General features: G+C 44.1%; 24 protein-coding genes, 3 long non-coding RNA genes, 4 other non-coding genes and 3 pseudogenes across 61 annotated transcripts; 17 read left to right on the top strand and 17 right to left on the bottom strand.

The window, feature by feature from the left end:
* Positions 1-31,093: 31,093 nt before the first annotated feature.
* GFRA3 (GDNF family receptor alpha 3) lies at positions 31,094-51,453 on the bottom strand. 2 transcript variants are annotated; one of them, XM_045794597.2, is made up of 8 exons: positions 46,064-51,453; positions 40,078-40,362; positions 36,666-36,758; positions 35,025-35,337; positions 32,750-32,853; positions 32,450-32,584; positions 31,986-32,074; positions 31,094-31,783 (listed from the first exon to the last, which is right to left on the bottom strand). In XM_045794597.2, the coding sequence occupies exons 1-8, from the start codon at positions 46,260-46,262 to the stop codon at positions 31,694-31,696; spliced, it is 1,308 nt and encodes a 435-aa protein (XP_045650553.2). In that variant the 5' UTR covers positions 46,263-51,453; the 3' UTR covers positions 31,094-31,693. The 2 variants fall into 2 exon arrangements, with proteins under 2 accessions (XP_045650553.2, XP_045650552.2); XM_045794596.2 differs by lacking the exon at positions 31,094-31,783 and having other exon boundaries at positions 31,796-32,074.
* A 758-nt stretch (positions 51,454-52,211) lies between these two features.
* On the bottom strand, positions 52,212-80,463 carry CDC25C (cell division cycle 25C). Of its 2 annotated transcripts, XM_045794592.2 has the most exons (15): positions 80,126-80,462; positions 79,324-79,529; positions 78,287-78,384; positions 77,574-77,619; positions 76,255-76,288; positions 76,048-76,137; positions 74,502-74,600; positions 71,878-72,033; positions 58,070-58,222; positions 57,063-57,164; positions 55,788-55,850; positions 54,471-54,569; positions 53,810-53,943; positions 53,324-53,435; positions 52,212-53,125 (listed from the first exon to the last, which is right to left on the bottom strand). In XM_045794592.2, exons 2-15 carry the CDS (start codon positions 79,515-79,517, stop codon positions 52,976-52,978), a joined length of 1,530 nt encoding a protein of 509 aa, XP_045650548.1. In that variant the 5' UTR covers positions 79,518-79,529; positions 80,126-80,462; the 3' UTR covers positions 52,212-52,975. The 2 variants fall into 2 exon arrangements, with proteins under 2 accessions (XP_045650548.1, XP_045650549.1); XM_045794593.2 differs by lacking the exon at positions 55,788-55,850 and having other exon boundaries at positions 80,126-80,463.
* On the top strand, positions 80,366-84,708 carry LOC123790309 (oocyte-specific histone RNA stem-loop-binding protein 2-like; annotated as a pseudogene). The gene is made up of 6 exons (XR_015724558.1): positions 80,366-80,679; positions 81,789-81,899; positions 82,011-82,115; positions 82,739-82,892; positions 83,035-83,154; positions 83,932-84,708. The product of XR_015724558.1 is annotated as an oocyte-specific histone RNA stem-loop-binding protein 2-like (transcript).
* Positions 84,709-84,857: 149 nt separating this feature from the next.
* On the top strand, positions 84,858-95,237 carry FAM53C (family with sequence similarity 53 member C). 2 transcript variants are annotated; one of them, XM_087862230.1, is made up of 5 exons: positions 84,858-84,887; positions 88,240-88,469; positions 88,859-88,916; positions 90,326-91,110; positions 92,189-95,237. In XM_087862230.1, exons 2-5 carry the CDS (start codon positions 88,392-88,394, stop codon positions 92,444-92,446), a joined length of 1,179 nt encoding a protein of 392 aa, XP_087718356.1. In that variant the 5' UTR covers positions 84,858-84,887; positions 88,240-88,391; the 3' UTR covers positions 92,447-95,237. The 2 variants fall into 2 exon arrangements, with proteins under 2 accessions (XP_087718356.1, XP_045650551.1); XM_045794595.2 differs by lacking the exon at positions 84,858-84,887 and adding an exon at positions 85,039-85,342.
* A 2,980-nt stretch (positions 95,238-98,217) lies between these two features.
* Positions 98,218-160,931, top strand: KDM3B (lysine demethylase 3B). Of its 2 annotated transcripts, XM_045794590.2 has the most exons (24): positions 98,218-98,517; positions 113,215-113,382; positions 117,216-117,329; positions 118,589-118,694; positions 120,367-120,491; positions 122,083-122,157; positions 124,532-125,131; positions 128,908-130,144; positions 131,044-131,245; positions 134,992-135,206; positions 135,900-136,052; positions 144,007-144,114; positions 145,976-146,103; positions 147,224-147,500; positions 148,237-148,493; positions 151,107-151,373; positions 152,204-152,375; positions 152,783-152,873; positions 153,012-153,142; positions 154,972-155,091; positions 156,122-156,261; positions 156,537-156,713; positions 157,507-157,641; positions 159,505-160,931. In XM_045794590.2, the coding sequence occupies exons 1-24, from the start codon at positions 98,314-98,316 to the stop codon at positions 159,583-159,585; spliced, it is 5,283 nt and encodes a 1,760-aa protein (XP_045650546.1). In that variant the 5' UTR covers positions 98,218-98,313; the 3' UTR covers positions 159,586-160,931. The 2 variants fall into 2 exon arrangements, with proteins under 2 accessions (XP_045650546.1, XP_045650547.1); XM_045794591.2 differs by lacking the exon at positions 124,532-125,131.
* Positions 160,932-162,753: 1,822 nt separating this feature from the next.
* Positions 162,754-168,956, top strand: REEP2 (receptor accessory protein 2). 3 transcript variants are annotated; one of them, XM_045794589.2, is made up of 8 exons: positions 162,754-162,924; positions 164,763-164,835; positions 165,138-165,214; positions 166,419-166,539; positions 166,775-166,888; positions 167,249-167,390; positions 167,498-167,628; positions 167,714-168,956. In XM_045794589.2, the coding sequence occupies exons 1-8, from the start codon at positions 162,893-162,895 to the stop codon at positions 167,780-167,782; spliced, it is 759 nt and encodes a 252-aa protein (XP_045650545.1). In that variant the 5' UTR covers positions 162,754-162,892; the 3' UTR covers positions 167,783-168,956. The 3 variants fall into 3 exon arrangements, with proteins under 3 accessions (XP_045650545.1, XP_045650544.1, XP_087718355.1); XM_045794588.2 differs by having other exon boundaries at positions 162,756-162,924; positions 167,243-167,390; XM_087862229.1 differs by lacking the exon at positions 162,754-162,924 and adding an exon at positions 164,137-164,508 and having other exon boundaries at positions 167,243-167,390.
* A 13,588-nt stretch (positions 168,957-182,544) lies between these two features.
* Positions 182,545-186,340, top strand: EGR1 (early growth response 1). Its single transcript, XM_045794587.2, has 2 exons — positions 182,545-183,064; positions 183,769-186,340. The coding sequence occupies exons 1-2, from the start codon at positions 182,758-182,760 to the stop codon at positions 185,094-185,096; spliced, it is 1,635 nt and encodes a 544-aa protein (XP_045650543.1). The 5' UTR covers positions 182,545-182,757; the 3' UTR covers positions 185,097-186,340.
* Positions 186,341-201,423: 15,083 nt separating this feature from the next.
* Positions 201,424-234,303, top strand: LOC148110114 (uncharacterized). The gene is made up of 3 exons (XR_015724557.1): positions 201,424-201,525; positions 202,365-202,588; positions 234,037-234,303. It is a non-coding gene; the product is annotated as an uncharacterized LOC148110114 (long non-coding RNA).
* ETF1 (eukaryotic translation termination factor 1) lies at positions 212,120-241,363 on the bottom strand. Its single transcript, XM_045794585.2, has 11 exons — positions 241,209-241,363; positions 240,945-241,048; positions 222,751-222,926; positions 222,085-222,224; positions 219,607-219,745; positions 218,615-218,805; positions 217,003-217,132; positions 216,299-216,454; positions 215,865-215,929; positions 214,903-215,050; positions 212,120-214,433 (listed from the first exon to the last, which is right to left on the bottom strand). The coding sequence occupies exons 2-11, from the start codon at positions 241,028-241,030 to the stop codon at positions 214,351-214,353; spliced, it is 1,314 nt and encodes a 437-aa protein (XP_045650541.1). The 5' UTR covers positions 241,031-241,048; positions 241,209-241,363; the 3' UTR covers positions 212,120-214,350.
* Positions 241,364-241,524: 161 nt separating this feature from the next.
* On the top strand, positions 241,525-247,461 carry LOC148110113 (uncharacterized). Its single transcript, XR_015724556.1, has 2 exons — positions 241,525-246,077; positions 246,345-247,461. It is a non-coding gene; the product is annotated as an uncharacterized LOC148110113 (long non-coding RNA).
* A 6,660-nt stretch (positions 247,462-254,121) lies between these two features.
* HSPA9 (heat shock protein family A (Hsp70) member 9) lies at positions 254,122-271,520 on the bottom strand. Its single transcript, XM_045794584.2, has 17 exons — positions 271,335-271,520; positions 269,960-270,018; positions 269,632-269,719; positions 268,248-268,429; positions 266,837-266,961; positions 266,209-266,282; positions 266,020-266,126; positions 265,398-265,560; positions 264,638-264,730; positions 260,970-261,179; positions 259,218-259,445; positions 258,202-258,306; positions 257,447-257,564; positions 256,935-257,029; positions 256,510-256,602; positions 255,846-255,986; positions 254,122-255,507 (listed from the first exon to the last, which is right to left on the bottom strand). Exons 1-17 carry the CDS (start codon positions 271,413-271,415, stop codon positions 255,430-255,432), a joined length of 2,040 nt encoding a protein of 679 aa, XP_045650540.1. The 5' UTR covers positions 271,416-271,520; the 3' UTR covers positions 254,122-255,429.
* On the bottom strand, positions 258,632-258,698 carry LOC123790630 (small nucleolar RNA SNORD63). The gene has a single exon (XR_006779155.1). It is a non-coding gene; the product is annotated as a small nucleolar RNA SNORD63 (small nucleolar RNA).
* LOC123790629 (small nucleolar RNA SNORD63) lies at positions 260,491-260,565 on the bottom strand. Its single transcript, XR_006779154.1, has one exon. It is a non-coding gene; the product is annotated as a small nucleolar RNA SNORD63 (small nucleolar RNA).
* A 350-nt stretch (positions 271,521-271,870) lies between the features above and the next one.
* Positions 271,871-572,626, top strand: CTNNA1 (catenin alpha 1). 3 transcript variants are annotated; one of them, XM_045794576.2, is made up of 18 exons: positions 271,871-271,964; positions 425,635-425,741; positions 427,239-427,434; positions 452,622-452,788; positions 453,306-453,425; positions 461,028-461,297; positions 464,024-464,227; positions 523,581-523,661; positions 524,826-524,978; positions 541,958-542,050; positions 553,776-553,932; positions 561,825-562,025; positions 562,608-562,759; positions 567,268-567,378; positions 568,477-568,658; positions 568,771-568,876; positions 570,414-570,548; positions 571,409-572,626. In XM_045794576.2, exons 1-18 carry the CDS (start codon positions 271,895-271,897, stop codon positions 571,694-571,696), a joined length of 2,793 nt encoding a protein of 930 aa, XP_045650532.2. In that variant the 5' UTR covers positions 271,871-271,894; the 3' UTR covers positions 571,697-572,626. The 3 variants fall into 3 exon arrangements, with proteins under 3 accessions (XP_045650532.2, XP_045650533.1, XP_045650534.1); XM_045794577.2 differs by lacking the exon at positions 271,871-271,964 and adding an exon at positions 400,067-400,187; XM_045794578.2 differs by lacking the exon at positions 271,871-271,964 and adding an exon at positions 400,450-400,571.
* On the bottom strand, positions 504,705-511,363 carry LRRTM2 (leucine rich repeat transmembrane neuronal 2). Its single transcript, XM_045794579.2, has 2 exons — positions 510,579-511,363; positions 504,705-510,234 (listed from the first exon to the last, which is right to left on the bottom strand). Exons 1-2 carry the CDS (start codon positions 510,580-510,582, stop codon positions 508,688-508,690), a joined length of 1,551 nt encoding a protein of 516 aa, XP_045650535.1. The 5' UTR covers positions 510,583-511,363; the 3' UTR covers positions 504,705-508,687.
* LOC148110112 (uncharacterized) lies at positions 551,967-571,409 on the bottom strand. Of its 5 annotated transcripts, XM_087862224.1 has the most exons (6): positions 571,016-571,409; positions 570,620-570,810; positions 568,175-568,315; positions 565,675-565,754; positions 555,384-556,325; positions 551,967-553,738 (listed from the first exon to the last, which is right to left on the bottom strand). In XM_087862224.1, exons 1-5 carry the CDS (start codon positions 571,082-571,084, stop codon positions 556,261-556,263), a joined length of 546 nt encoding a protein of 181 aa, XP_087718350.1. In that variant the 5' UTR covers positions 571,085-571,409; the 3' UTR covers positions 551,967-553,738; positions 555,384-556,260. The 5 variants fall into 5 exon arrangements, with proteins under 5 accessions (XP_087718350.1, XP_087718352.1, XP_087718354.1 ...); XM_087862226.1 differs by lacking the exon at positions 565,675-565,754 and having other exon boundaries at positions 551,968-553,738; XM_087862228.1 differs by lacking the exons at positions 551,967-553,738; positions 555,384-556,325 and adding an exon at positions 558,953-562,882 and having other exon boundaries at positions 565,675-568,054.
* Positions 572,627-586,460: 13,834 nt separating the features above from the next.
* Positions 586,461-835,978, bottom strand: SIL1 (SIL1 nucleotide exchange factor). 3 transcript variants are annotated; one of them, XM_045794580.2, is made up of 11 exons: positions 835,937-835,978; positions 834,638-834,691; positions 743,088-743,202; positions 736,505-736,640; positions 675,580-675,700; positions 669,240-669,339; positions 657,021-657,212; positions 651,579-651,700; positions 590,004-590,100; positions 589,391-589,555; positions 586,461-586,980 (listed from the first exon to the last, which is right to left on the bottom strand). In XM_045794580.2, the coding sequence occupies exons 2-11, from the start codon at positions 834,640-834,642 to the stop codon at positions 586,624-586,626; spliced, it is 1,410 nt and encodes a 469-aa protein (XP_045650536.1). In that variant the 5' UTR covers positions 834,643-834,691; positions 835,937-835,978; the 3' UTR covers positions 586,461-586,623. The 3 variants fall into 3 exon arrangements, with proteins under 3 accessions (XP_045650536.1, XP_045650538.1, XP_045650537.1); XM_045794582.2 differs by lacking the exons at positions 834,638-834,691; positions 835,937-835,978 and adding exons at positions 745,919-746,039; positions 792,525-792,657; XM_045794581.2 differs by lacking the exons at positions 834,638-834,691; positions 835,937-835,978 and adding an exon at positions 792,525-792,657.
* LOC148110111 (uncharacterized) lies at positions 611,774-627,662 on the top strand. Its single transcript, XR_015724555.1, has 3 exons — positions 611,774-611,836; positions 617,314-617,434; positions 627,525-627,662. It is a non-coding gene; the product is annotated as an uncharacterized LOC148110111 (long non-coding RNA).
* On the top strand, positions 821,240-821,346 carry LOC123790611 (U6 spliceosomal RNA). Its single transcript, XR_006779139.1, has one exon. It is a non-coding gene; the product is annotated as a U6 spliceosomal RNA (small nuclear RNA).
* Positions 835,979-836,011: 33 nt separating the features above from the next.
* Positions 836,012-880,925, top strand: MATR3 (matrin 3). 5 transcript variants are annotated; one of them, XM_045794568.2, is made up of 19 exons: positions 836,012-836,119; positions 837,506-837,543; positions 838,979-839,055; positions 839,865-839,940; positions 846,142-846,226; positions 863,313-864,401; positions 869,269-869,330; positions 870,298-870,339; positions 870,679-870,791; positions 871,381-871,433; positions 871,955-872,080; positions 872,595-872,720; positions 872,901-873,068; positions 874,067-874,198; positions 874,655-874,698; positions 874,795-875,170; positions 876,944-877,310; positions 877,794-877,915; positions 879,719-880,925. In XM_045794568.2, exons 6-19 carry the CDS (start codon positions 863,490-863,492, stop codon positions 879,767-879,769), a joined length of 2,694 nt encoding a protein of 897 aa, XP_045650524.1. In that variant the 5' UTR covers positions 836,012-836,119; positions 837,506-837,543; positions 838,979-839,055; positions 839,865-839,940; positions 846,142-846,226; positions 863,313-863,489; the 3' UTR covers positions 879,770-880,925. The 5 variants fall into 5 exon arrangements, with proteins under 5 accessions (XP_045650524.1, XP_087718349.1, XP_045650523.1 ...); XM_045794570.2 differs by lacking the exons at positions 836,012-836,119; positions 837,506-837,543; positions 838,979-839,055; positions 839,865-839,940; positions 846,142-846,226 and adding exons at positions 852,413-852,526; positions 858,827-858,904; XM_087862223.1 differs by lacking the exons at positions 836,012-836,119; positions 837,506-837,543; positions 838,979-839,055; positions 839,865-839,940; positions 846,142-846,226 and adding an exon at positions 852,378-852,526 and having other exon boundaries at positions 877,088-877,310.
* On the top strand, positions 839,579-839,779 carry LOC123790628 (small nucleolar RNA SNORA74). Its single transcript, XR_006779153.1, has one exon. It is a non-coding gene; the product is annotated as a small nucleolar RNA SNORA74 (small nucleolar RNA).
* Positions 880,926-889,887: 8,962 nt separating the features above from the next.
* PAIP2 (poly(A) binding protein interacting protein 2) lies at positions 889,888-912,243 on the top strand. The gene is made up of 4 exons (XM_045794565.2): positions 889,888-890,046; positions 907,249-907,407; positions 908,772-908,951; positions 911,228-912,243. The coding sequence occupies exons 2-4, from the start codon at positions 907,270-907,272 to the stop codon at positions 911,282-911,284; spliced, it is 375 nt and encodes a 124-aa protein (XP_045650521.1). The 5' UTR covers positions 889,888-890,046; positions 907,249-907,269; the 3' UTR covers positions 911,285-912,243.
* On the top strand, positions 890,053-906,787 carry LOC148110110 (protein BEX5 pseudogene; annotated as a pseudogene).
* SLC23A1 (solute carrier family 23 member 1) lies at positions 908,517-924,635 on the bottom strand. Of its 3 annotated transcripts, XM_045794563.2 has the most exons (17): positions 924,432-924,635; positions 923,240-923,301; positions 922,466-922,600; positions 921,844-922,001; positions 921,061-921,149; positions 920,829-920,896; positions 920,472-920,653; positions 920,240-920,360; positions 919,792-919,948; positions 919,328-919,475; positions 918,669-918,774; positions 918,361-918,490; positions 918,118-918,261; positions 917,560-917,655; positions 915,233-915,286; positions 915,020-915,127; positions 908,517-910,737 (listed from the first exon to the last, which is right to left on the bottom strand). In XM_045794563.2, exons 1-16 carry the CDS (start codon positions 924,511-924,513, stop codon positions 915,039-915,041), a joined length of 1,821 nt encoding a protein of 606 aa, XP_045650519.1. In that variant the 5' UTR covers positions 924,514-924,635; the 3' UTR covers positions 908,517-910,737; positions 915,020-915,038. The 3 variants fall into 3 exon arrangements, with proteins under 3 accessions (XP_045650519.1, XP_045650520.1, XP_045650518.1); XM_045794564.2 differs by lacking the exon at positions 915,233-915,286; XM_045794562.2 differs by having other exon boundaries at positions 915,020-915,286; positions 924,432-924,634.
* Positions 924,636-926,273: 1,638 nt separating this feature from the next.
* Positions 926,274-928,887, bottom strand: MZB1 (marginal zone B and B1 cell specific protein). Its single transcript, XM_045794555.2, has 4 exons — positions 928,169-928,887; positions 927,220-927,347; positions 926,753-926,863; positions 926,274-926,654 (listed from the first exon to the last, which is right to left on the bottom strand). The coding sequence occupies exons 1-4, from the start codon at positions 928,370-928,372 to the stop codon at positions 926,498-926,500; spliced, it is 600 nt and encodes a 199-aa protein (XP_045650511.1). The 5' UTR covers positions 928,373-928,887; the 3' UTR covers positions 926,274-926,497.
* Positions 928,888-929,043: 156 nt separating this feature from the next.
* PROB1 (proline rich basic protein 1) lies at positions 929,044-933,674 on the bottom strand. Its single transcript, XM_045794543.2, has one exon. It carries the CDS (start codon positions 933,580-933,582, stop codon positions 930,520-930,522), a length of 3,063 nt encoding a protein of 1,020 aa, XP_045650499.2. The 5' UTR covers positions 933,583-933,674; the 3' UTR covers positions 929,044-930,519.
* A 1,864-nt stretch (positions 933,675-935,538) lies between these two features.
* Positions 935,539-940,902, bottom strand: SPATA24 (spermatogenesis associated 24). Its single transcript, XM_045794554.1, has 6 exons — positions 940,744-940,902; positions 939,281-939,346; positions 938,919-939,049; positions 938,762-938,832; positions 935,809-935,911; positions 935,539-935,701 (listed from the first exon to the last, which is right to left on the bottom strand). Exons 1-6 carry the CDS (start codon positions 940,858-940,860, stop codon positions 935,572-935,574), a joined length of 618 nt encoding a protein of 205 aa, XP_045650510.1. The 5' UTR covers positions 940,861-940,902; the 3' UTR covers positions 935,539-935,571.
* A 3,707-nt stretch (positions 940,903-944,609) lies between these two features.
* On the bottom strand, positions 944,610-971,507 carry DNAJC18 (DnaJ heat shock protein family (Hsp40) member C18). Of its 2 annotated transcripts, none has more exons than XM_045794551.2 (8): positions 971,398-971,507; positions 969,508-969,694; positions 961,809-961,954; positions 959,598-959,783; positions 957,897-958,006; positions 956,823-956,932; positions 954,459-954,631; positions 944,610-945,193 (listed from the first exon to the last, which is right to left on the bottom strand). In XM_045794551.2, exons 1-8 carry the CDS (start codon positions 971,435-971,437, stop codon positions 945,150-945,152), a joined length of 996 nt encoding a protein of 331 aa, XP_045650507.1. In that variant the 5' UTR covers positions 971,438-971,507; the 3' UTR covers positions 944,610-945,149. The 2 variants fall into 2 exon arrangements, with proteins under 2 accessions (XP_045650507.1, XP_045650506.1); XM_045794550.2 differs by lacking the exon at positions 944,610-945,193 and adding an exon at positions 947,468-949,661.
* Positions 971,508-976,956: 5,449 nt separating this feature from the next.
* Positions 976,957-985,694, bottom strand: ECSCR (endothelial cell surface expressed chemotaxis and apoptosis regulator). 3 transcript variants are annotated; one of them, XM_045794552.2, is made up of 10 exons: positions 985,567-985,694; positions 982,104-982,148; positions 981,756-981,806; positions 981,532-981,591; positions 980,908-981,045; positions 979,380-979,493; positions 978,895-978,993; positions 978,648-978,684; positions 977,473-977,569; positions 976,957-977,303 (listed from the first exon to the last, which is right to left on the bottom strand). In XM_045794552.2, exons 1-10 carry the CDS (start codon positions 985,625-985,627, stop codon positions 977,295-977,297), a joined length of 711 nt encoding a protein of 236 aa, XP_045650508.2. In that variant the 5' UTR covers positions 985,628-985,694; the 3' UTR covers positions 976,957-977,294. The 3 variants fall into 3 exon arrangements, with proteins under 3 accessions (XP_045650508.2, XP_087718347.1, XP_045650509.2); XM_087862221.1 differs by having other exon boundaries at positions 981,756-981,803; XM_045794553.2 differs by lacking the exon at positions 978,895-978,993.
* A 6,344-nt stretch (positions 985,695-992,038) lies between these two features.
* Positions 992,039-996,760, top strand: SMIM33 (small integral membrane protein 33). Its single transcript, XM_045795026.2, has 2 exons — positions 992,039-992,047; positions 993,258-996,760. Exons 1-2 carry the CDS (start codon positions 992,039-992,041, stop codon positions 993,852-993,854), a joined length of 606 nt encoding a protein of 201 aa, XP_045650982.1. The 3' UTR covers positions 993,855-996,760.
* A 142-nt stretch (positions 996,761-996,902) lies between these two features.
* On the bottom strand, positions 996,903-1,001,784 carry STING1 (stimulator of interferon response cGAMP interactor 1). 5 transcript variants are annotated; one of them, XM_087862219.1, is made up of 7 exons: positions 1,001,443-1,001,531; positions 1,000,718-1,000,944; positions 1,000,408-1,000,591; positions 1,000,052-1,000,160; positions 998,890-999,128; positions 997,973-998,159; positions 996,903-997,415 (listed from the first exon to the last, which is right to left on the bottom strand). In XM_087862219.1, the coding sequence occupies exons 2-7, from the start codon at positions 1,000,942-1,000,944 to the stop codon at positions 997,225-997,227; spliced, it is 1,137 nt and encodes a 378-aa protein (XP_087718345.1). In that variant the 5' UTR covers positions 1,001,443-1,001,531; the 3' UTR covers positions 996,903-997,224. The 5 variants fall into 5 exon arrangements, with proteins under 5 accessions (XP_087718345.1, XP_045650502.1, XP_045650504.1 ...); XM_045794546.2 differs by lacking the exon at positions 996,903-997,415 and adding an exon at positions 1,001,744-1,001,784 and having other exon boundaries at positions 997,561-998,159; positions 1,000,718-1,001,095; positions 1,001,443-1,001,537; XM_045794547.2 differs by lacking the exon at positions 996,903-997,415 and adding an exon at positions 1,001,744-1,001,783 and having other exon boundaries at positions 997,562-998,159; positions 1,001,443-1,001,537.
* A 35,061-nt stretch (positions 1,001,785-1,036,845) lies between these two features.
* Positions 1,036,846-1,095,210, top strand: UBE2D2 (ubiquitin conjugating enzyme E2 D2). The gene is made up of 7 exons (XM_045794561.2): positions 1,036,846-1,037,334; positions 1,078,982-1,079,045; positions 1,085,320-1,085,351; positions 1,085,430-1,085,507; positions 1,085,596-1,085,701; positions 1,091,353-1,091,446; positions 1,093,530-1,095,210. The coding sequence occupies exons 1-7, from the start codon at positions 1,037,311-1,037,313 to the stop codon at positions 1,093,573-1,093,575; spliced, it is 444 nt and encodes a 147-aa protein (XP_045650517.1). The 5' UTR covers positions 1,036,846-1,037,310; the 3' UTR covers positions 1,093,576-1,095,210.
* Positions 1,048,732-1,049,415, bottom strand: LOC148110109 (large ribosomal subunit protein eL31 pseudogene; annotated as a pseudogene).
* An 18,421-nt stretch (positions 1,095,211-1,113,631) lies between the features above and the next one.
* Positions 1,113,632-1,148,315, top strand: CXXC5 (CXXC finger protein 5). 3 transcript variants are annotated; one of them, XM_045794540.2, is made up of 5 exons: positions 1,113,632-1,114,182; positions 1,136,346-1,136,517; positions 1,137,020-1,137,262; positions 1,144,633-1,145,706; positions 1,147,277-1,148,315. In XM_045794540.2, exons 4-5 carry the CDS (start codon positions 1,144,795-1,144,797, stop codon positions 1,147,319-1,147,321), a joined length of 957 nt encoding a protein of 318 aa, XP_045650496.1. In that variant the 5' UTR covers positions 1,113,632-1,114,182; positions 1,136,346-1,136,517; positions 1,137,020-1,137,262; positions 1,144,633-1,144,794; the 3' UTR covers positions 1,147,322-1,148,315. The 3 variants fall into 3 exon arrangements, with proteins under 3 accessions (XP_045650496.1, XP_045650495.1, XP_045650494.1); XM_045794539.2 differs by lacking the exons at positions 1,136,346-1,136,517; positions 1,137,020-1,137,262; XM_045794538.2 differs by lacking the exons at positions 1,113,632-1,114,182; positions 1,136,346-1,136,517; positions 1,137,020-1,137,262 and adding an exon at positions 1,114,241-1,114,345.
* Positions 1,148,316-1,149,460: the final 1,145 nt, after the last annotated feature.

Here is a 1,149,460-nt window from a genome sequence, read left to right as displayed (position 1 = left end):
GAAAAAAAAAAAAGGCATTGTCTCTGGGCGGGGCAAAGAGGGACCAGCAACTAGAATAGGTGGATTGGGAAACTGGGGCTGGGAGTAGGGACAAGAAACGTTGCAGAAGGGAAAATACCCTGCACCTTAGTGGTGATGTAGTTGGACGAGAGAGTGTGTTCTGTGGGCAGATTCCGTGCTACTGAATGGCGAAATGATACACGTGTCTAGCAAGGTTGCCCGCTATCCTCTGGATTATTCCTTGAGTAGGAGGCTGTATGGCCACAGGTGGAGAATCCTTCCTCTTTATCCACCCCAGGGGGGTAAGGATAATTAACATTTATTGAGGGTTTACCATATAACAGGTTCTGCGCTTTTTACAAGTATAGTCTGGTTTAACCTTTTAAAACAGCTCTATGATATTCGTATCATCCCAATTTTACAGATAAAATGGAACCTCAAGGAGTTTCTATCACTTTTCAAGGAGAGAGTCTAGACTATATGCCAGATATACCCCTAGCGTTCTTAAACACTACGTGAACATTTTCAACCTTTTTTTTTCTTTAAACCTTTCATAGTAATATATGACTTTACCAGCTCTCTTGAGAATTTCTCAAATCATTTGTCATTCCTTAGGTGTTATATAGAAGTGCTTTTAGGTTAAAGCCTGTTGTTTTAGACTAGTATATTTTATTAAAATACATCTATATGTATTATTAAAGATTGTATTATAAAGTCAACTTTATTGCACTGTAATATACAGTATGTGAGGCAGAAATCTATTTTTTTCTTGTTACACAAATTATGTACACTTTATACTTGTTTTAAATTTATAGTTTAAGAAAAAAAGCATGATTTGTTAGCAAATACAAAAATTACGTTATATCATACCCATGTGTATATCTCTTTCCTTTTCTTTTTTTTTTTTAAGATTTTATTTATTTATTCGACAGAGATAGAGACAGCCAGTGAGAGAGGGAACACAAGCAGGGGGAGTGGGAGAGGAAGAAGCAGGCTCCTAGCGGAGAAGCCTGATGTGGGGCTCGATCCCATAACGCCGGGATCACGCCCTGAGCCGAAGGTAGACGCCCAACCGCTGTGCCACCCAGGCGCCCCTTTCCTTTTCTTTTTGTCAGAGAGAGCACGCATGCAGAAGCAGGGAGAGCAGCAGGCCCTGGGAGAAGCAGATGCCCCACTGAGCAAGGAGCCGGCTATGGGACTTGAGCCCAAGACCCTGAAATCATGACCTGAGCCGAAGGCAGACGCTTAACCAACTGAGCCACCCAGGAGTCCCACACGTGTGTATAAATACTGAATATAAACTGTATATATATGACATGTAGGATGAAATGTAATTGTTTATGGCTTTATAGGTAGTCAAATAATTTCATGGCTTGTTTAGAATTCTTACATTTTTCCCTTTAAAATATCACATTTTTTACAATTGTATATGATTTTCTAATTTTCTATATCTTTTTTTAAAATAATAAAATAGAGAAGATTCCAAAATGCTTTTGGCAAGTACTTATCTACAAACAACACATAGTGGGTGCAACCAGTCTTTTGTCCCAATGAATGAAAACCTAAATTGCATAGAATTGTCATATATTTTTTAAACAACATTTAAAACCATAGTCGTTCTAGTAGTATTATTTTGTATTATGTTTTTTAATGTAACATTATATAATATTTATTCTTATACCATCCGTCCTCCCCCAGTCCCTCCTATTACATGGATTTTGTAGCTTTCTATTTTTTTAAAGATTTTATTTATTTGAGAGAGTGTGAGAGGACAAGTTGGGGGATGGGGCACAGAGGGAGAGGGAGAAGCAGACCCTGTGTGGCTCTATCTCAGCACCCTGGGATTATGACCTGAGTCGAAGGAAGATGCTTAACCGACTGAGCCACCCAGGCACCCCGTAGCTTTCTATTTTATGACATTTTTTCTGTTGCAAAAATAATGTATGGTCAATGTGGAAAACTTGCATACAGTAACCATAAGGAATAATAAATATACCATTACACACCTATATTAGAATGGCCAAAATCCAGAACACTGACAACACCAAATGCTGGTAATGATGCGGAGCAGTAAGAACTCTCATTCATTGCCACCGGAATGCAAAATGTAAAACCACTTTGGAAGATAATCTGGCAGTATCTTAGAAAATTTAACATATTCTTACTATACAATCCAGTCATCATGCAACCAAGGGAGTGGAAAACATATCCACACAAAAACTTGTTTATAGCAGCTTTATTCATAATTACCAAAACTTGAAAACAATCAACATTCCTTCGGTAGGTGAATGGATGAATAAACTGGTACATACAGAAAACAGAATATTTTTTCAGCACTAAAAAGAAATGAGCTATCAAGCCATGAAAAGACACAGAAGAAACTTCAATGCATTTGACTAAGTGTAGGAAGCCAGTCTGAAAAGGCTACCTATTGCATGATTCCAACTATATGACATTCAGAAAAAGGCAAAACTATGGAGACAGTAAAAAGGTTAGTGGTTTCTAAGGGATGGGGGGAGAGTGGGATGAATAGGCATAACACAGAGGATTTTTAGGACAGAGAAACACTCTGTATGATACTGTAATGCTGAACACCTGTCATTATATACTTGTCTAAACCCGTGTACAACACCAAGAGTGAATCCTAATATAAACCATACACTTTGGGTGATAATGATGTATCATTGTAGGTTCACCAATTGTGCACCACTCCGGTGGGGAATATTGGTAATAGGGAAGCTGTGCGTGTGTGAGGCAGGGAGTACATAGGAAAGTTCTGTAACTTCCACTCAATTTTGCTGTAAAGCTAAAACCGTTCTGAAAACATGAAATCTATTAAATAAATAAATGAATACATAGAATATTACCATATAACTCCTGCACAAAAGAAATCAATGGCTTCTGCATTTTGTCATCCATCTGTGTACACAGCTTCATAATGTCTTGTTGCCCACGTTTGTCACCTAGTTCACTATTAGCATTTTCCCACATCAATAAATATTCTTCCCAGGATGTCTGACTGGCTTAGTCAGTAGAGCACGCAATTCTTGATCTTGGGGTTGTAATATTAAGCCCCATGTTGGGTGTAGAGATTATTTAAAAATAAAACCTTTGGGGCATCTGTTTGCTCAGTTGTTTGAGCGTCTGCCTTCGGCTTGAGTCATGGTCTCAGAGCCTTGGGAGTCCCTGCTCAGGGGGGGTCTGCTTCTCCCCTCCGCCCCGCTCCTCCTCCTGCTTGTGCACATGCCCTCTCTCTCTCTTTCTCTGTCTCAAATAAATCAATAAAATCTTCAAAAATTTTTTTAGTAAAAATAAAACCTTTAAAAAAAATTCTTTCCTATAATGTCCTTAAAAGTTGCATGGTAGGGGCGCCTGGGTGGCACAGTGGTTAAGCATCTGCCTTCGGCTCAGGGCATGATCCTGGCGTTATGGGATCGAGCTCCACATCGGGCTCCTCCACTGTGAGCCTGCTTCTTCCTCTCCCACTCCCCCTGCTTGTGTTCCCTCTCTCGCTGGCTGTCTCTATCTCTGTCAAATAAATAAAATCTTTATAAAAAAATTAAGTTGCATGGTAATCCATAAACATACACAACCAGTCCCTGTGTTGGACCTGTATCTTATAATTATAGCCATAATTTTTAAGCTATATAATACTCAACTGCATAGAAATCACATCTTTTAATTTTTAATTTTCTCATTGTCACATATTTATATAATTACTGATTTCTTATTGTTTTAAACTATGATACATTGAACACCGTTGTGCACAAAGAGTTTTCTCTTTAATATTTAGGGTTCTTTCCACAGGATAGATTCCTTGAAATAATGGTGTGGTTTTTTTTTCATTTTTAAGTGTCACTTTTATTCAATGATTCAGAAAAAGTACTTAGATATGAAGGTAAACATATATTCTTGATTAGAAAGCAAAATTCAAATGACCTTTAAAAAAACAGCTCTATTGAGATAAAATTCATATACCACATAGTTTACCTATTTAATGTGGACAGTTCAGTGATTTTTAGTATATTTACATAGTTGTGCAACTGTCACCACTATCTAATTCCAGAACATTTTCATCACCCCAACAGGAAACCCCATATGCATTAGCGGCCACTTCCCATTATTCCTACCCTCCCCCCCCACCACTGTATTTTCTCTTTGTAATGTTGCTTTTGGAAGACCCAGAGATTGCTTGAGTGCTAGATAAGATTTTTTATTAGATTACTGTAATTCGCAGATATGTTGAAGAGTACCTTAAGGGCAAATTTGCAGAGCTATCATTTGTAAACTCATAATTAGTATTTCAACATCAAGGTGGCTTATGCTTTGCAGTCTTTAATTATTATTCATTGTGGGTACCTTTTTAATGTACATATGACTCAGAATAAAACACTACAATAGTCAAAACCACCTCAGAGGCTTCCAGTATTCTACTAAGGAACTGCTTCATGTTCATCTGGCCGCCAGGAACCACCTCACACACCTTTCATTCAGCCAAGACTCAAAACTGTTCCTTTTTTCTTTTAAAGATTTGTATGTATGTATGTATGTATGTATGTATGTATGTATGTATGTATGTATTTTAGACAGAGAGTGGGGGAGCAAGTGAGAGAGAAAGAGAGTGCGAGCAGGGGGAGGGGCACAGGGAAAGGGACAAGCAGACTCTGCGCTGAGCACAGAGCCCATCTTGGGGTTGATCCCACAACCCTAAGGTCATGACCTGAGCGAAAACCAAGAGTTGGATGCTCAACCAACTGAGCCAACCAAGAGCCCCCCCAACCTTTTAAAAAAGATTTTGTTTGTTTGTTTGTTTGTTTGTTTGTTTGTTTGTTTGTTTTAGACAGAGTGGAGGGGAAGGCAGAAGGAGAGAGACTCTGAAGCATACTCTACATTGAGAACCTGACGTAGGGCTTGATGTTATGATCCTGAGATCATGCCCTGAGCAGAAACCAAGAGTTGGATGCTTACCCACCTGAGCCACCCAGGTGCCCCAAAACTGTTCCCTTTTTCAAAAGGAAAATTTAAATAATTATTTTATTTGTGAAATGTTTAAAAGATGAAAGCTATAATCATTACCTTTAATGATATGGACCCTGAACACCTTTGTGACCCCCTGAACTCCACTCCCTTGCCCTTCCAACACCACCAATCTCAGCCTAATTCAAAGGTATTTCATTTCCAAACTGACATTACGCATCTTTTTACCTTTCTTCTCCCCTCTCCAGAGGTAGAATGGTGGAGATCTATTCTATGTCCTTTAGCTCAATAATTGATAAAATGAGGTACGTAACAATAATTTCTGCTATTCAGTTGGAGTGAGAAATGAAAGAGATAGTGTCATTTCACAACCCTGAGATCGTGACCTGAGCCGAAATCAAGAGTCAAGATGCTTAACCTGCACCCCCAAAATTAATTCATCTTATTTGTATGGTTTACCATTTACAAATCATTTCCAAATGCTATTTTATTGAATCCTGTGAAGTAGACCTCTTTTTTTAGATGATAACAAGACCTATTTTATAGACTTGTTATGACAATTAGAGATATGTACACTTAGTAGTCACTGCCATTTCTATGAGCGGACAAACAGTATAGGTTAGGGGTCCCAGCCATTTGAGGGTAAAGAAACCAGGACTCCATGTTGCTAGTTCAAACCTCTTCCCCCTTATATGGCTGCCATCCAGAAGCAGCCTAGATTTGGGATCCAGAAGAGCTGAAATCCTCCATGATCTAAACATATCTGGGAAAATCTCCCCTTTCCGACTCTTTCTCCCCAATGGGCTTCAGTTTTCCCCCTTGTAAAATGATAGCACTGGACAAGATGACTTCCAAGATTCCTTCTGCAACTGATAATTTTTTTTAAGATTTTATTTATATTTATCAGAGAGAGAGCACAAGCAGGGGGAGTGGCAAGCAGAGGGAGAAGCAGGCTCCTGAGCAGAGAGCCCAATGTGGGGCTCAATCCCAGGACCTATGATCATGACCTGAGCCGAAGACAGACACTTAACTGACTGAGCCACCCAGGCGTCCCTGCCTCTGATAATTTCTAATTGGAAATTGGAACTCAGACTGCCTCCGTACAAATCAGAGGAAAGAAAACCTCCTTGTTTTTAAACAGTACATGAATGAAAAGGTACCGATGTAATGAGGAATTAAAAAGTCACAATTATGGTTTGGATGCACAGCTCCTCCCCCATGAGCCTATGAGCCTCTTCCAGAAACCAGGCTCCAGCCAAAGTCAAGAGACCTCTGTTTCTCATTATCTCACCTACTTTAGAACAAGGACTCTCCCCTCTGCATAATATTCAACAGATACCTTGAAGGGGAGAAGAGGTGAGAGGAGCCCAGAGTTTGATCCTACACTGCAGTCAGAGATTGTATTGTCATTTTATGAGCCCCATTGTGTCTACCTACTGGTCAGGATGACTTTCCTAAGCGCGCACAAGGACACACCGCCAAGCCAGCCCAGCAGGCAGCCTCCAAGCTCACGGGATGGGTCTCCAAGAGAAGAGCTGCCCTCGCACCCTGATGCCCAGGGGCCTCACCCAGGGGCTCAGACCTAGGAAGGGAGATGACCCTAGAACTTCATTTCCTCCAAGGAGATTAGTATCCTGGGCTTATCAACACATAGCCAGGAAGGTGCTTGTAGCTACCTAGCGGGTACTTGATAAACTCTTGATGAACTGGATCTAGAGTTTAGGAGAAACTGTACAGGTACACATCTGCTTTTAATACCCCTGCTGGGAAGAAAATTACCCTGTCAGTGATGAAGAAAAGGAGGCGGGAGCGAAAGATTTTAACATGTCTCTTAACTGATTATTGGGTAGTTTACATGTCTTTTCTTCTGATTCTCATAGCAGCCCCGTGTGATGGCTTACTGACCATTAGTATCATTGCCCTCCATTTGATAGCTGGAGAGGTTTAGTGACTACTGCTGGTATATAATGGAACCACTATTTGAACCCACGTCTCTCTGATTCTCAAGTTCATGTGCATTTCCATTATACCACAGAGTTCTTCTGTCAGAGAAGAAATGATTTTAAAATAATAATAAAAATATAAATAGCTTCTGTTTATGGACTTCCAACTATGCCAAAGTCTGTTAAGGTTTTACACAGATTATCTTGTTTGATGCCTACACAAACATTACCTTATTAAATCTCACAACAAGCCAGTAAAGTAGGTATTGTTCTTATTATTTCCATTTTATAGATGATATGCTAAAGTCCACAGAATTAAGTATCTTACTCTAGGTTTCATAGCGCTAAAATGTCAGAGGGCAAAAAGAAAAAAAATTCTTTTTTTAAAAAAATATTTTATTTATTTATTTGTCAGAGAGAGGGAGAGAAGGAGAGAGAGCACAAGCAGGGGGAGCAGCAGGCAGAGGGAGAAGCAGGCTCCGCGCTGAGCAAGGAGCCCGATGCGGGACTCAATCCCAGGACACTGGGATCACGACCTGAGCCAAAGGCAGACATTCAACTGAATGAGCCACCCAGGCGTCCCGAAAAAAAATTCTTTAAAAGGAACAGAATGGAAGAAAAGAGGGTACAAAAGAAGCAAAGGAAAGGAGCAAAATCAAAGGGAAAGGATGAAGGGGGGGGAGGAAAGAAAGCTGATTGACAGTGTAATTGTGTCCATGGGAGGGCTTCTACAGAACCAATAGGTAATGTTTTCTCTTAATCCGAGCCGTGGGTCATGGGTGTTTCTTTTAATATTATTCTTTAAACTGGGGGCGCCTGGGTGGCTCAGATAGGTTAGGCGTCTGCCTTTGGCTGAGGTCATGATCTCCAGGTCCTGGGATGAAGCCCCTCTTCCGGGTCCCTGCTCAGCGGGGAGCCTGCTTCTCCCTCTGCTTCTCCCCCTCCTTGTGTTCTCTCTGTTTCTCTCTGCCTCTCAAATGAATAAATAAAATCTTTAAAAAATACATTATTCTTCAAACTGCACTTATATACTGGATGCTGTGTATAACCACACTTAAGTACTATATGTGATATAAATATATGTTTCACAATTAAGAATAAGAAGGGAAGTGGGGCGCCTGGGTGGCACAGCGGTTAAGCGTCTGCCTTCGGCTCAGGGCGTGATCCTGGTGTTATGGGATCGAGCCCCACATCAAGCTCCTCCGCTATGAGACTGCTTCTTCGTCTCCCACTCCCCCTGCTTGTGTCCCCTCTCTCGCTGGCTGTCTCTCTCTCTGTCAAATAAATAAAAAAAAAAAAAAAAAAGAATAAGAAGGGAAGTATTCCAAAAAAAATAAGAAGCTGCTAAATACAACGAAACCCTAAATACAATAGTCTAGGCCCTAATCCCAGTCTTGCCACATAAGACAGCTTCAGTAACAACTTCATCCAGTCACGTGCTGTCCCACTTACCACTTTCTGGCTGCCCTTGGAGTGTGTAATACAGTGAGGGATGATGACACACCTGAGGCCTCTCCTGGAAAAATCCACTGCCTTCCCTGCTGTGATGCGGGCTCTGGCCAACAGATGGAGCCATTTCCTCCCTACCCTCTCTTCAAACTGCTTATGCGGAAAAGCTGTTGTTCAAAGCTGTGTGGTCCCACGATAGGACTGTGGCCATCACTGGACACCAGAGGCTAAAGAAGGGTGAGGGCTCACTACTGCCAAGAAGAATTTATTACATCTAAACCTAGCGAGGACTGAAAGAACAGTCAGTTCCCGCAGAGTTTTGGCCGTATCAACATTATGGGCCAGATAATTCTTTGCTGGGGAGCACTGTCCTGTGCATTGTAAGATGTTTAGTGTCTCTGGTTTCCACCCCCAGATGCTAGTAGCATGGCCTTACCCCCAGCTGTGACAACCAAAACTGTCTCAAACATTGCCAAATGGCCTGGGGGAGGAGAGCCCAAATCACCCCTAGCTGAGAACCATTGGTTCACACCCAATAGTGGTGTTGGGACAGTGGTCTATATAGAATGGAGTCCTGGTGAACTTTGCGGAAGGTACTCTGCCCCAAAAACCCAGGTGAAAAAAAAAAGATATAAAAAAAAAATAAGAAAAGAAAAGAAAATCTGAGGCTCGGAGAGATTAAGCAACTTGCCCAAGGTCAAACAGCTAAGAAGGGATAGAATAGGGATTCAATACTAGGACTATCTCCAAAGACTTATGCAGTAACTTTGGAACTCCAAGAATCTTATCTTTCATGTATTCATTTTTTCATTCATTCGTCCATCCATGTGTTCACTTACAACAATTTAATTAGCTCTCACTGTGTACCAAGCTCTGGGAATAGAGTGATGAATGAGACAGTCAATCCCCAGATTCATGGAAGTTGTCTAGCAGGGGAATAAAAATGATAAATAAACAATCATATGAAGAATTATATAAGTTATGATAAAAGCAGTGAAAGAAAAGCTTGCAGAGCTAAATCTGTGCTAGCTATCCCTGGATATGTGCCCTTTTGGAAAGAGAGTTGCACAAGCAGGGGAGCAGCAGACTCCATGCTGAGCAAGGAGCCTGATGCTGAACAAGGAGCCCAATGCAAGACTCGATCCTAGGACCTTAGGATCATGACCCAAGCCAAAGGCAGACACTTAACCAACTGAGCCACCCAGGCATCCCACAATATGACTTTGCATCAAGAAGTTACACTACTTCCCTGCCTTTAAATTTGTGCTGGCCTTATGACTTTCCTTAACCAATAGAATGCAGTAAAGAGACTCTGTTATGTGACTTCTGAGCCTTGACCTCAAGGGGCCTTGTAGCTTCTACTGTCACCCTCTTATTGCCTGAAAACCACCATGTAGGGAAGCCCCAGGCTAGCTTCCTCGCTGTCCCAGACATTCCAGCTGTCCCAGCTGTTCCCATCACTCTGGCTGAGGCTATCCAGGAAGAGCCAGCACCCAGTCAACCCAACAACTGATGGTGCCTGCAGAGGTCACCCGGTCAAGACAGAGCCCAGGCAAAATCACAGAAGCAAGAGCATATACATGGTTGAGGGTGGTTTGTTACCCAGACAGAGAAAACCAATTCAAAGCCCTACCCTGGTCCGGAGCTGGGGGGTGGGTTGGGGGTGACTTCCTTGAAAACATCAGATTCAAGCTGAGACCTGGAGAGTAAGTGGGTGTCAGCCTGGGAGAGTGGAAGAAGGGTATCCAAGCAGCACAGACACCAGTTTGAAGGCCTTCAGCTAAAAATGAACTGTGGATATGTGAGGACCTAAGCAAGGAATGGGCAGCATAAGATGGTGTGAAGAGAGAGGTGAGCCCAACACTATAAGCAATGACCAACGAGTAGAGTGCTTTACTGACTACGCACTGCCCATCTCCAAGCCCAGATCTACTTTTTATAACATTCTGGATACACCCACAGGCTGTTTCAAGAATGTAAATTTCATATACTCTGTATGCTGAAGAATTAAAAAGTTGAAAATATAGATGGACATTAATCCGCCTCCCAAAAGCTGGGGAAAGGTTGAGTCACAGTCTCCTGGGGATGAACAATATGAAGATGACAAGGCAGCCTGAGTACAGGGGGAAAAAATGTATTTTTAATAACTGTGATGACCATCTAAACTATTATGGCCGCACCTTCACTGATCTAAGCTCATCCTTAAATGGAAATTTACTTGAAAAGCCCTTTCTTTGCATAATGGAAAGGCAGGCTTGTCTAATTCCATTTCCCCAAGGTAATAGCCCCAGGGTGTAATGGGATGCCTTGCCACCAGCCCTGCTCATCAGGGGCTCCCTGGGTAACCCCCTTCTCAGTGTCCTTTAACCCTGACTCAGGAAAGTCCCCCTAAGGATGCCTCACCTCCAACAATACCTACTTAATAATAAGAACAATACCTACTTTACTGGCTTGTTGCTGAGAACTGTAGGGAGGAGGGAGAATTGATGGGACTGACATCACTGTGTTGCTCATTCTCCTGGGGAAGATGATCCAGCAGGAGCTCCCTCAGCAGGGGCACCAGGCTGAGCCTGATGGCAGCAGATTTCCCATTAGGCAGGCTTTCCCAAGGACAACTACAAGACCCCACATCCAGGCCACCCATTGGTTCCAGCTGGCTGAGGAGGAGGGCATGCTGGGTGTGGCTCCACCCATACCCAACCTGGCAACTCCTGCCTTTACTCCTGTTGGGAAAAGGGTCCCACCAGTAGGTCCTACCAAAGAGGATGGGGTTTACATTTTTTTAACTATAAACGTGAATATTCACTCAGAATAACACAAAAAGTCGTAAAAAATTATACATTTAAGAAAACTGACAAATCCCAAAAGCATGACGAAATCCAGGAAGGAAAAACCACATGCATTTACTAATTAACTGCCTGACATACCTCCAAAATACATTTTCCCCTACATTTTAGGCTGCAAAGTTTAAAAAAAATTTTTTAAAGATTTTATTTATTTATTTAAAGATTTGATTGATTGATTGATTGATTGATTTGCCAGAGAGAGAGAGCAAAGCAAGGGGAGCGGTAGGCAGAGGGAGAAGTGGGCTACTTGCTTTGCGGAACTCGATCCCAGGACTCCAGGAGCATGACCTGAGCCAAAGGCAGATGCTTAACCGACTGAGCCACCCAGGTGTCACTTAAAAATTTTTTTTCAATCCTTTCACTTCATCAGTCCTGACTCACAAGAGCTTCCTTTTGTCTTTCTTGTTTTTGTTTTGTTGTTGTTGTTGTTGAGGTATATGATACATACAAAAGTACATATTTTCACATGTGGGAAGTGCAGCACTATGAACAATGTTGCAGATAGAGCCATTTTTAAAATTAAGCCAGAGCAGCCATTTTGAGGAACTGTCTTGCATATCCTATTTTCTAAACTTTTGAACTGGACCAAACCACCAACATTCCCAGAAGTCAGCAAGAACGAGAAAATCCTGTTTGAAAAGATAGATAAAAGTGGACTTTTGCCTAGTGACTACTTTGCCTGACCAATCAATGAAGTACAAACCCAGTCCTCCTTGTCAGCACCAATGAACTCTTCTTAAAAACAACTTACCTCATCTTTCTTTTCTCCCCCTTAAAAACCCGAGTCAGCCTTCTATAATCAGGACACCCTTTGGGTTTCTACACAAATCTGTGTGTTCTGAATTGCAATTCTTTGAAAACGCTTTGCCTTTTGAACTGGTTTTTTGATTTTAGGTTGACATTCGAGTTCAATGATTTTTTTACATATGTGCACATTCATACAACCATCACCCAGATCAAGATATAGAACTTTTCTGAAAGGTGTCTACGCTTAACTCAACTTTATTACTAATAATACCATTTTTTTCACATTGACTGAGGTCCAAGTATTAGGCTAAGTGCTTTTATGTGCATATCATTTGATCCTGTCATCATCTCCATTTTACAGATGAAGAAACTGAGGCTTTGAGAATTTAAATACCTTGCCTAAGGTCAGCCACAGAAGCAGTGTGGCACTTGAACCCAGGTCTGGCAGACTCCAAGGCCCGTGTGCTAACCACTGTTAGCAGGGTGCACTTACTGGCACCACTTCAAAGTAACCTCCGCCTCCCCCATTTTTGTTTGATATTGCTTATGTTCTCCAGGAAACTCTGGGTTCCCTTTATTTTTTTAAGGATTATTTATTTATTTATTCATGAGAGACAGAGACAGAGAGGAAGAGGCAGAGAGAGAAGCGGGCTCCCCGTGGAGCAGGGAGCCTGATGCAGACTCCATCCCAGGAGTCTGGGATCATGATCCGGGTTCCCTTTAAAAGTTGGATGGAAAAATCTCCACTCTCAGCATCCCTCCTCCTGCAAGCTCAGGGCCTGATTTCTGTCCCCTGAGGTAGACATCAAAGGACCCTCTACTGTCCCATTGTTTCTGAAGGCCACAGGGGCCACTCTGGTGGGCTTTTAGCCCTCCCTGAGAAAACAGCACAGCTCTCTCACTTCCCCAGGGTCCATGAGGGTAGAAGGTGCAGCTCCGAACTGGGAATGCTCTTTATCTGGAGTTGGAGTGGAAACGTCACAGGCTTTGGAGTCACGTGTCTTTGGACAAGTCCTGCTTCAGCCACTTCCTAGCCAAGCGACCGTGAGCAATTTGCTTTATCTCTTAGAATAAGAGTTTCCTCATCTTGAATAGGAGGATATTAAGAGAGGCTTGCTTCTAGGGTTGTTGTGAGAATGAGATGAGATCATGTCAGGCATACAGTAGGTACACAAAGACTGTTGCATTTCCAACAGGCCACAGGGTCTGGGGTCCTTTCACACATGCCAGATTACCAAGTGGGTCCAGGATGGGAAACAATCAACCACAATAAATTTAGAAGTGGTGGCAAATAAAAACAAGAGGTAAGGGAGAAAAAGGGAGCCAGGAAGGTGAAAGACCCAGGCAGAGAGAACAAAGTACAAGCTGGGAGTCCTGAGTTGGCATCCCAGGCTCTGGACTGAGCCTTTGCTGGGCAGCCTGGCTCCGAGCATTTAGACTTTGCTTGTCTTTGGATGGGCTTCCAGATAGCTCATAGCTTACACATGCCTACTCCAAGACCCACCTGATTGTTGAAGGCTAATGAAATCCTTCTTTCTCCCTTTCTCCTTGATCTGCCCCTGAAGCTGAGGCTAGTCCCAAGATGACCCAAGTTTGGTGAACACATCTCCACACTGGTGACCTAACTTAGAGGTAGCATCTGGTTCAGCCAGCCTCGGCCACGGCACACACAGAGAGACATGCGCAAAAGGCCTTAGCAAGAGAAATACAATTTCTCTCCTGTCTCTCTAATTTGGGAAGACAGACAAGAAGGCTAAACCCACTCCCCTCCATACTGCCCTAAGAAGAAGAAAAATCATGAGGGCCTATCGACTGAGCAGCACTGGCAGTGGGGTGGGGAGGGACAAGCATGCAGGCCCACTTGCCCAAGTCAAAGCTAATTGCTATGCCTAGTTTTCCCTAACCCTCACAACTTTGGGAGAGAAGTGTGTTGTTTCCTCCTTTCTGTCCAGGAGGAAATTGGGGCTCTAAGAAGTTAACAGCAATGGCACAAGGCCAGTGGGGGACCAAGCCAGGATCCAAACCCAGACTTATCTCTAAAATCTTGTCCTTTTAACTAGTACATGTAGGTTTACCTTTGTAGTAAATGCTAGTGTTCCAAGAGAGTTGAAGACTCAGAAATTTAGCAACTTGCCTGCAACCACAGAATTATTGCTTTGACTCATTACTCCCATTGCTAATTTCCCACATCTCTGTCGACTGCTCCCAAGGAGCCTGTCATCTGTTGCCTGGGATTGGAGCTAGCTGGATAAGTGTCCAGTCTCTGATTTGCTCCTCCGTGGTGCCTAGGGGTGCCTGGTTGTGGCCCCCATGCTTAGTCAGTGCTTGCTAATTGAAACTAATCCCAAACGGCTGCCAGAGCCTCTCCTCAGCTCCTGCCTCTGAGGGTCCCTTGGGTCCATAGCTGTGTGATGACCTCAGATTGGGCCAAAGGCAATAACCAGGAGCTGCCGGCATCCAGCCTGGTGTAGCAGCCAGAAGGCCTCAGAGCAAGTCTGATTTAATCCCATAATGGAATGTGACTCAGATAAGGTTTTTATCAATCATTGCTGGGCTATGGGGAAAAAAGGACCATCCAAGAGGCATGAAGGCATGCTTTTTCCTATCCTGGGGCTGGCCCAGGGTATCCAAAGACCTGGCCCCACTGGAAGGCCGAGGGATAAGTAGGGGTATCAAAGGGCACTTGGAAATACTTGGCTCAAATATTCAGTACTGAGGGAACAGGAGGGAGAGGAGGATACTAGTGAATCCATATATTCAGGCAGAGAGGGCATCAAATCTTAACACTTAAAATAATAATAACAACAATTACTTATTAGGTATTGTACTAAGCATTTAAATGCCTGTACAGTAGATACCATTTCATCCTTATTACAGAGAGGAAATTAGGCTCAGGCAGGTGAATTACCTGCCCACGGTCACACAGTTGCTGCAATGGGAGAGCTGGGATTTATACCGAAATCCGCCTGGTGTCCAGCCCTCCTGCCTCACCCTGGCACTGACTGCCCAGACACAATCACTCTTGTTCACACATTCCTACGCCCCCAGAATTTGCTAGCGCCTCATGAGTTTGTCCTCTTCCTGGAAGAATTCCAGGAAGCTTTATGTAACCACAAGCTGCAGCCTCCCCCATCACCCCAAAAGGGAGGAAGTAAAGGATAAAGCAAGGTAAACTGACCAATCAGGAGAAGAGGGGCTACACACTCCCCACCTCCCAACCCCCAGGGGCAGCCTCAGCAAAGGCAAAGTGGAGTCTGGCCTTCTGCCAACTGCTTTCTATGTCCCTCACTCCCTTCCTCAGCCCCAACCTCCCCACCCTCACCTCTCATTTTCTCCTAGATCAACTTTACTTTCCAGGTCCCTATCCCACTGGCCTTGTTCATTCAAGAACACTTCTAAGTACCCACTATTAGCAATAGACTAGGGATTCACCATCCTCACTAGACAGGAACATGTATAATGCAATATTAATAGTAATAATAGCTAATACTTACTGAGCACTTACTATGTGCCCGTCACTTTACTTTCATTCTGAGCTTGAAGCAGGCAAACAAGCAGTAGCTTTTATGTCAGTTACAACAAGACTAAGTCAGACAAGGGAAGAGAACAAATATTCTACGAGCGCTTGCTATGTCCTAGGCTGGGAGACAGAGAAGCATGGTAACAAAGAACTTGGACCCCGGGCTCAGGCCAACTTGGGTCAGAGGTCAGTGCCATTACTGACTAGCTGTGCATTTATAGACAAGCTAATTCTCTGGGTCTCAGTGTCTCCATCTATAACATGTAAATAATAACAGTTATCTCCTAAGGTTGTTGAGAGGATTAAAGAAATGATATGTATGAAGTGCTTAGCAAATTCTCTGACACATAATAATCAAAGACATAAAGCAATTACCATTACTTTTTCAAATAACAATAGGATAAAAATAGCTAAATAATTCCAAACTTTTTGGGGAAAAAATTTTATTTATTTATTTATTTATTTATTTATTTATTTATTTATTTATTTATTTATTGGGGGTGGTTAGGGGGAGAGTGGGAGAGGGAGAGAGAGAATCCCAAGCGGACTCCTCACTAAGCCCTGAGCCCGAAGCGGGGCTTGATCTCACGACCCTGAGATGGCGACCTGAGCTGAACCCAAGAGTCAGATGCTTAACTGACTGCATCACCCAGGCGTCCCCAAACTTTTTTAAAGCTCTCCAGACCTAAGCAGGAATTTCTTTGTGTTGTCATTTAATTGCATGGTTGTAGGTGATTGGACTTAAAATGATTGAGCTCTTAGGACTAACAGGTCAGGGGCTTTCCGATAGTTCTGCCTGCTGTTTGGAAGCAGGCCTGACAGGTGCTGTTATAACAGAAATGATTTGAGGAGAGCACGCACAGATCTAAATATCTGGGCTAGGGTATGAATTACCGCTGGCGAGAAAGAAGGGAGGCATTTTCGGCTTGGTGTGCTTCATATACTAGACTGCTAGTGTTGCCGTAACAAAGTAGCACACACTGGGGGGGCTTAAACAACAGAAATGCATTGTCTCACAGTTCTGGAGGCTACAAGTCCAAGATCAAGGTGTCAGAAGCTTCGGTTCCTACTGGAGACTGTGAGAGAGACTCTGTTGCAGGCCTCTCCCCTGGCTGGTGGTTTGCTGGAGATCTGTGGTGTTCGTGGCTTTAGAAGCACCACCTTGATCTCTGCCTTCATTTTCACGTGACATCCTCCCTCTGTGCTTGTCGAAGTCCCCCTTTTTGTAAGGGTACCAGATGTATTGGATTAGAAGCACACTCTACGCCTGTAGGACCTCATCTTAACTAACTACGTTGGCAATGGCCCTATCTCCTTTTTTTATTTTATTTTTTTATATTTATTTATTTATTTTTAAGATTTTTTTTTTTGTATTTATTTGACAGAGAGAGAGAGAGAGCACAGCAGGGGGAGCAGCAGGCAGAGGGAGAGGGAGAAGCAGTCTCCCCGAGCAGGGAGCCGGATGCGGGGCTCAATTCCAGGACCGGTCTCGGGATCATGACCTGAGCTGAAGGCAGACATTTAACAACAGAGCCACCCAGGTGCCCCATCCCCCACTTTTTTTTTTTTTAAAGATTTTATCCTATCTTCTTTTTTTAAATAAACTTTCTCTTTTCTTAAAGATTTATTTATTTATTTGAGAGAGAGAGAGCATGAGCAGGGGGAGGGGCAGAGAGAGAGGGAGAGAGAGAATCTCAAGCAGACTCCTTGCTGTGCATGCAGCCCAATACAGGGCTCAGTGCGGCATTCGATCCCAGGACCCTGAGATCATGACTTGAGCGGAAATCAAGAGTTGGACCCTTAATAGACTGAGCCACCCATGTGCCCCTGCAATGGCCCTATCTCCTAATAAGGTACTTCTGAGAGACTGAGGGTTAGGGTTTCAACATACGAATTTAGGAGAGGTGCAATTCAACCCATAACATGTTAGCACTTCTCAACGAAGCTCATGACCTCAAAATTTTGAAACTTTCAGAATTCGCTGGTGCTTCCTCCTGTGGCTATTTTGAAGTTGTAAGTCCATGGACCCTTCCTCTCCACCCTTCTCATCTACCTACTTTTCAGTACTTCTACCCTAGAATTAGAATCCTCTTAAAAATCACCATTTTACTTTCTAAAGCTTTCAAACTCCTTTTCAGTCCTTCGATGATCATACTGAGGTCTCAACGTTTATTCAAAAAATTATTTATTGAAAAGGCACTAAGCTCTGAGAAAACATAACAACCAAGATCCAGTCCCTACCTTCACAAAACTACTAAGTTGAAAGGATACCAGAGCATTTACTTTATATGTGTGTGTGTGTGTGTGTGTGTGATTTCTTCATTTTCAAAATTTTATTTATTTTAAGTAATCTCTACACCCAGTGTGGGGCTTGAGCTCACGACCCTGAGATCAAGAGCCATATGCTCTCCTGACTGAGCCAGCCAGACATTCAGAGAGCGTTTACTTTAATTCTAATTTAATTTTAGAGCATGTAAGTCCTTGAACCCCACCCATGCTTAGGTCCTCAACATCCTTTTAGAAACTACAAGATCATGTGATACAATTCTTCGGGAACTTCCAGGCACTGTTGCAAATCAAACAATTTGGGCCTCAGTATAATGACAAAATGGGAAAAAACATTTCTCAACTAGTTTCTTGTTGACACTCTGGTTAATAACTGGTCTGACCAATTTGTGCTTACTACTCCTCTGACATTAGGGTGTGTTTTATATAAGCTCATTCCTAAGAAGACCATTTGAATTTTTAAAGCAGCATTTTTACCTTATAAAGGAACAACATTGCCCTCATCCTTGTGTGGTCTCTGTAGTTCCAAGGAAAAGAGATGTACTCCAGCTAGCCCAGGAAAAGTGGGCACTAGTGGTTGGGTATAGACCGCATAGATTGCAAAGATAGGCAATTGGCAAAGGTAAGCCTCATGAAACTGAAAAATCACCAGGACCAGGGCCATTTCTCTTTTTCACATGGACTAAAGCTAAGTGGTCTCTTCTTTTTATTCCTCTTCACACCTCTCCTTATCAGTTTCCTCAGCTTATCCACCAACTGTACACACTTCAAAATGGTGGTACTCATTCTGGAATCTACATGACTCCCCAGAGTTGACTTTTTCAGGTCCCAGGAGAGGAATCTGATTTGTCCTTAGGTTAAGTGTTCACCCTTGGTGCAATAAACAGTGGCCAAGGGGAGAGGGTACACACATGGGTGCTCAGGTCTAGCTTTTTCTTCTTTTTAAGTAAACTCTGCTCCCAACATGGCACTCAAATGCAAGACCCTGAGATAAAGGCACCCCTAAGGTCTACCTTTTTGCCAGGGACTATGAGTGGGAACAATTCTTGAAGTGAACCATGGATGACAAAGCATTTGATTTGTAGAGAGTTCTGAAGACTATAATGACCTAGTTGACCAGACTACCTATTTTATTTCAAAATACTAGCCGGTGGATAAATTTATTTTTTTTAAGATTTTATTTATTTTTTTTGAGAGAGAGAGAGACAGAGATACCGAGAGAGAGCACAAATGGGGAGGAGAGGGAGAAGCAGGCTCTCTGCTGAGCAGGGAGGCCGACGTGGGGCTCGATTCCAGAATCCTTGTATCACAACCTGAGCCAAGAATTGTTCACTTCACTTCAAGAATTGTTCCCACTCATAGTCCCTGGCAAAAAGGTAGACCTTAGGGGTGCCTTTATCTCAGGGTCTTGCATTTGAGTGCCATGTTGGGAGCAGAGTTTACTTAAAAAGAAGAAAAAGCTAGACCTGAGCACCCATGTGTGTACCCTCTCCCCTTGGCCACTGTTTATTGCACCAAGGGTGAACACTTAACCTAAGGACAAATCAGATTCCTCTCCTGGGACCTGAAAAAGTCAACTCTGGGGAGTCATGTAGATTCCAGAATGAGTACCACCATTTTGAAGTGTGTACAGTTGGTGGATAAGCTGAGGAAACTGATAAGGAGAGGTGTGAAGAGGAATAAAAAGAAGAGACCACTTAGCTTCAGTCCATGTGAAAAAGAGAAATGGCCCTGGTCCTGGTGATTTTTCAGTTTCATGAGGCTTACCTTTGCCAATTGCCTATCTTTGCAATCTATGCGGTCTATACCCAACCACTAGTGCCCACTTTTCCTGGGCTAGCTGGAGTACATCTCTTTTCCTTGGAACTACAGAGACCACACAAGGATGAGGGCAGAAGCTTAACCGACTGAGTCACCCAGGTGCCCCTTGGTGGATAAATTTGTGAACAGTTTAATCATGGCTATCATTTCCTAAGCTCTCACCCTAGCATCTAATTTAATCTTCACAGCAACCCACCCAGGGAAGGCATTATCATTCCTATTTCAACAGATGAGGAAGAAGGACTCAGAAAGGGGCTCAGAAAGGTTAAGTGAGAAGTAGTCAAGTCACAATGAACAAGGATTGGAACCTGGGTTTATTTGACTCCAGATCCTGTGCTCTTTACTTCTACTGTAGAGAATTCCAAGCAGGCTCCATGTCTAGTGCAGAGCCTGACGCTCCATGTCCGTTTCATGACCCTGAGATCATGACCCGAGCTGAAATCAAGACTCGGTCGCTTTCCTGACTGAATCACCCAGGCGTCCCATAAAAAGCAATTAAAACCATCACCTCAAATATATTTGCAAGGTCTACAAACTTCCTAAAATGGTATTTACATCAATGACTCCAAACGAGCCCTCAGCAACTTGTGCACCGGGGAGGACAGGCTCCAATGAAGTTCCTTGTCCAAGGATACAGGCGGGACTCTGCAGCCCCAGGCTCCAGCCTGAAGCTGCTGAAGACCTGATCTGCTAGAGCTGCTGTTGTTCCGCCATCAAGGGCAGTTTCTGGTGTCCTGGTTCTCCCACGTCATTGAGATTGTGTAGGTTAAGAAGCTCCTCTCCCCAGCTGCCAACCCACCTTAAATACCCTTCCCTGGCAAACTTTGGCCTCTTACCCCCTTTGCAGATAATAGGAGATGCCCCCCTCTCCTCCCCAAGTTCAGAAAGAGAAGCACAACAAGGATTTCTGGTTCAGGGAAAAAACTACCTCCTTTACACTTGGCTTTTTTTCCATTAAGATTGAAAGTTGCAAATCAATCAGGAGAAAATTGCCCTCGGGACCACTGAGCAGACATCTTCGCTCAAATCAGAACCTGAATGTGTGTGTCCAAAGCACCTCACACTCTCATTCATTGCCAACCGAGTCTCTGGGGCGGTCCAATTGATTTAGGAGCATTCACTCAGAACTAACAATCATTGCATGCATCTTCGGCTGCTGGGCCAGCCCTCCGAGGACTACTTCTCACTCATTAGTCCAATGGGCAAGGTGAATCTACAGCATGAGAAGGATGATGCTAGGGAATGAACAACAGAGCTGCTGTCCTCCACACTCCAGGATTACCAAGATGAACAAACTGTGGTACTAAAAATTCCTTCAGGTTTTAAAGGAACGGGGGAAGGAACTGCCACGGAACATCTACCACATGCCAGGTGTTTAGCAGCCATTAGTTCATTTAATGTTCACAACTCTAGTAGGTAGATGCTGTTAATATCTTCATTTATAGGCAAAAACAACATTTTAGCTATGGAAAGTAGAATTTCTTAAACATAATAATAAGTAACGAATAGGTTTTATGAGTGGACCATTATCTTTAAAACTAATTCCTCTCACAGAAGAGACCTGGAAAGAACTCTCTGGCCAGGGTGGTGAAATGGTTATCACTCTCTTACTGCATTACCCACTCCCATCTTCTGTAAAATGCTTTAAGCACATCTTCGTGGTCAGACAGATCAGGATTCAAATCATGGCTATTACAGTCATCAGTAAAATGAATTCACTCGAAGTATTTCAGAGAGGGAACTTAATACAGAGAATTTAACACTGTGGCCACTCAAGTGACAGAAGAACTTTAAAGCCAAACAGGGAAAGTGAGGTAACCCAGAGATTAGTAAGAGCAGGAAACCACTACCATCCAGGTCTGGAGACTAAGGAAGGAGCCCAGAAGCTGTCAAGGCAGGTATGCTGGCTCCTCCTATCCTCAGCCCTCCAATCTTGTACAGTGGCTACCATTGGCCAAACCCAGCCAAAATCCAGCTGACAAGGGAGCTTGGGAAATGCAGCCAGTTGGAGGTGGAACAAGAGTACAGGGGAGAAGATGGCTCACCTATGACACAGAATATCAGAAAGGGAGCAATGGATCTGACAGTAAACAGGCAAATGATGGGCCCAGCTCTTGCATGTTTCAAATTCCTCCTTTATAATAAATGATTTCTTTTTTTCTTCTCAAGATTTTATTTATTTGTCAGAGAGGAAGAGCACAAGCAAGGGGAGTAGCAGGCAGAGAGAGAAGCAGGCTCCCTGCTGAGCAAGGACCCTGATGTGGGACTCTATCCCAGGACCCTGGAATCACCTGACTGAAGGTAGACGCGGAACCTAGGTACCCCTATAATAAATGATTTCAATCTCACAGGGTTGTTGTAAGAATTAAAGGAGCAAATCCAAATAAACATTAGCATGGTACCTGGCACGTAGTATTGGAGGCAACCGTAACTAATTTTTCATAAATGGAAAAACTAGGATTCAGACAGATTAGGTGATTTGTTCAAGGACAGAGTGTGGGAGCTGGGAGATGGCTGTGATGTTGGGCAGGTCGCTTCATTTCCTTGAGCCTTCATTTCCTCATCCTACCAATTAACTCACTGTTGCTGAGAGAATTCCTTCCTGCAAATATTTACTGAGCACCTGCCGCTGTTCTAGGCTCTGTGGGTGCAAGTAAACAAGGCAGACCCACACTGCCTCCCCCTCCCGGAGTTTGCAAACTGGTCAGGAGAAACACATTGACCAGAAAAGTACAGATCGCACACATATAATGAGACTGAGATAAAGGCTAAGAAGGAGAAGTAAGTGCTGGGAGAGCGGGTTACAGGACGGCCTGGTCTAGTCTGGGGAGGTCGGGCCGGCTTCCCTGTGACTAAGGTCACTGGGCCTGAAGGATGAGTGGCAGTGAACCCGGTGAGGAGCAGGGGTAGAGGGAGTTGGGAAACTGCAGGAGGAGCTCCCCGCAATGCCTAAACGTTGACCCAGCATCGTGCTGCCTCCCCAGGGTCAGGCCGAGACGCTCCCCTGTGATGACCTCCGGCCTCCCACGCCTCGCACCCCGAGTCTGGAAGAGACTCCCGGCGGCGCAGGCGGTGGTGCCCACCCAGGCACGAGCCCTTCCAGCAGTGCGCCTCGTCCGGCCCTGGCCACCCGACCCAGGAGCCGCTCCCGCGCTCGGCGGCCCCGCGACCCGGGCGGCCGCTGATCCTCTGCTAATGCGTATCGAATTTTTGTTGAATTCGGCCCGGGGCCCGCTCAGAGAGCGTGGCGGCGGCGCTGCCAGAGCCTCTTAATTCCCTTTGCATCGATCCCGCCGTTAATGACATAACCTTCTCCCCTAATTAACTGACAACTGCATTAGGCGGCGCGCCTCCCCGCACGCTGCCCGCGGCTTCCCCATCGCGGTTCCGCCGGCGCGGAGGAGCCCGCGCCAGGGGTGGGAGTGGGGCGCTGCCGGTGCCGCCCTAACTAAACCCCGGGCCCCGCCAGGGGGATCCGAGGTGGGGGATAGTGTTTCACGGTTTGGGTGCCCCGGCCATCCTGATCGGTCAATAATTGTTTGCCGTTGTTTATGTTGCTGTTGTTGTTTACTCTGTGTGAACACTGGGCAGAACAGTTCACATGCTTTAGCTTGCTGATTCATTACGACGACCCAAGAGGGGGATGGAGGAAATTGGGGCTCACAAAGTGGAGGAACATAGCAATAACCAAGGACGTTCAGCAAGCTACTGAGTTAGGTAGGACTCCCACCCTTCCCTACCCAAGCTTGTGCCCTTAACTCCTAAGCTTCTTACCCTCCAACGTATAATTTAAACTGGATTTAAATGTGAAATTTAATTGAAACTAAATTTAAATGTGAAATATACAAAATGTGAAATGCTTAGCAGACTAGCTGGCAGATAATAAGCACTCAATATTTATTTTAGTGTAACTTATTGAAATACTGAATGGGGCTTGTTCTCCTTTGCGTCCCCTCTCTGAATGCCCCCCTCAACCAAATGGTCAGGTTTATCATCTTTTGGGCCACCGAGAGAGCAGAGGCAGCTGCCTGTGGTCTCTTACCAAACACAGGGGTGCCAAACTGTACTTCAGTATAATTTACAAAGAATTTTTCCTCCCCCCCTTCACATGCACACATGCACATTATATGCTGGAACCAAACAAATATTACCTTTAGTTTTGTTTCAGATACATCTTCTACCACCTACTACATGCAAGTATGATATACTAGGGGGTTTGCGATAATGAGATTAATTTGCGCAGGACCTTTTCACATGTTTTACAGAAGACTAAAATGATCTGGCTGTTACTGTTTTACTCTGATTCTCTCTGCAACTGGTTTCTGGGCCTTTATTTTCATTTTGTTGTGTTTTTTTCTTAATATTTATTTATTTATTTATTTATTTATTTATTTGAGAGGGAAGTGGGGGAGAGGCAGAGGGAGAGACTTTCAAGCAGACTCCCTGCCAAGCCTAGAGTGCTTTAAGAGGCTGGAGGCTCAGTCCCACAACCCAGGAGATCATGACCTGGCTGAAAGCAAGAGCCTTAGCAAGAGTCTTAAGCAAGAGGCTTATCTCAACTGAGCAACCCAGGGCCCCCGTATTGTGTATTTTTAAGAGTCACGTCAAATCTCTCTGGGACAAGGCAAAATACGAAAAAAACACACTTAAAAATAAAGTGGATGAAATAGCAGTTCAACCATTTGGCCAATAGTCAGTAAGTTGAATTGGCATTTCCAAGTGAGGAAAATGAGACTGGGAGAGGCTCATGGAATTGTTCCAGCAGGACAAGACTTCAGGACTGGGAACACTCTGTCCATGCTTCAGCCACCACCTCCTCTCTTTTCTTCCACTTACTGAGAGTCACTTTCCTCCCACGTGCCTGACATCTCCTACTGTCCACTTCCTGCAGGAGAAACCTGGATTTGACAAGTCCCTGACACCCAACACCGAAGTAAATATTAGATCCATATATTCCCAGCCAGCCATTTCCTCTTCCTCTCTTGACAAATCTATCAGACACCACTTTTTAGCAATAGTCATTTTCTAGATCAAGAGACTGAAGCTTCACAAGATTAAGCAATTCGCTTGAATTTCGGGCACCCCACCCCCCCCCCAACTGCCAGCTGATAAATAGTTTTACTGACATCCAAACCCAGATCAGGCTGGATCCACTTTCCATTGTACTCTTTTCACTACAACGTTTTCCTTGAACAACTAGAGAGCTGCATTGCCTAATACGGTCTTGACATATAATTCCTGAAGAATTAAGTGATCTGATTTGGCCTAGGAGGGAATTCTCTTTCCCTATCGGGGGTGGGGGAGGGTGGTAGAGAGCCCGCCTGAATCAGACGGGTCTCTTTCAGAAGCCACAAGGCGGCTTTGTGATGGAGGCTGTTGAAGGGCACAGGCAGAATCTGCCTGGGGCAAAAGTTGGGAAATGAGGCAAGAGTCCTAAATGCCAGGCCCACCACTGTGCAGAGGGAGGCTTGAGAGGGAGAGGAACAAGGTCACCTCTCTCTGGACATCCCAGTGTGTGATACGCTCATCTCTTGGGTGTCCCTCCCTTCCCAAGAAACACTTCTGTTGCCCATCTCTGTCTGTTGAGCTGCTTCTATCCTTTAAGGTTCTACTCAAATGCTGCCTCCTCTGAATGAAGCCCCCTATGAATGGACTGTCCCTTCCTAAGGAGTCTCACAGGCCCTGGATCAAAGGTACTTGCCAGTGATTAGCCGTGTGACCCTGGCAAGAATTAACTTCTAGACAGCTGTTCCTCCATCTGTAAAATGGGGATAATAGTGCCTGCCTTCAGAGGGCTGTGAGGAAGTTTCAGTTGAATTATACACATGAGATAAAATATTAACTATATATATTCATGGCATAAACCTCTACCGAGGAGCAGAGAGAGAGAGAAAAGATTGTGTAGAGATGGCTGCTTTGTATAAACAATGCAGAGACAGACCAGGAAGGAGGATTTTAAGTTTTGCTGTGTAGTTTTTCCAAAAGACTATACAATAATTATTTAAATTTGTTTCAGATATTGTGGATGCCAGATTGATACCATGTGGAGACAAGCCCATGAGGCAGCTGAGCTTTAAAAAAAGATACACATGTAAAGCTCTCAGTGCAGAGTTTGACACATACCAAGTACTCAAATAATGGTGTCTTTATAATTCGCTGTCTGTCTCTACCACAAAACTTGTCTTCATCTCTGTGCCAACCTATGGCCCACCCTACATGGCCCACAGTAGGTGCTCAGCAGGAAGAAGCCTCCGTGGGAACCCCAAAGCCAACCAAAGGCTTGGAAGACCATACTCCCAGAACAAATGCCCTGATACTTAAGCTGACCACAGGAACTATAGTGGGGTCAGCACAGGGAGGGGCTCTTTGCTGTATCCTGCTATGGGGGATGGGCTCTTCCTTTCTGCCTGTCACTGTTCCCACCCAGTCCAGACACAGACTCACTTCATCCTCTCACCCCCACACACTGACCTCTGTGCCCTGGGATGTCACTGAGGGGTCAAGGGGCCATGGAGCTCCCAGTGGCCAAGGATGCCAAGAATGCCAGGCCAGAACTCTTCACACCAGTTCCCCAGGATTCCTGCCTGCTCCACAGGGCCTGGCTTTCACAACAGCCCCTCTGCAGTTGGGTGTTTGCAGAGGAGACCTCTCCCTCAGCACAGCTGGGTGGGGAGATGAGTGACAGTCAGACCAGGGAGCACCTCCCCTCACAGAACTACCATCTAAGCCAACTACTTGTCATTCCCTCAACACTTCTGGCCCTTTCCAGTCTCTATGTTTGCTCACTCTGGTTTTGGGGGTGCCCTTCCCCCTTTTCTGCCTAATTAAACCCTACTCATTCTTCAGGGTCCAGTCCAAACATCTTCTCTTCTAGGAAACCATATCTACATCCTAAAAGAGCTCCTCCCCCTTACCCCACACTCCTCTTCATAGCCTCTGCTGTAATTAAGGACTTAGGGTCTCACCCCAACACTGCACAAAGGTGATGTGGATCAAAGATCATGCCTGGGAGTCAGGGAGATTGAGGTTTGATTCCTGGATCAGTCACTTGTCAGCCCTATAATCTTGGACAAGTTGCTTGGCCTTCTCAAGCCCCCTTGTAAAATGGGGGGGAAATAGGACAATGCTGAAAAGTAAATGAGAGAATGCTCATTAAGCCATCAGCACCATGCTCCGTACACATGAAGCTCTTAATAAATGTTAGTTGTTATTACTGTCTCCGGCTCTCCTCCACCTTTAGACCCACCCCACAGTAGGCCAGCCAAGGTCTTGACCGGCTCAATATGTGAAAGGGGAATTTTATTGGACCAAGTCTCCAAGTTCCAGAAGTGAAGAGGCTTCCTCCTGAGAGAAGCAGAGATGCTGAAAAGAGACCGGAATTTCTGACAACCAGAGATCCCAAGAAAGGAAAGGGTGAGAGACCATGACTGTTGGTCAGATAGGATGTAGAGGTGAAGATGGAGGGTTATCAGCCAAAGAAACGGCAATGTTTTTGTCAGGGGGAAAAATCTTTTCTTCTACCTTCTTACGTTCAGTATCTGGAAGCCTGTGAATTAAGTTAACAAAAGGCAGATTAACAGGAGAAAAGGCAAAAATTTTATTAATATTTACCTGCATGGAAATTTACAGAAAAGAAGTGAAACTCAAATAAGACCCATGGTTAGATTAGGGGTCTTGTGTGCCCTTCTAACAAAGTAAAGAGGGTTTGGGGCCAAAGGGCAATAGATTATGGGGAAGCGACTAGGAAATATATGGGGGAACTAATGGAAGAGAAGGGCTATTTTAGTTCATGCAAACTCATCTTGGTATTGACTCCCCCTCTTCAATTATGCCCTACTTTCAGGCTGTTATGGGGAGGGCACAAAACTCTTCCTGCATCTGTTGCTTCTCCCTTGCCTTCAGCTCAAAATAATCCTCAAGCCGAAGTGGCATATTTTGGAATGGCATACTCTGATCCCCTTCACTTTGCCTTACTCTTCAACCGTCAGAAACCAAAATCTAGGGGCGCCTGGGTGGCACAGCGGTTAAGCGTCTGCCTTCGGCTCAGGGCGTGATCCCGGCGTTATGGGATCGAGCCCCACATCAGGCTCCTCCGCTATGAGCCTGCTTCTTCCTCTCCCACTCCCCCTGCTTGTGTTCCCTCTCTCGCTGGCTGTCTCTATCTCTGTCGAATAAATAAATAAAATCTTAAAAAAAAAAAAAAAAAAAGAAACCAAAATCTAGCACAGCCTCCTTCTGCAGCCATGAAGAACTTCCACTCAGATCTAGCTCCAAGGGTGCTTCTCAGACCCAAAGAGCCACAGCACCTGGCCGGTGTTCCTACATTCCCCTCCCTTCCGGGTATTCAAAAAGGAAGCTCAGAGAAGAAACTCCAAGGCCAGGAAGGAAATCACAAAAGAAGCAAAACTGGGCCTTGGGTGATTCAGATGCACCCCAATTCCCTGACAAGAGTCTATGCCTTTGGGGTCCTGCTCAGCCACACTGTGTTCTTTGAGAAATGCCCTCTACTAATAGTCCAAGGACCCTGTAATTACTTTAGTAATATGTGGCTCTGTTTCCTTTACCTAGATGGTTGGCCTGGGATTGTGCCTCGACCCAGAAAAGCCAATCTAGGACCTGTGCACGGACAATCAGATTTTCTGTGAATTTGGAACTAGGATGGGAGATCATTGAAGGTGAAGTTGCTAGACCTGTAAGGTCATGCACAAGAAGTTGGCCTACAGACTCAGGGCGTGATCCCGGCATCATGGGATCGAGCCCCACATCAGGCTCTTCCGCTATGAGCCTGCTTCTTCCTCTCCCACTCCCCCTGCTTGTGTTCCCTCTCTCGCTGGCTGTCTCTATCTCTATCGAATAAATAAATAAATAAAATCTTTAAAAAAAAAAAAAAAGAACTCTCTAATAAAAATAAAAAAAAAAAAAGAAGAAGAAGTTGGCCTACAGAGAGAATGAAGTAGATGGTTCAAGATGTCTAGGCCTTCAACAGAGAGCATTCAAGGATGGTTCCTGACTCACCACTCTCAGTACCGCAAGGCCTGGCTGAATTCCCTGGGATTGGAGTACACAATATTTTCCTTTTACTAAATAATTCCAGTGTTTCTGTTAGCCAAAAGACCCTTGACTAAGACATTGACTTTCTTTGATTCTAGGTCTTCTTATCCAAGGTCCCTCAGATCAGAGATACAGACCCAGAACTCTGGCTTCCATCTCGGAATTCAGAGCTTGAATAGTGAGTCTCCCAGGGGCAGCCCCATCGAGGATTCAGCCCACAATTGGAAGGAGAGCCAGCACTCACCTGCTCCAGAACACCTGGTACCAGAGGTAATAATAGTAACAGTTACTTTATTGAGTATTCCTCCTGTATCAGACGCTGTACCAAGCACTATTTCCAGTCCTCCAAAGAACAGTGATTGGTTTTTTTAATTGGTTTTAGTATTTTTACTATTAGCTAACTTAAATATACGTGAAGAGCAAAACAAGCATAAGTTCCTCATGTTTACAAGCTTTTCTAGAAATAGGAAGCCAAAAACTTGCCAACCACAACCATTAAAATTGATATAAACAAGTGAGGTTCAGCTGTTAGAGTCCTGGGCTGCTCTTCACCAAAATGGTAGCTTATGAATGGTCAGGGAAAGGTCTTGAAAAATACTCATAACCTGGCATTAGAGCAAGTGCTTGTTAAAGGTTTGTTGAATGAATGAATGACTGAATGGGTGAGTGTGAAAAAGACAGTCTGCTCTACCCGGACCATGGAGAAGCCTGTAATTCAGCACTCTGTATTTACCACTGCAGCCGGTGGCCCTTCCCTCCTTGTTACCCGGGAGCTAGTCTAATGGCATTCACCATTCCACTCAGTCAGAATACCATTAAAAGCTTCAGTCCAGCCACTGTGCCCCCACCCCAGGTCTTGGCTCTGGGCCCTGGGCTTGGGGAGTGGTCTGGTTGTTTACCAGAAATTTGGACCTTCTTCAGAGAAAAGCACAGATGACCTATTAGTCTAATTCAAGCACTTAGCAAGGAATGACTGTACCATTCACACCCCCAGCCCCAGGCTAATGGAGCCAAAGCAAATGGAGAGGCTTTGCCAGCTCACAGATCTTCCTGGGAGGGGAGGAAGGGGAAGGTCCACCCAGCGCCCCACTGAAGTTTGCAGGGAGGTACGCTGGCTGAGCATTTCTTGGGGTCAGGGTGGGCTATGGGGATACAAGAATGTATAAGGAGAGGCTTCCCTATTCCACCTATCACTCTGGCAGCAACTCTGCATATCCTACCCCCAGTCACCTCCTCACTACCTTAAAACTTGGTTGGGAGAAAAATGGGAAGACAATCAAATATCCAATATGTAGAACTGGTTAAATAAACTATTTTATGAAGGAACATGTACTCATATAAGTCCATGTTCCGCAGCTGATAAAAAGGATGATGTAGTTCAAGCTTGACTCATGTATGCTGAAAGATACCAGTGACTTACATAGGGATACCCCATTTATATAAAATCATACATACCCACCGATTCTCACATACACAAGTACACAGAGAGCATTTGGCAGTTTGCGAGTGGGATTTTAAAGATTTCACTTTCTTCTTTATAATTGTCTGTATCGTCCAAATCTTCTACAAAAACCACTTACTGTAATTGCTACCTTTTTTCAGTTCTTACTATGTGTCAGTCCCAATGCTTTTACATGGATTATCTCATTCCTTATGAAATGGGTTCTATGCTTTTTCATGTTACAGATGTAGATAGTGAGGTCTAGAAAGGTTGAGCCTGAGGTCATATAGCTAGTAACAGACAAAGTCAAATGTTGTTGGAGGATCCAATGAATTAATGCATGTAGTAGGAGCTCGATAAATGAGGGTTGTTATTATAATTATTGTACAGCACTCATCACACTACCTCATTCTTCTTCTCTTGTCTACTCTCCTGCTCAGGTGTGTGAAAGACTTGAAAACGGGATCTGAATTATTACTTCAGAATCTCCTACATCCAGCACAGTGCCTCAAAGAGCCAGCACTCATGAGATGCTTATGGAAAGAGTGAGTGAATGAATGAATGAATGAATGAATAGACAAATGTCCGCAGCTCTAAAAATATATTTTTCCAACTACTTTGTTTCCTTATCCCAACAGGATTGCAAATGAAAACAAGGACCCGTCTCTCCTTTCCTCTGGCCCCCATTATGGTCTGGAGCAAACCAATAACATGCTCAAAAAATGCTTTGATTGACTAAGGACACTCCCCTCTCAGCTGCTGTGGCAGATCCCAGACAGTATGCTAGAAATGGCTGGATCTGGGACAGATACAAGGTCCATACCTCCCATAAACTATTTTTTCTTCCAATTCCATGTCAAGTACACAGAGAGGTTGAGAGACTTGCCAGAAGTCACACAGCAATTGGTGGCAGGGTTGCTGTCTTACCTGGCCTCTACTCCTGTGTCTGTAACACTCCTAATTCTGTATAAATTCACAATGTGAGAAAATGGCAAAAGAGCAACGTTTTTAAGTAAAATGTTTAATCATGATCCAAGGGGCTGGGGGTACTTCAGGATGGTAGCAGGAAGAAAGCAAGACCCAAATGCTCTGGCTCTTGATGCTCAAATGCTCTGCAGGATCCCCAGGTCGGGTAGGCAGCAGGTTCCCATCTCCCCCATTTAGAGGAGGAGATAAGGGGGTAGGAGTCTTGCCCCAGCCTTCCTCACAACAGGGAATGTCTTTCTAGGCTGCCTCAGAATATCTAGCCCTGCCTACCTGGAGAATGCAATAGAAAATGACTGATTTGTTAGAGCCTGGGTGATTCTGGTGGGCAGGAGGAAGGGATTAGGAGAGAGCTAGGTAGAGGTGGTCTCCACCAGAAGATATGGCTAAATCATGGTCACCAAGTCCTAAGGAAGGGCAGCCTGAGTCAAAAGCAGAGGGAATGAGAACTCAGCTGGTCAGTTTCTACTATGACCCCACCTGGAGTGAGCAGGATATGGGGGGTAGAGTCAGGGTCACCATGTTGTTTACTGCACCTCCTTCCTGATGCTGCTCTTTCCTTAGCCCTTGCAGGCAGCAGGTCAGGCTGGGTGTGGGGAGAGGGGAGAGGGGCCCAGGGGAGGTCCAGCTACCAGAAGCTCAGGAGCAGAATCAAGGGAAGTGTACAGGAGAAAAGAGAGGGCACCCAGGGCTGTGGCCTCAGAGCAGGGTTTTTGTTCTGTAGAAGAAATGGAATGGAGTCAGCTCCACCCCCTTCACCATCTCAGCCTCAGTCAAGGCCTTGTCCCCCTCCCCTGAGGTATCCATCAGAGGTCTATAGTATTCAGGACCACAGTGAGGTCACCCCCTCTATCCCCTTCTCTGGGTTTCCCCCAGCTAGTCCAGCAAAGGTAAGAGGTGTGTAATAGAGGAGGGCCTACCTGGCGCTCGATCACGGAAAAGGTAGAGTCTGCCCAGTCCTGAGAGAAGAGCTGGCTGTGAAAACGCATCTTAGCTGCAATGGCCTCCACTGAGGAGAGGAAAGAAGGTAGAATGGAAGCAGGCAGATGATAGAGATTTCTCAGGCTCCCATGGAAGGTAAGGGAATGTTTCAGGGACCCTGGCATATAGCAGGGCAGATGGGAGTGGGCTATTGTCTCATTCTGCTTGCTTATTCCTTGAGTTGGAGAGCGGCCAAAACAGGTCGAAGAGGCAGCTTGGGGGGGAGGGTCACTCAGGGAGTAGGAGAAGGAAGAAAGGCCCAGACTTGGGGGGATGTAAACCCATGCTGAGGAGGGGGCAGGAGATGGATGGAAGCAGGGTGGACCACAGAGCTGACCCTTTTCCTCTCCCTGGATCCAGCTGACAGAACCACGGGGGCTGGGAGCAGGTGGAACGCACTCACTGAGGCAGGGGTTGTGGGAGAAGGACTCTTCCAGCTGCTCACACTCTTCCTGCAGGTTGCCGCTGCCTCGGCAGGTGCAGCTTAAGGCAACGCTGGTGTTGACGTTGCTGACAAAGTTGGGAGTCATGGCAGTCCCTGTGGGGTGAAGAGAAGATTGTCAGGGCCTTGGCCAACCCAAACTTCAACTCCCACTCTTTGACACCTGCCTCAGGACCACTCCATCTGGTTCAATCTCTGGAGCATTCTCACCCCCAGGGCTGGCCACCCTGTGGGCTCCCCTCACCTGGCCCCCAGCCTCACCAATCAGCCCCATGTATGCTCGCAGACATCTGGAATGTTCTGTTGCACAGGTCCCTAGGATGTCCAGAGGATGGCAGTGGGTCTGAAAATCCACCAAACGAGATCTGGAAGAAAGGAAATTTTAAGAGTCCTCACTGAAGGTCTGGCCTGCAGCCTTCTCCCTTGCTACCCCTTCAGCTGACATACCCATCTTCATGCCAAATCCTCCTCTTTTTTCAGGGCCTGGCCCAGGGCTTCCCCCTCAGTGAAGCCTGTTCCTGTCACGATTAAATGCACTATTGCTCTATCCCTCAAAGCATACCACTTTGAATTTGGGCTCCATAATACCTAGCTATGAGATTTTGGGCAGCTTCTTTAACCTTAGTTTTCTCAACTATGAATAGAAATGAAAACAATACTGGGGCGCCTGGGTGGCTCAGTCGGTTGAGTGTCTGATTCTTGATTTCGGTTCAGGTCATGATCTCGGGATCATGGGATCCAGCCCTGAGCTGGGCTCTGTGCTCAGCGCAGAGTCTGCTCATCCCACTCCCTCTGCTCCTCCCCCTGCTCTCTCTCTGTCTCAAATAAATAAAAAAGTAAAATCCTTAAAAAATAAATAAATAAATGAAAACAGTACGAAATAAGAGACTGCGTCTACAGCATTTAGCATAGTGGTTGGTACATACAAAGTGTTCATTAAATGTCAGATATTGTTATTATTCACACTGATCCTATAACAGGTGAGGCTGGTTATCTTCAGGTGATAGAATTCAAGTACATTTTTTTTGTACATACTTCTGCAGTTTTCCTTTCCTTTTGCCTTTTGTTAGATGGGTGGTTTATTTCTCTGTCACCCCCACCCAAATGCAAATTCCTTGAAAGGAGGGACAGTATCTTAGTCATCTAGCCCAGCACCTGCTACGTAATGGTAGCAGCTATGAGCACAAGAGGCAGTGTCGCCGAGCAGTTAGGCCAGCCTTCATTCCAAACCTCATTAAGTAACCTGACTTAATACCTGGATGAACCTCAACAAGCTATTTAAACTTTCTCTGCGGTGGTTTCTTCTTCGTAAAGTGAAAATGATAAAAAACAATACCATCTATCTTACAGGGTTCTTGTAAGGTTTACATGAGTTGATACGCAGTAAGTACCTAAAACAGCACCTAGTCCATAGTAAGTACTCAGTAAGTGTTGGTGTAATGATGATTGAGAGCTTTTATGTAATATTTTAGAGAAGAAGGAAGAGGGGCTCAGAGAGGTTAGGTAATTTGCCCAAGGTTACTGAGAAATAAGGGTAGAACCAGGCTGCAAAACAAGGTTGGGGTGACTGTAGAATATGCATCAAACATCTTACAAGTCATCATGTACTTTGATTTGGTATTGGCATTTGTAGGAACACGTCCTAAGTAATAATTAGATTTGTGCACAAAAATGAGTAAGAGTGATATTTATTGTAGCATTATTTATAGCAATAAAGAAAGCAACCTAAATATCCGACAATAGAAGAAGGATTAAAAAAGTATGGGGCACCCATAAAATGGAATACAATATAGGCATTTAAAAAAACCAAGTTGTGGAAGGACAGCAAAAGACCAAATAAGCACCACTATTTATTGAGCACTTATTCTGCACCAGTAAGCTAAGCACTCTACATAAATTATGCAATTTAACGCTCACCAGAATCCCCTGAGATCTGTATTATTATCCCACTTTTTACAGAGGACTAAGAGGAACGTTAGGTTAAGTGATGGAGTTTTAGGTTAAAGTGATGGGCTCAAAGTCATACAGCCCCAGGCTTTACATTCACATCTGTCTGACTTCAGAGCCTGTGGTCACCACTATCCCATACTGCCTCCACAGAAAAACGCCCATGAGATATGCATATAAGCAAAAAAAAAAAAAAAAAAAAAAAAAAAAAGCAAGATACAAGTATATTTCTACAATATTGTTTTACCTGTATACAAAAAAGACTGGATGGAAACCCTCCCCAAAGTATGTGGATCATCTTCAGGTGATGGATTCTGAGTGCTATTTTATACGTTTTTATATTTTATACGTTTTTATATTTTCTAAAGTTTTTACACAAAGTCTTTACACAAAGTTGTTTTGAGAAAAGGGTTTCAGAAAATACTGAAGAGATCTAGGGGGTGAAGTCGTTCCACGGTCCCTGGTGTGGGGGGCAAACCCAGCCGCGCACAGGAACGTGACCAGCGGGTAAGAAGCGGCGTGTGCCGCGCCCTCGCCCACCCTGCCCGCCCACACCCAGCACCTGCACGCCCACACCCAGCACCTGCACCTGCACAGCGGGTCAGAGATGCACACGCGCCGCAGCTCCAGGCAGTTGGGGGCCCCAGACGGCAGCGCGCAGCTGGGGGCGATGGTGTTGCGCCTGCGTTGCCCGCAGCCCTGGTCCGCGGGTGCGCATGGGCACAATAGCAGGCCCTGAGCGTGGGGCTCCGACGCCTTCTCAAAGAAGGCGCGGAGCTGCCGGAGGCAGGTGTGGCGTTGGCAGTGGGACCCGGAGCACGCCTCCCCATAGGCCTTGCGTAGCCGGTCGCACTTGTCATTAAGAGTACACAGCATGGCGAACTTGAGGCAGAGGTCTGAGTCTGCGGGGAGAAGGGCACCAAGTCACCAGTCGTCTCTGCAAATGTGCAGCCCAGTTTTGCTAGGAGCCCCTACAACCCTCTGATTTAACAAGGACGGTGCTGGGATAGGTGAAAACGGCCTAATACGGCCCGAATACGGCCACTGCTAGTCCGAGGCTTTCCTACTACCCATAAAGTCTATCTGGTATTTGTGAGCTTCCCCCATCCTACTCCTCAGTTTGCCTAGGTGTAAACATTAGGCGTAATTAATTGCTTGCATAGGTGTAATTAATTAATTAATATAAAAGTAGCCAGCTAGCTTTCTAGCTATCTATCGTCTATCGCTCTCATTTATCTAGAATTGAAGCGTCCAGAAAACTCAACTGAAACTCCTTCCTCAATCCTACGCAGTGAGTGAAATCTCATGGTGGAAATCATTATCTAGAGGCCCCATAACATTGTAAAGCACTTTGAGCCATCAGAAACAGATGTAACCGAATTCTACTTATTTTTGTTTTGTTTTGCATCTATTCTGCCCAGTTTTAATAACACCTGTCTGTCTTTAATGATTGATGCATGCATAAAAGCTCCCCATACTCTGAGTCTTGGGAAATTATGGTGCTATTCCTATTAACAGAATATTCTAGCAGTCAGAACAATGGAGTGACTGGAACAGGTTATTCCCAGATTCCTTGTAAGTAAGAGTTTATGTGTAAATCTCTGTGCTTTTCTCTGAAAACTCTATTTCCGATATATAGGACTGATTGTACAACAAAGCTCACATCTTTCTCAAAAAGCAAGTGCATGCATGTGTGCTCCTTTCCAATTAACACAACAGCCCCACTTTCCTGAAAAACATGCATTTTAGTCCTTGCCAGACAGATGGCTCCTGCCCTGAGTCACCCCTGAGGAGTCACATTCTCTCTCGCCATTTTCCCTGCCCAACACCTCGCCCATCCCATTAGAATGGTTTGAAAACAAGCAATTTCCTAGTCTTCAGGGACGAAAAGCTACTTTCCTAGCTGCCTCGAATAAGGGTAAATACTTCATATTTTTTCTGGGACTGCTGCCACTCCATCAAACCCTTTGTAGAGACCCATCTTTTGGAACCTGGGAGCCCTAATGGGCTCCCTTCAAATGCCTCCCTAATACCGATTGCTCTTTGTTGACTCATAAGACCACACCATGCCCACAACTTAGACTCGCATCCTGACACAATGCTTCTTTAGTTACCTGGCAGACTAGAACTCTCCCCCTACATGCCCTCTGGTTTGTGTTCCCTACCACCCACGCTTCCTTCGGGGTCCAGGCCCACCCGTCATGCCCCAGCCTCAACTTGCCCTCCACACCTGGTTTGAGCATGTTCAGTTTGCTGAGATTCATTTTCCAGGGTTTTCTGGTCACTGCGTCTTCATAGGGGGAGACATCCAGTTCAAAGTCACCTAGAGACAAGGTGACAAGAATCCTGAGGACTGGGCAGAGGAGTGGGAGCAGGAGGGGCTGAGGCTGCTGGGTCAGCCCTCAAAGCCCTGTGGAAAAAAGGAAAAGGCATAGTCTCTACCTAACTAGCCGCAAGCTGTTTAGAGGTGAGAAAAAAAGCAAGGCCATAAAGGTATAGCCTGGGCTCAACGAATACCCTGGGTTCAATGATAAGAATAATAAAGCTACCACTTGTTGAGTACGCTGGGCGCTGGGCATCACAACATCGGTAAAAAAGAAGAAAAAATTCAGTCTCAATCCTCTTAGAAACCTTTGGGTAGGTAAGAAACAGACTGAGACAGGTTAAGTCACTTGCTCAGGCTCACAGAGGCTAACAAGTGGAGCTGGGACTTGAAACCTGGACTATTTAATTCTAGAGTCTCCACTCCTAACCACTAGACATATGACCTGTGGGTACATAAGAAGGCAAGAGGACTCTGTCTTGTTTTCTCACACTGTTGAGGAAGGGGCAGTAGTAGACTCTGGTGTAGGCCTGACCACCTAGCTATGGAGATGCATCACATGCCGAGGAGGTAGAAGTGAGGCCGGATCCCAAACTGAACCTGACTGAGAAAAGCAGAGAACTCTGAAAGAGACAATGATCTCAAAGGAAACATACCTTTCTCAGTCACCCCCAGGGTGCTGTAGACTCCTTAAGGGGACATAATAGGTCTTATAAAGTTACTGCATAGCTCATACACATGGTAGGTACTCAATAAATGTTGGGTAATAAATCTTGTTGGAAGAGAGAGGTGAGAGTGCAAGGTGTCACCCAATATGGTGGAAGCCAGATATGTAGTGGTTAGTTGGTTTTTACTGCAGTATAACCTAGCAAATTCTTATTAAAACTGTAACTGATATCTAGAAATGAGTGCAGCAGTAACAAAAAAAGTTCTAAAATGTGTGGTATTGGCTTTGGGACTGGGCAGTGAGTGGATGGTGAATAAGCTGTTCCCAGGGTATGAAAAATGGCAGTCCTCAATATGCAGTGGCCACACATTTGGTAAAACTGTTGCCTGCAATAACTTGGAAGAAAGATGTACTGAATGAGATTGTGCTTTAAGGGAAAGAAGCTGAGAAGCAGAAGGTTCTAGTATGTCTTGATTGCTATTGGCTGCATTTTGCAAGGTACTACAAGATAAAAGCTCAGAGAAGTGGCCAGTTTGCAAATAGGGAGGAAAAAGAAAAGAAACAATCCAGAAATTTAAGGATTTGTAGGATTAAGAGATGCAACTGCTTCTCATATTCAAATAGTAAAAGATAAAACTGAAAGATGTTTTGAGTAATAAGGTCTATCACAACTCAGCCTTAGGGCAAAGACCAATTCAATGATATGGCTATCATGCCCTTTGTGGAGATCTCTCATTGATTAAGATGGTATCAATAAATCCTGCCAGTTAGACAAATATGCTCAGGGAAAAAAGACTAGGGTAGTGGCTCTCCCACAGAAGCCTGCTAAGAGCAAGATACTTCTAATTAGGTCTAGAAAGAGACACATGTCTTGAAAAGAATTATGGGGAAGGCTACTGGCACACGAAGTGACAGAAACCAAAGATATAAAAAGCAATTAAGTTTTGAGAGATTTGTACTGCTAAGAAGCACCAGCCTGGATTCAAATAGATTCTATTGGAGCCTTAAAATATCCCAGCATTCCTCAGGTAGCAAGCAAGCTGAGAACGCTGTTCACTCCTCAAGGAGGTGGTGGTTTCCAATATCCTTCTCAGACATGGCCACAGAAAATAACAGGAAAGGAAGGACCTGCCAAAGGTAGGGGGGTTGGGCCAAGAGCCCTGGAGAACAAAGGATAAAGCAGTTCTCCTAAGGAGCAAAAGCAGAGCCTTATTAATAAGAGCAGTGCCCACTACCAAGGGAAGATGGACCTTACAACGTTTATGTAGTAGGACATCAGAACGACTATGAAGCATTGTCTGCTGTGTGCCTCCCATTCCTCCCCTTCCTGAGAGTGTTTGTTGTGGTTCTCCTGTCCCTGTTCCACTGTTGTATACAGAGTAGATATTGGAGGCAGATGACCTGTCCTTTTTGTCCATAGGTAGCAAGATCAAGAGAAGTCATATCCAGACCTGACAGAGAAATTATCACAATATCCTAGGCTGGGAGCCTGATGTACTGTTTGGATAGAACCCTTAGGGTATCTTCCTTAGAAAGTGGGTTGATAAGAGGCTGACTTGATCAGCTGGAAGAGCAGGTAACTCTCTCGATCTTGGGGTTGGGAATTTGAGACCCACATTGGGTGTAGAGGGTTTATTTTATTAAAAATAAAAAATCTGAAAGAAAGAAAAAGAAAGAAAGGAAGGGAAGGGAAGCAAAGGGATGGGAAGGGAAGGGAAGAGATGGGAAGGGATGGGAAGGGAAGAAGGCGGTTGATATATTTTGCTTGTGGAAGAGAGAAATGAGTGTTTTAACCAAATAGTGGACTATGGTAGATTATATATTATCTCTATTTTTGCCCTCCCTGTAAAATTATAAATCCTCACTTACTGCCATGTGATTTTCAGGGTCTCCCGTGGGGGAAGTATGCTTCTCCCTCACCAGGGATGTCAGGCTTGGTCATGGGATCTGTTTTGTTCCCATGTGAGCATTATTTTATGTAACAACTGAGTAGAAGCTTTTAAAGGCATCATATGCTTCTGTCATTGCTTATTTCCTCTGACATGAGTTCCCAGATGCAGGCTGTACGTTCAGCCTGCATCCCAAAATGAAGAGGACACATGACACAGCTAACACAATATGAGTAAGAACTAAACCTTTGTTTTACAAGTCACTGTCTTGTTATTGCAGTGTAGTCCAGTAAAAGCTAATACAGAAAGGTGTCTTTGGAAAGAGTCAGAGGAAGCTCCTCTCTCTTTGGCTATTCCAGTGTCTTCTCTCTTACTGCCTTCTGTCTGGTTAAGGACACTGCCTCCCAGTCTCTTTGAACTTATGGATTACATTGTATTGGCAGTCTGTGAACGGGTTAAGACCATTTTCCTCCATGTCCTGTCCATGCCCTCTGTTCCAGGTTGGGCCTCAGCCTGGCTCAGAGCTCTGCCAAGAGGCAGCTACATGTGACCAGGTAAGAAAGGGGGAAGTGGGGAGAAGGGAGGGCAGTATTGTGGGTGCCCAGGATATCACCAAGTCCTCCCTCTACTTCTTACTGATGTCAAATGCAGAACTTCATTACCATCCCAGTCAGAATCTACCCATCTGGCCTATATTCTGCAGGATTAAATAACAACCCACAAGAGCCACCTTCCTTAGTCCACTCTATGATGGGGGCCTCACCAAGGCTGCGGGCGAGGTGAATGGTCCAGTAGATGTCCAAGCAGGCAACTTGGTTCTTCATGCGGCGGTGGCATGTGCAGCTCATCAGAGAGCTATTCCTGAGGTGCTGTGCTGCCTCCCTGCACTCCTCAGGGACCAAAAGCTCCTGTGCAGGTGATGGGGTGCTTACACTAGAGGTGCAGGAATTCAGGTGGTGGTAGGCAGCACTGCAAATAGGATCGAACTGGCACTTCCTCCTGGCCTGGATACAGCTGTTCACCAGCCGGCCCTCGGTGGGGAGGGGGTCTGTTGTGGAGGAAGAGAGACCAGGTGAGGCTCACACGAAGTCAGAGTAGCTCCCTGGGAGTAACAAGTTGTTAGGTAGAGTAGGGGGATCCAAGATGAAACCTTGGGCAGGAAAGCCTTGGGGTGGCACCAAGGCCTTTAGGAATAAGTGGGGAGAAAAGCCCCGCAGGAGTAAAGAATCTGTAGCTGTCACAATTTGGACAGAATAGATCAGGTCCAAGAAGAGGTGGGTTTCAAGAGAGGCTGCTCAGCCTCCTAGGAGGGGGACTATTGTTTGAAGCTGAGCCTGGTGACCCTGCCATGCACAGGGAAGAGGGCCCTTGGCAGAACAATCCATGCGCAGGGCTAGTATCAGAACCAGAGAGTTGACTGTGTGCATGGAAGTGCTAAATGACAGTTAACAACAACTCTGAAGCTTCCATTAAAAGTCACTTAAAAATACCTTCCAGGGGAACGGGTTGGTGTTGGGCTTGGGGAGCTTTTGCTGATTCTGTCACTCAAGAATACCAAGGTTGGTTATAGTTCGGCCCTCATGGAAGACACTACCTACATTCTAGGACTTAGCATCCCTATCAAAGGGTACCAGAACGCCATCATGTCATCAGTTTTGCAAGGTAAAACTTCTAGGAGTCATTTTTGGTGGTTCTCTTTCCTGTTCAATCCAACAAGTCCTGTCAATTCCGCAATATATCAGGAAACCATCCACTTCTTTCCACCTCTATCACCACTTCCTTAGCTCAAACCACCATCAACTCCTGTCTGAACTACTTCCAAGACTCTTTATTGGTCTCCCTGATTCCATCTTCCAAATTCATTCTCCCATACCATTCAGCCACCTTTTTTTGTTGTTGTTTTCCAGCTTTATTAAGATAAAATTAACATATAACATTGTATAAGTTTTAGGCATGTAATGTGATGATTTGATTCATGTATGTACTGTGAAGTGATCAACCCAATAAGATTAGTTAATATATCCTTCACTTCACATAACTATTATTTTATTGTTTGCAGCCACCTTTTTTAGTGAAAATTTTTTAAGTTGGAAACCATTTTCATAGGGGTGAAGTTCATGCAACATAAAATTAACCAGCTTAAAGGGTATAACTAAGTGGCATTCAGTACATTTATAGTGTTGTACAACCATCACATCTAATTCCAATGTATTCTTATTACCCCAAAAGGAAACCCACACCCATTAAATAGTCATTCTCCATTTCCCTCCCCCCTAATCTCTGGCAACCACTCATCTGCCTTCTGTCTCTACAGAGTTATCCATTCTGGATATTTCATACAAATGGAATCATAAAATACATTATCTTTTGTATCTGGCTCCTTTCACCTAACATACTGCTCTTTGTGGTTCATCCACATGGAAGCATACATCAGTACTTCAGTCTTCTTTATGGATGAGTAATATTTCATTGTATGGATATCCCATGTTTTGTTTATCTATATACCAGTTGATGGACATTTGGATTGTTTTCATGTTTTGGTTATTGTGAATAGAGCTTCTGGGAACATTCATGTATACGTATTTGCTTGAATTCCTGTATAAAGTTCTTTTAGGTATATATTTATGGGTGGAATTGCTGGGTCATATGGTAATTCTATGTTTAACTTTCTGAAGAACCACCAAATTGTTTTCCACAGTGGCTGCACCATTTGTCATTACTATTAGCATTGTACAAAGGTTCCAATTTCTCCACAAACTTGCCAACTCTTGTTATTTTCTGTTTTGTGTGTTCTTTTAACCAGCCATCCTTACAGGTGTGAGGTGGCATATCATAGTGATTTTCCTTTGCATTTCCCTAATAACTTAATGATGTTGAGCATATTTTCATGTGCCTGTCATTTGTATATCATGCTTGATAATTTTTCATTGAAGTACAACATACAGAAACATGCATTAATCAAAATGTACAGTACAATGAATTTCAAATTGAATACACTGTGGCACCAGACCTCAGATAAAGGACCAGAACATTACCAGCACCCTAAATGCCCTCTGCCAGTCACCAACCCCTCCAAAGGAAACCAATGTCTTGATTTCTAACATTAGAGATTAATTTTGTGTTTTTCGATAATACAATATGTGCTTTTGGTGTCTTGGTTTCTTTTGCTCAATATTATGTTTATGAAGTTCACCCACAGTATTTTTTTTGAAGATTTTCTTTATTAATTTATTTGAGGGAGAGAGAAGCTCGCACGCACAAGCAGGGGGAATGGCAGGCAAAGGGAGAAGCAGGCTCCCCACTGAGAGAGGAACCCCAATGTGGGACTCGATCCCAAGACCCTGGGATCATGACCTGAGCCAAACGCAGACGCTTAATCGACTGAGCCACCCAGGCGTCCCCACCAACACTATTTAGTATGGTTTTAACTATTTTTATTTTTCTTGCTGTATATCATTCCATCATATGAATATAACATAATTCTAATCGCAATTGGCATTATATGGGATCATCTCTTAAACAATGTAAATGAGATCATCTCATTTCTCGCTAAAATTTTTCCAACAGGGGTGCCTGGGTGGCTCAGTCGTTAGGTGTCTAGCTTCCGCTTGGGTCATGATCACAGGGTCCTGGGATCAAGCCCCGCATCCGGCTCCCTTCTCCGTGGGGAGCCTGCTTCTCCCTCTTCCACTCCCCCTGCTTGTGTTCCCTCTCTCGCTGTCTCTCTCTCTCTGTCAAATAAATAATAAATAAAATCTTTAAAAAAAAATTCTTCCAACAGCTTCCAATGCACTTAGATTAGGATCTAGTTTATGCACCCTGTTCCCTGCTCACTTATCTAACCTTACTTCCAAGCCCTCTCTTCCTCTCCCACTTCCTTCCATCCACACCAGCCTTCTGTTGTCACTGAACCAGACAAGCCTGTGTCAACCTTAGCATTTTTGCCCTAGCCTTTTTTTCTGCTTGGAATGTTCTTCCCCCTGATCTTCACATGGCTTGCCCCTTCTGATAATTCACTTTTCAGCCTAAATGTCACCGCAGAAAGACCATCCCCAACAAACCAATGTAAAATAACTCCCTAGCTACTCTACCACATCATTACTCCAAAAATCTGTATAGCACTTTTCATCACTTGATTTTTTAAACTGGATTTTTTATTGATTATCTCTCCATCTAGACTTCCACATCTATCTTATCACTACTCTGTTGCCAATGCCTAGAACAGTGCTTTTTTTTTATGAGCTCCTACTATTTAAGAAACAACCAAATAACAGAATAATTCTGTGAGCCACCTCTAACTTCTCTGAGCCCCTTCCCTCTAATTAAAATCAAAGTGCGGGGGTGCCTGGCTGGCTCAGTCAGTTAAAGTTAAGCGTCTGCCTTCGGCTTAAGTCATGATCCCAGGGTCCTGGGATTGAGCCCCACATTGGGCTCCCTGCTGGGGAGGGGAACCTGCTTCTCCTCCTCCCTCTGTCCCTCCCCACTGCTTGTGCTCTCCCTCTTTCTCTCTCAAATGAATAAATAAAATCCTAAAAAAAAAATTCCAAGTGCCAAAATTAGCCTGAATCTAGTCCAACCTTCTCTTCCAATCAAATGATAATCAAGTAGGTTATTTATTAAAATGCAGAATTTTTTACCCCATCCCAGAACTACTGAATCAGAGTCTCTGACGATAATGCCTGGGAATCTAAGTTTTAGCAAATTCACTGGAAAGTATGATGCACCCTGAGAACCGGTCATATCCAAAGCACAAAGGCAGGATCAGTAGCACTGATTACACCTTTTGCTTCAGGCTCCAATAAGCTTCAGCATGGCATTGTCACTCTTTTTATTTAAATTTTTGATATTTTGCTCACCATGGATTTTGGGGGGAGCACTGATTTTGATTTTTAGTATATGTGCTGCCGAAGCGAGGTTGATTTTGATTTTTAAAAAATACTGCATTGAGGGGCATCTGGCTGGCTCAGTTGGTGGAGCCCCATGTTGGATGCAGAGACCACTTAAAAAAAAAAACCTAAAAAATCTTCAAAAATATATACTGCATTAAAATATTCTTTATCTTAACTACTGTTTCTTTGCACCCCCTTCACTCATTCACCTTAGTCCCAGTCCTGCCTTCACTTTCTGGACTTTAGTTGTTCAAATGTAAGGTGAGGGATTTGGATCAAACCAGTGTTTCTCAAAGGAGGGCTAGGGAAGAGAAACGTTAGGCCCCTTTAAGGGGTATATCATAATTTCCAAAGGTAATGGGTGGTTCAAAAAAGCATATTCGATCATTATATATGTGGAAGATGAAAAAAGCTTTTAAATTTCAAAAACAGATTTAGGGACAGCATGAGATACTTATTTTTACCAAAAGGGAAATAGGGATTTAAACAGTTTGAGAAATACTAAATGTTTAAGAGGTTACTTCTGGTAGGTACCCAGTAAGTGCTTAATGAAAGAAATGTAACAAGTCTAAGTCTCATTGCTTAAACTGTACTAAATATTGAGTCACAACAATTTTTAAAAGTAAATCTCTCTTATTTCATAGCTGATAGTTCACTGAGTCTGAACGGTGGTGGATTTAGGAGCAATTGCAGCTCAACAAAAGAAAGCAGGGGCAATGTTAAATTTCATCATAACAGGGGGGACTTGCTCCACTTAACTGGTTAATGAGGAAGGTGTTTAATGTTTACCCCCAATCTTGATGTGCAGCTATATCGTTAGGGTTACTGAGATTTTCTGGGCAGTCAAATCAGACTGGTGATACCTTGCTGCCCTGATTTACTGATGGAGTCAATCTGGACAGACCAGCACTTTCCCTCTTTCCTTCCATATCTGTCTTGCAGTCAAGATAGTATTTCTGCAGTACTACTTTGTGGACTGAGGTAATGGGTCCATGTGTAATCTCTGCCTCAGGATTTCCTCCACTCAGGCTCTGTGCAGGAGTCTCACAATAAGATTCCACGCATCCCAAAGTTAATGGGCATGTTCCCTGGGATCACAGATCCCAGGCTACCCTTCCCTGGGGAATGGCATGGTCCTAAAACCAGGCCTTGAACTATATATTCCACAAAATAGTTATGGTGTTTCTGTAATAGGGCAAGGCACTGTGCTGAGCCATCTTCCCCTATAGCGAGTCTTCTGCTTCAATTAAAACAATAAAAATATGTCCTGAAATGGGGGGGGGGAGTAGTTAGTGGTGAGGAATACTCTCAAATAATGATGTTAGCAAGTTCTAGCAGCAGTTTACAACCCTAATTTGTGACAAGTCAGTTTCAACAAAAACTTCTCTTCCTTCATCTGTACCTAGTGTCCACTTCCCCAGTCCTTACAGGGAGTGGAAGACTTGAAGCCCACGTGGAGCAAATGGCAGTCCTGCTTCTGATTCTTCTCGCCTTCTAGAGATGCTGTAGTGGAAGAGACCTGACTTGCAACTGTTCTGTGTCTGTGCAGACGCACGTCAAAAGAGGGACGAGACGGGGGTGGGGGTTGCGGGGGTGGAACAAGGAGATGCTTGGGTGTCCTGGCCATGGCTGGCGTTCAATCTACAATAGTTCAAAAACTGTATTAGGCATGGAAGGCGTCCACTTCCTGGCACCCTGGGATTCCTTCCTCGGACAGATGGACACCTGGGACCGACCGGGCAGCGGTGCGGTGCCCCAGCCCTCTCTGGGCACCTGTGACCAGCGCCCCGCCTACGCTCCTCTCCCCTCCTCCTTAATGCCCTGGCTGCACAAGCCCGCGTACGCACAGACGACACTCACCGGCTCCGAGCGGCAGCGGTACCAGCAGCAGGAGCAGGAGCACGGGCTGCAGTGTTCGCGGGTTTGGAGGACTCGCCATGGCTCGGTCCGCACGCTGGCCGTCCGCCTCCGAGACGCTGTGCCAGCGCTGGGAGCTGGGCTCCCCTCTCTCCTCGCGCCGAGGTTCTGCGAGCGGGGCTCCTCGACCGCCGCCGCCCATCGCCGCCTCCCGCCCTCCCCGCGAGCGGCGCCGACACTCTCCCACCAGGGTCCTGGGCGCCGCCCTCCAACTCCGAAGCGCACGGACGGACGCACACCGCTTCTTCTACTCTATGGAGAAGGCGGCGACGGTGGGGGCGAGCGAGGTCACGCGCCACGGTTTCCGCGTGCAAGAGGGTGCTCTACCCGAGCCTGCCCACCTGCCGTCTGCTGCCCTCGTTGCTTAGAGGAGGGTTCGGCCCAAGATAATGGTGGCAGCTGCCGCCATCTCGGGGGTCCAAGTATTTATCAAAAAAAACCCCACCATTTCTCACTTGCTGGACCCCCACCCCACCGCCTCCAGAAACCACAAGTGAAATCTTATAGCAAAACTTGAGCAGACCAGCACAGGGGCAGTTTCACTTCTAGTATTTATTTTTCCTCTTAGAATTTTCACATCCGTGCCTCCATTTCCCCTTGAAGTAATTTCAAGGGTAAACTCGGGCTATTATCATTAACCCCATGATTCTGCAAAGATAGGTTCCAGACAGGTGAAACGGCTGTGCCGAGGGCAGTCTTTGGCCAGATCCCGGGATTTATGCCAGACTAGCTCCCTCCAAAATTCAGTGCCATGAGGGAGAGTGAAAGGATTAAACTCTCCTCAAATTAGAGAATTCCCTGGAGGAACAACAGGATCGCTGAGGAAAGTGGCTAGAAAGACCACTTAGGAGCCTCCTCATTTTCAGGTGATGGTTCAAAAAGCAACCTATTCTACCCAAGATTAAACAGCCAGGTAGAAACACAGCTGCGCCCACAGCAGGATTTCTACCCATAAGGGTGAGGGTATTTGTTGGGTGTAGGGTTGATTCCTACCTGCTCCCAGGGTAAAAATAAAGGCACAATGACTTGGAAGAATAAGTGCTTAGAGGATGATGAAAGAAGTGGAGGGTTTTGCCCCATACCCTTGCAGCCCAAGCCCTCTCCTCACTTGTACAGAGGCCTGGCAGAGGGCCAGGAGGGTATTGAGAAGTGCAATATAAACCTCTGAGATTTATTGGCTGCTGCTTCTGAATATGGCCATCCTGCTGTGGCCTCTGGGGGGCATTTGCCGATGTAATCAGCCCAGAAAGAGAGTCATTCCAGCCAGGGGTGTAAATCACCCTTCACAAAGCTGGGAGAGAGACATGTGGCCCTAGATAAGGAAGGAGAAATGTGGCCTCTTGTGCCCTTTCCTCCCTTCTTCTGCCCAGGGGGAGCTAGTTCCCGAGCTGTAATGCACTTTAAATGGATTTTGTTCTTCGTTTTAATCTCTATCTGCCCTGCCAGTCTTCCAGGAGAGCTGTGAAAGTGAACATCTGGCTCCTCAGCTTTTGTACAGGGCCTGTTTTCCCCCCAGCTCCACACTACCTCCCTGTCGTTCTCCTCCAGTAACGTCAGAAAGCTGTGGCTGGGCATGGATAGCCCCCACCATCCACTCCACTCTGGCAATAGTTTCAAAATGGGATTTAAAATGAAAGTGTAACTTGGGGCACCTGGGTGGCTCAGTCCATTAAGTGGCTGCCTTCGGCTCAGGTTTCATGATCCCACAGTCCTGGGATTGAGCCCCACGTCAAGTTCTTTGCTCAGCGTGGAGTATGCTTCTCCCTCTCCCTCTGCCACTCCCCTGCTTCTGCTCTCTCTCAAATAAATGCATAAGATCTAAAAAAAACAAAAAAAAGCAAAGGGAGACAATTTCAAAATTTTATTTAAGAGAGAGAGAGAGCAAGGCAGGGGGAGAGAGAAACTCAAGCAGACTCAGTGAGCACGGAGCCCAACTTGGGACTTGATCTCACAATGCTGAAACCAAGAATCAGACACCTAACAAACTGTGCCATCCAGGTGCCCCAAATGGTAACCATTTCAGGTGGTTGGGATGCTAGGAAACGGCTGAGAGACCTATGAATCAACAGAGGTTGGGGTGGGGGGAGATAAAAGGTGTCACCTCTGCTCTCCCCCTCCTTTTTTTTTTTTTTTTTTTAAGATTTTATTTATTTATTTGACAGAGATAGAGACATCCAGAGAGAGGGAACACAGGCAGGGAGAGTGGGAGAGGAAGAAGCAGGCTTCCAGCAGAGGAGCCTGATATGGAGCTCGATCCCAGAACGCCGGGATCACGCCCTGAGCTAAAGGCAGACGCTTAACGACTGAGTCACCCAGGCGCCCCTGCTCTCCCCCTCCTTCAGCAACCAAGTCCAATCAAGTTTGGGTGGAAGGATAGGCTGGGAAAAGGCATGTGCTCAGGATGCATACTCTAAGTGTCTATTCAGTGCCATCTCCATGGAATGGACCAGGAAGGCAGGAACAAAGTCAAACCGCTAGGCTAAGAGCAATGCCCAATTCCACCTGTAATAGGCCAGCCTTTTTGTGAGAATGAGATGCTGGAGCATCTTTCTGTCTGGGCACTGGAGTGGAGAGCCTGACATCACTGGTCCTTGGATGACGACTGGAAACCAAAGGTAGGGGAGGGATAAGGAAGCCTCTGTAAATAATTATGACTCCAACACTTATATTGACAGCTCTTCCAATACACCCTCTCCCACCAGCCATGTCCCCTGTGACTGCCAACACCTGCTAGATAAGCAGCATTGCCTTTAGGAACCTTGTGGATAATGACAAATGAGCCTGTCCTTTCTACAAAGATGATACTACTCAGCCGTCATTCAATTCAATAATGTCTTTTGAGACTGATTATGGGTTCAACTTTGAACCAGGTGCAAAAATGATTAAGAGACAAACCCTGCCCTGGGAGGCTTAGCAATCCACTGATTGGGCTCAAAAGTCTAAAAACCTTGTATCTTACTCCACTTTCATTTGTAATCATGGTATTCTGCCTTCTACCAAGCCATCTCTCACTGGAAGCTTTAATTCCTGCTGCTCCCCTCACCTAGGATGTTAGCAGTGTGGTGAATAGTTAAGAACACAAGCTTTATAGACTGCTTGGATTCAATTCCCATTTCCAACAAAGGCTGGATGACCTTAGCACAGCACTTAATTTTTCTGTGCTTCAGTTTCTTCATCAGTAAAATTAATAACAATATCTACTTCATGTAAGGTTGTGAGGATTATACAAGTATACTGAGTAAAGAGTTTAGCATAGTGCCTGGCAAAGAGCACGCACTGAATAAATGATATCATTCCAGGTAGCATGCAGGAGTTAATTTTTCTATGAACTTGGCCTACCCCCACCACCAGACTTGCTGGTTTGGAGCTGGAGGCTGCAGTACTTCTTTCCTTTGCTAGTGGGTTAGACTGCATATAGGGATGGGAAAAAAGGGAATCATTCTCTACCCTGCCAGTCTTTTGAGGGGAGGGACAGTATCATAACTGAATATCTGTGGTACTTAGAATTGACAAACCCAGATATGTTTAAAGGAATTGGTGTTTCCTCACCATCTGCCTGAACTGAATGGGGAAAGGGAATCTTCCATACCTCCTCCTACTTTATAGTCCTGGTGAGCAAAGGAGAATGCTCCTGCCTTCTCTACGGCAGAGGGCAGCCAGATCCTGGGCTAAGACTGAAAACCATGTTTTTAGAAAGAATGGTTTCCAGTCTTCTTGACTTTATGACGAACAAATACAGTCAGTGTTAGTGTAGAGCTAACCTGCTATACACCTCATGCCAAGGTCTCCGGCCTGGGGTCATAGCCCTTGGCCTCATCTGCCAAGCCCAAGCAACCCTTACGGCCCTGACTTCTTAAGAACCTATAATTGAGGCTCTTACATATTTAATGTCTAATAAGTGCCAAGTCTAGAAAGGCACACTGTTCTTTGATGAGGATTTGGTAACAGCAAATCTATTCAAGGTACAGACACTGGAGCCATACTGCCTGGGTTCAACCCCAACTCCACCATTCATTAGCTGTGTGATCTTAAACAAGTTACTTAATTCCTCTGTGTCTCAATTCCTTTATCTGTAAAATGTGCAAAATAATAAGTACCTGTCTCACAGAATTGTTGTGAAAATTAGTTTATACCTATAAAATGAGTTCATAAAAAGTCTTGCATATAGTTAGCACCTGAAAACTGTTAGCTACTATTATTATTCCCGAAGATAACATGAATCAAATCGCATAGTACCTATGCAATGGGAGGATAGTATAAGAAACTATATAGGCAAATGGTGCCTTTTAGGTAAATACAATTTTTTTCACAAAGTAGATAAACTAATTAAGCCCTTGTTTTTGTTTTGCAACTCAGAATTTCCACTTAATTAAGATTACTGAAATGTGACCATGTATACCAGTCTCTTCCTGGGGGGTGGGGGCTTGGTTCTACTTGTCTGGGGAAAATGATCAGGAAATGACCCACTAGATTAGGCAATGAGTCAGGGGACACCCTCCTCATACTTGGAAGTGGAGGTGCTTCAAACATTTTCCTCCTCAGGCCACCAGGAGTACCTGTTTGGCCAGGGTAAGTATGTGGGGGTGGGACAGAGGAGCAGCATCTTCCCGTCAGCCATCTGCACCTAATGCAGAAACATCTTTTCTCTCCTTTCCCCTCAGCCCTTCTGGGCTCTGAGTTTTGCAAGGGCTCAGGGAAAAGGCCAGGTAGCTTCCCTCTGGACAGAGGCAAGAGCAGGCAGTGGAGGCTGCAGGCTCTAGAAACTGCATTAAAGAATACAGCAGTGCCCTCTGCTGGGAGGCAGACGCGCGGCACTCCAGGAGGAGAGCCCTGGCCAACCTTGCAAACATCTGCCCTTCCTCCCCCTCATTCATCTAATAAAGGTCTCCCTGGTCCAGAACTCAGGAAGAGGTCACTTTTGTCTCTATTCTGTCTCATCCAGGATTCAGAGTTCTTTGTCCTTTTTTTTTTTTTTTTAAAGATTTTATTTATTTATGTGACAGAGAGACAGCCAGCGAGAGAGGGAACACAGCAGGGGAGAGGGAGAGGAAGAAGCAGGCCCCCAGCGGAGGAGCCTGATGTGGGACTCGATCCCGGAATGCAGGGATCACGCCCTGAGCCGAAGGCAGACGCCTAACGACTGCGCCACCCAGGCGCCCCTCTTTGTCCTTTTCTAGTCCTGGGCTATCACTCCCAGTAGGTTAATGTGGGAGAGTGACAATGTTTAGTCAATTCCACTGCCACCCCTGGCCATACAGCTGTACCTCGCTATGAAGATGAAAGGCTACTCGCTTACGGAAAGCCTGGGATAGTGCTGAAGAATGCGCTTTAAAAGGTCTTCCGAAAAAAAAAAAAAAAAGTAAATAGGGGCGCCTGGGTGGCATAGCAGTTAAGCGTCTGCCTTCGGCTCAGGGCGTGATCCCGGCGTTACGGGATCGAGCCCCACGTCAGGCTCCTCCACTATGAGCCTGCTTCTTCCTCTCCCACTCCCCCTGCTTGTGTTCCCTCTCTCGCTGGCTGTCTCTATCTCTGCTGAATAAATAAATAAAATCTTTTAAAAAAAAAAAGTAAATAAAGGTCTTCCTTAAGTCTAAAGTCTCTTGTTTGCTACTTTTCTATCCTTTTATTCCTATCTTCAGACAGCACATATCTCTACTTCCAACTATCCCAAGTCCAAACTTATCTCTGTGAGATGTGAAATGAAGTCATGGAAAGAGTTGAGAAATAGGAAAAGTCAAAATTCCATTAAGGTTGTAGATAAGGAATCTTTTTAAGCCCAACTCAGACCTATAACCTGCCTTAGAGATGCCAATCCCCTTGGTTTTCTGCGCCTAATTATCACAGAGTGCTGAGTGCGGGGCACACTTTTAAATAACTCATACTCGGAATGGTCTAGGAAAGGAAAGCTGGGATATTGCTAAAGAATGCAATTTAAAAGTTTTCCTTAAGGGGTGGCTGGGTGGCTCAGTTGGTTAAGGGAGTCCTGCCTCGGGCTCTGTGCTGGGCAGGGAGATTCTTTCTCTCTCTCCCACTCCTTCTGCCTCTCCCCCATAACCCCACACCACTCTCCCCTCCCCCTGCTAAAAAAAAAAAAAAAGAAAAGGGTTTTCCTTAATTCCAGAGCAGTGGTTCTCAAGCCTCAGCATGCATCAGAATCACCTGAAAGGGAAAATTTTTAAAACCCAGAATTCTGAGCCCTCAGAGGTTTTGATTTAGTAGGTATGCTATGAGGCCTGAAAATTTACATTTCAAACAAGTTCAGATAATGCCTATGGTCCAGGGCCCAAATTTGAGAACTACTGGTCTAGAGAAAAGCACTTTGGCCTTCACTATAAATCAAGATTGTTATACCCTTGTCTGAAGGAGACTAATATGGTGATCTCTTCCTTATAAAGATCTTCTAGGAGTAGACTGGGTTCACAATCAAATCTCTCATTCTGCGGTGTTTATTTTCCCATCTAAGAAAAAGGGAGAAAAAGGAAACCTAGAAGGCAAGTACAGAGAAAGAAGTTGGGCAACTCTCTTGCACAAGCAGAAGCCCAGGGAAAGAGCTTGTTCGCTTGCGAGAAGACAAGTTTAAATGGAAAGAGAATGCAAACACTCCCTGAAGCAACACAAATCTCCATATAACTCAAGGCTACAGCCTTCTAGAGCCAGCTCCAGGACTCAGTCACCAGCCAGCAGCTCTGCTAAAACCAACCTCCAGGCCTGGAATTTCATTAGCTTGACAGCTTGTTGGTTTGCAGACATCTTTTAACAATCTTGGGTTTAGCCACATACAACATGGACTCTTTCTGCTCAGCGCCTCTACAGTGTCTTTTGGTGACTCCTAGACAGCCAACCACTGACCCACTATCATGGGCTCACATCCTTCACCAGTAAGGCAATCTGCTCCTGCAGCTGCCGCTCTCCTTCCCATGCTTTGCTCTGGCTTCGACACCTCAGCAGCTCAGCCTTATGGTCTTGATGATGCATAGGGCAGTAGCTCTGTGGTTCGCACAGCTCCTGAAAGTTAGGGGACAAAGTAAGGGATACTCTAGTCTCCAGAACTTCCTACTAGGTATAATAGAGATGCTGCTGGTGGTAGCTAAGAAGGAGCAGTAGTTTCGTCTCAGAGGGCTGTGCAGGCCCTGGAAGTTGCATGCTCAAGTTGGCGCCCCCAAGCCTGAGCTCTCCTTTTGCCCCATGTGCCCCATCCTTTACCATATATTCCAGAAAGAAGTCTCTGTAGCCCCCTTTGAGGATATATAGTTCTGGGTAGTACAATGCAGGATACTGGTTCAGAGCCCTGTCCTCTTCTCTCAGAGAGCGGCACCTTTAGAGAAAACCCAGAGGTGGGTGGGGTGGAAAGAAGCAAGGTCAAGATCCCATGTTCCGTTCACTGGGGAGGGGAAGGAAGAACAGACCATGGGTAACCAAAAAGGTGCTCCAGATCTCACTGTCTTTGCAAAACGAGATTCAAGCAGTCACTCTCTCTCCTCCTCATTCCCAATTCTTTTTCCTTCACTGCTCCAAACTTTTAAATTGTAGAAACCTTTCTTTCTACCTCCCTAACCTTTAAACTACAATGGAAAGAATGCATTCATTCATTCCAGTCTCTGTCTGAACTGGTCTGGGAAGGTTCCCTGGTTTTAAGTACCAATTCAAGGTCCATTTCTAACACCCACCCTACCCCATGTAGACACTCACATTCGGGGACCCCTCTCTGAGGAGAATTCACAGTGGAACACGATGATTATTCTTTTCTGGGTGTCCAGAGAGACAATGGGCTTCTTCAGAAAGAAGTTATACAGTTCTTCCTGACTGTACAAGTTTAAGGCTCCCTGTAGAAAAATTTCAGTATTTCCTTAAGGGCCTGTGGATAGTTCCTACACTTAAAAATAACCGGGATACCATCTCGGGATATTTGGGCCAGGAAGTCAAGAATGTAAGCATTTTCAGGGCATAAGATCTAATTATATCTCTGTGTCTATCCCCAAGGTCTAGCACAGAGCTTGGCATGTAGAAGGTACTCAATAAATGTAGATCTGACCCTAATGTGTAGGAATCATTGTGAAGAATGTCTATGAGTGTCTGCAAAGTGCTTCTCAGTCCTTGGATTAATATTTTATTTCCAAGTAGGAGCCCTTGGCTCCAACAGAATAAAGGGAGATTGGTCTAGAAGGGACAGGGAAAGTAAATTGCTCAAGGTATACAGAATTAGAACAGGAATGAGGATTTGAAGCCTTAATGTGCTCCAAAAGTAGAACCTCTGCCCTGGTTCTGGTTAATAGGACCTTTGCCCACAGACTCTTCCTATTAAAGAGCTACCTCCAGGCCCTCCCCACTAATGTCCCCAGTGTAATCTCACCTGGATGTGTCCTCCCAGGTACTCGTATGGATAGCGGCAATCGATAATATAAAACTTCTCAATCAGGCTCTGGAACTTCCCTGACAGTAAGGCAGCCACCTACACAGAAATGATGATTGAACACCCTATTCCCTTTCACTCTGGGAGACAAGAGTCAATCACACAGTTCCTGATTTGCACTCCCTTTAGTCACCAGGATTCCACTGTATACCCAGGCTCCAAAGGTCCCCTATATTTGAAATGGGGCAATGGTTGATCCCTACCGCTCATTCAAGAGGATAAAATACGAAATGGTCTTTTTGGAGCACCAAAATAGCTGGAATTGCCAAGACACCAGGGAAAAGCATATTCAAGGCATTCATCTGGAGGTAGGCATGGCTGCAATCAGCCTCTCAGAAGACACCCAAGGACTTCTGCAGTAGCACAGGTAGCAGGGAGCGATTCTGACTTTGCAAGAATAAATGGGAAATGGTTCCATTGTAAAGGAAGAAAGCAAGTCCTTCAGAAAAAGATACGGAAGGAAAGGGTTGATATCCTTAAGCTACTTGTAGGAGTGTAAATGGTTCAATCTTTCTGGAGCGAACTTTGTAAATTTAAATGTAATTACACTTTGACTCAGCAATTTATTTCCCAACATCTTTAGTGAACAGAAAAGTAAGCAAAGATGTGGCACAAGAATATTCATCTTAGTCATTATTTTAGGTTATCAAATAACTTAAATATTAGTTTAAGTTATCGAATAATTTAAAAAGTTACAAATAACTTAAATATTCAAAAATAGGGAGTTGGTTAAATTATATATGCCAATATAATAGAATATTATATAGTCATTAGAAGGATAATATAGATTTGTTTTACTGAGGTAGAAAGATGTTTACAATGTCTTGCTAACTTCAACACCACATGTTCATTATGATCCTATTTTTACCAAATATATTCCAGAATAAAATCTGGAAGGCCATAAAGAAAATATTACTAGTGGTTATCTCTGGTGGTGAGATTATGGGTAGAGGAGTCAATGGGCTTGTAACACCTAAACCAGAATGTAAGCTTGCCCAAACTGAGTGATTTTGACTTTTTTCCTTCCCTCCCTTCTTTCCTTGCTTTCTTTCTTCCTCAACAATTATCTATCATTTGTTTAATTAAAAACAAAGGCAAAAGAATGGGATAAATCAGAGTTCTTTAACACAGCTTCGGTTGAATGAGGAGACTCTGTGATTGAACACAGTGAAATACAATGGAAGTGGGGATTTTAGGGACAGAACAGACCAGATGGTAGCTTATATAACCAGTTACCATCTCCAGATATCTGCTTACTGTTTCTGGGGTGATGTACTTCAGATCTTGGTGTCTCCCTGACATGGTTGGTAGCACACATACCTAGAAATACCCAAGAAGTGAAATAACAGCAAGTTTTCTGTACCCCAATTTGAGATCAAAGACCCATATATTGTCCTTCTTTCCAAATGACCTTTAAGACTCCACGTGTGGGGCACCTGGGTTGAGTTTTTGACTCTCGATTTCAGCACAGGTCATGATCTCAGGGTTGTAAGATTGAGCCCTGTGATGGGCTCTGCACTGGGTGTGTAGCCTGCTTAAGATTCTCTCTCTCCCTCTCCCTCTGCCACCACCCCACCCACTGCTCTCTCTATCTCTCTCTCAAAAAAATAAAACAAAAAAACATTAAATAAAAAAATAAAACCCCAGATGCATTCAAAAGAATCAATGGTCTCTATAATGCACATATGCAGCAATTCCATTTCTAAGAAGCGATTCTAAGGAATGAATTAAGGACTCACACAAAGTTTTAGATTTATCTACAAATATGCCCACCTATACAGTTCATAAGGAAAAATTGTAAACATAAATATCCCACAAGAAATTATGAGCAGGGGTGCCTGGCAGCCTCAGTCAGTACAGCATGCAACTCTTGATTGTGGGATTGTGAGTTCAAGCCCCACAATGGGTGTGGAGATTACTTAAAAATAAAAAATGTAAATTTTTTAAAAAAATTATGGGCAGTCAAAAAAATGAAATACCGTACTATTAAAAATTATGAAAAGATGAAGCAGAACTGTTTATTGACAGGAAAAGATGTTCCTGATACATTAAATGACGGGGAAAAAAACGGTGAATCACAAAATAGTATAAACCATTTTTTCTGAAAAACCAAAAAAATGTATTTGGGTATGTACATGTGTGTTTGTGAAAATACACAGAAAAAAGGCTGGAGGAATATGTACCAAGATGTTAAAAGCAATAATATTTTTATAAGACTTGAGGTATATTTCATTTTCTACTTTTTATGTAATGACCAAGTATTATTTACAAAATTTTACAAGATATTTTTAAAAGGAAAAAAGTAAAAAGCCTCTTAATTCCCCACTGCTCTGGACTTTCCCAGAATGAATAAGAAATACTTTCTCACTGTAAAGGCTTAGGGTCTAAATCTACCACCACAGCATCTTCAGTTTATCAAATAGTCCTTGGTGAGGATGCAAATTATACCTAGTGTCCTCTTCAAGCAAAGAAAAAAAAGACTCAGATCCAAAATGACTCAATGGAATATAAGATGACAATAACCAAACCTACCTTGGAAAAATCACCAATCAGAGAGCCCTGGTTAGAATCTTCCTCCAACATCTGAGTGATATTAATGTCACACAGAGAGACTGTCTTCTTTAGACCTAAGCCCTGAGGATGACAAGATTCCCCCCACCGCCAATTCTCATGTTAAAGGTTTAAAAACCAGGAGAGGGAGGGAGTGGAGACATATTAAACATATGTACACACTTTAGGGGAAAAAAATGCACAAAGATTTGGCTGTAAAAATGAATACCCCAGCAAGTTTATAATAGAGAAAGAGTACTAATAAATAACAGAGTCTTAGTTAAACAAATCATATTTCACACATTATAGATTACTATTATGCAATAAAGTTATGTTGTAGATTAATTTCACTGACATGAAAATAAGTTCATGATATCCTTAAGAAAGTGAGAAAATTTGTACTTTGTAATACTACTTTAATAAAAGAAAAAAACCTGCATCAGAGTCTAGAAGAACATACACCAAGTGTTGACAATAAGTATCTCTGGTATATGGAATTATGGTCATTTCACAACAGCCTCTTTTGTTTATGTATAATTTCTATACTATCATATGCTGATTTTATAAAATAGTATTTAGATTTTTTTTAAAGGAGGGGTAGGGAATGACAGCTAAATTTTTCAAAAGTTGCCTGTCACCAAATCAGTGTGCTCCATGATGCTGTTTCTCTCAGAATGCAGGTAAAACAGCAGTAAATATTCTTACCGTTCCATGTTTCCTTGTTTCCTCTCAAATCTTATAAAAGAAGGTTGGGAAGACAGTACACCAACATCATTTCCAAAAGTATAATATAAAAGATATTTATTGTTAAATATTTTATATGTGGGTACAGATGTAAAAAAAAACAAGAAAGACATAAAGAACAAGGAGATAAAAGTAAAAGTAATGAGAAAGAAGACAAGATATCCTAAAGCAATCCTCATACCAAAAAAGCAGAGAACACAATGAGATAGAGGATTAAATAGATTCTCATCTTAAAAAGTTCTTACCTTCCTGAGCTCTTTGTGGCTAGAACGATATTCCTTTTTTTCTTTATCTGGTATTGGATTGTCCTTGAATTTTACCACCTGCTTCAGTCTTGGCTGGTTCAAATTCTCTGGCAATGAAGGGGAGCGATACAAGGAGCTTCTATTCGCAGATGCCTGTATGGGAATATCAACCCCTTATGTTCTTACTTCTCTAAGTGTGTCTGCAGGCCAGCAGCATGAACATCTCCTGCAAACTTGTTAGAAATGAACAATCCTAGATGTTGAGCCTCACCCCAGACCTACTGAATTAAAATCTGCAGTTTAGCAAGCTGCCCCATTGATTTCCAGCAACACTCAAGTTTGATAGGCAAAACCCCAGGTAAGCAACCACTCTTCCCCTCCTCATTAACATCTTTCTCCTTAGAGTGCATGATGTTCCATCTCCCCAAGATGTATTAAATCTAGCCAAACCAAATTCACCACCTGACCATCTTATATGTACCAAATCTTGTAGGAGAAAGTAAATGCAAGCTCAGTTCCTCCAGTCAAGTGAAAACCAACCAAACAAACCTAATCCCAGTTTCTCTACGGGATCCTAAGACTCCGACAATCAGGATTTAAGGACCCCAACGAAATTGAAGATGACAAACCAAAAAGGTCAGCCTATGTAAAAAAATACTAAGCAGCAAGAGTATGTGTCACTTTTTTGAGGTAGCAGTTTCTTTGAGGGAGAGAGAAAAAAATAACCCAGCTTTCTTATAAAGCGGGTTGTTAATGGAAAGAAAAATAGCAGAATAAGCATGATGCAAGGGAAAAGGGAACACCAGAATCTAGTATAAAGATGACCATTATAGGATTGATACTATGAAGTCCATCAGGGAAAAATGGATTAAATACCATGAAGAACTGGCCTTGGAAGTTACTAACTGAGACTAAAGTGCAAGAAGATGGACTACTGTCTCCTTGAAAGCCATGGTTTGAGTATTATAACCAGAGGCAGGGAGATATATTAAATGACCTCTGATAACAACTTTCAACAAATCTAAGATTCTTTTTTTTAATTTTAGTAATCTCTACATCCAACGTGGGGCTTGAACTCATGATCCGGAGATCAAGAGTCCCGTGCTCTATTGACTGAGCCAGCTAGAGCCCCTTCAACTAATCCAAGATTCTTATTCTCTGTTCCCAGGTACCTTCTACTGCCCTACACGAAAGCCAGAAGTCCCTACTTTATACACTCACCTCACTAACTACTATGGATTGATTAAGAGTGGGGGGGGGGCTAGATAATAAGAGAGCCATAACTAGAAAACAAGTTGATGGCCAATGGTTTCTGGGAGAATAAAACAAAAACATCAATAGTTTATAATAACTATATTAAAGTTTTTGTCACACCCATGGTCCCATCTAAGGGAAACTCCATTGTTCCTGATACCAGCTACAGTTCACATTTCACATACCAGTATTTTACACCTACCTGTCCCCTTGGATCCCTGCCAGTCAACTCCCTATGTCCCCACAACCTACCCAGAGCCACTGACTGGCCCAGGGTGCTGTCTTGACACATCCATTTAGTAGCCTAGAACATGTAAAAATAATCTGGGCCAATTAGGTTCCCTCTCCTAGGAATCTAACTTACAAAATGGCAAAATAATTAGGCAGCAACAGAAGCCAAAACTCAAAAGGAAAAGCCAAAAGATACAGTAAAGGCCATGACGCCAAGGATGAATGCATGGATGAACCAAAGTTATACTGGGAGAAGAGATGTGGTGAAAGATTGAGGAACAGGCTACCCAGACTTCTTGACAGACTTCTCTTCATATAACTTTAATTTTGCCCTGAGAAGGCAGGAAGAAGCCAGATCAGAATTTCAAATTTGATGGCCTTAGTGCAACCTCTGTTTCTTTTAACCAAAACAGCCTCTCTAGAACACACCAAATTATTAAGCTAAGGGATTAATGTATTTTATTTTATTATTTTTTAAAAGATTTATTTATTATTTTAGCGGGGGGGGGGTCAGAGGGAAAGGGAGAGAGACAATCACAAGCAGACTCCCCACTGAGTGTGGAGCCGGATGCAGGGCTCGATGCCGGGCTGGATTTTATTACCCTGAAATCACGATCTGAGCCAAAATCAAGAGTCAGACACTCAACCCACTGAGCAAACCAGGTGCCTCTAAGGGCTCACTGTAAAGAGTCTGGAATTAATTAGCTACTAAGGGAAATATTTCCATTCTTTAGTATTATAGCTAAGAAATTTTTACCTAACCCAAGGTCACAGAATTTTTCTCCTGTATCTTATGTTTTTTTTCTTCAGATGTTTTATAGTTTTAAATTTCATATTCAGGACTATTGTCCATTTTGTACTAATTTCTATATAAGGTATGAGGCATGGACTGAGGTTTTTGTTTTTCATATAGATTTTCAATTGCTCCAGCACAATTTGTTGAAAAGACTGTTTTCTCCATTTAATTGTCTTGTATCTTGGTCTAATCATCAATTGACCATAAATGCATAAGTCTATTTCTCAAATTTCTATTCTCTTCCATCAGTGCTTTAGGTTTCTGGTAGCTATTATCATGGTGATAATAAAGCTGATAAACATCTTTTTGGGTTTCATATGGCCTAAAGGCAAGAATCCAAAAATAAATCATGTACCAATGAGGTACCAGTAGAGAAAACTACTTTAACAAATAGAAACAGCCACTACTGTTCTGAGAGAGCCTTTCCAAAACATTTATATAAAAACAAATGGCAACTTACTGCAAAGAGGATACGTGTTTGGTCATGAAGGGATGATGATAGTGATGATACCGCAGTTTTGTCTAGCGAGTCATGTTTCCCAGTTCTCAGAAGTGGGGGGGGGGGGGACCCAGGACCAGCTGGCTTAGATTGCATTCAACATCTACCCATTAAAGACTTTCCCTCTTTTAGGAATCAATGAACGCTCTCAAAATCTGGGAGTTTGAAGCATTTAAAAGGCCAGGAAGAAGAAAAGGAAACTTGCTAAGCTTGATTCTACCTGCAGATTTTATAAAAAGGTCTAAATGAATAATCATTATTTTGTAAACTGAGGAGGCATCACCATTTCCTTATGGTCTACATACTCTTCAACACACATAGACTTGCTTCTGTTTGTACCACTCTACTGCTCTTGTCAAGGTTCTCAACAATCTTCATTTCACCGTATCTGACAATCACTTCTTTAGACATAAGAACTTCATAGTGGCTTCCATCGAGCTGGCTACTGCCTTCTTCCTTGGCTTCACCTCCTAGTTTAGTTTAGTGCTAGTACAGGCAACCCCTAAACTAAAAGAACCACGATGCTTCTACCTCTTTGTTGTTCCTTCTCAATCTTTTTTGTTGGGCCTTCTCACCTACCAAACCTCTAATAGATGTTGGATTCATCAGGGTTAGGTCCTGGCCCTTTTCTATTCCCTCACTTTTGCCTTACATCATTTTTTCTACCTGTCAGTTCAAATTTTCCCTCTATACAGATGACTCTCAAATATCTATTTCCAATCAAAACTTCCAATCTTATTTCCAGATGTCCATATCCACATACTTGCTTAACAATTTCTGAGCACCTACTAGATGACAGAGCAGTGAATAAGGGAGTGGAAGAAACGAATAATGTATTATGTTCCTTTATGTAGCAGCATGTTCTATATGTAAAAAATAAAGAAGAATGAAGAGATAGGAAACATATTTGGGTTGGAAAGCTTGTCAGGAAAGGCCTTTCTGATAAGATGACATATGTGGAGAAATGAGACTAAATTGGGGCGGGGGGGAATCCTGTTTTGCCTAGGGAAAGAAAGTTCCAGGCTGAAGGAACAACAAATGCAAAGGTGCTGGTGAGAATAGCAAGGCCAGTAATGGCCACATCTGGTATGCTACCGTTTTCAGAAAGCCCAAAAACTAACTGAAGCGATACCGTAAACCAACTAGACCTAACAGACATCAACAGAACACTGTAATCAACAATAGAATGTACATTCTTCTCAAATACACATGAAATATTCTCCAAGATAGACCCTACACACTAGGTCATAAAATAAGCCTCAATAAATTTTAAACTACTGGAAGTCATACAAAGTATGTTTTCTGACCACAATGGATTCATCAGAAATTAATAACAGAAAAAAAAATCTGGAAAATTCAGTTAGATGGAAATTAAACAACACACTCCTAAAAACCCACTGGGTCAACAAAGATCTCAAGGGAAATTAGAAAATACTTTTGGATGAATAAAAATGAAGGCACAGCACACCAAAATTCACGTAAGGATAAAGCCAAAGTAGTGTTTAAGTGAAAATTCACAGCTATAAAGGCCCATAATAGAAAAGAGAATGATCTCAAGACAATGAGCTAAACTTCCATCAAAAAAGAAATTAAATCCAAAGCAAGCAGAATCAAGGAAGTAAAGATTAGAGCAAAAATTTTAAGAAGAAGTAAAGAACAGAAAAACAAAAGAGAAAACAACAGAACCAAAAGCTGATTCTTGGAAAAGAGCAACAAAATTGATAAACTTTTAGCTAGACTAACCAAGAAAAAAAGAAGACTCAAATTACTAAAATTAGGAACGAAAGAGGGAACATTACTAGCAATTTTTCAGAAATAAAAAGGATCATGGGGGATACTATGAATAACTACATACCAATGAATAAGAAAACTCAGATTAAATGGGCAAATTCCTGAAAGACAAAAACCACCAAAATTGACTCAAGAAGGAACAGAAAATCTGACCAGACCTATAAAAAGTAGAGATTGAACTAGTAATTTAAAAATTTCCCACAAAGAAAAACCCAGGTCCCGATGGCTTTACTGGTGAATTTAGCCTAACATTAAAAGAACAAAAAACAAAAAACCTCACCAATTCTACACATATTCTTCCAGAAAATTTAAAAAGAGAGAATTCTTTCCAAATGATGAAAGACATTACAAGGAAAACCAAACACTAAAGATCAGTATCTCTCATGAACAGAAATACAAAAATCCTCAATAAAATTTCAGTAAATCAAATCCAACAACACATTAAAAGGAAAATACATCATAATCAACTAAGGTTATCACAGGAATTCAAGGTTGTTTTAACATTCCAAGACCAATGTAATTAACCATATTAATAGGTTAAAAAAGAAAACTCACATGATCATCTCAATAGATGCAGAAAAATCAGTTGACAAAATCTGTTATCTGTTCCTGCTAAAATCTCTCAGCAAACTGAGAATGGAAGGGAACTTCTTCAGCCTAACAAATGGCATCTCAAGGAAGCTATCACTAGAGGTGCCTGGGTGGCTCAGTTGGTTAAGCAGCGGACTCGATCTCAGCTCAGGTTTTGATCTCAGGGTTATGACTTTGAGCTCCGCGTTGGGCTCCATGCTGGGTATGGGGCCTACTTTGAGGAAAAAAAAAAAAAAGAGGGGGCACCTGGGTGGCTCAGTTGGTTGAGCATTGGACTCTTGGTTTCAGCTCAGGTCATGATCTCAGGATTGTGAAATCACGTCCCCTGTGGGGCTCCCTGCTTAGCACGGAGTCTGCTTGAGATTCTTTTGTTTGTTTTGTTTTGTTTTTGTGGGTTTTTTTTTTAAGATTTTTATTTATTTATTTGTCAGAGAGAGAGGGAGCACAAGCAGGGGAAGTGGCAGGCAGAGGGAGAAGTAGGCTCCCGGCTGATTAAGGAGCCCAATGTGGGACTTGATCCCAGGACTCTGGGATAGTGACCTGAGCCAAAGGCAGACACCTAACCAACTGAGCCACCCAGGTGTCCCATCTGCTTGAGATTCTTTTCCTCTTCCTTCTCCTCTCCCTACTTGCGCTCTCTCAATTTCTCTCTTTCTCTGTCTCAAATAAATAAATAAAATCTTAAAAAGAAAAAAAGAAAAGAAAAGAAACCCATAACTAACATCACACTCAATGGAGAAAAACTGGATGCTTTTCCCATAAGATCAGGTACAAGGCAAAGTGTTCTCAGTAATTTTTAAGATTGCCAAGGAGTCCTGATACCAAAGAATCGGAGAAGTATTAATCTAGGAGAAAGGGGAAAACTGATAATACAGGATGGAGAAAAAGAGAGCAGATTACTGCAGGAGCAGACAAGAGGAGATGCTTCCATGTGACTCAGGGGTTTTGCAAAATCTTCATAATGACCCAAGGGCCCTACATGACCTGTCCTTCTGCTACCTACTCTCTGGGCTCATCTACCACTGTGCACCTGCTCACTTTGCTCCAGCCACACTGGCCTTCTTGCTGTTCCAGGAACATTCCAAGCACAACCCCACTTCAGAAGCACTACATTTGATCTTTCTTCTGCCTAGAAAAATTCATCCTTCGAAAACTGTTTGTCTCCCTCACTGCTTCAGATGTCTGCTCAAACATCTGTGAGGGTCTTCTGTGATCTATGCAACTTATCAAAAATATCAACTCCCACTCTACTCCAGCCCAATCCAGGTACTCCCTATTCTCTTTAACCTACTTTTTTACCATAGTATTTTACCATCTGTCTTTGTTTCTTTATGTTTCCTCCTGACTAGAATGTAAGCTCCAAAAGAGAACAGACTTTACTGTGTTGTTGTGCTTGCTACTGTATCTCCAGCATTACTGAAGGGAGGGAGGGAGGAAGGAAGGAAGGGGTAAATGAACAGGAGGAAGTGCAGAGGCAAGCTTCAGAGAGCAGGAGGGACACTTCATTGCAGTATATCAAGAGAGATGGTAGTTATATGGGTATTAGAGCAGATAGGTTGCTGTATTTGGTGAGAGAAGAAGCTAGTTTTCTTTTGATGGCTTCTGTTTTCCCTTTGAAATAAAAACACTTCAAACTTAACATGTCCAAAGTCATCCTTGATTCTATCCTTTCTTTATAGCCTGACTGTTCTGTATCCAAAATACCTTCTGAATTCATCCATTTCTGTCTCTGTAGCCACCACCTTAGTCCAGGCTAGGACCAACCCTCCCTGAGACTACTGCAATAGCTTCCTATCCTACTCTTACCTGTTCCCAACTTCCCCTCTCCTTCTAACTCTTAATCTTCTCTGATCCTGCCGCCTTCTTTTTTTTTTTTTCTTTAAGATTTTATTTATTTATTTGACAGAGAGTGACAGCGAGTGAGGGAACACAAGCAAGGGGAGTGTGAGAGGGAGAAGCAGGCTTCCCATCGAGCCGGGAGCCCGATACAGGGCTAGATCCCAGGACTCTGGGATCATGACCTGCGCGGAAGGCAGACGCTTAACAGCTGAGCCACCCAGGCGCCCCTCTAATACCTTCTTTATCCAGCAACAAGAGTGGTCTTCATAAAACAAACCAGGTCCTACTATTCCTCTGCTGAATATCCTCTACTGGCTTCCCAATGCACTTAGAATAAAATCCACACACTCATAGCCCTAAGGCCCCGCATGATCTGTCTCCTGCTTACCTCTTCCGTCCCCACTCAGGCAACTCTCCCCCTCCCTCACAATGGCTTCTCAGTTCCTTGTATATACCAAGATCTATTCAACTTGGGATCTTTGCAATATTCCATCCTCATGGAATGCTCTTGTCTCTAGTCATGTTATGTATGGTTCCTGCATAACTAGAGTGACCAATTCATCCAAATTTGTCTGGGACTTTCCCAGTTTTAGTACTGAAAGGCCCAGGTCATAGGAGCCTCCTCAATGGCAGCAAACTGGGACAGTTTATCAACCTGTTCTCAAATAAGTATCTCTTGCTCAAGGAGGCCTTTCCCATTTATTCCTATTTATTTATTTATTTATTTTTAAAGATTTTATTTATTTATTTGTCAAAGAGAGAGACCGAGAGCGCACAAGCAAGGGGAGTGGCAGGCAGAGGAAGAAGCAGGCTCCCTGCTGAGCAAGGAGCCCGAGGGACTCAATCTCAGGACCCTGGGATCATGACCTGAGCCAAAGGCAGGTTTGTTTCTTTGTTTGTTTGTTTATTTATTTATTTATTTGTGCCCCTATTTATTCCCATTTAAAGGTTCCCTTCTATTAGTGCTTAACTCAGTCCTCTTTTTGTTTCTTTCATTACACTTAGACAATTTGCAATAATTAAATTATCTTTTCTCTTATGGCAGTCATTTGCAATTTGGCTAATATTGGCAATTCAGTAAATTTCTAATTTGATGGAGGCAGCCCTGCCTCCTCATAAGGAGGCCAAGGGGTACAGGTATTCCCTTTTCTATTCTCTTATAATCAGCCAGATATTCCTAATTGGATTTTGATAGTTGAGGAATAACACAAAAGCACATGGTTGGCTGAGCCTTTTTTATGGTTGCAGAATCACAGTGGAGAATATAGCGAGTGGCAGCAAATGGTCCTGAGCAATACAGTCCAGCAGCAGGTTGGATTACCTTCTGGGGCTGGGGGGCAGTAATGGTGACACTAAGTATCCGGCCAGTAGGTGGTAACATCTACTCAATGACCCCACAGCAGCATTTTGCTGGGCCTTACCTTGTTTTCCAGCCTTCCTGGTAATTCTGAGTTCTTCAATACCCTCCAGAAAATCCCTCTTCTGCCTTCTGCCTGAGATAACTAGAAATCAGTCTCTTTTTTTTTGCAATCATGAACTCTAACTAGAACATTTATTAACCTGACAAACCTGAGTTTGTTGGTGTTGTTGATGTCTCCTCAACAAGAATATGAACTCCAAGAGGACATAAACCTAGCCTGTACTGTTCATCATTGTATTACCACTGCCTAACACAGGGCCTGACACTTAACAGGAACTCAAAAAATATTTTTTGAATGAATGCATCAGAAATCACTTAGGTTATATAAATCTCCTTGCTTTATCAGGTATCTATTTACATTTAGCATCAAAGAGATAAATCCAATAACAAAAATCCCTACTCCTTTTCTATTCTAAAATTTACTGTTCTGCATGTTCTTACACAGTGTGCCCTCAACTGAAAATGATGCTATAAGAGTCACAATGCTTTAAAATGAGCACATAAGGGGACTAAATATTTTTTAAACACCAAAAAAATGGGGCGCCTGGGTGGCTCAGTCGTTAAGCATCTGCCTTTGGCTCAGAGCATGATCCCAGGGTTCTGGGATCGAGCCCCACATCAGGCTCCTCCGCTATGAGCCTGCTTCTTCCTCTCCCACTCCCCCTGCTTGTGTTCCCTCTCTTGCTGGCTCTCTCTCTCTCTGTCAAATAAGTAAATAAAATCTTAAAAAAAAAAAAAAAAAGCCACATAGTGGTTACTGTATTGGACAGATATAAAGCATTTCCATCATCTCAGAAAGTTTTACAGAATAGCAGTGCTCTAGATAATTGATCCACCATCCTTCCTAACACTCAATCCCCTCAAATTTTGGGTATTCAACCTTACCAAACCTACACAAAAAGCAAATTTTGGGATGCCTGGGTGGCTCAGTAGGTTAAGCGTCCAACTCCTGATTTTGGCTCAGGTCATGATCTTGGGGTCCTGGGATTGAGCCCTGTGTCAGGCTCCAAGCTCAGTGAAGAGTCTGCCTGGGATTCTCTCTCCCTCTCCCTCTGCTCTTCCCCCTGCTTGCTCCCTCTTTCTCTCTCTCTAATAAATAAATATTTAAAAAAAAGAAAAAAAGCAAATGTCATTATTTCATGTTCCTGGGACAGTTTTTACCTTCCAGACATATTCAGCAAAAGACACCATGATACTGCTAAAAACACCAGCTCAGGAGTGAGGCAGATCTCAGCTTAAATCCTGACTCTGCCAATGGCTAAATTTGTGACCTTGGATAAGAGCCTTTATCTCATGGTCTGATGTTCTCCTCCCAAAAGGGGATAATACTAAAGAAAAAAACAAAAGAGTGAGAAGAAAGAAAATAAAGGGGCATCATACTCCTATTTCAGGATTGACCTGAAAATTAAATGAGATGATGGATATAAACAGCTCAGCACACAGTGCCCAGTACAAGTAGTCAATAAGCAGAACCTATTATTATTACCTGCCTCTCATTTTTCTTTTCCACTGTTGTCTCCCAAGACACTGCTCAAAACACTAAAACTCAGACTACTTCTTTCCCTACACTCATACCATGTTCTGAAAACTGAAAACCCTTTAGAGAGGGACTTCACAACTTCTCAAATACTTGCACCAAGCTTCTCCTGCACCCCACATTAGCCTCTCAATAAGCAGGGACAAAAAAAAAAAAAAAAAAGAAGAGGAGGAATAGGAGGAAGAGGAAGAAGGCGAAGAAGAAGGCGAAAAAGAAAAAGAAAGAAAGAAAAGAAAAGAAAAATCTGCAACCTTCCTCTATTACTCTACCACCAAGAATTCAAACTTGGCACATCCTCAAACTAACTAAAATTTCCCCTAGCTCTCAAAGTTTCTAAACCAGATGCTTCTTCCTCCTCAGCAACTTTCAACCACATTGCTGTTCTTACTTTACCGAGTCTACCCAGTGAGACATTTGGCTCCTTATCCAGGCTTTTATTCATCATCATCTAATTCTCTGCTACTTTCTTACTTTTTTCTTTTTTTTTTTTTTAAGATTTTATTTATTTGTCAGAGAGAGAGAGAGAGAGCACAAGCAGGGGGAGCAGCAGGCAGAGGGAAAAGCAAGCTCCCCACTGAGCAAGGAGCCCAACTTGGGTCTCAATCACAGGACCCTGGGATCACAACCTGAGCCGAAGGCAGCCGCTTAACCAACTGAGCCACTTAGGCATCCCATTCTCTGCTACTTTCACCATCACCTATGCTAACACAACCCCTATGACTTTTTCATCTGCCATTGGCAACCTCCAACCCTCACTTAATCATCCCCGGAGTTCCAGAGTCTCCAATCTTGCTTCTAGGCAACAGCACACTATGCCATGCAGGTCTATCACATAAAACCTTACAAACGTCATTTTATTAGCCTTTTAATAATTCCCTTCTGCAGTTTCCAAAAGTTGGTTATAACCTTCTCTAAACTCTTCAAGACTGTCACCTAACACTCTCCTCTGAGTCATCAGATTACTGCAACTCTCACTTTGCTAAGGACATTAATGCCATCGAGCATCCCTGTTCTACCAGTTTTTATAACTCCACACATTTTGGTCCTCATACAACAGTAATTAAGCACTTATACTACACTACATTATAATAATTCAGCATTAGTAATTGGCAAGTATTGTTCTAAATGCTTTATGTACAATTAACTCATTTAATCACCAACAACCCTATGAAATAGTTATCAAAACCTTTACTTTGGGTGACTGGGTGGCTCAGTCAGTTGGGCATCCGCCTTCAGCTTGGGTTGTGATCCCAGAGTCCAGGGATCAGTTCCGCATCAGGCTCCCTGGTCGGCAGGGAGTGTGCTTCTCACTCTGCCCTTCACCCTGACTGTGCTCTCTCTCAAATAAATAAATAAAATCTTTTAAAAACAACAAAAACAAAAAAAACCCTTTTCTTTTTTGTGGATTAAGAAAGTGAAGCCTGGGTGGCTCAGTTAGTCAAGCATCTGCCTTCGGCTCAGGTCATGATCGCAAGGTCCTGGGATCCACACCGGCGTGGAGCTCCTTGCTCAGCGGGGAGCCTGCTTCTCCCTCTGCCTGCCACTCCCCCGGCATCTGTGCTCTCTCTCTCTGACAAATAAATAAATAAAATCTTAAAAAAAAAAAAAAAAAAAAAAAAGTGAAGCATAGGGAAATCATATGACTTTACCCATACCGTTAAAGAGCCAAGTTATGGAATCCAGAAAGTCTGGATCCAATGTCTGTTACTTTCTAGACCAAAATATTCCACGGACTCCCACGTTCTTGACTCTTCCCTGTAGTCCCATATAATCTCAAATTCGCCCTTCGAGAGGGGCTAGGAATGGTGATCAGACAGAGTTAGCCTTAGCTATTATGTTTCAATTTTTTTTCAAGGAGAATATATTCAAGTATGATTTGTGAAATAAAAAATGTATAAAATGACTTACTACAAAGTTATACTAATCAAAACTATAATACTGATATAAAGACAGACATATAGACCCATGGAATAGAACAGAGTCCAGAAATAAACCCATATGTATATGGTCAAGTGATTTTTTTTTTTTTTAAGTAGGCTCAACACCCTGCTCAGAATCCAACATGGGGCTTAAGCTCACGACCCTGAGATCAAGACCTGAGCTGTGATCAAGAGTCCAACACTTAACCGACTGAACTACGTAGGCATCTCTAGTCGAATGATTTTTGATAAGGATGCCAAGACCATTCAATGAAGAAACGACAGTATTTTCAACAAATGGTGCTGGGATAAATGAATATTCACATGCAAAAGAATGAAACTGGACCCTTACCTAAAACTACACAGAAAAATTAATTCAAAGTGGGTCAAAACCCAAATTAAAGAGCTAAAATTATAAAACTCTTCAAAGAGTTTGTTTGGGGTGATGAAAAAGTTCTAGAGATGGATAAGCACAATACTAACAACATGAACTTGATGCCACTGAACCATACACTTTAAAAAATGGTTAAAATGGTAAATTTTATGTATATTGTATTTTACCACAATAAAGAAATGTGTAAAATGAATAAATATATAAAATTGACTGCTCTGTTTGTGTCCTAGATCTCTTTTTTCTGACTCCTGAATGATGTCATTCCTGAGTCTATCTACTTCACTAGCAGTCTCCTCCCGGGCTATCACTGCTTCTCCACAAGCTCTTAACACTCTGCTCTAAGCTTGGAGCCTTCATTTTCTCTTCTACACAGATGGTCCCAAAATGTACATTTCCAGTCCTGATGGCTCCACTCCTCATTCAGGATTTCCACTTAAATTTCCCATTAACGCCTCTAACTCAAATGCCCAAAAGAGAACATACCTTATTCCCTTTAAATTCCTCCTTCTTTTCAAATGCATTGTAGTGTCAGCACTGCTCCAGTTACTCAAGTTAAAGTTAAAAGCAGCACCCTACTAAACTTCTAGGTCCTTTTTCATACCACTCTGTCATCTATAGCACTTTTGACAATCTGTCATTATCTCAGGTATTGGTTTGCTTATTTACATTGTCTATCTTCTAGACTAGAAAAAATATAAATATGAGCTCCATGAAAGTTAGGAATCTTGACCATCTTAATCACAACTCTGTCCTCAATTCTGGTATAGCACCTGGCACATATCAGTCTCATAATAAATCTTTACTGAATGTTGTTAACAGCTTACATTTGCTTTTATTAACAATAATAAAGTATGTGGAATATTATAAACTGTGTTTAATACTTAATCATATTCACAACAATCCTACTGAGGAAGTATTTCTCATTATTATGCTCTCTGTTTTATAAATAAGAAACTGAGCTTTAGACTGGTTAAGTGTCTTTCTCCTGCTCATAACACTAAATAAGAGAATGAGGACTAGAATCCACGGACTCAACTATATCACATTTGCCTATTTAATCAATAAATGTAAAACACACACTCCTACGCATATTTGTTTCAAAGAAATGAAGCTGATTCAGAAATGCCAAATACCTCAGATTCTATCTTTGGCGTATCAGGACACGGCCAATAAGCCACAGGCTTCAGGTATGCCTCCCAGTGACACAGGGAGGATATATAGTAAAATAGATGAAAAATCATGCTACATATGTTCCATCCATTACTATTATTCTGAAGGCATCACTTACACCGAATTATATGGATGATGATGTACTCAAACTACTAACTGGAACCTTCCCACCCAGCAGTAATAAGAATCCCATGGTTACCAGATACCCTATTAGTCAGGTAGCCCTGAAAGTATAGAGACCATGTCTTCTGGATCTCTGTAGAGCTACCACTTTTTGTACAGGGGCTAAAACCCAGGAGATGCACAATATTGTTTATTCAAGAATGAAGGCATATGGGAAATGCAAAGATATCAGACAGTACCTTACCTTGGCCTCTTCTTGATCTTCCAGAGAAAACTCCATCAATTCATTGGAAATCTCTGCCTGATCTTCTCCTAGTTCTGTATTTTTATCCAATTTTTGAAGTGTAGTAATGGGACTGCCCATATATTTCATTTCACTTTCCAAAAAGTTTCCATTGTCCTGTCAATGATGTGGACAATATTAACAACTATTCAGGACCCCTTACCTTATACCATATACAAAAATTAATTCAAAATGAATCAAAGACCTAAATGTAAAAGGTAAAACTGTAAAACTCTTAGAAATAAGCAGTGGGAAAAGTTCGTAACACTGGATTTGGCAATGATCTCATTAATATGACACAAAAGCATGGGCAACAGAAGAAAAAATGGACAAATTGGACTTATCAAAATTAAAAACTTCTGTGCATCAAAAAATACCACCAAGAAAGTAAAAAGGCAATGTACAAAATGGGAGAAAATATTGGCAAATCATATACCTGATAAGGGATTAATATCCAGAATACATAAAATACTCATACAGTCAACACCAAAAAAAACAAATATTTAAAAATGGTGCAGCTGATATGGATAACAGTATGGTGAATCCCCCTCACATTAAATATAGAGTTATAATCCACCAATTCCATCTCTGGGTATATACCCTAAAGAATTGAAAGCAAGTCTTTGAACAGGTATTTGTATACCAATATTCATGGTAGCATTATTCGCAAGGAAAAAGGTGGAAACAATCCAAGTGTCCATCAACAAATTAATGGATTAACAGAATGTTATACCACTAAGTGTCCAAAAGTCAAATTCATAGAGACAGAAAATAGACTAGAGGTTACCAGGAGCTGGAGGGAGGGAGGAATAAAGGAATTATTTTTTAATGGGTAGAGAGTTTCTGTTCTAAATGAGGACAAAAACCTGGAAATGAATAGTGATGATGGTTGCACAACACTGTGAATGTATTTAATGCCACTGGATTGTACACTTAAAAATGGTTAAAATGGCAAATTTTATGTTATGTATACTTTACCACGTTAAAAGACACACACACACGCACACACGGGAGCTATTCAGTAATTTATCATGCTCTAAGTCTTTCCTTTCTCCAAGAAATCAAAAATCTCAAACATGGTCAACCTAATCTACTTATGATGGGCTATGTTAAAATGACTTTTCCCTAGGATTGAGATTAGACCCTAAGTCCCTGGAGTATCTTGAATCCATTGCCTATTAAAAGCAACTGAGGGGCCCTGGGTAGCTCAGTCATTGGGTGTCTGCCTTCGGCTAAGGTTATGATCCCAGGGTTCTGGGATCAAGCCCCACATTGGACTCCTTGTTCAGGGCAAAGCCTACTTCTCCCTCTCCCACTTCCCCTGCTTGTGTTCCCTCTCTCCCTGTGTCTCTATCAAATAAATAAATAAAATCTTAAAAATAAATTAATTAATTAAAAAAATAAAATAAAATAAAAAGCTACTGGGTAACTTAAGACTCCAGTAGCTAAATGGACAAAGGACACAGTCATTTACTAGGTAAAAAGTACATGGCTACGGGTGCCTGGGTGGCTCGGTCATTAAGCGTCTGCCTTCCACCCAGGGCGTGATCCCAGGGTCCTGGCATCAAGTCCCACATCAGGCTCCTCCGCTGGGAGCCTGCTTCTTCCTCTCCCACTCCCCCTGCTTGTGTTCCTTCTCTCACTGACTGCCTCTCTCTTGGCCAAATAAATAAATAAAATCTTAAAAAAAAAAAAAAAAGTACATGGCTAATATTCACATGATATCACTACTAATTGTTTTTAACATAAAATAAAACATCTACCAATCTAATTTGCAGTTAAAAAATATTAACAAGTCATTTATCCAAAGACCTATAGATTGTCCATGAATATGTAAAGTCCTACAACTCTTCTGGAAAGGAATCTGACTATATGTATCAAAAATCTTAAAAATACACTCTTAAACCTCGTAATTATAATTCTTGGTACTAATCCTAAAGAAAATATTTTGAAACATAAGTAAAGATTGATGCTCAAGAATTACATAATAGCATTATTTGTAGAAGCAAAATTTGGGTACCACTACGTGTCCAAAAATAGGGAAGTATGTAAATTATGGTCCATATGTTAGAGTAAAAGCATCCATGATAAAATAATGTTCACTAGGAGTTTCAGTATTAAGTTTAAAAAATGGGATATAAAGTTATATATATGTAATATGACTTCAACTTTGTACAATTATACACAGTTAAAAGACTGTAAAGAAATGAGCTAAAATATTAATAGCAGTTTTCCCTCTTTGAGGTAGTTATCTTCCTTTTTATATTCCTATATTCCTACATGCCTGTATTTTAAAACCATTTTCACAACAGGCACATAATTTTAAAAATTGGGGTGGGGGAGACACATAAAGAATAAAGATAAAACAGAAAAATTTTAAATGCCTAAGAATTTTTTTCCTCCTTAAATTTAAACAAATAAAAAGATCAGGGTACGTATCTCCTCCCTTTTCCGGAGTTACTTTTCTAACCCCCTTTCTCACCCAAGTCAGCTTAGAAAAATTCAAAGGGTTGTAAATGCAGATCTGCCACCCTATAATCCACAATGCCTCAGCAGACCCTTGATGAGGATGTTCAGTGACTCACCAGTAGAGAAAGGGGAGACATGTAAGGCCCCCCTGGTCTCTTTCGAAACTTCAGGCTCCTGGGTGCCCACCACTCCAAGGACTTCAAAGTGTTGTTCTCCTGCATAAGAAACACTACTTTGGCTGGAGGAAGACAAGTGTCAGCAAGCCCTGCCAAACACATTTCATCAGATGAAGCCATGAATAACCCTCACAAAACACATTAAGTGTAATCAAGGTTGATCCTATATCCTGATGATACAAATTATGGTTTGAATTTGACGTATGATATGTAGATTCGCTTTGGAGGATATTTTACAATCACAAGCCAAAGGAAGGGAGGAAGAGGGGAGCCGGAGTGGGGAAGGGATGGTGAGGTTTTTAAAGGACAGTATCAAATCAAGAAAGGGCTGATTAGAATGGCCAAAAACAAGGGTATAACTTAGTCAATGTGAGAAAAGAACAGCAGCTATCTTTTATAAATACTGACCTGGGGGAAGGGATGGGAGGCAGGAAGCAGAAAAAGAATGGCTAGAAAAGAGAATTAGTTGAAGAGATTACTTAGACAATTACCTTAGTGATTAGGGGGCTCTGTGGAACCCAGTTCAACTTATGGAGGGGGGCACCTGAGTGGCTCAATCTGTAAGCATCTGACTCTTGGTTTCGGCTCAGGTCAGGATCTCAAGGTCGAGGATCCAGCCCTGCCTCAGGCTCTGCACGCAGCAGGGAGTCTGCTGAGGGATTCTCTTGCTTTCCCTCTGCCCCTTCCCTTGCTCTCTTTTCTCTCTCTCTCTCTCTCTCTCTCTCTCTCTCTCACACACACACACACACACACACACACACACACACACACACACACACACACAAACTCTCTGTAAAATAAATACTTGAAAAGAAAAGAACTGATGGAGGGCCCGAGGCTCAGAGAAAAAGGCCCATGGCTCTCTCAGAATTTGGACTAAAAAGCTGGACTAAGGGAGAAATAAGAGGAAATAAAGTAGACCCAGACATGAAGCCATGCAAAGAGTATGTTAACTTATGCGTATTACCTTTATCTGTTTAAAAAAAATAGTTCTAAATTCCCAAACTACAGTAACAGAGATTTTTTTGTCCTTAAATCAACTGAACATGGGTAATAATGATGACCTGCTATGGAAGACTAGGAACTAGGTTTCTGTTCTAGGGTCAAACCTTAAAGAGAAAAAAAACAGAACCATAAAGAATTTTTTGCCTAGGGGTGCCTGGGTGGCTCAGTTGGTTAAGCCACGCCTCCAGCTCAGGTCATGATCCCAAGGGTCCTGGGATCAAGCTCCACATAGGGCTCCCTGCTCAGCGGGGAGCTGCTTCTCCCTCCCCCTCTGCCTTTCCTCCCTGCTCACTCTCTCTCTCTCTCTGTTGTATAAATAAATAAAATCTTTTTAAAAAATGAATTTTTTGCCTATAGTGATGCAGTTCGCATATCCACACACTGAGGCATAAGGGTTCTAGGTCTCATAATGATAGTAATGAGTTGTTCCCCTCACAGGAAGTGAAGTGCTAATGTATGTAGGTTTCCATTTACCACTCACATTTTCTTTATTTGTGGATGAGCTACATACTGCATCTTTCTTTCTGTTGCCATGGTCCAAAGTATTTGGAGTGCTACAACGCAGCTGTGCCTACAAGAGAACATTTTTCTGAGAATATCCAGCATCCTTGAGCCACAGGTGAGGTGCAAAGCCTCTGTCTCTCCAACTGAGAAACAAACCCAAACCCAAGAAAGAGATGCTACTCACTGGGCTGCATTTTGTAAGGTGCTGTTGATGATTCCTGCAGACCAAAAAAACTGCCAGTCAGTTAACCCCAAATACTGTTTGGTTATTCGTCAGTGGCTTGAAGCATCCCAACTTTTCCTTCCTTCCATGCTAGGAGCCCTACATCCAGTTGATGTGTCTCTTTGAGTAACAATAAGCAGGGCGCTCTCTGGTAAATATGAAGATGTTGAGTGACGTCCTGGGGATAAGGCCCTCATTTCATGTGTATAACCATATATATAGATATGCATCAAAGATGATGAGTTTTTCCTACATTTTACGTAGACACAATTGACTAATTTTCCAGCTTTGGCTATTAGGAGCTAATATTTATTTTTTATGAATTACTATCCTTCCTGCCAGGATTTTATCCAGTCTCCATGGGTTAGGACATCTTAAACAAGTCAAAGAAACTACAAGCAATCCAAAGTGAAATATTCACATGTATTATTAAAAACAGTCATGGAGGGGCACGTGACTGGCTCAGTCACTGGAGCACATGCCTCTTGATCTTGGGGTTGTGAGTTCAAGCCCCACACTGGGTATAGAGATGACTTAAAAATAAAATCTTTAAAAAATAAATAATTAAATAAAAAATTAAAAAGTCATGGAATGCTTTCACTAGTGCACCATAGTGGCACCTAATTCACCTAGATATTGAAGAACAAAGTTCTAAGAAGATTAAAACAGTCAGATGGAAACCTTACAATAAGCCTAAGAAGTGAAGAAGTTGAATTAAAATTACCTTTCATTCCTTGAGGATTCCTTGGTTGAACATTTTACATCTCCAACAAAGAATCCCCATGAATAATAATACTAAACATCATAAAATGCTTGGTATGTGCTAAATTTCAACTTTACAAGAGCATCCTTACATCCTTATAAATTTCATCTTAATATGAGAAGTATTAGTATTATTTCCATTGTTACTTATAACAAAGGAAGAAACAGAGGTCCAGTGAAGTTAAGAAACTCTTCAGAGTCACAGCTGGTGAAACAGTAAGCCACTGGAACCTAGATGCTCTAACACAGCCCTACTCACATGCAGGTAACAGCTGATGCCTAAACGTAACATACCAATTTCTGTCATTTTTAAATATAACACAGATTGTATGTAATGGTTAAAATGAACTATTTAGATCTGGGAAACTTAAAAAACCTTTCAAAGGAAGGATCTAGGCTTTGAAGCCCACTTACACCCAAAGCAAAAGGTTCTGTATTCTATAGAGTCTGCACAGGATAAAATCTGTGCCAGTGCTGAAAAGGCTTTAGCATGGGGGTCATTTAGCAAAAGAACTTACATCCCAGTTAAATGTATTTCCTGAGGTCCTTTAGAATCCAAGTGACCTGTAATCAGATATGAACAGTTATTCTTGTCCATGCATTCTGTCTTTCCTTCTGGTTTTCTTCAATTCTTAATTTCAAAAGCTCATGTTTTGAACACAAAGGCTCTTGATAGATACTAAGTTTATGGTACAAGGTACAAGTTCATGAAAACTGAAGAATTTACATGTGTCACAAAGAAAAAATGCTGGGAAACAGTGCGCTACCCTAAACAACAGAGATTTTTTTTCATGAGTAGAAAATAATTTTTATCGCTCAGGAAATCTGAAAGTAGAACAAATACTAAAGTGGTTGACTAGTTACTCCTTTTGGACTCAGACCCTACAAAAACACAGGAATTAGTTAACAAACATTTATGTTTGTTTCTTTGCCTTTGCTCAAATTAGAGTAGGGCATAAAATGTCTCATTTTAACTACTACTTTCATTCCTACCATCACTTAGCAAAATATTCCTTCCTGTCTAAATTTTTCAAATGCAACGTGACTCTTATTAATGATATTTCATTTCTCTTCTTGGCTTATCATTCTCAAAAATCCACTAGGTACTCACAGAATTCCAACTTCAAGGATCTCCACCTACTTTTACAACCTTCCATCTCTATCTAACTACCCTGTCCTCTCCCTTAAAAGCCATTCTTTCCCTTGAGGCCTTTACCTCCCTTCCCCTTACCAGTTTCATCAAGGTCTATGAAAGTGTTAAGTTGATTGGCAGACATCTCTCCACCACCGCTAAGATTCGAAAGATCAAGGCAACATTTTGGGGTTCCTCTATAGAGACATAATAGTATATCAAGATTCCTATTAGGTTGCAATATCCTTAAAAGGCAAAGATCACATTATCCTCTTCATCTGAAACACCCCTCAATAGTCATTCACACAATCTGAACAGTGTCCAAATAAATCTTGCTGCTTTTTGGCAATATTTCAGAGTAGGCTGAGAAAAATATCCCACTTTTCTCTACTCCAATTATTTGCGTGTCATTTCTCCTCACCAACATAGTAAGACAAGTAATTTTTTTTTAATTGAGGACCAAAGATTATTGGCTGAAGTCGGTCTTGACCCCACATCTTCTCCCCTTCGCACTGTGAGCACACAGATTTGATTTCTCCTTGGAGTCTCTAGTACCTCTCAGGTCTATAACTCTCCAACTTTGTTTGCTAGCTGAGGCATCAGAGCATGGCATGACCAGAATTTAAAGAGCAATAACAATAACACTGATATTAATAGTAATACTCATAAAACAACCAACTCATATAACGCAACAGAGTTTTCAAAGACTTCTCCCAGACATCATATCATTTCTCACAAGATCATAGTAAGATAGGAAGAGATGATTATTTCTATGTCACAAAAAAGAAACCTGAGATTCAAGGGTCATACAGTAATGAAGGGCAGGGTTTAAAACTTCATCCCCTACGGGGCACCTGGGTGGCTTAGTCGTTAGGTGTCTGCCTTCGGCTGGGGTCATGATCCCAGAGTCCTGGGATCGAGCCCGCATTGGGCTCCCTGCTTGGTGAGACTGCTTCTCCCTCTGCCTGCTGCTCCCCCTGCTTGTGCTCTCTGTCAAATGAATAAATAAAATCTAAAAAAAAAAATAAGTAAATAAAACAAAACTTCACCCCTGATCTTCGAGTCAGAATAATTTCTTAAAAACCCAAAGACTATTCAGAAAAGCAAAGGAGATACTGTGTGAAAAGTGAATTTACCCAGACAACACGCTTAGGTTTGCAGAATCACCAAAGAGTTTGTTCACTGGAGTTCTAGGAAGATCTGAACAGGTAGTAAAGGAAGTGTCTCTCTCCAGGAGGAGGTTTAATATCTTCCTCCGACTGGATCTAAAACTGGGTCCTGAGCTGGGGCGTCCCTCTTCTCCTGCGGATGAAATGAATTCTGCAGACATGGCCTCCGAAACCTAAGGGGAAAAATAATTAATTAATTAACTAACTAACTAAATAAATAAAACCTAGCTAAGAGGTGAACGTCATCTACACAGGCACCTCACAGACTGTCCGGTTTTCACAACCTCCTCCACCCTTCCCAGCAGGAGCCTAGCGGCTCATACTGGGGGGGCGGGGGGGGGTATCCCAATCCCAACCAACGAATCACAGGTCGGCCTGAAGGTGAAATCGCACGTGGCCCAAGCCGTTTGGCCTTTACCTCGGAAACTGGACTTAACTAGAGGCAAACGTAGGGCTTTTTTTTTTTTTCTAAGTCAGGTTTACAACCCAATGTGGGGCTCGAACTCACGACCTCAAATCAACAGTCCCACGTTCCATCGACTGAGCCAGCCAGGCGTCCCAAACCCAAGACTTCAAAAAAGGAATGAAAAGAGGCTTTCACTTGTTCGGGGGCCACACAGCTCGTGATTCATGCCAAGGACGGAATTCAGGTCTTTAAACTCGCGACAGTGACTTTTTAGGTCCCCTGAAGTTCTGTTTGTGGGACCCCGACCGGACCCTGAGGGGACGATGGGGTCTCGGATTCCGGTGGAGAAGGCCCCGCGCTTACCTCAGGAGAAACAGAAGTGGGAAATCAGTCACAAGCGAAGCCTTGAGCAGAATTAAAAGAAAACTGAGGAAAAGAGTCAATTAACCAGACTACAATTCTGCTTCTAGACAGGATAGGCTCGAGTCGAGGTTTGCGTTTCTCTCAAGAGAGGGTCGAAGTTATCGCCTCGGTTCGAGAATACCAACAGTCACAGGTCCCGGCTGTTCAAATCTTCCGCCTTCCCAATAAACCTATCCCATTCACCTCAAAGCTGCGCCAGCCAATCTGCGCGCGCCCTCCCGGACCCCCACGGCCAATTGTTTGGCTCTACATCTCCAGAGTGAGCTTGCTTTGGAAGGAACACAATTTGCCCCGCCCCTCAGACAGAACAGGATGTCCATTGGCCCATCAGCGTTCAGAAAGCCCCAACGTAAGCTCCGCCCCCTGGGTGCCTGGCACACCATTGGCTCTCCCTCTGGCCAATCGCCACAGCCTTCCCAAGCTCTCCATTCCCTCAGCCCCTCCAACCCCGGGAGATTTAAACTGCACTCCGTGAGCGATTAGCGCTCTTCAGGATAGTATCTGGGGAGATTTGTTTGGATGCAGGGTGTTTTAAACGTTTCTCTTTCCTTGCTTCTTTCTTGTGTTGTTACGTGGGTCTTTTCTTCTTCGTTTTGCTTGCCTTCAGTTGGAGATGGAGCCTTTTCCACTGGTATGGCAGATGTTGAGACGGGACAGGTGTGTGTACTTATGCTGAGCAGCGCTGGCTCCTTCCAAGAGCGTTCCTTCTTCGGTGTTCCTTTTACAGCGCAGCATCTCTTAGACCCTAGGTTATGCAGGATAAAGGAAATTTCTTTTGAGGGAAAGCGGGGGAACGGAATCATCTCTTGGCATAATTCTTATCACAGTCCAAAGGATTATGGAAATTTGGACATTGATAAGGTGATATTAAAAAATTAATCTCCCCCCAAGGTTTATTTGTTTTTGTAATTTCTACACCCAATGTGGGGCTCAAACTCAGGATCCCGAGATCAAGAGTCCTATGGTCTTCTGACTTAGCCAGCTAGGCGCCCCAAGAATTTATTCTTGATTTTTTTTCAAGAATTAATTCTTAAAATCGAGGATTTGAATAATCCTGTGGGAGTAGTGGTGGGCATAGATGAAACAAGATTTGCCATGAGTATTAGCTGATGGGTAACTAGGGATCCATTATATCACTACTCTCAAAGTTTAACATGCATACTAATCATCTGGGGATCTTGTTAAAATGCAGGTTCTGATTCAATAGGTCTGGGTTGGGGCCCAAGATTTTGCACTTCCAACAAGCATGCAGCTAATGCTGATGCGGCTGGTCCCAGGACGATACTTTGAGTAGCGAAACATTATGCTGTGCTCTTCTCTGTATTTTTGAAATTTTCCATAATACCAAAAAAAAAAAAAAACTATTCTAAATAACCTGGAAGCTCTTTAAAATGCAGGCCCCCAAAATGACGATTCAATAAGTCCGGAGTGGGACATAGGAATTATCAAGGCTCCCAGGGGCTACTCGTGCTGATGGCTTGCAGACCAGTCTGAGAAACAAATCAGAAATGCAACCTTTAGCTTTGAGAAACAGTTAAGTCAGAAATACAACCTTTATCTGGTGTCCGCATACAGTTTAGTCTGCCAGGTTTTATCCTAATACCATTTTCATCTGTAGAATCTACTTCCCCAGAAAGAAAGTGTGTGAAGAGTCTTTGCTCTCCGGGATTGAGATGGTGAGTGTGGGAGTCAGCACAGAGCCCTGCCATGCCAGGTGAGTTTGAAAACCACACTGGGGGTTAAGGGAGTGTGTGTGGGATGAGTTGGTTTCTGCTTTGATAACCATAATCACACTTCATGGGGCCACTGTATACTTCCCCTGCAGGTGGGAGGTAGAGACAGATGAAATTGTTCTACAGCGGCGGCAAAAACAGATAGATTATGGCAAGCGCACACCTGGTTACCAGTGTTTCCTGCAGCAGGTTCCCAAGTGAGTGCACTTGTGGGTGGTCACAACAACAGCGTTATCCAAGTGGCTTTGGTTCAATGTAGGGTGATGAGAAGATACTAGAATCTGAGGGCTCTCACAAGGTTGCATCATTACCACAACTAATTCTTCTGCAGTGTAGCCCCAAAAATACATTTTCAAGAATTTTTTTTCAAATGGAACAAATCATACTTGGCCCATCAGAGTTTTTAAAGTTCTTTCAGTTTGTTATGAAGTTTTTTCTAACGATTTTTACCTCATACCTCCAGCTGACTTTGCTAATTACAACATACTTGCCTAATTACATGTAAGTTTCCATCCATACACGCAACCTAAATGTATAAAAAGATAGTATGTATTTCAAACGGATGTCAGATACTGTCTTTATATCTATCTTGACTTCTAAGAGAGTTGGAATATCTAAATTACCTTTCCCAGAAGAATATTAGAAATTAAGGAAGGTTAGTGCTTAATCCCATCTGAAGATTTATTTTTTCTTATTGAATTGAAGGCATTGGTCCTACCTCACTCTCAGGAAATCCCTGAGTCTCCGAATTCACTGTGATAAACAATGAGCCGTGCCCCTTTATCCTGACCTGAATCTGACACATATTTGTCATTGCCAGGGCAAAGCGACAGCCAGGACTTCACCCTCAAACGCCAAACAAGAAGAGGAGGTACAGCCGTCGCTCCTGGGATGCCCAGATCAGGGAATGGAGAAGAGCCCTACATTCCTGGGACCCCCCCCAGCCATCCCCTGCAGGGCAGGGGGTCTGAGGGGTGTGTGCATTATTCTTGGTTCCTTGTTTGAGTGGTGGACTGAGCCCCACCTCTCCTCACTTTGCAGAGGTTTAGCTTTTACTGGCTGAAAAGGGAGAGTATGAATGAGGTGCATGTTCCTCTGTTTCTGCCACCTTCCTAGGCAGGGAATGGAGTGTCTCTTAGAGCCAATGGGTTCCACCCCTTTGGATGACCTCCCCAATTACTGGTTCCAGGCCCTGGAACCCTCAGTGAATCTGGATGGAGAACAGAAGGGAGCCCATGTAGTATCCTCTTCTAAAACACATTGGAGCAGGGTTAGAGATGGGGTCTGGCCCATGAGGTAACAATTAGGATGGGGTTCAAGGTAGTAGCCGAAGAAAAAAAGAAGAAAAATGGGGAAAAATAGGACATGAATTTAAAAAAATCTGAGAACTAAACGTAGCATAAGGAGATTTAATTGTAGTTGGTAATGGTGGGAAAGTTGGGTTGCATTGAAGGTTATTTTATACTTGATGAAAGGGGTATAATCTTCCTTGGAAATGAGACCTTGAAACCTGACATGAAGCGTTTTGGGTTTTTTTTTTTAAGTGTCTCAATTTATTTCAATGTTTTGCAAATGAGCCAATGCTAACTTCTTATTCTCAATCACTGAACTTTATTAAGCATGGTTAATAATAAAAATGAGTATCACCAAGTGGTGAAGACCATGGGCTTTAGAGCCTCAAGGACTGCTTTGTAATATTACCCTGGCCCACCACATGGGCAATCACTTAATCTCTCCGACCATTTCATCCGTCAAATAGGGAGATTTGTCTCATTTGATGATTCTAAGCAAAAAAATGAGAATACATATTTAAAGTAAGTAGCAGTCCCTGGCACATAATAAGTGCTCCACAACAGCAATTATTGGAAACCATATCTCCTATACTTCATGACCCCTGCCCCCTCTTTTGCCAAGGGATTTTAAATGTGCAAGGAAAGGAAATGTGCAGTGCATCTTCCCTCCACCCCCATTTTCTTGATAAATAGCTCACTTTGCCTCTACTCTTCTTTTTCGGTTTGCAGACTTGGTGGCTCCTGCCCATTCCCTTCCCTGGCTCTGTGAGGAAGATTCTCACCACTGGTTCTACTTTCTAGCTGATCAGTTATATATCTGTCCCAGATTTGAGTGAGGCACAAAATATTTAGAGAAAACAGACATCTTTCAAGGGACGTGTTGCTAAGTGTAATAGTGAAGATTACTCGCATTACTACTTCCCAATAGATTTTAAAAAATCTAAAACTGCCCTACAAAGAGATCACAGCACAAAGGCATTGTTTAAAACTTCTTTTCCCATTTTTGCCTGCTTTTCTAAACCTTCTTTGATAGCTGAGACTCAAATTTACATAAGAGCCGGTAACCATTTAGCTGTTCCCCAACCTCTTTCCTACTAACGTCTACATTCAGTCTATTCAAAAAAGACTTAAACTTTGGCTGAGGCGGGAGGTGGTGGCAGTGGTGGAAATTCAATAAAGGGTGGCATCCTCTTCCTGAAGAGGAAATACATCTTTTACCCAGCTGCCTGTTCCCTTCCTCCCTCCCTTTCTGTCTTAATGAAAGTGGTCCAGCTGTAACCACCATACTCCCCCCCGCCCCCCCACCCCCGCAAGCAACTGAACCGCCTATGATGTCATAATCACAACCCCATTACCTCATCCTGCTGGGGGGGTGGGGGTGCGTTGAGGAAGGAGGAGGAGTGAACAGCCCTGGGCCCTCCTCAGCTTTACAAAGTGTTTTGGGTGAGGGCTAATTACAGAACCAATTGGGAACGGCCCCGCAACCGTTACAAGTCCTGGGTTTATAAGGTTCGAGGCGATCCGGCAGCTGGAAGAGGGGCTCCTGGGACTCAGAGCAGGCCCTAATCCGCTCTTGGACTACATTTCCCAGAAGTCTTCACGGCGCGGACGGGTCCTCTGCTGGCGGAAGGGGGATTCCTTCTGAGAGGCGGCGTAAAGGGCGGGACAGGAGAGCAGGTAAGAGGAACTCTGGCTATTTCTGTTACGCGGCTCGAATCGAGTAGGGGGCCGTACTTGTGCCAGTGTTGGAACCGAGGGCAAGGGGAATAGCTTTGTTTACCTTCGTCCGACAGGGTCTCCCCCGCGGATTTGTAGATGTGCAGCCAACTGGGCCCGTCCACCTTCTGCAATATTTTGGAGGGGGTGACTCGATAGTGAGGAAACGACGTTCATCCCTAAATCAAAGAGCCTGGCTCATTCCCGACAGCACTTTCCAAAAAAGACTCTGAGAGAGAAACGACGCGGGGTTCGAGCCCCCGCGGGCGGTTCAGGGCGATTCTGCGAACCAGAGCCATCCCCCCACGCTCCTTAGGGGCCCGTTGGTTCGCGCCGGCGCCTTTTAAGGGCACCGTGGGGCGAACGGAGCGCTCAGAGCTGCTCCGGCCGCGGCCCTGGGAGCTGGAGGAGCTGCGGTAGGTGGCGAGGGCAGGTGGCGCTGGGGCCTCGGGGCGGGCACCTCGACCGTCCCTCCCTCCTTCCCTCTTTCCCTTCCCCCAGCCCGGCCGCGCGCGCGGCACGGCCTCTCTGGACGCCTCCGCGGGGAGAGCACGGGACCCGGTGGGGGAGGGGTTGGCTGAGTGCTAAGTCCCAGACCCTCTTCATCCCCTGCGTCCTGAGTTCGCTTCCCGCGGCCAGATGATGGAAGCTGATTGGGAAGAGGCGAAAGACAGCCCCCCTGGGCGAGCCTGGTGCCCCCCTAGGGGCTAGCGGACGCCCCATGCCCCACCCCGCAGGGACGGGCAGGGCAACCGAGGGAGAGGTTGAAGACTGGAGGGGGGCCTAGCCTTTTGCTTCTTCATCGGGGTGGGGGAAGGGGTGCTCCCCACTTGTCACCCCTATCCACGCCAGAGCCATATGGAGGAAGAGCAGTCAGGTCCCCACTTACCTGTTCATGCACCTCCCTGCCTCCCTCATGTTTTTCTTTAGTGTCCCCCAGAGGTGTGGGGCTGGGACCTTGGGGGAAGGTCCCCAGGGGATTTGTGACTCTCCTCCCCCTTGGTCTGACTTGATCTAGGTTCTTCAGGTTTCGGCACAACCTCAGCATCCCTGAAACCCGAATGTCAGGGGCTCCTGCCATCCAATAGGAGATGGGGTGGGGGTCCAGTCTTTATTTTAGGGGGCCCATGGTGGAGGGAAAGCCTGGATTGAGAGTTGGGCCTGGTGGGGTCGTGGGGAGGGCCTAGCGGCCTGCTGCTCTGTGAAGGGCTGAACCCTGTGCCAGTTGTTAAGCTGAGAAGTTTTAACTTGTTTAGTGAACGTTCAGGGCTGTCTCTGCCCCTCAGATATACAAAATGGAAGGGGAAGGAAGGCGGCAAGAGAGGGTTTCTTGCACTTTTTTCTATGCCCGCCTGAGAAAGAGGAGGCCCCTCGCGGAGCTGGTTTGCCTTCTTTTGTGTCCTGGTTTGATTCCTTATGGCTTCCGTTCTGTTCCCCCTCTCAGCCTGGCCTGTTTTAGGAAACTCAGGCTGAGAGTATCAGTTGCGTGGTGGTAGTTGCATTGTTCCAATTACCGCCGTGTGTGGCCACATCCCAACAATTAAAATGCAGAAAAACACAAAATCACTCTCTTCACTTGATCCCAGAGAGGGCTGGGAGTTTGCTGTTTGGCCAAATGCCTCATGAAAAGCTTGAAAGAGTTTGCTTCAGTCCCTGCTCTTCATGGCTGGTCAGCCTGAGGCCTGGGATCTCTGGGGCAAAAGCCTGTAGTTAGGTTCCCTCTCTAGTTGATCTTTTGGGGGCAGAGTTAAGAAACCAAGAGCAGAAGTGATATAAGCTTTAGCTTTTCCCACAAGAACATAGGGGAAGCCGCTGAAGGGAGCTCTCAGGAAGCTGGAACTTCGTTCAGGGTGGTAATAATAATTATGCATGAAAATGATAGTTAACTGTAATGATGATTGACTTCTTCCAAACAGCTTCCAAAAAACTGCAGATACATCAACATATAGTTCTTTGCTCTTCCTTACCTACCTCTCTCTGAGGTGGGAATGGGTTAGAGATGATTCCCTCTTTTTGCAAAAGTAGAAAGTGATCTGCTTCCAAGGTCACTGGAGAGCTGTTTTGGACCTCCCTAGGTGTTCAGGTGAGGGAGGTTGGCATCCAGCCAAATAGATAAACCCAATTGCCTTCTTCATCTTAATGATATTATCACCTGTGGCATTCTTAGGCTGTGTAGAGCAACAAACAGCAGCATTTGAGAAACAGCAGTCTATGTGGACTCCTGATTTATACAGGCTGGATGGTATGCTTTTTCCCTTTTGATATTTCGTGTTATATTGTACCTGTGACAGATTAATAAGACAGATTTATTCTGCCCATTTTACATGTAGGTTAACTAAGGCCAAGAAGAGTCAAGTTACTTCCCAGAACTGTCATAGCAAATTGGAAGAAGACTTAGATTTCTTGAAAGTTTGTTGTATCTACTAGAGAATTCTACATATACCCTCTGATGAGCTGTCTGCCTGCTGGTCATTTCTTGGAATAGGCAGAACCATATGGAAACACTAGGTTATCTTCCCCTCCTCCACTGAGCAAGGCCCCTCAGGCAATTGTGTGGGCTTGAAGACTGTTCTCTGATAGAATTAGTTTGCTTATACTGAAATTGACCATGAGAAGGAGTCTTGATTAATTGAATCCATGGTCTTTGAGTAAGATCAGGCTAAAAACTTAGCTGAAGTCATACAGTTGTTGTTTTTAAAATGTATAGAGTTGAAGTGTAATTGGAAAAAATCATACCATTTCTCTCTTCTCACCGTTTTATAAGAGAATATATACAGTATCTGTTGAAAAACAATAATATATCAAACATTCAAGCTAGAGGAGAACATAAAACCTTGTTTACTCTGATTGGTCTGAAGCAAAAAGTCATTCCTACACCAGTGCTCCTCCCTGTTCCCTGTTACTATTTCTGTAGTTTAGGAAAAGGGTACCTCTCTGTTTCTGATTGGAAGATAAAATATTGGGGCAATCAGGATGGAAGTAACCATTTGGGCATCCCTCTCTCACTTGAGCTGTTTTTTAAGTGGTGCTGGTACGCTGGGTAGACAAAGCACAGCATGAACCAGATTAGGAGTGGCAAATAGGTTTCAACTTGCTTGCTAACTCCAGTTTGTTTTACTGGTTAATTGGAGTGCCAAGTTCAGGATGTTTCTGAGGCTGTGTTGAGGCTTAGCTGGAAAGAGCTGTGATCAATTAATGATGTCTGCCAGAGGCCTGGCATAGGGATACTGTGGTATGTGTGCCATGCATTTTCCACTTTTGGGCCAGGTACATCTCTAATATCACTTGGGGCTGGTCCCTCTGTAATTGGCAGAATCAGCAGGCATGACTGGAGAGGGAAGTCCCAATGGTGCTAGAATGGTGCTGCAGTGGCAGAAGACGGCTCACGAGTGAGGTCTGGAAGAACAACAGGAAAGACATCCATCATTTGCTCCAAAGTGTGCAAGTCAAATCCTGGGGAGAATCATGATAACTCTGATCACTGAGCAGCTACAGAAGCAGACTCTGGATGAGCTGAAATGCACACGCTTCAGCATCAGTCTGGTAAAAGACCAGTCTTCCTGCTTCTCTACGACCCCCTCCCCCTTTTTTCTGAGGCTGTTTGTTGCTACTACTTCACCCATGTCCTGTGCCGTATGAGTCATGGTACTTGTACTGGAAGAGCCTACTAAAGGCTCAAAACCCAGCCCAAAAGGAAGGGGGCAGGTATTTTTCCATTGATAGAGAAGGGACACCAAAACTTGGGTGGAGAAGGGTTTGAGATGTTGGAAGATGTGGATTATTTTACTCAGTAACTTTGGGAAGACAAGAAGAGAACATTTAGGAGTCCCTCACATCTCTATAGCCTATGAATTCCAGGGGTGAGCTGAAGAGGGCTTCCTGGAAATCTGTGTCCTGAACCTGAATCATGATGGATATTCTCTCTCTCTCAGCCTCTGCCTGATCATGCAGACATCTCCAACTGTGGGAACCCTTTCCAGCTTGTGTCTGGTAAGGCATTGTGCGTGTGTCTGTGCGTATGCCCATGCTTCCATCCACACCTTTCTTGCACTGGTTTCCAGTGACCCTGGCTAGCTAGTCTACCTCCACAACTTTCTTGCCAGGGTCACCTGCTGAGATTGACACTTGTCTCCATTTTTCTGCCCCAGCATGGAAGTTATTTGTTTAGTTGGCTCTTACTCGAGCCTTGGTGGGACTTTTATAATCTGATTTTGTTTGTTATTTTTTTTGCTCCCCCATAATCTGATTTTTTTTTAATAGGTAGTATGTTCATGTAGTTCAACAATTTTAAAATAATGAAAAGGTCATAGTGAGAAAAGTCTGCTTTCTCCATCCATCTCCCACCACCTCCCTAAAAGCAGCTCTTGTTATTACTTTGTCTATCCATCTAGAGTTTCTTTATAGAAATAGAAGCAAATATAAATGTGTGTTTTTTAATCCTGCAAAAGGTTGCATACTAAATATATTACTTGCACTTTTTTTTAAACTTAACTATACTATAGCTAGAAGATCTTTCCATATCAGTGTGTTAATTTGAGTATTTCTTTGTGGGTGGCCAGACACAAAGGAACATGAATAGTCTTAGGGTTTCCAAAGCACAGGTTCCACCGTCAAAGGCCTTCCCTACCCTGTTTGCACTCTCTAGGAATTAAAATCTTTTACCTGCTTGATTACCTCTTACTCCTTGGCAGCCCTAACTCCTGTCTTGGTGCTGGTGACGCATAGGAAGGGGAAAGATTAAGGAAGAAGAGCATGGGCCTGCTTTTCACAACTTGGGGCTGGTGGATAGGGGGACAGAGTTGGGTTGGGAGGAGTGAGGGATGAGCAGTGCACACGTGCATTTGCTTCTCTTGAATTGGTCTGCCTTTGAGAGCAAGTGGCAGGCAGTACATGAGACTATTTTCAATTTCAGGTGGTTCCTCATAAGGCAGTATCATATAGTGGTTAAGAGACTTGGCCTTAGCATCTGGCAGACCTGGGTTTGAATCTTTCTTTGGTCTTTTTTTTTTTTTTGAAAGATTTTATTTATTTATTCGACAGAGACAGCCAGCGAGAGAGGGAACACAAGCAGGGGGAGTGGGAGAGGAAGAATCAGGCTCACAGCGGAGGAGCCTGATGTGGGGCTCGATCCCATAATGCCGGGATCACGCCCTGAGCCGAAGGCAGACGCTTAACCGCTGTGCCACCCAGGCGCCCCCTTTCTTTGGTCTTTTTATTCCTCGTGACTTTGGACAAGTTATTGGACTTATATCATCTGTGAAATGGGGATAATAGTACCTACCTCATGAGGTTTTGGGGAAACATCACATAAAGTGCTCATTACATTGTGTGGCAAATAGTGAGCCCTTAAAAATATGTTAGCTCTCATTAGTACTGTTTTTATTATGAATGCTTTCCAGAAGGTGCTTCCTGGAGGGGCCTGCCCCACTGTTCCTGTGCCGAATTCCAGGACAGCCTCAACCTCAGCTACCACCCCTCAGGCTTGAGCCTGCACCTCAGACCACCCAGCCCGGGAAGTTCCCCACAGGAGCAGCCCCTCTCCCAAGTCCTAAGCCCTGAGCCCCCAGACCCAGAGAAGCTTCCTGTGCCCCCTGCCCCTCCATCCAAGAGGCACTGCCGCTCACTCTCAGTGCCCGTGGACCTGTCTCGCTGGCAGCCGGTGTGGCGGCCCGCCCCCTCCAAGCTGTGGACTCCCATCAAGCACCGGGGCAGTGGTGGAGGGGGTGGGCCGCAGGTGCCTCACCAGAGCCCCCCAAAGCGGGTCTCCAGCCTCAGGTTCCTCCAAGCTCCCAGTGCCTCTTCTCAATGTGCCCCAGCCCACAGACCCTACAGTCCCCCTTTCTTCAGCCTGGCCCTGGCCCAAGATTCCTCTCGACCCTGTGCCACCTCCCCTCAAAGTGGCTCCTGGGAGAGTGATGCTGAGTCCCTATCACCTTGCCCACCCCAGCGCCGCTTCTCCCTGTCACCCAGCCTGGGCCCACAGGCAAGCCGCTTCTTGCCCTCTGCCCGGAGCTCCCCTGCATCCTCCCCAGAGCTGCCCTGGCGACCTCGAGGCCTCCGCAATCTTCCCCGAAGCCGCTCACAACCCTGTGATCTGGATGCCCGCAAAGCTGGAGTCAAGCGGCGCCACGAGGAGGACCCCCGGCGGCTGCGGCCCTCTTTGGACTTTGACAAGATGAATCAGGTGGGACCAGCAGGGCTAGGGAAGCTTGGTGGGGAGGAGGGAGACTTCCATTTTCCCTGAGAGCTGTCCTCTAGTTCCATGCACTCCTGGCAGGTTCCTTTCTTTTTTATTTAAAAAAAATTTTTTTTTAATTTGTAAGTAGGCTCCACACCCAGTGTGGAGCCCAACACGGGGCTTGAACTCAGGACCTTGAGATCAAGACCTGAGGTGAGATCAAGAGTTGGTTGATTGACTGAGCCACGCAGGCGCCCCTGGCAGGTTCTTTTCTGTCTGAGCTTTTGCTAGGGTGATTTACAATCCTGGTTGCCCAAGACTGTACCCATTTTAGCACTCAAAGCCCATGTCCTGTGTCCCTCCTTTGGCCTGGGGGTTCTAGAGAAACTGAGGTGAGACCTATGTTAAATCTTCCAACAGGGATTCCCGATTGTTCTGCTAAAGGCACTTTCCCTCCACTCTGAGGATGCATAAGCCATAAACGTCCTATCAGCAGTGCCCTGCTCCTCCTTGACCTCAGGGCTCATTTTGCCACTTGTCCTTCACCACTTCCCCTGGGGCTGTGAGGGCTTAAGCAAAAGGGGTTGCTGCATCAGTCACGTTCAGCAAATGCATTTTGGCTTCCCATTGTGAGTACAGCTGTTGTATGCACTTGCCCCCTTTTCTCATACCCTTCCTTCTAGTCCACTGGGTCGCAAACCTCTTTGGGAATCTACATGCTTATTCATAGAGTCATTCCTCCAACGAGTCAGTAAATGTTACTGAATACCTGCTATGTACCAGGCTGTGACTAGGCACTTGCGATATTGTGAAACATACAGACAGTATTCCTGCCCACTTGAAGCTTATAAATAAGCTCCTAATCTTGAATCTGATGGAAATTATGGCCTCATTCCTCAAAGAATTTGGAGAAATTATAAATTTTCCAAATGTTAGCAGGTAGTTCACATACATTACCCTAAAGCCTAGGACTTCTGCTGGCAAGAGTAACCAAGAGGGACACTTGGAAATAGAGTTTGGGCCCAGGGTTCTGTGGAAGTTGGTATCTTTTTTTGCATTCTTAACTTTGTTGTTTGTTTGACAGAAACCATACTCAGGAGGTCTCTGTCTCCAAGAAGCAGCCCGGGAAGGCAGCAGCATCTCTCCACCGTGGTTCATGGCCTGTAGCCCCCCACCCCTCTCTGCTTCCTGCAGCCCCATTGGGGGTTCCTCCCAGGTGCTGAGTGAAAGCGAAGAGGAGGAGGAGGGGGCCGTGCGGTGGGGGCGGCAGGCACTGAGCAAGCGGACACTTTGCCAGCAGGACTTTGGGGACCTGGACTTGAATCTAATTGAGGAGAACTAAAACTGAGAGGCTACTTCCTGGGGCCACACAGACTGACTCTCTATGGCTACTAACAAGTGTCGAGGCCCCAAGGCCGGGGGCCCAGCCTGGGAATGGGGGTGAGTGGAGGGCTCCGACTCAGGGCAGCCGGAAATCTTCTCGCTCCAGGAAGCTCGACCATGCCAAGAGACTGGCCGGGACAAGATAAACGGAGCTGGTGGCGGGAGGGACAGCCCCAGAGCAGACCCTTCCCATGGCGGCCCTGAGTGTGAGTATCCCTGCCACCGAGAAAGCAATGGGCAGGGAAGGAAGGGGTCTGCCGACCCCAGCTCGGGGAATTTCACTAGCCCCTTTGCTTCAAAGGGCACTTGTGTCTTAGAATTTGGCCAGGGTGGGGGGTTCATTCAGCCTCCTTGGAGAAATTGTGTGAGAGTGCGTGCGTGCGTGGGAGTGTACTTGGGGAAAGGTGTGTTTGCGTAGCCTTAGGGAAGGAAGGCAGTTGCTCCTTAATAGCAGAGCATCATGATACCCCCAGGATCTTGAGTTTTCATGGGATAGTAGGCTTATTCAAGGAGTCAAGAAGAGGGCACCAAGTTTTTCTTTTTTCTAAGTAGCTCTGGAACCAGGCTTATAATCCTTAAGCACCACTGGCTCTGCAGAAGATTCTCTTTGGGGTATGGCAGGGTCTTTTAAGTGCTGTGACCCCAGCTAATGGTCTTTTTCTTAGGGCCATCCCCTCCCCTAGGCAGATCTAACATTAGGATTGGAGAGGGCTCTTTACATTGATTCTGAGCTGGCCTTTTTTTCTCATCAGATTGCCTAGGCTGTATATAACCTGCCTTGGTCTCTAAGTAGATATAAGCACATGTAGGCAACTGAGGCAGGGTTCGAGGGATCCATCTTCCTCTTTCCCTCTCTAGTTATGGGATTTTTTTCCCCTCACACTCTGAGCTTCGAGGGTCAAGAACATGGAGGGAAGGCTCTGTATTGGTCCCCATCATCTGAGACCCACCTGCAGCAGAAGTGGCATTCAGTGCCTAGTAAACATGGGTAAGCTCATCCCAGCTCTGCCCTTTGGAAGCAGACTGTAGGGAAACCTGTTGTTAGAAGATCCAGGCCTAACCTCTTTTCTGACCTGCTTGAGAAAGCAGAAGGGGATGTCAGCATTTACCAGTTCGCTTGTCTTCCATTCCTGCCAGGAAATGTTTATTTGCTTCTAATTGGACCTGAGAGACCTTGGGGAGGTTGGGGCTCACTGAGGGGTTGGCTAAGGATGTGTAAAGCAAAGGCTATGAGAAGCAGCTGGGAGTTTGTTGTTGTTGGATTGAATTTCCTTTTTTTTATTTCTCACCCATAACTTGAGCCAGGGCAACAGGTCCCAGTGGCTGCAGTGATGGGTATAACGGCTGCGGGACCCTTGGTAGGCCTGGCACCAGTGGAGAGACATACTGAAGCGGCTGCCAAATAGCTTGTGAGGCTTTATCCAGCTTCGGTTGACCCTGCACAACTGAATTGGACCTGACCTTCCAGTTTATTGGAGGAAGGGCTTTCTCTTCAATTTCCAGGGAGTCTTAGGATCCAATTCCTCATGTTAGGGAAGAAGACCAAAGCCCACATGTTTTCTTCCTCATGGAATTGAACCTGTCATTTTCTTGGTTTCCCACATGTTGAATAGGAGTGTCACCGAGGCTGCAGTCTCCTCACCTCCACTCCTGAGGAGGTGGCCATTTCTTCTTGAGCCTCTGGCTCTAGAGGTTCTACCCTTCCAGGGCTCTTCCCCTCTCCTGCTAGTTACCAGGTATTACCAGTGAGCTACCAGGTCTGTAGGGGCCTGAAAAAGGCTCTCTGGAGAATCCAGGGAAACTGTGAGCCCAGGAGTTGCCCATTCTTGGTTTCATCCCTCCCTTGGCTCTTCTTCCTTAGGCCATAATTTCCCTGGTGCCAGCTTCTTTTTCTCCTGGGGCATCCTTATCCCTGGGTTCTCTGCTGCATATTGGCTGTGCCAGCTTCTAGTAGGCCACTGGCAAGACCAGTGGGGTCTCTGCAAGCCCTAAGCTGAAGTGAGGGCAGTAATTCTGCCTCTCCCGTGGCTTCCCCAAAGCCCTAGGGGTGCGATCCTTAGGGGAGAGGGTCTACAGATACCATATTTGAATTCTATTACTTTAAGATCTGGAAAGTTAAACTAGTTGAAACTGTCATCTTGCTTCCCAATCTAAGCACCCATGACCCTGGGACAAGCCTTTTCAAGAAGTGGTTCATTTTGCTTTACACAGTAGATCTGTTCCAACAGTTCTGTGTAAGCCAAATGCTATTTTGCGATGCATTTGGACTGCTGACCATTTAAAAGCAGCCTGTGTGATTGCTTCTTTTGTAAAGCAAGCAACCTCCCTCTACTTTAGCTGTTTTGACTATTCTGATTTTCACATATTGGGCTTACCCAGAGTGGAGCACACCTTTACAGGGCTGTGGTTGACGCTGGGTAGACATCTGCATCTGTGTTGTGTGTGTGGTGTGGCTGACCAGTAGGTGAGTATTCCTGCGTGTGTGAGTGAAGCCACTCCCAGGCTGGTGCTCTCCTCCTGTGCCCGGTGACTGCCCAGTGGCAGCTCCAGCTGCCCTTCACTCCCACCTGCTGCCAAAGTCCCTGTGCTAACGGGATTACAAATACAAAAAGTGGAAAAAATTTTTTCGTAAACTTTGTTTTATATTAAAAAAAATCCATAAGTCTGTGTGTGTTAAACATGAGGTCCTGCCTCTGTGGCTGTGTTTGAAAAAATAAAGTTTTATTAGAATAATTCATTTTCCCAAGCAATCTTGTGTACTACAGTGTCTTCTTCCCTTCTCCACAAAGAAAGGCAAGAAGGAAGCAGGGAGAGGGCCACCTACCTCTGACAGCTCCTTCCTCTAGGGCATGGCTGGGCCTTTACCCTTCGAGGGCAGTATCTGGTCCCTAGGCCCTTCGCGGCCATGGCAGTCGTATCCTGTGGCCCAGGCTTGTGTTAAGGCGTTGGTTATTTCTGGCAGTCTGATTTGGTCTTTGTTTCCCTGGTACCTACCTCCTCTAACCTACGGTCACTCTTCCAGCAAGTTGAAGTCAAGTATTTATATATTCTGGCTCCCTGAGAAATGTGTGATGGTCCAGTCAGGAACTTGTCTAGATTGGTTTGTAGGAAGTGGGGAGAAAACAGGCTGAGAGACTTGACCGGGAATCTTTTTCTTTTTTAAGAGTTTTCACATCTTATACCCTGGAGAGATGGAGATTTAGTCATCAGAATTCAGATTCCAAAGACCTAGGCAATTTCTCCATTCTAAAAATACTGCTTTTGGAAAATTATCCTAACAGCAGAGCTTCTCTTTTGCCCTAGAAGTTAGTATTTTCCATAATGCTTCAATTTGGGATGTTCGTGTGTTCAGGGAAGCTGTGTGGTTCACTCTCTTTAGACATTGCTATTCCACCCTTTCCCCTATGTTAGCATTCTTCCAGTTTGTGTGGGTGAAACGTAGTTGCTTAGAGATCTAGGCAGGAGCCTCTGTCCCTAAGGCATAGCCTTTCTTTACCAGTTGTGGTGCTCATTTGCCAGGCACAAGAAGAGTCAAGTTGCTTAGTCTCCGTCCCAGTTTCCTGCTTCAAATTTGTGGCACTCATCATTGAATACCAATGAAGTGTGCAGGAGGACAGGATTGGCTCGATAACCCGGAGCAGGAACCTCTGAGGGGATGAAAATACACTCCAAAAAGAGTGATTGTCACCTGCCCCACAAACAAAGGAGGGGCTTTGAGGAGGGTGGGGCTTTGGCATGTGGTTAAAGAAGGCTCAGTATTAGGAGTCTTTTCTTTAAAACGGCTGCTGTTCTATTTCACCTACTGTTTGAGCAGGGTAAAGTTTGAACATCTAAAATGACCTTCCTTTTCTTTCCTTTAGGTTCATTTTGTTGTTGTTGTTAGATTTTTATACTGTTTATTTTCTCTGTGGCAAAGTGCGATTTCATTTTCAGTTCCTGACGTCCTGCTAGTATAGGAAAGAATGTAAACTCCATGAGGATAAGGGTTTTGTTCAGTGTTGCATCCCCAGCACGTTGAAAAGTTATGGCACATGAAAAGGGCCTGCCCTATTTGTTGAATGAATTTCTCATCTTTGCCTTCCCATCCCTGAGCTTAGGCACATTTCTGTCCCTGGTGCTGAGAAGCCAGCTTTGAACACTGGGGCATAATTAGAGCTCCACACAAGAGAAAATCCCAACAGGGAATTTTGGTAGAAAACCTGCAAGGCAGCCAGCCAGGTCTTACGAATTCACCCTTGTTCCCCTCTTACCAACTATAGTTTGTGGGCTGTGTGCTTTAAGAGATGTCTCTTGGCCCAGGAAAGCATTCTGATTCAGGCCTCAGGTTGGCTTACAGGAGATGGGAGTTCCAAGGAATAGGGAGAGAAAAAGTTAAAGGAAATGTTGCCTTGGTGCTCCACAAGGTTACTTTTAGAATGACTTCCCAAGAGGTTTCATATTTCTTCTAAAGTCAGTAGTTGCTGACAGCTTGCCCTTGGAGCCCTGGACCTTTGCTGCAAGAAAAGTATGTCAAGGGTAAAGAAAAGGTATGGACAGGAGTTAACTGGGTAGGCACATAAGGCTTAGAGAAAGAACCAGCTACTGCTCTTTGTCTGTAGGGCAGATCATCGAAAGAAATGGTCACTTTTAGGATAGCAATCAGGGATTATTTCTAGACCTTTTGTCTTTTTGATGTGTATGTACTTCCATATATACTCATTCTGCATCCATAAGACCATGTAACCTGTGCTAATCTGATACTATAAATGTTAATGATTGAGGTTTCCCAGTGCCTGGTGTGCAAGACCATCTAGGCCAAAATTTCAGTATCTCCCCTTCTCCAGGGTCCCTTTTCTGTTAGGAGTTATCAATCTCCCACACCTATATAAAATGAATTGAGATAGGAGTGGTGGGGTTTTCTCTGTCCCCACTCCCACTACTTCCATGGTAAGATGAGGTGCTATTGAACCAGAGAAGAGAATCTCTTTATTGCTGTTCCCCTCAAAGTTTAACTGAGAAACACCTGTACTTAATAACATTGGCTGACTTGGAAGGTGAAGAAGTTCCATGGGTTTAAGTCAAAATACCAGGCTGTTGGAAGCACATGGGCCTTCACCCAGTGGAAAGAGTGGTATTTAACACCCACTGGATGTAGCACATTGGTCAGTTGGAAAGGAACCTACGTAAGTACTGGTAGTATAGCATAGGATGGTACCATGTTATGGGCCAGTGAGAAGAAAGATATTGTGTCCCATGGACCAATGGGGAGAGTTTCCTAAAAGATAGTGACAGGAATGGTAGGGCGTGTTTTCAGGATAGGAAATCAATAGGTATTGGGGTGCTAACTGCTTAGCTCAAAATACCTACTCTGGGTACCTTGCCCCTCAAGCCCCCCCACCCCAGTAAAAGTATTTGGTGTCCAAGGCGGGTAAGCTAAAGCCTTCTCACATATGGGACCCCCCAGAAGGAAGGTTGGGACCAGGATGGTGCCATGGAAGACTGAAGGACCCGCCCACTTCCCCACCCCGGCCGAAACTGCAATTCCCCTCCCTGCCGCAGGGGGCACTGCAGGCCCCGGGGAGGTTGGGGCGGAGCGCTGCGAGGGGCCCGGAGCTGCCGCCCCGCTCCAGAGCGCGGGGGGCGCTGTGCGGGGCCCGGGCTGCGGCTCCGCTCCCGGCCACGGGGGGCGCTGCGCGGCGCCGGTGGTTGGTGGTGGCTGTTGGGGGGGGTGGGGGGGAGCCGCGGCCGCGGGTGGTGCGGAGGGAGGCCTTGCGGGCGGATCGGGCGCTCAGCGGCAGAGGTGGTGGGAGGCGGCGGGCGGGAGCGCGGGTCTGGCCGGCCCTGGCGATGGCGGACGCGGCGGCCTCCCCGGTGGGCAAGCGGCTGCTGCTTCTGTTCGCGGATACCGCGGCCTCGTCCTCGGCCTCCGTCCCCGCGGCGGCGGCGGCGGCGGCGGCGGCGGGCGGAGATCCGGGGCCTGCGCTGCGCACTCGGGCCTGGCGGGCCGGCACGGTGCGGGCCATGAGCGGGGCGGTGCCCCAGGACCTAGCGGTGAGTGGCGGCCGAGGCGGGCACTTGAGGCCGGGGCTGCGGGGCCTGCGGGCGGCCTCCCCGGGGGCCTTTGTGAGGGGGCGGTGGGGTGGGGGTGACCCAGTTCCGCGCCCCCAGATCTCCTTAGCGCCCCCCACCGGCTCCTCAGCACCCCGAGCTGTGGCCGGCATGGCTTCCGCGTCGGGGTGCGCGCCCCGGTTTCCCCCGGGGGGCGGCCAGGGCTCCAGGAGCTGCCGCCTCCACCCGGGAGGCCCCGCCTCCTGAGCGACCCCTTTCTCAGCGTCCCCCCCCCCCAACACGCCTTGGGAGCAGGCTCCCGAACCCTGGGTTCCCGGGCCCCTCAGAGTTCTGCTGGTGCTGTCGCTGTCTCTTGAAAGACGCGGACCTGTAGTTCCCAGCCTCCCTGGAAACCTGCGCCCTGTTCCTTTCCTCCCGGAGCCCCGAGTGGGGCGGGAATGTGGGCAATTGTGGGAGGCACAGAGGCTGCAGTTGGAGCTGCTCGGGGCTTTTTTATCTGGCAGTTACTTCCTCCTTGTCTGAGCCGGGCTCGGCCTGGCGGTCTCCAGAAAGGCCAGCTCTCCGGACTCTCTTCGGGCTCCTTTCTCTTTGAGATTCTGGGTGACAGGAGCTGCAGTTGTGGCTGTTTTGGATAAGTTTGAGATATGTCTTAGCAGCCCAGTGGGGCTGCTAGGTGGTGCTTTTTTGCTCCCAGCTCGGCTACTCCCTCAACCCTGGGAGAGGTTTTGTTTTGAAACTTTGTGTTGGAGCTTGAGCGCTTTTGAATACTTGTCTTGGTATATTTTGTGATTAAAGTTGTTTAGTAAAATAGAACTTCACTAGTATTTGGGATCACGTTGTGTTATTTTTGTTAATGTGGCGTCAAAATATTGTCTTTGAGCTTTGGCAAGCCTCCTTAGTTCCTCATTCTGATAGCGGCCCTAGCTTCTCGGTTAAGATACTATGAAAATAGGGAGATTCTTTTGGAATGTAATACATGAGCAGGCAGAAGGTAAATTTTCGTGATAAACTTGGTCCTGCAGATATTTTATTTGCTATAAACTGTAATGATTTTTTGGGATTTGATACTAATATTGTAGGTTTCTGATACTCATTTTTCTGTCTGTTCATTAGTGGTGTTGGGCTTTCCACCCTCCCCCTTATCAAGCTTTATGGGTTGTTTGGCTTGCGGCTGGCTGGCTTAGCCTTTGCTTCTGCTGCTTGAGTTCACATTCTTTGATCTTTCTCCATGCTAAATAAGAAAAGGCTGCTTGGGCATTTATGAGGCTTCACTGGGGCGAATTTGTAAAAAGATACCAGGAATATGGGGGGATGAGGATGATGATTAAGGAGGGGATTTGGATTTAAATTCCTCTGTGCTTGCTTCAAAAGACTGCTTTCTAGGTTGGGGTGGGGGAGAGGTGTCTTTCTGAGAGCCAGTAATTTACCCCTGTAAATGCAAAACATAATGAAGACCGACCATTATATGCATACTTTGACCTAAGGCCTAGCCTGCCCTAGCTTTTCAGTCGGAATTTTATATTCTAGTTGTTTCCTCCATCAGATGAATTGCTAATGAGCTCTGCACCTGAAATGGCTACCCATTCACTTTGTTGTTTGCTGGGCTCCCTAAGGGCAGAGGTTTTTGAAGCTCACTGAAATGCTGGACACCTACTAAGCTAAATGCTGAATAATTTTACCACTGGGCTCATTGAATTGGTTTCTCAAACCAAGTAAAAAGTTGGAGTGATTCTTGGAAATTAAAGCCAAGCGTACATTAGAACTGTGTTGAGGTCTTGCATGGAGCTGTATACATATAGAAGCAAGGGCAGATTAGGGTTTTCAGAATAAACAAGCTTGTCCTGTATGTTTATCAAGGGACATAGATGAGAAAACAACCACAACAAAACTCAGAGCCTTTAGAATTTTTCACCAGTTTGCAAAATTGTTCAAGAATGGCAGTTGCTATGTTGAGGTTCTGTTAATGACAGTGACTAGTCTAGGATGAGAACTGGCCGTTTGTTTTCCTTTTTCATTAAAGAGATTTCCTTTGGACCCTAGACATGTGGGCCTTACCAATTTGCACCACACACCGTAGTAAACACAACCGTCTTCCAATCAAAAGTGTTCTTCCTGTACTCAAGGGTGGAGTTTTCAAGCAGCTGGCCTGTGATTGGGCAGATTTTCATTCAGTTAGTTTAAGATGTTTTCAGGCATGCTTGGTTTTGAGTAATGCATAGCAGGGCGCCCCCTGTTAAGGATGAGTAATTGAGGGTTGGATGAATGAGTTTTTGAAGTGATTGAAAACACTTCTCAATTTTAGGCTCCATTAATACCCTCTTTCTAAATACTTTTTAATCCTGAAATGTTTCAAAATGTAACCCTGCTCCATTTAATGCATTCTTTTCTGGAAAACAATACCAAAGCCATGTACTACCTTAAAATGAAGTATGAAAAAAAGAAAAGTCAGGATCCTGTTGATTGGGAGTTTTGTTTATAAGGGTTTAATAGTGGGCATCTTCATCAAAACTATGCTAACAAATAACTACTGAGATTTTTTAGATGTAACCGGAAAAAACCTCCTCACACCCCCCCCCCCCGGAATAGTAGCTTAATTTGTATTTCTAAATGAGCTTGTTTAAAAAAAATAGTCTTGTTGCAAAAATAGTTTAACAGATTTTTATGCATTTATTTCTGACTCTTAAGTCTGTCCTCTTTGTGTCCTAAATCATTATCAGTTCATAAGAGTTGCAGAGACCTCAGGACCTTTATAATATGTAGGGACAGTGGGTAAAACACACAGATGAAAAAAAATGGGTTTTCCTTTCCTTTTTCTTTTTTTCTTTTTTTTTTTTTTGTTAAAAAGTAAGACTTCTATTTTGTGAAACGTCAAATAACCAAAAGTATACACAGGAAAAGCCAACAATCTATCTTTCACAGGCTTCCACTTGCAAGAGAAATCTTTTTGCTCATCTTTCTTAATACTACTACAAAAAATATAAAAACATTCATCTGTATACAGAGGGTTGCTTTTTTTTAATCAAATGGTATCACGCTGAGCAATATCTGCAGCTTGCTTCCCCCACACACACCCTTTTTTAAAGTAAGGACTCTGTTTGTTTTTTTAAGATTTTATTCTTAAGTAATCTCTATACCCAACATGGAGTTCAAACTACAACCCCAAGACCAAGAGTTGCAGGCTTTACCGACTGAGCCAGCCAGGTGCCCCTCTCTTTATTTCCATTCAGCATTATACCATGGGCATCAATACCTATAGATCTTACTCATCCTTTTTGGTAACTACATTGTATTTCATAGAATGGGTGTACCATCATTTGTCAATCATTCCTCTTTATGCTATTCAAGTTATTGAAAAAATTTTGGTACTAGAAATAATGCTGTGGTTAATAAACTTGGTCATATAGTGTAATCATGGTTCTATTTCTGTAGTTTAGACATTCAGGAGTGGGTTAGGAGGTATAGGAGTATATGCATCTTTTCTTTTTTTAGGTAATGCCCGGTTATTTTCCAATAAGATGATAGCATTTCAGACTCCCACCAGCAGTTCCTGCATGCAGTGCTGCTTTCCCTTTTTACCTTTGCCTTCATGGTGTCATCAGTATTTGTCATTTTTGGCAATCCAGTGGGCGAAAAATAATATAGCATTTTCATGACTACTAGTTTTTTTCTATGTTTGTTGACTGTTTGTATTTTTTTAATGAGTTATATGCCAATCTTTTGCCCATTTGAAAAAAAAAAGTAGGAGTTGTCTTTCGCTCTGTACAAGTTCTGAGCATTTTCAGGGTATGAACCCCTTTACTTCACAAGTGTGTTGCAATTATTTTCTCTTCTTTGTCTTTTGACTTGGTGAGTTGTTTTGCCGTACAGAAGAACAAAATGTTTATATCATTAGATCACTCGGACTTTTCTTAATGGCTTCTGGGTTACTTGATTGGGGATAGGTCCCCTATCTTGAGCATATATAAATGTTGTTCAATTTTTCTTTATTTTTACCTTGAGATCTTTGGTCCACCTGGAATATTTATGCAAATGGCATGTGAGGTGGGTTATCTAACTTGCTTCCTACTGAGTAACCAATGGTGGCAGCCCCAATGTTATTAAGCAAACTGCCCTTTTCTTGCTGTTTCTAGAATTAAATGATGCCTTCAGTATCATTGACTTGTTTTGAATGTGTATCGTAGCTATCACAGCTATCCAGAACTTGGAAGAGGAGTGAAAGCATATCTGCCTTATTTTTTTATCCTTAATCTTTCATCTTTATCTGGCAGAAAGGTGAACTCTAAAAGTACTCCTTTCCTTTGATTCCAGATAATGTAATAATTGTAGCAGTGTCCAGGCTAGTACCATGTTTCTTCTATCTGGGAGTCTTCCAAGAGGAATGAAAGCATATCTGTATCTGCCTTATTTTTTTTACATCCTCCTTCTACCTTTCCTCCTTGTCTCAGGTTAGGTGGACTTCAAAATACCTCCCTACTTTGTTTGTAGGTAAAGTAATGATTATAATCCAGGACAGTACCATATTTCCAGTCCACAATCTCAACCTGTGTTCACACAAACCCAGAACTTCAGCCCTAATTGAAATGGGAGTTTATGGATTTTAATGATTATCCTTAAGTGTCCTTTTCTTATAATTCCAGAAGTTCAACAAAAATCTGCATGATACATGATATGCTGTTTATTAAAGTAAATAGAATATGGTTTTGCGGATTGGTGTAAGGTTTAGAGAACTTTACATGAAAGTGAGATTGTACAAATGAATATGTAATGTTTAAGTGTGAGCCCCTCTAACTGTGCTTTTCATCGTAATTGTCTTAGAGCAGGAGGTCTGTTTTTGAGACATTGAGCCATCCTTGAGTTTTTCAGGCACTCAGGTGCTTCATATTCTTTTTTTTTTTAAGTTTGTCGTGTATATGTGTATAATTGCTAATAGTTGTCTCTTACTTTGTGTTTGCGTTCTGTTTAATTTAGAGCTGTGTAGTATATCCACCAGTGATCACGTACACTGGTCATTTTGTCCCTCCAGCATTCTCTCCCTTTGCTACATAATCAGATCTTTCCTCTTAATTACCCATTTGTTTCTAAGAGTTCCTTCACTAATTCCCCACCTGCCAAGGGCTCATTCCCTCCTTCAGTGCTTACTTGCCGAGTTCTCATTTCCAACTTGTTATGGTTGATTCAGTTCCCCACTTCCCTTCCTAAATGGTGGGTAAGTAACATGGCCTTTTCTTTTGCTAGTGATTTTCTCAACAGCTGGAGTTGATTCCTGTAGGCTTTGCTTCCACAAGGCCTGGGGGACACAACACCTGTTGCTGCTTCTCAGTTTTCCACTGCCTTTGACAGGTTGGTGGTTTTTAAGCCCTCCCTACCCCACTACCCCAACTGCCAGAGTGTCTTTTACTCCTGTTCTGTAGATGGGTAAAACCTGCCTGAGTGTTCAGTAGTGACTCATATAGTATGACCTCTCAGTTTTGCCAGGCCAAAAACTCCATTTTTGTATGTGTGTTCAGGGGTAACCAGGCTCTAGGGAACTGATTCTCACTAACCAAACTCTCTGGAGATTGATTTGTAAATCATCATATAAGGTTATTAATTAACAGTGGGAGATACTCCTATCCAGAGATCTGCACAGAGCCCCCTCCTGGTTCCACTCAAGAGACCAAATTACAGATAAGAAGGACCCTTGGTGGGGCGCCTGGGTGGCACAGCAGTTGAGTGTCTGCCTTCGGCTCAGGGCGTGATCCCGGCGTTATGGGATCGAGCCCCACATCAGGCTCCTCCGCTATAAGCCTGCTTCTTCCTCTCCCACTCCCCCTGCTTGTGTTCCCTCTCTCGCTGGCTGTCTCTGTCTCTGTCAAATAAATAAATAAAATCTTAAAAAAAAAAAAAAAAAAAAAAGAAGGACCCTTGGTGTGCAAAGAACCGAATGAGGGAAATCAGGTGTTGCCAAAAGGATATTTATAGCAAACATCCCTGATTCATTGGTCTTGCACTTTTTAAATACTTTCTGGCTTCTGCTTTGTTTCCCCTTTCCCCTTTGCTTTTAATGTTAACCATTGAAACCCTATAAGGAGAAGAGAAAGCCTCCATTCCAGGTTCTACCACCTCTGTAAAGCCTTTCTGAATCCCCAGCATCTTATTTTTTTTTCTTTGCTCCTTTAGTATTTTGTCACATGCCTCTTTTGGAATATTAATCACAGTTTTTCTTCTTATAGATATATAACAAGATATATAGCTTGTGTCCTCCTACTGCATTGTAAGTTCCCTCAAGAACAGAACATGCATTTTTCTGTTATTAAAGAGGCCTTCTCTGACTACCATATCTTAAAAAGAATATTTAGAAGCCGGTATTAGATTGTTAACTTTCACTTCTCATTTATTATGGAATTTCTACTCTGTGGCCTCCGCCATAAGGTGTTTATGATTGATCTTTAATTTTTTTGTTACATATGTCTCTTGATATGGTCTCGGTACTAATTTTTTTGTCTTGAAATTGTTGGAATCTTACTTGGGACTCCAGCCCAAGGTCCATTGTCTACAGGTTTTTGTGACTTAATCTGGGTTGTTAGATTAGAAGCATTAGATGTTTTATTTTTATGATTCTCAGGTAATGCATGCCTGTGATACAAAATGAAGAAATTATTTTGATGATAATTTTAAAAGTAGCCCCTGTATGTCATAACCGATTAGAAACTACTGTTTATGTTTTGATACATATTCATCTAGCCTCTTTTTTAGAAATGTTAAAAGTCGAATTCATACTGTATTTTCAGTTTTGTGTTTCACTTTTTTACTTAATGTAGCAATTTTCCTGTGTTACTGAAAACTTTTGTATATGGGTGATTTTAATTTTCTTGGTGCTTTTCTTGATTTTCCACAGGTAACATGTATTGTTCTCATAACTGAAAGGAAAACAATAAAATGCTCTCTAACAAAAAATCTTATAATTTTATTGGCTGGATAATTTATTTATTCCTCTTTCATTGAATATTGAAGTTGTTTCAGATTTTAGGCTTTATCAATTATGCTGTGATGAGCATTTTTGTGAATAAAGCCTATCCTGTGTTTAGGGTTATTTCCTAGGATTATTGCCAGGAGTGTTGTTATGGAGACACAGAGTGTGCACATAAAGATTCTTGATAGATAACATTTTTTTCTTTTTTTAATATTCTACCAATTCATAATCAGACCAGTAGTATGAGTTTCTTAAGGAATGCAAGTTTATCAGGAGCCCAAAGTCTGCTAGGCTTTTTATGCTTTTATTTCATTTAATCCTCAGACAATCCTTTGAGATACTTACTGTCCCTATTTATAGGCAAAGGAAGTGAGGCGCAAAGAGGCTAAAGTGACTTGCCCTGGGCTACACAGCTAAGAAATGAAGAAGTTGGGATGCAAATCCAGATCTTTGTGATTCCACAGCCCCTAAAAGCACTATATATGTGTATGCTTGAGTTTTTATTCTGGTTATCTCTATGATACTCGAGTACTTAACATTTAATTTATTGTGGATGTTAGAAAGTGGGGGTGGGGGGGTGAGGTGGTGAATAAGGTTAATTGTTAGAAGGCTCTCTCTTGATCAAAGGACCCTTATAGAGAAAATTGGTTTTTTGTTTGAAAACTGCTGTCTTCTACACATGCATCATTCCCCATCTTTGCTGTCGAGATATCCCAACAATTTTGTAAAATCATTTGAAGCAGACTTTACATTTTGTTTAGAATCGTTAAAAAAACAGAATTCAGCTGGTAGATTTTATAGATCTTACTGGCTTTATTCGACAATACCTGAATCAGGCAGCAATCCTTGTGGCTGATAGAAAGGAACTCCAGAGAGCTGTGCAAAATGAAAGACTTTTATAGGCAGAAGGAGGCGGGACAAGAAGGTTGTTCTAGCAGAGCTGATTGTTTCACACAAGGCCACTTTCCTGGGGGGACAGTAGGGGTCTATTAGGCCGATTACCTCACTAGTACTGACCAGGTACTTCCAGATTTACGGGTTTAAGATTCCATTCCTGGGAGAGGTTTTGTTGTGGTTTGATGACTTGAGCTTAGCATGAGTGACTCCATTTTGGACCTGTTGTCCTTTTCGAACGGAATGTAGGTAGGAAAATTGGAAAAGAAAATTTAGGGACCTTGGGAGTTGAGTTAGTCTTCCATTTCCCTTAGTCAGTCATCACCATATCCTGTTACTTTTATCTCTGTAGTTTTTCAAATAAACTTTTCCCTTCATACAGCCTTATGGGGTTAGGCCTTTTTCATTTCTTTCCTTGGTTATCATGAATTTGTAACTGGTCTCCCTGCCTTCAGTTTCTTCTCTCTGTAATTAATCTTCCACGCTGTTCCCAAAGTTAATTCTTTCCCTTTTAAAAAGTATTATTTATTTAAGCATTATATGAATACTTTTTTTTTTTTAGGAAGAGGAAGCATTTACTGATTAAGGCTAAAATACTATTACTCCTTTTCCCCCAATCCTTCTGTTCCCTTACTGTCCCCCCAAAATCTGCAACCAGCTTTTTTTAAAGATATTATTTATTAGAGAGAGAGAGTGAGAGAGAGAGAGAACAATCGGGAGGGGGGGCAGAGGGACAAGCAGACTCTGCTAAGTGGGGAGCCTGACGTTGGCTCAATCCTAGGACCCGGAGACCACTGCCAGCACTGAAGTCAGACATTCAACCAGACATTCAACCGACTGAGCCACCCAGATGCCCCCTGCATCCAGCTCTTTTGCATATAATACATCTTGGAGATCTTTCCTTGTTAGTGTTTTAGAGGTATCTCATTTTTTAAAAACTTATCCATACTGTTTCATAGTATGAGTAAAGTGTGTTTAGCCATTCATCTAATTATAAAATACTTCGTAATTTCTATTTTGATTTCCTGTTTTAAACTGAGCATTGAGAAGTTTTTCCCCTAGATGGCATTTTCTTTATAATACATTTTATGATGTCTTTCCCCTTCCCCTTTGAAACTATCAGTGGCTGTATATCAGGGAACATAAACCCACATGTGTCCAGAGTACCAGGCTTATGTAAATAGCTAGGTGACAGACCGAAGGGTGTAGTGGAGATTGGCAACTGGAGAGTGCAGACACTGCCTAAAGATGTTCAATGCACATGTAAAAACAAACCAACAAAAAAACCACGCTGCTGGCCAAACAAGACACTTTTGCCACCAGATTTCAATGCATCATGCATTAACATGCCAATCAGAGCCCTTACAGCTTACTTACTGATAGCTATGGCTGCTTCCTGGAACACTCAATCTGCTTTATGTTTCTCTTCCTTTGTACCTGATGGAAAGTCTTCTCTCTTTTCTTTGCTAGAATGCTTGTCCTTTAAGACGCATATTGGGTACTACTACCTCTTCTGTGAAACTGTTCTAGTTTCTCAAGGCAGATGCCTTTTCTGGCCTAATATAGCATGTTCAGATCTTTGTTACTGCCCTTATTACATAGCCCTGTAATCATTTCTATACCTCTCTGTTGATTCATCTGGGGTGTGAGTCCCTCCTGTCAATTGCTAGCTTTATTCACCTTGATACTCTTGGCCCCAGTAAATCCTATACATTAACATAAGAGGTGTTCTATTTTTGTTGAGAGGGAATAAATGAATAATTTTATTAATTGTAGGAAGAATGGCCTTGGGGGGAACCAGAATCCAAACTGATGATTAAACAATAAACATGAAAGCTTATATTACTCAGGTTACTACTATCTGATGTTATCAAACTTAGGAGAAATTAATTGATTTTATTAAAGAATTTCTTTGATTTTAATATCGCTGAAATAAATGTAAATCACTTAGATACCGTAAAAGGAATTTTGAAACAAAAGCAGGAGTGTTACCACTTACTTCCCTTAACTAATGAAATATTTTACATCTAGTCCTTGGATTTTAGCTGTAGCATGTGTAGTTCTGTTTGCTACTTCTAATACTAGAAATTGTTAAAAGACTTTAAATAATTGGGGCACCTGGGTGGCGCAGTCGTTAAGCATCTGCCTTCAGCTCAGGGCACGATCCCAGCATTCTGGGATCGAGCCCCACATCAGGCTTCTCCGCTGGGAGCCTGCTTCTTCCTCTCCCACTCCCCCAGCTTGCGTTCCCTCTCTCGCTGGCTGTCTCTGTCAAATAAATAAATAAAATCTTTAAAAAAAAAAAAGGACTTTAAATAATCAACTCAAACTGTTTAGTCTTCTGTTCAGATAATCAACCTACCTTAGTCATCTCTGACTCAATCCAACCACAATCATTGATTTTTGTTAGTTTATAGCCCTTTCTCCATTTTAAGAATTCATGTTCTAGGTACTTTGATCTGAAATGATTTTTTATATGTTCTAACTTCTTCCATTACTCTAGCTAGGAAGTAAAGCACAGTGCAAGGGCCAGAAATAAGCCTCACTATTCAGAGAACATGTTTACATATATCCACATTCCATATTGCTCTTTATTTTACTTTTTCTAAAGACATTTCTTTTGGAGAGAGAGCAAGTGAGTGAGCAGTGGGGAGGGGCAGAAGGAGAGGGAATCCCAAGCAAATTCTGCACTGACCACAGAGCCCTATGTCACCATAGGGGGCTCGATCTCAGGACCCTGAGATCAGGACCTGAGGTGAAACCAAGAATTGGACGCTTAACCGACTGCACCACCCAGGTGTCCCTCCATATTGCTCTTAAAACAAATTCATATTGTTAGGCGTGAGGTATTTCTTGATCCCAGAACATACAGCACTGTTGTTGTCAAAGTAAACACTTTTTTCCATATATGTGGAACCCACCTTTGCCCAGGTGGTTTGAGAGAGAATTTCCCTTAAGTGAGATCTGGCTTTCCAGTAACTGAACTTTTCCCTGATGTTTTCAGATAAGTGATGATAGGATTCCTGAATATTAACTTTTAATGTTGAAGTTCTTTTGTACAGCATAGAAATTGTTACAGCTGTAGTACAATGACTTCTTTTAGTGTTGTTCTTGTATTTGTGTGTTGCTGTAACTTACGATTTTGTGACTCATGGGTTGGTTTTTTTAATGTGGTGGCAGATTAGAACTGCAGCATGGCACCTGGCCGTCATTTGCCATGGAGCCTCAACCTCTAGTTTTCTGAGTGATGCCCAGTACAGGACTGTGTCACTCATCGTCTGACTCAGCCAGGGCATTTAATACTTCATACTTCTTTACATGCCATGAAAGATGTTGTGTGTCTTTTAGCCACCTCCTCCTGACATCAGTTATGTAATGGTACCACTCTGGTTCAAAATCCAAGCCATTTTTGCATTTTCCTTTACCCTTTTATCCAGCTTGGTGATAGAACTCATGGATTCTAATAAGCACAAGTCATTTTTCCCTAGTCTTACTGCTCCCACTCTAGGTCATGGAAGAACACTCCCTCTTACCTTCTCCCAACTCCAGTCCATCTATATCCACTGGTAGGTAGGTGACTTTCCTTAAAACCAACTGCTCTGTTCATATCTTGACCTCAGAAACCTTTTAATGGCACTTGTGTACATGCATGGACACACATACAAACATACTCACCCCTCCCATTGGCAGCTGGTTTTTATCCCAGTATTCAAGATCTTCCACCTTGACTCTTAGTTTTTTTAACCTCATCTCCCACTCCTTCCTCCACAGTTTGCTTGTATAGCTCCTGGCCATCCTAGAACTTGATTGGGACTTTTTTTTTTTTTGGCCTCAGACCATTCAAGTCCCTCTGGACCCCTGAGGTGATCTCTGCTGCCTCTGAACATCCCCCATACTTTATTTTACTTTATTTCTCTTTATTTTATGGCATATCATTGCCTAAGTAGTGCTTTGCAGCTGACCAAAGTGCTTTTGAATCCATTACTTTATTCAAATTCCACAACCTGGGGTGGGAGGTCTTATCACAAGGGAGGAAGCCAGTGCTTGAGGAGCGAAGAGTGATGTGTCCAGTTTTGCAGTTCATACAGTGGATCTAATGCTCAAATCCAAGCCTCCAGGGGCGCCTGGGTGGCTCAGTCATTAAGCGTCTACCTTTGGCTCAGGTCGTGATCCCAGCATTCTGGGATCAAGCCCCGCATCGGGCTCCCTGCTCATTGGGAAGCCTGCTGCATCTCCCTCTCCCACTCCCCCTGCTTGTGTTCCCTCTCTCGCTGCCTCTCTCTGTGTCAAATAAATAATTTAAATCTTAAAAAAAAAAAAAAATACACCCCAACCTAAGCCTCCAAGAACCTAAGCTCCACCTTTGTTTATTTTGCTGCTACTACCTTTCTTGGTGCCTGAGTCTGCACATTAAGTGTACGTTTGATTCTCTCTTCCCAGTTGTCTGCAAGTTATTTGAAGTTGTGTTTTATTCCCTTGGAACATATATGTATATATGAGTGAGCCTATTCATATATTAAATACATTGCAGTTCAGTATTCTCTTTCTCTGTAAAAAATCATGCTTCTGCTCTCTGAGCCTTGTTTCCCCTGTGTGTGTGTGTGTGTGTGTGTGTGTGTGTGTGTGTGTGTGTAAGTAGAAGTGAAGCTTACTTGTTACAATAATAAAACTAGAGCTTTATGTAATGAATTTAATTTCTGGGATAACTTTTCGGCCATGCACTCCACATCCACGAGTATGTATTGCCTGTGAAGAGATCAAGCCTAATGCTAGGCTACTGAGAAGTGATTTCACACTCTTCAAGTATAAGTGTCCTGAAATTTCATATAATTGTACCTGTAACTTTGTATGTTGACTGGATGAGAACATGTATACCAACAAAAGCTGATACGAATTCAGTAACAATGTTAATGGATTTAAATTTTATTCATTATATATATCATCAACATATCTTTTTAAAGATTTTATTTATTGATTTTTTTTGAGATGTGGGGGGAGAGCACAGAGGGAAGGAGAGAAGCAGAATCCCCATTGAGCAGAGAGCCAGATGTCGGGCTCCATCCCAGGACCCTGAGATCATGACCTGAACCAAAGTCAGACACTTAACCAGCTGAGCCACCCAGGTGACCTCATCAACATATATTTTTAAAATAATAGTACATACAGGGGTGCCTGGGTGGCTCAGTCGTTAAGTGTCTGCCTTCGGCCCAGATCATGATCCCAGAGTCCCAGAGTCCCGGGATCGAGCCCCACATCAGGCTCCCTGCTCAGCAAGAAGCCTGCTTCTCCCTCTCCCACTCCCCCTGCTTGTATTCCCTCTCTTGCTGTGTATTTCTCTCTCTCAAATAAATAAAATCTTTAAAAAAAAAATAATAGTACATACAAATACAACACATATATGCTTGGTGCCCCTAGTACTTACAAATCTTGGTAACTTCATGGTTCCCAGTTAAGAGTCACTGCTATAGGGATTCTGGATTTGTCCTACATCACTCATTCTTGCCTTAGGAAGCTGCTTGTGAGAAATTTCCTACAGTGCCAAAGGGTTGGAAAAGCATTGCTTCCCTGAGTAATTGCTTTGTTTTCCTTTTAGACGGTAGGAGGGGTGCCTGGCTGGCTCAGTGGGTAGAACATGTGACTCTTGATCTCTAGGTCGTGGGTTTGCCCCACATTCGGGGTAGAGTTTAATTAAAAAAAAAAAAAAAAAAAATGTAGATGGTGGGACCTATGCAGCTGACTTCCCATTTTCAAATTGGCCTTTAAGAAGTTTAGAAGCAAAAACATCACTCAGCCATATAGCCGTATAGTTCCTTGGGGCCAGCTTAAGTTTTCTGTTTTATACTTTGATAGTGACTTCCTGTTGTAGTTTGCTTGGTCTTGATTTTTTTTTTTCATTTATATTTTATCGTTTTATTGCATGTGTTTCCCAAAAGCCAACGAAAATTCTATGAAAATGAATAAACACTCTAGCCCTTCTATGACCAGCTATATCTTAGGTCCTGGGTATATCTGTTCTGAATACTGATACCTATTTGCATATGTCTTGCTCTTTATGCTGCATGTGAAGCATGCTCAGAAGTCAGAATTTATACGGGAAAGCCCAACCTAAGCATACTATTTATTAGAAGAATGTAGTTTCATTTAATATGAATCACTTTCAGAAACTTCTTACACTGTCTACTTAACCGTATCTCAAAAAGTAGAATGTCTCTTGTGGAGGGAAGCAAAGCCTCGTTGATGATGATAGCATGCCTCTAACAGGTATAAGATCACTCCTGGCAGGGGTAATTTAAAAAATCCACACGCAGGACTGGGAGGGCAACTTTTTTCAGTGTTTATTCTTTTGAGTTTTGTACCATGTGTGTATTATCACCTATTCAAAAAAATTTATCAACAACGTTCACAGTTATTTTCAGCAGAAGTGTAAAAAATTTCTCTCCAGCCTATTAGACTGTGAGCTCCTTGAGACAAGGAAATAATGCTAGATTTCTCTCTTTGTATTTCTGAACCTAGTCCAGTGCTTTATACATAGTAAGCCCCCGGCTGGTGTGCATAGATATAAATTGGAAACCAAGAGTTACAAATTTCAATAGGATCACGGCTAAAAATTGTTGACTGTGGATGTGTCCCCTTAATTCTGCTACTCTTTTTAGAGTGAAGCTGAGCGCAGCTTCCTTGCTCTGAAGTAAGACTGATTTTTATTGAAATTCATTAAAAGAACTTAAAAAACAACTTAGTAGAATTTTTCCTAGTCACGGTTCATGTTTGTTTAATTATTACAGTGGAATTTTTCCAGATGTGACCTCCAAACTCCTTTTCATCTCTTTTTGCAGATCTTTGTAGAATTTGATGGCTGTAACTGGAAGCAACACTCCTGGGTTAAAGTTCATGCTGAAGAAGTTATTGTGCTTCTGCTGGAAGGGTCTCTGGTGTGGGCACCCCGGAAGGACCCGGTCCTTGTCCAGGGCACTCGAGTCTCAGTTGCACAGTGGCCAGCCCTGGTGAGTGACTTATTGGCTAGGAACATATTTGGGCTTTACTCCTATACTATAACTGTAACTATGGTATTTACCCAGTAGCTGAACTCTTTAGAATTCCCAAAACTCTGAGCTTGTCCCTAAACATACTTTTATTCTAAAGCAAAAATTGGGATATCTTGTCTCCTGTGTCTTCTGAAACTTACTTTGTTTTATTGAAGTATAATTAACATACAGTGTTTATATTACTTTTAGCTGTAAAATATAACGATTCAACAATTCTACATATTACTCAGTGCTCATTGTGATAAGTTTACACTCATCCTCTATTTCACCCCTGCCCCTACCTACGTCCCCTCTGGCAACCACCAGTTTGTTCTCTGTATTAAAGAGTCTGCGTTTTTTGTCTCTTTTTTTCTTTGTTCGTTCATTTTGTTTCTTAAATTCCACATAGTGTGAAATCATATGGTATTTGTTTTTCTTTGTCTGACTTATTTCACTTAGTATTATACTCATTGAGTCCATTCATGCTGTTGCAAATGGCAAGATCTCATTCATTTTTACGAATGAATAATAGTCCAGTGTGTGTGTGTGTGTGTGTTCTTTATCCATTTATCTGTGGATGGACACTTAGATTGCTTCTATATCTTGCCTATTGTAAATGATACTGCAAGAAACGTAGGAATGCATGTATCTTTTCAAATTAGTGCTTACGTTTTCTGTGGGTAAAATACCTAGTTGCGGAATTAATGGATCATCTGGTAATTGTATTTTTAATTTTTTGAGGACTTTCCATATTGTTTCCCACAGTAGCTGCACCAATTTACATTCCCACCAACAGGGCAGGAGGGTTCATTTTTCTCCACATCCTCACCAACACTTGTTATTTCTGGTGTTTTTGATACTATCCATTCTGACAGGTGTAAGGTGGTATCTCATTGTGGTTTTGATCTGCATTTCCCCGATGAGGAGTGATGTTGAGCATCTTCTCATGTGTCTGTTGGCCATCAGTATGTCTTCTTTGGAAGAATGTCTGTTCAGGTCCTCTGCCCATTTTTAATTGGATTATTTGGGCATTTTTATGGTGTTAGGTATTTTGAATATTAACCCCTTATGGGATATATCATTCTCCAAATATTTTCTCCCATAGAGTAGGTTTCCATATCATTTTGTTGATAGTTTCCTTTGCTGTGCAAAGGCTTTTTATTTTGGTGTAGTCCTGATAGTTTATTTTTGCTTTTGTTTTCCCTTGCCTGAGGAGACATATCGAGAAAAATGTTTATATGGCCAGGGTCAATGAAATTATTGCCTATGTTTTCTTTTATGGTTTCAGGTCTTAACATTTAGGTGTTCAATCCACTTTGAGTTTATTTTTTTATTGGTATAAGAGAGTGGTCAAGTTTTATTCTTTTGTATGTAGCTGTGCAATTTTCCCAACAGTATTTGTTGAAGAGACTATCTTTTCCTCATTGTATATTCTTGTGTCCTTTGTCATAGGTTAATTGACCATATGAGCTATAAGCATGGGTTTATTTCTGGGCTGTTTATTCTGTTCATTTGGTCTTTGTGTCTAATTTTGTGCCAGTACTGACATTTTTTATATTAGATAATATTTGATACTTTTGTCTCAAAGAATTTTTTCACCCTGTCTTTTCATAGTAAGGCTATGAAACAATGTAATCCTTAAAGGCTTTTCTTTCCGTAAGAAGTCATTATTTTTCCCCCAGCTAGATAAAATTGACATACAACATGGTGCAAGTTTGTGAACAACATGATAATTTGATGTACATATATATTGTGAAATGATTGCCACATAATGTTAGTTAATACATCCACTGGTTCACATAGTTAATATTTGGTGTATGTGTGGTCAGAACTTTTAAGATACACTTTCTTAGCAACTTTCAGGTATACATTATTGTTAACTTCAGCCACTGTGCTTTACATTAGGCCCCCCAGAACTTATAACTGAAGTTTGTACCCATTGACCACCTTTACCCATTTCATATTCCCCCGACCCATAGGAATCACCAGTCTCCACTGTATCTCTGAGTTCTTTTTGTTTGTATGTTTTTGTTTATTTGTTTATTTTTTGTAGCTTCCACATGTAAATAAGATCATATGTTTATTTGTTGTTCTCTGACTTATTTCACTTGGTATAATGCCCTCAAATTTCATCCCTGTTGTTGTAAGTGGTGGGCTTTCCTCCTTTTTTGCTGCTGAATAGTATTCCCATGTGTGCACACACCATATCACTTTCCTTATCCATTATTCCATCACTGGATGCTTAGGTCATTTCCATGTCTTGGCTGTTGTGAATAATGATGCGGTGAATGTGGGGGTGCAGATAATCTTTTGAGATGGTGATTTCATTTTCTTCATATATATACCCAGAAGTGGGATTGCAGCATCATATGGTAGTTATAGTTTTAATTTTTTGAGGATCCTCTGTTGTTTTCCATAGTGAGTGCACCAATTTACGTTCCTCTCAGCTGTTCACAAGGGTTCCCTTTTCTCTGCCTCCTTGGCAGCCCTTGTTATTTTTTGTCTTTGATGATGGCCCTTCTAACAGGTGTGAAGTGATGTCTCCTGGTGGTATTTATTTGCATTTCCCTAATGATTAGTGATGTTCAGGCCCCCTCCCCACTTTTTTAGGGAGAGAGAGTGCCCACGGAAGTGGAAAGGGAGACAAGGGGAAAGGGAGAGAGAGAATCTCCGTTCTCAATGCAGTGCTTGATCTCAGGACCCTGAGATAATGACTTGAGCAGAAATCAAGAGTCAACACTTAACTGAGTGAGCCACCCAGGAGCCCCTGTTCATCCCCTTTTTATGTACTTATTGGCCATTTGTATATTTTCTTTGGGAAAAAAATGTCTATTTGGGTGATTTGCCCGTGTTTAAAATTAGATTATTTGGTTTTTTGCTTTTGAATTGTATGAATTCCTTATGTTTTGGGTGTTAACCCTTTACCTAATATATGATTTCTCCCATTCCTTATATTGCCTTTTCATTTTGTTGGTCATTTCTTTTGCTTTGCGTAAAGCTATTTAGTTTGTTATGGTCTCGCTTATTTATCTTTGCTTTTGTTTGTGCTTAGTTTTTTGGTTTTTTTTTTTTTTAATTTTTGTTTTCTGCAGTCTGACAAAATAGTGCTGTAAGTTTACTTCTGAGAGTATCCATTTGTTTATATGCTGTTAGCAAAGTAAAGGCATAAATGTTACTTTTTAAAAATCTAATTCTATGGCTAACCAGAGTAAATAAATAATATTCAAAACAAATATTTTTTACCTATTGATTATACACAACATCATTTACTGTACTGTCTTTTTGTTTGTTTTTAAGGCCATTTCCAATTGAACTTTTAGAAGAAACTCAAATGGACATGGGCCCCTGGGTGACTTTTGTAGGCTGTTTATGAAACAGCAATATGAATTTACCCATAAACATTTATACCAGTGATTATTTTACAAATCTCACAAAGATTTCAGGAGTTCTAGAGATGATAATGGTGTAAGTCTTTATTCTGGGAATTTACTGTAATTTAGCCCTCTTAAAGCCTGACAAGATTAGTCAGATCCCTAGAGGGATTGAGGAATTTCTCATTCTTTGTGTCCTTCTTAGCTGTAAATACGAGTATATTGAGCTGACTTTCTGCTCTAGTCTGCTTCCTATAATTATTTGTGGGGTAGATGCTGGGTTAGGAATGTTTTTAAGGACTTACGCTTTAGCTTATCTGTATTTACTGGGATAAAATATATTAATAATAGGTATTTTCTCTGAAGTTAAATATGTGGTTGAATTGTTGTCTGTTTTCTCTTCCAAGTACTAATCAATTTCTTGTCCTTTCTCTTTCACAGACTTTCACTCCCCTAGTAGATAAACTTGGTTTGGGTTCTGTGGTTCCTGTTGAATACCTTCTGGATCGAGAGCTGCGTTTCCTGTCAGATGCTAATGGATTACATCTGTTTCAGGTACTTAACACTTGCTCTAGTCTTAAACATATTTTTCCTCCTTGCTAGTTTTTTTTTATTATTATTATAAGTATGTTCCCCCTTTTCTTTTAGCATTGAAAGAAGTACTTCCTCCTAATAATTCCGTGTGCCTTTTTTTTAAAGATTTTATTTATTTATTTATTTGCCAGAGACAGAGAGTACAAGCAGGGGGAGAGCATCAGGCAGAGGGAGAAGCAGACTCCCCGCTGAGCAGGGAGCCTGATGTGGCACTAGATCTAAAGACCCTGGGATCATGACCTGAGCCAAAGGCAGATGCTTAACTGACTGAGCCACCCAGGCGTCCTTCCCTGTACCTTTTAAAGTTTCTCTGCTACCTTGGAAGTTCATTCACTAGCTGAGGCTTGTTTCTGCTTCTGCGCACCCCACCCTACCCTGAAACCACTTAAGACTTAAGACCACGATTCTAAGAGTCTTTTCAGAAGGTGGCTTCCCAGAGGTAGCTGCTTGTATAACTTAAGGGCGCCTATATACTTAGGTCAGTGGCAGATGAGCTGGGAGTTTGGGCTGATTCCAAGCAGCATTAAATATTGAAGAGCTTAAGTTTATCTCTACTTACAAAGAAAAGGGATAAGTTAGTAGTTTAAACAAACTAGCATTTGAGTTAGAGTTTCAGAATTTATGGATGATAATATTTATTTCTCACTTGAAAGGTTTACTGTCTGAAGGTTAAAAATTGGGACATTTCTAAGAGTTTTGCTGTCTTATTGAAGCAGCCAAAGACAGTATTTTCTTAACTGTGTTGTGTGAAATATTAATGATGATTTCTTTGTTGATACGTCTTCCTCCCTCTTTAGGCCTCACTCCCTCTCACCACCCTTGCCTTATTCATCTTTGGGGTACTGGTGCTTCTATGAGTAGGCACTCATTAAATGTTGGATAAATACCAAAATATGCCAAAAGATTTACGTGAAATACGATATTTTGTGGTCAGATATGTATGGGAAACACTGACCAAAACAAAGTTTTTTCTTCCATGTCTTCTCAGAGCCTTTAATATACTACTGTGTATAGAAAGATAGAGTATATAATATTTCCTGAACCTAACTGATCCTAGCATCATTATTTTTTGCAGAACATCTCATGAGACTAGGGTTTTACATAACATTCTTTGGCGGTGCTGGCATAGAGCTCCTCAAGGGTATGATTTTTCTAATCTGGTTAGATACTACTGCTATTTATTTTAATATTTGGTTGTTTTCTTCTTTTATCTTTACCAGATGGGAACAGATAGCCAAAACCAGATTCTTTTGGAACATGGTGCACTGAGAGATACAGTTAATGCTTTGATCAGTGACCAGAAGCTACAAGAGATATTCAGCCGAGGTAAGAACAGGTAGTCTTCTGTCCCTGAATCCTGAATCAGGTATGTGATCAGTGTTGAAAGTGATAGAATGGGGAAGACACCATGCAGCTCTAAACATTTGTGCTGCTTTTTGTGGGGAGAGTCAAGAGTATCCAGTTAGCTAGATCTCTAGAATAGTTTGGAAAAATAGGATCTCACTCAGACCACTGTCTCCTCTTTAAATTACATTTCATAATATCTAATTTTGTCGTGAGTTTTGTTCTGTTGGGTTTTTTTTCCCATTTTTAAAATATTTATTAAGGACAAACTTGTGGGTGCCTGGGTGGCTGAGTCAGTTAAGCATCTGACTCTTAATCTCAGCTCAGGTCTTGATTTCAGGGTCATGAGTTCATGTCCTGCACTGGGCTCCATACTGGGCGTGGAGCCTAATTGGAGTGTTAAGATAGTAGAGCTAGAAAATCTCTGCCCTTACTGAGCTCAGTGTCTGAAGTTCTCAAGGAGTAAAGACTATTAACGTAAATAACAACTTAGAGTGCAAGGTATGTTCATAAAAGAAGGTGTCCACAGACTTATTCACGTTAACGTGTTGTTTTTTTTAAGAATGAAAAGAAAAGAATTGTTAGCTTTTTCTAGTTCAGATACAGATTTTGCCCAAGGTTCCACATAAAGAATAGACTCTTTATCCTTCCCTTCATGTTGCACATCTACTCCCCTTGCTTTCTGAGCCTCTTGAAAATCATGATTTTCAGTGAAATAGGGTCTTCGGTTCTCTTCTGTCAAACTGTATCTGAATGGGTAAAGGTAGGAAAACTGGTTTATTGGGGGAAGGAGAGTATCAGGAAAAAGTGATGTTTAATAATCAAGGAAAAATATGGAGGCAGAAAGAATGTGAGGAAAAAATTAATAGAGAGAAGAAAGTAGAGTGGACAGAATGAGAGGAGGAAATGTATGGGAGTATGTATAGAAAAACTGAGGAAACTTAACTACTGTTCTGAGAGTATTTAAAATGAGTAATGATTTAGCTATATAGTCTCAAATATATGAGATATGGAAAAGAGAGAAACTGTCCTTCGAGAGAAACTGTTCTTGGAGGGCCAGCTGAAATTGCAGGGTAACATTACTTACTGATAAAGTAATATCTTTAAAATTCTGTGTTCCTTGGAAGACAGGTGCTTTATTTGTTCAGACTATTATTAGTGCAGAGGCTGGAAACCTCATAAATTGAACTCTCCACCTACTGTTACTGAAAGGCAGCAGAGTGTAAATGATTATCGTTCCTGTGGTCACTTAACAGTATACTCAACTTACTGGCCTTCCATTTTTTATATGTATGTGTCAGATCAGATATGTCTGATAGATTTTCTACTACCTGTAGTTGTTGTTTGTAAGTTTTCTTTCTCTTCCCTATATTACTTCTGCAGTTGGAAAATTGACAATAGGTGAAATCAGATCTGGGATATGCTAAGGAATCTCCAAATAAACAGAATTTACAAAGATCACTAGAAAAAAAATTGTGTTTTGGTTTTAAATTGCTGAGTATGGTAAATCTGAAAGTGCTCATTTATTCAACTCCATACGAGAGAACTGAAAATGCTAAATATTTACACCATATAGTTTTCCTTATGCTTTTAGAAATAATTATGAACTATAGCTTAGCCAAACATACTCAGTACTGACTGATCTCTCCTTTAGGTCCCTACAGTGTCCAAGGTCACAGGGTCAAAGTATACCAGCCAGAGGGGGAAGAAAGTTGGATCTATGGTGTTGTAAGCCATCAAGACTCCATCACCCGTCTTATGGAGGTCTCTGTAACTGAGGTGAGGTTTTGGCTCATTTCCTTTAAGATTCATCTATCCTCTTACAGAGAGTGATGTCGAGGAAGGGAGCACTTGACTATGTATTAGAAGACTTGGGTTCTGTCTCTGGTTCTTTCACTTAATGACTGTATGACCTTGAGGAAAAGCTGTTCAACTTTCTTAACCTCATTGTTCTCATCCGTAAATTGAGAGATAAGTAGGAACTCTCCAAGCCCCACCTCAGCGCTGTTTTGGGAACTGAGATAATATATTGGAAAGTGCTTTGAAATCTGTAAAAATTAATATAAAAATGTAAAGTGGTATTGTCCTGATTTTATCATATCCATAAAGGTTAGTAGTTTAAAATCTAGTCAGTGAGGATTTGCTTCTGTAATACTTACACCACTCCCCTTTAGATGCTAAAAACAATGAATTGTTTCTAATGAAGTAAATAAAAATAAAGCACAGCATCTAGAGCTACCTGGAGAATTTTCTAGGAAAAGCAACAGATGAGTGTTTTGAGGCAAACAGAAATGTATTTGTGCTATCTTTGAATTGGTTTCAGATTTGCCCTTTGCAGTCACATGTAATGTAAGCGTAGATGTTTTTACTTAATTCCTTATTGAGTTTTCAAAACAATTAATAATAGTCATTTTAAAATGTCAGAAATACATATAAATAAGGTAGATATGGAAGCCACCCTTTCCGCTAGGCAAATATTCACTCCCCTCATTGGTAACCACCATTAATAGTTTGGTATGTATTCCATAGTCTTTGAAATATCTTGTGTGTGTGTGTGTGTGTGTGTGTGTGTGTTGTAATATTTCCACGTTACAAATTTATGTGATAAGTGTATGAGCCATATTTTATTAATAAATGGGATTATACAATATATATAGTTCTGTAATTTACCTTTTTTACTTAGCTGTAGATTATCAACATCTTTCTGTGTAAATATACGTAGAAATTTGCCTCATCCTTTTAAAATAGATGCATGCTGTTCCACTGAATGGGTATATTATAACTAATTTAATCTTAAAGTGTTGGACATTTAAATCATTGTGCAAATAATGCTACGGTGAATATCCTTGAACATATATTATTATACACTACTTCCATTATTTATTGGTATAAATTTCTAGGTATATAATTGCTAGATCAAAGGATATGCACGTTAAATCTGACAGGGTGTTAAATCAGCTGCTCCCCATTGTTTTTATTGTTTATTGATAGAGTGGTTCTTTTAATGATTTTTGGTTCTGTAGGATAATACTTTCTGATATGTACAGAATAGGAAGATTTTAGAGATGCAGAATTTGAAATGAATGTCCCTAAAAGAGACACTTGGGCATTGAACTCAATTCTTCCATTCATTAGTTTAACAAATATTTGAGTGCTTATAGTATTCCCGACCTTGTTTTGGATGTTGTTATTCTGACAGTGAATGAGATAGTAGAGAACCCTGCTTTTGTGGAACTTTCATTCTATTAGGGGAATAGAAACAAAGAGATAATTCCATGGATTAGAAGAATACATAATTATGTCTTTGGACAGGGCTTAAATCTTGTTTCTCCCCTTTTTCATATTTTCTGCTATCCTTCTCCTACTCTAGAGTGGTGAGATCAAGTCCGTAGATCCCAGACTGATCCATGTGATGCTGATGGATAACTCAACTACTCAGAGCGAGGTACAGTAGTCGAATGAGTCTCTGAGCAGACTCATGGTCTTTCTTTATCTTGTTATACAGATTCCTCATGTGCGTGTTATCCATGGATACCATTCAGGTTTCCACTCTAGCCACTACATTTCTTGCTCCCTCCAAGTCTTGTCTAGTTAAGGGAATATAGTCTCAAGAAGGAAGTACAGTTGGAGCAAACCCTTTTAATCATGGCTGTGTTGCCTAAGCATTTTAGAAATCTTGGCCTAACTATTTCTTCTTACATTCTTTCAGGACAGGTGTATTTGGTATATTTGAAAGATACAGTAGACAGTTAAAGCTGTAATTGGTAGTAATATTTATAACCTACCTAGTAATAAGAAATGGAGAAGCTGCATCTTTTTTCTTTCCATTAAGTGGTAGTGAGCTCCAAGAATTCTGAAATTTTGTATCCCAAGAAGAAATAAATCAAAAGGTGCCTAGTTCAGTGCTCAGCACACAGTGGATTACTCCATAATTACTATGAATCAGGCCAACTCTTGTTTCATTCAGAATTACCATAACCCAAAAAAAGATACATAATAAACCAGTGCCTGAACCAATCAAGGAATACTATGGGAATTTCTTTCACTAAGACATTGACAAGACGGCCATCTAGCCACATGTTCCTCATAGTCTCTTAGCATCTCTGTGATATTGCTGTCTTGGCCAGTCATACTAAGTCTATGGTTCTTCTCATCTTTATCCAGTCATTCTTGACTTGATAAAACAAAATCAAGTTAGGAAAAGAAGAATCAGGGTTAAATTTAATAGTTCTTTACTATGTATTATATTACAACAAGTAGGATAAGTCTCTTGACTGTTTATATGACTGAAAATATGCTTTACTTCGATGGTGTGTTGGGCCCCTTTTAATTCCCTTCCTTTCTTCATTCATTCATTAAGTACCTTTTACATGCCACACACTATGCCACTGGTCAGATATAACTGGAGAGTACTGGTCTCCATGTCTTATGCTGTCTACTCACATGTGAGTTGCTCACCAGAAGTAGGACGTACATATAAGTTATTGCTCAGGGAGGTTGCAGTGAGCCAAGATCAGCAACTTGGCTAGATGTATAAGAGGTGAGATCTGTGGTTTTCAGCAGCAGATTACCAGAAGTGTGGGGGAAACAACTATTTCTTGAGCTTGACTAAGAGCTGTAGAAGAAAATTAAGGAGAAAAAGTTGGAAATGAAGGCAGCAAAAAAAAAAAAAAGCGAGAATAGAGAACTAGAACTGGCAAGAAGAAATATAAAATTTGAAAAAGTTACAGTTACAATAGCTATAATAATGGTTACAACAAAAATACAGATCTGTACAAAGAAGCTATAAACATTCAAGGGTAATAAGATTAGTTTAATGAAGTTGGTAAATAATAATGGCTAAATAACTATATGTCACTAGCTTATTGCCACCCCAACACATGTTATCTGGGTAAAACTATCTGAAAGCTACCTGAATGAAGCTAAAAGAAAAAAAAGTATTGCTTTGTAGTGGGATACCATTCTAATAATGGTCTAGGTAAAAGTTCTTGCTTGAGAGCATGGTAGCTGAGCTCCAAGCCCCCTTCCCCTTGTCCTTGTCAGGGGAGGAGTTTATTTAGAGATAGGAATGATGTCTTCTAATCTTGTATCTTTTGAGGTTGCTTGGCCTCTCAATTAAGGCACAAGTCAGATTTCATGAGATAGGCTGAAATTATTGGAAGAGCTAAGGGCTTTGGCTGTTTGGTCTATGGTAGCCTGCCTTTTTGCGTTCGTTTGTCTAATAATTTGAAATAAGTTCTGGAGATTGTTTGTGTATTTACAGTGTCCACAAGAGCAATCCAAACCTGTCTCTGTTGGATTCACTTTTCCTTTGGTCACAGACTCACAAATGTTGGTCTTCCTATTGTTAAGTTGTCACCAGTTTTCTTAGTGACTTCTGGATAGAGGAGATTTTGTATTTCAATACTTGAAATGCCAGTTTCAGTCACACAAGGGGAAAATATGAAATAAAGCAGATTTTTTTTTCATCAAAGGGCAAATGAGCTCCCATCCTAGCACTAGCAGTCTTCTTTTGTAAATGAAATTCCACAAAATTTTCAAACCCTCAAAAGAGTCCATTTGAGGAAGCTTTTTACTTAAAGGAAGTTTTGCCAAGTGAGTTAATCTCTCCTAACCATTATCTTGAATATGTGTGTAAATTGAGTCACAGGAAGGTTGGAGCTTTCTGACTAACGGGATGTCTTAGAGCTGGAAATGGAATGTAGCAATCTGCCTGCTTTGATTGTCTGCTTCTAGAGATGGGAAAGAGCTAATGGTTTATGGTTTTCACAGGATGGAAGGTTCCTTGTAATAAATCTTTTTTGAATTTTGTTTTGTAGGGGGGTACGTTAAAAGCAGTAAAATCTTCCAAAGGAAAGAAGAAGAGAGAGAGCATAGAGGGGAAAGATGGCCGGAGGAGGAAAAGTGCTTCGGACTCTGGGTGTGACCCTGCATCAAAGAAATTAAAAGGAGACAGGGGTGAAGTAGACAGTAATGGGAGCGATGGAGGTGAGGCGAGCCGAGGGCCCTGGAAAGGAGGGAATGCCAGTGGAGAGCCAGGGCTGGATCAGAGAGCCAAGCAGCCACCGACTACATTTGTTCCCCAGATTAACCGCAACATTCGCTTTGCCACTTACACCAAAGAAAACGGCAGGACTCTGGTGGTACAGGATGAGCCTGTAGGTGGGGACACACCTGTACCTTTCACTCCATATTCTACAGCCACAGGTCAAACACCTTTGGCCTCAGAGGTGGGTGGAGCCGAAAACAAAGAGGCAGGAAAAACACTGGAACAAGTTGGCCAGGGCATGGTGGCTTCAGCAGCTGTGGTCACTACCGCCAGCTCCACCCCAACCACGGTGAGGATCTCAGACACTGGCCTTGCAGCAGGGACTGGGCCGGACAAACAGAAAGGCAGCCGGTTACAGGCCCCAGGAGAGGTGAGTTGTTCCAGGGGCAGATTTGCAAGATTTGGGTTCATTCTTTTACCCTACTTTAATGTTAACACGTTAAACAGCATCTAAAATGCCACAGGGGAGGAGTATTTCTGAGATGTGCTTAAATTGTACTCTGAATAGTCCTTTACTGCTCATTGGGCAAATGTGTATATTTTAATAACTTTATTAGCTCTTAAAAGTCACCTGAACAATTGCACTAATCAAAAACTGATTATAAAATCCAATTTAATGAGATGCTCAAATATATCTGGTGGGGAATCTTTTTAATTCAATTATCTATTTAGTTCACATAGTGGTTGAGCCTCTACCAGGCCTATGAGAGGCAAGGTTAATGAATTACAGTGTTGGTAACCGTGAACACTATAATTAAGGCTATGTGAAAGCGGCTATTACCATCCCCTGTTTTAGTTCATCATTTTCTGTGATATTTTCCTTTGAGGCTAGGCTTCTTTCCAGGATTTGATATGGCCATAAAAGTTTCTCTTTTTTTCTAACTTACTCTTTTTAAGCCTTACCCAGAAAATTTGATGGAATTAATCACAGTAGTATCCAACTTACTATGTTCTTTATCCGATACACATGTTCGTTGCTGAAATGGAACTTCTGTTAAATACAAGTTAACATCAAGTTGGCTTCCCAGTCAAATTTGAAACAATATCAGAATCATTTCTTACAGTCTTTTGACTCTTATTTTGGTCACCAAAGAATGATTTATGATGCTAGTCATTTTTTTTTTTCAGACTGGCTGTTTCCTCAAGTTGGAATATGAAATACAAAGACAAAATACTAAATGATTTTTTAAATTATGTATAGGAAACTACTGTGTGCTAAGTACTGTATATTATAAACAAAGAATTGAAATCCCTATTTGAAGGAGCTCACATCTTAAGATGGAATCATTTTAGGTATAACAGTGCCAGGTAAAACATGGCATATACATTTCATCTGAGTTCTTCCCCTCCTAGGAGATGCAGTTTGTGAATCCTTGGCGTGCAGGGACGGGGAGGGAGGTGAAAGGTCCAGGCAAAGGAGGAGAAGGCCTGTAAATGCAAATTTCACACTGTTCATGATTTGTCCTCTGTTAGTTGACCAGCATTCCCAAGAGAACTAGGTGAGAATCTTATGTGGATTTCCACTGTGTAAGTCATCATATTGCTCAAATTAATTAAAATCCAGTTCATCTCAAAGGCAGTGTAGATGTAAAGGGGGATTACAAAGTAGACTACATTTTATACGTTTTATATGCTGCAGGAAGAGACACACTGAATGCTGTTATTCTTGGGGTAGCAAAGCTGAATAGAGGAAACGTGAATTCAAAGGGCATTTTCCAAATAGGTTGGAGAAGTTTCTGTGACTGTATCAGTGATTTTGGTATTGTGTCAGCCTAAGTATTGTCCTGGGATCTGATTTGAAAGTATAGAAATGGAGGTTTCCATTATGATGTCAAATCTAAAATAGGAACACAGCCCCCAGGAAACTTCTTGCCCGAAAAATTAAGTTGAAATCAGTTTGTCATCACTTTCTTATAAGAAAAGGATTTAAAATTTAATCATTCAAAGGAAAATGAAAGGCCATCCAAATTATTTTTCATTCATGTGTATATTTATTTTTAAAGGGTAACTTTAGTAGTGAAACCTGAGCTACCCATGCTGGATTGTTGGAATCATGCAGGTGTCAAGGCTCCTGGCCAAATTCTGCTAATGAAACAACAGCCAGGGGCGCCTGGGTGGCTCAGTCGGTTACACGTCTGCCTTTGGCACAAGTCATGATTCTGGGATCCTGGAATCAGGGCCTGTGTCTGACTCCCACTCATCTGGGAGTCTGCTTCTCCGTCTCCACTCATCTGGGAGTCTGCTTCTCCGTCTCCACTCATCTGGGAGTCTGCTTCTCCGTCTCCCTCTGCCCCTCCCCCGGCTTGTGCCCTCTTTCTCTCTCTCACTTCATCTCAAATACATAAAGTCTAAAAAAAAAAAGAAACAACAGCCAGTCCTTAGGGCTATGTCCTTCTATTGTCTTCTTTTTTGTTGGGAGGGGGTTTAAGTCAGTAGTTGCTGATTAGTGGGAAGGAAAAGAAAAAGAATGGGGTGCCTGGCTGGCTCAGTCTGTAGAGCACGCGATTCTTGATCTCCGAGCCCCATGTTGGGCGTGGAGTTTACCTTAAAATTAACAAACAAACAAACTTCAGGTTTTTAACTCTAAAATGACCTGAGGCAGCCTCTGTAGCAGATGTCACCTGGAAGCAAGCCATAGGTGGCCTGCCTAGTTCTCATGCCTCTGTGCCACCATTAAGGAAAGTCCTAACGTAGGCTTCTCTTGCATATTTAAAGAATACCTTAAGTAAACAACCCCTCCTTTTTTGGACAGTAGCCGTTTAATTTATCTGGAATAATTTTTTTAATTGTAGAGAAGTAACCATTAAATTTACCATTTTAACTATTTAAAGTGTTATAATACTGTGGTATTTAGTACATCCACAGTGTTGTGCAGTCGTCAGCACTTTCTAGTTCCAAAAATTTTCATCACCCCGGAAGGAAGCCTGATACCCATTAAGCAGTCCTGGAATAAGTTTTGTTACCAATGTTTTAAAATGAATGTTTAGAGATAGCATCCTCTACTACCTGAAAGTTGGGTTTAAGTGTTCAGACCTGCATATGGAGGTTTCTCTTTGCGTGCATATATGGATGTGTAATATATATGAAAGGTATCCTGCTCTTTACACACACACACCTTTTATTCACATGCAGAAGTTACCATTTTCAAGGTGAAAAAAAGGAAAATGTTTTTTCATCTCCAGTTTGTCGGGCTGAATACTTACGTTTGGTGGGTGTATGAGTATTTATACTTTTCCTGTTTGGAGACTTGTTAGATCCTAATGATAACAAGAGGGTTCAGTGATGAGTGTGCCTTCTTTCTTTCTTCCTTTTTCTTTAAATTTATTTATTTATTTATTTATTTATTTATTTATTTATTTATTTATTTATGGAGCCTAGGTGGGGCTTGAACTCAGGACCCTGAGATCAAGACCTGAGCCAAGATGAAGAGTCAGACACCTAACCGACTGAGCCACCCAGGCGCCCCATGAGTGTGCTTCCTATAATTTAACATCTTTAGGTCTAACTTTAATTGAAACAGATATTCCACTTTTAGGTTGATTTGGACTCATAAATAAATGGCCAGATTCTGAAAGGATCCGTCTTGGGGAGTTTCAGACTAATACAGAGAATATTTTTCCTTAACGTACAACGGGCATGTCATGGAACTGAAGTCACTTTTGTAAGATAGACAGCTAGTTTAAATAAATCAAAACTTTTAAATCAAAACTTTGACAATAGCTGAGGTCATTGAAGTAGATTAATATTACAGGGCCACTAAATTCATTTCACAGTAAAAGCTGATATCTGTCTGTTCAGAAACCCTTTCTTCCAGTTCCTGGTAGAGTCTTCACTTCCAAATAGAAACTAAGAAACCTACACAGCATCCTAGTGCTGTGACAGCCAGTGGTCTAACAACCAAGGGAGTGGCGGGATGAATGACATCCTGCTATCTCTAGCTCACCGTGTTAAAGATGCCCTCTGTGTGGTCTGTGGCAAGTTTCTTCCTTAATGCTGGTGAGATGTAGTTATAGGAGCAGTTTTCATGGAATTGTAGGAGAGAGAAGTTGATTTGATCCACAAGAAACATTGGCCTAGGTCCAGGAAAGAGATAATAAGGTTGTCAAGAGAAACCAGCATCACTAACTCAGGCTATCTTCTTTTCAGAATTCAAGAAATACTGTTCTGGCCTCTTCTGGATTTGGAGCATCTCTCCCAAGTTCATCACAACCTTTGACTTTTGGAAGTGGAAGGAGCCAGTCCAATGGGGTTCTAGCCACAGAGAACAAACCTTTGGGCTTCTCTTTTGGCTGTAGCTCTGCACCAGAGTCTCAAAAAGACTCTGATCTCTCCAAAAACTTGTTCTTTCAATGCATGTCCCAAACATTACCCACCAGTAACTACTTCACTACCGTTTCAGAGAGTTTGGCTGATGATTCCTCCAGTCGAGACTCATTCAAACAAAGCCTTGAGAGCCTCTGTAAAGGCAGATCCACTCTTGGAGCAGACACTAAATCAGGGTCTAAAGCTGGCAGCTCTGTGGATCGGAAGGTGCCTGCAGAGTCCATGCCCACCCTCACGCCAGCCTTCCCACGGAGCCTCCTAAATGCCCGCACCCCAGAGAGTCATGAAAATCTATTTTTACAGCCCCCTAAACTGTCCCGAGAAGAGCCCTCTAACCCTTTCCTTGCATTTGTGGAGAAAGTTGAACATAGCCCTTTCAGCAGCTTTGCATCTCAGGCACCAGGTAGCTCTTGCTCTGCGACCATTGTCACCTCTAAGGCAGCACCCAGCTGGCCCGAGGCCCACTGCTCTACAGATTCGGCATCTTTAACAAAGAAGAAAACTCTCTTCATCACAACTGACTCCTCTAAACTGGTGTCCGGTGTTCTGGGCTCAGCTCTTACCACCGGGGGTCCGAGCCTCTCTGCCATGGGGAACGGCCGCTCCAGCTCGCCCACCAGCAGCCTCACCCAGCCCATTGAGATGCCTACTCTCTCCTCCAGCCCCACAGAGGAGAGGCCAACTGTGGGGCCTGGGCAGCAGGACAATCCCCTCCTCAAAACCTTTAGTAACGTCTTTGGCAGGCACTCAGGCAGCTTTCTGTCCTCCCCAGCAGATTTTTCACAGGAGAACAAAGCTCCTTTTGAAGCTGTGAAAAGGTTCTCACTGGATGAGCGAAGCTTGGCTTGCAGACAGGACTCGGACTCCAGTACCAACAGTGACCTGTCAGATCTGAGCGATTCTGAGGAGCAGCTGCAGGCCAAGACTGGCCTGAAGGGGATTCCAGAGCACCTAATGGGGAAGTTGGGCCCCAATGGGGAGCGAAGTGCTGAGCTATTGCTGGGCAAAGGCAAAGGGAAACAGGCCCCAAAGGGCCGGCCGCGGACCGCCCCCCTGAAAGGTGATCTTGCTGGGGTTGTCCATTGGCTTGGCTCTGGCACGAGCCTTGAATGCCTGTTGTGCTCTTGGGCAGCAGAAGTCCTTTCTTTGATGGAAATTTCTATAGTCATGTAGAATATCATGGCCAGAAGGGCCCAGTAGAGGTCCCTCATCAGACCTTTTGGTTCAGGGCAGGATTACATCTAACCCAGCACCGTTACTAAAGAGGGATATCTACCTGTATAATGATAATTGCACAGAAGAGGACCCTTGATATACTCTTTTTGCTCAGGATCTCTTTCTGGGTGTTTTTCTCATCCCTTTCTACTTCTCTTTGGCCCATCCTCTTTAATTTACTTTAGGGGAATTACTGAGTACTGGACTCTATTCTCAAATAGCAGCCTTTCATAGACTTACTTAAGCAAAAAGAATCACCCCGCACATTTGCTTCTCTCTGTTACTTACGGTTGTAACACCTCTTCCATAAACCATTAACTCCTATGCTGTGAGGTTATGGTCCAGAATTGTGAAGGGCAAGTATCTAAGAGAAAGTTGAACGGTAAAAGTAACTGTTGTCATTAGGAATTGGTATCCCATGGGGGCACAGGAGTTGTTGATTAGTAGAACAGTTGTGTCTCCGGAGGCTACCTTCTGCCTTCTTGGGTTTTCCTCACCCATGCCAGAGTTGTTTCCTCGTAATGGGGCACTTCCCACAAATTCTCTCCATGGTCCTTAGCTTCCGGTTGAAGCCTCTTTGTTCCCTCCCTTTCTCTCAAGGGTGGACCTGATAGGCACAAGCCCAGCCATGGCAAGGGGGAATGAGCCAGGTCAGGACAAGAATGCGTCCCCAGGAGGATCACGTTACTGGGTCTCATTAATACCAATCATGACCAGCCATTTCTCCCCCTTCCCTTGCCACAGTTGGCCAATCAGTGCTGAAAGATGTGAGCAAGGTGAAGAAGCTGAAGCAGTCTGGAGAGCCCTTCCTGCAGGATGGGTCCTGCATCAATGTAGCCCCTCACCTGCACAAGTGTCGGGAGTGCCGCCTGGAGCGGTATCGGAAGTTTAAAGAACAGGAGCAAGATGATTCCACTGTGGCCTGCCGCTTCTTTCACTTCCGGAGGTACCCAAACCCGTCTCTGTCTCCTTCCCGGTTTCCATGAGTAGTTGGTAACTCCCACTCTTTCTCTGAATCTGTAAGCCTATCTCATACCTTTTCCTTGTTTTCCTTGACCCCTTTGCTCTGAGTCTCCGCCATAGGAACCACTCAGGTGTGTTGAGATTGTGAAGTGACTTGTGGCTTTGTCCCTAGGGAATTGAACAGTCTCAGCTGCTGGCCCCTGAGCTTCATTGAGTTATTCCTAACTTGGGTTCCATTTGAAACCAGTGGTGTAAGCAAAAGGATGCCATGTTGTAGTATGGATCTGCCTGACCACTTTTTGCTGCTAAAGGAGCTTGAGTCTCTGAGAGAAGGGGAAGGAAGATTAGGACATGATGGGAAGTGTCTTTGAAATAGAGATAACTGGCAAAAATCCTGGGAATGTCCCCTGCTTTTACCAAAGAACAGATATTTAGTCACTTTTCTTCTGCTTGATAAACTTAGAAGAATTTCTCCTAAATGATCTTTCAAGAATTCTTCATTTTTAAAATAAATCTAAATTAGGGTGGCTCAGGCGTTAAGCGTCTGCCTTAGGCTCAGGGCATGATCCCAGAGTCCTGGGATCGAGCCCCACATCAGGCTCCTCCGCTGGGAGCCTGCTTCTTCCTCTTCCACTCACCCTGCTTGTGTTCCCTCTCTCGCTGGCTGTCTCTCTATCAAATAAATAAAATCTTTAAAAAATAAATAAAATAAATCTAAATAGTTTATCCACATAGTGTGGATTCACTCATTCAGCAAATATTTACTGAGCACTTATTGTGAGCCAGACATTGTGGTGGGCATTGAGGGTTAAATGGTGTATAAAACCATAAAGATCCAGGGGCGCCTGGGTGGCTCAGTCATTAAGTGTCTGCCTTTGGCCCAGGGTCCTGGGATCAAGCCCCGCGTCGGGCTCCCTGCTCAGTGGGAAGCCTGCTTCTCCCTCTCCCAATCCCCCTGCTGGTGTTCCCTCTCTTGCTGTGTCTCTCTCTGTCCAGTAAATAAATAAAATCTTTAAAAAATAAAAATAAAATGATAAAGATCCAGCCCTTGAGAGGTTTCCTGAGGAGACAGACAATAAAAAAGCAAAAAAGATTAAATATTTGGCATGTTAGCTGATAATAACTATGAGAAAAATAAAGACAGGAGAGAGGATTGAAGTAAGGGGAGGTTAGAGAGGCTACAGTTTAAATATGATGATTTGAGAAAGCAAGATTTGAGTAAAGACCTAAAGGAGGTAAGGGAATGGTCCTCACATTTTTCTGGGAGACAAGTCTTCCAGGTGGAGGGCACAAGAGCAACTGTCCGAAGGCTGGAATATTCCTGGTGTGTTTGTGGAGCTAGGGTAGCTAAAAGCTAGAGTGAGGGCAGGGGAGTTGAGGTCACAGAGTTAACAGTGGATCCATATTTTCAAGGAATACTCCAAGGGCCTTGGCTTTTGTACTGAAAGAGAATGGAGGTTTTGAGCTGATGAGTGACACTAAGGAATGTTTTAAAGGATCACTGTAACTGCCTTCTTGAGAATAGATTATATTGAGGCAAAGGCAGAAACATGGAGAAATTAGGAGGCTGTTGGAACTATCCAGGTGAGAAATGATGGTGGCCTAGTGATGGAAGTGATGAGTCTGGTTGGATTAAGGATATATTTTGAGTGGGTCCCTGGGTGGCCCGGTTAGTTAAGCATTTGCCTTTGGCTCAGGTCACGATCCCAGGGGGGATCGAGCCTCACCTTTGGCTGCCTGCTCAGCAGGGAGTCTGATTCTTCCTCTCCTCTGCCTGCCACTCCCCCTGCTTGTGCTCTCTCTCCCCCTCCCTCTCTCTCTGTCAAATAAGTAAATAAAATCTTTAAAAAAGGTGGGGGTATATTTTGAAGGGAGAACTCAGATGATTTTCTGATGAATTAGATGAGGAGTACGAAAGAAGGAATGGAGTCAAAGATGATTCTGCAGCTTTTGACCTAAAAACTGAAGAATGGAATTGCCATTTACTGATTAGGAGATTTCTGAGGGAAAAGCAGGTTTGGGGAAGAAAATGGGAACTTTTAATTTGGGCTTGTTAAATTTGTGATGCCTGTTAGATTTCAGGATGGAGATGTTGAAAGGGCAGCTGGAAGCTCGACTCTCAAGTTGAAGGGAAAAGTCTAGGCAGGAGGTTAAAAATTTGGATGTCACCAGGTATTTAAAGCTGTGTGTCTCCTTGAGATCATGGAAGGAGTCCAGGTGTAGATAGAGAAGAGAAGCATTCCTAGGACAAATCCTGGAGTTCTCCAACATTGAGAGACTGGAAAGAAGAGGAGGAGCTAGGAAAGGAGGTTGAGAAAGAACAGCCAGTAAGCTGTCCTGGAAGGCAAGTGAAGAAAGTATTTCCAGAAAGGAATAATGAACTGTGGCAAATACTGGGGATTGAGTCAGGTCAGATGAGGACTGAAAGTGACCATTGGATTTAATGGGGAGGAATGATCTTGTCAAAAACAGTTTTGGTGTGTTGGTGAGGGAAAGCCTGATCAGAGTGGATGAAGATAAAATAAAAGGGAAGAGGAACTGGTGACAGTTAGTATAGAAAACTCTCAAATGTTGCTCTTACAAACAGATAAATGGAGGGGGGTGTGGGATTGAGAGGATTTTTGAGATAGAAATTTTTTAGAGGATTTTTGCGATAGCAAGTTTATAGCAGGAGTGATTCAGTAGGGAAGAAAATAGATGATATAGAAAAGAGAATATGTGGTGTGATGCCTATGCAGGAGGATAGGATGTAGAGCATAGGTGGAGAGGGAGATCTTGGCTGGGACCTAGTTCATTCCTAGCAGCAGCAGGTCAGCTGGAACGTGGGCCCAATTGCAGGAAGGCCTGGTAGTATGGTCGGGGGAACTTGTGGGACATCTCTTCTGGCTCTTTGTATTTTGTCTCAGTGCAATACATAGCAAGGTCCTCTTGGGGAAGATTATACTAGAGGTTAGAAAAGAGAGGTGAGGATATGAAAAAGACATCTAGGGGAGGGAGTGTGCACCAGGAATCTGTTGTGACTGGGAGGCAACATGAAGGGCTCACCCTACATAGGTAGACATGAATTTCAAGTGTGACAGTGGACATGGCTATTTTCCTCTGGTCACGTTCAGTGGTGTGGGTGCACATGTGGAACAGGCGAATAGAGAAACTGAAAGGCATTTCTGAGAACAGTTTTTTTTTTTTTTTAATACAGATTTTATTTATTTATTTGTCAGAGAGAGCATGAGCACAAGCAGGGGGAGCAGCAGAAAGAGAGAGAAGCAGGCTCCCCTCTGAGCAAGGAGCCCAATGCAGGACTCAATTCCAGGACCCTGGGATCATGACCTGAGCTGAAGGCAAATGCTTAACTAACTGAGCCACCCAGGAGTCCCCTGAGGACAGCCTTTTAAAGAACACAGACATACTAAGTGTTCACAAGCCTTTCTGCTAGTGCAGAAAATGCATACTGTGTTGGTCAAATAGAGTGGAAGTTGTTTTTGTTTTTTGTTTTTTGTTTTAAATATGTCTACATTCAGTTTGGGGATTGAACTTGCAACCCCAAGGATAAGATTTGGATGCCCTTCCAACTGAGCCAGCCAGGTGCCCTCCAGGGTGAAAATTCTTAATGCACCCTGATTGCTTTTAAGTCTCACCTAATGTTCTTTGCTCCTAGGGTTTTAGGTGTGTGTTAGTTTGCATGGATGCTGCTGTTTACTGTGTATTTAGTTATCTACCTTTCTATCTCAGGTTGATCTTCACTCGGAAGGGGGTGCTCCGTGTGGAGGGGTTTCTGAGTCCCCAGCAAAGTGACCCTGATGCCATGAACCTGTGGATTCCCTCTTCCTCCCTAGCAGAAGGGATAGACCTAGAGACCTCAAAATATATCCTGGCCAACGTTGGGGACCAGTTCTGCCAGCTTGTGATGTCCGAGAAGGAGGCCATGATGATGGTGGAGCCACACCGTAAGATACCCTCTTGCTTCTTTTCCAGGCACTCCTGCCTGAGAACTTTTCATTTTCTGTTGCTTAAAGGAGGAGTGGTAGAAGTGGCAGATGGCATTTTCTGTGGATGAATTAAGACTGATAAGACTTTTGTTTGTAGCAAACTAAGTAGCTAAGGGCCTAACTGTATCCAACAGACCTCATTCCTTCCTTGATCCCTGTCTGGGCTTGGGTTACTCTGAATATTTTCAGTTTGCTTTGAGCCAATTTGTATTAGTAAGTGGTATTGTTTAGTCTGTGAATAGATGAAGTGCTACTGGGTACCATGTTTCACACCTAGAACCTACCATTACTCAGACATTTATGATATTTCACGTCTGTGAGATGCTGTACCCTGTTTCTACACCAAGGAAAATTCTACGAAATTATTCTCTACATTTCAAGTGAAGAATCCTCTTGCTTCAAACTCCCCCAAATCGAAATTTTTACATTAAGTAACAACATGTAGCATTTATTTTCATTGACACTTGTTCAGAAATATTAGTGATTCCACGTGTTTTCTTTCTCTTAACATTTGTAGAAACACTAACTTCTTACATCTTTGAGTTTTATTACTGGACAAAACAGTTTGAGTAGCAATCAGTAGATCTGGGGTCTTCTCCTGTTATTCACAGTGATCAATGCCAACAGTATTCCTCTTCCTCTTTCCACCAGAGAAAGTGGCATGGAAGCGAGCGGTGCGTGGTGTACGGGAGATGTGTGATGTATGTGAAACAACTCTCTTCAACATCCACTGGGTTTGTCGCAAATGTGGATTTGGGGTCTGCCTTGACTGTTACAGGCTCAGAAAAAGCCGTCCACGCAGTGGTGAGCAAATATTGTCCTGTTCAGTTCTAAAGGTAACCTGTCATTGGAGGAATGGGACTTGAAGCCAGAATGGGTTTGTGCCCCCTCTTGAACTGCTTATCTTCCCTCATTTTTGTTGCATTGTGAGGCCTTAACAATTGCCAATATTCCAGCCTAACTGGGTGGGCTAGAAGAAGCCAAGAAGGGTTATTCTTCACCTTCCCTTGTTGTGTTTTTCCTTCTTTTAATAACATCTTTATTGAGATACAATTCACATGCTCTAAAATTCACCCTCTTAAAGTGTACAATTCAAAAGTTTTTAGTGTATTCTCAAGGTTATGCGACCATTTCCACTATCAGATTTCACTGTGGTTGCTCTAAAAAAGAAATGTTGTATGCGTTAGCAATAACTCAGTATTTCTCCCTCTGCTCAGCCCTTGGTAACCATTAATCGATTTACTGTCTCATCTCTGTAGGTTTACCTGTTCTGTACACATCCTGTAAATGGAATCATACAATATTTAGCCTTCTTTGACCTCTTTCACTTTAGCGTACTGTTTTAAAGCTTCATGCATGTTATAGCGCATATCATTAACTCATTCTTTTGTATTGCCAGATAATATTCCGTTGTATGGATATACTACATTTTGTTTATCCATTCAGTAGTCGATGAACATGTAGGTTGTTTCCATTTTGAGCTATTATGAAAAGTACTATGAATATTTGTGTACAGGTTTTTTGTGTGAACATAGGTTTTCATTTCTTTTGAGTATATGCTTAGAGTAGAATTGATGGGCTATATGGCAGTTACTACCCTTTCAGGAGCTGTCAAATTGTATTCCAAAGTAGCTACGCGTCATTCTATAATCCCACCAGCAGTGCACAAGGGTTCCAGTTTTTCCGCCCTTTGCCAACACTTACTGTTTGCCTTTTTGGCGATAGCCATCATAGTGGCTAGGAGGGAGTCCGTATCTCATTGTGTGATTTTGATTTACATTTCTCTGATGACTAATTGTGTTGAGCATCTTTCCGTGTGGTTATTAGCTCTCTGTTTATCTTGGAAAAATGACTGTTCAAATCTTTTGCTTCCTTTTGTCCTTGCGGTATCTTACTACTTATCCAAAAACCTTCTTGCCCCTTAACCTCCTCATTCTTCCCTCTTCAGAGATATTGTGCAACCACTGGAACACAGTCATTTAGAGCTTATGCTACTGGGATTTGAAAACTACTTTCACATCTTATTACACCAACTGTGGTATCTTGGGTTAGTTTCTTAATCCCTCAGAGCCTCAGTTTCCTTATCTATAAAACAAGGGTAATATGAGTACTTCTCTCACAGCACTGTTGTGAGAATTATATGAGATACTGTATTTAAAGTGGTTAGCACAGGGCCTGACATCCACTACGCACTGTGTGTCATGTAGCTATTAGATCTTCCACTTCTGCCCATGAAAAATTAACTTCTACAGGAATTGCCCTCCTGCCATAAACAAGAAAACCAGACTAAATATATGAAACCACGGTTTTAGACATTGGACAGGCAGCATGAGTCTGTGATGTCTAAGAGAAGGGAAGAAACAAGGCAAATCCTACACTTTCTCCAGTTTATTGCCTGCAGTAGACAGACTGCAGTAGATGGAAGAGCATCTAAAACAGTCTGGCAATGTCACTGAGCTGAGACAGAGATCAGAGTCTGAGGAGAGTAAGGCAGAGTGCTAAAGACGTTAGAGCTGCACAGAGAGAACACCAGCGGTCTGCAGAGAGGTCACCTCAGTTTTTGGCTATATAGTGATCTGCACATAGATGAGGTAAAACTCTGTGAGGCCCAAAAAGGAACCTTCAGAAAGCAATTGAGTTAATAATTTCCAGAACTTACCATTTGTATTGCTATCAGCCAGAGTGGAAAGACACTGGGTAGAGTCCAGAAGGGTCACACCTTGACAGTGGGACTAACGTAGTCCCAGAATACAGGCTGCTCTGGGGATAACGCAGTGTAAAGCAAGCCTTGGAAGGATCAAACTGATCTGCAGGCTGCTTAACTATGCACCAGACTAAAACCAAACATTCTTTCAAGGATTACACCAAAATCCAGTACTCTGAAACATTAAAGTCAAAAAACTCTGCATTCAGTAATGAATAATCAGGGGGCACCTGACTGGCTCAGTCAGCAGAGCATGCAACTCTTGATCTCAGGGTTGTGAGTTTGACCCCCACACTAGGGATAAAAAGAAAAAATAATCAGGCATGAGTCTCTTTGGTAAATGGTGCTGGGAAAACTGGACAGCTAATCGCAAAGGAATGAAACTGTACCACTCTCTTACATCATACACAAAAATAAACTCAAAATGGATTAAATAAATGTGAGACCCAAAACCATAAAACACCTGTAAGAAAACACAGGCAGTAATCTCTTGGGCATTGGCCTTAGAAGCATTTTTCTGGATATGTCTCCTCAGGCAAGGGAAACAAACGAAAAATAAACTGTTGGGACTATACCAAAATAAAAAGCTTTTCCAGCAGAGCAAACCATCAACAAAACGAAAAGGCAGCCTTCTGAATGGAAGAAGATATTTGCAAGTGTTATATCCAATAAAGGGTTAATATCCAAACTATATAGAGAACAACTCAATGCCAAAAAATAACCTTTCTGGTTAAAAAATGGGCAGAGGACCTGCATAGACATTCTTTCAAAGAAGGCATACAGATGGCCAACAGACACGTGAAGACATGTTCCACATTATTCTCATCAGGTAAATGCAGACCAAAACCACAAGATCCTACGTCACATGTGCCAGAATGGCTAGTATGAAAAAGACAAGAAATAACAAGTATTAGGAAGGATGGAGAAAAAGGAACCCTCGTGCGCTATTGGTGGGAATGTGAATTGATGTAGTCACTGTGGAAAACAGTATGGAGGTCCCTCAAAAAAATTAAATATATAAATGTGATCTAGTAATTACACTACTGGGTATTTACCCAAAGAAAATGGAAGCACAGTTCAAAAAGATGCACCCCAATGTTTACTGAATTGCTGTTTACAATAGGCAAGATATGGAAGCAACCCAAATGTCCATTGGTAGATGGATGGATAAAGAAGATGGGGGTGTATATACACCTGTACACCTCTATACACACGATGAAATACTACTCTTCATAAAAAAGGACATTTTGCCACTTGCAGTAACATGGATGGACTTCAAGGGTATTGCGCTAAGTGAAATAAGTCAGAGAAAGATACCATATTTTTCACTTATGTGTGGAATCTAAAAAACAAAATGGGCACCTGGCTGGCTCAATCAGTAGAGCATGTGAGTCTTGATCTTGGGAACGTGAGTTCAAGCCCCACAATGGGCATAGGGACTACTTAAAAAAAATTTTTTTTTAATTAAAAAATAACAAAGGGCCACCTGGGTGTCTCAGTCAGTTAAGCTTCCAACTCTTGATTTCAGCTCAGGTTATGATCTCAGGATCATGAGATTGAGCCCAACATCAGGCTCTACACTGGGCTTGGATCCTGCTTAAGATTCTCCCTCTCCCTTTGTCCCTCCTCCCACCCCCACTCTCACACTCTCGCTTGCTCTCTCTCTAAAAAAATAAAAGTAAAAAACCAAACAAACAAATAAGTAAACTCATAAATCAATGCAGAGAACAGACTAGTGATTGCCTGAGGGGAAGCAGTGGAGGTGAGCAAAATAGGTGAGAGGGTTAAGAGGTACAGAGTTCCAGTGATAAAATAAGTAAGTCACAGGGATGAAAGGTATGGCACAGGCAATATAGTCATTAATGTTGTAATACCATCGTATGCCGACAGGTGGCAACTACATTTATCATGAGGAGCATTGATTAATGTATAGAATTGTCAAATCACTATGTTGTAAACCTGAAACTACTTCAGTTATACCAACTATATGTCAACTACACCTCAGTAATAAAATTTTTTAAATAAAAGTAATCAGGTATGCAAAAAAGCAGGATAATATGACCAATATTCCGGGGGAAAGAAACCATCAATAGAAACAAATCCAGAAATGACAGTCATGGTAGAATTAACTGTAAAAGGACCTTAAAGCTGCTATTATAAATGATATAAATATATTGAAAGACATAAAGGGAGACATGAACATGATGAGTAGAGAAGCAGAATACATAAGGGACCCAAGTGAATCACCTAGGGCTGAAAAATATCTCAAAAAATATCCCACTAGGTGGGATGATGGCAAATTAGACACTGCAGAAGAAACTGAAGTTAGACATAACAATAGAAACCAAAACTAAGCACAGAGAGAAGGAGGACTTAAACTTATAAATTGAAGAGTGCCTTGTTGAAGTATAGGAAATATCAGGCAGTCTACTAAACATATAATTGTTGGGAGTTCCAGAAAGAGAAACAGCAGGAGGGCAGATACAAAAAATATCTGAACAAATAAAGCCATAAATTTTCCAAATTTGATGAAAAAGCTATAAAACCACAAATCCAACAATTAATCTCAAACAGAGGAAGCATTAAGAAAACCACCCAAAGCATATCATAACCCACCTTACTGAAAATTTCAGCAGTGATAAAGAGAGAATCTGAAAATCACAGGAGGGAAAAAAAAACACATTATATACGAAGTAACAAAGATAAGAATGACAGCCAACTTGTCAGAAACCCTGTTTACCCGAAGACAATGGAACGTCTTCACAAGCGCTGAAAGCAATCCTTTTAACCTGAAATTCATACCTACTGAAAATACCTTTCAAAAACGAGAGTGAAATAGTTTTTCAGATCAAGAAAAGCTGATAGAAATCATCCCCACCAGGTTCACAGTCAAAGGTAGTTATTCAGGGGAAAAATTGATACAGTAAGGGAATTTGGATTTACACAAAGGAATGAAAAACTTCCCACATGATAAATGTAGGAATGTAAATTTTTCCTATTTTTAATCTTTTTTAAAAGATAGTTGTTTAGAGGAAAAGTAGCAATATAGTGTGGGGATTATACTGTATGTGAAATTAAAGTATGTAGGAACAGCGCAAAAGGAAGGAAGGGAAATAAAGTGAAGAGTGGTATAATATTTGAAGATAGACTGTGCTGAGTTAGAGATACCACAGACCTAGAGCAAACAGTAGCAAACAGGTATATGTAGCTAATAAGTCAAAAGTAGAGACAAAATCAAATCATAAAAAAGCAGTTAATTCAAAAGGCGGAGGAAAATGAAACAAAAAACGGGACAAATAAACAGAAACACAGTATATCTTATATTCAGTTTTCTTGAGGTGGGTAGCACAGTTACAAAAAAAAATGTCTAAAAAGGTCTTTTAAGGGAGTGATAAAATGAACCTAGATACAGGTAGGAACATCTTACGTAATGCTAAAGACTGAATTTTTCTCCCTGAGATCAGGAGCAAAGCAAGGTGTCTGCTTTTCACAACTTCTATTTAACATTGAGCTGGAGTTACTAGTCCACATGAAGAAATAAAAGCATACCCCCCCCCAAAAAAAGGCATATAGACTAGAACAAAGTAAAATGTTTTTTTATTTCCAGGTGACATGATCATCTATATAGAAAATACCAAGTAGAGTGCCTGGCTGGCCCAGTTGGAAGAGGGTGTGACTCTTGATCTCAGGGTAATGGGTTCATTCCCCGCGCTGGGTGTAGAGATTTGTATTTGTTTTTGTTTTTTTAACTTTGTAGTCTTTTTTTTTTTTCTAAGATTTTATTTTTAGGTAATCTCTACACCCACTGTGGGGCTTGCACTCACAGCCCAAGAGTCACCTTCAAGAGTCATGTGTTCTACTGACTGAGCCAGCCAGGCACCCCAGATATAGAGATTATTTTTTAAAAAAGACAAAAAATCAAAAACAAAAAAACTTCAAAGAAAAAAAAAAAGAAAACCTCAAGAAATCTAAAAAAAGCTACAAGAACTAAAATGTGAGTTTAGCAAGAGTGCAGTACAAACTCAACGTAATAAAAATCAATTCTATTTCTATATGCTGTCAATGAGCAATTGGAATTAGAATTTGTTTTTAAATTTTATTTATTTATTTGTCAGAGAGCATAAGCAGGCAGAAGGACAGGGAGAAGCAGGCTTCTAGCTGAACAGAGAGCTCAACATGGGCCTCAGTCCCAGGACCCCAGGATCATGCTCCAAGCCGAAGACAGACACTCAACTAATTGAGCCACCTAGGAACCCCAGAATTTGAATTATTAAATCAGTATCATTTATGGTAGCATCAAAAAAACATGACTTGTGTAGAGATAAATTTAGTCAAAATGCAAAAAACACATACACTGAAAACTATAACATATTGCTGAAAAAAATGAAAAAAAAAATAAATGCAGAGATGTGCCATATTCATGGAAAGAAGATTGTGTACTAAGATGTCATTTCTTCCAAATTAACCTATTCATGTAATGAAATCAAAATCCCAGTAGACGTTTTTGTAGAAATTGACAAGCTGGTACTAAAATTTATATGAAATTCAAAGGGCTAGAATAATCAAAACAATTTTGAGAAAGAAGGCAGTTAGAGGATTTATACTACTTCATTTTAAGAGTTATTATAAAGCTACAGGAATCAAGGCACTGTGGTAATACAGTAGAACAGAGATATACACACATATATAATCAACTGATTAGTTGACAAAGGTGTCAAAATAATTTAGTGGGGAAAAGATAGTTCTTTCAACAAATGGTACTGGAATAATTCTGTATCTGTACTCAAATAAAATAAATTAATTTTTACTCATGTCATATATTAAAAGTTAACTCTTAAGTAAATCATAGGCCTAAACATAAAAACTAAAACTATAAAACCTCTTGAAGAAAAAATAGAAGATCTTTGTGTCCTTGGGTTGGATAAGTATTTTTTAGATAGGACACAAAAAGCAAAAGAAAAAATTACCATCAAATTTGAAAGCTTTTGCTCTTCAAAAGACAGTCTTAAATAAGCCACAGGTTGGGAGAAAAGATTGGCTGATCCCATATTTGTTAAAGGACTTGAATCCACCATAAAGACCTCTTACAACTCAATCGGAAGATAACCCAGTTTTTACGTGAGCAAAAGATTTGAACAGATACTATATCAAAGAAGATAGATCAACGGAAAATTAAGACCATAATGAAAAATCCCTACATCCACTTGGAACACTAGAATTTTAGAAACTGACAGTATCAAGTGTTGCCAAGGATGTGGAAGAACTAGAACTCTTAAAATTGCTGGTAGGAATGCAAATTGGCTCCATCACTTTGGAAAACTTGTATGGCCATTTATAAATTTAAACATAAGTGTGCCATATGACCCAGCATCCCACTTCTAGGTATTTGTGAGAGAAATGGAAATGTGCCCACACAAAGGATTGTACTTGTATGTCTATAGCAGCTTTATTCATAATAGCCCCAAACTGGAAACAATCCATCTGCTCACCGGCTGGTGAATGAGTGAGATATATATATCTCTCTCTCTCTCCATACCATGGAATAATACTCAGCCATAAAAAGGAATGAATTACTGATACATGAACAATATGTATAAATCTCAAATCATGCTGTATGAAAGAAACCCAACACAAATGACTATATACTGTATGCTTCCAGTTATATGAAATTCTAGAAAAAGCAAAATGTTAGTATTAGAAAGTTGATCGGTGGTGGCCAGAGGTTGAGAAAAGGCTTTTGACCACAAGCAAAGGACTTGAGGGGACGTCAGGAAGGGAGATGGAAATGTTCTATATCATGATGGTGGTAGTGTTTATGCAATTGTATACATCTGTCAAAATTCATTGAAGTACACACTTTAAATTGTTGAATTTTTGTATGTAGATAAACAATAAATAACAATAAAACAGTGAAGCAGATTTTTTAAAAGTTAATTGTTACCTTCTCTGGCCCATGAGAAAATTGGCCTTTAGGATCGGAAACTCTGACTCACTAAGAAGGATACATCTTGTGACCCTCGTAAAATAAATGAAGTCATTTCATTTCTGTTTCAGAGACAGAAGAGATGGGTGATGAAGAGGTTTTCTCCTGGTTGAAGTGTGCAAAGGGGCAGTCCCATGAACCAGAGAATCTCATGCCCACACAGATCATCCCTGGCACAGGTAAGGGAGTTCTTTTTTAAATTTGGTGAAAGAGGGGCTCCTGGCTAGCTCAACTAACTCTGTGGTGGCTCCTGATTTCGGGTTGTGAGTTTGAGCCCCACATTGTGTGTAGAGATTACGTAAATAAAACTTTTAAAACAAATATTAAAAGTAAAAAAATTTCAGTGGGGGAAAAAGTGTTTTTAATTTAACTGAGGTATAATTCACATACCATAAAATACAGCTAAATGGTTTATCTCGGCCTGATTTTTCTTAAGCCTCTGCAGGTTGTTCTGACAGTTTGAATTGTTAGATATGTGTTAAATTTTACGCAGCCAGTGCACATACTTTGCCTCACCTTTCTGGTTGGAGAAGTTGGTTACTTTTCCACATAATATTTTACATTCCTGTGGTTGGCAGGATCAGAATAGAGAAAGTACCACATGCTTCCAGAAAGACCTTTGATTTTAGGTTTGTAAAAATCCAGCCAAAGCTAATCATACCTCTTGAATACATGAAGAAGGCAGCTTGACAGTAGGAATGAATGGTCATGTTTATGTCACAGTCCCAGTTTACTTCAGTGATTCCTCCAAAAAAGTCTGTTTCCAGCTTCCATGCTTCCGGTAACACATACACATTGAAGAAGGTCCATGTGCTATCTATATTCTCCTCTGCTGTGGCAGGGGCCCTCTTTGGATCCTTATACCCCAGTGCTTCCAAGGAGAAGGGTTCCCTCAGTGCACTGGTAGGATGCCTGCTCCCTGCTGATCTAAGCATTGGTTAAATGTTCATGTTAAGGGGCGTCTGGGTGGCTCAGTCGTTAAGCGTCTGCCTTTGGCTCAGGTCATGATCCCAGCGTTCTGGGATCGAGCCCCGCATCGGGAAGCCTGCTTCTCCCTCTCCCACTCCCCCTGCTTGTGTTCCGTCTCTCGCTGCCTCTCTCTCTTTCAAATAAATAAATAAAATCTTTAAAAATAATAATAAAAAAAATTAATGTTCATGTTAAGTTTACATTGGTCTGTTTTTTTCTCCACATATTCTTTTTTGTTAGGTATAACCTCTATAAATCTCAAGTATACAATTCAAAATGTTTACATGCTCTTGAGCATTAAGGAATCTACCACTAGAGTTTCTCCTGCAGGTCACCTTGTTAATGTTTACTAGAAGAGGGAGTGTAGCTTAGTAGTTAAAAGTGCACAGAAATTTAGGGCTAGGTATACCTCGATTAAACTATTAGTACTTCCATTTACCAACTACGTGTGCTTGAGCAAATGACGTAAACTTCTCTGAGTATCAGTTTCATCATCAAAAATTTAGAGTATGGGGCGCCTGGCTGGCTTAGTTGGTGGAGTATACGACTCTTGATCTTGGGGTTGTGAGTTTTGAGCCCTATATTGGGTGTAGTGATTACTTAAAAAATACAGTCTGTAGGGGTGCCTGGCTGGTTCAGTCGGTAGAACATGCGACTCTTGATCCCAGGGTTTTGAGGTCTGCGTGTAGAGCCTACTTAAAAAATAAATTTAGGGGCGCCTGGGTGGCTCGTTGGTTAAGTGTCTGCTTTGGGCTCAGGTCATGATCCAGGGATCCTAGGATTAAGCCCCACGTTAGGCTCTCTGCTCAGCAGGGAGCCTGCTTCTCCCTCTCCCTCTGCCTGCCGCTCCCCCTGCTTATGCACTCTGTCAAATAAATAAAATCGTAAAAAAAAATAATAAATTAAAAAATAATAAATAATAAAATATTTTCAAAAAAAACTTGAGGGTAAAAGCTACTACCTCATTGAAATGTGGTAAGAGTTGAGGAAGATAATGTAAATGAAATCCTTAGCACAATACCTGGCACGTAAAACATTCTGAGGCTTTTGTTGTTGCTGTCTTTCTTCCAGCTCTTTACAATATTGGAGACATGGTACATGCTGCCCGGGGCAAGTGGGGAATAAAAGCAAACTGCCCTTGTATTAGTCGGCAGAACAAATCTGTGTTGAGACCTGCTGTCACCAATGGCATGTCACAGGTAAAGTGGTATGGGTGGGTGTAAGTGAGAGAAACTTCACTTCTTAGTACCAGGAAATGCCCCATTTTCACCTGTGTTGTCCTAGGCTACTGTAGGATACCTGAGGAATTAGGGGATGGAGAAGTGTTTCTAGAGGGAGCCCCAAAAGTTAAGGGATTTGAATTCCGTCTGCCTGGTATGAGTTTCTCTTCATTCATCTTTAAAACCAGTTCGGGCTGGATTGATAAATAGCCCAAAGAAATTCTCTACATCTTGTCAAGATTTATACTTCAGGGTCCTTGTATAGGTGAGAAGTATAGAAAATGTTACGAGGAAGGCAGTCCTATCTGTGTGCATGGTCCCTGTCCTTGTCATGTTAGGTACTGAGGACAGAAACATGAAGATTGGCCTGCTGAGCTGGGATCATTCTACCCTGAAAACAATCCCAGGCCTCCAGAGAGGCAGTGGTTTGCTCATTGCTCTGTCAGAGGTGGAGGTCATTCCGGTTTGATGGTAACTGTTTTGAACAAGAGGCTATTTTAAAAACACACACATGCACACATGCACACACACACACACACACACACACACACACCCCTACCTGCTTACATTTGAAGGGCTTTCCAGGAACACAGCTAACACATGGTCAGTAGAAGGCACAGGAATTAAGGCTAATGGATCTCAATATATATTTTCAGTAGACTTGAGATATTAGAGCGAGTCATCTGGAAAATTCAGTAATAGAACAATAAACATATCTATGAAGCGTTTATGTGTGCCCAACGCTATACCAAACTCTTGGCATATACGATCTCATTTAATCCTCAGAACAGCTTTATGAGGTCACATTCTAATCACCAGTTTGCCGTTGCAGAAATTGAGCCTTAGGCATGCTAAATGTAAAATACATTGTATTATTTATTGTTATGTTCACTGTTCTTTCCACAGAACCAAGCTTAGTTTCTATCACATTGTAGGACTCCTTAAATATATGTTAAATTAATGAATGAATGAAGTAGCAGTTTATGAGACAGTTTCACATTGTTTTCCCAGACTTTTTCAGTGTCAGCAGCGCTTACTATGTGTCTTTTTTTCCTTTGCAAAGACAGCACTCTAACCATGTTGGCCTTTTGTGCTTTAGCTTCCTAGCATAAACCCTAGTGCCTCTTCTGGAAGTGAAACCACCTTCTCAGGCGGAGGAGGAACTGCAGCCGTAACATCAGAGACCGACCATGTTCCCAAAGCCGACAGCACTGACAGCAAATCTGATGAGTCTCTGAAAGCAGAGAGTTCGGCTTCAAATAGCAATAGTGAGCTAAAAGCCATCAGGCCCCCTTGCCCTGACACAGCTCCCCCCTCTTCTGCCCTGCACTGGTTGGCAGATTTAGCAACTCAGAAGGCTAAAGAGGAGACAAAAGGTGAGATAAACACAAGCCTCTGCCCTGCCTGTGGGTGGAACACTTGAGTTATTCTGGGATTCTTCAAACTCACACATTACCATCCACATTTATGAAACATGCTGCTTGCTTTCTCTTGCTAATCACATAAAATGAGGGAATCTCTTTCATTTTCTTTCTAGAAGTGGAGCTTTTTTTAAAAGGCACATGCCTGGGCTCTGCCCCATACCTCTTTAGTCAGAACCAGTATTAAGATTTTTAATAAGCTTCCAGGGGGTTCTGTTAGGCAGCCAGGGTTGATTTTCAGTGGGCACAAAGAGTCATCTGGGGAATTGTAAAAAATGCAGATTCCTGTGCCCCATCAGAACTATTAAATAACAATCTTTTAGAGTATGATCAAGAATCTCCATTTTTAATGATCATTCTAGGTGATTCCACTACAAGTGTCCTGGAGACCCCCTTGCAGAAACACTGTCTTAGCAAGTGTGGGAGATGAAAGATGGTTGGGAAAAAGAGGAAGTTTGAAATCCAGATCTGGGAAAGGAAGGGAGAAGTAGGAGAGCTTTCTTGGCCATGATCCTGCCATAGTCATACCTGGTCAGGCTTGGTCCAGACAAACCTATGTAGTTTGGGGATCAGAGGAGGGGAAGGTCTCTCCTCCTTCCCACTCCTTCCCACTTGGCCGATTTTTAGGGGTTAGTTGCCTACTGGATGTTCCTTATCATGCCTAATGCTATTCCCGGTTATGTCCTTACAGAAGCAGGGTCCCTGAGGTCGGTGCTCAGTAAAGAGTCTCATTCACCCTTTGGGCTGGACTCGTTCAACTCCACTGCAAAGGTCTCTCCGTTGACTCCAAAGCTTTTTAACAGTCTGTTACTGGGTCCCACTGCCTCCAACAACAAAACTGAAGGCTCTAGCCTTCGAGACCTCCTTCACTCCGGGCCCGGAAAGCTTCCTCAAACCCCCTTGGACACAGGCATACCCTTCCCCCCGGTCTTCTCTACATCCTCAGCAGTAAGTGTCCTTTCTACAACTCTAGCCTTTTCCAACGAAGAGCCATCAGAGATCTGCTAACTGGGTTAGAGTGTATATGGTTGACTTGTATTCTCTGCGTTGTATGTCCAGCTGACAAGACCTTTCTTTACATTGGGTTTGGGGAATGTTCAAGATCGTTTTAAATCGTGAACTTTTTGTGCCGTGTTAAGAAGTCAGTAGAAATTGAGGGGCGCCTGGGTAGCGCAGTCGTTAAGCGTCTGCCTTCGGCTCAGGGCGTGATCCGGCTGTTCTGGGATCAAGTCCCACATCGGGCTCCTCCGCTGGGAGCCTGCTTCTTCCTCTCCCACTCCCCTGCTGTGTTCCCTCTCTCGCTGGCTATCTCTCTGTCACATAAATAAATAAAATCTTTAAAAAAAAAAAAAAAAAAGTCAGTAGAAATTGAGACATCAAAATTTTCAGTCAGCAGAAATCACTATTTTCTTGACAATAATGGGCTTTTTTTTTTTTTAAACCTAGACAGCATATCCATGCTATCTTCTTTTGGATGTCTAATAGACACCTCAAACCTAACACATGAAGACCACTTTCCTGCCTCATCTTCTGCCCATAAGCCTGCTTCTCCTTTAGTTTTCTGTCTTGGTCATGGGCATCTGCATTCTTGCCATTGCTTGGCCAAAAATCTTGGAGTCATTTGGGACTCCTGTCTCTCACATTTCATATCTAATCTGCCAGCACATCCTTTCAGTTTGATCTTTAAAATGTATTCAGAGTCCACCCATTTCTCATTAGCTCCACCACTTCCTATCTGGTCTGAGCCAACATACTCTTTCCTGCGTGTTTGCAGTAAACTCTTTACAGGTCCCCTTTATTTCTTCCTTTTTCCACTCTATAGTCTGTTGTCAACACAGCAGGTAGAGTGATTCTTTTAAAATATAAGTGATCTCATTGACGTGATTTATGTCAGCCCTGCCTAAAGTCCTTCAAGGGCTTCCTATTTCTCTCATAGTATAAACAGAGTCCTTTCAGTGGACCGTAAGGCTCCAGCCCTTTCCGTGTGTCTTCTCCGCACTTCTCTGATTTCAGCTACCACTCTCCTTGTGCACGCTGCTCTGGCCACACCCACCTTCTTGTTCTTTGAACATGACAAGGCAGGCTCCTTCTTCAGAGCCTTTGCATTTGTCCTTTTCTTCCACCTGGAACAGACTTTCCCTTGTAACCACAGGCTTGCTTCATCATCACTGTTGTCTCCCCCGTCTTGAAATGTCACATCCTGTAACTCTTCTTCTTAAATCACCCTTCTTAAAGTCCATCACACTCCCATCCTCCATAATTGTTTTCCCTGCACTTCATATTTTTCCCATAGCATTCATTACCATGTTTGGTTTCTTTTCTGTCTTACCTCTCCTTAAAGGAGTTTTGACTGTTTTATTCACTTATAAATCACTAGTGTCACAGTTTGATACATAGTAGGTGTTTGGTAAGCTTTTACTGAATGAAGGAATTCACAAGATACAAAATTTAAATGATAGAGTGAGAAGTCTCCTTCCCATCATCATCTCCCAGCTACCTGTTTTCCTCTCTGGTGGTCAGTCATCATTGTTTCAGGGCCTTACTGTATATATATACACAGTACCTCCTCTTTTTACACACATGTTTTACACCCTGCTTTTCCACTTTCAGTTTGTAGTATCTTCAAGATCATTTCAAGCAAGCACATAAACATGCTTGTCATTCTTTTTTATGATTAATGGCTGAAATTCGATGAACTGTGGGTGGTTGAGCCCTGTACAATGTGGATTATTTGTTTCTTTTTTGGATTCATGACTTCTAAAAAATTACTTTTGGCTCTGTTTTATTTGTACATGGCTCTCTCAGTTCTCCTTTTCCTTTTTTAGTTTTCCCAGGAAGTTACATGATCACATGTACTCTGTACAGATAATGATTAGTGATATTTCAGGCATAGGAATACCAGGTTTACAAAAGCCCTCTCAGTTCTGTGACATTTACAGGTGTCACTTTGATTTCTGAGCCTGAGCTTTCCCATCACCTGCAACATGTGAGAGATTTTTCCCTGGGAATAGAAGCAGGGGAAGAATTGGGATTAGGAGAATTCTTTCGGAATATACATTTCCAATTGGATACTTTGGTTTACCTTTTATTGGGGTATACTCCCTGGTTAAAAGAAGCACTGCCTTGTTAAGTCACTTTATTACTTAATTGAAGTATTGTATCCCTTGGGCATGGTGGTGAGAAAAAAAATTTATAACCTTCAAAATCAATGATCTTTTCCACTCAACTACAGTATTTTGCAGTCCCTGTGGTCTCCATGCAAATCCTTAATACCAGGCTGGATGCCAAAGTATTTCTTAGGTCCTCAGTCTCCTGAGGCACAGGGGATCTTTCGGTACTTTTCTTTTATAAACGTGAAGCACAATATGAAAGACAGGAAGATTTAAGATCGTGACTTAACAGACCCCGCCCTTCAATTACAAAAGGTGTTTCATTAACTTTTATGAAACTTAATGAGGTAAATCAGAACTCCTTCTTGTGAAGACAACTGGGAAACAGTTTTGTGAATGCTCTTCTCATGGTGCCTCAGTCAGACTTACCCGATGGAATTGTGTGTGGCAGGGAGTGAAGAACAAGGCCAGCCTACCCAACTTCCTTGACCACATCATTGCCTCAGTGGTAGAAAATAAGAAAACCTCAGATGCTGCAAAGCGGGCCTGTAACTTGACTGATACCCAAAAGGAAGTGAAGGAGATGGTGATGGGGTTAAATGTGCTGGACCCCCATACCTCTCACTCCTGGCTCTGTGATGGCAGACTTCTGTGTCTTCATGACCCCAGCAACAAAAACAATTGGAAGATCTTCCGGGAGTGTTGGAAGCAAGGCCAGGTAAGTAACAATAAGTAGTTCCCTGGGCCGGCTGGCTGCTTGTCCACCACAGTTGCCAGGATAGTTTCAATTCTGTCTGGGAAACTTTTTGCCAGGGAGATGAGACATAGTAAGTTCATTTTAGACAGCCTTGCTACTTCGATTTTTCTTGGATTCAAAAAAAAATCAGGATATTCCTAAATACCTATCGTGGTTCCTTATGTTTCTATATATTTCTTATCTTTCCTTATATTTCTGTATTTCTGTATAGTGTGTAGCTCTGTGTTCTTAAAACGGCAGTTGAAATTTCTGTGAAGTGGTAATCTGCCATTAATGACACCTTTAGAGGAAAATCCTCAAGTGTGACATAGGGGTAAGGTGAAGGTGGGTGGAAGTGAGCAGTACTTTTCTAGGTAAATATTTCAGGGCCACACAAGTTTGAATGATAGTGTGATAACACTGATTGTTATACTTTAGCAGGTGTTTGAGAAAGGGGGAGGTTATAGAATTGTCTGGATAATTTTTCATTCTAGATGTGAGGAAGTATTCTCAAAGGTGCATTTGTCAGCTTTTTGTTCTCTCACCCCAAAATAGTGGTAGATGCCGGAGCCACAGAAGGGATTTCTGTGGTGTGCCTCCCAGCGTGAGAATCCAGAATAATGATGGAGTAGAAGTAGTTTCTATTTCCTGCAGCTGCCGTGATCAAATCTTGAGATTTTGAAACTGGTTAAAAACAGTAAATCATCATGAAGAAGATGAGGTTGTCCCCAGGAAACCTCCTATTCTGTCCCTTAGCCCTGAGCTAAAAGTAGTCCTAAATGGTTCTGATTGGGGTATTTTTATTTCTACAGCCAGTGCTGGTTTCAGGGGTACATAAAAAGCTCAAGTCTGAACTCTGGAAGCCAGAAGCCTTTAGCCAGGAGTTTGGAGACCAGGATGTCGACTTGGTGAACTGCAGGAACTGTGCTATCATTTCCGATGTGAAAGTTCGGGATTTCTGGGATGGCTTCGAGATCATATGCAGTAAGTAGCTTTGATAATGGCAGACTGAGCTTCTGTACATCCAGTACTGCCCTGGACTCAAATTAAATCCTGTTGGCACATTCAGGGGGTGGTTGGAACACACATTCTGTCCTGGTGCTAACGAGGTAGCTCTCCTGGCAAGCACATGGCTCCCAGAGCATACCTGGGCATAAGCACATGCTCCTATGGGTTGTGTCGAGCACTTTCACTGAGGAATGGGGCTGGAATCCCTGTGAGATGGAAAAATATAGCATGTACTAAAGCAGTGGGTGAGAAAAACAAAGCCCACCTAGTCCATTATGACAGGTTACAAATCTGAAAATAAGTCAGACTCCTAAAACTTTTGGTCACTGAAAAATCAGGCAGCAGCCAGACTAGCAGATTATGGGAGTGCTTTCATCTTCCAGAGCGATTAAGATCAGAAGATGGGCAGCCAATGGTGCTTAAACTCAAGGACTGGCCTCCTGGAGAAGATTTTCGGGACATGATGCCAACAAGGTTAGTGAACTACAGTGGGTCACCTTGAGACACTTCTCTCTTGCTGGAGCATCTCAGAGTAATTATAGAAAAGGAACTTCGCCCCTTTGCTTTTTTTCCCCTGTAACAAGCTAAGTCATCTTTCCTGGTCTTTTGTAGGTTTGAAGATCTGATGGAGAACCTTCCCCTGCCAGAATATACCAAACGAGATGGCAGGCTCAATCTGGCTTCTAGGCTACCCAGCTACTTTGTAAGGCCCGATCTGGGCCCCAAGATGTATAATGCCTACGGTATGAGGGAGAAGCCATAATTGTGCTTTTTGGATACTGCCATTCCCCATTTCACCTATAGAGGGAGATATTTAGTCAGGGTCATTTGTAGAGATAATGGAGGGCAAAGTGACAGATGCTAGAGAAGTTAAAAGTGTCTGGGATGGTTTGGGGTTTTGTGTTGTGTTGTTTTGTTTTGTTTTGTTTTGTTTTGTTTTGTTTTGTTTTGTTTTGTTTTAGAGGGGGAGGGGTACAGGGAGAGGGAGAGAGAATCTTAAGCAGGTTCCATGCCCAGCATGGAGTGTGTCGCAGGGCTTGATTTCATGACCCTGAGATCATGACCTGAGCTGAAATCAAGAGTCCGTTGCTTAACCGACTGAGCCATCCAGGCAACCCTTTGTTTTTTGTGGGTTTTTTTTTTTAATTAGTTAATTAATTTTTAAGAAGATTGATTGATTTTAGAGAGAGCATGAGCAGGGGGAGGTGCAGAAGGGTAGGGAGAGGGAGGGGGAAAAATCTCAAGCAGACTCCATCCTGAGCATGGAACCCGACTGGGGCTGGATCTCACAACCCTTCGATTACGACCTGAGCCAAAACCAGGAGTTGGACACTTAACTGACTTTGCCATCTAGGCACCCCTATTTGTTTGTTTTAAGATTTTATTTATTTATTTGAGAGATACAGAGACAGAGCATGACTGGGGGGAGGAGGGAGAGGGAGAAGCGGACTCCCCGATGAGCAGGGAGCCCGATGCAGGGCTCAATCCCAGGATCCTGAGATCATGACCTGAGCCGAAGGCAGACGCATAACCGACTGAGCCACCTAGGCACCGCTTTTTCTTTTCTTCCCTTTCTTTTCTTTTTTCTTTTCTTTTCTTCTCCTTTCTTTCCTTTTTTTCTTTTCTTCTCCTTTTCTTTCTTTATTTTCTTTTTTCTTTTCTTTCCTTTCCTTTTCCTTTTTTTTTAAAAGATTTTATTTGTTGTTTGTTTTTTTAAAGATTTTTTTTTTTTTTTTTTTTTTTTTTACTTTTAAGTAATCTCTACACCCAACATGGGGCTGACCCTAAGACCCTGACATCAAGAGTCTTGTGCCCTACCACCTGAACGAGCCAAGCACCCCAGGATGGTTTTGAATGTGTTTGCTTTTGTCATTTTGATTTGCGTCATATCTGTAACTTGTATATCTCCAATAATTGTAATGTTTCCTCTCAAATATTCTGTGCAAGAAGACATGATTCTTAGTTTTTAAAAGACTTGACGAAATAACAGTGAAGAAGTCTGAGTACCATGCTACCCAGCAGGCTCTCTGTGGAGTCACAGTAAGGCCATAAATCACTGTGAAATCCAAGCTTCCATTGAATGTCAGTAATGCCCATGTCAGTTTTGCTTTTAAAGGAGAGATTGTTGGGGGCAGGGGGCAGTGAATTGGTTCAATGGCCAAATCGAATGATAGTGTCAGCCGAGCTAGAAATCAGTCTTAAAACACTAGAAAAGGGACACCTGGGTGGCTCAGTCAGTTAAGCGTCTGCCTTCAGCTCAGATCGTGATTCCAGGGTCCTGGGATCGAGTCCCACATCAGGCTCCCTGCTCAGCGGGGACTCTGTTTCTCCCTCTGCCCCTCCTCTGCTCGTGCTCTCTCTCTCTCTCTCTGACACAAATAAAATTTAAAAAAAAAAAAAAAAAAGAAACCTAGAAAAGAAATGAGAAGAATGACTTCTTAATAAACAGATAGACTTCACTTTCGCACTTTTACCATCTAAGAACATCTTTGAGTATGTTTGTACTTGTAGGGTCTTTGTGAATTTTTCACAATATTGCCCTTTCACCCTGCATATCCTCCTTTTCTCTCAGGCTTGATAACTGCGGAAGATAGAAGAGTTGGCACAACAAACCTCCATTTAGATGTGTCTGATGCAGTTAATGTGATGGTGTATGTTGGGATCCCCATCGGGGAGGGTGCCCATGATGAAGGTATGATTTCTAGAAGCCACTACTTCAGGATGGTGAGGCTTGGCCTCAGGAGTAAATCAGTGTCTTCCTCCTCACTTCGGGCCAGTGGCTTTTTCTTAACTCTCCCGGACCTGATGCATAGTTATGCACCCAGTGGATGTTGCTAGATGAAAGGAAGTTCTAGAAGAGAGGAGTAGTACTTGTGTATCTTTGACCAGAGTCATTCTCTCTATGGGAATGTTCCCTTTTCCACTGAGTGTATAGCATCAGAAAGAGGAATGAAGAAGGAAGGGCCAACTGGCTCACTTGGTCCATCAGCCAGATCACCTGTGAGGTGACATGATAAGTCCAGCACACTGGCACAGAATTGAAGCATCAAAGTGATATTTTGCTGCATTTGCACTCCCTGCCATCTCAGTGTAAAATTAATATGTGTTAATTATGGACATTTTAGAAAACATAGTAAATTTTAAAGAAAAAAAAATAAGTCAAAATCTCATAGTTCAGGGATTATCACAGTTCAGGGATTATTGGTGTCATTATTGTGGTATATTTGCTGCTGCAGTTTTGCTTTTAATACTACACACCTGCAGATCCTTCCATTATGTTGTCCTTTAACGGATTATAACAGACAAGCATTAGAAGACTACCCTCTTAACTTGCCAGAGAAGCTTTACATTTCATGGCCTTAAATCCATAGAACCCTAGAGTTTGAAGAGGTCTTGAGAAAGTGTATGGAGTGTGTCTACTTATAGCAGGAAATGACCTGTAATTTGAAATAAGATGTGGCTATGCAGTTTGAGCAGGAACTATGTTTTAAAAGAAAACTCAACCTCCAAAAAATGCTGAGTTTCTAAGGAAGATTTAGGGTTGTTCTTCCTACGTATAGGAAGCTTAGACAAATACGAGTTTTGATTCTTTTATTCTACTTTATATTATTCCAGAGAGATGGAGAATAGTAGAGGCTAAATTTGTTTGAATTGGACATTTCGCTTTACTCAGAGGTCCTGAAATGGCTGGTTACATTGAAAAGTAATTTTGCTCTTCTCAGAGGTACTCAAGACAATTGATGAGGGGGATGCTGATGAGGTGACAAAGCAGAGGATTCACGATGGAAAGGAGAAGCCCGGTGCTTTGTGGCACATCTACGCAGCCAAGGATGCAGAAAAGATCCGGGAATTGCTCCGAAAGGTATGCCCCTGGGTAGGCTCCCAGCTCCCAGATTAAGGGTCTGGGGTTGCTGAAACAGCCCGCTTAGGGTTTCTCCTGTGGCGTGTCTTGGCTTTAAAGACCTGTACTTTTTGTCAAAATGCCCTGAAGGCCTGAATCCACACCTGGAGGAAGTTGAATAGAACAAAGCAGACGATTTGGCCCACTTAGGGACATTGCTTCAGCAAGCTGGATTTATGCTGTTAATAATATTTATGTATTGACTTTTCTATCTTTGGGTTTGGTTATGGCTTCAGGTTGGAGAAGAGCAAGGCCAAGAGAATCCCCCTGATCATGACCCAATTCATGACCAAAGTTGGTACCTGGACCAGACCCTCCGTAAGCGACTCTATGAGGAGTATGGTGTGCAAGGCTGGGCCATCGTTCAGTTCCTGGGAGATGCTGTTTTCATACCTGCTGGAGCCCCACACCAGGTGGGTTCCACTTGGTTCCATGGGCTTCCCAATTTCTGATTTTCTTACTGATCTGGCGAGAGATATAAGTGGCCAGATTGGGCCGGCTGTCCTCTTTCTCTTCCTTTCCTTTCCTTTCCTTTCCTTTCCTTTCCTTTCCTTTCCTTTTCTTTTCTTTTCTTTTTTCTTTTCTTTTCTTTTCTTTTCTTTTCTTTTCTTTTTGATTTCAGTTATGTTCAGTTAGCCACCATATAGTACATCATTAGTTTTTGATGTAGTGTTGAACGATTCATTAGTTGCATATAACACCCAGTGTTTATCACAACACGTGCCCTCCTTAGTACCCATCACCCAGCTACCCCATCCCCCCAACCCCCTCTGCTCTGAAGGACTGGCTGTTCTTAAACTGCAACTTATTTTTTGCTTTTTAGTTTTCTTCTGTGTAATTTTAAATGCACATTTAAAAATTTTTCAATAAGGGAGACCATTTTTTTAAAAGTGAAAGTTGTAGCTCACCTACCTGTGCTGTACTCCTATTCAGTCCCCTCATCCTGCCTTCTCCAGAAGTAGCGTACTGTTAACAGTTCGGTGTGTATTTCTCCAGAGCCTTTTCTGTGCAGTTACTAACATTTTCATGTATAACTTTGTACTTGCAATTTTTCTGTATTTGGTTTTAAGAAAATGGAATATTGGAAGTATTGCTCAAGTTTTGGGATTTTTTTGCTTGTTTATTTTTTAAACTATATCATAGACATTTTCCAGGTGTTGCCGACTCTCTAATGGCTCTTCTCCCTCTGTACTTTTCCCCTCCCAGGTGCACAATCTATACAGTTGCATAAAAGTAGCGGAAGACTTTGTATCTCCAGAACATGTGAAGCACTGTTTCCGCCTGACACAGGAATTCAGGCATCTCTCTAACACTCATACAAACCATGAGGATAAACTGCAGGTAAATAACTCCTCCTTCACCCCCACTCTGTCTCCTCATCTCCTACTTGGCTACGTACAAAGAGTGCACATTCTGCATCAGTCCTCGTCACATTCGCTTTTAGAGAATACTCGTCTTTCAGCGTCATCATTTCTGCCATCACCTTCTATTTCTCTGTCCCTGGGAGATAGAGTATTTAGTGCTGATAAGTGATGAGACTGACTTTTCCCAGGCAGGTGGCGAAAGCACTGTGCAGTGTGTTCCAAGCATGTTTCTAAGAAGGGCACTTCCCCAGGGCTGCTTCTCACAATACATATCTGTGCAGATTCAATTCCTTCAAGCCCTGCTAGGACTGCCATCCATGTCCCTAAGAATTATTGGGTGCTGCAGTAGCATTGAAAGAAAAAAAAATCAGGAAGCGAGATTCCCCAGGCAGAACTTCAGCAATCCGAATACGCAGTCTCTCTGCCTCCCGCCAGTAGATTCAGTCACCTTCAACCCTGATCCAATCTTTTTTGCTCTTCCTTTTTTAAAATTTAGAACATTTCAACCATATGAAAGTTCTTAGACAAAGTCCAGTAACGTGGATAAATAGGTAACATTGATACTACAGATAAAATGCAACTCTGCAGGCATACGTATTTCTGACCACACCGCCATTAGGTCTCTCTACTTGGGACGTGTCACCTCCACACTCCCAGTCCTCTGTCACTGCTTTTTTTTTTTTTCCTGTCATATTTTTCACTAACGTATTATGTATTTTATCTGTTTGTTTCTATCCCTACTAGAATGTAAGCTATTTAAGTTCCATGAAGACAGGGATTTTACTCTTTTATTCCCTGCTTTTCCCTAACACAATATCTGATACATAGTAGGTACTCAGTAAGTATTTGTTGAATTAGTACAAAAATTTAATAAAGAATAGCAAAAGGAAGCTTGTGTGCCCATCACTCAGCTTAAGAATTAAAGCATCCTGTACATACAGAGAAACAACACTAACACACAGAACAACCACATTATTGAAGCTTCCATGTACCCTTCCCCATTCTGTCTCCTTACTTTCCCTCCCCAGAAATTATCACTATCTCGGTTTAAAACTCTTTTTAGCCTGTTATTTTAGTGACTCTAACTGTTCCTTCCTGCTTGATGTATAATATGTGTTCCTCTTAGACAATTAGAAAATACGTACAGGCACAGAGGGAAAACTTTTCCAGTAATCCAACCTGCCCACTGTTGTTTTAGTGCATTCCTGTTAGCTCTGGGACCTTAGGCAAGGTTCTTAACCACAAGACCTTGGTTTCCTCAGTTTCTCATGTGTAAAATGGGGATAATAATAGAATCAACCTCATAATAGTGTGGAAAGGATGAAATGAAAGTCCACATGAAAAGCTTAGTGGTAGTGCCCAGCACTTACTAAGCACATAGGTGAAAGTGATTATATAGCCTTTCAAATGGAGTCCTCATTCTTTTTTGATTATAGACCTTACATCCTCTGTGATTTGTAAATCATCTTCAGGATTGATTCGGGAAGTGTGCGGTCCTGGCTGAGGGGTTTCCTCATTAACTAGTAGGCTTTATAGGCCGTGTAAGACATACGTGTTTGTGGGGCTCCTCAGTCGGTTAAGCGTCTGCCTTTGGCTCAGGTCATGATCCAAGGGACCTGGGATCGAGCCCCACATTGGGCTCCTTGCTCACTGGGGACTCTGCTTCTCCTTCTCCCTCTGCCTGTTGCGCCCCCCCCCCCACCCCCGCTTATGCTTGCTCGCGCGTGCGCTCACTTTCTCTGTCAAATAAATAAATAAAAATCTTTTTAAAAAAATACATTTTTTGTTTGAGAATATAATGTGGGGCTGCCATGAACTGACTGCTGATTGCTCTCTCCAGGTGAAGAACATCATTTATCATGCAGTGAAAGATGCTGTTGGCACCCTCAAGGCTCATGAATCCAAACTGGCAAGGTCTTAGGCATGGAGAAACTCCAAACTCCCCTGTGAAGCAGGTCTTTCACTCACAACACATACAGGGAACGGCAGGCTTCTCTGCTGGAGCAGAGGCCCTTCACTTGGAGCCAGTGTGGTCAGTATTACAAACTCTCCAGCCACTCTTTTCTACGCTGCCTCAACACTGAAGGTTGACACAGGAAAGTCGCACTGTTCACACACACAGTTTCAGACTCGAAGCCGAGGGTGCCACATCCCCATCCTGTGGTCTTTTGGGACTCTGAATTGCCTGAACATTGCTGGGCTTTCCTGCACATTCTCGTGACTTGAGATCCATGGAAACCGGGAATGTGGGCACACCTTTCTTTTCTTTTTTCTCTCGTGCCTAGTGAAGTGGGAATGTGTTTGGAGGTAGGGGGAATCCCATTACTGGTACAAGTAGGGGCTAATTGCTTAAACATGCCTGGTGGAAGCCTGACAGTGTCTCTGCACGTGACCTCTGACACAGCCCATCCCAGGAGACGGGGTGAAGCCATTCCCCACAATCTCTCCCGTGAACACTGGAGTCTTGCAGGACCCAGGGAGAACCCACTGCTTTTCCCAGGAGGCTCCAGGATTAGGAAATGTGTGTATTTAGTGAAAAATAGGTTTGTAGTGAAATAGTTACTATTTCATGAAAGTAGATATTTTTAGAATTTTTGAAATACCACAGTTGTTTTCCTGGATTATGAGGAAAGGCACATTACATTTAGTCTTCCTTTCGATAAAAATCTTTGAAGAAATATGATTTTTAGAAATCAACTGCCCATTATAGCACAAAATCAGCCAAAGCAGAATTTAAAAGAATTGGCTTTTTAGGATTCTTCTAGTTTTCTTCCCCTCCCATCTCAGTCCTTTCTTGAGGGAACAGCCAACTGAGAAAGAATTTTGTCACGTCTGAGCTGTGGTGTGTTTTACGAATACACACACTGGTGACACAGGAAACATTTTCACCTATTACCAGCGTTCCCTTGGGACTCCTCTTACACTTCCGAATGCGAAGGAAAGTTTGATTTCCTACATGAGGCTTTTTTGGTTTTTTGGGTTTTTTGTCCAGAAATATTTTCAACAAAACTTTCCAACTCTGTGGAGTTTTATTAAGAATTTATTTGAAAATGATGGAATTCATTGGCCCATAGATACGTTGGAAAATGTATCTACTTTCCAGCTGTACTGTAGTGCCCTGCAGGCTTGTTTATATGTTCACAGTTACTTTTTTTTTTTAAATAAAAGTCATTTACTGTAGAATACTTTTAATTTCACTTTCTGTATTTTAATTTTGTTGAAGGGCTGATTGGGATTTCCACGTTCTTATTAAAAATCTAACAAATCTGTTTGGAGTGGACTAAATTCTTCCTGTGCCAGCCATTCTACAAAGCGAAGGCAGGTTGAGTCGGGTTGAAGGTGGAGGATAGTTCATTTTCAGATGTTCATTCCGTGGCTGCTTCCGATTACCCTTTGCTTCCTGAATTTGTGCCTTTTTGAGAGATGAAAGTGCCAAGTAATTGTGGTTTGTGGGCTTGGGGGGTGAAGGGAAAAGGTCACTTGAGGTAGAAGGTGGGAGAAAAGACGGGTTTTCCACATTTTATGCTGTGTGAATGGAATGGGAAAGGTGAAGTCCTGACCTTCCTGGGGCAGTCAGGAGTAAGGGATGGGGGATGGCATGAGCAAGGTTTTGGGCAATCAGTGGCGGGGTTCCGCAAAGCAGGAGGCCTGGCTTGCCCACATAGGAAACACGTGGCCCTGGATCCACCTTGGAGTTGGTGGGAAAAGACCCAAATAGGATTTTTTTTTTTAATCCAACAGTAATTAAAGTGGCTTGAAGAGTGAGGACAGACTACGTTCCCATTAGAAAAGGCCTTTTGAAGCGGAAGTTGTAAAGAATAGCAAAAGGGGTCATCAGAGGCTGCTTCTCCAGACCCTGTTGGAAAACATCTTCCAAAGTGTTTGAGCCTGGAAATACAATTAGGGTGGAAATAGACCATTGTGCGGTTCAAGGATACCGAGTTTGAATAGGACCATAACTGAAATACAGAGCTCTGAGCTTGTCCTTTCAGCCTGGGTGGGCACGGGTCGAGGCTGTGATCACCAGAAGACTTACACCTCCACTTAAAGAATGCAGAAGCTTTGAAATGGAACAGGAAAGGAAAGCAATGGGGAGAAAAGGGGGTTGCAGAGGTTGGAGCTTTGTTGCTTTGGTGAAAATCAGGAGGCGGGCTAGCCTACATTCTGGATATAAATGTCTTCAGAATTAGGGCATACACTGCTGCCAGCCTTTGCTGGTGGGGGTGGAACTGGAGCCTCTGGATCCATCTCCAACCTAGACGTAGGGCCTCCAACCCTTCTGTTTAAACACATTCTGCCCCGGGGTATTTCCCCTGAGAGCATGGGCTCATTCCCTTGCAAAGCTGAGCAAATGACTACCTAAAAAAAGCAGATCAGAGCAGGGGGGATTGGTCCTCCTCCAACTGGGGTGATTGGTGATGGCCAAGAAGGGGTAAGGTGGACAGGTGCAGCTATACTTCAGGAGTTATTGGGTGGGTGTCTTTACAGGGCCTGTAGTGGGGGAGGACAGTTTGCGGGTCAGCAGTTGGGAGAAATGGCCTGATTAAAGTAGACTTTATGGGTTACATCTTAGCTGCATGACTTAGTGATTTTGTGACCTTGGCAAATTATTGAACTTCCCTAAGCGTCCCGTTTCCTTATCTTCAAAATGAGGATAATTATAACCTCTGCCTGACTGAATGGTAGTGAGGATTCAGTGAAATAATGCGGGTTAAGCTCTTACCTCAGGGCCTGGCAGTTAGTAAGCACTCAATAAGTCATAGCTAGTATTCCTCGAGGAATGTTCAAGCTTTTCAGCCTGGTGTGGACAAGGCAGGAGGAGGGTAGGATCTGGGGGCTAGGATTTCAGGATGGAACCTGAAGGCCTGTGAGGACCTCAAACCAGGGCTCGGAATCCAAGAAGGAGGAACGAGTGATTAGAAGGCAGGGCGCTGAGGGTCAAAGGCGCATGCCCGGTGATGGCAGGTGCAGGGGGCGCGCCGCCGCCGCCGCCGCTGCCGCCGGGGCCTCCCCTTTAAGAGCCGCCGCCGCCCACGGCCCGCCGCTGCGGCAGGGACCTCCCCTTTAACCGCGGCTGCTCGGCGCTCCGCGGCCCCCGCGGCGGCTGCTGCTGCGGCTGCTGCTGCTGCTACTGCGGCTCCTGCTGCTGCCGCCGCCGCTCGACCTCCGGCACCTGCATCCTCGGCCCGGGCCGGGTCCCCCCGCCCCGCGCCCCGCCCGACCCCGCCATGGTGTCCTGGATCATCTCTCGCCTGGTGGTGTGAGTGCGGCGATGGCGGGGCGCGGCCGGCTGGGAGGGGGATGGGGAATAGGGATGGGGGAGAGGGGTGTTGAAGCCCTGGATGGACCGCTCCGTGGCTTCATACAACAGAGTCACCTAAAGGCACATCGTCCCTATTTGGGGTCCTCGGAGACAAGACATGGGGTGTAGGACCCAGGACCGGAGGGGGGAATATTAGAGGAGCCATAGTACGCCCGGCTTCTCACTCTTTTTATTTTTAATTTTCCTGTTCCTTCACCTTCTTTCATCCTAGGCCCGGGCATCGTGGCCTGATTTATGAGGGGAGGTGGCATGTCCCCTCCCCCACCTAGCAGATTTCTGCTGGAGGGGCAACTCAGACCTGGGCCCTCATCTTCCTGCAGGGAGAGGGCTAATGGAAGAGTGGAGAGCAGGGCAGGGCCTCATCATTCCATAGCTTAGGTCCTTGGCCCCCTCCCTCTTCCACTGACTATCAGGACACTGGAGATGAGGGTTCAGGCTCTGGAGGCCCCCCAGGGAGGACATCTGGGTATTGGGAAGCAGAGATGCTTGGAGGACAAAGTGTGGGAGGTAACCGGGAGAGGATGTGTGTTTTCAGTCTGGATTTGTGAAAGCCACAGAGGGGACGGCGTTAGGTGGCCTTCATTCCAGGCTGCTAGCCACATTGTGGAGCTGTGTCCCTGCCGCCTCCCCTGGGCCCCAGGAGGGAAGCCTGCTCCCACACCCCACATTTTGTCCTTGAGGATTCCACCCCCCACCCCAACTCCACAGGTCAGTTCTATGAGGCAGGTTCCTGTGAGAACGGGCAATACCCACACATTGTCAAGGAGCTGGGCCTGGCAGGGGCACCGCATGGGCCTCAGCCAAGCCCTGCCCTGGTTCAGGACACTGCCCCTCAGCCTCCACTGTGGGGGACTGACAGCCCAGGATTCCCTCCCATTCGGTGCTGTTATGTGCTTGTGTTCTGGCACCTTCTAGACCCACCAGGGTCTCCCTTCTTCCTCCCCCATCCCATCCCACCCCAGAGGGAATCCTGGGGCCTCGTACCTCCCTGTGGCCTTCGGAGTGGCTGCTTCTCTCTTACCTGGATGAGCTCCCTCGAGCATCATTCCTCTTATTCCCTCACATGTGTCCTGTATGTGGTCTCTAATGGGGTCACTACCAGGTTGTACTACAGCCAGGGCCTCAAGCCCAGTCCCCCCCCCCGCCCCCCGCCAAGTTGAACTTGGTCCCAAGTCTGCTTACATGAGGTAATAAAACTTTTTGCCCCTCTAGGGCTTCCTGCCCCTGTGCCCTCTGCTCCCCAGCGCCACAGCGGTGCCTCTGACTGCCACATAGAGTGCCCTGTTAGGCGGTGTCACATTCCCTTACAGACCTGGCCCTACCCAGCCTGGTTCTGAGACAGGAAAGTAAAGGTTAAGGGTAGATGGGTACGAATGAGCACCATATCTGTAGAAGGAAGACACCTGTGGTGGTGATCAGACCCCCCCCCATTCCCCATGATATGTTTATGCATAACCAGTGTTCATGGCTAAAGAGACCACATTGGACCCTCTGGCCTCTAGGTCTTTCCCCACCTAAGGGGCTGGAGAAAACCTGAATGATAAAGGGGAACCTTTATCACCCTAACCGTCTGGGGGCCTCCATGCTTGTGTATCACCAGAGGCTGAACTACTTTGACTATAAGCACTGATCTGAGTTCATCAGTCCAGCTGATGTGGCACTCTGGAGTTCTGTCCTTCTCCCCTTACCTACCCAGGGACTGACTGATGCCGAGCTGGGAGGGAGAGGCCACTGCTCTTGGCCGAGGGGACCAGTAACCCTGCCTGCCTCCCTAGGCTCATCTTTGGCACCTTGTACCCAGCCTATTCTTCCTACAAGGCCGTGAAGACAAAAAACGTGAAGGAATATGTGAGTTTGTGACACTTCATCTCCCACCCAACCCACAGGGCAGAGATGGGGGAGGACCGTGGGTCACATTCCAGACAGGAGTGACTTTGTACCAATGCCTCAGCACTAATGAGACCCTGCTTCCCGAAGGTTCCTTTGTGTTCCTTTCCCCCAGCCCTGGTGAGATCCACAGGCAAAGTTGAGATGTCCCTTCCCACCCTGAGGGTCCCTTCCCCACCACACCTCCAGCATAGTCGGCAAGCAGACACGGGGTCCTGGGTGTCCCCCTGAGGCCCAGCTAACACTGCCCTCGGTGTCTTCAGGTGAAATGGATGATGTACTGGATCGTCTTCGCCTTCTTCACCACGGCTGAGACCCTCACGGATATCGTGCTTTCCTGGTGAGGTCCAGCATCCTGCCCTGCACCCCAGGGTCCAGGGTTTAGACTCTACCCCACCAGCCAAACCAAAGATTGAGAGCTGGGGTGGAGTCCCCCGACGGTTCCGTGGGGTCCTGAATGTCCACCCTCCCCCACACAGGCCTGGCTTGATCAGTAGAATGAGAGACATAGCCCCCACCTTTCTTTCCAGTGGCAGCCAAAGCACCAGCATAGAATTCAGGCAACCTGCTTCTGCCAGACTTGCTGTATGACCTTGGGCACATTGCAGCTTTGTCAGTCTCGGTTTCCTTGTTTGTAAAATAGGATTCAGTCTTACAAACATTCAATGCTGCCATTTCAAAGCACTACTAGACTAGACTATGTTACGAGCTCTTGGAGGACAGAGAATGTCTTAATCACCTATATGTACAGTCACAGCAGGAGCCCAAAAAATGTTTATCGGGTGAGCACATGCCTCTTGGAAGAGAGGACTAACAGCACAGAACAATGTAAGACAAGGAGGAGAAAGTTTCACGAAGAGGTAGAGGACAAAAGATGATTGCATTTGTAGATTGTAAAGGCCAGTGGCATTTGAGGAAAACAGTGTTAGCCGAAGTTGAGTGGGGTCAGATTAGGAAAGAATAATGGGTTAGAAATGAGGACAGGGAGCATAGATGCTTCTCGACACAAACAAAGGAAAAAGTTTTGTGAGGATGTAGGAGGTGTGAAGGGGTCTGTGGCCTGAGGAGAAGGAGCCAGGGAATGGACAGCAATCCTTAAAAGCAAGAGTCATGTCATGACAGCAAGGGATGGGATCCAGAGCACAGCTGGAGAAGCTTCAGTCTTCCTCATGGGCAGAAGGCAGGAAGAGAAGGGGGTGCATACCCAGGAGTGGACCTGGAAGCTTAGGGAGCTCACCTTGGTGTTGACCCTAGGACAGAAGAGTAGGAGTCGTCTGTCAGAGTGAGAGGCCTGGAACTCTAGGAATAAAACGTGCAGAGAGCCACTGCCGAGGGGGATTCCTGCTTGGGGCACTTCTCACCGTCCCACTTGGAGTCTCAACTGAGCCTCCCATTCTCCTGGAGATGAGAAATGCCCAGTCACCTGAGCTACGTGGGGCCCCCAGGGCACTAAGGGTGGGGGGCCAGCCAAGGTCTTGCAGGGGATCAGTTCACCCTGCACTCCCTATCCCAGGCTCTGCCACTTGCCTCTGTCCCACCAACAGGTTCCCCTTCTACTTTGAGCTCAAGATCGCCTTTGTGATATGGCTGCTGTCCCCTTACACCAAGGGCTCCAGCGTGCTCTACCGCAAGTTCGTGCACCCGACACTGTCCAACAAGGAGAAGGTTTGCCCCCACTCTCCGCTGACTTCCTCACCTGCCCCAGGCCGGGGCAGCCCAGTGCCTGCAGCCGTGTACATTCCTGGCTCTCCCTGTGGGTGCCCAGAACCCGAAGCGATCTGGCAGTGCCCTGGCCTCTGGGAGCAGGCCATGCCTTTGTCCAGGGGGGAACAAGGGCAGGCAGGGCCTGGCCAGTGGGGCCCACCCCTCACCTCCTGCTCCTTCCCCTCCAACCCTTCAGGAGATCGACGAGTACATCACACAGGCCCGAGACAAGAGCTATGAGACCATGATGAGGGTGGGCAAGAGGGGCCTGAACCTGGCTGCCAATGCCGCGGTCACAGCCGCTGCCAAGGTGAGATGGGGGCAGACCCAGGCTCCCAGGACCCCACCTCGCTCATGTCATGCCCCTGGCCAAGCCCCTTTGCAGCTATTGTGTCCTCGGTGCCGTGATGGTCTGGGGCTTTTGCAACTCAGGCTTCCAGGCCTGGCTCTACTAGCCTCCAGCTATGTGATTTCCACTCCCCGGGCCAATCTCCTCCTCTGTCCAAAGGGAAGGTGTGGCCCCAGGCTGTCAGCGCTGCTGTAGGTGGGGGTGAGGACAGTGTGGGGAAAGCGCTGAGCTCAGGGGCTGCCCGTGCTCCATGGTGACCTCTATCTCCACCCCGCCCCTTCCTCCGGTTCTCCCGGTGCGTGGTGGTGACCCTAGGGCCAGGGGGTGCTATCAGAGAAGCTCCGAAGCTTCAGCATGCAGGACCTGACCCTGATCCGGGACGAGGATGCGCTGCCCCTGCAGGGGCCTGACGGCCGACTCCGACCCAGCCCCGGCAGCCTCCTGGACACCATTGAGGACTTAGGTACAGGCAGGGCCCCGGGCTGGGCAGAGGGAGGGGGTACCACGAGGGCATGGTGGCCAGGCAGGAAAGCCACCAGACCTATGTTCTCCTTTGCTCCCCCAAACCAGGAGATGACCCTGCCCTGAGTTTAAGGTCTAGCACAAACCAGGCAGATCCCCGGACAGAGACCTCTGAAGATGATATGGGAGACAAGGCCCCTAAGCGGGTCAAACCTGTCAAAAAAGTGCCCAAAGCTGAGGTGAGAGCCCAGGCCAGAGCCTGGGGACGTGGGGAGGGGATGTGAGCCTCGCTGAGCCCTCTGACTTCCTCCCTCCTTCCTACAGCCACTGGCTTCCAAGACACTGAAGACCCGGCCCAAGAAGAAGACCTCTGGTGGGGGTGACTTGGCTTGAGGTCCTGACCCCCCACAGGCTGCAGAGCCCCTGCTCCACACTGTGCCAGTAGCCCACGTGTCTCAGGCCCTAGGGCCCCTCAGATGGCTGCCTGCCCAGTGACCACTCCTCTGGAAGGGCTTGGAAAAGAGGAGGGAGGCCCTGCTGTGGGGGTGGGGGGGTAGAGGCTGGAGGAGTTGCTGAGGACTGAGCCACCCAAGGAGGTGGGGGCTCCTTAGAGCCCAAATTGCTATTCCCCCTGCTCCAGTCCTGCCCCCACCCATGCAGTGCCTTGCTGAAGACCATGGCCATCCCCTTTTCTGAGGTCCTAACATGCCCTCACTTCTCTCTCTAGGGTGGGGGGTGGGGGGGGAGTCACAGCCCAGAATAACCAGAGATGGGCCCGAAGGCACCTGGGAGACCAGGAGGGAATGGGGAAAGCTTCAGAGAACCTGGCCAAGGGCTCCAGACCATACCTGTGAATGGAGGACAGGGCCTTAATGCGTGTTTAAAGGACCAGGATGGCCAGGCTGGAGCTGCAGTTGGGGGATCGGGTAGGGCTGTGTGCTACATGTCCCCACTAAAAATAAGTGGGGTTCTAGGGGTATGCGTGTGAGAGTGTGTGTGTGTGTGTGCGTGTATGTGTGTGGGTGTGTGTATTTCTGGGTCTAGGGCAGGGGGAGTTCGGGGTAAAGGACTTTCCTGCCAGCAGTGACCACCCCCCACCATAAGCCCCAGCTGGCCCTTCCCTGCTTTCAGCCCTCCTTCCTACTCTCGGATGCTCAGAGGACCCCAGCCCATCCTGACAGGATGGGATTCTGAGGGCCTCTTACCTCCTCCCCTTTCACCGCCCCCCATTCCTGCCCTGCCCCTGTGCTGGGCTCCTCCGCCCCTCAGGCCCACTGTAGAGGCCCCTGCTGAGCCAGCTCCTTTCCTCCTCACCTGGGGGCTCATCTTCCTTTCCCCCAGAGCCCTCTTCCCGTGCCAAGCAAACTGGGCCCCATGTGAGCAGACTCTCATGAGCCCAGCCTTTGCCCCACACGCTACCCCAGCTTCTGCGTTGGCTTCAGTCAGGGCCGGGAGGAGTGTGTGAAGAAGAAAATAAATTTAGGAGCCAAAGGGCTTCCAATTCTGTGGAAAGAGGGTGCCCGTTGGACCTTTGGCACTGGATGAGCCAATAAACCAATTTCTGGCACCTCATGTGTTCCAGCCTCTGCTTTGTTCTTGCCCCTCCGGTCCACAGGTGAGAAGGACTTCAAGTGAAAAGCAGGGCCAGCTGCAGGAGGGAGTGGGGAGGAGACTGTGAGCCCCAGGAGTTCTGCTCTCCCAGATACAAGCTGGGCTTCGGCTGGTTCCGTCAGGGAAAATGGTTTGGACGGTCAAGATACAGCCAGGGCAGGGGCGCCTGGATGACTCAGTTAAGCAGCCAACTCTTGATTTTGGCCCAGGCCCTAATCTCAGGATCCTGGGAATCAAGCTGTGCTCAGCGGGGAGTCGGCTTCAGGATTCTCTCCCCCCCACCCCTGCTTGCACTCAAGCACTCTCTCAAATAAATAAATCTTCAAAAAAAAAAGAGAGAGAGACAGCCAGGAGAGGAATAGGAGGGACCAGGACTTAAGGGCTAGGGGCCCCAATCCTCAAGGTTGTCTTGTCCCTCAGAATCCTGCCCAGAGACCTCCTCCCCCAGTGGACCTTCTGGTACCTGATAGAAAGTGCCAGTGAAAGCTCTAAGGACAAAGACACCTATGAGGCTCCCGGGAAAGAAGGGATAGGATTTGGGGGCTGTTGGGCAGGGCGGGGGGATTGGATGGCCACAGTGCCCAAAAAGGCTAAAGAATGTTGGAGGGGAGCGGTGAGCCAGAGACTCTGAAAGGAGGAAACAGGTAGGCTGAGAGAAGAGGTGGTGATGGGGAGCCAGCCTCATGGTGTATGTCTGACCCTGGGGACAGAAGGAGGACAGGGGACCAAAGGCTGGGGCCAGAGAGGCAGTCCCTGTGGTGCCAGGAGGGAAGGCTTGAGCCCTGGGCTGCTGGGCTGGGTTGGAGGAGAGAAGGAGGGAGGTTGCAGCATATGGGGTCCGAGTCCTTGGGAGGTAGAACCAAGGCCATCGGAGGGCCAAGGGGCACAACTAGCTGGGAATGAGACCTGCAAGGCAGTGCCCAGGGGAAGGGAAAGGATGGCAGAGGAGCAGAGGCAGCATGGGAAGAGAAAAACAAAGGAAAAGAGTGGAGAGGGAGGGGGGATAGAGAGAGCAAGGCAAGGAGGAGGAAGGGAGAAGGGAGCGGGGAAATAGCAGCTCAGCCTTGTGGAAGGAAAATGGAGGAGGCAGAGCATGGGGTGGGGCACAGGGTGTGTGGGGACCTGGGCCCAGGTCTGGAGACTTTCCTGCCCCTTCCCTGGCATCACAGAGGTATGTCCTCCTGCCACACTTGCACCGAACTGGCCAAGAACCCTTGAACTGAGGTTGCAGTGAAGGTGAGGCGAGAAACGTCCTTTTCATCTTCCCTGGAATCCTCCAGTCAACAGACCTCAGAAGGTCGTTCCTTTCACTACTGGCCTCTGAGGAAACTGGCCCCTGCCTCTCTCTGAAAGGAGAAGATGTGTCAGGTATAATTCAGGGGAGAGATCCCTTGTTCTAGAAAGATCTCCAGAGAGTAAGATGCTGTGCAGTCTCATGCTAGCAGCTACCATATGGTCAGGAAACCAGGTTAGGCCCTCTCTAACCTAAAGCCCATTTGCTGCATAACACACACATGCACACGTGCGTGCACACTCACGCAGATACACACACCCACGGTGACCAGCGGCTAAGGAGGTCACCGCCAGCTCCCCCATGCCAGGCTCTCCGTGCACATCTGGGTTTCTCTGCATCAACAGGAACATGCTCAGATTTCCAGGCTCCTTGGTCCGTTGCCATGGAAACATTCAGTCAGTCTCCTAGAACTCGGCACAGGGCCTGGCCCCTGTGGTGCAGGGGAGGAGAGGAGAGGTGGAGGGTGACAACGAGATGGAGGGAAAGGCTCCTGGGAGGGGCTGGTGGGACACATTTTGGTCTAGGTGACATCTTACTATCTCATTCCTTGGGACCACCTGCCTGCTCCCATCTGCCTCAGTAGACCTCTAGGCCAGGGCAGTGGGGAAGACAGGTCAGAACAGAGGCTAGAGCTATGTGGAGGATGCTTGATCACAGCCTGGGTCCCCCGGGGGCGCTGAAGGATATTAGCTTTTGAGTGGGAGCTGAGGTCTAGCCCTGTGTCCCATGCTCAAACCATTTGGGGACGTTGGGCAGCCCTCCAGGCCTGAGGTCCCTGGATAGAATGTCCTTGGGCTGGAGCTGCTTCAGCTGGCTCCCCCTCCCTTTCTTGTGTGTGTCCCACACCCTGAGAACCTGCTTAAAATGGGATTTCCAGTCTGTGACGTCAGAGGAAAGCCAGCAGCTCCAGCCTGTGCCAGCTCTTCCTTGATCGGCAGAGCTGAGCCCAGTCTTGCTTAGCCTGGAGGAAAGAGGGTTAGCAGAGGAGGGAGGGTTTCTGAGGGCTCTGAATCATGGTCCCCCTATCAGTGGCATCCATGATAACAGGGAGAGACAGTAATAGAGGGAGGAAGGCTAAAGCCACAGCTGTCTTCCTCACTGGCTTAAATTTCATCCAGTTCGTGGTCATTTCTCTCCCAAATTTCTCTAGTTTTTCCCTCTCTGCGCTGAGTCAGGACTTCCTGGTGAAGAAGGGCACCTCAAGTATTAGGGAGCCATTTGGGTTCTGCCTGAGAACTTGTCCCATATCTAGGCTGGAGGCCAGGATGGGGCAGAGGGATGCCTGCAAGGAGGAAAAAGCCCACTAGGTGGCGTAGCTCACTCTCAGTGTGGGATTCCCCACCCCTGCAGGGGAGAATCTTCACGCAGTCAGCTCAAGGTCTGGTGAGCTGGGTGCCTCATGCCCCACTCCCTGGAGTTGCAGGTTCGTGAAGAAAACATCCTTGCAGGTGCATGAGACAGCTGTGGATTCTCAAGCCATAACTTCCTACCCCTGCACACTCCCCGGGGGATGGTCAGACCCAAAGAGCAGGTACTCCCCTCGGGTGAGGATCAGACACCCTCCTGGGATCAGGGGAGTTGCCAAGCTGACTCTGGAAGGGCCCTGCAACCCAAGGGACCCAACATGGGTTTCTTTTCTTTTCTTTTTTTAAGATTTTATTTAGTTATTTGCCAGAGAGAGAGAGCGTGAGTGCACAAGCAGGGAGAGTGGCAGGCAGAGGGAGAAGCAGGCTCATGTGGGACTAGATCCCTGGACTCCGGGATCATGACCTGAGCCTAAGGCAGACGCTTTACCGACTGAGTCAGCCAGGCGTTCCCCAACATGGGTTTCTGAAATGACATCTAGAGGGGCTGCTGGAGCTAATTTCAAGGTCAGGTGAGGAGAGGGACCCAAGAGGAGGCAAGGGGTAGGGAACTTGGGAGGGGCAGGCTAGGCCCAGAGTGAGGGAAGCTCATTTGGCTGCAGGATTCTCTGGATATGGTTTCCCTGATGGCCACAGTGGCAGTCTCAGGCCTGCCCCAGGTTTTCCTATTCCCAGCCCCTTCCCTTATTTTCATCTGGGGCACTGCAGGATTAAAAAAGGAGAAAAAAAGACCCTAATTTCCAATGCTGGGATCCAAGTTACTTTTGCAAGAGCCAAGGTTGGGGCTCCTTATGACCTATCTTTCCCCGACCTCTTTCCCAAAATGACCCCACCAGCCCTGCATCCCTAATGAATCACCCTCTCCTTTTGTCCCAGCCAGATGAGTGATAAATAAATAATGCTGCTTGAAATATTGATGGCGAGTTTTACACTAGCATCCCTTAGCTGTGCCTGTCTTTGGGGAACTCGAGAGCTGACAGAGAAATGCATGGCCACCCCCGGAGAGCTATCTCCTGTCTCTGCTAACAGAGGATCTGTCCTTGCCAAGATTTCAACCTGTTCCCATCTCAGCCATCATCATGACTCATTCCCATCAAATAAGAAGAGGGAAGGTGCCCCAGAGACTCAGCCAGCAACCTTCAACCTGGGAAGAATCAGGTAAGCTAAACCAAGCAGAGACCCTTCTTGAAACTTTAGTCTCAAGAAAAAGAGATCCCATTTCCTCTGTTCCGTGTCCATCTTGGACCTGTGTGGCGACTTGGATGGAGACCCGTACGTTCCCTGTTGCCAGGTTGACTGTTCAGAGCATGAGCAGCAGGGACTCACATGCTTCCAGACTTCTCTGGCCCAAGTCACTGTCATGTGGTTTTGTTCTCCTGGAAGAAGGGGAGGAGAGAAGAGGAACAGGTGGAAACTCCTGAGCCCCCTTGAGCCCACCTCCCCCAGTGCCGGCGCCCTCCTGGGCGGAAGGCAGGCACACTCGGATCTCTGTGTGCACCATACACTCTTGCTCTGGTCCACTTGGTCAGCTCCCACACGCACTTCAGGTCTCAGCTTGGATGCGACGTCCCCACCGCATCCCATCCGGGTCCTTGCGGCACCCTGCTCTTCCTCCTGACACCTCCCCCTGATTGGTCAGTGCCTGTTTCCCCACCAGACTGAAAGCCAGAGCATAGGTGACGCTGGGTTCACCACTATTTCCCCAGCATCTGGCACACAACAAGCACGGCTCGTTTTTTGTGGAATGCTTGAATGGTGTCCCTGTAGCATTCTTCCGCTCCTGAGAAAACACCAACCTTCAGACCTCGGTGTCTCTCTGCTCAGCTGCCTGCACCTGAGGATGGGTGTCTGCACCAAAGAGCAGCAGCCCAGACCAGCCTCCCCTGCTCTGACTCCCCCTGCATGTGCTCATGCTCACTTGCTCTCCTTTCTCTCTCACACACAGATGGGAGTCAGCTTTCCAGCCACATTCAGTTCTCACTTTAATTCAGAAGCTAAATTGGGAAGAAGAGCAGCTTCACACTCCCAATTTAGCCTGGGAGAGAAAAAGGGAGACAGCCTGGATTTGCCAGGGAAAGGAGAAAGCTGGGTGTGGGGTGGGGGAGTGGTGGCAAACATACCCAGAGCCCAAGGGAAGACAATGAAACCCTCACCACCCAGCTCCTAAAAATAAACCATCCATAGCTATGACCCCAGGGTAACCCCTATTAAGCCTCTTTCCCATACAAGTGCAGCCAATCGGGGCATTACCCCAGTCTAGGGGTGGGATTAGGGAAGGCAGAGGAGATTGTGGTTATTAAAACTGTGAAAAGAGGGAGCTGCTGCTGCTTTGGTCACTGGTGGTACAAAATCAGGAAGTCCTTCTTAAATCTAACTTTAATCCCTCTTGGGGTAGCTGATGGAGGATGAATAAAAACAGAGTCCAGGGACGCCTGGGTGGCTCAGTTGCTTAAGTGTCTGGCTTCCGCTCAGGTCATGATCCCAGGGTCCTGGGATCGGCCCCCAATCAGGCTCCTGCTTCTCCCTCTCCCTCTGCTGCTCCCCCTGCTTATGCTCTCTCTCTGACAAATAAAAAAAAATAAAAATAGAAAAGAGATCTTTCTTAAAAAAAAAAAAAAAAAGAGCCCACAGATACTTGCCCACTAATATGCATAGCAGCATCATTCACAATAGTCAAAAGGTGGAGACAGGCCAGGTGTCCGTCAACAGATGAAAGGATAAACAGAATGTGGTGTATCCATACAATGGAATATTATTCCTTAGGAAGGAATGAAATTCTGACATATGCTGCAACACGGATGAACCTTGAAAACATTATGCTAAGTGAGATAAGGCAGTCAAAAAAGGACAAATATTATGATTCCACTTACATGAGGTACCTAGAATAGACAAATTCATCAAGACGGAAATGGAAACTATACTAGAGGTTGCTAGGGGTGGGTGCGAGGGGGCAGGACGGAGGATCCTTGTTTCATGGGTACAGAGTTTCTGTTTGGGATGATGAGAAAATTCTGGAGATGGATGGTGGTGATGGTTGCACAACATTGTGAATATATTTAATGCCACTGAATTGTACACTTAAAAATGATTAAAATGGTGGGGCGCCTGGCTGCCTCAGTCGGTACAGCATGCGCCTCTTGAGCTCCGGGTCCTCAGTTCAAGCCCCATGTTGGGCATAGAGTTGACTTAAAAAAAAAAAAAAAAAAAAGGTTAAAAAAATGGTTAAAATGGTAAATATTATGGTATGTATATTTTATCACAATAGATTTTTTTTAAAAGACACTGAGTCCAATATCAGCCTGAATACTTGGTCATCCTGCCGTGATGGCTCTCTCTGAGGCTTGAAGGGAGGGAAATAGAGTCCTAGAAGTTCCAAAGACCCCTCCCTTTGCTGACGGGAACAGAAGTGCTTCTTCTGCCTGGAGTATGAGGAACACCTCACTGGGGACATTCCTAAGGATAAAGATTTATTTATTTATTTATTTATTTATTTATTTATTTGAGAGTGCTGGAGAGCTGGGGCGGGGCTGCGGGGGGTTGAGGGGCAGTGGTGGGGGTGGAGCAGAGGGAGAGAATCTTCAGGAAGACTCCCCTCTGAGCCGGCTCAACATGGGGCTCGATCTCACGACCCTGAGATCACGACCTGAGCCAAAACCAAGAGTGGAACGCTTAACCAACTGAGCCACCCAGGTGCCCCCATTCCTGAGATAGGATAGGCGCTAACTTTTCCTACCACTCATCTCCTCTTATCAGTATGATAACCAGGAGCGAAGCTCTTCTTCCTGGTTCTGTATTCCAGCTTCCTCTTCACTCACTCATTTTGACTTTGCCCTCACAGACTTCCCATATGGGTGGAGTAGATGAGGCGCTGGTGAGATAAGGAAAAAAGACGCTTCGTCCAGCTTCTCCGACTACCCCATTGCCGCTGTACCAAGGGAAAGGGATGCCCCTTTGGGCTGAGCTGCCTGTCAGTTTGGGTGTCCCGGGTTCTGGCTCTCTGTCTCTGATGGGGAGGCCCCTGAAGGGAGTGTGTGATAGCCGGGCGGAGGCATCCAGACCTCACCCTTTCTCCCGGCGGACTGCATGGTTCCCTGGCTGGCTCACAGCAGCACTCCGCACCCAGCCTCCTGCAAAATGGCCAGTTGGCTCTCTGACTGCCCGGACGAACTTCAGTGAGTGGGAGCCGGATGAGGGGCTCCCCCAACCACTGTGCTTTCCCCACGATAGCACATATCACACTGTTGTGATTGCCTGTTTGTCTGTCTCCCCCACCAGACCTCGAACTGCAAAAGAGGGAGTCACCTTTTTACTTCTTTTTGTATCTTTAATGCCTAGAGGAGCAGATGTTCGATAAGTAACTGTTGAAAGGACCTGTTCACATGTCTCTCTGCCCTATTCGACTTGACTCCAGAACCCCTAGAGTGTGAAAGCTTTGTCCAATTCATTCTGGGCCCCCAGAGAACATGTGGTTCTTGGCCTGAGCTAGGTTTCAGCCAGAGGTTCTGAAGCCAGACTGTCTGGATGGGACTCCTGGCTCCCCCACTGCCCAGCTCTCTGACCTTAATCAAGTCACCCACCCTCTCTGAGCCCCCTTCGACATTAATGAAATGGGGGTGAGAATGGTTCCTACTTCACAAGGCATTGCAAAGACAAATACCTGTCCGATGTTTAGCACAGAGCCTGTCACACTGTAAATGTGTCTTGGGGGTGGGGTGGGGGTACAGAATGCATTTAGAGATTAAGGAAAATCAGAAAAAACAAGCACCCACCACTGACTGCCGCATCCTGGTGTTTTGGGGTGGGGGGTGAGGCCAGTGCCACAATGGGGTAACCCCAGGAGCTGCCTGTCCCCTCCTTCCCTCCCCCTCCCACCAGGTCTGCAGGGTCCAAGCTCACCCACCATGAAGTTGAGCAGCCCCGGAGCTGGGCTGGGCGGTGGTGAGGGGCCAGAAATAACTGCCGTTGCTATTCCTGCTTTTCTAGGCTGGATGGGAACGCTGCCTCTCTCATCTAAAGGCTGCTCTAGACTTCCTGCACATCAGTGGGCTCTTATGTAACGCTCCCCTCCCTCTGCCTGCCCAACAAGCTTCCAGAGATTTCTGCAGCCAGCTTTGCTGCACACTCAGCTGGGGGGGGGGGGGGAGGAGCAAAGAAGCCACCACAGGCCAGACTGTCCTCTAAGCCCAGGGTCCTGATAGCCCTGGGCCTGGGACAGGGGCTGCACAGCACAGGGTAAAGGGACGGAGGTCCAAAGACAGCAGCCTCTCTCGGCATCTGCTCGTTAACTCTGGGGCAGAAGGGACCCGGAGAGCCCCACCTGAGTGTTCACTGACTCCCTCTGCCCTTAACAGATGCTCTGTGCCACCTCCCACCGCCCAACCTGTGTCTGATGTGTGACCCCAACTGTCTTAGGCATATCCCCCAACCTTGGCCAAATCCTCCATGGTCTCTTCCTGCAGCTCCTGGATCCCATCGGAGCATGCCAGGTTCCCTCTTCAGAGCCAGGGGGCCCCCTCTGACTCAGGCCTCAGCATCACTCTTCATGGGCCCTTCTCAGAGCTTGCTCTCCACCTGTCCTGGGACTTGGGGTTCTCCTCTGGCACCAGTTTCCCCATCCGTAATTGAAGCACATAAGATAGCTTCATGCCCCAACACTCCGGGGTTATTTTCTCTTTCATCTCCCCTGGTCCTTCTTCAGGCCTCCAAGCCTCCTCCTCTGTCAGTGCACCTTCTGCCTCCTTCCCCCAGCCCCCGCCAGACCTGGCCCCTTCAGGTTCCTTCTCACCCCTCACAACTCTTCACAGGGTAGGAGCCTAGCTGCCCCCAGAACTATTGAAGGCCAGGCCCTCCATATTTCCGGCGGAGCCCATCAGCTATATCGGAAAGAGTGACAGGCACCCCATATAGAACTGAAGGGAGAGTCACTTCCTGAGCCCCAGGCTGGGCCACCACCGTGGCAAACCACGATCTGAGCAGCCCATGTGGGTGCTGACGTAGCCTGGGGCTGGGGAGGAGGAAGTGGCAATGGAAAAAGGGCCTTGTTTTCCTCTGAGAGCTGCAGCCTGCTCAGCCATGGGTCGAATTTTGAGCCATGATGGTTCCCACTGGCTGTCATTTGGAACCTCAGCTGCCATGGACAAGCTCCGTTCTGCTCTCCACTCTGTCCCCCACTCCTCTCCTGTTTGCAGGGAAAGTCAGAGTGTGGATGGCAGCTGAGACCGGCACACCCTCTGAGAGCCTCTCTCCCAGGGCTTCTGGCACCAGTCACCCAAGGCGAGAGCGTCCCATACTCATCCCTAATGCTCCCTCGAGCCCTGTAGATACCCGGGTCAGGGTGCGGGAGTGGTTCTGAGTCTTCCTTACCCCCAACCTCCCTTCAAGTCTTTCCTTTAGGCCCCAGGCTGGTTGCCCCATCAGGGTTGTTGGTCACAAGTTAAGTACTCAAACCCCCAACTGAGATTTGCCTCCTTGGGAGGATTCTTTTCCCTCTGTCTCCTCCCCTTTCAGTACCCCCAGTCACAGCAAACAAGAATGTGCCATTAGCCAAAAGACGGGAGGAGAATAGGGATAACCTAGATGCCTCCAGCCCTATCGTTGAGAAGACAGACCCAGAGCATAACCCCATCCAGGCAGGAGGCTCTCAGGCCCTTCTTGTCACTGGTTTCCCAGTGACAGAGATGGCTAAGGTCTGGGCAGCGTGTAGGGGCTTTGAGCCAGCTCCTCTCATTGTTCCTGTGGAAGCTGTCTTCCAGGGCCTTTCAACCACGAAGGCAGAGCAGGGCTGAGAAGGCCACCTCCTCATCTGTAAGGAGCTGTAGAGCGCAGAACAAGGAAGATGAGGATGGAGGGACACAGTTTATCCCATCTCACAGCCCACACCATAGCCGGAGGGCCTAGACTGGTCATGGCCTTTTCCCTCCTGAGGCTTTTGCCCAGCTGTCCCCCTTGCCTAGAACGCCCTCCCCACCACGCTCCTCTATGCAGAGTTGGTTTCCTGGCATCCTTCATGTCTCTGCATACATGTCACCTGCTCTGAGATGCCTTCCCTCACCTCTCCAGTATGTTATACTTACCATAATCTGAAATCATCCTTTTAATTTATGTAGCTGCTTACTTGGACACAAATATCCCACCGAGTGGCAGTTCGGTCTGTCCCCACTGAATGGCAAGTTCCAGGAGGGCAACACTACATCTGCCTCCTCATTGCAGAATCCCAAAGACTTAGCACTGCTTCTGATATAAGCAATGGCCAATAAGCCCTTTTCTTAAAAAAATAAATGTTTTACTCAACCTGACCTCCTACTATCTCCCAATTGGAACGCTCTCTACCCCAGCCCGTTTTTTCCAGACAGAGCACACAAGGACCCTCCTGGCCACCCTACTCTCAACCCTGGCCCGAAACTGCCTCACTTCCTCACCACAAAGTTTGGTCCTTCTCATGTTCCCTCTCCTCCAAAATCTCTTCATCATCCCTGCCCCCCTCCCTGGAATCTCTTGCTCCCCTTACCTTCTCTGTTCTTCAGCATAACTGACATGTGGTGGCTAACAGGGCCACTTCCTGTTCTTAATTCTCTTGCAACGTGGAATTCCAGTCTTCCTTCCATCCAACTGTAAGCTCCTTAGAGGCAGGGCCCTCTGCCGTAAGCCTTCCCAGGCCTTGCCCATACAGTCTTCAGAAAAATTCTTTGTTGTTGTGGATAATGAGTGTATTAATCAGACACTGGTGGGTTGTGAGTAACAGAAACTGCAATGAGCCTATTTTATTAAATCGAGAAGGAATGCTTTGGCCTGCATAACTAAAAAGCCCAGGTTGTATTAAAGACTCACCTTGCCTGTAAATACCTTCTGTTTCCTTCTGCACTAGCTTTATTTTCAGGTAGATTTTCCACTCCTCAAGGCAAGATGACCTCCAGGCTTACATTCCATTGGTTTAGTACCACCAAGGAGAGAACTTTCTCAAGAGTTCCAGAAAAAATCCCAGAAGTGCTTCTAACTGGCCCGGTTTGGGTCATGTGCCCATCCTGACTCAATTGCTGTGGCTAGGGGCATGGAATGCTCAAGACTGGAGCTTCCTAGATGGATGGCTAGGTATGGGTGCCATACCCACTCCTAGATCTGGAATGGGGTTATCTTCCTCCAACCACATGGACTGGATTGGTTCCCTAAAGGAAATTACTAGCTAGGAGCTATTATGAAGAGAAAGGGGAACTGATATTGCATATGCAAAACAAAAGATGCAGACTATAAGGATTTCCAGTGTCCACCTTCAGCAAGGACCTGGAGATACCCTAGGTCATCTTGCACATTAGACTCATAGGCGAATTGGTTTGCTCTGGCTGGGGTGGGGAGATGCGCTCTTGGGGTCTGGGCAGCTCCCCTGCAACAGGAGGATCCTAGGAGGAGGAAGCTGCTCAGTTGTGGCACTCACAAGCTCAGAAAAATTGTGACACAGTTATTCTAGGGTTAAAACATTTTTCTTTTTTTTTTTCAGAGTTCCACAGGTGACTCTGTTATATCAGCAAGGTTGAAAAATTCTGCTCTGGGAAATGATGTTCTACTGCAGCAAGAAAGATTCAGATTAGCTCTTCGGGACAATGTCCCCTGTGTTAGAATTGGAATGTTTCTCCCTCTCTGTACAACTTTTCAGAAAAGGGTCACTGGAGTTTACTTGGAGGCTGAAGATGGGTGGGTGAATTGTGGGTGACCTGAGGGCCAAAAGCCCCCAGAAAATAACAATAGCCACCGTTTATTGAATGGCAATTGCAAGGCAGGCACTGTGCTTTGGGACTTCAGAGACTCAGTCCATGTAAGTCTCAGTTTCTTCACAACAATCCTTCCACGTGGGTATCATGAACATTAGCTCTATTTTACAGTTGAAAAAAGCGAGATACCCCACCAAGGAGTGGCAAAATGGGCATTTAGACACAAGACCATCTGACCCTGAGTGGCAGGAGGCCTCAGAGAGGCATACCACTCATGCCCCTAATATAAAACATGGTAGGCGGTGGCAGTGGGCCCCCACCCCACCCTAGGCTTTTGGGTTGGGGAACTCAGAGCACAGAGACAGGGTTCATTGCTGTATTCCTTAAATAGATTTTTATAAGAAAATGTGTGTGTATGTGTGTGTGTGTGTGTGTAAGGGATACAGACGGATGAAGCCCCAGAGTTATGCAACCCCCCCCCCAATTTAAACCCCCTGACTCCGACCTGTTTGGGTTCAGAGACCCCAGCCCCGCGCCCTTCTGTCCCGGGGGCCTCAGCACCTCCTTTCACACACATACTTTCTGCTTTCTTTTTAAATTCAAAAAACAGCACCTCCCCTGGATTCAGAGCTAGAGCAGGAACCTTTCCCTCTCGGAATCCCTGTTTTCTTTGGGGTGCGCACTTGAATGCGGGGGGTGGTGATGGGACCGAGAGGGCTTCCCCGTCACGTCCGGCTCCTGGGAGACCTGCAGAAATCGTTCCCGCCTACTACAACCCCCCCCCCCCCGCCCGCTCCCCCTCCACCGCCCTTAGCCTGGCTTGGGGAGGGGAGTGTCATCCCACCCGGAGTCTGGGCGCCTCGGCGGTGGCGGCTCCCCAGGGACTGCAGGGAGAGCCCAGGCTGCGGCGCTTGCTCAGTTCGTGCTCACTGCGTCTAAGGCTCCCCCGGCCTGGCTCCGCGCCCAGCACAGGAGCAGGGAGGAGGAGCAGGAAGGCGGAGGAAGAGCTCACTCGGCCCGGGGCCCGGGGAACCGAGCTGGAGAGGGGACCTCCAGGGGGCAGCACCAGGCCGCTAAGCACGTCCTCTATGTGCCAGCCTAGGGGTCCCCAGGCAGCCCATAGGGAAGCCCCCTTTTCAGACTGCCGCACTGCCCGCCCCACCTCCGTTTGTTCTGGATAAAGGTGGGGAAGTCTCCTACCACCAAAAGGACCACCAGCTCCTGGTTGAGAAGCAGGTAGCCCACCACAACGCAAAGGGACGTCGGGGACCATCCGGCTATCATTTCTTAGCCTCAGTTTCCCCGATGACACCTGAAAAGCCATCGTGCCATTGGTCTAGGCCGGGGGGTCAACGCTCCGCCTCTCCTGGGCGGCCTGTGCCCCAGCCAGCCCAGTCACTCCTCCCCTTAGCTCCCGCCCCGCTCCCACGGTCCCAGAGGTGGGCGGGAGGGCCCTGGATGACGGTGGCAGAACCCCGGCCCGACTCGCCCTCGCCCCCGCCCCGGGCCCGGGCTTCCCCAGTCCAGTCCCCGCTGGGGAGCCGCCTGAGCCGCGGTGCACCTAGCTCTACGAGCCCCGAGACCTCCACCTGGGTGTCCCCAGCTCTTGCGCACGTTCGGGCTCCCGGCTTGGAACCAGGGAGGAGGGAGGGAGCCAGGGAGCAGCAGGCAACGACCCGGAAACGCCATATAAGGAGCAGGAAGGATCCCCCGCCGGAACAACCCTTATTTGGGCAGCGCCTTATTTGGAACGACCCGATATGGCCCGGCCGCTTCCGGCTCCGGGAGGAGGGAAGAAGGAGGAGGGAAGAGGCGGGGGCAACACTGGGAACTCTGGAGCAGCCTGGGTCTGGGAGTCCACAGCTGAGCTTGAGTCCTAAGCTTTCTCGAGGCTTGGGCGCCCAGGGTGCAGGAGTCGACGCGGGGGCCGGGGTGCGGGACAGCGGTGCCCACCGCTCTCGGATAGGGGGCTTCACGTCACTCCGGGTCCTCCCGGCCGGTCTTGCCATATTAGGGCTTCCTGCTTCCCATATATGGCCATGTACGTCACGACGGAGGCTGGCCCGTGGCGTTCCAGACCCTTCAAATAGAGGCGGATCCGGGGAGTCGCGAGAGATTCCAGCGCGCAGAACTTGGGGAGCCGCCGCCGCCGCCAGCTACCGTCGCCACCAGCTTCCGCCGCCGCAGGACCGGCCCCTGCCCCAGCCTCGGTAGCAGCGCCGCGTCCACACCGGTCGGCGGCGAGGGCGAGCCTGGAGGCCCCACCTGCTCTCGCCACAGTGTCCCCCGCGTCCCGCATGTGACCCGGCCAGGCCCCCGAGAGTGTGTCCCCCGCAGCCACGGCTCCGGGCTGCGCCCACCCGCCCCAACACCAGCTCTCCAGCCCGCCCGTCCGGGATGGCCGCAGCCAAGGCCGAGATGCAGCTGATGTCCCCGCTGCAGATCTCCGACCCGTTCGGCTCCTTTCCTCACTCGCCCACCATGGACAACTATCCTAAGCTGGAGGAGATGATGCTGCTGAGCAACGGGGCTCCCCAGTTCCTCGGTGCCGCCGGGGCCTCGGAGGGCAGCGGCGGTAACAGCAGCAGCAGCAGCAGCAGCGGGGGCGGTGGAGGTGGAGGGGGCGGCAGCAGCGGTAGCAGCAGCGGCGCCTTCAACCCTCAGGGGGAGGCGGGCGAGCAGCCCTACGAGCACCTGACCGCAGGTAAGCGGTGGCCTACGCCGAGGATTAGCCCCTTCGCCACCATCCTGGCGACCAGTCCTTCCCCACCGCCTTGCAGCGCCCCCTTCACCGCAGCAGCAGTGTTCCTGGACCTCAGGGATGCAAGTGGGGTTTCCCTTCCCTGCCTCAGGGTCATGTGTTAGAGGGATACCTGGGGACATCCACTCTCACCCTCACCCTCCTCGTCCCTAGCCGTGCGCAGAGGAGCTAGCTTCTGTTTTGGATGGAGAGCTCGGGCTGCGTGGGTGGGTGGAGGGGGGAGGGCTTGTTTTGAAGAGCAGGGCTGCGCCCCCCTTTCTCCAGACAGGCTTGCGTTGCCAGCCGCCTGTCCCCAAGGAAGGGCCGTGATCCGTGCCCAGGGATGTCCTGGCAGCCGGGGGTAGGGGGCGCGCACTCGCCACGGCGGAAGGGGTGCTGGCGGGAATCCCTCCGTGGCGCAGCCGCCGCTGCGGAGCGCTGTGAACTGCAGTGGAGGGGGATTCTCCGTATTTGCGTCAGCTGTTGTTGAAATGGGCTCCGCCGCTGGAGCGGGTCCAGGAACATTGCAATCTGCTGCTATCAATTATTAACCAGCTCAGGAGTCAATGGTAGCCAGCCCGACCTCTTGCCTGGCAGCTCGGGTCCTTCTCGTCCTCCAGCGACTGCTCTCCAGTAACCAGGCCTCCCCCTTCTCTCTCTCCTGCCAGAGTCTTTTCCTGATATCTCTCTGAATAACGAGAAGGTTCTGGTGGAGACAAGTTACCCCAGCCAAACCACCCGGCTGCCCCCCATCACCTACACTGGCCGCTTCTCTCTGGAGCCTGCACCCAACAGTGGCAACACCTTGTGGCCTGAGCCCCTCTTCAGCCTGGTCAGCGGCCTTGTGAGCATGACCAACCCACCGGCCACCTCATCTTCAGCACCATCTCCGGCAGCCTCCTCCTCCTCCTCTGCCTCTCAGAGCCCACCCCTGAGCTGTGCAGTACAGTCCAATGACAGCAGCCCCATTTACTCAGCGGCACCGACGTTCCCCACACCTAACACTGACATCTTCCCTGAGCCACAAAGCCAGGCCTTTCCGGGCTCCGCGGGCGCCGCGCTTCAGTACCCGCCGCCTGCCTATCCTGCTGCCAAGGGTGGCTTCCAGGTCCCCATGATCCCTGACTATCTATTTCCACAACAGCAGGGGGACCTGGGCCTGGGCACCCCAGACCAGAAGCCCTTCCAAGGCCTGGAGAGCCGTACCCAGCAGCCTTCACTCACTCCCTTGTCTACCATCAAGGCCTTTGCCACGCAGTCGGGCTCCCAGGACTTGAAGGCCCTCAACACCACCTACCAGTCCCAGCTCATCAAACCCAGCCGCATGCGCAAGTACCCCAACCGGCCCAGCAAGACGCCCCCTCACGAACGCCCCTACGCGTGCCCGGTGGAGTCCTGTGACCGCCGCTTCTCCCGCTCGGATGAGCTCACCCGCCACATTCGCATCCATACCGGCCAGAAGCCTTTCCAGTGTCGTATCTGCATGCGCAACTTCAGTCGCAGTGACCATCTCACCACCCACATCCGCACCCACACAGGCGAGAAGCCCTTCGCCTGCGACATCTGTGGGAGAAAGTTTGCCAGGAGCGATGAACGCAAGAGGCATACCAAGATCCACTTAAGGCAGAAGGACAAAAAAGCAGACAAAGGTGTTGTGGCCTCTTCTGCCGCCACCTCCCTCTCTTCCTACCCGTCCCAGGTGGCTACCTCCTACACGTCCCCAGTTACTACCTCTTATCCGTCCCCAGCTACCACCTCATATCCATCACCTGTGCCCACCTCCTACTCCTCTCCCGGTTCCTCAACTTACCCATCCCCTGTGCACAGTGGCTTCCCCTCACCCTCAGTGGCCACCACATACTCCTCCGTCCCCCCTGCTTTCCCAGCCCAGGTCAGCAGCTTCCCTTCCTCAGCTGTCACCAACTCCTTCAGCGCCTCCACAGGGCTTTCGGACATGACAACAACCTTTTCTCCCAGGACAATTGAAATTTGCTAAAGGGAAAGGGGAAACAAGGGAAAGGGAGAAAAAAAGAAAACACAAGAGACTTAATGGACAGGAGGAGGAGATGGCCACAGGAGGGGGTTCCTCTTAGGTGAGATGGAGGTTCTCAGAGCCAAATCCTCCCACTCTACTTCACCCCAGAGTCGCGTGAAAGGTCTGGTGGCCTGCAATCCTTTCTGCCCACTTGCCCTTCCTCCCCAGTTCCTACTCCCTTTGACTTCAGCTGCCTGAAACAGCCATGTCCAAGTTCTTCACCTCTATCCAAAGAACTTGATTTGCATGGATTTTGGATATATCATTTCAGTATCATCTCCATCATATGCCTGACCCCCTGCTCCCTTCAATGCTAGAAAATCAAGTTGGCAAAAATGGGGTCTGGGCCCCTCAGAGCCCAGCCCTGCACCCTTGTACAGTGTCTGTGCCATGGATTTTGTTTTTCTTGGGGTACTCTTGATGTGAAGATAATTTGCATATTCTATTGTATTATTTGGAGTTAGGTCCTCACTTTGGGAAAAAAAGAAAAAAAGAAAAGCCAAGCGAACCAACGGTGATCCTTTATTTTGTGATGATGCTGTGACGATTAAGTTTGAAGCTTTTTTTGAAACAGCAGTCCTTGGTATTAATCAGCATGTGTCAGAGTGATGTTCCGTTAACCTTTTTGTAAATATTGCCCGACTGTACTCTCACATGTGACAAAATATGGTTTGGTTTTTCTTCTTTTTTTTTTTTGGAAGTGTTCTTTTTTTCGTCCTTTTGGTTTAAAAAGTTTCACGTCTTGGTGCCTTTTGTGTGATGCGCCTTGCTGACAGCTTGACATGTGCAATTGTGAGGGACGTGCTCACCTCTAGCCTTAAGGGGGGCAGGGAGCGATGATTCGGGGGAGGCTTTGGGAGCAAAATAAGGAAGAGGGCTGAGCTAAGCCTCAGTTCTCCAGAATGTAAGAAAACAAAATCTAAAACAAAATCTGAACTCTCAAAAGTCTATTTTTTTAACTGAAAATGTAAATTTATAAATATATTCAGGAGTTGGAATGTTGTAGTTACCTACTGAGTAGGCGGCCATTTTTGTATGTTATGAACATGCGGTTCATTATTTTGTGGTTTTATTTTACTTTGTACTTGTGTTTGCTTAAACAAAGTGACTGTTTGGCTTATAAACACATTGAATGCGCTTTATTGCCCATGGGATATGTGGTGTATATCCTTCAGAAAAATTAAAAGGAAAATAAAATAGCTGCAGTTGGGTGCGTGTTTCCTGGGCTGGGGGTGGGGGCCCTTTTGCCATCTTTTTTTTTTTTTTTTTTAAGATTTATTTATTGAGAGAGAGCGCGAGCGCACACGCACGCACACATGCGCATGGGGGGTGGGGCAGGGAAAGAGAGTCTTTTTTTTTTTTTAAAGATTTTTTATTTATTTATTTGACAGAGATAGAGACAGCCAATGAGAGAGGGACCAGAAGCAGGGGGAGTGGGAGAGGAAGAAGCAGGCTCATAGAGGAGGAGCCTGACGGGGGCTCGAACCAGGAACGCCGGGATCACGCCCTGAGCCGAAGGCAGATGCTTTAACCGCTGTGCCACCCAGGCGCCCCAGGGAAAGAGAGTCTTAAGCAGACTCCTCAAAGAGCCTCACGAGGGGCTCCACGTGGGGTTTGAACTGGGGCTCCATCTCACCGTGGGAGATCAGGACCTGAGCTGAAACCAGGAGTCAGACGTTTAACCAACTGTGCCACCCAGGTCCCCCCCACTTTTGCCATTTTTATTGAGGGCTTTGAAGGGTTTTTACAGAGACGGGGAGATGCCTTTTTTTTTTTTTTTAAGATTTTATTTTTAAGTAATGTCTGCACCTAACATGAGGCTCAAACTCACAACCAAGATATCCAAGAGTCACATGTTCTACTGACTGAACCAGCCAGGCACCCCCCAAGACGAGGAAATTCCATTCAGAGTTGTCCCTGCTGTATGTCATTGGAGTGAATTCTTTGAGAACCGTGTGTGGGTATCTTCCTGACACTGGGCCTCAATCTGGTGGTCTGCAGCTTTATCTTGGTCAATTAAAGCTAAAGAAGGCCACAGGTAGAAGTGGAACATGAATGCCCGGAGGCAGTGCTATTCTCTTGGCCTCAAATGTTTGGCTGGCCTGCCCCGCATTCTCTACCCCAGGTTGGGGAAAGCTATGTTCTTGGGAATCCCTACTATATACACTTGGGGAAGATAAAGGGTGGGCACAAGGGCTTTGAGAAGTAGGAACACGGCTGGAGCTGACTCAGCCTCTCCTTCCTTGTTACCCATCCTCCATGCCCCCAGAAACCTGAGGGTGTCAAAGAAGCTTAGAAGAGGTACAGGCCAGTTCTCAAGCCAAGAATCCTTCCAGGAAGAAATCTCATTACTTGCCAGCTGGAGCTGTGATCCTTGGCAGCTTCCAGGAATACAGGGCAGAGTGGGCAGGAGACTGGCCTGGTATTTAAGGTTCCTATCCAGACCAAGTCTGTCCCCATTGTGTAGGAGGCCTGAGGTGCTAGTTTCCCTGGCCTCAGCTCCCTGATGGTGCACACTCAAGGCTAGAGCAAATCTTATGGGCTTATTAGCATCTGTCTACTCTGTGAGAGGCCTTGAGCTGGTCACAACAATGCAGATTGTCGGTTGAGGAGACAGAGATGTAGGCCAAAAATTATAACATGGTGTTATATCATGTGGACAAGCATGGGACTCTATGAGAGATGGAGAAGGACATCCAACCCACCCAGGGACTTAGGAAAAGTGGAAAAACTGAGTTGGGAAGGGTAAGTAGGAGTCAGCTCAATTGACTTGCTTTGTATGTAAGCCAGGGACGGTGTTGGTGACTCTGCCTGGGAGAGTGAATGGATAGATTACTGAATGCAAGCACTACCTTCAGCCCTGATTTGAGCCTTTTATGAATTGGTCAGGGACTACCATCCATTGGTCACTTGGGTACAATAGAGCTGATGTCCTGGAATTCCCAACCCTTGGCTCCCCTCTCAACTTCTGATCTTCCCAGTCAAGGACAAGGAAGTATCTTCTATACCCAGTATGGCTATCAGGCCTCGAATGGGGTTGAGGTCTAACCTCCTCCACTCCTCCCTCCGAGGGTCTCCCAGGTTACCCATGAACACTGCTCCTGGAGCCAGGGGACTTCCAACAATCTCCTGGCATTGGCCCAGTTCTTTCTTTTCCATTCTAGTCCTCAACCACCAGCACTGTTTATCTCTGCCCTTTCCCATGATACCAGACTCCTCAGCTTGGAGCAGGAGGAACGAAGCCACCTTCTCTAGCTAAGGGCACATCACTGTGAGTCTCCTGGCAAAATTGCCAGGTCCTGATGAGACAATATTTGTATTGACACACCTTTTCCCAGCCCCACCTACCCCTCCCCATCTCACTCTGGGCCCAGGAACACAAGTCTATGCCTGTTACACATTCTTAATAATCTCTCACCACAGACTACCAGGGCGGGGGAGTGGGGTGGTGGAGGGGGCGAGGGGGAGGGAGAGCATGGCAAGAATAAAATATGAACAAGGAGCAAGAAGACTCTGTTCCCTTAAAGCAGAAAATCTCCTATGTTTTTATTACAATGCATCAGAATCAGATTCCCAGGCCCCCTTCCTAGGGCATCTTATTGAGGTCTGGGATGGGGGCCTGGAATTGGTCATGATAACAGCCACACCAGGCAACTCTGATGCAGATCGCTTGTTGAGAAATTCTGCCGAGATTGCTAGCTAATTTTTATTAGTCCTGTCACCAGGGGGTTCCTTTGGATTCTGCCACTAGAAACTCAAGTTTCTCTGTATAGCTGAAATAGAGCAAGATTCAAAAATTGCCCCATTTTACAGTCCTATAGTATTAACAACAACAACAACAAAAAGGAACGTGTTCATTTTAACTACTGCTTCTGTGAGGGAAACCTGAAACCAAGGGCACAGGGCAGTGCTGATAAAAGCTCTATCATCATCAAGGCTGAGGTTTAAGAAGGGACCCAGACAGTGTTGAACCGGGGACATTGTCTAGGGCTTCAGGGATGTGGAGGACAGAGAGGAGTGGGGTGGAAGAGGAGAGGGGGCAGGGAAACTTGGCCAGCCAAGGCTAGGTTTAGATTCTGAAGAAAAACAAAAAACACAGGTTTTAAGGACCCTTGACCCTTCTTCCTAGTACCTGAGTGATATTCTTTTCTCTTGAATTTCAGGGATGTTGAGCGTCATCTTTTTGGAAAGGTTCTAAGCACTCAGAAAGACATAGCTCAGCCTGGTGGTCAGGCTGTGTTTAAGGTGTGCTTCCTTCTACGTCCCTGCTCTTGGAACCTGCAACCCCAGGAAGAAATAGAGTCAGGAATGGGTACTATAGGGTCAGAGGTAGTTCCTCCAACATCCTCCTGTCTCCCCATCCCTGCTGTTTTCCCTGGTTCAGCCACACTTGGTGTAGTTTGAGTGGGGAAGATCAGCAGAATGAGATCTCAGTGGTCTTAAGGGAAATGAGGCCAAGTCTAAAAGAATCAGGCTTTGAGCAAATAAGGTTTCAACATTTTACCCATAAGCTTCCAGGTGCTAATAAGATTTCTGCACCCAAATAGCAAATCTAGCCCTCCACTGTAGTGACTTTTCTTCCCATCTCCCTTTTTCCATTTCTAGAACCTGGAAAACCTTTTGCAAAGCTTACTGGAGAAGTTCTCTTAGGTCAAATTGGCAGCTCAGCTCCTCATTTGCAAGAAAATCTATCTCATCTCTCTTTTCGGGAGCTCTCTCCAATGAGCCCATTCTCTTCAGTGCTTAGGTCGTTTGTTATTATTATTATTATTATTATTATTGTCATTGTTATTGCTTTACTGAGGTGCCATTGATATAGAAAAAACTGTACAGTTTGATGAGTCTTGATATATGTGTTCACAGGTGAAACCGTAACCACAATTAAGATATTGAACATATCCATCACTGCCAAAACTCTCCTTGCGCCCCTCAGAAATCTTTCCTTCTTCCATCCCTGTCCCTGGGGCAACCCCTGGTCTGCTTTCTCTCACTGTATAGATCAGTTTGCACTTTTTCGGAGTTGCATATAAATTTAATAATTCAATATGTACTCCTTTTGGTCCGGCTCTTAACTTGGCATCATTATCTTGAGATTCATCCATGTTGTTGCTTGTATAAGTAGTTCACTCCTTTTTCTTTCTGAGGAGTATTTCACTCTATGACTATAGCACGATTTGCCCACCTTCTCACCTGTGGATGGACATTGGGGTTGGTTCCCTTTGGGGCTATTATAAATGAAGCTGCTGTGAACATCTGAGTACAAGTCTTTGGGTGGATGTGTCCCCATTTACTCCAAAGTCCCCCATTCTGGCTCCTTTTCCCACCGTGTCCCCATTTACTCACCTCCCTTTGCTATAAACAATAATCACCCATCTTCCCCCAGGCTCACACAGTCAGGGCCCAGCCTCCTAAAGATCTGCTTCATTGAATTTTTCCTCACGTAAACAGAGCCAGCCCCTTCATCATTTTTATTGCCCTATTTCAAACTCCCTCCCACTTGTTTATACCTTCCTGGTAATGAGACAGACATCTAAGGCTAAGCAAGGTATGCTGTTATTTATTCAGCTTGGCAAAGGTAAGCTAAGGCAAATGAGTCCTTGGTGATACTTTTCTGATGGGCTACATACTGATGAGGCACTTCGACCTCAAACAGAGGAAGGGGCTAAGCTCAAATGGTGTGGGCGGCTGCCCTGGGACACTCGTCCTGAGGGGTTATCTGTCCACGTTATCACTATCTCCTGTGGGCTCTTCCCTGGATGGGTTTTCTGGAACACAGGCCCCACTCACTCACTCGTTGTCAAAAACCTTATCCTACTGAATTCCCACCTCTCAGTTCTGAGGTTTTTTTTTTTTTTTTAAGATTTATTTATTTGAGAGAGAGCAGGTGTGCGCGTGCGCACAAGCCGGGCGGGGGTGGGGGGTGGATAAGCGGAGGGAGAGGGAGAAGCAGCCTCCTGGCTGAGCAAAGAGCCCAATGCGGCTTGATTCCAGGACCCTGGGATCATGACCTGAGCCGAAGGCAGATGCTTAACCAACTGAGCCACCCAGGCACCCCAGTTCTGAGGTAATGTTGTAACTACAACTTTTCTCTCTCTTCTTTGGGCCCAGGGAGCCTGGAACTGCAGAACAGCCTGAGAGTGGAAAGGGCAGCTGAGGCTCTGTGTTCTCAACGGTGATAAACTGACACTTGCCTGCCTGCGTATATGTCGGGGTTGGGGTGAGGAGAGATGCCTTTACTTATTTTAGAAAATTATCCTTAACAGTTATCCTTTCCAGACAGACAATAACAAGTGTTGGTGAGAATATGGAAAAACTGGAGCCCTCATGCCTTGCTGGTGGACATGTAAAAAGGTACCACTTTGGGAAACAGTTTAGCTGTTTCTTATAAAGCTAAACATACACTCGCCATAGGACCCAGCAATTCCATTCCTGGGTATGTACCCAGGAGAAATGAAAACACGTTCGTACAAGGGTATGAATATAAATGTTCACAGCAGCATTATTCATAATAGCCCTAAAGTGGAAAAGATCCAAATGTATATTCAACCAGTGGATGGATAAACAAGATGTGGTATATCCAAACAATGAAATACCATTCTTCAACAAGGAACAAAATACAGACGTGTGCTTCAACATAGATAAACCTCAAAACATTATGATTAAAAAGTTTGGTGCACACTGTATGATTGCATTTTTATGAAATGTCCAGAAAAAGCAAATGTACAGAGACAGCAGATTAGTAGAGGCTGGGGTAAGGGTAGGTATTGACTGCGAATCAGCTTGCTATTTTGAAGATGGTGGAAATGTCCTAAAACTGATTGTGATGTTTGAACAACTGTAAATTTACTAAAAGTCATTGAGTTGTACAAATGGATGCATTTCATGGTATATAAATTATACCTCAATAATGCTATTTTTAAATCCCTTGCACTTCAATAAATCTAGATTTTAAAAACCTTTTCCTTCCTGGTCTTTGAGTGCCCATTCTCCAGGTGGGCTATGTAATGTTAATTCTACCCTATAGACCTGTCCTCCATCTTTGAGGGTGAACCTCTTGGGCCCTCTCTCCTGCTAGCTGCCCTGGCCTGTGCTCTGAACAGACCCTCTGCTCAGAGGACATAGCTCTCTAAGATTGTGGTGCTGATTTGCAAGCTGGAGGGTGAAGAGCTGGCCCTACAGTAGTGGGGGGTGGAGGTCCTCCTGACTCTTACTTAGGGATTCATTTTGAAGGAAAGGACTTTAAAAATCTGGGGAGGCAAATAGATGGAAACGAGTCTATCCCGAAGTGTCTTTTTCAATCCCTGTGACCCAGATAAATCAGTCTGCCCACCTGGGTTAGAGTGCCTCCTCACTTCCCAAGCAAATCCAGAAGTCGAGTTTCCACACAAACAGTAATGGGTACCCTTCTCAGAGAAAATGATTTCAGCCTTTTCTAAAACTCATTTCTCCTCAGAACCAACTTCTCACCCCAGAACCTTTTCAGAGCCAATAACCAGACTCCTGAGAACCAAACTGTTCTTCCTTTATTCAACAAATGAATGGAAAATCTATTGTGGGTGAGTTGGTTCAGGGGATTTGGAGGGGGTCTGAGAGAAAGAAAGAAAAATCCTCCCAGCCTTCCAATCACCTTTAAATTTATTTTTTTAAAAATTTTATTTATTTATTTATCTTAGAGAGAGTGGGGGGGGCAGACAAGCAGACTCTATGTGGGGCTCCATGCAGGGCTCGATCTCATGACCCTGAGATCATGACTTGAGCCAAAATCAAGAGTCACATGCTTAACTGAGCCACCCAGGTGCCCCAACTCAGAATCTCTCTAGAGCCAACTATGAGTTTCCTCAAACTGGCTTCTCAGAGACAGTGAATCTCCTCTGGCAGCCTTATCACAACCAATTTTCAGTCATCTCAATGCCAACATCTCCAGCTGTCTTCTCAGAACCACCTATTTAGTACTCTCAGGTCCACTTGGCTTGTAAACCTTCTCAAATCAGTGATGAGGCAGTGATGAGGCCAGGAGTAACTTGGGAGTATTCCTAACCTCTCCCGCCGAGCAGGGAGCCTGTAAACTGTGTCCTTTAAAAAGGGGGTAATTAAGAGGGTGCCTGGCTGGCTCAGTCGGTAGGGCATGCTGCTCCTGATCTCAGGGTTGTGAGTTTGAGCACTACATTGAATGTAGAGATCATTTAAAAATAAAATCTTTACTTATTTTATCTTTTATTTTTTAAAAAGGTTTTATTTATTCACTTGAGAGAGAGAGACAGAGAGAGAGAGCATGAGCAGGGGAGAGAGGAAGAAGCAGAGGGGAAGGAAACTGAGCCGGGAGCCAGACATGGGGCTCGATCCCAGCACCCTGGGATCACGACCTGAGCTGAAGGTAGATGCTTAACCATCTGAGCCACCCAGATGCCGCAAAAATAAAATCTTTAAAGAAAATGTAAAGAAAAAAGAAAAGGAAATCATTCTATTTATGAAAGTAAAAGGAAAAATAAGACCAAGCAAATAATTATTTTCTAGAATCTGGCATGATGTGGGGGTCTTCATGAAGGTTCCCTGATTGAGTATTCTTTCCCCCTGCAGGGATCTGCCCCTTCAGTTGTAAGGTGTTAAAGAAGAGTGCTTAAGAATAAAGAAAGATTTTCTAGAGACTCAGGGTTCTAGGTTCTCTGCTGTGTGGACACAAATTGCCTGTTTCCTTGTGGGTGGGTCATCTTTTGGGGGCTAGCAGGATAGAAGCACTGGAGAACTGCTGCTGGCTTCTAAATTTGAGGGCTGTAGGTTTTTCTAAATATCAGGAAGGGTTGTTATTTTATTAACTTGCTGAGCTCCCTCAACAATGTCTTGGAGAACTCTTGAAATCTTGACCCATCATTGAACTATCTCTATCCCCATTTCTAATATACAATTCATGCATGCCACTAGGCTCCAAGCCTTTCTCTTAAATTTCTTTCTTCTGCTTACTGCTGAGTTGATATTAACCAGGTGGTCTTATTGGTTATTCTTAGATCAGACTGTTTGCTTTATGGAGTCCCCACTTACTAGGCACATAAAAGGAAGAGCACAAGTCTAGGTAACTTTCTTGGGGACCACACTCAGAACTGGGCCATCCAAAGTCTATGCTGTTGCTTCAGTTCCAGTCTGTTATCCAAAAAGCATTTATACAATACCTTCTTTATGTTAGACCCTGAGTGTGCACAGATAAACAAGACAGAGTCTGGGGCAGCACAGAATTGGGTGTGGGGGAGATTTGGACATAAATAAGTACCTTACAGTGTGATATATTAGAGCTGCATATGGAATAGGGGAATGACTAATTCTGTCCAGGAGAAGGAGATGTAGGAAAAGGGTGTGGAAGAAAGATTGGGAGTTCACAGAAGGATTTACAGGCAAGGATTTAAAGGCAAGGAGGTGTGTTCAGAAACCAATGAGTTAATGGTAGTGTGGCCAGGAAGCAAGGAGAGGAGGGGCAGGGAATACGGCTGGAAAGGCAGGTCCGGGCCAGATTTGGAAGCCTGTACTTTTCCTAGAGGCAACAAGGACTCAAGTGTTGTTAGAGGGAAGACCAACAACTTAGTATGACAGTGTTTCTGGGGTGTTTGAAAGGCCGTACTACTTCCTGCCTCCCTGGGAGGGTCCTCGTGCCCTTGCTCCACTTGCAATTTAGTTATTGCCATAATAACAGTAATGATAACAATAATTTGGGCTGGGCATCTGAGATTCTATACACGCTCTTTAATTTCGGCTTGTAATAAAGTATGAGTCATCTCAAGCCCAACTATTCGATTTTAGCCCATTTTCCTTCCAGTAAGTTAGAACTTGTAAATATGCTCCAATTTAATGGGCAATCAAAGCCTTATATATATCTTTTAAGATTTTATTTTTTCAAGTAATCTTTACACCCAGTGTGGGGCTCGAACCCACGACCCTGAGATCAAGAAGTGCACACTCTCCCAACTGAGCCAGCCAGGTGCCACATATAGCTCATATTTTCTGTGTAAGTTTTAAAACATTCACAAAAGGAAGAGAGAATAATGTAATAAACCTCTTTGTATCTATCAAGTAGTTCAACAACTGCCAATTCACAGGCTGTCTGGTGTTGTCTATACCACCCTCCTCTGCCACCACACACTGGATTGATTTGAAGAAATCCCAGGCATTATATAATTTTATGTGTAAATACTTCAATATATATCTTTATGAGTATTTTTTAAGGTCTTTTGATTAAAGCAGGGCCTTAGAAAAACCACGCTTTGCATTTGGTTTATATATCTCTTAAGGTTCTTTTCGTCTATAATAGTTCCCCTTGGCCTTTATTTAAGAAATCAGGTTATTTGTGCTGAAGAATTCCCTACTTTTGGAATTTGACAAATTGCACTCTTTTTTCCACCCCCCACTGTAAGGTTGTTTAATATGTCCTTCTATCCCATGAAGTTCCTATAAACTGGGTGTTATACCTAAAGGCTTGATTACATTCAGGTTCATTTTTTAAGAGATGCTATTTACTTGCTGTTGTAACATTACGAGGTACATCTTTTTTGGTTGTCTAATTTTCTAGATATATTTTAAAAATTGAAATACATATAACGTAAAATTCTTCACTTTAAAGTGTACAATTCAGTGGTTGTTTTTTTTTTTTAAAGATTTTATTTATTTATTTGACAGAGATAGAGACAGCCAGCGAGAGAGGGAACACAAGCAGGGGGAGTGGGAGAGGAAGAAGCAGGCTCATAGCAGAGGAGCCTGATGTGGGGTTCGATCCCATAATGCCGGGATCACGCCCTGAGCCGAAGGCAGACGCTTAAGGACTGAGCCACCCAGGCGCCCCAACAATTCAGTGGTTTTTCATATATTCACAATGTTGTACCACCATGGCTACTCTCTAATTCCAGAACATGACCATCACCCCCAAAAGAAATCTCATAACTGTTAGCAGTCACTCCTCATCCCAGCTCCCCCCTCCACCACCTGGCAACCACTAATCTACTTTCTCTTTTTGTGGATTTGCCTGTTCTGGACATTTCATAGAAATGGAATCGTACACTATGTAGCCTTCTTTATCTGGCTCTGTTCACTTAGCATAATGCTTGTTAGGTTCATCCATGTTACGGTACGTATCAGTACTTCATTCTATTTTGAGGCTGGATGCTATTCCGTTGTATGGACGTACCACTTTTTTGTTTACCCATTCAACAGTTAATGGTCATTTAGATTGTTCCACTTTTGACCATTACAAATAACGCTGCTGCTATGAACATTATGTATAGATTTCTATGTGAAAATGTTTTCACTTCTCTTGAGTGGGCTCTTTTTGTGATGTTAAAATTAATTGGTGGGTTCAAGTATTAATGGGATTAGAAAGTTCCTTCAGTCTTTAAGGACTGAATAGATAGAATCCCTGATGATTGATGATCCTTGTCTAAACCCATTATCTCATAGAGGTTACAAAATGGTGATTTTATAATTCTGTCATTCTATTTCATTTATTAGCCAGAATCTAACAACAAAGAATTGAGACTAAATGACATTTGTTAAGGGGTGCCTGGCTGGCTCAGTCACTAGAGCACGTGACTCTTGATCTCAGGATTATATAAGTTCAAGCCCAACGTTGGGGTAGAGTTTACTTAATCAAAAAAAAAAAAACTTGTTAAAAAAAAGGGCAAGATAAATACTTGCCTTTTTTCTTCCTTTTATCAAACAATGATATTTTGTACTTTCCTATATGGAACCCTAATAAATTCTGGGTCCCTACATGGTCAAGGCTCTAGGTGGAGTTATAATTATAATCCTGCAGCCAGAAAACAAAAAATTTATTCCAATCTCTACTTGAGGAATTATAGGGGATCCATTTAATGCCCCATAGTGATACTTCGTAAAATTCCTCCTACTTCTCCTTTTCCAACATCTTTCCCTTCCCCTTCCTTGTTCTTTATCATATAGATCAGTTTAGCCTCTCTCCCCGAATTTTTCCCTCTCCCAGCCTCTCAGGCTCTACATCTCATTCTTTCTCTCTAACCAGCAGCACCTCCCTCCCCCTTCCCCAGCATTTCTGATTCTACATGAAAAAAGATCCAGGAATTGGGCTGGCAAAGACCAAACTCTTTTGAAACTGGAAAGTGGTATTGGATTCTAAGCTGGAAAACTTTTAATGGATAGGTAAAAGGAGAGAAAAAATGGAGGAACACTCACACTAATAAATCTTATTATCATCACATGTACTTCCTGCAACGAATATGCATAAAAATACATGAATGGAATAGAAAATACATAGCATGTTTTTAAACATAAAAGAGATGGTAGGGAATTTTTTAGAAAGAAAGGAGCATTATCCTCTTTCACTTTCCAGTTCCCCTTTCTCTCTACATAGACTGCTGCATCCTTGACTTGCTATTCCAGGGAAAGTGAAGTGGAACCGTTCCTCTGACTCAGGACTCCAAGTGTTTCCCACCCCCACAGCCCTGCAGCAGGGGTGGGAGTGGTGGAGTCTGCTCCTGTAACAAGGCAGAGGAGCCTCTGGGAGAGGCCACAGGGAGTCTTGCCACTCTGTGGTCTCCCAGATTGATCGCTGGGTTCTTCAGCCTCTTCTCCAAAAAGTACCTCCCTTGGGCATTACAGAGACCTCCTGAGGGCTGTTCGATTTATACATTTTTTCTTCTCTTAGGGAAATGTCAAGGCATGGGGGGGGGGCAGTAGTGAAGCCTTCGCAAGGTTTCCTCTTGCCTTGGGAATCTGGATTGGAGACGACCAGAGCCCCAAGACACAGGCCCATGTGACCCGGGCCCATCTGTCGAGCCCCTAGAAATAGTCTGGTGGCAAGTCTGAACTAAAGCGAGTGAACACTCCTGGCCAGGTTCTCGCCTGTGTGGTGAGCGCTACAGAAATGTAGGTGTGGGCAGATTTTTGTGGTCTCAACCTATGCGAGCAGGAGCCCCTGAAGACATGGAGAAGCCATGGTGGCAGCAAGGCCAAGTAGTCAAGCCCAGGTGTTCTAGAGCCACAGAATCAAATTCTAATCCTTCACTCTGCCACTTACGTTATTTAGTGATCACAGACAAGTTCCCTACTTGGTGAGCCTCAGGTTTCATGGGCATAATGGTTCCATCTCATTGGTGGGTGGTGAGGATTATAATGAGATAATGTCTACAGAGTGCCTGGCCCACTCCCATTAACTGGGAGCTCTTGTTATTGAGGAGCTCACAAACTTCAGTTTCTTTATCTCTAAAACAGGGATAACAGTAGGATCTACCTGAGGGAAGCGATTCAATAAGATAATAAATGAAGCATGGTTGACACAATAGTTATACATAAATATTAACCATTAATACCATTAATACTTCCTTTGTTTTGCCTGAGGTCACTACCTGCCAGTGCCCTTCTCCTACTGCTTTCTTCCTCACCCTGTTCCAGTTGCCAGGACTCTTCTCATCTTTTTGGACAGAAGACTTGCAGAAAGAAAAATGATCCAGGAGTCTCTCTCCCTCCTGAAACCTGCCTCTCCTCCCCTCCCACCACAGTCAAATCCAGGGCTTTTCTACTAATGTCTCTCCTGGGCAAAGCTCTTGCCCAAGGGTTCATTTTAGAGACTTCTATAATCTCAAGAGGATCAGTATTAATCTTCCCCACCTACAAGATGAGTGACATCTTGAAGCCCAGTGTTTCCCAGCCGGGGAAAGAAATGGAAGTTTCCTTTTTTTCTCGGTGTCTCTCTCCCCCTCCTTTTTGCGGGGGAGCTGAATGTGCTCACTCTGGAGGGACCGAGGGAAGCCGGGGCTGGCTCTAATGCAATTTTGCCTAGACGAAGCTGGCAGCTGGGAACCACTTTCCCTCAGCTTGCCCTCTGCCGGGGAAACTCCATGACGGAGACAAGGCAGCTGGCATGGGGAAGCCTCAAGTTGGAGGACGCTGCTGCTGCTGCAGCTGCATTGTCGCACAGAGCCATACAGGACCCCGCGGCCATGGAGACTGTTGCCAATGCCCATTTTGTTCCTCCTACAAGGGCAGTGGCTTGGGACCCAGGCAGGGAAGGATTTCTTTCTCAGTAGCAAGATTGCAAATACAAAGGAACACAAGCCCTAGTATAAAGAGTGTGAGATTGGTAATCTGAAGATCTGGGTTCAAGTCCCGATGCCACCACTCCATGACCGTGTGATTTTTGGTGAAGTTGCATGAGATCTTTGCCCAAATTTTAAAATGAGTATCCTAATACCTCTCTCATAGGAACTTGGGGAGAATCAGTTGAAATAATGTATGGGAAACTATGACACAATATATGGTTAATAAATATTCATGTATTCCACAGAGGGATTGAGGAGAAAGGAAATCACTAGATTCTGGAGGCTTTATGGTTTATCAGCTTATTCTACAGAATTAAGCACTGGGCGTCATGCCATTTGTTGGGTGCCTGGTTTTAGTGAAGATACGTGTTTATCATTCACCACGAGATCTGGAGAGGTTCCCTAAATATTCTGGGCCTCAGAACTGGTTTCTCTGGGCCGTGGAGGATCAACACATAGGGCAGAAGGAACCTGTTCCTCAGAGATCCAATCAGCCTCTCCCTTAAGCCCTCTGCTGCCCTCCATGAACCAGACCTTCTTTTGTGCCACCAGCACCATGTCCCCATTCTGGGGGAAGCCAGAATGACACAGCTACGTGTCACCCAATGATCTACGGTGAAGGGAAGCAGCTATGTCCCTGCTGGAACTGAAAAACATCCTTGAGGGCTGCAACTTTTATAGGAAAGGTTACCATGCCAACGACAGCCTCCTTGCCCAACAAGGATGAAAGGAAACAAGGCCGTGGGTGACACACATCTATTGTGTGTGTCCACAAACTTGCCTGGAACCTCTTAGGGGCTGCTAACTGCAGCTCAGCAGGATGGGGCTTGGACTTAGAGACAGCAAGATTCAGGTTGGATTTAAATGGGACTCCAGGACAGGCAGAGCTGATGAGGGCAGGGCAGGGACAATAAGGGAGGATTGGGAAATATATTTCTGAGATTGATACCCATCTCTTGTTGAAATGTGTGGGTGTGGTACTGACAGCAGGCATAGGAGGGGATGGTGTCCTAGATACCAGATTCTGGCTGTGATGGGAACTTCAACTTCCTATAAGTTCTTTTTGCCCTTGCCAGATGGTCCAGGTCACCAATGCTCCGGGGTAGGTAGAGTAGAGCAGCAGCAGGGAGGACAGGTCATTTGGATGGTGGCTGAACTGAGAAAAGGGAACACTGGGCCACACACACACACACACACTCCCCTCTGGTAAAGGTATCAAGTCTTGGCAATAAGGCCCCAGAGATGCCAAAGAACGGACAGAAGAAAGGCCAGCTAGCTACTCAAGCCCTTCATATTTTCTTCTCCCACCTCCCTGCTGGGAAAGTGCACAGAGGAAGTGACATTAATTAAGCATCTACTCCATGTCAGGCACTTTACACACACAGAGAGACTCCATTTGCTTATCAATACAACCTCACAAATCAGGAATTATTACCTCAATTTCACCTATGAGGAAATTAAGATTCAGGGAAGGTAACTACCTTCCCAGCATCGACCAGTTGGTTAAGCGGAGAAGCTGGGATTGGAACCCTGTGTAAACCTCACAGACTCGAAGGGAAAACCAGACCTTAAAGTTGCCCTATTTTCTTCTGGAAAGATCTTTTCTGAAGCCGTCACCTCCAAGACAGCCCTTCATCCAGGTCCCCAAGAGTTGGCTGGGGAGAGGCTTAAGGGACACAGGCAACAGGTGACTGAAAAAACCGCCCCCGCCCCTTTCAATTGTTAGGGTGACAGAACTGCCGACGAGGGCCGTGCTCCCTGGAGGAGGTGCTTAACGGGAATCCTCTCATTTTCGAAGAGGAAACGGAGGCTCAGAGACGAAGCCGCTTTACTCAAGGTCACAGAGCGAGTGCAAGGCGGAACTGGAAATCCAACTCAGCTCCGCCAGGCGTCTAAGCCAGGCTGGATCCCCCGCCGCGCCGGCCGCCGGGAGCTCCCTGCAGCCCCCCCATTCCTGCCCACCCCCGCCCGAAGAGCGGCTGGAGGAGGAGGGGACCGCAGGGGGCGCGGGCCGCGGCCTGGGAGGGGCCCGGCGGCCAGGCGCGCGGTGGGGGTGGTGCGGCGCGGCGCCGGAAGCGGCCTCCATTCTGGGCGCACTGCCCGCCCCCGGCCCGCCCCCGCCCGCCCCTCGCCATGTTTGGCGCTTCCTCCCCGGGCCCTACAAGGCGCTTCCTCCCTGTTCGAGGCCCAAACAAGGCGCTTCCTTCCCGGCGCGGCTGGCAGACGGCCCGCGGGCGGCTGTGGGCGGGAGCCAGCGGCCAGGGGACCCGCTGCCAAGGAGGGGGCGGCCGGCGGCGCTGGGAACGCGCGGCCTGGCCTCCTCGCGGCCGGGCCTGGCTGAGGTAAACGCGGACAGGCGGACTTGGGAGTCTGCATGTAGGCAGCGTGCCTTCCTCCGTCCCCAGAAGGGCTGAGGTTCCCACCAGTCCTACCGGTTTCATTTTTTGCCCCCCTGTACACCCCCATTTCTGAACACAGCACACCTTGCTGGAGAGCCCTCCGCGGCCCCCAGCCCAGGGCCTGAAGCCCAAACTCCTAACCCTGGTGTGAAGGCCAGTTCCGCTTGTTGTTGCAAGTGGCTGTTTGGTATTTGTCCTTTCCTCCCTCCTTGCTGTTTGTTGCGTCTTCCTGCCTTTACTCGAGCTGTCGTCGGCTCTGCCTGGAATGCCCTTCCCACACCATTCTCGTAGAACTCCTGCTCATCCTTTACTTGGTTGAGACATGTGGCCATCTGGAAATCCTTCCCACCCCCAACTGCTAGGCATGTCATGTGTAATGACACAGTATTGTACACCGCTTATTTATTGAGACTGCTATTTGATCTCACTCATCGTTGCATTCCTGGTGCCTAACTCAGTGAGAGTTGTATCTGGTGAGGAAAAAGACGGAAAGGACTCCGTTTTAGACCCCAGTGCCGTTTCACCATGGACAGGGGTCCCTGACTTTAGGTCTGGCCCCTAACACGCTGTGCTCCTTGCGGTGTGGAGTTTCATGAGCCCCAGAACTCTACATAAATAGTTTGACTCTTTAGGGAAGGTTGGAGGGATTGGGGGGGGGGCAGAGCTGAGGCAGGTGTACACCTGCCGTGGGGCTGAGGTCTGGAGCAGTGCACACTGGGTGCCCTCACCACCCTGGATGGCCCCCACTGTTCAGCCTAACAACTCTGGTTTATCCACTACAGGAACCAGCAAGTCCTTACAGGCCCTCCCTGCAGCACCTTCAGGGACTTAAACCTGGCCCAGCCACGTGGTTATTCTGATCTGTCTACCTGGAGATGAGCAAAGGTCAGAGAGAGGGACCAGACCTCAGCAGACCAAACCAGCAGCAGCTCCTGAACCCCCACCCCCCAGCTCTTCCAGAAGTGCAACACATCATCAGCATACAGGCTTTCTGCTGGATCAACCGGTGAGCCCCTGATTGTTCTGCCTCAGGTGAGGCAGGGAAAGAAAAGCTCAGAGCTTGAGTCTGAGTCAGGGAATATGCCCCAGAAGGGGCTTCTAGTGCCAAGCAGCCTTTGGGCTTGATCCCTCACAGGCTTCCAGTTTCTTGGTTGTGCACATGGGTGTATATGAGTGCATGCACGTGTGTGCTCACGCTCACACACACACGCTTATGCTCGCTTATGCTTGCTTACTCACACACACACACTCTGAATAAGGCTAAACAATAATGAGCTTTGTTGGTCTCCCTGACACCAGGTAGGCTGAGTGCCTGTGAATTGGATGCATGGAGAGGAGATGATCTCTAAGGTCCAGGACTGAGGGTTTAGGAGTTAGATTTTTGGGAAAACAACAACAACAACAACAACAACCTGGGTTTCAGGGCCTGGTCTGCATACCGAGGGCCTTAGATGACTGTGGCCTTGTTTTCCCATCTAAGGCTGCAGGCCCCCAGCAGCCGCCTCTTCCCAGCCACTGTCTAGGATTGTGGGTAATGTAGTCCAGAGGCCAGCTTCTCTGTGGTGCTGGTTCTTGCCCTCCCCTCCTCTCCTTCCCCCTGCCATCCACCACAGCCTTCAGCTCTAGGCTGAGGGCAGTACAGGGTGAGAAGGCGGAGCTTGCTCCTTGCAGGGCTGGGAGATCCCCTGCTGGAAACCAGCAAGCTATTTATAGCTGAGCCTAGCAGAGGGGGAAGGCCTGAGAGAAGCCAGGGAGCAGCCAGGGAGCTCCAGCAGCATCTCTCCAGTTACAGAATTTACAGGAACCCCAGGCGTCTGTGGGGCAGGCCTTGTGTTCTATTCTGGGTGAAAGGGCTTTGAGCCTCAGAAAGCCCGATGAAGCAGTAGGGATCCTGGGCTGCTCCCTGCTTTGAGAGAGGTAGATTAACAGTGGCCCTAGGGCCTGGCTTTTGGGCCTCTCTTAGGTGCGAATATTTGGAACCTGGGAATTGATAAGCTGAGACTTTTTGCAGAAGAAGCCAGTGTGACACCAGTAAGATGGTTGCCTGGTATTTCTATGCATTTTTTGTTCTTGTTTTCCTCTGCTTGCTTTCTCAACCAAGTTATATTATCTTTAAGGACAGTAACTAAACCTCTTGTCAGTGGCACCAACCCCCTCTTCATGCTGTAACAAGTGATCTTGCCAAAAGGAAAACCAAACCCTCCCTTCCCAAGACTAGGTTGGGTGCAATTTTTAGTCCCGCCACCACCCAGTCCTTCTCCCAGTGTCCTGTGCCTTTCTCAACAAAACATCGAAGTTTTACCTGACTGGGATCCTCACTAGATTGGGCACTCCTTGTTGACATGGATGGTGTCTATCTTGTTGGCTACAACAGGCCCCATTGCCTGGCATCATAAACAATTATTGAATGACTATGAATGAATGAATATGAACCTATGATAGCCAATACTGTTTGTAGAGGACTTGGTACATGCTTCACTCTCACATTTAATCACAGTGTTTTACAGGTTGGAAAACAGTTCCATCCATGTAAGCATCTTTCACCAAGATCTTGATAAGTGGTAGAGCTGTGATAGGAATTGGTGTCTGACTTCAGAGTAGTGCTGAACCATAGTAAGAGGCTGTCCTTATGCTGGCACCCAGTAGGTACATCTGGCTCCCAAACAGCAAGGTGGATGAGATGGTTAGATGAGGTGGGCAGACATGGTTGAACTGGCCTCACCCCATGACACAGCCAGTGCAGCCAGCCAGGAGAGCTGCCAGGGAATCCTCCTAAGAAACTTAATGAGAAAGACTTGTTCTGATCTGCCAGAGGCAGGAGCTGCTGGAGATGGCGGACAGGCTCTGGAGGCTGAGCAGTGGTGTTTGGGGGCTCCTCAGATGTTACCGGGGACCTCGTATTTCTGAATCCAATAGATTTTTTTAGTTCTCATCTTAGTTCAGTAATTTTCAGCAGCATTTGACTTGTATGTGATCATCTCTTCTTGAAGCCCTCTTTTTCATGGCTTGTATGTCTTGATGAACAGTGTTCTACTTGGATGTTAAGTGTTCCAATGCTTCAAGACTCAGCCCCACACTTTCTTCTCAAATATGAAACAAATTTCAAAAATCTGAATTGTCATCCTCCTGCCTAAAACACCTGAATGGCTTTTCATAATCTTCAGAATAAAATTTTAAGTTCTCAGCAAGGCCTTGAAGTTTAGCCTATTCTGTGCTTGTTGGCCTCTCTTCTAGTTTCATCTTCTGTTGCACTCCTTCATTCTCTGAGCTTCTTCCACACTGGTCTTCACCTGCCTCCTCAACTGTACTCTCTCCCACCTCCCAAGTATTGGGATGCTCCTTCTCTTTGCCTAGTCAACACCTTTGTGCTCAGTTCAAGTGTCATTGTTTTTGGAAAATCTTTCTCTAGGCTCTCTGGCCAGGTCAGAGTCTTGTGCAACAGATTTTCGTATGTGCCCCTCTTTCAGGTGTTAATTGTAATAGGAATTTCACATTCTTTAGAGTGATCCACTAGCCTGGAAGCCCACTGGGATGGCAATTGTGTGTCTTTTGCTCCTGACTATAATGTAGGGTCTAGGACAATGCTTGGTTGGGGGAGGCACTTATTTTATGTAACAAATGGAATAAACAGTTTATTTAACAAAACACCCTATGTTAAACTTAAAGGAAGTGAAAGAGAAGTTCAGTAAGGTTAAGTTAAATTATGTCCAAGGTCATGTAGTTAGTAAGTGGCAGAGTGGGACATAGTCATCTGGTTCCAGTGCCTGTATTCTTAAACTCCCTGATCTGTGCTGCCTCTATACCTGTTAAGTACTTTTTGAAAATAAAGAGAATGGGAAGAAGGGAAGAAGAAGGGTATCTGAGAGACAAAGGGACTCCCCCCTGTCTCCACTCATGGAAATGCAGAGTTGGAGATTAAGAATGAAAGATTAGGAACGCCTGGGTGGCTCAGTTGGTTAAGTATTTAACTCTTGATTTTAGTTTATGTCATAATCTCAGGGTCAAGCATTCAACTCTTAATTTCAGCTCAGTTCATCATCGCAGGGTTGTGAGATTGAGGTCTGCGTCGGGCTCCTAGCTGGGCATGGAGCCTGCTTAAGATTCTTTGTCTCCCTCACCCTCTCTCTCCACCCCCACCCCTTCTTCTTCTTCTCTCTTAAAAAAGAAAAAAGAAAGAAAGATTAGGATGGTGGCTATGCTTATAGTGAGCACAGTATAATTATAGAGTTGTGGAATCACTATGTTGTACATCTGAAGCTAATGTAACATTGTCAACTGTATTTCAGTTAAAACGAAACATTGGAATAGAATAAACAGGTCTAGAGAAAGAAAAAAGAATGAAAGATTACATTCTGCCAAAAGAGCTATACAAATGGCTAATAAGCACATGAAAAGATGCTCAACATCATTAGTCATCAGGAAAATGCAAATGAAAACCAGAATGACACCAGCAATGAACAATCCAAAAAGGAAATTAAGAAAACAATTCTATTTATAGTAGCATTCAAAAGAATAAAATACCTACGAATAAACTTTTTTTTTTTTTTAAGATTTTATTTATTTATTCAACAGAGATAGAGACAGCCAGCGAGAGAGGGAACACAAGCAGGGGGAGTGGGAGAGGAAGAAGCAGGCTCATAGAGGAGGAGCCTGATGTGGGGCTCGATCCCATAACACCGGGATCACGCCCTGAGCCGAAGGCAGACGCTTAACCGCTGTGCCACCCAGGCGCCCCCCTAGGAATAAACTTAACCAAGGAAGTGAAAGATTTGTGCACAGTTGAAAGAAACTAAAGACCTAAATAAATGGAAAGACATACCATATTTGTGGATTGGAAGACTTAATATCTTTAATGTGGCAATATTACCCAGAACAATCTACAGATTCAGTGCAATCTGTATAAAAATTCCAGTGGTCTTTTTTTTGCAGAAATGAAAAAGCTGATCCTCAAATTCATATGGAATTACAACGAGCCCTCCCTGTGCCTCAGTGTGTTCAACTACCTGGAAGCTCTCTGAACCCCATAATTTAGGGGTTTTAATGGAAGCACCATTATGCAGACATCATTGATTAAATCATTAGCCATTGGTGATGGCTAGACCTTCTCCCCTTCTCCATGTGGGGCTGAATGTTCCAAGGCCTGATCTGGCAACCTGGCTCCATCCTGAAGCTATCTAGGGGCACCCAGCCACCAGTCATCTCATTAGCATATGAAATGCACTCTTATCACTGTGGAGATTCCAAGGGTTTTAGGAGCTGTGTGCCAGGAGCTGGGGACAGAGACCAAATACATGCTTCTTAATCTATCACACTCCTCAACAATAAAAAGGAGCAAACATGCAACAACATGGATGTATCTAAAAAGTTCATTTAAAATGAAAGGAGGTAAGTCAAATAAGTGTGACCATGTAAAAGACTACATATTGTACTAGTCTAGCAATGCAGAGTTTCGAAGAAAGGCAAACTAGGGAGACACAAAGCAGATCAGTGGTTGGCTAGGGCTGGGAGTGGGAGCAGGATTGACTGCAGAAGGGCACAAAGCATTTTGGGGTGATGGGCGCTGTATTATGTTTGCATAATTGTACAGTTTTATTCCAAAGAATCACTAAACTATATTTACCAGTGGGTGAACTTTATAGTTTATAAATTATACCTCAATAAAGCCGTAAATAAACAATAAGGATGATAGCAGGGTGAAAAAATGAGTGTCCTGAAATCTAAGTGGCATCCTGGTCTTTGGATCAAGACAGGACCAACCCCTCTGCCTCTCCAAACTTAATTCTCGTGTCTCCAGGCTGCCTCCCCCCCCCCCCCCCCACTTACCAGGCAGCTCAGGCACTCCCAGATGAAGTGGGAGCCACCCTGCCCATCCCTGCTCCTCTAACACTCCTCATTCTGTCACTCCTTGCTAACTGCTTCTGCTCCTGAACGGCAGGGATAGTGCCTGCGTTGTTCACCTCTGTATCCCAGCATCTTGCACAGGCCCAGCACACAAGAAATGTCTATAAATGCTTGAATGAAAGAATAAGACAGGGGTTAACACAAATCTAATTTAAGGAATAGGGTGGCAGTGGACTGTGTCTATAGAAACAGAAAGCTCAGGAGACTAGGTTTCTGACGGCATTTGCTCAGCTGCCCAGGGAGGGGTGAAGCCCCTTTCTTCTGTGCTACCTATCTTCAGAATCAGAGTTTGACAGGGGTGCAAAGGAGGGCCTCTAGCCCTGAGCACAAGAATGCAACTTTATCTAAAGGAACTTCACCTCCTCTTCCCTAGATGACATCCTGCCCTGTTACCGATAGAGTCCTTTTCTGGAGGCCTTTCAGTGGGAATTGTGTCTTGAGGTGGTTGGTGCATCCCACCCCTTCCCAAGGAGTGGCTCTGGACAGCCATGTAACAGGGGCAGGTGTCCCCACATCACACCCTGATTATTCCTCCTTCTTAAACCCAGCTCCCATCTCCTACCTACCTTCCCCCATGTAGCAGAATATCCCTGCATCTTTGCCTTTACCTTAGAAGATCCTTGCCAGTCCTCTGGAGAGCCTCTCTCTGAAGTTTCCACCCTCCTTTCCTGGTCTCCAGGCTCCCCTGGGAAATGGGCTTGTCCTCTAGGTTTCCTTTGTGTGGGGATGGAGAACTGAGCAAAAGGGGCTGAGCCCAGGGTATCTCAGTAGAGTGGAAGAGCTGGAAGTCTGACAGGGAAACCTAGATGGGGCTAATTTGGAACCCTGGGGGCTGGAGAATCAAGTTAATCTACCCACTTAAGCCAACCCTGACTCACAGGGAAGTGACTTCAAAACAGGTTTCATAACCCCACCTGGAGGTTGGCCACATTTCCCCTCCCAGCTCTCTCTTTGGCATCAAGCCACTCACTCTCTGATCTTCCCTTTTCTCATCCCTAACAAGGGGGAGAATGGAGTTTTGATGAAGAATAACAAGACCATCCATGTGTTAAGAGCAAAGAATTTGGAGCTGTAACATCAGGTGTTCATGTTGGCTTTGCTAATTTGCCGCACAAGCATGACAGGTCATTATGTTGTCTCTGGGCTTCAGCTTTCTTTTCTTTTTAATAAGGGGACTAAAGTAGCAAGGTCCCCTTAAAGTACTAAAATTTTGATTCCTTAAGAAGTGAAAGTATGGGGCAACAGAAGAGCTGTATAAACGTCTGACTGTAAGACAAAGGACTAGAGTGTTTAATGACACACTTATCCTGAGAATGGGCTCTGGGCTCCCAGGTACGGCTCTGCCTCCTTCCCACCATCCCCAGGGTTGCTCACTAAGCTAGGGGTCTGTGAAGCCCTGTATTTTACACGGCCTCATCTCATCCATCCAGCACCAGACCAACCCCAAAGTGATATTTTTTTTTTAAATATTTTATTTTTAAAGTAATCTGTAGAGATTACACCTAATGTGGTGCTTTAACTCAACCCAGAGATCAAGAGTCGTATGCTCTACTGACTGAGCCAGTTAGGTGCCCCCAACCCCACAGTGATTTTATCTCTGAGGCATGTGACAGCAGCTCCTCTCTTGGCCCTGCCTTTACTCTCTTCTTTCCAATCTGGGCCCAACTCCCAGGCATAGTCCCCCAGCCCTACTGGCTAACTGGCTAAGGATTTCTCCTGAGCTATAAACCCTGTGGCAGAACTAACTTTTAAATGTTGACCTTTGAGTCAAACCCACATCCTGAGTGAAAACCAAACTTGAGTGAAGAATTAAACCAAAGTTGTGTTTTAAATTCCTTGTGAACCAGTTCGAACCTAATACCATTATCACACTGTTCTATAATGGATGTTTGTGATGATTCTAAACTGTTAAAGATAGTTAAATAATGCTGTTTTACTTCTATATTTCTGAAATTTCATAATTTTCCTTAATGACTAGGTCTTATTATAATACTTCAATGTATATTTCCTGAGAAAAAGGTTATTCTCTTATATAACCACAGTAATCAAATTCAGGAGACTTAACATTAATACAGTATTTTTATCTATAGTCCACATTCCAATTCCTTTAATTGTTCTGCTGATGACATATTAAGAGCAGGGGCAGATGCCCTAGTCTCAGAAATTCCATTGTGTGTGTACATTCTTCTCTGAAGATGCTGGATCATCTTCTACAGAGTCCAAGGAGGCTCCTTTTATCCATCCTCAGCTGTGATTGTGCTGGGTTGACCAGTGAAAACTTGTATGTGTTGGGGGGAGGATGCTAGATGGGTGCCTTCCAGATGAATCTGAGCTGTTGGTTGTCCCTGAAAGCACAAACGTTGGTGAGGTGAGTCCACCGATCTTGGCAGTACCGGCAACTGTTCAACTGTTCTCTCCCTCCTTGAGCGAGGAATGACCTGCATTTACGTTGGCTTTGTAACCAAATAGACTTGTCTTTGAGTTCTAGATTTTGTCACTTAGTAGCTTATGAACTTGGATGGGCAGATATAAAACAATATCCACCTCATTGTTTTTCTAAGGATTAAATGAGATGATGCTTGTGACACACACAGCACTTGTGTCTGCTATTCAACCAATGTTGGTGATTGTAGTTATTTTACAAATGGGTAGCTCAAAGCCCAGATTGAGACTCTTGGATTCTCCTTGATGTTCAGTCATTCCTACATCCTTTAGTAGTTTGCCCTCTCCATTTCTTGAAACTTTAAGGGTAAGCAAGCTGTTCCAGGCACCTCTTAAAGCTTGTCAGAAATCTTCCCCACCAGAAGCAACAAATCTATTCCACAGCCAGTATCCTTAGCTCTAGCACCACCTCGTGGTTGCCAGCGCACACTCTACCCTGGCTACTTCCAAAGGACCAAGGTTGGTAGTGCAGGACCATAACAACAGCTCCTGTCTTAACCCTTGCAAAGTGCCAGGCATTGTACTAGGCATTTCACATGCTTACTGCATTTAATCCTGAACAATCCTTATGGAGTGGGCATTATTACAGGTAGGGAAATTGCTGTTCAGAGACATTAAATTATTTGCCAGAGTGTCACTGACAGAGCCAAGATTTCTATCCCAGTCCTACGTCAGATTTGCTCACCATGATGCTACCCTGATAGCATTAAAGCTGGAAAGGCTCTTTAGATTCACAGACTTCCTTACCCTGGTGGGAAGACTGAGGGATAGGAACTTACCTGAAATCACAAGGCCAACTCATGCAGAACCAGAACCAAAGGTGTTTGTCCTAAAGAGGTGACTCTTTGACCTGGGCTCTTAACTAAGCGTAGGATGAGCCTGCCAAGCAATATCAGATTATACCTGAAACAGCATTCCCAGACAGGGTTTAGAGTTGATTATCGGAAAACCCTGGAGGTGAATTGTTTTCATGTGCACCTCTAGTTCCTGTTGTTCAGCCATGTCCTCAGCACTTTTGCATCCAGTGTTTCGATACCCCTTGGCTGGTCATTTCCTATGTCCCTGGAGGCACAGTCCCACCAGGGTAGGACTTGGCAGGTGGGAGTCCCAGCAGGCACTCACTCAAATTGGCAACAAGGGAGAAGCTGGCATGAGGCTTAAATTCCACCTTGGCACTCAGCCCTCAATCCAGTGTGCCTGTCTGGGAGCATCATGGCATGAGAACTGGAGCCAGAGGACAAAAGATGGCAAGTGCTACAGGCCCAGACAAGCAAACAACAGCCCACATACCCAGTACTAGTGTGCTGCCTTCCAACTTTTGACTTCAAACAGCACCTACGGATGCCATTAGGAGGAAAAACTATATACCTCTGCCATGCACAGGCAAGTCAGTCCCTTCCCAGAGGGTGACTGGGTTTCATCAAGGCTATCATCTAAATCTGGCAGCATTACTGGTCAATTTTGTGAAATATATTTCCTTAAATAGGGAGAAAGGAAATAATGCATTACACTTTTGTTTTTTAACTAGGCTCCCTAAAACAAACACCAGATAGGAACTCTAAGCACTTCAATCTTTGGGAAAAACAAATGAAATTCTCTTCTCTTGACCCAACCTGGAAGGCTTGCTTTTGGATGAGGTTATTACTCTCCTACCCAGTATACCAGGTATGGGAGAACAAGGAGGCTTAGTTTCTGCACTTCTGTCTGGACCATTCAAGGTAACCAGAAGTAGAAAGAGGATCAACTGTGGAATTAGACCTGGGGTAAAATCTGGCTTCACCACTTCAGGGCTGTTACTTCAGCTCTTTTGACCTCTTTCATCACTTGTAAAATGGGCACACCATCTACCTCTGTGAAACCTTGAGTTACATGGGACAACACACTTGAAACAGCGTTTTAAAGAAGGGGCAGGTTTCCCTTTTCGTACACATGTGGAATCAGGGAAGCTACAAATTAGTTTCATCCCAGCAAGGTGAACCTCCTTCTTCTGATATTAACTTTGGGATCATGACCTCAGGCATGTTTTGCATATACCTTTCCATAGGCAACTGTAACAAAGAACTAAAATCTAAGGCTTGAAAAGTTATTAGCTATTACTAAACTTAACACACGCCTTGGAGAGCTCACTCATACTATCTCCATGGTTCAGACCTCACCAGGGAACAATCCTAAAGAATCTCAAGCACACAAAGTGTATTCTTAAATATGGTTTAATACTCTTCTCCATTTCTGTACATCACAACACCAAGATTTCGCTGCTTAGGATCTCTCTGTAGAGGCTATAGAGAATGCAAAGGCTACGGTTTTCACCCCCTCTTATTTACGTGTTTGTATGTGTAAGTGTAATACATATCAGTATATATTGATACACACATCAATATATAATGCAATATATATCACCAAAGAGAACACATTGATTAAAGAAATACAAAAATTTGGCATCATTTCCAAACTTAAATAGTAAAAATAAAAACTACAAAAGGAGCTGCATACCCTAAATGTATCATGTGAAACAACAAGCATATTCAAAAATGTAAATTTACATCCAATTTCTCTGGTCTTGTCATATCACATTAGACCCATTTACAATGGCAAAACCCTAAGGTACTGCTGTGAAGAGAGCATGTTTGCTCGCTCTTGGGTGTTCTGCAAACAAACAGCAGAGCCCAAAGCAAAAGCCTGTTCCGGTGAAGCCTCCCACGTTGGTGAATATTAAAGAATTGACTCTTCTCACTGGGGGTTGAGACATTAGGTTATACATTGAAAGACAGTCATTTGGACCTCAGAGTACAGTGTGAGAACCAGAAGCTTTACAGTTAAGACATACTCCCTTCATTCAAGTGAAACAGGATTATTGGAACGATAGGCAGGTCTGCAACCTGGGAACAAGGAGCTGGTTCAGACCAATAAAGCTACGAGTGACTGAGTCAAGTCAGTGAAGAACAGCAGTCAGGCACTAAAGTGTTAAAAGTACCCAATTTGAAAACCAAATGCACCCCACTACCCTATCAGTGTGGGAATGATACCAATTGACTTTTAAAACCTTTGGTCCTTCAAAGTCCATTTGGTATACTTCATTGCTACCACTGGGCACATCCTATACACTTTATTCACTGTCACCACCTCGGGCACGCCATAACCTTGTACATCAGCTGGGGTGGAGTCCCACTTAGAGCCCAGCTGTGAAGCATAAGCTTCAGGTTTTCAGGCCCACTTTTGGATCCACCATATTAAGTCCTTGGTGCCAGAAGCTGTGTCTCATCCCATCCCTTCCCACCCCTTCCCTCCCCACCCCCCCTCCCATAATTTCTCATATGAGAGGTGCTTGTAAGTCCCATATTTGAAACAGATGCTCCAACCCCACCAGGAGGTCAGGGGTTTATAATTACATGCACAGTCATACATGTCTTGTCAGTCGTTCCTGTGAAAAACCTTGCAGTTCATTTTTAAAAAATCAAAACATTCACATAATCTCATGCCATCCAACACAAGGAAAACACGACCACCTCCCTTTTACCAAGGACAGACCCAAGCAAAATAAAATATTCTTTAAATTTGTGTCCACTTAAATTGCATGTTTTATTTCTCCCAATCCCAGCAATAGCACAGAAGCCCCATCATATCCATCCCAAACTGGTTTCTAGTAGGCTAAGATTATGGGAACCCTTGTCAATGCAACTGATGCTAAGGGTTCCCAAACCCTGGGCACAAATGCGCCTGCAAAACAGATGGAAGGAAATAGTGCACTTGGCCCAAATGCTTCATATGTCAGTTTGACTTTGCAATGCAGTTTGCATCCTCAAAACTGACAGTCTGGAGGGGGAAGGAGTAGTGTGAGGGAGTTAAGTTGAAATTGCCTCCTATTAGCTCACCCTTTCAACATTAAACAGAGACCAAGAGAGAAATGGTTCCGACATTTCACCGTGTGTATTTCTTCTTATGCAGTCTAAGCTGAGAATGCCATGTAAATGGGTCACTGCGAAATGCAGCAATTTAATTTTTTTCCAATCAAAATAAGAAACAAACCAGTATGATCTCATTTCTATTAACTTTTGAAGGTTTACAGCAGTTAAAGTATTTTGATTCTATGTATGAAGGTTAAAAAAATCATTTTTTTTTTCATAAAATACAAGAGCAACCAATTTCACCATCGAGTAAAAGTAAAAACTGGGATTCTTTTTTAAATTAGTCCAAAGTGGCATTTTAGGAACTTAGTTGTAGGCTGCTGCGCTGACACCATGACAAACCAAAGTGTAGGGTTGGGTCTGGTTTTGTTTCGGTTTTTTCAATATCCAATGCTCATGGATTAAGTTCTGGAAATGTTCCAATTGTAAGGCAGGGATCTGTTTGGATTCCACCACGGGTATGCTCCTTGGGTTGGATGCTGGAGGGTGAGGCACGTTTTGCCGGACCCATGTCGACTACCTAGTAGTCATCAAGGTCAAAAAATTCATCATCACCTCCTTGGTATTCCATTCCCTGGAAATCTACTCGGTACCGCAAGATACCTGGGGAAGCAAATCAAAGAGTAAATCACCTGTGTTTATGGGATGGGGAAGGTTCACTTCAGTAAGGAAAGCCCAATTCCCTTGTAAAATTACAGGAAACAGAGATGGTGATAAAAGATGGTCCTAACCATGGGGTGCCTGGGTGGCACAGTCAGTTGGCCATCTGACTCTTGGTTTCCGCTCGGGTCAGGTTATGATCTCCCGGTGGTGGACTAAGCCCTGTATCAGGTTCCGCACTCAGCAGAGTCTGCGTGGGTTTGTCTCTCCATCTCCCTCTGTCCCTCCCCACCATGCGCACATGCTCTCCTCTCTCAAATGAATAAATCTTTTAAAAAGGGTCCCAACCAAGGAAACCTCCTGCCTTGGTGGATAAGTGCACCATGCCTGAAGTAACTTGACTTTGGGATAGCCAGAAAAGCTTTGGCTTGAGATCCTGGCCTTAGGTTTACTTTCCTTACTTGCTACTCACCTCCAATTCCACCAAATCCTTTCACAAACTGGGATCCTTCTTGTGACTTATCTGTGACAATTTCCAACGTAGCTCCAAATTTTTTATAGTTGTTAGCAAACCATTCCAGCAGGGGCATGCTCTCAATCAGCTCATGTTCTTGTCCTGTCTACAAGGGTGACCATGAGATACAGAAAAAATGGGATCAGGCTATATCAAGGCTTAGTGACCCTATCCTCCCCATCCATCGTCATTCTCATTCTCCCTCTCATTAAGTGGGTGTACAAGTCTCTATATGAATTGTGGTTTCTAGTGATATAATTCTAATAGCGTAGAAATTCTATTTCAAATAATATTCCTCCTCAGGCTCTGGTTCAGTGATGTAATGTCAACACACACTTAGCAGTTTTTCAACTTCTGGTTCCTGTTGTTTCTAAAGTCAGGCTGTTGTAAAGTGTCTCCAGGCAGCACTCATTTAACAACCCAGAAGAGACACATCAGAACTGCTTTAGGAGTAGCCTTGTTAAAAAACAAAAACAAAGTCCTTCAACTCACAATTTGAGGAAGCTACTACCCCTAAGGGTTCTGTGCTGGGCAGGTGACACGTGAAGCTGTGGTGATGCATTTAGACTAAACCTGCAGAAGGTGTTTCAGTGTAAGAGCTGATAAAATGAGCGAAGAATGCACACATTCGCAGTGCAGAAGAGGCACGAGTCAGTCAAATCTCTACTATTTCAAGAATAAGAATGCTTAACTACTTTAAAAATAACGAACCACAGTAACCATGGCATGGCCTCCTTCCTTGGAGTAAGAGTGGTATGTAGCAGATAAGAGGTGATCACCTCCTGCTGCTCCCCCCACCCCTCCACCTGCCAACAGTATGAAACTTGGTTTCCCAAGGCAGATACTCTATGCTACCAGTGCTCTAACATGGATTTATGTTCCCTTGCATGTATCAGCAAATTAGGAAAACAACCACTTACCTCTTTGTCTGTGAAATGAGATTTATCCTTTTCTTGTTCTGGAGTTAGATAGAGAATTTTCTCCTCTGTAGCATTGGGGAAAAAATGTGTTAACCTGGTTCTCACACACTAACAGATAAAAGTCTCATGGGGTAAGTCAGGTTAGGTCAAACGGTTTCTGAATTCCTCCTATCAACCTTCTTTTCATAAACATATTAGTCTGCATGCACTGAGTGTCTACCAGGTACCCTGCTCCTACCATACATAAACATCAAAGACATTCAAGATATAGTTCTTGTCCTCAGGAAATTTAACAGTCTTAAGCAGACATTCATCAGTTCGAGCAGAACAATTTATGCAGAATGAAGCCACCTCCCTCAAATCTCTACCTCAGGTTTCCAGAACAGAGGTCACTAACAAAAAAGCAATCTTATTTTATTTTCTAATTCTCATACCTTCTGTGCCTTGACAATGAAGAACGTATCTCATTATATCCAGATTTTCATAGACTATTAGAATCTCTACAGCTCCCATTTCTAAAGCCTTTAGTGTATCTTCAACTCCAAAACAGTACTTGCCCGTGTCCTGGCTGATTTCATCAAAGTATCGTCCTGTGATTAGGAACAGGTCAGTAAGTACACATATTAAAGTTTCCTTTGTAGATAAAGACTTTCTTGCTCAAAACCCGAGAGAGGGGAAAATAATCAACTTAAAAATGATTAAGTGCCAAAAGTCAGTGAAAAATCATACCACTCTAGTTGAGGCTCCAGAATTCCACTCAAGAGGTTAAGGGCTGGACCAAATACACAGCCATTTGGGAAAGTATGTGTGCTCCATTAAATCAGAAACAAAGCCAAAAAATGGCCAGATTAATCTCTAATTTGGGCTCTCTAGTCACCACTCTATTACAAAGGATAATATGCAAAATAAGATTGAAGTTTGGTTCCTATTGCCAAAGGGTAAAAACAATAGAATATAAGCACATTTATTAGAACTCATAACTAAAGGAAGATTAATAATTCCACTGAGGAAGTGAATACAAATGCCAAATCTTCCTTTTTTACCTTTTCAGCATCTTGTTATATACATAGAATTGTATACACACAATTATACACACAAAAACATTTCACAGAATAAGTAAACTGGATTTCACTGATACCTATTAATTTCTTCTCTTGAATGAATTTTACGTTGGAGAGGACTTCAGTAGATAACTCAATAGCTTGGTTGAATCCATTTTCACCACCATAGGAAATATCAACTAATTTTAAAACTTTTGATTGCAACCTCTGACATACACACACATTAAAAAAAAAAAAAAGCATCATTAGTATTTCAAAACACCAAGACCACTACTTTTTTTTTTTTAAAGATTTTATTTATTATTTATTTGACAGAGAGCGAGCGAGCGAGAGAACACAAGCAGGGGGAGTGGGAGAGGGAGAAGCAGGCTCCCCGCGGAACATGGTGCCCAAAGCCAGACTTGATTTATCCCAGGACCCCAGGTTCATGACCTGAGCCGAAGGCAGACGCTTAACAACTGAGCCACCCAGGCGCCCCAAGACCACTACTTCTTAATGGCATGCAAAGCTCAGCATTATGAACACTGAAGTCTAAGGGGAAGAATACAGGGAAAGAACCCAATTTATTTACCAGCAGGTCTCAGTGAGCAACACTGTCAAGGGCAAACTTCCCTAGCCAATTACATCACACATTCAATTAGACCCATAAGAGGCCAACTCATTAATCATCAATAAGACTAAGTTTCTTGTTAAGGAAACGGGAGACTGTCAGTCCCTGCCATATAAATTTGTAGGGTACACCACCACTTCTTTGGTTGGGACTTCTACCATAATGCTGTTCCTTCTCCAGGAGAGCATCTTGGGAACAGTGTTATGTCTAAGCCCATGTCACAAACCAAAAGATCTTTCTGGATTAAATGCTTCCAGCTAATCAGCTCTGTCATATTGCTGAGAGTTTCACTACTTTATTAACCTCCAGGAATAAATCAGAAAAAGACCAGAAAAACCAGCCCCTAGTTTCTCTAAAGTCACCCTTCATTTGGAGGCCAATTATGGCAATCCACTAAACCAGGAGCCTCCCACAGGACCAGAACGATTCTATATAAAAATGGTTGGTTTGGGGGGGGCGCCTCAGTCAGTTAAGTGTTGCCTTTGGCTCAGGTCATAATCCCAGGGTCCTGGAATAGAGCCTCACATCGGGCTCCCCGTTCAGTGGGGAGTCTGTTTCTCCCTCTGCCCTTCACCCTGCTCATGCTTGCTCTCTCTCCCAAGTAAATAAAACCCTTAGAGGAAAAGAAGAAAAAAAAAAAAAAAAAAAAAAAAAGGTTGGTTCTGAAAAAGAAAAAAGACCCAGAAAAGCATGGAGGAATGTTTCTTTCTTTCCTTTTTTTCAAGATTTTATTTGAGAGAGAAAAAGAGAGTGAGTGTGAGAGCAGAGGGAGAAGCAGACTCCCCGCTGAGCAGGGATCTCGATGTGGGGCTCGATCCTGGAACTCCGGGATCATGACCTGAGCTGAAAGCAGATGCTTAACTGACTGAGCCACCCAGGCACCCCTGGGGGAATGGTTCTTAAACACCTGGAATTCTACCAGTTCAGAGCTAGGTGGTTTTTTGTTTTTTAGAGCTAGGTTTTTAAACATGAACTGTATCACCTGAAAACCAAAAAAAGATGTGCATGTCCCACTACTCAATGGACCCACTTATTCCCACCTAGCAACTTAACTAACAGAGCACTGACTTCTCACTTACCTGATCAAACATATCAGATTGACTTAGTTCAGTTTTAAAGTCAGCTGATCCAGCTAAAACAAGACCAGCCACATTCACTTTGTCCCCAGAAATAAACAGCTGTACAGCAGTCTCAGCTACTTTCCGAACATAGTTATGTCGCTTTTCCATTCTTAAACGAGCAAAACGCAAGGCTGATTGACCTCCTCTACCTTTGACACAAAACATGGGGGGGAAAGGGCAATCACTAAAAAGTATAAAATAACCTGCTAATTAAAAACTAACCATGCTATTACCCAACAAAAGGACAAAGAGAAAAATCACTATTTCATTAACTAAATGTTTGGCATAAACTGACACACATTTTTAGAGAGTAATTATTAATTATTTTATCAAAAGAAGAGCCACAAGCACCAAGGAGTCATGAGTCATTTAATGATGCCTCTCCCATCCTCTGGATTTATTCCCCTCCATTAAACAGCTGACCCCCCTTAAAAGAAGGGGGGGAAAAAGACTTTTTAAATGTAATCTCTATTCCCAAAGTGGGGCTTGAATTCACAACCCAGAGATCAAGAGTTGCATGTTCCACCAAAGGAGACAGTCAGGCACCCCTACAGTTGACCCTTAAATAATAAAGGTTTGAACTGTGTGGGTCCACTTATATATGAATTTTTTTCGATAAACACAGTACAGTTCTGTAAATGTATTTTCTCTTCCATATGATTTTAATAACATTTTCTTTTCTCTAACTTAAAGAATATAATGCAAAATACAACATAACATAACTGATGTGTTCATCAACTATTTATGTTAATGCTAAGGCTTCCCAGCAACTGGTTATTAGTAGGTAAGTTTTTGGGGAGTCAAACGTTATATGCAGATTTTTCAGTAAAAGTTATGTGCAGCCGAGACAGTACCCCTTAACCCCCATGTTGTTCAAGGGTCAACTGTACTATTTGTTTCCTTATTGCTAGATACAAAGAAAATGGGCTCATGTTCTCTTCCTGTGTTACCATGTTTCTTTGGGAGATCCACAGTGAATTTGTGCAGGACTTCTCTTGTGTTTCCTTGGAGTGTGCCAAAAAGTGCACCACTACCATCTATTACAATGAAGCCAAACTTGCTGTCATCTGAAAGTAGTGCTGTAAGGGCCTGAAAAGCAAACGTAAGTACCACACAATAAATCCCAAAACCTTTCGAGGGTCAAGACAAAATCCAAAAGGACATATACAAGCGCTTTCACCCCATCCAGAATGGTATGAATACTTAGAAAAGCCATTTTATGGAATAATTTAGACTTCACTATGAATATGTAACTCATATACAATTTTGAACCAGATGCAGGGAAAAAAACCAACAATATTGATGTGAAGTCTTTCAACAAACCTGACCTGGACACGTGAATACAAAGCCAACTCATATATAGGGTTCAGATTCATTCTAGTCCCTGATTTGATTTAGTGATGGCAATCCACGGAACATAATGTTCAAATTAAGTCTAACCTCAAAACAAAACAAAAACACCCCCCCACACAAAAACAAAACACCAAACAAAAAAACCTAACCTCCAAAAGTTGACTTTTCTATACAACCACCCGCGCCAAAAGGCAGTATTCATTATAGCGAAGAGTATCTTGCAAATCAACTCTAGAGTAGAGTACATGAGTAAAAAACCCAGAGAAAAAGATATAGTTTTGAAATGTTTCATTTAACTCCTATGGCTTGAGCCTCCTTAATGATACCAGGATATAAAACTCAATCTTATTTTAAAGGTATTATATAGCTAAATGATTCGGTTTTATGGGGGAAACCCCTCCTTCTGGGTTAGCATATAACTATATCCCCATAGTTCTGCCTCCTGAAAGAGCAAATATTTAAACAGTCTGTGAACCCATATAGATGGGTGAATTTTCATGATGGGAGTCTGTGCACCTGGTAAATGACTAATTGCTAGGGGCCAGGCTTTTTTGGAGTTAAGAAATACCCATTCCATTTTAACTAAGGAAGAAAATTTCCTTTAAGAATTGATGAGAAAGCAGATTAATCATTAAGAATCAATCTTTAACCATACCATGTCTGATAATTAGCATTAGGACATGAATGTTACGCACATTACGTCACAATCTGTTAAGCAGCTTGACTGATTTTAGGTTTTCAGTAATTCTGCCCATCAGGGAATACTTATGCCTCATAAGAATGTGTAATTATCCTGATTAAAGAGGACGTAAATTGTGTGGTGCAATATGTCACACTCATATCTAGTTATCAACATATCAATTAAAAGCCAAAGTAAACAAAGCTAGCAAGATTAAACAGTAACTTTGAAGAGTTAAGGTTTAGAAATACCAATGAAGCTAGCTTAATAAGTAAGTTAAAGCTAGATAACACGAGTACCAGGTATTATTTAAATTAACAAGACTCAAAATCTGCTTTCATGAAACTAGATACAGGTAAGTGGGACTGGATAAGAGCCTTCCCAATGAAGCTTTTGCCGAAGGAGGCTGGCAAGATAGCCAAGAGAACACTCTAAATCATCTATGCAACAAACCAAGATCCAACTGGAATTGGACTTCCTGTCAAGTTAGCAGAAATCATCCACTGTAAACTGTCAGTTCTAATTCCACTGTAGAGGTTTTTCCCTAGGTCAATGAAAAGCAAAAGACTGAACTAGGAGCCAGCTGTGAATTCCTGATTGTTCTACTGTTGACTGATTCAGGTCACTCTAATGAGGCTTCCTTTCCACCCTTAAATTTTATCTTATGGCAGCTCTGTCACTCAAAAGTTTCACGGGGGGGGGGGGGGAAAGCTCTTATAGGCCTCAAGATTTTATAATTTGTGAATTGAGAAACTAAGGGTGCTAGAAATACAGCTAAATATCACGGGTATATAGGGAGAGACGGAGATTAGGTTAGGCAATTACATCTTCACCTCTAACCAGTTCTCCAAACTCAGTTTAGCACTTTCCTCAAACATGCTGAAATGATTATGTCATTGTGTCATGATAAATGTAATGTCTTTTATTTTTTGAAAACAGCCAGCCTTGTGACTTAGAAAACAGTCTGGCAATTCTTCAAAAGGTTAAAGAGTTAGCATAGAAATTCCAATCCTAAGCATATAGCTGCCTCTCCCCCATGAAAACATACGGTCACCCAAAAATCCGTACATGTGTGTTCAGAGCAGCATTATTCCTAATAGCCAAACAGTGGGAACAACACAAATGCCCATCAACTGATGAAGAGATAAAATGCACAAGTATCATTTGGTAATAAAAAGGGATGAAGTACTGATGCTAAGTTAAACCAGTTGCAAAAAGTCACCCACTGTATGAAATGCCCAACATAAGCGAGTCTAGAGACAGTAAAGATCAGTCATAGCCTAGAGAAGAGAGATCTTGGGAGGGGTGGGAATGAGGTGAGGACTGGTAATAACTGCTAATGGGTATGTGGTTTCTTTCTGGAATGATAACAATATTCTGTGCTTGAACTTCTTACCTCTGTATGGAATTTGTTGTCACACAAATACAATGACGTATTAATTGGTTTGAAAGGTTCAAAGTCAATGTTGACTTTCTTTTCCTTTCCTTCTTCTGTTACAATTGTACCACAGTAAACAACCAGGCCATTTGGAGGTACTGCAAAAAACACAATTTCTCTACTTAAATCCACAGCTAATTTTCCTCAATTAACAGAAAATATTCCAGCAGTTTACTGTCCCTGCTCCTTTATTTTTTAATTATTTTTTAAAGGTTTTGTTTTTCAGCAATCTCTATACCCAGCATGGGGCTTGAACTTACAACCTGGAGATCAAGAGTCACATGCTCTACCGACTGAGCCAGCCAGGCGCCCCATGTCCCTGGCTTCTTTAAATCTTAATTTAAATAAAGCAGAAATATTTCTAGATCTCTCCTGCAGAATTCTCTCCCTAATTTTGAAAATTCTTGAGATGTTTTAAAAGGGAGGATTTTTGTCTTTAAGCAACTACTACTTTAAAGAAAAGTACTTTAAAAAGGGGGCGGGTGTTAAATTCCAAGGCCAAACGGACATTGCTGACAGATGTCTGAGAAAAACCATTAGTAACCAAAAGCATCATGGCAAGATCAAAATGGAAAATATAACCAAGATAAAGTACAGGAGGAAAATGATCAAGCTCTAGATTACCTTTGTTATAAAGTTTGAGTCTTTGTTGTACAGATGTAATGGCTCCCAGGACTGAAAGGCGGTTTACTCGTGACTTAATGTTAGATGCAGTTCCAAACTCATCTGCTAACATTTTTGCCACTCGTGAAATCTGGTCTTTGGGAGGAATGATCAATGATATCATGCTTGTGCCATTGCTGTGGAAGAAAGAATAACATTAGAGGTTCAAGTACCATGTATGTAAGTGAAGAGTGAAGAGTTTAAATTCATGCTTATCATTAGTAAACTGAGCTACTGAAATTCCCCTAAAATAGAAACGGGATCACTCCCAAAGTGACCAGGAAGGTAGTAACTTACACCAGTGTAATCAAAGTATGCATGTTAGGAAGAATGTTCAGAATATGGTAGGTACTCAATTCTTTGTTTTTTAATTAAAGGTTTTATCTATCTATCTATCTATCTATCTATCTATCTATCTATCTATCTGGGAGACAGAGAGCACAAACAGGGGGAGAAAGATAAGCCAGTGCCCCACTGAGTGGGGAGCCTGATGCTGGACTCGATCCCAGGACCCTTAGATCATAACCTGAGCCGAAGTCAGACGCTTAACCAACTGAGCCACCCAGGTACCCCAGTACTCAATTAGCTGAATGAATCTTAGCTAAAGAAAAAGACACACTTTAAGGGATGCTCAGGAAACACCTCATTCTTCAAGGGCAAAGAGAGAAACTGTCACAAGGGGGTGACAACAGGCTGGAATTTGACAGAGTCCCCGGCAGATGCCTGGAATCTGGCGGTTCTTTCAGTGGGAGAAGCCATCACAGGATGATGCAACAAGTCTTTTACAAAGTCTAGATGAAATAACAACTGAATATCATCCTGTCCACCTCTTCCCCCTTCAAATTCCAAGCTCACCATGAAAATTTATAATCACTAATTTAGCATCCTAAGTAATCTAATAATGGGAAAGGAGTGTCTTGGAATTCACACAAATATCCCAATTAGGAAATCACACAGTCACTCTATGTGTATCTCTGAATGTACTTTACATATTAATCACTTTTGATTTTGAAAAGATATATACACACACAGCATACACTGAGGACCTGGTCAATTCTGGGTGTTCAAATTCCAGCTTCAGGAACTAACAACAAGGACCAATTTCTGAACTATGGAGGACACTACTACCAAGGCCTTGCCATATGGGAAGACCCTTTTGAGCAGCCACCAACCTTTACCTAACCTTGATACTGAAGCCAACATCATCCTTTTTAGCTACATTATCTGAAGATACTTATTAGCAGTATCTCATTTCAGTATTTCCAGTTCTACATGAAGGACACACAAAACTACATTATCAAAACATATCAACTCAACACTAATCATTAGGATAATGCAAATCAAAACACAAAACCACTTCACACTCATTAAAATAGTTATGATCAAAAAACAAAGTAACATGCTGGCAAAGATGTGGAGATAGGAGAACCCGATGCCCTGCTGGTGGTAATGTTAAATCACATAGCCATTATGGGTAACAGCATGCCAGTTGTTCACATAATTAAACATAGAATCACCATATGATCTAGCCATTCCACTTCTGGGTCTATCCTCTCCGAAGATACGTGTGCACTAATGCTTATAGCCAGCAATGTTCACAACAGCCAACAGACAGAACTCATATGTCCATCTATCCATCTGATGGATAAATAATAACACAAAAAAGTGCCACAGGGATACAGTGGAATATTATTCAGTCTTAAAGGAAATTCTGACACATGCTACAGTATGTATGAGTCTTGAAAATTTATGCTAAGGGAAATAAGCCAGATACAAAAGGACACATACCGTATGATTCCACTTATATGAGGTGTCTAGAGTAGTCAAATTCACAAAGACAGAAGAGTGGTTGCTGGGGGGGGAGGGGAAATAGGGTGTTGTTTAGTATAGTTTCAGTTTTACAAGATGAGAGTTCTGGAGACTGGTTGCATAACAATGTGAATGTATTTTTAACACTACTAAATTGTACGCTTAAAATGGCTAAGATGGTTAAATTTTATGCTATGTGTACTCTGCCACAATACAGAAGTTAAAAAAAGTTCATTTATGATAAAAAAAATTTAAAGCACACATTTGTCTCCTTAAAATAGCAGTTCTCAACCTTGGATGCATATTAAAATCACAGGGGGAGGGGGTTATCTAGGTGTCCCCTTCTCAAAAAAGGTTCCTGTAAGTTGTATTCCTTAAGATGCTATTCTCATCTGACTCTCTTTCTTAAGTTTAGGAAATGCCAATATAATCAACTGTCAATACCCAAACAGCATGGAAAAGTTACTATTTAAAGTATTAGATTATCAGGATGCCTGGGTGGCTCAGTTGGTTAAGTGTTTGCCTTCAGCTCAGGTCATGATCCGGGGTCCTGCGACCAAGTCCCACATCAGACTCCTTGCTTGGCTTTGCTTAGGGGTGGGTGGGGGGGCAGGGCCTGCTTCTCCCTCTGCCTGCTGCTCCTCCTGATTGTGAGCTCGCTCTGACAAAATAAGTAAATAAAATCTTTAAAATAAAATAATAGATTAAGATCACAGGACTTCATCAAAATTAAAAACTTTTGTGCTTCAAGGACACCATCAAGAAAGTAAAAAGACAACTCACAGAGTGGGAAAAAATATTTGCTAATCATCTAAGGTTCAGTAGTTACCACACGATCCAGCCAGTCCATCCATAGCATACCATCCTAGGTATATGCTCAAGAGAAGTGAAAACATACGTACACACAAAAACTCGTGTTCACTGAGGCATTAGTAACAGCAGTCAAAAAGCAGAAAAAATCATATGTCTAACTAATGAACAAAACAAAATGTTGTATATATTCATATGATGGAATATTATTCAGCAATAAAAAGGAATGGAGTATGGATATTTTACATTATACCAAGTAAATGCAGTCACAAAACCCACATATTTTATGGTTTCATTTATATGAAATGTGCAGAACAGGCAACCTAGAGGCAGAAAAAAGCCTGCCAAGGTAGAATAGGGAGTGACTAGTAATGGGTATGGGGGAGGGAAGAGTCTTTCTGGGTTGATAAAAATGTTCGAAAACTAGATAGTGCTGCTTGCAGAACTCCTGAAAAACCAGTATACTGTGTCCTTTAAAAAGGGGGTAATTAAGAGGGTGCCTGGCTGGCTCAGTCAGAAGAGCATGCAACTCTTGATCTCAGGGTTGTGGGTTCGAGCCCCATGCTGGGTGCAGAGATTACTTAAATAAATTCTTCAAAATAACAGCAGCAAAACCCCAACCCGCCCCCAAATAAGGTGGGGGACGTAATTAGGGGTGCCTGGCTGGCTTAGTAGGTGGAGCATGTGACTCGATCTCAGAGTTTTGAGTTTGGGGTCCATGCCGGACATAGAGCTTACTTTAAAAATAGATAAATAGGGGCTCCTGGGTAGCTCAGTTGGTTAAGCCTCTGCCTTCGTTTGGCTCAGGTCATGATCCCAGAGTCTGGGGATCAAGCCCCACATTGGGTTCCCTGCTCATCAGGGAGTATGCTTCTCCCTCTGACCCTCCCCTCTCTCATGCTCTCTCTCTCTCTCAAACAAATAAAATCTTAAAAAAAAAAAAGGGAATAATTTTTACAGTATATAAAACTGTATACCAATAAAGCTGTTACTAAAAAAGAATCTATGGGAAAGACTCAGAACAGGACACTCCTTTTAAAATCTTTGTCTTTTAACCTGACAGCTTACTAGAAAAGCCAAAGGTTTTTCTGAGAAATGTTAATCTGTGTTAACTAAATTAACAATAAACAATAAATTGCTAATTTTATGCTAAAAAAACTGGATTATCAGTTTTATAAGGAGAATGAATGGCCATATGAACAGAATCAAATCAGTAACACACACATATAGGAAATTAATAACCCCAAATCTAATGGCTGGCCTTTCTTACCATAGCTACAGTATAAATTGAGCCAATTTATATTATATTACATATAGTAAAATTAAGTTTGCAAATTTGTTTTTCCTCAGTATTAGTGGTAAAAAGGGACCTTATTTACACAAGACCCTGCCCTTTGAAAGTTTCTAAGCAGACGAGCTGCCTTATCTAGTCCTTCCAACTATCAAAACAGTTAAACTCAGATTATCAGCTTATTTTCTACCTCTGAAACTGGCACTATTTCTGTTGGGGCTTCTGTTCAAAACCCAGAAGGCCAGTTCATAACTTTTGTGATACTCTCCTCGATACAGGTTGATCAATGACAGACAGTACATGGTAAAGTATGCTATATGCTCTGCTGTCACCCCTTGGGTTGGGAAGCAAGTATTCTAGCCAAACCAGAGAATCAGGCCGACTTATAAAGAGCAGCTTCACTTGGCATCACAAACACAATCAAAATGACCACAAAGCAAAGCTGCTTCAAAACAATCCCTTGCTCAGTGCACACAGACACTCATTAAGTCAGGTGTATCACTCTCTAAAATGTTTTTCATTTTAATGTTCACAGTATAACTACAAAAAGGAACTTATCTAAACCAGGACAAGGTGTCTAGAAATAAAAAATTCTACATACTACTCTACCTGTGGCCATGTTCCAGTTTCTGAACTAGATGGAAAAACAATTTCCAAATGAAACAAACTGGTATCTTCTATTACAAAAAAAGAAAAATGGTCTTTACAGTCAGTGAATTCGCTGGATCCTATTTTTAAGCAACCAACTGTAACAAACTGCTATTCTTCCAATAATTTATCTTGCTAGGCTTCTAAAAAGAAATTTCCAGAGACCCTTTCTCATAATTTTTTATGGAGTTATGTCAAACTCTACAGGTCAAGGAGAAGAGGCGTTTGCTCTGGGAGGGGCTGGAAACATTAGGCAAGTAAATTTAACTTCAAACATGGTCTCTATTGTAGCTGCTACTTACCTGTCTCTACAAAGAGGCTGTCAATTTATGCACATGCACAACATGAAAATACAGAAGATGGGGAAAAAAGAAGACAGATATTTTAATACCGATTTTACTAGCTTGTGCTTGTTTTCAGATTAACAATTCTCAAGAGAACATATTTCTCTACCCTACCCTCTTGGAATCTTTAGGGACCAAAGGAGTTATTTCTCAAAAGGGCTCAGTTTTTAAAAGCTGACGTGCTCTGATTTACAGAGTAGTTTCCTAGGAGATGGAACTAGCAAAGAGGCAATCAGGAGGGAATGGAATAAGAAGGGGCTCCAAGGATAGCAGGGGTGAAGCTCACTAGCTTGGGAAGCAAACAGGCACCAAACCCCAAAGGATGGAAAGTTTGAGGTTAAAGAGGAAGTTGGGACAATTTCACTGAGTGAACCCAAAATGCCTGAAGGAAATCCTTAAAGCAAGATAATCATGCAGAGGACAAAGCAATGACCTTAAGATAAGCAGCTACTTACTTTCCACTGCAGATAGGTTAAGCAGATAAGCATTCATTAAGCAACTTTGCTGCACAGCATCACAGCTGGACAACCAACCTTACACTTACATCCATGTAACATTCTAGAGAGCATATAGCGAAGACACCTAAGAATATAATCTTGCTATAGGTTTCTACATAAGTAATTCAGAAATGTAGGCTTGCCAAAAAAAAAGTGGTAAATTGCTAAATCCGAAACACTACTTGAAAGTTAGTTTTGGCCTCTTACTCCTTTTGAATTTTGATTAATGCTCAAAAAAGTACCTTCCACTAGTTTCCCTTTATGCATTTTTTCTATTCCATGTGGGATGGTGGTGATGGACACACCTTACGTTTTTAAATTCATCTTTATTAAGTGGACGGCCTCTACCAGACATTTAAAGGCTACTTTATAATACCTGATTTTATGTGTTGTGTTTGTGTATGTTGGGTTTAACAGAAGCAGATTAAAGTTTTTCCAGGAAAGTTTCCAAACAAAATAAACACTGATTTACCCCCAAGGCAAGCCAATCAAGGTTGTTAGACCAGTTTGTGTAAACAACAAAATAAAATCAAGGAAGCTGAATATTTCATTTTAAGGTAACCCAAACAACCCACAGGGAAGAAATAAAGTAAAGCTTTCACCAAGGAGTTGCTGGACACATAATGCAAACTACATCCTTTTAAAATTTTAACATTTTTCATCTACTGTTGTGCTTTGTCACTATATCCTTTTTCCAAAATCAAAAGGCTCTCATTCAAGAGTCAGTGAATTATGAGGTACAGCAATGATTCACATGCAGGTTGTAAAAACTGGGCAAAGCAAGACAAAGCATACAACAATGTGGCATATAAGGCTTCCCAGGGCCTTGCCCTTGGATTCCTTCTCTCACCATATTTGGGGCACTTTCCCTTATCACACAAGGGTTCATCAGTGCCTCCAGAGGACTAACTTCTGAACAACAAAATAACTGCGAGACAGAAGGAAGTAATTGTAAATAGACTAAATGCGGACAGTAAATAAAACTAGGCAAAACTCAGGAAGGAAGAGAATTTAAAGAGCTGACAGCTTTGCCTTCCTTCAGTCTCAAATAAACCTTTGAAGAAAAGTTTCTCTCCCTAACGGGAGGTTACGGTAGTGCCACCAGTTATTCATCCAAGGTTTCATGAACCCTGAGCATTATGGACAGGGAAACATGTATAAGGTCACCTGAAGTGCCAGGACTGAAATGCCTGTAAGGCAAAAAATGCAAGGTAATCAGAGAAAAGCCTGGACTATGGGGTATGTGTAACTTTAGGTCTCATACAGCTGCACCCTTTGGATTCAATGTGCCTTCTGATGAATGGCAGGCAAAGAAAATCTAGGCATTCTTTGACTTGTAAAGATTTTATCAAGGTTCATCAGCAATAACGCTCAAGAACACTTTTGAAAACTAGCTGGAAAAAAAAAAAAACAAAACGACAACGACTATTTGCATGAGAACCCTGAATCCTTGAGAGAACTTTCTAAAAGAGCAAAACAAAAAAATTAAATGCTCATATATAAAAAGATCTCTCCTTCCTCTATTCTGATTCAATCGCTCTTGAATAGGGACAGTGAGGGTAGTGGTGATTATAAGAGGGAGCCTCAAGTTTCAGAAAGACTGATTCAAATACAATTATATCAATTCTGATGTGCAACTAGGGCTGAGAATCACTGGGTCTGGCTTGCTTTCTGAGACTTTAAGCAGGCTCTCTTGGCCAGCTGGAGCCAGAGATTCCATGAGCTCATCCCCACCTAGAGAAGACAAACTCAGAGCCCACCTGCTGGAGGTAAGCTGCTGTCATTTACCCTAGCAGCAATACAACCACAATTAACTGTCCAACTTTTCCCAGACAGAACACCCACTGTGCACCAAATGCCTGCCACCCATCTCATCACCCCTACTTAAGAGAATTACTTTCAGTGTAGGACCAGGAAGTAGACTGCCTACTATATGCTATACTCTTTGCTGGGATTTAGAGGGTATGCTCCCCAAGGAGCTTTCGTCCCAGTATTTGATGACTGGGGTTGTGCCTAGGATATGGGTGGCCAAGGATTCCCACCATCCCCCTTTCAAGCTCAAAAAGCTCAACTTAAAGCTCAGTCAAGTCATTTCTGGGAATTGCTAAGCTAGCCACATTGTATGGATCGCCAGCTGTAAATCAACTAGTTCCTCTCCAATTTCTACTGCCTTTGTCTATATATATATTTTAAAGATTTTATTTATTTACATGAAGGGAGGGAGAGGGAAAGAGTGCCAGCACGCACGCATGAGCAGAGGGAGGAGCAGAGGGAGATGAGAGGGAAAAGTAGACTCCCCACTAAGTACAGAGATCATGACCTGAGCATAAGTCCAATGCCTGAAAAACTGAGCCACCCAGGCACCTCTGTCCATATTTTTTAATTCACCATGGGCTTTCTATTTTTCTTTTACCAAACATGCAAAACTAAGTTTAAAGTTTGAGACTATAGCAATCTTTTTGATATGGGTTTAATATGGCAACAGTGTAGGAGGTTGGTTAGGAGCACAGATTTTTATTTTTTTAAATAAGATTTTTTTAAAGTAATCTCTACAGCCAACGTGGGGCTTGAACCCTAGATCCCGACATCAAGAGTCACATGCTCTTCTGACTGAGCCATCCAGACACCCCAGGAGCACAGATTTATACAACACATTTGGGTTCATGTCATGTCTTATCTTCATAACCTACAGCAACTTACATAAATAAATCTCTTTGGGCTTCAGTTTCTATTTACTTCACAAGGTCATGAGGATTCTGTAATATATGTCAAATGCCTAGCATAGATAGCAAATATTAAGGGCTCACTAAAAGGTAACAAGATGGAACTCTAGCTCCTTGTACCTTACCCCTCTGCTCTTTAATAGCATAGTCAGAGAGAATTAACATCACAGCACAGCTAGAAGGAGGGGAGAAGCACTTTAGATGGTGGTAAGTCTTATTAGAATCTAAGTCCAGAGATAAAAGGTGACTTTCTGGTAGATGGTAATAATTACCTTTCTTGGATTACAAATCTTACAAAATCTTCCAATAGAGAACAAATGAACCAAACCAAAAAATGCAGTTCAAAATAGTATGGCCAGAACACTAGAAATGGTTTTGTTATTTATCATAAGGGAGAAATACAGAAATCCATTCCCCTCTGAAACTTTAAAAACTTTTATTACATAAAAGCTTAAGTAGCTTCATCTTACAGCTGTGGCATGGGAGTCAGTCACTACTTCTGTCTAGTTATCAATCACTTCAAAGATCTGACCCCCTTTTTTCTTCCACCAAGTACTGAAAACTGAAATAACACACTGCTAACACTAGGTCTACATAAAAGCTTCTCAAGGGCACAAATCATTTTAGCACATGAATTTGATGAATAAACAAATGGTTAATTCCTAACATCAGAAATAAGATCTTCTCTATATACTTTCTTCTATGCCAACACCAGAGATTTATTCTAAACTACCATATAAAATACCAGTTATAAACTTGCTAGTTTTGGACAGGAACAGTTGCCTAGAAATGACTTGACTGACCCAGCTTTACCTTTGCCAAAACCCCCAAACCATAGTCTTTAATATAACAAAGTCAGTACTTCCAAAGTATCTTCTTTTACTACCCTTAATTTTGTTCATCCTCAACTTGATGCCCTGCCCCCCATCATCTCTGATGCAGGTTGGAGGTGGATGGGGCAGCCTTTCATAAAGAGCTTGCAGAATACCAAACTAGGAGGGAGGATTCTGTTACTGTTCAAAAGGCTAGACAGAGTTACCTGAAATTAGGTTTATGCAATTGACCTTAGGGTCAGATGCCATTACCAGATGGGACAAAGTCCAAGATCTGAACATACTGAGACATTAAAGCAGCCTCTATCACAGAGAACAGAATAACTCACATGTCCCAGAAAAAATTTCCAGCAGAAAGTTTACAAAGGTTCATTTTAGTATTTTATCCTCAACAGCACTACGACTAGTAATTCACAGCAAAAATGTATATACCTGGTGTATTACTTTTTCTACAATTACAGGCATTTATTTTGTTTTAAAAAGAAAAATTATAGGAGCACCTGGGTGGCTTAGTTGGTTAAGTGCCCCTCTTGATTTCAGCTCAGATCATGATCTCAGGGTTGTGAGATCAAGCCCCATCTCGGGCTCCAGGGTGGTGTGGAGCCTGCTAAGGTTTTCTCTCTCTCCCTCTGCCCCCTGCTCTAAAAAAAAAAAAAAAATTTTTTTTAAATTTAAAAAATTATAAAAACTTCACAAAGTTAACCTAGTGGAATGTCACACCAGGGAGCAGTAGAAGCTGGAAACTTTCTCTAGTATTCTTACATCAAGGCAAAGCCTAGAGATATCAGTCACAACCAGCTTTAGGGACCAGTGTTCTACATGGGATTCTATAAATGAGACAGTGCACCTAACGTTTCTTTACCACAATCCAAGTACTTTTTTCAAATAAAACAAAAGCCACTGCTTTGCTGTTACTGTTCTAATATACAAAATGTGCTTCTGGGGAAGGATTTAAAAGCAAATTATTTCCCTCACCAGTGATACTCATTAAGAGTAAATATGTTTGGAACCCAAGTTCTTCCTTGGGTAGATTTGCAAAAAAGCATGCCTCTTTTCCTTTTATCTTTGCTCCTGGGTCTAGCACACCTCCCTCTAGTAAAATGCAAACTTCCCTGGACAAGAGTCCTCCTTTCATAAGGGAATGGGAGATGTTTCTACCTAGCAGAAGAAATACTAATCAAAGAGCAAAGCAGTGTGGTATAACAGGATCACAGGCTCTGAAACCAGAGAAGTGGGAACAGAAAATCTAGCACTGCCCCTTACTCGGCTGACCTTTCTGTATTTCAATTTCTTCATCCACGAAATGGTCACAGTAGTTTCCTCATAGAGCTGTTGTGAGGAGTCAAAATGTATGCTATTCAACTAATCTTCAGAAAACTAGTTTTATTACTTCATTAAAACACACCTCAGTCATGAACCTCTAACCTGCCTTTCCTGAGGCTCCTCCTTGCTTAAGTGGAGTCATCAAGGCCAGAAGATGCCAGAGAATGGGGGTAGCCGCGAAAGGAAGAAAACTTTTTTAGTAAAAAGCTAAAAATATCCAGAGGTATTAAGGAATTACTGTTTGGGGATCAGCACATTTTCATTACTTGCAAACTAAAGTTTATTTAGGTTGAAAGGCAAACTTTTGGGACTGTCTTCAGCTCTGTCACGCCAACTTTACGAACAAGGCACGCATGCACAAACGCTCTGCGCTATTTCAATACCCTGACAGCTCACCAACCATCAACTAACACAAAGCTCTTGGATCTAATTTTAGGCTAACTGGCTTTCAATCAAGAATGAATTTCAATTACAATTTCAAAACTGTAGATCAGTTACAGCTTCACTTCACCACTGTATCAAAGATACCGTATCAGCCAAATACTACTATTGCCCTAGGTAACATTCTACAATACTTGCCTCCCCTAGGAAATCTGCCCAAGCAGATACACAATTTCTGTTTTGGTTTTTGACAATGTCCAACACCTCATTCAAGCCCCTAATTATCTGCTTACACCATGTCCCGCTTCAACATGTGTTATTCTGTACTTACGTACATGGTTCTGGAAATGGTTCATATCAATCCATGGTTATGTGTCAGATCATGCTGTCATTGTATTACACATTTCTTCCAAATGTCCAGTGTCCAACTTACAGCAGACGTTTGATGGAGCTTGTAAGTTCATTGGTCAGTAGTAAAAACGCATTTGTGGGCTTCATTTTTCATATATCTAGATGTGAGTTTGGGGGAAAATCTAATTTGAAGGGCCCAAATTCGGTAGGGAAAAGACAATCTTTTGTTTTGACTAGGATCATTCTTCTAAAGGAGACCTCAGAGGATCAAATGAAAATGTGAAAACAGAAGAACACAGGCCCGATATCCCCGAGTTATCTGCACAAGAGGCAGTTGTCAGGCATCTGAAACTGTCAAGTCCTCTGAAATGGATAGAAGAATGATGACAAAAGGCAAAGCACACACTGGATGAAAACTTTGTGTCTGAAAATTGCTGTTAAAGATACAGAACTTGGAAGGTGGAAAAAAAAAAAAAGAACAAAGCAAACACATGAATACTTATAAGGCACCCATTACATATAAATTAAGTAGATGAAAGAGAAGGGCTGGATTAAAGCACAGTAAATGTGATCAGTGTACAATGTATAAGAATCACACGTTTTCATCTTTGTATCTATGAGAATGATAATAAAATTATGGCTCTTAAACTCAATTATGTTTAGGGGGAGGTGAGAAAAAAGCAAAAAATAAAATTACTTAATTTTCATTCATTTATATTCAAAGAAGGAAAAGGTATCTGTTCACAGAGTGACAAAAATAAGAAAAAAGGGAAGTTTCCATCTTAACAGACAGCAGGCAAGGGTTTAAAGTGTGTCCACCCAGTGGTTTAAGAAAAAGTTGTTACCAAAGGGAGCCTTCATGCTCTTTGAGGAAAGTGCCCACAAGAAACCTAATTTTCCAACTTGTTGGAAAAAAGAACCTTGAACTCCTCTAATCCCTTCTCCCACTCATTAAGATAAGGGGCTATTGAAGAATTAAAAGATACCTACAGAATGTACCCTATGAGAAGATTCTATAGATTCTGAGATCCCTAGAGAATTCACTGGACTCTGAAGAAATTTCTGCTCTACACGTTCTCAGCTGGACAGTTCCAGCTACTGGTCTAGGGAAAAGATGCAAATTCTTCCTTCTGAACCTTCAAATTGGATCTAAGACCATTCAACCTTGCTGCCAAGCTTATTTTAAGTTTTCTTACAACAGAACTTCCAGCACAAGGGGCCACAATAGGCACACCCTTAACCCCAAGCTCTAAGAAAAAGGGCCCTCTGCTAAAAGGGTCCAACTGGTCTGTGTGTGTGTGGGGGGGGGGGGGGGTAAGATGGACACACCTATATAACCCACACGGCATTTGGCCTTAAATGTTATTCTAATTAGGTACTCGTGCTTACCTAGGAGTGTGTCCACAGTAAGCCTTCCTTTCCTGGAAGGGTAAGTATATCTGCTATTACAATGAGAAGTCTGTCAAGAGTTGAAATTCAAAGACAGTAATTGTTCATTAGGTTCACAGTGCATAGAACATTATTCCTGAATACAGCGGCTGTTAGAACTAGTTCTGGGTTGAGGAAGGCAACATACGACACTTGGGAGTTGCCTCAAGGACACCATCACACCCCATCAAATATATTTTCTCCCCTGCTTCCCCCTATCTTTCTCTCTTCATGGCTCAGACCTATTGGTGGCATCTGTATCATGACCTCTTAGTGAGATGCCACCAAAACCTCTGTCTGTAGTTGTACTCTGGTCTACATTCATCTCAAGAAATTAAAAATATTCTAATTCTTGACTTTTCTTGGGGGTGGGCGGTTTTGTGCATAAGAGAATGAAAAAAACACTCTTTAAAAGCCCGAATATTCTGGTATCACTTTAGTTATAAGCAGCCCTTAAATATATAGAGAACTAAGTAAAAATTAAAGTACCTAAAACTCATGGCTTTGAGAACATTCCATGTATCATTTAGGTGAATGTTCTATTAACCAACAGCTTTCACTTGGGGAAGGTATTCAGACACATTTAATACACTTTAATTGATTCAAATCATATTAATAGCCTATCCATATTATTTGTCTATAAGGTTAAAAGAACCTATTCAACAATCTCACAAAATTATTCTTTTTTCTTTTTTTTTTAAGTAGGCTCCCCACTGGGGCACAGAGCCCTACACGGGGCCTCAACTCATGACCCTGAGATCAAGAGTTGTACACTTAACCAACTGAGCCACCCAGGCGCCCCCCCCCAAAAAATTACTTTTAATCCAACATAATGTGAGGAATTTTGTGGAGATTAAAAAAAAATGGTTATGTGGTATAAGAAATGTATTTGGTCTTTGTCCGTGGCTTTTGACAAAGCTTCTGAAGCCCTTAGAATTTTCTGGGTGATGGGTTTCGTTATTCAGAAGGAATCTCTGTGGAGTTCAACTGAATTTATGATAATAAACTGACTTAGGGTGGGGCCACTGGGGTCACCAGAAAGACCAGATAACCGAGGGCTCAAACTTTCAGCTCCATCCACAGACCTCTGGGAAAGGTTTGCGGTGTGGAAGGAGGGAGAGTCTGCAAATTAAATTCTATAAAGTTTTGAATAAGATTTAATGAACTTCTGAGTTGGTAAACCCAGGAAGTATGCCCCAGTTCCACAGGAACGGAAGCTCCTGTTCTCAGATGCTTCTGGATCTCACTCTATGTTACTCTTCATTTGGATCCTTTATAAAAAAGACAGCGTAAGTAAAGTGTTTCCCTAAGTTCTGTGGGCCATTCTAGCAAATTATTAAATCCCCAATTTAAAGCCTGTAGGTCAGAAATAGGGGAGGCCCAGACTTATCACAAATGGAGGCAGTCCGGTGGGACCGAACACTTTATAGGATCATATGCTAACTTTATGTACTGACAGAATTAGATTAAATTGTAGGACACCCAGCTGTTGTCAGCTAAGAACTAGAGAACTGCTTGATGTGAGCCCCCCCGCCTCCCATCTGGTATCAGAACTACTTAGAGAAGAGCAGAAAAACTATATATTTCAGGGGAGTTTGAAAGGCAGTCATGTATAGCTAGGTTATTATTTCCTTCAAAGTCAAAATATCTACATGTTCTTTTTAACTAAACAGTTAAGATTTAAAATGCCCAAATAAAGAAGACCCAAATAAAGTTTACAAACTGTGCAGATCTTCAAAGATGGGTTATCTGACTAAGCCTTCATTATTTCTGAAATATACGAGGTTCCCTGGTCAAGTATAAGTCAAAAAATATTCTATCACCCACAGATGCAACTTAGCCCAAATTAACCTTATCTGTTTGTCACATTTACCACTGTCCTTGGCTAGAACAGGCTCTGGCAATGATTTTATTACCTGAAAACTATAAATCTTCCAGCCTTATATCTGGGGCTACTTCTTGCTGGTTCAGAAAACATTAGTAGGAAAAAAACAACCAAAATCTCCCACTCACCATTCTTGTAAAATATATTCACCTGCTTTAGTTCCTTATCCAGAATACCTACAACCACAGTTCCATTCACAGAGCTCTAGTTCCAATTCTGGCCTATGTACAATTTGTCCTCATTAAGCCAATGGTGGAGAATGTACCAGGAGCAATCATAAACCAGGAAGAACTTCCACTAACTTTAAGTACAACTTATATATACCAAAAGAATTGGAGGATTATTTTATTAACACACAAAGAAACTAATATTCAACCAGACTTATATGAAATAGGTATGTTCCACAGACTTAAATTTAAGTCACAAGTGTAACACTTCTTTCAACTCAGAAAATTAAGTTATGATGTGGGCTACAGAAAGACTCCACCAAGTTCCCTATTTTAGCCATTCTGGCTCTTTTAAATGCTCTCTTCCACAGACAGGACAACATTAAGATAATCTGTTATAGGGGCACCCTGGTTGGCTCAGTTGGTCGAGCATCTGACTCTTGGTTTCAGCTCAGGTCATGATCTCAGGATTGTGAGACCTAGCTGAGCCCCACGTTAGGCTCCACAGTCAGTAGCTGAGTTTGCTTCTCTCTCTATATATAAGTAAGTAAAATTTTAAAATAAAATAGTCTGTTATTGCTTAGATTACAATTTGAGTCATTCCAGCCTTGTATTTTTGGAAAACATAAAATATATTCATTGCACTGTGTAATACACTGGTTTAAGCCCCGGGCTCTGCTACAGTTCACATACCAAGTTATTTAACCTCTCAACCTCAGGTGCCTTAGCTATCAAAAGGCGGCAATACTTCTTGTGAGGATTAAATCAAAGAGTGTATTGCTTAACATAGTGTCTATAATATACTAAGCACCCAATAATTACTGTGCTTAGAAACTTCACTCTGTTCAGATGTACTTAATTACTGAGTCCATTTTGCACTGGTTCCCTTTTAAAGCTACATTTGGGTGATACTATTAAGAGATAATCATGACTGACTGACTCTCAATTTCAAAATCACTCTTATCCCAGCATACCTTATAGTTACTGTTAAAAACAAACCAATCTGATTTTCATGCCCAGAATTCTACACTGCTGGGAGGGCAAAAACCAAAACCAAACAAACCAAAACAAACCAAAACCACCCAAACAAACAAAAAAACCCTTTATTTGAAAATTCTATTAATTTATCATTAAGTTTCACTGTCTAGTGATAATAACTATGCTTGAACACATCAGTTTTCTCCTTAAACCCAAAGGCTACCCCCAAACACCAGCACACAGATTTATTTTGTCATCCAGTTTGTCTTTAAAGATCATTACATTTCTCCTTAAAATATCTTAGCATTAGGTAAAGAAAATATTTCTCATGATACACTATGATAATCTGAGTCTGACTTTAATACAATTCAGCCATGCACATACAATCTCCCTATTTCCTAAAAGAAATTGGTATGTACTGGGAAACTTCTGAGCCAAACTGAATACAGTTATGGCTCCTTACTGATACCCAGAGATGGCAGAGATCTAAAATTTTCATGGGATCAAGATGCAACCAAATCCTGAATAAAAGCAAAGTAGGACATGATAATTAACCATATTATTTGTTTAAATGAAGACTACTCCCAGCTATTTTAGACAGCTTAATCACTGTCTAAAATGTCCAAACTAACCCCATCACTTACAAGAAAAGTTGTGCGTAAGAACCTCATTTTTAGCGTGCTTTAAACTTTACTGAATTTTGCTAATCAAAGGGATAAAGCCTCTAAAAGGTTTAAAGGGGAGCTTAAAAAGTTTCAACTAGCTAGGTAACATGGCTAGGAACAAATCTGAGAATAAGCTTCCTTCATCAAACACCAGAAGGGAATGCTGTTACTACACACAGTGTTACTTTTAACGTTACTACAGACAATAGGCAAATTATAGTCATAAATTCCCATTTTTAGACTTTCAGAGCATATAATGTATCCAGATTTTAATGTGTGAAACTGCCCCCAAAATAAAGTGACAAGAGAACAAATCTACAGGTCACATCCAACTTTAAACACTGCAACAACAATCCATAAAAGCTATACTCAATCGAAAGTAACACAACAGAAGATCCCAATGAAGCGAATCTAATTCCTGGTAGCGCATCATACATAACGGGTCATGACCTGTACTACCCCTCCTGTATAACATGCTCACACTTGGGAGAATAATTATTCAGTCTACCATGTGGCAAAAAACCATCTGTGTTCAAGTTCCTGTAAGACTGTTAAATACGTCTGAATATTTTATTAAATTAAAAGAAACAAATAAAAAATAAGCTGCCACCTTCAATTTGTACAAGGGAAAGAGTCAGCAAAAGCCCAAGTCACTGAACTGAGAGCCATACTTTCAGAAGCTTCATTTCAAGCAGAACTGTCACTAATTTAGTAAGAACAAAACACAATGGCAAAACCAATCTACTAACTCTGGGCCTTTGACATAACTAAGCACACCTTATTTCACAACAATTAAAAGCTTGATTAATTCTATCACTGCAATGCAAATCAACCAATCAAGGACAAACCTGGGCTGGAAACCAGATTGTCCCCTGTGTTGAAAACAAACTTTCCACATGGCCTGGAGCAAGGAACTCTGCTATTCTAAGAATGCTCAGACATACAAATATGTAATGTTCCAAACGCCCTTTTTTGGGGGGGGGCACTTCCTGTAAGCAAAAAGTTCCTATAACTGGGAAAGGAACAAAATAAATAAAATGGGAATGCCCCTGACACCCTTCTCCAAACGAATATTTTTTAACTTAAAAAAAAAAAAAAAAAAAAGCATATACAGCCAGTTTCAATCTAACCTTCCCATAGTGCACACCCACAAAATTTACAAAAGGAGACCCAAAGCCCACCTAATTCAGTTCTAAATTTCAACAAGCTACTATTAGTACATCAGTCACCTCTATCCCTGAAGTTCCAGAGAGAGAGACCTAAAAGGACCCCGTAGTTAACAGTTCACATCAACGGCCCCATAACCCAGTTTTTCCTGGATATACAGATGCGGATTCGCCAACCAAAGTCTCCTCTCTACCCCACTCCGCACACGTTGGCATTTTCATTTCATAGGTGGGTACTTCAACAGCTAACACCAGGAAGCTCCGGGTGGAGGAGCTTAATTAGAGGACTTGGAGAAGTCATCTCGGGAAAAGTGGAAGACCCAGAGATACCAGGACAAAGTCAGAAAGAGGTTGTCCCTGACCACCTCTCCTTCCTGTCCCATCCAAACTTCACCGACCCGGGTCTCAGAAGACCGAAGAGGGGGAGGCCATTTTAATGAGACCTGGCTGAGAAACATGAAGGAAGAGAGGAAACCAGGGAAGGGCGTTCGGAAAGGAAGGCCAAGCCCTTTTCCCCAACAGCACCCGAACAGGGTGGCAGCACCTGGAGCTCGAAGAGGGAGGTGCTGGATTCAAGGGCCTAGGAGAGATTCAAAAGTAGCAATGGCCTTCCACGAGAGAGTCAAGTGGTCCGAGCCCCGGGAGAGGGGCCCCTTGCCCCGAAGCAGGGGAAGGACCCCTTCTCCGGCCAACCGCGCAGACCCTCGCCCCTGGGTCGGGGGCTACTACCCAGAGATCCAGAAGGCGGGAGTTGACTAGTGTCTGGTTCTCCTCATCCGGCCATGCGGCGCGGGGGCGGCCATCCTGAGGGGTCCGGGAACCAAGAGGGCACGGGGGGGCCGGACGCGGCGCTCACCCGCGGGCCGCCTCCAAGCTCTTGATGAGCTTCTTGATCTTCCAGATCTCCACGTTCCTGTCGGCAGCACTGGGGTCGTCCGCCATCTTCTCGCCTCCTCCTCCCTAGAGCGGCCCGGCGGGGCCCGGAGACACCAAGACCACAGAGTTAGCGCCGCCGCTGGGGCAGAGCGGCCCCCTTCCTTGCCACCCCCAAGAGGCCCTCTTCTTCCCGCCCCGCGCGGCCCGCCGCGGCTGTCGCTGGCCTTTCCCTTCCTCCGCTTACCTAAGGGCCCAGTCCTGGGCGCAGCGGCTGCTCCTCCCCGGCGGCGGCTCCGCGGCGGCGGCTCTGACGTAGGACACCGGCTCCCTCTCTCCAGGCAGCTGCATGTGTTGCAATCCGCTCACATGGGGCCTGTGACATCACTTCCTCCGCCAGAGGCTGAGTGGAAGTCGGCGGGCGGAAGGGAGGGGGCCGGTGCGGAAGAGAGGAAGCTCTGCGCGCGCCGCGACTTGCCATTGGCTGTCCGCGCCGCGGCCTACAATGAGCTCGTTGATTGGTCGCAGCTGGGGCCGCGCTGCCTTGTGAGGTAGGACCAGGGGCGGGGAAGTACCGCCTTCTTTCCGGTCCGGATAGCCGAGTGGAGGAAGCGGGCGGAAGCCGGTGGCTCTCGCGAGAATTTATTCAGCAACCCGCCAGCCGCCGATAGGGGGTGTTTTTTAAAGGGCGAGGAGAGGTGGTCGTAGTCTTTTCCGCCCCTCTTCGGTGAATGGAATGGGCGTCTGAAAATCTAGGACGAGCGGCTAGACAATCGGGCCGGGACACACGAATTGAATTGCACCTGAGGAGTCTCAAAGAAACGCCTCAAGCTTCGTGGCTTCATAGCTGACAAAGTGCTCCGGCCGACGTGCGTCACTGTTGCGCGGACTAGTGTTCAAGCTCCCAGCCCGGGTGTCTGGATTAGGAAAATTTTCCCCGGTGTTCCGGGACCCCGCCACATGCAAGGGCAAAAGAGGCGCGTTACGTCTCGCCTCAGTGCTCACGTGGGTTCATTTTGGACCTGGAACTTTGTGGGGACGGGAGGGGAGAGCAGGGACTGCGGGACGTTGGAAACCTTCGGGTATCTGAGCCCACGAATGATTTCGTTTGAGCTTTTGAGAGTGGAGGTGGGGAGAGTGTGGAAGCAAAATGGGCAGCTATAGAAGTTAGAACTTTTAACGTTTTAAACTTTTATCTTTTTGAGTTAGAATTTTTAGTTGACTATGCCTCTCTTCACCTCAGTTGGATTTGTTCAAATATTTGGGCCCAAACTGTGCTAGATTCGGTTTTCCTGAGGATGCTGAGGTGAACTGGATGTAACCGTGCTTACCTTAGCGGAGCTTTCAGTTTTCGTTGGGTTTATAACCATTTGTGATTGTATACTTTTGTATAATAAAATAATCGCCTAAGTATGTAGGGTACCCTGGAATGCTGTGAGTGTAGTAAAGGAGGGCCTGATTTTGGAATGAGACCCAAAGAATGAGTAGGGGTTTGTCAGAAGAGAGCATAACACATTGGGGGGGAAAATGTGTGCTTAAAAAGCCAGTATGCTGGAACAGCTTCAGGAATGGGTAAAGTAGCTTGAGGAGGAGGCAGAGGACATATCATTTAGGGCTATGAAAGCCAGGTTTAGGAGTTTGGCCTCTTTTAAGAACGATGGATGGCTTAAAGGGTTTATAGAGGGAGGGAAATGACATGAAGACGTACTTACATTTTTAAGGACATGGTTCTGTTTGGATTGGAGAGAGCAAAAGTAGAAGCTTAGAGATCACTTTGGCTGCTGCAGTCATTCACGTGAGAGATAATTGTAGCTTAGACTAGAGTGATGATAGTGCAGCTGGAAGCTATTGATATGCAGGGGGTTAGAATGGTTAGGACTGAATGATGGATTGGAGGTGGAGAAAACAAGGATGTTCCCAGAATATGGAAATGGTTACATTTACTGAGATGGGGAAAATGAGGAGCAGGTTTTGAGGGATGACTGAAAATTTCCTCTTGGGCCTACTAAGTTTGAGACATGCTAGTGGTGATGTCAGAAGTTGTATTTGTGGGCTTTGAGTCCTTTTTGCATGTTATCTCAACTTTGCCCACACCTTCGAGAGGGGGGTATTATCCCCATTTCATAGATAGGGAAACTGAGGCAAAGAAAGGTGAAAGGGACTTTCTCAGAGTCACACAGCTCGTTTATGGCTTCCAGACTCCATGTTCAATGTCCAGTGCATTTTATCATGCAGCAGTCCCATTTCCTCTGTTGCCATAGGGTGAGGACACATTTCCTACAGGGTAAGTCTCTCCCCCAGCAAATGATTCCCAGGGTGGAATCTCTTCTTTAGGTACCATTTTGTAATTCATGGCATATGTTCATTCATTACATAGTATTTACTGTACTTCTGTGTGCCATTCACTGTACTAAGCAGTGGACCTTCTTAAAGTAAATAATCATAAACTTACTGACTGGGTGTGTATCATGTCCCAAGCTTTTCCCTACTTCCTTTCCCTTGCCCCATTTCTACTTTCTTCACTTGATCTACCTCTCTTCATTTTTATGTTTATAGCGTTGCTTCAGGTCCATGTTTCATGGCTTTATAGGCTTTCTAGACCACCTCACAGGTTTGCTTTTATATGTGATTCAAACTAAAGTAAGATGGTGATCTCAGAATTGCTGTTTGTCAGCCTTTGAATCGTTCAGTCTTGATAATTACTGAGATATGTAACTTGTTTCTTAGAATATTCTGATCTGAGATAGTTTAAATGTAGCTCCCAAAGCTTACTTGCCTAGTTGCTGTAAATTCACCATCTCTGCATTTAGAATTGAAAACCAATGTCTTAGAGGCAAATCCTGGCATTGATTTCCAGCAGAAGAGATTTGAAAGGAATAGAACAGAGATGCTGTTTCCTTCAGCGAGGAGGAGGCTTTATAAATGCAACCATGACCATCAGTGTCCAGGAAGAACCTCCTGTGACATAATAGTGATACAGATTTTTTCACAATGACATAGGATGCGGGTAGAATATATAACCTCTCTTGGCACAGGTTGTCCTTTTCTGAAAAATGAAGGATTTGTACTTGACCTCAGAACTTCTCCAGGTCTAATGTTAGATTAATAAAGTTAAATATTGGGGTATAGATAACATTCCTAGTTAATGGGTGGAGGTGGGGGAGGGAAGGAGGATTGTTTTGATGATGTTGAAAATTCTAGTAGCAACTTGAGAACAGTGCCATTAGGTACAGAATGAAATTATTGGTTGCTAATGTGCAGGCCAGTTTTAAGAGTAGCCAGGGTGAAGAAAGCAGGGGAGGAATGGTTGTGGAAAGATTTCCTAAGGGCTGTACCTTTGACTCTTTGGGAAGTCAGTGGGGTGGTTAGAGGAAGGATCTCTGGAGCTAGGCAGCCTTAGGGTTGAACCCTGACATTGCTCCTTATGTTGGGCACGTCACTTAAATCTTGCAGAATTTGTGTTTTTATCAATAAAATGGGGATACTGCCTATTTTGTGGGACTATTGTCTGATTAAATAACTTGTGTAAAGTGCCTGGTACCATTTACAGCACCCATGTCAATAGTGAATGCTAGTTCTCTTTTTAGTTTCTCCTAATTTGTTCTGTCCTCTTCCACTGTTTTCGGTACCCATCTGTTGACCTCTTACACTACTTCTAGCAGAAAATTGAAGTCGAGAGCCTAAAGGTAGAGCAGATCCAAATTACAATTGCTAGGGATTTTTTTTTTTCCCTGGTGGAACAAGGGAGCAGGTAAAATGGTCTGTGGGATCTTTACCCTGTTTCAATGGCTGGCGTGTTAATAATTGTTAGAAGTTTGAACTTTTCACAGCTGGAGTTTAAAAGACTGGGTATTTATGTGGGGAGGGTTGTGTGGGTGCCAAGGAACAATTGTGGTTTAAGCCTAGAAATTGGGCCTTGGGCTGGTCAGCATCTGAGGCATTGGATAGTCATTGGATAATGCCTGCCTTTACTTTACTGTGGCCATGAGATTTACAAATGTCTTGTTGCTTTGTGGCAGGTTCTTTATGTGATTCGTTTTTTTAAGCTGGAAACTATTCCTGGGCTGCAGTAAACTTCTGGAAGCCTCAGCATTGTGTTTCTATTAGCTATTACAAGGGTCTCCAACTAGATATACTTGTCCCTGTTTGTTTCTTCCCCCTGTTAGCATTCAACATTCTTGTCAGTTTGCCCAGCTTGAAGTGTCTATTATGTACTAGGGTCCCATGGTTATAGATAGAAAAGCAGGAATCTCCTGATGATGTTTATTAGCTTAAGGAGAAGTTGTTTTTTGCAACCGTCTAGGTAAGCAGTTTGGGGAGAGCATAGGCATCATTTCTGTGTTTGTGGGTATCCTGGTCAGGTAAGGTTAGGACTTAGGTAAGATTCCCCTTGGGATATCCTTCATGTTTATTAGCTTCTAACTGGCGTTGTAAGTGCAATACTAGAATTCAGATCTGTTCTGTGTAAGTGCAATACTAGAATTCAGATCAGTTCTGTGTTCATGGTTTTTTATTTACCCTAACTAATAAACTTCCTAATAAATCCTTGCCAGACTTAAAAAAAATTAGTTATTTATATACACTATATTAGTATAATGAATGACTTTTTCCTAGGTATCTTAATAGTTATGTGTTTTTCCTGTCTCTGATCCATGAGTTCCATATAAGATTTTATTAAAAAAAAAAAAACAACCCAATGTGCCTAAAAATAATTACAAATAATCTCTGGGTTAGACTATCTGTGAAGCAGGACATCTCGGTGCCTCAGTTGGGGTTAAGCGTCTGACTCTTGATTTTGGCTCAGGTCATGATATCAGGGTTGTGAGATCGAGCACCATGTTGGGCTCCGCACTTAGCGCCGAGTCTGCTTGTCCCTCTCCCTTTGCTCCTCCCTCTGCCGTTTGCGTGAGCGCTCTCTCTCTCTCCCCCAACCCCAGATAAATAAATAAATGTTTTAAAAAAACCCTATCTATGAAGTGTTTATTTCATGAAGTAGGTGAAGATCAATAAAGGAATGTCTGGTCTGCCCTCAAGTTCCTGGAAGCACTTAAGCATAATGAATTTGAAGAACGAAGTCCCATAGATTCCATCCTTTAATACATGAAGAAATCTTACAGTAAGTAAAAGCCAATGAAGAAGACCTAAGCTATAGTGGTGTAGTGTAAAACTGAAAGATTTGTGTAAATTGACATAAGACATGGGGGACTACAACTAAGGAATTACAGCAGTTTCTTCTAGATAACCAAACATCTGTACGTGAATTTGTAATCTTGTTAAATTAATCAGATACTGACCATTATATGCTTTACCCTATAATGAAAAAAATGCACATAGTGAACACTCATTCGTTCTTTTCTAGAATTTTTTTTTTTTTTTTTTTTAGAATCGTGTTACAAGGAGCGCTCACCAGCTGATGTACATCCTGCCGTAACATGAAAGAATAATTAGCAAGGTGAGATAGAGCCATGCCCTTGGATCATTTGGGGAGAAGATAAGTAAGTGCTTAATGTTTCCACTGGTGCCTTTTTTTTGACTAAATAGACAATTGTAGAATAGTGAGACAGATGATAATCTTTTAGTTCAATTCCATAAATACTTATTGGATACCAGTTTTCTCTCTAATTCTGGGATATGTGCTGAAACACTTTAGGTATAGTGCAGTTCTTAAATTTACAGTCCTTTTAAGGGGAAAAAGAGCAAAGGAATGTTAAATAGATAACCGTATAAAAAGAGAAGTAGCTGTTTCTAGGACTGAAGCAGATATGAATAAGATGAGCCTGGAACACCTTTTTATTTTTATTTATTTATCTGTAAAGATTTTATTTATTTATTTGACAGAGGGAGAGATAGTGAGGGAGAGAACACAAGCAGGGGGGAGTGGGAGAGGGAAAAGCAGGCTTCCTGCTTAGCAGGGAGCTGGATGCGGGGCTCAATCCCGGGACCCTGGGATCATGACCTGAGCCAAAGGCAGACGCTTAACAACTGAGCCACCCAGGCACCCCATGGAACACCTTTTTATATATAAGTAAGAGGAAATTAACAAAGACTACTGGGGTCTTTTTCTTCCCCCTTGTATAAGTACTTGTAACATCCTAATAGACTTTTCTTTATTGAGGTATAATTGACATATAACATTTTATTTTCAGATAGACAACATAATGATTGAATATTTGTATATATTGTGAAATGATCACCATATAAGTCTAGTTAACATCTGTCAATGTATGTAGTTTCCAGTTTTTTTCTTGTGGTGAGACCTTTAAGATTTACTCCTAACAGGGGCGCCTGGGTGGCACAGCGGTTAAGCGTCTGCCTTCGGCTCAGGGCGTGATCCTGGCATTATGGGATCGAGCCCCACATCAGGCTCTTCCACTATGAGTCTGCTTCTTCCTCTCCCACTCCCCCTGCTTGTGTTCCCTCTCTCGCTGGCTGTCTCTATCTCTGTCAAATAAATAAATAAAATCTTAAAAAAAAAATTTCTTTAAAAAAAAAAAAAGATTTACTCCTAACAACTTTCAAATATGTAGTAATTATTAATTATAGTCACCATGCTGTACATTTCATCCCTAATATTGATTTTATAATTGGAAGCTTATAACTTTTGACCTCCATCACCTATTTCATCCACCCCCACTCTCCCCATTCCCCCCATTTCCTCCCCTGCCTCTGGCAACCAGCAGTCTGTCCTCTGTATGTATGAGCTTGGGATTTTTGGGTTTTTTTGTTGTTGTTTTAAAGATTTTATTTATTTGTCAGAGAGAGAGAGAGAGAGAGCACAAGCAGGGGCAGCGGCAGACAGAGGGAGAAGCAGGCTCCCTGCTGAGCAAGGAGCCCGATGTGGGACTTGATCCCAGGACCCTGGGATCATGACCTGAGCTGAAGGCAGACAGACAGTTAACCAACGGAGCCACCCAGGCCTTCCTGTTGTTTTTTTTTAAAGATTCCATATGTAAGTGAGATCATATGGTATTTGCCTTTCTCTGAATTATTTCACTTAGCATAATGCCTTCAGGGTCTATCTGTATTAGTACAAATGGCAAGATTTCATTCTTTTCTATGACCTTAGAGTATTCTTTTTTTTTTTTTTAAGATTTTATTTATTTGAGAGAGAGAGCCAGAGAGAGAGAATAAGCATGGGACACAGCAGAGGAAGAGGAGAAGCAGGCTCCCTGAGCAGGGAGCCTGACTCAAAGCACGATCCCAGGACCCTGGGATCATGACCTGAGCCACACAGACACCCCTAGAGTATTCTATTATATATATATGTATGTATGATATATGTGTATATATATGTATATGCTCATGTATCACATATCTTTTTTATCTGTTTATCCATCAACGGACACCTAGGTTGTTTTCATATCTTGGCTGTTGTAACTAATGCTGCAGTGAACATGGGGATGCACATACCTCTTTCTTTTTTTTTTTTTTTTTGAAAGAGAGAAATTGTGCATATGCCGGGTGGGGGCTGGGGATGAGGCAGTGGGGGGGAGAGAGAGAGAGAGAATCTTAAGTAGGCTCCACGCCCAGTGCGGAGCCAACTCAGGGCTCCATCTAACGACCCTGAGATCATGATCTGAGGAAAATCAAGAGTTGGATGCTTAACTGAGCCACCCAGGTGCTCCTGCATATAGTGGTTTCATTTTCTTTGGGTAAATACCTAGAAGTGGAATTGCTGGATTGTATGATAGTTTGGTTTTTTAATTTATTGTTTTTTTAATTTATTTAATTTAATGATAGTTTGTCTTTTTTTTTTAAAAGAGAGAGGTGGGAGAGGGAGAGAGAATCTTTTTTTTTTTTTTTTAAGATTTTATTTACTTATTTGACAGAGATAGAGACAGCCAGCGAGAGAGGGAACACAAGCAGGGGGAGTGGGAGAGGAAAAAGCAGGCTCATAGCAGAGGAGCCTGATGTGGGGCTTGATCCCATAACGCCGGGATCACGCCCTGAGCCGAAGGCAGACGCTTAACCACTGTGCCACCCAGGTGCCCCGGGAGAGAGAATCTTAAGCAGGCTCCATACCCGTCATGGAGCCTGATGCGGGGCTCCATCTCACAACCCTGAGATTATGAGTGGAAATCAAGAGTCGGACGGAGCCACCCAGGGACCCCTCTTGTTGTTTTGATATTAACCATTCTGACAGGTATGAAGCTAATAGCCCATTGCTTTTGATTTGCATTTCCCTGTTGATGAGTGATATTGAACACCTTTTCGTGTACCTTTTGGCCATCTCTATGTCATTGGAAAAATGTCTATTCAGATCCTCTGCCCATTTTTTGACTGGATTGGATTGGGTTTTTTTGCTGTTGAGTTGTATGAGTTAATATATTTTGAATATAAACCATTCTCAGATATATTTTTTACAAATATTTTATATCATTCAGTAGGTTGCCTTTTCATTTTATTTCTTTGCTGTGCATGAGCTTTTCAGTTTAATGTAGTCCCACTTTTTTTTTTTTTTTTCTGCTTTTGTTGACTTTGTTTTTGGTGTCAAATCCAAAAATCATCATCAAGACAGATGTCAAGGAGCTTATGGCCTTTGTTTTCTTTTGGGAATTTTATAGTTTCAGGTCTTACATACAAGTTTTTAATATATTTTATGTTGATTTTGTGTATGGTTTAAGTGGCACAGTGTAATTCTTTTGCATGTGGCCTGTCCAATTTTCCCAACAGCATTTATTGAAGAGACTGTTCTTGACTCCTGGGGTCCTATCAAAAGAACTTAAGAGCCAATAGGAAGAGTTTGCACAGGCCAAAAATAGAACAATTTGAGCACCATTAACTACAGTGAATTGAAACACAAAAATGAGTTAAAATCTCTGAGCTCACAGTGACACCTAAGAAACCTCATTGGTCTCACCTTTGAATAATAGTACAAAACCAATTCATTATTAAAACCAATACATAATCCTTTTCTGTATGAACTGTACCTCAGGGTAACTTAGGTACTTCTCATGAGGGGAAGTTTCTCAGTACAGAGGTATTCCAAAAAAAAAGTGAAGATAGGATAATGTAACTTTTTTTCTTTCTAAGATTTATTTATTTAGAAGAGACAGCATGTGCATGAGAGCTGGGGGAGGGGCAAAGGGAAAGGGAGAGACTCCCAGGCACACTCCTCGCTAAACATGGAGCCTGATGCAGGGTTTGATCCCAGGACCCCAAGATCTTGACTGGAGCCGAAATCAAGAGTCAGATGCTTAACTGACTGAGCCACCCAGGTGGTCCAGGATAGTATTACTTTCAGTGAAGTCAGAGATCTAGGTAATGATCATCGGTGGCTGCTAACATCACCTAAGAGCCAACCAGAACTATGTACCCTCTGATGGAAGTACACACCACCTATTCTTTTTTTTTTTTTTTTTTAATTTTTTAAAAGATTTTATTTATTTATTTGACAGAGAGACAGCCAGCGAGAGAGGGAACACAGGCAGGGGGAGTGGCAGAGGAAGAAGCAGGCTCCCAGCGGAGGAGCCTGATGTGGGGCTCGATCCCGGCGTCCCACAACGCCGGGATCACGCCCTGAGCAGAAGGCAGACGCTTAACCGCCGTGCCACCCAGGCGCCCCCACACCACCTATTCTTGTCAAGAAACTGAACTTGAATCAGATCAGTTGGGGATGGAAGAACGTGTTAAAATGACATCACAGGAATGCGATCAGTAAAATGTAGTATGTAGAACAGCATAGGACTGGTGGCCCAGTTTCATTAATAAATTGCAGGGCGCCTGGGTGGCTCAGTTGGTTAAGCCTCTGACTTTTTTTTTTTTAAGATTTTATTTATTTATTTGACAGAGACAGCCAGCGAGAGAGGGAACACAAGCAGGGGGAGTGGGAGAGGAAGAAGCAGGCTCATAGCGGAGAAGCCTGATGTGGGGCTCGATCCCAGAATGCCGGGATCACGCCCTGAGCCGAAGGCAGACGCTTAACGACTGCGCCACCCAGGCGCCCCGTCTGACTCTTGATTTTGGCTCAGATCATGATTTTGAGGTCATGGGATTGAGCTCCACAATGGGCTCTGCCCTCAGCGAGGAGGCTGCTTGAGATTCTCTCTTTCCCTCTTCCTCTGCCCCTCTCCCTAACATTCTAAAATAATAGATATATCTTTATAAATAAAAAGATAGATAGCAAAGCGGGGGGAAAAGGAAGCAGGGAAATGTATAGTCTGAAAGAGCTTTAGGGAACATACCAACCAATATAGGATGTAGCCTTTATTTGGTTCCTGGCTCTTTAACAGTTGAAAAAGTTGTGAAGTGAATGCCTGGCCAGTGGAGCTTGTGAGTCTTTATCTTGGGTTTGTAAGTTCAAGCCCCACATTGGGTATAGAGATTACTTAAAAAAAAAATAAGGTCTTAAAATTGTGAAATGGGAAAATTTGGACTTTTGCTATTAAGGAGTTGCTCATGTTTTTTATGTGATCATGATAGTTTTATAGAATAATCCTTTTAGAAATATAGAAATGTTAGAGTAAAATTATGAGTGAAACAGCCAGTGTGGTTAAGGTTTCAAGGAGTGTGTAGACCAAGGATGCTTAAGAAATGCAAAGGAAAAATTGAGCTGGCAAATGGCAAGGGGGGACAGGGAGCAGGAGGGTATGACTTAATTTAAACTAGACCAGTGGAGTGAGTTTCCATTTAGGAAAGCTATGGTCTTGACCTTTTGGTCACAGATTCCTTCAAGAAATTAGTAAAAGCAGTGGACCATTTCTTCAGGAAAATTAGTATCGTCTTGCATTATATAATTAGTGGTGGACTCCCTGTTCCCATTACTTCAAATCTCCGCCTGCTAGGTGAGGGGCTACAAGAACCTGTTTAAGAGCCTGTGATTTAGGCTGAACTTTTTCATTTTTAAGTAGGCCCCATGACCCCCAGATTAAGAGTGGCACGCTTTGCACTGAGCCAGCCCGATGCCCCTAGGTAGAACACATTACTTTCCTATTTCCTGATTTGACTTGAAGCTCATAGTTTAAGGCTGATTCAGCTGCAATGTTCTCTTTAGGGTCAAGATTTCTGCTTGACACAGTCCATTAAAAGTGTAACTGATTTTGGGTGGCACAGTCCATTAAAAGTGTAACTGATTTTGGGGGCGCCTGGGTGGCACAGCGGTTAAGCGTCTGCCTTCGGCTCAGGGCGTGATCCCGGTGTTATGGGATCGAGCCCCACATCAGGCTCCTCCACTATGAGCCTGCTTCTTCCTCTCCCACTCCCCCTGCTTGTTTCTCTCTCGCTGGCATTCTCTCTCTCTGTTGAATAAATAAAAATAAAATCTTAAAAAAAAAAAAGTGTAACTGATTTTGGCCCAGGTCATGATTTCAGGGTTATGAGATTGAGCCCAGCATTGGGCTCTGCACTGGACATGGAGCCTACTTAAGATTTTGTCTCCATCCCTCCCCTCAGATTTCTGCTTTGTGACGTGCTATAGCAGAAATAGATTTGATGATGGTGCATTGTATTAGGTTTAAGTGTATCAAACTGCTGATACTCAATGTTTTTAACCTATGAAAATGGCTATTTCAATGGTTCTTTCTGTAATTGCTAAATTACCTCCATGCTGTAGAGATTGAGTAATGTAGATCACCCTGTAATTCCTCTAAAGCTTTCACCCATTTCATTGTTCTGATAGTAGAGGAAAAGTGACATAGGTCTTACAAAGTAGCCTTAGGACTGGAGATGGAGTTATAGTGGTATCTAAAATAGTGAAGGGCTTTTGCTTGAGGCAGTGTATTTTCAAGGTCTGAGTTGTCTCTTCACTTCTGATCTCATGTGCCATTTGTAAGAATTTGCTTTTATCTTTACTGTTTCTTCTTGTTATAGAATCTCTCATGTAAATGTTACCACTTAAAATTAAGCCACAATAATAGATCACTTAGTATCTTCAAAATGAAGTATGGAGCCAAGCATCTTATTCTCCCTGGTAATTGATACACTGATAGACATAACACCTATGTGGTACTTCTATAGTAGTATGTACAGGACTCTGAGCTCAAGGAAATCATCAGGTGAATCCAGACAAAGCGCTGTTCTGTAAGTCAAATGGTCTGTGTCCTTCAAAAGTCAGTTACGCTTAGGTGGCTCATTTGGTTAAGCACCTGCCTTGGCTCAGGTCATGATCCCAGGGTCTTGGAATCAAGTCTCACATCGGGCTCCTTGCTCAGTGGGGAGCCTGCTTCTCCCTCTGCCTGCTGTTTCCCCTGCTCGTGCTTGCTTTCTCTGACCCAAGTCTTTAAAAAAAAAAAAAAAAGTGTCCCAGAAAGATAAAGGAACTATTCTTACCTGGAAGGTCATGAATGCCACGTGATTTTTTTTTAAAGATCTGAGAAAGGGTGTGCAGGGGGTAGGTGGGCAGAGGGAGGGATCTCAGGCAGACTCCCCACTTAGCACAGAGTACTTAGCACAGAGTCTGCCAGACGTGGGCCTTGATGCCAAAACCCTGAGATCATGACCTAAGCCTAAAATCAAGTCAGATGCTTCACCTAGGCACCCAGGCACCCTGAAATGTCACATGCGATTTTTAAAGACTGCTCACTATTGTGGGAAATTACCAGAGTGGCAAGGGTATGATTTTAAGTGGGAAAAACTACTTGGAAGAACCAAACTAGTGAATTACACTCAGTGGTAGGAGTGGAGAAGGTGGTTCTGGATGTACTTTGACAGTGGCTAAGATTTGTTGACTTTTTTGGTCCTAAGAAGGCATATTTAACTGGAAAGACTACTTAGGAAGGGAAACCAGAAGTTCCTTTTGGGCCCTATCAAGCAATTGTCACCACAAAAGGGAGACTCTATCTGAAGAATAAAGAACTTTGTCTTTCAAGGTTATTTGCACCACTTATCATTTTTACTGGTAGGTACCTGAAATGCTGCTCTACGTGTTCACTATATATGGGATAGCTTGAGACCGTGAGTACCTTTCCAAGCAGCTTTTACCTGATGCCAAAGATGAATCTTTAAAAAAAAAAAAAAAAAAAAAGCTACTAGTTTTTAACAGGAGTGCTTCAGAAGTCCTTGAGGAGCATATTATCATTAACAAGATTAGGAGACTCTAGATGTATTCAGCGGGCAAGGACTGACCAGTGATGCTAAGTATCTTCCAACATCCCAAAAATAATCTTTCACAAAGAATTACTGGACATCCCACAAGGTTCCCAAGTATTCATGTAGCTGAAAACTTGAGCCTAGAATTTATTTTTCATATGAATCTCCAGAAGTGTTTACATAGGTGTTAAGGAACACTTAATTTTCCAGGAATGTAATTATTGTGTAAACAATCTCCTTCACATTAGAGCACTATATTGACTTAATTATACATCCATTTCATTTCTAGATCTCACAAAATAAAAGGAGGCCATTATATCTGATGGGGTCTAAGCCCATGTTTTTGACTGACAGATTCCTTTGGGCACGGTATATGACAGTAATCCATGAAAGAAGGGGGAAGTCTGTTGGAAAACTTTTGGGAAACAATTCTGCACACTTAAATAATATAGGAAAGATATTCAACCCTTCTGCTTCTGAAGATATCAGCACTTAATTAGAACTGCATCAGAGGATATGGGACAAGGCAGCAACTCACTCAGGATTGAACAGGAGAAACATAGAAACAATTCCTGATGGACTGTCTTTGGTAATAATGCTTGTTTATACATACAGCCCTTCCAAATCCTGAATTTGTATTCTGAACCAGTGTTAGAAAATCATGTATTCTACCTGAATGGCTTTTTAGGTTATGGAATTCGGAAGTATGATTCATGTCCTATTCTTGAAGCTAAATCTCTGAGCTTCACTCCTCAAATATAAGAGATCAAGATGCTTTTCATATTTATTAAAAAACAAAACAAAAAAACCCAGAATGGATCAAAAAAAAAAAAAAAAAAGGCGATCAATAAGGACACAAGTGCCAGACACAGGCCAGAAGGTAGCTAGAAAAATAGGTCTTAGGAAAGTTAGGGAGCCCTATTACTTTATTTGAAAGCTGTACCTAACAGCTGTTTCTATTGATCTAGCTATTCCTGCCCTACCTCCCAACATGGCACAGCTGGCTTGCCTTGCAAGGCTTTAGTTGAAGAATCCCTTGTACACACAGGCTGGTATAGATCTCAATGAACTGGAAGGATCTCATCCCCATATGATCTCATTCCAGGTCTATGGCTGACTACCTTCATTATTACGTTTAAAGATGGTTTCACCTCTTGAAAATACAGCTACTGAAGCACAAAACATTGTTTTAATAATGATCAATAAATCATCTTCCCCCCCTGCCCTTTACATGCAGCTGAAAAATGACAGAGTACTATGAACTTTGTATGGTTGAAATTCTCATTAAATGATCATTAGCTAATTGTCACTAAATTTACATATTAAGGAAATTATATATAGAATACTGCAAAAACACAGTAAAAGACTGAAGTTTGCCCATTTCTGCTCAGGAAGTCCCTTCGCTCCCAAGCGTCATATTTCGACTCCAAAGTTTATTGTTATTACTGTTTTTCCTCCTTTTGATCTTCCTTTTGTTCCCCAGTGCCAGAACTTCCAGAGCCTTCTCGCTCAGATGCCATCTGTTAAGAAAATATTTCAGAACAGCTCATTTAATGTTAAGGCTAACAGTTTGCACTCTGATAAACTAAAATACGGAGGAGGCATATCCAGGCTATTCCACTCCCCCCACCCCTGGCTTGTACATTACTGGTGGTTTCTGTGTGTCCCTCCCTTTGATTGCTATCACCCTCCCTCCCAGCGCAGAGTCAAGAAAGCAGAAAGAGTATTTCCAATTCCAGTACCCCCAGTTCTATAAATGGCCATGTGGAGTGCCATCAGTGATAGAGTAATCAACAGCAGTTCTATTAAGATCAAGTTAGGGGCAAATTCTGAGCAAAATGCCCTTCAGCCCCTGTACCTTTTTGTATGCCATTTCGAAGAGCTTCAGTGATGCTTGCTGAAGGGAAGATGCTGCCTGCCTTATGTTTTCTCCTGTTTCACTGTCTTTTCGAGCCAGAAGTTCCCTCATTTTGGAAATTTCTTCTTTTAGCTTGTTGCACTTAAAAACAAAACCAAACTATTTTTCTGGATTTCTTATTCCATTTTATCTAGCAGTAATACTCAGAAACATTAAGAAAGAAATTCCTATCACTGACAGAACTCGTCTTTAGAATTTTATCTCCATTTCCTTCTTTATATAAAATGGCCCCAAATGAAAGTTTGTGTGAAAATTGGAAATAAAAAGCCTCTGAGAACAAAAAATACCACTGAATTCCTATCAAGACCCACACAGAAAAACTTCAGGAGCGCTTAGGTGGCTCAGTCAGCTAAGCATCTGCCTTTGGCTCAGGTCATGGCCCCAGGGTCCCTGGGCTGAGTTCCACATCGGGCTCCTTGCTCAGTGGGGAGTCTGCTTTTCCCTTTCCCTCTGTTCTTCCCCCCCGCCCCCTACTTGTGCTGGCTCTCTCTCGCTTCTCTCAAATAAATAAGCAAAGGGAAAGAAAAGGAAAGGAAGAAAGACAAACTTCACTGATACTAGTGACAATGCCTAACTTCATTAACCATTTTAAAAGAGGACTCACTTCATCAGCAGGCAACTGGTCCTTGAATTCTTCCATTTTTGTTTCTGTGTCATGAATGATTCCTTCAGCCATATTAACAGCTTCAACTCGTTCCTAAGAGAAATTAGAAATTTAGTATGAAGACTTCCCAATCAACCAGTTGGTTGAATGTCCCCATCAAGCCAGACAACATGCTAAGTGACGCCTATAGTTTCTACAGAGTAAAAACAAATTACTGTGGTCTAAAGTAATTTAGGATATCTAGAAGTGATTTTAGCTGGATTGCAGAACTTAAGAATTCTGATATGGAAAAACTGTAAGAAAGAAAGGCTTTCGTTATGCGCAAAGAGGGAAGAAGGATAGATTCAAAGGAAGATTAGAAGATCAATGATACATGTCCAAACTCCCACTTTCACCTCCTAGCTGCAGAAGCAGGAAGTATTTACCTTCTTTCGCCGGTCTTCCTCGGCATACTTTTCTGCATTTTTAACCATGTTTTCAATATCATCTTTGCTTAACCCACCGGAAGACTGGATCACAACTGTAGTGAGAAAGAAAAAAGGCATCCTGTTACTTTCCAGGTAAAATTATCTGCTGCTTACTCTATAAAGAATGCATCTGTTCAGAGTAACAAATTTTAATGTGCAGTATAAACAAGAGGAATACCCTGTTGTCCTATAATAAAGAGAAGGAAACAAAGGGTCTGAAATACACATACCACCTGACCTGCCTGCCTACCAAAACTTCAATAATTCAGAACCCCAGTGCTTGCCCATTTTGGGTAATAAACACCACACCTGTTAATGTGATTCTGCCAACCAAGGAGAAAAGGGCAAAGAGGACTCATCCTCCTGTAAGGCTGGGGGTAAAGCTATGCATAACCTAGAAGGTCTAGTTCTCAAACGGGAATGTCAAGCTCTTTCACCTCACTCTTAGTCTGATAAATAAGAGCACTTACTCTGTTGCTCACGTCCTGTACCCTTGTCTTTGGCTGAAACATGTACAATCCCATTGGCATCAATGTCAAATGTAACTTCAATCTGAGGGACTCCACGAGGGGCTGGGGGAATTCCAATCTAAAATAAATAAATACACAGAGTTAAGCTCCTCTCATAAGAGGTCCAGTGTTCCATTTCCAAACCTATACTTCCAAACCTTTACTGTCTTCTGGGTAAACAAGTTAATTTGTTACTGGAAGGAACAAACAACACTTAATTAAAATGTGTAAAAACATAAATTTATAATAAAGATAGTAGTTGCATTGCTACCTGAAAAAGGGCTCGTGCCAGTAAAGGTTCACTACAGCAAGTAACCATAATGGCTTTATGTACCTGAGGACCCAGTGAATGAGAGGGAAAGTCTCCATCACTGTTAATCTCACTAAGAACCAAAACAATGCTGAGTAGGACCAGTATCAAAGGTCTTAAAAAAGTAACTGGGAATTTTTCCTAATTAACATTGTTACGGAATATTTTTCTGGTTCTTGTATTTATCAACTTCTTAATGAAGCTCCTAAGGCATCAGGAATAAGCAAGACTTTCAGGTAAAAATTCAAGCCATGGGTATCCAGCTGCCAAATCTGTACACTGAACTATAAGGTAACAAAGACTAGGTCCCTGTGTTGTAGCAGTTTTTGGTACTATCATTAAAGATTAAAATAGTCTAACTGTAAAAGGAATGACAAGTACAGTATCCAGGATTCCTGATACCTACCAAAGTAAACTGTCCAAGAAGTTTGTTGTCTCCAGCCATCTCTCTCTCACCCTGACACACTTTAATCTCCACTTGAGTCTGACCATCAGCAGCTGTAGAAAACACCTACGGAGAGAGAAACTTCCTGGGTTGGCAGTCTGATTAGGCCACTTCCCTTATACAAAGTGTAAGCCAAAGAAAGAAATTCACATCTCAACACTTCAGAGTCCCAATGCACACGATGTTCAGAACAAAGGCTTATGTCTTTGCAAGGAACAGGAGTAGGATTAGCACAGTCAAAGGGTATACAATAGCTATTGTTTCAGCTAAGCAAATGCACTATACAAAGATGCAGCATTAGCAAATAAGACCTCAAAAGGAGGCACTAAAAAAAATGAGATGTTGAAACACGTTCACCTGAAGAAACAGGTCAGAGACATGTCACGTATTTTATGCTCAGTCATGGGAAGTCACCATAGTTCTCTTTCGAGTGATGTGTTTGCAATACATCACTGAACAAACAGCAACATCCATTAGGTATTAACAGCTTTTCAGAAAAACGTCAAAATCAGGAAAGGCGAGAAATAATTCTTAACCGAAGACTGAGCGAGCCATTGTCCAAGTGCCCCGCTGCTTGGTATCTAAGGAACCCCATCATTCACCCATAGAACAAGTACACTCCCCTAATCTTAGCCAGGTCCTTTTTTTATTACTTCCTTTCAGAAGAGAAGAGTACAGGGAATTTAATCCCAAATGATGAGGTTCTTTTTGTAGTTATTTTAATCCTGTGAAGGAGACTATTGATACCTTCCCTCCAATCATCACTGCTAGCTGACAGGAAGAGAACTTTTTCAGGAACGACAACAAAGAAAGAGAACAAAACACAAGATTCTTAGCACCCACAGTCGACCTGACTTGTATGAACTCCTGAGACAAAAAGCGAAGTTTAATAGGAAAAGCTCACAAAAGGGAATATAATCACATCCCTCACAGACCCTAGTGTATCTGTGATAATGGGAGGAGTAGGTGACTCTTACCTGGCTTTTCTTGGTTGGAATAGTGGTATTTCTGTTGATAAGTTTGGTAAAAACACCTCCCAGAGTCTCAATACCCAGAGACAGGGGAGTGACATCCAGGAGCAGCACATCTGTGACATCACCAGCTAACACGCCTCCTTGAATGGCAGCTCCGATGGCCACAGCCTCATCAGGATTGACAGCTTTGCTTGGGGCTCGACCAAAGAGATCCTGTACAGTCTGCTGAACCTGAGCCATAAAAAAAAAAAAAAAAAAAAAAAAAAAAAAAACCCACCACCTGTCACTAACTACTAAGGGCAACTACCCAAGAAGGGAAAAGTGTCCCAAAACCACAGCAAATCTCAGGACAAGCTGCTTCCGATCCAAGAATATTCATTCAAGTTACTATTTCATATCTGAGTTTTCCTTAATGACCTAAATTTGTCAAATGGGTAATGCTCAAATATTTGACTATCATTCATAGCCCTTTTATGATAAAAGAAAAACCTGCCTAAGCTTTGTTATTGGGTTTCCCATACAACACATTAAATTAGAAACAGAGGGTAAAGGGGTTCCTGGATGGCACAGTCGGTTGAGCGTCGGACTCTTGATTTCCTCACTCTTGGTTCTGGTATCAGCTGCATTGGGCTCTGCACTGAGCACAGTATGCTTGTCCTTCTCCCTTTGTTCCTCCCCCAGCTCATGTGCTCATTCTCTCAAATAAATAAATACAATCTTTAAAAAAAAAAAAAAAAGTAGTAAAGGGTGCACGGGTGCCTGGGTGGCTCAGTTGGTTAAGCATCCAACTCTTGATCTCAGCACAAGTCTTGAGCTTAGGAGCATGAGTTCAAGCCCGGTGTTGGGCTCCACACAAAGGCATGGAGTCTACTTAAAAGACAACACCACTCCCCCCTCAAAAAAGAGGAAAAAAAAGAATGAACATAGGGTGTAAGACACCAGGATTTAGATATAGCCCAACTCCTCTTCTATAGATCAACTAAAAACCAACTTAAAAACAGCACTGGTAATTCAGTAATTCAACCCTGGTGCTAATGTGAGGCATGTTCTTCCTGCTTACTTTACTAATTCTACGAAAAAGTGCTACTTAAATGGCATCTGGGATAATCTGTTAACCTAAAGATCTCTTCCTGGTCCAAAGCTGCTTTTTCTCCCTGTTTACTCTGTGCATATTCTCCTAAGCCCACGAACTCTCAAGGAAAAATTACTATCAAAACCCAAGAAAATTCTATTCAACATATACAACAAGATGAAGAATTGCATCTTCAACAGGTTCTGTGCTCAGTCATTAGTTTTCCACACACCTGTCTTATCAGAATGATGTGTTGATAAATAAAATGCATCACTGCACAAATCTCTGTTGAAGAGATGCAGTCAGAAACCCCAAACACCATGGTGCAAAGACACTCCTGTCCAAAACTGCCTCTGGAGGCTGGACATGGACTAAGGTTTTAAGCTATCTCTGATCTCAAACTTTGTTTCATTCATAAAAATACTCCCAAGAATGAAGTTCAGGATCCTCCACGCTACCACCCCAAAGACACTCTGCCCTTCCCAACCCTTTTTCTGATACCTTTTAATTTTAAAAAGAAGCTAAAAAAGAACTCTAGTGAGAGCAAAAAAACCCATCCCCCTTTCAGGTCACTGTGGCAGAACGCCACATATTCCTGTCCATACAGAAACCATCTGTCCAGAGAAAACATTACGTGCTTTCCCTTTCTGCTTTTCCATGCCAAGGATTCCATGGGTCCATACCTTGGGCATCCTAGTCATACCACCAACAAGAATCACTTCTCCGATGTCACTCTTGCTGACTTCTGCATCTTGCATGGCTTTTTGGCATGGGGCAATGGTTCTCCTGATTAGATCAGTGACAATCCCTTCAAACTGAGCCCGGGTCAGCTTCATATTCAAATGCTTGGGTCCAGAAGCATCCATCGTAAGATATGGCAAATTAATGTCGGTCTGCAAAGGAAGCAGGGAGAGCAACAGTGGTGATGTTTATTATTTCAATTAAAGTAAGACCATACTCCCACGTTAGGAAGACTTTCAAAGCTACAGGGAGAGTGAGACCCACATTAAATGAATGGCCACCTAAAACAATGTGCTTGAAGACTCAACCTCTTCTCTTCGCAGAGGCAAAAAATTTAGAACATTATCAACAACGAAGAATATAATAGCAGGGAAAATCCCCATTCAGGACATGAAGAACTGTCCTCCCACTGAACATACATTAAGAGTCACACTACTGTTTTTGGACACAAAGTTTTCAAAAAACACTACACACACACAATAAAGTCAAAGACATGCTTTGAACCAAATAACCTGCCCCAAGCCAGGGCTTTCTAAGTTTCAGGAAGATGGTAAGAAAGCTACAACAGAAATGCTGAAGGTAACTCCAAGGACTGACTTTGCTGCCATCACATTCATGGTAAGCAGCAAACACTGCTACAGCTGTACCAGTTAACAGCCATTATTTAATAAACCCCAAATCCTAATAAGGCCTGGATTCAGGATATTTAGACTAACAAAACTCACTAAACATGCTGAAACACATGTCCCAAGGTAGACCCTCAGGAACAAAATTACTTTCTATCTCCCCTCCAATTTCACATCAAAGCAAGGCCAACAGGAAACTGAGAGGGAACAAATCCTTAACCATCTCTTATCAGGTAAACTACCGCAGCCATTTAAATGCTTAATAAATAGACTTAAAACACACCTTCTCTAGAACACTGATACGGAGTACTGCTTTAAAGAACACCATGGACAATTTCCTTCTTTCTTTGCAAAATGTTAATAAACCAAATCAGAAAATAGAATTTAATAAGCTAAACCACTGCAATCCAAAAGAACTTTCTGTGGCAATGTTCTGTATTTGTGCTGTTCAATTCAGTAGCCACTAGCCACACACAGCTCAGCACTTGAAATACAGGCAGTACAACTGACAAATAGAATTCTAAAATTTAATTTAAAAAACCTTCACATGGACATCCTGTATTAATGTAGTTCTATCTGCTATATGCTAATGACAATCTGAACTACTCCAGGACTCACACTCTAAAACCAGTTTGTGACTAAGTTTTGTCCCTTCTCTCTCAAATTCAACAAAATATCTCTATCACACTCTAGTCCAAGTCCACAACAGCCTCCCAACATTGTTCCACTTCCCCTCAGGCTGCCTCTGCCACAGGACCCCTCCTAACCCAAAATAAATCTCCATTCCACTTCTGCCAGAGCACTTTTCATAAGCCCCATCTGACCATATTGCCCCTAAATTAAGTTTTCACTGGGGCGCCAGAGCATGCGACTCTTGATCTCGGGGTCATGAGTTTGAGCCCCATGTCGGGTGCAGAGATTACTCAAAGTTTTCACTGGCTGATACCCACTCTTGTCAGGATAGACCCAAATCCCAAATCTGTAAAGCGTCTATTCTCATATTCCACTTTCCCTGCGTGTCTGCTCTCAAACACACTAGCTCTCTCTCAGGTCTTCACCCCAGAGCCTTGTATTTACTTGACCTTTTATCTTTCTCTGATCAACTCCTCTTCCAGAAGCTCTCCTTGTTAGCTCAAACACCTGTCAGGTTTCTCTTGCAATTATAAACCTAACTTTGCTCTTTTACCACATTAACATCTTATTTTTTAAAATTTTTAAAAGATTTGAGAGCGAGAACGTGCTTGTGTGCACTTACAAGCAAGGGGAGAGGGAGAAGCAAACTCCCTGCTGAGCAGGGAGCCCGATGCGGGGCTTGATCCCAGGACCCTGGTATTGTGACCTGAGCTGAAGGCAGACGCTTTTAACTGACTGAGCCAACCATGCGCCCCAATAACTTACTTTAGAGTATTATTTAAGACATGTCCTAACCATGTATCAATTTAGGAATCCTCACAACTCTTAAGGGAGAAAGAACTATTATCCTCATTTTATAAATAATTAAACAAATGTTAAATAATTTATTAAGGCCACACAGCTTTTAAGTGATGGAAAAGGACTTGAATCCCAGCACTCTGTCTACAGGGCCACTTTTAACCTATCATATTACTTCTGGCTTGACAGTTATTAATATGATATCCTAATTAAAATCTGTCTTTTCAGGGCGCCTGGGTGGCTCAGCTGGTTGAGCATCCGACTCTTGATTTTGGCGGCTCGTGATCTCAGTCATAGAATGGAGCCCTGCACTGGGCCTTGCACGCAGCGGGGAATCTGCTTGGCTGGGATCCTCTGTCCCCCTCTGCCCCCCCCCACCCATGCTCTCTCTAAAATAGGTAAATCTTTAAAAAAAAATCTAAGAAAAAAATCTCTAAACCACATTGTAAATCCCATGAAGGTATTCTTATAGGAATTTATTCTACAGATTTATTACACACGCACAAACATTATGTACAAGGATGCTCAACAAACTTTATCAGCGACATGCTAGAAAACAATCCAAATGCCTATTAATATGAATCATGGTAAAACCAACCAACCTCTCCCTCCAAAAAGTGTCAAACTCCTGGGAAGAATTTTAAGTCATTTTCTGGCAGTGTCAAATATTTCAAATCTAGTCCTAACCATCATATGTTGCAAAATTCTGCCACTCTGTAGGATAACAGGGACAAAGCAACACCATCATCATGGATGACTCTGTATAACTTTGTCACTCCTCACAGCTACTTCTTTTTAAAAATACAGGTCTGGGAAAAAAAAAAATCCAGGTTTTCCCACACTGGATAACCCAGAGTGTATGATCAAATTAACAACTAAAAGTAGTCACAGGCTCTGGCTTTCCTGCTGCCACCTGAGATCCCAGAAACATCTCCTGTCTTCCATCTTGTTCCCTCTCGGACCCAGAACTAACACACTTTATATAGTTCTATTCTGAGTGGTTAAAGCAAAGTAAAGCTTCACCTCTCAGGACTGGAACAACACAGGCCAACCCCTTCAACAGGTGCCAAGCAACTGTGTTGCTAACAGAAAGAAATGTACACAAATGTATATACCCCAGCTTTCAGCCCGGTTTCATATAGCTCACTTTCTGGATTGCTGATCCAAATAATTAAATGAGACAATTACAGACTCACATGAAGAGGTGTCTTAAATGAAGACAGAGGCTCCTATTAGTTCAGGCTATCGATTCTAATCTTGTATGCTACTAGTCTAGATATTAAAATCAGTACCTTTAAAGCAAATAAAATGTATTCAGTGGCATTCAGATCTTCATTACTTTTTGGCTCTGGTATACAGAACCTCTTATTTGGGTGGTTAACAAATTCCAGCTTATCCTTAAAAAAGTACTGGTCCTTTGTTCATGGAAAGGCTTTTACCACCAACCAGCAAAGTGTAAAAAGATTAGATGGACATCACGCTAATTAGAACGCGCTACTCAAATAAACTAAGGCTGAAAACATCAAGTCTGTTGGGATTTGTCCGCATCCCACCTGCACAGATGAGGAGAGTTCACACTTAGCCTTCTCAGCAGCTTCCCGAACCCTCTGAAGCGCCATGTTGTCTTTGGTTAAATCAACCCCTGTCTACAAAATGAAAACATACAATACTAGCATTAGTGAGGTGATGAATACTATTTTAAGATACAGTGATAACATTTAACGACATAAAACAGAGCCATACCTTTATAAACAAGCATGAATCATTTACTGCCCTTAAAAATCTGTAAGGAAAAGAAACCTTGTTCTGTAAAGGCTATCTGTGCCTGGAGTGAGAAGGCTGAACCATCTCAGTTCTTTCCAACCACTGAGTTCTGGCTCAAAATAGGAGTTCCCAAAATTCCTTTGCCAATATATAAAGAGTACCATATCCTTTTTAATCTGTTTATTCCCAAGCTGAAGCTACAATATAGCTTACCTGTGAAACTGAAATGCAATTATTTCAGTGTTCTATTAAGGGCAAAAAAAATCATCAACAAAGCAAAGAGCCATCTGAATAAATTCTCGGGGTGCCTGGGTGGCACAGTTGTTAAGCGTCTGCCTTTGGCTCAGGGCGTGATCCCGGCGTTCTGGGATCGAGCCCCACATCAGGCTCCTCCGCTGGGAGCCTGCTTCTTCCTCTCCCACTCCCCCTGCTTGTGTTCCCTCTCCCTGGCTGTCTCTCTCTGTCAAATAAATTTTAAAAATCTTAAAAAAAAAAAAAAGAAATTCTCAACATCCCAATATCTACTTATTAACTATACTGGTAACCAACCTCTCTTTTGAACTCCTTCACAATGTGTCGTAGCAAGGCCTGGTCAAAGTCTTCACCACCTAAGAACGTATCTCCATTGGTGGACTTCACCTCAAATACACCTTTCTGAATTTCCAGGATAGAAATATCAAAAGTTCCACCACCTAAATCATATACAGCAATGCTAGAGAGAAAAAAAAGAAGACCTTAAGAAATAATACCTGCTGCAAGGGTATAAATTTTAATAACCAAACGAACATAAACTTGATGATTACCCCTGAAGTACAATAATGAAATTGGATAACTGCCTAAATGACAGTGTGTTAATATGTGGCCGTAATAGCTATTTGTAAATACACAGCTAAATACATTTCTAAAAGCAAAACTGACAGGACTCAATCACTCTTAAAAAAAAAAAAAAAAAAAGGCAGTCTCCACAAAAAAGTTGGGCTTGAACTCCACAATCCTGAGATCAAGAGTCGTATGGTCTGGGCCAGTCAGATGCTCCCCAACGACTCTTTTGAATAAAGACTTGCCAATATGCATACCAAGTAGAAATAAATAAATGACCACAGCCCAGTACTTTCATGGTTCCATGAACTGAGTCTCACAAATCTAGGTGGAGTTTACTGCACAAACTTACATTTTGTCTTCCGATTTGTCTAGACCATAGGCCAGAGCAGCAGCTGTGGGTTCATTAATTACCCGAAGCACATTTAGTCCAGATATCTGGCCAGCATCCTTAGTGGCCTAAAGGAAAAGAAAAAAGCATTTTCCACCCTGTGTCCTAAGTACCATTAATTTCCTGAATAAAAATACCAACTGAACTCACCTGTCTCTGAGAGTCATTGAAATAAGCCGGAACAGTGATCACAGCATTTTTTGCTGTATGACCCAAGTAATTTTCTGGAAAAGAATTGAAGAATGAAGAACAATCATGAGACTGTCAAATGAAATAGTTAACAGAATTACTCAGGTAGGCTAACATTCTGTATCATCCTCTTGGAGCCACAGACAACACTCATGTTTCTTCTTTGCATGTGACCCAAGACCTTGTAGAAAACACTCCCAATTAAAGACAGTGGTTGAAAACCCAAGATTTCACCTTTAACATTATAGTGAAGATGCACCAGCTACAATGACTTATTGTCAGAGTTAAAATAGCCACCGGTTTCTCCAAATGGGAAGTTCTAAGCTTTACTCAACAGAGCCCAAAAATTATTATGTAGTCTTTCAGCTTTCAATACAGAGTACCACCCCTCTATACTGGAAAAGATAAACCACCATTAGGAAAACTTTGAAGATAAATTCATTATGTAGGGAATGTGTAAGGATTAACAGTTCTTCCATGTCTAGCTTTCCTGTATAAAACCACAGACTCCTCCATGGGACACCAGGGTATGTAAGTGAGGAACCATCAGTTCTTCAAACTGTCCCAGGTAGGAACTAAACCTTCTCACCTGCAGTCTCTTTCATCTTCATCAACACAAATGCTCCAATCTGACTTGGAGAATAGAGTTTTCCATGAGCTTCAACCCAGGCATCTCCATTGGAGGCACGGACAATTTTAAAGGGCACATTTTTGCTGAAAAACACAGAAATTATATTTGAAAAAATGTGCCAGTGGAACCTACCATGAGAGTGCCCATCGTCCATCCCAAGAGCTCCATTGCCAACAAATGAAAACTTCAGGAATCCATTTAATGAAAACTTTTAGAAAGCAATCATAAGATTTGTACCCCTGCTTTGGAAATGGTTAGAGAGTTACCAATGACCCAGCAAGTCCATTACTAAGTATCTACCAGAGAGAAATGAAAACAGACATCCTACAAAAACCTGTACACAAATGCTTCTCAGTATTTTTTCTTTCAAGTTTATTTTTAATAACCTCTACACCCGAAAAGGAGTTTGAACCCAAGACCCCAAGAGATCAAGAGCCGCATGTTCTTTTGACTGAGCCAGCCAGGCACCTCTATGGCAGTATTCTTAATAGCCCCCAGATGCCCATTAACTGACAAATGGATAAACAAAATGTAGTATATGGCTGACCCTTAACATGGGTTCTAAATGCACTGGTCCACTTATATGCGGGTATTTTTGGGTAAATACAGTGCTACAAAGATACTTCCTCTTTCTTATGACTTTTTAACTTTTTTTTTTACTCTAATGTACCTTATAACATACAAAATGGGTGTAATTGCGTATGTTATCAGTAAGGGTTCTGTCAACAGTAGGCTATTTGTAGCTAACTTTTTGGGTAGTCAAAATTTATACACAGATGTTCAACTGCATGAAGGGTTGGCACCACAATCCAGTGTTAAGGGTCAACCATATATTCATACAACGAAGTACTATCTAGGCATAAAAATGAATAAAGTACTGATATGTGTCATAACATGGACAACCTTTGAAAACCTAGCTCATCAGCACATGATACTATCTACCTTGTAAGTTTAACACCAATTTACGTGGTCCATATAGCAAAGACCTATTATGTAAAGGCAGAAGAATTTTTTTTTAAAGATTTTATTTATTTATTTATACGACAGAGATAGAGACAGCCAGCGAGAGAGGGAACACAAGCAGGGGGAGTGGGAGAGGAAGAAGCAGGCTCATAGCGGAGGAGCCTGATGCGGGGCTCGATCCCATAACGCCGGGATCACGCCCTGAGCCGAAGGCAGACGCTTAACCGCTGTGCCACCCAGGCGCCCCCAGAAGAATTTTTTTTGAAGGAGATACCCTTTTGGCAGGGGCAGGGCATGCCCCCACAGACAATGTATAAAATTACTAAGGTAAGATACTCTAAGAATCTTGCTGAAAAGATTCTTTTGTGTGGCCTCTGGAAGTTACTATGCTATTCCTATTACTTACATATCTTTCTGTACTTCAGGGTCATCATATCGCCGGCCAATGAGACGCTTGGTGGCATAGAATGTGTTGTTTGGGTTGGTGACAGCCTGTCGCTTGGCTGGCATGCCAACGAGTCGCTCACCATCTGCTGTAAAGGCCACAACTGAAGGGGTGGTTCTGGCACCTTCAGCATTCTCTAGTACCTAAAACTCCCAAAGTTAAGACCGAGAATGAGGTTCCAGTCACCACCAGGTTTTTTTTTTAAATCATTTTAAGACATAAAGCAGCTGCCAAATCACAAAACAAATGCTCAAGAACAGTACTAATGGGCATGCTTTTCTGCTCTGTGAATGCTGATACAGTACCATCTGAGGTACAGGTTTAAAGTATTTTTATTTACTTTTTTAAAAAAGATTTTATTTATTTGAGAGAGAAACAGATACACAGCTGAGTGCAGAAACTGATGTGGGGCTTGATCTCGAAACCCTGATACCATGACCTGAGCCGAAATCAAGAGTTGGACACTTAACCCAGGCGCCCCTAAAGTATTTCTAGTCCTTTACTTTGAAGCAAGTTATAACTAAAAACAGAAAAATGGAAAAATAAATATAAATCAGGTCTTTCATACAAAGATAATGGGACAACGTACTCTTTCTGTCAGTATGGGGAATTAAATCTACTTCCAGGGGTGCCTGGTAAGCATCTGCCTTTGGCTCAGGTCATGATCCTGGGGTCCTGGGACCAAGGCCCATGTTTGGCTCCCTGCTCAGTGGGGAGTCTGCTCCCACTCCCTCTGCTGTTCCCCCGCTTATACTGTCAAATAAATAAAATCTTAAAAAAAATAAATAAATCAACTTCTAAATTTTTTCATGTAGGCTACAAGTTTCAGGCATTTAAAAAAGAAATTGCCAAAATAACAATTCAGGAATCCCAGGTGCTCTGCATCTTGAGAAGAACCCAGTGGGAATAAAGCTTTTATGAACAAACCAAGGAGATCCTTCAGAGGAACAGCCTGTATCAGAGCAAGAGCTCCTAAGATGCAGCCTACATGTTATATGGAGCTTCACTTGCTTCTAAACTCTTCCTGCACCTCCAACCATGGTTCAACAGACTTACAGAAATAAATGACTCAAATGATAGAAATAATCCACAGAGCAAGTCATCCCAATTGCTCCTAATGGTAACTTAACAGCCCTGCCTCTATGCGAGGACACACTTAAATCCTAGGAAGTCAAATCCATTCATTTTACAGCACCTTGCAGTTAAGCACAAAGGTTCACCTCGAAAGAATCGCAAGAGCTTAAAAACAATTTTTTAAATATCCATTATCTAGGCCAAAGGGCACAGAATTCCAGACTGGGTATTAACTACTATTATATGATCCAGAACTTCCAAACATGCTCACCTTTGCTTGTTTACCTTCCATAACTGCCACACAGGAGTTGGTAGTACCCAAATCAATACCAACAACTGCTCCCTTGATTGCTTCTGATCTGAAAGACATTTAAAATAATGCTATGGTTACTGTTACCTTAATAGTGGTCTCCAGAATGGCTGCAGGAATACATAAGAAAAGAACACTTGATATTGTGGAAATAGTTGTGCATTAAATAACCTATAAATTAAAACAGATGTGTCACTTTTTTCTTCATGGAAGAGTTAATCACAAGTTTAGAGACTACTACTCTAGGGTTTAGTATATATTATCTCAAAGAAAACGAAGTTACACTTACGCATAGTCCCGCCTTGAAACAATTCTAAAAGCCTCATGACTAAGGCCATTCCAGCCATCCTAAAAAAAAAAAAAAAAAAAGAATGCATCAATAAACATGAAAAGTTGAGCCTGTTCCCATTATTCTTCTGAAGAACACAAAGTCTGAACATTCATTCTGGTAACTGTACCAACCCAAAAGATAAAATCCTATATGTAAGAGGTACTATGGTACTTAAATAGCAGACAAATTAAACTGAATACGAATTTTCCAAATAAGATGGGAAAAAATATAAAATCGTCTTTAATTACATTACAACAAGGTTTCTCAACCTTAGCAGTACTGATTTTTGAACTAAATCTTTGTTGTGGGCAGCTGTTCTGTGCACTGTAGGATGTTTAACAGCATCCTAGGCCTCTACTGGTAGAAGCCAGTAGGTCCCCCAAGTTTTAACAAATTATCTCTAGACATTACCAGATATCCCCTCTGGAGGCAAAACTGTCCCGGGCTGAGAATCACTGCCTTACAAAATACTACTCCAATACTTCTCAATTTCATACTCAGCAGCAGTGTACAGGTAACTAAACCCTACTAGGTGTGCTCTCAGCTGCAAATCTAAATCATTCAGAGACATTTTCCAACCTAGCCAAGCTAACATCTTAAGGGGACTAGGACTGGCAACCTTGGGGAGTCAGTTTAGAGAAAAATTTCGGAAGTGGCTTCCAACTAGGATTAAACCTATCTCAGGCAAGATTCTTCCATGCTTTTTTTTAACCCCATGTGGAGTGCAGAGAAACACAGGTCCTGTTATCCAAAGATATGTTCGGTATTACAGGATAATGAGTAACTACTCCATGGCTATTTCCCGATCTGCTTATTTCTTCTGAAGTAACAAGAAAGGACAATCTTACGCCAAAGATTCTGGGAGAACTACAAATGTTCCTTAAAAATCTGTGCTTGACTTTCACTTTACTATGACACTCTTCTTCTTTCTCTTCACCCTAATAATGGGGTCTTCGAACACACTGTTATTTTAGAGAAGAGTTGCCCTTCGACTTGTAGATTTAAATGAAACCTACAATAGCGGTTCCCCCCCAACTATAACTGTGTCCCTCACCCCCAAGAACAAAACCGTGCCATCGGCCACTGAACGGACTGTCAGGACCACGATCCGCTACCTCCTAGAATAAAACTATATATTCGCAAGAGGTGTGACTCAGCAGGGCCCGAGATATGGAAGCAGAATTAGGCCTTGCAACGGCAGCACTGATTAATGAAGACTGGTTATCTTCTTTCCATCCTGACCTGTGCGGGAGAATTCTGTGTCTGAAGGGCGAGGCCTGCCGCATGAGGTCAAGGCCGTGAGCCCCTCGGAGAAGGCCCAGCCGTTCCTTACCTTGTGGCGGGCGGCTGTGGGGCCCCGGGAGGCTGCTGCGCCGACAAGACGAGCTGCCGCGGCTCGGCTGGCACTTATCATGGCGGCTAGATGGTGGAAGTATGAAGCGGCAAACGCGCTCGGAAAGCCAAGAGCTGCGCGGAGCGGCGGCGGTAACGCTTCTGGAAACCTCCAACCACGTGGGGTGGGGGGGCGGGGGTTAGTTGCTGCGGCCTGGAGGACCACTCTTCCGCGGAGGCGCCGCCCGCGCTGCCTGACCAGAGACTACTTGACAGCCACTCCCAGAGTTAGGCCATATGGCTAATAGGCATCGCGGCATGATGGCTGGGAAAAGCATGTCTTTTCGTTCCGGCTGCAACGGATCTGGGCTCAGTGAATGGCAAGGCGGCTAACAAAGGTATAAAGGCATAACTTTGGACAGCCCCGGTCCTCGGAGGCAGGAAAGACTCAAGGTCACACGGATAAATTACGAACCGATTACAGAGTCCTTGCGTCAGTTGCGCGAGAGGAGGGGCCTGCTGCGCCTGCGCAGCTGGCATCCTGCTGCGCGCATAAGGCGCATGTGCATGGGGAGCGGCGGAAACCCGGGGTGGAGTCTAACTACAGCACTCATTGGATGCCCCAGCGCACGTGAGTTTGGCCCGCGTGTAGCCCGGGGCGAACCCTGGCGCGTGCACCGTCCACGAGCGTTGACGTTTTCCTCGCTCCAATTTCTGGAGAGGGGCGCCATCTTACTCTGGGCCTTTGTTCAGTGAAAATCCCTGGCTCAAAACGGTTGTTGCTCTGCTCTGTCCGTTGTTAGGTTTTTTGGTTGCATGTTGCGGTAATTTGAACTGCACCTGGATGTGCAGACCTCAGACGAATTCGTGCTGTATACCACAGGGATCTCTGGGTTCGAACTACTAAAGCAGCCTTTCCTTCATACAGTGTGTTGGCTTGAGCTAGGCTAATTATCGTGCAGACCCTCAAGAGAAAAAATACTTGAGGCTCTTAGTCACCCCGCCGCCGCTCTGCTGGGCCTCCCTGAAGCTCTGCCGGCCCATCTCAAACGTGCTGGTTTCCAGGGGCAGAGGCTGTGTCACCACTTTCGGTTTTTCAGAGAGAGAGAGAATTCAATGATAAAACATACGTACTGGAGTGCCTACTATGTGTCAGACACGGGTTTAGGTGGTGGGAATACAGTGAAAGCAAAACGTGAATTCACTGATGAGATGACAGATTGTGCTTGATTTTGAAGGTGAAAAAACTTAATGTCCTATTTTGGAAGAGAAAGATGCTTCCCTTTTAAGTGATCACGACTGTGTGAGGAATTCTGAAGGAAATGTCGGGAAGTTTGGGAGGGAAAGACGGTAACTAAAGAGTTTACATTCTGAGGAGGATGGAAGTGGGAGTAAGAAAATAAGCAGAAATGTCAAACATAACATTGGTTGTAGATGAAACTGTCTAAAAAAAAAAGGCACCCTATACTCTTACCTAAGTCTATCTCTTATGTTATTATTCTTATTAGTCTGCTTAATACTCTTTCATTTCTCTTGTTTTTTAAATTCCCTCAGAGGTAGACTTTTAGGAGGCCATCAAAGTTATAGGCTAATGACCCCTATTTGTAGAGATTTATATTTTGAGACAATGTGCTGATGGAAAAGAACGTAAAGAGGAACGACAAGTAGTATTAAACACCGAAGCAAAATAGAAATGGATAATTTTATATCCTTGTGTTGTGTATGACAGGGAGGGAGGAGTTCGAGTGGAATAATTGGAGTGCCTATATTCTCAGTTCCTTCTTTTCTCAACTGGTTTTCTTAAGAGTTTTGGGTTTTTTGCTTGTTGTATATACCTGAAATCCGCAAAGTATTAATCAAAAGAATCCTGGAATCAAATGGTGTTAGCTACAGGGTGTCTGAGACTATGATTCTGTGGATGATAGGGAGGTTCCTGGTTGTTTTCCCCAAGAGCCTGGCAAATTCTCGCCATGACCACAAGGGGGATGTGGTGAGCTCCAGATAATTCAAAGCTAGAGCCTGAAGAGTGGGGCTGTATTCTATTTGCCAGTGTGAAGGACGGGTTTCTGGACTGCTTTGCAAATTAACATGGCCTACAGCCTGAAGGTTTGAAGAGATGAGCCTGAGTCTGAAAAGAAATAGGGTGCAACTGAGTAAGAATGGACAGTTAGATCCACAGCCAGGTGGTTATAATTCTTCACCATACGGCTCAGTACTGTATTTCACTTCTCTGTTGTCATCTCAGTGTCACACAGGAAAGTGAAAGGAGCTAGTACATAATTTGCATGTGGGTAAATGTTTACCAGACAGAATAGGCAGCTGTCCAATATCTGTGCATACTATATTTTAAATTGTATTCTAATTGGTATTTTAGCATATTTGAAGACTGGAAATTAGTTTCAATTTATTTATTTATTTTTGTATTTTTGTATTTTTAAATTTAAATGCAATTAGTTAACATGTATTATTTGTTTCGAGGTACAGGTCTGTGACTAGTTTTGATTTTTAAATATTTAACTCCCAGCAATTAATAGAAATCGTTATTAGATAGTAATCACTAATGCTTGTTAAATGTTTACTTAAATGCCACATACTATCCTAAATGCTTTATATACATTGTGTAATGAACCCTTACCACAGTGGTTTCGAGTAAAATATTACCAGTATTCCCATTTTGCAGATAGGGAAACTGAGGTTTAGAGTGGTTGATGTGTTATATGGCTCACATAGAAATTGAATGGTAAAGCCAGAATTTGGAGCCAGATTGTCTGACTCCAGAACCTTTGCTGTGAACCACTAGGCCCAGCTGCCAAAATGGGTGTCATCTTTTACCTCTACATATATAGAGAACTTGAGTTTTATAATACTGGCCTAATTCATTATTAACAGTGGTTATTTTAGGCAGTGGAATAAAAGTTAGAAATAGTTAAAGAAATTTTTATGTTTCAGTTGCAGTTTAGGTTGCAGAACAACTATAAAGTTCAATCTGTAATAGAACTCATAGAATCAAGTTTATATTTTTAAAGCAAAGTGTCTTTAAACTGGTGACTCAGATGACGTTTTATTCACTTTTCCCAAAGATGAATATCCTGCTGTGGCACCTTCCATCTTCATGAAATAAAAATGTGGCATACTTTTATCACTTTTGTTCTCCTTGTCACTTTTGTCACTTTTGTTCTCCTTGGAATTTTTTGTTCACTTTTGTTCTCCTTGGAATTTTTCATGTACCTGCAGCAGATTTCATGCGCCAGTTCCCACATCTCCATGTTGGCATTAGCTACACTATATTGGAGTATATTACATGGTGTCACAACACTCAAGTTTGATTCAACAGAGCCTGCCCCAGTGAAGCGTAGGAAGTATTATGTCAGGTAATGTCTCTGTCCCCACAGGTGGTGACAATTTGTAGGTTTCATTTTATTTCGAATGCTGGGTAACCCACCAACCTGCCCTCTTCCAAAAAGAGAAATAGAGGAAAGAAAAGTAAGGCAGCAGTAAATCAAAATAAGATGTCACTTTGATTAGATAAGGACATTTACATTCCATTGATACTGAAGTCTCATTGCACAGGGTAAAAATCAGTCAACCTCACTCTGTATTTTCATTCAGGTTTGGAAAACAGTGGGCTTTTAGACAGATGAAGAACCAATGTTTGAAGTCCCTCTCTGGGATGGGGGGGAAGAGCCAGCAAAAGCAGAGATTTACTCTTTGCGAAGATCAATTTAACAGTTAATTTTTGAGACTATAGGAGCTTCTAGTTTAAAGGGCCAGAATTTTAATTTATTCTTAATCATCATGGTATAGTGGAAGGAACCCTGAGCTAGAAGTTGAATCTGAACTTGGGTTCTAGAAACAGAGAAAGGACCTTAAGATACCATTTAAAGTCTAACTTTTCATTTAATAGACGAAGAACAGAAAGAATAAGTGAGTTGCCTGAGGTCACAGGGACAATGTTAGCTTCAGCTCTATAGGCTCCCTTTTTACTTGGTATGCTTTTTAGAAATCACCCACATGAGAGGCACCTGGGTGGCTCAGTCTGTTAAACATCCAGCTTTTGATTTCAGTTCAGGTCATGATCTCAGGGTTGTGAGATCCAGCTCTGTGTTGGGCATGGAGCCTGCTTAAGATTCTCTCTATCCCGCTGCCCCTCTCCCTGCAATCACCCACATGATTTCAAATTAAATGTTCAATCAGTACCGGCCCTTTTTCAAATGCTCGTAGACAACTATGGCTCATACATTCTCGTGTCTCATCCTCATTCCTTGAAGGACATAATTAGTGAAATTATGTCCACTATGTTTTCCTTTTGCCTGGATTACAGGCTCTATATGTAATATAGAGAGGCTGTTGTTTCCCTACCCCCGATCCCCAGCCATCAGGAGATGAAGCGCTCAGGTTTCCTTAGGTGATGAAGGTTTCACTGAAGGCTAGTTGGGGGAAGGATAGGCATTGTTTCAGTATCCACAGAACCAGAGTTCTGGGGGACGCCTGGGTGGCACAGCAGTTAAGCGTCTGCCTTCGGCTCAGGGCGTGATCCCGGCGCTATGGGATCGAGCCCCACATCAGGCTCCTCCAGTAGGAGCCTGCTTCTTCCTCTCCCACTCCCCCTGCTTGTGTTCTCTCTCTCGCTGGCTGTCTCTATCTCTGTCAAATAAATAAATAATTAAAAAAAAAAAAAAAAAAAGAACCAGAGTTCTGGAAGAAGAAGGAGGGTGGCTGCTCTCCCTTGGTCAGGCCCCAGTAGGACCTGACCTATAGCAACCATTTATTGGTCTTCCTTTAAGGAATGGGCTTCTTATGTTCCCATCTGCACTGATTCTGCCCTTTCCGTAGCTCAGCTTCTTTATGCCTACTTCTTTAATTTTTCTATTGTGTTAGTTCCCAAACTTTAGAAGGCATCAGACTGGGAAGCTCTAAGCATTCCACTCCTAGAGATTCAGGTCTTATAGGTCTGAGGTGGCTCCAGGAATCTGCGTGTGTAGGTTCCACAGGGGATTCTGATGGGGATAGGGTGGAGTTTAAAGACCACACCCCAGGCACCATGGTGTCCTCTGGTCTCCAAACTTTTGTGTCACACATTCCTATTAGAAACATATTTGAGGGGGCGCCTGGGTAGCGCAGTCGTTAAAGCGTCTGCCTTCAGCTCAGGGCGTGATCCCGGCGTTCCGGGATCGAGTCCCACATCAGGCTCCTCCTCTGGGAGCCTGCTTCTTCCTCTCCCACTCCCCCTGCTGTGTTCCCTCTCTCGCTGGCTGTCTCTCTGTCACATAAATAAATAAAATCTTAAAAAAAAAAAAAAAAAGAAACATATTTGAGGGGCGCCTGGGTGGCTCAGTCGGCTAAGCGTCTGCGTTTGGCTCAGGTCATGATCCCAGGGTCCTGCTCAGTGGGGAGCCTGCTTCTCCCCTTTCCCTCTACCTGCTTCTCCCCCCCTGCTTGTGCTCTCTCTCTCTCTCTTTGTCAAATAAATAAAGTCTTTTTAAAAAAATATTTGAGCACAGGGGCGCCTGGGTGGCTCAGTTGTTAAGCGTCTGCCTTCGGCCCAGGGCGTGATCCCAGGTTCCTGGGAAGAAACCTGGGAAGAAGCCCCCTGCTTCTTCCTCTCCCACTCCCCCTGCTTGTGTTCCCTCTCTCACTGGCTGTGTCTCTCTCTGTCAAATAAATAAAATCTTTTTAAAAAAATATTTGAGCACATACCTACATTATGTGTATATTTATGTCTTTGTAAACATATACATATAGTACTATTATTATTAAACATCTATCAAATACAAAATAAAAGCAGAAAAGAAAAAATACATAAATACATGTGAATATTTTCTTCCTGTACCCCAGTGTATCCCTGGGGCTGCTTCCACCATCCCGGCTACCTTTCCTCGTGGCTTGAAGTACACCATTTGTAGGGAGTACCTTTATTGTGCAAAGGCACAGAAAAGTGCCAAATTGTCTCAAGGGTCGCTAAGTCAGTTCAGAGACATTTGGTTTAGGTGGCAATTCCTTGTTTTATTTAACCAGCTGTTGAGGTGGGGTGGGGGTGGTGACTGTGTGTGTGACATGATGTAAAACAAGTTGGTTGCCTAGGAGGAGCCCTGTGACCCTTTGTTTAGGGAAAAGGGGAATCTATGAGCACCTATGCTATGGGTAGCTGCTATGGGTCGCATGAACACCTGTCTTCCACCATAGAGTAACAAACTGTTTCTTTTCTTTTTTAAGATTTTATTTATTTGACAGAGGGGGAGGGAGAGCACAAGCAGGAGGAGCTGCAGACAGAGGCAGAGGGAGAAGCAGGCTGCCTGCTGAGCAAGGAGCCCAATGCAGGAACTCGATCCCAGGGCCCTGGGATCATGACCTGAGCCAAAGGCAGATGCTTAACTGACTGAGATACCTGGGTGTCCCTAACAAACTGTTTCTGAGCCTGGCAAAATGCAAGGCTAACTTTCAGAGGCTGTGGATCAGGCCACCAGTGCTCCAAGCTCTGGAGAACGGCACCTGTGTCTGAGTAGTGAAGTGTCTACCGGTAGCTTAATGAGAAGTGTTAACTGAGCTCTGAGCTCAAATGCAGTTCTTTGGTGTGCATCTCCTCTGCTCTTGGATACACTCCCAGTGGTCAAAGAGGCTTTACTTTAACTGATGCATTTGTGGTTCTTTGATACTGGTCTCTTACCGTAGGGCACCATTTTGTGTGAAGAGTATTGTTTCCGTGAGTTAGAACAACTGCATTGGGACGAGCAGACATAAGGTGGTATTAGAACTGGACAAATCCCAAGTTAGAACTGGACAAATCCCAAGCACATTTCAAAAATGAAGTGGCTTAATAACTATTAAAGTTGGAAATGGGTTCCCCACGTTCCTTTTTTCCAAGTAATTTTCTTACCCCTACTTGGAGGCTCTTCACATTTTCAGCTTGCTTCTGTTTCCTCTGGGATTTGAGTGCTGGTGTTCTCTACTCTCAGAGGCCAGGAAGGGTAGAACACTGTTGAGAGAGCTCTGCAGAGGAGAGAGGGACAGAGTACTTCTTGTATACAGGGCATTTAGCAGCCATGTATATGTCTCTATTTCCTGATTGGTGGGGATATTTGAAAATGCATTGCTTAGAATTTCATTGTTTTTCACTTCACTTTATACTATAGAAAATCTTTAAGCTGGAAACACCATTTTCCCCATCACTTTGCCTTTTTCCTGTCAGCACGTATGCTTACCATTTTTGTATTCTGCTTTTTATGCTTATCTTGGCTAACGATACCTGCTTGTCATCCTGGTCCCATATACTTGTCATTTTTAATGGCTGTCTATATAATCTTATTCTTTCCTGAGATTCATAAGTTTATGCCACTGAATCCTTTGTGCTCCCACTTTTTTGCAGGATGTGGGGGGAGATTTGCTACACTTCTAAAATATTTCTGAAAACAAGCTGCATTTCAGAACCTGCACCAACATTTGATTTTCTTCACTTTGTAGGTGCAGGCAGGCAGCCACTGGGCACACCAAGGTATTGAATTCTCTTCTTTGAAGTCCATGTCTGTGGGTTTGGGTGGGCTATTGAGGCTTCTCACCAAATCTCGGCAAGAGATCTCAGACACCAAGCTGGGGAAGAATTAGGCTGACAGAGTGCTTGATATTTCCAAAGAGTCATTTAGGTTCTGTCCATTAGTGCAGTGTTCAAAATGTAGACATAGTTCAGTGCTGTGATTAAAGGGACTTTCACTGTTAGCCTCTTTGTTCCTGTAAGATAGAGTGGTAAGCTAGGGCCAGTTCATCATTTGAGGGTGTGATGGTTAGCTAAAGCTATTTTTCTCCAAGGGGCCGGTTATTTTTTTTAGTTTTTCTTCAAAACTTCAGCTTTAGTAGGAGGGAGCCATAAATTCTGTGACATAGCTGCCTCCTTATCTGTCTTGGGAGTTATAGACTGCGCACATAAGACAATTCATGTACCTCTGCATAATGAGGTAAGTTTTATAAATCATAAATCTTCACTTAACATGCAGGTGGTGTTGGGTGCCAGGTTTAGAAAAACTGATGTAGTTGCCAAGTTCATGAATGTCGTAAATCATTCATGCTGAGGTAGCCCAGAATCATGCTGTCCTCTGAGGGAGACCAATTTCAAGGTGGTTGTTAAACACAAAAATGTGAGGCTCGATGATTGTTTTTCAAAATCAAATGCACTTTTTATTGGAAGGGTAAAACCAGGTTACCTTTCTTTTTTTAGTTGAAGTCAGTTCTCGAAGATCCTCCCTTCAGTCTCAAAAAATCTGTCAATAATAATATCTCTTCTTATTCCTGAATTCTATCAGAAAAACATCACAAAATATATTACCTGTTCATTTGCAATCCAGATCTTTAATGTGCTGAAAATGAGATTCAGATGTTTCAATAAATCTTCAGACACATTATTAGGAAAAAACTCTGTGAAGTTCTCGGGGGGGGGGGCGGGGGGGTTGTTTTCTTCTTGTGCTGTGTTTCACGTGAAGTTACCGTGGATGGTAGGCAAGCATAGCCCTCTTTAACATTGGCTTTCTCTTCAGGGCCAAAGATGGGAAAGGAGTAGAGCCTAAAGTGTACTGACCCCCAAGACAGAAAGCTTGAAGCTGTGCCCCTCTAAGTTCCCAGGCTTTATCCAGACTCCTGGAATCCGGATATTAAACTGAAGTGTTTTCTCTACAAGTTGCTCATGTGGTAGATGAAGGTTATGAGGTTGGGTATTAATGAGGAAGGAAAACATGCTAGCAATTTTGGTGAGAAGTCTTCAGAGAGAGGTGCCTGAGTGGCTCAGTTGGTTAAGTGTCTGCTTTAGGCTCAGGTCATGATCTGGGGATCCTGAGATGGAGCCCCGTGTCGGGCTCCTTGCTCAGCGGGGAGTCTGCTCCTCCCTCTCCCTCTGCTGCTCCCCCTGCTTGTGCTCTTTTTCTTTCTCTCTCTGTCAAATAAATAAATAGAAACTTAAAAAAAAAAAAAGTCTTCAAAGAGAAAAATGAAGCTTGGTCTCTGTTAGGTTCTCTACAGGTAGTTACATGTCTATATCCGTTTATCCACCTCAGCCCCATACACCAGATGGCATGTGGCTCTCTTTGGTGTATCTCACAAGTCCTTTTGGACTGAATATGTTAATAGCTTCCCCTCCTGTGTCCATCATGTGGGTAGCATACCCTTGGTTAAAGATTGTAGGGTCCAATTCTAGGCAGAACATCATTTTTGCTTAATGCAATTGAATTTTCTTCTTTTGATGTGATAATCCCACTTACCCTGTGAGTCTCACTCTGAGACTTAGAAATGGGTCCTAAGGTACCAATGAATTTGCAAAATGACTTATGTGATCCTTGTAATTGAATTAATCTTGTGAAAATACTGGGGGGCTCATTCGTCCGAGTTCTTTTTTATCCCTTCTCACCTGTCCCCACTGCAAGCTCCCTATTTCTTTATGCCTCCATGCCTTTTGTATATGTTTCTACTACCTGGAATGCTCTTCTTTTCCTTATCAAAATGTTGAGCTCCTACTCATCCTGGAAAACCCACTTAAATCTCACCTCTCTGTAAAGCCTTCTCTGGCTTCCTGAAGCAGAGCTTGTCACTTGAGGCTTCTAGAGCATTTATCCAGTTCTGCTATGACATGCGCAACGGAAAGCATGTCCATCCCTTCCGCTAGATTGTGAGAACCTCAGAGATAAGAACAGAGTTATATCAATCTAGGTATTGCTGGCGCCCATCATATGTCACACAAAGTGGAAACTCAGTGACTAAATCTCATATTTTTTTTCTTACCCTTGCGCTAACATACAGCCTTGGGAGAGCACAAAGCTTTTTTAAATTGCATTTCATCATAATTTATGGATGCTAAGACTAAGTCATAAAGCATTTACTTGAGTCTCCTATAGGAATGCCTAAGGGTAGAGAGTGACAGAGGCAAGGAGAAACTTCCTGCATTCTCAATGTGCCCTGGGATTTTCTGTAGATTCTGGTCAGATCAAGTCTTGTTCTTTATTCCTGCATAATATCTCTAGGACTTTTATGTCTTTGTCTTTTCATTGCAGTCATTCTAATCTAGGTGTCATCCCTTCACACTTGAACTGCAATGCTTATAGCAGGTATGATTCTCAGTTTATAAATTCATGTGTGGGGGAAGTATCACATTTATTTATAATCTTAAATAAGGATACACTCCAATTATATTCTCCTATTCCATCTGACTGGTGGGAAATTTAACCTCACCTATTTCTCATCTTCCCATTTGAATCGTGGTTCCAGGGTCTTATGTTTTGCCATGAGATTAGGGAGGGCTTTGAGTTGCTGGCTATCGCTAGACACCCACTGTCCCATCATTTGAACTGTCCCTTCAGGTACAGGGACTGAGTGCCTGTTCTTCATGCTTGACTCACAGGATTCTTGTGAGGCCCTGAATCCTCCAGCCTTGGGTCCTCTCTCCTACTTGCGTCCTGTGGCCAGTCTTCTCTAGGGTCGTGTTCCCTCCTCAGGTGCTTCCAGGGAGCAAGGCTAAGGTCCCGCCGTTCTGGGTCCTACAAACCCAGCTTCACCTGCAACCCAAGAGAATCTCTTTCTAGTCTGCCTGGAGCACTTCCCTGCATCATGCTGCTCTCTGGCCAGTCTCTTCAAGCTCTTGCTTCTGGCTTACTGATTTACAGTAATCTTAATGGTTTTATAAATCCCAAGCCCCTATCACAGCAACCAAAACTTTTATCTTTTTCTTTAAATTTCAATGGGAGGTTAAGGGAAATGTCTGTAATCCAGTTCTTTTAGGGAAAAAAAATGGAGAGAAGAAAAACTAAAAGTTATCAAATCCTGCCATATGTTGATCTGAAACGGGCTTCCTTGCCTTTTTTTTCCTCTTCTCCATTCAAATTATTTTGCACATTCCAATCACAAGAGTTATTCTAAAACTCTTACCCAAAAACTCTCAGTAGTTTCTCACTATCTGCAGAATAAAATCAAAGCTTCAAGTTCTTTATTCTACCATTAGGGCTTCTCATGATTTTCTTCATCTTTCAAATCTGACTTCCCATTAGTCCTTCGTCAGAAGTCCCTGGTCTAACCCCGTCCTTCTGCCCTCATGCCTCCCATCCGTCCCTCAACACACACATGCTTTCCCACCTCCTTACCACACCTGACTTTGATGTGATACCCAGATCTAGTGCCAGCCCCTTCAGAGAGCTGGAGGGTTAGCTAGCGATCTAGTTCCACAGTGATTCTGCAGTGGTCTAGTTTTCCATACTGCCTAGGGTTTTTTTCTGTCTATCCATTTGGTACGTGAGGTTATGGTTTATCTTCTTGTGCATGTTTCTACCTTCCTCATCTAGATTTATGAGCCTCTCAAGTACAGAAACCCCTACTTTCCTATACCCTGAGCCACCACGGGGCTCTTCGTAGTGTGGAGAGCTTTCTAAATGCTGATTAGTGATGATGATGGCAAGACACGGGACCCCTCTTGAGCACATACAGCCCTGCCATGTAGTGAGAAGCAGGAAAATGAAGGGAAAAGGGGCAGCCAGGTTTCACTCCTGCTATGGAAACATGAAGGTTTCATTGCTTTGTACCACCCAAGAGTAGCCTCCATGTCGTGCGTCTGGTACAAGGAGAGTCATTCACCCTAACAGTGATGAACAAATTCCAGTAGTAGAGTGAATGCGCCAGAGCTCCTCCGGGTGGTGGACACTCTGGCTTTGCTGTCCTTTGGCTTCTTTCCAGGCTGCCTTGCCGGGCCCTCCACAATAGGTTTCTCTGTCGTGAATGCAAACTAGCCAAACTCTCTTGAACAAACCAACCTCCCTGACACCTGCTCAAAGTAATTCTCCACCCACCAAGCTGTGGTTAATAAACATAAATGGTTGCCACCCGCTTCACTTTGGCTGATGCTGTGAGGGTGTCTTCACACAAATTGGCCGGCTGATGAACCCGGCAGCTCCACCTCATTCTCTGGGGACAGAGAAATGGAGCCAAGAACCCTCCTGCCTCAACTCTTGGGGCTCCATGGGTATTTCGCTCGCTCCCTTATATCAGTCTCCAGCAACCCCATGCCAGGCGTTCTGGCCTCCATTCATATTGATCGAGGGATAGGGAATGGGTAGACAGGATTCTAGCATCATCTGGTTGGCTGGACTAGATAACCCTTCAAGTTCCTTCCATTCCTCCAAATCTTTGATCCTATAATTCTCACTTGCTTTGTTCTGAATCAACATCTAAAATCCCCAGCTTCGTGCTTATTCCTTCAGCCTCCTCGCCTTGGCCCCTTTCCTGCTGCTTCGTAGATAAAGTCACACTAGCCCCCCAGGACTTCTTTTGGTTCCTTGGATGTGTTGCTTCTGCCTTCCCCTTTGCCCTTTCTTCTCACTAGGTCCCTCTTCTCCCCACCAGCCATCTCTCTAACCCTACTTAGTTTTCAGGGCCTGCTTGAGATGTTACTGGTGTAGGCAAGCTTCTAGAACCCCCACTAGATGAGTTTCCTAATGCCCAGACCAGTCCTGTATATTATTATCATTAACCTGCTTTTTAGTAAGGACTTGTTTAGTGTCTGTTTTCTCCAGCATTTTGAAACCTCTGTGTGTGTGTGCAAGGAATGTGTCTTTTTTGTTCAAAATTTTATTACCAGAGTCTAGCCCAGTGCCTGACATCTAGTAGCTGTTCAGTGAACACTCATTGACTGGCCGGTTCTCCTTCCCATCTCAAACACGCTTCTCCTCTGCTGTTCATTCATGTACTCGTTTCTGTTATTTACCTATTTATGCTTGTCTTTTTAATGTTGTCTGTTTTAAGTTGTACTTTCCTGGAAGGCAGAGAATCCATGTATATAACTTTCTTTGTATGTGGGTATATGTATGTATCTCATCCACCCGGACTCCAGGGGAAAATTGAGAAGATAAATGTTACCATGGAGGAGACTGTGAAACTGTTGAGATGACTTCTGACCCCCTTTGTTATCCCTAAGGATGGGCAGGGTGTGGGGCAGGACTGCGACAGCACAGGAAATTTTAGGACGCTGTTAAAAGTAGATTCCCTCAGGCGTGCCTGGCTGGCTCAGTCAGAGCATGTGACTCTTGATCTCAGGGTTGTGAGTTCGAGACCTTGGTTAAAAACAAAAACGAAGAAAAGTAGCTTTCTTCACAACTCTAGTACATACTGCAGGGTGACAGAAGGAAATAGGGGATGCTTTGGGAAATTAAGAAAAATGGAGAAGTGAGCAGAACTTGAATCCATAGGTCTCATTTTCCACAAGGACATTAGAGTGCTGTTAAGCCAAGGAGAACTATTAGTCCTGACAATAGCTCCTCTCGTTATGACCCCCTTGGTGGTGTTTTTATTACTTTTAAAAATAGAGGTTGAAGAACAACTTTTACAGTTGTGACTGGAACAATGACAAGCAGGACTCGTGAGGTGTGATCATAAAAGAAACTTTGTTTCGGGCTCCCGCTGTTACTTTAAAGCTGCTCAGTAGTGATGATCCTAACACTGCCCCTGGACAAATGCTTTTCTTGCAGGTTAATCAGGAAGCCCTACAGTGACTTTATGGAATAAAACATGATCTCAATTAGGTACTTAACATGTTCAGCCCAGCTTTATCCGTGTTTCCGTATTTCTTGAAGATTAATCTATCTGTCCTTACCAATCTGGGGCTCGCAGCAAGTGAAGAGAGGGAGTGTGGTCCTTGTTTCTTTCCTAAAATTTCTGACCCACCAAGACTAGAGCAAGGAAGTAAGAGGGGGCAGGAAATACTGTACTCGTCTCATGTTGTTGAAGCTGGCTTTTTGTTGAAAGCCAGAAGGGGCCGATGTTTAAATCTGGCTTTTTTCTGGGGCACTCTTGTGGGTACTTCAGAGATCTGAACTCCCCTCCATACACGTGCACCCACACTTGACCTGGGCAAGTGCATTCTCCTCTGTCAGCTGCTTTCTTCCTCTAGATCCCCTAGTAATTCAATGGTCCATTTCCGATTTCTCCATGAGAAATAGGTTCTTTGCTCACACAAGCCCTGAGACTATGGGCAGATCTCAATACTGCCGAGCAGCTGCCAGCCTATACAGTGGTCCCTGTATTTCCTGGGCTGGAGTCAGAAATTAGTCCACTCTGCCCTTCTAACTGTAGAAGGCACATATCACATTCTCTGAGTGGTCCCCTTAAAGCCTTTCTCACTCAACTTGTGGTGAAATGCAGGCACCCCTTTTCTTTGGAGAGGGTACCCACAGTGCACCAAGACTTTGCACCAAGTAAATCCTTTTTAAAGACTTTCTCTTAATATTCAACAACTTTTCTTTTACTCATGATAGGGGTGAAGGTTTTAGAGTTTCATAACTGTTTTTCAACTGTTTTCGGTGAACATTTTGCTGGTGCCTCACTTTGCCATGACATGGATACTATATAGTGGAGTCTCCTATGAAACTTCCAAGTACATGACACTGTAGAGGGATTTCAAGAACCAAGTAATTAATTTCTGAGTGACAGTAGGTAATATCGTTTTCTCTTCCTGTCTTCTATTGAGGAAGCTTAATTGTCCTCATCTATAAAATGGACCCCCATCTTTTCCTTGCCTCACAGTAAGGTAGATAAATTAGAAATTGTGAGGACAGAGATGATTCTGGATGGACCACAAGCCCTGGGGAATAGTTAAATAATCTGCAAGAAGCAGCTTTTTTTATACACAAGTAGAGATGAAAGGCTTGATGGAAAGAAGAAAAGAAAATGCGCAATCTCATCAGTGGTTTTCTAAACTCCATCCTAACCCCTCCCACCCTCGCATTGGTTTGGAGCTGTCTTCTTATATGCAGTCCCTGTTACAGCCCCAAAGCAATGCTTGCTCAGAGCACAGCCGGCTCCTGTTAGATCAACAATCCTTGGCTCTGTGTTTTCCAGCTGTATTTGTGTCTCTGTCTGTGGGTTTAAGTTTGGAAGGGTAGATGTCATCACTTTTGACAAAATGGCTGGATATCTTTACTCCATCATGATGAAAAGACATCTTGGTCTCCTGGTTCAGAGCCAGAGCCTGCCTTGCAGGAAATTCAAAGGCTGCAATCCAGAGCTGCTGTCAAGCCAGCAGATGGAGTCGCGGTCCTTTTCTGTGTGCCTCTGGGCCCACCTGGGCTGGTATGCCCAGTGATGCTGCACCTGGCTCTGTAGCCAGGGGGGACAGGGAAATGAATACAAATAACGGCACCCCATTGCCATAACTGCAGAGGAGTTTGGTGAGATATGATCTTGGGAAGGTTGTTTTCATGTGCCTCTCTGAAATTACTGCAGAAGCAATTGTAAGGAGTGAGTACCTGTGTACCTGAGACAACTGTGGGCATAAGAGAAGGGAAGATGTAGAGATGTCAGAATGAAGTCCAGGGGCGCCTGGGCGGCTCAGTCGTTAAGTGTCTGCCTTCGGCTCAGGGTGTGATCCCAGGCTCCTGGGATCAAGCCCCGCATCGGGCTCCCTGCTCTGCTGGCAGCGTGCTTCTTCCTCTCCCGCTCCCCCTGCTTGTGTTCCCTCTCTCACTGGCTGTCTCTCTCTCTCTCTCAAATAAATAAATAAAATCTTTAAAAAAAATGAAGTCTCTGGCAGTGGGGGAATATGGCACAGTCCTCTCATCCTGGAACACCTTGGGGAGGACCTAGGAATACAAGCAGTGGTTCTTGGTAAGAAAGTGCAGCCGTCAAAGGAGAGTTTAAAAAATGAAGCTGAATGACCGTCTGCCCAACTCTTCTGTCTGAACTGCAAGCACTGGAGTCCCTCTTACTAAGATCTGTAGATTGCTAAAGGAATTTACTCTGGGGCCAGTAGCAGAATTTCAGCTTCCCTGAGATTAGTTTTTCCTTTTTTCTAAGAACCCACCACACAGCTGTATGTATGGCATCTCTTAATAAATACTGGAGGCATGAATGGCGCTCTCATTGAGAACAGTTTCCTGCTCGCTAGGAGTCCTTCTGTGAAATGGAGAGTCCTCCCCACCTCCTCCCATGTGAACGGAAAAGGGCTCCAGAATGGAGGATGGGCAGTGGATGGGTTCCCACTATCCAGGGCAGGGCCTGTGATGCTCCCTGTTCACTTCCTCTATTTAAGTAATCTGGACTGAGAAGTAGGGGTGGATTAGGGAACTAAGCAGGGTAGCCTCCATACCCAAGACCTAATGGCCGCAGACCGCCCAGAGGGAAAGCAGCTTCCTAGCTGGTTCTTTGCTCAATCCTGAAGTGAGGGGAGTGGGAGGCGCTTGGGTTCTCAGCCGCGGAGCAAGTGGCAGTCTGTTCTTCATTGGGAATGCAGAGGTGTCTGGCAGGTCTCTTGGACACAGGCCTCCCTGGAGCCTAGAGCTCTTTGAAGAGAAGAAAAGGTTCTAGGAACAAGGAAGCTGCTGCTCTTGATGAGAAAGTCAGAAGGGAAGAAAATGAGACAACAAGGGTTGAAGAGAACTGTCTGTGACTTGAAGAGAATGTTAATGGCTCTGCTTGGGAGCTTCAAAGCCTGCACTGGCTAGGATGGCACACAATGCCTCTGCTGTCACCTGCAGAATCCTTACCAAGGACTGAGGCTTACAAACAGTCACAGACCGACTTTTCCAGGGACCTAGAAAAGAAGCTGTTGGGAGATTAGCCAATCAAGGTTTAACTTCTCTTCTGGGTCAGTCCACTGATGGGGTTCTGGAAGAACTTAGGTGCAAAGGAAATGGCTCTTCTGGAACAAATATGCTAACAGTTGTCTCTTTTCCCTGTTTACACAGTGGCAGCTGCTGTGGACTGAATTGTGTCTCCTTGAAATTCAGATGATTAAAGCCCTAACCCCCAATGTGATAGCATTTGCAGAAGGGCCTGTGGGAGGTATTTAGGTTTAGATGAGGTTACAAAGGTGGGATCCTCATGATGGAAATAGTGCCCTTATAAGAGAAGATATCAAAGGGCTTGCGATGTGAGCACACAGCAAGAAGGTGGCCATCTGCAAGCCGGGAAGAAAGCCCTTGTAAGAACTCAGCTACTCTGGCACTCTGACCTCAGACTTCCAGCCTCCAGAACTGTGAGAAAATAAATTTAAGCCACCCAGTCCATGGTAATTTGTTATGTCAGCCAGAGCTGATTAATACAGTAGCCCTAGTGGGCTGTTGGTACCCTACCCAAATCCCCTTTACCACATCAATGTATCCATGTCTCCAGCTGCTGTATTGGGTTCCAGTGGGTCACAGAAAATTGCTCTTGGTGGATGGGAGACCCCAACTGTACCCCCCTATAGCTTTCAACCAAGGAGGTATGAAGTCCAGCCCCTTTACCTCAAGAAAGGATCAGTTCTTTGGTGCTATTCATGCTCCTGAGCTCCCCCGTGGGATCAGGCGGAGGCCAAACACAAAAGCTGCAACCACATTCTTCTTTCCTGCCATCTCCTGCTGACTTCATTCTCTTTCTCCTGAGGGCACACCTCAATGCATCATATTGACTTGAATCCTGTCTCAGGCTCTGCTTCCAACTTAAGACAGCACCTCTCCCAAGTGGTAGGTAGAGTACTGAGTAATCCAAATGACTTTGTGAAGATAGTGATGATGATTAATGCCCCATGATTATGAACAATGGAAACAACACCCCCTATTCCTCTGTCCAAGAAGTATAGATGAATAAAGGTCCACTGAGAGAAGATAAGGATGTGTTCTAGCAATCAATAGACGTCTTCTTCAATGGACATCTGGCAGGCAGCAGAGCTTTCCTTGCCAGCAAGGGTTTAAATAGCCTTGTTAGCATAGAACCACAGGCCGAGGTTCCATGGGTTTAACCAATTATGGAACATCTTGACTGCAGGAACCCTTGAGCCATGACTAGACAGCATGGTCAATTAGGCAGGTCTGTGCTCTGTTTGGGAGCCAGCCAGCCTCCGCACTCCCCTGGGCAGGGTCGAGAGTTGTCTGAAAGGAGAAAGTCAGCACCTGCCCAGGGAACTGCCTGTTGTGATGGGGGGCTTCAGGCACTCAGATCCTGCTGTGTTTTGCTCAGTCTGTTGGCTTCTTCATGTTGTTATTTTTGTGTTTGGGAGATTTTTTTCTGACTCTTTTTGTAATAGTTCTCTTTGGTTTCCCTCTCTCTTCCTTTTCTACTCCCTGCTTTCTTCTCTGAGTCCAGGCTTCATCATCAGAGCCTGTGAGATGTGGAACTGGCTCCATCTTGGGAGGATGAAGGTGGATTCTTACATTCTTCCAAGGAAGCCTCTGTAAGACAATTCCTTAACTGCTTCCCGTTACCTCTTAGAGCTTAATTTTCTTCACCTTGATGGTGAGGATAGGAACGGATGGAGTAGGCAAAGGAGCAGAGAACTCTCTCTGACATGTCACTGGGTCCTGGCATGCCACTGACATATCTTGGCCCATCTATTTTGATAGTGGCTGCAGGAAAATGTGAGCACAGTAAATCCTCCAGATATTCCCAATGATTTAGGGACATAACTCAATACTTAGTTGACTCACTATTTTTAGAAGGAGAGTGGTTCCTGGGGGTACCTGTCTGGCTCCGTTGGGCAGCTTCCTTCAGCTCAGGTCATGATCCAGGGTCCTGGATCGAGCCCCACAGAGCAGGGAGCCTGCTTCTCCCTCTCCCTGCCACTCCCCCTGTTTGTGCACTCTCTCTCTCTCTGTCAAATAAAGAAATAAATATCTTAAAAAAAAACCCTTTAAGATTTTATTTATTTTTGCAAGAGAGAAAGCATGAGCTGGGGGGAGGGGCAGAGGGAGAAGCAGACTCCGCTGAGCAGGGAGACCAAGATGTGGGACTCGAGCTCAGCACCCTGGGATCATGACCTGAGCCAAAGGCAGATGCTTAACCGACTGAGCCACCTAGGTACCCCCACCCCCCAAAAAAACCCAAAAACAAGAGCAAAAACTTTAGAATGAGAGTGGTTCCTGATTCTTGTTCTCAAGAGATCTGGGATCTTGTGTTTAGATCTGGAGGTGAAAGGGGGGATTTTGGACAACTCTTACCCATTTCCATAACTTTTCTCCTAATATATTTTGTGGGAGGGAATGAAACTGAGGTAGTTTAAGGACCTTATAGCAGACTAGTGAAAGGCAACTATCAGTTTTCTTCCCAAACATCTCCATCGAAGAGTAGTCTTGCTTCAGGAAGACTAAATCCATGAGATCAAATGATGCATCAAGGTGTAGAATACTTGCATCCTTTAGCTTTGCTTGCTGCTGCATTGCCTCATTCTTAGGCATGCTTTCTACACATGGCAGCCAGATGGCCACCACTAGCCCCAAACCAGTACTACACTTAGAGCTCACCATTCCAGAGGGAGAAAGCATGTATCTGTTCCCATAGCTCCTGCAAAAACACAGAGAAGACTGTGATTGGTATGGTTAGAGTCATATGTCCTTCTCTGAACCAGTTGCTGCAAAGTAATCTAATGGGCTAAACCTGGGTTGTGTCCTTCCCCTGAAGCTGTAGGGAGCATCATAACTAGGGAATAGGAGAAACTGATTCCCCAAGGAAGTGATGCTTGAGGAGGAACCTGTGTCCATTACAGTGTGCATTGTCTATTCTCCTCTTTAACTGTAGAGTACATCTAGCTCATTCAAATGAAATTTCTTACCAAACACAGATTATAGGTTCAGCAGTTAATAGTGAATGGCACTTTCTAGACCCAGGTGTAAAGGAAGGCAAGCTCAGCTCAAGAAAGCCTTAAATCAGTCCAGCTCCTTTGAGGAGCCTCTGGTTACAGTGTCCAGGGAATCAGGTGGGGATGTCCGAGGACCGCGAGGAAGAGGCAGTCTTGCTATGAATCTAAGGGCTATGCCTGGAGCAGCAACCTGGCACATGGTGGCACTGAGTTAATATTTGTGGAATGGATGCTCTGAGAATTGCAGGTCAAAGAAAAAGCTGGGAGAAGCGGGAAGAACCAAGAGCTGAAGCAGACTCCTGTGGTAAGCAAGAGTTCCACCCTTGACCAAGTTGTGTTCCCATAATTTGCCAGATTGTACGTAGCTGATATTCTAGGATTTTCCCCTACTATGATTAAAGTTGTTTTGGTGTCTTTATTCTAAACAACTGGTAAAGTGTATGACTTTCTAATAACTCAAGATGGAGGACAAGGCAGGTACCAGGTAGCAATGACAGGGGGTGCTGGTCTCAGGTCCAAAGTCTTCAGAAACAGGCAGTGTTTTCTTGAGAGTGGCTTTTAGGCTTATTGACATTGTAGTAAATTGTCACAATTGTAGACAAATGTCAAAGAAAGGTTCCACAATTGGGGCTTTTAAGCAACATTTTCTTGGATATGAGTGGACTTTTGCAGTTGTGCGCTGACTTACCCTTCCCTTTGTCCTCCCTCCCACATCTGCATGCACTACTTTCATGGCTGGTAGACAGGAAAACATCAATGTGTAGTCCAGGAAAACATGTGGGCTCTCAGACCGGGAGTTGGCATTCAGTGACCTGGCTGCGGTACAATGTAGAAATTAAAAGATAAAAACCTGAGATATGTGATGGGGCTATAGTTTGGAATAAATGGGTTCAGGCCCTCTGCCCAGTCAGCCTAACATTGTGGCAGCTGCTGTGTTTAATAGACGACTCCATTAACACCTCCTTGTATGGAGGGGGATGGAGAGAGGGAGAGTTGACTGTGTATGTGTGTTGGAGAAATGTAAAAAGCTTGGAGCTTTCCTCCAGGTCCCTTGGGGGAACTTTGTGTGGTTGCCTTTGTCTGTGTGCCGTCACAGGCTTTGACAGCTGAGGTGGAGCTGGGAAGTGTAGTAATTTGGGTAGGGTAGAATGAGGGCGCACACCACTTACCTTTGCATCCCCACAGCATAGGGAGGATGAGAAGGAATCTATCCTGACCCCCCCTCCACAGTAATGAAGAGGTCCTGGAATTAAGAGGATAAAAACATGAGGGATCCGGGGGTGCCCTCTGAGAGATTCTGTGATAAAGCTGGTAGATGAAGAAAAGTGAGGGTGAGTGAAGTCCCAGGATGAAGTGAGTCCCAGGATTCAGAAGCTGGCTCCTGAGTGAGAAGCAAGTGGTTCCCACTGTAGGAGGAGAGGAGGGACAGATCTAAAAAGGAAAACAAAGGAAGCAGATAGCCATCTTCTCTTCTCCCTGAGGGTGCTTAGGTTGGCCTCTTTGGAGGCTAGCGAAGAGTGAGAAGTCTCTTACCATGGCTAACGAATCAGAACCTATCAGATAATCGAGGTGTCTGACTTCCTGAGTCCCTGGTATGCAGAACACAAAGAGTAGTAACAAGAAACCACATCTCCATGGAGGAATTTTCAGCCTTAGGATCTTCCCAGTCAGCCTTTTAGCTGCTGTCAGACCACATCAGGGTAGAATATTGAACCCAACCATATCACAGCTGCTGGAGATTTCCCCAGAGGAGAGTGTGCGATAAGAGGGAGCAGAGCAGCTCTGATCCAAGACTCTGCTTCCGGCATCCCTGAATGCCATCACCAGCTCACCTGCTCTCAAAAGTCATTTCCAGGGCCAGAGTTAGGTATTTTGGGGTGCTGCCTACCCACAAATCCACAGAACTGAGTGTGACCTGCCCAGAGACAAATTCTCTGTCAGATCAAAGTCGTGCTTGTGGAGTATGTGAGCCTGACCCTGAGTCCTGGATTAGGGTGGAGGCTGGATGAGAGGGTATAGTGAACAGGCCCCTAGTTTAGAGGTCAAAAGTACTGGGTCAGGGCCTGATTCTACTCCATATAGCTGTGTGAGCTTGGGCTATATTTCACTTCTTTAAACTTTAGTTTTTTTTATTTCTAAAATGGGAATAGTAATACCTTCCTCAAAGGCTATTATCAAAATCAGGTAATGTGCATAAAAGCACTTTGTAAAATCCTGTATGGGTGGAAGGAATTATTTCCCCATTCCTTCATTCTGCTTTCCAAATCCAAAGGCCTCTCCTTGGAATGTGTGAAAGCTATTGAGTTCAAAGTAAGCCCTGGAAAGTTATGTGTGTGGTGAGGGCAAGGAGAGGTGAAGGGAGAGTAAAAGATGCAGTGAGGTGGTGTCCCCTGAGTCATGGAGGATGTGACATGAGCTTCTTACCCATAGAGTAAGAGTCTATAAACACTTACTGAGTTGGTACCTGGGGCATAATAAGAAATACATATTTGATCGTTGTCCCCATTTTCTGACAAAAGCCCCTAAAGCCCTTGTAATTTCCTGACTGATGGGGGTTATAGCAGCATCTTTTGTTTCTGACACAGAGCTCCTAAATCCATTTGAACTTTCAGGGTGACCAGACCCTCTTTTGTTCTAATGAAGCAATTCTTGTTGGAACTTTAGATAGCTTCAGGATGGTGCTGGTCTAAGCCGTAATTAGAGGCCTAGAACTTTAGTGTTTCTTTTTTTTTTTTAAGATTTAATTTTTCTTATTTGAGAGAGAGAGCAAGCAAGAGAGAGAGCACGAGCATGGGGAGAGGTGGAGGGAGAGAGAGAAGCAGGCTCCCCACTGAGCAGGGAGCCCGAGGCAGGGCTCGATCCCAGGACGCCGGGATCCTGACCTGAGCCGAAGGCAGATGCTTAGCTGACTGAACCACCCAGGTGCCCAGAGGCCTAGAACTTTCATCCCACTCCACCCACCCTCTGAAGAGGGGAGAGGGACTAGAGATTGAGTAAATAATCTATCGTTCCTATGTGGTGAGACCTCCATAAAAGCTCCTAAACGACAATGTTCAGAGAGCTTCCACTTTGGTGAATACATCCACGTGCCAGGAAGCTGAGGTACCCCAAATCAATGGAGACAGAAGCTCCTGTGCTCAGGACCCTTCTGGACCTCTCCCTGTATCCCTCTTCATCTGCCTGTTCGTTGTATCCTTTATAATGTCCTTTATAAATAAACCAGCGAATGTAAGTAAAGTGTTTTCCTTAGTTCGTGAGCTGTTCTAGCGAATTATTGCATCTGGAGCAGAAGTCGTAAGCACCCCCAATTATAACTGGTTGGTCAGAAATAGAGGTGACCAGGGATTTGTGATTGGCATTTGAAGTGGGGGCAGTCTTAGGAGACTGAGCCCTTAACCTGTGAGATCTGAGGCTTCCTCCGGGTAGCGTCAGAAGTTGTAGGACGCCTGGCTGGTGTCCAGAGAGTTGGAGAATTGGTTGTTGATGTAAGGAAAAACCCTGCTCATTTGATGTTGGAAATGTTCTGTAGGTAGAAACAGATCTTAGTAATAGTACTCCAGCCAGGAAGCCACTGGCTTGGAATACCTGAGGGCCTGATGCTTCTCTGATAAAGGAAGGGCGCAAACAGGGACCTGGGAAGATGAGCACCCTGGCATGGAGAGGAGGGGCAGATGGTGGACCGCCTGCTCTCTGTGATCTTCATGCCCAGCTCCCTACCCTGGTTCTTCAGTCTATGAGCGTGTCAGCTTTCACTCCCCTGTTAATCATAGAGCCCCGTGTTCCATTCTCACTTTCCCAGAGAGAACGTGACCCCGTCACTTCTTTGTACCAGGCCTTGCTAGGTTGCCTCACTTCAGAGCTATGGTTGGAGGGCTTGGGCTCTCATCATAGAATACTTGGTTGTATAAGATTAAAAAAAAAAAAAGGCAGTGCGCATTGAGGGATTCTGTGCACCAACCACAGTGCTGCCTGCACTTCAGGGCTTATCTCACTCGCGTAATCCTCCAAACAACCCCAGTGAAGTTGGTTCTATTTTCCCCATTGTGTAGATAAGGAAACTAAAGCATAGAGAGGCTGGATAAGTATTAAGAGGTAGAGCTAGGATTTGAATCCAGGCAGACTGGCTTCAGGGCCACGGCTTATAAGCAGCTTCCGTACTGCTTCTGAGGTGGGGCAGTACGTGATGTTACTCCTCTCAGCGAGGGTGGTGGGTGTACGGGCGGTGTGCTCCACACCATAGTGCAGAAGTGTCCTGCCAGAGGCAAGGCAAGGAGATTTGATTCCAGAGTCTTCCAGCCATTTCGTGAGTGCTCCTTTAGGAGCTGCGAATGGGTGTGGCATGAAAAGGGCTCTATTGCCATTTAAGTGGATAAACCCAGGGTCCGGGAGGAGGCATGTGGCTCCCTTGAGATACTGCAGTAAAGAAACAGCTTTGCCCTTTGTTGAATCTGGAGTCTCCCGACATTATCTGAGCAGAGAACTCAATTGTTTTCTTTGCAAGATGCCTGTACCATGCAGTGGACCACTGTTCCGGGACTACTAGGTTAGAAAATGCTCTCCTGGACTTTGCCTCCAGCTCACTACCACCGAGCTCCCTCGAAGTAACAGCAGCACTTAGGATGGCAGCTGATATTTCTGCAGAGAGCAGAGTGCTCAGTGGCCGGTCTGTTCGGATGGCAACCGCATGATGCTAATTAACCAAGGTCAGGCAGCTGCTGGCGTTCCCGGGCAGCGCGGAGAAGCCGTCCAACAGGGCTGGGTGGCTTATTTCTTGCTTTCATGTCCCCATCACTGCTCCTGTCTAGACCCTTACATGTCAAGTCTGGACTGTCAAAACAGCCTCCTGGCCAGTCTCCCTGCCAGCTGGCTCTCCCTTAAGGTCCATCCTGCACACCTGGCCATAGATGTCTTCCTAAAACGTTGCTTTAAGCTTGCCCCTCTCCTTTCCCAAATGTTTAATTCAGCTTTCAAGACTGTCCTGCATGGCCCTGGCCTACTTTCCTTGTTCTTTCCTCATGGCCTACCTTCTGGAAGAAGCGGAATCATTCCCGAGCCCCTCTGTGCTCTGTATGTGAGGCTTCTTCCAGCCAGTGCTGAAAAAGCACCCGCCCACCTCCCCTGTTTGCTTCTGTCAGAATTTTGTGTTCTCGTTCATTCATTTTTTCCATTCAAAAAGCATTTATTTTGTGCCTCCCGCATGCCGGGCCCTATGCTAGAATAAGACACAGTTCTTGATCTCCAGGAGCTAATAATAAAAACATAAATACATGCAGGGTGATGTGTGCCACAGTAGAGTGATGCTCAGGCTTTCACGGGCAGGGCCACCTATCCCTGCCTGGGGCACAGGAGGCAAGTCAAGGTGGGCTTCCTGGAGAAAGGGTGAAACAGTGAAGAGGTGTTAGTCATTTGAGGGCATGTGGTGTGGCAGAAACTGGCCAAGAAAGTGTTGGGTGCCTGGATCTCTGCTGCAAGGCAAGCCAGACATGTTCAACAGAACTTCCCTGTCCTCAGGGAGAATCTCAGGCTGATCCTGTTGACCTGGGGAAGACAGGTGAAGGGATAGCACTTGTACTCATCATGGCAGTGGAATCTGGGACTGGGAGGAGGAAAAGAGGACAATGGCAGGTATATTCTCTGCATCCTATGGGTTAGTGACCTCCTCCAGCTCCCAAGTCTTCTCTAAGAAATGAACGCCACTGGAGCAGCTTGGTTGCCAGGGGCAACCCTGGAAGGCAGCCTCATTCCAAAGGCAGTCACTGAAGCCCCTTGACCCAGGCCTCATAGCCTGACTCTGATAGACAACAGGTAGGTAGCTCATCTCAGCCAGTGCCCCCTGGGAAGTGGTAGGAATAGGCTAATGTGCTCAGGCTGAGTGAAGGGTGTGGAAGATAGCCCTTCCAGCCACTCAGCAGGATCCTAGGACTCAAAACAGTACCTGGCATTTTAATCCACACAAATACTTAATACGAGTAACACAACCTATTTTTCTGAGACATGGCCTAATTCACTTCAGGCCTTGGGCTCAGTAACTTGCCATTGACAACCTGCAGGCTGATGCATGTGTGTAGGTCTGTGGTGCTAACGAGATTGGAGAAGTGGTGAATTTCTCATGCTCAGTGTTCCTACTCTGTTGAGGTTCTCCACCAATGAGTCCTCCTTTCCCTGAGCTAGGACTTGGGATCTGGGAATAGGGGGCCCATCTGGGGGAGAAGGCAGAGGCTGTAGGCTCCTGTGTAGAGAGAGGGTGCCTGGTGCAACTGGCATGTAATTCAGTTTGCTTCTTTCTCTGGTTCCTGCTGTTCTTCCTGCTTGAATTTCCTGCTGCTCTCTCCACAATAAAGAGGGTCTGGGCTATTAAGCTCAAAGCACCTGGATTTCAGTTTCTGTTCTGTGATTTGGGCAATGTATTTAATCATCCTGAGCCTCAGTTTCTTCAGCTATAAAATGGAAACAGTAACACCTGCCCTACCCAATCACAGGGTTATTGTGAATATTAAATGAAGTGATTTATTAGAAAGTGTTTTGTAAACTATAAGTAGCAATAATAAGAGGAAGAGGAAGCAGCAACTGCTTCTAGTTATTAAGCGTTACTGTACCAATTGCTGGCTCTTTATTCACACTATCTTCTTTTAATCAAGATATAATTATTTGTATTCATATTTTCTCTGTCCCTCCTTTTTTAACATTTATCTATTAAAGTAATTTGTGCACCCAATGTGGGGCTCGAACTCATGACCGCAAGATCAATCACAGGCTCTTTCAACTGAACCAGCCAGGCACCCTATATCCTCTCTGTCCTTTAAGACTCAGCTCTCAATTCACTTTCCTGTGAGAGCTTCTTTGACAGCTCTTGCTCACGTTGGTTTCTAGCTTCTCTGAACTAGTAAGCACCATCTAGGTTAACCTACCGTTATTTGTCAAGTTTAAATTCTCTTTTCCCAGCTGGATTATAAACTCCTTCAGCATAGGGACTAGCTGTTCTACCTCACTTGCTTTTCCTAAGATACCAAACACATGGCAGGTGCTCTAGAAAACCTGAGATTGAAACGTTATGGCCATGTAACCATTGCACAAGGTGGGAATTCTGTACGTTTTGCAAAGCAAAGCTTTGGGTGGAAAGTTATTACTCTCTGTCTTTGCCACCAGGAAAGACCCATCTGCTCAATTCAGATTGATAATCATCGTCTTTACAAAGCTTCTCCAAGCTCCTAGACTGAGAATTCTGATTGCGGACCTGCTTCTAGAGACACTAATCATGTTAGCCCCCACACCCTCTTCCATACTCCTGTCCTGCTCCACACCTTTCTCCATGCTCATGTAAGTGTATGCAGCAGGTACAGGTGAATTCTATTATTAAAAGATAGAGTGGCCGCCTTTTAGGACTCAAGAGAATGCAAAGAAGGCTAGAGTTAGATGTCAGGAGTGACTTCCTTCTCACCCCATTGTGGAAACTTAGGAGTAGGGGTATGAGGACACTAAAAGGAGGATCTTTCTGTTTCCTAATTTCTCTCCAACTTATCTACAATCACTGCCCTCTGGCCCAGTGTATCCCAAACCCATTAGCCTTCTTTCTCACCGTGGGACCTGCCTGGTCCATTCTAGCATCAGGGCCTTTGTATTAGCTATTCCAAAACCCTGGAAGCTGCTGCTCTGAGATCTTGGCCTGGCTGCCACCTTCATATCATTTTAGTCTTAGCCTAAATTGTAAGTCTTTCCTGATCTCCCAATTTAAAATAGCTTCCTCGGAGTGAAAATAGAGACTATACACATGTATTTGCTTTTTATACGAAAAATTTCTCTGGAAGGATGCACAAGAAATTAACATTTGTTGTTTATAGAGAGGGAAACTGGAGAGCTAGGAAACAGAGCTGGTAGAGAGGCTTCTCTGCATATCCTTTTCTATTTTTTCATTTAAATTTAGACTCATTGAATATATTATCTATTCAAAAATTAATTTAAAAATACAAAGAAAAAGAGAGAAAATAAAGTAGGCCCCTGCTGAGTGTTCTTTATTTACTTTATAAATTTTATTTACAAAATTGGAAGTGGGCCATGGTTTGCTGATCCAATCCCTACTCTATAATATTCTCCTATTTGATATTCATCCTAGCACTGATTATTGGTTGACTTGTTTCTTATCTGCCTTCTCCCACTAGAATGCAAGTGCAATGAAAGCACAGTGCTTTTCTGTCTTTTACCAGCATATTCCTGCACTGGGAATAGTTTCTGGCTCATAGTAGGTGCTCAGCAAATACTTGCTGAATAACTGAATAGTTGAATGACTCATGTTTGTCTGGGCTAAAGGGAAAAGCACCCCTATGTGGAAGGAGATAAAATGAGATAAGCTTGGGATGAGTGGGTGACTCAGTTGGTTAAGTGTCCCACTCTTGATTTTGGCTCAGGTCATGATCTCAGGGTCATGAGATCAAGTCCAGCACTGGGCTCTGTGCTGGGCGTGGAGCCTGCTTAAGATTCTCTCTCTCTCCCTCTGACCCTCCCCCTATCTACAAAAAAAAAAAAAAAAAAAAAAGAGAGAGATAAACTTTTTTGGTGCCTGGCTGGCTCAGTCAGTGCAGCATGCAACTCTTGGTTGTGAGTTCAAGGCCCATGTTGGGTGTAGAGATTACTTTTTTTTTTTAAGATTTTATTTAATAAAAAAAAAAGATTTTATTTATTTATTTGAGAGAGGGAGAAAACAAACATGAGGTGGGGGAGAGGGGGGCAGGTGGAGAGGAAGAAGGGCAGAGGGAGAGGGAGAAGCAGATTCCCTGCTGGGCAGGGAGCCTTGTAGCACTGCCCCAGGACCCTGGGATCAAGACCTTGAGCCAAAGGCAGACGCTTAACAGACTGAGCCACCCAGGTACCCCAGGTGTAGAGATTACTTAAATAAATAAATAAATAAATAAATAAATAAATAAATATTTTTAAAAAAATGAATAAATTTTTGGTGGCAGCCCCTCCAGGAGGAATAATCTCTAGTTTGGTTGTCTCCACAAAGCCCAGTCTGTAGTTCTTGCCTCAAGGATCGCTGCTCATGCTGGTTTCCTGAAAGCAGCTGCAAAGCTGAGTTCCTGTCCTCCTAGTACCCGTTCCATAGCTCATGAAACAAATGGATTCACCACTTGTCTGTTCAGGAAGAAGAAACACAGACCAAAACACACACACACACACACACACACACACACACACACACACACCTGCGGAAGCAGGTTGAGTTTTGCAAATAGTCACCCCTGAGGGAATGAGGGAGCAGGACTCTCACTGCCAGAAAGCCTGGGTAACAGCCAGGACCCGGGAAGGAGGAGGAGCTGAGGAAGGGGGAAGGAGGGAGTTTGGCACGATGCAACTTAGGCGGCTTGTTGCCCTGAACAAACAGCCTGCATCACCATGTGCTGATTAATTTTTAAAATGTTTCTGAATCAACACATTCTTTGCATGACCAGGGTTGGGCTTTTTGCAGCCACGCAGCGCACTGGCCAAGGAAGTGTGGGGTCCTGGAGTGCCTGGGTGGCTCAGTCGTTAAGCGTCTGCCTTCCGCTCAGGGCTTGATCCCAGGATCCTGGAATCGAGCCCCACATTGGGCTCCTCTGCTGAGAAGCATGTTTCTTCCTCTCCCACTCCCCCTGCTTGTGTTCCCTCTCTCGCTGGCTGTCTGTCTGTCAAATAAATAAATAAAATCTTAAAAAAAAAAAAAGTGTGGGGTCCTAAAGGAGAAGTAGCTCCAGTTGAATCACCCATGCCACTGGATAGTGCTGCCTACCCAGTGAGGATGAGCAGGGCCCATCCTACCATGTTTGGAGGTCAAGCAGGGGGTCAGCAGATCCAGGCTGTACTACTTTTTTTCTTCCTTGGAAGAAAATCAACAAGCAGGTTCCTCTTCTACCTACCTCAGCACTATCTTCACCACCAGACACGGCCTCATGCTTATTCAGAGGCGGATGAGAAGGCTCCCAGGGGAGTGCTCTGGAGAAGCAGTGGAAAGGGCAAAGGTTTGGAGTTACCTAGGATGGGGCTGGATAGTGGCTCCTTCATTGGCTAGCCATTTAATCTCCAGCAAGTCTTGTAAAATCCCTGAACTTCAGGCTTTCTCACCTTTCTCTACAATAGCACCTTGTGGAATTATTTAAATTAAAATAAATTAATGGGGTCCCTGGCTGGCTCAGTCAGTAGAGCATGCTGACTCTTGATCTCGGGGTCGTGAGTTCGGGCCCCACGTTGGGCATAGAGATTACTTAAAAAAAAAAATAAGCATAAAGTACAAGGAATAGTGTAGATGACTAATAAAGAAAAGGTTTTAGAGTGTGCTTGTCCAGCAGTGTCTAGGAAGGAGAATTGAGTCCATCTTGGAGTAACTGCTAGCAGCAGAGCTCATAAAGCCTCGTTTCAAACAGTTGAGAATGTCCTTCTGACTCTCCTGATCAGGTTCTAGCCTGGCAATGTCAAGTCCTCTCTATTTCAGCCGAGAGTTCAGATGTATCAGCTGGCTTTCATTGCCTGGTTCTTCTGGAGCTTTGAGAGAGCTTTGAGAGGTGCTTGAATCCTTTGTCCTTTGTTCATACTGAGGGGCCTCTCCCTCAGACAGGCTCCGCACTTGAGCTGAGCCTGAGGAAGAGTGAGGAGGCCCAGCACATGGGCTATAGCCCACACGTCCTCTGCCCCCTACTGGGGACTTGTGTCTCTGTTTTCCAGGGTGTGCTTCTGGAGCCTTGGGAAGGAATCCTTGGGTGCCCTGTGTGGAGATTCCTGAGGAGAGGATGGAGCAAGTGTTACTGAGTGCGTGACTGTGCTGAGTTCTAGTCCTGTGGGGGGTGGGGGTGGGTTTGGGCGGGGGGGCAGATCACGGCTCTGTGTGTATACAGATGCTCTGGGTATGTTTGAGGTTCAGCACTGGGGGGCTTCTAGGATTTGTCCGTAGCTTAATCCCCCCTCCCCTATTCCTGGAGGGGGAGCTGTAACTCAGCCCTCAGGCTACCTACTGCATTCCCCTTCCCCCAACTCACCAGCCTCTCATTCTGTCACAACACGGAGGTTTGGCAGAAAGGGAGGCAGCGTGGGTGCTGCAGAGAGAAAAACACCCCAAAGTTTCAGTAAAATGGCAAGAGAGATGCCAGCACACAGGGAGAAGGAGCCTTCTGTTTCTCACAGCCTGAACTGCTGGGCTGGGGTACATATTCTATGATTTCCTTTCCTTCCTCCTGCTTTCTCTTCCTTCCCTGTGTGATACTCAGGAAATGGAGACCTGCAGAGAGGGGAAAAAAGGAACAAAGATGCTTTTCCCAGGAATCAACATCTTCTGTAACCACCGAATAGGCATGGGCGGTTCTGGGCTCCGTTTCTTTTGGGCCAAGTGGGTTCATGTATATGTGTGTGTGTGTGTGTGTGTGTGTGTGTGAGAGAGAGAGAGAGAGAGAGAATGTGAGTATGTGTGTGTCAGAGAGTATATTAGTACAAAAGTGTGTGTGAATGTGTGAGTCAGTGTGTGTGTATGTGAGTGAAAGAGTATGTGAGTGTGTGTGGGAAAGTAGTATGTCAATATGACAGTGTGTGTATGTGTGTGTGTGTGTGTGTGTGTGTGTGTGTGTGTGTATGTGTTCATGTGTGAGTGTTTTGTGGGGAGGAGCAGTAAAGATAAAGGACCGGTAAAACAGAAGCAAACAGGGTTGGTTAGATATCTGCCTTGGATAACCCATACATGAATAAATGAAAATTGACTGCATTTGTGCAATGGTTGGGCCATTACCCGATATTTTGCAAGATTACAATAAAGAGGTATAAAAGGAAAAACCTCAAGCCTGACATTTTTCCTGTGCTTTTGAAATTAGGGCATTTCATGTGAGCAATGGCTCCTTGTTGATAGGGTAAAACCCTCATTTAGTCAAAAGTTTAGGAATATAATTTTGTGATCATTTCACCTAAATAAGAGCTGGAGTTCATCTTAGTGCTATTTGCTTACAAAACATTTGAATTTATAAACAAGATCCCGTGGGGAATATTTGTCCCACTCAAGAAAACAAGTTACTTTTCACCTCTTTGAAGTATCTATTTGCATTCTAACAATATGGTACTTATAAATCACTCCTTTCAAGCAATTCATTAAAGCAGCTCCTGGAGGCAATACTTAAAGAAAAAAAGTAAGGCTGTGTTTCTTTATTTAAAAGCCTGTGATGGGTTTGAACAGTTTATCTGACTTATGTCCCTTTATATGGGATCACAGTAATTTCTAACATTTATCGGGTGGTCATCCTGTACCAGGCACTGCATTAGATGCTTTCCCTACATATTCTTATTTGGTCCTTACAACCAGGGAGGTATTACACTTTTCAACTAAGGCATAGAAAAGTTAAGTAGCTTGACCGAGTTCGTGCAGGTAATACATGTCAGGGCAGAGCTTAAATTCGGGTTTGACTCCAGACCCCCATGCCTTACCCCACATGCTGAATTGCATCTCTTTATATTTACTGCCCAAGGATGTCAAGCATGCTGGCAAGAGGAATGATTACACAGGTGCCTACACAAGGTCTGTCCTCAGAGAATTCTCGGTTTCTGATCCAGACCCAGTCTATAGGGTCAGTGCATTGGCATTTGGGGTTAGCCCAGCTCAGAAATAACAATTCCTGTTGTTGGAATGGGGGAGGATAAACTCAGCTGGGTTGTGGCCCATGAATCCCCTTGGGATTTTTCAGTTCTCCCTGGGACAGCAGGTTTTGTAGGGTCAGTAGATACATAGCCTGAGACATTGGCATGAGGAAATCAGTAAATACAAAACATGTGATATAGAATGTATTTAGGGGCGCTTGGGTGGCTCAGTTGGTTAAGCATCTGCCTTTGGCTTAGGTTGTAATCTCAGGGTCCTGGGATCAAGCCCCACATAGGGGGCTCCCTGCTCAGCAGGAGAGTCTGCCTCTCCCTTTCCCTCTGCCCCTCCCCCCTCCCGTTCATGCTCTGTCTCTCTCTCTCTAATAAATAAATAAACATCTTTAAAAGGGATGTCTGGGTGGCTCAGTCAGCTAAGCGTCTGCCTTCAGCTCAGGTCGTGATCATGGAGTCCTGGGATCAAGTCCCGCATCAGGCTCCTTGCTCGGCAGGAGCCTGCTTCTCCCTCTCCCTGCCACTCCCCTTGTGCGCTTGCTTGTGCGCGCGCGCTCTCTCTCTGGCAAATAAATAAATAAAATAAAATCTTAAAAAAAAAAAAAGATCTTTAAAAAAAAAATTTTTTTTAAAGGCATTTAACATTGTGATCACCAGCATAGCTGAGAATGCTGTCAGAAGGTTCTAGGAAGAGTGTAGAACTTTGAGGGAACGCCAGTGACCCTGAATTCCCTCTGGAAGGGGTGAGGGAGAGGAAGCAGAGGGACAAAGGAGGGGGGTGATGGAGAGGCAGAAGAGAGGACATGAGGGTATGTGTGACAGGGAGGAAGTGTGCAACCCGATAAACAATGGAGAATAGCTTTATTACTCTATTTGGAATAAGAATTGGCCTATGAAGGTGGGTTGGGAGCAGCCTGGGAAGAAATGAAACGAGAAAGGAAATTGAAGCCATCATTTCTGGCTTGCTGATGGGCAGATGTCAGCGTGCCCCTAGCCTCTTGCTGTATTCAGTGCTTTTCCAGAGATAAATGGCAGAGCTCAAAGAGGTTACGGTGGGGCCTCTACTGAAAACTTGGAGGCTCTAGGATATTTTGGATATGAGAAAAGAGGGCTAGAAGTTGGGGACTGGACTAGTCATCTAGACTCTGAAGAGTTGTTTTTTGTTTTTTTTACATGCGTTATTTCACTATTAGCACTGGATTTAACTATAAAACTTAAGGGAGATCAAGTAAGAATTTATTAAAAAGGAGGTTATAAGATGCTGAGTTCTCTACCAAGATGGTTCTGGGGTAGATTGGTAGGGGGATCTGGAAAGGAAAAGATTGGAAAGTTCACCAAGCCGTTGAGAAGCCCAGCAGAGCAGAGAAAGTCTGGAACAGTCCTGCCTTCAGGCCTTCCCTTAGAAGAAGTGAGGCCAGAGAGGAGGGGAGAGACAGTTACGCCAATAGCTACCTGAAGGGGATAGAGAGAGAGGCTGGCTCAAGGACTGAACGTAGGAAAGTAGCCCTTGTGCTGAAATTAATGAGTTCTAGGGAAAACTCATCCCCTGCGAGGGGAGATGGGCAGAGTGTGCACTGAAGACCAGGCATCTGCATCAACAATTCTTCATTTGAATCTCTTCTGCATTCAGCCAAAGGGAATTAACTTATTTTCAGTTGGGAGAAGTGGGCGAATATCACAGCTTGATGCGTTAGCCATGGTCTCTGACCTCCTTTGGGGTGGACGGGCCCCGCACAGGGAGCAGCTTTGCCCCTATGTCGATCCTGCTGACTCAAAATCTACCACAGCTTGAAATCTTGCTTCTAACAGACAAGAGTGAGAGCCTAGGATGGAAAGAGAAATTAGAGGGTGCTATGAATGTCAGAACCCCAGTCCCAGGATTATGCCCGACAAGACACTTGGATTCTCTTATTGAACTATTTGTCCATAAACAGTGCTGGAGTCAATAAGTACTTGTTGAACACTTTGGGGGGGCTATATGGGGGACAAGACTGCCCCTCCTCTGGAGGAAATGAGCATGTGCTCAGGTGGGATGGGCCCTTTCTCCTTCAGCCCTTCCCCTCTTGGTTGTTTTCACCTGTGTGATCCTCATACTTCTATACTCGCCCTCCTCTTTTTCCTGTCATTTTCTGGCCCTCTCTTTTCCTCTTTGGTCATTTTCCTCTGAATATTTTTGTTCTCGATTTCCCACTTGGTCATTCCTAACCTCCTAACCCAATCTCCTGGTCTTCCGCACTCCCCTTCTGCTCTGGGGTGCTGCTAAGCAGATGGCTGTAGGGCTCCAGAAGGTTAAAATTCTGTCATCCTGCAAATGGATCTGCACGTGGACAGGCACAGGTATCCCCGATTTCCCAGAATTCAGAAATTGTGTGAATGAACTAATCTGTTAGAGGCAGGTAGAGCCTGGGTCAGAGGAGTCTTAGCTGTGCCCAGGTTATATTAAACATATGAGTCAAGTCTACTATTGCTACACCATTTGGGGTGTGAAAACTGTCCTCACATGTGTTGTTTTAATATTACAGTTAACCCCTGCAAGGTGTCCCAATTAACAGGGGACATTTGTGATCAATTAAATAAGATCAAGATATCCGCTGATCTCTTTGACAAAATTGGTAACTGGGGATCTTACCTAAGGGATGTGATCATAATTTTGGGCCTAATACTTGTTTTATGTTCATCCTTTTGCATATGCTGATGCATGTACTGTTTGCTGCCCATCATGACCCCCCTGGGTCCATACCACAAGCCCCTGGACCGACCCCTGGACAACTGCCACACAGCCCACGGCCCCGTTTCAGCAGGAAGCAGCCAGAGTGGTCATCGTCCCATTCTGTAGCGGCAGTTTAGGTTACTATTCCAGGGGGAGGAATGAGTAAGGACAAGCGGGGCTAGGTAGGGAGAGATAGATAGGGCGCTATGTGATCAGGCTCACAAAAATCCCCAAAATGTGGGGGTGTGGGGAAGCCAGAGATAAGGGGACAAATTGGACTACCCTGCCCTAGACCTGTGGGGTGGGTGTCTTTATGATAATCACCTGTGACCAACAAAGACCAACCAGACCCTAAAAAGGAAGTAAGCCATCGAAGGTGTTATCAATAGAGATGTTAGAAGCCATTGAAGGTGTTATCAATAGAGATGTTAGAAGGATTTAAGTTCCCTGGTTAGCTTTCTGTAAAGGACCAACCCTAAAGGCCCTTGTTGGCAACCCTGTCAGGACCCCTCTCATTCTTGAGAGCTTTTTCTGTATCTTCATTTAATAAACTTGTATCGCTTTACTCACAAAAAAATAAAACAGAACAAAAAAAACCATGAGTCAAGAAGTACATCCTGACCCCACTTTTTGAGTATAATGGCTAAAAGACATGGAACAAGTTATTGTGAAATTGATGGGAGCGTGAATCATTAAAATTATAATAATATTTAGGAATAAGCAAGAAAGACCATAGGAAAGGATAGTTTCATGGGTATTATGTTTTCTCACAATTTGTATCTGGCAAGTGTATTTGAGAGTAATCAATATACCGAGACTTTATTCACTCTTCAACTATAGCTTCAGTTTCAACAAAATCTAAATTTGAAGCCTTCAACCCAGACTCTCTATTCCTTTACGGAGCACCAAATCCCCTGATGGTTGCTCTTGGCACTAGTAACTTCGAGGAGGAGTTGAATGGGTTTGTTTAAGTGACTTTGTGGGGGAAATGACACCTGAATTTTCCTTGCTTAGCCTCAGCAATGCCTCAGGCACTACAGGTAATGAAGGATGTAGTGGGGTTTTGGTCAGAGAGTGGGAATGTCTTAGATGGCTTTTCATGCTCTATGGGAGAAGGAACCTGAATTTACTCCCCTAATCCACAGTTGGCTCTAACTCTGGACTGCTTAGCAAGAAAGGGAGGTTAGCTGGGTAGTTCTTTGTTTTTTCCCATTCATTTATTCGCAAAGAGTACCAGACACTGGAGATGTGAGAATGGAAAAATCATGGTCTCTGTCCTCCAAGAGGCAGTCTTGTGGGGAAGACAGGCATAGAAATAATCAAAATCCAGGGTGCTAATTGCTGTTGTATAGGTAACATGGGATCTGGGAGGAGGGAACAGCTAACATGAAAGAGGGAGGGAAAGAGACGCTTAAACTGCATCTTTTCAAAGGATGAGCTGGGAGTTGGCCAAACTGAAAGGAGGGAGAAAGCAGATTCCAGGCAGAGGGAATAGGAATTACAAAGGCACAACGGAGCACAGTGAACGGGGAGAATGGTGAGTTTAGTATGAATAGAGGTAAGAGATGTCCTTTGGGGGCGTCTGGACAGAGGACTAGAAAGAGTAGTCGGAGACCAACTATGAAGTGACTAGTGTACTCTGCCAAGCTTGGACTTTCTCACACAGCAGTATGGAACTACTGAAGACAGTTACATGAGGGAGTAGGCTAATCAGCTGTTTGCTCTATAAGGAGGTCACTGAGTGGAGTTGGGGTAGAGACAATTTTGTTCCAGGGCCCCATGGGCAATAGCTCTTGACATTTATCTCCTGTCATGGTGCGCCAACTGGGAAGTTCTTTCCTTCCTCTGTTCCTCTTCTTTTCTTCCACAGAAACGTGAGCACTTATCAGAAGCCAGGCTCTGAGTTAGGTCCTGAGAAAACACAGATGAAGAAAAATCACTCCTTGCTCAGAGGAGCTCACAGTCTGGTGTAGTTTTTCCCAAACTCCATACTACAGTATTCGTGGATCCATTTCACTACCATGATGAACTGAGAAAAAACGAGGACAATGTAGTGAGTCTTCAAATAAATCTAAATATATTCCATATGAAATCTTTCCTTTATTAAAGTGGGCGGTTATATTCGTATGTGGATATTTCCTTGAAAAGATGACAGTAAATGGTAGGGCTTTGTTTTGTTTTGTTTTATGTTTACTTGGCAAAGTGAAAAGTCAGCAGTATTTTGTCATATTTCAAAAATTGTGCGTATGAGAGAAATTTGCTGGGTAAAGGTTAATTTCCTCATTACAGTGGTGGGACTAAGAGAAGGCCTTTTTCATCCAAAGAAGTGGACTTGTGTAGGGAACATCAATTTACCGGACGTGACTGAGACAAAAGCAGGCTCTCATGCCATTTCCTACCCTCTCCAGAGTCAGAAATGGGAGAAGGGGAGAGTCCCTGTTTTGAAAGAGTCAGGATTCAGGAATTTCCTCTCTAGAGAGCTGTTGCTCTTCCTGATAGCCTAGAGGGGATGGCTGATGTTCCAGGAGCCTATAGGCCCAGGCTCTCTGAGTTCCTGGGTTGGGGAAAGGACAGCACTTCTACAGACAGATCCAGCAAGTGTAACAGGAAAAGCTGTCGCAGTAGAAATGGGATGCCTCAGAGTGAGGAGCCTCTGGCCTTGTCTTACAAGTGTAATGGAATGCAGTCACCAGCTCTTATCACAGTTAGCCATGCATTTGGGGTTTTCATGGCCCAGGCATAAATAACCCACACATCAATCCCTACAATCCTATCACCGAGCCAGTGACACTCCTGCTAGCAATGAAGCATTTGCACCTAAGCTCAACCCGCCATGCCACAGCATGGTGCTTACAGCAAAGCTGCATCATCCTGTTTATAACTTAAGGCTTGTAGGTTCAAACTAATTTAAGAATCAGTGGAGAAAGTCTTGTTATGAGGTGGCAGTTGGTTTAGTGAATAGGATGCAAATCATGCTTGAAATCCAGAGGTTGGGGAGCCAGTGCTCTCATGCGAGAGTCAGACATGTCAGCAGTTATTCCAGTACAGTGTAATAAATACAAGTCCAAAGGCACAAAGAACCAGGGTGTAGGGGGAGAATGATGAGTTTCGTGTGAGTAGGAGTAAGGTTCATCTGGTTGTAGTGTCTGCAAAGGGGGCTAGAAAGGAAGGTTGGAGCCTGATTAAGATGGGCCAGACTAGGAGTAGATTCTTACAAGGCAGAGCTGAGGAGAGAGCTGCTGATCCAGGGACTAGGGAGGATGGGGGAGGCTTTCCCAAGGAGGTAGCTCTCAGGATGGGTCTCTTGCAGAGCCCTCTACTTGAAGGCTCTCTTCTCTCCTTCCTTTCCCTCTGCCCCACATTTCCTGTGTGTACAAGGCCCAGAACATCCTTGCAGTCTGCTGCTCTAATTACTTCATTCCATTTTAATTCTGCTGAGTTAGGAGCCTGTGAACTCAAGAGGAAATTCACGCAAAATACCCAACAAATTGAATGTACTGGCATTTCAGAAACACATCTGACCCTATCTGCCCCTTCATGTTCCCTTCTTTTAGCACTGCCTCTACCAGCCTCAGATTGAAAAATCAAGGGTAAGATGTGCTGATAGGAAGAGGTGGTGGCACTTACAGAGAAAGATGTTGGATTTGACTGACCGCTTGGGCCATTACTTTCTAGGGGAAGAGAGAGGGACAGGGTGGGGGCTTTCTGATGGGGGCTTTTCCTGGTCCCTTTTGAAAACTGGTGGGGCCCATCTCTGCAGCTCCAACACACTGTGCCTATCTATATATGAGTTGTAGTGTTTCCTCGTGCCTAGAGATACTTAGGAATTAGGAGAGATACCTTATTCCAAGTTGTTTGTTCATGGAGTTATATAGAATGACCTCTTAAAATGAGGGGATTGCAGTTTCTAAGTTGGCAGTTCTCAAGTTTTTTGGTCTTAACGTTCCTTTATACTCTTAAAAATTACCGAGGTCTCCCAGAGCTTTTATGTGGGTTATATCTATTGACATTTACTGTGTTAAAAATTAAAACACAGAAATTGAAAGAATATGTATTAATCCCTTTAAAAACAATACCCCATTATATGTTAACATAAATAACACATTTTGTTGCAAAGAGAACTATAGGGGCTCTTGGGTGGCTCAGTTGTTGGGCATCTGCCTTCAGCTCAGGTCATGATCCTAGGGTCCTGGGATTGAGCTCCACATCGGGCTCCCTGCTCAGCAAGGAGTCTGCTTCTTCCTCTCCCTCTGCTGCTCCCCCTGCTTGGGCTTTCTCTCTCTTGCTGTTTCTCGCTGTCAAATAAATAAATAAAATCTTAACAAAAAAAGAGAGAGAGAGAATTATATATATATACGTATATATATATGTATATATATGTATATATGTATATATTTATTTATTTATTTAAAAACAGAACTATATTTTTAATTTTTTAAAAGATTTGTTTATTTATTTATTTGAGAGAGAGAGAGAGCTCATGCATAAGCAGTGGGGAGGGGCAGAGGGGAAGGGAGAGGAAGAGAATCTCAAGCAGATCCTGCACTGAGTGGGGAGCCCCATGCAGGTCTCAATTTCATGACCCTGAGATCATGACCTGAACTGAAATCAAGAGTCAGATGTTGAACTGACTGAGCCACCCAGGCGCCCTGAGAACTGTATTTTTTAAAACAAAAAACATTAGTGATAAGATTGGCATATTTTGCATTTATGCAGATCTCTTTAATATCTGGCTTTAGTAGAAGACACCTAGATTCTTATTTATGCTTCTGCATTCATTCAGTTTCAATCTATTGTTTTGGTTGAAGTATATGAAGAGTTGAAAACTCATAGAGTTGAAAAAGGGAATATTTTAGCTTTCAAATAATTGTGTATCTTCTTCTTTGATACTACACCAAAACTCCACACGTAGTAATTTCTTTTTTTTTTTTTTTAAAGATTTTATTTATTTATTTGACAGAGATAGAGACAGCCAGCGAGAGAGGGAACACAAGCAGGGGGAGTGGGAGAGGAAGAAGCAGGCTCAGGGCAGAAGAGCCTGATGTGGGGCTCGATCCCATAATGCCGGGATCACGCCCTGAGCCGAAGGCAAACGCTTAACCGCTATGCCACCCAGGCGCCCCTCACACGTAGTAATTTCTTAAAGGTTAATTGCAATGTGGAATCTGAGACCATATCAAATAATTCCTAATCTATTACATTACATCCATTGGCTTATCTTGCACTTTGAGTAGATTTTTTAGTATCACACATTGGTCATTTGGAAAATATAGATCCTTTGAGTTACATAGATCTTCCAAGTGTTGATACATTTCATTATATAATATTTTATTAAAGATTTTATTTATTTATTTGACAGAGAGATAGCGAGAGAAGGAACACAAGCAGGGGGAGTCGGAGAGGAAGAGGGAGAAGCAGGCTCCCCACTGAGCAGGGAGCTGACATGGGCTCAATCCCAGGACCCTGGGATCATGACCTGAGCCGAAGGCAGATGCTTAACGACTGAGCCACCCAGGCACCCCAATTATACAATATTTTAAAAATCATATTCACTCTACCACCATCAATCTCATCAGAGAAATCTTTAAGCATTGGGAAGCTGTCAAGCTCATTGTGGCAGATACAAGTGTTCCAAAATTCTAATTTTTGCTTGAAAGCTTCAATTTTATCATTGGCAACAAATACTGTCAGTTGTTTTCCTTGGAGTGACAGGCTTACTTTGTTCATTTTGGGGAAATTGTCTGCCAAACACCGAATCTGAATAATCTTAGTTTGTCTTTCAATCATTCTTTCAAGTAAAAATAATGTTCCATGGAAAAAGAGGCTAGTTTGGCTTGAAACTCAAATGGTTGCAGAAGTGCTTTCCCTGGGGACAACCATTGTATTTGGGATACAGCAGAAGTGCTTTAAGTGTACTTTGTATTTCCTCAGACAGAATATTAAAAAGATGTACTCAAGAGTTGAGATTTAGGAGCGACTGGCTGGCTCAGTCTGTAGAGCATGTGACTCTTGATCTCAGGGTCGTGAGTTCAAGCCCCACCTTGGGCATGGATCCTACTTAAAAAAAAAAAAGAGTTGAGATTTAATAAAAATTAAAAATATTTGCTGTTTTATCAAGAACATTCCTAAGTGAAAGTGATTTTTTTTTAAACTGCGCGTGTGTGGCAGTGAACGATACAAGGACTAGTACATTTTTGTGCCACACTTTGATTTCTGCTCAGGTGCAAACTATTTTACCTCGTTTTTTGTGTACCATCAGGGCAAATGTTAACACAGTGAAAAAGGTGAATAAATGTCTTAATAGTGTATGAAATAGTTTTGACCTTGTGGACCCTTGGGGTCTGGGGAGCCTCTCAAGCATCCTTGGATCACACTTTGAGAACCACTGCCCTAAAGAGCATATCTGAGTTCCTTAGGGTTTGACCATAGTCCTCTTTTCTTTTTCTTTAAATGTCTCAGTCTTCCTTTATTTTTTCTTTGAAGTTTTATTTAAGTGCTCTCTACACCCAACGTGGGGCTCAAACTCATGACCCTGAGATCCAGATTTGGATGCTTTACTGACTGAGCCATCCAGGTGCTCCCCTTGTCCTGATTTCCTTCTCACTCTTCACTCTCTCCTTAGGTGAACTCCTCTACTGCCTTTGAACTACCTCTGAGCAAATGACCCACACATTTGTTTTTCTAGCTCTGACCTCTCCTTGGAGCTCCAGACATGTATCCAGCTGCCAATTCAACATTGATATTGGATGTCTCAAATGTTCCCCAAGGGCAACCTGTTGAAGACTTCACCTGTGGTCTTACCCCTCGTTGTCTTCCTTGCAGTTATACAAGCTGGAATCCTTGTCCTGACCACATTCCCTCTCCCCCCATTTCCTGTCAGTCATCGGGTTCTATTAATTTTACCTCCTAAATATCTTTCAGTCCATAACTTCTGTCTCCACCATTACCACTATTACCAAAGTCAAAGACATCATTATCTCTTGCTGGAATTACCACAACAGTCCCCTTTATTGTAGTGGAGTGATTTTTTTAAAACACAAATCTAATCATGCAAAACCCTGTGTAAATCCTTCAATGACCTTCCACTGCTCTCAAGAGGAAGATAACATCTTTAACATGTCTGACTCCCCAGCCTACTTCAGGTTCTTTGGTATATGCTCTCCTAGAAAATGTTCCTTTCCTTTATAACACTCACCGTGGTTTGGTTTGTCCTTATATATTCATACGGGATCGTTTGATTAGTGTCTCTCCTTGATGAGATTGTAAGTTCCATGAGAGCAGACATTTTGTAAATATTTGCTGAGTCTATGATTGAATGAGGCCTAGGACAATTTCTCTGAACATAGATTAACTACTGAAAAATTAAGTCTTTTGCCCCAGGCCCCTGCCTTGGGGGAAGACCTATTTCTATTTTTATTGTCTCATAGCATTTCAAAGAAAAATGCTGCCTTGTCCCAGGCTTTCCATCAAAGTGTCCTTCTCATCACAGTGGCACATTTATCTTCCTTTTGACATTGGAGCCCTTTTTGCTCTCCATCACTCATGCTGCCAATGGTTCTTAGCAATACTGGCCCTTCAGGAATATAAAGGAGAATACCTCATCTCTTTCTCCCACTAGATGATTGGCTGGGAAGCCCATTTCAGCAAGAGAGAATAAGATATGTCAAGTGGAGGTGCTAAGAGGAAAACAAAAAGAGAATGAGGCATGATGTTTGTCTTCAGGGAGAATTCAGTTTGCTGCAGGAGACAGAACCCCCTCTTGAGGTTTTTTTCCAGCTGAGGTCAATATAGCCCTGGAAGTGACCCTTCCTGCAAGAGGGAAAGCACCAGCCAGCCACTTGGACTTTGTCCTTGCGTTTAGTCTTTGCAACAACAATATGAGGTAGGAATTACTGTTCTATTTGTATAGATGAGAAAACAACTGAGACCCAGGGAAGTTAAATAATTTACACACTTGATATGCTGTATTAGATCCATTTACTTACCTGTTCCACAGCCCCCTTTAAGAGACTGGCCCAAACTTGGCTGCATGCTGTGTTAGGTACCACAGGACCCCTCTGCCCCCCAGTTTCTTAAACCACCACTTACCCACCACGAGCCTCTGCCCTAGGTGATTGGACCAGAGGAGGTTCTGATCCGAGATCAGTCAGTTTAGGGGATGGCCAGTCACCTCTAATTTGTGGCCTGGTGGAAGAAAGACAAGCTAGGCCAGATTCCGTGTCTTAGAAACCTCTGCCTAAAGCATAAAGTTCCCCAGAAGCATCCAGAGCCTGGAAGATAAGCCGACCTGCCCAATGTGGCTAAATCACTTTAAGTGTGGGCGAGACCTGACAAGGAAGAGCCAGGATGCCCAGCCGCTGAAGAGTCTCGAGTCTAGATTCCTGTCCCGCTTTAGCACCTGCCCCTGGAGTCTCTAGAGAGGCCCCACATGGCTCCTCAAGCATGCTGACATGTACCTTCTAGGCTGGAGCTAACTTGAGGGGTCTCTTTGTCCATAACAGTTAGACTCAAATGGTTACAGAGTAACAGAGGCAGAATCCCAATCCAAGCCCATCTGACTGCATAGCCTGTGCTCCTTTCCTTATTCCACTCTGCAGAGGGGGAGCCCCTGAGGAGCGTCAGGGGCCCAACACCCTGGGAATGAACACAGTCACTTTGGAGAGAGCTACCAACTTAAAGAAGGGTGTGGGGGTGCCTGGGTGGCTCAGTGGGTTAAATGTCTGTTCTTGTCTCAGGTCATGATCTCAGGGTCCTGGGATTGAACCCTGTGTTGGGCTCTCTGGCCAGCAGGGGGTCTGCTTCTCCCTCTCCCTTTGCCCCCCCCCCGCTCCCCCCCCCCCCCGCTCCTCCCCCCAACCCGCTCGTGCTCTCTCTCTCTCAAATAAATAAATACGTAAAAATCTTAAAAAAAAAATCTTTTAAAGAAGGGTGTCAGAGACCCTCTTCTCCTGGGTGCTATGAGCTCATCACAAGACTAATAGTGCCTGGCCTTGCTTTGGGAATCCTTTTGGAGAAGTACAAAGCATGCTGGCTAGAAGCGCTCCCACTGTCAGCCGTAGTTCGGTGTGCGACATCCTGTGTGAAGTTATTAGTCATCAGTGACATGACTCAGTGATGTCATGCCCATACTGGACAGCTCAGGGTGGGGAAGCACAGAGAGCACAAGCTTTGCGACTGAGCAGACTGGGATTCAAATCCTCTTCCTGCCTGTCTGTCCTTAGGAAAAGCAACATTACTTTTCCTCAGTGTCCTCACTGGTAAAAATGGGGATAATTCCTATTCCACAATAAGGAGTACCAGAGATAAATGTGCTAGACCCTACATTGAGGGGAGTTAGTGTATAATGGGTATAGAATTTTAGTTGGGTAAGATGGAAAAGTTCTGGAGAGGGATGGTGGTGACGGTTACACAATATGAATGCACTTAATGCCACAGAACCACACACTTAAAAATGGTAAATTTTATGTTATATATATTTTACATTTTAAAAAGGACTTTATATTGATCTCCCATATGGCAGGGCCTTATAAATACTGGTTTCTGTCTTCATCCTCTGTAGAAGCCAAGGCCCAATCAATCCCAGTGCCCTTAACCCAAGGCAACCCTCTGGATTTCCTCTGAGACCCTGAGACACCCCAGAGCTCCCTGCCCTAGAGAGCTGGAGGCCCGTTGGAGCAAGAAGAGTCTCCAGACCCAGGAGATGAGACCATTATGGGGTGAGCACTCTGCAGGGTAAGAGGCCAGGACTTGAGGCTGCTGGGGCAGAGAAGAGCTAGGTCTGGGATTTGACCAGGCCCCAGCTGGGTCTGGGGTTGCCAGGCCATGGGGCAGTGTCCAGAATTCTGTCTGCTGAGGCTCTCTGCCCTAGAGAGAAGAGCCCCAGGAAATTTCCTTGTCAGGCAAGTGTGGATGGTTGAGTTGTATCTCTGCTGGAAATTCTAGAGCTCTCCTGGGAGGCCTTCTTTCTTCTCGCCATCAGTTTTCTGATCACACCACTAGCAATGTTCATTGTGTGCTCTGTGGAGCTGGTCTGCCACCCCCACCCCTTCCTCACAGCACCCCCTGCTACCTGCCCCGAAGTTGGTACCTGTGTTAGTATGATGATGCTGTAATAATGGCCAGGAGATGACTTCAGCTAACTGATTAGGCCCTCTGGAATGGCATCCGGGACACCATCTTAATTCTCCCTGGTGAGCAGGCAGCCAGGGCCCAGGGCGGGAGGACAGGCGCTGGCTGGGAAATTGCATCCGGGAAAGCACTGAGGGGGAAAATTGGAAGTATCAGGATTTCCCAGGTTGCTATGCCACAGGGGCCAAATATCTTTAGCAGCTGCACTAATTCTGATCGAAGGAGAGTCAGGCCTGGGCGCCTAGCCTGCCCAGTCGGTCCTTGACAGTGGCCTTGGGAGCCAGCAGGCCACAGGAAGAGCTGCAGGGAGGTCTGGGCTCCAGAGCCTGAGGACTCTGGGAGATGAGATGGGGCAGGGTCTGGTCGTTCAGACACGTGGGGAGGGGGAGCTGGGTAAGGTTCAGTTGCTGGGGGCCCTCGTGTCCTTAGCATGCTTGCAACTGTGATAGGAAGGGTGGAAGTTAGGTTGCTGGGATGATTTCTGCCTGCCAGGAATTCAGAGGTATCTTCACTTCTGCTCTTCTTCTGTCTCGTCCTCAGCGCTCCTCTGAAAATTCTCTTGTCTTTGTCACCCATGACTTCCCTGTTGTCAGTTTCAGCAGTCATGGTCATCTCTTAGTCATTCTGGAGCCACATTGACATGGATGGTTGATCATTCCTTCCTTCTTCTTTTTTTTTTTAAAAGATTTTATTTATTTATTTGACAGAGAGAGAGCACAAGCTGGGGAGCGGCAGGCAGAGGGAGAAGTAGGCTCCCCACTGAGCAAGGAGCCTGATGCAAGACTCAATCCCAGGACCCTGGGATCATGACCTGAGCCGAAGGCAGACGCTTTACTCACTGAGCCACCCATGCTCGTTCCTTCCTAAAACACCCTCTTCATTTGGCTTCCAAGACACCCCTCTCTCCATTCTCCCACCTCCATAGTCTCCTGTGCTGGCTCCAGCTCATCTTCCTGAGCTCTGAGATGGCCTGGGACTGTCATCACACCCCTGCTCTTCTTTACCCACTCTCACGCCGTAAGTAATCACATTTATCTCAAGGCATTAAAGCCAACTGCATGTTGATGAATCTCAAATGGATATCTTCAGCCCCTACATCTTTCCTGAACTTTAGACTCACATCCAGCTGCTACTTGACATCTCTGTGTCAATGTCACTCAGGCACCTCTCAAACTCACTGCCCCCCTGTCTTCTCCCTTGTGATAAATGCAGCTATATTCTACCAGTCCCCCAAACTTTGAAGTCATTTCTGGCTTTTCTCTTTCTTCAATGCCCCCTTATCCAATTCCTCAGAAATGGTATAAGTTCTACCTTTAAATTATCTCCAGAATCTCTAGTTAAGACCACTCCTACCCTCATGGAGCCACCATCGTTACTTGCCTAGGCCATTGTAATTTCCTCTGAATTGATTACAATCTAGATTAGGCTGCTGTATCAGAGTCTCCAAAACACAGGGTTTTATACAAGATAGAAGATTGCTGCTTCTTGACTGTGAAGCTGTGCATAAGTAGTTGGGTTGATAACAGTCATTCCACATTGTCAGGGACCCTTGCTTCTCAGGGCTTGGGGCTCTGTCACCTTCAACATGTGACTTCCATCTCGTGGCCTAAGATAGCTGGTCCAGCTGCCACTGTCCTGCCCATGAGATTTCAGCCTGTAGAAAGGGGAGGAGGAAGAAGTAGAGGGCAGGCCTATAACTTTAAAAACATGACCTGAAATTTGCATCTGTCCCTCTGCTCACATCCCATCAACCAGCATTTTGTCACATGGCCACATTTAGCTGCATGAGAGGTTGGGAAATGTAGTCCTTTTTCTGAGCAGCCTTGTGCCCAGCTAAAATGTGGAAAGAGAGGATGCATTTGGGGGGAAAATGAGTAGGCTCTGCCATAGCTTCCTAAGTGGTTTCCCTGCTTCTGCTCTATCACCCGTAGGTTGTTCTCAAGACAGCAGCCATGGGGCGCCAGGGTGGCTCAGTCGGTTGAGGATCCGACTCTTGATTTCAGCTCTGGTCATGATCTCGGGGTTGTGAGATGGAGCCCCGCTTTGGGCTCCATGAGCCTGCTTAGGATTCTCTCTGCCTCTGCCCCTCCCCCCATTTCCTTTTCTTAAAAACATAAACAAACAAACAAAAAGCAATAGCAAAGTAGTCCTGTATAATGAAAATATGTCACTCACCTGTGCACAACTTTCTTTTTTTTTTTTAAAGATTTTATTTATTTATTTGACAGAGAGAGACAGCCAGTGAGAAAGGGAACACAAGCAGGGGGAGTGGGAGAGGAAGAAGCAGGCTCCCAGCAGAGGAGCCTGATGTGGGGCTCGATCCCAGAACGCCGGGATCACACCCTGAGCCGAAGGCAGACGCTTAACGACTGAGCCCCCCAGGCGCCCCTGTGCACAACTTTCTGATGACTTCTTTCTCACTCAGAATGAAATCTAAAATCTTTACTGTGGTCTCCAAGGCCCTATGTAGCCAATTTCTTTCTGATCTCATCTCCTGCCTCTCTCCCCCTTGCTCACTCCACTCCAGCCATGCTGGACTCCCTGTGAGATGCCCCCACCTCAGGGCTTTTGCAGCTGCTCTTCCCTCTGCCTGGAGCACTTTTCACCCGAATAGCTGCCAGTTCAGCTCCTTTACTCCCTTCAGGCACCTGCTCAAATGCCACTTCCTCACAGTGGCTTTTCTTGCCCCCTAGTCCCACTGTCCGTAGCCCCCTTACACTACTTTGTTTTTCCCAAGGCAATTTATACCACCTGAAATATTCTATGTTTACTTATTGTATGTTTGTTTCTCCTCATAGAACATGAGATCTAGGTTCCCAGATAGCAGGTGTGCTGTACATGCTTGCTGAAGGATAAATGGATGAAGACAGCAGTGCCTGGGCACAGAGGTGACAGGACAGGGCTTCTTTCCTAATCAGGGAAAGGGAGGACCCATTTCTTGATCTCTGTTGTGTTTCCAGTTTAGAAGCAGAGACTCATTAGTGTCTTGCTTCTGGGTACTTCCTCAGTTCAATTTATCAAATATTCATTAGCCATCTAGTGTGTTAGGTATCGGTATGGAAGATATAAAAGAAGAATAAGCTATATACCAGATCTGGCCCTCAGGAAACTTCCAGGTTGGTTAGGAGCCTCAATTTTTTTTTTTCTTTTTCTCTGCAAGTATGACCATTCAGGTATGGTATAAAAGGTCATGGAAAGAGTAGCTCCTTTTCGTCTTTATGGTGTGGCCTGGCTGGGACAGAGGGGAGGGTATAAAGAAAGGCCGCCCCATTGTAGCTTACGGTTGTAGGTTATGGTGGGCTTCTTCGTCTTACTCCCTGGGGGTAGGGTTTCACTACTGGTATGCTTAAGAACTATTTGAACCAGTTCTCATTCACAGGATGAGGGAAAAAGACACAAGATGAACGGGGAGAACAGAGGGCTAGGGAGATAGTGGGGAGGGATGGGAGTCTTGAGGGGGCCCAGCTGGAGGAAAAGGTAGCCTAGAGGAGTTGAGTAGGAGATATATTATCTGAAATGATTGTTCCGTTATCCTTTCCTGTCCTCGACAAAACATGAAGGGTCGGGGTTAGTTATCTTCCCCATACTCCTCAGTGTAGGGCCACTTAGCCATTGCTGTGACATTTACAGCCTGAGAGGATCAGAGGAGGCCTGGCTTTGGATTTCCACATCGGGAAAGTTATTTATTTTCCCGTTGAATGAAGCTGCTTGTTGCATCCTGTCCTAATTCTTCTGTGTCTTGTCTAATTCCCCTTCTATCTGAGGTAGAGCCAAGAGCAGTGGTTCTCAAACTTAAACACACATTGGGACCACTTGGAGGGCTTGTTAAAACAAGATGGTAGGGGCGCCTGGGTGGCACAGCGGTTAAGCGTCTGCCTTCGGCTCAGGGCGTGATCCCGGCGTTATGAGATCGAGCCCCACATCAGGCTCCTCTGCTATGAGCCTGCTTCTTCCTCTCCCACTCCCCCTGCTTGTGTTCCCTCTCTCGCTGGCTGTCTCTATCTCTGTCCAATAAATAAATAAAATCTTTAAAAAAAAAAAACAAGATGGTAAGTTGTCACATCCAGAGTTGACTAATTCAGTAGATCTGGGGTACAGCCTGAGAATTTAGATTTCTAGCAAGTTCTCAGATGATGTTGATGCTACTGGTCTCACCCACATTGGGAGAACCACTGGCCTAGAGCAACTGTTTTGGGTCTAAAGGTATCCCATCCCTGGTATCCCACTCTAGTCATTTCCCCCCCAATTCTTCAACCACAGAGAAATTGGCCTTGACTTACCACAAGATTAACTCAAAGATTTCCTGACCATTAGGGTTATAGCCGACTCAGACCCAGGAATCTCCCTCCCTGTAAATCTTGGAGAGTCTCTTTCAGTGCCATGTGTCTGGGTGCGTGAAGATCTGTTCTCCCCCTGCCACAGGCCCTCCCTCCTCGGACAGGGAATCCCTAGACCTGAGAATTACAAGAAGTTTTGCAGGTGGAGGCTGGGAGAGAAATAGATGCAGAGTAAGCAGAGGGAACTCCCTTCCCTCCCACACTTCTGTTTCTTAGAGATTAAAATATTTGTTTCTTCCTGAGCTCTGCTCATGCCAATGTCTGGGAAACCATTTATGCTTAATGTCTCCAACCCATTAGCAGCCCGGCATGGGGTTCTGCTAATCAGGCTCCTTAAAGGCAGCACTCTAAAGAGTAAGGTTGTGTCTGCACCAGCTTCCCAGCCTCAGCTGGAGAGGAAGTGTCTAGACAAAGATCAGACCCCAGAGAGGCTCAGGTGTCCTGAGAATGATTCACGCTAGTGTAGGAAGCCTATCTAATAGTAACCTGTCCTCCCACCTCCATTTTGGTAGACATGTCATACCTAGTAGGCCCTGATCACCTTGGCTGAAGTGGCGAGATCCCCTAATCCTATTCTACCCTTCTCTCTCTTCACATTAGAGGACAATGGACTCATTTGGAAACATATTCCTATACCAGTGGCCCTTACCCAACATTCATTGAGTACTCCTATGCGTGAAAGTCTCTCTTCCGTATCACCTGCTTTCCCCTTCAAAATCCAAAAGCCCATTCTTTGTTCTGTCACCAAAGAGGTAGTGAGGGCCTTTAGCCAGGAATCTAGGTAATCCCCGCGGATCGTTCAGCTCTAAAACTCAGTGGTTCTGTGTTGCTGCTCCTTCTGCAACCACTCTTGAAGAGTTTGGGTTCTTTGGCTTTGATCTACAGAGGAGGTATTTGGAGTACCTTCATTTAAGGGTGACGAGATAATATTCCCAGACAGGAGGCCATGCCTTGAATCCAATCTCAAAGTATTTTTCTCTTGCTCCGCTTGACATCTCATGATGCTTTTGGTCCTACTAGATAACGCAAACTCTTGGCAGCTCTAGAAGATGCTAGGAGGCAAAGATACCCTCCCCCCCCATACACACCCCTTCAATGAAACACTTGAGAGAGGAGGTGAGTCTCTGTTATTAAGAGGAAAATGAAGGGAGCCAACAAGTGCCAGCTACGGGTTCATGCTCACCCTCCCGTCATTTCTTGGAATTTCAGGGGCTAGGACAGGTTGAACACCTTTAATGGGAACCCCAACACTGAGTGAGCCCCAAGAGCCATCAGAATTACAGGGCTGGATAATGCTGACTTTACTCCTTCCAGGCAGGGAGAGCTCATACAGGCATCTGTATTCCAGGCCACCAGTAGGCTGGCTGGCTGGCCAAGAGCTTGGGCGCCTCCTCTGTCTTGCTTTTCCCATCCTGGCTCCTCAGCCTCAGGTCTGAGCCATGGGAAACTCTCTCCAATCTGCTGGAACAGAACATCACAAGCTGCTCCTGTTGTGGTCTGGGCCGCCAGCAGCCCAGCCTGCTGCTGCTGGAAGAAGACTGTGATGTTAGTAATCAGTCCACAGCATCCCTCCACATGCCAGTCCCTTCATCGGTGGGGGCGGGGGGGGGAGATGCCCATTTGGAAAGAATCACATCTAAAGCAGGCAATTTGGGGTGTCACGGAGAGAATGGATGAAGGGAAAGTGTTCAAGTCACCAATTGGGCAGAGCCATGTTTCCGCCAGGCCATGTGTACGCATACTTTTCCTGCAGCCCAGCTCTCCCACATGGCCTGTCCAGGCCCACCTGCCCGGCTCTCATCCCTTGTCCTGTTCCAGGGCCCTGGAGAAATGCCAGCATTCCCTCTGCCTTTGGGGCCCCCACCTGACCCATCCCCAAGATAGTAACCTCCCAGCTGGAGGCTGGCTTACAGGCAGGCAGTATAAGCAGGGCAGAGGCTAGAACTGTAGGTCTGAGCTGATGATCCTGTGTTCTAGAGCCAAGGGTAGGTAGGCACACTTAGCAACTGAAATGTCAGCTGCTTCCTGGCCCTTTTTTCTACCAGGACATAATCTGCCTAAAGCAGGCTGTAGAGGTGGAAGACCTGTGCTTGACTCAGATCTGTCCCTTTTCTAGCTGCTAGCTTTGGCACATTGACCCCTCTGGGTCTCCACTTCCTCATCTGTAAAATAAGGGCATTAAGTAGGATAATTTGAGAAGGAAGGAGTAAACTGGGAACCCCCTTAGTTATCCTTTTCATGCCCTGTCCCTTTGGGTCCCCCAGGATGCTGGTCACACAGGAGATGCTCTCTTGTCTGCCTGAGGGGTCAGGATGCCCCCAGGAGGCAGCCCCATCCTGCCCAGGGTCAACCAGAGCCCTGAAACTTCCAGGAAGAGTTACTTTGAGCCCATATCTGTGTTGTTTTGCAAGGACCCAAGGTAGAGGGTGGGTGGGAAGAACTTAGGTCAGAGGAGGCACTGTGGGGTGGTGGGGGTAGGGTGGGGAGATAAAATCTCATTTCTATTGCCCTTGCCCCAGAAGGCCCGAGAGAGAGAGAGAGAGAGAGAGAGAGAGAGAGAGAGAGAGAGTGTGTGTGTGTGTGTGTACGCGCCCTTAGGTCTTTTCTCCTGCCTGGCTCTGGCTGGGTTTGAAGAAGGAATCCCCACTGAAGATTGATGTCACAGACTTGCCTTCCCCTCCCCCAGCCTCATCCTTGGTGATTTAAAGAAATTATTTGGACATAAGAGTTAATGGAAGTAGGTTGCTAGTGTGTGGGTGAATTCATCACTGTCTCCCTGCATTCCAAGAGCAGATCTGTCTTTCAGGGAGAGATAGCCTGGAGTGACTTTCCAAGGTCTGGGGAATAAAGGCTACCTTGGGAAGACAGGGTTGGTAGCAGCCTGGGTAGGGATTTGGGGTAGCTGGGCTGACTACAAAGTGGGAGGTGTCTGTAGGGATTGACTTCGAGGGCTTTCTTTCCCTTTTGTTCTGTAATTGGGTGGGGGGAAGGGAGGCAGAGGGTATTGGCATTGCTGGGAATGCTGCTGCCCCAGACCCCCCAGCCCCAGCTGTTTCCTGCCCTGGGAAGTAGGCAAACCCCTGCAGCCCACTGCTCAGGGTGAGGAGGGCTGTTTTTGCAGCTGTTGAGGGCAGTGATCAAAGAGGTGGGGCGGAGGAGAGGTAAAGGAGGACCGTTTGATGGGGTGGTGCTCTGGAAGGAAGAGAACTGGTTCTCCTCCCTTCCACCCCCCCCCCCCACCCAGTTGAGCAGCTCAGCACTTCCTGGAGGTGGCCCCCAGAAAGGGAGCTGTTTCGAAAGCACAAAGGCCTAGTGCTGTAAGGCCTGGAGGCCCGAAGGTAGGGAGGATGCATGAGGGGAAGATAATTAAGCAGGTGGGGGCAGAACTCTCTGGGCCAAGAGAGGACTACTGCGCCCTCCAACCCCCCACACAGTCAGGCCTTCCCCACAATCCAAGGGTGTGTGTGTAGGTGTGTGTGCACTCACACCTACATTCCACGTGTGCACAGAGATTCAGCTATTAAGTGTTAGAGGGAGAATGACTAGAATACCCCTGAGGCTTGTTCCCCACCTCTCCAGCCCGTCAGTTTCTTTCAAATATTTGCTGCGTCTTGATCATCTCTCCATTCCTTAATTTTTTTTTAAAGATTTTATTTATTTATTTGACAGAGATAGAGACAGCCAGCGAGAGAGGGAACACAAGCAGGGGGAGTGGGAGAGGAAGAAGCAGGCTCCTAGCGGAGAAGCTGGAGAAGCCTGATGTGGGGCTCGATCCCAGAACGCCGGGATCATGACCTGAACTGAAGGCAGACGCTTAATGACTGAGCCACCCAGGAGCCCCATAAAGATTTTATTTATTTTTTGACAGAGAGAGCATGAGAGTGAGCACAAGCGGGGGGAGCAGCAGGCAGAGGGAGAAGCAGGCTCCCTGCTAACCAAGGAGCCTGACATGGGGCTTGATCCCAGGACCCTGGAATCCACCCAGGTGCCCCAGGAAGAGGAGTTTAAATCAGATTAAAGGAAGAACTGGGAGCAGGAAGTGGTGTGTGGGTGGGAGAGAAGACAGCCACTAGGGATGGGCTATAGAATCCTACTGGCTATAGAATGTTGGACCTCAAGAGACCTGAAGAATCTTCAAGTCTCTCCTGAGCTTGCACACATGGAGCCCGAGGTCCTTTTGGAAACAGCTGTTGTTATCTGTATAATCAATGGTAAATTTGGGCATGTCCCACTGGCACCCAGGGGAGTTGCTGGAGAGAAGTGGACTCTCTCCTGTGCTCCTCAAGGCTGGCAGGGACCTCCCCCTACCACACACTCACTGAGAGATTGTGAGTGTGGTACAGCCTCTTCTCTCTTGAGTCCCAGAGGAGGCTACCGATTTTGCTAGAGAACACGACCTTTCCCTAAAGCCGGGAACACCCGCAAACTGGACAGCCTCCTCAGAGCTCTGAGCGTGTGCAGCCCCAGGTTGCAGGGTCGCCATGTGTCCTTGGCCCCAGTCAACAGTTCTCTGGTAATTCCCCTCCTCAGAGACCCCTAAGGAAGTCCAGCTCTGATTCAGGCTCTGGTGGTGTATAGAGGAGTCAACATAGAGCATGGCCCCTTCTGCTGGGGCAACTGTAACCTACTTTAAACTCCTTCCTTCCTTCAGCCCTCAACTGGCTTCTGCCAAATCAGACAGCAGGGGGCGCTCCTGGGTCATCCCAAAGAGAGGATTCTGGGCTGCTGTTTTTAGCCTGGACTTGGAGAACTCGGGAAATTTTGTCTGTCCACCTCTCAATCTGAGGGTGAGTAGGGCAGGCCCTCTGGGAACTGGAAGCAATCTTTTTCTAGCAGGCAGAGACAGAGACTTGAGAAAGAGGCTTTTCTAGCTTGTCCCTGAGACTCCTTGGGCTGGAAGGAATCTGACTTCTGCCTTGAGGCCATCAGCTAGTAGGGCAGGTCTCCATCCAGGAACCATGGCCAAGGCCAGGTGGGTCCCAGTTTGGGGACATTATAATTCTTGCCTCTTCCCAGTCCCTAGCAGCTGACCCTGGTTTGGCTATCTTTGGGGAGCTGAATTTTCTTCAGAATGACTTCCAGATTAATCTGTGTTCTTTTGCTCATGTCCTGCCCACTAGCCTCTTCACCGTGGAGGAAAAAACAAAAACAAACAACCTTTTCCTCTTCCAGATCTAAATGTCCTCTGTGAATGTTACTGGACCTGACTAGGAGGCATATAGAGGTGGGGTGAGGCAAGCAGTGCTGAGCAGGGGTGTGGCACAATCCTGACCTGTAGCTGACACAGCAGGGGCTTTCTGGGTGCAGCTGCCCCCAGGGAAACCCTGGAAGGAGGATGCTTCCCAAGGCCCAGCTCCTGCTTTTTTTCCAGTTGCGTCCGTCAGATTTCCTCATCCCCGAACTCAGTCATCCCAAAGCCACCAACGGTCAGGAGTTCCTCCTTTCCAGTAACAGGGTCTGTGGGGGCACTGATTTATGGGCACAAGGAGGGTGACACCTGTATCAGGTTCTGCAGCCCCAGAAGAAAAGCCTGGCCTTCGGCTTCTAGCACCTCTAAGTTTTCTCTGTCCAAACAATGAGAGGAGAGTCCAGGGCATGGTGGCTGGTGTGGAAGACGGGATCTTTGGGCTGGGGGCAAAGGCTTTGTTGCCAGCAGAGTTGAAGACACAGGCCTGAGTCTGTGAATTTATTCTGGGGAAGGACGTGACTGAGTCATCCTTAGACCTGGTTTCTAACATCAGAACCCAGCATCACTGGTTCTCCCTAGGGTCTGGCTCTGCAGGAGCCCCACCTCATCCTGCCAGGCCTCGGGGTTGTTGTGAACATTAAAGTAATAGGTCTTCCAGAGTACTGAGGAAGAGGGGAAGGGGAAGGGAGAGACAAAGACAGTGTGGGGGGCCCTGGATGGGTCTAGCATGAGAACTGCCTCACTTTCCTCAAGTGAGGCCCAGACCATCCCCACAGAGGCATTCACTCTCAAGCTCTCCAGGGCAGTAGAGGTTAGAGATGGGGCCTTCTCTGATTGAAAATCTGCAGAGAAGCAAATTCTATAGTTTGCATGGAGCCCTTTCCCTGTTATCTCCCATCTCTGTCAACCAGGACAGTCCGTGAGGTTTCACCTTAAGTTTTAGCCCGCCCTTTAGCTTGTGACACACCCTGGAGGCCCCTGGGACACCCACGTGTGCAGTTCACACCGTGAGACCATGCGTGGAATGGGCCCACATGACGAAGGCTGCGTCACAAATTAGCCAATTCGTAGGTTGCAAAGGTCAGAAGTGTGACTGGCTACTGGAGGCCTATTGGTGTTTTCAGGGGAAAATATGGTGAGGGTTGGAAGCAAGTCTGCAGTTGCTCAGCCACATCGGAGAACTCCTCACAGAAATGAGACCTCAGCTGGACCGAAGAAAGAAAGACAGGAGCCTTGACGAAGCACTGTAGCCCCACCCACGTGGTCCTCTCATCCATTCTCTTGTGTTCCATCCCTCATCCTGGCATCTGACCCTCTGTGTAGGGACAAAAACTTTTTCCATTCTAGATGACCCTTTACCCCTTTTCTTCAAGATGCTAGGCATTAGCTGGACATCAGCCTGCTCAAAGAAGCTCAGGCTCCTGAGACAGAAATGAGGGAGCACAGAAGTCAAAGTCATTCCTGGTCCAGAAGTGAGTGGAACCTTCACTGGCGTGGCCATTAGGAATGACCACCCCCACTCCCTACGATTCCAGAAGCCTCCTTTTCATGGTCTCTATTGCTTAGGGAACTAAGAGTTTAGGCCTGCTCAGTCATGGCTCCTCCATACATAATCTGAGGCCCCGGGGGAAGAAGAGAGATGTAGGAATCAAAATAACAGCTCCTATTCAATGAGCTCTTTCTATGGGAAAAGTATTGGTCTAAGCATTTCACATGCTTTGCCTTGTGTAATCGTCAGATGACTCATTGAATTGTGATCCCTATTTTACAGATGAGTAAACAAGGCATGCACTTATTGGTAATAAAAATTAAAATAGTAATATTAATGAGAAAATTTTAACAACTTCAATTTTCTTAATACTGATCCAGTGCCAGGCCCTGTGCAAGCATATTATATGTATGATATTTTTAAATCCTGACAATTTCATCATATTATCCCCATTTTCAGCTAAGGAAACCGAGACTGAGAGAGAAGTGACTTGCCCATGGTCACACAGGGTTTCAGCGAGTCACCAAACCAAGAACCAAACTCACTTCTGATTCCAAAGCAGCTTGAGGTCATGATCCCTTAGCCACACTGTCTCCCAAGGGGGCCATCATGGAGAGTGCAGGTGCTTATAGAAGAGAATCCCATTGGCCTTTGAAAGCAGGGGTACAGGCTGGCTCCTGAGCTGGGCCAGGAGCCGCAAACTCTGCCCTTGTGGGAAGCTGTGAGAGAGATCCCTCCCCTTCCCGCCTGACCATGAGGGAAGCTTTAATGCTCTCTTCTTACCCACCTGGGACTGGGCCATGTCAGCTCACAAACTGCAGGAAAACGGGTCCTTGAACAAGGATGCAGGGGATGTTTGCTGTGTCTGAAGTCTCTGCCTCCCTGCTCCCCAAGAGATGTGGGGCTGTTGTCAGTCTCTGCTTTCTCTCCATTGTCACTGTGAATCCTGCGGGGCTGTGGTTGCCTTGGTAACTTGGTGGGAAGCTCTTGAGGTTTTCTGAAACCGGAGAGGGCTGCAGAGGGAGGAACCAGGCTCTGCTGGGCTGCCCATCACAAAAGGGAAGAAACCATCCCAGTGTTCGCTGCCCCTTCCAGCCAACCAGACAGTTCTTCCTCGGGTTTAACCTGAACCTCTTCCGCAGGAGCTCTGTAGCCTGTGGGGCTGGGTCTGAGGGAGCTGCCAGGCTGCTCTGCCCTTGGAGTTCATTCCACTGTTGCCAGAGCTGCTTGGACTTATGCTTGCACCTGTACCCTGGCCCTGAAATCTTAATTGGTTTTATTAAGTTCACTGCCTATTTTTTATGAGACAGATAATTATGGTAAGGGGAGGTCAGGCCCTCCTCTGCTGGACTTGGCGGGGCCTTCGGAATTGCTGACTCCCCAGTCAGCACCAGGCCGACTGATGGGATCAGGGTAGGTGGGAGCAGGCCTGGGGTGGGGGTGGGGGCCCGATGGACTCACCAGCGGAGGAGGGGCCAAGTCTTCAGGCTTGTTGTCCCTGTGATGGGATCAGGGAGGAGAATGTATGCCTGCCCCTGAAGGAGCCCACATATCCAAGGTGGGCACCTGCAGATGCTGTCTCCTCGGGCGAGAGAGAGGGAGAGGTGGGGCTCTCCTTCCCTGGGCCTCTGGCAGCTCTCTCAGGCTTTCTGGGGGATTCCTACATGGGGCTGTCTCTGGCTGTGCCAAGAAATCCTTCATCTTGACACTGTTGTTTCCTGTGGAGCTGTTTCTTCCTCCCTCTCTTCTTCAGTCTTCTTTCTTTTCTCCTACAAGTCCTAGTCTGAAATATGGCCTATTCCTTCCTACGGTCAGTCTCTAACTGATGTCTGCTTCTCTCTTGGTTCTCCCCTCAGTCCTACTCCAGCATCAGTATCTCTGTCTCTCTCTGTCTCCCCTCCCCCCACCCCCACCCTTTTCTCCCCTGCTCCTTCTCTCTTCCCCAGGTGGGAATTGACCTCCTGGCCACTGGAGGGGGGCTCCCTCAGGGCATTCACTGCTGGCACAGGTAGGGTCTGAGACTGGGGAGCAGGCAGTGCAAGAAATTCCACTGATCCTGGGATGGCTCCCCGCCCCAACCCTCGTGGCCAGGAAGAGCATGGGGCTGGTGGGGAGGGGGGAGAGGTTTATGTGCTTCTCTCCAGGCTAGGAACTGGTGTCCAGTTTTGTGACTCCCAGGTGGTCTCAGTGGTTGGCCCTGTCCCTAGGCCAGGCCAGACGTCTTGTGCCTGTGTCCCTTAGCCCTTTGGGAAGGATCTTTGACAACCTACTCTGGCTGTAATTATTGTGCCTGTCTTCATGCCCTCCTCCAAAGGGGGAGAAGGGGGCTGACCCATTCATGGCAGATCTATAACTGTACTTTCAGAACCAGCCGGTTGCTGGATATGGCTGGCAGTGGGACACAGAGCCCTCAGGATGACACGAATCTACTGAGCATACTGCCAAACTCCCTCCTTCCTTGCTTTCTGCCTCGGTGGCCAACTCCCCAGAAGTTGCTTCCTCTTTAAAGTTAGTCCAACCTTAAAGGGAAAGAAGGCAGGAGGAATGAGACTAGAGCTGCCCAGGTCAGGAGGGCCTAGAGTCCCAACTGCAGAGGCCAGGCCCTCCTCCTTCTGCTCCTCCTCCATTTAATTAGCTAATGTCTGTAAAGGGCTGGGCGGCAGAAAAGCCCTATACAAATGTTGAGCACAATTTCATTTCCAAGACTTGCCAAGAATATATTTGCAGACTTGAGCGAAAGGTCACTGGGCCTGCCTGGGACAGAGGGAGGACTCCCTGTAGGACTCAGACAGAGAAGAGAGGACCCTGGGAGGCCAGGGCAGAGGAATGAGAGGCCACAATGGAGGCCAGGTTCCCTGCCTCCTTGGTGTTCCTGCTGAGCATCTTGGCACCACGCCTGCTTTCCACTGCCCTCCCCCCTCGTGACCCCCAGGGTCCTACAGGCTCAGTGTTCTCTGTAGGAATCAGCCTCAGAGACTTTCTACCAGAAGATTATGCGAATAACCACAACAGCCAATATTTATTGAACACTTACTGTGTACCAGGCTGTGCTAAGGGGGCTCTGTCTCTCTAGCCTCGGGAGAAGTGGCTGCTCTCAGCAGCAGTGGGGTGGTGGAACTTTCCAGTGGAATGACCCCCTTTGTGTTGCAAGCCCAGGTCTGCTGGAAGGCTTTATGAAACCTTTAGGAGGGGAGTATCACTTATCTCTTCTGACCAGTGAGAAGACTCCCTGCTTTTGTAATCCAGGTCCCTCTAGCATAGATGCTCTGCAAGCTTCTGGACTTTCTTCTCCTTTCCCCAGTGACAACTCACCTGGGCCTAAATCCATTATTAAAGATCCCTGAGGCCAATTTAGCCTTAATAGGCTCCACGTCCAAGGGACAGCTTTCCAGTTTTTGGTGCTCCAGGGCCTGTTTATGTGAAGCTGCCCCTCTCAGAATTCTGTGCATCTGCTCCTGAGGAGTGGCCCCCCCTCCCTCCAACTCTGGGCAGGACTGGCTTCGGGTGAGGGCCAGAGAGGCAGGGGCTGGGACCGTGGAATAGCCAGCTTCACCTTTCCCAGCTGCATTGCCAAGGTGAGTGCTTTGGGAGGGTGAGAGAGAGAGAGAGAGAGAGAGAGGGAGCGCGCGCACGCGCACGAAGGAGGGAATGGAGGCCAGGCTGGGAATATTGCTGTTCCCAACATCTCCTGGGCCTCCTTTGTCTCCATCCCCTCACCCTCTGAACAGGGCTGGAATGAGCTTTCTGAGGTCCTTGAGCCCCCAAACTCCAGGCAAACTCTGTGTCCCCAGTTGTTCTTCTCTGGCTTCCTTCCAGGGCCCAGGGGCCTCCGTGTGTCATCAGTTCCTTATGATTCTGATAAAAGTCATTAGTCCTTGAAAAAGTATGACTCTCCAGCTGAGGCCAGCACCCCCCCCCCCCTCCTGAGGAGGAGTACGAATGTTTGGAGCCAGTGTTGGGGACGGGGCAGGGAGAGACACACTCCGTTACACAGACACAGTGATGCTGGTTCCCAGGGGTGTGGGTGAACAGACACACACCCACTGGTGCACACAGCACACACACCTTTACACACAGGCACGGGGACATTTTCTGTGCCCAGTGGTAGTTATGCCAGAGAGCCCACAGAGCTGTGTTACGGTAGCCACACTCAGTTGCTTACCGTCCCTGATTCACTCATCATCCAGACGGGCAATGCGGCATCCGGCAGCCTCAGCCTCCTGCAAACCCAGAAGCCAGGCTCCCCGGACTCCGGTGGAGGAGGGGAGCGGAATGCAGAAGTCGAGGTTAGAGATCTGCAAGTTCCATTAGCCCTGAGAAGCATGTCTGGAATCTAAAAGCACCGGGACAAGGGCGCTGCGGAGCAGTTCCTGACAGCCCTTTCACATTTCCCACCCCCTCCCCCGCTAGGAAGCGCCTCTCGGTCAATACAGCCATTTAGGGATTAGAGCAGCTCCCTCAATAAAAGCTGCTTATTCAAAAGGTGCTTTCGGTTAATTTGCATTTACTTTATGGATATTATAATGCGTGGAAGAGCTGCCTCCACAGACTCCCTTCGCTGTCCCCATTTTGAGTCCCAAGCCCACACACTCCCCCTTCCTTCCAGTGCCCCTCTCCTCTGCCCCCACCAGTGGGCACAGTTGGGGCTGAGCCATGCTTTGAAGCAACCCAGGGACCTTGATGGGGAGTGGGAGGTAGTGAATGCTGGCCACTGACCCATGGTCCCTGGAGGGGCAGCTCCAGGGACAGCCAGAGGGGCCTGCCTGGCTGAAAAGAGTTTTCCCAAAAGAGAGGAAAGCCGGCTGAGGCCCTGGGAGAACGACGAGGGTTCTATCCCAGGGCCGGTACAAGTCTGACCTGGGGAAGAACCGATCTGTTTGCTGTTTGTCAGTGGGGATGCCACGGGGGTAGGCAGAATCAGCTTCAACTGCTAAGACTTCCTCGGGCAGCACCTCCATACATTCGGTTTATTCAGAGAATATTTAATTAATGCCTACTGTGTGCCACACTTTATGCTAAGCACCTGGAATACAGTGGTGAATAAGACACTGTGGCCCCTGCCCTCACAGAAATTCCCCTCTCATGGGGGAAAACCCACAAAAATGAGGGAGCAAGCCAGTGAATATAGAATTACAAATTATATAAAACATAATTAGTACTATAAAGTGAACAGATAGGGTGCTGAGATAGGAAGGGGAAACTACTTCAGATGAAGTAATTAGCAAAGCCTGGTGACATAGGAACAGAGCTGGAAGAGTAAAACCCAGGGGAAAAGCATTTCAGATTTCAGGAACTACCAGTGCAAAGGCCCTGTGGCAGAAGTGGTAGAGAAACAGAAAGCAGTGAGGGGAGGAGTGGTATCCAGTGAGTTCATATGGCTAAGACGGGCAAGGTCAAGTCTTGTGAGCCACGTAAGGAATTTGGTGTTCTCCTAAAGGAGGAGAGAAGCCGACAAAGAGGTTTAATCAGGGACAAAAGGCATGAACTGAGTTCCATTCAGCAGGAGCATGTGAGAAGGGTAGTAGTGGATGTAGGCAGACCATTGAGGAAGCTATTGCCATCATCCTAGCACAGGGGCAGGAAGGGGAGAAGGGACACATCCAAATTCTTTTTAAAGGGAGAATCAAAGTCCTCAAGGTACCTGCTAGATACAAATCAAGGAGTCCTCTCTTGATTTGTCCTTTTATCACCCCCAAGGTTCTTTTATGTACCCCCGAGGTACACCATGAGATTTCCCATCCCAGCTCAGGGCAAAGCCATGGCTGGTGCCTCCTCAACGCCACGCCAGCCCATGCATGGTAAGGGAACTGTGGGGTTTTGTTGTTGTTGTTGTTTTGTTTTTTTAAAGATTTTATTTATTTATTTTGAGAGAGAGAGAGTGTGTGTGTGCGTGCAAGCAGGGGGAGGGGCAGAGGGAGAGAATCTTAAGAGGACTCTGTGCTGAGTGTGGAGCCCAATGTGGGGTTCGATCTCATGACCCTGAGATCACGACCGGAGCTAAAATCAAGAGTTGGATGCTTAAGTCACTGAGCCACTCAGGCGCCCCTGGGCACTGTGTTTTTGAGACTCTCAGGGAAGGGGCCCACCTGCCTCCTTCTGGCCCATTCTGTAGGACTGGGAGAAAATTGCCATTCTGGGAGGAGGAGTCAGTCTCAATGCCTACTTTCCAGTTGATACAGAGTGTGTGTACAGAGCTGCACACTGGGTGTTGCCCAGGTCAGGCCTGGCTGAATCAAGACACAGAGCCACCCACCTCCATTCCTCAAGCCTGGGTCCCCGCGTCCCTAGAGCCAATTCCAGTTTTCCCAGTTCCCCTTCTCCCATCAGTTAGGGGATAGGATGGATGTCAGAATCAGGACTGGGGGAAGGGGACTGCTCAGAGCCTGAATCACCCCCCAGGGATGTCGGAATATGGGGCGAGGATCCTGTGCTTGAACATTTACAGGTAGCACTCAGGATTGAAAACTGATTTATAGTCTGAGGGCAGGCAGGAGGGAGCGGGAGGAAGGTGGGAAGCTCTGTGTACAGTGCAGCCTTGTTGGGCAGCGGTAATTATATATTACATTGAACTGTCCTTGCAGCACAGTGAAGGGCAGTGGGAATGAGACTCTAAATCACGCTTCCCTGATGCTCCCCATAGCTCACCTCCCTGTGATGTGGCCCCAGAGCCCTGGGCTGACACTTCTCAGCACACACACACACACACACACACACACACGGCCTGGGGGGACTCAGAGAGCAGGAAGATGGGATGTTATCACCTCTGGCAGTTTCCAAGGTCTGCTCCTGCTACATGCCTCATTGTTTATTGCACCCCATACTTCCCACATTCTTTATCTCTCTTCTTCCACGGGGGGCCCGAATGTGGGCTGTGTCATTTGAAGAAGACATCCCTACCCACCCTTCATTTGTTTGCTCCTGCAGCGGCTCTCTTCTGCACACCACAGGTACTATCAGGCTTCATTTGGGACCTTCTCACTTCGCTCTTGGATTTCTGCAACTGACTCCTAACTCACCCTCATGCCTAATCCATCATCCTTTACTTTGTTGCCATGGTGATTTCCCCAAATACACTCTGGCCATAATCTTGATCTCATTCGTCAGGGAATTGCAGGAGTGGGGAGAGATGGCCAAAGACTTTGGGTTCTTGAGGGCCCAGGAGGAAAGAAGTTTCTCCAGGCTCTTCCGAGGTTGGTGATGGTTGGCTTACCTCCCACCCTGAGCTATCAGCCAGGAGGAATGCCGGTACTCATCCTTCCTTCCCTGACTAGACCCTGGCCCCTGGACCACTCACCTCGACTTCCCACTAGTCCCCCGTTTCTCTTTCCAGGCTCCTGGCCACAAGTGGCTGCCGTTTCCTGGTTCATTAGGGCCGTGGTAGTGCCTAATGGTGCCAAGAATGGGCTCCGGGGTCAGACAGATCTAAGTTTGAATTCTGGCCTGTGAGCGTGCACAAGTTATCCCAAGCAGTAAAGTGATCAAGGTCATGAACTCTGCAGCCATACTGCCTGACTTTGCATCTTGCCTCTACTACTCCTTAGTCTCTCTAAGGCAGATTATTCAACCTTCCTGTGCAGTTTCCCCATTTCTAAAGTAAGGATGATACTAGTACCTAGCTCCGAGGGTTGTGGTGCAGATTAAATGAACACAGTAATAATAGCTTGCTGGTACAACAGTGTTGTGAATCTAAGCTCTTATTATTTGTAGCTCTAGCTCCCTGAGCCTCAGTTTCCTTGTCTACAACAAATCTCCATAATATGTCTCCTCCTTGCCTCAAGGTTGTTGTGAAGATTGAATGACAGATTCTCTTTAGGAACTCTCAAAGGCTCTACAAATGTAAGGTGTTATTATTTATTATCAGGTACTTGCTCCCTGAGGTTTCCCAGAGTCTGGGCAGGAGGGCCACATTCCCTTTAATAACAAAGCAGCCACCTTTGTCCTCCTCCTACACCAGCCTCTAGGCAGACAGTTGTGGAGTCCTGGAACCAGGAGCAGTCTGGGAGGTCATCCGGTCCTCTGGCCCCCGGAGGAAGGGGCATACAGGGTCCTGCGGACAGACTGGCCTCTCTGATAGAGATGGTTTCAAGGGAGGCTGCAAGTTCAATTAAGAACAGAGTCTATTCTCTTCATTGCAGAGATGGACTCACATTTTGCCTGTCCCAAAGCTTATACAATTTGGGGATGCCCTCTTTAAGAAAAATAATACAAAATTATGAACATAAAATTAAGTGCCGGCTTTGGAAGAGGCCTGTGCAAATGAGGAGCTCAAGCTTCATTAGCTTGATGGAAAATCCACCTCTGCCACCGTGTCAGGGGGGACATTTGACAAATACTTGTCAGTTGGTCGCTTGTGGCCAAAACAAACCATTTCCACGTGTTACAAATCCAGAGGACAGCAGCGGCCTCAGTCTCCACCCAGACCCTCAAAGTCATCCCCTTACATGGGCTGTGGATTCTCCTCTGCCTTTACTTTGGGCTCATTGTTCTTTTTCAAGACCTGCAAGCTATTTATTTTTGCTTTCGATGCATTTGCATGTGATTTACATCGCATTAATAGTCACATTCATACATGGGACACCTTCTCTGTCCCAGGGTAGCTGGATTCTTGGGACATAGGTAACAAGTGAGATTCAACAATCTCTCTTCCCAGGTACCTTCAGTTTAGGGGTGCATGGGGGAGGGGGATGATGATGGCATTTGTCTTGCAGTCAGGTTCTAAAGTCTCTGCTCAAATGCTCTTCTGCCACATATTCCCATCCCCTGCCAACCTCATCCCTTCCCAATTTCCCTGCAATTATGATGTTGAAAATGCACATATTCAGGGACACACATGCCTATTCAAATGCGAGGCTTACTTTGGTTCAGTTTGGCTCCTGAAGTCAAGAGGCACATGGCGTTAAGATGCCTGGAGATAAAAACACATAGGAGTTCTTCTTCGGATCCCCGGCGGAGAGAATCAGCCCCCTAGAGTACCTTAGTGCTGTTCGGGAGCCCAGTTTATTCCCCCCACCGACAGAAGCAGATGGCAGGTGGGAGTGTGTGCGAGTGTGCGTGCGTATGTGCACACACATGCACGTAAGCTGTACACACATGTGTGAGACAGGGAATACTCACGTGCGCATTAGTACATCTACTAAGACAAGCAGAGGAAGTGGAGGTGAGGATGTGGGAAGGAAGGTCTCAGTCTAAGAAAACCACATTCTAAATGCATTAAATGTGTGGTTCTAAATGTGGTAAGGGTGAAATCTGCTTCCCCAGCTCTACCCTGTGATAGAGAGGCGAGAAGAAGCTAGCAAGTCAAGAAAAGGTCTCGGGGCAGGGGTGGGGTGCAGCTGCCAGCGTCACCACCAGCTCCAACAATGACATCACTCTCCCAGATCCTTCCTCTGAGGTGGTGAGTCACCCCGAGCCCAATCAATACTGCATTGCATTTGTCTCTGCCATCTTTATGCTCTTGCGAGCCAATTCATGCTTTCCTCTTCCACACAGGCCAGCCCCTGCCCCCCGCGTGCCCAGAGGATCCTGAGCGACCCCAGCCCTGGGGCTTATCGCTCCTTTAAGCTTCTGTCAGAGAAGGCAGGAATCCCTGCTTGTGGATGAAGCAATCGGAGGGAGAGAGGGAACAAGAGAAACAGGGAGACTCGCAGTTCGTACACAGGGTCTGGGAAGAGAAGTTGAAACTTGCAAAGCCAGCCTATGGTGAAGGAGGGGAGAAAGAGGAAGGGGCAGCGAAAGGAGAATGGAGAGGAGAAAGCCAGAATAGAAAGAAGAAATAGGGAACTGGGATTGGGGAAGGGAGATGGGGTGAGGTGAAGCTGCCAGCTGTGGACTCTCCCTTTTCAGGATCTTAGGATTGTGACCCATTTTCCTGGCCCTCCTGTTGTATTTGGGTGCCCAGACCTAGTGGTGGAGGGGAAATTCCAACACTCCAAACCACTCCCCCAGGAGAGGAACCCCAGTGTCTATGATATCGCCTACCTACCCAGTGAGGCCTCAGCTTGGTCCTACCCTCCTTGTCAGAGATGGGGGCTGGAGGCACTAGAGACAACGAGGGGTATGAGCACAGAGGGAGTGGCACAAGCGGAAGGCAGTCCCCACTGGGGCAGCTCTGATTTCTGTCCTGGGACCTCAGTTTTTTCCGAAGGCCTTGGCACCTGCCCAACAATTGTTCCTTCTTGCCTTGCCCTCGTGCTCAGTGGCAGCCTGAGCGTCATCCCTTGCCACTGAGGGGAATCAGAACAGGGGCCCCTTTATCTGAGAGTGAGAAGGACTGGGTTGCCCAGTTTCTGTGACTCTAAGTTCCCAAGATGCAGCTTGTTCCTGGTGTAAAGTGAGCCGCTCCAAGGAAACTGAAGCCGTGGGGTCTGTGTGTGAAGCAACAGGACGGCACCAGAGGGTAAGGCTGGGGTTTCAGAAGATCACAGAGTGCTTCTCCCCTCGGCTTGCTGTGGCTGAGTGTCTCTACAAACAAGAAAGTCTGTCTCCAGTCCCCATTTCTAACTCTATCAACTACGACAACAGTAACACAGATCCCAGTAATAAGAATAACGGCAACCATTTCCTGAGTTATATGCCAAAGGGCTTGCTAAGTGTCTTATGCACATTATTTCATTAAATCCTGCAACAACACCGTGGGATAATCAGCACTGTGGAAAGCAAAGAAGGACACTTAGGATTCCAGAGGTTGCTTGAATTTTCACAGCTTGAGGTAGAGCTGAAATTTGATCCCAAACCTGTCTGATTTTTCCTGCCTCAACAGTACAGCCTCCCTTTTGGTTTTGAGTTGCAATCCTTTATCTCCAGAAAGTACTCATTCCCTCCTCCCTCCCTCAGCGCTCCTTTCTGCACCAGCTTTAGGAAGCCCCTGGATGCCCAGGCTGTCCCTCCTGCTGGCTCGGGTTAGGTCTGGAGTTCCCTCTGTGGACCTTGGGGTTGAGGTGGTGACAAGAGAGCAGTCCTGCCCTCTGCTTGTACTCACCAGGGAGGAGGAGAGGGGGGTGAGAGTGGCTGTCATTTCAAACCAGGAACAAAAACATGAGGTTGTTGGAGAGGTTTAGGGTCATGTGGTGCCCTGGGCTCCTGGTTCTCTGGAGTCCCACAAAAAGGAATAGAAGAATGTGGAAAACTACCAGGTCCTTGAGGGAGCTGGGGATGGGGGCAAAGGTGATGTGAGAAACCCTTTTTCCCACCAGAGCATGTGCCCCTAGGAGGCTGGTGCCGCTTTTTGCCGACAGGGTAGGGACCACTTCTAGTCCTGTGTGAGAGGCAGCCCCCCGGCATCCCTGGACCCAGTGTCCCCTAGTGAAGGGAACCTGTTCCAGACCTCAGAAGGCCCCAGGCACCTCCCCATATGCTCGGTGAAAACTGTGCTGCTCCGGCTTTGAGGTGGTCCTGGAGCCCCCCTCCTCTGGACCCCTCTAAGAGGGGATGCTCTGGAGAGCTGCTGGAAGAGTCCATGTGCACCAAATATTCCTCTGAGAGTCTGTGAGTAAATCAAGGAGAGATCTGCAGAGACAAAAGAAGAACAGGGCAAAGACAGCTGGGTGTTCTCACACAGGGAGGAGCAGTCACCACCCGAGGACAGAGAGCCAAAAACACAGAAATGGAGCAAAGTAACAGAGAACACCGTCTTCCTTTCCCCCTGGGGTCTGGGCACAGGCACTGCAAGGTGACTCTACACATGATTTAGATCAACCCCTCTTTTAAATATAAGGAAGTTGAAGCTGGGGAACGGTTCGGGAGCCGCTCTGGATCACACTACTCCTGAGTGGGCCTCTCTTCAGTGTTCTGGGGGCACTGAGGAGAGGCAGCCATGTCCCAGCTGTCTTCTCGGAAGCAAGGAGACCTGACGGGGAAGGGACACAACTTTGACCCCCCCCCCCCACCCTGCATGCCCTCCGCAAGGACTGGGGGGGCTTTGTCCCCTCCGTAAAATACCCTGGGCCCTCAGTTAAGTCATTAATAAAAACAAGGACAAGAACACCTGCTTTCCTTCCTTGCAGGGCTGTTGGGAGGATCAGCCGGAAATAATGCTCGGCCAAGAGCTTTACAAGCGCGAGGTGTTATTAAGTTTGTGATTAGGCCAGGTCACTAAGGGCTACCGGAATAATGGGAGGATTAATGCCGGTGCTGTTGGATGGAGGGAGGCTACAGTCTGCCCTGTCCTCTTCTCTCGGTCACCTGCCCTGAGAGAAAGCAGTCGGTGTTTCCAAATTGACTTAAATAAGAAATGTGCGGTGGCGGCAGCCATCCCTCACTCAGCCTTCACTTGCCCAAGGCAGAGAGATTTTAATTTTCCAGCCATAATGAGAAAAAGAAACTCAGAATTCAAGAATATTCCAGTGAAACAGTCAAAATAGCTGTCGAGACTCTGAATGGAGGGGAGAAATGTACATTAAAATTTCCCTTTCCCTCTCTAGCACCAACTGGGCTGGAAGAAATGGGGCTGGGCTAGGACTGCGTTGGTCAAGGTCCCCATGACCCTTACCTGAGGTCAGATGGGCAGGCAGGCCCCCAGAGGCACTGTTAGGACAACAAGGAAGAGAGACTTCCACCTACTCTCAGGAGAGATTCACCTCCATTAAGGTGTCATCCTCAGGCCCTCGCTGTGGAGCTGGAGGGGATATGTTGGGGAGTTGTGGGAGTGCCTCCATAACCCCCAAATCTAGCCCTCTGAGGCACAGAGATGCTGCGGTCTACTTTGGTTTCCTCTTCTCCCAGATGCTGGCTCAGTCACGTACCACTGACCTCTCTATGTACCCTACAACTCAGGCCAGACATCCTGGGGTTGGGCATGGGCTGCCTGGGAAAGGAGGAAGCACCTGAGTCCCAGCTCACATTTTTCTGAGCTCTAGTCTGTTCTCAAGGGAACATCCTTTCAAACACAGTTGGAACCTGGGATGGTAGGAATGGCGAGGGCCCCAGAAAAGGTGTGTGAACCTGAGTGCCAGAACACAGCCCTCTCCCTGGCCCTCTTCTGGCCTCATCTGGACTTGACTTTCTCCTTTCCACCTCTCCTCTTCTCATCTACTTATCCGAGAGACATTGACTGGGGAGCCAGCTTCGTGCCAGGATCTGTGCAGAGTTCAGGGGCTACATAAGTAAACCAAGGCCCGTTCCTGTTGTCAGGTGGACAGGGTTGTGAGCCAGTATAGAGCCTGCTCAGCAGTCAAGTGTGGAGTTGCTTCAAAACTCTGGAATAGTCTGACCTTGTTCAAAAACGGCCTCCATCTCTCACTCCTTACGGTGTGACTTCAGGCAAATTGTCCTATGCTGGTAAGCTTCAGTTTACTCGTCTGTGAAATAGGGAGAACACTTACCATACAGGCTGCTGTGACTAGTAAGTGAGGTAATCCTAGTAAATTGCTTGGAACAGTGCCTGCCCCATGGCAAACCCTTACCAAAGGCCAGTGAATATAATTTTAAGTATCCTAATGATAATGCTGACATTTATTATGCTTTATTGGGTGCTTACTCTGAGCTAGCCATGATGCTAGGGATATAGCAATGACTTAACTGTGGACCTTGTCCTTAGGGGCCCACAGTCTATTAGAGGTGACAGATGTGTAAAGTAACTGTTGATAAAGTGTGATCACTGCCATCATCATTCCAAGAGCTGTCATTTTCTGAACCATGACCCTGTGTCAGGCACAATACTAGGATTTAAAGATACATTTATTGGGGCGCCTGGGTGGCTCAGTCAGTTAAGCATCTGCCTTCGGCTCAGGTCATGATTGTGGGGTCCTGGGATCGAGCCCCAAGTTGGGCTCCCTGCTTGGCAGGGAGTCTGCTTCTCCCTCTCCTTCTGTGTGTTTGCTGTCTTTCTCTCTCTCTCAAATAAATAAATGTTTAAAAAAAACAAAAAGGATACACTTCTCTCTAGTTCCTCCCTAATCCTGCAAGGTCGATATTACCTCCATTTTACGGATGTTCTGTAGTAATTAGTAACTTGCTCATAATCAGGCTGTTTGCAGAGTCAAGTCCTGAGTTGAAGTAGAGTGATCAGCTCTGCCTAAAAAGGGATCAGGGAAGCCTGTAGGAAGAGGTGATCTTTGATTAGGATTTTGAAGAATGAATAGGAGTTTTCCAGGAGCCAGGATGGGGAAGGAGTTCAATGCCTCAGCCCTTCTGTGGTCTGCTGCAGGACTGCAAGGAGCAGTTCCCCAGGCCCAAGGTCTTTACCATATTAGGTAACACTAACCAGGGCCGTGGTTCCCTGTACCCACCCTGACAGCCATCACCTTATGTCCAAGACCATATCATAACCTACAGGAAGGGTGTTTTTTTTTTTTTAAGATTTTTTTTTTTAAGTAATCTCCACACCCAACATAGGGCTCAAACTCACAACCCTGAGATCAAGAGTCGCACCCCCCCCCCCCCACTGAGCCAGCCAGTTGCCCCAAAGGGTGATTATTTTGAAGAGCATACAGTCAGCAGGCCTATAATCTCAGAGATTTTCAGCCGAGGCCCAGAGTTGAAATAACTACGTGGCAATGGAGCCCCTCTCCCCATGTCCACTGACCTCACCAAGGGCACAGCAAGTGAGGGGTGTGGGTTGAGATCACCAAGGAGGCTGAGAGGCACTGACTGGGCTGGAGTCAGGGAGACAGTCTCAGTGACCTTGAGAAGGCCCCACCAGATTCAGGGCAGATAAATGAAACCTTTTCCTTCCTTACAGTCATTTCCCCTCCACTCTCTCTCTCTCTGCCTCTTCACTCCTCTCACAGCCGACAGCAGCTGCCGAGGAGCCAGCCATCTTGGTGTAGTCACAGGCCAGGCGGACGGAGCCAGGATGTGGCATGAGGCTCCATCTGGCTGGTTCCACACCCAGGGAAATCGGGACTCATCATCATTAACATTCTGCTTCCCTACTCAGATCAAGGAGAAGGAGGCATCCTGTGCTAAGGACAGTGGCAAGGGGGAGACTCCTGAAGCAAAGCAGCCTTCAGAGCTCAGACCCCAAGTCTCAGGGCCACCCACCCTCAGCAGCAGAGTGAGGGGCTTCCAAGGCAGTGGGAGGTTTGAGGCAGACGGGGGGAAAACGCTATGACTGCAAAGTGGTGAGGCTTTGGTGCATGAGACAGGATTTCAGGTGTTCTCCAAACTCCTGCTTGAATAATGTGGCTTTGGAGGAAGGAGGATGGACAAGGTACAGCCCTGGGGCTGACCTACCTCCACCCCTCTCCTTGAAGCAGCCCCCACCGACTTCACAGGCCTGGTTCCTCCTTCACATCAAGAAGCAGCCCTGGGAGGCAATGGCCCCCACAAGAAGCAAGAAGCACGTGCACATTCCAATAAAACACTCAAAGAGGCGATTATTTCTGGGCTGCCTATCCCAGCCCAGAGTACCAGCAGCCAGATTTCCAGAGCTGCTGTCATTGCCTCTGGCTGTTGGCAAAATTAAACTTATTGAGAAAAGAGAATGAGCTGGCCCCCAGCTCAAGGGGGATGGAATCATTTGCTTGCCCGAGGCTGTCAGTGTGGGGCTAGGGAGGTGGGGGTGGGGACAAGGAGGAGATTGTGGAGCAAGCAAAGTAGCTTGGTAGACCCACCAGGTAGCACTCATCCGTAGCACATGCACCTGGAGCGTGTATCAGGTCTGCGTGTCACCTCCCGGGATGTGCGCCGTAAGGGCTGGGACCTTGGTGCTCTTGATTGCTTCTGCTTCCCTAGTGCCTGGCACATAGGAGCTGCTCAGTACACAGATACTGATTCCTGAGTGAATGTCCACACTTAGGAACCAGGCCGGAGTCTTGTCATAAACACTGAGAATCTTCCCAGCCTTTCATCCAGCACAGGTCACATGGAGGTGCTTGAGGAGCCCATCGGGGCCCTGCCTCCTTACCCTTTTCTTGGAATGATGCTGCAGGAAACTTAGTAAACTCCCAAAAAAAGGCACACGAAGGCGTGGGCAGTGGCCTGGTTGGACACCTTACAAAGAGGAGGTGCCATCTGGGGCCTCAGACCACCGAAGTTCCCTCTGCCGACTGTGTCAGGAACGGGCACCAGCCTAGAACAGCTTCTGACCCACTTCTGACTCTTCTGACATGAACAGCTCATCCCTCCTATTTTCAGCCTCGCTCTCCAGCCTCATTTGTGGCCGTCTTATGTTTTGGGAGACATCTTATGCCTCACTTCACACTCTCTCAGTCTCACCTCTTATTCTGGCCACTGCTATGACAGACGGCTCCATGCTGGCTTCACCCGTTCAAGGAGTGTGCTTGGACAGCACCTCACCCTTGGGCTCCTAATCTCATCCTCTGGCTCTCTGCCCTGGGGCTTCATTGTGTCCAGGGCCTTCTCAACTTTGCAGCCTGAAGTGCAGGGTAGTTAATGCCTTGAGGGCAACTCTTGACAGAAGGGGGTGGGAACCCCTGGAGAAACAGTTGCCTCTTACTTGCCCCAGGTCATGGTTCAAAATCCTTAATAAATCTTTTCAGGGAATGCCTGGGTGGCTCAGTTGGTTAAGCGGCTGCCTCTGGTTCAGGTTATGATCCCAGGGTCCTGGGATCGATCCCTGCATCAGGCTACTTGCTCAGCGGGGAGCCAACTTCTCCCTCTGCCTCCTGCTCCCCCTGTTTGTGTTCTCTCTCTCTCTTTCTCTCTCTGATAAATAAATACATACATACATACATAAAATCTTTTAAAAAAAATGAATCTTTTCAGAATGCACCCTGGTTGGTGGAAGCCATGACCAGCTCAGTAATACATTCAGACATTCTCTCCTGAGCTCTCCTTGGCTCACTCCTCTGACCCTCAGCCCTGCTCTCTGGATCACAGCCTTTGTCCCATCGTTGGCTTTCAGGGGAGCTCTGGCCTCATCACTTCCCTTTGCCCTTTCCCCTCTCTTCCCCAGCCACTCTGGTTTCCTCTCAGTTCTTCAGCTCTTTCCCACCTCAGGACTTTCAAACAAGCTTTTCCCACTACCTGGAGTGCTTTTTCTCTCTGCGTGGTCCCTTGGCTGAGACCTAAAGGAAGTAGCCATGAAAAGGAAGATCCGCAAAAAGAATGTTCCAGGCTGAGGGAACAGCCAATGAAAGATCGCTGAGGCAGGAATGAACTTGGCATGTTCCGGAGATAGCAAGAAGGTTTCTGTGGCTAGAGGACAGTAAAAGGGGAGAGGGTCACAAGATGCCATTGCACAGGACAGGTTCCAGACCAAGGGTGGTTTTGTGGACCATAGTAGAGAGTTTGCATTTTAAATGCATCAGGAAGCAAGCTCCCTGAGTACAAGGATTATGTTTGTCTGATTCACTGCTGGGCTCCCGTATGTAGTAGGCACTCAATAAATATTTATGAAATGAATGAATAAAATCCTTGCCTGTATCCATGTCCTAACCACTCCTTGCCCTACACTAGGTGACTGAGTCATCCTCTCTTCTAAGATGACAGCTCCTGGGAGAGAGAGGGTCAGACTGGATTTGTTTTCTCCTGAGAGAATCTTCTGAACATGGCTGCTCTGGGCACTGCCTGCTTTGGGCTCCGGCTCTCCTCTCCTCTCCTCTCTTCTCCTTCCCCCCTCCTGCCCTCTTCTCCCTTCTCCTGTCCTCTCCTCTTTTCCCACAATCAATCCTAATGCTGCTGCTCACTTAGCTGGTTATGCTGGGCTCTGCTCCTGACACTATTACTCACCTTCCTCAGTTCTTAGCTTCCTTAATGAGAAGCTGTCTTGTCTTCAGTTTGCCACAGGCCTCCCTCTGCCTGCTGCTTCCGGGGGAAACTAAGGTCTGGGGTGGGCGTGTAAAGCTCAGAGAAGGGCCCCGGTCCTGTCTTCCTCCCTGCTCCCCTCCATGCTCTGAAGTAGGAGAGAGGACAGAAAAAACGATTATCTCTGGGCAAAGGAGGAGGCAAGTGGAAGACAGCTGATGTTTAGGGGTAGATTATAAAGGGGGGACCGGGCATCCCTTCTCAAGAGTCCAAGGAGGGGATAAGTAACAGGCTAACATAGGAGCGGGAAGAACTGAGGCAGGACTGAAGGGGATCAAACTCGTTCTGTTGGGCAACTGAGGCCAGAGAGCCTCTGCTTGGCTGATGGTCTTTCCTGGGGTGATCAGTCTTTGCCTTGTTACTATTCTCCATGTGTGAAGGCAGGAAGGTGACAGAAGAACCACGTACAGGCCCTGCCAAATACCAGAGAACACTTGATTGAGATTCCTTGATGATTGTTGGTAGTTCGGAGGCAGCCCTGGGTAGGGAGGTTCACCAAAGTGCCAAGGTGACAGGGTTTCCACACTGCAGTGCCACGGTAAGATACTGTACCGGCAGGGGCCCTTCAGAAAACAGATGGCAGGGGCGCCTGGATGGCTCAGTCAGTTAAGCATTGGACTCTTGCTATCGGCTCAGGTCATGATCTCAAGGTTGTGAGATCAAGGCCTGAGTAGGGCTCCCTGCTGGGTCTGGAGCCTGCTTGAGATTCTCTCTTTCTCTGCCCCGTCCCCCCTGCCCCCCCTTTAAAGAGATTTTTATTTATTTGAGAGATAGCATGAACATGAGTCGGGGGAGGGGCAGAGGGAGAGGGACAAGTAGACAAGCCCTAGGCTCGATCCCAGGACCATGAGACCAAGACCCGAGCTGAAGTCACCTTAGCCACCCAGGCATCACCACCACCATCCCCCCCAAAAAAGAAAAGAGATGGTACATTGAAGAGGGGCAGTGAAGGGAATATTTCCTGGGTGGAGTTACAGGAAACAACAAAGTACCTAGAGGTTCCCAGGGCCTCGCCACAGAAGAAAGCCTTTCCCTGTTCCAAGCTGGAAGAGGAGTGGGTAGAGGAGGGAGTGGTGTTCTCTCACCAGAAGCTGGTGAGAGCTGTATGTGGGAGAGCCATTGCCCCACAGGAGCTGTGGCCGTCTATAAAGGGACACAGCTGCTGCTAACACTGAGAGCCGGCAGGGGGCCGAGGGTGGGGGATAAATACCCTTAGGTCTCTCTCCTCTGATCAGCTTGTCTCCTGCCCTGCCTCCCATCAGCCAATCCCAGCAAGGAGCTGAGGGCAAGGAGCCAGGGCAACACAGTCCACAGAGGTCAGCTTCCTGAGGCCCTGAATACAGCAGAAAAGAACGGAGGGTCAATCAAAAACCTTTCATCTTCTTCTCCTGATATCCACCCTTAAGCTACCTGATTGCTAGAAAGCTTATAAGTCTCTGTGCCACCTGTGCTCAGAACCACTCTATCTCTCAAGCTGAGGTGGACCAGGACCGGGACTAAGACTCCAACCATGTGGGGGAGGATTTCAGTTGCCATGCGTCTATCTCTTTCCCAGTTATTCAACATTGGGGCTCCCAGATGACTCCATTCTCCTCATGTCAGGCTTTAGGAACAGTCAGGCTGGGTAATTATACTTTCCTAACACACCCTTGTCCCCATTTGACTCTTTTTCAACTAGATGAAGCAAAAGGTTTCTCCCAGCCTTCCGCTGCGTGGGCACTGGCCCCTGCTCCGTATCCTCTGAAATTCCTTTTTTTGTTTAAGATTTTATTCTTTTTTAAAGTAATCTCTACACCCAGCATAGGGCTTGAACTCACAACCCTGAGATCTAGAGTTGTACGCTCCACCAAGTGAGCCAGCCAGGTACCCCTGAATTTCCATTTTATTATGAGGAGGCTAGGGAAGATTGGGGAGCACCCTGACCCTCTTAGCATTTCAGATACTGAGAAAGGGCCTGTTCTTGATTGATTTAGCCTTGAAATGCCAAGTCCTACCCTGCACCCCCTTAGAACTATTAAATTATTAAATTGCATGGGTTCATTTTTCAACACTGTTTTGAGTTCCCACCTTGAACCTTAATTTGTTCCCTCCTCCACACCGGCGCATTTGCTGTCACTCTGGTGACCTCTAAGGGAGGTCACTCTGATGACCTGGTCATTCTGAAGTGAGTGACTTCACTCCCTTGGTCACTCCGAAGACCTCTAAGGGAGGAACTTGAGGTGGACTCTAAGTTCCGAAGCCTATGGCCTATGGGTCCAGTCGTAAATGTATGTTATATTATTTAGGGTTCTCTGGAGTAACAGAACCAATAGGAACTACAACTATACATATAAAATGGGAAATGAGATTTATTATAGGAAATTGGCTCACATAATTATGGAAGCTGAGAAGTCCCATGATCTTCTGTCTGCAAGATGGAGGCCCAGGCAAGTCGGTGGTGTAGTTTGAAGGTCTGAGAGCCTGAGAATTAATGGTGTAGCTTCCAGTCTGGATCTGAAGGCCAAAGAAGCAAGAACTTGGAGGGTAGGAGAAGACCACTGTCCTGGCTCATGCAGTCAGGCAGAGAGGGAATTCTACCTTCCTCCAGCTTTTTGATCTATTTGGGCCTCAACAGATTGGTTCATTTTATGTGACAATTTAACTGGGTCCCAGGATAGGTCCCAGTTATCTGGGGTATCTGGTTGACATTATTACCCACCTGCACTTGGAGCGGGGCTGTGAATCCACTTCATTCAGTCCACCAGTTCAAGTGCCAGTCTCCTGCATAAACACCCTCAAGACACACCCAGATGTAATGTTTAACCAGATATCTGGACATCCTGTGTTCCAGTCAAGTTGACATATAAAATTAACCATCACAAATACCTACAAGTTCAGGTAATTGCTCCATCTTTCCTCTCTCCCCACCCTCCAAGAGCAAATAGTCCTTAGGTTTTCCCACTGCTCACACCTTGTAGAAAATGACTGTTTGGCCTTTCCACTATCCATTTCCCCTGGCACCAGCTTTGGGGATTTGGCCTGGGGTGCGCAATTACAATCCTAGTGAACTGTTAATGAAGACTCCTTCCATTGCTTGGCCAAGGACTTGGCATGGGACCCAAGCTAGGCCAATCAGATGGTCTTTTCCCCTTGAATCTTGAATGGAATGACATGCAAATGGAATTCACTAATCCCCTAAGGCAATACTATGAAGAAGTTATCTTGGGGGCGCCTCGGTGGCTCAGTCAGTTGAGCGGCTCCCTTTGGTTCAGGTCATGATCCCCAGGTCCTGGGATCAAGCCCCACATTGTCGCCATGTCCAGGCTCCCTGCTCAGCAGGCAGTCTGCTTCTCCTGCTTCTTCTTCCGCCCCTCCCCCCAGCTCATGCGTCCTCTCTCTCAAATAAACAAATAAAATTTATTAAAAAAAAAAAAAAAGAAGTTATCCTTAGCCCCAGCTCCCTTGATTTCACTGCCCTGGTTCCTCATCTTTTTGGGATAGCCTCTTGAGTATTTGATTCTGTGAGCCATCCCCATTTCTTTTGAATATAATCATCTTTTGCTTACATTAGCTAGAGTTTTTCTGTTGCTTGCAACCACACATTCTTACCAATACAAATTCTCTTTTCTTAGAGGAGTGGTCAGCCCCTCGAGTGGGCTCATATCTGGAATCTCTGGCTTAGATTAAGATCTCCTTTCATCCTGGAATGAGAGGAAAGAGAGCTCCTGCTGCTGGTGCATGCTTGTCATGAGTCCTCATCAGGACCCACTCCCAGCCTGACTTCTAGGTCTCTACGCTCAGGTCACAGCCTGAAATAGCCACGCTTATCTCTCTTGACTCCCTGTCACAAGTCCTACAGCCAGGTCAAGCTGGTCTCCTTGTTATTTTCCACAAATAGCAAACTCATTCCTGTGCTGTGCCTTTGCTCGTGATGTTCTTGGCCCGATAAGCCAGTGGCCCTCTGCTCAGTGTCTGAGCCCCTCTCAAGCCTTAGGCCACATTTTGCCTCCTCCTTTCCTACGTCTCCTTTGTACCATCAGGCCCATAACAGCTTCTGAACCAAGCCCTTCAGTGGGCACTCGTTGATGTGGGACAGAGCAAGTGATTTTTGTGGTTGGGCTTTATTTCTTTGGTAGGCTTAAGTCTTTGAGGACTGAGTTCAGGCTCCAGGTATCTTGGTACTTCTCCTGTATGGGCCTCAGCATTGAGCCTGAGGCTGGGTGCACTGTGGGCGCTCATGTTGATTTCTCCACCACCCCTTGTTTGGAAATTGCCTTGGTTTTAAAACCCATATTCTTCATTCATTCATGTATTTTAGGTACCTAAATTTATCAGGTACCTACTAAGTGTGGGCTCTGTGCTAAGCTCTGGAGGTATACAGTGAATAAAGGACAGCCAAGGAATTCACAGTCCAATGGTGGAGATTTATTGAGAATTAGGTATAGCAGAATGGCCTATTGAGAAAATAGCCCTGTCGAGTTTTTCTCAGCTGTGGGTTTACCTCAGAGGAATGAAAGTCATTTCACTGCTCCTGGGGGAAGAGCCAGATGCTGTGTCCCTGAGGTTTAGACTTTCTTGGCCCCCATGAGGATTTGTGTGTTTCTGCATAGAAAGGAAAATCCGCAAGCCGTGGGCTGCCCAGAGCACAACTTCCACAGAGGCTTTCCTAACAGGCTTTAGGGTTGGAGACTTAATGATTCCCAGACTGAGGACCGATGGGCCCAACTCAGGTGGGTGAATTGGGAGTTCTCAAGACAAGAAAGGGAAGGAAGGTATGAGTCCCTTCAAAGCAGAGATCTGAGCTCATGTGAATGTAGGTTCTCTGAGGTGGGAGGACCTAGGAGGAAGAATATTTAGATGGATAAGTCCATGAAAATAATCACAGCTAGTATTTTTTACACATTTACTCTATGCCAGGCACTGTGTTCAGCACTTTATATATATTCACTTATTTCTCACAAGAACTCTATGAAGTAAATACTATTATTTCCATTTTACAGATGAGGCAAAGAAAAATTAAATGAGTTACTCAGGTTATGGGCCTGGGATCAAACCCAGGCAGTCACTGAGCACAGGGCCACAGTCTGGGGAGGCCTGGCAAAGGTGGCTGTGGCGGAACTTGCCACAGACGGGACAGAGCTGTGAACTTGCCCCAGAACCCCCACCCTCAGGAGTACGTCACAGCCCAGGAAGAGAGCACAGCTGTGGCAACTGGCATGAGCCGAGGTCCTGATAATCTCGGGAAGAAGGGGTGTGGATCCATTACTGTGGCCACAGCAATGCTGTATAGCAGTCACAGGTGCGCAGTGAGCACTCACTTAGCTCACGTGTTTAGGGACAAGTTGGGGGCTACCTGCTTATAGGCTGGCTTCGGCTGGGGTGGGCTTGCTCTGCCCTATATGTCTTTCATCCTCCTTCTAGGGCTGGCCAGGGAATGTTCATCTCCTGGACCTAGAAGAAGCACAAGACTACCAGCCCCCCAGTGCACAAGCCCATTGCAAGTCTTTGCTTATGTCCAGTCTGCTAAAATTCCCCCGCTCCAAATAAGTCCGTTGCCAAGTCTGGAGTTGAGGGATGGAGCAACACATTCTGCCCAAAGGAGCGGCCTGTGAAGTTACCCGGCAAGGCAGGTAGTTGTGTATGATACGGTTACCCAGGAGGGCGTGAAGAGATGGAACAATCATCTAGTGTTCTGACAGAACTTAAGCTGGATTTAATTTTGATTTAGAGAAATAATGAAATCTCACACTATATCGTAGAGCAGTGGATGCTTGTTACAAAGATAAATTCTATCTTCAGGGACTACAAAATTTGCTGTGTGAATATTTAGTTTTTATTGGAGTGAAAATCTTAAAAATACTTCTTCACAAAAACATTCTTTGGATGGCCTCGCTGCCTTACAATTTTGAAAGCCCCAGTGATCACCAAAAGTGCCAGCATTTGACTTTTTTTTTTTTAAGATTTAATTCATTTATTCATGAGAGAGAGAGAGGCAGAAGGAGAAGCAGGCTCCCGGCAGAGCAGGGAGCCCGATGCGGGACTCAATCTCAGGACCCTGGGATCATGACCTGAGCCGAAGGCAGATGCTTAACCAACTGAGTCACCCAGACGCCCAGCACTTAACTTTTCAATGTAGGTTTTTCAAACTGGGGTCTGTATTCTTAGGAAGCCATGCGTTTTCAAGATTGGAAAACATTACTGAGAATGCCACACAACAGACGGTGTATGGAAGAATGAAGGGGGGGTAAACAGAAGGAGGAATGAACCACGAGAGACTGTGGACTCTGGGAAACAAACAGGGTTTCAGAGGGGAGGGGGGTGGGGGATTGGGATAGGCCGGTGATGGGTATTAAGGAGGGCACATATTGCATGGAGCACTGGGTGTTATATGCAACCAATGAATCATGGAACACTACATCAAAAGCTAATGATGTACTGTGTGGCAACTAACATAACATAATAAAAAATTATTATTAAGAAAAAAAAAAAGAAGAAGAGGTCCAGACACAGTGCTATAGGGCAGGATTTACAGTGCCCTACAGGGAAGCGGCGGTGACATTTATGTAGGCCTTGAACGACTGCAGGGTGGTGTTCTAGGGATAATCTCTCTGTGTGGACGTAACCAGATCCCTGGTTTCTAGGACTGCTCTGGGCAGAAAAAGCTTCACCTTCCATCTCTGCAAATCTGGAATCTGTTTTTGCATGCTTTTGCATCAAGACTTTGCCCTTCACCTTCACAAATATGCTGCTAATTATAGCATTTGAAGAGGAGGCCGGGGAGGGTAATGGCTTTGAAGCCAGGTCAGCCAAGGTTCAAATCATGGGTTTGACAATTACTAGTTCTTAGGCCCTTAGGCAAGTTGCTAGAACTCCAGGAGCTACAGTTTCCTCCACTGAAGAAGGGAATCCTCATTCTCTAATGGGGTGTTTAAAGAATTACTAATCACCAGTGAAGACTAGGTTTTCTTCATGGGAATATTTTTGACTTCTGATTTAATTTCTTTAATGGTGTAGAATTATCCAGATTTCCTATTTCAGGTTGGATTGGTATTAGTAAGGCATATGTGTCAAGCAATTTGTCTATTTCACATATATCTTCAATTTTATTCATACAAAATTATTCATAATACTGTCTTTGTTTCTTTCTAATGCTCGAAGCATCCATAACAATATCCCTGCTTTTATGTCTGACATTGTTTATTTTTATTTTCTTTCAGGTTTTTCTTGGTCAGTATCATCAGGGATTTTTCCACTTTCACAGAATTGGCATTTGGTTTGGCTGATCTTCTCCATTGCATATTAGGTTTCCATTTCTTCAATTTCTATTCTTTATTTTGCTGTTTCCTTCTACATTCTTTGCGTTTTATTTTGCTATATTTTTTCTAGCTTATTAAGAGAGATCCTAGGCTCATTAATTTTCAATCATTCTGCTTTTCTGAGATGTACATTTAAGGCTCTACATTTCCTTTTGGAAGCTCAGATGGAAAAGATATATTTAAGTGGCTGGTCCCAAATAGGCACCCAGAAAGTATCTCATCATCACCATCGTAGTTATTATCCAGTGTCAGTTGTGCTGAGACTCGCTAACACAGTTTCCAGCTCTCTTGCTTTCTAATGTGACGTATGTCCCCTGACTCTGTGAGGACTTATTCTGGGCCACAGATCTCCTTCCTTTTGGTTTTTGGGGAGGCTTCTTCTGTAGGTGAAGGCAGGGCTTAGAGAGAAGCCTGTGCCTTTGGCCCCGTCTTTCTCAGGGAGCTCAGACCCTCTCTCCCTAGGATGGCTGGCAAGGTCTGGGGCCCATGAGAAAGTGTGAATTTTAGCCTGCAGCCCTGGGGGCAGATTGTATTTTCCAGAATGGGTGCAGTACTATCTCCCATCCTGCATGCTTTTTTAGAGCTTTGTCGTTCCCGCATCTAGAGGTAGAGTATACTTTCCCTGCCTTGGAGTTCGGTGGGCTTGTGACTCCCTTACACGTGATAAATTGCAGAGCAGTAGGTTGCAGTACAAGTGCTGCCCAGAAACTTCCAAGGCTTTGTCATAAAGTGAGATGTAGCTGCCACCTCGTTAGCTGAAAAACTCATGTTTAGAGCCCCGAGACACTACGTCCAATGACCCTGTAGCTGCCACCTTATGAGGAAGCCAGGGCACTTAGAGACGCCACATGTAGGCACTCTGGTCTCCAGTCCTAATCTTCAAGTCAACGCAGCCTGGGCACCAGACGTGTAAGTGGCCGAGCCTGTGGGGATTCCAGCCCCCAGCTGTTGAGAGACCCACATCCTTTTAATCTTAGCTGCCGAGGCCTCAGACACTGAGGAACAGAAACGAGCCATTCCCCACTGTGCTCCATCCAAATTCTTGATCCAGAGAATCATAAACATTAAAAAAAAATGATTGTTTTAAGCTCTAGGCTTTTTGCTGCACAGCAATGGGTACTTGGAACAATGCTCGCTGCGTACCGTGGCACCTACCACCTCCCCCTTCCGCCTCCATCACGTTCCGTATGCTCTGACTTTCCACTGAGGCCCGAGCAGAGCCCACAGAAGCAGAGCACAGCAAAGGTCTTCTGCGTGGGAGCATCCTGGAAATGGCGAGGCTCTGATTCTGTCCATTTGTGTAAAGTGAGCTGTCCTAAGGCCCTTGGCTCCGCACCTTTCCAAATGCTAAGTCCTCCTATGTCTCATCCAAAAGGCTGGGTGGCTCCCACAGAATGGCAGTTGTCCTTTCGCTGTGGCTTCGTGACGTAGCTCACATTTATGGAGACTGTACGAAGTGTGGAGCACCGTGCTGAGTATTTTGCACACGCCATCTCGCTGGACCTAATAACAAACCTTGTGCTCAGGGTCCAGCTCAGGCGCCCCTGTTCCTCCATAGCCGCCTCCCTGTGCAGCAGTCTCCAGCCACGGCTGTCATCGTCTCTCCTTTGGCTCTTCTGGCCCTGGGGCTACCGGTGTGATGTCCTGCAGTCACTAGTCCTTGGATAGCCTCCTCTCCCTCTTCTTGCTCCTCCAGCCCTGCCAACACATTTGTTACCAATTCCTCAAGTTAAATCCCTCCTGCTGGAAATATCTAGAGTGATTTCTGACTTTTCCTGAGTGTCTAGTGACTAATGCACTTGGCTTTACAAAACTTCGTATAATCTAAGCTTTATTCAACTATCCGACCTCACCTCTGATCATTCACAAACCCCGCGCCACATCTGCTTCAGCCACTCTTGTCTCCTTTCTGTTCCTCACATAATTGCAGCCTTTTCCTGCCTTGGGGCCTTTGCACCTGTTGTTCCCAGTGCTTAAAAAGTTTTCCTTCAGCACTTTGCAAAGCTGGCTCCTTCCCATGGCTCCAGTCTCAGCATAAATGTCAGCTTTGCCAAGCAGCCTCCTCTGACTAGAACCTAGAGTGAGCTTACCCCTCACCTAAGTACTCTGATCACATCACCCTTTTATTGTCTCCATAGCACTTATAACTAGCTGACCTGATCTTCCTGATTCATTCCATAACTTGTTTAGTGTCTGTTCCCAGACTAAAACGAGGCTGAAAGAGCAGAGAGCATGTCTGTCTTGTTTATTACTATATCCAGGGCCTGGCACAGAGTTGCTACTTAATACATATTTTTGAGTGAATGAATGATGGAACGAGTGATACGCAAGCCTCTATCAGGCCTGAGATGGGCCCTGGCACCTCCTGAGATGTTTGACATTGGAGGCTCCCTTGAGGCAGGACCACCAAGGTTTGTGCCCAGCAACGGGGCCCTAAACTCCTCTTATGCCTTCAGGCAGTCCCCTCCTGGGCAGTGGGAGGCCTCCCTGTGGCTTTGTCCCTGTCTTCTGGCATGTTCTAGTCAGCCTGTTTCTTTCCATGCTTCCAGCAAGCTGCAGGGCATTAATGATTAAAAGTGCCAACCTGCCCAGGGCCAGTATCAATTAGACCACAGGCCCACGATGTAGGTAGCTCATTAATTCCAATAAGCCAGGACCCCTCTCAGAAAGCTCTTCCATCTGTGTACTGCATTTGATAACTATAAAGAAAACAAGTCAGATTGTTATAAAATGACTTTTACTGATCATCACATTCTTATCAAATAATAAGAAGCAGAAAGTTTCTGTTACATAATCATTTACCTGAAATCACTGCTGTAATAATAAGCTGAATCCAAAACACAATGAAATCCATACTGTAATGCAACTATAAAGAGCCATTATATTTTTCTTTTATGACGTTATGAAGAAAATAAATCCTGGGATCTTACTCTACACAAAACAAAACGAAAACTTACTTTACTGCCACTGTGGAATAGAGTAGCCAGCAGGATGAAGCTTTCTTGGCAAGGTTGGGCCTTCCGCCAGGTCATCTTGTCCATCTCCCTCTCCTCTGGGGAGACCTCTTTTTTGTTTTAAAATCTCCTAGTTTGGTGGTATCCTTTGGATGCCAGGCCAGCTGATCCAGGCAGAGGAAACAAACAGAAGACATAGAGAAACCTTCATAAGAACGTTGGGAGTACGATTTTGAACAAAACTTTGAAAGAGGCATTGAGAGAAGCTGAATGTGGACTAGGACTTGGGTTTGACCAAGCCAAGAAGGGCAGAAGAGTCTAGCTGAAGGCCAGCCGGGCCTGGACTCATTTACTAGGAATTGCAGGCCCTTCTCCAGTCCAGGAACCCCTGGCTGGGCAGCTGGAAGGGGTAGGGATGAGAGCCTCTATATGCTCTGGAGGCCAGCAGACATACCCACTTTGCCATCTTTCCATTCTTTGCTACCAGTTCCTCTGCTTTAGGGTACCTAAACCATTCAACATTCATTGTGTAAGTATCCCACCTTCCTTCTTCTGTGGCTTTCTCAGGCCCTGTCTGCTAGAATGCCGTGTCTTCTTCTGTACCCATCTAGATCCTCTGGTATTGCTCAAGACACAGCCCAAAAGCCACTTCCTCCAAGAAGCCTTCTCTGATCTCTCCCCTTTGAACTCCTTATGCCTTGGATCAAGGACTCTGATCACTTCTGTTGTAGCTGAGCATCTATGTGCTTCTGCCCTTTTTTTGATGATTATATTATCTTCCCCAGTTATGCAGTTCTACTCCCTGTAAAAGTATGATGAATCACCACATAGTGCCATGTTACTTTCAGTTCCTCCAGGCAGAAGTGGATACATCATTACCTTGTTATCATTGGGTTCAGTCATGTGACTTGCTTTGGCCAATCAAATGCTAATAGAAGTGATGAGCGCAGAAGTTTTAGGAGTCATCTCAGTATCCTCTTTACCCTCTGCCACAGAATGGCACGTCCTAGCCTAGAGTGAGTGAGGCTCTCGGAGCTGAGCCAAAGCTCACCCGAAGCTGATGAGCAAGAAATGAACTATTGCTGTTATAAACCTCAAAGATATGGGGGTTGCTTGTTATCACAGCATAACCTGTCAAAAGATGACCCATACAGCTTTACTAAACTTCCAGGCCCCCTGGGGCAGATCACACTGTGTCCATGATTTGTCTCCTCTCCTTCACAAACCCTGCACAGAGCTAGGGTCACTTACAGGCTTAAGGAACTGTTTACTGAGTGAACAAATAAAGAAACATACCCACCATTATTAAGCACTCCTGTAATAACCCCTTACCTCGTGTAGTGCTGTGCAGCCCACATTGCAGCTTTACAGAGCCTGCCTCCTTGGTCTCAGGACAGCCCTGTGACAGCAGTCGGGGTAGTGCACAGCTGTTGCTTGTTGTCTGCCTCACCCCCCACCCCTGACTCCCTGTGGTTCTGTGGGGGCTGCCGGGGATAACAGCAGCCCCTCTAGTCCCAAGGGTAGTCATGTGACTCAGGTCTGCCCAATCCTAGGATCTCATTCTCTGGGTACAGTGACTGGACCAGAGACAGGCAGATGCCCTGAATAGGGCCAGTCAGAACATTTTCCTGGGGCGTCTGGGTGGCTCAGTCGGTTAAGCGTCTGTCTTCAGCTCAGGTCGTGATCCCAGAGGCCTGGGATCAAGCCCCACATCGGGCTCCCTGCTCAGTGTGGAGTCGTCTTCTCCCTCTCCCTCTGCTCCCACCTCTTCTGCTCTCTATCTCAAATAAATAAAATCTTAGGAAAAAAAAAAAAGAGAACCCTTTCCTGAAAGGAGGTGCAGACCCAGAAGAAAGATGCCTAGAAAGAGTCCCACGTGTGAATGGGAAATCTCAAGAGGACACTCACTATTCTCTAATCCTCCCATATCCCTCTGATAGGTTCACTTTCCTGCCCTTCAAAACTTGTACTTCATAACTTCTCCTGTCTCTTCAAACATCTTTCACTGTCTTCATCCCCCACTTTCAGCTGATGACTTTGCCTCATGCCTAGTAGAGAAAACAGAAGCTATAGGACAAGTGCTTCCTCTTTTCCTAATACCAGTTCTGCGTGTCTACCTGTACGGTACTCCATGATTTGCCTTCCTTCTTTATACAGTGGATCGAGTGTCTCTGCTTCCGCCAATGGCCAACTGCTATGCTAGACCATGCTCAACGGCATGCAAACATTCTCTAATATATTCCAGCCTAAAACATAAATAAGCAACCCTTTCGTTTATCCCACATTTCCCTCTATTGTCACCCAATTTTTCTACTATGCTTCATGGCAAAACTTCTTGAAAGAGCTGGGTATAGCTGCTGCCTGACTTTCTCCCTCACCTCCTCCTGTCAGCCCCTTTGGGTGGGCTTCCATCCCCAGCACGCCACTGAAATTAATCATGTCGACATCACCACTGCTCTGCATGCTGCCCAGTCTGAGAGCCACTTCCCAACAAGGATGACTGCTACTTCCATCCTGAAACTCTCCTCTTGGCTTCTCGGACACCATATTCTCCTGGTTTTCTACCTCACTGAACACTTCTCTGTCTCCTATGCTGGCTCCTTCTCTTCCATGAACCACTAAATATTGGACAGTCCCAGAACTCAACCAATACCCCTTCTATTCTCTATCTACATTTAGTCCCTAGGCTGTTTTTCTGTGACTGCTAAATTGATATCTCCAAAGCGGACCTCTCCTCTAAACTTTAGCCTTGTATAGCTGTTGGCCCACTTCACATCCCTTTTGATATCTGTTATAGGTTGAATGGTGTGTCCCAAAATGATATGTGGATGTCCTAACCTCTTGTACTTGTGAATGTGACCTTATTTGAAAATCAGGTCTTTGCAGATATAATCAAATTAAGATGAGGTCATCATGGATTTAAGGTGGCTCTAAACTCAGTATGACTGGTATCCTTGTAAGAAGAGGAGAAGACGTAGAGACAAGAGACACACAGAGAGATTGCCACATGAAGACAGAGGCAGATATTGGAATACTGTGTCTATAAGCCAAGGATTGCTGGCAACCACCAGGATCTAGGACAGAAACATGAAACGCATTCTTCCTCAGAGCACCCAGAAGGAGCCAACCCTACTAACACCTTGTTTTCACACTTCTGCCTCCAGATCTGGGAGGAGGTAAATTTCTGTTGTTTTAAATCACCCACCTTGTGATCATTTATTACAGCAGCCCTAGCAAACTGCTCCATCTGATCATCATCTCAAATTTAACATAATCAGAACAGAACTCTTTTCCCCACCCATGCCCAAACCTGCTCTTCCCCTAGCATTTCCCCCAAACCCTCCTTCCACCCTGACCCATGGCCTCTTTTCCATATATTAACCAGAGTGTTCTTGTTTGTTTGTTTCAAGTTTTTAAATTTAAATTCTAGTTAGTTTACATATAGTGTAATATTGGTTTCAGGAGTAGAATTTAGTGATTCATCACTTACATATAACACCCAGTGCTCATCACTACAAGTGCCCTCCTTAATGCCCATCACCCATCTGGCCCATCCCCCAACCACTTCCATCTGTCAACCCTCAGTTTTTTCTCTATTGTTAAGAGTCTCTTATGGTTTGTTTCCCCCTCTCTCCTTTTCCTGCCTCCCATATGTTCATCTGTTTTGTTTCTTAAATTCCACATATGAATGAAATCATATGGTATTTGTCTTTCTCTGATTGACTTGTTTCGCTTAGCATGATACATTCTAGCTCCATCTGCTTTTTTGCAAATGGCAAGATTTCATTCTTTTTGATGGCTAGGTAATATTCCAGTGTCTGTGTGTATGTGTGTGTGTGTGTGTGTGTCACATCTTCTTTATCCATTCATCAGTTGATGGACGTTTGGGCTCTTTCCATACTTGGGCTATTGTAGATAATGCTGCTATAAACAATGGGGTGCATGTGCTCCTTCCAATCGCTATGTTTGTATCCTTTGGGTAAATACCTAGTAGTGCAATTGCTAGAATGTAGGGTAGTTCTATTTTTAACTTTTTGAGGAAGCTCATACTGTTTTACAGAGTGGCTGCACCATTTGCATTCCTACTAATAGTGTAAGAGGGTTCCCCTTTCTCTGCATCATCCCCAACATCTGTTTCCTGACTTGTTAATTTTAGCCATTCTGTCAGATGTGAGGTGCTGTCTCATTGTACTTTTGATTTGTATTTCCCTGATGTTGAGTCATGTTGAACATCTTTTCATGGGTCTGTTAGCCATCTGGATGTCTCCTTTGGAAAAATGTCTATTCATGTCTTCTGCCCATGTATTTACTGGATTATTTGGTTTTTGGGTGTTGAGTTTGATAAGTTCTTTATAGATTTTAGATACTAACCCTTTATCACACGTGTCATTTGAAAATATCTTCTCCCATTCTGTGGTCTGCCTTTTAGTTTTGTTGATTGTTTCCTTAGCTGTGCAGAAGCTTTTCATCTTGATAGTTCATTTTTGCTTTTGTTTCCATTGCTTTCAGAGATGACCAGAGTGTTCTTTTTCTATTTATTTACTTACTTATTTAAAAGATTTTACTTATTTATTTGAGAGAGAGACAGCGAGAGGGGGAACACAGCAGGGGGAATGGAAGAGGGAGAAGCAGGCTTCCCACTGAGCAGGGAGCCTAACATGGGGCTCGATCCCAGGACCCTGGGATGGTGACCTGAGCTGAAGGCAGATGCTTAATGACTGAGCCACCTAGGCACCCCCAGAGTGTTCTTTTTAAAACATAAGTTAGACCACCTTCCTCTGTTGTTTAAAACCCTTCAAAGGCTTTCCACAATCCCTTGAATGCAATAAAAATTCCATATCTTGGCCTCCAAGATTCTTTGTGATCTAGCCCCGCCTCCTTCTCGGTTGTCGTCTCTTCTTGTTCTTCTCCTGACTCACTGCTCTCCACCCACACTGGCTTCCTTACCATCCTTGAACAAGCTCATTCCTGACTTGGGACCTTTGTACTGAGTATTATATTATCCCTGCCTGAAGCTGCCCCATCCACAGATCTGTTCAAAACTGACCTTTCCTGATTTGCAAACATAAAGTGGGCCTAGTTTCTACCATACCACCAAGTTTTATTTCCTTTATGGGAAAGCATGTCCCTGCATGCTGTGTCCCTGGTTCCAGTCCCTGCAGCCTTGGTTCCCGGCTTCCTTTGACCCTTTGATTAGAATCTTCCCAAGTCTGTGAGTCAAAGCATTCAATTTTTGCTTAAGAATTTGAGAGAGCTTTCTGATGGTTTCAGTGGAAAGAGTCCTACCTAAATCAAAGGCTAAGCCCAGTCTCTTAAAGGCTCTCACCCCAAGGAAGGTTGCTCGTATGTCCGGGCCCTTCCTGTGCGAGAAGGCCTGCTGCCTTTAGATTAGCATCCTCGAACTTTGTGCTGTTGGTTTTTGTTTTTTTTTTTAATTTCTAAATTAAAAAAAAATTTTTTTTTGCATTCTCAAACTTTCTGTCCTGTGGTGGGAGAAGGACATTTCCAGCCTCCAGGAAGGGCAGAAGGAAGCAGAGCTCACAGTTTATCTACCAAATGTCTTTGTCCCACCAAGCAGCTATCCGAGTTTCCCTGACCCTTGTCTCCTCACAGACTGAGGGGGAAGCAGAGCAAGATGGAAGAATGGAGGGAGAGGGGAACCTCAGGGACGTGTCTGTGTGATCTGCAGTTCGCCACCATCTCTGGAGTTGAAAGGAGCTCTGCAGCTCTGCACGTCCTCTGGGGGATGATGATCGCAGTTGCATTCACTGAGCACATGCTGGATGCCAAGCACTCTTCTAGAACTTTAATAATAATAGCTCATCAACTGCTGCCGTGTGGGGAGTGCAGTCTCTGGGTCGGGCACGGTGCTCGGCACTCTAGAAGCCTGACAGCCTCTAGTTCTCACAGTGCTTCTCTGAGGCGGGTATCATTCTCCCCACCTCACAGATGAAGAAACAGATGCAGCGAGCAGAAGGGACTTGCCAGGTGGTTTCTGCTGCAAAGCTGGGATCTTCCTTCTACATGGCATTGCCTCTTTGCTAAACCTGCTGGCACCTGGTTCCCAGTGGAAGACAACCTGTGACTCCGTGCAGGTACCAGGACCTGCCAGTCCCCTGTTCCAGCCAGTGAGCCACCAGACTGAGGACCTGCCACCCCCGGACTTGACTCCCCAGGGAGCTGTGTCCAGCCCTTCTTCAGTAGTGCTTCAGAGGGAGATATCAGGCCTGAGTCACTTCCCTGGGAACTTCCCTGCAGGGACTACCCCTAGAACATTGCAGGATTCGGAGCTGGACTGTGCAGGGGGCTGATTCCTGCCCTCTGCCAGCAGTGATTTGCCTCTGCCTGTTCAGGTAGCTACAGCGAGGGTGAGCTTGGAGCAGTGCCCCCACAGGAGCGTCTCCAGACGTGGACAGGCCTAGTAGGCAGAAGCTGCCGGAGTGGGAGAAGTAGCATGGGGCGGAGGTCTGGGAAGAGGATGGAGTGGGCATCTGTCCCCAAGAAAATGATTCTTAAAGCCTCCTCCCAGGGGCCTAACCAGAATGGCAGCCTGAGGTTCTGTGGGTCAGGGATGAGGCTACATTAGTGAAAGGCCTTCAGCCTGACCCCCTGTAGGAGGCAGTGAGGCCACTGGTGGAGCGTATGCCATGGCCAAGAGCTCAGCAGGGATTTGGTGGGCAAGCGTTAGGAGCCTCGAGCTGAATGCTCACACAGGCCTGAGGGTCCAGAGAGAGTCTTACGTGGCATGTGGGTGATGCAAGCCTTTTAGGGACATAAATTCCAACCTCCTTATTGCACAGATGAAGAAACTATGGCGCAGATAGGGGAAGTGATCTGCTTATGGTCCCATACAAATGAGTTCTAGAGCTGGCACTTCCCACCCTTCTGCACCTCCAGGTGAGAAAGTCCCCATCTCTTCCTTGCTCTAACACTAAAAATAGAACACTAAACACAGGCGCAGAGCAGTACTTAGCATGGCTGCTTTTGGAGGGCCCATGTGTCTGAGCCCATGCGATGTCCCCTGAGTATCCCTGGAAAGCCAAGTTGGCACTCTGAGTTGGGTGGGAGGGGTTCACGCCTGTGCCAGGCGCACACCAGCCCACCTCCAGACACAGAAGGGTGTTCCCCAAACCCTCTGGGCACGACGTCTTTGCCTATGATTTTCCTCTGATGATATCTTGTTTTGCCAACTAAATTAAGACTATGACAGAGAACAGAGACTACCTCTAGCAGTTTAGTTCAATTAAGATCTCACATCAACAAATTAAAATGCATTCTCACCGTCTGCAAAGTAAATCTGCCTGCGTTTAGAAGGAGGCTCTGACATTTGCTTTTCAGACACCTAGCCAATGTGAGCTGCATGTCAAGGAGGGCCCACCTCTTCTGGGCTTGGTGTGGGGGCGCAGGGCCAGGGTCATCTCCAGGGACTGACAGCTTCTGGGCCCAGGGTCCTCAATCATGTGCGTGAGGACGAGGCTAAAACTCCAGTACTGTTTTCACTGGGCCTCTGTAAAATGATAAAAACGAGAAGAATGCGATTGCGTTTGCCATAAAACTAAGTCCATTCAAACTAAAGGACTTTGAACAAATACTTTTTGAGTGCCTGATTTGTTGGTTACTCTTCAAGGGACTGAAGATACAGCAATGAACAAAACGGACCCAAATCCTGGCTCTCCTAGAGCGTTTATTCTGTGGGGGAAAGGCAGACAATAAATAATACACATGAATGAAATATGCAGTTAGTTAGAAAGTGATAAGAGCCATGGGAAAAAAAAAATACAGCCAGGAAAGAGGCTAGGGAGTGTGGAGGGCAGAGGGATTTGTAATTTTAACTAAGGCATTTAGGAAGGCCTCTGTGAGAAGGTGACAATTGAGTCAAGCCCTGAAAAGATGAGGGAGTGACTGATGTGAATTTGGGGGTGTGTGGGAGGCAGCACTCAGGGCAGGGAGTGCGAAGACTACTGTGGGATTGTATGGGGCGTGTGTGTGTGTGTGTGTGTGTGTGTGTGTGGCTAGAGCTGAGTGAGCAGAAGAGGAGGTTGGAGGAATAGTGCAGGAGGCCTGGATACCCTTGTAGAGATTTCAGATCATTCTCTGAGTGAACAGGAAGCCAATGCAGGGTTGGAGCAGAGAAGATGCGAGCTTTGTCTCAGATCTGAACACGATGGCTGTGGCTCCGTGTGGAGCACAGACAGAAGGAGGGCTGGGACTAGGGAGACCAGATCGGCGACTCTTGTGGTGCCTGAAGGGAGGTCTGGTGATGGCCAGATGACAGCTGAGGAACTCAGGGATACATAGGCTCAAAATGATTGACATCAGTAATATCCTAGAGAATCCGGCATGTAAGGTCAGCATCCCCTTCAGATCTTTACAAAAGGCACTTCCGCTGGGGTTTAGCCGTGGAAAATTGTGACAGGGCCCTCAAGTCCTTAATGAAGGCACACAGACTGCTCACAGCGTGGTTTCCAAAATGTGGAGCTTTTCCTCTGCGAAATGAGACGGCTGATCTTTTCTTTCTAGAGGAGGCAGTTAGAGGGTGTTCCATCATTGAAAATCAGAGTGGAATACCTGGTAGAATGCAAGCCCCATGCGGGCGGGTACTGTGCCCACATCCTGGTCTCAGATCTTCCCCAGCACCTATTTCAAGGCCCAGGACAGGAGCACCCCCAGATACTTGTTGAATGAGTGAACAAGTACCCTTTCTCCTTTTATAGGTAGAAATTGAAACAGCTTTAATAAACTCTGAAAGTGTATATCCTTTTATTTATTTATGTATGTATTTATTTATTTAACCCAGAGGGCTTTTTGTATGTGGAGTTGTTTTTGTTTTGTTTGTTTTCTCTAAATATAAAGAATTGTTGGGGGGACATCTGGGTGGCTCAGTAGGTTAAGTGTCCGCCTTAGGCTCAGGTCATAACCCCAGGGTTGTGGGATCGAGTCTGCGTCGGGCTCCTTGCTCAGTGGTGAGCCTGCTTCTCCCTCTGCCTGCTGTTCCCCGTGCTTGTGCATGCTCTCTCTGACAAATAGATAAATAAAATCTTAAAAAAAAAAAAGAAAAAAGAATTGTTGGGCCCCTGGCTGGCTTAGTCAGTAGAGTGTGTAACTCTTGATCTCGGGGTTGTGAGTTAGGGCCCCACCTTGAGTGGAGTGATTACTTAAAAATAAAATCTTTTTTTTTTTTTTTAAGATTTATTTTTTTATTTATTTGATAGAGAGCACAAGCAGGGGGAGCAGCAGGCAGAGGGAGAGGGAGAAGCAGGCTCCCTGCTGGCAGGGAGTCTGATGCGGGGCTTGATCCCAGGACCCTGGGATCATGACCTGAGCTGAAGGCAGGTGTTTAACCGACTGAGCCACCCCAGAGCCCAAAAATAAAATCTTAAAAAAAAAAAAAAAAAAAAGTTGTCATTACATAAATTAGGCTTTTGCTTCTGAAGGATTTGGGTAACTTGGGGATTGTTTCTCCAACTCTCTCTTCCTCTTCTTTTCTGTTTCCATTCTCCCACTTCCTCTGTAATCTTAGTTGGCCATCCTGTATGCTTCCTATTTCTACTATTTAAAGTGGGTAAGTGGAACGTTTTTGATTTCTCTCTCTTAGAAAAACCCAACAAGTAAATTAAATTCTTTTTTACTCATGTAACTCTCAATTGATTTTCTCTCACTGTGTGTCAGCGTTCCCACTTTCTGAGGCTCAGAAGTTGATACCACTTCCTGGTGAGAAGGAAAACACACCCAACATGCTACTCTGGACTTCCTACCACTTCAGACTTCTCCCCTATTTAACTTGCATGGTAATTTGCATAGATCTACATATGTTATGCAATCAGCCTACTCTCCTTTTACATTTAAGCCTAAAATAATTTTGCTTTTATGATGTTTTTCTTCTCTGCTGCCTTCCTTATTTCTTACTGGTCTTGAGATTTAGATTTTTGTAAGAGGAATCAATGAAAGGCCAAAGGTACGGACCCATTACCCGAACAGCCATGGGGGAGAGGAAGACTGGGGAGCAGCATGGTGAGGTTGTCTCTGGGATTCATTTATTAATTCAGCAAATGTTCTCCTAGTGCCTACTGTATGCTAGGCTCCGTGTCCAGTGCCGGGAATATGGCGATGAGCAAGACAGGTGCGGTTCTTACTCACACGGAGCTTACACTCTACTGAGACAATAAGTAAGTGAACACATAAATGAAAACATGATTTCTGATACTAATAAGTGCAAAAATGAAAACATAGTGACTGGAAAACTGATTTAGATTGGGTAGTTCATAGAAAGTCTCTCAGGAAAAGTGACGTTTGAGCCGAGGCCTGAAGTATAAGGAGACAGCCATGTGAACATCTGGTGGAAAAGTGTCCCGGATTGTGGGGACAGCCCTGCAATGAGAATGAGCTTAGAGGGTTTGAGGAACAGAAGGGAAGTGTACCATTTAGCATTCTTTCAATGGAAAGAAAGAGAGGTTGCTGCAATTTAAAATGGCACAATAAGAAGGAATTTTATTACCTCACATAAAGAAGCCTGGGTGCGGAGTGGGTAGGGTTCCCAGGTGGTTAATTTAGCAAATTGACATCACTTAGGGCCAGACTATTCCCTTCTTCCTGCTCAGCCACCCTCTTGTGCTGACTTCCTTCCAGATGCCAAGATGTCTCCCAAAGCTTCAACTCCATATGACTTCCTCGTCCTTGATGTCCAGAGGCAGAGAGAAGCGGGCAAACCCTTCCCTTCTCAGAACAGGGAAACACTTCGCTTGACTCTGTGCAGATTTCCCTTCACATCTCATGGCATAGCAAAATTTAATCACATGCCCATTCCTAAACTGGTCTTTTTAGGGGATGAATGAATGACTCAGATTGGTTGAGAGTTGCCCAAGGGAGCAACCTAGCTTGTAATGAACTTCATTGAAGGACCAGTGCTCCCAATTTCTGGCAAAAACCAGGCTTCTGAGAGTGAAACTAGGCTTCTGTGAGCAAGGAAGAAGTGGGGAATGGCTGACTGTAAGTTGGTGCTCAAGAAAATTAGCCTCAGGAGGCAGCGTGGCTGGAGGTGATGGAGATGGAATTGAGGGAATGCAGAGTCTGTTTTAGGTTCTTCAAATGTGATCTTTTAGAACCGTGTGAGTCCTGATGGGCTTTACCCCATTTTGTGCCAGCTCCTGCCCCCAGCACAGTCCCTACCCCCGCCCCTCAGATATCAGACACTGACTCTAACACTAGCTGATGATACTGGCTAAGTCACTTCTTTTCCTTAAGTCTTAGCTTCATTATCTGTAGACGTGACACAACATTTGTCCCGCTAGCGTGTCAGGGGGGTTGTAAAGATGGAGTGGGAGAATATCTGCACGTCCTTTGAAAAGTATAAAGAGCCGTAGCTATTATTGGTATTCATCTCATTCATCTTCCATGAGAAACAAAGGGGGTTTCAATTTTGAATAGTCACATCCTCCAGCTTCCTGGGAAGGGACAACTGTCATTTTGGAAAGCTGTGTACTCTGAGTGGGTATGGAGGGCAGCCTTGGGCACCCTTTTGCCCTTCGTTCCCCTAGGAACATGTTTGCCCTTTTTTCCACATCCCCGGGCTCCCTCTACCTCCCTCCCCCAGCAGCTTTCCGTGCTTCACATCAGAGATGTCCTTAGAAACAAGCTGGGCTGATGTCTGATGTTCAATAAAATGTAGGCTAAAGCTGGCTGAGTTATTATCTTTTTTCCTTGATAAAAAGAGTGGATGTATTTTCATTACTGGCAGAGTGCTTTTAGCCGGTGCGGACAATTAAGCCCTGGAAATGTAGCAATCCATTTCACACTGAGAGGAGATTTGAGGGATGACGCTCACCAAACACCCAGGCCCTGGAGGGACCGAAAACACGGCCCCTGTGCCCAACAATAAAAAGCCATAGAACCTTTGTGGTAATAAAGTAAAGCAGCCCCCAGCTGCCCCCAAGCAATTTGCCCCACTGTGGACGCTGCTGTTGCTGCCCTGCAGGCAGGAGGGCTGTGACCCTGACCCATCCCTCAAGCCCCTTCTCCCCGTCCTCCTCCTTATCCTCACCTTCTCTCGGAAAGGCAGGCAGGGGAGTTCCATACTATGGGCAGTGGCTTCTACTAAATGTTACCTTTTAGATTCAGACACTCTGCTTGATTTTTCTTCATGATATTTTGATCATCTCCCTCACCCCTCAAGTCAGAACCAATGTCCAAAGAACCAGATCTCTGAGACTAACAGAGTTGTCTATTCCAAAGCTACTGGATCCACAGGGAAGCCCTTCTCCCTCCTCTCTCCTTCCCACTCTCCTTTCTTTTTTCTGTTGTTTGGTTTTTTCTCAAATGAGGAATTCACTGCTCTCATTTCCAGCCCCTAGAAGCAGAGGGGAGATGACCACTCTCCACCTTCCCTGTCCCAACCCAAACTGAGGGAACGAGTCAAGCTGCAGATTCTTAGAAGCAGCAGATGTGCTTGTAGTGTGGCCTATCTGGCTACGTATCTGTCTCCCCACTTGTACTTAGAGCAATTGGGGCCAGGGATGGTTTTCCCCACCTCCTTTGTCTCTGCGTCTCCTGCAGCCAGCCCAGTGCCTGGGACCGTCAGCCCTCCTGATGTTTGACAAATGAGTGGATGAATGAACAAAATCACCTATGGGTTTGTTTATTTCTCATGGCTTTATCTCTTTGTTCTGTTCAACACCCACAGCTCCCCCCATTATAACTTAGAAAGTGGAAATTACTTTGGAGATGCAGGGACCGAGTATCAGTGGAGTGATACCAATCTGGTCCATTATTACAATTTCTTTCTTAAACCACTTAAGCTCTAGTTTCCCTCCTGTTTACTGTTAGAAGGGATCCCAAATCAGTTGTGAACTTTCGCCTGCCTGGAGGGAGTAAGAGAGGTCTGAGGTGGTTGTCCAAGCTTATTATCTTCCCCATTACTCAGGCGTGTTCCCCTGAGCTTTTGCATGATTTTATTTTAATGCTGTTATTTGTATTAGGCGAGTCTCCAGCTCAGCTAGGCCAAGAAGGGAGGTGGGGGAACCAGGGAGGAGCTGATGGAAAGATAAATACCCTGAAGGTTCATGATGATCTGACCATGGCTTTAATATGAATAAAATTTTCTCCAACCTGCTTTCCTACAGTCAGCATTTCTGCTAGAAATAATTTGTAATTATCAAACTCCAGTTAGGCCAGAAGACTCCTTCCAAAAGACTTCGATGTGATTAGAGAAAAGCTTGGAAATATAATTTGCATGGTTCTTGTCCTCTCTGCCTATGACATTCCTGGAGAAGGCACCTTGTCCTTCCTGGCAGGAGAAATTCCAAGGGTGGATAGGAGGTGGGAACCAGACTGCAGGGTCAGTAGGGCTGCTGCTCCAAGACTGGCTAAAGAATAAGATGCTTTCCTGGAAAATAATAAGCTTGAGAGATTTCCCATCTCAGTATTTGAGAATTGAGAGTTGGTGAGTGGCCCAGAGTGGGACAGTGCCAGGTGCATGCTGACCAACAGCTCTGCCTAGCACTTCAGCATGAAGACACTTGGGTAACTGCCCAGCACCCAGCCTGGGTCATTCTGGAGGAGTCCTGATCTTGCCCCTGGTTGAGAAATTGTGACAATCCCCACTACCCGTTCTCATATCTTAACCCTTCAGCTCTGCAGCAGCTGAGCCAGGGAAGGACAAAAGTTAAGCAAAAGTACAGTGAAGAATACAAAATATTGTTGAAAGAGATTAAAGAAAAGCTAAACAAGTGGAAAGACATCCCATGTTCATGGAAGACTCAATATTTTAAGATGGCAATACTCTCCAAAATAATCTATAGATTCAACTCAATTCCTAGCAAAGTCCCAGCTGCCTCACAACAAGAAAAACACTGGACAGACTGAAAATCAACAACTTTTCTTAGATCCATTGGAAACTGAGGTCACAGGACAAACTGCAACCCTGAAAACTGGAGAGACAGATGAATACAAAATACAGATCAGTTTACCTGAAGCAGAAGCTCTTAGAGTCAGGAACCAAGACGAATAAAGTACTAAAACATGTGACAGTATAGATGAACCTTGGCAATATTATGCTAAGTTAAAGAAGCCAGTGACAAGAGCACATATTATATAATTCACTTGACATGAAATATCCAGAAAATGCAAATCCATAGAGACAGAAAGTAGATTAATGGTAACCAGGGCTAGGGTGAATGGGAAATGAGGAGTGACTGCTAATGAATGCAGATTTCTTTCTGGGGTGATGAAAATGTTCTAGCATGAGATTGTGATGATGGTTGTTCAACTTGGTAACTATATTAAAAATTATTGAATTGTACCTTTTATTTTGTATTTTTTAAAAAAGATTTTTATGTATTTGTCAGAGAGAGAGCACAAGCAGGGGGAGCAGCAGGTAGAGGGAGAAGCAGGCTCCCCACTGAGCAGGGAGCCTGATGCGGAATTTGATCCCAAGACCCTGGGATCATGACCTGAGCTGAAGGCAGACACCCAACCGACTGAGCCACCCAGGTGTCCCTGAATTGTACATTTTAAAATAGTAGTATGCTATGTGAATTATATCTCAATTTAAAAACAAAAATTAAGCAAAGATGATTTGAGATAGGAAGTCCAAATTCTCACCAGATTCTGCCTGTAGACCATTTTCAGGAACCAGAGTCTTTGTAGGTCCCAGCCTCTGACCATCCTTCTCCCACACCTTCACAAAGCAGTCCCTTGTGTTTTGCTGTTTTGATAGGAAGAAGTCTGGGGAATGGGAAGAAAGAATGAGGAAGGGGGCTGAAGAAAAGGGTTTGGAGCGCCTGGCCAGCTCAGTTGGTAGTGCATGTGACTCTTGATCTTGGGGTTGTGAGTTCAAGCCTCATTTTGGGTATAGAGATGGCTTAAAAAATAAAATCTTTAGGGGCGCCTGGGTGGCACAGCGGTTGAGCGTCTGCCTTTGGCTCAGGGCGTGATCCTGGCGTTATGGGATCGAGCCCCACATCAGGCTCCTCTGCTGTGAGCCTGCTTCTTCCTCTCCCACTCCCCCTGCTTGTGTTCCCTCTCTCGCTGGCTGTCTCTCTCTCTCTGTCAAATAAACAAATAAAATCTTAAAAAAAAATAAATACAATCTTTGAAAGAAAAAAGGAAAGAAAGAAAGAAAGAAAGAGAAAGAAAGAAAGAAAGAAAGAAAGAAAGAAAGAAAGAAAGAAAGAAAGAAAGAAAAAGAGAAAGGGAGAAAGAAGGAGGGAAAGAAAGAAAGAGAAAGGAAAAGAAAGAAAGAAAAAAAGAAAGAAAAAAAGGAAGGAAGAGAAAGAAAGGAGAGAAAGGAAGAAAGGAGAAAAAGAAACAATCTAGGACTGGGAAATGCTTAAAACAAGACTCCAGAGCCTTGTGATCCCAGCCTGCAGGTAGCCACCTCCTCTATGAAGTCTTCCTGGTTTTTTCTTTCCCTAAGGATTTTTATCCAGTGAATGCCATTTTGACCCAAAGACCTGGAATCTTTTACTGTATTATAGGATCTCTGACTGTTCCGTAGAGAGCTATTTTACTTGTTCCAGGTATGTGTCCTCTCCATAGTGATGGCACAGCCTCCTGCAGGGCAGGAGCCCTGTCTTAGTCTCACAGACCCTTTGTTTTTAAAGTAATCTCTCTCTCTCTTTTTTTTTTTTTTTAAGATTTTACCTATTTATTTGACAGAGAGAGAGACAGCCAGCGAGAGAGGGAACACAAGCAGGGGGAGTGGGAGAGGAAGAAGCAGGCTCCTAGCGGAGGAGCCTGATGTGGGGCTCGATCCCAGAACACCGGGATCACGCCCTGAGCGGAAGGCAGATGCTTAACAACTGAGCCACCCAGGTGCCCCTGTTTTTAAAGTAATCTCTACGCCCAGCCAGGCACCCCCTCACAGACCCTTAATGTGAGAAAGAACTCCCTTCCTAATTTAAATGTAGCCCAACTGCAGACTCTTGAGTTTGTCCAAGCCTCCCAGCCTCTTGGAGTTACCCTTCCCTCCATGTTCAGCTACAAGGATTCGCCTTATGCCTCCCTCCACCCCTAAGTATAGTAGGAAACCTCATACCCTCAACTGTATGTCTTTGGGAATTTTTTTTTTTTTTTTTTTGGTGGGCAGCAAAGCAAGGTTTATTGAGGAACAGTAATGTTTTTTGAAAGCTCCTAAAGAGGGGACGTGAGAGTGTTGCCCTGTCTTTGGGAATCCTTGAGGGCCAGTAGTGGGTAGTGTTTAAGAGAATCGCTTTGGAGCCTGGGTTCACAGTCCAGCTCTGCCGCTGACTGGTGGTGTGACTTTGGACAAGTCATTTGACTTTTCTGTGCCTCAGTTTTCTTGTCTGTGAAATGGGGATAATGCGAGCTCCTTCTTCATAGGGTTGAATATGAACATTAAGTTAGTTGCTAGTAAGACATAGACATAAAGCCCTGAGCACTGTATCTACCACTCCATTAGTGCTGGAAAGTATTTGCTCTTATTACCTGTTTCTGCTGAATTCTTGACGTACTATGCACCTCATTCTTTCCTCCTGTCATGCTGCTAATATCCCTTCACTCTCCAAAGCATCCCTAATTCAAGGCTATGTGTGGTAGACCTCCTGAAAGCTTGAATGCAACTGAAGGGGCCGTATGCCACACAGCCAATCCACTTAAAACCATGTCCCGGGCATCACTGTTACTGACAGACCCTTGGTTATTCTTGCCACTGGGCATTTCTCCACCGCTGTCCTTTCTTCTCTAGCGCCTGCTTGCTGCCTTGCTGTGTACAGCCACATTCCATCAACACCTGCTCACATGTCCTCTCTCTGCCCCCCAGCCCCTTGCCCTGAAATACAAGACTTCTTGTGCAGGAATTCGGCTGTCTTGCTAAGCCTCACTGTTGGAGGTGGGCTGGGGGGCGTGGGGACTGGCAGGGAGCTGTCTCTTTTACATCCAAAGAGTCCTCCCTCCTAAACATGGCTCTCTCAGTACCAAGACGTAAAGAGGCCCAGCCCCCATGTTCACCTGAGTAGGGAGAAGTTAACCATCTTCCCAAGGAAAGCATCGCGCCCCCAGGAAAGCTGCATAAAGCCCACACTGCACAGAGCACCAGCCAGAAAGCAGCATAAGTAAAACCAGCTTCTCTGTGCCGTCCGCCCTGCATGTGTTACTAGGCCCGGATGTTTGGGGAGTTATTGTTTTCAAGGGAGGGTCGAAGGTGATATTTCAGCCTATTAAGGCTTATGCTTCTCAAGGCCTGATTTTCCTGTAGCACAGCATTGAACTTTTTCTTGAGCTGCCAAGGAAGGCAGGATTTCAGCCGAAGGTAATTTATGTTAATTTTTTCCCTTGCTGGTCCATTAAATTTTGTGATGTTAATATATCTTACATGGGGCCTCCTTGCTGACGAGCTGCGGTGAGCTGCGGCATCCGTTGGGGGCTGCAGGGCCCGCGCAGGGGACCGCCTGCCCGCACCACCTCCAGGGCCCTGTGCCTGCCCTTCTCCACTGCCCCGGGGGACTCTTCACCGTTGAGGGGGCTTTGGTGGAGGGAGGTTGGCTCCTTTCTGCTCCGATGCAAGTTAATGGTCCCCTGCAGTGGGACTCCTGGAAGCTCTGGGAGGGTAATGCTGCTGACGAAGACCTTCCCTGGGCATTTCTTTGGGGTTCTTTTGGCCACCCCTATTCCACGCTCAGTTTGATAGAATGCTAATGGGGGATCTCCTGAAAGAGGCTAAGGGAGGAATAAATCGAGCAACACACATTTCATGAGCATCTATTACATGTACTGTCTTGAGAGGGTTGGCTTTAGGGATTACAATAGGAATAAAAAGTAAATCAATAAAATAGGAATAAAAAATACTCCGTACCCTTCTGGTGTTTTCTTTCTCTCTAGTTGGGGGCTGCGGGAGAGGAAAGATGTAGCTAAGTAGGGCCAGTTTTGTTATAAAGTGACATGTGTGCTCCTAAAAATCATGGAATTTTGCAAAATCAGTGAAACCAGTGGGCAGTGAAAACTTCACCAGTGACACATCAAAAAAAGATAGGAATCCGGGGCGCCTGGGTGGCTCAGTCAGTTAAGCCTCTGACTCTTGATTTCGGCTCAGGTCATGATCTCAGGGTTGTGAGATCGTCTTTGATTTGAAAAAGGCCTGAAGATTGCTTGTGGAAGTGGATGTTGGAAAAGTTGCAGCTTGGGGGTTGTTGTGAAGTGGTGGAGGGGGGGTTATCTGAAATGTGATAGACAGTTGTAACACCAGATGTGGGTGCTTCACCACGCCGTGTGTGGTGTTTGCGTGTGTTTTGTATATTTCTATGTGGGTGGGTTCAGATGGGGGCTTTTTTTATGTGCTCACCTAGTTCCTGTGGATGAAGTGGTACCGAAGTGAGCGAGAAATTGGCATTTATACTCAACGAACAGCAAGTTTCCATTTTGGGGTATTTTGTCCCCCCCCCCCAAACCCAAGCTCATTAATGGGACTGTCCTAGAGTGGCTGGGGAGAAAGGAGGGGTCCTGGAGGGCAGCCAGAATGGGAAGAAATCTGAAGTCAGGGAATGTCTGAACTTCGTAGACCTGAATCGTGCTTGTTGGCTGTACCTCTGAGGGAGGGCACTAGAGAGCCTGGACCCCCAAGAGTCCCCTGCCCCAAGCCTGGCCCCCAAACAGCAGAGCTTCCTGATGCAAAGGGACCAGTGGGTTGGGATGATTGATTGTCAGTGGCGGCCTGTGTGGCTGACGCGTGGAACAACCCCCTGATCCTGCCTGAGACACTGAGCTTCGTCAGGGTGGGCAAAACGCTGGGCCTCCGTGTTCCACCCTCAGGAGACCAGTATCTGCAGTCATCTTTAAGTGAATCTGAAGAAGAGAAGGAAATGTAGTTACTTGGGAAGCACTGTGGATGGTCTGATGTTTAGGCTTGGCCGTGAGGGAGACTAGGAAGTTTGGGAGGCAGGGTTGGGAATGGTGGGTGCCTCTACCACATTGATGTCACATTCTAAGTCCAGTAGTCAACGTTCGGAGTGTCTTCTGGGACCTTTGCAAAGGATATAAAAGATCCTTTCGTTCGGGTCATTCTTTTTTTTCTTTTAAGATTTTTATTAATTTATTTGATAGAGAAAGAGTGAGAGAGAGCAAGCACAAGCAGGGGGAGTGGCAGAGGGAGAGGGAGAAGCAGCCGCCCCTCCCGCCCCGAGCAGGGAGCCCGATGCAGGGCTCGATGCCAGGACCCTGGGGTTATGACCTGAGCCGAAGGCAGATGCTTAACCAACTGAGCCACCCAGGTGCTCATCATTCAGGTCATTCTATAAACATAACTTTTAATCTTTTTTCATTTTGAGGAGGGTGGGAGTTACACACTGTGTCAGGACAAAGACGATAAATACCTCTCTCCAGCAGCAGGTAAGATAAAGGATCGGGAGCAAACAAATCTGGGGCTGAATCCCGGGTTTCTCTCACACTAGCTGTGTGATTGTGATTTGGGACAGTTAAGCTCAGGTATTTAATTCTTTTTTTCTGAACCTCAGTTTACTTCATAAAATGGGACCTTGCAAGCTTGAAATGAGGAATACGTAATGTATGTAAAATACCTTGAAAGAGCTCAGTAAATGCTTATTCCCCTTTTCTGTACAACTGGCCAAAGCAGCTCTTAGTAGCTTTGGCCCCAGAGCCTTCTTGCAGTATGCTGCCCAACGTCTCCACTGTTTGACCTGGATTCTCCATGGCTTGCTCAGATCCCTTTGTGGCTTTTTCTCCCCTGCATTAATTCTAAGCACCTGCTTGTTATTAAAGCAAAGTTCTCTGTTTGCCTGGTGCCTTGTGATCTGAAAAAGCGGCTGTAAATAGAAAGTGTGCTCCCTATGACGCAGCACTATTGGCATTTTGCTCTTTAAAGGTTAATGGCCAGGGCTGTACCTCTGGAAAGCTCAGCCTACAGCACTCACCAGAAATTATTGCACAGGGAGATGGGGCTGAGAGGATGTGGGGAGGGTGTTGGAGGTCTGCACAGTAGCGTGGTGAGCTCTCTAGGGAGAACGGTACATTCTGGAAGATGGGCCATTGGAAGCCCCCAGCCATGAGAGGTAGCAGGACTGTGGCTTCCGTCTGGCCTCTTTCCTGGACTGACTTCTTAGTGCTTGTCCCTTGCTGGAGAGTGAGAGCTCCTCGGAGGACTTGTGGTGATAATTCAGTGCCTGATCATGCTTCAGTTGCGATTTATTTAAAGTTGACAATAGGGTTCCTGCCTTTTATAAGCAGATTCCCAGCACTTGAATCTCTGAGCCTGGGTTTTTTGCCTTGATGAAAAAGTAGTTAAATTTCACACTTATTATAGCACCTGGCACCTGACACCCTCCAGAGACTTTAAAAACGAACAAAATGAACCCTCATCACCATTGTAAACAGGGAAGAGAGAAGAGAGAACAGATCCCATATCCCATCTCCACAGGAGACAAAGGGCCAAACCCACCTCACCTCCACCTCATTTTTTTGGGCCAATCTTCAAAGGGCTTTTGATTGGTCCTCTGAGAGGTGCTAGCTCAGAGCATCTCCCGGAGGTCGGGATCTGCCTGAAAAGTGGGTCAGTCTGGCACCAGCACACAGGCCTGACCTGCTGGAGATAAGACCTCCAGACCCAGGAATCCTGCTCCAGCTTCCCACTCTCAGCATCAGGTAATAACCAGTTCGAGAAGCTAGGTTAATCTTTGGCAAGTGTGTCCAGTTGTCAAAGTACGTGGGCATATCTGCCCTGAGAGGGAAAGGTGAGCACAGGATTTGCAGTGTGATTCAATTAAGGAAAAGTACAACCGTATGATTGATTCTCCCAACCCACAGTCCAGCTAGTCCTGATATCCCATCCCTGATTGGGTCCCTGTTGGAAAAACAGTGGTCTTTATAGTCAGAAACCTAAGTTCACATTGTCCCTCTGCCACTTACTAGCCTTAAAACTTAATTTCTCTGAGTCTCAGTTTCCACATCTGTGCAACAGGAATACTAATACTGTTAATGGTTTTCTATAGCTGTGTAACAAACAATCCCAAATTTAGTGGCATAAAAAAAAAAAACCAACCAATTTGTCATGCTCACAGATTCTGTGGGTCAGTAACTTGGACAAGGCACAGTGGGAATGGGTTGTTTCTGTTTTGTGGTATCTGGGGTTCAGCTGGGGTGACCTGAAACTGAGCTCAGTTGGGACTCCTGAGCAGAGTCCCATCCACGGTCACTCCACATGGCTTGGGCTTCTTCACAGCATGGTGTCCTCTGGGCTCTGGGACTTCTTTTTTTTTTTTTTTTTTTAAGATTTTATTTATTCGACAGAGATAGAGACAGCCAGCGAGAGAGGGAACACAAGCAGGGGGAGTGGGAGAGGAAGAAGCAGGCTCATAGCGGAGGAGCCTGATGTGGGGGGCTCGATCCCATAACGCTGGGATCACGCCCTGAGCCGAAGGCAGACGCTTAACCGCTGTGCCACCCAGGCGCCCCTGGGCTCTGGGACTTCTTCCATGATTGACTCATGGTTCTAACAGTGAGTGTCCCAGCCAACAGGGTAGGAACTTCATGGCCTTTTATGATATGGCTTTGGGAGTCACATAGCATTATTTCCACCATACTCTGCAGTCAGAGAAGTTACCAGTCTGCCTCCATTCAAGGGAAGAGGACATAGAGTAGACCCCATCTCTTGGAGACAGGAGGAACAAAGAATTTGAAGCCGTGTTCTAAAACTACCACTAAAACCTCTCTCAGTTGGATCCTGTTAGGAATGAAATAACAATCCTGTATATAGTAGGGACTCTGTAAAGAGTACCCTGTATCTCTTTATCTCCTTTCTGCCTTTCAGAACAAGCGACCCTCACTCCAAAGGAGAACACAACCATATTGCCAAAATAACTGAAACTGCTTTGATCTTTTCTGTCTTATGTCCCTTTCTGGACTATTATAAAGCCTGGGGAAGTGGTCCCTCAATGCCAAATCTTAGGGTGGTGGCCAGGGCCAGGCAGGTGGTTTAATGACCCTTGGGGATTTCCAGAGCTACTTCTTGAAGGAAATGAAAATGAAAGGGGGAAAACTAACTCTAGAGCTTGACTCCTGTGCTGAAACGGAAGCCAGCCCTATGATTCAGTTCTAAGCGCGTCCACACCCTGTGCTACAGCTTTAAGATAATTCTGTGTTTGAGTGTATATTTCCTCCATGCCTTCTAAGGAAACCATCCAGGGAAGTGTTTGCTTATCTCTGTTGGAAAGAGCAGTCCAGTGAGGCAGACGGACTGAATCAGAGGAGGCTGAGGAAACTTCCAGGTTTGGAACCCACTCAGAGAACTTGCAGATTTAAAATCCGGCTCCAACCTTTCTTGAGGTCCAAGTACCGTTTACTCTTGCAAGCTCACTTCTTTTGTTCACAGAGAGAGTAGAAACTTGGAGGGGCTTAAAGAGAGACCTCTAACACCAAGTCACTCTCACAAGGCCACGGGGAGGAAGTGAGTGTAAAGGAATCAGGAACATAAGGCTTCTTTTTTTTCCTCTTGAATTATATAAGGGAGCATAAATTTGGGGAAAACTACTAAGGGAAAGAAAAGTCTGAAGGGTTCTAGCCAACTATGAGGCTTTGAAATCACCTTTGGGATCCTGTTGTCATGTTCTTTGTTGGGCCCACCAAGAGGTGCTGGTGAGCAGGTGGACAGTAGGAACCATAAGGGACAAGCAGAAAGGCTCTGGCTATCATGGGGAAGGTGAAAGCATGAAAGGTGGCATGTTAATTATTTATTGCTGTGTAACAAATTACCCCCAACTATAGTGGCTTTATTAGATAACAAAAAGATTTATTATCTTACACAGTTTCTGAGGGTCAGTAATCAGGGAGCAGCTTAGTGGGGTGGTTCTGTCTCCCAGGGGGTTTGTAACACCTGGGGCTTGCCTGGAGCTGGGGGATCAGTTACTGATGTAGCTGTCTGCTGGAAATCTCGGTTTCTCTGCAAAGATGTTTGTGATGTGGCAATTAAATTTCAGAGCAAATGATCTGAGAGAGAGAGCCCAACACAGAAGCTGCAGTGTCTTTCATACCCTAATCTCAGAAATGACAAACCATTATTTCTACTGGTTTTTTTCCCCAAGATTTTATTTTTAGGTGATCTCTACACCCAAACGTGGGGCTCAAACTTACAACCCCAAGATCAAGAGTCGCATGCTCTCCCGACCGAGCCAGCCAGGCGCCGCACTTCGGCTCTTTTCTGTTGGTCATATGGACTGACTCTGGCGCACTGTGGGAAGGAATTAGGCCAGGTGTGACTCAGGAGGCGGGAATTATTGGGGACTGGATACAGATGCCGAGAGGCACTGAGCCCAGGAGGGCAGGTGGTCTGGGCTCTTGCCCTGAGCCTTTTTAGGTTCAGAGAAGGGCAAACTTCTTATGATCTCCACCCCCATTTCCATCTTCTCCACCCTTACTGAGCTGTGAACTCTGTGAGGACAGGGGCTGTGTAACTGTCTGTCTTCAGCACTGTTCCTCCCTGGAACCTCGTGCATCTGATACATGGTAAAGACCTTGATAAATGTTGATTTGTGAGACACATAGGGAGAGACTGAAGTAGATGAGGCTAAAAAAGCCTGGTAAATTGGATTAAGGTATTGAATTCCAGGCTCAGGAATGCAGACTTCGTATCAGGGGTGATGGGAACCCATTGGGTGGGGCACCCTTAGAACCAGTTTACACGCAGGCTCTTGCTGCTTCCCCTGCCTAGAACACTCTCTTCACAACTTCTACTCGTCGTTCAAGAGCAGAGGGTACGTGTGTGTGTGTGTGTGTGTGTGTGTGTACACAAAAGCTCAAGTGGAAGGAAAATATTCCAAGCCCAGAGCAAAGGAAAAAAGGATGGATGGAGATTCAAAGACATTTGGAAGCGGGACGGACCTTTTCAGGCCACAGGCACCAGGGAGAGGAGGCAGAGTGGGGGACCTTTGCACTGCCTTGCCTAGCTACTGGGAGTGATGAGGGACAGAGAGGGGCTTTTTAGTTTCAAGGGCTAGAGACCCACTCAGACTGGCTCAAGGTCCAGGCTGTTGATTGGAAGGCTCCTGAGGTCTGGAGCACACGCAGCTGTTGCCCTGTTCCAGTCCTTTCTCGGTGCTCACCCCTGTGCCAGAGACTGTTCACAGCAACACCCAGATCCCTGCCTGAGGACTTTGTATCTGCCATAGAAACACACAGGGCCTCTGCACAGAAGTGCGAAGTGTCACCTCTGGAAGCAGCTCTCAGCTCCTGACCAATGACAGAAGCGTGCGTGTCACCCAGCTTCCTCACCCATAAGCAGGGGCCAACCCGGAGGCGCCTTCCACATTGCCCCCTGGAGTTCCCAGCAGATCCGAGCTCCAACTGTCCATGTAGTAACTCAGCACCCTCCAGCACACCCTCTTGTGGTTTCCTTCCCTTCTCTGTCCCACTTTCTCATTCCCCCACCCATGTTTCCTGCGGTCAGCTCCCAGATAAAGTATTTGCACTTGAACCCCTGTTTTCAGGGTCTGTTTTGGAGGAACGCAAACCAAAACAGACATCTCACAAAACACAAGCATAGATGTCAGTCTTTCGGTCTTGCTTGGAGGCCATGAACGATGGGGCCTGCTTTTCCACAGCCCAGTGTGAAGATGAGGTGTCTACACGATGCTTCTCCCGCGTACAGCATGGCTGCTCGTCATGCGAACAGGGTCCCTGTCTCTTTTCTCCCTCTTTTCAAAACCTGCCTCTTCCAGTCCCAGCTGTGTTACACATGCCACTGAATTCATCATCCTATGTCTGATGTATCTGAAAGAGCTTCATAAACTGTAAAGGGTTGAGCAAATGGACCAGGTGAGGAAGGGGGGAGAAGAAGAACAAGAGGTAGGAAGATAGAGGGGCCAGAAGAGTGGGACACATCCTGCAGCATCAGACACAGGAGGCAAAGGGCAGGGCAAGGGAGAGGCATGTGGCAGAATGAGGCCAGAGCTTGGGACTGAGCTTTTGCAGGAAGCCGGTGCCCGGATAAAGCCTGTGCATGGCAGACATGCCTCTGCTAGTAGCCGGGTTTCCAACGCTCCCTGACTCCTTTTTAAGTTGCACCAGGCTGGCATGTGGCAGCCTGGAGCTGCAGTGCCGATGCTGGGCTGCTCACAGCTGTGCCTCATTTCTTCCTTTTCATCTCCCGTGTCTGTATCCACTGGCAACAAGCAGGGTGGGCACCGACGAGGGTGGCTCAGAGGACCTGCAGAACTGAGGCGTAGGCTCTCCTAGGCGTGTGGCACTCCCGAGCACAAGGATCCCTCCCCGGACTGACCTGTAGATCACCAGGCTACAGTATGGGCTTTCTTCCAGCTGAAATCCCCGGGTGGGGCAGGGGTGAGAGTGGAGCTGCGGGGGAGGGAGGTTGTTTGTGTGTCAAATATCAGCAAGGCCAACCCGGCCCTCTGGGCTTTGGGGGGGAGATAAGGCAAGGACTAGATGGGGGATGGACTGAGAAGGCAGGGGTAGCTGGGATGAAAGCTCCCCTTGCCCTTTTCCCCAGAGGAGCCTTTATGCTTCCTGCCTTCCTGGAACCCTCCTGCCAGAGGAGCTGGAACAGGGAAAAAGGCTGGGTTTGCTACTCCTAGGGCTGGGTGGATGGGGGCGGCGGAGAACCATCAGTGAACAGAGGAAACAGGCCTGGGGAGGGAGAGGTAACGGCTCAAACCAGAGGCGATTTGGGGTGGGGCAAATCTTCGCTGTGTTCATTCATTCATGCATGCATTCATTCACACGTTCATCTACTTGCAGCCATTTCTGAGGTTCCTGCCATGCGCTGTGCTGAGCTCTGAAGCGGTCAGATGCACAAAGCTTCCTGATTTACGTGTCGGGTTGCTGCCCTAGCGTGGCTCACCTGCTGTGGTGAACCCTGTGTTTTCCTGTTCTCTGAGGAGCAGATTACAATTGTTCAGGCGCAGGGGGTAGGTATGAATTCCAGGATGCTGCCTGTGGAGGGGATGAGCTTACAGGGGTAGGAGGCCTGGCAGGATTGGCGTGTCTAGCTTTTCCCTGGGCCCGGAGGGCGGGCACACTCGTGTCTTCTGAAGCGCACCCCTTTTCCTTGGGCAAACTGCCCTTTGGCGTCTGCATGTTTCCACTCCAGCGCCACTTCACCCCTAGAACGGAAGGGACATGCAAGATGACAGCTTTTTCCTTCCTTCCATCCTTCCTCTTTCTTTTCCTTCTAGTATTTGCTGAACATCTCCCAAGAGCCTGGCACTCTACCAGGTGCCTTCCTGAAAGCTGTTGAGGAGAAATGATGCTTTCCAGCCAAGAAGTATTCTGTTGTCACTCCTTTCTCTCTGGCCACAGGGAACCATGCAGAGGTGGTTTTTCTCCCTCTCTTTCTCTGCCTCAGTTCGTTTCTCTGAGGTCCCCAAGGGAGCCTTTGGCTCCCTTCTTGGGGACAGTCCGTTACAGCCCTCCCTTCCTTTCCCCATTTTGTGGTGCCTACGGGCCAGCCGAGGCCAAGGCCCCTCAGGGCCTGCTGTCTTTGCCTGTGTCCGACTGTGAGCACTGTGGCCACGTTAGGGTCCTAGGGATCAATTTCTCAGGCACCAGGACAGTTTCTCATAAACCCAGAGGGGACAAAGGCACCCTAGCTTTCCGGATGCCAAAGGTTCCTTCCCATGTGACTCTTGCCTTAATAACCTATCCCTGTTTTTTTGTGTGTTTTGGGGGGGTTGGGTGTTTTTTTGGGGGGGTTTGTTTCTGCCTCAGGCACATTTTCTCTGTAATTTTTGGAACCCAAATATAAGGGAAATCTCATTTGCTCTGTTCTGACTCATTTACAATTAAATACACTTGTTCCCATCTGTGTCTGTATACATCTGCATACATTTGCTATAGCATCGCCCTTAATTTTGGAAAACGATGCGGCTAGTGTTATTTTTACCCTGATTCCCAAATTGGCTGAGAAGACCAGTGGGTGTTCACCCACACAGTGACAGCCCCCACCCGGGCCTGTCCCTGAGGGAGGTGGTGACATTTCTTCCACAGGCAGGGCATGTGGACCCCTGGCCAGTACTGCTTTTTTGTGCTTGCCTGTCTTAGGGTTCTAGCTACCAGGCCTGAGGGGGTTCCGGTCCATCTCTGCACCACGGCCTTGCTGACCGCAGACAGGGGCCTTGACTCCCTCGGCCACTTGCCAGTGGCTGCTTCGCCGCGCTCTGGAGCTGGATGTGGAAGTGGAGGGCTTGCTGGTTCCCGAGGAAGAGAATATTGAGGAAGCTCTCTGCCAGGTCCTCTTAGCCACATCCCTCCCAGCCCAGGAGGAATGAGGAGCTGTCTTTACCGTTCAGAGGGGTGTGGTGGCATGTGTGGGTGCTGCCTCACCTACATACCTAAAAATACCACACTGTGGTCGTCTACTGCCTTTCCCCCCACCCCCCAAAACCCAAGTTACATGGTAAAGATGTTCACATTTAATGAGATGGTGGTGCCTCTCAGCACACTTTGAGCCCTTTGGATACTATCTCATTGAATAATTTTATTTATACTCATCAGCTAGCATAGAACATGGCCAGTGAGAATTATAGGATGCAGAAAATAAGATGTCAGTTGCTGTCAGTAACAAAAAATAATATCAAAACAATACTTGAAACAACCCTTTCTCTCTCCCGATCACCGACCTGTTGAGGAAACGCTGTGATGGGCAGTGCTGCTGCTGTTGAGTAATAATTCAGATCTACTCAGGGAAAGGCCAGGCTTTCATATTTTTTCTGCATCGCTTCCAAGACCCTGGACTCCTTACTTCATGTTGAACCAGCTGCACTCCTAAGAGGTGGTGTGAGATGCTGCCAGAATCATTGGAGTGTCTTCCTGTTGCCTAAGGCCTCTTTAGGCTGGGAAACAAGGATGCGTGGCACCAGTTACAGCCGTAGTTCCTCTGTGGGTGTGGCTTTGTCTTGGGCCTATGAACTCCAAGGAGACAGAGAAGCTGCCATCTCCCTGCCCTCAGACAGCTGAATGCTCGGCCAGTATTTCTGGTCTAAGTTTGGGGATCAGTTAGCTTCTCTCCTCTGGTGGGTTCCTAAGTATTTGCTTTTTGAAACCCTCCTCCCAAGATTCCTTTACTGGTTAAGGTCTTATTGCCTGCTCAGTCTGAGTTATTGCTACACACATGTGCACACACACACACACACACACACACACACACAGTCATTAATCTTTTTTTTGCTGTCGTGGGCAGAGTCAGATGGTCCTTAGGCAATCAAACCTATTATACATGGACCTGTTTGCCTAGGTTCTAGCCCTACAACGCCTCTTAAAATTTCTTCTCTTTTGCACATTATCAAAAAGTGCCTGGTTAACTCCTTGTCGTTCCTTAGGTCTTGATTTAGACACCACTTTCTCCCAGAAGCCAGGTTGGGCTTGGTGGCCCGGCTCTGAGACCACACAGTAGTGTATTGTGATTGCCTGATGATGCATCTATGGTTCCACTAGACTGTATGCTTTCTGCAGGCAAGAGCTGTGTCTGTCTGGTATCCCTGGAGCCTAGAGCAGTGCCTGATACTTGGTAGCTGGTCAATAAATGTATATTAAACAAATGGATGAATGAATGCATTCCTGAACTAAGTCACTTTATAGAATCCAAGCTCCCTAATGTTATCTCCACCCAATTCATCCTATGGGAGAAACCAGTTTCCTTAAACAGAAACTTATGTGCAGAGATAAACATCTAGAGAGATCTACCCCATAATGAAATAGTAATAATCGTAGTAGCTGGAAACTATCTGAGGTAGTAGAATAATAGGTAAATTTAATTCTTTTCTTTTGCCTGGTGTGTGTTTCTACAATGAGATATATGTATATATTCAAAAAGAATATACTATGTAAAATGAGGAGTTAATGTTTAATGGGTATAGAGTTTCAGTTTGGGAAGATGAGAACATTCTGAAGGTGAATGATGGTAGTGGTGGCACACAATGTGAATGTACTTAATGCCACTGATTTGTATATTTAAAAATAGTGAGAATGGTAAATTTGGCAAATTTCATGTTATGTATATTTTACTACATGCACACAAAGTTGCCCATCAGAGGAGTCCTCTTTTGGGCAGGAATGGACCTACTCTGGCACCCTTGCTGAGCTCAGTCATTGGCTGAGAGCATCCCAGAGGAAGCATGGCCACGGTGTGGATGCTGTGATGGGACTCGAGGAGGGTCAGCTGTGTTCACTACAACAGTTCTCTCAAAGGGAAATCCGAGCAGCATGTCTCCATGGTCACCACAGCTGTGCAATGCCTCTGGACTCAGACTGCCTGCGTCCAGCACCCCAGTGTGGCGCTGGCTCTGTGACCATCGTCAAAGTATTCTACTTCCCAGTGTGTGCCTTAGTGTCTTTATAAAACAGGGGTGATGATGTTAATTCCTAGCTTATAGGGTGTTACATAAATGAGCTAACACATATAAAGTGCTTAGAACATTACCTGTCATAAAGTGTGCTGTTTGTAAGAATTTGCTAATATAACCATGAAGCATTTACTGTGACACAGGCTGTGATAATGGGAATTCAGATCAAATGCTAGGCATGCTGCATCCAGATCAGCCCTTTGCCCGTGGTGCCGGCTCTGGCTCCATTCTGAGAGACGGGTTCCCTCCTGGCCCTTGTCTTCGAGGATAGCATCTTCATCGCCATCATTATCAAAAATGGCCATCATCTTCAGCATCATCAGCATCAGCATCATCCAAAAGGACTTTATTAAAAGCATCTAATTACACATTCTGCTATTCTGTATTTTAGACAACAATAATTACACACTCTTCTAGGAGCTTAGCAACTAAATCTTGGATGAGCACGTTAGGGGCTCCCGAATAGCAGAATAAAGGCATTGCTCAAAGAGCAATTCACTCCTGATGGTGTCTCCTTGGGCAGGCTGCGGGACCTCTCTGAGTCTCATTGATAGGGTGAAAATTGTTGTCCTTCACCCCCGACTCTAGTGCGATGAAGTCTGAGGACATGTTTGGAGGAGTGGAAGCGCTGTGCAACTTTAGCTGGCACTTCTCCAGGCCTCCTGGACTGATCCTGCCAGAGCTGATAGTGAGCTTCTCCTGGATTTCTCACCCGTGAATTAACTGCTGCTGCCCACTTGGGAGTACGTGGATGGTGAGAAGCAGGGTCTATTTGGCCGTACCCACCTCCTTTTGCTCTGCATTATCACCATTTAATATGGTCTTATTTTCCTGGTTTGGCTCCTAGGAAGAGGCTGCTCTCTACTGTAGGTCTAGATTTATGACAGCCCCTCCTACCACTGCCAGAAACATGACCATGGCTTCCTAATTCATGTTTCTCTGAACCACATTTTTCTTTTTTCTTTTTTTTAAAGATTTTATTTATTTATTTGACAGAGATAGAAACAGCCAGCGAGAGAGGGAACACAAGCAGGGGGAGTGGGAGAGGAAGAAGCAGGCTCATAGCGGAGCAGCCTGATGTGGGGCTCGATCCCAGAACGCCGGGATCACGCCCTGAGCCGAAGGCAGACGCTTAACGACTGCGCCACCCAGGCGCCCCTGAACCACATTTTTCTATCAACAAACGTTAGTGAAGTGCCTACTGTGTGCTGATTATTGTCATGTGTCCTATGGAGAAGGAGGTAAATGAATGTCTGCTTTTAGGGGCTCACAGACATGGGCCACTGGGGTAGATGACAGGTAAATGTCTCATTGCAGTACAGTGAGATGAGCCTTGACAGAAGTGTGTACCAGGCTTGACTATCTGGGAGGATTTCAGAATCTGGAAGAGAAGGGAGAATAAGTGTGGGAGTGAGAAGGTTGGCGGCTGGAAAAGGAAGAAAGTTGTTCTAGGTTGAATGAATTAGGGGCTTCCATTAGCAAGGCAGGTCTGAAGACCTCCATGGACCTCCATCCCTTCAAAGCTTAGGGAGTAATGTAGGAATGGATTGGGATGAGGGTGGAAAGATAGGCCAGGACTATTCAATCATTCAGCACCTACTGTGTGCCAGATATTGTTCTGGGTACTGGGGATAAAACAGTAAACAAGACAGACAAGTACCAAGCTGTCAAACTATGTTCTAGAGGGAGAAGACCAACAATTAGCAAGTAGATAAACAACTAATTTTGGATGGTGACATAAGCTATGAAGAAAATACAGTGGGGTGATGGGATAGAGCGTGACTATCCAGCTACCTTACAGTGTGTTGTCAGGGAGGCCAAGTTTAGAAGGCAACATTTAATTTGAGACCCAAACAATAAGAAGGCACCACCACTGGGATATCTGGGGGAAGAGCCCTCTGGACAGGGGGACAGCTGGTGGAAGGGAGTGATCCCAAAGGGCTCTGTGGGCCACGCTAAATTGTTTAGATTTTTTCCTGTAATAATGGGAAGCCATTTGAGGCAGGAAAGACCTACCTAGGGCACATTTTGGAAATCTCACCCTGGTGTCCTGGGCCGTAGCCTCAGTGGAGACAGAGGATACCTTCTCTCCACCCCTAAACCTAAAGACCCCTTGGAGGTCAGGGCGATCAGAAGACATTGCCCACCACCAGGCGAAAATAGCTTTGGTGTAGAGAGCTAGATGTTTGGCTGAAAGTTCAAGGTGAAACCAAAATGCTGAGTGCAAGTGATAGTCTGGGCAGGAGGCAGATGTCATAGCCTCACCTTAAGCAAATTAATGAAAGGAATAAGCCACTGAGATCTAAAGGGCCCTTGCTGTGTGCAGCACATTTTGGCCCGTGAGGCAGAGGAAACTGGGTTCCTTGGTACGCCCAGTTATGGAGGCACGGATAAGTTGTTGCTCAGCACAGCAAGCAGATGTCCTTTGAATTCATGACTCTTGCTGGTCCTGCGCTGGGCTGTGAACAGTGGGAAGAGGCAGTGATAGAGCGGCCAAACTCATTTGCAAAACTGGCCCTCCCTCAATGCAGAAAGTCCTAAGAGGGATTTCACGGAGGGCATAATGTCTACTTTCAGTAGGATCTGCTATGCTCTGTAAAGTATGGTAGGTCGTGAGGGCTCAGCCAGTCTCCTCTTTGTGTCCAGAGAAGCTTCTAACACTTATCCGGCTTGGTCTTTCTCCTGCTTCAAGTCCTTTAGCAGTTTCCTGCTGCCCTCAGAATGAGGTTCAAAAGAATTATTAGTAGAGCGTGATTCTCATCCTGCCTACTTCTCCATTCTCTTTGACCTTGCTGTGGCTTTCTACTCTACAGACCAGCCATATGGAACACCTTGTTTTTTCTAGAATCCACAATGTTCTCTTGTCTCCATGCCTTTACATAGACCGTTCCCTTGTTCTGGAATGCGTTCCCTTCCCCTCCAGCTCCCCTCACCTGGCTAACTTGTACTTATCCTTCAGGACTCAGCTTAGATGTCAGAAAGCCTTTCCTGACCCATGGAGCTAAGGCTGGCCCACACTACTCTTCCCCTTCTTTTTTCCCCTGTTTTATTGAGGTATACAATCTTCCTCTCCTTTTTTTACCTACTTAACTACATATCTGCAGCTCATCCTTCAGGGCTCCTGAGTCCTCCCAGACTCTATCAGGCTCCCCTCCTATCCAGTCACATTGTTTGTCTTCCATAACTTATATCACAATGGGTAATGATATAGGTCTGTGAGGGTGTTTAATGTCTGTGTCTCCTCCACTTATCTGTAAACACCATGGGGATATGTGCCTTGTCTGTTTACGTCACCACTGTATCTTAAGAGCTTGGCACGTAAATATTCAATGAATGAATGAATGAATGAATGAATGAATTCTTCTGGGTTCCTATATCACATGGAGGTTACTCCCAGCACAGTACTTAGCTCATTTTAAGAGCCTACATACTCCTCTGTCTCTCCAATGGTTTTATAAACTCCTTGAGGGGAGGAGTTATGTTTTTCTCACCATGATTTCCCAGTGCTTGGTACGTTGCCTGGCAATTGGGCACCACAAAAATATTTTGAATATTTGAATAGATGAATGAATGATGATAGGCATTTACTTCTGTTCCCTTACACTCCATGCTTAATACAACAAAGTGACCTTTTAAAAATGCAAATCAGATCACGTTCACTCCACTTTTTTTTTTTTTTAAAGATTTTATTTATTTATTCAACAGAGATAGAGACAGCCAGCGAGAGAGGGAACACAAGCAGGGGGAGTGGGAGAGGAAGAAGCAGGCTCATAGCGGAAGAGCCTGATGTGGGGCTCGATCCCAGATCGCTGGGATCACGCCCTGAGCCGAAGGCAGGCGCTTAACCGCTGTGCCACCCAGGCGCCCCACGTTCACTCCACTTCTTAATCCCCCCGGGGGCCTCCCATTGTTCTGAAAGGACAACCCAAGCTCCTTACCATCACCTCCAGGGTCTTACATGATTTGGCTGCTGCCTACTTTTCTGACCTCATCTAATACTACTCTTCTCCTTATTTACAACCCCCCAGGGCACTGGCCTTCCTTCTGTTCCTTGACTATCCCAGGCTTATTCCCACTCTGGGGCTTTTGCACTTGCTCTTTCCTCCTCTGGGACATTCGGCTTCATCACCAGGCTCCTCTGGTCATTCAACTCTCAGCACAAACATCGTCTCTTCAGTGAGGCCGCTCCTGAGCTCTCTGTCTGAATGAGCATGACTCTTCCCCATCACTCTTATCATTTACCCCTATCTGAAATCATTCTGTCCCTTTAATTGTTACCTACTTACTGTCTTTCTTGCCCTCGAGAGTGTAAATGTCACAGGGCTGCCCACTACTGTATGTACAGGGTCTAGTACCATGTGTGTCATACAGTCGGTGCTCCAAAGTAGTTGTTAATTGAGGAAGTGAATGGACATATGAATATGATAATAGCCTTCTGTGGTAAAGGGGCAGATTCTGCCAGACTCCCAGGCAGACAGAAGACTGATTTACTGGGATGAAAGAAATAAAGAAGCTGGACTGGTAAGAACCAATGGAGGGAGGTTTGCCACGCTCCACTGGGAGCTCATGAGTCCTGGAATCCCAGGGCCTACTCAGCCGGCCTGAGTCCCCAACCTGGAATCAGATTCACTCTGGGTGAGCAAAAAACAAAGGCTGCCCTGGCTTCCATTTTAAGTGCTCCTGTATTCAGAACACTTATGTGGGGACCTACGGGGCACGTAAAGATTCCTGGCAGATGTATCTCTCTGCTCCGTTCCAGTGGAATTTATTTTCTCAAAGTTTCTCGGAATCTAGAAAAATTGTTGTCAGGCAACAGAAGCAATGAATGGAGACACATGACTCATTCACCAATACATCTGAGATCTAAAGTGTATTAGTTTAATTCTGTTTATGCTACAATGCAACAATTCTTATTTTGATAACACTTTTTATACTCCTATAAAAATCTAAAAATGCCAGACCAAAAAAGAATTTTTAGAATGGTGAATACAAAGAACCAGGTTTTCATACTAAAGCCCACTGATAGTTTTAAAGAGAAGAATAAAGCCCATCCCTACTCCTCCGTTGCCCTCCCCTTTTTTAAAAGACTTATTTTTAGATATAATTTTGCTTGGTTGTCAGTCTTTAACTTTTTTCCTTTCAAGTTCTCTTTCTCCATTGTCATCAACAAAAATATGAGCCTGAAAGGGGCGGGAAGTGTTTGTTTTTGTATACACATCTTTTATCGTATCAGAGAGGAGAGAATCATGAACACCCGCTGCTGACTGATTTTAAGAGCTAACTCTTGATTTCGCTTTCTGCAGGGAAGATGAATAGCATGAATAAAGAGAACCTTACACATGTTTCATAAGTGTCAAGGGCCTAAGTTTTTCGTTTTTGTTTTTTAAACTTAACCCACTGGTTAAAGCCAACAGCATCGTCTGTTAGAAGAGGCCTGGGAGAGATATAAGGGAGCCCCTGCCCTTCCCCTACCCCCAAACCCCCAACCAGCCCCATTTGTCTAATTGAAGCTATGCAAAAAGACAAAATGGATAGAGCATAAGAACTAGGAATTTAAATTATCTCTGCCATGGTGTGACATGAAAACTATTTTGAATTTGGCTTTTCAACAAAAAGTTTTTATAAGTCATTGATATCTCAGAGGCCCAGTAGGGGTGGTTAAGAGCCTGGTTCTGGATTCTGGCACATCTGGGTCCCAGCACTGCCACATACTCCCAGTGTGACCCAAGCTTCTGTGTTCTCATTCATAGAATGAGGAATACAATAGTAACTACTTCAGGATTGTTGAGAGGCTTGGGTGACAAGTGAAGCTCTTAGCACAGAGCACGGCGTATACCAAGGACTTATTAGATATGAGCTATCATTATTTTTAGTTATTGAGTGTTAAAATAATTATTATTGTATGAGCAAATTAATGAATGAATGAGTTGTAAGTATACTTGACTTTGTTTTCTGCCCAGGCTTAGACTGGTTATCGGTGATTCTCAACTCTGGCTCCATATTAGAATCACCCTGGGAGATTTAAAAATTGCTTAATCCCTACCTAAGAAGAGTTGAATTCCAGCTTCTGGGGGGTAGTGCCTGGGTATCATATATATATTTTTTAAGATTTTGTTTATTTATTTGAGAGAGAGAGAGAGTGCCAGCAGGCAGAGGGAGAGGGAGAAGCAGACTCCCTGCTGAGTGGGGAGCCCAACGTGGGGCTCGATCCCAGGACCCTGGGAATCATTACCTGAGCTGAAGGCAGGTGCTTAACAGACTGAGCCACCCAGGTGCCCCTGGGTATCATATTTTTAAAAAGCTCTCCAGGTGATTCTAATGAACTGCTAGAGCTGTGAGTTACTGAGCTACACAGAAATGAGGAAGATACCCTGATGTTAGTTCAGCTAATAGACAAAACTTCCAGGGTGGCAGGGCTTTAATGCTTTCTGCCCACCCATCTGAAAAGGAACAGAGAGGCAACCAGAGCCACCAGGCATCCATTTGCCTTTGACCCTGATGGTCCCATCCCACACTTTGGTTTTACCTTTGGTTTTTACTGACTCTTGTCCAAACCCGACGACCTTTGTTGGCCTTCCCTGGGCTAAGCCAAGAGTCCCTTTGATTTCTTCTTTGGGACTTAATGGTGGTGGTCGTGTGTGTGTGTGTGTGTGGGGGGGAGTGGTCATCATTTCATGGACATAGGAGGTAACAGTTTTCCAATCTTTCATTCCAAAGTTGCCAGGCCAATTCTCATCTTCATCATTTTTGGATCTTCACTTATTTTGATTTTACCTTCCTTAAGGGTTGTGAAGTGCCTCAAATGAGATAACATCCAGGAAAAGTGCTTTTCAAACTGTGAAGCTATTTAACCAGCCCAATGTAGATAAATAATAATGAAGCCCTCTTAATGTAGAGAGTCTCCAGAATGATCTCTGATAGTTCATCTTTATTAACATTTTGACATTATTTTGTGTAACTCTTTAGAATACTCCATAAAGTGTGCTGATTGACTTTTTTGATTGCTTTTCTATAACATTCTTGGTGCAGTTTAACCCTCGTGATTATGTGCACTGTGTTCAACAACCTGAAGTGAGTTGAAACCTTACCAAATGTAAGCCTCAACCAAAATGTCGTCAGTTGACATTAGTGAACAATTCCTTGGTTTCAGTGCCACTTGATTTTCCTCCCATATCTATGGCCACTCATTCTTTCTGCAAATCTATTTTTTTAAGTTGTATTTATTTAGGTAATCTCTGCATGTAACATGGGGCTCGAACTCACGACCCTTAGATCAAAAGTTGCACACTCTTCTGACTGAGCCAGCCAGGGGCCCCTGCAAATATTTTTTTTTTTAAAGATTTTATTTATTTATTTGACAGACAGAGAGGCAGTGAGAGAGGGAACACAAGCAGGGGGAGTGGGAGAGGGAGAAACAGGCTCCCCGTGGAGCAGGGAGCTTGATGTGGGGCTCGATCCCAGAACGCTGGATCATGACCTGAGCCAAAGGCAGATGCTTAGCGACTGAGCCACCCAGGTGCCCCGCCTGCAAATGTTTTTAAAGTGCATTTTATGTTCCAGGAACTGTGCTAAATTATAGAAGCAGAGAAGTGAAAAAGTCAGACAAGATTCCTGTCCTCATGGAACTTAGAATCTAATGGAGGAGAGAGAAAATAAACCAGTAAACAAACTGGGCAGTTCTAGAGAGGGTTGAGTGCTCTAGGGAGTAGCAATACAGTACTGCGGTAGAGAGTGGGGTGTGGGGGTGTGGTCACAGAAGGCCTCTCTGACCGGTGGTGTCAAAAATGGCCCTCGAGAATGAGAAGTGGAGGCGAGGATGAATAGGCAGAGCACAGCAGATTTTCGGGGCAGTGAAATTCTTTGTATGATATTATAATGAAGGATACATGTTTTACACATCTGTCCAAACCTGTAGAATACACGCCAAGAGTCAACCTTAATGTAAACTATGATTTTGGGTGATTATGATATGTCAATATAGGCTCATCGGTTTTACCTAATGTACTACTCTGGTGGGGAATATTGATAATGGTGGCGGCTATGAATATGTGGGGACAAGGACTACATGGGAAAACTCTCTCTCTCTCAATTTTGCTGTGAACCTAAAACTGTTCTAAAAAGAATAAAGTATTCTAAGGGGCCCCTGGGTGGCTCAGTCGGGTAAGTGTCTGCCTTTGGTTCAGGTCACGATCCCGGAGTCCTGGAATCGAGCCTCACTCACATCGGGGGCCCAGGACCAACTTTTAAGAGGAAGAGAAACCAGAACAGGACACCGAGTTCCCTCCTGCAGCCCAGAGCCCTCCTTTCCTTTGCTAAAATGCTCCAATTCTTCAAACCCCTGTGTCTGGCTCTCTGCACCATGGGGAGCCTGCTTCTCCCTCTACCTGCCTCTCCCCCTGCTTGTGTGCTCTCTCTCTGTCAAATAAATAAATAAAATCTCTAAAGTGCACCAGTTCCTTTCCTACATTAGAATCTTGTCATTTCCTGTCTACTTATATACTGGATTTTTGAGATCACTTACACTGTTTTTTCCCCAATCTTTTCAGCCTCTTCCTCTTAAAAGTTGGTCTTGGGCCTCCATCTCTTCTTGCTACACAATCTCCAGGTGCAGATGAGTTCGACACCTCTAGCTCCTCTCAGGGCCTTTCCTGAGTTCAGATTTGGATATACCCCTGTCTGCAGGATATCTCTTCTTAGATGTCTGGTAGGCACTAAAACTAAACATGACCCAAAATAGCTCTTTGTGCGCACTATTTCCCACCCCATCCGTGTTTCCCACCCCATCCGTCCCTATCTCCGTTACCACCAGGGCTCTCCATCTGGGTATATGGCAACACTGTTTCTTCAGCTGAGCAAGTTGGAAAGCTCCATATCCAATCTATTGGCAAGACCTAGGATCCTCTGTCCTTTTCATAGCTCCCAAATCTACCCACTTTTTTCCATCCACTACATCTATATTTTATACACTATTCTCTATACAGTAAGCCTAAAAGGCCTCCTAATTCCCCTCCCTGCATGTAACCACTGTAACACTTTGCTGCGTATTCTTATACACTTGTAACCATTTATTCAACTGAGTACCTGTTACCTGCCAGGCACAGTTCTAGGCACTGGAAACCACAACAGGGAACAGAAGAAAAAATTACCTGCTTTAATGACACTTACATTCCAATGGGGAAGACAGACAGTAAGTAATTAAATAGCCATATACTGTATTAGGTGGTGACAAGTGATATGAAGTACAGTAGGGTAAAGAAATAAAATGCAGGGGTGCCCAGGTGGCGCAGTTGGTTGAGCGTCTGCCTTCAGCTCAGGTCATGATCCCAGGGTCCTGGGATCAAGCCCCACGTAGGGCTCCCTGCTCAGCAGAGAGCCTGCTTCTCCCTCTCCCTCTGCTGCGCTCTCTGCTTCTGTACTCTCTCTCTCTGACAAATAAATAAATAAAATCTTTAAAAATAATCTTAAAAAAAAAGAAAGAAAATGGAGAGGGGAGTGGAGGAAAGTGGGTGCTAGTAGTATTTTACAAGGGGTAGTTAGGGAATGCCTCTTGGACAAGGAGACCTTTGAGATCTGAATGAGGCCATGGGGTGAGATAAAATGCTATGAGGGAAGACCATTCCAAGGAGAGGGAACTGGAAATGCAAAGGCCATGAGGCAGGAAGGTGCTTGATGTGTTATGGAAAAGTCTAGGACCCCAGGGTGGGTGGGAGGGAAAGATACAGGGAAAAAGCCAAAGATGGATCTGAGGTTGCTAGGCAAGATCATGCAGATTTTATTCAGAGTGAGATAGGAAGTAATGGAGGGGTCTGAACAGATGATATGTTTTAAATGGCTCAGTGGCTATGAGAAAAGAGCATTAAAATGGATATGTATATGTTGTTCAAACATAATCTTTTTTTCCAAAGTAAAATTTTTATTTTTTATTTTTTTTAAAGATTTATTTATTTGACAGAGAGAGACAGCCAGAGAGAGAGGGAACACAAGCAGGGGGAGTGGGAGAGGAAGAAGCAGGCTCCCAGTGGAGGAGCCTGATGCGGGGCTCGATCCCATAACGCCGGGATCACGCCCTGAGCCGAACGCAGACTCTTAACGACTGAGCCACTCAGGCGCCCCTCCAAAGTAAAATTTTAAAAAACAAAATATGATCCCATCTTTTTGTTAAAAATCTTCTGTGATGTCCTGTTCCCCTCACAATAAAGTATAAAGCCTTATAAAGTCCTCTCCAGTCTGGCTTCTACCTACCTTACCAGCTTCTGAATCAAAGAACTTCTTTTCCTGTAATGGGACTCAGGGCCTTCAAACTTCCTTGTCCCTTGGTCTAGAATCAAACTCTTTCCTTCCCTCCTTATCCATCTTGTCAATGTCTTTTTTAAGGTCCGACTTATTTTTTCTTTCATTTGATAAATATTTATTGAGAGATCTGCTGTGTACCAGGCACTCTTCTAGACACCAGTGACACAGCACTGAACAAAACAGACAAAAACTCTAGCTCTTACGAGGCTTAAATTCTACTGGAAGACAGGAGAAAACGGTAAGTTAAAAAATAAATATACGTATGACTTTATATGTCAGATGGTGATACGCCCTAAGCAGAAATATAAAGCAAGGAAAGAGGGATGGGAATGTTGGAGGAAGGGGTTGCAATTTTAAGTAGGAAGCCTCTCTCAAAAAGTGACAGCTGAGCCTAGACCTGGGGGAGGTGAGAGAGTGAGTCAGACAGCTATTTGGAGGAGAGTATTCCAGGCAGAAAGCAAAGGCCCTAAGGCGAGAGACTGCCGGTTGGGTTCCAGGAATAGTAAAGAGGCCAGTGTGTCAGAGAAATGTGTAGGAGCAGGTGAGTTCTGTAGGCCCTTATAAGGACCTTGCCTTTTACTCTGGGTGGGATAGGAGCCAATGGAGACTTTTGGGCAGAGTAGGAGTGACATGTTTGGATTTACATTTTTTTTTTCTAAGATTTTATTTATTTATTTGACAGAGGTAGAGACAGCCAGCGAGAGAGGGAACACAAGCAGGGGGAGTGGGAGAGGAAGAAGCAGGCTCATAGCGGAGGAGCCTGATGTGGGACTCGATCCCGGAACGCCAGGATCACGCCCTGAGCCGAAGGCAGACGCTTAACCGCTGTGCCACCCAGGCGCCCCTGGACTTATATTTTAACAGGATCACTCCGGCTGCTGAATTAAGACTAGATTGAGGGAGGCAAGGTAAAAGTACAAAGACCAGTGAGAAGGCTCCAGTGAAATTCAAGTTAAGTGATGATGATGACTTGATTCAGGATGGTAACAGAGGAAATGGTAAAAAAAAAAAAAAAAAATATATATATATATATATACACACACACACACACACACACACACACACACACACACTGAATATGTTTTAAAGGTAGAGGCACAGACTTGTTGAGGAAACAGATATAAAATGTGTGAGGTAAAGAACATAGTCAAGGATGACTCCACAGTTTTTGGCCTAAACAACTAGAAGAATGGAGTTGCCATTTTTTAAAAAAGATTTTATTTATTCATTTGAGAGAGAGAGAGCATGCGCATGAGTCAGGGGGAGGGGCAGAGGGAGAGAGAGATGCAGACTACTGCTGAGCAGGGAGCCCGATGCGATGCGGGCTCAATCCCAGGACCCTGGGATCATGACCTGAGCATAAGGCAGACACTTAACTGACTGAGCCACCCAGGTGCCCCTGGAGTTGCCATTTAATGAAATGAAGAAAACCGTGGGATCAGCAGGTTTAGACAGAGTTATCAGGAAATCAGTTTTAGACATACAGACATATGAAGTGTGAGATGCCTAGATGCCTACTAGGTGTCCAAATGGGGGTATCAAGTAGGGAAATGGATATGGGAGTTCAGAATTCAGGAGAAAGATTCAGGCTGTGATATAAACCTGTAATTGTCACCATACTTAATGCCAAAAGACTGGATGAGATCACCAATGGGATTATGGCAAACAGAAAAAGAGGTGTAAGGATGGAGTCCTGGGACACTCTAACGGCAGTTCTTAAACTTTTTTTTTTTTAAGATTTTTTTTTTTATTTGTCAGAGAGAGCGAGAGAGTGCACAAATGGGGGGAATGGCAGGCAGAGGGAGAAGCAGGCTCCCTGCCAAGCAGGGAGCCCCACATGGGGCTCGATCCCAGGACCCTGGGATCATGACCTGAGCCAAAGGCAGCCGCTTAACTGAATGAGCCACCCAGGAGTCCCAGTTCTTAAACTTTTTGATCTCAAGAACCTTGTATACTCTTAAAACTTTTTGAGGATCTCAAAGGGCTTTTGTTTATGTGAATTTTATCTATCAATGTTTACTGTATTATTAAATTATCATAAATATCATCTTTTAAAGAAAAATGACAATGTTTTTTAAAACAAAAAGAAATTCAGGGAGGCGTGTCATTATTTTGCATTTTTTGCAAATCTCTTTACTGTCTGGCTTAATACAAGGTGACTGGATTCTCTCTCTGCTTCTGCATTCTGTGTGATGCCCTATTACACGTCATGTAGCCTGGAATACTGTGCAGTACACCATGAGAGACTGGGAGTGAAAAAGGCAAATGATATTCTAATATAATTATGAAAATAGTTTCCACCTTACTACCCCCTGCTAAGGGACTTAGGAGTCCTTAGGACTACACCTTGAGAACTGCTGCTCTAATATGTAGAGGTTGGGAGGATTTAGAAGGAATCTCCAAAGGAGAATAAGTTGCAGCCAGGGAGGCTGGAAGAAACTTAGAAGAGCCTAGGAGTGATCAAACACTGAAAAGGGTACAAGTCAACTGTGGACAGAGACAGACCACACTGGATGTAGCATCATGAATGTCATCAGGGACCTTGATAAAAGCAGTTTTGGTGGAGAGGTGAGTGCTGAAGTGTTACTGGACTGGGTCATAGCATAAAGGTCCCTTCCTCAGATCACTGAACCCAGATTAGGTTAATTGCCCCCCAAAACCGACTTGTCTCTGTCTTCTATCTTCACACTTGACTTTCTTTTTAGAGTTTACCTGTTTTAATAGCTGTCTCTTCCATTACATTTTAGGTTGTGGGAGAACAGGATCAGGTTAGTTTTATTCCCTGTCATGCTCCCCCCTTCCCCTGGCACGAAGCAAGCGCCTGGGACACAATAAATGCTCAAGTCTTCCCTGGTAAGCTTTTCATGGTTTCTCAGAGGTAAAAGCTGACTCCCCTTTGCTTATAGGACACACTGCAAGTCTATCTTCATATCTTTTTTGTCACCTGAACCTCCTCTTCCCAAAACAACCCCTGCACTTTCATCTTTAGGGCCTTTGCACTGTTCTAACAAAATATCACAGACTGGGTAGTACAAACAACAGAAATTTATTTCTCACAGTTCTGGAGGCTGGAAAGTCCAAGATCAAGGCATCAGCATGGTCAGGTTCTGGTAAAAACTCTCTTCCTGGTTCATAGTCTGATCCTTCTTGCTGCGTCCTCACATGGAGGAGGGGCAAGGGTTATCTCTGGGTCCTCTCTTGTAAGGGCACTAATCCCGTTCCCAAGGGTTCCACCCTCATGACCTAATCACCTTGAAAAGGCCCCATATCTTTACCATCACTTTTGGTATTAGGTTTTCAACATATGAATTTAGATGGATGCAAATATTAAACCTATAGTAGAGCCTTGTGCTTAGAAAGGCTTCATTAATGCTCCACTGTTGCTCTCTTAAAATTGTTAATAATTTTTGAACAAGGGGCCTCACAAATTAAGTACTTGCTCCTGAGTGAAGTGATAGATACACAAAGCTCTGGAGCATAATCCTTTAACTGTCTCTGGCTGGTTCACACAGATATTTATTGACTGATTACTATGTTCTGAGGTAGCCAAGTGTAGTGGGGCGAAGCCATGGCCACTCCAGGCAGGGGAGACCACAGAAGCAAAGACTCTGCAGACAGAAACAGAATGGGGTGTAGATGGACCAGAATGGCTTTAGTATGGTATGTCTTTAAGTTTGTTCTCTTCCTTCATGGTCCTATTGCCTGTTGTCCACATCTCTTCTTTCTTTCTTTTGAAGTTTTTTTTTTTTTTAAAGATTTTAAAAATTTATTTGAGAAAGAGGGAGTGTGAGATAGCAGGGAGGGAGAGGAGGACCAGAGGGAGAGGGACAGGCTAACTCTGTGCTGAATGGGGAGGCCAAGGTGGGACTCCATCTCCCTACCTTGAGATCATGACCTGAGCCGGAAACCAAGAGTCACTGCTTAACCACTGAGCCACCTAGGTGCCCCGGTCCACATCTCTCAACTAGCACAAACCCATAGTGCTTTGAATTACGGTAGGCACATTCACCTGTGGATGTTAACTTGGCATTGTCTAGGGGATGAGCACTAAGCTGGGTGCTGTGGGGAATACCCGTTTGTCTTCCTGGAGTTTGCATTTCCTGGGGGAGAGGGAGATGTGAGTAGAAAAGGGTAAATATGTTCAGGGCAGTCTCCTTAGCGCCCTGCTCAATACTGGCTCAGCACCAAGGTGGCACTGGGTATTGGTCTTGCTTTATTTTGGATTTCTAGGCCAATACCGAAATCAACCTTGTTCCTCATCCCAGGATGAGGGAGTTGAAGCCTCATTAGCGTTTTCTATACCAGGCTGATAATTAGTATGTAATTGTTTTGTTTGTTTTGAAGTTTTTTTAGAGCATTCGCCAGGAAGATAAGGAAGGGTGGGAATAACATTCCCTAAGTGGCTGGAGGGATAGAGATAGCAGCGAGGACCATCGAGAGAGAGAGAAAGACAGAGAGAGAGAGAGAGTGTGTGTATGTGTGTGTGTGTAGGGGGCCAATCTCAGGAGGGGACGCTGCTGTGACGTGCTTCTTATCTATCAACAGGAGGGCTCTTGGCTTCCGGATCTGTCAAGTGAGGGGATGGGTTAGATGACTTCAAGGAAGCCTTCCACATCACGCTGTAAAGTCCTTAGAGTCGGATTCTAGTACCACTCCGCTTCAAGCTGTGAAGCCACTTTCCGTAAAACCAATGGGTGGGCCTAGAGTACTTTTCTGGAAGCCTGTTACTCGGGATCACCTGTGGCACTCCTCAGAGGAGCGTCCTCAGGACTGCGTAGCCGCGCCAGGTCGTGGAGGCACCGGAGGGGGGGGGGAGGTGGAGCCAGCGCGGGCAGCACCCTGAGACTCACCTGTGCGAGGAGCGGTGACTCACCTGCCCTCCCCCGCTCCCGGGCTGTTCCAGGAGTCACCGCTCCTCCTTCCTCTCGGGGGTGGGGGTCACTCCCGGCCTGAACGCCCATTAGGGGCCTGGGATGAAGTAACTCGGGGGGACAAGGCGGGGAGCAAGAGGTCCTTTGGGGAGTTCCGGCTCGGCGTCGCCAGGGTCTCGGTCGAGGCCTCACCCCCAAAGCGAGGGCCGGGAAAGCGGGGCGGCGGCGGGAGGCGCACGGAAGAGCACGCCGGAGGGAGGTGCTGGGAAGGGCGGGCGGGGCCGGGGCCGCGGGCGGGGGGCGGGCCAGGGGCGGGGGCGCCTGGCGGCCCATTTCCTCCTCGGAGTTCGACTGGAGGGAGACAAAGCGGTGGCCGTCGGCTTCGGGCCTCGGGAATCTTCCTGTGCTCGCCCCTCTCGCCGCAGGTAACTCTCTTCAGGCGACCGCGGGCTCGGGGCTGAGGGGCTCCTCCTGCGTGCGGGCGGGCCGCGGGCTTCTCCGCGACACTGCCCTGAATTGGGCTCCTGGCGGGCTGCGGTGCGGCGTCCGGCCCGCTTCCCGTGCGGGGCCCCTGGCCTGCGCTCTGGCCCGGCGGGCGGGGCCGGCGCTTCCTGGCTCTCGGGAAGTTGAGGGGCCGTGGAGGCTGGAGCGGAGCGAGCGGCAGGCCCCGCGCCGACGCGGCGCTTCCTCTCGGGAAAGTTTCTCCCGGTTTCTAAACTTTGTCCCAGCCGACTCGGTGCGCGCGCCAGGCCCGCGCCGAGCCCCCTCGGCCGCCTACCCTGTGGAGAGGAGCCTGCGCGCTGTTTCCGGTGCGGGAGTGGCGGGGAGTTGAGCTTTCCTGTGAAGTGATTGTGGTTTGTGGTTTCCGTGGTCTCACCCTCCTCCTCCTTCCCCGCCATCGAAACTTGGCGGTCTGGTGGACTTGAGGTTGGCTGAGCCCGCGCTCCCGCACGCCCGGGTCCCGGCGAAGGTGCGAGTGGGGTGCCGCCTTTCTCTGACCGGGTCTGGCTGGGAAGGTGCGCCACACCCGAGTGGACTTTTGGCGTGTACCGAGTTAACCTTTGCTGTGAAATTACTCAGACTTCTTGTGCTGGTTGATAGGACGCGCTTCACTATGGTTAGTCCTCGTTTTCCCGGGGGGCGTTGGACTCTTTCTTGTTGACTTTTAAAGGACTGTGCGTGTGTGAAGCACTTGTTGGAAAAAATGTGGACTGAATGCCTGACCCTGGCTTGGCAGGAATGGCTTCCCAACAATGCAGGCGGCAGTTGGCTCAAACCAGGATTGGCAGACACTCTCTTATGTCCTCCTGCGTCTTTGGAACATTTTTTTGGTGTTTGTTTTGAACAGAATTTACAATTTAGAAGAGTAGATACTTGAAATCTCCCAACTAAATTAAGGGCATTTCGTATTTATGTTGAAGGAAACGGTTACATCATTGTATTGTTGCAACAGGGTAAACATTTCCAGGAGAGGATATTTTGTTTAGCAGTGACTTTTGAAATGACTGTACAGGTTTATGTTACTTTAGGAAAGTGTAAGTTAAATTAATGAGGATATGTTATTTTGTTTTACAAGACGAAATAAATTATCCATAGCCTCTGCTTATTTACCTTTCTTGACTTGTATTAAGTTAAATAATTTTTATCCACTATTTTTTAAGGGCCCATGGATGATTTAAGATACGGGCTGTGCTCCCAAGAGCTCAGTGCAATGTAGGGCAGGCTTATACCCCAGGTGTAGTGCAAGGCAGACTGTTATAAGTGCCATGATAGTACTGGGTGTACATGGGTCATATCTTGTATACTACCAATGATAGGGAAAAACTTGTGGAAGCATGGAGAGGGGCCTAATACATTTTGTTTGGACAAGTCCAGAAAGGCTCTGGGAGGGGGTGGCGTTTGAACTGGATGAAAGGTGATAGGGTTTTGTCAGTGAGGAGGTATAAAAGGGAATAGGAATTGGTGGGATTATGACATGAGTCTTCTGATTTTCCTTATATTTTTGGCTGTTGCTTCTCGGTTTTGTTTTGTTTTTTTTTCTTTCCATCTACTCATACCCAAGATTTTTTCTAACATATCTGTCTCACCTGTGCACCAGAGAGCTCTGTGTCCTAGGGGCTTCTCAAACTCACCACGCCCAAAATGAGATACCTTTCTTTTCTGGAAACCTAAACCATATGTGGAGATCAGCAATAACTGGTAGGATCCTGGAATTTTTTGAGAAAGTAATAGCCTGAGACATGACAGACCTCATTGTTGCGGGTGGGTAGTGTGTAGTGGTGGTGAAGATCTAGACCAAAGAAACGGGGTCCTCTGCTTGTGTAAAGGTCTTGAGACAGGAATGAACTTCATGTGTTTTGAGACCTAAGACCTGTATAGCTTGAACAGTTTTGGGGTGGGGAGAAGGCCTCACATGAGATTACCAGGGAATACCAGGTCATATATTTGGATCTTATTCTAAGATCTGTATGAAGCCATCGTGGGGAGTTTTGTGATCTGATATTTTAAAGGAAAATGGTGGGAGTGAGGTGGTGCGGATGAAGGGAACTGTATTTTGGGGAAATGAGACAGGACTTAAATATGAATTGGATGTAAGGGGCCTAGGCTTATCTATAACGGTTGTTAACTCAGTTATCCCCCCCCCCCCCCCCCCCGCCACTGGTCAGTTGTATTCTGTCCCTTTTGTGATGAGCTCTTAGTCATATCTCATGACTCGAGATAGGGCTTTCCTTTCTGATAGCAAACCTCTTCTCACCAGGAGGTGTACCCCATTATACTGTACCTTAAATTATTGATGTCCCTGTTTGCCTTTTCTGCTACGAAGTGGGCCTGTAAGCCCTTTGATAGCCTTAGTCTTTGACCTGGTCCTTGACCTGGAGGGCAAATTAGATACTGTTGAATGAAGGACGAAGAGAGTCTTTCCCGTCTGGAGTCTAGCTTGTGTGTGGAACTGTGACGGATGAGGCATTAGTCGGATTATGGAGAGCCTCAACTTGAAAACCATCTTCGTTCTATTCTTCTTCCTTTTCTACCCATATCTAATCAGAGATGAAATCCTCTCCATCCGGTGTTCATGTTACATTAATTCCTTTTTTCTGTTTTCTCTACTTCCACTACAGTTTAGATTATCTTCCTATCTTTAATTGAAACTACTTGTAGTTCTCTGGATAAATTGTTCTATTTTTGTTTTCTTTGGTGCCTTTTTCATACTTTTTCCTTTGCCTGGAGCTGCTCTCTTTTTTCATCTTTCTGACAAACTCATTTACTCTTTAAAACCTACCTTAGATGTCACTGCCTCTGGGTTTTCTCTTAGAACTCAGTGCTTCTTGGGTAGCTTGTACATATTCTGTGGTTGCATCTTTTATACTGTTTGGTAAATATTTTTATGTATGTCTTCCTCCCAGCTGGGGGTTTCTTGGAAATGGGGCCTGGGCTTTTATTTTTGACAAAACTTTTTAAAATTTAAGTATGATACACCTGTAGAAGAGTGCTCAGATCCTAAGAGTACCTGCCTAATGCTGTGTTTGAGTGAAGACCATGCACATCCACTGTCTAAGCCAAGAAACAGTAAATTATCAACCAGTTCTCCAGGAATCCCAGGTCACCACCTGTCCCTCTGCTCCCTTCAGTTTTTAATCTGAGATTTGGAAACACTATGGTTGATCAGTTAGTGTTTGCCACAGTTAGTTTAATGTTTTCCTATCTTCCCCTCCACCTTTCAGTCTTTTACACTAAGCGGTGCTCATGTTCATTGGAGACACTTACTGCTATCTCCTTGCTGAACTGATCAGACTCTTAGGTTGATGTTCAAGACCTTCAAAATTCTGGCTCTAAGTTAATTTGTTCGACTTCATTTTCTTTCTTTCATTCAGTTTTGTTTGTTTGTTTGTTTTAAGATTTATTTATTTGAGAGAGAGAAAATGTGCCGGGGCGGGGTGGGGGCGAGAGCAGAGGGAGAGGGAGAGAATCCTCAAGCAGTCTCCCCACTTAGCGTAGAGCCTGATGCTAGGCATATCTCAAAACCCTGAGATCATGACCTGAGCCGAAACCAAGAGTCGCTCACAGGCGCCTCTCAACTTCATTTCCTACTGTAAATTGTTGCTACATGTCCTCTGTACCTGCCAGGCATTCGTACTGGGGTGCCTCATCCTTCTCTACACAAATGCCATCTATTTATGAAGGCTGCTTAATGTGATTTTTCCATTGAGACATTTATCGTCATTGCTGAAAGTGATCTTTAATTTACCAGAAATTCTAAAATTTGCCTCTGACTGTGACATTCTCACTCCCTATCCTGTTTTTGTGTGTGTGTGTGTGTGTGTGTGTGTGTGTGTGTGTGTGTGTTGTGGTGGTGGTAAAATACACGTAACAGAATTTACCATTTAAACCATTTTTATGTATACACTTCAGTGGCATTGAGTACATTCATATTTTTGTTCTCTCATCACCGCCACCCATATCCAGAACTTTTTTTCATTTTCCAAAACCGAAACTCCATATACATTAAACATTAACTCCCCATGTTGTCTCCCTTCAGCCCCTGGCAGCCACCATTGTACTTTCTCTTTGAATTTGGCTACTGTAGGCACCTCATGTAGGTGGAATAATACAGTGTTTGTTCTTTTGTGACTGGTTTATTTTACTTAGCGTATTACCATCCAGGTTCACCCGTGTTGTAGCATGTGTCAGAATTTCCTTCCTTTCTTAGGCAGAATGATACTCTAGGATCTGTTCATCTGTTGGTGGGCACTGTGGTTGCTTCCACTTTCTGGTTGTTAATAATGCTGATATGAACATGGGTGTACAAGTACATGTGTATGCCCCTGCTTTCAATTCCTTTGGGTATGTACCCAGAAGTGGAATTTGTGGGTCATAAGGTAATCTATGCTTATAGTTTTTAGGAACTGCTATACTATTTTCTGTAGTAGCTGTGCCATTTTATATACTTACTAGCAGTGTATGAAGGTTCCAGTTTCTCCACATCCTCACCGACACTTGTTATTTTCTTTCTTTTTTCTTTTGAATTTTTTTATTACTTATTTCTGGATTTAAAAAAATTTTTTTAAAATTTTCTTTCTTTTTTTAAAAAACAGCCATCCTAATGGAAGTGAAGTGATATTTCTTTGTGGTTTTGATTTGCATTTCTCTAATTAGTGATGTTGAGCATCTTTTCTTGTGATTATTGGCCATGTGTATATTTTCTTTGAGGAAATCTCTGTTCAAGTCCTCTGGCAGTTTTAATTGGGTTGTTTGCTTTTTTGTTGTTGTTCAGTTGTAGGTGTTCTTTATATGTTCTGGATTTTTACTTATTTTTATTTTTTCCCCTTTTTTAAAAAAAAGATTTTATTTATTCATTTGTGACAGAGAGATAGAGAAAGGAAAGAGAGCAGGCATGAGCAAAGGGAGAGGCAGAGTGGGAGGGAGAAGCAGACTCTGCTGAGCTGGGAGCCCGATTCCAGATCCCAGGACCCGGGAGATCATGCCCCGAGCCCAGGGCAGTTGCTTAACCATCTGAACCACCCAGGTGCCTCTGTTCTGGATTTTTTAAAAATTCCAGTATAGTTAACATAAAGTGTTATAGTTTCAGCTATACAGTGTAGTGATCAACAATTCTATACATTGCTCATCGTAATAAGTGTACCCATTTGCTGATTTCACTCATCCCCCCCACCTACCTCTCCTCTGAGGGTAACCATCAGTTTGTTTTCTATAGTTAAGAGTCTGTATTTTGGTTGTCTCTTTTTTTCTTTGTTTCTTAAATTGCACGTATGAGTGAAATCATTGTATTACCTGTCTTTCTCTGACTTATTTCATTTAGCATTATGCTTTCTAGATCCATCCATGTTGCAAATGGCAAGATTTCATTCTTCATGACTGAGTAATATTCCATTTTAGAAAAAGATTTTATTTATTCATTTGACAGAGCACAAGCAGGGGGAGCAGCAGGCAAAGGGAGAGGGAGAAGCAGGCTCCCTACGTGGGGCTGGATCCCAGGACCCTGGGACTGTGACCCAGGCCGAAGGCAGATGCCTAACCGGCTGAACCACACAGGCGCCCCTGAGTAATATTGTGTGTGTGTGTGTGTGTGTATGTATATATATACATACACATATATATACATACACACACACACCCCTACCCACCCACCACATCTTCTTTATCCATTCATCAGTCGATCAACACTTGGGCTGCTTCCATAACTTGGCTGTTGTAAATAATACTGCAGTGAACATAATGCTGCATGTATCTTTTTGAGTTAGTGTTTTCGTATTCTTTGGGTAAGTATCCAGTAGTGGATATACGTTTTGGGTATTAGTCCCTTTTCAGTATATGATTTGGAAATACTTTCTCGCAAGTTTTTGGGTTGCCTTTTCACCCTATTGATAATGTCCTTTGATGCACAAGTTTTAAATTTTGATTAAGGTCAGTTTATCTGTTTTTTTTCTTTTGCTGTTTGTGCTTTTGGTGTCATATATAAGAAGTCATTGCCAAATCCAGTGCCATGGAGCTTTTCTCCTTTTTTTTTTTTAAATCCCCTTGGCTAAACTGTGGATACCTTGAGGGCAGGAACTAAGTTACTATTCTAGGCACTTCACCCTCCAGCACAGTGAAGGCATGGTGAACAAGGAAAAAGTAGGGAAAATTTTTTTTAAATGTAATTTTTAAAAGTTGTTAATAAACAGTAAAGAGTTATGTTTAGAGTGGTTCCTGCTGTTGCTGATTTGTCATTGATTATGTCTGTCTCACGAATTACAATGATAATGCGTTTTAGAAGTTTTTAATCTTGAGTCCCAACTGGATAGTTTAGAGTTTGAACTTCATCATCTGTGTAATGGATAAGAGAATTTATAAAGGATATTTATTTTAACTTCTAATGTGATAAAATGCTAATTTATTCTTTCAGTTACAGAATCCTGAACAGGAAATGTTTTTATCCATATTAAGTCGGTTGTCTTACAAGTAAAACTAGCGAACTAGTTCATATTTAAATAGCATTAAATTGTTGGTTTACCTTCCTTTAGACTCTTCTAGACCATAAATTCTTTTGCTAGATGCTGAGCTTCTTCAGGGCAATTACTTTCTTCTGAATCTTTGACTCCTCTGATACCTGACTTATTTCTAAACCCATAGCAGATACTCTTTAATAAATAATGGATTATAGTAGTATACATATGGTATATATAGGACTGTGCCGGGGGTGGAGGCATGACTTTACATCCAGTTTATTGAAGCTTTTTTGTAATAAAGCTCATAGCACCTAGGGATAAATACTGCTAACATTTTGGTATACTTCTAATCTTTTTTTCTAAACATGTATTGTCTGTAACTTTTATAAAAATTAGTTTCTATTTTATGTGCTCTTTTGTAATCTGTCCATTTATCATAATATGAACATTTCCCCTATTAGTAGGCTAAGATTAACCTTTATTTTATGTATCACTTAGAAAAAAGAACTGCCAAATAAACTAGGCAATCACCTCAACTGTAAGACACATCCAGATTTTAGAGACTTTTAAAAATGTGAAAAAATAAAAATGTGAAATATGATGCTTTAGAACTGATGACATATGATTAATTGCACAATACTAATACAGCATATTAATGATCCCCTACTATTCCATTATGTAGCTCCTTTTTAATCAGCCTTCTGTTAGACATTTAGTTTGCTTCCAGAGTTGTTTTACTGTAGCTAAATCTTCTGCCCAACCTTTTTTTTTTTTTTTTTTTCAAGATTTAACTTATTTATTAGAGAGGGAGAGAGCGAGCACAAGCAGGGGTAGCTGCAGAGGGAGAGGGAGAGGCAGGCTCCCCAAGGGGCAGGGAGCCTGATGCGGGACTCCTCCATCCCAAGAACCGGGGATCACAACCTGAGCCACCCAGGTGCCCCATCTTTTGCCCATCCTTGATTATTTCTTGAGGGTAACTTCTTAGAAGTGGAATTTCTGGGGAAAAGGTTTGCTACTCTTTACAAAAAATTTGTAGGGGCCCCTGTGGGGTGAGTGTCTGTCTGCCTTCAGCTCAGGTCATGATCCTGGGATCAAGCCCCATGTCAGGCTCCCTAATCCGCAGGGAGTCTCCTTCTTCCTCTTCCTCTGCATCCCCCCCACCCCTGTGCACTCTCGCTCTCTCAAATAAATAAATAAAATGTTTAAAAAAATAAAAATGTCTAGTTATGCTTTATCAACGTGGCTTATATGGTATATTAATTTTTAATTTTTGAGGAACTGTCATACAGAAGGGCTCTAATTTCTCCACATCTTTGACAACACTTGTTATTTTCTTTTTTTTTTTTTTTGATGGTAGCCATTGTAATGAGTATGAAGTGGTATTTCATTGTAGTTTTGATTTGCATTTCCTTAATGATTGGTGATGTTGAATATCTTTTCATGTGTTTATTGGACATCCCTGTATTTCTACTCAAAATTCTTTGCACATCGTCGGGTTGTTTGTTTTCTTGTGGTTGAATTTTAGGAGTTCTCTAGATTTTCTGAGTATTAATCCCTTATCACATATATGACTTACAGATATTTTCTTCCATTCTCTGGGTTGCCTTTTCACCTTGTGGATGATGTCCTTTGATACACAAAAGTTTTTACTTTGATGAAGTCCAATTTACTTCTTCCTTTAGGTGCGTATGCAGGAAATCATTTCCAAATCCAGTGTCATAAAACTTCTGCCCTGTGTTTTCTTCTAAGAGTTTATAGTTTTAATTCTTACATTTAGGTCTTTGGTCCATTTTGAGTTCGTTTTTCTGTATGATAACAGGTGAGGATCCAGCTTCATTCTTTTACATGTGGATATGCAGTTTACTCTGTACCATTTGTTGAGAAGACTGTCATTTCCTCTTTGAATGGTCTTGACACCCTTGTTGAAAATCATTTGACTGTAAATGTGAGCATTTGTTTCTGGACTGTCTGTTCTGTTCTGTTGGTCTGTATGTTTGTCTTTATGCCGGTGCCACACTATTTTGATTACTGTAGCTTTGTATTAAGCTGATGCCAAATTAGCTCTTGAAGCTAGTAATATTTTGTACATTTACATTCTGTGGTTCAGTTGTATGTACATGTTGTTTTGAAAATATCTAAATTCATTTAACTTTTATATATCTTGATTGTGGAGGTGATTACTCAGCTGTTCGAGTTTGTTAAAACTCATGGAATAGTACACCAGAGTGAATTTTACTGCATGTGAAAAGTGGTAAAATAGGTAAAAAAATAAATTCTTCCAGACTATGTTTTTTGTATATTTGACCTTTGACATATAGTAAAACAAGTAGTGAAAATGTAAGGCCAGTTATTATTTTTGCTTTCTCAGCTCAAATCATTTTTTCCTCATGAGTGACTATGAAGATGCATCTTTAAAGAGTATTCAAATAATTTTGGTTATAATATACATATTGGAGGATTTAAGTGTTATTAGTTTCTTCTGTTTTAAGAAAAGAAGTTGAAGGGATGCCTGGGTGGCTCAGTTGGGCGTCTGCCTTTGTCTTGGCACTGGTGTCCTGGGATCAAACCCCTGCTCAGCGGGGAGCCGGCTTCTCCCTCTTCCTCTGCCCCTCCCCCCTGCTTGTGCTTTCTCTCTCTTGTGCTGTCTTTCATTCTCTCTCTCAAATGAATAAATAAAATAAAAAAAAGAATGGAAGTTAAACACATCAGGCGTCTGGGAGAGCCTCCCTGAGCAGCAGTTCCTAAAATTCACTCAGATGCCAGTGTGCAAGCTTCCAGACCTTGAGGGTGTTGCTCCTGCAGAGTGTTGCTCAGCTCAGCGCCCCCACAATGTGGGTCTGGCTTGAATGGGCCGAACAGTGTGGGGAAGTGAACAGTCTGCTTTGACTTTCCCTGCCTCTTGCTGTTTGTTCACTTGCAAGAGCGCTATACTAAATTTATGCATTTTTGAAAGTTCATAGTGTGCAGAAATAGCCATGCTTCAGAATAAAACTTCAACATTGCCCTTTCTCTCTTGGAACCTCCAAATGTTCATTATTTTCGTCTTTAGTTTTTTTTTTCCCCATAATGTCAAACTTTCTCTCCATGTGCAAGCATGCCCCCAACCTCATTTCTAATGGAGCTTGAAATTAACATGCGTTTGTTTACTCGTTGTTGGACTGTCATCTATCAACCCCACTTTTTGATTGTGATTTAATTTGTGCTTTTTCAGTGGCTCAAGTTTGGAGTAATACATATAATGTAAATATGATTTGAAAGGCAACTTTGAGTGTTATTTTTAATGTTCGTAATACAGATTGATCATTTGGAACAAGTATTCTATGAGTAGTGTGATTTGGTTTTTAAAATTTCTTGTCATCTGTCCCATGTTCCAATTGTAGTAGAGGTAGAGCAGGAACTACTACATTGTGGAAGTTGTTATAGTTTTATGCTGTGAAGGGTTTTTTTGTTTTTTTTTGGACTTCTAGGGCTTTATAGAAGAAACAAACTATCGTTTGCTTTAAAATTTTGTAATGAATAATTTAGTACAATTTAGTTTTGGTGTTAAGTAACTGGTCATACTCCTTAATTGCTAATTTAAAGGCTAGTTCTTTCCTGGATTGCCTAGTTTTGGCTATTACATTTCATTGTAGTGAGCTGTACATTTCCCTCATCTTATTCTGAGATTTCATTAGTAAATATTATCATAAATAAGTGGACCATCAATTGCATTTTGAAAATGTTTTATTGCTTTGGTTTTCTGCTTAATACTTGGCATTATGAGTTGAAGATGTGAGTTAGAAGCCTGTCTAATTATCAGGTTACATAATCCTGTACTGGTTTAGTAACCAGGTAGGACTGCAGACTGTTCTTGAAACTGAAAGTGCTGTCGTAACTCAGGAAATGCATTCAGTGTGGCCCATTTCAAGTGACATGAAAGATAGGTGCCTTTGCTAATAGTCCATTTACCTTGTGCAGCTCTGAAACATGCTTTTCTTTCCAAGCAAAGATGCATTGTTACTGTTCTCCCATGGTATGTTGAATATTTCATTATGTTAAATATTTCAATGTTAATCTAGACTCTTAATCATGGTTTGTGAAAACTGATAGTGCAGTGAGTAAGGCAGAAGCTGAAAGGGTAAGTTACTTGTCAGTGTTCGTGGGGTTTTCTCTTCCTGGGGATCTCTGAATTGGCAAACCTTTCTTAAAATCATCTGTTATCATTTTCTTGCTTCCTTGGACCTGGGGTCATCATGTTCTCAGAAAAGCTGTGGTCTGGCTTTGAAGTATATCTTTAGAAACCTGTCATTTTGCAGAGAAGTGGCTAAGTGAAATGTGAGCTTGATCCCTTGGGAGGAGGGGAAAAAAAACCAAGGGAGTGGAAGATGGCAAAACTTGAGAGAAATTTAAGCTTCTTTGGAGTCATTAAGACCAGTGAAAGATGTAATGTTTTCTAGGTGTCTTTATTGAGTCAGGGTCAAAGGCAACCTTTAGTTTGCTGTATCTCAGTTACAGTGGGAAAGCTTCAGTTAAATGCAGTACACACTTATTAAAAGTCTGCCTTTTAAAGCAGGTGTTGGGGGAGATATTAAGAATTTATAAGTCACCATTGCTAACCTCAAGAGTTTACAAACTAATGGGATTATTAACCTTAGTAATATCACTGGTAGGTAAGAATTATCAATCTATATCTATTTTTGCTAAATTTATAACAGACTTTTTAAAAAGATTTATTTATTTTAGAATTTGTGCAAGTGAGCAGGGGTGGGGGAGGAGGGGCAGAGGGAGAGGGGAGAGAATCTCAAGCAGACACCACCCCCCCGCCCCCCTGTGTGGAGCCTGACATGGGGCTTGATCCTAGGACCCTGAGACCAGGACCTGAGTCAAAATCAAGATGCTTAACCTACCTAGCCACCCAAGCACCCGGAGGGAGACATTTCTTACTTCTTCCACAAGTGTCACTGTTGCTAGATGAAACCTTAAACCATCAGGCCAGTTGTTGATCATTTATAGATTGTTGTTAGGTGAAAATTATCGTGCTCAAGAAAGCCATGGTCCCTGTGTTCAAAGGGGAGCTCCCAGTTTCCTGGGAGACAGATGCGCTGACCTAGTGCTGTGTGGTAAGTGCTGTAATGGAGATGCTTGTGAAGTGCTGGAGGGACCCAGAAAAGAGGGAACAGCACTTTCTGTGGGATGAGAGGACATTTGTGTGAGTCCTGAAGGAACATGGAAAAGTCAGAAAGGTGCTCTGGGCAGAAAAAGGGTAAATACAAAGGTCTGGACACATGCATGTGCATTGGAGAAGTTTCACAGAGTGGATGCAGGTGATGAGTCTGTTGGGCTAGTGCCGGTCAGGTTTGTTTATAGGAGTTTGGGCTTCATCCCATTTGTGGTGGGGAAGCAGTCCCTCATTTTCTTCAGGGGGGAGTAGACTCTATGATAAGTGAGGCTGTCTGGATAATGATTGGAAATAAGAAGACTCGTAGATATTTTAAACCAGGAACCAGGCCAGAGCCCTGAAACAGGAGGGTTAGTAGAGTGAGGTATTTACTGAGGTACAGAAGAGGGAGAGGGAAGAGGATCCTAGAGGGGCCTGGAGTCCCCTTCTAGAGCAGCTGGTTTGGTGGAACTTTGGTCAGCAGAAATGGGGAAAGCCGAAGAGGGAATAAATTGGGAGGTAAATGCTTACCTTGTGGCCTGTGGAGTTTGAGGAACTTAACTCTTCAGTTGCTTGTGGGCAGAAGTCCTTTGGATTGGGGAAATGCTTCTCTGGCCACTTGTGGCCTTTCCTATGGTAGCTCTGAGCAGGTGGGGTTTGCTGCTTTGTTTTTTTGGGTGGGTGAATGGGTGGGTGGGGTTTTAGCATTTCTCAGGTAGTATTATAAGCAGTAAGAATAGAGTGGGCCCAAAGTATTTTTAAGTTAGGAAAGATTAAAAACCAAAGATGTAATGCCTCTGAATTTCTTTGCTCATCTTTAAACCTTACTTTTTGCCATTTATTTTATTTTATTTTTTGCCATTTAAATATTTATCTTCTGTTTTTCACTCATGCTTGTTTTTAGAAGGCTTCGAAGTTCTTTGGTGCTATTGTCCCCTCCTATAACCTGAACCAGTTGCCTTCCCCTGTCTTGTACAACAGATCCTCAGTAAGGACTCCCTCACCTTTTGGGGACTCCCTCCTGGGTGATTCTCTTGTGCACTGATGTTTTGTAACTATTTTCTTTTGTATTGTAACTATTTTCTTGTCTAGACTGAGTTTTCCCCCAACTTTTTTTTCTTCGAAGATCTTCAAATGTACAGAAAAGTTGAAAGATTAATAGAGTAAGCACTTGATTAGTTAATTGAATTCACCAGTTGTTAACATTTTTCATATTTGCTCAGTTACTCTATATGAACTTTTTTTTTGAGGCATTCGAAGGTAAAGTGCAGATACCAGGGTATTTCAGCAAGTAACTCCTAACAATGAGGACATTGCCTTTACCTAACTACAATATCACACAAGACATTTTACATTGATAGAAGTAACATAATTCCTTTTTATGTATATATGTATGTATGTATTTGAGAAAGAGAGTATGAGCAAGAGAACACAAGCAGGAGGATCAGCAGAGGGAGAGGGAGAAGCAGACTCTCCACTGAGCAGGGAGCCTGATGTGGGGCTCGATCCCAGGACCTTGGGACCATGACCTGAGCCAAAGGCAGCTGCATCCGGCTGACTGTGCTACTAGGTGCCCCAACATGATTCCTTTTAAGAGTGGTCTAAGAACCCTTTCAGTTCTCTCTGGTAACTTGGGAGAAATGCCAGCTCTGATGTCCTACCCTAGACCTGATGGAGGAGACAAAAGCAAAAGAGAAATTAAATGACCTTTTCCTAACAATAGCTAGCCCCCTCAAGGTCCTGTAAACCTTGCTTCGAAAGTTCCTTAGAGGCTTATGCTATCCCTAACCCCCTCCCAACTTGAAAATATATAATCAGCCAATCCTCACAATCCCAGTGCAGCTCTTTTTGCCCATGGGTCCTGTCCCCATACTTTAATAAAACCACCTTTTTGCACTGAAGAGGCCTCAAGAATTCTTTCTTTGCTGTTGGCTTCGAACCCCATCTTTCCTCATCAGACCTAACTGAGTCAGAATTTGCCTTACAGGATTCCCAGAAATAACTGATCTTATGCTATAGTGCATATTCATATTAAATTTGAGCAGCTGTCCCAGTGATGTTTTTTAATAGCTTTTTTTTTTTTTTAATCCAGGAATCAGGGGTGCCTGGGTGGCTCAGTCGATTAAGCGTCTGCCTTCAACTTAGGTCATGATCCCAGGGTCCTGGGTTTGATCCCCACGTTGGGCTCCCTGCCCAGCAGGGAGTCTGCTTCTCCCTCTTCCTCTGCCCTCCCCCCACCTCGTGTGTGCACTTGCACATATGTCCCCCCTCTCAAATAAATAAAACCTTAAAATAAATGCAATAATCAATAAAAGATCACATACTGTGTTTAGTTGTCATATCTCTTGAGAGAGTTTTTGTCTCCTCCCACCCACTCCTACCCTTGACACTGTTGGGAATAGTTTAGGCTGATTTTACTCTGTAGTTTGGATTGGTCTGATTGGTTCCATTTTTGGCAGTACTATGCATGTGACGATGTTCCTTTCTGAGGGCATTTCAACAGTTGTCACATTGTTCTACTGGTGGTGATGCCAAGTTTAAACACTTGATTAATTAGCATCTGCGATGTTTCTCTCTTGTAAAGCACCTGTTTCCTTTTGTACTGTTGGGGTAGAAAAATTTCCTCTACCCTTCAAGATCCTTCTACCTGGACTATCAATCAAATTTACATTAGACAAATTAGTGGGAGAAAAAAAATCAAATTGTACTTAAGGGGAATCTACACAGACATGGAAATTCTGAAGATAGGCAACATAAAGCTAATATGAGTTAAGGACCAGGGGAGGGGTCTGAGGGTACAAAGGGGAGAAAGACCATTAAAAGGAAGGTAAAAGGAAATATTTGGAAAACAAAGGTTGTCTTATTAAGTAGATAAGCTTCTCAGGTAAAGAGGAATCTGTTAACAGCTCTCTTTTTATACGAGCAGACAAATTTAGCAGGAGGTTAAGAGCTTTTCCTGTATCTGCTGGGTTTTGATTGCTTTTAATTCAAAATAATGTTCATGACAAAGTGGCCCATCTTGGGGACACTTGCCCCTGGCCCCCACAGTACTTAATTGCTGTGATGATCTGATAGGGATTTCTAATTAGTCTTTGTGTCTCTTGCACCTAGCAGGATCCCAGGATATGGTAGTTCGTTAGTCAGTGAAAGACAAAATAGGTAATCAAAAGTATATACTACAGGGGTGCCTGGGTAGCTCAGTTGTTAAGCGTCTGCCTTCCGCTTGGGTCATGATCCCAGAGTCCTGGGATGGAGCCCTGCATCAGGCTTCCTGCTCAGCGGGAAGCCTGCTTCTCCCTCTTCCAGTCCCCCTGCTTGTGTTCCCGCTCTCGCTGTCTCTCTCTCTCTCTGTCAAATAAATAAAATCTTAAAAAGTATATACTACAGTGTACGTTTTAGAGGCAGTTCTTTCTTATTTTGTCACTCAGTCTGGGTAATTTCCTAATCTCAATCCAAGTTCAGGCATCGTTTCTCCTCTGTCCAAGAAAAATACAGCTCTCTTCCTGTGGGCTTCTCCTCAGCTGTATGAAAAGTTTCTCTGCCTTTTAGTCCCATTGTTCTAAAACAAAAACCTCTTTTCCCTTTGTCTCTGTTTTCTCTGGTGCCTTCAGTCCAGATGCTGGTTTCATCTTACTTGCTTTTTTGACCAGTGTCTTCCAGTTTCTTATGAAAACAGGGACTTCCTGTGCATTCATAATCACTTGTCTGTTATGATGGCTTCGTGCAGCTTTCCCTGGAACACACTTCCATTGTTAATGCCTCAGCCATATGGGGTGGAAGCTAAGTAAAAGAATATAGATATCCGGTTCATACTGTAAACAGTCACTCAGCAGCTCTGGAACTTTTTTTTTTTTTTTTCCCTTCCCTTGATCTCTTACCTCTTCTTGCTCTGTGCTCCAGCCACATTGGCCTTCTCTTTAAGTCCTGGGAGATGGTGCCTTGTCTATGTTAAGTTAGCCTGCAGTGTTGTTCTTTCAGATACTCAGTCACTCTTCCTTAACTTTGAGATTGTAGTTCAAATGTTACCAAGATAGGCCCTTGAAAAACCCTACCTAATGCCATTACCTTTGTCCTGCTTAATTTTCTTCCTAGTCCTAGTATAGTCCCATTTTCTTACTTTATTTTAATTAATTAAAGATTTTACTTAGTAGAGAGGGAGAGAGCACAGGAGCAGGGGAAGGGGCAGAAGGAGAAGCAGGCTCTCTACTGAGCAGAGAGTGCCATGTGCGGCTCAATCTTAGAACCTGGAGATCATGACCTGAGCTGAAGGCTGATGCTTAACTGACTGAGCCATCCAGGTGCCTTAGTCTCATTTTCTAATTATGCCATTACTATAGTGTTGTTTCATGAAGGCAGATTTTTCTAGTTTTGTTCCATGCTGTCTGGAATAATGCTTGTATGGAAAAGGCACTCAAATAATTACTGAGGGAGTGGCTAAATGGTTGACTGAATATTGTTTTTTCTGTCCTTTGCTTAGTGCTTTTGGTAATCATTGTGTCTCCCGTTGCTTGTGGCATGACAGTTTTCATTCAGCTGTTCTGTGTTTTCTCATTGTCTTTGGTGCTCTTAAAACAAGAAAGGAACAAAGTAAAAGTGATTAACTCTTTTATTATAATTAAAAGAAATTGTGGGGGGGGCCTGGGTGGCTCAGTCGGTTAAGCATCTGCCTTCAGCTCAGGTCATGATCCCAGTGTCCTGGGATCTAGCCCTGCATCGGGCTTCCTGCTTGGCGGGGAGCCTGCTTCTCCCTTTCCCTCTGCCTGCTCTTCCCCCGACTTGTGCTCGCTGTATGTCAAATAAATTAAAAAAAAAAATTGTAATTTTTATAAAATAATGATCACCATGATCTTTAAAAAATAATAAAGTGTCCTTTTTCTTATATATTTGTATACCTAAAAGAGTGACAGCTATTGTGTGCCATATAAGTGCCTGATATAAAACGTATTTGGGTATGATGAATTGATCCCATAGAAATCGTGGTTTATGGAACCCAGTTACTTTGCAGTAGTCAGGAAACTTTTGACTCTGATTTTGGCCTTCCGTTTTGACCAAGGTTAAGCTTTGCCCCCCGCCTTTTTTTTTGATGATGATATTGTACTTGTGTTTAGAAAGAAACTGCATTTTGGGGGAAAAAACAAGTTTTCTTTTTGTTTACATGAACCATCTGTGTTTTTATACCTCTTATTTTCTTGCCCCTCCTTCCTCCTCTGCCTCTGTCCCCAACCTGTTAACATTTTTGAAGAAAATGGCAGCCTTGGTGGGAGGGAATTTAGTAAAATAGGCATGTGTCAGAGTGAGTCTTAATTATAAGGGTTACCTTGGTGTGTTGTTTTTTTGTTTTTTTGTTTTTGACAGCTAGTGGGAGATTTGAGAGTTGAGATTCCAACAGCTGTGTTAACTCTGTTTAATGCAGATGAAGCCTGGCATCCTTGTTACTGCACGGAGTAATCCACAATCCTGTATCTTGTGCAGTGTGACGGTTAACCGTTACTGTGGGTACTTTTAATTTTAAAATTTCCTGATTTGCATATAAATGAACCATCTTAACATTGTATTAGCTTAACCTTGCTGTTAAAAAAAAATGGCATCCAGTAGCAAGGTAAGGATATTCTAAAGTTTTGGAGCAGACAGGTTTTAAGAATGATGTGGCTATTCTGTTGTAAATGAACATTTAATGTCTTTAGAGAAGGTATGTAAGCTCTTTGCACGAATGAGGCAGTTTGCCAACAATCAGCCTCCTCGGTTCTGATGGAACTATGCTTTTATTTTCTGCTCGTTGCTTCTCCATTTCTCTTTCTATCATAAAGATAGCTAGTCAAACGCCTACATCTCTGCCCCTTTCTGAATTTATAGCAAACTTTTGCGTAATAGCCAGGATTGCTATTTATAAATAAGGTAATGAAGACTGAATAACTGCAGTTTAAGTTTTTATTTAGTTCCACTAAGCATGATCCCTCCTGGAGAAACCTAAGCTTGCTGTAATTCATTAAGGTTGGCTGGCTCTAGTAGGTATTGTAATAGATCTTGTGAAGGAGTGCTCTGTAAGTTAATTGGAAAACTAGAAACTGCCAAGAGTTTAAAAGTTATTTGTTTAGCCACTCTAAACAATACCATTAATTGTAGAGAAGCAGAAGATATGACTAAGATTAAGGCAGGAGCTTTGTCTTGGTAGGCATGTAAATATTTTAAAATCAGTTTGCATGAATTCAGTTCAACTAATACTGTGTCTGCTCTGCATAAAACAGCTTGCCAGTAACGTAAGGGATATAAAGAAGCATAAGCATAGTTACTGTCCTTGAACTTAAAATATAGCTAGGAAGACAACAGCCTAAACCTGGGAGAAATTGCACTTAATACATTAATTTAAAAGCTATTGAGAGATAACATAAATGAAAGGAATATAGAATTTCAGTCCCGGAAGGACTTGGAGCCTAGAATTCATCCCCTTTCATTTTATAGATGAGAAAACTGAGGATCCAGAAATGTGACGTGACTTGCCCAAGGTCAGAAAGTAAGTTAGTGACAAAGCTGGTACCAGAAAGGCATGTTCTGTCCAGAGAACATACTCTCATTAGATTTTAAATGCTCTACTTCTACTTTCTGAAATCCTTTTTGGGTTGGGATCACCAAAAGCATAAATTAATTGGCTCTGTAGTATAGTTTAATAATGTTCAGCATCACTCTTGGCAGGGCCTTTGATTAAAGGTGCTGCACAAGGCAGTCTGCTTCCATCATGGTTATTGAAAGACTTGAAAACACACTGAATGGGTTCTCAATTTTCAAGTGTCAGTATATTTCAAGTTTTTCAATGTGAGTGAGTGAGTGAGTCCTTTGCCTTAACACTTTTAGCAGCAGCTGAAATCTGGTGAATTTGTATGTGGAGATTGGAGACCTCCTCAGAGATATGACTTAACAGTATGTAGAGTTCTGGAATACAGAACTGGAAGGGACTTTAGGGGAGAACTTGTTCATTGGTTGCAGTTTTGACCAACAGGGCAAACAGTACTCAGACGTTTTTTGTTTGTCCTACGCAGCGGTAAAATGTTTTGGAGTGAGTTGCTCACACTAAAGTTGTGAGGCTTCACTTAAAAATCTGTGTCTCTGGGTGTCTTGAAAAAATTGTATAATCCGCCAACCATACTGTATCTGCATGATAGAGAGTGCCTCCCTGGAGCTAATGGGCAGCTGGGTGTGTGCTTTCCCCATTTACCTGTCCTGGCCTCTCCTAATGGTCTCCCTGAGAGGTCAGGTGTCATTTGCAACTCATTATTGTTCTTACACTTTGCCTTTTTTCCAAGTTAAGAAGAAAGTGGAATTATTTTGTACCCCAAAGTATCAAAATAAAAACAAAAGACCAAGTAGGCTTTTTTTTGAAGAATGTTTTTATTTTCAGCAAGTGTACAAATCTTCAGGATGCTCTTGTTCTTTAAGCCCCAAAGCTAGTTTTTCTTCCAAGTTTCAGAGAAACCATTTTTTTTCTTTTTGTGACTTGGTCTGCCCAATCTTCACAGACTTACCTTGCGTAGCCCCCCCCCCCCCCCCTGTGGTATCTCTAAAACAGCCTTCTGCTCTTCGGTGGCTTCCCTATGGCCTGAGACTCTGTTTCTCTGCTCAGGAGTCTCATCTTGGGCCCCACTTTTGCTCATGAAGGAAAAGTGGGCCCGAGTTGTGGATTCTAAAGCATTAGGAAAAGGGGCGCCTAGGTGGCTCAGTTGGTTAAGAGTCTGACTTTGGATTTTGGCTCAGGTCATGATCTTAGGGTCATGAGATCGAGCCCTGCATTGGATTCTGTGCTCAGCCCAGAGTCTGCTTGTCCTCCCTCTCCCTGCTTGTGCTCGCTCTCTTTCACTCTCAAATAAATAAAATCTTAAAAATAAATAATAAATAAAAGCATTAGGAATGCAGTTGTGCGGTATGGACCTTGATTTGCTGGTTTTCAAAAGTTGCCTAGTCCCTTTCCCCAGGCAGGGGTTGGGCTAACGTTCCTTCTCTGGGCTCCTTTTCAAGAAAACTTCTTATTTCGAGAAAAAAAATGGAAGAGTTTATTTCTTTGGGAAGGTGAATTGTTACGTTGTTGTACTTGTTTAATAATTAAAACACAGATGTGACCACATGTCTACTTGGACCCAGCTTCACTTATCTCTTGGCACCTTCCTCTACTACCCTTGAAAGGTTTTCTGTTTTATTTGTGTTGATGCAGTAGCTATGGAATGCTAGGGTACAGGAATGCAGGGTCCGTGGGGCAGATCATTCTTTCTGAAATGTCTTATCTGTGACATTTGATGACATTTGCTTTAGCTGTTGTCAGCCCTTTAGCAATCTAGAGTGCTCCATCTCCTAAGGCTTACTGACTTGGGTTGATCAGTTTCGTGGACAAATAACCTTTAAAAACCAAAATGTAGGCCTGACATAATTTAAGTGTAGAGAGCAATTTTGCCTACTTGCAGTGAAACAAATTTCCTGGAAACTGGCATTCTGTGTTACCAGATTAAGCAAATCCAGATTTCTTTTGGCATCCCATCTCCAGTGATTCTGGAATGTTTTGATGCTTAGATAAACCTGTGAAATGTTAGATGATGCCTGCACTAACGTTTTCAAAAATATCTAAAGGGCCTACATATTTGTGCCTCACGCATGCGTTTATGGGAGAAGACACAGACATTTTTATGTTGAAGTTGTCAAGAGGGGGCTAATCATAGACATGTGCAGTTCTACCTTGTCCTAGTTGTCATTTTAATGTATAGAATTCAGGTGTTGATGTTGCTGTCTGTAGAGTCTAGAACTGTGCTGTCTGATAAGATAGTCACTAGTGACTGTTCAACATTAATTAAAAATGAAATAAAATGAAATTAATCCCTCGGCCACTCTAGCCACATTTCAAGACATCCTTCTACCTCTTCTGTCTCCTTCCTCTCCCTTCCTGCTTTTCTCCCTGTCTGCTGCTCTTCTTTCTCCTCTTAACCTTCTTCTCCTCCCCTTTGCTTCCCTCTCTACTTCTGCTCACTTCTCCATTCTCCTTCTACCCCTCACTCTCTTTCCACCTAATCTCCCTTCATTTCCCTCTCTTCCTGTGTCTCTTCTTCCTCCTTCCCTCCCTTTCTTCTTCTCACTCTCCCATCCACTTTGCATTCCTCTCTGTATATGCAACATACTTAATGCATTATGTTTTTGAACCATATGAGAATAAGTTGCAGATACCATGTCCATTACATGCAACAAGGACATAACTACAGTATAATGATGAAAATATGCAAATATGATGCCCAATTTAGAACCTGCTTAGATTTTGTCATTTGTCTCAATTTTTTTTCCCTCCAAATACAGTTTCATTCCAGGATTACTGCATTTAGTTGTCATGTCTCTTTAGCCTCCTTTAGTGTGGAAGAACTTCTCAGTCTATCTTTGGTTTTCCAACCTTGATATCTTTGAAGACTATAGCCAATTATTTTGTAGACTATGCCTCACTTTGTGTTTGAGGTTTCCTCATGACAAGGTTGAGGCTATGTAGTTTTGGTAGGAAATACCAAAGTGATGTTATGTCCTTCTCAGTGTATCGTGTCAGGAGGTATATGATGTCAGTTTGTCTTATTGTAGATGTTGATTTTGATCACTTGGTTAAGGTGTCTGCCAAGTTTTTCCACTTTAAGGTTACTATAACCCCCCCTCCTTTGTAATCAGTAAATAATCTGTTGAGAACTACCATGAGAATATGTAAATAATCAGTTTCTTTGTAAACTTTTTTTTTTTGGTAAAACTTTATTATTATTTTTTAAGATTTTATTTATTTATTTGACAGAGCGAGAGAGCACAAGCAGGGGGAGCAGTAGAGGGAGAAGGAGAAGCAGTCTCCCCACTGAGCAGGGAGCCGGATGCAGGGCTTGATCCCAGGACCCTGGGATCATGACCTGAGCGGAAGGCAGACACTTAACCATCTGAGCCACCCAGGTGCCCCTCTTTGTAAACTTTCAACCACTTGGTTTAGCATTCAGGATGATTCTTGACTGAATCGGTTATTATTATGATGGTTTCTAAATGGAGATTTTTCTAAACCCATTATTCCCCTACATTTATTAGTTTCCTATTGTATGGAAGAACTTCTCCTTTATTCTTATTAGCCTGGGTTTTCATTTTATTGACTAGATCGTAATCTGTTTAATTTAATCTTCGGGAAAGCCCTCCGAAGGTAATGATTATCTTATTTTGTAAATGAGTAAGGAAGTTCAAAGTGGTTAAATGATGATCAAACATGCCTTTTGATTGTATTGTCCTCCTGTAAAGATTATAAAATGAAGATTCTGCTCTTTTAATTACAAAAGTAACTTTTTCTAAATGCCTGTGTGATTTTTATAATATCAAAAAATGCAGCAAGCAAAAAGAATGTTAAAACTATCCATAATCCCCACTTTAGAAATAACATTTGTTAATTTTTGGTTTATACATCTAGATATCTTTATTCCTTCCTGCGGTCATATTTTATATTGTTTTGAAATCTCTTTATCGTCTTCAGTAGTGTATTTTGAACATTTTCTCATAAACTTCTATAACATCCTCCCCATTTTATTAGATGAGAAATTTCAGGTATACAAAGAAGCTAAAAGAATAAATCTGAGAACACCCATTCATGTGTCCTCTACCTAGATTTAATAGTTAGGAGTATTTTTTCATGATTCCTTGATCTGTATATGTATATTTTCTTTTTCTGAACTGTTAAGTTGCAGACATTTTTACATTTCACCCCTAAGTATTTCAGCACGCATCTCCTAGAAATTGTCATTTTTCTACATAGCCACAAGTTCATTATCACACCTACGAAATTGAGCAGTAATTCCATAATAACATTTAATATTTAGTAAGTATTTAAGACCAGTTTCCTTACAAATGTCTTAATAGCTGCTTGTCTCAAACTGTTGTCTAAACAGGGTACATGTATTGCATGAGATTTCTTATGTCTCTTCAGTCTTTCAGTCTAGGATAGTCTTCTCACTCTCTCCCCCAAAATACTGACTTTCTGAAGAATTGAGGCCATTTTATCTTATAAGGTACCCTACATTCTGGATTTGTGTTTTCCCATGGTGTTGCTTACCATGTTTCTGTATCCCCTATAAGCTTGACATTGAGTCTAAGCCAGGTTTTTTAACCTGCAGTGATTTTGGATTGGAAAAATTTTGTCTTGTTTTCACTATTAACAGGAATTTAGCATTTCTATTATTAGTGTCGATAACAAACTACAGTTTTCAATTGAATCTGTAATTTTGTCACCAGTAGGAATCTCAGTGCTTTTCATTTCTGAAATAATTATAACATTCCCTTGAAAAATGTGCATGTTTATTGTTACTTTGAAGTAGTTGTCAGACGATTTCTTGCTAAGTTTTACTTAATAAAGAAGCACATATATTACTGTATCATCCATTTGTAAAGTATCTCGATAACTAAATTTCACTATATGTGTTTCCTTTGTAATCCTTTGGATTGTGTTTTATGCATTTGAAAAACTTGTAAGAAAGGGTCTTATAGCTGCCCTATTCAGTATGGAAGCCACTAGCTACAGATGGCTCTTAGAACAGGTGAAAATGTGACTTCTCTGACTTTAAATGTTCCCTGAGTGTAAAGCAAATCCCAGATTTTGACACTTAGTACTTATTTAAAATATCTCTAATAATTTAAAAATATGTTTATATGCTAAAATAATTTTTTGGATGTATTGTGTACAGTCATTCATTTCTTTTTAATGTTGCTACTAAAAAATTAAAAATTACTTAGGTGGCTTACACTGTATTTCTGTTGGACAGACATTGGTCTTTAGGCTTTACTAGACTGCCAGAAGGATCCAGGGCATTGAAAAAAGGTTTTGAATCCCTACATAGAGGCTTCAGTAGACTCTAGTTAAACATTTATTTTTGCTGTTGCACAACTACTCATTTTATAGTAACACTGAGGCTCTTGAAAAACTTTTAAAGCTTTTTTTTCATCAAGAGTACTTAATAGGTAATACATTTCTTCATATTGGGAGGCATATAAAATCAGGTGTGTCATTATTAGTGATGCTAAGTTTAGTTATCTGTTTAAGAGGGTGGCCATTAGATCTCAAATTTGTAAAGGTGTGTCTTGGCCCCTGTAATTAGTAAGTAACTTGTCAAGTGATACTTTGGCACATTACGAGTATCCTTTTCCCCAGTAGCCTTTCACTTAATGGTGTTAACATCCATTGATAATCTTTGCCTCAGTCAGTTACTACACTGGGGTTTGCAAAATGGTCGTTTTCTAATTCTATTCTACATTTATGGTAAAGAAATTCCCCTTTTCTTTTGAGAATCTCTGTGGTCATAGGATATTTTTCTATGTACTTACCAACTGCCTATCAATCAGGCAGTTGCAGTTGTCATGTTTTTTGATATTTAATATCATAAATTGGCCGGTGGAGCCTTTGGTTCCTCTGTGTTTTGATAGGTTAGTCTTTGTACCCTTCTTTGCTTTCTGCAGAATAGGATAGCTCAGACCTGAAAGCACACCCCACCCCCCCACCCCCCTGCCGGTCTGGGAGGAACCCTGGTTCCCTTTAATGGCCATTGGTATTTAATAGAAATAATGACCTGGATAGTGAGAACACTTTTTTTTTCCCCTAAATTTTGTAAACGTTTTTTAAGAGCGGTTCAGTATTGTGTGGTTGGTTATGTGATTTATTTATTCAGTGATCTCTGAAATTTAGGTAGTTTATAATTTTTAATGATTATATGCAGTGCTGTTGTGAGCATCATTGTATCCAAGTTTTTATGCACCTTGATTTTTCCTTTAGAATAAAATTCTAGAAGTAGAATTTCTGGGTCATAAGAACACATTCTTTTAAGGTTTTAAATATCAAATTGGTTGTCTAGCAAGTTTATATTCAGTGTTTACTTCAGTTATGTACCTCCTGTCTTTTTTTTTTTTTTCTTTTATCTTTTAGGCACTATTTTAGAAGCAGACACTGGTGTTTTTGTTGAAGTCTTTCCCCCCTAGTCTTAAAGCCTCTAATGGAAGTTTACCTTGACACTGATACATTGATACTTGACTAAGTGCGACTTGAAATTTCTTCTGGCTATGAGTGATAATAGCTGTAGGTGCAGGGGGCAGCAGACTTAAGCATTATGGGTTTTTTTTTTGTTTTGTTTTTTAAAGATTTCACTTATTTATTTGACAGAGAGAGGTAGAGCCAGCGAGAGAGGGAGCACAAGCAGGGGGAGTGGGAGAGGAAGAAGCAGGCTCCCAGCAGAGGAGCCTGATGTGTGGGGCTGGATCCCAGAATGCTGAGATCACGCCCTGACGAAGGCAGACGCTTAACGACTGAGCCACCCAGGCGCCCCAGCATTTTGTTTTAATAGAGTAAGACAAGATATTCTCTGAGAATTCATCAAAAAATGAAGGAGTTATGCCTTTTGGGTAATACTGTACTATAAATGTTGTGGAGTAAGAAAAATCAGAATCAGGCCTTCATTCACATCAGCTTCTAAGTTGGTGTGGAAAAACAAAGTAGAAATGTCTTGGTGCCAGAGAAGCCCAAAGGGAAAGAGCTCTGTGTGTTGGGGAGTGCCTCTTGTAAGTACCTCTACTGTTCACAAGCTCAACATTTGAAAGTGTAAGAGGTTAAGAGTTACTAGGCCCTCTTGTGCAGGCTAGTAAGAATTTTTTCCCCATCTGTAATTAAGCTTTGTTGATGTAAAAAGTCCTTTTTAAAAGTAGGAGAAGACTTGTCATATATTTCATGTTTGTATTTGACGTTTGTCTCACTTTTACCTTCTGTTTCTTTTTTAGAAATGACTTCTGTCCACGCAGGCAACATAAACTTTAAATGGGACCCCAAAAGTTTAGAGATCAGGACTCTGGCAGTTGAAAGACTGTTGGAGCCTCTTGTTACACAGGTAAGAATCTGCAAACAAATACATAGTTTTAATATGGTTCCGTAGCAGTAGGCCTGGGAAACAAACACAGAACAAATTTAGCTCAAAGCTTTAATTTGAGTAGTTGAGTTTAGGTTGATCGTATTTAGATGATGTGGCGCCACTAGTTGTTTAAATATTATACATGCATTCATTTAACCCTCTAGGAACGTAGTTACTGCCATTTTCTTGAGTCTTACTGGCAATAAGAGGGGATAAGTGGTATGTAATACAACTTACCAAATATTTGTATTTTGTAGATGGCTTCTTGGCATTACTTTTTTCTTGGAAGTTATAGGTTATATTTAAGAAAGATAGGCTATAAAGCCTTGACTGTTGTCTCTTTACCACGCTTGACAGACTTTTCCTTGTCTAGGATCAGTTAGCCGGTAATTTGAGGGTGTAGGTTTGGTATGTTCTGTTAAAAATATCACAGTATGATGCCATTTCATTAATTGTTAGCAGTGAGTATCACAAATACATACACACATGTATACGTGCATACATATATATTTATATATTTTAATATATATAACGTAGACGTGTGTGGTAAGACTCATGAATAATTACTTCTTGAAGCTCCTCCAGTATAGCTCTAAGCAGGTCTTTTGTGTGGCAAGCTATGCTAGTAACAAATCTGTAGTCATCTTCAACCTACAGATCATCTGGTATTATATATATTAATGATGGTTAACGGTCTGGGACTTAAAGCACCATCACAGTAGGCTACTTGGGGCAGTCCTTCCTTTCTTTGTGAAGGACCTTTACTAATGAATTGCTGACATTTGTTTGAATAAACTGTGAAGCAAAATCAGAAGAAAGTTACCTTAAAATATTTTACATAGGTTGAAAACAGTGGAAAATGTGACCTCCATGTAAAGCTAACAAGTTCGTTGTTGACCTCTGTCTGGGACTTCTTCTTTTTTTTTTTTTTTTTTTTTTTAATAAAAGATTTTATTTATTTATTCGACAGAGATAGAGACAGCCAGCAAGAGAGGGAACACAAGCAGGGGGAGTGGGAGAGGAAGAAGCAGGCTCATAGCGGAGGAGCCCGATGTGGGGCTCGATCCCTTAACGCCGGGATCACGCCCTGAGCCGAAGGCAGACGCTTAACCGCTGTGCCACCCAGGCGCCCCTGTCTGGGACTTCTTGATGACATGTAGAGATGTCTAACATGTTTCTAATCAGGTTTTGATTCATAAAATGAAACTAAAACCATGCTAAGTTTGGAAAAATTAAAATATTTTTTGTCCTGTACATTGAGATAGCAAAATTATTTTGGGACTTAAATTGAGTATTGTTGTTGTATATCTTAAATATGGAGAGTGTATGTTATTCGTTAATGCTTAGTGGAATTTATAAATGTGATATTTCATTTTCTTATGAATAATTTACTATTCCTGTCTTTAAAGATGGTCATCTTTTTGTTGTTTTCATTTTAATTGACTGCAGTTTAATTTGTAAAAATGAAACTTTTAGGTCACAACTCTGGTAAACACCAATAGTAAGGGGCCCTCGAATAAGAAGAGAGGCCGTTCTAAGAAGGCCCATGTTTTGGCTGCATCTGTTGAACAAGCAACTGAGAATTTTTTGGAGAAGGGAGATAAAATTGCAAAGGAGAGTCAGTTTCTCAAGGAAGAGCTTGTGGCTGCTGTAGAAGATGTTCGAAAACAAGGTAGGTCACTATTGCTTTTTATATAGAGAGATACAGGCTTTTCTAGAAAATTAATCCTTGAAGGTGACTTTTTGTGGCCACTATTCTCATTCTTATGCCTGCCAGTTGCTCAGTAACTTTATTTATTTATTTATTTTTAAAGATTTTATTTATTTATTTGACAGAGATAGAGACAGCCAGCGAGAGAGGGAACACAAGCAGGGGGAGTGGGAGAGGAAGAAGCAGGCTCATAGCTGAGGAGCCTGATGTGGGGCTCGATCCCATAACGCTGGGATCACGCCCTGAACCGAAGGCAGACGCTTAACCGCTGTGCCACCCAGGCGCCCCTGCTCAGTAACTTTAAGTATTTATTTATTGGAGATGGATTAAGTTGTACTGGCTTCACTTTTAATCAGGAGAGACACTAACAAAGAAACATTGTATTTGGGGAATCTGAATCCACTTCTCTTGGGTATCCTGAGTAATAGTTGAGTCTTAGAAATGTTCCAACAACAGTTTAATAGGAAATAAATGGGGCAGAAGTTTACCTTTCATCCTATGTAATACCTCTTTTGCATGATACAGAGGTGATAAAATGGAAAAATGTCCAGCCATTCTGAAAATACCCTAGAAGTTGCTTCATTCTGTCAGGCTGGTATGTTAAATTAGCCATGCATACTTGAAGTGGTTTGAGTTTGAAATAAAAACAAATCTGGACTTAAAGGAATCCTGTTTTTGGGAAACTCAGAATTAATAAAAAGTGGAATTGTAACCCACAGCTTGGCAATAGTGCCTGTTAGAAAAACTCGTTACTGTGACGCTGTAGGTATGATGAGAAGACTTTATATGTGGAACATTAAATTCTTGAAACTTGCTGTTTTGTGTTAAACTTCTGGTTCAGCAGGAGACAAACAAAGACAGTTTTTTATGAAGCTATTGGATATCAGGTAAGGTGAATTGAGCTCTTACTCTGTACAGTTGCTTTACTGACCTTTGGGAGACCCTCCCTGGATCTCTCATGGCTGATAGTAATGTGCATAATTCATTGGAGTCTTATGTCACATTCATCCCTATGACAGTACCCAAAAAAGGGGCAGTGCATTAAATGGACATGCTATCTCCAGTTGTTCTGAATTTGTGAACTAAGAACCTTGAATGGTAAACATTTTTCTTAATTTTCAGACTGAAGATAAATGTTTCTAATATTGTAAATGATGACATTTAAATTCCATATTACTAACTGTAATATGGGTGGATGTAATTGTTATCTTGGGCTGTCATAACGTAAATTACTATAAACTTGGTGGCTTAGAACAACAGGAATTTATTATTCTCTCACAGTTCTGGAGGCCAGATATCTGAAATCAGGGTGTCAGCAGGATTGATTTCTTTCTTGGGGGATCAGTGGAAGAATCTGTTGCATGTTCTCTCCTAGCTTCTTGTGTTTGCCAGCAGTCCTTGGCATTCCTTGGCTTGTAGACTTGTTATGCCAGTCTCTTCTTTCGTTGTCTCGTCACATGGCATTGTCCCTATGTGTCTCTGTGTACAAGTTTCCTCTTACAAGCATATCAAGCTTTGAATTAGGGTTCTCCCTGAATCCAGTATGACCTCATCTTTACTTGATTATGTCTACAAAGACCCTATTTGCATATAAGGCCACATTCATAGGATCTGGGTGGGTATGAGTTTTGGAGGATGTTAATCAGCCCATTAGAGTGGGCTTTGAATAAATTTATTTTAAAGCAGTTAAATTGTCCAGTTCAGGACAGTTTTGAGCTTCTTGTTAAGGAAATCAGAATGGCTCTTACTTCATTGTCCCCTGAGAAAGTTTCCTCCCAGGCTTTTTTGCCTCAAAATAATAGCACCTGATGAATTTCACCAATTGTTCCTTGAGTCTAGTAACCAAGACATTTATTTTGAAAATACATTTAATTGTTGCAGGTAACTTTTAATTTCACTCTATATATGTTCCTTGTTTCGGAAATTTCTCTGATGCAAATTTGTAGCCATCATGGTATAATACATGCACCTCCCTCCCCCCCCAACCCCCCCAGTTTTGAATGCATATCTAAATTTCTGTTTTCTTGTTTTTATTTGTATCTGAGAAAATCTTTTATGTGGCTCTGAATCATAAGTACTTGTCTGTCCTAGTCCAGCTTTGCAGTTATTTATGATCATGATCTATTCACCATAATTTGCCTTCTCTCCTTGCTTTTTCTCTTTGGGGGAAAAAAAAAAAGCTGAAACAAAAATATAACTGCCTCCCATCATCATTACTGCATCAGATATGAAAATCTGAAGTGCCTTGCTTTTTTTTTCTGTTGGCTTACTTTTTTTTTTTTTTTTTTTTTGGAGAATCTTAACAAGTGGTGATGAAACCTCTCTCCTCTCATAAATAGAACAAAGTACATGTTATGAAAATGGTTAAGTGCATATTCTTTAATCAACCAAGCCTTGTTGGTTATGTTGCTGAAGCTGTTTACTCATCATTTAAAACCCTGTAGTGACATTAATATGTTTGCAGATTCTTTGACATCCCTCCCTTAAAAAATGGGAGCCTGACTTAAAGACTGTCACTTCTATAAAGAATAGAATATGGTAGAAGAGATTATCTACTTTCAAAGCAAAGTCATAAAGAGAGTATAGTGTCTGCCTGGCTCTTCCTCGTGGATTATTCACTTCGGGGGAAGCTGTCAGGACCAGTTTGCCAGGCTTCTGAGTAAGCCACCTTAGAAGCAGATCCTCCAGTTCCAGTCAGTTTTAAAAGATGGCAGCCCTAACCAACTCCAAATTCCTGACCCACAGAAGACTTGGGAGATAGTAAATGTTTATTTTAAGCTACCAAATTTTGGGGGAATTTGTTAGGCAGCAAAAGATAATTAGTACAGACACCTTTCCTAGCCCTGGCTTCAGTGGTCCTGAGCACTCATGTGAAACTCCGACCTAAGTGCTCTGAATGTTACTGGTCTGTAAAACACAGGCTAATTACGATTTACCTAGAGCTCCACGGTGGATTGACTTATAAAATAGAGTTAGAATTCTTTGCATTTCGAGATTGTTGCTTATCCACTGGGACACTTCATTGTTAAAGGGTGTATAAGATTTCTCTGTTCTGAATCAATGTGAAGTATTTCTGTTTAGTACATGTTTGCAATGTTTTTTTTTTTTTTTTGTAAAGGGCCAAGTAGTAAATATTTTAGATTTTACTGGTTTTAAGGTCTCTGTTTACACTATTCAGTTCTATAGTCGTGTTGGGAAAGCGGCTATAGGTTATGTATAAACAAATGGGCGTGGCTGTGTTCCAATAGAACTTATTTATAAACCAGATGGTGGGCCAGATTTGACCCATAGGCTCTGGTTAGCTGACCTCAGATAAGGGTTTTCACAGAGTTAAAGATAGGAGCTTACTGTTTTCAAGAAACAATTTATGTATATATTTAAAATACTTTGAGCTGAAAGTTAAACTTTTTATATTTTTGAGTTTGTACAAGTGCTGTGCTTTCTGTGCAATCATTAATAAAGAGACTTAAATGTATACAGTTTTTCAGCATAACTTAATTTTCTTTTTGTATTTGTCCCTGATTACATGAATAATAAACAAATATTTGTGAGTATGTTAAAACCTTACCATACTAACACCGTCAGTAGGTAGAACATTCATATGCTTATACAGGGCCACTTTACCCAAGGCCAATGCAGTGGACATGTGAGCCTCCTGTGGTAGATGGGAGCCAATTACCAATTGCATGCCATCCAAATTCTTGTGACCTAGGAGTTTCATTTTACTGCCAATCACCTCTAACTGTTGAGTAACTACTTACCTTATCTGGGCTGAGACACATGCATGCCTCTTAGGTGTGCTCTTTTTGGTGGGGGACTCTTTCCACCCCTACACCCCCTACCCTGATTAGGTCATTCTTACCTTATACTTTTTCTTCCTAGCTCTTATCACAGTGGTAATTAGATAATTGGTTATCTTCCTCTCTCCAGGCTCCAGTAGGACAGGTTCTGTGCTGGTTTGGTGACCATTCTCTCCTGCTCCTGTCATGGTGCCTGATCCGTGATAGGCACTTAATTGTTTAGAGAGGATAGTTGACTATATTCTCCAAGAAGTGTGTGAGAAAAGGCTCTTGTCTCAAAAATTACAATGAGTTTTCCTTCCCAGTGCCAAATGTAAATACAGGGTAGGGTTGGAGAGTCTTAAAAAAATTGAGATACAATTCATATAACATAAAATTCACCCCTTTAAAGTATATACATCAGTTGTTTTAGTATATTCACGGAGTGGTGCAGCTGTCACCATTCTCTCATTCCAGAATGTTTTCATCTCCCCAAAAGGAAATCTTGTGTGTGTGTGTGTGTGTGTGTGTGTGTGTGTGTGTGTATGTATATACATACATATATATACACATGTATATACACATATATAATAGTACGTACAAAGTATCAGTGTATTTTATGAATCCTTGAATAGTGTTCTGATGAGAAAAAGAGGGTTCTTAGCTGGGTAGGGGACATCCAAGGGACAGAGATGGAAAGATGTAAATGAAACTTGTTTGAAAAAGGGCAAACATTAAAAAAAGAGGACCAGTGATGGTAGGTTGGAAGTAGAGTGATGAGGAATAGTTTCTACTAGAACAGAGTTTTAAAAAATCCTATAGTTATATTTCACAGTTGGATCTCAAAGACCAAGATCAGAGACTTGCTGTTGCATCATGGACATTTCTGGGTGGTTGAAGGAGAAGACCCAAAGAAGCTGAGGTACACCTTTGTGTAGTCCTGCACTGCTTCTAATGGTAATGTGCTCAGCAAAGGGGCCAAAGAGAGAGATGATTGGTGTACTGGACATTAGCGTATTTCCTGGGAAAAAATCTTGTATCCGAGAAACCACAGTGGGGAAAGGGCTGGGTGACTGTGTGGTCTCTGACCAAGAGAGACTGTCTGCTAGCAGATAGGAAGCTTTTTTTCCTGTTTGTCCCAGAGCTTTTAAGCAGGACAGTTGGACATGTAAAGTAAATTAATAGCATGAATGGGAGAGTAAGCATGGGATTGGAAAAGCTTCCTGAAGGTACGGTGGATCATGAAAGTTGAAGGGAGGGAGAGGAAAAGTCATCTAGTTAAGAAATTCGTCTAGTTAGGAAAACAGACTATGCTTGATGTGCATGGGGGAATAGTTAGGGCCTAGCTTGGAGGGGGGTGCTGGGAGGAAAGGTCAGAGGGAAAGAGGTTGGAGCAGGATTTTAGAGGATAGTTTGGAATGCCAGGTGAAGGAGAATTCTCAGGGAAATGATAGGGAATCAGGACTCCAGGGTTGGACTAGGTCTTGAGGTTCAGGTTTCCCTGTACTTGAATTTATCTAATGACACAGGACTTGCTAACCTCTGGAAGGCAGCTTTTCCCAGCATTGCTTTATGTTTATTTTTAAAGCTCTTTTTCTTCTTAAATTAAACTGAACTATGTCTCGTTAACCTTCTTCCTGTTTTAAGAAGTTCTGCCATCTGGGTGACACGAAATAGGAAGAGTGGTGTTTTGGGGAGATGTATCTCTCAGCTGTGTGCAGGAAGAGTTAAATGGGTTGGGAGAGAGCCTGGAGGCAGGACCAATAGTCAGGAGACCCTCAGAGTGGTGAGGGGTGAGATGGAGCTGTTAAGGAAGGACCACTGTAATAGTGGGAAAGGAAGAATGGGCCAGTTGTTATGCAGATTAACTGCCAGTTTGGCCTGAGCGGATGGCTGATCTTTTTTATAGATAAAAATGAGGGGCCTGGTGTGTGAAAAATTGTAATAATTTATTTTCCTGTAAGTTGATTCATTTAGGGTATGTGTTAAGGCTGTGTGTGCTCCTAAAAACTCCAGGGGAATTACCTAGTATTAGTGTATTCTCCTCAGTTTAGAGCCATTAAGATTTTGCTGTACCAATTTTCAGTCAAGTCAGAAAAATTCTATTACATTGTTTGCTTTAGTGTTTGTTTACACTAATAAAAAGTCACTCAGATGAATTTTCTTTTTTTTTTTTTTTTTTAAGATTTTATTTATTTATTTGACAGAGAGAGAGACAACCAGCGAGAGAGGGAACACAAGCAGGGGGAGTGGGAGAGGAAGAAGCAGGCTCCCAGCCGAGGAGCCTGACGTGGGGCTCGATCCCAGAACACCGGGATCACGCCCTGAGCCGAAGGCAGACGCTTAACGACTGCGCCACCCAGGCGCCCCTGAATTTTATTTTCTTAACTTTTAATTCTGAATCACAGGAATTTTCAAAGGTAGCACAGAGTGGTTCATTCATTGAATTTCCCCCAGTGGTTTTATCTTATGGAAGTATGGTACAGTTTAAACACCTGGAAATTGACATTGGCACAATATCTGTGTATAACTCTCTGGTTTTATCACTTGTGTACCCTGTGCAGCCACCCCTGCAATCAAGATACAGAACTGTTCTGTCACCATCACCATAATAAAGTTCTCCCTCATGCTTAACCCGGTACAGTCACACCCATTTAGATTAAAGTCCCCAACATCCTTGGCACTTATCTATCTCCATGTCTAAGTTTGTCATTTCAAGAACATTGTATGAATGGAATCAGACAGTATATGACCTTTTGAGATTGGCTTTTTTTAGTCAACATGATGCCCTTGAGAGCCTTTCAAGTTTGTATATCAATAGTTAGTAACTTTTTGTTGTTAGGTAGTCTGTGAATACGCCATGGTGTGGAGATAGCTTGTCTTTTCATCCTATTAACAGGTGTTTCGCATAGTAAAAGTCTTTAATTTGAGAAAGTCCAATTTATTGACCCCCTTCATTTATTGTGCTTTTGGTGTCGTAGGAATTCTTCGCCAGGGTTTAGCTCATGAGGATTTTTCTCCTGTTTTCTTTTAAAAGTTTTTTAGTTTTATGTTTTACATTTAAATCTATGACTCATTTTGGGTTCATTTCTGTATAACATATGAAGTTTGGGATGAGTTCATTCCCTACCCCCACCCCATGGACACCTAGTTGCCCCAGTACCATTTGTTGGAAAGACTCTGTTTTCTCCATTGAATTGCTTTTGCACCCTTGTTAAAAATTGGTCAGCTGTGCTTCTGTGGGATTATTTCTGGGTTCTTTATTTTGTTCCATTGATCACTGTGTCTTTCCTTTGCCAGTACCCACATGGTCTTTATTGCTATAACTGTAGGAGTCTCAGAATTGGATAGAATGATTCCTCCCACTTAATATTTTTCTGAATTGTTAGTCTCTTTTGTTTTTCCATATAAATTTTAGATAAGCTTATCTGTATCTACAAAAAAAATCTGTGATTTTGATAGATTATATTAAGTCTGTAATTAATTTGGGGAGAATTTATATTTTTAGTGTACTGAATCATCTAATCCATGACAAAAATGTTTGTTTAGATCTTTTTTTGATTTCTTTCGTCAGTGTTTACATATAAGTCCTCTACTTGTTATTTTAGATTTACACTATTTCATTTTTTGAATGATTATAAATAGTATTTTATATTTATGTAGCTTTGTGTTTCCTTTCAAGTTCTTGACTAAATGCATATGCATTTTACCCTAGTTTTAATTCTAGCTTTGATAGCATTTTATTGTCTTGTAAAAAATTTTACATTGATTATAGGCATTTTTAAATTTAGTATGACCTTGGAATTTATAATGTTAAAAATTTTTTTTATTGCATAATTTCCCTGTTGGACTTAAAAGTCATTTTTACGTTTTTGATATAAATAATGCTCAAGTTGTGAAATGTACAGTGTCCCCCCCCGTCCCTTTTTAAAAATTGTATCATTAAGATACATCTCCAGGAGTAGAAATACAGGGGCACAGATCTTTTTTTTACAAATTAAAGTATAATTATATACAACAAAGTACACAAATCAGTATACCGTTTGATGAAGTTTTACGTATGCGTATACCCGTGTATCTACCATTTCCTCAGGTACAAACACAGGTTGTAGGGCTTTCTCCAGTAGGGTTATATCTTAGGTTGCTGATGTTCATATAACCTCACTAATTACAAGTGACAAAAATACATTCAGTTCAGAGTTGTTAAAGCAAAAAGGGAGTTTATGGGCCTTCGTAATTGGGAATTCCAGGAGTAGATTTTGAGTTCAGGGATAGTTAGCTGTGAGTGACTCAAAGGATGTAAGGCTTTCTTCATCACTTGACTCCATTTATTTCACTATCTTTCCCTCCCTCCCTTCCTCCCTTCTTTCCTTATTTGAGTAGTTGACACACGATGTTACATTACTTTCAGATACACAACATAGTGATAGGACAAGTTTATACATTATGCTGTGTTGATCACAGGTATAGCTACCACCTGTCACCATGTATTGCTGTTAAAAAATTGACTGTATTCCTTACACTGTGCCTTTTATTCCTGTGACTTTTTAAATTTCATAACTGGTAGCCTGTATCTTCCACTCCCCTTCACTTATTTTGCCTGTTGGTCCCATCCGTTTCCCCTGTGGCATCTGTCAGTTCTCTATAGGTCTGATTCTGTTTTTTGTTCATTCTTTTTTTTTTTTTTAAGATTCAACATATGAGTGAAATCATAAGGTATTTGTCCTTCTCAGTCTGACTTATTTCACTTAATACCCTCTAAGTCCATCCATAGGATTTCACTTAATACCCTCTAAGTCCATCCATGTTGTTGCAAATGGCACGATCTCATCCCCTTTTTTATGGCTACATAATATTTCATTGAGCTTACCTCTCTTTTCATATGTATATGTTGGACAAGATGTCCACCTGTAGTTTGAGGTGGTCATCCTGGTTTTGTTATCCTAGCAGAAAAAGAACTTATCTTCCTCCACCTCTGTATTTTAGTCATAGAGGGGACTGGTTAGTTTTGCTTGGGTCATGCTCAGCACTGAACCAGTTTCTAGCCAGCCTGGATCAGATGTTCACCCTAGGACATGAGGAATGGAGGAGAGTTCTCCAAAGGAGTAAGGGTATAATAAAAGTATTGAGTCGAAGCAAATTATCCTTTTTGACAAGTAGTAGGTTAGTCTATTAACATTGTTTGCTATTTTTATAGATGTAAAATGCTACTTCCTTTAAAAAAATGTGCTTTATTTTGTTCCCACGAACAACATTGATGTTGGCCATTCTTCATGGTGCTTGTGAGAGACCCTAGGGCAGTGGTAGGTATCTGTAAACCTTCATCCTACTTTGTTGATTGGTTGAATCTTGGTTATTCTTCTTATCAATTGGAATTTTACCACATTCTCAACGATTGAGATATATCTTATTGGGCTGCAGGTACGCAGGGGGAAGGGCAGTGGGAGAGGGAGAGAGAGTCTTAAAGGAGACTCTGAGCTGGCCATGGACCCTGATGACCCTGAGTTCATGAGATCATGACCTGAGCAGAAACCAAGAGTCAGGTGCTTAACCGACTATGCCACCCAGGCGCCCCTTGAGAAAACATTTAATAGTGAAACCAGATAACCCTTCATCTCAAATGGCTGGAAAGTGAAAAGAGGGTAAATTCTTTTAGTGAATATTCTTGTCCAGTAAATAGAAAGCAAATAAATACTTTAAAGTTTGGCCTGTAGTTTCCCCTTTTTCACATTTATTTATGTTTAGGCAGTATTTAAGATTTCTTTGGAGGCTTTTCTTTTCAAGTTCTGGCTTTTCGATTGGTATTCCATTTCAGGTAAGCTTTGATGGTAGTGCAAGTGCATTGTCCTTGAGTGGAAGTAGGACTTCATCTTATTCAGAGCAATCAATGTTGTTCAATACTAAGTCTCAATCGTTACAAGAACCATCTTTTCTGTAGAAAGTGTCTTGTCAGTTTCAGAGCAAAAAAAACCAGTATTTATTGGTCAACTAAAACAATAGAGCTAAAACTATTGAGTTTGCTAGCACCTGCGTGATCTTAGTAGCTATAGTTGATTGGTGAGCATACTCTTTAATGGTCTTGTTACACAGATATTTTCTTTGCTTTTCTACATGTTGAAAGCACGGAATTACCCAATCAGATAAAACTGATGGTCTCTTCGGGCATTGTCATAAAGAAGGGATAGGCAGTGATTGAAATTAAGAGACATTCTCTTACTTTTTTATTTTAAATTTCTTAAGAGACATTCTTTTATTTATCTCAGTAATTGTGTGGTAAAATTGAGGACATAGATGCCATTTTCCTGGGTACAGCTTGAAGCATTCGTGTATAAGGAGAAAAATAAATATACACATATATGGAGAGGTATTTGTGCACACGTATATGTGTATTTGTATATATATCTGTGTGTATGTATATATATACACACACATACACACACATATACATATATTTAACATTGTGGAACATGGCAAGGCAATTTTAAGGAAAATAATGATGTATTTTATCCTTGACAAAAGGATATTGAGCACAAGATGTCAGGTTCTTGAGGTGTAATTTTCTCCCTGGCAACTGTCTAGAGTCAGATTGAAGGAGGTGAAAATTGGTCTCCTGTCCAGTGCAGATGTTGAACAGCCTCAGACTGATGTACCCACATCTAATATAGGCAACTTGGAAGATAGATGTTAAAAGGAAGTTGTGATCAGGACAAAGCAACTGTCAGTGACTTTTTGGGTAGGGTTCGAGAGGTAGACAGGAGACAGTGGAATCTGGGTTTGGGAAGTTCATGATGTGAAGACTTGAAACATAGCTTTGTGTGGGTATGTGAGAGATTGCATTTTAATTTGGTCTTGTTAGTGTGATTTTAATCAGGTTGGAATCATGAACTTGATCTTATATATGGGCTGTCTGATTTTTCAGAGGAGAAAATTGACAAACAAGTATTCCTACCCTGGAACGTTGAGTATGGGTTTAAAAAATATTTAACATTTTGAAAAAGATGAAAGTTAATTAGATTTTTAGATTAGTGTGATCATTTTCTTCATTAAAGCTACCAAGAAATCAGCTTATTTTTCTTATACTCTTGCTTTGACTTCTGGCTTCTTACTGTTATCCTGACTTTTCCCCTTGCCATCTTGGTATATTTTTCATCCTGTGTTCTCCTGTTATTGTTGTGAATATCTCTTTTCATATGATCCCCTGATGGCTGGGTCTGTTTTTGGAAGTGCTCCCATTCCAGTTCCTTCCCTTCCCATGTTCCTGTGGACTGTGATTAATTTAAAACTTGTTCAGTATTGACCCCCATTCCTCCACTCCCACCATTTAATTTATTTTCTTTTGCTCTTCATTTAATTTGAGCAGGAAAGATGAAATATAAATTCCAAAAAAATCATTAACTGGTTGTCATCTGGGTGTTTTATGTCTTAAAGTTGTCTTTCTGACTTAAACTGTAAGTCTTTAGGGTGGAGGCTGTATTTTCTTTGACTTGGGATGTGTCAAGCATGCTGTCTGCTTCTGGATCACTACCCTTATGTGAGCATATGCTGCTTTGCAGAGACTTGGTTTCTGGTGTAGCCAGCTTGAAAGTGAGGAAAGGAGAAAGAAGTTATTAAATTCTAATGTTTCCTTTCATTTTGAAATTGTTCCTCTTTTTTTTTTTTTTAAATTCTGTCTCGTTAAACGTTTAATGAATAACACTAACCAACACAATAATACTTTTAAGTTACAGTGGGTAATAGTATTGCCTTAATATATTTGTACAGTGTAGCTGAGGAAGTTATCTTAGGTATTAAAATTTTGACTTTGGCATGACTTCAACCATGATGTTGCAGTAACGTGGTTTCTACTAGTTAATTTCTTAAGAAAGTGATTCCAAGTTGAAATGCATGTTATGCATTTATTTGAATGTGTAATCAGGAAGTAAGTGCCTCTCTTTGAAGTGTTTCTGAATAGCAGCAGGGCACACTTGAATTAGTAAGGAAAATGAGAACATGAATATGTGTGGTACTCTATTTTAACTTTTTTTAAAAATCCATTTTGTCGCCTGGAAAAAGTAGAAATTTCAAAGCTCCTTTCGTTATCCCCAGGGGATGAGAAAGGGCGAGTAGGTTGAGAGGTTTTTTGGACACTCTCTGAGCTGATTAAGAGGGGCTTATAGTAGTTATATAACATGATATTAAATGTTTATTTCCTGGGTTGATCCTCAAAAGATGAACAGTTTTGTAGATTAAAAATGGCCCCCCAGGAAAGTTCTATTAAAGCATCTTTTAGTAATTCTTTGAATCATCGTCAGTTTTTCTCTAATTATGGAAGCATTATCTAGAGGTCTGTGATTTTTGCCAAATATCCCCCAGTGTTGAATGGAAGGGTGAAAGAGGATTAAGTGTCCGTCCCCATGTCACAGGGCATGTGGGTTATGTCTGATACATACTACTATTTGGTTCCTTCCCATAAGCAGTATGTAATGAAATCTGTTATTCTTTGCAACAGCATTTCCAGTTTATCTTCATTCGCAAGTGAGGAAAATATTTTATTACCAGGTCATGGAAAGTGAATTTAAAAATTTGGGGCCCCAGGGGAGTGGGGCAGGTTGAGAAATGGGTGTTAATTCTTGATTATCTTGAAGCTAGCAAATAATTTTATGAAGCCTCGGTCCTGTCAGTTTATTATTTTGTAAAAATGAAATTGGTGGGATAACAAAGAAATAACAGTTACATCACTTTTTGGTGAGATCCATTAATCAGATATATTTAGGAGAATTTGGTATAAAGTAGGCCTATCAGTGGACCTAGAGTATTGAAAAAGTAACTTTCGAGAATTAGGAATCCCATGGTAGGGAACTTTAAACTATTCAAGTTCAGGGTTGGGTGTTCTTTACTTTTCTCTGTAAAGATGCCAAGCTATCAAGTGCAGGGTGATTTATAACAGACTTACTTGTGATGTTGGTTGCTTGCTCTCCCCGCCCACTTCTATGGTTACTCCTTGAGTAGAATTAAAAACTTTTTTTAAAAAAACTAATTTTCTTCAGTGAATGTTTCTGATAGTAAGAGAAAAAGGAAGAAAATAAAAATCAGCTATAATTTTACTACCCAGAGATGAAACCAGTGGTTAAAATTTTGGTTGTAGACCCTTCAAGTTTGTTTTCTATGTATATACTTATGTGGGTAGAAATATGTTGTGCTCGGTGGAGCCATTTACTTTTTTTACTTAATGGATCCTGAACGTTGTTCAGTATCATTAAGTACTCTCATACAACATAATATTTAATGACTGTGTTATCCTCTATAGAGTAATATGATTTAACGGGGTTATTTTGAATCAGAAACCTAAAGACTTCTCTTTAATATTTTTATGGCCAAAGTTTTATTCTCTTTTCAAAAGTTTAAAAGGAATATGGTAAATAGGACAGTTTTTTTATTTTGAAGACTGAAGGCTGCCATTGTTGACAAGTATAGTATGAGATAGTTGATTGAAAAGAAAAAAATTGAGGTATTTAAGACCATTTTGAGGTAGAGATCAAAATGAGTTGAGCAAGGCCATTTGGGAAATCAGTGGAGGAGGGGGAATCAGAATTCCACATATGGCCTTGAAATTGAACCTGAAATGAATAAGAATTTTGAACATGTTTGAGATGGTAAATGGTTTTCAGCTCTTCTGGAAGCTTCTGTCATTTTGACACAGGGCTGTGTTTGTGGTCCTCTAAAGCATATTGAGGTGGATATCTTAAAATCTTTCTCTGTATTTGGTGGTTGATCACAGTGTGCTCTCATAAAATGTTGTATTTAAGAAATACCTACTTCAGGTCTGTATAATAGTTGAAGTCCTGCAGCAACTAAACAAAATTAATAATGAGATTGGGGCTACAGGTGGCCCTTTATTTGACCACTTGGCTTACCCATATTTTAGATAAACTTTTTAAGACAGCTGATTTCACAAAATTTTTATTTTCTACTGTATGCTAATTTTACTTTTTTCTTTTTCTTTTTTTTTTGCAGTGGCACTTAGTAGCCATGGGTTTTTTATACCTTAGGAAAAGAAATGTTGTATATGAACTTTTCGAATGCTTTAGGTTATTCCTTTCTTGGAAACCTTAAGTTTTATGTATCACAAATATGAATTAAAGGTAGTTTGCATTTTTTGATCATTTAAAAACTTTTTTTTTTAAAACTACGTGTGTTCAGGGACGTCTGGCTGGCTCGGTTGGAAGAGCATGCGACTCTTGATACTTGGGGTCATGAGTTCAAGTGCCACATTGGGTGTAGAGATTACTAAAAGAATAAACTTTTAAAAAAAGTACGTATGTTCATTATAGAAAGTTAAAAAAACCACATACGCAAATAGCAGGTGATAATCTATAATCGTGATATACCACTTTGTGATACAAGTACCATCTCTGTTAATATTTTGTGTATGTTGAGGTAGTCTTGTCCCATCCCATCCTCATGTAATAAGCACACTGTGAGTTCCATTTTCTTTTTTTAAAATTATTTTCTTAGTTTATTTTTTTCTTTTTAAAGTAATCTCTACATCCAACGTGGGGCTAAAACTCAATGACCCTGAGATCTAGAATCACATGCTCTTCTGACTGAGCCAGCTAGGTACCCCTGTTGTTTCCATTTTCATTGTACAGTACAGATTGCTATTTATCAGCTATTTAAGGTGAAAATATAAAAAATTTTTCCATTAATAAAGGGACCTGAAGTCAGCAGTTTGTGTAATTTATAGGAGGTAAGCCATGCTCCTCTGCAGGGCTGGCAAAGGTCTTGTCTTTTTCTGGACTTCAAGGTAGAAAAAGTTCTGGCTGAGGAGCACATTAGACTTACCCTTGGTGTAGTTATTTTAGGGAGGATACAACTTTGCTCCTTATCTATTGGGTCCTTTGGAGGACTTTTGAAGGCTGTTGGGATGTTTATATACCTGGATTTCTGAGGACCTGAGACCCTCTGCTATGGCATTGTGGTTGGGAGCTGTTCTTGTAATATGGCATGAGCTTTCTGGGATGTGAAGTTGTAAATGGGATGGGTGAGGGAGATAACCAGTTCCTAAAAACTGGAAGGAACCTCAGATTGGCTTAATTCCTTTTTTTTTTTTTTTTTTTTTAAACAGATGGAAAAACTGAGGCCCAATGAGGGGAACAAAAATCACACTTTGTAGCCATTTCCACAAAAGAACCAGTTTTTTCTACTGTCTGCACTGTGGAGATTGAAGTGAGGGAGTACCCCCCTAATACTGCTTCATATTATAAATCAAAAGTTAATTTTCTTTCATCCTGTAGGAAACTTGCTAGCATGACTTTATTTCTAAAAATGTAAGAAGTAGTTGGCTTTAATAATAGCAGTAGGTTTAATAATTGGAGGAAGTAGATGGGAAAGTGGAAGGGACACAGAAGTATTTGTTGAGCTCTGCATTCATTACCTCAGTTTTCAAAACAACCCAGTGCACTGAGATACGGTATTCTCATTTTACAGAAGACTAGACAGGTAGACATGAAGCAACTTGAATTCACATAGGTACCCAGTAGCAAAGTTGGGATTCAGGCCCAGTTCCAGCACCTTGTTTGATCTATTCCATACGGTATTTTGGGAGAATAGAGTGTATTTATTAACATCACTTTTTTTGTTTTGTTTTGTTTATTTGACAGAGAGAGACAGCCAGCGAGAGAGGGAACACAAGCGGGGGGAGTGGGAGAGGAAGAAGCAGGCTCCTAGCGGAGAAGCCTTATGTGGGGCTCGATCCCATAATGCTGGGATCATGCCCTGAGCCGAAGGCAGACCTTAACGACTGCGCCACCCAGGCGCCCCTATTAACATCACTTTGTAACCTGTATTTTAAAGAAGAGCAGCATAACAGTATCTCATTTCCTAGGCTCCAGAGAAGAAAAACCAGTCCTTTCTATTTTTCGTCTTTCTCTCTCATAGACCCCGCTACCCTACACTGTTTACAAGCATATTCTTTCCCTATAACTTTATAAAAAGTTGGATTGCATTCAGGGGAGTTTACTTAAGATATTTGATGCTTCATAAAGGCCTTGATCGTGTCCTGTTCTGATGTAGAACTGTAGGGTTTTGGGTTTATTTCCTTTACAATTGCCCTTTGTCCTTGTTCTGAACTCCAGAGTAACTTAACTTCTATCCCCGGCTTAGTTGGGGGAAAACACCAGGGGATGGGCATGTTGATAGTTCTGATTTCATGGCAGATGGAACAGTATTAGAGATTCTCTTAAATTTCATCTCTTTCATATCATAGTGAATACCTCATGCAGTGTGGAATTGATTGGAGACAATTGGGACAAGGCCAGAGGACCCAGTTACATTTTCTGCCTTTACTGCTGACCGTGTGACTTCAGAATCAAGAATTCTTTAAGAATAATAAAATATAACTGTCAGTTAGTTACAGAGCATACTTTTTAAAAAAGATTTTATTTATTTGACTATTTTTTAAAACTTAACATCTCAAATCAATCTTACTGTCATGTTCCTTTTAGAGAGGTGACTCTTCCTTCCTCTTATTTGTTGTCATTTGGCCTGATTTTACTTTGTAATGATAGGCTAGCTGTAGAAGGCATGAGGCTATTGAAGAGGAATCTGTGTGGGAGTGAGAATTTAGAAGGAGGAGGTTTTGGTGAAAGAGAGGTTAGAGTTGGTGAAAACTTGGGGGATCAATACAGTGAGGTTAAGTGATTAAATTATATTTAAAATTATCTACAAGATTTGTCCATTTGGATGTAGGCTAATAAAGAATTTTGATTCATTTTAGATGGACTATAATTTTAAGAATCTACTTTAAGTTCACCTGTTTGGCCTAATATGGGCCTTTTCTTCTGCTTACAGTTTTATTTACCCCAGGTTAACTCTCTTTTTCATTTCCAGTAGCAGCTGATTCCAAGTTTATTCCACTCTCCCCCCAACTCTCACTTCCTTTTCCTCCCTGCTCAGTTTTTAGGATAGCCTCACTTACTTCTTCTGAGCAAATGAGATTATCTAACAGTGCTGAGCTTCATACTGCCTGGCAGCCGGCCTCTTGCTACCTCTGCTTTCACTTCTCATCTGACGGTCCAGGAACCTCCTTTTTCCCCTTTCATGGCTATGTGTGTTTTGTCTGTGATCCAGAATCTTCATTCTTCACTTACATATCTTCTGTGTCTTTCTCCCTGCCTCTCCCCCTTCATCTATCTATAATTCCAATAGTGATAGTAGATAGTATGGGAGTGCAGGCACTGTTTTAAGCTCTTTACTGAACATGTGTCTTTATCTCCACAGCAACCCTAGGAAGTAAATACAGGCAATCCTCACTTTTGCATAGTTCCAATATGTACAAATATCACTTACCTAGTTTAGTTAAATAATACCAGTCCTCTGGGATGTCTTGTGGCTGATTTAGGTGAGTATCTGACTCTTGATATTGGCTCAAGTCATGATCTGTGAGGGGGTCATGAGATTGAGCCCCATATGGGGTTCCGTGCTCAGCATGGAGTCTACTTGGAATTCTCTCTCCATCTCCTTCTGCCCTTTCCCTGCTTATTCTCTCTCTCTCTCAATAAATAAATAAATAAATACATACATAAATAAATATCTTAAAAAAATACCAGTCCCCCACCAGCATGGTTCCAATTTTGGTTACCATGGTAACTAAACTATTAGTGAATGCATGAAATACGGACTTGGTTGCTAGCTCTTAAGGGTACCAACCGCTACATAAATAACAGTGTGCATTATGATCACTGAGCAGTCATGTCCCTTCTTTCAGGGTCTCTTGGTAATTGATCACTGTGCAACTGTTTAGTTCAATCTGTGTGTGGTTGCGTTGCCTCCTTATCTCCCAGTGGTAAACCCAACATGAACCTTTTTGCAAAAAGGGAACATTGAAAGAACAAATTTGCTAACAAAGATGGAAGTGCAGCAAAGAAACAGAAAGTGATAAATTTGAATAGAATGTAAATTAAGTTAAAGAAGAAATAGCTGACTGGATCTGTTGACACCACTGCTGTTTAAAGAGACTCTAGGGGTGCCTGAGTGGTGCAATCCATTAAACAGGCGACTCTTGGTTTCAGCTCAGGCCCCGATCTCAGGGTCATGAGATTGAGCCCCGCATGGGGCTCAGCACAGAGTCTGCTTGAGATTCTTTCCCTCTGCCCTTTACCCCTCTGCCCCCACTTGCACACTCGCATGTACCCTCTCTCTTTCATATAAATAAGTAGAAAAATCTAAAAAAAAAAAAGGTGCCTAGCTGGCTCGGTCAGTTAAGTGGCTGCCTTTGGCTCAGGTCATGATCTTAGGGTTCTGGGATCGAGCCCCAGGTTGGGCTCCCAACCTGCTTCTTCCTCTCCCTCTGCCCCTCCCCCTGCTCATGCTCTTTCTCGCTGGCTCTCTCTCAAATAAATACAAATCTTTAAAAAAAAAACAAAAAATCTCTCTCTCCCTCTGCTTTTGCCACTCCCTGCTTTCCCTTCCCCAACCCCAAAATAAAAAATCTTTTTTAAAGAAATAAAGAGACTCTAGATAGGCAGTCAGAGGAACTTAGTGAAAGCAGAGTTACTGACACATGAGGAAAGTGGTTGTGATGAAAAGCATGCTGCTGTCCAAGAGGAAGTGGTGTCTTCAAAACCTTTACACTAAAGGAACTCTAGGAGATATTTCATGACATTGAAAGTGCAAAGGATAAAATGTTGGAAACTCATCCAAATTTAGAAAGCAGTAGGACAATTTGCCCACTGGTAGAAGAGATGCATTGTCTGTATCCTAAGTTAAATGTTGAAGAAGGCAAGTGTTCAAAAACTACTTTTGGGGGCACCTGGGTGGCTCAGTTGGTTAAGCATCTGCCTTCAGCTCAGGTCATGATCTCGGGGTCCTGGGATTGAGCCCCACATCACGCTCCCTGCTCAGCAATGAGTTTGCTTTTCCCTCTCTCAAATAAATAAATAAAATCTTTTTTTTTTTAAACTACTTTTGAGTAGTTCTCTTACAAAGAAAAAAAAAAACTAATTCTCATTCTTCATAATCTTTTAAGTTACAATGTATTAAATAAATATTAATTGTACTTTTTTTTTCCATTTCCCTGGACATTTGTAATTAGTAGTAAAGGAGCTTTTAACATTTTGCCAAAAAATGTTAAGGGTCACAGGATAATCATAATTTTCCCATTGGTTAAGATTACTTTGCAGTGTTACAGCTTGCATGGTTATTTTTATGGACCTGTGCTACTGTGCAAATTGAGGATTACCTGTATTATCTCTGTTTTATAGTTGTAGAAATTGAGAACTGTTTAGTGGTGAAGCTACAGTTTCTGTGTGACTTCTAATTTTATGATCCTGTTACTTTGCCATTATACTACTACCCATCTATACAAACACACATGTATACGTGGAAAACAATTTTCTTTAATAGACCCTTGACTTCTCCTGGTTGCAGACCAGATTCTTGAAAGAGCAGTCTCGTTCTGTCACCCTTGAAATCTGCCTTCTGCACCTCCCACAAAGTTGCTCCTCCTCATTCCCTCCTTGCCAGCTACGGTTGCTTCCTTGGCTTTGCAGGATCATTTTAGTGTGCATCTGTCCTAGGTCCTTTGAGTTGGTGTTCTCTCTGCCTGGAATGATTTCTTAAGATAGCCAGATTGTTCCTGTGCTTCCTTTTCTAAGACTCTCCTCAAGTGGTGCCATTTCATTGAGGCCTGCCTTGATTCCCCTGTTTTAAATTATATATTACATCCCCGCTCTCCTTGTCCTTCCTGTCACTGCCTCTCACAAGTATTTCAGCTTCACCAACTATATAATTGACTTGATTATGTTTATCATTTTCTCCTCCTGTTCACAATATAAGCTCTTTGGAGGCAGGGATTTTTTTCTCATTAATTTATTATCTTTTAAAGGATTTTATCTTATTTATTTTAGAGAGAGAAGGATAATGTGCGCATCCAGGGGGGAGGAGCAGAGGGAGAGGGACAAGCATACTCTGGGCTGAGCGCAGAGCTCCACGTGGGGCTCAGTGCAGGGCTCAGTCTCATGACCCTGTGATCATGACGTGAGCCAAAGTCAAGAGTCGGACGCTCAACTCACTGAGCCAGCCAGGCACCTCTGGTTAGTTAATTTCTATCCTAAGTGGTTAGAATGGTGCCTGGCTCCTAGAAGGTGTTCAGGAAACATTTGTTACAAGGAGGCATTAATGCTCTGAAAGGTGGTTGTTGAACAGATGGATGCTCATGAAACACAATGAAGACCCATTTCTCTGTCTTCTTATGTAGTTTTACTTAATAATTTCTGCCAACCCTGTATTGTTTCCTTGTACAAGATAACAAATGAGACATATTAGATATCTTACCTTAGTTGTCCCTCACAGCAAAGCATTGTCTGTACTTTGGAGAAGAAAAAACAGGCTGTGGAATCCAGTCACATAGCTGGAAAGCCAAAACTTAAGCTTATCTCCAACTCCAAAGCCTGTGCTCTTTCAGGTCACTGAATTGGATATTCTTTATCTCTTTATTTATTGGGCCATAATTCACATTCCATAATACTCACTCTTTTAAAGTGTTCAGTTCAGTGGTTTTTAGTATGTTTACAAGGTTGTGCAGCCATCACCACTATGTAATTCCAGAACATTTCCATTACTCCAGAAAGAAACCCCATACCTATTAGCAGTTAGTCCTCACTCTTTCTTTTCTGCCCCACCTGTTGGCATCCCCTAATCTGGCTTCTGTCTCTGGATTTACTTATTGTGGACATTACACATAAATGGAATAATACAATATGTGGCGTTTTGTGACTGGCTTCTTTCACGTAGCATATGCTTAGAAAATTCATTCATGTAGCATGTATCAGTACTTCATTCTTTTTTATGGTTAAATATCTCGTACGGATAATATCACATTTTCTTTCTTATTTTTTTTTTTTTAAAGATTTTATTTATTTGAGAGGGAGAAAATGAGTAAGGGGGGAGAGAGAAGCAGACTCCCCACTGAGCAGGGAGCCCGATGTGGGACTTGATCCCAGGACCCCGAGATCATGAGCTGAGATGAGGGCAGCTGCTTAACTGAGTCATCCAGGCGCCCTGTACCCTATTTTTTTAATCCATTCATTAGTAGATGGGTGGATGTTTTGCTTATTTCACATTTCAGCTATTATGAGTAGTGCTGCTGTGAACATTTATGTATAAGTTTTTGTATGGACAGTTGTTTTCAGTTGTTTTAGGAATATACCTAGAAATGGAATTGCTGGATCATACAGTAACTCTACATTTAACCTTTTCAGGGACTGCTAGACTGTTTTCCAAAGTCACTGCATCATTTTACATTCCCACCAATGGAGTGTGACAGTGCCAGTTTCTTCACATTCCTTACCAGCATTTATTATTATCTTTTTGATTTTATCCATCCTAGTAGATAAAAAGTGATACTGTGATTTTGTTATGCATTGGCTTTATGGCTAAATAGGCTGAGCATCTTATCATATGCTTATTAGCTGTTTATCTTCTTTGGAGAGCTGTCTGTGTAATGCCTTTCTTTGCCTATTTTATTAAATTGGATTGTCTTTTATTTAGTTATAAGAGGTTTTTTTTTATAGTGTGTCTGCCAGATCCTTACTACCTAAATGGTTTTCAGAAATTTTCTCCTGTTCTGTTGGTCTTTTTACTTTCTTGATAATGACCTTTGAAGCACAAAAATTTCAAATTTTGATGATGCCATTTTATCTTTTTTCTTCTGCTCTTTGTCCTTTTGGTGTCATAGCTTAGGTGTCATTGCCTAATCAGAGGCCATAAAGACAGATATTAACGTTTTCTTCTAAGTGTTAATAATTGGAGCTCTTAAATTTAGGTTTAGATCTGTCCTGAATGTGTATAGTGTGAGGTAGTGGTCCAAGTTCATTCTTTTGCATGTGAATATCCTAGTACTATTTGTTTGAAAGACAGTTTTTTCCCCCGTTGAATGGTCTTGGCAGTCTTGTTGAAAATTAATTGACTATATTTCTGAATTCTAGATTCTTTTCTGTTAGTCTGTATGTATGCATTTGATTTTTTTCCCCCACCTTGGTTCTCTTTGTTTCTCTTGTCCAGTAAGTAGTCTTCATCCCCTTCCCCTAATTCCACAGTCTCAGGAGCCACCTTTTTTTTTTCTTTTTTCTTTTCTTTTAAAAATCTTCATACAGTGGTCTTGCCCTTTTCTCCGTCTTACTACAACCCTAGCTTGAAACCTTTAAGTCACCTTTGGTGCTTTCTTTTTCCTCAAGTCTTTATAATCAAAGGTTACTATATCATTTGACCCCTGTCTTTCTAATCTATTACTATTCTTTCCTGGGCGCTCATGTGGCTTTCTGACTCATCTGTGTGGTCAGGTTTATTTTTATTTTATTTTAATTTATTTTATTTTATTTATTTTATTTCATTTCATTTTATTTATGAATTTATTTTTTTAAAGATTTCATTTACTTATCTCAGAGAGCTATCACAAGCCAAGGGGAGGGGTAGAGGGAGAAGCAGACTCCCCACTGAGCAGGGAGCCCAATGTGGGACTTGATCTCAGGACCCTGGGATCATGACCTGAGCAGAAGGCAGACCAACTGAGCCACCCATGCGCCCGGTCAGGTTTATTTTATGTGCTTCTCTTCGGTTAATCCTATGTATGTATGACTTTGACTTTCTTCGTTAGGTCAGGAATTCTTTGTACTCTGTCCATGGCTTTTCCATCCCCACCTTCTGCTCTTTCTGTACAGGTCCTTCACTTTCCAGTTAGACTGGAGGACTCCGTCTCCAATATGCCTTCTTATTGTGTCTCAACTTGATAAGTGGTTCTAACAGCATAAACATTGTCATTACAAATCCTGGCTCTCCCATTTACTATCAGGTAACTGTGATTAAGTTAGTTAACCTTTCTAAGCTTTAGTTGTCTCATTTGTAAAGAAGGGCCACTACCACCTACTTTCTAGGTGATTCATAGGATTAAATATGTAGAGTGCCTTAGAGTGGACATTTAATAAATGTTGGATATTATTGTGTTACTGTTCCTTTTGCTTGAGATGCTAATTCCCTTAATTCTAATGCCAAAAATTCTTCCCGTCCTTTGAGAGTAGAGTCCCTTTCAGAGTACTGTGTTTCCCATAAAACTGTTGCTGGCATTTCACGTCTTCTTGAGACCGGTTGTTAGTGCTTTCTCCTTTGAAACTCTATGTACTTTTGTGTCTTTCGTACAGCTTGTGTGTTAAAATGCCACATAACTTCTTTGTGATCACATTCCTCTTTTTCTGGGTTATAAACCACTTGAAAGCAGAGAGTCTTGTTCAGCTTTGTATCCCTAGCAGTGGATTGATTTTAGTGTGTAGTAAGCTCTCAATGTATAGCTGAAATTCTTTTTATTGTATAAGGCCAGTATCTCTTATTTAATATTGTTTAAGGTACTTATCTTTTTCTGCAAGGCTTTTGAGACAACTTCTTCATGAGTAAATAGCTTTTCCTACCGTCTTCCCATAGCACCCTGTCCACAGGGCTGTTATAATTCCGATTGCATTGTTATACTCCCTGATTTGTGAGCCCTTTGAGTCCGGCACTTTGTCTTAATCATCCTATAATTGTTTGCTTGTCTGTCTTCCGTCCTCTTTAGACTTCCGTGAGGACATGGGCTGTTCCTTGTGTGCTCTGTCACCGACATGTAATTCAGATTTTGATATATAGTGGGTGCTCAAATATTTGTTGAATAAATAGATGAATGAATGAGCTCAATAAATATCATATAAAACATTTTTAATATTATGTGTCCATATAATCATTGCTATATATCTTTATCTTTTTATGTCTGTACCTTAGGTCTAGGAAATTTTTTTAATTATGAAATTCTTCGTTGTGAGTTATATCTGACCTTACATATGCAGAGCTTGTCTTTACTCTTAATACTGTGGGGTGCTTCTGAGCCCAATTAATATATGAATCTGAGACTGAATTTAACTTTTTTCCCCCTAAGCTCATATGCCGTAGCTAAATTTGATAGGAGAAATTTGGTAGGATTCTTCAGAAGTCACTAGGCTTCTTGAGAATGTACTTTTTTGTATTTGTGGAAGAGCTTGAGTGAATGGCTTTTTAGGCTTGGAGTGGACACATTCAGCCAAGGGAGGGAGTAATTGCTTTTCCAGGAATCCAAAGACAGTCACTATATAGGTACTGTCCATATAACTGGTGGAACAGACACAAACCTGTCCCTCCATCTGCTTAAAGCTATAAGAAAAGAGGAGCAATAGGCACTTGAAATAATAATTAATAAAAATGAATGACAAAAAGTGTATTATTTTACAAGTTTCTACGTTATAAGTAAGTTCTTAGCATTGTTGAATTTAGGATTGTATAATATAACCTTAAATATTCCTAATAACTATACTAAATGTGTTATATATGTTTTAGTGTAGTTTTAAAAATTATGGATATAATACCTGTTCATTATAGAAAATGTTTTTATAAGTACAGAATAATGTAAAGAGTCAGATTGTAACCTAGCATCACTGTTACTTGCCTTTGGATTCCCGTCTTTTCTCTCTCTCTCTCTTTTTTTAAACACGTTACATATATTTATCATTTTGTTTTCTTTATGCTTTTGGTTTCATCATAAACGTTAACATTTTTTCATATATATGTTGCATAATAGTCAATTGTAGGATATAATATAATTTACTTAACCTAGATGCTTATTGTTAAGCATTTGAGCTGTTCTCATTATTTTACTGTGAGAAAAATGAAGAAGTCATTGACTCAACTTTGTCTTTTCATATGCCAGTAAGTCTCTTTTGAGGTGGTTAATGAAGTGTGGAGGTGCTACGTGCTGGTTGCTGTATTTCTGCATCATTCTGTGGATGTGAGGGTAGATCACATTAGATCCATTTTTCCCCCCACTGTAATCCCCCTTCCCTCCCAGGGTGCATGTAATATTCCTTTTGGAAAAGGAGTGTCTTTTTTTTTTTTTTTTTTAAGATTTTATTTATTTGAGAGAGTGCACCAGGAGGAGCAGAAGGAGAGGGAGCAGGAGAAGCATGATCCCCTCTGAGCGGGGGGCCCCAAGTGGGGCCTGATCCCAGGACCCTGAGATCATGACCTGAGCTGAAGGCAGAGACTCAACCGACTGAGCCACCCAGGCGTCCCCTGGAAAGGAGTGTTTTTAAGGCTCTTTATATATAGCACCAAATCACTTTCCAGATACTGTGTTTTCACCAGTAGTATATGAGGGTGCTTTTCGTACTGACTGCTGTAAAACAAACAAAAGAAAACAGAACAATAAATATGAGAGCCCTTAAATTAAATTCTGTGCATGAACTATACAGGGTTTGAATTATTATTATTATTATTTTTAACGTAGACCAGTTATTTGGTTCATTCCTGATGAGTTTGTTTTCTCATGCTGTAAAACAGGTGATTTGATGAAGACTGCTGCGGGAGAGTTTGCAGATGATCCCTGCTCTTCTGTGAAGCGTGGCAACATGGTTCGGGCAGCTCGAGCTTTGCTCTCTGCTGTTACCCGGCTGCTTATTTTGGCTGACATGGCAGATGTCTACAAATTACTTGTTCAGCTGAAAGTTGTAAGTACAGGCCTGTGTCTCTAATTTGTTCCTTCCATCACAGTGAGGCTGCTGCTGGCCATAGTTAATTCAGCATTCCTTAAAGGAGTTTGTTTTGGTTTTGAACTTGGTTTACCTAAGTGCACCAGGAATGTTTTCTTTTAGTTTCCATTTTCTGCTCTTCTCTAAGTGTACCTCAGACTGGCTGTGCTATGAGCCTGTGTAGTCTTGATTTTAATGAAGAACTTGTAGCAAAGGTACTGTTTTGACTCCTTCCCTCTGCAGTAGTGATTAAGCATTTCCTTGTACCGGAGTTCAGAGTTGAGAAACCAAGAGGTATTACATTCTGTCCATTTCAGATAGTAGTCAGTATCACGCTGCCATGTAGTAGGTGCTCAAATATTTGAGGGCGAAGTAAACTGGAGAGAGAGTTTAGAATGCTATCTGAGTGGCTATTAAAAGGAATAAAATAGTATAGATCTTTTTTACATACTGATTTGTTTAGAATTTTTCTTATTTAGTGTTATGTTTTATATAGGTGGAAGAAGGTATCTTGAAACTGAGGAATGCTGGCACTGAACAAGACTTAGGAATACAGTATAAAGCCCTAAAACCTGAAGTGGATAAACTGAACATTATGGCAGCCAAAAGACAACAGGTACAGCCATGATTTGGGGATATATTAAAGTTGTTTATGTTATTATCAGTGGGAAAAATCAATTTTACTTAAGTTTTCTGAAGGTACCAGTACCTCCCTCTGCCAGTATAGTTCCATTAAAACATTTAACTTGTGAAGTAAGTATCCTTTTAGTATGGTATTGTTAATAAATCTGTAATTAAGTTGCATTCATGTTATGCTCCTGTTTTAATTCTCCTGAAAATTTTACTTTAAATAGCTAGGCAATATGCAGTTGTTTCTGGAGAGGTGATAAGGTCTTTGTTATGTGCCTTCAAGGATTAACTTGAGTTGGTGGTAGGGTTTCATTCAGATTTTTAAAAACCTTAAACCAGTTGAAAATTCTTGAAATTATTTGATTATCAGAAACTAACCCCATTCTCCCTTCATATTTGGCCACTTTTTAAAGTATTGCTTACTAATTAATCATCCTTAGTAGTTTCCCTAGTGTTACGGATCTGTGTTGTGTAGCGTGTGGATCAGTGTTCTTATTTTTGTAGGCTTTGCTAGCCCTTTGGAATTTTGGCGCTTAGGGTGCTTTGACTGTAGTGTATGCTGTAGGGGAGATGCACATGTCATCATCCAGTTTCTTAAAACTTCCATAGTTCTAATCAAGCTTGTGCTTTTTCACAAAGCCCTGAAAAGATCAATTCTTGTTCCTGTTTGCCGATACCTATATCAGATTAGGATAGTTCCTGCTAGAGTTCATAGAAAACCCAGCTCCAAAACTGCTTGAACAGTGGGAGATTTATTTTCTAATTAGAAGTCCCAAATTAGGTGTGATTTTGAGGTGGTTAAGATTACAGTTTTTTCAGTATCCTCAAGGATCCAGGTTTTTGACATTTTCCAGCAATGCTGTGTTCAGTGTGCCTGGAACTGGATGGCTACACAAACTCTAGGCATGATATTTGTACACATCACTATGTCCAGCAAGGAAAAAAAAAAAACCTGTTTATTCCATATGTCTTTTTTATAGCAAATGATCTAAAAGCCCCTAACAGATTTGCCCTAAATCTGAATTGTGTAACATACCCATTCTTCACTAATCGTGAGAGGAAAGCAGTTATATGTCTGACTCAGAGTCATGAAGATCTCCCTTCTGCTGAGATTAGGGGAGGTATCCTTCTTGAGGACAGGGACACCCAACAAGAGCTCTGACAGGCATGAGAAAAATGGAGTCAGTACCGTAAATGTCCAATATAGGCTATCCTCAGCTTTGGAGTCTTCTCAGTAACTTTCATTTTTTTGTATTAGTATAAAAATTTTACCCCACAGGATTGAGAAGATTAAATTAAATAATATATATAAAGTATTTAATAAGGTTATTGACCATATTTCAAGCTTAGGTTGTGATCAGACTGATCTGCACATATGAGATCCTGGTTTTACATTTCCATTACTTAATATTACACATGATAATGTAGCTAGATTTGATATGTTGCCTAAGTTATTTAGTTCTTGTAGGCTCAGTGTGCAAACACTTATCCCTGTGTTGGCTTTTGTCTCCATCCACATAAATCACAAGTAAGTTTTTTTCTTTTTGCTGGGCCTGATCGGTTCTAAGAACTTGTTTAATAGTATGATAATTCTGTATATATGGCATGCTGGCCCAGCTAGGTTCACAGTTTATTTTGCTTAATGTTTTTGATCTAAAATCTCATTTGAATACATGAAATATATGTTAATTATATTTAAAAAATAAAGTTTGGTTAGTAGTCTCACTGTCTTAAAACCTAGTCTGATCTTGGTTTATGAAGACTTACTATTTGAGGAAATTAAGAACGTTTAGACTGACACTATATTGGCTATCTTTGCAAAATGGTAGAGTAAGTAAATTCATGATGTTCTTGAGATAGAACATAGTGATAGACCAGACTTTTATATGCATTTGGAAAAACTTACTCAGGGGTGCCTGAGTGGCTTAGTCATTAAGCGTCTGCCTTCAGCTCAGGGCATGATCCCGGCGTTCTGGGATCGAGCCCCACATCAGGCTCCTCCGCTGGAGGCCTGCTTCTTCCTCTCCCACTCCCCCTGCTTGTGTTCCCTCTCTCACTGGCTGTCTCTATCTCTGTCAAATAAATAAATAAAATCTTTACCAAAAAAAGAAAAAGAAAAACTTACTCAAAAGTAATGCTGCCTGACTTTTTAATTCTGTGTGCCATGAATACATGAAGAGTTCCTTGAACGTAATCCCTGATGTACTTAAAAACAAAACAAAACCTAGTAAATTTCAGATATTTCTGAAATAAGATATGATTAAAATCTTGAAGTTATTAGTTGCTGGATGGGCTTATATTTGCCCCTCCATATCTCGTTTTCACCCTTGTTTATCTTGTTCTCTGCCCCAGGAACCTGACCTGTCTGGACTGTATTCAGGGCTCCTTTGCCCTCTAGGTCCTGGTTGGGTTTGGCCAGTGGGAGCATCAGTAGGAGATCAGAGGGCATAGAAGGGTGAGGGTGGGGATTTATTCCCCTGACACCCACCCTGCTCGTTGATCTGGGTAGCCAAAAGTCATAGCCCCTGTCGGGTGGTATTCTCCACACACCTTGCTCCCTGGATTCTGGTAACTGCGGCCTCTCTGTCTCTTCAGGCCTAAGTGCTCTATCAGCCTTGTAGTTTCCCTGTACTTTCCCCATACCTTTTTTAGCATATTCCTTGAACCATGTTTGAGTTACTGAGTTTAATTTTGTTTTCTGTTGGTGTCTTAATTGATGTATGTTCCCATTTTAAGGTTTGTCTTGGGTTTGTAGTATGTCCTGGTTGTTTATAGTTTTTCTTGGGCCTAATTCTTTTTTTTTTTTTTTTTTTAAGATTTATTTATTTATTTGACAGACAGCCAGCGAGAGAGGGAACACAAGCAGGGGGAGTGGGAGAGGAAGAAGCAGGCTCATAGCGGAGGAGCCCGATGTGGGGCTCGATCCCAGAACGCCGGGATCACGCCCTGAGCCGAAGGCAGACGGTTAACGACTGCGCTACCCGGGCGCCCCTGGGCCTAATTGTTAAGCCTTTAGCCTTAGCCTTCTGCAGTAGAATCCATTGAGTAGGCTGACTGTGGGCTCCTTTGTGCCTCCAGACCATAAAGTATTCTTTTGTAGGACATGGGTCTTGGTGTGTATTCCTATAAACTGGTGCTTTCCTTGGGAATTAAACTGCTACTCATTTTATCCTAAGGTCCCAGCCTGGTGGAAACTTTATTCTTCCTTTTGGAATTGCCCATTGGTCCCCTTCAGTAACTGGTAACATTTTTTCATAGTGTGTGTTTTCTGGCAGAATTCCTGTACTGCTGTATGCTTAGCCCCCTAGACTGTTTTCACCTTTAACTTTTTCTTCTCTCCACAGGCATGGTATATAATAATTCATCTTCTCATTCAGCCTCTTATCTTTGCAGACAGCCCCTAGTACAGAAAAGGGGTATTTCCTCAAGAGCAGTATTTGGGTGTGATGTATATACTGGCTTCTTTAGCCTCCCTTGTGTCATTTAAGCAGCAACCACCCATTGAGGAAACGCTAAACCTCATAAGGTCTGCAGGCTCTTTGGAATTTATCTGTTTCTTCTTAAAGTTTTTCTAGGGCATGGTGTGGTGGGGGTGGCGAGGATGTTGCTGAAAATAATAATGAATAACTCTAAAAAGGTGTTTTCTGTGTGCTAAACACTGTTATAAACCTTTTGTGAATACAAACTCATTTAATCTTCACAAAATAGTATAAGGTAGATACTATAATTGATCAGATACTAATTTTTTTAGATGAAAGAATTGTAGCACAGGGAGATTAAATAATTTGGCAAGGTCATTCATCTAGTCAGGTGGAGCCAGGTTTTAAACCCAGGCCCCAGGGGCAGGGATTTTGTCTGTTTAAATTGCTGTTATAATCCCTGGTGCCTAGAACATTGCCCGGATGTGGTAGTGTTCACTAAATATTTAAGGAACAAGTGAATAAGCCGCTTTGCTATATTGCAGATCCATCCTGGAATGGGATTCTACGTTTGGTCTCGATCTTTTATTTTCTTGGGCTGGAGTATAATTTGCTCACTATAAGTGTTGAATTTCCATTAGGCCACAGGCTCTTCTTTGACAGTAAGGGTAAAATAGATGGCAGAGGTAAGGATGGGCTGGCACTGACCCTGGTTCCTATAAGGAGGACTGCCTGTGCCTCCTATGGGCAACTCTGTCTCTTCAGTCTGCTAGAGATGGAGACTTTGTTTATATCCCACCCACCCAGGTACATAGAGCTTGTTGAGATATTTGCTAAAAATGTAATGAACTCCGACTTTCATGATTTTTAAAAATTTTTTATTTCTATTTTTTAAAAAATTTTATTTATGGGTCAGAGAGAGGGAGCGGGAGAGCGTGCACAAGCAGGGTGAGCAGCAGGCAGAGGCAGAAGCAGGCTCCCAGGGAGCCTGATGTGGGACTCAGTCCCAGGACCGTGGGATCATGACCTGAGCTAGAGGCAGACGCTTACCCAATTGAGCTACCCAGGCATCCCTCATGATTTCTTTTTTGAAAACCTGAACAGACACAGTGGAAATGGATAGTAATGTGTTTTAAGTGTAAATAATCAGGACCGGCGGGGTTTGCCTATGGACCTAATTTTTTTTTCTTTTTAACATTGATTTATTTATTTGAGAGAGCGCATGATGAGCAGGAGGGGCAGAGTGAGAGGGAGAGAGAATCTCAAGCAGACTCCATGCTGAGCCTGCGGCCTCACACAGGGCTTGATCTCACAACCTTGAGATCATGACCTGAGCTGAAACCAAGAGTCAGTTGCTCAGCTGACTATGTATGCCACCAGGTGCCCCTGGACCTTTTCTTTAAATATATGTGTTTGAATCCAAGAGAAGATATTTGATCACATGGCTACGATTTTATATTTTTAAGAGGGAAATGAGAGGAAACTTTTTTTACTTGACTTTCTAGGTCTTGGGTAGAGAGAGTGCTATGGATTACTTAGAAGTTAGCTTTCATTTCTTGGTCACTGCATCTGATGGTTAGTTCAAATTACGTTGAAAGCAGTCATTTCTTCTTCATGTTCCTCAGTCTGCTTAAAACACAATTGGATTGATACAGTTTGGGAATCATGAGGCTAAGGTGGATTAAGGGAGTCTCATTTCATAAGTAATCTGTTAAATTCCTCAGTGGCTCATTTTCTCACCAATCCAGATTACTTATCACCACTACATATTTGGAAAATAATACTTAAGATTATTATTCTTCTGATAGTAAATCAAGTGCTGCCTTGTGATAGTGCCCATTTTCCTATCTTTACTTAACAAAATCTGATTTCTTTGTGTTATGGCAAACATAGTTCTCAAGAGAGAAAGCACAACACTTTAGCAGCTAGGAAAATGATGACATTTAGTTGTCATTTTCATCATAGGTTGAAATATATCACCCATACTTGATAAATAGGAGTCTATCAGACATAAATTTTGGTGAGGTCAAGACATGTAGAAAATGATGTACCAGCTGCTTAAGCATAACGGGTAGCCTTTGCCCCCTGTCATAGCTTGAGTCTTGAGATGATCATCAATTCTCCAAATCCATGAGGTCCTGTTTTTAGTGTAGTCTGTAGAAAGGTAAAAGTTCTTAGACCAAGCCAGGCCAGTGACTTTAGGAAAGTCAAGTGTTGAATAGTAATTATGGCACCTGTTAGCCTGAGGTGACCAGAAGTTTCCTTGGTAACCTTTATAAGAGACTGTACTTATCTAGGTTATAGATACTTAGGGAAGAATCCTAAAGCTAATTGCAAAGCATTTTATAAAACAGAGGACAATATAAGTACTTAGAGCCAAATGCCTCCCTAGAAGACTCTAAGTCCCTCAGGTGGTAGTGGAGAGCAAGACATTTAGAAAATGCCACACGGAACACACGCACCATCTGTTTAAACGTAATGGTTAGCCTTAGCCCTCTGTCATAGCTTGAGTCTGGAAATGATCACTGATTCTCTAAATCCACAGGGTCCTGTTTCTGAATCTTTAGCCTAATGTACTGTGCTACGGGGCATTTGGAGTGCTGTGAGCTATTACTTGCAAATTCAGATTCCAGATGAGAAAAGAATTCTAGGAGGAAAAGTAAGCTGTCATATTATACAAGGTTTGAATGAAGATGCAAACCTAAAATATATAGTGAGATGAAGTATCAGAAAAAAAGAAGCCAGTTAGGTGTCTCTAATGCTTAATTAGGAACTCGTCTAGCAAGATGAGCCATTAAATGGCTAAGTCAGACTTCAAATTGAGTTATTGACTTTGGCCTTTCTTAATTTTCTCTTACTGTTTACACATGTAATACTCTTTTTTAAGACGTTTAAATTTGTACTGTAGGATTTAGTTGGTGCAATTAACATTGAAATTCTATGTTCACACATAAAATAGAGTTAGAGCAGATCTGGTGGTCAGTTAGGGTTATCACTTCTATTTTTCTTTGGTGGTAATCCACATTTACTAAAGACTAAAGTGTGTCCCCCACCCCCAACCAAGCACTTGCAGTAACAGTGGGATAGCAGAAATATCCTCTTCCCATCTTGCTTATTTGTCACTTACTTAGTATCACTTATTTGGCATTTAGTGCATCCATTCAGCCTACCAAGTGGATGTCAGTATTGGAAATCATGCCAGGAACCTCAAAATTTTTGACTTTGGATTGTAATTACGGGGTAGGGGAAATTGAGACAGGACAGGTTCACTTAAGGCCACATGTATATAGAGTATTACAGTGAAATAAAAACCTTTTGGATAAAAGTCATGGAGCACCTGAGCCTCAGCTTTATGTATTAATGACCTATGTCCCAAGACCATCTTTGGGATGGGGGAGTGGAGGGAAGATGGGGGGCAGAATTGTATACTTAAGAGAATAGAATAGCCTGCTACATCCTCACTTGGTTGGTCAGTTCATGTACACCTGTGGTATCCTATCCCAAATTTCGCAAAACTCTTATAATGAACTTTTATAACTTAATAAAAAAGAAATAAATACTCAGACTAAATCTTACTCTGTTTAAGTGTGTCTGAATGATTTTTCTAATTTGGTTGGAGTAGGTACATACATCTTTATATAGTTGTAAAGAAGATGCTAGTCAGTTTTATGTTTTGCTTTTTAGTTAGTGCTCTGCTAGGTGCTTTACATGGATTATCCCATTTGATCCTCAGGACAGTTAGAAAGAGAAATATATTGCTCCTGTTTTATAGAAGGTGAAACTGAGAATGGGGATTTTATTTTATTTTTTTTAGAGATTTTTATTTTTAAGTAACCTCTACATCCACCATGGGGCTCAAACTTAAAACCCAGAGGTCAAAAGTCGCATGCTCTACACTGAGCCAGCCAGATGCCTTGAGTACAGGAATTTTAAATAAGATCACAATAGCCAGGAAAAAGTAGAGCTGGAGATTCAAATCCAGGTCTGTGTGATTTGGAAATGTTTGAACTTTTAACTACTAACCCATGCTGCCTCCTTTGTTACAAATCCAGACTGTTCATGAAACTATTGTGTCTAATTAGTAGAATTTCTCACTTTTCAGCATTTACTGACAACTTTTTTAATGACTAGAACCCATATAAAGACTGTTCCAATTTCTTGTTTTACAGGAACTGAAAGATGTGGGCCATCGCGATCAGATGGCTGCAGCCAGAGGAATCCTGCAGAAAAACGTTCCAATCCTCTATACTGCATCCCAGGCATGCCTGCAGCACCCTGATGTTGCAGCCTACAAGGCTAACAGAGACCTGATATATAAGCAGTTGCAGCAGGCGGTCACAGGCATTTCCAATGCAGCCCAAGCCACCGCATCAGACGATGCTTCCCAGCACCAGGGTGGAGGAGGAGGAGAACTGGCATATGCACTCAATAATTTCGATGTAAGTTATACTTGGGAGGCAACTTCAGGTTCTTGACCATCTGCCCAAAGTTAAGAGGTTTGTAGGGAAATGTGATCATGGTTTCTGATGAAAGTTCATTTTCTACTTAGATTTCCAATCTATGTCAAAAGAAATTTTAGAAATCATCAGTCTACTTGATCTTGACTTGGCCTACAACATTTTTTTTTTCTTTCTCTTTTTCTTTTCCTTTCTTTTCTTTTCTGTTAAACTCCTGAATTCTTTTATAAAACTTATGTTTCCTATGGGATCATTATCTGTTGAGGATATTAGTTTGGTTCATTTCACCCAAGATTTTAACCTTTCAGCAGATGTAAAGCTTTGGGAGATAGAGGCAAAGTGCATGCTGACTCTTTCCTCCAGGGGCTCACAGTCTAGTGGGAAAAACAGATACATCATAAGTGATTATGACAGAAGTGTCATCATGTTAATCTTACTTGTCTGCCTAGATGCACTTCTCAGTAACTAAATTGTAATAATATATAAAATTTAATCATGTGGAAGCAAATTTGGGCTTAAAATACTGTCAGCGTAATTCCATGTAGTTATCTTTTATAGTTGATGCCCTGGATCTGTTCTGTGTATATGTTCTCTGTAAACACTCTGTCCTGTATATCAACTCTTTTTTGTGGGTTTGTTTGTTTTGTTTTGTTTTGTTTTGCTTTGCTTTGCTTTGAGGTGGTAGTGGTGTTTTTTTTTTACTTCTACCCACAATGCCTCATGGCTTCCAGTAGAGGGCAGCAGTTTAAGATTTTTTTAAGTTTTTTATTTTTCTTTTAAACCCACTGTTGGGTTACATTATTATTATTATTATTATTATTTTTGATTAACATAAGAGAAAATTGCCTTCCATGTGGTCAGCATCCTTTCATAAGTAGGAATGCTTTGAAGTAGAGAATCTATATAGTGGAGTGCATTTTATTTTTAACAGTTTATCCTTGCCTTTATCTTCTCTTCCTTTGTCTGACCCTTTATTTTGGCTCTTGTAACTGAACATTGCTGACATGCATGACTGATTTAAGACTTCATAAATCATAAAGATAGTGTTAATTCTATAGACCATGGTCTTAGAACTGACTTTTTACCCTGGAGCCTTAATCATTAAATGACTTTACAGTAAACTTAGGATGCATCTTAAAATTTACTGACACTTTTTTCCACCCCACTCAAATTTGGCAGTCTTAGGTATTGGCCTCTTTGAAGGCAGTAAGGATTACATTTTACCCTAACTTGAGTAGTAACTGTCAGAGGCTACTTAACCTCTTAGGACAAGAGTGAGACTTCATAAAATGAGGGGGTTGGACGAAATGATTGCAGGCCCATTGCAGCTTAATGACTCTTAAAATTCTATAACCATTTATTTCTCATTCTTACTGGTCAGAAGGCATTGTGTAGTCTGTTTTAACCAGAGAAATCTTATTATTATTTTTTTTTTTATGATTTTATTTATTTGAGAGAGAGCATGAGACGGGGGAGGGTCATAGGGAGAAGTAGACTCCCCACTGAGCAGGGAGAGGCTGATGGAGGGCTCTGTCCCGGGACTCCAGGATCATGACCTGAGCCAAAAGCAGATGCTTAGCTGACTGAGCAACTCAGGCACCCCAACCAGAGAAATCTTGTAATAACTTCATCTGGTAAGAAAAATGGTCAGCTAAAATGTAGCTTAATAATGAACTGGAGGCATTGCATGTTCAGTTTTGAAACTGAGGGTTCTTGGGAATGGAGAGAAGAAATGTATACTTACCGGAAAAGGGCAAGCTTTTTTGAAGAAAAAACTTGACATTTAACTTGAAATCAGTAAGAGTAGTCCCCATAAAGAAAAATTAAAGGCAAAATATTTGCACAGACATTTACCAGTGTGAGGATAAATTGTATTAAACGGAAAAGTTGGAGTGAGGCGCTGTCCTGAGGGTATTGATGTTTGTTTGACCTTGTACCTAAATCTTGCTTGTGACCTGACCTCACTCACCGCTGGTAAAGCTGGATTTAAGTGGAATTGGGAGTGAAGAGGAGAAAGAGGAAGGTTTTATTCTTACTGGGGCAGTTACACCTCACAGATTGGCTTTTTTGGGATGGATTGCTTTCATCTCTTACAGATCACCCCGAAGTCTTTAAGCAAAGAGAGTCTCTAATTTAGACATAACAGTATGAATATGAGACTGCATTGTTTGTAAAATTTGCTGAGATGGGTAAGATGAGGGAAATATATTGGAATTGATTATAAATGCATTCCTTTCTGAAACTGAGGACAGAAGTCTGTTTTATGTTTTTTTTGCTGTGAAACAGTTCTGCTAATGTCATGTAGTGGTTTTATACTCTGCATATAGAAAAGGAAAAGAGCTAACTTAACTTCCCTTGCAGTTCTCATTTGGTAACTTTACTAATACAGAGGCTGACATGTAGATGTTCAGATTCAGTAGTGCGAACATGATTATTATGCTGACATATTTGTGTTTGCATTTGTAGTATGATATCTTACTGAGGCCCCATTCAACTGGATAGTATTGCTTCCAGTGCTTTCTTGAGAAGTGATCTACCATAGGCCAACTTGTATGGCTGTCATCGAACAAGAAGTATAACTTTCTTTCAGTCATTGGAATTTTTGTATGACATCTTGTTGTCATCCTGATCAACACTTTGCTCATCTTCATTAATAATGGAGGGGACAAAGATTAGCACTGAGATTCAGTAACACACTTTCTCTGCAGAAACAAATCATTGTGGACCCCTTGAGCTTCAGCGAGGAGCGCTTTAGACCTTCCCTGGAGGAGCGCCTAGAAAGCATCATTAGTGGGGCTGCCCTCATGGCCGACTCGTCCTGCACGCGTGATGACCGGCGTGAGAGAATTGTGGCAGAGTGTAATGCTGTACGCCAGGCCCTGCAGGACCTGCTGTCAGAGTACATGGGCAATGTGAGTATCAGAACTTTTCTTTGAAGTGAGAGTTTTCTGTAACAGATATTGGATCTGATGGCAAGTATGCTCTTGGTTCCTTGAGCCTTTAGGATGGGGCAGATTTTTCAAGGAATGGATAAAAAAGTGGCTTTCTATGTTCCCCTTTCCTCTGAACTTTTTATATTGAAAAAATTTTAACTTGTAAAAATTCTACAGTGAGCACCCATCTACCCTTTATCTAGATTCACCAGTTAATACTTAGATACATGTGCATGTTTGTGTGTACAAATGTATGATTTATTTGTATAAATATACACACGCAAAACCTTTTTTTCCATATAACATTTGGATGTAAGTTGCAGACATTGTGTTGGTTCAACTCTAAATACCTTAGCATCCATGTACTAAGGATAATGACGTTCAGTATCCCTAGAATCCCATTATCACATCTAGGCTAGCATCTAATTTTGGGCAATAGGGAATGCTGAAAGTATTTATAGTTGGTAATTTTTTCATGGACCATATAGAATGTCATAAGAAATGGTATTAATTACAGCTGTTAGGTGAACCGAGTAGTGGTTTTGAATTTTTAAGGTTTGTGTTTAAAAACCAGTGCTGTAAAAAAATTTTTTTTCTGTAGATAATACTGTACTTGTTGATTTTTATCTCTTTTGTCATCACCTTCCTTTTTCCTTCCCTGATGCTTCTGCCATTCCAGTTATTTAATGCTTAGAGTTACTGTAATTTAGACTTCGTACCCAATATTTACTGTTGCAGAAAAGGAATAAGTTAAATTAAATTTATATAAAATCATTTTAAAGGGAAGAGAACAATATGAACTAGTTCCTACTAGTGATTTTTGGTTGTTTAATGCTTTCCGGGGGAAGATCTCGGTACTTTCTTATGTATTCATTTGCCATACATCTTATTTGTTCACTTATATGCCTATATAAGTGAACATATAATGGTGAGTCATAGTGGAATTCCTAGGGTGAAGATGAATGCCTTAGTGTGTTTATCTTTTTTCTACCATATTGTGAAATTAGTGAAGCATATTGAATTTTTTTAAGCCATTGCCATGTTTTGATTGTATGCAGTCTACCTCAGAAAAATAAGATTAGAGGCTTAGTTAAATCAAATGGAAAAAGCAGTTGAGAAGTCAGTGAAAATGTGGGGCACATTTAAACATCTGTACCTAAGCTTGAAAACAGAAAATATGTAAAAGGGGTAATTTGAAGAATGATTCACGATATTAGAGTTTTAAACAGGGAAACAAAGGACTTGGTATGTGTGTGGATCAGTTATCTGCTCTCACATGTAGTACTGAAGTGGTACAAAAATATCAAACGTAGTTATGATTAGGAAAACGCTTTAAAAACAGTCTTTGTTCGGGAAGAATACGTGATAAATTTCTTCTTAATCCTCCATAAGAGAGCTTCCTAACCATTCTGCATATAAGAGCTTCCTAATGATCCCTGAGTCTTGGGGTTGTTCGGATCTTGGCCTAGTCATCTCTGGTCATGAGTAACCTTCTAGTTTCTCTCCAGAGTGTCATACAAAAACTATTTTCAGTTTGTGCCACAGATGTAAGTAAAGGTAGGAAATACTCCTTTATGCTTGAAGACATGGAGACCATAATATCACGTAACATTTTATTATGTAAGTGAAAGCTAGAACGATGATCTTCGTTTGCCTGAAATTTAAAGATTATGGTGGAGGTTTTGAAAGAAATTATCTTGGAATTCAGATTATATTTTAGAAGATGGTCTCTGGACATGTTTTTCTTAAAAATAAAATATTCAGTTCTCTTGTATTGACTCATGTAACATTGAGCAGGTTAGGTACTGTCAACAGTGATGGAACGAAGATAAAGCTAGGGGGAGGGCAATGAAGCATGCTTGAAAGCTTAGAACATCACAGGGTCTGCAAGAAGCAGAAACAATGGGGTGAGATTTTTACTTAGGAAGCTTTCAAAAGCATTTAGAACCTTTAGTAACAATCAGAACTTAACCTGCAGTATGTGCCCCTTGCTAACTTCATACTCAGTATGTGTCACATGCAAAGTAGTAGAGTGCTGGGCACTGGGTGGAGGAGGAATGAGGCACTGATCTTTCCCTTCTAATACAGGGTCTGCCATTTGTGGGGACTGCCATTGTACTGCTAAAATGCCATGGGGATTGCGAGGAGGATGAAGTTATTTCTAGCTGGGAAACCTGAGAGGTCTTTATGGAGAATTTATTTTACATTCTTTAGCTCTACCTTGAGTTTTAAAAAATGGCTCACTTTAAGTTTTGATTATTTTTCTTAAAAATATTAGACAATTATGATACATGGTAAGTTAAGACAATCTGGCTTAATTAAAACTGGTTCACTGCGTGAAACTTTGTAGACAGAGTGGTCAAGTACAGAGTGGCTGGTGTATTTTTATTTTTTATTTTTTTTATTTGTTTGAGAGAGAGAGTGCATGCCTGCCTGTGTATGAGTGGGGGGAAGGGACAGAGGTAGAGGGAGACCAGGAGGGAGAGAAGCAGACTGCCTGCTGAGCACAGAGCCCAACTTGGGGCTCAGTCTCATGACCCTGAGATCATGACCTGAGCCGAAACCAAGAGTTGGCCACTTAACTGACTAAACCACTCAGGCGACCCTGATATATTTTTATTTTTTTCATTTCCTGGCTTCTTTTTTCTCTAGGTACATACTCTTAAAATCTTGCTGTTATCTCTAGTCTGCCTTCTTCATCCTGTGTGGTCATTTACCAGGTTTCCATTGATCTTTCCTTTAAGGCAGTGATTTTGAACTTTGGATGCACATTAGAATCCTTAAAAAAAGGGGGAACTTTAAAAAAATCTTGATGTCTAGGTTGTACCCCATTTAAATCAGGGTCACTGAATTGAGGCCCAGACGACAGTATTTTTTTTTTCTTTTAAGATTTTATTTATTTAGTAGAGAGCGCAGGTGAGGGACATCAATGGGGGTGGGGTGCAGAGGGAGAGGGATAAGCAGACTACCCGCCAAGCAGGAAGCCCAATGATATGGGGCTCCGTCCCAGGACCTTGAGATCACGACGTGAGCCACCCAGGTGCTCCCAGGTGGCAGTATTTTTTAAAAGTTCCTCAGGTGATCCAAAGTGTAGTTAAGGTGGAGAAACTCTTCTGATGCTTTATTGCATTTGTCCATACTATCTCCATTGCTTTATTCTAGGCTCTACTCACCTTCTTTGTTGTCTAGTCTGTTCTGCTTGCTTAGGGGAGTGTTCACATCTTCAGTAGGACATAGTTCATTCTGTGTTTCGAATTCTCTTCCTACTTCTTGAAAACTTAACCTGCTCTTGCTTCAAGGCCCACATTTTTTTTCATTTGTTTTGCTGATGTCTCTTTCAGACTGAACCATCCTGCATTATTTTTTTGCTGCTGGAAGTTTTGTACCTAATTGTTGACTTCCTTGAATTGTCGCTTAATTGTATTTTCTTTATCCATGTGATTTCTGCAGCTATGTTTAAGCTTGTAAAAGACAGGAACTGGGGCACCTGGGTGGCTGGGCTTGGAGTCTGCTTAAGATTCCCTCCCTCCCTCCCTCCCTCCCTCCCTCCCTCCCTCCCCCCCCCCTCTGCCCCTCTGCATGCCCTCTTAAAACGAATGAATGAATGAATGAATGAATGACAGGAACTATTTTAAAAATACTTTCAGGGGCTGGTATAATACTAGAAGAGGTATTCAGTAAGTGATTGCTTTGTAGACTAACTCATGCTGACATGGGATGAATGAAGCAGACAATTTTGCATAGTTATGGTGTTAGGGATATTAGTGAAAAAAATCAAAAGATCCTTGCCCTTATGGGCTTTACATTCTAGAAGGTTATAGGGAAGGAGGCCATGGGTGGTTTAGCACTACTTCCTGTAGATCTCAGTATATGAAGACATTTGTAGAAAAAAATTAAACCAAGTACTCTGAAATAAGCAGTGAGGGAAAGTGGTGTCCTAGGTCTCAGAGTTAAATTTGATTCATCAGGTGAGAGCCCAACTCCCTTTTAAAGGTGTCAAGGGCAACAGCCTTAATGCTCCTGCTTGCCTTGTGGTTTAAAGAGTTGGAGACTACTCTTGGCTGTATTGCTAACTTACTGTAGTGAGGGCTAAGAGATATTGATGTTAAAAGTAATGCATTTGACCCCTACTTACTGAACGTTATGGAAATGCCTCAGATGCATGACAATAAAGGTCTTTTGACATTCAGTGGATCTTTGTAATTCCACAAATGACTTCCAGGTTTCCTTGAAATGAAATGTGGTTATTGTGGTTAAGTTTAATTTGTTCCTGCTCTATCAGCTTAAGGTTACTCCTGGAAGGGTTCTAGAAAAAGAAAAACAGCTTGGATGGGTGTCCTAATCTTAAAAGGCTTAAAAGTGAATGGATTGAAATTAAAGTGAAACGTAATTGAAGTTGAAAAAAAAATTGTTACCACTTTATTTTTTCATAATTGAAAGTCATACATACGCATTAAATTACTGAACCACCACTATTAACATTTAGAAATAGGCATTCCAGTTTTTTTCCCTTTCTTTTATGTAGTGTTTCTTTTTTTAATTTTAAAATAGTTTTAACCCCTTACTGTTCCCTGCATATAAACAAAATATATAATTAGGGTTCAAACCATTATGTTAATGGGTTAAAACAAGCTGTGAGGTTAATGGGTAAATTTTTTCTTTCTTAAATACATAACTGACTTTGGAACTCAGTTGTGTGTTAGAATGTTCTCTGAAGTTATTTCAATGCCAGTGAAAAACAACGTTCTGAAGGGCCTTGTACTTTATGCAGTTGAATTCTATATTCACATTCTTCATTCTGCTGAGGGATATGCTGATCGTCAGTATGTTCCTTTCTCCTTTTATTTGAGCATGTGCTTTGTGTTGTTTTCCCACTAGTAGAATTTACTGTGACCATTCTTGTTACCACACTCATCTTCAAGCCCCCTGACCTCTCAAAAAATAAACAAAACCCCTCCTCCCTACCCGTTACCCCCAGATCTGAAAATACTTAACACAGTATCTGAAATATAGAAGACCCTCAATCTTTGAAGTGAATTCCGTTTGGTTTTGTCCTAAGCAGTCTTGATCAGCGGTTCATGGTCATGTGTTGACTGCTTGGAGTTAGGACTTAACAATTGATGAGAACAAGTACAGGCTTGAGTAGCTCCAGCTCTGTGCCATCCAGTGTGGGAGCCAGTAGCCGCATGCGGCTGTCAAGTACCTGAAATGTGACTAGTTTAAACTGAGATGTGCTGTAAGTATAAACTCCTCGCCATATTTCAAAGACTAAGTACACAAAAAAGGATGTAAAATATCTCAATATGTCACAATATTTTGGGTATATTGGATTAAATATAATCTGTTCTTAAACTTCTTTTTTACCTGTTTCTTTTTATTTACATCTACCAGAATATTTAAAATTATATGTAGTTTTTGTTTCTTGATCACATTATATATCTCTTGGGTTGTTCTGACTACTGAGTAACCAGCGAGCTAAGGTGAGTAGATAAAAGAGTTTACCATCAACCTCCTCATTGAATATCCAGAATTGTACCATATCCATACATGGTAGCTATCACAGCTTGTATTTTTTATACCCAAAAGTATAGTTTCAGACAGAAGAAAATTGGTACAGCTTAGAACCTGGTGAGGATGATGTTGCTTAAAAATATATTTTATGTTTGTTCTTGCCCAAAAACATTGGATGCAGTGATATTAGGATCCTAAAAGAAGAGTGCAATAACTGGGCTTTTTTTTTTTTTGTATTGCACTGGGTATGTGTTTGAGGGGTTTGATTATGTTAATAGAGCAGGCATAAAATTTTTATTTGATTTGGATAATAGTTTGATATGGAATGTATGACTAGGATGCAGTTAATATTCACTTTCAAAGATATATTGTTACTTTAGTGAAGGGAAGCACTTAATTTAGATGCTAATCTTTCTCAGTTTTACAAATGCCTTCCTGGAATCACTTTAGCATAGCCCGAGCTTCCCAGTCTTTGAAGGAGTCTTCGAAGAGCTTGTTACTACATTATTCTGTAGCTGCATTTCCAGTTTTCAAAATTAGAATAGCTTACTTTTTTTCTGATTATAATTCTGAGTTCATTATATATCCCATGCTATCCTACCACCTATTCCAGTCGTATTTGTGCATATAATTGTATGCACACACATATCAATTCTTTTCTTACCATTTCTTGCCAGTGTCCTAAAAGACAAATGTTTTTACCTGTTTTACTGCCGTAATAAGCTGTATTGAGTTGTTATTTGCTCAAAAATACATACACATACAGCTGAGATCTCTGTCCTGAAAGTCTGAGCTCTTAATACCTTTATCATTGTGCATCTTTATTACAGCAAATGCAGTTTTACATCATCATCTTTAATGGCTGCAGAGCTTTCCACTGTATTGCTTTATAAATGATTGTTCTGAAATTAAATACTCCACCCTAAATAAGATAAACCCAGGTCTGGTATAGCTGCTTGAAGTGAGCCAAACAGGAAAGCTTTTTACAGTGTCCTAGACTTTCTGATGTTACTTGAGTGTCACAGATGTTTCATTTGGCTCTGTGATGTGCAGCTATGTGGCTGAGTTTTGTTATACAATATGCTTTGATTTCCATCTTTGTTTGAACCTATGGGTATCCTGTAATAAACTCTCACCTGTATTGCTAGGCCATAGTTCTGTAGCTGTTCTTGCATATGATTTTATTGATTTGTTAGTGTAAGCTTTTCTGTGAGCTGCCTAGCATATTTGGAAGAATTTAGACATAAATAGATGTTGCATTGAATGCAGAATTTGAGCACATGTAGGACTTGTTTCTATTGATGGAGCAGCATTTATTTAATTTGGAAATCTTATTTGTCAAAGATTGTGTGGTTTTTCTCACAATGGGAGATGAGAGGTTTGAAAGACCTTCTAACTCTGAGGAGGACCTCTCCTCAAGTTATATTTTGTGTTGCTTTCTGAGAGGTTGAAGGTTCTTCCCGTGTGTGCTGCTCTGGCATTACAAATTGCAGTATTTAACACGCAAGCTTTTAACCTTTTATATATAGAAAGACTCATGTTTACGTATTGAATGAAATGCTCCTGGCCTAATGGAGCACTAGTGGAATGGTCTCTTGAGATTAGGATGATGGAGTAGATATGGAAGCCTGCCCAGTGTCAGGCTGCAGATGGATCAGGTTTTAGCTTCCTTGAGATGGCTGTTAGACTATCCTTGGTATTATTTTATGCTCTTCAGAAACTGGGCAGGCTTAAAAAGATTTTACATCAAAAAATGTTTTCAGATTAAAAGGTTAAACCTCTAAATATATCAGTATTAATAATTGTCGCTAGGTGGTGGGGTGATAGGCAATATAGATTTTCTTCTATATTTTGCCCCACGTTTTTTGGGCAGTGTTTCTTACGATCAGGATGACAGTTTAAAAGTAAACTTAGACCCCTTAGTTTCATGCATCTTAGATTTTTTTTTTTTTTAAGATTTTCAAAAATTTATTTATTTGTTTATTTAGATTTTATTTATTCATTTGGCAGAAAGAGAGAGAGACAGAATGCAAGCAGGGGGAACAGCAGGCAGAGGCGGAGGGAGAGGCAGCCTCCCTGCTGAGCAAGGAGCCCAGTGCAGGACTTGATCCCAGGACCTGGGATCATGATCTGAGCTGAAGGCAGACACTTAACTGACTGAGCCACCCAGGCACCCCTATTTATTTATTTTTTAAAAAGATTTATTTATTTATCTTAGAGAAAGAGCATGCCTGCACTAGTGGGAGGGGCAGGGAGAGGGAGAGAGAATCCCAAGGAGACTGTGAGCTGAGCATGGAGCCTAATGTGGGGCTCAATCCTGGGACCCTGAGACCATGATCATGGCACTCAACCGACTGCAACACCCAGACGCCCCTAAAGATTGTATTTTTAAGTAGTCTCTACACCCAACTTGGGGCTCAAATCCGTAACCCCGAGATCAAGAGTCCCAACTGGAGCCAGCCAGGCACCCCTTAGGTTTTGTTTATAATTATATACTGTGTTTATTTCCAAGGTACTATTAATATGGGAACATTGAGGATTTTTCACTTTAATAAGGCCTTGATTCATCTTTTTAAGGTAATGATTCATTCAAGACTAGTTTGAAGTGACAAGTTGTGTGGGTTTTTTTTGCTTTGTTTACTATAATATACATTTCTAACAAGTATTGGTCAAAATACGGTCTCTTACCTCTGTGTGATGGATAGTGTTTGCGTCATCCTTTTCTTGAACTGTTTATCCAAGTGATTTTTGACCATGGAAGTGTAGAATTGTAAAATGTAGAATTTGAAGGTGACATTAATGATTAGTGCAGGGGTCGACAAATTATAGTTCTCAGGTTAAGTCTGGCTTGCTTCCTATTTTTGTAAATAAAATTTTGTTGAACATAGCTCTGCCCATTTATATGTCATCTATGGCTGTTTTTCTGCTACAGTGGCAGAGTGGAGTAGTTGTGATCTAGAATGTCCATATGCGACAAACATCTGAAACTGAAAGTGGATGGCTTCTAAAGCCTAAAATATTTGCTATCTGGCCGTTTCCAAAAGTCTGGTGAGATTTAATGTAGTCCAGCCCAATACTTTTTTTTGAAGGTTCTAAGTTACCAATTCAATTTCTTTAATGCATATAAGACTATTTAGGTTATGTGTTTCTTCTTGGATGAATTTTTGAAGTTTGTGGCTTTAAAGGAGTTGTCCATTTTATCCAGCTAGTCAAATGTTATATGCAGAGTGTTGTTTATAGGATTCTCTTACTATCTTTTTAATGTTTGTGGGGAGTCTGTAGCCATATTCTCTAATTTATTCCTAATATTGGTAATTTGTATTTGCTCTTTTTTTTTGGTCAGTCTGGCTATAGGTTTATCAATTTTGTTGATCTTTTGAAATAACCAGCTTTTAGTTTTACTGATGTTTCTCTCTTATTTTCAGTTTTACTGATTTCTGCTCTTTAATCATTTTTTTCCCCTTCTGCTTCCTTTGGGTTTATTTTGTTATTCTCTAGTTTCTTGAGGTGAGAATTCAGGTTATTGGTTTGAGACCTTTTTTTTTTTTGGTGAAGATTTAGGGCAGATTTTCATGTAAGGCCTACTTTGTCTGCTTCCCATAAATTTTGATATATTGTCTTTTTTGTTTAGTTCAAAATATTTAAAAATTTTTCCTTGAGTCTTCCTCTGACCAATGGATTATTTGACAGTATGTTATTTGATTTCCAACTAGATGGAAGTTTTTTTGGTTATATTTCTTTTATTTCTAGTTTAATTAAAACTTAATATCCCCAAAGAATGTACTTTGCATCATTTTATTTCTTTAAGTTGTTTATCGGAGTTTATTTTATGACCGAGTGCTACTTTTGTGAATGTTGTATCTGATTAAATGTCAATTAGAGCCAATTGGTTGATGGTATTGGTTGATGCAGTTGGTTCCGTTCTTCCATACATTATTTATCTTTTATCTGTATCTGTCTGTCTATTGTCAGCTTGCTGTTAATGATTTCAGAGAGAGGAGTGTTGCCTACAGCTATAATTGTGGATTTGGTCCTTTCTTACTTCAGTTCTCAGGTTGCTACTCTAAGCAATCTGTACGTGGTATTTAAGTGCAGTCATTGTGATAAGGTGGATTGGGTTTATTCCTTTTTATTTTTATTTATTTATTTTTTCAAATATTTTATTTGTTTATTTGTCAGAGACAGCCAACGAGAGAGGGAACACAAGCAGGGGAAGTGGGAGAGGAAGAAGCAGGCTCCCAGCGGAAGAGCCCGATGTGGGGCTCGATCCCAGAACACTGGGATCATGCCCTGAGCCGAAAGCAGCCGCTTAACGACTGCGCCACCCAGGTGCCCCGGGTTTATTCCTTTTTAACCAGAAGCAAAACCCAGTCACCTCCTTTCAAAACAGCCTGAAAGTAGGGATAACTTGGGCCTGATAATACCCAGGTAAAGACAGGACTAGAGCTGAGGCTTCTGGGTTTTTAGTCCAGGGCTACTCCTGCTGATACTTTTCACGTGTGATACCATGGACTGTGGACAATAAGCTGATGCTTCCAGAGAATAGGACGTACTAAGCTTGATCAAGTAACTTCCCTAGAGCTGCTTTCTCAGCGGTAAAACTGGATTGTTAATGGCTGACCCCCCTCCTGATTTTGTTTAAAGGCACAGAGAACCAATCAAGTAAGACCAAGTGAAATGATGAAGATGGGATAATGGGTGGTGGTATTGCAAAAATATGAAAATGCCTTGAAACAAAAGAGCAGTACATGAAGTATAGCCTTGAACAAGGTAAACAGGGATCTGCATAGGCAGAGACTAGGGCTGTTCCTTTCTTAAAGAGCGGCAGGTCCTTTCTGGCTTTGTGTGACAACTCTGTTCCTTGCTGCCCTCTTCCTGTAGCAAAGAACTAACGTGACACCACCCCATCCTCAGTTTGCGTGTTCTTTAGTTCAGGCATTTTTTTTTTTTTAAAGATTTTATTTATTTATTTGACAGAGATAGAGACAGCCAGCGAGAGAGGGAACACAAGCAGGGGGAGTGGGAGAGGAAGAAGCAGGCTCATAGCAGAGGAGCCTGATGTGGGGCTCGATCCCAGAACGCCGGGATCACGCCCTGAGCTGAAGGCACACACTTAACCGCTGTGCCACCCAGGCGCCCCTTTAGTTCAGGCATTTAATCACAGCAGACAAGAAGGGTCATTTTCCCTCCTCAACTGAGGGGGTGGAGAGGGGAATAGCATATTTGATGTGAACATAAAAGTATAAAGTGCTATACACTTGAAAATTGGCATTATTCTATTTATTTTATTTTATTTTATATTTTTTTATTTTATTTATTTTATTTTATTTTATTTTATTTTATTTTATTTTATTTTATTTTATTTTATTTTATTATTTTTGAAAAGATTTTATTTATTTTTCTGACAGAGTACACAAGCAGGGGGAGTGGCAGGCAGAGGAAGAGGGAGAAACAGACCTCCCCACTTAGCAGGGAGCCCAATGCGGGACTTGATCCCCTGGGATCATCACTTGAGCTAAAGGCAGACGCTTAACTGACTGAGCCACCCAGGTGCCCTGAAAATTGGCATTGTTTTAGATACATTTCTAATACAGTACCTTTTTCCTCATTTATTCTTTTTGATCCAAAAAGCAGGGTTTGTTTTTGGTAAAATCGTCATGTGTAACATGTAAGAAGTTCATTTAAAATATTGTTACTGTTTAAATGTGGCAAACTAGGTATCTTGGGAGGTTACCTGTTTATTTTATCTAGAATGCTCATATGTGACAAATATGTAAAATTAAAGCTTATCAGTCATAACTTTATACCTTGATATTTTCTGTCCATTGATCTTACATTTGTTTTTAAATTACATATTTTAGAGGACTTAAGGTAGTTAATAAAACCTCTTGAGTTTCCAAACTGTCCTTGCCAGAGACAGGTATAGCCTGTTGTGCCAGGAAATTTCCTTTTCTCTCATTTCAAGCCTGCTTTCTTAAAAGTTAGTTTGGTTTTCATATTTCTTAGTCATAATATAAAATTAGAAGGGTGAAAGTCTGTAGAATGTGATGTTTTCTTCTCTGAGTGAATGTCCTTATTCTTTCTGTTTATTTTGGGTTGAATCTATGTTCACATCTGATGACTGCTAAGTAAGTGCTTGACAGTCACTAAATAGCTTATTTTTTTTTTAAGTGCAGTATTGGATTTTCAGAACCAAAAACTGCTGAAAACTGATTTTGTTTGGTCATTCTCTGGAAATGGCACTGGGACCTTTTCATAATGGCATGATTTGGAGACATACCATAAGAAAGATATTTTCTTTCCGTGATTTATACTAAAACAACATCTGGGCAGTAAATTGTCTTACAAGTGTTATTTTCAGATGTGTTGAAATGATTGGCCTCCTGTTTTGGTTTTACTCTAGTTACAGATTGTCTGACTTTTGGTTTTGTAAAAAATTTGCATTTTATAATTGTCTACCAAATAGAATGCAGCGTAGCATCTTATTTGAAGGCTTCCTTGCTAATTGTCCTTTAAATTTAACGCCAGAGCATACTTTTCCTGAATTATTACTACTTTCTACTTTGAGGGAGAATTATTGGTTTTGTAGATTCAGATATGAAACTCCTCTTCTAGGAGTGAAAAGATTTATGTTTTGGCTTGCCCTTATTTTGTGTTTATATGAACATTGCTTATTATTTCTTTGTATAAAGTAACCTGAAATACTGTATAAGAAAAGTCATAAATATTTGACCAGTGATACCCAATTATAATCTTTAAAGCTCATAATAATAAATAAATGTGTTGCTGGGAAGCAGAACATATTTATCTTTTTTTTTTTAAGATTCTTTGTGAAAAATAGATAAAGCCATTATGTATGGGAGAATTGTTTGGTTTTTAAAAATTGGTTGTTCACATATATACCCTTAGTGTCTTCTGTTGTGATAAAGGATCCCCTTGCCCCCCCCCCCTTTTAAAAACAGGTTTTTCTTAGACTGTTAAAATTTTTTTTAAAGATTTTATTTATTAGAGAGCGAGAGAGCAGAAGCAGGGGGAACGGCAGGCAGAGGGAGAGAGAGAAGCAGGCTCCCCACTGTGCAAGGAGCCCAATGTGGAACTCCATGTGGAACTCCATCCCAGGACCCTGGGATCATGACCTGAGCCAGAGCAGGCTCTTAACCGACTGAGCCACCCAGGCATCCCTAGACTATTAAAATTTCTTAATTGAGCCAATGGACTCAAAGCATTAGGAGGACATTTGTTGGTTTTTCTTTTTCAAAACAGTATTAAATTTTATAGCATTCAGAAAAAAATGCAATTTTAGGACTGAAATTTTCTAATCAGTATTTTTTAAAACTTACTCCATTGGCTAGTTCTTCTTTGCTATCTACAGCTCTTTCATTTTAGCAAACTCTAGAAGTTAAAATCAAACTAATTTTTTTGACTAGGGTTTCCCAAGCCAGCACAAAATTACCCATTTTCTTAAAACCACTCAGAATCAAGAATTATATTAGTTATAGGGTATGATGATAAATGTCAGTAACTGTGTTTTTTGGTTTGAGGCTTTGGTCAAATGCTAGTTCTTTTAATACTCAAGAGTTGACAAGATTTTAATGTCTAGATATGAACATAGGTTTATGGGGAATGGTACATGTACGAGAATCCCTTATTAAATGACCCAATGTTGTGGATTTGTTTTGAAATATTCCAGCAGTAAAATAACAGTATCACAGATGTTAAAGCTTGGTGATGTTGCATAAGGAAGTTCATTTACTATTCTCAGTCCTTCTGGATATGTTTGAAAAATCCCATATTAAGTTAAAAAAGAAAGACATACCATCATCATTATGGTTATTTGAGTAGACCAGGATAATAATATCTAATCAGGTTATTAGATGTCTAAGGACACATTCCCTACCATGTGGACAGCCCTTCTGAGGGCATTTGTCTGTCTTGCAAATTCTAGAAAGCCTTTGTTTTATCCCATCCAACCCCCACAACATCCCTCAGCTCGTAGCCTGGCCTGTGTTGTCTTTTAAGTCAATTAGGTTCTCTTAAGAATTTGTATGGGAAAATAATGAGAAAATGGTGCAATTAGAAAATGGGAACTGAAGCAGGAAATTTTGATATTAGGTAGAGTCATGAGAGGTCATGGCAAGGTGAATTTGTGGTTGAGCAGCAGCTATGAATTAGATAGGCAGCATAGATGGTAAGAATGGGTCAGGTATTTGAGTTTGGAGAAGGGTGCAACCAGTCAAGAGGATCTGAGGCTTCTGTATGGCTACTCCTAAGGCTGTTTGCCTAGCTGTGCTTGGGTTCTTGTATGCATGTGTCCGTGAAGTAACCCCTTTATCAGTAGATTGGATTTCTTCTTTCTCCAAGAAAACCAAAAACCAAAACCAAAACAAAACAAAAAAAACCCCCCAAAGTAGTGTATTTATTGGGTGATGCAGTTTTCTTGGTGAAATTCTTAGTAAGCACTTTTTATTAGAAGGTCAAAATGGTTATTGCTTAATCATGTAGGTATTTGTGATCCGGTTCCACAGGCATTCCAAGAGCCATTGCCCTCCCCTGAGTCATATCTTAAAGCTGTATTTTGTATAGTAAGAAACTTTTTTTCTTATATACTTGACTATTATGTAATTTAGTAGTAATGTTTACATTGCTGTTACCTGATTTTGATCGAATGGAATTTAATAAATGGTAATAATCAGGACTTTCTGGAGGAATTGGTATAATTTGTCTTCTTGAGATTTCCTATTAATTGAGAAGTTGCCCCAATATAGTTTTTGGTGGCCTAAACTCTGTTTTGTCGGTTGGCCTGATTTCAGAGTCCTTGCGTTTGCTGTTGATTATGAAGATATGGCCTATCGCTAGAGAAAGCCTTGACTGAATATAAACATCCTATCTACTATTATCTTTCTCTGTTTTTCCTTTTTTAGTACTCTTTCTGTGGGCAAAAATAAGAATGAGGAGATCTGGTTTAGAAGAGATAATACTGGTACAGTGGAGTTTAAAAAAAACCCAAATGAAATTGTTTTATTATTATAAAGCACTGGAGCAAGTATAAAACTATTTATATTAAATAGGATATACAAAGATGGAAAGACAAGGTTGACGTTGATTGGCATTGAGGAGTGGGTGGAGGGAGAAACAACAATAGATTCAGAATGAGGAATAAATTAGTGTGCAGGGGATGGCGAAATTTCTGGGCTTGGTGGGAATGAAGAGGTATTAAAGAATCATTTTACAGGCAAGAGTGGTTAGAAACTGCCTGTTTTCCCCTATTAGTGGGTGGCTCACTGACATTGTCAGAGGTCTTGGGAAATGTTTGCTTTTTCCCCTTTAATTTGCTCCTGTGTAGAAAGTTACTGCTCAGACTCTGGGTTAGGGGCTTGTGAAGAGAGGTGTTTTGATCATATTGTTGTTATAACATCTTCAATTGGCAGCTTTTTTATAGGGTAGATTTAGCCTTTGATAGCTTTCTTCAGGCCCAAGAGAATGATCTGCTGAAGTAGAAAGGAAACTATTCCATTTAGCCTCTAGACAGTGACACATTAAGGACTAATGACTGCCAAAAGGAAATGTCAAACGCTAAGCTAGTCTACTTTCTTTGGCAGCTGAGAATCCGGTGAATCAACAGTTTTAGGGGGTGTATATTTAATGTGGGTGGAGGAAGAGAGTGTCTAACATTCTTTAAGGCCCTGTTAAGTTCGGCACTCTTGGACTTCGTGACAGTTTCTACTTCTCTAAACCCAAGAAAGGCACATGCCATAGAAAATGGGTAGTTACTTCTCGTGTAGGTAATAACTGGATGGAAACATTTTGATGTGTTTATGGGCGTTTTTATGTATTTTTATTTAATTGTTGATAGCTGGCTGAAATGTGTTGTCATTTGTATGAGGGAGAATACTTTAGAGTTTTGATTGCTTTTGTACCCTTTATCACAAGCAGGAATTACCTGAAGAGTCTTTGAAAGAGAAAGGATAAATTTGTGATTCTTGAGGTTTAAGGAGCAAATTCAGGTTTAAGGAGCAAATTTTATACAAGTATAAAAATTACTTGTAAGGAAAGGACAACACATTTGTAACTTTTAAACTTATAACCAAGCATGGTCACCATGTCCTAGATATTTAAAATTTAACCTTCAAATATTCACATGCAATGATGTGGAGGGGAATGATAGCTAGAGGATGTAGGTGATGAAAATGTTCTAATAGTAATGGTTGCACATATCTGAATATACTAAAACATGGAATTGTACACTTTAATTGGGTGATTTATATATGAATTGTATCTTAGTATGCATTCTAATATATATCTTAAAGCTATTTTAAAAATTCACATTTTTAAATACATGTATATATGTATTTACATACATGTATCCATGCTAACGATGCGATCAGTATTTTTTTTTTAAGATTTTATTTATTTATTTGACAGAGATAGAGACAGCCAGTGAGAGAGGGAACACAAGTAGGGGGAGTGGGAGAGGAAGAAGCAGGCTCATAGCGGAGGAGCCTGATGTGGGGCTCGATCCAAGAACGCCGGGATCACGCCCTGAGCCGAAGGCAGACGCTTAACCGCTGTGCCACCCAGGCGCCCCGCGATCAGTATGTTAAATTATATTTCCTGTAGGAGATAGGAGCCAGGGTAATTTGTGTATCCTGTATGAAGTAAAGAATGTTTTCCCCACTTTAAAATGGGGTCCATGTCTGTTATTGCCATCAGAATGACACTGGTTACATTAAAAGCCTACACTGTGCGCAAAGTTGGCCTTTTTAAATCTCCTGGCTCTGTATTGAACACACTAATGACCTGCAGTTTTGTGTGGCTATTTCATTTAAGGGTTTTTGAATCAAAAGTAGTTCAGAAACTCAGATACCAGATTGAACATGTATCACTTCAGTTCACTATTCTTCATTTTTATTTTTTCTCTGTGAAAAGTGGTAGATCTGTGCAATATGCATATTGTTAGTCCTTAGATTATAGAACTCTAAGAACTATGAAAATGAATCACGTTTTTTATTAATGACATAATCTTCTTAGATTCTTTTGGTGGTCAGAGGAATATAATAGATATGGGGAGGGATTTTGGTTGAAATAATGTTGCTCATAATATATGGTAGTATCTTATAGCTATAGTGTAGGTCTGCTTGACCTTGAAGGAATTGCAAAAAAGTTGTAGCAGAGGTTGTAATTGAAGTGGACTGTTTTAACCAACATTAATTACTTTGTTTACCTATAATAGATTTTTGCTCCTACTGCTTTTCGGGATAGTGCTTGTAGCTGAACAGCATGTATTTTCCGTTCATGTCATGCAAGCTTTTCCTGACTTCTGTGGTATACCTATCAAACCAGAATAGCTTATCCTGTATGGTTGTTGCTGCCCAACAGAACTAAGCTTTGGTGAACCCCAGCAGCTGGCCTCTCCTGTGATGAAGTATAGGCCAAAGTTAGCAGTCTCCTTATAGCTTTCAGTGATCCTGAGGCTTTATCACAGAAGTTTGTTCAGTTTTCTCATAGAAGCCAGCAACAATTTTGCAATCAGAAAGAACTCACTTCACTCTGTGTATGTAATACAGAATTATAGCTACTAACAAGAGGTCGTGTTACCTGTAATGAACTTTCTCCAGGTTTTTTCCATTAATGTTAATTTGCTCTATGGTTCATTCCTTTTATCTACTGGTGCTTGCTACCAGACGAAACTGTACAGGCAATAAAAACAAGTTAATATGGAGAGAATTTAATTCTTCTTAAGCATTTTCTGCAACTAGGGAAAAATCTTAAAACATTCCCTTCTTAGCTGTCATAATTTATTAGTTAAAATGTTAGTTGAAAAGTCAAATTGTACCCCCATCCCCACTTTTTACTATTGCTTTATTTGAAGGTATTTGCATTCTCTCCTCTCCTTCTTTCCTTCCTATCCTTTCCCTTTCCTTGTAAATTCTCAAAGACAACCTGATGGTGGAAATTCAGACACTGGGGCAGGAAGTGAGAAAGATGTGTTTTGATGGAGATGGTCATGGTTAGGGTCATTGGGGCAGGTGTTTGTGAAGCCTATTTGGGGGGTGGTAAACTCTCTCTAAATTGATGTCCTGGGAGATAGAACGTATCTTTGCTGCCCCAAGTAAAAGTTCAGTGAATTACAGAAAGGAAATATTTGGTTACTTCCCAGTTTCGTTGCTGCTGTTTGGAGCTATACCAATATTATGAATTTGGTGTTTCTTTATCTGGGACTGAGGAGTTAAAGAGAGAAGCTGAAAAATGACGAAGATTATATAGGCTAGTATCTGGAGATAAATCTAGTGGCTCCTCTTCATGACCGTTAAACCAGCTCTACAGGAAATTTAAAAGGGAGTCTTTGGGAAGAAAAGACCATAAGTGAGAGTAAGAAAAGTAGGAAGCATAAAAGTAGTAAACATAAGCATATCTGTAAAAATTAGTCACAGGACTCAAAAGGATGTAAAATATGACACCATATACGTGGGTAAGAGAAGAGTAAAGAGTGAATTCAAGCTTAAGTGACCATCAACTTAGTACAGACTGCTATATGTGGAAGAAGTTATATACAAACCTAAGGTAACTACAAACCTAAGGTATTCAGAAATTAAAGAGAAAGGAATTCAAGTATATCACTGAAGAAAGCCAGCACTCTATGAAAGAAAGAGAAGAAAGGATCAGAAAAGACTATAAAAACAATCACAAAACAAGTAACAAAATGGCAGTAAATACATACTTATCAATAATTACTTGGAATGTAAATGGACTAAACACTCCAATCAAAAGACATAATCAAAAGACATGGGGTGATGGGAATGGATGAACAAACAAAAAATAAGACACATTTATATGCTGCCTGTAAGAGACTCATTTCAGACCTTAAGACACATGCAGACTGAAAGTGATGGGATGGAGAAATACTTATCATGCAAATGAATGTCAAAAGAAAGCCAGGGTAGCAGTACTTCTGCTGGTCAAAATAGACTTTAAAACAAGGACTGGAACAAGAGACAAGGACACAGAATAATAATTAAGGGGACAGTCCAACAAGAAGACACAGCAATTTAAATATTTATGCCCCCAACTTTGGGAACACTCAGATACATAAAACAGTTAATAACAAACATAATGGAACTAATTGATAGTAATACAATAATACTAGGGATCTTTAACACCCCACTTACATCATTGGACAGATCATCCAAACAGAAAATCAACCAGGAAACAGTGACTTTAAATGATACACTAGACCAGATGGATTTAACAGATAAATTCAGAACATTCCATCCTAAAACAGCAAAATACACATATTTTCGAGTGCACACGCAACACTCTTCATAAAAGATCATATATTAAGAAGTCACAAAACAAGTCTCAACAGATTCAGAAAGATCGAAGTCATATCATGCATCTTTTCTGACCACGACGTTATGAAACTGGAAATCAACCACCAGAAAAAATCTGGAAAGAAAACACAAATATATATAGATGAAATAACATGCTGCTAAACAGTGAATGGGTCAACCAAGAAATCAAAGAAGAAATAAAAAATTATACGGAGATAAATGAAAATGAAAACGGTGGTACAAAGTCTTTGGGCTATAGCAAAAACAGTTCTAAGAGGGACGTTTATAGCAATAAAGGCATACCTTAAGCAGCAAGAAAAATCCCAGTTACACCTAAAGGAACAGAAAAAGAAGAAACCCAAAACCAGTAGGAGGAAGGAAGTAATAAAGATTATTATTGGCAGCAGAAATAAATGATAAAGAAACAAAAGAAACCAGTAGAATAGATCCATGAAAGAAAAAGCTGTTTCTTTCAAAAGCTCAACAGAATTGTTAAGTCTATAGCCAGACTCAAAAAAAAGGGGGGCAAAACAAAAAAAGACTCAAATAAACAAAATCACAAAAGAAAAAGGAGAAGTAACAATTGACATCACAGAAATACAAAGGATTATGAGACAATATTATGAAAAATGATATGCCACCAAATTGGACAACCAGAAGAAATGGATAAATTCCTAGAAATAGAGAACCTACCAAATCTGAAGCAGGAAGAAATAGAAAATTTGAACAGACATTGATTACCAGCAATGAAGTTGAATTAGTAATACAAAAGCTCCCAACAGACAAAAGTCCAGGACCAGACGGCTTCACAGTTGAATTCTTCCAAACATTTAAAGAAGAGTTGATAACGATTCTTAAACTTTTCCCAAAAAAAGAGTAAGAGAAAGGAAAACTTCCAACTCATTCTTACGAGACTAGTATTACCCTGATACCAAAACCAGGTAAAGACACAAGAAAAGAAAACTACCAGCTAATATTGTCATGAATATGGATGGAAAAATCCTCAACAAAATACTCTCAAACTGAATCCAACAATACATTTAAAAAACTATACATCACGATCCAGTGGAATTTATTCCAGGATGCACGGGGTGGTTCAATATTTGCAAAACAACGTGATACGTCACATCAATAAGAGAAGGGATGAAAACCATATGATCATTTCAATAGATACAGGAAAAGCATTCAACAAAGTACAACATTGATTCATAATAAAAACTCTCTACAAAGTAGGTCTAGAGGGAACATAACCTAATAAAGGCTTTATATGAAAAACCCACAGCCAACATCATACTTGGTGAAAAACTTAGGGGGAGAGCTTTCCCCCCAAGGTTAGGAAAAAGACAGGGATGTCCCCTCTCACCACTTCTATTCAATATAGTACTGGAAGTCCTCACCATAGCAATCAGATAGCGAAAAGAAATATAAGGCACCCAAATTGGGAAGAAAGAAGTGAAATTTTCACTCTTTGCAGATGACATGATACTATATGTAGAAAACCCTAAAGACTACACCAAAAAACTACTAGAACTGATAAATGAATTCAGTAAAGTCTCAGGATACAAAATCAATGTGCAGAAATCCATTGCATTTCTGTATAATAATAGTAATGAAGCTGCAGAAAGAGAAATTACGGAAACAATCCTGTTTATAGTTGAACCAAAAATAATATAAAATACCCAGGAATAAACTTAATCAAAGAGGTCCAAGACCTTTATTATGCTATAAAACATTGATGAAAGAAATTGAAGAGGACCCCCCCCCCAAATGGAAAGACATCCCATGTTAATGGGTTGGAAGAACAAATATTGTTAAAAGTGCCTATATTACGCAAAGTAATCTGGATTTAATGTGTAGATACCAGTAGCATTTTTCACAGACTAGAACAATCATAAATTTGTATGGAACCACAAAAGACCCCATGTAGTCAAAGAAGCCTTGAAAAAGAGAAGTGAAGCTGGAGGCATCACAGTTCCAGACTTCAGGTAACCTTACAAAGCTAAAGTAATCAAAACAGTATGGTACAGGCACAAAAATAGACAACATAGATCAGTGGAACTGAATAGAAAGCCCTAGAAGTAAACCCATAATTATGTGACCAATTAATCTTTGACAAAGGAGGCAAGAATATGCAATGGGAAAAAGTCTCTTCAACAAATGGTGCTGGGAAAACTGGACAGCAACATGCAAAAGAATGAAACTGGACCACTTTCTTACATCATACACAAAAGTAAACTCTAAATGGATTAAGGGCCTAAGTGTGAGACCTGAAACCATCAAAATCCCAGAAGAGAGGACAGGCATTAATTTCTCTGACTTAGTAGCAACATCTTTCTAGATACGTCTGCTGAGGCAAGGGAAACAAAAGCAAAAATAAGCTATTAGGACTGCCTCAAAATAAAAAGCTTCTGCAGAGCAAAGAAAGCAACCAACAAAACTGAGTGACAACCTTCTGAATGGGAGAAGGTATTTGCAAATGACATTATCTGATAAAGTGTTAGTATTCAAAATACATAAAGAACTCACACAACTCAACACCCACAAAATGATTAATCCAGTTAAAAAATGGGCGGAAGACACGAGTGGACATTTCTCCAATGAAGACACACAGGTGACCAACATACACCGGAGAAAGTGCTCAGCATCACTAGTCATTAGGGGAATGCAAATCAAAACCACAATGAGATACCACCTCACACCTGTCAGAATGTCTAAAACCAACAAGACAAGAAACAACAGGTGTTAGTGAGGATGTGTATAAAAAGGAACTCTCATGCACTGTTGGTGGGGATGTAAACTGGTGCAGCCACTTTGGAAAACAGGGTGGAGGTTCCTCAAAAAATTAAAAATAGAACTATCCTAGGATCCATAACAAACACTACTGGGTATTTGCCCAAAGAGTACAAAAATACTAACTCCAAGGGGTACAGGCATCCTGATGTTTATATAGCAGCATTATTTACCGTAGCCAAATTATGGTAACAACCCCTATGTCCACTGATTAATGAATGGATAAAGAATTGATAACAGGTATGCAGTGGAGTATTATTCAGCCATAAAAAGAATGAAATTTTGCCATTTGCAACAACAGGAATGGATCTAGAGATTACAGTGCTAAGCAAAATAAGAGAAAAACAAATACCTTATGATTTCACTCATGTGTAATTTAAGAAACAAATGAACAAACAAAGTGACAAACCAAAAAACAATCTTAACTGTAGAGAACAGTTGGTTACTAGAGGGGAGGTGGTTGGGGCATGCTTGAAATAGGTGGGGGGTTTAATAGTCCACCTGGCTTGATGAGCATGGAGTAATATACAGAACTCTTTGTATTTAAATCACTGTATTGTACACCTGGAACTTATATAGCAGTGTATGTTAACTACATTAGAGTTAAAATCATGTGGCTCTTCCCTATCTTTAAAATTCTCTTAGTTGAGGTTTAGTGATCTTCCTCCTGGTTTGATGAAATGTACCTAATTTGAAGCTTTGTTTTCCCTCCAGAGATGTTTGAACTACATGTTTACTAATATATATTAGTTATGGCACGAAGACAACTTTTTTTTATGCAAAGGGTTTTCTGTGGAGTGATGTTGTCGTTCTTGACAGCTGCAGTGAGTATGAAGAATAACCTCAATTCCTCCACAGCGTTTGTGGCCTAAACACAGTTGGGGATGAGGATTGTACCTATGCACACAGCATGGTTGGGAAAGGGCGTTAATACTACCGCTACTATTACCAGTTTTCTTACTAACAAATTTTAGTGTTTTGAATGGTTTAAGCCTTCAGGTTCTTTGTTTTTCACTTTTACCTGTTTTGCTCTACTACTTTAAAGTGATTTCTTAGAGTAGTCATATTTCTTTCTTTTTTGGAGTAATTGCATTTCTCATTGTGCTGAGTGAAGGAGCTAATTCCATCCTTCCCTCTATCTACCTTCTCCCCTCTTCTCTTTCAGCAGTGGTCAGATACATTTGGAGAAGTATCCCTTTTTTATGTGCATTCTGGTAATCATGTCTAAAGACTGCATTAATTTTTAGCCAGATGTGTTCCTGCTGATTGTGTTGCAGAGGTTATTCTATTGCTCTCTGTTTGTCTTACTGTCTTGCCTGAAGTTGGTGGCCTTATTCCCAGATTCATAATACGTTCTCTGTACTATTAAAATGTATATTTTGCTTGGGTCTGGCATACTTCTTTGTAGTTAATTCTGAGTTATCTGGCATGGGGAAGCGAGGCTCTGATCATCAGTGTTCATTCTCTGAATTGAGTTTTGTATAGGCATCTCTGTATGAAATCTCTTCATTATTCTTTCCCACTCATTTTGGATTTATTTGGTGATTGCATTTGAAATAGATTTTTTATTTGAATACTATAACTATTCATATAGTTTCTTGTTCATTTTCTATAAGTTGTGTTTATATTTCCTCCATAGTTTATTAAACCATCTTTCTAGCACTAGAGGAAAGTGGTGTTACGAATAAGACTTTATCTGGTCTTATTAGTAAACCCACTAGCTCACTGTTTAAGAGAATTTACGTATTGTAGAGCTGGTTAAATAATTAACCACAAACAATAGTTTTAGGCCTTGCCTGTGTAGTATAAAAAGACCCTGGACCAGGTATGTGAGATCCAGAAGGTTCCTTTCCCTTTATGTTACAATCTTTGTTTTTAGGACTCTAAAACGGCTGAACAGAAAAGTCTTATTAGGAAAAATCTTTATATTTAAACTGGGCCGACAGAAGTGAGGCATGTGGGCTGGTTGGCATCATCAGTCTTCACTTATGAGATATGAACAGTTGCCTTCAGACGTTATTTGTGAACTTGCTCATTGGATTAATGGTTAGTTGCTTTAGAAATGATGCTAAAAAACTAAGTAATGGGAAAGTGGTTCATTTGCTGGCTCTCAAAGTTTGTATTGAAAAAGGTAGATCTCTTGTAGAGCTGGTATCTTTATGGCTGCATTATTTCTTTATACCCGATAAAAAGTGGTTTTTTTTGTTTTTTGTTTTTTTTTTTTTTTTATCCTTAAGATAGGTAATGCACGTACATGGTTCAAATTGACAGGGTATAAAAGAGTGTTTAGTGAGGGGCGCCTGGGTGGCTCAGTCATTAATATCTGCCTTCAGCTCAGGGCGTGATCCCAGGGTTCTGGGATCGAGCCCCGCATCGGGCTCCTCCGCTATGAGCCTGCTTCTTCCTCTCCCACTCCCCCTGCTTGTGTTCCCTCTCTCGCTGGCTGTTTCTCTCTCTGTTCTCTGTCAGATTTAAAAAAAAAAAAAAAAAAAAAAAAAAAAAAAAAGTGTTTAGTGAGTGTAGATAAAACTCCTTTTCATTCCTGTTCTCTGGCCATTCACTTTCTCTTATAGTTTCTTTTATCTCCTTCCAGAAATCTTTTATGTAGATGTGGTTTGGTACACCACAAACATACAAACACATACATACATGAGTGAAGGTTTGTATGTGTGTCTGTATTGAGAGTTGTAATACTTGATTATAAAAATAGGCTTTACTATGATAATTCGCTGATACCTACTGTTTTTTCCTCCTTAAGTATTATATATTTTTGCTTTTAATGGCCACTGAATTTCATTCCACATTCATCTCCCTCCCATCCTCCCAAACCTTCTGTATTCTTTTCCTTACTCCTATGTAAGCTATTTCTTTGTCTTTGCTTTCCTTCTTTCTTGGGTATTTAAACTCAGAGGCCTCTGTTCCTGTTCTTTATACTGTGACATCGCTCATAGTGCCTTATTGGAGTGAAGTCTATAAACCTTACATGTCTGGAATGTATTCACTTTGTTTTGTTTCACGTCTGAATTGTTTTTTCAACCAAGTCAGATTGAGTGGCTTTTGGCTATGTGCTCTGTTATTGACTATTCTGTGTAATATTATTACATAAGGTTACTTTTATTTAACAAATAATTACTGTTAATAATAGCACATTTTAGCCTATTATCTGTATAGTCAGTAGGTATTTACTGTCTTCTTTGAAATGTTTATTCCAGAATGTCAGTTCTCTTTACACTTTGTAATTCATTACCTTTTCTCATCACAGATGGTTGAAAGTAGTCTTCATTCTCTATAATAACTTTGAAGGTTTTGTCATTCCACTGTAGTCTCTTTCAGTTTTGCATATCTGACAGTTCCTTTGGTTTTTAACTGACCCTGGCTTTTGTCCAGAAAACCTTCATTTGTTCTTTCCTAACTATGAGTAATGGTTTTGAAGTCCAAAAGATGATAGCTCTGCAGATTTAAAATTTGCCTATTACTGCTACAAAAAATTCAAAACAAAACAAAACACATTCCTGTCTAATAAGTATCTTTTGGTTGACTGATAGTAGTTTCTCTTTACTAATACTGGACCTTTAACTTTAGCCATGCACAGAGTTTTTACATTTGTTTTAGGGGATATTGAATATTACCTAAAGTTATATGGTTGGTAAAAATTGATACCCTGTGCTCTAGGATGAAAGAAGACTGTTCAGTAAATAAAGACAAAGTACTCTGCCTTGTGGCAGTGGAAAACCTGTAGTGTAATGTTCCCATTGATACATGCTTGGGAAGTTTAGGTTTAAAATGTTTCCACAGAATATTCTGTCTAAAGCATGTCATGGATAATCAGAAGAGGAGAGCTCATAATCCCTTCTTTGTTTTCTTTATTGGGCTTTTCTATCTCATTGAGCCTCTCTTCCTGTCCTGCTGGTCACTGTTGTGCCTGATCTCTGACCCCAGGGTTTCTGGGGCCCTTGGTCTTCCATCATCCAGAGGTTGTCCAGTTGGTCATGGCAGCTGTTCATCATGGGAGGTAATGCTATGTTTCTTGGTGGTAAAGGTGGACTATGATCATGTCATTGTGGGGATGGATGATTTCTGTCTTCTCAGCAGGGAAGGTACTCAGTATATGTACTTCTGTTGAACATGGGTGCTCCAGTGCTGGAGCAGGGTTCTGGAGGCTTTTTCTGGGCCTGGCGTTAACCTTTTCAGTAATGGTGTGTGTGTGTGCATTTGTGTGTGTGTGTAAGTGTGTGTGTGAGGGTTTGTAATATTACAATAGTTTTAATAGTGCCTCAGTGTATTCAGTGTATTCCCATGAATATGCGCCTTGCCTGTGAGATTGTGGGCCAGTAGTCAAATCCCCTCAGCTCCTGTCAGCATTTCCTGCTCCCATGCTCAGCTCAGGTCAGAGAGGTACGTTCTTTCACCTTTGTCTTGGGCTGTGTTCCAAGACAATGATTCCACACTCTTCTTCACTGTATATCTTCTTTTCCACTGCCTTCATTCTTCTTTCATTTCCTGCTTTTTCCCCCTTTCTAGATGGTTGTCACTTCCTTTCCAAGATGCAGTGAATCTGATGACTACTATAGTTCACTTACAGTTCTTCTTTAAGCCTGTATTGCCTTTCAGAATACTATAATCATAAGAAATTAGACTTCATTTTTAACAGTGCGACTACATGATACAAAAATGTTTAAATGCAAGGATAATCCTTTTAAAATATTTATACACAGTCTCTCTCCCTCTCTCTCTCTCTCTCTCCCCCCCCCTACACACACACACACACACACACACACACACACACACACACACACAGAGCTGTTCCTTCCATTCAGCTTCCTCGCCATCCCATATCTTTCTCTCCCAAAGAACCAGTGTTAGCAGTAGGGTATGAATATCTCTGTACTTTTCTTTGCTTATGTAGTAGACTTCAATCTCCACACCCCTACCCCCAATATAGGTTTTTAGTTTAGTTTTGCTTTGTTTTCTGTTTTGCATGGTTATTTACTTGCTAAAAGTGAGATCATTATTTACAAACTGGTATCTTACTGTTCAGCAGTACCTTGTGGAAATCCTTTGACTTCTCCTGGTATACCTTTAATTCATTCTTACTTGCCGACTAATATTTCAGGGTGTGAATATATCATAAATTATCTGACAACTTCCCTCTTCTTGTGAGCATTGGTCAATTTTTTTTTTTTTTTTGGTTAAAATTTTTTAAGCATCATGAACAATGTTGCAATGCCTAGCGTTTGCTGCTTTATTTCTGTGAAATCAATTCTTGAGAATAGAAGAATAAAAGAATCGATTATTTTGTTTCTTTGAGATTGCTGGGTTTCATAGTACATGTATATCTTCATTTGAAGAAATGTTAGCAGATTATTTTCTAAAAAAGCCTAAACTGTTTGTAGGTCTACCACCAATGTAAGAAAATACCCTTCCTTTACATCCTCTAATAGAAGGTGTTGTTGTAATTTTTCTGATTGATGGGTATGAAGTCATAGCTCATTATTACTTTAGTTTACATTTTCCTGACCACTTTCGGATTGAAATACTTTTTAATATCCTTGTAGGTGATTAGATTTGCTCTGCTGTGAGTTGCCTGTTCATATCCTATGCTCATTTTTCTAATGACTTATGTGTCTTTTTCTTTACTGGAGCTCTTTATATATTATGGGTATTAACCTAATATCTGCCCATCTGCATTGCATGTATTTTTTCTAAAACCGTCATTTGTCTTTTGATATTGCATATAACTTTCTTCCTTTTTTTCCCCCTTTTCACCGTATCAAAGTTTAGGTTTTATTTTTATTTATGTGTGTTAATCTTCTGTTTTGTGGCTAGGGGATTTTGTAGGGTACAAATTCCTTTCCCACCTTGGATTAATTACGCACACACACGCGCACACAAACACACACACATCTTTGTGTCACTTAGGGCTCATTCACAGAAGTAGAGCAACTATGAAAGACGTAAGGAATTTATTATAGGGATTTGACATTATGCAACCATGGGAGCAGATTAAATAGTTTGTATGACACTTTTGCTTTTGTATCTGGTGCTGGAGCCAGAGGTGAGCAGGGCATGCAGTTTGTAAGAAAAGGTAGTACATGTGAAAAAGGGTCTCTCTGGAACATGAGCTGGGCCTCATGAGGACAGTCTGAAACTCATATTGGCCTCTTACTACATCTGTGCCTCCAACTCTGATGATACAGATTTCCTGAGGAAGATGGCTTCCTTTATTACAGATTTAGATATGCACCTGACCTAGAAGTCAGCAAAACTGAAGGAGAAAATCCTGTAGGAGTTGTGGTTTTGATTGGTGGCCTATACTAACACAATGAGCCAGCAAAGCTACAGCGTGACCTGCATTAGTACCTTGTACCTGCACCAACCTTCCCAGCATAAGAAAGATGCTTGCTGCTTCATTTCTGCCTTCCAAATCTCATGCAGGGATGTCTCATGTGGTCCAGTCTGTTGTGGAACTGTGTAGGAAAGGGACTTCTGGGAAATGTAGTTCCAGATTAGCTAAATTGGCACAGGACAAATAATGTCACAATCTTAAATCTGCCTGGTGTGAGGTAAGTGCTCCAACTTAATATTTCTTCCATTTGGATAGGGACTTTTTTTTTTTTTTAAAGATTTTTATTTATTTGAGAACGCACATGCGCAAGAGAGCGTGAGCGCACAAGCAGGGGAGCAGCAGAGGGAGAGAGAGAGAAGTAGACTCCCTGCCAAGCAGGGAGCCTGATGTAATGCCGGGCTCCATCCCAGGACCCTGAGATCATGACCCAAGCCAAAGGCAGACACTTAACTGACTGAGCCACCCAGGTGCCCTGGGACTTACGTTTATATTATTTATTAAATAGACCATCTTTTCCTCTAGTGAATTGAAATATGACTTTGTCAAATATTAAGTTATACTAGCAAATATTTACTTGAGTTTAAATTGAGCAATTGGTCCAAACTTAGTTTAACAGATTTTATTTTCCTTTTTGGTCTTTGAAATGCTTATAGGTAAATGATAGAACATTTCCTACATTTACTAAATATGTGCTCAGTTATTTTTTTGAAGTTGTTATTTATTTATTTGATAGTGAGTGTGCACAAGCCAGGAGAGGGGGAGGGGCAGAAGGAGAGGGAGAAGCAGACTCCTTCCCTGCCTAGGACCGGGAGATCATGACCTGAGCCAAAGGCAGATGGTTAACTGACTACACCACCCAGGTACCCCTGTGCTCAATCAGTTTTATTAGATCAGGAATTTACTTACAGTAATAGCTACTGCTTGAGACTTAAGCCTCCATTAGTGGTTACTCTTATTAAAGAAATCTTAATTCCATACCTGTGTAACATACCTGTACAGCAAAGGCGTATTTCCAATTCTTGCTTAAGAATGGAACAAAAATAAGGGCGGGATCGAGCCCGGCATTGGGCTCCCTGCTCAGCGGTGAGCCTGCTTCTCTGTCTCCCTCTGCTCCTCCCCTGTGCTCTCTCTCTTTCTCTGTCTTAAATAAATTAAAATTAAAAAAAAAAAAAAACCTTAAAAACAAAAGAACGGAACAAAATATTCAGAAGGAATATGCTGTGGCTCTGTGTGTGTGTGTGTGTGTGTGTGTGTGTGTGTGTGTATGTATGAAACATAATGTAGAAATAGTACAAAAAAGGAGAAAAGACTATTGAACTCAGTGGTTCTAGGAAGGAATTTTCACTTTTCAAATGAGAGTTTCATGTAAATCGACATATTGTGAATATAGATTCCTTTGTAAAAATTTCATGGTTGAATACAAGGTAGTGATTAGTTGCCTGAGTTTGAGCTTTTAGGTTTTATAAAAATTCTTTTCACACAGGCCATTTTAATTGTTGAAGATCAAAATTGATTTGACTTGGATGGATGGAAGACAACCAGTCAGGGAACTGGTGTAGTGATGGTTTTAGAGCCTTTCCTTCTGTAGCAAAATATGATAAACCTGCCTTTCACAGTTCTCATTGACATCACATCTGCAGGATTTTTATACTTGTAAATAGTTTTAAGAATATTTATTTTGTTTTTATTTTTACCCGCATCTGCAAAATTTGTGTGGATATCTGCAGTTTATTTATAGATATACAAGTTTCTGAATGCGAGCATTGAATGTGACGCCACACATATTCAAGTGAGTGGTTCTTTTTCTAATCAAGTAAAAATGGCCGGTACAAGACTCGAATTTAGAGGGAGGAGCCAAAGTTAAAAAAGAAAATCTTTGACAAGAAATGAGCTAAATAATGGCTTTCTCTGTGAAATAAATAGAGGCTGTTTTGTCCTGATCTCGGGTCTTTTTGCTTCCATTTCCCTAACTGAACACATGTACTTGTGCCTATACACACACACTCTTTTACATAGACTTAAGTGAAAAGTGTAAATGCTCGAGAGCTCCCAAGTAAGGAAAGACAATGAAAGGATGAATGAGTGGGCTACCAGGCATCACTGAAGAGAAACTTAAGTGGGAGAAGAGGAGAAAGAAAGAATGATTTGGCAATCTCCTCCAACTGCAATAGTGTCAAATATAGACATTTTGGGGTACAGTGAAAACAATAAGGGATTTTAAGGACAGAATTTGAACCCACTAGATCCCTCTATTAGGGAAAAAATGCCTGTGGAGCCTTTTTGTAGACATTTTTCCAGTTTTCTTTTTTGTTTTTTGTTCTAATTTATTGTGATGTCATCTTATCCTTATACTGTATAGATGCTGTTCATTAAAAGAGGTAATGGCTTTTTAATAAGGTCATCCTGTATGGAAAGGGATTTCTTACCCTGTGGGATATACACTTTGATTTCTCCACAGCACTGGCAATGCATTTTCACTGATTCCTGCAGAGTTTTGAGTACCAGTTGTAATCCTTGACAGATAATTTCAGTTTCATAGAGAAAATACATTGGGATTGTTGAATGTGAAGACCAAAGCTGGTCCCTACAAAGAACAAATCTGTTACTAGCTTTTTAACCTTTATGTTTTAACCAAGGAGGATAATGAGCCAGCCCTTATATGTAGTACCTGTATATAAATATTATTGTGGATGCAGGAAATTGCAGATTTACTAGTGAATGCCTTTGTAATAGCAGTGATAGAAAAATCCAACACATACTGGATAAAACATTTTTTTCTGCCTATTTCCTAAAGATGTGTATGTTGTTGAGTTTTAATCTTTAAGCTTAGAATGCTGTTTACCAGTGGTACTTAGTTGTGGACAGTTCCCTGGAGGTTTGCGGAGTGTCCACATTTCCATACAGCGCTTGGTTGGTGGAGACAAGGTCTCCACTGTGTCACTCTCTTAGCAGGGAGAATAGTGTGTCCCTTTTCTTGTAAAAAGGAAGAGGTGGGAGAAAAGCAACAAGAGTTGATTCCTGGTAGGTTCTCCCCATTTGAATTTTCCCCAACTTTTGTTAAATCAAAATTAATGTAGAATTGTTAAGTCTTGGAAAAAGTCTGAATATCTGATAATTTTCACGGTTTGCCCAACTAGAGAAATTTATTAGCTAGTCTTGATTATAATATCAATATGTAGAAAAAAAGAAGTGTTATGTTCATATTTGAGACATATTGAAGAGGTTTTGTAATTATGATTACTGAAAGGATATTTCTAAAGGAGAGTAAAGTATTTGATTATGGGGAGGGAACGAGAAACAGTATAGAATTAAATCCGGGTAGGGAATGAAAGGATTCTGAAATACTGAAACTTGTTGTTGATTTTGAAGTGTAACCCTTAAGATGTCATGTTTCATCTTCAATTTCTGTTATTAAGACGGGAGGTAGATAACGGTTTGGGCTTTTATTAAGATTGTATTGGCAGCCATACCACATAGTTTTTTAACAAAAACAGCAATTCCACTGAGGTTTTTAACAGTGAAGCCATTAATGAACCTCTTATATATGAAAGTAACAAATTAAACCTTATAATAAGATTCTTTTGTAGCATGTGAGGGAGTAAAATTAACAGGTTGTCACTACACTGGGCTTCCTGCGTTTCTGTTTAGTATTTGCACCACATTAGGGAGTCAGAAATGATTGTTCTAAAAGTTTAAAACTTTATCTTGCAAAAATGTTAACAGTCTATGATAAAGAGTGGGAAAGGGGTAGGTTTTACTAGAATGAGTGGGACCCTAGCAAGAGCTTTGCTTCATACTTTACAAAGTAGAAACCGGTCCTGCCTTTTCTGTGTCTATTTCATAAGAGGAAGCCCTTATTGACACTTGGGGGGGGGAAAGGTGCAAATTGAAAATGTGGAGAAACTGTCTTTTCAGAAAATAGGTTTAGATTGGAGATTAATAGTGAAACCTCGAGATTTAATACTGGAACCCAGAGGCTCTTTTTATTTAGCACGTCTTGGTGAGTAAATGATTTCTTAACATCCTTTCCCCCTCATACCCTAACCTCCTGCCTATTTCTCTTGAGCCAGGCTCTTCGAGAGAGCCATTTGTTCTTTCTCAGCTGACCATTGGTTCTTACCCTTTGCCTGTCCTTTAAATAAATCTCTTTCCCCTATCCTTTTTCCTTAGCAGCCCTTTTTGATAGTCAAAGTTCTGGGCTTTGTTTTTATCAGCAGAACAATGAAAATTGCCAGAATACGTTTTTTTAAATCACTGCTTTGATCACCGTATCCCAGCCATCTCCAGAGATCTGGAATGGCTGCTCTTGCTGACCTTGTTAAATCTATGCACTGTTTCTGGTCCCAGAGTTCCCCTGTCATTTGGTACACATTAGCTGCACTTACTGGTAGTATCTGTCAGATTGGGGGTTCTGGCTACCCCTGCACCCAGCCATGTTGAAATCCTGTCGGTACTTAATTGTAGGAAGGTTAAAGGCTCCTTTTCCACTACATTCTTCATTGCCCTTCCCGTTCTCTGAATATCAGTAATTTAAGTAGCACTGTCCAATTCACATTTTTGGGCTGATTCTCTTTTGTTAGCTCTTCGTTGAATATTGTTTTATCTCATAGTGGAAGTTGAAGTAGTACTTGCTGAAATATTTAAAAATACTTAGTAATCATCATCATCATCCAGCTTACGCTTTAGCAATTACTGTGTGCCAGGAAATATTACAGCTTTTATACACATATTCCCTTTAATCTTCAGAGCATGAGTTATGTACCATTAAGGCATAAATGACTTGCTCAAGGTCTCACAGGCAGCAAGTGGATGTGCTATATTTCGAACCTAGTCTGACTCGAGAGTCTAAGCTATTAACCATCATGTAACACAGTTGGTCTGATTGAGAGGAATAGTGTGTAGATTGTCAATACTATAAATTACAATTGTAAATATGTATTTTCCTTTCCTCCCAACATTTTATTAAGAAAATTTTTATACATAAAGAGAAGCTGGAAGAATTGTACAGTGATCACTCATTCATACACACACACACACACACTCACTCATTTCCTAGATTTTGTGATTAACATTTTGTTAGGTGCTTTATCACATATTTATCTATCCCTGTGTCCATCTTGTTTGAATGTATTTTAAAAATCAGTTTGCAGACACTTGTATACTTCACCTCTAAATACTGCAGCGTGCGTGTCATTAACTGGAGTTCAGTTTTTTTATGGAAAATTTTATACACAATGAAATGTACAGATTTTAAGTGTTCTATTTGACGAGTTTTGATGGGCACACACACTTTGTAACCCAAACCACTATCAGAGATAGATACGGTTATCTTTTTAGTGAATATTTGATTGTCTCATAGTTCAAGTACATGAGCTAGCTGTACCTTTGCCCCCAAATTAAAACCTGCTCTTCTGATTGTCCCATGATCTTCGACTGGTTCTTTAGTTTATCGCACTGACCTCATTGCACCTACTTGGCATGGAGTACATTCTTAATGGTTCCATGAATGATGGACTTGTTAGGTAGTAATCATTCTCACTTCTAAAACAGTGTATGTGCAGACCTTTAATTGGCAACAATTTCTTTGATAGGTAATGTTTTAAGATCATTTTCCTGAATTAAGCTGACCTTATTCCCATTCGTTTTCCAATAGAGCATTATTTGTTCAAGTGGCTTTGATGTTGAAGGGATGCTGCCCTTGAAATGCATTGTTTTTTTTTGTTGACTGCCATTTGATAGATATCGTTTAAATATACCACAGACTGATGGAGGAAGGTGTGTTTCTGTGAGTCTCTTGTCCATCTATGCTCATTCCCCTGGTAATCTCATTCCAGTCTGTGACTTTATTTTTTATTTTTATTTTTTTTAAAGATTTTATTTATTTGACAGAGATAGAGACAGCCAGTGAGAGAGGGAACACAAGCAGGGGGAGTGGGAGAGGAAGAAGCAGGCTCACAGCAGAAGAGCCTGATGTGGGGCTCGATCCCAGATCGCCGGGATCACGCCCTGAGCCGAAGGCAGACGCCTAACCGCTGTGCCACCCAGGCGCCCCCAGTCTGTGACTTTAAATACCCATGTTTACTATGATGATTTCAGAATTTATATTTCCAGTCTAGATCTCTACCCTGGACTTGTCATCTCTACTTGAATGGCTAATAAACATTTCGATTTTAGTATGTCAAAAACTGAATCTTTATCTTTCTCATCTCTCCCCTTCCCAAATAATGTTCTCAATTCCAATATACCAAGGTTTGGAGTTCAATAAGTTTAAATGTTAGTTGATAACAGAATAAAGCAGGTAGCCTTTCATGGATTTTGTCTAATCCCCAGGCCACCCTGCCTTCAATTTAAACTGAGGGTAGTGGTGTGTGTGTGTTTAAAAATTGATACAAAATATTTAAAAGGCGAAGTTTTCAAAATATTATTTATGTGTTTTTGGAGGCTAGTAGATTTGTGGTTTTTTACGGAAATACGTTTGTTTAATAGTTTTTGTAGTAACTTATGGTGATGCCTTTGGTGGGAATGTGAACTAGCTAGACTTCAGATAAACTATGGTTTGTTCGGTTCTTCACATTTTATCTGTAATTCATCTCACATCTAATTTTTAAGTGAGCACAAAATGGGTGATATCATTTGTACATTGTGATGTTTTTTTCGACATCTCAGAAACGCTGCTTTAAAAGGGAGAGAATGCCTGACCACCTGCTGTTAGGTTTTCATGGAGAGTAATAGATAAATGTTAGACTGGCAGTTCTAACACAATAATAAAATGGGCTCTAGTTGTTGGAAGTTGACAGCAAGTGTTAGAGAGCAGTTCTGCACACATTGGCCTGAATGGGTTGTCAGGAGAGAAGAGGGAGATGTGGTGATACGGCACTGTTCTGGATGACTACAAGAGGGTGCTGAGAGTGGTAGATTCTTTTCCCATGCTTTCCCACTGCTGGTATTTTTTTTTTCCTCGTGAACTTCCAGGGAAAATGAGGGAGGTTGCCGAGAGAGGAGTAGCACCGTCAGGGTCACTTGTGAACTCAGTTGTTAGTGTGTGCCACGTGGGGCAGTCCTAGCATTACCAGTGCCTCATGCTCATGTCCTTTTCCCTGTGGGGAGCAAAACTGTCAGAAAGTACTTACACATGAAAGATCAGTGTTCTTTGTGGCCAGTTTTATGGAATCCTGAAAAAACTGGTGTAAAATTTTGCAGCATAGATAAGGGAGGTAAGGATTATGGCCTTTCGTTACCCCAATAATTCTACATTTCTGAAAATTCCACAACCATGTCCTGTGTACCCATGTCCTCTTTGCCCCAAGGCACCTTCCCCACCCCCAAATAAAACCGGTAAAGTAACTATTCATATTAAAGATGCGAAAGGTGTTGGGGATTTTATTTGGTCAGAGAGCTAGAGTGAATGCTAATTATTAATGCAAAAAGGGTACTTTTCTTAAATGACTTTGTCTCTGGTTTTTTGAAAGTAAAAACAAAATGAGTAAACATTATTTAATACTTGAGTCTTATACAAAGGGAAAGGTAGACTGAGAGGACAACTCAGGTGAGTGATTGTGTTTCTATTAGTGTCTCCCTAATTGTGGAGATCATTTTGCAGCTGATAAGCACTTAGTTTTGTGGAGTCAAGGAGTATCTTTAAAATTAGAAGTATTTCTGAGGTGCCTCAGTGGCATTAAGTGTGTCTGACTCTTGGTTTTGGCTCAGGTTGTGATCTCAGGGTCATGAGATCAAGCCCTGCGTTGGGCTCCATGCTCAGCATGGAGTCTGCTTGATATTCTCTCTCTCTTTCTCTCTCCCCCCCCCTTCTCGCCCTCTGCCCCCACCCCTTCATGCATGTGTGCGCTTGCTCTCTCTCTCTCTCTCTCTCAAAAAATAAAATTATGGGTATTTTTTTTAATGAAGATTGGTGCTCAGCTTTGGATATACTGCAACTGAATGGTTTCTGCTAATAAGGTGCTTTTCCTTGGAATTTCCTTGGAGAATCAGGTATGGGAAAAGCTTATAAATGTGCTGGTGACTGAAGATCAAAAAGCAAGCCCAGTGTCAAGAGATGTGGGAAAATGGAGAAAAGTTGTGGATGAAGGAGGAGATAAAGTGTTCTTCCTTGCTGGATAAACTGGATTATGATCTTGGAAAGACAATCTAAGAAAGAAGTTCTCATCTTAAAAAATCTGGGCCATAAGATCTGCAGTTTCTGGTAGACTCAATGTGTGTATTCATTCAGACAGGTTAATTCTGAGCAAGCTTTATATTTAATATTTTAATATGGAGGATCGTCAGCAGTCATGTAACATAACCCTCATATACGCACGATAGGTTATCTTTGTGTTTTTAAATTCTCATACCTCCCTTCATATCAATAATTCTGGCAAAACTGCCTAGAAACCAAATCTGCCACTGTTAGATGGGCTTCTTCCTAAATTCTATGTGGTAGACTTGATGTGCATTTATCTTCTAAGCAAAAATAATAATAATAATAAACATAATCGTGATCTTTAATCCTCAGCCATGTATTTTGTCCTAAAATAAAATTGTCAGAAACTGAGATATCAATAAGATTATTTCTTCTTTTGAAAAACAGTATCTGTTTGTGATAATGGGTAATATATGTTGTCACATATAGTTTTATTGAACAAGGGAAAAAGACATCACTGGATTTTAAGTGACTACCTTACTCTGAAGAAATTTTGGAATTAGAGATTGTATCTTTTGAAATTTAGCCTTGATTCATAGAGACAAAGTAATGTCATGTGTAATATTATAATACATTTTATAAAGCAAATTACTTGACCGAGAGATAATGTGGTTAGTTTTATATCAGTACCAGATAAAAAAATTGTATCCAGGCTGTTGGCTTATTAAAAGCTGTTGCTTATTATCAGTCTTCATTTTGGATACTATACATTAACTTAGTGAGGGAAGTTAGACTAGAAAGTAGAGAGTGTCATGAACTAATGCTGAGGTCTAACATGTTTTTAATATGATTATATTCTCTACTTGATGAATCTATTGCATCTAGTTCTCCACATACTACAATTAAAAAAATAGCAAGCATTTATTGACCCTGTATGGTGTTCCAGCCTGTTCTCAGTACTTTACGTGGATTAAATTCCCCTTTGGTTGTTACTACTATTAAATTCCTTGTTAGGGATGAGAAGCTTAAGGCACAGTGAGGTTGAAGGACTTGTTCACGGTTACAGGCACAAGTGTGGAATAGGTCTCTTGATCACTGTGCTCTTTACTCTTGTTGAAATCTAAGTGTTCTAATAGATATAGAATGAGTTAAATTTTAAAGGGACAGTTAAATTTCTGATAGTTATCAGACCATTGAATGCTTTATCTATTTAAATGCATTCTTTCTCAGAAAATTAGTTATCATCTTATAGACTCTTACCCAAGGATAACACTTATGATTATCATCAGCACAAATAGAGATTATGCATGGAATGTGCTTCTTTTCATTCATGATGTAGTTAGAAGATTTTTCTATTTTAAGTTGTACTCCTCATCTAGAAGACTTGTAATGGAGCAGATATTCACTGAGTGTCTCTTAGGTGATGGAACACTGTAGTTTGGGTTCCGGGGATGTAATAAGGAGGAAACATGAACTGCTCTCCCAAGTAGGTGAACGTTCAATCTTGCTGACTTTATAGGCTTCACCTTTGGGTCACCACAAAGCATGCAACATGCTTGCATAGGCTTCTTACTCTTAACTTTTTCAAGGATTTACATGAAGAACAAGTTTGCCTGTTCTTCATAATCTCCTTGGAGATACTGTCTGAGGTTTTTTCTTATTCCTGCAACTGACTCTATTTTATACATAATTCACAGGGTTTTGCACTTAAGTTGTCTCTATCCCCAAGAAAACTAGTGTGCTTCTTTTATCAGATGAAAGCTGTTGGTTTTGTTCTTTGCCTTGGCCACCAGGAAGATCAAGTCCAAATTAGTATATACTAGAAATAGCTATTTCATTATTCTACTAGGGCTTTTTAAAAATAAGTTATCACAACCCTTTAGAATCTGGTGAAATATTTAGACATACATAATATACTTGCATTGTAATTTCAAGAGGTTCTTCATTCCATGAAACATATCCTGGACCCTTAGAGTTAAGAATTCCTGCTTCTGATCTTTTCGTATCCTTATTTGAACCATTTAGTACATATGAATGTATTATCCTATGTTTCCTTGACTTCACAGAAGTAAGTTATATGAAATGATAAATAGTTTTCAAAGGTTTAAGGTGCTGAACAGTTGCGATCTCTGTATTTGGCAGCTAGGCCATGGGAAATGTTCTAGTCTATCTCAGGAGAAACGTTTTTGCTTCTCATGATGATGAAGCAGGTGGGGTAATAGCAATGGCTGTATAGTTTTTGTCTAAGTTTTCAAAGAAAGCAACCTAGGGGTTTTACATATATATTTAATTTATATTATACACATGTGTATGTGTGTATATATGTGTATAAATATGTGTACATGTGTATTTTTTTTTTTTTGTACAAAAACCATAGCCTAAACATGGAATTCTTGTGCTCCAAGCACAATTTTGAACAGAGAGTCAGTCAGTGAAGTTAACGACATTTTTACATCTCTCTACCATAGTTTTTGGTAAAATGTCTTGAAAGTTGTAAAACTGCTTTGGGTTTGTCTCTGGGACTGCAGTTTTTAAATCTGGTTCTCAAGTGAAGGAAGAGTCGTTTTCTGTCTTAGCGTGGTGTTAGAGTCATTGGCCCCTGCCTTCAGGTTAATTGTTCACAGATGCTCCTTCATGTTGGATTTCTGGTGGGAGGTCCTGCGTGGGGAGGCCATGTGCTAGGCTTTGCTCTTGGGCCTCCATGTATAAAGGGAGGGTGTATGTTCATTTTGCAGACTTTGCAGGATGGGGTGCCTCATTGTACTTGCCTTTGGAAATTTCTTCCTCTTTAATGTCCCCTGTGGATAGGGGAAGGGCAGGTCAACATGTGTCCCTAAAGAGTGTTCCCAAAACTTTCGCCAGTGAGGAGGAATTCATGCTAAGGAGGAGCAATGTTTGGAATAGCAATGATTTTTCACCTCTCTTTCTCTTCTCTCTTTGTGAAAGACAATTTGTAATACATTTTGTCTGAGGGAGATTTGAGTACCCAGCTGGTTAGATATATTTAAAGAAAAGAAAAAAAAAATCACTTGAAACAGACCTTGAAGAAATCTATTATAAATTTGAGTGGGAACCTGAGAATGCTGTGGCATACAGGCAAAACTAATTAAAATAACTGATAAAGAAATGAGATGTAGCTTTACATGGGATTTTCAAGGTTTAAATGTACGAGAATTAGGTTAATAAGCTCTTTTAACTCCATAAGGTATAGGAATTCGATTCTTTGTGTAATTTGAAACCACCATCACCTGTGCCCTCTAGTGCATACTTGATGAGTTTGACAGTAAAATTTTGTTCTGTGGTTCCTGCCTCTGTCCTCGTTATTGCTAAGGTTCCTGGTGTGAGAGCTCTCTTAGCCTCTCTGATCCCCTCATCCCTGGGTCAAAGGGGTGGCCTTGTTTCTTCCTGCCCCTCTGGTCTTGCTGCACTGCTCTGGGCCTAGAGAGTAGCAAGCGCATCCTGTCAAGTGTGGCAGCTCCTGGCAGTCAATTCCTTGAGACCAGGGCACTTTCTGTAACAACCCCCCTCCCATCCATGCTGCCCAGGAATAGCATCCTATCCTGGGGGTGTTTATTCCAAGCAAGGGACGCTACTAAAAAAAATCTTACCTTCCTTTTCCCTATCCATATTTGTTGAGCTGGTATCTCAGAGTAGGGTCAAGTAGGTCATGTAGGGAACCTAGAAATCCCAGCATGGTCAGCACCTATGGACATCCCTCCAAGGAATGGTGTGTAAGGTGCTGCTAGTGTCTGCCCCACCAATGGATCCCCAAGGCCAAGTCGCTGTTTGCTGGGTACAGGCAATCTTTTTGAAGCTCCCCAGGATGTAGTGGCAGTCCACTTTTGGGGAAGGTGGGAAGCCAGCTTTAGGCCCTGTGATCCTCATGGATAGCGGTTTGTCCACTCCCTCAGGCTTGTGACAGAGCAACTTCTTATTGCATAACTGCTAGTTGTTGGCATGGTAGCTTTTTGGCTAGGGCTCTCCCCACCATACTCCCCGCCCAACCACCACCACCGCATCCTTTACTTTGTTCTTTGCTTAGTTTAACCTTTCTCTCAATGAAGAGAGTCGATTAGCTGCCCTTTACTCAACTGGCACATTTGGCATTGTAGAGAATATGGTACAAAACAAATGTTCATTTAAGGTTGCTCTGTCACAAATGGTTTTTCAAGTTTCACATGTCAAAATTGAGAGCCTACCAAGGAAAAGCTTAAAAAAAAAAGACGTTCACTTTTTACAGTATACACAATTTTAATAACAAATCTTTCCTGTACACTGCACTTGGTTATCACCCTCCCACCAGCCCCCATTATAATAGTATTTTCTTCCCACCCCCCAACCCAGTTGCCCACCTCCCAGCAAAAACAAAACAAAACAAAAAAATGGCTCTTAAGGTGATTGAACACAATATGTTTGGACTATACTTTAAGTGTCCAGTCTCAGTTTTGATAGGAAGGTTCACCAAACATTCCATATATCAGATTTTTTTTTTTTAGATTACCAAGGAAGAATAGGTTAGTTGAAGGAGTAGCAGATGTTTCCAAATGTTTATAATACCTGTATGAAAGCTTGAACAGTCATTTTCTATGTGTTTTTGGCCTTACTCAAGTACTGTGAGTTTGCCCTAGGTTGAGAATAGAAATATTACCTATAGATGACGTTATCATCTTTATCTTCGTCTTTTTCTGGTTGAAGCACTTAAGCCAATAAAATACGAAGATCATGTCCCAAAACAGACTTTTGAGAAATGTCTGTTACTGTATTGCTCTTAGGAAAATGATCATGTAAGTCAGCTTCTCAAAATATTCTTTTAAAATTTCATATTGATGTCTACATTTTAGGGAGAGAATCAGGCATTTATAGCTTTTTGCCCTGATAGCATGTGTAGGAAGTATGCCTTAAGAAAATGATATGCCTGTTTTGAATTTTAGGATTTGGACCTAGCGATGCAGAGGGCTCATTTTTATTGGAAAGATGGAGTCTAGCTCTTGGTGACTAGCATTAGAATAAGCAGATGGATTTTAATAATTAGTGGAGTTGGAAAGTTCAGTCGATTCCATTCATTGAATTGGTATAGAAATTAACTTAGACACATTAAGAAATTACATGTGTTAGTGCAGATTTTTGGCTTAAAAAATTAGTATCTTTGCTATTTGATGTTGGCAGTGGGTATTCTCTGAGTTGTGTGTGGATTTGCAGATTTATCAGCCCACTCTCATTTCAGAAAAGTGATTGAAATCCCTGGCAAGCTACAGAAATGAATATAAACGATTCCCAACAAGCTCTTGGTTACTAGGTGGGTACAGTATCATAGCCTTCTTAGCTTTTCTTTTTCCAGAGAGATTTAATTATTTTTCTGGTTCTTGATTAAGTGTCATTTTCCTCTACCCTTGAAAGTGAAAAAAGACCGGAGCTAGGACGGGGGGTGGGTGCTGAAGAGGATAAGACTACAGTGATAAAACAAAAGCCCTAACATCCTGTTACCAGGATCCGCAGTGTAGCTGTGATGCTCTTACACCCTAGCCAGTTGGTAAAGAGAGGACATACGACTAACAGTCTCATCTTCAAACCTGTGCCGATACCGAAACACAAATAGGCCAAAATTAAATGGAATCCTGCCTTCTACAGGCATTCGAAAAGGGAAGTTTGCACTTTAAATGAAAAAGGAAAATGCTGTCTGGCACTGTTACTTACTTTTCTCTGAGAGCATTACCAAAAAAAATGGAGGGCAAAACATTTTATAGTTTTTGACTGGAAAGTGTTCCTTAGTGGCTTTGCTATGCTGTTCCCCAGAATTTACTGAATGGCTTGCTTTCCCAATTTAGTTTTCTACATACATTAAGGATTTTGTCAGTTGATGGTCCATTTTACTAAAGGTAATCTTTAAGATTAATGTGGGAATTCTCAGCCCATATTTCTCATCCTTCTCTTCACAGTTTCAATTAATGTTGGTTGTGGATGAAATGATGGAAAATACTCCAGTGCTATCCTTCAGGGCTAGTGGAGTCTGTGTGTTCAGGGCACAGTTGTATTGTGACAGAACTGTGCCCTGACAAATGGCCATGGTTACCCTGATTAAATGGGTTGGTAAATTTTAGCTCATGGAGCTCTCATTTGTAATGGGACTTCTGATCCAGCCCCTCCATAGGGAAGCAGTGAGCTGTGCTCTATGCCGTAAAATCAGCTTCTGTCTCTGCCCAGGCAGGCCCAGGGTCTGGTTTAATAAGAAATGAAATGCTCACCGCTCAAGATCAGCTGAACACAGCTGGGCTGAGACTTTGCCAAACTAATCTACCCACCCTAAAAAATATAGAGAGCACATTTTAATCTTAATTTGTGATCTCATCTGCTTTTTTACTGATACACATTTTCTTTGAAATATAGGTAGACACCCCTCTCTCGGTATTAAAGAAGAAGAAAATTACTATTAAATTTCATAGGTTAAACTGTAGTCTTAGCATGTTTGCAGTTCAATCCTGAGAAGAAAATATGTCTTGAATAGAAAGATAACGTATTAATGGTCATTTTAAAGGAAAGATAACCTTTTTTTTTTTAATGGTAGTGGTTTTTCTGTAAGCATATATCCCTTTTTTTCACATACAGTCAATGTCAGTTGTAGAAATGCTCATTTTTCTAAAATTAAGTCAGTCTAATTTAATGGGTTTTGCTACTACGTGCATGGAACCTCATTTATGGAAAAATTCTATATGAATTGATGACTTGGATCTGAATCCCAAATATGTCATAGTTTCTTTGTAGAAATCATAATCAAAGAAACGAAATACTCGTGGCTCTTTTCTTCTTCGTGAAAAGTATGGCATCGTTATCATTTGTTAATTATGGAATGTTTCTATTAACACTCTCTCCCCCCTTTTCAGCTGCAGGCCCCAGGACCTTGCCCTGTTTGATGCAGATTGTGTAGTTACCCTTTGCCTTACTCTTGGCTGCCTTTTAACTTAAGCTAACTGTTTCTGTGGGTCACATTTCAAAATGCTGCCTTTCCCTTTCATCCCTTCACCTCCATGCCACCTTTGCATTACCACTGTGTGGCTGCATAGGCATGTACAGTGTTCTCCCATGAGAAGGCTTGCCTCAGTGATATGTTGTTCCCTTCACTTAGAAGGAACTGCTCTTACGGTGTGGATAGGTATTTAAACAATCACATTTTAACATATAATATATAGAAAGTGATTTTTTCTTGGTTCCATTAAACTATGTTCTAGCGAGAAACAGTGTTATGCCTGTTGCTAGCCAATTATTTTTAATTTGGCTTTTTGAGGTTTGAAGATCAGGAAAAGGCAGCAGAAAGAGGTTTAAACCCCTTTGTCAAGGCATCTTTGATCTTGGAGGGAGGGAGAGAATTTGTGTGTGTGCTTTCAAACTAGAGGGAGCAGGTCACAGGATTGTTAAATTGACTCAGTTTATCTCTTTTTCTCTCCAAAATAATTTCTAAATCTTTTTTTACATGTAAATGTAAATATAGGATTTAGTAAACTAATTAGTAAAATGGTGATTTAATACTAGTTTAAAAAATTGTCTAAATGCCACAAAAATCAACATTTCCATTATAAGTCAAACTAGAGATGTATCACATGAAGTCAGTGTAATTATTTACTATTGATTTCATTGTAATGAGACCTTTTCACAATCACTTGGATTCATTGTTTAAATATATTAAAGAGTCACTCAGCTTATTAGAATTACATAAAGGGTTCTGATTTCATAATGTGGACTTCGATAGTATCTACCAACCCAGGCAAAAACTCTGGAAGAAGAATGTTTAATATTTACCAGTCTTCAGCATACATAAAATTTTACTTCCCACACTGGCAGTTAATTGTAGATTTGAGTAAATACCAAATTATCATACAAGAGAACTTTGCTAAGCCTCCTTTTAAGCAGCAAGCCAGTTGTGGTACTTGGGATGGAGAGCAGTGATTTAACAAGTATTGATCCGTATCTTTTTCTGCTCAGTAGCTTCTTTCCAAACTGTTTTCAGTAGAAAAAAACAGCGTATGGAGACCTTAGTGTAAATGTTTACACGTGATAGTTTATAATTACATACATGAAATGTCTTATTTTGAAGTAAGCATTTTTAGACTTTGCAACAAGAGTGCAAATTAATATGAGCTTTGCTTCATATAACACTTAAAATATGGTTTCATTAAAAAAAATTAAAAATACTTCAACACTTCAAAAACTTAAGTCTCCACTTGGTTTGGAAAATTAGGCTTAATGTCACCATTGGTAAAAATTAGGTATGTATTTAGCCCCTACTATGTAAAATAGGTTACTTATCTGATGTAATTTTTGACGACAGGTCGGTATTATACTTCACATTCTTTGTATGGCAGCTGCTGACACTTGCACTGTCCATAACCATTAATGATGATGAAGGGTCCTTCATGGGTGGGTTCATATTCATTATACGGTCCTTGGTCTGACATGTTTGACATATGGAGTCGTGTTTGGGATCGGAGCTGCCTGTGGTTCTGAATCATTGAGCACTGCCTAATTCTTCTTAAAGTGGGAGGGCAGCACTTCCTGGAGATGAACACTATAAAAATAATAAAAAAGAAAGAAAACAATAAAGCCATTGTTCCTGTAATTACCCGCTGAGTGAAGATGGCATTGTCTGGTTCGGGAAAGTGTTCCTCAGTAGTAACTGCTATGCCTGCAGTAGTTGGGATTTCTTTGTCTCCCACATGGTAACTTGATGAGCTTATTCTTTTTGTATATTCAGTGGTTGGATCTCTATAAGTTGTAGCCATGGCAGTGACAGTGGTTGATAAATTCCAGCAGAGCTGAAATCCGTGGACTGCATCTAGTATATCCTCTCCTTGGGTGTGGTCAGGGCTATGACATAGGATAGAATGTTCCCACCGACCTTGGAAACTGCCCAGCCAGGAGGCCAATGCACATATTCGAGGGCTGCATTCCCACAGATTGCCAGAGAGGCCGACGGTTGTGAGGGATTTCAGGGAGTTTAAGATCTTGGAATCAAGGCTATTTAACTTGTTGTTATCCATGAGGAGAATTTTAAGATTAGGCATCGTTTCAAACACTGTCAGGTCGATGGCTTTGATTTCATTTCCAGTCAGGTCTAGCTTTTCTAAAGTGCCCCAGGTCCACTCCATTCCACATGTCAAGTTGCTAATTTTGTTCCATTGTAAGAAGAGTGTGTGCAGACTGCTTAGCCGTAGGAAATGAGCAAAATTAATCTTCGTCAGCTGGTTGTGCTCTAGGTGAAGCTCTCTCAGTTTGATTAATCCTGCAAATCCATTGCGAGCCAAACTCCGCAAACGGTTTGTGCTCAAATCCAGAAACTCCAGGCTACGACAGTCCCAGAACAGACGTACTGGGATAGTCCGCAGGGAGTTGGACCGTAAATGCAAGGTCTGCAGCTTCCGAAGGCCGTAGAAGAGCTCTGGGTGCAGAGATGACAGCTGATTAAAAGACAGGTCCAAATTTTGCAGGTTAATCAGTTGAGTAAAAGTTGTGTTTGGCAAGTAAAATATTTTGTTGGAACTTAAGATTAATTCCTTAAGTTTATATAGTCCTTGAAAAGCATCTTCTTTTACTGTTGAAATTTGATTGTGGTCTAAGTGGAGCCAGGTAAGTTGACTGAAGCTGGCAAATTGATCCCTTTCGAGCTCTGTGATGTGATTGTGCCTCAGGGACAGGCCCAGAGAGCCCTTGTCTGTGGCGTTTGGCACTGAGCGGAAGCCCTGAGAGTCGCAGTAGAAGAGCAGCTTCTCGCAGCGGCATTTGGGTGGACACGCCATACCCAGGGCAGGCAGCATTTTTAAAACCATACTCATTGCATATATTGCTGCCAGCATAGGGGCCCCTAATGGCCACTTGAAATGTAAGCCTGCAGAATATAATTTAAGGAAAACAAGAAGATAGGATATTTTTCAGCAGAGTGTATGAGCTATTAAAAAAACAACAACAACATTATGGCGAAAGATTTCACTGCATATAACTTATTTTTCATTTGCTGCAAGAAAACTAACCTTGTTAGTATGACTAGAGCAAAACTTAAGCCATTAGGAGAAAAGATAGAGCATATTCTGTCATTAGCTATATATGCTTTTACCTAAACCTCAAAATCCAAAAATTTGACAGTGATTTCCCTCATAAAACATGTCCAGTGGCTTATTTTAAAAAGCATGATTCCTTGCTGACTGTACAAGACACATAAACGCATGGACTTACCCATTCTTCTGAGCACATTGGAGGCTGCATTCAGTCGCGGTTGTTAGACTCAACGCAGTGAGTCTGTAAAAGGCTCTAACATGCAGGAGCCTTTGACCAGTTTCCTGTTTTCTGTGTCCCAGGCTTTCTGAGGAAAATCGAATCCACCAGGGTGAGTTATTTTTTTCCTTAGGATATTCCTCTCGAAAGCATTGGTTTCATTTTCTCTGTCCTCTCTGCTTCTCTAAATCAGTTTTGAATGTAAATTATTAATTTCGTCCTCCTTTAACTGCTCAGCTGGTTAATCAAAGCTTCGGTCTCTCTTTTCCGCAGCCGTTAGTTCTCTCGGTCTTAACTTGTTGATGGCAGATGGGCGGCTTGTTGCAGAGAAGAGCTCCTGGAGCAGCATGAGTGCATTTACTGAAAAGCTTTTCCGAGAAACGGCACAAGAATGGAATTGCTTATGTGCTGCGACCACACAGAACTGTATATAGGCTGACGTCACCGGGTGACGTGTCTTTTGTTTGGGTTTTCCAGAAGCTTTACTGTTATAAAGCACCGTGCTTTGTAACAGTATCGGGATCGCTGTAAGACCCCTTGATTATAATAAAGCGAGAAAGAGAACCCCTGACTTAAAAACATGGTATTCCTTCAGTGTAGGAAGCAACAGTGAGGTTATAATAAAGGCTGCATTCAGGAAGACCCATCTGAACAGTGAGTTGGGATAGCAGAGTGATGATTTTTAATGCTTGGAAGAGCCAGTGTTAGACTGCCGATTCTGCAGAGAGAGATCATCTAAATGGGCAGGAGCCTGCACGATTTATGAAGTGCAGATTTAACGCCAGCCTATGCAAGGTAGTGCCTGCTGCTCCGGTAGTTTGGAAAGCTACTCAATCACCTTGTTGTTATGCTTGGTTAAAATAGAAGTATGACTGTGATTTGCTTTAGATGTGTTGGAAAACTAGCCAGGTGGGCTTGGCTTCTTTGTCATTAGGAGCTTAACATCATAAACCACGAATAAAGAGGGGGGGAAAAACCTTACAATACAAAGTGTTTGGTTACTTTGCTCCTTGAGAATTGAAGGGGAACTTGAGTTAAAAAGATTTCTCCTTTTCTGTCTCATTTTATAACAATGTTTTAATCATAGTGCTGATTGAAAAATAATGCTGATTTGATCTCTAGATGTCTTACTAGGGAAAAGGTTAGGGTGATACTGTCATTTAATACTGAGTGCCCTAAATAAACATTAACCGTGGAACAGAAGTGATTTAGGACAAGTGATAGAGCATGGTTGGATTCTGGTGTAGCCCCTCGTATTTACCTCCAGAGTCTCACCTGCTCCTTCAACTGAAAGGAGTTGCTCAGCTGAGCAACTGAGCATGATTTGGGGCATTGTGGCACCCATGTAACAGAACATTTGCATACTTAATAGATCCTACCGGCACACTTAAGAACTGACTTTGAGTCTAATACTCACTCTTGTTGGACTCTCTTGTGAATACAGAAGGTCACTCATACTTTGGAATAGGATTTTTGCTTTGGCTGTTTTTACTTGATCTGTGTCTTCTCCCTGCCGAATAGTGTCATCACTTGTCAGAACTTGGTTATGAATTTACAGTTCCATGTTTATTTTTTTTTAAGATTTTATTTATTTATTTGAGAGAGAGCTCACTAGAGAGAGAGCAAGCAGGAGTGGGGGGGCAGAGGGAGAAGGAGAAGCAGGCTTCCTGCTGATCAGAGAGCCCAACGTGAAGCTAGATCCCAGGATCCTGAGCCAAAGGCAGACACTTAAGTGACTGAGCCACTCAGGCGTCCCCAGTTCCATGTTTAATATAGTGTAAATGCGAAAGATTGCTCTAGCATTAGTCAGGGCCATATATTCAGGCCTGACAAATGTAAGGCCTTTTACACGTTAAACCTTATATTAATTTGGCCTTCCATACCAATTTCTGTCATACCATTGGTGCTTAACCTGGAGGCAAAAATTTCAAAACAACCCATGGTGTCTGTGAAACCAGAACATCATTGGCTTCATTCCACTGGGCAAGAAGTCGTCCTTTTAAGAGGTGTAGTTCCTTTGTTGAAGGGTAATACTGGAATGAGAATTGGAAGAATCGAAGGTCCCGTCCTCACGGCCTTGCGTGAAGGTGCAATGAAAACATCGGCAACTGCAGGTTGTATAGTCTGTCTTCTTAGAAGCAGACCCGAAGATGGATTAGAAGTATTCGAATTTTATTTGGAAAGTGCATTGGAGGTATAAAAGGAGGGAGAAGACAGTAGGAATACTCTGAGGGCCACTGGAGTCTTTAGGCCACAGGGCACGTCTGATACCTCTGAAAGGAAAGAGGAAGGAAAGATTTGACAGTCATAGACTGCAGTGCATCCCCAGGCCAGAGCCAAGCTCCTGAGCCAAAACTGCCCATGAGTGGAACCCCACATTCTTAAGAATGAGCCTGCAATAGTATTCCCACCATTTCCCTGCTTGCTGGTTAAGGAACGGAGAGGTCCTATTTTAGACCTGAAGGATGCCACTCCCCCCACTGACCGTCATCTTTTCCAAAGTCTTGTCTGTCTGTAGGCCAGAAGTTTTTGACCTGGGTCCATAGACTGGTTTGTAGAATTTTGTTGCTTGTGCATTTTTCTGTGAATAGGTTTCAATCAGATTCTTACAGGGCCTGTGATCCTGGGTTACAGAGTTTCCTGCTCTACAGGAACTTTCTCCCAAAACATCTAAGGAGTGGGAGTCTGATAAAGGTTGTCTCTTTTAATTTTTTTTTTTTTTTTTAAGGAAAAGCAGCCCTTGGGATACTGTAAATACCCTTACTGAATGAAGTCAGCTACTCTCTGATTTAAAAAAAAAAAAAAAAAAAAAAACTTCGCCAGCCAGGAGGAACTGGATTAAATTCTTCCCTGAAGTAACCACTTTAGTTCCATGTGGAGAAAAGCATTAGAGTCAATTGGATTAGAGCAACCACAATTAGGAATGAGTTGTATGTGAAAATTTAGAAGGAAGAGCATCTCCTTCCCCTTAGACTCTTGGTTCCTTTCTGCTCTCTAGTCTGCTTGCCTACCTCTTATATATTAACAAATGGAAAATGCTTAAATTACATTATCCCAGCACTATTAGACCAGATTTGTGGGCAAGGGAAATTGCCCAGAGAAGCACCAGTGCAATCAAGAGTAATTATTTTTTGACGCATCTGGAGAAGTGGGCAGTAATGCACCGGAGAAGGTAAGCAGTAATACACGGTACCCAGAGTCCTTCTAAGTCACCAGTCATCTTGCTCACTTGCCTTCTCTTTGGGTTCACAAGGTTCAGTCTGTGGAACCAAAGAAGATACGGTGTTTGTCTTAAGGTTGGTGGAATACATGGTTCCTGTTGATGGAATTTTGCATCATTTTTTGATCTTTATCTTTCTTTAGCTCAAAGGACTAAACAGAGATCCATGTTCTTTCTGAATTAAACTTATTTTTGGTTTCATTTTAGGCAGCTTTATTCTCCATACATATGCCTTTGACGTAATTAAAGTGGCAGTACAGCCTCTGGAAAGCACTATCCATATCATCTGTTTAAGTTTTCACTGCTTTGTTGTTGTTTGTGACAAGGCAAAGGAGAAGCAAAATCTAACTCATCACTCCTCTCTGTGAACGGTTTTAAGCAAAAGTATATGAGTCAAGCGTCAGGGCTTAGGTGCTGTAGTTACGTGCATTATTCTGCATGAGTAAAGTTTGCTTTTAATGTGTGTTGCTGATGAGGGAGAATTACTTCCCTGCTTGGAGAGGCAGATGTACGGATACATGGAATTTTCTGTTCATTTGTGGTAGAGCCGGAGCTTGATTTTGCATTATGCTAAAAAGTCAAATGTTTCTTTAATCATTCCCAAATCCAAAAATTGTAATATCTCTAGCACCAGTGGTGTTGCACATAGGTGCTCGGGAGAAGTATGTTAAAATAAACGTTGTTGCTGCCAGTCTTGATCGCTACTGGGAAGAGCTCCTCACGTTTATCAAAAAGTGATAGTCATTTTTTGGGTGGAGGTCCTAGATTTTTGGGTCTGAATATATCCCCTGCTAAGAACCCTTTTAGGGTTCTTAGTTGGCAACCTCATATTTGGGCCTAGATTAGAGTAAGAGGGTTTCTTTTGGAGGGAAGAAGGAAGGAAGATGAGAGAACATTATGGCAAATCCTAGAGTTGTTCACTGCTTTCAAACTGCATGTATTTGGGGGAAAGATATGACTGTTCTTTTAAATTATTTGGTTATTTATTTATTTATTTATTTATTTATTTATTTATTTATTTTTAAATATTTTATTTATTTATTTGACAGAGAGAGACAGCCAGCGAGAGAGGGAACACAAGCAGGGGGAGTGGGAGAGGAAGAAGCAGGCTCTCAGCAGAGGAGCCTGATGTGGGGCTCGATCCCAGAATGCCAGGATCACGCCCTGAGCCGAAGGCAGACGCTTAACGACTGAGCCACCCAGGCGTCCCTGGTTTGCTATTTAGAAAAAAGTAAAAACCATTGAGGTTCATGCTGAACATTAGCTTGTTATCTTCCCAAGAAACAAAACATACATGACAAAGGCAGATAGAATACATAAGGATCGATGGCTTTACCAGTTTATCATGTTGGGATGGACTAAAGAGTGGTTGATAGTCCCAGGTGGAGCTGGAGGATCTGAGAGCATTCAGAACGCTAGGCTCCTGGAATCTGGGTGTTCCCTAGACCACTGTTGCAAATAAATAAATAGGTGTATGGTTGGGAATCTTTCTTTTAAAAGTAAGTTGTCCACATAAGGCCAAGAATCCCCATTTTTTACTAGATCTTTGTCCCTATCCCTACCATTGATTTTGATTTTTAAAAGTCCTTTTGTTCTCTTGTTAGTAAACATAACTGAGAAAGCAGAAAGAAGGAGTAATGGTTCCGCAGTGATGGTGAACTGTGTTCCTTTTGATGCTGTAACTTACAAATTTAGGGATTTCTTCTAGCTTTGGAGGCATGTGTTTTTTGGTAATTGTTGCTGGTGGGGGTGGCAGGGCTAGGATCGGGTAACAGCCTAATTCTCTTGTGCTAGTGTTTTATTCTGTGTCCAGGGCTAGGTAATTCAGCGGTAAATCTTGGGGTGATAACACTTGAGTCAGACATTAGGTGAGGGATAATCTTTCATAGAAGTTTGAGCAGAGGTACACTTCAGCCATGGAGATCTTTATTTCGCCTACCATAGACCTCAGACCAAACAGAACTATCTTAAAGTCTTGATTAATGCATAGACTGATTGAAATTTGTATTGCCAAGCCCATTTTTTTAACTGTTTGCACAGTGGCTTCCTCGTGTTTCCCCCATCCGTCTGCATGTGGCAGGCTTCATTTTTTTACTCTGAAATTCAGCCAAGTTTGGATTTGTCCTTCCTGCTTCTCCCTCTCCATTTCCAAGTAGCTTTCTCTTTAGACATGTTTCTTCCTGTCAACATAGGTGGCTCACAGGTATACAAAGCCATTTGCACAGAACAGAATTAAGAGTTAAGATACCCATTCATATTTTCTTCAAAGAATCCCTTTCAGTGTTAGAGGCTTTGACCCAGTTGGCTAAACTTAAAGGGGTGAATTTGCATGTATATTGGCTAGATGCTATCAGTTTTCATTGCTGAATCTTAGAAATGTCATTCCCTCAAAAATCCGGGGTAGAAGGATAGTGACATGTGCTAAGACAAACAAAAAATTTGAACATGTGATATCATCAGTGCAAAGAAAATCAATAACAAAAATTTGGCCCAAAGAGAAAAAGATCATTTCTTACTGTGAAAGGCTTATAACAGCATGTCAACATTATAGCTGGGCTTGAGATGAACCCATATTGCTGAAAGAGTACTGCTAAGGCTTGACATCCTATGGGAGCTGATTCTGACTTGCTGCTTGTTTTGTGTATGTGTATATGGTGGGGGGGTCTGTCTGTCTAATGGCTTCATAGTTTTTCCCTTGTATGGCTGGCTCTACTGTAATTTATGGACATGTAGTTTGAGGATTTTGGCCTTTGCAGACAGTAGAAAATGAATATCCTTTTAGTATCTTCACATCCTTAGGCAAGTTTATATATAAATTCCTAACCATAAAATCACTGGGTTACAGAGTGTGTGTATTTAAAATTGATAGACATTGCCACATTGCCTTCCAAAAAGTTTTAAACCATTCCATACTTCCCCAGAAGTCCGTAAGTGTTCACTAACCATCCTACCACCTCCTTTCCCACCCCCAAACCATATTTAACAATATCTGGGACTCTAATAGGTGAAAAATGCTTTCTTTTATTTGTTTCTCTTTACTTATGAGTAACAATGAACAACATTTTGTATGTAGGTGTGTTATCATTTTTGTTCTTTTCTGTGGACTGTGTATTTCATTTTGTCATTTCCATGTGGAATTGGTAATTTTCTTAAAGATTTGTAAGCTATTTTTTTTTTTATTAAAGAAATTAATTTTGGGAGGCACTTGGGTGGCTCAGTCAGTTGAGCATCCGACTCTTCATTTCGACTCGGGTCATGATCTTATGGTCGTGGGATCAGGCTTCAGATCGGGCTTGGCCCTTTTTTGTTGTTGTTAAATCAACATAGAAATCAAAAGAGGTCCTGGTTTATCAGCAAATCTTAGCCTGATTTTCCTAGCCAACTGAGCATAAAAATCCTTCTGAAGTATCCTCACAGTTGAGTCATCCTAGTTCTTTTTTCCCCTGGGTTATTAGCAGTTTCAAAATTAAGGCCTTATTTTATGACCTTCATGTACTTAACTTTGTATATCTGTTTGCTTTATTTATTCATTTATTTTTAATTCAAACTTAGTCAACATAGAGTACATCATTAGTTTCAGATGTAGAGTTTAGTTATTCATCAGTTGCTTATAAAACCCAGTGCTCATCACATCACATGCCCTCCTTAATGCCCATTACCCAGTTACCCCCGTCCCCCACCCTCTCCCCTCCAGCAACCCTCTGTTTCCTATAGTTCAGAGTCTCTCATGGTTTGTCTCCCTCTCTGATTTCTTCCCATTACTTTTTCCCTCCCTTCCCGTATGATCCTCTGTGCTATTTCTTACATTCCACATATGAGTGAAACTATATGATAATTGTCTTTCTCTGATTGACTGATTTTTGCTCAGCGTAATACCCTCCAGTTCCATTCACATCAGTGTAAATGGTAAGATTTCATCCTTTCTGATGGCTGAATAATACTCCATTGTATATACACCTCATTTTCTTTATCCATTCCTCTGTTGATGGAGATTTGGGCTCTTTCCATAGTTTAGCTATTAGGAACCCTCTTACACTATTGGTGGGAATGCAAGCTGCTACAGCCACTCTGGAAAACAGTATGGAGGCTCCTAAAGAAGTTAAAAATAGAGCTACCCTGGGGCTCCTGGGTGGCTCAGTCCATTGGGTGTGTGCCTTCGGCTCAGGTCATGATCCCAGGGTCTTGGGATCAAGCCCCATATTGGGCTTCCTGTTCAGTGGGGAGTCTGCTTTTCCCTCTCCCTCTGCTCCTTCCCCTGCTTGTGCTTGCTCTCATTCTCTCTCTTTCTTTCAAATAAATAAATAAAATCTTAAAAAAAAAAAAAGAGAGAGAGAGAGAACTACCCTACGACCCAGCAATTGAGCTGTTAGGTATTTACCCCAGAGATACAAATGTAATGATCTGAAGGGGCACCTGAACCCCAGTGTTTATACCTATTTGCTTTAAATTCCTGTTTGTGCTTCTGATAACTTCCCAACTTACACACAGCAGCTATTTAATAAGTAGATGATTAGTATCTGTTTTAAGGAAAAGAAACCTGGTGTCTCAAAAAGATACTAGAGTATCTCAGCTACCTGCTTCAGTTTGTGCTGGGACCCTGTTAGTATTGGCTCTCCAACTTTTCCCCATCCTGGGTTTTGTCATATTTTCCTCCAGAAAGATAAAGGAATAGTTCACATGCTCATTCTGATCTCCCGGGTTTTGACAGAAAGATGCCACAAGTTCATTCACTGGAAGTGCTGTGGAGTTTTCACTGTGTTTTTCTTTCTTGAAAGCACTGTGTTTATTTTGTACTGTTACCTTTCAGGTTGAGTAGTCTTCTTTATGCTCACCTGGGAGCCTTTGTCACATTATTTCCAGGGATTAAAATGTACCTTGAGATGCCACCAGCTGTGCCAGGGACATATTTCCTTCCTTCCCAACTTGGAAGAGTTAGACTAGAGCCATGGAGTTGAGAGGTTGTAGGATATAGGTGAATAATTAGTGGACATATGCACCAGTTACGGCAGTGAGACCTGTGTCATCTGTGGCAAAGGTAGGAGTGGTTTGGGGGAGTTGTGAATTTGTTATAGGAGGAAGATTACTCTTTCTGAGGCAAGGGTCAGGTCTTTGCGGGGGTGGGGGGATGTTTGTTCTTTCACAGGTTACCATCAAAGTGGGTAAAATCCTCCCTCCAAGAAAGTTTAGTTTTTAACATTTTTTTAAGTTTTAAATTAATTAATTAGAGAGAGACTGTGTGTGTCTGTGTGTGAGTGTGAGAGAGCGAGAGCGCACGCGCGCGAGAACAGGAGGAGGGACAAAGGGGAAGGGAGAGAGAGAGGGAATCTCAAGCAGACTTTGTACCAAATACCCAGCCCAGCACAGAGCCTGATCCCATAACCCCGAGATCAGGACCTGAGCCGAAACGAAGAGCTGGACGCCCCACTAAATGAGCCACCCACATACCCCCTAGTTTTTAATACTTTTTAAAAACCAGTGCCTAACTTAAATGTAACCTCGTGTATAACTTTGCCTTACTACTGTGACTCTTACGTCATTCAAAACTATCAGGCCCAGCACGGTAGAGTATTCTTGAGTTATGTGTTGCTCTGAATTATTTTATCTCAGAGTGTAAACCCTCTGAAAGAAGGCTTTTGGCTAGTCCTGCCTACTTCAGTGAATGCAGAGTGGGTGCTCAGTAAAGAGTTTGTGTAAATAAGTAGAAGTCTGGCCACATAGGAGAGAGGTAGGGTGGCTTCCTCATGCTTCTGTTGAAGATGGGTTTTGAAAGCCCTTTCACTGTCTCAGCTAGGACTCTGTTGCTAGAGGTCATCTGGCTAATAACCTTTGCCTCCCCTCAGTTCAGCTGGTATTTACTTGCTTGAGGGGAAGCTGTATGTTGAAACCCCAAATATGCTGTATCTTTTTCTTACCCCTTTTGTCACTGTTTAGCAGGACATACATATCAAATGTGAATGAACCTACGTGGTCTTTCTGCTTAGATGGAATAGAGTCTCTCAATTAGGTAGGAGCTGTGAGTCATTTATTTTAAAGGTTAAATGAGCAACTTCCCTTTGGCATAACTTGAAATAAAAAATCCTAACAGCTTTAATTTCATAGAGAAGTAAAATCTTGTTTTACAGATCAGCAACCTTTCCACTTTCATCAAGCTCATTGTTAAGGTTGTGAGTGTGTATGTGCATGTGTACTTACCCTCTTATATTTTATTTATTTTTTTGTCTGTCTGTCTATCTATCTATCTGACAGAAAGATTGAGAAAGCAGAAGCAGGGGGAGAGGGAGAGGCAGGCTCCTCGCTGAGCAGGGAGCCTGATGCAGGACTTGATCCCAGAACCCCAGGATCATGACCTAAGCCAAAGGCAGGCACTTAACTGACTGAGCCACCCAGGTGTGTGCGCATGCATGCGTGTGTCTACATATTATGAAGGGATGCTTTGATTTGATAGGTGGTCTGTCTAGTATAACCTAAAAGCTTCATCAGATGACTGCTTCTGAACTGTCCCTTCCTGATCAGGGAGGCATACACTTTTATTTCCTAAAGTAACAAGAAAGACAAATTGTTTTTTAGGGTGGTTTCAGAAATAGAGAAGTAACAGATTTGTGGTATGGGTTGCATCTTAAAGTAAATTTTGCTGTGTGGCTGTGATTCCCTCAAAATCAAGCTTGAGGATTTGCTTTTATATAACTTGTGCAGTAAATCCTTCTACACAAATTGAGAAAATTTCTCTACACTTGAGGTTATAAGGGGTTGGGTTCTCATGAGGTCATTGTGCCAAACCTTTGTGTTTCAGGTAGCCGGTATTTTCTGGGATAAACGATCTGCTAGAAATATCCTAAAAATGTGGCTAGGAACAATGATAAATTTTACTAGGTTTACTTAGAGAAATTTTCTTGAAGTGTGTGCCTATGTGTCTAAGGAATGCACTGAGACTTCCCTTTTTTTTTTTTTTTTTTAAAGATTTTATTTATTTATTTGACAGAGAGACAGCTAGTGAGAGAGGGAACACAAGCAGGGGGAGTGGGAGAGGAAGAAGTAGGCTCCCAGCAGAGCAGGGAGCCCTATGCGGGGCTCGATCCCAGGACCCTGGGATCATGCCCTGAGCCGAAGGCAGACGCTCAGTGACTGAACCACGCATGTGCCCGTGCACTGAGACTTTCCTGATGAAGGCATTAGTTTGATTTTTTTAAAATTCCATTTTAGTCACCTTTGCCCTAGATCCTGTTGTTTTGATCCTTGAGATGGTCAGTAACTAATTATACTTGTCAAGTTCTTTTCTCACATATGGCCAGGAGTGAATCACCATTTATTCCTTCAGGTAGAAATTCTCATTCCCGAATCAGTTTTGTTGAGATTTTTTTTTTAAACCCATTTTTTTTTTTTTCAAGAATGTATTTATTTGACAGAGAGAGAGAAGGAAAGAATACAAGCAGGGTGAGCAGCAGAGGGAGAGGGAAAGCAGGCTCCCCTGCTGAGCAGGGAGCTCATCATGGGGCTTGATCCCAGGACCCTGGGATCATGACCTGAGCGGAAGGCAGACCCTTAACTGACTGAGCCACCCAGGCACCCCTAAACCCATTTTTTTAAAAATTTACTTATTTTATTTTTAAAAAAAATTTTATTATTATTTGTGGTTTTCTGTTTGTTTTTTTTTTGAGAGAGAGAAGAGTAGGGAGGGAGGGCTAGAGAGAGTCCCAAGCAGACTCTGCACTGAGCACAGAGCCCGACTCAGGGCTCAATCTCAGGACTTGGAGATCACAACCTGAACTGAAACCAAAAGTCGGACACTCAACTGACTGCACCACCCAGATTCCCCTTAACCCACTAATACTACTGGACTACTTAATTTTATTGGCAGTATGGGATTATTAGGGAGAAAGATAATGGATGTGACCCTAAACAGATTTGAGAGTGATTGTATTAATTTAGTACTTTTATTTCAACTCTCAGTATTCCTAAAATCCCCTCTTGTCTCCTCTCAGTCCTCTGCGAAATAATCTATATCCCTCAATACTTTTTCTTTTCTCCTATAACAGTCCATAGAGTTGGGGGCAGAGGCACAGGTGTCATTGTTTCCATTTAACCCATGGGGAATAATAGAGAAAGTGAGTAACAAATGGACGTACAAGGCACTGAGAAAACATGAAGATACATCTCCCCACCCGACCATTCATGTACTGTGCTGGCTTGTGTACTGATGGCATATCTATACCAGAATGTCTTGAGGGCATGGAAAAGTAGAACAATGGATTAAATTCCTTTGTCTACTTGTATCTCTCCTGTGATAACTGCATGTTTTGTTTTACATTTGTTGGCTGGGCATTTTGTAAGGAAAAACTTTTAAAGTACTTGATAGACTAACCTACCTAATATCTTACATCTTACCAAGGTATTTCCAAGCACATGGCTAGTCCTACCTGGGTAACTAATTTAGCTTTGTGCCCTTTTCTTCCAGTTACCATTGATTTTGGTTCTGGTTAAAATGCTCCCCGATGCAAATCTTAACGCAGTGCCCATTTATATAACTCTCTCAGAGTGACTAATATGTTCTTTTTTGTGCAATACAATCGGATTAAGCGTATCCTAGAACTTAAAAATATATGGCTGAAGTAATCTTACAAAGCATTCTTATTGGAGCTGCATAATATACATTATTAATTTGACCCATCATGGTCCATCTTAACTTTAAAATTCATTGTTTCACGTTGTTTTAGTGCCAGGTGCCATCTTTCATATTTTGACATTCTTCACATCTCAGAGTTTATCAAAATCAGGTGTAACCTGTTCTTACTTGCAGTTCAAGGAGAGATTGGTGTATTCTGAACCTTGAAATAAAGCATAAGTTTAGTGACCTGGGTGGCTGAGTCAGTTAAGAATCTGCTCTGGCTCTGGTCATGAGCCCTGTGTCTTGCTCCCTGCTCAGCAGGGAGTCTGCTTCTCCCTCTCCCCCGTGCTCAGGCTCACTCGCCCCCCCCCAAATAAATAAATAAAATCTTTAAAAGAAACAGAAGTTTAATTTTTTTAAAAAAGATTTTATTTATTTATTTGACAGACAGCCAGTGAGAGAGGGAACACAAGCAGGGGGAGTGGGAGAGGAAGAAGCAGGCTCCTAGTGGAGGAGCCTGATGTGGGGCTCGATTCCAGGACTCTGGGATCACGCCCTGAGCCGAAAGCAGACGCTTAACGACTGCGCCACCCAGGTGCCCCGAGAAGTTTAATTTTTCAAACAGCCTTTTAAATGAAAGTCATGTCTCGGCTTCTCTTATTTTGGTAAATCTCCATCAGTTCGTGCCATCAGATAATGTGGATCCTAAGCATTGTAAGGTTAGGTTTTTATAAAAAAAGCTACATGGTTCTCTCCTACCCTGCCCCCATTTATTTTCCAACTTTGGGCTTTAATTTAAAAAAAAAAAAAAGTCTTTTAAAAATAGTGTTGATCTGGGGCGCCTGGGTAGCGCAGTCGTTAAAGCGTCTGCCTTCGGCTCAGGGCGTGATCCCGGCGTACCGGGATCGAGTCCCACATCGGGCTCCTCTGCTGTGAGCCTGCTTCTTCCTCTCCCACTCCCCCTGCTGTGTTCCTTCTCTCGCTGGCTGTCTCTCTGTCACATAAATAAATAAAATCTTTAAAAAAAATAAAAAATAAATAAAAAATAAAAATAGTGTTGATCTGAACAAAAATAGCTATTGGCTGTAATTACATTTCCTTGTGAATTACTAAAATGTGCATCTCTTTTCTTATTTTCCAGGCTGGACGTAAAGAAAGAAGTGATGCGCTCAATTCTGCAATAGATAAAATGACCAAGAAGACTAGGGACTTGCGTAGACAGGTAAACTGGAAAAAATTTTTGATTGCTTTCCCAAGTTCTCACTTTTGTAATTTGGGTTAAAATTCCAATAAATACTGGGCCCATATTTTTTATTGGGGTAAAGGATGGATTTTTCACAGGAAACTGCCTGTCTCTGCTTGTTAGCTGGTAAGGTTCTAAATTGCTAATAAAATGGCTTGGGGGCCTGGAATGGACTGAATAAATTAGCTGTAGTGTGAAAAGGATGTACAGGTAAGAAAATCAATATAAAATGACTTGGGGAACCTGTGACAAACCTCTGAAGGATCTTGTGGTACTGGTTTACATACAGGCGAAACAGAAATAGCAGTTATTTATTTGACCTGCCCCATTCTGATGCACCCTTGAAGCTCACTTAGATCCTTGGTGGAGATGTTTTTCCAGTACAAATACGTGTGTATAGAGATACTTCATTTGCTCAATTTTCCAAGTTAGTAAATACGCAGGAAAGAATCTCTTCATTTGTTAAATAGTCCCGTTAACATTTTAGAATTCAGTTGAGTTTTAGTATTTAAAAAATTAGGGTTGAATTTACAAAACCATGTAGTAAGACTTAAAGTTGTAGTAATAGTTTCCAGACTTAGTAGAGAGACATTTTATTGATCATGTTTGATAAAAAGCAAACTTAATGATGGAATGTGTTTTTATTCGTTTTCCTTCTGGTGAAGTCGTATCAGAAATGGTTATAAAGATAACTTTTTAGGTTTAAGGCTCATGGTGTGGTAACCCTCCTCAGAAAAGCCAGAAAGTACCTAATCCTGTCTTTTCATTTTCAGTCAGTCAGTTAGGCTAATTATATATGTTGCAAGGCTCTGTGTCAATTCATCCCAGAGCTGCTTTCTGTTCAGTTTTTTATTATTCCTTTAAGATACAAGCTTTAGTTTTGTAATTCCCAAGAAAAAAAGGATATTATCTTGAAACCTCAGATTTTGTTGCTGAAATGCTGTGACTATAGCATAACCATTATCTTCAGGATCATGTTTCCTATGCTGCAGATTATGTAACTGCACAGCTTACATGAAGGATCCTCACGTAAGTGCAGCCAGGCTATCATGAGCTTCCATTAAGATTTAAAAGTATAAGAGGATAAAAGCAGTCTAGTTTCTTCGTAGAAATAAAATCACATTTTTACAATTTATTTATTAGCTCCGCAAAGCCGTCATGGACCACGTTTCAGATTCATTCCTGGAAACCAACGTTCCACTTTTAGTATTGATTGAAGCTGCAAAGAATGGAAATGAGAAGGAAGTTAAGGAATATGCCCAAGTTTTCCGTGAACATGCCAACAAATTAATTGAGGTAAGTGTGTTAGCAGTTTCATTAACTATAGGTAACTTGGTGGAGTGTGGTGATTTTTTAATCACATTATTTAATCAGCCAAAAATTTTAGGGGCTCACCTAACATATAGTATGTGTAAGATGAAAGTCTTTTACCATTACTTTATATCTATGCCAAACTACCATTTTGGCCAGTTTACGTTAATTATGTGCATGATTAAATATAGATAGTCCCTGCCCTAGAAACTTAACATCTCCACTTAATGTTAATGCAAATAAAGATAGATTGTGACTTGTCTGAACTTAAAAGATACTATAGAAGGGAGTAGTGTCTAGAAGTTGGAGAAATTGCATGGCTTACATCCTGGGCTGCATCCTGGCAAATCACTTAACCTTTCTGAATTTCCATTTCTTTTCCGTAAAATGAGGATACTAATGATACCTCTCTCAGGAATATTTTGAGATCGGAAAGAGATGATCTATGTCACGTGCCTAATTCTTTGCCTGAGACATAGACTCGGTCCAATCATCGTGTTTTAAAATTGAAGAAACATGCTGTTAATTAGATATGTTGTAACAATAGAAATCTTTCTGTAAGTGATGGTTTTGTAAGATGACAAGAAAAAAGAGAAGGGAATTGCTGTTTAATTTCCAGGTAGGTCAGGCTTGCTACTTACTACCTTTTGATAAGTGAACTTTCATTATTATTTATTTCATTTTTAAAAATTGACATATAGAAAGCACATACTCAGATTATTTGATTTTGTTACCTTAATGTAAAGCATCAACATTTGGAAAAGATATTCCATAGACCATTTGGTAAGGTGGTCATTATGTAAGAATAGAAAATGGGCCTTATGTAAACTGTGTGTCTTGTACATTTGGATTTATAGTGACTTTAGGCCAGGTTAATGCCATAAAAATATTCCAAGGAAAACATCAGTAATCACATTAAATGCATTACTAATTTTACGTCAGGTTTTCTTTGACCATTAAATGTTACTTTGACCTGAATTGATTATGTACAGAATACATAGGTCAGTCTTTTTTTTTCTTTTTTCTTTTCTTTCTTTTTTTTTTTTTTTAATTTTTATTTAGGTTCTAGTTAGTTAACATTCAGTGCAATATTGGTTTCAGGAGTAGAATTCAGTGATTCATGACTTACATAAAATAGGCATTGCTCATCATAACAAGTACCCTCTTTAATACCAGTCACCCATTTAGCCCCATCCCCTACCCACTGCTTTCCTTCAACCCTCAGTTTGTTTTCTGTCCTTAAGAGTCTCTTTGGGTTTCTCTCCTCCACCCCCACCCCCTAATATGTTCATCTGTTTTGTTTCCTAAATTCCATGTATGAGTGAAATCATATGGTATTTGTCTTTCTCTGACTGACTTCATTTAACATAATACACTGTAGTTCCAACCATGTTGCAAATGCAAGATTTCATTCGTTTTGATGGCTGAGTAATATTCCTCTGTGTGTGTGTGTGTGTGTGTGTGTGTGTGTGTATCACATCTTTATCCACTTCTCAGTCAATGGACGTTTGGGCTCTTTCCATATTTTGGCTATTGTTGATAATGCTGCTATAAACATCGGGGTGCATGTACCCCTTCTGTGTTTTTGTATCCTTTGGGTAAATACCTAGTAGTGCAATTGCTGGGTCATAGGGTAGTTCTATTTTTAACTTTCTGAAGAAGCTCCATACTGTTTTCCAGAGTAGCTGCATCAGTTTGCATTCCCACCAACATTGCAAGAGGGTTCCCCTTTCTCCGCATCCTCACCAACACCTGTTGTTTCTTGTGTTGTTAATTTTAGCCATTCTGACAGGTGTGAGGTACTATCTCATCACGGTTTTGATTTGTATTTCCCTGATGATGAGTGATGTTGAGCATCTTTTCGTGTGTCTATTAGCCATCTGAATGTCTTCTTTTTATTATTATTTCAAAGATTTTATTTATTTGAGAGAGAAAGAGAGTACAAGTGGGGGGAGGGGCAGAGGGAGAAGCAGGGAGTCCGATGTAGGGCTCGATCCCAGAACCCTGGAATCATGACCTCTGAGCCGAAGGCAGCCGCTTAACTGACTGAGCGACCCAGGCACCCTTTATTTTTGTTATTTTTAAAGATTTTACTAATTTATTAGAGAGAGACCAGGGGGAGTGGCAAAGGGAACGGGAGAAGCATATTCCTCACAGAGTGTGGAGCCTGATGTGGGGCCGATCCCAGGACCCCAAGATCATGATGTGAGCTGAAGTTAGACTCTTAGCTTACTGAACCACCCAGGCGCCCCAGCCATCTGGATGTCTTCTTTGGAAAAGTGTCTGTTCATGTCTTCTCCCCATTTCTTAACTGGATTATTTGTTTTTTTGGCTGTTGAGTTTGATAAGTTCTTTATAGATTTTGGATACTAACCCTTTATCAGATATATCATTTGCAGATATCTTCTTCCATTACATAGGCTGCCGTTTAGTTTTGTTGATTGTTGCCTTTGCTGTGCAGAAGCTTTTTATCTTGATGAAGTACCAGTAGTTCATTTTTGCTTTTGTTTCCTTTGCCTTCGGCAACGTGTCTAGTAAGAAGTTGCTGCAGCCGAGGTCAAAGAGTTTGCTGCCTGTGTACTCCTCTAGGATTTTGATGGTTTCCTGTCTCGCATTTAAGTCTTTGATCCATTTTGAATTTATTTTTGTGCCTGGTGTAAGAAAGTAGTCCAGGTTCATTCTTCTTTGTGGTGTTGTCCAGTTTTCCCAACACCATTTGTTAAAGAGAACGTCTCTTTTCCATTGGATATTCTTTCCTGCTTTGTCAAAGATCATTTGACCATATAGTTGTGGGTCCTAGGTCAGTCTTCTATTCAAGTTAATGATTCATTTGGAATTAAAATCAGAAGAGTATCATTTTATGTTTCCATTAAGCATAATTTTATTCACCATAGTCACATGATAGCATGAGGTATAACCTCCAGATGTACGAAGATTGTCTTTAGGAAGCCAAGCTCCTGTAAGTAGCCTACATATTAGAAAGTATGCCTGTAAGGCAGAAAGCAAGGGCACTGTCAGCCCAAGGCCTAGGGTAACAGGTACCGGAAGTGGCATGAGAAAGGGCCTTGTCTCTAGTGCTGGAGGGCTCTTTATTCGGAACTACTTTGTCATCCTCATCCAACACAACTGACACTTCCTGAGCATCTGCTGTGCAACCAGGTGTATGCAAATACAATGCATTTTCCACAACAGCATTTCTTGGTAAGGAAATTGAGGCTCAGAGAGGTTAAGTAACTTGCCTAAGGTCCTCCAGCAGTGAGGGCTGTGCCTTTTGAGCTTGCTAGCGTAGTGAACAGTGAGAAGCATCATATGGACCTGATGGCTCTGGAGACCTTGCTTTAGGAGTATTGTCCGTGCTTCTACTTTTATTTCATTCTGAACTATACTAACCAAAGGCCGCTTTGAGTTTAGAGTTTGGTATTGCCTATCACAACTCAGTTCTGACCCCTGTCTCACCCCTGTCAACCCCCCCCATACTTACTATATATGTATTAAATGACATCCTTTTTATTGCTTGAGGCATAACTAAAGGGTTTGTAGTACTACTCTCAAACAGCTGAATTGCATTTATGGTAATAGAGATACTAGGATATATAATTGTATATGTGCTTAAAAAAGGAAATGAGTTTTTAAAGTGTTGTAGAAGCCTGAAATTCTTAACTCAAGGCAGAACTTTACTCTTCAGTGACAAGACTTCTCTACTTTTGTATTATGATGAGCACTGAATTAGTCAGGGACTTGTTTTTAAACAAAGGTGAAATTCCGCATTTTGATTGTTTTGTTAATCTCTTTACTTCTTTTTGTTGCATTAGTTTCCTCTTAAGTTGGAGTAAATGTCAGCTGACTTTGGTTTTTGTGGCCTTTTGCAGTTATTCCTGGGGGTTTAGGAGAAGTAAGAGAGGGTGGGGAAATTGAGTGGGGCTAGTGGCGCTGGCAGGAAAGGAGGGGCTCAGATTCTGTAGCCCCTGAGAATTCTGCCAGATAGGTTTGACTTTTTAAAATACTGCAGTAAAAAATAAATAAGATAAAATAAAAGGAAATACTGAAGTAAAATTTTGTGCTGACCATCTGCAGTTAGCACAGACCCCACAGGTAAAGGGCATGATCCCCAACAAGATTGCTGTCACTGTAGATGCAAGCTGCCACATGCTCTTCTGACCCAAGTGACTTTACATTCAGGAGTTCCCATGAGCCCCCTCACATGACTGCTGCACTTCAAATGCCTGCTGCAAGTTTGGAGGCTCCCCAGGCTGCCCAGACTTCTGACCAATTGGCTACAAATTTGGGGGCTTCCCATGGCCCTCTTGAGGTCTGATAATGTGCTGGAACAACAACTAGAACTCAGGAGAGTGCATACTTAAGGGCCCACCAGGAGTTACCTCATTAGCACAAACTGTCAGGCCCAATAATGAATAACAAAGATACTCTTATCATTAATGGAAGCAATCTCAGGGGTATGGAAGTTTCCTTCCAGGAAACCAGGACAGAGACGGGACATTTTTTATTACACAGCACCTCCCCATCTTGAAGGAACTGGAATGCCTGGTTTTCAGGTAGATGGCCATGCTGCCATAAAGCCACATAGAATAGAAGAGGTAAGACGGGGCTGGTGGTTGTTTTCTGCAACTTTACTCCATCCTGTTTGTGGGCATTTACCCAGTGCCTTACCATTTTTCTTATCTGGTTCTTCTTGCATTGTTCTTCTTTTCCCAGGAGGTTCTCCCCTTTGGGAGCTAGGTTTTCTGTTCTTTAGGAATTGGGTCCATCTCTTCACAGTGAGTGGTTTTCTCATTCTGGTATGTAAATCCCCCTTCTTTGTGACATCCATGTATTGTTACTTACCTTTTCTTGGACTGCTTCTGTTAGGGGGACTTTGCTGGGTTCTCTGGTTGTCAGGAAAGGGAAGCCACAATCTCCTTCTCTGAAACTGCCTCTCTCTTTTTTTTTTTTTACTGCTGTGCACATGTGAATTGAGAGGAGCTGTCAGTGTAAACACACACCTGATTTCAAAGATATGGTCAAAGATATGGTATGGGAAAAGAATGTATAATATCTCATTAATTTTTTTAAATTGATTACATATTAAAATGTAATATCTTGGGATTAAAAACAGCAAATTAGGAGCACGTAGGTGGCTCAGTCAGCTAAGCATCTACCTTCACCTTAGGTCATGGTCCCAGGGTCCTGGGATTGAGTACCAGTCAGGCTTCCTGCTCAGTCTCATTTTCCCTCTCTCTCTCTCTCTCTCAAATAAATCTTAAAAGAAAAAAAAAAGAGAAAGAATGAGAAAGAAAGACCCCAGCAAATTATTTTTGCTAATTTCATTGTTTTTAGTGGCTACTCAAAAAACTTTAAATTCCTAGAACCTTACAGCTTGCCACTAGAAATCATTCTTAGCATATGGTTGGCCTTTCAGTCTGTTCAGAATCCCTTTATTTCTGTCTTGCTCTCTGAATTATCTAGATAAAACATGTCTACGTTATTCCCTTATATCCTTTTTGGTAACTTCCATGATCACCCCATTAACATTGGGATACCTATAGGAAGCATAGTTTATATTCTAGCAGCAGCTGTGTGGATTCCAGTTGCCTGTCTGCTTCCCACGGGAGATTCTGTTAATGTACTGTCCAGTAATTTCTTTTTTTCTTTTTCCAGTTTTCCCCGTGAATATTTGGGTGCTGCTCTATATCAGATATCAACTCTGTGGGCTTAGACTCACTCCTCTCACATCTGATCGCTAAACCGGGTAGTCTGATTTATTGGGTGTTAGAAGATGTGCTCTTCCGCACTGAAGTGAAGCCAGACTTCTTCCCAGAACCATTTGGGGATGCTGTGAAGTTGTTGCGGTAGGGATCTAGACTCAACACAAAATTCTCATCGGCCAGAGTTTGTCCAGGGTTGCTCTGTGGCAACAGTGCTTAGGCTCATTTGCCCATTTGCTCATATCTCAGTATTAGAGATATTACAAGAGTTTTTGAAAGCATCCCTATGGAGCAAGATGCCTGAGGAGTAAAAAAGTGCCAGTTTAGGTAGGTGTGGTTTTGGGACACTGCCATTTAAAAATACAGTTTTAAAAAAATTATAAAAGAAATATGAGTTCATTTTAGAGAATTTGGAAAATAAAAGCACGAAGAAAATAATATTTCGGAGTAGATTTATACTTTATATGTGGGTTGACTTTTTAAAAAAATATATAAAACAGATACATTGATTTATTTTTTGAGGCAAATGATATCATAATTTGTTATGATGTAATGTGTTTTCCTCCTGCTTGCCATATCATAGCCGTTTTATTGTATTACAAAGTAGTCATTTGTAGTATTTCTATTGATTGCATACTGGTCCATTTATTTAACTAGTCCCCTACCATTAGGCATGTAGGTTATTTAGGTTGTTCTAGTCTTTCATTATTACATGTAATGTTTTGATAAAAACATCCTTGTTTTTTGTTTTTTTGCCACCATTCCACCCAGTTGTTCTAGCCAGAAATCAAGGAGTCATCCTTGGTTCTTCTTTTCCCCCCTCATGTTCCATATTTAAGCTATAAGTCCCCATATCATTTTCTTTTCTTTATTCCATGGTCACTTCCCTAGTCCAAGCCATTCCACCTCACTGGACTTCTGCCACTGACTCCTAGCTGATTTTTGTGCTGCATTCTTGTCCCTCTCTAGTCTCTTTTTTGTAGAGCAGCCAACATGACCCCTTTAAATCAGATCACATCATTCTTTTGCTTCAGGACCCATTCAGCTGTGGCTTTCTAGGCACACTTGAGATAAAATCCTAAAACTCACATTCTTCTTCCCTTTTTCTTCTTCTTCCTTCCTCCTCCTCCTTCCTCTTCCTTGTCCTCGTCATTGTCTTTTTTCAAGATTTATTTACAGAGATACAGCATGTGTGCACATGAGTGGGGGCAGCTGGGGAAGGCAGGGACAGAGGCAGGAGGAGAGAAAGAATGTTAAGCAGGCTCCACGCTCAGTGCAGAGCCTGACGTGGGGCTTGATCTCATAACCCTGAGACCATGACCTGAGTAGAAACCAAGAGTCAGATGCCTAACTGACTGAGCCACCCAAGTGCCCCCTGAAACCCACATTAACTGTGGTCCATAAGGTACCCTGCCTGCCTTTCCAACTGCTTCTCATCTTTCTCTTTTTCTTTTTGTGCTCTGCCCCCACTTTTAAAAAACATTTTCCACATGAACACTTGGGTGCTGCCTTTGTACGGTAGCTGCTCCTTGGTGTTAGATGTGCTCCTCTCACATGTGATCCCTAAACTGGGTGGTCTGATTTATTGGTTGTTAGAAAATGTTCTCTTCAGCACAAGTGAAGCCAAACATGTCACCACCTTACATCCTCTGCACTCCCTGGGCCCTCTGCCTGGAATGTTCTGTCCACTTATCCTCCCAACCCACGGGCTTTTGCTCAGATGTTTCCTCTGCATTGAGGCTCTCCTGGATCCCTCATCCCTTCCATTCCACCTTCTACCATTTTTTTTAAAACCCAATCACCTGTTTTATAGCCTCCATAACATTTTTTACTATTTGAAATTATTAGGTCTGTTTCGTTTTCTTATATTTCTGTTCCCTACCGCATACTGTAATAGAATGTAAATTCATCGAGAACATGGGCCTAGAACAGTGCCTGGAACATAGTAGGTACTCACTTAACTACTAGATGAATGAATGTACTAGTTCTCAGGTAATAAACAGTGAAGTTACTGAGGTGCTCAACCTTCCGATTCCTGGTCCACTGTCCCCCAGGATTCTCATTGACTGGTCTCAGGACTGGACTTTGAGAAATGGCAGAGATATATGTTGTGACTGAACATCATTGATATTGAGTCTGAGTATTTGTAATGTTTATGCAAAAGAGCATCATAATGCATCATTCTGTATTATGTGTTCATGAGGGGATGAATTGTAAAATTTTTTGGGATGTGAAGATGAAGGAGAAAATTTGGAAACTTTTCAAAGATGAGGTCACATTGATTTGAGAAATATTTTTGTTTGTTAGCACAGAGCTTTCAAAAACCTATAGCAAATTTTCTATAATTGAGGGAGAAAAACAGTTGTGATAGTTTCTTAAGACAGATATTTATAGTGTTCCTGACATGTCCCAGTCACTGTTCTAAGCACCAGGGAGGTAGTAATAAGTGGAACAAAAACCCCCACCCCCATTAAAGTTATGTTCTACTAGAGAGAGGGGGAGACAATCAAAATAATATATAATCTGTTTATTTTGTATAATGTGATACAAATGATGCTGACATGATATGTGAACCAAGTTATCCATTTTATCAGCTTTCTAAATGGAAGCTGAGCTAAAGCTGTTATTTAAGTAGCATTTTAATACATGACCAAAATAAAATTGGAGCAGATGTGTTGGCACTTGCTAACTTGGTTTTTGGAAGTCTTATTTATTGCTTTAATAGAAATACTTTCTTTCCAAACCAAGTAAAATAGTATAAAAAGGTTATGCTTTAATTTGGGGTATCATGTAAAGTTGCTTCAAATATAGAAATAGTTTCTGAGTAGTATTAGAGATAACACCCACTTACAAATGGAAACCTTTTATGGTGCCTTTGTATATCACATTATGGAAATACAAGATTAATTTCAAGAATAAAAACCATATACTGACTCTTAAGGTTTTATAAACAGAAGCAGATTTCTCCAGTCCCTCTATGTGCACACAGTTAGTGTCCAGAAGTCTGTGTGGGGCTGGCTGCCGATTGGATCCTCACTCAGTTACGCTCTGTTTTATTTGAAAAAGCATATAATGGAGTGTTTGAGGTGAAGTTGTTCTTAACTTATTTTCTCAGGTTCTGGCTAGGACCTCTGCCTATCTCATACCACATTTGTCAGTGGAATGAATCCATTACCAAGAGGTATCGAAGTCCCTTGTTTTATGTGACAGATGCATAGAGGTTATGTGTCCCCAAGGTCAGTGAGTAATAGAGCAAGAGCTGAGGGTCATTACTGGTGAGCTGGGTGACACTTCTTTTCACGGTTTTCTTCTGCTATGCAGTATAGCACTGAGGGCTTTTCTTTCAGGGCAAGGCTGTGCTTCTGGGTAATGATAACACCTTTTATACTTGACTCTTTCTCCCATATCCAGTTAATGATTTCTTTATGTTGCTCTTCAATTTAAAGTGTACTGAGGTAAAAAATTTATTTTGTCAGAAATATTAACCGTTTTGTCAATAATGCAACACCCATGTGTCCTTCTTAATTGCTTCATTCTTTGCCTACCTCCTTTGGCTGTGAGCAGCTTAATAGCTAAGGAGCAATCCGTTTCTCTTTTAATTTTGCTTTCTTCTGAGTTCTTTTTCAATTTCATGAATCGAGAGTGAAATAGGGAAAATGCCATTCATGAAATCTTGCCTGTAAAAATTATGTATCACTTAGTATTGCTTTCCCCTCAGCCCCAGACCTTGCATTAAAATGGGTCTCTTATTATAATGAACTCGCTACAATAAGATAGTATCTTGTTCATTGTTTTGTGTATTAAGAACCAAAAAGTAGGGCGCCTGGGTAGCTCAGTCAGTTAAGCGTCTGCCTTCCGCTCAGGTCATGATCCCAGGGTCCTGGGATCCAGTTCTACATCAGGCTCCCTGCTCAGCGGGGAGCCTGCTTCTCCCTCTGCCCCTCCCCACACACTTGTGTGTGTGCACACGCTTGTTCTCTCTCTTTCTCTCTCTCTCTAAAAGGAATAAATAAAATCTTAAAAAAAAAAAAAAAAAAAAGGAACCAAAAAGTAAATGTTAACTGGTATGCTTTCGAGTTGGATTATCATTACTTGTTGCATTGCCCTGTGCGCCACCCATGCCCCAAAGTATTTCCCATTATCCAGGACGTTATTGGCTTGAAAAGTGTATTTTTACTGCAGATTGAATGATCTGCATTATCACTTACGTTCTGTGGTTTGCAGCTAGTGCACAGTGAAGTAGCCTTGAGGAAGGCTCTGTAAGGAGCATTTGAATTGAACACTGACCTTATATGATCCACCTGTGACATCTTCAGTATTTTCTCGGTGCTTCTGTATAATACTATAGACTGAAATTCTTGTAAATAGGAAATTAAATGAAGCTTCAGTTTTCTAGGACTGAAGTATGTTTAAAGAAGTTGGTGTTCTTGGGGGGAATGCTTTTGGATTCCAAAAGAATTTACTAAGCCTGTTGAGCTTGGTCTTCCCACATTTTCAAAGGTCTGTAAGTGAGTCTGTAAAACAGAAGTGTCTTGCTGTACTGTTTTAACACCTCGTACCCAAAACAAGCGTTTTTGGCTGAACTTAACCATTTAGTCAAATTTTGGGATCGTCTGGTGAAGGCAGTAGATGAACATTGTTCTCAAGGAACACCAGGATTCTTCTTTTCTCTTGGAACATTGGTAGAAATGACAGAGGAAGTACTGCCCAGTCTTCATCCTGCTTCAGAAGAGTGTCGGCCCTGCTGTTTGCTCCTCAGTAGAGCTGATGAACTGCTGTTTAGGTAGGCACTCTTTCTATCTGTACTGATTGATAGATTATTCAGGCAGTTAGATAGAAATAGGGAACTTTTAAAGTGGTCCGTATGATAACCAAGTAAATGGAAATGATTACTGTATCATCTGGGTGGTGATTTACTATGAAAGCCTTTAAAAAAATAGCAGATAGCCAAGCCTTTTAAAATAGTTTATGGTGTTTTAATAAAGTCACAGTTTCTAATCCTGTTACTAGAGATGCTTATATTTATATCCAGCCTCTCCCTAAATTAGATTTGACATGGCTTATTTCAAATAAGAACATACTTGATAAAATAAGGTGGATGTAGAAAATCAGGACCTAGGAAAAGAATAATAGACCATTTTGAACTGTATTTACCTTGGCCGCATTTGGATTTGGCATGGAACTTCCTGGTAGCAAGAGGGAAAGGATGAAACAATCAGTTGTGTAGTTCTTGTCTTTAGAATGGAGGGAAGATACCCATTTATTCATGGGAAATAAGCCTAACCTAAAAATGTGAAAAGAATTCTTACATGGAGATTTTACATATTTATATATAAAGGTCATTTAATGATTAGAGTCCTCAACATTTTAATGCCTAATACAGTGACAGATTCCACATGATTTTCTTTTTTAAATTCTGGTCATTTCTGTCTAAAAAGGCAAGGTCATAGCATTCGATTGCCACTGAGTTGAGATGCAAACAGCTGTGATCTCGGGAGGGGTCTAGCATGTGGCCTGCAGCCTCCCAGTGACAGTATTGGGGAGGCTGGAGGGCTGAGAGTCAGGTGCTTCCTTCTCATCGTCCCAGTGTGTAGCTTTCTTCTTTCTTTTTTAAAATAGTGTACAACCTTTGTTTATGTTTTAAATGTATTTTATAAAGAGCATATGTTTACTTATTGTTACTCAGTTTAGCAGGGTTTTTTTTCCCAGTTAATTAAAGTGTTTTGTACTTATACATTTCATTACCGTTATGACATGTGGATTCATTTTTACCATTGCATTTTGTTCTCTTTCTCGTTCTTTACCCTCTGTTTCCATCCTTCCTTCTCTGTTTCTAATTATCTTTCCTCTTTTGGATTGATTGAGTCCTCTCACCTCCTATTTTTATCCCCTCTTCTTTGGAAGTGGTAAACTCTGTTTTATTAGTAGTAACTCTGAATGTTATAGCATGCATGTTTAACTCAGAGGTTGAGATTAATCAGTATCTTTCCTCTTTCTGAAACAATGTCAGAATCTTAAAATGATTTAACTTCCATCATTCTCCAACTTAAATATCACTATTGTCCAGTACTTTGGTTCTTTTAAGTTTTAGCCCCATTAGTGTTGCTGTATTCATTTTTTCATGCTTAAAATTTACCTGATACATTATTTTCATTGCTTCTCACTTCTTCTTGCATGTTGTCAAACCTTCTATCTGGAATTACTTCCCTTTTTCCTGAAGCATTTTTGTTATAAACTTCTTTAGTCAGGGTAGGAAACATCTGTCTGGAGTAAATACAGGTTGTTTTTGGTTTTGTTTGTCTTAATGTCTTTATTGTACCCCAAATCTTGGGGAAAAAATTTCATTGAATGCATGTCCTAGGATGATCTCTCCATGCCCCTCCCCCCACCAAGTGATTTGAAGATACTTTTTCCCCATCTCTGGATTCTAATCGTTGCTGTTGAGAAGTCAGCCGTCAGTCGTAACTGAGCTTACTTGGTGAATAGTGTGTACTAACTTTCTGGCTGTTTTAAAAATCTTGTCTTTGTTGTTGTAAAGCTTCACTAGTATGTCCAGGTATGGATTTCTTTTCATTCACCCTGCTTAAAATTTGTCTTCTCAAATCCGAAATTTATATTTCATCCACTCTGAAAAGTTTTTAACCAAAATCTGTTTCACTGTTGCTACTCCCTCTTTCTCTGTCTTTCCTTCTGAATCCTTCGTAGTTGAATAGTAGTCTCTTTCAGTCTGATTGCACATCTCTTAATTTCGTGTGTGGTTTCCATATCATGAAAATTTCTTGGTTTTCCTGAATAATTTCTTCCATTTAACTTCACAGGTTAGTAATTCTCTTTCCATTAGTGTTTAGTCAGTATTGCTTTAGACTTATAGAAGTTGTGGAAGTTATTAATTTTCTCTTTAAGTTCTAATTTGGTCCTTCTCCAGTATGCCTAGTCATTTTTGAGTGTATTTTTCCTCTGTAGACTTTCTCTTATTTCTGTTAACATAAGAAACATATTTTTTAATACTCCAGTTTTGGTCATTTGAGTATCTGCCATCATTATGGATCTGATTACACCATTGTTTTGCTTACTCCTGCCCAAGATAGCTTATCTCCTTGTGTACTTCCTGCGTTTTTTATTGTAAATTCACATTCCTGGAATTTTGCTTATGAGAATTCTTTGTGGCCTGGGTTTAGATTACCTTCCATCAGGGAAAATTTCCACTTATATTTGTTTTTACCAGTTGCTTAGGGATACCACTAACACATGACTAGATTAGAGGCATTTACCTCTTCAGGGCCATGGTATTGTTGTTCTATTAAAAACCCAAATTCTGATCAGTCTCTTACCCCATTTCTCTATTCCCCACCCGTGTATAAATGGTGTTTTCAGTGCTTGCTTTTTCCTCTTTGAATTTCTGCTTTCTCATATCTAGCCTCTGATAACTTTCCTTAATTAATTACCTGTTTAGCCCTGCATTAAAAACAACAACAAGGTTTTTGAGGTATAAATTACATACTATAAAATTTACCCTCATCCCTTTTAACTCTACAGTTCAGTGATTTTTTTTTTTTACTACATTTACAGAACTATGCAGCCATTACTTAGAATTTTTCTGTCATCCATGCATGCGTCATCTTTTGGTGGTTTATCCTCTGTTCCGTCATCATTACCCTTGTGGATTTGGGAGTAACTGGTAGAAGTTTGGGTGGTTCTGAAATTTATATGATGTGCAGTTGGCATCTCTTACTTAATGCATGACAAGTTTAGAAAGTTGAGTTACTGTTATTTTGTACTTTTTTTTTGAGAGTTCAGACTCAGCCATTTTAAAGAGGAAAACTTAGGTGGTAGCTTGACCCAAAGCCGCAGTGGCAAGTAATTTAGGTTTTGAGCTTCATCCTCGTCAGCATTACGGTTGTGGTATCACTAAATAGACCTAATAGCTCCCTTTTCCAAAGTTCTTCTCACTTGTTTTACTCCCACAAAACGGGTATAGGTTGTTAGGTCATTAATAAAGGAGTAATTTATTACCAAGAACAAAAAGAATCTTAACTTCCTTCAGATGCTCCAGAGTAAGGGGCAGTGGAGCAGCTCAGCCAAATATGAATGAGAAGCAGGTACTCAGGGCAGTGGGAAACAACTTGCGTTTGAGTTTAAACACATTTCAGCTTCATTTAAAGTCATCAACACATGTATAATAGAGAAAAAATTGTCATAATGGGATATTTTTCCACTACAGAATGACATAAATTTTATTTCAGAAAAGAAAATCTAGTATAAAGGTAGAGTTTTCCTAAATGTGTGAAAAGTTGTCTTTTCTGTAATGTGCAGAGGTCATGTTTGTTGACTGACACAGCCTGGCTGTGAGGCTTTTTGTCTTTCTCCACAGCACAGATTGTTACTGCACTACTGTGGAAACCAGCAAAAATCCAGGGCTGGGTTTTTTTTTTTTAAATCAGGGAGTTGCTGGTTTTCTGAAATGTTCTGCTCTTCTACCAGGTCCAGTTTTACATGGTGGAGGCATAAGCCATGCAGGAGGCCTTCATGATTTCAAAGGGTGGTCATAGTATCAGTCTTAGCCCACATCTTGCATTAGCAGGAATGAAAGACGTTTACGTTGTTAATACACAAGTTACTGTGCTAGAGATACAGTCACTTATTCTCAGAACAAATCTAGAGGTTGTGTGCAGTGCTCTGCCAGGTTCTCTACAAGTTAGCTGCTCTAAGTATTTTTAATTCAAACTTCAGAATCTTCTTCAGTCTCAGTATTAATTGTTTTCCCAAATTTCTAGAGCCCCAGAAGGAGACATCTAGGAAGCCCCTCCTCTCACCCTCAGCTTTCACTGTCTTCAAGCCTGGCACTAGCGTATGAGGTTAGCCTCTCAGCCTCCCAGAGAGCTACGGTTGAGATGTTGCGTTTGCACATTTGTCATTGTTAGAAGTGAGTAGCCCTGTCCCTGGAGGGTGAATAGAAGCTCATTCATCTGGAGAAGACTGTCAGTGACAGGCGCCCGCTTCCTCCTCCCCAGCCAGGCAGGGTGGCCTCCTGAAACGGGCAGTGTACTCTTGTAGAGCATAACTGCTTCAGCAGTACGTCAGAAACCATTTTAAGTAATGATTTAAAATAAAGAACAAGTCTTCCATAACTTTTGTTTTGTTAGGTTTTGTATCAGGAAACAGGAAAGATGGTTTACAGAAGTTAGCCATTTCAGCCTTAGCCACACACCTCTCTCAGGTATCTGATCTGCAGTGGATGTTAGTTTACATAATCTTTGTTTCTTAATTTAAGTATTTTTCTGGGTTTTACAGATTCGTAAAATTGGGAAAGTATAAATTGAAATAAAATTGTGGTAGTTGTGACTAGAGAGTAGAGGATAGAAACACAGTGACAGACCTTCCTGAATTTAACACTTGGCTTGCCTCCCAAATGGCAGGAGTGGGGCGGGGATGCTGGGTCTTAGTATGCTCACCTCACCTCACCAGGTACCTCTGTTAGTCCCAAACTGCTAATTCAGTGATGAACCTCAAATTTTGTATTTGTGTTTTAAAATGCCTTCTTAAGGATTGAAGCAATAGGAATTATAGATTATGAACACATCTGATTTAAGCTTTTTCCTTCACTGTAGCATCATAAAATGCACATTTGAGGGATAATGTTTTTTAAAAGTTTTATATTCTACAAAATAAGGTTTTGGTCATGTTTTACAATGACTTTTTTTTTTAAGAGAGAGAATGGGGGAGGGGGAGAGAGAATCTTCAGCAGACTCTGCGCTGAGCATGTGGCCTGACTCGGGCCTCCATCCCACAACCCTGAGATCATGACCTGAGCCAAAACCAAGAGTCGGATGCTTAACTGGCTGAGTCACCCAGGTGCCCTTGCAGTAACTTTTAAACAAATAGAAGTCTACCATCAGCTCTATCTATATCATCATGAAGACCAGTGTCTCTTTGCTCAGATCCAGATGATGCTAGAGAGTGGAATTGTAATCTTTAGGGGGAGTATAAATGTTACTTCTTTATGGGATTTTGAAGTCCCCTAAACATTAAGGATCGACTTAATTTTTCACTTCCTTACATGTGATGTTTAAATTGCACGTTCTTTTGTTTCTTCTTATGGTTAGGCATTGCAGGATTCTGATAGCAGTCTTAGAGAAAGCTGCTAATCCCCAACCATACTACTGCAAACAACAGTCGTAATAGTATGTAATTTTTCTTGTGCCTTTATGTGCTTACGTTGGGTGGAGGAGTGAAAATCAAAGGTTATTGCCCTTGCCCTTGTTTACTCTGGCATTTAAGCTCCTGGAAAGTGCCTGTGATATTCAGCTGCCTACGCCTCTGTCATTCATAACTCAATTTGCAACTGGGGGAAAGATGTGTCTTAGCACTGTGTATTCATTTGGTCCTTGGTATTGCTAATGGAATTGGCAAGCCTGTTCATTTAGAAACGTGGGGAAGTGATCACAGCCCTCGGAGGTGCTCCGGAGCAGCCTCAGCAGAGCGAGTATGACACAGCCTGGAAAGATTGTTTCCAGCCACCTGAGCAGTGTCGCGGAGATACTTGGGTGGGAAGGACAGGATTTGAGTTCAAATGAAGAAGGACCATTCAGGAAAGAGTCCAGCTGTCAGTGCTTTTGAGAACCCAGTCGAAGGACAGTTTTGCTCTTAACTGTGGGACATAATTCCTGTTACTTTTTACATTTCTGATGAAGATGGCCTTGGGTACATCTTGATGTTGTCTTAATACTCTTTTCCTATGTGAAAAATAGCTTTGTGTTCAAGTAAAACTCCTCTTGGCTTAGTAAGCATCCATTCACCCGTCACATGAGAATAGCAACTCAGAATTTCTATTTCTTTTCTTTAGGAACAGCTGTGTAGTATATTTTTATTTGAGGATACCAACTATTCTTTCCCGGTGCCCTTGGTTCCTTAGCTTTTCTCATGTTGTTATCCGCAGCATGAGAATCTCTTTCGGAAGCTGCTGTTCAGGCAGATTAGGGCGCATGTAAAACCTTGAGTTACACTCCCTGAAATTTCTAAGGTTCTGCCACCAACTTGAAGTGTGGCCTTTGTTACAAGTCTGTACAATCTCCTTAGCACAGAAATTTTAAAAAATTTATTTGTCCTCCGAAGTAAGTAATCAGTCTGTGAGAAATAAAACACTGTTGGTGCTCTTGGCGTGTGTTCTGTAGAAGATCAGGGGTGGGAGTAGGTATACATGTGTTTTCTTTAGCGATCAAAAGAAAAATCTTCAAAGATCTTTTTACGGTGTTCTTTTTCTAGGTTGCCAACTTGGCCTGTTCCATCTCAAACAATGAAGAAGGTGTAAAACTTGTTCGAATGTCAGCAAGCCAGCTAGAAGCCCTTTGTCCTCAGGTAAGGTATGACTGGGAATGCTTATGGTACCACCCAACTGGATTTCAGTTGGGTGGAGACGAGGTTTTTTTTTTTTTTTTTTTTTTTTCTTAGTTTTGCTTTTAGGATTTTACATGGAGGTTCTGGGGGACAAAACACTGATCCAGAATTCATGTAGCTTGGAGAAATTTGTGTTTAACCAAGTGACATTTCCCTGGGGCATCACATGGTACTCTCCCCTTGCCCCTCATTAAAAAGGCATAGTGTTCTTCACTGCTGGCAAATGGAGGGGGTAGTGACCACACTGTTCATTCTGCACCCTCCTTGAGAGAGGGCCATTTGTAACATCTAGCAGTCCTGGATTTAGGGTAGTTGTCCCATGAGCTTGACTGTAGGAACAGCTACCCACCTATGCTCCTTCTTAATGCCTGAGATTTGGGTCTCTGTGTTGAAGGGAACAAGATTCAAGAGCTAGAACCATTACTCTGTAATTAGTACATTCTGATACAGATATTAATGATGTAATCCAGCCAGCTCCTGAATTAAAAGCTTGAGAACTTTTCTCCATTTATAATGACATATTGGAACACTAGTGATTAGGCTAGGTTAAGCATCTGGGACTCTCAAAAGACTCTGAAGCCGATAAAAGAACAGTAGCTTTGTTAAATGCCCAGTGTGTTGCCTGCCTCCTGTGAGAGGAACGGACTGTGTCTATGGGGCCCGATGCTCCTTGACAGTCACAGGTGTTTTTGTTTTTTTAAAATATTTTATTTATATATTTGACAGAGAGAGAGAGACAGCCAGTGAGAGAGGGAACACAAGCAGGGGGAGTGGGAGAGGAAGAAGCAGGCTCCCAGCAGAACAGGGAGTCCGATGCGGGGCTCGATCCCAGGACCATGGGATCACGCCCTGAGCCGAAGGCAGACACTTAATGACTGAGCCACCCAAGCGCCCCAGTCACAGATGTTCTTAAGCAGGACAAGCGCTGTTTTCCATGGAAGAGGCTGCCTCTCTGATTTCCCACGTAGAGACTGCCTCATTGGCGTACTCTGAGGCTTTACATTCACTGTCTCTAAATGTCCTGCCAGAGGGCAGTGGTCACAGATAGAGGGAAACGGAGAGTTACTGGAGTAATGGAAGACAGGTCCTAGGAATGAGGTTTCTATGTTATATCTGCAACCAACTTTAAGATATATTGAGGTCTCATTCGTGTAAATAATTCCTGACATTCAAGATAGGCCATCACAGTAAGTAACGCCTGGTTACTGGGATCCTAACTGGTACACAGGTTAGTTAGGGCATTTGTTCTCCTCTCATTCATGTGGTTTTAATGTGCCAGTGAGAATTGCTTTGTCTAAACACGAGTGTGATGGGCCATTTTGTGAAACCATACTATGTGATGGATATCTTTGCAGCTTTACTCCAGTCATGAAATCTGGTAAGAATCAGTAGCTGTAAAGATAGCACAGTGGATTGCGTCACCTGTAGAGAGTTCATGGATAACCAAATTATATGAAGTGAATTTAGAGTAGATTTCTAAGATTTGGCCTTCTTTCCTCAAGTTTGCCATTTTACCCTATAAGCACTTTGTTTTTAATGTCTTTAGTTCTCCATTTGGGTTTGAAATGCTTGAAAAGTGACAATGCTTTCACATATCAGCTGAAACAGATGGTAACATACGCTGATCACACCTACCAAGAGTATTTATATAAATGATCTTAAAGCCTAGGAGAAAAATCGCATGAGTCTAATAGATCCTAATGAAACGATGGTGTGCATAAATCAAGTGTGGCTGGGCCGTGTTGGGCAGGTTTGAGTTTGCCCTCAGAGAGCATTGCTTCTCTCTCTCGGGTAGTTTCATTTCTCCTACTAGGACACACCCTCAAGGAAAGTAGGCCTAGACAGTGCCCAGACCACACTTGATATTGGGTGTATGTTCTGGATAAAAAGGCGTTTTTCTAGGTGTGTTGCTTGTCTCCCAGACCCTGGCCTAGGCTCATTCCTACTCCTGCTTAGAAGCGGGGCTGGAAAGTCTCCTTGAAGGCAAATAGAGCTGGCGTTTGCAGGCATGGGAGTGACAAACTGAGTATTATGTGGTGTTTCTGCACGGGGCAGCTGCAACTCCACTCCAGCCCATTGTTGCCGGGTCCTTTCATTATTTTTTTTTTTTAATTTTAAAAAAAGATTTTATTGATTTATTTGTCAGAGTGAGAGAGCAAAAGCAGGGGGAGTGGCAGGCAGAAGGAGAGGGAGAAGCAGACTCCCCACTGAGCAGGGAGCCCAACGTGGGGCTCGATCCCAGGACCCCATGATCATGACCTTAGCTGAAGGCAGATGCCCAACTGACTGAGCCACCCAGGTGCCCCTCCTTTCACTATTTTTAAAGAGAAGTCAGCAATTCCGATTTTTCTGTAAAGTCTCCATTTTAAACGATTGGTAACTAATGAAAAGTCTTGAAAATCTTTGAGTGTGATAAACTCTTCTGGGACTGCATCTGGCTTACTCTGGCCCATGTGTTGCATGCTCAAAGGGCCTCTTCTTCAAAAGTGCTGGTGGCTATCCCTCTGAGGAAGAGGGCTTTCAGTGGAGCCTTGTCCTTACTCTTCATTCCGACATGGGCAGCGACCTCCAGCACCAGGGCCCTGGCCCTGAGGTGTTCCCTTCCACAGTCACTGGTTTGTTGGATAAACAAACAGTCTAGGCAAGTTAATCAACTAGGCGAGCTAGTTCACTGGGAGTTTAGGATGGGGTTTACTATGCTGTAGCGTGTAGACAGTTATCAGAGTATATCTTTCTTTATTGTGAGGCTGCTGTCAGTATCTGTCCACAGGATGGAGTACGTGTGAGGCGTTTCCAGGCTATTTTTTGTGCCCCACATGCAGGCTCTCGCATTTAGGAAGCAGGTCCCTGTGCTGGGGGTGCCCTCCTTGTGTAACTTCCCTGGGGGGCTGCTTTTCTGTGGCCCCACCTGCAGTTGGGAGTTGGCTCCTAGACCTAACTGTTCCTTCCTAAAGGGGAGAGATGATAGATGGAACCTCTAGTGTTTTTTTTTTTACTCACTTTTCGGTCTACCCAATAGCAAATTAACTTTTGGAAAGGGGAACTGTTCTAAAGTACTCACTTTTTAGCAGTTAAACAACATTAGCTTCAAATATTTGAGATTAATTAAAGTTGAGGAGGATGTAACCTGAAAGTGGCTTTATTTTGTTGCTCGGGATAAAAAAAAAGTACCCACATTCTTTGGTGATTTGCTATTGTCAGAAAGGAAGTACGTCAGCTGTCTCTGCCTTTGTTGCCTTCTACTCTGGCTGCACTCTCTCACTCTTCATCAGGAGGGAGACCTGCTTCCATCTGAGCAGAGAACCCTAATCTCACATGCTTTTTTAAGGAAAAAACCCAGCTGTTTTGAGGCAAGATCTGAATCCGTACCCCATACATCCCTGACACGTCTTGTTTGTGAATGCTCCTAAGTCTTAGCCATGATAGCTGCTTAAGATATTTCACTTGTTTAGTTCATTTGGTGCTGGCCAGGAGGGAAAAAAGGAAAAAGAAAAAGAAGAATGTTTCTGACAATTGAGTCTTTAAAATTGTAGGAGGGCATTTTGGAGAAGATCTCACTTAATATTTTATTTTTCTTAGTTCATTTGTGAGAATGAGCATTGTATTTAGGTTAACACAGATCTGGTCCTTTAATAATTCATAGAGCCTGGTTTAATATGTGGCCTTTCTTGGAAATCTACACAAGGTTAAATTAAGTATTTGAAGCCATTGCTTTTCTGCATCTCTTTTTTTTTTTTTCTTTTGTATTTCTCACTAACTAGAGAAATAACTTATAAAATTGTCCTTTCTTTCTTGTGCCTCCTTAGATTTATCTTCCATATTGCTTCTTTTCCCTTTGTGCTTCTGGGAACGCTGATCATTTTTGTGGCTGACAGGCTTAACAAGCATCAAATAAGCACAAACCCACACAGGACTGGCCTATCAGTGGTGAGAAGATACATAGCTCTTAGGAGCATCCAAGGCATACAGGCCATGGTACCCTGTGACCTCAGCTCTCACTCATCTATTATTTCACAATGAGAGGACCGTCTGGCTTTGAACCAACTCACTTTTCCACTTTTGATACTGTCTGGTCTTTTCTTTCAAAGCAGTTTCACAGAAGAGCTCGAAGGAGATGCATCTGACTAAAAGTTTCTGTGCCTTGCCTGCCCCCACCCCACTTCCACTCCCTCTGATAGCGCGGTACAGGTGACGGGCCGCTGGAGATGCTGCAGTCTTCTTGTAGGGCTTGCGTTTTGATACTGGTCTCTTGTTCTGTTTTCTCACGAAGTCTGATTTCCATATCCTAACATTTGGAAAGCGTTTCCTTCTCTTCTGTTTTCTTGAGAAGTCCGTATAATGGGTATTAGTCCTTTAAGTCCTTCAATGAAGTCGTTTGGTCTATAGTTTTCTTTGTGGGAAGGTTTTTAACAATTCAGTTTCTGTAACAGGTACAAGGATATTCACACTGGCTGTTTCTTCTTGAGTGAGGTTTGGTAATTTTATATTGCATCAATTACTACTCTGTTGTTCCTTCTGCTTGCTTTGTGTTTGACTTTTTTTTTCTAAGCGTTCAGATCATTGATTTGAGAGCTTCTTTTCTAATGTCGCACTTAAACATTTAATGCTATAAATTTCTCTTAAAGCACTGCTTTAGCTTCATCCCACAAATTCTGATGTGAGTGTTCGGTAGTATGGGAAGGTCAGGAAAGACGTCATTGAGAACGTGCTTTGGAAGCATAGACCTGGAGGAGATGACCCAGCCAGCAATGGAGGGTACCCCAGAGGAGAGCACTCCAGGTAGAGCAAACAGCAGACGCAGAGGCTTGGAGGGAGGAGGTCAGATATCTAAGAGGAGTTTGTGTGGTTTTGGGGCCTTTTAGAGCCATGGGAAGGCCTTTGGCTCTTTACTCTGAGTGACATGGGAAGCCATTGAAGGATTTTGAATAGAGGATTGACATGATCTAACTTACGTTTAAACACAGTTTCCATGACTTTTGACAGGAGGGATAGAAGCAGAGATACTCCTCAGGAGGCTGTGCGAAGCAGCATAGTCCTGCCCTCCCTCTCCCCAAAGGTGTTCATTTCCTAATTCCTAAAACCTATGAATGTGTTACCTTTTACAGCAGAAGGGACTTTGCAAAGGTAAAAAACAAAACACTAAGAATTTTTACCTGGTTGGATTATCCGGGTGGCTCCCCAGTATAATCACAAGTGTCCTAATACGAGAGAGGCAAGGGTGTCAGCATCTGAGAAGACACTGTGGTCGTGGAAGAAGGAGTTGGAGTGATGTGGCCACAAGCAGACGAATGTGGGCATCCTCTAGGAGTAGGACTGGATTCCCCCCCTCGAGCCTCTAAAATGAATAGTTCTGCTGACACTTTGATTTTAGCTAAGATCCATTTTGGACTTCTGACATCCAGAATCTTACACATTTGTGGTATTTTAAGCTAAACTACTTTGATAGCAATATGTTACAGCAGCAATAGGAAACCACACAGTGACTATGGTACTAATCCAAGAAAGAGGACAGTGGACATGGTGAGCACTGGTTAGAGTCTGGATATATTTTGATGATAGAATTACTGAAGGATTAGATGTGAGATAGAGGGGAAGGAGAAGAGCCAGGGAGAAATCAGGGTTTTCAGTCTTAAGTAGCTGGAAGGATGGAACTGTCATTTATTTTGAAAGGGAAAAGTGGTTTGAGGGAAGAGTTAGGGAGCTCAGTTTTGGACATGGTAATTAGATATGCAAGATGTTAAGTGAAATTCAGGGAACAGATCTTGATAGGATGTATGAATTGAGACTAATCAGCACATGCATGATGCTCAAAGCCGTGAGCCTGAATGTGCCCATTAATGGAATGAGTATACCTAGAGTAAAAAGGTCTAGGAACTAAAACTGGGGTTCTCTAGCATTTAGAGTTTGGGGAGATGAGCAATATCCAGCAACGGAGATTGAGGAAGGGTTAGTGAGACGAGAAGAACAGCAGAAGCTGGTTCTTAGAAGCCAAGTGAAATACAGTGTTTCTAGGAAGAGTGTTTATTCATGTCAAATGGTTGTAGAAAGTGAACTGAGAGTTTATCCTTGGATTGAGCAACATGTAGATGTTATAAGTTACTTTGGACAAAAGAAGTTTATGGAAAAGTTAGGAGACACAGGCTTGACTGGAGTGGGTTCAAGAGAGAAGAGAGGGTTTGAGCTCAGCATGTTGGCAGCTCTTTCAGGTTTTAGGTAAGGTTTATACAGACATGGGGTGGTAGCATGAGGTGGATATGGGATTGAGAGTGTTCCTTCCTTGTTTTTTATTTTTAGTTGGGAGCTGTAATAGCATGGTTTTCTTTTTTCTTTTCTTTTTTTTAGAATTTATTTTAGAGAGAGTGTGTGTATGCATGCGAGCCCAAGGGGAGGGGCAGAGGGAGAGGACCTTAAGCAGACTCCCCACTGAGTGAGGAGCCTGATGGAGGTCAGGATCTCACAACCCTGAGATCATGACCTGAGCCAAAACCAAGAGTCAGATGCTCAACTGACTGAGCCACCCAGGTGACCCCATAACAGCATGTTTTTTATGTTTACCTGATGAAAATAGTCCAGTAGAGAAATAGTGACAGTATAGAATTGAGGGGAGATACTGATAATACAGAATAATATTATCAGTGTCAAATATTGATAATATAGAATAGAATATAGATAATCTACACGATCAGTGGAATTTATAAGAAAATACCGATACAGATACTGATATCTATATTGATAATGTAGAATGGAGGGAGAATTACTAGAGAAATGTTCTGGAATAGGGGAGACCAAAATGAGACAGGTGGAAAGAAAGGTTGATCTGAGATGGGCGCATAGATTGAACACCGTATTTTTAAAAAGGTAAGACAGTACATGGCACAGATGCAGGTAGGTGGGTAGAGGTGGTGATAGGAACCTACAGACATTGTCTTCTGGTTGCATTCACCTTCCCATTTAAATAGGAAGTAGCAGAGTTATAAGCTGAGAGTGAGGATGCTCGCAGAAGGGTTACAGGTTTGAGAAGAAGGTGTGAAACAAATACTTGTTTAGAGCCCAGACTTGAAAGGAGGAGATTGACTGGACTAAGGAAATGTCCCCAGCATTATGCATCTTGAGTGATCAAGAATTTTAAAGAAAGACCACTCAGCATGATTGGGAGCAGGAAATCGTGAGACATCTGAGTGGAACTGTTTGGTATGTAGCACGGATATGAGTTGGGAGCTAGAATGGATGGTCTAGGTAGGAGATGTGGGAGTAGTTGGCACCTAAGTGGTATGCCAAATCATGAAACTAGAGGAAATGGCTCACTATGAGGGGAGGAGTGTAGAAAGAGAGAAGGCAGCATAGGATGGAACCTTGAGGAACTTCACTCTTAGTGGAGGAAGATAAGGCAGCAAAGGAGACAGAGGAAAACATAGAACAGTGGAAATAAAACAGAAGAAGTATTGGACAGAATAGAACATAAGGCCTGATAACTTCATATTTAATGGTGAAATGTAATATTTAATGGGAACTGCTTGAGCCTTTTTTCCCCTACAGTCAGAAACGAGACAAGGATGTCCTTTTCAACATTGTTCTGGAGGTTTTAGCCAACAGCAGCATTTTAAAAGTTGCTGTTCAGCATGGTTGTAGTGCCTAGTGTGGGGCCTTTGCAAATTTGTTGAGCAAAAATATTAACTCACATATTTTGATTAACGAGCGTGAATTTTTTTCCCCTAATTGTTTACTAGTCATTTTTTAGTTCGTCTTAGGTAGGTTATCCACGTCTTTCCCCCATTTTTCTACTAGTATTTTGGTGTTCTCCTTATGGATTTACCTAAGACTGTATACTTCATCTGTTATATATACTTAAGTACAGAAGTGATATAGTCAAATTTATGAATTGACTTTTCCCATTGTTACTTGGAAATAGGGGATAGTTTCCTAAGAAGTGAGAAATATTTATTTCTATTTAAATATTAAATAAAAGCATAAATAAATTTGTTAGCTTTGTTATCTGTCTGGAAACAATCTTAGCATTTAAATATAAGCATGAAGTGAGGCTTTAATTTTATTTTTCTCAAGATAGCACATCAAATGTAAAAATAATGTGCTGTTATTCCCCGCTGGTATGTGATGTCACTTTTATCGTATGCTGAATTATGCTCTGTAATAGGGTCTGTTTTTAGATGATTCTGTTCGCATTACTCTAGCTTTGTTTTACATTTTAATTATCTCGCTTCATTACTCTTGCTCTCTATCCCCAAGATTTTTTCGCTATTCCCAGCTATTTATTGCTCCAGGTGAATTTGTAAATAAATAGGTCATTCTTCCTACCCCTACACAAGAAATGTGTTGCTCTTTGAGTTTCTGTAATGTAACTTAGAAAAGTTTAGTCACTTAAGGTTATTTCAGTCATGTCGGTTTCTTCACAGATTTAACCCCTTATGTTTACTATTAACTGCTTTCAAAAAGATCTGACATTCTTCTCATTTTATTTTCTAGTTTTTTTTCTGGCATATAGAAAAATTTATTCATTTTTAAAATATATTTATATTGTGTAGCTACCTAATGAACTCTTAATAATTCTAAAGTATTTTTCATTTGACTTTTCAGTATCCTACATAAAAAAAGATCATCTGTATTGAGAAGTAATTTTGTCATCTCTTCTCTAACAGCTTTTTCTTTTCATTTTATTTTATTGGCTAGAAGGACCATTATATTATTATTTAATGGTGACTGTAGGTATGACATTAATAACATCTTTATTTTTAAAGTAAATGATTCTAGATTTCACCACTACGTATTATGTTTGATGATTATTTAAAGTAATATGTTAAGTATCTTTCTATTTCTAATTTACTAAGAGTCATCAGAACGAGTATTTCATTTATCAGGTGTCCTTTGTAAACAGTTCTGTAAATAAAAATGAGAACGTTAACCTTAGACAAGGTGCTTTTTCTCCATTATACTGTATGAGATAAGATATATTACAGAACAAAGAGAGCAATTTTCTCTTTGTAATGGAGGAATTATCTTCGTATTTAAAACATACAATTAATTCCCTGCCCATGTTTATTTGGCTCTCCTAGGAAGCATTTTCTTCAGCCAGATATTCTTAACAGGTCTAGCTCTGCTCTGATTCATTGATGCATTTAGTGAATCAGTGAGTTAAGAAATGAAGAGAGTAGTCCTCAGTGGTGAACCACCTGGTGGGAAGTGAATGAATGGCAAGAAGCAAAAGAGGCAAAGAACAAGCCTTGAGATGAAAAGAGGGAGGACCACTGCATAACACATGAAAAGATGGGAAGTCTCTTCCCACAAATAATTGTCTAAACCCATATACCTTGGAAAGTGGCAGGCTGTTAATTACTCACAAGTAGACGGCCCAGTCCCCTGCGCCTCTGAATCTCTAGCTGGTGATCTCGGTGGTCGGACACTTGCACTTGTTTCTGCAGGGAAGGGAAGTAGCTGCACCAGCCTAGGACGTGAGCTGCTTCGGTTTGTTAACAAGTCTTTGAGGGCTAAGTTTCTTGAATACTGCTCCAATATATTGGGACTTAAACACATGACCTGAAGGCATGTGGTTCCTATGGCACCTTACAAAACTTGTCCCAGGTCCTGTCCTCCGGTTTGCATGCCCGGATGCCTCTGTGGTAGCTGTTTTTCTGCTCCATCCAGATCTCCGCTCCCATCACCACTAGTTTCATCTTGTCTTTGCTTCCAAGTTGCATTATTATAAATACATTTATTTCTAATAACGCATAAGGACCTTGTACCTAGAAATGTTACTCATTGTTCTCCCAGCTTGATTTCATTATTTACTCATTGAATGAAAACAGCAAGGGATCTGAGTAGCTACTTTTCCAAAGAATATATGCTAATAGTAAGCACATGAAAAGATGTGCGGCATCCTGAGCCATCAGAGAAATGCAAAGTAAAACCACAATGAGATCTCACTCCACACCCACTAGGATGGCTGTCATTAAAAAGGAAAGAGAGAGAAAGAGTGGGAGAAAAGAAAAGAAAAAAAAAAACAAGTGTTAAGATGTGGGGAAATCGGAACCTTCATACGTGCTGGTGGGAATGTAAAATTGTGCAACTGCTTTGGAAAACAGTTTGGCGGTTTCTCTAAAGTTTATACATAGGACCCAGCAACTCTAATCCTACTTATATACCCAAGAATAATGAAAACACAGAGACATGTATATGAATGTTCATAACAGCTTTATTCATAATGGCCATTCAAATGTCCATCAGTTGATGAATGGATAAATAAAATCTCATATATTTGTATAATGGCATAGTATTCATCAGTAAAAAGGAATGAAATGCTGGCACATTCTCCAGCATGGAGGAACCTCGAAAACATTAAGTGAAAGAAGCTAGTTACAAAAACTCACATATTAATATGATTCCATTTATATCGACTGCCCAGAATAGGCAAATTCATAGAGAAAGAAAGTGAAGTTAGTGGTTGCCAGTAGGTAGGGCTAAGGAACGTTGAGGGAAATGGGGAATGACTGCTGACAGATACGGGATTTGTTTTTGGAGTGATGAAAATGTTCTAAATGTTTAAAAAATGACTGTGGTGATGGTGGCACGACTGTGAATATCCTAAAAACTAGGGAATTGTGCGGTTTAAATGGCTGAATTTTTTTGGCATGTGAACTATATCTCAATAAAGCTGGGTTTTTGTTTTGTTTCTTTTTACAGATTACTTTTTATTTTTTTTTAATTTATTTTTTAAGAGAGAACGTGCACGAGTGACCGGGGTGCGGAACAGGGAGAGGGGGAGAATCTTAAAAAGGCTCCACACTCTGTGGGATCCATGTGGAGCTTGATCTCACGACACCGAGATCGTAACCTGAGCCAAATCAAGAGTCCGGTGCTTAACCAACTGAGCCACCCAGGTGCCCCTACAAATTACTTTTTAAGCTTAATAAATTTTACACTTCCTGTGCAGAACCTGAAATACCAGGTGTTCATCATAAGATAATTAAGAATGGTGGGTAGCTGGATCGAACCTGGAAATTGTATAATAGGAAAATAGTGATGTACCTCCATAGGATGGAATAAGAAACAGTTAATGTTTGGGGCACCTGGGTGGCTCAGTTGGTTAAGCGTCTGCCTTCGGCTCAGGTCATGATCCCAGGGTCCTGGGATTGAGCCCCACATCAGGCTCCCTGCTCAGTGGGAAGCCTGCTTCTCCCTCACCCTCTGCCCCTGCTTGTGTTCCCTCTCTCGCTGTCTCTCACTGTCAGATAAAGAAATAAAATCTTTAAAAAAGAAAAAAGAAACAGTTAATGTGTTTAACATATATTTAATGATATGGAGATGTACTTAAAAGAAGAAACAAGATAGTGTTATGTATTTTTTGACATGCGTAATTAACGTACGTGTGTGTGGAAAAAGTCTGGAATGTCAAAAATTTTAGAGTTGCTGTCACAGAGTGGAGAGATTGGAGATAGTTTTATTTGTTGGTTTCACTGCATATCTGTATTACCTGTGTGTTTCTGTCATATACAGCCTATTGTCTAGCACTTCTCTCCTCCATCTTTGTGAGTGTTGTGGTGGCGCTTGTGGTATCGCGGGTCCTGGTGAGATTCGTGTGAGACAAAGCCGCAGCCGCTGTACTGACCAGAGTGGCCCACATACTTTATTTTCATGACGCTGAAAAAGTAAACAAGGAACTTCAATATCTTTGCAGGTTATCAATGCTGCATTGGCTTTAGCAGCAAAACCACAGAGTAAACTGGCCCAAGAGAACATGGATCTTTTTAAAGAACAGTGGGAAAAACAAGTCCGTGTTCTCACAGATGCTGTCGATGACATTACTTCCATTGATGACTTCTTGGCTGTCTCAGGTAATGAGCTGGTTCCCCAGAGAAGCATGTGAGAATGTGCATAATTACTTTCGCCTAAGTCACAATAATGGACAATCAAAACGCCCCCAAGTCTGGGCAGGTAAATTACTCTGGCAATAATATTGTGCTGGTTTTCATTTTAATTAAAAAAAACAACAGCAGCTAACAACAACGAACTGTCACTGACTCCTCAGCAGTGGGAGGTGGGGTTGGAGTTGTTTCCCTTGTGGGTGGGCTGGTCTTGATCTTAGAAGCAGGAATTAGAAAGCTGGCTGGCAGTTTTCCTCTTTTTTGTAGAGTGAGATTTTGCAACTGTGACCTGTACAACACCGTAACAACCCACCCTTCTTGCTGTTATTGTATTTAGAAAAAACATTGACCTGGGTCCCGGGAGAGGCTATGGTTATTTGTTATGAGCCTGTGAAACTTAAGAGAAGGGATTCCCAGCACCATCACCTTTAATTCCTTTTTGAAAATAATTTTTCCCCCTTCTTGGAGAGCTTCTTCCTTTCTCCCTCAGAAATGATCATAGTTTAACTGCCTACTTTTCGAAAGACTCTGTCTGCATGATGCACAGATAGAAAACAGAGAGGAAATATTTAAGTGCCATTTAATTATGAACTTGCAAAAAATAAATCTGGGTAATTCACCTCACAAAAACAGTTGATTTCATTATATAAACATAAACTGGTAATGACATAGTAAATTGCATTCATATAGAAAATGTCTGTCAACTGCAATTCACTGTTTATCACACAGAGATAAATTTCAATCCATCTCCTTCAAGTTGAGCAAGAATAAATGCATTCTTCCTTTAACAGGGGCTCTGCTGCCCTTAGCTGCGCTGCTTGCTCTCTGGAGGTGCCAGGCTTTCTGAGGCCAGTGGCTTTGGGCAGAGTCTGTGGCTGGGTACTTGTTGGGCTAAAACTACCTGTCACCCCAGGGAATCACAGGCTGGAACGTGGGAGATGTGAGTGTCAATGGGGCTTGAAAGAGAAGCGGGGCTTAAGTACATGCACAGCACAGTCCTCCAGCAGTGACCTGTATCTAAGGTGACAGTGTGTTCTGCATACCAATGTCCTCCTGTCTCTGCCTGCTCTCCGTGGGACTGGTAGCTTTGGCTGTACTTGAGAGAGTGGGGAGCGGCAATCCATAAACCGCAGAAAGGGGATAAAGCGCGCTGCTGCAAGACTGCCGAATTGCAGGTGCTGGTACTTTAAAACAAAAACCCCATTTGCAAGCACATCTTTGCAGGTGCCAAAAATGCAGCAATGGCTTTTTTGGGAAATCTTGGCCTTCTGTTGTTTTTCCCAATGAAGTACTGAATTATTCTTTTTCATAGGTTTAGAGAAACATTCCACCTTCACAGCACACTTTTAAGCAAACAACAAATTCTGAAATCTAAATGTAAAGCCCCCCTCCGGAGATAGATACTACTTTCCTAAACTTACTTCTTGTGATTAGGTTGGGTATAGCTCAGGCTTGGTCTCAAGGGATTTTCAGTCCTTCTTACAGCAAAATAAAATGTAATAGAATCAAATGTCCCTCATGCAGCATTCTTCAAATTGGAGAAAAAAAGGATTCTGCAGTAGCATTTAGTGGATCCAGGCAGTATCTGTAGGGTATATGACATAAAACAGAAGCATGGTAAAGAGAAATCAAATTCTTTAACAGATACACTTTTATCTGGTGAGTATGTTCAATTTTTATGCAAATGTGGGAAAATAGAAGGGTTGACTTGACGGAAAGGAGTTTAGACAGTTTCTATTTAGCAAATAAAAACACGGAACAATTCTCTCAGTCAGAAAGTGGTGGTGTTTCAGAATATCTGAACTTTAGAGGTCTACCCCAGTATATTTCTCTAAGGTTTGTCACAGGCTTGCGTAGCAGAGTCAAGCAATTAAAAGAGCAGTAGGGCAGGCTGTTATTCATAATTCTTCTGATTCTCTTACGGTGTGCTTTATACGGACATGGGATGAAGGAAGAGACAAGCAGATACCTGGGCAGAGTTCTCCCTCATTGACCAGTTAGTTTTTAGCATTCACACTCCTTTATATCCTCACACACCTGCCCCACCCATAGGAGCTTTAGCATTTTTACGTGGAGCAACTAGAGTGGTCTTCCCTTCTTACCTGACACAGTCTTGCTAGGGAAGTGACTGGCTCTCAGCACGAGGAACCCCAGTTTGAACTGGGTAGGCCCAAACTGGTGTCCAGTCCTTCGCCCTGGAGCAGTTGACAGCATCTCTAGTTGTGCCCCTCGGATTGGAGAGCAGCTGTCAGTCTGCAGCATTCACGGGCAGTCTTTTAGACAAGTCATGTCTTGTCCTCATCCTCGTGTGCCCCCTTTGCCAGTTTCCCCTTGCCATGTGGCACACTGGTGCTTCAGTAGTCCTGTTGGGGAGGTCGGCATGTTTTTGAGTAAGGGGGCTGCCAGGCAAGTGCCCAGCACAGAGTCTGGCTTCGGCTTGGCTTCTGGTGTCATAAATCTTTGCTAAATGCAGAGTAAGGAAGCTGCTTGACTTCCGGGAGTGGTTGTTGTAGACTGTTTTGTACTGTGTTCTGGTACCTCTGGCAGTGTGATAGATTTTGTGGAATATTTCCACTAGTGATTTTCCACCATCAAATCCTTCTTGGAATTGATGGCACCTAGATGTTCCCTGTAGCCTGTCCACCAGCTAAGAACCCCTCCAAGGGTAAGTTACTTAGGGAATAGGACTGCTTTCTCTCTATTGTCTGTCTGTTGTCCCCTTGGTTCCCAGAGTTCCCCCATACTTGCCACAAGTCGTATCTAAATTTGTGGCTCAAGAAGTAATGGTCATTTTGTGTATAATCTGGTAAAGCTACCAAGCATTTCATGAGGCTGCAGGGCAAAGGAAACTTGGGTCCCTGTATATCAAATATGAGACAGTGGCACTTGAAAATAGAGGATCATGCATGCCACCCCCGGGGAAGAGGGAGTGGGGACTCCTTTTTACCAAGTTGTATTCAGAATGTGCCTTGTAAATATTGGAGATGGTTAAGATGGTAGAGCGCATTCAGCAAACCCCAAGTATATTTGTATTGCCTGATCCCTTAAGGACAGGAGTTTGAAATTTATCAAAGTGATAAAGACTGTTTGAATTTCATTTGAATTGTATTTGATAAACGTTTTCCATGGAAATGTAATTTACTCCTATGCATTTATTCTGCTTACATGTGGAAGTTTTAGTTCCTATTTATTTATTTATTTGTTTATTTCAAGTGTTCGGTTAGAGTGGTTCTAATTGGGTTTATTACATTTCCTTACCTCGTGCTCTTGGAAACAAATAGTATACTGCATTAGATACTTTAGGGTGACACCTAAGAGTGATAATTTGCACCTCTTCTTCACTGTCAGTGTGCCCCAAGAATTTGGTCTGATTGAAGGCCATTATTACTTTTTTTTTTTTTAATGGAAGGCCATTAAGTAGAAGATTATACCTACTTTTTTGTTTTTTTGTGTTTAAGAGTAAAAAACCTGTGTAACTACAGATAAGGTAGTGGTGAAGTTGGGTGTGATTTCTGACTCCCATGCCCACTAACTGTGACCTTGGGTAGGTCAGTTAATACTTATGTGCCCTGGTTTCCTCATTAATTAATGGTGTTTTTATTTTTATTTTCTAAAAGATTTTGTTTGTTTTAGACAGCATGCACACGCACACATGCATGTGGGGGGAGGGGCAGAGGGAGAGCACCTCAGACTCCACACTGAGTGTGGTGGAGCCCGACGTGGGGCTCGATCACATGGCCCTGAAGTCATGACCTGAGCCAAAACCAAGAGTCGGAGGCTTCACCAACTGAGCTACCCAGATGCCTGATTTTTTTTTTAATGGCTACTCTATATAAATATCAAACACTCAGATATAGATTAAGTCCTCTGTATAAAGTATTAATACTATCATCTCCTGTGTCTGCATAAGTTTATACCAGTAAGGGTAGCCAAAGCAAAGGGTACACAGAATGGCCGCTGTTACTCATCATGGATTGAAGTATGAGTTCATGCAGCTTTTTTGGAGAATGCCAATTGGCTTGGTGCCTGGAGGGCAATTAGGCACCACACATCTACTTTAAACATATATGCCTTTAGACTTAGTAATCCTATTGCTAGAAATTTTCCCCAGGGATATGTACCCAAATGTTTGCCAAAATACCTGTACAAGGATGTTCGTGTCAACCAAAATGTCTAAGAGAAGACTAGATAAAGTAAATTATGGCCCCTACGTCTTTTCAGTAGGGCACTTTGCAGTCATCAAAAAGAATGAGGTAGATGGGTGGAGGCAGGCGTAGAAAGGTTTTCAAATGAAAAACATATAATAGTGTCCATAATATGATCCCTTGTTTGACTGTTGTGTATGACTTTTTTCCTCTTAGAGGCACCTCTAATATTGAACAGAGTGTTTAATGGGGTACAGATTGGTGTGTTTACTCATAATGGACCCATGCTGAGTTTCCTTGGTAATTCAGTTAAAGCTAAAGTAATTTATGGGTTAAGTTAGTGGAGGTACCTCCAACCCTCCCTTGTTTGTACATGTCCATTGGAAACTCATTTCTGCCTTAGGCCTGAAGTGCAGCGAGCAGAATTGGTGCTTGTGTGTCCTGGGTATGTGGTGGCCTCAGCTGGATGGGACTTTCCTAAAGACAGCTGTTCAGGGATGGTAGAGACCATTACTTTAGTCAGCTTCCCGAAATAGAAGGCTTCCTTTGTTGCTAAAGCATGGCAAGCCCTTCCCTGGTTTAGGTTCACTGGAAGAAAGCCAGTGTGAATTCAAGAAAGTCAAAATTGATTTTTAAAAACATAGGTGTCTAGATGAAGGTTAACAAATCCTTGGTGGAAGTTTGGGCTACTCTTATCTGAGGAACGAAAAAGAATGCCATGCTTCATTGATTCTAAGATGTATTTCCTCCCTTGTATTAACAATCCTGAAACAAGGATGAGTTTTAAAATCAACGGTACAAGAAAACATTGGTCCATGGTTTATTAGCAATACTTTCTCCTTCCCTTTTTTTTTTATAAAGATTTTTTATTTATTTGACAGAGAGACAGCCAATGAGAGAGGGAACACAAGCAGGGGGAGTGGGAGAGGCAGAAGCAGGCCCCCAGTAGAGCAGGGAGCCAGATGTGGGGCTTGATCCCGGAACTCCGGGATCACGCCCTGAGCCGAAGGCAGACGTTTAACAACTGAGCCACCCAGGTGCCCCTACTTTCTCCTTCCCTTTCGTTCCTTTCCTTCCTTTTATTTTCCTTTCCTTAGTGATAATGAAATACAAACGGAAAGCGTGTTAGGTTTAGCAAAAGCAGCAGTTCTTAACCCACGGGCTGGTATGGTGTGCAGGCTCAATACCAGTCTGTTCAGCTTGCATTAATTATGTAGAGAGTTTGTACATAAAAGATGCTTCCGATGGGCTCCCCACCCATTAATTCTTATGATAGGCTCACATATCCTCCCTAAAATTTGTTTATGTTAAAAGTTTAATACATTTTCTGTGTTAAGAGTATAATGATGGAAACCCTATCAAGTCCCCTCTAATTTTTGAATTAGGGTCTTCTTAGCTATACTGTGGTAATTCATTTTTCCCTTCTGTAATAGGAATTCGTACTGTATTTTGGCTTTCACTGGAAATATTTTAATTTAAAGAAAAAAAACCTTTTGGAGCAATTTTAAGTTCACCGCAAAATTAAGAGGAGGGTACAGAGATTTTCCATCTGTCTGTAACCCCACACATGTACAGCCTCCGCCATCGTCAGCATCCCCATTGTGGTGGCCCATTTGTTACCGTTGATGAACGTGTACATCATTATCACCCAAAGTCCTTAATCTACGACTGTTCACTCTCACTTGGTGTACCTTCCACAGGTTTGGACAAATGTATCCATCATTACAGTGTCATATACAGTATTCACTGCCCTGAAAAATCCTCTATGCACTGCCTGTTCTTTCTTTCCCCCCTCCAACTGCTAATTTTTACTGTCTCCATAGTTTTGTTGCCTTTTCCAGAGTGTCATTTGGTTGGAATCATAGAATGTGTGCCCTTTCAGATTGGCTTCTTTCATGTAATAATACGCAGTGGAGTTTTCTCCATGTCTTCTCCTGGTTTCATAGCTCATTTCTTGTCAGTGCTGAATAATATCCCATGGTTTGGATTTACCTCATTTTCTCCATTCACCCACTGAAGGACATCTTGGTTGCTTTCAAGTTTTGGCAATTATGAACAAAGCTGTCCTAAAAATCCACATGCAGGTTTTTATGTGGATATAAGTTTTCAGCTCCTTTAGATAAATGCCAAGGAGTGTGACTCCTGGATCATATGGTCAGAGTTTGTTTGATTTTATAGGAAATGTGTTTTTGCCAAACCTCTCTTCAGTTCTTTCATATCATTACTTCTGATTTTTTTCATCTCATTCCATTTTGCCTGCAGTCTCTTGGGAACTACAAAGAGGAGGGCTTTGTTTCTCTGAGGGGAACCTGAAGCCCAAAGGCAGTTCTTTGTTGGATACACTAAGTAACACTTGCCTCTGGCTCCTTTTGACAGGAAGGGAAATAGCACCATGACCACTGTCTTGTTGGGAGTATCTTAAGAGGTCAAGCCTACGCTTAACTCCCTTCTAGACATTGTTAGCAGAGGCTGCGAGGGGAAGGGGAATGGCTTTTGGAAGTGGGTTGAATCAGGAGGCAGTCCAGAATAATGACATGTCAATGCATATGATGGCCAGGGCTGGCAAAGAAATGACCAGATATGTTTCTTAAACAGATTACATTTACGCTGATTGTTCTAGCTCTTCCAGAAAAACTAGACTTTTTCACTTATTGTAAGGTATTCCTTTGGCTTAAGTGAGTGAGCATGTCTTCTGTAAGTTCTTAAATGTCTTGAAGAAGGCTCCTTTCTGAGCAGGAAGGCAGTGGCCAAATGATGACACGGGGGCTTTCCTTTATGTCACTCTCCCACCCACCCCAGAGAGTCTGAGCAGCCCTGTCGTTTGGGCTGTCTCCTAGTGGTCTCTGCATTTCTGGGTGAGTGAAAAAATTCCCTTTACCTTCCTGGGTCTGCCATTACAGATTGGCATCATCCATTTTAATGGCTGTATAGTGCCCATATTTTATACCTACTCTGCTCTTGGACATTTTTGTTGTTTCCACTTTGCTATTATTATAGATGCAGCTGAGGCTGACTCCTTACTCTGGGATTCCCAAAATCCAGTGTCAAGCATTTTGCTTTGAGGGAAAATAGTTTTGGTGGATTCTCCAAATCCAGTTCTATAACCAAGTAGGAGCCACCTGTCAGCTTAACACAATTCAAGGGTTTTTGCAAATACCACAGTTCCGCAGGCACCTGTGAGAGGATTACTAAATTGCTTCACTTGGGCTCCCTTGGTGACCTCCAGAAGAAGGTTCATTCTGCCTTCCAGCACCTACTATCCCAGGGCTGTCCTGGTTTCTTGGAAAATTGTCTGAATACCATTGGCATCTACTGGAGGGAGGGGCAAGGGACTGGAAGGATAGAGACTTCTAGTGAATCCTTTCTTCTGTTTTAGACTTTGTTTTGGACGTAAGTTCAGTGAGATTATTTAAAGAGAAGTTATTAAGGTTTCTGTGATCTGAATTTTCTGCCTGGCTTACAGAACAGTTGTGCCTTAAAGATCTCCATTGATCTCTCCCTTTTTCAATAAACCTGGAATTGAAGGTTGTCATTCTGGGAGGTGATTACAGGTTGAGTTTCTGTGGGACAGTGATTCCAGCAGTGAGTCTGGTCTCTTCAGTGAAATGATACATGGGACACAAAATGAGCACTCGGTGAGTGAGAGATGCTAGCTTGCAGTTGTCCCCTTCTAGCGGGATGCCTTCTCCCCCATTCAGCTTTTTGTTTGTTCTTCAGAGAATCACATTTTGGAAGATGTGAACAAATGCGTCATTGCTCTCCAAGAGAAAGATGTGGATGGGCTGGACCGCACAGCTGGTGCGATTCGAGGCCGGGCTGCTCGGGTCATTCACGTAGTCACCTCAGAGATGGACAACTATGAGCCAGGGGTCTACACAGAGAAGGTGCTGGAAGCCACGAAGCTGCTCTCCAACACAGGTTCGGGGACTCCCTCCCTTTATTGTGCTCCCCACACATAGATGGCCTGGATGAGCTGGGCTGCCCTGTGAGTCCAGGCCCTGTGGTTCGGAAGGGCGAGATCAGGGTGCAGCTGAGGTCTTCACATGATATGTCTGGGTCGAACAACAAACTTTGAGAAGTTGATCCTCCAAAGTAAGGGTTTTCACCTTTTTTTCCCATGTGTCCCACAGCTAATGATGGGAATAGTTCTGAACATACTATTTAAGATGAACTTCTGAGCTGAGTCTCTTGGTAGTGAATAAATACTACATTAAGGGGGATCCTATTCTTAAGTAAGGCCTCCAGTTTATCTCACTTCAGTGGCTCACCCATCCAAATCTGATACTGTAGAATCTGGTCAAAGAGACAATGATGATTTGAATCTTGATAAAATATGGCATTTAATTTATTTCAACCGTAAATACTTCTCACATAGGTAGAGGCAGAGGCTCTTCATCATACACCTCACGTCCTCCTGTCTCTTGGAGGGATTTAGGGAGGGCTGGTAGAAGGATGGTGTCTGCTGGGCCAGCAGGATCTGCCCTGCCTCTTTCTCCACAGTCATGCCACGTTTTACGGAGCAAGTAGAGGCGGCGGTGGAAGCGCTCAGCTCGGACCCCGCCCAGCCTATGGATGAGAATGAGTTTATCGATGCCTCCCGCCTGGTGTACGATGGCATCCGGGACATCAGGAAAGCCGTGTTGATGATAAGGGTGAGTAACTGCATTTCAGACGTTTTAACAGCTTCTTTCTTATCGTTTGCTAAACTTGAGCAATGCATCATTCTGGAACTCAGCAGATGCAGTGGCAGTATATTAAAACCATGAATCTAAAAGCTGTTAGAATGAGATATATTTAATTATGTTGTCTAAAATGACTTTTAGTTGCAAGTTAGAGCCCAAACTTGGGCCAAGAAGGGGAGCTAGTATGAGTTGGCTTTGAGGATTTAGTTTCAGGCATACGGTCCCCACAAATAGGAGGCTTCTGGTAAATTAGAGGGAAACTACCCAGAATGAAGCCTCTTCAGTTGGGTATTTCCTTAACGCAGGTTGAAGTTATCCTTCACATAGACTACCCCTGTCCTTGAAGGAGTGGCAGGGAGCCAGGAGGCTCCTGGGGCCTCAGTGTGTTCACGGGGAGGATGAGTGCCTGTGGCCGCCCCTGCTGATGCTCCCCGAAGTGCTGCCTGTTCTGGGCCCTGTTTGACCCATTTCTTCTGGGAACACGGCAGTTCTTACCATGTGGGGCAAAAGCCAGCACCCCCTCTGAGTTGGCATAAACGGAGGGGTTTTGAGAAACGACCATCCCATCTGTAATACATACAGCCCAGGGTGCTGGGGTCAGGTCTCACAGATGCCTTTCCCTAGCGTTTGATCTCTCACCTGCTGTTCTGAGAATGAACCCATTGCTCTGGAAGCTGAGAGCAGGGAGTGCGTGTCCCTCTCACCAGGGCACCCAGGGGTCCCGCAAGCCTGGGCCAGGCCCCGCTTTTATTGCACAGCCAGGGTTGCCCTACGGGGCCTGCCTGCTGCAGAGAGAGCTGCCGGGCCGGTAGGCTCAGGGGAGTTTCATTTATACTTCATGGTTTGCTAGTCAGACCGCTCAAGGTAGGCAGGGATTCTGTCCCACTTTTTATCCTCTCAGCTTGGCACCCTGCAGAACCTAGCCAGATTGTCAGCTGGAAACAGAGGCCATTTCTACGGCAGTTGCGTGAGGCTGGACCCATTTCGTATGCAGTGTAGAAACACTTGGGCAAGCCCGCCGCTGCTCCTCCCTGGGGGTGAGGAGGAAAGGGAAGTGTTCATGGATTGCCTGGTTGGCTGTGGGCTGTTCCTGCAGGCTCCAGACCCCCTGGACATGTTGGGGGCTGGGGACAGAGAATTGTTTGTTTTGCTTTCTCCATCCCTTCATACCTGTCCCCAAGAAGAAACCTGGCCTGGGTGAATGATAGGTTAAACCCAGAAGCCATATCTCAGTGGTGTGAAGGGATCCCCTGGTCCCATCAACCACTGGTAATGAACACAGCCCTATTTTTCCAGACTTCTTTTCCATACTGACAGACGCCTAGAAATAGAATACAAGGAACGTTAATGATAAAGAGGAGTCATTGGTGTCTGAGGTTAACGTTTTGAGAGGTTTAAGTGGGTGGATGCTGCAAACACGCGAGGAAATGCGTGCAGATCAAGTCCTGTTGTGGGAAACCAGGTCCTGGGAGCAGGCAGGCCTCCCGGACCCCTCTTCCAGCTCTCTGACTGTAAGCAGGTTCCCTCCTCTCTCTGGTCTTGTCTTAAAAACGAGGTGCTGGTGGTTTTAGTGAGCTATAATGTCGGTCATGTGCCCAGTGCAGGGTCGGGCCGTGGAGGAGCTGTGCTGGGGCACAAGGATGGCAGCGGCCCGGCAGGGGCAATGTGATGGGGCCTTGGGCGGCAGAGGCGTGAGCAGCCAGGTGCGCTGGAGCCAGGGCACGGCGGAGGCCTGCGAAGCCGTTGTGCAGCGGGACCTCGCTTACGGCTGTGCGCTTGAGCTCTGCCGCTGTTTCAATTCAAAAACCTTCCAACCCTGGGAACTCTCAGTTGTTTGTGTCTCGTCCTCCTCCCACCTCAGCCTCCCTTCCGTAGTCACATGTAGTCCTTGTCATTACCTGTGTCACGTGTCCCTTTCGGCAGCTCCCTCTCTCCAGGACTGTGACAACCCTGAGTCTCACCCTCACTCAGCCTCTCTGATCTTTGCTTCACTCCGTGTCTGTGGTTAGTCCATGGACGCTCCTTTGCCCCATGTCACTTCCTGATGCCGCCTCGTGGTGCAGTCCTCGTGGACTCCGCCATCTGCTCAGCCTGGCTGAGCGCAGGCAGCCGCCCTCCCGGGCTCCCGGAACCAGCCAGCACTGCCCCCCAACTTCAGTGCCTAGGGACGTGGCCTGCTGCTGTTTCTCTGTGGTGCGGAGGTGGTCTGGACGCGTGGACTCCGCTTTCCCCTCTCACTGTGGCTGTCCCAGTGCTCCTGCCTAAGGGTGCCCCCCTCCTCCTTCCTCCGGCACCTTTCCCCAAGCAGACAGCATGACGGCATTTCTCCCCTCTTAAGAAAAACCTCATGGTTCCCCTCCTTCTTAGTCTGCTTTGCTGCTTTGTCCTCATCTCTTCAGTGTCTGACCAGTGGCACACCTGCTAGCAAAGTGCTCGAACTCTTCTCTATCTCATTCCCTTGGTGGGTAAGACTTGAGAAAGCATCCAGGTGACTCCTGAGTTCCACACTCACCTGCTCCCTCTTGCCACTCAGTTATGTAACAGGCACCTCCTGATCTTTTACCCACCCCCCCGCCCTGTGCCACTGGTCTTACGTGTTAGTTGATGGCAGCCTACGTTCCACTTGCTGAGGCCTGAACCTCAGATTCACTCTTGCTTGCTCTTTCGGTCTCCTAGCCCACATTTCACCTATCAGCAAATCCTGTCAGATCTGTACAACGCAGAGCACATCTGAACGCTGTTCCCACTGTAGCCCAGGCCACTAGCATCTCTCACTTGGTTGCATGCAGCCGCCTCCTGCTCTCGTCCCTTGATGCCTGCGGTCTCTTTCTCTCTACACGAAGCAGCCCAAGAGATCCTTTTAAGCTTGACTTAGATCATGTTACCTGCTGCCCAGCACCTTCCACAGGCTGTGTGGGGCTCCAGGCCTTCTAGCAGCTCACGGCCTGCTGCTCTCCTGGGGCTCCTGTTGACAGAAGTGGACCTGTGACGTGAGGGCAGTGAGCCGAGTCCCTCTCCCGTGGCCTCCTTGCCAAGTTCCTGCCCCTGGGCCTTGGTTCTGGTGACCCCATCCTGCTAGAACACTCCTCCCCCAGGTACCTGCCATATCCCCCTCACTGCTTTATTGATTTGTATCAGTCATCACTTTCTGATGTGATAAAATTCACTTTCTCATTTCTCCCATTAGTATATATGCAAGAGCAGGGACGTTGCTATGTGTTAGTCAGTCATTTTGTACCTCCAGTGCCCAGAACAGGACTTGGCACATAGATACTCAGCAAGAATGAAAGAGGAGGAGGTACTGGGTTTTCTTGGCAAGAACAGTTCTTGGGTCTCTGCTGGACTAGTGAGGGTGGTACAGAGCAGAGTTCTTATCAGGAGACACTTCTTTGAGAAAGATCCTCCACAGGTGTCTGGGACCCTGGGATTTAAAATGGCCAGTGGTGGTGTAGTGTTTCATGCTGCCAAGTCAGAGAGACTCCAGGATCTTCCATCCATGTGTTCCTTGTGGCTTGCTGGTGCCTAGCGTGACCCCTGCTGTCCTTACCGCATCTCCTTGAAGGACAGGCTTGGCCTTTGCCTGTGTACAAACTCAAGATAGTCTTGGCCGGGCCAGATGCTTCCTCACACGTCCTCTGATGGGGGCCTCACAGCGAGCCCTTGGGCTGGGCTTGGATTAGGTCCTGGTGCAGATGAGGGCCTCGCCTCACTGCCCTCCTGTCACAGGCCGGCCAGCTGGGCCAAGAGCCAATCCCAGCTGTTCCGCCTGCTGCCCTGTTACTGATAACTTCCAGAAGACAACATTATGTTTCAAGTCAGCAGCTAATAAGGAGAGGCTGGAGGTTGTGCGAAATAGGAATTTTATTTCATAATTAAAGCAAAGAGCTAGGACTGGTAATCAGGACCTTTGGTACATACTCAGACCTTACCTGCCATATTCTTTTTGCATTGATAAAAGTAAAAACAAGAAAAAATCCATAAAAATACATTGCCTATTTTGTACTCCTCAAAGCAGTATCTTAAGCCCAGTATTAGGTAATTCATTAATTTTCTTTTTGCCATCAAGTGGGAAGTTTGTAAGAATTTGCTTAATGTTGGATAAAATATTTCTCTTTTTAATACGCTACGTTTCCTACCCAGGATAATCCTCACCTTTGTGTTAGGATACAGGTGTTAGAGGAGTACATGATTTCAAAGAGTCTTGACTGTAGTGGAAACTGAAGCCCCAGCCTCCATAAAGAAACTCCTCGACCCTCTGGGAAGTGTTGATGTGGTGCCTGGGCCCGGTGTTTGTTGGATGGGCCACCCCATGTGTGCATCAGTGAGGCGGGGTCTTGGACGAATAATGAGTGATTTTAACTTCATTCCCCAGAACTGTCGGGAACATGGCACATGAAAATCCAGAATTCTGAGTGTTCATACATTGGGCCCAGAGGCCCAGGGTTGTGTCTGACTTGTGATCTCTGTGTTGGTGGCAGACCCCTGAGGAACTGGATGACTCTGACTTTGAGACAGAGGACTTTGATGTCAGAAGCAGGACAAGCGTCCAGACAGAAGATGATCAGCTGATAGCCGGCCAAAGTGCCCGGGTAAGGGACACATTTGACTTTACTTTGCAGACCTTCCCTGTGCCTTTGGGAACTTGGCTTTTTATTTTCTAGGAAAACGCTTTGGTATTGAGAACACCATTTTCCCACTCTTTCTCTGGCAGCAGGACTGAGGTTAACCTCAGTTGTGGCACATGCTCGCCAGTTGCATGTTCCTCCAGAATGCCGCCTCAGCTGGGAGCAGGGCAGGAACAAGCCCTCTGCCTCAGCTGTGCCCTGGGGCTTTGGTTTATGACAGAGCCCTGCATCGGGAGAGCCCTAGCATCCAGTCAATGCAATGTTTGTTAAAAGGATTGTGAAATTCGAAAAAGATTGCTGTCTTTGCCCATCTCAATGATACCATGGGTATGAACTATTTAATTATTCATGGATTAAAAAAAATAACAGTGGTACATTCAAGAAAATCATTCAGAGCCATTGCATTCATTTGAATCATTAAATCTTCAATCAATAGCATTTATGTTTTTGGGAGCATGCCAAGAAATATTTCTGTGGAGTCTTTTTCCACTCCTTAGAAATCATTTTGAACAGCAAATGCATCCTTGCTTTGGGCCCCACTCCATCATGGGCACTTGGGGAAGCTGAGTGGGGAGGAGCTCAAGGTTTGGAGTCCGTGGCCCTTGAGGTGGGCACCAGGCTTCCGTGCCATGCCAGTTAGCTAAAAGCAGAAGCCACAGGAAATGCCCAGTCAGGGCCGACCAGGGAAAGGGCTCCATGCATCAGCCCCTTCTCTTATGTCCTCTCCCCACGGCAGCAGGCAGAGGATGAACTTACTTACCAAAAAATTAAGCAGCTTCTCTTCCTGTACAGGTGTGATCTGGAAGCTTCCATGTTAGCTTTCTGTCCCTCACACTGTGTTTTCCTCCACACTAAAACTTGCTCTTGAAAGTGGGTCGGAAATTCAGGCTGCTGTAAACTTCTGCTCAAAATGAGAAGAAATGGACCTTTAGGCAAAATGAAACCTATTAAAGCATTATCCTACCTATGTCATAGATTGCGTGGTAGAAATACTCTGGGCTAATGCACGGTGAGAACTTCATCTTCTCTTTATGTAAGAGCTTTCTTTGCTTCTGATTCCAGGCGATCATGGCTCAGCTTCCCCAGGAGCAAAAAGCAAAGATTGCAGAACAGGTGGCCAGCTTCCAGGAAGAAAAGAGCAAGCTCGATGCCGAAGTGTCCAAGTGGGATGACAGTGGTAATGACATCATCGTGCTGGCCAAGCAGATGTGCATGATTATGATGGAGATGACAGACTTCACCCGGTGAGCCCCCCCGCCCCACGTGCACAGAGGGCGACGCTATGCTGCTTTGCAGACCTCTCCTTTTTCTGTCCATCTCCAGCTACATACAACGATCCTTGTTCTCTCTTGTCAGAGGTAAAGGACCGCTCAAAAATACGTCAGACGTGATCAGTGCTGCCAAGAAAATTGCGGAGGCCGGATCCAGGATGGATAAGCTCGGCCGGACCATTGCAGACCATGTGAGTGAGAGGCTTGCTACGTGGGTTTCTTAGGTCATCCCGGGACTCAGGGAGCCCAACCCGGTTCATTCCAAGGTGGTGACAGTAATGTTTTTCTGGGGACACAGCAGTCTTCTCATCTCTAGTCTTGTGCTTAACTGGTCAACCTGCCTGATTAATACCAACAGAGATTGGTAAGGATTTCTGAATTCCTCTTTTTCTTCGACAAGTCTTAGGAGCCAGGCCCACTTTGTAGTAGAGCACCTATCTGGGGCAGGTGTGTGTATCCTGCCATCTTCCCTGGTGGCGGCTTGTCAGCCACTTCCGTGGGCTGCTGCTGCTTCTCTCCCCGTTTCCTGCAGACCTTCAGATCCCGCCAGGAGCTGCCTCTCTGAATCCTCACACACTGAAACTCGGGGTAGAAGGGCATCTCATGGGTGTTTAGGAGCCCCATGCTAGTGCTTTGGAAAGCGGATGTGCTCCGCTGCGGACAGATGTGTCTGTCCCCTGCACCGTGTCTTCTTAGCCACCCAGCCTTCATCCGTTTTCTTCCATATGCACATATCAGCAAATGTGGTTCCTACCTCCTGGCAACTTACAGTACGTTTCCCTCGATGCTCTAAGATTTATCGGAGCCCCTTTTGCTCATTCGAGTTTTTCTCTGCGGGTCCAACCCTGCAGTCCCCTCCTTGCCCTGAAGTATCCAGGCTGCAGGACAAGTGGCAGTGGTGCCTCACCACTCAAGCCAAAGATTTAGGAGTCATTCTTGACTCCCCTCTTTGCAGTCCAGGACTAAGCCCCGGTGGCTCTTCTGGCCACAGTTATCTTGACACCATCCAGTCTTTTCCTCCCTGCCACCACCAGCTCAGCCCCGGCCTCCGCTCACCGGTCCTGCCCTCCCCTCCATGCGGCAACGCCGCCGCCAGCACGGTCCTAACGAGCAGATCAGATATGGCTCCGCAGTTCTTCACTAGCTTCTTAGCACAAAATTCTGAAGCTCCAGCATGCCCTAGTGGCCTCCGCTTCGACCACCTTGGCACTCAGTGCACCCCAGCCTCACAGGAGGGAAGTGCTGGCTGTAAACACTTGAGAGAGGTAGCTTCCTAAGCCACCTCTCTCAAGTGTGGCAACAGGACAGGAACTGGGCTGCCCTCGAGTTTCCTTGAGGCTGGTCAAGACCTCACGGTCCCCAGGTGTTCTTTTCCTTGCTTCCATTTACTCATTCATCCTCTGTCTTTGCCTCAAGTGAACATCTCCTTTTATCAGATGCTTACAGTGTGCATCACAGTTGAGCACAGAAAGGGCCTGTGAGCAGAAGAGCACTCGGCTAGTTATTATGGAGCTCAAAGCACTCTCCCTTTTCTCCAGAACCAGGCTCTTGCTGAGGCTTTTTTCCCCTTGAGGGACATGGGCTCCGGCAGAGAGCAGCCTTGGGCAACCAGAAACTCCCCTCTCGCCCTCCATGACACACCGAGCCCTGCCGAGCTAGCCTGGGGGGTGGGCTGTGTTGGGGCCGGGCCTGGGGTGCTTGGTGTTGAATGTGCTGCTCCCCCGTCAGTGCCCAGACTCAGCCTGCAAGCAGGACCTGCTGGCCTACCTGCAGCGGATCGCCCTCTACTGCCACCAGCTCAACATCTGCAGCAAAGTCAAGGCCGAGGTGCAGAATCTAGGTGGGGAGCTCGTCGTCTCTGGGGTAAGTGGTACCCATGAAAAGAAGTAATTTTCCAGAATGAAAACAGCCTCTAGTCCGCATACACTCCTTACCTGCCCTGAAACCGGAAGAGCGCTCTGTGGAAGAACTGCAGGTGTCTTCTCAGTCCTTGGCACCCACGGGCTGCACCCTGACGCACCGCAGTGCTTGGCGACGGCTGGGAGCCACTGCTGGGCCGGCCTCTCGCTGGGAAAATGTATATTTTTATCTTTCTTGCTGTTGTTCCTCCAGAGAGGAATTGAACCTGTTCAAAAATTTAAAAAGGTAACATAGCCAGGCTTTCTCAGACCTCCTCCACCCTTCGCAGAGTGCTCGAGTGGTATTGCTTCCCTGGTTTGTTCCCTATGCCACGGTTCCGGACCCCTCATCGCGTTGGGCTGGCGGGGGTGGGGAGAGGAGTTCTTGATAGGCCTGCTGGGCTCCACGGATTCCCTGTAACTTCTGCTCACCTCAGGGGATTTCCTTTCAAAGAACTCTGTGGTATGTGGGACATACTGACGGCCCCTGGCCCAGGTCATGACTGGAAGCCGTGGGTTTCTGTCTAGGACGCCGCCTCGTCACTGCTGGTGGTTACAGCTCCACAGTCACTCAGATCCTCCTCCAGATTTTGAGAGTGAATAAAGATTCGTGGAGGGGTGGGGACAGGCAAGGTGATGGTGCGTTTTGTTTTTGATCCTGCTCCCTTTACTTCTAAATACCTGAAACAGGCATTTTCAGCTTTCTGGGATAAGGTCAGTAGCCACTGGGAGAGCCAATCAGGAATGTGGCTGTTGCCCAGGCCCTTGGTGCACATGGGCCTGGAGGTCAGGTCTGTGTTCTCACCACCCTTTCTGTGCCTTCAGGTGGACAGCGCCATGTCCCTGATCCAGGCCGCCAAGAACCTGATGAACGCGGTGGTGCAGACGGTGAAGGCGTCCTACGTGGCCTCCACCAAATACCAGAAGTCTCAGGGCATGGCTTCCCTCAACCTCCCGGCCGTGTCGTGGAAGATGAAGGCACCTGAGAAAAAGCCCTTGGTGAAGAGAGAGAAGCAGGATGAGACACAGACCAAGATTAAACGGGCATCTCAGAAGAAGCACGTGAACCCTGTGCAGGCCCTCAGTGAGTTCAAAGCCATGGACAGCATCTAGGGCTGCCCTGCCAGCTGCCCCCACCCCTTGGGGCTTCTAAAGATCCGTCACTGCTCTTCACTCAAATGTATCTGATAAATAGAACACTGATGTTAGATTCCACAGGGAAATAGGCAGATTTTAAACCTGTCCAGGTGGTGAATTTGGCAAGGACATACTTGTGTTTAAATTGGTCAAAATACTTTTGGAATTCAGGAGCACATTTCTAGCTATATTTTTTATAAGCTTAAATAAAAATAAAAATACCGTAACCAAAGAGAAACCCACATTAACTTGTTAGTGACCCTCTTGACCGAGTTCTCAGTGTGGCATTAGGGGTTGAGATGAGGGGATTGGAGTCAACCTTGGCTAGGGAGGCGGCTTCCACCCGCCCTGGGTTCTGGGCATTGGGCTGGTGTCACATGACCAAAGATGTTCCCGAGCTACCTGGGTGTCGTCTCAGGAAGCTGTGCCTGGAGAAGGAACGTTTCCAGAAAGGTCTTGGGAGGGACAAACCACACGACGCTCAGTAAAAACATAATGCATCATGAAGAAAACTGATTACTCTCTCTCTGACACGAAATGAGCATTTTAATGCCTGGTCACAATTACTAATGTGCTCTGCTGCAGGACATTAATAAAGTCGCTTTTTTCAGGCTAGAATGTTGTGATGCCCTAATCAGAACATGCTTTTTTCCCTTTCCTCAGCTTCAAATGCAAATTCGTCATTGGGCTCACTTCTAATAATTGCAGTGTTTCCTGCCTTGGGCTTTGCAACAGAAACCTGACAAAATAGTGTTTGCTTAGGCAATAATTTAGACTTTACCTTATTTGTGATTACTATAGCGATTACTATAGCTACAAGGTATAATTTTACTGTCTTATTTAAATTTTATGAATTTGAATGTTTTTTACACTAACTTTTCCCAATAAAGTCCACTATGAAACCACGTTTCTGAGGCCAAGGTCATTTTCTTTTCCTTCTAGTGGCGTTGGGTTTTACATTAACCACCTCTTGGATTTGCCTCCAGCATATGAGGTGCCCTGGGCCCTCATGGTGTCCCTCTGCCCTGGGGACAGCGTTGCCCAGCCGGAAACACTATCTGTGGCTCCAGGCTGAGAGCTGCATGGCCTTGGAGCTTCTGTGCCAGCGCCCCCGGGGAGGGCCTCACCCTCCTTGGGAACTCCCATGTTGGAGCTTCAAGTGCAGCTCAGAACCTTGGAGGCATCCATGAGGTCTCCACAGGCGTCTCCCACTCTGTTCTGAATTGTCCTACGAGCTTGGAGCTGTGCTAACAGCTGCCTTAAATATAAAAGCCCTCCTTAACCTCATGTCCCTCCCCAGCACACACCCCCTCCTGAAGCACAGGGCCCTAGAGAGACCAATATAGTCCTTGTGTCTTCTTCCTCACTTCCATTTTGGTCACCTGTGTCCCAGCCACTCTGCTGCCGTCCACCCACCGCCAAGTAGCATGGCTCTTTGTTCCCCAGCTCTCCCTTCCCCCACCCCAGCCTTCTTCCCGAAGCCCCTCACAGGACTCCTGGAACTCCTCCTCCTCCTCCTAGTTGTTCGAAGTTGTGTGGTCCCAGAGCTCAGTAACTGGACTGCTTCTGTCTCTGGCTCTGCTCATTCTTGGGATCTTAACCAGATTCCTGGCTTTAAGTACTGTCCAAATGCTGACTTCTCTCAGAACTTGACTATTCTGTCTGCCACCTGAATTCTCCACTTGGATGTCTTAACCAGCATCTCAAACTTGAGCTGTCCAATTTCTTTAAAATGTAGGCGGGTCGAACTACTCACCACTTCTGTTTACTATGACCTGGTCTAAGCTGTCATCACAGTGTTATTTCTGTGTAACAGAGTACCCCAAAACTTAGCACTTAAACAACAAACACTCATTACCTCAGTTTCTGAAGATGAAGAATCCAGGAGCAGCTCAGTGGGAGGCTCTGACTTGGGTTCTCATGGGGCTGCAGTGTCTGAGGCCTTGATGGGCTGGGGGATCTGCTGCTGAGCTCCTTCACGTGGCTGCTGGCAGAAGGCTTCGGCTCCATGCCACGTGGGCCTTCCCATAGAGCAACTCACAACATGGTAGCTGGCTTCCCCCAGAGGGAATGATCCAGAAAGACTGGCAGCCGCAAAAGATAACAGCAACCAGATGGAAGCTACAGGGTTTCGTTTTTTTTGTTTTTTAAAACCTGATCTCAAAAAAAGTGATAAATCACCACTTCCACTGTACTGTGTTGGTCACACCAACCCCCCGCCCCTGGTGCACTGTGAGAGGCGACAGCACATGGGGGCAAATGCCAGGGGGTGGGCTCCCATAGTCCTATGCACCCTGACCATTGCAGTGACCTCCCCACCAGGCTTCCCCAGTCATCGTCTTCCCTCACTCCATTCCCCACAGCAGTCACAGGAACCCTGATAAACAGACCTGTAGTGTCAATCTCTTAGCTCAATCCTTCCAGAGGCTTCCATCTCCTAGTAAAAGTCCTCGATGATGGGCTTGGTCTCTTGCCTGTCTGGCCTTTACTCTCACCAGTCTCTGTCATTCAGCCTCTGCACTTGGCGCTCCCGCTGCCTGCAGGGCCCCTTCCCCAGAGATCTCCCTGTGCTCCCTCAGGGTCTCCTTCAGGTATCCTGTCGAAAGTTCTCTAACCCGAAACCCCCTCCCTGATAAATCTTTCCAAGGCCCCGGTCACGGAGTAAGCAGCAGCCTCAGGATGTCCAGCAGGGCTGAGCCCACCAGGCACTGGCCTCCCTCACTCAGCCCCTCCCCTGACTGACTCAGGATCCACATGGTCTCTTGGACCATTCTCATGGCTTCTGTCGCCATCAGTTGGCCTCACTCCACAACTGTCTTCTGCCCTGAGCTCTCGGTCCACATCTGCCCCCAACTGTCTCATCACCTGACCTGCTGGCTGTCCTGCAGCCTCGCCCCCAGGAGAGGCCAAGTCCCCACCCATCACCTGGACTGACTGCCGCAAAGCTTCCGAAATCGGCCTACCTCAGCCTCCAGCATCCATTATTCACCCATCTAATAGCAAAGGAATCTTCTGGAAATACCTCCTAGAGAGTCAAGTCTCTGCATCAGGCCCTGTCGGGGACCGTCCACCTCACCTGCTGGCAGGTGTGTCTGCAGGGCCTGGCACTGTGACCCTGCCCTGTGCACCCAAACTGCCTCCTAGCAGCAGTTCCTGGGATACCCCTGTGCTCTCCCTGTGACCCGTCACGAGTGGGTCCAGATCATCCTTGGCCATATTGTCGTCCCAGCGTTAATACCATTACTTAAAAAGATGAACTTGTTTAATCCTAAGCAATATCTGAAATCATGTTCATGTGCCACTAAAACTTCCTGGAGCACACATTCAGGTAACATTCTAATAAATGTTCACGTATATCATTCTTGTGCCACAGGGGAAGTACTGGCCCACAGCCTGCCTCCCTCCCTCCCTCCCTCCCTCCCTCCCCTTGGCCTCGGCCCAGCCCTCCGCCACAGCGGGCAGTACCGCAGTGCTGGCCCTCACGGCGCCACCCTGCGTTCCGCTGGGGGACGGACAGTGTTGGTCTTGGTCACCCTACTGCCCAGCAAAGGGCTTGGTGCATGCTCGAGAAAGAGCTGTTGAACCATTCATCAGTGTAAACCAATCTAGCAGAAGATCCTGGAAGGCACAGAGCAGGCAAGTGAGGAGGCACCAGAGGCCCTGCCCAGAAATCCCCAAATCCTCCCTCCTCCTCAGAGACCACGGTCTAAAGCCATGCAGCCCGGGCTGAGCCTGAGGGACACTTACCCCACCTTGTCCTTGGGGGTATTTGCTCCCCTCCTTTGCCACAAAAACAGTTTGCTCTCAGCATCCTGGGGCTTCCTGCTTCTCAGACCAGGCAGACAGGACCCTCAGTGTCACTTCTCTCAGGTGAGGCCTGGCCAGCTCCCTTCCTGACGGCACCTCACCAGCCTGGACACTGCCTGCATGCGGGGACTGCAGAGCCGGGCTCCCCTCGGCTCACCGGCCGCAGCTGCCCTCCTTCCCCTGCGGACTACCCGGCAGTGCCCACCATGGTCCCCGGGCAGACACTTCAAAGACCCCACCTCACCTCTGCAGCCTTAATCCTCACCACTGAATGCTCCCCCACCCCACTGAAGGAAGGAAGGAGGAGCTGCCAGGTGCCCAGCACGAGGCCCAGAGCCTACGTCAGGCCTTTACCTGCCCCACCCTCCATCCTAACAACCTGTGACGACTGGTGCCATTACTGCCCCTCCGACCTTAGAGCAGAGGGGACTGAGTCACAGAGGTGAAGCCAGTCCCCTGATTCCACAACTGGCAAGGGGCCTAGCCGGCCTCCCAGCTTCAAGACCCGGTCCCCCTAAAGCCTGAGGACCATCCTTTCTGGGCCGCAGAGGGCAGGGCAGGGGCCCGTCCCCCAGCCCTCCTCCCAAGAGGCTGCCTCGAGCTCCCACCCACACCGCAGCCGCCACATCCCTGCGCCCAGTCCTCAGGGCTCTCCAGGCCCTGGGCCTCCTCAAGGGCTGTACCCAATGCTCCCTTCTAGTTCCTGCCTCCTCTCCTTCCTCCTCCTCCTTTCTTGGCAGCAGACAAAACATGTTGTCATAGATTCCAAAGTTTAAAACCAAGGACAAAACAAAGAGCTTCCCTTGAGTCCTGTCTCCTCCCTCCTTACACAAACTCCTCAGACGAGCCTCCAGGACCCCTGCCCGCCCTTCGCCCCAGCACACACCATTCTGTCCATTCCTCTTCAGTAGCACATGATGCTGGGGGCCACTCCATCCCCCTGGTGTCCCACACCCAGCCCTGATCGCTGCCCTTATCTCCTCTCCCAGCTCCTCCTCCTCTTGACCGCTAATGTGGAGGCAACCAGACCTCACACCTCAGTCGTCCTGTCCTTCCTGTCTGCGATGGTTCCCAGGCTGTGGGACGCTGCCAAATGCTCAACAACTGGCCTCCCGGGGCGGAGGGGCGGGGCTGCATACGCGTGCATACATTTATTACACACCGCACTCCTGCAAAGGATTTGTAGTACGTAATTCACAATTAACCAAGCATGCAATACTCTTTACTATAAATTCCTACAGCCAACTGAGTCTCACGAAAGACTTTCACTGATTTTTGAGGAAATTGCATCCATAGCCAACCTATGTTTGCAACGGACAAACGAGTCTAGTTTTGACATCAAAGTTGGTTGCTATTTTGTTGACCTTAGGGAGTAAGATGAAAGCGAAGCAACGACAACATATGTTGGACTCGCACTTGTTCATCTATGAGTAGCTTCTTTGCTCACTCAGATAATAGCTGTCAAATACTATGAGACGTCACCCATTTTGGGGGGCTATCTATAGATGACCGACTTTTAAGTTTAATAGGCAGTATTAACATTGCTTCATCACTTTGTTAAGTCTAGACAATCAACACAACAATAAATCAAGCCTGGATTTGTAACATTTCCTGCATTCCCTGGTGTCAGAACTCCCACATCAGATTTCCAGCCACCAGGGTGATGTCCTGAACGTGGAGGTGGGAAAAGAAGCCCCGGGGTGCACCATTACATAGTTCCCACCACCCAGACGGGACAGACAGACGTAAGTACAGCTGACTCCTGAACGACTCAGGGAATGGGGAATGGACCCCCGTGCAGTCGAATATCCCCGTATAAAATCTGACGCCCCCTCAAACTTAACTATTAACAGCCAATTGTTGATTGGAAGCCCTATCGATACCACAGCTGATTAACACATATTTTGTGTTACATGCTTTTTTTTTTTTAGATTTATTTGAGAGAGAGAGAAAAAGCACGAGTGGGATAGAGGGGCAGAGGGGGAAGGAGAGAGAGAATCTTTTTTTTTTTTTTTTAAAGATTTTATTTATTTATTCGACAGAGATAGAGACAGCCAGCGAGAGAGGGAACACAAGCAGGGGGAGTGGGAGAGGAAGAAGCAGGCTCACAGCGGAAGAGCCTGATGTGGGGCTCGATCCCACAACGCCGGGATCACGCCCTGAGCCGAAGGCAGACGCTTAACCGCTGTGCCACCCAGGCGCCCCCGGAGAGAGAGAATTTTAAGCCGACTCCCTGCTGAGTGCGGAACCTGACGCGGGGCTCCATCCTACAACGCTGAGATCATGACCTGAGCCGAAACCAAGAGTTGGATGTTTAACCCACCGCACCACCGAGGCGCCCCTGGGTGTTATTTGAATTACATACCATATTACAATAAACTAGAGAAAACATTAAGAAAAGCGCAACAGAAAATACAAGTACAGTACTGTATTTAAAAAAAAGGGGGGGGGACGTTAAGTGGACCCGCACAGTTCAAACCCACATTTTTTGAGGGTCAACTATCCTCTCAAGAGCACAGATAATAATGGTCAAATGTCAAGTACTTAGGAAAGAATGAGTTTTGAATGTTTACTGCCTTCACATTTTTAAATTTTGAATTTACACACAGTGAAACTCCCTTCTAGGGCATACAATTCTATGGATTTTGACTCATGTACAGGGTAGTATAACCACCTCAGTCAAGGTACAGAACGGTTCCATCACCCCCCAAAGATCCCCTGTCCTCCCCCAGTGTAGTAGACATGTCCCCTTAAGTCCTAGCAAAACACCTTCCCCGTAGCTTTGCCTTTTCCAGGATGTCACATCAATGGAATCATACAGTATGTTGTCCTGCGAGTCTGGCTTCTTCAGCCCAGGCTCACGCGCTTCGGCTGCAGGGCTGTCACCGTGCGCCCGGATCACCAGCTCGCTGCTTTCTGCTGGGGAGCACCGCCTCCGGGCGCGCACGGACGCAGTCTGTCTATCCGAGGGACGTTTTCATTGTTTCTAGGTTGTTTTTGTTGTTGTTTTTTTAACAAAGTTGACATAAGCATTTCTGTACAATCTCTGTGTGAACCCAGATGTATATTTTGGGTAAATACCTGGGAGTGAGACTGGTATGTTACATGGTAAGTGTGTAACTTGATAAGAAACAACAAAACTCTTTTCCACAGTAGCTGCATCATTTTGCATTCATAACGGGAATGTAGGAGTTCCAATCACTCTGCATCCTCACCCGCACATGGTGATGTCAGGATTTTGTGTGTTTAGGTTTTTAATTGTTTTTAGCCATTTGCACAGATAGGTCATAGTATAACGTGGTTTTAATTGCATTTCTCTAACAGCTAATGACACTGAGCGTCTCTTCACATGCTTGTCTGTCACTTGTGTATCTTCTTCGGGGGTAATGTCTTCAAATCTCTTGCCTATTTTTTTTTTTTAAACTGGGTTGACTTTTTTTTTTTTTAATATTTTACTTATTTATTTGAGAGAGCAAGTGAGCAAGAGATCACAAGCCTGGGGAGAGGCAGAGAGAGAAGGAGAAGCAGACTCCCCGCTGAACTGGGAGCCTGATGCGGGACTTGGGGCTCGATCCCAGGAACCCAGGATCATGACCTGAGCTGAAAGCAGATGCTTAACAAACTGAGCCACCCAGGCGCCCCGTGGGTTGACTTTTTTTATTAATGAGTTCTGAGGATTCTTTATATAATCTGGATACAAGGCCTTTTTCAGATATGTGATTTGCACCTGTTTTTTCTGTTTGTGGCTCTTTTTAATTTCCTTCACAGGTTTTTAATTTTGATGTATTTCCATTTATTCATTTTTTACGTTATGAATGGTGAGTGTGGAGTTGTATCTAGGAAATCTTAGCCTAACTCAAGGTCACAAAGATTTCATTCCTCTTTCCTTCTAAAAGTTGTGTAGCTTTTCATTTAGGTCTATGATTGATTTGCAGTTAAATTTTGAGTGAAATAAGATGACAGGTATAGGTCAAGGTTCATTTTAAAAAACATGACTGTCCATTTGTTGCAGCACCACTGATCGAAAAGACAAACATTTCTCCACTGAAATGCCTTTGTACCTTTGTCAGAAATCCAGTAACTGCACTTGCGTGGGTGTATCTCTGACCTCTTTATTGTGATTCATTCATCTACGCGTCTGTTTTTTGACCAATGCCGCACTGCCTTGATTACCACAGCTTTGTGGTCAGTCTTGGAATCAGCTAGTGTTGAGTCCTCCAACTTTTCTCCCTCTTTTTCAAGACTATGTCAGCTATTCCGATTCCTTTCCATCTCCACGTAAATTTTCACATCACACTCTTGAGATCTAAAAAATTCCTGCTAAGATTGAATCGAATCCATAGATCAATTGGGGGGGGGTGGATTGTCTTCCAACCCATGAATCCATTTACAGTTGAGCCTTGAACAACACGGGCTTGAACTGCATGGTTCCACTTACAGGTGGATTTTTTTTCAATACATACGTAAGAGCACTGTAAACGTATTTTCTCTTCCTTGAGTTTTTCTTAACATTTTCTTTTCTGTCATTTATTCTAATACAGTCTGTAATACAGATAACATACCACGCATGTGTAAATCAACTGTGTATGTTATTGGGAAGGCTTCCAGTCAACAGCAGGCTGTCAGTAGTTAAGTTTTTGAAAAGTCAAGTTATATGCAGACTCTCCGGGAATCAGAGTCAGCATACCAACCCCCACACCGTTCAAGAATCAGGTGAATTTAGGTAATTTTTATTTCTTTCATTAGTGTTTTAGTTTTCAGCATAACAATTCTGCACATATCTTTCCTCATTTATACATGTTTGTTTCAGTGGTATTGTAAATGGTACTGTTTTTATTTTTATTATGTTTACTTTTTTAATAAAAGATTTTATTCCTAAGTAATCTCAACACCCAAGGTGGATCTCAAACTCACAACTCTGAGATCAAGAGTCGCACACTCCACCGACCAAGCCGGACAGGTGCCCCAATGGTACGGTTCTTAAAATCTTGTTTCCAATTGTTCATTGCCAGTAGACAGACATATAATTGATTTTTGGGTGTTACCTTATATCTTGGGATCTTGCTAAACTCACTGTCAGTTCTAGATTTTTTTGTTATGTTCCATAGTATTTTCTACATCAACAATCATGTCATCTATGAATATAGACAGTTTGACTTCTTCTTTTCAATCTGTAGGCCTATTCATTTTCTTGCCTTACTGCAGTGCCGAGAACTTCTCATACAAATACTGAAAAGAAGAGAAAAAGAAAGCAGAGGGCACTGGCATTCTTGCCTTCTTCGTAACGTTCAGGAAAAACAAATCAGTCTTTTGACTATGAAGTTTGATGTTATTATAGGTTTTTATGTGGTTTCCCTTCATCCAGGTTAACACAACTCCTTTCTATTCCTAATTTGCGGAGAGTTTTTATTATGAACGGATATTGAATTTTGCCACTTTTTTGCTGCATCTATTGAGATGAACATATGGCTTTTTCTTCTTTAGTCTGTTAATATGGGCAATTGTGTTGAACTAGCCTTGCATTCCCAGGGTAGACCCCTGCTACATTCGATTTGCTAATATATTCTGTTGACAAGTTCTGCACTCAGGATTTTGGTAGGGACCGTAAGAAAATCTAAAGTCCTTAACGCTGCCTGCAAGATCTCCCCGCCCCAATGATCCTTGACCTTATGGAATGAGTTTGGGAGTGGATTCTTCTATTTTCAGGAACAGACTGTAGAAGTGGTATTACCTGACAGAATTTGCCAGGGAAACTATCCGAGTCTGAAGATTTCTTTATGGGAAGGTTTTTTTGTTTTGTTTTTTAAAGATTTTTATTTATTTATTTGACAGAAAGAGAGAGACAGCCAGCAAGAGAGGGAACACAAGCAGGGGGAGTGGGAGAGGAAGAAGCAGGCTCCCAGCGCAGAGCATGGAGCCTGATGTGGGGCTCGATCCCAGGGCGTTGGGATCACGCCCTGAGCTGAAGGCTGACGCTTAACAACTGAGCCACTCAGGCGCCCCTATGGGAAGGTTTTAAACCATGAATTCAATTTAACAGATAAAAGACTAAATGATTATCTGTTTTTTCTTGAGTTTTAGTAATTTGTATTTGTGGGAGGCAGAACAGTGGCTCCCCAAAGATTTCCCCATCCTACTTCCAGGAACCTATGAATATATTACATGGCAAAGGGGAATTAAGGTTGCTCATCGGCTGATTTTAAAATAGGGAGAAGATCCTGCATTATCTGGGTGGGCCTAATGTAATCACAGAGGCCTGAAAAGTGGAAAAGGGAGGCAGGAGAGAAGGTTAGAGTGGTGTCACATGAGAAGCTGACTGGCTTTTGCTGGTTTTGAAGATGGAGGATGGGGCCACAAGCCAAGGAATGCAGGCTGCCTCTAGTTGCTGGAGAAGGCAAGGAAACAGATCCCACCCAGTGCCGACAGGAAGGAATGCAGCCCCGCCGATGACTCTGGACTCTGGGTTTTGCCCCATGAGAACAGCGTCTGACCTCTGACCTACAGAGCTACGGTAGAGAAAATCTGAGCTGTTTTAGGGCATGAAATTCCTGGTCATATGTTGGAGCGGCAGCAAACTAATACAGTGAAAGACAGTATTTTCAAGGAACTGGTCGATCATTTCTTCTATGTTGTCAAACATATGCACCTAGAGTTGTTCGTAATGCTCACTCATTATCCCTTTAATGCTTGTACGGTCTGCAGTGATACCCTCTTTTTAATTCCTGAGATGGGTAATTTGTGTCTTTTCCAAAAAACCACCTTTCATTTCCTTGATTTTCTCTAACTTTGGTGTGTTCAGTTTCATTGGTTTCTGCCCTTATCTTTATTACTTCCTTTTCTACTGTTTTCTTTGAATTTACAAGAAGCTCTTCTGTTGCTCTTCTTTTGCTGGTTTTTAAAAATTACTTTTGCTTTTTCAATATGTCATTTAACTGTAAGTTTGTAGAATCTGGTTTTTGACAGCAGCTGTGTTGAACGAGCAGCTCACGCGCCTCGGACCCCCGCACGGCATGCATCCCTTGCAGGCCGCAGACTAGCTCCGGCCACCGAGTCAGCGTCTCGGGGTCGAATGGCCAACTCAGTATGGACACAGCCAGAACAATGTCCAGCACAAGGTCCCAGCATTCCCCTGCTTTTCTGCCTTCCCGCTTCCACAGACAGCGCCTCCACAGGCCCGTCTGCGCCAGCCCCAGAGTGAGGCTTTGTTCACCCTCGACCCCTCTCCTCAGCCACATGCCATCAGTGAGCACGTGCTCTCAGTGCTACTTTTAGAACACAACTGGGTCCGAGCGCCTGGTACCGCCTCCTCTCCCAGCACCCCGGTTCAAATCACATCAGCTCCCACCTGGCGCTGCAGCCGACACGGCGCGGACCCTGTCGCCATCCCTGCCGCCATCCCTGCTGGGCTGTCTGTTCTCACCACGCAGCAAGAGTGAGCCTGTTACAGTGTCAGTCCCATTAGATCTCTCCTGGGCCCACAGCTCTCCAGCGGCACCAATGCAAAGAAACACCTCAAGCCCTGGCCGCAGCCAGCAGGATCTACCCTCCCCTGCCTGGTCTCCTCTCCTCACCTGGGACTCTCACTCCTCCTCCAACACCTGCCTCTGCCATCTCTCTGCTCGACAAAGCCCTGCCCCAGACCCCCCGGGCTCACTGCTTTGCCTCCTCTGTTCACGCTGCATCTCCCAGAGAAGCCTTCCCTGACCATTAGGTCCAAAAAGGGAGCCCCTAACACTCTCTCCCCTGGTACTTTATTTTCCTTGGCATTCACTGCTTGAATGCCATTGAAGGCTCTTTTTCTTAGCATCCACATACTCGTCCCAGTCCGGCCCTCCCGCCACTGTTCTTCTGAGCACCTCCTGCCCTAGAACAGGACCTGGTAGATGCAACTGTACTAAACCAGGATGAAAGAGTGAGCAAATGACTTAGCAGCAGCCAGCAGAATGCCTACAAGCCAGCCCTCACATCCCCTCCATGCGGATGAGGGCATGCCCCTTAGCAAGGCTGACGAGGTGCTGGACAAAGCGGTCCCCTCGACGCCCATGGCTCCATGTGGCTGCTTGGCCCCTCACCCCAACACTTCTCTCAGCTCTACTGAACATGAGGGTTCGTCCAATGACTGCTCTCACTCAGCACAGGTCTTCCTCTATCTTCTTGGGCCTGAAACCCTTTCTCTACCTCAGCTGACTTGTTCTCCAAATATCCTTCGGGTCTCAGCTTGGCTATCACTGGCCTCCTCTGACCACCCCCTCCAGCTCCAACTGACCGAGGCCTCGCGATCAGAGTACATATCACACTGCTGCTATCTCCCCCACCAGACCGTGAGCAGCCTGACAGCAGGGCTTGTGACTTACCAACCTCAGAACCCTGGGACCTAACACAGGGTAAGTGCTCAACAAACACAATCTGAATGAAAGAATAAATCAACAAGTGAATTAATGAAAACCAAGTCTGCTGAGGGGTGGAGTGGGGACGCAGACGACCACTCCATTCCCCATCCCTGTCAGCCTCCCACAGAGAGGGCCTCATTCAGCCCTGCTGAGGAGCGGGGAAGCAATAATATTCATCCAGGGCCTGGAGGGTGTCAACCAGTCAGAGCTCTCCATCCTGTCCTTGCCATAAGGCCCCAGCACGTAACAGGGGTGGGAGAAGAGGAGAGTAGCCTCTAGGCCCTGGCAGGAAGAAGTCACATCACCCTGAGTTCAGGTGGCTACAGCCCGCATTACCACTTTCTGCCTAACTCTGAGCCCAGGTTTCCAGGACGGTACCCAAAGGGAGGACAGAGAAAGTCTGCTTTTAGCTTGCAGACAATCAGTGATACACTGGGTGCTGTCACCAGAACCCACAGCCAAGCGGCCTGGGCCTGAGCCCAAGCCCTGGGTCACACTGCTGCCTCCGTCCAGTTTGTTCTGCTTCAAGGTCCAGAAAGTCAGAGGCCAGTAAGAGGAATGCAGACCAAACTTCACCCTTCCCTGTGTCTTATCTGTGTGGATGTGGGGTGGGGAACAGGGTAGCAGCAGTCAAACCACCTAGCCTGCACGCTCAGCACCATGGCACTGGTGTGACTCCCCTCACCGCAGCCCCCAGATGCCCCTTCAGTCCCACTGACATGCCCTGGCCTTCACTCCCCACAAAGAGCTCATGGCCCAAAATCTCCTTTTAGCTTTTTTTTTTTTTTATGATTTTATTTATTGATTTGAGAGAGAGCAAGACAGCCCAAGCAGGGGGAGGGGCAAAAGGAGAGGGAGAGAGAGAAGAGGCTCCCCCTGAGCCGAAGGCAGACGCTCAACCACCTCAGCGCTCAACTCTGCCAGGACGACCCCATACCCAACTTGTCCCCAACCCCGAGCCTTCCCTGTTCCCAGCATGTGCCGGGGCCACCTCATCCTCCCACCCTCCTCTCTCAAATTCACCCACAGAGTCTGCTGACACCATCTTTAAAGGAACCTCTGACCTTGGCCCTAGCCAGGCCCCGGCACCTCCTTTCTGAACCCTGCCTGCTTCACCACAGAGCAGCTGTTCTGCCATCCATGCTGGTCCTCCCACCCCTGCCTGCCTAATTCAACACAGCCACCTTCTGAGCCACACAGTCAAGCCTTCCACAGCATGTCGGAACCAAATCCTACCTCTGCCACTCAAAAGCTGTGTGACCTCAGGCAGCCCATTCAGCCTCTCTGAGCCATGATTTCCTCATCTGTAAAACATATTCAGAAGGCAATTAAAGGTTTTAAAGGCAACGAAGCAGAAAATACCCGATACATGGTAGACTTTGGGTCTGATCCCCACGATGCCTGAGCCGTGAGGCTTCCCACCCTGCAAAACAGGCTCCCGCTTCCCTCCTGCCTTCCTGGGAGGGTTGTGCGCAGGCAACAGCTCTCTCCTGAGCTTCCTGTGTGTTGTGGCATGAGGTGGGCAGAAGAGGTGAGGCCTCTTGGGTGAGGCCAAGCAAAGGGACTGCAGGGAAGGAAGCCACCCACTACCCTATGTTTGTCCGGGTCTCGGTTTCCCCCAGAGCTCCGTGAAGCTGAGATTTCTACATGCCAGGCCAGGATGGGGAGATTTCTCACAGAGGCCAGGAGGGGCTGCCTAAGCAGCAGGAGTGAGCCTGTGATGCACTGGGAAAGGCTGAAAAACAAACGCACCAGAATCCAAATCAGGAAAGCCCAGGGCTGGGGTTGCCGTGGCAACCTGCAGCAGGCTCCCAGCCCAGCACTCAGCCTCTGTGGGGTGGGGGCCCGGACGCGCCAGGCTGCCTCCGCAGTGCACCTCGGCTGGCTGACACGAGGGAGGGGCTAGGGCACGGAGGCGCACCTCTGCCCTCTCAGGTGGGCCTGGGCTTCTACTTCCAGCTTTAGGGAGATCACCCCTCTCCAGGAGTGAGGCCCACACCCAAGTGCCCTCCAGAGTGCCGCAAGCTACCCCCAGTCCTCCCAGCACCCTGGTCCCAGCACCGATGGCTCCAGCCCAGCCCATAAGTTGCCGGGGCTGACAGGGCACCACTGCCAGAGGCCTCAAAACTATTTCGGGGACCAGGAGGCAGTGAGATGAGCCCCCAGACCTTCCCTCAGAGCCTGGTGGGGGAGGGAACGAGCATGGGTGCCCGACCCTGCTGTAGTGCTTTATGCATGTTTCCTCACACTTAATGGTACTCCCCTGTGACAGTTGAGAAAACAGGCTCAGGGGAAGGTAAATGACTTGCCAAGGTCACAGAGCTACCGGGTGGGAAAGAGCTGGGTCCCAGCCAGGGTTTTCCAACTCCTGAGCCCAGACCCTTCCCATGGGGCCTATTACTGGATGCCCTGGGCTGACCATCCACCGTGTCATCAGGGGCCCCTCAGATGCCTATCTACCCAACGACCTGGGGGCTCCTAGACATGTTCCCCCAACCACAGGACTGTGTCCAGTCTGCACAGACACACAACAGACAATGGCCCTCAGGTCTCCATTTAATGGCCAAGCCAGCACTGCTCAGATGATGCCCAGGCCCCAGTAGGGAAGTCCTCCCTCCTGGCTGGTGTTCCCTGAAGAGCCCACCCAAGCTGGTGCCCGTCAACCTCACGAACGTCCCGGTCCAGTCCCGGTGTCGGGGAGCAGCCTCATCTCAGCTCCTTCAGCAAGCTGTCGATGGAGCCCAGCAGTTCCCGGAAGTATCCCTCATCCTCGCCGTCTTGGAGCTCCAGCGTGGCCAGAGCCTGATACTCAGCCTGCAGGCTGACCAGCGTCCTGCTGAGCTGTGGGTCCTGACGGTAGCGGTCCCGGCAGGTGGCCAGGAGGGCGCCAAGCGTCTGCAGCACCTTTTCTCGGGCATCATGCTCGGGGAGAGCCAGGAGGCGGGCGGTGATCTCGCACCAGCCCTGCTCCCGCAGGCCCGGCAGGAGGTGGACCTGGCGGTACTGCTGCAGCTTCTCCGGGGACGCCTCCCGGGTCAGCTCAGCCTCCTCCTCAGCGAACATCTGTCACCCGCACGTGGGTTTGGGGGAGAGAACACACAGACAGCAGTCAGGGCCGCCATCCAGACAGGAAGGCAAATGGCTAACATCAGTCCGCCCCGTCTTCCTCCATCCTTCTGGGCCTCAAAGGCCCAACATGGGAGAAGGCCAGTTGGATTCACGGCTTCACACACGCTCCCCCACCCATCCATCCATAGGTCCATTTGTCTGTCCATCCATCCATTCATCAAAAACAGCTGTGCAACATGCCAGGGAAACCAAGATGGAGACACGAGCCCTGCCCTCAAGGAGCTACTGAATAGTCCCTAAGTAGCACGGTAACTTGAGGTCAGCAGTGTACTGCTGAGGCCAACAGTCTGGCTTCCATTTCGGCTCCAGCACTGACAGCCGAACGGCCTTGAGCTGGCACTGCATCATCTCTTATGCGACGACATGAGCCCTTCAGGACCACTGGGACGACTCACTGGCGTAGTGAGCACACACAGCCAGTGCCCAGCACACAGCACACCCGGCCACGGGGGCTCGGGTATCAAGGAGAGTTACACCGTCTACACAGCAGCACATGGCAGCCACACAGCAGTGGCAGCACCATCCTCCCCTCCGCTAGACCCAAAGTCTGCCCCAAAGCACCAGGAGGGCAGGGACCGCGGACCTAGACCAGCACTAGGCAGGGCAGACAGCCAGAGAACGCTCGTGGAAGGAACCAGTGGGTGGGGCACCCGTGTCCCTTCAGCTCCAGGGAGGCAGGAGTGGATGTGGACTCCTGACCAGAGGCCAGCATCTCATCTTCTCTGCAGAAGCAACAACCTGAGAGGTGGGTCCACTTTCCATGGTAACAGTGTACCTGCTACTTCCCATGATACCCTCAGGGTGGGGGGCACCTCGATGGCAACCTGACACGCCTCCACCTCACGCAGCTCTGGAGCCAGCCCCGGATCCTTAGTTCTTCATTCTTCCTGAGGAACCACAAGCACAGAGAAGCCCCGACTGCCTCAAGCACAGTTTGGCTGACATCTGGCCTAAGCTCACTGGCTGAAACTCCTCCACTGCCCTCCCTGCCTGCAGACGGACAGCTATCTCTGTCTCTCTGCGGAGAGAGACACCAGTGTTCACAGCACCCCAAGCCTCGAGGCGAGCTCCGGGGGCCAGCAGGCTCAAGTAGCTCTCGGTGATATGCCGAGGCCATGGCACCTGCCACACCAGGTCTGGGGGCAGCAAAGAGACACCTAATTCACCAGAGGAAAGAGGTCAGTTTCTCCTGGGAAACACCAAGCGGACATGCAGGTCCTTCTCCGGGTTTGCGGGCCTGTTGCCAGAAAGTCAACTGTGCACAGGCCTTATTAATCGGATGTGAGCACCGCATGGCTGCCCGCTGTTCTGGGCTTCTGCAGCTTGGAGAGAAAGAGGGAAAGAGAGAGGGGGGAGAAGGAGAGGGAAAGAGGGGGAGAGGGGGAGAAAAGGCAGAGAATGAAAGACAAGGCAGGCCCAGAGAGACAGGGAGCGCCAGAGAGTCAGCGCACACACCACAGCAACTAGCGGCCGGAGAAGCAGTTCCGCACAGCTCTGCCCCTCAGTCTGAGGCAGGGCAGGGAGGCAGTGGTGCCGGCAGCTGCCCACCCTGCCCCCGAATCCGCAGTCAGCTGTTCTGGGGAGAGTGTGGCCAGAGAGACAGCTGAGAAAGCTCAGCGAACTCACTCTGCAGCCGCTGAATTCCAAGTCCAGACCTGGCTGTTTGCACTCTCTTCTTAATTAAGACAGTTTTCAGGCTCACAAAGACCGAAGTGGGCTGGGCACCAAGTCTCCTGCCAGGTGGCAACAACAGGGTTCCCTGGGCCCCTCGAGGACAGCCATTCTGAGCCCCTGCCCAGGTGAAAGCTCCCAGAGGAGGCGCCTCCATGTTTCTAGAATCTAAAGATCTAAAGATCACGTTTCTAGAATCTAAAGATACAGCATCATTCCAGCCTCTGGGTAACTGGTGTTCCGGCTGCTTCAAGGGCCCCAGACACAGCTGCTCTGTTCCACCTGCTCCCCATCACCCCACCCTAGGCTTTAGCCAAATAACCTGCCATTCCATGAAGGGTCTATCCTGGCCATTTCTGGCCCTCCATCACACCGCCGCCTCCACCAGCACACTCTGCCCTCGCCCCCGCCCCCCCTCCCCAGCTCCTCACCAGCCCTCAGGTTTCAGTTTAGCTGTCACTTCCCACAGGACACCCTGAGGGCTCAGAGATTCTGGGTGCGGGGCCCCAAGGAGGAGCCGCCACAGCCTCCCTGTGTGCCCAGCACAGTCTGGCACGTTCTCTTGGGAGCACCATTAGGAGGATGGAAGGCGGGACGGAAGAGGCCAGGGTCAAAAGGCGAGAAGCAAAACAAAGCAAAGTGACACAGACGCAGCACAGGTCCAGGCACTCACCTTTTCAGTGATCAGGTCATACAGCAGAGTGACCACGCGCACGGCCAGCACCTCGGTGCCCTTTGCCCGCACCAGGCTCCTCAGGACCTGCAGCCCCCCCAGTTTCAGGAACTGCTGCTGGGCGTAGGGGAAGTGTCGCAGTAGGGAGCACAGTGCAAACAGGACCTGCAGAGGGTGAGGAGCCACATGGAGCCCTCCTCCAGGGCCTAGCAAAGGCGGCCAGAGGTGCCCCCAACGACCCCAGCCCAGCCTCCATTCTCCCCGGCCTCACCCACCCCCTCAGGTCCAGCTATACCCCAGAACACAGGTCTGTGAGAGCCAGAAGAGGGGTCAGACACCTTTAACGTTGCCCAGCGGGCAGACAGAGGCCCAGCACAGGAAGCCAGAGGGTGGTAGCCCCGACTACCACGGGAGCTGAACCTAGGCCTCCAGATGCCTCGGCAAGTTGCCATGCCGCTTGAGGTGAGTGGGACCTCTCCCTCTATGCCATCCAGTGGATGCATGACCACTCAGGTCCCCAAGGGTGACAGGCACAGCCTGAAAAGGGACCCTTGCCCTGCAGGCTCCACAGATGTGCGAGGGGCTGGGCAGGAGGAAAGGAGCAGATACACACCTTCTTCTTTGCAGGGAGAGGCTGCTCCGTAGCCAGGATGACCAGCAGCTTCTGCAGGGCTCCCCCCTCGATGGCCTCTACTTGGACCTTTGGGTTGCTGGGAGGAAAGCACAGGACAGCATGGCACTGCACCCCCTCACCAAGTTGGGGGCACGCCACTGTGCTCAGCCCAGGGACCTGGGTGGTTAGGGGATGCTAATGCACCAGCCATCCCCTGGGGAAAACTAAGGTGCCCAGGGGAGGCTTCCCACTTGGGACAAGCTAGGACTTAGCTGGGTGAAGAGATAGAAGGGCTATACATCTACCAGGGTACAAAGGTCTATGACCAAAATGACAGGGTCAATGGCTCCCACACTATCCTGCCACCCAGGAGCCAATGGGCTGGAGTGATCTGGGAAGGGAAATCACCTCCATTCTTTTAAGATCTCCTGATGCTAAAGGTGCTACTCAGTGTCCCACCCACAGAAGTCTTCCTTCACACTCCCAAGGCCTACAGTGGGTCTTCTTCCTTCCATCACCCCCAGCAATCATACACTGGGGGGCAATTACTAAAAGGTCTGTTCTCCTCTGAGCATGAGCTCCTCCAGGCCACACGCTGGGACCCCCACTCCTCTTTTCTTTCCTGGGTGGAGCACACAGACAACATGTAGTCAACACTTGTGGGAAAAATACAGCAAGAACGAATGAGATCCAGGGAGCCTCTTAACCTGAGCAGATCCTAAAACAGGACCAACCCAGATGCCTCCCCACCACGAGAGTAGCTCCTGCGATTGCCCCCCTGTTCTCAGCACTCAGCACACAGCCTATGTCATGAGGCCCAGGAAAAGAGGGCCAGATGTGCACAACCAGGACTGTACCAACCCACACACAGCAACACTGTAACACTCAAAGCCTAGAGCTGCCTCTCCAACTCCTCTCCCCATTCTAGGCTGGAGAAAGAGCGAGGAGGTTCAAACATTCAGGCACAACTCTCCTGGATGAAAGCACAGGGGCCCGGCTGGTGAGACCTCCACAGGCCAGGGTGCCAGGCAGGAGACATGTCTGGGAACCTCTTGCTTTCCAAGATCAATTTAGTGATCAATGGAGGAAGTATGAAGCATAGGGACCTGTGTAGTTAGGCCCTCGAGGGAGGTCAAGGCTCCCTCGCCAGATACTTAGGAGGCCTCAAAGAAAGGTGGCGGGTTCCTGAAAGCCTGAGGAGAGGAGGGGTAGGGGCCAGACCAGAGGTCACAGAGTGGCTGTCACACTCACCCAGACAGCCCACAAAGGGCACCGAGTCTCTTCTTGGCTCTGGTTGCTTCACCTTAGCAAGCCACCAGCTCCCTGGAGACCCAAAGAGCACATGTTCCTCCTAGCCCCAACCTTGGCAAGGAGCCCTCACAGCATCGTGGAGAGTGAGGCAGGGTCTGAGACCCAGAGGAAACCGGAGGCAGGTAACAAGAGAGTTCACAGTGCTGCTTGCAGGAGGGGGCCTGCCACACAGCAGGTGCTCCGTCAAAGCTAGCCCAATGGCATGGTGATGGCGCCCCATCCTACCAGGCATCAGCTTCAAGCTTCAAAGAAGAATCAGCACACTGAGCCAGTTTTCCTGCTGTAAATGGGAGGCGCGTGGGTCTCTCTGCATCCTCTCAAGCCAGAAAGGACGTGCAGGGTGGGTGCCAGCCTGTCCCACTGCAACTCCACTGGTGTGTCTCAGGAGTAGCCTGGAGATGGGCCAGGGCCTCTGGGGAAGGGAAGCTGACAGCTCCTCTCCAGACAGGCAGGTGGGCACCAATGCAGGGGGGCCGGGGAGCTGTGCCTCTCCCCTGCCCCCTGCTCCCCCCACTTGAGAAAGGCAGCTGCTTCATCAAAGCGTGAGCTAATTAAGACTGTCTCTGCCATCATGTGCCTGAGGAACGCTCACCCGCAACAGGCAGGGTCTTTTCTAGGAAAAGACGACCATGCTGAGAAATTCACACAAACGTCAAACGCTGACTCCCAAGGAAGGGGGGCTGCGAGACCCAATATCACATCAGCCTCACAGGGAGCACCATCCCTCACAGGCCCACACAGTGGCAGGGACAAGGTCCTCCAAAGAAAGCACATGGAGCTTTGTGCTTGTCTACAGATCTGAGAACAAGACCTAGATGTGAGATAATCACCCAACCAACCCTGGAAGACGAGAGGTGTTCTAGGAGATCCACTTGAGCACGCTGGGTACAGGGACCCGCCGGGGCACCACCCAGAGAAGCAGCCCTGTCACAACATGAGGCAGTATTGGGAGAGAGAGGAACTGTGCTCACCCATGTCTCACTTGTTAGGAGGAGAGAGAAGGCTCAGACCCTTAAAGGAAGCAAAGCACCGACAAGAAACTAAGTAAGAGAGCAAGTACCATGTAGGCAAATCCCTAGGATCGTCCAAAGAGAGAATAAACTGACTGGGAGGGAAGGAAAGACACCAAAAGCCAGTAAGAGATATGGCTTCCCTGGTACTTCTCAACCACGGGAGCCCCGATGTAAGTGACAGAGGGCCAGACAGCAGCCTGTCCTAGGAAAGATGTAGAGGCGAGCCGCTGCTAGGCAGCCGCTCGGGGAAGCCCCCACATGCAGGACAGGTCTTTGGGGAAGCTCAGCCAGCTCTCTGCCACTGAACAAGCCAGGATCCACACATAGGAGAGAGACCACACCACTAGATCTTACTTACAAGTTACAGAGGGAATGAAAGATATACAACATTAGGCCAGGCCAAGTGGCTCTGAACCTAAGGCTGGTGGGGGTGCTGAGAAAGAACCGGAAGGCCTGGGCTAGAAGAGCCAGGAGGGCTGCACTGGAGAAGAGACACTGCAGGAGGCTAAAGAAGATAGCTTATGGACAGGAGGAAGGGCAGGTGCCCAGGGAACAGCATGAGTGTGTGTGGAGAGGCGAGACCACTGAATGAAGAGCTGTCCTAGAAAGTCACGGAAATGGGGTCAAGAGGTGCAGCTGACAAGAAGGTACAGGTCAGGAGGCCATGCTGCTGATAGTGCCAAGGAGGTCTGCTGGCTGGGACCTAGGAGGGGTGATGCAGGACCCAGACCCCACCCAGTAAGCAGAGCCTGCTCCTGCTCCTCCTGCCCCAGCAAATACCAAACCTGAAATAAAATGAAGATTGGTGACAAGCTCCTTCAAGCCACACAGACACCAGAGAGGGCCCAGGAGCAGGGTCTGCCTCAGGACAGTGGTCCTGGGGACAGGAGATGAGATGGCGGAACCTTGTGAACCAGGCACAACTTATCACTCCCAGGTCGGGTTGGCTGTGGCTATGTGGTGTGAGCTTGTATCTGCCCAGCATCCCTTCCGTCCCACCTCCCAGTACTGACACACTTGCCTCCCTTCCTTTGAGACGCTTCTCCCTTTCCCACTCCGGTCCTGATGGGGTGGGTCCCAACTCCCTAAGCCACAGTGAAGGGCTTGTGGATTGGGTGCTGGTCTGTCATAGCCCGCCACCACCATGGTCTCTGTGGGTCACCCAGGACTGGGCAACCAGAGCCCTGAGTCTACAATGGAGTCAGGACAAAAAGAAGTTCTCTTCTCCGTAAGCCAGGAGCACCTACAGTCATGAAGACAGTTGCCGGGTCCCAACCCATTCCCAAGGAGAGAAGCTCATTAAGGTAGGACAGAACAGAACTCACACAGAAAGAAACCAGAGGGAAAAAGCAAAAGCCCAATACTTTGCTACTTGCTGAAATCATTTTTATAAGGCAATAAATTTACTTTCTCATCTGCAGCAGAGTCCTGAAGAACTTGAGTGAGGAGAGCAGGACCATCAGCTAAACATGGGCCTGTGGCCAAGCATGGCCTCAACAGCCCTGGACCTTTCCGCCTGTCTAACTTAAAGGTGCCCATGTGACTCTGGGCCCTACCCCAGGCTTCAGTGGCGCAATACTCGCTTCAGGGGTTCCATATAATACCCCCTGAAAACAGTCTTTTAGTACTGCCCAACTGAGGGGCTAAGGAACACAGCAGAGGGAAGGTGGGGAAGGTAGAGCTTGTTTTTCCAAACGACACTCAGTCCAGCCAGGCAGGGACAGGTGAGCTGGGGACTGGAGCAATCCACTGTGGTGGGGCAGGACCAGCATGCTCTCAGAGCCTCTCCCTCCCCTGGCAGCTCAGCCTTGGGCTCTGAATGTTCATTACTCTGTGCTTTGGGGGATGAAATGCCCCAAAGAGTTGAGTGAGGTTAGGGGATGTGCAAGGGCCAGGGCCTGGAGAACCCTTGGTGGCAATCCTGTCAACAAAGCGCTGATAATCTTGGGCAAGTCCCTTCATTTTTGTTTCCTCACTTAGGAGGCTGAGCTAAAACTACCTTGTGTTAAAGGTATAACAGCTAACGAATGCCAAAATGCAGCCAGCGCAATGTGATGGGAACATTCCAATTATGGTGGGTTTGCTACAAAGAGCCCAGACCATATCTTCGAGAACACAGATGCCCCGGGCACATATATGCTGGCCTCATCCCCCTCCCAGCCCACAGACTCAGGACCAGAGCTGTGGCCCATGCAGGGGGCAGGGCGGAAAGGTGGTTCCTGCTGGCTGGAAGGTGGGGAGCCTGACAGTTGGGGATTTGAGTGAGTTAAAAGGGCAGGGGCCTGGCTTGCCTCTCAGCGACATCAGTGGCGCTGGTGTGCTCAAAGTCAACAGAAGGATATTAAGGACGTAGCTCGTCTCCGACGAGATAAATGAGACTAAACCTTGTTCAGGGCTAAGCCGGCTGGACTGAATAAATACCATTAGCACTTGGATTACTGGGATGTTCACAATCAGCAGGCAAGTCAGCTGTCTGTGTGCAGAGGGATGGCAGCAGCTGCTACTTTGTAAATCTTGGGTGGGGCTGGGGGGGTAGATCACAGAAATGGAAATGATTACATTTGCAGAAACCAAACAGTTTGGGTCAGGGTGACCGATGTAGGCAATCTGCCAAGGGTCAGAGATCATATTTCAGCTAAGCAAAGCTGAGCAAGTGTTGGGGGGCAGTCTGGGGGAAGGTGGTTCAGCTGATCCCAGAGTGTACAGCCAACCCCAGCCATGGGCCCCATGACAGCGCTGCCCATGAGTTGCCCTTCTCCCTCTCTGGCACTCAGGACGGGCCATGTAATTTTCAGGGCCAGCGCAAAACGGAAATGTGGGGGCCCATGTTCAAAAACTCTTAGAAACCTCAAGATGGAAAGGGCAGGGCATTAAACCAAGCACAGGCCCATTTCAGGGTAGGGTCCCATGCAACTCTAGGGTCGTACAGCCACAAAGCAGATGCTGCTGACATTAGGGCCGTGTGCACAGGAACAGGAAACACACAGAGATCCTGTTTGGGGTGAAGTGGAAAGCGAGGACTGAAAAGGGAGTTCAAGAAACTGGAAAAGGAAGAAGACTGGAAAAGGCAGACTTCTGGAATGGAAAATAAGGGTTAGGTTGACTCATTACCTGGGGCTGAATAAACACCAAGGTAAAACCCCCAAAGCAGAGCCTGTGTCCTCCAGAGTCCCAGTCCCAACCTAGACTCTAGGCTTGTCCATGCATCGGGGTATGCGCTCTCTCATGAGTCTCGCTATATTTCTAAGTAGGATTTCTAAGTAGGATTCTTTTTTTCATTCTCTTAATAACAGAGGGAAAAAACTGCCATTGCTGTGAACTACCACCTGAGAAGAATCCACGCAGTGTGGAAAGGGGGCATATCTCAGGGGAGGACATGGTCAGGCTTAATCATTTGCAATCCTGCCTGATGGAAGTGGTACCTCCTCACCTTCTTGCCCAGAGAGAAAGATTCCTTCTCTGCTGGCCTCACCTTGTCTGTGCCCTAGTGTGTGGCCTTGATCTGTGGAACACAAGGATTTGCAGAATGTGCAATCTTGAAATAGGCAGTTCGTTAGGGATCTATATTAGCCTGCCGTCTAGGTATTAAGGGGGTAAGCAAGCAATTAGTCAATCAAGAGATGGACAATTACCAACTTGAATAAAAAGAGAACAGGTTCACCAAAAGAATAAATACTACATACAACCCTTCCACATGAAAGTGAAGCCACCAGTAGAATCAAAACATCCAGCCTGTAACGTGAGGCCCATACCACAACTGGGACGATGGGAACCACACTGGGCCACTTCAGAAGTTCCAGCTGGACACGGGGGAAGGGAAGGAGTACCACTGGACCCATTCATAAACAGTTCACAACCAGAAGCCAGTCGTGTAAGCAAATGTGGGGCAGACACAATTCACCACAGTGATAGTGCTCACAAGAGTATCTCTAAGAGGCCCTCTGCACGTGCGTGCACGCACACACACATGCACATGCACGTACACACAGATCAAATGCCCACTTCTGGAAAGAGAAACAGGGCCTCAGGGGGTGTAGCCCCAAAGAACCTTAACAGACATCTGCTAGCTCTCACACATAACTCCACATCACAATCACCAGGGACACTTTTTTGTTTTGTTTTCCCCTTCATTGGTTTCAGACTGGGCACTTTAAAACTTACAGAAAATTACACAGAAAACTTACAGAAGAGTTACAAAAGAGTAAAAGAACTCCCATTAAGATTCACCAATTGTTAACAATTTACCACACCTGCTTTTTAATTTTCTTACTATTTATATTTAGACGTATTATTTTCTCTCCTGAAACATTTGAGAGTAAGTTGCCTCTTTACCCTTAAATGTATCAAGTGTGTCTCCTAATTAGAACCACAGCACAATTACCAAAATGAGGAAATTAACGTCAATATATGATCTCCAGATATTCAGATTTTACCCACCCCCAAAATATCCTTTTTATAAGAATAATTTTGGTTTCGGGTCCAATCCAGGGCTTGGCACCATGAATTCAGCAGCATGTCTCAAGTCCCCTCTACCCCGACACTCCCTTCTTAGCCTGTCCTTGTCTTTCATGACACTGACAGTTTTGAAGAGCGCAGGCCAGTTGCAGAACATTCCTGAGTCTAATGTTTTCCCATGGTTAGACTGAGGTTACCCATGTTGGCAGGAACACCGCAAAAAGCACTGTTGTGTTTTTCTCGGCGCATCTTATCAGGAGGCACGTGATGTCAGGGAGGGCCACTATGGGCCGTGTTCACTCGGATTACTGGTCACAGTGGTGTCTGCCAGATTTCTCCATTATGAAGATGCTATTTGTCCCTTTGAAATGAATACATATTTTGTGGGGAGACACACTCTGAGATATGAAGACAACCTGTTCCTCACCAAACTTTCACCCACTGGTTCTGGTGTTCACTGATTATTCTTCCTCAAAATTATTATTACTGTGATGTTTGTCAAATGATGATATTCAAACTCGATCACTGCTTCTACCTGTCTGTGTTGGCAGTCTGTGAAAGAAGAGGCTTTTTCTCACTTACTCATTTCTATCAGTACGGATTCATGGATTCTTAATTAATCTACGGGTTATAATCCATTTCTATCATTATTTATTTTGATGCTCACATTATCCCTGATTTAACCACCAGAGCCTTTTCATACTGGCTTCTGTGTCTTTTCTACTTATTTCCATCATTCTCTAAGCACGTCTTTACTTTCTGGCCTAAGATGTTCTTGCACAAGATATTGTACTTCAGCTGTACCAGCTGTAGAATCAGCCACTTCACCAATGAGCACTTGGGGCACTTTTTCAAAATTCTAACAGATTCTAACCCCTACCCTACACAGACTGAATCAAAGCTTCAGCAGATGAGGCTCAAAAAACCCGATTTTTCATAAATGTTCCACCTGATCCATACTGACATATCTGGCACTGATGTGAGGGCCAACATTTGGGATAATTAGAACCAATCGACAACCTTTTACCTGGTATAGCACGCCTGATAACTGACTGTCCAGTATTTGAAGACTAGAGCAATAGGGGGCTCCCCATCAAACAAGGCAGCTTTCCGCTGCCTTGAATTTTAAACTCTTCTAATTGCTTGAAAAATGTCTTCTGATAAGGAGCTGAAATCTGCTTTCATGAAGCTTATTTACACACACTGGTCCCAAGTCTTCCCTCTCAATATAGAGAGGGTCATTTGACTCTGTCCTGACAGGTACCCCTTCCGAAGCTTAGGGATAATCAACTGCCCAGAGAAAGCTCCCCTCAAAATCTGGCAAACCTACCTGCAGGGCTCCCGCTTGGCTAACCCCTCCAGAGTCCAGTGGGCCCAGCTGCCTCTGCCCCAGGATCGCTCTGCAACTAATGCCTCAGGTCACATACAGGTGTTCGGCAGTAGTGTTGCAGAACTGACTCATACTGGGCCTGCCTAGATCCAATCCCCTGAAAGCTGTTCACATGATGAGCCCAGGGTTCTCCAACATGGCCCTGAATCTAAGTACAGAAGGCAAAAACCAAGTTACCAAAGGGTATGGGTAGTAGGACATCATATATTTGTCTCTCAGTGGTAGGATTTATTTTTTTAAACAATATGCGCTTTTATAAAATTAAGAATTCAGTAACAAGATTTAAAATGTCACTTTGCTACCCAAGCCCTTCATCCTGGCATGTCACTATACCTTGGGATCCTCATTCTGTCATACCCAGCATGGTAGTTAGCCCTTTCTGATCTGTGTCGTCTGTCCCCATGTCCTCATATAAGAATATGAATGCAGGTTGGGCAGGACAAGGTCTGATGTGAGATCTTTGGCACAAAAACAACACAGTCAAGACTCTGATGTGGACATTGAACCATTTGTAAACACACATCTATTAGGTCCGATTGTTCAAGGAGCTACAAATCCACATGTCTTTATCATAATTTCTCTACCTATTAGATTATCATGAGATTCTGATGAATGCTTCCCTGAAATGCAGTCCCTCTATGTAACACTCACCGAAGCTCCCAGGATGGCAAATCTTTCTGAAAAGGAAGTTCAAACCGGGAGGGAGCATGAGAGAGTCCTCTGGGGTGCTGACAAAGTTCTGTTGCTTGATCTGGGGTGTAGTTGCATGTGTGTGTTCACTTCCCCCCGCCTTTTGTTTAAGCCCCCCCCTTAAAGTTTAATATATTTAAGAAATCTCTACACCCAACATGGGGCTCAATCTCATGACCCCGAGATCACGACCTCAACTAAAACCAAGAGTAGGACACTTAACTGACTGTGCCACCCAGATGCCCCAGGAAGACCATTCTCCTTAAAAGAGGAGAGGCAAAACAAACCTAGAAGGGAGGACGGGGATGCCCTCACCTGCTGCAATGACTCATCTGCCAAAGCAGGGGGCTGATGCCCTCCTAGCCATACACGCACTCTGAACACTAAGCGCTTGGGGCAGGTCCCTTTGTTCTCAGCATCCCAGGTCTTACCCTCCTGGTATTCCTGACAGTGTTGTCAGAGCTTCACACCCTTCTCTGTTTGTTCACCTTTTTTCTTTTCCTTTTTTTTTTTTTTTAAGATTTTATTTATTTATTTGACAGAGAGAGAGACAGCCAGCGAGACAGAACACAAGGAGGGGGAGTGGGAGAGGAAGAAGCAGGCTCCCAGCTGAGGAGCCTGATGTGGGGCTCGATCCCAGAACGCTGGGATCACGCCCTGAGCCGAAGGCAGACGCCTAACCGCTGTGCCACCCAGGCGCCCCTGTTCACCTTTTTTCATCTCTTACACAGAAACTCCACTCTAATGTCTTGCTGTGCGGCCATGTTGGCCTCTAGGCATCTCCTCCCTTGTTCCCCGCAGTAATCACCTATGACTGCATTGAGCACATCTCACTTCTCAGACTGAGTCATCCTCCTTTTGAAGCTCTTGCCCAAACATCCTATCTGTCTGCTCCTGGACCTTCTACAATCTGCTTTCCCCCAAACCCAGAGAGTTCTGCATTTCCCTTGGCTTCTCCAAACATGGCCACTTCCTGCTAAGGTCCCCAACACTTCCACTTCACTGAACATACCCTTTCTGTTGCTCAGAATATCACGTCAGTAAGGCCCTTTTCCTTATGGTTCCCTTAATCATCTAAGAGATGAAACTGTCAGAAAAGTGAGTTAAGAATTAAAGCAAATCAAGAATTTATCAGAGTCTTGTTTTCTATCAAAGGAGATTTCCAACTGTTCAGAAACATGGAGACCCAAAGCGCCACACCAACTTGCTTGGGCACCAGAAAGCCTCTTCTACACGGAGGGTAAATCGCTGACATCTTATCCCGTGGTTAGTTTGTGTGTTCTTGGGTAGGCCAAGAGCCAGTGATTTTGACTTTTATTTCACCAAAAGCCCAAAACTCAGTGATAGCCAACTAGTGAATAAAAATTACTCTGGCGCCAGAGAGAAATGGGTTCAAGTCCTACTTTCCAGTGTTTTTATGTTGTGTGACTTGAACAAGTTACTTACTCTTTGGACTTTAGTTTCTATATCTGTAAACAGGGATTAGTAATATGTATCCCTTGGCATTGTTGTGGGGATGAAATATAATAATATATAAGGAGATTAGTGCAATTCCTGGCAAATATCAAGCATTCAATTAATAGTTGTTTTAACATAAAGTATTATACTATTTAATGAAAATTACTATTTTTATTTTTCTGCTAAGGAGTGCCTGGGTTTTTAGGCTTCTCGAAAGTAGGAGGGGCTACCTGTGGTTGGAGACAAAGAAGTACCACTTCCCACTGAGTGGCCCTGGGTTGTCATTCTCAGCTCCTCTGGCTACATGGACAAAGGCAGGGCAGAAAGAATTCATGGGGGAGAAAGGTAATTAACAAGCTAGAGGGAGAGATTGGGAGGAAGGATCAAAGAAGCTAATTAGAGCTGGCTAAAGGGAGGCCACAGGGTGGGTAACATTCAAGATTGAGAGCTAAAGAGAAATTATCTGTGGCCTATAATTATTCAACAAATGCCTCCCAGTAATTGTCTCAGGCAGTCTGAGGGAGGCAAGGTAGGAGTAACAAGGTTAAGCAGAAGAAAATTTAGACGAAAGCATATGGGAGATTTTTCACACAGTCAGATTTATCAAGTTTATTAGAGAACACAGAGAGGATGTTACTTGAGGTCATCTATACCAGCTGGTGGTTTATCTCCTTCACCCAAGATGCTGGGGGGACCAGAGCAGGCCAGATCCACAGGGTAAGAGGGCTACAGGGAAATCACCTACCAATCTTTGTTCTGAACCGCAGGCCATAGGCCCTTGGTGGCTCAGGAAGGAACTTCCTTACTTACCCAGCTCTTGCTCTCAAGGGCTCAGAAGAGTGCGCTGGGCAACCACTCACCCTTTCCTCCAACTTCCTCCTCCCCTTTATCAGAGCCAATGGAATCAAGCGGGGCCTGTTTGGCTTTTGCCACAAGCTGCAGAAATGTTTATGAATGAGCCATTCTTTTTTCCCCCAGTTTTATTGAGAAATAATTGACATACAGAGCCATCTCTTAACAGCAAAAGAAAAAGCAACAATCGTGGGATGGTCTATAGCTGAAAATGACAACACTGAAATGCTTCGTTTACAAGATTTGGAAGTCATATAGACTACAAATCCCTCTGCTGTACAACATACATAACAAGTCCCCAAAATATCCTTTGTTTGCTGAGGTTCTCCTCAGATATTTAAGGTTTCTGACAGTTTAAATATGGTGAACAATATGGTAAACCATTCAAATATTTTGCATCATTGGTATTTGGAAAGATCTTTATGAACAATTAGTTATGGTTCTGAGAGGGAGGTGCAGCACCGAGGCTCCTGGTTCTCTGTGGGGGGGGATCGACAGGGCCTCTCCAGCTAGCTCCATTCCGTGTGGCTCATCCCCTGGCTCAAGTAAGCATGGGTTTCCTGCCCCTAGCCACTTCTGTCACACTGTAATGGAGGAAAAAACTGGGTGGAGTGGGTCTGCTGACTCCCTAGTCAGGCTTAGGACTCCAGGTCAGGAAGGACACAGAGCTTCCCCTAACGCCTGCCCTTGCCTGAGGCCCGTAGGCCTGAGTCACCAGGAATGGGGGCCTAAAGGGAAAGAGAAGACTTCCTACTCCATGAAGATCTTTAAGAACTGGCGAAAAGCTCCAGTTCCTCTCAGCGTCTGCAGACAGAATGATGGATGGTTCCGTTTGTGAGCATGCTATTTGTCTGACTGAGGCTCTTTGTCCTGATGCTTGGTCAACAAATCCTGATTGGGCCCAGTGCGCACAGGGTCCTCAGCTAAGCAGCTTGTGGCCAGAGCAAAGAATGGAAAATAGTTCTTGCTCCTATTAGACAAAATTAACAGCCAACAAGGACATGCGGAGAGGTACTTTATTAGACAAGTCACTGTGCAAAAAAGTCCAATGTTAGGTGTAATCTGAAAAAAGGATGGCTTGACCAGGAAGGTACCCTGAAGAATGACCTAAGAGCAAAAGTCATTAAGATAGGAGGGAAAAGGTTACAAGTCTGTATGTATTACCCAAAGGAATTCAGATGAAAGTCTTTCTTCCCCCCAAAGAAAATGTTAAAAATCACCTTTCACAGACCTTTGAAACTCTTTTTCTAATAAATCGTTAAAAGGCCTTCTGCTGGAACCATTCTGATGCCAACAAAAAAGTTACGCTCATAAAATAGTTAATGTCAAAATGTAAATGGTTTGTTTAAGATACAGCAATTGTTGCTGAATCAAATACAAAATCTCTATGGCTTGAATAGCAAGGGAAACAAAAGGCTTGACGATTTAGTGCTCGTTAAAGCCTGTCTGGCTGAATTTTAGATTGCAGCTTAAAAGAAAAAACATTAAACCAGTTCAAGTGTGAACTGACATATGCACAGCAGTTTCCAGCTGCCTACAAACGGGCCAAGGACACAGCCTGGAATGTGACTTGCACACACCAAGGCTTGAGGGTGGGCGTGGTCCCACGCCGAGGTGTGCGGTAGAGCCTGAGGTGAGCAGAACCCCCAGCACCGGGACCCCGACTAGGCTCTCCCTAGGCTTTAGGTCAGCACTGTGGAAAGGGCCAGGCCCCCCGGCTCTTTCCTGCAGGAAGCCGCAGGTGCCGAGGAGAGTCAACCTCTAGGCAAGGCTGGCTTCTGCCCGAGAGAGGCAGAAGAGCAAAAGCGTTTGGCACTCCTTCCCGTTTTCTGGCCTTGCTTATCAGACGCTTCCACGAAGCCACACAGTAGGACTCTGGCCCTGTGAAATCTGAGACCAGCCTGGTGACCTTCACAGGCCTCAAGTTTGGACTTAGAAATAGTTCTTTGTGGTAGGTTTGTGGGGTGCTGAGTAGAACCTCTGTCTAAATCCTCTTGCCCACTGGGCTGTAAAAGTGCTTAAAATTTTACCGTCTGCGATTTCTTTCTTAGAGTCTTAACGATAATTCTGTCTTTCAGGTTCCTCTATTAAAATGCCAGTGCCCCTGGGTTGGGAGAAATGGTCATGTGTAAGTAGAGTGACCACATAATTTATTGTGCAAACTGGGACACTTTAAAGAGTGAAAGGAGGTACTATTAATTACTGCTCTAGGACAAGAGGTGTAAATGGAACATATGGTCACCTTCTGTATAAGGCTTTGTGTTAAGTTCTATGGAAGGTACAAAGGTAAATAAAGACCTTGCACAGGCCTGGACTCTAGACAGCGAGCTGAGGGGCTAAGGATCCTGGGAAAAGGATAAGGCCAGGAATCCATGGGAGGGGGACAAGGGCACCACGGAGGAAAACAACAGGGCAGGGTCATAGAAGGCAGCGTCACAGTGGTAAAGACCATGACTTCTAGAGCCAGACCTAATTAACCTGTCTTTGCCCAAGCCTCCTCCATCGGTAAAATGAAGATTATTTCAGAAGATTGTTGTAAGGATTAAATGAAATATTGAATATAACAGTTCCTGACATACCATGTTCACTAGGTGCAATAATAATAACATACCGGGGCCAGCCTTCTACGTAAAACCTCAGCTACTTCTACGAATGCCCCAATCAGAAGGTAGAGGAGAAGCAGGAAGAGAGAAAACCCCAAAAGGGCAGGCTTGGCTTCTCCTCCCTCTAAATGAAGCCCCAAGGGGCCATTCCAGGGCTGAGCGCAGCAGGGCCTCAACTGCTGCAGCTCTTGAGGAGGGCATGAGGTGTTGTGGGCTGCTCTCCTAGGCGCTCCCCTTTGGTCTTAAACTTCTCACACTGACCCAGCCCATCGCCAAAAGCCTCGTCTTCAACTCCTGGAGGCAAAGGCTACCCCCTGGCTTGCTATGCTCCAGCTCCCTGAGGGCAGGCCACAGAAAGAAGTGCCCTTCCAAAGTGATGGAGCCCTGTCCTAACGGTGGGGGATACTACCTGGTGAGTGGTGGGACATTCTTCTGGGGCTCCTGTAATAACAGAAATGCAAAACTAAGGGCAGCCCCTCACAGTCAGGAGGAGAATGAATTCTGGAGTGCTGTCCTTTCATAGCTCTCAAGTATTTTTCAAATGTTAAGTCAAGGGGCACCTGGGTGGCTCAGTCGGTTAAGCGTCTGCCTTGGGCTCAGGTCATGATCCTGAGGTCCTGGGATTGAGACCCACGTCAGTCTCCCTGCTCAGCGGGGAGCCTGCTTCTCCCTCTCCCTCTGCCTCCTCCCCAACTTGTGCTCTTTCTCTCTAATAAAAAAAAAAAAAGTTAAGTTACACAATCCTCATGACAACTCTATGGGGCAGATATTTTTACCCCCATTTTACTAATCAATAAACTAAGTCATAGAGAGTTAAGTACTTTTCCCCAAGGTCACATAGTGATGTAGTAAGTGGTAGAGTCCCGAAAGCTCAAGAACAGGAGCTAAGAGACCTGGATTCAACTGGGGGAACACCACAAACTACTAGCTGAAAGGCCAAGAAAGAGTTCTTATCAGAGCTTCTCAACTGAAGAAACTCTGTTACTTAACCGAAGGATCTGCCGTATCAAATGACTTGGGGCAAGTGAAATCACTGTAAAAGTGTTTAAATATCACGATGCCACTGCCAACAGCTGTCATCATCTAATTTTGGAAAGCTGGGCCCAGTACAGGGAAAAGGGAACCTGTCTCCAGCTATTCTTCCTGCTCTAGGGCCCTGGACACTCTGGCACAAGGTAAAGTAACAATTACACTAAAACGGTGGTTTTTAAGATGTGGTCTCTGGACCAGCAGTACCAGCATCACCCGGGAAATAATGTGTAATAAAAACTCTCAGGCCCCAAACCAGACTTGCTGAATGAGAAGCTTTAGGGGATCAGCCTGGCAATCTGTATTTTAACAGATCCTGGTTAAATCCTGTTGCTTCTCATGCACGCTTAAGTTTGAAAATTGTTGGCTAGAGCATGTCCCTGGACAGATGACAGGCTGGGCTCTCTGTAGCCTTGGCCAGGAAAGGCCTGCTTCAGGAGCCTGTGGCAGAGCCGGGCTTTTGCAAGAAGACCCAAGCCCTGAGGGCCACTGCCAAGATGAAAAGCTCCCAATAAAACCCAGACCTACATGGCCGCACTGATCAAAATACATTAAAGAAGAAAGTGAGAAATCTGACAAAAGGAAAACTCAGCTTCGGTGGGGGACAAAATACAACAATCTTCTGTGGGAGATGAGAAGCATAAAAGGGATGTTAGATGTTCAAAGAACCAAATGTCGAAACGACAAAAAAAAAATACAAGAATAAAGACAAAGTGTGGACATCAATGCCACATGGGCCTCCGTCTAATGATGGCAGTAGCAGGAAACAGCAGTCCTCCCAAGACTAAAAGCCTGCTCTTCCCCACCCCCAACATGACAGCCTATATAAATAGAGTCTTGAGGGGAAAAAAAAATACCAGCAATTAGTCACTGAATTCTGTTTGCTGGAATGAAGAAAAGCTTGCGAAAAGTCACCAGAGGCTCTGGTGAGCAAAGCTTGGCTAGGGAGGCCATGCAGACCGAGGGAAGGAGAGAGATCATTAAGGGAGAAGGCCTGTGGGGTGTTCCTCGCAGTCTTTGATGCCTGCCAAGTCTTAACCTGGAAGAGAAAATGGAGGGCCTGGCCATAGGGCTGTAATGAGCTCCAACCTGGGCCCACATCCAAGTTGGAAGGCCTTTAATGTGGTCTTGAGCCAGAGGCAGGGTTGAAGGCAGGGGTGGTGGGAGGGAGGAGGAGTGTATCAGACCCTGCCCTAGGTAGAGGAGGTGGTACAACACAGAGCCTCTGAACCAAGAGCCTCCACCCAAGAAAGCCTATGAGCCACATACGGATCCTCCCTTGGTCCTTGATGGGAACATGCTTTAGAAGCGGTAGCAGTAGCAACCTCAATGCTTCCGCTCAAGATTCCGACCCTATGTCAGGACCAAAAGTGGCCCTCACCTTCCCAAATGAACTCCTCCACTCAAATGTGCTGTGCTCTCTACTGTTTCTGCCTGGAGCGCCCTTTCCCCACCCTCCTCATTTCTGTCCCCATCTTCATCAGGCTAGCCTACAACACCCAAGTCTTAGACTCCAAACATTTCGTCTGAGAAATCTTCGTTCACCACCTGACCCGCATCAGGCCTCTGCTATGCATTCCTGGGGCCCCCTTTCTCCTTCATCACACTCAACAGATTTGGTCAGTCTGTTTCCCCTGCTAAACTGTCAACTCTCGCAAGGACGTGGATTGTGCCTTGTTGTCTCTTCACCAGTAACCTCACTTTCCGTGGTCTAGCCCAAAGCCCATACTCAGTTAAGGAGGAACTGCCTAAAGGGACAAGGCTGGCTCGGGTGCCGCTCCCCTGCTGAGACTTCCCAGCGCCACACCTGGGTGCGGGGATGGGTAGGGCATATGATCTCCCTCCCTTTCTGAGCATCTTACTTACTCCAAGAGCTTACAGAGGGCAGCCTCCCCCCAGTGTTTTAAATTTTGCATCCTCTTTCCCACCGCCTCTAGTTTGATTCCCTCAACAACTTCCTCGTGCATCTCCACTGCCACACATCCCCTGCCGGCTTGTGAAAAGGAATACAGCAGAGGTGTTCAATGACCTCTGGGGGTTACCCTATGGGGAGTATCTACATTTGTCCACAAAGAGATGTATGAAAAAACAAGAAGTTAATTTCTAAAGGTAATAATAGAATTTTAGGCAGTAACAGGAGGGAAAAAAGAGTTGGAAGCCAGGATCCTCCACATGGTTTCCACAATCAACCTCTAGTAGATAACGTTCACCTCCGCGATGTCTAAGATCAGCCCTAACTCAATCCTAATGTTAGGCACCACCTGACAGCCATGGCGGGGCAGTCATAGACCTATCCACAGGTGGCCAACTGTCCTCTTTTTTCAGCCTGTCCTCTCCTGGCTGTTCTCCTTGACAACAGCCCTCTGTCGAAAGATCAGAAACCCCAAGCTAGAAATCCTGCTTTCTTTTCTGGAACTCTAATACCAATCCAACTTTCCAGACCTAGCTCAGGTCAGCATAGTATCAGAGATGGGTCCTTAGCCATTCTCTTCTTCTGCAATATTCCAAGGAACTCCAACCTTTGCTCCATCTAAAAGCCACTTGCAGTCAGCTCTGCCTGGGGGCCCTGATAGACTGACATGCTGGGAATCCACCAAGGAGGTGGCACAGAGCCACACAGAGGAACACAAACACTGGAAGAGGGCAAGGTCAAGTGACAAATACCATACAATGAGAAAGAATTGCATGAACCGCAGTGGCATAATGTAGCATAACAGATGGATAATTAGATTTATTCTAAGAGCTATAAAAGTAAGTAATTAAATAAAAATATGGAACAATGAATCTGCCACAGAGAGACACCTAACAGCCTCACAAGGGCCCTGCAGCTGGCACAAGCAGCCTGGGAAAAAAGCAGTGGGCAAGGAACCTCTAACACTGCCCTGATGTTGCAGGCACAATAAATTCAGCACCAGCTCAAGCTGGGCACCAGAGAACAGCGATTTCAGAGAGAGATGATCAGACCCGTGGCTGTGAACAGTGTTGTGCCATGCAAGTATGATCCCGTCTCCATCTGGAAGATGGCCACCTGAGGTATACCGATAAACTCCCCACCAGTGGCATGTTTGGCAAGGCCCCTGCAAAGCAAGACTGACAGACTGTATTTATCTCTGCAGAAGCAGAGGAAGGAGGTGAAAAATGCAGGCATCGATGATAAGATTTACCAACACCAAGAGGCAAGCTGGGAGACCCAGGCTCTGGACTCCACTCTCTTCCTAAAAGCTGGTGGCAGAGGATGAGGGAGCACGTAGCCTCATAAGAAACATGAAGTGAGCCCCCAAATTGTGTGAAGCACAGTACGGGGCACAGCGTTCCACCACGGAAGCAGCTTCCCTAGACATGACATTAGCTATTTGGAAGCAGAGAGCATGGTCAGCTGGAAGGTGTTTTGTATTAGTTAGGACTTTGTTCTTAAGGAAGTAAAACAGAATTCAAATTTATCTAAGTGAAAAAGACAGTTTGTTGGGTTCCATCGTGAAGAAGGATGACAAAAGTAAGAGTCAAACTGGGACTGGAGGCTCAGCAATGTATGAGGGTCCTCTCCCAGGCTGCATTTCCAGGCTTTGCTTCCCTCTCTAGATGAGGCTGCTTGCTCCAGGCAGGGGTGAGACTGGTGGCCTCTGGCAGCTCCTAAACACATCACAGCATTAAGAGTTCTCTACCTCAAGTAGTTCAGAATTTCAGGGCAGGACTTCCATTGGCTCTGCTTGTGTCACATGCCTACTCCTGGGCCAGTCACTGCACGGAGGGCAGAGGCACTGCACCTGGCTGGTCTAGGTCACACAGCCTCAGTCGGGAATGGAAGAGGTGGCAAAGAAAGATGAACACCCTTACCTGACCACATGGTTCTGGCGATGAGAGTCCCAAAAGAAAGGAAGTATTTTCCAAAGGTGGAGGATAGAAGAATGTGCTGAGAGACCAGAAACAACATCAAGCAGGAGCCTTCACAGCTCACCACAGTTTTATACCACCTCAAGCCATGACGCTGGGTAATAATTAGTTATTTAGGGCTAGAATGGGAGGCAGGCCAGGTTTGTAACCGTCTGACCAGGGCTCTGCTTGCAGAGATCCAGTCTGACCCACCAACTCTGAATGTTCTCAAGGCCCTCTGCTTGTTCCTTTAACAGCAGCCCATCCTTGCAAACAGCCTCAAGGCCTAACCAACCATGGGGCCATGTGGACACCAAAGAGCTCCATATTTAGGAAACCCACATAGTACCAAAGCATCAAGTTCCCGGGTAGCCAACTCATTGGAAGCTTTTTGCATGAATCTCCTTGCCATCCTTGAATCTCCTTCCCATAGCACCAGCCATAGAGAATAAACTATTTCCAACCTGGAAATCTCAGCTCACCACCTTTGGTAAGGACCTAAGCATGGGGATGATGCTCAGCTCAGAGCCACTCCCATTCACACCAATGGTTCCAGAGGGTGGTTCTCTATTCCAAGATACTCCTACCTCCTGCAGAAGGGAAGCAGGTATTTTAGTACAGAAATAGAAAACCTACCACATCTCCACTGCCACCAAAGCCACCTACTGGCTCAGCGCCTAGCATAAAAGGCTTACAGTGGGGCTCTCCCCCTAATGTGGCTTTAAGGAAGAAAGGTCCCTGGCATTCCTCACCTGCAGGGCTCACTCCTGCACACTCCTCAAACGCCCTCCTTAGGTTCCGGCCAACACCCCCAGTTGTCTCTTCCCTTCTCAAGGGACTCTGGAAACTCAGACCTCTGTCAGGTCACACAGAGCTGAAACATATTCAGGAAGTCTCTTTGTTCCAAGACCATCTAGGGAAAGAAGATCATAGGGACTCTCGGGAGCCCAATGCAGCAGTCTTAAGGCTTCAGCTTAAGCTCTGTACACTCTTGTGATTCCGTCAATTTCACCATCGACCTGGGGCCTGCTCTTATCAGTGACGCTGGCCAATATGTGTCTTCCAAGTTCTTTCTGCCACTGAGGCCTTCTCTAGGAATGGAGGAAAATGAAGCTGGGCTCCCATGTGGAGTACCTAAATGCTCTAGCTATGCTTGCTACTCCAGAGCCACTTTTGAAGGTCTGGTTCAGTGCAGCCATGCTGGGCCCAGATGTAAGAACCTCCAGCCAGGCTGAAAAGCAGCCTGCCCGTGGATGGGCCCTCTGGCCCAGAGCTCTTTGAGCTGGCTCCGCTCCTGCTCCACACACATCAAAATTTATTGCTGCTATTGAGAGCCCCAGAGACAAAAAAAAGTTCCCACCTCTCACTTTGCCCCTGCCCTTCCTAAGCACACACTGGAACCAATCATCAGCCAAAACCTGGAGTTAACGTCAGTACTATAAACCCCAAACTGAGCTCAAACAACTTTTTTTTTTTTTTAAAGATTTTATTTATTTATTTGACAAAGAGAGAGAGAGTGCGAGTGCACAAGCAGGGCAAGCAGCAGAGGGAGAGGGAGAAGCAGGCTTCCCGCTGAGCAGGGAGCCCGACGCGGGGCTCGATCCCAGGGCCCCGGGATCATGACCTAAGCCCAAGGCAGACGCTTAACCAACTGAGCCACCCAGGCACCCCTCAAACAACTTTTCTTGAGTCACAAACTAAATAAAAGTATTTTTTTAAACCCAGAAAAACAGTTCAAAAGGCAACTAAACCTCCCTCCCCCTTCAAAACTACTGAACTTGGACAAACCACATACATCAAAATAGTGTAAGAATCAAGAATTTTATTCTCCTCCCAGGAGGCAAAGAGGAGACTGTGGTGATAACTTCAGGGTAACCCTGAGTCCAGCAGATCCAGGGCAAATGGTTTCTGGGTCCTCAGGGAAGGATAAGAGAAAGGGATAATAAGAAAAGGAGGGAGGATGACAATCTCAGGGCCAAGGCACTGATGACTGGGAGGCAGACACAGGCTTCTTCAGTCCCACAAGGAGAACAAGACTCTAAGAGAGCCTGGGTCATGGTATTCATGCATAGTGCCTCAATGGCCACCTTGCTCAAGGGATCAGAACAAACAGCTGGGTACACCCCAAAACCCAAGCCAATTCCAGGTTACATACCATGATGGCTCAAAGGGCTAATGCTGCGAAACCCAACAGCAGCTCCTCTTCTATGTCTTACTTTTATTATATCATTTCATTAGAAACAAATATAAGCTCATAGTAAAAAAAAATTCACATAGTATACAAAACGCAAAACACACAGGAAAAATCCTTTTCTTGTAACCTCATTCCTCCTACCCTCAGAGGTAAGAGCTGGTTTTTGCATTACATATTAAAAATACATATGTACTACAAATCTACACAGAAATCTTTACTCAGTTACTTTGTATATGAATGCATCACTACTACACGTTATTTTTAATGTACAGACCCTAGTCACAGAAAGGAGAGGCTCCTTGAGTCTCCTAGCATAGTACCCCAAAGCCAAAGAGAACAACAAATAGAAGGGGGGAGGGTAGCCTATCATATTTTAAAAGACTCCAGTAACATCTAAAATTCCAGAGTCAACTTGAAATCCAAAAGCTCCTGAAGGAAGCACGACCCTGCCTCCAGGGTCCCTCCTCTGCCCAGGAAGAGAGAAGGCAGCCTTTGTAAATAGTTCTGTCTGGCTCTCCTGCTCTGTAGTTGGCAGCTTCACCTACCCCAGCAGGTCATTCTAGGGCTGTTGTCCTTCACCCGCATGCCTGTCACCACCTCTGTCCTTGCCCCTTGGACTCTGCTCTACAGCTTCCGTGTTCCCCTGAAACATCACCACTGACAGGGCTGAGCAACTGAGAACAACAGGAGATGACCTCACAGCCTTCATATGCTAATGCCAGCTCCCAATTACTTGTACTGTTGAATAATTGAAAGAGGAGAATAATCCACTCGGCTGATTTGGGAAGCTAGCCAGGCGCACAGATTATCTCAGAGTGAATTATTCACACTAGGGATAATTGGGAGTTGCCCAAACTTCTATTTGTGGATCAGGCATCACGTGGAAGAACATTCAAGATGGAAAGTATGAAAGCAACAAGAGGGAAGGAGACCTTGTTCCCAGGCCCAGATTCCCTCCGTGTTGCTTGGTAAGTCACGGCCCCTCTCTCCATTCCACTTAGGGTCAATGAGCATGATGGCGACGGTCATGATGGTGATGGTGATCAAACTGACATTAATAATATTTTTAGTGACAGATCTTATTTCCTTACCATGTGCTGTGCTCTGTGCTAGAAGTTTATTTATTTATAATATACATACATTATCTCATTTAATCCTCACAATGAGTCTGTGAAGCATTGTCTTCTTCCTTTCCCAACTGAGGAAACTGGGGCTCAGATAGGTTAAGCAACTTGCTCCATATACAGACTGTCAAGCTGTCTATCTAGAGCTGAGCCTCTTACCTGAGAATCTCTTTTGCCAACCAACTCGTAACCCTGCCATCTCGTAAGGGAGATTTTTCCTTACAGAATACATGAAACTATACGGAATGAAAAGAGACTTTAAAAAGTATAATACCATCCACCCTCAACTTCAAATGACTGAATTTCAAGGTGGCAAAATTGCCCCCACCTGTGAAACCAAGAAGCCTATAGAAAGAGGCCGGTTAGTCCACTTTGAGAAATCCAGAGTCCGGATGCCCAAGCCACTGGCAGACTTAGAAGAGCACACAGTCTTATATTACTCCATCTACCATCATGGTCAAAGCCTGAAAAATGAAACCACTGTCCTTCTGACATGCCACTACTTCAGCCAAGAGGTAGCTCAGAACACTGAGGCCAGAGCATGGGGGAGGGGTACAGGCTCCGCAAGCCACAATGAGCACTGCCTACCTCACAGATGAGCACCTACAAAGTGGCTGGGCCAGCCCCTGGATGCCTGGAGTCCCCTCCCACAGTGTCTAGGAAAGGGTCTTTGGATACAGGGTGTGATAGCTGGTCTCCAAAATGGCCGTCAATGCCTTGCCTTCTGGTATTATGCCTTTGTATAGTTCCCTCTCACACCGAATCATGGCTGATCTGTGCGGGCAAAAGAATACAGAGTAGGTGATGGTACTGACTTCTGAGGCTACATCATAAAAGGCCGACACGCCTTGTTCTCTTACACTGCTCCCTCTGAAGGGAGCCATGGGGATACCTGAACAGCCCTACGGAGAGGCTCACTTAAAGAGGAACGGAGGCCTCTCACCAACAGCCCACATCAACTTGTCAGGCATATGAGCTGGAGGCAGATCCCACAACCCCAGTCGCAGCCAACATCTTGACTACACTTCCAAATTCCTGACTCACAGAAACTGTGAGATCTAATAAATGATTACTGTTGCTTTAAGTCAGTAAGTTTGGAAGTAATTTGTTATAGAGCAATTAAAAGCTAATAAACGATAAGAAGGAAAGGATAGAGATGTTTCACAGTGTTCTGTTTCTCGCAAATGATACTATACAAGGGAAGAACTGGGTGTGATGTCAGGGCCACAGGCCACCAAAAGCTCTGATTAAGCCCTTAAGGTCCAGAACACTATACAAGACAGAACAAAGACCTTTACAGCCCAGACGCCCCAGCCCTCCAGTCAAGAAAAAGCTTACATAAAATACAATGCCCACACCTCTGCCTCTAATCAAGATAACAGTAACCAAAGTAATAAAGCCACCATTACCGAGCACTTCAACTGGGTGCCTGGCATGAGCGAGGAACTCTTCTTACATTATCTCCCTTACTAGTCTTCACAATAATCTTCAGAGGGTGCACGTAATAGGCACTCGAGACATATTTGTTGCAGGAGCAAATTAACTACCATTAGGCAGTTCTTCTCTGCAACTGATCTACATCCTTTTGATAGAATTTCAACTTTCGATATTATGTATTATTACTTTAATGTTTGGAAAGCTTACACTGAGGGTGTATTACTTTTAGAATCAGAAGAAATAATACACATGAAATTTAAAAAAATATATTTGTACAGCAAGCAAAGCTCTAATGACTTTGTGCTAGCCACAATCTTGCCCAGAGAAGTACACCTCCATCCTGAGCTGACTCTGTGAGATAACTTGTGGAGGAACAAAGAGAAGATAATCAAAGAGGTTAACACTCTGACCACTACTTGGTAGGCATTCTTCTTCTATTTTTTTTTTTTAAGATTTTATTTATTTGAGAGAGAGAGACAGAACACAAGCAGTGGGGAGGGGCAGAGGAAGAGGGAGAAGCAGACTCCTTGCTAGGCAGGGAGCCTGACGACGACGTGAGGCTCAATCCCAGGATCCTGAAATCATGACATGACCGAAAGGCAGACAGCTTAACTGACTGAACCACAAAGGCACCCCTGCTAGGCATTCTTCTTAATATTTCATGTGTATTAACACATTTAATCCCCCATGATAATTGGCCTGAGGTAGGTGTTGTTATTCCCATTTTACAGATGAGGAAACTGCTGAGGAGATTAATAATTTGCCCACGTTTAGACAGCTAACATGCAGTGGAGACCACATTCCAATCCCAGCCACAGAGCTCCTGTCTTATGTTTTAGGTCACTGTATTACCAGCATCTCAAGAGCTCCTTGGAGCCATAAAAAATTTCATTCTGACCCTGCCACCAGGTGGTGGGATCTGAACACAGCACCCTGCATTGCTTGCCCTCAAGACTGCCCCTCAACTCAGGGGAAGGAAGTGGGTATGCTATTAGTTGGTGCAGGAAAAAGGATTGCCCTACTTATCTTGTCCCAGGGTACCAGGGCCAGAGCCAACCCCAGCACTGGAAATCCAAACAGACCATGATCCTGAGCCTAGAAAGTCAAAACCTCATGATAGACGTAGCCACATCCATGCAGAGATGTGAAGCTTTCTCACTCCATGTCCTAATCTGGAGACCAACAATCTTCCCAGTTAGAAACGGCTATTATGGTCATGAGATCTCCCTTCCAGAATCTTGATGAGAAGGGATGACTTGAAGGAGACACCTAGAAGAACTTCCTATCATAAGAGATATGAGACAAGACAGTAAAACAACAAGATAGGACGTTCTACATTACGAAATTATGAAGAGTTCCTTCCCATAAGCAACCAGAGGGATCATTCAAAAAAATGTACATCAGGGGCGCCTGGGTGGCTCAGTCTTAAGTGGCAGACTCCTGGTTTCAGCTCAGTCATGATTTCATGGGCTGTGAGACTGAGCCCCACATCAGGCTCCATGCTGAGCAGGGAGTCTGCTTGAAGAGTCTCTCCTTCTGCCCCTCCCTCTATTTGGGGGCATACTCTCTATAATAAATAAACAAATCTAAAAAACAAAAACAAAAACAAAAAAGGTAAATCAGATCTTGTCATTTCCCTGATGAAAAGTCAACAGTGGCTTTCCCTTAGAATAAAATCCAAATATGTATTTTACTTGTTTCCTAGGTATACTGCCAAATCCCCCAGTCTTACTTATTCTTAGTTTCCCTCTGGTTTACCCCATTCCAACAACACCGGCCTTCTGGCCGCTTCACTGACTCTCCAGCTTGTCCCTGCCTCAGGGCTCCGGTACTGGCTATCTGCTCCCCCCATCCCCGCCAGAAAAACTCACCTTAATGTGTGCATGGCTAAACATTTGAGTTGAGGCTAGAATGAAATAGCTTACCGAAGTCCTCCCTAACTAAAACGTCTAAGAAATCCCTACATAATCCATTATTGAGATATAATTCATATATAATTCACCCATATAATTCAGTAACTTTTAATATATTCAGAGTTGTGCGATCATCAATTAATTTTTAAACATTTTCATCACCCACCCTCCCCACCAAAACCTATACCTATTAGCAGTCTAACCCCCCAACTCCCACCCTCCCAAGATTAGGCAACCACTAATCTGCTTTCTGGCTTTTTAAATTTACCTAGCCTGGACATTTCTTATATATGTCATCACAAAACAGGAGCTCCTTAGTGACTGGCTTCTCTCACTTAGCGTGTTTTAAAGTTCCATCCATGTGTAACATGTAATCAGTACTTCATTTCTCTTTGTCAAATATTCCATTGTATGGATAAACCACATTGTGTTTATCGATTTATAAATTCATCGACATTTGGGTTGTTTCCACTTACTGGATATTATGAATAATGCTACTATGCACACTCATACTTAAGTTTTTATGTAGACATATGCTTTCATTTGTCTTGGGTATACACCCAAGATGGAAGTGCTGGGTCCTATAGTAACTCCACGCTTAACTATTTGAGGAATGGAGACTCTTTTTCAAAACAGTTGGATCATTTCACATTCCCACTAGCAGTGTATGAGGGTTCCAATTTCTCCATTCTCGCCAACACTTGTTATTATCTGTCTTTTTGATAATAGCCACTTTGGTGAGTATAAAATTTTATCTCACTATGGTTTTGATTCACATTGCCCTGGTGGCTAATGAGGCTGGGTATCTTCTCACGTGTTTATTGGACATTGTATATCTTCTTTGGACAGCTGTCTACTCAGAGCCTTTGCCAATTTTTTAATTGAGTTTTCTTTATTATTGGTTTGTAAGAGTTCTTTATATATTCTAGATTCAAGTACCTTATCAGATACACGATTTGTAAAATTTTCTCCAATTCTGTGCTTTGTTTTTCCAATTTCTTGATGGTATCCTTTGATGCACTAAAGTTTTTAATTCTGATGATGTATTAACTGAGTTTAAATATTAATTTCTGACTAGAAGGTCAACTATTTAAGAAGTCAGACCTGTCTTATTCATTACTACATCCCTAGTACAGCAGAGTGTCTAGCACATAGCAGATAGTCACTACACTGTTTGAAAATAGCTAAATCGTGGAAGGAGCCGAGATGCCCTTCAACAGATGACTGGATTAAGAAGATGTGGTCCATATATACAATGGGATATTACTCAGCCATCAAAAAGAACAATTTCTCAACATTTGCTGCAACATGGACGGGACTGGAGGAGATAATGCTAAGCGAAATAAGTCAAGCAGAGAAAGACAATTATCATATGGTTTCACTCATTTATGGAACATAAGAAGTAGGAAGATCGGTAGGAGAAGAAAGGGAAGAAGAAAGGGGGGGGTAAACAGAAGGGGGAATGAACCATGAGAGACTATGGACTCTGGGAAACTGAAGGCTTCAGAGGGGTGGGGGTGGCGGAATGGGATAGGCTGGTGATGGGTATTAAGGAGTGCACGTATTGCATGGTGCACTGGGTGCTATACGCAAGTAATGAATCATGGAACTTTACATTAAAAACTAGGGATATACTGTATGGTGACTAACATAATATAATAAAAATATATTATTATAAAAAAAAAGAAAGTATGAATTTTTAAGACCAGAAGAATTAAGTCTTGAGACAGGCTATGGGGAGAGAGGGATGCCTTGCTAGCAGATGGGGGAGGGTTGGGAGAAGACTGAGATGACATATGGAATCATTTCTGGTCTAGAGAAGATATTAAGAGGGAGAGAATGTAGTCTTCTATAGGAGCAAATGGAAAGAGCATCTAGGGGTGCTAAATGAAACACACCCGAGAAATGTACATTATCAATAATAAATCCCCTCATAATTTAAATGCTCAGGCAGTCATCCTGTCTTTTCAGCCACTCTGGAGAGTCAAAAGACAGAACAATGGCTCAGGAACGGAGACATATCAAGCGGAGAGGCCCAACCACAAGGGGAAGGTTCTCTCCAGAGCCCTCAGCTCGGCACAACATCCTTGAGGTAAGCTCCAGGCTCCTCTGTTATTCAGAACTGCTAGGGCTTGGGTATCAGTGTGGCTGAGAAGCAGAGGTTTACCTGGAGGGAAAAAAAGGTGAAAGCTGGCTCCCTTCTCCTCTCACATAGTTTTTGCCAACAACACCAAATCTGAATAGCTGAATGTCCTAAGCCAGGGACCTCAATCAGAGTATCTCAGGGATCCTGGATTTGACTGCCAAGGGGAAGCATTTCACCAGCCAGACTAAAAGAGTGGAGGTATGTTATGGGAGCTTAAGTTGGCTTAGTTCCTTAAAAAAAAAAAAAAAAAAAAAAAAAAAGGCGATACTCTGAGCAACCAGAAGGAGAGGTAACCTCGCAGACACAGAGGATGTGGAACAGAGGTGCGAGGACTTACCACTTGCACATGAAAGAAAGGGGTTCAAAGACAAGGGCCCCAGCTTTCCATTCCCCGCCTTCCACTGTGTCACCTTTCATGATAAAAAAAAAAAAACAAAAAACAAAGAGGGGCAGAATGCATTTTGAGAGATGCATGCACGGGTACACACACACACACACACATATATGGAGTTGCCTCCGGGAGGGTAAATAAATATTCATGAACAATTCAGTGTGTGAAAAGCACCGACAGAGGATGACAAATGGTGCCAATTAGAAAGAAAGAGTGGTATCTATTTTTAAAGTGGCTGAATAAATGATAAAGGATTGCTTGCTAAAAATACTGTGCTTGACCCTCTCCCCAAAGGCAGGGTCCCTCTCCAGTGCTTGATGACAACAGGCAAACTTCCCTCCCAGAGTGGTGGGTTCAACCCTGCCATGGCCACCTCTCGTTTGTATCAGAGGATCCCCCTGGGTGCCTTGTCTCTAGTAATAAGGAGACAATTTCTTCTGAGAAGCATTCTGGGCCCAGGACCACACATTGAAAATGGCATTCAAGCTCTCAGTGATTCCAGAAGGAGCCCCTGGAGAGGAGGGGGGTACCATTTGGGAAGACAAGCTGAAAGGGGTTGAAGGGAGTACCATTCAATTACAGAGACACAGGAACCCAATTTATCAAGAAACGAGCAAAGAAATCCCAAGACCTTCCCCAGGGAGCAATCAGAGTCCACTTCATGATGGGAATGTTTGCTAAGGGTCATTTCATGCGACTGGTGAGCCACCCAAATCAAGTTTCCTATCTAGAGCCCACACCAGATATAGACCTTGACTTTGCTCCAGGGGTTGGATCTGACCTGTGGCATAACATAGAAATAAAAGCAGAGGTCAGAAAGTCAGAAATAAAAGCAAAGAATAAGGCTGACTATCACTCACAAACAATAGGAACCCGGATATCTAGCTCTCTCTCTCTCCAACCCCCTTCAGCCTGTCTTCCCATCTTCGTGCTCCCCTCCTCCCTCTGCCTCTTTCCCTCTCTCTGTCTCTGTCTGCCTCTCAGCATTTATTATCATGGGCACAACACAATGGTTAAGAGCTTGGCTTTTGTGTCCCCCTAGGCTCATGTTGTAGCTCTAACACAGCCCAGCTATGTGACCCTAGGGAATTATGTGACCTCTCTAGGCTTCAGGGTCCTCCTGGGTAAAATGGAAGTAACTATACTTATTCATAATAGTACTTAGATTCAATGTGAAAATGTATATAAACCACTTGGCACAGTGTGTTGAATATCATAGGTACTCTGGTTATTTCTAAACATTCTTCGTGCCTCGGCCTAGACTCTAAACATTTTGGGTAAGTAATATGCCAAATGCATCTTTCTATCCTCTTAGAATGTAACAGAGTTGAAATTCAGTAAACATTTGTCAAATGAGCCGGACTCTCTGAGCCTGTCTGCCATGGGCAACAAGCATGGCAGCCAAATGCCTTTGCCCAGTTCATGGTCCTGGCTGTGCTCGTTACCTTGAGGTTAATCTTTGCAACCATGAGTGAGGTGTGCAGGGCCCACAGCATCTGCCCCTCCCTTTCATTAGGAAAAGGTGAAAACAAAATGGAAAACAAACGGGCATGGGTAGTATTTGCGGCTCCTCAGAGTGTTGCCCTATCGATTTTCAAGTGTCACCATTTGTAACAACAACAACTGGCACAGATACAGCATCTTTCTTCCTGACAATCAGAGCATTTTATAGGGATAATCTCATCTTTCTCCAGGAGGTACAGGAGAACAGTCTGTACTTCAGGTAAGAACACAGATAGTGTAAGGGCTTTGGTCAAGGTCACTGTGCCAATCAGTTCGACCCTGCTGCTCCTGCCCTCTGCATTCCTCTGCATCCCTGGATGGCACCTCTACTTCCTGTAGTACTTCCCCAGCATGGTTCCTCAAACCTCATGTTTGACAAAGTCACCTTTTAAGAACATGGCAATGCGGGGGTGGGGGAGGGGAGATGGCATTAGGCACTATTCCAAAAAGCATCACTCCTGGTGGGAAGCCCTTAGCCATGAGTGCTACCTGGCTTAGTTCTCCCCTTCCAGCTTGTCATCCAGAATCACATTTGCCTAGTAGTCCAGAAGGTGGGGTGTCACAGAAAGAGGGGAGGGGGATGAGGATAGGCCCCTTCATGTTGCATGAGACATACAGGAGGTATTTGTCCAAACACGTCTGTCCTACCATCACCCATTCCACTCTAATGGGTCTCCTATGTTCTAGCCCTTCCCAATAGGGCTTGTCTACCCACCCAGTCAGAACAGAGAACGCTGGCCTCAAGAGAAGAAGAAACTATGAATGGGAACTACGCTGATGTCCAAGAAGAAAAAGAAAGTCTCTGTGAGACACAAGCCTAGCTGGCATCCTTCCCCCCAGAAATTGATCCTAACCACTTGCAGACAACAGTTTCCTCTGCTGTGAACAGCTCACTCAACCATCTCTCTAATACGTACCCCACCCGTAGCACTGGGCATTTGACAGATGGATGGGACATAATAGGCAGAAGTACCATGTGTCACGCTCGAGGCTAAAATAAGAGCTTCGTGTCACATTGGGCTTCACTGGGGAATTAGCAAAGGTGCCTAGAATATTCCCAAGCCCCAGAGGACAGGTTCCAACCAAAGTCTAAGGAATCAAAGGCTAAGAAAGACACTGCTGAGTTCTTCTCCCACCTTATATAACCAGCAGGGTTAAGTGCCTAGCCTGTCTTCTTGTCACTGAACAGAGCAGCTGCATTTCCAGGACTCCAGGACAAGTATCACTCTAGGCAGATGGGAGGTAGAATCCAGGCTCGAGCACAAAAAGAGGAACACACTGCTTTGACCTCAGATACCAAGGATTACAGGAAAGACAAGCAGTCCCAGGCAAGACTGACACTATCACCAATTCCTCTCTTTCCCATACGTGCTTGAGGCCTTTCAGGTCCACGGAATCAGGCATGGCCCCCTAAGCAGGGACGCCACTCCCCTCTCCCGTCCCCACACCAAAGCAAGGAAGGAAAATCTGCTGAGCACTGCTTGCTCTTGGGGCCCAGGCTAGGGCACGGCAAAATGTCCAGCTGAGGCTGAGCTGGAAAGGGAGGACATTTCTCTGACAAGAACAAAGGCTGTAATGGACACAAGGGGATTACATACTTTTCAGGCGCTATTCCACACAAAGGGGACTCCAACAAAATAGGCAAATTAAAGTCCTTTGTGCCTAACACAATGGCAGCTACAGCCAGAGCTGCTAGCAGGACCAAGGTAACAGCAGGACATGGAAGTGGGAAAACAGGGAGAAGAGAAGCAGGGCTCAGTTCTTAGCTCTACAGTGGCCTGAGGGTGTGGCATGGGCCTTGGTTTTTTACCTCCCTGACGTGGGACCAAGAAACCGCCCCCTCCTTCCCTTGGGGACAGTGCCTTTTAGGTATGCTCAATTTGGAGAATGCCGAGTTGAGAAATGCCATCAAGGAAGATTTTTTTCACCCGCTTCCGAGGTACTTTGCTGTACTTGTTTCCATCTAAGGATGACTGAGATCCCTTATGATTCCCTCTGACCTGCCTGGTTAGCAATTCAACAGGAAAACACCTCCCACGACAAAATGAAAGTAGACTTCAAGCCGCTTTCCTTCTGGCTGACTCCCATGTAAATGAGCTGCCTGCAGCCTGACTCACAAGAGCTCAAAATGGAAAAAAGAAAAGGGGGGAAAAAAAAAGAAAGAAAGAAAAAAAAAAAAGCACAGTTTGAAGGTAAGGGTGAGGCTTGCCTAACAGATGGGACTTCGATGGGGTTAACCCAGCATGCTGCCAAGGACTTAGTATGGGCCCCAGTGCCTGGAAGACAATTCAAGAAGGAAAGGGACAGTGGTACATCTCTCCACACAGAAGAAACATCAGATATCTGGTCCTCTTGTTTTCTAAGTAAAATGAGTACTCAAATGTCAGTTAGCTGGCTGTAGACATGAGACCGTGAGCTCTGTGTCCAGACTGAGTTCACGATTAAATCAGTCACCCTTAGGACCACAACCCCATACACCACCCTATGGCCATGGCCAGATTCAGTGGTGGCAAAGGGCTGGGAGGGAACTTGGGCGTCTTCCCTCAGTGTCTGGCCCAGGAAGTGTAGCCTGTCCATGAGGGCAAACCCAAGCTTTCCAGCTCCACAGATGATGTCCTGCACCAACAGGCCCCCTGACAAGGCACCCACCCAACATCCTAATGGACTTGGTGGTTAATGTGGCTGCAGTCCCCATGGCACCAGGCCTTCTCCTTCTGGCTCCCTGAACTACAGAGTCTCCACAGGCAGCAGCTGCCCTGGGTGACCACTGGATCAGACATTGTAAAAGAACACATCTATCTATTCACTGTGGCATAGAGGCAGTCATCTCAAACCTAAACATTACACATCCCTGCTGGAAAGAAAAAGAGCAAAATGAAATTAAAATTCTCTCTGGAAGATGTCTGCCCAAAAGGCCAGAAAAGCACTGTATAGTTGTGCCTCGTTCCCAACCCCAAGCAGTGCTCTGCACCCCCTCCTTCCTCTTCCCCTTCTGGCTGGACAGCTCCAGATGTGTCGCAGAGTTTCAATGATTCACTCTAATGATAACGCACCCTCAGAATAAATCATCGACTCTGATTGATTTAGGAGGCAACTTGCACAAATACCTGTAATCTAGTTCTAATCTTGTTTGTTTCCATTCCAATTATCCTGCATCAATGGTTTAAAAATGGGAACCGTCTGGTGCATACATCCAATCCATTTTAATAGAGGATAAATCTGGGTTATTGTGACCCTTTCCTCTCTCAGGCTTGGGACAGCACCAGCCGTCTCAAGGCGCTGATTGGGCCGAATCAGCTCTAACTCTATTCAACTCTTCAAGGATTCAATTAATCATAAAGCCAATTCCATTCTGGGCTCCATCTGTCTTGCCTCCTTCGGGGACTAATAATCACTCACTGTGTGTTTTTACACACTAGTTGAACTGAAATTAAGACTGATTTCATCATGGAGCACTCAAGAAGAAAATGCGTTTCTTGGAGAAAAATTTCAGAGCTATTTCAATGTTCAGTTGGGGTAAATAGATTATTAAATAAACAAAAGAACATTTTTTAAAACTTCAAAATTCTTTACATTGTAAAATAATTCCTGCCATCCAAATCCCAGAAAAGGGCAGCACCTTAGGAGAGCTAGAAATTCTCAACATTGGAGCATTAAACAGACACTTAGTCTGTCCTTGGGCATCTGCAAGGCATGGGTACCCAAAAAACCTGAGGGCAAAAATTGAGTCAATTTGATATTTAATATATTATTTTTAAAAATCTAACTAGTCATCCATCCTAGGGTGGTAGACCTTACTTGAAATTTGGAATTATTTTTATTTTGAGTTCCCTATTTGTGGAGAGAAGAGGAGGGGCCGTGGGTGGGACAGGCACTACATTCTTTTCAGTGTTTAGGACCTCTTGATATCTTAAGCTGTCCCTGAGAATTCTAAGCCCTCACAACCCCCTAAAGGGCAAGAGCTGTGGCTTTTGTCTTCTGTAAATAGCCTGGCTCTCCCGGCAGCATTAAATGGCTTCCCTGGCAAACACTCAGGATGGAGCCCTCCTACCCACCTCCAACTCATCCCCCCACCCCCACCCCCAATCCCTCTGGGGATGGTCTATCACAAGAACATGATCACAAAAGGGACACATCCCAGTCGACCACATGGGTCTGGAAGCATTCCCATCTTGTCAACAGCTTTCAGTACAGAAAATGCAAACAGCTAAGCTTTTTGTTTTTACTTTTCACAGTTGCTAAGATAAAGCATCAGGGCACCACCAGAGTCCAAAGTATCTAGTGGTCATGGAATACGTAGCACAGCCCCCTACACCTGATTGTTAGAAAACAGTCCCAACACAGTAGAGGGGACAGAGTGTAACCAAAGAGATTCAGCACGTGGCTGCTTTACTGCCTTAACATATTTTAAACTAAAATTCTGAACTGCACAAACTCCCAATCAGAACTAATGACACAGGCATTCCAAACTTATCATCAAAGATGCTTCATGAGTCATACTAGCTCTAAAAAGTCATCAGTAATCACTTCTTAGACACAACAATCAAATACATCCTTTGTTTAAACAGTGAATTTTGCCAAGTAGTAAGCCTAATTAATTGGACCGCTGTCGTTTTTGAACACGGGTCAATGTGCGTGTTTTCACAAAAGCTTCCACCTGAGTCATTCTACGTTTATTGAAAAACAAAACCTATCTCCCAAGAAGCGCTTTATGTACAGATCAAGAATCATGTCCAAGATATACTGTTAAATGGAAAAAACAAATTGTAGAATGATGTAGATATAGTAACCTACCTTTTATGTAAAAACGGAAAAAATACTGTATGGGTCTATTTACTTGAATATGCATCAATATCTCTAGAAGAAACTGGCAACACTGGTTACCTTAAGAAAGGGAAGCTGCACAGCAAAGAGAGGGTCAGACAAAGCATTTTCACCATGCTCCTTTGCGCCCTTTGAATTCTGAACCATGTGAATGTATTACCAAATCAGAGTTGAAGACATAAAATTTAAATTTAAGTGAGTCACTTCAAAGACACTCATCTGGACATTTACCAAAATATTACAGACATGTCTGGTTCCATTCCATGGGAAAAACAAGTCTTATGCATCTCTTGGCTAAGCAGTTTTAGGGAACCTTTGGGTATAGACTTCAAGAACACAGGGCCAAGATCAGCCATAGCAAGACAGATGTGGAGACCCAAGTGGTTACCATGAATATCTGAGAATAGGCTGTAGGGAAGGGGAGAGGAAGAGAAGGAGGGAGGGCAGGCAGGCTGGACAATTTTGTATGAGACACTTGTATTTGTATGAGACACCCATTGCCCCACGAGACACCATCCAGCTTGAGAAGCCCCCACCGTTTCTCATCTTTGCAAAAGGGTAAACTACAGCTTGTTTAAGGCTAAGTTCTTTGTGAGTTACAGAGCTGGAGAGGGGGCTTTATCTGAATCTTGCAGGAACACATTGTCCCAGATCCCAGGAGTTCTCTGACTGGGCAGGAAATGCTACCTGAAGGTCTTATCTGAGCCTGAAAATTCAGAGCTTCTGACTCATCCTCTCATTCTGGCTGCCAGATGGCCCCGTGGTCTTGCACAGATCACTTCAACAGAGGTGCTGAGGTGGTTCTGAGGCTCCTCCATCTAGCCACTGCTCACCATCCAAAGCTCTTTGGCAAGAACATCTGTGCATCAGGGATCTCATGTTAAATGCCATCGGGGCTTGCCTATTCCTGTCCTCTCTTCCTAGCTGAGTGCTGCCCAGCAAGTTTACTCCCGGGCCCACTTTCTTGGCCTTTGCTTCTCTTTGAATTTTAGAAAGTTTTTCACCGAGACAATGAGGATTGTGAAAAGACACTTGCTCAGAATGAAGGTACCAGAGCAATGGCTATGATCAAGGCCCTCAGGATGCCCCCAGAACTCCCAGTCTAATGCCAAACAGAAACCCCACTGGGGCAGAAACCCTACTTTACCCTCACCTACTTGTCATGAGAATCTAAATGACCAAAAAGTAAAACGCGGAAAACTCTTAGGAAGAGAGGAGGTGGCTTGCATTTCATGTTTCACACATTTTTCTAGCTGGCTTTTAAAAAGACCCTTTAGCACCTTTCATCCTTTCCATTTTCTGGGTGCTCTGCAAAGGGAAGTCTCTCTAAACTATCCTGCGCGTAACACTCAAAGAGAGCAGGAAGCCTCGGAGACATTCTGGGTTCTGGCATGTTGGCCAGATGCTCTGGATGAGGCGGGAGCATCAGGGCCCAGCTACAATCCTTTCCCGGCAAGCCTGGCTGAAGTGGCAGTGGGACCAAAGCAACTGATTAAATGCAGTATAAAAGCTGAAAGAAAATGAGATAGAAATAAATTAGCTTTAAACCTCAAGGCTCTGCACACAAACGAAATGCAGTGGGGGCTGGGAGGCAGACTGGGAAGTCAATCTTAGAGATTTCCCTGCAACAAAGGATTATGGATTGTCCAATACGAGGAAATCCTTCTGTTCCACAGTCACGACAGCTTTTTACTCAGTGCTGTTCATTAAACACTTCGCACGCATTCGGCGGAGATAATGGGATGCAGCCAACATCCTGAAAAAGCCCTGAGACTCCCCGACCAGTCTTCTACCCGTGCAGCACTGGCTGCAAGGCATGGCTGTCACCAATGGGGGAAAGGATTGCTATTTCCTGCCATCTTTCAATTATTTCCCTCCCCCTCCCCTTTATGAATTGTCCTCTTTCAGTAATGGACTACTATTACCAGCAGAAGAAAGGCTGGGAGAGGAAACTTCTAACTGATCAGAATTTAATAAATAAAGTACTTGATAAGAGACAAAGTATGACAGAAGGTTCCCCAACGATGACGTGACTTAAATCTGCTAGAGAGACCACTGAGAAGGGGCTTGACTGTTCTGAAAAATGAACCAGAGCAGTAGAGATTGAAATATGCTTGCCCGTCCGACCAGGCCTATTTCTGGAAAGGATAGTCAGAGCTGTTTTCAGGGTTTGTTAGCAACAGGCTGGAGCCTGTGGGCATGAAATCCCTAATAAGGATCAATTCAGTTAGTGTCCACTGAACACCTCCTTTTTTTTTTTTTTTTTTTTTTTTTTTTTTTTAAAGATTTTATTTATTTATTCGACAGAGATAGAGACAGCCAGCGAGAGAGGGAACACAAGCAGGGGGAGTGGGAGAGGAAGAAGCAGGCTCCCAGCAGAGGAGCCCGATGTGGGACTCGATCCCGGAACGCCGGGATCACGCCCTGAGCCGAAGGCAGACGCTTAACCGCTGTGCCACCCAGGCGCCCCGCACTGAACACCTCCTAATGTACAAGTAGATGATGGAAGGAAAGGAGGATACAGACGAGACTTTTATCAAGTCACATCCTGACCACCAGTCTGACTGTTTATGGGAACTAGAATGAGTATGGAAGACTTTCCATAAATCCCACCTGCTCCCTCCCTATCTCATTTCCTGCAACCTCAAAATATCAAAGTCGAGAGCTTGTGTGAATGATGAATAAAAAGACTAGGTTTCCCACTTAAGACCTTTAGAGGGATGGCACATTTTGTGAGAGTCTGTTAACCCTTCAACAAAATCTATAGCCTTCGCATAAATTATCTGAGTATCCCTGGGCAAGTACCTTCTCTAAAGCCAGAATACTATTACAGTAAGAACTGCTACAAGGATTAAATGAGATGGTGTATGTAAAGCCCCTCCCCCTGGCAGCCTCCTTTTCCACAACCGCCTTTCTCATATCCACACTTTAGCTGCTCCTGGTCAGTCCAGTCCCCTCTGGTATAGTGTACTCTTCAATTCCTGCCCCTTCTATAAAAGAGAAACCAAGTCATTGGTGTTTTCTCAGATTATCTTTACAAATATAAAAAAAAAATTTTGTATGCTTAACTATTCCAGGGCGAAGAAAAACTAGTTTTGGGTTTGTTTTGTTTTGTTTTTAGCTTAAAGCTAACTGTGGCAGAAACTGATAGTGGTCCCTCATGATCTGCTCTCCCATTCGTACACAGCAGCAAAATTTTTTCTAGGCAAATAAAGACTACATTCTGGCCAACGGAGTATAAGCAGAAGCATCACTTGACAGCTTGTAGGATCCTCAAAAATAAAAACCCTTTTAAATGTCATTTGCCTCCTCTTCTAGGTTCCTTCCTTCACTCTGCTCTCCGGAATGCATATCTGGCCATCTTGGATGATGAGGAAAGGGTTACTCCTGAGGGACGGCATCACAATGTGAGTGGAAAAAACTCAAGAATCCTGTGTCTACCTGGAGAAAGGCTGCCATACAAGCCCTAGGCTGCTGACCTGATGATGATATTTAGACAAGAGACAAATAGATGTCTGCCTTATCTATGCATTTTCTGTCACTTGCAGCCAATTCATAAGATCTAGACCTAAACCAGACACAATCTTGTGTAATTCACTCCCCTTAAGTGGGAGTGTATGACTTCCTTCTAAACAATACAGCAAAGATGACAGGACATATGTGATTACGTGTATGTAATCAACTATGTAACACTCGAATGCCTACTTTGCTGAGAACTCTCCCCTTTGCTGGCCTTGGAGAAGCAAGCTGCCATGTTGTAAGCTGTTTATAGAGATGGCCACGTGGCAAGGAACTGAGGGCAGGCTCCAGCCAGAAAGAAACTGAGGCCCCTAACCTGACAACAACCTGAACAAAATTGAATTCTGTCAACAGCCACATGAGTTTACACTTGCGTTTTCCCTAGTCAACCCCCAGATTGGACCCCAGCTACTGAGCAATGCAGAGGACCCACTAAGTCATGGCTGGACTTCTGATACATAGAAAATTATATAATAATTGTTCATTGCTTTAAACAATTGAATGTGCTGTAATTTGTTATGCAGCAATGACTGATTACTACACGACCAAGAAAATTCATTATAGATTTGTAAGGATAATTCATCACTAAGTAATCTATAAATACAATTCACAGAAAGGGAAGTCACAGTAGAGGTTTATCACATGGTCATCTTAATAGATGGCAAAATGCATACAATTCACCATGAATTGCTCTCAGATCCACCTTGATGAAAATGAAATTGCTCTATATATACTTAACAGTAATGTAACATACTTAACATAGACATATCTAACATTCACAAATAGATAAACACAAATAGATATAACACATACAAACACACACACACCAAATGCCAACAGCATGTATAATCATAAAATACCAAAAAGATTACTATCAAAAACAGATACAGAATAAACTGAAAAGCTGTTGAAAACAGTAAGATGGTTTAACTAAGGTACATCATAGTATTTCTAAAAAAATGAATACCCACCTCTTATTTCCAATAATGGGGACTTAGATTATTTACACCAAACAACTCTCTGAAAACAAAAATGAATATTTTTAAAAATCTCCCTAAATGCCTCAAAAAGCAACAAAATGATTAAAAACTAAAGGTAAGGATCAAAGGCTAAGGAAGATAAGGAACCCAAAAAAGTAAGCAGTATCAAAGCCACTCAGGCCTAGAGCATTCAATGATTCAGTTGAACCTGGGTTTTGATTTTTGGCAGCCTTGTGGCAAAAGGTGGATACAGTCAAGGCCTAGTGCCACCCAAAATGGAAACCTGCCCCACATTTACTCTGAGAGTACAGTCTCTTGGAATCCCAGCTTAAAGATGAACAAGAAAGACTGAACAGGCAATAAAAAGAACTACAGAAAAAAAAGAGGAGAAAAATGAAAAAGAAAAAACAGTCCTTGAAAAGATGGAAGATACTAGCCTTCATATGGTTTTACAATCTGGGCTCACCTCCTTTGAGCAGACTAGAAAGCCTCAAGTTGTAAACCTGACTTGAGATTGTTCCAGACAGTTAATTATCTCTAGGCACCTGACAGAAGAAAACCCAAAGCCTCTCCGGAAAAATACACCTTCTCTATAGGCTCCAAATTTTAAAAATGAATGAGTAGTACAGTCAAAAATAACCAAGCACATAAGAAAAAAAGGCACAATGGATGCAAACTAGCAGAAACAGACCTGGAATTACATTTACAATGATTAAATAAATAAAAGACATCCTTTAAAATATCTGCAGTGCATTGTCAACAAAAAAGTGGGGGGATGCATCAGACTTGGGAAAAGATGCAAATAAAACTTCTCAAAGCAGGGGCGCCTGGGTGGCACAGTCGTTAAGTGTCTGCCTTCAGCTCAGGGCATGATCCCGGCGTTACGGGATCGAGCCCCACATCAGGCTCCTCCGCTATGAGCCTGCTTCTTCCTCTCCCACTCCCCCTGCTTGTGTTCCCTCTCTCGCTGGCTGTCTCTGTTAAATAAGTAAATAAAATCTTTAAAAAAAAACTTCTCAAAGCAACTGCAAATTCATAATTGAGCATTTAATGGATAGCAGATCAGACACAGCACAAGGGAAGATGAGTAAACTGGAAGTTACACAAAATGATCTAGACTTCAGGTAAGATGTGACATGCAGACGGGAATTATGGAAAATAGGTAAGGAAACATGAAAACCTGAATAAGAAGGTCTACCATATACTTAATTGGAATCTCAAAAACATAGCAAAGAAAAAGAGGCAGAGAATACCTGAAGGGATAATGGCTGAAAATGTTACAGATGAAAGACACAAATCCAGACTGAAAAAATCCAACAAACTCCAAGCAGGAAATTAAACACACACATGCCCCTTAAAAACAACATGAGGGGTGCCTAGGTGTCTAAGTTGGTTAAGCGTCTGCCTTTGGCTCAGGTCATGATCCCAGGGTCTTGGGACCAAGCCCTGCATCAGGCTCCCAGCTCAGTGGGGAGCCTGCTTCTCCCTCTGCCTCCTGCTTGTGCTCTCTACCAAATAAATAAATAAAATCCTTTAAAAAATAAATCAATAAAAACACATCATGAAAAAGTACAGAAAATAAGAGAAAATCTTAAAAGTAGACAGGGGTTTAAAAAAGAGACTTTTTCAAAGAAGTGACTGATAGCTAATTTCTCCACATCAACAGCAGGACGCAGAATGAAATGGTATATTTTATTTGCTAAAGTAAAAACAAATGCCATCATAGATGAAAGAGAGAGGAAGGAAGGGGGGAGAAAAGAACAGCATGGAGGCTATCTCATGGTCAAAGTACAGAATACACATTCTTTTCAGGCACATGTGGAATATTTATAAAAACTGATCATATACTTGGGCGTCTGAGTAGCTCAGTTGGTTAAGCGTCCAACTCTTGATTTCGGCTCAGGTCATGATTTCAGGGTCGTGAGATTGAGCCCCATGTCGGGCTCTGTGCTGGGCATGTAGCCTGCTTGGGATTCTCTCTCCCCCTTCTGCCCCTCCCCCCACCAAGTAAATAAAATAAACAAACTGATCATATACTAACCAAAGATAAAGTCTCAACTATTTCCAAATGACTGAAATAATATAAGTGTTTCTGACTACAAGCTACAGTCAATAACAAAAATATAGCTAGAAACTTCTCATTATAGTTGGAAAATAAGAAAACACAAATATAAACAAAGAAACAAATCATAATTGAAATTAAAAAAATATTGTGAATACTTAAAATACTACATATTAAAACTTTTGGATGCCACTGAAGCCATCAATACTTAAAAAGAAAGTCCTAAAATGAAAAACACAGATGACCCTTGAATAACATAGGTTTGAACTGTGTGTTCACTTTGTTCTCTACACTTAAGAGCCTGTTTCCTGGTTTGTCTCTTTTTTCCCCCTTGGTTCATTTGCTTTTTTCTTAAATTCCACATATGAGTGAAATCATATGGTATTTGTCTTTCTCCGACGGACACTATTTTGCCTAGCATTATACTCTCTACCTCCATCCATGTTGTTGCAAATGGCAAGACTGCATTCTTTTTTAGGGTTAATATTCCACTGTACATATATGCCACACCCTCTTCATCCATTCATCAGTTGATGGACACTTGGGCCACTTCCATAATTTGCCTATTGTACATAATGCTGCTGTAATAGGGGAGCATACATCCCTTTGAATTAGTGTTTTTGTATTCTTTGGGTAAATACCCAGTCGTGTGATTGCTGAACTGCAGGGTAACTTTTTGAGGAACCTCCACACTCTTTTCCACAGTGGCTGCACCAGATTGCCATTCCCACTAATAGTACACAAGTCTTCCTTTTTCTCCACATCCTCACCAACACCTGTTGTTTCTTGTGTTGTTGATTTTACCCATCCTGACTAGTGTGTGGTATACCTCATTATAGTTTTGATTTGCACTTCTCTGATGGTAAGTGGTAATGAACACCTTTACATGTGTCAGTTGCCCATCTATATGTCTTCTTTGGAGAATTGTCTATTCATGTCTTCTGCCCATTTATTAACTGGATTATTTGTTTTTTTGAGTGTTGAGTTTGCTAAGTTCTTTATAGATTTTGGATACTAACCTTTTACTGGATATGTCACTTGCAGATATCTTCTCCCATTCAGTAGGATATCATTTAGTTTTGTTGATAATTTCCTTTGCTGTTGCAGAAGCTTATTATTTTGATGTAGTCCCAATAGTTTTGCTTTTGTTTCCCCTGTCTCAGGAGACATACCTAGAAAAAAGTTGCTATGGCCGATGTCAAAAAGGTTACTGGCTGTGTTCTCTTCCAGGATTTTGATGGTTTCCTGTCTCACATTTAGATCTTTCATTCATTTTGAATTTATTTTTGTGTATGGTGTAACAAAGTGGTCCAGTTTCTTTCTTTTGCATGTTGCTATCCAGTTTTCACAAAACCATTTGAAGAGACGGCCCTTTTCCCATTGGATATCCTTTCCTGCTTTCTCAAAGATTATTTGACCATATAGTTGTGTCTTTTCTTTCTGGGTTTTCTATTCTGTTCCATTGATCTATGTCTCTATCTTTGTGCCAGCTCAATACTGTTTTGATCACTGCAGCTTTGCAGTGTAAGTTAAAATCTGGGATTGTGATGCCTCCAGTTTTGTGTTTCTTTTTCAAAATACTTTGGCTATTTGGGGTCTTTTGTGGTTCTATACAAATACTAAGACTGTTCTAATTCTGTGAAAAATGCTGTTGGTATTTTGACAGGGATTACCCTAAATATGTAGATTTCTTTGGGTAGTATAGATATTTTCACACTTAGTTTTACAATCCACGAACATGTAATGCTTTTCCATTTCTTTATATCTTCAATTTCTTTCATCTGTTTTATAGCTTTCGGAATACTGGTCTTTAACCTCTTTGGTTAGGTTTTAGTCCTAGGAATTTTATTGTTGGGGGTACGATTGTAAATAGGATTGTTTTCTTAATTTCTCTTTCCACTGCTTCATTACTGGTGTATAGAAATGCAAGATTTCTGTACATTGATTTTGTTTCCTGCAACTACTGAATTCATTTATCAATTCTAGCAGTTTTTTTGGTGGAATAAATGGATTTTTTATAGTATAGTTTTGCAAATGTACTTTCCTTATGATTTTCTTAATAATGCTTTCATATACATATATATATATACACACATATAACATATATCCTATAAAACATATATATAATACATATACAAAATATGTGTTAGTCAACTGCTTATCAGTAAGGCTTGCAGTCAAAAGTGAAATTAGTTAAGTAGTTAAGTATTAGTAGTTAAATTTTCAGAGAATCAAAGTTACATACAGATTTTCGAATGCATGGTAGGTCAGAACCCCTAACCACCAAGCTATCCAAGGGTCAACTGTATAGCCTTTTAAATTTCAACTTTATGGATGTAATAAACACATTAAATACTACTGAGGGAAAAAAATCAGTTAATCTGAAAATAAAGTGGAAGAAATCATCCACAAATAATCAGGAGAGAGAAAGAGGTGAGAAATATGAAGTAGTAGTTAAAAGATGTTAAAAACACATGGCCTAATATAATTCTAATAAAAGTTTAGGGAGAACAGAAGAAAGAATACGGGGGGGAGCCAACGAACCAGGTAATGGTAATGAACCAGAAAATTTTCATAACTGAAGTCTAAAGATTGAACTAGCACACTAAAAGCCAAACAGGATAAATTAAAATAAATCATAGTTGGACATATAATGGTAAACCTTGCTGATAATCAAATACAACTGAAAAACCATAAAAAAAAATCTGGGAAAAACTGCCTACAGAAGAAAATACTGTTAGACTCATAAAAGATATTTTCATCAATAATAACAGATACCAGAAGGATAACTAGATATACTATCATTCTACCAGAAAGGCATAATGATGACAGTATCAGGGAAAATTAAGAATCTTTACCAGCCCCAGAGAACTGATTAAAGAGTTGAACCCCAGGGCTCCTGGGTGGCTCAGTCAGTTAAGTGTCTGTCTTCAGCTCAGGTCATGATCCCAGGCTCCTGGGATCAAATCCCATGTCCGGCTCTCAGCCGGCTTTTGCTCTCCGTCAAATAGATAAATAAAATCTTAAAAAAAGAAAATAAGAGTTGAACCCCAGGAGGAATGTGGACAATGAAATCAGTAGACATATAGGTATATAGGAACAAGCATAAACTGTAAAATATCAGCAAAGATTATGATAATAATGACTAATTTATGAAGTTGGTTAAAAACAAGCTGGAAATAAAATTTTAGGCAACAATATCATGGAAAATGAAGACCAGAGAAATTGGACCTAAAGCACTCTTAGAACTCTCCTATTACTTGAGAGGAGGTGGAAAACTTTCCACCTTAGCAGCCCAATCAAGCATGTTAAAAACTTCAAGGTGATTACTGAAACAGATGGCAGAAATTAATCCAAATGGTAAAAAAAATCACAGTAGAAGGGAGTGGATTAAATTCACCCAATAAGAAACGAAGATATTTAACTGGATTAATAAAACAATATCAAGCTATATGCTGTGTAAAGAAAAGAAATATTCAAAAGAGAATGGGAGAAAGAGCAAAAGATGAGGAATTGAAAAAAAGATACACCAAAAAACTGCTAACAGAAAGAAAGCTGATAGATGTATTGATATCAGACAAAACACACTTCAAGGCAAAAATGACTTCTTGGAGATCAAGATGATCATAACTTGAGGACGTAAGGCACAATTAACCAGGAGGTTATAAGAATCCTCGACCTCTATAAATTTAACAACCTTAACTTAGAGCAAAAATTGAGCAATTACATGAAGACACAGAAATTCATAATCATAGAAAGATTTTATTACTAGTATCTCAGAAAAGAAAGCAAGGCTGGCCACAAATTAATAAGAAAATAGGAGGCATGAACGCCTTATAAAAAACTGAATTCACATACCTACACAAATATATAAAGCAGTATTTTATCTATATCTATATCCATCCATGTATCCAGCAAATAAAATACACTCATTCTTCAGAAACACAGGGCATTTATCCAGACCTAATCACCTGACAAGCGAAAAGGAATTCTCAGCAAATACTAAAGAATCGTTACCATACGGCTCATACTCTTTGCCTACAATGCAAAATGCATACGTACATATGTACATGCATACATAGAGGAAGGGAGACACTAAATTTGGGAAGCTCAAACCACATTTCTAAATAGATCATGGATCAAAAAAAACTCAATTATGATATAAATTAGGGAATATTAACTAAAATGTTATCCCAGAAAACTAAACACTTAATTTTCAAATACAAAAACAACTTGAAAAGTTAAAACAAGAACAAAAGAATTGACCCAAAGAGAACATACGAATGAAAATAACAGTTAATGACAGAAATAAATTAAATCCAGAACAAAGAGGGAAAAGACAAATTAAACCAAAAGACTAACAGAAGATAAATCTCTTATCAGACTGACCAAGTAAAACAGGCGATAAGCACAGATAAATAATATTAGGAATGAAAAGGGGGACATAGGGGCGCCTGGGTGGCACAGCGGTTAAGCGTCTGCCTTCGGCTCAGAGCGTGATCCCGGCATTACGGGATCGAGTCCCACATCAGGCTCTTCCGCTATGAGCCTGCTTCTTCCTCTCCCACTCCCCCTGCTTGTGTTCCCTCTCTCGCTGGCTGTCTTTCTCTGTCGAATAAATAAATAAAATCTTTAAAAAAAAAAAAGAAAAAGAAAAGGGGGACATAAATATATGAGGTACAGAAGAAAATTTAAAAGTCCAAGATAATACTTCACACAAGTTCATGTGAATAAATTTGAAAAATTAAATGAAAAAATACTTTAGAGATGAAAGATTACCAAAACTGACTCAAGTAGGGAGATGAAATCTAAAGACACTTAAATATTAATAAAACTGAATAAGAGAAAGATTTTAAATCTACCCACCAAAAAAGTGCCAAGTGCAGATGATTTTACAGTTGAGCTTCATCTGGCCTTTATGGAACTGACAATCCCATTTTATATAAAATGTTCCAGACATTATAAAAAGAAGGAAAGCACTCCAAATCCTTTTACAACACCAAACACCAGTATAACCTTTATACAAAACCATACAAGAATAGTATGACAAAAAAAATCAAATGACCAAGATCACTTACAATCAGACTAAAAATTCTAAAAATTCAATCCAACAAAATATTAAAGATAATAATACATCACAGCCAAGTAGAACATTAGAAAATCTAATGCAATTCATCACATCAGCAAATTAACAAGAGCAAAATCATATAATCACCTCTATAGATACAAAAAATTATCAATAAAATCTAATGACTTTTTAAACTCAGCAAACTAGTAAGAGAATTTTATTTTAAAGATCTATTTATTTGAGAGAGAGATCGGAGAGAGACAGAGAGCAAGGTAGGGAGGGGCAGAGGGACAGGGGGAGAGAAACTTTAGCAGACTCTGTACTCAGCGCAGAGCCTGACAAGGGGCTCATCTCACAACCCTGAGATCATAACCTGAGCCAAAACTGAGTTGGATGCTTAACCAACGGAACTACCCAGGTGCCCCAGAAGAGAATTTTTAGTGTATTAAAAACCTGTAATAGTATTTATTGGTAAAATATGAGAATCATTCCCTTTGAAGACAGAAATAGGACAGGAATACCTATTACTAGTATTTCGATAACACTATATTAAAGGTGCTAAACAAGGCAATAAGGACAAATGAGGAATAAAGAAAGGAAAGAAACAAAACTGTTATTTTTAGATGATATGATAACCTACTAAATACATCCAAGAAAAAACACCAAGTATTAAAAGTAATAAGATTTCAGTAAGTTCATTAAATAGAAAATCATACACCAGCAACAACAAATTAGAAGATGGAAACTTGAAAATGACCCTATTTGCAATAACAAATGCTGCAAGGTACTTGAGAATAACAAAAAGAGATTCAAAAACTACATGGGGAAAAACTATGAAGCTTGGTTAAAAGATTTAAAAACATCTAAGTGGAAAGATATGACATATTCATAGATGGGAAGACAATTTTTAAAGTATATTAATTCTCACAAATGAATCTATAAACCTACAACTCTGATGGAAATATCCAGAGTTTTTGTTGACCTGGACAAAGTACACCTAAAATCCACATGGAAGAGTAAAGGGCCAAAAATATCCAAGGCAATTTGAAAGAAAAAAAAAAAAAAAAGATTTGTTTTACCTGATACAAAGGCATATAAAGCTACTGTAATTGAAATAGCATGAGATTGGTTCAAGGATAGAAAAAGAGGCCAATGGAATAGAATATAAACTCAGACAAAATAAGGGAACTTGATACATGGTAGAAAAACCTTTCTAATTCCCTGGGGAGAAGACAGACTACTCACTATATGGCACCATAACAACTAGTTGGCCACGGGGTAAAAACTAAAATTAAATCTATGTATCACAGGGCCGAAAAAAGTAAATTTTAGAATAAAAACTAAGTGTCAATACTTTATACTCTGAGATTGTAATATAATAAAGAATATCTTTAGAGCTTCAAGGAAGAGTTTCTCAAAACATAAACAGAACCAACTATACACAAAAAGTGTTAATTCTGACTTTACAAAAATATTTTAAAACATCCATACCAAAAGGCAATATGAGCAATGTTAATCGACCAGCCACATACTAGAAGATATTTGTTATGCCTATGACGGACAAAAGATTTGTATCCAGACTAATCTTATAATGAAAATATTTATATTTAAGTATCTGGATTATACAAAAATATTTTAAAATACCCACTAAGCAATAAACAAAAGACTCAATGGAAAAATGGGCAAAGGAAGAAGTAATTTTAAAATATGGCAGTCCTGAGAGGACAGAAACATACAAAAAAACATACTCAACCAAAAAAAGGGAGGGAGGGAGGAAGGAAAGACATTTGTAAGCAGAATGTACAGTATGATTCCAATTATGGGAGGAAAAAGTACTCAGCCTCTAGAGCATTCAGGGAAGAATAAATTAAGAAGAACAAAATATCATTTCACGCTTACTAGATTGCCCAAAAGAAATACAAATGTATACACACACTTACTACGAAGACAGATATATGATAAAGCACGACAAATAGATACGATACATATAAAATTCGGCGCAATGGTCACCCCTCTGGGGAAGAAGAAAGGGAAATAGAATTAGAATTATGAAAGGGTTTTCTACTGTATTTAACATATTTTATTCTCTAAAAAATCTGAGGCTAATAAACCAACTTTTAGTTTATTAAATCTGAGTACTGAGTGTAAGATGTTCTGAACTCTTTATATCTGAAATACCTCATATTTTAAAAATAACATGAAGAAAAAAACACTTACATACTCTTGGTTAGAAAAGGCTTTAGTAAGTATGTCATTAAAAACAGAAACCATGAAATAGATTAACAACTTTGTCTAAGTAGACATTTTCAACTTCCATATAGAAAAGTACCATAAGGCTAAAAGAAAAATGACAAACTTGAAGAGTATTTTTAACATAAAAAGGTTAATATCTAAAGTGTAAAGACCTCTACTGTTTCAAGGATACGCTGCTGCATGAATCGTTCTACAAACTAATCCAATCAACTTACAGCCCCTTTGAAAGAATAGTTTCTGAGGTCACTGTCTGAGGTTAGCTCTGATCCCAGGAAGGCTACTTCCCAACTGTTTTACTCCCTCTTGAAAACTAGCCAGCCTATATACAGTCTAGGCTGTAGGTTTGCTAATTCCATCAATCTCCTTCTAGTTGCCTTTCACTACAACCTTCAACATCATGAGATTGTCCTTCTGTTTGAACTTCTGCACACTCTTGCAAATAAAGTCAGTTCCACTGGGAAAAGATTGGGAGCTCTTTTATGGCCTTGCATCTCCCAAGGCAAAATCTCTGAGCCAGGGCTCTGGAGCTGGAAGTGGTGACAACAAGCTTCGAGTGGCACCCCCATTATAGGAGTTGAGTGCTTAGTGAGTTGGGGGACAGCAGCCTGAGGTCCCCCCAGCTTGCTTCTCCCAGCATGGTACCACCACCTCGTGAGCCAGGGTGAGGGGGATGATACTCCTAGTGTTCCCCATGCTGCACAACCATGTTAGAGCCTCCATTCCACAAGCAGGGGATGGGCGGGGAAAATGTACTCTTGCACAACTTAGCTTCAGCAACAGGAAGCTCAGGCCAGGATGGGAAATGCTAAAGTTCTGCTCCTTCCAGAAAGAAAGGCCAGTTGGGAACTGGGGGTAGAGGGAGTCCTGTGTTCTAAACTGCAGCTGTTTAGAGTAGACAAGTGGGGAGGAAGAGAGATGCTTTGGTCCAAATAATACAAACTCTCCTCTTTCTTAGTGAATTTATATAGATTTCCTTGAGAAGTTTCTTTTTTTTTTTTTTTTTTTTTTTTTTTTTTGCTGTCTGCCCCTAGGCCCATTTCTAGAGACTTAAAAAAAAAAATTTTTTTTTTAAAGTAATTTTCACCAGTTTCGCTGGGGAGTGAATCAGCAAACCTCATATTATCATGGTAGAAATCAATCTCTTCTATGTAATTTATATGTTTTCAACAAGCAAGTGTATTTTCTACAAAACCAGCAACTCTTTAAAAAAAAATAAAAACAGGAAAAAAATGAAAAGAGAAACTGAGGCCTGATAAGAAATAAGTAGGAATAATTTTTTTTACAGATTTATTTATTTGACACAGAAGAGAGAGTGCAAGGGGAAGCAGGAGAGGGGGAGAGGGAGAAACAGGCTCCCCGCTGAGCAGAGAGCCTGATATGGGGTTCCATTCCAGGACCCTTTGATCATGACCTGAGCCAAAGGCAGACCGAGCCACCCAGGCACCCTGGAATGAAATAATTTTTAAATCCCATGCTGGCTGCCTCTCTCTACTGTAGTTCCACTCTTCTCTCTCCTCAAAAAGCTGAATTATCCTCTTTCCAATAATCAGCCCATCAACAGGCACTTAATGAGAAATGTGGCAGACCTTAAGTACTCTTAACTTCGGGGAGCCTGGCAGATTCTTCCTTAAATCCAGATGTTAATGGAATGCATATGGAACCATAATAGGAATGTCATAGGCAATGGAATCATGGTGGCAACTACTCTGTACAGCTGATGAAAAGAACATCGGAGCCTAACTTTCAGGCCAGGCAACTAGGCTAAGAATACTGCAAGCAAAACTGTGTCCCTTTTTTTTGCCAAGGGCCACTCCTAGTACTTTGCAGCAAATGTTTCTTTTCTCCAGCTGCTTTCATAACCCTATCTTTCTATAGTTTCATTATGTTGCTAGAAAACATTGTTTTCTTAATCATCCTGAGATTCAGTAGGCTTCTTGAATTAGAATTCATGTCTTCTAGCAATTTTGGAAAAATATCAACCAAACCTCTTTTAATATAGCCTCTCTCCCATTCTCTTTATTCTTCTAGAACGCACGTTAAACTTTTTATTCTACTCTCCTTATCCCTTAATCTCTTTTTCCTTTTTCCATTTCTGTCTCTCCATGCTGGACTTTGGGTGATTTCTTTAATTCTGTATTCCAGTTTGCTTAATCATTCCTCAGCTGTGTCTGACACTTGTTTGCCTTAGCAATACTGGAATTTTAATTTCAATTATTATATTTTCCACTTCTAGAAGGCCTATTTGTATCCTCTCCAAATCTTCCTGGACATTGTCATTTTTGATAGCATACTATTCTTTACTCATACTTTTTATTTTTTTTTTAAAGATTTTATTTGACACAGAGAGCACAAGTAGGGGGAGCAGCAGAGGGAGAGGGAGAAGCAGACTCCCTGCCGAGCAGGGAGCCCGACCCAGGGCTCGATCCCAGGACTATGGGATCATGACCTGAGCTGAAGGCAGACACTTAACCGAATGAGCCACACTGGTGGCCCTCTACTCATACTTCTGATAAAATCTTTTCTCTTTGAACATACTAAGAGAACTATTTTATATTCTGTACCCTCAGAATTTTACTATCTATAGTTTCTCTGGTCTGATTATGTTGCTTCTATTGTCTTTCACAGATGATGTCTTTTTTTTTTTTTTTACTGCTTTGTGATATTTTGATTATGAGCTCATCATCATTGGAGTTCTTTTCTTTGTGGAGATGCTTTCAGACCTGGGTTTAAGATGCGTTCTTCCAAAGAGGATTTATATATGGTTCTACTAGTAACCTGTAAATTCTGCCAACTTGAAACATTCTTTAAAAACTTTTTCTTATGTAAATTTTCATATACACTCAAGTAGAGAGAGAATAGTATAATAATCTTCCCTAGACCCATAACTGAGCTTTTAAAATTATGAAGACATGGGGGCACCTAGGTGGCCCAGTCGTTAGATGTCTGACTTCGGCTCAGGTCACGATGACAGGGTCCTGGGCTCGAGCCCCACATTGGGCTCCCTGCTTCTCCCTCTGCCTGTTGCTCCCCCTGCTTGTGCTCTGTCAAATAAATAAACTATATTTTTTAAAAAGGTTCTAAATGGTGATATTCTAATTGCATCATTCTTTCTTTTTTAGCTAGAATTTCTCTGTAAAGATAAACTTCCCCTCATCAACTATTTGAGTACATTGAAGTTCAGTTCATATGGAATGGTAGGAAAATGCTCTACTGTTTCTATTTGGCACTTTTCATTATGAATTGGTTTCCTACCCAGTACTCTCCAAAGATTAATGAGATGGATTTGACTTTTTTTTTTTAAGTATCATGATGAACTTGGGGATTTAATTATATTTGATTTGCTTTAATTCATAGCAGTTATCATCTTTCTTGAAACTCAAGGTATCCCATCCATAGCCAATGGAAACTATTTCACAATGACTCCTCAGTCCTTCACACAAGATCCTACCAGTCTTTGAGAGCTTCCTTGCTTTCTATTATGACAAGATATTCACTATCATTTTGTACATGTCTTACTACAGACTTGACATCAGCAATTTCTCCAAGAAATCATAGCTCCTTTTAGTGGCAAATGCAATTTTAGAAAGAAATGGTATTTAGAAAATAAAATCTAGCATAAGAGTTGCTCATTGTTATTGGGTTTATTTTTTACCTAGATCCTTTCAGTGGATAGAGCCCCCCCCCCCATCGCCCAAATACACTTTTTAAGGAAAAAATTCATCATGAGTTCTTACTAGTACTTCCAATTCAAAGTCAGGAGTAAGGGGGATTTTACACAATCTCCAATTTTACATTAGTATTTCCCTTCTGTCGTGTTTAAAATCCTGTTTCTCAGAGAAACCAGCATAATTATTCATCTGCTTTATCCCACAATTCAGTCTCAGAATAACAACACCAACACTTCTATCAACAGTAAGATGTCTGAAGTTTTGCAGGCTTTTTTTGTCCTTAGGATATATCCAAATTGAGATGTACAAATTATTGGGTTGTAAATCATACGAAATAGTTTTCCCTATGTGATTATGCCACCAATTCTATAGACGGATCCAAATGTTTCACTTAGCTCTTGATTTTTACATTTTGAGTTTTTAGACTATATAAAATACATGCGTACCTCGGAAGTCTCTCTCCCTATAACATAACCTTCTATTCTTCATTTTTTAAAATACAAGCATGTCATAGACACATGATTAATTGCAGTTATTCATACTTGACCTGCTTTTTCTCATTTAATATATCCTACAATGTGTCACAGCAGAAATAGTCTGTATTATATAGAAATAGTCTTTGATCTTTTCTACAACCATGTAGTACTCCATGAAATAAATTATACAATTCATTTGTCAGTTTCCTACTGATGGACATTTCCATCTTTTGTTATTACAAACAGTGCTATGATGAATAACTTTCAACACACATATCTTTTCATATTTTTACCAATGTGTTTTAGAGGTAGAACTCTGGGAGTAGACGTAACATTTCAAGGGGAGAAAATATATACAATTTTGCTAGCTACTGTCCAATTTCCTTCAATAAGGACTACCATTTTGGTGGAACTCCACCAACAGTGCTTGAGAGCCTGTTGCCCAACAACTTCACAAAACGAGTATGCTATCAATTTTTGGATTTCTGCCAATCTGATAGGTGACAAACAGTATCTCTGTGTATTTTTAATTGGATTTTTTTCTCTTTTTATGAGTGACCAATTTTTCACATGATAAAGCCATTTACATTTTTTTAATTCCGGGGACTGTATCTAGCCCATTTTCTATAGGGTTATTAGTTTTGTTTATTCTTTATTTTTAGGTGCTCTTTATAAATATTATGAGTAATAATGCTGTATCTATAAGTTGCAAACATTTTTTTCCAGTTCATTATTTATTGAGACCATTTTAGACTAAATTCACAGCTTGACTATTTTCAGGCCATAAAAGGAATATGATTTCCAGCCTAAATGCACTCAAGGGCTGGCTTGGGTGAAGAATTTTCTGGGGAATTTTTCTCCCTTCTATTCAAAGCCAAATTGTCTTAATATCTCCTTTTGAGTAGGAGATTTTCATCTTTCTGATTCTTCTTTTCATGGGCTGTAGGCTTTGACTACTGTCCCCCAGCTTAGAGAGCCATGAAACCAAAAGCTCTTGGCCACTAGGGAATGGCAGTGTACCCAGGACAGTTCCAAGTTTCACTTTTCTGTATCTTTTGGGATTCGTGCTTTCCATTATATTTATCTTCAGGACTTCTCTCGCTTTCTTGCATGGCCACCACATAGACTATGATGTTATTAATTTCCCTCTTTAGTTATGCAAAACAGTGGCACTACAGTTAGGTCAATTAAGCATTTAAGGAAAGGTTTAAATATTTAATCCAGCATCTTTCGATATTCTGAACCAAGAATGCTCCTTAGGAAATGTAAACCACCATTTGCTAGATACAGAAGTCCCCCAGTTCTGTTTTGTTACCTATCATTTAAATTTTAATTACAAATATAATATAGATTCATTGAAAGAAAAATGAAACAAAACAGAAGAGAAAATAAAAAGCTTCCCTGCTGTTAGTGGCTTAATTTCTCCTACCGATTTTTGGTGGATTCAGCTTTTATGTTAGACTATTTGCTTTGCATCCTGAAACGTTCTAAAACATACCCTCTGTAAAGTTCTGTGGGTGCCACAGAATTGGAAACCAGTGTCCAATCTCAAGAAGCTTTCAATTTTATTAGGGAAAAGGAAAGAACTGGCATACACAGAGAATCAGATGTATTTAAGAATCAGTTTAGGAGTTCAAACAACGAACACTAATAAAGTTGAAAAGATAGTACTTTGTGGTCTGCAGTTATGCAAGGAACAAATTAAGAAGGAGGTAGTCAATAAATGAAAAAATTTGAAGGCAGCCACACAGAGGATGTGGAGGAGTCAGGGGCACAGCACAAAGACAGATTCAAAAGAAATACAAGGGACAAGTTCATTAAGCAAAGTGGTGCCTCCCTCACCAGAATGAAATCTTGGTTTCTGCAGTTGTCCGGGTGGCTGGTCAGGCTCAGAGCTCATTTTCCATTTGTGATTAATAGCCATTTGAAAAAAGGTATGAGACTTTGAATGCAGCTTTAAGAGGTATGGCTATCCAACTTACCCAGGTTAATATGCTAATCAATTTATCAGATATAAGATGGTTTGAACACCTCCCCTGGCACAGGAGGAGTGTGAACAATTAGCTCCTGGAGTGAAGAGGTCAGAACTAGTCCTAGGGAGTCAGATCTGGATTTCTATCAAATGCTGGCATCTCCAACGCCTGACCTCATCCCAATCTCTGACCTTCAATTTTCTGGGCCTTCAGCCAGGGGTGGGGGGCACATACTTATTTCCACAACTTTAGATTTTAAAGGGTCAAGGAATGGTATCTGAATCATCCACTATTACATCATTAATCATAACAGCACTCACCACTCCACCCCCATATGCTATCTGGGGAAACACTTCATTTCCTAGGTACAAGTTTATGCTTTTATTTCTTCATTCATTTATTCATTATTTCCTAGCTTTCAATGCAAGGTTCTGTACTATATGGTAGGAAGACAACGAGATGAAGATAGAAAACAAATCTTATCCTTCTTATACATTCTAAGGTTATCTACAGGTAGGGACACCTGGGTGGCTCAGTAGGTTAAGCACCTGATGCTTGATTTCAGCTCAGGTCATGATCTCGGGGTTGCGAGATCAAACCCTGCATTGGGCTTGCACTGGGCATGGAGCCTGCTTGCGATTCTCCTTCTCCCTCTACCTTTGCCCCTCCCCAACCTCCCAGAAATTTAAATAAATAAACATAAACAAACAGGTAATCAAACAAAGATGTAATTGCAAATTGAGATGAATGCTGTGAAGAAGCAAAGAGAATGTAAAAGGAATTTAAGATATGACACAGTTTGGAAATTTTATGAATATGAATATATTCAGTTACAAGTAACAGAACAAAGACCACCAGTGATTTCTATTTTTTTTTTAAATTTATTTGACAGAGAGACAGCCAGTGAGAGAGGGAATACAGGCAGAGGGAGTAGGAGAGGAAGAAGCAGGCTTCCGGCGGAAAAGCCTGATGCGGGGCTCGATTCCAGAACGCCGGGATCACGCCCTGAGCCGAAGGCAGACGCTTAAGGACTGAGCCACCCAGGCGCCCCACCAGTGATTTCTAAAAAACAAATATGTTTATCTCGCACAACAAAAGTCTGAAAGTAGCTGGTTGCTAGATCAATATAGTGGCTAAACTATATTATAAAGGACCTAGACTCCTCCTTCTGCTTTTTCCCCTCTATTGTTTAGGCTCCTCAGCAGGTTGGCTTTTTGTCCTTGTGCTTCTCACCTCACTGGTCTAAACCAGCTGCTGTGGTTCCAAGACAACCACAATCAAGGCACGAAGAGGTGGGCAGGGTCTCCTTACTATCTTTCTTTTTATAAGACAGCAAAAAAAAGCTTCCCAGAAGCCTTCTCAGGAAACATCTCTTCACTTCTCTTTGGTCAGAACTGGGTCAGATGCCCATCGCTAAAACCATCTACATTCACAAAGAATGGGATTACTGTTCTTGGTTCAGATTATTCATTTCCTAGCACTGGGAGAGGGAACCCTCTCCCTGAATATGTTGCTATCCTTACAACATCAAGGTTCCTTAAAACAGATTTTAAAAAAGGCAAATAGTTTTTAGTAGACACAATAGTGAAAACAAAAATCCAAAAGATTCATTCACCAACTAAATAACTAAAATGGGACAAAAACGACTCAAATATCCCTCAAAAGTTTCAAGCTTGGGTAACTACGACAATCATACTGCCAAGAATAGATAAGAGAATGTGGGAGGAAAAACCTAGCTTGTGAGAGAGACAAAAATTAATTCCACTTTCTTCTCCTTGAGTTTGAGGTGCAGTCAGACAGTCTGGTAGAAATGGAGGATGCGACTTGAGAGGAAAAGCTGGACTTCAACATAGATACTGGAATCATCCACGATGAGGCAGGATTTGAAACCACGTGAATAGATAGAACCACCGGGAGAGAAAAGGGAAAATGCCAGAAAAAAATCTTGGTGAACAGCTATAATAAGGAGACAGTAAGAGGATGATGTTGCCATAAAAGGCAAGGAAGAAGGAATAATTAATTCCAGAGATACAAGAACCAAGGGAACACAATCACATGGCAGCCAAGGAGTAAAGTTGTTTCTTCTTTTTTTTAAAGATTTTAAGTATTCTCTAGACCCACTGTCGGGCTCAAATCCCTAACCCTGAGATCAAGAGTTGCACACTGCCCTGGCTGAGCCAGCCAGGCACCCTAAGAAATAAAGTTTTCAAAGGAAAGTAGTGGTCAACATTGTTGACTGCTACAGAGATGTTAATGATTCCAAAATACTCTTGAAAAATTTAAGGAACAGTAGGAACGTAATGGTCATGTGCACTTACTTGGATCCCTTTTTGTCTACTATTTCATGGACTTTGGAAGGGAAGGAAAATATAGGTTGTGATGTTGGAGGCAATGGTGAGGTAGGTGGGAAGGGGTCAGTGGATAACTGAGAACATTGTGGGCAAAGAGAAAGGAGTCTAGAGAGAGGGAAAAGGGTGAGGAGCACTAACGGAAGGGGAAAACAGGAAGATGTGCAGAAGCTGAAGGTCACAATAAGGCTAAAAACCAGATTTGACAGGAGAGATGAAAATGTGAATATGGAGGTGGTGAGCGAACATGAGATATTGACAAAAATGGGTAATGAATTTCAAGATATTTACCAGATAAGAGAAGTAAAGATAAAGGTCAATACAGGTGAGAATGTTAATGCCCAGCAAACTCACAAAAGCCATCAAGCAGGAGGAGAGCACTAAAATTCACTAAGGATAGCAGGAAAGAAATCTGGAAATCAGAGGCCCACAGATGGGAGATGGGAGTCGGTGACAGGACACTGGCCCAATGGTTAAAAATTAATTGGTAAGGGGTGCATGGGTGGCTCAGCCGGTTAAGCATCTGAGTTCAGCTCAGGTCATGATCCGGGGTCCAGGGATCAAGTCCCATGTTGGGCTCCCTGCTCAGCGGAGAGCCTGCTTCTCCCTCTCCCTCTCCCTCTTCCTGTCGCTCCCCCTGCTTGTGCTCTCTTTGTCAAATAAATAAAATCTTTAAAAAAAATGAATTGGTAAAACTTTAGTGGAAGAGCATAACCGAGGAAACCAGAGAGCCAACAAAGCGTGGGATAAGGGGGTGCAGGGTCGGGAGTGGGGAAGACATTCATTTTATAAAGAGATGCAACTAACACAAAATCTGCTAAGGAGGTTCCAAGGCAGATGCCAAGAAGAGAGGCTAAAACAGAAACCTGTTCCAGGGATCCATCATAAGAGAACACAATTGCAGTATGACTGATGGCACATGTACATCTTTTTTTGTACCAGGCACAGGTCCATGACCCCTGCAAACTGTGGACAGTTCAAACAAAAGTACTGCATTCAGTGAGGACCTACAATCCCATTTAATTGCATAATAATGCATACATATGCAGATGAGAATGTGAGTTACTAAAGATGGATATAGAACATGAAAAATGATGGAGACAGGGGCATGAAAACAGCAAAAGCCAGGGCTCCCTGGGGCAAGCACACCAGTTTCTTGATAATTTAACTCCTGACAGTTAAATGGTAAAGGCTACATATAGAGAGGTAAGAGAGAAACAAAAGTAGGCAGCTGGTAGTTAGGCCGAGAAGACAAAGTACTTCTGTCTTTGAGAAATAAAACCAAAACCAGATTACAGAAGGCTGCATAGTCTCTGAAATTTACAAGGCCTTTATGAGACTTCTCGCACACAGAAGCACAATGACTTGTCCGGGACTCCAAGACTCCTGGTAGGTCAGACTGTAGACAGATACACACGGGTGCCCTCGTGAGATGGCATCAAGTCAGGGAAAGGCCAGTGAAAATAAGTGACTTGAAGAAAGGACGTGGAACAGAGAGAGAGAAGGCAACAGGGGGTCCTCGTGAGGGGTGGGGGCAGTGAGATAGGGAAGAAAGGAAAGAAACCATGAAAAGATGAAGCTGCCAAACACATCAGACCCCTATCTCCCCACCTCCGCATATCTTCTTATGCAAGAGCGCGATCTGCCTTATTCAAAGGCAACAAACAGCAGAAAATGAGTGTCTGTGACCCCTAAATTAGTGTGAATAATATTTAAATAAGGGAACAGACTATTTCAGGAGCCACGTAACATTCAGTGGCCACGTCAATTACATTTATGTCAACTCTTTCCTCTTGATCTTGGAATAATTGCTTCACGGTTAACACCAGGCAAGATATCTCTTTATCCACAGAATTGTGTGTGGAGGCTTTATTAAGCAATTAACCCAAGTAGGCAAATAAACATGAAGCATCAAGATTAGCACCAAGAGATATATGCAGAACATAAGCAGAAAAGAAAATCAGGAAGATAAAGGTTTGTACTGTGAAAGTACAAGAAGTAAAAATTGTCTTATAGTGAAAACTCATAGCAAAAAGGACACATGGTGAGCATGATGATGTTACACCACTTATCACTGACAGGTGCTTTACAAGCTTTTTCACAGGACCTGCATATTATGTTACCTCATATTCAGTCAACCTTATGAAATGCAGAAAATGACTATCATTGCTTTCAGTTAACAGGTGAAAAGGTGAGGGGCGCCCGGGTGGCTCAGTTGGTTAAGCATCTGCCTTCGGCTCAGGTCATGATCCCAGGGTCCTGGGATCGAGCCCTGCATCGGGCTCCCTGCTCAGCAGGAAGCCTGCTTCTTCCGCTCCCACTCCCCCTGCTTGTGTTCCCTCTCTTACTGCCTCTGTCAAATAAATAAATAAAATCTTAAAAAAAAAAAAAAAAAACAGGTGAAAAGGTGAGACTTAGAAAGGTAAAATCACTTGTCCATGAGTAAACAGTCAGTAAATAACAGACACTAGACTCGAACCTGGATTTTCTGACTCTTGGTGCAGTGGTCTGCCTGATGCTCCCACACACTCAAACACGTGGACTGAATGAGCAGTATTCCTACCCATGATATCTAAATAACACCACCAAGCCCTGGGACTCCATGATTCTACTAAGCTCACTATAGCTTGAATGCTCTCTTGAAAAAGAGCAACTTCACCCAATCACACACTCACTGTGTGAGTGATTGACCTCTGAAATTCACAAGGCCTTTATGAGACTTCTAGCACATAGAAGCACAATGACTTGTCCGGGACTCCAAGACTCCTGGTAGGTCAGACTGTAGACAGATACACACGGGTGCCCTCGTGAGATGGCATCAGGTCAGGGAAAGGCCAGTGAAAATAAGTGACTTGAAGAAAGGGCGTGGAATGGAGAGAGAGAAGGCAACAGGGGGTCCTCGTGAGGGGTGGGGGAAAGGGGCAGTGAGATAGGGAAGAAAGGAAAGAAACCATGAAAAGATGAAGCTGCCAAACACATCAGTGTGGGGGTGGGGGTGCACGCGCACGCACGCACACACGCGTATACTGTATGCTGGGGGCAGGTAGGGAGCTACAAGACTAACACTTAGGACACTGGAAGTCAATGATGAATATGAGACTAGAGCACTGAAGCCCACTTCTCTGCATGGAAAGAGTTACCTTGCACCAAGTTCCTCTTTGCATAAAATACTCACATTTTCATGATGTTTAGGGAGCCTGCTTTTGGCTTCCAAAAGCTCTGGCGCCATACCATGCCATCACTGTAACTGCCCTCCAGTGGGCCATCAAAAGCCCAGCTAGAACATTTTGAATATAGCAGTTTGCTTGCCACCAAAACACTAAGTTGCGATATTTTATATTTATCTCTATTTAAATTTTAGTGATGCCACATAAAAGTTAACATGGTCTTATGCTAATACAATCAAGCATAAGTCTTAATAACACCACACACTGGCACACCCCTGGCTGAGTTATGGCCTGCTAAGCAGGCCTAATGCATGCTTCTCAAGTTCCTTAGTTAGTCTCATTTAAATAAGATGTGACATCAAGATGTTACACAGTTTCCCCCAAGAAATGTGCTTCCAGAAGCAATGGCAAGGGACATGTAGGATAATTTGCTCATATTGAAAGTGGAAAGAAGGTACTTGGAATTATAGGAAAGAATTTCAAAAAGAGTCTGGGGAGAGAGGTTAATAATGTTTGATTTAGTTATTTCATGGCTTGAGAAACAAAAAAGTGAGCTTCCATAAGTTCTCAAGCCTCTGAAGCCATAAGGATAAGACACTGGACTTCTCTCCAGGGCTGAAATCACAGCGACCTATGACAAACTCACAGATCCTCCACCCTTCCAGTAGCAGCACAGGTATACATCTCCTTGGGCTTCCTGAGAGACTGTCTGGGTCTGGTAGGTGAGACCAAGGGAGGCAGAGTGCCCTGGGAGCCACAGCCTACACTGTCAAAAACACAACCACAGGATAACCAGGGCTTGAAGATCCAAGCAGGTTAGTGATAAGGGGCACGAAGGCCTGCAGGGTGCTCAGCCTTCCCTCATGGAACAATTCTTCCAGCCTTACCAGCTCTGCCCATCAATTTACTAAGAAAAGACCCAGCAGCCTTTCACAGTAAGGAGACATCAGTCTGAGATTCCAATTAAATAACAATAAGAATGGAGGAAAGGCAAAGGAAATCTTTTCAAAACAAAGCCTACAATGGCAAAAATGTTTACAATAGCCTTTCTCCTGTAACATCTTAATTCCTGCACCCTAGCAGAGCAACCCCTAATAGCATACTACCCATGCCCTTGCACCAAGAATCAGAATACTGGTTCCTATTTTAGAAGCACAAATAGTCCTAAGAACATATTTTCAAAAATGAAAGGAACTGTGGCTCCAGTGGACCAACTGCAGCTTGAAGACATCTTGACTTGTTTAGTATTGTGATGTGGTACCCACACATCTTTCTGCATCCACTCTTAAGAGATGCTGTGTCCCCATTCCTCTTGCCTTATCACTCTTCTAGCATATGCCAGACTAATTGAAATTTAAACAAATTCCAACCCAAAGAGTACAATAACCTGACTGCATGTTGATTGGTACCAGACAAGAAGGAGAAGGCATAACCCCCCCCCCAAAGGCCCTCCTCAGTCAGGTTCAACATTCATCAACAGATGTAGCTTCATTGCAAAAGGATCAACTCTTAGAGGTCATTCCCTTCCACTCAACCAGCTATGGGTGGTCTAACTTTTTATTACCTCTGAATGCAACAGAGAATGTGACCTAAAATACATTATTATATGTCTGTAAGATGAGAGGGAACAGAGAGTCACACATGGTAACAACGCGGTGAAAATTCTTATCTACTTGGAGTAAGGGCAGAATCAAATTCTTACCCTAGTTTCATTAGGATTACAATGAAATGTAGATAGGGTTGTGCAAGAGTTCACTTGTAACCTCCTTCCAGGCCAATTAGGCCAAAAGTAAAGCTAGACTTCACCTGAAGGGCCCTAACTATCCTGGCCAGTGGGATCTTCATCTATGCTGCTCACCTGGAAAAGGCAGCCCCCAGCACAAACGCAGCATACTCCTTCACCAGGGGCTCCGTGCTGTTCAGCCCGTTGATCACCACTTGAAGGCCACCAAAGGAAAGCAGGTCCTGTGCATTATCCATCTGCAACAAAGGCACAGCTTAGTATAGTATAGCCATCAAGGAAAGAAGGGCCCTTCTTATTGCCTTTATTTTGGTTAGTATCCAAAAAACTTAAAAAGTAGAGTAAAAAGCAACAGTGGCCATTCTGACCAACTAGAAAAGATCTGTAATAACAAATTAAATTCTTAAATTTGAGATTTCCGAATTCATCTAACAGGATTTATGAGCACCTGCATGGGAAATGGCCAAAATGGCACCTAGCTATTGCTTATGCCAAACATGTCCTGGAAAAATTCTATAACCTTAATGAATCACAAAGCTTGCTCCTAATGTACAAGCTGCTAACACAAAGATCTGGCATCATCAGGACTACTAAATGGTGCCGTGCTTCCTGTTCATGTCCAGTCCCAGCGCAGGGAGTGGAAGAAGCAGACACTTACAAAAAAAAGAAGTCCTCTCTCTTCCTCACTTCAGACAGTCTAAGCCTGACTGATTCTGAGGACATTCACAATAAAATCTGCACAGAAAACTCTCTCTCTAGGCCTGTGTTACTGGCTAGTGGCTATTATTGGATAGTGCATAACATTTCCATAATCAAATAAAATTCTATCAAATGGCACTGGCCTAGGCTATCCTTTAAGGTCCAAAGTCCCAAGTCTAGACTATTTCCCTTTTATTACATAGAGAATCTCACTCCTCAGGCTTCCTTAGTATCCTGGAACAAGAAAACTCAACTTGTTCAGAAAGGTCACTGGATCCTATTTTCTCCATGTAGTAACTACAATCTCCCTTGGAAATACGTTTGTTGCTACAAAGACTGCCTCTTGCCCACAGTCTGATCCCACACTACAAATCTTCAGGGAAATGTAGGAAGCCTGCCCAACACCGTGACTGCTATCCACCTTTTTCCTCCAGATGCCTCCATTTCCTACCTGACTGTGCACTTACAAACTAGACAAAAACTCTAACAGAGAAATTGAGTTTGAAGGACTTGACTCTCTGTTTCTGGGTGGACCTAGACTGTTTTCACCACTTAGAAGATAATTTTTATATATTCTGTTATAAACTCCGCAAGAACAGGGTTTTTTTCTGTTATAGGTCCAGTGATTAGAACAGTGCTGAACGTATACTTTGGTGCTAAGTAACTGTTAAACCAATGAACAAATATGATCAGAAACAAACGTTACTGAAATAAACTCCACAGTGAGTAACAAAGGCAGCTGAGGGTATCTGTGCTGACAAAATGGACGGGTCCTTGTTACCAGAGACCTGAAGAGACGGCCAAGCCAGGGTTCTGAAGCAAGTGTGGAGTCTGCTCTGCCATAAAGGCCCCCCAGTCAGGGCTGGGATTTTTCTGCCTCAATCTGTCCTTATGAAGAGGAGTCATTACTGGACCATAGGCCCGCCAACTAGGGAAGAGACTCAGAGTTGGGTGTCTGGCTGACGTAAGTACAAATAATACTTCATGAGCCTTCCTTTCTCATGCAGTCTAGTTTTAAAATCTAAGAACTCCCTGCCTCTTTTTGATTCCCCCCCCCCCAAGTTTTCTGGATAACAAAGCCATGGCTCAGAGTCCTGTCGTTCAATGCCTGGGGTGGTGACTTGTCAAAACTGGTAGGAGTTCCTGACAGAGTGGCTGCCAGGCAAATAGCCCTAAAGCAACAGAGTCATAGAGGTTCTGTTGCAGATGTAGTTTATCTTTATTACTACAAAGACAATTCAGGATGTTATAAATTCTAACATTTATATAAGCACCTCAACCTTTTCAATATGTTTTCTCATTTCTTATTTCACTGAAGATGAGGAAGAAAAGAGTTGTCCTGCCCACCATACACACAGAAGATCAAGCTCCAAATCTGGGCCCTGCTCAGCATCACACGGGAGAAGTCATGATCAGGGCCCAGGTCTGCAGCTCCACATCTAGGTCTGGGGCCACAGTTTTCCCCAGGCTGCCTTCAGGACGGGGTGAGACAGGTGGACAGAAACTCAAGGTAGAGAGAGGGAGCTCGTGAGGAAGGACACAGTAAGCACTGTGCCAACACTCCAGAGGAAAAGACAGAACCAGAACACTGGCCAGATAATGAGAGAACAGGAAATAGAGAAAGGGAGAAACTATGGTAAATAACTGAGGAGACATCTGAGGAAAGGCAAACACACTGCCCTAGGGTACGTGGGGCAGACAGAGGCTGCATTTCATAAGTAACTCACAGCCATTTTCCAAACACATGGTTTTACTTTTGACAAATCCTGTTTAATAATTCCAATATGGCTGGGGAGCCTGGGTGGCTCTGTTGGTTAAGTGTCCAACTCCTGATTTCAGCTCAGGTCATGATCTCAGGGTTGCAGAAGTGAGCCCCACATCGGGTTCCATGCTCAGTGGGGAGTCAGCTTGAGATTCTCTCTCCCTCCGCCCCTCACCCCTCCCACATGCACATGCATGCTCTCTCTCTCTAAAAAAATAAATCTTATAAAAAAAAATAGAAATATATTAATTCCAATATGGCTGTGAAGAATCATTGGGCAGATTTAGTTTGGGTCTTTGAACCCCATGGCTCCTCAAAGCGTCTATTCAGTGAGCCTAGAACAGGAGTGGACTGGTGACGTTCCCAGCAACATAAGTCCTATCTTCCACAACGCCAGCACTGAATTACCTGAATTCCCCATCACAACTAGAATTAAAGGTTAAGCTGTGTCTTCTTTAATTCCCTTGTAAAATCACAACTCAACACTGCTGCATGATAGCCTGACATACCAGCCTAAGGCAAGGACCTTGTATTTCCAATCCAAAGGCCATTGACTCAGAACATTAATGGCTCTTCTGCCAAAGAGAGTACGTTTGGCCTCACCAGGGAAGCGGTTCCTGGTGTGACCTCAAACTGAGTTAGGTGATGTTGAAGAACCTGTTTACCCCACCTAGTAACCTGTGAAAGCAGAATAGGACATCACCCTAGAGAGAACACTGCCAGATAACCAGCAGACTTGCATGAAAAAAAAAAATTTTGTCAGGGCCGTGCTAGCCTCCTATGTACTCACTCTCCTCTAGGTATGATCAGCTTTCGAGTCATTCTGGCCTTTTATGCTCAACTGAAGGAAGAGTCTACAGAAACCTGATACCTAAAGATTCACCCAAGTATGTTAAATGAGAAAAAATAAAAGCTGCCAAGATCAGAGCACGACTAAGTTGGCCAATAACCCCTAAGATCCTTAATCCTTTAAATATCTGTAACGGAAAAGCTGTTGGAATTCTTGTTTTTCACCCTGGAGAGAAACACAGGAAAGAGGAAAAAGAACTCAGGCCCACTTTCTCTCTAAGAGGATCATAGACCTGCTATTTGAGTCCTGAGAAAGAGTTATAAGCAAAGAAAGATGAAGAGGCTGCATCATAATTCCTGCAGATACAGTACACACTCATCCTCTCTCACCACAAAGGCTGGCAAAATCCTAAAGAAAGAAAGAATGTCTTTTAGCCTAGTTTATAGAGAACAAGGACGCAGTCATGCGTGGGAGGATGTTGAAGATCTGTGTCTTAATGAGGATCTCAAACAACCTTTTGATTATGATTACATGATCTTCCCGGGCCCCCTGGTCCCTAGTCTGAATTATGGCAACAGCCCCCTATCTGGTTTCCGTGCTTCGACCCACACCCCCTGCCTACAGCCTAATTCTCAACAAAGCAGGTGAGGGATCCTTTAAAAATAAGTCAGAGAATGTTGTTGTTCTGCTCAACAGCCTTTAGTCCAGTTTCATATTCTTTTCCATGCTCAACAAGGCGGTCCATGATCTTCCCCTCATTATCTGTTTAAGCTTTGTCTACGTCCCTCTCTCTTCTTTTAGCTCCAACTAAACAATGACTTGCTCTGATCCCACAAACACACTAGACATGCTTCCACGTTAGGGCTTTAGTACTTGCCGTTTCTCCCGAGATGCTCCTTTCCAATACTGCCAATCCTTACCATGAACTACTTTTTATTTGCCCACAGTATTTAACAACTTTAAACACACCATCCATAATTTACTTATTGTGTTTATTATCTATCTGCTTCCACTAGAAGCTAAGCTCTAATTTTGTTCACAGATGTACTTTAAGTGCCTGAAATAGCTCTTGGGACTTAACAGGCATGCAATAAATTAATTTATTGAATAAATAAACTTCTCTTGCTCCTTCTCCTTAGATCTACCTATGTCTTTTTGAGCTTCATTCAAATGATACCAGTATCCTAGGAGAGACAGAGTGACCAAAAGGTTAAGAGCACAGTTTAGGGTCAAACAGACCTTGTTGCAAATCCCAGCTCTACCACTCATTAACTGGGTGACCTTGGGTAATATCAGGTGTGACCTGTGTCTTCTTTGCCTCTGTGACAAAATGGAACTAGTAACAGCACCCACTCGTAAGGCAGTTGAAGAAATCAATGAACTGGTGTGTACAAAGCACTTGAGTAAGAGCCTTGTCTATGACAATGCTCAAAAAATACTAACTCTTATAATTATGGCACAAACGTGATCAGTCCTTTCCCTGCCGCAAACTCTCCAATGGGTCTTAAAATCAAGGGTAAAATCGTAAAGAGCATGATATTCCCAATTCCACCTCTCTGAATCTCTATCTAACCTTTCCATTTTATTTATGCTACCCTATCCTCTATTTCCCAGGTCCTTAATTTCTCCAAGCTCTTCTCAACCTCAAAATCTTTGCACATGATGTTTCCTCTGCCTGAGGTACTCTGATGCAAGGCCTGGCAAACTTTTTCCAAAGGGCCTGATAGTAATGATTTGTGGCTTTGTGAGCCACAAGGTCTCGTCATAACTCTTCAACTCCACTGTAGCATAAAAACAGCCCAAAACAACAGAACAATACATAAAGAAACAGATGCGGCTGGCTGTGTCCCAATAAAACTTTATCTACAAAGGCCTTCCTCAACACCCCTGACTAGGCTAAGTTCCCCTATTATGTACTCCCATACAACTCTATGGAGCCCTTATCACAATCATGAGTTTAAATTATCTCATTACTTTATTGTTAATTGTTCACTGTTCAATTGTTCACGATTTAATTGTTCCTTCTTCCAGACTATAAGCTACATGAAACAGGGATCATGCCTGTTTTGCCCCTACTACAAAATAGGTGCTGAAAAAATAATGGACATAACACTGCAAATGAAAAAGAGGTTGGTCTTTTCTTCCAGAAAGTATCTTACTACAATAGCTATTGCCTAGGTTAAAAATACTAGATGCCCTCAGAGAGGAGTGAAGATGCTGATGATATTTTCTTAGGATTTAAGGCAGGAAGGTTTGTTGTTGAAGATGTTACTTAAAAGTCAGATTTATGGACAAAGAAATATGGTACCTGATGGACATAATATTCGAGATCAAAGAGTGCAGCAATCTTCTCTTCCAGGCTGGAGCTGGAACTATTGAACTTGTTGATCAGCCGTACCATGATCTGCATGTCGGTCTCAATGACAACATTCAGCTCTTCAAAGTCCTTCTTTAGCTCCTCGATGGGACGAAAGAGTCGTTTAACCTTGGCCTGCCTTGCCTAAGAAGATAATTGAAGCAAAGAGATAATTAGATCAATTGGAGATATCTCCCCAAGACAGCTGTCATCTACCATGGATGCCCATTCTCAAAGAACTACTGCTCCAGGATTCAAAACCTTCTTTCATCTGTACTATCAAAAAATCCTCCCACAGGAACACCTCATTTAACTGCACTTCACTCTGTCACACTTAGAGAGGTTGCCTTTTTTTTTTTTTTTTTTTTTTTTTTTACAGATTGGAGGTTTGTGGGAACCTGCGTTTAGGTATTCTATTGGCGTCATTTATTCCAACAGCATTTACTTACTCTGTGTCTGTGTCACATTTCAGTAATTCTTGCAATATTTCAAACTTTTTCATTATTATATTTGTTATGGTGATCTGTGATCAGAGGTATTTGATACTACTGTTATAATTGTTTTGGGGTGCCACAAACCACACCCATATAAGACAGTGAACTTTACTGACAAATGTTTTGTGTATTCTGACTGTTCCATTGATAGGCAATTCCCCCATCTCTCTCCTTCTCCTTGGGCCTGCCTATTTCCTGAGACACAGTGATTTTGAAATCAGGCCAATTATTTTTTTTTAATGATTTTTTATTATGTTAGTCACCATACAGTACATCCCCAGTTTCCGATGTAAGGCTCGATGATTCATTAGTTGTGTATAACACCCAGTGCACCATGCAATACGTGCCCTCCTTACTACCCATCACCGGTCTATCCCATCCCCCCACCCCCTCCCCTCTGAGGCCCTCAGTTTCTCATAGTCCATAGTCTCTCATGTTTCATTCCCCCTTGATTATCCCCCCTTTCTTTATCCCTTTCTTCCCCTATCGATCATCCTAGTTCTTATGTTCCATAGATGAGAGAAATCATATGATAGTTGTCTTTCTCTGCTTGACTTATTTCACTTAGCATTATCTCCTCGAGTGCTGTCCATGTTGTAGCAAATGTTGAGAACTCGTTCTTTCTGATAGCTGAGTAATATTCCATTGTATATATGGACCACAGCTTCTTAATCCAGTCATCTGTTGAAGGGCATCTCGGTTCCTTCCACGATTTAGCTATTGTGGACATTGCTGCTATGAACATTGGGGTGCATATGGCCCTTCTCTTTACTACGTCTATATCTTTGGGGTAAACACCCAGTAGTGCAATGGCTGGATCATAGGGTAGCTCCATTTTTAACTTTTTAAGGGACCTCCACACTGTTTTCCAGAGTGGCTGTACCAACTTGCATTCCCACCAACAATGTAGGAGGGATCCCCTTTCTCCACATCCTCTCCAACAATTGTTGTTTCTTGCCTTGTCTATTTTTGGAAATCAGGCCAATTATTAACCCTACAATGGCCTCTTAAGTATTCAAGTGAAAGGAAGAGTCTCATGTCTCATTTTAAGTCAAAGGCTTAGTGGGGATGGCATGTCAAAAGCTGAAATAACCAAAAGACAGGCCTCTTGTGCCAGTTAGCCAAGTTGTGAATGCAAAGAATTCCTGACAAAAACTGAAAGTGCTATTCCAGTGAACACACAAAATTTAAGAAGCAACACAGTCGTATTGCTGATATGGAGAAAGTTTTAGTGGTCTGGATAGAAGATTAAGCCAGTCACAACATTTCCTTAAACCAAAGCCTAATCCAGAGCAAGGTCCTAAAATCTCTTTAATTCTATGAAAGCTGAAAGAGGTGAGGAACCTGCAGAAGAAAAGTTTGAAGCTAGCAGAGGTTGGTTCATGAAGTTTAGGAAAACATGCCATCTCAGTAACATGAAAGTGCCAGGTGAAGCGGCAAGTCCTTATATAGAAGCTGCAGCAAGTTTTCTGGAAGATCTAGCTAACTCATGAAGGGGGCTAGACTCAGCAACAGTTTTTCAATGTAGACAAAATACCCCTCCATTGGAAGAATATGCCATCTAGGACTTCCATAGCTAGAGAGGAGAAGTCAATGCCTGGCTTCAAAGCACAGGCTGATTTTTTTGTTAGGGACTGATGCAGCTGCTGACGTTAGGTTGAAGCCAATGTTTATTCACTACTCCAAAAATCCTACGGCCCATAAGAATTAAGCTAAATCTACTTGACCTGTCCTCTATAAATGGAACAAAGCCTGGATGCCAGCATCTCAATTTACAACATGGTTTACTGAATATGTTAAGACCAACATTGAGACCTACTGTCAGACAAAAAAAACTTTCAAGATATTACTGCTTATGGACAATGCACCTGGTCACCCAAGAGCTCTGAGGGAAATGTACAACGCGAATAATGTTGTTCTCATGCCTGCTAACACAACATCCATTCTGCAGCCCATGGATCAAGGAGTCATTTCAACTTTCAAGTCTTAACTATAATAATAAGAAAATACATTTTGTAAGGCTACAGTTGCCATGAATAATGATTCCTTTAATGGATTTGGGCAAAGTAAACTGAAAACCTGTTGCAAAGTATTCCCCATTCTAAATCCCATTAAGAACATAATGGGACGAGGTCAAACTATCAACATGAACAGGAGTTCGAAAGAAGTCAATTCTTGCACTCAAGGATGACTGTGATGAGTTCAAGTCTTCAGTGGGGGAAGTAAGTGCAGATGTGGTGGAAATATCGAGAGATTAGAACTAGAAGTGGAGCCTGAGGATGTGACTGAACTGTTGCAACATGATAAAACGTTAACAAATGAAAAGCTGCTTCTTATGGGTGAGCAGAGAAAGCAGTTTCCTGAAATGGAATCTACGCCTGGTGACCATATTGTGAAGACTGCTGAAATGACAACAAAGGATTTAGAACACTACATAAACTCCGTTAATAAGGCAGTCGGAGGGTTTGAGAGAACTGACTCTCATTTTGAGAGAAGTTCTACTGTGGTATAAGGTTATCAAACAGCATCACATGCTACAGAGAACTGTTCATGAAATTGTTCCATGTGGCAAACTTCAATGCTGTCTTATTTTAAGAAATCACCACAGCCACCCTAATATTTAGCAACCACCACCCGCATCAGTCAAGCAGCCATCACCATTGAGACATGACCCTCCACAAGCAAAAGGATTACAATTCACTAAAAGCTCGAGGTAGTTAGCATTTTTTAGCAATAAAGTACTTTTTGAATCAAGGTATGTATATTGTCTTTTAGACATAATGCGATTGCACATTTAGTAGACTGCAGTACAGAGTAAACCTAACTCTTACATGCACTGGGAAACCAAAAAATTAATCTGACTTGATCTACTGCAGTGGTCTGGAAGCACACCCACACTGTCTTCAAAGCATACCTGTACCTTCCAAGATGCCCACAGAACAGCGTCCTCAAAGTCTACCTGTATAGACCTCTGCCCCAAAAACACACTCAAGATTTTCCAAGGTTCACTTATCCCAGTCTGACTTCTAATGTTCAAGAAGAATGGAAAGTCTTCTTGCTGCCATCACTGAGGTCAGGGGAAGCAATGTAAGCTCACCTTCAACCCCTAACCTCAGTTGAAAAGGCTGAGGTCTAAAGTGGAATAATCTACACCTTGGTTCTGCATCTTCTACAATCACTGAACATCTTTGCTTTGCCCTGCCCAATCCAGCAACGTTTTAGGGAAACCCGGATGCAGGAAATTGTGGGTAAAGAGCTATCAGAGTGGGAGCAATTTGCTGATGAAAATTAAATCACTGTCATTACTGTCAATCTAACTACAGGTGTACAATTTGTTCAACTGTTTGAAGTGGCTAAATTACTGTATGTACTATACTCAAGTCTCAATCTTCTCTCAATCCTTCCCCACCCCACACACACAAAAATTTTTTAAATGAAGTTATGTTGGAGGTGAATAAAAGACTTTAATTAGATATTTTATATATGTGACACTCCCATTTTCTTCCCAATTTTAGAGGACAGTGCTTATAGAGTCCAAAAGGTCACAGTGGTTTATGTCTCTATCTTCCAAGAAAAATTAAAAGGCACGAATATTTATAAAAAGCAGAATGATGAGCAGCTGTCAGCTCCAAATTGCTCATCTATTACCTATGGATTTTCTCCCCAGTTATAAGTACTCCATAGAAACACCAACCAAAGAAATGAATCAGCCTCTCTTAAAAAAGACCAAGCTCCTAGCAGAGCAATCCCATCTATGGGATGTCATATCCTGCTTCTTCAGGTTGTTTTAGCCTGAAGTGAAATGCTCTCCCCACACCCAGCTAAAGGACTCTGGATGGCCTCCAAAGGCACGGCAAAGAGGTCTGGGGAAGCTGAGTCACTGCCTAGAGCTGTGGGATGACAGGCAAGTGAGCAGGGTAAGAAACGTGTCACCTCCACCTCACGTAAGTGATGGTTACCTGGCCCTCAGGAAGAGGGCCTATTTTAAGAAAAAAAAAAAAAACACCTTTTTATTTTGTAATAATTATAAACTCACAGGAAGTTACAAAAATAATACAGAGAATACCATGTACCCTTGGTTCAGCTTCCCCCAATGGCAACTTCTTATGTAACAGTACACTAACAAACCCAAGACAATGACAAAGGTATAATAATGTTAATTAGACTAGAAGACTTCCTCAGATTTTATCAGCTTTTACATGTGCACATTTGCACATATATGCGTGTATATTATTCTATACAATTTTATCCAATATATATATTCATGTATCCACCAGAACAGTCAGGCTACCGAACTATTCCACCACCACCGAACGACTCCACTGTGCTACCCCTCTGTAGCTGCACCTCACCCTCCCACTCATCCCTGTGCCTAGCAATCACTACTTTGTTCTCCATCTCCTGAATTCTGGCATTTAGACAATGTTATAAAGATGGAATCACAAGGTCCGTAATCTTTTGAGGTAGTATTTTTATATGAACATAATGCACTTGAGATCTATTCAAGTTACCACATGTATCAATGTTCGTTTATTTTTAATGCTGACTAATAATGCATTATACAGATGTACAGTTTGCTTAACCATTCACCTGTTGAACATTTGAGTTGTTCCAGGTGTTGGCTATTACGAACAAAATCACATAAATATTTGTATAAGGGTTTTTATATAAATTCAAGTTCTTACTTCTCTGGGATAAATGCCCACAAGTACAACTGTTGGGTCATGTGATAAACATGTTTGGTTTTATAAGAAACTGCCTATTTTCCACAGTGACTCACCACTTTACATACTCACCAACAGTGTCTGAAACACCCAGTTTCTCCACATCCTCACTAGTATTTAGCATTATCACCACTTTTGTTTTAGGTATTTTAACAGATGTATAGTGATAGTTCATTGTGGATTTAATTTGCATTTCTCCAAAGGCTAAAGACATCAAACATCTTTTCGTGTGCTTATCTGCCATCCATAAATCATCTTTGGTGAATTATCTGTTCATTTCCTTTCCCTGTTCTCTAAATATGTTGTTGATTTTTACTGCTGAGCTTTTAGACTTCTTTATATTCTAGATATAAGTCTTTAATCAGATAGTCTTTATTTGCACTGATCTTATACGCACCAAGTTCAAATACTATAGTTTCAATAACACCATTCTCCCAACACTACTCAAATTTCAGTTACTACAAATTTCATTTAACTGTAATTGCCTGAAGTACAAACTTTGTTGCTGGCTCTTCAATCCACAACTCACTACATATAACATAAATGCTCATGATGTTGAGTGGGTGACCACATCACTTCTTTCCAAGACTGTCTGACGGGTCACTGCAAATTCATTACTCAGTTCATACACTGATTTCAAGTGTGTAGTCATAGGACTTCCTCAACCGCCAATGACAAACCCACGTAACATTTCCTAAAAATGTAATCAAAAGAAAGAAGAGGCCAAGAAAGATGAAAGTGCAGCAAAGAAACAAACTGGTAACTCTGACAGTGAAACTCATGTTGAATGTATATGGAGCTACAGAAGATGTCCCAATTTTTGCTTCAACTATCAAACGTTAGTTTCCAAACGTAAGAGAATGATAGTCTATTCTTTTTCCCCTTATTTTCATTCATTTCATTGTTCTTTTCTTCTTCCTGATGGTTCCAAGTTTCATCTACTGTTGTTTCATTTTTATTTGGAGAATATTCGTTAGTCATTCTTTTAGGTACATCGGCTGGTGACAAATGTTTTCAATTTACTTTTGTGTAAGAATGTCTTGATTTCTCTTTCTCTCATGAAGGATATTTTCACTGGCTATAGAATTCTGAGTGGACATTTTTTTTAGTACTTCAAAAATATTGTGCTACATACTCTAGTCTTGGTAGTTTCAAATGAGAAACGCACTGTCAATCACTGTACCCTAAAGTAGTTATGTTTTTTCTGATTAGCTGTTTTCAACATTTTTTCTGTATTTAATTTTCAGGAGGTTGACGGCAAAGAGTCATGGTGTTGATTTTTCTGATTTTATCCTACTGAAAATTCAGTTTCATCAATCTATTCATTTATGCCCTTCATATTTGGGGATTTTTCCATCTTTATTTCTAGTATATTTTTTTATTATTATTTTTTTTTTTAGTACTCTTTCTCCTTTGCTAAGACTCCAATGACAGAAATGTTAAATCTTTTCTTATAATCACGCAGGTCCCAAAATCTCTGTTCATTTTTTCCTATTTTTAATCATTTTTATCTGTCTTCAAGTTTACTGGTTCTTCTCTCTTTTCCTATTCAGCTACTGAGCCCTCATCAGTGATTTCTAAACATTTTTAGTTGTATTTTTTCAGTTCTAAAAATTCCATTTGGTTCTTTTTTCTATCATCTACTTCTTTACTGAGATTGTTGTTTGTTTCAAGAGTTCATAATCGTTTGTTGAAGCATTTTTATAACTGCTTCAAAATTCTTTTTAGGTAATTCAAACTTCTGTGTCATCTCACTGTTGGTATCTATTAACTGCCTTTCCTAGTTCAAGTTTGTTTTTTTGTATCCTGGATATTTTGGCTATTAAGTTTTAAGATTTCTCAAACCTACTGAATCTTCCTTTTCAGCAAGCAGTTAAAATGTTTACGTTTAATACTCTGGTTCTGTCCTTCTTGGCTGTGACTCTAAGACAATTTAGTTTCCAGACCCTTTGCAGTGTTATTTTGGTCTGTTTCCTTTATAACCTGCCAAAGGCTCATCTAGAAACCTGGCATTAGTTCACACTGTGTTTCAGTTATCATATCTTCTGCTGTGTTAATTCTGGTCAGTTTCTCACGTGGGTCACCAGAGAGCATGCCCAAGTCTTCATTTGTGAAATCCCTTTCTCCAGGTCCCTTCTCTCCAAAATCCTACTACCAGTCTCTAGTTAGGGGGAGGAAGAACATCACCAGCCACCACTGGACACTCTACGTTGGGACAAGAAGTCCTTTCTTGGCCTCTTTATCACCCTGCTGAGGGAACTGAGACACTGCTCCACTGATGCTGGTGTGAGGGTGGAAGTCCAGGCTCCTCACTTACCCTCACTGACAATGTCCCAGAGTGGGGAGCAAAATGATGCCTCACACTATCTCAGTGCCACCAAGTAGAAGGTCAGACTATAGATTCTCCATTCACTACCACCTCCCTTCCCCTCTCACAAAATGGCATCACCTCTGCTCCAAGTGAAAAACCTTGGTAGTGTCAGGCAGGGAAAGACATTCAAATATCCTTCTTGGCCTCTACTGACACCACCCCAACAGAAGCAGCCTGCTACTCCCAATGTAGAGGGTGGAAAACCAGGCTCCAGGGGTGCCTGGATGGCTCAGTCGTTAAGTGTCTGCCTTCAGCTCAGGGCATGATCCTAGAGTCCTGGGATTGAGCTCCGCATCAGGCTCCCTGCTCCGCTGGGAACCTGCTTCTTCCTCTCCCACTCCCCCTGCTTGTGTTCCCTCTCTCGCAAGAAAAGAAAAGAAAAGAAAAGAAAAGAAAAGAAAAGAAAAGAAAAGAAAAGAAAAGAAAAGAAAAGAAAAGAAAAGAAAAGAAAAGAAAAGAAAAGAAAAGAAAAGAAAAGAAAAGAAAAGAAAAAGAAAAGAAAAGAAAAGAAAAGAAAAGAAAAGAAAAGAAAAGAAAGAAAGAAAGAAAGAAAGAAAGAAAGAAAGAAAGAAAGAAAATGAAGGAAAGAAAGCAAGAAAGAAAAAGAAAAGAAAGAGAAAGAAAAGAAGAAGAAAAAGAAAGAAAGAAAGAAAGAAAGAAAAGAAAAGAAAAGAAAAGAAAAGAAAAGAAGACAGAGGGAGGGAGGGAGGAAGAAAGGGAAAGGAAAAGAAAAGAAAACCAGGCTCCACACTTGGTGTGGGCAGAAGGTGGATATTCCAGCTCTCTGTTTAAGGCTCACTGATGCCACCTTGGTCAAGGTAGCAGAATACTGCATCACATCGTATCATTGCCATAAACAGGGGACAGAAGTTCAGCCTACCCAGTTGGCTTCTGCTGACATCACTCTGGTGGAAGAAGGAGACTGCAGGGTACTACCACCAAGTGGGAGGTGGAAATCCAAGTTTACCTTCAACTTCCACTTGTACTAAGGGTGGGGTGGGAGATTTCCATCGTCTTTGGCTAAAGTAGGACAGGTATTGTCAAAAAGGATTTAGTTCTATTAGACTGTCCTTCTCCTAGTAATTTCTCTAGAAAGAGTAGTTCTTTTTCAGGGCCTTTTTTATCTGTACCTGTAAGCATTTCCTGGATGTGGGCTTCTCCAATGCCCATTCTGGGATATACAAAGGGCAAAAAGAATGCCCAAGGAACTCACTATCATGTTATTATTCAAGTTCCAAGGTTGCTAGCCAGTCTAATTTCTTCTTCCCACCTTTTAGCGTCTTCTTATATTTGCTTTTAGTATTATGTCCAGGTTTTTAGTTGTCCTTAGCAGGAGAAAGATTAGCAAATGAGTCTACTTTATCTTGTCCAGCATCAAAAGTTTAAGAAGGTCATGTTTTTAAATGGAGCAATTTATAGGATACAGGTGAACAGCTGACATAATAAAATAAAGCATCAAGCCATTTGTATGGTAATTGAGGTATAAAGGGATCAGATTCAACAGTAACAGTCTAAATCTGTTTGGCTAGATGGAGCTTTTCCACAAGGCAAGGGGTTCTGGGAAGGACTGATTCATTTAAATCTAAGGTACGAACATATACAACAGAATTGGTGCCCTTCCCCCCAAAAAAATCAAGTCAAGAAAACCTTCACTCAAATGATAGGATATGGCACAGTATTTGACAGTATTGCCTTTATAAATAGCAAAAGCACCATCCTGTTCTTGCAAGCCACCACACGACTTGAGTTTAAAGACTGATAAACACAAAGTATAATGCCATCTGCAGCCAAGAGCTCAAGACATGTCAGAAACTCCCCAAACTACTTCAAGTCAATTTATTTGTCAGTCCCAAGGGCACTGACAGTGAGTTGAGTCAATCCCAACAGGCTCCAAATGAAAGCAGGAGAAAAACCCCAGGCTCCAGCACCTCAGTGAAGAAGCCAACAACTTACACTCCATAGAAGTAAAGAAAGAGTGTGTCAAGCTTATCTTCCAACTGGCAGCTGACTTAAACCAGCTTAAACAAGGATCCTGCATTTGGGTACTGATATTGGGATCTTCTCTTGCAATGGGAAAGGATTCTTTTTCATTAAAAAAAAATCAACTGAAAACTTAATCTCTTGCTTTTACATTTAACAAATATTTTTTTAATTTTAATTTGTTTTTATTTTTTCTAATTTTTATTTAAATTCTAGTTAATTAACATACAGTGCAATACTGGTTTCAGGAATAGAATTCAGGGACTCATCACTTACATACAACACCCAGTGCTCATCACAAGTGCCCTCCTTAATGCCCATCACCCATCTAGCCCATCCCCCATCCACCTCTCTCCATCAACCCTCAGTTTGTTCTCCATCATTAAGAGTCTCTTACGGTTTGTTTCCTTCTTTTTTTCCCCCTTCCATATGATCATCTGTTTTGTTTCTTAAATTCCACATATGAGTGAAATCATATGGTATTTGTCTTTCTCTGCCTTAGCAGAGATAATACAGTCTAGCTCCAGCCATGTCATTGCAAAAAGGAAGCTTTCATTCCTTTTGATGGCTGAGTAATGTTCCACTGTGTAGGTTATGTATGTATGTATACACACACACACACACACACACACACACACACACACACCCATCTTCTTTATCCATTCATCAGTTGATAGACATTTGGTCTCTTTCCAATAATTTGGCTATTGTTGATAATGCTGCTATGAACATCAGGGTACCTATATCCCTTCTAATCAGTATTTTTGTATCCTTTGGGTAAATACCTAGTACTACAATTTCTGAATCAAAAGGTAGTTCTATTTTTAACTTTTTGAGAAACCTCCATACTGTTTTCCACAATGGCTACACCAGTTTGCATTCCCATCAACAGTGTAAGAGGGTTCCCCTTTCTCCACATCCTCACCAATACTTGTTAAGTTTACCATTCTGACAGATGTGAGGTTAAAAAATATTTTCATAATATTCATACTTTTCTATACAAACTTTACTATGGGAAAGAATATCACTGAAAGAGAACAAAGAGAAGGGATGGGTAGAGTAGGTCTTCCACCCACAGAGAAGACATGGATCAGGGGCTGACTGCTATGTTCCCAACAGGCCCACATGGAGCCCATGGTGAGGGGATGACGAATGAGAACGACCCAACTCTGGCCACAGGAACATCAATCTCTGCCCTAAGCACCTAGGCACACAACTGTCTCCTCTGCCCTCTGCTTCACCAGTTAAGAGGATATGATTTTCCTTACTCTCCTAACCTGTGATAGGATGAAATTCTATCTATCACCTTCCTACAACCACTGCTGCTGCTACTGCCATCCTGCTATTCATTTTCTCATACCATATGCACTCCCCATACTGGGAGATGTGACTTCACTAAGATGAGGAAAGACATGGAGAACATGGTCTGCATATTAACACATCCTAATTAGGTCCTCCCCAACACACACACACACACACACACACACACACACACACACACACTTATTTGTCTCAGAAACGCTTAACTCTAAAGGATCTAAGGGATGTAAGCCCTCCTCCACTTAACATACAAGCTGTCGAGAACCTGATGCTGCCCCTCCAAGATTCTGCCAGGATTCTGGGGCACTGGCAGAGAGACAGACAAAGCAAAAGAGAACTGTGACGAGGATAAGAGGAAGGGAGAACTTAGAAAGGTCTCTAAAGTAGCCATCAGAGGAGCTTCTTTCAAGGACAGGACTCAAATGGAAGTGTAAATGGAGGGTTTCTCAGTCCGTTAAGCATCTGCCTTCGACTCAGGTCATGATCCTAGGGTCCGGGGTTCAAGCCCCGCATCGGGCTCCCTGCTCAGCAGAAAGCCTGCTTCTCCCTCTCCCTGCTGCTCCCCCACTTGTGCTTGCGTGCTCTTTCTATCAAATAAAAGATATATATATGGATATTTCTAAATGATGAGGGACATTCTCTGGCTATCACATGAGTTCATGATCCATCTCAAGTTTAAGATTTCTTTCTGGTATAAGTTTGTACCCACAAGCCCTCCCAGACATGAGGGAGGGGCTGCAATTCTGCCTCTTTCTCCTTCTTATTCCCTTAGTTTGTACACAAATTTAAAACTGGAGGAAACATCAGCCATCCTCTTGTTCCACCCCTGTGTTGTACATGTAAGGAACGTGAGCCCTGGAACAGGGAATACGTTTGCTACATGTTCAAAGGACATCAACAAGGATCAAGGCTTCCTTCCCAGCCCAGCTCCTCTGTTCTTTAAGCTTGTGTCTAATCCAAGTGTAAGTGACGAGATCTGGTTTTAATCTCTTTTCTTCTCACTATTGTCTGTGATAATGGAGAGTATGATTATCTCTGCTTTGTGCCTCATTTTCCCCAAACATATAACGCAAAGTTGGATCCTAAACAATGAAATGCTCCCAACATTGGTATATTTTTTTATATTGTCTACAAAGGATTACTTATTTGGCATTAACTGCCCTTTAAATTATTTTACAATATTAACATAACCCCATGTTATTTTAATAGCTTCAAGCAGAAAGTGATTCCTTTCAAGGCTGTCTGGGAGGCTTACTAACTCCCTGGAAAGAGTATCACATACCTTGTCTTCCTTTGAACTCTCCACTTCTGCCCCCTCCTTGAATTTTGCCAGTGCACTCTTGAGGTCCTGTGACGTGTAGGTGTTAGTGTTGATGTCCAGCCTGTCCAAAGAGAAGGAGAGAATCAGGAAGGAGGCACCCTCTTTCCCAAGAAAATACCACCCCCATACCACAGGGGCTGGCACTCCAAAACAAGGTAAGCCAGCCAGCTCTAACTCAGAGTGCACCACTCTAGCTTTGCCTTTGGTCAGCCACAAGCCCAACAGGTAGTCTTACCTTGAAGCTAGAGGAGGAAATACACAGCTGAAGATGGGGTCATTTCATGAAAGAGGAGGAAATGCCATGGGGCAGACAGAGGCCTACCATGGACAGAGAGCTCTCAGCCAGCTACACAGGCAGAAGTATGTCTGGAATGTCAGTGCAATGCTGTTCTGTCAGCATGTGACAGGGCAGGACCTCCTGGAGGATAGTGGGCACAGACAAAGGATATAACAAGCACCCTATTTATATTCTTCTAGTAAAGGGACCAATGGGGACCTGAGCCCCCCTAACGTGTCTGGCCTGATTTCACAAGGCAGCCTTTCTTCACAAAAACAGGTTGGATAAATTCACACCTTTAAAACCAGCTCCTGGGCACAGAGTACACGCAGGAGGTATGTGTCAATCTGACCAAGGAAGGAATAAGCTTGAAATACGGAGGACTAGATGCAAAGCCAACCATCTTCCAAAGTCAGTCTCCAAGGAGAGGGAGGAAAGTAACCAATGTGGATGTAATCTCACAAACCTGGTGGAGACTAGACTGGCGTCCTCTCAAAGCCCCCTGGAGCTGATCCAAGCCATGACTATTCTTCTTGATGGGAGAGAAGGCAATCATGGGATGGGGGGTGGGTTTTGCCACCAACGGTGATTTCAGATCAGTGAACAGAGAGGTAAGACCAAGAGTGACATGGACAAAGAAGTGTGGAATGTGGTCTGTGCTTGACAAGACTGTCCAGCTCTGGGCAGGGGAAAGGGGTGGGAGGGTGGTTTAAGGATAACCCAGGAGAGATATACAGGTGAGAAAGGAAGGGGCTAATGGGCTGCTTTGGGCAAGATAAGCATATCAATCTAAAGGTCAAGATGCCAGCAGGCCTCAGCTCTTATGAGAAGCACATGCTCAGGGCTTTGCTCATTTAGTCTTTGATTCATCCTAGAGACCCCTCAGAGCTCTGAGAAAAACACCTGTCTTCTCTAAACCTCAATACTCATAAACTAATTAATAATAGCTAATCGCTCCCATTTACTGAACACTTAACCATGTGTCAGTCACTATTTTAATCCTTTCAAAGTATTATTTCATTCAACTGATTACCACAATCCTACCAGGTAGGGAAGATGATCCCTCTTCCAGAAGAGCATCACCCACTGCCAGTAACATGAGGATACCACTGCCCTACCCCTTATCCCTAAGACAGAGATAAGTATTTGAGGGTACAGCTTCAACTGATTACCCCCTCCCTCCTCTAAGACTTGGTCGGGACAAATCCCATCATGTCTCATAGCTCTATTTACTGCCTTAAGTGCTGCTCTCCTAGGCCACTCGCCATCACCCATTCTCAGTCCAAACTACACATACACACACACACGTGTGCACATGTGTGACTGCACACAGACATCAAATCATCTTCAGCTGGTATTCTCACTTCATTCTTCACTGAGAAAAATAGATGCTATCCTCAAGAACGCCTTCATATTGCCCTCATCACCTCTATACACCAACCTGCACCAAACATACATTGTCTGCTTTCCCTTCTATAGTAATGGCTAACAGTGTCCCTGCTCCTATTAAACTTATGTTCCAGATCCTACTTTCCTTTTCAAAGGCTTTAACTCCCATAATTATACTGCTCCCTCCTGTCTGCATCTTCAATTTCTCTCTTTGGTTGGATTACTCTCCTGAATATATCAACACTCTTTTGACTCCAGGGTCTCTAATTATCATGCCATTTCACTGCTCTCCTTCAGAGTAAAACTTTATGAACACATTATCTTAACTCACTATTATCATCTTCGTGACTGCTACCTACACTGCCATTTGCTCTAATCCGGATTCAGTTCCCACAGCCTACTAAAACTTTTTGTCAAAATAACTAAAATAATTGACGACCAGCTCCAGTGGACTCCTCACTCGTGTGATGCTCCCCGTCCACTCCGCAGCACTTACACGGTTCACCCCTCCTTCGTTGAAACACTCTCCTTCCTAGCTTCTTGTTACCATATTGTGCTGCTTCTTCCCCTTCCTCCCTCCTTCTCTGACTCTCTTGCTGGTTCCTCATCTCCTACCTGAGCCCTATATACCTGAATGCCTCGGAGTTCAAGCCTGAACAATCTTCTCTATCTCCACATTCTCCCCTAGTTCTTTTAAAATATCTGTCAGGCAAGGCGCCTGGGTGGCTCAGTCAGTTAAGCGTCTGCCTTCAGCTCGGGTCATGATCTCAGGGTCCTGGGATCAAGCTCCACGTCAGGGTCCTTGCTCAGCAGGGAGTCTGCTTCTCCCTCTCCCTCTGCCCCTTCCCCCTTCCCCGCCACTCATGCTGTCTCTCAAAAAAAAATAAAATCTTTAAAAATAAATAAAATAAAGTATCTGTCAGACAATGATGCCCAAATTTATGTCTTTGACCCAATTCACTCCCCTGAGTACCAGCAAGACTCTGGTACAACTACCTGATAATATCATGGATCTCAGATGTTCACCAAGCACCTCAAACTTACTACATCTAAAACATAAGTCTTGATGTTTCTCCCCATCAATCTGTTCCTTTCTCAATCTATTTCAATAAATGGTACTTCTAAGAACCTAGTTGTGTTAAATCCCAAAATAAGGCTTTATCTCAAATACCTTCCCACCACCTTCCCTCAACCCATAAATCTTTATCATATGTCCTGTTCGCACTACCTCCAAATTAAATCTCCACACCCAACCGCTCATCATGACACTCTAGACTAAGCCACCATTGTGTCTTACCTGATCTACTGAAATGACACCCTAATTGTCTATGCTTCTTCTTTTGTCCACCCTCAATCTACTCTCCATACACACAGCAACTATACTGACTTGCTAAACTACATCATATTAAACTACTCTCCTACCCTAAATCCTCCAATGGCTTTCCATTACAATTCTACTTAAATGAAGACTGCTCAACATGCACCTCCGAACTCCACATGATATGGCCCCTCATCGGGCTGCTCTCCAAAACCATCTATTACTCTTCTTCCTTCTCCTACTCTCTAGTCACCCTGGTCATTTTCTTGTTTCCTAAACTTGATGAAGTCTCTTCCTTGACAAAGCTGGAGACTCTTCTTTTTCCCCTCTGCCTGCGATGCTCTAACCTTAACCCTGTAAAATTAACTCTTTGCATGACTAAATGCCTGTCATTCTTCAGGTCTCAGTTCAAATATCACCTTCATGAGGTCTTCCAAACCATTCTATTTAAAGTAGCCTTCCCTAGGGACTGACTACCTTGCTTATTTCTTCCCTACTTTCTACCACTATCTGTAATTACTGCACTTGCGTTTTTATTTTTCTGTCTGCTGGCCTTTCTAACGCTGGCATCCTGTTTTGTTTACTACTGTACCTCTAATACGTGGCACATAGGCACTCAATAGGTCTTCTGTGAAATAAATGAATGGAGCAAGTAAATGGCCCTGTCTTTGGCCCACTCCCTTAACCACAATGCTGTGCTGTACCATGTTAAATGTTCAACTCAAGATGGGAAAACCTGGATGTACACTGTCCCTCATCCCTCTGAACAAAAGAGGTTGTTCCAGGACAAAAAAGACAGATACAATGTTGGGATGTTGACAAGGATATGGACTAAAACCAGTGGAGATGACAAGCCTAAGACATAAATAGCAAGAGAAAACCCTGCTGCTAGGAACCAAATATACACTGAAGGCAGTGCCAGGAGAGGCCTCTGAAACAAGAGTCAGATGCCTTATTCCAGGCTTTATAGCCTATAGTCATTACAGCTCTAGTTAGCAGTGCAGCCAGTCACATATTCAGCAGAACTGTTTGTAGCAGAAGGCTACCATGGATAAGGCTATGGACCATCCCCATCTCTCCTTAGCCAGTGGTTCTTAACTCTGTGATCATCAACCTCTTTGAAAATCTGATGAAAAGCTGTGGGGTATTATCTGTCTTGTCCCCTGATACAGAATAAGCAGATAAGCAAAATACTGTAACAATCGTGGAAATGAGCCCTGCCCTTTGGCCTCTGTTCCCTCTCTGGTACTATAGAGCCAGGAAGACACTTGTAAGTGGAAATGGAGGACCCCAAGATAAGGTCCACAGCAGAAGGGAGAAGTCACCGCCAAAGGCAGGCATAGATTCACTAAGCTCACAGCAGTGAAACTCACACCACCTTGTCCATGCCTTTTGGTTGTTGTTGTGACAGGTATGCCACTACTAACAAATGCTGAGAAGGAAGAGAATATGTCCAGTATACCCTGGAGGCCATTCCAGACCAGAACCCTCAGAAACATTCCAAAGGAGAAAAGGAAAGAGGCAGAAATAGAACAGGTATCTCTCTCTAATGGTGTGCCTATTACAGACCACACAGATAATTCTGACTTCTAAAAAGATAAGAGCAACCGATAAAGCATTTAGCATTCTTACTGAAGATCTACGGTCATGTACTGGAAAAAGCACTTTCCACAGTAGTAAAATCAACAAATTTCAAATTAGTCAAGGTCCTAATTCAATATTCTTAAATCAAGAATAAAATAGGCTTTTTATTTAGAAAATAAGACTTGGCACAGATATGATAAAAGCCCTCCTGACGTACTCTGAGACACTGACGTATGTGTGCATATATATGTGTGCTAGGGATGGAGGGAGCTTGGCAGGGGTTACAACAATGAAATTTTATTCTTTCTTCGATGGCTGTGAGAAATGAATCATCATATGGCCTCCAGGTACAAGCCTATCAAGAGAGATGGGGGAAGATAATGATCCTCCCCATTTGGAGTGACTGTGTGGAGGACAAGTATCTCCTTATCTTACCACAATATACAATCAAATTTTCTAACAGAAAAAACCACCCACATCTGAGCAGGCTGCTCTGTGGGGTTGCGGGTGCTATAGGACTGAAAGTGCTTATGGGCAGGCTGAATAACCTTTTATTGAGTACATCAAAGAAAAGATTCAGGTAAGAATTGGGTCTCTGCGCTCCCTTTCTGGCTCTTATCTAACCGCAGAATATTGTTGAAATAACGAAAATTCAAGGACTGAGTGACACTAACCCTGCTCGATCCATTATTGATGCCAATACTTGCATATATTTAGAACAGGGGCATCAAACTCTTTGTTATGACCACCTAATATTTCAGGTTTTATGGGCCTTATGGCAATCATCCCAACTATTCAACTCTGCCAGGTAACAAGAAAGTGGCCACAGACCATACATAAACGAATGAGCATAGCTGTGTTCTAATAAAACTTTATTTATGGACATTGAAATCTCTAAGAGCTATGAAATCGAAATATCATTCTTTTGCCTTTTTCCGACTGCTAAAAAATGTTAAAAACAACTTCGCTGTGGGTTGTACAAAAACAAGTAGCAGTCCCAGTATGGCCCACAGGCCATAATTTGCTGGTCCTTGTGTTAGAAGCCTCATGATTGGTATTTATGACCTTTCAAATTGCCCAATTGTGGCAGCCCCTGCAAATCCCATGTCTCCTCCTCCCTCATGTAAAAAAGAACTTGCAAATAATACTTACTAATTCAAGGCAAAGAACAGGAAAATAGAGACAAACTGTTCAAAATCAAATACTTTAAACTGGTCATTAAAAAATAAAGCAATCTCTTACCATTGGAGAACTTTTATCCTGCAAGAAAGCCTGTTTAATATGGACTAACAAGAGGAAAAGTTAGTCTGAATTAAAGACTTTAAAATGCAATTTTATTGTTCACCAAGGAAGTATTACTGCAAACCAGAAGGCCTAACAGGCCTGTTTTAATGAATAGATGACTCATCTGTAATCAGCACATTAATTGTTGGGATTCAAATGGGTGCTCTTAAAGTACTGGGAAAAATAGCTTCATTTTTAAAGCAGGTTAAGCATTCCCCCTACAGCCTTTTCTAAAGTATCAATTTGCTTTGCAAACTATTTCTTTCCAAAGATTTCTACAAGTAAACTTCCACGAAACCCTAACAGATTTATCACGAATTCTGGAATACAAAATTTCAAATTTTTAAAAAAGCCACGTGAATTTGGTTAAGAAACGTTACATTGTCGTTACTTTCAGTATTACAAAATCAATGTTGTCAACCTCCCAGTCCCTAGGGTTGTCACTGTACCTTCTGCCTTTTTTCAACCCTTTCAAATTACTTCTGAACTTGTCCTTTTCTTGGAGTTTCACTTCTCTTGCCCCAGTCTGGAGATTCAGCCGCACATGGAGTCCTGCAGGGACAGCCTGCCCTAAAAGCCAAGAAAAAAGAGGACTCATGAGGTAGACAGGCCTCGAAGGAACACTGCAATGGAATGGCTGGCTAACAAGCCAACGGGATTTATTAATTCATGAAGACCAGACTCTGCTGTGTTCCACTACCTGAATCCTTCCAGCTCTCTAATATACACACACACACACACACACACATCCCTCACACATATTTTCTCTTTTTGCTAATACATATCAAATTAAGGGAATGAGGCGGATGGGCAAAGGCATCTGCACTTCAATCAAGAGACCAATAACCCCAGTTAGAATCTGCATCTTTAAACTGTTCTGTTTTCTTTAAACTGAACTATAATAAGCCTTTCTGTTAATGTGCAGGTGAATGGTAAATATCTACTCACCCTTAAGGATATGGCTACATCACTACATCCTTCATGACAACCCTTTTTGCCCCTTCCCTGATGGTCCCAGAAAACCCCAGAGAGCTTGCCATTCCAGCAAGCTTAGACCTCACCACCCTCATCTATTCATCATCAGGCTCCTTCTATGAGGCTCTCTCCTTGATGAGCACAGGGACTATATATCCTATTGTATTTCCCAAGCCTAGACCAGCGTGTGATTAGAAGGTAAGAAGATAGAGCAAACCAAGGAGACAGGGAATGGAATCAAAAGAAACTAAAAACCTCTTCCCATCCATCTCAGAAGAGTTGATCCACTTGCTGGAAAAAAAAAAAAAAGTAATGTGAAAAGTAATGGGCTATTCATACACATTGTATAAAATTACTCAAAGATAGTTAAAAAGCAGGAAAAGACGCTACAAAAAAAGAACTATAGGCCAGTATCTCTGATGAACACAGAAGCAAAGATCCTCCACAAAATATTAGCAAACCAAATCTAACAATATATTAAGGAAATCATTCACCACGATCAGGTGGGATTTATTCCTGGGATGCAAGGGTGGTTCGATATTTGCATATCAATCAACGTGATAGGTCACATCAACAACAGAAAGCATAAAAACCATACACTCATTTCAAGAGATAAAGAAAAGGTGTATGACAAAGTACAATATCCATTCATGATAAAAACCCTCAACAAACCAGGTTTGGAGGAAACATACCTTAACATAATAAAGGCCATCAATGAAAAACCCACAGTTAACATCATCCTCAATGGGAAAAAACTGAGAGCTTTTCCCCTAAGATCAGGAACAAGACAAGAACATCCACTCTTGCCACTTTATTCAACACAGTACTCGAAGTCCTAGCCACAGGAATCAGACAAGAAGAAATAAAAAGCATGCAAATCAGTAAGGAAGAAGTAAAACTTCTGCTATTTGCAGATGACATGATACTATATGTAGAAAACCTTAAAGACCACACTAAAAAACTACTAGACCTGATAAATGAATTCAGTCAAGTCAGAGGATACAAAACCAATATACAGAAATCTGATACATTTCTATACACTAATAATGAAGTAGCAGAAAGAGAAATTAAGAAAACAATCTCATTTATAATTGTACTAAAAATATTGAGATACTTAAGAATATAACTCAACAAAGAGATGAAAGACTTATACTCTGAAAACTATAGAACACTGATGAAAGATGTCAAAGAAGGGACTCTTGGGTGGCTCAGTCAGTTAAGCATCTGCGTTTGGCTCAGGACACGATCCTAGAGTCCTGGGATCAAGTCCTGCATCGGGCTCCCTCCTCAGTGGGGAGCCTGCTTCTCCCTCTGCCTGCTGCTCCCTCCGCTTGTATACTCTCTCTCTCTCTCCCTCTCTGACAGACAGACAGATACAAGCCTATCAAGATGAATGAATGAATGAATGAATGAATGAATGAATGATACTGAAGAAGACTAACAAATGGAAAGATATTCCATGCTCATGGATTGGAAGAACAAATATTGTTACAATGTCCACACTACTCAAAGCACTCTACACATAATGCAATCCCTAAGCAAACACCAAAAGCATTTTTCACAGAGCTAGAGAAAATAATCCTAAAATTTGTGTGGAACCACAAAGATGCCAAATAGCCACAGCAATCTTGAAAAAGAAGTAAACTGGAAGTATAACAATACCAGATTTCAAGATATACTATAAAGCTGTAATAATCAAAACAATATGGTACTGGCACAAAATGGACACTTGGATTAATGGAACAGAATAGACTCCAGAGATAAACCCACAATTATATGGTCAAGTAATGTATGACAAAGGAGCCAAAAAGACCACCTCTTCAACAAATGGTGTTGGGAAAACTGGACCAACTTCTTACACCAGGAACAAAAATAAACCTAAAATAAATTAAGGACCTAAATGTGAGACCTGAAACCATAAAAATCCTAGAGGAGAGCAAAGGCAACAATTTCTTTGACATCGGCTGTAGGAACATTTTTCTAGAAATGTGTCCTAAGGCAAAGGAAACAAAAACAAAATTAAACTATTGGGATTAGATCAAAATAAAAAGCTTCTCCATAGCAAAATAAACAACAAAACAAGATGACAACCCACTGAATGAAAGAAGATATTGCAAGTGATGGACGTGATAAGAGGTTAGTATCCAAAATATATATGGAGAACTTACATAACTCAACACCAAAAAAACCCAAATAATCCATTTGAAAAATGGGCAGAAAACTGTACACTAGTGGTGGGAAGGCAAACTGGTGCAGCCACAGCACCAGGAGGAAATAGTATGGAGGTTCCCCAAAAATTAAAAACAGAATTACCATATGATCCAGTAATTCCACTACTGGGTATTTACACAAAGAATACAAAAACACTCATTTGAAAAGATATATACACCCTATGTTTACTGCAGCATTGTTTACAATAGCCAAGTTATGGACGTAACCCAAGTGTCCATCAAATGGATAAAGAAGATGTGGTATATGTATATACAATGGAATATTACTCAGATATAGAGAAGGATGAAATCTTGCCATTTCCAACAACATGAATCTAGAGGACACAATGCTAAGTGAAATAAGTCAATCAGAGAAAGACAAATACTGTATGATTTTACTCATATGTGGTATTGAAGAAACAAAACGAGACAAAAAACAGACTCTTAAATACAGACAACACACTCACAGTTACTAGAGGGGAGGTGGGCAAAACAGGTGAAGGGGATGAAGAGAATACCTCTCATGATGAGTACTCTGTAATGTACAGAATTGTTGAATCACTGTATCATACACCTGAAACTAATATAACACCATACGTTAATTATACTGGAAATAAACAATACTTTTTAAAAACAGTATTTAAAAATCAAGCGTGCAAGATCACATACTGTAAAGAGAATGTCACACTTATTCATTCATTCATGCAGTTAACGTTTACCGAGCAACTACTACATACCAGCCACTGTGATAGGTTCTAAGAATACAAAGAGGAATGTTAATGGCCACAGGGATAGAAAATTTTAGGGAAAGCGTTCAAGATACTAGAAATCTAGAAGAAAGCTGCTCTGACACCTCAACTTTGTGCTTTCTCCTGCCAGAGGATGGCATGGCCTTGCTGATGCTGAATTTGATTCAAGAATCAAAAAAGGATGAAAATAAAAAAATTCCTTTAAGGGAAGCATATAGCACAATTTCTCTCAGAACTTGATCAGATAAACCGTAAGTATAAAAGGGTAATGATGTAACAAGAATTCAAGTTTTCTCAATTATGGCAGAACCACAGTGAAGTCCAAGTTCCACTGACCACTGTGTCTCCACCAGAGAACTAATAAGGAGCCAGGGAAACAGCATGCCAAGACAAGCTGTTCTGTTCCTGCTGCCCCACTTCAATAGGGAATTTCTGTATCTTTGGCTAAAAAAATTAATGGGAACTTAAGTACATGAATATGTCTGCATAACCATCTCCTTCTAATCTTAAAAGCAACCAAAATGCTTCAAGATTATAAAAAAATATATCCAAAGTAGAGTGGGGAAAACTTTCTCTGGGGAGGCTTCCTGAATAAGGTTAAACTGGGGATTAAATGAGGCAAAAAGTGAGACCCAGACTGGGAAAATAGGGAATCCAAAATAGATAGAGCTGTGCGTACGAAGACTCAGACACACAAACTGACAGGCCAAATTCAGGAGGCCAGGAGAAGAAGCAGGGAGAACTGGAAAGGCTATGGAGGCAGCTGACAAGACGAGGCCAACTCGTGGCAACAATAACAAGGAACTGACAACGTCTATGCTTTTCCTAGGATCATGGGACAGGAGGTAACTTCTTCAGCATTAATCTTTGAATGTGTCAAGGCGACACGTCTCACCTGGAGAGATCCCAAACTGACAAAATGACAGAATATCTTCTTGGACTAAAGGCTAATAAGCAGGTCATCATTGACATTCTCTTTACCTCACCATCCCCCATACCCAATGCACCTCTAAAACCTAGTAATTTTTCCTGCTATAACATCTCTTCATTTCATTCTGTCCTCCTCACCACTGCTCTTGTCCAAACCATCACCATGTCTCTTCTGGACAGTGCCACAGCCTTCTGGCTGGCCTCTCTAACCTACTCTTAGCTCCCAGTCCAACTATTCTTTACAAAGAGTAGCTTGGTTTTTTTTCAGAATACAAATCTGACTATGTCATTACCCTGTGTCAAACCTTTTAAGGGCTTCCGACTTCTCTCGGAATAAAGATGAAAGTCCTCACGGTGGTCAGTGAGGCCCGTTAGTATCTAGCTCCTGCCTGCCTCGTCAGCCTTATCCACTCCCCATTCTTTTTCCATTCCATGAAAGAAGCCTGCTTACTCCTACACATGGGTCATTCCACTTGCTGTTTGCTTTGCCCAGAATGCTCTTTCCAACCCCAGCCTCCCTATCTCATGTTCCCAATCCCAACTAACAGTCACTTCCTCTCAGTGGTATCCTCTACTTCCCCACACCAGACCTGGCTGCTCCCTACAGTCTTTCAATGCACCATGGACCTTTTCTTTACAGCAGTTACCACAATCAGTGGTTACAGTTTAGTTTTTTTATTCATCTGGTAAAAAGAAATGGTCACCATTTTATCCCCAGGGCCTATCCCATCCATGGTCTAGTACACAATAAATCCTCAATAATTATTTGTTGAGTAAAAATGAAAAATGAAAAAGAGAAAAATCCTAGCTCACCTAGAGGTATGTGGAAAGGCCAAAAAGGATTTTCACTAGCTCAAGAGGAGTCATAATAATTAGTCATGTTAATTGTTTCTTTTGTAGTAATACTACTACTAATAATACAAACAACAGTAGCATTTTTAATTTTCAGACTTCTGATCAAAATTAGAAATGGACAAGATGAAAAAAAACAATGTGACTAATAGTTTCAAAACATAACAGGCTATATGGTGCCAAAGTGGCCAAGGAACAGACTAGAATCTTATGTGAATCAATTTATTTTATTTGGGGAAAATTCCAAAATTATTCCCTTCACATAAGCCACCACAGGGGGCAAGAGCAACCACAATAGCATTAACTTAAAATACAGGTTATGCTCATTTAAGATACACAAAACCAGCAATGACAGAGTCAGAGGCAGCAGAAAACAGAATATTTTAAATGTTTCCACCCCACTGGGAAGAAGGCCAACTTAGCGTGCAACCTGACCTGCAACCTTCTAGGGCCTCTATGAAGGGACCAGGACACTCAGAAAGAGCAGAGTGGAGACAAAAAGTCACAATGTACATCCAGGTAAAGAGTCAGGGACTGAAAGGTGAGGGCAAGGGGGCAGGCAGAAAATATGACAGCGATCCAGAAAGGCAAACAGGCCTGCAAAGCCTACTGTGTCTGTGTCCCTACCACTGGCTCTCTGGGGACAAACCATGGCCTGAAAAAACGGTCTCTGAACAGGAAGAAACACCGTCCAAATTAAGTAAGGCCATATCATACTTGAATTTTGACTCCCACTGGGTATCTGTCACTGACTTTAATCACAATACAAGACCCAGGTAACAAGTCCTGCTTTTCCAAGGGGGAAAATCTGCAGCAGATTGCATTATTGTCTCCAATTGTCTTCCCCTTGCCTGGATCCACACCCTTTGTCAGGTGACCCTGCAGCACCTCCTACCGTGGTAAGAGTATTTTCCTACCCTTTGACTCTGGACTTGGCTTATGACATGCTTCGGCCAGTGGGATGTCAGCAAATGGGCCACAGCAATTTGAAACGTGCTTGTGTGTTTTATCTGTCTTTTGGAATTCTACCATCACCACGAGAATTGTTCGCTAGCATTCTGGTCTGAGAAGGATGGGACCCATGGAGCAAATGTGGACCCCAATTGCAGACTGGAGCTAAGACCATCTGAGCTTAGCCATGGTCAACCAGGTCTAGCTCATCTATAGACACAAGAGCAAGAATAAAAGACTAGATTTCTCTGATAACTTTTTACTCTGAACTACCTTTAAACTTATACAAAAACTGAAAAAATAATACGTTCCATATATTGCTCACACAGCCTTTGCCAATGTTAATCGCATTAACTTAACATAGTAACATAGTCATAGATAATTATCACAACTGGGAAATGAACAATAACATTAACCAAACTATAAACATCCTTTTCAGGCCTTACCAGCGTTTCCACCATGTCCTTTTTTGTTCCAGGATCCCATACGGCCTTTGGTTGTTACTTCTCCCTAGTCTCCTGTAGTCTGCAAGAATCCCTCATCCTTCCCTTGTCTTTCATGATCCTGACACCATCAAGGAATACTGATCAGTTTTTCAGGACTGTCTGGTGTCTTCTCATGATTAAACTGAGGTCATGCATCCTTGACAGATGCACCAAGAAAATGATGACATGATGTTCTCAGTCCATCATATCACAAAGTTTGTGGTGTTAATATGTCTTATGACTGGTGATATCGGACTTGATCAACTAATAGAAGTAGTATCCCTACTGAGTTTTTTCCACTGTAGTAAACAAAAATCAGAACTACCAAACTGAGAAGAATAGCTTGGCAACTTTTCATCAACTTCAAGTAAGAGCTACCATATGAACCCAGCAACTCCACACCTAGGTATATACCCAAGAAATTAAATCTAAAAGCATATGTTCACCAAAACGTGTACATGAATGCTCATTGTAGCATCATTTATAATAGCTAAAATGTGAAGACAACCCTAATGTCCACTAACTGATAAATGAAGAAAAAGTGATATACATATAATGGAATGCTATTCAACCATTAAAAGAAATGAAATACTGACAAATACAATATGGATGAAACTCGGATACATTATGCTCAGTGAAAGAAGACCGAAAAAGTCACATATCAGATGGTTCCTTTTAAATGAAATTTCAGAAGAGGCAAATCAAAAGACACAGTACGTCGGTGGTTATCAGGAGCTAGAGGGAGGAAGGAACAGGACGTGACTGCTAATGGGGACGGGGTTTTTTCCTGGGCTGATGAAAATGTTCTGGAATTAGACAGTGCTAATGGTTGTACAGTACTGTGCATATACCAAAAGCCACTGACTTGTTTAAAAAAATTACAAGGGAAATACTTTGAGATTATAGAAATCCCTTTTCTCTTCAAACCACACCATTAGGAGAATCCTTTTGCAATAATTACCACCATGGTGGCGGTCTAATGGCAATTTTCTACTTCCTTCCTTCCTAATATGTTAATTGAAATTTCAAGTACAGTAAGAAGTAGGGCATAATGAACACATACATCTACATCACTTAACTGTTACTTTTTTGTCACATTTGCTTTGCCTTTTTGTACTATGAAATGTTACAAATAGAAATATAACACACAAAAAGGGAACACCACAATATGTCAGTTCTAAATATTTCCATATGCACCTCTCAAAAAATATAAAGAAAACTTGCTACAAGAAAGAGGGAGAGAGAGAGAAACAAAAAAAAAAGAAATTTCAGTACAAAGAACTCTCAGTCCTCCATCTATTAACAATTTACTTAAATAATAATATGGCTGCATGGTTATTTTCTTCTATGAGTTATAATTCAATACTATCATTATTGATTTTGTTGCTCAGTTGTTGCAGCTTGCCAGTTAGGAATTCCTTCAGGTTGGCTCTTGTGTCCTCTGAGCGAGTTCCTTTCCCCCATCATTTTTTTTTTAAGTATTTCCCTACTTTTTGGTTCCGTAAGAGGTTACAAGTTCATGTTGCATTTTCCTTTCCTTGCCCTGGAATCAATTACTTCTTAAGGACTTTTAGTTTCTTTTACTAAAGGATAGTACTTAGAAACCAAGATCTGGGTGCTAGGTATGCTTATTACTACTAGGGTACCATGGTTCTTAGACCCTGTGAGACAGAACTAAGAAATTTACGTATGTGTACACATTCATATATATGCTCATATACATGTATCTCTATTTCGCTATTTTTATATCTATTAAAAACTACAAGTTTATACTGTATCTCAGATTTCAGTCTAACACCACAGAGTTCATTTGTCTTTCCCCTTTCCTTACTTGCAACTTCTTTCTCCAACGGAGAGAAACTTGGCTATTATCTGCAATGTATTTTTTTTATTGTTCAATTCTAGCATGAATATAGTTTCAAAATTGGTAACCCATACCCCTATGAGAAATACATTTACCAAACTAGATTACAGCATTTACGTGCAGTTCTTTTGTCTCTGACTTCACAGTATCTAGTCAAGGTATCTTTTCACGAGGTCACTTAGGTTAGCTCTTTTCTTCCTTACTCCCGTGTAGTATGATTATGTTACTAATGTGTGATGCTTAGTTCATTTGTTAGTGTCTGTATTCCATTTTGTGGTTCCCACTCCTCCACATGCCGGTTGGTTTAACTGTTTATTTGGGGGGGGGGGCATTTTAAGGGTATGTGAACTATCTCTGGAGTTCTAAGACAGAACTGTACAAAAAGAAACTACTGTGGTTTTTAAGCCAAGTTTGGAGGTGGTTTGTTTATTGTGGCAATTCATTCCGATGGTCCTGAAACAAGGAATTTAAAAGTGTCCAATATAAAGAACAGTTCTTTTTTCTGAAATTATGTAGTTTTTATCTTTTTAGTGTTAAAATGCCCCTTTATAAAATGAGCGAATGACGATGATGGATAATAGTGGGTTGTTTCTATGTTAAGGCTCTTAGCAAAGTAAAAAAGCTGGCCTCTGGTGCCCAAAATTTGCTTTTCAACTTTTTCCTATCCATCAAACACCACAGTCTGGAAACTCCCCCATCTATTCTACCAACCTTCTCCAGGACGTTTGAGAATTATTCTCCATTGTACACTTTAAGCGATGGTATTTTATGGCATATAAACTGTATATCAATAAAACTGTTTAAAAAATACATTTCCTTAGATAAAGCATTACCTTCTCCTTTCAAATCCCAGAACGGCAATTAGTGTATCAGATACAGTCCAAGGTGACACCAAGGATTTCTAGGGGCCATGAAAGAGCGCTAAGCACAGAGCCTCTACAGTCCCAGGACAGTTGTGGGTATGGTATGAAGAAGAAAATGGACCAAAGAAAGCCTGAGGCCGTGAAGCACATAGGCAAGAGGAACCCTAGTAGAAGGGCAGGTAAGAAACAGTGATCCGGGGGCGCCTGGGTGGCGCAGTCATTGGGCGTCTGCCTTCGGCTCAGGGCGTGATCCCGGCGTTCCGGGATCGAGTCCCACATCGGGCTCCTCCGCTGGGAGCCTGCTTCTTCCTCTCCCACTCCCCCTGCTGTGTTCCCTCTCTCGCTGGTTGTCTGTCACATAAATAAAATCTTAAAAAAAAAAAGTGATCCAAGAGGGAGGAGCCAACAGGAATGCCCAAAGGAGGCCGACAAGTAAGAGAGACAAGTGAGAAGGCCCATCTATAAGACGACAGGGAGCGGTGAGGGTCGAAAAAAATGCCTCTTCTAAAAGCATCAACTTTTAAAATAGAAAAGCCAAACAAAATATATCTATAAATGAAATTCATCCCCCAGCCAGTTTATGACTGTTGGGAAAGAGGTTTCACCTACTGACAAACTTTGCCTGACTCAGTGTTTGTCCCAACTCCTCCCAGTTCCTAGTGATTAGAAATTTGCCCCGCCTGGACTCACAAAGGCAGGGTCCCCTTTGGGTAGTGCCCCGAGTGAGAATACTGTGCAGCCCAGCTGCCCTGCTTCAGCAGAGTCAGGGCCAACTCAGATGGATGCCAGGGTGCTCGTTTTTGCCTTGCCATCAGATGCCTCAGCAGTTATATAGCTTTGGGAGTGGTGCAAAGTATGGCCTGTCCTCTAGAGGCTCCTGCCTGGACACCTCCCCCACTAGGGACTTCTAGGCTCTTTCAAGTCATCCTTGGATGCAGTGTCAGGAAATCAAGGGTTACGCTGACAGCCTGCTCCAATGAGGGCTAGCCATGCAACCATGTGCCCTGCAACTCTGCTACCCACTCAGCTCTGCCCTTCAAGGCCGGGTGAACCGAGCCAAATTCCTTTTTCTTTCTGAAAATTCATGCCCTATGTGCCAAATGAAAAGAATCTATTGTGTCTGCATTCCCTCATGTGTTAGACTGTTGTGAAGAACAAATGAGAAAATACTCTGTCCGTGTAGTGAAGAAGTTAAAAGTGCTTCAGGAAACAGACCCCCAAAAAGGTAAATGTCAACTACAATGAAAAGATGACACCTTATTTATCAAGTCCCATAGGTATACGTCAACAAGAGTAGAAAAATCCCGATTATGCTGAGTTTCCAATTACCTGTGTCTACAGCTCAGGCTCAACACCAGGCACACAGTAGGCCTCCAGAAAGGTCAGCTTGAATGCCGGCCCCCTGCCCCTACCTCCCCCAGAACCTACGGAATAGGAGGATTATGGAACAGGAAGCGGTGCCACTCACCTCATTGGGGCCTCCAAGTCCCTAAACAGGGCTGGTCAGAGCTGAGACTTTACAGGCCCAGTTGCCATGACTACCGCAGCCCTCTCCTTCTGTTTTTTTATTCAAAACCCCCAAACAAGTCCTGGCAAGATCCCTGCCTCACACAAATGAGCATCTATCCCGTGTCTCAGGCAAAACTTGAACAGAACCACTAACAAAAAAATGTGCAGAAACCTCTCTAAAGTGCTGAACCCTGAACCACTGCTTTATGTTATTATATTTTGAAGGGTAACACCAATAAAGACCTTTTTTTTAAAACAGTGAAACATGCAGTGAACCAGTCTGGATTGTAGTTATATTTAAACATTTTTTAAAAGTACTCAACAATGACAGAATGAGAAAAACATGAAAATATTCTCCAAACTGGTTTTGTACTCTGAGTCACAGAATCTAAGACTCTGGGCAGGGCCGTAGAAGAATTATCTGGCATGACTTCCCAGGGTGGAAATCCCTCACTAGCATTAAAGCCCCTCAGAACAAAAGACTCCACCGTTTTCCTCAGAACAGCTAACCAGACAGCTCCCACCACCCTCCAACACTATGCTCCAAAAATCTCATCTGCTGTGACCTATGCAATGTCTCCTTCCCAGTCCTCAAGGAGGACAGACAACAGGTGGTCACCAACCTCTTCATACAGAATTCACAAGAGCAGTGTTCTTCAAGAACAAAGACTAGCAATGCTACTGAGAAGACTTCCTGTGTTAGAGTCAGAGAGGTACAGGACAAAGGCTCAAAGTAACCATATGTAGGACACAGTGAATCTCTTTTCATAACTGGCTTTTCAGCAAGCATTTACTGAGGGTTAGGCAAGAACCTGCTCTTTTCTAGGCATCCTTTCTACCACAGCTTACTGCACACCCACTGAGGGCCACTTCTTACATTGGCCGCTAGGAAGAATTCCACATGAACAAGACCAATTGCTGCCATTGAGGGGAAGGAAGTAAATGAAGACGACCGGCAGTAACATTTGGAGTTCCAAGTCCAGAGAATGGCTTTCAGAAAGCAAGCAAAGAAATGAACATATTTAGGGGGCCATGAGAAATCTGAAGCATTTGGAGCTCAGCATATAAAAGAGAGATACAAGAAACAAGGAGGCTAGTTGAAAAGCTATTATACTTGTCCTAATCACGTGTAATAAAGCCTGAACCAGGGGAATGGGTAGAATGAGACAGTAGTAAGGAATGATCATATTTTAACCAGACAAACTAGGAATCTTATCATGGCCATCAATCTTCTTTCCCTCAAAAGCACCAGATGTTTAGGCATATGCAATAATTCTCCCACCAGCCTCAAGTACCTGTCAGTGGTGATGGGCTGAGGGGTTATTTCTACCCACAGACCCACATGGGCATTCCATGTCTGTTTCCTAGCCTGCTGATTGCCTCTGTTCCCCTTCCATCTCTATCCTCAATGTGTACCATGTTCCTCTTCAGCTTAGAAGACAACCCAGTAAGTAAGACTAATAGATACAGCACAGCCTCTTAATCAGAGCACTTGGAATGTTGCACTCATGCTGGAAATCTGGTTTTCAATAACCCTGTTAACTGTTAAGGTCTACTAATTCCGGCCATTTCTTTCTTTTTAAATATATACTCCCCCAGGCGCCTGGGTGGCTCAGTTGGTTAAGCGCCTGACTCTTGGTTTTGACTCAGGTTGTGATCTTGGAGTCATGGACTGAGCCCCATGTTGGGCTCCCGGCTCAGAGGAGTCTGCTTGAGATTCTCTCCCTCTCCCTCTCCCTCTGCCCCTCCCCTGGCTCATGCTTTCTCTCTCTCTCTCTAAATAAAACCTTAACAACAACAACAAAAAAAGATATACCCTCCAACCAACCCCTACTCTCTCAACCTTACAAAATCTTGAATATATCCAGACTTCAATCTATTTTCAGTTGCATACCCCTACATGTGTTGGGGATGAGGAGAAAAGCCTAAAGAAAATTCAAAGAGGAAGGGAATCACCAAGACACCAAAGGCCACGCAGCTAGGAATAAACCAAAGCACACCCCTACAGTCTCTCCAGCCCTCTAAACCCACCTCGTAATTCTGAAGTCAATTAAAACTGCATCTGTAAAAGTCTCAGTATAAATGATATTAACCATGAGAGACTGTCAATGAGCTTCACTTAATAATGAGGAGAGGGGAAATGCCAACTTGGAAGTGAAGGAGTTAAATGTGCCCATTTCCCAGGGGTCAAGGGCCTTGGCTTCACTACTGCTCATTTTCTGGAGGAGACTCTTGGGAATTCCAGAGTGCCTGCATTTCCCACCCAGGCACAATTTCATTAGCAGCTCATTAGCAGGAGTGGCAACCAATCCTGACTCCTGTTTTTCATAATATTTATTTGTTAATTGACACTTTGAACACAGGTTGACTGAGAATCAAATGAAAGTGCTAAAACCACTCATTAGTCAAATTTAAAACACAAAGATTGTATTCTAAACATACCCTTTGTTCTCATTTATTTTCCTCAAACAAGTCATAATTTAATAAGGGGGTTAAAAAAGCAAAGTGCAAAGATATTGTACTTTAATTTTTAATCCTTTTTTCCCCACCCCATCAATCCCCAGGGCTCCTGACATCATAATTGGCTCTATTTGTTCTCTCTTACAGCACCTGTTAGCTCAAGGGCAAAACGTGGCTCTATGAATTATTCCAAAACAGTATTAGTGACTCCTGACCTCTACAATTTCCCCAGGGCCTGCTGAAGAAGCCCCTCAGCTTAGATGCTCCCTGCAGTGGTAAGAGAGGAAATCCATAGGTAGGACTGGAACAAAATTCCTAGGACAGATTTTCTCTCTGGATCAGCTCTAAAGGATGGCACACTTAAATCTCTCCCCTTTGCGGGGTGGGGGGGGGGGTCCCCATGCAAAAGAGGCAGATGGAGAAACAGATACAGTGCAGAGAAGGCAGTCAAGGAAACAACTGGTCCCAAGACCTTCTCCCACCACTGTGGAGGGGACCTCCCTTAAACAGAGGCAACTTCAACAACAACATGAGGTCACTCAAGCCTTCTTTCACCTATCCAAGTGTGATGACAATCTCAATTCGTTGCCTCTTAATTTAAAATCTGGGATCATCAGTATTAAGGGACCTACTTAATAGTGTTGTGCTTTGCTTTATTCACTTTTACTGCCAACTTCGCCAGGAGTTACAGCCCCTAACATCTGGGGGACCTGGGCAGTGGTCCAGACCAGCGGTAGAGGGCAGAGAGTGAGGAAGATCCAGGTTCCAACTCCAGTTCTACCTCTTAGTACCTCCCAGAACTTGGGAAAATAATCTCTGTGACCCATGTACAGAATGGGGCTCAGAGTACCCTCTCCATAGAGTTCACTGTGAGGAGTAAGAGATCATACGTGTGGGATGCTTAGGGTTGAGTCCCCAGAGCCCTCAATAATGGTGTTTCATGGCTCTTGCCTCTCTGTGAGTTGTTCAGTTTTCCCAGCTATGAAACAGGGACTAGCTCCATGATAGATGGTCACACTGAGTGTTAATAGGCTCTTAGTACATACCTGATTGAGTTCTGAGCGGGGGGGTGAGTACATGATTTTTGTAGAATTTTCACGTCAAACTGCCTCATTAAGGCTACAAAAAGTTCAATGACAATAAAGTCTTCAAGGCATCCAAACTGAGAGTTGTAGCAAATGAGCCGGTAAAACCAGGCCTGTACCACAATGAAAATACCCACTACAGCTTTCCTTGACTGGGGCCACCAGCAGGCCAACCAAACCCATTTAAAGTGGGGAAGTCTCTATCCCACTCCCCAAGACATCAGAACAGAAACCAAAGAGTTTAGATCCAGAAACATAACTTAGGTAAACATGGGGAGGATTTAAATGAGAACAACTGCCAACCAGCAACAAAGAAGAAGGGTTTCAGGAGTCCTGATAAACTTAACTCACAGGCTTAAGCCAGTTTTGCAACAATGCACCATAAAGCTTATAAAAGCAGCTGCCTTGCTCCGGCTCCTCAGGGGACTATGCTGGCAGGTGCCCACCCAAGCATGGGCGAGGAGGTCTGGATGTTGTGGGCCGCTGAGCACAAGGCTGGCGCTCCAGCAAGCTTGCTGATGTGTATACTTCCGACAAGCATTCTGTTCCACACCTCCACCCCATCACCATAACAGCTGATGCTGGCTCTGGCTGGGCCTCCCCACAGTCCTCCCAATCCTAAGCACCTAATGTGAACTTTGGAACCATCATTTGATTACATACACTCTACCCACTATCCATTCAGGCTGTGCTTCAAAGTTCTGGCCTTGGTACTCCCTCCCACTCATAACTGGATTCATTCCCTACTGAGCGATTATTTCTGGTCTGGATCCCTGGTGATAGAAATCATCTCCCAAAAAGCCATCCCAAGACACCGACACCCTCTTTCCACCTCCCATTTCAAATTTATAAAGGAGATGGCAAATCCCTCAAAACTCTAGGGATGCCAGTAACCTGAGCTAGGAGCAACGTTAGGAGATCATGAGAGCTGATCTCTACTGAAAAGATAAATGGTCTCTCCTTGTACCATGCCTCCTGCCATTGCACACAGGCAAAGAAAGCGTCACCTAAGGACAACTCTGTTGGCACTTTCCTTATGAAAAATCTTCAGTAGTTCTTTGCTGCCCTCCAAAGTACCAACACCCCTGCTGGTGTCCAAGACCTACCTAATCCACTCAGGTGCCTGCCTCATCTTCTCTGCCTCATCTCCCCTCATCCACAGTTACTCTACGCTCTGGCCAAACACACTCTATGCTTTCCTTTGTCCTTGATACTACCTCTTTCCTTGCTTTTAGCCTAATTCAAATCCATTTTTTAATGGCCTAGCTTGAAAAACTCCACATGGTTTTATCCATTGTCCTCCCTTCCAATCTCCAGAGTGTCTTGCTTATTCCTCTCTAATGGCACTCTATTTATTTTCTCTTAGTCATTTGAGTTCTTCTTACTCATCAAACAGACATTTACTGGCCACTTTCGGTATGCCAGGTCTTAGGGAAATCAAAGATGAGACATGGCCTCTCCGTGATTAAGGCAATCACTGGTCTAGTGAGGGAAACAAATCCATAAAATTGTAATACCTGTCAAATTTTTCCTGCAGGTTATATTCCTCTTGAAGTCAGGACATCTTTATATTCCTTACATTGCTAAATAGAGTGCCTGGTACATAGTAAATGTCCACTGTGTATATGTTCCACAACAAAAATGAGCAAGCTTTATGGGAAGAAAAGCAAACAATCTCATCTTTCTGAAACGCAGGGTAGAAGGATGTATTGCTGCAAAGACAGTCTTTAATTTGGGACCAGGGGAAAATAAAACTTAATTTAAATGTATTTTTAAATGTGTTTTATTTCTACAGTATCACTCCTCGACCCAGGGAAAAAAAAATGAAAGAGAGGTACAAAGACTAAAAATTACACAGAAACAGAGAGCGAGAGATCAAGAGAATGGGAGGCAAGCATGGTTTATAGTTCTTAACAGTTAAACACACACATCAGACTTCACTGCAGACTTCTGAGTATTATCACCTCTAATTATAAGCTTTAGTGGATGAACTGTTGGTCACAGCTCTACAACTGCTCTTTATCCTTAACCCTTCAAGTGTTTCCAAGTCCACCAACAGAAGGAAGATAGAGCTAGTGGTCAGGAAGGCAACAAGAACAATATCACCTGAGACGAGCTGGTGAAGACTGAAATCATATGTGTAATATTTAAGTACACAATTACATATTTCTGAGAAGGTCCACAGCCTTCATCAATTTCTTAAAGAGGTGTGTCAATCACTCTCCGAACACACATTATCAACACGCATACCTGGGAGAGCCTTTAGGCCAATCCTGAAAAGGCAACTCAGCAAAAAGCATTCTAGTATACTGTAGGTCAAGGATATAAATTAATTCAACACCTCTGGGCACATGGCAACATGATTACAATCGTAACTGTTCATTTCATTTGACCCAGCAGATTCCACTTCTAGGAATGTCTCCAATGGAGACACCCACAGAAGTGCACAATGATATATGGATAGAAAGTTCATTACAACATTTTATAAACTGTGTTAAAACCAGCAACAAATGGTGACCAGCCTTGAAAATTCTCTGAGCAGACAAAACTGATTTCATCAAACAAACAAAGCATAATTTAACTTATTTTGCAAGACTAACTTGACCTGGGTCATTTCTTGCTTATGCCTCTAGACATCATAAGGAAAACCTGAATCTGAGTCCCAAGGTTGACAGGAGGTGACCACTGACCATTTCTCTGTTCAGGAAATTCTAATACAATAACCAATCACTGTGCAGAATACACTATATAAGCTGCATTATAACAATATACCCCAAACCTCACTTGTTATTTTGGTTTGAGTATTCCCAGTTTGCAAACTGTCTGTTTGGTGTGTGCGTAACTAAGTTTTACAAACTACTACTTTGGTGGTTCCTTGTTTTTACCCATCTCTGAACTTTTGATAATTGTGAACAACGACAAACAATACAAATGTCCATCACAGGGGATCTGTAGCCTAACACAGCATATCCCTTCAACGGAATAAAAGGAAGAGGGAGACTTGTACTGACATAAAAAGATGACTAAGACTAAGCAAAAAGAAAAAATTGCAAATATATGATTTCATCTTTCTTTTTAAAGAACATATAATGTTAATGTCGCAGCAGCATAGTTTCCTAATCTATCCAAATCCCCACACAAAAACAGACTCAGTGACTAGATAGCAAAACCAAACCCATAAGCAACATTTATATCAAAACTAAGTGAAAAAGTATCTATGGATCCCAAAACAGAAGCAAATGAAGACAAATCACCAAATGACATCAGATCTGAATGGTATCAGTCTCTGTATGGGAGGATAGAGGAAGCAATAAGGTGTCTTCTAGACTTTAGAAAGAACAACTCCAACGTAGTTAAGAGGTATTCACAGAAAAAACACAGTGGGAAAATAGGAGAACAGCAGTTGAACCTAGGAGGTATTTTTCCCAGTCCAATAGTGGGCAAGTCCAAGAAACCCGTGGTAAACTCTCAAGGGGCTGGACAAGTGAAGTCCCACTGAACTCTCAGTTTAATCAACCTGCACTTTCTATCAGCACAGGGTCCCATAAAAAGACACTTTCAAAGTGGAGCCAAAACTGAGCAAAATTGGAACAACAGAAATAAAGGAAAGAGGAGGTCCAGTGGGAGAAGAAAACAGAGTCAGTGAAGCTCATGTAGGAAGCTGCCATGTTTGTGAACACTACATGAAAACAACAGAAGAGGGAGCACTATGAATTTAGAAAAGGTAATTAAAACCACGTTTCTTTCTAACAGTTTAAGAATTCTTATTTCACCTAAGAATAAGCAACAGAAAAGTACTGAGGTCAAATCCTATACAGTAAAATTATTAAAAGACAGTAAAAAAGAATGTGGACAAGAATAACATGCCTACCGATAATGTAAGCAAGCCAGAAAGACAAAGCCACAAACAGATCAAAACTTGAGCTTGCTATTTCAAAATGAGCTAAATACATCTTTTTTAATGATACAAGATTTTCAAGAACAAAAATAGGAAATGAAGTGCCAAAACTCAAAGGAGAATTACAAATAAAAGACTAATCAAAACAGAAAATGTCTTAAGATAAAAAGAAGGTGAAAGGAAGAAAATTTAAAAACCAAAAGGAAATGAAAAAAAAAAAAAAAGTAAAATTTGTCAGTAACTGATAAACAATGAAGATAAAGAAGATCCAACATAAAGAATAAAGCCCAAACAAGGGAACAGAATACCAAAAACTGTAATTCAAGACAAATTCCCTAAAATAAAAAAAATTTTTTTTCAAACTATATATTGAAAGAAGACATTGTGTATCTGAGAGTAAGAGCCAGGATTATTCAACATCAAGACATATTCTACGAAAATTGTTGGATTGCAAAGTAAAAGACCATTTGGGCATCTACACGAAAACAGCAAATGACTAATAAAATTTTAAAAACTGGATTGTCAGCAGTGTTTTTGACAGCAAAGCCTACTGCCAGCAGAAGGTGAAGTAACACATTTAAGATAGTCAAAGAAAGAAAATGTGAGCCAAGGACTCTGTATCTACCAAAGAGACTTTTGGGTATAAAGACCACAGACAAACTTATCAACACACAAGAACTCAGAGAACATTGTTTCAATGATCCCTTAAGAATCTACTAGAAAACATATTTCAGACAACCAAAATCACTAGACAGACATTGTCTTAAGGACGGGTAGTATCAAATATATAACTGTGTGTAGAAATAAGACAAAACAAGGGTTAAAAAGAAATCATATAATGGCTATACGCTCTGACAACATACATACAGTATAGCTGTTTAAGAAAAATGAGAACACACACACACAAATGTTTTAAACAGTTTTCAGTTACCATATCAGGGGTAGTAATACTGCCACTCTCATACTGTTATATGTATAAAATGACACAGAGCAAATGAGTAATTATTAGGTATTTTAATTGTATACTTGCCTGTGTCCTAAATCCAGAATTCTTAGTGTGAAAGAAAAGAGATATGGATTTAATATCAAAGAGGTTTAACAAAAATCCTATCCTCCTGAATATGAAAATCCATTTGACTGCATGAGGTAAATTATCATTCATATATATATATATATATATATATATATATATATATATATATCCTAGCTATTGTCAACAGAAAAGTCCTAGAAACAATGATCAACACAGTGGCAATGAGCAATCCTAAAGGCCAGACTGTAGTCTTAGAATACCATCTCCTATTAAACGAAACCAGGGCTTCCTATAGCAATGCCTGATTTTAGTCCTGAGCAGGAATTAAACAAGGTGAGCCTAGAATATTTTGTCACACCAGATAGTAAGAAACCTATCAATAACCACTAGGGTAACAACTAAAGAACTTACTTAAAGACCTTCAATTGACCAAAGATGGGACAATTCAGTTTCAGTAAAAATGATGATTGCAAGGGATTAAAATATACCAAATACACTTAAAATCCATGAGTTCATAAAGGGGGGGGACCTTAATCACCTTCAGAGGAGGACTAGGAACCAATACATTTTGAAAACTGATAAGCAAGGAAAAAGAACCAAACATTTATTCTGTCTTTCCTTTATGAACTGTACCACTGGGTAACCAAATAGTGTATGAGGTGAAGTGTCTCTGTAAAAATAATTCATCTAAAAATAAAAAGAAAATGATAGATTTGAATATCACCATCCTGCAACTGCACGAGAAAGACAGGCAATCAGACATTATGTACTTCCTAATACAAGAACCCAAAACTATTTATAGTTTTGCCATAGGGACAGAACCTGAGTCTGATTGAGCTTCTGGACCCAGCTGACAATTTGTAAGAAATACTGAGATCTGAGGAACATGTTGAACTGCATCATGAGTATGAAATCAGCAAAATTCAATCTGGGAAATGACCTGAGCTCAACAGACAAATTATAAAGGAAAAAAAGAAATGGAGGAATAACCTGTAGAATCAAAGAAACTTGAAGGATATAACTTTTTTTCTTTTAAGGAAAACACTAAAGGGCCTACGGTGCACACTTGGGTAACATAATATTCTAAAGTGAAAAGAAGCAATTACTGCAAAACTCAAGCTAACAGTTACATCTGATGGGAGGAAGGTGTTATAGTTGGGACGGGGCATGGGAGGGGCTCCTGAGGTACCTGGTCAAGTTCTATTTCTTGATTTGGGTAGGATTTCAAGAGTGCTCACCTTTTAATAATTAAACTATACACTTTCAGTTTTTATATCTGTATTTAATTTTACAATAAAAAGGGTTTTTAAAAGAATATACACTAATATATATTATCTCCGGTGAAGAAACTGGACTTAAAAGGACGTTTACTGCCTATGTTATATATTTCCGTAATTATGACTTTTTAAAAAGCGAGCATGTATTAGAAAGTTAAATAAAGGTATATTTTAAAAAGAAAAAATGAGGAGAGCTGGAAAGAACAAACCAACCAACCATTTCATGTCCTTCACATAGAGTAAGTTCATTTGGGCTCCCTTGAAATATACTGTTATAACTGAGATCTATCTATAAATTATATACCTACAACATACACACTTTCTAAAATGAGAATGATACAGAATACCCTATTGTCATAATCAACATAACAGTACTCATACATTCCAAAACATTCTGCTAAGTAGACATAAATCCAATCAATCAAAAGTAAATTGCATAGTTGCGATGAAGTACCTAACAGGTATTTCGCTATAGGTACGGCTTTACAAGGTGGTGGTCCAGAGGACTGCAAACAGGAAGGAGCCTTGCCCAACTAACAAGATGCTGGGTTCGACCTCAGTGTCTCTGTCCCCAAATGATCTTTAACAGAGCCCTCACCCAACCAGGCCATCTGTCCTCTAGGTTTAAGTGGGGAAACCGAAGAGTGGAAGAGGATGGGCACTTCAGGAGGATTCATACATGCACTGGCAGTGGTGGGTAAGTTAAAAGTAGAGAGGATTAAAGAGTTTTTAAAATAGGACTCATTTCCCTTCATCCCCTCTTGCCTTTAGAGCTAAGCATCTCTGAGTTATATTTAATGCTTGCTATGAACTGAATGTTCGTGTCCCATGGCACCCCGCCTCCCCAATTTATATGTGGAAACCTAATCCCCAATATGATGTATTTGGAGGCAGGGCCTTGGGGAGGTGAAGAGGTCATGGTGAGGGTGGGGCCTTCCTGAGTGGGATTAGTGCCCATATAAAGGAAACCTCAGAGAGTTCCCTTGTCCCATCCACCAAGTGAGGCCACAGCAAGAAGAGAGCCATCTATGAACTGGAAGCCAGCTCTCACCAGACACTGAATCTGCTGGTGCTTTGATTTTCGACTTCGCAGCCTCCAAAACTGTGAGAAATAAATTTCTGTCGTTCATAAGCCACCCAGTCCATGGTATTGTTATAAAAGCCCAAACAGACTAAGACAATGTTAAATGCCCATAATGACTGAAAAGCACAAATCAACAACCAGAGTTTGTGAGCTATATCCACAAAAATCTGTCAAAGTGGCTTCTAGACAGGAGTCAGGGCAGCTCTGCCTTAAGGCAGATCGATGGAAACAGAACTTTTAAAAAATTTCTATCCCTTAAACTTTAGTTTTCCTTTGCAGCACGAGGTATCTCAAAACAAGGACATCAGACCAAACTGCTCCAAAGAGTAAAAGCAATACTCCAAGGACTGTCCTGAGTGTGTGGAAGCCAAGGAGAGGCATGAAAATGATATATGTGCTTAGTTTTTATGTCCAGTCCTACTAACTACACAAAACAAACTAGTTCCCCGAAAACCAACTACTCCTAGATGCCCTAAGCAGTTCCCACCGCTTCCCCGGCTCTGCAGACATCAATAAAAGAGCACATCACAGGGAATAAAACACAATCATAAGATAATGCTACATAAACGCTAGTGCATTTATGGGGAATAAATGTCAAGGTAAAGCAGGAATATTTATTTTCCGTGAGGGAGATGGTGATCCCGTGTGTCAACGCCTTATTATGCCGAATTGATTTTCGTTTTTACAAATCACTAAAATATTTCACATCATCACCTTGGATGGCTATGGCTGTCACAGTGACAGAACCTATAATGACCTTCAACAAGGTCTAGTTTTCAGACATGTGGACTTCACAGTCTCCTCTATTCTAAGATGCCATTTCCCCATGAAAGAGGCATCACGGGGCATGGAAAACTGGCAAGTTGTGATTCCCAGTAGGACTTGTCACAGGCAGGCTCATCCAATGCTCCTGGCCTCTTGGCATTCCAGAGAAGCTGGACCCCAGGTCTTTGCAAGGACCCTCATGTCCTGTCATTTAGTCCTTTCTGAAAGTTGCTTAAAAGTGACATAAAGGAAGCAGCTAATTTACAACACTATTCTTTTAATCTTGGTCAGCCAGATTTTCACAGACATCAGTTTATTTCACTTTATAATATATTAGACAAAACAACAGTACCAGAGTCAGATCCAAGGCAGCAACTCACTCTCAGGGGTTCTGCTGACATTTATAAACTGATCCTATTTCTCTCTTGTGTTTTATGTTATCAGCTAAACCTGTCAACTTAAATTATTGCCTTGTAACCAAATCAGAGTTATCTATTACTCTGGTATGTGTACATTTCTGAAGCTTTGTACCTATATCAAGTTTTGCAAGGGTAGAAAACAAGACCATAAATAAACAAATGGAAAACAGAATATGTTACCATTACTTTAGCAACAGAAACTAAAAGTCAAATACATTACAGGGAAAGCCACTAAAATGGCTGAATATATAGACCTTGGGAACAGCAAAAGCTTGATATTGATACAGTTATTTGCACACTGTCCCATCCTGCGATCAATCTCCGGGCTCAGAGCATCTCCATTTAAAAGAATAAATGATTATCCTCAGGGCTTGTGACAGGTGGGTGGACATTTGAAAAACTGAGGACACGACATCAAAAAGGTCAGAATTACAACCACCCCATTATTTCACCAGCACAGTGACTAAGAAACCAATTTCCCTTCAATTGGTATAGCTAATGGTCACTCTTATTCAAAGACCATTGTGACCCAAATTGAGCAATAAAAGAGCCTCCAGAAAGAGATCAAAAAGCTATTCCCCTCTCAGGTCTAATTCTGATTCTGCAACCATCCTCTCTTCCACAATCTAAAAACAAGTTTTTCAGGAATTCATGTTGCTAAATACAAAATATCTTTATGAACAAAACACAAAAGTCTTCGTTTCCAAAATAATTACTTCAAAGCTACAAAAGGTATACAAGTGACATATATCTCAACTTCTCCCAATTTTCTATTATCCAATACCCAAGACTTACTCATTATTTCACATTTCTAGATAGTTTAAATATCTGCTCATAGGCATCAGTTAAATGTTCTCCAAGACACTAAATTATAAGCTCACAGTGGCCAGGGACAGTGATCCTTAAACTTGAGTTTTTGTACAGCTCCCAGCATGGTAGCATGACACCAAAAAGAAAAGCAGCTGACTGCAGGCTCAGTGGAATGGAGGGAGCCTTCTACAGCCTACAGAGAGATGCTGAGGCTTAGGGGGAAAAAAAACCAAAAACCAAAAAACAAAGAAACATTCACCTGAAGAACCATCCATCAAGAGGGACTGGTGTTTCTCTGAGCTCTCATCAGCTTTCATAACTGAAATGCTAACAGGCCCTAATCTAGGAAAAGGAGGCCAGAATCCCAAACTACACCGAAAGTCCATCTTCTCCAAACTATTCTTGTCTAAGATTGTGATTCTAATCTAACAAACTTTAATTCTCTCTGGGAATTTGCTGTTTAATCTCCCTTAGAATGGTAGCTGTTAGGAAAAGCTATCTCCTGAGCTCAGAAACTGAGGCTTTGCCACACATCATGAGGAAATTTCCCCAAAGCCTCCTCCCTGAATAACCTGCACTCAGCCTGAAAGGGCACAGTAGTGAGCACAGTTTTACGCAAGACGCACCAAAACGGTCATTGATATGCTGGGACTGGACAGCTACTAGGGGGACAATGCAATGCCAATACCCACTCCCAAATCCTACTAATCAAATCCCATTGTCAGAGAGTCATCTCTTCAGATCATATCTTTCGCTTACCCTAGGACAAATCATATGCTTTAATGCACTTTGGGATGAGGGGACGGCAGGGTAGGAGGAAGGATGTATATGAATGTGCTTTCCATTGTCCTCATTCCCTCTAACACCACAGACAAACTAAAGCACTGAGTAAGGAAGCAGGTATCTAGATCTGGCATTTGGAAGATTCTGTATGGGTCCAGGCACTCTCAGTGTAGCAAATATGTCCTTCCAGGGTCATTTGTGCAATGTGGCTCTATTTTTCCATGTAAAATCTCACGTTCACATTTCTGGGTACACCACAAATAATTTTGGTTACTATATACTCTTCTATCTCTAATATTTAGTTAACCTCATCCTGCCTGGAAAAAAAAAAAAAAAAGCAAAGAATTACAGGCAACAACATTGTAATTGACAAAAAAGCTTCCCAATCTCTCATTTACATCTCTAGAGAATAAAAAGATCTTTATTTCTACAATCATCTTAATTCTTCTGGAACCCTTTGACCTGATTTTCACATTATAGGTCCTAAAAGCCAAGCGTCTTCCCACCTGAGCCTCCAGATTTCATCAGACCTACTTTTTCCAGGCCTCCCTATTAAAAAAAGAGTCAGAGCAGCAAGACAAGTCAAGAATCAACCTGCAGAGGCCACCCACATGATAAGGTGCAGCTTCTCTGCCGAGAAGCTTAGCTTCACAAGCTGCATGTGAACTCCTCACCATCCCCAGAGGATGGAAAACCACCACCACATGAGACACACATATAAAATGCCAGGCAACGAGAGGCAGAGAACCAAGCATTGCTGCCAATGGCTTTAGGTAGCAGTATCTAGCAATTTTCATTTGATGACTTATATTAATAAAGCAGCAAAATAATAATCATTAAACAGCTATTTAAGATTTGGTGTAGGAGTGTCTGGCTGGCTCAGTCAGTAAAGCACGCAACTCCTGATCTCAGGGTTGTGAGTCAAGCCCCACATTGGGTACAGAGATTACTTAAAAATAAAATATTAAAAAAAAAAAAAACATACAGTGTAGGAGAGGAGGTTGTGTTTCCACATCAGTAGTCAAGTAAGGTAGACTAGCATCAGCCATCCACTTTCTAGACCAGGGCTGTCCAACAGAACTTTCTGTGACCATATAAATGTTCCAGATCCACAATGTCCATTACAACAGACCCCAGTCACACATGGATATTGAGCAATGGAAATGTGACTAATAAAACTGAGGAACTAAATATTAAATTTCATTTAATATTCAAGTGGCTAGTGACTACCATGTTAAACAGTGCAGAGGTAGAACTTTATTTCACAAATGGCATATCCCTGGAGTATTTCGAGGACCTAGTCAAATATTAGATGGAAAAGGGCTTTGAGGGGCATGATGGCCAGCACAAACTTAAGGTGGAATCCTGGAATCCTTGCAGCACAGGCACCTCTCGGGGACTCAAATCTGGTTTACAACACTGAGTACCTTCTGCCAGTTCCAATTCAGGAGACCCTGAGCCAAGGAGTAAATAAGAGCAGTGACTCTCCAGAGGAGTCAGATAGGAGGCCAGAGATCCATTAGTACTACGTGTCTTCTGAGGACAAGAATTATGGGTAATTCCCCTCTCTCCAGAGTTAACTGTTGTAACAGATACCTATTCCCTGAAACAAAAATGCTCAAGAGCCATCTCCATAATTGAAAGGAAGGCAGAGTATAACTGACTGCAAGGATAAACAATGGATATAAACAAGAGAATACCCTGCCCTCCCAAACAATACAGATAACCCTTTCAGAGATGGGAGGGGAAGGGGATGGAAAATAACTTACTAATGAGTGCCAAAGCGATAATGAACTGGCCTGGATTTCTTTAGTTCAGGGGATGGCAAAAAGAACTAAATGGAAAAACTAAACTCTAGTGATAGCTTCTTCTGAGACTAAGGACAATCAAAAGGTTCCAAAAGTAAGAAAATTATTTATAGGGGCGCCTGGGTGGCACAGCGGTTAAGCGTCTGCCTTCGGCTCAGGGCGTGATACCGGCATTATGGGATCGAGCCCCACATCAGGCTCTTCTGCTATGAGCCTGCTTCTTCCTCTCTCACTCCCCCTGCTTGTGTTCCCTCTCTTGCTGGCTGTCTCTATCTCTGTCGAATAAATAAATAAAATCTTTAAAAAAAAAAAAAAAAGAAAAGAAAATTACTTATAATAACTTTATCCATACACAGCTTTCTGGTTTTCCTCCCTTTCTTAATTCTGAAGGAATCCTCTCCATTAGCAAATGAGCGCCGGCTGCATCCACATTTTCCAATGACTTTCTTCCTCCACAAACCAACCTTCAAAGTCCCAAGAAGAGAAAAACCGAAGGTAACAGGAACACCTGGAATTTCTACCTTCTCTCACATTGCCACAACTAATATCTCTCAGTAAGTCTCCTAGGCCTATGTTTATACTTCTGATCTCTGACGAAAGAATTTATGTAACTAAAGGCTACCTTCAGTGTGGGATTGGGGGAGGGGAGTTAACTTAAGCATGTTATTGCACTTGGCAATAGATTGTGTATGATGTATTTTCCTCCAAATAAGCTATACATAAACACAAAATGTCCTGGATACAGATTTTACCATCCACTGGACACACTAATTAAAACAAAAAAAACTACTGAATTGTTTAACTAACAGTCGATATGTGTCCAATCATTCTCACATTACCACAGTGCATACAACATCAACACATATAGATCATTCCTGATAAAGAGCTATGGGCTAAGGATGTTTTGAAGATGAAACATTGTGTCAAGTGTTGACCAAAGTTTCAATCTTCATCTGACTACCATTCAAGCCCCTGCTAAAAACCAATTTAACAGAGCACATATGTGAGGAAGGCAATCTAAAGGACAGGCTTCTTGTCCATTCTGCTAAGAGGATTCCATATTGTATCCTAGTTGAAACAGAACAATGTTCACTGGATTTGTCCCCTACATTATAAATTCATCGAACCCTGAATTCTTGTATGCCTTCAAATTTTGTTCAAAGCCTATATAAGGAAAAGACTGAGGAAAAAAAGATTTCTGCATTTTCTAAAGAAATTTTGTTAAAGACCTTGTCTAGTACGTGGTGTAATGTCTATTATAAAAATGCTTTTAATTGGAACACCTGGGTGGCTCAATTGGTTAAGCATCTGCCCTCAGCTCAGGTCATGATACCAGGGTCCTGGGATTGAGTACCACTTCGGGCTCCCTGCTCAGTGGAGAGCCTGCTTCTCCCTCTGCCCCTCACCCTGCTCATGCACTCTCTCTCTCTGCCAAATAAATAAATAAAATCTTTCTTAAAAATGGTTTTAATTGCACCAAAATAACAAGGTACCTAGGCATAAACCTATCCAAAGAAGTAAAAGGTCTGTACTCTGAAAACTATAGAACACTTTTTAAAGAAACTGAGGAAAACACAAAGAAATGGAAAAGCAGTGGATGCTTTGGGATTAAAAGAACAAACCTTGATAAAATGTCTGTACTACCAAAGCAAAGTACACATTTAATGCAATCCCTATCAAAATTCCACCAGCATTTTTCACAGAGCTAGAACAAACAATCCTAAAATTTGTACAGAACCAGAAAAGACCCCAAATAGCCAAAGCATTTGAAAAAGAAGACTGAAACTGGAGGCATCACAATTCCAGACTTCGAGCTACACTACAAAGCTACAGTCATCAAGAAGGTATGGCACAAAAACAGACACACAGATCTATGGAACAGAACAGAACACCCAGAAATGGACCCTCAACTCTATGGTCCACTAATCTTCGACAAAGTAGGAAAGAATATACAATGGAAAAAAGACAGTCTCTTCAACAAATGGTGTTGGGAAAACTGGACAGCAACAGCCAGAAGAATGAAGGTGGACCAGTTTCTTAAACCATACATGAAAATAAACTCAAAATGGATCAGACACCTAACGTGAGACAGGAAACCATCAAAATCCTAGAGGAGAACACAGGCAGCAGCCTCTTTGACTTAGGCTTCAGCAACTTCTTACTAGACATGTTACCACAGGGAAGGAAAACAAAAGCAAAAATGAACTATTGGGACTTCATCAAGATAAAAAGCTTCTGCATAGTGAAGGAAACTATCAACAAAACCAAAAGGCAGCCTATGGAATGGGAAAAGATTATCTGATAAAGGGTTAGTATCCAAAATCTATAAAGAACTTATCAAACTCAACACCCAAAAAAAAAATCCAGTTAAGAAATGGGCAGAAGGGGGCGCCTGGGTGGCTCAGTCGTTAAGCGTCTGCCTTCGGCTCAGGGCGTGATCCTGGCGTTATGGGATCGAGCCCCACATCAGGCTCCTCTGCTATGAGCCTGCTTCTTCCTCTCCCACTCCCCCTGCTTGTGTTCCCTCTCTCGCTGGCTGTCTCTATCTCTGTCAAATAAATAAATAAAATCTTTAAAAAAAAAAAAAAAAAAAAAGAAATGGGCAGAAGAGGGGCACCTGGGCAGTTCAGTTGGTTAAGCGTCCAATGCTTGACTTCAGCTCAGGTCATGATCTCAGGGTCATGAGATCAAGTCCCACATGGGGCTCTACACTGGGTGTAGAGCCTGCTTCAGATTCTCTCTCTCCCTCTCCCTCTCCCCCTGCCTGCCACCTCCCTCTCTAAAAAAAAAAAAAAAAAAAAAAAGAGAGAGAGAGAGAGAGAGAGAGAAAGAGAAAGAAAAAGGAATGGGCAGAAGACATGAAGAGACATTTCTCCAAAGACATAGAAATGGCTAACAGACGCGTGAAAAGATGCTCAACATCACTCATCATCAGAGAAACACAAATCAAAACCGCAATGATATCACCTTACACCTGTCAGAATGGCAAAAATTAACAATTTAGGAAACAAGTGTTAGTGAGGCTGCAGAAAAAGGGGAACCTCTTGAACTGCTGATGGAATGCAAACTGGTGCAGCCAGTCTGGAAAACAGTATGGATATTCCTCAAAAATTTAAAAATAGAAGTACCCTACAATCCAGTAATTGCACTATTAGGTATTTACCCAAAGGACACAAAAATACTGATTTAAAGGCATACATGCACCCCGATGTTTACAGTGGCATTATCAACAATAGCCAAACTATGGAAAGAGGCCAAATGTCCATCAACTGACAAATGGATAAAGATGTAGCGGAACACACACACACAGGAGTATTACTCAGCCATCAAAAAGAATGAAATCTTGCCATCTGCGACAACATGAACGGAACTAGAGTACGTTAGGCTAAGCAAAATCAGTCAGAGAAAGACAAATGCCTTATGATTTCACACATGTGGACTTTAAGAAACAAAACAGATGAACATATGGGGGGGTGAGAAGAGAGACCCTAAAACACTCTTAATGACAGAGAACAAACAGGGGTGATGGAACGAGGTGGGGGGGATGGGCTAACTGGGGGATGGGTATTAAGGAGGGCACGTGTTATGATGAACACTGAATATTGTATGTAAGTGATCAATCACTGAATTCTATTCATGAAACCAATATTGCACTGTATGTTAACTAGAATTTTAAATGAAAATTTGAAAGGAAAAATCAATTTAAAAAATAAAGATGCTTTTAGATCAGTTCTTACTAGTACCAGGAAAAAGCTTCTCAGCAGAAAACCAAATACTGGCATTTTTATTAGATGATAATTATATAATTCATCATATTTACCTTTTTCTCTTGGCTGCCAGGACATTCAGAACTACATTTAATGTTTAGATCCTGTAACCAAAGTAGCCAACGTGATTATTATACTTGTTTTCTCCAAACCACAGAGTTTAAATTATTTTTAATTTATATTTAAGCACTCATTTAATATTCTTTTACTAAAAGCTACTTAAAGTCCTTTTAATTAGCAGGCAGCCTAATAAAAAAGTGCACTACCACATCATGAGCACAGCATTAACCACCGTTATCACAATATGGTGTCAATGATAGTTCACTTGGTAAGTTCCTATCCTAAGACAGGCATTCAGGAGAAGCGAAGTGAGTCAAGGCAGGGCAGTGGGAAGGGAGGCATACAACAAGACACAGCATCCTTCAGGAAAAGAGTAGGATAAGGGAATGTCCTCGCAAACACAAGTAGATGTGGACTGCAACATATATTCAACACAGGGACAATATAACGTTTTTACAGATAGGAAGACAGATGGCAAAGAGCTCAAGTAACTTGTCCCAGTCCTTGGCTCTCCCCATTGCACAACACGGCTGTGCCATGAGCCACTGCTGTTAAGAGAGCCTTCAAAGACCACATAGATGGCTATGAGGACCACAGAAGGCAACCACAGATGGGGAGAGAGGCCACACCTGCTAAAAAATGACATCAGCTCAAACCATTGTCATTGCCACCTAGTAAGTATGCACACAGTAGGTCTTACGATTTTTAGCCTTTAAGGGTATAAGGGGGAAGGGGGCAGAAAACTAAGAAACTAGCCGTTAACTATCACCTCTTGGTACTAGGCACTAGAGTAGCTATTATACATCTTATTTCATTTTCACAACAATCCTATGAAATAGATATTTCCATCTTACAGATGAGAATACTTTGGTTCTACCAACAGTCCAACTCGAGAAATATTCACCCAATGTCAAATTACCAGCCACCTAGTATCCTGCAACCCGCAGTAGTTCCTGCCTAGAGTAGCCTTCAAGCTAATAAGAGCACTAGGTCTCCACCCCATGTCTGCCTAACTTCAAAAGCAGTTCTTGCTCCACCACCGGACACTGCCTTCCTCTGTCTCTGAGCTCTGCTGAGGATGTGCTGAGCCTGAGAGCACTTCAGGAACACCTGAATCCTAACTGCCAACACCTCTGCTGTCTACCCCCAAGAAAACAGACTGGGGTCAAACAGAAAAGTCTCTCACTATGTGCTACAAGCCAACCTTAATATTAAGACCAGAATCTCTGCTGATCTGGGGCCTGAGAACAAAGCAGACATCGTTAAGGCTCAAGAGAGGGATTGGTGGGCTGATAGAATAATGGATTCCCTAAGGGCTGGACAGCTCAGCCCCTCTAGCCAAAAACTCTTCTATCATTTCTTCCTGCCATTCTTGGCAGGCACTAATCCACACTTCAATTACTTTATGTCTTGATGGATTGCTGAATTGAATTTATCTAATGCTAGGTAAGGGCCTAGGTTCCCATGTGGGAATGGATTCCTCTAGGGATCAGTAAGAACACAGATCAGATTTCCAATCACATCTTTATCAATCATAATCATTAGGACCCTACTCAGGAAGCTGGTAATGGATTAAAGGCCAATCGATCAGCCTCATCAGACATATAGCTCTTGCTGTGGTAAAAACAAGACTTCAGTCCCTCCCAAACCAAAGGAACACTAAGGTCCTGGGATACCCAGAGATGCCTGGGGCATGGCATCCCAGCTCAGCCAACACTGTTGGAGCACCACCAAGCGCAGGCACCAGGCCAGGCCCTACAGGGACTCGAGGACGCAAATGATACCAACTGGTTTTAGTTCAGGAACAAGAAGGGGGGATAAAACAAATCCATTTCTTATTATAATAGAAGGCTTTATGTGAGCTTCAAGCAAGAGGGTGTGGTAGGCAGTAGGAATATAAGTAAGACTACTGGGAGCCAACTTAGAAAGGAGAAAATTCTGAAGAACCCTGAAGTAGGAAGAAGGAAGGACTTTTTTTCCCCACTTTTTCCTTGTTTTACATTTTCTGATTACTACAGAAATACATAATCACTATACTTAAAAAATCAAACATTACAGGAATATGTAATCATTCTATAATCCCTATAATCATCACTTTTCTTCAAGAATAATTATTGGGGGTCACCTGGGTGGCTCAGTTGGTTAAGCAACTGCCTTCAGCTCAGGTCATGATCCCAGAGTCCCAGAATCGAGTCCCACGTCGGGCTTCCTGCTCAGTGGGGAGCCTGCTTCTCCCCCTGACCCTCCCCCCTCTCGTCCTCTCTCTCTCTCTCTCAGATAAAAAAAATCCTTAAAAAAAAAAAAAAGAAGAAGAAGAATTATTGGGGCGCCTAGGTGGCTCAGTTGGTTATACAATGAACTTGTGGTTTTTCTAGGGGTCGTGAGGTCAGACCCTGTGACAGGCTCCGTGCTCAGTGAGGAGTCTACTTGAGATTCTTTCCCCCTCCTTCTCCCTCATCCTCTACTCCTCCCCCCACATCCCCCCGCCCCACTCACTCCTTCTCCCACATCCCCCACCCCACTCACACCCTCTTTAAAAAATTACTGTTTTAAAAGATTTTATTTATTTGAGAGAGCAAGTGAGCACACATGCACACAAGGAGAGGAGAAGAGATGGAGAAAGGGACTAGCAGGCTCCACACTGAGTGTGGAAGGAGCCTAATGCAGGGCTCAATCTCAGAACCCTGAGACCATGACCTGAGCCAAAACCAACAGTCGGCCACTTAACCGACTGAGCCACCCAGGTGGCCCCCAAAAAAATAATTATTATTAACAGGGCACAATATTTAAACTTTTCTATATACACATTTGTATACATTACCAGTAATTTTTTTCAAGAATGGAATCACACCACATGTATTGTCATATGAGATGTTCTCTATCATCTAGCAGTACATTTTCAATATTACTCCATGTCAATGCATGCACATCTACCTTACCTCATTTCTCAACAGTGTCACAGCATTCCACTGCAATGGACATACATCAGCATGATTTTAACAGGTAGAAATTATGTAGGCTAGGGGTCAAGGAAGCAGAGAAAGAGAGAAGTGGAAAAGAAACTTCAGAACAAAAAAATAACATGAACAAAGGCAAGAAGAAGTCAAGTCCAGGACAATCAGGGAAACAGAAGCAGTTCCATGGCTAGAAAATGAGGTGAGTGTATAAAGGGTCATTGTAGGAGACAAGAAGGAAAGAGAGAGGTCGTGGAGCCTCACAATCCATGTCGACAAGTTGGACTTTAACTCTCTAAGCAATAGGGGAAATATTTCTTTAGGGGAAAAAAAGCATGCCCGAGAACAGTGGCTAATATGTAGAGGATGCACCTGGAGGCAGACACACCTGCAGCTGGGGAACTGGGCAAGGAGCCAGAGTGTAGTAAACAGTCGCACGGCAGGAACAAGAGCGAGCACTGGGAATGGAAACGTGATGGGGGCAGGCAGAGCAAGGTGACTGTTAAGACTAAGCTGGTGGGGGATGGGGAGGAAGGGAGACTGCAAAGTTCAAAAGTAAGGTAACTGGGAGGATAATGATGTCACAATTAAGTAGAAAGAAGGAATTTTAGAGGAAGTTATCGTGAGTTTGGTTTAAAAGTGTGTGTAGCACCAATGAGACAGGTGGATATATATATTAATCACCTGAAAATATGAGATGGGGGCTCAGGGGGTAAGGCTGAGGCTAGAAACACCGGTTTGGGAGTCATCTGCATAGCGATGAGGTCTGAAGCCAGAAATCTCTGAGGCAGAAAGCAAAGAGAGAAGACACGGTATTTACGACAGCTTTGAAAAATGGCTACATCTGAAAAACAGGAAGGAGAAAAAGAGGACAGAGGTAAGAATGGACTCGAGTGAAATAACAGATGTAGAAACAATTTGCCAAATTTAACTTCTACATAAATGAGTCATTAAAATAATAAATTATTATATTTATTGGCTTCTTTCCTTCCCCCCTTTGCCCAGCTGCAACTCCACTTCTAGGGCTAGTAACTAGACCACAAAAGCAGCCCAAACCCCAGGATTCTACCTTGCACCCCATAGCCATTTCTTCATTAGTAATCCAACATCCTGCCCAGTTCTCCCTCTTTCCCCATACAACCAGAAGGTGAGAGAATCAAGGGGTTGAACAACCATCAATAGTGTCTTAGAAATGACAGGTGCCACGAGGTCCATGCTGTGTGGTGAAGAGTGAGGCCACAAGGACACTGAGAGACTGAGAACCAAGATGGGGCTAATGGGCCACAGGCCTGAGGTGAAACAACAGCTGGGGGTCAATCACTGGACTAGAGGGGGTCAGTCACATTAAGTTCTGGGGGTTGAAAGTGATAAAGCAGGTGGGGCTAAGAGGCTAGAGAAGGAAGCAGCCAGAAGTAGGGTAGGGCTGCAAAGTTCTTTAACAATGGGGAGGGGAAAATCCTCCCCAGGGAAAAGATTACCAAATCATCCCCTCCATGTCCCAAGGCTACAGGTGTCAAGAATCCAGCCACTCATCCACTTCCAGGCGCCCACTCTCTCTTCCTACAAGCCAGCTGAGGCAGTTGGTACCCACATCTACCATATCCAGGAACCTCCCTACCCGGACCCTGGATCACTATGCCTCTGCTCCAGGCTCTATCCTTCATCCTCGCTTTCCATGTTGAGCTTTATTAAGCTCATCAAGCTGCTACCTCAGGAGCACAGTCTCCTCTGAAAAGAGGACATGGAAATCTGACCCTCTGCTTCCTGCCTGCTGCTGCTCTGCTCGCAATGTTCTTTCATTCACTCGTTTAGCAAATATTTGCTGAGTGCCGACTAGGTGCACTTTCCTTTTTGTCATTTCTCTGACAAAGAATAGTGAAGTCAAAAACATGAGACATTTTCAAAATGCACACCACTCCTGGTCACTTGATTGACTGAGAATAAAGCCTTTCTCATAGGCAAGATTTCACTCCCCATGGGAACACATGCCGATGTTCTCAAATGGCAGGGCTCAGTTCATTCTGAGAAGCAGTGTAACTTCTGGTGCCAATTCCACCAGCCCACCAAGCTCCTATCCATACATTCAGCTTTTAAGAACAATTTCTGGGGCAATGACTGGAAGAGTTGTCCTGAAAAAGTCTGCTTCCCACATGCCTCAGCTCCAAACTCTCCTAGCTGGGAGCCCAGCAAGACTGCCTATTCTGAGGCAGATATGCCCAAATCAACTCTTTAAGCAACGACTTGGTTGGATCCCAAGGAAAACTACAGCGTCAGCTCCTTCAGGGGTCTCATATGCAAAGAGCTACTTTGATCAAGCTCATGAGCTTCTGAGTAGCCTGTAACTGATGATAGAGCCAGGTACAGCTACAAAAACCTCACCAATTTTGCCTAATATAGGACCATCTAAAGGACTACTCACTCCAGAACTCCCTGCTGGGGTGGCCGTGACTTCTTTGGGCTTGCATCAGTTTGACTTCTTTCTCGGTCCAATCCTGTTTCCTCCCCTTTCCTTGCACTAGTGTTGGAATAAATATACTGTACCCCAGCCTTCATCACAATGTCTGCTTCAGGAAGGCCCAACCAAAACCTTTATAACTTGTGAAGGTAGGACACCCTGTGGGTTCTACTTGTGGTGGGACCCCAAGTGCTAATATGGTTAGAACACTGTCTTAGCAAGTAAACATTCCTTCTGTGACTACGCAACATTTGGAGGATTCCCCCCAATAGACCTTGTGTGAACTGAAATAAACAGAGATTCAAAGTACCTAGTACCACCCACCAATCATAACCGCGTTTCTCTAGTTAGCGCATCCTACCCCTCTATTCAATCACTGGTTCAGATCATCTACCCTCCCGGGAACCTCTGACTCCCATCTCTTGGTGGAGGTCTGGCCTTCTACATCACAGACCACACAAAAGCTATTAGAAGGGATCTCCCCACCTTCCCACTTCCAAATGAATGGAGTTCACCTTTTCAAGTACCTGACCTCTTACCCACCAGTCTCTGTGTCCCAGAGTCCTTCCAGCAGCATTTTTACATAGTCTCTAGTTTCTTCAACATAGAAGAACTTTGAAAACATTATGCTACATGGAAGAAAAACAGACACAAAACTCACATAATTTATGACTCACTTGTAAGAAATACCCAGAAGAGGTAAATTCATGAAGACAGAAAGGAGGCTGGTGGCTGCCAAGGGCTAGGGAAAGGAGACAATGGAGAGTAACTTCTTAATGGATATGGGGTTTCCCTTTGGGGTGGTAACATTTTAGAACCAGCTAGAAATGATGATTTCACATGTACTAAACCGCACCAAAATGCTCACTTTAAAATGGTTAACTTTAGGGATGCCTGGATGGCTCAGTCGGTTAAGTGTCTGCCTCTGGCTCAGGTCATGATCCCAGGGTCCTGGCATCAGGCTCCTTGCTCAGTGGGGAGCCTGCTTCTCCCTCTGCCTGCTGCTCCCCCTGCTTATTCTCACTGACAAATTTTTTTAAAATCTTTAAAAAAAATGAATAAAATTATTAACTTCATATTATGTGAATTTTATTTTTTTTTTAAGATTTTATTTATTTATTCGACAGAGATAGAGACAGCCAGCGAGAGAGGGAACACAAGCAAGGGGAGTGGGAGAGGAAGAAGCAGGCTCATAGCAGAAGAGCCTGATGTGGGGCTCGACCCCATCACGCCGGGACCACGCCCTGAGCCGAAGGCAGGCGCTTAACCTCTGTGCCACCCAGGCGCCCATATTATGTGAATTTTAAACAAAGAAGAACTCCCCTACACTCCTCCTAGGTACTACCTTTCTTTATTCCCTTTCTTTTCTCTTATACTGAGAACTTCACCATGGTTATCTACACTTGAATGTACCTCCTCATCTCCCACTCATTCCATAGCCCACTCCACTCTACTCCTACCCAGGAATAACCACCGATGTTTCTTACTCCTCACATCTTGAGATTTTGTGGCAGCACCTGATACAGAGATCAGTATCTCAATCCAAAAGTACTCTGCCCTGACGTGGACTGCAAATCTCTGATTCTCTCTTACCTCTACAGTCTCTCCTTCCCCAGGTTCCTTTGCCTGCTTACCTTCTTCTACCTACCTTGAAGAGTCAAAATTTTTCAGGAATGAGTGCTTGGCTCTCCTCTAGGGCATATCTCTCTCTCTCTCTCTCTCACACACACACACACACACACACACACACACACGAATGTACAGAAATAAATTAGAAGAATCTACTAGGTAGTAAAGCAAAATATACTGCAAAGTCTATATAATTAAAAAGGTTTGGTAACTGGCACGTGAATAGGCAGAATTAGCAATGGAAGAGCGAAGAAAATTAAAAAATAGACCCAAGTGCATATGAAAATCTAATACATAATAAGGGTAGCATCTCAAATCTGTGGAGAAAGGAAGACTTTTTAATAAGCATCTTTAGGATAATTACACAGACATATGGAAAAAGATAAAATTAACTCCATCCTTATGCCTATATATCAGGATAAATTCCAAACAAATTATATTTAAATGTAAAAAATGAAACTATACAAGTACCAAAGGAAAACATAGGTGAATTCCTCTATAACCTAAGAATAGAGTAAGTTTCCTATTTATGATTCAAAATGCAGAGGCAATAACAACAATATTACTAAATTTGATGAAGCAAAAATAACTTCATAAAAATTTTAGATGCATGGAAAATATCACAAGTAAAAGACAAATGACAAACTGGGAAAAAAATCTGCAACTTATTATAGACAAAGTGTTAATATTACTAATCCATAAAGCACTTTTAAAAATACAGAAGACCAATAACCTTATAGAAAAAAGGACTGAAGATGTGAACAGGCAGTTCACAGAAAAAGAAATACAATGCTACTTAACTAAAAAAGATGTTCAACTTTGCTCAGAACACAAGAAAAGTCAAACAAAACTGCAGTAGGCCTTCTACGTCATAGGAATGAAACCATTTCCCACCTATCAGACTGGCCAATACTATCCACAGGTAAGACTATAGCGAAAGGGGCCGTCACAAACAATGCTGATGGAAATGCAAAATGGTACAACCTCTATGGAAGCCATTTGTGACATCTAGTAAAAATTGCAACTGCACTTACCCTTTGACCCAGAAATGCGACTTCTAGGAAGTGTTTCCAAAGATACATTAGCAACATCCTGAACGATCTTGGAAGCCAGTTCTCCAGAGCCATCAGAAAGGAACATAGCCTGCATGACACCCTGCCATCAGCCTACGAGACCCTCCACTGAAGACCCAGCTAACCATCACCAGATTTCTGACCTACATACACTGTGAAATAAGCCACTACACCACCAAGTTTGTGGTAATTTATGGCACAGCTGTACTTTGTAATATGGCCCTGCAGATGGGAGAAAGGGCCCAGAGATGGGAATAAGTCAGTTTGACAAGACCTTAAGTTTGGCTGGAGAAGCAGGCAGGCAGAGCTAGGGGCTTAAAACAGCTAAGGTTCTTGAGGCCAGCTTTCCTTGTGTGGACCCTCCAATGTGGGTGTGGAAGTAGAAGGTAAGGAAGAAAGTAATGGAGGGGAAACCCCTGGCAGGCTGCACTGCTGATGGCCCAGACTTTAGATTTACACTCAAAAATCTTTAAGTACTTTGGTTCTTTTTTTCTTTCCTTTCTTCTTCCCCCCCCCCTTCTTTCCTGTACATTCAGACTTTCAACTGGATGGCCTCAAAAAAGAAAAAGGAAATTTAATAAAAATGTAGACTGTTATTTGGTACAAATTTCTCCTTTGTAAGTTTTCCTTTTATATAAACGTATTTCTGCAGATAAGTGAACCCAACTGTGATATCTGAATAGTTTTAAGAAAGTACATTCTGCTCTACTTCCAAAGGGAGTAGAACCTTGGCCTCTTCCTTAAGACAGGCAAGATGGAGGGGGGTGCAAGATGCCCTGCTTCTTTGCTTCCAAAAGGAATCTTGCCCCAGGCACAGGCCCAATTCTTCTGCCCAGCAGGGAGCAGGCCTTTGTTCAGAGAGCACCACAAGTCTGATGGGCACAGCACCAAAAACAAAGCAAAAATGCTCCATCTTTGGGCTCAGGACAAGGGGAACCTGAAAACAACGGGTGATGGAGAGTGCTGTTTACAAAGGAAATATCTTTATCTTACAGCTTTGTTGTTCCTGATGACTTTGTTCAGGCATCAAATCGGTGTGACTCCATTCTTTGCTAGTATGTTCCAGGAAGGCTTTAAAATAAATTATGAGGTAAATCAAGTTCCAACACAGGAGAAAAATGATGCTATTGAGCCGACACTGTCTGCAATCCTCCCGAGATCATTCGGACCCATCTCTCTTCCAACATTTCCCCACTGCTTGGGCCTGAAAAGGTCCTAACAATACAAATCTCCACCCAATGCCACCTTCCTCAAAGTATCAAAAGACCGTTCTGGCACACGTGCTGAGTGTGAAAAACACTGTTCTCCATCGTGATCAATGAGGTCCTCAAAACTCTATTTACATCCCTTGCCCACAGCATCGCTCTCATCCACACATTTTTCGAAGGTATTTGTGAATCCACACTTAACCACGCATTTACTACTGATTGTGTGAGGCAGGTTTTCTCTAATTTGTTCTAGGTTTAGTTCCTTTGAAGTCAAGCATGGCTGTCAGGTTCTAGTGACCAGAACTGGTTGAACCAGTCCACATTCCCACTATCTTCACCCTTTAAGTTTCAGTGCTGGGCAAAGAACAACTCAGTACATATTCAGAATTAAATGCATTTTCCTTGACTAGCTTTATTTTTCCAGATCCAAGAGTCTCATCCTCACTGTCTTCACATCCATACACATTTCACTCGATCTTAGCCAAAAGGCCAAGAAGCGATTCCATATACACTTCACATCTGTCATGCTAAACCAGCTAGTCGGGGATCATAGGTTTGAACAGGAGGGGAACAGGTAAAGGAAGAAGGGTGTCTCTCATAAACCAGCCTCCACCTTTAGCCTGGGGATAAGGTCTGCAGGAAAGTAGTAAATGATGACGTTTACTTGTTCTTCCTGCTGGTGGGTGAATACACTGGAAGGTATAGCCCACTTCTGACATGACTCTCATTTCTATGTGAGCTAAAGAAGAAAAGAAAACAACAGGTGTCATTTCCCTCCACTGGAATGGTAAACCACTAGAAATTTAGAAAAAAGAAAGGAAGGTCCAAACACAAAATCCTCATGCTGCTTAAGGACAAAAGGGTGATAGGAGAAAATTCATTCTTTCAGTCATGAACAAGTATTTATTGAATGCCTGCTATGAGCTAAGCACAGGGCTGGGCCTTGGAGATCCAGATGTGAGCAAGACTAAGATCAAAATCCCTATTCTTTCCGTTTACACTGTAGCATGGAAACAAACAACATGAGTGAAATACATGCTATGAGACAGTAAGTACTAAGGAGCAAAATAATGCAGGGAAAGGGATTTGAAATGTCAAGGAGGGAAAACACTTTTTTCAGATGGTAGCCAGGGAAGGCCTTGTTTGAGAAGGTCACTTTTTTTCTTTTTTGAAATAATTTTAGGTTTACAGAAAACTTACAGTGATAGTACAGCATTCCAAGAACTCCTGCATCCCTTTAACGCAGTTTCAGTTCCCCTAATAGTGTCATCTGATACTACTGCGGCACATTTACCAATATTAAGAAACCAACATTGATACATTAATAGTAACTAAACTCTGGACCCTTCACGTCTCACCAGTTCTTCCACGAATGTCCTCTTTCGGTTCCAGTATACAAGTCAGAATACCACACTGCATCTAGGTGTCATGTCTTCTCTAGTCTATGATGGGTTTTTTTGTTTGTTTCTTTTGTGTTAAGTAGGCTCCACGTCTAACGTGGGGCTTGAACTCACGACCCTGAGATTAAGAGTCCGTACACTCTACTGACTGAGCCAGCCAGGCATCTCTGTGATAGTTTCTTGGTCTTTCCTTATCATTATTATGACCGTTTGAAGAGTACTGATCAGATATTGTGTAGCGTGTTCCTCAATTTAAATCTGTTTGATGCTTTTCTCGTGATTACTCTGGGCTTACTGGTTGCAAGGAAGAATACCACAGAGGCAAAGAGCCCATGTTCTCACATCTTATCAGAGGGTCTCTCTTATGGAGGACTATAAGACAGCACTGGTGAGGTCCCTCTTGATGACAGGTAATACTTACCAGGCTTCTCCACCATAAAGTTACTATTTTTCTCTTTCTATAATCGGTTCTTTAGAAAGGAGTTACTAAGTCCAGACCACACTCAAAAGGTTTAAGCTCCTCCTCCTGGAAGCAAAAGCACCTATATATATTATTGAAATTCTTCTGTAAGAGAGATTTATCTTTTCTCTCCTATTTATTTATTCATTCATTTAATCATTTGCTTATTCAAGTTCAGACTGATATATATTTATTTTATACTTTGGGTTATAATCTAATACTACATTACATTGCTTAAATCTTTCCAGCTTTGGCCATCAGAAGACAAGTTCACTTCCGATTAAAGACCTAAGAAAAGTGAAGGAGCTGCCCACGAACCTGTCTAGAAGAGTATTCTAGGTCCCAAGCTGTGATGGGCCTGATGCATTCAAGGAACATGAGGGAAGCCAAGGTGGCTAAAGGAGAGGGAACATGAGGGAGAATAGCAGGAGATGAATCGACAGAGGTAATGGTGAGCCATATCACAGGGATGTGTAGGTCATGGAAAGGACTTTGACTCTTACTTTATATGAGAAGGAAGGCCAACAGATATTTTTGAGCACAGAAAGACATGATAAAAGGATCACTCTAGCTACTGTGTTGAGAAGGGAACTGTTGGTGATACGGGCAGAAAGATGAAAGCCAGTTAGGAGCCTACTATAATAATTCAGGTGAGAGATCATGGTGGTTGGAGGAGAAATGAGAAGTGGTCAGATTTTGGATATATTTTGAAGAGAGAGCTGTAGGATGCGCTGTCAGAATGTGAGTATGAGTGGGATGCCTGGCTGGCTCAGTCACTTGAGCATGTGACTCTTGATCTCGGGGCTTTGAGTTCGATCCCCACATAGGGTGTAGAGATTACTTAAAAATAAAATCTTAAGGGGTGCCTGGGTGGCTCAGTTGGTTAAGCAACCTACTCTTGATCTCAGCTCAGGTCTTGATCTCAGGAGCTTAAGTTCAAGCCCCGCATTGGGCGAATGTCAGTGTGAGAAAAAGGAGTCAAGAATGCCTAAGAGGATTCTGGCCTGAATAAGTGAAAGGACAGAATTGCCATTAACTGAGGTGAGGAAGGTTACATGAGCTGTTTTAAACATGTTAAGGTTGAGATGCCTATTAAACATCCACATATAGATGTCTAGTAAGCAGATGGATAGAGGAGTCTGGAGTTCAGAAAAGTATGTGCTAGAGACGTACCTTTTTTTTTTTTTTCTTAAAGATTTTATTTATTTGTCAGAGAGAGAAAGAGAGAGCACACAAGCAGGGAGAGTGTTAGGCAGAGGTAGAGGGAGAAGCAGGCTCCCCACTGAGCAAGGAGCCCAGTGCGGGACTTGATCCCAGGACCATGGGATCATGACCTGAGCTGAAGGTTAACCACTGAGCCACCCAGGCATCCCCGGTGCTGGAGACTTAAAAAAACTCTGGCAATCATCTGCATACACATGAAATTTAAAGCCAGTAGGCTAGATGTGATCACCCAGAGCTTTAGTGTCAACAGAGAAGAGTAGAGACCCAAGGACTGAGCCTGGGAACCCTCTGGTAAGGAGAAATAAGAGAAATAAGAGATTTACCTGTCCTTTAAATCAGAGACAATTTTACCAAATTGTTTCCATCCACTGTGTACCAAATAATGATCTGGAGCCCATCACACTCAGACCTCTCAATATGCACCCTTGACCCTCACTTGCCTCTCTGCAATTCCCCACCCCCAGCCTGGTCCTGTGTTGCCGTGCAACTGCTCTCCACTTTAAAACAATCAGTATTGCCACCATCTCTTTGCAAGCTGTTCCTCTCACCTGGAAAAGCCTTCCTACTCTACCTCATCAAATGCCAGCTCTTTTTTAAGCCCCAACTAGTGTCCTATCTTCTCTCTGAAATCTAACGACTCTGACTCATAATGAATGACCTTCTCCAAAGCAGCCCATCTCTCTAATACTTGCTGTCTGCACGACTAGATATTTATCACTCACTGACCTGTGTAGCTAGTTAACTTTACCTATAAATAGCTCTTATTTATATGTATTGCAGCTTCCTTTAAGAAGGAGAACAGCATCTCAGCCTTTTCGGTTCTCCCAACAGTAGCCTGGCACAGGTACCTACCATACAACAAATGCTCAATAAATGTGTGTGAATTGTTTCATGTCAATTCCATTATCCAATCAGTCGGCAAGTTCCTCGAAGGTAGGGGCCTGTTTTTTATCTCTGCTTCATCTGGCACTGGGCAGGACACAGGTGAGCAGGCACTCAGTATCTGCTTATCATCAAAGAGGTTGATGACAATGTCCCTGTCTCTGGGGATTCTACCATCTTGGCACAAAACAACAGGAACATGTGTTCTGTGCTTGCTGCCCTGTCTTCCCTGAAGCTTGCTATTTCCTGGTCAAGAGACAAGCGCCCGAGGACCACAGTGCAATTGTGCACCAACAGGGAGAGGAAATCCTAGGGCATCTGACATGTGATACAGCAAAGGGACGAGAGATACTCAAAATCCTCGTGCTGTCCTAACAGCCCAGACAAGAGGTTGTCCCAGCTGAGACACAGGGCAGGAGAATTAGAAAAGACAAGCACTTCAATTCCGGTGAATCTCTTCTAAGAACATATGAGAGGGCACAGAAAAATAGACACAAGGAAATTTACACACACACACACACACACACACACACACACGAACATTCATTGTAGAATTACGTAGAACGACAGAAAGCTGGAAACCACCTAAATGTACAACAATAAGAATCACTTAAGCATAATTTGATATACTCATACAACTGATAAAGACCAGCACCTGGATAATGTTCACTGTGTACCTAATTATGTGCTAGAGGCTCCACCCTTCAAAACTCTGCAAAATTTAACTCCCAATTGCTAAAGGGATAGTATCAGCCTCAAAACACTAGGTATAGAATGATAGCACCTGTGTAAAAACAACTGGAAGAACATAAGCCATAATGTTATCTTTATATGTGGATAGTGGAAAATGGGTGGTGGTGTTGGTGTTGTTTCCCTTTGTGCTTTTCTGTGTTTTCCAAGTTTTCTGCTTGGAAAACATATTACTTTGTCAGCAGGCAAAAAAATCTATTTTAAAAACAAACATGTAAGAGCCAAATTCTCAACTCTCTAAGCATATGACTGTTAGAAGGCTCCTACTTCTAATGTAAAATATAAGAATCATAGCTCGAATCCTCCCCTCATCCCCCTCACCCCTACCCACACACCAAGATAGAGAAAACGCAGTGAAACTGTAAGACTAACAGCTTTGTGAAGAGAGATACTGTTTTGTTGATCTTTGGTTTTCCACCCTGGAGTTCTCAACACCCTGTAAGGCATATATTTGGGTGCTCAGTAAACATGAAAGGGAAGGAGGAAGTGTGATACACTTACAAGACACAGATGTCACTAATGCAATGACATCCCCCTCTATCCCCATGCTACCCCCTCCACTCCATCCCAGGTCTGGTCCCTTACTCTCCTATCTCTAGGCATTGCTCAGGCTGGCCAAGGAGCCCTTGGAACAGACAAATTGCTGACTCTTTGCACCACAGCATTCATATTTTTGGGTTTTTTTGTTTTTTGTTTTTTCCTTTCCTTTCTCCCTCCTCTTAAAAGGTGATCTTGCCTTTCAGCTAATAACAATGCTCCACACTGAACCAGAATGCCAGTCAGTCTGCAGAGAATCATTGAGAGAATGAATTTGAATAATAAAAGCCAGAACAAGGCAATACTTTGGAGACAGACTTGGTGTAGTACCTTCAATTTAGAACCTCATTTCAGTGGCTAATGCAGTCGTTGGAGACATTAGCCTAATTTTTACCAGGAGAGTCCAGCAACACAGCGGTACTAAACATGGGCACAGAGGACCCTGCTCACCTAAGAGACACAGTGCGGAGAATGAAATTAGCAGCTCTGCACTTCTGGTGCAGAGGAAAGCAAATCCTTGCTCCCTTTCCCCAATTCATCACCAATCATGGTTAAGATAAAAAAAACAACAACAACAACAACAACACAGGAATGTGTGTGGGAGTCAGCACTAAGTTCAAGGGAAACCAAGACCCCGGAAGAGGACCCTATGGGGCACTTAAGGACTATCGGAAAGTTAATCTCAAAGGACACCCAGTAAGTGCAGCCCTACAACACATCTTGTCATTGCTAAGCCCTATATGCCGTAGTACTGGAGAGACTCCAGAACCTGCCATCAGGTTAGTTCTGAGGCCAGAAATGGGGAGGAAAGCCCACAATAATCAGACTGGAAGGGAAAGGTTCAGCTCCAGACACATCTACACAGACCCAGGGGACAGGGAGGTTGTTCTGACAAGAGCTTCCTACTGGCTCGACTAAAAAAGTAGCAACATCTGATGGGGTCCAGATTTGCCCTAAGTCTTTCCCTGTGTGGCCAGTCTCCTCGCTGCAGGAGCCAAGCAGCTAAGGAAGCTCTGCTTCGCAGTGGCTAGGTGAAGAGGGGGCAGGAGCCTCCAAGGCAGCAACAATGTCCTATCCCTGGGGAACAGTCTCTGAGGTGCTCACCACTCCCTCCTGCACGTGCCAACAGCGGGCTCCGCATGGGTCTCCTGGCTGCCAGGCCAAGAAGGTCCTGTTCTCAGAGGTAGGTGAGCCAGCAGCTCACCCTCTTTCTCCCTACTACACATCTCTTGTTGTCTCTGGTCCTCCAAATTCCTATTCTGCCCTCCACTCTGTTATCTTAAATTCTTCTAAATTACCTAGGGATGGGGAGGAGAAGACGATATTTTACCAAGTCTTCGTAGGCAAGAATTTTCTAAAACCCAGTGCTTTTTTTTTCCCTCTCCTCTCCCCCACCAGAAGGCAAAGGAGGGCCCAGTGTCACCAGTAACTCACTCTCCACAGCATCATGGCCTCACCAGCACTCACCTCGAGGCCTCAATGACTTTAAGAGGTCAACACTATAATTACAGGCACAAAGACATCTGTGTATCCAGTCGTGTGACTGGAGGGATGGGGCTGCCAATCTTCTTCTTCGAATGAATTCCCAGGTGGGCTCTGGCGCTGAAGGCCAGGGCAAGCTGCTGTACTCTCACCATACTTAACGCAGTGGCAGACAAGTAACAAGCACGAAACACCTCAGGGCTTGAGCTTTATAGGTCTATCAAGTCCCTGGTATGTGAAAGACTGTGTCCCCCGTACCTCACGGATACTAAAGGACAGTCTTATAGGAGAAGCAGGGGTTGCTTGGGAGGAAAAGCGGAAGAGATGAGAAGCTAGACTCCCCAGACTCCACCCAAGAAGCATACGCAATAAGGGGAGCAGTACAGGGATAGGGAGGCAGGACATGTTCTCCATACACAGGACCTGCCTGCCAAAATTTACTGGATGGCAGGAATCCTAGATCTGTGGGCGAGAATTGAGTCATGATATAAATCTTCTTTTTCTAAGCAGCATGTGCAAAAACTCCTCCATCTCAGGAAGGGAAGGGGGAGTGGAGGGGGGGCAATATGTGGGGAAGGTGGTGGTCTGCAATCAGAAGCACAGATTTCATTTTAATACTAGAGCAGCCTTCTCAAATTACAGAGTCCATTCTGGAAAAGACATGGAAGTTAACCTAGCTTTGCAGAGTCAAGATACCACTGCTGGGAAACTATCATTGCAATGTTGATAATTTCCTTGTAAAAAACATATTTTCCCAAAACTGCAAATCAATCCCTCAATGCAATTTTAGAAATCTAATCCCCACCGCCCCCCTCAAAAAAAAAAAAAAAAAAAAAAACAGCTATTACCAGAAACTCCAAATGCAAGACAGTAAAAGCTGAGCTCCAGTATAATTAGGGGAGATTCTGAATGGTGCCCCGAGGCAGACCATACAAGAACAGGGTAGAAAGGAGTTATACACACTTAGAAAGCTCATTTAGGGAAGAGGCTGTGCATAATGCTTGCAGGCACCGGAGTACAGACACTCCCTCCCAGCGGCCTGCTCAGAGGCAGGCTGTGAGCCACGACACTGGCAGATGGCTGCCCCAGTGGCAATTGTGCATGCTCCAATGGCCGCCTCCTCCCGTCCACCCTCGAGCACAGGCTTATGCTCCCACAAGGGGTGGGGAGCACCGGCAGACATTACCCCCAAAGAATAGTGCCTTTCCCTAGGGAAAGTAAACATTTCCATCAGAAGACAGAAGCAATTTCTCTCTGTGCAGGAAAAAGGAGCCACAAACATAAAGTTGCTCATTCAAAAGAGACAGATGATCTCTGCAAGCCGGGAAGTGCCAAACCGTCTGTAAAGGGTTTGCACATCCATCAGCACAAGTGGCTGTATGGGGGAAGGGGAGCAGGAGTGTGGTAGACCTACTTGGGGTTCAGGACTCTCTGGCCTCAGGCCATTTGTTATTTGACTGGAACAGAAGCCCCACGGGAGTGGAAGCCCAGAGTCTTCCCACATGGGCTCTAGCCTGAGCAAAGGTGCAGCAAAGGTTTGACGTGGAGCACAGACGCTCTCCTCTCTTCCAGGTGCTTCCAGTCCTCCCAATCCATACCCAAAGTCGGTGTACTTCCAGCATCTACACTTCAAACCTTTCAGGGGTGGTCTGTGAATTTTGAGGCAGACACTTCTCCCTCCCACCACCAACCCCCACCTTTTTTTTAAAAGAGAAATGACAGTTCAGTAGTCTTATGCCTAAAATAACCTACAGAGAAATATGGTTTATGAACTCCCCTGTAATACAATACATAATTCAGAGCCCAGCCATTTGTCATACTATTGAGTAATCCACACGCATCCCAAGGGTCTGACAATAAAATCTGTAAATCAATAGCAAAAAGCAGTACACCTTAGCCACTCAGGTAAAACACAAAGAACATTTTTTTAGCATTGACCTTTTTTTTTTTTTTAACTTGGAAAATACGAACTTCTGACAGCAAATACTTGAGGAGTTTATGCCAGAATGGAAGACTTTATACTTTCTAGAACCCCCTCTGACAGCTGATTTCAATGGAAAAATAAAAACCCCAAGATTCACATTTTCCCAATTATAATAATGGCTTTCTTCTACAAACCCTGCTATTAGCATGACAGAGATGACCACATCAGTCATAAGAAAAGCACATGTACCTTCTGCACCCAGGAAGAGCAAGCAAAATGCCTGCTTTGTGCAAGAGCAAGGCATTTAAGACACGAAACAAAATAATAAATTATTGCAGAGCAGGGTCTAAACTTATTTTTTCCTTCTTCTGGATGATCAAACACTGAATGTGAGCGTAGGGGTAGGCATCGCGATCTGCAAACATATTGCCATAGTGACTGGTGCTGAGATAGAAAGATAAAACAGGCAGAACTTCATTTATATTCCAAGGAACAGAGACAAGTGCCCTGATCAATCAGACCTACAGAGAGTCCTAATGCCAAATGAGTGGCCTCCTCCCCAGCCGCTGTAGAGCACCATCCAGGATCAGAGGTGGGTGTGTGTCTACATTGCTGACCAATTATCAGCATACAGCAGACCTCTCCTCAGGATGCAGCAGGTACGCAGGGGCTGAAGAGGCTGGCACTGGGGCCCCTTAGTAAGAGCTCTCTCTCTCTCTGACACAGGAGGTGAGACGGAGTCAGGTGTCATCTGCTGTGTGTGGCTCCACTTTGGTCAGTTCCTTTTTTTACCTAACATGTCACTTGGACATTAGCTTACTTGGTTTTAATTTTTTATTTTGAAATAATTTTAGACTTAAAGAAAAGACTTGCAAAAAAAAAAAAAAAAAAAGTAGAGCTCCCATAAACCTTTCACCCACCTTCCCCTGATACTAACATTTTACAAAACCATGAAACAATTGTCAGAACTAAGAAATTAACATTGGTACAATAGTACTAACTCAACACTTTATTTGGACTGTACCAGTTTTTCCTCTAATGACCTTTTTTCTGTTCCAGACTCTCATCTAGGAAACTACACTGCACATAACTGTCATGTCTCCTCCAGTCTTTGACATCTCCTCAGTATTTCTTTGTCTTTCTTGACCTGGATGTACTTGCAGAGTAATGGCCAGCTTTTTTCTAGATCGTACTTCACTTGGGGTTTGTCTGATGTCCACTCATTTTTACTACAAGAGCCGTTGCTATGAACCTGGCACTATAGCGAACAATTCATATGTTCACCTTACATACTACTGAAGGCAATCCTCTGAATTAGGTATTACTTACTATTCCTATTTTGCAAATGATACTTCATTAAACCTTAGTAAAATTAGGTAACTTGCCCAAGACTCCCCAGCTGTAAAAGGCAGAGCTGAGGTATGAGCCCGGGCAGACTGACTTTACAACACCCCACTGCCGGCTGTACTCAAGGCACTCTGACAACAACCAGATGCCAAAATACAGCCTGGACACTGCCCTCTGGCCATTCTTTCTTTGAAGGACATTATTCTGAAGAAAGGGTATTCTAGCTTTTGTCATTTTTCCAAAGGAGACAAACTATCCCACTTTGATTTCTAAGTTCTGCCCAAACAATCAGAAATTTCCTTTTCTTGACAAGAAGCACCTCCCTTCTTGACAAAGAAGAGGCCACTGTCCTGACACCCCACTCTGCACTAGCACCAGGCAGAGAGAAAATATATGAGCATGCAGGTGTGCTCCACTCAAGAGAAGCCCCTTCTAAGGGCCTCTCCAAGTGTATGGAGACACTGCAGTCACGGGATTTAAAAACAGCAAACAAAAAACAAAACAAAACCAGAAACTTCTGAGACTGCTTTTCCGTGTCAGGCCCTGCAAAGTCCAATACAACCTGGCACGTCCTCTTTCAAATTAGACTCTTTGGGAAAGCTGAGGCACAATCCATTCGTGTAACACAGGAGTGGGGGGGGGGGGGCAGTGTCAAGGGACAGGACTATGGGAGACAGGGTGAGAAGAATTCCAGCTGCACTCCAGGATTTGTTTTTAATGCTTATAACTTTAGATCACTCAGTTGCACAGACTTGATTTTTCCCAAATAGCCTCTCTGGCAAAGCTAATATGTTTTTCCTCTCATTCTGACTGATCAGCGAAATACATGGCTGGAAGGATTGCCTTGGAAGTAATTTCTTTGATGCTGGCAAAACTGAGAAAATATTCCCCCAGCTACACACCCCCAAATCTATCCATCCCTGCCACCTGCCATTCAGCTGCAGGTAAAGGCCATCACAGTAAAGAAGGGAAGGAGTCAGAGAGGGCAGGCCTCAAGGGAGGGTGGAAGGGAGAAGGACTCTGAGTATGAAAATGAGGAAGGGAAAGAGAACATTTTGTTCAAAGTGAGTCACTACAGAACCCAGACTTTCACTGACATGCATAAGCAGAGTTAGATGATGCCAGCAAATAGGTGAAAAGACAGCCTTCCTTTGATCTGTCTCTTCCTTCTCCCCACAGCCCTTCAACTCCCCAAGTGCCCCCACCAACTCCATCACTAAGATGGACTTGTGTAAATCTGACATTGCAACTGACTGCCCCTATTACTGCTGACTTTATGCAAGAGTTCCTCCCCTTCGAAATCTACCACTGTATACCTAACTCCAAGGTATCTTCAGCTACATATTTTGATCAAATACTAGAAGTTGAAGTGCTAATAGTCTTTAGGGAACAATTCTTCCAGCTTCCCCATCTGCAATCTAACCTAGGGAGAATCTAAAGCCAGCTAAGAGCCCTCAAATCAGACTGCATACAGGGCTATTTAATCCACTGTGTTTAGGGACATCTGGATCTACTCCTAAAATCCCTAAGATTTAATCTAGGAAACAAAGCTTGAATAATTCTGCATCCTCTTGAATAATTTCCCCCTCAACGTCAACAGCCTCTAAAATTCACATTACTTTGTTCCCACATAGACCTCGAATAGCATTGCTTTCAATCAATGCTCTTACAGACTGAAATCCTGGGAAAAGCAATGGGATTTGGGACCCTTCACTGATGGACCACGGGCTCCAAAAGAGACCAAGAGAAGAGGTAACCACTCCTTGGTCAAAAGAGACCAAGAGAAGAGGTAACCACCAAATCCAATGATCCTGGCCCCCAACAAAGTCAGGCTAGGCTGTCAACCACTCCTTGATGCAGCACCTTGAGATCTCTCTTAAATAATGTATACAAAGCACCAGGGACAAGGGGGTTTCCCAAAAAAATGTTGGTTTTCCTCCCTTACCCAACAGCTAGACTAGAGTTCCTGGGTCCTATTCTGCCTTAGTCATTCTTGGCCCTGATAGACTAGACAACCTCCTCACCCTCTGGCCAAAAGCCTGACTTGGCAAAGCCAGGATGACAGAATGGAGATTAACAAGATGATGTTTGTACAACATGTAGAGGGCTGCTGGGGGGGGGGGGGGAGATAGAGGTAGTTTTCTTTTTTCTCCCTAGGCAAAAAAAAATTTTTTACAAATATACCCTATTACTATTGCACGAAAGCTCACCTCTACCCAAACTAATTATGTCTACAGATAATCAAATCTGAAAACTTTTAATACAAAGAAATGGTTCTTTCCTTTCAAATAACTGCTTATACAAACCTAAAACAGACTATTCTGTAATTAAAGAAATTAAAATACAACTCGATCTTTGTTTGCCCAAATCAACATATTATGGGAAATAAGGCAAGACCAACAACCTATTAGCTTATGAACAATATCAAAACAAAACCCCCACAGAAACAGAAATTTAATCAGCCTGATTAGAGCACAAGCACCAAAAGGCTCACAGAGCCCCCTTCACACCAGCTCTGCTTCATTCAGGTTCTTTTCAGGCCTCCTTAAGAAGATCAGTGGCCAGTAGGGTGCCACTCCAACTCTGACTTTGGACACTGTCGGGGACCTACAAAGGTCTTGATATTCCCTGCTTCAGAAAAGACAAGGTTGGAGCCATTTCAGAGGATCTTCTGGTAAAGCTCTCCAGCTTGCCCCATAGGCCAGACAAAGGTCTCCTTACTATCCCAAGGACATTTCAAGAGTCCCCTTAATGATGTGCCTGCCCATCAGGTCTCACACTTCAGCTATCCACGGTCTAGGGCTCAGATTGCTCTAGAAAGTCACCAAATCCAACGATCCTGGCCCCCGACAAAGTCAGGCTAAGCTGTCAAATGCCAGATGGGCCCCCTCTTTTTTTTTAAGTAGGAGCCATGCCCAGCATGGAGCCCAATTGGGCCCTTCTTGACACTGGACACCACTTAGTTCTGACCTCTCGATTGTCTCAGCATCTTCTTCACAGAGGTTCTTCCTCATCTCCCCAGTTTTCAAGCACCCAATCAAGTCCTTCTCTTGCATCATCGAAGGTAGAAGCCCTACCCTCAGCCTGGCTCAGTAAACTTGAAGACATCTTAGTGAAGTTTCCTCAGTTTCCCTCTACATCCTTCTCATTGATCCTTGTTGTCTCCTAGCTTCTGCTTCTCATTTCCAAGGCTCATCGTATTCACCAGGCCAAGACTCTCCAACTGCCACCTATACGATTTTATCTCATCAATGGTCTTCTGTCTGGGATTTCAAATTCCTCTGTCAACACTGATTCCTTTCTCTTCTGCCTTCGAACATACACAAAAGCTCCCTCTACTCAGCTTCAATGACCCTGCCTCTGGGAAGTCTTCTCTTCAGGGCCCTTATTCTGTGTTCTCACCTAACTACATTCATGTCTGGGGGTCCTTCCACACCATAAGCCCAGGCAGGCATTCAATGCCCACCGTGTTATCTCTACCATCAAGCATTGATCTGGAACATCGCTGGAACATATAACAGATGTAACGTAAAACAGACAATTTTTTTGATGTCACTATCTCCAAAATTACTGTTTTAATTCTCTTCTTCCACTTATTCTTAAACACCTCAAACCTAGGAGTTTCTATCATCTTTCTTCATTTCCTCATCTTCCATTCACAGCACAGCCCCTGACTGGATTCGACTACACACTCATAGTTTACACTTACTTACATCTTTAGTTCTACTGCCTTGTTAGCTCTCCTCCTCAACTTTCATCCCGCCCTCTCTCCCACTGCCCCCTATCTCTGACAGAGGGGATGCTGCCGACCACCATCTTCCCATTATTCCCTATACATATCTGCCTCTCCAGCCAGGGAGATGTACTCTCACTCTGCAGTCTCTGTTCATGTCATCCCCTTCCCATCCACTCACGCTTCCTATCTGTCCTCTTCTCTACCTAGTCAAATAATACCTCCTCTTAAGCTACCAATCAATTCCTACCTCTAGTGCTTTGACAAAATCAAGAATGGAACAGGTTCTGGAAAAGCGCCTCTCATTCAGCTCCAAGGCAGCCCTTGAAAGCTACTTCTAGCCCTGGTGAGTCCCAACCTTGCAGATGGCCTGGACAGTCTTAGCCAGCAGAGTGAGGCCAATATGAGAGAAAGAAGGGAGGTCAGAGTTACACAGATTGTCTGAGCTAAAGCCAACTCCTGGGCATGAGGCCTGGGACTGGTTTGGCACCTAGTTTTCCATATCCCTACTCCACTTCAAGTTTTTGCTTTCAGCCAGTTTGGGTATCCTGACCTTTGAAAGCTGAGGCTATGCCATTCTGCTAAGTAGTCTTTATTAAACCTCAGAGAGAACAGGTGGATGGAGGAAGCAGAGAAAGGGAAGGGTACGGGCCTAGGGTAAGCATTAAGCATACAAATACTTGTTAGAAAGCGGACGGCCAACAGCTGCTCTCCATCACCACCCAAGTCCACAGATTGCAAACTGGACCCTGGCCTATTCCATCCAGGTAATGAAGGCCAAACCCCGGGCAGAGATGCTCTGGTGCCAGTGCAGAGCTCAGCCAGCTAGTCTCAAAGTGGCCTCAGCCTTGGCAGTGACTGCCTTGGAGTTCACAGGCTTTTCTGCCCTGGCCTTCACCTGTTCCCCCAGGAGGTGTGGGATTTGGCTGCTATGGGGCAGTGGTCAGCCATCCTGGGAGAACACCACATATGGGAAATGAGCGCTCACTGAAATGAAGAGATCTAAACTGTACTCATGGAATCTTCTGGGGCCTTCATGTATTCCAGCCCATCTTCCTTTTCTCCCTCAGGACAAGGTAATTAGGAGCCTCAGAAAATGCTCTTACGGGCCTCAAAAGGCCTGGCATCCTGCTATGCCCCAAGCACTTCTCCTGACAAATTCTTATTACCAACGTACAAAAGAGATGCTCAGAGCAGAGAGTGCTTAACAAAGACTTCGAAGGTGGTTGTAGTGATGGAGATGGGCCAGAAGTAAAGGTAGGAAAGAACAAATAAAGCTCTCAGGAAACCCCCAGAGGACTTGAAAGGCTTCGAAATGGAGGGGTGTGGGGGAAGGCACCATGCAGAAAGAAGCAGCACCAAATATAAGTTCTGTTGAACACCCCATCAAGTTGCTGGAGATAGCAACTTGTGTTCAAGAGAAGAGACAGACTATCCTAACACCACACAAAAACCACCCTGTTTCCTCTATCTGGCCACTGTTACACGTTTCCAGTACTGTACTTGAGCCAGGGAAAGATCAGCAGAAGCCTATTACTACAGACCTTCCTCGGGCCATTACCTTCTGGTGGCAGCCAATGAGTCCCCCTGCACCACCCTGGTAAGACACAGGAGCTTAGGTATAAACAGCCCTTAACCAATACTCACACAGTCACCCACTGCTCATGGGCCTAGACGTGTTTGTGAACCATCCTGGGAATGAGATGAGCCATAAGGAAGATCTCTTCACACTAGGGGAGGAAGGGAGGGTCATCTGCCTCCCAGCCACAGAGTCCGGGAGGTGACAGAAGGCACGAGGAGCTTTGCCCCTGAGTCCCACTTCAACCCATCCTGTGGGATAATTAAAAAAAAAAAAGTATCTGGTCTTTATCCTTGGTTCCTGGCACAGAGCTACTAAAACCTTTGGAATTTACTGAGTGACAAGAATATCTTTTGTTATTCCAGAATTTATGCTAATGAGATGAGTCTTGAAGGGTAGAGGAAGGGGAGAAGGCAGCTTTAGGTAACTTCAGGATGGGGGCAGGTCACCAGAAAGAGTAAGCCAAGATTACAGAGTTAGAACTTTTAGCCCCATCTGCAGACCTCCAAGGAGAGGAGAGAGGGCTGGAGATTGATTAAGTCATTGGACATCAGTGATTGAACTCAATCATGTATGTGAAATTCAACCTCCATAAAAGCCCCTGAACAACGGGTTTCAGAGTTTCCAATCTGGTGAACATGCAGAAGGTCTGGGAGGGTGGTGTGCCTAGAGATGGCAGGGAGGCTCTGCACCCCTCCCCCCATTCCATACCTTGCCCTACGCATCTCTTCCATTTGGCTGTTCCTGAGTTGTATCTTTTACAATAAGTCAACAAACCAAAGTGTGTTCCCCACTTCCCTGAACTAGGAGTTGTTCTAGCAAATATCGAACCTGAAGAGGAGGTTGTGGGAATTTCCAATTTATAGCTGGTCAGTCATAAATACAGGGTGATCTGGGACTTGCAACTAGCATCTGAAGTAGATGCAGTGTCACTGAGACCTTTAACTTATGGAATCTGACACTGCCTCCAGCAATATAGTGTCAGAATTGAACTGCTGGACACGCAGGTGGTATCTGAGAACTAAAGAATCACACAGCCCGTTCCAAGCTGCAAGGGGCCAAAGGCCTCCCAGAGACAATCCCACAGAGTCATCCAGACCAGAGTCAGGTGCTCCTTCAGACAGATGTCCAGGGGCTGCAGGAAATCAGACTCCTCTCTTAAATACTTGAAACAGAGTAGTTGGTCTACTATAAATGAGGTTTTTAAAATTCAATTCCCTCCTATTGCTTGTGCAGATCTGAAATGATCTGACCAGATGGCTGGTGCTCTATAATTCTTGGATTGCTCTCATCAGTTGTTGATGATTTGGATTTTTCTTTTTTTTTTTTTTTTAACCCCCTAACACGAATGTGTTCCTGCACAGGCTTCCTGCATGCTCCCATTAAGTGAGTTCTTCGTGCTGATGCCAATATTTCTGAGGTTCTAACAGCCTCCTCTTAGAAGTCAGCTCAGGTCAATAGGAAGCCCCAGGTTTGAGCTTCCCTGAGCCCACATGGGACCGACAAGCAGCACTGGTTGATGGGCAGGACAACAGGGCTCTTTGCTTACACACCTTGTCACCTCCACTTTTCCTCCGGGACCCGAAGGAAAGGAAAGCAACAGAGGTATATTTTTTATAAATGTCAACTATAGCCACTTACTATTTCCTATATGCCAAGTCCTGTGTGAAACATTTTACATATGTTAGTCTTGTTTTAGTCTCACATCATCTCTGGGAAGCAGATCTTTTCAGATGAGGAAACTAAGGTTCAAAGATTCTCATCAACCTGGCCAAGAACACACAGCTCAGAAAGAGAACTTTCACGGGGTTGGAGATTCAGCATCATAAAATTTGACTCACTGTTCCACTGAGATCTCAACAACACAGAGAGAAGGCCCTAGCCTCCCCACACCTTCCTTTGTGTCCTCAGTGAGCACAGGACACTTCCACCAAAACATCCAAAACACTCTAGTGCCTTTTTCTGTCTCTGTATCCTCTGTGAGACTATAAGTTACTGGAAGGTAGGAGTCATGTCTCCTTTGCTACTCAAAAAGACAGCATGGCACGGTGGTGAGGAGCTCACGCTTGGGGCCAGACAAAGCTTGTTTTGAATTCTGACTCTACCACTTATTGGTCATTTGACTAAGTCACTTCTAAGACTCAGTTTTGTCTATAAAAATGAGGGTAGTTCTAGCACCTGCCCCCAAAGAAAGCCCGGTACAATCAACACTCAGTAAATGTGACCTATTACCTGTATCTCCGGCTACAAGTACAGTACCTGGCACAAAGCAGCATCTCAGAAATGCCCAGGGAGCAGAGACTCCACCACATTTGGCTGTGACCAGCTTTCTGTAGTAACAAGTACACCGGCACAAAGTCCTGGGTCTCAGGGGTCCTCCACCCCAGGACAAATTTCTGAATTGCTTGCCCAGAACCCATAGGACCTGCCGACAAACAGCTTTCTTCTGCTTGCTTATGAACAGCTGATGCTGAATCCACACTCAAATGCTTGCTGTGCCTCCGTAAGGTGAGACAGATCCCAAAATAAACCAGAAGACAGAGAGAGACAGGAAAATCACTTCCAGGAACAAGTGGCTCACAGTGAGGATGCTGACAGTAATAACAGAGGCAGGCAGACTTCAGCAGAGTGACCTGCAGCTGCTCCAGGGCTGAAAGGCAGGGGCCCAATTCCTACCTGGCCTGGTGGGAAAGCCTCTCAAGTCATGCGTAGGTCCCCCTGGTGTTCCAGGCCACAGCAGGCAGCCTGGAAAGCTACCTTCCTATGAGCCCAGACCATGTATTCCAGTATGCCCTCTTTGGAGGCCTGAGGACAACAGAGCTGAGGTCTTCCCTTCAGAGACCCGAGGGGACAAATGTTACCAAACTGGGGATAACACCTGTCAACAAAAACTAGACATTTTCTTAAAAGTCCTCAAAAGATACTCCACTCCATCATCTTCCTTGTGCCATCTTCCTTCCTTCTGACTTCCAGGCAGAAAAAGCTGTGCTAACCCCTTCTGCTCCCTCAACAAAAATCTCTGTGGAGGTAGAGAGGGAGGGCACTTCAGGACCACACAAGTCTCCTCCTCACCGTAAGTCCCCTTCCCCATCACAGACCAGAGAGGATAGGAAGCCTACACACTCATGCACCCTTACTAGCATCCAGTTCCACAATCAAGTTGAAGGGGTAGCACAAAGGAAGAATTTACCATTAAAATCAGAACTGATTGTACTGAGTGATATCTTGATGTCAAGAATCCTCACAATAGGGAGGGCAGGACATTTCCCCCATGTGACCAAGGGGGAAACTGAAGAGAAGAAGGATCCAGTGACTCGCCCAAGATTCCCTAGATAGCAAAGCTAGAATTTGAACCCAGGACTGGCTGAGTCTAAAGTCTGTCCTCTTGGTATTATGCTAAGCAAAATAAATCAATCAGAGAAAGACAGTTATCATAAGTTCTCACTCATATGTGGAATTTAAGAAACAAAACAGAGGAACATAGAGGAAGGGAGGGGAAAATAAAACAAGACAAAATCAGAGAGGGAGACAAGCCATAAGAGACTCATAATCATAGGAAACAAACTGAGTGTTGCTGGACGTGAAGGGGGAGATGGGGTAACTGGGTGATGGGCATTAAGGAGGGAACGTGATGCAATGAGCACTGGGTGTTATATGCAACTGATCAATCACTGAACTCTACATCTGAAACTACTAATACACTATATGTTAACTAACTGAATATAAATAAACATAAATAAGTAAAAAGTAAGGTCTGTCCTCTTAACTGCTAAATTATACTACCTCCCCATTCATCGATCAAACAAGTTCCCACAACTGGCTACATTCCTTTTAACATTCCTTCAAGTAGCTGTGTTGGAAGCTCCCAGGCAGCATTCAGAATGTGGGGCATTAAATATTATACTCTGACTGAAGCCAAGTGCCGGCTATCCACACAGACCACCGAGAGGTCAATTTGCTGCCAAAAGATGCACATACAAAACCTTAATATAACCAACAGAACACCTCAATCCTGTACTAGGGCCCAACACAGTCTTCTCTGCCTCCACTGGTCTGACTCCACAGCAGCACACTCTGAATCACCCCACATCACACACTCAGGCCTGAATAAGCTGCTCACCTAACCTTCCCTCACCCATGCCACTTTGAGGGTGAGTGTAGGCAAAAACACTCTTGGGATGGGGCAGGCATGACTAGAACCAGAACTGCTTTGTCCCCGGAGCTGTGGGGCCTGAGTGTCTGTGCTCAGCCACAACATATCACCTTTGGGGCAGTTTCAAGGTAATTTGGTGCAGATTTTACAAGAGGCTCTTGAGAAACTAGAAGGCAGAGGGTGATGTCAATGGGGTATCAAGTTAAATGTGAAAATCAGTGTTCCACTCTAATTCTCCAGAAGGTGTTCAGAGCCCTCAGCTTGCCCTTGTCACAAATGCTCCGGTTCTCCCTCCCCCAGCTAGAGAGGGGGGCTCTTTTGTTTAGCATTAACATAGCAGCCCCACTGCCAGAGGGGGCTGGGCAAGGGCCCCAGGTCAGAACTTTCAGGCTTGTTCTACAATGTGGACCAGGGCCTTGAAGAGTGCCACAGGAACAGAGACACTAGGATTGGGTTCATGGGACACTGAACTCATCTGCTCCAGGCACTTGCCTGGTTACAAGTGGTGTAAGCAGGGGCGCCTGGGTGGCACAGCGGTTAAGCGCCTGCCTTCGGCTCAGGGCGTGATCCCGGCATTATGGGATCGAGCCCCACATCAGGCTCTTCAGCTATGAGCCTGCTTCTTCCTCTCCCACTCCCCCTGCTTATGTTCCCTCTCTCGCTGTCTGTCTCTGTCTCTGTCAAATAAATAAATAAATAAATCTTAAAAAAAAAAAAAAAAAAACAAGTGGTGTAAGCACTTTTAACCCCATAAAACCAGTGGAAACAGCCCACATATCCCATGCCCCATCCCGGTGAGCCATCTTGTTTTGGTCCATAAGGCTCAGGGAGTTCAGTTCTCAGAGAAGCTGGAGGAGGACAGCCAGAGGTCAGATCTGCTGAACCCCATACCTCCGTTCCTAAAACCTCCCTCTACCCCATGCTTTTGGCTCCTACTTCACTTCCTTGGTGCTTCATCACTCTTCAGTGGCACCAATGACCTGTATGCAAGCCCAGTGGGAGTGCTACTGCTACCAGAAAGTGAGCTGGCACTGTGAACGCTGCCCCTGCCAGCACAGCAACAACGGGAACAGCGAGGACACAGTGATAAATACTGGCTCGGAGCTGATCAAACCCCATGGTGGCAGCTGCCAGGGCTGGCCATCCACCTTGCCACAGAGCAGAGCGTAAACAGCCCACTCTTGAGAACAAACTCAAGTGTCCCCATAGTGGGGCTACAGTCAACAAGGCTGGGACTAGAGGGACAAAGGGGAGGAAGGTGGGTCAATGACCTAGGACACGTCAGCTGAATGACATAGGTCAATGTCATTGGCCTGTAGGAACTCTGTTCCTACAGTTATGAAAATTGAACAAGATTAAGCACACGAAGCACCTAACACAGTACCTGAATATGGTAAACTCTCCACAAATGCTGGTTACTTTCTAAGCCATGGGCCCAGGTTCATGAAAGGGCTAGAAAGTTGCTCTTTCTGAGGATGCCCCATTTAGAAACCAGGCCAGAACCAGCCCCTGTTTCTTGGCACAGGTTCCTTTAGCAACAGAACACTCCTGCCCCGCACCGGTGCTCAGTACTCTCCCGTGAACAATATTTCAGCAGCATTGAGCCGAGCAGCAGAGCCTAAAATAGCATTTGCAGAGTGAGGCACATGTCACTGCCTCTCTTGTGTTTCAGAAGCACAAGGAAAGAAAGTTTTCAATCACTTGCTCAGAAAGCTCGGCCACCCACCACCCGCCTCCCTTTCAGGGCACTCACATGCCGCAGTCTCTGTTCTGCTGGAAAATGAAGGTCCCTAAGCCCTGCAGCAGCAGTCTTCACCCGGAAGGACCACACTGTTCCCCTCCAGTGGGCCAGAGTGACTGCTCTTTCAAAGCAGCCCTGTGGGGACGAAGGACACGTGCACTTAGAATTCAGAGTGTGTTTCACGGGGAGAGGGCTGGGCTTGGTACCTGGCCGAAGGGCCTGCCACTCATGCGTCGGGTGAAACACCTCCAGGATCTCGGAGTCCAGCTCCTCTTCTGCTGTGGTTTCCTTTCTCTCCACTTCTTTGGTCCTGCTCTTCCCTGGGCTGGTGAGCGCAAACTCCTTCAGAGAAAGGAAAACACAGTCATGACCCACCACAGCTAGGCAAACCAGGCAGACAGAAAGAACATGGCCTGGGTGGTATACCCTTCTCCTCCGTCCTCCTCCCCTCCCCAGCCTAGTCTGCACCCTTCACAAGGTTCTCCTCAGAACCAATATGAGTGAGGTGATACGGTTAAATGAATACACAGCATGTGTTATGTGTACATAAGTAAGGAAAAACTCCACAGAGGTCATTAGTATCTCAAGGGGGTTAAGGGAACAACCTGGGGAGAGGGGTTGGCAGGAGACAGTAAGAGCCCTTTGCCTTTTACTTGCCATGTTACTATACTGTGTGACGTTTGAAACTCTCACCTAATTGCTCTGACAAATAAAAAAGATATATTTAAAAGAAAAAATACCCATATGAATGGGAGAATAGGCCCTGAAACGGCCACCCCAGACATACAAAAGCTGCCAGCTGAGGCCCGACTGATTCCTCCGCAGTCCAGAAGGGCGCAATAAGGGCCTGGCCACTCTCCAGGGTGTCTATAGGCCATAAATGAACTCTTGGGACATTACAATCCACGGTGAAAGGGCTACAAGTGGGAAGCTGGGAGTCCGGCTGGGCTGAGGGAGGAAGAAGCCAAAGCTGAAAACCAATTCCTAAAACCTGTTTGCTTCCATCCCATGGAGAGCAAGGAGGATTAATGAGATGGTGTCTGTGGAGCACTTTGAGCTCAGGAGACAGAGATGCACGATAAATACAAAGTATTATTCATTTTGCTCCTTCCCGGCCTCCCATTCTTCCTGTCCCATTTTTAAACCTTTCTTGCATAAAAGCAGTAGGGCCTCAGGAAACTAACCAGAGGGTTCCAGAGCTCTGGGATAGCAAGAAGGAACCCCCACTAGCATACTGGGAGGTTACTTCAGCCTTTCCACCTCCGGAATCTTCCCCTAGTAACAGTGAGCATATTTCGTGAATTCCTATGAACCCAAACCTGAGCTAGGACCTTTACATATGTCTTATTTTTGTTTCCCAACAATCCTAACCTTGCATGGGAGGTAGCAATGCATTTCTTCCAAGCAGCACCCCAGCTCCAGATAGGTATCCCCACCTACCTGATACTTGTGGGTCTAACCCTTAAGTAGCTGTCAGAGGAAAGGGCAAGGCATTTAGTTAATGGTGATGACAATGTAAAGCCCCTCCAAGGCTTTTTACATTTTAACAAGAAATAAAGGCATGAAATTCAGATGACAGGATTTCCGATCTTGTTAAAGGACCTGTAAGGAAGAGATCTTGGACAAGAAGAAGCCCTCAAATCATGTCACAAGAAAATAACAAAGACTACAGCGTGGTGGTTAAGAGCTCAAGCTCCAGGGGCGCCTGGGTGGCGCAGTCGTTAAGCGTCTGCCTTCGGCTCAGGGCGTGATCCCAGCGTTCTGGGATCAAGCCCCACATCAGGCTTCTCTGCTGGGAGCCTACTTCTTCTTCTCCCATTCCCCCTGCCTGTGTTCCCTCTCTCACTGGCTGCCTCTATCAAATAAATAAATAAAATCTTTAATAAAAAAAAAAAAAAGAACTCAAGCTCCATATCACATACCCCAAAGTTCAAATCCTAGTTTCTTGTGACTCCCAGAAAGTTACTTAATTTTCTAAGCCTGTTTTCACATTTGTGAAGTGGAAGTAACAGCGACATCTAGCTCATACATGAGATGAGGCACCACCTTGTAAACCACTAGCCCTGGGTACGTGGTAGCCATTACCCTTATTACTTGTAAAGACAACCATAGGTTCCAGGTTGGATAAGTCTGTGCTATGACATCCAATAGGGACTACACACTATGACATGACTCAGGCAGGTCAGGTTTAGGCTGTGGTCACCTGAGCAGCCTGGCCCATCAAACCTCTCGTACCCCTTCAACACGGAGTTTGCACAGATCTGAGTTCAAAAGAAAAGTAGGAGCCAAAGAGCAGCCATGCTTGTGGGACTAAAAGAAAGGCGGAATGGCAGGAGACATTGGCCAAAAACCGAAGTTTCTAAGAGCAGGCTCTGTGTCAGTCTCTGTCACCAGCGTACTCCCATGCCCAGCAGAGGACTTACTTTACCATCATCCAAGAACAAAGGAATGAAGGAACAAACCTCTCCCACAGGCAGGTACATGTTCTGGATGCCTTGGACTGAGGCAAGCCCAAAGTAGCCACGCCTGCTAGAACCCAGGGAGTAGCCCCACATTCCAGAACACAGACTACCTTGCCCACAAAGTACCCAAAGCCTATGTAATCCTGGGCCCATCCATGTTGGTTAGCCTCTGCCATGAGCACCATACACTAGCCTGTGGGACTAGGGGAATGTTAATAAAATTTACCTCCCAAGTGTGTGGGTCAAATGCCTTAAGGGGCCAACGAGGGCTGGATGTCCAACAATGGGGAGTGCTTGTGCTATGAAAACTGGAGCCCTCCTGCCCTGGCTAAGGAACACAGCTGCTACTCAGCTGGACCACCACTGCCATGAAAAAGAGAAAACAGAGAAACAGATTTTTACATCAACTTGCCTTATTTTAGAAAACTAAGAGAGTCAAACTAAACAACTCTAAGATTTAAACTGCAGCTCTTGCTTTAGTCTATTAGCCAGGTAACTCCTAGCAGGTATGGCTGTAAGCAAGCAACCAAATTCTCATGACTAAGAGAAGCAAAAAGAGGCAACAGGAATAGTGATGATGAAAACATGGCAGAAAGCCCTTCAAACTCTAGGCTGGGCCCGTGTTCATTCTCTTGACTAGAGGCTGGGAAAGCCTCTTTTTCTAGATTTCTCTTAAGGTTAATAGAGTAAATTCAAAAAGGAGACTGATCAAACACTGAGCCACATGCCTCAAGCCCTAGAGGAGCTAATAATCCCACCACTGCTCTAAATGTTTTTTGAGCTTCCGCTTGGTGTCACCTCTGAACCAGATTTTAAGCTACACACACACACACACACACACACACACACACACACACGATCTGCCATTATTTTACAGTACAAATCTATCTTTAGTGCGGGTGATACAAAATTGGTGCTCCTCTGATCAGCTCACCCTATTCACCAAATCTAACTCTGAGTGACTTTGGACTGTTTGCCCAAATCACATCTGACAAGCACTGAGGGCGTCCGTCAGTTCAAAATGGGCATTCCAGAAAAGGATTTGAGAAAAAGCACATCATGAAGATGAGGCTGTAATGGTAACAGCAGCTACCATCCATAGCTCCAGGCTATAAAGTGCCTTCCATGCCTCATAATTCATCCAAGTTTCATCTGTGAAGCACACACTTTCATACCCACTTTACAGATGAGGACAGGTTCTGGGTCTGTGCAAAAATCACACCGCTGAGAAAAGCAGAGCAGAGATTTAAGTCAGGCCGGCCTGGCTCCAAAGCCCATGCAGGAATTTTTAACTCCCTTCTGTGTTTCTGTTCCTAATCATGCGTCCAAATGGCTGTGCCCTGCATGCTGAGGGAATGGAGGAGGGGTGGGGGAGGCAGTAAGATCACCTTAGCAGGTCTACCAGCACATCCCCCCCTCCGAAGACTTTCATGGACCAAGTAAAAAACCACAGTCCCAGAGAAAGGACAAGCAAGACTAGCCTCTCTGTGCTCGGGCAGTGTCCTGAACAGGAGATAATGACCAAGAGGTGACAGAGGGCAGCCAGCCCTTGGTCAACTCTAGGCCACGTCTGGTGCCCTCTCCACTGGCTTCTGGGGGCTCCATTCCATGCTGAAACCTCAGCACTCTCTTTTCCCTGCCACCATCACTCCAAATACCAATTTCTTCTCAACTGACTGGCAAGACATTCCAGCTAAGGTGTTAGCTGACAACAGCTTACCATGTCTCACTTCCTTGCACTTGTATCTGAATAAGAGATTCTTAAAGACCAAACCCTTCAAGATCCAGGAGAATGAATGAATCTCTAATGATAAGTTGACAGACGCTGTGACAGAGACAGACTGCCAGGGCAACATTCTGGAACAGGACCCCTACCAGACAGAGCCCTAAACCATAAAAGCAGCCACCCCCTTACTAAAAATAACCACTGACATTTATTGACCATACTCTGCCAGTCCCAATGCTAGGTGCTCTATATATGTAATCACATTTCATCTACACTGAAATCTTTTTTTTTTTTTTTAAGATTTTATTTATTTATTTAACACAGAGACAGCCAGTGAGAGAGAGACGAGCAGGGGGAGTGGGAGAGGAGCCTGATGTGGGGCTCGATCCCAGAACAATGGGATCACGCCCTGAGCCGAAGGCAGACGCTTAACGACTAAGCCACCCAGGCGCCCCCTACACTGAAATCTTAACAGAGAGGTATCAATCCTACTTTCTGGATAAGGAAACAAAGCTCAGAAATGGCCAAATCGCCAACATAGGTGGCAAAAGGGAACTTACCAAGGGTCTGTGCTCCTTCCACTGGTTCCACTACCTTCCACATTGCTTACCTTCTTGAAGTCCAGGATACCACACAACCACACCCCTTCAGCAGCCACACCGCTCCTAAGCTGTGGCATCCCAGAGAGGTAGGACAACAGAAACCAGGAAAGGTGGCTGGCTCCACATCCTACCCTGATACAAACAACCTTTCCTGGGTGGCCATTACCTGCACAAATGCCCTTGGGGAGGACAATTCCAGGCCACCAGGATCTCTTGCCTGGACTTCAGGCTTTGAAGAAAGGATCATAACCACCCCCACCTCCCCCACCACCCATTTTCACTGTTGTGAAGGTGGCTGGCTGCATAATTTGGATTTTAAATGCCAACAGGGCAGCAATTTTTATGGTATGAGAGAAAAGATGCTTCAACTCCTACTTGTGCTTAGCACATGATGAAAGATTATGACAAATGGATACAGCTTAGGAACAGACATAAGGATAAAAGTAGCTTCTGTTGATGAAAGTCAGTATTAACATTTTTCTGAGACTAGACTCAATAGAGCTAATATAAATGGGCCAGAATAATTATGGCTCTGAAAGCTCATCTATTTGGTTGGACTATTATCCAAAAGGGACTTACTAACACACAGTCCTTAAGCAAATTCATCAGCACGTTTTTGTTAATTGTGCATCTGCTAAAGCTCATGATGGGGAGCACCGGATCCTCATGAGTTGCAGGTTGGGGTGGGCGGGGGGGGGGGGGGCGGACAGAGCCCTGATCCCTCTAGACACTTGTGCGCTTTTCACGCAGAGGCTATGCCAAGGACAGCCCCTACCTCATGCTGTGACCAGCCCCACCCTCAGGGGCCAATGGGATCTCATCCTCATTATCCTTGAGGAAAAGGCAAAAAAACAACAACAACAAAACCCAAACAAACAAAAAACAATAAACCCCAGCACCAGTAAGATCTTAGAGAACATTAAAAGCTCAAAAGAATTCATGACTCCTAACTGCACCTTATCTTTTGCTCCACAAAGTGGAGAGAAAGGCAGAGAGACAACAAATGACTTTAGAGAGAAGGTGGAAGCTTGCCATGAGCCAGAGGTGAACCTCAGCTGAGCTGGATTGCTATTAAATTCATCACAATTGTCATTTGCACTTCAAGGCCCTCCTGCTCCAAAGCCTGCAGCACTTACCCAACATTTAGTAGGAGCCCCTGGGGTTGGGGAAGGTGGCCAGGGGAGGGTGAAACTGTCAGAAAGATGACAGTCAAGGCTTCTCAGGGGAAAGGAAAGAGGGAGCACTGGGAGCTGGTCAAGGGCAGGCTGTTGCTAGGGCCAGGAGCCTTGGCGTGCTGCAGCCAGGCCAAACTCAGAGCCTTCTCGGTCATTCTACTCCTGCCTGTGGCAGTGACAGAAAACCTGAGCAGTCAGGTCTAGGTTAATGAAGAGAGGCCTGGAAAGAACAGGGAGAAAAGGACAGAAGGAAAGAGAACAGAGAGACAGAGACAGACACAGACGGAGAAAGCACAAGGAACACAGGAGTAGAGGAAGAAGCAGAGTCTTACTTGGTGCTCAATATACAGGCAACCAGCTCTTGGGGAGAATCCTGACCTTCCCAATTCTGCCACAAACTGGCTGAATAATCCTGGCCAAGTTACTTAATGTCTCTGAGCCTTGGGATCCTTCTCGAAATGAGGATAATAACTGTAGTTTTGTACTTGGTAGGGTTGTTTAGCCGATTAAATGAGAATACACATAAAGAACTTAATAAACCACTTGGTACACGGTAAACTCATCATCATTATTGATATTATTATTATTGTATCATCATCATCATCATATTTTCTCCAAAGGGAAACTATGCTATGAGCTTAAAACAGAGGCCAGGGGAGTGGAGGGGGGTGGGGGAGGAGGTGAGGGGAGAAGTGCCCATACTCCTTGATTCAGCACATTCCTGCAAGAAAAATAAAAGCTCACTCTACTCCCACAGATGCCTCAGTGGCATGGAAGCTTTCTTGGACCTTACAGGATTCTTCTATTTGTGCTAAGATATTTACCGGGTTCTGATGACTGAGGCAGAAGGTGAAGCAGGAAGCCATCAGTAGCCCAAGCAGCATTTCCAGAAGAGCCATCCTAGAAGGGGGCAGGCCCTGGGGAGCCATAATTATAGACCTGAGGAACGTAAAAAAAGAAAACAGAAGGTCAACAGGAAGCTGGTTCCTGATCCCCCAGCACTGTGATTCCCAAGATGTCACTTGTTCAATGAATAACAGACATTTTCTGCATAGAGGTATCAAAGGTCTTCTACCACAGGATAAGATCTAAAGGAAGCCTCCATCTCCCATAACGAGTTCAGCCACTCATGGGCAGATACGCCTTGGTTGGAAGCATAGAGCCAAGCAAGACTCTTACATGAGATACAATAGCTATGGTTCCTTCCTTCATCATTATCAACTTGTTGTCAGGCTGTACAGGGTAGTATTGGCTATGACAGGAGAGAAGGAAACTAATCAATTTATTTGTGTGTGAACACACTAAGCCCAAATCCTCATAAGCCTTCATAATCATTCACTTCTAAACCATGTTCACTAAAGAGAGATGCCATCAGTATTCCATCAACCAGCAAAGTTCAATATTCCCAAGCCACAAAGCCTAACACACCACTTTTCAAATGACCAAACAATTTTTGGAGGCCAGGGGAGGACCTAAAGCACAGGCCCTAGTAGCTGTGAAAATTAAAACAAAAGGATAAAAGGATATCCCATGTTCATGGATCAGAGACTTAATACTGTTAAGATGACAATACTACCCAAAGCAATATGTAGATTCAATGCAATCTCTATCAGAATACCAATGCTGTTACAGAAATGGAGAAACCCATCCTAAAATACATATTCAAGGAATTTCAAGGGACAGAGAACGGCCAAAAAGATCCTGAAAAAAAAAGAACAAAATTGGAAGACTCATATTTCCTGATTTCAAAACTTACTACAAAGCTACAGTTATCACAACAGTGTGGTACAGCCATAAGGACAGACATAAAGACCAATGGATTAGAATTGAGGACCCAGAAATAATCATGTATGGTCAACTTATTTTCAACAAGGGTGCCAATACCACTCCATGGGGGCGGGGGGGGGGGGGGTCTCTTCAACAAACTGTTCTGAGACAAGTAAACAGCCACATGCAAAAGATGAAATGGACTCTTCCCTTATACCACTGACAAAACTTAAAATAGAACAAAGACCCAAATTAAAGAGATAAACTTTTAGAAGAAAACATATAGAAAATCTTCATAACCTTAGATTTAACAGTAATTTCTTAAAAAGGACACCAAAACCACAAGTGATTAAAAAAAATAATAAGTATACTGAACTCCATCGATATTTAAAAACTTTTGTGCCTCAAAGGACATTCTCAAGAGAGTGAAAAGACAACCAATAAAATGGGAGAAAATACTTGCAAATCACCTATCTGAAAGCGTTTAATAAACAGATATCAACAACTACAACAATTCAACAACAACAAAAAAGCGACCTAAATTGAAAACATGCAAAGGACTTGAACTAACATTTCTCTAAAGAAGATATACAAATGACAATAGGGACATGAAAAGATTCTCAACATCATTAATCATGAAGGAAATGCAAATTAAAGCCACACTGATTTACTATTTCATATCCACTATGGTGGCTGTAATTTTTTTTTTTTTAAAGGAAAGTAACAAGGATGCAGACAAACTGGAACCCTTATACATTGCTGGTGGGAATGTAAAACACTGTGGGACAAAGGTTAGCAGTGCCTCAAAAAGCAAACCTCAGAATTACCTTATGATCCAGTAATTCCACCCCTAGGTATTTATTCCACCCAACAGATAGGAAAACAGTGACTCAAACAGATACTTCCATGTGAATGTTCATAGCAGCATTACTCACAAGAGCCAAAATGTGGAAACAATCCCAAAAGACATCAATAGATGGAGTTTTTTAAATGTTGTATATACATACAATGGAATATTATTCAGTCATAAAAAGAATGAAATTCTGATATATGCTTCAACATGAATCAATCTTGAAAACATTATATGCCAAGTGAAATAAGCTAGACTCAAAAGAAAAGATATTGTTATGAATCTACTTAAATGAATTCTCTTCAACAGGCAAATTCAGAGAGACAGAAAGTAGATTACAGGTTACCAGGGGAGTTACTGCTTAATGGGTTTCTTGGTGAAACAATTTTGGTCAGTACACTAGAGTGGCAGTCATGAGAACTTAATCCAAATTGCTGTATCACTATATATATTATATACCTGAAACTAATACTACACTGGAATTTAAATAAAAACGTAAAAAAAATAGAGAAACGTGTACTTTAAAAAAAAAATGGCAAATGATCTAGGAAAGAAGGGCAAAAAGAAAAACAAAACAAAACAAGCTAAAAATTTTTAAGAAGACTTAGAAAAAGTCAGAACGTGTCAGCATTGGTCCAGACCCTTATAAAAGGTTTCTGTTTGGTCACTCAGCCGTAATATACCTTATGAGGCAGTTAACTCAATAGACGCTTAACTGTGTTTGTTACAGGGGAACATCTCTGAAGAGTATGGTGTTTACCTTTTCTCTTTGCTATTCCTGCCATACTCCACATTCCATCTCAGGAATTTGGTCCTGTAACAGGACTGCAGTGGGACCCAAAGCCCTGTCTGAACCCATTCTCAGAAGTTATTACACCCTTGCCCAGCCTGCACCTTCTCAGAGGCAGACGGAAACTTTCCCTAAGGACATCTGGAGCCATAAAGGAAAACAGCCCTGCTGGACCAGCACTGTGCTAAAAAAGCATAGCCAAATGGAAAAGCAAAGGCTTGGGCACTAAAAATAGCTGCTACACTCACCCAGCAGCAAAAGCCTTTGCTTTCTGCCAGCTTCTCCCCTCTTTTTTCGTCGACAAAATGGAACGGCTGAGTGCCACATGAGCTTTCCCCAGCAACCTGGTTCCCTGGGGCACCAATCACACTGAAAGACAGGGAGTGAGTTCACAGCACAGCATTAGGTTCTGGGCAGGTGCCTGACCATGCCTGGGTGTGTTGGGGGCGGGGGACCAGGCTGGGTGAGGAGCAGAGGCTTCCACATCAGGAGTGAAAAGACTGGAAAGGCCCAGAGAGATGGGTCCCAAGAACACAATGCTCCCTGGAGATTCCTATGATGCCCCATACCTTTCATAATCCGCAGCCTTGGCTGTGGGGAAAAAGGAGAATCAAAAATGGGGGCAGGGAGCATTATCGGGAAACACGCCTTAAAAGAAAACAAAGACTATCCCCAAAGCCACAGATTTCCCTTCCCTGCATGAAAAGTGTTCATGCGTACACGGATGGACACACAGTTAAACACCCCCTTCTCACAGCCAGGGATAAACACTGGAATTGATGCTGGGGAAAAAGATGAGGAGGAAGAGATAAATGAGAATGAATTAGTCAAGGGCAAAGAAGACAAATGAGCAGGAGGAGGAAATACAGAAGAGACTGAGGCAAAAGAGGTTGGGGGCAGCTGACACACACGTGGCAGCTTCCCCACCTCCCGGAGTGGGAAGCGGAGTGGGGGGCGAGAGAAATGGCAGCTCCCACAGGGCTCCCAGCCGCCTCCGTCTCCTGCACTCACACTGACGCCCTCAGAAGCTTTTTACGCCAATACTAAAGATGAGCGATCGATTCGCAAATAGATCCTTCATCTCCCCCAATAATTCCACATGGACTGCACACCTGACCTATTTATTGCCTCCATATATTTCTCCATGAAACACAGAGAACATGTTGCAGGAGGAGGTACCAGGGGACAGAGCTAGGAGAAAAGGGGCTGGGAGAAAGGAATGAGACAGTTTCCCAGGCTTTGCAGGGGTACCCTAAGAGCAAGTGCAACACACAGGCAAGGGGAATGGTGTGCTGCATCCTGCTAAGGCCTGGCCTGCAGCCATGCCAACCTGGGCTTGGGCCTTATTCAAGTAGCAGCAGGTGGAGAACATGCAGGCACAGTTTTCCCTGGGCTTTATGCTCAAAGGGGGAGGGAGGTGGAAAGAGGGAAAGGGGAAGTGGCACACAGCTATGTTTTACCAGGACGGCCCACAGCACAACCAGCACCTTAGGCAGCAACAGCGGCAGCAAAAGAAAACCTCATTACACCGTCGTGAGGCCAAAGTCATGGCATCTCTCTGAGGCACAGTTGGCACACTCTGCCTGAGGTTAGTGCCCTTCCCAAAGTTTCCCAAACACTACTTGCCCCACTAACCCTGGATTTGCCTGATCACCTGCCCCTGCACACACTATAGAACAAATCTTCCCATCATCCTTCACTCTCACTGGAGCACAGAGCAACATCTTTACATTTACGGTCTTCTGACTTAAACCACCACCACTCGGTCTGGGAAAGGAAACATATTTCAATGTTCTAACCAGTAACTCTTTCCTCACGTATCCTTGGGCTTTGGGACAAAAAGATAATAAGGACTTGAAATGCCCATTTTTTTGCTATCAAAACTGGCCATCTGTAGGCTGCACCTCTACTTAAATAGACTTTGGATGCTCTCAGCAATCTATATTTCCAACTTACTGTATTGTACAGCTCACCAGAGCAGATGCTTGGGGCATGCGTGGAAGGAGGCCTTTGGACTCACCAGCCCTTGCCTCTCTTGGTGCCTCATGTCCTCTCTCCCATTCAGACAGAACTGGGGAAGAGGACTAGGCCCTGGATTTAAAAAAATAAAAAATCATCCCATAACTTTTATCTTCTCTCAAGGCAGGAAAACAAAAGAATGTGATGAAGATGGCAAAGAGCCAACAGAGAAAGGCAAAGTGGGACTGCTGGATCTCTGGAAGCTTCTTACATGGCTGGCTGGCCCCATGAACAGTGGCTGCTCTTGTCTCAGGGCCAGAGCACAGGAAGAACAGGTAAAGGTCACAAGTGTCCTGGGCAGACAGAACCACCTCAGCAACTGATCTGGAGCACTCTGAACTCCATCTCAGAAAATGCTCACATTCTTAACCCACAGTGTATGTCCATGTATTTGTTTCCCCAAATCTAGAAATCAAAGGACAAGAATTTCCACTTTCACTTCCATCTTAAAAGAAGGAAACTGAAGCAAAAAGATAAAAAGATTGGATGGGAAGTATAGTACATGAATTTAGAGCCAGAAGGACCTAAGGCCAATTCTTAGCTCTGTGATCTCGAACAGAACTGTACTAGGCCTCAGTTTCTCCAACTATAAAATGGGCATAATAATAGCTCCCACTTAAAGAGTGTTAGGGAGAATTAAATAAATGGTAAGGGCTTAATAAAGCATCTGGCACCTACTTATCATTAGAGTAGGGATGGTGACTATCTCTTAGACCCACAGGCTATCAGGGCCAGGCCAGGCACCCTGGAACCATTCTCCAGAGCTCTGCCTTCTGCGGGATCAACACATCCTTTAGCTGACCTCAAACTTTAGGACCAAAGCCTTTTGTTGATTATCTACTCCCAGAAAGTGAAGGAAACAAATGTTTTAGGAGAAACCAACCCCACCCCCAAGCTGAAAATGGAGAGGCGAAAGACAGTTTTCTGCTGAGCCTCCAGGCAGACCCGGTGCACTCAGTGCTTTTCCCAGCATACAAGTGTCCAGAGAGCCAGGCCACCATCGTGCAGAGCTGCCGGCTGCAGAAACAGCTGTGAAACAACCTTCTGCTTTCCAGACTGAAGGTTAAAGGATGAGCTCTTCCTACAGACACATATTCATTACTATTTATGGGCTGCACAAACTCATACACACACACACACACACACACACACACACACACAGTCACTCACCTCTACACAAACAGAAACTCGCTGCCTAATTTGAGCAAATATGAAGCTGAAGAAACAATGTAAAAGAGGACACTGAAAGGACAGCCCTGACAAGAGAAAACAATGTGCAAAGGCTTAGGAAAAGAAATGGATTTTTAAAGAAAACTTTAAAGGACAAGAGAAGTCAGTCTGAACAGTCAGGCAAATAGGCTCTTTCCCCCTAAGACAGAAACTAAACAGAAAGTCGGGAGGTAAACAGCAATTAAATCCAAAGAGCCTTTGGACAGCAGAAGAAAAGTGGCTTCCAATCCCAGCCCAGCCTGGGTAACTGGCTGGGAGGCTGGACAGGGAATATCTTTAACCACTGACCATTTGTGTAATGGGGACAATATCTGTCCCCAATATTGAAGTCATGCCTAGGGCCAAGGAAATGGAGACTGCTCTCAAAAGATCCAAGGTACCCAAGAAGGAAAGTGCTTAGACAAGGCTGTTGCAGGAAGAAGGTTCACAAGAGACCTAAGCTTCTGCCTCAACAGAAAGCTACAAAGCCAAAATCCATTCATGCAGCCTTCAAAAGAGAGCCCAAGAGAGCCCTTTCCAGTGGCAATGTAAGGACAGTTACTGGCCCCACCAGACAGCACATGGAGCCAAGAAGGACTCCAGAAGACCAGCAGCGACTAGATCAACATGGGATGGGATGAAATGAAGGAAGCATTCCTGACCCCGTCTCAATACCCTGTACTCCAAAAGGTGAGTGACATGACCAATCCCATCCTTATTCCAGTAGGGAAGAAAACAGATCTTCAAGAAGGTAGCTAAGCATATTAGCAAAAAACTGCAATCTCACAGACAAAAGACAGTGGCTCCAACTAAACGAAACCAAGTGACAAGCAAAAACAAGAGCAAAAGCAAACAGGACAAAGCAAATAGGAGCCCACCCTGGCCCTCTCCAGACCAATGCTACTCAACCACAGCCTTCAATAAATCTGAATGCTAGAAGGGAATTTAAGATTCAATCTTCATTTGGACTGCTAAAGATCTAAAAGACACAGCAGGCACTCACTCACTACATAAAGAATAACCAGGGGATGCCTGGGTGGCTCAGTCAGTTAAGTGTCTGCCTTTGGCTCAGGTCATGATCCCAGGGTCCTGGGATCCAGTACATCGGACTCCTTGCTCGGCAGGAAGCCTGCTTCTCCTTCTGCCTGCTGCTCCCCCTGCTTGTGCATGCTCTCTCTCTGACAAATAAAATCTTAAAAAAAAAAAAAAGAATAATCAGGGTTCAATGCCGTTAGGCCTAAAGCTTGTCAGTAGATCCAGGAAGCCTCCAGCAACTTCACACCTATCAGAGACAAAGAGGTAGCGAAGGCTAGGGAAGGGTCAGAACTTTGGTGCCATTACCACACAGCTAATAACCAAAGCAACAAGAATAGAGTCCCTGTCTTAGGGAGAAACCCAAAGAGAAAGGAACAATGAGCAAGAATAGTCTTCAAGTCATGGCTGGAGTTTAGGAAAAGAAAGCAAAGCAAGCAAGGCTATCAAACAAGGAACAACAACAATAGTGCAGAATCAAACAGGTCAAGAGAGGACAGAACCCTGAGAAAATCAAGTTATAGGCAAAGATGTCAAGAGATCAATCAAGAATGAGGATGAAAAAAGCCAAAGGATTTGGCAATGAGGCAGCCAGAGGGCCCTGCATAAGAGGGCACACGTGAGAAGAAATAGAGGCACTTAAGTAGAATCCTCTGAAAGCTTGAGTGGGTCCACTAAAGTTTGGAGATTTGGGGCCACTTCTCTAAATCTAATTTTTTCAACATTATCACTCAAGTCTTAATGATAACACAGGAAAAAATTGACTCCAATGACAGGTCCTACAGATGGATCCTCCAATGCCATACAAAGGTTCTTAGGGTGATGCAGAACTACCCCCTCCAACACACATGTCCTCGGGATAGTGACAGGCACAGTCACACCCGCAAAAGGAGGCGGCAGGGAAGCAAACTTTCAAGAACAAACTCCCATTAGACACAACTCCCCTTTCTCTGAGCTCTCAGCCATGCGTCAGACTGCTCAGAAGCTTTAGTCCTTGCACTTTTTAATATGGGATGGACAGAAATACCCCAATGACACCAAATCCCCTAAGATTCAAATGCACTATCTGGGCCGCCCACAGGAAAATAAATTCTCTCTCACAGTAATTATAGTCAACATTTATAAAGCACTTGTTATGTTTCAAGCAAAGTTCTAAGCTCATTCTCTCTTCTCAACAACTCTCTGACAGGGCTCTAATATGCTCCTCATTTGGCCTATGAAGGGACCGAAATTCAGAAAGGTTAAATAACTTGCTCAAGTTCATGCAGCCAGAGAGTGGTAGTCAAGAATCAAAGCCAACTGGCCCAGAACCCATCGTCTTTCCACAGGCCATGCTGCCTTTCCAGTGGTCTGTGAATCAGCCACATAAACTGGACTCATTTTACTTATTCTACAACAGTGTGAATACAAAGGCACACATTTTGTGTCAGGAGAGAAATTTTTAAATGACCCACCTCTACCATATCCAAGCTTCACACACACACACACATACACACACACACGCACACACACACACACACATGCACACATGCACATGTTTTGACTGGTGAATGCCCTTGGCACAGCCCAGCCCACAAATGAGGCACAGACATTCAAGAGGAAGAACACCCCTATACTCAAATTGCAGTGAGATCACTGGCACTCTGTACAGCTTAACCTCTTAACCTCCCATTATGTACAGTTCCCAACAGGAAGGACAAAAACCACTGCTCTCCAACCCCAAGCACCATATATACCCAACTGTCTGGCAAGAATTCAGCAGAGGGGAGGGGCAAATATATTGCCCAAGATGATATCCAAGCTCATTTCCAACTAGTTTGTGATCATGACATCCCTACTCTCCATCCAGGGAACACTGAGGACAGGATTACCTCTTCATGGCAGAAGAAAATGGAGCTCAAAAAGGTGAATGTTGTTTGCCTAAGCACACCAGTAAGTGACCAGGTGAGTTAGAGAAATACCCCAGACCAGCTCAGCGTACTTTCCCCTAGGCCCTAGATTACAAGCTCCCAACAAAGAGTAGGCAAGGAGACCTACTCTCTGACCCTGCCTGAGGTCCTAAGAGTGATGGGTCTGTGTCTGATAAAAGCAAGGGGTACTAGATGCTCTACTCTACTCCATCTCCACTCTGGTGTAATGAAAAGAACGTGGGCTCTGGATTTCGACACAGGTCTCCTGGACTAGTTGCAGGACTTTAGGCTAGCTGCTTAACCTCTCCAGGTTTCAACTCCTTCATCTACCAAAGGACTTGATAATAACTACTTTACTTTGTAGAATAGTTGTCAGTATTAAGTGAGATGTTATGAAGCATACAGCACAGTGCCTGACACAAAGTGAGGGCTCAAGAAGCTTGTAGCTCTCACTAGCAACTATTCTGAGAGAAAATTCTGAGCGAAGGACAGGATAAACAAAAGAAGTGAGAGCTTCATTCTCTTACAGAATTGTCTTGTGTTCTGACAGCCAAGTCTCTCCTTGGAACTCAGTTTCCCTGAGCCACAGGCCTGGCTAAACATCTGGACTACACTCTAGGGGGCTACATAGGCATTTCCACGGAATGCAGCAATGCTGGCTGGCTCTGTATCAGTGCCCATTAAAGAAATGACTGAGAGCGGCCACTTCAGGGGCGCCTGAGTGGCTCAGCCAGTTAAGCATCTTCCTTCAGCTCAGGTCATAACCCCGGGTCCTGGGATCAAGCCCCACATCAAGCATGGAGCCTGCTTCTCCCCCTCCCTCTGCTTGCCACTCCCCTTGCTTGTGCTCTCTGTCAAATAAATAAATAAAATCTTAGGGGGGAAAGAAAAAAAAAAAAAAGAATGGCCACTTCCTGGTGACTCAGGCCTGTCTCCAAACTCTACTACCCCTAAGGGGGCAATAGGGAGGGCAGGAACAGCCAGGGTGAATTCAGCAGACCTAGACTGCTTGGACCACCCTAGATAGGGTCAGCTAGCATCCAGAGAGTAAGATGCCACGTCCTCCTTCTTCCCTCTCCTTTAAAATAATAAATGGATCTCCTGACAGTAAGCACAATGGGGTTTCTCTATCGCCTGCTCTCAAAAAATACCAGGGACTTTCACACACTCATCCACCTACAACCTGGGGCAGAATCAGAGTTCATCTTTCCTTTCCCCTGATGCCTTCAAGCTTCCAGAGAAGGTCGGGTCCTCTTAGTGAAACAATGATAGGAAGGAAGGTAGGACTTCCAGTCCACAGCTCCAAATAGACCATCTGCAAATCAGTAAGTACACCAACCCTTATTCTGTGCTAGCCACTCTGGCACTTTGGATTATAAGCATTCAGCATTCACACTCTAGAAACAGGTACCTCACAAAGATATTTTACCATTAGCCTCAGTCTCCAGAACACACTGAGCACCAAACTACATAGAACAGAACATACAAAAGATACCATCACTGTCCTCAGGTAGTTGACGTCCCATTCACGATTAGTGGGTAACATGGCCTCCCACAAACGAGTTTCAGATGGTACAATCATCAAAAAGAAAGCCCTCTTAAGAAATATGGCACAAGAAAATGGATACTGTTCTAGGCAACTTGAGACACAAATTACAACTTTGAAATGATGAGAGGAGCACCAATTAGGTTCTTCCTCAAACTAATCCAGGAGCCCCAAGAAAACAGCATTAACTTACAGAAACAATTAGTGCAGCATGAGGACAGGTCACCAAGTATGAAACTCGCTACTACCATGTTGGCATTGACTACGTCTTCCAGGTACATCAGCAACCGAAACATCATATTTTATTTTTTAACATGCCTTAGAGTCCAAGACTATTTATAATCCCAGATCCTCAAAAATCTGAAAGAGGGATGAATTTTAAAATGTACACATTTACATACGTGGGCAGAAACACAAAAATCAGATGCCTCTCAACACAGCTCAGGGAGCCATAACTCACGGCTTTCACAATCCCACCTAACACCCAAAGAAAATCCGGGTGCCTTCTCCAAGAGATGGTGGGAGGCTGGGTAGGTAGCCAAGAAACAAAGAAACCTAAACTCAGCACTTGGCAGGATCATTAAGGAGCAGAGGATTTTAAATGCATTGTTTCTGACTCTAAATATGTCTACATTTATTACCAATTTGGGATCAGAAACCACATTTAGTTCTGCCGTGACCACGCACTAAAAATATTAAGCAGCGTATTGCCTAGGAAACAGCAGTCTTCCCTGCTGCGACAGCCCCATTTCAGAGTCGACTCTGCCATGGTCCCAGGGCTCCCCATCCTGGGCTTCACAGGCAGAAATGCCACTGTCCTGCCAAAGTCTCACTTGCTTTTTAGAAGGCAACTACAGGAGCCGGGGCTGAGACTACACAACCTCATTATCCTCTTTAAGGCTGTTACATGGCCAATGAAATTCCATTTCATGGGCCTGTAGCAACTAGAACCCACCAGATTGGGAGCTCCGTTAGCGTAGGGACAATTGTCCACTCCTGTATCCTCACTGCCCAACACTGTGTCTGGCACTCAAGAGTATCTATTGATTGAATAAAATCAACAATCTAAAAAGGGGTCATCTGGGGGCGCCCAGGTGGCTCGGTTAGGCAGCTGCCTTTGGCTCAGGTCATGATCCCAGCATCCTGGGATCCAGCCCCATATTGGGCTCCCTGCTCAGACGGGAGTCTGCGTCTCCTTCCCCTGCTCTTGTGCTCTCACTTGTGCTCTCTCTCCCTCTCAAATAAATAAATAAAATCTTTAAAAAAAAAAAAAAACTTTTTTGTACTGTATGGTGACTAACATAATATAATAAAAAATCATTATAAAAAAATAAATAAATAAAAAATAAAATAAAAAAAAAAACTTTTTAAAGGGGTCGTCTGAGGTTGCCTCAGTTGGTTAGGCATCTGACTGTGGCTCAAGTCATGATCTCAGGGTCCTAGGAGAGAGCCCCGCATCCAGCTCCCTGCTCAGTGAGGAGTCGCTCGTCCCTCTCCCCCTGCCCTTTCCTCTGCTAGTACACATGTGCTCTCTCTCTCTCAAATAAAGTCTTTCAAAAAAGGCAGGGGGGTCATCTGGAACAGCACAACGGAAAAGAGTGTTGTCATTAAAACAGGTGAAAAAAATGTTTAAAATAGGTGAACATATGGACAGTGATGATACATGAAAACAGGTACATATTTTTGAGCAGAAGCAGAACATAACAGCACATGTATATGAATTACTACTTTGAAAAACAGTATGTGTGACCACCTCTAAGATCAGATATGAAATTAGAATTATGGGAAGCTATGCTCAATAGAGTCTTTCTTCCTGAAACATTAGCTATGTGAGAAAACATTTAAAATAAATATTATTTTCAGGGTGTCTGGGTGGCTCAGTTGGTTAACCGTCTGACTCTCAGTTTCAGCTCAGGTCATGATCTCACGGGTCGTGAGATTGAGCCTGGCACCCAGCTTCATGCTCAGCAGGGAGTCTGCTTGAAAATTCTCTCCCTCTACCCCTCCCCCCACTTCTGTGTGTGCGTGCATGCGTGCATGCATTCTCTCTCTCTCAAATCAATAAATCTTTTTTAAAAAATTATTATTATTTTCAACACAGAACCCACTCCCTTGTCTGTTGACTTGATCTGGTCCTTGGGATGACTCAGAGGCCTTGCTCTTGTTTGGCAAGCTCAAGAACAGACCATCCATCCATCAGCCCAAAGAAAGAGTACAAGGGCAAAGCTGCAATCTTAAAGTCCAACTTATCAACTTGACCCTGTTTGCCAGGGTACCTGCCAGTGTGCATCATCAGTATGAATGGCTCACTAGACAGGGGGGCCAAGATGGAGGTGTTAAGACAAAAAAGTATGTAAAAGATAACCTGGCCCAGCTTCAAAGCCAGAGTTTCAAGTAAGTACCATCATGCCACACAGCCCAGGGCCTACTAGCCAGTAAAGTGACTGTTATGAAAGGTAGCAGTATACTAATCCTTCCAAATATTCAAAAAAAAAAAAAGAAAAAGGAACACTTCTGAACTCATTCTCTGAGTCCAGAATTATCGTGACACCAAAGTACAACAAGGACACTACAAGAAAACTACAGACCAATATCCCATATGAATAACATGCAAAGATCCTCAAAAGAATACTAGCAAGGCTAATTGAGCAGAATAAAAAGGATTGTATAACATGGTTGAGTGGTATTTATTCCAGGAATAAAAGGGTGGTTCAACAACTAATCCATTTACTACATGCTGGAATAAAGGGGGAAAAAAAACCAAAAACCATGATCATCTCAACTGATACCCAGGAAGCATTTAACAAAATCCAACATTCTTCCACACTAAAAATCCTCAATAAACCAGAAGGAAAGCTTTAACATAATATAGGTCATATATGAAGAGGGTCATGTATGAAGAACTCACAGCTAATATCAATGATGAAAAGTTGCAGGTTTTTCCCAAGATTAGGAAAAACGTAAGATGCCTGCTAGTATCATTTATGTTCAACCTTAATACTGAAAGTTCTAGCCAGAACAATTAGGCAAGAAAAATAAAAGGTATCAATACTGGAAAGGAAGAAACAAAACTATCTCTATGCACAGATGATATAAACTTATATGTAGAGAACCTACAAAAACCTGTTGGAGCTAATAAACTCAGCAAAGTTGCAGGGACAAAAATCAATACTCAAAAATCAGTTGCGTTTCTATACTTCAGCAAAAGAGATTCCAAAAGGGAAATTAAGAAAACAATTCCATTTAAAATAACATCAAAAAAAATAAATGGGAATAAGTTTAACCAAAGAAGAAATACTTTAACCAAAGGAAAAAACTTAACACTGATAACTACCAAACACTGCTAAAAGAAATTAAAGACAACCTAAATAAATGCAAAGGCATTCTGGGTGGATTGGAAGACCTAATATTGTCAAAATGACAACATTACCCACAGCAATCTACAGATTTAATGCAATCTCTGTCAAAATCCCAACAGCACTTTTTAAGAAAAATGGAAAAACCCATACTAAAATTCATATGGAATCTTTAAAAGGAAGAATCAAGTTGGGAGGATTCACACATGCTGACTTCAAAACTTTAGCACAAAGCTAACATAATCAAAACAGCATGGTATTGCAACATGGACAGCAATGGAGGAGATAATGCTAAGTGAAATAAGTCAAGCAGAGAAAGACAAATATCATATGATTTCTCTCATCTATGGAACATAAGAACTAGGAAGATCGGTAGGGGAAGAAAGGGATAAAGAAGGGGGGGTAATCAGAAGGGGGAATGAAGCATGAGAGACTATGGACTATGAGAAACAAACTGAGGGCCTCAGAGGGGAGGGGGGTGGGGGAATGGGATAGACTGGTGATGGGTAGTAAGGAGGGCACGTATTGCATGGTGCACTGGGTGTTATACACAACTAATGAATCATCGAACTTTACATCAGAAACCGGGGATGTACTGTATGGTGACTAACATAATAAAAAAACATTAAAATGAGAATATAAAAAAATAAAGTATTGATTACATATTAAAATTAAAAAAAAAAAAACAGCATGGTATTGACATAAAGGTAAGCATATACTCTCCCACCTACAGTCAATGATTTTTAACAAGGGTGTCACTGACTAAAAATGGATTAAAGCCCTACATTTAATAGTAAAACTATAAAACTCTTAGAAGAAAACATAAGAGCAAAGCTTTATGATCCCAGATTGGGCAAAAGCTTCTTAAATATGACACTAAAACCACAGGCAATAAAAGAAAAACATACAAATTGGATTCCATCAAATTTTAAAAATTTTTGTGCCCCAACACTAGCAACAAAATGAAAAGAAACCCCACAGAATGGGAGCAAATATTTGCAAATCACCTATCTGACAAGGGTTTAATTTCCACAATATATAAACAGCTCCTACAACTCAAAAACAAAAAGACAAGCAACCCAATTAAAAATTGGCAAAGGAAATATACAAAGAAGGTATTTCTCCAAAGAAGATACACAAATGGCCAATAAGCACATGAAACAGTGCTTTAGTGACCATGACCGACAAGCAAATCAAAGCCACAATGAAATACCATCTGACACCTATTAGGATGACAATGATTAAAAAAAAAAAAAAAAAAAGGAAAACAACTGCTGGCAAAGATGTGGAAAACTGGTACATTGCCAGAGGGCATGTAAAATGGTGCAGCTACTGTGGAAAACTCTGGCAGTTTTTCAAAAAGCTACAGAGAGGGGCGCCTGTGTGGCTCAGTGCTTAAGTGGCTGCCTTCGGCTCAGCTCATGATCCCAGGGTCCTGGGATCGAGCTCCACATCACGCTTCCTGCTCAGCGGGAAGCCTGCTTCTCCTTCTCCCACTCCCCCTGCTTGTGTTCCCTCTCTATGTCTCTGTCAAATAAATAAAAAAATCTTAAAAAAAAAAAAAAAAAAAAAGCTACACAGAGGATTCTATGACCCAGCAATTCCACTCCTAGGTATATACCCAAATACCTGAAAACAGGGACTCAAAAAGATACTTGCATGCCACTGTTGCCCAAAGGCGGAAACAACCTAAGTACTCACCAAGAGATGATCAGATTTTTTAATGGATTTTTTTTAAATGTGGTATACACATACAATGGATTCTTCAGTCATACAATGGAATGAAGTTCTGAAGCATGCTACAATACAGATGAACATTAAAAAATATTATGCTAAGTGAAATAAGCCAAACACAAAAGGACAAATATTGTGTAATTCCACTAATATGAAGTATCTACAATAGGCAAATTCAGACATGAAAGTAACTCAGAGGTCACCGGGGCTGCGGGGAGGAGATAGGAAATGGGAAGTTATTACTTAATGTGTTCAGAGCTTCTATCTGGGATGATAAAGGTTTTAGAAGTAGATAGTGGTAATGGTTGTACAGCACTGTGAATGTAATTAAAGCTGAATTATACACTTAAAAATGGTTAAAATGGCAAATTTCATGGTATATATATTTCACCACACTAAAAAAGAATTTAAGACTACTCACAAGTTGGTAACTGATGAAACTGAACAATGGGCACATGGGTACATTCATTGCATTATTGTCTCTTTTAAAGATTTAAGAAGCAAAAATGATGTTTTCTGTACTTTTCCTGGTAAGTATTTTTGGTCAAGGTAAAAAAGCCCCCTTCTATTTCTAAACAGCTGTTTGTTTGTTTGTTTTTTAAAGATTTTTTTATTTATTCGACAGGATAGAGACAGCCAGCGAGAGAGGGAACACAAGCAGGGGGAGTGGGAGAGGAAGAAGCAGGCTCATAGTGGAGGAGCCTGATGTGGGGCTCGATACCGGAACGCCAGGATCACGCCCTGAGCTGAAGGCAGACGCTTAACCGCTGTGCCACCCAGGCGCCCCTAAACAGCTGTTTTTATCATGAATGGGTGTTATATTTTACCATGTGTGTTTTTACATCTACTAAGATGATCACACTGTTTTTTCCCTTTAGCCTATTATTAGCAAACTTTGTGTGAAGCTCTCCTAATGTGAAACCCCCCCCTTGCATACGTGGGATAAGCCCAATTCAGTCTGATGGTCATTTTTATATCCTGCTGGGTTTGATTTGTCATGTTTTGCTGGTCCTCCATGTACTCCCATAATTCTCTGGGCAGCTGTCCTAAGACCCACCAAACTGTACAGTAAATAGGAACTCCCTGAGGGCAAAGACTCCTTCCTCATCCACTCCTCCATCCCTAGCTAGTCCAAGGTCTAGGCCACAGCAAGCACTCAACAAAAGTATGGCTGATAACTAAATAAATGAAAGAGTAGGTGGAGAGATGAACAGGTGAGCAGATAAACACCTTCATCCAGAATACTGACATCCACCCACGCAGATGTGCAGAGCAGATCTTTCAGGCAGGGAGACCTTGCAGGCACTCACCAACCACTCCCTAGAGCTGTCTTCTCCGTGGGCAACTCAGTTTGTCTGCATTCCTATACGCTGAACCCCAGCCCTACATTCTCACCTCCCCATTTTCCCTCATTACCCAGTGAACAACATTCCAAAGTTCAGTGCCTGCTTTCACCCAAGAGGATGCAGCCCTCATCATAACAAAGCACACCCCAAAGGTTAGATCCTGTGCTGAGATAAAGGGGGAATGTGGCATTAGATTCAAGCTTACAAGTGTTCCTCCCAATCTCAGAGTTTATTCCCAACAATCAAAATGGCCTCATCCCAACCCTGATGGGAAAAGCAAAAGCCCATCCCATTAACAATTCACTGCATCAGCAGCACAGAGGAGGAGAGCAATCAGCAAGGGAAACAGCTGAATTATTTCAGCAGCTGTAAATTATGTGTTCTCTCTTCCTCTCCTCCTCCAAGTCCGTGCTCAACTGTGCCCCACGCCTCCACACTGAACTTGGGTTTGTCAAGTATCTATGTCAACTACAGTAACCAAACTTGAGTTCAAGAAGCAATATTAAAAAGTACTAATTAACTGATATTTAAATAACAGTGTTTAATGTCAACAAAATCACACTTTAAACATCTCCTAGTCTATTAGTTACTTAATTAAATTCCTTAAAATCCTTGGACACTGGCACAGAGCACACTGCCTGGGGGAGCTATTCCCAGGCCCTGGCCTTGGCAGGCTGTAGAAGAGGAGGGGCCCATACCCTGGGGAAAAAATGCCAGGAGAGTCCAGTTTCCTTCTAGAGTCTCCTAATGAGGTGGCTTCTTTTCATAGCTCCACTGGTCTCCATAGGGGATCAAAAACGTAACAAACACATTCTGAGCATGGAAAATAGCCAAACCAGGCCACAGTCTATTTTTTAGTGTATTAAAAAATACACACACACACACACACACAAACCCAAGAGAGACACTGCTCCCATCTGGTATTTGCTCTTCTTAAGAGTGGTGCATCACAAGATATTCAAGCATGTGTACAAAGGGGATACAACAGGATTTGTGACAGCAGGTAGGGTCAGGGGGCTCTGCAAGATGCCACCAACCAAATCCCAGCCTGCCAGGAGTCATCAGCCTGCAACTGACAGGCGTACACTCAGCCAAGAGCAGCATACTAGACTAGAGCCTGCAAGGAGATTCTAGGTTCCAGTGAATGAGCTTGTGATGGTGATGCCAATGGGACCGCAGGAAGTCTCTCCTGCCACAACAGGTTCCATGGGGACAACTTGCCAGCTAGCCTTATCATAGCACCAGGTTTGTTGAAAGGGGGTGACATGCCAGCCACCCACCTAGGTAAACATATCCTAGAAACAGTCGGTCTCACGATAGGCCTCTAGGCAGAGCACATTTCATCAAGGATCGGTAAGCATTTGGAGCCCACCTTTTGGGCAGCAAATGCTCTGAACCCAATTCCACTGGAACTGACAGTATCACTTAAGAGTATCAAAGGTGTGAGTGATGCCAAGTAGCCCTCCCTTGCCCCACCCTTACAGCAGAGGCCCTAGTTCTTCCTAGTTTCCTTACAAAACTACCACCTCACCTCCTGGTTGGCCTTCCTTTTTTGTCTCTGTTACTCAGGACCTTCCCTATACCTTCTTCTGTTTTGCCTGAAGGGTCTGCCTTATCACAGAGTAGGAGGCAATTTTTTTCCAATTATTCCATCCTGTCTCTCACTGCTCAGGGATTCCTCTTGTGGCAGCTCTCTTTAAAATGGCCACCGCAGCCCTTGGTAATGCCAACAAAAAACACTGCAGAAAAAGCTCGGTTAATATTACAGACTCTTACCCTGAAAGGCAACCACTCCCATAAACAACCAGGCACAAGCCCTGGGTCCAGAGAAGCCAGATGTTTGGGTTGCCACTCACAAAAATGTGGACAGCATCCAGAAAAACAGAAAAGCACTAAGCCCACGCAGCCCAGACGTGCTGCTCACTTATTACCTGCAGTTTCTCACCCACGCCAAATCCATTTCAACCTCAGATGAGCAGTTAACAGCCCCACCAATCCAGAAAAATATTTTTACAAGACACTGTTCACTCTTCCATATAGGAGAGTTACCAAAAGAGCAAAATTTTATGCACCATGAAAGATGAAGGAATCCTTACTGCCTACTAAGAAACATGTATCCAGTTGCCACCACTTCCAACATATCCAATGGGCAGATTATTCATCCTTCAACACCTATATGTTGAGAACTGCTGCAACCCAGCCATGGGCCGAGTGCTAGAGATATAACGGCTAAGTAAATCGAGGTCCTGTCCTCTACAAACCCTCGAGATGGGCAATGGAAATGGAGGAGTCCATCAGTCATTACAGTAAGCACTGAGTTGAAAGAGCCCACACAGACGTGGCTGGATGGCTCTGAGGAAGGAGAGAACAGATACCTTCATCGAGACACAGGGGGTCAAAAAGGACTTCCTGGAATAGGTGAGCTTTAAAGATAAAAAGAGTAAAAGGAATCGGCCAAACAATGAGACATCCCAAGCAGAGGCAAGGGGGGGGGGGGTGGTTGAAGACCTGGAGGCATGAAACTAGGAACATGCATTTATTTCAACAACAGCAGGAGCAAAGGGCTTATGGCAGGTGGCATCAAGACACACAAGAACTCTCTTTGCCAGACAGGTCAGATGAGTTTCAAACACACAGCTCATTGCACTGTCTTGGCAAACCTCCGGCACCTGAAGAACTGCCCACAATGAAAGGGAGATTAGAAAGGCGAAAAGGAGACCTGCTATATGCCTGCTAAGATAAGATAAGAGGGTCACCATTATTTGTGAACTCTGCTTATGAACTCATTCCTTTGCCTTGCAGTGCAGTGGTTTGTTAGCTCTTGCAAATTCTCAGCATCTATTAATAGAAAAAGCCAGTCAACAGAATCTGGATTTGGGCTGTATTACTCCCCACAGTGGCCTAAAACCCCAGTAGATAACTTTAACAGGAAAGCAGCTTGAGAATCTAGGCAGTGTTTGTGCCACCTCCCCCTGAAGGATATGCCTGCTTTCCTCTTTTCTTGTATGCTTCATATTCAGCAAGTCCATAGCTAAGCTCATGCTCTTCCCCCTACGCTCCTGATCCTATAGGGTTGCCTAGCTCTACTGCAGAAGCCAGAAACCCAGGAGGCTCTCCTCAATACCTCCTTCTCCTCCCCCACACCCCCCACCACCCTGCCCATCCATCACCAACCACAGTCAATTTCATCTACTATTTCCCTTCCTGCTCACCTGCCCAAATTGCTATAGCCACCCCACCTCAGGTAAGGGCAACCCAAGCAGGCTTTCAATGAAGCCAGGACCAAGCCAGGTAGCACAGTGAGGAAGCAGAAGGCACACAGCTTTATTTAATCTCTTATTTGTTCAGCCCAAGATTTGTGGAGTACCCAAAATCCAGTCTTCTGAGTTCCTCTGAAAGGCTCAACAAGAGCCACTTTCTTTCTCAGATGAAGAGCCACACTCAGGGAGCCCATTCAATCACTGTAACAAGCTGGAACGTGGGCTGCAAGGAGGATTTGGTGCCTTGCCTGAATCCTCTGGAGATGCCAATGCATTGGGAGCCCAGAGCCCAAAGCCAGACCCATGATTATAGGAATCAAACTGCAGGGGAGGCAAGCTTGGCTCCCCGCAGCCCCACCCCCTCACAGTACATGGAGACATCCTACGGGGACAGCCACTGAACTCAAGAGTCTTCACCCCTACTGCCTCTGCCATTCTCCCTCGCCACAAGGGAAGCCATTTCCTTCCACCAAAGCAAGCAGGTGGAAGAAGGCAATTTTCAGGAGGATGATGTGGGTGCCCACAGAAGCCTAGAAATCAATTTCCCAAAATAAAGGACGAAAACAGGTATTAAAGAAGAGATCTGGCCACGCCTCTCAGCCTCAACTCAGTGGAAACTTCCTTTCGCTACATTCCCTACCAATGGCCTTCACATCTGTCAAGAAGGAAAAATGTATGTTGAATGAACAAATGGATGACAGAAGAATAAATAGCAGGCTGAGGAGCTGGAGGAAGGGAGCAGCACAAACGAAGGACCTGCTCAAAACCAACTGTTCATTCATTCTGTCTCCAAGCACCTACTATGTACTCTGTACTGTGCAGAGTGCTTTGAACACACAGGCATGCACGACCTATGAAAGAAAAATGGGGCAGGGAGGAAAGCACTCCCCTTCGTCTCCCTGGGATGGCATATTTCCAAATACTATTTTAACGGCACCTCCTGTTTTCCTGACATTAAAGCCATGCCTAACGGCACATACGCAAATAAAAACTTCACTTTTTATTGTATCCAGTACTTTGGGGCCTTGTGGTTTCTTTTCTGAGGAAAAACCCGTCATTCATCTCCTTGATTAAAAATTGATTTAATTTGGCTTTCATTAGGTAGGTACAAGGGGAAAACATACAGATTCACAGAGATAATTCGCCCAGCAACAGGACTGTGATGAGCTCTGGCGACTGCACAGTTGGGTCCCAACCCACCTCCGATGAAAGACAATTAAAAAGCTCACAACATGGAGCTTAAGCTCCAGCCAAAAGGAATTATCTTCCCACAAGCGTCTTTACCAGATTTTTGGTTAATATAAAAATTTTCAACATGAAAGGAAAGGAAACCCCAAGGATATTTAACATACAACTTAGAATTTCTACATTTTTCAAATTCCCTTGTAGGGAGAAAAGGTAAAGAGGTCTTTATTTTTCACTCCTACTTTTCCAAACTCATCCCACTATTTGACGTTGTCATAGACATTTTCAATTTGTTGAGTGCACAGAGCAGAGGAATGTGCAGTGGCTGAGGAATTGCAAGCTGCTGTGAAGAGGCTGAGGTGAGAGCAGGAACAGCTGCAGAAGCGGCGGGAGCTGTGGGTCCTTAACACCATTCGCTCAACACCAGAGCTGGAGCCACGGGCTCTGAGCCTGGGATCAGACACTAGGGACTCAGGCCTAGGGCAGGTGGAAGTACCTCTCCACCACACTTCAGGCTCCTGGACTCGGGGATTTAAAGCAAATGGGCAGACTTTGCTGCAGTGTCAAAGGAGTGTTGGGTAAAACGTCAGCAAATTACAAGTACATACCTTGATTAAATGTTAGATGGATTATTCTATAGCCAGAGCATGAAAATGATCTTACCCATCTGCCTGAAACCATCCAACAGTTTTCCAGGGCCCTCAGGATTAAGGCCAAATTCCACACTCAGGCTGTCCACCATCAAGCCAGGATCAACATCTCCACCTTTATCTCTTTCCTCTCCCTGTCTACGGTGGGCTCTATGGAACTTTTTTTCCAGTGATCTAAGACATCTTATTTCCCACCTCCAGGCCTTTGCACACGTCGTTCCCTCTGCTCAGAATTCTGTTTCCCCTCCTCTTTATGTGGCAAACTCCTACCATCCTAGTTTCCTCCACACCCTTGAAGGACACTTCCTCTAGGAGGCTGTCACTGACCTTCTCCACTGGACAGAATGCGTGCTGGAACAGCACCCATACTCCCCTGGATCACAGCACTCACTACATTTTTTAATATGGTTGTCTTAAGCATCTTAACAACAGGGACCACGTCCACTCTGCGCAGCTCGCTTGGCACTTGACACGGGAGGAATGTTTAGTAAACTCTTAAAGGATGATTTAGATTCTATGTCAGGCTCACTTCTCAGTTCTATCCTAATTCACCCCCCTACATCCCAGCCAGTTATGTGCTCATCTCCCCTACACCCCAACCTCAACCTCTCACATTTCAGTCCTTAATGGATGGCTCATCCAGGCCTTAACCTCACACATGTTCATCAATCGTCTGGGCAGCACATGCTATGTGCGGGATACAGTGTCAAGTAACCATGGTAGAGATGACCAAGCCTCCTCTCCTAACTTCCAGAAGAAAAGGCATATAAACAAATAATTGCCACATGGTACGACAAGTATCATAATGCAGAGAAACACAGGGTGGGGGCTGTGTAGGGAAGATTTCAGCCATTCTACCCATTGTTCCCTCCCCTCCTCAACCCATGTTCCAGACTAACTACTGTCTCTCTCTCCTCATTCTTACAGAAATCTCCCCAGCACTCTTTCCCTGGATACCTAGCCCAGATCAATATTCTCTAAGCTGGGCTCCCATTCAGCTCTGGATTAATTCAAATCCTTTTTGGCTTCTGCTTTCTCACCTTCTTCAGTTGTTTTCCCCCAGCACGTCACTCACATGCATCCCTGCCTCTGCCCTGAACCAACTTGTCGAAACCACTATTTTTCCATCTCCCCCCTCAGCTGTCTTGGGTGATCACTTGACATTTATGAAACATCTGCACTTACACGAACATACTTAACGGTCCCTGTCTACAGTGAAAAGGGGACTCACGAGGCCAAAATACCAGAAAAAATTAAACCGTCCTCAACACAGCTTTCTTCCTCTTCTACTGTTTCCTCCTCCAGATCCAAGTGCTAGGGCATCATAGCCTTCACAGGGATGCGCCCAGTTGTGCTACATTTCCAGGGAGGTTACAGCACCCTGAATCCATGAGCCCCCAGGCCTGCCCCTCCAGTCTTTGCATGCTAAGGTCACTCTATTTAGCCACACATTCACTTGAATCAACATGTACTGAGCATCCCTGTGAGTCAAAAACCACATTCCTCATAGTGCTGTGCACAATGTCTCATACGAAGCACATGCTCAATTAACGTCTATCACTGAATCTCTGAAAAGAAATAAGTCAGGTGTGCCTCTCCTGCCCCTTGCCCAGGAATACCCGCCCTGCACCCCGTGGTCAGAGACCTCAGCCCTCCCTCCCCCACCCCTCCGGCAAAAAAGCCTCTTACTCATGTAAGCCCAGACCGGGGAGACCTTCACCCCAGCTAAGAAGATGCTGACACAGCCGTCCTATCAGTGTGCCAAGAGAGCCAAAGAAACCCATGTTGTAAAACACCCTTTTAAATCAAGTGACTTGTCTCCAGTTAGTGTAGATTTAGGGAAAAATTTTCTCAAGAAACCAGTAATAAATGGAGGGGAAGAAAAGAACAGAAATTAATGAACATAGTAATTATCCCCTGAAGTTGCAAATCAGAACAATTCCTCACTTTAAGACAAGTATGAAAAACAAGATTAAAATGCTTCAGGGATATGTTCGTGAAACAGCAGGTAATAGAACAGATAAAATATATTTACAGTACCTCACTGGGGACATGTACCTTTTGGCTAATAGCTATCAGATACTAAATACCACTGTAAAAATAATATTCTTCCACGCTTCATTATGGAGTTACAATTATCCATGAGAAAGCAGCAATACAGCAAACTATACTGAATGGTAACTGGAATAATTCCAGAGTCCAAGCTTCTACCTAAGTGTCTGGCACAAGTGGGTACGAGAGCCAGGTCATACACTCCCCTCCCTTAGTCTGCTGGGGCTACCATAGCAAAACACCATAGACTAGGTGGCCTAAACAACAGAAATTTATTTTCTCACAAGCCTAGAGGCTAGAAATCCAAGATCAAGGTTCTGGCCTCTTTGGTTTCTATTTAGAGTTCTCTTCCTGCCTTGTACACAGCCACCTTCTCCCTAGGTCCTCACATGGCCCTCTTTTTTTCTCTGTACCCAGACTCTGAGGAGAAAGAGCTCTCTGGTGTTTCTTCTTCTAAGGACATTAATTCTACCAGAGCCCCACCTTTGTGACCTGATTTAATGTTATTTCCTTACTCCAAATACTGCCACACTGGGAGTTACAATTTCAACATAGGAATTTTGAGGGGACACTAACACCCCCATGAACTGTGAGGCCTGTTCCCACACGCCAGCTCATTCACTGAAAAAGGAAAATGGAGGAGTAGCTAAGAGAGTGGCCTTGAGGAAAAATAGAGGACTGGGTAAAAAACTGGCCTTGGGGATACACCTCTTGACTATGGGGGGTGATGGCCAAAGATCCTAGGGCTACGAGGGCCATGGTGGGTATTGGAGGCGACGGAGGGGGCATCCCAAGTCAAATAAACTCTTGAACTATTCCTCTCTCTTTCACAGAAGACAGTTAAATAACAATAATGGTAATGTTTAATAGTAATGAATAACATGTATGGATACAAACAATAGCAGGTACTAGGTTCCAAGTATTTGGCATGTAAGGCTTCATTTAAGCCCCATGGAAATGAGGCACAGAATATATGATTACCATTTTTATTTTATAGATAAAGAAACAAACTTACATTGGTCAAAGTCACTTGCCAAGGTGACCCAGTGTGGCAGGCAGACTAAGAGCCTTCCAAAAAGAACAGGTCCTAAGGCCTGGGACCTGTAAATTTTACCTTTAAAGGAAAAGAGGTATTTGCAGATGTGATTAAGTTAAGGATCTTAAACCGATTATCCTGGATTATTAGGAAGGCCCTAAATACAATCACAATGTCCTTATATGACATAGGCAGAGGGAGATTTGACACAGTCCCAGAAGAGAAGGTGATGTAAAGACACACAGAGATTTGAAGATGCTGAACTTGAAGGTGAGAGTCATATGAACACAAGCCAAGGAATGCCAGCAGCCACCAGCACCTGAAAGAAGCAAGGAACAGACTAAAGCCTCTGGACAGAGTATAGCCCTGTCAACACCTTAATTTCAGCCCAGTGATACTGACTTTAGACTTCTGGCCTCCAGAACTAGGAGAGAATACATCTCTGCTGTTTAAAGCCACCAAATTTGTGTTAATTTGTTACAGCAGCCACAGGAAACTAATACACCCAGTTAGGAGAGGCAAAGTCAGGGCAAAGTCAGTCCCAAACCTGGGACCTGATGACTCCAGGCCTGCACTCTCTAGCCCTGTGCTTTGCTCCTTTGCTGTACACAGCCTCACCAAGCCAGACCCATGCTCTGATGGGTGACCCTGCCAAGACTTGAGTAATTAGCACTGACAACTCCTCTGATACAGGGCCCCTAGACAAGTCTCTCTCCTCCCTCATACCACAGGAAAGGCTTATCAGAGGCCCAACCATTATCTTAGTGTTTCATCAGGTAAGGAGTGAAACAGCCCATATTCCAAAATCCTGGTGAGAAAGCACACCACACTTTCTAATAAAGGGTTTCATCTAATCTGTTTGCACTTGACTATTTTGCACAACACCGAGAAGCTCCTAACCTCTGTTGCTCTGCTCCATCCACCCACAATTTATTCTTTTACCGCACAGACACATTTGGGAAGGAGTTATCAGCTCCAAGTAGTTCAGTTTCCCCCTATCCTCTGTTCACCACCTGATGACTTCCCAGGAACACAGACAAAAGAAGTGAGCTATACTGAACTCCTCTCTCTAAGCCCTTGGGGTAAATACGGGTGTGAGCACGGTGGCCCAGAGGTGCCTCAAGTTAACCAACCCTGGAATTAACAAGCAAGCTAATAAACACATTGTCAGAGCAAAGGTACAGCATCCCAAAATGCACTTTTTGAACCTATTCTGACAAGTATGGTTCAGCTTTAATTATTTATAACACTTCAAAGTGCAGGTGGTGAAACACAGCAGTGTGCTTTGTAAAAATAATGATGTCTTGGTAATGGAAGACATTTGTGGCTGATGTGGCTATTCAATCTTTGCTGAGGAGCCATTAGGCAGTTAAGGTGTCTAGGAGAACAATCAACTTGGTGGATTAGCAAAGGAGAAGACTTGGGGCTTACTAAGGTACTGAAACAATAGGTTACTCATTTGAGGACCCAGAGTTCTCCCACTCTTGTTTTTGCTAGATGCTTTTTTCCCTTCTCCCTCAACCCCTTATCCTCCTTCAAGGTTCTTCAAGGAACGTCCTACCTTCTTTTCTCTTGCCAAAAAGGTTCCATCTGATTTTCCATCAGTATCTCAAAGTAACAATCATATCTAACATTCAGGGAGTATTTACTCGCTACATATTGGGCCCACAACAACGCTATGCCATAGGTACCATCATTATCCCCCTATTACAGAAAAGGACGCTGCAACTCAGAGGGATTAAAATCATTCTTCAAGGTCAGAGAGCTAAGCAGTGGCAGAGCCAGAATTACAAAACACATCCAACTCCAAAGCCAAGCTCTTAACATCAGACTCATGCAACATCAATTCATCAGATAAGTTGGTGGCCTTACTACCGTCACCTAGAGAAGACCTTAAAGAGACAAATCTACCTATCTTTTGCCTAAGCTTCTAAGTGCTCAGAAAGACTGGCAAATATGCTTTTAAAATCATCCACAAAATTTCCTTCACTGCTCATTTCTCAGAATCATCTGGAAAATACAGTCAGTCCCAAGGAATCCTTGGGGGAATGTGAATCAACTTGGAAATGAAAGCAAGCTTACCCCTTCCCCAGATGAACCAAAACCCCAAGGCTTACCAGTACCTGAAGGGAGCCCACCTCTGCTCTCTCAACCTATTTGAGACTCAGCAGGCAGTCACCAACAACATCCTCATTTCATCACCAGGGGAATAATGGAGAGTCCTCACATTTTGGGAAGAAAACCAAAAAGCATAATAATGCAAAAAAGGGAAGGATTAAGTAAGACAAGAACAAAGCTCCAATTCCTATTTATCATGTATCAGCAGGTTCTGGTTTTTTAAGCTTCTTATTAAAATATTCTGGCTCCAAATTAGTTTTCTTTGCCTAGTCGTAATTACTGCTTTAGCTCCCTTCAAATGGGCCCCCAAAGATGTTGAAAAATGTAACTGAAAGGTCAACTTGTTCCATGGGAACTGCAGGGAGACTCCCTTACATCCTGCTCTGAAATGCTACTTTGTTACTTCATAGGATAAAACTCCAGAATTAATCATGGTAAAGAGTTCTCCATTTCATTTCCCCTGGCAACAGGACTCACTAGGGCTAGGCAGGCAGGGGGAAAGAAAGAGGGGAGCAAAAGGGAAAAAAGCCCCATTTCCTCAGCTTAGCAGCACACGCACAAAACAGGCTCCCAATTCTGCCCAAATCACTAGGCTAGTACTGACATCAAATTCCAAAGCTACCTGTCACTGGAGGTAACACTGTCCATTCTGACAGGGGAGAGTTCAGCAGGATGCCGCGAGATTAGGTCCAGGAACAGCAAAGAGAGGGAAAGGAGAAGGAATGTAAACCATAAATTAGGGCTGAAGTCCTGATGCTTCTCCTGGTAAGAGCTGGCAAGGAAAGACTGAATCAACTTTCTAGAAAGGTAAGACCATGAAAGGGGATGTTAAAATAAATTGAGAGAGAAAAAGGAAAAAGATCAGAGAAGAGAAGGAGTCTCACTGCACCAGGTTTGCAATGTGTCTGCTTTCAGAGCTAAAGTTTGGCGTAGCAGGTTTTTTAAGGTTTATTTTAAGAGCTTTGAGGCCTTTTGGAAAAAAAAAAAAAAAAGAAAGAAAAGAGAAAGAAAACTCCCCATTTCTACCTTTCATAAAGTCTGCAGAGTTTCACTGTAATGGAAGGCGTTTACATGAAACAGGATGAATTCCTCCTAGAGGAACGTCCATTCCTCAGAAAATGAAAGTGTTCGTGTGTGTGCATATGTGCTTAAGAGAACAGAAACTTTTAAGAGCTATTTCCATAGCAGTCCATTATTTTTGTTATTGTTATTGAGTATAGCTCACACACCATGTTACATTACTTCCAGGTGTACAATATAGTGATTCAACAAGTATAGCTACCACCTGTCACCACACGATGCTGTTACAATATCATTGACTATATTCCCTATGCTGTGCCTTTTACTCCCAGAACTTAATCATTCCATAAATGGAAGGCTGTATCTCCCACTCCCCTTCACCCATTTTGCCCACCCCCCCCACCCCCTTTCCTTCCAGCAACCATCAGTTTGTTTTCTGTATTTATAGGTCTATAGCACTCTATTATTCTTTGGAATGCACAGGTGAAGAATATGAGGACAGGGCTACAAAGTCTGATTCTCCAAGTCCTTGTGAACAAAGACTGACAACTGGTTTTGAAGAAGTTCTCACTCAGGGTTTAGAAAGGAAGAGAAAAATCGACGCAAATCAAAATAAAGAGATGCAAGTTTGCTTTTTTTTTTTTTAACCAAAAGTAAGTTAATTAATTAATCACTTAAATAGCCTGATTAGGCATCAGAGAAACTTAGGCCATCAACACCCATGAAGGTCAAGAGCATTTTCGATTTGGGGACTCGCTGGCTGATCCACCTTTAAATGATACTGAATTATGGAGGACAATCAAAACAGAGTGTGAGAGTATAAATGGCATTTTGCCCACCCCAACCACATTTCTACAATCACCAAAAGACATGTTCTAGCCTGGCAGGTGGAAGAGACGGAGCCTAGCATGCTACCTACAACTCCGGCCAAAAGAAAGCTGTGAAAGATTCTAAAAGCAAACACTCTTCTGATTAAGAATTGCAGAAACACCACCAAGGTGAAGAAACAGAGCACAGGAGAAAAGATGAAAGGAATAGGGATTATCAATTAGCCCAGAAAAGACTGAAGAGGGGAGGTGAAAGAATTAAGAAGAGCCTTAATAATTTTTGAGCCCAGAGAAAGTTGGTCACAAGAGCCACTGTTCTACCACCTTCTGGTACCAGAATCTCCAAAAACCTATCTTGCTGGCTTATAACTGAAATTCCTGCTGTAAGGGGGGTTGGAAGCTTCACTAAAAATGGACTTCTAAATAAGTTTAAACATAAATTAAAGATTATCCCCAAATGGATAGAGGATGGTAACTACAGCACATTAAGACACTGACTCTATGGTATAGAGTGGGACTCTTGATCTCAGGGTCATGAGTTCCAGCCCCATGTTGGGTGTAGAGATTACTTAAAAATAAAATCTAAAAAATAAAAAAAATAAAAAGACACTGACTTCAAGGTATTTGCCAGAGTGACCAAATACCCCGAGTTAACCACAAGGCTAAGTACTTCAAAGGAGGAAAATAAGCAAGGACATAGCTGACAAGGAGGCTGTCACAGTGTCTTTCCTATGAGAGCTTTATCACAGGGAAAACTCACCGATACCTAAGGCAGGTTAAGATAACCACGTGCTTAGAGACAGCTTTAGGTGAGAGAAAGGGAGCCTTGAAAATGAGTGGAGACTGGTATCTAAAAGGCTACAGTTCTCAAAGCACACAGAACCTTTTCAGCAATATAAGCCCATCCCTGCTGGCTCACCTTGCTCCAGACACCCTCTCCTGCTCATATCCATGCTTGGGACTTTATTCTCTCAATTCAAGACCAACTCTTTGAGGACTAATCACATTTAGAACCCAAACATTTACAAAGGTGGCAGGAGTTCCACTTCCTCCTGAGCACCCACCCCTACAATTCCCTAAGTTAGAGGCCCTCTGCCAAGGGAACAGTGAACTGGTCCAGAGTCTCACTCATACCATTACTATTACCCAGGAAAAACCAGGCCACTGCCAGAAAGCAGCATTATCCCCTTTGACCTCTTATGTCTTACCCTGTTACTCACTCACATTTTGTGAATTTGTTTCTATCTGGCCAGTGTCAATTTGTCAATTCTTGTCTAATGCCCTTGTCTAAGAACTTAAGCAGTATTGCAAAAAGTGTCGGTAGAAAATCAGAGAAAGATAAATTTTCCATGTCCTGGTGAGCTTTCATGTTTGTTTTATTCCAAGCAAATGCACTAAAGCTCGCTTCCTGAGAACACCTAAAAAATCAATGCACGAAGTCTAGCAACCACAAACTCCCCTTTCCAATAACAAAATGCCAAGAAGAACGAGAACCACATACACTGAAGCGAGGGAAAACTGCCTCTCCTCAGAAGGGTCCAATTAATGGGGGAAGGGGGAGACACTTAATAAGTAATGAACAAGAAAGTCATCTTAGTTACACTTATTTACAAAACAAAGCAGTATGAATATGAATACCTGTATAACCAGATTCTGAGTAATAAAAGAATCCATTCACATTCACAAGCTCATTCATTCAACAAATGTTTGATCATCTACTGTGTGCCAGGCACTGTTCTTAGCACTGTGAATACAGCTGTGAACATGACAGGCATGGTCCCTATTCTCATGGAACTTAATTCTCGCGAACGGATAACAGAGAATCAACAAGAAGCAAACAAACAAGAAAAATATCAGATGTCTATGTTAACAGTGACATAAGCAGTTACTTTATAACAGAGAAAAGGCACGCCCCTTTTCCTAAGTAACAGCAGAACTGAGATATGCATGACAAGGAGCCAACCAAATGAATGTAAAGGCAGAGTATTCCAGGCAGAGGGTATAGTGGTACAAGGTCCTCTGTATAAGGCCCTCTGTACAAGGTCACTGTGGTGAAAACAAACAAGGCAAGGGGCAGAGTTAGGACACGTGGCTGCCAAGGCAGGCAGGGATCTGTTTATGAATTAATCAGGGTAAGGAGTTGGGACTTTATTCTATGTACAAGACCATAGCCAGCAGAGGGTGTGAGGCAGGGGAGTGACATACTCCCTAAGAACTTATTGAGGCCAGCTGATCATTGAATCCAAGGCATAGACTGGCTTTTCAAAAAATTTGTCTGGCCACAGAAATTTAGAAGAGTTTAATTTCCCAAGAAAAAGGCCTAATTGCTTTGTAATCTATTAGTGCTATGATAGAATATTATCAGTACTATGAATATGTACTATGTGAAAGACAATGCACGTTGTTTTATTTAAACCTCACCCAATACTCGAAGTAGATATTATCATTTCTGTTTTACAGACGATGACACCAAAGCTCAGACAGGAAGGGAAGGAACTTGCCCGAGGCCAAAAGCATGTACATGGAGATCCAGAGCTGGAACCCAAGTTGGTCTGACTCAGAAGAGACAACACTTCTCCTGGTTTCCCATTCAAACCTTCTGCCTATTGCTTTCTGCTCTAATTGAAGCAGTCACTCACCTTACCCAGTTAGGGACACAGATTGGGGCCTAACTCCAAATACCCTGCCTAGCAACCTTCCCTAACAAGCCAAATCCAGTCTCACCGTGCCAGGTCTTTGGCCAACCTTTCTCAGCACCTATGGTCCCATCTGTGGCTTTTCTCCTAGATGGAGTTTGAATTCTTTGAAGATATTACCTACCATGCACCAGAAACATGCAGTGTAGTATCTCATTTCATCCTAACTGCCCAAGGAGGTACCAGTACACTCTTATTCAGATGAGAAAACTGAGTCACAGAAGTACCAGGAAAGGTCAAAAAGCTAGCAATTAGCAGAAGTGGAATTCCATTCCCTTCTACAGTATGCAGTACACATAAATGGTGAATGAATGAAGGGACACATAAACTTCATCACAGCAGTCTTGACCACCATGAATGAGGAAGAAAGCATGGGCACAGGTCAGGGCCTACACACCCAGCTATACACACTCTAGATAAACACATCCTCTCATCTTCTCAGCCAATATAGGCTCCGATTTGGAGACTGTTAAAGGTTTTGTTCTTTCTCTCCCATTCACTCACCCCCACCCACTGCCACCAAAGAAATCAAATGAATCAAATTAACCTTCCCCAACACCTTCACAAAAAAAAAACCAATCGCATTACAAAGGTCATTTCCCCCAGAGACCATGAGGAGTATTTTATTTCAGTGACTCGGTACTAAACAAACCTTTACAAAAATACAACCCAGCTTATTTTTCATGGTCTCTTTTAGGCCAACCATCTTAACAGTTTTACAAAAGAAAAGAAACAGCAGCAATTCAATGTTTTAAGGAACAAACCAGAGAACCCAGGGATGTTCCACTACTAGAAATGGGCACTCATGAGGCAAAAAGAGAACATTGTTTCAGATGGTGCAGTCTGAGCAGGAAGTAGGGCTAGTACCCCCCCCACCCCCCACCGGCCAGAAGCTGAGCACCCTCTACAGCCAAGCAGCAAACAAACTTGAATCAGGGCCACAGAAGAGAAGGCCCAGGGGAGAAGACAGCACCACCAAGTGCACGTGTGATCTGATCCCCTTTAAGAGACCCCCTAGGAGACCTCATTGTTTTGCTGAACCATGACCACACAGAAGACGACAAAATGCAGCACAGATGACCACAAGACTGAGCACATCGAGGCCAGAACCACATCATTCCATCACCGGCATGGGGCCCTAGCAGACAGATAAGAAAACAAACAGAAGTTAGCCAAATAAACCTTAACTATAATCATTACCACTTTTAATTCAGTATTTACCCTGTGATCGAACTGAAGCACTTTCATATATTCTCATTAATACTTCACAACTGGGGAGCCTGGGTGGCTCAGTCGTTAAGCATCTGCCTTCAGCTCGGGTCATGATCTCTGGGTCCTGGGATCAAGCCCCGCATCAGACTCCCTGCTCAGCGGGAAGCCTGCTTCTCCCTCTCCCACCCCCCCTGCTGGTGTTTCCTCTCTCGCTGTCTCTCTCTCTGTCCAATAAATAAATAAAATCTTTAAAAAAAATACTTCACAATTAACCCTGTGAGGTAGATGTACTATCATTCCCCAGTTAGAACTAAGAAAACTATCCATCAGGGAAGATAAGTAACTTGTCTGAAGTCACACAGCTTGCAAGTGGTGAAACTAAGATTCTACCCAAAGTCTGCCCATGTGCAAGGGCCATGATCCTAACCACTGTGCCGCACAGCCTTACAGCTGAGTATGTGAAGGAACAGTGGGCAAGGCTACACAGTACCACTGAGGAAGCACTCTGGTCTATGGTCTGAAACTACCCACCATGCATTTAACACTTAGTCTGACAGCGTGTGACTCTGACCCAAGGCTTCTTTACACCCCAGGTCTCTCCTGTACCTCAGTTTTCCTGTCTACACAGGAGCAAGAGCAACGACAGCCCATTTCCAGCCCTCCAGACATTGGATGCTGCCAAGAGAGAACATGTGCACACCTACATCAACCAGAACTGAATGTTACATAAACCGCAGGTGCTGGCTTTTGCTAACTTGGCACAGCACATTTCAGGTAGTTGCCCATGTCAGTGGCTTAAGTGGTCCAAAGTGAAAGGGGTAGCTCTTGCCCAGCAGTGACAGCCAACAGAGGGACAGCAAGACAACAGGTTAACAAAGGGCTCTGTAGCTGTCAGATGTTAACAAGTGACAGGCGCGAAACCTCCAGGCCTTTTTCCGGGAAGGTGGAAAGATGCCAAATGCCAGCACTCTGAGCCATCATGTCTGCTGAGTGGCCAGGTGGCCCCAACAACACACTGACTAGCAACATGGGTGGGGGGGTCAGTCTCAAAATTACCAATTAGCTGACTAAAGGAAAAAAAGTCACCTATTACAGTAATGCTCCTTTTCTGATCTTCGTTCTCACTCATCGAAATCCATCCAGTGTATTGTCTGACAGAGTGATCTGTTCACACTGTAAATCCAATAATCTCACCACCATGGCTATCAACCCTCCAAAGGTTTCCGTGCTCTCCAGGTAAATACAAAACACCTTGCCACAGCTAACCAGGCCTGCCCTTGCCAATCCCTCCAGCCTCATCTTGCATCCATCTCCTCTCATTTTCTGTGCTCCAACCCCCCTTTTTTAGTACCTCACAGAAGCCACTTCTTTGCCCCCAACCCCACTCCAGAGGCTTTTTAAAAACTGGGCCCTCAGCCTGAAACACTCTTCAACCTCATGTCGAGTTGTTCAGTAAACACCTGTTTGTTCTTAACAATTTAAACCAAAGATCACTTCCTCAAGCTAGCCTTCCCTGATACCCTCTCAACCCCAGAACAAGTCAAATCTCTGTCATATTTCTCGTGGTACCACATTCCTTTCTTCCAACACACTTATTAAATTGTAATTTTACATTTATGCATGTGATTTTAATTTTATTAATGTCTATATTCATCAATATACCCTAAGGAGGAAATACATATGACTTGGTCATGACTCAGGACTTACCATAGTGTCTGGGATGTAAAGGATGTTCTATTTATGTCTGTTGACAGGAAGAACAAAATTCCAGAGAGAAGGGAAATGAAGTTCTGTCCAAATCAAAAGGTTCTGCTTAGAGAAGCTGTTCTCCCCCTTGTGACCTTAAGCCAAACTATTCTTTCCCCTTTGCCCTTCCTCTTTGCCAAATTTCTGATAGAAGTGACTGTTTATGCCCTGCCATTCTTCAGGCAGGTGGTAGCCATAGTGATAAGCTGGCCTACAGCCAAAAATAGTCTAAAAAGATATCACCTTGTCTGAGTGCTCCAGACTTCCAAAATAAAAGTCCACAGCAAAGGCCCAGGCAGATGGAAACACAAAAATCTCTACTCAGTAAAGAGACTAAGCCAAACAACTAACAGCTTCTTCAAAAAACAAATGCTCCTCAAAGCAGGCAGTGCCCCCAGGTGACCCACCCAAAGGAAAAAGGGGAGGGGATAAAGGCTGCAAGGGGCTGAAGCAGAAAATCCCTGAATCGGTTTTTAAACACCACCTTTCACTCCTTGGATAAGGTAGAGATTTGCCCAAACATTAAATATCAAAGTCTCCCCAATGAGGCAGCTTCAGAGAAATTCTAGTATGGCTCTGAACAACAACACTAGAGCCTGAAAAAGCTCACATGAAGCTCAGATTTAAGCCTCAATTCCCTATGGAAGCAGGAGGGTCTTATCCTAGCCCTTCTATTCTTTAGGGTAGGTGGGCAGGGTGGGGTGGGAGAAGAAGAACCAATTACTGAGAACTACTTAGTGATAGGTACTTCAGAGACAGGGCTGGTAGGGAAAAACAGTGAGAAATAAATGAACACATACACAGAGGGCCAGCTGAGGCTCAACAAGGTTGTTTAACAGCTAGTGAACAGCGAGGTCAGGCAACAACCCAAGTTGGCCTGAATCCAAAGACTCTTCTCCCACCCTAGAGCTGCCTTTGTGGGTCACTCATGAGCCCAGCTCTTTTCCCCACCCAGTTACCACCTCCTTACCAGAATGAGAACATAGTTCCAAAGAGCTCTGTGGCTAAGGAAAGGTTGTTTTCCATGAGCACATTCCACCACAAGAAGCATCTACATAACTGAGGTCCACCACCACACCCCAGATAGAGAGTGCAGTGTGCTAAAAAGAGGTGGAGTTCCTCAGTTGTAGCTAGAGGGATGAGGCTGGATTTTCTGAAAATTCCAAATGGACCCACAGGGATGAAATCTCTGCCTTTTTGAGAACCCGTTGGTGGCGGGTGCTTAGAATGGTAATCCCACAACCCAGGGCACCTTAAACTAAAGGATAGCAGGTGTTCCATGGCACCATGAGAAAGACAGTAACTGTAGGGCAGACAACCCCAGCGGAAGTCTCCACACCTCTTCAAGCTGTGCAGAAAGGGAATCAACCCCATTCCTGAATCATACACATTCACATAGCATCTCCTACAAGGTGAAGCACCCCCTCATTGTGCCGTAGTTCAAGGTTAACCCTTCCCCCTGCACTCCTTTCAGGATCTGCCTCTTATCAAAAGCTATGCCAGCTGATTATTATAATGATAACTATTATGCCATTATAATAACATTATTGCACTTTTTTCCTGCACTTGACATCTGTTGGCTGATAGGTTTAACTGGTACATAAGCAATAATTATGCAGTGCTTTCTTCTTTCCAACCAAGCCTCTAGTATGACTGTTAAAGCTAAACCCAACTGCAGCCACCGCCCAGCCCCAGCAGCAGTGGGAAACATGGCTCATCTGGGCTCAGACACTATGGCTTCAGTGGCCACGGTGCCAGAAAGAGAGGTTCAAATAGGCCCCCAAATGTTGACACATTCCCCTGCTCCTGGGAAAGTGATGGAATTTAGGGGAAAGATCAACCAGCAAGCAATTTATCGATAAAAACCCCAACAGGGCTAAAGGAGTCATACTCAGGCCTCCATACTGCACAGGGACAAGCAGTACCAAATCACAAGACCACATACCACAGAAAGAGAAGGAGGAGAGGCAAATGCAATTCTCTGCTGGGAGTTCTCAAATAAATGGTTCTCAGAGAGCAATTTTGCCTGCTTCCCCATACACACTTCTTGCCAACTGCCGGGAAAACTGGCAACAGAGAGAGAAGGATAGAGCAGAGAACTATCTTCAGGCCCCTATTCTGAAACTGAGAAATCCATCAACCTGGCTGCTGGGCCTTCTATACACAGAGCCCACAAGGGGCCAGAATGTAGTCTGGAGTCCAAAGTGGAAAAGTACAACTTCCTGTCAGCCAAAGCCCCTAAATCTACCCACATTATTTATGACAAACAAGGTAGAGAAAGATGTGAGATTCTACAACTGCAGAATATCAATCTGCCTGAATTACACGTTAGCCTTATTAAAGTAAAGGTAACCCACACTGAGGCTACATAAAAAATACACATGATCAAACAAACCTCACCAGGAAACCAGGGCTGGACTGCTTTGTTCTCCACCCTGTAATACACAGAGCCTTTTTTTTTTTTTTTTTTTTAAAGGCAGAGAGGGGGGCGGAAGGTTTTTGAATTTAAATTACCAGTGAACACTATAATCTATGTGCAAGGAGAAAAGGAACATTCAAGGGTGCCAAGCACAGGCTCTCGGGACATGTGTGGCCGAGGCAGTAGTAGCCTGCGGGGCTTTCTCCTCCAGCCTCAGCACGCTGCTATCATTGTTTGAGAGCAGGCGAGCCAGCAGGCAAGGCCCAGGCCGCACAAAGGGGCACTGTCCCCTAGGTCCAGGAAGAAGATTACTCTCTCAGAAGCAAATCAGTATGAATCAACAAAGAACGAAGAAGACTAGTCACCCAAAGAAGTAACCCAACTAAGGATGGGTTTAGAGAGGTATTACTGAGGGCAAGGACCCTGTCACACTCACCACTCAATTCCCATGGCCAAGCAGTACCTGACACTTAAGCGGGTCTTTACAAAGAACTGTAGCTTGAATGATAACCACAAAGACACCTTAGATTGGAACCAACTGATGAAAGCAAGAATCTATTTGTTCCTACTGTAACCTGTGATAAAAGAAGGGCTGTGGTCTGTGAAGAACACACCAAAAGGTACCCAGAGAATTAAATTCAGTTTCTCTGAAAGACACTTCTGGTGCCCCAAGAGAGTAACAGGTATACTTCGTGAGACTACAGATAAAGCCTTAAAAGTACAATGCTGTGAGGAGAGGGAAGAAGTGAATAAATGGTACAAAACATATACTGAATGCATAGTGTGTGCATATCTGAAAAGCCCAGGGAGTTCTACAGATGAAGCAATAAGAGACAGGTTAAATAACTCCTCTTAAGTCTAGTAGCTATACATGGTTAAATCTGGATATATCTGATGCTACAGCCAAGAGCTTTCCACCCTATTTCACCTTGACTTCCTCCAGGTGTGAGGTGGCTTCCAGCTAATCTAATCTATAGAGGAGACAACACACCCACCTGTCCACACAAGTCAACTTGCTAGGCATGTTTCTTAGACTTAATTAGCTAAACTCAAACTATAGCTGAATGGACTCATGAATTTCATGTGCTTGAGATTGCCCATGGGAGCTTAAACCTGGGTGAACTGGCTAAGTTTCCAGACCCACAAAGCTGCCAGCCAGTGACTAAGCCATTAGCTAGGGCAACTCTCTTGGCACAGTGCAGGTCAGAGCTAGGGGAGGAAAAGATAACCCAGGCATGAGCTCTACATGCCCCCAACAAGATCCCTTCAGAGATTGCAAAGGAGGTACCAAGAGCCTCTCCCACTCTGAGCTCTGTCAGTAATGCACAGAACTCTCTTTGAAGGTAACCTAATTTTGATTTAAGTAGAAATAGAAAAGGTTAAAAAAAAAAAAAAGTATTTCTGCTTGGACTTTAGAAGCAACTGAGCCTTCCTTCCATGTTGCCCACCACCTCTCCAGAGCTTTCAGAGACCTTCTACAGTCATGATGCCAGGGGCAGGAGAGTAGAGAGAGCAAGATGATTTTCAGGGCTGTATTCTGAAGAAAGCAGTGGTGAGGATGAGCCAGTGTTTCTAATGGAAGTGAATATCCTGGACAAACTCAGGGGAAGCTAAGTAGTACTAAAACACAGTCTCCCAGGGTTGTCTGTTTATTTCACCTTCCATGTGAAGGCTTTCAATAGTTAACACTGGTCCCCGCGTCTTCCCCCCCCCCCCCCACCAAACGTTAGGAAAGCTGATGATTCATCCAGGTGCACAACAGCTGCTGGGAAGACCTGTGGGAAGGGGCCACCCGGCAAAGGCGGGCTATGTATGGTGAGAAGGGTCTCCCAGGAGTGCCCTACATGCCAAGCCATATGTTGTCTGGATATTAATCCAAACCCATCTTGAGCACTTCACAATGTTTATTCTCTCTGGGATGTGGAGCATTACATTATATCCAAGAACAACACTAGTCCTTTCGGTTCTATTCCACACTTAACTTCTTTGCTAAAAAGATTTGTAACCTGGAAACAAAGCCCTCTGCCTAACAGCAGCAATAATATCCAGCAAAGAGAAGAAAAAAACGTTAATTCAAGCTTCCCTAAGAGATACTGCTTCAATGGAGCCTTAGTTTACCCTAAGTAGAAACTGGAGAAACCTACTACTGACCACTTTTTTCCAAAGACAGGCCTGAAGAGTCCTGAAGAGGTGAATGCTAGAACCGCAAAAATAAAACGGCAACACCACATTTCTACTTCTGCCCCGACTGAAACAGCTCTAGAAACCTGTAAGACAATTCCAAAAAGGGAAGACCACCTCACTGACCTAAGCACTAAGAGCAAGGGGCAGGAATATGAAGTAAGGCTACCTGGATTAGTCACAGCCCTACCCTAACTGTATGATCCTCAATAAGTGTAAGTAATTCAGTCTCTCCAAATCTCAATTTCTCATCTCTAGGATATGGGGATATTTTAAGGATCCATTATTTGAAAAGCCCTCCCCTTTTTTAGATTTTATTTGAGACAGAGAGAGAGAGAGCATGAGCAGGGAGAGGGCAGAGGGAGAAGCAGGCTCCCCAATGAGCAGGGAGCCCATGCGGGACTTAATCCCAGGACCCTAGGATCATGACCTGAGCTGAAGGCAGACGCTTCACCGACTGAGCCACCCAGGCACCCCATGAAAGCCCTTTTATAAAAAGTAAAATGTTGAGCATACTTTAGGCCTGACGGTTATTCTGAAGACTTCTGGTTGAGAAAGCCTAAGACACTTCCAAGGAACAGAAAAACAAGGCTGTCAGCTCCGAAGGACAATCTACAGTAACTGGTTCTAGATGTTTACAGAGAACCCATAGTTAAGGAATAAAATGAGGACAGAGTGGAATTTGAAGAGGAGACCACACTTGGGTCTGCCCAGGGATATTTTTTAAAATATTAACAATTTATGCGCACAGCTCAAATTTTGAAAAATCACACAAAGGTATGCAGTGAAAATTAAGCCTCTCGTCTGCCTTACTGCCCAGCCACCCAGGGCCCCTCACCAAAGAACAACCACTCTTTCCAGTTTCTCATGTATTCTTCCAGAGATAATCCAATCAGCTTGTTTCTGCCTCACATGCACGTATCAATGGTGGCAACACCTTCAGACCTAAAAGGTAATGCCAAGCAAGTAAGCTCGCCAGAGGCCCTTAGGGACTATGAAAAGAAGAGGGCAGCCAGAGGGTAAGATATTACCCTGCAAAAGCCTCCATGAAGGTACAGACTTCCTCCTGGCTATTATACTGCTTTGCCCCCTGGCTAACCACATTTAGGCAATAATTTTGTACAACATACCACCCTTTTACTTGTGCTGGTTCATTCAGAACTCCTTCTCAGAGAAGTCATTAACAGAAGTGATCCCTGGGACCTCAGTCTGTAACCAGGCTGACCACCAGGCCCTTAGAAGTGGACAGAAGCATGGAGTGCTTGGGTGGCACAGTAGTTAAGTGTCTGCCTTCGGCTCAGGGCATGATCCCGGCGTTCTGGGATCGAGCCCCACATCAGGCTCCTCCACTAGGAGCCTGCTTCTTCCTCTCCCACTCCCCCTGCTTGTGTTCCCTCCCTCACTGGCTGTCTCTGCCAAATAAATAAATAAAATCTTTAAAAAAAAAAAAAAAAGAAGTGGACAGAAGAACAACCATCAAACCTGCCTCAGCAGAGGCTGGGCAAAAGTGTAAAAATCACCTAAGTCCCTAGGTTGCCATCTTTCTAGGGACAGAATACAAGGGAGGACGAAGGAAAACAGGAGGTCTCTGCAGGACTTGGCTCAAAGACTACGTCACTACCCACAGAAAATAACAAGACACTGTCAACCAAACCTAGGCTTTCAACAGAACTCCCTCAAAAGCTTTTAGGTTATGTCCTCTGCTCCCTTTCTTCTTCCACAAGGAACTTATATATGTTAAATTTCAGGCTCTATCCAAAGATCACAGATGGGTAGCCTTGATGCCAAATCTGGACCACAGATGTACTTTGGTAGTCCCCGGAGATTTTACATAAAAATCTGGATTTCTGGCCTCTCTTCTAATCTAAGATGAGGAGGACACTAGAGCCACACTCACTCATGACTTTAAGGGGAGGAGCAGCTGCCCTTCATGGAACACAGGCTCACCATTCCCTGCGGCTCACAATAAATGTTCCCTACCTGACCGTGAAAACACCTTTGAGGTGGAGACCCCTGGCCAGTGAGTGACAGAGCAGGCTGAGGTAGGCACATCGGCTGACAAAGAGCAGGAGTCCTACATTCATAAGCAGTTATTAAACACCCTCTATGTGCCAGGAACTGTGCTGGGGGATGGGTACACAAAGAGGAATGAGAGACCCCCTTTCTACCCTCCAGAAATTTCTAATCCGTCTGGGAAGAGAAGACTTACTCTGCAGAATCAGACTGCTTCAGACACAAAAGGCTCTGGGAGTTGAGCATGCCAGAGTCACTGTGACTAGGGTTCAAGGAATGCTGCCAGAAAGAATTGGGAATTGAACAGGCCCGTTGTCATTTCTCAGGTTTTCATGTATTTCATTCAACAAGCATTTATGGTGTCCATGTTACACTCAGCATTATACTGGAGACACAAAATAAAGCATAGCCCATGTCCTTGAGAAGCTCATATAATAAGAGAAAAAATAACTAACCAGGATAAAGTATGCTAAATTCTATAATCAAAGTGTTGCTATGGGGATACAGATGAGGAGGTACCAGTGAAGGCTCACTGAAAGAAGGCAGCTGTGCAGCTTAAGTAGGAAACAAAGGAGAGGGGACTCTGGGCAAAAGAACTGGCCCAGTCACAAATATGAGGCATGTTTAGAGGGCCACATGGACCAGTTTATCAAGAGCAAGGGATACATGTGGGTAATGGCAGAGGATATAATTAAAGTGGTAGGACAGGGACACACCATGATATGCATGGAACATCGGAACACCCACACAACTGATACATTTAGGAGGTATTCAGCAGCAGCCAAGGGGCCACTGAAGGCTTCTAAGCATGAGTGTTCTCCAATCAGCACTGTATTTAGGAAGACCCCAAGGGGCAGTGGTACACAATGTCCTAGAGGAAACCAAAGTAAGGTGTAAGAGGAGGCTCCCATAATAACTCAAGAACAGTTATAGGAAACAGGGGAAGCATAAGACTAGGTAAGAAACATACTGCAGAGGCTTGCCAAAAAATTTAAGACAATAGCATTTCTTTGAAGAGACTCTTTCTTTCTTTCTTTCTTTTTTTAACCAATTCAGACTGGTCCTCCCCTCCCCCCAGTGATAAAGTTTTCGCCTATTTGTTTCATTCAGAGAAGTAAGGCACAGGCTTTAATTACAGTACTCAGGTTTTTTAGAAACTCAGCTTGAAATCAATATAATGAGGGGTAGTAGCTTCAGGGGCTTCCCCCCCCCACCCCCACTGCTACACTGAACCAGTTGTAAATTTCAAAGAGAAAGAGTCAACTTGAACAAAAAATCTGGGTCCGTGTATCCCTGACCTTGCACAAAGATCAGAAATGGGCATACAAATCACAAAAATGCCATGACAAAAGTCAAAGTACCTGTAACGAGCTAATTGCTTCATGTCTGGCTGAAGAGCAGAAGGCAAGAGACAAGGAGAACATACTGTCAGAGGGCCCCAGGCTGACTCTGGACAGCCAGTCCTGCTCCAGTAACATCCCCAGTCAGCCACTACCCAGGAAACAGGGCCCACTGACTGGGACAGACCGTTAAAGACAGCCCCAGAAAAGTGAGAACTAAGCTCAGTAAGGAAGAAGGCAGAGAAGCTTCGAAGTTCCTTGCTATTTGTGACTTTTATTCAGCATCAATCAGCTATGACTACTGATATGCATAATCAAACAACAAAGGAGACCGACAATGATATGATGGTTAAGGTAACACTGGCTTAGTGTAACTTATCCTATAACCAAGTCTTGGGTCAGGAATTAGAAACTACTGTTGTTGACATGATTGGTGACACAGAGCACTTATACTGTGCCAGGGGAACTTCTTTCCATATGTATTCTCTCAAGTAATTCTCAAGACAGTTCCAAGAGGAACTATTACTAGTCCCATTCTACAGATCATAAAATTAAGGTTTAGAGAAAATGAGTAACTTGTCGTGACCTGACAGCTAGTAAGTAAATAGCAAATTATGAAACCAGTAAGCTGACTCCAGAATGTTATTTTTTTTTTTTTTAAGATTTTATTTGACAGAGAGAGAGGGAGAGCACAAACAGGGAGAGCTGTAGTCAGAGGGAAAAGAGAAGCAGGCTTCCCTGCCGAGCAACAAGCCCAATGTGGGGCTCAATCCCAGGACCCTGGGATCTTGACCTGAGCCAAAGGCAGACACCCAACCGACTGAACCACTCAGGCGCCCCTCCAGAATGTTTTTAAACCACTCTGATACACCATTCATTCCCTCACTCTTTTTCTTTTAGTGATGTATTACAAGTTTGCTTGGGTCACCAGATAAGGTCCACTGGTGCATTGGCCCCATTCTTTACAGAACACCCTCAGAGCAGCCTGGCCTGAGAACTTGTTCTTTGTTTCTAAAATAGGGGGAAGCTTCAAATCTATTTCCTCTGGGGTAAGATCAAGAGGAAACACACTTCAACATGAAGAGGAAAGAAATCAGCATGACAGCCAAAAACCTCACCAGTGAAGGTTTTAAGATAATGAATAAGGCAGTCAGTGGAGGTGGGGCCTTCTCCCTCCCTGGAGATTTTTAACTGCAATGGCATCTTGTATCTTTATAAGGCTTTAAATAATTTTAACAACTTCTATGGCCAACCTCTGTGAGCCCTCTGGCTTTGAGTCTCAGCTCTGCCAGTAATATGCTGATGGCTCTAAAAAAAAGTATATATCCCATTTCACTTCTCTGGAACTCAGTTTTGTCATCAGTAAAATACGAACCCATTGAATACAAAACTCAAGCACTGGAAGGTGACAGAACCACAAGGGAAACTTCTGACTCTTCACTCACCCAAGGAACCAACCAACAGCCATTCCTTGGATCTGAACCAGACCCAGCACTGATGTTTCCAATAAAATTGATATAAAGACCCCTAGGACAATGTTTTCCAGCCCATAAACACCATGATTTCAGACTTTAGCAGCTGGGCCCAAAGATGGAGACTTTGTTTCATGAATACAATCAAACCCAACTCCCCATGACCAGCAGTGGGGTTAGTCACAAAATCAACCTTAAATACCTTCCTTAGGATCTTGCCCCTTAAGCTTCCAACTCTACTACTGAATTCTAAGTGTGACCAATCAATGTTGTCTGTATCGACTGTCCTACTTTATGTTACTTCCACTGAACTGAAGTCTGCTAGTTTTCTCGAGTTTGGTCAGATGGCTGCTGACCCCATGGGAGACTCACAGAAATGAAAGGCAAAAGCATGAAACTATTCCCAGACATAAAGAAATGCACATTTAAAAGTCCATTCGTATCAGCCTTCCTCACCTGACCTATGAGAAGCATCTGTGATTCTTCTTTCAGTTTCTAGAACTCCTCCCCTTCCTAAGACAGAAAAGACAGACTACTTGCAGAAAGTCAAGCAGCTAGACGTGGATCAGTTCACTGACTGCTGTGATAGTCCTCTGCCTGGAATGATAAGTGGTAATTAAAAAGCACAACAACACCCTCAGTCAAGACACAGCCAGCAAGCCGACCTCAGAAACATACCCCTTCCCATTTCTCCGTGGATAGGACCTGTGACATGGGCTAAACATCAGACACTACCCAAAGGCTCCAACTTTCAGGAACACCTGAGCCAACACAGCAGGCTCAGCTGTGAAAAAGGCAGGCCAAGGAGACATCAGAAAAACAGAGGGTAAATGGAACACTTCAGAAGTCCAAGATTTGGGGAGTGGCTGGGTGGCTCAGTCAGTTAAGCATCCAACTCTTGACTTCGGCTAGGGTCATGATCTCAGGATCATGAGACTGAGCCTGGAGTCGGCCTCTGCACTGGGCATGAAGCCTGCTTTAAGATTCCCTGTCTCCCTCTGCCCCTACCCTCTTCTCTCTGCCTCTCCCCTCCACTCCCGCCCCACCTCTCTCTCTTAAAAAAATTTTTAAAAAGTCCAAGATTTGGAAGAAAATAAAAATAGTGAAGACTAAACTCAATTCTAGCCCCTTTGGAAAAGTCCAGGTAAACGTTATCCCTCCCACCTCTATCTCCACACATATTTCATTTCTTCTCCAACTCTCTTAACAGCATTAGGTTTTGAGGCAGAAAATATGGAGTAACATCAAAAAGGGACAAACCAACTTCTGCTCTGAATTAGGAATATCATTAAGAAAAGCAGAAACGGCATTCTTGGGCACCCGGGTGGCTCAGTCGGTTAAGCGTCTGCTTTCAGCTCAGGGCATGATCCCTGGGGTCCTGGGATCAAGTCCCACGTCAGGCTCCCTGCTCCGTGGGGAGTCTGCTTCTCCCTCTGCCTCTCCCCACACTCGTTCTCCCAATCTCTCTCACTCTTGTGCTCTCTCTCTCAAATTAATAAATAAAATCTTTTAAAAAATGGCATTCTTACTAATCCTCATGCTTATAAACATGCAATGGCCAAGGAGTTTCCTGGGCCTGCAATACGCTTTAGGCAACAGGCTCAGTGACTAGAAACAGCTCAGCTGGTTGGCAAATGGAACTAGGAGGGACATACTCACAGCTTTGATCCTTGTAAAGGCCAACTAACCTGAAATCTTTCCATGACCACCCTTAGCTATTGCCAGCTATCTCAGGAGAACTCAAACAGGATGGGTAACAAGGGAATTAGCCCTAAGGCACCCCACCCTAGGAAAACTTAGCTCCTCAAGAGCAGGAACTCTTTCTCACTTTAGTGTACTCAACATCTTCCATCGGGCCTGGCACCTAGGGGGGCCTTAAGAAAATAAGGTGAATGGTCAAATATCCTGATGAGAGCAGGCTCATGGTGAGAGGAGGGTAGCATAGTGCAAAAGAAATCACTGTGGAGTCAGAACTGGGTTTAAAGCCTGGTTACCAGAAACTTTTTGACCTTGGTCAAGTCACTTAACCTCACCGAGCCTACTTTTTCATCTGTAAAATGGGGTAATACCAACTATTTTACAAGGTTGATAGGAAGATTGCATGAGATAATGTTCTCCCACTTTTACTTGTTTGGTGTTGGTGTGGTAACAGCTGGAACTTCTAGATATAAAACATGCCTTGATGGCTGTATTAGAGAATATAGGTAAGACCATGCATTCTCAATGAGGGCAGTATTACCCCCAAGTCGGGCAGGGAATGATTCTTCGGGAAGAAAACTCAGGTATTTTAAGTTTATGGCCCTCCAAAGGGCCACGGTATATAAATAGATACATGGTATATCTGTGGTATTAAAATCCCATGGGGAGGGGACAATTAGGGGAAATATCAAAAGGTGACAGTGAACAAAAGGTTGAGGATCACTTGATTAGAGGTCTCAAGAGCTGACCCACTACCTTTAAGAACCTGACCATGTTGGCACCTTGATCTCACACTTCCAATTTCTAAAACGGGGAGAAATAAATGTTTGCTATTTAAGCCACCCAGCCTATGTATTCTATTACAGCAGCCCATAAGTGACTAAGACACATCTCAATGCCTAAAATACCAAAGCCAAGGTCACTGTTAGGAGGATGAGAGCAGACATGGCCAGCCAACACAACCACACCCTTACCTATGCACTGCCTGGTGGAACCTAAAGGATCTAAAAGCGTGTGAACATAATTCTGTTGCTCCCGGATTCGGTCTCCAAGGCGGAAAATAGCACAAGGAAGGATGTCAAGCATAAACCCTTTTCAAGTCAGTAAAATTCTGGGAGAATCTTCACATGTGTCCTGAACAGCTTCTATCTTTTACAAGGTTCTTATCCCAAAGGCAAACTCGATTACTGCTGATGCTAGGAATAAGGGGTTATCAAAGTCCCACCTGAATGGCAAGGGGCTATTCTCCTCCTCCCCTACTCAGCAGTGAAGCCCCTGGTGAAAGAACATGAAGAAAAGGGCAGGATACTACCCCTTTAGACCACATATAATTAAAATAAGAAGCTCTATGCTGTGAAAAACTAAGGCCTGCAGCTTAAGACTGACTCAGAGAAGGATAAAGTATTCATCCTTGTTCAGAAAGAGAAAAGATTAGCCTCACAAGGACAGGTTTCCAAACTGACACCAAATCCAGGAGTTAGAGATGCCTGTGCTACAGAGCGTAAGCTAAACACCAGCTGAGGCCCCAAAGAAAAATCCCCAGGAATACATGACCAAGGGGCTAGCATTGTAAGAATGTTCAGATTAGCTCTCCTGAAAAGAGGCTTACTCCAAGAGACTGGCAGACAGCCTCTGCAATACAGCTTCACTTAGGAAAGGATAGAAAATGAGTGGGGGTGGGGGAGGGGGGAGAAGACAAGAGAAAGGACGAGGTCAGAGCATGAATCCACAGATAACAGACCTGAAAGGCATCTACCCTTCAAAAGAACTTTTTACTCATTTGAAGACAAGTCAGGTGACAAGTTTGCTTTAACCATGCCACCTGGGATTTAAAAAAAACAGTATGGTATTATGTATTAATGAAACTCATCACTAATGACGTATCACTTAAGGAAGGCCACACTTCCACCACTCACACCTACACATACCACTCTAAAGGAGAACAACACTCAGTGAAGAAGTTCTAGCATGTTTAAAACCCATGTTAACTTTTCAGTTTCGCTTAATTAGCCTTTTTTTGGTTAATGAAACACACCGGGGCTCAAAGTTGGCCTTTGCAGAGAATAACTCATCTCCCAAAGACATCAGGGAAGGTCAAGAAAACAGGAATCCAAGAACAAGGCAACTTTTCATTCCTGGGTCACCACAGCTGTACTAACATATTCCCCATTCCCACCCTCTGTAAAATGGGGGCAGTAAGTCTTTTCGGTAGCCAATTTCATCAGAACACCACATAAAGAGCAGATTAAATTCATTAAACCAAAAGAAAACAAATCTGGTGTGGCAACACCTTCTTAAAAACCTAAGGGCCAGGGGGCGCCTGGGTAGCACAGCGGTTAAGTGTCTGCCTTCGGCTCAGGGCATGATCCTGGCGTTATGGGATCGAGCCCCACATCAGGCTCCTCTGCTATGAGCCTGCTTCTTCCTCTCCCACTCCCCCTGCTTGTGTTCCCTCTCTCGCTGGCTGTCTCTATCTCTGTCAAATAAATAAATAAAATCTTAAAAAAAAAAAAAAAACTAAGGGCCACATTCTCCACTGAAACCACACACCAACTTGCAATCCATGTTATACATCAATCCTAACATCCTCATACCCTGGCTCCCATCAAAATACTCTCCAAACCCCAAAACTGGCTATATTTCTATCAGACAACAAAATAAGCTTGGGTGGGGTGAGACCTAAAAAGACACAGATATAAAACATCTTTTACACTGTCAAAACAATCACTGTTACTGTTTAAAACACATCAGTTTCTTCTCTTAGCAAACATGGAAGATTCATTCTCCTCCTGCCTACCTACTCCGGGTTCATCCAACCCCTTCAATCCCCCAAAGCAGTTAATGGTTTGGTTTGGTTTTACTGAGGTCAGAAAACCACACAGGCTTGAATCAATGCCAAATAGTTAAAAAAATTTTAAGAGAAAACTGACATTACATATGGAAGGGTTAATATTTTTTTAAAGACATCAAACTTCCCTTTAGCTACTAGAGTGTAAAGAAACCTCCGCTGGCCTCTCAGGTGTTAGGTGTTCTTTCCCACCTAGAGCCCTATTTCAGGAGCTCATATGGCAACGGATTCCCTCCAGTCTTCTACAGGAGAGACTCTCAAAGCAAGAATTTCAGGACCATCAAAATCAGAATCACCTGGGAGGCACCGCAGGTGCCCATAGTCCACTTTAAATGAAATCCCTGAGTAGAGGCCAGGGACGTACACAACCTCTGAGGTGATTTGAAAAACACCAAGTCTGAAATCCGTACTTCAAAGACAAGTCTTCCATCTACCAGGAAAAAGGAAAACACAAGTCAGGCGTGGAAATACGACGCAGCTAGAGGGCAATTCCATATGGTGAAGAGACAGAGAGGCCTCCGCCAAGAACCAGAATGTCAACAAATGGGCGGTTAGATGCAGAAACTGAGGGTGGGAGAAAGAAAAAGGGAAGGAAGCTGAAGCAGAGAATCAAAAGCTAGTCTCAGAATCCCCACCGCCTCATCTCCTGGCACTTAAGAAAAGTTACTGGAGACGCTCTGAATAGAAAAGGTAGGTAGGGCAACTCTCTGGGCTGAGGCCCGGGCTCACTTGGACGTCTCGCTTTGGTGGAACGAGATGTGTTGGGGCGGCGGGGGGGGTGGGGGGGGAGTCGTCCTGTGTGGGGACCCCGGTACGGTGCTGGGAAGGCGCCGGGGCCGCTGGTGGGAGAAGGCTCGGACAGCGCCCGAAGCCCCTAGCCCAGAGCCCCCCGCCCAGCTCCAGGGCCGGGGGGCCCTCACCGCCCCTACCTTCGGCTTCCCGCCCGGCAGCCGAGGGGCAGACACAAACCCCACAATTCCAGGCGGCTGCAGTGGCAACCAGCTCCCCACGCGCAGACGCGGCAGCGACGGTCTGAAGCTGTGAGCGCGCAGTTATTACGTCACGCGCCGTCCCGCCCAATTTCCGCCTTCCAGAAAGATGTGCGGCCGCCTCCCTCCCTTTCCTGTCCGCGAAGTTGTTAAGCCCCGCCTTCCCCCCCCCTCCCGCCCCCGCCACTTCTGCTAAGTCCGGTCTTCCAACGCACCTGTGATGGACAATTTTCCCCTGTATCCCTCCGCTAGAGTGAGAGACGTCTGAAGGAGATCCGCACGGGCCTGATTTTGCTTCCAAGCCAGACCAAAATGGAACTTCGAAGTTTCATCTCTGATTTCCCAACAGTCTAATGTCTTTATAGCGGAAGGAACAACAGAAGGAAACCAGAGGACGTGAGGGGTAAAGATAAATCAAGCTATTGCCCCTCAGGGTCGGATACATTCGAGTCTCAAGCAGTAAAAATAGTCCTTTGAAAATTCGTGCGGATAGGTCACCAGCAAGTCATTTACTTTTTATATTTATGTACTGTGTAGAATTGACAACGACCAATCATTTTCAAAGTTATAGTTATCCACAGTTCGAATTCTGCTCTACCCCTGAATATCTCGTATGTACCAGGTGCTGCATATATATTTACTTCTCACAACTTCCGAAGATCAGAACTGTCGTTCCCTTTTTATAGATAGGGAAGCTAAGGGTCAAAGGTGAAGAACTTGTGAAAGGTCATACAGTCAGGAAGTAATAAACTGAGAGTGTAAGCCAGATTTAGGTGCCTCCCAAAGTCCCCTTCTCTCTCCATGAAAAGACCTTCCCCTTGACCAGAGGAGTTTAACCTGACAGTAAAATGGAGTGTTCCCTCAGGCCCTGAGAGCCCAGACACAGTGATTCCTGGACGTTCAGGAGTGGAGAAAACGACGATCCAAACAAGTAGTAACTTCCCCCAAACAGCAGGTTTTCGCCAAGAGGAAAAAAACCGTTCTCAAGTTCTTTTCCATTTTCGATGTATTATGTGGGGTTCTAGAAGTTGATCTACTTTCTTGATTATGTTTACTTCAAACAGATGGGAAGTTGACTTTGCAGCTGTGAGCAAACTTTGGTTAGTAGCATGGGGAAGAAAAACAAGCCTTTGGGCAATAGTTGAGTGGGAAGTGCTGGGTTTTTGTTTTTGTTTTGTTTTGTTTTGTTTTTTCCAGAAAGGTCCACATAGGACACTTTCCTGGGACGGGGTGGGAAAGGACAGGTATTAGCTCACTTTTTCCATGGAACACCCAGGAGGCCAGCAAGAGTAGCCCAAGAATAATTCTAGCTTGTGTCATTGCCTAGTACCATGAGGATAAATAATAAATGTCCAAAAAATATCTAATGCATCAGTGGTAACTCACAGAATGAATATATAAATTATAATCAAGCCTGACGCAAGTTATAAAAAGACATTAACAAAGTGCTACGAGAGTAATATGCTTATAAATAGAATAAGCTCAAATATTAGAATGAATAAATAAAGGCATGGGCCAAGAGAAGCGTCCAGCTGGACACAGAGCTGCCAGCACTCATAGGAGCCTGGCTTCCTTCTTGGGACAGATCTAACCTGGTTAAGTATTTGGGGAAGGGAAATTCTGAGTCCCACCAGTCCCCAAACCTTGAAAAGACCTAACTGAGAACCACTTCCCAGGAGAACTAGCTCTGAGCTCATGCCTCCTCAGCTGCTAAAACCAGTGTGCAAGGCTAGGCCTGAGCAGACAGTGCCTACTTTCATGGCCCACAAACGAGGAGGACCACCGTAAAAGTGGGAAGTTTGAAGTCCAGGGAACAGAGTGGGTGGTGGGATCACAGAAGTCTCTTCTCTGTTTCCTTGTATTACACTTGGAATTGGGCAGAAATAAGTTTTAAATTTCCTTTTAAATAAGTAAACAACAAACAAAAAGCCACCTCTTCTTGCAGCTTTGTTGGAGAGCTTTGAAGATCCTTCTCCCACTCCTCAGAGGAGCAGAACCTTGGAAGGGTAGAAAGCCTGAGAAATAATCTTCAACCTGGCCACCATCAATCAAAGGAAACCACAGCATCCATCCCCAGAGCCCTGCTAGGCAGAGATTTAAATGATTAATCCAGCCTCCATCAATAAGCAAAATGTGTTGAGTAAATCATTTCACCTCTGATCAGCCATTCTCAATTAAGCTCCCATAAGCCTGATACCCAGTTGCGTGAAAGCATTCCTGGCATCAGGAATTGGCTCCCTGCTCTCTCCAGATGGGCCTAGAATGTTGAGCATGGGGGGCAGGAGCCCCAGCTCTGTCTCACCACCATATTGTCCTGTCCTGCTTCCTCCTCTCTGTACCCCTTCCCCCTCAGCTTTCACCATACACTTTAAATCCTGCTGCCAGAAATCCCTTCTGTACTCCAGACATTTTATTCACTTGAACACGAATACCAAGCTACATACCAGCCATTGGCTATGGGGATACAGCTGTGAAATAGTCCCACTGAGTTCTTACCCTCAAAGAGCTCAGGGTCAGATAAGAGACACAGAAATGTAAACAGACCAAATCAACACAATCCAACAAGGACTATAAAACAGAAATATTAACAGAGCTATAAGCAGAAGCCCATTCAGTTCACACTGCTGTCTTTCTTTCCAAATCCTTTATGTGAGTACATCTTTTCCCCCATTCTTCATCTTATTTGCTCCAGACAGCCCTGTGAGGCAGATGGGGCAGATTTTATCCCCATTTTTTTTTAAGATTTTTATTTATGTGACAGAGAGACAGCCAGCGAGAGAGGGAACACAGCAGGGGAGTGGGAGAGGAAGAAGCAGACTCCCAGCGGAGGAGCCCGATGTGGGACTCGATCCTGGAATGCCGGGATCACGCCCTGAGCCAAAGGCAGACGCTTAAGACTGTGCTACCCAGGCGCCCCAAATTTTATCCCCATGTTACAGATAAAACTCCTTGAACTCATCAGATCTATGTTGTCCAATATGTTAGCCAATAGCCACATGTAGTATTTAGATTTAAATTAATTAAAATAAAATTTAAAACTCAGTTCCTTGGTCACAGTAGCCTCATTTCAAGTGCTCAAGAGCCACATGTGGCTAATGTCTACCATATCAGACTGCAGGGGTTGTAGAACATTTCTATCATCACGGAAAGCTCTATTGGACAGTAGTGCTTTAGAGGTCCTGAGAGGCAGTGTGAGGGCAGGAATGTGAAGCCAGAGCTCTCAGTGTTCCCAGAAAAGCTGAGTAGGGCCACCAACATAAGCTGAGGGGCACTGCCAAGGAGACCAAGAGGAACTAGCCTTCTAAACCAGGGTCCTCCACTTCCTGGGCTGTACTCGGATGGCATGGGTGGCAGCAGTCAAGGCAGGGCAGAAACCAGATGATGCCTACACTGAAACCTGGGCACATTTGAGTCCACATAAGCAGCTTCCTTGGTAGAACTCAAGAATTCTAAGTATCTCGACTCCAGGAGATATCAAGGAGTCCAGTGACTGTGTTTTCCTCTGTCTCTGGTTCATCTCTGAAGGCCTCATTAGCAGAAAAGGAAAAATAACAAAACAGTCCCTGTGAAAGGGATGTGAGACTTTTGTATGGCAGCCTCTCACCTGCTAGAAAGTCTTGGCAGCTCCAGGGGACTTTGGCCAGAAAAGTCAGTAAATTTAAGCTGCATTTGCTCTCAGCTAAACAGGTTTCTCTGGTTCAAAGGAAAAACACTCAAAAGAAGAGACCTACAAGACAGACAAGATTTCAAAGGGTTCTCACCAAACAGCTCCCACTGAGGCCAAAGCAAAACCCTAATAACCATGATTCTGTCTCCAGAAACACCTTCAACCACACACCTACTCAGGGACACAGACATCTGACACAAATGCAGGCACCCACAAAGACAGCGAACCACAGGAACACACACACAGTTAGGGTGAACACGGCTACAGCCCTGTTCCTGTTATCCACTGCTGCATAACCAAGCATCCCAAAACAATAATTTATTTAGCCATTTGGGTAAGGCTTGGCAGGGAAGAATCAACTCTGCTCTGTGTCCTGTCAGCTGGCGTGGTTCAATGAAGGCAAGATGCTCACTCACATGGCTGGCAGTTGATGCTGGCTGCTGGTTGGGACCTCAACTGGTACTGTCAGCCAGGACACTGACAAGTGGCCTCTCCCAATAGCTGCTTGGCCTCCTCGCAGTTTGGTAGCTGGTTTCTAACAATGAGCATCGCAAGAGAACAAAACATAAAAGTGCATGGTATTTTTATGATCTAGCTTCAGAAGTCACATAGCATCTTTCCTGCCATGTTCTATTGGTTGAGGGAGTCACCGAGGTCTGTCCGCATTGAAGGAGAAGGAAAGACAGACTCTCTCTCAGTGGAAGAAGTTGACATCACATTGTAAGGAGAACATGCGGGATGGGATGTATCATGGTAGCCATCTCTGGAAAATAGCCACAAGCCCCACAACCTGGCACAAACACCCACAGTCATGCACACTGCTTATACATCCAGAGTCATACACAGCACACAGATGTGATTATACATGTACATAAATGAATATCCTGAATTCACATATATGAACGTGTCACATAATGCTATTCCCTTTACCACATATATATTTCTTACATAATTACACAATTAGATGTGTTAGGGAAACATGAAAACATACACATAGAGAGTAGCCTTGAACATCAATCAGAGACCCTAAGGAAACCAGACTGGGAGCAGAGGAAGTATAACCCAGGTGTGAGCTGTCCCATTTCCCCACCAAGAACCCACGGCTGCACAACCATCAGTGTGAAATGCAGAATTTACTGCAGGTATCACAGGGGTGAAGGAGGATGTTAATCCCACATACCCCACAGCAGACAACCTGGAAGCCTACTTGAGCAGTTCTTTCCTCCCAAGTCCCTGTCTCACTTCCAGCACTCCATGAATCATTTTGTATCTTTTCTTTCCCTTGCATGGTACCCAGTCAGCCAGTTCACATCTCTGTCTCCTGGATTCTCCCTCAAGCCTCCAAATTCTTCACCCCTTTATCATACAGAGCAGTTCACGTTTGCCCAGATCCATTATAAAGGGCTGATGTAAAGGCAGGGACTGGAGCTGGAACCAAGGTGGTCTGAAGACAGGCTATTCTCTCATCTCTCCTTCTCACGGACCATCTGTCCTCTTGCTCTTGTTGTCTGCATCACACCAAGATGTCTGACTGGCCAAGATGGTTTACCTCTACGTTCCTAATTTGGGCTGAGTCAAGTTGACTGGAATAGTTATTGCAGTTTCGGCCCCCCAAAAAACCACCTGGAAGATCCCAAAGAACAAGGCCACTGCAGGGCTGTCGTAGGGCAGCCTATGTGGGCCCTCCCCTCGTCCGATCTGTGTCTACCCCTACATAAGGGCCAGGGCTACTTCTCCAAGCAGAGAGCTGCAGAAGGGATGTCTGCTGTAGGGGAATCCTGGGTATGATAGGTACAGTGACTGACCGTGCCTACACATGCCGGCACCGTCCTGGGTCAGTAAGCCAATAAGGGGGAACCCTTCCCTCCTAATAAAGGTTCCCAAGCACCAAAGCTTTGGGAGATCACATATGGAGAATAAGGCTGGCTCTGTGGCATATCTCAGAAAATTAGATCATCAAATCCAGCATCAGTGTCAGCAGGGGAGCCTGAATTTGGGACTGTGGAGCATTTTAAGAACAGGCTTTGGAATCTGAAAGACGGCTCAAATCCTGACTGCCCCTCACTAGCTAAGCAAGTTGCCTTAACCCTAACCTACCTTACAGGGGTGTTTCCTTATCTGTAACATGGAGATAATACTAGTATTCCCTTCCACAACTGTTATGGAGATTAAATGAGATAATATATGTAAAGCATTCAGCCCAGTGCCTGGCACAGTTAAGTGCTGAATTGAGCTTAGTTTCTAGTACTATTCTTTACCATGCCTGTTGGTTACACAGACAGTTAAATCACACAAATACACGTACAGATACTTAAAAACTCATGTAGGAGACCCTGCTTTATATTCCCACTCAACATTCTAACTAATTATTCCACAGGCAGACCTACACATACCACACACACATTATACATCACGCCCAGGCTGTATACGGGCTTTTGTGGAAAGGTTGGAAGAAGAGGTATTACTCAAGCAGACAAACCCTTCCTCTGGTCAAAAATGAGGCACACATGAAATGAAAGGTATGGGAGTGTCTCTGGAACAGAGGGTCTTGGGAGCTCTTCTGGAGAAGGCACACTGCATTTTCTGCGCTGGGTGAGGATGACAAGTTGAATGTGGTTTTTCTCAGCGGTGTCTTTATTACTGCATATGTTGGAGCACACAATAGGCCAGCCCCTTGCTGCCTGAGCTCAGGCGGCAAGGGGCTGGCCACACGCAACTAATCATTCTTATTTGTTTAGCTAGTGTGTCTTCCCATTTCCCCACGGCCTCTGCGGAGACATCCCGAGTGGGAGGCATTGGCACCAAGATCATTATGGAATTATAAGTTCGATCGAACCATCACTAGAGCCACTGTGGGGAAATAAATCTTCCCTGGCTAGAACTTGGATTGCATAGCCACAGGAACCCTGCTTCATTCTCCTAATGCCTGCTCCTCGGTGACTGGCAGGGGTAAGAGATGGAGAGCCGGGTAGGGTTGAGGGATCCTTTTCCAGGGCACAGGATCCAGGGGCTCTGGCCTTGTCAACTGCCACCCTGGGCAACAATGAAAATAATAACATTAAACAGAACTTCACATAAAGCTTTCTCATGTACACCATTTAATTCTCCTGGAAAACCTGTGAAATGCAGGTGTTACTGTTCCTCATTAACCAAAAAGGAAACTGAAGTTCAAATACTCTTGAGAGAGATGTAGCACACTGCTGGGACCTAAGGGTCCAAGGAGGCCCTTTGTTGTAGTTCCAAATCTAATACTTTCATATTACAAATAGGTCAGATTCCGCCTACTACAGCGTGTCCATTGGTTAATAAATTTATTGAGTTCATGTGCCAGGTCCTGTGCCAAGAGCTGGGGATTTAATGGTGAGTCAGCAGACTTAGTCTTGAAGTAGATTAAAGGTAGTCTCAAACTCTTTTGCACCATCAAGAGGTGGGATATATATCCCATCCCTGTGAATCTAAATTGCCTTGACCAATGGAGTACAGAAGAAGTGATGCTATCCAGTTTTAAGTCTACTCTTTGAAAGCTTCCACCTTGGTCTCTTAGAGCCCTGAGCCATTCTGCAGTAAGTCCAACCGCCCTGATAGTAAGATAGCAGGGACAGGGAAAGGGGCGCAGCTGAGCCCAGCCTTCCAGCCACCCCACCAAGGCACCAGACTTTGATTGAAGCCTTCATGGACCTTTCAGACCAGACCAGCCCCCAGCTGAGTGCCACTGAGAGGTCCCAGTCAACAGCACATAGAACAGAAGAATCATCCAACCAAACCCTTCCGGAATTCCTGGCATAAAAACTCATGAGCTGTAACAAACTGGCTGTTGTTTTAATCCGCAAGTAGGCAAGGTTTCCCTATGAAGGGCCAGATAGTATATATTTTAGGCCTTGCAGACCATGTACTGTCTCTGTCACATAGTGTTCTTGTTCTGGGTTTTAAAAATAACCCCTTAAAAATGTAAACACACACACACACACACACACACACACATACACTTAGGTTTCTAGTTATACAAAAACAGGGCATGAACTAGATCTGGCACTTTGCCAAACTCTGTTTTAAGCACTAAGATTTGAGGAAGGTAGTTCCCTAGAAACAGCTAGCCAGAACAGTCCTTTTCTGCATGAGGGCTAAAAAACGCAAGTAAGACAGACATAAAACAAAAGAATACTAATTAATCAAATAACCACAAAAAGGAGATGTGCCAGGTGCAATGGGATTATAATGTCACTGAGGGTTTTAGGAAAGGTCTTCCCCAAAACGTAACATTTAGGCTGAGACTTAAAGAGAAACCGCATACCCATTAGCCGTCACTCCCCATTCCCTCCTTTCTGGTCCCTGACAACCACTAAGCCACTTTCTCTGTCTCCACAGATTTGCCTTTTCTGAATATTTCATACAAATGAAATCATACATACATTCTTTTGTGAATTTTTTTTCACTTAGCATAATGTTTTCAAGGTTCATCCATGCGGTAGCATGCGTCAGTACTTCTTTCCTTTTTATGACTGAATATCATTCCTATTGTATGAATACAACAACATTTTTTTTATCCGTTCACCAGACAATGGATTTTTCCATTTTTTGGCTGTTATAAATAATGCTGCTATGAAAATTTACATACTGTCGTTATTTGCACACTTATTTTCAATTGCCTTGGGTATATACTGAAGGGTGGAGTTTCAAGAGCATGTGGTAACTCTATGCATGCCTCCATTTTTTAATCAATAACTACAGGTTAGAGGATACAGTGGTCTAATTGGTTTAAACCTAAGTCACATGCTCTACTCCTGGTGCTCAGGGTGGAGTCAGTTTCACTAGAACATGGACTGAGGAGAGAATGATGGTTCATCAGAAGGAAATGAGGTACAGTTACCAGATGGAAAGTGAATGGACTCTAAGCAGCAAATCCACAGATGACCACTGCAAATAGCTATATTTATTGATTGTTTACTGTGAGCCAGACACTGCACTAAGTGATGTGGGAAACAAAGGCAAAAGAAAAAATTAAATTTCCTTGGTACTTACAACCCACTGACAACTCCTTGAAATGGGAGAGCAACCTTCCTCTAGGAACTCAGCTGTATCAATGTTGACACTTTACTAAGAGCAAAAGGCAATCTTAGCTTAATATTATCTTGACCTGCCAGGATCCTGTAAGTCTACTTTAACATATAAAAATTCCTTTGGAAACTTCCTTTATCTCTACCCCCCCCCCCAAGATAGATATTGACCATCATCCTCCAAGCATATAGACCACTGATACACATCTGAAGGGTCTCATGACTAAGGTTTTAGTGAACAGTAATAAATGACCTTTCCCTAACAATAGCTAGCTCCCTCAAGGTCCTGGAAACCTTGCTTTCAAAGTTCCTATGCTATCCCTAACCCCCTTCTAACTTGGAAGTATATAATCAGTCACCCATCACAACCCCAGTGCAGCTCTTTTTGCCCATGGGTCTTGTCCCCATGCTTTAATAAAACAACCTTTTTTCACCAAAGAAGTCTCAAGAATTCTTTCTTGACTGTTGGTTCCAAACCCCAACATTTCCATCACTAAGTATATGCATTATCTCATTTAATCTTCACAGCAATCGCCCAAGGATTCTCTTATTCCTATTTTACAGATGAGGAAACTAAGTTTCAGAAAAATTTGGTAAGTTGCCTAAATCTGTATAGCTGGGAAGTGGGAATTTGAACCAAAGTCTGATTGCAAAGCAAAGTGTCAGAGAAAAAACTGATTCTGAGCCATGTTGACAGATTTTTTTAAGTAGGTTCCACACCCAGCATGGAGCCTAACATGGGGCTGGAACTCACGACCTCGAGATCAAAATGTGAGCCAAGACCAAGAATCAGATTCTTAGCTGACTGAGCATCCAGGTACCCCACAGATTCTAAGCTATGTTAAAATATATCTGCTAGAGGTTCTTTTATTTTATTTTCCCAATACTTTTTTTAAAAGATTTTATTTATTTATTTGAGAGAGAGTGAGTGAGATAAAGAGCACAAGCTAGGGGGGAGAGGCAAAGGGAGAAGCAGACTCCCTGCTGAGCAGGGAGCCCGACACTGGGCTCAACCCCAGGACCCTGGGATCATGACCTGAGCCAAAGGCAGACGCTTAACCAACTAAGCCACCCAGGTGCCCCTTCCCAATACTTTTATAATCACTGGAGCAGAGTCTGTGTAACCAAAAATTTCCTTTCACATTATGGACAGGGAAGAACAGGTTTTTATAATGAAAAAAAAAAATCACAGCTGACCTTTCTTCTTTTCAATTTCTAAGTAAGCTTCCAATTTTGTCAGGCCACATCATTGGCATTGAGATTAAGCAGATCTATTTCTCAGAAAACCTCCATGCTTCTTGTAACCACCCATCTTTTTCTAAGAGGTCTAGTAAAAATTAAGCTAAATTCTTCTTGTCATGAGATTAGGAAATGCAGAACTCTACATCAGGCTCTTAACCTCCTTCAGATATCATTTATAAGAGCCCTTATCTCAGGTTCATCTGTGGTTCTCATGGCGAGGACCTAAGGCAAGGGATCTCTGACTCCCCACTCTCTGCTCTGGGAGTCTACAGCCTGATTGATGTGAGATGGGTGGGACAGAAAATGTGAGGTTGCCAGAGTTGAAGGGGTATAGGAGTTGCATTTTGTTGCCGCACACTTTCTGCCAATTCCAAAAGGCCAGCCTTTGGAATATCGTGGTGGAATAACTTCATATTCAGCTGCATACTGTACCAAAGCTTCATACTAAAAAGCAGGTTCGTAGCATCACACTGACTCTTCCTTGAGAGACCCCTTTCCAGCACCTCCTCCTCTCAGTACACACACATTCCCATCAAGGAAACTTGCATCCTAAGCCCTTGAAAGATTTACTGCCAGTACCACAGACAAATTAGTGAATACTCTGGCAGTTGATTCCAAAGACAGGATGCTCATTTGCATGAGAAGTTGCATGTCATTTGCATTATATTTGCAAGTCATTTGCATATCACGTCTTCCCTGTCAAAATGTACATAAATCCTTTCTACTTTCATTTTTTTTTTAATTTTCTAAAAAGGACTACGCCTCCACATCCTGCCCAGACTGTCTGGTAAAATTACTAGTTGAGTATTCCTAGCTTGATTGTGAAGAGCCTCAATGCCATGCTGAGGAGATCTCAAACCATGGAGAATCCCCAAGAATATCAGAACTTGGTTTGAGATATTTTGTTCATTTGTTCATTTATTCAACAAATCTTTATTGAACACCTACGATGTGCTAGGCACTGTTCTAAGTGCTGAGGATATATCTGTCAACAATGAGATTAAAAATAATTACAACATTAAAAGTTAAATGCCGTCATTTCAGAAGATTACTTGGCACCAATCTGATCAATAAATATGAGTGGAAACTAATACTAAAATCTCCTCAAAGTACTTGGTTATAAGGTGGTCATCTGGGTATTATAGACTAGGCTTACATTTTTTAAAAAATTAATCCTCAAATTAAATAACATGTTCTAATGGGTACTGAAGACCCCTGATGATGATGATCCATGAAAAAACCCAGGTTTGAGAAGAACCAACTGGGGAGCCAGTAAAAGATTTAGGCAGGGAAACGACCTGGGTTTCTGTCTTAATATAGGGGCAGCTACATGGAGGGTAGGCTGGAAGTTGCTCAAGGCAAGAGATCAAAGAGAGGTTTTGATAGTCTGGGTGTGACTCAGATGTGGAGTTGTCCACACTGTCAGCTTCCTAAACCTATGGCCCCCTCACTGCTGTCTGTCTGAAATCAAGTCATATCACATATATGGTGGCTTCGGAAGTATTCAATAAAAATTTGTACGATCACAGAGAGGAGTCATAACACATTGTTTCACTTGAAAACTCAGCTCTAGACACGTCTATTCAAATTCTCTCATGTAGCCATAAGTAGTAGGTGCTTCTCAACTCTTCTATCACCCAGTTCTCAACTGACTCTAGTCTCTTCTTGATCTTTTAATCGCTGGAACTCCAAACTCATGACCTCTTCATATTGTGAAGCAATGCAGCTTCTATTCTGAAATCCCAGGGAGTGTGGAAAAACAAAGTGTCCTTCAGTTCCAGCATCTGTCCCTGTGAGAGCTTATAAGTACCATTTTTTTAAAGTCTCTCCTTAAGAAAGAGCTGGTAAGGATCTCATCAAGAGCAATACCTCTATAATGCAGAGAAGAGAAAGAGTCATGGCAGAGAGAGTATCAGGACTGTAGTGGGGAAAGGAAGCCCACGGACAAATATAAAGCCTCAAGAGGTAGACCATAAACAGCTCTCATTAGATCTTGGTCACATGTTAGGATGGATTGCTTGGTTCAGAGACTCAGAGGTGCTAAGACAGGGTCTGATTAAAAACCCATGGTAACACTAGCCTATAAAGAAGAGAAGGGGAGTGGAGGGAAGCTCAGGCAGAAGTGATCAGAGAGACAGTGAGAATGTATAGCAACAAACAAGAAAAGTTTCAAGAAAGAGAGAGCCGGCAACATAAAACATCACAGAGGTCAAGTACAGGACAGCTGGAGAGAAGTCGTTGGATCTAGCAATTAAGGTGACCTTCTAAGAGTAGTTTTAGAGACGTCTTGTGGGAGACACTGTTGATTACTTACCCAAAAGCCATTTTGCCACCCTTTTTCCTTACCGACCACTACAGGGACTCAAAAATGCCAGATACTTTCTCAATACCCCTTTCCCTACCCTTTAAACCTAAAGATAGACAAGTGACCTGGTTCTGGACAATGAAACCTGGAAGTCTGGAAGCTTCTGGAAAAGATCTTCCTACTCACTCCATAGGTATCTTCTTCAACCCCTTTCTTTCCCTCCCTGGAAGTCATCATGTGAGCTCATGCTGTTCAGAGCTGCAGCAGCCATTGCAGGACCATAAGGGGACAAGACCTAGAATGGAACAAATACCCTGAGGACGGCAAATGAGAAAACGTGGATCCTTGATGACACTGTTGAGTGGCTAAATTAACCAAACGTGAAGCTATTAACCTCTGTTTCTTGCTAAGTGAGATAAACAAATGTCCTTACTCCTTACATCACTGTTAGTCAACTATTTCATTATTTGCAATCATGATATGTGGTGACAGGGCAACCAGAATTGCATCTATTCTGGAGGGAATGTAAAACCTGAAAGCAAAGATTTTAGGTGTTCTCCAGTGGTTTCCACATGCCAATTAATGAACTAGCTGCATTAAAATTACATGAGGAGATTTCTTTAAAAATACAGTTTCCTGGGGGCGCCCGGCTGGCTCAGTCAGTAGAGCATGTGACTCTTGATCTTGGGGTCGTAAGTTCAAGCCCCACATCAAGTGTACAGCTTACTTTATTAATTAATTGATTGGTTAATTAAAAATACAGCTTTCTGGCCTTTATTCCTGGAATATTCTGATTCAGTAAGTCCAGCATGGAGCCCAGGGATCTTTCTTTGTTATAAGGGCACCAACTGGTACACCATTTTGGAATATTGTTGGTACTTTCTTACAAGTAATCTACAATTCCACTCCTTTTTTTAAATTTATTTTTTTAAGATTTTACTTATTTAGTTTAGAGAGAGACTGAGTGCAAGCGGGGGGGGGGGGGACGCAGAGAGGGAGTGGGAGAGAGAATCTGAAGCAGACTGCACGCTGAGCACAGAACCTCATGATGCAGGGCTTGACCCCACAACAGTGAGATCATGACCTGAGCCAAAACCAAGAGTCAGACACTTAACCAACCAAGCCACCCAGGCGCCCCTACAATTCCACTCCTTGATATTTACCTAAGAAAAAGAAAAACATATGTTCACAAAAAGATGTGTATAAGAATATCCATAGCAACTTTATTCATGATAGCTGAAACTGGAAACAAGCCCAAATGCTCATAACAGGAGAATGAAAAAAATCATGGACTAAGGGTAATTAAAAAGATTATCAAGGGGCACTGAAGGCCTCACCACACCTGGAAATCGGACATTGTAGTCAGTGAGCGTGGTTCTGTGGTTTTCTCTAGTAGCCTGGAGGCAGAAGCAGAGAAAATGAAACTTGTCTGACCTGCGTGGTAATTACAGTGGGAGGGACAAAATGACAGGAGGCAATGGAACTAGAAGGAACAGTAAGAATGAAGTCAAAGTATATCTTTGTCTGAAAGTGCATTTGAAACACCCTTGTTCAGAGCTTCCCTAACTCTGTCCTGTTTAGCTCTGGCCTCTATGTATTTCATACCTCTTATTCAAAGGTAGGAAAACCAAACAACCCATTTTGCACACTGGGACTGAGGCTTAAAGGAGAGAAAATAGGAGAGGTTGAAGTCAGTGTTGAGGGAAGCTCAGCATCAACCCCAGGGCAAGGCAGAGGTGCCCAAGACATGCAGTCCACCTAGGGACCCCAGAATGAGCAGAGACAAATCCCAACTTTGAGTGGCCTCCAAAGAGGATGACACTACTCTCACTGAAGGTCTGAGGAGCTGTCATCTATGGGATATGGTGACTGGTGGCCTGAAAATTAATTGGGCTGTTCCACATAGGAGATAAAAAGAAAATTCTGCCCAAGCTGGTGTCACACTAATTTGGCAGGAGGCTGGGTAATGATTTGCCTATGTCAACATCCCCTTTCTTCCCCCCTCCCCTCCCTCAGTCATGGCTTGTTTCAAGCTGCTCCATGATGAGGAGCATCCAAGAAATGCAGCCTTACAGGGATGAAAAGGAGGCTTTCTAAGGAGAGAAGTCCAGCAGAGGAGAGGAGAGATGGCTATACTATTACAGCTCTAACTTCCTCTCTATTCCTGCAGGCTCAGAGGGAGTAAAGGAAACAAACCAAAACTATCAGAGGTCTACTTTGTGCCCAGTCCTGTATTGAAGGCTTTCACTTGAATCTTCTCAATAACCTTGCAAGTCCAAGATCAAACCCCAGTAAGGAAAGTAGAATTTGGGGAAAGGGAAGTGTCACACAACTAGTGAGGGGCCACATTAGGGCCCCAGCACAGGTCAGTCTGATTCAAACTCTGAGCTCTTTTCCCCATAATGAGCTGAGTGGTACTTTCTCTGAGTGTCAAAAATTAATTGACCCTGCAGCCAGTATAGACATTAAACTGTAGAGCACTGACTTGCAGGAAAGGCCCAATTTCCCTAATTCCCAGAGCTCCCAGTGACATGTAGATGAACGACTAAGATTGTCATCCACCAACAATAGTAACAAAGCAACCAGAGCCACCACTTCTTGAGATGTTACTAAGTGCTAAGTGCTGTTTTAAGTGCTGTATAGGTGTTATTTAATATTTATCTTCAAAATAATCCCATTAGCAGCCAACGATTATCCTTTCAAGCACCCACGTATCATCTAAAGCCCTGATCACATACTAGACCGGAGAGCTCCCTCGTCTCATCAGATTAAAAAAAAATCAATAGACTACTTTCTCTAATCAAAACAGAACTTAACAACAGAAAGATAACAAGGTCTCCATGCATTTGGAAACACTTCTAAACTCATGGGACAAAAAAATTTATCAAAATGGAGCTATTTAGAAATGAAAGTTAGCTGTCGAAGGCAGATACAGTGGTACTTAAAGGGAAATGTTTAGATTTAAATGTTTATATAAGAAAATCAAAAGCTGAAACAGAGCATCCAACTCAAGAAGTTAAAAAAGAACAGATTAATCCAAAAGAGAGTAGGAAGAAGAAATCATAAGACAAAACCAAAAATTAATGAATTAGAAAATAGAGATACTATACAGGATCTAGAAAACTTTTTGATAAGCTCAATCCAGAAAAAGAAAAGGCCTAAATAAACAATATCAACAAACATTTAAAAGATACATATCTGAATATATGGCAGAAAATTCAGTCATGAGCAAATACTGTAAAAATCTTTATTTTAGGTTGAAAAATCTTAAATTTTTGGCGAAATGGATAATCTCCCTTAAAATGGAAAGACAGTCCTTTAATAGAGATATTCATTATTATTATTATTACTTTTCCACAGATGAAGAAACTGAGGAACAGAGAAAAACTTGTTCCGATTCCCATAGCTAGTAAGATGCAGTCTGGACTCAAGGCCTAGGCGGTGGATCTCCAATTCATCCTTCCTCCCTGCCTCCCACATATACTGAGCACCTGCCTGGCGCCAGTCCTTGAACCAGGGATTACAGGAATAAGAGACAAAGTTCTTGCCCTCAGGAAGCTTCCAGTCTAGAAAAGACTAGGACCAGGACTAGGGTGAGTCAAGTGAGGTAGCAAGGGCACAAAAGTGAAGGGCATATTCACTGTCACCTGTACAGCTCTCCTTAAACTTGGCACCCTAGTCCTGGCCCTGTTAAGAAGCATAATCACAACTGCTAAGTTACATGCTTTGTAACTGTTTCTCAGCTTGAAACAGGTAAGAATTCTAAACCATGGATGTGAGGAAAGGGCATTCCAGGCAGGGGAACTACTATAAGTAAAGGACAGAGCAGGGAGACAGCATGATCCCTGGTGGGAACTATAAGCAGTTTGGTATTTTTGAGGCATACAAATCAGTGCAAGGTAGAGAATGGCAGAAGAGAGGCTAGAGAGATGGCCAAGATCCAGGTCATCAACGGTGCTTTATATCATGCTAAGGAGTTTAGACTTTACCCTAAGGGTTTAAGCAGCGGAGTAACACAGGCATAGTTGTATTTTAGAATGATCCCTCTGGCAGGAATGTGGATGCGGGTGGGGGTGGGAACAAGGCTGAAGGCAGAGAAATGAGTTAGGAGGCTGTAACAGCATCCAGGCAAGAGATGAAGAAAGCATGCACTAGGGCAATGAGCAGTTGGAATGAAAAACGGGAAATGGATTTAATAAGTATTTGAGATGTAAAATTGGCAGGACTTAGCAGCTGATTGAATGTGGGAAGAAGAAAGTGTGGAAGGAATCAAGAATGAGGCCCCTCGCCTGGGTGGCACAGCGGTTAAGCGTCTGCCTTCGGCTCAGGGCGTGATCCCGGCGTTATGGGATCGAGCCCCACATCAGGCTCCTCAGCTATAAGCCTGCTTCTTCCTCTCCCACTCCCCCTGCTTGTGTTCCCTCTCTCGCTGGCTGTCTCTATCTCTGTCAAATAAATAAATAAAATCTTTAAAAAAAAAAAATGAATGAGGCCCCTCACCACTCACTTTTTTTTTTAATTTATTTTTTTATTTTTTATTATATTATGTTAGTCACCATACAGTACATCCCCGGTTTCCAATGTAAGGCTCGATGATTCATTAGTTACCACTCACTTTCTATCATGAATAACTGGAGTGCCAAGTGGTAACACCATCTTCCGTCCATTTCTCAATTTATTCATACATCTAATAATCTATCCATCTGTTAGGTCATTCATCCATTTTTTGGTTCATATATCCATATGTCCACCCATCTCTACATCTATCCTTTGATCAAATTCTTATGAGTGTCAAAGCATCTTGAAGAATGCATGATATATATGATCCAGTAATTCCACTACTGGGAATTTACCCAAAGAAAATAAAAACACTAATTTGAAAATATATGTGCACCCCTCTGTTTACTGTAGCATTATCTACAATGCTACCCAAGTGTTCATCTACAGATGAATGGATAAAGAAGATGTGAGATAGATATAGATATAGATATAGATATAGATATAGATATAGATATAGATATAGATATAGATATAGATATAGATATATACACACAATAAACTATTACTCAGCCATTAAAAAAAGAATGAGATCTTGCCATTTGCAACAACATGGACAGATTTAGAGGGTATAATGCTAAGTGAAATAAGTCAGTCAGAGACATACAAATACCCTATGATTTTACTCATATGTGGAATTTAAGAAACAAAACACATGGAAAAAGAAAAAAGAGAAAATCAAACAAAAAAACAGACTCTTAAACACAAAGAACAAACTAACGATTGTCAGAGGGGAGGTCGGTGGGAGGATAGGTGAAATAGGTGAATAGGATTAAGAGTACACTTGTCATGAACACAGAGCAGTGTATAGAATTATTAAACCATTACATTGCACACCTGAAACTAATAAAACACTGTATGTTAATTATACTTGAATTTAAAAAAAAGAATACATGTATATAAAAGGCATAATACTTGGCCTTATTCATTTATTCATTCATTCCCTACACTTTTATTGATATCCTCCTATGTGCCAGATACTATTCTAGGTAATCAGGATTCAGCAGTGAATAAGCAGGAAAGGTCCTCTTTAAGGACCTAATGTTCTAGTGGGAAATACAGATAGAATGCAAGGAAATAATATAATTTCAGGGAGTGAAACTCTTTTGTTATTAAAAAAAAAAAAAAAACAGAGCTCCTTGGAGAAATGGCTGATTCCTGAGCTGGGGCAAGAAATATAGAATATAAGCCTGGAGCATCTTGCAGTGTCAGAAAGAACATAAGGGCTCAAAACAAAAACCCAGTGATGGAAGTATATCAAAGGGACATAGCTAAGTGAAAAAGTTCCCAGTAACCAAAAGTGGAAAAATTTGAGCAAGAAAATAACGTTTATTGGATTGTAAGCTGAAGTATAAAACAAGTAATTATGAGCTCACACTGATATAAATTGATTGACTAAATAAACAAATACATGGAGAAGAGACAAATCCCCTTTACAGGATTTCAAATAATGTATGTAGATACTCCACCTTCAAGGATTCCTTAAATGTGGGCTGTACACAGTGACTTCATTCCAAAGAGTATAGTATGGAAGGAGGGCGGGGATGGTGAAGAGTAACTTTATAGTGGAGAAACCTGGCAAACTTAAACTCAACCAGGTGATCAGGGTTACATCAATAGTAATAAGTCATGTCAATTGATAGGATATAGTGAGAATGGCACTTATACAGTCTTCCTCCCCAAAACATGTAACCCTAATCTAATCATTGGGGAAACCCAGACAAATCCCAATTGAGGGACATTCTACAAAATACCCGGTCACTAATCTTCAAAAGTGTCAAGGTCATCAAAAACAAGGAAAATCTGAGATATTGTGTCATAGTCAAGAGGAGACTCAGGAGACATGACAACTAAATGAAATGTGGCATCCTGAACAAAAAAAGGATATTAGGTGAAAATCTGTATCAAATATGGACTTTAGTTAATAATAATACATTATAATTTGGCTCAACAGGTGTGACAAATGTACCATACTAAAGGAAGATGCTGATAACTGCCGGGGTGGGGGGGCGGGGACTGGGTGTGAGGTATAGGGCAATTCTGTAGTGGCTTTGTGACTTTTTATAAATCTAAAAGTATCCTAAAATAAAAACTGACACTTGAAAGTGTTAGTGCCGAGGAAGCCAAGTGGAAAAAGTGTTTCAAAAGGAAGGATGGGACCAACTAGGTCAAATACGGCTGAGACACAGAATAAATGAGTACTGAAAACTGACAAATGGATTTGGCAAATGGCTTCAAGTTGCTTCTTATTCAAGGGAGGAGCTAAAAAAAATGAGGAAGAAGGGATGCCTGGCTGGCTCGTTGGAAGAGCATGCAACTCTTGATCTTGGGGTTGTAAGTTCGAGCTCCACGTTGGGTGTAGAGAGTACATAAAAATCAAAAAAAGAAAGAAAAGAAAAGAAAAGAAAAGAAAAGAAAAGAAAAGAAAAGAAAAGGAAAGGAAAGGAAAGGAAAGGAAAGGAAAGGAAAGAAAGAAAGAAAGAAAGAAAGAAAGAAAGAAAGAAAGAAAGAAAAAGAAAAGTGAGGAAGAAAAGAACCACCTGGGTTGCTCTGGGGGGGAAGAAAGCAGCCAGGATATAATCCTTAACGGGCCATCTTGGAATGGGGGTGGGAATGCTTTGAAAGATGAAATCTTTACGTTGCTAACATCGAATACTTGTATCTCATGACACCAACCCAAATGGGACAATTACTAAATCTTCACGCTGGAAAGATCATCACTAAACACAAAAATCTCTCTGTGTCTTCCAGGGAAGTACACCTAAACTTGCAGAGAGAAGGGCCTGCTGGCTAAGGGACCATCCCAGGATTTCATTTCTTCACTCATCAAGTATTTATGGAGGCCCTACTATGTGCCAGGTAGTCTAGGCTCTGTGGAAACAGCAGAGAACAAAACAAACAAAACTGCCCACCCTTGGGAACTGAGGCCCTGAAACCATAGGACAGAGCTGTGCCCTAATCTGTGCCATCACTCCCTGAGCCCTGGTAGGACAAATAAAACTATCCCTTTCAGAAAAAAGGTCAGCACCTTTGGCACAGGGCAAATTTTCCCGAGGACCAAACCCAGGCTGAGAGCAGAGGCCCCACGTCTGGAGTGCCATTAGTTTGGATGTCACTGCAATTATCATGTTGGCTGCAGACAAAGCCAAGTCACAATTGAGGACAGGATTTTAAATCATGACTTTCCAGAGTCTCATTAGGTAATTGATGCTGATCACATTGCTTAATGGGGACCCATAAAATGCTTGCTATTTATATTACAAAGGGAAGAGAAAAGGCTCAATTAACCAGATAATTGACGGATGATATGAGGAACTAGGGTGAAGGGGTGGGAAGAGACAGGGAAACCTGGTGAAGTTTCCCTGCCTCGGGATTTTAGCTTCTTAGTGGTAATGATTGTTTGGCTGGATTCAGAAAAGACTGTGCCCTGGTCTTCACAAAGCCCAAAGCTGCTCTTCCCAGGAGCCAGGGACTGAGATAAGAATTGTGATTTAATAGGATTTTCTACAGCAGGCTAAATCGTTTGCTAAATGAGCAATTTCAATCATCCCTTCTCCATCCACTAGGAGGGAATTAAGCTCACTTCTCTACTCTGTATTCCCACCTCCCATATCCTCACTCCCTCACCAGCTCTTAGTAAGAAGGATGGTCTGGTCGAGATACAGAAGGTACAGATTGTAGCAAGACACTTTGGGCTCACAGATGATGAGGCTATAAGAGAGTTACGACCCCATTCCCCACCCTGCATGCCCTAAAGCACCCACGGAGACCCAGGCACACCTTCCATACACCAGTCTCCCCAGAAGTCAGGTCCCAGGGCAGGCTAATTTCCCTAATACTCACTAAGAATGGGCCATAGCACTTCTTACTGCAGAAAAGGGGGTAGGGATGAGATTCATTTCTTTCCATTATTGAGACTTGGGGTTTTTCAACAGGAACTTCCATTAAGTCCCACAGATCAAGGCATATAAGGCATCCTCGTAACTTCCAGTTATTTGGAAGAGATCTTAGGGGGAAAAAATGATTTGGGGGAAGGAACAAGCTGTACTATTTACCAACATACAAACTGAAATTGGGTTAATGGAAGATGTGTCTGGTGATGAAGAATTCAGGGTTCCTACGATTCTGCCTCTTGATTGGCCTGGGGCCTCTGCACATGTGGATTCATTTCTGCTTGTTCCATATGGATGACCACTCCTCTTCCTTAATTCTCTTCCTCCTCTTCCTCCTCTCTCTCTCTCTCTCCCTCCGTCTCCCTCTCTTCTTTTCCCCTCTCTTTCTTTCTTTCTTTTTCTCCTTTTGTACGATTTTCCTGTCTCCTTTTGCATTGTAAATGATGGCATGATATTCCGACTAGGAGTGAGGGCTTTCTCTCCAAATTGATGTACAGAACGAACACAATCCCTATGAAAATCCCAGCTGGCTTCCTTACAGAAATGTATAAGCTGACCCTAAAAATCACACAGAAATGCAAGGGACCCAAAATATCCACAGCAATCCTGAAAAAAAAAGAACAAAGTTGGGAAGACGCACACTATCTGAACTGAAAACTTACACAAATCTATAATAATCAAGATAGTGCGGACCTGGTATAAGGAAAGACATGTAGACCAATGGAATAGACTTGAGACTTCAGAGTAAACCCTCACATTTATAGTCCATTGATTTTATGTCAAGACAATTTGATGGTGAAAGGATAGTCTTTTCAACAAAAGATGCTGGGACAACCCTAGATATCCACATGCAAATGAATGAACTTGGACCCCTTTCCTCATACCATACATAAAATGGATCATAGACTTACACAGCTAGAACTGTAAAACTCCCAAAAGAAAGTAGGAGTAAATCTTTCTGACTTTGGGTTAGGGAAAGCCATTACAACAAAAGCACAAGTGACAGGAGAAAAAAAAAAAAAAGCTAAACTGGACTTCATCTGTGCTTCAAAGGATTCCATCAAGAAAGTAGGAGGAAAAACACAGAATGGGAGAGAATATATATCTGAGATTTATATATTTGATAAGGAACTTGAATCTAGAATATATAAAGAACTCCATGAGGTGCCTGGGTGGCTCAGTTGGTTAAGCGTCTGCCTTGGGCTCAGGTCATGATCTCCAGATCCTGGGATCGAGCCCCGCATCAGGCACCCTGCTCAGTGGGGAGTCTGCTTCTCCATTTCCCTCTGCTGCTCCCCCCTGCTCCTGCTCTCTCTCTCTGAAATAAATAAAATAAAATCTTAAAAAAAAATAAAGAACTCCACAACTCAATAACAAAAAGACAACCCAATTTTCTAATGGGAAAAGGATCCAAATAGATATTTCACTAAAGAAGATAGGCAACAGGCACACTGAAAGAGGTTCAACATCATTAGTCATCAGAGAAATGAAAAACAAAACAACAATGAGATACTACTTCACATCACTAGAATGGCTGTAATAAAAAAGATAATAACAAATGTTGGATGGATATGGAGAAATTGGAACTCTGATGCACCTCTGGTGGGATTATAATATGCTACAGCTGCTTTGGAATACAGTCTGGCATTTCCTCAAAAGGTTGAACATAGAGTTACCATATGGTCCAGCAATTCCACTCCTAGATATATGCCCAAGGGAACTGAAAACAGGTGTTCATACAAAAATGTGTACATGAATGTTCATAGCAACATTATTCATAACAGCCATAAAGGGGAAGCAATCCAAATTTCCTCCAATTGATAAATGGATAATACAACATGGTACTGCATGGTATTTCCATACAATATCCACACAATGGACTACTACTATTCCATTTCATTAATGTTAATGGAATATTATTTGGCAATGAAAAAAATGAAGTACTGATAAATGTTACAACATGGATGAAACTTAACAGTATGTTAAGTGAAAGAAGTCAGTCACAAAGGCCACATATTGTATGATTCCATTTATAGGAAATCTCCAAGGTAAGCAAATCTAGAGAGACAGAAAGTAGACCTATGGTTGCCTAGGACTGAGGATGTTGAGAGGATACGGATAGTGACTCCAAATGATATGGGCTTTCTTTTTCTAGTGATGAAAATGTTCTAGGATTAATTGTGGTAATGGCTGCCCAACTCTGTAAATATACCAAAAACCATTAAATTGTGTGCCTTATATGGGTGAATTTTATAGTGTGTAAATTATACCTCAATAAAGATATATACACCTCTGCGCCCCCTCATTTTTGTATTTAAAAATAATAATAAAAAGACTCTCAAAACAAACAAAAAAATCTGAGAGCTTTGCTGGCAAATTTCAGTTCTGGTACCCGAGACTCTGTGACCTTGGACAAGTTACTTAATTTCATTGAGCTCAGTTTTCTCACCTGTAAAACTGTTCTCGTCTAGGGCAGATCATTGTGAGGATTCAATAAACTAACATGTAAAAATACCTGCCACATAGTAAGTGCTCAGTAAATGGAAAATATAAAGAGTTGGGAATAGCAGTAACTAGAGAGCGAGTGAAGGAGAAAAAATAGTATTTATGGGCCAAGTCCACATCCATACATTTACGTGTCACCTTTGGCTGGGCTCTAGGGACATAAAGAAGTCCCTGACTCTGAGGATCAGGAAGGCTAAGGGATCAGGCATTCCTGAAGAAAAATAATCCCAACAAAACGAGCCAGTTGCTATGACGCAGTTATAGACAGGTTGCTCAGGGTCAGAGGCAATGGCTTTTAAGGGGAGGAGACTTCAAGAGTTGGCCAGATGGAAAAGGGACAAGTAGACTCTCGTCCCTTTCCCCACTGTAGGTTAGCAAAAAGATGTGAAGCACCTCACTGTGGGGACACTGGAGAGAGCCAGCCCAGCACAGGCAGAAGCAGAGGTCAAAAGAGCAGTTGGGATTTATTATTCGTGGCCAGGATGGGCAGTGAAGCTGGCACAGGAGCTGGAGGCTAGGGCCTGCCTCCCTGGCCTTCCAATAGGTGAGCTGAACCTTAGGAGTTCCTCCTCTCTCCCCTTGTTCCTAGCTCCTCTCCACCCTTAAGCCTCGAGATTTTCTTTCTTTTTTTTTTTTTTTTAAAGATTTATTTATTTATTTATTTATTTATTTATTTATTTATTTATTTATTTAACACAGATAGAGACAGCCAGCGAGAGAGGGAACACAGCAGGGGAGTGGGAGAGGAAGAAGCAGGCTCATAGCGGAGGAGCCTGATGTGGGGCTCGATCCCGTAACGCTGGGATCACGCCCTGAGCCGAAGACAGACGCTCAACCGCCATGCCACCCAGGCGCCCCGAGATTTTCTTTTTCCCGCGCATCAGCCCTCTTTTGGGGAAGAGCCCGATGATCTGTGGGCAGAGCGTGACACTTCCACCACTCCTCCCTCTAGTGACTCATTCCCAGGACTGGGGGTGGCAGGAAGTGCCAGAGCCCCAGAGTTGCATCCCCATCCGGATTCTGGCAGCTTAGAGACATCCTTTTTCCCTTCTCCCCCCACCCCCGCCACCTCCCCCACTTCCAGCTCTGACTCTTGACATTTCTGCGTAAGAAACACCCACCTGCCCCCAAAACTCTTCTTGCCTTTCTAATGCCTCTTCTGGTCCCTCAACTCCAGCCCCCATGGGGCTGCTGGGCTTCCAAGAGAAGCAGGCACAACCCAGACCTAGGGACTCTTTCCTGGGGGAGGTAGCCAGGCAAGGTCTGTATCCCCATGGCCAGGCCTTTGAGGAACAGGGCCTATAATGTAAAAAGCATTCTAAGCAACACTTACGACAACAACAAAATTATTTCACTACATGCTAAGTGCTTCACAAGGTTTGTTTCATTTATTCCTCACAACAACTAGATGAAAAGATGCTATTATCACTGCCATTTGGCAAATGAGAAAAATAAGAGAGAAATAATTTGGAAAGTAGCAGAATGAGAATCAAACCCAGGAGTCAGGTTTTGGGATCTGAACCACCAGGCTCTTCTGTCTGCCTCTTTTGGGCTGGAGGACAGTGTAGCCTCTATGAGCACAGCCTCTGTGACTTCTAGGGCAAGGCATGCCATCCCTGAGGCTCTAGGTACAGCTGCCTTGACCCTAGCTTTGACCCTAGCCTCCCTCCTAGTTGCCCATGGCTCTTGTGGACCTGCCCCACTCTTTACTCCTGTGGGAGGAATGTGGTGGGCTACTCAAGATTTTCATCCCTTTTGAGAGCTTAACTTCCTCTTAAACTCAGGGCAAACATCAATGTGATTCCAGGGTGCCCAGGGGGTACCTAGAAAGAGCGAAAAGAAGGAGCATTGCTTATAGGTTCAGGGGGCAGAAGGAGATTACAGAAACCCAAGAGTGGGGTCAGCCCAGGCTTGCAGACAGAGCAGACATCTGTCACACGGAAGAGGCACAGAGATGGCCCACATGGCAATAGAAATAATAATACCCTTGAATTATGTAGCACTTTAAAATTTCTCAGTCACTTTACAAACATTTGATCCTCCAGATGACCTCCTAGGACCCGAGGAGGAAGAAAGCATCTTTTATAAGCTGTCACCACCCGTCAAGATTTCCCCCAGAGGGGAAAGGCAGAAGACAGGCAAGGCAGTGAGTGAGTTAACCAAACCCAAGCTCCAGTGGGTAATTGATAGTTTTTATGGTGTCTTTATCCTCAGACTCCTCAGATATCATATTTCCACTGGATTACCACATTTACATAACAGTGCAGGGTGGGAGACCCTGATAAATCTTCTCTGCATGAGGATGAATACAGTGGAAATGTACTTTGTTGACAGTGATTTGTTTTACTACACCACTGCCCTTCAATTTAGGGAGGAAAGAGCAAGGCTATTGCCTTATGAAGGGAGGGTGGGAAGAAGAGACAGGAGAATGGGAGGGAGGAAGATGAGAGATCTGGAAAGAGGGGGATGAATGAGAGAGGAAGACACAGGGAGAAAGGGAGAGCTTTAGGCAAAGGGGAAGAAGGGAGGGAGGGAAGAAGGGAGGGGGGAGCAAGGGAGAAAGGGAGGGAGGGAGGGAGGGAAGAAGGGAGGAAGGGAGAGAGGAAGGGAGGAAGGGAGGATAAGAGCAATGAGAACTCACTCTGTGCCAGGCACGGTGCTAAGCGTTTCCATGGATTAATTCCGCTAATCCTCAAGGCAACCCAGTGAGGACAGTCCTGTTAATATCATCATTGCACAGATGACAACACCCCATCCTGTTATGCCTGTTTTATTTTGCCACTATCTACAACAGGCTTATTAACTCACTCATGTGCTTATTGCCTTGTTCACAGCTATATCCCCAGCACTTTGAGCAGTTTCTGACCTGAAGTAGGTTCTTAATAAGAGTACTTTTTTTTTTTAAGATTTTATTTATTTATTTGACAGAGACAGAGACAGCCAGCGAGAGAGGGAACACAAGCAGGGGGAGTGGGAGAGGAAGAAGCAGGCTCCTAGCGGAAGAGCCTGATGTGGGGCTCAATCCCATAACGCCGGGATCACGCTCTGAGCCGAAGGCAGACTCTTAACTGCTGTGCCACCCAGGCGCCCCTTAATAAGAGTACTTTTTGAAGGAACAAAGGGATGAGAAGCTGCTGGGGAGTTAGCCCCACCCTCCCAGGCAGGGTGATGGGGAGGATGGAGGGAGGGCAGATGCTGGAGGTGCTCCCTCTCTCCACAGACACAGAGGGAACTGTTATCAGCTGATGCGTACTTCGTGAGGAAGAAACCCATTATCTCCTCCATCCTTTTCAGTTGTTTTCTTTTCTTTTTTAACTTCCCTCAGATCTTGTGCCCCTTCCCACTCCACGATCAATTTGGCATCCACTAATCATATCCTCCTCAAGTTCTGTCTCACTCTCCTTGTTCATTTCGCTTCCCTGCTTGCTTCTCTTTCCCATGCCTCTCTTGAGAGAGAGCTCATCAAACTAAATTGCAATTGGTGATTTCAGAGGCCAACATCCATTGTTGGAAGTCCAGTCTTGTACCAAAGCCTGCCCCCTGCAGAGAGCATTTTTCCCCATCTAAAAAATGGACAGGGGGCGCCTGGGTGGCTCAGTCGTTAAGCGTCTGCCTTCGGCTCAGGGCGTGATCCCGGCGTTATGGGATCGAGCCCCACGTCAGGCTCTTCCGCTAGGAGCCTGCTTCTTCCTCTCCCACTCCCCCTGCTTGTGTTCCCTCTCTCGCTGGCTGTCTCTATCTCTGTCGAATAAATAGATAAAATCTTTAAAAAAAAATAAAAATAAAAACAAAAATAAAAATAAAAATAAAAAATGGACAGAGTTTTTTACAGAGTTTTTTGAACCACTATTAGTGGGCCTATAAGGAAGGGGTCTCAGAACCACAGCACTGACCTTCCCACATCCTTCTCCAGGGAAGCCTTGCCAAAGCCTTGAGACCATTGGCATCCAGTACCCAACAGAGAGCTATTTCCTCTCCCACCGTATGCGCTATTTAGTGCAACTTGCAGTAAATATAAATCAGAGGATAATAAGCCTCACTTTCCCTCTGTCTTTAGGGTTTTGGAAACTCCTCATTCCATTAAATAGCAGCGCCTGCTGAAGGTATAAATGGCAAGACCATGGGATAAGTGTACGAAGACCATGTCTCCACAGGGTTGGTAGTATATCAGAGTGGCTGGGAATGTGGGCCTTGAGATTCAGACAGCTTTGAGATTGGAGGCTGGCTTCTGTATGAATAGATTATAGGTGGCAAGGGTGGAAGTTGGGTGTCAGATGAGTCCTTTGGTACTTTCGCCAAATCAAGCATTCCTCCTAGGCCCACCAGAGCCTCCTGTACCAAATCAGTTGTAGCACTTGGCCAGTCGAGTTGAGATTATTACTTGCAGCAATGTCCAACCCACCAGACTCTGAGCTCTTCAAAGTCAAGAACTCAGTTTTTTCTTTGCATCCCTAGAGCCAGGCTACATGCTGTACATAAAAGAAGGGCATTGTACAGACCTTCATTTTCTTCCAGACAATGGAAGGTATTCATTTTCTTCCTCAAGGTACTGCTACTCCTTGAGACTTTGATATGCTTAGCACCTACTTTACGCCAGGCACCCTAATGGTGTTATCTTCTTTAGTCCTCATAATGGCCCTTGAGTTAGGGATTGAAACAAAAAGCATTATCTCTCATCTGGATTACGGGAAGAGCCTCTTTCTGGAAGAACACTGACTTCTTTCTCATCTGATACCCAACTTCTGCCCTTCCCATCTACAGGATTGCACAGAGCAGCCAGAATGATCCTTTTAAAATCATGTCACTGTTCCGCTCAGAACTCTTCTATGGCTCTCCATTTCACTCAGCATAAAATCCAAATCTTTACTAGGTTCTACAATGCCCTACATTACCTCCCTAAGCCCCAGACTGCAAATTTAATGACCTCATGCCCTACCACTCTCCCCCTTGCTGTCTCTGGTAAGCCACACCGGCTTCCTGACATATGTCTCAAACACTGATGTGTATACTCCTGCCTCAGGCCCTTCCTGGCTGCCCTCTGTGCCTACAAAGCTTTATCCTGATCTCTCCATGGCTTGCTCCCTTGCTTATTTCAAGTTTTGTTCAAGTGTCACTGTATTAGGAAGGCCTCCCTTGACTCCCCTGTGGTGATTTTAAAATATGCCCACAAAATCTCTGATACTCCTCCCTTCGAGAGGTAGAACTCAATTCTCCCCACCCCCTTGAGTGTTGGCTTGACTTAGTGTCTGCTTCCAAAATAATAGAATACAGGAAAAGTAACAGTGTGTGACTTCTAAGACAAGGTCATAAGAGGCTTTGTGATTGCCCTAGTACCACTGGTAATGAGAAAACATCAGGCAAATGCAAATTAAGGGACATTCTACATAATACCTGATCAGTACTCTTCAAAATTGTCAAGATTATGAAAAACAGTGCTCGCTTCGGCAGCACATATACTAAAATTGGAACGATACAGAGAAGATTAGCATGGCCCCTTCACAAAGAGGACGCGCAAATTCATGAAGGGTTCCGTGTTTTTACTATCAGGGAACTGCAGATCAAAACTACAATGAAATATCACTTCACACCTGTCAAAATGACTAAAATCAACAACGCAAGAAACAACACGTGTTGGAGAGGATGTGGCAAAAGGAGAACCCTCTTTCACTGTTAGGAATGCAAACCGGTGCAGCCACTCTGGAAAACAAGATGGAGGTTCCTCAAAAAGTTAAAAACAGAACTACCCTATGATCCAGCAATCTCATGATTGAGTATTTACCCAAAGAAAACAAAAACACTAATTCAAAAGGATTATATATTCATAGCAGCATTATTTATAATACCCAAATTAGGGGTGCCTGGGTGGCTCAGTCGTTAAGTTTCTGCCTTCGGCTTGGGGCGTGATCCCAGGGTCCTGGGATCGAGCCCCGCATTGGGCTCCCTGCTCCTCTGGGAGCCTGCTCCTTCTTCTCCCACTCCCCCTGCTTGTGTTCCCTCTCTCACTGGCTGTCTCTCTCTCTGTCAAATAAATAAAGTCTTTAAAAATATATATATAATACCCAAATTATGGAAGCAGCCCAAGTGTACATCAATTGATGAAGGGATAAAGAAGATGTGGGATATAGATATAGATATAGATATATAGATATACTGGAACATTACTCAGCCATAAAAAAGAATAAAATCTTGTCATTTGCAACAACTGGGACAGAGCTAGAGAGTATAACACTAAGCGAAATAAGTTCATCAGAGAAAGACAAATACCATATGATTTCACTTGAATGTGGAACTTAGAAACAAAACAAACAAGCAAAGGGGAAAAAAGAGAGACACACACAAACCAAAAAACAGACTCTTAATTCTAGAGAACAAACTGATGGTTACCAGAGGGGAGGTGGGTGGGGAGATTGGTGAAATAGGTGATGGGGAGATTAAGGAGTGCACTTGTGATGAGCACTGGGTGATGTATGGAATTGTTGAATCACTGTATTGTACACCTGAGACTAAGATTACTCTGTATGTTAACTGGAATTATAATAAAAACTTTTTAAAAACATTATGAAAAATAAAGAAAGAGTAGGAAACTATTGTTGATCAAAGAAGACTAAGAAAACATGATGACTAAACACAATGTGATCTCCTGGACTGGATCCTGAAACAGAAAAGACATTAATGGAAAAACCGGGGAAATCTGAATAAGGTCTGTAGTTTAGTTAAAAGTGTACCAACGTTAATCTCTTGACTTTGAGAAATGTACCATGGTTATATAAGAGATTAATGTTAAAGAAAGCTGAGTGAAGTATGTAAGGGAACTCTTTGTACTATCTTTGTAACTTGTCTGTAAATCTAGAAGTATTCCTAAATAAAAAAAAATTTCTTAAAAAGGCATTGTGTCTTCCTCCTTGCTTTCTTAGACCATGCACATGCTACCGTGTCTTGAGGATACTCAAACAGCCTTACGGGGAGGGCTACCTATGTGTTGAGCAACTGAGGTGTCCAGCCAACAGCCATGTGAGTGAACCATCCTTGGAAGAGAATCCTCCAGCCCCAGTCAAGTTTTCAGGCAACTGCAGTCCTGTCTGACATTTTGACCACAACATCAAGAAAGACCCTGAGCCAGAATGATCCAGCTAGGTCACTTCTGAATTCCTGACCTTCAGAAACTGTGAGACGATAATTTATTGCTGTTTTAGGCCTCTGAGTTTTAGAGTAAACTATCTAAAATAGCCTCCTTCTAGTCACACTCAACCCCCCCTTTCCAACCTCAATTTTCTTCATAGTACCTATCAGGTGACACCACATGACAGGTTTGTTTATTTAACTTCTGTCTCCACCCTAGAATGTGAGCTGCATGCAAGGAGAAACTTTGTTTAGTGTATGTCTCCTGCACCTAGAACTGTGCTTGATGCAGAGTAAATGTTCGATAAGGGATAGTTGTTATTATTATTATTTTTTTTTTTTGGATAACAGGGGGTTAGGTAAAAATCCCTTCTCTATCCTCACCCAGAAACAAAACAAAACAAAACAAAACAAAACAACAAAACAAAACCCAGCCTCTGGAGGATGGGGGCCAAAGTGGCTGACGTTGAGACAATGCAGAACTAGGAAATGCAAGCAAAGATGAATCAGAAACTCGAGATCTGACTGAGTTCTTCATCCACTGAGAGAGCTCCCACAAGTTTCTTCCTCCCTCTGGATCTCCGTTTCCCCAAATACAAAATTCAAAAGACCGGGATGACCTGCAAGATCACCAAGATTTCTTCCAGCTCTACCAGTTAATGATTCTAAGAATGGCCTGGGAGGAGGTGCAGGAGCTCAGTTCTGGAGATGGAGGAAAGGAGAAGGAGTGAAGAATACGTGTTACCTTCACAGGGACAAGGCAGAACGTGTCTACCTTCATGCTGTGCTCACCTCCTGGAAACCCTTTCCCATTGGATAATCTATTCCTTTGCCAAGGCCCAGCTCCCTGCCTCTGCAAAGCACACAGGCTCCTATAAGCCTTAGCAAAAGTCTTCATTAACACATTTCCCACACTGAATTATAACTGGATCTTTGTATCTTGGGGTCTTCACTCCTAAAAGGAGAAAGTCAGTCCCAGGTCAAACTTTCAGGCTTGCAATTCTCTCCTAGTGAATTTAGACCCTAAAGGAAGGAGAAATCAGGGGAGGAGGTAGAAGACCAGCCATGTGCTGGGACTCCCTTAAACCTCTGCCTTTTCTCTCTTCTCCTCCAGTCTTGGCCTCACCACCAAGAGAAGCACGCACGTCGGCATGCCTGCCCCTCTGCCTCTCCTAAGTACTGGGTCAAATGCCATTCATTTGAGCCATATTAACTTTCCTCTGCTCCTCCCTCCTGCAGTCTTCCACCCCTTCCCCACGATACACACATCCTGGGTCCCTTCCCAACATCTGTTCCAGGTAGCTCACACTTCCTATTATTTGATATGAAGACAGGTTTAAGGGGCATCTTTTTCTCCACAACAGCTCATGGAAAGGGCTGAAGCACTTGCTCTGTTCTGGGAATCACAGATGGTAGGATTCTGTTCAGTCTATCAAATGAGGTTGGCAGCCACGGGAGATGAGGCAGGACAGGTAGGCAGGAATCAGATTGGGTGGAGGATTTTGTCCCATAGGCCATGGAAGCCACTGAAGAATTCTGCACAGATTGGAACTCATTCCCCTTCCACTCAGCCCTCCTTACTTACATCCCTTCCTATCTCTCTCTGCCCCCCCACCCCGTTCCATTTGTCTCATACCAGAACCTTAATAACACCAGATTTATTGAGAACCTTCACCGTGCAAGTTTTCTGTTCACATTGCCTCATTTCCACCTTTCAGCACTGATGAGGTAGGTGTTACTGTCCCCACTTCAGGTAAGGAAAATGACTCCAGTGAGTGATTTGCCCTGTTGGAAACTAAGGAAGAAGCAGAGCCCAATTTCTTAATCATTACACTAATTGGCCCCTGCTCTTAGGGAGAAATGTCTTCTTTGGGGGAGATGTCTTCTTTGGGGGGAGATGCCTGTAAGGAGGTCTTTGAGGTCAGGAGGTAGAACTGGGAAGAGCGAGTACAGAACCAGGCTATTCTGGAACTGGGATTTCCAGGTTCCGATGGGACCTATCTTACCAGCCTTGCTCCTCTCTCTGCTTGGCAGGAAACGTCTCCCATTCTCCTCACTCCCTGTCTTCATCCACTTGCTTACTCCAGTTCCCACATCCTCCTTCACTTCCTTATATACGGTTTGCCCTTGTCTTACAGGTTCTAGGTGGTACATTTGTTCTGAAAATGCCTGGATGGACCAGGATCCTCTGGAACCTCTAAAGATAATTTGAGCATCTGGAAAGGATGAGTCTACCTACCCACCCTGTCCTCCCCAACTCTATCAAAAAGGGTCTGGCCTGACCCTGGGCTTCCAAGGCTCTTCAGCAAAGGTTAGCTCCTCTCTACCACATCTCCCACTACCTACCCCCGTGCCCTCTCAAAGGCTACAAATATATAACCACATGTGCTTCCCCAAACATGCCAAATTCTTGAAATCTTTGCATGTGCATTTCCTCTCTCTGGAATGCCAGAATCCCTTCTACCCCAAGTTTTTCTTTAGGAAAACTCCCAGTATCCTCAGGCTTGGCTCAAACATGACTTCCAGCCCCAGGAATGTCATCATCACTCAGGCTATCATTTCTTGCCTGGACTCCTCCCTCACTGGTCCCTGGGATGCCTCTCTGGCCCTACGCCATCCACTGCCCACATCGCACCCAGAGTAACCTCTCTAAAATCCAAACTTGATCTTATCAATTCCCTTCTTAAAACTTTCAAATGGTTTCCCATGCCCTGGAGGTAAACTCGTAACTCAACCTGGTTTGGGTGCTTCTTCAACCCCATTCCCACTTCTCTTGCTTCAGATCTTCCAGCCCTGCCCACCACCCTACAGGTACTCAAGCCAGATTTCCTGACACTTTTACTCAGTTCCTTGAAACTTGCCTGTTCTCTCTTGGCTACATAATGTTCCCTTGGCTGGAACTCTCTTTCCCTCCTTCTCCCCCGGCTGACTTCTGCTAACCTTTCAGGCAGGTCTCAGCCTGGACTCACTTCACCAAAGAGCCTCCCAGAACGCCCGATGATGAAACGAGATGTCTCTGCTTTCTGTCCCCACTGCCCATGATTTCCCCTAGGACAGCATCTATCTGGTCTGTTACTGCCTATCTGTTTGCTCATGTTTCCCACACCCACGTGGGAGCCTACGTTTGGGAGCCTACCTTCTTCCCAGCTCTAACCCAGAGTCTAGTACTGGTAGGCTCTCCATGAACAACTGTTAAATTGGTGAGTAAACAGAGCCTCCCCTGTCTTCACAGTGTGGACTTAGGCACCCACTGTAGTTTCTACCACCGCCACCTCATAGTTACTATTCTGGATTATGGATGATTGCTTCCCTGTGTGTTCCTGTCTTGATGGATGGGGATGGCACCTTAAGTGTACTCCAGTGCCTAATGCAGAGGTCAGCATCCACCTTCCATCCATCTTCTTCTATTTCTGAATTCTCATTATTTTTAACAAATTTTTATTGAATAACTACTATATACTAGATACTTTGGATCCAGCAGTGAAAAAGGTAGCTGACACTCTGCCCTCAAGCTCACATTCTATTGGCATATATGGGTGCCTAGTGAATAGGAGGTTCAGTGGATCTCAGTTCTACTGCGAAGCCCCTGAGGGCTTTCCTGTCTACAACTACAAATCAAGGAGCACAGCCTCTGGGGACCTCTGGACCTTCCTTTGTCCAGGTCTCCATGGGACTAGCCATCCAGCAGCAGGAAGTGGGAGGGAGGAGAGTGGACAATGGTGTTGCAGCCCAGTGCCTACAACCACTTCATCCAGCAAGTTTGGCAACTGGCTTTTTTCTCTACCCTGGAACCAAGAAAGAAAGAGATCCACAGAGGGAAAGACATAAATGGATAGGAATGACTGAGGAGAAAGGAAAGAGAGGAAAAGTGAACACAGAGTAGGAAGAAGAGGAGTCGGAAACACACAGACAGGGAAGGAGACGAAGGCAGAGACAGAAGGCCTGAAGGACTGAGCCCTGCCCCTCTCATTTGGGTCCGGGGGGGGGGGGTGCAGGAGGTGTCAGGAAAGATTCAATTTTGACCTCTTGGAATTCCCTCGATGATCCCTCAAATTATCTCTGGCCCCATCCGGCCCAGGGACCTCCCAGCCCCCAAGCCAGGATATACTCCCTGCGACCCTCATGAGTAGGGACAGGCAGTGATGGAAAAACGCAGTTGCTCAGGGAACAGCAGTCCCTGATTTTCATCTTTTTCAGAAAAGATCATAGAAAAGACCCTGTGTTCACCATCTGTTTCCTAACTGGGGGCTCCAGGCTCTGCTCTCTGAGATACTGGCCTAACAATATCCCAATCTGCAGGCACGGCACAGAAACTCCTCTGAGCTGGGAGCTGGGGAAGCAGCCCCATCCCCAGGAGCCCCCAGATACCAAGCACGAGGCTGAGCTGCTAATGGAGCCCTGCTCTTGCCAGCAGCTTCCACGGCTCGCTCCTGAGGCTGTGATGCCATCTGCTGCTCAATTTAGGAAACTGGCTGACTTTGGCGGCACAACCAAGGCCCATCAGGGCAGGAGTTGGGAAGGAGACCCTCCTGGGTCTCAGAAGAGCCATGTCTTTATCTGTGGACAGACCCAGTACTGGGCGTCAGAGACGGAGCAAATGCTCTGCTCCCTGTCATTGTTCTCCTCAGACAAGGCAGAACTCCTCCCTTTCATAGGAAGGTACCTCAGGGTTCTGGAGGGATGGGTAAGTTGGCTCTGCCCTTCATCAAAGTCCAGTGTTATCTCCAGATTAAATTGCCCAGAGAGGTCCCAGCCTGCCTCTTTGAAGTTCCACAGCTTTTCTCAAAACATTTTTTTTCTTTGCAGGTTTAAGTAAGATTATTCCAAGTTATATTAATTGGGTGAATGAAATAATGAGGCCAGGCCTAGAGAAAGTGGGGCTTTGAAGAAATAGGTATGCTCACGCTGAATTGAAATAAGACCTTCAGACTCTCAGCGGGTTTCTGACGCTCCTGCTGTGTTGTCCCTTTTCAGGCCTCAACCCAGGTAGGGTTATGAGCTCCAGTGTTACAGGGGTCACACTAATACCAGCCACCTATTTTTGGTATTTGTTCAACTAAGGGTTAGCTTGAGGAAATTTCCTGCAAACCAGCTGAGGTGGCCAACCTCTGAGGTGATCCCCAATGATTCCCATCTCCTGAAAGTCACCCACTTATCATCTCCCTCCCACAAAGTACAAGGGTTAATTAGTGGGGCCAGTGGAATATGACAGAAGTAATGGTGTGTAATTTCCAAGATTAGATTATAAAAGACTCTGGCTCCCATCTTCACGTCCCTCTCTCCCTCCGTCTGTCTGCCTCTCTCCCTCATCACTTACCCTAAGGAAGCCAGTTGCCACGTTGCAGCAGCCCTATGGAGAGGCTCCTGTGGTAAGAAACTAAGGCCTTCTGTCAACAGCCACATGAGTGAGACTCAAGCAGATCCCCTTAGAAAGCCTTCAGTGTGTGACCCTGAGCCAGCTCGGCTGAATTACTCCCTTTCCTTACCCTCAGAAACTGAGATAAATGTTCGAAGTTTGGGGCAATTTGTTATGCAGCAACACAACAAATCTGTCATATGGTATTATTATTATAATATCATGACATGTCATCTGCATTATATCACTTCATTTCTTTATAAGATCTAATATGTGGACCTTACCCCGACTTTAACTCATCTCCTTCTACCCTACCCTCTCCCCAGCTCAGCCTCACCCAAGGCTCACTCCTGCTTCACTCCGGCCCATTGAATTTGCTTTTCTCTCTGCTGGAGCCCCCGCCCACCTACCCCTAAATATCTGCACGGTCGGTCACTCCCTTATCTCCTTGAGGTCTGTATTCACATTCACAAGCTTTCCTTGACCCTCTGCACACCTGAACTGTAGCTCCTACACATACCTATTCTTTTCCCTGTTATTAGCCTTAGCCCGTATGATTATATAACATATATAATAAAATATATTTTATATATTTATCTTATAATTTTTTAAAAGATTTTATTTATTTATTTATTTATTTATTTGAGAGAGAGAGTTTGAGAGAGAGGCAAGCAGGGGGAGTGGCAGAGGGAGAGGGAGAAGCAGAGTCCCTGCTGAGCAGGGAGCCCCATGTGGGGCTCGGACCTGAGATCATGACCTGAGCTGAAGACAGATGCTTAACCGACTGAGTCATTCAGGTGCCCCATCTTATAATTTTTATCTCCCCCCTTGAATGTAGACTCCATGAAGTCAATAATTCATGTTTTTGTCTATTTTAGTCACCTCTCTAGCCCTAGCACCTGGACTAGTGATTAGTGAGGCACACAACAGATGTGCGATACATATGCAGTTGAATGGGGGAAAATGTCATAATTCATCAATTATAGCATGTGTATCTCCTAGATGCCATATCATATATCACATGCCAAGTTATGATGTCACATGTACATTATATTTAAATGCAGTGTAAGGCAGTGCAGAGATCCTACAGCCATAAATAACAAGACCTAGCTTTGTTGCTTGCTGGCTTGCTACATTACTATAAGAGAGGCATGTATTACTCTCTGAGCCTCAGTTTTACTCATCTGTAAAGTGAGATTATTATAACCTCCCTATAGTGTAGGTGTAGAAATCAAATAATGAATGTTACAGTATTTTTAAAAAATCTAACATATATATTTCTGAAATGTTTTCCAAAGGCCATGTCATGTGTCTCAGGATATACTCTTTGGGGTTGGGGGAGATAAAAAGGTCAAAAAGGTCTGGGAAATTTGGGTTCCAGTATTCCAATGACTCTCCTTGGACATTCACACCATTAGCATATGAAAGGCTCTGAAAATCCCGCAGCAAAGGTCTTTTCCTAAAGCACCTAACTAAACTTGGTCTTGATCTCTACGAATACACACAGAGCAGCGCCTGTGTTGTCAGGATGGTATTGCTACTTTAGATCAAGGAATTCTAAAGTTCCTGAAACAGAAATCCCAGTGGGGTGGGCAATGAGATCTAACAGCTGAAATGGAGATTCGGAGGAGGGAGGAGGAGGAGAAAAAGAAAAAGGAGGAGGGAAGAGAGAGGATGGAGGGAAAGGGAGAACAAGGAAAAGGAAGAAGAAAGAAAAACGTTGGTGAAGGGAGACAAGGACAACTAAACTCATCCCCTTTGAAAAGAACCCTGCAGAACAAAGGCAAGCTGAAATTTCCCAGGGCTGGAGGGTGGGGGAGGAATCCAAGAATCCTGGTGCTGCCCACGGAGCCCAGCTTATTCCTCTGAGCGTTGCCTCTGCCAATTTCCGCAGTTGGAGCTCAGGCTTCCTTTTCAGCTTCAAGAAACCTCTGATTGAAGAGATTTCTCCTTTATCAGGGAGGAATCAGGTAAACCAAATCAGCAGCTTCTCAATTTAGTGTACTTATTAAGTGCCTGAAACAGCAGCTGCCATTTTTCCTTTCCTCACTAGCAATAGCCTTCTTGGCAGCGTTTATCTACACCCCCCCCCCCCACGCCGCAGCACGCCTGGCTCGGGGAAAGGGAGAGGAGCTGCAGGTCCTCCCACGAAGACTCCCTAAGCTAAGTGGGAGAAGAGAGGTCTGCAGGTTTATTCTCAACCTCCAGATAGGCCTGCCCCAGCCCAGTCCACATACTAACCGAAAAGGATGCAACTCTCTCTGGCATCCACTCGCACTTTCAGCCCTCATGGCTAGGAAGTCCTTTGTTACATCTCATTTCAGTCTTTTTCCTATAACTTCATTTGTTACTGCCTTTCCTTTACCCCAGAAGAAGGGAGTGATTTGACTGTCCTAAGTTGCATGTATACAGCAACCTATACTAATCAACATGGTTATAACCCATCTCTCTGGGCATATGATTGGTGAATATTATTTGAGGAACCCCATTTCCCACCAACTGGGAGACTGGGCTCTTTTTTTTTTTTTTTCCAACTGTGTGATTCAAAGTGGGGATAGGGAGGTCATGAGAAAGTAAGGAAGTAACAGGTTGAGCACCTGCCTGGTCCCTTATATAAGACATCTCATTCCATTTTCACAACAACCTAAAATGTAGAGATTATAATTCCCATTTTATAGGTGAAAGTACTGATGTCCAGAGCTCACCTAAAGTCAAATAGCTGACATGTAAGGTGGTGGAGCTAGAATCTCACCAACATCTGACTCCCAAATCCATATTCTCTCTATCCAGGGGGCTTGACTGTATCATACAGAAACCCGGATCTTTGGTTTCTTTCCATTCCTTGTGATATATTAGGTTTATTCCCTAACCCCACAAACATGCTGGGATTCTGACTATTTTCACATGCCCATTTACTGGAAGGTACACTTAACATCAGAAAAGCACAAATAACTCCCTCAAGTCTTTGCTGTGACCAAATCTGAACTCACTCCTCCTGATGTCCACCTGCCTCATCAGACTGTAATCTCCATCATGGTAAGGACCATGTTTGTCTTATTCATCACTGCATCTCTCCTAGTGCCTACCACAGGGCCCGCCACGTGGTAGAGACTTAGTATGTGTTGACTGAATGAATGATGAGGACAGAAAGAGAAGACTCTGTAAAACAAGATAAGAGAATCTGAGAAAAAGATTTAAAAGGCCAACATTTAATTTAAAGGAGAAGAGAGGTAGCTAGGAAGAGACTGAGAGACAGCAAGATAAGAAAACTCAGCACAAACAAGCAAGATAAAAATAGCCTCTTGCCACTGTCCTTTTAAAATTACTTTCTATATTTGAGCCTAAGTGACAAGTGAAATCTCCTCTGTAATTTCCCATGTGTTCAGCTTAATGAATTTCTGGCAAATGGTTTCAGCATTGTAGGGCCAATTTGGACATTGTGGGGGTGGAGTTGGTGAGAAAATGAAGGGTATGGAAATAGTCTAATTGAGTCTAGAAACCAAATGAAGAGGTGATTGGAGGCATGTGAGGAGGAAGCCAACTCTTGGAACTTGCTCAACATCAAGAAGGACTGGGAATTGGTCTTGTTCTAGCTGATGTCATTATGATGTTTCCCTACATGCTATAGAAGAAGTCCAGAATCCCAAGATGCCTTGCAACGATTCTTTCTGTCCCACTGCCTATCTCCTAAGGAGCTTTAGTTGCTTATATAAACAGCATTATAGTCATGATTTAACGCCTGCCATTGGAAGGAATAAAGAGACTCTGTCTCCTTCACGTCCATAAGTCTCGTACACAGTAGGTATACCATAAATGTTGAACCAAATCATTATGAGGGAGGGAAGTCAGGGAATGCAAGGATGGGAATGCACAATCTACTCCTTGGCATCTATTCATGCTGCCCGCTCAAATACATTAACTTCTCTGTATACTGAGGAAGGAGCACTTGAGGGGCCGTAGGACCCCGAATAAAAAGTCCTTTCTAAACCTTAAAATTGGCAATGACCATGCAGACCACAATTTTAATCAGGACTGCATATCTTTCAGGTCTCCTAGTATGTTTTTCATTGTAGTTTTAATAGCTTTTTTGGAATGTAAGTCACATACCATACAATTCACCCATTTAAAGTATAGAATTCAATGGTTTTTATTATATTCACAGATATGTACAACCATCACAATTTTAGAATAGTTCAACATCACCTCAAAAAGAAACCTAGGGGGCGCCTGGGTGACACAGCGGTTAAGCGTCTGCCGTCGGCTCAGGGCGTGATCCCGGCGTTGTGGGATCAAGCCCCACATCAGGCTCCTCCGCTGTGAGCCTGCTTCTTCCTCTCCCACTCCCCCTGCTTGTGTTCCCTCTCTTGCTGGCTGCCTCTATCTCTGTCGAATAAATAAGTAAAATCCTTAAAAAAAAGAAAGAAAGAAAGAAAGAAAGAAAGAAAGAAAGAAAGAAAGAAAGAAAGAAAGAAAGAAAGAAAGAAAAAAGAAACCTAGAACCTGGATCTTTCACCCCCTCCTCTTCAGACCTCAGCAGCCCTTAATCTATTTTCTGTCTCTATAGATTTTCTTTTTTTTTTTTTTTTAGATTTTCTTATTCTGGACTTTTGTATAAATGGAATTAAACAATATATGGTCTGGCTTCTTTAATGTAACATTTTCAAGGTTCATTCATGTTGCAGCATGAATTAGTACTTCATTCCTTTTTATGACCAAATAATATTCCACTGTATGGATATCCCACATTTTATTTATCCATTTGTCAGTTAATGGACATTTGGGTTATTTCAACCTTTTATCTATTATCAATAACGCTGCTATGAAAATCTGTGTACAAGTTTTTGGACATACCTTTTTATTTTCTTGGGTATATACCTAGGAGTGGAATTGCTGAATCATAAGTAACTCTATGTTCAATCATTTGAAGAACTGCCAGACTTGGGGTGTCTGGGTAGCTCAGTCGTTAAGCATCAGCCTTTGGCTCAGATCATGATCCGGGGGTGGTGGGATCGAGCCCCACACTGGGCTCCCTGCTCAGTGGGAAGCCTGCTTCTTCCTCTCCCACTCTCCCTGCTTGTGTTCCCTGTCTTTCTCTCTTTCAAATAAATAAATAAAATCTTAAAAAAAAAAAAAAAAGAACTGCCAGACTGTTTTTCAAAGCAGTTGCACCACTTTACATTCCCACCAGAAGCGTATGAGGATTCCAATTTCTGTATGTCCTTGCCAATCAATTATGCTTTTGAGAAATAACAAGGACAACTACAGGGTCCCACTCTAATCTGAATAGCTATTACAGAGCAGCAGCAAGAGGAGTCGACTACAGGGTTGAAGGAGGGATCCCTCTTCAACTCTAAGCTCTTAGGATCATCCAGAGGGAATGCTGCCATCTCTAGTACTCTCCCTGACTCCCCCAGCTGGGTTAGCTGTCCTCTGACATCTGCCCAAGGATACATATACTATTTGTCTTTTTCCCCCACTAGATTGTAAGCTTTAGGAGAGAGATCTGTCTTGCTCTGACTTTATCTGCAGCACCTGAACAGGGTCTGGCAAATGGTAGATGCTCAGTAAATGCTGGTTGACTGACTGAATATATGATTGAACATTTCTCTACTCGTGGTTCCTGTCCAGGGAGGAGAGGAAAGGGATTAGCCTCAAGGGCAAAAGGCTTCAAGAAGGTAAGCAAGGAGAGTATAGATGCAGGAGAAAGGGAAAGGCATGCAAGAAGTTTGGGGACCTAGTGTCCCTTAGGGCCAGATCCGATTATGAGGTGAAACTCAGAGCTAATGGACCTACCCTAATCCTTTGTCTTTCATCTGGCTGCATTTTTTTTTTCCCTAGAAACTTTCCTTTTTCTTTTTTGTTATTATTCCTAACAACGTTGCCTTTGCAAGAATAAGAAACATTAAATAAAAATGTGGAAGGAAAAAAAAAAGAATAAGAAACACAGTAGAAAAGTAGCTGCTATTACAGGTAAAAAGACCACATCAATCAACTCACCAAAATGAATTCAGAATTTAAAAGGTTAGAGGCTAAGAAGGCTGACTATGAAGAATTTTTTAACTAGGAAATGCAGAAATTATAATCTAGGTTTTCCTCCTCAGGACACTGAATGCCTTATAGCTGAAAAAGGTGACTGACTACATTGTCAATGACAGGACAACGTGGCCTACCCCTCAGCCTTATGCATAATGGCTGGCCTTTGTTCCACACAAATCCTGCCTCCTATCTGACTAATCTGTGAATCCAGTAGTCACTCTGTCATTGGTCCTTCTCTCCCCAAAGGCCCTGTATTTCTCTAGCCTCATTTACTTCCTGTCTCGTCTCTGAAAGCACACATGCACATATTCACACAAACCTCATCTCTCCTTTTCATGAATCCTCACGGTAGCTCTCCTTCTCCATTTTGTGTCTTTAGAAGAAAAGAAAGCAAAATATATGAGATGTCAATGCAATTTCTCCTTTAGCAGAGCTCCACAGGACAATTACCCACCCAATCTGCAGGGTTTTATAGCTCTCATAACCCTCCTTTATGAACACACTGTGACAGCCCGATGCAGGCATTGATTATGGCAGCAGTCTTCAGCCACATTTCTATTTAACTGCAAAGCAGAGCTCCTGCCTACCAGCTCAGCACTGTTCACGTGACTTTTTTAATTACTGTATTTATGTAAGCCTTTTACCAACCAGAGCCTGTGTCCAACGCCATCAAAACTGGATGATTTGTGCTTACCACTTCTCCTGTCTCTCTCTGGCCTTAGAGCATAGTGTCTCTTTCTAGCTGTAATCAATTTTGCACTCTGGCCTTTCTCAGCAGAGGTCTGTGAGGATTGGGGTGCACGGGAAGCACGTTTTCTTTCATTAGAACAGCTGAGGGAAGATAATAAAACATGTTGGCAGATGCCAAGGGCAGTGGCTGATTCCTAGGGGCTTGTCTGGCAAAGGCGCCAGGTGCAATAGATAAGCAGAACAGATAGGCCGCCGTGGGGGCTAGGAAAGAGCGGGGCTCCAGCTTAACCAACTGTTCAGCAGGACAGAATTTTACTGACTCCAGCTAATGGGAGAAGTTTAGTGTTCAAAAGAAATACTGATAACCTGGTGGGCAATCTGTCTAAACTCAAGATGTGGCCTCTTTGGCTGACTGTGCCACGATGCAAGGCAACTCTGGCAGAGAAAGCCAGTATTCTTCAGCGACTGCAACTGAGCTACGGATCCCACTGCAGAGCACCAGGGATGCTGCCCCATAGGGCTGGGCTGGAGGAGTGCCAGGCATAATCTGCCCGAAAATCTTCTGGAGAGAGCCCGAAAACTAAGGTGACCTGTGTGGGTGGGCGAGCCATCAGCCGAGGAAGAACCCTACCGGAAAAAAGTGTGAGAGAAGATCTGAGCGGGAGGTGGAAAAAGGCGTGAGCTGCGCCTGCAGGAACCCAAAGGCGCCACACGTGCGAGGAACCGCCTCCCGGCGGGCGCTGCGTGCGGGCAGGGAGGAAGCACGGGCCCCCTTAGGACACACCAAGTTTAGTCTTCAGCACGTCCAAACCCAACGCCCCCTCCCATCCGTAAGTAACAAACGGACGGGAGTCAAATAAGTGTAGCCCTCGTGCAGAGTCTACCCTTTCTAGCGTGAGGTGCTAGCTTCTCTGAGGAGTACGCTCACCTCTGCCACGGCTCCTGCATTTTTCTAACCCGGACTTTCCTGGGCGGGGCTTCCGGGCCCCGCCCACTGAAGGCCCGCTCAGTATCCGCCCCGGGGCGGGGCTCCCCTCGGCTGCGGGCTGTCCTTTCCCCTGCGGCCTCTGCTCCGGCGGGAGTACCACGGCCGAGCTCCAGACACGTGCGGGTGAGTTAAGGGCCAAGTGGGGAGAAGCCTTGGAGGTTTACTAGTTCGGGACGAGAGATAGCTGTGGGGAGGCTTCTTCCGAGGCACGGGACGAAATTGGCGTTCGTTCCATCATGACCCCGGGTTTGGAGGGCATCTTGAAGAGTAGCTGGGAGAGTGTAGCCCTAGAGTCGTCCTCTGTTTTCTACCTTCCCTCTTGTCCCTGGAGAGTCACCTAGATCTGGTCTGAGCGAGCCTCACTTCCCAGGCGCCTGGCGCCAGGGCCAGGGACTGGGGAAGATTTGTGATGAGCACGTGTCCGGGTGGAGCTCGGTGAGGTCGTTCAACCCAAGCCCGTAAAAGGGGCAGGCTGTTTTAAGATTCATTTCTAGATCTGAACAATGAGCCCTCTCTATTTTACTTTTTCTCTCAATTGTTTGGTGTTGCTTAAGAGTGAAATTAGAGCATGGCTGGAAAAATGTATTGTCTTAGATACCCTAATCTTATGTAAGTAAGGTAAATTACAATGGTGAATGGGTAGGAATGTTTATTAACGTTAACGTTCTTGCAAACATTTTGGTTACTGCTTTCAATCAAAAATTGAGGTCGTTGGCAGGAATGGCAGCTTGTTTCCAGTTTCTTTCATATCCATTATCACATCCTGTTTTTCTAAAGTACTGCAGTTATTGTTCTTCAAAAGGTCTCCTAATCCACATCCTCTCCAATCTAGTTTTAACCAGCCTTTCAGATTTTCACTGCCCATTGCTCTCCCAAGGTAGCTTTTCTCCTTCTATTCCCCCTACTCATCATCTCCTTGCCTGGAATGTAGCTCTTGATAACCGCAAGTGTTTATTGACCACATACTCTATACCAGATATCCTTGGTCTTAATATGTATTCTTTTTAGGTCTAACAACCAGATTATGTACAGAGTACTATTGATAACATTCCCATTTTACAAATAAGACTGAGAGGTACAGAGAGGTTAAGTTACTTGTTCACTGTTACTTAGTTGTTAAGTGATAGAGCCAAGCTTCCTTCTACTTGTTGACTAGACCATTAATATGCTGCTGTTGAGGGGCCCCTGGCTGGCTCAGTCACTAGAGCATGCAGCTCTTGATCTGGGGCGGGGGGCGTGGGGGCTTGTAAATACGAGCCCCATGCTGGGTGAGAATTACTTTAAAAAAATGTTTTAAAAAATGCTCCTGTTGAGTTGCTGTGGCACATGGGTAACAAATGACGTGAGAAAATAAAGCTAACCAAGAAATATAACCAAGGAAAAGCTTTTTGTTTTATTGTCTATTTCTATGAATCAAATGAATTATGGGGTTTGTGGGCAGAGGTCTTGAACTTCACATAAGTGTTCACTACTGTTGGCTGACTCTAACCTGGAGTGCTTTGATTGCAGAGAGGACAGCCGTGGGCTTTGGACAGAGGCAGCCCCAGGTGAGTGCAACTTCATCACCCTGCCTTCGGCCCCAGCTGTAGGCAGCTGCCTAGGTTGCCATGTACCTAGGCAAGTGTTACACTGCTGGGAGAACAGCAGCCGATAGCTGGTTGGCATTCTGGGCCTGGTTCATGCCAACTCTGTTGTTAACTATACCAGGATGCCAGCATAATTGTTTATTCGTTAAGGTTAAATCTGTAAGGGCATGACTTTGCAGGGAGAAACCTAAAAATCCAGATCTTTTTGAGTGGTTCTCGTTCAACAGGTTTGGCTAGTATGAAGTTACTTGAGTCATATCTTGGAAACAGAACAAAGGTAATCAAGCCATGAGGAATGTAGAAGTAGAGGGAGAAAGTCACCTTTTTATTTTTTGAGTGCCTACCAAGTGCTCCGAAGGAGGTTTGTACAGGGAAAAAAGTCAGTGGGATTTTTGCAATTTGTCACTGAAATCAAACTGCCTGGCCCCACTCCTGCACCATACAAAGCTAGTCATACTAATCCCTTTGTAGGGGGTTTCTAGATGCAGTTACCTATAGGAATGCCTGATTAGGGAAATGTTGATGTGAATTTGCTTTAAAATTGTGGGCATTCTTCTCTAGCTCTTTAATAAAATGTAAAAATGCCAATAGATTGAGAGGCTCGAGGCAGTAGGCCTAGCTACAACCATACTAATTTCTGCTTTAGGCTGACACAATATTTTTGTTGGTTTCTTACTGAGTTTCAGGAGTGAGCAGAGTTGTTGCCCCTTTGGAGCAGTAAATACTGGGTCCCTTTTTATAGTGATTTTATTTTGGATTGCTAATTTTCTGAGAAGAGATGCTTCTCAGTTCTAGTCAAACACTTATCACTCAGGGTGATGCTGGAGATTGTCCAATAGGGCTGACTTAGTTGCTGCTTCTGTGAAAAGAGACATCTAGATTCTAGAGGAGGAACTGGTGAGGATGTTAGGAGGTAGGGGAGTTATTTATAAAAGCTAGCTTTGTTGTATCCATTGGCTTTCCCTAAAAAGGGTTCACTTAGCTAAATGTTGAGTGCTTTGTGTGGATACCTCAGATGTTCATTGTGAATAGCCTTTTACATATGGTGTCTTAGGAGTAGTGATATCTAGAGGATTTGGGGGAATGGTCAGCTTTAATGGTAATTATAGGCAAGAAAAAGACAATGGGAAATAAAATAATTCTGGAGGATATTGAAAATAGGGTAAATCATAAACAGCATTATTTCTGTTTCTACAGAAAAGCAGCTTCAGGAGGGTGTTGAATGGTGAAATATTTTTATTTTTTATTTTTTATTTTTTCATTTTATTTTATTTTATTTATTTTTTTTTTTTAATGATTTTTTATTATATTATGTTAGTCACCATACAGTACATCCCCGGTTTCCGATGTAAGGCTCGATGATTCATTAGTTGTGTATAATATTTTTCTTTTTTAGGATGACTTGAAAGTAGGACATCCTTGGCCCTCCTGAAGAGAGTAGTGGCTGGTGAACGGTCTGTATGACATTCTCAGGTAAATGTCCCTGTTCATTCCAACAGTGACTACCTCCCGTGCGGCAGGCGTGTTTCCTTGTTGGTATCCATCAGGAAGCAATTGGGAGGTAAAATCACCTATATTTGCCCCCCAACAAATTTGGCCTCTGAGCAGTGAAATGCTAAGTGGGATTTTGGTGGTTATGGTCTGAGGGCGTGTAGGATCTCTGAGATTATCTCTATCATTCCATCTGAGGAATGTAAAAGGAGACTGTAAAGTCCAGGATAAAAAGGATGGTGTATCTCGCGTGTTCACTGCTAGATCCCAGTCATAGTGCCTGGCACATAGCAGGAGTTCCCTGAATGTTGAACAAAATGACTGAAGGCATGGGGAAGGAGTTCCTGTTTCCTATTTGTTTAAAGGGCTTGGCAGCAAAGTCTGCCATCAGTGCTTCCAGGCTCCTGGTTTGCAGTCAACACTGAATTCATGAGGATACCTGTATTCATATCTTCTGCTTGGGGTGTCTGCGTATCTGAAACACAAAAAGCTGTTTTGGGAATCACCCAGCAGTTGTCAGCTGTCCAGGCTAGTGTGATGCCTTGGGTGGTGTTACACTGTTGGAAGAGCAAATGCTGCCTTTATTGAGGTCTGGCTCCAAGCACTGTTTTGGTGTTGTGGCTGAGTACTCTTGGGCAGCGTTTTGCACCTCTGAGAGTGGAGTAACTCCTCCTGTGGAGTTGCTCCTAGTCTGGGTGCAAACAGGTTTTTTGTTTTCGGGTTTTTTTTTCTTTGAGGAAAGGACCCTGTCTTATGGATAGCTTGTCATTCCTTTCCTCTTTGAATCCTAGATGCCTTTACCTGAGTGAGAAATCTGCCTCCATCAGGACCTCAGATGTCTGACAGCCCTATGTGACATCAGGATAGGTAATGTGTATAATCCCTTTTGTCCTGCAGGTTCTTATTAACTTGTTTCAGCTCAGATGGGTGGTGTGAAATAATAGAAAAAATATATATTGGCCTCTGCTCCCATTCTTGGCACAGAGTTCCCAAAACTCTTAAAATTTCCTAAGTGATAAGAACACTAAGAGCATCTTTTGTTGTAATATTTGGTATTTGACTCTGGTTCCTGATACTGAGCTCCTAAATCCAGGAATTTCCTGGGTGATTGGAATGTCTTGTTCTAATGAGGCTGGTCACCAGAAAGGCCAAGGAATGATTAGCAGCTTGGACGTTTCAGCCCCACCTGCATTCTTCAGAAAGGGGAAAGGCGCCGGAAATGGCGTTAAATCATTCGCATATGGTGAAGCCTCCAGAAAAATCCCAGTAGTGTGGGGTTTAAGAGAACTTATAGGTTGGTGAACACTTAGAAGGGCTGGGAGAGTAGTGCAGCCAGAGAAGGGTGGAAGCTTGGCGACCCTTTCCACATAGCCTTGCCCTGTGCATCTCCCATCTGGATGTTTATCTGTAGCCTTTCTCATATCCTTTTAAAATAAACTGGTAGGGACACCTGGGTGGCTCAGTCCGTTAAGCATCTACCTTTGACTCAGGTCACGATCCCAGGGTCCTGGGATTGATTCCTGCATCGGGCTCCTCGCTCAGCTTCTCCCTCTGCGTGCTGCTCACCCGGCTTGTGCTTTTCCTCTCTCTCTCTGACACATAAATAAAATAAACTGATAAACAGTAAGGAAACCATTTTCCTGAATTCCGAGACTACTCTAGCAAATTAATCAAACTTAAGGGGTGTTTGTGAGAACCTCTGATTTATATCAGAGGCTGGTCAGAAGCACAGGTAACAATCTGGACTTGTGATTGGCATCTGACATGAGGGAGGGGCAGTCTTGTTGAACTGTACCCTTAACCTGTGGGATATGATACTCCAGGTGTATTGAGTGAAACTGGAGGACACCCGCTGGTGACAAAGATTTGCTTGGTGTGGGGAAAAACCCACACACATCTGGTGTCAGAAATGGTGAGAATATGGTAGTAGTGTGAGAGTAAAGGAAAAGTATAAAGTAAAGTTTTCTTGGGGTTCCTGGCTAGCTCAATCCATAGAGCATGCGACTTTTTTTTTTTTTTTTAAGAGCACGTGGCTCTTGATCTCAGGGTCCTGAGTTCAAGCCCCACGTTGTTTGTAAAGCTTACTTCAAAGGAAAGGAAGAAAATTTTTTTAAAAACTGAGGTTTTCTTTACAGGTAGAAAAACTTAAGAGTTCTAAAAAATTATATAGAGTATGAGAATATTAGCAGATACTTGATCTAAAGTCCAAGGCTTAAACTAAGGCCTCGTTTTCTAGAGCTGTGCTGTACAGTACATGAGACTATTTCAACTGACAAAAATTAACTCTGATTTTCCATCTCAGTATTTAGTGACTACCATATTGGACAGCTTAGAACATTTCCACCGATATGGAAAGTTTTATTATACACTGCTGTTCTAGAGCAGGGGTTGGCAAACTTGGTGTAAAAGGCCAGATAATATTTTAGCCTTGTGCACCACAGAGTCTCTTGTAACTACTCAATTCTTCACTTGCAGTATGAAAGCATCTGTAGACATAATATTTCAACAAATGAGAATTGATGTGTTCCAATAAAACTTTATTAATCAACACTGAAATTGGAATTTTGTAGTTTTCAGTGTTACAATTAAAAATTTTCCCCCAATTATTCTATGCTTGAGGGCTTTTCAAAACAGATTGGCAGGCTAAAATTGGCCTGTGAGCTAGAGTTTGCCCAACCCTGTTCTAGAAAATGAAATTCAGTCCTTGAGAATTGACAGCTCATTAGTGACAGGTTCAGGGCCAGTACCAACATGTCTCTGAAAAATTCCACGTTATCAATACCTTTGCCTTACAGCAGGTCTTTACCATTCAGCCTTAAACTGTACCTCTTTTAGAGGACTAAGATGACCTTAGTAAATTCTCCAGACTAGAATAGTCCTCATTTCTTGTGTTTGGAGTTTGTCGTGTGTACTTTTTGCACCGCTTACTTTTGTCATAGTGGTTCTCTTCCATTTTTAATGTATACCCGAAGGAGAGGTTCTAAGAAAGAAGGGCAGTCTTCATTTCCAGCAGAGCCTGATCACGGCTTCAGCCCTGGGTAGTGAAATAGAAATGGTCCCTAAGGAAGGAGGAAAACTTTGTCATGAAGTCAGGGTTCAAAATCTGGGATGGTAAGCTTCTCTGAGCACACAGATTGCCTTCCTGACCACTGTTAAGGCTACCCAGGCGCAGGGAGGATGCCTCTTTGTTGCTACTTGAAGAAGGATGATTCACTGATGTCTACACCTGTATTCAATACCCCAGGAGATTTCAGTGGCTTAATCATGCACATTAATGTAATGGGATTTCCTAGTTGATAAGTGAAGTTAATTAGTCACCTACTACTCCCTGTTGACTTGATTTTTTTTTTCCTGGTGAGGAAATAAAAGAAGATGAGGTAGAAGATGAAGTAAAATATTTCAAAGTAACTATTTAACCCCAAGCTACCACCTCCTGTTATAGGTAGCAGTTAGACACAGTGACCCTCTTCGTTGTCCCACCCAAGTTTCAAGGCTCAGTCCTATGCCATACTAAGGAAAAACTAAAGCTGGGTGGGTAGGGAGACCAAAGTATTGAGTAGACCATCCCTGGTACCTATCTGTAATTTAATTCCTTTCCTTCAGGGTTGAAACTGCTATCAGTGGACTTTTGCATTAAAATTGTAGATCATGTCTCAAATTGTAATCAGGAAAATAAAACCCCAGAGAAATAAATTGTGCAGGCCCCAAAGGGACACAGAAAGGTGGATCACTGCCTAGGAATTCACACAAAAGAAAACAATCCCGTAAGAGCAACTAATTAAGTACTTAAAAGAGTGACAATGGCTCCTTGAATCTTGTTGCCTAATTAGGGCTTTATGAACAGCTCCAGTTAATGGACCTGTCAATATTCTCTTGGAAAACAATTTCACTGAATTAACAAATCAACTGTAATACTTAGAATGTCTGCTTAGCAATTCTTTCTCTTTATTGCCATTTAGAAACAATAAGCCAGCTTGCTATGTCATATATTTGTCAGTTTAGTATCCTAAGTCCTGGCTCAAAGAAGCCTGTTATTTGGCCCTCCCTGTTCTCCAGTAAAGGCCCTTTGGAGTACGAGAACATCCTGTACTACTTGTTAAGGGTGACTTAACTACTACCTCAGAAAGGCTGATAAATGGACCTTGAAATTTATTTTATTTTAGAATTATTGTAGATTTACAGAAAAGTTCTGAAGATAGTACAAAGTACAAAGAATTCTCACGTACCCTACACCCAGTTTCCTCTGATAACATTTTACATTAGTATAGTTCATTTATCACAATTAGTGGGCTAATATGGATACGTTACTGTTACCTAGGTCCATACTTTAGTCACATTTCCTTAGTTTTTACCTTGCGTCCTTTGTCTGTTCCAAGATCCCATTGAGGATATTACATTTAGTTATATCTCTTTGGGTTCCTTTATAAGATTTTTTTTTATTTATTATTATTTTCGAGATTTTTTTCTGCAGTAACCTCTATACCCAGTGTGGGGTTCGAACTTAAAACCCTGAGATTAAGTGTCACATGCTTTACCAACTGAGCCAGCCAGGCACCCCTCCTTAGATTCCCTTTAGCTAGGACAGCTTCTTAGACTTGCTTGTTTTTGATGACCTTGAATTTGAGTCGGGTATTTTGTAGAAAGTCCCTCAATTAGAATTGAGTTTTTCTCATGATTAAGCTGGGCTTAAGGGATTTTTGAGAGGAAGACCATAGAGGTAGATTTCCATTCTCTTTTTGTATCAAGATGACTTATTACTGTTGTTGTTAACCTTGATCAGCTGGCTGGGGTTTGTCTTGCCAAATTTCTCCACTGCAGAGTTACTCCCCCGACCCAATTCTGTGTGCTTTGGAATGAAATCACTACGTGCAACACAAACTTAAATAGACAGGAGTTGTGCTCTCTTTGAAGGTGGAGTATCTACAGAGGCTACTTGGAATTCTTAAGAAATAAATTGCTCTCTCATTCAGTTTATTTATGCCACTATGAGCCCGTGGGTATTTCTGTTATACTTTGGGAAGTAGTCCAATAATACTTTATTTTGTTCAGTGTTCCAGCTTTGGCCTTTGGGAGCTCTTTGTTTGGCTACTGTATCCCTTCAGTATGCCTCCATCATTGTGGGGTTTTGGTTTTTAAGCGCTTCTCGCTTTATGGCACTATTAAGATGCTCCATACTCATCTTGTATCTTTCCTGAATCAGTGTCAAACATTCGTCCAGGGCCCCTGGTTCCTTTACTGGTGAATGGCATTAAGGAACAAGATCTGGGCACTAGATATGCTCTTGATACTGAGGTGCTGTTACTTCTAGGCCCTGTCTGGTGGTAGAACAATGAACTGTGTAACCAGGATCCTTCACTGTCCCCCATATTTTATAAACGTTCCATTTTTAATATTCAACCCCTTTTATTCTATAGTTGTTTCTTCTCTCATCTAGAATAATGGTTGACCTTGTTCTCTTTCATAGGGGATGCTATAGTTGATTCTTTTTACCCTGTGAGCTCACCGTGGAGGATGGAACTTTTTATCAGCAGCTTGTAGAAGGGAGGAGCCAAGCCCGGGCTCCAGTGTAGGAGTGGGTTGGAGGGTGGAGATGCCCTCAAGGCATAAAGCCTCTGTGTAAGAATCTGGGCTTCCCCCAGAGTAGCAACTAGTGGAACTTCCTTTCGTTCTCCTCAGTTGTAATACTCTGGAGGAGAACTCCAGGGGCAGTATGCTGGCCACCCTGCCAGTGAAAGATGTGAGGCGATGAGAAGGAGGGGAAAAGGCAGAACAGAAAAGTTCTGTCCCAGCCTCTACTACCCCTAATCTCAAGGGGCTCTGCCCTTTTCTCCGCTAGCCTTCCATTTCTTACCCCTCTGTAGTGGGACCCAATCATGATCAGTTCCTCCAAGGACTCTTCATATTTAATTATATCAGATCTCTAACTTCTTGTTTGTGTAATCTCCAGGGCTGAGTTAGAGGAAGACAATGACCTATTCTAATTACACATCTTAATCAGAAGACTGTCATTTAATTCACCCTTTTCATGGGTTTATAGCCTTTTTATATAGAACTCTGCTAGACATTGGGGGGTGAGTGATGGATAAGACAGAATCCCTGCTTACTTTAACATGGCCTATCAGGCCTTACACAGTCTAACCCTTACCCCTCTCACCTCCTCATCTTTACCACCTTCATATTCCCTTCTGGCCACACTGGTTTCTTTCAGTCCTTGATAAGCCTTTTGCTAATGATCTCTGCACATGCTGTTCCCTTTCTGGTTCCATCTTCCTTCTCCACTTTGTCTCCTTTGATACCTTAGCTCAGACAGCCCTTCTGCAGAGAAGCCACCTCGCCTGAGTGTCTGAATACCCATTGCCATGTGTCTTTGCACCATGGCTCTCCGCAGAGCTAGATAGTCAGATGCATATGCCTGTAAGGGTCCTTTGGAAGGTATTATTCACCAGCTTCTCAAGGTTTACAGCCAAGCACCCTCAAAGTGGCTGACAGCTGACTAAAGATCTTCAGCTGGTACATATTAATATCTGTGTATCAAAATGTATCCAAAATAGAGTAATGCCATTGGCATATGCTGCTTTTCAAGATTACCACAGTAACTGAGGGTATCAGCAGCGCTGGTTTTGTTCTTTAACTGTTTGAAACAAAAAAAAAAAATCATGAAAACAAAGGTGTCTGATTTCCAAAGCATTTGCTCTTGGACTCTAAAGATGTAACCTAGTGCGCAACTATTTAAAACTAAATTTAACTTCAGAAAGTGTTGAATGAAAATAATGGATTTGCGGAAGATGTGTTGTTCCAATTTGAGACGACCGTTTAAAATATATGTGTGGCCTTTTGTTACTTTTTTTTTGGTAATCTATGTCTTTATAGTTAAAGTTTGTTGAAACAGCTTTGTGTATAAATTATAACTAGAAAATCTCCCTAACTAGCGGTCACTGCGCTGACTAGTAGGTACCAGATTAAAACGTATGTTTTATAATTTATGACTTAAATGGATAATTTTAACATGTTTACTCTGGGGCTGTATAAAAATAAATAACCTTTGAATCTATGGTTTTGTCATTTTAGGATATTCCTGTAAATATACTGCAGGACATGTGGCGCTCTACAGCACTGACAACATTTTCTGCCTGTTGATGATGTGCCAGAATTGGTAAACTCATTCTACATATCTTAATCCTCTCCACAGGCCTACAAGGTACTGCCCAAGGTCACGCAGTGGGTCCAGGAACTACGGTGGTGTTCATTAATCTAGCTCCAAAGTTAGTGTTTGATTTGGAACTTTTAAGTATGGTGCCCCCAGGTTTTCCAACTAATTCTAATAAATAATTGCTTGCCTTCTTCAGTCATCAAACTCATTCAGACTAAGGATTAACATCTTTTATGAACTACTGAAGTGCCAGTTTTTTTCTCATTTCTTAAAACGATTCCAAACGCCAAATACCTTCTTTCTGGCTATCAACGTCTTGGCCACTATTGCTGAAGTCTGAGGAGGCTTCCTTTTGCTCTTAGAATAAAAAGGACATATACAGAAAACTCGTTATTAGCCTTGCTTTTAGCACTCATCTATTTCATTCTTCCTGTCATATCACCTATGAATCTCAGGTTTTTTTAAAATGTCCCTCTGGAAGGCATCAGTGGGTAACACATTCCCACACCCAGGCTTGCCCTAAGATAGTATTTGTCACATTTTATTAAAATTACTCAGTGCTAGCCGTACTAAACTATGGGTTCAATGAGGGTCAGAATAAGAATTTTGAGACATGAAAAAAATTCCTCAAAGATTTGCCTTTTTTTTTTTTTTTAAGAGAATGAGGATGCTGGGGGTGGGGGAGGGGGATAGAGAGAATCTTACGCAGCCTCCAGGCCCCTACAGAGTCTGATGCTGGGCTCCATCTCATGACCTGAGTGAAAATCAAGAGTCGGACACTCAACCGACTGATCCAACGAGGTGCTCCAAAGATTTACTTTATTAAAGGATGGGGCAGCGTAGGGTTCCCATTTTAGTTTTACATATATAGTAGTACAACTGCTAAATTAGGGGCATAAAGGCTTTATAGATACATATTATAAACAAACTTACCTAATACAATACAGAAAAGTCATTCTGAGATTATTTCAACAATATATCAAGAACAATCTCCCTACATGCTAAAACAGCATTTGCTAAAATTGCTGAGTGGCAACATTTCGTAACCTGTTAAAAGTGTCTTACTCCAAAAGGCTCTGTGATGTGTAATGAGGATACCTTAGAAATGATCCTATTTAAAAAAAAAAAAGAAAGCTTTGTTCAGAGTTACTATCAGAGGTAATTAGGGAAAAAAATGGGGAGGGGCGCTTGGGTGGCTCAGTTGTTAGGCATCTGCCTTCAGCTCAGGTCGTGATCTAGAGTCCTGGGATCGAGCCCTAGCCTGCTTCTCTCTCTCCCACTCCCCCTCCCCCTGCTTGTGTTCCCTCTCTTGCTGTCTATCTGTCAAATAAATATATAAAATCTTTAAAAAAAAATTGGGAAAGAAGTAAAAATCACTCAGATGGTAAGTTTACTTGGAAATATGTTTATAGGTATCAATTGAAAGTGGTTCATTGAAGTAACAAGTAATAGGTTTGCAGACAAATTGGAAGGAAAATAAAGATAGGAATAGTTAAGTAGATGTACAGAAGTTACAGATGAAGAAAACATTAAAATACTGACAGACACAAATGAGGCCTTAATGGTAAATCATACCATGTCCAAGAAATTTCAACATAAAGATCGATCTCCTAAAGAAAACTCTAAGTTTATAAAAATAACAGGATTATTTTTGTAACTACACAAATTGATTGTAACATTTATATGGAAAAATAAGAATAACCATAATATTGTGAAAAATTAGAACCATAAAGGATAACTAGACCTATCAGATGTTAAAACGTTTCAAAAAGAGTACAATGTTGATACCGGCACCTGAGTAGGTTACTCAGTGATTAGGACAGATAAAAGGAAGTCCAGAGATAGACTCTGAATTAAATTTAGAGAGTACAATAAGAAAGCATGGTTTTTCCTTTAATCATGTAGTCTAGTACCTTTGCCTTCTGAGTTAAAAAAACAAAATGAGGAGTACTTAAAAGGAATGAATTATGTGATTAGATTTTTAAAATTCTGTATGGAGGGGCACCTGGCTGGCTCCATCAGTAGAGCATGCAACTCGATTTCAGGCTCCTGAGTTTAAGCCCCACGCTGGGTGTAGAGATTAAAGTATTAAAAAAAAGTAAATAAGTCTTCATTTATGAGTGTATCAGTACATAACAAAGCACCTTAAAACTTAGTGGTTCAAACAGTTATTAAAATTCTTCGGGTTGATAGGGCTCAGCTGGGTGGTTGTGTTCTACATGGACTTGGCTGGAGCTCTAGACGTTTGGAGGCTTCATTCAGCTGGAGCTGTAGACTTGAAGTGCTTTGGTTCTTTTGATGTGGCCTTTTCATAGTGGTTGGGGTTCTCACATGGCAACTGGGTTCCAAGTGGATGAAAAAAGATCTTAAAATTTTGTCTCTTATGAAAAAAAAAGTCACTTCTGCATTCTATTGGTCAAAGCCATTTATAGGCCCCTTCCAGATGCAGATGGAGTAGAAATTGATTCCACTCTGAGAAGAGTGGCAAAGAATTTGAGGCCATCTTTAGTAAACCACAACCATATACACATACAAAGTGTTTCTTTATAGAAAATCCTTAGAATACACAAAAAATGATTGGTAAGTGGGTTGCCTTTATATAGGGGAACCCAACTTGGGGAGAATTTCTGTTCTTTGAATTTTATTATATATTACTTATTCAAAAATTCCTTCTTAAACCCCCTCTTGACTGCCTTCCCCCCATGCCACTGCTAAAAGAGCCATTGGTTAACAGTTCTCTATTTTTTTTTTTTAAAGATTTTATTTATTTATTTGACAGAGATAGAGACAGCCAGCGAGAGAGGGAACACAAGCAGGGGGAGTGGGAGAGGAAGAAGCAGGCTCATAGCAGAGGAGCCTGATGTGGGGCTCGATCCCATAACGCCAGGATCACGCCCTGAGCCGAAGGCAGATGCTTAACCGCTGTGCCACCCAGGCGCCCCAACAGTTCTCTATTTTTAAATAGCTTAAAGTATAGGAATGACCTGGTTTCAGGGCATTAAATCTGTTAAAAAATAAGTAGGTGGTGGACTGTCCAGAGATTCTGAGACTACAGCCCTGGTGAAGAAAGTATCATGTAATGCTCAAAAGCTCTGTGTCACTATTCAGCTGCATCACCTGCAAGCTTCTTAATCTCTTACGTAAAACAGGAATAATGGTACTTTGCCCTCAAAATTATGATAATAATTAGAAAGTATTATCATCTGCTTAGTGATTGTATGGTATCAGAATATATGTCCTCAATATGTCTCCTGTGCAAAACTGTAAAAGGTCTTCATTATCAGCTCAAATCCAAACTCTTTCCTGGTGTTAAAAGTCTTATATAACATAGCTGTACCAAGCTTGTCACTTAGACCTTTCAAAGCCTTAGCAGAAATTCTTGCTTTGTAGCCTCATTCTTTACCATCCCTGGTGCACACCTCACCCACTCCCAAGTACCCCATACCAGTATAGAACTCTTGCTTCATCTCTACTTGCAGCCAGGCCCACATTGAGGCCAGACTGCTTGTCCATTCACCATCAGACTACGATCCTCAAGAGCTGGCAATTGGTCATTGAATCCCTACCCTTGTACTGTGTCCTTCATGAAACAGGCATTTGAAGACTGAAGTGTTGTATCAAGTTTGGTTTCCAATGTGTCTTTTTGCTGATAAGCCACTAAACAGATCCTCAATAAATAATTACTCAGTGATAAAGTTTGACTTTTCTTCTTTGTATGATCACCAGATGGCATTATAGCCTTATACAAAAGCATGGGTAAGTGCATATCTTAGTTCTAAGATGCATTCATGTTTCTTCATGAGGAAAAGAGCCTCTTGTTTCAGAAAAGAGCTGGAAACAACATAAAGGGAACTCTTAGCCAGAATTACTTGGAATCAAAGGCTCAACAAGTAGAGAGCAGATACAGTTTTGAATGAAAGATACAAGATTCACTGTGGAATTAGGATCCCCCAAAATTATATTCCAGAGCTAACTAGTAGGCTTTAAACATCACTTACTCAGAAGAGCCTCAGTTCTTGGTTATACAGTGTATTTAGAGATGTGGGGTTGCAGTTCCACTCTTTACCATGGCTATTTAAAAATTTTCCCTTAGGGGTACCTGGGTGGCTCAGTCAGTTAAGCGTCTGCCTTTGGCTTGGGTCCTGGGATCAAGTCCCACATTGGGCTCCCTCCTACATGGGGAGCCTACTTCTGCCTCTACCTCTCTCTGTCTCATGAACAAATAAATAAAATCTTTGTAAAAAGAATTGTCCCTTACTCAACTCTAGCCCTCAAAGATGACCTCGTCACAAAATCAAAGTCACCTGAATATAATTCCCAAGGCTTCAGCCAAACCTAATGAGAACTCCACACCATACTCTCCATGCCTCCTGTTAAAATAAAGGCATGTCTCCTTTCTCTGGATCCTATTTTAGTGTCCATTACAAATTGTCCCTCCTTTAACTTGTTTATTCTCCAACCAAACTTCTGCTAAAATACCCTTCCTACCAACATTTTAATTGTGCTCAAAACTCCCGTAGTAAGAGGTGGCTAGGTGGTGCAGGCGGTTGAGTGTCGGACTCAGGTCATCATCTGGGGGTCCTGGGATGGAGCCCTGCCTCTGGCTCTGTTACCAGTGCACAGTCCACTTGAGGTTCTCTCTCTCCCTCTGCTCCTCCCGCTCGTGCTGGCTCTAAAATATTTTTTTAAAAACCCACAAAACTCATAGTAAAATGAAAAACTCAACCCTGGTTCTCCAGTCTTCATAGCCATACCTTTTCTGCATTGGGTAGTTTCCATCTTCCTATTGCAACACACCTTCAGTCTGACTTTCTCTCCCACTTTACTGGAAGCAAGTCCATAATGTTAAGGATGATGTCCATGTTGCTAAATCTTCTGTACATGTTTTTAGTCCTATCTTCCCTGTTGATAGCATCTGACCCTGTTGATCGCATCTGACCCTGTTGATCACTTTGACCTCTAACTATTTTGGCTGTTAAGGCAGTACAATTTGTGTGCCTCCCTGCTCTTCCCAAACCTTTTTGCTTTCCCCCTCCTACCTCTGTACTCACATGGTCTCCTTTGCCATTCAGCTCTACCTGATTCGTTTCTCAGGGTCCTAAGGCCTGTCTTCACTGTACTTATCTCCAGCTTAACTTTGAAATCCCATTGCTTCATTTATTTCATTAACTCAAATGTGCCACTAACCCACATCTTTTTTCCCCTGAGCTCAAGACCCATAAATACCACTCCTTACTTTAAAATTGATGCCAAACATCTTGCCTTATGGTCTCTCCTGGTATTCTTCCAGCACCGCTTAATAGCACTGCTAACTCTTGAGTTGTCATTCATCCATGACCCTTCCCTTCCTCATGTTCAATATCTAGTCAAATTAACAAGAGTTGAGCTCTGAACTAGACCATCTCTTCAATTTTCTACTGGTCTCTGGTGTTCTCCATCTCTGCCCTCTCCACTGTCTTCACAGAGGATCCTGACTGATTTTTCAAAGATGTGTATCTGATTCGGCACAGTCAAGATATTAAAAATTTGAGTGCTATTAGTATTTGTATTCACTAATTTACTTCAGGCTTCAGGTGACTGCCTTTAAATTTGAAAACCCAGGGAAATGGCCCTTTCCTCCAGCCTTACTGCACTTTCTCAAAGTCTACCTCATGATTTTCACGTGTGCAATTCGGGAACTCTATCAGTGTCAGCAGAGTTTTACATTCAGTCAAATTCAAAGTGGCGGCGGTGGTCTTTCATTTAATGGGCTGGTTTCTCTGTCTTCCGCCTCCATGACCTCCACGGAAATACTGAAATTAAAAACCAGCCAAAATGGTATGGGTTCCCCCGTCTGGCCCTTGGAACCACTCCTCGGCAAATACTTAGAATAATCGATAGAAATCGGGTCTAAGCTACTGACTCGCACAACTCGCCTCTAACGCATACCCTATTTAAATTTTGCACCATGAAGTTTAAGGGTTGGGAAAAAGGTTTTTTGGGAATGGGACTCGAACTCGCTAACTGTAGCTCTCTATCCATTTCCCGCCACAGGCGGGCTCCAGCATTAGAGAACAACGACCGCGGTCTACGGCGCGGGTGGTGTGCGCGCCCTGAGTAGGGGGAGGGGCCTGGCGCGCGCAGAAACAGGACCCGAGAGGGGGTGGGGTGGGTGTACTCTCTCGCGAGAGCGGGTTTGTTCTTGGGCTGCAGCCGCCGCTGCCACCTCTTACCAGCGCCGTTGCTGCGGGGGATTGTGGGAGCCTCCGCGTCCCGCTCTCTAGGAGAGAGGTACCTCTCCTTTTCCCTCTCCCTTTCCTTAAGGTAGGCGTGAAGCGGGTAAGAATCGGGGTGGGGTGGCCGGGGGCTCTCCGCGTCCGCCGGGAGGAGGCAGCGACGGCGACAGGGGCCGCGGGGAGCCGGCGGCGCGCCTTTCTTGCTCGCTCCCGCTCGCCCGCTCTGCCTCCCTCCTCGCTGCGTATGTGAGCCGCCTGATCGGCGGCCGCCATGTTAGGAGCGCAGTGGCGGCGCAACCAGCCTCCTCGGGCGGCGGAGGTGAGCGGTCCCTGAGGGAGACACGCGGCCAGCCAAGGGCTCCGGGTGCGGCGGGAGAGTCGGGGGGCGCCGAGGGCAGCCGATCGGCCGAGCTTCCCGCGTCCTGGGCTTGGCTGTGGGCGGGGGCGGGACGAAGAGCCCGTTACACGCGGGCTGCAGCTCTGAGGCGAAGGGAGGAGCGCTCGAGGCCTGAGGGACTGACTGTCCATAGGGGGCCTGCCGTTTGGGGAGAATAGTTAAAGCAGCGAAGTCTTGGAATAGCGCCAGCCTCAAATAGGTGTTTGGTGTTTTTTGGGTTTTGATTTTGGGGGGTTTTTTGCCCGTTTAAAATGTGCCGCAAAATGGAGGATTTCGCAGACTGAAAAGCTTAGCCGTTTGAGCAGCGTTTCTTTCTTTTCGGTGTCAAGGCCTTCGCTCTGCTTTTGGCCCATAGCTTCATAGCGCCCCCTAAGACTCCCCTGTCCCCCGCCCACACACATCCGCGCGGGATTTTAGCCGGACCTCAAACAATTCCTCCCCACCCCCATCGCGTAAAAATGGCCGAAAAATGAAACGTTAACGCTTGTTTTTCGTATTGCGTCGTGGAGAAAGCCTTCTGCAGTAGGCTGTGAGCCAAGAGACTTGTTTAGAGAGTCACCTCCTATTCCTTTTCTCTTTATTAAGATATTATCAGTCTGCGTTCCTCTAAAGAGGATCGTGTGTTGTGGGACCTTCCGGTTTCCAGACAAAGGGTTTGGAGTACCGTGGTGTAGTCGGCGCTTCGTTGTTCTTTTCATTGCTAGCCTTGTGCCATGTTCGGTGTTTTACAGGGACTTTAACCGTTTGCCGTGGAAGAATTGTCCTAGATGTTTTTCCTGCTCTGTGGCCCTATACTGTGGAATATTCCTATTGGATCAGTTACAGTTGTCCAGACAGATATTTCTAGAACGCTTATGGCGATTCCGAAATTTCTAGTCTTTCAAGCGCGCTGGAATAATGCGAGGGTCGTTTACTTCCCAGGTCTTAGTCATGAGATTTTTGTCTTGATGCTGCATTCTGTTGAATAGAGCTTGGTGTAAGATTTTTTAAGTAGTCGATAAAACAGTTTTCTCCCAGATAAATTTACACAGTTGTACTCCGCGGGCAAAAATTTCATTTTCGGCTATTTTCATAAAGGTTGAAAATAAAATTCCCTTTTGAAAACTCAGTGGCTCAGTCATCTGCGCATTCTGTCGTCATAATTTTTCAACAGTAATGTTTTAGAAATGAAAGGTGGACAATGATTTTTGTTGCAAAAATGCTGTGTATGCCTTTTGCGCTTAACCAGAATGTTTTTGCGAACTTGAAATTGAACACAATTGAAGTACTAAATGAGGATTGTTCTGGTTTGTTATGTAAGCCTGGGAAAAGAGATCTTTAGCCAGAAGATGTTTGTGGTGGAGTGCTTTAAATTTACAATTTTTCCCTTGCACTTAACATTCATATGGTTATAACGTTAACGTATATCTTGAGAGGAAGTTTTCTCGCAACTCCCTTCTCAGCTATGTTTAAGTGAAGTTGCCTTTATATAGCATTTTGAACCAGTTTGGAAGGATTTAACCACTTTTGACCTGACCACTATGTGTGTTAAAGGAGTCTTTAAACATACTAATTTCATTAATGCTTTTAGCGTATTGTAAATGCTAAATAATATTACAAGTGAGTTAATGATAGGTAAACAAATGTTAGCATGAGGAAAGCAAGTAAATTGTCTTGCATGACTTCAGAAACGTAGTTCAGATCCCTAGTTTTGTAGAAGAAAAGATTGAAGCCCAAGGAGGTGGTGGCAATATAAACAGTGGCAGTGCTGCGGGTATGTTCTAGAACGCCTGCGTCTTGATTGGGTACTTGATTCAGATTCATGTTATAATAGGCTTAAAAATGGAAGGAATATACTTAAAGGAATTTATCCTAATGGGACAGTATACAAAAGATTTGTGTACATAAATGTAATCACAGTTACCAAACTTGCTAAAAATTTGAAAGATTTAACACATAACTTAGAGATGTGCTAATTGTAGCATGGCTATCTGATGGAAGTCTATATAGATTTTTAAAACAATGTTTTAAGAGGAGAGTAATGGAAAAATAATGGAATGTAGTATTACTTGGAAAGAAAAATAATAAAACTCTGCTGATCCCAGATTTAATGCCTTTTTTCTTGGTTTTTAAAGGAACTTGAGAATAAGCATAAAAATAGAGCGGTACCAAAAAATGTTAGCTCTGGGTGTGTTGGCGTTGGCATTATGGGTGATTTATATTTCTTTCCTTGTGTTTTTCTGACATTTCCACAAGAAATTACATTTTATTTTTGTAGGGGGAGGGCAATGAAACATTTTTTATACATGCTAGACTGCTTAAAAAACCAGTATCTCATGTTGTTTTATTTCTTTAGGACCTCGTGTATTTTTTGAGGGGAATTGAGGTAAAAGTGAGCCAGTTTCTTTAAATCTGAAATACAGAGTATTCAAAAGTAACAGAAAGTAGTTTTTATGTAAGATACCCTGGTTGGTACGTGTAGACAAATGAAGGAATCTGAAGGCATCCTTATTCGTGTAGACAAATGGAGGAATCTGAAGGCATCCTTATGTAAGAATATTTAATTTACCATTATGGGGACTGATGGTAATTAGGTTACAATGTGAAGTGCAGCCATTAAACTATTTCAAGAATGATCAGAATCAAAGAATGGGGTAATGGTTTGTTAAAGTGTTATTCATTGCACATCTTTAATGGTAATTTTTTAAAAATACACATTTTTTTATTTAGAGTTGTATTAAAACTCTCCCACACTTGTGGCAATAGGTTCTGAGTGGACTTGACTGTGGAATGGACAATATTGAGTTCTTTGAGGGTGGAGTGGAAGGGTTGTAGATAGCGTAGTTTCACGATTTATGTATATATGTACATATGTATATACACACACGTGGTTATTCCAGGGATAACACTGTCCAAGGAGATGAAGCTCTGTAATTTATAATTCTTAGCTATGTATTGGGCCTTCTCATTGGATCGTAAGGATTGAGAGCTCTGAAATTCTTGATTTAAAAAAAAAGGTTACATGTACAAAATTTTATCAGATAGTTAAAACTGGAGCAGAGAGAAAAGCCAATGGTTTGAGAGAATTGTATATATGTAGCCTTTAAAAGATATTTATTTATAAGTGGTTTTTCAAGTTCGCTACTTTAGCTTTTGACTTATTGCAGCCTGTGTCTATCATAAGCTTAAATACAAACTTGTAATACAAAAGGGGTCACATGATAAAGTGTTCTGTTATCTTGCCTGACAAATACAATTACGGTGTCAGGTCTGAGTAGATGGGAGTGCCTTTGATACAATGCAGCTTCCATATAATTTCCAGCTGTGTATCAAACTTTAATGTTCTTTGTATATGTAAGACTCAAGACTTTGAAATTAAACTAAATTTACATGAAGTAGCTATGAAATCTTAAGGTTAAATTTTTAATTAAAAATTTAGTTTTAGGTTAAGAAGCTTTTCCAAAGTTTAAAGGTTAATTGATATAAAGAGCTTGCTTTTTTCTGGAAAGGTGGCAGAACTGACATTTGTCTTTGACCTGCAGTCCCAATGGCTTGTGGTTGTTGGTGCCTATCTTAAAATACAAACAAGTTAGTGGGATAACAGAGAAGGAGAATGGAGGGTGGGTGAGGTAATCATCCCGGCTCCTGCTGCTGGATGATAAGAGCAAAGAGTAATACCTATGGTAGATGACCTTCTGGGCAGCAGTAAATGAAGCAAGTATGGAAAATAATAAATTGATATTAGGGTCTAAATAGGATCTTTGATTTGCAGTATTATTGGTTGCTAATGAAGATAACTTTCTGATCTTTCAAGATGATTTGTATGGTTTTTTTTTCCCCCTTTGTGGCAATTACTAGATATTAAATATCTCCCTTTGGTATGGTAACTTATAAGAACCTATTCCATATGTGAAAATTTAAAATCAAGTGTTTGAGCCACTGTTGAGAAAGGAAAAGTAGTATCAAAGAATTACAGACATTAGTACTTAAAAATTCTTGATGTAAGAAAATGTGGAACAGCAGAAAACTTAAATTTTGCTTAACTGAGTATCCTTGTATGGGCTATAGTATTCTGGAAGAGCACCACGGAGGAGGGAGTTTAGAACTTGAAGCTTCAGGAGACACCAAGAGCTATTCATACCAACATTCTTGGTAATGGCAGGAAACTGGAAACAGCCCGAATAGTCATCATCTGCAGAGTAAATAAGTGTATGTGCCATGTGGTTATGTATATTGCAGTGAAATGTAGGTTTAATTCAAGTATAAATCAGTTTCTTAGAAGTAGGTAAGAACAGTCGATACATATTAAAAGTCATTTTGCATAAAATTCATAAATGCAAAAATTAACACCTTTTAAAAGATGAATATATTAAGTGATAAAACTTAACGAGGGACTGCAGAAAGGGAAGATGAGGCATTGGAAATTGGTAGGTAGAAGGTATTTAAGATGTTAACATTCCATTTCTAAACGAGTGTTTGGGGGCGTGTGGGTGGCTCAGTCGTAAAGCGTCTGCCTTTGGCTCAGGGTGTGATCCCAGAGTCCTGGAATTGAGCCCCACATCAGGCTCCTCCACTGGGAGCCTGCTTCTTCCTCTTCCACTCCCCCTGCCGGTGTTCCCTCTCTCGCTGGCTGTCTCTCTCTCTGTCAAATTAAATAAAATCTTTTAAAAAAATAAAAAATAAACTTGAGTGTTTGTATACACTGTGGTTTGTATATAAACTGTGGCATGATAGGAAGGTGGGCAGTGCTGGGCCTTAAGAGAATTACTAGTATTAAATGAAGAGGGGGAGATAGTCCAGCAAATATATTTACACAAGTACTGAGCGGTCCCTGTAACTGCTTCTAGAATCTTTTGCATGAGGTGTTGGCTTATGGTGGAAGACAGATTTAGAGAAGTAGGATGCAACTGGAACGTGAAAGGCATTGAAAACCATGATGTGCTTTTCATGTGGTCAGTAGTAGAGACTAATGTGTTTTTTATCAGGGGAGTATATAAAATAGTGATGTTTTAGGAGGTTTGTATTGGAAGCTGTAAACATGGATGCAAAGGGGCCAGCTGAAAGGCAGGAGGACTGGGGATCTCCAGTAAGATTATGGCAGGGAGATAAGGACTTCTTTTTGAAGGATGAGAAGATAATCTAAAGGTAGATTGGTAGTAGAGAATAAAGGAAGAGGTTTAATATGTTCAGTTCCCCTAGCCTCTGCTTCTCTTCAGTGTTGTCTAGGTTACTACCAGCATTTAAATCTGGTGTCTTTTGAAGTTTACTTGTGGTTGAGTGGCAGAATTCAAATATGAATTCCAACTTTGAATAGAAACGAATGAGACACTAAAGTTGATATATGAAATGGGGAGTACAGTGCAAGTGAAAAGTTTATAAGCTCTTTATTGGTATGTCTCAGGGTCGGTCCTTTGCATCTAAGGTTTTTCTCATTGGTTGTTAGGATCAGACTGCATTAGTTGTTAAGGTCATCTGTGTAAACGTATATGATTACTACAGTCCTGACCATTTGCCAGAAACCATTCTAAGTGTTTTATGTGGACTAATTTATTAAATGTTTATAGCCTTATGAAATGGGTATTGTTTTCTTTCCCATTTTACAAATGAAAAAAAAAAACAATGTTAAATGATTTGCTCAGTCAGCTATTTTGTAGTAGAACTAGCATTCACATCAAGGTATTTGGTAAAAATCTCCATATACCAAATTAAAGAGTTGAACGAATGTGGAAACAGAGTCGAACATAAAGTGTAAGGAAATGTCTTAAGGGTGCAGAGTGGCACCTTGAGGAAAACCACTAATTCTAAGTAGAGAAGAAAGTAAGGCAAGCTAGTATCAAAATCAAATCGAGTCACAAATGTCAGGTAAATGGTATAACTTTTTATCCTGATTGCTTTAATCTAAAAATATTTAATGTCTAATTGAAAGTCACTAAGAAAAATTTTAAGTGTAGGAAGAAGAATATTCCAAGCCTGAATAGGAATCCCTTCTGATTAACATGTTTTCTGTTTTAGCAGCTGAAGGCACTTTGCAACAAACACTCTTATATCATTAGCCTAAGGATCAAGAAGTGGGCTAGAAGTTGAATCCAGGTCTGTAAAATGGATTAAGAATGATAATCGTAAAGGACTTTTTAAAAATTTTAATACTGGTATTTCAGCCTTCTCAGCGCTTCATTTTACCGTGTTTTGTTTCTCCTATTGTGTGATGAGGTGCATATTGCTTTACACAAAACTGAAATGAATAGAGCTGGGACTTATTTCCAAAGAGGTTTATGAACTATTAGTAGTTCATTGTATTATGAAAAAACCTTTTGAGTCACTCAGAGGTATGCCATACTAAAAGGAGATTATGCCATTGAAGAACCACAGATTAAAGTATAAGGTTTTAAAGTGGTTTAAGCTCTCTGTGTAAAAGATTGAATAATTCCTCAGATATTAAATCTGTTTTTAAAAACCAAACCCTTAAAATGAGATCTGTTACAAAATCTCTTAAGAAAAGATAGTGACGTGAACTAACATTAAAATAAAAATTTACTAACTTTAAGTTGAAACGGTGAATTGTGAGACCATTATAAAAATTAATAAAAAGTGAGAAACTTTAAGGAATAATTAACCTAAACCTTCACTATAGTTGGAAATGAATCAGGTGCTTGGTTTACAAATTCTGACCATAGGAATCTATGCTTTTGTGTAACTGATGACAAAAATTAAGCAGCTACCTTCCGAAATGATGCTGCTTTGAAATTACTAAGAGTGAACTTTCCCTGCTGTCTGTTGGTGACATGATTAGAAATTTTTTTTGCTGTGTTATTGTTGGTTGCTACCTTAAGCATATTTGGCATATTTTCAATGAATAATTTAACAAATCACAAGGGTAGGGTGTTTGGCTTTCATAGGGCATTTCGGAAATCTGAAAATTTCTTAACACCCTCTTGTTTTTTTAATTCAGAAGGGGGAAAATACTATAAGAAGCTACAGTTTTCTAGCTGTTGCTTTTAAGTTTTTATAAGATTAAAGGGTTAAAATAATGTCAACATAAAGATACTTTTCCTAAGCATCTCTACAAGCTTTTATGGTTATAGGTGTGTTAAAAATACTTGTTTTTAGGATGTGGTTATTTCACATAATTGAGAACATAACTGAAATTCCATATGGTAGTAATTTGATACCTTTAAGATGTAGCATTTAAAAATTTTGAATTTGAGGGGCGCCTGGGTGGCGCAGCTGTTAAGCGTCTGCCTTCGGCTCAGGGCGTGATCCCGGTGCTCTGGGATTGAGCCCCACATCAGGCTCCTCCGCTAGGAGCCTGGTTCTTCCTCTCCCGCTCCCCCTGCCTGTGTTTCCTCTCTCGCTGGCTGTCTCTGTCAAATAAATAAATAAAAATCTTTTTAAAAAAATAATTAAAAATTTTGAATTTGAGAGCTGAAGGATTTTTTTCTGTAATGTTTTAAAGAACCAAAGTCCACTTATGCTCATTTTTGTAATCCTACTAAATAATCCTCTGGAAGAATGAATAATGGGACAAATAAACTTTTACATAGGAAATCTAGATGTGAAATGACCATTTGCTTCTCTTTACCATGAACTTTGTGTGTGTTAAGCTGTAATTGTGTTCTGTAGTATTTTAGTATTCCACTTCTTTTAATTGAAGAAGGTAAATCTATTAAAGCTATTGATGGAATGGGGAGAATTGAATGTTACTAAGTGAAACTTCTTAACCATACACAGAGTTATTCAGATGTTGACCGTGAAGTTAACATTTTTAGTAGCATTTACACTTACGTCATGAACTAAGTTTAAGTTCCGGGTTAATTATTTAGAATTGTCTCATGTTTCCTAATTTTAGGGTGGAAATACTGCTATTTTTTGGAATTGAAAGGTTTTTTTGCATTGATGGGCATTAAGTTTTTAATGGATAGATTGGATTTTGACATTACATTCTAGATGAGTTATTTCAGAGGAACTACTTTTGAACTTTCTTAACCTGTAGTATAGGTTTTATATAGTATAGGGAAGGCAGTTTTATAATACGGGGGAAAAAACACTACAATAAGCTAATCTTTTTTTAAAAGTAGTTTAGTCAAAACCTCAGTGTTGTGCTAACCTTACTAGGCAGTAGGTCTTGCTTAAATGAGCCTTTTAAAATGGCTTGTCATTTTATTATCACTAACCAAAGATCCTAAAGGAAGGAACTATTTTTGTAAGTGCTCTTTGAACAGTGCTATCATGTCTGATTTCTCTCAATTTCTTTGTTGTAATGAAAAAAATTAAGACTTTGGTTATTTATGTTTCGGTCAAAAGTCTGACATAAGTCACTTTTCAATAATGTTCTCATGTCCTTGGGGGGGGCTGCATTTAAGTTGAAACTTTGAGTCTCAAAAATATTACGGTTAGTGTTAGGAGATTACAAGTTGTCATGGGATTTACATTGTTTGTCTTGCTCTTTTCCTGAGTTTTTCTGACATCCATTTTCTGTTTTGTCTTAAGGTTATCTTTTATCTTTACTTCTCTTAACCTTTCCTTTTACAGATCCACCCTTTTCATATGTGCTACAAAGAAAAGTAATTGAGATCTCTGTAATCCAACAGTCATTCCCTTAAAGTATGATCAATTAAAAATTTTCACATATTCATAATACTATTGTATAATTTCCCTAAGGGAAAGGAATGGTCCTCAAAAAAAGAAAAACAACTGGCTTTTCTGTATTACACAGCTTTGTCTATAATGAAGGGCAAAACCGCCATTCATAGTAATATAGCTACTTCGAAATGCTGGTTTTAGAAAACCCTCTAAAGGTTTAGATCTTTTAAAATAAAGTATACATGAAAATTTAGAGGGTCCTAATGTTTGCACAGTATTTCAACTGCCATTCTGTATGGCATTTTCTGTAAGACATACCAAGGAAACTGTCATCCAAAAAAGTCCACTTACTCTTGTCTTTATTATTCTTAAAGTATAAGTAGTTTATATAGTATATTTCATCTAGAACTAGTTTCTTTAGTATCTCTTCTCAGTTTCATCTCTCTTGGTGTGCAAAAACATCTTCTGTAATTCAGTCACCTCTGATAGCATTTCTGTGTCTTTTTAACTTTGTTACATCTTTTTGTAAAATCTAACTTAAGTCTTGCCTGCAACTTTTTTTTTTTATACTTCCTCTACCACTATATGTCCAGTGTTTCCTTGCTTTATTCGATCATTGGTGGAATTGGTCCCATAATAGACTTGTAACTATTGAATATTGCCCAGGTTTTAATGTAATAAAGTTTAATAATACTAAACCACCAGTGCTTAGGTATATGGGTGATCAAATGTATGAAACTTAACAGAGCAATGCTTCTTAATTGAATTATGTAGCAAACAACTTTAGACTTAATACTCGGTATATAGTTGTGATTACAAAAATTCATCAAGAACATTTGTTATGTAATTTAATATTTTATGAGAATCGTATGTAAATGCTTTGTAACAATTTGAGATAAAATAATAATTTAAGGAAGATAATGAAAGTAATTTCATCCAGAAACATATCTTGGGGGATTGTGTTCAGAATTTAAAATTTCCAGGTGAATGGGCTAATCTTGTGAAAAGTTTACAGAAGTCTGTGTAAGGACAATATCATTTTCATTTTTACCTGTTTTGAGCTCTAGAGGTTCTGTAGCCCAGAGTATTAAATGAACTTTGATGGATGCTAACTTAGAGGGGAGTTTCACTTCTTTAAATCACCTATACTTCCTGTACCTGGGTTTTTTCTTGGGCGTTCTCCTATTTCTATATTGACCATATTTAGTTCTCCTTACTTTTTAAAATTAGAAATGAAATAAGCACTGCCTGATACAGGATGGACAGTAAGAAGGCAGTTAGTTATATGGCTTAAATTTGTGCAGAAATCCTTAAACTAGGAAGTCACTTATTTTTCTTCACATCTGTCTTTACCTCAAATTGATTTTGCTGCATAAAGGTCTCGACTATTGTGTTTGGTCTTAGATCTTATACTAGGTACTTGACTCCTAAGCTTCATTTACTTGTGATTTTACTTGGTTCTTTCTGATAGTAATAATAGGTTTCATTTTCTAAAGCAGAATACAACTGATTCATCTTTGACTTGCTGACCTTGGTTTTTTTTGTTTGTTTTTAGTCTTCTCATGGAACTTAAACATCATACTATAGGGTGTATTTTTATTCTTTCAAAAGAAGAGACCCATCTATATTTTTATGAAAATTTTGATGTACTCAGACATCTAATCCTTCAATTGAAATGTTTTTAAATTCAGTATGAAATTCCCTTTAATAAACTTTGGCATGAAAGACTACTTTTTAAATATCTATATGCAGGCTCTGCATACATCTGGAATCTGTTTAAGATATGTAATAAATTCCTTGTAAGTTTGAGATCTTAAATGTTTTTTTTTTTTAATCAACATGATGCATAAGTTTTTTTTCTAAAAAAACAGCATCTACTTAAAGGGATTTATGACTAAAATTGCTTATTTTTCTACAGAGTTGTCTGCTGGTTCTCAGCTTGAAGAAGATTCTACAGTCCTTATTGATCCTTTTTCTTGGCGTTACCATTTTTTGAAGCAAAGTTAACCTAGTTTGCTAGTTTGAGCTTTCTTTTTGGCCTTCTTTTAAAAAAAATTTTTTTAAGTCTATAAACTAGACAAGAGATAGTTCTACAATGTCCAAGTCATTCCAGCAGTCATCTCTCGGTAGGGACTCGCAGGGTCATGGGCGTGACCTGTCTGCAGCAGGAATAGGCCTTCTTGCTGCTGCTACCCAGTCTTTAAGTATGCCAGCATCTCTTGGAAGGATGAACCAGGGTACTGCACGCCTTGCTAGTTTAATGAATCTTGGAATGAGTTCTTCATTGAATCAACAAGGAGCTCATAGTGCACTGTCTTCTGCTAGTACTTCTTCCCATAATTTGCAGTCTATATTTAACATTGGAAGTAGAGGTCCACTCCCTTTGTCTTCTCAACACCGTGGAGATGCAGACCAGGCCAGTAACATTTTGGCCAGCTTTGGTCTGTCTGCTAGAGACTTAGATGAACTGAGTCGTTATCCAGAGGACAAGATTACTCCTGAGAATTTGCCCCAAATCCTTCTACAGCTTAAAAGGAGGAGAACTGAAGAAGGCCCTACATTGAGTTATGGTAGAGATGGCAGATCTGCTACACGGGAACCACCATACAGAGTACCTAGGGATGATTGGGAAGAAAAAAGGCACTTTAGAAGAGATAGTTTTGATGATCGTGGTCCTAGTCTCAACCCAGTGCTTGATTATGACCATGGAAGTCGTTCTCAAGAATCTGGTTATTATGACAGAATGGATTATGAAGATGACAGATTAAGAGATGGAGAAAGGTGTAGGGATGATTCTTTTTTTGGTGAGACCTCGCATAACTATCATAAATTTGACAGTGAGTATGAGAGAATGGGACGTGGTCCTGGCCCCTTACAAGAGAGATCTCTCTTTGAGAAAAAGAGGGGCGCTCCTCCAAGTAGCAATATTGAAGACTTCCATGGACTCTTACCGAAGGGTTATCCCCATCTGTGCTCTATATGTGATTTGCCAGTTCATTCTAATAAGGTGAGTTAATGCAACAGATACTTCTAATTTCTTTTACATTGTAGTGCCTATTCTGTATTTACCTATATCTTTTACTCTAATTCTGTAGTCTGGTGACACTGAGTTGATCAAGAATTTTTATGCTTTTGAGAACACTTTATTTGGAAGGTAATTGTTTTTGAGCATTAAACCAGGGCTTTACATTAATACAATCTGCCTAGATTACTTCTGGCCACAAAGCTGTCATCCACTGGAATTATCTTGTTGGTTTTTGGCATCAATATGTTCTTCTTAATCATATATTTAAGCAGGTTTTTTGTCTGCTTTGTTGAATTGTTTTAAGTATTTTTTTTTTTTTTTGCAGTCAATGTGCTCTGCCATTCAGGATGCTAGATTTCAGCTCTCCATCTGTCTTGATTGCTGATTTGTATGTAGTAAAGATGTATTCTTGAACAATTCTCTTTTTTTCCTTATCTGTGGCTACAGGGAAAGAGTTAATGTAGAGCCCTGGTGTTTGTTTCAGTATGTTTCATATTTTAGATGAGTTCATTCTTCTTTTTTAATTTCCCTTTAACACAAACTCTCATACTATGACTGAAATTTTTCATCATTTTTTTTCTCCTTTTCCACAACTTTCTTAAACATACTTCAAAAACTCACTTTTTATTATCCCATATTGCATCTGTCCCTTTAGAGACTTGGAAAAATCAACTACTGCAGTATCCTGCTCTATGTTCCTCATAAGCATATTCTTTTTCTGACTAGGCTTAGACTTCTGGTATAGTCATTTGAGCAAAAAATATATATATATATCTAATTCTCCTTTGCTTTAATTATCACATCTAGCAAAATGGGAGCTTTTTCAAAATGCCCTTATAAATACATTGTCCTTTCTCTTCCAACATTTTCAGTGTTACTCATTCTCACTGAATTTTTTTCTATATACAGTGCAGTTGGCTTAAAAGTCAACATAATAGCACTCTAATAGCTTGATCGATGTATGGTCTCTGGCCGTCCATATTTCCTGATGTGCTGTACAGTAATTCTACTTAACATGTTACTGCCATGAAATTGATTTGATGATTCCTATTCAGGGTTTTTTCTTTACAGTAACATCTGGAAGGATCATTTCTTTTTCGTATCTCTCCCTCTAAAATGCATTTTTAGTGACTTGATTTTTTTTTTTTTTTTGAGTAAACTAAATCATAGATCATGAGTGACTTTGTTTTTAATATTCTATTTAAAAGTATTTACCAGTCACTCCCTTTTCTGTGTTTGGATCTCAGTATTTTTGCCTCAGATAATTAAGAGACTTCTTTTATTTGAATTTACAGAATACTTTGGAAAGTGTCTTCAAGAAGTTAATTCTTTGCTAAATTCATGTATTTCTATAATACAAAAATCTTTTGAATTAATGTATAATAGTTTAAGTACAGCACAAACAAGGAATATTTTAATCTTTAATCCAAATAAAATAAACTAACATCGAATGCTAAATTTAAATTCCTAGATTAATTTTTATTGAAGACATAACCCCAAACTCATAAAAGTTAGGGAATTTTATTTGCTAGGTGTCTTTTAGTGTTGTCTTTTTTCCCAAATATGTTGGATAAAGTTTTAGCTCTGGTGGGAGTTAATTTAATGAAAAGGTCCACAAAACTTTGGTGGCTCAGTTTTTTCTGTTACTTCTTGCCTTTTGCAGAATTGGCAATATGATCAGTGTTCTCAGATAGGATCTCTAAATTCCAAGGAAAATAGCTCGTTACAGTGTCTCAAATCAAAGTGATTCTAAGGGACTTAAAATCTTTGCTAATGGAGTCCTCATACATCAAGAGCTGTTGCTGGAAATCTTATTCTGACTTTGAGCAGTATTTACCCTTGTTGCTTGCACATAGAAAAACAATAAAAGGAACACAAAAGGAAACCACAAGAGGGCTTTAATCAGAGAAAAGTTTGTTATTATTTGTGATTAATCTTTTCTCTCCAAATTTTGCTGCCTGTTAATTCCTGAATAATAATATTAATAAATCACTACAGCTAAATGGATCTAAATTGACAAAAGAACAGTTTTAAAATATCTGATGAAACTTTGGATTCAAGAGTAAGATACCCTACCTAGTGCAAGAGGTATTTTAAACCTGTAAAAATGTTTGGGCCCTAGCTGGTTTTGGTATTCTGCCACAGTATTGGAAACATTTAAGAATTGAGGCCCTTTGATTGATTGATTGATTGATTTACAAAATTTGTATTTGTAATTGGATCAATTTTAAGAAGTTTAAGCACTTGGGTTTTCAATGTATTCCAGTTTCCTTAACAGCTCATGTTTTCTGGGTATCTGCATTATTGAAAAAATAATTATATACCTTTAGTTGTGGTCCTTTCTCATTTTATAGCTGATATAGAAACAATGACTTGAGAGAAAATTCCTGTGGTGAAAGTGGATAATGAAAATTTTTAAACATTTAATCCTGCTCTCTGGTATTGCTGCATAACTTGGAAAATCTGTTCTTTTCACTTAGTGGTAGTGTTAAATAGCTTACATGATCAAAACTTCATCTTACTATGAAATAAGGAACTTTTAGGTGAAAAACGTGATCTAATTTGTCATCATTATTTGATATTTTAAGTGATTTTCAGTGATGGTGTTGCTTTTATTTCTTTCTAGGTCATTTTAGAATGTCAAATTGCTTTTCTCCACAAACTCAAACTTCCCTCAAATTCTTTTCACTTAAAAGTGCCCGCTACAGCCTTTTCACTGTCTTGTCACTTGAGTTCATATTTTTCCTTTTAGTATTATTCTAGAAGCCCTTAAATTCTTTATTCTGCCATTCCAGAAGTGCTTCTCCCAAATTATCCTTTCTTTATATAATTGAGGTATCTCAAAGACATCAAGGTGAATATAGTTTTCCTACAGAGCTTCTGCATTGAAAACGTGAATCCTTTTACCTTATTAATCTGATGCGAAAGTTACCTCAGTGTAGAATCAAGGATATAGGTTTTTTTAAAAACCCTTTGACTCTTAATCCTCACTCTAAACCAAAGATCGGTGTGGTAGTGCAGATTAGGAATGGGTGGACTTGGGAGATACGTAATAGTTCTTTGATCTTGGCCTTCCTTCTAGTACTTTGAAAGACCAGCTACACTTTTACCATAAGTTTGAACCTTTAAAGAGCATTGAGGGTTGGATATAAATAGTTTTCTGTTCAACTAGATACCCTTTTCATCTCCTGTGAAGTAGAAACATGCCTAATAGGGTAACTTTTACTCCTCTCCCAAGACACTGCTTCTCAAGAACATTTTAAATAAAATCTGAATATTTTTAGTCCAGAAAATTCTGAGTTAAGGTATTTGTTTAATCCCTCTTAGGGATTTTGTGAACTTTACCTATGGCGCCTCTTCTTACAGCCATTTTAAAAGTGTCCTCCAATAAGTCAGTGGTCTGTTCCTTTGCAAGTACAAACTTTTTATATCCCAAATAAATGGTTGTGGAGCCAGCTGGAGAGATTTCTTCAAGTTCCTTAGATATATTAGCCATTATTTTTAAAAGACAGTTTTGCTTTGTGATAGAGCTTCCATAGTTCTTTCACAGGATTTTAGTTAATTCTTTTAGGGCAGAAGTACGTAAACTCTTGTAATATAAATTCATTTTTTAAAATTAGGTTTATAAAAAACCATTCTGAAGCTTTTCAAGAAGGTATCTCTTGTATTTGGTTTCTTATTTTAGTTCAGCTCTAAGTGAGACCCCCTTTTAAAAACATTGCCTGAGCGTGTTTTATATTCCAAATATAATGTATTAGGTAGTGTGGATGTGACAAAAGTTGCCTCATTTTGTGGGAATTTGTCAAATGATACTTGTAAAGCAGGGAATTGTAAAACAAGATAGCTTTATAAGCAGTGTAATTACAGTTCATTTTTTTCCTTTTTGAGCACTTCTTATGTGCCTGGCAATGTTCTGATAAGCAGTTTACCTTTAGTCATTCACTTTACACAAAAGCCTAGGATAATATTGAATCATAGTAAATTTCAATAATACGTACCAAGGATTCATGTCTGCTAAGTGGCACCTTGGGAATGGAACCTAGGCAGTCTGACAGCAGAGCCTACTTTTCCTAACTCCTCTTTCTTCAATTGTGTAAAACATTGATCATTTATATGTGGATTTTTAACTAAAAAAAGGAAAGCTTATTTGCATAAAATAGGAAAGAAGTTAATCCCTTAAATTAAAACTAATCACAAATATTGATGAATATAATGTTTCCCTCCCTAAAATTTGGAAACAGACATTCCTGAAATTTGCTTTTTTACTTTTGGGAAATATAATGGGAGCTTAGTTTTTTGATAAGTGGGGAGCATTTTCTAGAAAAGCCATTCCTTTTGAATCTTAGCTTTTCATGGCTGTAGTACACTTGGAACATGCCTCAAAGCTGGATAAAATGAAAGATTCTATTTTTAACTAATCACGTTTATAACATTTCTAGAAAAGTAGATGGAAGCATGGATATTTTATCATAGAGTTTTATAAAAAGCAGTTCTAATGATACAATATATATAATCTAGTTCAGTCCACAGCAGAGATTAGTATGTTTAGCTGATCTCAAGGTCAGTTATTATTCTTGATCTTTATTAACTCTGTCTTTTCCCTGTCAGGTCTATTAGTATGTTAACCAAGTTACCCAGTTTTTCCAAGAATGTGCATGGCGTATTTGAGGGCAGGATCATGCTACAAGGATTCAGAGAAATGGTTTTAAATTAATTCATTGTGACTAGTGAATGGTCAGGTGTTTCTACAGTCTGTCATACTGCATATAAATTAACTTCCTAGAATTTGGTTCAAATGAAAATATTTTTGCTTTATTTTTGTTAATTCTACTAATTTACTTTGCTGCAGGAGTGGAGTCAACATATCAATGGAGCAAGTCACAGTCGTCGATGCCAGCTTCTTCTTGAAATGTAGGAGTTTGAAATACCTTTAAAGCATCCGTATCGTGAATCAGAAACAGCCATTGATTGGTTTTGGGGAGTTCATCATTTGCTTGTGATATCCACATTGTTACCACTGCATAGCTGATACTGATAAGGCATTACCAATTACAAAACAAAATGTTTAGCTGTGGAATCTCATTTCGGAATATTAGGTTCAGTGATAGTGGTATTTGGTTATTTAATATTATTTGTAGGGCAGATAAACATTGGCTCTTTTTCTACAAATTGCAAGCATTTTTAATAGACTTAAAGATGGCCTTTGATACATAGAATAGACTCAGACATTTTCAGTAAGAGTTAATACGTGCTGTAAAAATACAGATCGAGAAAAGGGGAAGAGTCATTAGAAATTACAAGTTGTCAAGCAAAATCCGTCAAGATACATTTTTTTGCTTCTGAGTTATCGTTGGTTCTGATTTTAAGCTGCTGGAATGGAATTGAGTTCATAAAGCATCTCCCTGCCTAAACACACATACCCATTGTTCACTAGAGTACCAGTTTTCACATATGTCTAGCTCTGTTGGGGCTTTCTTTTCTTTTTAGTGTCACAATTCAGCTGTTTTTGGTATGGGTATTTAATTTTGGTGAAGGAAAATCTCTGGTTTGTCCTTATTTCCCTGTATACCCACATTTCCAATTTCCCATGCAGCACTTTTTCCTCCTTATGTCTTACCAAATAAATATAAAAATTAAACTTCAACATATATTACCTACATTTTCAATACAGAACAAGTTTATTCTTGTTCATTTGGATTATTTTGAAGTTCTGGAGGTTTTTTTGGAAGACTATGATATGTTTTAAACTGTAATATTTCTAACACTTAGACTCTCCTATAACATCACTAATAAGTAAACTCTGTTTTAAAGGCCAAACAAGGCTATTTTGTGAAAAGGACAGTTTTATTTTAAAGTTAATTTTCTGGTCTCTTTAAAGCTACCCAGAATGGAATCCTGACAATGATACAGGACATACAATGTAAGTTAAAATTTTTAAGCTCTTGTTTATAAAGGAGATCATTTAAGGAATTCAGGTTAAACTTTAAAAATTTATAAGCAAAAAATATTTTCTGAGTATCTTTATTAAATATGAAAGTTTGGTATGAGTCACTATGGGTAAAAGAATCTTCAGAATTCTAATTTTTATGTTAGTGATTTTTATTTTATTGTTGTTACAGCTTTTTCCCTAGTTACTTCACACATAAATGCCTTCAAAGATTGGAATAACAATCATTAAAGGGGTGTTTTAGCAATAAATCTTAATTATTTCTGATGGACCTCTTTGTCATTTATTACATTTTATGTCTCACGTTACTAGGGGTGATCCATTCATGCTGCAGCAATCTACAAACCCAGCACCAGGAATTCTGGGACCTCCACCTCCCTCATTTCATCTTGGGGGACCAGCAGTTGGACCAAGAGGAAATCTGGGTGATTATAAAATTTGTTACCTTTTCCTAAGAGCTTTTACCATAAAAATTAAATGCAGCGATTAGAGGTGAAAGAAGGCTTGTTGGAAAATTATCCAAAAATAACATCACATCACATGAGAAGATATGGTTCTTATTATATTTGTGGTAACCTCTGATTTGTATTTGAAAGATGCCCTGTTTTCCTGAGACGCCTGGGTGGCTCAGTTGGTTAAGTATCCGATTCTTGATCTCAGCTCAGGTCTTGATCTCAGGGTTGTGAGTTCTGGCCCCACACTGAGCTCCTGGCTGGGTGTAGAGCCTACTTTAAATAGGGTGGGGGTGCCTGTGTGGCTCAGTTGGTTAAGTGTCCCTACTCTTGGTTTCTGCTCAGTTCATAATCTCAGGGTCCTGAGATGGAGCCCTTTCTAAGGCTCTGTGCACAGCAGAGAGTCTGCTTCTCTTCCTCACCCTCTGCCCCCCTCTTGTGTGTTCTATTTCTCTCTAAAATAAATCTTAAGGAAGGAAGATAATACATTTTTCACTTAAAACTATTATAACAAGTATATTTATTATAAGACTGAAAAAAAAATCACTTTTTCTCCATAAAGGTGCTGGAAATGGGAACTTGCAAGGACCAAGACACATGCAAAAAGGCAGAGTGGTCAGTAATACAGTTCTTTCTTTTACTTTGTTCTTTGGGGAAGTGTAGTTTAACTTTGAGATTCCTGCAAATTGAATCTGTATTGTAGTCCTTTATTACAAAAAGATTGCTATTGTTTGAAAGCCATCAAGTTTTTATATATGACTTTAATTTTCATATACCCATAGTACAGAGATCTCACCTTGAGTGTAACAAATTTTGCTGTCCATTTATGTGTACAGCATTCCATTTAAAAATAACTGCAGAGGCTTTCTGAAACTTTGAGATATACCCCAGTGAATCTGATTTCCTGTGTAGTTTTTAAATTCTCTAGAATGTTATGAGTTGTTTTAAATACTTAGCTGTTCTGGTTAACTTTAGAGTATGAAACTTCAAATATATATATATATATACGTATGTATGTGTGTGTGTGTATATATGTGTATATATACACACACATATATACGTGTATATATATATATAATTTGTGTCATCTTGATTCTAAAGAGACCTCTTGACTTGATTTTTTTCCTAATGAATAGGAAACAAGCCGGGTTGTTCACATCATGGATTTTCAGCGAGGGAAAAACTTGAGGTATCAACTATTACAGCTGGTGGAACCGTTTGGAGTCATTTCAAATCATCTGATTCTAAATAAAATCAATGAGGTAGGAGTTGAAATAAGTGTAGTAAAATTTATTCATTACTAATACATTTCCTAAAGGAATTATATGATTTTGTATTAGAAAAAGAACTCAATGTAATCCTAAATCATTAATAAGGAATGTAGTAGAGAAAAAGCAAATAGTTGAAGTACATCAATAACATTAATTTCTAGGCCTAATGGATATTTAGTAAATTTATTAATTGTGATCCTTAAGCAGTAAAATTGTCATTATATTACTATAAGGGCTATAAAAGGATGATAATACTTTGAGAAGCCATTCCAAACTTTTACCAAAACGGGTGCCAAATTATTTCAAATACAATATACATAATAAATGACACTTGAGTAGCATGACGGTAGTAATAAATCTGAGATGACCTTTAATAAAACAGCAAATTAGCAATGTTGGTTCTGCTTTTAGACTTTTAAAAATGCTCTCTAATGATTAAATATATCTTAAAAAGACTTGGGCAGTGTTCTTTTGTTTTGGAAATAATAATTTTGTCCAATTTTAGGCATTTATTGAAATGGCAACTACAGAGGATGCTCAAGCTGCAGTGGATTATTATACAACCACACCAGCATTAGTATTTGGCAAGCCAGTGAGAGTTCATTTATCACAGAAGTATAAAAGAATAAAGGTAATTATCAATTTTTTCTAGATTTGTACCACCAACCATCGTTTTAGTATTTATTAACTTCAGCCACTTTAGGTTGTTGCTAATAACTAGAATTACCTCAACTATTAAATAATTATAACATACCTACCACCATTTGCCTTGCCTTTTTTGTTTGTCTTTTATTTTCTGTTTATTATTTAGAAACCTGAGGGGAAGCCAGACCAGAAGTTTGATCAAAAGCAGGAGCTTGGACGTGTGATACATCTCAGCAACTTACCTCATTCTGGCTATTCTGACAGTGCAGTTCTCAAGCTTGCTGAGCCTTATGGAAAAATAAAAAATTATATATTGATGAGGATGAAAAGTCAGGTAATACCACATATAGAAGTTTTTCAGGAGAATCATGTGGTGAGGGAGGGAAAAATAAAATAAGACAAAATCAGAGAGGGAGATAAACCATAAGAGACTGAACTATAGAAAACAAACTATGAACTATTGGAGGGAGGTGGGGTAACTGGGTGATGGGCATCAAGGAGGGCATGAGATGTAATGAGCACTAGGTGTTACATGCAACTGATGAACACTGAACTCTACCTCTGAAACCAATAATACACTATATGTTAATTTAAACAAATTTTAAGTTTTTAAGATTATTTCTCAGTACTTTAAAGTTTTTTTGTGTGTATCTTCATTTTTAATAAAGGGAGAATATAATATCTTCTCATAGATAAATATTAAATTTTCTTCGCCTAACTGCTAAATGGTGATACTTTTTTTTAAATCACTAGATTCTCAGTGTGTAAAAGTGAGTAAATACTGAGAAACTATAAAGTGGAAAGTAAAGATGGTAACTATTTGTTTCCAAGTTTGCATCCAAAAAAATCTCCCTGTGTATATGTAGGTATACTGTTTCTTCCTTGCCTCAAGTGGTATTACATGATACTGTTGCTTTTCACTTTATATGTGATTCCATTGAATAAATTGTAACAAATTTAACTTCCTGAGTTGATGGATAATCAGAATTTTGTGTACTGTACCAGTGGTGCTGTGGACTTGGCAGCATATACATTTTTACATATTTGTATCATAATTGAAGGATAAATTTCAGAATTAGAATATTGTATCCTGATACTTTCTTTACCTTTGATATTGCCAAATTGGTCTGCAAAAATTAATACCAGTTTATAATCACTTGTGGTTTTTTGTTTTAAAAATTGAGAGTATAAAACATCTTTATTTCGTTGTTAACTCTTGGGATGGCATTCTGAGTTTGTATGTTTCCAGACTTTTTTAGTTAATTTTTTTTACATTATTTTAAGTAGTATCTTGTGAGCTGATTGTCTTTTTTTCTTTTTTCTTTTTTTAAGGCTTTTATTGAGATGGAGACCAGAGAAGATGCAATGGCAATGGTCGACCACTGTTTGAAAAAGGCCCTTTGGTTTCAGGGGAGATGTGTGAAAGTTGACTTGTCTGAAAAATATAAAAAATTGGTACTGAGGGTATGTAGTACTGGATTTGTCATCATTACAAAGCTAATTTCACATATTTCAAGCTACGGCATTCTCATAAACATTGTTAAGAATATAAGATTTGGTTATTTAAAGATCACAGCCTCCCCCCCAATTCTTCAGTAGAAGTTTGTTGTTTTTTTATTAAATGGTGTTACATTAAAAATGCCTTTATTGCTTTTATCTATTTTATTTAAGATTTTATTTGAACTTGAGTTCTGCTACCAAAATATTACCCACTGCTCTATGCTGTGTTGAAATGTTGATTGTAATGAACTGCTTATCGTAGGCAGCTTACATTCTTAGGTATGGTTACTGAGATTGAATAAGCTTAGTTGATGATATAAAGGATATTTCTCAACTGTTAGTTCATTGGATAATTACATAATCTGCACATGAACGTATTCTAATACATTTATTTAACCGATACAAATTTTTGTCTTTTAGATTCCCAACAGAGGCATTGACTTACTGAAAAAAGATAAATCTCGGTAATTTCATTTTGTGTGTGTATGTACACTGGTATATTGAACTTTTGTTTTCCAACTCAGGAGAGCTAATTAAGGGGGGTATCCTTTTGATTTCAGAAAAAGATCTTATTCTCCAGATGGCAAAGAATCTCCAAGCGATAAGAAGTCTAAGATTGATGGTTCCCAGAAGACTGAAAGTACAACTGAAGGTAAAGAACAAGAAGAGAAGTCAGGTGAAGATGGTGAAAAAGATGCAAAGGATGACCAAGCCGAGCAAGAACCTAACATGCTTCTTGAATCTGAAGATGAGCTACTCGTAGATGAAGAAGAAGCAGCAGCACTGCTAGAAAGTGGCAGTTCAGTGGGAGATGAGACAGATCTTGCTAATTTAGGTGATGTGGCTTCTGATGGGAAAAAGGAACCTTCGGACAAAGCTGTGAAAAAAGATGGAAATGCCAGTGCTTCGGCAGCTGCAAAGAAAAAGCTAAAAAAGGTAAAGGAAGATTGTATATTGACTGTGTTGATAGGAAACATTGATCTAGTTTTCTATTATTTATACTAGCAGGGTCAGATTAAAGAGAATTATTTATATTAGAAAAATCAGTTATGAACCATAATATATAATAAATACTTAAAAGTAAACTCTGCAATAAATAGGTTAAATAAGACTCTTTATAGTAGTTAAAAAGTGTCAACTCAAATTTTTAGTGAAGAACGAGGAAGACCTACATCTATATATGTGTATTATAGTGGTAGTGTATAAGTACTGGTAGGCAGTCTTTTAGTCCAGCTTGTTTTAAAAAGATGGGATATGAGTTTATAATAAATGAATTGACCCAAGGTACTTAAAACATTTTGCCACTCATTTAAAAAATGTTAAACTTGGGGCACTGGCTGGCTCAGTCAGTGGAACATATGCAACTCTTGATCTTGGGGTTGTGGGTTCGAGCCCCAGGTTGGGTATAGAGATTACTTAAAAATAAGATCTTTTTTAAAAATAAATAATTGTCAAACTTGGAAGAATTTTCCTATTTGAGAAATATAAGCTTGATAATTCAGTAGCTTTTAAGACATTTTTTTAAGATGTTTTTCTTACAATACACATCACAGATAAGCATATAAGGTGAATACAAATATGAAAATATATACATAGCATAAAGAATAGTAAAACAGAAGGCCATTGGTCTACTGGTGATCTACGGTAAGGATTAGAGCACTAAAATGCCGTTGAAGCCCCTTATGTTAAATGGCTCTTTCAGTGAGATGTTAGTATTACTGGTCCATTGGTTCCTTGTAAGGCAGCGTTCAACTATTGGAAGACAAATTTTTACCTCCAGATTTTAATGTCTTGGTCACCTAACAGTCTCTCTCTCTCTTTTTTTTTAAGATTTTATTCATTAGAGAGCAAGTGAGCACAAGCAGGGGGGGGGGGCAAAGGGAGAGGGAGAAGCAAACTCCCTGCTGAGCAGGGAGTCTGAAGAAGGACTGGATCCAAGGACTCTGGGAGAACCGGGATGGTTACCTGAGCTGAAGCAGATGCATAACCCACTGAGCCACCCAGGCACCTAGTCACATAACTTAGTCTTAAAAGTTATTTTTCTGGCTGAAGTGGATGACTTTGCATAATACGTTTGCACTCTTAAGAGCTGATATTTATTACATGCTGTAAATTTTTCTGAGCTCTTTGTGTATGCTAATAAAGTTAATCCTCACAGTAACTGTAGGCAGTAGATTCATACCTTTGTTAACCTGGCTTCATGAATGCAAAAATTTAGGCATTGAGAAGTTCAGTAAATTGTCCTTGGTCATACTGCTTAGAAGTGGCAGAGTCAAAATTTAAACAGAGGCGGTCATGCTCCAGAGCTTGATTTTTTTTTTCCTTTTTTAATCACTACACTACTTTAGACTGTTCTCTAAATAACAGTTGTATTGTAAGATACTGTCTTCCAAAGGATACCACTGAACTACTTTCATCAAGTCACATCTTTGATACAGTCCCTTGCAGCCTAATAGTTTTAAGAAGTGTAGAATATAATGTCCTTATCTCATTTATTTTCTGCTCTTCATGTGAGTCAAGCTTTAAATTATTTAGTTTCAAAACAAAATTGTTTTTTTAAAAAAAAAGTGATTTTGGGGGAGAAAGGAAAAGTCAGTATTTTGAAAGAATGAATAAAGACAAAGACGCTATCCCTTTTCCTTCAAGTAAAGCAAATGGAAGGGATGCTGGAGGATAATTGTTGCAGAGTAAATTTGTCTTTCTTAACAGCGTCGTTTCCCAGGGAGTATGGAAGGTTTTGTCACTCTAGATGAGGTTGGTGATGAGGAAGATTCGGAACTTCAGAAACTTCGTAAATCGGGCATGGCATTTAAATCTGGTGACAAAAATGATGATGGTTTGGTTGAAATTAAGGTGGACAAGATCGAGGAACTTGATCAAGAAAACGAAGCAGCGTTGGAAAATGGAATTAAAAATGAGGAAAATACAGAACCAGGCGCTGAATCTGCTGAGAGTGCTGATGATCCCAACAAAGATACAAGTGAAAATGCAGATGGCCAAAGTGATGAAAACAAGGAGGACTATACAATCCCAGATGAGTATAGAATTGGACCATATCAGCCCAATGTTCCTGTTGGTGAGATTTAAGGCTTTGTTCTTCCCCTCTCACCCTTCCCAAGTTCTTATTACTAAATAAGATTTTTAAATTGGTTTTAACCTAAATTCTGATACCATTTTGAATTTATTTCTCTGCAGAACAGTTTGTAAACCTTAATTTATATATTCTTTCTTTTCCACTTAACCAACTCTTCTCATTTTGTATTATCTTTTGTTACCATTTCACAATATGGTCTTTCTCCGCATAAAGGTTTCTGAGTATTTCATATTGCTTTTTCTTTACCTTTTATATTTCTGCCTTTTAAGAGTACAGTTAAGTGGGACCTTAAACAGCAGTTAAGTACAATTAACTAATATCATGGTTGTTTTGTTTTAGCTTAGGCTGTATTGGACTTCTCACAAATATATCTCATTCAAGTAATAATGACGGAAAAAAGATTTGAGAACGCTAATTAAAATTTTCAGTTTACTAAATTTGTAAGAATGTATGTTTGTGTTCTAGGTATAGACTATGTGATACCTAAAACAGGGTTTTACTGTAAGCTGTGTTCACTCTTTTATACAAATGAAGAAGTTGCAAAGAATACTCATTGCAGCAGCCTTCCTCATTACCAGAAATTAAAGGTAAGGCTGAATCTAAAAGAGGAGAGTTCTTTCATGTAAATTTATGCAAAGTAAAATGTGTATGGTACCTTCTGTAGACCCATCACAATGCCTTATCCTGGAGATGACACTTTTATTTCTTTGTTGATGGGCCTTAAGCAGTCTAATGAATTCTAGGAACATCTGTTGAGCCTTTTTCTATAGTACATTCTAATCGAATAATTTTCTAGCCATGTTATAAATTCTGTTACAATTAAAGTTATCTAAATATTCCCAAATGAGTGTTGGACTGTAATTTCTCTAATTTGGAAGATTCTGGAGGCTTGAAAGCCAAGTGGAATAATAAAAAAGCTTTTTTGACTTTATGAAATGCCTTGTCCCTTCATACTTAATGATTTTTACATTGGTGTTGTTATTTATTAATAATGATATTCTGTGAGTTTTATGACTGATGGCATATAAGGATAAAAGGATAAATGAATAATAAAACATAATGAAGCATAACAAGTTCTTATTTGGATATTTTGAAATTTGGTATTTTAATGACTTCTCTAAGAACTGAGTATTAAAACAGATAAAGGGGGAAAACTTGAAAGGAGTTAACTCATTAATTACAAATAACCTGGTTTTTTGCACTGCTTTAATAGTAGAGAGCTACTGGAGTATTTTGTCGTCAAAAATGGTCTGTGTGTTGATTTATTAGATGGATAAAGATAGCCTTGAATTTAGCAGGAGGAGGGGAAGATAGCCTTGAATTTAGGAGATAATGCCAATTTTTGGCTGTGTCACTAGTTTGAAATGAAGGTATTCTTTGCTACCTATATGTATCTTACATTTTAGCGTATGAAAAAAGAATGGTGATTTAATTCTGTTAGTAGCAGAGACATATATTACATAGAAGAGTATTGAAATACAAAAGTTGTTTCTTGATGCTTGATACTTTTTGATACTTTTTAAATGATACGCTAGTATCTTCTAGCTATTCTAATTTTCATTGTTTATTGGAGGCGGCTCTCTTCTATTTTAAAGAAACTCTGTCGACTTCATTGGAATTTATTATGCAATATAATATTTTGCTAATGATACATGACTTGATACTTTGATAGTTTCCTGAGTATTTTTCAATGGCTTTTATCCTCTCATCAATTGGGAGTAACTGTAGAGTTGAATAATTCTACCCAGAAGTAAAGAAACTTGAGGTGTTCTAGATGGGGCAGGGGCGGTTACTTAATAATGTCTTAATATGTCCTAAAACTCTAGAGATTATAGGTGCAATACAGGGGTCACTGCTTTTGTAGATGAGATGTTGTGTTTTGTGGGGATGTTGTTTTTTGTTTGTTTTTGAACATAGCCACGGTCATTCATTTAAGTATTGTTGATGGCTGGCTTTATTGCTATAACAGAATTGAGTAGTTGAAATAAAGAATGGCCCACAGACAAAATATTTACTACCTTTGAGAAAATGTTTCCCCACTTTAATGCAAGGCGCACTGTTTGAATAAATGCATGTTATTTTAACTACTCTGTGTTCTTGGAGCAGTGACAGTTCTTCTATGCACGTATGGTCTTTGCTTTCTTATCTCTATAAGTGAATGTTAATTGAAATAATCTTTTTTCACATTTTATCATTTTTTCACGTATCTTAATGTACTGTAATCTAGTTTAGTTTTGTACACTGACCTAAGAATAACTGAATCTTTAAAATAACTGATAATATTCGTTAAATTACACTCAAATTCATAAACTTGGATAGAATATTTTATTTTGGAGTTCATTTAGTTTTTCTTAGATGACTTAATCCTTGCAATTTTTTTTTCTTCTCAGAAATTTCTGAATAAATTGGCAGAAGAACGCAGGCAGAAGAAGGAAGCTTAAGATGTGCAAGAAGCTTAACGATTTCAAAGAAAATAATGGTTCTTTGTTTTTAATGTTAACCTTTTTTAAATACAATACTGATAGTTAGAAGAAAACTATTGTACTCTTTTGTTTTAGTGGAAAAATAATAGATGTATGTTCATGTGTTAAGTGTTATAGCAAAAATACATATACGGTTAAGTTAATGAAGAACTGTTTTTGTTTTATCAGAATGGTAACAGACCGAAGTACTTTGTAGAGACTGACTTGTAAGCTATTTAAGACAACTTGCACCACTAAGAAAAAAGATGTAGAATCATTCAGAGAAATGAAATTTAGTTCCAAGCTTCAAGGAAATGTCAAAACTTTTGATTCCGTTCAATAAAGAACAAAACCAGTTGTATTTTTATTACTTTGATCTGAAACATTCCACATTTTAATCTGAGCCTTGCAGACTTTTCGTTTGGAGTTTGAAACTTTTTTGGTTGCTTTTTATTTGGAGATCTTCATTAATATGAGATTGGTGATTAAAAAGCAGGTGCGGTTTTCTTTTAATGTCATGATGTTGTTTAGGTAATAAGAAATAATAAGTAATTGGCTTTAGATTTTGTAATTTTTTCCCCTAAGTTCCTGCTAGATTTCGTATTCTAGTAGTCAATGTATTTTCAGTGAAATATAAAAATATTCCCGTTCTCTTTGAGCAGTATTAATTTCTTGAGATCTTATTGCTTGTTACTTGAATCCCGTAGCTGTCATACATCTGGTATAAGCAACATTTGATTTTTGAAGTGTGTAGACCATCTCTTCATAAAAGATGTAATTTTACATTTCTGCATTTTAAAAACAGTTTGGCCATAATCTAGACGCACGCTTCTAATTCATAAACCTGCACATGTGACCTTTGTGAACAGAAATTTGCATGTATAATCTGTGTTTACTTGTAACTTTCTGGTAATATACTGCTTATATCTGTGGATTCAAGTTTCTGAAGTGAATACCAATAAAAAAAAAACATAGGCCATGTTCATTGGTTATACATGTTTGGAATGTTAACCAATATTTTTGTCAGTTGTGGTTTTTATTCACTGTTACACTTTTTTGCATGCTTTAACAAATTATTACATTTTTAATCTAGAGTGTTCTAAAGACTGCTACTAAAGATCTGAGTTTTAAAGTTTTTGGTGCTGGTGGATTTCTTGTTCCTGTTACATAAAAATGGGGCTATTTGTGGTCTTTAAAAACCTTTGGAGGTTAAAATGCTAAGTGAAGAAATGGCAAAAGCTCGTGTTTAGACCTAAGTATGAAACAATAAAGTTGGAAATAACATGGAATATTACGAATTAGTTCTACCAGCTTTTCAAAATCTTTTGGGGTTCTTGGTGTAAGGGATTTACCTATTGTCAAAAAACAAATTTTTAATTTTAAAAAATACAAGAACTTAACAGGAATCCTCTTTGGAACTTTTATGTCTGAATGTGTTTAAGGGATATATCAGAATTTCATGGTGTATCCCTGAAAGGCGGTTAACGTTTTTTTAATGTGACATGCACAAAAAATCCTTGCCAGTTTATTTCTGCAGTTTAATTTTGGCCTTTACTAATTACCCACTTTTGTTTAATTCCAACTGTTAACTAACAGTAAGCAACACAAAGCATTATGTGTGCATTGGAATCCCTAATTGTTTCCTGTCAGTGATAGCTTTTTTCATAGGTTGGACTTTCTTGGCTATACCAAACTGTAGAAGAAAGTTCAGTATCTTCATTTGATAACATTTAGAAAACAAAAATTCTCATAAGTAAGCTTTTTTTCATAGGAATGTTTTCACTTAAACCTGGTATAAAGTTGAACATTTTTACCACTGTCATTTTAGCCTTTAGTTTAATCTTAGATTAATCCTCTATGAAGGAAACCTTTAAAGACACCTTGATTTTGCATTATTTTTTTAAACCTAATGCTGGTAAATTTGGGATTTGAGTGTGACTCTGATAAAGGCTTGAGGTGACTAGCTATTGTAAAAGTTTGGTTTAAAATTTTATTAATAAGGAAAGTGAATTTCTGGCCACAGAATACATTAACTTCTGTAGAGTCTGAATAATACAATTCTAAGGAAATTTTTAAAGTTCTATCCATTCTCTGAATTCCTTTTAAGAAGGATAGTTGTCCTCACCTGGTGATGTGGAACACAAAATAGACCCTGTTAAGTATTAACAGCAGATATTAGAGTTACAGGGGAAAAGTACCCTTATTTTTTGCCTAGCTTTGTTCACAGTGAATTTTCAGTGACTGTGAACAGTAAAATGTAATATCACCCTGAGTAAAAACTGACAAAAACAATTTGGTGGTGGGGGCACCTGGGTGGTGCAGTAAGTTAAGCATCTGACTCTTGGTTTCAGCTCAAGTTGATCTCAGGGCCATGTGCGATCCCTGCATTGTGTTCAGCGTGGAGTCTGGTTGGGATTCACTCTCCCTCTTCCCTCTTCCTCCTCCTACTCTCTCTCTCAAATAACTTTAAAAAGAGGCTGATGGTGTGTAGTGGAAATCTGCAGGAACACTGTAGAATGTTTTTTAAAAATCAATTGTGGGGTGCCTGGCTGGCTCAGTCAGTGGAGCTTGCAAACTTGATCTTGGGATTGTGAGTTTGAGTCCCCCTTTGGGTGTACAGATTACTAAAAAATAAAATCCTTAAAAAAAATCAGAATAGTAAAGTTGGTCCACTCTGTGCGTTATTTAAGATAATTTGCCCTATGGCTAGGAACAGTTCTGTGAGCTCTTTTATTGGTCTCCCTTGTAGAATATGGCTTAGTATGGCTGAAAGCTCAAGTATTGAGTGGTAATGTGTTTATGATTGGGTATTCCCTGACAACTCTGAGCTGTTTGTTGAGCTGGGGTTTAAAATGCCCTTTCCAGGGGCGCCTGGGTAGCGCAGTCGTTAAGCGTCTGCCTTTGGCTCAGGGCGTGATCCCGGCGTTCCATGATCGAGTCCCACATCGGGCTCCTCCGCTGGGAGCCTGCTTCTTCCTCTCCCACTCCCCCTGCTTGTGTTCCCTCTCTCCCTGTCTCTGTCAAATAAATAAAATCTTTTAAAAATAAATAAATAAAATAAAATGCCCTTTCCAGCCAGCCTGGCTGGCTCCGTGGGTAAAGCTTTTAAGAGACAGCACAAGCTGATGGGGGAAGGGTAGAGGGAGAGCCCAAAGCAGGACTGGATCCTGAAGTAGGGCACAGTCTCACAATCCTGTGATCGTGTCCAGAGCCAACATCAAGAGACTGAGCCACCCAGGTGCCCCCAAAATAAGATCTCGCTTAAAAAATAAAACACCTTTCACTTTGATGCAAGTCCTATGATGGTTAGGGGTGAGGCCAAGATTCTTAGAGTCAGCACTAGTATACAAACAAAATGAATTGTTTTCTTAAGTGGTTCTCAGACGTTAGCATGCATCAGAATTATCTGGAGGCTTTGTTAAAATATGGATGGGGTCCACTAAAATTACCACTTTGCTAGGGTTTTGGGTGGGTCTTGATAATTTGCATTTTTAACAAGTTACCAGGTGATGGTATCAAGCGAAGAAGCCACACTTTGAGAATGATAGTTTTACCTGTCGCTAAAGAAGTATTTTGACTAGGGAGTTGTAATCATGCCTGCCTTTGGTGCTCGAGCTTGAGGTACTGCTTTTGCTACTGTTCCAAACCTAGAACTAGGGGAAATGGCTAGAAAATAATCACCATTTGAAGCCTGGGCAAACAAACACACATTAAACACACACACCAGGTGGGGACAGTTCAGTCAGTTGAGTGTCTCACTCCTGGTTTCAGCTCAGGTCATGATCTCACAGTCCTGGGAGAGCCCCCCTCCCCCCGGCCCTGCTCAAGCTCACTCGCTCTCTAAAATAAAAATTTTAAAACCCCACCAATGGAAGATAACCCATTTCAGAGCCCTAGGTACTGCTTTTCCAAGTGTGTCTTCCATCTTTGGCTCAGAATGTTAAAGTCTTGTAGTTTTCTGAGAACTGGGTACAATCAGACATTTCAAGTTACTGGGGAGAAACAAAGTCTTGGGAATTCACTATTTTGCCTAGCTAAATGTTTCTTTTCCTTTTTTTCTTTTCCCACTATATCACTTAATAACAGGAACTAATGAAAAAGCTTGGTAACAACTAGTTTGTTGAAGTTTCAAGTTAATGGAAAAATGGAAATGGCTACCTCATCACCCAAGTACGTCTAATTAGCTGATTGAAAAACTACAGTAGATACTCGGTGGAGCTCCACTGAACCTTTTACTAGGTAAAAGATAAAGCGGTATTAAATTACAGAAATTAGACAAAGTATGGATGAGGACTGTTACAAAGTAGAACTCTAAAGATGTACAATAGGAAATACGAAAACTAAGTGAAAAGGAAAGGCAGTCTCTATTGGGTCTAGTAGACCAAAAAATGGACATTAGTGCCCACACCAATAGCATATGTAAACTCGGAGAATGGCATTTAAGTACAGCTTTAATGACCTCTGATCCATGACGTCCTTGTGCTTCATGCATGGTAGCATTGGTGAAGTAGTGGTTCTGAAGACCTGATGCAAATGGGATATGCCAAGAACATGAGGAATGTCTCACTTTTGATTAGGATAGGATAGTACTCAAGTTTAAATCATGGCACTTGCATGTTGTAAAGCAGGACTAATTCTTAGGTGCTCAACTTTGCCAGGGTTGTTAACTCAGAAGTAGTGGTTTCTTGTTGGCTATTTGGCTCTTGAGATTTAAATGACTTTTTTCTTCACTTTTAAGAGTTGGTTTCCTGGGCGGCTCGTTCGGTAGAGCATGTATCTCTTGGTCTCAGGGTTCTAAGTTTGAGCTTCACGTTGGGTGTAGAGATTACTTCAGAATCTTAAAATAAGTTGGCTACAAACATCAAGGCATTAGCAATCGGATTCTGGCTACTTTCTTGGCAACTTCAAGTCTATATGGACTGACTTTTTCTCATTTCTCCACATGTATCAGGGTAATCCCCAGCTCTCGTGTGTGAGCTCAGGCCTATGGAGGAAGGTATGGCAGTTACATTAGTGTGTTGGATGGTGAAGCTGTAGTGGTACCTCCTAATTCATTTTCCTGATAGTGGCTACTTCTCACAAGCACCAGGTGTGTCTCTGACCTGTCTTTTTGGTTTTTTTGTTTTGGTTTTTTGTTGCAGTTTTTTTTTTTTTTTTTTTTTTAAGATTTTATTTGAGAGAGCACAAGCAGGTGAGGGGCAGAGGGAGAGGAGAGGGAGAAGCAGACTTCCTACTGAGCTCAGGGTTCTATCCCAGGGCTCTATCCCAGGACCCTGAGATCATGACCTGAACTAAAGTTAGACGCTCAACTAACTGAGCCACCCAGGAGCCGACTGACCCATCTCATCAGCAGGGAAGGGCTTGGTCCAACCTGGAGGAATTGCCTCTGCCCTTCCAGTATTCTGCAATACTTAGTCACACGTCACCCTTCTGCAAAAACCTTTACCTACTTTACATCTACATCTTAGTCTTTAAGTCCTGTTCATCCTGCCTACTCAGCCTATACAAATTTGATCTTCCTTTTAACTCAGGAATGGTTTTTTATTTCTTTTTAGAATTCTTTTGGTTAAAAACCCGTAACAGTTGATCATCTTAACCATTCTTAAGTACACAGTTCAGTGGTACTACATTCACTTTGTTCTGCAATCATTATCCATCCCCATAACTCTTCATCTTGTAAAACTGAAATTACCCGTTAAGCAAAACTCTCCGTCCACCCCTTCTCCCGGCCCCTCACAACCATCATTACAATTTGTTTTTATGATTTTGACTATCTCATAGACGTGGAATCTGACAGTATCTTTTTGTCTTATTTCACTTAATGTACACAAGTTTCATCCATGATGTACCATATTGCAGAATTTCCTCCTCAGAGGCTGAGTAATACTTCATGGTGTATATATGCCATATATTGCTTATCCATTCATCTGTTGATAGACATGGGTTGCTTCCACATTTTACCTGTTTTTAATGTTGCTGTGAACACAGATGTACAAATAGTCTTCAAGACCCTGCTTTCCATTCTTTGGATATATGCCCTGAAGTTGTATTGCTGGATCATATGGTAATGTTATTTTTAAATTTTTGAGGAACCTCCATACTGTTTTCCACAGCAGCTGTACCGTATTACATTTCCACCAACTGCACAAGGGTTCCAGTTTCTCTACATTCTCACCAACACTTGTTATCTTTTGCTAATTTGATAGTAGCTATCCTGATGGGTGTGAGGTGGCATCAACAACTTTTCCAAGAAAAAATCATACTGCCTTGTGTATCAGTGTTTAGGACCATGCTGGCATGTAGCAGGCATTCAAAATTTGTTGAATGATGCTTTTGTATCCTCACCTGAATTGTAAATATTCAGAGCAGGAACAGTTGCTTATCCCCACAGTGCTAAGCCCTTACTAAAGATTAAGTATTGCTGGGGTACATACTCTTCCCAGCTTCCACATGATACAAATGAGCATAGGGACAAGTCCATTACTGACCTGCTAAAGAAACATATGAGGTAGATTTTATTTGAGGTGTGATTTTTTTTCCTGTTTATAAATGCAATTGAGAATTCAGACTATAAAAAAACACACAGAAGACAGTAAATCTTTCAAAATCTGAGATATTATTCTGTTTTGAAATGTTAGAGCTATTGCTATTATAAATAATGCTATTCAATCACATTTGCATTTATACTCAACGTGCTTATTTTTACATATATAATTTTAGATGATTATATGGGCTATTTTGCAGCCTTTATTTTTTATTTTTTTAAAGATTTGAGAGAGTAAGCGGAGGGTCAGAGGGAGAGAATCTTCATGCAAACTCCCTGCTGAGCATGGAGCCCAATGTGGGGCTGTCTTGAAACCCAAAATGGATCTCCCAACCCATGAGATCATGATCCCAGCGAAAACCAAGAGTTGAATGCTCAGCCGACTGAGCCACCCAGGTGGCCCTTGCAGCTTTAAAAAAAAAAAAAAAAAAAATGAGTATGAAACCCTACCAAGGGATGTACTTTTTTTTTTTTTAAGATTTTATGTGAGAGAGCATGAGGGGGGGAGGGGGAGAGGGAGAAGCCGACTCCCTGCTGAGCAGGGGATCCCCATGTGGGACTGGATCCCTGGACCCTGGATTCATGACCTGAGCCAAAGGCAGACACTTAACCAACTGAGCCACCCAGGCGCCCAGGATAGACGTATTTTTAATAACTAATGTTTTATTCTGTTACACCATAATTCATTTGAGCAATTCCATATTGATAGGCTTTTTGTTTCTATGAGCCGTACATTTCCCTACATAGGTCTATTTTCTTTGGGCAAATTCCTATACATGGAATGTTGAGTCAGAAGATCTGCACATTTTACGTTTTGATGAGAAGTCTGCCAGAATGGGGTGCCTGGGTGGCTCAGTTGGTAGAGCATGTGACTCCTGATCTTCGGGTCCTGAGTTCAAGCCCCACATTGGGAATGGATCCTACTTAAAACATAAAAAGTCAGCAGGAAGTTGGTAGTTTAGACTGGGAGCTTATTCACAGCCAGCCTGGCCTTCATTACTGTACTCTTTCTCCTGATTCCTACTTCAACTTCAGGATTCATTTTACTAACTGAACGAAACAGAAGGATTTCTGCAATGTCTTTAAACTGGATCTCTAATAGTATTGAAGTGTCTGTTCATCACTGGCAAATTGTTAGCCTCTGCTCTACTAACGGCACTTTCCATTCATAGACCATCACAACCACTGTCCAGACATAGCATGAACATTGTGAACCCCATTTTGCAAATGAGCAGAGGGTTCTTGGAAGGAAGGATAGCCAGAGGATACCAAGGAAGTATTCTGGGCCCATCACTTTCTCAACCACAAGTTTGTGGTGAGCTGGTGAACTCTCACTGTGAGTTGGGAATGGTATTTGAACTATATACCGAATTTTTCCTTTAATTCTGTCCCCAAGGTGGGGCTCGAACTCACAACCCAAAGATCAGGAATCAAATGTTCTACCAATTGAGCCAGTCAGGTACCCCAAAAATTGAGATCTTAACCCCTTTGAGAATATCAGTGCAAGCCTTTGAATGGTTCAGATGAAAACAAACCAGGGAGGCGCCTGGGTGGCTCAGTGGGTTAAGCATCTGTCTGCCTTCGGCTCAGGTCATGATCCCAGGGTCCTGGGATCTAGGCCCTGCATTGGGCTCTCTGCTCAGCAGGGAGTCTGCTTCTCCCTCTCCCTCTGCCCCTGCTCTCTCTTGCACACACTCTCTAACAAAATCTTAAAAAACATAACCAGAATTGGGGCAGGCACCTGGGTGGCTCTGTCGGTTGGACATCCGACTCTTGGTTTTGGCTCGGATCATGATCTCATGGGTCATGGGACCAAGCCCTGAGTTGGGCTCCACACCCACTGAGGAATCTGCTTGAAGGTTCTCTTCCTCTGCCCTTACCCCCGCGCATGCGCATGGTCTCTAATAATCTTTAAAAAAAAACAAAACGAGGATTTATCAAAGATCTATTTTTAATATTACCAATGTAACCAAGTAGATTACTAAATCATAAATTCTAATCTTTTCATGATTAGCTTCTAAGTGTCTGGGTCAACTAAAGATAATATAAACTCTACCTATTTTGATTTTGTTTTCCTCCCTCGTGTTCATGCCTCTTCAAAGCCTCGGGCTGATAGTCTATCTTTCAGGTTCCTTGGATGAATCATACTCTGCAGACCTGTAAAACACCATCTCTTTCCTCCCAGAGCTGTTTGCTAAGCAAGCAACAAACCCAAACCCTGCCTCCCAGTTTAGGCTACAGATCTGAAAATGTGACCAAAGAGTTTCACCCAGGGGCTATGGCAGAACAACTGTGTTCTCACTTCTTTGGGCCTTTGGAAAAGCAACCTAAAGCAGACTTTTTTTTTTTTTTCCCCCAGCAGACTTTCAATGAATGAAATGGACCTAAAGATGAGTAGTCCTCTTCAGGATTCCTTCCCATGGAGGGAACTTTTCTTTTCCTGTTTTAGTAGATACTAAAAGCATGTTTGTTGTTTTCTTTAAGTAAGCTCTACACCCAATGTGGGGCTTGAACTCAAGACCCCAGGATCAAGAATTGCAAGCTCTACCTACTGACCCAGCCAGGCATCCCTTATGTGCTTTTTAATGTTCAGAATTTACCAGAGTTAAAAGGTAAATCACTCCCTCATTTTCCTTCCACAAAGGTAAGAAATTACTTTTTGTGTGTATTCTTTCAAGTATAGTGTATATATATTCAAACATCCAAAATTTTTTACACATTATACACCATACTTTGATTATATTATATATATATATATATATATATATATATATATATATATATATATATATATATATATATATAGAGGCTTGCCAATGATAACTGCAAGGATTAAAGTAATATATGGGGGGGGGGCATGCATTCAGGATCATGGACTGGGAAGCTCTTGGACCCTGAGGTCCCACCCTTCTATACTATCTCTCGACGGGATATTTCTTCCCTTACCGACAAAGAAGCTTCCATAGGCTGCGTGGGAACCAAATATTCATAATTTGTGACTGTGTGTGAAGATCCAGCTTCAGAAAATTTGTATGTGCCTGAACATGTCTGAATGCAGGTAGTTGTATAAATCATATCCTTCTGTGAATTTGTCTTAGTTTACTGTTTCTCTATTGTGTCTGTGTCAGGATCTCTGGATGTCACTGGGTGCGTGTCACTGTTAGTGTGACACTGTGTGTCATGTATGGTGTGTGTGTGGCTGTGTGAATGCGCTGTCCTTATCCAGACGTTCCTGTTTGGTGTTAATGTGTTTTAGAAAACCGGCTGCGATCTGTATTCTTCAGCCCCCAGCTCCCCCACTCACTGCATGCCAACATTCTTGAAGGATGGGCGGGTGTCGGGGCACAAGCTCGCCCAACTCCAGTCTACCAGAGAGAACGCAACAGGACTTCCCGTATACACCGCGTCCGCCAGGCACGCAGAAGAGGCCGTTGCGCACGCACACGCGTGCCGCCTGGGACACGAAAAAAACCTTGGGCTCGAGCATTCTCTCGCGCGCTCTCTAGTGGCCTCAGAGGGCAGCGCTGACAGAACGAGGGGGCGGGGCCGGCGGCGGCGGAAGTGAAGTCACTTCCGGGCTGGGGTGTTTGTTTGGACTGGAGAAGGGAGGCGGCGGGCGAAGCGCGCGTCGAGCGGGGGAGCGGCGCTGCCTGTGGAGATCCGCGGAGGCCGACCGGATTCGTTGGCTGCCGTCCCCGCTGCCGTGCACTGGGTGAGGGGTTCCCTCGGGCGGAGCGGCCAGAAGGGTGCGGCGACCCCGGCGGTCGAGGGACAGCACCTCGGCAACGGTTGAGGGGCCTGGAGGGTCCCCCGGGTTGTTGGCCGCCAAGCCTCGTATGGCTTCCTTTATTCCTTGCACCTTTAGTCGCGTCCGAGGGATGAGCTGGGACCGACTTAGACTCTTTCTTCTCTGAGAAATGGCCGTCGCTTTTTTTTCTCATTGTCATTATTATTTATGATTTGGATCTCGCAGCACTCTATCCGGGTCTTCGGTGGCGCGCGAGGGTTGCCGGGATAGCACTTTCTCGTGCCCCCCCCCCCTTTCTTCACCTCCTCCCTGGTACCCTTTTCCCCTGCCCCCCACTGCCGCTTCGGCAACAAAGCTCATTGTTTCTCCCTAGTTTACGCCTGCGCGTCGCCACGCGCAGCTCCTACTTGCTGCGCGTGCGCGCTGCTCCAGAAGCTGGGGTGGGGGAAGAGAAGGGCGGAGGGACTGGCGGGCTGGCGTTCGTCCTAGGGGAGCCTTCCGCGACCGTTCGTGGGCCAGTACCTTTCTGATCGGCTTTCTCCCGTTTCTTCCCCTTCACTTACTCCTTATTTTTAGTTATATTGTTTCCCATGCTCAGGATAGGAGGGCTGGGGTCCTACTCCAGGAGGGTTGTGAGCCGAAGAACTTTAAGGGCCCATCCAGTTCATATTCTTGGATTGCGGTCCTCTTAACTTGTCTTCCACTTTGTGCTTACTCCCCACTACCACAAAAATTACGTGGCTTGTGGTGAACTTTGTTTTACAAAACATTTGTCGAAGCAGCCAGCAGTTTGATTTTCTGGTGACTCAAAAAGGGGCCTTTTCTGCTTCTTTTTGTTGTCTTTTTCCCCTGATTTTGCAGCCCCATCACTTCACCGAAACCTCAAACTCTAGGAAGAATTTGGCTTCTGATTTGCCGTGGGAAAGTGTCTTAACAGCTGACAGCTTTCGACATTCATTTCAACAGAAGACAAATTCCCGTTTCCGTGTGCATACTGTAGTCTCGTGGCATGATTTTTCACGAATTGCAGTTGAGCAGGTGTCGGTCTGCATTTTCTTCAAAATAGCGTTTGAAATTTCATCCGCCGCAGGTTATGTTTGGAAATAAGAAAAGGGTCTAAGGATTTTTAATGTGATTCCAGTGTTTGCTGGTTTGTGCTTCTGATTCCAGTTTGTGAAAGGATATTTGGGGCTAATTAGCCTTGTATGCTACTTGTTAATTGTGAATTTGTACAAAACTTAATCTTTTCTCACGAATAAGTGTCTGCGACAAATAAAGATAGGTGACTTTCCAAAAATGACAGCCTATTTATCTCTTTCTTTAAGGGATGGGTGTTAGGCAGTGGAAATTCCCTGTGATGGCTAAAGTCTTGGGACCTGGGAGAGTTTTACTATAATATATTGCATGTTTCTGTTAAGGAGCTCCAATTGAGGTAGATAATCCCTACCCTCTTTGGAACAGTGTAAGTTTATAGTGGCCTTTTCCTTCAGTAAGCACTGTACACCTTATTCAGATTTACCCCTTTATGACTTTAGAGAGTGATGCTCCAGTTTCAATAGAAAATATAAACATTTATAAAATGCTGTTAGCATAGCAATTTCACGGACATTGTGAGAGGTGAAAGAAGATAGAAAATAAGGCCTCAGCCCCCTTCCTTTTGTGCTTTTGCATATTGTAATTTACAAATTTACTCATTATAACCTATGAAATAGGCAGAGCAAGTTTTATCTTGCCCATTTTGAAATTGAGGAAATAGAAGTTTGAAAGATTATTTTATTAGGCACATAATTTCTATAGCACTTAGTAATGCCAGACATTGTTCTAAGTGCTTTTACAAGTATTTAATCTTCACCTTCTCTAGGTGGTAAGTACTACTGTAAAATAAAGATAACAAGTAATAGATGTGAATTAACTTGTCCACTGTTACACAGCTCGTAAGAACTGGAATTCAGACCCAAGTAGTCCAGAGATTATGCGCTCTTAACCATTTTACTGTGCTGCTTGTGGTTTAGTGACATATTCAGGATCGTCTGGGTGGTTAGTGGCATATCGGACACAGTCCAAGATTAAAGTTGGCCAAGTTATCTCTTTGTGATCTGGACCACCATGTTGCATAGGTGCATTAGTAATTTGCGTTTGATACAGCCTAAATTTCGATTATAATAACAATCTTTTTTCCTTTTTTTTTTCTAATTTCCTTGTTGTTTAGAGCAGTGTTGTCCAATTAGAGAACAACTAATAGCACCATGTGTCTCTTGAACACTTGGAATGTGGCAAGTGCAACTAAAGAACTAAATTTTTATTTTATTGAATTTAATTAATTTAGATTTAAATACCCATATGTAGCTACTTGTCACCATATTGGATAGTGTGGGTTTAGAGGTTTGAATTGCTTCTGCTTAATTTTTTTAACTTAGTGTTTTTTGGGTTTTTTTTTTTTTTTTTGGAATGTGTACATTTATTGATTCTTTGTATGTGTTTTGAGGGGTTTGTTTTGTTTTGGGTTTTTTGGTAGGTTTGTTTTGTTTTTGTTTTTGTTTTTTTGATTTTTGTTTTGAGAGAGTGAGCCAGGGCTGGGGGGTGTGGGGGAGATGAGGGACAGAGGGGAAGGCAGAGAGAGGATCTTAAGCAGGCTCCACTCTCAAGTGCAGAGCCCCACACAGGGCTGGGTCTCATGATCCTGAGATCATGACCTGAGCCAAAATTAAGAGTCAGTTGCTTAGGGCGCCTGGGTAGTTCATTCAGTTAGGCATCTGCCTGCGGCTTGGGTCATGGCCTCAGGGCCCTGGGATTGAATCCCGCTTGAGCTCCCTATTCAGTGGGGAGTCTGCCTCCCTCTCCCACTCTCCCTCTCCCCCGCTTGTGCTCTTTCTCTGTCAAATAATTAAAATCTTTAAAAAAATGTCAGATGCTTAACCGACTGAGCCACCCAGGTGCCCCATCTGCTTACTTTTTGTATCAGTTTTTATAAATAAGGATGATATTTCTGATGTGCTTTGAGCTTTTATCAGTAGTGATGATAGGCTGTGCTTGAGCCATCCTTACTCTCACCAGGTCACCTTTGTTACATCCAGTTGAGAGGAGGGTTAAAGTCCTCATTCTGTGATGTTTCACTTCTACAGGTTTTTGAACATGTGATTTTTTATTTTTTACCTTATACCTTGCTCCAGCAACCTTTAATTGCTCTTAAGTATTTAATAAGCACCAAAATAGTTAATAGTGTCATGTGCCAGGCTCTGTGGCTAGATACTATTATTATTATCCACTTAATAAATGGGGAATCTGAGATACGGAGGGGTTAAAACTTGACCTTGGGTTCCAGAGCCCCTGCTTTTAATCATTAATGTATACTGCCAAACATTAAAATGAAAAATTCAGTACTGCTTTACAAACTTAAGTGGAAAACAAGCCTGAAGCAGAAATTTCTTTATTCTAACTGCTGGAGAGACAGCTAATTAATGATAATAATGTGTGTATGCAAATGTTAAGGAATCACAGTAATTCAAAATAGAGTCCAATGGAATAAGAAAAGATGTCTGTTGAGTCAGCTTAAGGAAAATGGAGAGAACTGTATTTGAATTTTTTTTTTTTAAGATTTTATATGAGAGAGAACGAGCAGGAGAAGCAGAGGGAGAGGGACAAGCAGACTCCCTGCTGAGGGTTGAGCCTGACACAGGGCTCGAACCCAGGACCCTGAGATCATGACCTGAGCTGAAACTAAGAGTTGGACCCTTAACAGACTGAGCCACCCAGGCACCCTTCTATCTGAATTTTAATGAAAATTCTTAAGAGATGAAACTAGGGGAGAAAGTTTCTAAAACTGAGATGATATCCATATTGTAAAATTTTTTAGAAACCATTATGTGGAAGAGGCATTTTGGAAGGGAAGAAACAGCTGAATATATGGGCTTGTGGGTTGAGAGCACCAGACAGGGGCGCCTGGGTGCCTCTGTCGTTAAGCGTCTGCCTTCAGCTCAGGGCGTGATCCCGGAGTTCTGGGATCAAGCCCCACATCAGGCTCCTCCGCTGGGAACCTGCTTCTTCCTCTCCCACTCCCCGTGCCTGTGTTCCCTCTCTCTCTGGCTGCCTCTCTCTCTGTCAAATAAACGAATAAAATCTTTAAAAAAAAAAAAAAAAGAGAGAAGGAAAGAAAAGAAAGAAAAAGAAAGAACCAGACAGCATTAATAGGAAAAAAACTGCTCTCACCTAACCAAAATCTGGTGAAATTTCTGAATTTAAGTGTTAGGCTCTCATATTAGACACTCACCTGAATAGGAACTTTACAAAAGAAAGAATAAAACAGTGAAAGCTGGAATATTTACAGAAAATAGAAAGGACAAGTGTAAATCTGTCCCGTTTAATAGTATTACTCAAATACGAAAGCAAAAGATACTTTCAGACATGCAGTGCTCAGAAATAAATATCTTTGGGTAACCTTTTGAAGAAATATTAGGCCAAAACTAAGATGTCAGGTTAGGGAAAGATGATGAATAAAAGAAACAATGATGAGCAATGACTCTTATAAAACATAAATAGACAATAATATGAATTTTAAGTGTTTGGTTCGGAAATTCTTCTAAAAGGTCTATACCTGAGGGGAAACCAGATAGTATGAAACAAACACTGCTTAAATTATTTCCACAAAACTCGGGAGGTGGAGTGGGAGGAAGGAAATGGGGTAAGTAAAATCATTCTAAAGGTTCTTTCTTGTCTGGGAGCAGGGATTGGGTTGGATACCCTGAACAAGGAAAAGCATTTTTTTTTTTTTTTTTTTTTTATCTATTTGACAGAGAGTGAGAGAGCACAAACAGGGAGCGGCAGAGGGAGAGGGGGAAGCAGGGAGCCCAATGTGGAGCTCAGTCCAGGACCCTGAGATCATGACCTGAGCCGAAGGCATACACTTAACTGACTGAGCCACCAAGGCGCCCCAAGGAAAAGCATGTCTTGAATTGGTTGGGGTGTATAGAGCATGTTTTTAATTAATAGGAATCTATGTAAATTTCTGTTATAATTTCACAATAGATGTAAGTCACATTATTATGCTGTACACCTTAAACTTTACAGCGCTGATATCACTTATATCTCAGATTAGGGGGAGAAAACTGATATTCTGCAGTAGTTTGTAAGTCACAGAAAATAAATCCAAAATTTTAAGAACTCTATTTAAAAATAGGAAAATAGGGATACCTGGCTAGCCTAGTTGGACTCTTCATCTCGGAGTTGTGAGTTGGGGTTGTGAGTTCGAGTCCCACGTTGGGTGTAGAGATTACTTGAAAATAAAATCTTAAAAAAAAAACACAGGAATAGATTGTAAGAAAAATAAACATGAAATTATGATGGCGGACATAAAACCAAGCATCAGTTTTCAAAAATGAGAAATTTTTCAAGTTGGTTTTTTTGGGGGTTTTTTTTGTTGTTTGTTTTTTTAAGAGAAGGAGTGCAGGGGCACAAGCAGGGGAGGGGCAGGCAGAGAAAGAAGCAGGCTCACCGCCTAGCAAGGAGCCCAATGCGGGACTCGATCCCAGGACTTTAGCATCATGACCTGAGCTGAAGCAGACGCCTAACCAGCTGAGCCACCCATGTGTCCCCAAAAATGATAAATTTCTATGAGCTGGGTCAAGTAATCTAACTCTTAGAGTAGAGAACTTGAATACACCACTTTCAGAATTTAACAGATGGAAGTAAAAAGGGATCTCGTGTGTGTGTGTGTGTGTGTGTGTGTGTGTGTGTGTATGCGTGTGTACGCCTTAGAAATAGAAATCAGACATTTTTCTCTTTAGGTCCACGGGACATTTTGCAAAAACCGTAGTTGTCTGCAAACAAAACTGTAATAAATCCCGAAAAGTGAAGGTTTTTCTGGCTGCGTTTTATAACATAATGAAATTAAACTAGAAATCAGGGTACCAAAGCATAACTAAAAGAACTTTAACCACTTGGAAATTTAAAAGATATTCTTCCACATAATCTCTGGCTCATTATAAATTAAATAATTTGTAATTACCTCAGACTGCTAAGAACTAAATTCTGTATATATGGGAACTTTATAAACAATTTTTATTAAATGAAAGGTTGAAAATAAACATGTTTGTCAACTTGAAAAACAGTAACAAATTGGCTGAAATTAAGTAGGAGGGGAGGGAAAATAAAGTGAAAAAAAACTAAAAAAAATAAGAAAAAAATCAGTGAAATTAAAGTAGGGGTTTTGTTTATTGAAGTTGAATTTTTAGTAGGTAATCCATTCAAAATTCAAAAGATTTAACAAAATATCTCTTGCCATCTAGTTATCCCTATAGGCAATGAGTGTTTTTTGTTTTTGTTTTTTAAAGATTTTATTTATTTGACAGACAGCAAGAGAGGGAACACAAGCAGGGAGAGTGGGAGAGGGAGAAGCAGGCTTCCTGCTGAGCAGGGAGCCCGATGCGGGGCTCGATCCCAGGACACTGGGATCATGACCTGAGCTGACGGCAGACACTCAACGACTGAGCCACACAGGCGCCCCTGAATATTGTTTTTTAACAGCTCTTATTGAGCTAGAACTCACTGGATTTAACTCATTTAAAGTTCACAGCAGAGTGACTTTTAGGATAGAGTTGTATATCAGTCACCACAATCAATTTTAGAAACCTTGTTACCCCTTAGCTTTCATATAATATGTATTGCTTTTCAATGGGTTTCTTAGCATAATGTTTTCAGTATATACATGATATAGCATGTATCAAGTATTTCATTTCTTTTTATTATCGAATATTCTGTTGTATGGGCATATCACATGGTATTGATGAATTGGTGGACTACTGGGTTTTATTCACTTTTTGACTATTTTTATTTATTTATTTATTTACTTATTTATGATTTTATTTATTTATTTGACAGCACGTCAGGGGGAGCCGCAGGCAGAGGGAGAGGGAAAAGCAGGGAGCCGGAAGCGGGGCTTAATCCCCACTCAGCAAGGAGTCTGCTTCCCCTCTGCCTCTACCCATACTCAGGCTGTCTCTCTCTCTCTCTCTCTAATTTTTAAATCTAAAAAATAAAAATTAGGGTGGCTGGTTGGCTCAGTTGTTAAGCGTCTGAGTTCAGTTCCGGTCATGATTTCAGGGTCCTGGGATCAAGTCCCACATCAGGCTCCCTACTCAGCAGGAAGCCTGCTTCTCCCTTGCCCTCTGCCCCTCCACCCAACTCGTGTTCTCTCTCTCGCTATCTTTCTCTTTCAAATAAATAAAATCTTTTTTTCTTAAGATTTTATTTATTTGACAGAGAGAGATACAGCAAGAGAAGGAACACAAGCAGGCAGAGTGGAAGAGGAAGAAGCAGGCTTCCCACTGAGCAAGGAGCCCCATGCGGGGTCTGATCCCAGGACCCTGGGATCATGACCTGAGTCGAAGGCAGATGCTTAACGACTGAGCCACCCAGGCGCCCCTCAAATAAATAAAATCTTTTCTTTTTTTTAAGATTTTATTTATTTATTTGACAGAGAGAGAGACAGCCAGCGAGCAAGGGAACACAAGCAGGGGGAGTGGAAGAGGAAGAAGCAGGCTCCTAGCGGATGAGCCTAATGTGGGGCTCGATCCCAGAACGCAGAGATCACGCCCTGAGCCAAAGGCAGACGGCTCAACCACTGAGCCACCCAGGCGCCCCAAATAAATAAAATCTTTAAAAAATAAAAATAAAATCTTTATAAACAAAATAAAAAATTAAAATTAAAAAGAAGTGTTAGATGATATATTTTAAAAGAATCTTTGAAAAGCACTGAAGTGTTGGGACACCTGGGTGGCTTAGTCGCTTAACCATCTGCCTTTGGCTTAGGTCAGGGTTCCAGGGTCCTGGGATTGAGTCCTGCATCAGGCCCCCTGTTCAGCGGGGAGCCTGCTTCTCCTCCCTATGTCGCTCCCCCTGCTTCTGCTCTCTTGCTCTCTGTCAAATAGATAAAATCTTTTTTTTTTTTTAGATAAAATCTTTTTTTTTTATATAGATTTTATTTATTTATTCTACAGAGATAGAGACAGCCAGCGAGAGAGGGAGAACACAAGCAGGGGGAGTGGGAGAGGAAGAAGCAGGCTCATAGTGGAGGAGCCTGATGTGGGGCTCGATCCCAGAACGCCAGGATCACGCCCTGAGCCGAAGGCAGACGCTTAACCGCTGTGCCACCCAGGCGCCCCTAGATAAAATCTTTTTTAAAAATATATATTGTTTGCATGAGGGGCACCTGGCTGGCTCAGTTGGTAGAGATCTCAGGGTCCTGAGTTCAAGCCTCATGTTGGGTATGGAGCCTACTTAAAAAATAATAATAATAAAATAATTCTTTGCATGAGATTAAGGATGGAAATTAAAAATTTTTTTTTGAAAATTATAATTTTTGAATATTCTGATAATTTGAGGGTTTTATTGCATAGTCATGCTTTGAAGCAAATAGTGAACTTTAATTGGGGGGAAATTACTGGCTTTCTCAGTTCATTTCTGCCAGTTTTGTTTTTAAGATTTTATTAAGTTGTGTTTTGTTTTGTTTTGTTTTGTTTTTTGAGAGAGAGCAAGAGTGCACTTGTGAGAGGAGGGTTAGAGGAGAGAATCTTCAAGCAGACTACCTGCTGAGCCTGGAGCTCCATACCACTTCTCATGAAACGATGACCTGAAATGAAACCAAGAGTCTGATGCTTAACTGACTGAGCCACCCAGGCACACCTGAGATTTTATGTTTAATCTCTGCACCCAAAGTGGGGCTTAAATTTATAACCCCAAGATTGAGAGTCTCGTGCTCCATTGACTGAACCAGCTGGGTGCCCCATTTCTGCCAGTTTTAAGTAGTCAGATTGAAGCATGAACAAAGCCAGACAGCAACAGATTTCCCAGTTGTTTTTTTACTGTATTTGTCAAGTCAGTATCTACTTTGTGTCCTCAAACATCACTCAAGCAAATTAGGTACTTCTCTTGTGTTTCCAGCATTTCTTATGTGTTTCGTTTGGAGAAAAGCTTTTTCTCGCTAGAAGAGCTTGGCGCTCACTGACTTTGGAGTCTTGAAGCAGTTTGTTTATGGCTGCCTCCAGGTGGGGTGACGATATGTGACCGCTATGTACCCTTTACTGTATATTTTTAAAGTTATTTTCCTAGTAGTCACCTTAGTTTGTGACATCAAGCTTGAACTAATACCGACTTAGTTTCAAGAGTACACAAAAATTTCCCCTTAATAGCACTGTACTCCTCCTCCCCCTGCCTTGTTATTGTCACAAAATGCATCTTTATACATTGTGTGTCCATTAACATAGATACCTAATTATTGTTTTATGTATTTGTCTTTTAAATCACATTGAGAAAAAGGTGTTAAAAGCCAAAAGTATGTTATTACTGATTTCCGTATTTGTGTAGTTATCTTTATCTGTGTTCTTTATTTCTTCAGACGGATTCAAGTTAATGTGTAGTGTCTTTGTTTCACCCTGAAGGACTCATTTTAGCTTTTCTTGTAGGACAGGTCTACTGGCGATGTGCATTTGCGCGCGCTCTCTCTCTCTCTCTTTTTTTTTTTTTAAGATTATGTACTTAGAGAACAAGCATGAGCAGGTGGCAGGGGAGGGGTCAAAGGGAGAGGGAGAAGCAGACTCCCTCCTGAGCAGGGAACCCAAGCAGTACTAGATCCCAGGACCCTGACGTCATGACCTGAGCCAAAGGCAGACACTTAACCCACTGAGCCACCCCGGTGCCCCTCTCATTTTTTTATTTATCTGGGAATATCTTAATTTCTCCTTAATTTTTTTTTTAAGATTTTATTTATTTATTTATTTGTCAGAGAGCACAAGCAGGGGGAGTGTCAGGCAGAGGGAGAAGCAGATTCCCCACCAAGCAAAGAGCCCAAGCGGGGGCTCAATCCCAGGACCCTGGGATCGTGACCTAAGCTGAAGGCAGATGCTTAACAGACTGAGAAACCCAGGCGTCCCTCTCCTTAATTTTTGAAAAATAGTTTTGTTTTTTTTCTTTCAGCACTTTGAATATGTTTTCAGGCCCGTATGGTTTCTTTCTTCCTTTTTTTTTTTTTTTTTTTTTGGTTAAGATTTAATTTATTCGAGAGAGAGAGAGAAAGCATGAGCAGGGGGAGTGGCAGGCAAAGGGAGAAGCAGGCTCCCCAAGGAGCAAGGAGCCCTAGCAGAACTTGATCCTAGGACCCCGGGATCATGACATAAACCAAAGGCAGAAGCTTAACCAACTGAGCCACCCAGGTGCCCCTGGCGTCTGGTTTCTGATGTGAAATCAACTGTTAATCTTATTTTGAGGATCCGTTGTGTGTAGGGTCACTTGTTTTGGAGATTCTCTCTCCTCTTTGTCTTTCAGTAATTTGATTGTAATGTGTCTTGATGTGGATCACTTTGAGTTTATCTTAGAGTTTGTTGAGCTTCTTGCATATGTAGAGTAACATCTGTTTCATAAGGTTTGAGGAGTTTGGGTGTTTTTTTTTTTTTTTAAGATTTTATTTATTTATTTGAGAGAGAGGAAGAGAGAATCTGAAGCTGACTCCCTGCTCATCGAGGAGCCCAATGCAGGGCTCCATCCCACAACCCTGAGGTCATGACCCAAGCTGAAACCAAGAGATGCTTAACTGATTGAGCCACCCAGGTGCCCCTAAGATTTTATTTTTAAGCAGTCTACACCCAGTGTGTGGCTTGAATCCACAATCCTGAGATCACCAGCTGAGCCAACCAAGCGTCCCAAGAGGCCATTAATTCTTAAAATACTCTGTATGGCCCCTTGTCTTCTTTTGAGATTCTCATTATGTATATGTTGGTACATTGGATGGTTTCCCAGAGGTCCCTAAGGTTCTGTTCATTTTTCTTCATTGTTTTCTTTCTTTCCTGAGCTCAGTAATCTTAACTAACTTATCTTCAAGTTTGCTGATTTTTTTTCTCCTTGATCAGATCTGTTGTAATCCATTTAGTAAACTTTCCGTTTCAGTTATTGTGCTTTTCAACTCCAGAAATTTTTTTTTTTAAGATTTTATTTATTTGAGAGAGAGAGAGAGAGAGCACGAGTGGGGGGGCAGGGGGCAAGGGAGAAGTAGGCTCCCCGCTGAGTAGGGAGCCCGACTCGGATCTCAGTCCCAGGACCCTGAGATCATGACCTGAGCCGAAGGCAGAGACGCTCAACCGACTGAGCCACCCAGGTGCGCCTGATGATGAGACCTCATTCTTACAGTTTCCTTTAGTTTTTTGTACCGATTTAAAGTCTAATAAGTCCAGTGTCTAGGTTTCCTCAGGGAAGTTTATATATAAGTCAGATTTTCCTCTTTGCATGCCTCCTAAATTTTGTAAACTGGACATTTTGAGTATTATAATGTGGCATCTTTGGCAATTAGATTCTCTCCTTCCCTCAGCATTGTTTTTCTGCTTGATGTTTGTTTGGTGACTTTTCTAAACTAATTTTGTAAAAGTTTGAAGTGTGGGGGGGGGCATTGAAATCTCTGTTCTGTTAGCTTAGGAGTCAGGTAGTTATTTCAAAGAGATTTTCCAGGGGCACTTGGCTGGCTCAGTTGGTGGAGCGTGCAACTCTTGATCTTGGGGTTGTGAGTTCAAGGCCCACATTGCATGTGGAGACTATTTAAAAATAAAATCTTAGGGGCACCTGAGTGGCTCAGTCAGTTAAGTGTCTGCCTTTGGCTCAGGTCATGCTCCTGGGATCCTGGGATTGAGCCGGGCATCTGGCTCCCTGCTCAGCGGGGATCCTGCTTCTCCCTCTTACAACAGCCCCCTCTGCTCGTCCTCTCTCTAGCTGTCTCTCAAATAAATAAATAAAATCTTAAAAAAAATAAAATCTTTTTTTAATATTTTATTTATTTGAGAACGCACGAGCGGGGTGAGGGGCAGAGGGAGAAGCAGACTCCCTTCTGAACTGAGCCACCCAGGCTCCCTAGAAGAGATTTTCTTAAATACCTGTAAGCAAAAAATAACTCTCCCGGTTTTTGCCCCTGGGCTCTTGTTTATATTGAGGCATACCTTCAAAATTCAGGCAGTTTACAAGTCTTCCTTAGCCCTCACTATGTGTGCATAGCCTGAAGTGAAAAGTGTAGGGCATTCTCAGCTCTTTTCTGAGCATGCTCCCAGCACTGAACCTGCCCATGGCCTTCTAGATTCCCTAGAATATACAGGAGCTTTTCAAAGTCCTTATTCCCAAAGGATTTCCTTCACCAGTCCTTGCTCCCAGCCTTTTTGCTTTGTCTTTTGTTTGCCACAACTGTTCTTCCTTGCCCTAGGTGGCTTTGGCTATTTCATTTGCCTTTAACTGTTTTTAACAGATGCCAGTCCAGCACTTTAAAATCATAAATTTTATGGTATTTGAACTATATACCCAATTTTTTTTTTTAAATAAGCGTTACACCCCGCATGGGGTTTGAACTCACAACCCTGAGATTAAGAGTCACATGCTTGGGGTGCCTGGATGGTGCGGTTGGTTAAATGTCCGACTCTTGATTTTGGCTCAGGTTGTGATCTTGGGGTTGTGGGATTGAGCCCCATGTCGGACTTAGCAGGGAATTTGAGATACTCTCCTTCTCCCTCTGCCCCTCCCCACTGCACGTGTGCTGTCTTGCCCACACACACGCTCTTTCTTTCTCTCAAATAAATCTTAAAAAAAAAAAAGGTCACATGCTCCACGGACTGAGCCAACTAGGTGACCCTATACCCAATTTTTTTTTTTTAATTTTATTTATTTGACAGAGAGCGAGAGAGGGAACACAAGCAGGGGGAGTGGGAGAGGGAGAAGCAGGCTTCCCGCTGAGCAGGGAGCCCAGTGCGGGGCCTAGATCCCAGGACCCCGGGATCATGACCTGAGCCGAAGGCAGACGCTTAACGACTGAGCCACCCAGGCCCCCCCCCCATGCCCAATTTTTAAAAACAGCAGAACGAACAGAGGATGAAGTATAAAGAGTGTGGTTCAAGAAGGTCAAGAACAAGTCGTAGAAGAAAATTTGAAATTTGATACATTGCCTTACATTAGGACACCTTGTGTTCAATAATTGTAGGTCCATCGAAGTTCTGAAAATAAATGATCCTTGCCCCCCTCTGGCTTTCACTTGGCTGGCTGTAGCCGGAAATGTGGTCTGGTCAGCAGTTGTTCCTTCCCTCGGTTGTCTGAGGTATAAGATCTGTGTCCAAGTTTCAGTTCGTTCTTCTTGGTTTCAATCGTGATTTGTTTCCCAAATATTGCTTGATAAAGTAACCTTATGTACAGTCCTTTATGGACTTTTTCACTAGGATCTATACCAAAGCCAGAGCTAGTTTGATGAGGTGATAGTGAGCAAAAAGCTGACCCTAGGGCCTTGTCAAACACGGGGATTGGGCCCTTTTTTGCTAAACTCTGTTTAAATTTTATTTATTACTGGTTGGCATCAAACAAAGAGGAAGGGGTGTCCCCCGGGATTCTCAAACTATAGAATTTGCTGAGGCAGATTTTTCATTGTTTACAGAAGCTTGTGCTTATATAGTGTATGGAAATTTTTTTTTCTTTAAAAAAAACCAGATTGCATTTACATGTAGATGTACTTTCAGTTACTGAGGCTTATTTAAAAACAAGTTAGAAGTATTTCTAGATGGACATGTCGCACACATATGATTGCTACTTAACTACTCAATTCCATTTAAATATTGAATGTCTCATTGTCTGTGCTAAACTTTTTTTTTAACTGAAGCTGTAAGTCACTTGTTAATATTGTGGTCTTCTGAAAGGGAGGATTTAATGGGTATAAGTTGGGATAGGATACATGTTGGGAAAATAACAAAAGCTGTTATAAATTGCAGTGTCTTTGAACATAATGATCAGCTCATATGCAGAGTAAACAAAGTTACATCCAGTTGCAAAACAGGATTGACCACTGCTTTTCATAATACTTGAGTTTGATCTAAAATGTAATGCCTGACATATGAGAATGAGTAATTTTCTTCAGAGGAACTGATTGGTCTTTAGTCAGAAATTGTTATCCAAAAAAAAGGGGGTTTTTTTTTTCACCCAAGATTAATAATAAATAAAAAATATCAAAGATATCCATCGTCTGTTTTTTGTACTGTCTGCTTTTATAGTGCCTCTTTTTCCTAACCCAAATCATGTTTGGGTTACACACTCTAGCACATAAATCTCAGTCTGTCTCTGCCTCTTTCCTATGCATACAATAATAATATGCAGAAGTTCTTAGTAATTTTTAGTTTAGGACCTCTTAACTAAAAATGTCACTACCATGATGGTATTGTAAGTAGTATTCAGTATTTCAGAATATACATATGTGTGTCAGGCTAGAAACCCCCCCACTCCCAGCTTAAGAGACTAAATTCACATTATATGAACAGTATGAGTTTTTATTATACTTACATACTCTTGAGGATAAGTCCATAAAATGAATCTAAAGGAGGGGGACCTGGCTGACTCAGTAGAGTATGAGACCCTTGATCTCAGGATCTCGGGGTTGTGAGTTCAAACCCCACATTGAGCATGGAGCCTACTTTAAAAAAAAAAAAGAATCTAAAGGGCCAGCAGTACACATAGAGCCAGTGCTCCCTGACTCTTAAACCCAAGGAGAAAACTATTTGTAGTAGGAGGTTTTAGTTTTAGTGTTTTATTTGATTAAGATAACCTTGGAGTAAGAAGACCTGAAGTTTGTTTTGTTGTTATTTATTTTTGCTTTTGTTTTAGAGAGAGAGGGTGAGGGTGGAGGTGAGGGTGAGCAGAAGTGGGGAGGGGAGAACCTTAAGCAGACTCCACGCCCAGCTCAGAGACTGACATGGGGCTTGGTATTATGACCCTGAGATCATTCCCTGAGCCAAAATCAAGAGTCAAATGCTTAACTGACTGAGCCACACAGGTGCCCCAAGCCTTAAGATTTTAAAACTCTATCCTCATATTAGGGATGCTGATTCCTCCCTTTGGCGCAAGTCACACTGCTGTTTGATTTTATGTGCAAGTGACTCTTGTTATATGTAAGCCCAACTTTAGCAATTTCATACTTAGTGAATTAGAATATTGTAGAATCTGAACCTTATGCTTCAAACTTTTAGCCAGCAGTATATCCGCTGGGTTAGGTCATGTTCTTGCCTGTTGAGCAATGTATAAGAAACCAGACCTACTGTATCCGATACTGCTCTGCTTTTACTCACATAAAAAGAGATTAGGTGCTTGAGCTAGTTAGAGTCTGGTAGTCTTGTGGCTGGGGGGGGGGGCGGGCGGTTGCTGTTGCCTTGAAGACTGGTGAGCCTGTAGCCCAGGGTCGCAGAAGCTGACCCTGATCTGTAGCAGGTTGTTAGGTCTATTTGTGCAACAGATTTCAAGGCTGAGAGAGGAAGACTGCTTCTGATCCCTGGAGGTAGAAGAAGCAGGAAAAAAAATCTCAACATGGAAGGTGTCCCCCAGCAAAGTAGAAGAGCACGCTCCAGAGTGGAATGAAGAAGCAGCCCACCCTTTGGGAGGTGGTGAAGGCTGGAAGCCTGAAGGAAATATTAGAGTGGGTTGGGTCCCACCTGTCCATGATATTAGAGAGGAAATGTCCAATAGGCTTATCAGTAACCTTGACATGATAGATGGAGATGCCGATGATATGGAATGGTTTGTGGAGGAGATGAGAGAGAGCTAAGGAGGAAGATCAGGGAGCTTCATTTGAGGTTTAGTTTTCACATTGTTAGAGGAGAATGCCCCTCACCATGACCATCAAAATGAGTTTTGTCTTACGCCTTGAATGCTGAGGTTAATAACGATAAACTGCTTTCCAAAGTTGCATTTTTTTTGATGTACCCTTCACTATGAACCTGTGATGTTCAGTCATTTTTCTTATTGGAAAATTCATTTTGACTTAGTCCGGAAGTTTTTCTGTCAGCAGGGGAGTTTCATCAACTTTCATGGAAAGATGTTTATTACGTACTATGAAGGTAATAAAACAGTTTAAAAAGTAGTCTGTGGGGAGCACCTGGATGGCTCAGTTAAGCGTCTGCCTTTGGTACAGGTCATGATCACAGGGTCCTGAGATCGTGTCCTGCATCGGCTGCCTGCTCAGTGGGAAGTCTGCTTTTCCCTCTACCCCTCCCCCCTGCTCAAGATCTCTCTCTCTCTCACACACTCTCTCACTCAAATAAATAAAATCTTTTTTTAAAAAAAAGCAGTCTGTAGATACTATCTCACTTAAAAGCATCCGTATTACATAGATTAGATGCTTGACACTCATTGTACAGTGGGTAAATCCAGACATGGAGGAACTCAACATGGACCCAAAGATAAAGCAAATAGAAGTATGCTATGAAGTCAGAAGATCCAGGATAATAAAAGGGTGGCTGAATTGGTTAAGCCTCCGACTCTTGGTTTCAGCTCAGGTCATGATCTCAGGGTTATGAGATCAACCCTGCATCGGGTTCCACACTCAGCACAGATTCTGCTTGAGATTCATTCTCTCCCTCTGCCCCCTCCCCTCACCTCTCTCTCTCTCCCTCTCTCTCTCTCTGCCTCCCTCCAAGAAATAAATCTTTAAAAAAATTAAAAATAAAAGGTCCAAGGGGCGCCTGGGTGGCACAGCTGTTAAGCGTCTGCCTTCGGCTCAGGGCGTGATCCTGGCGTTATGGGATCGAGCCCCACATCAGGCTCCTCTGCTATGAGCCTGCTTCTTCCTCTCCCACTCCCCCTGCTTGTGTTCCCTCTCTCGCTGGCTGTCTCTATCTCTGTCGAATAAATAAATAAAATCTTTAAAAAAAAAAAAAAAAAAGATCCAGAGCACTCTGTATCTTGGAACTGAGGAACTAAGAGGTTATTAAAAGTCTGTTTCCATTTGCTGTCTCTGGGCTTTTTAATACCAGTTTTTAAGAGTAGAATTTGCTTTTCATAAAGTCACTTGATGACTAAGTCTTCCACACCATGCTTGTTTTATAAAGCAAGAGATAGCCAGTATTTCAAAAATCAGATGATTTGGGAGTTACATTCAAGCAGTTGATTACCATCATTGACTGTTACCAGAAAATACTAGATGAATCTAGGCTGTTCTCAGCTATGTCTTAAACATTAACATCATTTGTAAAAAAAGGTGAAACTTCCCAATTGCTTGATTTATCATGTGCATTAATATGTCATGTGCATCTGGTACCTAACCATTGATGCCTCGTGGTAGTAGATGCTCATTAAGAACTGAAAGAATGACAAAATTAACTACTGTTCTTCTTTGAAGGTTAGAAACGACAACTAACGCCAACCATGAAAGATCCAAGTCGCAGCAGTACTAGCCCAAGCATCATCAATGAAGATGTGATTATTAATGGTCATTCTCATGAAGATGACAATCCATTTGCAGAGTACATGTGGATGGAAAATGAAGAGGAATTCAACAGACAAGTTAGTTTTTTGTACAAACATGATCTTTCTCATAGCCCATGATAGCCCTCAGTATAATTTGTACTTGTCCCGGTAATGTGTTTTTTATCTGGTCCCTTATATGTGAAATATATGGGTGTATATGCCACCACTCCTATTTTATTTTTTATTTGGATGCTGATTACTACGAGGTTTATCTGCTCGTTGAAATAACTTTGGGAGCTTTTTGCAGGGTCCCACCCCAGATATTCTCATTCAGCAGGACTAGGGTGGAGCCTGGAAAATTTGTATTTTAGAAGCTCCCAGATTGCTGGCACCTGCCTGATTCAGTTGTATGCGACTCTTGATCTCAGGTTTGTTGAGTTCAAGTCCCATGTTGGGTGTAGAGATTAATTAAAAATAAAACCATAAAAAAAAAATCTCCCAGATGGTTCCATGTGCAGTTAGGTTTGGGAACTATTGCTTGCACCAATCAGATTGCTCTTAAGAGAATATAAATCAGGGGCGCCTGGGTGGCACAGCGGTTAAGCGTCTGCGTTCGGCTCAGGGTGTGATCCCGGCGTTATGGGATCGAGCCCCAGATCAGGCTCCTCCGCTATGAGCCTGCTTCTTCCTCTCCCACTCCCCCTGCTTGTGTTCCCTCTCTCACTGCCTGTCTCTCTCTCTGTCAAATAAATAAAAATAAAATCTTTAAAAAAAAAAAAAAGAAATAAATCAGGAGCAGACAGGCATAGGTACTAGGGTACAGAATTGTGCTGTTTTTTCACCTGAGGTTCTTAATTTGCTAAGCCTGAAAACCTGACACCACTGTTACCCTTAGAGAATGCTCATACATTGATGAATGTTGTCTTTTATTCCCACATTTCTGGCATCTGTTTCCATCTTTCGTCTAGTTCCTCCCTGATCATGGCTTTGGTAATCAGCAGCCAGCTTGATCTCACCATATCCAGTGATGGCTATTCAAGAGTAAAACAGTGTAGTCTTAGTTCAGTGAAAATTATTTGGGCTGTTTTTGATTTGTTTTTAATTACCCATGCCCCAACCCTACGCTCTACACAATTTTAGTCATTTTGGGGTGGGTTTAGGGTTTGTGTAGTTTTAAAGTATCACAGGTAATTCTGACCAATTCCTCAGTGAAAACACTCCTTTATTTATTACTTCCCCACTACCCTCAGTGGGAAAAAGAATATTCTGCTAAGACAAATAAAGACAGCAAAACCCGAAACAGATCTTCCCTAGTCTGTTTCTTTTTCTTGGCACAGGATCAGAGGAGAAGATTACAATATTGTGGTTTTAAGTGCTTTAATTCAAGATATTTTAAGCCGTTCCTAGTGATGTCTTAACCAAATGTGCTATAAATTATCCTTAATATATTATAAATCCAGATAGAAGAGGAGTTATGGGAAGAAGAATTTATTGAACGCTGCTTCCAAGAAATGCTGGAGGAAGAAGAAGAACATGAGTGGTTTATTCCAGCTCGAGATCTCCCACAAACTATGGACCAAATCCAAGACCAATTTAATGACCTTGTTATCAGTGATGGCTCTTCTCTGGAAGATCTTGTGGTAAAGTTATTTTTCATCTTTTTAAAAAGTAGCTCATCTTTCCCGTAAGTGGAAAAGGCAGCAGTCATCTGTTTAAGAAGGGTTCTACATTACTTCCCTTTCGGAAATTGTACTACTTCTTACTGTGGAAGCAGGGGCCTCCTGGTCTCCTCATTTATGACATGGAGTGACTTCTGGCAATACTCCGGGGCTAGTCTCAGACTACTAGCAGACTTCTTGCCACTGCTTTTCGTTTTAATAACTGTGTTGCCCTAGGATATGTAAATGTCTTAAAGCATTAATCGAGAAGAATATACAGTCTGTCCATGTGACTTGCCTATACAAAAGTAGCTTGATGAAGAGGTTTTGCTCTTTAATTTTGCCTTAAACATTTGGCGAAATTTGCAAAATTTTATCTGAGAGGTGAAAATTTGGGTTTTTTTTCCTCTGACCCAAGATTTTCATTGAGTTACCCTAACTCCCGTTTGGAACTGAGATTTAATAGGAACTTTTACAAGCTCTTGGCAGAAAAGGAACACAAACCTATTTGCATTTTTAGCTATTCTCCATGTCTCCTTGCTGGGGATGGTATATTTGCAGTAAAAGGTTTTTTAGGAATTATGATAAATGAGCATTAGTACTAGGGTAGAACCTGATGAGTTGTTTGCTAAAATTACAATATAATGATTTGAAGTCCTAATGTTGACCTTTCTGACCATATTGACAATCTCTAATTGCTTTTACAAGACAGTTCTCTGGAATTTACTCCTAGACTCTGAAGTAATTTTTGCAGTTGTCTTCTTCTCACTGTGCAGTGATTTCCTACCCTGGCAATACATCATAATTACCTGTGAAGCATTAAAAACAAAAATAAGTCCCTCAGCTGCATCCCAGACTTGCAGAATCGGTTGTCTAGGCATGTTAATTTTTAAAAAGCACTGCTAAGGCATACTGCCAGCTTGCCCCATCAGGTATTTGGGAACCATTCTTCTAAAGGGCTGTATGGAGAACATAGAAATTTACATTGTAGTCTAGACTTGTTGCAGTAAATGACAGTAACCCAATTGAGATGTGTGATATGAATAGTCTGTTGAGATATGCTTGCTTATGGCTACATTAGTCATTCCACAAATAATCCTGGTTGCTCTGATGAGTAAAGTCCTTTACTAGTCATAATGTATAGCTTTAATATGGACCCGGTATAATTGCCTAGAAACTGGTTTGTTTAACTCAACTTGGTCTATTTGAGATTATTGTTAATTCCCTCTCATTCTTTTGTAGCTGCCAAAAGATTACATTCAAGAACACTGATTTTTTTATTTAAACCTCACACTTTTAGATATAATTCCCTTGAGAGAAGTGAGACTATATCCTGTCCAAGGAAATGGTCATATATATAAATTATGAAACTAAAATTAAATTATTGCTCCAACATGTTATTGGTCTTAAAAGTAAGTGATATAGGAGGTTCAGATTCTATCTAAAAGCCTCTGAGCATTCCTACATTTCAGGGCCTGGAATACATCTTGATTTCTTTTTATCTTTTGTCACCTGTGGTGAAAGCAAATGTCTAGCTATTCTCAATATGCTGACATGTCTGCCTGGGAAAATAAAGATTTAGAGGTATGGAATAGTGGCTCTTAGAGACTTTGGCCCATTCTTCCCCTAACTTAGGCGAAAAAAGAGTCCCAGAGAAAGTGACTTATCCAGGCTTTCATAGGAAGGAAGTTAGGACCAGCGCCGAAATTCCATCTTAGGTCTTCTGATTCCCCATGTAGTTTTCTTTTCCTGTTACAAACCTTGCTCCCTGTGGGAATTAGAATACAGCAATTTTAGAAAGTTAACTCCATCTTTTCAGTGAGGATCATGAGCAAAATTAGGCCATAAACAATTCCCCAAACCACTATAATCATCATTTCAACACTTGCTTAATATATTTGCATAGTATGAAGCAGTTAAATATCATAGTCAAATGAACAGGATGGCTTATTCTGTGACACCTTTTTAGTTTGTGTGAAATTAGTGGGTTTCTGGTTTTTTCACTTTAGCAAATTTAATTTCAGTTCCTACTCTCTCTTTAGAAGGTGATATGTTTTCATATAAATATGTAGTTTACATCTGGTTCCTCCTTTCCCTGCTATAGGTAGATTTTTGGGGCTAAGTTTCACCTTACAATCTGCGTTCTTTTGTTTTATGTTTTTTGGAAGATATTTTTGCATGTGGATCTGGGTTGAATGCTTCTGAGTATCTGAAGCCATCTGTTAGTGAACTTGCTTTTTTATGTACTTATTTTCCAGGTCAAGAGCAATCTGAATCCAAATGCAAAGGAGTTTGTTCCTGGGGTGAAGTACTAAAATATTTGAGTAGACGGGGCCCTCTTTTGGTGGATGTAGCACAATTTCCACACTGTGAAGGCAGTATTAGAAGACTTAATTGTAAAAGCTCTCTCTTGTCACTGTGTTACACTTATGCATTGCCAAAGTTTTGTTAGTCTTGCATGCTTAATAAAAGTGCTGAGACTGTTATTAAGTAATAAGCTGTCAAACATTTACTGAAAATAGAATTGGCCCCATGGCTTGATGTGAAGACAGCGAGGAAAGAAGCACCAGTCAAGTTGTGACAAAGCACCAAATTAAAATGACCTCTAAATCTTAGTGAATTGTCTTTTTTGAGGCTAAACTAGTCCCTTAGGGTTAGCAAATGCTAATGTCTAAACTTTTTAAAAAATGAGTACTAAGTTCTAGTTGTTAGGCCTATTTCTCAGTTCAGACTTAAATTTGCATTTGTAGCTATCAAAAAGGATCTCCTTTTTCTGAAGAAGGCCTTGTTAGTTAATTTGAAATAATTCTTTATAGACAAGTATGTCTTGGTTACTGAGGTTATAAGGTAGTAATCAGATGAGAACTAGTCCTGGCTTCGATGGTATTTTCTCACAGAAGAAATAGTGAATTCTTCCAATGTTACATCTGAGGGAGGATGTAATTTGAGAATTGCATCATCTTCTAAGGCGTCACTGCATCATAGCTATGCCTGTGTGAAGTGCAGCATGTGACCCACCATAATCCAACTGAACAAAGTAATGGTAACATGATTTGAGTGGTGCTTTTCCTTGCTTTGTTAACCATCACTACAATAGTCTACAGCACAACTTTTCTTTTAACAAAGCTAGAACAGTTTTGGCTTCTTAAACTTCATACTTGGGTAGGTTAAGCTGCCATACGTGTTCAGTGTGAATAGTGTTTAAGTTGAAAATATTGTAAAAAAATTATATTTTTTCAAAAATATTTAAAAAAATAAATAATAGTAGAACTGAGCTGATGGTTGTGTTTCTTGGTGCTGGAATGCACTCTCCTGTGGTGATTGATACTCACTTCAGTGTGGGCTCAGTACTGCAGGACAACCCTGCTGGCAAGATTTGCTAAGAGAGCAGGCTTTATTAGATTCCATAGTGTCAGGTATGTCATTATGCATGTATCTGTCCAAAATACAGCAGTAAAATAAACCCGATATCCCCTTCTGTAACTCACCTGTAGTTAGTGTCAGGGCAGTTGTGGATACCCATGTTAAGAAACTTTTTGGCTGACCAATATAAGGATAACCTTACTCTAGTATAATCGCCATTGGCCTCTGCCCTTCACAAGCCATTGCTGGTCTGATTGGACTCATTTGCTATTTTGATTCACCTGGACCATCCCTCACGAGCTTATTTATAATATGTGACTAATCTTTATTTTGGGATAGGCTGTCAACCATCTAGCAATTCTCTGGTTCTACATACAAATCTGCCTCATGGCCCTGCTCAGTTGTTGATAATGCCTCTGCGCTTTTCTTGAGTTTTTGGGCTCAAAATTTAAAGGGCCATGTAGTCCGTTCTGCCTCACATTCTCCGGGGGGGTGGGGGGAGTGTGTCCTTTGGTGTGCCCAGGTGCCCCAGTATTTCTTAATATCTCCCTTAACGATAAACTGAACAGGTAGGTTTTCTGTTGTTGTTTTTAGTAATCTTGGGGTGCCTGGCTGGCTCAGTCACTAGAGCATGGGACTCTTGATCCCCATGGGCTCGAACTGATGACCCTGAAATCAAGAGTCACATGTTCTGACAGAGCCAGCTAGGCACCCCAAAATAGGTAGATTTTTAAGAAACTCTGAAGCAGACATAATCCTACTTGGCTCTCTTTCTTTTTGGAGCCATGATACAGCCAGTCCCCTCTGTCTTTAACAGCTAAGTACCACAAGTGGCACAGCAGGCTGCCAAATTTATGAGGCTCACATATCCTCTCTCTCTCAGCTCAGATGGGGGCAAATGAGTTCATTTCTACATACTGCCAAATTACCATAGTGCAGTGTAATTGGAGATTATAAACTTGAGTTAACTCGAGAGGCATTGTAGCCTAATGATTAAGAGCAAAGAATAGCCAGACTTCCTGGATGTGAATCCAGTGATCATGGACAAGTCACTTAACCTTCATGTGCCTTAGTTTCCACCTGTTTAAAATGGTAGTATTGGGGCGCCTGGGTGGCTCAGTCGTTAAGTGTCTGCCTTCGGCTCAGGGCGTGATTCTGGAGTTCTGGGATCGAGCCCCATGTCAGGCTCTTCCGCTGAGAGCCTGCTTCTTTCTCTCCCACTCCCCTGCTTGTGCTCCCTCTCTCGCTGGCTGTCTCTCTCTTTGCCAAATAAATAAATAAAATCTTTAAAAAAATAAAATAAAATGGTAGTATTAACAGGGGCACCTGGCTGGCTCAGTCGAAGACCAGGTGACTCTTGATCCTCAGGGTTATGAGTTCGAGTCCCATGTTAGGTTTAGAGATTATTAAAAATAAATAAAGAGGCACCTGGGTGGCTCAGTTGGTTAAGCGTCTGTCTTCGGCTCAGGTCTTGATCTCGGGGTCCTGGGATTGAGCCCTGCATCAGGCTCCCTGCCCAGTGGGGAGTCTGCTTCTCCCTCTGCCCCTCCCCCTGCTTGTACTCTTTCTCTCAAATAAAATCTTAAAAAACATAAGAAATTATTTTAAAAAATACGAAAAAATTTTTAAAATGGCATTTATAAGTGTCTGTCAGGATTGTGTGATTAATTAATACACATCAAGCCCTTAAGAGAGTCCCTGGCACATAGAAAGTTCGGTTTAAGTGATTGTTTTTACTAAAAAAAGGAGAGTTCTAGGCTTAGCTCTCATTTTGTTGGAACTTTTTTTTTCTTTTTTTTTAAAGATTTTATTTTTTATTTATTTGACAGAGAGATAGCCAGTGAGAGAGGGAACACAAGCAGGGGGAGTGGGAGAGGCAGAAGCAGGCTCCCAGCAGAGCAGGGAACCCAATGCGGGGCTCGATCCCAGGACCCTGGGATCATGACCTGAGCCAAAGGCAGACACTTAACGACTGAGCCACCCAGGCGCCGTGTTGGAACTTTTCTTGATTGTCAGGGAAACTGCACATTAAAACTGCTTAGCTGTTTAATTGGAGAGTCAGGCATTTGCATTACAGGTAGAGATGGAAAGTTTCAGAGCATCAACTATTCCATTTTGAAGCCCTTTGGACAGATCATCCCATCAGGCCAATGCAACATGGTTTTAGGGTATTTGAAGTCATCTGTTTTGATTTTAGGGATTTTTATGTTATCGCTACTGAAATAAGGCAGCATATATGAGAGGATTTTTCCTGTTCTTGTGCAGTGTATTTCTCAACCTATTTCATGTCATAAAGTGTTGTGGTTTGGCGGGGGGGAGGTTTGTTTGTTTTAGCACATTGGAGTGCAAGGATGGGGCTACCTGTGGCTAGAGTTTATGGCTCATGGGCTACAGCTGACCCATTTCCTGCCTAGATAGTGAGAAGGCTGAAGGGGTCAGTATGTCAGCATACTTGTAACCCCTTAGTGACCCACACCAGTTGGGAAGTTCTCTCATTATGAAATAGCTAAGGAATTCTGCTCAGAATCCATATACTGACTTTTTACCCAGTCTACCGTTCCCTTGAAGACTGTCAAATAGGTCACAAAAAATAGAAACTGAGTGGTTTTGTTTTTCTTCGATTAAAGTATAAGAATATTGTTATTTTTCAACCCTCCTACAAAAGACAGTCTTAACACACGTCCTACCTTTCCTAGGAGTAATTTTTCAGACTTTGGTGCATGCAGATCCAATTTGTGTATTTTCTGGAGTGTCTTCTGGAACTGGAAGCTGGGTTTTTGACCTTGGTGAAAATCCTTTGAAGACGGGGCAGATAGGAATGTATTTCAGAAAGGCAGTCCTTTTTACCATGCTCATCCCTATGGGGAAGTCATAGCTCTTGAGGTTGGTAGACATCTCACTGTTGGCATGGGCCCCAGCTTTCCACTGTATCAGACCTCGTTCCTCTGGGCTCCCTGAAATACATTACTGAGGTTAGCAGGGTCAGCAGCCCTCCATTACTTTCCCTCCATACCTCCATAACCTAGTTCTGAAACAGATTTCTGGAATCCATTGTCTTCATTCTCAAATATTTTCTGGGACTGAAAGGTTACTGAATCCATGATTTCTCAGCTCTTAACTTGGCCAGAGCTCTAGGAAACCCTAAAAGATACTGGTTATAATTAGTACTATAGTGTGCCAGACTCTGTGCTAAGTGCCTTAATTTCATTATCTCATTTCTTCAAAACCTACCTCTGGAAGGTATATAGACACATTGTACACATTTTTATGATGAAGAAACAGGCAGAAAGGTTAAGTAATTGTCAATTTACATCTTTAATATGGGGCTAGCATGTGCTAAGCTAATGAGGACCAATAGTGCCCAGTCGGCTTTGGGGGCAGGGAGGGCTATTTAGAAACACTATAATCAGTATTGATATTCAATATTAGGATTCCATATTTGGGAAATAAACTCGTTTTTATAATACAAAACTCAGAAAGTCAAGCCAAGTAAAATCTTTGTTGGTAGTGTGTATACACAAAAGATAATTTACGTATAGGGGAATGCTCCCTCAGGAGGTGGGGGAGGGGTGCATGAGGTCTCAGGCTTTCACAAGAAGGCTGGGGTGAAAGAAGTCTGATGGAGTGTAAATATAGCGGAAAGAGGTTTCCACTAGCCCTGCTAGCATTTGCTGAACTAATTTGCCCTTCTAAGTTTGGGGTGTAGATGGGGAAAGAGCAAATGCCAAGTGGCCGGCCCATCAGCAAAGTGCCCATCACACAGAAGAAAGTGTATGATTCCATGATTAAGGCCTGGCTTCTGATTTAGCCAGACCTGGGTGTGATCAGATTCCTCATCCAATGCACATTGAAGGACTACTGAAGATTATGTGGCATAACCTGTATAATAATCCCTGGCAGAGATGGTTGCTGATAGGCAGTTGGGTTGAAGGATGGGGATGTGAGGAACTCAGGCAGTCTGAGGCTGTTCACATCTGGGTAGCTTAATCCAGCTATCCAGATCACAAGCCCCTCTGTATACAGCTGTTCACCTGATGCCTTCCATCTCCCCAGATTCCCTGGGCATTGAGGCGGCCACTTCCTTGTCTCTGGTCCGCAGCCTGGCTTCCTCTCAATGGGGAGGGGCGCCATTAGCCCATGGGGTACCTGCTACCAAGAGTTCTCACATCATCTGGTGCTAAAATCTCTAAAAGGGCCATGGCACCTAGGCCCTTCCTGCCCGTGCTCCAACCCTACAGCTGTGTTTAGGCTGGTAAGTGGTGGGGGAATGGAGGACCATCATCCTGGTACTCCCATCCCTCTTCTCCTTGGACTGATGCAGTCTTTAACCTCTGCCTCCACAGAGCTTTCTCTGATCTTCCAGGTCCCCTGAAACCCTCCAACAGAGACAGTATGGTGCAGTCAGTGGCTGGGACACAAGCCATAGACTGCATCCAATGGACTTTGTTAAAATCTCAGATTTGTGGCCTTTTAAATCTGCAAATGTTGTGAACTTTGGTGAGTCACTTAACCTCCCTGATTCTGTTTCCTTGTGAAATGGTGTTGCTAGTTTCTGCCTAACAGCATAGTTTTTGAGAATGAAGCGAGACATACAGTTTCATGCCTGACCCATAGTAAATATTTGGTAAATGTTAACTATGTTTGTTACTCGTTAGAATATGGAAAACTCGTTATTCGTTATTACAACTGGAGGCATTTAGTTTTTATATTTTATAGGGCACCTAAACATGGGCCAGGAGGGTTCTCAGGGGCCCACACCAAGTATCCTCCACAATTCTTGGAAAAAGACCCAATACCAAAGAGAACATTAGGGGCTCTCCTAGTAGTCAAGCGTGACAGGCTGCTGGCAATAATTGGAGTGGGTTTTGCCACCCAAACTGATGCTTCATTTGTATCTGCCCTAATGGAAGAAGGCAAAGGCTCCCAAAGGCACCCTTCCACCTGATGGCTATCAAGAAATGGAGAGGAAACAACTCACAGGGCCTGGGAATGGCTCCCCTAGACCTACCCTCTTCAAAACTTGTAGGGCATGTCCGTGCCTCTCTCCAGCCAGGGGTCTCTCCCTCCAGCCAGTGGGCACTCCACCAGCCCAAGTGTCCCTGCTTTTCCTTGCAGGGCCTGCATTGCATGGGTCCTGGCCACACTTCTGGTTGAGGGGCTGGCCATCTGTTGGAGTGCGGATGAGCCCAGCCTAGTCCTGTGTGTCCCTCCCAGTGCTGACCCATACCTGGCACTGTGTTGTCCAGTATGAAAGCGAGGCACCCACCCACGAACATCTCTGTGGTCAGCAGCACAGTCAGAATCTGGTCCACTTCAGGAATGCCTGTGGAATAGGCCAAGGGCCAGTGGATATGCCGGCCTCATCTGGAGACCGAGCTTAGGGAATTCGTTCCCACTTGTGCAGCTTCTTGACTTCTTTGAGCAGGCAAGGAGATGAAACGGTACAAATACCAACTTTCACACCTATAATCCCAGTTTTGTTGTCTTGGGACAGATCATGTAACTTCTCTGCGCCTCGCTTTCCTCCTCAGTCACATGGAGAGGACAACAGTATCTGTCTCGTGGAGCTGTTGTGCATATTAAATGAGCGCGTGTAAAGCTCCATGCCTGTCCATAGACAGCGTCTTAGTAAAGAACAGCTGCTGATTGGCTTCTCAGCCTCTGCTTCACATCCAGAGTTGGGCAGGATTTGTGGCTCTGTCGTAGGGTGCCTTTGAGGGAGGGAGCCGTGCCCAGAGCCCACCACACGTCCCCCACGCCCGGACATTCTGACTAGCATAGGTACCTGTGTTGATGGCGCCGGGATTGGACTCCAGGTAATTGGGCAGCGTGAGCCCGAAGAACATGGAAAATCCGAGCACGAACAGGTTGCGGGAGGAGTTCATGTCCACGAACTGCAAGTTGGACAGCCCCACAGCCGTAATCATGCCTGAGGGCGCAGGATAACGGCTGGAGCTGCTGTGCGGGCAGGGTGGGCTCCACCACTCCCAGACCGCGCGGAGACCCCCGGCCCGCACGCGGCACTCACCGAAAAGGGTGCAGAACATGCCCCCCAGTATGGGGTCGGGGAGCGAAGCAAAAAGGGCGGTGAATTTGCCAATCGTGCCCAGGACTAGCATGATGCCGGCACCATACTGCACCACGCGCCGGCTGCCTACCTGCGGGGAAGCCCGGGGGCGGGGTTAGGCCCTGGGGGCAGAGCCGGGCGGGCTGAGTTCCCCGAGGGAAGGCGGGCGGGGCCGGATACGAAAGCTAGCGCAAAAGGGCCCAGGCTCGTTGTGGGGTTGGACCGCTCGAAGACGGGGTGGGGCTTTGTGCGGCTCTGGCTTGTGGCACCTTGGTAATCCCTAGAACGCCGATGTTGGGGCTGGACGAGGTGGACCCGTTGCCTGTGCCCAACAGCCCTGCGATAATGCAGCAGATGCCCTCGGTGAAGATGCCCCTGTCAGGAAAGGGTGAGTTGGAGGCTTGGTCTAGCCTCTCCTTGGCTTGTGTCCACCCCATCCCCACACCCTGGGCGGGCTGCTCGCCTTCTTGGGGACTGTGCAAGCTGCAACTATCTGTCCGTAGTACTCCCCACTCCAGGCCAGAGGTAGATCTGGGAGCCAAGAGCCCACGTCCAAGCGCTAGCCCCAGTGCCCTGGAACTTACTCCCTTGGGTGACTCTGGGCTTCAATTTCCTCATCTGTAAAATGGGGGTAATAAGGGTACCTGTCTCACAGAGTTGTTAGTAGATTGCATAATAGAATGCACATGGAGGGCCAGGCACGTTGAAGATTGTCAACGACCACAGTTACCCTTAGGCTTCATTATCTCAGCTACTCCAAGCGCTCTGAATGATGAGAGCATCCCCATTTCATAAGTATGGAGAACGAGGTCTGGAAAGTATTAGTACTTCACCAAGTCCACACCTTTGGGACTCAGCCCTATCCCTACATTTGCTCTCTGGGTGGCCTCTGAGAGGATTAGCTATGGGAGAGGGCAGGTGGCCATACCTGTTGATGGCATGTACTGGAGGGGGTGGGGCACCAGCCAGGCGGGCACAAGCATAGTAATCCCCGATGGACTCAATGATGCCCGCCAGTGTGGCACTGAACATTCCCAGAACAGCAGCTGCAGTCACTGTAGGCAGGCCCCACTGACCTGGATCAGGGGGAGAGAGGAGGGTGGATGCAATGCCGCTGGGTGGACCAGGGAGGGGACTCAGCAGTACGTGGGGGGGGGGGTGACAGTGGGGGTTAAGGGACCTCAAGCTCGGGTGGGAGCTACACAGTCGTGGGAGCTTATTTGGGATCACTTGGATTCCTGAAGCTGGAGTGAGGCTTTGAGGAAAACACTCTGCCTGGCACACTATAAATGTACAGTTAATGCTAATTATATCATCAGCAGGACTGGTATCATCAGGGGCCTCATGGATGGTCTCAGCTGGAGGCAGAGGGGGCCAGGTGGCATGGCTCACAGGGGTAGGGGATGCGGATCCAGGGCGCGATAGCCATGATGTCCCCTCGTGCGTCCGTCCGTGCCTGGAAGCCATAAGCTGTGGGGTCTGAGGGCAGCACGTTCGTCAGGGTCAGGATATAGCAGAGCAGCCACACGGTCATGATGGCCAGCACAATCTGAAGTGGGGTGGGGTGAGGGGAGCGCTGAGGGCCCTGGAAGTCTCAGTCCAGGCTAACCAACCCTACCTCAGCGCCAGCCTCCACCACAACCCCAGCCCCAAACCCAGCCTTCACCCCTGCCTAGCTCAAGCCTGGGCCCCGATACCTGCTCTACCCTGGCTGGGACCTCATCTGTGCTCTGGCTCTAGCTCCTCTGCTGTCCCGGACCTGCCCCCCAACCTTTGCCATGGACGCAGGTCCAGCCCCTGCCCCCGTTCTAGCCCTAGCCACCGCCTGTCAGCTCCTCACTGGAAACATCTTGAAGATCTGGATGCGGAAGAGAGTCAGGCCCTTGCCCCAGCGGTAGACAGGCAGCAGGAAGGCGAGGTTACGCAGGTACTGGGAGAAGAGGACGATCAGGAGAATGGAACTGGGGGCAGAGGCACAAAGGAAAGACGGCTGGTAGGCTGGGCTCGGGAGAGGACATGAAGGGGGTGAAAGGGCTGAGGTTGGGCAAGGATCAGGCCTGGTGCCTGCTCACCAAGCTGAGATGCCCCAGTGGGAGCCAGCTCGGTCACCAGCAGCTTGGAAGACAGAGAGGCCAATGAGGGAGACAGTGGGGGTGACCGTGAGAGGTCCTATGTAGCTGAGCAGGGCCCCAGGCAGCCCCATCAGCCCGATCACCACCTCCACTGTGCTGGACACCATGATTGCACCCTGGACCTAGAAAAGCAAAGATCAGCTATAAGTCACTATACAGAGGCTATGACCTCTACATTAAAAAAAAAAAAAAAAGCTTCTGGACCACCTCCTCGAATCCCCCAACTCAGCAGTGGCCCTCACTCCCATCTAGCCCCTCCTCAAGTCCAGGTCTTTTCTACCCCAAGTGCAAACCCACCTCTCGTATCCGTGGATGCCAGATATGAGAGGTGTTCAGGGGGAGACTCCAGTTACCATAGATCTCCTCTGGGAGCAGAAACAAGGACACACACATGGCCAGGGAACAGAGACAGAGAGGAAGAGAAGATGCTGCCATGAATGCACCCAATTGTCTGGAGTTGGGACAGTTGTCCAGACTTCCGGGCTCCTGGGCCTCCCCTCTCCAGCACAGCCCCCAGAAGTGTGCCCACCTTCTGGGGGGCATTTCCATCTCTCCAGGGCCAGGATGGCTTTGGCTGGGACCAGAAATGCAAAGGCGCTGGCCTGGAACAGAGGCAGCCTGGAAGGAGAGGCACAGAGTAACAGGGGTGGGGTCAGGGATGGGCAAGGACACAGAGACAGGAGAGATGGGGAGAGAGGAGCACCGGGAGGAGACAGAATCACAGCCAGAGGCAGAGACACAGAGGGACAAGGGACAGCGCAGAGATGAGAGAAGTCACTGCGGCCCCAGCATGACTCTATTAATTTGGGGGGCCCAAGGAAGAGAACAATGGAGTCCTTAGCCCACAACGTTCCCCCTTTCCTTCTCAGCCCCAGCTCCTGCACTGTGAGGAACCACACACAAGGAAGGAAACAGCTCAGCTCTTGCCTCCAAGCTCCACTCACAACCTTCCTCCATCCTCCCACCACACAACCGTCTTTTGGCCACCCAGGCCTTGAGCTGTGCGCTTGGGGCAGGGGCCCCCGGGAGGATGGGCCGTTGAAGAGGCCCACACAGAACCTCAAAGCCGGGAGTGGGTGGTCCCGGTTACCCAGAGTAGGCCTTAACTCTTGCCTTCGAGGAGCCTCGGGCGCCCAAGGCAGGATCCCAGCTGCCTGGCTCTAGGGCTGGCTTGGGAAGTAGGAGTAGCAGGTGGGGGCAGATAGCAGCCCCCCGCACCCCCACCAAAAGAGCCCTCAGAGAAACCACCTGCTCCTGCTGTGTGGATCGCAGTGTATGTTGGGGGTGGGGAGGCGGGGCCAGGGCGGCTCACCGGATGCCCACCGTGGTCTGGATGAGGGTGGTGATGCCCACGCAGGTGAAGATCGTACCGATGAGCTGGCTGACCATGTGCTGGTCCCGGCCCACACACAGCGCCTCAGCCAGAAGGAAGGGCACAGCAATGGTGCCACTGAAGCATGTCAAGTAATGCTAGGGGAGGGGGAGAGAGTGCATGAGGCAGGGCGCCAGGGCTCACAGGGAAACAGGGCCACCCGAACGACCCTCATGCCTGCCTCAGGGGGTCTGAACCCATGCTGCCCCTGGCAGGGTGCTCGCCCAGGCCTGACATTCCTACAAGGGATTCCCAGAAAGCTGCCGTTCAGCTCTCTCTTTGGGGTACTAATCTGCCCCCAAGTTATTTCTGTGGCTTCTGTGGAGTGGGTCCTCTCCCCTGTGACTGACCTTCTGCCTGGCAGGAGACACATATTCCCAGGGATAATCTTCTCTCAGCCCCATCAGAACCCCCCTTCCCCATCCCAGCTTGGTAACAGTCACTGTTGTTGACCTCAGGTTTCTCTTCCTGTTACCCAAGATAAACTCGTTGGCCAGGAAGGGTGCTGGGATCCTGGGGAGCATGCAGAGTGGGGGTGGGGAGGCCTTGCAGGGAAACCCACCTGGAAGCCCAGCAGAATACACAGGTACCAGGGTGGCACATCCTCGATCTTGTACAACATGTCAAACTTGGGCTCTGTGGGCAGGGGGACCATGGGATCCCTCGTGGAGTTCCCTGCAGAGCCCAGAGACTCATGCTAGGGCAGCAGAGAGAAGTAACTCAGGGTGGAGTGAAGGGGACCAGCAAAGTCCATTCCGCCCCAGAATCAATCAGGTGGCCTGAGTGGCCTGTCAGATCCTCAGAATGGCGTCTGAGCCCCACCCTCCCTCTCTGTTCATCCACCCAGCTGTGTCCGGCCTGGCTACCCCTGGCTCCCTCCTCACATTCCTTTGTGCAGGCATGAGTCCACTGTGCGGACTCCTGGAGGCCTTGGGACCGGGGCATTCAGGTCAAGGGGATGGGCCCCTAAGTCAGAAGGCCCCAAGGGGCAACAGGAGAGGGATCCAAGGGGGCTGAAGTCCATGAACAGGTCCTCTTGGGCAAACTCTGGCCCCACCCTTGCCACTTGGAGGTCCTTGGGGTTGCCCTGGGGGTGGGGGTAGGTGGTCCCTGCTGGCCCTCAAGCTGGAGTCAGCCAGTCCCAAAGCTGACGACTCCTGCACCCTCCCTGCCACCCACACCCCATCCCCCATTTGTTACTTTCAGCCTGGGATAGTCACTCTCAATCAAGTTCATCAGAACTTGTGTCTCTGCCATCCCAGGGGGAAGGCATGAGCAAACCCTCTAGCTCCCACCCAACCCTGCCCTCACCCAGCTCCCACCCATTCCCCAGCACCTGTGTCCGGCCCTCCGGGTTCTCCTGGGCCCTCATCTTTGGAGCACAGTTGTGAGCGGTTCCTGAGGAAAAGAGGGGATGGCTTTACAAAGGCCAAGGAGGACTTTAGTCCACACATCAGACATTGTTCGAAGTAAATCTGTAACCAGATCTCCAGCTCTGATTGCGAAAGGCAAACCTGGGCAGAGGTAACGTATTAACTCTGGCCATAGTGGTAAAGGCCACCCAAGCCCCGGTCACATTTCCCTCCCGAGCACGCGCCCTTCCCTGCCTGCACCTGAGCCTGGGCATGGGACCTGTTCTTGTTTCTAAGAGAGGGCCAGGGTGGAGGTGAGGAGTGGACAGTTCGCCAAGCCCCGGGTGAACGGCAGTGGCCCTTAATAGGTAGCGTTCTGAATGAGACTCTTCCCCACTTATTAGTACCAAGTTAATAATGATCATCATCAGAGTCACTGTCCTTAATGAGGAACGACTGCATGTCAAGCAACTGCTATGCATTCCCGTGTTTAACCCCAGGCATTAGGTGGTGGTAACCTCTTTTACTGCTGAGGAAACAGATCTAGGAGATGTGATCTGACTGAGGCCACACAGGTAACAAGATTTTAGAACATGATTCTATAAACTCAGGTGAACCTGAACTCCTGAGTTCATGCTATAAATCAGCCATTAAATTCAATAAAGGGCCGCCTTTCCCACATGGCCACATACCCCTCAGCGTCACAGAGGCACAAAACAGATGGGCCACTGGAGGACAAGCTGCCCAGGCTGGCCCAGCCTTGCCTGTTCCCTGTGTCAGGACAATGATTCCCTTCCCCTCCCAGTCAGGACTGGCTGCAGAATCTGCAAAATGAAAAGTGTGGGAACCCCTTCCTAAAGTACTATTAATTTTTTTTTTAGTATTATGAATTTTGATACAGCAACAGCAGAGTATTAAACCAGATTAAACCGTACTTTCTAAGCACTGGGCCCTGCGTGAGTACATGTCACACAGCCGCTGAAGCCTGCCCTGGACTCAGCCTGTCTTCTCCTCCCGGCAGGCCCACCGGCCTGGCCATGCGGGTCAGAGTTGGCTGAAGGGGCCTGGGGAGGCTCCGAGGAACTGGGGCTCCTCAGCCGGTGAGGATCGGGCCTAAGGTTCCTGGTTCTGCTCCCCTCTGTGCTGCCCCAGCCCAGCCCCCCAGGGCCCACCTACTTCTGGGTTGTTGGGCCCACGGCCAGGCCCCGCTCCAAGGGCCCGCAGGCAGCCGGGCTCTCCAGCTGGACAGCAGCTTCATGCTACGGCCGCAAATCCGTCCGCCTGTCCGGCCTCCAGCTGTCCCCCTGTCTGCCAATCTCCTGCTCTGCTTCCTTGGCTCCTGCTCCCAGGTGTCCCAAAGTTGTCTGACCAGTTCGAAGCTTCGAAACTGCTCCTTAGCACTTTCCTCCCCGCCTCTCTCCACCCCAGTACTCCCCAGGGGGCTATGGAGGCAGAGCCCCACCCCTCACACTTATTGCACAGTCCCAGGGACGTTCAACTCAACCCCAACCACATGCCATCCACATAGAGACAAGGCAGCTAAGTCGCACATGGTTTCAGATACACAAACAGATGGACCCACAACACCCAGACCATGCTGCAGAGTGTGTCTAAATCATGCCATACAAACGCAGAGCCACACAGGTCCACGTCACAGGCTCCCATCTCCACACCCACTACTACTGACAGCTCAACTGGTTCCTTGGGCCCTGGCTGTCTTGCTGATGACCAGGGGTTCTCTCCTGGGCTGAAGGCCAGGGAGGAAGGGCCTCGGGCAGATAGGGAGCAGGTAATGGAATCTAAGGGACCAGGCTGCAGTACAGCTCATGGGAGTTGAAGGGGTCAGGGCCTGCCTGGAGCACCCCTACTTCTCTAGCAACGACCTGCCCCCACCCCCAGAATCTGAATCCCCTCCTGGCCCCTCCACTACTCAGCCAGAGACTTGGCCTGAGCGCACCTCTTTTCTTTTTCTTTTTCTTTCTTTCTTCTTTCTTTCTTTCTTTCTTTCTTCTTTCTTTCTTTCTTTCTTTCTTTCTTTCTTTCTTTCTTTCTTTCTTTCTTTCTTCTTTCTTTCTTTCTTTTCTTCTTTCTTTCTTTCTTTCTTTCTTCTTTCTTTCTCTTTCTTTCTTTTTGGGAGAGAGAGAGCACACACACTCACAAATGGGGGGGGAGGCGCGAGGGAGAGGGAGAGAATTTTAAGCAGATTCCGCCCTCAGCGTGGAGTCTGTGTTGGGGCTCGATCTCACAACCCTGAGGTCATGACCTGAACCGAGATCAAGAGTCAGATGCTTAACTGTCTAAGCCACCCAGGCGCCCCCTCTTTTATTTTCTAAGCCTCGATTTCAGTGTCTGTCATCCGGGGATTAGAGCGTCTCTTCTGTCCAGTGCCATGGTTTCAGCATCTCAGGGAGACACCCACGAAGGAAACGACCAGTTACAGAGAGGCCTGCCCACAGGTTCCCAGTCTCAGGTGGGGCCCAGGTGGGGCCCAGGTGGGGTGCTTTCCTCTGTTGCTAAGGGAGGGTCCCAGGTCAAGAGAATTTCTGGGGAGAGCAGGGCTGGGAGCCAAGATACTGAATCCAGCTCGTTCCAGGAACCCTGCCCTCCCCAGTCCCAGACAGACACCTGGGGCCCAACCCTGTCAGCTGGGGTCAGAGGTAGAGTCCAGAAATTGAGCGGCTACTGGGAATAGACCCAGTTAGACTAGTGTTCAGGGAGGGGCCCAGATAGCACGCAGTGGCTGAGTCGGCGTGTCTACAAGGTAGCCTGGTCATGGAGTTTCCTTTGGTTCTTCTTTTCTCTCTTGATGGATTTGGAGTTTCACTATTCATGTAACTAGTCCCATATGCCTTTGACAGCTCGCTCACATGTCCAGCCATGACACATCTCACCTACCTCTGGGAGACTGTGGGAAGCAACTGTGTTTGGCCCTCTCTTGGTATAATATCAGCAGAAATGCCAGTGTCTGTCCTCCCAGCCCCACAAGCACCTTTTGCAGAGAGAAGGAATCAAAGAAAATCGAGGTCACTGGGTTTTATTTGAGTCCAGAGGGAAGGCCTTCCCCCACCCCACCCCCCACACATGTGGCCCCAGTGTCCTGAAGCTGGAGGAGGGAGGGGGCGTGGCAGCACACAAAAGCATGGCCTTCCTGCCCTCCAGACAGCCTGCAGAAAGGAGTGGGGCAGATCCAGAGGACGCCCCAGCTCTCTTCAGGGGCTGACCAGGAAGGGGAAGGAGCCAGACTAGAGCTCTGTCCTTGTGACGGTCCCCTCTTCCGAGCAGGCCCCTTGGGGTCCTCCACACAGCAATGTCTCCAGAGCCCCTCGGCCTTGTTGGTGGGCTTCGTAGATCTGGTCTTCTCCAAACTCCCCCAGGTAGTGCAAACATGTCCTGGAGAGCCTACGGGAGCCCAACAGGAGCCTCAGACCCTGCCTGTCCCTCAGGGGGCTGATCAAGGCTCCAAGGTCTCCATCCCAGCCCCATACTCCTTTCATCACCTGGTGGGCCAGGGGCCCCCTGTGATCATCACGCTGATGCTTGGCTCTGGCCCCTTGCTGAGCCCTGGGCCTGTGAGACGTTTCACCTGGTTCACTTCTCGGACCCCATAGCTGGAAGCAGCAGGAAGGAGACGGATATAGCATTAGTGGGAGGCCTGCCAGCGAGGGATACATCCCCACTGGGCATGCTGGGCATCTGCTGAATTCAGAGCCCAGATTCTGATCCTCCCTGACGGAAAACTGAGAACCAGAGAGGGAAAGCCCCTGGCCCAAGGTCACACAGCAACCTTGTCCCCTGGCCACGTAGCATTCTACTTGCCCCCAGCTCCGACTTCATCCCAGCCAGACCCCTACCTTAGACCGAAGCCCTAGTGGATTGTGTGTCTGGTGTGAGTGGGAAAGCAGGAACCTCCACCCATCAGCCCTACCCCTAGAGGAGGGTGGTAGGGGCCAGATTCTTGACTCACCCCTGCCAGGTCTGGGTGCAGCTCTGGTCCAGGATGTCTGTATACACCGACTCGCTCAGCTCCCGCCGCCGCCCCCCTGAGTCTGGGGTGTGAAGCTTGGCCTCTGCCTTTGCCAAATGTTGCCACATCTAGAACAAGGAGGGGCTGAGAGCCAGGGCTTCCGGACTGCTCAGTGGTGGGGGAGGGTCAGACAGGAGCCTGGGTCTCTGGAGAGAGCGAGGTGGTGAGGGAGACTTTGGGGCAGGAAGCTCCTGTTCGGTAGCTTCATGGCCCTCCCCCAGGTTCTGAAAGTGGCACTGGGTCTGCTGAGGTGGGATGCACCTCCCTGGGCTGGGGTGGGTGGGTAGGAACCGCTGAGGTGGGAAGTTAGGCCTGAGCACTGGGGCTTCCTCCCCAGGGCACACCTGCCCATCAGCCATGCTATTTTAAACCGTAAGAACAAGGAAAGGAAAAAACAAAAGATGAAAAAACAAAAACAGCCCGGTCTTCAAAGACACGTGTACTCATAGGCTTCCCTTCCCCCCCAGAGGTGCTCAGGCACGCTTGGCAGGTTTCTGTGTGAACTCAAGACACGCTCATACTCCTATGTTCGTGCACTCAAGCCATGTGCACACATGCACATATACACCAGTGCTCCCCAGCCAGGGAAGGAGTCCAGACCTGAGGATAAGCCTGGAAAGGGAGGAGTCAGAGAGGACAAGTGGGTGACTCCCGGGGCTCTCAAGATACTATGGGGTGTCCCAGATTATTTGCTCTCCGTTGGGCTGAGACATGGGTAAACTGAGGCATGAAGGTTTGGGTGAGACCATGGAAAGCTGAGTCTAACTCAGGGCCCAGGGGTGCGAGTTTGGAAATTCAAGGCCAGTGGTAGAATCCGAGGTGGATGGAGGGGACTGGCTTCAGGAGGGACCTGGACAGGGGCAGGGGAACGCAGGGGGGAGGTACTCACCTGGTAGACCACTGCCCTGCAGGCATCACAGCGCAGGTGAGCAGGCATATGAGCTGAGTACTTCTCCTCATCGTCCAACTGTGGGGCTGTGGCTGTGAGTGGGGCCCTGTCCCCGAAGCCCCCTGGGATGGCCCAGGCTCCCAGCAGCAGCAGTATCAGTGGCAGGGACAGCCTCATGGTCAGTGGAGCTGGCTCAGTGAGCATGGGCTGTGGTTGGGGTGCAGGTGTGCGTGTTCATGTGTGCAGTGGGGGCCACCCCGGAAGGCCTGACCCAGACCAATGGGGAACCAACACCTCACCCCTCCCACTCTCTTCCTTCCCCCAGGGCCCTAGAGATGCCACGTGGGCATCTCCTCTATTGGGCTCCCTGCTGCAGCCAACTCAGCTCCATTTCACAGATAGGGAACGATGACGTAAGGAGGGGGACTGGGCCTGCACAAGGACACATGGGGCTGACCCTCCTACGTCCTGGAATCTGGCCACTTAGTGGGTGCTGTACTGAGTACCTTGGGGGAAGAGGTGGTTAGTGAGTGTCATTTTTGTGAGCACATGAAGGCTCAGAGAGAAGTGATGAATCCAAGACCATACAGCTAGAAGGGCCATACTGAAGTTAGAACCCAAGCCTGACTGACGCCAAAGCCCAGTGACCACCCAGCCACCAGGGAGAATGAGGCCACAGGCGTGGTTGCCAGCCTAGGGCTCCCTCCCTGGGAGGCAAGTTTGCGGAGGCAAGGATGCCACCGCGCATGAAAGACACACATGGGCTCCTTCCCTGGAGCCCTCTCCGCCCAGGCCATACGCAGGCATGGAAGAGCATTGTAGGGGTGTCAGAGGTCGCAGCAGGAAACCAGAAATCAGAAAACTTGCACCAACTGTTCCAAGCATCGTGGCTCATTGGGTCAGTGATTTATTGCACACCAGGATGAGGTGAGGGAACCAGGAGGGGCCCCAGACCCTTCATGTGACCAGAACCAGCCCCTCTGGCTATGAGAAGTTGTTCAGTTTCTTCTGACTCACAGTTCTCCCAGTCAGCTTCCAGCCTAAGGCAGGGAGGCAGGGACTTCAAGGGACTGGAACTTAAGTAAGACGTCAATCTCCATCACTAACGACCGCTTCTAATGGGAACTGTTCCTCCCCAAACTCATCACACAACAGTTAACAAGGCCCCGCCACTTCAAGGTCAGAACTACACACAGAACGCCCCCCAGAAGAGCACCTCCTACCCCATGCATCTCTCCCGGCCCTCCTCAGAGGCTCCGGCAATCTCAAGGCAATTAGAACACAGGCTCTGGGTCCTGTTCCTTCCTTGCCTGACTAGCGTGCTGAGCCAGGCCCTCTCTGGGCATGGTTGCCACATCAGTTACTGAGGGAGTGGAACCAGCTGAGGGCTCCGAGTCTCCCTCCCCTGCCCCCCACCCCCATGGCATCCCTTCTACTGCCAGCCCTAACCCAGCCTCTACTACACCCAGAGGGGTCACGAGGCTTAACCACCCTCCCTGCTTGTAAGACCTTCCTGATGATTCACTTCATCTGTCCCGCACCCCAGGTGGGAATGCCTTAAACCTCCACTCCTGGCCCCAGGAGGAGCCCGCTCAGCTCTGAGGGCTTTGAGAGGCCCAGTCAGATGCTGAGGTTGAGGGGAAGATGAGAAGTGGGGCTCCCGGCTGGAGACTACAGCTGCCTCCCCACCCAACCCCCGTTCCCAGGCTGACCCTCCATAGCCCCTTCCATATTACGTCCCTGCTCCCTCTCCACCTGCCGTCCCCGCAGCTCCCTTTCTCAGATCCAGCCTGGCCTAGGGGCTGCACTGGCCACTTTTCCACACAGCCTCCCCGGCCGCTGCTCAGATCCTTTTCCAAACAATAACAGAGTTGCTAGTCAGAGTCCTCCCTCCATCCACCAATGCTCCCTAGCCTGCTCCCCCTCAGCTGGGTCCACCTTCCGGGCGGGGTGGGGGGGTGACAGCTCACTGCCTCTGGGGGCAGCCCTGTCCTCCGCTGATTTCTTTCTTATTGCCCCTAGTGGACTCCCAACATGCCCTCAAGTCAGCTCCTAGGAACAACTCCTGAGATGCCTCACTTTCACACACACGCAAACACACCACACTCCGGGAACGCCTGGGAAAGGAGTATACACTTTTGTTGGGGGAGAAGTAGGCAGCCACTCTCTGAGTCCCAGCTCCATCAGTCCCAAGGTCTGATACATTCTCTGAAGGTAACGTCCAGTGTGAAGACTGGACGGGATGGGTAAAAGAAGGGGTGATAGAAGGAAAGGAGGGCAGGGGACTGGATGCCAGAACCTCCAAGGCTACCAAACAGGTCCGAACACCGTGGGGATCAGGCCCTGGGGCCTCACACTGGGAACAAGGACCCCTTGCCGGGCTGGGCTGGACCTGAACTGTTGGGGGGAGCACAGAGGAGCAGAGGAGGTGCGGGGCTGGGGGTTCCACTCACTGGCAGGTAGTACATCCCATCCAGGGGCCCCGCCTCGGAGGCCCAGGGTACGTGGGGGCCGCTGAAGGCCGGTGGGCCCGAGGACGGCTGCATTGAGAGGCCCGGGATAGGCCCATAGGCGGGCGGGTAGAGGCCAGAGCCCAGGGCCAGCGGGGTGTAGACGCGGCGGGGTGGCCCCGGGGGCGAAGGCGGCAGCAGCACCTCTACGTATTGCCCACTTTCGGGGTCGAAGAGCAGCCGTAGCCGAGGCTGCCGCGGCGCCTCCACAAAGTAGTAGCGGCCGCTCTCGGGGTCCACCAGGACCTTCCCCGCGTACGCGGTCCCGGGTGGCCTGCGCGCCCCCTGGAAGGGGCCTTCCGGGGACCGGTCCATCGGAGGCGCCGAGGCAGCACGGGCCTGGGGCGGGGCGGGTTTGCCAGTCGACGCCTGGGGCTCCCGCGGCAGAGAAGACTGGACCGCAGTCGCGGGCTTGGGGGCTGCAGGGGGCGTCTCCAATTTGGTTGCTATCCCAGGGCTCGAACTAGGGTGCGGCTGAGGGGAGATCGGGCAGGGTGGTCGGGGTGGTTGGGGCCCGGCTGGCCCTATGGGCGACTGCTGGGGTGAGGTGCGAGCGCCGCCCAGAGGGCTGGTGCGCCCCTCCCCGTCTGGGACCAGGCGCTGGGCCTCAGCATCCCGGTTCTCCCTGCTCGCCCCTCGCAGCGGAACTCCCCCGGTTCCCTCCGGCCGGCGGCCCAAGACCAGTGCGCCAGGCAGGCGGATCTCAGTGCGCGCGAAGGGTTTTGCCGTGCTGTTCTCGGCTCTGCGCCGCAGGACGCCGTTGGGCTGCGAAGCGTCCCGGGGCGCTGTGTCAGGAGACGGCTCTGGGGGCTCGTAGGGGTGCGTCACTACCGGAAGAAAGTCCTTGAGATAAACAGAAGTGTAGTGAGCTGGGGCTGGGGACTCCAGCGCCTTGAACTCTTGTGTCTTGGATGTGCCGCCCTCTTCCCCGCGGGGTTCCGCAGGAGGTGCAGGCAGCCCCAAAGCTGGGGTTCCCGCAGGAAAGCTTGGCGCGTACGTGGTCTTCACCATCTTGCGCACGTCGCGGGGCCGCGGGATGGCCACGCGCGGCCGTCCAGAGGCGGCTTCTCCAGGGCCCGAGGCTTCCTGGCGCACATCGGCCTCCAGGGTGCCCACGAAGCGACTGAGGGGCAGCTCAGGTGCAGCCACTTCTGGCGATGGCTGACTGGCTCGGCGGGCAAGATCCCGCATCTCCGGGGCGGCCGGACTTTGAGCCTCTGTGAGCTCGGGAATCCCGGGTGCCGACGGCCTAGGCAGCTCCAGCTCCTCCTGTCCTATCCCATTCAGAGCTTCCGACGGAGATACTATGGATGAGCCCCGCAGTGTGCGATCCCACGTCTCTTGGGGAGATGGGTTCCACGTCCCATTAGTTCGCTCTGGAACCTTCCATGAGGACAGGGCCGGCGGGGATGGGTTCCTACAGCCCTCTGCGGTATTCCTCACTGCCGGTTGTGGAACCTCCGATAGGGAAGGAGCTTCGGGGGATGGGCTTCTTGTCCTGGCAACACCCTGATTCCACTGGGAAAAGGTCGGTGGGGAAGGGCTTCTGCTGACAGTTTCCTCGTCAGAGGGATCCTGATTTCCCCATGCAGAGGATGCCTCAGGGAACGACGGGCTACTTACCCTCCGAATAGCCCGATTCCACGGGGGCAGATTCTGGGGGGACGGGCAGTGTGGACCCCGTACGGTCCCATTTGGAGCCTGCCACAGCGGGGACGGGCTCCTTGGCCTCCCAGCCTTACTCGGAACTTCTTGGGGGGCCGTAGACTCGAAAGGCGGACTTTGTGCCCTCAGGACAGTTCGATCCAGAGTCTCTCGCGGGAACCGAGTCTTGAATTCCTGACTGTGCGCCTCCTGGGTCTTCTCCCCTGACTGCAGGAAGATGCTGGAACTAACTGGACCCAGCGGCTCGGTCCCTGGCACGGGCTTGTCGCGCCGAATCGCGCGCTCTCGGAGGCTGGGCCACGGCCGTGGTGCCCTGGTGGGGGCCGAACTATTGTGCACGCGGGGCGGCCGAGACCTGGCCTCCTCCAGGACCTTTCGGGTACTGCGGGCCGTTTCCCGGGGCGCACACTCTGGCCGCCCCGTGGGCCCGAAGGTGGCGCTGCTCGGGGCAGGGGCCGCAGGGCTGAGTTTTCTGGCCAGTACTGTCTGCACTAGGCCCGCGGCTTCCTGCAGGCGGCCCAGCGACTCGTCCAGGGAGCCAGTGCGCAGAAGCAGTCGGGGGCGCGGTGCTCCCGCCTCCCGCGGGGGACTCCGGGGCCGGGGGCGCAGCTCGATCTGACGCTTGGGCACCGTCCGGGTCCTGGCGGGCGCGTCACGCTCCTCCAGCGCCACCTCCACACACTCGAACTGCGCTGGGGTCCCAGGACTTGGCCCGCGGGGCCGCAGCTCCAGGTAAGTGGCCCAGCGGGAGCCACCGTCGGGGGCCTGGGGCGTCGGCGTTGCGGGAGCCGGAGTCGCGGGCCCGGGCGGAGAGAGGCTGCGGAAAGCCCGCGCGGTGAGTTGTTGCACCTCGCTCTCCGCCGCGTCGGAGCGGCTGAACAGGGCCCCGGCGCCGAAGATGACTTCCATCTCCCCCGACGGCAGCATGCGCAGCTGGGGCTGGGGTGGCCGCGGGCCGGAGCCCGGGCCTCGCGGGAAACCCGAGCCGGGCCCGAGCTGCTGGCGGCTATTCTGGGCGCTGACGGACAGGCGAGGCTGCGCGCCCGCCCCCAGCGCAGGGGCCACCCCGGGCCAATTCGCCCGGCACTCTGCGTCTGGCCCAACGTCCGGGGGCTGTGGAGAACCCGGAGCCGTGTGGTAGGAGCCTGACGAACCGGAGGAGTCCTGACGCCGGGCGGGGGCCGCATGCAGCTGCCCCGGGAGCCCAGGCAGGGCCGGCCCCGCGAGCGCGGTCAGCATGGTGGGGCTGGCCGCCGCGCACTACCGCCCTCACGTTCGCCTCCGCCGGTGCCGCGGACGCCCGCACTGTCCCCGCCCCGCCCGCGGATGTCGTGGGGTCACCGCGCCTTAAAGCGGCCGCGTCTGCTCGCGAATGGTGGCGTCGCCAACAGGACAGCCTTGGGCCCTGGGCTCTACTTTCCTGTCCTTCTCCTCTGGTGCGGGCCAGAGGCCTAGGATGGCTCTGCAGCTTCGGGCTGACAGGAAGGTGAGGGAAGGGCGGGTGTCCAGTTTGGAGCCAGGAGCTAGGCCTAACTCCGCTCCTCACAGGCTAGGAAACAGGCTGAGCAGGGATCTACCTGAAGTCAAGCACCATGGCGTGCGGATCAGAATGTGAGCCAGGGGACCAGGACCAGACGTTTGGTCAACTCAGGTCTTCTGAGCAATTTCATCTTCCCCTTGGCCCCCAGTGTCTTCCCACCACCCCAGTGCAGCCCTTCTCCCTGGCCCTCTCGTCACTCGTCCCAGCTAGAGTTCATCAGTGTGCACTCACCACTTTCCTTGACCCATCACTCACAATCTTTGATGGAGGAGCATTGCTTGGAGGGTGCCCCCAAATCCAAAAGAAGTGCTAGGGCCTCGGGAGGGAAGGTGCTGTCCCTGGCTGGACCCACTGCATTTAGTGGGAACATACTGGAAGGGGCTGGAGTGGATAGCTCTAACTTTCCCAGAGGGCCTCGGTACCTAGATGCTGATGTGAGGTCTCTTAGGAACCTTTGGGGTAGCTGTGGCCCCCTCTCTAAAGCCCCTCTGAGGCAGAAAGAGCTCTGTGCTCCCCCAGGCACTTGCAAGGCCCTCACTCCAGCCCCCACCACCTCAGGACTCACCCTGGGGACAGGCACTGGTGGGGAAGCAGCCACCACCTGTCACTGTCCTGGGATAATGACAATGGGCACCATTTGCCTTTAAACTTCTGGCTTCAAGTTCCTGCTATGATTCAGGCCCCAGCTGGCCCTAGAGCAAAAGCACCAACACATCCCATCCCCCATACACTCACCCTCACACTGATCCAGGTTAGGCTAGACTTGACAAATCTGACTCAGCCTCCAAGTGGGTTCCCTGCCTGGGTGTGTTCTCATGATCACCTAGCCATCAGTGATGCCTTGTGAAAGGATCAAACCTGCCTGTCATCTAGCCCTGCATACGCAACTTTGGCAAGTCATAGCCCCTTCAGGGACTGTTCTCCCACCTTAAAAATAGACATAGCATTGTCCTTTTCCCTTCTTTCCCCGTGAAGAGTCGAGCCTCTATTTGGGGGAAGTGTAAGAGGGTACAAGTGTGATTCACAGGTATGACATTCTTGTTATATGATGGAAATGGATTTACCAACTTCACTGTGGTCTTGGAACCCACTGTCTTTGATGTCTCTGGTCAGGGCTTTCTCTCTCTCTCTCTCTCTCTCTCTCAGCCCTTCCTGCTCTATAGCCAAGTTGGGAGAGTTAAATTTACCAGGGCTCTGGGAGTGGGGTGGCGTGTTTACAGGTAACCAGGGGTAACCAGAGCTGTTTACATAGGGAGAGATTAAATACCAAGAGTAGGAAGGACAGTGCCTATTAGACAACAAAATAGTCCTCCCCTAGGCTACACCCCCACACCTCCCCTCCCCCTACTACCCAAGGGAGGGAGGGAAGTGGCAGGGGCTGGAGACCTGAGCAGCATCCTTTTCTGAGCTCAGGAGTGGCCTGAAAGGTGGTGGTCCAAGGCCTGTCCTCCACCCAGTTGATTCTCCCTTCTGTCACCAAGGCCCTCCAGAAGGCAGGCAGGAAGGGAAAAAAAAGAGCACCTTCTGCTTCTTCCCCTGCCCCTTCCCTGGGAATCAGGCCACTGGTGAGGTCTGTGGTGGCAGGGGCCGGGACTCACAGGGATAGGAAGGATAGGGATGGGGACCCCCACAGCAGAGAAGGCAGAGGTCGGGCATTACAGCCAGAGAACAAGAAGGCGACGACCATTTTATTTTTCCCTGGGACGCTGGTGGCTCCGGGCCTGACGCGTCCCCGAGGCTTTCTTATGCTTCTGGTCCAGCACTTGGGCCATGTAGTTCTCCTGCTGCTTCTGGATCCGGTAGTCAGACATGTGATTCCTGCAACGGAGCCGGCTGGGCATGGGCTGGGGGCAGTCTAGGGTAGGGGCCAGAGAGCTGGCTCCCGACTTCCATCAACAACCCCCAGCCTGGCCCAGACCCCTCACCTGAAGATCTGTTTCTGCTGGTTGATAACTTGCTGCAACTCCTTAATCTCATTCTCTTTGCCATTAAGTATATCTTCTTGCTTTATAATGTGAGACTCAATTTCTGTGGGGGAGAGAGGCAGGGAGGAGGGGTGGTTCCCATCCCATGGGCTCCTTCCTGAGATAAGGCATTCATTCCCTTATAGGTTTTTTAAGAACTTGGCTTCCCCCACCCAGGGGTTCTCCACAAGCAGCTGCTAACACCTTAATAAGAATGAGTTTATTATGGAGTTTTGACAGGATGGTGGCTGAGGGGCGCAATGTCTGAGGAATGTGTCAGTGATTTCACAACTCTATTCTGGACCAGGTGACCCACATGAGGGTAGGCGAAGGCCCTTGCAGAGAGGTGGACAGTGCTGCCCAAGCAGGAGAACGAATGGCTCCCGCCCTTAACTCCTGCCGATCTTTACAGGTATGACTTCCTTGGCAAGACCCTTCCCAGTCTAAAAGTACAACCCCTCTCAATAGTTCCTGTCCCTTTTTCCTGCTTTCTTTTTCTTCTTAGCCCTTATAGGTAACATACCATATATTTTTCTCACTTGTGTTCTTCCCTACTGGGATTTATATCCACAAAATCCACAAGGATAAAGATTTTTTGAATTTACTGCTTTAACCCTAAGGTCTAAAATGGTACCTGGCACTTAGAAGGAGCACAATACATTTATTTGTGGAATGAATGAACAAGATGTCCTCTGGGGGTTTAGGACTTAGAAATACCACTTAGTTCAGTCATCTCAATCCCAGCAAGACCTACTGAGGGCCAGCTGGATGCCCAGCCCTGTGCTAGGGCTTCAGGGGAGAAGACAGGGTCCCTATCCTCAAGGAGGCAGCTCCTGAAAGAGAGTTAAGACTCAGAAACTGATCAGAAAACAGAACAAGGTGATGTTTCAACAGTGTTAATATTGATGAGACAGTATTACCACTTTGGGCAAGTTGCCTCCTTTTCTAGACCCATTTCCTCATTTGTAACGGGGACAGGGACAGCCCCTATTCCACAGGGGCGTGAGGAGCCCCCAGGGAGATAGTGGTGGCAAAGCTTACCCCCACATTAAGTGCTCATTAGATACAAGGATGATTTTTGTGTCTTGCCGCAAAATTGGAAGAGGTTGTAGGGATTTGGAGGGTGCTTCATTTATATGAACTGTCCCTTAGGCAGCCCTGGAAAATTCTGATCCTCATAGGAAGAAAATCCCATTGCCTTTAAAGACTGGACAAACATTGACTAGAACACAAACTCTAAAAATGCAGAAATGCTGAAGCATTTAAGGTTTCAGAAGAAACGATTTGGTAAAAAGTTAAGGCACGGCATAGAAAAGAGGAGGCAGACAAAGGTACAGGGGAAGGAAGAGAATGAAAATGAGCTCTGTGCGTGAGAGCCAGGACTGTGGAACCTTCTTACCAAGGTCACCCAGACTGATTGATTGTGAAGTTCTTTTGGGAAAAGGCATCAGAAATTTATGTGAATCTTTTAAAATAAATGAAAGATAAATTTAAAATAAATAGCACCCAATGAGAGAATGGTTAGAAAATCCCTTTGAGAAAATAAGAAACTATGTAAGTGTAAAAACCAAACTAAACCGACATAAAGGGAGGTTGGAGGGTGGGGAGGGCACAGGCCAGGGGAAGGCTCAGGTCATGAGATTTGCTCAGTTGAGGGCTTGTGTCCCACTACTGGGGTTTGGGACATTCTTCGGGGAGGCAGCCAGGTTCCGTCCCCACAGCACACACACACATGCACCTTGCACAAGCAGACGCAGAGCTCTGTGGCCTTGACTGATCTCTAGGAAATGCCCTGGCACCACCAGGAAAGAACTCTAGGTTCCTTTTAGGGAAGTGGGAGGGATAGGTAGAGAGGGAGGAAGGACTGGGGTCTAGTGGCCTTGGGTATGGAGGCAGTGACTGCCTGTTGGGCCCCAGGAGGCCCCAAGGGGAGCCCTTGGTCAAAAAGCCATGAGGCCTGTCAGCCCAGCTAGTCAGATCAAGACATCAGCCTTCTAGCATCTTACCAGTGAGAGTACTCACCAAGGGAGAGAGAGGGCTGGATTGATGGGTGTGGGGTGCCCAAGACTCCAGGTGGCAGCCCATCAGAAGGGACCCTGAATCTCTTTTGGCCTTGGGCTCTGGTCTCTGGCCTACTCAAAATCGGCTGCAATGCATGAAGCAGATGTTGCAAATGGAATTCATGTCTAGTTCTTAAACTACGTAAAGGGAATTTAGTGTTCTGGGAAACTAAAAAGGGGTTCCTGAGATCTAGTGCCCCCAAACTCGCAGCTCCAACTGAGCAGAGATGAAAATTAATGGCCTACAGACATATTTTACTTGGCCCAGACAATAGTTTTACAATTTCTAAATCAGTTGCCAACACTAAAAAGTCAGAAAAGTTTCCGTTAAAACCTGGCTTCGTTTCTTTTTTAAGGATCTGACAATACTGGGCCCCCATTCCCATGGCAGAAGCACAAGCTCTTGAGAGGTGTCATGGCTCTTCCCATCACCATGGTCCCCACTCCTCCCTGTTGGGTCCCCAACGCTGATACTAGGGGTTAGCTCCCAAATAGGACTGTGCTTGCCCTGTTGTTCCTCTTGCAGCAGTTATGAGTAAAGTACACTATTTCTAATACCCATCAAAAGTGGGAAAACAAAAGGTGGACTAAGAAGGTCATATGTTTCAAGAAAAATGGGAGCGAGCCCGTTCTTTTATGGCCACGAAGAATATTGTACACCAACTGCTTCCCTCATTTCCGTGGCCTGCCTGGTCCCTGAAGGCCTTTGCGAAGGTGTGGCCCGCCTGGGCCTGCCTGTATCCTCAGCCGGGGGCAGAAGTTGGGGTGAAACCCTGCCCTGGACACGGGCACTGGGCTGTTAGAGAAGAGCCCATGCATGTAAGCGTGGGGGGGGGCACGGGCCTCCCGCCTACCATTGCACTTGGTGATGAGCTGGTCCTTCTTGCTGGATTCCTGCAGGGCTCTGCTCTTGACACTGGAGAGCCTGGGTGGAGAAGATAAGAAAGGGTGGGAAGGCTGACAGGCAGACTGGACCCCCAACCCTTCACCCCCCTACCAAGGCCCACTCACGCCTTTTCAAAAGCCAGCTTCTCTTGCTCCAGCTGTTTAGATAGCACCTCTACCTCTCCGAGGGCAAACTGCAACTTCTCCTCTTCCTTGGCCAGGAGGACCTTGGTCTTGGCATGGGCAGCTTTCTCTTCCTGCAGGGGCATCAACAGTGACCTCATTACCCCCAAGCCGCCCTGGGTCTCCTAGGTTCCCTTAACCAGCTTCATTTCTCAGAGAGGCACATGGAAGCCAGGATCCAGGAAGATTCTGTCCTCACTACTAGGGCTGGAGGCTCTCAGAGGCTGATACTCAATAACTGTGCCCATCCACAGGGATTCCAGGAAATGGGGGAAGATTAGGAGCCTGCAAAGGCCATTACTTACCACCAGCTTCTTCTCCACTGCCTGGAACTCTTCTTTACTGACAAAATTTTCATCCTGGAGAACCATCTGCAACAGAGCCTGGCTCAGGGAGGGCCTGGGGCTGGGGTGGGGGGGGTGCTCTCTAGGGACCAGGACCAAGGTTAGACAGTGGGATGAATGATACTCAGGGCACCTGGAATGAGACTTGGGCTCTGAGAAGGGAGAATTTGGTTCCACAAGATTCGCAGAGGCTCAGTTCTAGGTCCTACCCTCGAGGAGCAACCAGTCTGATATAGGAGATAGCTCATGGCCAGCACTTCTAACATGGTGTGTGCTATGATGGAGAACCACAAAGGGCTGTGGTGCTCAGGGGAGGCCTGGGGAAAGGTCAGAACTGCTTCCAGAGAAGGATCATCAGACTTAACAGGGGTGGGCCAGAAGAGGAGGTGGAATAGAGAAGTGTTCTGGAAGGTGAGAACACACAGGCAAATGCCAGCTGCGAAGAAAAAGAGCTGGGTACCCTCAGGGAATTGCAGGTAATTCAGTGCCCAGAGCTGCACACACCCATTAGAGTGAGAAATAGATGTCAAGTCAGTTTTGTTTCTGAGTTGGAGATATCTCACACCCTTCTTATCAAGATAGAAAAAAAGAGAGAGGGGCGCCTGGGTGGCACAGCGGTTAAGCATCTGCCTTCGGCTCAGGGCGTGATCCCGGCGTTGTGGGATCGAGCCCCACATCAGGCTCTTCCGCTATGAGAAGAGCCCCACATCAGGCTCTTCCTCTCCCACTCCCCCTGCTTGTGTTCCCTCTCTCACTGGCTGTCTCTATCTCTGTCGAATGAATAAATAAAATCTTAAAAAAAAAAAAAAGAAAAAGAGAGAGAGAGAGAGAGAGAAACCATTAACTCCAGCTGGCCAGGATTTTACCATGCCTGTCCAGGTAATCTGTGGCTCCAATGCTTTGAATTCACGGATGAGGGTTTAATTGAGAAGGTAGAAGCAAAGGGGCATAAAAGGTCGGAAGCCCTTAAGTTAACATGTGCAAGGGACAAATCTGTGCTTAGTGCACTCAGCATGGTGCTGCATTAGACACGGGGTAGGGGGTGTCCACAATAGAAAAGATGTTGTAGTTTCAATGCCTGCACCTGAGGGCCCTGGGAAGCCAATGAAGTCATCTCGAATTAGAAATGGGGAAGGTGAGGCTTAGTGAAGAGACCGGGACATAACTACCAGGTCTTACACAACCAGACAGAGAGTAGAAAACAACTTGATTTTGATTTAAATTCCCAGGTAAATATTCGTGAGGACCTTGCCCCATTTTGGCTCCACCCCTACCAGCTAGAACACATCTGGGCCCCGCCTCCTCCTGATGACCTCATTGGCAATGTGCTCTAAGCTCGCCACTAGCTTCGGGACAGGGTCTGGTCCCGCCCCCTCCATTTAGGTGGCCAGCCGGCCTCTTCCCCAGCTTTTCTGGCTGCATACCACGTTCCTCAGCTGGTGGATCAGTTCCTCCTGAGATTCGATTACGTCCCGCAGTTGATCGAAGGCGAGACACACTGATCCTGACCCCCCCTGCGACCACCCAACGGGCGTCGCCATCTTTCGCCCCCGCCAGCTCGTTGGAAATGGCTGTCTCTGGGCGCCTCACCCACTTGCCCACCAATGAGAATGCGACGCCATAGAGCACCCTGGCAACCAGGGGCGGGGACTTCCTTTGTTAGCAGGGATAGGGCCCGCCTCTTAAAGGAGCCGCCCTCTGAAAGGCGCCTCCTGGGTAGGGGGGTAATCGCTAACAACCCTTAGGAATTTAAGGTCATAGTTTATTTGCACACCTGTTTTGTCTTGTATTTGTCACGCAAACTGAGGAACAGTCGGAGCCCGGCTTATAGTTCCTTAAGGAAGTGAAGAGGCCTTACTCAGACAAAGGCTCTCTCAGTCTTCTCCCAGGGCCTGTTAAACTGCCAGACCTGTGAAGCAAGAGCTGGCTAAGGCAACCCCTGCAACTTTAACTTAACAAGCTTCTTTCTGGAGTCCTAATCTCTAGATTTCCCCCAGAGTATGGGACTTCAGCCTCCTGTGATCTCTCTTCCACGTTATGAATACACTCAGTACTTAGGTGGCTTGAACCCAAGCAATGAAGGGAAGCCCAGGAACAGGAAAGGAAAGTGGCCTCAGCCTAGATAAGAATCCTCGTACTCTGGTACCAGGATTTTGGCAGGCACACTGGACCCATGTGCCACCGAGTCAGGGTACTGGGGAGGGCCCTGAAGAGAGAACTGAAGAGGGGCTGAAACCGACAGGGAACAGAGGTACAGAAGGATAAAGTGATCCTAAAGTGACCACACATCCTCACCAAATCCCCCTTGAGGGCCTTTTTTGAAACCCAAATAAGATTAAATAAGCTTAGGAAAAATCGGGGCTAAAATTTACTATTTACTATTTTGTGGCACCATTATGCCTTTTTAGTACTATTTCATGTGTTCTTCACAATAATCTTGGGAAGTAGGTTATAATATTCTTTTACAGACAGGGAAATGCAGGGTCTATGAGGATGAGTAACTTGCCAAGGTCACCCAAGGTCACCCAAGCTAAGAAGCTTTAGAACAGGGTTTTAAGATGGGAAGTTTGATTCCAGAGTCCATGTTCTTAACCATGATGCTGTGTTAGATTTCTGTTCAACATAATGGATACTAAAGTTGTGGAATTTGATACCCCCAAGCAGGAAATTACTAAATTAAGGTGTTCAGAAAAAGTATTATCAGTGACCAGGATAGGGGAGGTAAAGTTTAGGGGAGCTAAAGGAAGGGGAGCTAAAAGTTTAGGTAGGCCACTCAGGCTGCTCCCCAAAGCTCACCAGGGCTTCTTTCAGGGTTGAAATTTGTGGCCTGATAAAGGTGGTCATTTCTGTGGATCTCCCAGTAGTAGACCTTGTTTCATTTTCCCGTGTTTCTTATGTCTTTTCTCACATCCTTGATAGCAAGGCCATGTCTTTCTTCCCTCCCTCCCTTCCTCCCTCTCTCTCTTCCTTTCTTTCTTTTTTCTTTCTTTCTTTCTTTCTTTCTTTCTTTCTTTCTTTCTTTCTTTCTTTCTTTCCTTTGATCTATCCATCTATTTGAGAGAGAGACAGAGAGAGAGTGGGGGAGAGACAGAGAGCACAAGTATGGTGAGGGGCAGAGGGAGAGAGAAACTCCAGCAGACTCCATGATGAGTCCCAGGTGGGGTGTGGAGCCCACTGGGGCCTGGATCCCGCAACCCGGAGATTACAACCCCAGCCAAAACCAAGAGTCAGACACTCAACCAACTGTGCCACCCAGGGCCCACGACAGCAAGGCCATTTCTGTTGACCAATCTTAAAGGGCCTAGAGCAGTACAGTCCAATAAAACTTTCATGATGGAAATAGTCTACATCTGCACTGTCCAGGACTGCAGCCACCAGCCACATGTAGCTAGCTGTTCAGCACTTGAAACGTCACTCGTGTGACTTGAGGAATTGTTTTAAATTTTAAAAAATTTTAATTAGTTAAAATTAAAATTTAAATAGCCATAGTAGCTAGTGGTTGCTGTGTTGGACAGCATGAGCCTAGAAGGGCAAAACTCTGGAGTGCAGTAGTTTCCACCAGCCAGTTCCTTGGAACTAGGAGATTATGAGCAAGAGAGAACCCTGGATCCACTTCTGTACCCTGTACACCAGCACGGACATGAAGGATGGCAGCCCTGGTGGGGGGCACCGCCACAGACTCCCACTCTATATGTCAACAAATACTACAGGCTCCTGGCCTCAGTCAGGTCTCAGTGAGGGTCGGGATGACATAACATCACAAACAGCTCTGCGATCCTGACCCAGGAAATGTTGCCTTTCTGCACAGGTTGTCATTCTGGTTGATAGTCCCGTTATCTAATGCTGTATAACAAACCATTCAAAATTTACAGCTTAAAAAAAATCATTTCGCTTAGAAAACTCCAATTTGGGCAGGGTTCGATAGTGAAAGCTCATCTCTCCTCCATGTTGTATCAGCTGGGATTTTTTGGGGGGAGTAGGGGAGGAGAGGGAGAGAGGCTAGAAATTCTATTTCCGAGATAGCTCACTTACATAACTGGCAAGTGGGAGCTATCAGCTGGGAGCTCATTGGAGCTGAGGACCAAGGTTCTTGTTCCTCTCCGTGGGCTGTTTCAGCTTTCTTATAGCCTGGCAATTAGGTTTAAGAGAAAGCATCCGAAGTGATAGGAAATGGAAGATGGCCATTTTCTTAAGGCTTGGGCCTAAAAACTGGCACAGTGTAATTTCTGCTGTATTCTATTTGCCAGGGAGCCTCAGAGTTCAGATTCAAAGAGAGAGAACACATCCCACATACTGATAGGAGTAGTTTCAAAGAACTTGGGCTGTACTTCCAGTGGACATCCTGGCAGATGACAAGTCATTTCTCCAAGGTTCACCTCTGCTAAAACGAGAATGAAACTTAGTCTAGTGGGGGAGACAAGCATCAAATAAACACCCACTTAAATCCCAAATTGAGTCATTATCCAAATAAATAACATTATAGTGATGATGGGTGTTAAGAAAGAGAGGAATGCATTTTGTTTTGTTTTTTATGTAGTCTTCATGCCCAACATGGGGTTGAACGGATGACCCTGAGATTTAGAATCACATGCTCTACCCACTGAGCCAGCTAGTTGCCCTGGAATGAGAGTATTTTAAAGGGAGATTTTGCCCAGTCTGGGGTGTCAGGGAAGCTTCTGTGAGGAAGTGGGATGTTTGTGCTGAAACCTGTTGAGATTACCAGGAGGCACTTAACGAAACAGGTAGGGGCAGGTGAGTTGGAAGGGAAACAGAAAGAGGGAACAGTCTTCATGAGGTCCCTGGGGCAAAAGGAGTTGTCAGAGTATAGTAATTAAAAGGTTAGTATGGCAGAAAAGAAAAGGTTGTACAGGGGCGAGAAGGGTCAGTGGCCAGAAACTTGGTAGAACCTCGTTAAGCGTTAGGCCGTGTTAAGAACTTTGATGGTTTTTATTCTGGGGGCAAAAGAAAGCTACTCAAATACTGTGGGCAAGAGGGTGACATAATTTATGCTCTGAAAAGCTCTCTCTGGTTGCAGTGAGGTGTACAGATTGGAGGTGGCCCTGAGTAGGTGCATAGAGACTACTTATACTTAGGAAGCTAGTACAGTTTTCAGAGCTGGCTCAGTCAGTAAGGCAAGCAGCTCTTGATCTCCGGGTTGTGAGTTCGAGCCTCATGCTGAGTATAGAGATTGCTTGAATAAACTTAAAAAAAAAAAGAAGAAGAAGCTATTGCATTTTTTTAAAGATTTATTTTATTTATTTGAGAGAGAGAGAGCAGGGCGGAGGGGCAAAGGGCGAGGGAGAGAGAAACACAAGCAGACTCAGGGCTGAGTGCAGAGCTGACGCAGGGCTCGCTCTCATAATCTGGAGATCAGACCTGAGCCAAAATCAATAGTCCGATGCTCAACCAACTGTGCCCCCCAGGCGCCCCGAAGCTATTGCAGTTTTTAACAGAAAAAGTGGCTGGTGCTCTTGGAGTCAGATGGTGTCAGAGGAGATGAAGAGAGTAGTTGGATTTCGGCTGTTCAGGAGGTCAACCTGATAGGACTTAAGGAAGGAGGGGATATGGGGAAAAGGGAGCAAGGTGTTCTGGTTGTCTGCTGCTGCAAACAAACTACCACAAAATGTCAGGACTTAAAACAGTAACATTATTGTCATTTGCTCACGATTCTGCAGTTTGAACAGGGCTTGGTGGGACAGCTCATTTTCGTCCTGCCCGTCGGCTTGGGTGGCCTGCGCAGGTCGGCTTGGATTTTACGTCTGGGTTCTCAGTCCTTGCTGCCAGCCTGGCTGTTTGGTTCTCCTCCGCATGGCTTCTCCGTGTGGTTCGCCTAGTGCTCCGGGGTGGTTGGACTTACATGGCAGCTGGCGTTCCCTAAGTGCAAAAGTGGAAGCTGCTGATTCTGCCATATTCTATTGGTTAAAGATCAGAGGCCAGTCCAGGTTAGAAAGGGGGCCACACAAGGTCACAAATATTACGTGTGGTCTTTTAGGGGATACCCACTGAGGTCTACCATGCAAAGTTTCCTAGCTTTCTGACTTTCACACTTGGACGGATGGTGGTGCTATGTACTGAATTGGGAGCACTGAGTGTTGCTTCCCTCTTCTGTTAAAAAAAAAAAATTTAACCGCATTCTGTAAGAAGGGTGATTATATTTCAAGTCTCTCTTCCTCAGAGTTGCTTTCATCGAAGCCTCATACTGGATTGAATTCCTCTGTTATAGGTCCCCAAGGTTTCCTTGGTTTCCCCTCTGACATTCATCCCACTGGGGAGCACTGTCTAAAGTTAGCTTCCCCCTCAGATGTGAACTCCAGGAGCCCGTGGTGCTGGGTCTCACTTATTCCCCAACCCCATCCCCAAATCCAGCCCACCTGACACATAGTAAGTACCTCATCTTTGATGAATTGAATCTCATCTCCATCTTTTTCGAAATGAAAGGTATTATTATGAACCACGTACCGTATTTTTAAAGTCTTTTATTTATTTATTTATTTTAGTTATCTCTCCACCCAACCTGGGGCTCGAGCTCATGGCCTTGAGATCAAAAGTCATATGTTCTTCCGGCTGAGTCAGCCAGGTGTCCCCCATGTACTGTATATTTAAACCAAGACATTCCTAAACATGGGTCATTGGGAACAAGGCCATTGAGGAACTGAGATAACACCTGATTTTCAGATGCTAAGTAGCTTAGCTCTACGCAGGCTGTAATATGCTGCAGCTGCTGTTGTTACCTGATAGAAAAGAACTACGAATTGGTGATGCCACCAGTTTTCTGTTGTTTTAAACACCAACAATTCCAGGGATGGATTTGGGAAGGCTGGAGCCGAGGAGAGACACTAGGCCTCCTCCAGTCCCAAGTGGTTCCAAGGGAGTGAGGCAGTATGCGGTGCTCAGGGGTGACGTGACCAAGGGTAAAAGAACAAAGGAAAATTACAGACACATTCTTTTTATATAAAATCGTTTAATTTCTTTCTCTGTTAAAATACACTCAATCCAGATGCAATGGATCAGGTGACCAGAGTTTTCAGGATTCGTGTTCCCCCAGGAGCTGATTCCACCTGTGTCAAACCTGGCTCTGGTCACAGAACATTCACATCTTTAATTCCAAATACCGAGTGTGATGCAAATGATGTAATCAATACCGAACACATGGATATATAGTTACTCGGTGGTCACTGCACGAGGTATCAACAACGCAGGCTCAAAAAATGTGATGTAGAGTAACTTGGCCCTTTCCAAAAATAAATATATTAGAACACTAAGCTTATACCATAAATGAGTCCAAAATAAATACTAATTAAGAGCCAGCTTCTGTGAGGAACAGAGCATGCAGAGACAACGAACTAGCAAGTGTGGCTGGTTGCAACAGAAAACTTCTGGAATCCCAACAGTGCCTCCTCACAAAGCCAGTCCTGAGCGCGAGGATGAAAATGAGAACAGAAGGCTTGGCCGGGCTGCTGGATCCCGTGTTCCACTGGGGTTTGGAGTTCAGTGTTATTTCTAATAGTTTCCAACAGAAAGCACAGCAATGGCATTTTCTTACTGGTCACTTGTCCCAAGCTGGGAGGCCTGGAGCTAATCAAGGAAGTTCAGTATTTCTGGTTTGAACAGATGAACCCCTGGGTTGCTAGCGTGGGACATGGATTCCTTGAAGCTGCGGTGTCCTCGGTGTGAGAAGGTTTCCCCCCTCCCCTCCTCACTGCGGACCAGGCGGCGCAGAGAGTGCTTTCACTCTGATGAATGGGAGCTTCCGCTTGAGCCGCTAGCCCTCCTTCTGAGCCCCACTCCCACGTCACACCTCTCCACTCTGCATTAATGCTCACGGAAACGTAGAGAGCGACACGGCAAAACAGCAAGAAGAAGCCTCACCTAAAGAGTTTGTACGTAATCGGGATACCTTCCAAAAGATGTAGGCAAGAGGAAGACGCTTATTTTACCAGCATGCAGACAACCCATCTAAAATAGAACCCGGGACACTACAGCGTAGCCATATTCTGGACGGTACCAAGTAGATTCAACTATTCTTCAACGAAGGCAGATACCATTCTACTGAGAGGAAAGCCAGGTGTGTTGTAGTCTCTTAGGCAATAAATACAACAGTACCATCAGTGCTACGAAGACAGACAAGAGACCTGAGGTTTAACGAAGTTAGGTTTACCTCTATTTACTATCGTCACAGATAACTCATCTCCGCCATAAATCCACGTCAAGTCAATTTAATCATGGCCCATTTTTTTTCTAGCAGAGACTGGAATTGGGGAGAGGAGAGTTTTGATTTTTGTTGTGTATAGGGAATCTTTCCATAAGCCTATATGGCTCACAGGCATATTTTATAGTGTAAATCCCCTCAGTTATTCAGACAGGATCAAGGATGTCCCCCAAACCAGGAAGATAGACCTAGTTGAGCAGCAAAATCTGGCTATTCCTGGAGCTGCTCCCCTCCCCACAGCTGAGCAGGTGTCCCCTACCAGCCACCAAAGATCCACCCTTCACCTCTGACCCATCTCCTGACCCTGTGGAATGTCCATGTTGAACCATGCTAGACACGTCTGCCTAATTCATAGCTATGCCTCTGAAAGGACAAACTCTACTTCGGAAATCAGTTTTGATATAGGAACTTTCCTTCTCTCCTGAAGAAAACATGGAGTGTAGACCACGGGCACCTATTGACCTTCCAGGTTCTGATTCATGATGATCTAGGCAGCTCAATCCTGGCAGTTCACCTAGACAAGAGGGCCCAGAACCATGGGGCCTAGGCAGTAACTTACCTCTTCCTTGTCACCAGTGGGAATGGCTGCCTGCCTTTGAGGGACCTCTTGTTTTGTATACAGAATTGTTATAGAGAGGGTCTTGCTTCCTCAAGGCCGGGGAGGAAGGTGGCTAGAGTGAACTCAGGACTGCCATAAAAAGGATACAGGGTCATAGGGTCACAAGGTCAGGGCCGACCAGAGCATCCTGGGAAAGATTATGCCTTACCAATCTGGCCAGCACCACCAGAGAAAAGGGAATGACCTCACACTTTCTACTTGATAATCAGCTTACCACCTAGCTCTGCCATTACCAGTTGTATGACTGGATCAACAATTCAGCCTCTCTGGGCCAATGTTCTCTTTCATAAACCAAGGGGTACCATGTCTCCTTCACAGAGTTGTGTGGAGGCTAAAGTAAGAAAATCTACATGAGAGCTCCTGCTTCATACTAGGCACTCAAAAAATGTTGACCATGTGAAAAGGCATCTCATACCACAAACCATGGGGCACTGGGTTAAAGACAGGGACAGCTGGGACCAACACCGACCTCCAAAGCAATGGAAAGAGGGTCTCTCCCCTCCAGCTCTAGGCTTGAGCAACCAGCCTGGTTGGTTGGCAATGCCTGCTCTTGGGTCTGACCACTGTACTTCTGTGGGGTGTAGGGACTCCGGTCAAGTGTGAAGGAAATGGCAAAAAACCCACCCATATTCTCCAGGTTCTGTGATGGACCGGGGAACCGGCACCGAAAAGTTGAGGCTCAGTCTTGCGTTTTACCTTCATCCCCAGATCCCTGCTCTCTGCTGCTGGGCTTTCTGTGCAACTATTTCTTTCACCCAGTGGCTTTTACTTTCTGGACCCTCTACAAGAGAGAGAGTTAAGGACGTAAAAGAAACTCAAATCAGGCAGTTTGCTAATGCTAGTAACTCTGAACAGAGATAGGCAAATGGAAAACTGACTGTAATAGCTTACATTTTCCACATTTCCCTTAAAAAATGCAAAGTTGGGCGGGCACCTGTTCCAAGGGCTGAATGCTGGGGGCCACGATGACTCACAGGAAGGGAGAGGTATCATTCTTGGTGTACGCTGTAAACAACTAATATGAAGCTGCTTTGGCTACGCCTAGGAATGACTGGTATCGAGACTTAACTGAAGAAGGGAAGGAGGAAGAAAATCTGCTCTGGGATGCCTGAACTACAATCCTAGTCAGCGAGGCATGGAGCAGGGGGGCTGCATCAAACGCTTTGCCTTTAATTCAATTCAGATGAACTGTTCATGGTCCCTGGAGCCAATCCCCGGGAAGGATTCTGTGATGACAAGTCTGGCTCCATGCTCAAGTGCCTTCAGCTCTGCCCACCAAAGTTAGCAAGTTGTAAAATGTCATTTCCTAATTTTGTATTATAAAATGGAATTAGGAACATAAATAGTAACAAGTAGCAAACCCCAACCCTGTGTAGGACTAGCATCCTCTCAGCCACCTCTGCGCAGGCCAATAAGTTTGGAAAGTTTTTCACAGTTTTCAAGTTTCAGCGACTCTGCCTTCTGTTTCAGTCGTTCGTCTCTGTATAATCCTGCCAAATTTGTCAATTCCGACTCTGAAAGATAAAAGACGTAACCCATTCATCAAGAGAGTTCAGCTCCTTTGTTTTGTTTCAGTATTTCTGGAATCAAGGCTCCTTTTACTTTCATGCTTTTCCTTTTAATTAAATTTAAGAAACGCTTACTCATTTATTCGAGGAACGCGAATCCGGCAGCTACGCTACACCAGGTGCCGAGGATTAAAGGCCACCTGTGGTCCCGGAGTCCTACAGTATCCGTGCTCTATTATAAAAGCACTGGACTTAGTTCTTATCAATAGAACATTTGGCACCAGACTTAGGAAACGTGCACGCGTGCAGTAAGAGGAGACTCCGTTTCATGGCCTTCGTACGAATGGCATTCAGATGGCAGTTGGGAGAGAATGGAGTCCAGTCGCCTGTTCCTGTCATCTGAAACAAAGACAGCTGCTCCATTCTGTCCCCTGCGTTGCTGGATCATAACTCAGACATGCTAACTGACACAGAGCCTCCCTCCGGTGGGTAGGCCTTCTATAGAAGGCCAGGCTGCTGGCAGCTTTCTTCGTTCCCTCACCACATGTGGGGTCCCTAACTCAAAGGCCAAAGGCAGCTGGGCTCTTTTAAAAGTGAAATCATCTGGATCCGGTGACCTTTGTCTCCTTGACTAAATGAATTTCATTTTCTCTTCATGGTGGAGAAGGTCATTCTATTTTTAACCAGAATATAATCTCTGCCGTCTTTCCCGACTCAACGGCGGTTTGGCTGCTCTATTTTTCATTCTTTTGTCAACTTTCAGAGACATTCTTAGGAAGGAAAGCCTGAAAAGCAACCCCCAGAGACGTGTTGTGTATTAACAGGATGGCACGCTTGGATGGGCTGTGTGGCTTCTGAAAGCCTCCGACAGTAGGCAGCTACTCAGTGTTTAAAGGACCATACTTGTGAAAATGCTATTTTAATCATTTTGAAATATGTCTATCCGTTCTTAATCATCCTGCCAACAGATTTTGTTTTTCTTGCTGGAACGAGAGGCACCTGTCTGATTAATCAGCAAACTGACTGGAAACAGGAATTAATACTTAGCCAGGGGGAACAATGGGCACTGGTTTCTGAATAAGTTTCTATCAACACAAAACACTGTCTGGCATTTCTGCTCACAATGATTCTATTTACACCAAGTAAGGCCCAAAGTGCAGATTAAGTGCAGGACTCCAGGGTGAGGGGTGGCCATGCATGAAAACCCTCCCTCCACAATGGCAGCGCGGAGCCCGGGCCCGAACCCGGCAGCGGCTTGGCAAGCAGCGTGTCTCCTGGGCCCCACAGAACAATGTGCTCTCACTGGCTGGCGCGGGTGCCCGCAGTGCCTGCTGGCCGGGGCTTGCCTTGGCACCGTCCTCCTTGCAGGCGATGGGGCTTCCTGAGGACCGTGAGCCACACCCGGATGACAGCCCTCCCCTCCCGGGGCCTGCCCACCGCACCAGCTCCATTTCTCCGGCTTCTCTGGCATGTGGGAAACCTGTTCAGGAGGCCTCCATGCCTTTGGTCCTCTGGAATCAATCACAGTTATGCCCACATGTGGGCCAGATTCTGTGGCTTTGCTTTTCCTTGCAATGATTTCCTTAGGTTTTTTGTTTTCTGAGCTTATCTCAATGCCTCATAGCCTGACATCTCATTCTAGAAAAAATGAAGGGCTAGTTTTCTATACTGAAGTCCACTCTAACAAGCTGATGAAGGATAAGTGCACTTAGATGGATGCTTTTCTCAACATATCACATAGCTTTTCATGAAGTTCGTTAAAACCAGGTTTCAGTGCTCCAGAGGTTGAGGCCCCTGCTCCAGATCAATGACTTCGCAACAATGTCAGTGTTTCAAGGAACCACGCCTCAAATGCCCACCACCATGCTTGGAGAAACTTCTCTCCAAACTGCCAGTGAATGCCTTTGCCCTTCCATGAGTAAAAGGTCAACCCAATTAATATGTTATTTTTGACATATTTTGACTGTTAATATTCAGTGACTTCTACGTAAAAAAAAAAAAGAAAAAAAATCCTTGGAAGGATTTTTCTTCTTTACAAAATGTTTCCCTTGCCCCGCATGCCTGTGTGATAGATGGACAGAGCATTCAGCCTTCCAGGTAAGCTGAACCAGGCAAACTGCCAAAGAAGCAAGTCCCAGAGGCCCTCCAAAGAGCCCTCTGCACTCTGGTGGTGTGGAAGACCACAGTGGATCCCAGCCACCCTCAGGATCCAGCCCCATGAGACAGCACTGTATCCAGTCCAGCAAGACCACACAAGGCCTGGACTCCACATGTGCCAGACCCCGGGCTAAGCATTATACCCACACCATCTTCTATAACCTGTACAGCATGTCTAGGAGCAAGTGCGTTTTATCCCCATTTCGAAGTCTGGGCTTCTACCCACTGTGCTACCCTGCTCCAGGGCATGGAAAGAAGTGCTCCTCGGCCAGGCGGGGCCGGGATCTTAGCTCAGCTCTGCCAGGCTGGGAGGCAGATCCTGCCTGTACTTTTGTCCATCCCAGCCCGGTGGCGTGGCCCCTTCGCCTGGCATTGGCTTGCTTATCTAGATGCAGCTGCGGGGGAATAAACAGGGCCATCAGTGTTCATAGTAGGGGTTACTTGTGGAAGTTCACTCGGATTAAGCATTCTAAGGGAAAACAGAGAAGAGAAATGGACAAAAGATTAAAAAAGACAATGGCTAACTTTGCTAAACACGGTTTCCATTCGGTATTTTGCCAAGAGTGAAATTTGTTCTCAAGTGGATTTATTTTTACAACCTCCAAGTGCTAAATTTAACCTCGTTGGCTGCACTTGCTGCTGGATCCGGAGGGCAGATGCTGCTCATTCTCAAATGGCATTTGGGTCGTGTGGAGAGTCTGGACAGCCACCATCCTTAAATGCCAGAAATAGACTTTTAAGGGGTGTGTGCTGATAACCCCCTCTTTGGAACTTGTGGGTACATGCATCATGCTTACTCATCGGATTTTTATTTATACCTAGAGAGTACCAAAGCCCTGAAACTAGGCCTCATGGAGATGGGGAGAAGAAGCCTAAAAGCCATTTTCGATGTAATCCTTACCGTGAGCTCTTTGCATAGTTCCAGCTGGGGAGTGTATGTGGGCGGGTGGGTGTTAGAAGAATGTGAAATGCAGATTTTCATCCAGTTCTTGCAGAAAGCAACAAATTCAAAACCTTCCCAGGGTGGAATACAATGGCGACTTTTAGGACACACACTGTGGCCTCCACCTGATTTAGATCCATGTATAAAATGCCTTTCTGTCAAAAGCCTTTTCTTGATCCAGAATTCTTTCCTGATTTTTGAAACTTGCAACAACTAGTTTAACACGAGGTAGGGTACTTCCTGACCTCCTCAGTTTTTTTCAGTATTTATTTTTCAATAAATTTTAAAAAGCAACTTTCTCCTGCTTAATTTCCCCTTACGTCTCAGAATCATTGCCCATCAAGCTCCGAATGCACCTGAGAGTGGAGGTGGGCTCTGCCCTATCAGAGTGGAGCGCAGAGCCAAGGTCCCTAAGGGCTAGAGTAAGGACGCTAACCCTGCTCTGGGATTCTTAATCCTCAAACATTTTCATTATTTTCCAGGCCTGAGAATCCTCTCTTCCAAGGACATTTGTCGAGCACCTGTTCTGAAGCAAGGACTGTGCCAGGCTCCTGGGACACGAGATTGGTAAGACATGGCTCTTATCGTCAGAGGGCCCACAGTCCAGCAGGGAGACCGACGCGTACCTACAGAGAGCCAACACTGAGAGCATACTGTGTCAGCAGCACGAACAGAGTGTTTTAAGAACACATAGGAAGGACAGATTAACTTGGGGGTGGGGCTGGGATGCATGATGGGTCAGCAAGGGCTTAGCAGCCCTGTGACTGAAGAGCTAATTTTATCAGGCACTGTTAGACATTTAATAATATCCAGTTATACCATTTAAAAAATGAGTTAGTTTGCTTTTTAAAAATTAAAGCCACGTTTCATTAGATGCAGTTATTAAGGGTGTGGGGGGGCACACAGGTGTGCACCCGTGTGTGTATGTGTGGAATTCGAGTGGGCTGAAAAATGAACCTGTTGGCTGAGAGGCAGGGCTACCTTTGCTACCAGCACTCCCCATTAATACTCAACTGGTAAGCCAACTGGTGGACACTGACACCCCCACTGTCTCCTGAGAGGGGACAGAGTGGGAGGCCTGCTTCAACCCACCCTTACCGAAGGGGCAGATCCAGGGAGGGTCACTTTCAATCTAGGTGGCCCCAGCTGGCTACAGCTGACTTTTGGTCTGGCCCCCAAAATTAGGCTGGATGATAGCTTCCTGTAGGGATTGTGGAATGAGGAAACTGGACCAGTCCAGCTAGCACTGACAACTTACAGAGGAAGCTTGTGATGTAGAAAGGGGACAATAACTAGTGGGATTGTGGAAGCCAGGAGAGTGACCAGGAGGGTAGCAACCAAAACCAACCAGGGCAAAACCAGGTTATGAAGGAGGAAAGCTTGAAGAAGCAAAGGAAGGCAGCTGGCAGAAAGGACAGTGGGGCAGACGGACAGAGAGAAGTAGACACTCAGAGACAGCCAGACAGATAGGCAGCTAGTGCTAAGTGCTAGCTGCCTAAGTTCGTAAGGTTTCCAAATTCTGGCCACATGCATCCTGTCAGTGAACTTCACTTTTTTTGTGGTGTCCCAAATGGGCCTCTGTCCTGTCTCTGATCACATAAACATGTGCCACTCAAACAAGGAGAGAGGAAGGATTGGGAAGCTGGGGACGCCTCAGGTTGGAAGCATGACCGCCAGTTAAAGACCCTTTTAGAACATCTTACTTTGTTGTTTCTCCTTCCAACAACTCGTCTGGACGTAATCAATGTAATCCTTCTCTATCGTCTTCTCCAGGTCGCGGAGAGATGCGCCTCTGTAGGCCTTCTCGAAGTTTTTATCCACAAAGTAAGGCACCTGCAGGTTCTGCGTTTCTCTAGAGATGGTGTAGCCCAAGGTCCTGAGACAGGGAGACAGAGGCTCAGGTAAGCTGGTTATATTTGGCAATCTCACTCTTAGCACTGGCTGCACAGAGAGCATGACCATAATCCCCTCTTCATAGGGCAGAGGCAAGCACCACTGTCTAATACACCTAACGTTTATCATTTCTCCAGCAAAGTAGTAACTGTAATGTCATCATTATGTGAGTGTATTCATATGGTGAATTCAGCCTCAGTATAGTTACTTTATTTTCTGCAAGGATTCACCTCTCTTACATTGCTTTCTGTGCTAAAAGTTGAGTGCTTAATGCTTAAAAAATGCTGTACATTGTGTAGGACCTGGCGTGGTACCCGGCACAGAGCAGGCTATTGGTAAATGTTGGGCGAATGACCTGATTGTTATGGCAAACTATTCACAAATAACCAGATAACTTACACCAACCTAGCGTCCATTTTTAGGACAGGAAAGTACTTCACATACAGCTGCTAGGTGAGAACTGCAAAGACATCAGACAAAAGATCTCAGTGATGCTTCTGCACTAACTCTTGGGGCTCTAATATATCCAGTGGTATGTGGTGCTCAGAAACATCAGTAGGTCTGGGGTAACTAAATACTAACCATAAGGAAGTACAGAAGGCAGCTCAAATTCAAGTTAAAACAAGATGATAGCAATGTGCAAAATCCAGGCTAGTTTTATTCAAATTAGACAGATTTCATCCTGACTGAGTTAATATTTTCCCAGCTTTCTCCTTTGATCTCTCCACTTAAACATCTTGCTGGATGTCTTAGGGTTCAGACCATGACTGCTCCCACCTCCATCTGGGAAGGTGTTAGCAGGGAAAGTTCCTCTCTGCCCCCCTGGCTGGGCAAGAAAGGAGGAAGAAGTAGCAGATGGAGAAACATGGGAAGTTGGGAAATAGAGGGAATAAGGCCAGAGTGACCTGACAGTAATAGCCCCTCTCTGAGACTCAGCTTTCCTTTCCGTAAAATGAAGATACTGATCTAGAATATGGTCTTCAGTCTACAGTGATCTCTAGCAAAGACTCTTCCTGATACGTACTGACCCGTGGGTTCCACATTTTGTAAGGTTTTTAAATTTTTTTTTAAGATTTTATTTTTAAGTAACCTCTACACCCAATGTGGGGCTTGAACTCACAACCCCGAGATTAAGAGTTGCATGCTCTACCGACTGAGCCAGCCAGGTCCCCCCATGTTGTAAGGTTTTTGTCTGCTAAACTATAATGAGTAATGACTCATTTCCCATCTAATAATTAATGCAGTGAGGTGCCTGGGTGGTTCAGTCAGTTAAGCATCTGACTCTGTATTCTTTTCTTTTCTTTTTTTTTTTAGCGTCTGACTCTTGATTTCAGATCAGGTCTTGATCTCAGGGTGGTGAGTTCAAGCCCCATGCTGGGCTCCGTGCTGGGTGTGGAGCCGACTTAAAAAAAAAAAATTAATCCAGTGATCCTCAGACTATGAACCAGAGTTATCTGGAGAGCTTATTAAAACTCAGATTGCTAGTTCTCATCCTCAGAGTTTCTGATTCAGTAGTATGCAGTGAGGCTTAAGAGTTTGCATCTCTAACATGTTGCCAGTTGATGATGTTGGTTTGGGGTCAAAACTTTGAAAACTGAATTACTTGAAATAATTAATTGAAGAAATAAAGAAATTCCTATCAGAGCTCATAATTTGCATGCAATGCAAACATTACAATGAATTTCTATATTTTTCGGCAAAAGCAAAGAAATGTGATACTACGGTTTGACTGTGTAGCCTCATCATGAATGAATGACCCATTCTTGCAACTACTTAAATTGAAAATAATCACTGGATCTCAGGTACTATGTTCCCGACCCAGAGGGGTCCAGTGATCCGATCACAGGCTCAGTAGGGTACATTCTAAAGCTAATGTGATATGATAAGGATTTAATCTGAAACTGGAGTTAGTCTATTCATCCTTCAGAAACCAGTCGCTGCTGTTCTGCAGCTGGTCAGATGGTGTCGCTGTAGAACAAAATAATCCAAGTCCCGAGCACACAGGAAACTGCCTACAGTAAGAGTCTCTGCATTATTACTATCTAGCTGTTCCTTTAAACAAAAAAAATCAGTGTTTTCTACAAAGATGAAATGAAATGTTAGCAGCACCAAAAAAATGTTAAAGTCTTTTACCCTCCAAATGGTTAAGAAAGAATTATAAATATTTGACTTACGATTTATAGAATAGACTATATGGGGGATTCGCAGCCAGCAGCTGAGTAATGACAGATATAATCACAATCACAAGAACTGGAAGTAACTGAATAAATGCAGAATACGTAGTCTGAAAAAGAAAAAAAATATTTGGCGTAAGTGTTCTTCATCAATATAAAGCTTACAGAAAATAGGATAGTTTTCCAAAAGAAAATACAAATTACTGCAATGTACTGCACAAAGCCCAAAGCTTTCCTGGGAAGGCTGTTCTCTTTGCAGAGAAGACTGAAGGAGACCTACCCACAACCTGTATTGACACCCAGTAATTCTCATGCAGCCCACTTTTCTAAGACCAATGAAGCAGGCGACTCTGGGTGAGTCTGCCCAGACTGTGACTCTCATGGGGCCATGTTAGTATTATGCAGCTCTGTTGGGAATGGACTGGGAGACAGCTAACCCTAGTAGGGAAAATCACTTCTCCCTCCCAGGAATTTGGAATTGAGACTCATGACTGTTCACTACTGGGCAGTCACCTGAAGAAAGGACACATACTCTCACGCAGTGTGGATTGGCTCTTGGTAAGAGAAAGCAGAGCAAGGGAGGCTGCTTAGAATAAAGCAGATGCAGAAAGGCAGGAAAGGTGGAGACAATCTGGCCGCAAAGAGTCATGGAAAGATAGCTGCATGGGTGCCTGACTGCACCTTGGTTTCTGGTTCCCGTCTGTCCCGAGGCCCATGTGTGCTTCCTGCCCTTGGCCTTCATGAGACTCCCTAGATTCCTTACTTTAAACTCCCTTTGGTTCTGAATATTTTGAAGGGGGTTCCTATTTTGTGCAGGGAAGAAAACCTTGATCAAGACAGCCCCACAGGGGAACTGATTTCCTGGAACAGCCACCGAAGAACGGGAGGGGAAGGAGGCCATTTTGGCCTATTTGGGCCGATGATCCACCTCTTCCCACCACTGCCTCTGCTTGCCTAAAACACGTTTTAACAACATAACTCAAGTTGAACTTCCAAAACCTGATCATAGACACTGTACAAGTCAGCTCAGTACAAGTGTGGATGAGCAGCAGGTCGGCTGTCCCCCCTTGGTACCTGAGGCTTTTCTTCTTCTTCTTCCTTCCGTGTCTGCATCCGCTCATGTCGGTGCCGCCGGCGGTAGTAGTGGCTATCATCTGTCACATTTGAAAACATATGAATGTTTCCTGGGAAAGAAAGAAGAACCTAGTATGAGATATGGCAAACACTCTTTCCTTGCTTTTTCCAAGGTCCTTGTTCCCAGCTAGGTTCTCTGACGGCAGAGTATTGTCCCATTTGACTCAGTAGAAAAATAAAACAGTAGGTAAGCAAGTGAACCAGGTGTAGATGGAATGTGCTTAGTTCTCCTTATTTTATTTAAATAGTCCTTTGTAACTAGTGGGTGAGAAAACCCCAAAAGGCTAGTAAAGAAAAAGCATTTGGGCCACGAATCCTGTCTGACATGCTCTTGTCTGCTTTCTTGCCCAGTATCAGATTATGTCACTAGCATCTTCCTTCCTTCCTCCCTCCTTCCCTCTTTCTTCCTTTCTCTCTCTCTCTTTCTTTTTCTTTCTTTGCTCCACACCCAGCATGGAGTCCAACATGGGGCCCAAACTCAGAAACCTGAGATCAAGACCTGAGCTGAGATCAAGAGTTGGACGCCCAACTGACTAAGCCACCCAGACACCCCAACACTAGTATCTTTTTTTTTTTTTAAAGATTTTATTTATTTATTTGACAGAGAGAGAGCCAGTGAGAGAGGGACCACAAGCAGGGGGAGTGGGAGAGGAAGAAGCAGGCTCCCAGCGGAGGAGCCTGATGCGGGGCTCGATCCCAGAACGCCGGGATCACGCCCTGAGGCTAAGGCAGACGCTTAACGACTGAGCCACCCAGGCGCCCCACCAACACTAGTATCTTTAACAGCAACTCATAAAATTCAGTTTACTTCCTGGGCATTTAATTATCCCAACATCCAACTCTCTGGGGGAGAGTTTTCTAACTTTTATCTTTATATAGTTACTATTTTGCAATAATGATAATAGGCATCTTGCTACTTATTTATAAAGCACTTTAAAATATCTAATCCTCACAGCAGCCCTGTGAAGTAGATATTATCAGTCCCATTTCTCAGGTGAGGAAACAGGATCAGAGAGACCAAATGATTTGGTTAAAATCATGCATAGTTGGAGGCTGGACACTTGCCTCAAACCCTCGCTCATCTGATTCCAAATTCTTTTTTTTTCTTTTTTTAAAGATTTTATTGGGGCGCCTGGGTGGCTCAGTTGGTTAAGCGTCTGCCTTCGGCTCAGGGCGTGATCCCAGAGTCCTGGGATCGAGTCCCACATCAGGCTCCTCCACTGGGAGCCTGCTTCTTCCTCTCCCACTCCCCCTCTCTGTTTTCCCTCTCTTGCTGGCTGTCTCTCCGTCAAATAAATAAATACAATCTTTAAAAAAAAATAAAGATTTTATTTATTTATTTGACAATGAGAGAGGTACAAGCAGGGGGAGTGGCAGGCAAGGGAGAGGGAGAAACAGGCTCCCCACTGAGCAGGGAGCCCAACGTGGGGCATGATCTCAGGACCCCGGGATCATGACCCAAGCCAAAGGCAGACGCTTAACTGACTGAGCCACCCAGGCACCCTGATTCCATATTCTTGCTGTTTCCCCCATACCATGGTCCCTCTACTAAGATCCTCAAAGAGGAGCTAGCTGAGATACAGAAATAGAGAGAGAGACAGAGATATATAAATTTTTCAGCTATCATTTTGAAATACTCACCTGTAGGAAAATGTCCTCCAAAGAAGACATTGAATAGCTCTTCTGGAGTGATGTCAGCTTCGAAGTCCCTGTAATAATTATAAGGTCTGCCTCGAGGGGCCGTGAAAGTCACCTGTTCATCTCCATATTCATCATAGCGGAGTCGCTTGTCAGGATTGCTCAGGACGGCAAAGGCATTTCCTATTGCTGCAACCAAAACCAAAAAGTACCTGAGTACACAGTCTTTGCTGGAGCTGAGGGTGATGCAGGAAGCAGCAAGGAAGAGCCCAGAGCTGGCGGCTGCTGGGTGACTTCACAGGGGCCTAAGGAAAGGTGCTTGGGCCTAGAAAGTTCACCAGAATTCTTGCCCTGGACATTTTCCATGATCTAGTTTGATAAGCCAGAAGCAAGATAAACTGGACTCAAGATAAACTAAGAGCTACTTTCATTCATCAACTATGTGTCCTTATTTCCCTTGAGAGCAATTAGTTTATGGCTGGAAACAGTTCATACATAAGCAGCTGTGTTCTAACTGGAAGTCTGAAACAATCTCTTCAATAAAATAATCAGTCAAATTGATTGCTTGGCTAAAAGCAAAGTCCTCACTAGTCACAGTCACGTTTCAGCTTACTTTAGAAAGCGGGCTTTAGAAATTAAGAAACCTATCTCCAGTGCCTCAATGACAGATCACAGACTGGATAGATTACACATGCTTCCCATCACCTCTTCTCCCTGTGCACAAATGTGCAAATGTTGTCCAATTAAAATTCATTTAAACATGCAATCAGTGCCACTAATCAAAGAAACCTTGAAAAGAAATCTTTAAGGCATCCCCATCCCCTGCCTCTAATTCAGCCAACACTATGAGAAACACAGTCAGGAAGAGCATTTCTTTATGATTCTGCTAGCGAGGGAATTATATTGAATGTTTACAGCAATAAAACAGCTAAGTAGAAAAAACAAACAAAAAAGGCTAAATAGTTGCTTCAACATCACATCCCTTGAAATCTGGCCGATTTCTCATAGAAATGGCATTAGTCTGTGAGATACTTTATGTATAGGTAAGAAGTATAAAGGTATAAAGAGAATGTGGGTTATCTAGTTGTTTCCTTGTAGAAACTGGGGAGAACAAGATTCACAATGGCACAGCAACAAAGGCAGATTGTCCTTTGAGATAAATGTTGACTTTTAAAATATTCTCAGAGCTATCATTTTTTTACTTTTTCTTTAGAAAAATTCCAAATCTACAGAAAAGTTGAAAAAAAATAGCAAATAAACTCATGTATACCCTGTTTGATTCATCAACTGTTAGTATTTTGCCACATTGCTCCCCTCAACTCTCCATACTTATCTAAATACGTACATACACGTAGTATGGGTGTATTTCTTTTGCTGAACCATTTGAAAGTAGGCTGCAGATCTGGCATGTCATCCCTAAATATTTCAGCCACTGTCTCCTAGAAGAGTCTCCTCCATGATCACAATACCATTATCATAGCTAAGGAAATTAACATCAATCCATGCAATTCATGCAAGGTTCATGTATTGTATGTACTTTTATATCCCTTTAGTTTCTTTTCCTCTAGAACGGTCTCCCTGCCTTTTCTGCTTTTCATTATATTGACCTGTTTGAAGAGCAGGTCAGTGTTCTTTGTAGAATGTCCCATATTTTGATGGTCTCCTCACAATTAGATTCAGGTCGAACATTTTGGCAAGAATACCAACACAGGTGCCATATAATGTGAGGTGGGTCCAGTATTGGTGACGGTAAGTTAGATCCCTGGGTTAAAGTGGTGACAGCTAGATGTCTCCCTTATAAAGCAAATTTTCCCCTTTGTAATCAGTAGGTATTCTGGGGGATAAGCCCTGACAATCACGTGAATAGCCTATTCAACAAAAACCTATCACCTGGCACTTTTAGCATCCATTGATAATTCTTGCCTGAATCAACGGCTTCACTGGGGGTAAAGCTCTTAAGTAAGATTTTGATTTATGTCTCAGATCTAAGAAGGTGCCATTACAGAAAAATCAAAACCAATTTTTTTCCGAAAGAAATTAAGGTAAGTGAATCAAGACAGGAGGGAGCTATGCTGATAATCACTATTTAAGAGGTATGGCAGGAAAGAAAGGCCCTACTTGTGGCCTTAGAAAATGATGACAGGGGAGGCTGAAAACAACTTGTGGCCAAACTTGACGAGAAGGGCAGAATGAAGCATTAATTCAGGATCAGACCTTTGAAAGCATCAGTTGCTCCAGGAGCACAATTCTTGTCAGGGTGAAATTTCAGGGCGAGTTTTCGGTAAGCTTTCTTAAGCTCTTCATCACTGGCATTTCGAGAAACTCCCAGAATTTCATAGTAATTTCTGCATTTCTTGATCCTAAAAACACACATCAGAAGCATGTATGTCTACAAAGTCCCCTTTTGTACAACTAACTGTAAAATAGTATGTTTACATTTTACATTTACATCTGATCCTCCAATCTGTGAGCCCCAAAACAAACCTAAAAGAAAATTGGTGAACACATTAACGAAACTTTCAAACTGATTAACAAGGTCCTCCTCCCACCAAGAGCTTAATGCCTTTCAAGTATTTTTACATCCAATATTTTATTCTTCCTGTATCCCTACAAGTGGGTAGAACACACATGCTGATCCTTACATCGAGGTGCAGACTAAGGCCCTGAGAGTTCAACCGCAGGACGGCAAAGTCAGAAGAAACCTAATCACCCTAGTGATTTCTCTCTCTCTCATTTTCCTTATGGCTACCTTTCAAAATTTTGTTTTAAAAAGTTAAGATAGGGACTCCTGGTGGCTCAGTCAGTTAAGCATCTGCCTTCAGCTCAGGTCATGATCTCAGGGTCCTGGGATCGAGTCCCGCATCGGGCTCTCTGCTCAGCGGGGAGTCTCCTTCTCCCTCTCCTTCTGTGTGGTCTCTCACTCCCTCTCCCCCCCAAATAAATAAGTAAACCTAAAAAAATTTTTTTTAAGTTAATATATACACACACGGTAGAAGAAAAATATCCAACGATACTAAACTATATACAGCAAAAAAACTTCCTGTTTCCCTATTCCCTGTCCCCCAATCTCCCACCCTAAGGACAACCACTGTTAGAAGTTTTCTGTGAATCCTGTGTATATGTATAAACACCTCTCCATTTTTTTTTTACCTAAATAGGAGCATATTGTAATCATCTTTATATATCCCTTTAAAAAAAACAAACAAACAAACAGAAGTTTATCTTAGATATGGATCGATAACATACAGAGATGAGTACAGAATAATAGTTTAGACTAGAGTGGCAGTTCTGGACTTTATGACCTCAGAAATTTCTTATACTCTTAAAAATTACTTAAGTCCCCAGAAGAGTTTTTGTTCATGTGAGTTATATCTATCAATATTTACCATACTAGAAATGAAAACAAGAAATTTTAAAAGAGTGACGATAGATACATATCAGGTAGCCTCTCAAAAATTCCACTGTACAATCATGAGAGAATGAGAGCGAAAAAGGCAAATAATGTGTTTGTATTATTATGAAAATTATTTAAAACTTGCAGACCCCCAAGGGTTTTCGGGTTCCCAAACTACACTCTGAGAAATGTTATCCTAGAGCATGAACTCTGGGGCCAAAATGCCTTGGTTAGGATCTTATCTTGCTGTGTACTTAACCTCTGTGCCTTAATGTTATCTTCTGAAATGGGCTAATAATTTCAACTACATTTAACAAGCTGTTATCATTTAAATGAAGTATTCATCAAAGTGCTTGATAGCATGTGACACTCCGTAAGTACTGGCTAGTCTATATCTGTCATTCTTTTCAAAAGCTGCATTGCTTCTATGGATTACATTTATTACATCTTATGGATTATATCTATCCTCCACTGATAGGCACTTACAGAATATCTCCGGTCTTTTGCCACTGCACAATCCAGTTAGGCAGAGAGAGGCCCAGAGTCTTGCTCAGGAGTTCAAAGTAAGTCAGTAACATAGGCTGGACTGTAAAGCAGGGTCTTCAATGTCAGTCATGGTCCTTCCCCAAGAGCTGCCCATGGGGATCCTTTGGATCCCCAGCCCAGTTTCCAATCCCTGCTTCCATGGCAGATACTCGTCTGCCTCTTTCTTTTGTATCAATTTGTTATTTAAGAACAGTTTTCTTGAGCTACAATTCATATATCACAAAGTTCACTCTTTTAAAATGCACAATTCATTGATTTTTTAAAAAGTATATTCATAGAGTTGTGCACCCATCATCACTATTTAATTCCAGAACATCTTCATTACCCCAGAAGGAAACCCCATACTCATTGGCAGTTATTCCTCATTTTACTTCCCAACCCCTGCCAACCAATAAATGTACTTTCTGTCTCTATAAATTTGCCATTCTGGACATTTCATATAAAAGGAATTATGCACTATGTGGACTTTTGTGTCTGGCTTCTTTGACTAGCGTAATGTTCACGGCTCATTCATGTTGTAGCATGGATCAGTACTTCATTCCTTTTATTACCAAGACGCATTCATTGTATGGATAGTCCCCATTTTGTTTATCCATTCCTCAGTTAATGGACATGCAGGTTGTTTCCATTTGGGGGGTATTATGGGTAATTCTGTACGAACGTTCATGTACAAGTTTTTGTGTGGAAGTATGTTTTTATTTCTCTTGGTATATACCTGGGACTGACTGCTACGTCATGTGCCATGTTTAAGCTTCTGAGGAACTGGCATTCTGTTTTCCAAACTGGCCACACTGTTTTCCATTCCTACGAGCAATGTATAAGGTTCCCATTTCTCCACATTCTTATCTACACTTGCTATTGTCCATCTTTTTGATTATTGCCATCCTAGTGGGTGTGAGGTGGTGTGGTATCTCACTGCGGCTTTGGTTTGTATTTCCCTAATGACTCATGAGACTGAGCAACTTTTCATGTGCTTATTGGCCATCTGTAAATTTTTTTTTTTTAAGAGCCATTTGTATATATTCTTTGGAGGGATGCCTATCAGATCCTTTGCCCATTTTTCAATTGGACTATTTGTCTTTTTACTGTTGAGATGTAAGAGTACTTTATATGTTCTAGATATAAGTCCCTTATCAGATACTTAATTTGAAAACATTTTCTTCTGTACTGTGGATTGATTTTTCACTTTCTTGGTGGTATCTTTGGAATACAAAAGCTTTAAATTTTCATGAAATCCAATTTGCCTATTTTTTCTTTTGTCATTTGTGCTTTGGGTGTCATGACATGAAGACATACATTTATGTTTTCTTCTGAGAGTTTTATAGTTGTAGCTCTTACATTTAGGCCTTACGTTAGGTCTTTGAGTTAACTTTTGTCTTTGTGTGAAAAAGGAGTCTAAGTGCATTGTTTTGCATGCGGATATCCAGTTGTCTCAACAAATTTATTGAAGACAATTCTTTCTCCTATTAAATTGCCTTGGCACTTTTTTTTTTTTTTTTAAGTAAGCTCTATACCCAGTGTAGGGCTTGAACTCATGACCCCGAGATCAAGAGTCGCATGCTCCACAGACTAAGCCAGCTAGGCACCCCCGCCTTTGCACTCTTGTCAAAAAGTCAGTTGACTGGGGGTGTCTGGGTGGCTCGGTTGGTGGATGTCTGACTCTTTTTTTTTTTTTTAAGATTTTATTTATTTGAGAGGGAGGGAGGGGCAGAGGGAGGGAGAGAGAGAGAGAGGAAGAGAAACAGACTCCACACTGAGTGTGGAGCCCGAAGCTGGGCTCAATCTTAGGACCCTGAGATCAAGACCTGAGCGGAGATCAAGAGTCAGACACCCTGGAACATGTGGGTGTTCAGTGGGTGGCCCAGGTCTGACTCTTAGGTCATGATCTCAGGATCATGAGTTCAAGCCCTGAGTTGGGCTCCATGCTGGGAGTGGAGTCTATGTTCAAAAAAATCAATTGACCATAAATATAAAGGCTTACTTCTGGACTCTCAAGTCTGTTCTCTTGATCTACATGTCTATCCTATGCTAGTCCACACTGTCTTCATAACTGTTGCTTTATTATAAGTTTTCAAATTGGGAAATGTGAGTCCTCCAGCTTTGTTCTTTTTCAAGACTGCTCTGGCTATTCTGGGTCCCTTGTATTACCATATAAATTTTAGGATTGGCTTGTCAATTTCTGCAAAAAAGGCAGTGAGGAATTTGATAGGGATATGTCAAATCTATTGATCAATTTGAGTAGTATTACCATTATTTCCAATATTAAGCCTTAATAAAATAAGCCTTTCCAATATTTAGCTCCATGAACACAGGCAATCTTCCCATTTCTTTAGACCTTTAATTTGAAGTTTTGTAGTTTTCAATGTACATCTTACGCTTCTCTTGTTAAATTTACTCCCAAGCATTCTATACTTTTTTGATGGTGTTATAAATGAAATTGTTTTCTTTTCCATTTTTGGATTGTTCATTGCTAGGGTACAGAAAAACAATGATTTTTGTATACTGATCTTGTATTTTGCAACTTTGTTGAGCTCATTTATTAGTTTTTTTTTTTTAAGATTTTATTTATTCATTTGAGAGAGAGAGAACAAGCACAAACAGGGGGAGGCAGAGGGAGAAGCAGACCCCCCACGAAGTAGGGAGCCTGACGTGACTCGGGGCTCGATTCCAGGACCCTGGGATCATGACCTGAGCCGAAGGCAGACGTCCAACCAACTGAGCCACCCAGATGGCCCTCGTTAATTCTAACAGTGTGCGTATGTGTGTGTTCCTTAGGATTTTTTTAAATAAAGATTTTATATATTTGAGAGAGAGAGTGAGAGAGAGAGGGCACAAGTTCAGGGGGAGCGGCAGGCAGAGGGAGAAACAGACTCCCCGCTGAGCAGGGAGCCTGTCCTAGGGCTCGATCCCAGGACCAAGGGATAACAACCCGAGCAGAAGGCAGACACTTAACTGATTGAGCCACCCAGGTGCCTCTATTCCTTAGGATTTTCTATATTATATCATATCATCTATGAATACAGTTTTACTTCTTTTCAATCTGGATGACTTCTTTTTTTAAATTTTTTCATTTTTTTAAAAGATTTACTTAGATTTACTTAGAGAGAGAGCACGCACGCGTGCACATACACACAAAGCGGGGGAAGGGGCAGAGGGAGAGGGAGAGGGAGAGAATCTCAAGCAGACTCCCTGCTGCTTGCGGAGCCAGAATGTGGAGCTTGATCTCGAGACCCTGAGATCATAACCTGAGCTGAAACCAAGAGTCTGAAGCTCAACTGACTGAGTCACCCAGGCACCCCCAATCTGGATGACTTCTGTATTTTTTTCTTGCCTAAATGCCCTGGCTGGAGCTTTTAGTACAATGGTGAATAGAAGTGGCTAGAGTGAACATACTTGTCTTTTTCTTGATCTTGGAAAGCATCCAGTTGTTCACCATTAAGTATAACGATGTTAGCTGTGGGTTTTTTGTAGATGGCCTTATCAGCTGAGGAGGTTCTCTTCTATTATGCTGAGTATTGTTATCATGAAACAGTGTTCGATTTTGTCAAATGCTTTTTCTGCACCTATTAAAATGATCATGTGGCCAAGGTATATAATCTTTTTTTTAAAAGATTTATTTTTTTTATTTGAGAGAGAGAGAAGGCACAGAATTGGGGGGAGTGGCAGAGGGAGAAGGAGAGGAGCAGACTCCCCGCTGAGCATGGAGTCGGATGCAGGGCTCGATCTCACAGACCCAAAATCATGACCTGAGCCAAAACCAAGAGTCAGATGCTTAACCAACTGAGCCATCCAGGTGCCCCAAGGTATATAATCCTTTTTATATGTTTTTATATGTTGCTAGAATCTATATCCCTAAGGGATATTGATTGACAGTTTAGTTTTCTTATGTCTTTGTCTGGTTTTAGTTATAGGATAATATTGGCCCCACAGAATGAGTTGGGAAGTGCTCCCCTCTCTTGTATATTCTGTAATAGTTTATGAAGGATTAGTTAATTCTTCAAACATTTGGTAGAATTTACCAGTGAAGCCTTCTGGGCGTAGGTTTTTCTTTGTGGGAAATTTAAAAAAATTTTTATTTAAATTCAATTAATTAACATATAGTGTATCATTAGTTTCAGAGGTAGAGGTCAGTGATTTATCATTTGCATATCGCACCCAGTGCTCATTACATCATGTACCCTCCTTAATGCCCGTCTCCCAGTTACCCCATCCCCCCACCCCCCCTCCAGTAACCCTCAGTTTGTTTCCTATAGTTAAAAGTCTCTTATGGTTTGTCTCCCTCTCTGATTTTGTCTTATTTTATTTTCCCCTCCCTTCCCCTATGACCCTCTGTTTTGTTTCCTTTTTTTTTTTAAGATTTTATTTTATTAATTTGACAGAGAGAGAGGCAGCGAGAGAGGGAACACAAGCAGGAGGAGTGGGAGAGGGAGAAGCAGGCTTCCCACTGAGCAGGGAGCCCGATGCAGGGCTCGATCCCAGAACGCTGGGATCACGACCTGAGCCAAAGGCAGACGCTTAACGGCTGAGCCACCAGGAGCCTCTCTCTGTTTTGTTTCTTAATTCCACATATGAGTGAAATCATATGATAATTGTCTTTCTCTGACTGACTTATTTTGCTTAGCATAATACCCTCTAGTTCCATACATGTCGTGGTAAATGACAAGATTTCATTTTTTGATGTCTGAGTAATATTCCACTGTGTGTATGTATATATATATATATATAAAGAAGATATAGTGGTGTATGTATGTACATAAATATACATATATACATATACATATATATCAGCATTTGCATTCATCTGTCGATGGACATCTATGCTCTTTTGATAATTTGGCTATTGTGGACATTGCTGCTGTAAACATTGGGGTGCAGGTGCCCCTCCAGATCACTACGTTTGTATCCTTTGGGTAAATACCTAGTAGTGCAATTGCTGGGTCATAGGGTGAAATTTTTTTATCATTAATTCAATGTCTGTATTTGTGGTAGGTCCGTATTATTTCCTAGTTTGTACCTTTCTACAAATTTGTCTGTTTCATCTAGGTTACCTAATTTGTTGGTATACAATTGTTCATAGTATCCTTTTAAAATCTTTATTATCATTGTAAGATTGGTAGTGATGTCCCTCTTTTATTCCTGATTTTAGTTGAGTCTTCTCTCTTTTTCTTGGTTAGCCTAATTAAAGGTTTGTCAATTTTGTTATTTTCCAAAAAAACCAACTTTTGATTTTGTTGATTTTCTGTTGTTTTTCTAACCTCTATTTCATTTATTTCCACCGTATATTATTTCCTTCATTTTGCTTGCTTGGATTTAATGTACTCTTTTTGTTCTTCTTTTTCTAGTTTGTTAAGGTGGAAGATTAGGTAACTGCTCTGAGATTTTTAAACATATATTTACATATATAAACATTTACTGTTATAAATCTCCTTCTAAGTATTGCTTTAGCTGCCTCCTATACATTTTGGTATGTTGTGTTTTCATTTTCATTCATCTCCAAGTATTTTCTAATTTTTCTTATGATTTCTTCTGTGACCTATTTGTTATTTTAGGAATATATTGTTTAATTTCCACATATTTGTGAATTTCCTAAATTTGCTTCCGTTGTCAATATCAGAGAACATACACTGTATGATTTTAATCCTTTTAAATTTATTGACACTTGTATTGCGGCCTAACATCTGATCTGTCCCGGAGAATGTTTCATGTGTATTCTGCTGTTGTTGGCTAGACTGCCGCATAGATGTCTGTTTCGTCTAGCTGGTTTTCCCCGCCTCTCCTACACAGAAGGAGCAGAGTTACCTCAGATTACACCCTAACACTCCACTTCCACCTAGTCTTGCCTCTGAAGCCAAGAAGCCATTGTGCTTCCATAATAATAATAATAAAAGTACCAATCGCAGTCAATGCTTATGTGACACATTCTGCCAGGAACTCTACATTAAAATCACCCACTGAATCCCACCGCAGACTCACCTCTGTACCCCAAGCAGCTGTTCCTCAGTGTAAGTGGCACTCCCCTCACCCTGTCGGGTTGGATTCCACTCATGCTCAGACTTCTTTTCCTTTTGCACTTTCATGCAGTTACAGCACCCGCAGGGGTCATGACTTTCAGGAGGTCTGTCTTCTGGGTATTTGTTTCTTCTAACTGCATCAATGTAAGCTGCAAAGCAACAGCCCCTCCGTTAGGCCTCAGTCTGATCTGCAGTCAGCTCTGCTACCTGCCCTCGCTATCTGGGAGGCTGCTTGAGGCCGTGAGTGTGAGGGCCAAACTACTGACATCGTACTGACTTTTAAGCATCCACATAAAACTGAACAAACACCTTCCTTGAGAAAACAATATAGTAAATACAGAGGCAACCATGAAAAACTTATAATACTAGAAACATGAAGCAGAATAATGTCCACCATACCCAACAGTGGTCATTCAGCAAATAATTTTGAATCAGAGCCAGAAAAGGGGTTTAAGAGGCATCTACTCAATACCTTGCCTTTCAAGAGGTGTCTACCTTTAGTGCAGGGCAGGGGGGAAGCCTATTTTTCTGTGATCCCTGGTCAGAAGTGACATTGCTCATAAAATAATTTGTCGTTGTTGTTGCCATGCCTCCCACCACTAAGATTTAAAGTAGGGGTGAATTCAGTTCTTTTAAGCTAGCAGTTATAGAACAACACACTTGGCTAGATAGATCAAGGAAATGTACAGATAAGACCTTTTTCTGACCACAAAGAGGTTAGTTTAAATAGTTTAAAGGGAGAAGACTCAATTCACCGTAACACCTGGAGAACGTAAAGACGAGCGTAGCAATCCCGTCAAAGAAGGCAGAGGACTCAGGTCCTGTCTGGAGGATCCGGGAACGGCTTTAAAAATGTCTTTCTCCTGCCTAAAATCCCTTAGTGACTACCCACTGCTCCTTGTCCAAATTTCTTATCATAGGCTCAGCACCCTCCTCCCTCACCACAAGCTCTTTTGCAGCTATGCTCTGGCCACACCAAACGCCTTTCAGATCAGCAAAGCGTTCACTTTTCTCTGTGCCTTTGCACATGCTGTTTCCTCTGCTTGCACCATTCTTCAAGTCAGCCTGAATAACTCCAAGGCATCCTTCATGTCATCATATGTCACACTTTCTTCCTGAGGCCTCCTCTGACACCCAGGCCGTCAGTGTGCCTCCCAAACCTAAGACCTGCTGTGTAGCTCAGGACTTAGTGGCTCTCCCTCTCGCAATTGTCTGTTTACCTGTCTAACTCCCTCAATGCACTGAGAGTTTTTGTGACAGGGGCCCAAGTCTGTCAGATCCCTGCTGCACGATCAGCATAATGCAGGGTACATAATAGGTATTGAATCAATACTCTTTTCTTGACTGCAGGATGGAAAAGCCCGGCCTATCGGTCCTGATGCGGGCTGCAGGAACACGACCAAATGGAGACAGAGTCGGGCGGCCTAGTTGGGCAGAGCAAGGATAGGGGCCGGGAAAGCAAGCTGTAGGAATCCGCATCACCCTGCTGACCTCCCAGCCACCCTGGCATAGGCGGGGCCTGACCACCGCGGGCCCTACGCTGGGCAGGGGCGGAGGCGGGGTGGTGCTGGGGGCCGAAGGCAAAAAAGTCATCACGGGTGACTCTGAGCTCCTGGCCGGTTCCTTAGCTTAGGCAGCGTTCCTGATTTCCAGATCCCGGCCCCTGCCCGGGGCGGGGAAGGGTGGGGGGAGGGGGTTCCCCACCAAATTCGGAACCCTACTCAGGCTCAGCATCTCTTCATAGGCCTCCATCCTTCACCTCAGGCCCAGGATCTCAGCCCTCAGGAATCTCAAGGGGCCCCATCCCTTTCCCAACTCTGCCCTGTCCCAGCCTCCGGCAAGGACCTGGTACCTTCGGTCCAGCGCTCCCCGCTGCCCAGAGTCGCAGCCATATCCGTTCCCAGTCAGCAGGTCTGCGGAGCCTCCCCGGCGCCCGAGGCTGAAAGGGACCGGGCAAGAGGCGCGGGGAATGCTGGTCATTGTAGTCCAACTCACAGGAGCCGCGGGACATTGGACTACAACTCCCTGCAGGCTCCGCGCGAGGGGCTGTGGGAATTGTAGCTGTGTACGGGGTTCGACCAGTGGAAGCGAGGTCTGTGGATGTTTGCTGCTGGTGGTTGACTGCTGGGCGACTGCGGATCACACTTTTCCTCTTCTGTAGAGTGGGGATAGTGGCTTTGGCCTCACCTAACACTGGGGGCGTTGAGGGAGGCGCGATAAGATCCTCCCTGGAAAAGATTTTGCAAACTAGCCTAGAGGGTCACAGTATTACTATTCATCTCAAGGATGTCCTTTTAAAATATATGCTAATGCCCGTTCTGTGCAAAGTGTGTGTTAGGTCCTGGAGATTGAGAGATGGGTTTTGGGGATGCGAACCCAATCCTGAGATTTTAAGAACCAAGAAAACAGAAAAGTGAGGTAGATTTATGTAGTTAGAGGGCAGTCTGGATATGCCCCTCTTCGTGCATCTGCTCTGGCACAGCATCATTAGAGGGACCTTAGGGTTCAGGGGTAGAGAAGGAAGAAAGGGGCAGGCGTTGGAGCCAGCATTAAAGTCCCTATCTTTGCTGTTCTTTATCCTTCCTCTATCCCATCCTACTCCAAGGCACCTCTGGGACTTTTCTCTTCTGTTCCGCCCCAGTAGTTTCCGTGGCCCATTCCCCTGTTTTCTGAAGACCCTACGAAATTAGTAAAAGAGAAGTAAAATATTCCTGCGTTTTCCCACTCAGGTCTGCATGGGGCCTAGCAAAGAATAAAAGCAATTCTCATAGCATCCTTACTGATTCATGCCTGCGGGTGAATTGGGATGGCCAAAGATCAGGTTTCAAAAGTAAAAAATGATCAATTCATTGCAAAACAAAATATTACTTGGAATTCATTGAGATCTTACCCAGGAAGACCACATCAGTATACCAACTATGATATCAAGCAGCAGCTACTTAGGCATTTGGGGTGGGACTGGGAGATGATCAGCAGGAGACATAAATTGGTGGGGTAAAATCCTCCAGTCATATGCAGTTCTGTCCCTTCCCTGCAGTCAGTGGTGGCCCTAGGATATATGAGCATCAGTGTGCTCACAGAAGACTGGGTTCTAAAGAAGCCACTCGTGCTTTGCAGACAAGGAAACTGATCAGGGATATACATTAGGTGATTAAATATAAGAAGGAAGTTTATTTGGTTTTGGAAAACTAGACAGACTGCTCTAAAATATGGACAAGGGAAGGGGGGTATGCCTTAGAGTCTAAGGGCACACGGCTAAGGTCTGGAAGTACTCAGAGATGTCAGAGTGCTATGAAGTGAGAGGTATCTGGCTGGGGGTTGCTAGAGCACTGCAGGGAGTAATAGGATTGAGAAGAGGTACTGTGAATTATGGGGCTACTTAGGAGTAAGGTCCAGGCTCAAGAATACTGAACAAGATTTGGGAAGCTGCAGCCTTTTGGAAATGTCTGGTACCTCAACAACCTTTTCCATCGTCCTCTGAAACCTCGCTCCCCACTTTTTTTCTAGAAGACTCATTTACTCCTACATCAGTAAAAAATGGCTCAGCATGGCAACCTTGTCAGATGTTGCCAGCAAATGTACCCTTTAGCTCATTTACACCTCAGTTAACACTACTAGATGAATGTTTCTATGAATGTAGCACTAGGACTAACTTAGAACTCCAAACCTCAACATTTAGAACACTTCTGTGCCAGTTTGGGCTTAAGCACACCAACCGCTCAACAAAATAATTCCCACTATCAAATTCAGTCTATTTGGTAAAAGAGGAAGCTGTGAGCTCAGAAGGTTCAGGATGGAGGTGCCGGGGAAAGTAACCAGCAGGAGGAGTGAGGAAACAACTGGGAAAGAAACAAGGGAAGAAAACTTGGGATCTTTGAGGCGGTTCTCAAGGAGGAGTAGAAAGAAGTTCAAAGAGGTGATAAAGGACGTCCACAAATCCAGAGGGAGACCGCTGAGCAGAGCCACACAATGTTTTCCAACGGATTCAAATAGAATTGATTAGTGCTAGTCTGGCTTTAGGAAATTATGTGCATGTACTAGGCCAAGGGGCCTGCAGTGGTCCTTCATCTGCTAAACCATTTTACTGAGAGCCAGCCTCAGATTTCTATCAGTTTTCTCTACAATACTTGTTAAGGGGCGCCTGGGTGGCTTAGTCAGTTAAGCGTCTGCCTTCGGCTCGGGTCATGATCTCAGGGTTCTGGAATCAAGCCCCGCATTGGACTCCCTGCTCAGCGGGGAGCCTGCTTCTCCCTCTCCCTCTGCCTGCCTCCTTGCCTACTTGTGACCTTTCTCTCTGTCAAACGAATAAAATCTTTAAAGAAAGAGAAATATTTGTTGAACTGTACTGAATTTGTGCTGGTGATACTGAGGTTTGCCTTGTGCCCTGTATGACTGAGATGCTGCCCCATCTATCCCTGGAAGAAAGATACTGAGTAAATGTTCCTTCTGGCCAACTGGGCCTGTGTGCCTGAGCTGGTTTGTTGGTTGCCCTCCCATAAGATGGGGGAAGAAGCAAAAGAAGGACACTCTGTAGTAACCACCCCACCCCACCACCTGTTCCTGTGTTGGGGCCATGTAGTCCTGTGTTAGAATAGGGAGGAAGCTGTCTTGTAAATGGCCACCATCCTGTTGTCTAGACATCAAGGAAGAGCTACTGTCTCAGGCAAGTTGCAGGGGCTGCAGAAGGCTGCACTCGGATTTCCTATCAGAGGTGGGTTCTCGTATTTGCATAAATAGCAGGATCTTCTAGCAGAACTCCTTCTAATGTAGTTTGCTAGAGAATTAAGTGAATTCCTCCTTGCCCCCTTCTCGAAGGAGAGCTATTTAGCAACAGGAACACCAACATGGCTAATGAAGAACTACAGTGTTGGTTTCTGGGTGAAAGCCATCCAATCTCATGTTCATACCAGTTCACGCCCTTTCCCTCACATATAAATACCTTATGACTAACGGCTCATATCTGCAGGACATTGTCCGGAGTCAGGGGGAAGTTTGTGGCCTTAGAATGGAGACACCAACTGAGTTACCTAGAGTGAACCTCATGCTCTTGACCTAATTAGTCCAGTATGATAAGCAGCTGGATGAAGTGCCCATGGCAGCCAGAATAGCAAGCACAATTCCAACAGAATCCAGTGCTTTTAGGCATTGTTATGTCACCTGGAGAGTTCTATCCCAATGATGGGTTTTTGTGTGTGCTGGAACTGGTTAGGAAATCATGTGCTTTCTGCAGTGCGGCTTAAATAAATATATCTGAGTTATTTTTTAAAATGCTGTAGTATTTTGGAGGCGCCTGGGTGGCTAAGTCAGTTAAGCATTTGACTTCGGCTCAGGTCATGATCCCAGAGTCCTGGGATCGAGCCCCGCATCAGGCTCCTTGCTCATTGGAGAGCCTGTTCTTCCTCTCTCTCTGCCTTCCTCCCCACCAACTCATGCTCTCTCTCTCAAATAAATAAATTCTTTTAAAAATGCTGTAGTATTTTTATTTTTTTATTTTTATTTTTTAAAAAAGATTTTATTTATTTATTTGACAGAGATAGAGACAGCCAGCGAGAGAGGGAACACAAGCAGGGGGAGTGGGAGAGGAAGAAGCAGGCTCCCAGCAGAGGAGCCTGATGCGGGGCTCGATCCCATAACACTGGGATCACGCCCTGAGCCGAAGGCAGACGCTCAACTGCTGTGCCAACCAGGCACCCCAAAAAATGCTGTAGTATTTTTTAAAATGCTGTAGTATTGCTTTCATAGGTTGGAAATAGACTCTGAGACTCTGAGATTTGCATGCTGAAGGTTTACTGGTGAATGCTCCTGCGAACAAGAGCTGTGAGGAGTAAGGGAAGCAGGATAGGAGAGAGGGGAAAATGGAAGCAAGAGGTCCAGGTGTTTATCCCACCCCCCCATTATCAACCAGCTATGAGCCCTCAGCAGCTGATGCTTTTTTTTTTTTTCTTCCAATTTTAGCAGCCAACACTCCTAACAGCTGGGGAAACAGCACGTTGACCTTGAAGTGGGACCTGGGTGGTGATACTCCCCATTGTCTACTGAAATTGCCAACGAGTACTTTTTCTTCCCATGTGTCTCCACATTTAGTATTCCATTTTGCCTCCCCAGTAGCTACCAAGGGCCAGGTGGGGATCATTCTTCCCTTGAGACCCAGGGAAACCTTAAGTCTAGAGAATGTAGAAGACTTGTCCAGACTCACCTAAGACTTGTCTCTGGCTTCCACCCAGAGTGATCTCTACTCAAAAGATTGTGTTCATTTTTTTCTTACACCTAGAGTTTATAGAACTGTAAAATAGAAGAACCAGAAAAGATAGTGAAGGCCAAGTAGTCCAGCCACCTTGCCTTAAAAGTAAGAAAACAGGCTGGGATCTGGGCAGTGATTTGCCCAAGTCCGGCCACAAGTCTGCTGCACAGCTCAGCCTGTGACGGCATTCCCGCCCTGGAGGGCCAGTTTTTATGACCTTCGATGTGCTGGGCACCGTGTACCAAATAGGAGCTACAGACGTGACTAGATTTCAAGCCTTGTCCTAGAAGACTTTAGAATCCAATAGGTTTCTTCAGTCCGCTTGAATAGTTGCAAAGAAACAGAGTGAAGTTTTTTGTTCCAGGCTTTCTCTCTCATATCACCTCGCAGAGTCTAAATCCAGAAGCAAATAGCATATTGTTGCACATTGTTCAGAATGGATAAGCTCCTTGTAATCTGAACCGCCTACTAGCAGATATTTATAAAGTTAACCCCTCTCTGCAGACATACACAAGTGACTCTTCCCCTGAATTTTCCCCAACCAAGATTCATTTCCAAACCAGTGTCATGGTGGAGATTTCTAAGAAAATGAGTAACTGCTCTTCCTCCTTCCCTTTAAAAAGCTTTAGAGTGTTTGTCACCCTTTATTCTCTTTCTAGGACACAAACGTTATAGCTGTATGGGGTATAGGGGGCGGGTGTTGGCGTATGAAGTCACAGACCTCCCTGTTCCAGACCTCCCCAGTGTTACTCCCAGAGCTAGGACCAAAGCGAGGCATGTCTACCCCAGGGCGGGCAGAGGACATTTGCCCTCATATTACTCAGCTCTCCCTGCTGGGCTTCCCTAGTCAGAATGTGTCGTGCCTCTCCTGTTCTCACTCTCCAGGTTCAAAACGTCTTTACTGGTGAAGACTGGTCACTGTTTACAGCTCCCTTTTCTCTCTCCTCTTTTGAAGTGATTAGCCCCTCAGGCCCCCATTCCTTCTTAATGATCCAGGGGAACTGAGGCAGACCTGACAAAGTGTTCAGTCTGCCTCCCAGGTTGCCCAGAGAGCTCCCTCCAGGGGCAGAAACGTGGATCCGTGCCTTGCCCAGGAAGGGGGCCCCACGGCTGCTAGAGCACCGTTAACAAACACGCACGAGAGCACAGACCTTAAAAGAAACTAGACTGTCAGCTGGAAAATAACTTTAATGCAAAGTAGCAAGGGCCACTCCACTTTGTCATTTCCCTTGCTCTTGCTCTCCAAACTCCCCCTTCCTGCCACTGTGCGCAGGTGGGAGGAGCAGGCTGTGTTTCTAGAGTGGCTGCCCATATGGGAAAGAGTCTCTCATACTGGCAGCTTGCTCCTAGATCTGGAGGAATGCTAGTGTCCTTTAGATCTTGGAGTGAGTGTGAAATAATAAAATAATTTATATGTGGTCCGTGCCTCTACCACTCCCATCGCCTTCCTCTTTACAGTCACAGGGCAGCTGCATCATCCTTGGACCCATGGGGACCCGACATTGCTTCTAAAGAACCTGCAAAATAAATACATCATGAAAAAGGGTGAGCTTCTCGGGAGCGGTGGGCTAGGGAAGGGGAGAGCAGAGCCTGTGTCTTTCAAAGTATCTCGTTTCTGGTTAAGGAACTAGAACCTGAAGGTGAGAGAAGGAGAGAGAAGGGAGGAAGGAACCAGGAACAATGTACCTTCTCTGCTGTGGGGCATCCTTTGCTGTTATTCGTGTTGATATTCTTCATGGAGATCAGGGTGATGCTGTCTTTCTCTCCATTGGCTGCAGAGCAGCTAGGGGTACAAAAGGAACATGGGCTGTAAAATGGAGGAGCAGGAGGGCAATGGGGTGGCAGGGAACTGTGGGGTCAAGTGTTGGAACGTTGATCTTTGTTTCTATAAACCTGTATTTGGTGATGGACCCTAATGAAATGGGAGTATGCTTGGAAGCCTGAAAAACTTGTATCTAAATTTTAGTTTTACTACTTGCTACGTGTGTGATCTTGACCAAGTGACAACCTCTCCAAGTCTCAATTTTTTCAAATGTACAGAATGCAGTATATCTGCCTTGAGGAATTGCCGTAAGGATTTGAGATAATGTTATCTACCATAGTGCCTGGCACATACAAGATGTTCCTTAAATAAGTATTTTCTTATTTAAAGGAATGTATTAGAGGGGCGCCAGGGTGGCTCAGTTGGTTAAGTGTCTGACTCTTGGTTTTGGCTCAGGTCATGATGTCAGGGTCATGAGATCGAGCCCCGTGTCAGGCTCTGTGCTCAGTGTGGAGTCTGCTTAAGTTTCTCTCTCCCTCTTCCTCTGCCCTTCTCCCCTCCTCTGTTTCTCTAAAATAAATCAGTAAAATCTTTTTGTAAAAGAGGGATATATTAGAATCTGAATGCCTACACTTTTCGTGAGGGAGTTATAGAGGCTTAGCCCTCAGGCTAAAGAGTTCCGGTTCATCTCCTGTCTCCTGATTGTTTCGTTTTAGGGTCGCCCCTGTCCTGCCCATCCCTAGCACTGGCCTCAGTGGTGGCCGTCAAGATTCCATGCATGCTTCTGCAAGCGTATGTGTGGAAGGCAGGAAGTGTCAGTCCTTTTTTTTTTTTTTTTTTTTAAGATTTTACCTATTTATGTTAGAGAGAGAATGGGGGAGGGGCAGAGGGAGAAGGAGAGAATCTCAAGCCGACTCCACGCTGAATGCAGAGCCTGACGCAGGGATTGATCTCACGACCTTGAGATCATGACCTGAGCTGAAACCAAGAGTTAGATGCCCAAATGACTGAATCACCCAGGAAGTATCAGTTTTCTCTTGGAGTCGGGGACTGAGAGGTCAGATAGAGGATTCCTCCCTTACACCTCTGACAGTCTTACCTTTCAGACAGCCCCGAACTGCCAGGTTTCTGGGGATCTGTAAAATATCCAAAGGCACAGATGGGGGGTCACATGCTATAACTCAGAAGACCAACCTGTCCCTCAAAGCCCACCTAAGTGGACCACCCTCCCATCTCATCAGTGGTGCTTATGTGCCATTCTTTTTCTACACTCCAGTCCCAAAATGTAGCTCTTGGTCTCTTAGCAAAGATGGGCAAAGGGGGGCCCTGAGTGGCAGGGCATGTACCTTCAGACTCTTTGTTCTTGCGACATTTAAACCTTAGACTGACCACACTGACTAGGACGATCACCACAACCACCAGGATGACAATGAAGCTGATAACACCTGAACAGGGAGAAGGACAGGGTAAAGGAGAGGCAAAGGAGGGGTCCAAAGGGGGCAACAGAAGTCCAAATTCCCTTCCCAGTTAAGGGCTGTGTAGATAGGCTCTGAGAGCAAAGTGAATTCCCCTTCTCTGCTGAATGAATGCATTCTCAGCCTCCCGCCACTGGCCAGCGTGAGATCCACAGCCCTGCCTCACCCTCCCGTAAGAACACAGAACCCAGCAGAGCCCAGAAGAGCTGACTGGAGGGCCAGTAGAGGCTCCTTCCTACCAGGGCCTTCTTCATCAGCCACGCCAAGGATTTAAACTTGTGTTTCCAGACCCAGAGTCCAAGTCAGCTCAGGGATGGGTTCTCCTGCCACTCTCCCCACCTTCTCCTGTCTCTTACCAAATGCAGCCACAGTGAGCACCGTCTCTGATGTGGGGCTGGGCAGGATGGACAAGTCTTCTCCTGTCCTCAGGCTCATGGTGGTTGATATGGGAGTAACATTTTGAGACGTATCTGAAATGGAATGGGGATGGGTGCATCACTGAGGGGACGGGGATGGCCCGCCAGAGAGAGCTAGCTGCTTCCCCAGGTAAAGAACTGCAGAAGGCGCTCATGCCCTGCAAAAAAAGACTTCCTCGTTGCCACTCAGACCGGATCTCATGAGGATGGAGGTTGGAACTGGGTAATGTGGGATCAGGTGAACTGCATTCCTGGTTGCTCATGTTACTAGCTCCAGGGGACTCCAAAAAGTTCAAGATGCCTCCCCTGTTATTCTCTTCCCACCATCTCCTTGGGGCCCATTGATGCTCCAGAGATAGGGAGCCAGACTGGGCAAGGTAGAGCCATCTGTGTTTTGCCAAGGGTTGAAGTGAGAGGAAAAAGCACATGGGGTGTTTACCCCAGGCACTGGTTTAAAAAGTCAGGCCTCCAGTTAAGGGGCACAAGTTTCTCGCCCTCTTAAAAAGTCGTAAGATCGCCCATCTCTTCCCCTCTTCAACTCTCTCTCTCTTTTTTTTAAGCTTTTATTTTTAAGTAATCTCTACACCCAACATGGGGTTTGAACTTGTAACCCTGAGATCAAGAGTCGCAGCTCCAGTGACTGAGCCAGCTAGGCGCCCCCTCTTCCACTCATTGTACTGCAGGTCTGATTGCTGTCCGTTTCCTTATTCGTACATGCACTGCCAAATAAGTCTGTGAGTATAAAAAAATCCCAGAGCCAAGAGGTAGGATGAGAGAAGGGGTCAGCGTGCTTCTTCATTGAGAGCTCAGACAGGACGTACCACTGCTGCCTGGGACAGCTGGGCCTGTGCCATGAAACAGCAGGGCCGCGATGGAGGTGTCCACCCCTCCCAGCTCTCCCCCATGCTGGCGCGGGAAGGTCAGCCTGCCCCGAAGAACATGTAGCCCTGGCTGAATGCCTTTGGCCTCCCTTTCCATCATTTTGGGTTCTACCTCTCCCATTCCCCTCCACGCCTTTGTCAGTTCTGAGTCCAGGCTCCTTTTGCCTTCATTGTTTTTTGTTTTTTTTTTTTTTTTAAAGATTTTATTTATTTATTTGACAGAGATAGAGACAGCCAGCGAGAGAGGGAACACAAGCAGGGGGAGTGGGAGAGGAAGAAGCAGGCTCATAGCGGAAGAGCCTGATGTGGGACTCGATCCCGTCACGCCGGGATCACGCCCTGAGCCGAAGGCAGACGATTAACCGCTGTGCCACCCAGGCGCCCCATGCCTTCATTGTGACCAGGCCCAAGGCTGTGTCTCTACTGCCCACCAAACTTCTCTCATCCCCAAACCGGGCTGCCACTGATGTGGATCCTGGCCCTGAGAGGCCTCTTTGTGGGGCAGAACCTGGGCCTCCTGGAGAGGAGGAGAAGGACCCCAACCAGACCTGACCCAGTGCTCCTGACCCTCAGCCCCAGGTACTCACCAAGTCCTGCTGTGTACTTCTGTGTCTGGGACTGAGTCACGCCCAGCGGGGACTGGGAGTGACCATCCACAGTGCTGGTGCTCGGTGTCACGGGTTTACTGGCCACCGCGAGGACCTGTGAGGCCTTCTCTGGAGCTGCTGTGGATTAGGAAGCACGCGTGCGCCTGCTTAGGGCCTTAGCCGGCATGTGCAAGGGGCCCTCTTTTTTCCACATCTTCCTTTTCTTTACTGCTTTCAACTCCAGAAGGAGCCATCCTCTCTTTTAACTTTGGGCCTTGACCTATACAGTTCCATCTGCCTGGAATATACCCTCCCATCCTCCACCCCACAGTCCTCATCTGGTTAACTCCCTCTTGAGCCTCAGCTTCCGAGGTCACTCATTCTAGCATGTCTTCCTGGGCCCCAAAGCCGGAAGCGGCCTACATCTGTGTCTGTCTGGGCCCTTGCAGCACTTTCTGCTTATGCTCGTCACTGCCCTTTCCCCCTGCCTTGTAGCTGGCAACATGAGGTCCTGTTCATTTGCCTGTTCCCCCACTAGGCTGTATTCTCCGGTAAGGCAGACACTGTGTCTGCTTCCTCACTGGGCCCTCCCCGGAGGACATCTGGATCTGAGCAGCAGAGTACCTGGGGTCCCAGTGCCGGCCAGAGGGCTTGGACTGCTGGACTCTGAGGAAGGGCTGTCTCCTGCGAGGACAGAGGCAGGGGGAGGTTGAAGGGGGCAGGTTGGGTGACACCCCACTCCCTTGTCCATCTGAGAACCCTTGGGCTCCAAGCAGATCTGAAGGGCTGGGGGGGGGGGGCGCTAGGCGGGGGGCAGGGACCGGCCCTCTGCAGCCACACTCACTCACCTACGTTGGAAGAAAGTGGCTCTGCGGTCAGACTTTGACTGCTGAAGGCTCCTGAAACAAATCATCCGGGGCTGTTGCTCCGTCTCCCTCTCTTCTTTCCCGAAGCTGGAGTTTTCTAGTCTTTCTTCCTGCCTTCCCGCCCCCACCCCCACCCCTCTGCCATTCATCTCTCTCCTCTTTTGAGGCACATTAGCCTGGGTCAAGCTGAAATAGTCCCGAGATGAGCTCAGCCTTCGATGTCCTAAGAGCTCTGGCCCCAGCCGCAATTGCCTGAGGTCTGTGCTCCTCTTGCCCTTCCTAAGCTGCCAGGCCTAAATGCCAGAGTAGACCCGGTGTGTTTGGTCTTACCCTGAGCGTGAGATGTCTGCATTGTCATGGGCTGGGAGTGGTGGCCTGCAAGAGAGAGCAGAACACTTTGACTAGCTCGGTGGGTCTCTTGCCCAACGCAGAGTCCACAGAAGAACCGAGGCTTTCCAAGCCTTCAGGCAGATACACTTGACAGAGGGCTGGAGGACGTGGCTCTGGCTCACAGGGCTAGCTTCCTCTGAAACCCTGACTCAGTAGCACCGTCACCACCACCTCATGGTTCAGTGTCCCAGAGTCCTTTCCTGTCTCTTTAATCCCATGTGGGTTTTATGCCAACCTGATAGGAGGTCAGGGGAAGGTTATTTCCAACTAGTGATTTGTCCAAGGACAGAGGGCCAGTGACCTGTGACATCTAGATAAGGACCTAGGACTCCAGGTTCTTGCTACCCCACCACTGAGCCGTCCATTTCTCCCTGTGAATATTGTCATCTTGGTCCTGCCCCCCAGGGAAGGCTGAGGGTAGCCTAACCTAATAAAATGAGGTTAGGGACTGGGGTTGGTATCCGGGCTGTCTCTCTGGTCCCCGCCTCCTTCCGAAGCTGGAAGGAGAATCACACAGGAAGTGAGTTCTGAGGTGTATGAAGGGGCCAGGGAAGCTCGAGAACACGTGGCCAGTTTTACTTAAATAGGCAGAGGCTACTTCAGAAACGGCCGTGTTGGCCAAACCCAGGGAGGAGCCAGTTACCAGGAGGCCCCAGTCAGAAGCCCTCATTGGCTTTTTTGTATGTACACGTGTACGCCTGTGGGCCTCTGGGCAGATGTGTACGTGTGCTTGTGTGCCCCTATGTGCGTCCCCTGTGTGTGTGGGACCTGAAAGGTCAGGTTGTGTTTGCTCATTTTCCACAATGAAATCATTCTTGAAACCTGTGAACAATGTGAAAGGAAAACAACGTGGGGAAGTGGAGCCGCCCAGCTGGGTTCCCGTCCCTCTGCCACCGCTGGGACCACAGCCTCTGGCCTGGCCCTCGGGCTCCCAGGCCCCCATCCACCGGGAAGTCCCAAGCCTGGGCCAGGGTGAGCGGAGGCGGCTGTGGGCCAGGGCCCTCCCAGCCTGTGGCAGCCTGCCGGTCTGTTTATCTTCCTTAGCCGCTGCCTTCCTCCATGGGGCTATCACTTGGATGGTGTGGATTTAATGGTTTCCAAGCCCAAGCCTGCCCAGACCCTGGCTGTGTTTTTCCAGGTCACTAGTCTCTGGTAGCCCCACCCCCGGCTTGGGTGGGGTGTCAGAGGGGGACGAACACTTGTCGGTGGTGCCCGAGGCTAGAGAGAACTGTGCAGAGCTGAAAAGGACCCTGGAAGAACACCTTTCAAGGCACAGCCTGAAAACACCCATCAGTCACTGATCAAGCGTGTCCTAGGTTCCCCTCTGAGCTCTCTCAGGTTGTCACGTTAGCTTTTAGTGGGTGGTCACAGTGCACTGCCTTCCCGCAGATGTGGAAACAAGACCAGGGTCTTGGAAGGAGTTCCAAAGTCACAGGCTCCAAGTTCCAGAACCCTGTTCTCTGTCTTCTGGTCCCGTCCCCCTACCAGAACTTTCTGTCACCAGTGGATTCCTCTGTGAGTAGAGGAGGGACTTCGGGAGTATCTGTTTCTACAGGCCAGGCTGCCTCTGACCACGGGGCTTGCAGACAGCCCAAAAACCCCAGCCACAGAGATTTCTGACTTTCCTGTCTCTCCTCCCTAATCCCCACCTGCTTCATGACTTTCCAGCCTCTCCCTTCTCCCCCATCGCCAGCCCCATCCCCTATTTTCCTCAGCAGCATCATTTACTAGTTAAAAAATCCCAGCTTTTGGGGCGCCTGGGTGGCACAGCGGTTAAGCGTCTGCCTTCGGCTCAGGGCGTGATCCCGGCGTTGTGGGATCGAGCCCCACGTCAGGCTCCTCCGCTATGAGCCTGCTTCTTCCTCTCCCACTCCCCCTGCTTGTGTTCCCTCTCTCGCCGGCTGTCTCTATCTCTGTCAAATAAATACATAAAATCTTTAAAAAAAAAAAAATCCCAGCTTTTGCAGTCTGACAGGTGTGAGTTCAAGTCCGAACTCTACCAATTCCTTTCTGACCTGGGCTTCAGTTTTCTCTTCTTTAAAACGCAAATGACTTTCATACCTCATAAGTGGTTGTGAGGATAAGAAAATTTATATAAAGCGCTTACCCCAGTGCCTGACAGACAGTCCACGCTCAATAAATGCTAGACATTTTTATTTTTGCACCATTCTCTCCAATCCTCCAAGTCTCTGTGTATCCAAGTCCAGTCTCCTTGTGGGCCCGAATACTCCCACAAAGGTTCCTCAAGGGGGATAGTAAGTGCGCTAAGATTTTGAGATGAGAGATGAGGAAACTCAAGAGACAAGCATGGCTTATGTAGAGTTTACACAGGGCATTTCGAGCCCTGCCACTTGCCTGGGACAGTGCCCCCCCACGATTCTCGACTTTTAATCTCCTCCTCTGCCACTTCTGTGGTTTCTACAAGAGTCTAGGCCCCCAGCCCCAGATCAAATGTGTGACTCTGTCCTCTGGGTGTGGGTGTGGGTATGAGGGAGCAATTAGAGTTTTACTCCCAGCCCATGGGCTTCTCCAGAAAAGTCTGACCTCTCCAGGGACAGCGTACTGGAACTCAGGCTTCCCACCCCCCCACCAGGGGAGAGTCATCCTCCTTCCTCGTCCAAGCACTTCGCACTCTTTTCTGCTGCTCTGAGAGCAGGCTCATAAGCTTCCAACAGAGGACTGCTGGAGAGTGAGGTGGGGGTGGGGAAGGGATGACCAAAGGGAAGTTGCTGCCCTGTGAGTCAGAATCTCCTGGATTTCTCATGGTTCCCAGCAACTGCTCCTGAATTAGAGGACCCCTTCTGAGCTGCTTCACCCCTCATCAGCTAGCAGAGTCCAGTCTCAAAGGTGTTGTTTCCAGTCATCTCCTCTGGATGTCTTCTCACCCAGCCCCCCACCGGGCGAGGATGGCATGTGCATCCTCTCTGGTAAATAGTTCTTTGTATCTAACCTGAGTCCCTCTTGCTGTGATTTGAGCTTCCAGTCAACATTTGGAATTCCCAGGTTGTTACTCCTCATATGAAAGAAGAATAAGGATCACGTGTAAAGCCCAAGGTACAGACAATTTTGTGCGAGAACATCCTGGAAGGAGCGTTCCGGCCTCAGTTTCACACCAAGAGAGTCACTTCCCACATTTCAGGAGGCCAGCCTCTGTGGGGGCCCCAGTTCACCCTGGAAATTTACCCACAAAAGGGTTTAACCACATCTCCACTTTACCTTGGCTCAGTAATGAGCACCCCCACCTCCAATTCAACTGGTTCCCTTCACGAGAAGGCTCTGGAATTTCCCTTGGGCACGGGCCTGGATGGAGAGCATGTGCCTCGTCCACCGTGAAGGATGGACAGGCGCCCAGGGCTGCCAGCTGCGGGAGAGGAACTGAAGCAGAGTGGCCAGTGCCTCTTACCTTGGAGTAGGAGGAAGCCAAGGATCGCCCAGCTCAGCTGCGTGGCTCCGGCGGTGCCCATGTCAGCTGGGTCTGTGGCGGGCAGGCAGCCGCTCCACAGTGGCTCTGTCCATAGTGGAGAAGAGAGAGGGAGTGCTGGGGCGGGGTGGGGGGTGGGGGCTGGCTCTCCAGGAGCTTCCTGTCAAAGAATAGAAGGAAACAGATTGGGACTGGCTCCAGGGGCCCTGCTCAGCCGGGCGGCCCAGACGAGGATGTAAGGCTGAAGCAGCAGTGACCGGCCGGGGGCTGTGCCCGGCCTGGGTAGAGCTACGGTGGTGTCTGTCTCCAGGGCCTTTCCACAAAGATCAGTGATGGCAACGAGACTCCATGCCCGCTCTTCCCCTCTGAGGGGTCCATCAGGTCCCTCCACACACCGTCTGGAGGCTTTTGGAGGTTTTCTTGGAGTCTAACTCCAATCCGTCCCCATACTGTTTCAGACCAGGTCCTCCTCTCCCATGACTGAGCCCTAAAGCTCGGCCCACCCACCACCCACGCTGCTCTGTAGACGCTGACTGCTTCACATTCCTCTCCCTCCCAATGCAGATGGGACTCCCAGAATCTTTCAGGGAGACCTTACAAACATTGTTCTTCTTCTTTTTTTTTTTTCAAGTTTTACTTTTAGGTAATCTGTACAACAACATGGGGCTCAAGCTTAGAAGCCTGAGATCAAGAGTCACATGCTCTCCTGACTGAGCCAGCCAGGCACCCCTCTGGTTATTCTTAACAATTCTTAATGTTGGCAGGGCTGCGTTCGCTCCCAGGGCTCTAGGGGAGTATCTGTTCCTTGCCTCTTCCAGCTTCCAGTGGCTGTTAGACATTCCTTGGCTTGTGGCCACATCACTTCAGTCTCTGCCTCTGTCTTCACATCACCTTCTCCTCTGTGTGTCTCTTATAAGGACACTTGTAGTTGAATCTCATGACCATCTGGATAATCCTGGATGACCTCCTCATCCCTAAATCCTTAACTTAGTTACATCTGCGAAGACTGTTTTTCCACGTAAGGTAATATTCACAGGTTCTGGGGACTAAGATACGGACAGATTTTTGTGCGGGCCACCCTTCAGCCACTATGGCTAGCTTTCCCCACTTTAAAGTTACTCTTTTCACCTTTGTAACTAAGTAAATATTTGTAAATAAGTACTTTGAATTATGTGAATATTACTTATTATTTATTATCACTTATTATTTGGATGCACAAATTATCCCCATTTTGGTCCCTGGGCGTCCCTTCAAGCTGGCTTTCGTATCCTGTTAACATGGTTCCATCATTCTTTGAGCACTTTCTTACTTTCTGGAATAACAAGATATTCCATGTTTATCCCGTGCCCGACCTCAGGATTGGCTGTTTCTCTAAAGAGCCCTAGTTCCTTTTAGTGGCAAATAGTATTTAGAAACTGAGATACAGGGGCACCTGGGTGGTTCATTCTGTTAAGCGTCTGCTCAGGTGATGAGCCCAGGGTCCTGGGATGGAGCCCTACATGGGGGTCCCTGCTCCGCGGGGAACCTGCTTCCCCCACTCCCTCTGCCGCTCCCCCTGCTTGTGCTATCTCTCTCACTCTCTCAAATAAATAAGTATAATCTTAAAAAAAGAAAGAAAAAAGCTGAGATCCAGGTGTGCTTATTGCTATTAGGGGATAGCTTCTCCAAGGCCCCCCCCTTTTTAAATTTTTTAAAGACTTTTAGAAGTCTTTTATTTATTTATTATGGGGGCGTGGGCAGAGGAGCAGAGGGAGAGAGACAAGCAGACTTTGTGCTGAGTGTAGGGCCCCATGCAGGGCTCGATCCCATGATCCTGAGATCATGACCTGAGACAAAATCAAGAGTCAGACGCTTAACCAACTGAGCCACCCAGACACCCCTCCAAGTCCCTTCTCTTAATTCTGGCTCTCCTTATGCTTATTTGATCACTCTCCATATAACTAACCTCTCATCTCAGTGCCACCCTTCCCTCATGGATACCTTCTTCTTCTTCTCCTTCTTCTTCTTCTTCTTCTTCTTCTTCTTCTTCTTCTTCTTCTTCTTCTTCTTCTTCTTCTTTAAGATTTAGTTCAAAGCTCTAAATGGGATTCTTTTTTTTTTAAGATTTTATTTATTTATTTGACAGAGAGAGACAGCCAGCGAGAGAGGGAACACAAGCAGGGGGAGTGGGAGAGGAAGAAGCAGGCTCCCAGCGGAGGAGACTGATGTGGGGCTCGATCCCAGAACGCTGGGATCACGCCCTGAGCGGAAGGCAGACGCTTAATGACTGAGCCACCCAGGCGCCCCTCATGGATACCTTCTATTCAGGCTCTGATCCTTCACCCTGGGCCCTTCCTCACTCCTCTTGGGCTCTGACACCCTTCTCTGTGACTCCCTCTCACCCCCATGGGCACATTGCCTAACTTGTTCTGCCTCACCTTTAGGACTGAATTATTCCAGAAGTAAAGGGAAAAGGAGAGGAGGAATATTTTTCCCTTTATTTTCAAATCATAAGCATTTTCTATTGGCTTACAGTCTTCATCGTAGAAGACTTTTTTTTTAGATTTTATTTATCTATTTATTTTAGAGAGAGAGCATGTGCGTGGGGGGTGGGAGGAGGGAGGGAGAGGGACTGGCTGACTCCACACTGAGTGCAGAGCTCGATCCTACGACCCCAAGATCATGACCTGAGTGGAAACCAAGAGTCAGATGCTCAACCCACTGAGACACTCAGGCACCCTTCATTGTGATAATTTTTAATGGCAATGTATTTACTATTCTGTGGTCTGTTTAACCACTTCCCTGTTTTTAAACATTCAAGGGGCTTCCGGTTTTTCTTTTTATGACTGATACTGCTGTAGACAGCTATAGGCTTATCACATTGTTATCGTGGTTGTTTTAGCTGTTCTAATAGATATGTAGCTTTTTATTGTTTTTTTCTTTTCTTTTTTTACTATTTTTTTAAGATTCTATTTATTTGAGAGAGACACACAGAGAGGGAGAGACTGAAGGGAGGAGCAGAGGGAGAGGGAGAGGAGCAAGCAGACTCCACAATGAGTGGGGAGTCTGACACGGGGCTGGATCCCAGGACCCTGAGATCATGACCTGAGCTGAAACCAAGAGTCTGACCTTAACCAACTAAATCACGCAGGCGCCCCTATTGTGGTTTTTCAAGAGCTTTATCGAGATATAATTCACATACAGCTAAAGGCTGAAGGTTTGTGTCCCATCAAAATTCATATTAAAATCCTAACTCCCAAGGTGACGGTATTAGGAGATGGGGCCTTTGGGAGAGGATTAGGTCATCAGGGTGGAGCCCTCCTGAAAGCAATGAGCGCCCTTATAAAAGAGACTGCAGAGAGCTAGCTTGCCCCTCTGAGCCATGTGAGGATGTAGTGAGAAGGCACCATCCAAAACTCAGGAAGTGGGCTCTTGCCAGCCGCTAAATCTGCTGTCATCTTGATCTTGAACTTCGCAGGCTCCAGAACTGTGGGAAATAAATTTCTGTTGTTTACAAGGCACCCAGTTGATGGTATCTTGGCACAGCAACCTGAACGCGCTAAGACACATACTATACAATTTACCCATTTAAACCGTACAATTCTGTGGCTTCTAGTATTTTTCGGAGATTTGTGCAACCAGCACCACGATCAATTTTAAAACATTTTCGTCACCCCACAAAGAAATCCGACACCGCTTAGAGACCTATAGCTTTTAATAAGAAGGCTGAAAATAGGATGCGGTTGAGATGGGTAACCCTTGCTCCCAGCCTACTTCCAGTGACGCAGAACTTAAGATGAACCCCAAAAGGCAGCCAGGTCCCAAATGTCCCCTATCCTGGCAACCTTCTGCTGGCCTGCTCAGAACGTCCACACAAGTCCCTCTCCTTCAGCTTCCTGGGCAGGCTCCTAACCATGGCTTCCTTCAGTGAGGACAGAAGGGGGGAGGAAGGGCTGCTTCTTGCTTTCTTTAGGCAATAGAGCCACTTCCACCTCCCCCGGGGGGGTTGGAAAAGAGAAATGACCCCAGTGTACGGAACTGAGGCAGGAGCCTCCAGGCCGGAGGGGTGACTGTGCAGAGGACCCCAGAGTCTTTTCATTTGTGGTTCTAGTGCTCAGACATTGAAAGCCAGGGTTTTTCTTCTCTGAAATAAGAACAGATTCTTCATCATTTTAGAACCTGAACCCATCTAAGAGGTTCCATTACAACAAAAAGCCAAAAAGAGACAGAGGGATTAAGTCACTGAACACCTGTCGTGGCTCAGAAGTGCCACCCCCACAGGTGAAGGGTGATGGCATACAAACCTCTAGCACTCAGGATGGGGTGCAGGTGGGGCGATGCTTCCAGTTTCCAGTTCTATTCGGCAACTCTTGTCCAGCACCTGCTGTGTAGTACCAGGCACTGTGGCGGACTCTGGGACACAGACAGATATGCCCTGATGGGGTTCAGAGGCTAGGAAGAAAAATGAGCTCCCACACACCTGTATATCAGGCAAAGTGTGGCAGATGTCAGAAGCGAGGGAAATAACATACTGGTGTAGGGTTTAAGGAAAAGAAAGAAAGCTACCTCAGTAGAGTGGGCTGAAGACTATGTTCCTGGCAGAGGTGACCCCTGAACTAAGCCATAAAAGATGGTTTAGATGGTGGGAATGGGGGAAGGGCAGCTCACAACAGTGAGCACAGAGATGGACAAGTGAAGGAAGGCTGAAACAATCGTCTAGTCCCAAAAGTTCCACCCCCTTATCCTTTCTGAGGCCTTTTAGGAAGTAGATCCAAGACTGATGAGGGAGGGAAAAGGGAGATGAGCCCTCAGCAGGATCTGGAATTGGGCTTTTGGACTCAGGGACTGGAGCCCCAGTGGTGGCGCCTATGAGAGCAATGGGACATGTGTTTTGGGGAGGCAGGAACCAAAGAGCAGCAGCTGAAGCTCTGGACTGTGGCAGAGCCCGTATTCCCTCTGGCTAAAGTCTAAGTGAACCAACGTGACGTCCAGAGCCTTGGATGGCACTGGTAGGGGGTCAGCCTGGTCTTACTCAGTTGGCAGGTCAGGTCAGCAGCCCAGTGACCTGGGCTTTGGTGAGCTGGGAGATCCGAGTGAGGTCCCTGAGTGGCGGAGTGTGGAGCAGCTTGGCTGAGGGACGAGGAGTCAAGAGGCTACATCTTGCCTCCTGAGATCAAGCCACTGAGTGAGGGGCGTTCCCAGGGGTCTCCTAGTCTCCACACTGAATGGAGGGTGGTACATGTGCAGCAAGGGACAGAATGAGGGGTGGCTGGTTTCCTGGAGTTAGTTGAGGCCAAAAATTATCCTTTACAAAACCAAACATTACCCTTAAAAAAAAAAAAGATTTTACTTATTTATTTGAGAGAGAGCACAGAGCGAGAGTGAGAGGGCACAGGCAGGGCTAGGGGCAGAGGGAGAAGCAGACTCCCCAGTGAGTGGGCTCGATCCCAGGGCCCTGGGACCATGACCCTGGCCAAAGGCAGACGCTCAACCACTGAGCCACCCAGGCGCCCCCAAACATTACCCTTTATGAACTCTCCAGATAGAGGACAAACTGGTGGGCACTTTTTTTAAAGGTTTTATTTTTAAGTAATCTCTACATCCAAAGTGGGCTACAACCCCGAGATCAAGAGCTGCATGCTCTATGGACAGAATGAGCCCTGTGCCCCTGGTGGGCACTTTTTGTGACTTTGTGACTTGGACACATCGAAGCACACACATTTTCAAAATGAAGTTACATTCAGACAAATGCAAAGAGACATGTAGAATTCATATTTGTAAAAACCAAAGAAGAAAAAATCCAAGAGACCAAAAACAAACAAACAAAACAAACAGAAAAAAAAAAACGTGCATGGGAATGATAAACATCAAATTCAACAAAATGGTTACCCATGGGATAAGAAGGAGGGGAGAGGTCAAGAAGTGGGGCTTCTTTTTTATTTGTAATATTTTAGTTCTTAAAAATTTTTGGAATAAACGTGACAAACTATTAAGATGGACAGATCTGGTGGTTGGGCCAAAGAGATTTAGTATATTATAGTCTACACTTTACAGTGTGTTTGAGATACTGCATTAAAAAAAATGGAAGAAACGGTACCGTCAGGAAATCAGTTGGGGTGGGGAGTGGGCATGTCAGGGCGGGGAGCGGGGTAGGGTGGGGGTGCTGACAAGGTGTCTGGGACCTGCTGGAGGAGGGGTAGGCAGGCAGACCCAAGCTGCTGAAGCTAGCAGGGAGCATGAAAGGAGGTGCCAAGATCAAGGTCCGATCACAGTTAAGGAAGGGCTGGGCCCAGGGGAGTCCCAGTATTCACGGAAGTGAAAGCGCGGGAGAGACGTTGAGAGTGTGTGCAGAGGGTGTGTGCGCCCCGTAAGCCCCATAGACGTGGCAGCTCCGGGTAGGGGCCAAGCTGGGGCGGCAGGCTCTCCTTCGCAGGGCTGGCCGCCAGTCCCCGGGGAGCCTTGCAGCAGGCGGACAATGCACCAGGTAGACTCTTGGCTCACCCCCTCCTGCTAGGCTGCCTGCCTCTCTGCAGGGACCCCAACCCTTTCACCAGCCTGAACTTCCCTTTTTCCCCTGTACATCCGGAGCTGTTTCCCCTCCTACCCCCCTAGTCCTGCGAGCTCTGTGGCCTGGGCCCCAGAGAGCCTTAGACTTTTAACTGGGGGTAGGTATTGGGCTTTCTACATGCAAAGGGACAGTGTCGGGGATGGCAGTGTGACTGAGAGACTAAAGAGAGAGTGTTCTGGATAGCCTTCCCTGGACCCCAGTTGCCCTCTCTTGAGGAGGGCCAGGCTGATTGCTCAGGTTTAGGGGAGAGGCTCCACCCCCAAAGGCCGGCCCCTGATGGTCCAGCTGGGGAGGGGGAGGCTAAGGAGAGAAGGTTTCTAGAGCCTGTGGTGACTTCATCAGCCGGCTGGGCATTTATAGTTTGGAGGTTTACTACCTTCATGGTAATCCTTCCCACCCCTACTCAACAGTTAGTAGAGTGGAGACAGACATGACCCCCAGCTTCCGGCTGGGACCCTGAAAGAGGCAGAGGCTGGCATGGGTTCTCCTCAATCCAGCCAGGAATCCACACTGGGCACCACCTCCCCTCCAGGTCCAGATCCTGGGACCCCCTAAGAAGATCCTATGTTATGGGGTGAGGTATCCGCTTTGCTTCACCCTAAGTTTTGGGCGTTCCTGCCTCGTTTTCCTTTTTCCCTCCCCCAGGGTACCACCCATCCACCTTCTGTGTGAGTTGAGGGTGGTGGGAACCAAAGAGGCTCGACAAAATGACTCCCTTTTCCCAGGACTTGAAGAGCAGCTGCTCACTGTCCACTGGCCAGGCCGTGGGACAGCAGCCCCTAGTGTGTTCAGATTCCTGACTCAGGACGTATTATCTGTTGAGGACTTTTCCTGGAGGCCTGGGAAGACAGAGCAGTGACAGGGGGCGGACTTGGGGGGCCAGAGTGTAAGGAAGCCCCTCTCCATCTCTTTCTGAATGACTTTGTCTGCCTATGTCTGTTTCTTGTTTCTCTGTCTCTATCTTTCTGTAACTATTTAATTCCTGGCTTTTTCTTTATCTCTCTCTTTCTCTTTGTCTTCTTGGCTTTGTGTTTTTCTCTTTCTCTCTGTACCCCCCCCCACATCTGTCTTTTTCTTTTATTCTCTCTCTCTCCCTACGTGCGGGATTTTTTGCGGGGGGTTGTAGGTTTTTTTGCTACGCCTGTGTTTATTGATATGTTTCTCTGTCTCTCCATGTCTTCACTCTGTCTCTTTCTTTCTTTGTCTATGTTTCTTCTCCCTAAGTCTCTCTGTCTCTCTCTCTCAGTTCCCTTTGGGTGTCTGTCTCTCCATTTGGCTCTTTTCTGTGTGCACAAACCCATGTCACCCTCTCTCTCTGCCACTCCCCTACCAGGCTGGTCACCATCCCTGGCCTTCTCCAGCTGTGAACGGCTCAGCGGGGCAGGAGCCCCAGAGGCAACTCCCAGAGGTGCTGGGTGGGGCCTGGGAACCAGCGCGAGGGGATGGGCTGCCCCTGCTCACCGTCATTGTTGCTGCCTTTGTCCTGCTGGCAGTCTGTATCGTGGTGGCAGTCCACTTTGGGCCACGACTACATCAGGGCCGTGCCACTCTCCCCACAGAGCCACCAGCCCCAAAGCCGGAAGGCGGCATCCATCTCATCCACTGGCGAGTGTTGGGCCCCCAGGACAGTCATGAAGAGGCCCCGCGGGAACCTCCTGTCCCTGGCTCCTGCCCTGTGCCAGAGGGGCCTAGGCTCAGCGTTGATGAAGTCACATGTCTGTAGGAGGGAGACTTTGAAAAGTTGGACTGACCTGGCTCAGAACAAGAAACCGGACAGAGAATTAGGGCAAAAGCAACTTGGGGCTGGACACCAGAGCTTTGGAAATGCACACATGGGTTCAGCTGGAGCTGCTCTCTCTGCAGAATATTTATAGAGAAAGCGCTGCTGTGGACAGGAGAAATAAAAGAAGCTTGAGGGCTTTGCATGGAAACATGCTCCTGTGAGCATTCCCAGGGCCCAAAGCTGCCCTTACAAAGCTACACCTGCTTTTCAGGGATCATCGGATCCCTGACTCTCCTTTACCAAGTCCTTACCTCCTCCTCTCACCTCTAATCTCCTTTTCTTTTGGTGTCAACGTGAGTCCAGCTTGCAAGATTCCCCCACCCACCCCACCCCAGTGTAGGGATCTCAGGGTCTCCCTGTAGAGGTCCTGCCCCCGAAGCCCCCAGGTCCCGTGAGGGCTAGTCAGGGAGAGCCAAGGCAAAGAACCCAGGGGTCTGCCTTCTCCGGTATTCAGGAAGAGAAGGAAAATCTGTTGTCCTGCACCGATTGAAAGACATCCTTTTGGCTGTTGGGGCCTATGTCTCGTCAGCAACTTCCAAGGCCCTTGTAAAGCCCCACACACCAATTACAGCTTCCCACGTTGCTTTTGCATGCCTCCTACTATGTTGGGGCAAGACTTTGTCTTGCCTTCCCAGGATGGGTTGGGGGGAATTTAGGGGTTCTCACTACCTCCCCTTTTTTGTGTATATGGGCCGGTTGGACCCAGACTAGAACTTATCCCCAACATTTCCCAATCCAGAACCTTCCAACTGGTGGGAAAACAAGAAAGGAAAAGGAGTTCCATGCAGCTTGTCTAAGGAAAAGGAGTGAGAAGAGGATTTGCAGGGCGGGTGGGCATGCAGGAAGGCAGAGCTGAGCCTCCGGCTGGCTCTCTGGAAAGGCAGCCTTTCTCTGACACCTCTGCACCTCACTGATGTGCAGTCGAGAACATGCGGATAGGCATTTACGGAGGGACCTCTAGGTTTCTTACCCTGGGGAACACCTGAGGACAACAGATGCACCCTGGTACTGCCCTTGGTGAGACCCTGGCACAGTCAGGAAGGCGAGGATAACAGACAATGAAAAGGAACAGAAGTAGTGATTGTAATGTGTACAGAGGACTGGCCTGCCTCCTTTGGGACTAGTGAGAGGCAACTATAATGTCCATGGCTGCTCCTTCTTGTGGTCTAGCTCTAGGCCGGATCTGTGGACCTGTGGCTATTATACCATTCGCTCTTCATAACAACCCTGTGAGGAGGAGCCCTTGCTGTCCCCATGTTACAGGGGAGGGTATGGAGATCCCCAGGTGGATGTGGGTGCTGAGTGGTGAAGTCAGGATTTGAACCTGAGCCGTCAGATTCCACAGCCTAAGCGCCGAGTCCAACGGCTAGATGAGGGGGGAGGGTCATTTTGGAAAGGCCCTTGATTCTGCCCTGGCTTCTGGGTACTCGAATGATGGATGTAATGTTGGAGTAGCCTCAGGCCTTGGGGGCAGAATGGTGGGGACAGCTGTGAAGAAGAGGGGATTGTGTCCCCCTTTAGTCCTTAGAATCTGGCTTCCTTGGGAGCAGTTGGCTCCTCTGGCAAATGTGTGTCTGTCTGTTGAGCCTTCCTCCGCAGTGATGCTGTACACAGAAACTCGTGTTGCGCGTTTGTGACAAAAACAGAGGTGAGGGGCTGGCTGGCTCAGTCGATAGAGCATCCAACTCTTGATCTTGGGGTTGTGAGTTCAAGCCCCATGTTGGGTGTAGAGAGGACTTTAAAAAATTAAAACCAAACCAAACCAAACCAGAGGTGGGAGGCAGGGAACAAGTGCTGGTTGGAACAGATGGAACTGGTAGAAATGGGCCTCCTGCCCTCCCAGATAGGGGAGGTTTGCCACGGCAGTGTTGTTGTAATGGCTCGGTTCTAACAGTGACGGCTTAAGACACAGAGGGGCCTGGCTGTGTTGTCCAAGGTCTCCCAGAGTACATCCTGTCTCCTTACACGAACACTCTTCCCACCCCCACCCCCTGCTCCTCTTATCCCTTTGCAGGCTCTATCATCCGGGGACATTCATCCAGTGGCTGCTGCTCCTTTGAGTAGCCCCTTGCCCTTGATGCAGCTGTGTCCCCCTCATGGCATCGGTGTGCCTGCTCAGGCCGCTCCGTAGCCCCCAAGCCTCTCACTGGAGACGAGGGCCCTGAAAGGGCAGACAGACCACGGGACACGCCACCCTCTATGCCCGCAGCCCTGGGCTCTGTCCACAGTGAGACCATCCCCACCGCACTGCCCTGTCCTAGTATAAGGAGGGCTCTGAGGAAGGATGTCTGAAGGATGTCTAAGGAAGGAAGGTCATCTGAGGAGTGTTGAAAAAAGGGGCTGTTTAGGGGCACCTGGGTGGCTCAGTCAGTTGAGCATCTGACTCTTGATTTCAGCTCAGGTCATGATTTCAGTGTCGTGAGATCGAGCCCCGCATCAGGTTCCATGCTGGGCATGGAGCCTGATTGAGATTCTTTCTCTCCTTCTTCCCTCTCCCTCTGCTTCTCCCCATCCACCCTCCCCCACATACAGCCATATATGCACTCTCTTAAAAAAAATTTTTAAAAAAAGAAAGGGGGCTGTTTAGAAAGTGCAGGTATAAGGAAACCACAAGTGAGAGTGAGTGCTCCAGGGGGGACATTCACAGGAAACCAGGACCAGCGCTAGGTCTGAGCAGCACGGAGTAGGGGCAGGTAGTGGAACCTGGGGAGAGACAGGGTTACTGAGAGCATGGCAGAACCATGACTTTAGGTCGGAGATGCAGAGAGCCCACAGTGACCTTGGTACTGCAGGGAGGGATCTGGGGGAATAACTACCCCAACCTCACCGTCCTCTTTCCCTCTGTTCTCCTGCTGGGGCTTCCCATGAACTGAACATGACCAGAATTCAGAGAGCAAGGGAGCCTGTTGATGCCATCCCAGGGCAGAGGAGGCATAGAGAGGTAGAGAGTCAGTCTGGAGGTCCAATGGAAGATACCTGACACATCCCTTAAGTTTCCTGGGCATTTACAGTTTACAAAAATGTTCCATACAATCATAGTCCTCACGACAACCCTGCGAGGTAGGTAGGACAGTGATTATAATCCCATTTCATAGCTGAGGACACTGAGGTTCAGGGAGGTAAAATGACTTGCCCAAGGTCATAGGATTCATCTTGAGAGGTTAAGTTCAGGGACTTCTGTGAGAGGCTCCCGGTGGGAGGAAGTGGTTCTGCTGGGCATTCAGCTGCTGAAGAAAGCCCTTCTATCCACAGTCTTGAGGATCCAGAGTCTTGGGGAGCACTGGGGGTTCAGACCAGCTAACCCTGGGCCTCAGAAGACATCCGTGCGGAGTGGGAGAGGCTGTTCCAAGCCACTGATGAGGAGCTTGGGTTCCTGGGACAGCGAGGAGGAACTGGGTACAATCGAGGTGTCCGGGCTGCCCACAGTGACCTCCCTTTCCTCCTGCCGCAAGTGCCGGAGAATCTCCTGCGACAGGGAGAAGCTGCTTCCCTCTGCAGGTTCTGGAACAAGGATGGGGAAGGTGGGGGAGGAGTGCGGTGAGGACCCCTTGTGTTCTCACTTGAACATGCCCTGAGACTTGCTGGGCAGATCCTCCAACCCTCCCTCTCCCTCACCTCCCCACATCCCTCCCCACCCCTAGCCTCTGGGGCTAGAGTTTCTGGGAATTCTAGAGCTAGAAGTGGTTTCAGAGGTAACAGAATTCCACCTTCTCAGTCTCAGAGATGGCTCTCAGAGACAGGCAGAGACCTGCCCCTGAGGCTGCAGACTCATCTCTCTGTCCCGGGCCTGGGGCTCTTCTGTTCTTCCAGCATTCCCAGATGAAGTCAGGGGCTCCTGGAGCCCATCTCTTCACACTCCACCCACGACCCGTAGCCAAATACCTCAGAAAGCAATTGTGTGCCCTGGGTGGAGAGGTAGGACCTCTCCCGGGAGAGGAAGGAGCTGGGCTTGAATGTCTTGACCACTCGGGAAGGCCCAGGGCATGGTGCTGCTCTATCTACTTCTAACCCCTCGGGACACCTGACTCTTCCTGACCTGTAGCCTGTCAACCCCTCACCCTGGTAGACAATGAGGCGGCAGTTGTTCTGCGACTCGGGGGCATCTGCAAGGATGTCTTCAAGTATCCGGCAGAAAAGTTTGGCCTGCTCAAGCCGATCCTCCCGGCTAAAGCCAGCCCGGCCGTCCTGTGACATGGCAAAAAGGGTCTGCAAGGGGGTGGCATACTCCAGGACACAGATGCCCGCCTAGAGGAGATGAGAGGAAGACAAGACTCAACCAGGGCCCAGACAGACAGACTCCGGATGCTGGGGCCACTGCTGGGGCCCTGCTCCCTCGGCCTGTAGAGATGGCGTTCTGGGAGGTGGCTACCCTGATGGGATCTATGGTGTCTGGTGGCCTTTGCTCCTAAAATCAGGACCAGGACTGTGCTAAATTTATCCTACACACATCCTCCTTCTCAGATCCCAGGGCAAGGCCCACTGAGTCACCTGCTGTCAACTGCTCCAGCTGGAAATCAATCTGGGGGCTGGGCTCTGGGGTTCAACCCTGGCCTGGATTTCCCCCAACCTATGTGAGATCTTTCAGACATTCTCACATCTTTGTCTAGGACGGCTTTGCGGTCAAGCGTGTGGCTTGTCAGGTTGAAATCGTCCAATTTCCTGCTGGTTCTCTGAGTCTCAGTTTCCTCATCTGCAAAGTAGGGGTCATAACAGTCCTCACCACACAGGCGGTAGCGGTAGCGAGGGTTAGATGAGGTGGTCAGATGAATAGCATCTGGTATGCAGTAAGGGCTCCATTAGTGGTAATGATCATTATCCGCAACTCAAGCTGAATCATGCCCAGCCTCGGGACCAATTGGGGAAATTAAGGCTTAAAGAAGGCAATGAATTTTTATCAGTGGTTGGCCAGGGGTCAGAATTCTGGTGCTCTGGGCCTGACTCCTCCTTGGCAGCACCCTCCTCCCCACACACTCACCGGTTGCCCGTTTTCCAGAAGCTCATAGACGCTGTTGGTGTAAATCCGGCCCTTGATGCCGGCACGGTCAGCACTTTGCTGGGGCAGCTCATACAGGAAGCGGATGTTGGGGTCGGCCACACTCAGGTCGTCAGGCACCCCACAGTCCAAAGGGAAGAGGATGTGCAGCCGATGGCTCCCTACGCCCCGTAGCACGTTGGTGCGCAGCCGATTGTATGTGCGTATCCGGTCTGGGAGCCCTGGGGCGGAGAGGCCCGAGAAGTCATTCCTACTAACCCTATCTCCCGCCCAGCCCAGGATGGAGATCCAGGTCATTGGTTCCCTCGGTGTGTGCAAGAGAACCAAGGGGCCAGTCCGCTTGCGCTGTGCAGGAGCCAGGAGGGGCAGAGCATTCCGGGACCCTCCCGCCCCTCCCTCTACTCCCACCACCTCTCTCTCTCTCCTCAGTTGTCCTTTGTCCAGATTTCTCTGCTCACCCCACTCCTTCCCACCACAGCTTTTAGGGCTCTGAAAGGCAGGAAGAGCCCTGGAAGGTAGCATTCCCAGCACTCCCAGGTGCACGGGGTCTGGCCTCTAGCTCCAGACCTGTTTCCTAGCAGAAGCCCTGGTGACAAGGGCAGACAGCAATGAGATATGAGGGGGAACCACGGCCTCGGCCAGCAAGTCAGAAGAAATGAGACATGACATCACACATGGGCTCAGAGTAGAGTGGTCAAGGATCCAGGCTCCGGACAGACCTGGGTTCAAATCCCATCTCCTCCACAGCTCACTAAGCTGTGTGACTTTGGAGAAGTCACCTCGCCTCGTAGAACCACAGTTTTCTTATCTCTAGAACAGGGATGATGATTATCCCTTGCCCACAGGGAATGAATTAAAAGCAAAAATACACACGAAGGACGCAGAACATGCAATCAATATTCATTGGAAGAATTCATGGTTAACCTAGGAGAAGTCACTTAATGGCTTTAAGGGGGAGAAGTGCATATTCCTCCCTGTAAACCAGGCACAATAACATCCTTCACGCCTACAGAATTGCTTTGGGCATCAAATGATTCGTTAGTAATAAAAATTCTTTGAAAAATACAGCAGGTTCTAGAAACACAAGTTTTATGTCTTATTGTCTGTCTTAAAGATCTAGAAATAGGGGCAGAGAATGGCTCACCTGGCAAGATCAGCCGCAGGTACCCAATGTAATATGACCATGCCAGTCCATGGGCCACATTGAAGTTCCTTTTTTCACAGACCGCAGAGACCTCAGCTGGGGCTAGACTCTGTAGACAGCAGGGTGGGGGTGGGGAGCCTCCAGGAAGGATAACCAGAGCCCTCCTCCTCAAGATTTCCCGACCTGCTGCCAACTTGCTCCCTTCTCTGCCATTGACTCCCTGTTGCAGGACATTATAGGCTCTACTCTAAGGACCAACCTCTAAACTCGTCCCACTCCCACTACTGAGCTCAGAGTAGGTCATACTAGATGCTGCCTCCACTTGGCTACATCCTCCACCTCCCTCTGTGTCTTACCTGGAGCTCCAGGAGGATGTTCAGTGCCTGCGAGAGGCCCAGGAGGGCAAGCGTCCAAGTGAACGGCAGGCCAGCTGTGTTTGGGAGGGAGCCATAGAAATAGCAGGACAGCAGCAGTAGAGCCCCGCAGCGAATGGGGCAGCCCAGGCAAGCCCGTGCAGCCCTCCAGTAGCTGCCCTGGTACCTGCAGGGAACAGTCAAGCTCCAGACTCCAGCCCAGCGCAGCCGGAGAGATTCAAGCAGGGGCAGGGCTGGGGGTCAAGAGAGTAAGACATGTGGGGTGCCCAGTCGCTGTAGGTAATGGAGTCACCTGGAGTGGAGGTGGCACAGCTCCTCAGTCAGATGGCAGACCCCCTTGAAGAGCAGTCCCAGCTGCAGAGAGGCCAGGTGGAGCACCAGCCATCGGAGAATGTGTTCTGGTAGCTCCCCCAGCCCCCAAAGGGCTGCCAGGCAGAAGGCCAACAGGACCAAGGCTGCCTTCTGGGCCCTGGTCCCCCTGGGCCGCGGGATGGATGGGTGCAGGCTAGAGTGGGGCATCTGTGGGTACCAAGAAACCCATTGCTGTTATCCTTTCCCTCTCCTACCGCTTCGGGACAGCTCTCTTTCTTCCTGGTGGCCAGCCAGAGTCAGAGGCTGTTGCTGGAGATGCCTCTAGGGGACAGCATGGGCATATAGCATCTCAGCGCTCCTGTCCGGGAGAGATTTGTTGAAAAGGGAGCAGGGGGAGAAGTGCATGTGCCCACACGTATCCACCCTACCCAACCCCAGGAAGACCACAGGTGTAGTGAAGAAAGAAAGCAGTGACTGTCCCAGACCCAGACCGAAATTGTCCTGTGAGGTGCCACCCACCTAGGGACTGTTGGGAACCTGGGCTTCCCTCTCCCCCGAATCTACCCCAGGGAAGACCTTAGTCAGCAGAGGTGACACCACAGTCTGGGGGTGCAGGCAGGGCAGCCGGAAGGCTGCCACCCATCTCTGGGTCTCTGGGAGCCTCAGCCTGGGAGCCTATGCTCCACTACACCTGATCCTACCTACCTTCTGAGACTGCAGGTTGTTTCTGGAAGATGACTGGGAGAGAAGGTCTAGTGCGATGGCTCCCAGAAACCAAGGCCAGCCTCTCTGGGTACAGCCTGAAAATGAAACATTAGAAAACAATCAAATATTTTCCACAACACTCCAGCCTTGGCATCTCACCAAACCACAGCTTTGCAGAGGAGGGCATTTCCTGCTCCCCGGCAACGGAGGAGGGGCCCTGACGCGCCATGCCCTTTGCTCCCCCTCACCGTCCCCTGGAGCCACAGCCCTGAACCCCTCCAGCCCCCATGACCAAACATACTCTCCAACACCCAGGCAGGACTCCACAGGACCAACAAAGACGCTCTGATTTCTAGACGCAGATCCTCTTTTTCTGAAGACTGTGATATGGGGAAGGAGGAAGGGAGAATGAGAGTTATTTCCTGTAACAGCAGCCTTTTGGGTAAAAGGCTTTGTAGCAGCAGAGAGCCTTCAGGGGAGTGGGGCTTTGGCTCTCCACAGGACGTAGCCACGCCTGTGACTTCTCAGAGAGAACCCTGTGATTCTAGTCAAAAAAACAGTCATGGGGAACCTCACCATCGATCATCATTATAAAGAGTTTACCATGTTCCAGATATTATGCTAAGTGTTACACGTACTATTTTACTTAATCCACTGAGCCACTCGGGAAGATAGGTATAATACTCTTCCCCATTTTACAGGGGAATCATCTGAGGCTCGGTGTGGTGAATCATTTGCTCTGTGCCTTGATTGCACGGAAGGGGTAGAAGGTACCAGGTCCAAGTTTCATGCCTACAGGTTCCCCTGGGGTGGCCAGGAGCGTCTCTGGCTGCTGCCCTTCGGCAAACTGAGAAGCTGATTTGATTTGAGGTTGGGACAGGCCTAGAGAGTGGGGTTGGGGTGGCCCCCACAGAGCAGCAGCAGTTCATTCCAGCCCAGATCAGAGTCTTCACCTGGACCCTTCACCGCATCACAACCAGAAACCAGGTGGATGACACAGGCATTCATAGATGACACTGGCCTCCCAGGAACAAGGAGGCTTCCTGAAAGCTCTTGTTTGTGAAGATCACTTCCTATAAATGGGGGATTCCCCTACACCTTCTCTTCCCTACAAGTGGCTCACAGAGGAGCCCCCTGAGGTCAGCAAGGGCTCCGCTGCTTCAAAACCAAAGAAAATCAAGGGTGCCCAAAAGAAGTACTGAGCAGAGACCTCTCAGAGCAGTCAGCTCCACAGCTGCCCCAAGAGCCAGCTGTCCCAAGTAGCTGAGGGCCTCCAGGCTATGTAGGACCTGCTCCCCCAGGGGGCACCGTGGTTGCCTGCTCTGCGGCTCTGCACTGGTCATTGCTTCCCCCAAACGTGTTCTCTCTCTCTCTCTTTTTTTTTAAGATTTTATTTATTCATGAGAATCAGAGAGGGAGGTAGAGGCAGAGGCAGAAGCAGGCTTCCCGCTGAGCAGCAAGCCCAGTGGGGGCTTGATCCCAGGACCCTGGGATCATGACCTGAGCTGAAGGCATCCGCTTAACCAACAGAACCACCAGGCGCCCCCCAAACGTGTTCTTCATCCCATCCCTTCTCCTGGAGGAAGTTCGTCTATTTTAAAGGCCAGGTTGGAACTATGCATCAGAAGCCTTAAAAAACACACGTGCCATTACGGACCTAGCAATCCACTTCCAGGAATCCTTCGCCAAGAAATAATCAGACAAGGGCACAGAAATGCCCATTTTTCAGATGTTCATAGCACTGTTGTTCACACCAGAGAAAAACTGAAAGTTATCTAAATGCCCAACAATGAGGACTTGTTAACTAAATTGCGATTCATCTTACAGTAGAAGGTTGCTTAGCCACCAAAAACGATGCTGTAATTTTGTATTTATTGACTCTTTTTTTTTAAGAGTTGTTTATTTTAGGGGTACCTGGTGGCTCAGTCGTTGGGCGTCTGACTTCAGCTTACGTCATGATCCCAGCCCCGCATCGGGCTCCCTGCTCAGTGGGGAGCCTGCTTCTTCCTCTCCCACTCCGCCTGCTTGTGGTTCCTCTCTCTCTCTCTGTCAAACAAATAAATAAAATCTTAAAAAAAAAAAAAAAGATTTGTTTATTTTAGAGGGGGGAGGAGGGGCAGAGGGAGAGACTCTCCAGCAGACTCCCTGCACAGGAGGCTCGATCCCACAACCCTGAGATCACAAGCCAAGCCAAAACCAAGAGTCGGACACCCAACCAATTGAGCCACCCAGGCACCCCTGTATTTACTGACTCTTAAACATGTTTATTATACATTTCTTACTGGAAAAAAGTGACAAACGAGACAGTATAATTGCATTTTAGAAAATATATCTTGCATGAAAAAAGGTCTGGAAGCACATATGTCAAAATGCCAACAACGATTACTCTATGCAGTGGGAATGTAGGTGATTTTTAGCATATTTTCCCCTGTTTGCTCATTATGTTTCCTTGGGTTTCTTTTCCCAAGATTGAACATGTATTATTTGTTTCATGCTCGGAGTATGCTGTGAAAAGAAAACATCCCAGTATTGCCTCAGGGCCGAGGGGATAGGATTGCTGGTGAATATGTCAGGCCAGGCCCTGTTGTCATGACACCCACAGCAGACACGGGCAGTGGGCATTACGCAAGGGCACCAGGAATTAACTACAAATGCGGCGAGGGCTTTGGAGAATGCACTTCTGTAGCTGCTCTGAGGGGAGCCGGGAATACCCAAGTCCAGACTTTCCTGAAGAAATGCCATTTAAGCTGAGTTTGGAAGGAGCAAGACAAGGGTGGTAGAGAGGAGGGAGGGTGTAGAACATTCTGATAGAGCGTCCTATGTAAAAAGGGTGGGAAGGAGTTGGGTCGATGGAGGAACAGAGAAGTGGCTGGAGTGGTGGGAACACGTGGGCATGTCGGGGTTCTGTATTAGATTCTTAGGGCTGCTGTACCAAAGCCCTAGAAATGTGGTGGCTTAAAACAACAGAAATTTCTTAATCAGAAATTGACTCATAGTTCGTCTGCAGTCAAGGTATTGGGGGGGCGTGCTTCCTCTGAAGTCTCTAAGGAAGGATCTTTCCCTGTCTCTTCCACCTGCTGGTGCCCCCAGGCGACCCTTAGTTTGCAGCTGAGCGCCTCTGCCTCTCTCACGTGGTGTTCCTCAACTTTGAGTCTCTATCTTCACATGGCTTGTCCTCTTCTTTTTTTTTTTTTAAAGATTTTATTTATTTATTTGACAGAGATAGAGACAGCCAGCGAGAGAGGGAACACAGCAGGGGGAGTGGGAGAGGAAGAAGCAGGCTCCCAGCAGAGGAGCCTGATGTGGGGCTCGATCCCAGAACGCCGGGATCACGCCCTGAGCTGAAGGCAGATGCTTGACGACTGCGCCACCCAGGCACCCCTGGCTTTTCCTCTTCTTATGAGGACACCCATCATACTGGGTCGGGGCGCACCCTAATGACTTCATCTTTACTTGATTAAACCTGCAAAGACACTATCTCCAAACAGGGTCACGTTCACAAGTGCTGGGAGCTTAAGACTTCAACATTTTTTTTTAGAGGACACAATCCAACCCCTAACAGGGTCTGTGGTGTTGGAAGGGGACGAGGGAGTGGGTCTGTGACCAGGGCCTCAGAGCCTAGGAAGCATCACAACAGCTGTGCGCCTGGGATCTCCCTCGACACTCAGACAGACCAGCTGGACTGACAGACAAGGAACTTGAAGCTCTTCCAGACCGACTGCCTTGGCATCCAAGGAGGAATCTAACGGCCACGGGGGGAGGTGAGGCCCAAGTTTTGGCTGCCTGGCTCACAGGCTGCTGCCCGCGAGCCAGGGTTATGGAATGCCATCGCTCTGCTCCACGGGTTCGCTTGTTCCCTGAGCCTCCTCCTCACTTCCGGCAGTTGCTTGTTCCCTCCAGACACCCACTGAGTGCTTGTCTGGGCTGGCGCTACGCAGTTCCTTTTCCAGCCCCCTTACAGCTCCCATGGGTCTCCCCTGAAACTCGTCATCAGTGTTCCCGGGAGAGAAATAAACCCCTAGACACTCATTCAGGGGACTTTGGGCCTGGGACAGAGTGTGAGTGGTGTTGGGAGGCCTCTGGCCTCTGAGGAGCGGCCCTTTTGCCCACGCATCCCCTTCCATGTTTCAAGGTTCCTTATATCCATGTGTAAAGGTCCCTGAATCCTGCTAGGACAGGGACTTTGGGGGGATTTTAATATCAGTTAACTATGGTATACCTGGGATCCAATCTGGCCTCTGCCTGTCCTACTTATGTGACCTTGGCCCAGTTATTTAAATTCTTTGAGCCTCAGTTACAATGAGGATGGTAATATCTTTAATCATATCAGACTGTCGTGCGGATAAAAAGAAACATTGCGCTTGTAGACATGACTTTCTCTAGATGCTCGGTAATTACTCATTCTAACCGCTGCCAGCAAGAGTAGCGGCGGCGGCAGCGCCGACAGTCACACTCTCGGAGTTGCCAGCTTCGATCACCTGGGCCTCTCAAATGGGCTCAGGTCGCCTCGCCAGCACAAGCAGATTTGATGTCTCATCCATGGGTGGCTCTGAGCCTGACCCCAGCCACTTCCTTCCACTGCCCTATCATGGAACCCACTAGTATGTCGTGGTCTTTCTTGGACAGGACAATATCCAAGTCGATGTGCTAGGGGGAGAGGGGCTGGAAGATGCATGGTGAGGGCTGGGGGAGAACAGGGAGTGAATAACGGACCCATGTCCTCCTGGAAGGAGGTATCCTGCAGGGCAGAGATCTAGTTGCTTTTTTGTTAGTTTTTGCCAACAGCTTTGAGATATAATTTACGTAACATACAACTCATATCTTTAAAATGCACAATTCAGGGGTGCCTGGGTGCACAGTCGGTGGAGTCTCCCAGTCTTTGTCTGGGCTCTGGTAGTGATTTCCGGGTCGTGAGATCGGGCCGCGTAGGGCTCTGTGTCCAGTGAGGAGTGTGCTGCAGATTTTCTCTCCCTCCCCCTCTGCCCCTCCCGCTCATGTTCTTTCTCTCTTTCTCTCTAAAATAAATAAATCAATCTTTAAAAAAGCAAAAGAGGGGCGCCTGGCTGGCTGAAGCGTCTGCCTTCGGCTCAGGTCATAATCCTGGAGTGTGGGGATGGAGCCCCACGATGTTGGGCTCCTTGCTCAGTGGGGAGTCTGCTTCTCTCTCTCCTTCTGCCCCTCTCCCTGCTCCTTCTCTCTCTCTCTCCTGCTCACTCTCTTTCTCAAATAAATGGATAAAATCTTTTAAAAAATAAAAATAGAAAATAAAGTAAAATGCACAATTCATTACTTTTTAATATAGTCATAGAGTTGTGGAACCATCACCACAATCAATTTTAGAACATTTTCATCACCACCACCCCCAAAAGAAAACCCTGTAGCCACCACCTCCCAACCACCCCACCCCTACCTCACTCCAGGCAATCGCTAATTGACCTTCTGTCTCTACAGATGTGCCTATTCTGGACATTTCCTGTAAATGAAATCAAACAATATATTACTGTGTCTGTCTTGTTACGTTTTAAAGGTTCATCCATATTGTCGCATACATCCGTACTTCATTCCGTTTTATTGCCGAATAATATTCCATTGTGTAACTGTATCGCATTTATTTACTCAATAATTGAGGACTTCTGAGTTGTTTCCGTTTTTTGGCTATTATGAATAATGCTGCTATGAACTTCACATGCGAGTGTTCTGTGGCTATACATTCTCATTTCTCTTGGGTTTATACCTAGGAGTGTGGTTGCTGGGTCATCTGGTAACTCTATGTTTAATTTTTTGAAGAACCATCAGACAGTTTCCCAAAGTGGCTGCAGTATTTTACATTCCCACCAGCAATGTATGAGGTTCTAATTTCTCTACATGCTAGCCTATACTTGTTTCTTATCTGTCTTTTTGATTGCACCCATCCTCGTAGGTGTGAAGTAGTATCTCATTATGGTTTTGATTTACATTTCCCTGATGGCAAATGATGTTGAGCATCCTTTCATGTGCTTATTGCCATCACAGATCTTTCGCAAGAAATGTCTATTCGTATCCTATGCCCGTTTTTAAAATTGGGTTATTTGTCTTTCTCTTATTATAATAATAATTTATTATTGTAATTATCATAAGAGTTCTTTTTATATTCTAGATACAAGTCCCTTATCAGTTATGTGCTTTGCAAAAATTTCCCCCTTTTTTGTGGGTTGTCTTTTCACTTTCTTTGTGGTGTCCTTTAAAGCACCAAAGTTATTAACTTTGATGGAATCTAAATATCTTTTCTTTTGTCTCTTGTCCTTTTGGTTCTATATCTAAGAAGCTATTGCCTCATCAAGGTCACAAAGATTCAAACCTATGTTTCCTTCTAAGAATTTAAAAGTTTGGGCTCTTACATTTAGATCTTTGGTCCATTTTGAGTTTTTTGTATGTGGTGTGACTTAGGGGTTCACATTCATTCTTTTGAACGTAGACATCCAGTTGTCCCAGCATCATATGTTGAAAAGACTATCTTTCTCTTTTGAATAGTTTTAGCACCATTGTAAAAAATCAACCAACTGGGGGGTGCCTGGGTCATGGTATTGAGATGGAGCCCCAGGCTGGTCTCCGCGCTTGGCGCAGAGTCTGCTTGGGATTCTCTCTCCCTCTCCCTCTGCCCCTCCTGCTTGTTTTCTCTCTCTCAAATAAAATAATCAATCTTTTAAAAAAAAATCAACCAACTGGGAACGTGAGAGTTTGTGAATTCTCAGTTCTTTTCCATTGATCTGTATGCCTATCTTTATGCCAGTCCATACCATATTGATTACTATAGTTTTGTAGTAAGTTTTGAAATCGGGAAGTGTGAGTCCTCCAACTTGGCTCTTCTTTTTCAAGATTGTTTTGCCTATTCTGGGTCCCATATATTTCCATATGAATTTTGGGATCAGCTTATCAACTTCCGCAAGGACGCCAGCTGAAATTTTGACAGGGGTGGCGTTGAATCTATTAGAGGGTCACCATCTTAACAGGGTTTTTGTGTTTGGTTTTTTTAGACTTTATTTATTTATCTGACAGACGGGGTGGGGAGTTGCAGGCAGAGGGAGAGGGGGAAGCAGACTCTCCACTGACCAAGGAGCCCGACGTGGGGCTCGATCCCAGGATACTGGGATCATGACATGAGTCGAAGGCAGTTGCTTAACCAACTGAGCCACCCAGGTGCCCCACCAACTTAACAGCTGAAGTCCATAAACGTGAGGTGTCTTTCCATTTATTGAGATCTTCTTTATTTCTTTTTAGCAATGTTTTATAGTGTATAAGAGTATAAATTTTACACTTCTTTTGTTAATTTATTCATAAGCATTTTTTGGATTTTTTTATTGTGGTTAAATAAATATAACGTAAAAGTTGCCATTTTAACCATTTTAAATGTAAAATTCAATGACATTAATTCCATTCACATTTTTGTACAATCACCACCGCTACATATTTCTAACATTTTCCATCATCTCAAATAAGCTCTCTACCCATTAAGCAATAACACCCTATTTTCTCCACCCCTCAGACCCTGGTAACCTCTAATCTACTTTTTGTCTCTATGAATTTGGCTATTTTAGGTATTTTATGTAAGTGAAATCATATAATACTTGTCCCTTTGTGACTGCTTTGTTTCACTTAGCATAATGTTTTCAAGGTTCATCCATATAGAAGCATGTATCAGACCTTGGTTCTTTTCTATGGATCAATAATATATTCATATATACACACACACTACATTTTGTTTATTCATTCATCTGTTGATGGATGCTTGGCTTGTTTCCACCTTTTGACTACTGTGAGTAATGCTGCTATAAACATTCTCATGCAAGTATCTGAGTCCCTGATTTCAATTCTTTGGGGCATATACATAGAAGTAGAAATGTTGGGTCATATACTAATTCTATGTTTAACATTTTGAGGAGGAAACACCAAACCGTTTTCTATTCTGTTCTTTTTAATGCTATTGTAAACAGAACTGTTTTCTTAATTTCACTAGATCTGTTGCTTTTTAACTGAGGAATATTTCTAGGCATATTTGTGGGGCAATAAACATAAAATCATCATAATTTTCGGTGTATGCCCAGTATTCCATAGTATAGAATTATGAATCATGATTGAAGCAGTCACCTATTACTGGACATTTAGATTGTTTTAAATTTTTCTCCGCTATGAGAAACTTTGCAGTAAACATAAGGAGGTGCATCTTTGCACACTCACTTTTCTGATTATTAGGAGCGATTCTCAGAAGTGGGGTTGCTGAATCAAAGATTACGTGCATTTTTCAAGCTTCTGATGAGTAGCACCAAAAGGCTCACTAGATGTATGTTGTTTGCTTTAGAAGAAAAATAGAGAAAAATGAGAAAATAGGAAACAACCCAAACTTTCAACACCACAGGATCAGTTAAAATAATGATGGTGTGTCTACAGAGTGGGGGGGGGCAGCAACACTTGCTGACACTGAGGGACACTTAGAGTATATTTTGAAGTCACAGAACTTGTTACAAAATAGTCTATGTTAAGTAAACTCTGGCACCTCCGTTCAAGGAAATACTCTACAGCTCTTTAAGAATTGAGGCAGCTGGGGCGCCTGGGTAGCGCAGTCGTTAAGCGTCTGCCTTCGGCTCAGGGCGTGATCCCAGCGTTCTGGGATCGAGTCCCACATGGGCATCCTCCGCTGGGAGCCTGCTTCTTCCTCTCCTACTTCCCCTGCTGTGTTCCCTCTCTCGCTGGCTGTCTCTCTGTCACATAAATAAATAGAGTCTTTAAAAAAAAAAAAGAATAACAACAACAACATAAAAAAAGAATTGAGGCAGCTTCCTATATACTGGTATGGAAATATCTGAGGGATAATATAGTGAGGTGCAAAAGCATGCTGCGGAACAGGGCGTGTGGAAACCGAAGGGTAGTTCTGCTGATATATTTGTAATATGCAGGGAGATGGTGAAGTGGTGAGCTTCAGGGAGGGCAGCTGAGGGGCTGGGAGCAAGGGAGAGAGGGAGACTCACTTGCATGTGCAGCTGCGTATCATTTTGTGATTTTGTACCTTTTAAATTTAATTTTGTGTGCATTATTACCTATTCCAACATTAAATAAAATAGCAGCAAACCACAGCATTTATATTATGATCCCATTTTTATTGTTTAAAGTAGACATGTATCTTTGCGTGAGAAAAATTCTGGTTATAAATACATTTTGTATTGATGTATAATGTACACAATACATGTATTTTGTGAAATACAAAATGTTCATAATGGTTATTTTGGAAGGAGATTTGGGGTATTTGGAGGTTTAAAAACATAACCGCAAACCCTCTTACGCTGCTGGTGGGAATGCGAGTTGGTGCAGCCACTCTGGAAAACAGTATGGAGGTTCCTCAAAAAGTTGAAAATAGAGCTACCCTATGACCCAGCAATTGCACTACTGGGTATTTACCCAAAGGATACAAACGTAGTGATCCAAAGGGGCACCTGCACCCCAATGTTTATAGCAGCAATGTCCACAATAGCCAAATTATCGGAAGAGCCCAGATGTCCATCAACAGATGAATTGATGAATAGATAAGAAAATGTGGTGTATATATATACCACATTTTCTTATCTATTCACTATATATATATATATATATATATATATATATATATATATATATATAATGGAATATTACTCAGCCATCAGAAAATGAGATCTTACCATTTGCAATGATGTGGATGGAACTAGAAGGTATTATGCTAAGTGAAATAAGTCAATCAGAGAAAGACAATTATCATACGATTTCACTCATATATGGAATTTAAGAAACAAAACAGAGGATCATAGGGGAAGGGAGGAAAAAATAAAATAAGACGAACTGAGGGTTGCTGGAGGGGAGGGGTTAGGGTGATGGGGTAACTGGGTGATGGACATTAAGGAGCACATGCGATGCAATGAGCACTGGGTGTTATATACAACTGACGAATCACTGAACTCTACCTCTGAAACTACTAATCACTATATGTTAATTAATTGACTTTAAATAAAATAAAATTTAAAAAAAAACCAGATCCACAAATCTTTGATACTCCTCCCTTAAAAAGGCAGAGACTAATCCCTCCCAAGGATAGGACTAACTGGATCAGTCGTTCTGGGGACAGCCAGCTGCCACGTCATATGACACTCACGCGGCTATGGAGAGGTCCGAGTTGTGAGCTTCAAGTCCTCCTACCAACCACCAGCAACATCTTGCCAGGCGTACAAATTAGCAACCTTGGAAGTGAAACTGCCGGCCCTGGTCAAGCCTTCAAATCACTGCAGCTCTGGCTGACAGCCCGACTGTAATCTCATGAGAAATTGTGAGCCAGAACCACCCAACTAAGCAACACCAAAATTCCTGAATCTGAGAAACTGTGAGATAATTCACGTTTGTTGTTTGAAGCTACTAAGTTTTGGGGTAATTTGTTACACAGCAATAGATATACTAATACAAGGTAATTTTGGATTTTCATTTTGTTTATTGTATTTAGAAATGTTTATTAAAATGAATACATATTGTGGGAATAATCAAAATTGATGAGGAAATGAGCCAGAGAACAATGGAAAAACAGCTCAGTCTGAGGTTCATTAATTCAGCTGTGTGATCCCTAGATGGGGACGCACTGGCTTTTTAGCAGTTTGAGTGACGCATCCTTACCAGCTTTAGAGGACTTTAGGCGCACTTTGACTTGCCATCAAAAGGCCGCTGCCTTCCTGGGCTGTGTTCATGGGAAGGTAGTTCTGCATCATGGAAAGTGACCTTGTGGTTCCCCCACACCCCACATCAGACCAGATCTGGGCATTAGACACTGGTGTCTAGAAGCTGTTGAAGGTCCGGAAGTTGTCTCTTCCTTCTTTTTGGGGCCCCTTGTCTCATAGCTCCTTTCTCAGTTGTGCACTCCAACAAGACTGGGCCTTGTCAGCGTCCCAGCACTCCATGCTCTCTGTCAGTGCCTACATGGCTCTTCCTGTCCCCTGTGCTGTCCCCAACCCTTTCCCCTGCCACCCCATATCGCTGCATTTCCTGGTGAGCAGGTTAAGCTCAAGACATGAGCAAAACTCTCCCAATTTTTCTTTATTTTTTAAAAAGATTTATTTATTCAGATACGCCTGAGTGGCTCAGTCGGTTAAGTGTCTGCCTTCAGCTCAGGTCATGATCCTGGAGTCCTTGCTCAGCATGGAGCCTGCTTCTCCCTCTGCCTGCCGCTCCCCATGCTTGTGCTCTTTCTCTCTCTCTCTTTGACAAATACATAAATAAATTCTTTAAAAAAAGATTTATTTATTCATTTGAGAGAGACAGAGAGAGAGAGTGCGCGCATGAGCCAGGGGAGGGGCAGACAGAGAAAATCTCAAGCAGACTTCCCACTGAGCACAGAGCCTGACATGGGGCTCAATCCCATGACCCCCAGATCATGACCCAAGTCTAAATCAAGAGTCGGACATCCAACCAACTGAAGCATCCAGGCACCTGCCCTCATTTTTCTTTAAAACTTTGGCATTTGAACAGCCTTGTAGCTGCTCACCTGGCCGCGGGGAGATCTCCCCAGGAAGTCTTCCCAGACCTCATGCTGGGTAAGGGCCTTGCCTGCTGCTCTGTGTCAGTCCAAATCTTTCCTAGTTGGCCTTGTGCATGCTTTATTGTTACTGCTGATTGCTTGCTGGTTTCTTGGACAGACTATAAGCCATGGAGGGTAGCATCAACCTTGCTTGTCCTCTGCTGTGGCCCCAAGACCTGGTACACAGTAAGTGCTCTGTATAGAGTCATGAACAATAAACAAACAAACTCAGGAGACCTGAGCAATCTCTTCAAATGTCTGAAGGGCTGTATGAGGGAGAAGAGCTTTCCTCTCTGTAACCACAGAAGGCAGAACTAAGACAAATCAAAGTGGGTGTCAAATTTTGGTTCTAAATCAGAAGAATCTTCTAATAATACAGGCTGCCGAAGAGGTAGTGAACTGTGATCGCCAAAGGAGTACAAGAAGCCTGGTGGGCTCTCTGTGAGGGATGGGCTGCAGAATTTGTGAGTTCCCAAGATCCCAGGCAAGCTGGGTTTTTGAGGAAGTCATGGGGTGTCTTTTTGGTGGGGGAGGGGCAAGGAGGTAAATTTGTTTTTTCCACTTGAGGAACTTGCTTGTGATTCAGACTGACTGAGCACAGCTGGTCAAGTTCACCCACCCACCCACACTTCCTCTTCCAACCCATCTCTTCTCATACCCTCGAGAAGCTGTGTGGTTGGCACTGGTGACACCTGGTGGCCATCTGGACTAGGAGAGAAGCAGCCCTACCACCTACCGGTCCATCTGGTTCATGGCTCTATCCCAGGGCCTACTACAATGCTTGGTACACAGGAGGCCCTCACCTTTGATGAATGAATGAATGAATGAATGAATGAATGAATGAATGAATGAATGAATACAGACAGTAAAGAGAAGGAGGAAGAAGAGATACTGCCTCTATGGGCCTGGAGACCTAATTAAGAGGACCAACCAAAACTGCAGGAGAGGGCTGGACAATTCATCCACTCAGGGATACACAGACAGCAGGGCCTTTCCTCTCTGTCCTCCCCCCTCCTCTGTGTCTGTCCTGTGTCCTAGGGACACATGTGAAGTGGGGGAAAGGGCTATCTTAGGAAAACGCTCAAGTCAACCGAAAGTTTTTCCTGCACCTAAGCTTAATTGTGCTCTAGAGCTATGGGCTGGGTTAGAAGTGCCTGAGTAAGGCTCCTCTCAAAGAGAGGACTTTGAGGCCCAAAGAGGACAGAAACCTGCCTAAGGCCCCACAACCAAAGTGTAGCAGGGCCTGGACCCCCAGTTTTGGTTCTTTAGGTCAAATCATAGCATTTGACCACCTAAGATAGAAACAGAAAGGAAAGGAGCCATTGGTGTGGTGCCTAGAGGAACAAGTACAAGCACCTTAGCCTGGCAAGCAGGCCTCCCCAGCCACAGGGGGGAGCACGCACGCACAGCACGCATCTTCCCTTCCAGCTGAAGAGCTGGGGCACTGTCTATACCCCAAACTGAATGTATATTCCCTCCCAGCTCACTCAGAGACCACCTCTCAACCACTCTGCTTTATATCCATTACTTCAACTGTACAGACAGGCTTCATCTCTGGGAGCTTCATTTTCCTAATCTGCAAAGGATTGTTGAAGGTGTGAGACAGGCTGCATGTCAAATGCTTAGAGCAATGTTCAGTGTGTGGTAAGCATTCGCTAAGAATCAGGGGAATGCTGAGAATCGGTTAAAGCCTCTGACTTTTGATTGCCGCTCAGGTTGTGATCTTGGGTTTGTGAGATCAAGCCCCGTGTCGGGCTCCTCCCTCAGCAGGGAATCTGCTTGTCCCTCTCCCCCTGCTCCTCCCCCAACTCATGCATGCTCGCTCTCTCTCTCTCTCTCTCTCTCTCGCGCGCGCGCGCGCGCAGATAAATAAATAAACAAACAAACAAATAAATAAATAAATAAATAAAATCTTTAAAAAAAAAAGAATCAGGGTGCCTGGGTGGCTCAGTCGACTGGTTGAGCGTCTGACTCTTGATTTTGGCTCAGGTCATGATCTCAGGGTCTTCAGACAGAGCCCCAGGTCAGGCTCTGCACTGGGCGTGGAGACTGCTTGGGATTCTCTCTCTCCCTCTCCTTCTGTGCCTCCTCCCCTCCTACTTGCTCTCTCTTGCGCTTGCTCTCTCTCTAAAAAAAAAAAAAAATCCCAGCAGCTATTACCATTGCTGTAAACCCAATACGAGTCCTTCCCACAGCCCCCATCTAGATGGAGACATCATTGAGCGCAGCAGTATAAGGTTTTGTTGTTGTTTTTTAAGATTTTATTTATTTATTTTTTGCAAGAGAGAGCACATGTGGGGGTAGGGGCAGAGGGAGAAGCAGACTCCCCGCTGAGCAGGGAGCCCAATGCAGGACTCCATCCCAGGACCCTGGGATCATGACCTGAGCTGAAGGCAGGTGCTTAACCGACTGAGCCACCCAGGCCCCCAGGGGTAGCAGTTAGAGTACCTTGACTCAGTATCCAGAGAAGACTCAGGACACAGCAGTAGTCTGTGTTGACTCTACAGGGCACCTGCTGGCTGGTTTTCCTTCGTGCCTTCCCTGCAGGTTGGACAGGAGCTGGCCCTGCTGTCTGAGGCTGGCTCTCTGGCTTTCCATTCCTTGAGGCTGTATGAATCATTCTTATGGAGTGGGCTTGGGATCTCTCTGATAGGCCAAAACCCAGAGAGACAGGGTGCTTCCAGGAGTACAAAGATGCCATCCCCTGATGACCTGGATGGGAATGGGGGACTCCAAACCCCCAGCAGAGGAGGAGGGATAGGTCCACGAGGCCACAAAGAAGAAAGCCGATATACAGGCACAGGTTCTCCTTGGCTTCCTTGGGAGAAGTGTGCCCCTGCACAGACCCTTGTGGGTAGTAGTGTTAGGGGAACTGGAAGGGCCCACTACTGTCCAATCAGTCCCTCTCCTCCATCCTCAGGGCTGGTTTATTCTGGGGCACTCTTCTTTCTCATGCCATCATGCCAGGTCCTAGAGTTGCCCTGAGCTTGGAATATTCCCAGATAGTCATTCATTCAACAGTCAACAAGTATTTATTGAGCCCCTTCTCTGTGCCAGGCACCTTGCCATCGGAGCTTACGTTGTTTTGTGGTTGGAAGGGCAAAGGAGGTGACAGACAAAACTCCACTTAATAAATGCTGTTTTAGAAGAAAGCCCAGGGCTTGCAGAGGGCAGGAGAGAGGTGGCCTTTAAACTTGATCTGGAGGAAATGGGCGAGGTATAGTCTCTAGGCAGGGGGAACCTGAGTTCAGGCCAGGCAGAAAAGAGCTCTGGCATTTTTCGGGAGCTGCAAGAAGTGGGTCTTAACCACAGGAGACCTGTTAAACATGGGTGCCACTTCCAGGGCCTGGGGTGGGGACCCCGAATCAGCACAGTTAACAAGCCCCACTAGTGATTTCGATACAGGTGGGATGGGACTGTGGCTCAACATGTGAGAAAGGCATTATGAAAGCTGGGCTGGAGGTCACAAGGGCCACCCCATGAAAGGCAGACGGAGTTTGGTCTCTATAACAAAGGAACAGGAAGGCCACTGAAGAGCATTCATCCTGGGAACACCAGAATCTTTAGGAAGACCCCTCTGCAATGTGGAAAATGGGTTGAAGATCGCTGTACTGCTCGCTGATGTGGCCTTCCAGCCTGGAGTGGATGTTGGCCTGAATCAAGAAAGAGGCAGTGGGGACATAGAAGCAGCCAGATTTGGGTGAGGAGGTGAGGCTGGAGGATCCACGGGACCCGGTGACGCGCTGGCTGGGAGACGAGAGAAGGAAAGCAGCCCAAAGGCAGGGGAACGAGTGGGAGAAACCGAAATCTGGTAAGGGAAGTTGGAGGAGTGTGGAGGAAGGGAGGCAGCGATCCAACGGGGAATCCGAGGGGTCTGAGAGGGACAGGCCCCTGTGGCCATGCCTGCTCCCTGAAGACGCACAGGATACGGGTGGGGAAGGTACGGCACATCCGGGACCCGAATGGGAAGGCCTCACACTCGGGCGCGCGCTGAGCCCACAGGTGGACAGAAGTCAGACGGGCCCAGACTGCAGCTGGTTCCAAACCCCTCCTCTGTCCCTTTGGTCCCCCGCGCCGGCTTCGGCCATTCCCGGCATGCCTCGGGGCGGTGACCTCATGGGGCCCGGGTGCCAAGGCCCGCGCCTCCGCTAGATGGCACTGCTTCCGGCCGTCTTCGGCCGCGCCAGTGGCGCTTGGCTCTTGGGGAGGACCGGGAGGACGCGCCCCGCCTCCCAGCAACCGCTCCGGCTCCGGCTCGGCTTGGGCGGCGGGTCCGGCCCTGTCCCGGCGGAGTGGTCAGCCTCGGAGCCAGGGCCACTGCCTGGCTGCCTCTGGCCCCGGCCCCCGCGCTTTGGCCCAGAGAGTCTGCGTTTTTGCACGCTTCTGGGGAGCGCAGGTCCGAAACCGGGGCACCATTCTGGAGAGCGCCGTCATCCGCAGCCACATCCAGGCAGCCATGGAGTCTGGCTGGCCTTTCTGCCCTCTCCAGAACCGTTCCCTGAGCCCTGCCCTCTCTCAGATCTGCCCGTGTAGGTGAAGGAATAGACTCCAGAATCAACACCTAGCTCTGACCTTGAGGAAACAATCTTCTCTTCCTCCAGTTTCCCTTCGGATTTGATGGAAATAGTAATACCACTCCTAAGATTGTTGGGAGGACTAAATGAATCCTCTTTTTTATTATAAAGCAAGTGGTCAATACATACCAGCTATTTGAACATTTCTCTTTGTGTTGCTGGAACATAGTCACTGACCCAGACTTTTCGATAGCTTCTGACTGCCTCAGGATCCAGTCCAAACCTTTAGCTTAGCTTGCAAGGACCTTTCAGTCTCGTTTCCTGTCATTTCCCAGCTCTTCCTCCCCCCACATCCTTTGTTGGTTTTATCATAGACTTCTCTGTGCCTTGATCTGAATACCCTTTCCCATTTTCTCTCCTCACTTTTGAGTCCCATCTCAAAAGCCTACCTGTCAAACCCCCCAGTGATCCCAAAGTTTTAAGATGCCCAGAACTGGCATTATCAGAAACAAAATGGGAAGACAAGGAGCAATATGTCACAATTATGAATATGTTTGAGCACTCTGTGCTTAGTTAGAGGGACAGAAATAGCTGGGGAGATGATTGAGCTGGGATATTAAAAGACAGGAGGACCAGAGAGGGAGGAGCAAAGAAAAAGAGTTTCCCTCACCTTTTAGCTCAACAGGTACCCAGGCCCTGAGGAGGCCACCCCCCCCACCACCACCACACACACACCCAGGAGCCAGGTCAGGTCTCCGGTTTAGGTTTATAGGTTCTTGGATGCTATTGCTGCACACCTATTTGAGCAGCTTTTCCTGTGGAAATGGAGGCCACTGAGTCACCTGCCCATTGGCATCTGGTCCCCTGAAAACCAGAGAGGCAAGCACATGTGAGGAGAACAACCAGATCTGGGACTATGCAAGCTTATGGAGGTCTGAATCGACAGTCTCTGCAGGTAATCTGGACCCCACAGACTCCTTAATAACCTGAATTGCCCATGCTCGTGCCTAATGTCCTTCAGCACTCTCCCACCAATCAGATCATCCCAAGCCTCAACTGAACTGGGCCAATCTTAGAGAGGTGAGGGACACAGAGTATTAAACCCCTTCCCAACCACCTGAGTCTTTCCCCAGTACTTACGAATATGTGTTCTAGACCTTGGGCTAGGCAATGTTCAATAGATGGGACGGGTAGAACAATGTCATTCTTGCCCTCTTGGGACTCACAGTCTAATGACAGAGATGAGTCAGCCATCAGGACAAGCTGTGGCAAGTGGTGTGAGAGGATTACGTGAACCAGGGACAGGCAATGTAGTGCAGTGCTCAGAGGCCTAAACTGGCCTCAGATGGTGCAGTGAAAGTGCTTAGTGCTGAACATGACAGGCAGCGAGTAATCAAAAAGTACTTACTCAGGAGGCTGTTGAAGATGCAGGAGTCTAGTGTCCAGCTTATCCTCTAAGCCTTCTGTAGGCTCCCCAACAAACATGAACTACCCCCATTAAATCTCTGTAGTCATCATTCACAGCACCCTGAGTAGAGATGAGCATCCTCCCCGCCCCCTCACAGATAGCCTGGGTGCATCACCTCAACAGAGGACAATGGAGGGGGGACACGGATGGGAGATAGATTGAGGGAGGGGCTGCTCCTCTGGAGGAGGTAGCTCAGACCTTTAGGGTGCCAGTGAACGCCAAAGGGATGGAAGGCAGCTCCTTGAGGACTTGTCTTGGAGGTCCATTTGCATCAGAATGAGAAAGCATCAATTATCCGAAACAAAAAAAGAGAAGTGCCCTCCTTGGCCCTGCCTGATGGTGTCCCCAACTCTCCAGATCACCAAACACACAAGTGCTGATGCCAAAGAGTATCAAAAAAAGGACCCCGAAGTGCTTGGGTCTTCTTTATTGTTACTGCTTTTCTTTTGACCCAAACTTTTAGATCTGCTGGGGTTTCTTATTCTGGAGTTCATTGGGCCACAGAGAGCTGCGAACCCTTCTGGCCCCTATTTCCAGGGGCTAAATATAAGGCCAGTCCATCAACTCCCATCTCTACCCAAGTTTTGCCGAATGTGGGCTTTCATTTCTCATTACAGGATAAATATATGCTCGTTTACAAATACATTGGAAAACAGATAAGCAACAAAAAGAAATATTTCATATAAATTTTATCATTTTCCTCAAAAATCTGAGAAGTTGAACAAAACATACTCTGCACATTTGCTCCTATCACTAAAACGTTCTGCTGCACAATTTGTAATGGCTATAGACCGTTGTGTCAGAGAGATAGATGTGTGTGTGTGTGTGTGTGTGTGTGTGTGTGTGTGGCCAATCACCTGTCATTAGACACAGAGCTTATTTCTGCTTATAAATAACACGAGAGGACCATCCTTATAACTAAATCCTCGCGAGGTTCCTTAGTTATTTCAAGGTACATTTCTAGCTGTGGATTTGCTGGGTCAAAGGGAGTCCATTTTTAACTATATTGCCAAAATACAGACGGGCCTATTTAGTGTCAGATTTTAGGAGTCAAGGGGCACTTGGGTGGCTCAGTCAGTTAAGCGTCTGCCTTTGGCTCAGGTCATGATCCCAGGCTCCTGGGATGGAACCCTGCGTCAGGCTCCCTGCTCTGGGCTCAGCAGAGAGCCTGCTTCTCCCTCTCCCTGTGCTGTTCCCCCTGCTTGTGCGCTCTCTCTCTTTCTCTCTCTTTTTAAACAAAGATTTTAGAGGCAAATTAGGAGATAAAGCTGGTGGTTGGTGGAGAGGGGTGGACAGGAGGAGAAGAAGACAGCCTGGGTTTGCAGCTCTTCCTAGTGAACCCTGGGATGTGAAGCAAGAAAGTAATCATGGAACCAGGCAGCTCCCCTACTCCAGCTTCCCTGTATGTTGTCCCAGTTCCCCACCAGCCAGGGCCTCCCAAGAGATCTTTGGGAAGTGGGGGATTAGGGCCAGTGGTGCTAAACTGATGACCTAAACCATTCTACTTTTCCTCGGGATTTCATTTTAGACATTGTGCTAAATGATTTACAGATATTATATAATTCAGTTCTCACCAAAGCCTGAGGAGGTAGGTATTATCTTTATTCCCAATGTATGGATAAGGACACCGAGGCACAGAGGAGCCAAGTGATTTGATTAAGGCCATAGAACTAGCCGGTGGTAGAGCAAGAGCTCTGAAGATAAGAAGCTTCCCCCACCCTCAGCCCTGTTGAGTGCGCTGCCTGGAATGAATCCAGACTTGGCTACCCTGGGAAGGAGGAACTTGGCAAAAGAGGATTTGAAGCTTCGGCCTAAGCCATCACCCAACCTTCTCCAGGAGCTGACCCTGCGATGAGGGAGACTTGCACAGAGCCCCATCTGGCGCTTTTAGGTGCATTGACCTTTAGGTGCATTGACCTTTAGGTGACATTTGACCTTTAGGTGCATTGGCTAGCTCCAGGAAGGACGGAGGGGTAGCTGGGTTGGAAGGGATTGGGGAATTAATCCCTTTGTGTCCCTAGGAGGGTCCTGGATAATTGGAGAGACAATGATTGATGATGGGGGGTATTGAAAGTCCCAGTGGGTGGACCAGAGGTGAGAGAGGGGCCTGGGAAAAACTCCTGATACAAGGAGGCCAGGGGAATATGAACGACCAGCAGGAGGGGGAAGATGGACAGGTTTGGAAGTGCAGCTGGCTTGGCGGCAGAAAGCACTGGTTTCAGAGTCCCAGGTTGGGCTTTCAATGCCAGCCCAGCCCTTTGGGTGCCTTGTCACTTTGAGCGGTTAAGGACCCTAAGCCTTTTTTTCCCTTGTCCGTAACAGTATCTTCTGCCCAAGATAGTTGTGAGGGGTTTGGTGCCTAATAAGCATGCGATAAAGCCTAGCTATTTTCATTACCAAGTGTTGAAGATTTGTGTGTGGTAAGGAACCATAGTTATGCATTACTTGGCCATCTCTGAAGGCCCAGCCTAGATACTCCCTCAGCGTGGGGGAGGAGATCAAAGGAGGCTTGAGGATCCTAAATGTGAAATCCCCTTAGGAGGCTCCAAACTCCTGCACTCTAGCCAGAAAGACCTTTATGATGACTATTAAACCCTAGGCAGAGGCCCAATTCCAAACTTAGCCCAATCACCCTACTGTCTCCTTCTCTGGAAGAGGTCAATAGTCCCCCTGGGGCCTTCGCAGGAGAAGTATAAAGATGTGGGTGGAAATAGGTGAGAAAACCACACTCCAAAGCTGGGCCAGGTGAGAATGCCCCCTCCGACCCCCACCTTCAGATGCCAACAGATAGCACCTGGGTCTCCAGAGATAGGTGCAGGGTCAAGAAAGAGTGGCCTGTGCTCCCATTCCCCTTCCTCGGTGCCTTCTTTCCCCCACAGAGTTTGACAGACTGTGCCTAGAAGCAGGTGGAAAAAGCAAAAGCTACAGAGGGCCTTAAAAAGTGACATCCCCGGGACGCCTGGGTGGCTCAGTCAGTTGAGCGCTGCCTCTAGCTCAGGTCATGATCCCAGGGTCCTGGGATCGGGTCCCACATTGGGCTCCTTGCTAAACAGGGAGCCTGCTTCACCCTCTGCCTGCAGCTCCCCATGCTTCTGCTCTCTCTCTCTCTCTCTCTCTCAGAGACAAATAAATAAAATCTTAAAAAAAAAAATGACACCCCCTCACTATAGAACTCAAGTGAGTGAGGTGAACCGGCTATAGAAATGGTTGAGATTAGACTGCAAGAGGGATTTTGTCTCCCTCCCGACAGCCATGTTAAATGATACTGTTAGGGGAGGGTGTGACTCACCGAGGGGACCCCACACACATACACACTTGCTTGACTTCCTGTCTGGCTTTAGTGTCAGCAGCTGGCCACACCGATCTTGCTCTGATCGCCCTGTGAGTATGACAGGCCTCTCAGTTCAGCCACCCATTCCCAGGAGCCTGGCAATATTTGGAGGGATCTGGTCCTCCCAAAGGGCAATCTGGTTGCAGGCTGTGGTCTACAAGATGATGAAAAGGTCTTTGGGAGAAAGACGGGAAGAGCTGGCACAGAACAGATGCTTTCCCTGGGACTTTTGAACCATGAAAGCTAGTGCTGCAGAAGGAGAGGCCACAGCTATTCCCCCCCCCCACCCCCCCCGACTCACAGGCCTGTGTGTATGCTTTCCCTCCAGCTTTCCAGGCGGCCTCTCTTCACCCAGGCCAGGTTACCTCCTACCTCTAATTTGGGTTTCAAATGAGATGTCTTCCCTTCCAAGACTCCTCTGAAACCCTCAAGCTGGATTAGGACCCCTCCATTGTGCTGCATAGGTCCCTGTGCCTATCCCTACCAAAGCCTCAGTTTCTTCATCTGGAAACTGTTTACTCATCCATAAAATTAAAATAGTATTCACTTCATAGGGTAGTCGGGAGGATTTAAATGAGACAAAGCTTAGAGTCAGGGTGCAGTAAAAATGATTGCCGTTTTGGCTGAAGCTATAGAGTTTATCCCACAGGATTATAATCTCTTATGTATTTATCTCAGGATTATAATTTCCTATATGTTATGGTCACACTTAACCATGAGTATCTTTAGATCAGTCTTATTCATTCTATCCCAAGACCCAGGCACAATGCTTGGAATACAGGAGACGCCCATTTGTTCAAATACTCAATCATTTATTCATTCACGGAACAAGTATTTATTGACCCATCACCTGATATGTGCCAGGCAAAGTTCGGGGTTCTTAAATGCTCGGGAACCATTTGTTGAAAGAATGACAGAAAACTGAGACACCCTTGAAAAAAATCATCCTCCATTTCAGTGTGGGGTGGTAGGATTCCGAATCTCCACTCTGTTTCCCAATGTCAAATATTCACTGGCTGGATTTCCCAGCCTTTGCACTTCAGCCTTCCTTCTCAAGCACACCTGAAGCCAACAGAAAGCTGTGGCTACAAAACTTGCAGAAATGTAGCTCAGTGGGCAAAAGCACCGTCTCTGGAGTCAGATAGACTCAGGTGCAATTCCAGCCACACATCTTCCTAGCTCTGGGGCCCTGGGCATGTTACTAAAACTCCCCCAGCTTCATTTCCTCATCTGTTACCTGAGGAACATAACAGTAGAGACATAACGATCTGCATAAAGTGTCTGGCATACTTGGTCAGTGTTCAATACATGAGATTATTCAGGTTCTTGTTAGAAGAGAAGGAAGGTGCTTGCATAATTCTATAAATATACTAAAAATCCTTGACTTGTACCCTTGAAATGATTGAATTTGATGTTGTATAAGTTATACTGCAGTAAACTTAGAAGAAGAAGAAGAAGAAGAAGAAGAAGAAGAAGAAGAAGAAGAAGAAGAAGAAGAAGAAGAAGAAAAAGAAGAAGAAGGAGAAGGAGAAGAAAAGGATTGCTAATGACGAACATATTATTGGAAGTGTTGGGAAACAGGTAACCTCAAGGATTTTTCTAGAGAACTATCTCTCCATATGTACAAAAATCTAAAACATGCACATCCTTCCACTTAGCACTTTCACTTCTAGGAATTTATTCTAAGGAAATAGTCAGTTACTGGGGCAGAGACGTTTGTACAAGGATATTTCCTGAGGTATTGTTTAGTATACTAAATATTTGGGGACAATCCAAACGTCCTCTAACAGATAATTGATTAAATAAATATGGAAGGTTATGCAGCTCTTAGAGAGCATGAAGTAGGTCTTCATGTACTGACATGGAAATATGTTTATTGATATGTATTTTTATTATTATGGAAAATTTTCAACACTGACAAAGGTAGGAAACAGATTATAATGAGCCCTCATGCATTCATCACCCAGCTTCAACAATTACTACATCATAGGAAGTCTTGTTTTATTTGTACTCCCACTTGCTTATTTTTTGTATTATTTTGAAGCAAATCCCAGACATCATTTCATCTGTAAGTATTTCGGTATGTATCTCTGAAAGAAACGACTCTAACAAAAACAAAAAACAAAAAACAAAAAAACACCACAGGGGAGCCTGGCTGGCTCAGTTGGTAGAGCAAACATGCGACTCTTGATCTCTGGGTTGTGAGTTCGAGCCCCACATTGGGTATAGAAATTACTTAAAAATAAAATATTTTTTAAAAATCACCACAATATTATCATACTTCTAAAAATAGTAATAAATCTTTACTATCCTCAAATATCTAGTCAGTGTTCAAATTTCCAATTTTATCATAGGTATCTTTTTAAATAGTTTGTTTGAATCAGAATGTAAGTAGGTCCACACATTATGATTGACTGATATGCTTCTCCAATATTTTTCACAGTTTTATTAATATGTAATCACATACCATATAATTCACCCATTTAAAGAGTACAATCTAATAGATTTTAATGTATTTACAGACTTGTACACCCATCAGCACAATCAATTTTAGAACATTCTCATCCCCCCATAAGTAACTCCCTCCCCTTGGCCTTCACTCCCAATTCTCTCATCTCTCCATATCTGCTTTGTATCTTTACGGAATCACCTATTCTGACATTTCATATAAATAGCATCATACAATATGTGGCCCTTTGTGACCAGCTTCTTCTACTGGTCATGTTTACAAGGTTCATCTATGTTGTAGCATGTATCAATACTTCATTTCTTTTTCTTGCTAAGCAATATTTCATTGTATGGACCCATTCATCAGCTGATAAACATTAGGGTTGTTTCCATTTTTTGTCTATTACTAAAAATGCTCTATGAGTATGTACAAGTTTTTAGTGGAGATTCTTAAATATCCCTTGATTTATAAGTTTTCTCCATCTATGTGTGTGTGAGAGAGAGAGAGAATGTGCTCACTTGTAATTTATTTGCTGAAGAGATTGTGATGTTTGTCATGCAGTTTCTCACAATCTGGATTTCCCTGGTTGTGTTTGCAAGGGTTAGTCTTCACAGGTTTTCCTTTCTACTTCCTGCTACTTTTTTTTTTTTTTAAGATTTTATTTATTTATTTGACAAAGATAGAGACAGCCAGCGAGAGAGGGAACACAAGCAGGGGGAGTGGGAGAGGAAGAAGCAGGCTCCCAGCAGAGGAGCCTGATGTGGGGCTCGATCCCATAACGCCGGGATCACGCCCTGAGCCAAAGGCAGACGCTTAACGACTGCACCACCCAGGCGCCCCTACTTCCTGCTACTTCGTGGTTGAATGTAGAGATTTGATGGCAAGACTGGGGTGCTTGGATGGCTCAGTTGGTAGAGCATGCAACTCTTGGTCTTGGAGTTGTGGGTTTGAGCCCCACATTGAATGCATAGATTATTTAAAAATAAAATCTTAAAAAAAAAAGACTACTTCATAATTATGTCATCATCTCATGGGTTATGGGATCAAATCCCACAACCAGCTACATGCTCATCACGGAGTCAGCTTGAGATTCTCTCTCCCTCTCCCTCCACCCCTCCTGCTCATGCATGCTCTCTCTCTCCCCCAAAAAAATAAATCTTAAAAAAAAAAAAAAAAGAAGAAGGCACATAGTGTCTGGTTGTCTCTTTCTAAAAAGTTAGCATCCATTTGTGCTCCATGCCTCAATCAATTAATTCATTAGAGATTGCAAGATGTTGATATTCTAAAAAAAAAAAAATTAAGTACGTTATAGAATGGAATGCTACGCAGAAATAAAAAAGGAACTAATGTTGATATACACAATTTGGATGGATCTCAAGGACACTATGCTGGTAAGAAAAGCCAATCTCAAAGGTATGATTCTATCTACATAACATTCTTAAAGTGACAAAATTATAGAGTTGGGAAATAGATTAGTAATTGCCAGGGGCTAGAGATGTTGGGGTGGAAGGTGGTGGGTGTGACTGTGAAGAGGTGTTGTGAAAAAGATCTCTGTTGTAATGGAAGAGCCCTGCGTCCTTATTGCAACAGTAGTTCCAGGAATACGCACATGCGATAAAATGACATTAAACAATATGCACATTAGAGCAGCATCAATCTCCTGGTTTTGATATTGTACTAGAAGGGCACATTGGAACTTGCCGTGAATCTATAAATATTTCAAAAATAAAGTTTAAAACAGCGATTGTATAGAACCTTATGTGTAGTATGAGTCCACGTACGTAAAAACATTTTAAGTAGCAGTTATTTTTTATTATTATCTTCATCTTGTATTTGAGAAAACTGAGGTCCAGGTCAAGGGTTGATTGTCAAAGTCCGCCTGTATTCTTAAGCACTATGTCATACCGTGTGTATATTTAGCCATACGATAGTTATATTAAATAGTTACATACAATAGTTACATCAGCGGGGAGGCTTCTTGAGACTCTCCCTCTCCCCCGTTCCTCCCCCCCCCAAATAAATAAATCTTAAAAAACTGTTTAGGCAGACACACACCATTTGTTATGGTGGTTATTCCTGGCAAGGTAGACTTGGGGAAGCGGGCTTAAAATTTCAGCTCATAGGTTTCTGTATCCTTTGATTCGTTTACAATACATATGTTATTTTTATAATGAAAAATATTAGATTTTCACTTTGGGGGGAAAGGTAAAGCCCGTGAGGCACCCCCTCTTTCACGCCTTAATGATGCACGTGGGTTATCCAATAGTCACCACCATTATTGAGGGATAAAGCTTGGGAGGGTGCGGCCCCTTTCCCCGACCTATTTGGTGCTCCTCTTTTTGGCCATTCAGCTTCCTCTGGTCCCAACCATCCGTCTAAATCCGCGTGGCTCGTGGATTGCACCGGGGACGGGCCGCACGGGGAGGGCGCTGTTCTGGTGGGTGCCCGGCCCCACCCCTGCGGAGCGCCGCAGCTGCGGGGCCCGGCGACCCGGGGACGGGACGGAGCCGGAGGCTGTAGGGAGGGGCCGGGCGGTCGCGGCTGCTCTCTCCCGCGCAGCTGAAGCTTCTCAAATCCAGCCTCGCCTACCAGGGTCCCCGTGCCTGGTGTCCAGTGGCTTACTTTGATTGGAACAAGAATCTTTCCAAAGGAATGCTTCTAGGGCGTCCGTAACAATAGACGTTTAAAATGTGATAACGTTCCCGCGGAGCTTCACCTCCGAATCCCAATTCTTTCGCCAGAGAAGTACTGATGTTACAAGGTCGTGAGACCATAGCATTAAAGTTTTGTCTGCTTTCTTGTTTAAACCAGGACTTCAACCAAAAAGTTCAATTTCCTCAATGTACATTGGAGGGCCATCAGCAACACCATCGTCTAGACCGGGCACGACTGGCCTGAAGCCTTTGGTATGTTCTCATTTCATGTTCTTTACCCACCGAGAGAGAGAGAGGGAGAGAGAGAGAGAGAGAAGGCAGCATCAATGGGGTGATTTAGGAAACCCCATGGAAGACAAAGAATTTTTTTCTATTTCTTTTGTTGTTGTTGTTTTTAATAACAAAAGCAAATCATGCTTTTTATTTTAAAATGTAAATAATGTAGGCGTCTGTAAAGCAAAAAGTAGAAGAATCTTCCTTCACTTTCCCGTGCAGTTCCCAAGGAATAACTAAGTAATCACTGTTAAAAATTTCGTCTTCATCTGTCTAGATCTTTTTCTTACAGTTTATTTTTTTAAGTAATCTCTGCACCCAACATAGAGCTCAAACTCGCAACTGCAGGTCAACTGTCTCAGGTTCTTTCCACTGAGCCAGCCAGGCGCCTCTGCCTACATCTTTTTCTATGCACATTCTAACACATTCACACACAGACGCAAACACAGACACACACAACAGAATTTCATGAAGATAAAAAAAAAACTTTTATTGAGGTGTAACTTAAATTGTGCAAATCTCAAGCATGCAGCTCTATGACTTTGATGTATATACATCACTGAGACATTTTTTTTAACCCACCCAAAGGGAATTATATCAACTGCATTTCACTGCAGTTTTGTTTTTGTTTTTGTAACTTAACGGTATTGTGCTATTTCTTGCATAGTGGGTCATGAGGATCTAAGTCATACTTTTCGAGCTGGCATAGTATTCTATCGGATGAATCTCTAATCAGTACTCTAACCTCTTCCAGTTGATGACTAGTTAGGTCGTATCCAAGTTTTTGCTTTTACATGTTATTAGATTTTAAAACTTTTGCTTTTTTACTTTATATAAGAATAATACATGTTCAGTATAAAACATTGGATATTTCAGAAATGTGTGGCTTAGAAAGCAAAAGTCCTTCATAATTCCCTCTCAGCTAACCACCAAATACAGATGTTATTCTCTGCATATACCACATATACCATCTATACTGTGTCATCTCTATACACTATTGAAAACACAAATAGGGCTGTACTATACGTCTTGTTTGCTGCTAAAGCCATTGGATTTTGAATTCTGTGTCCTGGTCCGCTTCCCAGCAGTGAAAAAAGAGCCTGGGCCCTTTTAAGCTACAGATTGTGAGAACCAACTCCTCAGAACTCGGGACTTTACTTGGCTCTGCCACCTCTTCTGCCTCATTGTCCTTAGACCCTCCCATTCCCCCTCCAGGACAGCCCCCCTGTCCTTCTCTCTCAGGGTCCCATACTCCACTGGAACTCGGAGTCCTTTTCTGTTCTTATCTTTACAAAACACCCCCTCACTCCCACAACACACACACATGATAAATATATGACCTGTGCACATCCTTTGCTATGCAAGCCACTTTTATAGATAGGTAAATCCTTTATTTATGAAGTAGGCTTAAAACCAACAGAGTCACATTTTAAAATTGTTTAATCTTTCTCTGTGAATAATGCCAAATAATAATGAATAAGAGAGGGGAGCCTGGGTGGCTCCGTTGGTTAAGCATCTGCCTTCAGCTCAGGTCATGATCTTGCGGTCCTGCGATAGAGCCTCGCATGGGCTTCCCTGCTCAGTGAGGACCCTGCTTCTCCCTCTCCCTCTGCCCCTCCCCCAACTCATGCTCTTGTGTGTGTGTGCTCTCTCTCTCTCTCTCTCTCTCTCAAATAAGTAAAATCTTTTTAAAAAAGTAAATGAGTAAGAGATTTGGTGGACAATTTGTAAATGCATACACTTCCATTCAAGTGTTCCTTATCTTCCCACCTCCTCTCTAGAATACAGAGGGAGTTTTCGGGGACTGTCTTTAGATCGAATGACCAGGCTGTTGGTTTTCCAGGCTGAAAGCCCCCAAGATTGCTGCCTATTAGAGCGTGGGTTGACTCTCTAGGAAGTGATCCACCCTTTGTTGATGTAGTCTAATCCCAGCAACAGGGTCCACAGGAAAGAACAGTGACTGAGGGCTCTGGGAACCCAAAACACGCCACCACTCCCAGCTTCACAGGGACTGAGCTTATAGACTTCTCTCAAGGGAAGAAGGTTGGCTGAGACCAGTCTTTCATGATCCTGCTTTTCTCGGGAAAATTATCGTATCATCATCATCATAGGTAATATTTGATGAACACTTCCTTCAGGCCAGGAACTTTATATACACCTTTTGTTATTTAATCTCACAATCCCATAAAGATGGTAATATTATCCCCATTTTGCTGATGAGAAAAACCAAGTTTCAAGAGGTCACCTAAACTTGTGCCAACTGCACGCTATGAGTAAATAGCAGAGTAGGGCTTAAACCCCCTGACGGCAAAGCCCTGGTTCTAAGTCACCACGTCACTGTACCACACTACCTCTCAGCACCACTGACCTCAGTAAAAGAAGCACAAGTGTGTACAACTCCTTTTTTCAGACTATTTCACCAGGAGGAAGCCCACATTTGCATAGTGATATGTTGTCCAAGGACAGAGTAGGAACAGTATTTCTCTTTCCTACTAGAGATCGTGAACCCCTCCACACCTGGTTTACACTGTAGTTCTGTTACATAAAGTCTTGGAATACCATGGAGTGTTTTTGTTTGTTGTTTGTTTAAGGGAGCTACTGTCTTACCCAACAACTTCTGAGTATAAAGGAGGTTTTCTTGAGCTGCTCATTATTCAGCCAGCCATTCATGAATTCATTCAACAAGTGTCTTTGATATGCCAGGCACTGGGGATTAAAAGAGGAACAAAAGAGACAATATCTCTGCTCTCCAGAAAGTGACAGTCTATTGAAGGAGACAGTTGTCCAACAATTACGATAAAGTGTGATCAATCTCTGATGATAGAACTCTCATCTAAAGGCACCTAACCTAGTCTGCAGGAACTGGTCAGGAAAGCTTCCTGAAAGAGGACTTTTGGGCTAAAACTAGGCTGCCCACAAACATAAGGAAGTGTTATAGAAGACGGGTGGCAAAACTAGTACCATTTCTCTAGTTAGCAATTCCTGTGAAGTAGGGCATGGATATGGGGACAGACTCCAACAAGGTAAACGCTGGTTGCAGAACACACCCCAAATCAGATATAATGAGAGAGTGGCTGCACGAAAAGAGTGTAAAATTGAGTACAATTCCTTTGGTATGCCACTGTTCTGATTTTTGACCTTCAAAAAAAGAGCTACTTGAAACCACACAAAGCCTAGCTTTCCAAGGAAATGGATTTGCCTCTAATAGCTAACCTCTAATAGCCTTGAATGGTGGTACTACCTCAAAGAGTTTGGAATGTTTGGGGAAAATTCTTATGTTTTAAAAGTACACCTTAGAAAATATCACAAAAAGGGATCATACTGATGCAGCTATAAAACCAATTCCTGTTTACCTAATACTCCTTCCCCAGTCATTCTAATAAGACACAATGAACTCATCTATAGGGGCTGATATCTAAAAGTAGGGAGTTCCCAAATTGTTTGGGTGGTCCTCTTTACTCAGCACGTAGCAATCAGCTTCTCTGGGAACCCTCTGCCAAGGGAAAGCTTTAAATACTATAATGCTTGCACTATTGGGTTAACAGCCAAGAGGGGAGATCAAACGCAGTGCACTCACAATTTTAGTAGGATAATGGAAGGTAAACTAAGGAATCTAAGATCCCTGTGGGGTGACTAGGAGGAAAAAGGAAAAAATCACCCCAAGGAGAAATCTATTCTGTTTTATTTTTTTTAAGATTATATTTATTTGTTTGAGAGAGTGCGAGAGAGAACATGAGCAGGGGGAGAGGGGCAGAGAGAGAAGGAGAAGCAGACTCCCCACTGAGCAGGGGCTCTATCCAGGGACACCGGGATCATGACCTGAGCTGAAGGCAGATGCGTAACCAACAGAGCCATCCAGGTGCCCCTATGAGAAATCCATTCTATATGAAGATCTAGAAATTCTACATACTCTTTAAAAAATTCAATATTATTATTATTTTTTAAGATTTTATTTATTTATTCAACAGAGATAGAGATAGCCAGCGAGAGAGGGAACACAAGCAGGGGGAGTGGGAGAGGAAGAAGCAGGCTCCTAGCAGAGGAGCCTGATGTGGGGCTTGATCCCATAAAGCCGGGATCACGCCCTGAGCTGAAGGCAGATGCTTAACCACTGTGCCACCCAGGCGCCCCTAAAAAATTCAATATTATTTTTTAAAAGATTTTATTTATTTATTTGTCAGAAAGACACACAGAGAACGAGAGAGAGCACATAAGCAGGGGGAGCGGCAGGCATAGGGAGAAGCAGGATCCTTGCGAAGCAGGGAACCTGACGAGGGATTCGATTCCAGGACCCTGGGATCATAACCTGAGCTGAAGGCAGATGCTTAGCCGACTGAGCCACCCAGGCAACCTCAATATTATTTTATAATATACATGTGTGTGTATATATGTATACACACACACATATGCACAATTTACATATAATAAAATGCACATGTTCAGTTCCAGAGGTTCTGATAGTTGTGTATATATACCTGTGTAACCTCTACCCAAAAGAATATATAGAACATTTCCATCATCCCAGAAAATCTCCTTGATCTCTTTCTCGACAAATCACCTCCCCAATAGTGGCAACCACTTTTTTGACTTCAAACACCAAAAATTAGTTTTGTCTGTTTCTGGACTTCATATAAATAAAATTGTACAGTTCATACTCTTTTGTGTCTTTCTTCTTTTGCTTAACATCATCATTTTGAGATTCATTCATATTGTTGAGTGTGTCAGTAGTCCATCCTTTTTGTTTTTGTTGTAGAATTCTGTTGCATGGATGTTGTAATTCGTTATCCCGTTCTCCTATTGATGGACATTCGGGCTGTCTCCACTTTTGGGCTATATACGAATAAGGCTGTTAGGAACATTTGTGTAGAAGTATTTTTGTGGACATCTGCTTTCATTTTTCTTGGGTAAATACCTAAGAGTAGAATGGCTGGGTCATATGATAGATGTATGTTTAATTTTATAAGAAATGACCAGACAATTCTCAAAACTGGTTGTATCATTTTATACTCTCACCTGCAATGTATGAGAGTTCCAATTGTTGTACTTCCCTGCCACCACTTATTGTCATCATTGTTCTTGGAGTTAGCCATTCCAGTGAGTGTGAAATGGTATCTTATTATGATTTTAATTTGCATTTCTCTGATGACTGATAAATTTCAAGGTATTTGAAAATAACCCCTGGTCAAAGGGGAAATTAGAAACTATTTTACACAGAATGAAAACAAAAACAAAACATATCAAAATTGTGGGATGCAACACAAGTAGTGTGCTTTTAAATATTTTATCTATTTATTTGAGAGAGAGAGAGCACGTGAGAGAGAGAGAGAGCACAAGCGGGGCGAAAGGCAGAGGGAGAAGCAGGCTCTCTGCTGAGCAGGGAGCCCAATGGGGGCTCGATCCCTGTACTCCAGAATCATGACCTTAGCTGAAGGCAGATGCCCAACAGACCGAGCCACCCAGTCACTCCAGTAGTGTGCTTTTAATGTTTTATTAGGAAGTGCTTACATTTTAAAAAAGGAAAAGTATAAAATCAGTGATTTACGCTCCTACTTTAAGAAGCTATAACAAATTATATTCAAAATAAGTAGAAGAAATAAAAATAATAGCAGAAATCAATAAAATAGAAAATAGAGAAAACACAAGGTCTAAAGTTGGTTCTTTGGAAGGATTAATAAAATTGATAACTTTGTAGCAAGATTTATCAACACAAATAACCAACATAAGGCGTACAAAAGGGACATCTTTATAGATGCTACAGATAATAAAAGGAACAATAAGATATTATGTGTAACTTTATTCTAATAAATTGGACAACTTAAATGAATGGACAAATTCCTTGAAAAACACAATTATCACAATGGACATAAAAAAAAAGAAAAATCTAAATAGCCGCATACTTATTAAAGAAATTGAATTTATTATCAAACTCTTTCTGTGAAGAAAATCCAGGGCCAGATGGCTTCATGGGTGAATACTACCAAATATATATTTAAGGAAGAAAAAAATAACAATCCTACACAAAGTCTTTCAAAGCAAAGAAAAGGGAACACTTCCCAATTTATTTCATGAGGCCAAAATAAGCTTAATATGAAAACTTGATAAAGACACTGCAAAAAAAGAAAATTATAAACTGATATTCCTCATGAATATACATGCAAAAATCTTATTACTCTTTGATGCAGCGATTTCATTTCTAGAAGTTTATCTTAAAGAAGCACTCTTAGGGGCACCTGGATGGCTCAGTGGGTTAAGCATCTGCCTTCAGCTCAGGTCGTGATCCCAGGGGTCTTAGGATCGAGCCCCACATTGGGTTCCCTGCTTGGCGGGGAGCCTGCTTCTCCCTCTCTCTCTGCCTGCCGCTCCCCCTGCTTGTGCTCTCTCTGTCAAATACATAAATGAAATCTTCAAAAAAAAAAAAAGGGCCTTTCAAAAAAAAAAGAAGCACTCTTAGAATTGTACAAAGATTAACTATAGGACATCCATTTGGGGTAATATTTTTATAGTATTATTAATAGTAAAAATTGGAAACAGCAATGTTCCCCCAGATATGACCAGTTAAATAAATATGGTCCATTTACATGATAGAATATGTAGCCATTAAAATATGGTAGAAATGTGTATTGACACAGGAAAATTCACTATATATTGTTTATTTTAAAAGTAGATTATCAAGGGGCACCTGGGTGGCTCAGTGGGTTAAGCATCTGACTCTGGTTTTGGCTCAGTTCATGATCTCGGGGTTGTGGGATCAAGCCCCACATCACACTCGGCACTCAGTAGGGAGTCCGCTGGAGATTCTCTCTCCCTCTCCCTCTGCCCCTCTGCTCCTCCCCCCCACCTGCCGCTCGCTCACTCATGCTCTCTCTCTCTAAAATAAAATAAATAAAATCTATAAGCATGATTATCAAAGATATCAGGTGCTCTCACCATAAAAAAAAAGCAAGGCAACTATATGTTCACTAATTTGACTGTAATAATCATTTCACTATATATATTTTGTTTTTTAATATTTTTTGTTTTTTAAAGATTTATTTGAGAGAGAACAAACGCGCTCGTGAGCAGGGGGAGGGGCAGAGGGAGAGGAGTGAGAGAATCTCAAGCAGACTCCCCACTGAGCATGGAGCCCAACACAGAGCTTGATCCCATGATTCTGAGATCATGTCCAGAGCTGAAATCAAGTTGGGCGCCTAACTGACTGAGCCACTCAGGCGCCTCTAATATTTTATTTTAAAGTAAGCTCTACACCCAACTTGGGGCTTGAAGTTACAACCCCAATATCAAGAGTTGCATGCTCCACCAACTGAACCACTCAGGTGCCCCTATGTGTATGTATTTCAAACCATCAGGTTGTAGACCTTAAATATATACAATTATTATTATTATTATTATTATTATTTTATTTTTTTACAAAAAGCAGATTACCAAATAATATTATGTCATGATTCTACTTTTTTCAGGAAAAGTATGTATTTATATGTAAGGAAAAAAGACTGGAAGGCATAAACCAAATGTCCAAAATGGTTAATCATTAGATGAGAGTATGGTTGACTTTTATTTCCTTCTTTTTGCTTATCTATATTTCTTGCAACAAATATACAGTTTTTCTAATACAAAAAACTTAACTGTTTTAGAAAAGATTTTAAATATCTGACCAAGGGGCGTTTTTGTACCTATTCATCACAATTCTTAGGAAGAAAAGATTTGGGACTGTGTAATGTTCCTCTTCACTTTCAAGTTCAAATATACGGATCCGGGACCACTGGATGCAGTTTTTCCCTCCTTTGATTTGCTGTGCTCACGTTGGCCTGCCCTACTGGTCCAACCTTTACTCAGTAGGTGAGGCAGTTTAAATTTTGCCACTGACCTACTGTGTAACATTTGGCAGGATCCTTCCCTTAGGAGCTCCAGTTTCTAAGCCCTCTCTAAATTCGGGTTAGAATCAATGATCTCCAAGGTCCCTTCCAGATAGAGAAAAGAACATAGTTTTAGAATCAGAAAACCTTGGGATGGACTTGAGAATGTGGGTATCACCCACCAGGAAAATAATCCTTATTCTCCAGTGTGTCTCCAGCCAGATAAGTACCTTCCAGCCTAGGCCCGGTCTTGTACCTCACAGGTCATGGCGTAGGGCTCAAGGCACACTAGTTGCTCGGTGAATTAGCGTTTTGCCTCTACCTCTTAAAAAGCAACTACAGAGGGGCGCCTGGGTGGCGCAGTCGTTGGGCGTCTGCCTTCCGCTCAGGGCGTGATCCCGGCGTTCCGGGATGGGAGCCCCACATCGGGCTCCTCCGCTGGGGGCCTGCTTCTTCCTCTCCCACTCCCCTGCTGTGTTCCCTCTCTCGCTGGCTGTCTCTCTGTCACATGAATAAACACAATCTTTGGAAGAAAAAAAAAAAGCAACTACAGAATAGGTTTTCTAGGCTTGCTCCTGATGGTGATCTGAAACACAGGTTGGTTTTAACCCCTGCACGTTTTTTCTGAGGTAATTGGTGCAGTGCTTGTTTGTAACAATTCACCAAGCAGAGCAAGGTCTGGGTACCTCCCCTACAAGTGACAGGTCTGTGTCTAAGAGACATTCAAGTTGTCATCCTGCTGGGGCCTTGGTTAGAAAGGTCGTCTCAGGGATGCCCGAGGCATGCTCAAGGAAACACTTTCCCAGCAGGTGCCCAGGCTGTTACCACGAGGCTTCTCGAAAAGGATCTGACAAGACCCTCGACTTCAGGCAAGTCCCATTTTTGCCTCTGTAGAGCTGTGTGACCTTGGACAAGTCCCTTCCTCCTACAGACCGTTGCAGTGGATTTAAGTACCTTCTTCCGGGTCAGTCTATGCTATGGCGCTGATCAAGTGATCTGGAAAACATTCGCCTTTAAACGTTTACGGATCTTCGATGACACACGAGTGGGGGTACCAGAGGCAAGGGACTCAAGGGTCCCGGCGCGCGAGCATCTACGGCCCGCTCCACGAATCTCGCGAGACCTCTTCCCTGCGCTCCGCGGCGTCATCCTCTCGGCGGCCGTGGCGGCGAAGGCGACGGCGCGTAAGCTACTCACAGGGGCGGCCCGTATCCCTCCGCCGCCGGCGCGGTCCGGCCCTCCCTCCCCTAGCCCGCCAATCCCCGCGCCTCCCGACCTGCCCCTCGGCCTGGGCCCACCCCGCGCTCCGACGGCCCCACCCCGGCGGCGCCGCCCGCCCGTCCGCCCGCGCGTCCCTCCGTCCACCTGCAGCAGGCAGTCCCTCTGGCTGTCCGACTGAGCGGCGCCGGCCGAGCCCGAGGCCTGGGCTCTTGCTCCCCGGCGGAGGGATCCACGGCGGCTGAGGAGGCGGCGCTGAGATTAGGTGGAAGAGGCAGCTACGGCGGCGGCGGCGGTAGCGGCGGCGGCGGCTCGGACGGCAGCGCATAAAGGGGCCGCCGCCGGGTGATGCGGTGACCGCTGCGGCAGGCTCAGGAGCCAAGTGGGCCCCGGCCCTCAGTCCGTCCTGCCGGACCCGCGCTCCCGAACTCCCCATCTTCTCCGGCCGACCCGCGATCACCGAGGCGGCCTCGCGCCCCCTCGCCCCTTCCCCGTCCCTCCCCTGTCCCCGTCCCCGCCCCGGGGGCCACCGCCACCCGCCTCCCACGATGGCTCTGAAGAGAATCCACAAGGTAAGCGGCCGGAGGTCGGCTGAGGGTTCCGGCCGCTGGGCGGGCCAGCTGAGCAGGCTGCGGCCTGCACTTCCCGCCGTCGCCTCCGCCTGGCTCGCGGCCTCTTCGGACCCGGCTGCCGGCGGCGATGGTCCTGCCGGGCGCCCTTCACACCCCACTCCCAGTGATGGCGCCCGTGGAGGCCCCGGCGCGCAGCCCGCGCTTAGGCCGGAGGTGCGCTCGTCCGCTCAGCGTTCCTCCCTGGCCTCTTTTCTAGGCCCCGCGTGGTATGGAGTCCCAGGGCCTCTGCCCGGCTTGGGACTGCTGCGCTAGAGGGCCATTGTCCGGCCGTGCCGGGAGGGGGAGCTGGGGCTGGGGCGTTGAGCTGCCCCATTGACAGAGGTCGAAAGGGCTCCTCGCCCCATGTTGCCCGTGTCCCCCTGCCCCCCTCCCGCCCACACCCGCCCACCTGCCCTGGTTCCCTCCACAGAACCGTCTGAGCTTGGAGCCCATGTCTCAGGCAGACGGAGGAAGCCTTTTTGTCCGATCCACAAGTATTTCTTGAGTTCACTTACCTCTTGGCGGCCGCACTCTTCGGTCCACTGTACTCGTCCAGAAACTTAGAGTAGGAAGTTCAGAAGGAAAAACAAAAACAAAACAAAACAAAAACCCCATGACTCTTTTGAGGGAGGGGGGAAGTGGAAAGAGAAGCGTTTTGTTCTTTGAGGTTGCCAAATGTAGTCAGAAACTACACTTTTACAGGAATGGATCTAATAGAAAAGCTGTTAAAATTTCAAGGGTAGAGGTAGAAACCTGAACGTTGAAAACCACTGAAGGAATTACACAGAGTTTCTTTTTACAGTCTCCATACAATGGATTTTAACGCTTAAATTACGTGAGATGTTCAGGGAGACCCTTTTAATTTAGAAGGAATTTTGCTCGATTTTTCCATTTGAAAGGATGTCTTTGCCCTTTTAGATGAAGGGTTATTTAGTTTTTTGTATGAAGGTTTTCCTTGTACTTCTTCTATATTATGGGCTTGGCTTAAAATTTAGGGTCCCCCCAATATTGTAACACTCCTAGTGCCTCTCAGTATCATGTCTTTTTCTTAAAAGTGGGGAAGAACTGGTGATTTTTGTTTGGTGTTTTACTTGGCTATTTGGAGAAGCTCTGTTAAATCTCTAGCCACTTACAAATAGATCCTGGGGTTATCCATAGGGAGGAATGGGATGGAGATGCAAGGGGAAGAAAATATTCACCTTGTGCTTAACTCAGGGAAAATGCAGACTGTTGGACAATTAAAACACCTCAGTTTGCAGTCGGTGTTCATTTCATTCATGATCAGAGACCTTTAATGTGGAATTAATCCCAATGGTTATTGTAAATTAGGTTAGATTCTTACCAACTTGTTTGGACTTCTCTGATTTCTAACAAATGAAGAAGGGCAGACTTCAGACAGAGTAAATCTTGTATTAAAATGAAGCAGGTTGTTAAAAAGAGCTTGAAACTTCACCGAAGATTTCTTAAAGAACTGTTTAAGGGGCAGGAGCACACTGAGGAATCATCATCCAAATAAAAATATATATGTAGTTTTAAGGTTTTTAGTAGTTAACTGTGTTCTTATATGGTCTAATTGGGAAGTTACCAATGAGGATTGTAACTGTAGAAGACTGTGGTTTTTTTTTTTTTTACTCCCCTTCTCCCCCATGTTCTTATTTTAAAAGCTGAAGAGGAGTATATGTGATAACTTAAAGATCAAGAAATATACCCTTTAATCTCTACATTAGTTGATAAGTGTTACATTTTTTCAGAGAAGAAGGTAATTCAAAACATGTATTTTAATCTTCTAATATACTTGCCTCAGTAATGTGGTTTCTTTTGAGTTACTACATATTCTGTAGATCTTCTCTAAAATATCTTCTTATAAAAAAGTTTTAATAGGGAAAATCAAGTTTAGGCACTGATACTTTGAACTTTTAAAACTCAGTATTAACCTTTTCCCCCCTGGTTTATAACATAGAGCCCTCCTCAAAGTATGGCTCAACTTCTGAGACTGGCAGGGATTAGAAAAATAAAATTTATTTTTGGTATACTAGTCAATAAGATTGTGGAAACAAAATGGATACTTTTCCCTCAAATTTTTTGTGTAATACCAATTTTAAGTTGAATGCAGACTTACCTAGGTATGGATAAGACTAGTCCTTCCTGTCTTCTTTTTGGCCCTAATAATGTATGTATCTACAATGGAATCCCCAAAAAACTTAGTTGGCTTATATAATTGATCTTGGCCTTGAACCTTCCCAATTATCATTCTCTGAATAAATAGTTCTACTTAAATACTCTGTTAACTTTAGATATCATGAACTGCTGCATCTGGGTTCTAATAAAATTTTGCTGATAACAAATTGGACATGTGGCGTCTTTAGGAATTCAGTATCTTGTTTCTTTGATGGGGAAATAGTGTTCTGTGAATTTGACAGCCCTTTAAATGCATTGTCTTTTTGGCAGAAGCTTTTGATGGACTTTATTTTGATACACACTTTAAAATCTCCTGACCTATGCTTTAACAGAGTGTACCGGAGAAGGTCATTATGAATATCCAGTATAGTTCTGTGCAGGGATTGGGACCCTCTGGGCTTGTTTGTATCTATACCAAATGGTCCTAGCCTGCTTTGTTTTGAGGTTTTCTGCTGACTTTATAGGTCTTCAGCTTTGATTTTGATGCTTTGAGTGTCTGCCTCTTGCAGCACCACCCCCAGCCCTTTTCCAGTTGGCTGCATCTCATCTGTTGTGGGCTGGGAAACCAGATCACGGAGCTTATTAAAATTATGTCTAAAATAAGATCCAGTAGGCTCTGAGTGACGAGGGCTTCATGTGTTCTGTGAACTGTGTGGTCTCTTTGACTGATCAGAGACCTTTTTTACTTCCTGTTTTTCTTCTTTTGTTATACAGATGCAGGAGGCTTTGGGGTACTCTTAGAGTGCCATAATATTGAAACACGGGGTTAATTTCTTTATTCTGTGGAAGGGTAGAAGACTGAATGTCTTGATTCTTTGAGGAGTTGAAGACAGACCAAAGTTAGGATACTAAAAGCTATTTTCTTAACAGTCATAGTGCTTGTATATTTTAGTGGTATCCTGTTATTTATAATTAACATTTGGTGTATATGGCTTTAATGCCAGGATCGTCACTTGATTTATTCTGTTTCTGTGATAAAGATTTTTATAGCTAGCTTCTTTAAGACCCCTCAAAAGATACCCCTCAAGAGGGGCGGGAAAAAACCCCACAACCTCAGTAGAACAAAGATTTCAAACTCTGATAGCTCTAAAGTCCAAGCAGGTAACCAAAGTGAGCAAAGAGAATTGGGGGGAACTAGAAATTACATACGCTATCAGAAGAGGGCAGCTGCTATCCTGCTCTCTCCAAATGTTGCTATTGTCAGGATCTATGGGCCCAGTGTTGCCAGATCTTCCTTTTTTCCCCCTTCAAAAGGAAAGCCACAAATCCAGATTTTTGGCAACCAATTCAAATTAAAAACAATAACACATTTCTGGTAGGTTGGTAGGCACCAGTTTAATTTGTGAATTAACCTTAAAAGATTGAGGTTCAGTAAGCAATCAGGAGTATAAGGATTAAAAAAAAAGGAGTGTAAGGATTAAACGATTTAAACCATACTTGCTATCTTTTTTAAAGTTTCAAAAGTTTATTGCTTTATGTAGATGGGCAAGATGAAGTAGTTTTTGTAAACTGTTGATTGACTTCCTTGCTGAGGTTTTCCTTGGTTATGTGTGAGGTCATAGGGAAAGCCAATTTAGTAGATGAGATTGATCCCAGGTAGAAGTTTGTGTCTTACTCTTCATTATGCTCTGTTTCATGTTGTGAATCATCTTTCTGTATACTGCATACTTTCAAAATGTTTTAAGATTGGAAGATTACAAAAGGATGATTCTTACCTTTGTAACACTGTAATAGTACCAAATATAAAAAATAATTATTTTAGAGGTGCCTGTTGGCTCAGCCGGTTACGCGTCTGTCAGCTCAGGTCATGATCCCTGGGTCCTGGATCGAGCTCAGCAGTGGAGTCTCCTTGTCCCTCCCCCTCGGCCCCTCCCCCTGCTCGTGCTCTCTCTCTCAAATAAATAAAATCTTCTAAAAAAGTATTTAAAATACTGTACTGTAAGTGTGATACCATATGTTACATTAGTGTTATTGACGTAAGGGTGAAGTGAATTCCTGTCAAAATGACAAAACAAATTATCAAATTGTTCTGTGGAGTACTGTGAACTTTAATAAGTGGTTTACTGAAAATGGCTGTTTGAATTAGATCTATCTTAGAAAGCAGATATGCCTTCTTACTCCGAAAGATAAGGTTCTTGAAACCTCTGGGAAGGTTTCTTTTTTTAATTTTTCATTAAGAAATGATTCTTTGCTTTACATAAGCTCATTGGATTGAGAAACTTTTCTTTGGCTCTTCCAGGTTGCTGTTTAAATGTTAATTTAAACAGCCATCATTGAAAGATAACTGTTAATCGAGGTTTGCTTTAAACTCTCTCAGTGTATATTACTGTATAGCTGACTGACAAGGAGGAAGTTTTGACAAAGTCCAATTCTGGATATTTTAGTCCAGAGAGAGGGCTGCTAAAATATCCTAGGCAGTTCCCAGGATAGGAATACCTGACTCATGCCTGATGCTGCCAGGAACCTCTGCAGGCTCATCCCAGAAATGCAGGAGCATACTTGTTTTTTCTGTAGAAATAAAGTTTTGGTGGTTAGATTCCCAGGCTAACCTTCAAAATCATATTTAACTATGACATAGGAAAATAAGTACCATTTCTTCTGTCTGCAGAGTCAAGTGAGATTTCAATTAATAGAATCATAAAATGTTAGGACTGCAACACATCTCAGAGCTACTGTCTGAAAAGGCCATGCGACTTTCTAGGGCTGGATCAAGAACCTGGGTTTCTTGACTATGTCCGGTATCTTTTCTGGTAGACCGTATACCTTTATGTAGCTGTTAGGTACGTAAATCCAAAGGATGCAGTCTTTTTCTTTTGTTCAAACAATTGGGTATTCAAACTGTGCCTTGGAACAAGAAGATCTTTTCCTCAACATCTCTTTTTATTGTTGAAGAGGTGTGTATGAACTCCCTTAAAACTATACAAAGTTTGGATGTTTGTCCTCCGTATATCTTTCATCAGAGTTAAATGGGTTTTTTAACCTCCACAAGATTAAGAATCATTGTCTTATGTCCTTAAACACTCTGTTTTAATGTGAGTTGGTGACCCAGTTACCTATTCTACAGAGAAAATAGAAATCTTGTATGTGAATTCTTTCAGATTTCCTTTGAGGCCTTTAAGAACAAAAACAAAAACTAGGGGCGCCTGGGTGGTGCAGTCGTTAAGCATCTGTCTTCGGCTCAGGGCGTGATCCCAGTGTTCTGGGATCGAGCCCCATATCAGGCTTCTCTGCTAGGAGCCTGCTTCTTCCTCTCCCACTCTCCCTGTTTCTGTTCCCTCTCTTGCTGGCTGTCTCTCTCTGTCAAATAAATAAATAAAATCCTTAAAAAAAAAAAAACTATATAGCTACCATCTTTATAGTACTCACTCAGTTTCAGAATTACTGAATCTTCTGGGACGCCTGGGTGGCTCAGTCAGTTAAGCATCTACCTTCCACTCAGGTCATGATCTCAGGATGCTGGGATCTAGCCCTGCATCAGGCTCTCTGATCAGCAGGGAGCCTGCTTCTCCTTCTCCCTCTGCCTGCTGCTCCCCCTGCTTATACTCTCTCTCTGTCAAATAAATAGATAAAACCTTAAAAAAAAAAAAAAAAGAATTACTGAATCTTCTGAACAACCCTATGAGAATTCTGTTCTCCCCAGGTTAGACGGGAAAACAGACGCTTGGAGAAGTAAACAAACTTGCCTATGATTATATGGTATGGTAAGAAGAGCCAGGATTCAGATTCATGCAGTCTTGACTCTAGCCAGACATTACTCGGAATTTACCTTAGTCATCACTCTTCTTCCTTCTTGTCTCTGCAGAAGCTATACTTTTCCCTTTGTCAAGCTAACTTATGCTTTCCTATTCTTCCTGCCAGGTCCTTGCTCTCGAGTAGTTGCCTCTGCTCTCCTAGTTCCAGGCTCTTCTGAGTCCCCTCGACATCCAAGCTTATTCAAGATTACCCCATCCTAAAAAAACAACAACAAAAAACTTTTTAACTTCCCTAGTCCACTTCAACTGATTCCTTCCTCTTCTGTATACCTCCTAACTCTGGCATTTCAGTGCCAAAATTCTTTTTTTTTTTTTTTTAAGATTTTATTTATTTATTTGACAGAGAGAGACAGCGAGAGAGGGAACACGAGCAGGGGGAGTGGGAGAGGAAGAAGCAGGCTCCTAGCAGAGGAGCCTGATGTGGGGCTCGATCCCAGGACCCTGGGATCACGCCCTGAGCCAAAGGCAGATGCATAACAACTGCGCCCCCCAGATGCCCCCCAGAATTCTTAAAAGAATAGTCGATTCACTGTTCTGGGACTGCTTAGTAAGGTCACTGGTGATTACTTAATTGCCAGATTCGATGGACACCTCCTCAGTTTTTATTTAATTTTCATAACAGTCACATTGTTATCACTTGTTTCCCTTAGCTTCTGAAGATAAACTGCTGTCTCCTCCTTCATATGTAGTGTTTCCCAACTTTATCAGAATGTTTTTCAAACTGATACTATGGATGGATACAAATAAGAGTTTGTGAAACAGTGCACACTTGGATTAAGATTGACAGCACAAATGGTCGTGGCTAAATTAATTAAAATATGTAATCAAAATATATCAGAAGCACAAAATTAGGTAAATTAAAAAATATATTAAGACGAAGCATCATCGTCATTTTCTTGTGAAGGAGCAAACTAAAAATGGTAATTTTTTTAAATGATAAAAGAGATCTTCATCAAGGGCTGCATGAAATGTGTTACTGTATGTTTTCGTTACAGTATAATATGAAAATTTGTTTCAAACAGGTGCACTGTTGGGGCACGTGGGTGGCGCATTCGTTAAGCGTCTGCCTTCGGCTCACGGCATGATCCCTGCGTTCTGGGATCGAGCCCCACATCGGGCTCCTCCGCTGGGAGCCTGATTCTTCCTCTCCCACTCCCCCTGCTTGTGTTCCCTGTCTTGCTGGCTGTCTCTCTGTCAAATAAATAAATAAAATCTTAAAAAAAAACAAAAAACAGATACACTGTAGCAAAAGAATACAAACTACATATTTGGCTGTATTCATGCAGTTAGGCTATTATCAACATTATTAATTGTCTCTTGGGTAGATATAGACAGGTCACCTAATTTAAAAAAAACATGCTTTGCTCATGTTTATTTCAAAATGATTTGGGAGGCTTAAGAATCAAAGGACTTTTTTTTCTTTTTTCTTTTTTTTTTAATAAATACTTTTTTTAAAAAGATTTTACTCATTTATTTGGCAGAGAGATAGAGCCAGAGATCACAAGCAGGGGGTGGGGGGTGGCAGAGGGAAAAGGAGAAGCTGGCTCCCTGCTGAGCAGGGAGCCTGACTCAGGGCTCGATCCCTGGCCCCCAGGATCATGACCTGAGCTGAAGGCAGACGCTTAACCAACTGAGCCACCTAGGTGCCCTCGAAGGATTTTTTAATTTTAAACTTCCATATTTTAGGGACAGCCTGGGTGGCTCAGTTGGTTAAGCATCTGCCTTCAGCTCAGGTCATGAACCCAGGGTCCTGGAATCAAGTCCTACATCCGGCTCCTGGCTCGGTGCGGAGCCTGCTTCTCCCTCTGCCTGCTGTTCCCCTGCCTGTTCTCTCTCTCTCTTTCTGACAAATAAATAAAATTAAAACAAAAAACCCACGACTTCCTTTTTTTTTTTTTTTTCCCCAAGGAGCACCTGGGTGGTGCAGTCGCTTAAGCATCCGACTCTTGGCTTATGTCATGATCTCACATTGAGGGGCTTGAGCCCTGCATTGGGCTTCGTGCTCAGAGCAGAGTCTGCTTACGTGACTCTCTCTTTCCCCCTTTGTCATGCCCCCCCTCTGTGTTCTCTCCTTCTCTCTGGAATAAATAAAATCTTTAAAAAAGAACTTTCATATTCTAGTTATAACTCTGAGGAGTGGGTTAGTGTAGTCGGAATACTTAATACATAGTAAGCTTTAATTAAATCTCAAATATATATTGAATTAGGACAAGAAACTAGATAGATCAGTGGAGTCAAATTGACAATAATATCCATGATTAAATGCTGTTTGTGCATCACAACACAGATGAACATCGTTTGCTTTATGTTCTAGATTCTTGAGGCAAATTATTGCCTTAAATCTGTAGAAATATATAGTATTTCTTAAAAGCATGTATTAAAAGTGATTAAAATTTAGGACAAAAAATATTGCCACCTTTCTTCCTGTAATACATATTAGTGTTTCATGAGAAATACTGCTGTAATTCAAACAGTTCTAATTGATCCTTTTCAGAATCATTTTCCTTTACTCTTTGTGCTTTTCCTTATACAGAATGTCTTCTCACCCTACCCCCTTTCTCCTGAATTCTTTATTCATCCTTGGAGACCCAACAGAAATGGCTTTTCTGTGTATCATGCCCCAGGCGTGCAGGCAGTAGGGTTCCACTGTAGAACTATTTCTTAGTATGTAGACATGATTGATTATTCTCCTCATCTGGACTGAGCTCTCCTGGGCAAAGTCCTTGTCTTACTCATTATATTTCCAGTATCCGATGCATAGTAGGCATTCAGTTTTTGTCAACAACATTTAGTGAATGTTGACAGCAAGTGATATGGTGAAAAAAATGGGATTTTGGAGTAACATGCCTGTTGAGTCTGTGCTAGCCCGTGGCCTTAGGCAAGTCATTTCCCTGATTTTCTTCAGCCTCAGCTTCCTTGTCTGTAGAATGAGGATAATGTCACTTATCCTGCAAGCCTGTGGGGGATGAGTAGAAAGGAAATATGGATTACATAAAAGGTAGTTTTTAATAATATCACTGTGACTTAACTGCCACAGTTGCAAAGTTGCAAATGCAATACCTAGAATATATTTTTTTAGCCGTTTCAGAGTAAGTTGTTGACGTGATATTTCATCAACCCTAAATACTTTAATGTATATTTCTTAGAAACAAGGACATTCTGCCACATAATCACAATACAGCCTTCAAAATTAGGAAATTTCCATTGAGGTCTTACTGCCGTATAATCCTCAGACCCCATTCAAGTTTTGCCAGTTGTTTTATAGGAAAAGATCCAGTCCAGAGTTACTTGTTCCATTTTGTTATCTATATGTGGTCTCTTTTAATTCCTTAGCCTTTTCTTGGCTTCTTGACCTTGACACTTTTCAAACATTAGACTCCAGTTGTTTTGCAGTGTCCCTCAGTTTGGGTTTGTTTCCTTATGATCAGATTAGGTCATGGGTCTTTGGCAAGAATGTCAGAAGCAATGTTGTGTCACTCTCTTTCCATCCTATCAAGTGGTGTGTGATTTTAGTTGGATTCTTTTCGTTGCATCCTGTCAAGTGGTATGCAGTTTCAATTTGACCCCTTACTGAGAATTTTCACTTCCATCCATTTTTTGATTAAGGTAATGTCTACCAGGGTTCCCTACTATAGAGTTAATTCTTTTTCTTTTGTGATGAATAAGTAATTTGTTGGGAGATACTTTGAGAATATGTACTTATCCTATTTATATTACTTGTATATTGCTAGAGAAGAAAGTACCCCAAAACTTAGCTACTTAAAACAAACTTTTATTACCACACAGTTTCTGAAGATCAGAAATCTGAGAATGGTTTATAGCTAGATGATTCTGGCCCAGGGTCATTTTTGAGGTTGCAGTCAAGCTGTTGCCGGGGGTTGCAGTTCTCTGAAGGCTAGAAGATCCCCTCTAAGTTCACTCCCATGGTTGTTGGCAGATCTCAGTTCCTTGTGGGTTATTGGACTAAGGGATTCATTTCCTCGCCACGTGGGTCTCTCCATAGAGCTGCCTGAGTATGCTTAAGGCATGGCTTCCCTTAGAGTGCCCCCAGAGAGAGAGCGCGTGAGAGCAAGCAACCACGGTATCTTTTATAACCTAATCTCAGAAGTGACATACTATCACTTTTGCCATATTCTTTTGGTTTCATAGACCACTCCTTGTACAACATGGGAAAGATGACTAAAGGGTATGAATACGAGGAGTCAAGGATCATGGGGAGCTATTTTGGAGTCTGGGTACCACACCATTATGCAAAAGTTTTAACTTACTAATTTTTTAATGTATATTTGTGTGGAGTCATGATTTCCTATTTTATTCAGGTGGATTATAATTTATTATCATTTATTTTAACGCTCAAGTTTGTTTGGTTTGTTTTTTTTCTTATCATTCTTTGGGTACTTTATTTTGGTACCACAAGATAGCTTTGGCTTTTTCTTTTTTACCCTGCTCTAGCCTTGTAATCATTTCTTTTTCCAAGGATTCCTAGTTCTGTTTACTGGAAAATAGTATTTAGAAATCAAGATCTGGATGCTAGGTGTGCTCATTGCTCTTGGAATCTCACTGCTTTCAGGGTTTCTCAGTGTAATCAGTGGATGTAGTTAGGGAATATGTGTACGTATGTACAGATACACACGTACATACAGTACACACATTTCCATATACACTTTTTATATGTAAAAAAACCCCATGAGTTCACATTGGTACTTCTAATTCCTGTTTGATATCGTAGGGTTCACCCTGTATTTCTTCCTTTCAGTATTCCTTTTGTTTTTTGAGATATATTTATTTATTTGGGGTGGGGAGGGGCAGAGGGAGAGAGAGGATGTCAACTGGAATCCGCACTGAGTGTGGAGTCTGATGTGGGCTCAGTCCCACAACCCTAAGATCATGACCTGAGCTGAAATCAAGAATTGGATGCTAAACTGACTGAGCCACCCAGGCACCCTTCTTTTGGTTCCTAATTCTTTTCTTACAGTGAGAAACCTGGCTTCTGTTATTCTTTATATATTTACTCATTTGATCAATTTCCCAGTATATAATCAACCTCCCACTGCTGTAGTGCGCCTGCATAGATACCATTCTTGCTCTTCCTTCCCTGGGTATGCCGTTAATTGTCCTGACTTGGACATCCTGCACTGGATCATGCCCATCCCCTTGTAGATGTTCTCAGAATTATTAAAAAAAAAAAAAAAAAGGTAAAATAAAGGGCTTCTTATTTGGCATAAATATTTAGATAAAAACTATTTAAAGTAATAGTGCCAGTCATGTAGAACATTACTTAAAATAGATACAGGAAGTTCAACCCAGTAATTGTAACCACATAGCACTTTTTCTAGTTAGGGAATATGGCCCTTCCTTCCTTCCCTCCTTGCCTCATTCCCTTCTTCCTTTTTGCTTCAGTTTTATGCTTTTATTTGATAATCAGCCATTAGTTCTCATCCACATTAACTGTTCGTAGATTTTTGAAAGTGGTGACAAGTAACATAGGTAACTAGTGTATAGAGCTTGTTTGGCAAATCTTCATCCTGTTTTCTGGACAACTGCACACAGATACGGTGTGAAACATTCCTTATTCCTTTGGCACAGATAGCTTTGTTGAGCCTAGTATCAGTGTGCACATCTGGAGTTCGCATCTCCTTCATAGCAAGTTTCTGGATCTCCCTCCCTGCCCAAGGGGCTCGCTTTTTGAAACCCACTCCATTGACGCGCTTGTGAATATTGATGGTATATTCTTAGGTCTCTACCTGTTGGTGACAGAATGGCCCTTGTTGCCACCCTTCTTTACAGGAACCATTCTGCCAGGCCCTGATTGGAAAGGGAGAGCACAAGGTATTGTGGGGAATATGGCCTTTTCTACAGCTATTCTTGGAGTAAACCAAGGCCATAATTTTAATTTAGTGTTATTCTGAGATAATTTTGCTAACTCTAGTATCCTGTATAAATACACGAGTCTCTATTCTTAGAAATATTTGGAAACAACTGTAATTAAAGTTCTGAAACTTATCTTTTATTATGAAATACTTTATGCAAAAGTATAAAAGATTTTAGACGCTGATATGATCAACTCCTGTGTACTTACTATCCAATTTAACGTTCAGAAGAATTACCTCATTTAGCTCTAGTGTTAAAGCTTACTTAAAACTAGAATCTAGTGTTAAAGCAATAGCTTCTCTCTCCCTCTCTCTCTCTTTTTTTTTTTAGTATATTTTTTTATTGGGCACCTCGGTGGCTCAGTCGGTTAAGTGTCTGCCTTCAGCTCAGGTCATGATCTCAGGGTCCTGGGGTGGAGCCCTGCACTGGGCTCCCTGCTCATCGCGGAGTCTGCTTCTCTCTCTCTCTCTGCCCCTCCACCTGCTTGTGCTCACTCTCTCTCTCTCTCAAATAAATAAATAAAATCTTTAAAATATATATATGTATTTTATTAAGTAAGCTCTGCCCATCATGGGGCGTAAATTCACAACTCTGAGATCAAGAGTTACACACTCCATGGACTGAGACAGCCAGGTGCCCTGATAGCTTCTCCTTTTAATTTTTAAGCTTAACATCTTTGCATATTTAAAAATACTATTTATGTTTTGATAAGGGTGGTTATTGTAGGTGATGGAAATTGCTTGTGGAACCACCCTACTTCACTTATTGCATGAAGGCAATAATATATCATCACTCAGTTTAGTAATAGGCCAGTTTAGTAGTAGGCCAGATATTTGTATCTTTTTTTTTTTTTAAGATTTTATTTATCTGAGAGAGAGAGAGCGCGCACACACAGAGGGAGAGGGGGAGAGAGAAGCAGACTCCCGCTTGAGCAGGGAGCCCAATGCAGGGCTCCACCCCAGGACCCTGAGATCATGACCTGAGCCGAAGGCAGACGCTTAACCCACTGAGCCACCGAGGCGCCCCAGGTTATTTGTATCTTTAAGCATTGTGCTTCACTTTTGTTGACTAGAAATAGTAAAATCTGTTTTGTGAAATCATTGAGCTTACTAGCAGTGTATCATACATATTCGTGAGCACTTTCTAAAAGTGTGAATTCCCATGATATTTAGTATATCTATTTCAAGGGTGATTTGAAACCATTTTCCAAATGTTTAAAACACTGATTAAGTTGGTTTAAAACAATTCTAAAAAAGTAGAATTCTTTCTCGAAACAGAAATAGTTATACCCTTTATTTATCACTACAGGACAAATCTTGAATAAATAAAATATATTTAATGTACAGTGGCAATCCCAAAACATTGCTTATGCAGTAATTTATTTTTCAGTATGCATGTCTTATTTTAGTTCCTCTTTTGTTGAATCTACAACTTGTTGTGGAAGTGAAATTGAATGAGGTCACATGCAACATTAATATAAGGTTAAGAAAAATTGTTCAGACTTTGAGGAACAACTTGAAACTGTTTATTGGCATTTGGAAAGGAGTTATTAGTTTCTTAGCCTGAACTGTGGACATGACCTGACCTGTAATCTTAGAGTCTGGGGTGAGGCTACTACTGTGGCACTGTTTTTACTTTTATAGTCAGTATTTTCATTGTCTTTTAGCTTCCAGTATTGCTGTTAAGTCCAAAACTATTCTGATTCCTGATCCTATATATGTGGCCAGTTTCCTTTCTGGAAGCTTATAGGTTTTCTTTGTCCCACCTGTGGGGAAATTCCATGATAAAGTGGTTGTGTAGATCAATTTTCATTGGTTTTGCTGAAAACTCAGTTGGTATTTTTGAGATTTATAAGATTTATTTATGTATTTGAGGGTTGGGGCAGAGGGAGAAGAGACCATCCTAAGCAGATTCCACACTGAGTGGGGAGCCCCACGTGGGGCTGGATCTCACAACGCTGAGATCATGACCTGAGCTGAAAGCAGGAGTCGGACTCTTAACCCACTGCACCACCTAGGCGTCCCTCTAGTTTTTTAATTAAACTGTCACTGGATGTTGGACTTCCTGGAGTACTCTTCTGCTTCCCCTACACCCTTTCTACTTACATGGATTTGCCTGTTCTGGACATTTTGTATAAATGGAATCATACAAGGTGTGACCTTTTGTGTCTGGCTACATCCAGGTTACAGTTTATAGAAACTATATCCAAGTTACAGTATGTATCAGTACTTAATTCTTTTTTCTTTTTTTTTTTTAAAGACAGAGTGAATATGTGGGCCTGTGAGGGTGGGGGAAGGGAGGGGCAGAGGGAGAGGGATTGAAAGAGAATTTTGAGGAGGTTCCACACCCTGCCAGGAGCTGGATGCTGGCTGGCCTTGATCTCACAACCCTGAGATCCTGACTGGAGCTGGAATCAACTGAGCCACCCAGGCATCCCCTTAATTCCTTTTTATGACTGAATGATGTTCTTTTGTGTGTGTATACCACGTTTTCTTTTTTCCATTTATCAGCTGATGGGCATTTGGGTTGTTTCCTTTTTTTTTTTTTTTTTAACTGTTAAGAATACTGCTGTGAACAGTATTTTTCAGATGCTTTCAATTTTTGTCTGAACATATATTTTCCTTTTTTTTTTTTTTTTAAGATTTTATTTATTTGACAGAGAGAGAGAGAGAGACAGCCAGTGAGAGAGGGAACACAAGCAGGAGGAGTGGGAAAGGAAGAAGCAGGCTCCCAGCAGAGCAGGGAGCCCAATGCGGGGCTGGATCCCAGGACCCCGGGATCACACCCTGAGCCAAAGGCAGACGCTTAACGACTGAGCCACCCAGGTGCCCCGACTAGGCTGTTTTCTAAACAGGCTGTACTATTTTACATTCCCATCAGCATTGTATGAGAGTTCCAGTTTCTACATATCATCATCAACACTTGTTACTTTATTATTTTGATTATAGCTTTCCTAGGTAGGTGTCAGGTGATGTATCACTGTGGTTATGATTAGCATTTCTCTTAATTACTGAATGATTCTGAGTGTTTCTTCATGTGCTTATTGGCCATATATATATATCCTCTTTGGAGAAAAGTATATCCTTTGCACATTTTTAAATTGGACTGTCTTTATTGTTGAGCTATAAGGATTCTTTGTATATTCTCTATATTAAACTATTATCAGGTAATTGATTTATAAAATTTTTCTCCTGTTTTGTGGGTTGCCTTTTCACTTTCTTTCTTCATGGATATAAAGAAGTTCTAAATTTTGATGAAAGTCCAGTTTATCTAATTTTTTTTTTGTTGCTTGTGCTTAGTGTCATAGCTAAGAAGTTGTATCTGAGGATACAAAGATTTACATTTATGTTTCCTTTTAAAGAGTTTTAGAGTTTTAGCCCTTACATTTAAATCTTTGATCTATTTTTTCAATTTTTTTATTGTAAAATTCATATACATAAATCTTACCATCATAGCCTTTTTTTTTTTCTATAGAGGGAGGGGGGCAGGGAGAGGGAGAGAGAGAATCCCAAGCAGGCTCCATGCCCAGTGCAGAGCCCGACATGGGACTTGGTCTCACAACCCCACAGGGCTCGGTCTCACAACCCTGAGTTCATGACCTGAGCCAAAAGCAAGAGTTGGACGCTTAACCAACTGAGCCATCCAGGTGCCCATTAACCATTTTTTTTTTCAAAAAAAAAAAAAAAATTTTTTTTTTAAGATTTTATTTATTTATTTGACAGAGATAGAGACAGCCAGCGAGAGAGGGAACACAAGCAGGGGGAATGGGAGAGGAAGAAGCAGGCTCGCAGTAGAGGAGACTGATGTGGGGCTCGATCCCATAACGCTGGGATCACGCCCTGAGCCAAAGGCAGACGCTCAACCGCTGTGCCACCCAGGCGCCCCAAAAGATTTTTTATTTTTAAGTAATCTCTACACCCAGTGTGGGACTCAGACGACCCCAAGATCAAGAGTCATGTGCTCTTCCACTTAACCAGCCAGGTGCCCCATCCTCTTAGCCATTTTTTTTTTTAAGCAGTTTTTTTTTTTTTTTAAGATTTTATTTATTTATTTGACAGAGATAGAGACAGCCGGCGAGAGAGGGAACACAAGCAGGGGGAGTGGGAGAGGAAGAAGCAGGCTCATAGCGGAGGAGCCTGATGTGGGGCTCGATCCCATAATGCTGGGATCACGCCCTGAGCCGAAGGCAGACGCTTAACCACTGTGCCACCCAGGCGCCCCCACCTCTTAGCCATTCTTAAATAGACATTTCAGTGGTATTAAGTACATTCGTATTGTCACATAACCATTACCACTATCCAACTCCAGAACTCTTTTCACCTTTCAAAACTGAAACTATACCCATTAAACAATAACTCCCTATCTTCTTTCTCTCCAGCGTCTGGCAACCTTCCTTCCACTTTCTGTCTCTATTGTTTTTGACTAGGTTCCTCATATAATTGGAATCGTACAGTATTTACCTTTGTGTGACTCTCTTCTTTCAGTTTAGCACAGTATTCTTAAAGTTTCTCCATGTTGTCAGAATATCCTTCCTTAAGGCTAAATAATATTGCATGCCACATTTTACCTATCCATTCATCTGGTGATGGACACTTGGGTTGTTTACATGTTTCAGCTGTTCTGAGTAATGCTGTTATGAACATGGATGTACAAATATCTCTTCAAGACTCTGCTTTCGGTTATGTAGCGTTTATACCTAGAACTTGAATTGCTAGATCATATAGTAATTCTATTTTTAATTTTTGGAGAAACTGCCATACTGTTTTCCACTGTGACTGTACCATTTTACTCTCCCACCAATACAAGGGTTCTAATTCTGTACATCCAACCAACACTTGTTACTTTCTGTTTTTGTTTTTGGTTTGGGTTTTTTTGTTTTTTTGTTTGTTTGTTTTTCTAATAGCCTTCCTGATGGGTGTGAGATTGTGGTGTCTGGTCCATTTTTAGTTAACTTTACTATATGATGTGAAGTAGGGGTCTAGGTTCATCTTTTGCATGTGAATATCCATTTGTCATAGAACCGTTTGTTGAAAAGACTGTTCTTTCCCCCAGGTGAGTTGTTTTGACAACTGTAAAAAACCAGTTGGCCATAGATGTATGGGTTTATTTCTGAACTTTCTGTTCCATTGATATATATGTCTATTCTTTTGCCAGACTGTTCTTATGTCATACTGTGAATACTATGGCTTTGTATTGTTTTAAAATCCTTAAGTGTGAGTATTCTAAATTAATTATTTTCCAAAATTGTTTTGGTCTTTGGGTCCCCTGTATTACTACATGAATTTGATGATCACCTTGTCATTTCTGTTAAAAAAAAAAAAAGTGGGTGGCATTTGGAATGTTGATAGAGATTACATGGAATCTATAGATCAATTTGAGGGAGTATTTGGATTAGTCCTGTATTTTCTGTTTTCTGCCTTTGTCTTTTATCTACTTTGTAGAAGACTTTCTCATTCAATATGTTTGTTTTAAGAATTTTGCTCTTGGGGCGCCTGGGTGGCGTAGTCCTTAAGCGTCTGCCTTTGACTCAGGGCGTGATCCCGGCGTTATGGGATCGAGCCCCACATCAGGCTCCTCCGCTATGAGTCTGCTTCTTCCTCTCGCACTTCCCCTGCTTGTGTTCCCTCTCTCACTGGCTGTCTCCCTCTCTGTTAAATAAATAAATAAAATCTTAAAAAAAAAAAAAAAGAATTTTGCTCTTGTTTCATAAGCAGTAGCTTGTCTTACCTTTTAGGATATTCATGATAGTTTTCCTTTGCTTTTTTTCTATATATTGTTTTGTTGTTTATCTTTCATGTTGAAGATATATGATCAGATGGCTGATTTCTTCATTGTCATTTATACTTATTAGGATTGGAGTACTAAGAAATCTGATGAAAAGGTCTGAGCATGTAGGGGTGAGGTTTGGGAACTGTGGAGTTCAGTTTACGTTTTGCTGGCTGGGCTATTTCTCTGGGATGAACCGTTAATATCATTGAATTGTAAAGCTCTTTATCTTGTGCTGGTCACATTTTCCTGAGGATCTTGTAATCTCCTTTCTAAACGGTACAGGCCCGGCTTCCAGTTTTCTTAGAACCACTGGGAACAAAGTTTGTATGTAAATGTTCACTTAACCTTCCTGTTTTCTGTACACCATCCATCCCCTTGACTGTGCTTATAGGCTGTCATTCGTGAGGCGTTCTGTTTTATCCTTTTCAAAGAACAAACCTCTGGCCTGTGGCTTAAGAGGAGAGGCATTCACTGGAGGACTCCAGAATCAAGGAAGTGATCTAGACATCAGTTTTATTAGTTTTAAGTTTTAAAGTTTTATCTTAATTATTCTTAAGATTTTTTTTTAAAGATTTTATTTATTTATTCGACAGAGATAGAGACAGCCAGCGAGAGGGAACACAAGCAGGGGGAGCGGGAGAGGAAGAAGCAGGCTCATAGCGGAAGAGCCTGATGTGGGGCTCGATCCCACAATGCCGGGATCACGCCCTGAGCCGAAGGCAGACGCTTAACTGATGTGCCACCCAGGTGCCCCTATTCTTAAGATTTTTATCCATAAACAACATTAACTAGTTGTCAAATTTTACATAGATGTTATGAAAATATATGCCTTTTAAATAACATGTATTTTCAGTAAATACAAATGTACCAACAGTATATATTTTTTAAATTTATTCCGCTGTGATAGGCATTGTTTCTAAGTTTTTGCTGCTACAGACACTGAAGCATCAGCATCGCCATACCTGTCTCTTGGTGCACATAGGTGAAGGTTTCTTTTTATAGTCAGTAAAGTTGTTTGGTTATAGATTGTGAGCCTTTCCATTTTTGTAAGATATTGAAGAATTGTTTTCCAATGTTTTTAGATACCCAACTAACAAGATACAAGAGTTTCTAATTAACTTTCTTTTTTTTAAATTTACCATTATGAATATATAACACTATAGAAAAATGCACAAAATAATTGTCTAATAAATTTCCAAGCACCTCATCACCCATCATTTTACGTTATTTCTCAATTACCTCTTCCAGTCTCACTGGATTATTTTTAAGCCAATCCCAAATATCACATCATTATATCTGTAAATAATTCAGATGTATTACTAAAAGATAAGTCAGTGGTTTTCACCTCTGGGCAGTTTTGCCCACTAAGTGACATTTGGCATTGTTTGTAGACATTTTTGGTTGTCATAACTGGGAGGCTACCAGCATCTAGTAGGTAGAAGCTGAGTGGCTAAACATTCTACAATGCATAGGACAGCTTCCAGCAACAAAGAATTACCCAGCTGAAAATGTCAGTATTGCCCAGATTGAAAAACCCTGAAATAAGAACTCTTTTAAAATCATGTGCATGATGTAGTTATCACATCTCTCTCTCTGTCTTTTTTTTTAAGATTTTATTTTAAGTAATCTCTACCCTCACGGTGGGGCTCATTCACAATCTTGAGATCAAGAGTCGCACGTTCCACCAACTGAGCCAACCAGGAGCCCCTACAGTTATCACATCCAAAATATGAACAGTTGGGACGCATGGGTGGCTCAGTCAGTTAAGCATCTGCCTTCAGCTCAGGTCATGATCCCAGGGTCCTGGGATCGAGTGCCACATCTGGCTCCTTTCTCAGTGGGGAGCCTGCTTCTCCCTCTGCCTACCGCTCCCCCTACTTGTGCACGCTCTCTCTCTCTCTCTGACAAAGTTTAAAAAGGTTTAAAAAAGTAAAATAAAATATGGACAATAATTTCATGATATCAAATATCCAGTTTAAAAATTTTTCTTTTTCAAATGAGGTGTTTTTTGTTTTGTTTTGTTTTTAAAGATTTTATTTATTTGAGAGAGGGACAGAAAGAGCCATGAGCACAGGGAGGACAGATGGAGAGGGCAAGGGACAAGCAGACGCCCCACCGAGTGGGGAGCCTGATGCAGGGCTCAATTCCAGGACCCTGAGATTATGACCTGAGCTGAAGTCAGATGCTTAACCAACTGAGCCACGCAGACACCCTCAAATGAGGTTTTCAGTCTTTTTTACACTTGATTTTTTTGAATTAATTATATAAAGAAAGTCAACTAATTGCATTTGGTTGATGTCTTTTAAGTCTTTGTTAATATATAGGTATCCCCTCTTTCTTCTTACACTTATTTGTTGAATAAAACAGATCCCTTGTTTTGTATACTGCCCCGTCGTCTCTAGATTTTGCTGATTGTATCCTCCTCTGCCTAAACAGATCTGCCGACAGGCCTGTTTTTAGCTCTACTTCCAGGAGTTGCTTGTACCATCAACTTCTGAGCCTCTGTAAATTTGGTTTTTCCCATAAATTAGAATTAACCTTCTTGGGACTGCTAAGTCACTAACATTCATCGCTCTTGCCTTCTACTTTCCCAAAATTTTGTTGCTGTTGCCTCTTCTCCCATTTTTTGTACTAGTGTGTTTAAGCCTTTAAAAAAAAAAAAAAAGTGTTGACTCCTTAACTATAGAAAAGAAATAGATGGTGACCAGAGGGGAGGTCAGGGAATGGTTGAAATAGTGAAGGGGATTAAGAGTACACTTAACCTTGATGAGCACTGACTAATATATGGAATTGTTGAATCTTTATATTATACACCTGAAACAAATATAACACTGTATGGTAACTATGCTGAAATGAAAAATTTTTAAAAACTCTGTTGAATGTTATTTTAATAGGATTTTGGAGAGAGTAAAAGTTACATGTTCAATCTGTCATTTTGCCTAAAAGTTTGAGATACTTTCAGTGGTTCTTACTATATATCTTTCTAAACACATGCTGTATTGTTAGACCAAAATCTATATTTCTAGGAATTGTAACTTAAAGAAACAGGTACTTCAAAAGTCACAAAGTACAGAACCCCTGTAGATCTAATTATTTTTATTTAGCAGATGAAAGTATTGGACATTTGCAGTATTCTAAAAATATTTTATGATTTTCTTCTAGATCAATATATAACATTTAAAAATAGCTGTCTTCTATATTTAGCTAAGATGACTAGCCTATTATTTACCTCATTTGAGGTTTTAGATGAATATTTATATCTACCAAGAATATTGTTTGGTGTTGTAAAGGACCCTGGACAATATATTAGGATGTCAAATCTGGAGGGAAGTGTATCACTTGAAATAAACTACTTTTATCATAACTTCTTACCCTTCACAATATTTTAAAATATTAAAAAATTTTCTTCTCAGCCAGTAGCTTTTGGTAACGAGGCAGTTGTGGGGTTTTGGGCTTTTTTTTTTTTTTATTGTTTTGTTTTAGTACTTAGCAGAATTAGAAATGTGTGATTGTTTTGGGACGCCTGGGTGGCTCAGTCAGTTAAGCAGCTGCCTTCGGCTCAGATCATGATCCTAGGGTCCTGGGATCAAGTCCTGTATCAGTCTCCTTGCTCAGTGGGGAGCCTGCTTCTCCCTCTGCCTCCCGCTCCCCCTGCCTGCTGCTCCCCCTGCTTGTGCATGCTCTCTCTTTCTTTCTGACAAATAAATAAATTAAATCTTGAAAGAAAGAAAGAAGAAAAAGAAAGGAAGGAAGAAAGGAAGAAAAAGAAATTTGTGATTGTTTTTGAGCCACCCAGGTGCCCCAATGAGGGAGTTTTTAAAAGTTAGATTATTTGTGTCCTTCTCTGTATCCCCTCCCTTATCCCCCTCACCCCCACCATCTTCCTGCTTTCCTAATCTCAGGTTCTGACACCTTCACCCCACCTCAGTTGAAGCCAGATAGCAAGGAGGAATCAATCTTCTCTTTGTCCTTTATCCTCATTCCTTGCTCACTTGCTGTTTATGCTCATATCTATTTTCTTACCTTCCTCTACTTTGCTCTTCCTGTAAAAGGTAAGCTACCTTTCTCAAGCTCCCTTGCCAACCATCTCCTAGTCAGGCTTGGCCAGTGGGGATAACGGGGCCAGGGGAGGGCATGTCTTCCCTCTTGTTGCTTGAGATGACTGCATCTCTTTCATGGTCCAGCTCCCTCTAGGCAGCCACAGCTCCTGGACTCTGGTGATCCGACCTGCGTCTCTGGTTCCTCCAGTCTCAAGGATAGTAGCCCTGCTCTTCCCAGTCTTAGGGTTTCCAGCTGTTTCCTATTAGCCCTTTCATTTTTCTTACACCTTCAAAAAAATTCCCCATGTTAAGTTTTGTCTGTGAAACTCACTGGCATGGGTTCTGCTTTCCTGATTAGATGCTGACCAGTGGAGTCCTCTATATCCAGTTAGTGACTGCGCCTTGCCAATTTTTGTCTCTGTTTCTCTTCATCCCTTTCTCAGTGCCCTAATTCAAGCCATCATCTCTCACCTGGACTAATCTAATGGCCCCATTTCTAGTCTCTTGATTTTCAGTCTAATTCCCTGTAAAGACCTTTTCTACATGCTGCAAGCTTTCTAAAACACAATCACCTTACTGTGACCTTGTTACTAACCTTAAAAAATCCCTACAGTGGCTTCTTACTGCATGCAAGAGCTATGAGCTCCTTGGCATGATGGACAAAGCTTTTCATAACCTCTTTACCCCTGCCAACTACATCTCTGGCTTTTCAGTCTTCTGGTAGCACCAAATTACTTATAACATTGGGTCACACACATTCACACATACGTATGCACACAGCTCCTCACAACCATCCTGCTTTTCCACCTCTCTGATGTTTCTCATATTGTTTCCTTCCTACCTATCCGGCTAACTAACTCTACTTCAAAACTCTGCTCAAACATGTCTCTTCTAGAAAATTTCTGTGATGATCCATCCTGGGCTTCCTCTGAGCTTGAGTAGCATCTCGTGAATACTTTTATAAGTGCAGTTACCATATTTTACTAACATACCCTGCTTATGCATCTCTTTTATGCACATGGAGTGCCTCAAGGGCCTTGACCATGCCTTCCTCATTCATCAGAGTCCTATTCTCTTTAGAGACTATATAGGGGTATTTATCAGTTAGCTTTGCTGTGTAATAAGTGTTTCCAAAGCTTAGTGCCTTAAAACAGCGACTTATACTATTTCTCAGGATTCTTTGGATTGATCAGGCAGTTTTGCCTCATGTATTGTCAGCCAGGGTCATTTCTGTGGTTATATTCAGCTGTCATCAAAGTTAAAAGGTTCAAGAAGACCTCCCCCACATGTCTGGAAACTTGATGCTCACTGTTAGCTGACATGTGCATTCCCAGCCCTCAAAGGGTCTTTCTAGCAAGATGGCCTGGACTTCCTATGTGATGGCTCAGAGCAAAAGAAGAAAAGCTGTCAAGCCTCTTAAACACTAAACTTAAAACTGACACAGTGTCGTAAATTGCTCTACTTTTTTGGTCAACCAGGATGCACAGCCAGCCTGGATTCTAGGGGAAGGGAAATAGACGATTTTTTTTTTTTAAGATTTTATTTATTTATTTGACAGAGAGAGACAGCCAGCGAGGGAGGGAACACAAGCAGGGGGAGTGGGAGAGGAAGAAGCAGGCTTCCAGTGGAGGAGCCTTATGCGGGGCTCGATCCCAGGGATCCAGGATCACGCCCTGAGCCAAAGGCAGACGCTTAATGACTGCGCCACTTAGGCGCCCCGATTTTTTTGTTGTTGTTGTTAAGAGGAGGGCAAAGGGAGAGAGAGAATCTCCAGCAGACTTTCCACTGAGCAACACAGGGCTGGATCTCACAACCCTGAGATCATGACCTGAGCTGAAATCAGGAGCCAGTCACTTAACCGAATGAGCTACCCAGGTGCCCCTAGATGATTTGTTGATAAGAGGAATAGTATATTCTTATAGGGATGGAGAGATTGTTGATAGCCATCTTTGGAGATTATTTACTGCAGGGGAAATTATAGTAAATGTTTATCTTAATAATGTATTTACTTCTTGGATAAGGTCATCATTACAAATTTAATTTAGTAGAATTTTTTTTGATTCATTAAAAACAATTCTAACGGTTGAGTAATATTAAATTAGCATTTTCCCAAATGTTAATTCAAAAAAGTTCTTCTGAAGATGTATTTAGCCAATCAGTAGTATGAGGAAGGAAGAGAGGAGGAATAGATGGGAAGGGAAAGGCTTGTTGTAGTGAAACCTAAAAAATATGATTGTTTTGAGGAAAAAGCCATTTATTTGGGGCCTTTTTTTTTCCTGTCAGAATGACTTCCTAAATTGCTTTTTTTTCTTTTTTTCTCAGCTTTATTGAGATGTAATTGACATTAACATTGTATAAGTTTAAGGTATACAGTGTTGATTTGATACACTTACATATTGCAAAATAATTACCACCATAGTGTTGGCTAACCACCTCCACATGTCATATAATTACCATTTCTTTTTTGTGGTAAGAACATTTAAGGTATACTCTCTTAGGAAGTTTTAAGTATATAATACAGTATTACTAACTATAACCGCCTTGCTGTACATTAGATCCTCAGATCTTGTTCATCTTATAACTGGAAGTACTCTAACCAACATCTACCCATTTCTTCCTTCCTCTCCCTCCCCCAAGTTGTTTTGTGTAACCTAGTGCTGGGAGACCTAAGAAAAGGAATTAAAAAGACAAAAGGTAACTAGCGTGAAGTTCTAAAAAACTATGTATGTTTTGGAATTAAACTATTTCTTGTAGCATTAAAATGTAATTACTGGGTTCTTTTCTGTTTTTTACCTTGTATTCTTTAAGTTTTTTTATGTAAGACTTTAAAAGCCTAAGGATCAAGGAGGTGGCTCTCTTCATGGTTGCCTGCCTGTTTGGAAATTGTTGGATAAAATTTGAGTTACAGGGAGAGGGAATTTCATACTACCAGACTTGTTCCTACCGAAACTCTCACGTAACTCATGGTCCTGATAACATATGTGTATTAAGAAACTTGAGGCTGCACCTGAAACTAATATTATACTGTATGTTAACAGTTTTTTTTTTTAAGATTGATTTATTTATTTAAGAGAGAGAGCAAGAGAGAGAGTGCGCGCATGTGGGAGGAGGGGGAGAGGGAGAGAAAGACCCTCCAGCAGACTCCCAGCTGAACACAGAGCCCATCGCAGGGCTTGATTTAACGACCCTGAGATTATAACCCGAGCTGGAGTCAAGAGTCTGAGGCCCAACTGACTGAGCCACCCAGGTGCCCCAACTAACTAGAATTTAAATAAAAACTTAAAAAACAGAAAGAAACTTGAGGCTGACTAGCTGTCCTTTTTTTTTTTTACTTGATTCATAATGTTTTCATACTTTTCCTGTTGTCATACCAAAGAACTGCTACTCTGCTTGCTGCCTCCTCTTTGTTAATCTCAAAAATGCTCTCAGAATCCTCAAGTAGCACTGCTGTAATGATTATATGGGTTAAATATTCCCTGCAGGTTAATTGGTCAGATCTGCCATGTTAGAACTGCCTATGAGAGTTAAGCTTTGTTCTTAATATCAGGAAGTATAAAATGTTCTTAAAACAGGTAATACGGGTGCCTGGGTGGCTTAGTCGGTTAAGCGACTGCCTTTGGCTCAGGTCATGATCCTGAGGTCCTGGAATCAAGTTCCAAGTCAGGCTCCCTGGTCATTGGGGAGTCTGCTTCTCCTTCTCCTGCCCTTCCCCCCTGCTCGTGCACTCACGTTCTCTCTCTCTCAAATAAATAAAATCTTGAAAGAAATAAAAAATAAAACATAAAATAGGTAATACTTATTGGTCCCAAACCTTTCCCCAGCCTTAGTTAGGCTTAAATTTTGTCTGGCCTTTTCCCAACTCTTGCTACTGATGAAGTGGAAATTCTTTTAGAGTGTAAATTTCATCATAGGAAAACAGAAACTGTTCATTTTTCTGTAATATCTTCCCCCAAGACACTAATAAACGCTTCTATTACTGTGTAGAAGATACTTGATTAGATGGCATCTCAAGTGATTTCAATGTGGACAAAGAGCTCCTATCTCTAAGCTTACATAAAATGTAATTTTGAAAAGACATTTCTTCAGATGTACCTATTCACATTTTTGTTAATACTGTCCAGTGTCTAGTTGTGAAGGTTGGACTATTCCATAGAGACGCAAAAATCTTTTTCTGTCAGTAGGTATTTTGAATAACTGTTCTAAAATATAATTCCAGCCTCGAGACTTGGTTTGGGCTTTTTTTTTTTTTTTTTAATGAATTTTATTTTCTGTGCCTTGATCATTACGTGAGAGAGCTTTGCAAATATTTAGCTAGTCTTCTGGCATAGTAAAATTTAATAGCTCAGTTGACTTTGATCACCTATTTTATATCAGAGATTGTCAGTCTATAGGAAGACTAATTAAACTGGATGAATTCACCATTTTGAACTCCCTGGGTTAGTGTTGGAGAACTTGTGAAATGGAAACTGTGCTTTGAGATTAAAGAGTAAAGTCTGTGAGAAGTATTACTTTTAAATTTCAAGGATTTGGGGCACCTGGGTGCCTCAGTTGGTTAAGCCTCTGCTTTTGGCTCATGTCATGATCCCAGAGCCCTGGGATTGAGCCCTGCATCCAACTCCCTGCTAAGTAGGGAGTCTGCTTCTCCCTCTCCCTCTGCCCCTTCTCCCTGCTCGTGCTCTCTCTCACTCTCAAATAAGTAAATGAAATCTTTAAAAATAAATAAATTTCAAGGATTTACAGTTTCAGGTTAACAGTTTTTATATATTTCAGAACATCAGAGAACCAAAACTTAATCATATGCTACTTACTAGAAATAGTACCTGTGTGTTTTTTAGAGGGTAGAGCGTAGTTCTACAGAGTATAATGGGGCATAAGATGTCATTTTTACCTGTTTTTGAGGTCCCCATTGTCCTGTCGCTGGAAGTAGCACAGAACTACTCCAAGATAATTATATTAATATCAATTCATTTCCCTATTTTTTGTAGCGTGGGACTATGGTACATGATTGTTGTTATGGAAAAGCATGGTGGTGACCTTTGACAAAATAAGTTCTTATAGTTATACAAAATAAGTTTGTAGTTTGCTACGAAGTTGTCAATTGAGGTGGAATCAGCTAGTGGGGTGTACAAGATTCTGTTTACCTGAATGCTAGGAAGGGAGCTTTTCCTAACATTTCAGTATTTTCTTTGGAGCTTAGTGAGCAGTGGAATCTTTTGGCTTAGATGCTCCACTGTCTGTTAGCTCATGAACTCTTCCCATCTACCTGGCTGTGTGCCACCCTCATTTTGGACATAGAGTACTGAAGAGAATTGACCACTACTTTAGTAACTGAAAGGAGAGAGGATTTCAAACCCTGCTGGGTATCCTGTATACAGTCTGACGTGCCCCAACAAGCTAGCTACCACTGCTCCTCAGCTCCAGGAGTTGTTAACAAGGAGTAGCTGTTCACCTCTTTCGCTTTTGGTACCATGTGTGCCTCAATATTTTTGTCCCCCTACCTATATTACCTAAGTAGTCTTCTAGAAAAGTTGTGCTTTCCCTATCCTAACTCTGTCATTTACTAAGTCATTTTCTTCTTTGGCCCTGATTGCCAAAATTCTAAACTTGTACTTTGTTAGGTATAGGATCCCATGACTGCAGTATCAGAGAATATTATTTCTTATCCAAGTACTTTACTCCATTGAATCTAAGATGCCATCAATTGAAAGATGTGTCATTATTGTGTATATACTACTAAGAAAGAAAACATACTGCCAATTAAGCTGACATGCCATTGATTGTGTAATATGCAGTTTGATTTCAGATATATATATTTTTAAGTATCTTACAGAGAAAGATTGTGTTGTCTTTCTCCAGGTACTTATAGTTATATTGTGTAATTGTAACTGTTCTTCAGCAGACACTTAGTGGGCGCTTCCCATGGACCAGGTATTGTGCAGAAAGCTGGAGGTCAAGTCCTTATTTTTCATTTGATGTCGAGAGACATTAAGTAATCACACAGATAAAAATGAAGTAGCATGAGTTGTTAAAGCAGCTTGCACTTCTCCATGATAGTATTTAACAAGAAATTGAATGGACATGGAGGGTTTCCTAGAAGCACTTCTCCAAAGGCAACATTTGAGTGAAGCCTAAAGGTGCATGAGGGTGGGGGATACAGAGTGTGGAGTATTCCAGACATACTGTTCCTAGGATCTTGGAGTGATTGAATTTTTTTTTTCAAGTTTTGAAATGAGTAAATGGTAGTTCATAGAGGTAAAACATAGTCTAGGAAAAGTTCTTGATCTTCAATAATGAACAAAGAATATTGTCTTTAATTATAACAGAACATTTCCACCTAAGTGGTTACTCCTTAAGTGCTCAAAGAAACTCATTGGTCTTTGGTGTCATCCAGTCTCACCCAAAAATACCTGTTCCAGCGACGCCTGGGTGTCTCAGTTGGTTAAGTGTCAGCTCAGGTCATGATCTCAGGGTCCTGGGATGGAGCCCCACATTGGGCTCCCTGCTCAGCAGGGAGTCTGCTTCTCCCTCTCCCTCTGTCTTCCCCTTCCCCATGCTCTCTCTCAAATAAATAAAATTAAAAAAAAAAAACTGTTCCTTTCGAGTTCAGTAAGTAATATATTTTGTATATCACTGTGGACTGTTTTGTGACATTATCAGTGACTAACCCAAATAGACGAGACTTCCTCTGGGAAGTTATGTGCTTTTGTTTATCTTCCTTGCGAGTGATTCTGCTTGGTACTGTGCTAGGCATTCATCCATTCATTTAGGCATTTGAGTGCCTCTTATATTCCAGTCTCTGGAAAATGGAGTAAAGAATATGGTATATCTTGTCTCTCACTCAAGGAATTTATAATTAAGGATACAAAGGAAAGAGGCAGGGGTATATGGAAGTTAACTCTTGAAAGTTACAAATGAAAAACTGAACATGAAATATTACCATATGGTACTATATATGATACTAGATTTGTTTTGTATAGTACGGTTAATGAGTAATATGGGTGCCCGGATGGTGCAGTCAGTCGGTTAAACATTCCTACTCTTGGTGTCAGCTCAGGTTGTGATCTCAGGGTTTTGAGATCTAGCCCTGCATCAGGCTCCACACTCAGCTCAGCACGGAGTCTGCTTAAGACTCTCCCTCTCACTCTGCTCCTCCCCCCTCAAATAAATAAATCTTTAAAATATATGTAATGATCCGCCTGGATGGCTTAGTCAGTTAAGCGTCTGCCTTTGGCTTGGGTCATGATTCTAGAGTCCCAGGATCGAGACTCCCGCGTCAGGCTCCCTGCTCAGCAGGGAGTCTGCTTCTCCCTCTCCCTCTGTTGCTCCCCCTGCTTGTGCTCTCTATCTCAAATACTTAAAGAAAATATCTTAAAAAATAAAATAAAAAACAAAATAAAAATATATTTTTTTATCCTAAAAAATAAAAACAGCACTAATTTAGTGTTATGCTTTAAAACTGTAACTGTGCTATTGTGAAGGCAAGTTGAAGTAAACTGAGTTCTCACCTTTTAAAAATAATTTTTAGGGGCACCTGACTGGCTTGGTTGTTGGAGCAGGTGACTCTTGATCTTGGGGTTGTGAGTTCAAGCCTCACTCTGGGCATAGAGATTACATTAAAAAATTAATTTTTAATCATAGATTTATAATTGGGTTAATTATATACATTGTCAGAATTTCATATAGGTTTCTCCTTTGTGAAACTTTTTTTTAAGTTTGTTTATGTAAGTAATCTCTACATCTGACTTGGGGCTTGAATTTGCGGTACCCAGATCATGACCTGAGTCAAAATCTAGAGTAGGTTGCTCAGCTGACTGAGCCAGCAGGTGCCCCTAGACTCTTGAATATTCTTATAAGGATGTGGATTATAACATTTCCCAAACTTTTTTTGACCCCTACAGCTATAATTAAACCATCCTGTGTAAATTTCTGTTACAGTTTAACTTCCTTGTTTTACAGTTGTAAAACTCTGGTCTGGAGAAGTTGAATGACTTGCTTAAAGTTATCTAAGCTCAGAATAATGAAAAAGCATCAAAGAATGTTAAGGCTTAGAAAACCTGAATTCTGTCTTTTGTCCCTACTGATATCAGCAAGGACATAAACAGGTTATGGCATAACTGTTACCATTCTTACAGAAATTTATTTTCATTAGTATGCTTACACATGAGATGACTGTTTTTCAATATTTGTAGTATAAAAATCTCCATGTGGTTTTTTGGTAGACCTATTTTTGAAGTGAAGGACATGGAGAATTTTTTACAAACTTAGAAAATAGCCATCCATGTAGACCTTTAGAAGAAAATTCCACTTTAGTCATTGAAACATAAACTATAGAGTTGATGAGACAGTTATAATTAAGAAGTTTCCCTCAAGCACCAACACATTTTCTGGCGATACCTAAGAAATATATATCCCAGATTTTTGTAGTAGAAAGTGATGATGCAAGTGTTCTTACACATTTAATGATTGTGGGCAAGAAATGTGCTGCTAATCTGGACCTGAAGAAGGGTTATCAGATGGTGGTGAATGGAGGTTCAAATGGGGGACAGTTCTGTCATGTTCATCTCCATGTTTTTGGAAGTCAACAGATGAATTGGTCTCCTAATTAAGCATGCTTTAGGGATAATTTTCCCTTCTCTAGACATTGATCAACTTTACAAGTTCTAATTTGTTGAACAGTTAAGTACAGTACACTTATTTTTGCATGTGTGTATGGATTGAGGAAATAATGTTAAACACCCATATATTATAAAAGGCATTATTGCATGGTTTAAAGTGGGAGGTGGGATAGGCTGGTGATGGGTAGTAAGGAGGGCACATATTGCATGGTGCACTGGGTGTTATACGCAACTAATGAATCATCGAACTTTACATCAAAAACCAGGGATGTACTGTATGGTGACTAACATAATATAATAAAAAAATATTAAAAAATAAAATAAAAAAATAAAGTGGGAGGTGGTACTTTTTCTAGTTAAATTGAAGCAGTATTTAGAAAAATTTGTGTGTACAAGAGTAAGAATATTTACCAAAGCATTGTGATAGTGAAAAATAGGAAATATAAATGCCAGTCATCTAAAGAAAGGAACTATTGGGGTGCCTGGGTGGCTCAGTTAAGCTTCCGACTCTTCATTTCTGCTCCGGTTATGATCTCAGGGTTGTGAGATTGAGCCCTCATCCAGCTCTGCACTCATCACAGACTCTGAGATTTTCTACTTTCCCCTCTGCTCCTCCTTGCTCACTCTCTCTCGCAAATAAATAAAATCTTTTTTAAAAAATAAATTAAAAAATAAAGAAATGAACTAGCGTGGTTCAGACATCAGGTAGCAAAATAAACAGTAGTAAAAAGGAATAAATTTGATTTATTTCTGTATCTTCATGAAAAAAATCTCAATCTGTTGAAGAAAAAGTATAGAAGAATACATGTCATGTAACACTTTTTTTTTTAAAAGATTTTATTTATTTATTTGAGAGACACACAGATCACAAGCAGGGGAAGGGGCAGAGAGAGAGGGAGAAGCAGACTTCTTGCTGATCAGGGAGCCCAACACAGGCACCCCTAAAAAATTTCAAGTCAACTAAAAGTATAGAGAATACCCACCACAGGCTGGGTGGAGGGTCTGGCTGGCTCAGTCCGTAGAGCACGCGACACTTGATCTCTGAGTTGTAAATTCCGGACTCACGTTGGATACAGAGATTACTTTAAAAAAGAGAGAGAGAGAGGGAGAAAAGAAAAATACCCACCACGAACCTACCAGCCAATTTTGCCCAATGTTAATATTGCTGTATTAACTTTGATCTTTAAGAAACTCCCTCTGTGTTGTCCCTGAAGTAATGATCACCTTGAATTTAGTATTTATCATTTCTTTGCATTCTTTTTATTCTTCCCTGTGTCCCTAAACAATGTAGTCTTGTTATCATGTTTTTAAACATTTATTTTAAAAGTGTCACATTGGGGCGCCTGGGTGGCTCAGTCATTTAAGCATCTGCCTTTAGCTTGGGTCATGATCCCAGAGTCCTGGGATCCAAGCCCCCACGTCAGGCTGCCTGTTCAGTGGGGAGCCTGTTCTCCCTCTCCCGCTCCCCCTGCTTGTGCTTTCTCATTCTGCCAAATAAATAAATAAAATCTTTAAAAAAAGAAGAAATTTTTTAAAGGAGTATAGACTTTAATCTCGAATAAATTTACCACTTATACTCAGTTCAGGGAAAGATTGAAATTGTTAAATGTTCGCATCAGTTTGTCTGTCTTTATATTAGAAGGCAGCATTAGTAACAGAAATAGAAAATATTTGACAGTGCCAAGGGAATTAAGTCTATCAGACCAGATAATTTGAGATTTTATAATTTGATATTATCAGAAATTACATATTTCTCTTTTAAACTCATCTAGGGTAACTATGAGTTAATACCTCCCTTTTTTTTTTTTTTTTTAAGATTTATTTGAGAGCGCCAGCAAGGGTGGGGAGCAGAGAGAGAGAGGGAGAAAGAATCTTAAGCAGACTCCCTGCTGAGTGCAGAGCCCAACACGGGGCTTGATCCCATCAGGGGGCTTGATCCCATGACCCTGAACCGAAATCAAGAGTTGGGTGCTTAACGGACTGAGCCACCCAGGTGCCCCAATAATATCTCCCAAGTTTTAAAAATGTCTAATTTTAGCGGCACCTGGCTAGCTCAGTCAGCTCATGATCCTAAGGTCCTGGGATCGAGTTCCTCATCGGGCTCCTTGCTCAGCAGGGAGCCTGCTTCTCCCTCTGCCTGCCACTCCCCCTGCTTGTGCTCACTCTCTCTCTGATTTAAAAAAAAAAAAATTATCTGAGAGAGAACGAGAGTGTGCACCTGCTAATTATTGCTAATTATTTTTTTTTAAGATTTTATTTATTTGAGAGAGAGAGAGAGCGCAAGCTCAAGGTGGGGAGGGGCAGAGGGAGAAGCCGAATCCCCCCTGAGCAGGGAGCCCCATGTGGGGCTTGATCCCAGGACCCTGAGATCATGACCCGAGCTGAAGGCAGGTGCTTAACCGACTGAGCCACCCAGGCACCCCTATTGATAATTGTTTTGAAATATTAGCTTCAACTATTATGCTGGACATAAAAGTAGGTAGTAAAAATTAAGTTAACATTTCTCTTGCAACCCTGATAAGACAGGAGTGTGGTAGGGAGAATGCAGAGGTATAGTGATGACCGCTTCCCTTCAATGTGTTCTGAAAATGTGGAACACACCTTATCTTTCTAAGTCTCATCCCTTTCTTGATTTCTTCATTTTGTGATACCATTTTGCCCTTTACCTTCCCCTCCCTTCCAGTCTTGCTGGTACTGAGTTTTCTAGCATTGCTCTCTCTTTGCTTAATTTATGAAACATAAAGGTAATCAAGATTTAGAGTGCATCATAATTTCGGGGGAGGGGGCTGGTTAAAACACATGTTATTAGAGTACACTCTAGAGTTTCTGATTCAGTAGGTCTGGTTGGGGAACCAGGTTTTCTTGTGATGCTCCTGCTGTGCCAAGACCTCATTTTTGAGAACTGGTCTAGCCATTCTTTCTTTGCAATGCAATCATCTTAAGGGAGCTTCAGCTTAATTTCCTGGGGAACACAGAAATTCTCGGACATTTTAACTTATACATTTCTAACATTTTAGATCCAAACTAAAGAAGCATAGTATTATAGAACATCACTTCTTTACTCTCCCAGTTACTAATGTATTGTCCTTGGGTTAGATACTTTTCTATCTTGTTTTTTTATAAAATTGGGTATTGGTATGGGTAATCTCTTCTGACTTTGAAATTATAATTCTATGAATCATAATCTCTGCTTAAATCTTCTCTTATCCTTTTTTTTTTTTTAAGATTTTATTTATTTATTGGACAGAGATAGAGACAGCCAGCGAGAGAGGGAACACAAGCAGGGGGAGTGGGAGAGAAAGAAGGAGGCTCATAGCGGAGGAGCCTGATGTGGGGCTCGATCCCATAACACCGGGATCACGCCCTGAGCCAAAGGCAGACGCTTAACCGCTGTGCCACCCAGGCGCCCCTCTCTTATCCTTTTTTTAAAAAGATTTTATTGATTCATTTGAGAGGGAGCACGGGTTCTTGCATGAGTGGGGGGAGGAGGAGGCAGAGGGAAAGGGAGAAGCAGACTCCATGCTGAGCCAGGAGCCTGACCTGGGCCCTGATGCCAGGACCTGGAGATCATGACCTGAGCTGAAGGCAGACACTTAACCATCTGAGCCACCCAGGCGCCCCAAATTTTCTCTTATCCTGATTATCACTACCAGAGATCTTTGATTTGTGTAACAGCATTCGGAACTATTAAAACTTGGCTTTGGAGCCATTTTTCTCTGAAATTAACTGTGATCTTTCATTTTCCCATCTTGTTCTTTTCACCTTATGCCACACGGTAAGGACCAAAATGGTGAAACAAATCTCTGTTTCCTGCCATCTGTATTTTGTTTCATAGTTGTTAAGATTTGGGAAAGTGTTACTTAAAAATAACTAATAGAAGCATTAATTTTAACCAACTAATAGTGTAACTTGGTTGCTTGAAAGTGAAAGGAGGGCCGCCTGGGTGCCTCAGTTGGTTAAACGTCTGCCTTCGGCTCAAGTCATGATTCCAGGGTCCTGGGATCAGGTCCTGCATCAGGCTCCTTGCTCAGCAGGAAGCCTGCTTCTCCCTCTGCCTGCCGCTCCTCCCCCTGCTTGTGCTCTCTCTCTCTCTCTCTGACAAATAAATAAAATCTTTTAAAAAAAGAGAAAAAGAAATTAAAAAAATTAAAATCTACACATATCCCTTGCAGGACCCCATCCCCTTAGAGAGTTAAGAAGGTTCCTTTCTTTTTGCTATAGTGCTATAGTACAGAAATATCTGAGGCTTTCAGAGGTTTTAGTGTTCTGTTTTATTTGATAGTGATTCATTTTAAATCCTCTGGAAAATAGATGTTATTCAGGAATAATGTAAGGCAGTGTTGTTATCCCTGTATATCTCTTCATTGGAAATCATATTCCTGAGCCAAAAAAGATAGTATGAAATGTATTTAAAAATCCGTAGAAGGGCTCCTGGGAGGCTCACTTGGTTAAGCGTCTGACTTAGACTCAGGTCGTGATCTCAGAGTCTTGGGATTGAGTCCTGCATCTGGCTTCCCCGCTCAGTGGGGAGTCTGCTTCTCCGTCTCCCTCTACCCTCCCTCCTGCGTGCATTGGTGTTCTTTCTCTCTCTCCTTCTCTCTGTCTCTCAGATAAATAAATACATAAAAATCTTTTTAAAAATCCATAGAGAATTAAACTTTAAAATAAATTAATTGGTATAAGGTTATAGGGCTGTTTAAACTAAGATGAAAAACATTTAGGAAAATTGCAGAGAATCAAAATTGTTTATAACCTTTGATCTTTAAAAATATTAGTTCTATATACCTAGAAATAAGGGGAGTTTGTAGCATCAAATAATTTTTTTTAAATCGAGAACTGTACAGTAAAATCTATAGTCTGTTCCCATAGTAAGACCTTTATTTAAATATTTTTTGGATTTTAAGGGGTGCCTGGGTGACAGAGTCAGTTAAGCATTCATCTCTTGGTTTTGGCTCAGGTCATGATCTCAGGGTCATGAGATTGAGCCCCACCTTGGGCTCCATGCTCTATGTGGAGTCTGCTTAGGACTCTCTTTTCCTCTCCCCCTGCCTCTCCCCACCTCTCTAAAATAAATAAATAAATAAATCTTTACTATTTTTTAGATTTCAAGAAAAGTTAGAATATAAAATATTTTTGGAAATGAAGTATTCTTGGGACACCTGGCTGGCTCAGTCAGTGGAGCGTGGGACCCACTCTTAATCTCAGGATCATGAGTTCAGGCCCCACATTGGGCATGGAACCTATTTAAAGAAAGAAAGAAAGAGAGCGAGAGGGAGGGAGGAAAAGGAAGAGAATATTCTCTACCTTAACTGTCAGAGTTCCCTCCTTCCTCTTTTTCCTAAATTTTTAAATACAGGCTTTATTTCTCTGTTGTTCTTTCTACAGAAAAGTTTTTCAGTAAACAGATTCCTTGATTTTTGATTTTGTCTTAGCCCCACTCTCATTCCCAGTAATGTATAATGTACTGTTTGATATACAAGATGAATCTGAATACGTTTTCTTTTAGAATAAAAAAAAATCAAAGAAATTAATGTATAGATATAAAGCTAAATGTTAAACAAAAAACTGTCTGATATATTAGGGTATTTCTTCTGCCAAAGTAAGTGATCTGTCTAGATCAGTGCCTTTATTAAATTTTAAGATTCAATTTCAGTTTCATCTTGTTGCAAAGACATCAAATTGTGTAGCTTCTATATTTATCAAGTCTGACTGGGTTTTCACTATTTGATTACCCTCTAGATGGTTACAACTTTTAATAGCTGTTTTATTTTAATCCAGATTTACAGTCAAAACTGATCATTTCTGTTTCAAATAGGCAATAAATACACTTGTTATATGATTTAAAAGATATAAAGGAAATATGTAGAATTCCCATTCTCGCCCCTAAAGCAGGCTTTCCTTCCTGAAGGCAAGTACATAATTAAGTTTTGGGGGGAGTCAAAAGTTATATGCAAATTTTCAACTGTGCAGGGGGTTGGTACCCCTAACCCCCAAGCTGTGTTCAGTGGTCAGCTGTACTGTTAACTAGTTTCTTGTGTATTCTTAGGAGATATTTTATGCATATAGAAAGATGGATGGAAGGGAGTGCCAGGCTGGTTCAGTCAGTAGAGAATGCGATTCCTGATCTTGGGGTATAACCCCCAAAATTTTCATCATGTCCCTTTGTAGTTAGTCCTCTCCAATTCCCGCCAGCCCCTGGAACTATTGATCTGCTTTCTGTCACTATAAGTTTGCTTTTTCTAAAATGTCGTGTCAGTAGAATAAAATGCAGTCTTTTTATATCTGATTTTTCTCACTTAGCATTATGCTTTTGAGATTCATCCGTATCAGTGCCTTGAACCAAGGAAGTGTTGAATGAGAGTGTTAAATATCTATTAGCATAAGTTTGGGTGAAGTTTTAAAATTAATTATATCATACTGGCTCATGAAACGGACGGATCTTATATTCAACTTAGATAAATCTTAGCTCTTGGTGTTAAACATTGCTGTCCTTCAAGATGGGAAAAGATGACTTAATTTGAGAGCAAAATATTAAAGCACAAATAAAATTCCATTTAATGCACATGGTAGGACTTCAGAATAACTTGTTTGGTTCAAGTTTTATTTTAATAGCAACTTATTACTTTATTTAAAAAAAAAAAAAAAAGGACAGGGGCGCCTGGGTGGCTCGGTTGGTTAAGTGGCTGCCTTCGGCTCAGGTCATGATCCTAGGATCCTGGGTTCGAGCCCCTACATTGGGCTCCTTGCTTAGCGGGGAGCCCACTTCTCCCTCTGCCTGCTGCTCTCCCTGCTTGTGCTGTCTCGCTCACTCTCTCTTTCTGTCTCAGAAATAAATAAATAAAATCTTTAAAAAAAAAAAATAGATAACTTTCAGGGCACCTGGCTGCCTCAGTCAGAAGACCATGCAACTCTTGATCTTAGGGTTGTGAGTTTGAGCCCCATGTTGGATGTAGAGATTTTTAAAAAATAATAAGTAATTTTAAAAAATAGGTGACTTTTATGTTTTAAATCAAGCAAATGTTCTTAGTTACACTGACCTGTATCAGAAGCAACATTTGGGGGGGCGCCTGGGTGGCTCACTCATTAAGTGTCTGCCTTTGGCTCAGGGCGTGATCCTGGGGTCCTGGGATTGAGCTCTGCATCCGGTCCCTCCGCTGGGAGCCTGCTTCTTCCTCTCCCCCTCCGCCTGCTTGTGTTCCCTCTCTCGCTGGCTGTCTCTCTCTCTCTCTGTCAAATAAATAAGAAATCTTAAAAAAAAAAAAAAAAAAGCAACATTTGGGAATGGGAACTGTACAATAGGTTTTATCTTTTCTTTTCTTTTCTTTTCTTTTCTTTTCTTTTTTCTTTTTAAGTAATCTCTCTCTCCAACTGGGGCTCAAACTCACAACCCCAAGATTCAGACTTGCATGCTCTTCTGACTGAGCCAGCCAGGCTCCCCAGTTATTTTTCTTGAGATGGGCAAGGAAAAACATAAATAAACTTAAAAAAAAAAAACACAGAACTTTATTTCTGTAGTCTGTGCTTTGTCCTCCAAGTTTACCCGTAGGATACTACACAATAACTGATATACCAAAATGACTGGTTGAGTAAGTTAACTCAGAGGAAGGGACTTACAGAAATAACTATGTGCTGTAAATTAAAAACTATATAATACTTGGAATGTTAAATCATACCTTCATAGAACTCATTAATAAGATTCTAAATAGTTTTTTTTAATTGAAGTATAGTTGACAATACAGTATTATATTAGTTTCAGGGGTAGAGCATAGTGATTTGACATTTAAATGCATTATGAAACGCTCATCACAATAATTGTAGTTACCATTTGTCACCATAAAAAGTTATTACAATATTATCGACTGTATTCCCTATGCTGCACTTGACATCCATGTGATTTGTCTATTTTATAACTGGAAGTTTGTACCTTCTAATCCCCTTCACCTATTTCGTCCACCTCCTCACACCCCTCTTCTTATTGCTTCAGGTTTATTACCTGTATTTATGAGTCTGTTTCTGTATTTTGTTTCTTCATCTGTTTTGTTTTTTAGATTCCACATGTAAATGAAATCATTTGGTATTTATGTCTTTCTTTGCCTGACTTACTTTAACATAATACCCTTAAGGTCTGTCCATGTTGCAAATGACAAGATTCCATTACTTTTTGTGGCTGAGTAATACTCCATCATATATATATTTACATATACACACCACATCATCATTAGCCATTCATCTATTGATGGGTGCTTTGTCCGTTTCTGTAGCTTGGCTATTGTGAATAATGCTGTAGTAAACATTAGGAGAGCATGTATCATTTCCAATTAGTGTTTTCATTTTTTTTTTTTTTAGTAAATATCCAGAAGTTAAATTACTGGATCATATGATATTTCTATTTTTAACTTTTTGAGGAACATCCATAATGTTTTTCTTAGTGGCTACATCAATTTACATTCCTAGAAGCAGTGCACAACGATTCCCTTTCTCTGCATCCTCACCAGCAATTGTTATGTCATGTCTTTTTTTTTTTTAGATTTACTTATTTGAGAGAGAGCCGCACAAGCACACACGGGCAGAGGGAAAAGCAGACTCCCCGCTCTGAGCAGGGAGCCCTATTCGGGGCTCTACCCCAGGATGCTGGGATCATGACCTGGGCTGAAGGCAGACACTTAACCGACTGAGCCACCCAGGCGCCCCTGTCTTGTCTTTTTGATACTAGCCATTCTAATAAGTATGAGGTGTTAGCTCATTCTGGTTTTGATTTGCGTTTCCATCTCATTAGTGATGTTGAGTATCTTTTCATGTGCCTGTTGGCCATTTATATATCTTCCTTGGGGAAATGCCTATTCAGGTCCTCTGCCCATTTTTAATCACACTGGGGGTTTTTTGGTTTTGAGTTTGTATGAATTCTTTATATATTTTGGATTAACCCTTATCAGATCAATCATTTGCAAATATCTTCCTCCATTCAGTAGGTTGCCTTTTTGTTGTTGTTGATGGTTTCCTTTGCTGTACAAAAGCGTTTTAAGTTCGATATTGTCCCAATTGTTTATTTTTGCTTTTGTTGCCCTTCCCTGAGGATACAGATCCAAAAAAATATTTCTAAGACATGTCCAGGAATATACTGCCTATGTTTTCTTTTAGGAGTTTTGTGGTTTCGGGTCTTAATCTTTTAAGTCTTTAATCCATTTTGAGTTTATTTTTGCATATGGTATAAGAAAGTGGTCCAATTTCATTCTTCTGCATGTAGCTGCCAAGTTTTCCATTTATTGAAGAGACTGTCTTTTCTTCATTGTATATCATCCCTTGCCTCCTTTGTCGTAAATTCGTTGACCACATAAGCATGAGTTTATTTCTGGGCTCTGAATAGTGCTTTGTTGTTGTTGTTGTTGTTGTTGTTGTTGTTTCAGAGGGAGAGGGGTGTGGGAAGGGGCAGAGGGAGAAAGATAATCTTAAGCAGGCTCCACAACCAGCATGGAGCCTGATGTGGTTCTCAATCTCACAACCCTGAGATCATGACCTGATCCAAAATCAAGAGTCGGACGTTTAACTGACTGAGTGACCCAGGTGCCCCATGGGCTCTGAATACTTTTATTGTACTTTTAAAATACTAGATTTTACGGTTTTTACTTTTGTCATTTAAAAATATAATCTGGGGTTATATATATATAATCTGGGGTATATATATATATATATATATACAACCTGGCTGGCTCGGTTGAGCATGCAACTCTTGATCTCAGGGTCATGAGTGTGAGCCCCATGTTGGCTGTAGAGATTACTTTTAAAAGTTTTTTTTTTTTTTTTAAGATTTTATTTATTTATTTGACAGAGATAGAGACAGCCAGCGAGAGAGGGAACACAAGCAGGGGGAGTGGGAGAGGAAGAAGCAGGCTCCCAGCAGAGGAGCCTGATGCGGGGCTCTATCCCACAACGCCGGGACCACGCCCTGAGCCAAAGGCAGACGCCCAACCGCTGTGCCACCCAGGCGCCTCCTAAAAGTTTTTTTTTTTAATTAAAAACATAATCCAGGGCGTGTAGGTGGCTCAGTCAGTTAAGTATCTGCGTTCGGCTCAGGTCACGATCCCAGGGTCCTGGGATCGAGTCCTGCATCAGGCTTCCCTGTTTGGCAGGGAGTCTGATTCTCCCTCTGCCCTTCCCTCCTGCTCATGCTTTCTCTCTCTGTCAAATAAACAAATAAAATCTTTTTAAAAAATCATGATCTAAAACTAGCCTTTGTTTTTCATCTCCGATACCAACCCAAGAGGGAAAGGAATAGAATATGATTTCCTGCCTTGTGTTTTTTTCAGGAATTTCCACCCAATAACAAATCTCAAGTTTGTGGGCTCTTAATGTTAAAATGGCTAAGAAGCTGGCATCTGGTTGTAGAGTATTACTACAGGTAGATCTCTGATTACAAAATTTCATGATGGGTTTTATTACTCCAGCCTTTTTAATATATCCAGCCTTTTCAATATATCCCTTTTTAAATTTTATCAACTACCTTTGGAACCCTGGTAGTCCATATCAGCTGAAAACATATCAACATCTTGTCAGATGGTCTCATATCATTTGTTTCAAAGATCACTTCAAGAACTTGTCCCAAGTGTAACCTCATAGTTTTCTGGTACAAAAACTGGCCTTGAAATTCAACTTCTTTTTTCATAATTTTTTACTTTAAAACCATTTTTATAGCTCTTTAGTATATAATATATGCTTACTTCCCTTATAATTACTTATTAAACTCTGAACAAAGCAAAAATGATCCACTTTTTAAACATACATTTGCATTCAAGAATCCAAAATACTGGGGCAGCTGGGTGGCTCAGTCATTTAAGCATCCAACTCTTGATTTTGGCTTAGGTCATGATCTCAGGGTTGTGAGATCAAGCCCCACATCAGGCTTCGTGCTGGGTGTGGAGTCTGCTTAAGAGTCTCTCCCTCCCCCTCCCCCCCTCCCTCTCTAAAAAAAAAGAAGAAGAAGAAGAAGAAGAAGAATCCAAAATACTTTAACTTAAAGATTCACAAATCCATCCTTGTCTGACTTTGGAGGAGTTTCCTTAAAAAACTTTAGTAGTGGGGGGCGCCTGGGTGGCACAGCGGTTAAGCGTCTGCCTTCGGCTCAGGGCGTGATCCTGGCGTTGTGGGATCGAGCCCCACATCAGGCTCCTCTGCTATGAGCCTGCTTCTTCCTCTCCCACTCCCCCTGCTTGTGTTCCCTCTCTTGCTGGCTGTCTCTATCTCTGTCAAATAAATAAATAAAAAATCTTAAAAAAAAAAAAAAAACTTTAGTAGTGGGATAGACAATATTGGTATGAATGAAAATTTTATTAATTGGTTAACGTTACATTTATGTTGAATATATTTCTTTTCTTTCTGTTTTCTTAAGGAATTGAATGACCTGGCACGGGACCCCCCAGCACAGTGTTCAGCAGGTCCTGTTGGAGATGATAGTAAGTATTTAAAGGGAATGATGGAGTAAAACTGCATAACCTTCTGCCTCTGGGGAACTCTGGGACTGAAGAACATCTCTCTCTTAAGATTATTTTTTGTGTGAAAAGACAATTATGCTATAGGAGGAGGCAGTGTTTACCCTTACTTAGCCACGAAAGATGTGGTTCTGAGTGTATCCCATCTTTTTCTGTAGTAGTAGTATTAATTTTCAACCCTTTGAACCTTTTCTGCCAGATATTGTCTGTGTGGTTGTTCCAGCCCCTTCCTACGTATCCTTAAACCCTTGTGGGTATTGTCCTGGGGTCAAATATTTGAAGTTTTACTTTTTTTTTTTTTTTAAAGATTTTATTTATTTATGTAACAGAGAGAGAGACAGCCAGCAAGAGAGGGAATACAAGCAGGGGGAGTGGGAGAGGAAGAGGAAGAAGCAGGCTCCCAGCGGAGCAGGGAGCCCGATGCGGGGCTCGATCCCAGGACCCCAGGATCACGCCCTGTGCCGAAGGCAGACGCCCAAAGACTGAGCCACCCAGGCGCCCCTGAAATTTTACTTTAGCTGTTGTTCTTTAAGTAAAATAATACTTAGGATGATAGGGGATAGTGGGGTGTGTGTGTGTGTGTGTGTGTGTGGTGTTTGTCCTTCCACTGGTTCATGCTTGTGAAGACAGGTACTTTGTTTATTTCTAATGTCCAGTTTATTTGCTTAATCCTATATAAAATAATTTATTAGGACTTAGCACACATGTTGGATAATAATTTTCCTTTTGTTTCACTTTGTCTCAACAGTTTTTCCCCCTTATACCATCCTAGCCTCTTTTAAAAGGAGGATATTTGAACCAGACTGTACTTTATGACACACAACTAATTCACAGAAAAAAGTGATATTTAGCAAATAGGAAAAAAACATACTTGGAAACAATTTTGTGAGAGAAGTATTTACATTAAGACAATAAATAAGAGGTTATATTAGCTTGTGTTTACCATTTTTTCCTGATTTTGCTTAAGAATGTTGGTTTTGGTTTGCTAAACTTAAGAATCAAAGCAAGGGGAAAGGAAGGAAAAATAAGATTAAAAACAGAGAACAAGGCAAACCATAAGAGGAAACAAACTGAGAGTTGCTGGAGAGGAGGTCATTGGGCGAGGAGGGGGAAGAATGGGGTAACTGGATGATGGGCATTAAGGAGGGCACTTGATGTAATGAGCACTGGGTGTTATATGCAACTGATGAATCACTAAGTTCTACCCCTGAAACTAATAACACACTGTATGTTAACTAAATTGAATTTAAATTTAAAAAAAAATTTTTAAAGAATTAAAGCAAGGCCCTTTGACAGGAACTGCTTTACAGATAAAACAGGTAGATAGTATAAATTATAAAGCTAAGTACAAGTGATGAAAAAGTCCCATTTACATTATCCACATTTGTCCAGTATGAGTAACTATAGTGTTTGATACCAAATAGGATGGGCCAAGTAATTAAACACGCATTATCTCATTTAAGCCTCATAATAGTTCTTTTAGTTGAGTGGAGTAGAAGTTGTAAAGTATTTTAGAGAAGAATCTAGTTGAGAGAGGCTCATGGTGGTTTCCAAAGTAGACTCATTCTCAAGTTTTCTTTTTTCTTTTTCTTTTTTTTTTTAAGATTTTATTTGGGGCACCTGGGTGGCTAAGTCAGTTAAGCATCTGCCTTCTGCTCGGGTCGTGATGCCAGGGTGCTTGGATCGAACCCTGCGTCAGGCTCCCTGCTCAGTGGGGAGCCTGCTTCTCCCTCTCCTGCTCCCCCTGCTTGTGCGCTCTCTCTCTCCCTCTCTCTCTCTCTGTCAAATAAATAAATAAAATCTTTTTTAAAAATTTTAAAAATAAAGATTTTATTCATTTGACAGGGAGAACACGAACACAGGAGCAGTAATGGCAGAGGGAGAGGGAGAAATAGACTCACCACTGGGCAGAGAGCCCAATGCAGTGCTCCATCCCAGGACCCTGAGATCATGACCTGAGCTGAAGGCAGACACTTAACCAACTGAGTCACCCAGGCATCCCCTCATTCTCAAGTTTTCTGATTTTAGTTTTGTCGTGTATGGTATCATACAGTCCACCTGCATCATTGTGGTCTTTTAGTTGAAAAAGTGGTTTTATTTCTGGTAAATTCCTCAGAGTTGAGAGTGACTGATATTTCATTAAAAAGTGTTTGAAGTCTGGAGCATAAAATTCATTTTTGAAGTTCTCTTCAGCATTCTGAATAATTTGCCTTTGCTTCACATAGTTGGTATTATCACAGTTCTTTCTCAGATAGAGAAGTTATTATCCTTGGGAGTTAAATAAAACTCCCCCAAAGCATAAGCAATTAAAAGAAAAAACAGGTAAATTTATTTATTTATTTATTTTAATTTTACATTTTAATGAAGGCTAAGTTATGTGCTACAAATGATACCATCAAGAAAGTGAAGAGACAACAGGCTGAGAGAAAATTTGTGCAAGTCATCTCTCTGATAAGGAAATTTATTCAAAATACATTTAAAAAAACTTTGTGGACACCTGGATGGCTCAGTCATTGAGCGTCTGCCTTCGGCTCAGGTCATGATCCCAGGATCCTGGGATCAAACCCTGCATCAGGCTCCCTGCTCAGCAGGAAGCCTGCTTCTCCCTCTCCCACTCCCCCTGCTTGTGTTTCCTTTTTCACTGTCTCTTTGTCAAGTAAATAAACAAAATCTTCAAAACAAAACAAAAAAAACCTTTGTAACTCAACAATATAAAGATAAATAACCCATTACTGTTTTTAATAAGCAAAGGATCTGCTAAAGAGGATGTGCAATTGGCCAATAAGCACATGGAAGAGATGCTCAGTATCATTAGTCATCAAGGAAATGCAAATCACATCCGTAATGAAATAGCACTTTATGCCTTCTAGGATGGCTAGAATGAAAAAGTCAGATAATAAGTATTGATGAGGTTGTGGAGAAATTGGAACCTTCATACATTGCTGATAGTAATGTGAAATGGTACAACCAGTTCAGAAAACTGGTGGTTTCTCAAAAAGTTAAACATAGTTATCATGAACCAGTGAGTTCATTCGTAGGTATATATCCAAGAAAATGAAGACATGTCCATGCAAAAACTTGTGCATTAATGTTCATAGAAGCAGCGTCTGTAATAACCAAAATGTGGAAATAATCCAAATGCCCACCATCTGATGAAGGGATAAATAGAATGTATGTACGTACAGTGGAATATTATATGTCAATAGAAAGGGGAGTACTGATATATACTACAGCATTGATGAGCCTTAAAAACATGCCCAGTGAGAGAAGCCAGATATAAAAGGCCACACATTGTATGGTTCCATTTATATGAAATACCCAGAATAAATTCATAGAGACAGAAAATAGATAATGGTTGCAAAGAACTAGAGATTTGGGGGTAATGTGGAATAACTGCATATGGATGTGGGATTTCCTTCGGGGGTGATGAAAATTTCTAAAATTAATTGTGACGGTTGCCCAACTCTGAATGTCCTGAACACCACTGAATTGTACACTTTCAGTGGGTGAATTATATGGTATATGGATTATCTCTCTACAGCTGTTTAAAAAATAACTGTCCTTTCACTCCTAGCCTTCCTATTCGAGTGTCTTGACTCACCTACTACTAAACTGTCAACAGTACCTACCTACCTTCTAAGAGAAAAAGGAAAATCTCTTTAGGAACAGAATAACTTCCTTACACTTGGTCATCTAAATAGTCTTTGCTGATACAATACTGAAAACTTTAGGGAGTATTTGAGAACAGTTGAGATAAATTACTGTCAAAAAGTCTTGATCAAGTCTTCCTGATGAATTGTCTAAGGATAAAAGGAAGTGTAATTGGATAGCTAAATGTTACAAGGAAGCAGAATTTAATCTTCAGAAAAGAGAAACTCTTGGTCACAACGAAACTTTTTGAGCTCCTTTCGACTCTACTAGCTCTCAAATCCTTCAGCACCACATTATTGATATTTAGTGTAACAAGGTAGTCCTTATTTTATACTTAAAATGATACAGGGGCACCTGGCTGGCTCACATGGTAGAGTATGCAACTCTTGATCTCAGGGTTGTGAGTTCGAGCCCCCCATTGGGCATAGAGATTACCTTAAAAATAAAGAAAGAAGATAATATATATTTAACAATGAATTTAATAATACAGTGCATTAGGGGCGCCTGGGTGGCGCAGTCGTTAAGCATCTGCCTTCGGCTCAGGGCATGATCCCAGCGTTCTGGGATCGAACCCCACATCAGGCTTCTCCTCTGGGAGCCTGCTTCTTCCTCTCCCACTCCCCCTGCTTGTGTTCCCTCTCTCACTGGCTGTCTCTCTCTGTCAAATAAATAAATAAAATCTTTAAAAATAATAATAATAATAATACAGTGCTTTATTTTTAAAATATACACATTTTATTGTACCATTACATTTTTTCCCATTTTTCTGTGAAGATCTGATAAGCAGGAGGAAGATAGGCCCTGACAGGAAAAGTAAGCCAAAGATTTATTGGTCATAAAATCTGTTTCATTTTCTTTTGTTTTGAAATCTTGGTGAATCTGACTCTGTGGAGATCTGTACTTGAATTCAAATGTAGTTCTCTTGAGATTCAGTCTCAAACTATAACAAATATTCTTGTTCTCTTTTAGCCTTAAAGCTTCATCTTTGAGTATCCTAAAGGGTAATCATTGAGCTGTGAACTTCACATTTAAACTCTCAAAAGAGGTTGTAGCTTTTAGTTTCTATAATTTGGTTTTCATCATCAAACCAGGATGGTAGTGGGAGTCGTTTGTTTGTTTTTGCTGATTTTGAAACCGTCAAAACTTTGTAATTCATTACCATGAGTTTTTATTTTTAACAGCTGCTAAGATTGATCCTTAAAGGTTTTTTAAATATAGATGTTCATATAAAATACAACAATATTTTATGCTTATGGCCACATATTTTGCCCAGTAACTATTTCTGGAGAGTTTTTTCTTTTTTTAATTTAAAAGATTTTATTTATTTATTTGAGAGAGCATGAACGAGAGAGCATGAGCAGGGAGAGCAGCAGAGGGAGAGGGAGAAGCAAACTCCCTGCTGAGCAGAGAGCATGACGTGGGGCTCAATCCCAGGACCCTGAAATCATGACCTGAGCTAAAGGCAGATGCTTAGCCACCTGAGCCACCCAGGCGCCCCATAATCTGTAGTGATTCTTGAACTGTTTACCAAACCATTAGAATTTGAGTCAGGATTAGATATTCTCCCACTACCTTCTTCCCTTCTTTTTTATACTTCCACAAGGAGATCTAGGAGTGTAGGAGAGCTCCAGAGGGAGACCTAAGTCAGTGATTCCAGTAGGTATTCTTATATTTGACCTGTGTAGCAGAATACTCAATTAGGATTTTAATGGTAGGTCTTCAAATGCTTTTGTTAATTAAATTCTATATCAAGGTGATTTTAGTTTATTTTGTCTTTCTCTGCTTTGTTGGTGTTACAGATTATAAGTCATTTTAAAAAGAGACATAATTATTGCTTTTTTCATCTGTTAGTGAGGGACTAGTAATTCTAAAGACTTATACATGAGTGTTCTCAGAAATTTGTTCTTCCTGTAAAAACTAGTCTTTCCTAATTTGAATATTACCTAACTTTGACTTTACAGTCCTGCTCTATACCAGTATTATAAAAGGAGTATATTATATTTTAATGTGTTGGGGAAATGACATAACAAGTTAAAGAGTTGAATCTTTTGGTTCTTTTTTACCCTTATAGGTAAGAAATGCCTGTTTAAAAGTGAAACCTTGGGGGGCGCCTGGGTGGCTCAGTTGTTAAGTGTCTGCCTTCGGCTCAGGGAGTGATCCTGGGGTCCTGGGATTGAGCCCCGCATTGGGCCCCTCCACTGGGAGCCTGCTTCTTCCTCTCCCACTCCCCCTGCTTGTGTTCCCTCTCTCGCTGGCTGTCTCTCTCTCTGTCAAATAAATAAATAAAATCTTTAAAAAAAAAAAAAAAAGTGAAACCTTGGGGCTTGTCAAGAATTTTGTCTCCCTGATACAAATTTTCTAGGTGTTTTAGCCCCAAATACTTTCTCACTGAGTACCTTCTCAGTGTTCTAGACCATACTAGTCATTTTCTCTTTTTTCTTCAGACTCAAACTTGATTTAGATTCTTCATTTTGCCCAGGACTTAGCATATTGCTTATAAATGAACTGGGGAGTTAGACAGGGAATGTCATTATGGTGTAGGTACATTGGAGATATTGCTTCATGGTGATTTTTTGTTCTTTTTCAGTGTTCCATTGGCAAGCTACAATAATGGGGCCAGTAAGTATTCACATTGATTTCAGAATAAATATTTATATAATTCATTCATTTTAATCCCGCTCTTCTTGTTATCAACAGAATGACAGCCCCTATCAGGGTGGAGTATTTTTCTTGACAATTCATTTCCCAACAGATTACCCCTTCAAGCCACCTAAGGTAATTGGGATATGGCATTGTTTTATTTTTATGTGCTTTCTGTGATATTAATAAACCAATTTACGAAAAGTTTTCCTTTTTTCTATAGGTTGCATTTACAACAAGAATTTATCATCCAAATATTAACAGTAATGGCAGCATTTGTCTTGATATTCTCCGGTCACAGTGGTCTCCAGCACTAACTATTTCAAAAGGTAATGGACATGAGTATCTGATATTAAGATAAAGCAGCAGGGTTTTTTGTCTTTTATTTTTTACTTACTTATTTTTAAAGATTTACTTATTAGAAAGAGTGTGTGTGCGATCAGGGGAATGGGCAGAGGGAGAGAGGCAGAGAGACAATCTCAAGCAGATTCTGCAACGAGCATGGAGTCCGACACAGGACTTAATCTCATGACCCTGAAATCATGGCCTGCGCTGAAATCAGCATTCGGACGCTCAATTGATTGAGCCACCCAGGTGTCCCTGTTTTTTGTCTTTTAAAAGTTACTTGTTTTTTGAAATGATTATTCATATTCTTCTTAAGAGGAGATAGTGGTCCCTGTTATTTTTGAGTAGACCTTGAGGCCACTGGAGAGAGTTGGATTTTCAGGCATAGGTGTTCTCTGGTGTCTTGACAGCTCTGTCCATTATGTTGTTCAGGCACAGGTTGGAAAATGGCCGTTTGGTATGAATTTCTTCTAGAGCAAAGTTAAGGTAGAAGAAATTAATGCCTCTTCCAACCTTGAGATCCATGAGTGGTAAGGATAGATAACTGTTCCAGAAGAAGAAATAATAGCCCTTTTAGAGGAATGCTTGTGGTATAGATACAGACTTTAGGTTCTTGAAGAATAAGGTGTAAGTAAATTCACATTCAGACTCTGTAAGGTCTTGCCCCCTCTTGTCTCGAGCTTGCTTGCTTGCTTTTTTTTTTTTTTTTTTTAAGATTTTATTTGTCAGAGAGAGAGAGAGTACAAGCAGGGGGAGCAGCAGGCAGAGGGAGAAGCAGGCTTTCTGCTGAGCAAGGAGCCTGATGTGGGACTCCGTTCCAGGACCCTGGGCTCATGACCTGAGCTGAAGGCAGATGCTTAACTGACTGAGACATCTCTTGTCTTGAGGTTTCTATCAGAAACAGATTCACTCTCTAAGATGACCAGTTTAATAAAAAAATTTTTATTTGATCATCTTAATTTTTGTGGTATATAGTCCTATGTGTTTGAAAATGTGTATTAAAATAAGCTACTAATTTTATGATGAAATATCCACTAGTTCTAGGGGCACCTGGGTGGCTCAATCATTAAGCATCTGCCTTGGGCTCAGGGCGTGATCCCAGAGTCCTGGGATCGAGCCCCACATCAGGCTCCTCCGCTGGGAAGCCTGAATCTTCCTCTCCCACTCCCCCTGCTTGTGTTCCCTCCTCTCTTGCTGGCTGTCTCTCTCTGTCAAATAAATAAATAAAATCTTTAAAAGATATATATATATTATATATAAAATATATATATCTTATATATAATATATATATACGCATTATATAAATATATATTTTATATATATATATATATATCCACTAGTTCTAAATCAAGCCTAATTACATGAGTAGGTTGGGGATTTTTTTATGTGCATGAACTCAGTAGTTAAGAAACATTTTCTTATATGCTGATTTGAAATTGTACAGCTCCTCAACATCATATCCAGATGAAATCACAAGTGGGTTAAAAGTTGTGAAAATACAAATGCAAGAAGTAGGCTCCAAATGAGATAATGGGCTAATATGTTTAAAATAGGAAGAACATATATAAAAATCAGTAATAGAAAAAGATCCCAACAAATGAATGGACAGAAAGGAGCAAAATAATCAGATAAATGAAAATTAAGTTCCCATTTTTCACCTTTTTAAATAACAAAGATCTTGTAAAAAGAAAACCAAGTGCTGGTGAAGTACATTGAAATGGGTGCTTACATACTACAGATAGAAGTATAGATTTGTATAGCCCAGTCTGTCAGTATGTACTTAAAGATAAGAGATTTAATTATTACTTCCCTTTGATCCAGTGATTCTAGTTTCATTCATTTGTACTAAGAAGACAGCCTCAAATGCTAAAAAAAGTTTTGTGTCTCGCCTGCATTGGGCTCCCTGCTCACTGGGGAGTCTGCTTCTCCCTCTCCTTCTCCCCCTCCCCCCTGCTTGTGCGCGCTCTCTCTCTCTCTCTCAAATAAATAAAATCTTTAAAAAAAAAAGTTTTGTGTGGAAATACATTTGTGACAGTGTTATTTATTTCTGAAAATTAGAAATTACAGGTCCAACAGTAGGGGAAGAAATAAATCAATTCTAGGACACACTTTTAAAAGAGTATTGATCATTGCAAATATTGTGAAAAATGGGAAAATACTATGTTTGAAAAAAGCAGAAAGGAGCTTAATTTGTATACATTGTAGATTGAATTATATAGAAAAGTATGTTACGTAGCTAGAAAGAAATGATTTGGGTGGTGAAATTTGCTGTATGAAAATTCTTTTTTATCCTAAGTTGTATTTTATCTTTTCTTTAATGTATAGCTTTAGACAAGAGGCGACATAGTTCCGTGGTAAAGAACATAGATTCTGGGGGTGCCTGGGTGGCTCAGTTGGTTAAGCATCTGCCTTCAGCTTGGGTCATGATCTCAGGGTCCTGGGATCGAGCCCTGCATCGGGCTCTCTGCTTGGGAGGGGGGGGGAGTCTGCTTCTCACTCTCACTCTCCCTCTGTTCTCTCTCTCTTTCTCTCTCAAATAAATAAAATCTATTAAAAAAAAAAAAAAACGTAGATTCTGGATCCAAATGCCTATATTTGCATCTCAACTCTACCTCTTACTGGATGAGACTTGAGGCAAATTACCTTCTCTATTCCTCACTTTGTTCATCTGTAAAATAGGGATGATGATTCGAAGTAATTCATCATTATTGTAAAGTTCTAAAAAAACAAAATGCACAGTTAATTGGTTTCTTGTAAGCATTGAAATAACCAAGGTAAAGGCTCTGTTGTAAAAAGTGTTGGATATTTGTCATGTTAACTTTCATGTTATAAATGTGATCAGACTTGTATGCTCTGACAAAGTTTTTAAAGGAAACAAAATATTCTGGGGGCATTAAATTAAAATTTATGGGATCCTAGGCAAAAATATAAACAAAAAACTAGAGGAACACATTTTTAAAAGTCGTGGCTGAGGGGCCCCTGACTGACGCAGTCGGTAGAGCATGCGACTCTTAATCTTGAGGTTGTGAGTTGGATCCCCATGTTGGGTATAGAAATGTTCAAAAGTAAAATCTTTAGGGACCTGGGTGGTGGTTCAGCTGGTTAAGCAACTGCCTTCAACTCATGGTCATGATCCTGGAGACTGGGGATTGAGTCCTGCATTGGGCTCCCTGCTCAGCAGGGAGTCTGCTTCTCCTTCTGACCCTCCCCCCTCACACTCTCTCTCAGATAAATACTGTCTCTCAAATAAATAAATAAAATCTTTAAAAAATAAAAAAAATAAATAAAATCTTTTAAAAATGTTGTAGTTGAAACAGTTTTCTAGATAAGTGGGTCCTTTTCTTATGTAGGCCCTCTTATAATTCAAGGGCTGCTTGTGAAAGTGTTGTTCTTATGATTTACCGGCCTGGTGGTTCTTCCTTCACCAAGTAGCAGTGAAGATAGAAATCTAGTAAGGGACCAAGAGAGGTGGAGAGAGAGAGAGAGAGAGAGTGAGAGAGAGAGAGAGAGAGAGTGTGTGTGTGTGTGTGTGTGTGTGTGTGTGTGTGTGTGTGTGTGTGTGGAGTGAGAAGGTCGAGTAGCTGAAATTGTTACCGTAACTTTTTCCCTTCCCCCTTGTGTGCCTAGTGTTGATTTTTCAGTTACTCTAAATCATAAGGGCTCTTAGTTTATCTGACTTATGTCCTCTCTATCTGGATAGCTATCTTTAAAAATAATTGCAGTTCCATTTTGTTGAATTTGATTATATCAGTGTACCTAAGTTTAATGTTTTAATGACTCCCTTTTGTAAATTGAATGTGTGGGCAAGCAGTTCTGTGAAAGGCCTGAATCCTGTATGTGATAATAATTATTCCTTTTTTGGAGGCAATAGCTTTGACCTGAAATTCTTTCCTATTTGAGTGTATATGTTAGGGATCTAAATATACAGAAAGCTTAAAGGAAGCAGTTAAGTGTGCCATAAAGGCACTTGATTATATGTTTTTAGAATTGGAAGTGACAGTGCGTTATGACACTAATGAAAATGAGCATATACTGATGAAAAATGTATGTGTAGGTAAAAATTTAGTCACTTCAATGAAGAGTCTCTGCAGGTTATAGAAATAGTAGTAATTCTCTTTATACAGAAAGAAGATATAGTACTTGATAAAACAAAATCAGATTTTTATGAATTAAAGGTCCCTGAGTAGTACAGTAAGAATCCTTTAACAGGTCCAGATAACCACCACCCTACTTTCTTTCCTGGGAAGAAAGTTAGAAAAGTTACCTCTTTAAAAAAAAAAAAAATTTAAGGTTGACTTATTGGAATAATTGGAGTAGTTAATAAGGGAATTTGTAACAAATGCTAATTTAGTAGCATGTCCAATTTTAGGTGAAGATTCAGTTGAACTCTTGCCAGTTTGATGGGCTGTACAAGTTTCTTTCTATAGTCAATTTCATGAACATTCAAAAATCTGTAACTTCCTGTTGTCATTTCCAGGAAATACATGAAATCTTTCCTTATTGCTATTAGAATGTTCTGTGCTTGAAGAGGGCATCAGGTGATACACCTGACAATAGGAAGAGAAGATATTTTGGGAATGAAGAGTCAGAAAACATCTTCCCTGATGTTTTTTATTTTCCATATACTCTTAAGGCAAGGAAATAGCTTTTTTGTTAACAAACTGAATGATTAAGGGCAAGTGAACTTTTTCTTCACCTCTCAGAAGCCCTTGATCTCTATAGAATAGGTTTGATAGGAAAATTAATAAATTATTTTCCTGGTGAATTTGATGTTTTGGGAGTAAAGTGGGCCCAGAATCATTGCCTCCTGCTGCAGAATATTAGAGAGAAATAAGACAGCCAAGTTGTGTTGCATCAGAATAGAAGAATTGGAATTTATTTCAGTATGTCAGAGGCCCCTGGATTTAATGTAATTAGTGGCCTTGGCCTCCTCTTTGCATTCAATAAGGAATACATAAGTTTATAACAAATTTGAACAGAGGCAATTGTACTGTTGAGATTTGTCTGCTATGTTCGAGGTTGTCACTGAGGAAGTGGCTTAGTTGAGATTCTAAAGTGTCACTGAAAAGATTTGAGACCTTGGTATGTTGTATCCTACATAGTAAGTGTGGCCAGCCCCATTTGGGTGCAAATACTGGCCTTTATGTTCTTAGACTAAATTGTTTTCAACTAAAAATGAAATAAATCTATTGCATCTGAATGTAATACCTGTCATTGAGAAAACAGTGATTGTTCAATTTCATGGTTCTAAGAGCATTCAGTAGTGTGGTTGTCTTTGGAAATTTGAGAACCATTAATCTCTGAACATGGGTTTCTAAAAATAGAATTTTATGGCCTATGAAAAGTATTGCTGGTATAGGATTTGAAAGACCTGAATTCTAATTCCACTCTACTCACTAACCAGGGACATTGTGCAAGTCACTTCATCAGCCTGGGCCAGCATCCTTAGGGGTTCAAGAACAATCTTACATGAATTTTTATTGATTATTGTAACTATCAAGTTAGGTAGAGTTCATAAATCTAGGCACTACAATATAGGTTCTTAGAATTTTCTTATGGATTGATATCTCGTGTTTCTTTCAACCCTTTGCTTTTATCGTCTACTAATTTATACCTTTTTTTTCCCCCATTATAGTACTCTTGTCCATCTGTTCTCTGTTGTGTGATCCCAATCCAGATGATCCTTTAGTGCCTGAGATTGCTCGGATCTACAAAACAGATAGAGAAAAGTAAGTATGGCCAGAAAAGTACCTATGGTGGGATGCAGACGTTTGTGTCCCAGATCTTAACTCAGGGCTGAGTATGGGTCAGATATTTAAAATGAAGTTCTAATATACTCACCTGGTGACAGAAAGAAGAGTATTTGCATCGGATATCATTGTAAGTTGAGGGTGCTGATCTTATTTCTGATTGTTTCAAATGACTCCCACTGTCAAGAAAAACTATATAGCGTATTTTCTAAGAGCCTTATGTCTTCTGCGTGGCTTTTGACATTAAAGTATTTTGCATCAGGAGCCCATCTGTCTTTGGTAGGTATTCGTAAATTAGTGGGAATTGATTTTCTGCCATTTGGCATAATCTAAAAAGAATGCAACAAGACATGAAAGCCCCAAATTTCCTTTAAAAACAAAACTTAATGTAGAATTTACATATTTTAGAATTGTAGTATAATTATTGAAGAGTGGTCAGGATATCGAAAAAGTAACTGAAAGTGTTCTAATTTTTTAATTTTGTGTATTATTCATTAAGACTATAGGAGGAAATAGATGGGAGAGAGTGGATAATTTTCTGAAGTTAAAATGTAAAGGATTAAGAATAATTTGAATTCTGTTAGATTAGAGAGGCTTATAGATAGTATATTTTTATTTTTTATTCTTTTTACTTTTTTAAAGTTTTTATTTATTTAAGTAATCACTATACCCAACATAGGGCTTGAACTCACAACCTCGAGATCAAGAGTCACATGCTCTTCCAGCTGAGCCAGCCAGGCACCCCTAGATAGTATATTTTTAAATGGAACTACACCAAGAATGGAGGATTGTAACAGCAATTGGTTCTTAGTTTAGTTTTGTCTGTGTTTAGCTCTGAATAGTATCTATAGTCATGTATCTCTGGCTGCATTCAGAATAAAATTAGATCATGCTTTTTTCTGTTTGTGTATACATTCACAAATAAATTTTTTTTAAGATTTAAAAAAATTTTTTTACTTAATTTTTTTAAAGATTTTATCTATTTGAGAGAGAAAGTGAGAGAGAGAGCAGGAGTGGGGTGAGAGGTGGGGAGAAGCAGACTCTCTGCTGAGCAGGAAGTGTGATGTGGGCCTAGATCCTGGGACTCCAGGATCATGACCTGAGCCGAAGGCAGACACTTAACAGACTGAGCCACCCAGGCATTCCTAAAAAAAATTTTTAAAGTAATCTCTACACCCATCATGGGGCTTGAACTCACAGCCCTGAGATTAAGAGTTGCATGCTGTGCCAACTGAGCCAGCCAGATGTCCCACACAAATTTTTTGATGAGAGAACCATTTCGTCCAATAGGTGGGCATGGATGCCTCCCAAAAGGAATTTCCCAAGTCATTATAATGGTAATGTTCAGTGAGCTTTCCTGCATCCCTTTTCAAAGAATTATAGAATCTTTTGCCCTGCTTATTTTACTACTAAAATGTTCTTCCTGAGTAATAAACTCATTCATTTAGCAACCAAATTGTTAAGTTCTGCCAGAACTAGTTTTATTGATACAGAGGAGAGTATTATGTCAGTTTGATCAAGAACCATATACTGTGGAATTATATAGTTTTAAGAACTCCAAATAAATGAATCAATGTCTGAAGATCTTTCTTAGAAATAGGTCATTCAAATATAGAATAAAGGTATACCAGCAAATGCTAAGATTTAATCAGAATCCTGTTAGTGGCATTTATAGGCTACTGTTTTAAGTTTTAAAGCCTTTTCCCTCCATCACTGAATAAATGCTTATTGAAATTTAGAAAGAGGGGCACCTGGCTAGCTTAGTCAGTCAAGCTTCCCACTCTTGATTTCGGCTCAGGCCATGATCTCAAGGTCGTGGGATCGAGGCCCGCATCCGACTCTTCCCACAGCGCGGAGTCTGCTTGTCCTTCCCTCCATTTTTCCCCCCGCATGCTCGCACTCACTGTCTTCTCTCACTGAAATAAATAAATAAGTAAATAAGGCTTTGCTTGAATAGTACTAGTTATTCCTCTCAAGTTTCAGATCGGATAATGAATGAAATCTGTTGCTTTCTGACTGACTCCTCACCTGTGTTAAGCCAAGCTTCTCTTTGTGTGTACAGGTACAACAGAATAGCTCGGGAATGGACTCAGAAGTATGCGATGTAATTAAAGAAATTATTGGATAACCTCTACAAATAAAGATAGGGGAACTCTGAAAGAGAAAGTCCTTTTGATTTCCATTTGACTGCTTTCTATGAGCCCACGCCTCATCTTCCCCTGTGCACATGTTTACCTGATACAGCAGTGCTGCGTGTTGTACATACTTGGAACAACAAACTAGAAATACTGTACTTCTGTACCAACATTGCCTCCTAGCAGAGAAGTGTGTGTGTGACAAGCCAGTTCTCCAGGCGTAACCTAGGTGTGAGACTAAAAGTTTTCCTTATTGACTTAAATTTGGATAACGGCAAGGTGAGGGGTGGTGGGTATGGTGTGTGCTTGGATGGGGAAGAAAAGCTCCACTGACCTGTAGGAGATTGTTTTTAAGTGGAATACTTTTAAACTCAGAACAGTTATGAAAAGCAAGGCGAAGAACGCGAAGCTGTTTCTGTATTCATTTTATTCTGAAGGACCTACGTCTTAGGTGAAAGTTATGACCAACCAGATTAAACTCTACCCACATCCTGTATTTTAAGGTCTAAGTTTAACTGGTCAACATTTAAATGGATTGGAGCTATTAGTATATAAAGTGTGATGGGCTTTGGTCCCACATCTTTTGCATCTCCCCACCCTTCACCCTTTGTCCTTTCAGCCCCCTTCTCTCTTCCACATTCTTTGGTTTGTATGTGGTTTCTCAGTTAATACATAGCTAATAGCTCTTATTTTTCTTATGTTTTTAACTGCTTAGGTCTATCTGGATGTAAGGGTGAAAATTCATTTGATGGAAATACTTGTGTATATTTAAAGACCCAATTGCTCCTCTGGAGCTTGTACGTTCAAGAATGATTAATCTGTGTAATAAACTGATTACTACAGTCATTACATATAATTTTGTGTGAATAGGCTTTTTGATTTTAAGAACTTTGTCTAGCAGAGATTAATGGTGGGTTTTCCCCCACCCCTAAAATGTTTTCATTTATACTGGTTGCATTTCAAAATCATGAAACAATTCCAGTTTACATAGTCAAAAGGATATCTTGAAAGTAATTTTACTGAACAAGATAGGGGCGTAAGCTTAAAAGCATTTCCATGAACCTTACATGTGCAGTATTCCAGGAACATGACTGTTAAACTAAATAAGAAATCTGCTTTATTAATGAAACTAAGCTGCATTTCACCAAAACCTTGTGACATTCCCTTGGTACATAGGACATAAAACAAAGGCATTGCTATTCGGTAAGTTAAGCTTCTGTGATTGTGATTGTAAAAGAGCAACATTGACCAAACCTGGGAAACATGAGCACAATCTTGTATTGGAGAGTCTGCATAATTACTTTGCACTGACATTGCAGGATGTTCATCCAATTTTAAATTGTACTGTATGTGGCTTTTTGAAGTCTTCCCTTGACTCTAGTTAATTGTAGTTTGAAACTTGTAAACAACTGTGTTTGCCAGAAACATCGTTCGTGTGAACTAGGCAAGTTACCTTTTTTCCCCTCCTTTTCCTAATCTAATTGTAAACCAGGCCAGCCTGAAGGCCATGGCTGATGCTCTCTAGCCATCAGGTTCTTTCAAATGCATCTTTACACTCTTGCACAAAAATTGAGGAATAAATGTCCACTGCTTTTGGTTTTAAACTTGTTTAACTTGTTTTATCTCTCAGTGTCACTATCCCTCCATCTCGGAACTAAGGTGTGCTATAACCTGAAACCTCTTAAACTGCTGCTTCCTGTTGGCTACGTACTAGCATTTCTAGCATTCTTGACCTTGCAAAGAAGATCTGACTGTTAACAGGTGTGGGGAAAGGCGTTAGAATTGAGCTCTAACCTAAAATTACCCTGTATTCTCAGTATCATGGGCAGGTGGGAATTCATCAGTTTGGACTTGCTCTTAACTAGACTGGTAACTATAGGTCAGTTGCACAGATCTGAAAGCCCGCTCTTTGTCACCTTATAGAGCAGCCAGCACATTACCATTGATTAGGTCATAATGTAGATGCTTTCACAGGAGGGCTCTTAAGTATTTTTAAGTGCTAAATAAAAGCCATCATAGTGGCGTATAGGTGCCAAATGAAAGGGTTTGAATGGTCACAAACAACATTAGGCCCTTGAATGCAGTTTGGTTTTGCTTATTTGGATGTAGAGCCTATTTGGCCCAGTCTGCATGTGTATGCCTTGGCCAGAACAAAGGCTCAGTGAGGAAGGCCACATTCCCCACTCGTGAAGAAAAGTGTGTTAACCTGGAGTGGTTCACATCTGGGATCACATTGCCTTTTTACAGGAACGGCTCTGGCTTTATCACGTGTGAAAGCTTATTTGCAGTAGCCTTGATGATCTTGATGAGGCAGTGGTTACCAGGTGTATCGATATTGGAATATCAAGTGTATGGATTCCCTTTGCTTTGCTTCTTAATTCTGAACATGGAGTGTTTGGACAAGTTAGAGCTGGAGCACTCCTTTTGGGTTACATGATTTCAGATACTCGCATGCTCTGTTATTGGCCAGTGGTTAAAGGTAGCATTGTCCTGCTGGTTTCTACACTTTGGATAGTACATAGACTTGGAAGGAGGGTTCTTGGGTTAGGGAATGGCAGGGAGGTGGGTAGAGAGAAGGGTATGGTAGTGGTCAGAGTGAAGGGACCATGTCCTCTGCCCTGACCTAGCAGTAGAGGCATTCCTTTCCCGCTTACAGCATTCTACTTTTTGAGTCATTCCTCTTTGCCTCAACAGGTTATTTTGAGCCGTAGGTAGAGAAATGAATTATTTCCATATTACAGTTGAAATGTCTATAAACTGTCTCTTGTCTGCAATTAAGGTGAAACTGGCTTTTGTCTCAGTCTACTGTATGATACCCCCTAACACCCAATGGCTTTAATAGAAGAACTTCAGTTCCTGGGTCTTCTGAATCATGACCATATCTTTCCTTCCTTCCTACTCAGGAATTAGCATCTTCATTACCTCGCAGAAAATTGTCACTAGTGTTAAGGACCCATCTCCTTTTGAGTCTCTTTGTGAAACACTCTATTTCAAGTGATGGGCTATTTTGATGGGTGTGAGGTTATAAAAGAGGAAGCAGATTTTTAATAGAAAATAACTGAAGGTAGCAAACTTCCCAAATATATGTTCATATATGTCCAGGAAGAGAAAATAAATTTCCTTTGGGGTGCTTCTGGAGCCTTTATCCTATTGAATTTTACCTTATGGTGTGCACGCACTTAGATGAAAGTGTCTGTGAGTTCTCTGTGCCCCACAAAAACCTGCCTTAAAAGCCCCAGCTGCTAAATATTCAGGCTCCTCTGAACACTTCCAGGCCAATTCCTGGGATGGGCCGGTTCCTGGGACTGGCAGCGGGATCACTTTGTCATGTTTAATATTCATTGTAGCCATATTTTACCTTAGTTGGTATGAGTGGGAAAGTTCAAAGGTTGGACTGTCTAAACCCTTAAAACCTTGGGCCTTAGTGGCTCAATGTATAACATGATCATCAACCAGCTTTGGTCTTTCTCAATGACTGCTCCTGGGCTGGTTGAGTCTGAGCTAGACATTCTTTGTGACAAATGGTCACTTTTCATCTTTGAATTACTTGTGGAGAGCTGCACCTGATCAGAGGCAAAGTATAATCAGCCTCTTAACACATGTAGAACTGTATGAATATCTTAGCACCAAGAGAGCCACTTAATAGTTTTTAATTGAGTGTGGATTTGTTTTTAACCTTCTGTGTAAGTTGTTATTGGTAGAATGGCCTTTTCCAGGGCTGGGGATCCTGAGTGTCCGGAGTAAGCTGCCTGTGACAGCTGTCCAGGGAAGAGCAGCGCCGGCCTGGATGGATATGCTTTGCTTCTTTCCAGACTTCTAAGGAGATTAGGGGAAATAGCTACCATTTTCTCAGGCACCTCTCTCCTTGTTTTGAGCTACTTGTTCTCCTATTTGAATGTCTTCCTAAGTACTTAAAAATCTTGACTCTTAAAAGTTATTCCCCTGATCTAAATTGTAGGGCCTCTAGTAAATGAATGAGAGTGAGTAGGGAGGGTTTAGTTTTCCTGACTGTTGGATCAACTACACCCCCAAATGTGCTTTCTCAGCTTTTAAGTTTTCCGTAGGAAGTAAAGTCAACTTTGGAAGCTCCAGAGCTTCTTGGGCCCCCTGACTGGGAGGTTTCTAGAAACAGCTCCCAAATACAATCTGATATTTGGGCTTCAGAATCAGCACCATCTCACGGGTGAGAGAGACATGCCATGCTTGAGGTAGTTGGCAAAATCTAGGCTATCTACTTGACTGCAGGGGTGTCTGGTGTTTCCCCCAGCTAAATAAGGAGCAATACTGGTTAGGTCCTTCTGGGCAGTTTCCCCAGTCAGCATTGCTGCCATCTTTGAAAGGTGTGGCTACTTGCAGGGTGTTGGCAGTAAGAGTTATGGGGACCTGGCCTTGTTAAAGAGGGCGTCCAGGATTTCCAGTCGCCTGTTCCCCTGTGACAGAGGGAACCAAGGCTTTCTCAGACCTGCCAGAGAAATTGAGCTTTCCAGAAGTATGGCCCCAGGCCATCTCATTCTGGTCCTCTTTTGGAGGAAACAAGAGGGCATAAGAGAAGGGGTGAAGAGAGGTTCTGGTGCATTGTAACAGGTTATGGGGCAGGTACTGTTTCCATGAGGGTGGGTTCAACCTCTAAGTTGGATAGGGCACTTCTTCTGAAGTTCAGGATGTAAATTTTGTGGAGGTGGGGGCCAGGATTCCTTTGTGATTTCTCCTCTGACACACTGTCCCTGTTTATCCTACTCGCCTGCTACCCTGTAACTTTAGGTGACAGTTGGATGGGTTTAAATTTCTGTGCCCACAGATGGAGGAGGTGACTAAAATGCATTTGCTTGGGTAAGGAGTGAGCTGGTATCTGAGTGGATGCTAGTGCCTCAGTGGCCAGCAGAGGGCAGTGGTGACCCACGGCTGTAATAACCGAGAGGTGGGTGGTCAGTAAATCTGCTTGGACAGAACCTGAGAGGGGCTTTTGTTGGGGTGGGGAGGCCTCTTTGGGCTTGGCTTTGTTCACAGTTTATGCAGAACTGGATGGGCCGGTGCCTAGCTCAGTCAGGCTCCATCATAGTTTTAATCACAGTGAGGCAACAGGGCCCAAGCCCTGCCAGAAGTGTCAAACTACCAGCTCCCCTCTATCCTTCCTGTTGGTATAGTAGCCATATCCCTGGGTTGTGGACAGGTTAGTAGGGTCCAGGCCATGGCCTTTGCCCACCTGGCTACAGGTTGCTTGGGGGCAAAGGCCAGCCCATCACTTTATAGGGATAGGAAGATCTCATATTTTTTTTCAGCTCTCTGCCTGGTGCCCACTGTTGCCTTTCCCCAGAGGCAGGCAGTCCCTGTCACCCTGGCCAACCAGCCCAGTCTCATTTGCCTGCCCACCTACTCTGGACAACTAGGACATAGTTTTTCATACTCTGAGGAATGGAGGCCTGGAGACAGGAGGAACAGAGCTGGGGGCTGGTGATAGGGCTCTTGTTTTCCCTTGTCCTTTTTATCCTTTTTAATTTCTCTTGTGTTTTGGGGCTCCAGGCTCCCAGGTCTTACATCCCAACAGCTGTGAGCCTCCAGGGCCACTACCCGGAAGCCAGCTGCCTCTTCTTGGGGAATTCTTTGAAATTCCAGTCTTGGCCATCTGGATATGCAAATATCTCTAGAATTGCTGAACCTCCAAGTGGCTACACCTCAGGCAGCGTTGTGAGAATTAACCACCATTATCCCCACATGGGGGTTACTGTCTAGGGGTTGTTGGTGCCTGGAACCCAGGTTTTCATCTACTGAGAGACCCACTGTAAGAGTGGGGGAGAGGAGTCTTGATGGCTCCCTAGGTCCTGCTCTAGTTCCTAACTATGTAAGGAATTTTACATTCAAAGGAGGAATTGGGAGGCCCCTGGGAGCCCTTTCTGGAGAGTGAGGCTATGGGCCTAAGAAAGTCCCCAGAATAAGGACTGAAGCCTTGGGTCTATCATGGCCAGAGGGGTGGGGGCTACCTGCAAGGAAGGCTCCTGATTTCCTCCTATCAGGCCAGACCGAGGCAATAGAGCTGGACTTAGGCAACCCAGAGTAGGGCCAGCAGCCTGGCCCCCAGAATGCCTCGCTCTCCCCCAGGCCTCCCCCTGGGGCTGGTTATCTGGCTGCAGCAGGAGGAATGTGTGCTCTGAGTGGGGAAGGCGGGGGCTCAGGGTCAGGGCGGAAACCTGGGAATGTGGACTCCCTGCCTGCCCCTGTCCCTGTTGGAGGGAGGGAGCCATGGAGAATGTGGCTGACAGGCCCCAGGCGTGGGAGAGTGTAGGTCTGCTTGTGTGTGTGAATATGTGCTGGAGGGGGCTGCCCATGTGTGTATGAACTTGTGAGAGAATTGTGAGCATGGACATTCCTTAGTGTTTATGCATATGGGTGTGAGCCTAAGCTTTGTAGCCTTTGAGAAACGAGTCAAATCTGTGTTTGAATCAGAGGCAATGACTTTTCAGTTGTATATTCTTGGGCGACTAATTTTTTTCTCCTTTGCTTGGTTTTCTCATCTAGAAAATGGGCAGTTGGCCTCCAGCCTGGCCCTTAGGCAATGCTTGGTGGAAAATGGCCTTATCAAGTTGAAGGCTGTGGATTTTGAGTGCTTACGGGTTCTCAAGGAGGGGTATGCATGGACAATGGGACATCTTTCCTGGATTCCTGTGCAAGCCAGAGGTTTTCCCTTCTTTGGGTAGGACCTGCTCCTGGGACACCCAGGGACTTGGGGTGGGCTCTGTGGGTCTCTTTGGGGCCCTCAGCTCACACGCCACTTAGCAAGGCCTACGAAAGTATACCAGTAAACAGAATGGGTTGACATTTGGATGGACATGCCTGGCCAGCCTGTGTGTCCCTGCCCAGGGTTTGACTGTACCTCTACTTCTCTTGGGGGTCAAAAAGGGAGTCCAGCTATCCCTTCTGGTGAATAAAAGCCTAGAGAGGTGGTGGGAGGGGTTGCCTCCAGTCACCTGGGAGTGGGAGGTCCTGAGGAAGGATGCCAGATCTCTGCCAGCTGTTTCACAGCCCTACCTGAAGGATGAGGGTGAGGGGCGATTGTAGCACTGCACACAGCGCAGGATCCGTGCTTTCCCCCATCCTATGTCAGAGGCTACGCAGTAGTCCTGCAACTCTCTCCCTAAAGCGTATGTGCATGCACACACACACAAGAGCATATATACATGTATATGTGCTTGTATACACATGGGATTTGGGGGTCACGGGTTATTGGCGTCTGCAGACAGAACTTGGGATCCTAGCACAGAGAGGTTGGGGAATTAGCCAAGGTCACACAGCTGGGCAAAACTAGGGAGGGAATGTTGGGAGTCTTTCTGGGTAGAACCTTTAGGGGGAGCTCCCTGGCTGCAAGGGATTCTTGAAAGCCCCTGGGAGGGCCCAGGCTTTCACTGGAGGAAGTGAGGGCTATAGCCCAGCTGGCCCTATACTGGAACCACAGGAGTGGCCTATAAGGGTGTGTTGAAGGAATGACAGATCTTGGCCCTGCTCCCACACACATGCACTGCTGGGAATGGGGGTTGAAATTGCTGAGATCAGTGGCCAGCCCTGTTTCCTGCTTTGGATTTGGAATAGAGAGGGCTTTTCTGAGGGCTCTGGAACTACTCTCAGTTTCTGTATGGGGAAATGGAGGAATGGAGAAAGGATTGATTAGGGATGGTCCTCAAGGAGCTTATGTAAGAGGTCTGGGACCCTATGTAACTGAGTGGATCACTGCTGGGTGGGGGGTTCTTTGTGTTCTACAACTTCGTGAGAGTGACAGGAAGTGGGGCCAGTAGCTATATACTAGTTGAGTTGCACCTGGTGAGAGATTGGGGGTGGTTTCCCTGCCAAAGCCCCAGAGTGTGTGGCAGGCATGGGTCTGTAGCAGGGGAAGTGATAATGTGCAGCCACTGTTGTGACTGAGCGTAGCAGTGTTAGTTGTGTTCGTGACACTTGAGTGGTGTTTCCTAGGTGTGTGTAATGGCAGAACAAGTTTGGTTGCTGGGGTGAATCAGGTTCCTGGAGAGGAATGAACCTACCCAGAGAGAGTGAGACACTATTAAGTAGTTACAGTCATTATATTGATAGGACATACTAGTAACTAGTAATGATCCTAAGACCCTCTTTGTGTTGAGTGCTCACCTGGCAGTAGCTCATTTAGTTCTGTCAGAACCCTGTGAGTTAACGTGGTTTTGCCTGTGCCACAGCATTTGTTTATTGTGCCACATTATATTCACATTGGGGATGTGATATCGCTGTGTCTGTGCCTTATTTGCGGAGGTGCCACTTGTGGTGCTGTGTGGCCTTGTTATGTACTTGGGCTCTTGATGCCGTTGTGTTGCCAGTATGGGTTGTTGCATAGTATGACACCCAGTTTGACAATGTTCTTTGAGGTGGTGGTGAAGACATATAATTTGGCTGTGTGACTTTTTTGCTTTGTTGTGTGACTTTGTTGTGCAGCCAGAATATGTAACTCCCTACTGTTGCCTGGTTTGAGACCAGCAAGTGGAATGTATGACTCATTTTGTGTCCTAGTGATATTGTGGGTGTCTAGTGTAGGGTCATAGGTTGTGATGGTGGGAGGGCCTGTTGTGGCGGGGTGAACTGGTGGTATGATGGTGTGACTGACTCTCTGGTGGTTATGTGTCTGTGACACTTTTGTGCATGTCCATCCGAACCATTTGTTTGACCCTGCTGTGGCCAGACTTGTGTGGTGTAACTCCCATGTAGTGAGTGTGCCTCCTTTGTGGTGGCAGTGGCCCTTAGTGATGTTTCCCTGTACGGATTGTGTGTCCGTGTGACCCCTCAGTGCCGCTGTCCCCCTTAGCAAGTCTGTGTGTTGTTTGACCTCGGTGCGGATGCCCCCACCTCCGCCGGCCCCGCCGCCCCTCCCCCACGCCGTCCGCCAGCGCCGCTCGGCGATCGATCGCCATTGATTGTCCCTGACGAGCTGCTCCACTTTCCAGCCAATGTCAGGAGGGGGGATCTCCGCCGCCCTGGCGGTGTCATTTCCACACACTCCCTGGGCTGCCGCCAGCGCGGGCGCCGCCAAGAGCCGGCCTGGATCGCCTGGAGCGCGGACCGGACCGCCCACACCTTGCCAGGACGCCCCCGACGGGGCGGCCCAACCCCCCCAGCTGCCGAGCCTGTGGCCCTGCACCCAGGCCCCCCACTCCCCGGGTGGGTGGATGTTGTCGCCACAGGAGTTTGAGCTGAGACCGAGGAAAAGGAGTAGGGGGGCCCAGTTGGTGAGCCCGGGTGGGGGCACCGCCGTTTCCTGCGGGGCGGAGGCGCCGGCGGGCCAACTTTGCCGGGGCCCAAACAGATGCTAATGATTTTCCGGGAGGCGCCGGTTATCTCTGGCCCCAGCCAGCCAGCCAGCCAGCCAGCGCTGCCCGGGCACAGACACCTCCCCACCCTCCCTCTCACCCCCAAGAGACCCGGCAAATGACCGCCTGGACCCGAGTGGACGCTGGGGGTCATAGACTCCCTGAGGGGAGCCCCCAGAACTCTGGCTGTGGGGTAATACACGTTCCCTGTCCACCCAGGACGTTACTGCATCTTCTTATGAACCCTTTCCCAAAGCCGCTTTTCAAGCAGGGGAAAGTAAGGCTCAGAGAAACCTTGCCCAAGGTCACATGGACCTAGCAGCTGCTCAGCTGAGTGGGTTACCCTCTCTTAGAGCTACCCTGTTGGGGACTCAACAGTCCCTCATCGCCCAGGGGCTGAGCCAGTTTCCAGGCTCCCCGGTGGAAGTGCTGACGTGGCTCTGGGCAGCTGTCTGGGGCCGGGAAGCAGGGCAGATGTCACAGAGCCCAGGGGAGGAGGCGGCTCCACGGGGAGGGCCAGGAGGGGGAGGGCAGGCAGGGCCTCTAGCTGGCCAGACACGCCTCCTCCCCCTAGGCCTGGCTGTCTGTCTGGGGCTGGGGCACAGCCATGGGCCTGGCTGACCCGCCTGCAAGTCTAGCTCCAGGTCCTCTGTGTGGCTGTGGACAAATGCTGCAACCTCTCTGGGCCTCTTCCTCTCCTGTCAGAGCATAACTGCACCTGCTTTGGACGGGTGTGAGCCTCATGTGAAAGCAAAGGTGTGCAAAGCCTCCAATCCAGTGCTGGGCACACTGTTCCTGCTCAATAAAAGTCAGCTATTATTATTGTTGTTGTCTTTGCAAGTGGGAATTCAGTGTGTCCAAAGGGAAAACTGAGTCCTGAGGGTGCCAGCTGGCTTCAGAGGTCATTCCAGTCAGCCTCCTGCCTTGCTGCCCCTGGCCCTCTGCATTTCTCATGCTTGTCTAGCTTTGTTCCTTCTTACTGAAGTGTCAGCCCCCCCTCAGCTCTCTGCCTGCTGCCAGGCTGCCCCCACTCCCTCTTGTTGGTGTGGTTCCCTCCTATCTGGCCGCCACATTGGGTCCCTCAAACAGCACAGCCCCCTGGGAACAGCAATCGATGGGGCGGAACAGCCTCCCTGACAGATGGACCCACGGAGGCTGGGCTGCTTCAGCAGAGCTCCCTAGGAAACCAGAGATAGGAGCTGAGCCACCATGGCTGCCTCCTAAATAGAAATGGGAGGGAGTGGGGAGATGAGGAGGAGGCCAGAGCTTCCAACCAGCTCCAGACTGGGCCAGCCCCTGGGAACAGGCCTGCAGGGGCAGGGCAGCACCTATGCCTTGTCATAGGCTCAGAATCCTCTTGGGGAGAGGGCCCTGTGGAGCTTACCTGGTAGGTAGGATATGTCTGAGTCCCCCTTCACGGGCAAGTGAAGAGTTTTTCCAGGCCCCCTATCATGGGCACTTTTTCTAACAAACCCAGAGGGTGGTGGGTATGTAGGTGGACAGGTAGGAGGCTTACCCCCATTGCTTAGGCCACAAGGGATATCTACAGCCAGAAGGGCAGAAGACTTTCTCTCCCTGTGCAGGTGGGAGGTGATAGGCCTTGGCCTCAGAGAGAGAGAGAGAGAGAGGCGTGTGTGTGTGTGTGTGTGTGTGTGTGTGTGTGAGAGAGTGTGTGTGTAGAATGACTCCTGCCTCCTACCAGGCTCCCAGATTAGTTGGGGAAGGTCTTTCCAGGGTTTCTCAACCTCAGCACTCTGGACATTTTGGGCCATTTAATTCTTTGTGCCATACATCGTGGGATGTTTAGCAGCATCCCTGGTCTCTGCCCATTAAATGCTTGTAGCAGTGGTTGTGACAACCAAAAATGTCTCCAGACATTGTCCAGTGTCCCCTGGGAGGCAGAATCAGCCCTAGTTGAGAACCACTGGTCTAACCTCAGGACCAGCCCCCTAGGTTGGAAGGGGTGGCCAAGACCCATGGGGATGCCAGAGAGCCTCTGCAATAGTGGGAGGGGAGGTTTCCAACACGGCTTTGTCCCCAGCTGTCTCAGGCCCAGGAGGGTGGGAGACACCCTCCCCCCTCCATGGCCCTAACTGCCAGGTTGGAGGGAACCATGCTTGCCTGAGATGGCAGGGCTGTTGGCGTCACTGCTCAGCTGCGCCAGGCTTCATGCCAACACCCCACTGCTGAGACTACACAGCATGGGGGCGGGGGAGCGGGTGCGGTCATGGGGGGTACTCAGGCTGCCTGGGCAGCCTTCTGTCCGGCCAGTTTGAGATGGGGGGAGCCAGTATGGATGAGCAGCCTCCTCCCTTCCTTTCCCTTGGTGTCCTGGCAATGTCTCTGCTGCCTCCTTGTAGGCTGGTATTGGGCTGGGGGTGGGGCTGGCAGGCCTCAGAGCCAGTGGGGGCTACTGCCTGGAGTAGGAGGATTGTGGACACAAGTCCAGCGGGCCCAGCCAGCTGACAGCTGGTCCACCTGAGTGCCGAGCTGGCCCCTCCAGGAAAGGGAGGGAGGGAGGAAGGCTCTGTGGGCTGGCTAAATGGTGCCTGAGTCTCCCAACCCATAGGCCCTAGAGCCAGACAACTGGGGAGGGGGCTGCCTCTGGAGTTATCTTCTTCCTTCACAGGCAGGCAGGCAGACAGGCATTGAGGTGAGGGAAAGTTCTCTGGTGCACAGTCTCACTGCTGGGAAGTCCCTACTTCTGTCTAACCTACTTCCTTTTCTCCTATAGCATCTGCCCTATCCTGAACTGCATGCTCTGGGCCCAACATTTTGGGTTCTCTGGCCAGCGTGTGCCCTTATTCCCAGAGAAGAGAACCCTTATCTGTGGGGAAAATTTCATTCAGAATACAAGTCACCTGGGTCCTTGTGTGGGTAGAAGAGGGTGCCTAAGTGGGCTGGGCAGAGGGGATGGAGAGAGGCCTTGGTGCCAGTGACAAACCAAGGCCCGCAGAGAGCAAGGTTTCCCCAAGGCACATTGAACCCAACACCAGCCTAGGGGGTCCCGGAGTGGGGAGGAGGAAGTGGCTGGGAGGGGGGCAGTGCCTTTGTAACCAGAGATGAGCCAGGCGGGCTGAGGTGGCAGCTTGGGGCTGGGGTTTAAAATAGCGCCTCGGCCTGGCCAGGATCGGGTTCGGGTCACCCACAAGGCAGCGTGGCCACCACGATCCAGCTCGGGTTTCTTGCCTTTCTTGATGATATGATGGAAGACAGGACTACACAGGTAGATGGGCCTAAGAAGAGGGGTCCAGGCACTGCCACTACAGTCCTGACCAGTCTGTGGCCTGTCTCCTTTCTCCTCTACACCTAACCCCAGGGGACAGATCGTCCCAGCTGAATTCTGATGCCCTCCCTCCTCCTCAAAAAACATTTATTTATCACCAACTAGGGACCAGGCCCTTGACAGAGCATGGAGAGGAGTAAAGCCAGACCCTGTCCCAAGTCCCAGGAGTCCTGGCCCCCTGGGAATACACAGAAGGGGAGAGGGGTGATCAGTATTCAACAGAGACCCTCCACATTTCACGGATGTCCTAGCCTCACCCTGGAAGACCTAGGACAAGGAAAGCAAGGGGCACAAAGATCCCCAAGGGCTGTAAGAGAGGAGGGTTAGACTTAAGATAAGCCTTCCACTGGAGAAATGGAGATGGATACAATAGGGAGGGGGAAATGTCCTCTCAAAAGCTAATGATTATCCTTGAAAACTCCCAGGGCCAGTTTACTCCCCCAGTGTTCCCTGGAGAGAGGGACCAAACAGAATGACTTGTCCCCTCCCTCAAGGCAGAGAGCCCTCAGACACAAGTCTGAGAGGGCATTCTGGTCCGAGCAGGGTGTCTACTTCCTCAGGCTGACCCAGGGAACAGGAAGGGGTCAGGAGATAGGAAGGGGGAGTCCCTTTTTTAGTTTTTCAAAAGAAGTAGGTAGTTCCAGCCCTGCCGCACCACATAATGCTATTGGAAAGGGGAAAAAGCTACTTCAAACAATGAAAAGTCCGATCTAACCAGAATCCTTTCTGCTCCACTCTCCCTTGCTAGAGTTTCTGGGCTCCTGGGGGCACTGACCACCTCTGAGCAGTGGCCCCTGGGGCCTGGCAGGTAGGATTTCTCCCCACTTTCCCTTCCCCAGCTGTGGGTTCGAGCTGGAGGAAGTGACACAGGAGGCCAGTTAGCTCAGGGCCCAGTCCCCTCTAACTGGAGCAATGGCCAGCCCTACTAATGGAGCTCACATATGTCTAAAAAAGTCTTGTATATCTTAATGATTTCTCAACAGCCCCTGATTGAAGCATGCCCAATTTAGCCGTGCCGTAAGTAACTTTTTATATTTCCTCAGGGAATCATTTCACTTATGAATCTTTTCTGAATCTGCAATCTCGATTAAAAGTTGATTTTTATTTTTTATTTTTTTGGTCTCCATCTCCCAGGCTTCAGAGACTCCTCCTTAGCGAAAAGGGTGGTATTACCATCAATCCTCCCTCATTAGCCTGTCTGAGCAGGAGAATTCTTGGGTGGGGGGGGGGTGCGTGTATAACAAACAGCTAAGTCTCCCCTGTGGTAGCACCTGGGGGGTATGTGGCCTGAGGGGCAGCTGCAGGAGGGGCTGACAGAGAGGTGATGGGGGCACTGCCAGTCTCCTGCCCACATACACTCCCCTACCTGCCCAAATCAGCACACAACCCCCATTGTTTCACTGGGGAGGAGTGTCCAGCCCATTCTGCCCTAAGGTTGTCTCTTCACCTGTAGCTTAGGGATTTGAGGAGACAGAGAACCCTTCAAGGGTTCAGTTTGAGAGCACGGAGCTAGTTCAAATCCTGGCCCTGTTCCTGTACGGCTACCACAGCTTGGGTAAGTCCCCTCTCACAGCCTCAGTTTCCTTATTTGCAAAATGGGAATGTGATTACTAAACGGATAACCAAGCACAATGCCTCCAGAGAGGCAGCCTTTATTATTTCCCTTGGGGGACCCCAGCATCAGTAAGCAGGATTGGAACAGTGCTGAGGGTCCTATCCCAGTTCTGAACAATATCTAGTTCTTTTCCTCAACCCATTCATTATCTAGTCCTGGTGACACTCCTTGAGGTGGAGTGGGTGGGACTAGCATAATTACCTCCCTGAGGAGAATAAGGGTCTGGTGAGGTTGGGACTTGCCCAGGGGCTGCCCCAGGAGGCCCACCCAGAGCTCCTGACTCTCTTCCCTAAGAGGCAAAGGTCAGGACTGCAGCAGGAAGGCTGGAGGGCAAACAATGGTGAGACTTTCTGAACTTTGAAAGAAGGGCCTCCCCACAGACACCCTCCTTGACACCCCCCCACACCACCGCCCGGATAGTTGGGGGAGGGACTTCCCCAGGTGCTGGGACCTCTGGCTCTGACCTCTCACCTCTGACTTCTGGCCTGGGGTAGGTTCTCTGAGAACCAGAGTCACGACTGAGGGGACCAGACCGGGCAGCAGTGGCTGTGGCTCTGGGAGTTAACGATTTACAAGGGGCCCCTTCCTGAGGCCTCCCTCCTCCTGGCCTGGCAGGCAACCCGTGACTGCCCAGGCGGCTAGACACAGAACCAGTCCCGCCAGTTCAAAGAGGAGTTCATCCCAGGCCCACCCCCAGGCACTGCCTGAGCACCCCATTCTCTGGAGTCTGAAGGCGAAGGCAGAGTAGAAGTTGGTGGGTGGGGTCCTCTGGTCTGAGCTAGGTCCTGTTTTCAGAAGTCCCAGTGTAAGGGGCACTTATGACCCTGCTTTGCTTTTAGGGCCAGGTCTGTGAGCCCCACCCCCCACCTCTAGCAGGGCTTCCCCATACCACCCCACCCTAGCCTGCAGGTCTTTGGTAGAATATTTTCAGGCCAGGCTGGCTTCTGGACGCCAAGGGCACCCCTTCCTTTGGACTCCGTGTAGGGCCTCCAGGTTTAGGACTCTCTGCCCTCCCCTCCAACAAGGCCCCATTCAGTTACCTTCTGGTCCCTCCCTCTTCTGATGGGGTGGGGAGGGTGCATGGAGCCATAGCTTTGGCCTCTGGGAGCTCTAGCTCGTGGTCACACTCCCATAGTAGAGACAGTTGAACCATGAATGTGCCTAGAGAAGTCCAGGGCTACTCTCAGGGGCCTGATGTTCCCCAAACTGTCTCCACTCCCTTTCTTCCCTCCACACAGGCTGAGTTCCCTGCGCCTGGCAGAGAATGGGCCTATGTCTGGTTGTCTGGCGTGTGCGTAACATGTTTGCAAGTCTATGGTAAGGGAAAATAGAGTGTGAGTGTGTGTGTTGGCCTGGTCTCTGCTCCCTATCAACTTCACCCCAGAATTATTTTGTTCTGTGAGTGGAGTTCCGCCCCCCCCCAATCCCCTCCTCCCTTCTTGCCCTTATACAGCTTAGGTCCCAGCTGGGGTCACCAAACTGACTTCTCAGGGATGAGTGGCCCTTGGCCGCCTAAGAGATAGACCTGGCTTTTCTGAAACTTCTTTTTAGTTTCACACCTCTCGTGTTCCTTCAAGGGTCATGGTGGCAGGACCTACGGGCCAATAGTCAGCACATGAGGGCTGAGACCCTAAAGGCCTGGGACTGTGTCTGAGCAGTTAAGCCTCTTTCTTCCCCTGCCCATGTCTGCACCCCGAGTCCTGCCCTGGGATTTTGGTCGAGGTCACAATTCAGTGTGACCGCACTGAAGATTATCCTGTACCCTGCCCTGAGATAGGGCTCCAAATGCCCTTGCTCCCATCTTCTTTGATACAAGTGAGGGAAGCAGGGCCCAAAGAGGGATAGACATTAGACCAGCCTCCGGATTGGCCGTGTTTATTGGAGACCCTAACCCCTACACCCCTCCCCGTGCAGCCGCTTCCCAGTTATTGGATGTTTAATAAATGACCATCACTAGTTGATAAACGACAGTCCTAGCAAAGGCAGATAACTCAGACAAGGCATGGGTTTAAATCCAACTTTTGCTACTTTGTAACTTTAAGCAGGTGCCTGAGCCTGAGGATTAAATAAGCATATGGCCAGAAAGCAGTTAGTGCTGTGCGGCACGCAGAGGAAGTGCTCAGAAAGATGCGGGCTACGGTGGTTCTTGCTGGTACGAACTCCATGCCTGGGTTTAGGTGCAGGGCAGATAGGAGAGTCTCCCTTTCACTCAGGAGTTTTCATGGGTGGGTGGTGGTAGTGGGGGGACAAGGAGACAAAGGAGCAAATAAAAACTATTTCTCTGCAGTGTGGTCACGTGGCCATAGGAGGGGACAGAGGAGGGGCCCCAAAGCCAGGCCACAGAGTACAGTTGTTCTGCGCAGGCACTGCAAGAACGCACCTGGCAGAGAGAGCTAGGGACACGGAAAGACAGTCCATGATCTGCTACCAAAAGGGTGTACCTCCAGGGGGCAGCTGGCTGGCTCAGTGGACGATGGGACTCTTGATTGCCGGGTTGCCAGTTCGAGCCCCATGTTGGGTGTGGAGATTGCGGAAAAAAGTAAAAAAAAAGGGTGTACCTACATCTGCCGAAAGAGGGTATTTTTTTACTTGCAAAGGCTAGTGGCAGCCCTGTGAATACGGGCCAAACTGAGGCTGGGGAGTGGAAGTGAAAGAAGTGGGAGGTAACACATGCTCTTGGTCTTCAGTGAGGAGTTCTGAGATAAGCTTGATTAAGACCCTCGGGCCGGAGGGAACGGTACATGCAGCCATGGAAAGTTGAACAAGAGTTTTGGGGGGTCTGAGGGGAACCACCGGTGTTGGGTGGTGTTGGTCAGTGGAGCCCAGGGTTTGCAGGCAGGAGTCGGGCTGATAAGGGAAGCCAGGCTGTGCTGGGGAAGGGGCTTGGGCAGAGCCTTCTGGGTTCTGAGAATTCACTACAGGAAGGGACGGAGGGGAATCCCAGGGCAAATTTGTGTGCCAGAAGCTTCACTAGGAAGGCCAATCTCCTCAGGGGTCAGGAGAACAACTCTGGTGCCAGTCTCATGCAAGTTTCCTCATCTGACAAGTGGGGAGGATACTACCGCTGACACTGATGCAAGGATTAAATGAGCTAATAATGTACCTAAGCTGTGTAGCCTGATGCCCTGCTCAGGGTAGGGCTTCATACACACCAGGTAGAGGCATTATAACCAAGATCCAGGGGAGCAGTTCCCAGGGTCCTGGACTGATACGGAAGGTGGGTTCAGGGCTCCTGTCTCCCCTCAAGGTGCTGGAGACTTAAGAAATTGGATAGCTGAAGCTAAGATGATTGGTTGAGTAACATTGTGAAACCTAAATATTCCTCTTTGGAGGCAACGAGAGAGAAGAGAATAGTGAACGAGGGTGGCTTCAGTTCTTGTGGAAAGGGTCTGGGGTGCAGATGATCTCCCCCAAGGCCAGAGACCTCCCAGCAGTCCTTCCGGTACCCCCACTTGTCTCATTTGTTATGGGGAGAGTTCTATGTGGATGGCTTGTGATGTTTCCTATTCATGTTGTATTCTCCATATGGACAATTCTGCCCCTCTCCTTTCTGGTTCCTACCTGGGTTGAATTGCTGAGGGTCTGAGTCTCCCTGCAGTTCTTAATTTCTAGGAGAAGGGGAAGGCTCTAAGATCCAACCTCTAAACTGGGCCTGGCATATGCCAATACCCCTTGCCTGAGAAAGTCACCATTGGGATCATCTGGCTCATCTTCATTGTGGCCTGCAGCCCCTTGGCCTTTGCCCTCCTGACTTGGGAGGTGGGGGTGGGGGTGCGGTTGCAGAGGTCTTAAAAAAAAAAAAAAGTGGATAATTAATAGTAATTCCCTTAGGTGGAGCTACTACCCACTCTCCCCCATGAATCCCAGCATGAAGCTTTTTTGGGGTGTGCAGAACCTGATTCTGCACTGACCCTAGACTGTAAGAGCACTGCAGGATTGAGTTTCATTTCTTTGCTTCTACTCCTCTGAGACCTGCTGCTAACTCCTGGGAAATAGGTCTCCCCTCACAGGCAGTGCTCAGCTTTTCCAGAAAGGTAGGTAGAGGAGGGCTAAGTACTTGCAGATCCTGGAGCATCTAGACATGGGACCCTGCCTCCTTTATCTTTATATGGCCCGTGCCCAATACAGTACCTGACACTCAGGGTGGGGCCCAGAATATCTATCTTTAAGCGGTTCAGGGGTGATAATCTGGAGGTGTTCAGTTGTCTTAAAACTGGGTTCCCATAGCAAGTACCTTGCTTTTAGTCACATGGTATGTTTGGGGTGGCTTTGAGGAAGGGTGTTGGAGAGAAGAGGGGAGAGGAGTGGAGAGGACAAGAGAGGAAGGGTTAATCACCACCCTTTGGAGCCATTCTTGGCATTTAGTTAAGGGAGGACGCTTCTCAGCATTTGTGGAAGGGAATAGTGTCCATGATGCCTGGAGTGGGGTCACTCCCTGTGGCTTGGGAGGCCAGGATGGGTAGAGAAACAACACATTTCAGATGAACTCTGCCCTTTGACACCTCCCTAACTCCCCTATGCCTGGCTGGGTCAAGGTCCCAAGGCCAAATTTAGAATGCTTGGAGAATGGGCACCAGTGGCTGCTCCCGGAAGACCCAGGCCCCAAGGCCCTCTTCAGCCTTGGCGACAGGCTGGCCACATAGAGGAGGAGAGGAAGCAGTGAGGTGGGAGCTGGTTTCGGTTCTCCTACCAAGGCTGTGCCTGTGGCTGGAGGCACCGGGTAGAGGCAGTTAACTCCCTGTTATCTGGGCCGCAGTGGATTTGGGGCTGTACATTTAACTCTAGACAAACTTCCCCAACCGCCCTGCCCCTCCCCCATTAGGGTCTCTGGTCTTTTTTTTCTGCCTGGAGGAAACATAAACCCACCCTACAAATTCCAGATTCAGAGAAACTTCCCACTTTGGGATTATCTGCAGTTTGGGATTATATGAGCCCAGGGCTTGCTCTCAGAGTCCCTGAGGTGAAGAGAAGACATCTGCAGCTTGAGGATTAGCCCAAGCTGGGCAGATGGAGGGAGCATGGAGTGAGGGCAAGGATATTCGGGCACAAATCTGTACCCACTGGGCTTTTGTTCTCTTCCAACCAGTTTCTATCGAGTACTGCTTTGTGCCAGGCACTGTTTCAGGCTCCGAGTTTGTAGGCCAGGGTCTCAGGGAGCCACAACGTAGTTACCTTAGCCCCAAGAGTCAGGGCTGGGGCTGGGGCTGGTGTAGGAGACAAACTGTCCTTTCTCAGATCGGTTTTCTCCTCTGTAAAATGGGGACAGGAATCTCCACCCCTTGTCTCCCGGGGAACTAGAGCCCACTGAGTCCCGGAAAGCGCTACGGGAAGGGTGGGGTCTTTGAACCCAGTGTCGCTCCAAGTGCCCTAGGCTAGGAGTTCCAGGCCCTTCGCGCACCTGAGCTGAGGGGCGCGGCCAAACCCTCCCTACTGGTCCCTGTCGCTTCCGGCCCGCCGAAGAGAGGGGCCAGAGGGACGGCGGGTTTCCCCGTAAGGTAGGTTGCCAAGCCCGTGCATCCCTCACAAAATAGGGAAGGTCCTCTTATTTTTTGTAAAGTTGCGGAGAAAAGAGATGAAGACGGGGCGCGCTAGGGGAGCTGAGCCTCGGTCGACCTCGTCAGAGCGCGGGGAGCTCGAGGCGCAGTGGCTGCGGCTCCGGCCTCAGAGCCTGCGGCGTCCAAGTGGCCAGAGCTGCGCTGGGAGGGAGGCGGAGGGAGGAGGGAGGGGAGCTGAGGTGGAGAGGGGGGGGAGGAGGAGGAGGGAGCGTGGAGTCCGGTCCGGGTTTTGCCGGCAGCCCCCGGGCAGCGTTCAGAGCTCCTGCCCGGGCGGGCGCGCGGCGGCGGCGGCAGAGGCGGCGGAGCCTGAGCGGGGATGTAGAGGCGGCGGCACTGGCGGCAGCAGAGGCGGCGGCGGCGGCGGCGGCGAGAACAGGCGCCCGAGCCGAGCGAGTAGATCGGCCGAACCTTGCCCCCCGAAGCCGGGCCCCGCGTCCCAGCCCTGCCCAGCCCGCGCCCAGCCATGCGCGCCGCCTGCTGAGTCCGGACGCCTCAAGCTGCGCCCTCCGCCCGCCGCGCCGCGCTTCGCTCGGGGGTGATTAGTTGCTTTTTGTTGTTTTTTAATTTGGGCCGCGGGGAGGGGGAGGAGGGGCAGGTGCTGCAGGCTCCCCCCCCTCCCCGCCTCGGGCCAGCCGCGGCGGCGTGACTCCGGCTCCGGACCCGGGCACGGCGGGCGGCGCGGCTGGAGCGGAGCGCACCGCGGCGGTGGTGCCCAGAGCGGAGCGCAGCTCCCCGCCCCACCCCTCCCCCTCGGTCTCGCGGCGGCGGCGGCGGCGGCCGTGGCGGCTTGGACGACTCTGAGAGCCGGTAGGTGTCGGGCCACGGCCCTCCCCCGACCCCCCCGGAGGCCGGCCCCCTCCCCTTCCCCGCCTACCTCCCTCTCCTCCCCCGGGGCCGGGTGCGCGGCCGGGGCCGGAGTTCGCTGCAAGTCGGCGGAAAGTTTGGCGGCGCGGGCTCCCCCGAAGTTCAGGTGCGGAGAGCCGGGGACGGGGAAGGAGGGGTCCGTGTTTGGGAGGGGCGGGGGGCGCCCGCAGCCGGAGCCACGGAGCCCTGGAGCCTGGGAGCCCTAGCGCCTGTGATCGCTCGGTGGCCGCTGCTATACCCAAGCCTCCCCAAGCCGCAGTCGGCTCGGTCGCAGATCACTGAGTACAGACAAAAAGAGGGGTTTTAGGGTCGGGGACTGCGGGTTGGGCGCCGTGCGTTGGGGCCGAGGTTCTCCCTGCGGGTTATCGTCTCCTCCCCAAGTACTCGAGCTTGAGGGCGCTGGGGCGGCGGGAGCCCGGGTCCTCACCTCTCGGTGTTGGGCGGGCGCTCCGCCTGCGGGGGCGGCTGATTGGAGATCTGCGGCGCACACTCCCCCCGTCAGACCCCTCGCAGCCCTGTGTTTTGGGGGCTACGGTAACTGCTGCCCTGGACCACGCGTGGCTGAGTCTCCCCCCTCCAGTTGGAGGGGGCGGCGGCCACTTCTACATTTTCCCTCCGGTTCCTCGCCCCCGCTGTGCCTGGCGGGCTGATCAAGTTTGACCTTTTTTTTTCTTTTTTTTTTTTTTTTTTCCGTCAAAGTATCACCCCCCACCACCACCTCCGCTCCCCGCGGCCTCTCTTTCCCGTCTTCCCCAGCCTTGGGGAGTCTTTCAGTCTGTCTCCCGAGCCCCGCGTGGCCAAGCAGCGTGCAAAGCCAGGGAGGGAGAATGGGGGTGTTCCTTTAGCTGCGGAGTGTGGGAGGCGGGTGTCCCAGGCGCCTGCCTCGCTGTTCTGGCCCCAAATTTACCCATGAAGTTCGGCCCCAAGCCCCCCTCCCCTTTGCTTCCCTAGAGCGAGGGGCTGAACCGCCGCGAGAAGAATGTGTTAATTTTCTTGCTGGGGGAAGTTGTCCTCTCCCGGAATGGGCTGCTTTCCGGCGGGGAGCGCGGGGTGCGCCTGGCTTTGTTTATTTGTAGGGTCGACAGAAAGTGAGTGACCCCAGTTTTTAAATGGGGGGCTGTCTCCGGGACCTGTCAGAAGAGCTGAAGCACCCAATGAGGGAGCAAGATAGCTCCCCCCCCCCCGCTCGGAAGGGGTGCGCGGAGTTGGGCTGGTGCCATGGGCTGCAAGGAGGCAGCAGCAGATTTGGGGGGTTCTGTAGGGACTGATCCGGAAAGACCCCCACCTTCCTCCTTCAACTGAGACGGGGGTCTGAAGGGCTGGCAGCCGCGCCCTACTTTGCCCCCTGGATCCTGGGTGGTCTTCGAGTCGCATCTTCGTGTTGGGGGAGAGCTGAACCGGGATCCGGCGAGCCAGCCTCTTGACCTCCGCCTTTCCCTGAGCGGCGGGCGCTGTTCGGAGTCCTCGGTTTTGTGGTGGGCCCAGCCCCCCCCCCCCTCCGCGTTTGCTCAGGAAGCGCTGGGGAGGGGGGCTTGTGTGATCGTTCGGCCCTCGCCCCCGCCGGAGCCGCCCCGGGCGGCTGGCAAACAGAGTCCCTTTCAAGTTTTCCGCTGGGGCCGCCTGGCGGGGGCTGCGTGCGCGGTCGCTGCGGACTTGTTCGGAGCGCTATTTGAACGCCCGGCGCCACCTCAGCTGCCCCGGCCCGCGGGGGCGGGGGTGTCCTTCCGTGCAACTGAGAGCGTTTAAATTAGACGTTTTTACGGGTCGTACTGGCCTAAGCTTGACGTGAGCCGCCTCCCGAAAGACCCCGTATCCTGGGTCCCAACTGCCGCAGGAAACCGAGGAACTGGTACTCGAAGTCTTTTCCCCAACCCCCTTTTGAGAGCGATGAGGGGAGACTGAGGTTGGTGCTACCTACTACTGTGTCGTGTTGATTTAGCAGTTTCCCTGGATGAGACTCCGGCAAGAGCTGGGGGGGGCGGGGGTAGTGGCCCGCTCTGCAGCTGTCACCCCCCTCCCAGAACGGAAATCGTTCTCTCCTTGGGGAGGAGGGTGAGGGGGTGATTTTTGTCCTGGGAAGGAGTGGGAACAGCTGAGGAGAGGTTGGCCTCTGAGTTCTCAGTCAGCCCTGGGGAGCTTGGTAGAAGCACCCCCACCTCATCTTGGCACGAGCTGGGGCTCTCCCAGGGAAGCCCCTAGCCAGCCTTGTGGCTCCCTTTCCCAAGCCGCCTCCCTTTCCAAGGTGGGGGCAGAGGTTCCTCTGCAGAAGACAGACCCTTGGCTGGCTGGCTGTCCGTTGGCGCCTTATTTATGTGTGTATTTGGGCCCGGCTGTTTTCCTGGCTCAGCAGGTGACCCTGGCCTGGGCCTCCTATCTCTCCCCCGACAGAGCCTGTTGACTTACCCGTGGGCCAGCGGCCTCGTCTTTATCACGTGAGGCCTGGAATGTCCACCCGGCTGGGCTGGGCCGGGCCGGGTGGGGGAAGGGAGAAGGAGGAGAGGATTCTGCATCCAGGGCCCAGGCCAGCCCAGGCCTCTGTTCCATGGGCTCCCACTGTGAGCCGCCCCCCCCCCAATGCCTCTTTCAGCTTTTTGCCTGCCTTCTACCCATTTGGCAAGTATGAAACTGAGGCTTACAGGAGTGTGGCCAGCAGGGCTGTATCTGGATAAAGAACCAAGTCTCTGGGAATTAAATACCCCACCTTCTTTAGGGCCCTACCTGGTTATTTATGGGAGAGTGGAATGGAAATGGGGGTCTCTCTGGGGGGTAGGGATGTGGGCTGGGCTGAGGTCAGCTGACTTTTTAGGATGCAGAATAGGGTGGAGGAATGAGGGGGCGTACGGATGAGCCAGACCCAGGCCTGCTTTCCTAGAGCCCGCTGTCTTGTGGGGTGACCATTAAGGCAGGACTAACTCCCCAGTCATGGTGCTCTGGAACATGGCCTTATTGGCCACGGATGGGGCAGCACTCACTTATTGTTATCACTGTTATCGTTACTGTCTATTCTTTATATGTAAGTAACTTAATCATTCATTGCCCCAGTGTGTATTTTTTTGAGCACCTACTGTGTGTCAAGCCCCACCTTTCTGGGGCTGCTGAAATGAATCACCGATTCTGCCCCTGCTCTGGAGGCAGGCCCAGGGTAGACGCTCCTCCCTCTTTCTCCACCCCCTGGGGCCTGAATTGGGGCTTCCCCCCTTTATTCTGGTGCTCTCCCTCCCTGATCCCCACCACCTGGTGCTGTCCTAGCCTGTGTATGTGTGCCTGTGTGTGAAGTGTCCTTGATTAAGTGTATTAATAGTTAAACTCTCACTCATAGCTGGAACTCACCAGACCACAAAAAGCCTCCCCAGTTACTCACGCGCTACTGCCCAACAAGAATATCCCACTCAAGTTTTTTTTTTTCTTTCTCTTACTTTCCCCTTCATTCCCCCCAACTCTGAGCCCACCTCCCAGGCTACAGGCAACGAGAAGGGGCTGGCCCCCTCAAAGACGCAGGAATCCCCCACCCAGTCCACCTGCCCCCTGAAGCCCCAGGCAGGGTCAGCTGCTAGATGAGGCTGTGTGGGTCTAGGCTGTTGGTCTGGGATGTGGGAAGCTAGGTGGTATGTGTGCTCATGACTCGGGGCATGTCCTGTCTGAATCTGTGTGTTGAATGTGTGTCTGTCTGTCTGTCTGTCTTGCGGGGTGGGAGTCTGCGCCTGTGTGGATTTGCATCAGGGCATGTGGATCTGTGGAGCCAGGAGTTGTGTGGGTCCGCACTGCCTCTGTACTTGTGTGTTTGTGAATCTGAGTATCTGAAAGTTGGGTCTATCCTTGTGAACCTGGGAACGTGCATATTCAGAGTTGTGTGTGCTTAGAATTTTGGAGTGGGCACTCGTGATTTGTGTATATCTGTGTGATTTGTGTATTCCTGTAAATCTGGGCGAGTCTGACTCCCTGAGTTCTGTGTCTGAATTGGGAAAGTGGTGAGTGAATCTGGGAGTGGGCCTATCTGAGCTGTGCGGGCAGTGAGTGGTCTGTGTGTGTCTTCCGTGGCTGGTGTCGGTGTTCCTCTTTCTTTCTCTCTGTGTCTGCCTGGCTGTCTGAGTCTCCCTCTCTGGTTGAGGCCCTGAGTGTGTGTGTGTGTGTAGCGTTGAACCTCTCCCACCCTGTCCTTCCCCTCCTCTGCCCTCCCTGGCAGTAACTGGGCAGCCTCCCCGTCTGCCTGCCTGCTGGGAGTTTTGGAAGCTGTGGAGGGAGACAGGCTGGGGCCGGGGTGACAGCGCGTATCCACGGCGATGGCAGCCTGTGATTATGGGAATAAAAGGATTTTAAGGTCATGGGTGTATTTTTTTTGTTCCGTTTTGTTTTTTCCCCCCTTTGGTGGAGCCGGTGGCAGCAAAGGGCCAGAGCTGTGTGTCTGCAGGGTGGGAGTCTGTCCCCATACCAGTGGACGTGGGTATGTGGTGCTTTTCTGGGAGCATGAACACGTGTGTGTACATGCGTGAGCAGAGCCTGTGAGAGTGTATGTTCTACGTGTGTTCTATCCGCCTGCTCCCCATGTGAGAGTCCACAGGGCTGTTCCCTGGGGGAGAATCCCGGGAAAACTTCTTGCTTCTGGGTGTGACGTGGAGCTGGAACCCTACAGTCTCCTATGTCCGGAAGAGCCGTCTGGCCCCAGTCCTTGCCTACCTGACCTTCCCTTCACAGTAGGGTGTCTTTTGCCGGAGACCGGCTAGGCCCAGTCACCTGGGCCAGGCCACATCTTGGGGTGTCAGTGCCCCTGGCCCCGCTCCAGCCCCTGTAATTGCATTCTGCCGCCTAATCCCCCGCCAGCTCAATTAGATCGCAAATTCTTCTTCATTTCCTGCCTCTGATGCTGGCCTCCCTCTGGGCTCGCAGGGCCTGGGAGAGAGGGAGGGGATCCTGCCCCCCTTCCGCCAGCACTGGGGGCTCTTACAGGGGTGTGATTAGTTGCTGGCACACTGGCCCTGGGGTGCAGGTTGGAACCCTGGGGACCAACAGGACGCGGCCTTCTTTGGACCAGCCTCAGTATCCCCATGCTGGGGGAGGGACTTGCGTTGTCTGGTACATGGGCTCTAGGTAAGACCAGGGAGATCGCTCTGTGCCAGGCTCTGAGGCCGTGCCCTCACCCCGGGTTCCCACAGGCTCCGCTCATGTTCTCTTTCCAGAGCAGTTGCTGGTCAGCCCCTGGCACAGCGCTTGTAACCTCGTTTCTGACCTTCTAATGTGGTGTGTTCTGGGGGTCAGTAGGACCACCGAGCTCTTGTCTACTGGGTCCTCTTAACTCCCTCCCTTGACCTCACCCAGACGAGTATGTTTGAACACCGACTCTGGAGCCAGACCTGGCTACAAATCCTGGCCATGCCACTGTCTAATTGGATATATGTATGACTTTGGGTGAGTTGTCTCTCTGATCCTCAGTTTCCTTATCCCTGAAATGGGATAATAAGAGTGCCTGTCTCACAAAGCCATTTTCAGGTGGACACAGGGATGGTTGTTTAGTGCCCAGCACCAGTGGCTGACCCACAGCATGCAATAGAAGTTGTCTTCTGTGGTGACGAGGACTTCATACCCCCAGTGGAGAGGAAGAAAAGAGTATGTGACTCACCCTTAGCCTTTCTGTCTCCATTCTGCTCCTTACCAGGTGTGTGATGTTGGGCACATCACTTTGCCTCTCTGGGTTTCTCTTCCCCATCTGTAGAATGGGGCTGATGAGAGGCCTGACCTCACAGGACACAAGGGAGGGCTGTCCACAGGCAGATGCTTGGCCCCAGCTGCCTGCCCTAGCAGGTTTTCAGCATACCGCTTGCCCTCTTTTTCCTTTCCTCACACCAAGCCTAGGGTGGTGTGGGGCTGGCAGAGACACAGGCTCAGGGACGAGGGGACTGGCCAAGGTCATGAGGCTGGTAACGGGGCCTGGGTGGGGTAGGAGGGCTAGGGGATGACCTGCTGGCTTGCTCGCGCGTTTACTCGCTGGCTCAGCTGAGCTGTGAGGCATGGACTTCCCTCCCCGCTGGTCTCTGTGGAAAGTGGTGGCTTGGCTGATTTTTTCTGTAAAGGGGAAGCTGGATGTCTACCCCCTCCTTCCCCAGGAGGCACCGTGGCAGCGGCTGTGCTGACAGGCCTCCTGGCCTTCTTGCTAGGGTAGCTGGCAGCTCTGGAAGGCCGACTGCACACAGATCAGCCAGAGAGAAGAGGGAACCGCAAAGGTCCCCCGCCATCACTAATCCCCACGGCCCCTCCCACCCTCAGCCTGTTCCCTTTGGATGGAAAGACAGAAAGGAGCCACAGCAGGAGAGTTGGGGAGACTGGCTCTGCTGGTGGTGGTGGAGAGGGATGGGCTGGGGGTGGGGAGTGAGGAGCCCTCTGCTTCAGGGTCCCGGTAGCTCCCTGGCTAGTCTCCTTATTTCTGTGACCTCTGTCACTCATTGGCCTAGGCTCTTTAATATTTCATGGTCCGTGGAGCCAGCCCCCTGCCCTAGCCCCCTTTGTCTTTCCGCCGCCCCCCCTTGGGGCATCCCTGTCTCTGAATTGCTGAATTACTGACCCCCAGAGGCTGCCTCTGCCTTCCCCCACTGGCCCTAACACCTCCTCTGTCCCTCCTGACCTGCCTCCCCCACAAGTCTCCTTCTTACACCTTCCTTCTCTCCTACACATCGTCTCCCCTTTTCTGACATCTCTGACCATTTCCCTGCCCTTTTCCTCCATTTTCCTCTTTTGTTGGCCTCCTCCTTCTCAGCGGAACAGAAACCGTGGCAACTGGTCTGTCTGCTCGCTCCCCTGTCCACCCCTTCCTGCCCCCTCCCCCTAGCTGTGCTGGGCGTGAGAGCTGGTTTTATTTATTTTTCTGTTTGTTTGGGAAGAGGGCAGTGGCAGTTCTGGGCCCTGGCTGCTGCGCTCTGCCTAGAGCAGCGGGCAGGCGGGCCGTGCTGGCCTCCCAGGAATGTGGCCGGGACGCCCCGCGCTATATTTACTCCCCTCCAGCTGCCGGCCCCAGCAGGGCAGAGCCAGGCCTGCCCGGTGGCCCTGGGGGAGCCCTGTACCCACCCTCCCCTGTACCCACCCTCCCCACGTAGCCCTGGAGCCCACCACTCCCCCCTTCCCTGTGACCTCTTCTGACCTCCTTGGACTTGCCTGGCCTGCCGGCAGGAACACCCATGTCCCATGCCACTACAGGCATAAAGTGCGGGCGCTAGGGCCTGATTCCTATGGGGCAGCACCTGGCAGCCCCACACCCCCCACCCAGGGGCCTAGCCTAGGCCTGTAATCTGGTGGCCAGAACTATGCAAAGCATCTTTCCGGGGCTCTCCCCGCCAGGCCTGGTCCCTGCTCTTGCCACAGTCCCCTCAGCTCTATGCTCAGCTCTGCTGGCAGGGGTGGGGGGGCCTGGGGTAGCCTTGAGCAGCTGTGTTCCCTGCACTCCTCTCCCCCTTCCACGTAACTTGCCGTCTGCTGGACCTCCCAGGTTCCTCACACGGACATACGTGTGCACACCTAAGTGCGTGGACATACGTGTGCAACACACGCACACATGCTGGGTGGTGCCTTCCTTAGAGGCAGGGCCATGCCTCCTGTCATTGATTCCCTCATTCATCAGATGCTTATAGGGTTTGCTGAGCCCGCTCCTTGCCAGCCTTGCAGTGGGATGTGGCAGTGAGTCCTTCCTGTACCCCAGTGTCTGGCACCAGCTAAGTGTTTGAAGAGCTTTAGCTGCTGCTCTAATCAATTGCTGTCCTCCAGTTATTACTATAATAATAATAATGTGTTGTCACAATGGTGATGGCAACGGCCAACATCCTAAAGCCTGACTGGGGCAGGCACTACGTTAGTGGCTTTCGAGCCTTCACTTCCGTTAAATCCCCACAGCAGTAGCTCAGTGACTGGCTGCTCTTAGTATCCCCGTAGACAGATGAGGAAACCGAGGCTGGAGAGTGTGTAACTTGCCCCAGGACTTGCCACGTGGGATTGGGTCCTGGTAGAGCCCTTGACGGGCTGGGAGCACCATGAGAACAGCCAAGGCTGGTCCGCTTGTTTCTGGCACCTTCCGTGCTGCCTGGCACACAGCGGGCACTCCTCTGTGTGTGCTGACTAGAAGCCTTTGCTCTCTCCTTGAGGCCCTCATCTCCCTGGCGAGGGGCCTGGCATGTGGTTGGGCGTGGGGGGTGGGCTGATTGGCCAGTTGGATGAATGAGGGAATGAATGAATGAATGAGCAGATGATTCTGTGGGAATGAGCTCAGGAGACAGTCGAGGAGGAGATGTGCTTGTGTTGGTGATCCGACTGGTATGTGGAGATACCCTGTGCCTGCAGAGAATTCCGATAAGTGAGGTGGGGGCGGGGCTGAGACATGCGGCCAGAGACCAATAGGCTGCTGGGACCTAGCCCTTGAGCAGGTCCTGTCTCCTCCCAGGACCTCAGTTTTTCCGTCTGTCAAATGGGCTTGAGAGCCTTTGTCCTGGCTGGCTGTCAGCTGGCCTGGCCTGGGATTGGCCTGGAAGCCTGAGAGGTGAGGGACCGTGGTGGGAAAGAGGAAGCAGTGAGTGGTGAAGACAGGAAGATGAAGCGTGGAGCTTGGCTTGGAACCTGAGAAGCAGGGAGACCAGCCCTGACCTGACGCCCGTCCTCCCTCCGAGCTGCAGGGTGGAGGTGCAGGTTCACAAACCCCTAGCTACCCGCTCTTGTTCTGGCAAGGGCTGGGCTTCCTGACATCTGCAGCATCAGTGGCCGTGTGTGCCGCAAGGGGGTGGCCTGCCCTCCAGGAATTGGTTAGCTGGGCCCATGGCTCCAGGTGAGAGTGGGCTTGGCCCCCTTTCTTCCTAGGAGTGTTAAGATCTTGGTGGCCTAGAATTTTTAGTCACAGGAATTTAGAATCAGAATGCTTGGAGTAGAGGGATTCTTTTCAGGATTCTTGTCGTGTTGGGATTCTAGAATCACAGAACCATGAGTTTTACTGCAAAGAAAGCGTGAATGGTCATGTTTCAATCTTGTTTGACGCTAGGGGACATTGAGGATCTGAGAGGAGGGGCTTCCCTGGGGTGCCCTCAAGTGACATGAGTATATACCTGAGACAGAAACCCAGTTCTGCCTCTGGTCCGCCCTGCTTTGGAGAGCTGGCTGGCATGGGGAGTGGGCTATGTGGGCCCAGTCAGGGAGCAAGGGGATACGGCTGGCCTGTAGGCACAGGAGGGGTCCTCACGGCGGTGCCCACCCACCCGCTGCCCACCCGCCTGCTGCCCACGCTTCCCGAGGCACCAGTGTGAGGAGGAAATGCCGGCTGTTGCTTCCAGCGACAGCCGGCAGGGCCGGGCGGCTTCCCAGCTCCCCCTCTGATTCATGGCCGCCTGCAGCTCCCCCCTCCCTTGGGGGCCTCAGCAGCCCCATCTGTGCAATGGGGAGAGGAGGCTCTACCCCAAAGTTTAGTGTCACAAAGGCAATACATTTGGGGTTCTTTTCAGGACCCCCATGAGGCTTTGAAAATGTCGGGAGGCTAGCCTGGGATTGCCAGCTGGGCATTTGGACCCAAAGCACTGAGCAGTTCTGCTTGGAGTTACCCTAATGCCTCCAGTAGTCTGGGGCTGCTGAATGGGTTCTTGGGGCAGAAAAGTGTGGTGGTGGTCAAAGGAAGAGCCCTGGATGGGAGGCCTAGGTCACCGGGCTCTCTCTTGACCTCAGTATACCCATCTGCAAAATGGAGGGTGTTTCTCCCTGAGGTCTCATTCAGGGTCAGCTCTGCCTGGATATGCGCTGCGTGGTGGGGATACTAGCGATGCCTCGGCAAGTAGCAGAGCGGTGGGGCAGGGAGGGGGTCTCTTTGGCCGCAGACACGGGGTAGGAGTGTGATTTAGTTGCAGGGGTGGCTCTGGGCGAAGGAATGAGGTGGGGGGAGATAAGGAGCCTGCCAGCAAGGCAGTGTCCAGCGGAAAATCCCAGCCATTCTCAGGAAGTGTTTCCTCCACTCGTCTCCTGGAAGGGAGGCAAGGCAGAGCAGGAAGGAGGGTAGTTGGGGGCAAACAAAGTCCCCCAGCCAGTCCGAGTGGAGATGTCCCAGGCCTGGCAGCTGGGCGGGTGTGCCCCTCGCACTGCGGGAGGGCTGGAACGCACCCCCCACCATGCTCTAAGGCTGGGCCTGTGGTGGGAGGCCAGGGCTGCCAGGAGGGGCCGGGCCATAGTCCAGATTTCAAAGCCTTCCCCAGGGGCCTCGTGGTGCCCTCCGCCCTGTCCCGAGCTGCCGCCGCGGGGGTGGCAGATGCTGTTTCATCGGCTGGGGCGAGTGGGAGGCCTCCGGAAGGTCCTCCTGGGAGGTTCCGGGGGGCAGTGGGGGTGTCGGCAGCTGCCGCCCAGCCAGAGCGGGCTCACAGTGGCCTCCCAGGTCCCTCAGTACCCCAGGCTTGGGGGCCGGGGGTGGCACTTTGGAATCGAGACTGGTGCTCCCTGCCTTCGCTCCCCTCCCTACCCCCCCCCCACTGCCCACCAAGCTTCTTGGCTCTGGCCCCCTCCCATCCCTGGCTGCGTCTGCAGAGCCCCCCGGGGAAGGCAGGGGAGGAGGCGCAGCGGGCTCAGAACAGCGGGTGCCCGTGCAGCCAAGTATTTGCGCGAGCTGTCAGAGACAGACAGGCATGTGGGGAATTTGGTGCGTGTGGGGCTGGGGGAAGCAGCCGGGTGGGCAGGCAGGCAGGAGGAGGGAAGGTGGGGCTGTCTCCCCCGCCTGTTGAACCCTGCAGAGACCACCATTCTCCCCAGCCCAAACCAGAAGGTACATCTGGCACCGTCTTCCTGCCTGTACCAGTACAGTGAGACTGTGACCCTGGCTGGGGTCTGATAGGGTGCTGACGCCGGGGAAGGGGGTGCCATGTTGAGGACTGGAGCCCGGGAGAGGCTGTCTGGTGGAGTGTGGAGCCAGGCAGGAATCCGGGTTGTGCCCGACTGTGGCCTCCAGGAAATAGCAGCTGTCATGCTCCTGTGTCCCCCCCGCCCCCCAAGCTTGGCACAACTTGTTTCCTGGCCAGGGTCCGGCTGGGGCAGATTGGAGGAGCCTGGTATTGCCCAGTCTGGGCAAGGAACAGCCTGGGTGGAGGGGGCCATGTTTATAAGCCTGCAGGTACTTGGGGTGCTGGGGAGCCCCCCCCAGCCATTCTTTCACTGAAGCAGGTTGGAATCACTTGGAGGAGGGGACCTTGCCCCTTATTTCCCTGGACAGAGACCCCAGTTTAGTCACCTTTGTGGTCTGCGGTCCAGCAGTACCTGTTAGGCACGTTAAGGCCTAGAGCTGAGTAACGCTTGATGTTTCCTATCTGAGAGCCCAGAGAGGGGGATACACTGGCCTAAGATCACACAGTGGGCTCCCCAGCCTTCTCCCTGCCCTCATGTGGGTGGGGCCAGTGGGAAGAGGTGAACTTTGGGGGTTTGCTGGGGTGGGGGGGACTATATTTAGTCAGCCCTGCAGAGCCAGGGGGCCCCTGGGAGCAGCTGTTAGTGGGGGGGCAGACAGAGGCCTGAAGCTGCATTTAGTCTGGACAGAAATATCCTCCCCCCACCCACCCACCCACTGGCTGGGCGGCCAGGCTGCGGGCTTGTCCCCTGAGGGGCAGCTTGCCTGGGCCTGGCGGCCGGCGGGACAGGCAAGATGACCCGATAGGCTTTTCCCAGCTCAGGTTTCGATGAAACAGGAACCGGAGCCGCAGCCTGGGCTGTGGGGGCCAGGGCAGCCGGAGCCGTGGGGGCCGGGGCTGCCTCCCCCCCCCCAGCCGCTCCCCCCTGCTCCCCGTGTTGCAGCCTCCCCTTCTCCAAGGCCTGGGGAAGCAGCAGGTTATTTATCAAGCCGGCCTCCCTGCCGTGTCTGCCTGCGCCTCCCCCTACCTTACACCCCCCCTACCTTACACCCCCCCTCCGCGCTCTTGCGCTGGCGGCCATGAGCCCAGCAGAGCAGGGTGAGCTGGGCGGGCAGGCGGCAGGATGAGCTCAGGAGACGTGAGTCACCCCATCCCTAGCAGCCCCACGAGGCCCTGCGGCCTGGCAGGCAGAGTGCACTCACGCACTCCCCACACGGCACACCCCGGGGCACACGCTTGGGACAGACACGTCCACTGAGCGCACGTAGTTGCACACAACCCAGCACACCCAGCCGACACCCAGCGCGGGCCTGCTCACAGAAGCTGTGGACACCCCGGAAGCGCGCTCCTGCTCCCGCTCCCAGGCTCTGGCACGCACACACGCCGGCACACACGTAGGCAAGTGGACCTGCATAGTCACGTGTGGGCGTGCCGTACTCCGGGAGGACCCCAGACACTGCTGCAGTAAAGCCGTTGTCCTCGGCCCCAGCCCACAACCACACGGTTCCGTAGGATTGGGCCCGGAACACTGACACCACGGAGCCTGGTGGGGTGGGGGGGACTATATTTAGTCAGCCCCACACACGCGCGCGCACACACACGACACAGTTGGGGCTCCACGTACCCATATCCCCCCTTTGGGGTCACACAGAAGAGGCCTGATCCTTGGCCATGGAGAGTCAGCTGGCTTCCGTAAGGGGCGTGCGGGAAGGGAGGTGTTTTCTGCCATTCCCCGGGCTGGCTTAGCTTTCTCTGGGGAAGGAGGCCCAAGTCTCAGGCTTGGCAGTGTTAAACCCACCCTGCCCTCCAGGATGGGGAGCTCTGACCTGGGCAGAGCGGGTTGAGGGTAAATGGGGGAGAGGTGCAGAGGAGCCAGGAAGGGGAAAGACCTGGAAAAGAAAAGCTGTGGAAAATCAATTTTCCTGGGAGTGCCAAGTGGCCAGCTGCTGCCCCCACTCAGGGGGCTGGTTCCATGGGAGATTAGGGGGGTGCTGGAAATTGTAGAAGGGACCCCCTTTACCTAGTGGGCTGTTCCCCAGGAGCCTGCCTGCTCACCCTGGCATCTGCTTTCCTCAGTTCCCTTGGCTCCCAGGTCTCTCATTATCTCCCCCACCTTGCAGCCAGTACCCTGAGACTTAGAATTCAGACATAGTTCCTGGCTCTTAGTCTACCAGCCTGCAAAATGGGTACAGAGAAGAGCTGAATACAAGGAGCTGGGCTGCTGGGTTGCAGGGATGCCCTCAGGGAGCCTGTAAGCTTCTGCTCAGTGGGTCTGGGGCTTGTCTCCCCTGGACTGGGCAGAACTGGGAGCATATCTCTTTTTCATACACTGAAAAAACACCAGTTTTCAGGTGAGAGAATTGAGTCTGATGGGTCTGACTTCATGGTCATGAAGGGCTTTAGACACAGCCACCCAACACCCAGACTCCAGATCATTCTGGGTCTACAGGATTGATAGAGCCCAGGGAGGTTTAAGGGGCAGGTGACTGTTAAGGACTCAGGCCCAGGCTAGCTCCCACCTCCTGGCCACGCATATCTGCCTCATAAAGGCCTAGACAGTGGTCAGGGAGGGGAGAGGGGCCCAGGCACCCTGAAGTAAACAAACAGCAGTGGTCAGTCAGGAGGACTGGATGTCCTCTGAGCCTTGGAGCCCGGAGTTGGACAGGCCTAGGCTCCAAACTCGACTTGGTCACTGCTTACTTTGCAATCACGGGCTGCTCTGACCTCACTTTTGCCACCTATAAAATGGGTATGAGCCTTATCTCCGTGTCTCAGAGCTGCAGGACTTGAAGTAGGTGATGGGATGTGGTTCTCACTGTGTCACACCTGGATCTCCAGGTGAGTCCGACCTCCTCCCGACCTGACTGCTCTGCAAAGCTGGCATTTTCCTGGGAGTGGTACCCCACAATACGGACTCCTTAATTAGACTGTCTTGGATTTAGCCTTCTTTAGGGCTGTTTTCAGATGGGAAATGCTGAGGTGGGGGGGTGAAGAGGCTGCCGTTGGGGCCACAGGGAGGGGGAAGCATGGGAATGGGTTGGCTCCAGGGAGAGGAATGTGGAGTCCTTGGGTGTCTGGACATTCCTGGGGGCTTTACAACATGGGAGGAAACAGAGCCAGCTTTAGATCCCAGGCATTCTCGATTCCCCAGCCCCTCAGTACATAGCAAGGCCACAAGTTAGACTCAGCAGGGACTTACAGGGGCCAGATGGGTTCTTCGCAGTGTGGTGAGGGGCTTGGCACACACCTGTGTGAAAGGGCGGTTGGGACCATCGGAGATGGAAGTGCTGACATAGAGCAGGCGGTGTGGGGCCTGGGAGGCGGGAGGAAAGGTTGGCAGGGGGTATAGGTGGGTTCTTCCTGTGGCCAGAAATGCAGTGCAAGCCTGGACAGCTGACTGCTGCCCTCCTTGCAGACTTCAGACCTCTACTGAGTGCTGGTCTCCCTATGTTCCTGCAGATAAGAGGGCGGGGGAGGAGTGCCCCCCACGGGGCTGGGGAAACCGAAGCACAGGGATTGGCTCAGACACAAAGGCAAACAGTGACAAAACCAGGGCCACAACCTAGGTTACCTGGCACTCCTGGCTTGAACTGTCCTTGCCATTCTTTTGCTGGCTGATGATGGCAGTAAAAATAATAATAACAGCCATCATGTGTTGAGTACCTTTTGTATGCTGCCCTGCACTGAGAGCTTCTGTCCTCTCTAGGACCGTGGCGAGGGTGGGGCTGTCATCGTGTGCATTTCACAGACCATGGAATGGGCTTAGCAAGGTCAAGCAACTTCTCCTTGGTCACCTAGGCTGGGGGCTACTACAGAGGAACCCTCATTCTAAAGCCCACTTGGACCCTTTCATGACCTGAACCTGTGCCTCAGGGCGGAGGATGGGGGTTCTACCCATCCTCCATGATCACTTGATGAGTACTGTTCCTAGTTGGGCCAGCCTCCTCCCCACCTGTGCCCAGCCCCTGACTGTCCTGGGGACCTCTGCTGTCTCAGGGCACGCCCCAGGTTTGGACCCAAGGCCCTTGGGACTGCTGGCTCCTTAGGCCTGGGAAGGGTGAGCCTGATGCATTGGGGGTGGGGTAGGGGCCAGAGGGTGCACCGGCGAGTAGATTGATACTCCTCAGGGTTTGGGGATCACCTTGCAGATAAGTTCTGGGAAATGCAATTGCTAGGCTTGTGGGAGCCGCTTGGGGGCCTGGTCAAGGTCCTACACTTCCCCATCCCCCAACCTCCCACCTTCCTAGGGGCTCCTTTCCCCTCTAGGGAGCCCTGCACAGACTAGCTGAGAAAGTGCCCTTGAGCTGGCGATATCTTCCTCTATACACAGGGGCAGCCACAGCAGTGACCCCCCCCCCCCGTCAGTGTGCCAGTTAGCCAAAGACAGCACCAGGCACAGTGTGGCCCCAGGTCAGGGCTCACTAGAGGTCACTGAGTCAGGTTTGTGTCTGGAAAGTGGTACTAGCCTCAAATGGAGGGGCAGACTCTGCGTTTAGGGTTCTGGGCTGTGTGGCAAGTCACTTCCCCTTTCTAGTCTCAGTTTCTGCATCTGTGAAATCACCCAGAGTCTGCCATGCATGCTCTTTGGGGGAGAGATAAGTTAGTCAGACACACACCCACATGCCTTCACCTGGTGTTCCCAGGTCCCCCATGCACAGGGTTCCTGCAGCCCTCACGCTGGCCATGGGATCCAGGGGGAGCAGGGCAGGCTCTAGAGTTGGGCCAGCCTGGATTTTAGTCACACCTCCCCCATCCACACTTAACTGCCCCACTCAGCGCTGAGCCTCAGTGTCCTCATCTGTGAGATGGGTGGACCATGGGCTTAGCTCTTTGGGCTACTGTGGGAATAAAGCAAGATAGCGTGGACAGAGCACCTGGCACAGACTCTGTTGATGGTGGTGACAGTGGAACCCCCACATACACTGTGCTGTCCTCTTGGTTGCTGCCCCCCCCAACCTCGGTCCTCAGGGATTCTGGGAAGGAGACAGCGCCAGTCTGCTGGCTCAGCCGGCTTGGCCACTGACCTTCAGAGCACCCAGGCTGTCAAGGCCGCCTGCCTGCCTGCCTGCCTGGCGGACGGGCAGGGAGGGGCACCAGCCAGTTCCTCGCCTGATGCTACCCGCCCCTGTTCCCACTCTCCTCTCCCTCTCTGCGCCTGTGTGTGAGCTAATTAATCTCAGCCCCTTTGGGAAATTAGAACGCCGCAGCCGCGGCCTTCTCAGCCTCGCAGTGCCTGTGCTGCTCCTGGGCCCTGCCAAGACCCACCATGGTTTGGGGGCATGGGGTGGGGGATGGGGGCAGCAGGATGAGCTGGGCAGGCATGAGTCTCCCTGAGGCCCCCCCCTTCTGACTGGGGGGGTGGCATGGGCTCTGGCTTCTCCGCTCCCTCCCCTTCCAGATGGCACCCATAAGGACATCAGGCAATTGCTTTGCTGGGGTGAAACCCAACCCTCAGCACCTCCCTGCCCTGGTCCTGGGGCTGCTGTGGTCATCCCTCACCCCTCACTCGATCTCATGGCGGGGTCCTCTTGTCTGCCCAGTGCGGGCTGATGGAGATAGATGTAATTATGGGATTTTGCTTGGGAAATTAATTTGAAAAAGTTAATTAATTGGTGGTTCCGGAGGTGGCAGGCTCCACGCCCAGCCAGTCCTAATGACGTCAGTGCTGACCGGCCTGAGACTGGCCGCTTCCTGGGCGGGCTGGGGAGAGGGACCCCAGTGACCTGGCGGGGCAGTCCTGGTGCAGCCCACGGAAGCACAGGGAGGAGGAGGAGGCAGATGAGTATCTTACTTCGGAGTAGACACCTGGGAAGTGTGTGTGGACTGGGCTGCTGGGCGCACGTGGGCACCCTGAGAACTCAGCCCCTTGTTAGCGTGCTCAACAAGCCATTGTCAAGCTTCTGTATACCAGCTCCAGCGTCTCAAGTGCTGTGGCCAGCGCAGACAGCCGAATGTTGTGTCCGCTGCTTACAAATAACTTTTTCAAAACCTCTAAACTTACACCCAGAGGGTTCAAAGGACATGATAGGTCTGCTGTGCAGATAAAGCAGCTGAGGCCCAGAGAGGATTTGACTTGCCCACCTCTTCAGCTCTGTCTTCCAGCACGGTGGTGTAGGGGGTGTGTAAAGCTTAGGCTTCTTCCCGGGGAAGGAATGCTCCCATAGGCAGCCCCGTCCCAAGTGTGGGTGATAGGGGCCTCAAAGTGGACTCTGTTCCCTGAGGAGAGGGCCGGAGAACGTGGCCAGCCCCCCGATCCTGGCTCTCCTGGTACCATTGTGCCTCCTCCCCCAGCCCTTCCATCAGACGTTTGTGTTGCCCTGTGTGTTCACGTGGGGGCTTCCTCCACCACCATACCTAATCCTCATGATGACCCAGTTGGCTGAGGCAGGAGGCCCCATGCTCCAGGGCTCCCTTGGATACATAGGGACTCCATTCCTAGGACCTCCCGGCAGGGCCCCTGACCGTAAGAGTCTGATCAAGTTCTAGTGTCAAGAGAAGTGTGGGCTCTGTACAGGCTTTGTCCAGACCGAGGAAGGGTTGGGGCTCAGGCAGGAGGTGGCCATCTATAAAATAGGGAAAATGGAAGCCCTATGGACCCATAGGACAGGTCAAAGATACTGATCTGCAGGAGGCCAGCAAGGTGAGGAACGTGGGCTTTCAAGAGGTTTGGACCTGGGTTCCTCCAAGCTGTGTGGCTTTGGGCAGGTTCCTTAGCTTTTCTGAGACATTTTCCTCATCTGGGAAATGGGGATGATCCCATAAGCCACTCAGAGGGCTGTGGTGAGGCGCGAAGAGGTATAATCACTTGAAGTGTCTTGGCCTTGGTACCAGCCTGGGTGGGAGAGCAGGGAGCCAATGGGACTGGGCTGGTGCCAGGGCCTGAGAAGGCCAGTGGGTTTTTGGAGGGGAATCTGGTGCATGTGGTTGGGGCAGAGGAGCTAGAAGGCTCAAGAGGTGGTGGTACTTGTGAGGCCCCCCAAGAGCCAACAGCTAGCGACCCAGAGCGAGCCCCTGGGGCCCTCTAGGGGGAGTCATTCCATACAGCGTTCACTCCCAGATTGATTTAGCACGTCCCCTCAGGATGTCCCTAGGGTCCAGGTGGGCCCTGCAGTTAATTGTGTAAGCCTCACCTCTGATAGTTTTTTCAGAATAAAAGTGACCATCATGGGCAGGATGAGCTGGGCACTTTGCATCCCACGTCACTCTCATGTGGTCTGTACTTCTGAATTTCTTCGAGGTCTGACTCTATGCTTGGGTTTAAGCAGGCCACACCCATTCCCTGAGCCTCCCATGTAAGCTGGGTATAGGGTCAGAAGGGAGAAGCTTTTTCTGCCCACCTCGCCTCCAAGAAGCTCTGGGTACTTATCCTCCAACACATGAGGCCACAGGCTCAGTGCTCAGGGCTCTCTGTACAGACTACATGTGTGTCTGTCCATGTCTCCCCTAGACTAGGAGCTCCCTGAAGGTGGGGTCCCTGGCATCTCCGTGTTTCCCATGCCTAGCACAGAGTGAGCACTGGACGAGGGTCATAGGGCTCCTCTTTTCCTATTTTACAGATAGACCAGTGAAGGCCCTGTGAGGACATTGTTCAGCCAAGGCCCGCACAGCCTTTTGCGGGGCAGAGCTAACCTGGCCCAGGTGGGTGTGGGGGTGCTGGTGCACCCCGGGGTCTATCTGCAGGCCTCAGTACCTTCCCTGACTTCCCTGGGGCCTGCAGCTCCACCTGGCAGGCAGCGTTCCCTCTCTGCAGCTTTGAGCCTTGTGCTCCTGAGAGCGGGGAGTGAGGAGTTCTGGCATCAGAGTATCAGAGGGCAGACCTTCATTTCTCCAAGCCTCAGTTCCTTCATCTGTAAAATGGGGGTCTTGGTACTTCTCCCTGGTGGTGCTTGGGGGTGGGAGAGTGGTTAAAAGAAACAATGCATTTGTTCTTAGCTCCATGCCTGGAACTTAGTATGAACTCTAAGCGTTGGCCATGGTTATTATTATTATTGACGCTGTTACTGTGTTATCATTACATTATTATTCATGCTCCCAGGGCCCCAGCAGCTGCAGTGGCTCTGGGCCTGGACACAGAGCTTGGTCTGCAGAGAACGAGTTACAGTTTCTAATTAGCGCCCCAAGGAGAGGGCCTGGGTTTTTATTTTGGCTGGAGGATCCCACCTGCCCAAGGCTTCCCCAGCCCTTGTCATCCCCTCCCCAGCCTCAGGTAGGGGGCCTGGCTCCAGGCAAAAGCCTCCCCAAATTTCCCCTGCCACTCCCCCCGCGTCCCCCCCCCCCAGCCTGGCAGACCTCCGGGGCCATGAATCATTTATGAGGCAAAAATGAAACCAATTAAGGACAAACTTTGAAAGCCTCTAATTGCTGCGCCTGGTGGCACCGAGCAATGAGGGGAGGCAGGCCTGTTCGGTGCGGAATCTCCTCGGCCCGGTCCTTCCCAGGCCGCCTGTCCCCCAGCGGCTCGGGGCGCCGCGTCCTCCCGGCTCCCCGCCGCCTCCCGGCCGGCCGCGGACGTGCCTGCGCGGCTCTGGCTGCCGCGTCTGCCGCCCCGGCGCCCGCCCGGGTCCCAGGCCGACTAATTAGGCCCGGCTCCCCTCCCCGCGCCGCCCGCCGCCCGCTCCAGGCCCGAGGTGATGGCGGCTGTTCCTGCCGTTCTGGGGCCTGTGCCCCAGAGCTGGCCGCGTTTCTCGGGGCGGGAGCCAGCTCTGCTCGCCTGGCTTAACCCAGACGAGCCCAAGACGCCCTGTCCCTGAATGGGAGGCTGGGGCGCCCCCACGGTGGGGTCCGGGCGTGGGGAGGCTCCGGGCCGTCCCATTCAGTCTCGGAGAGAGCCGCTGTCTCAGCAGGAGTGGAGGAGCTGGGCGGTGGGGGGCGGGGGGGTTGGTGAGAGAGGGAAGCTGGGAGATGCAGGGGAAGGGGTGGGGGGGGTATCGAGCTCCTGAGGTGTTGCTCTGGTGCGGCCGAATCCAGTTCCTCCTCAGCTTTGTCAGGAACACAGTGAGTGACCTTAGGCAGAGTCCTTTGCCTTAGTTTCCCTATTTGTAAACTATCAGGACTGACCAGTTTTCTCCTGGGTTTGGGATTTGAGGAACCCGGCTCTCTGTGCCCCTACTTCCCTCTCTTGTGAGCTCCGAGAGGGTGGCAGTCAGGGTCTGGAGGACGGACCCAGCAGGGCCTGCCTCACTGCCATGAGCTCTGGGCATGAGTGGCCAACCTGCTCACTCTGCTGAGGGCCAGGCAGGCCCTGGGCACTCAGGCACGTTGTTTGCTGAAACCAAATTTCTGTGCTTGTGTTTTTCCATAATTATATTAGCAGGTGGGATTTTTCCTCGGGGAGGCAGTGGGAGGGGGAGCGCCATGGCAGTGTCCCCGCCTGCTCTGAGCGTGAGCTCACACTCGGCTCTGCCCGCCCGCCTGTAATGATTTTTTAATTATGCAGCCAGTGCTCGGAATTGTTAATCCGCCTCCAGCCCAGCATCCCCTCCTGCAGCTCACACCCAGCCCCTCATGGGTGTCCCCAGAGCCATGGTGCCCAGCCCGGTGTCCATCAGCCGGGGACCACCACCTCAGTGGGAGAGAGAGTAGGCTGGGAAGGGCCGCAGGGGCCGCCCTGTTCCATCTGCATGTGACAGAACTTGGTGGTGGTGGGGCCTGTGGTTCTCTTTGTCCTCCTTCCCCGCTTTGGCCCCGGCATGGCTCGCACCCTCCAGGACGGCTCTGGCTCTGGAAGGGGGCAGGGGAGTGATCGGTGTCCACCCCTGAGTGGTGTGGCCACACCCATTTCAGGGACATTAGCCTGACTCTCCAGCCTTGTGTGACCCCAAGGACACACACAAGTGTGATCTTTGTCACACACACAGTCACACTCTGCTTCCCTGCCCCACACACGCTCAGCCTCACAGCTAGACAAGCACAGTAGCACGCTCTGTGCTTCTCACATCCACAGCCACACCTGAGGGCCAGGGTGCCCTCGGAGACCACATTGCTGCCTCCCGTGCCCTGCAGGGCCCTGCCCCCACTCCCTTGCCTCCATATCCTCCCACCCCATCCCCCCAGCTGGGACACACTCTGAGGCCTCCCTTCTCCCACCTGGTGGGGTGGCTGCCTGTGGCTGGGGCCTGCCTGGACATCCATCGACCTGGCCTGGGGGAGGGGGCAGGGGGTGGGGGTGTTCTGCAGCACCGTGGCGGCGGCTCCTCTCCAGGCGCCCAGCTGTGGCATCTGTCAAGGTCAGATAGCGACTCCGGAACCAGCCGGCTCGGCCCCATGGCCCCTCTCGCCTCATTATTTTTGTGTTCCGGGGCTGCGGCGACACCTCCCTCCTTCCTCCTCAGCCTCCTGCCTCTTGCATGCCTCCCCCACGCCTCTGCAGGGAGGGCCTGCGGTCTGGGGGCTTTTGTTTTCCAGTTTTTTCCGTGCTCAGGCCAGGCGGGCGGGTAGACGCTGGTCAGAGCTGTTCGGTCTTGAACAGCAGACAGGCAAGGAAGGTGCCTCCCTCGTGGCTGGGACAGGCTTTCGGCTAATGGAACCCTGGGCTGGTTTCTCAGGGGGACAAACTGAACGTGGGTGGAGCCCAGCCCCCACCACAGCCAAGCACACCTGTGGGCAGCTTCCTGTTTCCATAGGGGCCCCAGCACCTGGCATCAGTTCCGGTCTGCACCATCCCCATCCCAGTTGGGCCCCACACTCATGCCTCAGAAGCCCTGATACAACCCACAGTGTGCACACGCATGTGCGTGCTCACACGCATGTGCGTGCGCACACGCGCGCGCACACACACACACACACAGACTCACACTGGTATACACATGGCAACAATGTGTTGACGCTCACGGAGCAGAAGAACCCAGAAACATCCAGCCATCATGTAAACCACTGTACTATACACACATGCACACTCAGGCATATGCTTACATCCGGGGACGTAGATAGCACACACTACACTTGTACATACAAGGCGGCCACACAAAGACCTTCACCTACACTGGCATATAAGCCCTGTGTATACATCAGTGTTCAAACCCACTGGGTGCCATCTGAGTCTGTGCATATACACCTGGGCACACCCACAGCCCCCACCCCAGACATGCACGCACACGCACACACTCATGCGTGCAGCGTGTACAGTATCTGACGCACCTTCTGGGTGGACACACATGGATCTGCTGGTCTGTACTGCTGCTCGTAATACGCGCTCCAGCCAGAGCTCACTCCCGGGGGCCCGGTGTTCCTTGAGCACGTTTATACCACCCAAGAGGCTTTTGTCCCTGACAGGCTGAAGGGAGCCTGAGGCCTCCCCCTCGATGTGCTCTGTGTGTCCAGCGAGCCGCTGGAGAGTGGGAAATGGTGGTTGAGAGATGGACTGACCTACCGTGGCGGCCAGCCTCTTCATGAGCGCCCACCTGGGCCCAGTAACACCCAGATGGAGTGAGATGGGGGGTTCCAGGTACGTCACGGTGGGCTCGCGGCTTCGGGCAGAGAGGCAGGCTCAGGGGGATGGCTTCTCAGGTTCTCTCTGGGTCCCTGCCCACCACCAGCCCCCAATTAGGGTGTGTAAGTGTTGGGGGTATGAGACGTGGGCAGACTCCGGGTCCCCCAGGGTCTCTGGGCTAACCCTGGCCATCCACTCACTTCCTCCACCAGCTGTGGACTGCTGTGACCACCCTTGAGAGGGGGAGGTAGCTGGAGGTTTAGCAGTGACAGGGCCCCCACCCCCCCAGGAAACTCAAAACCCTGGGCCAGCCGCGGGTGGCGGGTTGGGGCAGGCACAAAGAGGGCCTCTGTGCGGCCCGGCTGGGCTGCCCACAGGATTCTGGGGGAGGAGGCAGGAGCCGGTTTCCGTCCCATTCTGCTTCCTGCGGAGGCCGCCGGAATGCCCGGAGCTCTGGCCCAGCCTGGCCCGTCCGGCCCACCCGCAGCCCCTTCCCCTGTCTTTTCCTGGGCCTTAGGGTACAGCTGCAGACTTCTGCGACAGTGCCTTCACGTGTTTTGCCCAGAGCCTGAGAGCCACCCCACCCGACCTCCCAAGAACCCCTAGGGCGGGCTGAACTGGACCTCATCCTCCCGCCATAATCCCTCCTTCCACGTCCCTCCGAGCCCTTGGCCAGCGTTGGAGAGCCAGGCCTTGGAGTCACACAGACCCGGTTTCAAATTCTGGCGTTGCTGCTTATCGACCTTGTGACCTTACACAGGTGACTTGACTTCCCTGAGTCTCAGTGGCCTCATCTGTAAATGGGTGACAATACTAGTTAAAGAGTTACAGAAGAAATTCAAAGAGAAAATGTGTGTAAGGTGCTCAGCATAGTACTGGTAGAGTGAGTATGGGTTATGAGGGTCTGCTGTTATCGTGTCCTCTGGGGACATGATCGCATTGGGAAGAAGCTACGTGCTCGTCTCCCCAGTAAGCCTCACAGGGTCTCAACCCTAGGGCCTGTTCAAAACGTCCTCTCCAGACTTCAGTGTCCCTGTCTGCAGGTCACTTCTTGGGCAGATTCAGGTCCTCTGGGATTTGGAGGGTGGGAGGGGGTCACTATCTGGAGTCTTTTTTCCTGTGTCTCTACTTTTTTCCTCATGGACCCCTCAGGCATCATGACTCTTATAGTTTGGGGTGAGCAGTAAGAACCATTCTCCTTTTTACGGATGGGAAACTGAGGCTCATTGTGGGGCAAAGGTGCGGTCAAATCAACAGGAAGAGACAGGAGAGAGCCACAAACCTAGATGTTAGGATTCTGGTCCCCTAAGTAGTCCTGTTAACACCCTTGCTCCTCACACGCAAGCCCTAAAAGGACAGATCCCCCCTCCTCTAATTCCTTGGCCCAGTTATCTCTGACCTAGCCTTCCGCCACGGTCCACCGGGAGGGAGGTCTTAAGATGTGTGTGGCTCTGACCCCAGGTTGATGTCAGCGCAGACATCACTTTGGGAAACGTTGGTCTAGATCCAGAGGGTCCCCAATAGAGAGGGCATCCGTTTTCCCTGCGTCACAGCTGCTTATCAGATTGCTTGCTCTAAATGGGCCAATAATCATCTTCCTTCAGAAGGTGTGTAGGAAGATTCAGAGACAAGGCATATAGTGTCTGGCACACAGGAAGTCCTCGTTCCTTAACATAGTAACTCTTATCCTCGGGGTTCCATGGTACAGATAGAGAAACAGACTCAGGGGCCGTATGCCAGGGTCACGCCGAGAAAAGGGCTCTCCTGATCGTTTGATTCTTGCAGGGAGGGAACCTGGCCTGAAGGAGGTACCCGGGGAGGAAGCCTTTGTCTCTATCAGAAGTGTCCCAGATCACTCCCTCCCTAGAGCCCCAGGTCAGGGCATTACCTCCTGTCTGGGGCCTCAGTGTTCCTTTCCATGAAATGGGCTGACCCCCTCCTCCAACTGTTTTTTGGGAGCTCTGTAAGGGAGAATAGAGCCCCATGGACTCCTGGGGTTTTCTTCAGCATGTTTCATTCTGCAGGCAACGGGGTGGTGCTGCCTTAGGTGGAGGGGTCTAAGAGGGTCAGGGAAGTAGGACTCTAGCCCCCTGTTCTGTCTTAGGGAGGTTCTAGTGGTGCTGAGGGCATGCCCTGCCCCAGGCCATCTGCTGGGTGTCAGCAGTGGTCAGCGTGTGCTCTTGTGTGTTCATCTGTAGCTGGATATGTGCCCTGTGCTCTCGGGCCAGGACTGCCTTTCTCCCAGCCTCCAGGACCAGTGTCTCCGTGTGCATTGCCTTGGGCCTGAGTGGAGCTTTTTTTTCCTTATGGAAACTCCCTAGGCTGAATCATTGAAATCAGAGACGACGCCCCCCCTGCTCCCCCTGCTCCCCCCCCCCCCGCCCCGCTTGCTCAGCCTCGGCTCAGTTCAGCCACCAGAGCCTGTGGTCTGTTCTCTTCACCACCACTGGCTTGCCCACCATCCGTCTGTCTGTCCATCTCACCTCCTTTGGAGGCCAAGAAGACCAGCCACCAGCGTGGGTGGAAGGGTGTGAAGAGGGTGTAACAGGGATGTCAGGAGTGCACAGGGAAGTGTGGGGAAGGGTGTGAAGAGCTGGAGTGTGCAAGTTGGCAGTGCTGGTCTGCCCAGATGATGGCGGAATGGTGTGCCCTGCTGGGCCAGTGGCTCGGGGTCCTGAAGGCCCTGCCGGAATGTACCCTCCTCCAGGAAGCCTTCCCTCAGCAGGAAGGACGACTAGAAGTTTGTTCTAGCCAGCCAATGAGCCAGAGAGGGATGGCACCTTGCTCAGACTCTGCCCTTGGCAGTGGTGGCGGCATGGCACAACTCTGTAAACTTATTAAAAATCATTGAATTGTACACTTAGAAATGGGTAAATTTTATAGTGTGTAAACCATGCCTCAGTAAAGCTGTTTAAAAAAAATCCTATCCTTGGCCTCCGTGCCCTGCCCAGTTGGGACCCTGCCAGCCTCACGACCATACCTCACACCCTCTTCCCCATTGTTTTTTTTAAGTAAACTCTACCCTCAACGTGGGGCTCAAACTCGCCACCCCGAGATCAAGAGTCGTATGCTCCCCCGCATGCTCTGCCGACTGAGCCGGCCAGGCACCCCTGTTCCCCTTTTCTTAAGAACTGTTGTAGGCTCGCGTCCCCTCTGGTAACCTCTCCTCATCTTGAGCTCACAGGCTAGCAGTTCCTTCCTCCAGAAAGGCCCCCAGTGCTCCACTCGGTGGCTTTCCCGCGCTCAGTTCATAGTGGTTCCTGTGACCATTGGCCCAGCCCCCGTGTGCTCCTCCAGGGCAGTACCGCAGGCCGTGGGGCTGCTGTTGGCTAAACAGGAGGGGGGTGTGTGTGCAACTGAACGTCTAGAACATCTCACTGTGGGCCACCTGTGTGCAGACAGCACCATCTCTCCCCCCAGGGCCCCCTCCCCCACTGCTGTCTGGCCTGAAGGGCTCAGGCTCTGTCTGGGGGTGAATCCTGGCTCCCCTGGGGCTCAGGGTGGAGTGAGGGCATTACTGTCACCTCTGGTGACCTCATTGTTGGCTGGCATTATGATGTCACTGGCCTAGCATTCCAGGTTCCTGCCTGGGCATCTCTAAGCCCCCCAGGTGAAGACACCCCTGGGGTCTGTGACAACTCGCCCCCCCACCGCATAAAGGTGACAGGCACGGTAACAACCCCGGTGGGGGGCAGCCTTGGGACAGCTGGGTCACCTTGCCCTGGGCTACTTTGTCAGTTGCATGGGTAGAGCAAAGGTGGTCACCCAGGAGGATAACTGGCACTTGGGCTCTGGGTTCAAATTCTAACCCTACCGGGCACCAGTCATTTGACCTTGGCCTGACAGTTTGAACCTCTTTGAGCCTCAGTTTCCTCATCTCTGAAACTGCTTAATAGTTTCTATTTCCCTGGTTTCCATGTAAAGCATAGGAGCACAGGGCCTGGGATACAGTCGATGCTTAATAAATGCTAACTGATAGGGTTGGTTAGTTAAGGGACCCTGAGCATCACTGGGTGCTGGGAGCTGGTTGGAGAGGGGTGAGTCTGTGTCTTCTGGGGCTGGCTAGAACCTGGGAGTAGTGGCAGGGGGGATGGTCCCAGTGTCAGAAGAGTGGCCCCAGCTTTGACTTCCTGTCTGCCCAGCTTAGCCAGTGAGCTAGAGCCCATAGGACGTTGGGTCGCATGGCCAGGCCCTGAGGCCAAGAACCCATTGACCCTCAGGCTCCTCCCTATCAATCTCTGCTTCCCAAGCCGTGGGCCGGAGTGGGCTGGGGTCCCCCCGCCCCCTGCCTCCCTCTCAGAGCCGTGGGCATGTCCAGCTGCTTTCTCTTGGCCCCCAGGTCCCTGAGTCTAGGATTCTCCTCAGCGCTGTTTCCATGTCTGTCAGACCCTCAGGTCTCCAAGCTGGGCTACAAGCCTTGGATCTCTCTGAGCCCAGTCCCTCCGTTTTCTGCTTCCCATGAGGCTCTGTTCTAACCTTGACCCTTTGCCCTGTCCTCTCCAAGTCCTCTTTCTCTGACCCGCCCCTCGAGTTCTCTGTCTCATGATCCCCTATCTGCACCACCTGTCTCCGTTCTTCTGCCCCCATGTCCCCCTCTGCCCCCAGCTCTCCAGGACTGGTTCCCCCCTCATCCCCCTCCCTCTGGGCTCTGTCCCCGCCCGTCAGCCCCTGGTCCCAGCTCCCGGCCGGCCCGGCTCCTGCATGGACAAAGGGGTCCTTTGTGGGCTGACCGCGGCTGGCGGGGCGGCGGGGCGCTGGCTCCGCATTGCTGATGAAACGGAGCCCTTTGTTGTCCCTCCTCAGGCGCAGTATTTCTTTTTGGGGGCTGGATGCGTTCCTGGCAGGGCCGATGATGGATGCGCCCGCCGCCGCCCGCCTGCCCGCCAGCTTTCCCTCCCGCTCATTCCCGCTCCGCTTCAACGCAGCCCCAGCTCCTCCCCTGCTGCCTGGGCACTGCCAGGCCCTTCCTGGCCTGGGAGGGGGTGGCTGTGTGCCTTGCAGTAGAGGGCTCGGGCCTGGGAGAAGGTCTTATGTCCTCGCCTACCATGAGTAGGGCAAACAAGCCCTGTGGTCAGTGGTCCACTGGGACCAGGGCATCAGCTTTTCCCAGGGTCTAAAGGAGAAGATGAGCCAGGTATAGGGGCAGATTTGGAACAAGCTTAGAGACCAGGCCTTGGGGACTAACTAGATGCTGGAATCTGCCCACCCTGAGGTTTGAGGACAGTTACCTGGGTGCCAGTCCCCCTTGTGTCCTCCCCACCTTCAGTTTCCGTAGCTGACAAACCAGCGTTCTGCCTGCAGCACCTGTTTGATGACATATCACGTCCTCTGCTCCATAGCTCAGCGGGTCCCAGGACCTGGGGGGCTGGGAGAGGGAAGTCCCTGAGGAAGGACAAAACAAAATGAACCGATCAGAGAGATTCAAAGAAGGGGCCAGAGGTGAACAGAACATGAGGTTTGGTCCCTACCACGAGGCTCAGGATGGAGACAAAAGCAGAGAGACTCAGCCAGAGCACCAGCCCTGAACGCAGGCCCGTGTTGGAGGGAGCTGACTTCTAATTGACCTGCCCGCCCTGCACACAGAGCCAGATCCTGGAGCTGGGAGGAGGGAAGGGAGGGAGGAGAGCAAGAGCAGCGTTAATGCAGGTATCGATTTCTGCCACCAGCCAGCAGGCCGCAGAGGCGGGGACACACAGGGGGGCTAGGGCGCAGACTGCTCCCCTCCCCACCTCTCCCCCACCTCTCCAACCCAAGGGTTCCTGTCTTCTCCTGTCCTCTCCCCTCACCATGTCTGGGCCTGCTGGCACCGTGTGCTCCAGGGCAGGGTAGTTGAGCTCACATGAGCTGATGGTCGCTGGCCCTAGTCTCCGACGCCTAGCCAGGGTCACTGCTGCCTAGAGGGGTGTTGATTCCTGAGGGAGGGCCTGAAGAGCCACCCTGGCCTTAGGCCTCAGCAGGTGGGACAGAGCACGGCTATTGTACGCTATCCTCTTCCTCGTAGTACAACTCTGACCTCTGTGGTACCCCCAGCCCATCCTGGACACCCTGCCGGGCCCTCCTGGGTTTGTCCTGGTAGAACGTGCCCGCTTGCCTGGCTCTTCCTCACCACCCGTCTATCTGCCTTCACTCAGAAGGAGTGTACATGGTTCGTTGCCCTCTGGGGAGAGGCAGGGAGCGTCTGGCTGTCTGCTGATGCCTGCCATTTTTGCCTCACTCAGGAGACAGAGCTTTTCTCTCCTATACTCGCTCCTGCTTGTGGCCACTCTTCAGCAGTCCCGGAGCAGGGGGCCCTGCTGGCTCGGGGCCTCAGTTTCCCCATGTGGAAGTGCAGGAAGTTGGACTAGATGACCTCCCAGGACCAGGCCCGGCAGAGTCCAGTGACTGAGGGGTGGTGGGGTTGCCTGGGGACAAAGATGTATGTGTGCCGCCCCCAAGCCTAGGGCGGGACAGGCCTGGCCAGATGTGCGCCTCCCCCTTGAGCCGCCAGCTGCTCAGGCTGGGCCCTCCCCTCCCACCCCGCTCCCAAGGGTTGCTGGGCCCCAGCAGGCAGGCAGGCAGGCAGGCAGGCAGGGCAGGGACACTTGAGAGCCAGGGCTGATGAGGAAACTGCCACTCCACTCCTTCTGGACAGTTCCTTCCAGAGCTCCTGGCCAAGGAGCCTGGCCGCTCATAAGCCTTAATCCTGGGGCTTGAGCAGAGCAGGCTCTGTCCTAGGAAGGGGCACCTCAGAAATGTGGATGTGGCTAAAGAACAGGCTCTGTTCCCTGGAGGGTCACACCCACTCTCAGTCCCAGTCCCAGCCTGCACTAGCCAGAGGCCCCTCCTGCCCACAGCCTACCCCAGCTCTGGGCTCTCACTGGGACCTCCTCCCAGACCCATCTGGGAGCCAGGCTGGAGCACAGCAGGGAGGCCTGAGTAGAGACAAGAGTGGGGTCTGAGGTAATGACGACTGGTTTGAGAGCGAGGAGGAAGTGTGTGTCGATATGTGCACAGCGTGTCCCCCCCACACTCTTACAGGAGAAGGCTTATCCTCTGACACAGTGCTGACTGCCCTCTAGCAGGAGGATACATGCTCCTTGAAATAAGGATTCTGTGCTCCATTTGGCAACCTCTTAAAGTCAGTTTCCTTTCCCTGCAGGACTTGTCAGAGCCTTGAGGTAATCCGTATGTATTAGGAATTGCCAAATGAGAGCCTGGGAGCAGCTTCCCAAACTACTACTTCTTTCTTTTTTATTTTTTTTAAAGATTTATTTATGTATTTTAAAAAGAGAGCCCACATAGGAGCACAAGCAGGGGGAGGGGCAGAGGGAGAGAAGCTCAAGCCGACTCCCTGCTGAGCATGGATTCCCATGATCCTGACCTGAGCTGAAATCAAGAGTCGGACGCCCCCACTGAACCACCCAGGCACCTCAACTTCCCAGACTTCTGGTCTGTACCTTCAGGCTTTGCAGAGGCTGTTCCAAATCCTTTTGTAGATGGGTCAGGGAAGGAAGATTAGGAAGCAGACGGTGACTCTCTAACCCTCCAAGGTTAATAAACATCCCCGGTTCTTTCCTACCCCCCAGCCCAGGAAGAACCGGCCGGAGATCTGGGCTGTGCAGACCCGAGCTGAGCCTCCACCGTGACACCGGTTAACTGTATATCCATGGTCAATTCTTCTAAACCTTGTGCTCCTCGTCTATAAAATAGAGTATTATTAGCCACTACTTCAAAGGGTGCTTGTGAGTCTTAACTGAAATAGTACAAATAGGGGCATCTGGGTGGCTTAGTCAGTTAACCGTTCAACCCTTGATTTCGGCTCAGGTCGTGATCTCAGGGTTGTGGGATCGAGTCCTGCATCAGGCTCCGTGCTCAGCGCAGAGCCTGCTTGTCCCTCTCCCTCTGCTCCTCTCCCTGCTCGTGCTCACTCTCTGTCTTTCTGTCTCCTCTCTTTCTCTAAAATAAAATCTTTAAAAAAAATAGTACACATAAAAACTACCTCACCACGTGGGGCCCAGCACTTAATAAATGCCCACCAGGGCTTGCCGTTGTTACAGTGGTGATACCGCTGCTGGTCGTGGTGGGATGTGAGGGAAGGAGAGGTGGAGACGTTGACTGCCGCCCTGACCCTGTCCCCTCTTGTCCCCACAGAGTGAAGACCCTTCCACGTGGACACCTGACCATGTGCCTGCCCTGAGCAGCAGGGCCCACCAGGCATCTCTGTCGTGGGCAGCCGGGCCGGTGCTCGTCTGTGGACCCCCCGCAGTTGGCAGCCCCCGCCCCCAGCAGTGGGCTCCGGGCCGCGGCCCCACCATGTCGAGCCTTGGCAGTAGCCCCCAGGACAGCGGTGGCAGTAGCAGCAGCAACGGCAGCGGCAGCGGCGGCGGCCCCAAAGCAGGAGTGGCCGACAAGAGCGCGGCGGTGGCCACTGCCGCGCCAGCCTCGGTGGCGGATGACGCGCCGCCCCCCGAGCGTCGGAACAAGAGCGGCATCATCAGCGAACCCCTCAACAAGAGCCTGCGCCGCTCCCGCCCTCTCTCCCACTACTCTTCCTTCGGGGGCAGCGGCGGCAGCGGCGGCGGCAGCATGATGGGCAGCGAGGCTGCTGAGAAGGCTGCGGCCGCCGCAGCCGCTGCCTCCCTGTTGGCCAACGGGCACGACCTGGCGGCGGCCATGGCCGTGGACAAAAGCAACCCTACCTCAAAGCACAAAAGTGGTGCTGTGGCCAGCCTGCTGAGCAAGGCGGAACGGGCCACGGAGCTGGCAGCCGAGGGACAGCTGACGCTGCAGCAGTTCGCGCAGTCCACGGAGATGCTGAAGCGCGTGGTGCAGGAGCACCTCCCGCTCATGAGCGAGGCGGGCGCCGGCCTGCCTGACATGGAGGCCGTGGCGGGCGCCGAGGCCCTCAACGGCCAGTCCGACTTCCCCTACCTGGGCGCCTTCCCCATCAACCCGGGCCTCTTCATCATGACCCCGGCGGGCGTGTTCCTGGCCGAGAGCGCGCTGCACATGGCCGGCCTGGCCGAGTACCCCATGCAGGGAGAGCTGGCCTCGGCCATCAGCTCGGGCAAGAAGAAGCGGAAACGTTGCGGCATGTGCGCGCCCTGCCGGCGGCGCATCAACTGCGAGCAGTGCAGCAGTTGTAGGAACCGAAAGACTGGCCATCAGATTTGCAAATTCAGAAAATGTGAGGAACTCAAAAAGAAGCCTTCCGCTGCTCTGGAGGTAACGACGCCTTAGAGGGAGGTGTGTGGGCTCTTGTGTCTGTCTGGCAGTCCAAACCCACCCCCACCCCCCCAGCCCTGCTTCTCCTACCTGGGCGAGTGTCTGGGGGCTGCTCAGCCGATCCCTGGGCCCTGGGGATCTGGAGCAGGCTCCCAGACACCAGTTCACTGCCCAGAAAGTCAGAGCCACATCCTGAGATCTCATTAGGTTGTAGTTTGCGAGGCGAGCATCAAGTTCCAGGCGGGGGCCTAGCATTTCCAGCCAGGCCTAGGGATTCTGGACCCCTTCCTGGAGTTTTGGGCCAGCTGTGGAGGTTTCCATATAGGTCCCAAGTTTCTGACTTTCAGACGTATCCTAAAGCTTCCAGTCCATGCCCTAAGATTCTGGGGCTCTCCCTTGTCCCACTTGAGGGGTTCTGTCCTGTGGACCATGTGGCTTTAAGGGGTAAGCCCTTCACTCGTCCCTTCAGAGTCCGGCCTTTCCCCTAAGGCCGCCCCGGTGCTCACTGCCCTGCCCTGAGGCCCGGAAGAACCCTGCGTCTAGACATCTCGTTGACAGATACAGGGTTTCTTGGGACCCCAAGGGCAGTCTGGCTGCATAGGTAAACGGCCAGGGGTCCTGTGGGCCTAGGGTGAAGGGGTGGCTCTGATCTTGGTGTGTAGGCCAGGCCTGTCCACTTTGGGATGATTGGCTTTCTGGGGAAATCACCACATAGCCACATGGTCTAGGCCAAGGCAGCCTGAACAGGAAGGGGCTTCGAGCAGGCGGAAGGGTTCCCATACTGCTTTCTCTCCACCCTCATGGCAGAGCTTGTCCCTGTGCCCCCAGCCGTGGCAGCCTAGCTGTGGTGCCAGGCCTGGGTACAAAAGCATCTTTTCAGCCTGCTGTCCCGGCCCCGGCCCCGCCCCTCTATGAGTGGGCTGGACGCAAATGTTCAGAATGGTTGGAAAACAATAACGACATCCCAGCCGCGGCTACTCCCCACCCCCAAGCCCCAAACCTCACATATCTGCTCTCCTGCCCAGAGAACACACCTGTATGCACACAAAGGCACCTACTCTCATCTCACGGAGACACACACACACACCCCCCTCCCTGCCCAATCCACATAGATGTAGCCTCTTAACACAGCCAGGACCCTTCCTCCCCACCCCGGCCCCCCACACACTACACGCCGTAGCGTAGCTCGAGGCGCACGTCCATGCAGGCATCCAGTGTGCACGCTCCTCCCCGCTCATTCAAGAGAAACATGCACACGGCCCCCAGACGCGCCACAGCCACGTGCCGCTCGTGGCCTTTGGACCAGGGGAACGGGTCTTCCTGTTTGGAAGGAGGGTTCCTGGACACAGTGGCTCAGGGGGCCTCAGGGTGCTCCGGGCCCTCCAGCGGCCCCGCGGGTCAAGGCTTCTTCTCTGGCCCGGTCAGGATGGCAGGAACTCCGCGGGGTGGCTGCCTTTACTCCAGGCCCGTCCCTCCGCCACGAGGCCATCCACGGGGGAGCGTCTTTGCACCAGGCCCCGCCGGACCCTGACTGAACTCTCTCCTTGTTTTTGTCTCCCGCCCCCGCCAGAAGGTGATGCTTCCGACGGGAGCCGCCTTCCGGTGGTTTCAGTGACGGCGGCGGGAACCCAAAGCTGCCCTCTCCGTGCAATGTCACTGCTCGTGTGGTCTCCGGCAAGGGATTCGGGCGAAGACAAACGGATGCACCCGTCTTTAGAACCAAAAATATTCTCTCACAGATTTCATTCCTGTTTTTATATATATATTTTTTGTTGTCGTTTTAACATCTCCACGTCCCTAGTATAAAAAGAAAAAGAAAAAAAAATTTTAACTGCTTTTTCGGAAGAACAACAACAAAAAAAGAGGTAGAGACGAATCTATAAAGTACCGAGACTTCCTGGGCAAAGAATGGACAATCAGTTTCCTTCCTGTGTCGATGTCGATGTTGTCTGTGCAGGAGATGCAGTTTTTGTGTAGAGAATGTAAATTTTCTGTAACCTTTTGAAATCTAGTTACTAATAAGCACTACTGTAATTTAGCACAGTTTAACTCCACCCTCATTTAAACTTCCTTTGATTCTTTCCGACCATGAAATAGTGCATAGTTTGCCTGGAGAATCCACTCGCGTTTATAAAGAGAATGTTGATGGTGCCGCGTCGAAGCCCCTCTGTGTCCGTCTGCGCGTGCAGAGCTGCGGCCAGGAGCTCACAGAGGGGGAGGGAGCAGCCCACCCACCCCTGGGCCCAGGCCGCCCGTGCTGCACTCGTGGTCCCCAGAATGGGATCCCCCACCCCGATAATGATGATTTTGCGAAAATGAAAGTTCTGTTCCTTTATCCATGGAGATCTGGGGAGCCCGTGTCTCGATATTTCCGATCCTGGCTACTTCCCTTAGAGAAAATAAGTCCTTTTTTCTGGCCTCGCTGATGGCCACAGAAGAAAGGGCTTCTTTGCGTGGCCCCCTGCCGGTGGGTGTGGGTGCCCGGGGGCCCCCTGCGGCCTGGGCCCCCTTGCCCACGGCCAGCTTCCTGCTGATGAACATGCTGTTTGTATCGTTTTAGGAAACCAGGCTGTTTTGTGAATAAAACGAATGCATGTTTGTGTCACGAAGCACCGCTGGCTTCTTGCTCTCCGGTTTGGGGGGCTGGCTTGGGGGCTGTTGCTGGGCAGGGGTGACGTGGAGCCACCTTGGGAAGGAAGAAGGATGGCCCCGGGGCCGTTGAGAGTGGGGCTGTCTTGAGTCAGGCCCGGCAGATCCTGAAGGGGGTCAAGCAGAAACAGCCAGCCTGGCTGGGGTGGTGGAAGTGCTGTTAATCTGGAAATGGCTGGTTCTAGAACATTCTCGCCTGCCTGATTGTACCCCCTACCTCAGAACCTGGACCTCCAGGGACCTTCACTCACCTGGGGCCACCTTCTGTATTTACCTAAATCATCAGGGCCTGGCCAGTGCAGAGCAGCCAGCAGGACCGGAGATGGGGCCCAAGCTGCCTGTTCGGTTTCTTTCTTTCTTGCAGGGATCTAGTGCTCCCCCGACCACTGAGGTGATCCCCAGGGAGCAGTTTTAACCCAGATTTGTGGGGACCTGGCTGGGCCCAGAATGCACACAGAAACACCCCTACGCGCCCCCATACCCCTCTTCGGGCCCGAGGGCGGCCAGACTGAAGCTGGGGGGTATCCTTGGCTTCGGTTCTTGAGCGATTTTCCCCAGCCCCAGAAAGTTTGTTGGCGCAAGGTTGTCTGCGACCTCACAGGCCAGATGTCTGGGGAAATCACCACATAGCCACATGGTCTAGGCCAAGGCAGCCTGAACAGGAAGGGGTGACAGCTGCATGGCCCCCACCCCTGCACATCACAGAGGCCGGCCTGCAGGATGAGACCTATCATCCACTTGATGGGCAGACATTCTTCCCACCCAGCTGCTTGGAGCCTGGCTGAGATGGAGGCTAGACTGGAAGAAGGACTTCCTGACAATGTCGGGGGCCTCACCTCAGGTGGGTGAGGGCTTTTTGAGATGAGGGAAGGGGCAACTTATGAAGGTGAGTGGGCAGTGAGCTGGGGGAGGTGGGCTGCTTCTTCCATTGTTGCTGGGAGGAGAAAAAGCAGCCCATATTGGGTGGGGGCTCTGACCCCCCAACCCCTTCCCAGTGTCACAAGCTCCCTTAGAGCACCAGGAGCTCAGCAGCCTGGCCTGGCACAGCGGGGGCAGGCGGGGGTGGTGGGAGGCAGCTTTCAACTCCAGCTCTGCCTGGGAAAAA

The sequence above is a fragment of the Ursus americanus genome, chromosome 5, assembly GCF_024610735.1.
Source record: "Ursus americanus isolate L20-20 chromosome 5, mUrsAme1.1.p, whole genome shotgun sequence".
Taxonomy (NCBI): domain Eukaryota; kingdom Metazoa; phylum Chordata; class Mammalia; order Carnivora; family Ursidae; genus Ursus; species Ursus americanus.
Note: the sequence above shows the minus strand (reverse complement) of the source record. Positions and strands in the feature narration are given on the sequence as shown.

Excerpts from the sequence above, each read along its gene's own strand:
- GFRA3 (XM_045794596.2), bottom strand. The coding sequence starts at position 46,262 with ATGGGCGGCGGCGGTCGAGGAGCCCCGCTCGCAGAACCTCGGCGCGAG. Across the intron at positions 36,759-40,077 it reads TCACCTCGCCCGCAGCCTTG|GTGACTTTGAACTGGATGTC; the intron begins GTGAGGCCCCCA and ends CCTTGTCTCTAG. Across the intron at positions 32,854-35,024 it reads ATCTCTGACCCGCTGTGCAG|ATCTCGTTTGGTGGATTTTC; the intron begins GTGCAGGTGCTG and ends CCTTTCTTCCAG.
- CDC25C (XM_045794592.2), bottom strand. The coding sequence starts at position 79,517 with ATGTCTGCAGAATTCATTTCATCCGCAGGAGAAGAGGGACGCCCCAGC. Across the intron at positions 57,165-58,069 it reads GCCACAAAGAGCTCAGGAAG|GGCTTAGGTCTAAAGAAGAC; the intron begins GTAAGAACTTTT and ends TGTCATCCTCAG. Across the intron at positions 53,944-54,470 it reads ACCTGGGAGGACACATCCAG|GGAGCCTTAAACTTGTACAG; the intron begins GTGAGATTACAC and ends ATTTTTCTACAG.
- FAM53C (XM_087862230.1), top strand. The coding sequence starts at position 88,392 with ATGATAACTCTGATCACTGAGCAGCTACAGAAGCAGACTCTGGATGAG. Across the intron at positions 88,470-88,858 it reads CACGCTTCAGCATCAGTCTG|CCTCTGCCTGATCATGCAGA; the intron begins GTAAAAGACCAG and ends TCTCTCTCTCAG. Across the intron at positions 91,111-92,188 it reads ACTTTGACAAGATGAATCAG|AAACCATACTCAGGAGGTCT; the intron begins GTGGGACCAGCA and ends TTTGTTTGACAG.
- KDM3B (XM_045794590.2), top strand. The coding sequence starts at position 98,314 with ATGGCGGACGCGGCGGCCTCCCCGGTGGGCAAGCGGCTGCTGCTTCTG. Across the intron at positions 98,518-113,214 it reads CGGTGCCCCAGGACCTAGCG|ATCTTTGTAGAATTTGATGG; the intron begins GTGAGTGGCGGC and ends CTCTTTTTGCAG. Across the intron at positions 147,501-148,236 it reads GGCTAAAGAGGAGACAAAAG|AAGCAGGGTCCCTGAGGTCG; the intron begins GTGAGATAAACA and ends ATGTCCTTACAG.
- REEP2 (XM_087862229.1), top strand. The coding sequence starts at position 164,351 with ATGGGTACGAATGAGCACCATATCTGTAGAAGGAAGACACCTGTGGTG. Across the intron at positions 166,889-167,242 it reads CGGTCACAGCCGCTGCCAAG|GGCCAGGGGGTGCTATCAGA; the intron begins GTGAGATGGGGG and ends TGGTGACCCTAG. Across the intron at positions 167,629-167,713 it reads AAAAAGTGCCCAAAGCTGAG|CCACTGGCTTCCAAGACACT; the intron begins GTGAGAGCCCAG and ends TCCTTCCTACAG.
- EGR1 (XM_045794587.2), top strand. The coding sequence starts at position 182,758 with ATGGCCGCAGCCAAGGCCGAGATGCAGCTGATGTCCCCGCTGCAGATC. Across the intron at positions 183,065-183,768 it reads CTACGAGCACCTGACCGCAG|AGTCTTTTCCTGATATCTCT; the intron begins GTAAGCGGTGGC and ends CTCTCCTGCCAG.
- ETF1 (XM_045794585.2), bottom strand. The coding sequence starts at position 241,030 with ATGGCGGACGACCCCAGTGCTGCCGACAGGAACGTGGAGATCTGGAAG. Across the intron at positions 219,746-222,084 it reads ACAACAAATTCCATACAGAG|GCCCTTACAGCACTACTTTC; the intron begins GTAAGAAGTTCA and ends TTTGCTTTTCAG. Across the intron at positions 218,806-219,606 it reads GGATCTCCCAAAGAAACATG|GTAGAGGAGGTCAATCAGCC; the intron begins GTAACACAGGAA and ends TTTGTGTCAAAG.
- HSPA9 (XM_045794584.2), bottom strand. The coding sequence starts at position 271,415 with ATGATAAGTGCCAGCCGAGCCGCGGCAGCTCGTCTTGTCGGCGCAGCA. Across the intron at positions 258,307-259,217 it reads TTCCAACCAAGAAAAGCCAG|GTGTTTTCTACAGCTGCTGA; the intron begins GTAAGAGTCACC and ends CTCTCTCCGTAG. Across the intron at positions 255,508-255,845 it reads TCGAAATGGCATACAAAAAG|ATGGCATCTGAGCGAGAAGG; the intron begins GTACAGGGGCTG and ends TTTTCTTAACAG.
- CTNNA1 (XM_045794576.2), top strand. The coding sequence starts at position 271,895 with ATGTGCATGGGGAGCGGCGGAAACCCGGGGTGGAGTCTAACTACAGCA. Across the intron at positions 453,426-461,027 it reads TGGCAGCCAAAAGACAACAG|GAACTGAAAGATGTGGGCCA; the intron begins GTACAGCCATGA and ends CTTGTTTTACAG. Across the intron at positions 523,662-524,825 it reads CTAGGGACTTGCGTAGACAG|CTCCGCAAAGCCGTCATGGA; the intron begins GTAAACTGGAAA and ends TTTATTTATTAG.
- LOC148110112 (XM_087862224.1), bottom strand. The coding sequence starts at position 571,084 with ATGACCTGGGCCAGGGGCCGTCAGTATGTCCCACATACCACAGAGTTC. Across the intron at positions 568,316-570,619 it reads CTCTTCCGGTTTCAGGGCAG|AAGTTTACAGCAGCCTGAAT; the intron begins GTAAGGAGTGTA and ends CATTTTGAGCAG. Across the intron at positions 565,755-568,174 it reads AGAAGCTGCTTAATTTTTTG|GAGCCCCAGGAGAGCAGCAG; the intron begins GTAAGTAAGTTC and ends TTCTGTCAACAG.
- SIL1 (XM_045794580.2), bottom strand. Across the intron at positions 675,701-736,504 it reads GTGGCAGGCCCTTCGGCCAG|GGCAGGCTGTCCCTGCAGGA; the intron begins GTACCAAGCCCA and ends CTTGGCTTTTAG. Across the intron at positions 657,213-669,239 it reads AGAGTTCAAAGGAAGACAAG|GCAAGGCAGGCCAAGGTTAA; the intron begins GTATGTGATACT and ends TTATCTTCTTAG.
- MATR3 (XM_045794568.2), top strand. The coding sequence starts at position 863,490 with ATGTCCAAGTCATTCCAGCAGTCATCTCTCGGTAGGGACTCGCAGGGT. Across the intron at positions 872,081-872,594 it reads TTCTAAATAAAATCAATGAG|GCATTTATTGAAATGGCAAC; the intron begins GTAGGAGTTGAA and ends GTCCAATTTTAG. Across the intron at positions 874,699-874,794 it reads CTGAAAAAAGATAAATCTCG|AAAAAGATCTTATTCTCCAG; the intron begins GTAATTTCATTT and ends TTTTGATTTCAG.
- PAIP2 (XM_045794565.2), top strand. The coding sequence starts at position 907,270 with ATGAAAGATCCAAGTCGCAGCAGTACTAGCCCAAGCATCATCAATGAA. Across the intron at positions 907,408-908,771 it reads AAGAGGAATTCAACAGACAA|ATAGAAGAGGAGTTATGGGA; the intron begins GTTAGTTTTTTG and ends TTATAAATCCAG. Across the intron at positions 908,952-911,227 it reads CTTCTCTGGAAGATCTTGTG|GTCAAGAGCAATCTGAATCC; the intron begins GTAAAGTTATTT and ends CTTATTTTCCAG.
- SLC23A1 (XM_045794562.2), bottom strand. The coding sequence starts at position 924,513 with ATGAAGCTGCTGTCCAGCTGGAGAGCCCGGCTGCCTGCGGGCCCTTGG. Across the intron at positions 920,897-921,060 it reads ATGGAAATGCCCCCCAGAAG|AGGAGATCTATGGTAACTGG; the intron begins GTGGGCACACTT and ends TTCTGCTCCCAG. Across the intron at positions 918,262-918,360 it reads CATGTTCTGCACCCTTTTCG|GCATGATTACGGCTGTGGGG; the intron begins GTGAGTGCCGCG and ends CTGCGCCCTCAG.
- MZB1 (XM_045794555.2), bottom strand. The coding sequence starts at position 928,372 with ATGCTCACTGAGCCAGCTCCACTGACCATGAGGCTGTCCCTGCCACTG. Across the intron at positions 927,348-928,168 it reads GCAGGGCAGTGGTCTACCAG|ATGTGGCAACATTTGGCAAA; the intron begins GTGAGTACCTCC and ends TCCTTGTTCTAG. Across the intron at positions 926,655-926,752 it reads GGGGGCCCCTGGCCCACCAG|GCTCTCCAGGACATGTTTGC; the intron begins GTGATGAAAGGA and ends GGGCTCCCGTAG.
- PROB1 (XM_045794543.2), bottom strand. The coding sequence starts at position 933,582 with ATGCTGACCGCGCTCGCGGGGCCGGCCCTGCCTGGGCTCCCGGGGCAG.
- SPATA24 (XM_045794554.1), bottom strand. The coding sequence starts at position 940,860 with ATGGCGACGCCCGTTGGGTGGTCGCAGGGGGGGTCAGGATCAGTGTGT. Across the intron at positions 938,833-938,918 it reads AAGCTGGCTTTTGAAAAGGC|GCTCTCCAGTGTCAAGAGCA; the intron begins GTGAGTGGGCCT and ends TTCTCCACCCAG. Across the intron at positions 935,912-938,761 it reads GCTCATCACCAAGTGCAATG|AAATTGAGTCTCACATTATA; the intron begins GTAGGCGGGAGG and ends TCTCCCCCACAG.
- DNAJC18 (XM_045794550.2), bottom strand. The coding sequence starts at position 971,437 with ATGGCTGCGACTCTGGGCAGCGGGGAGCGCTGGACCGAAG. Across the intron at positions 969,695-971,397 it reads CGGGGAGCGCTGGACCGAAG|CTTACATTGATGCAGTTAGA; the intron begins GTACCAGGTCCT and ends GTTGCTTTGCAG. Across the intron at positions 954,632-956,822 it reads TATAGTCTATTCTATAAATC|GACCTTGGGCTACACCATCT; the intron begins GTAAGTCAAATA and ends TCCCTGTCTCAG.
- ECSCR (XM_045794552.2), bottom strand. The coding sequence starts at position 985,627 with ATGGGCACCGCCGGAGCCACGCAGCTGAGCTGGGCGATCCTTGGCTTC. Across the intron at positions 981,592-981,755 it reads GCCACTTTCTTCCAACGTAG|GAGACAGCCCTTCCTCAGAG; the intron begins GTGAGTGAGTGT and ends CTGTCCTCGCAG. Across the intron at positions 977,570-978,647 it reads AGTTCGGGGCTGTCTGAAAG|CTGCTCTGCAGCCAATGGAG; the intron begins GTAAGACTGTCA and ends TTGTACCCCTAG.
- STING1 (XM_045794546.2), bottom strand. The coding sequence starts at position 1,000,944 with ATGCCCCACTCTAGCCTGCACCCATCCATCCCGCGGCCCAGGGGGACC. Across the intron at positions 1,000,592-1,000,717 it reads CTGTGCCACCTCCACTCCAG|GTACCAGGGCAGCTACTGGA; the intron begins GTGACTCCATTA and ends TGTTCCCTGCAG. Across the intron at positions 998,160-998,889 it reads TTCTGGAAAACGGGCAACCG|GCGGGCATCTGTGTCCTGGA; the intron begins GTGAGTGTGTGG and ends CATCTCCTCTAG.
- UBE2D2 (XM_045794561.2), top strand. The coding sequence starts at position 1,037,311 with ATGGCTCTGAAGAGAATCCACAAG. Across the intron at positions 1,085,352-1,085,429 it reads AAGCTACAATAATGGGGCCA|AATGACAGCCCCTATCAGGG; the intron begins GTAAGTATTCAC and ends TGTTATCAACAG. Across the intron at positions 1,085,508-1,085,595 it reads ACCCCTTCAAGCCACCTAAG|GTTGCATTTACAACAAGAAT; the intron begins GTAATTGGGATA and ends TTTTTTCTATAG.
- CXXC5 (XM_045794539.2), top strand. The coding sequence starts at position 1,144,795 with ATGTCGAGCCTTGGCAGTAGCCCCCAGGACAGCGGTGGCAGTAGCAGC. Across the intron at positions 1,145,707-1,147,276 it reads AGCCTTCCGCTGCTCTGGAG|AAGGTGATGCTTCCGACGGG; the intron begins GTAACGACGCCT and ends CGCCCCCGCCAG.